At 44.7% G+C, this 875,537-nt stretch overlaps 1 protein-coding gene, 2 long non-coding RNA genes and 1 pseudogene across 5 annotated transcripts; 1 reads left to right on the top strand and 3 right to left on the bottom strand.

Annotated features, from left to right (window-relative positions):
- Nucleotides 1–106,706: 106,706 nt before the first annotated feature.
- On the bottom strand, nucleotides 106,707–107,132 carry LOC117308161 (ubiquitin-conjugating enzyme E2 W-like; annotated as a pseudogene).
- Nucleotides 107,133–188,890: 81,758 nt separating this feature from the next.
- LOC117308229 (uncharacterized) lies at nucleotides 188,891–203,202 on the bottom strand. The gene is made up of 3 exons (XR_012326092.1): nucleotides 203,065–203,202; nucleotides 190,912–191,061; nucleotides 188,891–189,685 (listed from the first exon to the last, which is right to left on the bottom strand). It is a non-coding gene; the product is annotated as an uncharacterized lncRNA (long non-coding RNA).
- On the top strand, nucleotides 202,767–520,654 carry XYLT1 (xylosyltransferase 1). 2 transcript variants are annotated; one of them, XM_033841163.2, is made up of 13 exons: nucleotides 202,767–203,350; nucleotides 289,894–289,932; nucleotides 368,081–368,591; nucleotides 424,455–424,627; nucleotides 425,571–425,773; nucleotides 458,852–458,932; nucleotides 473,520–473,736; nucleotides 476,864–477,040; nucleotides 481,616–481,878; nucleotides 488,384–488,579; nucleotides 495,409–495,742; nucleotides 501,432–501,750; nucleotides 520,448–520,654. In XM_033841163.2, exons 1-13 carry the CDS (start codon nucleotides 202,997–202,999, stop codon nucleotides 520,509–520,511), a joined length of 2,931 nt encoding a protein of 976 aa, XP_033697054.1. In that variant the 5' UTR covers nucleotides 202,767–202,996; the 3' UTR covers nucleotides 520,512–520,654. The 2 variants fall into 2 exon arrangements, with proteins under 2 accessions (XP_033697054.1, XP_073648368.1); XM_073792267.1 differs by lacking the exon at nucleotides 520,448–520,654 and adding an exon at nucleotides 506,867–507,931 and having other exon boundaries at nucleotides 202,768–203,350.
- LOC141276480 (uncharacterized) lies at nucleotides 498,648–856,854 on the bottom strand. 2 transcript variants are annotated; one of them, XR_012326090.1, is made up of 7 exons: nucleotides 855,465–856,854; nucleotides 812,838–812,918; nucleotides 697,976–698,135; nucleotides 522,517–522,780; nucleotides 521,012–521,190; nucleotides 504,382–504,476; nucleotides 498,648–501,096 (listed from the first exon to the last, which is right to left on the bottom strand). It is a non-coding gene; the product is annotated as an uncharacterized lncRNA (long non-coding RNA). The 2 variants fall into 2 exon arrangements; XR_012326091.1 differs by lacking the exon at nucleotides 812,838–812,918 and having other exon boundaries at nucleotides 855,465–856,852.
- Between the last annotated feature and the right edge of the window lie 18,683 nt (nucleotides 856,855–875,537).

Genomic DNA, 875,537 nt, shown 5'->3' with positions numbered 1-875,537 from the left:
TTTTAAGGAACATTCATTTATTGATTAATAGCCTTTCCTATATATCTTCTTCTTTTGTGAATTTCCAAAAAGGCTGGTGAGAGGGGCCCCAAGCAGGGGCGGACAGGAAATGGGGGGACTGCTTTGTCAAGTGGCCCCAGTTTGCCCCCCACCTGCCCTGATTCTGCCTGAGCAGAGCACCAAGGTCTGTGAGTCCTAGAGGCACCTTTTTAGAGACCACACTTTAATTAAAACCTTTCTTACATCACACATTATCTATAAATGCAATTCAGTTAGGTTATTGATTTTGCTGTGTGGTTACAGAGTTCCCATGGGGAGTCTTATTCCACTCTCTGCAGCTTTCTAGCCATGGTATCTGCAAGCTTCTTTGTGAGAATTGCATACTCACCCATGCTCATATGCCTGGACACACATGCACACACATGCACACACACGTTCAGATGCACACATTCATACTCATACCCCTGTACACATATAGACTCACAAATACAGACTCATACACATACAAAAACATGGACACACATGCACACACACATACACATTCATTCAGACACACCCACACTCATATGCCTGGACACACATAGACACACTCATACAGACATAAACATACAAGAACACACATGCACACTCACACATACAGCCTTTTCTCCCCTTCACACGCAATGCTACCACCATATTCAATTTCTTCCACCTCTTTGCACATGCCACAATCACTCTCTCCTTGAGTACTCTGTGCACATTATTTTTTTCTGCCTGGGACCCTCTTTCTTCATGTCCTGGACTCATGCCTTCCCTAGTTCCCTGGGTCACCTTGGAGCTTCTTGCCATCACTCCTGTTGTATGTGTACCTGCCTCTTTGGTGACACTCACTGTGCTGTATTACAATTATTCCACAAGGGCAGGGATTTCTGTCTGCTCTGCTCCATGCTTTGTCCCCAGAGCCTAGGACGTACACCTGGTAGGTGTGCAAATATATTATTCAAAGAATGAATAGTCTGGGGAAACTGATGCTCTGGTTGACTATGGACACGAAGCTAGTAAGCAACAGAGGCAGGACTCAAATGCCCAGTTTCTGACTCCAGAGCCCATGTTCCTTATCTTCTATCCTGGGACCCTTCCCCTCTCTGACACTGGTTTTTCAAAGGATTCTTTTGACTATTAATAAACATGTGCACATACACACACACACACACACACACACACACACACACACACACACACCAACCAAAGGAAAAGGTAGTTAAATGATCTTCCAGTTGGGATCTTCTTCACCCATCAGTCCACTCATCTCCTCTATGACAGTAGCTCCCCAGAGAAAGGGACTCTCCACCCTGTTTACCTGTGCGGTGATAACCTTTGCACATAACACAGTGCCTGGCTCACAGCAGACACTCAAAAGTATGTGTTAAATGAACAGATGAAAGTGTTCAATAAGCAGTCACTGAACATCAACGAAGGACTGGACTAAGTGCCAGTGGGATTGCAGAGATGAATGGACACAGCCCTTGACCTCAGTATCTTGCTGAATGGTTTTTAGATATATCTTTGCCTTTATGGATATGCAGACAGTCTGGTCCTTTCCTGATCCTCTCTCATACCTGTGCACAGACAAAACAAAAGCACACACACAATGGCATGTGTGATTGCAGCTCCAAACGCCCTGCACACATACACCTGCACACCCAGGCCTCTTGTCCACGTGAGGAATAAACAGGCTGCAGTATTTGCAGCCCAACATGGTTTGTTTCCTCTGAGTTCAAAGGAGTTTATTAATCTCAGGCCCTTCATGTGGAACTAGCAAATCCGCCTGTAGGAGATACCATAGCAACTGCAGGAAGCAGCTGAAAAGGAAGATGTTAACCTCTTGGAGCCTGCTGCCCACTTTGTATGCCCTCCTTAGCATATTTGCAGTGTTGCTCGGAATGTCTGAGATAATGAGGCTCTCCGACCCAGAGAAGCAGCTGCCCTGGGGGTGGTGAAGTCTGGGGCAAAGGGGTGCCTCCTTCCTGAGCCGAGGACCTGTGCCCCAAGCAGGCTGGTGTTGATGAGGTAAGCCTGGTGCCAGCTGGTGTCTCGAGCTGGAGGTGGAGTGAGAGGCTAGGGCGACGTGGGCGTTAGCCTCGGCTTTGCCCCCAAGCTGCAGGCTGAACTTTCTGAAATTGCCAAAAGGTCTCACTCTGGGTCCTGCTGTCTCCAATCTGACCTTTTCAGTAAGAGTGAAAAATGTTCGGTGCCTCATCTTTAGGTCCAGAATGGATTGTTTCTTCAAGCGGGTCAGCCACTTCTACTCACTTCCTGACCTTTGGCACACCACCCCAATTTTGTGATCTCATCTGTGGGCAAGGGACTCCTCTGAGAGTAGAAAGAATGCCTTTCTTTCCAGCTTGAGGGCTAGGGGGAGGCACTAGGGTACAGCACAGCTTGGGAAGAAGGCACCTAGTTTCCTGCTCTTGAGAGAAGCTTGGTGAAGAAGGGGAGAAATTTCAGGGCCATTCAGACCAGATTCAAACCCCAAGTACATTCACATACTTGCTGTGTATCTTTAAATGAGTTCCTTGTTTCTATGCCTCAGTTTCTTCATCAGCAAAATGGACACAATGAAACATACTGTACAAACCTATTAGAAGGGGGAAGGAAATCATACATGCAAGCAGTTTAGATTTGTGCTTGGTATATAGTAGGTGCTCAGTAAGTAGTAGTTTACTTTCTTCCCTATCCTGCTCTGCTACCCTCCACTCTGTGCCAACTACAGATACAGATACAAATGAAGTCAGCCCTTAAGGGGCTCCCAGCCTAGCAGACCAGACAGATGAGCAAACAGTTATGAGACAATGAAGGCAGTGGCTAATGCGACGGGAAGAAAGCTGGGCATCTCCCCAGAAGAGGTGCTGTTAACTCAGGGCGGAGTGACCAAGCACATTGGGGTGAGGGGATCTATTTCCTGTAGAACAGTAGTGCTCAACTGGGGGCAACTTTTTCCCCAGGGGACACTTGGCAATGCCTGGAGACAGTTTTGGTTGTTAAAACTGTGACGGGTGCTACTAGCATCTAATGAGCCAGAGATGCCACTAACATTTTACAAAGCACAGGGCAGGCCTCCGCAACAAAAAATTATCCAGCCCCAAATGTCAATTATGCCAAGGCTGAGAAACCCTGCTGTAGAATAGCATAATATTCTTCATCATAAAAATTATAATCACTGATGATTATTGAGTACCTACTGTGTGCCAGATACGTCACTAAGGGCTTTCTGCAGGCACCATTACATTTAACTCTCAAAACCAGTCTATGGGATAATTCTCATGACTCTCTTTTAAAGCTAAGGAATCTGAGGGTCACAGAGATTAAGAACCTTGCCTGAGACCTCCTGGAATCAGAAGTCAAGTTTGGAATTCAGGTCTGCCTGACTTCAAACCCTACTTTTTTCAAACTTCACCATGCTGTGCTCAAATGTCTATTGTGGAAAGATCTGGGGCTTGCTTTGACCACCCACTGGACGAGTGGTATGTAGGATGGGTCTGAGTAGCTTAGGGATTTAAAGAAGAGGGACCACTGCTGCCTTCAGAGGTACCACCTGGGGTCTTCTTTCAGACAAGGAGGGCAACTCTGGCCCGACCCAATAATATGTCAATTCCATGGGTAGAGAATAAGTAGAAAGGGAGTAGCTGGTCCTTACTTCCCCATCTCTCAGGCCTTTTTTTTTTTTTTAAGTTGCTAGTCTCTTTCCCGCCTAGAGGAGTTCCTTTAGCATTTGTTGCAAAGCTGATCTGGTGGTGCTGAATTCTCTTAGCTTTCGCTTGTCTATAAAGCTTTTGATTTCTCCATCAAATCTGAAAGAGAACCTTGCTGGGTAGAGTAGTCTTGGTTGTAGGTTCTTCCCTTTCATCACTTTAAATATATCGTGCCACTCCCTTCTGGCCTGCAGAGTTTCTGCTGAGAAATCAGCTGATAACCTTATGGGAGTTCCTTTGTATGTTATTTGTCATTTTTCCCTTGTTGCTTTTAATATTTTTTCTTTGTCTTTAATTTTTGTCAATTTGATTATTATGTGTCTTGGCATGTTCCTCCTTGGGTTTATCCTGCCTGAACTCTCTGCACTTCCTGGACTTGGTTGACTGTTTCCTTTCCCATGTTAGGGAAGTTTTCAGCTATTATCTCTTCAAATATTTTCTCAGGCCCTTTCTCTCTCCTCCTTCTGGGACCCCTATAATGTGAATGTTGGTGTGTTTAATGTTGTCCCAGAGGTCTCTTAGGCTGTCTTCATTTCTTTTCATTCTTTCTTCTTTATTCTATTCCACAGCAGTGATTTCTACCGTTCTGTCTTCCAGGTCACTTATCCATTCTTCTGCCTCATTTATTCTGCTATTGATTCCTTCTAGTGTATTTTTCCTTTCAGTTATTGTATTGTCCATTTCTGTTTGTTTGCTCTTTAGTTCTTCTAGGTCTTTGTTAAACATTTCTTGCATCTTCTTAATCTTTTTTTTTTTTTTTTTTTTTTTTTGCGGTACGCGGGCCTCTCACTGTTGTGGCCTCTCCCATTGCGGAGCACAGGCTCCGGACATGCAGGCTCAGTGGCCATGGCTCACGGGCCTAGCTGCTCCGCGGCATGTGGGATCCTCCCAGACCGGGGCACAAACCCGTGTCCCCTGCATCGGCAGGCGGACTCTCAACCACTGCGCCACCAGGGAAGCCCGCATCTTCTTAATCTTTGCCTCCATTCTTTTTCTGAGATCCTGGATCATCTTCACTATCATTATTCTGAATTGTTTTTCTGAAAGGTTGCCTATCTCCACTTCATTTAGTTGTTTTTCTGGGGTTTTATCTTGTTCCTTCATCTGGGACATAATCCTCTGCCTTTTCATTTTGTCTATCTTTCTGTGATTGTGGTTTTCGTTCTGCAGGCTGCAGAATTGTAGTTCTTCTTGCTTCTGCTGTCTGCCCTCTGGTGGATGAGGCTATCTAAGAGGCTTGTGCAAGCTTCCTGATCCCTCAGGTCTTGATGCAAGTTCTGCTAATGCTGTTGCTGCTACTACTATGATTACTACCACTACTTCAGCTAATAATTTAATGAACACTCATCCAGCTATGCCTTCTATTCACTTGATATTGTGTAGTCTCCTAGCAACCCAGCAAAATAAGTATGACTGCTTCTATTTCACATATGCAAAACTGCGGCCCAGAGAAAGGTCAAACATAAGAGGGAGGGCTGGTAATTGAACCCATATTGTTCTATCAGTGGTTCCCAACTGGGGGAAAATCCCCCCCGGGGGGGATATTATCTGAATATCCAAATATTATCTGGAGACAGTTTTGATGGTTACAACTGGTGTGTGTGTGTGTGTAGGGGGTGCACTGAGTCTGCTGCTAAACATCCTACAATGACAGGACAGTTGCCTACGACACAGAATTCTCTGACTCCAAATTTCAGTTGTGCCATGGTTGGGAACTTTGGACTCTACCTCACAAGCCCCTACTGTGCTCTACGTCTTCAGCAGGCAGTGAGATTGATGGCTTCTGGTTTGTGTTGAGTAAAATGTTCATTTAACGTTTCCTAAGGACAGAAAACTCCTTGCATTGTGCCTGGAAGCACAGAAGAGCAGCAAGAAAGTTACAAATTCTTTTTTGATTTATTTTTGACTATGGGATGAGTTCTGCGGCAAAAGTATGAGAAAGGCCAGGAACATGAACATTGCAAATCCACCTGTTTATGGCTATGTGAGGGTTTGTTTTTTATTTTAAAAAGATGGAAATTGGGAAGGCTAGCAGTGAGCCTTAGTTAAATATTCATGACCCCCATCTAATTTCTAATTCAATTAAAAGGTGCTAATGTAGTTAACTGTGACAACAATTATTTTTGTTAATGAATATATTTAAATGCTTATCAGCTAAGGTGATAAGGATTGCCCACAAGACCCAGCCACAAACTTGAATTTCAAATTGGTTTCAAAGTTTAAAGGTTGTTTTCAGAAAGCTGTGAACCAAATTCTGAATTTAAAAAATGGCTTATTTCAGAATTAGCTATTCAGTTCTAAAGGCAGCCTTCCGCGTTCTTGAGGATTCAAGACAGAATTCTTTTAAAGTGCAAGTTCCTCAATTGCATGTGAAATGGGATTTGATTTATAAACATTCAAATTACAATGACTTTGCAAGAACCCAAGGACAAGAAACTGGGCAAATCCCAGAGTTCGTTGCTGAGCAGAAAACAGAGTTTCTCTGCCTGGGATGTCAAAAGATTGTCCCAGGAATGGGAGGTTATGGGCTGGGAGCCCCTTTCAAGTGAAATTGAACAACATCTCCTTCTAAAAATTCAGCTCGTCTTGTGGTGGGGAGGGGTGAACCACAGGTGGATGTACTGGGGCTGGTATACCAGATGTCTAGACATAGTCTCTCATCCTTACACTGGTATTTAAACCATGTACTTGAAATTGCCTAGTTTTAAACACAGTCATCAAAATGTGAAATTGCCTATTTTAAATTTTACAGTGTTTGCGTGACTTTTAAAAGATGGGTTTCTAGCTTCTGGATGAAAAATGTCTCTTTTCATGTCCTTGATTCTTACTTTCACTGTTCTGTTAACCACAGTAGCCACAATGATGGGTATAATGCCATCTTTGTGACCAACAAATCTGGTTTTGACACTCAATTCCACTTCTCACTAACTGTGTGATTTGAGGCAAATCAGTAAACTTGTCTGAGCCAGTTTTTTTTAATCTATGAAATAAAGATTATAATATCTTGCATACCTTGCCAGGTTGTTGAAGGGGTTAGAAAAGTAACCCCTAAGTAAAGTTTGCAACAATTTAAGTGCCTAACAGCGTCTTGACGTATAAGTGCTCAATAAATGGTAGTGAGAGTGGTCATAGTACTAGCAGTAGTTGTTGTGGTTATTGTTTAATCTTTACATACTTTAATCTCAAAACATCTTATGGAGTAGATAACATTATTTCTATTTTATTGATAAGGAGACAGAGGCTTAGAGAATCTTACTTGCTTGTCCAATGTCACACAGTTGGTAAGTGGTGAGATTAAGATTTGAACCAGATTGGTTTGATTCTAAAGAATATGTTCTGTTCACATATAATGTTCCTTGCACTTACAATACATATTCCATCTCCCCTCAACCTGACTGAAATCTCTACACACCTTACAATGCCTAGTGCTTCCAATTCATTGTAGGTCCTTAATAGACATCGTTTGAGAATAACCAGTCTCACCATTGCTTTGAACAAAAAATCGCTCAGTTCCTGTATTTTATCTCTTCAAGATAATGCAGAAAATAAGACAAAACACTGTGAAGGTACATCAAGCAGTAATGTCTTTGATATTGTTTGGAGAAGGATCCAGGACACTAGTTTCTACATGTAGACCTCACTCTAACCATAGAGACCTCTTGGGTAATATCTGAGGTAACTGTTTATAAATCTAACCCTTTCCCCAAATCTATCCAGAACTGGAAATGCTAAGTTCTTGCAAAGGTAGGAGTGAGAGAAAGGGGCAAAGACTTTAGTATTTGACTTGTGCTGTTGGTTCTGTATAATGACTCAGCAGAGGACTTTTGGCTCATGCTCCTGGAAATTCCAGGAGTAGTCCAGTCCAGAGCTTTTCCTGGAGACCCCAGGGAAGGGAAAGCATATAACATTCAACTGTTTCTGGTAAGGACTCCAGACAGGAATGTTCCCGGTGTGGTTCACAATGCCAGAGGAAGGCTCAAAGACTTGATCGGAAGAAGAAATCTGCCAAAGTAACCCACTGAGGGAGAGAACATCATTTTAAAAGCCATTCAAATCTCAACAACAGTGAAAACATTATGCTAAATGAAAGAAGCAGCTCACAAGAGACCACATGTTATATGATTCTATTCATATGAAAGTTCAGAACAGAGAAATTCGTATAGACAGTAGATTAGTGGTTGCTTGGGGCTGGGGGAGGACGGGGGAGTAGGAGGGTGATAACTGGAGAGTACAGGGCTGCTTTTTGAGGTGATGAAAATGTTCTAAAATTGACTGTGCTGATGGTCGCACATGCCTGTGAAAATACTAAAAACCACTGAATTATACACTTTATATGTGAATTGTATGGTACGTGAATTATATCTCAGTAAAGCTGTTTTTAAAAATCTCAACAACCGGGCTTCCCTGGTGGCGCAGTGGTTGAGAGTCCGCCTGCCGATGCAGGGGACATGGGTTCGTGCCCCGGTCCGGGAAGATCCCACATGCCACGGAGCGGCTAGGCCCGTGAGCCGTGGCCGCTGAGCCTGTGAGTCCCAAGCCTGTGCTCCGCAACGGGAGAGGCCACAGCAGTGAGAGGCCCGCGTACCGCAAAAAAAAAAAAAAAAAAAATTCTCAACAACCAACACAGGCAATCTGTTGCCTCTGGCCATGCCCTTGCTCTCAGTGCCCACCCATTGCTTTCTCAAAGCCTTTGTGGTTCTGCCTTCCTTATCCTACCAAGCTTAACAAATTGATATTACCCATATGGTCTCAGAGTACCCATAATAATATGTATCTTGGAAGCTACAGAGTCATTTCTTTGCTTTTTAGAGCATGCTGATTTTTCTGATCACCCGAATTTGTTTTTGTGTATTTCAGATATACATTTGTAGGCTTTAAGGAAATTGATATACCACCACCCAATAACCATCTGTTCTCATACTTTTAAACCTGCTCTGGGAATCATTGGAAATTGAGAGGGGAAATCTCTTCAACATTATGTTGGACTTCCTATTTGGTGTCCTCAAGGGAGGCAAAGAATAACACACAGACCTTGGGAGCTCATTTTCTAACAAATTTGAATGTTACCACCTGTGAGATCCAGGGAACATGACAACCTCTCTGAGTCTGCTTTCTCATCTATGGAAAGGGAATCATTGTAGTACCTGTTGGGTTTTCTGTGTAAATGAAATAAGATGGTGTCTGTAAATCACTTACCCTGACATGCAGTAGGCAATCTGTGGATCAGAGCTATTTATTATAATTGCTGTGGTTACATTACAATTGACAGGAGTGTGTATACTTCTGAAGTTCAATCTTTTTGACTCCCTTAGGACCTGTACCCTAGGGAATACCCTAGGAATACTCACCTTCTCGTAGACGCCCCCTTTCTTGAAGTGACTACCATTCTAGCCTGATCCAGAATTCAAATAAATAGGAGTGTGCACGTTACAAAGAAAACCCTGGTAACCATGATGGGGTGTAATGGGAGGGCTGGATCTTCAGACTGGCTGCATGTGTTTAGATTTTGCAGACCCACGGACCGTTTGGTAGCTAGAGGTGGTCATTCCTTTAATCCTTTCATCTTTACATTTTGATAGCGATTTCTGGGAGAACCAAACCAGAGAGCACATCATCCACAGGTGTGTGTGGTTTGCACCAAGAAGTGTCCCTGTCTTTTATTTAGTTATCAGCACCAAGTAAAAGTCAGACTTCATTTATCGTGTGGATTTTTGATTCCCCTGCAATGCCTGTGCACACATTTCTGCGTGGCAGCTCCCAGTTGGAACTGAAAAGCAGCTGCCCTCCTTCAAAGGGATGGGCCTCCGCCCGTTCCCCCAGTCTCTACCCTTCTTCCTGACTTATTTATGTTACCTGTCTGGTGTCTGGATGCGCCCGAGTTTATGATCCCCAAACTAAGCCTGTGTGAGCCACAGGAATGAATTACTCATAGCAGAAGAGATATTGATAAGCTTTCTTGGTGTCCCTAGAAAAATCACAGTCTATGAGGCCAAGTACAGGGATTAAGGTATTTTGTCTGGAAGTACACAGGAAGAGGAGCCCAGCTAGGACTGGAAACTCTGGCTCAGAACCTCATTCTAAGATGTATGAGGGTAGGAGATGAAGCTTTCAGGACAGACAAGTGGACTATTTCTCTCCAAGTATAACACAACATCATCAATAAATCAAACCCTCTAAAGGACAATGTCGGGGAATGTGCACTGCTCTCTCTCTTCCTTAAATGTGTTAGAAGAGGAATAAGTCCGCAGCTGCAGCCATTGCTACGGGTCTCATGCAGGTCTCTGAGGCCCTCTCCTCCTCTCCAGTCCTGAAACAGATCAGCTCACATTTTAAATTCTCTAACAGAAGCACAAATGAGGTTTATGAACCATTAACCTTAGGTCAGTTTTCCAAAATCTCAAAAAGCATTTTCAAACAATTAATTACTTTGCTTCACTGGAAGCAGATTGTAGATCAGTGCAATTAGGCAGATGCTCGAGGTGAAACATTTCACTAAGATGGACCGTAAGCTGCCACCCCAGAACTTTTTTGGGGGAGGGAGAAGCTTATTTCTCATATATTCCCCCCTCCCACCTTGGCAATATTATGATCATTTCTAAGCAAGACCTGTTTGCATTTTCCAAGCCCCTCCTTATGGGTTTGAAGTATAACCTTGATTTTTTTTCACTGTGCTTGGGGAAAGGACAGTTCTGAGTAAATGGATTTATAGGTTAAGAGGAAGATCCTCTTAAATTCATTCAGTTCTGTTGAAAATTTCTTCTAGAAAGTCCTCCATTATTTTGTATTAAGAGGATCCTAGAAAAGAGGTGATTAATAAGGTGAATACTGTGCTGAGCCTAAGATACAGGTGGGTGGAGACACTGACTTTCTCCTATAATTTCTCAGGGTTCTTGGAGCAGAAGACAATGGCCAGTGTAGAGGGTGAGTGACTTCCTTCTTTGTCCCAGCTCTGCCACCACTGTGCTGTGGAGGCTCAGGTGAGTGAGTTCCCTTATGTTAGTCTCACTCTGTTCCTCAGTAAAATGATGGATTGGACTGGCTCTCGGATTTCCTCTCTAGCCCTGACATCCTATGATTACTTATAAAACTTATTCTGTAGACACAAAAGACATAAGAAATCAGTCTACTACTTTCAGTTCAAGATGGCTGATTGAGCCCATCTTGACAGAAGAAATATAAGAGCAAGAATAAATCAATGGCGGTGCTGGAAAATGGGGAACATTGCCATCAGCAGGCCAAGAATGCTGAGAAATGTGTGGAAGAGATAAAATATATGGCATCAGATTAATGACCATTCCTTAACAGCCTTCAGGAAACTATAACCCCAAGTAGATAAAAGAGGAGACAATTGTAAAACTGTGTTTTCCCAACAGAACTCTGGAGAAGAAATCAAGATCAGACAGAGAGCAATGTGGGAGAAACAATGGTCTATGGGTAATAAATTAGAGAACAGCAGAACAGTTCCGCAATTCTTCATTCAGAAGAGAGGCTGGCTATCACACTGTGGAGTCAGTTTTCTATGTAAAGTGACAACCGGAGCTTAGGTGGCTAGAGAGAGACATGGGTCACTGCCCTGAGTAACCGTTGCTGAGCACGAGTGAGACGGAGCACCCGCAACTAGAAGCATGCTTCCCTACCTCCCATCATGAAGAGAAGCCCACTGGATGTAACTCTTCTCCACTTAATGCAGGGGAAAGTGACAGTCACATGTTCGGAGGAAAGCCATTTTAGCTGCCAACACTGGTCAGGTTAAAGCAGCACTGTACAGCAGAAGTCTGTGCTGATAGAAATACTTTATGTGCGAGAGATGAATTGGGAGCTTGGGATGGACATATACACACTACTATATAAAATAGCTCACTAATAAGGACCTACTGTTGAGCACAGGAAACTCTACTCAGTACTCTGTAATGGCCTATAGGGGAAAAGAATCTAAAAAAGAATGGGTATAAGTATATGTATAACCGATTCACTTTGCGGTACACCTGAAACTAACACAACGTTGTAAATCAACTCTATTCCAATACAAATTTTAAAAATAAATAAAATAAAATAAGCTACAAGGATATATTGTACAACATGGGGAATATACCCAATATTTTATATTAACTATAAATGGAGTAGAGCCTTTACAAATTGTGAACCACTATGTCGTATACCTGTAACTTATATAATACTGTACAACAACTATACTTCAATAAAAAATTTTTTTAGCATTCTAAAAAAAAAAAGAAATACTTTATGAATCTCAGAAACAGAAAGAAGAATGGTGGTTGCCAGGAACTGGGTGGGAGATGGGGGATGAGAAGCTGTTTAATGGGTATAGAGTTTCAGTTTGGCAACATGAAAAAGTTCTGGAGATCCATGGCACAACAGCATGAATATACTTAACACCACTGAATTGCACATTTAAAAGTGGTTAAGATGGTCAATTTTGTGTTATGTGTTTTTTACCACAATTAACACTAAAAACTAAAATAACTGAAAAAAGAAAAAAAAGGAATACTTTATAAATCTGTGCTGCCCACTCCCACAGCCACTAGCCACATGAAGCTACTGAGCACCTGAAATGTGGTTAATGACACCAAGGAACTGCATTTGCATTTCATTTCATTTTAATTCATTTAAATTTAAATTGAAATAGCCACCTGTTGTTAGTGGCTACCACATTGACTATTGAAATCGTTGCCATATGGGACGGCACATTCTCCTCCATAACTATAAACAGCTGCATCACCCGACATTTGAGGGAACTAAATGACATCAAAGAGAGACATGAAACCGAGCATACTAAGATCCTAAATCTTGACCAAAGTTAGTATAGGAAACAGAAGATGACTTCAAAGAATGCTGATTAGTACCCTCAGATCTGAGAGGATGTACCATCCATACAACCACCTGGGGTTATTCATAAGAGTACTTTAACAATGCAAACTAAATCTTGGAAAATAGAATGTGATTGGCAACATTAAAAGCTAAATAGAAGGTCTGAATGGCAGAATTAAAAATTAAATAAAAGGATTGACTTAGGGATTTGGAATATATAACCAAAGTAGACTCCCGACACATGGAGTAATGACAAAATTACAACAGAAAAGTTGACACATGAAGGATGGATCCAAGAGCCCTAATATTCATCAAAGGATGTTTCTAGAAACACAGTAAAGGTATAATGGAACTAAGAAATGAGCTGAGGAAATAATGAGGGCAAAATCCAAATAATTGCTGAAAATACAGGTGTAAAATTTCAAAGCAACTGTGAGATAGCAGTTAGTAAAATAAGAGACATGCCACAAAGGTAAGTATGTAAAATCCATGCATATCTACATCAAACTATTCATCTTAGACCAAAATTCTACGTAATAAGACCTAAGAGTTGGCAAATGGAGGGTGGAAGAAATGAAGGGATACTTCAAGGATTGTCTTTTCAGAGAGGAGGCTCTAGACTACTGGTTACTTTTTGACATTGCTAAGAAAATAGGATTTGAAATGTATTTGTTTTTGTAAAAATATATGTAAAATACAAGTATTTTAAAAAAGAAGGCAGACCTCTATTTCACTGGAAAAATAAAAATAAGAAAGAGTATTTGCTCAATTAAGTAGAATGTGGAAAGGGAAAACTCAAGACAAGAGGAAAAGTAGATGACATAAATTAAGATGACAGAAATAAAACCAAACATACAGTGATTGCAGTAAAGATTAATAACAATTCCTCCTATTGAAAGGCAGACACTATTAGGATTTTTCAAAGGGAAATCTAACTATATGTTGCTTAAGAAAACTTAAATAAACATTAGCAATAAAGTGTTGGAGAAAGCTATAAATACTGAATTAGTTTCAACTATCTTTTCTAAGAAAAGATTTTCCTTGTTTAAAGATTATGTCCCACTATTTTTTATTCTTGCTATACTAAAATACTCTTATTTTATGATACGTCAACCTTCGGTTAGCTGCTAAATCATTTTGAAAATTTCACTCTTGTAAAAAAAAAATCTCAAAGTCTGGCCTCATCTGAGTTACAGTGATAAGAAATCAAGATCCTGTCAGTCATTAAAAAAATAATAAAACCTACTAGTTTCAGATTATGTTCCAGGGCCACAATTACTTTTAACCTTCTTCTCATAATATTATTATTATTATTATTTTGTATTACAAAAGTCAAACTTGGTAGTTGGAAGAAGAAATTCAAATGGTTGAAAGGTATGTAAAACACATTAACTCCTAATACACACATACATACACTGCTACCAATTAGCCCTTTTTTTTTAAATAGAATGTGCACGTTATTTTATTTTTTTAGTTTAATTTTTTTCAATTAATTTATTTTTTGGCTGCATTTGGTCTTCATTGCTACGCTTTCTCTAGTTGCGGTGAGCAGGGACTACTCTTTGTTGTGGTGCGTGGGCTTCTCATTGCGGCGGCTTCTGTTGTTGCAGAGCATGGGCTCTAGGTGCACGGGCTTCAGTAGTTGTGGCACGCAGGCTCAGTAGCTGTGGCACACGGGCTTAGTTGCTCAGTAGCATGTGAGATCTTCCCGGACCAGGGATCGAACACCTGGCCCCCTGCATTGGCAGGCGGATTCTTAACCACTGCCCCACCAGGGAAGTCCCCCAATTAGCTCTTTAATTATTGAAATAGTGTGGAGAACCAGTTCCTCCTGAACACTTCAGATACTCATTTTCCTTTCTAGAAAGCATTCCCGACGCATCTGCTCTAATCCATCTAATTGTCCTACGGGTCTGAATTGAGAAGGTTCTGCCAGTCTCCTACAAAAATCCATGTTTAAAACAATAATTCAGGGACTTCCCTGGCAGTACAGTGGTTAAGACTTCAAGCTTCAACTACAGGGGGCGTGGGTTCGACCCCAGTTGGGGAACTAAGATCCCACATGCCCCGTGGCACCACCAAAATGTAAAAACAAACAAACAGACAAACAAAAACAATAATTCAGTAAAATGCCCTAGAATGCCACAGCAAAAATATCTCCTTTAACTAATAACCACATTTTATAGCTGAGGAAATCTAGATTCAGAGGGATGAAGAGGCTTGGCCAAGGTCACACTACTAGTTTGTGGCAGAGTTAAGATTAGACTCTAAGTATAGAGCTCTTCTTTTTGTTTGTTTAAGGTGATAGGAAACCCAACTGAAACTAGCTTTGATTCCTATAAATGACAAGTTGAGGATCAGAATTAGGTTCGGGTGAGGCCCGAGCCCGGTGTTCAGATCACGTCATCATAATGAAGTCTCTGTCCGAATGCTTCCTTCCATATTGGCCTCATGTCAGATGCCATGGGGTAGCAAAATGGCTACCAGCACCCCCAACTCCAAATTCAAGTCTGGCTATAAAGAGCCTGGGCCTGTGATCTTTACCATCAAAAGTATCTTTATGTCTCATTGGCTCAACTTGAATCATGTGACCATCTCTGAACTAATCACTATAACCACAGTAATGTGTGCTCTGATGGGTCTGGTCTGAGCCACATGCCCATCCCTAGAACAGGAAGTAGATTCAACTCCACCCAAAGCACATGGGCTAAGAATCAGAGGGGAATGTTCCCAGAGGAAGATCTGGTTATTCTAAATAGAAAAAGGATGAATGTGTGCTGAGCGGCCAAGTCAAGTCTCCTTCCTTCTGGTCCAGTAAGTCCACACTGTACACTCATTGAAACACGTTCATTCCTCCACTAAAGGAAACAACTGTTGCTAAACCTAGTCATACTATCAGTACTTCAGGGGCAGGAACAACCAGGAAGGAGAACTTGAACTCTTTTTTTTTTTTTTCTGGAGTGATGTTCAAAGGGCAATAGTGAAGGATGACAATAGCAAAGCCATTGTTCATTGTTCTGTCATCATCTATTGCAAATTCCAAATCAGCAAAAGCAGCAGCTGTCTGGAGTGATAAGTCCTTTGATAAATTGAAGCCTTCCTGGTTGCCAAGCACTGACCCTGTTCCAATCATTGATTGTGAAAAATCAATGGAGACTCTGGAACCTGAGATAATAGTATTTTTGAGTCTATATGCTTTCAAAATTAGCCAGAGTGTCTAGCCACAGTATCAAATTGAGGCACCAGTCCTACAGATGCTGCTTACAGAATACATCCAGTCTTGGTGGTGCATTTTATGAAGATATATAGGAAGGGTGGTGCTGAGTAGCCCAGCCTCTCTTGGACTTGGGATTGTACTGGAGGACTTCTGTAATTCGTGACTGCTCAAAACCAATGATCTCCTTGTGGAAAAAACACCCTCCCTAATCACAGTCTTTAGAGAATTTCTTCCTCCCTCACTACAACCCTATATTTTGTATAATACAAGTATTTAAAGAATGAAGCATAGCATCTTGCCGATAGGACATAGGAGAATCTAAGTTTGGACAATAAATATTTCTATTCCTCCTGGTCATAGTGATTGGATCCTAGTTGGACCAATCAGAAACCTAACCTAAAATTTGTGTATGAAAAAGTGGGAGGAAAAGTCATCTTTTTTCTTTAGAGTTGAGGATGTGTATGTCTGGTCCCATAGATGCTGGTGATTATGGGGATCAAGATTTAGAAAGGATGTGTGCAGGGAGGGACAGGAGTTATAGGAAGAAAGGATGTCCTACAATATCTAGTGAGACATTTGCAAACACATTTTTGGTTTTTATCCAAAAGCCTTATTAGTGGAAGCTTCTCTCTGATTCTGACAATAGGTTTATGCTATGTCCTTGTGGAGTGGAATAGCCAGACTAGATTTTTTCCTTGTTTAGCTAAAGAAGGTGCCAGCTGCTCTTCATTCTGGTGGGATAGAAGGTCAATATAGAGCAGAAGTTTATGGACTCTCTTTAATACGCAGACGTATTCCAAAGAGACTCAGATTTGAGAACTATTATGATGAGGCCTTTGGTTTGACTTAGAGAAGCTACCTATACATTCCTTTTTGCAAAGAGAAGAAGGCTACTTTGCATATGGAAACCAGGGGTTTTCTGGGAGGAGGATGTTAACATACTTGCCCCTGATTATTTTACTTATGAAGCTCTACTGGAAAGGATGGAGTGGACCTGGACAAGATTCAGTGAAAGAGAAGAGTAATGGGGCCATTAATTAAAGTCATCATAAACATAGAGAGATGCAAGACCAATGATCTCTTTCTGGAACTAACTCAAGAAAGAATAGCAAAAGGTGGTTCTGGGGATCCAAGATGAATAAATCTTCAAAAGGATTCTGATCTAGCATTTCTGGTGTTAGCTCACATCAGGAAGCGCCTGTGCGTTAGCTGGTGCTAAGGGCCAAAGCAACTATTGATGCTTTTCCCATTGATGAGAATGTTTTAGAGATGCAGATAGGGCCATCTCCCTGCATCCTGTTCTTCACCAGTGTTACAGCTAGTAAGCAGCTGTGTACTCTGAACGAAGCAGCTCTTGGGTGCCCACTGATGTTCTCTACATTTCTAATTTCTGGTGCTGATAACCAAGAGGCTACCCAAGTGGAACTAGTCTCAATCCAAGGCAGCATATTCCTGCATGAAGTGGGACTTTTCATGATAATGATCACTCCTTTCTATCCCACTTTCTAAGACAAGCGAGGTAAGGAAAGTTGTGTTTGTGTGCTCGGGACTTAAGAGTGCTTGGACAACTTCTGAAATCCATAGACCATGGCTCCATAAGGGTTATTGGCTTTCTATTAGAAAACATGCAGTAGTGCTAGGCACTAAGGATGCTCATTGTTACTGGGTTGGCTATTGTTTTTAGGAGCTTTCAGAGAATATAATATAATATAATATAATATAATATAATATAATACTTCATGCATTCATAGTGATATTTCCAGCTTTAAGTGAAGACTTCTTTCATTTAACTTCTTCAAATTACATCAATATGTCTTCTCTTCCATCCCAAGAATACTGGTTTTCAAGAGCACAAGGGGTGATAGAATTAGAATATACCATAATTTCTCACCTGTTTTATACAATTTTAAACACACAACACTCTTGCAATAATACTACTCTTACCATTAAGAATTATGATTGTTGAAAACATTAAGAAATTTTGGTATATGTTCTTCTCATCCCCCTCCTTTTTGTCAAGTTTATTGAGATAAAACCTACATACAGCAAAGGTTACCTGTTTTAGGTGCACAGCTCTATAAATTTTGACAAACTTATAAAGACCCCCCCTCATTCTTAATAATTGTACTATATATACATGGCTAGAGCATGTAGGCATTTCATAATACACTCCTCCTATGGGTCCTCATTTATCTTGGTTTTCTCTGTCTCAACTGCTGTTCGTTTAATGCTCATTAGCAGTCATTATGTCACCGGCTCCTTAGTTGTTTTTGGTTGTCTAAAACTCATTCCATGCTAGATTACTCAGAAAAGGCTTGTGGGAACAATATTTCTTGAGTTCTTGTGCTTTGATAAGTTTGTCTATGCCCTTTGTACTTAAAAAACCAATTTTGGTGCGTATAAAATCCTTGGTGTTCTGTTTCTTGAGTATATTAAATATATTACTCAATTTTCTTATGACATAAAGCATGGCTTTCAATGCCTAATAATAATCTAATTCTCTTTCCCTTAAAAGTCACATGCTCTTTTTGCTAGATGCCAAAAGGATTTTTTAAATCCCAGATCAGAATATGTCTTGATAGTGATCATTTTGGATCAACGTTCTTATGTATGTGGTGCTCTTTCACAATGTAATTTAAAATTATTATTTTTTAATTTCAGGAATGTTTTATTCCTGAAAACATTTAGTTTTTAGTATTTCTTCTGTTCCCTTGTTTTGGTTTTCATCTTCAGAAATTCCTGTTATCCATGTGTTCAATCTTCTTTGCCTATTTTCAGTACTTCAGTTCTTTCTTCATTTGAAATTTATTTTTATTTATTTTTAATTGTGATTAAAAAATATATAACATAAATGTTAACATTTTAACCATTTTTAAGTGTATAGTTCAGTGTCATTAAGTACATTCACATTGTTATGCCACCATCACCTCCTTCCATCTCTAGAACATTTTTCGTCTTGCAAAACTGAAACTCTGTATTTATTAAAGAATAACTTCTATTTCCTACTTCCCCCATCCCCTGGCAACCGCCATTCTACTTTCTGTCCCTATGAATTTAACTACTCTAAGCACCTAGTGTGAGTAGAATCATACAGTATTTGTCCTTTTTTCCCTGGCTTATTTCACTGTCTTCAGGTTTCATTCACCTTATAGCATGTGTCACAATGCTTCCCTTTTAAGGTTGGATAGTATTCCATTGTATGGATAGACCACATTTTATTTATCCATTCATCTGTATATGGAATTTTGAATGGTTTCTACCTTTTGACCATTGTGAATTATGCTGCTATGAGCATGGTTGTACAGATATTGGTTTGTGCTCTTCATTTCTTATTGACTTTTGAATTTTTCTTCCTTTTCACCTTCTGTTTCTTTAAAGCATCATTTCTTTTGTTCTTTCCAGTTGACTACTATGGGATTCTCTTTTTCTCAAGCTCTTCAGATTCTGCGTCTATTGCTTCTCTCCTCATCCTCCTCTATAGACTTCAGTACCAGGCAAGTCTGATATCTGTTAATGATCTGTCCCCACCCTCCTGTCTTTTGGAGCTTGTGGGCGGTATCTTTTCCCCTAGAATTGTTTTGAAATTTTATAGCTTTGCTATCTAGTTGCTCTGTTTTTGTGTGGGGATTGAAAGAGATTGAAAAACTAAGCTGCCACTGCTACTGTCTTCTGAGAATCCCACAGTTGTTTCTTTCTCTTACTTTCTACTCACTATGTCTTACTTCCTACATGCTTAGACATTTATTACTATGTTCTGCTCATTTTTCTTGGAGATTTATTTCTGGCAATCCCTTGAGGACTGGGAAAAAGTTGCATTCCTCCAGAGAGCATTTTCATTTTCCTCTGCTGGACACCTGGGGCCACAGTATGCGATCGTGTTAAAACATTTCATGGCTTGGAGGCTTTTAGACCTGTGGGTGGTTCAGTTTGGGCTGTAACTGTGATTATAGCTTCTTTAGAAGGTTTTTTTTTTCCCCCCTGCTGTACTAAATCCTGAAGAATTTTTCTTGCAGACTGCAGGGATTGGGGCCATATATGTACAGTGGTTTTACTTCTGGTTCATCTTTACACTGATATTATAGCTCTTTGGGTTCCATATTTTTGTGGAGTCTTGCATTTAACTTCTCACTTTGGGAAGGTCCTAGGCTTGGTATTTAGTCCCTTGTGCCCCATGAGGATGTAAAAACTGAAGCCTAAGTTGATCAGTTTAGGGAAATGCTTTCAGCACAAAGATGGGTCAATACTGTGCTTACCATTCTGAATTTCTGCCTTCCTTAGATTTTGATTTGACAATTCTTCACTATCAGCATTTTTAGTTTTTTTCAGTGAGAATATTGGCCTTCTATTTGATCAGAAATGGAAGTTCAACATGATCTTCTTCTGTGTAGGCTTTTGTAGAAATATTGTCACTTTTTGCAGTCATAATAATTGCTCTTCATTCTTTCAGTTGGATATCAGGAACCATGCCTGGTGAGGTTAGGTTGTCCAGACCAAGTACTGGCACCCAAGAGCATCTAACAAGTTCAAGAAGGCCAGATCCAATCCTAGAATCTAGGTCAGATCTTCACATAGGCAAGTCATGTTGGAACAGCCCTGTCTTGCCTTTTTCTCTTACAATATACTCTCTGACTTCAGAAGGCTCACCTCAATTTCTGAGCTGGCATAAATGCGTTTTTCTTAGTTGATCTATCATGGACTGGAGATGGGTTCTGGAATAAGACTGCCTGAGTTTGAATCCTGGCTCCACTACTGTCGGTACTATGACCTTGAGCATGTCATCTAATCTCTCAAATCTACTTCCCTCACTTTCAAAGAGAATAGAAAGAGAACATGCTTTATTGGGATGTTCTGAGAATTGCATGTGATAAAGTATTTAACACAATGTTTGGCACATTTATGAGCCCTGAGTAAAAATTAATTGTAATCTTAATATCCCCAGAGTGAAAAGTTTTATGGCATTTTTCCCCTTCATTTTTTTTCTCCTTGTTGAGACATACTTTATCCATCCCTTCATAATTTCATCCTGACCTCTGTTTTTTACCACCCTTACTCTTTGTCATAATAGAAATGCTAAACTAAAGTTTTAGGGGATGAGATGGGAAAACAGTTTGGAAATACAAGGGCAAAGAGTTTTCTGAGTGAATGGGGAAGGTGACTGATGGGGGAAAAGATGCCATGCTACAGAGACCAGGTCCTGCTGCATCTGTGAGAATGATGGTGTTCAAGAGAGAGGAGCAAGGTATGGCTGAAGTGCGGGGTGGAGGAGCAAGGCGGGTATGGGAAAGTCCTGTGCATTCGAGAGACTGGGTCACTAACTGATTAACAGTGGCACATTTGGGTAATGAAGTCTCATATTTACTGCGCTATCGACTGCAAGAATTCGGCAAACAGTAGGATTGAGTGGACTATGGGGAACTGACCCCTGAGTTTGATCTGGGTTTTCAGAGTTCCTGAAGGTTGATTTTGGCTGCTCTGTTCTTTTTTACTTCACACCTTACCATCAAGAGACCCAGAGCTCTTTTGGTAATTGTGCTGTGACAGTCCTGGACAACCACACAAGCTTTCCTCCTTGCCCTGTATCCCCATCAAAACTCACCTCTCCTGTGATCTATTCTTTGCAAATTTTCTCTGCCTTGCTAACTTGACAAACACATCCATTCTAAAATGTGGACTAACGTATTCTCCATTCTAGGAACATTCTATTGAGGGGTTTCTGGAAAACTGGTTGCTTCAGCCCAAGGATGGCATATTGATTCTGTCATGCATGCCAACTCCAATCTAGGGCTGGTGAGAATATAAAATGGTACAGTCACTCTGGAAAACAGTGGCAGTTTCCAAAAAAACTAAACATGTAACTACATTATGAACCAGCAATTACACTCCTGGCCATTGATCCCAGAGGAATGAAAACATATTTACACATAAGTGTTTATAGCACTTTTATTCCTAATTGCCTAAACTGGAAACAACCCAGATGTCCTTCAGGGACAAATGGCTAAACAGTGATACATCCATATCATGGAATATTACTCAGCAATGAAAAGGAACAAAAAATTGATTCATGCAACAACCAGAGCAAATCTCCAGAGAAATATGCTGACAGAAAAAAATTCAGTCTCAAAAGGTTACATCCTGTATGATTCCCTTTATATAACACTCTTGAAATGGCAAAATTATAGAAATGGGAAACAGGTTAGTGATGCCCAGGAGCTAAAGAGGGGATAGGGCAGGAGGGAAGTGGGCATGACTATAAAAGGGCAATATGAAGAATCCTTTTGGTGATGGAAATGTTCTGTATATTGACTGTATGAATATCAATTTCCTGGTTGTGGTATGTTGCGATAGTTTTGCAACGCGTTGCCACTGGGGGAAGCTGGGTAAAGGGCACATGGGATTTCTCTATTATTTCTTACAACTGCATGTGAATCTACAATTATCTAAAAATAAAAAGTTTAATTTTGTAAAAATGCTAATATAAATTAAGTATTCAGAACAGCGATTGGCACAAAGCCAGAGCTATTTAAGCATTTGCATTTGCTGTTATTAGTAGTGATAGTATGTTAAATTTTCAGCTCTGTTGGGTTCCAATCCCATGGATGATAGGAAGTAAAATAATCTCTACCCATGTAGGATGAAGATGAGGAAGTGGTTAAGTGGGCCAGCCCCTGTAGAGGTACCTAGAGAAAACCTCTCTAATATCCTTGAACTTCCCTACCTTGGGGTCAAGAGAGGTCATCCCTTCTGTTCATCTCCTTCTTGGCTTCAAGAGGGCTTTGCATATCACTACAGACCAACGTTGGCCCCCCAGAAAGTCACAGATCTCTAAGACTCTCAGTCCTGTAGCTACAGGGCTCACCCAGCCTTTGGAGAAGAAATCTCTTCCCCAGTTCTCTCTAGAAGGATTGAAGCAAATCCCAAGGCTTCATTTGCTTCTACCTGCACCTAAATGACGTTGATAGCTTAGACCTGTGGGTAGACCAGAAAGAAGTCTCATTCAGGTTGCCCTGCTCCCAGAATCCAACACGACCCTCTCTTAGGAATGTCACATTCTCAGAACCTCCCTCAACTTCCTCTCTCTCTGGAATGTCATTATGACCCATGTGCCCAGCATCTCCTTGGTCTGCTCTCTGGAATGTCATTAGGATATTCCCAGATTCCCTTTGGCCCTCTCCCTGAAGGCCCTCATGCCTCAATAATGCTTGTATTTGGGAAAGTGGTCCTCAGGGAGGGGGGACACCATCTTCTGGAGAGTGGGGATTTGAAAATGGTGCCATATTTTTGGTTGTCCAAATGAAGAGCCAGCTCCTCTGCCACAGGATGCTGGGCACATAGAAAACAGTACTTTCCTTCTCCCATTAGTTGACGTTACCACACAGCCTGTTTCCCTCTAGCTTTTACCTTAATTGTAACCACACAGAAACATGATTAAAAAACCATGAACTCTGAGCACACGTGCATGGAACTTGTGTTGACATCAACTTCTAACCAAGATGATCCCACACCTATCTAAGTATAAGCATCACTGTTGCCATGCTGCAGGGCAATTAGGCACATATCACATGCTCTCCTCATAAATGAAAGTGATTCCGATTCCTCTCTTCAAAACACCAGACTACGTGCTCCTAGACTTAAGGGAACGTGGGCAGTAGGAAGGGATCCTGACTCAGCAAGACCTCCATTCTCACTGGAGGAAAGCATTTCCCTTCCCTTCCCGATCCTCACCTGGATCTGATTATCAAGCTCCTCAAACTCTAAAATGCAGACCTAACTACTAGATACTTGGCTAAGTTTGTTTTGAAGTTTGAGATCATGTATATTCAGCTCCTGGTAACTGTTAGACACTCAGTAGCCATGAACTGTAATTACTCATCATAATTCAGAGAGAAAGAGAGGGATGACAGAGAACCAAAACTCTATGATCATTGCTGACACGTGAGTTTGATGTCCACTGGCGTTACTTTGTCTTTTGAAATTCCAATGACACTGGCTTCGTCTTCACCCCACATATGGTGGGAAGGCCACTGCCCCTTCCTGTCTCTCTAGGATTCTCAGAGGCCTGATTTGGATAAGCTCTATCTTCTCTGGTCACTGTCCTGTGTTTCTCCTTTCATTGAATTAGATCTGTTTAGGGAGCACCTCACTGTCTTCCAAGCTCCGTCCACCAAGAGTAAAACCTGTTTTTTCACTTCCACCAATCCCTGAGACAAGGTTATATTCATCAGATTGTTGGTGAAGATTTAGGGCAACAGAGGAGGTTCATGTGGCAATTCCCCCAAATCCAAGCTGGAGTATTAGACATCTCTGCTCCTAAATAATGTTCTCTGACCTCACCACTGGGAACTTATCACTGATACATTTCTCAACAGGCTCCGTCTTCCCACCCTGTTACTCAGTCCCTTTTGCCTCTCCCATCTCTCCTCTCTCTTATCTGTCTCCTTTCACATGGAGGATCTTTCCACACAAAAGCAGCCCATCAAGTATTTTCCTAGTCAAACATGGTTCTCACCCAAGGATCTCTGGTTCCAGCTGTTGAAATAACATTTTTATTCCACAACATGGAGAAACTCAGAAGTACAAATGTCTTTCGGACTCTGGGTCAAGGCCACCATATAAGATTTTGCCAGTTGTGCACTGCACAAAGGTGTGTGGCCAAGAAGGTAGATAGGGGCCAAAATGTAGCCAGTTCTCTACTCTCCAAGCTGTGTGCCCCTTGATGTTGGGTACCCTCAGAGAGGTAATTTTTCCTAGGTCAACCAATGAGGTAGAAATAACTTTTCTAATTTTCTCCCAGGGTGGGGGGGGGTGGGAGGGTGGAGGTTGTTGGTGGTGTGTTCTTTTAACTCATCTGTCCAGAGGGAGCCCCATTTTCTCATTCTCACAAAGGTATGTGTTAGCAGTAGCCTTGCTTGAAGTCAGGGCGTTTGCTATCAAGTTGGGTAAATCAGAGCCCCAGATTGAAGTAACAGTGTCGGTAACTGATTGGGAACAGCAGCGGGGCTGTGTCGTTTTGAAGGCAAGACATCTGCAGTTCTCCCCAGGCTGTCACTGGGAGGTATCATTTGCATATTAAACAAATATTTAAAATTAGCCGTGCAGCAAGCAATCAGAAGCTGGCATCACAGACATCACTCCTTCGAAGCAACATCAGGTGTGCTCTAGGTGTGCTATGTACCTCTAGGTGTGCTCATCTGGATGGGGGTGGTGTGATTTGAGCCTGGATCAGTTTCTATGACAGGTGACATTTTCAGGTAAGAAAGGAAAAATAAAATGAAATAAAGTAATAAAATAAAATGACATAAAATAGAATAAAACACCAAATCCTTTATACTCCAATCTCAGAGGGCTATTTTGAGGGTTAAATGTGGTAATGCATTTAGAATAGTGCCTAGCTATAGTAAATATTCAATAATGTGAGTTACATTTGTCCGGAGGTGATGGCCAAAATATTTGTAAATGGACCAATCAGAATGGATGACACCTATGAACAATCATATATAGTCATCATCTGACCTGATTTTCCTCACTTGATCAAAATGTATTATTCAAACAATAGCCCAGTGTTTTTTGAGTAGGCTAAGAATGTTACATGTTTTATTTTATTTAATTCTTGTGAGAGCCTCATGTAGCAGGAAATAGCATTATCCCCACGTTACAGATGAGGAAACTGAGGCAGGGAAAAGTTAAGCAAGTTGGCCAAAGTCACACTGCAGGCGTTGGAACTCACGCCAGAACTCATGCCCTTGACCCCTCCGCTAGATTGTTTCTGTCCTTCCATTCTGCTCAAGGCACTGTATAGGGACACACCCATATTCTTTGATTTAGCAGGTAAACCCTTTTAGCAATGTAGTCATTGTGCCCCATAAGTAAATTTTTTTAACCACTTCATGCTTTTCTCTATTTTCCAATTTCCCACATTTGTCCTAGTATTTTTATAATTGGGCAAAGAGTGAGAAATAAAAGCAAATGCTAGTTAAATTTAAAGGAGAAGATAAATTGTTGCTTCCCACTCGACCAAAGGGACTACGGATTTGTGTCATTAATTAAAATGCTTTCTTAGGCACAGATACTTGCATCCCCATTAGCTCATTTTGTCTTTACGATATGTGGTGGGGGGGAGCTTAAACATCCCAGAGGGAAGTGGATACAGGGAGTGTAGTGACAGGCAGCCCAGATGCTGGAGCCCCAGTCCTCCAGGGCCTAAATCATTCATTCCTACTGGCCGTGTTCAGATCCCCCTCATGTGCAGGCAAAGCAGGTAGCCACCCGCTCTTGTGATCTGAAACTACTGTTTATTCTTTCTCCAGCTGGAGCGATATTTGTTTTTAATGTAGTGAACATAAGAATGATGTGGAGGTATGTGTTAAAAATGTAGATTCTCATACTAAAAAATACTGCCTTATTCGAGTGAGGGCAGTTCCAGGAGCCTCCATCCCCACAGACACCTTAGAAGGTGCAGTTGAGAGCTTTCCTTCCACTTTGCTTTGGATGGGAATTGGGTGGGGTCATGGGGTGCTTTCTCTGGGCCAGGTCTGGACTAAGCATTTCAGAAACACTTTCTCATTTAATCCTCATAACCACCATCATTAGCATCATTTTACAGCTGAGTAAACTGGGACTCAGAGAGTTTAACCCAGACCCACCAGACCCCAGGGCCTGCCCTCTTGTCCAGCATGTTAACAGCCATTTCCAGATCCAGGTCTATCAGCTGGTCCCATCATGGTCACTAAGACTTTTGTTAAAAATACATATTCCCACCCTAGAATCACCCACCCTAGAATCACTGAATCAGAACCAGAATTAGGGACCCAGATTCTGAATTTTTAATAAATGCCCCAGAAGGTTTCTGATGTGCAGACACACGTATACCCTCTATTTCTGTCCAAGCAGGGCTGGTGTTCTGCTGGTGTGCCCTGCCACACTTACCTAAGTCGGTTAAACATCAGCATACCTCCATTCTGATTGGTAGAAACAGATACATGCTGACCCCAATCTCTGGTGCTCCAGCCTCCTCCTGCACCATCCCAGCCACTCAACCAGAACGTCTCACAATCCAGCTAATAGAGGGCTGTTGCCCAGCTCACTCGGGGTTTTCAGGGGTCTGCTCCAGTGCTGAAGCCATTGTCCTTCTGATTTGTGGACGCTCCTACATACCTGTTATCAAGGACTTTGAATATCACCCTGCATATGAGTACATCTCCCTCTTGCGATCATCCACCTGGGAAGTCAGGAAAGATGACTGACAGGTCTTCCCATTGCAAACAGGGCCCTAGGCAGAGTCAAATATTCATTAAATTGAGTTTTTAAAAAATCCCGACTGTATGATTTTTGTTCTCATACGTGTTGTAAGAAGGAGCCTGCACAGATGGAGAGACAGTGCGGGGAGGACCCAGAGCCGATTCCTGGAGGCTGTACAGCAGGGTGGACCTGGGCAGCCCGGGACAAACTTCCAGGTACTCGGGAAGACGAGAAAGCAGCTCTATGGCTGAAAGAGAAAATGGGGTGCTCAGCAGACATTTGTTCAATGTTAGGTGAGTGAACATAACAAGAGAATTGCAATTGGGCTCATTTTTCACATCATCTAAAGAGAAGAAAGGACCCGTGGGTAAGAAGTATGTCAGTTTCAATTCCACTGTAGCCGCGGCATGTGGAAAAGACATTAAATTCTCAAGAAGGAACCCATTAAGCCAAATAAATGTCACAGTAGCCAAACATTATTGGCTCCCTGACTTCCACAGATAACTTTAGAGATGGTTATTTCCTTAGTTGAGAAATCATGGCCAGGTATTTTCAATGGAAATGAGTTTCGCAACCTCTCACATGTTTGAGGAAAAGGAATATTTTTGACACTCCATTCCAATAATAGATAATGCAGAATAATCTCCCAGGTAAATCAGCAATGTGGAATGATTTGCTTCATCGCAGAAAGGCTGGTTCTCCTCCCACCCTCACCTTTCCTTTCTGGAATGTCTGTATCATCTCCCATGCTGCTCTCGTGCTTCAGAAAAGTAATAAGAAATTTAGGGTTATACGCTAAATGTGTTTGTAGCAGAAAGCCGCGTTTCTGCACCACCAGCACGCCCACCAGCTTCTCTGGCACATGGTCAAGTTCACTGACTAGAGTGTTGCAGTGGAATCTAAGAACGTCTAACTAACCCCGCTTATGGCAAAATGAGGTTTTTAATAGAGGAGAGCGTGCCAAGGTTGCATTTGGGAAACGTAGAGGAAAAATAAAAACTCAAACTGTGACCAAGCCAGCTCAGAGCATGAGAAAGAAATCAGCACAGAATGCAGACACAGACGACCAGACTCTTCCCTGTGTCTCAGCTGCAAGATTTCCAAGTTGAGGTCAGCTTTGAAAATAAATTCTCCAACCTGGCCATTCAGGGCAAATTCCAAACCATTCAGGAGCTTCCTGGTTGGAAAAAGGTTGCAATCTCTATTCTTTACCATAGAGGTGGTTCCCAAGGCAGCCTCTAGACCCTAAGGAATAGCAGCCCTGGTGGAGAAGAGTCACTGATGCCCCAGGTCTCTGCTTCCTGTGTTTCCATTTCCACTCCCTGGTGGAGAAACTAAAAGACAGAAGCATTTGGGCAAGGAAATCTTTCCATTCCTTGTTGCAAAAGTGAACCCAGTAGTTTCATGTTCTTTCCACAGCAGTGGGTTATTGGTGGAAAATGAAGTCATAGGACTTGCTGATGTCTTAGAAATTACTTGAAGAGAGTTCTCAACAAGAAGTCACCATAAGTGTCCAGAGCAACTGACATCAGGGAGCTATTAACTAAAGATAATATATATATAGTTCTGTGTCTAGTTCCCCCAAATACTGTGGTTTTCTCTCTTAGAGAATTCTTTGCTGATGCAAAGAATTTGGGGTGTAGAAGATCTGAGTTCAGATCTCTGCTCATGTCTCTTGAGTGATGCTGAGCAAATTTCTTACTTTTTCTGTGCCTCCATTGTCTCAACTGTAAAATGGGAATGACCATTTCTGACTGAGGATGCTCTAGACGGCTCAGTTCAGAGGAAGGGAAAATGATCTTCCTCCAGCTTTACCTTACGCTTTGTCATCTGCTCCTAAAAGAACTCTGAAAATACTCAGAGTCCACAACGTCTAAGGACAAGGCAGTTTCAAGCACGTATAAGAAAAGAGCAGTCCCAGAAGCCAGGGGAAGGGAGATAACATGAGGCCCCTCCACGGTTGTCTTCTTTCTCCCTTTTTGACCCAACAAAATACCAGCTCTCAGTTCTTCCCTGATTGTAAAACAAAAGCCTCCATGTATATCAACAGATGCACATAAATTCCTGAGGAGAAAAGAAAGAAAAACTTACAACATTCTATGTCTGAGCACGGTTGGCCAAGACGTCCTGACACTTTATAAAACACTCTCACCAACACCATAATTCCTGATTATTATTCCTGTTATGGTTAAAAAGACATGCCTCCACCTTGTTTTTGGCTGAAGATTGGGGCAGAATTTTCAGAACAAAGAAAAATGATGTTCTGAACTTCAGAAAAAGTTAGGTTTTTCAAAACTGAACACCGAATGAATATGAGCATATTTTATATTTTCACAGGGAATTTTGTAACAGAAATTGCCAGACCAATACAGCCCTGTGCTGATTAAACTGCAGACTCTAAAATAGTGATTTTTCACACCTGACTACACATTAGAAACATCTGGAGAGCTTAAAAATGAACAAACCCCAAAACAGTGTCCAGGCACTCTCCCTACCCTGCGATGCTGACTTACTTGGTCTGGGAAGGGACCCAGGCATCTATGATATCACAGCTCCCATGGTGACGTGACTTTAACATGCAGTTAGCGTTGAAAACCACGGATCTAAAATTGTTTCTTTTGTGGCTTTTCGAGGCTGCCAGTGCAAAATAAAGAGCAGATGTTGATGTTTATGTAGGCGTAGATTCCTTACCCTTTCTGACTCTAATATCCAATAAATCTAGCTAGGTTGCCCTGACCCCCAAGGAATACTGGATGTGGTCTCAGATTCAAAGAGCCAAATAAAAGTCGTAAAGCTCATTTAGCTCAGGAAGTCACGAATGTAGATTGACTGGGCGGTGGTTTCTAATGGGGAGCCTGCCTTTGGCCATGGCTGCATTCTCTGATGGGAAGAAAAGAGGACTGAAAGAGGCTTGATCAAGAAGGAAGAGGTGAAATTGGCAAGGAAACACAATCACTCTGTATCACTGCATGCCTCCTCTAAGAAACAGACCTAATGTAGCCAGCAGGACAGGGAGAAACCTTCTGAGCACAAACTTAGCCATCTGTCGTGCTGGCTATGCTTGGTGCATGGTAAGGTGACCCAAGAATCCTCAGAAACAAAAGACACCTACCTATCTATCGCCACTAACATTGTACCTTAAACTAGTAAGTTTATAACTGGCCTGAGCACAGTTTTGATCGATAAGTCTTGAGTGGGTCTTTCCACTGGGCTGCCTTACAAATAGCCATGGCTCATCTGTCTATGTTCATCAAAGCCTGGGAAAAGCGACCCCTCCCCCCATTTATGTCCTTTAGTCTCTCATATACATGGTCACTCTATGGGACCTTCCCCATTTTCCTTTTTCAATGCCAAGGGCACTATCTTACACCTTGGGGGCAGATCTTTATATCACTATAAGGCAAAGTTTATCTTTGGGGCTTGTAGTAGATTTAATTATTGGTCTTAATTATGCCCTCCTTTGGAATAGTATTAGACACGTACCTCCTTGCCATGGTTTCACGGTGGGCAGTGTTCCCCTACCCTCTGCCTTTGGACTTGATCACGTGAGTTGCCTTGGCCAGTGGGGTGATATCAGACAAGACGCCAGCAGAGATTGAAATGTGTTTGTATGATTAGACTTGCTGTCTTGTGTTTTTGTCATTGCCATGACATACACCTGCCCTGGCTCACCTGCTGGTCCAAAGAGAATGAGAGACACGTGGAATTGACCTGAACCCAGCTTCCAGCTTGGAGTAGAGTGTAACCTAGATCATCTATCTATCACCGCTAATATTGCATCTTTACTCGTTTATAACTGGTATCGCCAGCTGGCCCACAAATCTGTGAACCAGAAATAAATACTTGTTATTGTATGCAACTGAGTTTTGGCATGGCTCGTGACATATTATTATTGTGATATTATCTACTCCAGGACCCCTCTGGCCAAGTGCCTGGCCTTCAACCTTTGAACCTTTCCTACTTTGATACAGAAAAATCATCCTTTGGTGCCCTTTTATTGTTTATGGTCTCCATTCTGAACCAGTGTCTTCATCCTACTCCCTCACCTTGCTGACATGTTCTACATCTTTCTGACCTCTGTTCCTTGACTGTTGATGGCCTTATCTGCTCCATGGAAATTGTGCTCTTGGATACCTGCTGCTCCCTTCAAGCATAAATTGCATCTGGTCTCTGTGCTGGCATTGGTTAAGCATCTTTTGTGGATGCTGGGACTCCACAACCACGCTCAAAGCCTCAAAGGCAGATCCCTACCAGGGCTCACCTATTCCTGTGAGTTGGATCTAGATACATTTCCATTTTCTCCCAAGCACACAGTGGAGAAGCAGTACAACCTAGTGGACAGAGTGCAGACTCAGGAGCCAAGGTGTATGACCTTGGGCAACCATTTTCACGTCTTTACCTATAAATTAGGGAGGGCAATGCCTACCTTCTAGGATGGCAGTGAGGATTAATTCATGGAAAGAACTTAGCAGAGAACTTGGCACATAGCAAGCACAATGTAAGTTTTTGCTCTAATTATCATTATCGTCACCATCATCATCATCCTTCATCTCCCTCAAATTACTCCATTTTACATCCAGCTCTCTCAGTATCCTACTCTGTGACTGGCATAAAACACATGAATAATCAGCCAAGGGTTGACTATCTGAGACACAAGTGGTGTCCTAATGCTTTAGTGCCAGGCTTCTCAAATTGAAGTGAGCACATCTCTTAGTATACAATTCTGCTAGCAAGTACTCAGAAGCCATGGAATAAATATGGTGCAACTTTCTAGAATGTTCGTTTTGCTTGACAATAAGTTATTATAAATACTACTTTTATGTACTTAAATTATTTTTTAAAAATCTTATTAGCTTGAATAGAATTTCTCTTAGGGAAGAAATTCCTACGTTTACTCAAAGGCTTTATTAGCCTTGGGGTAGAAAGTGAGGCACCTGAAGTAAGGAGCCAAAACAAATATAAAAGTGAAGGATATTTTTGGTTTCAAGTAACAGAAAACTCAACTCAAATTTGCATTAAAAACAGAGGGCGTGTATTACTTCTTGTACCTAAAAATCAGGAAGATCTGGCTTCAGATAAGGCTTCGTCTTCAAATGATTTTACCAAGGACCCAGATTTTGTCTTTCCTGCTTGCTTTCCTTTGTCTTTGGCTTCATCCTCAAGTTCTGGTGGATATCTCTTTATCTCCTCCTTAAGTCCTGGGTTTCCTTCTCCCTCAATGGCCTACATTGGGTCATGTGTTCAACTCTGAACCAATCACTGTAGCCAGGAAGCTGGCACATGCTGATTGGCTTAAGCCTCTCAGAGCTAATTCCTATAGGTAGGGAAGGGTTCATTCCACTCAAACAGTAAAACTGAGAGGGGAGGAGGAGTGCATTCCACATTGAAAGTGTAATAGGCTGTTGATGGGGAAAGGGACATGGATGTTTGGATGGTAACCTGCAAACATCCAATACCCCGATGAAAGAGATGATTAAATAGCTTTGCAGAAGATAAAGAACCTGAGAGGGAGGAAGAAGAAAAATTACCCGTTTTTGAGGTGAGAAAGTATATGTATATATACACACACATATATGTTTACTATTCAGTGTGTTTATATTATCATGATATAAATCCTTCTGAGGGCTGGGCTGGTAAACGTTTAACAGCTAGTTCTCCAGGGAGACATACATAAGTTTATCCAAACCTTTACTGACATGAAGGATGTGTAGCACACAATTTACAAATGAGAACAAAATATAGGCTATTCTTTACCATCTAGCCACTCGATTCTCACAGAATGCTTTCATGAATTTTGCAGAATTCTTGTATCTATAGCTGATCTGTGGTCACAATTCAACCATGATTTGACAAAACTGGGCTAAAAATAAATACTTGATTACAAGTGTAATTCTGACATGAACGTTGGTTGATATTTTCATTTATGTTGGTGAATAAGATGGAAGTGAAACAAGGGAGACAGACCTGTCAGAACTTCACTCATTTGTCAATGACATGAATGACTCCTTTGCTAAAATGGGTAATAGTTTTCAAATATTGACAAAAATTTCTTCAGCCTTTTATGCGAGTCACAGGTATGAAACACTTAAATTTAACTGATATTATTAACGTAGTCTCCATGAACTTTTAAGTCTAGGCAATCAACAAAACAGTTAATCAAGCTTTGATTTATAGCATTTGCCAATTTATGTGGTATAAAAACTCTCACCATGGCCAATTTCATTCTACCAATATGAAATCATTGAACATAGAATTGGGAAGAGATGCAATAGCAGCTCATTTTATAATATTTCTGCCACGTGAATGTAGTAGACAACCTCTATATCTATATCTATGGTATAGATAATAATAGAATGTAGTGAAATGATTAGTAAGTAATGAGTTTTGGATATTTATTACCTTTATCAATAACATAGTTTATTTAATTATAAGTTTATATAATTTAATTTTTAATAATGGCTGTGTTTAACAACCAGATTGCAAAAATCTTGAAAATTTAATAGCTGGCTCTTGTGAGCCTGTATGAGCCTGGTCCTGCACATCATTGCCCCTCATCCATGCATCTCTCCCCTGTTCTTCCCCAAAAACCCATTATTAGAGTGTACTGTACAGACCAATATTTTGTGAGAATTGATTTTACTGGAAATCAAGTATGGGTCACTTTACATGCATCAAAAAGTAGAGGTGATGTCCATGGAATGGTGAGAAGATCCAGAAACAGATTTAGTGGAAACAGGAATTTAGAGCCCAGAGATGAACCTGAGGTTATAAGCACCCACCCCTACCCCACCATGGATTTTCAGACATTTTGGGAAAGGCTGTGTATATCCATTGGGTAGAGCATGGGCTGTTCTAGGAAATGTAACAGGTATTCTGGACCCAGCTAACATCTGGGGTATGAACACACACACACACACACATACACATAGATATGCACACACATATATATGCATATGTTTATATAATGGTTATTATTAAAATGAAATCCAAAATTATATCAGTTTTAGGATAAATGAGAAAATTTCAAAGAAATTCCCTGGTGGGAACCATCTAGGCTAGAAGCTCCAGCCTCTTGGGAGTATGTTTCATTCTTCTCTGCCATTTGGGATACCTAGTGTGTTTCTCTTCCCTGAAAACTTGTGTTTTTCATCTATTCTTGACATTTTAATCAGATGACTCCCATGCCTGACTAGTCATCAGGATCTGCCTGGAGACGTTTGAAAAAATAGAGATTCCAAGATCCCATTCCTAGATGTTGTGATTCAGTAGATGGAGGCTTGGGATTGAGAATTTGAATTCTGAAGACCCTACCTAGGTGGCCCAGCCACGTGTGGTAGAGAAATCATGTGTGGGTCTAGGTCTAGGATTGAGACACAGCTCTGCCCTTCGTTGTGTGACTTGGCAGATCACAGCTCCTTCTGGGACAGTTTATCTTTCAAGCTGTGACATTCAGGACAGTGTTGTGCAGCACAGCAGGCCAAGGAGGCCTCTCCTATCCCTCCTTGTGGGAAGGTCCTTTCCACCTTCACATCAGCCCAGCCCTGTCTGCATGGCTGGCTTCTGTTTGATGGGGAAAAAGAACTGAGTTTCCCCTTTGCAGTGAGATGCCCTGATTGCAATACACTTTTAAACTTTCTCTCTAACATGGAAAACTTTCACTCCCATCTAATTTGCCTGGACCAGAGGGGCTCTGCAAGTCAGACTCCTTCCAGATGGAAAACACTTGATATGAACTTTTAAATCAGTTTTAAAAAACTATTATTAATCTGCCTCATGGGATACAGCATGCTGTGACCGAAAGCGGGAGGAGTCGGGTAGCCCCCAAGTATCTAATTTAACGCCTGAAAACTCCTGAGGATGATTATACCATGTAAGGAAGACATATTAAGGATTGTAAGAAAAGGTTTAATAAAAAAATGTAAATGGAGAGGTCATAAAATTCAAATGAGGCTCATTCCCTGGGTTATGACAAGCTCTGTGCTCAGACCTTGTTAATAGCTTTTTAAAAAAAAATAACTTTATTGTAGCTTCTCTTTTTCCTGTCAGTGTAATTAGAGCTTAATTAATTCCCCTCCAAAGGGAAAAAAGAGGACAAAATGGTATTTGATCTGAGACATGTACACCCTGCAAAGCAATTAGGATCAGCAAGTTGCTTTCTGTTACCTTTTTTCCTAGTTACGTCTTCAGGGAGGCAGAAGGCTTTGGACAGAGACTCCAGAGTCTCTTCCTGGACCAGACAATCAACAGTGCCAGGACATGCAATAGGGCCAAAGGGTTTTATTTAGACAGAGATCATGCAATTAAAAATATACATATACAACTGTAGACGCCTGCTGCATCAATTCTCAGGTAATAAGAATGGTTAGTTAAGTTCTCGATGTAAAATATAGTTCAAAGTATTAAAAGCATAGCTCATGGAGGGTACTAGAAAGAACATGACCTAAGTTATTACTTAGACATGGGATGGAATCCCAGCTCCAGCACTGAAGCTGTGTGACTTTAAAGACCTCTCTGTGCCTTAGTTTCTTAGAATCTGTAAAACAAGAAGAGCAATAAGTACTATTGTACCTAATGGATGAGCTGGTCATGAGGAAAAGGAAGTCATGTAACAAAAAGCATCAGATGTAGGAAGTTGCTAAATGACAGCATGATTTTTTTTTTTTTTTTGCCCTGATTTCACAGTAATGGAATTAGTCTTGAGCAGTTCCCAGTGTTAGAATTAATTACCCTGAGCCTTCATGGCAATGACTTATTATACCAAGCCTGTTCATGCGACCTCTGGTGGCCTCATAGGCTCAGGAGAAGCCACTGGCAGCGCAGGTGTGCTAGCTAATTAGAGAGGAAATAACACGCAGGAACCTCAGTCAGTTCACACTGCATGTTGGAAGCCAGGTGCTTGTGGGACCTGCTGAGTGGCAGAAAGTGATCTGGTGGGGGGGGGGGGGGGTCACAAGAGGATAGAGAGAGAGACATTTATCCTCCAAAAGCAAGCAAGCCAGCCCCTAGCTGGACTCCAGCATTGCTGGGGCCTCCAAGGTGATGAGGGGAAACGAGGCCAGGGAATAGCTCTTGCTCCAACATGCTCTGAGATGAAAGCTTGGAGGCAAAGCGGAAGTCTGCTTTTTGCTTCCTGGCCTTTGCATGTTAGTTTCTTCTGCCTGGAGTGTTTCCCTCGCCTGCTTCATCAAATTAGCCTCTCCTCTTTCTTTCATACCTCTTCTGGGCAACTAATTCTGATGTCAGCTGCCTCCTCCCAACATATTAAATCCAAGACAGTTGTTATAAGCTCTTATCTCCACCTGTAAGCACTTTTTAAATAGATAAGTTTATTTGATTAAGCTCCACTAGAATACAGATTGTTTTGTTTGTTTACTTTTGCTCACCTCCATATCCTCCATTTCCAGCCCAATTTAAGATTTTTTAGGCAGCTGCTAGTGGCTGCCCACAGACCTTGGCTTGTGGCCCCATTACTCCAGCAACAGCCTCTCTTGTCACATCTCATTCTCTGACTCTGACCCTCCTTCCTGCCTCTTATAAAGGACACTGGGTCCACCAGGATAATCCAGAATCACCTTCTCATCTTAAGATCCTTAACTTAATCACATCTACAATATCCCTTTTGCCATGTAAGGTAACATATTCACAGCTTAAGGAGATTAGAACATGGCTATCTTCTTGGGGGTCATTACTATATCTACCACACTCTCTAAAATGATCTACAGATTCAATTCAGTCCTTATCACTATTACAACTGGACTTTTTTCAGGAACTCACAAGCTGATCTGAAAATTCCTATGTCCTAGAATAGCCAAAACAATCTTGAAAAGAAGAATAAGGTTGGACTTACAGTCCTTGATTTCAAAACTTACTTCAACGCTACAGAATCAACACAGTGTAGTACTGGCATAAGGTTAGACATATAGATCAAGGAAATAGAACTGAGAGTCCAGAAATAAACCCTCACATTTATGGTCCATTGATTCTTGACAAAGGTACCAAGACAATTCAGTGAGGGAAAGAATAGTCTTTTCAACAATGATTTTGAATAACTGGATATTCACAAGTAAAAGAATGAAACTAGATCCCTACCTCACACCAAAAATTAACTCAAAACATTTTGTCAAACTAAGTGTAAGAGTTGTAACTATAAAACTCCCATAAAAAATAGGAGTATATCTTTGTAACCTTGTGTTAGGCAAAACCTTCTTAGATATGACATTCAACATAAATGACAAAAAATAATTAGATAAATTGAACTTCATCGAAATTAAAAACTTGTGCTTTGAAAGACAACATGAAAAAAAGTTAAAAGGCAACCCACAGATTAAGAAATAATATTTGCAAATCTTATATCAGATGAGGACCTTGTATCCAGAATATATAAAGAAGCCTTATAACTCAACAATTTTAAAAAAAACCTCAATTTAAAAATGAGGAAATGGGACTTCCATTAAGACTTTGCCTTCCAATGCAGGGGGTGTGGGCTCAATCCCTGGTCGAGGAGTTAAGATCCCACATGTCTCGTGGCCAAAAAACCAAAGCATAAAACAGAAGCAATATTGTAACAAATTCAATAAAGACTTTAAAACTGGTCCACATAAAAAACAAAAATCCTTTAAAAAAATAAATAAAAATGAGGAAAGGATTTCAACAGACATTTCTCCAAAGAAAATAAACGAATGGCCACTAGGCAGACGGGTAGATGCTAAATATAATTAGTCATTAGGGAAATGCAAATCAAAACCATAATGAGATACCACTGAATACCTACTGCAATGGCTATAAACAAAAAGACAATAACAAGTGTAGACAGGATTTAGAGAGATTAGAACCTTAACATATTGCTGGTGGGATTGTAAAATGATGCAGCCACTTTGGAAAACAGTTTGTTAATTTCACAAAAATGTTAAACATATCTACCATTTGACAGCAATTCTACTCTTAGGTATATCTCCAAGAGATTTGAAAATATACAGCCATACAAAAATGTGTACATAAATGTTGATAGCAGCACTATTCATATTAGCCAAAAAATTGAAATAACCCAAGTATCCATCAACTTACGAATGGAAAAGTAAAATGTTGTATATCTATACAATGTAATATTATTCAATTATAGAAAGGACTGAAGTACTGATACATGCTATCCCATGGATGAACCTTGAAAACATTATGCAAAGTGAAAGAACACATCACAAAAGGACACATATTTTGTGATTTCATTTATGTGAAATATCCAGAACAAACAATCCACAAAGACAGAAAGTAGAATAGTGGTTGCCACAGGCTGGGGAGAGTAAAGAGTGTGGAGTGACTACGTAACGGATATGGCTTTCTTTGGGGCATAATGACAATCATCTGGAATTAGACAGCAGTGATGGTTGAACAACTCTGAATTTACTAAAACCTACTGAGTTGTACACTTTAAAAAGCTAAATTTTATGGCATGTGAATTACATCTCAATAAAGCTGTAACTTAAAAAAATGAAACCATAAAGAATACTCAATTCAACAAAAGGAAGAAACAGAACAGAAACAAAGAAACAAATGGATCTAATAAAAATGGCAAGATGATAGACATGAACTTAACTATATTAATAATCATATTAAATTTAAATGGTCTAAGCATCCTTATTAAAAGGCAAGAAAGCCAATTTGGATTAAAAAAAAAACAAACAGACAAACAAGACCTAACTGTATGCTGGAAATACAAGAAATGCTCTTTAAATATAAATACACAAATAGGTTAAGCATGAAAAGATAGAAAAAATATACCACGCTAACACTAGTTTTATAAAAAGCCAGAGAAGTTATGTTACTATCAGAGAAAATAGATTTCTGAGCAAAGAATAAAGAAGTTTATTTCATAACAATAAAGGGGTCGATTACTCCAGAGGACATACGTGTTTATGCACCTAGTAACAGACCTTGAAAAGACACAAAGAAGAAACAGGGAAATGCAAAGAGGAATAAAGAATTCCACAATTATAGTTAGAAAAATCAAACTCTTCTCTCAATAACTGATGGAGCAAGTAAATGGAAAATCAGCAAGGAAATAGAAGACTTGAACAGCACTGAACCAGCATCACTGAATTAACATTTCCAGAACGTTCAACAGTAGCAGAATACACATTCATTTCACTGTGTTGAATGTCCACACAGGACATTTAGCTATATCCTGAACCAAATACAAGTCCCAATATAGCTAAGAGGATTCAAGTCATTGAAAGTGTATTTTCTGACTATAATGGAATTAAATTAGATGTTAATAACAGAAAGATCTCTGGAAATTCAAAATATTTGGAAATTTAATAGCATACTTCTAAATAATCCATGGGTCAAAGAAGATATCAAAAAGGGGAATTGGAAAGTATTTGGAACTAAATGAAAATGAAAACATAGCACATGGTAAGGTGTGGGGTATTGTTAGGGAGAAATTTGTAGGATTTAAATGCCTTCCTTATAAAGCTGTGAAGGTCTCAAATCAATGACCTCAGTTTCCACCTTAAAATAGAAAATGAAGAGCAAGTTAGACTCAAAGTAAGCAGAAGAAAGGATGTAATAATATGAGAGCAGAGACAAATGAAATAGAAAACAGAAAAAAAAGAAGAGAAAATCAATACAACTAAAGCTGATTCTTTGAGAACATCAGTGTATTTGATAAACATTTAGCCAGACTGATCAAAAAAAAAAGAAAAAAGAAAGAAGACACAAATACCAATACCAGGAATAAGAAAGGTGATCTCATTACAGATTCTGTAGATATTTAAAGGATAGTAAGGTGAATATTATGAACAGCCTTATGTCCATATATTCAACAAGTTGGTTGAAATGGACAAATTTCCTGAAAGACACAAACTGGGAACGCTCACTCAAGATGAAATAGATAACCTAAATAGTGCTATCTATAAAATGAAATTGTAGCTTAAGCATTTCTCACAAAGAAAGCTCTAGGCTCAGATGTCTTCACTGGTAAATTCTATACATTTTAGAAAGAAATAATATCAATTCTACACAAAGTCTTCCTGAAAAATGGAAGAGGAACACTTGCTAATTCATTGTATGAGTCCAGCATTGCCCTGACACCAAAACTGTATCAAAGACATTACAAGAAAAGAAAATCACAGAGCGAGTTTCTGGTCACTCCCAAGATAGAGTCTGGATGTGAAAATATGGAGGACCAGCCTGGATAAAAATTCTACGGGACTGTGGTTAAGAGGGATTGTTTAGTCAGCCAAATTTAGGTTCAGAATTCCTTCTCTAACACTTTACCAGCTGTGTGACCTTGGACAAGTTGCTTCACCTCTCTGATCGTCAGTTCCCTTATCTGTAAAATCAAGGTAATAACAGCACCTATGGCTGAGGATTGGAGTGAAAATTCAACTAGACTGTATTTTCCCAGCACCCTCAAACAGTGCCTGGGACATAACAAGAAGCTCAATAACTATTAACTTTAACAAGATAATATTCTTGTTAAGATAAAGGAGGCTTATGCCTTTTGTAGTGTGAATAACTGTTTGCAGCCGGTAGTTATTTTTTGATCAATGAAGCCATTTCAAAATTGTTGTTTTTCTCTGCATTTAAAGGAAGAATTAAAATCCTCTATAACTACATAGCTTGTATAACAATACAACTTATCTCTTAAACAGGAAGCAGTGGCCTATCTTTTTATTTTTTTCCTTTTTTTTTTTTTTCTTTCTGTCATCGGAAGAAGGAAGGTTTTTCTGCTCCAACGTAATGTAGAAGTTCCTCTTGGCCATCTCTATTCCTGCTAGCCGAGGACCTGACTTCCCCGTAGAGCAGTCACAGTTCAGTCCGAGACAGAGTCCAAAGAAGTCTTCCTCGCTGGAATGTGCTGGTTTCCCCAGGCCCATGTGGTTTACAGCCTTACTTGAGAAAAAGCCTGTCTGGAGGCTTTACCTGGCTCTGCTCAGAGCCTTGCCTTCCCCATGACCTGGGGAATAAAGACAAAGAAATAGACCTGAGTACTTATCCTTGTTTATGCCTCATCCCAAAGTCACCAAGATACCCAAATGCAAAGGATTCAAGTCTAAAATGCATTCCTTTCCCCCTTCCTGGTTAATGGAAATTTACATGAAGAGCTGGAACCCTGAGCTTTATAGGCAGTATAGTTTCCATGAGCTTCATTGATGGTTTGCACTCTCCCACCCCCATCACCACCAAATCCTCATCATTTGGTAAAACTGTATTATAGAAAATGGCTTAGATGGGGGCTCACAGGCCCCCCTCCCCAAATCTAACCCTGAAAAGGACACACCTTTAATGTATGAAAGCATAACAAAGCATCCAGCACAGGCTTGGAGTCCACACTAGCAGACATCCGTGAAAGGCAGGCTCCTCCCTCATCTGCTGTCCTCAGCAGGGATGCCCTGCTTATTGTTTTTACTGCAGGGGTCAGCAACAGGACAGGAGAAAGAAGATTTACTGTGTCTGGGGGCAGATGAGACCAGAGGAAGTAGACAGCCTGGCTCTTGTTTTTGAAGCTTTGGGAGCCCAAAGACCCTGACTGCTTATTAATATGCCTCAACAATTGTCCCATATTCTGACAAACAGGATTACTCACTCTCCCTCCCGCTGAGAGGACAAGTAAATCCATAGAGAGAGAGACTGAAATCACCAGGATATTTTTTTTTCCTCCTCATGGTTTCTGAACTGTAGCATTGCTGGCATTTTGGACCAGACAATTCTTTGTTGTGGGGTCTGTTCTGCACACTGTTGGATTGGCATCTACCCACTAGATGCCAGTAGCAGCCCCCTTCCCACGTTGTTACAACCAAAATGCCTCCAAACAGCGCTGAATGTCCTCTGGGCAGGGAGGGGGCACAAAATCCCCTGAGGGCCGAAAACCCCTGACCTCTGCAGAACCATGGAAGTAAGAACATTTCTCATGAGCTCTACTACAGCTTTCTCTTAGAAAAATGGGAGAAGGAAACAAATTCCCGAAGTTCACACAGCAAATCAATGGATGATGAGAGAGGAAAAAATGGGTTTGCAAACGCTGCTTGGGCAGTTAACCATCTCTTATGACTGGTCAAACTTTGTCCAAGTAGAAAATGAATCACCGATTGATTTAGTCAGAAAAATACAAAGACTGCTTTGCAGGACTCTCCAGTGAGGGCTGAGCTGGAGGCTGCAGGATGACCGGACAGTATTTCTTAACATCCTGTCCCACCTGCAATGTGGGATGTCCAGAAATGCAACACAAACCAGCAACACAGAGCAGGGAGGAGTGAAAGCAAGAGCACATCAACCTCGAACGAAGTTCTCTCCCCTCCAGTAAATATGACCCTGAGAGGTCCTCACCCCTTAGCAAAACTAGGAAGGGGTTAGCCCGAGAAACAAGCTTGGAGAAAAGAGACATTGTCCCTCCTCTGCAACAGTGGTCACCATTCATCTGTAATGCAGCAAAAACGGGCTGAGGCTAATAAATGCATGCCCCTGATGGTGAAAGGACAGAACTGTGCGGGGTCAGTTGAATAGTGGCCTCCCAGGGATGTCCGCATCCTCATCTCTGGAACCTGTGAATATCTTACCTTACAAGGGAAACAGGACTTTGCAGATGTGATCAAGTTAAGGATCTTGAGATGGGAGATCATCCTGGATTATCCTGATGAGCCTGATATAATCACAGGGCCTTTAGAAGAGGGACGCAAGGAGGGTCAGAGTTAGATGGAAGGGCACGTCATGATGGAAGCAGAGGGAGAGAGATGGTTTGAGGATGCTACACTGCAGGCTTTGAAGACAGAGGAAGGAGGTCATGAACTAAAAGATGCAAAGGGCCTTGGAAGCCAGAAAGGACAAGGCAACAGATTCTCCCTGGAGCCTCTGGAAGGAACACAGCCCTGAGGACCCATTTTAGACTTCCAGCCTCCAGATCTGTAAGATAATAAATGTGTGTTGTTTAAAGCCATTAAGTTTTTGATATTTGGCTACAGCAGCCGTAGGAAACAAACAGAGAACCCTACAGAGAATCTCAGAGAATTCAGGGTTAGATACCAAGGTTTCAGACCAGCTTAGCCACTGAGGTCCTCAGCATCTCTGAGTCGCTTTCACTCCCCTGTAAAATTACACATGGCTACACTCTGAAAACACCCAGCCAGTTCTCAAGAGGGAAGCTGGGGTGACAGAGAAAGAAGGAGTGGTGGTGTCAACCTCTGCCCTGGAGGTATGATTATAAAAAAGAAAAATCTTGTCTTTGTTCCTTGTTCCTGGCACAGAGCTTCAAAAATCTTTGGAATTTCCTGAATGGTAGGAGCATCTTATTATTCATAAGAAACTCCTCTTGAGCACACCTGAGTTTACATAAAGAGGTAACGCATGGTGGACCCTTAGATAGTTTCTAGGGAGGGTCTGGCCACACCAGAAACACTAAGCATGCAATTAGAGGGTTGGAAATTCTAGCCTCACTCTACTTTCTTATTAAAGTTTAGATAATTTAGAATGTTGTGTTAGTTTCAAGTGTACAGCAAAGTGATTCAGTTATACATATGTATGTGTGCATGTGTGTGTGTGTGTGTGTGTGTGTATATATATTCTTTTTCAGATTCTTTTCCATTATAGGTTATTACAAGATATTGAGTATAGTTCTCTGTGCTATACAGTAGGTCCTTGTTGTTTACTATTTTATATATAATAGTTTGTATCTGTTAATCCCAAATTCTCAATTTATCCTTCCCCCCCACCATTCCCCTTTGGTAACTATAAATTTGCTTCGTAGGTCTGTAAGTTTGTTTCTGTTTTGTAAATAAGTTAATTTGTATCGTTCTTTTAGATTCCACATATAAGTGATATCATATGGTATTTGTCTTTCTCTGTCTGACCTCTCTTAAGATGATAATCTCTAGGTCCATCCATGTTGCTGCAAATGGCACTATTTCATTCTTTTTTGTGGCTGAGTAATATTGCACTGTATATATATAAAACACATCTTCTATATCCATTCATCTGTCAATGGACATTTAGGTTGTTTTCATGTCTTGGCTATTGTGAATAATGCTGCTATGAACATTGGAGTGCATGTATCTTTCCAAATTAGAGTTTTCTCCAGATATATGCTCAGGAGTTTCATCTCCACTCTTGCCCAGACCTCCTTGGGAGGGGAGAGCAGCTGGAGGCTGAGTTCAGCACATGGCCAATGACTTAATCAATTGCACCTATCTAATGAAACCTCAACGAAAACTCTGGACAAGGAGGCTCATAGATCTTCCTGGTTGGTGACCTATGGCTGTACAGGTAGGATGGTACACCCCAGACTCCACAGATACAGAAGCTCCTGTACTTGGGGTCTTTCCAAACCTTGTCAACTTATGAATCTCTTCATTTGACCATTCATTTGTTTCCTTTATATTAAAATGATAATCACAAATACAGCACTTCCTGAGCTCTGTGAGTCCTTCTAGTTAATTATTGAACCTGAAGGAGGATCATAGGTACCACCAAATGTATAGCCACATTGGTCAGGGAGGAGTGTGGGTGGCCCTTGGGACTTGTGGCTAGCATCTGAAGTGATTTGGTCTTGTGGGACTGAGCCCCTCAATATGTGCAGTTTGATGCTAATTCCAGGTAGTTAGTATCAGACTTGAATTGAATTATTGGACACCCATTTGCTGTCAGAGAATTGGTGTTGGAGTGTAGCCCTTGAGTGGTTTATGGCCTTGGGCCTAGCTTTTCTCATCTAAGTGAGTAGACTAGTGGGGTTCATGACTTTTAGCAGCAAAATACTTTTTTCTCTAGATAATATCTTACCCCTAAACCCAATATATCTATATCTATATCTATGTGTATACAGTTGACCCTTGAACAAAGTAGCCATTAGGGGCACTGACTCCCACCCAGTTGAAAATCTGCATACAACTTTCTAGTCCAAATATACCCACGGTTCCACAACCACAGATTCGACCAAACACAGATCACATAGTATTTTAGTATGTATTTACTGGAAAAAAAAATCCATGTATAAGCGCACCTGCATGGCTTAAACCTATGTTGTTCATGGGTCAGCTGTATATATAATAAATTAAAGCAAATTTCAGGGCCCAAATCTCTTCCAAAGCTTCCTTCTCCTTACCCGCAAGTTGCCCTTGTGAAAACCTGGGGCCCTAGTGAATAATTGGAGAGCCACCGGCCTAGGTGATCTGAGATCCCCTTTTCTCTCAGGAAATCCTATTACACACTCTCCAAGTCTAGTAAACAGAGATGTGATTTCCCCGAGGCCCTGGATGCCGCTTCAGAGGGCCCCTTCCTCTTGCAAGCAGCTCCCAGGGGAACTGGTGACAGAGGATGCCTGCCTCTTGACTGAGTTGGAAATGAGCCCTCACTCCTGTTCAAGTTCTCCACCAGGAACCAAGGTCAAACCTGTGTGGTCGCAGAGCCCAGCTCTTTATTATCAGAAATAAAATAAATTCTTCCCTTCTCTCCTCCCCCACGCAAGGCAGCAGCATGCTCTGGCCCTATCTCTGGGCCAGATATCTGGTAATATCAGGTTTATAAGAACAGTTTCTCACTTTTATTCATTTGAAAATTGAATTAGCTTTCACATTTGCCTCCACAACTTCAAAGAACATCTCCCAGCCATCCTTTACCGCACTATTAAATCGAGAAGCATCTTGTCGGCACATCTGGTAATTTGATTCTGAGTGACGTTTGTGTACTTGCTAAGGATTTTAGCCGACAATAACGTTACGGATGTGTGGCTGGGCCTTTTAACTACCAACTCAAAAGAGATTTTGACAACTGGCTATAGCACTGGTAATGAAGAGACTAGATTACTTTAAAAGTTAATATGTTTCAATAGGAGGAACTGGATTCAATTTAAAGATACTCCCAGGTCTGGCCAAAGTAACATCTTTAGTTTCTCACATGAAACTAGGTAAAAATCTGCTGTTGGAACAGTGGGCAATCTTCAAGTCCCAGCATATTAAGTAGGTTCAGGATTGTCACTGTAAAGTTCCCTATTTAGTTCATCCTTATAGGCTGTCAAGAGTTATAGGCTGGACTGTAAGAGCACAGGGTTTAGAACCAAAAGACTGAGGTTCAAATCCCAGCCCTACTTCTTGGGCAAATTACACATTCCTCGGTTTTCTCTCTAGTCAAATCAGGAAAATAATAATAATAGGGTTGTAGACGGGATTCACTTAGATCAGAATTTCTCAACCTTGGCACTATTGACATTGGGGATGGACTACTCTTTGTTGTGGGGGCTTGTCCTGTGTATTATAGGATGTTTAGCAGAATCCCTGGCCTCTACCCACTAGCTGCTAGCAGCAAACCACTTCCAGAGTGACAATCAAGATTGTGTCCAGACATTGCCCTATGTGTCTGGGAGGCAAATCACCCCGATTGAGACCCACTGGTTTAGATAATGTTGTCAAAGCTCTTAGATGGTGCCAGACACACAGTAAGGGCTCAGTAACTGTTAATAAGATTTCTTTTTAAAAAGTATCTGAGCAGCCTCGACTTCTCTCATTAATACTGGGTTGAGTGTCCTGCCCTTGGGTCTCTGCTATACCCGTGAGACCAGGATTGTCTGTGAATCCAGGTCAGGAGAACATCTAACGAGATGTGAATTCTGTTGGCTTTTGTGTGCCCTGACAGCCTAAATTTTCTAATCAGCAGACTCACAATGCAAAAGTCAGTGTAATCACTCATCTTGCTCAGAGCAGGATAAGATACCTCTGTGGACAAGTGAGGTTAGCCAAAGTGATCTGTCTTGTGTCCATCCATCCATTTGTTTAATAAACATTTAGTGAGTGTCGATTACATGCCATGTTCTGCCCTGGGCATTTGGGATATAATGAATAAGTGCTGGTCTCTGTCTCCTAGAAGTTACAATGTGGCGGGGAACACAGAGAAGTAAAAGATGAATACAACAGAGAACAATGAAAGAGGAAGAAGGAGAGAGAGAGAGAAAGAGAGAGAGAAAGAGAGGGTGGTGGAGGGAGAGAGGGAGGAAGGAAAGAAGGAAGAAAGACAGGAGGGAGGAAGGGAGGAATGAAAGTCCAGAACAGAATTTGGCCACATAACACAACCTGGAATCTCAGGGAGAGATCCCTTCATGAGACCTGAGTTGTAAGGATTTACTTCATATTCAAGCTCTTCACCTTTCAGATGAGAAAACTCAAAAACAGAGGGGATAACTCTGGTTCAAAGAAACCCAGTGAGCTTGTACCCATCAGAGTCTACTTCTCTGCACTGGAAACAACTGACTGGCCCAGGAATGGGTACCTAAGCCAAAGAGTCCATTCATTAGGACATTTGGACTAGCATTGAGGGAATGAGTTCAGTATCTCTAGGAGGACTGACATCATAAGTAGAAAACTCAGGAGTTATCAGGGGCCATGTTCTTTGCTGTGTAGCCAAAACCCATTTGCAATGAGAGAGAAGAGTAAGGAAATGAGCAGACAAATGCTACAGGAAATGGAAGAAGAATCGTAGTGTGTCTGAATCTTGGTTTTACAGTTCCTGAGGCCCACCTGCGTTCCTGCCTTTTCCTTGGCTTAATTGATCCATTCTTCACGAGATTCCTCTGTGTCTTTATAATTCCATTTTTCCTTAAGCTATTTTGAGTTGTGTGTCTGTCACTTGCAATCTGCAGAGTCCTGGCTGAACACACAGGCCCAGCATCAAGATAAGTTCATTCCCTTTGCCTGATTTGTCACTTCTGTGGATGGTATCAGGCAGCACACACCTCCATGCTGTAAATCATAAACACAAGGTCCTTGGTCTGTAATAAAGCAACATTCTCCTTCAAATGCATTCAATACACCTTCACAAGAGTAATAGATCAGAATTTGCTTCATAACAAAGATGCCGATACTATAGAAACTCAAGATGGAGAATTTACTGGAGAGAGAAGAGCCGTCTATTGACCTACCACAAATGTTCTGGTTCTGCTATTATTAAAATACTTCTATTGCCTGGACTCCTGAATTTTTTCCTCCACTCTCTGCTCCTAAGCAAATGGGAGAGTCTTTCTACTAAGCCTTCCCTACCTGTATTATTTTGAATTAATGCTCCATTGTGGAAATAGCTGTTCATGGTGTCACAGTTTGTGGCAGCAAATAGTTTAAGCTGATGATAAATCCACATAATCTGAGTGCCTCCATTCAGAGAGGAAGGAAAATCCACCTTTATCCACTTTTCTAGGCACCATCCAAATGTTATCTATCATCTGATGCTCTCAGCCACACAAGGAATGTTGTTTTCCCTATTTTGTAGATGAGGAAACTGAGGCTCAGATTAGTTAAGGAAATTGTCCAGCTGGTAAGCTGTGGGGCAGAGGTTGGAAGCTGGATCTGTCCGGTTTGGCTGGCTCCACAGCCCATGTTCCCTCCTTGTTGAGATCCTTCAGGGACACAGAGGGACCACCTGGGAGAAATTCCTGACTGCCCGGAGCAGAAGAAAGTCCCAGTTCATTCAAACCAGACTCTCCTTACTGAAACTTGAGCGCCTGCAGGCAAGGAGGAATCCAGGTACAGTCTGCAGGACCTACAGCATTCCAAGGCTCTTCTCTCTAACCAACACACGGACTCCATGTTGGGAACCTAAAGTTTTTATAAAATAACGGAAGAAAATGTTCAAATACCTTTTCTCCCATAATTCTGGTCACTGGCTTCTTCTCCCCACTGCTGCTAATATGGCCATTTTCCTTCCCACTCAGGTGGGTCCAAAGCCTTGGAAATAGTTTGCCAGCTTCTTTCTTTACCTAATTTCTATTTTGCACCCCAGAGCAAAAATGAGATCTGAATCTGCTACTTTGCTTAAAACCCTTGTCTCTACGGCTTATCCTGACTCTTAGAATAAAGTCAAAAATCCTGAGCAGGGGTTTACAGGGCCTTCCAGCAACATCCAAGTCTTCTCTTGCCTCACCCGTCACTGTTCAGCTTCACTCTTGCCCATCCCTAATCTAATTATATTTTCCTAATTCCCTTTCTTCTTACTCTCACTCAGTCACCCCAACCCCTGTCGCCCTGGAGGTCTGAGCATAAAGGGCTTTCCCTCTGAGAAGTGTATTCTGACCCTTGAGGCCAGGTTGGGCACATGCTCTATGCTCCTGTGGCACCCTGTGCTTCCCTTTGTAACATGAAGTTAGTACCTGGTTTTCCACGTCCATCTTCCTTACTAAACTGCAGAATGATGGGCACATGGCTGTCGTATTCTCAAAGACAGTGCCAACGCTTTTCACCGATAATCACCTAATTCTTCTTCCTGTAGAGAATCCTTGGTATTCATTGTTTACTTTCCACTTATCATCATCCCAAATGTCTTCATACAATGCAGTTGGTTCCTGGGTCTCCCCACTCAAGTTCCTTTTGGTTCCCTAGTGGTTATGTGACCAAAACCACCCAATGAGCATCAGCTCCCCAGTTTTTCTAAACCTACTGGGAATGTGGGCACTTTCTCCATTGCCGTTGCTAAGCCAGAACTTCTGGGAGCTTTTGGTGAGCCCACCTGAGAATGAAGCCAACCCAGGGGAAAGCAGACATAAGAGCCGGGAAGGAGAACCCTGATGACATTGTCTGGGTACCTGCAGCCCTGGTGCCTGGACTTTGCAGCTCTGTAAGCCAATACACTCCATGGATCCTTGAGCAAGTTTGAGTTGTGTTTCTGGCACTTGCAAGCAAAGGAACCCTGACTAAAATGACAGGACATCATTCAGGACCAAGAGCAGGGATTCCAGCCATGTCTCCCAGGAGCCTGGAATTGGGACCAGGTGTCTGTGTCCATCTCAACGGTGTGGCTGGATGGGAACACAATTGTCTCCCCTCTGTGTCTTTCTGCAGGCTTGTCTGCATTATTTTTCTCTTTCTCCCTCTGCATAGCAGCTGTGTCTTTCAGAGCCAGGCTTCAGAATTGTGTGGCTCTTCATTCAAGTGCCTGACAGCAACTGTGCAGAGCTCCTGAACCACATTCTTTTTTTTTTAATTGGAATATAGTTGATTTACACTATTATATTAGTTTCAGGTGTACAGCATAGTGATTCAATATTTTTATAGATTATACTCCATTTAAAGTTATTACAAAATAATGGCTAAATTTCCCTGTGCTGTACAATAGATCCTTGTTGCTTATCGATTTTATACACAGTAGTTTGTATCTCTATCTTCCCCGCTCACCCCCCGACACTGGTACCACTAGTTTGTTTTCTGTGTCTGTGAGTCTGTTTCTGCTTTGTTATATATGTCTGTTTGTTTTATTTTTTAGATTGAACCACATTCTCAATCCCCAAGTGATGCTGGCATTATCCCAATTTAGGCTTAGATTTGTGTCTATCTTTGGCCCAACCTACAGTCAAGGGGCAGAACACAAGGCTCATTTTCCACTCATCAGCCTCTGTGGAAGAGCCTGAGATGGGCAGAGCGGGGAAGGGGTGGGGTATAGCACACTGAGTAATTAACACGCCAGCAACATGAATGACTCCAATTCACCGTTAATAAGTACAGGTGGAAAGGAAATCATACATAGTTGGACCACCTTCAACTCCAAAGCCTGCTGGTTGGAATATGAGGTGACCTTTCCTGCAAGATGGAGGCCAAAATGATGAGTCCGTGGCAAAATCCAATGACATCTTCCTTTCGCCTTATCTAAGACCCAAACTTCCTTCCCCATCTGTCCATGGAGATGTACATAACAAGCAAAGCAACCAAGCAGCATTCCCAACATCAGTGCTTTGACCAGGATCTACACCCTGGTGTATCACTCATCTGTCCCCGGTGGAGACGTGCAGGCTCTCACTAGTCAGCAAACCTTGTCATATCTCTGCTTAAGAACATTTCCCACAGTCTCCTGGTCTCATCTGTTCCCTTGAAAAGGAAAAAATAATTATGGGGCCGTGACAGATCCCCTTATAGCAGATTTTCCCAGGAGCCCTCCATAATAATCCTCTAGAGCAGCAGTCCCCAACCTTTTTGGTACCAGGGACTGGTTTCGTGGAAGACAATTTTTCCACGGATGGGGCTGGGGAGGGGTGATGGTTCAGGTGCTAACGCGAGCAATGGGGAGCGGCAGATGAGGCTTCCTTGGCTCGCCCGCCGCTCACCTCCTGCTGTGCCGCCCAGTTCCTAACAGGCTGCAGACTGGTACCAGTCCGCGGCCCGGGGGTTGGGGATCCCTGCTCTAGAGCTCAGAGTGGGCCTCTGGGGACCCCACTGGAGTCTGGGAAGGTCGAAGGCACAAAGCTCCAAGATGCTGCCTGCAATTCCAATTAGCAGCTCTACTTTCATTTTGCAGATTGGGGTTCCACTGCCTTTTAAAAAATCTACAGAGACACAAAGCAGACTAGTGGATCCAGGGGCTGGGGGTGGGGGCTGGGGGTGGGGTTTCGTTTGGGAGTGATGAAAATGTTTTAAACCAAACAGAAGCGATTGTTGCACAACACTGTGAACGCACTACATGCCGCTGAATGGACCCTTTAAGTGGTTAACCTTATGTTATGCCAATTTTACATCCATAAAAAAAGCTCAAAAACTGCTAGTTTAAATAATCTTGTTTCGAAGTCACTTGTTAGGCTGTAGGAATCACTTTACCTCCCTCGGCCTCAGTTTTCTCATCTGAAAAACGGGTTAATAAATTGTACCTATATCATGGGTATGATGTAAGGTTGAAATGAGACAATGATTTTGAAGACCCTCACTAAATGTAGGTATCTTTCCCCTGTATCCCTTTTTGTTCTAATATTTCATGATTCCACCTTGATCTGTAGATCACTGGGAATGTTGTTGGAATTTTAGCAAGGACAAGATATGACACCAGTGTTTTATTATCCCTTTGCATTGAGCTGGAGAATTTTGCTAGCCCTCTTTTTTCCCTGCCCCCAGAGTCTCTCTGGAGGTCCTGCATGTATAGGCCACATTTTTCTCTCCCAACTTGCTTCAGAGACTGTCACAGAATCTTGATGGAGGGATGCAGAACCAGGGATGAATTGCCAGGCTCTAAAGTCAATACCTGTTCAGAGGCTACACTGAAAGTGAATGATTACCGGCGGGGAGAGCTTGCCAAAATGGGCTGATGAATTGGGATCTATACAGTCACAATAAAGGTTGCAATGCTGTTAGGAGGCCAGATTAGATTTTTCTGGCCTACAATAGGCTGCAATCATCTTGTTATGTCAACTTGTTTACTGTTTTGGGTCCTGACTTATTTTCAGAGTGCAAGGTGCCTACAAAATAACTCTGCTGTAAACACTCAAATAATCTGTGTAGCAGGCATTTAATCCCACTAGTGTCCCCCATTAATCAGTAGAATGGGTCACCCTAGGGGAACGGTGACCCCGTATTGTTCAGGAATGCTTTATCATGGTAGAAATTTCACACCCAGTAAATTGCTAATGAACATGTCATTTTGCTGCCGAATACACCTGACATACTATTTCTCTTGCCATTGCCATTAGAGATAGAATTACTGTCAGATCGACTACAAAAAACAGAATTGATTTTTAATTAGGGTTTCTAGAACTAAAGGTTAAAGATGGTTTAAAGAAATGGAGCTGTGGTTTTCTCCTTAAGTATCCCCAAGATTGCTTCCTTAGTTCGGTGAGAGGCCAGGGCCGTCACCAGCAGAGAAAATGCTTCATAATTAACCCTTCATACTTTTTCTGGCAACAGGAACATGAACAAATTCCTCTCTACCCCCGCCTCCGACCCTTTTGCAAGCCAGGGGTGTCAGAGTGTCAAAGTAGAACAGATTGCTTTGGTTTGTGTAACAAGGGTTGCTAAAATTGCAATCTTACCTTCACAGACGATTCAGGGAAGGCTCCGATAACCTCATGCAGGCGTTTCACATACAAGCAATTATAGGGAGATAGATTAGAGTGTCCAGAAGAATCATAACTTCCCTTTGCCTGATTTATTAGCCATATCCTGATGTTTTATAATACCATTTATAATATCAACACCATCTAGACATCTGTCTATGGGAGTTGGTTTCTCCCAAGCTTATGCTGGTGCCCGGCTGACCCGGGAAACGAGATCCTAGAGGCAAACTCCTTGGGAGAGCTGATCTCGTGGAGAGGTTCTGAGTTCAAGTTCTGGGCTTGGGCCTGGATGTGAGTCTGAGCTTCGCCACTCATGAGCTGTGATGGTGGGCAAGTGGCTTAACCTCTCTGAGCTTTGGTTTCCTCTTCTGTAAATATGGGGCAACGATAGCTCGTACACTGTGGGGTTGTTGTCTGCAGTAAATGAGCTGAAACTTATAAATGGATTAGCACTGTATCCGATACATTGTTAGCATTCAGTAAATATTAGCTGTGAGAAGGGCAGAATATGGTGATGGAATTAGGACCTAAAACCATGTGGAGCTGTGCTCATAATTCATTCTCCCAAATATCTGATAGTTTGTATGATGTCACTGGACACCCACGCCTCATGCTACCTTCATAGTTTCAAATTATCTTTGCTGTTGTAGGAAAATCTCTTTCCAGTGCCCGGTCTCTCTTACTTTTCATGTTTTCCAGTTCTTTTCCTGTGGCCAGGCTTAGTGCCCACTTAGCCCACTATCATCAGCCTGTCCTTTTTCACCTTGATGCTACATCCACAGGAAGCCTGGGTCCCTGGTGACCGCTCCCCTTAGCCCTCAGTCTGTGAATATGAGAATGAGAAATTGAAGAAGACAAAGGATCTCCACTGCCCTCAGCATTTGAGTTGGAAAGCCTGGGGCAGCAGAAATCCTGTAAGTCTCCACTCTGCCCTTTGGCTTACTTCCCATAAGAAGCCACGACTTGCCCCGCCTGATAAGTTCTTTATGCTTTAAACAAAAGACATTATTGGAAGGAAGGACATGAGTGTCTCAAAGTGGTATTTTGGTACTAAAGGATGTCTTAAAATAGCATGCTTACGCTTTCCACTGGGGCAGGAAGGACCAGAGGAGAGAGGACATTAAGTCTGGAAAAGCCAAAATGATTGCCAGGCATTATGGTCCCCTGATGGGTAAGACGGCTCTCTGTGAGAAGTGGCTGTGCACTCGGCTGGTGGGCTGCTGGGAGAGGATAGGACCCCGTGATTAAGTGGCGGCAGGACACGTCCTCTCAATGGACAGTGCCAGTAAGACCCAGCAAGCTGGAGCCCACTTAGGCAGTAGGAAGAGGAGAAAGGTGATGAGTTTGTGTCATTCCTTCCAAGCCTGACCTGAGACCCTACAGATACTAAACAGAGAGGCCATAAGTGACCAGATGATGGCTGCCGTCTGGTACCCGAGCCTCTGCTTCCACATACCCTGTCTCTGTTTTAGATGCATACGTTCAGTGCCCCCCATCCCTCACACAAAGAACCCATAATTCACAAGTCTCAATGTCCAATACAGACATAACACAGATTCCCTAGGGGATAGAGAGGAGGAGTGTTATATAGTACACCTATTGTCGACCACTTAAACATCCATGGTAGACATGTCTATTCCGCAAATTCTGTCTCTGAGGGAGTCTCTCTCTCCTTCTACATCAGGGATCAGTAAACTTTTTCTTCAATGGCCATATATAGTGAATATCTTGGGCTTCACAAGCCAAGAGGCAAAATCGAAGCCATTACATGTGTACTTATATAACCATTTAAATGTAGCCATTAAAATATATAAAAACCATTCATAGCTCAAGGGCCATAAAAAGTAGAGCTGGATTTGGCCTGTAGACTATAGTTTGCTGACCTCTGTCCTATGTAATTCTCAAATTTCAGGCTCACCATTTTGCCTTAATAGCTCTGAAGCACTTCACATCCTCAGGTCTGCCCCTGCTCATATCCCTAAGCCAAACCCAGTTTACAGAAACAAACAAACCCTACAACAAACAGTTAATGGCCTCCAAACAGTTAACAGGAACAAACTTGTTTGAAAATGACCAGGGTTATGGGTAGATTTTTTTTTCCTGTCATATGAGGAAACATTGGGGACATTGGTGGAAAAGGACCAACATCTCAGGATTTCTGCCCATGAGTCAGTGAAATTAGGTCATGTTTCAAAGTGAGGGTAATGCCTCTCGGTCTGCTCTGAGGGGAACTGGCCCAGTGATTTGTGGAGGAGAACAAGACCCGCTATTGCTATATCCGTGTCTATGTCCAGTGCAAACACAAGGTACATACATCCATTGGGCAAGATAAGACTCCTTAATACCGGACTTATTTTTCTTCAGAAGCCATCAGAGACAAATCACCCGGCTACCAAAGGACACAGAAGTCTGGATTTCTCCAGACGCAGCAGTCAGCAAAACTCAGCTATCATATATTCATTCATTTGTTCAACAAACATTTATTAGACACCTATCCTCTTCAGAGATTTTTAAAAATGCAGCCAATGAACTTATAGAGCTCAAGTCCAGGTAGAGGAAAGAGTTTCAGGAATAGACAAATCATAGGCCATTTAGTCCAGAAAATTTGCATAAGTGCTGGGAGGAAGATTTGCCCAGACTAAAATGGGAGGGTATGGAAGTATGTGGGGGGAAACTTCCCCAGACTGGGAAGGACAGAAAAGGGTTTCCAAAAAGGAACAGTTAGTCCAGGGAGTCCAAAGGCAGAGAAAGGGAGAGGTATCCAGGGCAAGCATATAAGGGCACAAGAGAACACAGTATATAAGAGAAGTGAAAGTATAGAAGGGATAGATAGGAGTGTCTGGGGTGTGTGTGTGCGTGTGTGTGTGTGTGTGTGTGTGTGTGTGTGTGTGTGTGTGTGTGTGTATTGAGATAGGAATGATACCAGAACAGAGGGCAGAAGATTAGGAGGACCAGTTAGGCAGGAGAAAGAAAATGAAAGGCCCTTTCAGCTTTACTTAGTGTTTGTCCTTTATGCTTAAAGCAAGGAGATGCCATTGGGAAACTTAAACAGAAGAGTGTCCAGAATTGTGTTCCTAGAGATGAAAAAGCTACAAGCCTTTTTGCCTAATTATGGCCCCAGTTGCCATCAGAATGAAGGTCAATTCCTGAGCATGCATTTCAAAGTCCTTTGCAACGTGACCTTTCTCTGCCTTTCCAGTTTCTCTTCTTTGCATCCTTTCCCTCCTGCCCTAGACCACTTACTCCTTCCCTCAACATGTCATTGATTTTGTATTAGTTATCTATTGCTGTGTAACAAAGAGTCCAAAGTTTAGCAAAGCTTAAAATACAAACATTTATTACCTCAGTGAGTTTCCAAGAGTCAGGAATCCAGGGCTGACTTAGTTGGCTGGCTGTTCCTCAGGGTCTTTCATGAGATTGTCATTAAGATGTCAGCTGAGGCTTCAGTTATCTGAAGGCTTGACTGGAGCTAAAGGATCTACTTCCAAAATGGTTCACTCCATAGCAATTGACTAGACCCTCAGCTCCTCACTGGCCCCCATCCTCACCGTGGAGACTTCTTCATAGGGCTGCTTACATGTTCTCATGACATAGCAGGTAACTTCCCCTAGAACAAGCAATTTCAGAGAGAGAACAAAGAGGAGGCCAGAGTGCCTTCTATGACCTAATCTCACGTGTCCCTATTATGTCCACTGTATTTCCATTTCCGAGAAGTAAGTCACCAAGTTCTCCCCATTTTCAGGAGGGTAGGAATTAGGCTCCAACTCTTTAAGGAAGAGTGTGAAAGATTTGGGGGACATAATTTAAGACCACACCTACTTTACTATTAATGTGACTTTCTTAAAGTTCTCAATTAGGAGACATTTGCCAGGCGACATCCGTCAGTGTCTGGAGAAATTTTTGGTTGTCACAAGTGGAGGGGAATGTGCTACTGGCATCCAATGACTAGAGGCCGTGGATTTTGTTAAACGTACTGCAAGACCCAGGGCAGCACCCCCGCAACAAAACATTCTCTAGCCCCAAGTACCAGTAGTGCTGAGGCTGAGAACCCCTGGTCTCAGCTGTTAGTAGCTGTGTGACTGGGCAAATGAATTACTCACTCTAAGCCTTGGTTTCCTCAGCTGTAAAATGGGGACACAACATAATCCATCTGGTGGAAAAATGAGATAAAACATGTAAAGCAATTACACAGTGAGTCAAAGGAGTACTTTCTCTGTGCTAGGCCCCATGCTAGATCCAGGGAACTTGGCGATAAACTAGCCAGGCGTTGTCCCTGATCCTAGCATTTTGTGTTTGGAGCCATAATCATAATATGAGTCTGAGTTTAGTATAATTTATCATGCCGAGGACATTTTTCCGTTTTTATGAGAAAATCTTGGAGACAGGAGCAGTCCTCTTTCCAGGTCCAGCCCACTTTGATGCCTAGCCACATGCTTTTCACAGAAAAGATACCCAATCAATACTTGTTGAATTGAATTCCACCCACTTGCTTCTTGAAACGACTACTCTTCCTATGATTTTAAGGTGATGAAGATTTTTAAATGTACAATCTATTTAATAACAGCTTTCAATTTTGTTAGAAAGGTTTGGGGAAAAAAACATTCTGTTAACTATTCTTCAGTTGTAAGACACATCCTGATTTGAGAAATGTTAAAATTTGAAAAACAAAACAAAAAAGCATCACAAAATTGAGGAAATACGGTAACGTTTGTATCTTGCTCTACTAGTTCTGAGTAAAAGAAGGCTGTGTTAGTTCCTCTATGATTCTTTCTACGGGCATGGTTTTAGTGGCAGCAGATTAGTTTTCTATTGCTGCTGTAACAAATTACCTCCGGCTACGTGACTTAACACAAATATATTACCTTACAGTTCTGTAGGTCAGAAGTCTCTGAAAATCTTCACTAGGCTAAAATCAAGGGGTCTACAGGGCTGCATTCCATCTGGAGGCTTTCAGGGAGAGTCTATTTCCTGGCCTTTTCTGGCTTCTAGAGGCTGCCAGCATTCCATGGCTCATGGCCCTCTTCCTCCATCTTCAAAGCCAGCAATGGAAGATCAAGTTCTTCTCACATCACATCCCTCTGTCTTTCTTCCATTATCACATCTTCCTCTGGCTCTCCTCCCCTGCCTCCCTTCTACTTTTAAGGACCTTGTGATTATATTGGGCCCACCTGGAGAATCCAGGCTAATCTCTTTGTCAGAAGGTCATAGGGTCAACTGATAAACAACCTAATTCCTCGGCAACCCTGATTCCCTTTTGCCATGTCTCCTAACATAATTACAGGTCCAAGGGATTATTAAAACAAGGACGTCTTTGGGAGAAGTGTTACTCTGCCAACCAGAGTCATTGATACCGAAGGAACCACAGAATCCCTCTAGACTTGTAAAGGTAATCCAAACCAAAGGTAATCCAAATCCACATCTCATAGCATAGGGAAGGTTGAACATGAGTTACATTATCCATTTGGATGGATGAATTCCAGCCTCTGCTTTCAAGTGGCAGGATCCAGAGAAATATTGCATTTCCGTGCTCCTTGCCACTGGGTGAAGTGAGACTCAATCCTTTTCTACGTAAGCAAATGGAACCTATAAACCTCACTTTGGCTACTCCACTGTTCCAACATCACATTGCTCAGTGTCGTGAAATGTGACTCTTCAAAAATCTATTATGTGACAAGCCGGGTGGTTTATGACACAAATATTGTATTTTGCACACTTCATTTGCATTTAAATTATTGAACATCTGACAACACAGGCCATGTTCTGTTTCTTAGTGCAAATCCATTAAAAGGTACTTTTTTGGTTGTTGCTGTTAAACTAGGGCTTTAATATTTCCAGACATGAAGAGTGAATTTATTTTACAATGATTAAAAATCATTTTGTAATTAGATTTGAATGAATAGGGAGTTATTGGAAAAGCTAAGCCTAACATTCAGCTTCTAAGGGAACAATTCCAATGCTCATGTTTTGATGATATTTACTGTTGTATCACTTGGCTATTTTATAAAAGAGGAAATTAAGGCCAAAGGGGAAATGACCAATGAGAGTTGAGACCAGGGAAGTAAATCTCCAGGAAGATTTTAATTTTGATTCACATTCTGAGATAGGTCAATCTGTGAGTTTTAAAACCTTGCACTGCTCCATCCTCTCCATGATTAGGTAATTTATTGCCTACAACTGGGTCATAACATCAAAGTCTGTTACTGCTAGGCAGTTAAAGAGAATGAGAGAAATGATACTGGTGCATTAGGGAGTAGTGGGGACTGTGGAAAATTGGAAAGTATATGTCCTGATAAATGAGTAGCTGCTACCCAGCTCTTATTGATTTTTCCAGAAAGGTATGGGACACCAATCAGTCTTGCCAAATTTTCCAACTTTTCACAAGAAAATAAAATTCTGGGTTTTTATGTAAAATCTGATTTTAAAATATAGACTATTAATACAGAAACATTTAAAAAAACTATTCAGGTCAAACAAAACATGTGTACCATTCCAATATAGCCCAGAGGCCATTTTTTCTAGAATTTTGGGTTCTAATGTTCCAGACAGACTATATGCAGTAGCTCATCCAAGGCTACAAACTCTGAAGTAAGCCATGTAAGGGCAGTACAATGAGGTATTATACAGCCTATAAACAGAATTGCTTGTTTCAACCTAACCTAGCTACTAACTGTTAATGACCTTGGGCAAGTTACTTAATATCTCTGTCTCCGTTTTAGTTTCTTGTTCATATAAAATGGAAATAATATCTATCTCATAAGGTTATTATGAAGATTTAGAATCAATGTCTGTTTAATTCCAGTAGTGACTGGTTGTAGAAAGTGCTTGTGTTTTGTTGCTGTTGTTACTGGTAAGGACACTAAGCAACTCATGCTCAAGGTCACATAATAAGTGTGATTCTGTGTATTGCCTTTTATGTGTTGCTACTGGTGAAAGTGTCAACAACTGTCTCATAATTGGTTTAAAAGTGGGAAAAAATAAGTCCATAATTTGGAGGCTAAGATTCCCAAAGCCTGTTTCATTAACACTTGATAAATATACCACATGAATACAAATAAATGCCCTGAGCCTCTGACTCAATCTGACTGCCTTGTTTTCTCGTTGCTAGAGTTTGCACAAGACTGAAAACAAAATCACATCACTTGTAATCCTTCAATGACTCCCTATGACCTTGGGATAAATCTTGATTATTTAGCATGGCTTTGGGGACCCTCCATGATCTGGTCTCTCCTTACAGTGTTTGTTCCAGCCCTACCGAACTCTCTCTGTGTCCAGAATGCATCACATCCTTTTTTGCCTCTGGAAATTATACTTGTTATTCTCTCTGCCTGAAACACTTTTTGCATCCTTTTTTTAATTTTATTTTATTGACTGATTGTTTGTTTATTGGATCTCAGGAGCACAGAGCTGAATTAATCATATTCCCTAGCCCATGCTTGGTCATTGGATGGCCCTTGTCTTATTGTATTATTCATTTATTCATTTATTTTTTCCCCTATACACCTAGTCCCCAGTATCATTTGCCTCTCTCATCTGTTTGATAGAAGTTCGTAAATACTGTAAAATATGCAGTTATTTTGATTGTGAATGTGTTTTTAATTAGCATAAAGAGCATTGTGTTATAACCCACATCCTGAGGTTTTCTTCACTCAACACTGTTTTAAGATTTATCTGTATTGCTTTCTATATATTTAGCTTGTGAATTCCTCATGCTCTATGATTTTCTGTAATGTGCATTTATCACATTTTATTTACACAATCCCCTAATGATGGACACCTGGGTTCCCTTCAATTTCTTTTTTTATTATTATTTATTTATTTTTATTTATTTTTTTATTCTTGGCTGCATTGGGCCTTCATTGCTGCGCTCGTGCTTTCTCTAGTTGCGGCGAGCAGGGGCTACTCTTCGTTGCGGTGCGCGGGCTTCTCATTGCGGTGGCTTCTCTTGTTGCGGAGCATGGGCTGTAGGCACACGGGCTCAGTAGTTGTGGCTCATGGGCTCTAGAGCACAGGCTCAGTCGTTGTGGCGCACGGGCTTAGTTGTTCCACGGCATGTGGGATCTTCCCGGACCAGGGCTTGAACCCTTGTTCCCTGCATTGGCAGGCGGATCCTTAACCACTGCGCCACCAGGGAAGCCCCCTTCAATTTCTTGATATTATAAACAAACTTGATGCTACAAACCCATCCCTTTATGAATCTATGTGAGAACTCTCCCAGGACGTACGCATAGGAGAGAGATTAATAGGTGATAGGGCACACACAAGCCTAAGTTCACCAAGTCCCACCAGATAGCTTTTCTGAATGGTTTTGCCAGTTTACCCTCCCTCCAGGAAGGAAGGAGAGTTCCTGGCTCCATGCTTCTTGGCATTTGCCACCTGTCTTAATGTTCTGCCATTCTGATGGATAGGCAGCATCTCATTGTTTTACTTTGTATTTCTCTAGTGATGAAAGAGTCTGAGCACTGCTTCCTATATCAGAGCTATTCAGTTTTCTCAGTGTCTGAATCATATGTTCTTGGGCTTTTTAAAAAAAATCTTTCCATCGGGTTTCCTTTTTGATTCTGGACGTTGTCAGTATCTCTCAGGGTCCATCATGCTCACCTCCCTCTTCTTGGGCTACCTGACTCCAGCTCTCCAGGATTCTTTAGGATCAGACTAGACATCCCTTCCTCCACAAGGCATTGCCAAGCTCCCTGGATTCTGTGTTATCCATCTCATGTGCACTCCTCCAGCCCCCTCTACTTCTCCTGTCTTCACGCTTATCAATCTATTATAATCACCTGTTGGAGTCCCAATTTCCCCACCATGATGTTGAGCTCCCTAAGGCTATACATCACATCTTGTTCATTGTGGCATCTTCAGCTCCTGTTTCAAGGGCTTAGAATGAAGGACCAAGACAAATATGTATTGAATCAGTGAGAAGTAAACTCATTTGTGAAATACCTCCTATGCATTAAACCCTGATCTATGAGCATCGTAGGCATTGATCCATGAAACCATCCCAACAACCCTGAAGAGGAGGATTTGTTATCCCCATTTTACAGATCTGGAAACAGGGGTGAGACATGGTATGTATAGCAGGGAAGATGGATAGCCACAAGCATTTGTTATTTTCCACACTCATTATGTATATACAACTCCATAGCTCGAGCTGTCAAATTAGGGTTTCAAAAGTTCTTGGCCAAAGCATAATCATTTATTTTCCCTCAAATATTTCTTTTTTGCTCAATATGGCTGCAAGAATCTGATGGGGTCTGCCCCTGCGCCTCTCTCCAGCCTCATATCACCACCAATTCTTTCTCTCCAGGTTCAAGGAAGACCTGATCCTCTTGCAGTCCCTCAAATGCTCTTCTTTCCCTTCAGAGCAGCACTTCTCAGCCTTCAATGCAAATATAAATCACCTGAGGATCTTGTTAAAAAGTTTGGATTCTTATTTACTACATGGAGGAAGGGGCTTGAGATTTTGCATTTCTAACAAATTCCCAGGTGATGCCGCTGGTCTGAAGACCACATTTGGAGTAGCCAGAATTTAGAGCACTGTTTACTCAGCTCTCCCCTCATCTCCCAGATATTCATGCTTCAGAGCTCAGGGTAACTATTATTGCCTCAAGTAATCCATCACTAACCAGACTAGACCAGGAAACATCCTCATTGCTCTCTGTCCTTATTTTTTGAAGCTCTTCACACCATCGTACTAATGAGCCATGAGACAAGTCATTTACTGCCTATCTCCCTATCTCACATAAAAGCTCCGTAAAAGAGGGAGCATCAGTCTGGTTCCCCATCATAGTCCTTGCACCTGACCATGACTTGCCCATAGTAGGATCTCAATAAATATGTGTTAAATGAAAGAAGGGCTGAATGGAGATGAGTGTCCTAACATTTGATTCAGAGACCCCACGACAGTGGGTTTTTAACCTCTTTGGGGTTGCAGATCACTTTGAGAATTTGAGGAAATATACCTCCAGGAAAAATCTCTCCCAGAAAACTGGGGCATTTAAATAAAGTTTTGCCTAACATCGTACTGCACTTCAGGAGGTGAAGAATCGCTGCCCTATGTAAATGTAATCATGGTGCATCTCTTCCGAGGAGCACCAGGCACCCTCCAGATCTTCCCTCCTTTCCTCTCATTTCAGTCTCATGCTGAAGGGCATGGTGGAAACTCCTGGTGTCCTTACAGTGTCTTCACTCCAAACTCACTCCCCTGCACAGGCAGTGGCAAAGCGCAGGTAAACATGGCCAGAATAAGGCAGGGATGTGTGTGCACTGCTGGGGGGAGGACTACGCTTTGCCAAATCAACAAACGAATCAGTCAGCCCTGAATTAACTGAGACATGTCATGAGCTAGAAATCGCTTCACCCGGAAGTGGGCTAATTTTTAATCTGGGGGTTCCAGCAAATGAACCTGATCTTAAAACATCTCAGAGGCCTACCTCTCTCACCATCATTTCTGTGCCTCTCTGTCTGCTGGAACAGAAATGCCTTGTTTAGAGGACTAGTGTGGACTTCAGGGACAGATGCATCTGCTTTCACATCCTGCCCGCCAAAGTGTATTGCTTTTGAGACCTGTGGGCAAGAGAATTAACCTCGCTCTACCTCAGCTTCCACATCTGTGAAATGGGTCCCTTCAGGGTATCCTCTGAAGTCCTGACGCATATTTTCCAGGGCTGAAACAATGTCTGCAGATGATATGGCTCTTGCTTTTAGGCACTCTGTCCCACTGCTCCCACCTCCCCAGTAAAAGAGCCAGCATAGAGGGGCTTGCTTTGCCCTCTCAGGCCGATTATCTAATCTTCCTGCTCACTTCTCTCCTCCCAGGCCTCTGGGAATACAGCCCATTAAAATCTGTTATTGACACTGCTATTTATTTGGAGCCAGGGATAGTTTATCCTTTTCCAACTTGTACAAACCTGGGCTTGGCTTCCATCCACAGCCAGACCTAGAAATGATAATGTAGGTAATATTTAAGGTGTTTTTTTTTTTTTTTAAGTTCTTTAATATTCTCTCAGAGGCTCAATTATTTACCATGTTAGCTTCAGGTAGAGAGTAATTTGAATATCACAGTCAGGAGAAACTGGTGGAGGAAAAGGTAGCAGTCTGCAAATCACACAAGTCAGCCTTGGCTTTGGTGTATACCACCAAGTTGCAGAGATGGAGGCTTGCATTATTTCATGTTATAGTTTATTGATTTGTTTTTAAATTACATTAAAATATACATTTCTGTCTTTAGGGGTGATATTCAGAATACGCAACTGTGATAGACAAAGGATCAAAGCCTGAGGCTGGAGCAGGGATCTGGGCAGTCAAAGCATTAACCCTTTCCCTGCTGGATCATGGGGAAGACTACAGGAGGAGAGAGACCCTATGAAAGGGCCCTGGAGGGTCAGGATAGTGGGGACATTCTTACCTGACTGGTACAAAAATATTTCAGTATTTTCACAACTGCTATAACCCAAAGGTTGCCTAACCGCTGAATATCAGCTGTCTTAGTTGTAACATTTCAGTAGTAAGAATATAATGATGAAGTGATTAATCTCCCCTTTTAAATCCCATTTGTCCTTAGTCTGGTACATTGCCCCTCATTCAAACACTAGGAACATCTACATCTACGGGTAGGGTTTTTTTCCTTTTTGTTTAACTTCATCACAAAAAATGGAATCTATGTTATGAATAATAATAGCTAGCGATTGTTAAAGCTTCCTGATACCAGGCACAGTTCTAGCAATTTACATGATTAACTCTTCCAACCTCCCTAATAGTTTTCTCAGCTGACAGAGGAAAGGAGGCATAATGTGGTTAGTTACCTTACAAGCTCATAAGTGCTGAAGGAGAGAACAAAATCCAGGTAGCCTGGCTCCAGACCTCCACCCTCAGTATCATGAACTAAGCTAAAAAATCTATTACTCTGCACTTTTTGTTCTAGATCTGACTCATTCTTTAATGACGACTATCATATTATCTTGTAGGGTTTACCATATTTTATTAACTCTTCTTCCTTTTGATAGACATTCAGAATGGTTCTCAGCCTCTCTCTCTCACTCTCTTGCCTGCCTCTCTTTTGCATTTTTCTTTTCTTTTCCTTGAAGGAGAACCCTACAAACAACGCTACAGTGTGCCCATGTGCCCTTCTACAAACGAGCCTTTGTACAGCTTTTATTTCTGGAATATGTGCTTCCAAAAAAGAATTGTTGGCCCTAATGGTAAAAGTATTTTGAATTTTAATAAATGTTGCTAGAATTACATTGCTAAAAGGCCTCTGCAGTTTCAACCAGTTGTACATGTGATTGTGTGATTGCCATTCCTCCACATTCTTACCAGCACTGGAGGTTATCAGTCCATCAATTATGCCACAAATGGGAGAAGGATGGTGCCAAATGGTTGCCTTAATTTACCTTTTTCTGATTATCAGTGGGATTGAGCCAAAGTTTAGAGGTTTAATGGCCTCCTCCTCACAACTTGCTTGTTGCTGTTCATGTGTTTTGCCCAACTTTAAATTGGGTTGTTTATCTTCTTTCTTATTGGAGCCCTTTAGCTGTTAGGAACATTAACCTTTTGTCAGTCACATGTATTGCAAACGTTCAATCCGCATCTGTCGCTGCCTTTTGTCCTTATATGGTCTTTGAAGAGGTTTAAGAAATTTTTTTGTAATCGGTTTTTCAATCATCTATTTCACAGCTTCTGGACTTTCCCTCTCGCATAAGAAGGTCTCTCCCATCCCAAGTTTACTCATATGGTCTCTTATTTCCTTTCCTATTTCTTTTATACATTTACATATTCAATCTATTCAAAATTGATTTCTATATCTAATTTGATGTGTGAAGCTGTGTTTTCCTCCAGACGGAGAGCCAAATATACAGTTCCGTTGATTAAATTAACCATACCTTCCCCATCAGTTGAGATGCCACAGCCAGCACTGAGGACAGAATCACAGGCCTGGGTGGAATCTCAGAAAGACAGAGTCAAACCATGACTCCTAATTCCTCACTCCTCTGATTGTCCACATGTGTGCCAAGTCGTGGCCGCAGGTCTCCTTGGGAAAATGCCTCTACAACCATCTGTTTCTCTTTAAAAAGCAGGCAGTGTCTAGAGTGAGAACGAAGGAAAAGGAGGGCGTTGAGTCTAGACAAAAGGACTCTCTACCCGCCCACCCCCACCTCCCAAGTACACAGGATTTGGTCCAGGTCAGGAAGCCTGGGCCATCAAACCCATCACTATTAAGAGCATCTGTTGGGCAGCACCCAGCAGGCCTGGAAGACTTGTAGTTGCCGAAGAAAGAGCCCGGAGACAGCAACAGAGACGTCAGTGGTTTACTGGCAAGGGATCTTGCACGTCCGAAACAAAGGTCCTAGAGGGACACCCCACCATGTACGACAAACAGCAGGCAGTACACAGCAGCAATCTCCCCCTTCGGAGGAGAAGGAGGCTACTGTTTACAGGGGGAATTGACATCTGATTGGTTCAACAGTTATCAGGAGAACCAGAGGCTGGGGCAGGGGGCAAGCACGTAGGCAGTTACTTATGAAGCCCTGTAATTAAGAGGATTAGATAGTCCTGTGAGTGAAGCGGGGCCTGGTTGAGCAGGGGATGTACAGAGAGCAAGAGAACAGCCATCTTGAGTGGCCTGACCACACAGCATTGGTGAAACCAAATCATGTCTTGGATGATTTGTTGGGAAGGGCACCGGCATCCTGAAAGCTTGAATTATGCAGTCAGTTCCTGCCTGCTGTTTGAAATATGCACTGACTTCTAAAAACTTGTGCACACATGAGCTGGCAGTGTCTTCCTGCTTTACCTGGGACCAATATAAGCAAAGTCATGGGTGACTTACTTCCAGTCAGGTCTCAGCATGCAGCAACCTGGATGAAAGTTTAACCAAAGGCTAGAAGTGCTCGGCATTTGCCAACCAAACTGGAAAGCTGGTTTGGCCACTTTTTCTTTCCTTTTCCTTTTTGTTCTTTTCTCTCCTTACCCCGCCCCCCCTTTCCTTTTCCTTTTCCCCTCCTTGTCCACTTCCTTCTTTCTCTCCTTCCTTGTTCCCTCTATCCTTCCCTCTACACCTCTCCCCTTTTCTGGGAAGATGAGATCCCGATGACCCCACTGAGGGCTCATCTCCAAGACAGAACAGAGCAGCCTGCCCTGCATTTGATCAACAATTGAAGTGGCTGCAAATACTCTGACTTCTCATTTCAATGTGTATCGATCTCCCAAATGGAAAACAGGCATCTACAATAAATTATATAGAGTTAATCAGGAAGGAGCCAGTGCACGAGAGGAATCTGGGGCTGGTGCCACAGATTTTGCTGATATAGAAAAGTTGCAGGGATGAAATATGGCTGCTTTGGAGAGAAGAAAATAAACAAAATCCAGTCCCCAAGAAGTCAGAATTATTGGGAAGTGAACCAGGGTCTCCCTGAACAGACTTATTCTGTGGCTGGCAATTCTGGAGGTGAGAGTACATGGATCATTAAGGACAACCTCCTTCTTGAGAAGAAGCTGCAGAAATCCTATATGGGGAAGGAAAGATCCACTTATAATAGGTATATGGGTTTTTTTCAGATTAAGCCATTTCGAGCCAAACAACGCATGACTCTAGGAAGAAGAAACCCAGCAGGGAGCCTAGTAATATTAGTCTTTTCAGTTTGTGCCTTAAATCAAGTATCTGTAGCTTCTGTCTAATTTTTCCTGATTTTGACTTTAGGAATCATCTCAAGAGAAATAGACCTGCAGTGCAGGTTTAGCCAATCAGCTTTCATCCCAGTCCCCCAGGGACTGGTTCAGAGATGGATCCAGTATTATCAACATCAATGTTTTGTTTTGCCACAATTGTTTTGGTTTGTTGGCTTAAGTGATTTCGTTGCCTACATTTAAACAATGGGTCTATTTTATGTAATATCATGGATTGACGGCTTCTACACCCAGCCCACATCGTTCACTAGCCCAATTCCTACTTGCCTTTGAGTTTCTAAGATAGTACTTAATATCATTTCATTTCGTATCAAGTGTCAAGACTGATAGAGACCTCAGACATCACTTGTCCTCAATTCTCTCCTTACAGATGGAGAAACTGGGTCCTGAGAAGGGAAGTAAGTTGTTTAAGGTCACACCACAAGTTGAGAGCATAAATGGGAAAAAGACCTAGGACATTTTTATATTAGCTCTCAGCAGCAGACAATAGTTCTTACATTTCCTGCCAGGGAAGGGCTACTTCCCCAAGGATGCCTCCAAAGGTAATATTCTATGATGTAATCTTTTAGGTGTTAATGGTGGAATTTCAGATCCAATATGTGGTGAATATTTTTAGGCAACGGGACCAAGTGCTGTCTCTCAAATTGCTTTTCACAGGTGGGTGCCAACTCCTCTTATAACCAGGGTTGAAGGCTGGCTATATAAGACTGTTCTTTTCCTGATCATTAAAAAAAATATGACAATATCCCTCAGTCTTTCTGAAGTGGGTGTGATTTACAAGCTTACAGATGGAAAAAATATCCATCTTTTTTCATTTGTTCATTCAACTGTTTGTCTAGCCATCCTACATTTACTGAGCATTAACTATAGGCCATGTACTATGCTAACTTCCAGAGATACAAAGATTGGCCCATGAAGCTCTCCGTTGAGCTATAAGCTGTAATGCAGACACAAAGAAAAGATGGCTTCACTGAGGAGGTACCCTGTTACTAACCTTTCCAAGACAAGGAAGAGTTTTGGGTAGGAGTCAAGGATTAACATCTGTGATCTGTGCTTACAGCCCAGACCCACTCTGGTTGCCCCACCTCGACCCAATCTTAAAAATTAAATTAAACAGAAGTAGTTTCCCATATCTAAAAATTGGAAGATTTCAAATAAAATTCAGACTCCCAACTTCTCTTGAAAAATCATGGATCTGAAAACACTGGGCCCACATCCCCACATGCCACAATTACGTGTTGCTGGGTGGTAGCTGCGCCTTTTAGAAAGGGTGAGCATTCTCCAGTATGTCACATTCCCCCCCAGTCCCTATCAGATTATTCATGGTTCCCATCATAAACTTATGTAACTTGCCTATCCTCTCTAGGGATTTGAATCGGTAGTCCCTGACCTAGCATCTCAAGGAATGCATGAAGATCACAGAGCAGAGGTGGAGAGTAATGTGTAGGCAGAGGCTTAGAGGTGGGAAACATAGAATATATTCAAGGGATGGCACGTCATTTTGCGTGGCAGGCAGATGATACAGTGGGACAGAGGGTAGGCAGAAATGAAGCTGGAGAAGTAGGTGAGGGCCGAATTGCCCACGGAAGGTCCTGTGGGTCCTGCAAAGGGCTTTGTCCTGAATCCTGTACTCTATAGGGAGCCTTTGGATTCTCGGCAGGGGAGTGTTATGATGATATTTGTGTCTTTGAAAGACCATCGTGCAACCACAGAGAGAATAAAACTGGCAGAGGTCGTGAAAGAGGCTGGGACATCATTTGAGCAGCAATTGTACAGACCAGGATAGAGATGAGGGATCCAGTAATCTTTAATTCCTGCCTGGTGTAGGCAGTAGGCAAATGATATCGAGAGATGAATGATGAAGTCTCAGGGGTCACTTGCCCCTTATATCAACCAAGGGTCACCATGACCACCCTCTAGGCTTCCTGTGGTCAAAGTTAGGCACATGGTCACAGGGCACAACTGAGTACTTTCTTGTCTGGAAAATACTTTTTGGCAAAGTACATAGGAATTTAGACTTTCTTAGTAGTAATTACATTACTATGCCCCAGGTGCCCGCAGGGTGTGCTCAGAGAATTAATGGGCCTACCCGTCTCATTTACTTCTTAGGGTCCCAGGGTCTCCTTCCATAAATGAGCATTACCAGTGCACTGAATGGGACCCTGGAGGGCTAGAAGAGTGATTGCTTCTCTAAAGGTGAGCTGGAGGTAAACAACAGCCCCTTGAGGACGCCCATGGCCCACTGATGGGGAAATACTGCAGTGACCGAGGCAGAAGGCACTCCAGATGCGAAGAGCGTTATTCCAGGCAGATGAGGGAACCCAGCAATTATTTCCACTCAGAAGCCGGTAATGAATAGGAATGTAATTTATTCATTCATTAAACATAGGCAAACAAGGAACCAAAGAGGAAGCCGTCTGGGCATTCTTTTAATGAATCTGCCCCGTTTCTGAGTGAAGTGTGGGCTGTGTGGATGAAACGCTGAACTCTGGAAATATATTACCCACTCAAGAAGCCATCCTTCCAGACTTAATTAAAGAAAATCAACAGCTCCCACTTACAATCGATGATGATGGAAATCAAACTGAGGAACTGAAATACAGACTTGCCAGGCAGGCTGGGCTGGGCTTGGCTGGGCTCCCAGAAGCCTGGGAACCTCATGAGTTGGTCTGAAACATTGTGCCTTGGGCATCCAGGAAGCCTGGAGCACCAAAGGTGGCCAAGACATTGCCGGGACTTGACGTCATTACAGGACACCAGATCCTTTTGGATGAAGCTTTGGGACTCATTCATTCATTCCCTCCGTTTTTCATTCATCCACTCAGGAAGCATTTTTGGAACACCTACTATGTGCCAGGTTCTGCACCATAGATATAAAATGCTAAGCAAAAATAAACACTGTCTCAGTTCTACTACTCATATTTTAGTAGAAAAGATGTTTATTATGTAGAAATTAGGTAGATATATAATCATTTATTGACCAGAACTCAGAGGGAAAAACACAGTATTCTCTGCAAACATGTAACGAGGAGCTCTGAGCAAGCATGGGGAATCAAGGTAGATATCTGGGCGGGGGGGGACTTGGGGCAGGAATTCTAAGGGGTCAGGAGGAAACTGGGTGAGGACCAGAGGGAGAGGGAGAAGGCAGAACAATCCAGGTAGTGCCAGCATGTTCCAGTGTTCAGAAATGGAAGAGAGCACTGTAGACAGAGAAAACACCCCTTGTGTATGATTTTGCCTCACTTTTATATACAAGTAATGGGATGCTCTTTAGATGATTAAATTAGGAAATACTTGTGGGCTGAAAACTGTCATGAGAACAGAAGGCTTGGTTTAAGCGTGTTGGTTTAGATGCGTCATAAACTAGAGAGAACCGTATTTTCACCCGAATAGCCTCTTAAAAGGAGGACTGAGCTTGCTTTGATGTAGTAGGAACATGACCTCTGGGTCTCCTGTCATGTCAGCACCTCCTGCCAGGTGAGTTGTCCCACCTTGGCTGAACCCAGAGTCCTAGAGACCTCTTAGGTCTTAGGAAGAGCTCCCATGCCCTCCTCTCCATGAGGCTGCCAACAGCATGGACTCCAGAGACTGATCATACTGCCCTGCTTTTCATGAGTTCTGTAACCTTGACCAACCCACTTAACCTCACTGTGCCTCAATTTTCTTGTCTAAAAATTGGGTGTGAAAATAGTGCCTACCTTAGAGTAGATGACTCTTGTGAGGAGGGGCTATATGGAAGGCATGGTACAGTGCCTGTTCTATAGGAGGAGCAGCAAAAATACCTATATGATTATTACTTAGGGAACTCTCCCCCCTCCCATTTCAGGCCAAGGGGCAAGAAAGAAGCTTATTGTTTAACACCAAAGCAGGTGGATGGATGTGTGTATGTGTGTTTCATGTTGTTATACACACCGAGAGGTAAACACTCCTGAGACAGAGGTGTAAAAGGTGTGTAGCTCGAGCAGTTGTCTTTGGCCACGTCTAAGGCAGGGTTTTTTGAGGGACTGCAAAGTCATTGGGGCTGGAGTCCACATGACTTGAAGTCTCTTAGCAGGATTCTGCTGATGGCTTCTGTGCAGGAGCTTGGGACTGTCTGCCATAAGAACATGTACTACTGAAAGATGGTGATGTTCCCGAGCTCTCCATATCTTCAACAGCCCCACCCACTTTTCAGGCTTAACTAGTCATGGTGTGCTGAGTTCTGCATTGAATATAGACTACTTCTCACCTCTATTTTATACCCAAGCTGTTCTTTCTGCTCTGACAGCCCCTTTTCTCCGGCTCCTCCTTTATCTACAGCCATCAGGAAAACCATTTATCTTCCAAGACTTGGCTTATGTGTCACACCCCGTAAAGTACTCCTGGACTCATCTTCCATCCCCACCTCCATAAAGTCAGCTATTTCCTTCTTTATTCCTAAATGAAATGTATATGTAACTGTCTTGGCATCTGTAATACTGTATTGTTTCACTAAATGTATGTCTATCTCCCCACATAGACTCTAGAAAAATCCCTACAAGGCAGAGCCCTCTTATGTCTCTCATGTGCCCAGGGTCTAGCACAATGTTTGACATGCAGTTGGTACTTCAAAAATATTGGTTGAATTAATAAACAAATGAAAGAACATGTGAAAACCTAGCTTATCGTCCCTTGAGTATAAAAGAAATTAAGTCACTATGATTGTTTGGGAATGAGTGCTTGTTTTCTTTTCAAAAGGTCTTTCATGGAATGCTACTCAGCAATTAAAAGGAATGATTCTGATATGTGCAACACCTTGGATGGCCCTCAAAAGAATTACACGTATAAAAAAACCTCAAAATGTTACATACTATATGATTCTATATATATAACATTCTTGAAATGGCAAATTATAGAGATGGAGACCAAATTAGTGGTTTCAGGGGAGAGAGTGTGAGAAAGGGAGGGAGGTAGCAGTAGATATAAAAGGTAGCAGGAGAGATCCTTGTGGTAGACTGTTCTGTGGCTTGACTGTGGTGGTGGTCATTGAGTCTACGTACATAGTAAAATTACATAAAACTAGACAACACACACACATGTAAAACTAATGAAATGCCAGTTTCCTGGTTGTGATATTGTACTATAGTCACCCAAGATGATACCATTGGGGGAAAATGAGAGAAGAATATATGGGATGGGATCTCTTTGCATTCTTTCTTGCAACTGCATGTGAATCTTCAGTTATCTCAAAATAAAAGAAACACACACATACACAATGAGATCCCACTACACACCTGCCAAAATGACTAAAATTAAAAAGACTGACAACATCAAGTGTTGGCAAGGTTATGGAGCAATTGGAACTCACATACACTATTGCTGGAAGTACTGATTGATATAAACACTTTGAAAAAAATGTTTGGCAGTTTCTACTAAGGCTGAAATATCTACACCCAGCATTTCCATTTCCGGGGATATAATCCGACAGAAAAACATACATACTAGATGATTTGAAGTAGCTCATTTCATAATAGCTCTAAACTGAAAATTGTCCAATGCCCAATGACAGTAGAATGGATAAATCAGTTGTGGTATATTCCCATGTCTCAGTCAGTTTGGGCTGCTTTAACAAAATACCATAAACTGGGTGGCTTAGATAGCAAGCATTTATTTCTCACAATTCTAGAGGCTGAAAAGTCCAAGATCAAGGTTCAGGTAGGTTTGGTGTCTGGTGAGGGCCTTCTTCCTGGTTTGCAGATGGCCATCTTCTCCTTATATCTTCACATGGCCTTTCCTTGTTCAGGCTTGAGGTCTTTTTATAAGATATTAATCTCATCATGAAGGCCCCACCCTCATTACCTAATCCAACGCTAATTTCCAAAATCCCCACCTCCAAATACGATCACTCTGGGGATTAGGGTTTCAACATATAAAGTGGGGGTGAAAACCACATATTCATTTCATAGCACCCATATACCACACCCTATCACAATTAGAATGAGCAAGTCGTAACAGCATGCATCCATAGGAATGAATTTCAGAACCATAATGTTGAATGAAAGAAGATAGTCACAAAAGAAGACACACTATATGATCCCATTTATATAAGGTTCAAAATAAGCAAAATTAGTCTGTGCTGTGAGACATCAAGATGGTGATTATATTTGGAGGAAAACAATTGGAGAGGGACACGACGGAGACTTCTGGGGTCACAGGACTGGTCTGTTTCTTGATCTGGGTTCTGGTTATGTGGATGAATTTAAGTTTGTAGAAATTCATCTAATTGTACACTTAGGATGCATACTAAGTGTATAATACTTCAATAAAAATTTTTATGATACTTCAATAAAAATTTTTATTATACTTCAATAGAAATTTTTAAAAGAAAAAAGTTTATTCATTTTGTTCTGTAGTCAACATTTATAAAGGGCTGACTCTGTTCTAGATACCCTACTAAGCTCTTTGGAGACCATATAGTTGAAAGGAACCCTGGTCTTGGGGCTCCCAGTCTATGGAGAAGCTACTTATTTTCTTCTTTCTTTCTCCCTGTCTTGCAAAGTAAGTAACCAATAAGATCAGGAGAAACTTTTCTGTTGGTGGTATTTGTGATTTTAATTAATTATTGAACTAAAAGAACTTGCATAACAGAGAGTTTTTCTTGTCTTTACAGCAGAGCAGAGAGATCTTTTTTATAAAGTACTTACTGAGCTCTAAATCTTGAGCCCCAGCATCCCTGAGATAATTCCTTTTAAGACCTCCTCAAACTAATTTTCAATAAAAAGAAGAAAAAAAATCGCCAAATGTAATTGCTGTAAAAGAAAAGAAACCTCCTTATTAGGAAATCTATAACTACCTTCAGGAATTCAAAAATAAAAATGTTCAAGTGAAGGAATCGTTGCTTTGATTTGCCTGGAAATATCTCAGCTAAAAAGAAACTCTACATCTGTGTTTGCAATCCTCCAGCTTGGGTGAACACACCTGCTAGCCCCACCCCAGGACAGATTATCCCCACCCATTCAAATGAAGGGCAGTTCATGGCTTTCACTGTGATTTGGTGAAAACAGTGTTTCTTGTCATTCCATCTATCATAATCCTGTAATTTGCAGAACACAGGAGGCATTAAATCATGGATAGTGTCACCTCCCGATGCCAAAGAAGGAAAAGAGAATTAATGAGATCAATAAAGCTACTCTCGCAGGAAAAATAGAAACACAGATGGGAAATGGTACCAGAGTTGGCAAGTCTGAGAGAGAGCTGGGGATCTGCTTATGGCCCTGTCTTAAAGCCAAGACTGTTACAGGGAACACGTGAGCTGGCGACCTCACCACCACACCTCCAGCAGAGCCCCACCCTTGGCAACATGCAGGGTTCTGGCCAGGATGAGAAATCAATCAGTATGGTCAGCAGGTATTGATGGAACACTGCCATATGCTTGGCACCAGGCAAGCATCATGGTGATGCAAAGAATTATGAAATATTGCCCATGTATCAAGGAGCTTATGTTCTACTATGAAAGTCAAATGCCCTCACCTCTTCCATACCATCGCTTAAGTAAACATGTTGTATGGAGGTAGACATCTGATCAATATTTACAATAAAAATTGTGTCAAAGTTTATCCACGCTTCTCGAAGAATTGAACACAGAGGGTAAGGAGATGGAAGCTCCAATCAAGGAAATAAACATATAATCTAATACATCCATTAGGTCCTCAAAGCAACCCCTAGAAAGATAGATGTAATTACACCCTGTGTGCGGATGGAAAAAATGAGGCTCCAGGGATAATATGAACTTTGCCCAAGGTCCCAGAGCAAGTGGTGAAGCCAAATCAGATTGTAATTAGTTCAAAGTCCATGCTTTCTCACCCCAACCTTGTTTCCTGTAGAGAGAGGCAAGTGGCACCTGGATGGACATTTTAAGTTGTGTCATCATGCATTCACATTAATATTTATAAGAAAAAATATACATAGTTAGTATAGCAAAGCCCTGATTTTGGCCACTTTGCTTCAGATGAGCCTAAAGTATTTAAATACTTTAAATAGTGCTTCAGATGAGGCTACAGTATTTAAATACTTTAAAACAAATAATGCAATTTCTTAGAGCCATATGAATAGATCATCGTGCAGGTGATAAACGTTTGTAGCAAAAAGCATGGACGATTAAAGTTTGGACAGTTTTCACTACAGAAAGCAATTATCCCTGTGATAGGGAGACTTAAGAATGTTTTATGGGGTCCCAGACAAGGACTGAGGAATCTGGAGGTTACTAGGACTCATAATTCCTGCCTGAGGCAAAGGAGGTTAGTCTACAGGTGGTGGAATCAGAGAAAAACCTAGAGTAGAGGGGACACCATGTCCAGAGGGTCTGGGGTCAACATCAAAAATCTGAATATCAATCAGTATCAATTAGCATCAATATAGGAAAAACAGAAGCTCAAGCTTTTCACTACCAAGTCGAGGAGACAGGAAATACACATAATTTTTGAGAACTCTAAGCAAGGGACATCAGGAACCCTATTACCTGGGACAGCCTGGTGCCTACTGCTCACCTTGGTGGGCCTGGCAGCTGATTTAAAGGGCAAAGGTGGGGGATACGGGACCAGACAGCAGCAGGCTTAGGAGGGCAAATTCTAATTTTCTCCTAGTTTCTCAATGCCCTCAGGAATGAGCACACCTGAGACACACGTCCTCATCACCACCTCTGAGATTAGCTTCTTGTTGGCACTTCCGTCTTCTCTTCCTACTAATCTTCTTTTTGATATTTTAATTTATTGCAGTTCATTGGGCCCTCTTTCCCTTTAAGGCACTGAAATTAATGGACCGGTCTAATTTCCTTTAAGACAACGTTTTTAATTGCCATAATTCTCACTTATATCTTTTAGGCATCCCTGTTGGCGGTGATTCATTCGCATTCGCCTTCTCCAACTCTTCAATTATAAATACTCTGTCGATACAGGGAGACAGTTTTCCTTCCATCCAAGCATTCTTCGTGGTGTGTGCGAGCTTCAGGGCCTCTGTCTACCTTTTAACGTCTATTTTATAATTGAAAATCCTCTCAGTCTTGAAGTACATTGGAATTTTTATGAACTTCTGCGAAGAGGTTATTGGGATTTTTTTTTCTTTTTGTTTGTTTGCTTTGGAAAGTCAGTACTGTGTTGTTGTTTTGTTTTTCTTTTTAGCATCTATACTGGAGTATAATTGCTTTACAATGGTGTGTTAGTTTCTGCTTTATAACAAAGTGAATCAGTTATACATATACATATATCCCATATCTCTTCCCTCTTGCGTCTCCCTCCCTATCCCGCCCCTCTAGGTGGTCACAAAGCACCAAGCTGATCTCCCTGTGCTATGCGGCTGCTTCCCACTAGCTATCTATTTTACATTTGATAGTGTATATATGTCCATGCCACTCTCTCACTTTGTCCCAGCTTACCCTTCCCCCTCCCCGTATCCTCAAGTCCATTCTTTAGTACGTCTGCATCTTTATTCCCGTCTTGCCCCTAGGTTCTTCAGAACTTTTTTTTTTTAATTCCATATATGTGTGTTAGCATACGGTATTTGTTCTTCTCTTTCTGATTTACTTCACTCTGTATGACAGACTCTAGGTCCATCCACCTCACTACAAATAACTCAATTTTATTTCTTTTTATGGCTGAGTAATATTCCATTGTATATATGTGCCACATCTTTATCCATTCATCTGTCGATGGACACTTAGGTTGCTTCCATGTCCTGGCTGTTGTAAATAGTGCTGCAATGAACATTGTGGCACATGACTCTTATTGAATTATGGTTTTCTCAGGGTATATGCCCAGTAGTGGGATTGCTGGGTCGTATGGTAGTTCTATTTTTAGTTTTTTAAGGAACCTCCATACTGTTCTCCACAGTGGCTGTATCAATTTACATTCCCACCAACAGTGCAAGAGGGTTCCCTTTTCTCCACACCCGCTCCAGCATTTATTGTTTGTAGATTTTTGATGATGGCCATTCTGACCGGTGTGAGATGATAAAACCTACTTTTACTTTATAATGTTACATTATATTAATATATAATACATTATAATTATTGGGTTGGCCAAAAAGTAAGATGTTATGGAAAACCCCAAACGAACTTTTGGGCCAACCAGTATATTAAATTAACATATTATATTTTCCTTTATTTTACTCTCCACCGCATACCATGACACCCTCCTCCCTTTTAAGGAATGTACAAAAGAGTTGGGGGAAGCAAGACCCCAAAAAAGGCTATAATGCAAAGAGATGACCATTAAGGTTTCTCAATGGGGTTTCTAATCCTTGTGGTCCCCCTGTCCTGCCTTCTTAGCGCTCATAAGCAACGAGGAAGGAAAAGGTCTGATCATGCTGAGAGTAAACTCAACAGCGTCGACTCTAAACTGTGTGACCTTGGGCAATGTATTTTGCTTCTCTGAGCCTCAGTTACTTTACTTTTAAAATGGGGATAATAGTACCTACCTCCCAGGGTGGTCGTGAGGGTTAAATGAGTAAGAATATGTAATATGCTTAGGACCATGCCAGGTGCACCTGCAGCATTTCTGTGTCTGGTGCTCTCATCAGCCTCATCCCCCTCATCATTTCCACAATCAAGCACAGCCACGAAGGAGTGAGAGGGTTCACCCCTTTTGTGATCCCAGTGCAAAAGCAGTCCCTCAAAAATACTGTGCATAGCACAAGGAGTCGGCAAGCTCTGAGGGTGCCCAGAGGCTGGGATGGGGCTTGGGGAGAGACTCCTGTAGTTCCCAGCTCTCCCTAGCACTTGCACTTTGGCGTAGGTGCTTATGCAAAGTCTGAAACCCTCCCCTCTCTGCTTCCTGTTCCAGTTCTTCCCAAATATGCCTCAAGCATCTCCAGCAGGGACCACGTGCTCCGGCCAAGGAGGGTCCCACAGAACCACTCAGCCCTCACTTCTTGGACTGTTGCCCAGTCGTGGTAACACGGGGGTGGCGTTTGGTGACTGTGACCACTTTGGTGCCTGCCAAGTCTGTCGCTCAATAACTAAGGTAATTGGTTTCCTTTCCTTTGTGACTCACCCCATTCTGAGTCTGTGATCAGCTCTATTGGAAAAATTGAGAATTTACTTTCTATTATATCTTGTAATCACCTGTTACTGTTAAATGGATAGTTTTAATTTTTCTACTGCTATTGTAATTTTTTAAATTTTATTCTGAAACAATTTTTCATTCCTACAAACGTAGTTAAAAGAGTTGCTGTGTGCCCTTCTCCAAGCTTCCCTCAACGGTAACATCTCACATAACCAGACTATATCATCAAAATTTGGAAAGTGACTCTGGTACAATACTATTAACTAAATCACAGACATTATTTGGATTTTGTCCATCTTTACAGATTCTCATTCACGCACACGCGCACACGTGTGTGTGTGTGTGTAGATCTATGAAATTTCATCAAATGAACAAGTCCATGCAACCACCACATTCAGGGCACAGAACTGTTCCATCAGCACAAAGAAATTCCTTCATGCTACCCTTTTCTAGCCACACCCCCACCCCTAATGGCCTGCAACCATCGATTTGTTTACCATCAAAACAATTTTGACATTTTGCGAATGCTCTATAAATAGTGCCCTTGTAATTTTTTATTCTAGCTTTTGGTTATGCCTCCTTTTGCAGTTGTATCTACTGTTTCCAAAGTACCCAGAAACATACTTTTATATTTTATTTTATTCCCCATCAGTCCCCATGCGTGACATCCTTCACTCATTTGGGAAATGTATAAGATAGGTGAGGGAAACAAAACAAAAGAGGAGACTAAAAAGCAAAGTGACAACCGCTAAGTTTCTAAACAAGGAAATAATCGTGAGAATAGTAACACTAGCAGTAATAACAGCTTACATTTACTGGGCCCTGACCATGTGCCAGGCACCGCTACAGGTACTTTATGAACATCATCTCATTTCATTTTTACAACCCCCATCATGAGGTAGATGTTATTATTATCTTAACGGTGCTACTATTATATTATGGGTGAGGGAACTGAGGCACATGTAAATTTCTCAAAGTTAATGCCACAAAGTAATGGAGCCAGGCTGGGAACCCAGGAAGAATTCACCCCGTCCCCCGAGTCCCACCACAACTAAGAATTCATTTGGTTTCTTTTATTCTGTAGCCAGGACCCACCCACACGGCTTCAGGAAACTCTGTGAAAATTCATAAACTCCTGAAGAGTCATAGATTCTCAGAGCTGAAGGGGCATCAGAGACCATGTGACTCAATTCCTTAATTTTACACTGAAGAGATGGAGGTCTGATTGCATTTGGGGCTTGAACAAATGATTTAGAGACACAAGATTAGGACCTTGAGCTACTGGTGTCTTTTGTTTTTAAAACAAATATTCCTTTTTCCCAGCTTTTTGGAGGTATAGGTGACAAATTAAAATTGTATATATTTAAGGTGTACAATGTGATGATTTGATAAATGTATACAATGTGACATGGTTACTACAATTCAGCTAATTTACATTCCCATCACCTCACATGTTTACCCTTTTTTTTGGTGAGAACAATTAAGATATCAAGTATACAATACAATATTGTTAAACTGTACCATGCTGTACATTAGATCCCCAGAACTTATTCATCCTGCATAACTCAAACTTCATAGATTTGAAAACCTTCTTAGGGATTTTCAGGGTTTGGACAAAAGTCAAGGTGTGGGACCAGTTACCTTCTGCTTTGGTTTTTATATGAAAGTTTCTATCACTTGCTCTTGTCCTCCTCTCGCAAATAGAGCCTTTTTTTGTGATCAGTATAACTTTGTCATTTTATGATTAGTCACTAACCAAAGTCAATTCACTTGTTCGATTCATATTAGTCGGGGTTCTCCAGAGAAACAGAACCAACAGGATGGTGGTATATATTAATATATAAAGAAATTTGTTATAAGGAATTAGCTCGTGCAGTTTTGGAGGCTGAGAAGTCCCAAGGTCGGCAGTCAGTAAGCTGGAGATGCCATGCACACACACACAGACACACACAACCGCACACACTTCTACTGTATTACAGCCCTTGTGATTTGCAGGCTTATTTGTTATAGCAGCTAATATTACCTTAATTAATACATGGCATCAGGTCTGATTCATTTTAATCCAATTCACCCAGCAACCAGTCACTGAGCATCTATATGCCAGGCACTGGCCTGAGTCGTGGAGTCCCAGCCCCTATAGGTCAGGTATGATTCCTGCCCTCATAGTGCTTTCAGGGTAGGGGGCTGGTGCCCTGCTTCTGGCCTCTGCCAGTGTTCTGTGCTTTTGTCTATCATAACACTTCTCATGTTTCATAATCATCGTGTATTTACCTGTATCTACTGTGAAAATATCAGTTGCTTGAGGGTAGATAATATGTCTTAATTTGGTTTCTAACACTATGGTGCTGGAGACACGGTGCAGGTTGGTAAATGTTTAATGAATAAATGCCCCACCTGCTGTTGTCACATTTTGCCCCCTTAACCCTGGTCAATAGAGAAGGACCCACTCCACGTCCTTTTTGCACTTTGTGACTTACTGGATTTTTTCAGAACCACATAGAAGTCTCTCCACAAACAAGGCAAATTCATTGAATCAGAAGAGAAATTTTATGTCTCACTCCATGGCTTCCCCACCATGAGAAAATAAAATATTTGACCATTTTCTCCATTGTCCTCCTACTATGTTTTGAATTGGGCTGCATTTTGCAGTGTTTCTCCTGCTCAGAAATGATGAATACCCTTTAAACCAACACAGTGTTATTTGCAAATGAACTTAAAGAGGAACAAAACTGTACAGGGCCGAGGTGGGCTCCAGCAGTGGCTTGGAAAAACACATTTTTCAAAGTACCAACCAAAAGGAATTTATCCAATTTAATTTTCAGGTAGGTCTATAAAATTAATAAGTATTCTGACTGAAAAACATAATTAAACCAACGGTGAATGTAAATGAGGAAGGGAAGTATCGTGCTATGACTAGAATATCGTTTTGCAACCGAATGACCCATACCAAGAAAACAAATTATTAATGCAGTCTTATTTCTCGAGAATATTCAGGGAAACAAGAAAGCTCTTGCAGTTCTGTATAATCATCTTCTTTGGGATGTATGAGCAAAGTACAGCAGGCTCAGCTGGAACAAGAGGTCGTTTCCACAGCACTGAAGCCAAGGGGGAGCTGCCATTTTTCATATCCAGGTGGAGACAGTTGTTATAAAACCGGATCCCACCTCCCACCCTATGGAAGACACTGCTCAAAGCTAGGCCTCCTACTAACAGAATCTTGATTTTGTTTAAGGGAGGGCATTCTGCAAGCTACAGGGCATGGATCATGACTCGTGTAAGCCATTCAGGCACCTCTGTTTACCTTTGCTGGATACCGTATTTCTCAGCTCACCTTGCAGCTAGGAGTGACCATAGGACACTGTCCTGGCCAAGGAGACATCAGCAGATATCTGCTATGAAACTGGAAAATAGTTTCTCCCTAATAAAAGGAGAAAGAAGTAAAATGATCCTCTCTCAGCACCCTGGCTCCCCCATTTTAACCTCTCGTTCCTGTCTTTGAAGGTAGCCATGATGCCTGGAATTGTGGCAGCCATTTTGCAACCATGAATCAACAAAGAATATATTTTTATGAATATAAAAAGCCAATAAGCTAGAGATTGTAGTCCATACTGGAAGAGATCTGGATATTTAATGACATAATTGAGTTGCTAAACCAAACTAGGAGTGTCTGTCTCCAGCCTTCTTGTTAGTGAGATAAGAGATGTCTACACTGTTTAGGCTACTGTTGATTAGAATTCTATTACTTACAGCCAAACAGAATCCTAACTATGTCTAATTCAATGCCCCCTGTAATGTCCCCAGATGCCATCTCTTCCTCATCAACTGCTCTTCTGCTTTCCAGTTCAGGCCTGCTCATCTTTCATCTGAGCTATTGCTCCAGCCTTTTAACCAACCTTCCTACCTTCAGTCTCATCCAGACTATCTCCTGCACAGCAGCCTCTGTGATATAATGTTCCTTCCCAATTTGTGCATCTGACAAATGCCTGTTCATCCTTTAGGCGCCTTTAGGGTCAAAGTCAATCACCACCTCCTTTGAGAATCCATCTCCATTTTTCCAGGCAAATTCATTGATCCCTTCTCCTTTTCTACAGGTAGTACTGTTTCCATATGTATTTCAGAGTATTCCTTCCTTCCTTACTTCCTCAAACATTTGATGTACCAGAAAGCACATCTGGTCTTATCTCTTCCACTTACAGTTACATGTATCTCAGTAGAGATTTAGCTTGTGGTCAGAGACTACATCTTATTCCTTTTGTGTCCCTAGCACCTAGCACAGCCTTTGACACCTCCTAAGAACTCCATAAATATTCATGGAAGAAATTCAACCTTCAAGGCACAGGAGATGAAGTAGTGAACAAGACAGAACAGTCCCTTCTACCCTTCTGGTTTACCAACTCCAGCAGGAGACTCAGTAAACAAATAACTGCAGACATTTAAGCTTGGAGAGTGTGTGGGATGCTAAAAAAGGGGAATTAGAAGATGCTGTGAGGAGTGTAACACAGGAATCTATATTGCCGGAGGAGGGGTCAGACCAGGGCTCCCTGAGGAAGTCACTCGTATATATTAAAACCCTCAAGGCCACGAAAAGGGAAGAAATTGAGTTTTTCCAAAGAGCTAGAAGACAGTCATTGTGGCCGTAGCACAGTGAGGAAGGGGAGGAGAGGATTCAGGGAGGTAAGCAGGGGCCAGACCACGGGGGGCTTGAAAAACCGTGGGAAGGTTTTTTTTAACATAAAAAAGTGTATTTTTTCATGCTAAAAATGTCCAATTTTGTCACACATTATGTATGTTTTAAATAAATTTAGTCCAATAATCCTGATATACAGAAAACATTGATCATCAAATTATCAAACCAATAATACCTTTCCAGCATTTGTCAATAATGCACATGTAGCTTATCTTGTTACTGGAATAAGTTAGTCAGCGTCTATTTCCCAGATGAACTGAAACACACAAAACGTTGGTCATTCATCTCAAGTTTCAGTTTTAAAATAATGAGTAGTGGTGATATGTGGTTTAATTCTTTAAAAATATTATTTTATGATGGTAAGACCACTTAACATGAGATCTGCCCTCTTAACACAATTTTAAGTGTACAATAGAGCATGGTTGACGACAGGTGCCACGTTGCACTGCAGATCTCCAGAGGTGAGTCACCTGACTTCACTGAAATTTTGAGCCTGTTGATTAGCAGCTCCCCATTTCCTTCCCAGCAGGCCCTGGGAGCCATCATTCCTTCCTTGATTCTACAAATTTGCCTGTTTTCAATATCTCATATAAGTGGAATCATGCATCTTTCTGTGACGGACTTATTTCACTTAACACCGTATCCTCAAGGTTCATTCATGGTTTTGCAGAATTGCAGAATTTCCTTCTTTCTTAAGGCCAAATAGTATTGCACTGTATGTCTCTACCACATTTTCTTTGTTCATCTGTTGATGGACATTTAGGTTGTTTCCACATGCAAAGGATTTTTGATGTTTCTCCCAAGTGCAATGGGAAGCGACTGAAGGGTTTCAGGAAGGTGGGATGACAGTGATCTAATTTACATTTAAGACAGTCACTTTGTTGGCTCTGATAAGAAGTTACTGGAAGGAAACAAGAGTGGAGGTTGAGGGTGGAGTTAGGAGTCTACTTCAGGAAAAGATGGCAACTTGGGTTAGGGAGAGAGCAGTGGGCTGAGAGGAATGGGCAGATAGGAGGGAGGTTTGGGAGTTAAATTGACAGGACTTGGTGACAGGTTGGATGGGGGGCTTGGGAAGCAGGTGAGACACAGTTTCAGACACACAGGGCTGTCTCTACCTTCGCCCTCCTGCCTGGCTGCCTCCTGACTTCCCTTGGGGCATGGGGCCAGGGTCTTCCATCTCCGAGAGGCTGCCGGGCTCCTTGTCCCAAGCAAACCCACTTAGTGGGAGCAAGGTCAAAGAGAAGCCTTTCCTTGTAGAAAAATCAATGTAACATAAACCAGAAGAAAAAATATTAAATCTGCCTGCCTTTCCTTCCACACATCTGTCCCTGTAGAAAGATGCATGTGGCATTTCCCAGTAATTAAATCATACGGTTGAGAGGAAATGCAAGGGATCATTTAATTCTCCAAAGTCTGTTTCCCTGGAGGATGCTTCTTCTCTGGCCCCCACGGGAGCAAGGTTTGTGCAGAGTGCCATCAGCCTCCTGCTGCAAGCCCTGCCCCTCGTGGCTATGGTCTCCTCTGACCCGACTCGGTCAGGATTTCCTGTTGTGAACTCTCAGAGCCCCCTACACCTTCTAGCACTTATCACTCTGCATTTAAATAATTAATCGTGTAGGCAGTTGCGTAATGTCCTCTTAGGGTGGGGGATATGCCTGGTGTGTTTAGCCTGCTTTCAGAGTTCAGACTTATTTAATAGCACTAAATTAACTCACCCCAAGGGCTCACCCAGACATCTGACCATCCCCTGGATCAGATGTGCCCTCCTTGTGAAGGGCACCCCAAATCCCAGCCAGCCCCCAATCCCACTGACTCGGAGGAAATTCCCTCGTCTCAAATATCTGCTCTGATGCTTACAAGCTATGTGACTTTGTCCAGTTAGCTGACCTCTCCACTTCTCTGTTTCTTTTTTCCTACAGTGAAAACTGTACCACCCACCATAACATAGTGGTTATGACCCTGGAGTCAGTGTGGCTCAGGTTCAAATCCCAGCTCTACCACTTCTCTGCTGTGTGACCTTGGACAGGTCGCTTAACCTCTCTGAATCTGTTCCCACTTCTCTAAATTGAGACTCAAGAGTATCTATGATGTAGGATTGCTGTGAAAATTAGATAAGATAATGGGGTTTTTAGATAGCCCCAAATTTGGTGCTTATTAGATACCTAATAACTGTGAACTGTTATCATGATGATGGCTGGTTTATCATCTCATATAACTGTTGCAATGAAAGCACTTTAGTACATGGAATAGATGCTTAAATGACACCATTACCAACACCAGGGACAACAATGGCTAACTCTTGTTGAGTGCTTACTAGGTGCCAGACATTGTCTAAGTGGTTTACTTACGTTAACTCAGCAACCTTGAGAGGTGCTGATAATATCCCCATTTTAATATAAGGAAATTAGAACAACTCAACAAATATTAGATAATAGTACCATCAACAAACATTCAATCAACACTGCTATCTGCCAAGTACTACACTCAGCCCTGAGAATACAGACATTCTTTCCTTCTAGAAACTCACAGACCAGCGGAAGAGGTAAATAAACACATCACTAACTTAAAGTGCTCTGCTCACAGTATGAATAAAATTGTATGCATATACTGAGTTAATAAGCAGTTTTTTCTCAGGCAGCAGGCAAGAGGATTAAACTGAAAGTATAGGAAAGAACTATGTAAATATAAAAGCATACACACACAAAAGGAAAATAGTATCATTAGCAGTTAGAAATAGCTCCCTACCTACCTGCCCAGGCGAGAAACAACATACCTCAGGTGTGAGGGGAAGACAGTCAGCTTAGGTTCACTTGATTGACATTGTCCCCTTCTTGGCTGGTAGAGGGGAGGGTCTTGAGATGGCCCATATCCGTTCATGCCTGAATGCGGGCTGATCCGTCTAATTCCATAGTGGTGGCCTGATGTTAATAATAACAGCGGCTGAAATAGGAAAGCAGCTTTATTAGAAGCAAACCATTAATTAATTTATTCATTCAACAAATATTTACTGAGTGTAGGACTCTAGTCCGAGTGCTCGTCAGTCTACAATCTAGGCAAAGTCTGTGCCATCATAATGCATATATCCCAGTAAGGAAGATGGACCATGAGCAAATAAAATAATTTGCTTATGTTTTAAAACGTTTAGTGGACTTGATGGTGATGTGTGCTAACAGAGGAAAATAAAGCAGGAAAAGGAGGGGAAAATGAATCTTGGGAGGGAGAGTGGAGTTATCATGTGTACAGGGTGTTGTATTCATCTGCTAGGGCTGCCGTAACAAAACACCTCAGACTAGGGGTCCTAAAAAACAACATTTATTCCCCACAGTTCTGCAGGTCAGAAGTCCAAGGTCAAGGTGCTGGCAGGGTTGGTTTCTCCTGAGGCTTCTCTAATTGGCTTGCTGATGGCGTCCTTCTGTGCATGTGCACTCCTGGTGTCTCTTTTTGTGTCCTAATCTTTTCTTATAAGGATACCAGTCGGATTGGATTAGGCCTCACCCTAACAGCTTCATTTTAACTGCATTACCTCTTTAAAGACCCTATCTCCAAATACAGTCACATACTGACGTCCTGGGGGTTAGAACATCAGTACATGAATTTGGGGGGAAGTGGGGGGACAGAATGCAGTCCATAACAGGTTTTGGGAAGCCTTCACCCATTTATAGTATATATATATATATATTTTTTTTTTTTTTTTTTTTTTTGCGGTACGCGGGCCTCTCACTGTTGTGGCCTCTCCCGTTGCGGAGCACAGGCTCCGGACGCGCAGGCTCAGCGGCCATGGCTCACGGGCCCAGCCGCTCCGCAGCATGTGGGATCTTCCCAGACCAGGGCACGAACCCATGCCCCCTGCATCAGCAGGCAGACTCTCAACCACTGCACCACCAGGGAAGCCCTTTATATTATATTTGATTGTATTTGACCAGAACTTGAAGGAAGAGATGAGTCACGTGGACGTGTGGAAGAGCATTCTGGCTGAGTAACAGCAAGGGCAAAGGCCCTGGAGTAGGAATTGAGTGGGTGAATTTGAAGAACAGGAGACAAAAGCAACTCAGGCTGATTGAGTGATGCTGTCAGAGAGACCATGAGGGAGGATAAGCCTTGTAGTCCATGCTTGAAACGTGAATTTTATTCTTGGTGAAATGGAAGGGATTTTGGAGAGTTTTGAAAAAAGGAATGGTACAGATTGCATCACTCTTGTTTTTAAAAGATTCCTCTGGCTGCCGTGCTGAGAGCAGACTTTAGGAAGGCAAAGGAAGAGAAAGAGGACTGGTTACAAAGCTACTGCAGTAATCTGAGCGAGGGATGAGGGTGATCTGAGCCCAGGTGTCAGTCCTGCAGGTGTCAGGAAGCCAGGTGGAATATGAATGTTTTGAAAGTAGAGCTGAGAGGACTTACTGATTGGTTGGATGTGGGTGAAAGAAAAGCAGGAGACAGGGAGAGCCCACCTTCTTTGGCCTGGACCACCAGAAGAATGGAGCCTTGTTTACTGAGACAGGAGAGACTATAGTTGGACAGGTGGGAAGTGGGTAGATTGGAGCCCTTTGGACCATTTAGTGTGAGCTGCCAACAAGACACCTGCAGAACTACTGAAGGAGTTTCGGCAGAGACATCCAGGTTTGGAAGCAGAAATTTGAGAATCAGCAACTTACTTTGAAACCCATGGGAGTAGAAGATACGGCGGAGGGGATGAACACAGACAAAGCAGAGAAAAGCTCTGAGGAATTGCCCCAGGACCACAGCAGTGTTGAAAGCAGAGGCTTCTAGCCAGGAAGGCCATGAACTCAGAGGGGAAAAATAAAAAGCGTCTTCATTTTCACTGACTCCTAACTGAAATTTGATATGTCCCTCAATAATGAATGAGGGAATAAACCACAGCAGCATTAAGTATTAGAGTATTGTGACCATGTCACCAATACGAATCATAGCTAATTATCATGTTATAAGTGTTGCCAATATTTCAAAATATCATTTACACTTATCACTATTTAAACATTATGAAGTCTTTAGACCTGCCACTGGACCTTTTTCTTTAATGTGTTAATAAAGAAACCCATATATTACCATTTCACACATTAGTGTTATTAAATATTTTGATAACTATTTTCAGTGAAATTCGTTTCTTTGAAAAGGCAATACATTTTATGGATTTTTTTAAAAAATCATTATTCTTAGAAGATATCCACAAGCTTCATCTGCCTGTTGAAGGGGTCCAAGCCACAGAAAAAAAAAAAAAAAGCTCAGTCCTCTGGTTTAAAGGTTGAAGGATCAACAAAGGAAGTGACGAGGAGCCAGGCTCCCAGGCTGATTCTACAAATCTGGTCCCTCTCCCTGGTCCTTCCACCCTCCCTCCCTGATGACCATGTCCTATTTGTCTGGCCCTGTGCTCAGTGCAACTTGGATTCAGAAATGAGCGAGCCAGAGCCTCTTCCCCCAGTGACCCTGTTTTCCAGAAGGGGCACAAGTACCCAAACAGACATTATACTCGTCAGACATTCTTGCAACCTACAAAGGATACTCAGCTACTCTGTGCAAGTTCCCAAGACTATACTATATAGCTTTCAAATGCAGGTTTTTACAGCCGGGGAGCAAAGAATTGACACTGCCATTGTATTCTTCTGTGGCTTTCTTTCTCCCAGAAGTATTCAGCTCAGACAGAAGATCTCTTTGGAGAGAGTAGTCTATCTACATTGATTTCATCACAGAAGGAGTAAGTCCCTTAAAGAACACATCCTGCCTCACGGGGCCACTCAGGATGAGAAGTTACTTTCCACTGGTGGCCCGCTCTGTTTTCTCCTCGCTCACTTAAGTCCCTCCCTGGCCCAGGCTGGAGTCAGGGATGGGGGAGGGGACCAACAGCAAGAGCTATTTTCATTGTTCTTTTGCAGATTTTCTTTCCAGAACCTGTGGGTGCCGTTTATCCCGCTGCACTTCTGAAAATAGAAGCACCAGAATGTTCAGATCCACATTTTCGGCCCTGTAGCTTGAGGCCTTCTATCTCACTGATGCTGTTTTTGGAGCTAGCAAACGGCTGAATAGATTTTCTTGGCTCAAACCCACTGTCTCAAAGCAGCAGTCAGGGGGGTAGAGCGTTTCAGAGCATTATCTTCACCCCAAGAGGAAACCAAGAGCATCAGAAAGCATCATCCTGCCTGCATTGCTAGGGGAAGACTTCATACCCACTCCCATGGCTTGCAAAAGAAATACAGAAAAGAGTTTGCTGCAAAAAAGTGTGTCTATTACAAAGCTTTAATTAAGAGACATACTGGACCAGCTTCATTTTTCCCCATTGGTAAAATGGAGGAGATGGTCTCAACTAAATGAAAGAATGTATATATGAGGGGTGGGTATTTTACTATGAATTTGCCTTAGTTGAGAGGAGACTGTCTCATCTTGGGGAAAATATCTTGGTAAGTGGTTTAGATTAAAGGGAAAGTGTGGAAGGCATGAGACGGCAGAAGCTCAGCTGACAGAAGACTTGGTTAAACTGATTGCTTGGCTGGATTGAAGATGGCGGAAGAGTAAGACGCGGAGATCACCTTCCTCCCCACAGATACACCAGAAATACATCTACACGTGGAACAACTCCTACAGAACACCTACTGAACGCTGGCAGAAGACCTCAGACCTCCCAAAAGGCAAGAAACTCCCCATGTACCTGGGTAGGGCAAAAGAAAAAAAGAATAAACAGAGACAAAAGGATAGGGACGGCACCTGCACCAGTGGGAGGGAGCTGTGAAGGAGGAAAAGTTTCCACACACTAGGAAGCCCCTTCGCGGGCGGAGACTGCGGGAGGCGGAGGGGGGAGCTTCGAAGCCGCGGAGGAGTGCACAGCAACGGGTGCGGAGGGCAAAGCGGGGAGATTCCCGCACAGAGGATCGGTGCCGACCGGCACTCACCAGCCCGAGAGGCTTGTCTGCTCACCCGCCCGGGGCGGGCGGGGCTGCGAGCTGAGGCTCTGAGGCTCGGGTTTCGGTTTCAGACGGAGCGCAGGGAGAGGACTGGGGTTGGCGGCTTGAACATAGCCTGGGGGGGTTGGTGCGCCGCGGCTGGCCGGGAGGGAGTCCGGGGGAAAAGTCTGCACCTGCCGAAGAGGCAAGAGACTTTTTCTTCCCTCTTTGTTTCCTGGTGCGTGAGGAGAGGGGTTTAAGAACGCTACTTGAAGGAATTCCAGAGACGGGCGCAAGCCGCGGCTAAAAGCGCGAACCCCAGAGACGGGCGCGAGCCGCGGCTGAAAGCGCGGACTCCAGAGACGGGCGCGGGCCGCGGCTGGAGGCGCGGACCCCAGAGGCGGGCGGGAGACGTTAGGCCTGCTGCTGCCGCCACCAAGGGGCCTGTGTGCGAGCACGGGTCACTCTCCGCGCCCCTCTTCCGCGGAGCCTGTGCAGCCCGCCACTGCCAGGTTCCCGGGATCCAGGGACAACTTCCCCGGGAGAGCGCACGGCGGGACTCAGGCTGGTGCAAAGTCACGCCGGACTTTGCCGCTGCAGGCCCGCCCCGCATTCCGTGCCCCTCCCTCCCCGCCGGCCTCAGTACGCCAGAACCCCCGAATCAGCGGCTCCTTTAACCCCGTCCTGTCTGAGCAAAAAACAGACGCCCTCCAGCGACCTACACGCAGAGGCAGGGCCAAATCCAAAGCTGAGCCCCTGTGAGCTGTGAGAACAAAGAAGAGAAAGGGAAATCTCTCCCAGCAGCCTCAGAAGCAGCGGATTAAAGCTCCACAATCAACTTGATATACCCTGCATCTGTGGAATACATGAATAGACAGCCAATCATCCCAAATTAAGGAGGTGGACTTTGGGAGCAAGATCTATGATTTTTTTCCCTATTCCTCTTTTTGTGAATGTGTATGTGTATGCTTCTGTGTGAGATCTTGTCTGTATAGTCTTGATTCCACCATTGGTCCTAGGGTTCTATCCGTCCATGGTTTTTTCTTAAAATTTTTTTCTTAATAATCAATTTTAATTTTAATAACGTTATTATACTTTACCTTCGTTCTTTCTTTCTTTCTTTCTTTCTTTCTTTCTTTCTTTCTTTCTTTCTTTCCTTCCTTCCTTCCTTCCCTCCTTTAGACAACGAATCATCCCAAATTGAGGAGGTGGTCTCTGACAGCAAGATTTATGATTTTTCCCCCTTTACCTCTTTTAGTGAGGGTGTATGTGTATGCTTCTGTGTAAGATTTTGTCTGTATAGCTTTGCTTCCAACATTTGTCCTAAGGTTCGATCCGTCCCTTTTTTTTTTTCTTTTTTTTTCCTAAGTAAGAATTTTTTAATTCAATAACTTTATTATACTTTATTTTATTTTTACTGTATCTTCTTTCTTTCTGTTTTTCCTTCTTTCCCTCCTTCCTTCCTTCCTCCCTCCCTCCCTCCCTCCTTTCTTTCCTTCTTGCCTTCTTTCCTTCTTTGCTTCTTTCTTTCTTTCTTTCTTCCTTCCTTCCTTCCCTCCTTCCTTCCCTCCTTTCCTTCTTTCTTCCCTCATACTTCTACTAATTCCCTCTACTTTTTCTCCCTTTTATTCTGAGCCGTGTGGATGAAAGGCTCTTGGTGCTCCAGCCAGGAGTCAGGGCTCTGCCTCTGAGGTAGGAGAGCCAACTTCAGGACACTGGTCCACAAGAGACGTCCCAGCTCCACATAATATCAAATGGCGAAAATCTCCCAGAGACCTCCATCTTAACACCAGCACCCAGCTTCACTCAACGACCAGCAAGCCCAGTGCTGGACAACCTATGCCAAACAACTAGCAAAACAGGAACACAACCCCACCCATTAGCAGAGAGGCTGCCTAAAATCATAATAAGGCCACAGACACCCCCAAAACACACCACCAGACGTGAACCTGCCCACTAGAGAGACAAGATCCAGCCTCATCCACCACAACACAGGCACTAGTCCCCTCCACCAGGAAGCCTACACAACCCACTGAACCAACCTTAGCCACTGGAGACAGACATCAAAAACAGGAGGAACTACGAACCTGCAGCCTGCAAAAAGGAGACCCCAAACACAGTAAGATAAGCAAAATAAGAAGACAGAAAAACACACAGCAGATAAAGGAGCAAGATAAAAATGCACCAGACCTAACAAATGAAGAGGAAATAGACAGTCTACCTGAAAAAGAATTCAGAATAATGATAGTAAGGTTGATCCGAAATCTTGGAGATAGAATGGACAATAGAATGGACAAAATGCAAGAATCAGTTAACAAGGACCTAGAAGAACTAAAGATGAAACAAGCAACGATGAACAACACAATAAATGAAATTAAAAATACTCTAGATGGGATCAATAGCAGAATAACTGAGGCAGAAGAACGGATAAGTGACCTGGAAGATAAAATAGTGGAAATAACTACTGCAGAGCAGAATAAAGAAAAAAGAATGAAAAGAACTGAGGACAGTCTCAGAGACCTCTGGGACAACATTAAACGCACCAACATTCGAATTATAGGGGTTCCAGAAGAAGAAGAGAAAAAGAAAGGGACTGAGAAAATATTTGAAGAGATTATAGTTGAAAACTTCCCTAATATGGGAAAGGAAATAGTTAGTCAAGTCCAGGAAGCACAGAGAGTCCCATACAGGATAAATACAAGGAGAAATACGCCAAGACACATATTAATCAAACTGTCAAAAATTAAATACAAAGAAAGCATATTAAAAGCAGCAAGGGAAAAACAACAAATAACACATAAGGGAATCCCCATAAGGTTAACAGCTGATCTTTCAGCAGAAACCTCTACAAGCCAGAAGGGAGTGGCAGGACATACTGAAAGTGATGAAGGAGAAAAACCTGCAGCCAAGACTACTCTACCCAGCAAGGATCTCATTCAGATTTGATGGAGAAATTAAAACCTTTACAGACAAGCAAAAGCTGAGAGAGTTCAGCACCACCAAACCAGCTTTACAACAAATGCTAAAGGATCTTCTCTAGGCAAGAAACACAAGAGAAGGAAAAGACCTATAATAACGAACCCAAAACAATTTAGAAAATGGGAATAGGAACATACATATCGATAATTACCTTAAATGTAAATGGACTAAATGCTCCCACCAAAAGACACAGATTAGCTGAATGGATACAAAAACAAGACCCTCATATATGCTGTCTACAAGAGACCCACTTCAGACCTAGAGACACATACAGACTGAAAGTAAGGGGATGGAAAAAGATATTCCATGCAAATGGAAACCAAAAGAAAGCTGGAGTAGCAATTCTCATATCAGACAAAATAGACTTTAAAATAAGGACTATTAAAAGAGACAAAGAAGGACACTACATAATGATCAAGGGATCGATCCAAGAAGAAGATATAACAATTGTAAATATTTATGCACCCAACATAGGAGCACCTCAATACATAAGGCAAATACTAACAGCCATAAAAGGGGAAATCGACAGTAACACATTCATAGTAGGGGACTTAAACACCCCACTTTCACCCATGGACAGATCATCCAAAATGAAAATAAATAAGGAAACACAAGCTTTAAATGATACATTAAACAAGATGGACTTAATTGATATTTATAGGACACTCCATCCAAAAACAACAGAATACACATTTTTCTCAAGTGTTCATGGAACATTCTCCAGGATAGATCATATCTTGGGTCACAAATCAAGCCTTGGTAAATTTAAGAAAATTGAAATTGTATCAAGTATCTTTTCTGACCACAACGCCATGAGACTAGATATCAATTACAGGAAAAGATCTGTAAAAAATACAAACACATGGAGGCTAAACAATACACTACTTAATAATGAAGTGATCACTGAAGAAATCAAAGAGGAAATCAAAAAATACCTAGAAACAAATGACAATGGAGACACAACGACCCAAAACTTGTGGGATGCAGCAAAAGCAGTTCTAAGGGGGAAGTTTATAGCAATACAAGCCCACCTTAAGAAGCAGGAAACATCTCGAATAAACAACCTAACCTTGCACCTCAAGCAATTAGAGAAAGAAGAACAAAAAAACCCCAAAGCTAGCAGAAGGAAAGAAATCATAAAAATCAGATCAGAAATAAATGAAAAAGAAATGAAGGAAACAATAGCAAAGATCAATAAAACTAAAAGCTGGTTCTTTGAGAAGATAAACAAAATAGATAAACCACTAGCCAGACTCATCAAGAAAAAAAGGGAGAAGACTCAAATCAATAGAATTAGAAATGAAAAAGGAGAGGTAACAACGGACACTGCAGAAATAAAAGAGATCATGAGAGATTACTACAAGCAACTCTATGCCAATAAAATGGACAATCTGGAAGAAATGTACAAATTCTTAGAAATGCACATCTTGCCAAGACTGAATCAGGAAGAAATAGAAAATATGAACAGACCAATCACAAGCACTGAAATTGAAACTGTGATTAAAAATCTTCCAACAGGGCTTCCCTGGTGGCGCAGTGGTTGAGAGTCCGCCTGCCGATGCAGGGGACGCAGGTTTGTGCCCCGGTCCGGGAGGATCCCACATGCCGCGGAGCGGCTGGGCCCGTGAGCCATGGCCGCTGGGCCTGTGTGTCCGGAGCCTGTGCTCCGCAACGGGAGAGGCCACAACAGTGAGAGGCCCGCGTACCGCAAAAAAAAAAAAAAAAAAAAAAAAAAAAAAAAAAAAAAAATCTTCCAACAAAGAAAAGCCCAGGACCAGATGGCTTCACAGGCGAATTCTATCAAACATTTAGAGAAGAGCTAACACCTATCCTTCTCAAACTCTTCCAAAATATAACAGAGGGAGGAACACTCCCAAACTCCTTCTACGAGGCCACCATCACCTTGATACCAAAACCAGACAAGGATATCACAAAGAAAGAAAACTACAGACCAATATCACTGATGAACATAGATGCAAAAATCCTCAACAAAATACTAGCAAACAGAATCCAACAGCACATTAAAAGGATCATACACCATGATCAAGTGGGGTTTATTCCAGGAATGCAAGGATTCTTCAATATACGCAAATCTATCAATGTGATAAACCATATTAACAAATTGAAGGAGAAAAACCATATGATCATCTCAATAGATGCAGAGAAAGCTTTTGACAAAATTCAACACCCATTTATGATAAAAACCCTGCAGAAAGTAGGCATAGAGGGAACTTTCCTCAACATAATAAAGGCCATATATGACAAGCCCACAGCAAACATCATCCTCAATGGTGAAAAACTGAAAGCGTTTCCACCAAGATCAGGAACAAGACAAGGGTGCCCACTCTCACCACTCTTATTCAACATAGTTTTGGAAGTTTTAGCCACAGCAATCAGAGAAGAGAAGGAAATAAAAGGAATCAAAATCGGAAAAGAAGAAGTAAAGCTGTCACTGTTTGCAGATGACATGATCCTATACATAGAGAATCCTAAAGATGCTACCAGAAAGCTACTAGAGCTAATCAATGAATTTGGTAAAGTGGCAGGATACAAAATTAATGCACAGAAATCTCTGGCATTCCTATATACTAATGATGAAAAATCTGAAAGTGAAATCAAGAAAACACTCTCATTTACCATTGCAACAAAAAGAATAAAATATCTAGGAATAAACCTACCTAAGGAGACGAAAGACCTGTATGCAGAAAATTATAAGACACTGATGAAAGAAATTAAAGATGATACAAATAGATGGAGACATATACCATGTTCTTGGATTGGAAGAATCAACATTGTGAAAATGACTCTACTACCCAAAGCAATCTATAGATTCAATGCAATCCCTATCAAACTACCACTGGCATTTTTCACAGAACTAGAACAAAAAATTTCGCAATTTGTATGGAAACACAAAAGACCCCGAATAGCCAAAGCAATCTTGAGAACAAAAAAAGGAACTGGAGGAATCAAGCTCCCTGACTTCAGACTATACTACAAAGCTACAGTTATCAAGATGGTATGGTACTGGCACAAAACAGAAAGATAGATCAATGGAACAGGATAGAAAGCCCAGAGATAAACCCATGCACATATGGACATCTTATCTTTGATAAAGGTGGCAGGAATGTACAGTGGAGAAAGGACAGCCTCTTCAATAAGTGGTGCTGGGAAAACTGGACAGGTACATGTAAAAGTATGAGATTAGATCACTCTCTAACACCATACACAAAAATAAGCTCAAAATGGATTAAAGACCTAAATATAAGGCCAGAAACTATCAAACTCTTAGAGGAAAACATAGGCAGAACACTCTATGACATAAATCACAGCAAGATCCTTTCTGACCCACCTCCTAGAGTAATGGAAATAAAAACAAAAATAAACAAATGGGACCTAATGAAACTTCAAAGCTTTTGCACAGCAAAGGAAACCATAAACAAGACCAAAAGACAACCCTCAGAATGGGAGAAAATATTTGCAAATGAAGCAACCGACAAAGGATTAATCTCCAAAATTTACAAGCAGCTCATGCAGCTCAATAACAAAAAAACAAACAACCCAATCCAAAAATGGGCAGAAGACCTAAATAGACATTTCTCCAAAGAAGATATACAGACTGCCAACAAACACATGAAAGAATGCTCAACATCATTAATCATTAGAGAAATGCAAATCAAAACTACAATGAGATATCATCTCACACCAGTCAGAATGACCATCATCAAAAAATCTAGAAACAATAAATGCTGGAGAGGGTGTGGAGAAAAGGGAACCCTCTTGCACTGCTGGTGGGAATGTGAATTGGTTCAGCCACTATGGAGAACAGTATGGAGGTTCCTTAAAAAACTACAAATAGAACTACCATATGACCCAGCAATCCCACTACTGGGCATATACCCTGAGAAAACCAAAATTCAAAAAGAGTCATGTACCAAAATGTTCATTGCAGCTCTATTTACAATAGCCCGGAGATGGAAACAACCTAAGTGCCCATCATCGGATGAATGGATAAAGAAGATGTGGCACATATATACAATGGAATATTACTCAGCCATAAAAAGAAACAAAATTGAGCTATTTGTAATGAGGTGGATAGACCTAGAGTCTGTCATACACAGTGAAGTAAGTCAGAAAGAAAAAGACAAATACCGTATGCTAACACATATATAAGGAATTTAAGAAAAAAAAAATGTCATGAAGAACCTAGGGGTAAGGCAGGAATAAAGACGCAGACCTCCTAGAGAACGGACTTGAGGTTATGGGGAGGGGGAAGGGTGAGCTGTGACGGGGCGAGAGAGAGTCATGGACATATACACACTAACAAACGTAGTAAGGTAGATAGCTAGTGGGAAGCAGCCACATGGCACAGGGATATTGGCTCGGTGCTTTGTGACAGCCTGGAGGGGTGGGATAGGGAGGGTGGGAGGGAGGGAGACGCAAGAGGGAAGAGATATGGGAACATATGTATATGTATAACTGATTCACTTTGTTATAAAGCAGAAACTAACACACCATTGTAAAGCAATTATACCCCAATAAAGATGTTAAAACAAAACAAAACAAAACAAAACAAAAAAAACTGATTGCTTTAGAAACAGACAAAAAATAGATAAGAAGTAGACACCCTGGGCTTCCCTGGTGGCGCAGTGGTTGAGAGTCCGCCTGCCGATGCAGGGGACATGGGTTCGTGCCCCAGTCCGGGAAGGTCCCACATGCCATGGAGCGGCTGGGCCCATGAGCCATGGCTGCTGAGCCTGCGCGTCCGGAGCCTGTGCTCTGCAACGGGAGAGGCCACAACAGTGAGAGGCCCGCGTACTGCAAAAAAAAAAAAAAAAAAAAAAAAAGTAGACACCCTTTCATAAACAGTGGGAACTTTATTTTAATAACATATTCAATACAATGAAGTAAGTAAGGCCTTTCTAACCATTCATCTATTCAACAAACATTTTTAAGTGCCAGGTACTGTTCCATGCACAGGGATCCGCATTTGTGTCTTCTAGAAGACTCCGTGAATGTAAATGTGTGTTGGAGCATGGAGAAATGTTTGTAAAAATAAGGCGGCAAGAGCACTAATGTATTCTTATAACTGGGTGACAGAGAGCAAGGGCTTTGCCATCAGCCAGACCTGCCGGGGTTCAAGTCCCAGGCCTTCCTGCCAGTGATGTCACCTTGGTCAAGTTACTAAGTCCTCTGGGCCTCTGTCAACCACGGGGTTATAAGAACCAGGTAAGATAATGGTATGAAACATTTAGCACAGCACCTGTGTATAATATGTACTTCCCAATGATAGCTGCTATCATTAAATAAACCCTTCCTTGCTATGTTCATTCCCAAAGAACTTAACCTGCAAAAGTGTAATCTCATAATAAGCTGGGGTTATTAGTAAAATTCAACCATTAAGAAAGTGTTCTTTTCTCTGCTTAGTGTGGAATCTGCGAAGCCCTGCTCTGGAAGGAGTTGGAATTATGCACTTCTGTGTCCATTCTTGTTCATGCATCCTTTAAGCCAATATTTGTTGAAGCCACACTATGTGTCAAACACTCTGCTGAGTATTGGAAAGGCAGTGGTGACAGAGAGGTGATCCCTGTTTGCATGGAGATTGCATTTTAGCTGAGGAGATAAAGTATTAACTGCACAGATAATTACTTAGCAATTATGTACTAAACAGCAGATGGACCAGTGAGAATGAGACAGAGGAAATGATCCTGGTATGGGAAAGACTGCTCTGTGGATGTGGCATTTGGGCTGATGCTTGAAGGATCTGGCAGGATTTAACGTATGACCTTGGTGTTCCAATCACTGTGTGTTGAGCCACTGGGCTCAGCAGTCCCCTGGCATTACTATTTGTGAAATCAGAGAGAGACTGAGCAGCATGGCGGGTAAGAACATGGGTTCTGGAGCCAAACTGCCTTGGTTTGTAACCACCTTGGATGACGTCTCTGCCTCAGTTCCTCATCTGTAAAATGGGGATGAAAATAATGCCTGCCTTGTTGGTTCATGGTGAAGATCAATGAGTAAAATAATATCATCAAATAATGGGAAACACTCATACAGTAAACCCTAAGTAAGTATTGGTGATTATTGGAGTTAATATTGTTACTTGAAATGAAGGAGTAGGTCTTCTCCAATAAAATCTGTCCCACAGATCTGGGAAATGGTGAGAAAATGGGCACCAAAAATGGGCTAATCACACCGATCCCACCTGCTCATATTTTCTATGCAGTCCCATCATTTTGAAGTGAATTTGGCCATCTTTCTTTGCAAGTGACATCGTCTGAGGCTGGGAGTGGAACCTACATTCTTCTTAGAGAAGTGAACAATCAGTATAAGAACTGCCGTGGGCAGAATGTCAAACAGAGACAAAGATGCAAAATCCGATTTTTCTTCCATGGTAGTGTTTCCGACTCACTTTCATGGTCTTGATTCTTTAAATCCCTGGTAAACTCATCCAGTCCTCCCTTCTATGAAGCTTCCACTCCATAAAAAGGGAGTTAAAAATGTTATTTTTATAGCTGGCATGAAAATACTCTTTAGAGGATCCTGTCTTTTTTAGAAAGACATCTTGATAATAAGATTTAAGTGTAGAAAGATAGTAAAAAAAAAAAAGAGAAAGAGATAGATGACCAGCTTTGTATTCCAGACATTTTGGGTTGGGAAAAGTGAGAGACAGAGGAAAAGGGAAAAGTCACAATAAATCCAGCAAAGAAGCCAGAAATGGTGAATTAAAAAAAAAAAAAAAAAGAAACAGGAATAGCTGAAGGATTTTTTAGATCTCGTGTGCCTAAAAATCAGTTTTCAAGTTGTGTGCTGGGTAGAAGTCATCCATCACCTTAAACTTTCTTTTAAGACACACACCAAATAAATGTCTTTTGTGAATTTTGGACACAGAAAATTAAGGAAAAGTTTATGGTGTCCATATCTGCATAGCCCTCCTCAGAATGAGACTGTGGTGAGATTAACAGGAAGTTAGAACTAGAGGTAACCTTAAGAATATACGACCCTGGAATCTGCAGAAATCTTGGAGCAGAGATTAAATTTTCCAGCTGAGTGGGGGATAGGGGGCTTGTGTCAATTGTAAGGAAATGGGGCAGGGTGTCCTCAGATGACTTGTGAGTCACATGACCCTCTCCTTTATAAAGTTTCAGACAGCAATGCATGGATTGCTGGAGGAACTAGTTTATGGGCCATTCTTATGACTGTTCGGGGCAGATCAGACATAAAAGACAGTAAAAAGAAATCATTAGGTGCTCAAAGCAAAACAAATGAAAGCATAAAAATCTCAATATAAAAACTTATAAAAGAGCTTAACTAACCTAAAAAAAAAGTCTTGCTAACTGAAACAAAGAAATCAATAGGAAACTAACACAGTATTGTGAAGCAATTATACTCCAACAAAGATCTATTAAAAAAAAAGAAAGAAATCAATAGGCAAAAATGCAGTGGTTTTACTGATTTAAGGTTCACCCTCTCTTCTAGATTAAAAAGGTATATTTAAACTTTTACTTTGCTTCTCCCAAGGCACTAGGAATTTTGTCTTGTCTTGGGGTGTTTTGTTTTGCCTGAGCTCATCACCCTATAAACTACCTCCTTCTGCAGTGGGAAGAGATGGAAACAATAAAAAGCTACAGGCGTCCCTCATTTCATTGTGCTTCATTTTATCACACTTCCCAGATTTTTTAAAAATAAATTGAAGGTTTGTGGCATTTCTTCATCAAGCAAGTCTATCAGCACCATTTTCCCAACAGCATTTGCTCACTTCGTGTCTGTGTGTCACATTTTGGTAATTCTCGCAATAGTTCAAGCTTTTTCATTATTACTATGTTTGTTATGATGACCTGTGATCCGTGATCTTTGACGCTATCATGACTCACTGAAGGCTCAGGTGATGGTTAGCACTTTTTAGCAATAAAGTATATTTTAATTGAGGCATGAACTTTTTTTTTAGACATAATGCTTTTGCACATTTAATAGACTACAATACAGTGGGAACATAAATTTTATATGCGCCGGGAAACCGAAAAATTCATGTAGCTCAGTTTATTGCATAACTCACTTTATTGCATTTGTCTGGAACTGAATCTACAGTATCTCCGAGGTCACCTGTACCCCAATTTAAAAATGAGGTGCTGGGCTTCCCTGGTGGCGCAGTGGTTGAGAGTCCGCCTGCCGATTCAGGGGACATGGGTTCGTGCCCCTGTCCGGGAAGATCCCACATGCCGCGGAGCAGCTGGGCCCGTGAACCATGGCCGCTGAGCCTGCACGTCCGGAGGCTGTGGTCTGCGACGGGAGAGGCCGCAACAGTGAGAGGCCCGCGTAGCGCCAAAAAAATAAAATAAAATTTTAAAAAATGAGGTGCTTCTTTTTTTATTGACAACTGCTTTATTATTAAAAGTTACTGAATTCCATAAAGCACACAATGTAGTTTATCTTCAACTAACAAAAGTTTCATACATGTATTTAAAATAAATAATATATAGATTTATCTGTCAATATTTATATTTTATTTAAAAAGCAGTAGCTTTACATATTTTACAACTTGATTTTATAAAATGCATACACCTGCCCTATGCAAATCTTCAAGCATGAGCTTCCATTCCTATTAATAAAATGCACAATCTGTATTTCTCAATATTGAGAGAAAAATGGTACCAACTAAAAATAACATATCCATTATGACTCGAACATGCACCTGATTTTTGGCTACTAGATAACTGACCTAATAATCTATTCAAATAACTATGTTCCTTGAGCTTGGCAATCAATTTGCGTTATGTAAACAATCTGTGATTAACTATGAAGAGACTTGCATTTCCAGGGTATCTGACACAATCTACCAAATTCTTTATTTGTCCTGTTTCAGGTTTTTAATTAGAGAAGCGAGATTATTCAATAATTTGATGTGCCAGGAAATCTGACAAGTGAAGTCACACCTAACAAGCCACAGCCCGGTGAGTTCTGAAACCGTGCTTTTGCCTTTGAGAAAACAGCTCTGAGAATTATTGTAGGAGCAAACTTTTTTCCAAACCCTGATGGTGTATGTGCCAAGAAATAGAACAAGAACTGTTTCTCCTTTCACAGTCAGCTGCGCTCAACTTGCAAAACTCGAGTTCTTTAGGTATGTGAAGACGTACTTGCTTCTATTCAAACATTCCTTCCACATATTCAAAATGGCGTCAGATATCACACTGTTTTATTAACAAAAATTTTTTCATAAGAAAGATATTCATGTAATAATTTTGGAGATTCATCACCAACTATAAGTCCCAGTGCTAACATTTGAGAATTAAAGTCACAATAAACACCTTAATTATCAGGACCATAGTCAGAACCAGAACTTCAACTTGAAGGACAGAGGTCTAAGTTTGAAGTACATGCTTAGATTCCATGGGCCTCTAATGATAATGGTGTATATAAGTCTGTCTTTAATTTATGCTGAGAAAGTAGAAGTCTCCCATAAATTATTATTTTTAGAAAATAGTTCCAAATCACAAAATGGTTTAGAAACTTAAATGGAAAAACACTTTCATCAAAATAAGTAATTTAATTCATTTGGGCAATAATTAGGCTTTGAGAGAGGAGTCACATACAAAAAGTAAACAAATTCCCTCAATACCAGCATTTAAGAACTAAATTATAGCTAACAACAGCTTATTTATCAAGTAGTCAGTTATTCAACAAGTTTAGCCATCTACTGATGGACTAAAATTAGGTATCGGAAATTATTTTATTTGTAGGATGGAGTCTTTTTATTAAAATATTTTTCTGATATAATTTTAATAATCCTCCTTCTCTGGATTTCCTAACCTCAAGAAAGGGAAAGGGAGAGGAAAGGGAAGGAAGGAAAGAAGGGAGGAAAGAGGGAAGAAAAACTGAGAGGTCAGAAGGACACTGAAGACTGATCCATTGGTATCTGTGAGTAGACAGGAAGGAAGAAAAATAAAGGAGGAATAAAAATAAAGACTGCAGGGCTTCCCTGGTGGCGCAGTGGTTGAGAGTCTGCCTGCTGATGCAAGGGACACGGGTTCGTGCCCCGGTCTGGGAGGATCCCACATGCCACGGAACGGCTGGGCCCGTGAGCCATGGCCGCTGAACCTGCGCGTCCAGAGCCTGTGCTCCACAACGGGAGAGGCCACAACAGTGAGAGGCCCACATACCGCAAAAATACATAAATTAATTAATTAAAATAAAGACTGCAAAGAGGATTAGGGCCAGGAGGTGCAGCTTAAAAGATAACTTCTTCACAGATCTTAGTGATGCAAAGGCACTAGCATAACAGAATAGTGCAGTAGCTGATTTTGATAACAATGAATCCTCAGAAAAGAATCATATGGTCAAGCCTCAGCTCTTTATAAAAAATAAGACTTGATTACCAGAAACAAGTAATATGTGGTTACATACCATTTTCAAATCATTACTCATTTGGGAACAATTAAGCAGTCACTAGATACCTGTTCTAAGATCTGAAGAAATTGTTATCCACCACAGGAATCTAATGATATATATTTTTGCATATAGTTAAAATTTCAGAAGGGAAAAAGTAGTAAACTATTCTAGTTACTTTATACCAAATATTTATATACCTAGTCAAAACAATAAGTATTACAATCGTTCTCCAGATGAACTCTATATAAAAGCTATTTTTAGCATTTTCTCCCAAGGATTTAAAAAAAGCCTTATTTCCCTGCTAGCTAAAAAAGAGGAATTTGTACATTACAAGTAAGTCCTTTAGAGATGAATATTAAATTCCTTAAGAGAACAGCCATAAAATTCGTTTTTAAAAATTTATCTTAAAAAACTGAAAACCGTTTCTCTCTTTAAAATCTATGGTATTAATTACCTACTTGACATAATTTTTTTTTTGAAAGGACACCAAGTTCATGCAAAATAAGGAGCTGAATGTATCACTGCCTTAACAGAATTTGGCAAACCGGAAGAATGACCTTAAAATAAATAAATAAAAAAGAAGAGAGTACATATTGTCCTAAATCTGAAGGTATAATTCTGTAGACCTATGCAGCAGACAGTGCCTCACAGAGGGAATGCAGGGAAGAGGGCAGTAGCATGTTCCCATGTACACTTTCTTATTCTGGTTGTCATTCAGCAATGCAGTACAGAGAAATATTCTTTTTATTATTACAAAACTGTTAATTGCCCTCTCTTAAGCAATGACTCAGGTAAACATCTTATGTCTTTCAATTATGTAACTTAACATTTAAAATTAACTTAATTAAATCTAAGTGTACAGGAGTTTTCAATGATTCCTAAGTTCAAGGAAGTAATGCATAAGGTGTTATCAGATTGCAAATTTTGAATGGTTGGTCCTTCTATATTTTAGGATATTTCATCCTATCTTCTTCTCCTTAAACCATAAAATGTACCAAAATTATTTGGTTTTCCTTTACTTTCCTCTGTGTCATTTTAATTTATTGTACGGTATCTCTATGTAGAGAGAGAGGTATGTTAAAATACTATTATTTGTATTAAAAAACTCAATTGAGGCTATGTATGACCTATTAATCTATACAGTAGCATTGTTAATCTTTGACCTGGTATATTAATTCCTTTGGTGAATAAATGTCACAGGTCATTTCTTTATAAAAGGGTTTTAGTAAGAGGACCAGCAGTACGGAGGGAGACCCCCTACCCCACCCAGAGAATGATCAAGTGAATCAGTAGTTTAGAGCAGTTATGTAAAATATGAAAAATACATAATTTACAGCTGCAATTTTCATATTAAAAAGCAGTTAAAAACTAAGAGTAGTTCAAAGCATTCCAAAAAACATTTTTTTGTCTTGGTTGAATCAGCCAATTAATAATACTGGTAGAGACTACTACTGTGAGAACTTCTGTACATCTAGTCAAGAACAAAATGCTTCTAAGTTTAAACAGTGGTAGTTGCTAACTAACAGTATAAACAGTGTCCACAGTTTGGTGGCTGGCCATAGTTTAAAATTTTTTTCCAGTTATTGCTACAGCAGACATATTTTAGAAGTCTACCCACCCCTGAGTTCAACAATTATCCTTTTAGAGTATAAAGTTATACACTTTTAATTAACATGTACAAAGCTACAAAATGTCATCTATACAGAGATTAAAAACAATTTGTAAAATATTCTTTGCCAATTATTGATTGGAAGGTTTTGCTGGGGTACATATTTCAAACCTTTTAGCCAACTGGCTTTCATTTTTAAGGCCAAATTGATTCATATATTCACTGCAGGATATGTCAAAAAGAGTGCAACAATAGGCATTAGTAAAAGTAACGTCGTAGTAGAAACAGATTTTGCATATGTGAAAAGATAACTTATAAAATACATTAATTGCTTTTTAAAAAAGAGAACCTAGTTAAGTATCATTAACTTACATGGTACTGAGAGCTGGACCCTTCAAAACAACTTTTTTCTATAGAAAAATATTATCTAGCTGTAAGCAAAGTCTTAAAGACCAACAAAGCAAAGCAAAACAAAACAAAACAAATCCCTCCAGAACAAAACTGTATGGTTGTGTGAGACAAATAAGCAAACATGCCATATTCTATAGTATACTTTTACCTAAATTTTAAAATAAAAATGTCCACACTCCTTTGTTAAAACATTAAGCCTCTGTCAAAATGTATTCCTTATTTTAGGGTACAGGATTGAAGGACAAGATGATGCTTACAAATAAAGAAAATTTACAAGGAAAAACTTGACAAAAGTTTTTCAGTTAAAGTATCGTAACGTTCAAACTTGACTTAAAACATAAGAAAAGAAACAAAATTGCAGACAAAAATGTTTATGGATTTTCCAAACATAAATAAATGAAATAGTGTTTAGGCAGCAGGGCTTAATGCTGATGGCTAGCAGGAAGTAACAGAGTGTAATCTACTTGGGAAAAAAATCGTTAATGTACAAATAACAAGCCCAAATTATGGACTGCAGCAGTTTAATCATCGCTGTCATTTTTCTTACAAAATAAAGCCTTTATTAAACCATTCATACCCTATATTACCTTTACTTTACTATAAATACTATATTTACTTTACAATACCCTATATTACCTTTACTTCAGAGATTGAGGAACTATATACAACAGATGAATTCATTTTCACCAGAGGGATAACGTATGCTACCTCTCTGCCAATGTTACTTGAAAGCCGTCCATGTCAAAACAATTTGACAGCAGATATAAACAATTCAATAAATACGCAATGATCTTTCATTACAGTCCTTTAAAAACGCATGTTAATTCATGCTGTTAACCTTAGGTTCACAGTGCATAGAATCCGAATATAAGCAGTTGGGTGGCTTTCAAAGTAACGCTGGATCCCTCACTTTATTTATAATCCCACTCTAACGGATAAGTTCATTTCATAGGCCCTATCATGCATTAATCATTGGGTGGCAGGAGTTGATGAAAATTTTTCCTGTTACAACGTCCGTTGCCGGCAATGAACGTCCCAAAACCTCCAAGGCAGTCATCGTTATTGCACAGTACATGAGGACCTGGAACTTTTCCAAAATCTTAAAAAAATAAAAATTAAAAATGGAATTATATTTGACATTTCCTGACACCTGCATCAATACTGTATGACTAATAAAAGCATGTCAGTTGCCTGGACTGAACCAGCGATCAACATGCGCCCAGAATGCACACAAGTAAAAATGCAGTAAAAGGAAGTAGTCTTCTTTGTCTATAGGTCATTTCCAGTCAAAGGTTAAAGTTCAAAGACTGAATGATCAAAGTGCTCATTTTCTCAGTAGGACTATCTTCTGCTAGGAGGATGATAACAGTGGCATCAACAAGTATCATCATGATACCACCATTTTGTTTTCTTTGGATTCTTGTTACATGTTCGAACATAAAAAGAATTCTGGTGGTCATCTCTGAGGAGAGTCAAAAGGATATCAACTACTAAACTTAAATAGAAGTTGAAATTTTTCCCCTTCATATAAGGTACCTGGTGCTCCTTCCATGTCTACAATCCACTGTGTAAATGAATTTTGAACACTCTTTTCATTTAAAGTCATTCCGGGAGGTGGGTCATTTTGCAAAGCCAACGGTTCTTTTTGTAGTCGTTCTGCATTGATGCCATCAGTGAGGTGCTTTTGAACGTTCAACATGATTCAATTCAACCAGCAAATTCTAGAATCAGCAAAATTTTATAGAAAGAGCATGGATGATTCATTCTGGCAGAACTGGGTTTGATTTCTAGTTTTGTGTGACCACAGGCAACCTGCTAAGCCTCTCGGAGATGCAGTGTCTTCAACTGTTGAGTGGAATGGTACCTACCTTACAGACTGCTGGGAACATAAACTGAGACCAAAAAAGGTGCATTATTCACAAGAGTCATGTACCATAAAGTTTTGAGAACATCGATTTAGCGAACACTGAACCATTGTTCTCAGGGGAAATACAGGTTAGGTTCCTGTAAACCTCTGGTCACAGCATTTTCATCGAATAATCAATACAGAACTTTGTTTTAAGTGTGTTTCTGTTTAAAAGGCTTTTCATATTAATGTTGATTCATTAATGTTGATTCATTAATGTTGGTCTCAGGGCCAGCAGCACTATGACCCCTGCCTGTTATCTAGCTGTTCTCTCCATAAGGCATGTCCCAGCCTTACTGCACTTAGGAACACCAGACAGCACTTCAGCTCTTTACTTGGAGACCATTTTAAACAGCGAAATCACCAATAAAAAGGACAAAAAAGCAAATAGCAGTAGTGCTAAACAGACTTCAAAAAGAGCACTTGTTTGCAGTGTGAGAACTGCAACAACAAAGCCTGGTTGTCTCATCAAAGCCGTGCACATCAGCTGGGAATGTGCACGTTGAATGACTGGAATTTTTTGCAACTCTGTGCATGGCTGCAAATAACCACCAAAGTACTGCAAGTTTTCATTTGGGGATGATGAAAAAATTGTAGCGAGTAAGCAAATTCACAAATACAAAATCTGGAAATAAATGAGCATCTACTGAAATATATATACGCTTAAAACTGAAGAAATGCTTTGTTTCCCTCTTTTTCTCTTTTCCCAATAACATGTTACACATTGCAGGGAAACCAAGGAAGTTTGAGACAAGTAGTGTAGAAACTCAGTTTGTCAACAGGGGGAATAAAAAACAAAAACAGCAGCTGAGAATTAATTAAGATGAGAGGAATAAGCATCTCTCACAGCCCAGGGGGTGCCACAGGTAGTGGGTGATTAAAAGCCACCTGCCTGATTCAGGCAGTAAAGACTACAGCTGGAATGCAAGCAGGTCCTTGCATACGCCTAGCCTCACTCCCTCACTCCTAGCTACCCGCAGAATGTGGTCCAGGACAAACAGAACATCAGCAGTTCCTGTGACTTCTGGAGTGGAATTTGTCTCTGTGGTCACAAGCAGAGCTCTCTCACTTACCAGCTGTGTGACCTTAGGCACATGACTTAACCTCTCTGAACCCTGGGAGATGTAACTGAGATGTTAAATTCCTCTCTCCACCCCATAGGAAGGTCCCATGATCATTTGGAGAAGCACCAATGGATCAGGAGAGGATCTTGTTTCCTGAGCATTGAAATCCTCAGAGAAGCACTTTGAAAAAACCCTGTGAACAGCTATGTAAACAGCAGACGTATGAGCGCTCTGTGACCAGCCCCTCATGTACAGGTACTGTTAGAGACTGAATGTTTGTGTCCCGCCTCAAAATTCATAAGGTGAAACCTAACCCCCAAGGTGATGGCATTAGGAGGTGGGGTCTTTGGGAGGTGACTGGGTCATGAGGGTGGAGCCCCCACGAATAGGATTAGTGCCTTTATAATAGGGACTCCAGGGAGCTTCCTCCATGTTAGAGCAGCCTGAACAGATTAAGACAGGCACTCAGTTTCCTTCTCTGTGAAACTGATGTAATAATAAGACCTACTGCAGGAACTTTGTGGAGTTGTTGTCGGTCATTACATGGAAAGCACTGAAAACAGGATTCCAGAGGATCTCAACAAATACCAGTCACTAGCAATAACCATAACAACAACAGTGGTGGTAAAAAGAATAACATTTAATGATGGTAGTGTTGTTCCCTTCCTTCCCAGGCCCCAGCTCATTCCCCAGGTCTGGAAACAGCTACCCCAGCAGATGGTTAAGCTCTAGAAAAAAGTTTCTAATTCCTGAGCACCTTCCGTGAGCCAGGAGTCAGGCCAGCTCTTTTCGAGCATGATCTCACAACATTTGCTCTTTACACGAGGCTTTCTCAACTGCAGCCCTATTGACATGGGGCACCAAACAATTCCTTGTTGGGGGTCTGTTCTGTGCACTAGGAAGTTAGCAGCATCCTGGCCTCCACCCACTAGGTGCCAGGAGCAAGTCTTCCTCCCCCACCGCTGTGGCAATCACAGATGTCTCCAGACACTGCCACATGTCCCCTGGGTGGGTGGGTGGGGCGGGGGACAAAGTAGTATGGTAGTTCTATTTTTAGTTCTTTAAGGAACCTCCATACTGTTCTCCATAGTGGCTGTATCCATTTACATTCCACCAACAGTGCAAGAGGGTTCCCTTTTCTCTTCACCATCTCCAGCATTTATTGTTTGTAGATTTTTTTCATGATGGCCATTCTGACCGGTGTGAGGAGCTGCATAGCACAGGGAGATCAGCTCAGTGCTTTGTGACCACGTAGAGGGGTGGGGTAGGGAGGGTGGGAAGGAGACACAAGAGGGAGGGGATATGGGGATATACGTATGCATATAACTGATTCACTTTGTTATACAACAGAAACTAACACAACACTGTAAAGCAATTATACTCCAATAAAGATGTAAAAAAGAAATAAAAACGCCCTAAATCCTCCCACATGCCCCCCAAGAGGCAGTGTTACTCCGAGGAGCGCCACTGCTCTAAACTTCAGGCAGCATCCTCCCAGCCTTCCATCGGCCTGAGTTCACTTCTCTTATTCTGGTTCAAACCCCAGGCCAGTCCTTCTAGTCCATAAGCAGATCTCAAACCCCCAGGCACTGCCCATCTCTTTCATCTCTTTCTTCATTTCTGGCCCCTGGTGAGTTTCCTCTCTGGCTTTTAAGTTTGGGTGGGTATCCTCATGTTTTTATGATGTGTTATCCTGCCTAACTCTATGTTTATAGCAAGAGAGGACGCTGTCCGCCTCAGCTTCACCTGATAATTTGCTGGAAACCACGTGTGGTTCCCTTTTCTTCCTCTCTCACTGCATCTCCTGCCCTCATGGTGATGCTGTTCAGGTGTGGTCATTACAAGCCCACCCTGTGCTTTTGCTGGGCATTGACCCCAAGCACCCCAGGCCGGGGTTTCTCAGGTCCACCATCTATAGTCATCTCACCCCTGTTAGGACAACATCTGTTCCAAGTTTTTCATGTCAGAGGCCTTGGTTCCTAACCTACATATGCAGTGTCAGGGCATCTGGTTCTAGAAAGGTCTCAGCCATGGCCTCACACTCTCACAGAACCAACCTGCCCCCCAATGACAGCCTGGTCTCAGCCCCCAACCCCAGTCCAGCTTCTCCCTGCCTCTGTGGTGAGTCTCCCAGCTGCTCACTCCTACCCCGGCTCTCATGGTTTGTGGTGACCTCAGTCAGGACCACATGAGTCAGCAGAGATATCCTATAACCTTGAACCTCAGGTATGAAGGGGTCAGCATCTCCCCAGAAGGGGGTCTCGCCCCCTAGGCAGCTGTGCCCCCCCTCCCCATAACAGCCCTCTGTATTCGTTTCCTGTTGCTTCTGTAACAGGTGACCACACATTGAGTGGCTTCAAACAAATGTATTCTCGTACTGTTCTGAAGGTCAGAAGTCTGAAGTGAGTCTTACAGGCTAAAGTCACGGTGTCTGCAGAGTTAGTTTCTTCTGTTGGCGCTGAGAAAGAGTCTGCTCCCTTGCCTTTTTCAGCTTCTAGAGGCTGTCCTCAACTCCTTGGCCTGTGGCCCTGTATCATGTGGCCTTTTCACCCTCTGCCTCTATCACCAGCTCATCTTGTTGCTCCTTTGACCTTCCTGCCTCCCTTCTATAAGGACCCTAGTGATTACATGTAGGACCCACCCAGATAATCCAGGATCATCCCCCACCCCCTCCAAGATCCTTATCAGAGCTGCAAAGCTCCCCTTGCTGCATAAGGGAACATTCACTGGATCCAGGGATTAGGACTTGGGTATCTTTTGGGGGCGGAGGAGCATTACTCAGCCCACCATGCTGTCCACCACTTTATAAAGGAGAGTGGGAGTGCTGAGGTTATCAAACTAAAGACAAAAAATGTTCCCGTGCTGTTGCATACACACTTCAGAGCCATTGCCACCTCCTTGCATCATGAGACAGAGTCACCACAGAAGTAAGTGGTTCTTGGTAACTTAGAGGCCTCTCCCCCACTGGACAGAGAAGGAGCTAACAAGGTTTGCATGGACGTTTCTTGTCCTATATTTATAATCATTATAATAATGCATCTTAGCTTACAGTGAATCTTGCTGATAAGAAGGTACAGAATTCTAACAATAAATAAAGCACACGTCCTATGCCAAGTCTATACGTGCTTTGCCTCATTGGATTACCCTCAAAAACCTATTAGTGGACACCTTCATTATCCCAATTTTCTGGGCAAGGTCACTGAGGCACAGCTAAGTAACTTGCCCAAGTTTCCCAAGTTAGTGAGAGTCATATCCACGATTGGGAGCCACACCTTTGGACTCCAGAGTCTGTGCTTCTAACAACTGCAGATCATTCTGCTGCCCAGTTCTACCGTCAAGTTGCTGTGTGACCTCAAGTGAGCCCCTTTCCCTCTCTGGATGTTGGTTAAAGCAGGTGTAGTAAGCTAGGTCACGATTTCTCAACCCTAACACTACTGACATTTGGGACCAGATCATTCTTTGTGGTGGAGGCTGTCCTGTGCACAGTAGGATGTTAAGCAGCTTCACTGGCTTCTACCCACTAGATACCAGTAGTAACCCTCCCTGAACTCCCACCTCCACTGTGATAACCATAGATGTCCCCAGACATTGCCATATGTCCCTTGTGGAGGACAGAATCTCCCTTGGTGGAGAACCACTGAGAAGTCACCCATCAGGACTTGCCAAACTTACAATATTCTAGGATTTCTTTCATTCTTTCTTTAGCTTCAAGTTAGGAATTGCTTTGTATTCAGGAAGCTCTCTCGACAGGCAAGAGTTCAGATGCAATGTGCAAGCTAACCAGTCTCATAAATTAGCACAAACATATATCAGTGGTAATTAATTAAATACCTCTGTCGCATCACTAATAGCACCAGCCGAGGACAATATTACTGTTCAAAGTACACCGTCACCCATTTCTCAGTTTCACATTGCATGAGGTATAGGAGTAAACCGTTTAGGGGGTTAAACAAAACCTATTGCTTTTTCATGTTGAAGGAAAGAGGAACCTCCCAAGATAGAAACAGAGTCTGCTTACCCTCTATTCCTGCCACTTTCTGCAAGATCTTCTCAAGGAGCCAATTTACATACAGTGGACAAAAAACATAAAAGACTGGTGCTCATTGTTAGTTTATCTTGTTCCCTCTCCCTGTGGTCTCAGATTTGTGAGTTTGCCTCTTAGCTTCACGTTTTTCCATCACATTATTATAGGAGCTCTCCAGCCCAACTGCTACCTGGTACATAGGTACTGTTTTCATGTCATTTGACTTTATCCTTCATTTAAATCAGTTTTGGATTTTTTTTGGTACTAACTGAAGTCATGAAAACACAGATAAATACCTGATTCTATATTCCAGCTCTACCACCGGTTGTGTGATTCTGGGCAAGTGGTTTAACGTATCAGTCTCAGTTTTGTCATCCGTAAAAATGGAGATAGTAACACTTATCTCATGGATGGCCATAAAGATTAAACTAGATCATATCTAATCAGTGCCAAGACAGTGCCTGGCAGGTACTGATGGCTCACTTCTGCCACAGCAATGAGTCAGCAGGCAGAGAAGTGGCTTTGGGCTTCTCCCTTAGCTTCCTGCTGTCACAATTGAAGAGTAGAGCTCATGTAAATGAGATGGTCTAGATCTATACTAAAGGAAGAAATGAGGTGGAATAATCAGCCCCTGAATAACGAACTTCTGATTACCTATAATCGCTTTGGGAAACACAGCTCCTAAAGGCTGAGTCCATGCTGGCTTTAAGCAGGATCAAGTGTCCTTCTGACATGAGCTCAGTCTGGGAAGCTTCATCACACACACACACTTCACATGCGCACATAATCAGCCTGAAAAATCAGATCCACTGGGTCACCAAACTCCCAGAGCAGTGGAAAGAGTAGAAGCAATCAATATTCCATAGGAGTAAGTTTAAGTTTAGCATGAGAAACTAATCTCTGGTCTCTATTAAAATGTTTAACAAACAGCTCTTTAGCCAATGACCCCTCTTACCTCCTGTATCAGTTATCTTTAATAGCTTATGCTGTGTAACAAGCAACCCCAAAATCTCAGTGGCTTACAACAACTTAGGTTTTTTTCACCATCTCTTTATATGCTGGTAGTCACAGGTCTGCTACTGCTCTCTTCCACATATCTTCTCATTTCAGGACCCAGATTGAAGGAACAGTCCTTGTCAAAGCCCCAAGAGACCTGATAAAAACACACAGTCTTAAAACTTTTGCTTGAACATGGTTTACATTACATCTACTCATATGCCATTGGCCAGAGCAAGTCATGTGGATAAATCTAACATCAGTAGATCAGAAAAATATACTACTCTTACAGGAAGAACTGGTGACTATTTAGGGACACACCTCCAAAGTGTGTGGGGGGCGGGGGCAGGGTTGGATTATGCTCTAAGCATTTCCAGGCCTTCTCTGATTTCAAGCTAATTTTCAGTTTTGAGAAGACAAAGTTAAAGCCTTATACACACTATGAGGATGCCAAAGCTCAGAGTTCCTCTTGAAGGTTCTTAGGGTCTGTGGTCTCCTAGAAAACTAGGGTTTTTCTAACAGATTTCCAACAGATACCCATAAACCTCTAAATGTACTTTGTTAGAGTAGGGATCTACTTATGGTAATGATAATCCATGGTAAGCATCTTTTTCAGGCATCTTTGTGGCTTGTAGGTATTTTCAGCAGAGGAAGGTCACAATTCCTTTCTAGACTTGCTATGGCTATGACAGACTTCACACTGGTAAAAGATGAAAGGACATATATAGAAAATGGGATATGTATGCACCTTGGAAGGAGTGGGCCCCTGAGGAATATAGAAATGCTGTCACCAGATGGTGAAAAGGATGGTGAATAGCCAAAACTACAAGGATTGAGGAACATCAGTTCTTCCTTCATTTCTGAGATTTCTTCTACATCTAAGATGTTATAAGTCCAAGTTTAGATACTACTTTCTCCATATAGACATCAAACCAACTGCAATATCATTTTCTAAGCATGACACTTTCCTTCACACCACTCACCCCCTCCACTGCCCCTTGGAAAGAAGGTCCCAAGTTGTCCGTCACTAATTCTTCTATTCAAAGCTAGGACACTTTGCTTCCCATTCACTAGCACCCGCCAAATCCCATCACTCATATTCCTAGTCTTCTGATTTTCCACTTTTTCCCAATGACTTTACCTTGGGAAACTTTGCCGTTCTTGCAGGTCTAAGTCAGCATTCTGAACATTCTTGCGGCAGCAGTATGAATGTTCACACTGAGTTGTATGTCCATTAAAGGGAAAAGCTCACCCATCTTTGTCATCACTATGTATGGAGTCCCCAGTGATGTTCTAGGCACTGTGCTCCATCATGTTCATTTACTACAGCCACCCCTGAGTACAGGAGAGAATATATTATGACCCCAGTTGAAGAGGTGAACCAGATGGAGGCTCAGAAGTGTGAGGTGGCTTGCCCAAGGTCACAGAAGCCAGGAACCGGCAGAGCAGACATTCAGCTTTGCCTGATCCCAGTATCCATATCTTCCTTCTACGTCATGCCTCCTTCCACCTAAATACTGGATGAAACAAGCAGTATGAAGGGCACGCCACGCTGGGCCGAAACGATGCCCATTAAGTGGAATTCACACCTATCTTGTACTTCCTGCACACTTCGATTCACTCAACAGACTGAGGAATGGAACAGAAGACACTTATTCCTCTCCAGACAATAAATCATTGGCTTACTATCTGTCACTGGCTCGATTTTCCAAAGACTTGTTTTCATCAGTTTAATGAATTATTGGATTACCTGGAAATTGCTCAGAATTAACCTGTGGCTGACATTAATGGATCCGCAACACAAGTGTCAAGCTCTCTCTAACCAGTCCTATCCATCCTTTTGCGAGGAGGCCAGCTGCCCTGCACAAGGCGATTCATTTATTTTGATGCTGCATCTGCCTGTGTCTGCAGTGGGGGTATGGGGGTGGTGGTGAAGAGCCTGTGGGGAACAAAATGGCATCCTCGTTTCCAGGGGTACCTGGGCGCTGCCTGCTGCCTCCACCCTGCCCGTGTGGGTGGGCAGCAGGTAAGAATCATGATCAATCCCATTACAACTTGCCACACCACCCTCAGTTCTTTGGAGAGGCGTGGCAAGCTTTGGGCTTCTTTGCTTGGATCCCCTCTGTATTTTAACCATCCTAGAGTCCACTTAGCTCTAACTCCAGATCTAGCTCCAATCCAGACGGTTCTCTCCATCTCCCTTGTTACCAGCCTTCACAAGCTAACCCCAATTCATGCCTCATAACTAGCCAAAAAGCATCCTCCTTTCTCCCTGCTCCCACCCCCAGCCTGCAATAATCCATTCACTACAGAGTGGTCAGAGGGACCACTTTAGATCAGATCATGCCACCTTCCACTCTGCTTAAAAGTTCTCAGTGGCTTCCCACTCTACTTGGCATGAAATCGCCCAAGAGCCTCCAAGATGTGCCTCAGTCCCTGCGTTCCTCCCCCACCCCCAATCTAGCACCTTGCTCCAAGCTCTCCCTTGGCACCCATCCCTGGGGCCTTTGTCCCTCCCACATTCCACTCTCATTTTTCGGTCTGTTTCGCTAACAGCTCTATCCACAGCACTATGACTGAGCTTGGCACATAGCAAGTACTAACTTACTATGTTGACTTGATTCATTAATGAGTTATTTTCCAGGTCTTAAGGACATTGTGGAGAATGGGGAAATGGAGGGCTGCTGATCCTTTGTGAGTGGTTTTACAACAGAGTTCCACTCAAGGGAAGTCCCAAAGCTCACTGAGCTCTGGTGTTCAATTTCCAGTTTATCTGTCAGTCAACTCTCTAGACCAGGAAGTGGTACACTCTTCTTGCATAGGGCCAGGTAGTAATCATTTGCCCCATTCAGTAGTTGTGACAGAGACCCCATGCCGCCTTCTCCAGACAGCATTCAGTCTCTCAACTACTCTAATCAGCCATTGTAGTGCAAAAACAGTCATAAACAATATGTAAAGGAACAGGCCTCTTATGTGTTAGTAAAACTTTATTTACCTGCAGCAAGTTGGAGGTGGTCCACTGACTATAGTTTGCTAACTCTGCTTAAACTACAAGTTTCTTGAGTAACATGGCTGGCCAGCACTCACTTCGGGCCCACTGAAGAAGGTCCAATATGGTAGAGACAAGAATTCACCCCCTGCTATGGCAATCAAGAAAGCCCTCGGGCTTCCCTGGTGGCGCAGTGGTTGAGAGTCTGCCTGCCTATGCTGGGGTCACGGGTTCGTGCCCCGGTCCGGGAAGATCCCACATGCCGCGGAGCGTCTGGGCCCGTGAGCCATGGCCGCTGAGCCTGCGCGTCCGGAGCCTGTGCTCCACAACGGGAGAGGCCACAACAGTGAGAGGCCCGCGTACCGCAGAAAAAAAGAAAAAAAGAAAAGAAAAGAAAAGAAAGCCCTTTCCATGGCCTTCTATTTCTGGGACCCGCCTTTCACATCATGAATATTGGAATCAGGCCTGTCCATCACGGCTTCCCCCACAGACAAGGTATGCAGCCTCAGACAAGTTACCAAATTGTTCTGTCTTTTCTCCCATAAAAATGGGACGAGGGTTATTTTAAAGAGCAAAGGAGATAATGGAAGTGATTCCAGGTGAAGTGAGAATCACCTAGCACAAACGTACACATGCATGCAGGTACATGACCAGCAAAAATAGTTTTGATCGTCACTGTTCCGCTAACAACCTGGCTTTTATCCTCCCGAGTGATGTTTACAATCTAGAGGCGCAGCTGAATTGCTCAGGACGACAGAAGACATTTCTTTGTAATGCTTTAGGGGAAGAGGGGAGAGAAAGATGAGGCAACCAGCGAGGAGAGAAGATTTTGGTGAAAAAAAAACCAACAGGCGTCTGAAGGGGATTTTCATGCTGCATGCAGTGTCTGATGTAAAACCTCTCCCTTCACCATCCACGAGACTCCAGTAAAATATCCCTGTCTTTTTACTGTGTTGGGGAGTTGGATCCATTTGTTTTCAGGGGGCTAATCTGCTGAAGAGCTGACCCCTACTTGCTTAAGGCATGAGCTGAGAACAAGGGCTCCCTTGCCTGGCACATTAGAGATTCAGTAAATGCTAATTCGTTCCCTTCTCATTCCACCTTCGTCACTTTGTCTTTACAAAAAATTCTTGGTATTTCAGACTCCGTACCAAAAATCAGTAAGTCTCAAGTATGGATGTTTGTTGAAGGAAGAAAGTAATTCAAATGAGGCTTGCCCGATAGAGATTCCTCAAGGATACACAAGAATAGCTTGCAATTAACATACTCATTCTTAATATATGAATGGATTCTTCTAAAGTGCCGAAGTATGCTAAAAAGCAATTTTATTCTCAGTAGTTTAAGCATTCTCTTTGCAACCTTTTCCTCACACTGTTTACACTTCTCAAGAACAGGGGAAACCAGAGACCAACACTTGCCTGAATTATAACAAATTACACATGAATAATTGTCCTAGCACTCCCCGGGAGAGAGAATTCAGCTTTGAGTCCTGGGAAAGGGAACTCAACCGGGTTCCAATTGACAGTTTCCCATATGTTTTTGTATGATCTTGAATAAATCACTTATTCTCTCTAGGTTTCAGTATTTTAATAAATTCAAAAACATCCTGTGTGCATTGATTGGAAGACTAAATATTGTTAAGATGTCAATATACTGAAAATGACCTACACATCTTCTTGGCATTGTTTCACATCTGAACTGTGATTCATCTCAGTAAGGTGCTCTAAAAACCTATTGTTCTTGTTGTTTGTCCTCCCCTAATCCTGGAGATATGCATACACACACAGACATACACACAGACACACACACACACACAGACACACACACACACAAGAAAAGACACAACTTACGTCTTTTCTTGCTAGTGCTTTTGGTATCTTATCTAAGAATCTGGTTTTAAATCCAAGATCGTAAATATTTACCCCTATGTTTTCTCCCAGGGGTTTTATGGTTTTAGCTCATATTTAGTTATTGATCCATTTTGAGTTAATTTTTGTCTAAGGTATGAGATTGGGATCCAACTTCATTGTTTTGCGCGTGGAAATCCAGTTGTCCCAGTACCAGCTGTTGAAGAGACTATTCTTTCCCCACTGAATAGACTTGGCACCCTTGTCAAAAATCAATTGGCCATAGATGGTTTATTTCTGGGCTCTCAGTTCTATTCCATTGGCCTATATGTCTATCCTTATGCCAGGAACACACTATTTTAATTACTATAGATTTGTAGTAAGTTTGGGGAAGTATGAGTTCACCAATATTCATATTTTTCAAGATTATTTTGGCTAGTGAGAGCCCCTTGCAAATCCATATGAATCTGAGGAACAGCTTTTTCATCCTTGCAGAAAAGGCCTTTATAATTTTGATAGGCCATTGAATCTATACATCGCTTTCTATATATTGACATCTTAACAATACTAAGTTTTCCAATCCATGAACACAGGATATTTTTTCATTCATTTAGGTCTTCTTTAATTACTTTCAGTAATATTTTGTAGTTTTCGGTGTACAAGTCTTTACCTCCTTGGTTAAATTTATTCCCAGGTATTTTATTATTTTAGAGGCTATTGTATATGGGATTGCTTTCTTAATTTCCTTTTTGGATTGTTCATTGCAGTGTATAGATTTCAACGTGTGTTTGCTTTATCCCCTGAAACTTTGATGAATTTTATATTAGCCCCATAGCTTTCTTGTAGATTCTGGGGATTTTCTGGGTATAAGCTCATGTCATCTGTGAACAGAGATAATTTTCCTTCTTCTTTTCCAATTTGGATGCCCTTCATTTCTTTTTCTTGTCTAATTGCTCTGACAAGAATTTCTAGTACAGTGTTGAATATCAGTGGTAAAAGCATGCATCCTTGTCTTGTTCCTAGTCTTAGAGGAAAAGCTTTCAGTCTTTCACCATTGAGTATGATGTTAGCTGTAGGTTTTTCATAAATGCGTTCTATTATGTTGAGGAAGTTTCCTTTATCCCTTGTTTTATGAGCTTTTTATCATTAAAGGGTGTTGGATTTTGTCAAATACCTTTTCGTTATCATCTGAGATGATTGCATGTTTTTTCTTCGTTCTATCAGTCTGTGTCAGACTGACTGATTTTCTTACATTGAGACACCCTTGCATTCCTGGGATAAATCCCACTTGGCCATGGTGTATAATCCTTTTATTATGCTGTTGGATTCTATTTGCTAGCATTTGTTGATTTAAAGGAATATTTTTAGTGAGTCAAATCCTCAAAGATTCCATTGTCTCCATATTGTAATAAGCAGTAGCCCACTGTCTCCTGCCTACATATAACTAACTTGTCCTCTTATAATAGCACTAGATTTTTACTTTGGGGTTATGTTTGTTGTATAGATAATAGCTTAAATAACTGATCTTTTACATCCTTAAATGTGTGTGTGTTCCTGCGTGTGTGTGTGTGTGGTTGAGGCAGTAGAGCACAGTAGACTGCTCCAGGCTTTGGGGTCAGAAAGATCTGCACTCAGCTCCCAGTTCTGTCACACACCATTTGCGGGAAACTGGACAGTGTCTTAGCTTCCCTGACCTTCAGTTTCATCACAGGAATAATTTCATCTCTAGCTTTCAGAGCTGTTAAAAAAAAAAAAAAAGGCAAATGAGACACTGTATACTAAACACTTAGCACAGTGCTTAGCATAAGACAGAAAGTCTCAATAAAAAGAGCAATTTGCTTATCAGGATTATTTGGATTTAACAAATTACAAGTGTGTTATGTTTATGCATTTTTCTCCCCAGGAAGTTAGTTTTGTTGGGAAAAACTGTTCAGTTAACATGAGCTTGAAGTGGTGGCTGTGGTTACATCTATCCAGCCAGATGTACCATGAAAACAATTCCATCAGGCATCCAGATGTGGGAAGATTGAGGTATGGACATCTCACCCAGATGCTGAGTGCAGTACTCCGACCTCAGTGATTTTCGTTGCTCTCTGCTTTATCAGCGTGGGAAGGAGGGCGGTATTCAGCTCACCTAGGCTGATCTTTCCTCTGTGATCTCCATCCTGGGCCAAGGGGAGGGTGCAATCCCTCATTCCATCACTAGGCGGCGGGAGACTTCCCAGGAAGGGAGCGGGGCTAAGTGGGTGTCCTGAACCAGAGGCTGTTGGAATAAAAAAAATGATCAGGTATTTGAGCCACAGTCTGAAGTCATGGCCTTGATTACAGCCCAATAGAAGAGGAATTGCTAATGCCACTGCTTTGTTTCTCTGCTTTTTCTCAAGAAATGGTACGATGTTGAGGGTAGACTCACCTTTCTCCAACACCCCATAGGAAAGAAATAATTACATCCAATTCCAGAAATGATGCAGCAACTGTAATAACTGAAGTATGCTCAAAGAATCACTATGACAGAAGTTCACAGTATGGCAGGATTGTATGCTGGCTAAGAACAAGGTCTCAGCAGACAGAGTGCCTCCATTGAGGTCCAGAATGTTCCACCAGTGACCTGTTAGCTGTGTGACCTTGGACAGGATGCTTCATCTCTCTGTGCCTTAATTCTCTTATTCGTAAAATGGTATAATAATAGAAGCTCTCTCTGGACTTTGGGGAGGAGTGGATGAGACCGTGGGTTAAGCTCTGAGAACAGTGCCCAGCACGTGATAAGTATTCAATACATAAGAGCAATCATTCATTTAGCCAACATTTGTGAGAGCTCATGACAGTAACTCCCCAAAGAGTGGGTGTGAGAAATAACAGATTACACAGCTCGAGTGCTTGGAACAGAGTCAGCACTCAAATCAAGGTTTACTATCAGAATATTAAGGAGAAAAAGTTTACAAAATACTGGTGTAGAGCATGATCTCATTTTTCAAATATGCAAAGGGATGGGGGAGGGATACAGTTCTCCTTTCTCTCCTTGCCCTGCACCTCTGGTGCTGCTCCAGAAAACCTTGAATACCAAACAACAAATTCCACCCTGGGATGTTAGAGTATTTTGCAGGTGGTTGAGAAGCCTTCAAGGCCCAAAACAAAGAGTTTCCTAATGGGATTTGGGGCACCTCCACCAGTTGTGCCAGATTCTGACCCTCACTCAGGACCCAGGTTTCCTGGAATGGGGGTCTTAACCCTTAATGTGCTATGGACCCCTTTGCGGTCTGAGAAAGCCCATGAGTTCCTTCTTACAATGATGTTTTTACATGCATAAGATAGACTTCTTTGGATTACAAAAGAAGTCTATAATTTGACATAAACTATGCCTGATTTCTGTAAGTGAAAAGTCACAGATATTACTAATACCATTGTCATTTTGGTTTATATTCATAATTGACTGAAATGCTAAATTTTAAGTGGAAGTTAGTTAAAACTGAAATGCAAAATTTTTCCCATCCAATGCACAGACTCCTGAATTCTATCCACAGATATTGTGGGTCAGTGGTCCCCAGGTGAGGACCCTTGCTGGGACAGATATCCGTTATGCCTACACCCTTAGGCAGGCTGACTGAGTCGTCAAGATCTTGTTGTTTCGTTCAGGAACAACAGATGTTCCATTATGCGCCTTGAAATCTAAATGAATTGATTCAAAACACATAGCTTATCACCTTCTTTTAATTATGAGATTGAGAAAAACTACAAGCGCACCTTATGTTGTGGGAAAATCCATCTAATTGGAATTGAATGATATCAACAGCTAATTCTTTTTTTAACACAACAATTCTACATAGAGTAAATTGGTTTAGCTGATCCGTGGAAAAGAATACTGTTTTAGGGCTTAATGAGAATAATTCCTTCTTCTTTACAAAGTTCTCACTCACAACTAGATGCATATTCCTCTTATCAACAAGTTTGGAAGTGATGCCACATTGTTTTTCATTTAAAAAAGAAAAAAAAAAACACCTTTCCTGAACCTTTTCAGTACCACGGACGTTTGTGTATATGTACGTGTGTGTGTATGTGCATGCGTATGTGTACATTTTATCCCAGAGTTATGAAACTAAGATAAATAATTCTGTACCTAACAGAGAAAACCTTTTGAGATTGTTTCCATCAAGAAACAGCTAGAAGGGCTTCCCTGGTGGCGCAGTGGTTGAGAGTCCGCCTGCCGATGCAGGGGACACGGGTTCGTGCCCCGGTCCGGGAAGATCCCACGTGCCACGGAGCGGCTGGGCCTGTGAGCCGTGGCCGCTGAGCCTGTGCGTCCGGAGCCTGTGCTCCGCAACGGGAGGGGCCACAGCAGTGAGAGGCCCGCGTACCGCAAAAATAAATAAATAAATAAAAGACACATAGGAGGGAAAGGGCAAGAGCATTCCAGGCAGAGGGACAGAAAGTGTGGGAAGACTCGGTGCCCTCTTGGAGTTTCAGTAGCCCAGCAGTGAAGATGTGCTGTGAGATGGAGCAGCAAGAGATAAAGATGAGGAGGTCAGCAGGCAAGACAAAGAATGTCCTTTATTAGCTAACTCAGGAGTCTGAACTTCATTCAGCTAGTAATTGAACTAGCGATCCCAGCCTGGAGCCCAAGAACCCCTCAAGATCCCTTATGCTTGATCAGAGGTCTGTGAGTTCCCTTTAAGAATTTTTCTTAGGAAACTTCTGGTGGGATGACTCAGGGCAAGTTAATGTCACCTCTCTGAGCCTCATTCCTCTCATCTGTAATATGGTAATAATAATAGTGCCTGCCCTATAGAGTTGTGAGGATTAAATAAGTTACTATATGGCAAGTACTTAGAACAGTGCTTGGCACATAGTAGTTGCTCAATAAATACTAGTTATTGTTATTCTTGTTAGTTCAATGAAATGTAAAAATGAATATAGGCATTTTTAGGTCATTTGGGCAGCCCACTTATAACCTGGCACAGCAATGGGATTACAATGCCCATGTTTGCATTAATATTTATGATCCCACCGGCACCACTTAGCATATCTTTCATTGTCATGGATTAATGGGGAAAGAACAAAGGTGGATTTGATCCATGAAAGGTGTTTTTGTAGTAAGCGAGGGTCCAGTAGTGTCAGGGCACAGTATTCAAACAACGGTACCCCATCTAGTTCAAAGAGAGGAAAGGGTTGGGAGAACCGAGCCATCCCAGGACCAGAGCACAAAACAGAACCTCCATGAGAAAGAACCTACATCACAGCAGCCAGCAGGGCACCATAATCTCTCTGCCAGGGTCACTTTAGTTTTGGCAAAACAACCTCATCCATCCCATTAAATTAATGTTGTTCATTTGAATGTTATTGGTCTTATAGTCTTTTTTTAATTCATAAATTTGGCTTTATTGTTGTATAAGAGCTATTAGCATATGGACTACATGCCAAGTTTTATGTTGGTACATATTTAAACAGCGATATCGTAAACATAATTTAAGTCAGTACTAGGAGTCTGCAATTTTTATATTATCATTATTACTCACACTTGAGAATACTGTAGACAGCCGGGAGGGCGTTGAAGGGCTGAAGTCTGTTTCAGAAAGCTCGGGCTGTGTAAGGGGATGATGAGTGGAAAGTTCTGTTGTCTCAACAGCACAGTTTGCTCTGAGAAACTAACGACCTTGTGGAAATAACAGTACGTTTTCTTGTCTGTATCTCTGCGTCTGGAGTAGGTGACCAGCAGTTGTGGTTTGCCTGGGAGCAGGGCCAGCTTCATGAGCCTGCGATGTGTGCAGGACCCCACCCTCAGAAGGACACCACATTTACTTTAATGCCCTGTTGTCGCAGTCCTGAAATTCTTCGTACGTTCTGAGCAAGGACCCTGCACTTTCGTTTTGCATCAGGCCCTGCAAATTCCGTGGTTGGTTCTTCCTGGACTGAGGGGATTCCCCAGACATGGGGCTTTCAGTGCTAAAATTGGGACCATCCCAAGCAAACGGGGAGGGTTGGTCACCCCAACTGGCATGTAGGGCCCAAGCCAAAAAGAGAGTAGGTCACCTTAGAAGGGCATCTGGTGGCTTTACTCCCAAGCCCCTGGATGCTTCAAGGGGGCACCTGGCAGAGGATTTGTTGAGCCCGCAGGTCGGGATGGCATGCACAGCCAGGCTCAGGATGTCAGTTTCCCAAGGGGCTGCTCACTGCAGAGCTGGCGGATGGCTGGGGTAGCAGCTGGATCTCATTTGGCACAAGGAGTGAGTGGGTTGGGAGGGGGATGGCCTGGCTCTGTATAAATGGTTGGGACACACCAAAGGAAACGACGTCTGTACACGTCTCCCGGCAGGCTTGCTTTTTCCAAAGCATGAGCCATTCACAGAAATCCCGACTACCTTGAGAAGTAAAAGTTGCTATTTCATCTGCAACAAAAATCCCAGCAGGATAAGGGCCTGGCACCTCCATAGACAGCTCCCAAATCCAGCCCAGCTCTACAGTCTGCCGCTTCATCTCAGGTAATGGGTGATCAAGGAAGAAGAGAAAAACGTAGTTAATCCTTCAGCTGTCAGGCCCCCTTGACTGACTAAAGAAGGTTCAAAGAACCCAGAGGACAGAGAAGCGTGGTCATGGGAAGCAACAGAAGTAGAAGCCTCGGGCCAAATACTTCTCTGCCACTGCAGCCCAAACGCCTTCCCTTTCCCCAGAAGGTACTCGTAGCCGTCCGATGCGAACTAGAAAGAGTCAGCCCTCTTCGGATGTTAAGTCTCTAAAACAGGGACACGCTACATGATCCATTGGGCTACTGGACACAAAATATCTCTGTTCATCTTTGTATATCATGCTTTTCAAGAGCTCTTTTTCATATGTGCATCATAATTTGGAGAGTATGTAGTTCAACGTAGACTTTATACATATGTGACTATTCTAATATTACAGCGCCCATCCACTTTTTTTTGAAGGAGGTGTCCATGATCAAACGTATTTGAGGACTGTTGACTCAGATGTTTTAAGCTGTGGAAGCAAAAGAGGCTGTGAATTTCCATTCAGGCTCTTTTTCCCCTTCCCACAATTCAGTGGATTATGTGCACTGACTATGCAGATGACATCATACAGATGCAGCGGAGAAGCACACACAGTCGATGTCCCCCTGGGATTTGCAATATGATGCGAGAGGTAGGGAGAGACACAGAAGGGGCTTAATCCATATTTTTGAGTAAAAGATGGAGGGTGGGATTTAAGCATGGATAAGGGGTTATTGGATGGCTACAGGGCGGGAAGGTATTTTAGGCAAAAGACACAGTTTGAACAAAAATACGGAGAATAGTGTTCAGTTTAGAGTTTAGTGTAGAGAAGAATGCAAGTGGGGAGAGTGGAGATGGATGTTTGCTTGACAGATGACAGTGAGTAGAAAGGAGGACTGATGGGCTGTTGCCCAGAGCAACATGCTAGGTTTTCAAGAAATATTTTTTGTGTCAATGAAGAAAGGAATGAATGAAAGACAACCTTGAATGCCAGGCTAGGGACATGAAATTTAACTTTAGGCAATGAGAAGACATGATAATAATACTGGTTAACATGTATCATCTTCAATAGTTTTGAGAATAGGGGATGAGCTGCTCAGAGCTTCACTTTGGGAAAACAGGGCACAATATATGGCATCTCGGCATAGATGGTGAGTTGGATGGGAGATGTTAAAAGTCCAACATTGTATCTACTCCAGTGGAGCTTAAATTATGTTGGTGGAAACTGAAGTTAAAGAAACATCAATGCCAGAAAAATAAGTAAAGACAGAGGTAGGAAGGAAAATACAGGGTAGTATGAAATAAAACAATGGGGAAGTTTTCCCTGAAGAATTCCCACTTCAAGTGAGAATTGAAATGTTAGAATCAGTTAGCCAGGCAAAGGGAGAGGAAAGTGCATTTCAGGCAGAGGGACAGCTCATGCAAATGCCCTGAGCTGAGAAGGGCTTTGGTGAACTAGAGAAACAAAATGAAACAATATAACAACAACAAAACTGGTGTGACTGCAGCATTGTGAGGCAAAGGGAGAGAGCGGTCCGTACTGAGGCCAGAAACAGGCAGGGGCCAGCTCAGGCCAGGCCTGGAAGGCCTTGATAAGGATTTTGATTCCCATCCAAAGAGCAAGAAAGGGCCATGGTAGGGTCTAAGCAAAGGAGTGGCAAGCTTCTATTTATGATATTTAGCAGATCACATCCAAGTGCGTGGGTCCAGATGATTTGTACCTGGACCAAAGACCTGCTTATCTTTCTTTCCTCAGGACAGTCAGATGATCTGCTTTTGTTTGCTAGTAATAGAACTCTGAAATAAAAGTGTATTAACCATATCAATTAATTTTTTTTGTACTTAAGAAGCAATCCAGAGGTAGGTGATTCCAGAGCTCACTCAGCAGTTCAACAAGAGCTTCTCTATGATTCTTTGGCCCTTTCCTCATAGTCCCAAGTTGGTTGCCACAGCTCCAAACATCACATCCTCACCTGACAGCACACAAATGGGAAAGAGAGGAGAAGAAGGCCTTCTCCTTGCATCTCCTCCTTTTTTACTGACAGAGGGCATATTTTCCAGAAACCCCTGAGCAGATTTCCTCTTTATGGAGACTGGGTCACTGGCCATGCTATCGGTAGGCTAAGAAAGTGAATAGCTACCATCTTCTGCTTCTATCATAAAAAACAGTCTCTGCTGGCACAGCAGGGCCGTTGGGCCCGCAAACAAAAGTGCTGCCAGTCCAGCTTCTGGATGGGTTTTTTGGTGACTTCCTGATTCAGTCTATGAAAGGAAGTTCCTCTTTCTTGCACTGAAGCTACATGGAAGCCAAACCATACTCTGGGATATGGGGAGACAACTTGAAGGAAGGTGTCAAGGGTGATGGTAAGGCAGTGATCAGGGAAGGAAGGAGGGAGAGATACGGATTACTCAACGTGGCATTTCATCTCTTCCCCACGTTGCACAATGGGGTGATTGTCTGCTTTTTGGACAGCTTGCTGCAGGGGAAAGAACACTGGACTAAGAATCAGGAGGCAGATATACTGCCCAGCTGCATCCCTAGACAGCTGGTTGACCTTAGGCAAAGCATCACCTTTTTATAAATGAAGTATTTCCACTGGGGAAAAAAAAGTATAAAATAATGTAATAAACACCCACCCAGCTTAAGGAAACCATTCCAGCAACCATGAGACCCCTGGTTACTCTCCACAATATCATCTCCATCCCTTTAACCATAATTTTGAATTTGGAGCTTATGATCCCGTGAATTTGAGCATGGCTATTAACGTTTGTATCCTTAAACAATGCATGGTAATGTTTGGTATATTTTTGAACCTTGATATGAAATGGTCCTATACTAACAGACCCTTTGGCAGTTTGTTTTTTTCATCCACACTGTTTTCTCCTCCACGTTAAAGGTGATATGAATACCCCTAGTTCATTCAGTTTAACTGCCATATATTATTTCAGTGTTTAAATGTTCTAGTGTGTCTATCCTTTCTCCCACTGACAGGCATTTGGGATTGCTACCACTTGTTTTTACTATTACAACCTGATATTTTTGTATATATTTCCCTGTGTACATGGGTATGTTTCTCCAGGGTATATAATGGGAGAATTGCTGTGTAGGGAAAGCACAAAACTGAGAGTCAAACCCGCTTAGGACTGGATTATAGCTCTGCCGCGTCCTAGCTGTACGATCATAGGTGAGTCCTCTAACTGCTCTCCCCCAGGTTCTGCATCTGTGAACCACGGGACAATGATGTCGTTATGAGAATCATTATGAAAATTAAATTAAATCGTGTCCATTGAATGCCTAACAGGGCTCAGGCACAGAGTGGGTTCGAGTCCCCCTTACTTTTCCCTCGGTTCTTCTCTTGCTTCATTATTTTATAAAATGGTGATTATATTCCTCATCTTGCTAACCACCCAGAATCAAAGGGGATAAGGTTGTAGGTAAAAATCTTATGAAATCGCTGCCTTTATAAGACAAATATTCTAATAGCAGTAACATCACACATTTCAACCTAACATATCAAAATGCTTTGGAAGTGAAACCCAGCCCTCGTTCATTCATCAGATATTTTTTGAGATCTACTGCACGCCAGGCACCGGGTCATCAAAGATTGAGCAAACAGACCCAGACGTGGACTCCCAAACCTGCAGAGAAAGTTAGTGAACAATTAGCATACAAATAAATGTAAAATATGGTAAGTGCGAGGAAAGAAAATAATAGCTAGTAAAAATAATAATAATGGCAAATAATCTTTGCACTAACTACATGTCCTGCACTGGAGCTAATTTAATTCTCATAACAACCCTGTGAGATTGATACTGCTATTGCATGGGGTGGAATCCTCGCAGGAAGCAGATGGCATACACCAAGGGGCAACCGACATGAGTGCAACGAAGGGAACATTTACAGAGGTGTGGGCAGGGCTAAATGAAACCAGCCAGGGGTGGGGAGGCTGCCAGGAGCTGGCAGCGTCAGGGAGCTGTGACCTCCTTGGTGTTGAAGAAGCATGGTGGGGGGCAGTTTCTAGAACTGAGTGCACAGCTGCCCATCAGGAGCCTGGGGAGGGAACAGAGCCACCACCCAGCAGGCAGGGAGCTGGGTGAATAAATTGCCTGATCTCCTGTTCACCTGCCTTTCACTGACTGAATCCAGCTGGAGGATGGGGCAAACCATTGACCAGCCCAAGGGAGCATAGAGGAGAGTGGAAAAGGATGGCCAGATAGAGAATATGCAGTACGAATTGGTATCCTTATTGACCAATGAGAAAGGTGAGGCACAGGGAAAGGAAAAACAGCATTGAGATCAAGGATAATCAAAAACAACCTTTTGCTATTGTGTGATCCAGGAGGGCTTCTCTGAGGAGGTGACCCATTCAGTGAGAAGGGACCAGCAGAAGAAAGATTGTCCACAGAGGATTTGCACGGGTAAAGATCCTAAGTAAGGAAAGTTCCAGGTGTGTTGGAGAGATGGAAAGAAGGTCAGACCAGAGTGGCTGCAGGGTTGGAGCAAGGTGGATAGAGGCACGTTACAAAGAAAGCACTTATTATTACTACAAGCCGACCCCGGCTCCCAAGGACCCGGCTGGAAGGCCCCTCGTGGCTGGCCTCTCTAATCTGGATTCACAAAGGGCTTGCTATGGACACCGGGCTGGTTTTTCCTCATCGGGTCACCCCACTGGTGTGTGGTGACCTAAGAGTGGCTGCTTTTCGGCTGGAGGTTCTTGGCAGGATGCCCCGGCCAGACTGGCTGAGCTTGGCTCGGGGCCTGAGGACCCTGCCACGCGGCCGTGAATCCATTGAGTGATGAGCGCTGCCTAATGGAGCGGAATGTGTTTAAAATACAATCCAGGTGCCGGGCCCTATTCTACATGCAGTACCGTTAGGGAGACTCCATCCTTGGCCAAACACGACTCCCGTATCCACAAGGGCACCACTTAGAATGAGATTGCACTGAAACTGACTTTGGAGGGAGGTGGCCTCCCTGAGTGAGAACCAGACAGGAGGGAAGCAGAGGGCCTCTCTACTCTGGGCACCAGGCAATCGCTGTGGGTCTCAATTACTGCTGTTCGGTGTTCTTGCCGGTGCCCTCAAGGGACAAGGCACCCTTCAGAGGGGGAAATGAATCTTCCAGCTGTTGGCATGCTGAAATCCAGTTATGGGCCTTATATAATTAACATATTTGTTTTAATAATTTTTATTCATGTATGCATATCTATATCCACCCATCCATCCAACCATCTATGTGTATATCCATGCATCTGTCTATCACAGATAACCACAGGGCTAACATATTTGACCACTTATTCCATTCAAGGAAAGGTTATAAGCACATTAACTTCTTTCATCCTCACAAAACGCCTGATAGGTACTATAATAATTCCCATTTCAAGATGGTAACATTGAGGCACAGAGTGTTTATGTAACTTGCCCAGGGTCATCCCCTAGCTAGTAAATTAGAGAGTGGAGATTTGAACCCAAGAAGTCTGGCTCCAGAGAAAGGCTGAAGGAACTGTAAGTGACCGCCTGCATATCCTCCACCTTAGATTTAAAATTGTTGCCACTTTGCAATTTCTGCTCTCTCTCCCTCTCCCTCTCTCCCTCTGACTCTGTCTCTCTCTCCATACAATACAATGCTATATGTTAATTATATCTCAATAAAGCTAGGGAATAAACAGAATTAGAGGAGAATATATTACTTATAGGTAATCATGCTGAGATATTAGTGTTGAAGTATCATGATGTATACAGTTTACTTGCAAATAGTTCAGAAAAATGTACAGAAGACATACAGTTGGCCAACAGGCCCATGAAAAGATGCTCAACATCACTAATTATTAGAAAAATGCAAATCGAAACTACAATGAGGTTATCACCTCACTGTGGTCAGAATGACCATCATCAAAATCTACAAATAATAAGTGCTGGAGAGGGTGTGGAGAAAAGGAAACACTCCTACACTGTTGGTGGGAATGTAAATTGGTGCAACGACTATGGAAAACAGAATGGAGGTTCCTTAAAAAACTAAAAACAGAACTACCATATGATCCAGGTATTCCACTCCTGGGCATATATCCAGAAAAGACAAAAACTCTAATTTGAAAAGATACATGCACCCCAATGTTCATAGTAGCACTGTTTACAGTAGCCAAGACATGGAAGCAACCGAAATGTCCATCAACAGATGAATGGATAAAGAAGATGTGACACATATGAAATGCAGTATTACTCAGCCATAAAAAAGAATGAAGTAATGCCTTTTGCAGCAACATGGATGGACCTAGAGATTATCATACTAAGTGAAGTAAGTCAGACAAAGAAAATATCATATGATATCACTTATATGGGGAATCTAAAAAAAAATGATACAAATGAACTTATTTACAAAACAGAAATAGACTCACAGACATAGAAAACAGACTATCGGTTACCAAAGGGGAAAAGGGGAGGGATAACTCAGGAGTTTGGGATTAAAAATACACACTACTATATGTAAAATAGATAACCAACAAGGACCTACTGTATAGCACAGGGAACAATATTCAGCATCTTGTAATAACCTAAAATGGAAAAGAATCTGAGAAAGAATATACATATATGAATATATATATAAGAATCACTTTGCTGTACACCTGAAACATTATAAATCAACTATAAGTTAATGAAAGGAAGGAAGGAAGGAAGGAGAGAGAGAAAGAAAGGAAAAAAGAAAGAGAAATAAAAATGTGTGTGTGATGAGAAATTTTAAGATCTACTCTCTTAGCAGCTTTCAAATATATGCCACAGCATTGTGAACTATAGTCACCATGCTGTATATTGCATCCCCAGAACTTATTCATTAGACACCTGGAAGAGTGTACTTTTGACCACCTTCACTGATCCCCCCAACCACACCCCCACCTCTGGCAACCACCAATCTGTTCTCTGCTTCTATGAGTTCAGTTACTTTAGGTTCCACATGTAAGTGAAATCCTGCAGTGTGTCCTTCTCTGTCTGACTTATTTCACTTAACATAACGCCCTTAAGGTTCATCCGTGTCGTCACAAACAACAAGATTCCTATCTTTTTTATGGCTGAATAATATTCCATTGTGTATACATGCCACATTTTCTTAATCCATTTATCCATCAATGGACACATATGTTGTTTCCGTGTCTTGACTGTTGTGAATAATACTGCAGTGAACGTGGGACAGGGATTTCATTTCTCTTGGATAGTTACCCAGAAGTGGAATTGCTGGATCATACAGTGGTTCTATTTTTTATTTTTTTTGAGGAATCTCCATACTGTTTCCTGTAATGGCTTACCAATTTATATTTTTACCAGTAGTATACAAGGATTCTCTTTTCTCTCCATCCTCACCAGCACTTACCTCTTGTCTTTTTGATGAAGCCTGTGCTAACTTGTGTGAAATATCTCACTGTGACTTTGATTTGCATTTCCCTGATGAGGTTGAGCATCTTTTCCTGTACTTGTTGGCCATTTGAATAACCTTCTTTGGAAAAATGTCTATTCAGGTCCTTCCCCTATTTTTAATTCCATTACTTGGGTTTTTCTGTTTTTTTTACTACTGAGTTGTATGGGTTTGTGTTCTCAAACCTTGCTAGCTACAGGTGGACACACTGTCTTGTGATTTCCTCTTAGCTAGCGATCTGTTAAACCCTCGGGGAAGGGGGGCCCTTACATGGTCGGGGCCAGTGAGAGAGACTCAGGAGATCTGAGCAAAAGTCCTTTGCAAGAGACAAAAAGGAAGTAAAACCCAATTTCGCTGAAGGTGAACCACCTTCAGCTGAGTGATTCTCCATTTCTCACCCTGATTTTTGAAACTTGCAATGCATGAAGGTAAATTTCAATCCCACCTTCCCTCTCCCCGCTTTAAAAATGCAGCTCACTCTGCCAGCTCCCCATCAAGATGCCCACAAACATCAGACAATCCTCTGCCTTAGTTGATTCATCTACAAATTTCTCTGCCACTGTTGCAAGGCCACTAGGATCTGATTCTGTTTCCTTCCCTCAGCATCTTCTTTTTTTTTTTAACATCTTTATTGGAGTATAATTGCTTTACAACGTTGTATTAGTTTCTGCTGTATAACAAAGCAAATCAGCTATACGTATACATATATCCCCATATCCCCTCCCTCTTGAGTCTCCCTCCCACCCTCCCTATCCTACTCCTCTAGGTGGTCACAAAGCACCGTGTGCTATGCAGCTGCTTCCCACTAGCTATCTATTTTACATTTGGTAGTGTATATATGTCAGTGCTACTCTCACTTCGTCCCAGCTTACCCTTCCCCCTCCCTGTGTCCTCAAGTCCATTCTCTACATCTGCGTCTTATTCCTGTCCTGCCCCTAGGTTCATCAGAACCATTTTTTTTTTAGATTCCATCTATATGTGTTAGCATATGGTATTTGTTTTTCTCTTTTATATTTCCTGTAGCCATGAGTGGAATATTTTTCAAGTCCTCTCTGCTATTTGTTTGTGGTTTTCTTTTTCCCTGCCCCAAGCCCATCTTCTTGTTCCTCATTGGTGGCAGGAAAGCTGGTCTTTCTGACAGCTGGACAGACTTAAATAGATCACAGCCCATAATGGGACCCTACAATAAATAGCTATATTGCTCAGAGTGATGGCCTCTCTCAGAATGAGTTATAAAGCTGGCTGACGTAGTAGCATGGCACATTTGTACACTGTAACTCCTGCTCGGTATGTTGTATTCCGTGGGGAGCATCCTGATACAAAATATGGTATTTTGCAAAGCCCTGCAAGAATTATTTGTGCAGAGTTTTAACAAAAGCTTCTTTTCGAGGCTTGCATGGAGCAGGGGGTTTTGAAGATTATAATAATTGTAATAGCAACATTTATTGAGCTCTTACTGTGTGCCAGGCACTGTGCTGAATAGTTTACATGCATATCTCATTTAATCCTTGCAACGGGTCTCTGAGATATAGGTACTGCTGTTATTCTAATCATTTCACAAACGAGAAAATTGCGGTTCAGAAAGGGGAAATCATTTACCCCACCCCCAGAGCTTCTAATTCAGTATGTCTGGGGTGGGACCTAAAAATTTGCGTTTCTAGCAAGTCTCCAGGTAAATGCTGTTGGACTGGGCCACACTTGGAGAACCACTGAGTTTTTGAGCAGCTGTTCTCATGCCAGTGCTTTACCCGTTCACCTAGGTTAACAACCTCACCACAATTCAGACAAAAAGTTGCCTTATCCCCACTTGAGATCTGAGATCCAGAAGAGGGAAGTGGCTTACTCAGAAGCATGCAGGTGTGGCTGACTTCACTTCCACCACTCTCTACACTAAAATGCAGCTACCTTCTGAAGTAAGAAGCTGTCATGGACCCAGGCAAGTGGAGGGTTTCTGAAATAAATTTTGTTGGAAGATTCTTGACATGGATTTTGAAACTCGTAGTCAAGTAGAGAATGCTGGTTAGGGTTCGCCCGCCCCTCTTTGCTGTCCCGGGATGCTGCAGGGAGCATGAGTAAAGCAGAGGCACTCATGGTGCTTCTTAATTTGATCCGGATATTTTTCCAAGTAGAGCTGGGGAGGAATGTCTCAGACACTTACTTCTAGCTGTGTCTTTGCGGGTCCGTGACTCCAGCGCCCCTACCCAGAAATAACCCTGTTTCTTCTCAGCGCTGTAAATGGCCCTCTGCTGGCCCTCAGCAGACCCATGCTCCCATTAATTTCTTTTGGAAATTAATGCAATTTCCAAAAGATTCAAGATGGGAAGCACAGAGCTGTGGAACTTGTCTGCATTGAGAGAGCCTCAATCCTGGCTGTGTCCTGGAATCACCTGAGGCAGGTGGGAAATGCCAATAGCCAGCCCCAGTACCAGAGCTGCTCATGAAAGTGGGCTGGGGGAATCTAGTGTCCCAGGCATTCCAGCTTTAAAAAACATTCCAGGCGAATTCTAAGATCAGCCAGGGGTAAGAACTGATGAAGCATGACCGAGAATCCCCCAGAGAGCTTGTTAAAACATAGATTTCCGGTCTCCACACCCAGAGACTTCAATTCCCTGGGTCTGGGGAGGAAGAGAGTAATTTACATGCCTAACCACCTGCCAGATGATGCTGATGCCACTCTCCTCAACCATACTCAGAGGAGCAAGCACGCTCATCCCTGTCAGTTTCAGAGACCCGAGCTCAGAACAGAGGAGAGCGATTGCTTTGGGCTACATAACCAGTTACTGGCATATTCAGGATGAGAATTCAGGTCTTTTGACTTTTGCCTGAGTCATGCTTTGCTACTCAGCCCAGAATCTTCATTCAGCCATTCAGCAAACATTTATTAAGGACCAAATAAGTACTAGGTGCTATTCTAGATTCTGGGGGGTTAGGATGAGAAAGATAGACACACTTCCTGTCTTCCCAGAGCTTACAGTCTAGTGAAGTGGTTTCAACCAGGGATGATTTCACACCTGCCCCCACCTGGGACACTTGACAACATCTAGAGACATTTCTGGTTGTCACAACTGAGATGGAGAGGGAAGGATGCTACTAGCCCCTAGCGGGTAGAGGCCAGGGACGCTGCTAACCACCCCACACGGCACAAGAGAGCCCCTGCAACACAGAATGATCTCGCCCCAAATGGCAATAGTGCTGAGGTTTAGAACCCCTGGGATAGTAGGTAAGACAGACATATAAACGGGCAACTAAAATACACTGGAGGGGGAAGGTGGTGGCCAAGATGGCAGAGTAGGGAGACACTGAGCTCACTTCCTAACACAGATACACCAAATTACAACTACTTACGGAGCAACTACCCATGAGAACAACCCGAAGACTAGCAGAAAAGATTTTCCACAACTAAAGATGTAAAGAAGGAACCACAGTGAGATGGGTAGGAGGGGCTGAGAAGTGATATAGTCAAGACCCACACCCCCAGATCAGCAACCCACAAATGTAAGAAATACCTCCATCATCACCTTCCCAAGGAGAAAGGGATCCAAGCTCCACACTGTGCTTCCCAGCCTGGAGGTCCTGTACCAGGAAGGGGAGCCCCCAGAATGTCTGGCTTTGAAAACTATCAGGGCTTATGTTTGGGAGGGTTGGAGGGCTATAGGAAACAGAGTCTCCACTCGTAAAGGGCACACCCAAAATCTCACCTGCTGAGTGACAGTGCCAAGGCAGTAGTTTGAAAAGAGCCTGAGTCAGACCCACTTGCCCATCATGGAGAGCCTGCTGGAGAGGCAGGAGGCACTGAGACTCCCCCTGGGGACATAGACATGGGGGGGGGAGCCATTTGGGGAGCTCTTACTACCACGATAACACCAGCACTGGCAAGCACCATTTAAAAGCACTCCCTTTAGTGAATTAGCACTGGGGACCCAGCCCCACCCACCAGTGGGCCAGCACCAGCACCAAGCACCCCAGGCTACACACACAGCCACACAGGGACCTGGCCATGCCCACCAGTGGACCAGCAGCAGACCCATGCTCCCCTGGGCCACACAGCAAACCATGCAGGAAGCCTACCTGGCCCTCCAGTGGGTCCACAGTCACTGCACGGGGCACAGCCTCATAGCGCCCCGGGTCGGGGCCCTGCCCCACCTACCAGGGTGCCCACAGTAATCAGCCTCCACCACAACAGAAGGGCACAAGCAGCCCACGTAGGCACCACTGAAGCACATAGCTCTGGTGACCAGAGGTGAATGTGCTGCTGGGTCCCATAGGATGTCTTCTACATAAGGTCACTTCAAGATTGAGAACATTACTGACCTATCTAACACACAAAATAAACACAGAGAATTGGGCAAAATGTAGGGACAGAGGCATTGTTTGAAATGAAGGAACAAGACATACATAACCTTAGAAAAAGACTAAACAAAGTGGAGATAAGCAATCAACAATACATTAAAAGGATCATACACCATGGTCAAGTGGGCCTTATCCCAAGGATGCAAGGAGGTTCAATTTTGCAAATCAATCAATGTGATACACCACATTAACAAACAGAAAAATAAAAATCATATGATCATCTCAATAGATGTAGACAAATCTTTTGACAAAATTCAGCATCCATTTATGATAAAAACTGTCAACAAAGTGGGTATAGAGGGAACATACCCTCTAAATAAATGTAATAAAGGCTATATAGGGATTCGCTGGTGGCGCAGTGGTTGAGAGTCCGTCTGCCGATGCAGGGGACACGGGTTCATGCCCCGGTCCGGGAAGATCCCACATGCCGCAGAGCGGCTAGGCCCATGAGCCATGGCCGCTGAGCCTGCGCGTCCAGAGCCTGTGCTCTGCAATGAGAGAGGCCACAACAGTGAGAGGCCCGCGTACCGCAAAAAAAAAAAAGGCTATATATAATGAGCTCACAGCTAACATCACACTCAATGGTGAAAAGCTGAAAGCTTTTCCTCTAAGATCAGGGACAAGACAAGGATGTCCACTCTCACCACTTTTATTCAACATAGTATTAGAAGTCCTAGCCACAGTGATCAGACAAGAAAAAGAAATTTTAAAAAATCCATTGGAATTGAAAAGGAAGAAGTAAAACTGTCACCATTTGCAGAGGACATGATCCTATATATAGAAAATCCTGAAGATGCTACCAAAAAGCTATTAGAAATAATAAATGATTTCAGTGAAGCTGCAGGATACTAAAATGATACACAGGAATCTGTTGCATAGAAATACACTAATAACTCACTATCAGAAAGAGAAATTAAGGAAACAATCCCATTTACAATTGCATCAAAAAGAATAAAATACCTAGGAATAAATTTAACCAAGGAGGTGAAAGACTTGTACTCTGAAAAGTATAAGACATTGATGAAAGAAATTGAAGATGATTCAAACAAATGGAAATATATACCATGCTCATGTTTTGGAAGAATTAATATTGTTAAGATGACTATACTACCAAGGCAATCTACAGATTCAGTGCAATCCCTATCAACATACACAGGCCATTTTTCACAGAATGCAAACAAATCATTCTAAAATTTGTGCGGAAACACAAAAGATCCTGAATAGCCAAAACAATTTTGAGAAAGAAGAACAAAGCTGGAAGTATCACACTCACTAATTTCAAACTATACTACAGAGTTACAGTCATCAAAACAGTACAGTACTGTCACAAAAAAAGACACACAGATCAATGGAACAGAATAGAGAGCCAAGAAAAAACCCCACACTTATATGGTCAATTAATCTATGACAAAGAAGGCAAGAATATACAATGGGGAAAAGACTTCTTCTTCAATAGATGGTGCTGGGAATACTGGACAACTACATGCAAAAGAATCAAACTGGACTACTTTCTCACACCATATACAAAAATAAATTCAAAATGGATTAAACACTTAAATGTTAAGACCCGAAACCATAAAACTCTTAGAAGAAAAGATAGGCAGTATGCTCTTTAACATTGGTCTTAGCAATATTTTTTTGGACCTCAGGCAAAAAAACAAAAGCAAAAATAAACAAGTGGAACAATATCAAACTACAAAGCTTTTGCACAGCACAGGAAACTATCAACAAAATGAAAAGTCAGCCTCCTGAATGGGAGAAGATATTTGCAAACAATGTATCTGCTAAGGGGTTAATATCCAAAAATGTACTAAGAACTCATACAGCTCAACATTAAAAAAAAAAAACAATTTAAAAATGAGTGGAGGACCTGAATAAACATTTTTCTAAAGAAGATGTAAGGTGGCCAACAGACACATGAAAAGATGCTTAACATCAGTCATCATCAGGGAAATCCAAATCAAAAGTGCAATGAGACACTACCTCACACCCGTCAGAATGGCTGTCATCAAAAAGACAACAAACAGCAAGTCTTGGCGAGGATGTGAAGAAAAGGGAACACTTGTGCATTGTTGGTGGAAATGTAAATTGGTGCATCCACTGCTTTCCATAGAAGATTCCTCAAAAAATTAAAAATAGAACGGCCATATGATTCAGCAATTTCAATCTGGGTATTTACCAGAAGAAAACAAAAACAATGAAAAAAGAAAGACATAGGCACACCAATGTTCATTGCAGCACTATTTACAATAGCTGCACTATGGAAGCACCTTAACTGTCCATCAGCTGATGAGTGGATAAAGAAGATGCGTATACATATATACAGTGGAATATTACTCGACCATAAAAAAAATCTTGCCAATTGTGACAACATGGATGGATCTGGAGGGTATTATACTAAGTATTTTACTATGTGAAATAAGTCAGACAGAGAAAGACAAATACTGTATGTTCTCACTTATACGTGGAGTCTAAAAACAAAACAAGTAAACAAACAGAACACAAAGAAAACAGGCTCATAGATACAGAGAATAAATGGGTGGTTTCCAGAGGAGAGGAGGATGGGGGCGGGGCGGTACAGTGAAGGTGATTAAGAGTACAATCCTCCAGCTATAAAATAAATCATCCACGGGGATGTAATATACAGCATTAGAAATATGGTCAATAATATTTTAATAACTTATTATGGGGACAAATTATGGTGATCATTTCATAATGTATGCAAATGTCAAATCACAATGTAATACACCTGAAACATAACATTGTATGTCAACTACATTTTTTTTTAATGTGAAAGTTTGCCACCTGGAATTATCTCTCTCCAGAGGAATTTATTATATTTTCAGGTAATTAAATATGTATCTGTCCCATTTAACTTTGTCACATTATATTCTATGTTACGCATGGCTGTAATTTTTGAAGCGTTCCCAGATAACGGGCACACAGGATGTTTCCTCTACTGTTGCTAATACAGACTGTAATATGGTACAGTCTTTAAAAACTTTCTGTGGATATGTACTCATTTTTGCCATTAGAGATACCTAAATGTATACAATTGTTTGTGCTCATGGTAAAGTCGTTTTTGAATTTTATGTGTACTAATGGCCAAGTCATTTTTGTATTCTATGTATGTAGTTGAATTTCACTGAAAAAAGTTTTGCAAGTTTGCTTTCCAGTAAACATGGTCTGAAAGGACCTGGGATGCTGCCCCTTTTGCAAAGCCTCTAGTTCTCAGTGCCCAGTCAGGAGACTTTGGGGAGTTGGGGATAGAATTAATGACATTGAGGGTGTTAGACTCTTCTCTTCATTGAAGGTTTTCTGGCTACTGACTGCTTCTCTGACCCTGCTTAGGAGTTTCACATTAGCCACAAACAACCCAGATAAACTTCAACATAGGATTGTATCAAAACTTTGGCATCTCTCCATCTCAATAACACACAGGAAACAATGTAGATGAATCTCAAGAGTTACTGAAAAACTTCAAACCTTAAGTGTTTATTTATTATTCCACTTTATTATTCCACTCATATGACACTTCTGAAATGACACATTTATAGAAATGGAGGGCAGGTAACAGATGGATGGTTGCCAAAGTTTAAGATGGCGGTGAAAGCTGGAGGGAAGTGATCATAGCTATAAAAAGGCAACCAGATAAGAACCTACTGTAGAGCACAAGGAACTCTATTCAATACTCTCTAATGGCCTATATGGGGAAAAAAATCTAAAAAAAGAGTGGACATATGTATAACTGATTCACTTTGCTGTACACCTGAAACTATAACACAACATTGTGAATCAACTATACCCCAATAAAAAGTTTTTTAAAAAGGCAACCAGAAGGTTGCTTGTGATGATGGAAATGTGTATCTTGAACTGTACCAACATCGACATTCTAGTCTGTACGGACCACCGTTTGGCATTGGTGGAACTGGGTAAATGGCACACGGGATCTCTGTGTATTATTTCTTACAGCAACGTGTGCACCTAAAATTATTTTGAAATAAACATTTTAATTAAGTAATATACTGGGGATGACATCTGTGAGGGAGGAAGTAGAGGGTGCTGTAGGAGCCAGAGAAAAGCACCTAACCTGCAGATAAGGGATCTGGAAGGATTCCAGGAAGAGGAAACGTCTAAACAGAAAACCGACAGATGAGTCAAACAGGAGAATAAGGGATTGGGGCAGAAAGAGAGATCCAGACAAAGGAAACAAGGGTGTACAAAGAGAAACAAAGCACAGTAGAGGAGCAGTCCTGCCCGCGTATCTCTTCTGAGCACACAGCATCCACCAACCACTGTTGTAAGCGCTGTAGAATCATTAATGCATTTGACACTCACAATCACCTTAAGAGGAAAATGCTTCTATTATCCCTGTGTTATAGACGTGGCACCTGTGTCCCAGAGAGGTCAAATGACTTGCCCAAGGTCACACAGCTGATATATAGTGGAGCTAGAATTAGAACCAGGCATCCTGGCTCCCAGACTGCATAACTTTGAGCACTCTGCTGCATGCAAACGGTAATTCACTATCTGGGAGCATGAAGGTGAAGGGGGTGGGGTGTGGATAGGTATGGGGAAGGTGGATCCAGGAGGTAGGGGATGGGCCCACATGGCCATGTGAGACACCTGAGAGGTTTAGGCACCAACTAATGGCAGTGGGAAATCGTTGAAGGATTTAGTTGGAAAAGGGACATATTTAGATATTCGGGAAGTAGCATAGGTCAGGGAAGAGCCCAGATTAGGAGTGCATTGAGGCAGAGAGGGCTTTTAAATTCATGACCCTAGAGGAAATCCTGGTGCCCTTTGTATTCCAGGGAAAGATGCACATTTCTTGGCTCCTTAAGACATCTCACCTGTCCAGCATCTCTCCCCACGTGTGTCAGCGGATCACCCTTCAGCCCGAGATAAAATCAGAACAAAGTGGTAAAAAATGGGCTTCATTGCTGTATTTCAGAAGGAGTCTTCTCCATGGCCAGCCGCCGAGCATCATTTAGCCAGCTCGCTAACTAGAAGCTTTAAAATAACAGAATTGTTGAGTAGTAGAAAAATACAGTCATTAGCTCTGATTATAGGGGAATCCTATTGAGCTGTGAGCGTGCTCTGCCCGTCTTCTCCTAACTGGCAATTTCAAGCTGCCTCCTTTCCCCAGATTTCAGAGAAGGAGAAAGCCAAACCTTGCAAGCGGCTCTGCATTGTTTATTTGTTATTTTTAAACAAATCAAATGGAAATTGATCTGCCTTCTTGGGAACGCTGCCAAGTGGCCCCGGCTCTCCTTCAGGTGTTTGTGGCGAACACCATCCACAAGCCACGATCGCTTCAACTGCGAATAATCAGGGAACTAATTACAGGCCTTGTGGCTCGCCCTCACCAGCAGGTAACGTAGTTCACTACTAAGTGGGGTGAAAATGAGCCTCCTGTGCTTTGGAGGAAGCTGTCAGTCCCCATAACATTCCAACACTCCGCTACTGCAGGTTTCCCTCAAGGAAGATCTGGCGAGCCTCAGCTTCAGGGAGAACGCTGACCACCTGCCCATCCCTTCCTTCTCAACACGTATGTATTGAGGCTCTAAGTTTCAGACAAGCCAATGGAGCTTGTAGCCTACAGGCTAGCCATAAGTAAAGGAGATCATTGTTTAATGGTGATAAAGACTGGGAAGAAAAGCAAACACACGTTCCCACAGAGTGGGGTCCTTAGAATGGTTGCGTCTCTCAAGAGGCAGCATCTCCCAGAGACCTGACTGATGGGAAGGATATGGTCCTGCAAAGATCTAGGGGCAGAAGATTCCAGCAAATGCAGAGGCCTGAGGAAGGAGCAAGCTGAAGGTTCAAGGGCAGAAGGCAGTGTGGCCTGAGTGGGTTGAAAGCAGAAGAGAATGTAGGGAACCAGGCAGGTCATTTCCGCTTTGCAGCCATTGCCACGAGCTTAGATGTATTGTGAGGGCAGTGCGACACTCCTGGAGGGCTTCAGGGAACAGCAAGGCAGGATTAGTGTGAGACCACAATGGAAGGTGGGGAGCAGGGCAGGAATCGTAGGCATATTCCGGAGGTAGAGCCCGGAGGTGCTGGTGATGGTGTTTAGATGATGAGCGTCCCAGGTCTCTGGGCGCATCACTCCATTTCCTCCTCAGACCAGGGGACAGAGCTCTCTCTCCAAAGCATTGTCTTCTCCACCCTGTGTTTCTTAAGCATCTGCTGAGTTCACGGGTTGGAGTTCTCTTTTGAGGCTCTGTCTCCTGCAATATTCAAAGGCAAGAGACTTTCCTTAATAGAAAACCACGGTGGTTTCCAGAAAGCCTGCCATACAAATATGAAACAATATACATTGTTTTTGGTTTGGGTTTATTTCTGGGTCACAAAGACCTTACAAATTCTCATGAGGCGTGAAATGGACTAAAACTCCCAGAAAAATGCATATGCTTATAAGATCGTTCATACGTATATTTCACTAAAGACTATCTGTTAACACTCTGGGGACCTGTGAGCCCCAGTAAAGATTCCCTCCCATCAAGTGACAGGACACTTACCCCTTGATCCAGAAAATCTTGAAATAATATCCCCGTTTTCAGCAGGCCTCACGACCCAAAGTCCTTGCCTATCATGAATAACAGAATCAGGGGCAATGCCTCCAGGGGTATATATTATCTTGTCCAGTTTAAAATGCAGATAAACTCTCGCTGTTGAAACCAAATGAGGTCACGAGGGAAAAAAGAGTCAAGAGCCAGCAAGTCTGCACAGGGCAGACTGACTAGTGGTCACAAATGTCACCAGAGTCGGGCAGCTGGGGGTCAAGACCAGCTCTGGCACTCGCTAGCTGTGTGAGCTTGAGTGAGGCAGCATGTTTTCTAAGGTTTCGTTTGTCCATCTCTGGAAGGGGGACGGGCATTGCACTTCCCTCCCAGGTTTTGGGGGAAGGTTAAATAAGATTGTGTCTACAAGGTGAGCTTCCCACGGTGGTGTGGTCATAAGCTGAGCAGGTTTGGGCGAGTCAAGGCAGCTTGGAGCCTCACGTAACAACCCACTCCTGCCCTGTTGGGCTGGGGTATTTGGAGAATCAAATGGGAGAATGTACATGGAAACCCCCTTTCCATCCCTAACAGTCAATACTTATAGTACTGTTGCTCTGACGGTTCATCAGGACGGGCTTCTGAAGCTTCCCTGCTCAGAAAAGAGAGGGTCTGTGATTTAAAACAAGCAAACAACTTTCCCTTTTAGTCTGCTGCAATAGCCTTTGAGATCACTGGTGACATCCTAAGAAACTGGGGCTGGAAATTTTTCGCCTATGCTCGTAAAGCAGGTTGAGTAAGACGATTGTTGGATTGCGCTGAGGAGCTGGTGAATCACAGCTTACTGTTGGGTGCGGTCCAACGTGTGGTCACATCTGGATAAGCTGGATCTGCACAGGGGGAAGTTCGGATCCCTGGATGTCTGGTTATGCGAGGCTTCCCCTTTGATTCTTGCCCTGGTGTTTAAAAGGCTTTTGGAAGAACCCAAGTCCACTGCCCTTCTTTGTCAGTAGGAACTAGGGGGCAGCGGAAGCTCAGGCCGTGCCAGTATCACTGTTGTCAGGGTGACGGCCACTGTTATTGCACAGAGCTGGACAAGGACAGGACACAGGTTGCTATTCAGTGTAAAGCAGGATGGACCCTCGGACATTTGTACGCCCATAAAACAGAATATTTTCTCGGTGCAGCAACTATGGAGAACAGTATGGAGGTTTCTTAAAAAACTAAAAATAGAGTTATCAGGTGATCCAGCAATCCCACTCCTGGGCATATACCCAGAGAAAACCATAGTTTGAAAAGATACTTGTACCCCAATGTTCATTGCAGCACTATTTACAATAGCCAAGATATGGAAACAACCTAAGTGTCTATTGACAGATGAATGGATAGAGAAGGTGTGGTACATGTATACAATGGAATATGACTCAGCCATAAAAAACTTTTTGGAAATAATGCCATTTGCAGCAACATGAACGGGCCTAGAGATTATCATGCTAAGTGAAGTAAGTCAGACAGAGAAACATAAATATCATATGATATCACTTATATGTGGAATCTAAAAAAATGATACAAATGAACTTATTTACAAAAGAGAAACAGACTCACAGACATAGAAAACAAACTTATGGTTACCAAAGGGGAAAGCTAGGGAGGAGGTATAAATTAGGAATTTGGGAGTAACATATAAACACTACTATATATAAAATAGATAAACAACAAGGACCTACTATATAGCACAGGGAACTATACTCAATATTTTGTAATAATCTATATGAGAAAAGAATCTGAAAAAGAATATATATATATATATATGGCTGGATCACTATGCTGTACACCTGAAACTAACACAACATTGTAAATCAACTATACATCAATTTAAAAATCTCATATTACACAATATTGAATGGCAAGAGAAGCTGTTATGAATTATGTCCCTTCCCCCCAAAAAAGATATGCTGAAGTTGTAATTCCCAATACCTCAGAATGTGACCTTATTTGGATATAGGGTTGATGCAGATGTGATTAGTTAAGATGAGGTATGCTAGAGTCAGGCCATGTGAAGACACTGACAGACACACAAGGAGAATGTCATATGGTGACAAAGGCAGAGATTGGAGTGATGCACCTGCAACTCAAGGAACACTAAAAATTGGCAGCCACCATCAGAAGTTGGAAAAAGTCAAGGAAGAATCCCCTATAGGTTTCAGAGGGATTGTGGCCCTGCGTCACTTTGATCTCGGAAGTCTATCCTCCAGACTGTGAGACAACACATTCCTGTTGCTTTCTTTTTTTTTTTTAACATCTTTATTGGAGTATAATTGCTTTACAGTGGTGTGTTAGTTTCTGCTGTATAACAAAATGAATCAGCTGTACATATACATATATCCCCATATCTACTCCCTCTTGCATCTCCCTCCCACCCTCCCTATCCCACCCCTCTAAGTGCTCACAAAGCACCGAGCTGATCTCGCTGTGCTATGTGGCTGATTCCCACTAGCTATCAGTTTTACATTTGGTAGTGTATATATGTCCATGCCACTCTCTCACTTCATCCCGCCTTACCCTTCCCCCTCCCCGTGTCCTCTGGTCCATTCTCTACGTCTGCGTCTTTATTCCTGTCCTGTCCCTAGGTTCTTCAGAGCTTTTTTTTTTAGAATCCATATATATATGTTAGCACACAGTATTTGTTTTTCTCTTTCTGACTTACTTCACTCTGTATGACAGTGTGTACGTCCATCCACCTCACTGCAACTAACTCAGTTTCGTTCCTTTTTATGGCTGAGTAATAGCCCATTGTATATATGTGCCACATCTTCTTTTTCCATTCATCTGTCAATGGACACTTAGGTTGCTTCCATGTCCTGGCTATTGTAAATAGAGCTGCAATGAATATTGCGGTACATTACTCTTTTGAATTATGGTTTTCTCAGGGTATATGCCCAGTAGTGGGATTGCTGGGTCATATGGTAGTTCTATTTTTAGTTTTTTAAGGAACCTCCATACTGTTCTCCATAGTGGCTGTATCAATTTACATTCCCACCAACAGTGCAAGAGGGTTCCCTTTTCTCCACACCCTCTCCAGCATTTACTGTTTGTAGATTTTTTGATGCTGGCCATTCTGACCGGTGTGAGGTGATACCTCATTGTAGTTTTGATTCACATTTCTCTAATGATTAGTGGCGTTGAGCATCCTTTCATGTGTTTGCTGGCCATCTGTATATCTTATTTGGAGAAATGACTATTTAGGTCTTCTGCCCATTTTTGGATTGCATTGTTCGTTGTTTTGATATTGAGTTGCATGAGGTGTTTATATATTTTGGAGATTAATCCTTTGTCAGTTGCTTCATTTGCAAATATTTTCTCCCATTCTGAGGGTTGTCTTTTCGTCTTTTTCTTGCCTCCTTTATCAAAGATAAGGTGACCATGTGTGTGTGGGTTTATCTCTGGGCTTTCTATCCTGTTCCATTGATCTATGCTTTCCTTTGCTGTGCAAAAGCTTTTAAGTTTCATTAGGTCCCATTTGTTTAATTTTGCTTTAATTTCCCTTTCTCTAGGAGGTAGGTCAAAAAGGATCTTGCTGTGATTTATATCATAGAGTGTTCTGCCTATGTTTTCCTCTAAGGGTTTTATAGCATCTGGCCTTACATTTAGGTCTTTAATCCATTTTGAATTTATTTTTGTATATGGTGTTAGGGAGTGTTCTAATTTCATTCTTTTACATGTAGCTGTCCAGTTTTCCCAGCACCACTTATTGAAGAGGCTGTCTTTTCTCTATTGTATATTCTTGCCTCGTTTATCAAAGATAAGGTGACCATATGTGCATGGGTTTATCTCTGGGCTTTCTATCCTGTTCCATGGATCTATATTTCTCTTTTTGTGCCAGTACCATACTGTCTTGATTACTGTAGCTTTGTAGTATAGTCTGAAGTCAGGGAGCCTGATTCCTCCAGCTCTGTTTTTCTTTGTCAAGATTGCTTTGGCTATTCAGGGTCTTTTGTGTTTCCATACAAATTGTGAAATTTTTTTGTTCTAATTCTTTGAAAAATGCCAGTGGTTATTTGATAGGGATTGCATTGAATCTGTAGATTGCTTTGGGTAGTATAGTCGTTTTCACAATGTTGATTCTTCTAATCCAAGAACACAGTATATCTCTCCATCTGTTGGTATCATCTTTAATTTCTTTCATCAGTATCTTATAGTTTTCTGCATACAGGTCTTTTGTCTCCATAGGTAGGTTTATTCCTAGGCATTTTATTCTTTTTGTTGCAGTGTAAATGGGATTATTTCCTTAATTTGTCTTTCAGATTTTTCATCATTAGTGTATAAGAATGCAAGAGATTTCTGTGCATTAATTTTGTATCCTGCTACTTTACCAAATTCATTGGTTAGCTCTAGTAGTTTTCTGGTAGCATCTTTAGGATTCTCTATGTATAATATCATGTCATCTGCAAACAGTGACAGTTTTACTTCTTTTCCGATTTGGATTCCTTTTATTTCTTTTTCTTCTCTGATTGCTGTGGCTAAAACTTCCAAAACTATATTGAATAATAGTGGTGAGAATGGGCAACAATGTCTTGTTCCTGATCTTAGTGGAAATGATTTCAGTTTTTCACCATTGGGAATGATGTTAGCTGTGGGTTTGTCATATATGGCCTTTATTATGTTGACGTAGGTTCCCTCTATGTCTATTTTCTAGAGAGTTTTTTTAATCATAAATGAGTGTTGAATTTTGTTGAAGGTTTTTTGTGCATGTATTGAGATGATCATATGGGTTTTCTCCTTCAATTTGTTGATATGGTTTATCACATTGATTTGCATATATTGAAGAATCCTTGCCTTCCTGGGATAAACCCCACTTTATCATGGTATATGATCCTTTTAATGTGCTGTTGGATTCTGTTTGCTAGTATTTTGTTGAGGATTTTTGCATCTATGTTCATCAGTGATATTGGCCTGTAGTTTTCTTTCTTTGTGACATCTTTGTCTGGGTTTGGTATCAGGGTGATGGTGGCCTCACCAGAATGAGTTTGGGAGTGTTCCTCCCTCTCTTATATTTTGGAGAGTTTGAGAAGGATAGGTGTTAGCTCTTCTCTAAATGTTTGAGAGAATTCGCCTGTGAAGCCATCTGGTCCTGGGCTTTTGTTTGTTGGAAGATTTTTAATCACAGTTTCAGTTTCAGTGCTTGTGATTGGTCTGTTCATATTTTCTATTTCTTCCTGGTTCAGTCTCGGAAGGTTGTGGTTTTCTAAGAATTTTTCCATTTCTTCCCGGTTGTCCATTTTATTGGCATTTAGTTGCTTGTAGTAATTTCTCATGATCCTTTGTATTTCTTCAGTGTCAATTGTTACTTCTCCTTTTTCATTTCTAAATCTATTTACTTGAGTCTTCTCCCTTTTTTTCTTGATGAGTCTGGCTAATGGTCTATCAATTTTGTTTATCTTCTCAAAGAACCAGCTTTTAGTTTTATTGATCTTTGCTATTGTTTCCTCTAAGTAGTGTATTGTTTAGCCTCCATGTATTTGTACTTTTTACAGATTTTTTTTCTGTAATTGATATCTAGCGTCATAGCGTTATGGCTGGAAAAGATACTTGATATGATTTCAATTTTGTTAAATTTACCGAGGCTTGATTTGTGACCCAAGATATGATCTATCCTGGAGAATGTTCCATGAGCATTTGAGAAGAAAGTGTATTCTGTTGTTTCTGGATGGAATGTCCTATAAATACCAATTAAGTCCATCTTGTTTAATGTGTTATTTAAAGCTTGCATTTCCTTATTTATTTTCATTTGGATGATCTGTCCATGGGTGAAAGTGGGGTGTTAAAAGTCCCCTACTATTATTGCGTTACTGTCAATTTCCCCTTTTATGGCTGTTAGTATTTGCCTTATGTATTGAGGTCCTCCTATGTTGGGTGCATAAATATTTACAATTGTTATATCTTCTTCTTGGATTGATCCCTTGATCATTATGTAGTGTCCTTCTTTGTCTTCTTGTAACAGTCTTTGTTTTGAAGTCTATTTTGTCTGATATGAGAATTGCTATTCCAGCTTTCTTTTGATTTCCATTTTCATGGACTATCTTTTTCCATCCCCTCACTTTCAGTCTGTATGTGTCCCTAGGTCTGAACTGGGTCTCTTGTAGACAGCATATATATGGGTCTCGTTTTTGTATCCATTCAGCTAGTCTATGTCTTTGGCTGGAGCATTTAATCCATTTACATTTAAGGTAATTATTGATATGTATGTTCCTATTACCATTTTCTTAATTGTTTTTCGTTTGTTATTGTAGGTCTTTTCCTTCTCTTGTGTTTCCTGCCTACAGAAGTTCCTTTAGCATTTGTTGTAAAACTGGTTTGATGGTGCTGAATTCTCTTTGCTTTTGCTTGTCGGTAAAGTTTTTAATTTCTCCATCGAATCTGAATGAGATCCTTGCTGGGTAGAGTAATCTTGGTTGTAGGTTTTTCCCTTTCATCACTTTAAATATGTCCTGCCAATCCCTTCTGGCTTGCAGAGTTTCTGCTGAAAGATCAGCTGTTAACCTTATGGGGAGTTCCTTGTATGTTATTTGTTGCTTTTCCCTTGCTGCTTTTCATATTTTTTCTTTGTATTTAATTTTTGATAGTTTGATTAATATGTGTCTTGGCGTGTTTCTCCTTGGATTTATCCTGTATGGGATTCTCTGTGCTTCCTGGACTTGATTGACTATTTCCTTTACCATATTAGGGACGTTTTCAACTATAACCTCTTCAAATATTTTCTCACTCCCTTTTTTTCCTCTTATTCTTCTGGGAACCCCTATAATTTTTTCTTTTTTTTTCGGTGTGCAGGCCTCTCACTGTTGTGGCCTCTCCCGTTGCAGAGCACAGGCTCCGGACGCCCAGGCTCAGCAGCCATGGCTCACAGGCCTAGCCGTTCCGTGGCATGTGGGATCTTCCCGGACCGGGGCACGAACCCGTGTCCCCTGCATCAGCAGGCGGACTCTCAACCACTGCACCACCAGGGAAGCCCGACCCCTATAATTTGAATGTTGGTGCATTTAATGTTGTCCCAGAGGTCTGTGAGACTGTCCTCAATTCTTTTCATTCTTTTTTCTTTATTCTGCTCTGCGGTAGTTATTTCCCCTATTTTATCTTCCATGTCACTTATCCGTTCTTTTGCCTCAGTTCTTCTGCTATTGATTCCTTCTAGAGAATTTTAAATTTCACTTATTGTGTTGTTCATAATTGTTTCTTTGCTCTTTAGTTCTTCTAGGTCCTTGTTAAACGTTTCTTGTATTTTCTCCATTCTATTTCCAAGATTTTGGATCATGTTTACTATCATTACTCTGAATTCTTTTTCAAGTAGACTCCCTATTTCCTCTTCATTTGTTTGGTCTGGTGGGTTTTTACCTTGCTCCTTCATCTGCTGTGTATTAATCTGTCTTCCCATTTTGTTTAACTTACTGTGTTTGGTGTCGCCTTTTCTCAGGCTTCAGGTTCATAGTTCCCACTGTTTTTGGTGTCTGCTCCCAGTGGCTAAGGTTGGTTCAGTGGGTTGTGTAGGCTTCCTGGTGGAGGGGACTGGTGCCTGTGTTCTGGTGGGTGAGGCTGGATCTTGTCTTTCTGGTGGGCAGAACCATGTCCGGTGGTGTGTTCTGGGGATCTATGACCTTATTATGATTTTAGGCAGCCTCTCTGCTAATGGGTGGGGTTGTGTTCCTGTCTTGCTAGTTGTTTGGCGTAGGGTATCCAGCACTGGGGCTTTCTGGTCGTTGAGTGAAGCTGGGTGTTAGTGTTGTGATGGAGATCTCTGGGAGAGCTTTCACTGTTTGATATTACGTGAGGCCAGGAGGTGTCTGGCAGACCAGTGTCCTGAACTCGGCTTTCCCACCTCAGAGGCTCAGGCCTGACACCTGGCCAGACCCTGTCAGCCACACAGCTCAGAAGAAAAGGGAGGAAAAAAAAGAAAGAAAGAAAGAAAAAAATAATAAATAAAATAAAGTTATTAAAATAAAAATATTATTAAAAATAAAAAAGTAATTAAAACAAAGAAAGAAAGAAAGAAGAGAGCAACTAAGCCAAAAAACAAATCCACCAATGATAACAAGTGCTAAAAACTATTCTAAAACAAACAAACAAAAAAAACTGACAGACAGAACCCTAGGACATGGTAAAAACAAAGCTATAGACACAAAATCACACAAAGAAGCATACACACTCACAAAAAGAGAAAAAGGGAAAATATATCATATATATTTATATATAAAATAAGGAAGAGAGCAACCAAATCAATAAACAAACCTACCAGTGATAGTAAGCTCTAAATACTAAACTAAGGTAACCATAAAACCAGAAACAAATTAGATGAAGAAAGCAAACCCCAAGTCTGCAGTTTCTCCCAAAGTCCACCACCACAATTTTGGGATGATTTGTTGTCTATTGAGGTATTCCACAGATGCAGGGTACATCCATCAAGTTGATTGTGGGGATTTAATCCACTGCTCTTGAGGCTGCTGGGAGAAATTTCCCTTTCTCTTCTTTGTTCGCACAGCTCCCGGGGTTCAGCTTTGGATTTGGCCCCGCCTCTGTGTTTAGGTCGCCCTCTGGCATCTGTTTTTTGCTCAGACAGGACGGGGTTAAAGTAGCAGCTGATTCGGGGACTCTGGCTCACTCAGGCCGAGGGGGGGGAGGGAGGGGCACGGAGTGCGGGGTGAGCCTGTGGTGGCAGAAACCAGCGTGATGTTGCATAGCCTGAGGTGCGCCATGTGTTCTCCCGGGGAAGTTGTCCCTGGATCACGGGACCGTGGCAGTGGCGGGCTGCACAGGCTCCCGGGAGGGGAGGTGTGGATAGTGACCTGTGCTTGCACACAGGCTTCTTGGTCATGGCAGCAGCAGCCTTAGCGTCTCATGCCCGTCTCTGGTGTCCACACTGATAGCTGCACCTCGCGCTAGTCTCTGGAGCTCGTTTAGGCGGTGCTCTGAATCCCCTCTCCTTGCGCACCTCGAAACAATGGTCTCTTGCCTCTTAGGCAGGTCCAGACTTTTTCCCAGACTCCCTTCCGGCTAGCTGTGGTGCACTAGCCCCTTCAGGCTGTGTTCACGCAGCCAGCCCCAGTCCTCTCCCTGGGGTCTGACCTCCAAAGCCCAGGCCTCAGCTCCCAGCCCCCACCCATCCCGGCGCGTGAGCAGACAAGCCTCTCAGGCTGGTGAGTGCTGGTCAGTACCGACCCTCCGTGCGGGAATCTCTTCGCTTTGCCCTCTGCACCCCTGTTGCTGCGCTCTCCTCCGTGGCTCCGAAGCTTCCCCCCGCAACCCTTCCGTCTCCGCCAGTGAAGGGGCTTCCTAGAGTGTGGAAACTTTTCCTCCTTCACAGCTCCCTCCCACTGGTGCAGGTCCCGTCCCTATTCTTTTGTCTCTGTTTTTTCTTTTTCCTTTTGCCCTACCCAGGTACGTGGGGAGTTTCTTGCTTTTTGGGAAGTCTAAGGTCTTCTGCCAGCGTTCAGCAGGTGTTCTGTAGGAGTTGTTCCACATGTAGATGTATTTTTGATGTGTTTGTGGGGAGGAAAGTGATCTCCATGTTTTACTCCTTCACCATCTTGAAGGTCCCTCTATTTCTAAGTCCATTTCTGTTGCTTTAATCCACCCAGGTTGTGGTACTTCATTCTGACAGCCCTAGGAAATGAATGCAGCGGCTGTTAATGCTATATAGCTAAGTGTAAGAGCAACTAATAAATCAGTGTGCAGACTATGATCTCATTTATATAAAAATCATGGTTATGTAATTTTAAATGACACGAAAGATATACAATAAAATACTAACAGATTTATCACTAGGGGATGTAATTTCAGGTTTAAATTTTTGTTCATTTTTCTAGTCCATATTTTCCAAATTTTCAAAACAAATAGATTATTAGTATAATAGGAAAAAAGGTTATTTTTTACAACAGACATAAATTGCCCCTGGAAATTGGCTCCCCACACATACACCTTATACCAACAAACAGCATATTGAATTTGCTTCCTAAGGTCTCATCCTCTCTTGCCCACACATGCTCAGACTATGACTCTTCACCGAGAAAGGAGCAGAAGCAGGAGGGTTTGTGCCTCTCCCTTTTATAATCAGCGGCTCCCCAGTACCATCCGAGTACGAACCATGTGAGATCTACCATGCCCAGCCCCTGCCAACATCTCCATTCTCATCCTCCACCCACAGCCACCCTCCCATCCTGATCAGCTTGTAACACACACAGACACACACACACACACACACACAACATCACTTGTACCTATTTGTTTAGTAATATTCTGCCTCATTCCCTAAGGAATCTCATGTGACTTCCCACGTAAAACCACGCTGTGCCACGCCTTAGTGCCTTTGCTCATCCTGTTTTCTTTGCCAAGTATGCCCTCCCCAGCTAAGTCCAAGTCATCCTTAGATCCTCGGCCTAAATGCTAATTCCTCCAAGATGCCCTCCTTGATATCTCTGCCTCTTTAGGTTCTGTTGGGGTTCCTGCCCTGTGTCGTCACATCATCTGGGTATCCAGATATCCTATCCCAAGTCATAATTGCTGGCTTCCTTCTGTCTCTCCCACTGCAGCTTCAGTTCCAGTGCAGGCAACGCTCCCTGATCATATCTGTACCCAGAGTACCTGGGCCTGGTACACAGTAGCAACTCAATAAGTTCTTATTGAACTGCTTGGAAGCCCAGATAACTGAAGGCAATAGTGAGACAGACTGGGACTTAGGACCTGGGACCCTTTGCTGCAGTGCTTACACCTGGACAAATGTCTCCTCGAGAAACAAAATACAAAGAAAATATAAGGGACTAAAAATAACTGCGTGCATGTGCAGTTGGGGCAAATTATGGACAACAAGATATAAAAGATACAAAAAGATCAAAAAACCCAACTGCCGCTTCTGAAAAGCCAGGAGCAAAAGCAGGGTACTGTGCATGTCCCCTGCACAGAACACCAAGAAAGGGGTGGGCAAAACACCTAAGCCACCCCTCTGCCCTGACCCCTGGGCACCACCCCTACCCTCACCCCATATAAGGAACCAGCTGCCCCCCTTCTCGGGGGAGCGAGCTGGGGAACGTGTTGCTTGTTCTTGCTCCCCGCTGCTGCAGCAGGGGCCCCAATAAAGCCTTGCTTGAATTTCTTGTCTGACCTCTGATCAATTTCTATTGACTGGGGAAGGCCAAGAACCTTGATCCGTATCAATAGGCCTGTCAGACTGTGTTATTTAGAGACTGCATCTCCCTGCTCCTTCTTTTGCCCCCTCCCACCCACCATCCACAAACCAAAGTAATCATTTTAACTTGCGTTTAGGCTACCTCATGCTAAAACCCCTACCTGGGTCCCCATCACTCTTAGAATAAAATTCAAATTCCATGTCATGGTAAATAGGCCCTGCAGGATTGCCTTCTGACAACCCAACCTCAGCTTAGATGGTAAATGTGTTATGAAATTTGCTGAATGATGAAATGGATGCATGGGTAGGTGGATGGGTCATGGGTGGATAGATGGATGGATGGATGGATGGATGGTTGGATGAAGGGGAATGTAAACTTATAGGGAGTGCAGCTTGAGTATTTACTTGTTTCTCTTCAAAGAAACGCTTTGAAAACATTCCATAGCAAGAGAAAAGTGGAAAGGACATTTGATTTTTGGTTTTGCCACTTAGTATCACCCATCTTTTTGCAAGCATTTTGCTGCCCTGGGACTCAGTGGTCTTGTCTCTTCACGGGCTTTAAGCCAGATGATTCAACAGATTTCACTGGAGATGCTTCTCTGGCCAGTGGTCCCAGGCATCCACAAGGCATTGCCTAACTGATGCCTTCCTCACCCATTCTAATCTCTTTTTTCTCTCCTCCAACCCCACGCCAGGGAAAATTCTGGAGAACCATTAAACCTTGCTTTAGGGGACTTTGCTTTTACTGACTGATGACTTCAGGGTCTCACTTTTCCTCTTAGCTGCCCATCAAGGTGTCTTTCTTAAAAAAAAGTTTTATCCCCAAGAGTAGTTTTCAAGCCAGCTGGCAAGATAATGGAAATTTCCCTACAAAACGTCCTCACCAATCACTGAATAGAGAATGGCTGAAGAACTTTTTTCTTCCCAGGATTCAAATCTCCCCACTACATTTCACTTCAAAATCAGAGCAGAGCTGCCTTTGTACAATTTTTCTCTCACAGCTAGAATTCCACCTGAAGTTTTCGGTTGTAAGTCAGGGCATTCCAAAACATGCTAGAATTCATCCACTTTTCCTCACCTCTACTTCTGCTAATAAAGTCTCAGCCACTGTCACCTCCTCCCCGGACGAAGGGAACTAACTGGTCTCCATGCCTCCTCCACCTCCTGCCTACGATCTTTTTGCCACATAACGACCAAAAAATTCTTTTTGAAAAATGCCAATCAGTACATGGGAATATAAAATAGAGCTGCCATTGTGGAAAATAGTTTGGCAGTTCTTCAAAACATTAAACATAGGATTTCCATATGACCCAGCAATTCCACTCCTAGGTAGATATCCCAAAGAACTGAAAACAGGTGTTCAAACAAAAACTTCTACAAAGTGTTCATAGTAGCACTATTCACAAAATATGGAAACAACCCAAATGTCCATTCACTAATGACTGCATCAACAAAACGTGGTCTATCCATTCAATGGAATATCATTCAACCCTGAAAACGAATAAAGTTCTGATACTTGCTACAACATGAATGAACCTTGAAAACATGATGCTGAGTGAAATTAGCCAGACACAAAAGGTCCCATATTGTGTGATTCCATTTATATGAAACATCCAGAATAGGTAAGTGTATAGAGACAGAAAGTGGATCAGTGGTTAGCAGGGCTCGGGGAGGGGGTAGTGGGAGTGACTACTTAATATCTACAGCTTTCTTTGGGGTGATGCAAATGTTTTGGAACTAGAGATGGTAGTTACACAGCATTGTGAATTTAGTAAATGTCACTGAATAGTGCACTTTAAAATTAATTAGTTAATTTTACGTTAGGCAAATTTTACCTGTATTTACAAAAAATGCAAATCAGCATATGTCACCTGATTACAACTCTCCAGTGGCTTCCCCTGAGAATTAGAGTCAAATGCAAGCTTCTTCCCTTCAGGTGAGTTTCCAGGATCTGGTTCCTACCTACCTCACACTCTCAGCTCTGGCCTTCCCCCTCTTTACCCACAACATCCAGCTACACTGGCACCCATCAGGCCCATCTCCTTCCTGCCCCAGGGCCTTTGTTCTTACTCTTCCCCTGCCTGTAAAGTTCTTCCCTAATCTGCAAGGTTTTCCCCTCCAGGCAATTGCCTTAAATGTTTCCCCTTTGTGGACAGCCTCTTACATTTCATCTCTGATGACCTCATTATCCTGCTTTATGTTCCTATTAGCTCTTCTCATTATCTGAAATTATTGTATTAACATGTATTTTTAAATTAAGGTGAAATCCACACAACATAAAATTAACCATTTTAAGTGTATAACGTTGGCATTTGGTATTTTCACAGTATTGTACAACCACCACCTCTATCTAGTTCCAAAACATTTTCATCACCCCGAAAGGAAACCCCATACCCATTAAGCAGTCACTCCCATCCCCCCACTCCAGCCCGTGCCTCTAACCATCTGCTCTCCCTCTGTGTGGATTTACCTATTCAGGATGTTTCATATAAATGGAGTCATACAATAAATGGCCTTTTGTGCCTGGCTTCTTTCACTGACCATAAAGTTTTCAAAGCTCATCCATGTTGTAGCAAGTATCAAAATTTCATTCCTTTTTTAAAAAAATTTGTATTGGGGTAGAGTTGATTTACAATGTTGTGTTTATTTCAGGTGTACAGCAAAGTGAATCTGTTATACATACACCTATATCCACTCTTTTTTAGATTCTTTTCCCATATAGGCCATTACAGAGTACTGAGTAGAGTTCCCTGTGCTATACAGTCGGTCCTTATTAGTTATCTATTTTATATATAATAGTGTATATATGTCAATCCCAATCTCCCAATTTATCCCTTCCCCCCATTCCCCCCTGGCAATTGCCAATTTCTACATCTGTGACTCTATTTCTGTTTTTGTTTGTTTGATTTTTGCAGTACGTGGGCCTCTCAGTGTTGTGGCCTCTCCCGTCATGGCGCGCAGGCTCTGGACGCGCAGGCTCAGCGGCCATGGCTCACGGGCCCAGCCGCTCCGTGGCATGTGGGATCTTCCCGGACCGGGGCACGAACCCGTGTCCCCTGCATCGGCAGGCGGACTCTCAACCACTGCGCCACCAGGGAAGCCCTCTATTTCTGTTTTGCAGGTAAGTTCATTTGTACCCTTTTTTTTAGATTCCACGTATAAGCGATATCATATGATATTTGTCTTTCTCTGTCTGACTTACTTCACTCAGTGTGACAATCTCTATATCCATCCATGTTGCTGCAAATGGCGTTATCTCATTCTTTTTCGTGGCTGAGTAATAGTCCATTGTATATATGTACCACATCTTCTTTATCCATTCATCTGTCGGTGGACATTGAGGTTGCTTCCATGTCCTGGCTATTGTAAATAGTGCTGCTATGAACATTGGGGTACATGTATCTTTTTGAATTGTTGTTTTCTCCAGATATACACCTGGGAGTGAAATTGCTGGATCATATGGTAGTTCTATTTTTAGTTTTTTAAGGAACCTCCATACTGTTCTCCCTAGTGGCTGCACCAATTTACATTCCCACCAAAAGTGTAAGAGGGTTCCCCTTCATTCCTTTTTATAATTGAGTGATATTCCATTGTGTGGATAGACCACATTTGGTTCATCCGCTCATCTGCTGATGGACATTTGAGTTTTTCTAGCACGTGGGCTATTGTGAACAGTGCTGCTTTGGACATTTGTGTACCATTTGTTTGAGTGTCTGTTTTCAATTCTTCGGGCAGTGGAATTGCTGGGTCTTATGGTAATTCAACGTTCAGCTTGCTAAGGAACCCAACTGCTGTCCACAGAGGCTGAACCATTTTCCTACATTTTTTTTTTAATTTATTTATTCATTTATTTATTTTTGGCTGTGTTGGGTCTTCGTTTCTGTGCGAGGGCTTTCTCTAGTTGTGGCAAACGGGGGCCACTCTTCATCACGGTGCGCAGGCCTCTCACTGTCACGGCCTCTCTTGCTGCGGAGCACAGGCTCCAGACGCACAGAACTCAGTATTTGTGGCTCACGGGCCCAGTTGCTCCGTGGCACGTGGGATCTTCCCAGACCAGGGCTCGAACCCGTGTCCCCTGCATTGGCAGGCAGACTCTCAACCACTGCGCCACCAGGGAAGCCCTTTCCTACATTTTTAATGTCTCACTGTCTAGAGTCCAAGCGTGGTTCACAGTGGTGGTCTCAGCATCTAGAAGACTGGCTGGCACGTAGTAGGTCCTCATTTTATTCTAAAATGAATAATAATAGCAGAGTGACTCTCTGGCTTGTATAGGTAGGAGAAAATGGTCATCTTCAGTTCAAAGCAACAGCTCTTTAATGAGGAGCCCTTCCCTACATCAGCGTCCCTCCAGTCTAAATCCAGCTTAGGCAAAGTTCTCTCCCAGGACTTCTTGAAAATAGCTCACTTTACTGAAGGAAATCTCGTTTATAGGAAGATGTTTTGGGAAAACTTCAAGTCTCAGAGTATTCAGGAGAGAAGCTTGTCAAGGATATGGCTGCATCCTACGAAAGAATGGCCACCGCGACCCTCGCCTAGCTCCACGGTCCCCACCCCAATTTGCCATCACCATCCACCTACCCTGGGCAGAGGGAAAGGATAACCTTCTCCATTCCAGGCTCAAAGCCATGCAATCAAGTATGTCACCAAGATAATACTCACCCTTGGGATATTAGTCTCTGGGTGGATGAGAACAGACTTAACGACTCCAGGACTGGAATTAGAGCCCAAGTTAGTAAGTGCTTTGTGACTGTGGTGAGGGAACAGATCACTTAGCCCAGTTCTATTAAAATATGTAGTAAATTATATCAGCTGGTAATGGCTCCAGTATGGCAACTTTAGCAAAAACGAAGAGACAGAGATTTTAAAATTGGATGTTCGTTCTGCCTCTCTTTCTTTCTGCATCCCTCCCTCCTCTGCCTACACACAACGTGTACATACGTGGTGTGCACACACAAACACCCAGACACACACACCTTTACTGGAGCCCCATGATGCTTTACTCTTCAGAGAGGCCATGGAAAGAACATGGATATTTTAAAGTCAAACAAACAGAACTGTGTTAGCATCCCGTCTTTTCCACGAATCAGCTGTGTGACCCCATGCAGCTTACTTTACCTCTCTGAACCTCTATTTCTTTACTTTTAAAACGGGAATCTCAGTAATACTTATGCCAATCACTGTGATGGGTGTGACAAGTATCAGGTGCATACCTGCAGATTGTAGGGTGAGTAAACCTCCTTTTTCATCGCAAGGAGGCTAGAAGTCAGTGGGAGGAAGGGGCTGAGGGCTCAGGACGCCGGAACATTTTTCAGAGTCGTGGCAGCCATGTCCTGGGAAAGTCGTCTCGAAAAGAAGGCCGGTTGGAGGTGTTTGGTGATAATTTAAAATCACAAAGAACAACATGTAACCCAGTAATCTTGGAAATACCCATTAGCCCAAACCCTTAAGGAAAAAGCAGAGAGAGCCACAGCATCGTTCAGCACTAGATTTCAGACTGACATGCTTTAATCCAGCTTTTAAATGTTTAATTATGTTAATCTAATTTTAGACAGTAATGAGATTGTGGTGCACAGCATTTATTTCCATTTCAGGTTGTCTCCTTTCCTTCTCAATCACCCACTCTCTCCAACAGTGCTGGGCGCTAGAGCCAGCCAGCTTCCTTTTCCTCGGAACGCCGGCAATCGCTTCCCACTGTGCGTCTGCCTGGCTGCTCAAAGCACGGTGTGCCCACCGCAGTGGCAGCGTCGCCTGGGAGCATGTTAGAAATGCACGGTCTCGGGCCCTGCCCTAAATCAGAATCTGCATTTTCAAAAGATCCGTCAGGTTGTTCTTGAGTCCATCAAAGCGTGAAGTACTGCATTTGAGGACTCTCTAGATACCAGGTGATCTTTCTAAACATGGCTGGTCCATCGAGCCGTGGGCCACCGTGGGCTGCAAACCTAGCCAAAGCCAACTCCTCATGCTTCCTGGCTTCCTGTAGTTATTCTTGTCTTATTTCAATTGGGCTTGGAGATATATGTCCTTTGGCAACACAAGATTTATTCCTTCCCTGTTCTCAACCACAGCTAAAGGGGCCCTTGTGAGAATAAGCGTAGCATACCTTTATTCTGTGTGGACTGTGTCAGCTCTTGTTCTCAGTGGTTTATTGATAATAGCTCATGTAATCCTTGCAGCATCCCTGGGAAGTGGGTGCCACTATTATCCCCATTTCACGGATGAGGAAACTGAGCCTAACAAATGTCAGTGACTTTCCCAAGATCACAATTAGTCAGGCTGGCACCCAAGAGTCTGAGTCCAGACCCTGAAGCTTTATCAGTGTGTGCCCTGGGGGGACTTCAACCCAAGTGAGACTCTGATTCCTTCACTCAGCAGATATTTCCCGAGCGTAATGGGAAAATGCCAGGCATGTGCAAGGCACTGGGTGTAGGATTGCAAAGACAGAGATTTCACCTTGGGGAGCTTAGTCTAGTGGGAAAGAAGGACATTAACCAGATAACTACACACACACACACACACACACACACACACACATGCACAAGTATGCATACGTGTACTTTCAAATGGGGAGGGTGTTAGATAGAAGAGGTACGCCTGGTATGGGTATGGGTGGGCCCCCCTAGGAGAAGATCTTTGAGTTCAAGGCTCACCGAAAAATTAGCCAACAATGGGGCATGAACAGTCCAGAAAGAAAAAGCATGTGCCCTGAGGAAGGGATACCTAGGATGTGAGAGAACAGGAAGCAAAGGGGATGGAGTTGTCCAATGCAAGGAAAGAGAGAGACAGGTCCCACTGGGAGGGCCTCAGAGACCATGCCGAGAAATCCTTATTCGTGGCTCCCTTATCTCCACACTGTCCCTTTCAGTGCTCTGGGATTTCTCCCTCTCCTGCCTCACCACACCCCTGTCCCCTTGCCCCTACTCCAAGCTTTCCCCTCCCCTTTCTTCTCTTTCATGCTCTAGCCCTGTTGTGTGTCAGCACAGATTTGCGGCTGTAGTCATCAGGTCAGGGTTGGTTGCATGTGGCAGAAGCTCAACTCCAACCGGCTTAAACCTAAATGGCCTAGCTTCAGGAACAGCTGTATCCAGGTGCTCTACAATGGCATTGGGAATTCCCTCTCTTCATCTTTGGACTCTGACTTCTTGGGTTGGCTTCATCCCCAAAGGTTTTGATGGCCCCCTGCAGCTCTGGACCTCGACATCCCATTGGCTTGTTACCAGTCAAGAGGACCTAAGTCTCAGTGGCCCAGCTTGGGTGATGTGCCTGCCCCTGAACCAATCACTCTAGCCAGGAGGTGCTAATGCTTTAGTTTGCCAAGCCAGAGGACCACCCATGGAGCCCAAGGTCCCTTAAGGGTCCTAAGAAAGAATTCGAATAGTGGATATTTCAGGCATGATGAGCATGTGGGGAGGGGGCTAGAGGAGAGAGAACCATGGCTGGCTTCTGGGTGTCCTCATCCTTGACACAGTTCCTAATGGCAGGGGCAACTGAATCATTCCTTCTTACAGGAATTTACTTCAATTATAAAATGCCATTGGTTATTTTTAAAATATTGTATTAAAAGTAGACTTTTATCATAGAACACATGCTGGCTTTAGAAATGTCAGCATGGTAAGGACAACATCTTAAAATCAACGAGATGGTATCTAGTGCTTTTAGTAAGCATGAGGTTTGGGGTGAGGCACTGAGAAAACCCTAAGTAATAAATTCTCGTCTCGTTTTCCCAGAGTTGCCACGTTCTGCTTCCTCACCCCCAGCAAGGTTGCTTATGACAACTGATAAGACTTCATTCATAATCTACTGAGGATAAAATTCTGTATCTTGGTGGAGGAGAGAAGGAGACTGACAGAAACAGGGTGGACAGAGACAGATAAATGGAGAGAGCAAGAAATAAAAGCTAAACACATCAAGAGTGGGCTTACATGAGAGTTTAGGGAAATGCCCCAAGCACAAGTGTAAAGTTAATCATGATTCATTTGTAAGTGGGTATGGTTCTTGGGCCAAAGGACAGGAAGCACTTTGATCTGGAATCTTCTTAGGAACTGTGGACTGTTCCTATGCCTGGAAGGGGAGAGAAAGAGGCGGGTCAGAGACGAGAAAGGCAGGTCTTCTGGGAGCTTCTTCCTCTTTCCCAAGACAGTGCAGGCAAACAGCCTTCACCTCCAGGAGGAATTGCCATGGCCCAGGCATGAGGCATCTGCAGCCAATGCACACACACCCACCCCTGTACTGTTGTTGATAAGACGTTTACAAATTCAGGGAGGGAAAAATGTAGTCATTTATACTGCCATGTTGGAAAGCTTGCCATTAGTGGAGCTATTAGTCCATGAATCACAGAAGGAGGTAAAACTTCAAATGGGTATAAATGTCCATTAATAGTGGAAGGGTTAAATAAATCACACTTCATCCATAGCATGGAATAATATGAAGCCATCTAAAAATGAGCTAGAGCTCTACTGAGTGCCACAAAAAGGTCTCCAAGAAATCCTAAGTTAAAATAAAAAAGCAAATTGCAGAACAATGCATATAGTATTATTCCATTCATTTATGCTAGAAAAAAAATAGCTGTGTATGTAAATGCACAGCTAAAGGATTTGTACCAAGCAATACCAGTGATTATCTCCTGGGGGGAGTTGAGCATAGTAAGATTGAGATTTCCATAATTTCTTTATCCATTTATATTCTTCAAACATTTTCTACTATTGGGCTCTTTTTCAATGAAAAACTATATATATATATATAGTTTATATAAAACTAAATATTTATATTTATTATTTATATATAAATATTTATATTTATTTATATAAAACTAAATATATATACATATATTATACATATACCTACCATGTGAGAAATAACATTGTACTTACCATGTGAGAAATAACATTGTACTTACCATGTGAGAAATAACAATGAAAGTTAGTGATTTGGGGAAAGAAAAAAAGTTACTTAGCTTACTTACTTCCAGGCTCATTAATATCCCTTGCCTCCCACCCTCCACCACCAGAACTACTGATATGCTGCCTCTGGCTGCCCTGGCCACTGTGGTTCTCCTGCCCAGGCTGGAATATTCTCCATCCCATCACGCTCCGCCATTCTGTTCTATCTACAGGCTTGTGCTCATGTAAACGCATTTTGTTCAAAAACATGTAGAATCCAGAGATGGTACTATATCCGCAATTGCCACAGTGCATCCATCAGGATAGGCATGGGTATGCTGCAGTAACAAATGAGCCCTAAATTTCAGTGCCTCAGAATAGCAGAGGTTTACTTCTTGCTCATGTCTCATGTCAGCTCTCATCACAGGTCCGATCGGACTCTGCATCAAGTTGTCTTCAATTCCAGGGTCAAAGTTTAGTCTCTGGAGCAGCCTCTGGGATGTTGCTGGTCTCCTGTCGAAGGCAAAATGAGATCAGCGTGAACCCCACAATGGCTCTTAAAACTTCTTCCTTGGAAGAGAAGAGACCTGTGTCACTTCTGCTCCTATTTCGCTGACTCAAACAAGTCACATGGCCAAGACCAAGACCAAAGAGTCAGAGAAGTGTGATCCTCCTGCGGCAGGGAGGTATGATGGGGAAGAGGCAGCAGATACCTTTCAACAATAATACAGCCCCTCGTGCATGGTTTCAAAGACTTGAACCACAGCAAATATTCCTGGGGTGCCTGCTATGTGCTAAGTACTGTACCCCATGGAGGGGTCTGAAGACAATTCATAATGATAAAAACTAGAGATTTTTATGCCTTATGACACCAGATACTATGCTAAACATGTTGCATGCATTAATTCATGTAATCCTTAAGTCAGCTATTACTGGACATGGCAACCTGGGACCGAGAAAAGTCAAGTCACTTGCCCAGATTCACACAATCCCTGCCCTCCAGGAGTTTACAGTCTGCAGGTGTCCCAGACTTTGAATATGAAAGCTGAGCCACACTTTATGCTTTTCAAGAATTGATTTATTAGTGTATCAATCACCCACCATATACAAGAACTGAGCAGGGTTCTTAGGATACTTTAGAAGAAAAGTATCATCAGAACATTAGTTCTTCCTATCTCTCTATTAGCTATATGACCTAGGGAGTGACTCAACCTCTCTCGGCCTCCAGATTCTCATCCAGGACTGAAGATGATTGTGGAGCCTGCCCTTCATTCAACAGGATCTACTGAGCGCCTCCTCTGTGCCAGACACAGTTCTAGATATCAGGGCCTCAGCAATGAGTGGATCTCCCTCCACCCTTATTGGGGGCTGAAAGTCTAGTGAGGGAAGAAAGAAATTAATCAACATATAACTTAATGTGGATATAATAAGTGCTATAAAAAGTAAAAAGGCAGAGAAAGGAGACTGGGTGATAGGGGTGCTATTTTAAATAAAGTGGTCAGCAAGGACCTTACTGATGCGGTGATACTTGAGCCGAGACCCAAATAAAGTGAGGGACAAGAAGGTCATGTGAAGTTCTAAAAAAGAATGTTTCTAGTGGAGGAAATAGCAGATACAAAGCCCCTGAGGCCAGGCTGTTTCCCATACGTGTGGGGAGCAGAGGAGGCCAGCGTGGAACGGCTGAAGCCGGTGAGCAAGGAGAATGGCAGGAAAGGGAGGCAGGACCAGATCGTGAAGGACCCCATGGGCCATGGAAAGGGGTTTCAGGTCCATTCAGCCCTGAGGGTAAAATGAGATAATCCCTGGGATGTGCTGAGCGCTGTGCCAGGTGCGTAGTAAGCCTTCAACAAATGAATGGATGTCAGCAGTTCTTCATGCCATCGGTGCCCAGTGACTTATACAGGGCCTTTACGTGCTAGGCATTGTCCTGGATGCTTGGGAATCATCAGTGCACACGGCGTACAAAGATGCTCTCGTGAAGTTTGAGTGTGAGAGCCAGGAAACAAAATAAATAAATATAATAAATAAATAAGTAAACGGTGAGGCATGTTAGAAAGGGATACGTGCTATGGGTAGCAGATAGGGAAGGGGGTTCAGGCATGGGCAAAGGGGTGTCAGGCTGTGATGTTAACTCCTATTGCATGGGTGAATAGGCTTCAGTAAGAACAAACACTCAGGTGAGCAGTTTAGGGAAGCAGATCTCTGGGGGAAAAGCATTGCAGACAGAGGGAAGAGCTGGAGCAAAGACCTGGAGGCGGAGGCGTGACTGATGTTTTCCGTGGACATCAAGGACACCAGAGAGGAGCAGTAGTGATAGGAGCCAGATCACAATCACGCAGGGCCTCGTAGGCCACTGTAGAAACCTTGCTTTTGCTCTGAGTGCCGAGGGTACCACGGGAGGGTTCTGAGCAGAGGAGGGACATGATCAGAGGTAGGTTCTAACAGGGTGGCTCCAACCTCTGGTTGGGAAGATATTGGGGGGGGGGGGTGATTGGAAGCAGGGAGACCATTAGGAAGCCAGAGCAGGAATCCAGGTAGGGGGCACTGGTGGTTGTGGCCCAGCTGGTAGTGATGAGGGTGATGGAAAGGAATAGAATTCTGAATATGTTTTGAGGTTAGAGCCCCCTCCGCAGACCTCTGTCCATTTCCTCCACCCCCAACCTCTGTATTGTTCCTGCCATGAACAATTGGGGAGAAGGGAGGTCACCATCAGCGTCCCATGCCTGAGCTCTAAGCTTGGGACATCGCGCACATCTCTATTCCCTGCTTTGCTGGACAGCTGTCCGCTTATTAATGCCGGCTGCTCCCACCTCTGACAGCATGGAAGCAGTTCCGTTCAGCTCAGATTGGCAATCTGAGTGTGGGTGAGATAGGAGCACAGGATAAAGATGAGAGCAGTAGAAAGAAAGACAGCCTTTATACGAGAGGACTCTCATCTCTCAGTCCTCCCCTGGTGCTATTTCTAGAAGGGCCCGCCTGTTTAATCCTATATACACCCCCTTAAAGTCTTGGAAGAGTGATCTTACCTGATTCCCTGTTATCATGCAGACACGCATCTTGGGTCTTTCTTTTTAAAAGGAATTAACGCATTCTTGCTTTCCCATGTCCCTTCATTTATTCGTTTTGCAAATAAATTTAGTGTGAGGCATTCTGATAAGTGATAAAGATAGAGTGGGCACAATCAATATAGCCCTTGACTGTGCAGAGCATATAACTGAGTAGACAGATAATGAATAAGTAATCCAGCCTCTAAACAGTGGAACACTGTAGTCAGGAGGAAGCAGGGGTTAAGGTTTCAGACTTTGGAGCTAGTTGCTTGCCGGAGGATATTGGGCAAGTTACCTAACAACTCTGTGCCTCAGTTTCCTCACTTGTGAAAGGAGGGATAATAGGACTTCCTACTTCACAGATTTAGATGTGTTGATGGATTGAATTCACATGGACAAAGAAATATCCAACTCATAGGAAACATCGTCTGAGTGTTTGCTACTATTATCATAAGCATTTAATTCTGATTATGATTATTCTGTGAAGGGAGTTTACAGGGTATGTACAAAGGTGGAGAAGATCAAAAAGGGTGTGGAGGGTGACTTTAAGGTGAGCCCTGAAGGATAAGGAGGAGCCAGCTTTGCGGACATGTAGGGGGAGGGGCCGCAGGACAGAGTGTTGGAGGCAAGGGGGAGGGTGTGGTGTAGGGAAAGAGGCTGGCTCTTTGGGGAGTGCAGAGAGGGTTGGGCAGGGCACAGTGCACCTGCAGATCCACCTGGTCCTTTCCTGAGTCTTAGACAGCAGGAGGCAGGCGACGGGGGTACTGACTGAACTAGCCACTGGCAAGCTTATTGCCCCAGAAGATTCTGACATGGATCCTTGTCGAGTGGTCCTTCCAAAGCCCAAGTCATTGTCAATCACTGCAGGCGTTTGTCCTCTTTTCCTGCTTTGTGTATTGAAGATGCCTTTTAGGCCCCTATCCGGCTCACACCCCTGCGACCTGGTATCTACCCCACCCCTCAGGGGTCAGCTCCTGCGGCCATGTTTGTGATATGGGACTTTGACCCCAAGCATAGATGATTGGACAAGAGGGCACAAAATAGGCCAATCGGATTCTCCCCTGGGAATTTGGAGTTGTACTTCATTGTCTTTGCTGGTCATTTATGGAGACTAGAACTGAGAGAAAATGAAGAAAAAGCGGGGTGGCCACATTTGGGTTGTGGGCAGGAGAGGCGTAGAAGGCTGCTCTACCCAGCAAGGGAAAAGAAAAAACAGATTAGTTGAGAGCAGCAGAGAGGAGGGAGAATGCAGCTCCAGAATGAGGAGAGAGAACAGAGCAGCCTTATGTCCAATTCTTGGCTCTAGACCCTTGAGCCCAGATGTGTTGTAGGAGGTACCCTTGAATACTTTTGAACAAGCTTAGACTGATTTGAGTCAGTTTCTTTGGCTTGCAGCCCAGCACCCCCTGAGAACCTTCTTCACCTCCTTCACCATTCCATGAAATGCCAATTACACTGTTGCCAATTAGACTTCCAGGTCTCGGGAGTGGGCACAATAAGGTTTCATGGACAGTCCACCAAATCTTCCACTTCTATGAGCATTTTATTTGATTATATTTTTGCATTCTTGTTTTAACCCAAGATTTCTTTTTTTAAATTTTTATTTAAATATAGTTGATTTACAATGTTGTGTTTGTTTCAGGTGTACAGCAAAGTGATTCAGTTATACATATAAATATATATATATTCTTTTTTTTTTTTGGCTGTGTTGGGTCTTTGTTGCTGTGTGCGGGCTTTCCCTACTTGCGGCGAGCAGGGGCTACTCTGCATTGCGGTGCACGGGCTTCTCATTGCTGTGGCTTCTGTTGTTGCAGAGCACGGGCTCTAGGTGCATGGGCTTCAGTAGTTGCAGCATGCGAGCTCACTAGTTGCAGCACACGGGCCCTAGAGCACACAGCCTTCGGTAGTTGTGCCGTGCAGGCTCTAGGACGCGTTGGCTTCAGTAGTTGTGGCGCACAGGCTCAGTAGTTGTGGCTCGCAGGTTCTAGAGCACAGGCTCAGTAGCTGTGGTGCCTGGGCTTAGTTGCTCCGCGGCATGTGGGATCTTCTTGGACCAGGGATCGAACCCTTGTCCCCTGCTGTGCCACCAGGGAAGTCCCTATATCTATTCTTTTTAAGACTCTTTTCCCTTATAGGTTATTACAAGATATTGAGTATATTTCCCTGTACTATACAGTAAGTCCTTGTTGGTTATCTATTTTATATATAGTACTGTGTATATTTTAATCCTAATTTATCCCTCCACACCCTTTCCCCTTTGGTAGCCATAAACTGGTTTTCTACGTCTGTGAGTGTATTTCATAAGCCTTTTAAAGTAGAAAATTCTCTGCAACAAATACATGTGCATTCCAAGAACAACAACAAAAAAATCCAGCTCAGCATGTAAGGTCTTTGTACAAGGTCTTTGTACATACAAAGAGCAATCGTTTTAGGTGGTTTATCCTAGAATTTCTGCATATCTGGGCATCTAGTTGACTGAAATATTTGAAGGAGCATAGATCATTTGGACATTGTACGAACAGATCTATCCACAGAGTAGCACTTACAGATTTCTTTTTTTTAATTTTCTTTTCTTAATTAATTAGTTGTAGATTTAATACTAATAGTTAGTGTTTATCAGTTAATTATTATGTGTCAGATACTGCTTTGAGGGCTTGACATGAATTAACTTATTTAATTCCCATAGCAATCCTATGATATAGGTACTATCATCCCCATTTAAGATGGGAAAACTGAAGCACACAAGATGAAGAAACTTGCCCAAGAACATCTGTTAATAAATGACAAAACTGGAGTTAGAACTCACTTGTTGAGTTCCAGAGTCCAGGCTTTTAGCAATTACACGACATTTGTCCCTTGCTCTACATTTCATAATCCACAGAGCTCGTTCTCTAGCTGATTTTTATAGTGTTATCATGTTTCTGACAGTTACTATTTTATTCCTCTGAGATGTTAGAAAGTCTCTTTCCCCATCTTCTCTGCCACCACTTCACTCTCCCTTCATCTCCAAATATTTGGTAGATGTGACAGATCAACCAAGAGGCATTATTTGCATATGAAAGAGTAGAGCCACTAGGCAAACAATTCACCTAAGGAAATGAATATGATGGCATTTATATAGTCCTTAGTGTATACCAGGCTGTGCAATCATTATTTCACTTAATCCTTAATTTTCCTTGTGAGGAAGTATACTTATTCCTCCCACTTTGCAGATAATAAAACTCAGACTTAACAAGATTATGTGACTTAGTCAGGGTCACAGAACTCGTATATGGTGGAGCCAATATTTAAACCCCTGTTGTATGACACACATGCACACACACCCCCAAAGCCTTGACTGTTAATTACCAAGACCTTAGTCCCAGAACTGGAAGGAAGGACAAGATAGAACCCAGCACAGGTCTTGCAATTCAGACCAGTCCGTCTTGAACCCAAGGGACTCTTGCCTGAATGCTAAAAAGCACAGGCTACAGTAAAAGAGGAGGTCAAAGCCAAAAGCGTTGTTTCAGTGAAATTTCTGGGGACCCTGAGTGCACCTGTGGTCACTGGTGGGCTTAGCAGTATTTGTTTCGACAGGGACTTTTGGAGTGAGTGGCACTGTGGTTCCAGTGCCATCTCATCACCCTTGGCGCTAATGGTGTCCTCGCCCCCTCACCCATAGCGGGCAGTGCAGAGCAGAAAGAAAAAGGCTGGCTTCACAGGATGGCCAAGCAAACTAGGCTTGTGAGAATAGGCCAGATGTTCCCCCAGAGACTCCCAGAAATGGTGAGGTTGCTGGTACTGTGAGCTTCGGGTGGAGACTGGGGTTATCACCATTGGAGATAGAATGAAGGCAGAGAAATAAGGCTCTGGGATATGTGTCCAAGATGATCAATTTAGTCTTGTCACCTTATGGTCCATCAAACACAGATTACACACCCATCAAAACAACACAGCTTTATTCACTCAAAATTCACAAAACACCTCTCATGAGCCAGGCACTGTAGGATACAGCACTCACAACAGAAGAAGAGGCAGTATATCCACAGGTAACCAAATCGAGGTGAGGTTATCAGATGAGAGGGGTGACAATAGAGGCAAAACGATTGAAGATGTTTTCACATGTTCACATGTGTCAGTGCTAAACTAGGAACTTTATTGAATCTATTTAATCCTCACAAAAGCAAAAACAAAAAAACAACGACAACAAAAAACCAGGTAGATGTTAATATTCTCCAGGGATGAGAAAACCGAGGCTCAGAGAGGTGAATAATGTTATCAGGGCCACATAGCCAGTAAGAGGTGGTACCAGGTTTCAGGTTTCAACATTCCTCTGGCTTCTGAGCCCAAGTGTGTAAACATCAGGCTATATTGCTTCTCATGTTTGTCAAATTATTTTCTTCCTTAAAATGGGCTCCAGATATTCATGGAAAGTTCCCCTTGGAGAGACTCCATTCTCACCCCACGAGCTGACAAAGGCTGATGCTTGCTGAGCAGTCAGGGCGATAGAACAGGGAGAGGCAAGGAGACACTGCTGTCTCCTCAGAAGCATTCTAAGGGTTTGGGCTTGTTCCGTAAGTTTTTGTGGGTGAGTTTGATCTGGTTTTTATTTTTTAACAGAGGCCATAAATAGTTGATGTGGTGAGGCTAACCACCTAGCCCTCCTTTCTGTAGTGGGGTCTGCATCCCAACCTCATACAGCCAGGAGGTATGTTTTAGCCTAGAAGGAAAAGTCTCAGTCACAGAGCTGCTGACACAAGCATTTCATTCCTCTATGGGGTGGCAGGATTCAAAGTGAGCAGACAGGAAGGCCAGGCATCATCCATGCCTGCAGAGGCCAGAGTCTCAGGCTTGGGACCCAAGCAGGGGTGCAATGCCAGACACCTCTTCCCAGCTGGGGACACAGAATGGAAATTCAGGTAGGGTGATGTCAGAACCCAGCTTCTGGTTTTCAAGCAACAGGAACCAATTCAGGCTGGTGTGAGCTGAAAAGAATATTACTCAGCCATAAGAAGAAATGAAACTGAGTTATTTGTGGTGAGCTGGATGGACCCAGAGTCTGTCATACAGAGTGAAGTAAGTCAGAAAGAGAAAAACAAATACCGTATGCTAACACATATAGATGGAATCTAAAAAAAAGGTTCTGAAGAAGCTAGGGGCAGGACAGGAATAAAGACGCAGATGTAGAGAATGGACTTGAGGACACGGGGAGGGGGAAGGGTAAGCTGGGATGAAGTGAAAGAGTGGCACTGACATATATACACTACCAAATGTAAAATAGATAGCTAGTGGGAAGCAGCCACATAGCACAGGGAGATCAGCTCGGTGCTTTGTGACCACCTAGAGGGGTGTGATAGGGAGGGTGGGAGGGAGACACAAGAGGGAGAGGATATGGGGATATATGTATATGTATAGTTGATTCACTTTGTTATACAACAGAAACTAACACAACATTGTAAAGCAATTATACTCCAATAAAGATGTTAAAAAATTTAAAAAAATATATATATATATATAAGGTTATTTGTGAGCTCACAGGATCTCCAGGAGGTGGTACAGTGGATTGAATGGTGGCCTGCAAAAAGACACATCCATGTTCTACTCCCTGAAATCTGTGAATGTGACCTGATTTGGGAAAAGTCTTTACAGATGTAATTAAGTTAAGGATCTTGAGATAAGATCATTCTGGATTATCCAGGTGGGCCCTAAATCCAATGACAAGCGTTCTTACAAGAACAAAGCAGAGATTTGACACAACTGGAAGTGAAGACACAGAGAAAAGGGAAGCACATGACCAAAGAGGCAGATTGGAATGATGGGGCCATAAGTCAAGGATTGCCAACAGCCACCAGAAGCTGGAAGAAGCAAAGACCCAATTCTCCCCTAGAGCCTTACAGAGGGAGCTTGGCCCTGCCAGCATCTTGATTTTGAACTTCTGGCCTCCAGAACTGTGAGAGAACAAATTTCTGTTGTTTTAACCCACCAAGATTGTGGTCATTTCTTAAAACAGCAACAGGCAACTAATAATACCAGTGGAGAGAACCAGGCCTTGAGGCTCCACCAAGAGCAATCCCTAAACTCACACCGCAGAACTGGTGCGGCAGCGGCATCACCGCCCCCACAGTGGGCCCTACGGACCTTGCGACGTCAGCTCTCTGGACGTTCTACTACACCATCGACCACTGATGCCCCTGGAAGCTGGCTGAAAGCTGCTGCCATTATGGGTGGTACCAGCTTCCAAGGCAAAGTCTGGAACAAGCAATCTGATTGGTGGAAACCATGCTTTCACTCTAGCCACAAGGGAGGCTAGGAAAGGGGGCATCTGGCTTCCGTTGTAAAAGGTAGGAACTTATAGCAGGGAAATTCCCCAAACATAGGAAGGTGCTGGGCAGTCAAAAGAGGAAGGGGTGTCCTCTAAGGGTGGCTTGCTGGGCAGAACCCCATCCTGTTCCCTAACTCCTCCCATTCAGTTGAAATTACAGGGAGTCCCCCGCATCTCCAGCTATCATCAGCCCCGGAACCATCTTGCTGAGTGAACTGTGCTTCAGGTATAATAAGTCATGGTCATAAAATACTGTAGAGTTTGCTTGCCCAATTTCATTACTGTAGCAGCTGGGTTTTGTTTTCGCTTCTGTTTTTCAGAGTTAACTTTTCTTTTGTTGTTGATATTTGCTTCCTTTTGAAGGCTATGCAGTTACAGGTCACATTGCATGATCTGGCCCTGCCACTCTCCCCACTGCTCCCTTGGTTCCAGCCACAGTGACCTCTCCACTGCTTCTTGAACACGCCAGGTACCATCCTCCTCAGGGCTTTTGCTCATCCATTCCCTCCTGCCTGAAATTCACATCCCTTGAAACTGACATGATTCACCACCTCACTTGATTCAGCTTCAGCTCTTGGCCCAAATGTCATCTCTTTGGAAAAACCTTTGCTGACCACCCAGTTTGAAATAGCAGCCACTTCCCATCACTGTCTATCTCTTTACTCTGCTTTATTAGTAAAAGCACTCATTACTAACCAGTATAAATTGCACATTTATTTGCTTATCTTTTATGGTGCCTTCCCCGCAACTAGAACATAAGTTCCACCAGAAGAGGAGTTTTTATGTTTTGTTTGCTGCTGGGTCCCCAGAACCTGGGATAAGTCCTGGTATGTAGGTGGTGCTCAGTAATATTAGTTGAATGCAGAGCTCATATTGTCACTAATAGTTTAAATGTTTTCTCTCCCCCGCTAAGATTTAGCCATTTTTATGAAATGATTCAATCTTATTATTCTGTATTCCCCCCAGAGCCTAGCAGAGTGCTGAGCACACAGAGGGCCCCAGGGAGTATTTATGAGAGGAACGAATGACTAGGCAAGCACATTCACACTCTTGTTAAACCCAAACACTCGCATGTACAAGCAAGGTTCTCAAGTGGAGATTTCTCCTAATGTTACTTCCCAGCTCTAAGCTGGCATCCAGTATAATTAGATCTGCCTTTCTATAGCTAACTTCTCACATACAGACAGCCAAAGTGGTTTTGTACACATAGCATCTAATTCTTGTACGTAGCAATAAGCATCCACCTAACTTGTATGTTTTTACTCATTAACAGAAGAGTTCTCTTTTCCCCCAAACAAGAACTGACCCTGAACACCAACCTGTAAAACAGATAAACAGGGAATGGCTCTGGTCAGGGGACCTGACTCCTTGCCCATGGGACCTCTCCTTGTAGCATCACAACTGTGAGCTCTGGGTCTCTCTAGCGACATTGGGAACAATTCTATTGCTGAGAACAAGGAGTGTCTCTGTCTCCTTAAGATGGCATACAAATATCCTTTGTTGTTCTTTCCTTCATTCGTCAATGACAACTCTTCTGGCTGTGTGTCTAGAAGGTGGATAACCTCATGGGAGCTAGCAAGCCTGGGCAGGAGTGCAAGTGAAACAATCAAGACAGCCTAGCTGGGGCTGTTGTCCTCACTGCCTAATTCCAGGGGTTTCCTTTTGGCTTGATCGCGGGCCTCTATGAGAAGAGGCTTCTTAACATATATGTATACCTTATATTTATATTATATGTTACATGTATATTATAGTTATATATAATGTGTGTGTGTATATATATATATATATATATATGCACACACACACCATGTGTTACACACTATTAGAGCATTAAATGATCTACATTCCCACATTTACATTGGGCGCTAGGGACTATTCCTATCACACCCATTTTACAGAGGAAGAGGAAGAGATGAAGGCTTAGAGAGGTGATCTTATCATTTACTTACAGGCACAAAGAGAGCCCTAGAAACCAGGTGTGACTTTCAACCTCTACCTACAGAGGAAAAGAGGAGGAATGACTTCTTTCACCAATAGCATTTGAGAGCTCTGAGACCAGACTGCCACAGCCCTTAACTCTCACTGGGCTCCCAGGTGGCCAATGGCCAGTCCCTAGGAGGTGGCGCCCAGTGTCTTGACTTACTAGATTGCAGCTGGACTGATGGCTGGCCGATGTGAACTCCATGCTGACAGGAGGTGCTGCCTTCAAGGAGGCTCTTCCCTCCTATGTCAATGACGGATGGTGCCGGGGCCCAGCCAAAGAGCGTCCATCAATCCACATTTCCTGGGGGCCTGCTCTGCACCAGGCACTGTGCTAGGTGCTGGGGATGTGCAGTGATCATGACGGCCAAGGCCTACCAGGCCAGCAGAGGGTCAATAGCCTGCAGCCCCCAGCTGTGCCCTGGGCTAGATGCCTTTGCGCAGTGCATGGAGGTACAGCCCTGGCCTTCATTTTCATGGAGCTGCTCATCAGAAGGTGGGGAAAAAATGCATAAGCCTACTGAATACACCATGCGTATAAGAGTGACAAGGGAGGCACAGGAATGTATGAAAAAGGAAACTGAGCCAGGTCAGGGAGAGTCAGAAAAATCTCTCCAGATATAAATATTTGATCTGAGATGAAAAAGATGAGTGAGAGTGAATGATGTGGCGTGTGTGTGTGTATAAGAGAAGGAGGGGCAGAGCCTGGAACCCAAGCTAAGGGAAGAACTTGTAGGAAGCGGAAGCATGATGCTCAAGGCCGTGCCAGAAGTCCAGCGTGATGGGAGCCCAGTGAGCCAAGGGTGGAGCAGTGTACAACGCAGATAAAACAAGGCTACCTTTAGTCCAGTCTCAGTGACACTGTGATAAAGAAAGACAAATCTAAACCCCAAGAAATGGTTTAATACTCACATTTTTCTCACCATATCATGGGCTTATCATCTAAATCACATCTGTCCAAGATGCATGGAAGGCTCAGTTTCCATCGGTATTGACAGTTGAGCCCGCCGTTTAAGCTCCTGTGGATTTTATTCTTTCATCAATAAGACTCAAGGCTCTCACTGACCCTTCAGTCACGTCCTGAGAACCTTTGTCGAGTCCCATCCCGTTCACCTGATTGGTGTCTCCTTAGCTTGAATGGGCTCCCTTTCTCACCGTTTTGCAGACGTCGTTCAGAACGCAGTGGTCATATACAGACTTGGACAAACAGGGCACTGGGTAGCCATGAGATAATAACAAAAACATTTTCCTGTGTTGGGAACTGTGAGGCCTTTTATGATTTACTGGGGATGTCTCCAGACTCCTAAATTGTTTGAACTTTTTAAAACATGACCTTGAACATAAATGATCTTTGGGTAACAAGTGAGAGAATTCATATTTCTAAAGCAGGAAGCCATATTAAGTACTTTCCAAAAGGAGGTCTATTGTATTTGCCACGGAAAAGGAAGTTCAGGCATATACCCCTGACTGCCTATGTTCTTCTTCCATTTCAGACTCTCTAAAAAGGCACTGGGGGCTTCCCTGGTGGCGCAGTGGTTGAGAGTCCGCCTGCCAATGCAGGGGACACGGGTTTGTGCCCCGGTCAGGGAGGGTCCCACATGCCGTGGAGCGGCTGGGCCCGTGAGCCATGGCCGCTGAGCCTGCGCGTCCAGAGCCTGTGCTCCGCAACGGGAGAGGCCACAACAGTGAGAGGCCCGCGTACCGCCAAAAAAAAAAAAGGCACCGGACTTGGGATTCTGTATTTCCAAGCTCCCAGTGCTCACTAATTTCTCTATAGAAGAAGAGCAGGTGGGCCGGTTGCCACAAAGTACCTAAGAGGAAACTTGTCGGAGTTTGGTTTATTGGAACAGAAATGACAGAATGTCAATTTCCTTCCTAACTGCATGTCATCATCAGGAATCAAATAAGCAATTACACAAGGCTAAACTGAACTCACTTTACATTCAGATGTGCAGCCTGCACCTAGGATGTCCCGCCAAGGGGATACAGCCTTTCTAACTATGTGTATAGTAAGAGCAAACCCATGGGTGGTGGGTCTTTGAGCCATGCTACCTCTCTCCTGCTCAGGGTTGGCCTGAACTTGTCACTAACAGCTTCCCAGCTGGTCTGTCCATACCCACTCTCGTGGTCTGTCTTGCCCTCCTCCAAGCCTCGAGCTGGGAAAAGTGGCAGCGATATAGCTCTAATGGTGGAATTTTAGGCATCAAGTCAAAGTATGGGGATGTGTCCATAAAAGATCAGGCCCTTTGTGACTCGTCCCGGGGGCTCTATAGAGCATCTTTTCAATTGGTCCTGCCAAGTAACATGGTAGTCTTTGAAGGTGAGAAAAAGAGAATGAAAGAAAATCTCATTTTTTTTTTTAATGTCAGTCACTGGATGATACATGATTAAACGAACTAATCCATTTTAGCTTGTTTAATTCTTAAAATAACCCTCTGAAATAGGTATTAATGTAATTCTTTCCATTTTTCCAAAATCTTAGTTGCCAGAGACAGTCTCGTACATTCATGTTCTCCACTGTATTTCCTTGCCTTTATTGATTGGTTTTGGACCACATGACTTGCTATAGCCATTGGGCTATAAGCAGAAGTGATCCATGTCGCTTCCTGGCCAAGGTAGTTAAGACACCTCCTCCGACTCTCTCTTCTCCTGTTGCAGCAAACATGGAGGCCACGTGGTCCAAATGGTGCACTACCAAGATGGAGGATGGTAGTGTTAATTATGCTTACACACTCATATTTGAAAGAGTTTTTAGAAGGCTGATACTTCTCCAACATCACAGCCAAGTTCATTTCTTCTTCTTGTACACTTTCAGTAACCAAGAGCTCACCACCTCCTGAGCTCCTTATACGTAATTAAGCTGTGTCGAATAGCACTTGTTTGCAAACAGAACATCTTTCTCAGTATTTAGATAGAAGCACTCCGTCCTTTGTGAGTTTTCCTTTTCCCCAGCTTAGTTTAGTTTAGTTTTGGTTTGGTTTTTTGCAGTACGCGGGTCTCTCACTGTTGTGGCCTCTCCCGTTGCGGAGCACAGGCTCCGGACGCGCAGGCTCAGCGGCCATGGCTCACGGGCCCAGCCCCTCCGCGGCATGTGGGATCTTCCCGGACCGGAGCACGAACCCGTGTCCCCTGCATCGGCAGGCGGACTCTCAACCACTACGCCACCAGGGAAGCCCCCCAGCTTAGTTTTTTTAAGCTGTTCCTTTCTTTTGCTTGGTGTTGAGTTCACTCACCTCTCATATCTCAGGCAGGAAGACAGAAGCCCACAGAGGGCAAGTGAGGCATCAAAACATAAACCGTTCCTTACTGACAGAACCTGGCATTGAACACTCAGTTCCCTGAGGGAAAGGATTTGAGTCTGTGTGATTCACTCACTGTTGCATCCTAGAACAGTTCCTGGCACATGGTAGCTACTCAATTAATATTTATTGAAAAAATGAATGAACCCAAGAGTCCCAACTCTCAGTCACTTTTTTCTTTTTCCTTTAAACAACGTGAAGAAATCAACAGGCAATCATAACTTCCATGCTAAACTCATAGATTGGAACCCTTGGGCACAAAACACTATAACACATCCAAGTAAAACAAGTGTCAAATAGGCTTGGGCTTATAAGGCACTTAAACTTGGCAAGAAGTTTGTGTGTGTGTGTGTGTGTGTGTACGTATCTTAAAGATGATGGTGAACACACGTTTGACCACCCCACCTCCCATTCCCACAGCTCTAACTTTGTTGGATCTATAGTAAACCATTTCTCACGGAAAGTGTTCCAGATGCCCTGCATTCTGATTCTCTCCACCAATATCATGATAATCTCTAAAGCCTTATTAAGACACATATATTTTGAGGCCTATTTCAAGAGCTTGGATAATAACTTCATGGATTAGAGTTAAGCAAATAACAGAATGTTCCTAGCTTTTGACATTTAAATTATTTACGTTTTTTTTTTTTTTGCTGCGATGTGACATTATAATAAGGGTAAACTTTTCTTTTGAAAAGATGAATACGATTCTGGGATGAAAAATGAACACTGGTTAAAAAAAACACAGATAAGTATACCCTGGCATGATGCCATTATGTTTAGGCAATAATTTAAATATGTCTGCCTTAGTCCCCAGTGGATGAGGCAACATATTGCTGAGAAAAAAATAGTTGGGGGGATGGGTGCAAATCCCAGCTCTGGTGTTAGCTGTTGTGATCCAGCTTTTCATTATGTGTAAAATAAGGATAAGATAAAATTCATTTATTCATTCATTTAAAAAGTAGCTTTGGAACTCCTAAGATATGTCATGCACTGAAAGTTTAATTGCTTTCTGTAATAAAGGGAAGAGCAGTCACTAACTAGTTAGTTATCTGAGTGACCAAGTGGGTAGGTAGATGGATAGATATGGGTAGATGGATAGATATGTGGGTGGATGGATGGATGGATGGATGGATGGATGGATGAACAGCCAGATATATAGGAAGGATGGTAGAGAGCCTTTCTTTGCATTTCCAGGATTACCCCCCTTTCATCCAATAATAACAATCCAATTTTTTTAGGGAATCCCTCTTCATCATTCTCTGCCCATATGTTTTACATGGATCTGGCCATAGCCATTACCAACAGACCCGTCCTGGCCAATGAGACCACTGAGACTGATTCAAGGCTAGGCAGAGCCCAACAGCTCTAATTCCAGACCTAGGGCAGGCATGACCTAGAGAGAGGCAACACTCTTCTACTGGACTTGGATTTGGGAGGGTCTAAGCCTGGCTTTGCTTGGTAGGTTGTGGGTGCACACCAAGAGAGCTTGCCTAGGAGTGAAACCACCAGAGGGGAAAGCAGAGGTGTAGGAAGGAAAAAAGTAGAATATTGAGTAAATGATTTGAACATCTGATTTCTGCCATGCTTGATACCAATATCTAGGCTTTTGAATTCATGTGAGATTTTACATCTCCACTTTGTTTAGCATAAGTTTCTCTTTTGGTCTTTTGCAATGAAAAGCATTCTAAAAACCCAGATACCTAACTCATAGGGACTCAGCTATTGCACAATGTGCTATGGAGGATGTAAAGTGGAATCAACCACGGCATCCCATTCACTACCTCTTGGATGAGTAACCACAGCCTGTGGGCCATGTGACCTGCCTAAACTTTGGGATACAGTCTATAATCTAATTTCAAATTCAACAATTTGAAAGCCAATGGCATGGGGCTACTTCTCAAATATTTGATATTTAGTATATCAAATATACAGATATTTGCATTTTAGTGGCCAAAAAGCAAGGCAAATCTTCTACTGATGGCCTTCCATTTAATTGAGTAAGCAAGCTCAGTTTTGAGAATGCATCCCTTCCTGCCAAGGAACTCAATAAAGCTATTCCACTTTGAATTCACTTTGAATGAACCAAGAGGATGTAGATGGTAAACATGTTTATTTTCCCCAAAGCAGTCCTTGTGTATAAAATGTTGCTCACCATTGTTTTTGATAGATGATATCCTCCCAGGGTCTTTCCAGCCTTAAAACCCTGAGATTGCATGAAAAGAGCAGTGAGAAACTTCTCTTTGCATCATCATGTAAAATCCTCCGAGCTCAGCAGAGTGCCCAGCACAGAGAAGGTTCTTAGTAAGTATTTGGTGAATAATTAATGAATAACTTTCGACTCCTCCAGAATCCTCATTCCCCTACCTGCTCACTTAGGAGGACCCCAGTAGAGAAGGCTCATAAGAGGCAATTAGATTCCAAAGGAACAAACCCGGAGAGTCAAAATGTCCCTTAAAACTCCGCTTAAGCTACCCACACTCTGAAGAAGTAGATCATTCTCAGTACATCCAACTGAGTCCATTCTCCCTCCGTCTTGAACAGACTACTGTGTCTTGGGCTGAGCAACTGATGAAGAGGCTGAGTTGTGTTTAAGCAAATCACGCTGACTAAAAACAGCAGCGTGGCCCTCAGCACGGGGAAACACTCGTACTATGAGAGGCAAAGGGACTACAGGAGGGATCTGTAGAATCAGATTCTCCATCTTCTGCTTTCTCAGCCTGTGGGTGGGATGGAGGTTGAAATAATCTATGTGATTAAAAAGATTCTCTCTCTTCCTTGGCCTCCTTCTCCTTCTTCCCTCCCTCCCTCTCTCCCTTCCCTTCTCTCCCCTCTCTCGCCTTCCCCACTACCCATCCCATATAATATAATTTGGATGACTAAAATAGACTTCTGATGCAACTATGTTGTTCAACTGTTGTGCCACTATACCTTCAGAGACCAGTGAATGCCCCCAGTGAAAGGCACAAAAAGGAGATTTCCCCCCTGTCCCCTGATGCCCGTCCTAATACAGAACATTCCAGGGTTGGTAGAAAGTACTCTTTGTGTCCTTCCTTGTTCCATATTCTGGTGATCTTGAAGCAGAAAGATCAGAGGGAAATGCTTCAAGCAGGCTCCACATTAGACCCTAAAAACCACGATGATTCATTCTTTTTCCATCCAAACAAAATCCCTGCCTTTACAGTAAATGTGATAAATAGAAACGGCATCCTCAGAGATTTATGTACATCTTACAGGCTTTTCCCCCCTTTCTCTCTCTTCTTCCCCATCTTCTTTTCATTTTGCAGTGCAACAAACTTTCACAAGGAAGGGTTTTATAGGAAATCCATGTCTAGGGATTTATTCAGGCTTTTGTCATAAATTATAGCAACATAGAACCAGTCTCTTGATATACAATTCCAAATATTTCAACAAGGTGATTACAATAAAGTCCTCGGCTCTCTTCAGCTGGAGGAGGGCTTGTGAGTGTGCAGCTGCTCTCCCAGATATGAGTGAGACAAACGTGATACAAAGGCTTCCTTTGATGAAAAGGCAAGGCTTTTGGAAGGGAAGGCAGTTTTTCCCCCAAAGAATACTATGTTGAAATAGAATTGTCTTTTTAAAACCCAGATCAGCATCTAATCTATGGGGCACGGAAATGACAGCATGCAAGACTAAAGAGTTTCCCTGGATGAGAAATGACCTCGTCCCTGATTCATCTTTGCAGTTAATATAATGACCCTTAAAATCGAGTTGCTGAGAATTGGACAAACTTTAAAAAAATCAAGCATGAAAGCCCCAAAAGGATGATAAGGGATTGTTTAAATGCCAGCTAATTGGGCGCCACGCCATCTGTGACCTACAACGTAAACCAAGGGAGCAAGCGAGCCATTTTCCTCACGGTTTCTGGATAAAAATCTAACGTAAGAATTAAGAAGTACTTCAATGATCAATTTCCATTCTGAGCCAAATTTCTATGGCCCGTCCAACCCTAGATGCAGCCTTCATGGAGGCCACTAGGGATGGTCAGTGGTCCAGCTGACCATCTCAGATAAACAAGATGGTCCCCCCCATCCATTAGATGATGCTGTTGATTCATTTCGGCTTTGAGCAGGAACTTGTGAATCCCTTCAGTTTCAACAGATTGAGTTTTATCTGCAGAAGCCTGGATCTTCTTTGTCCTTCATTTCTCAACATTACTGCCACCTCCTCCAGAGGTCCTCCCTGGTCACTTCATGGAAAGACTCTTCCCGTACCCAGTCACTAGCTACCATTCCCCATTTTATTTTCTTCATGTGTTTTAATATATACACTTCCTCATTAACATATTTATTTAGTTATTTATTTATTGTCTCTCTCCCTCCATAGAACCTAACTCTGAAAATCCTTTTCACTATGGTGTTGGCACCTAGAACAGTGCCTGGAACCCTGCAGTTGAGGAAAAAAAATTCTGAATTATAAAACGGCTGTCCTTTCTAAAAATAATTTTTCCACGTGTACTTTATTTTGTGGAAGCCAAATTATTCTTAAATAATTTAGAAGATTCTTCCAGTTGATAAAGTAGATGTGGTATATATATATATATACAATGGAATACTACACAGTCATTTAAAAAAATGAAATAATGCCATTTGCAGCAACATGGATAGACCTAGAGATTATCATACTAAGTGAAGTAAGCCCATAGAGAACAGATTTGTGGTTGCCAAGGAGGAGAGGGGGGTTAGGGTTGGGGGAGGGATGGAGTGGGAGTTTGGGATTAGCAGATGCAAACTATTATATATAGAATGGATAAACAACAAGGTCCTACTGTATAGCACAGGGTTCTATATTCAATAACCTGTAATAAACCAGAATAGAAAAGAATATATATATATATATATATATATATATATATATATATATAATATCTGATTCACTTTTGCTGTACAGAAGAAATTAACACAACATTGTAAATCAACTGTACTTCAATAAAAGAAAAAAGAAGATTCTTCCACTTGATATTCCACAAAAGAATCCTACAGCCCGCTCCACGAGGACATGAAGGGACAGTTTCACCCCCTGTCTGTCAAGAGCACAATAGATACAATTGGAAACACGAATCCACTTTGGAAACTGTTGAGGCACCTATGGCATGTCCGGTCTTCTGGAAGCAGATGTTGACTTGGAGTCTGGGGTACAAGGTGTTTATTAGGAATCAACACCAGGGAAAGGAAGCAGGCTGGAGACAGAGGTAGTAAGAGGTGGAATTGCAGTGCAGGCAGGTCTTAGCTCTGGAGCAAGTACTGGGTAACATCAGAGTGACCCAAGTGAGACATTAGATCATAACGCTGCTTCACTAAATCACAGGCTGTGGGCTGACCTGGGGCCTGAATCTCTGCAGCTGGGGCCGACCCTGAAGGAGCTGAGAGCTGGAGGTCATCTTCCAGCCTCACTGCATAGAGCTGGGCATGGAATCCCTCCTCTGAGGGGCGCCTGGACAGGGCACCTCCTCCACACTTCAACGCTGCAAACTTCAAGCGTGAACCAGCGCTTTTAGAAGTCTGGCTACTGGGTGTCCACTGAGTTCCCGCTGTCTTCAAAGATGAGCCACAAATAGTCCAATTCCTAAATTAGCATTCATGTCCTGTAAGTGCTTGCTGACTTGGCAGCAACAATAATTTCACAAATAATGATGTTATCCGAGGCAAAAGTTGCATTCGATCAATTACCACTCTATTTCAGCGCCATCTTAGTAGCTCTGTGTTTATTTCAGTTCACCTATTTTTAAACTAAAGCTCTCAGGCTTCTGAACCACAACCACGAATGCACCTTCCTTTTCCAGTCCTTGACAGCATCTTGCTCACATTTTGAACTAAAGACTAATGATTTGAATATCCTCCACCCCAATCTCGCTTCTCAGCTCCCTTTCTTTGTGTTCTTTAATTTGGGGGGAGGGGGAGTGGTTGTTCAGCTACAAGGAGAGTCAAAAACTTAAGGCTCAAAAAAGAAAGGAGAGAATATTGATCTCATAGGAGAATGAAAGGAGATGAATTTAAACTGTGACAGGAGAAAGTTTGCGTTAGATTAGGAACGTTTTCCTATTGGATAAGGATGTTGAACATGGGTGAGCTGTCAAGAGCAATCATTAGACCTCGGATGCGCACCTATGTGGCTGGTGTTCGGGACTGAATTGTGTTGCCCCCAAAATTCACATGTTGAAATCCTAACCCCCTCCCCGTACCTCAGAATGTGAATTTATTTGGAAATAATGTTGTTAGAGAGGTTGAAGTGAGGCCATTAGAGGGAGCCCTAATCCAGAATGATTGGTGTCTTTCTAAAAAGGGGAAATTTGGACACAGACATAGAGGAAAGATGGTGTGAAGAGACATGGGGAAGAGAAAGCCATTGTTCTGAGCTGACTATTTGTGTCTCCCTCCCTACCCACCCCCCGCCTGTGCCTCTCCGTTACTCTCACGCGACTATGACAATCACGCTTCTGACACCAGATGTGGGCGGAGGGTTCCCCACACCAAGCAATTCTAAAACCCCAGCTGGGTGTCGTACAACTTAACTCAATTCTGACACTGTCTACCTGGAGACAGCATCAGATCCCACAGGTTAAGGGCTCATTCCCACAAGACTGCCTCCCTACTTCAGATGCCAATCACAAGTACGAGATTCCCAAATGACCCACAACTTCTGTCAGACTTGGCTACAAATCAGAGGCTCCCATGACCTCCTCCCATTTGGATTTGAAGATTTGCTAGTACAGCTCACAGAACCCAGGGAAACACATTTACCAGTTTATTAAAGGATGTGACAAAGGAGACAGATGTACAGCCAGATGAAGTGACATATAGGGTGAGGTCTGTGAGGGTCCCAAGTGCAGGGATCTTCTGTCTCTGTGGAGTTGGGGTGTATCACCCTCCCAGTATGTGGATGTGCTCGCCAACCTGAAAGCTCTCTGAACCCCATATTATTGGGATTTCATAGAGGCTTCCTCGTGTGGGCATGATCCATTATTAACTCCATTTCCAGCCCCTCTTCCCTCTCTGGAGAATGTGGGTGGGGCTGAAAATTCCAAGCTTCTAGTCATGGCTTAGTCTTTCTGGTGACCAGCCCCCAACCAGGAGCCATCCAAGAGCCCACCCAGAGTCACCTCAGTAGAACAAAAGATGCTTCTAGGGCTCTTATCACTTAGGAATTTACAAGGGTTTTAGGAGCTCTGTGCCAGGTATTGAGGGCAAGGACCAATCTTTATATTTTCTGTTATCTCACACCCTAAAATTATATGTTGAAACCCAAGTCCCCAGCGTGACGGTATTTAGAGGTGCAGCCTGTGTTTAAGCTGCCTGGGTTCTGGTACTTTGTTAAGGTGGCCCTAGCAAACCAACCCAGCTGGATGAAATCAAGTGAAGACCAGGTGATCCTTATGAACTGTCCTAGCTCCAGGCTGAAGGACTCACTGTGTCTCAGAAAGTAGGGGAATTTAGAGGAGAGAGTCCCGCTGTCATGCAGGAGACCCAAGAGAATATGAGAAAATCACCTCCTCCTCCCTTCACCCTCCTCTCCAACATTATATTTACCCTTCCATTCCCTGACCGCGGGTCTTTCTCCATATCTATTAAACAGTAGATGTGTTGGCTGTGACATGGGGCTCCCTGCATTTCAGGGCCCTTGTATATCAAATGGACATCATAAAATAATCAATGTGCAAGTGCTGTTGAGAGGAATCCATAGAATAATACAGGTACAGGTAAATAGCAGGTGCTCAGTAAACAGACACTATAACCACCATTATTGTGTGAGCAAGAGCTTTACCTTATACTTTATCCATTGGCATTTATCACTGTGAGTAATGATAAGAAATTATAATTAATGGGTGAATCATTATTATTATTGGTATATCAAAGCCCTCTTCCAATCTCTCTCTCATTCCTGGGATGTGTCATAGATCACACAAGCCTCTGTTCAAAACCTGGCTCTACAATTTACAAGTGGCGAGACCTGGGTAAGATGCTTAAGGGGTTTGCAGAGATGGATATGTAAGGGGGGGAGCCTAAAGACACTGAAAGGGGGGCCAAGGAAACAGACCCATCCCGATGAAGGAGGAGTTGAGTGGAGAAAAGAGGGTGGAGGACACAGTAACTCAGTAGTTTTAAAACATCGGGGTAACTTTGGGGAAGAGGCAAGAACAGTGATTATTTTGTTTCTGACACCCCTCCATGCCCCACCGTAGTTGGTTAGTATTGAAGGTAGAGCCCTTCGACCTCAGCACCAAACTCCTTAGGTCCTGATCACAGTCAGCCACCCATATCCACGAGTTCTGCACCCACAAAGGGCTGACTGTCCTGCCCCATTTTATATAAGGGACTTGAGCATTGTGGATTTTGATATGGGAGTGGTCCTGGAATCAATCCCCGGTGAATACTGAGGGATGATTGTGTCTTATTGGAGATAAAAATCACAAACATCTTCAAATCTACAAGGGACCAAGAAGTTTTCCAACTAGTGATAATAATAGTTTGGGATATTTTGTTTGTTGGTTGGTCGTTTTTGGTGATTTTGTCATTTTGACCCCTCCTCTGTGCCAGGAACTCTGGTCACTACCTTGGATATATTGTTCACGCTCTTAAAAATTCCGTAATGTAGTCCATATTGTTACCCCATCTTAGAGAGATAAGAGATTGTAGGGGCAGGAGTCAAGGTGGTGGTGTGGGAAGACATGGAGTTCACGTCTCCACACGACTAGGGTGCCTGCAGGACACTGGTGGGGGACCTCGAAGCCCGAGGAGACGGGAGGAACCCCCAAGTGAACCGGTAGGATGTGGGGGGATTGAGGGGGGAGAAGTGGAGCCTAGACAGGACTGGCATCCCTGAGGGGTGGCTGAGAGGGGGGATGGGTTCCCACACCTGGAGGGACCCTCGGGGGGATCGGGGGGAGCGCACCCAGCGTATCCCCTGCCCAATCAGCCAAGGAGGTATGCCTGGCTCTCAGGCTGGGTCCTATGCCCTCAGAGGCCCTTTCTGGGCTGTATTTGTCCTGGGGGCATAGGAGGGAGGCCGGGGGCGGGGGGGAGGGGAGCAGGAGAGGCAGGCAGGAGGGGCCCTCCAGGACCAGAAGAGCAGTAGAGGATTGGAGGGCGTTTGCCTCACCCACTCAAGCCCAGGAAGTCTGCTGGGCTACCAGGTGGGGTCACTCACCCTCTGAGACCAGAGGTGGGGGCATGCCTGGGCCCCTTCTGCTCCGTTAGGCTAAACCCCACCCCCCACAACCCACACCCCACAGGGCCTTTTCCAGCCCTGTAGGTCCTAAGCATAGGCCACACCCACTGCCAAACCCTGCCCCTTTTTAGGCCCCGCCCTCCACAGCCAAGACGTTTTCCACCTTTTATTTTGTTTCCTACTCCTCTTTTTTACTATTGTGGTCTGTTTTACCTTCTGGTTGTTGTTTCATTTATATTTTTATTTTTATATTCTTTTTAACATACCTGTTAATTTCTTAACCTAATTTTATTTTTTACTTTGTTATTGTTCTTTCTTTTTACTTTTTGCTGCCCCACACAGCTTGTGGGATCTTGGTTCATGAGCCAGGGGTCGGGCCAAAGTCCCTGCGGTGGGAGCTCCAAGTGTGAACCACTGGACTAACAGAGAACCTCAGACCCCAGGGAATATTCATCAGAGTGAGGTCTCCCAGAGGTCCTCATATCAGCACCAAGACCCAGCTCTACCCAACAGCCTACAAACTCAGGTGTTGGAAGCCTCAGGCCAAACAACCAGTAAGACAGAAACACAATCCCACTCATTAAGAAAATTAAAAAAATGAGATGGCAAAAAAATGTGTCATGAAGGAGCAAGGTAAAAACCTACAAGACCAAATAAATGAAGAGGAAATAGGCAATCTACCAGAAAAAGAATTCAGAGTAATAATAGTAAAGATGATCCAGAATCTCAGAAATAGAATGGAGACAAGGATTGAGAAAATACAAGAAATGTTTAACAAAGATCTAGAAGAACTAAGGGACAAACAAACAGAGATGGACAACACAGTAACTGAAATGAAAAATACACTAGAAGGAATCAATAACAGAATAACTGAGGCAGAAGAACAAATAAGTGAGCTGGAAAACAGAATGGTGGAAATAACTGCCAAGGAGCAGAATAAAGAAAAAATAATGAAAAGAATCGAAGACAGTCTCAGAGACCTCTGGGACAACACTAAACTCACCAACATTCGAATTACAGGAGTCCCAGAAGAAGAAGAGAAAAAGAAAGGGTCTGAGAAAATATTTGAAGAGATTATAGTGGAAAAATTCCCAAACATGGGATAAGAAATAGTCACCCAAGTCCAGGAAGTACAGAGAATCCCATACAGGATAAACCCTAGGATAAACACACCAAGACACATATTAATCAAACTATCAAAAATTAAATTCAAACAAAAAAATATTAAAAGCAGCAAGGGAAGAACAAAAAATAACATACAAAGGAATCCCCATAAGGTTATCAGCTGATTTTTCAGCAGAAACTCTGCAGGCCAGAAGAGCGTGGCAGGGTATACTTAAAGTGACTAAAGACAAAAACCTACAATGCAGATTACCCAGCAAGGATCTCATTCAGATTCAATGGAGAAATCAAAAGCTTTTCAGACAAGCAAAAGCTAAGAGAATTCAGCACCACCAAACCAGCTCTACAACAAATGCTAAAGGAACTTCTCTAAATGGGAAACACAAGAGAAGAAAAGGACCAACAAAAACAAACCCAAAACAATTAAGAAATGGTATTAGGAACATACATATCAATAATTACCTTAAACATGAATAGATTAAATGCTCCAACCAAAAGACACAGGCTTGCAGAATGGATACAAAAACAAGACCCATATATATGCTGTCTACAAGAGACCCACTTCAGACCTAGGGACACATACAGACTGAAAGTGAGGGGATGAAAAAGGATATTCTATGCAAATGGAAATCAAAATAAAGACTCATATCAGATAAAATAGACTTTAAAATAAAGAATGTTACAAGAGACAAGGAAGGACACTACATAGTGATCAAGGGATCTATCCAAGAAGAAGATATAACAATTATAAATATATATGTACCCAATATAGGAGCACCTCAATACATAAGGCAACAGCTATAAAAGAGGAAATCAACAGTAACACAATAATAGTGGGGGACTTTAACACCTCACTTACACCAATGGACAGATCATCCAAACACAAAATTAATAAGGAAACACAAGCTTTAAATGACACAATAGACCAGATAGATTTAATTGATATCTATAGGACATTCCATCCATAAACAGCAGATTACACTTTCTTCTCAAGTGCGCACGGATCATTCTCCAGGATAGATCACACCTTGGGTCACAAATCAAGCCTCAGTAAATTTAAGAAAATTGAAATCATATCAAGCATCTTTTCTGAACACAATGCTATGAGATTAGAAATCAATTACAGGGGAAAAAACGTAAAAAAAACAAACACATGGAGGATAAACAATACATTACTAAGTAAGCAAGAGATCACTGAAGAAATCAAAGAGGAATCAGAAAATACCTAGAGACAAATGACAATGATCCCACTTATGTAACATGTCCCCAAAGATAAATCCATAGAGACAGAAAGTAGATTAGTGGTTGCCAAGAGCTGGGAGTGGGAACAGGGATTAACTGTAAATGGGCATGTGGGTTCTTTTTGGGGTGATGAAAATGCTCTAAAAATAAATTATGGTGATGGTCATGCAACTCAGTAAATTTGCTAAAAATTATTAAATTGTACAATTAAAATGAGTAAACGTTATAGTCTATAATTTATACCTCAATAAAGTTGTTTATAAATAAAATGAGGAAGAGGGCTTCCCTGGTGGCGCAGTGGTTGAGAGTCCGCCTGCCGATGCAGGGGACACGGTTTCGCGCCCCGGTCCGGGAAGATCCCACATGCCGTGGAGCGGCTAGGCCCGTTAGCCATGGCCGCTGAGCCTGCGCATCCGGAGCCTGTGCTCCGCAACAGGAGAAGCCACAACAGTGAGAGGCCCACGTACTGCAAAAAAAAAAAAAAAAGAGGAAGAAAGTGGACACAGTGAAGTAGTCGCTGATGTCCTGCCCACATCCCCCAGGCCTGTAGGTTTCCTTACAGGCTCTCTGGCTTCCACCTCCAGTTCTAGAGCTCTTGGCCTAAGGGCTTTCTCTGGTCACCAGCACTCATTCTGCCCACATGTGTGGCAGACTGGAAATGCCAGTGAATTCATGTCCCTTGAGAGCAGCACTCAACCACTAACTGCTAAGAATTGGTGTATAAATACCTCAGCTCCCTGCCCTTTGGGCACATTTTACATGGTGCTTCCCAGATACATTGCTTCCTGAGATACATTTTACAGGCTTCCTTCCCTCCCCTGCTTCAATTTCCCACTCCTCTACTGGTGTTTCCTGCCAAATGACTTCCACTTGAATCGCTATCTCAGAGTCTGTTTCTAGGGTAACCCACTAAGGAAGATGTGTTGGAAATTGGTAAGAAAAGTTAAATTAAACCATTTAGATTGAAGTTGAGCCATAGATTCTGGAGTCTGATTCCCTGGGTTGGAACCTCAGCCCTACCTTACAACTCTTATGACTTTGACTAAGTTTCTCTACCCTAAAATCTCATGTCTCTTATGTGTCTAATCGGGATAACTATACTATCTACCTCATAGGGATACTGTGAGGATGAAATGCAATGCCATGGTGCAGCTGGAGCTCTTAGCAGAGGGATCGGCATATAGTAAACGTTTAATAAGATGTAATTATATGTGATTTTATGAGGCAATGACTGGTCCACCAAATAATCAGACATTGGATCCAGACTGAAAAAGAGTGGGTTGGATTTTCTGGGGCTCAACCATAGAGGGTGCATTTGTAGCCAAGATCATAAAGCTCTGGGCTTGTTGCTAGGGTGACATGAGCACCACCCTCACCAAATGACACCAGCCACTCTGGGGTTGGGCAGAAAATGGAACAGACAGTGCCTTATCTTGTCTTGATGAACAAACTGGATTACATATTTCTCCAAAGGGACCCATTTAACTAAAGTAATTATTAAAAATTAGCAGGATTAGCTTTATGACCTTCTGAAAAGTAGGGGACACTATCATATTTTATTTGGTTCCATGTTAAGCCCGAGTTGTTCATTGGCTCAATGTATAATTCTGCTGTGACTGTGGGACTTTGAAGAGTTGTTTCCCTTCTCTTAGCCTAGGTCCTCATCTGTCAAAAGGCAATAATAATGCTCACCTTAAAGGGATATCCTGAGATACGATGACTTATATGTAGAGGACTGTACAAGGTCTAGCATGGAGCAGATGGCCAACATTTACTGTTTCGTCCTCCTCTGTTAATGTTTCTCCAGTGATGTTAACTTGGATAGAACTTGGTTTTTTCAACCTGTAGGATATAGAGCATGTGTCAAGGCTGAAGTGACCATCATTAAATTGGCAGAAATAATCCAGCAGGTATGGCAAATGCATGGCACATAAACCACAATTTCCCTGTCCACAATAATAGCAGACATTACTAATCGATCATTACTCTTTTCATCTGAGTCTGGATACAGTCCCAGAATCTTTTCCAGCAGAGCACTCTAGGCCACCACTACCAACTGATCAAATTTGGTGTGCAAGATGAAAGTTATTTGCTAACCTCTAGTGTAAGCTTAAAAATAGTGGAGTTTAGCACAATGTCTAGTACTCGATAAATAGTTAATAAATGGATGACTAAAGGATAAATGCAGTGAGGTTAGTTAATACTGTCATCACCTATGTCTTCACTAGCAATCTTACTCAATGATCAAGCTCAAATTCCTCCAAGTTCCTCCTCCCATAATGTGGGTCTTTCCTTAGTGGTTGAAGGTTTTGGAGGAAACCTGGAATGCTCATAACTATAGGTTCAAAGGAACCTCCTCTGAAAATATGTATATTGGTATGATCTCATCTTGGGATATTAAATCTCCTTTAAGTTACAGCATTTTAATCTAGTGCTGGCTGCACAGAAACTTCCCAGAAGTGTAAGTTTCTGAAGCACTTGTTCTGGCAACAAAGGAGAAATCCTTAATTGGTAGAAGATAACCAACTATTTTCTGAGCAGGTGGTACATCTCTAAACTGTATGTCAGGAGAATACTACTGAGCTGTAACGCTGAAGCTGATGGTGGTCTCCTTAGGAAATTGGTTTTAGCCATGGGAATGACTGCCCTTTTAAAGTAAAGAGACCGGCATCTGACAACAAGTCTGCAATTCCAAACATCCCATGCTATTAGTCACTGCAAGATTGATTCCCGGTCCAATGTTTGCTTTTTTCTGTTATAAATTTAAAAGTATTGATTACATTTATACAATTGTGAAAATTAAACATATTTATTATAAATGCAGAAAATTTGAAAGAAGAAAACAACGTCATCCATAGATTCACCACTAGAGGATAGTATTAAAATCTGGAGTATTTCCCTCTTGTCATTTTTCTATGATATTTTAGCACAATTATGTTGGCGTATTATACGTAAAGATTTTACATTCTGATTTTTTTTCCAATTTAACTTTATAACATGGCATTTCTCCATATTTTTGCAAACTCTCCACACACATTTTAGTTGTATAAATATTCCAATAAGTGAATATGCCATAATTTACTTAACCTTTAGATGGTATTGTCCAATGTTAGGTTGATTCTGATGTTTTGCTATTGTAAAAAATGCTATGATGACTATATTTGTATATAAGGTTTTTTCTGTATACATGAATGTATGAGTATTTCCTTGGAATACTTGGGTAGATTCCAAATCTTTCTTTGTCTCTATCTCTGTCTCTCTCTCTCTCTCAGAGACATAAAATACATAAAGTGATAAAGTACACACATCTTAAGGGTAGAGCTAAACTACTCTTTATGCATGTATCCGGGTACCACTACCCAGGTCAAGGTGTAGTACTTTTCCAGCACACCAAAAGACACCCACGAGTCCTTTCTATGCCATGATTTTTCAATAAAAATTTGCACTTTGCACCCTACAAAGAAATACATCTCCTTCTTTGCCTTTAAAAACCAAAGCACTATCACTGCGTTAGACTATAGAGATGTCTTCCTTTCCCATCACTGTGGAACCTTGGTGTATGCAAGGTCCTCCCAAAGCAAGCTGCTGAGAGGTTGCTTCCGCCACCTACAAAGGAACTTAGAGGGGTGCTATTCAGACTCTACAAACAGCATTTAGTTCTCCTTCCATCTGTCCTTGGCATGTTGATTAGAAAGTTTGAAGATACCACATATTTTCCTCTCCAGTTTAATAAATGACTTTGGGAGAAGCCAGTGATTTTCTCTCTAGCAGCTGTGGAACTTGACAAAATTAATTTGCCAGATGATAACTCACCACGGATAATAGTGTGAATGGTAACATAAATTATCTATGTATAAAAAAATACATATAAGTAAAAATTAGAATGAATAAAAATAAACATATTTATACATATTTCTCAGATTCTTTCCTGCTCTAATCCTAATCACCACCACCCCGTTATCGTCAACACCATCACATTTATTGAGCACCTACTATGTGCCAGACATTACCTAAATTATTTATATACATCACCTCATTTAATTCTTCCCATTTTGCAGATAAGGAAACAGGCCACAGACCACACAGGGAGTACGTATCGAGACTGGCATTTGAACCCAGTGTGGTCTGCCTCCAGAACTGGCACATTTAATCACCAAGCCATACCTCTTGCTAAGGTAACGCACACTTGAAGTTTTAGGTGATGGTGATGTACTGAGCTTCCATTTAGATTTCTGACAACTGACCTATTTGAAATGGTATATGCCAATTCTGGAAAAAGGACATTTGAGCCTTATAGCCTTGGTGAAATAGGTTACCCTATGTTTTGCAAAGTTAGTAAACAAATGTGGTTTACTCTGTGGTTTAATGAGCTTTACTGAGATTTAATTTACATACTGTAAAATGCACCTGTTTGGGTGTGTTTACAGTTATGCAACCATTACCACAATCTAATTTTAGAACATATCCATCATCCCCCAAAGAAACTGTGTACACATTATCAGTCACTTCCTGTACCTGCCTTTCCCCAGCCTCTGGCAACCACTAAGCTTCTTTCTGTTTTAATAGATTTGCCTATTCTGGGCATTTCGTATAAATGAAATCACACAGTATATGGACTTTTGTGTCTGGCTTCTTCTTGAGCACGTTTCTGAGACTCCTCCACGTGGTAGCATGAATCTGTACTTCCGTCCTTTATATTACCCACGCTGAGGCACTGGTGGTTCAGTGGTAGAATTCTTGCCTCCCTTTATGTTACCCAATAGTTGTCAACTGTGCCATTAATATTTTCACCACACTAAGCATCCTTCTTATTCTTTCCCAGTTTATGTCTTTCCCTCCCTCAGGTCAAGCTCTGCCTGACCTCCCCATCCTCCTGTTGTAGTTTATTCTTAAAGAGTTGCTTTCTCCTTTCCTTCTTTCCTTCTTTCTTCCTTTCTTTTCTTCCTCCCTCCCTCCTTCCTCTCTTCCTTTCTTTCTTTCCTTTCTTTCTTTCTTTCTTTCTTTCTTTCTCTTCTGTCATTTTTATTGTTTTACTTATATTCAAGACTTTAATCCATCTGGAATCTTCTTGTACATGATATAAGTGCTCAACACTATTTTTTCCCAATGGAAAATCAGTTGGGCCAGCAACATACTTTAAAGAGACCATGTTCTCCTACTGGATTCAAACATCACCTTTGTCATATAAGGAGTTCTCTGTAAGAGATCTAAATGATCTACCTTTTTCTATTCCTAAACCAGCAATAACATATTTATTAAGTTTGACTTATATTCTGATATAACTTGAGGCAAGTCTATCCTTGACACTTGTTTATTTATTGGCTATTTTAGGGCGTCTCCTCTTCCGTTTGTTTAATCTAGTCTCCTACTCTCCCTCTCTTCAACACTAAAAGCAAGTTGTTGATATTCTAATTGATACTGAAATTTTAAGTTAATTTCATTAACTTTGGTAATATTTGCATTTTATATCTTCCCACTCAGAAATATGGTATTTGTTTCCATTTGTGTGAATCTTGTTTTATGAAATTCAATGATTGTGAAAATTATTTTTAAAATACTTTTCTTCATATAATTCCTGAGCTTCTCTTCTTAACTGTTCCCCAAGTTATTTTATGGTGGTGCTATTGTGATTGGGATATTTTTTCCATCTAAGTTCTCCCATATCCATTTCAAAGTCATTATTGTTAGTATAGAGAAAAGCTATTAATATTTATATAGTTTTATTGTTTCCAGTCATCTTACAAACACTCTTATTGATTCTAGTAAGATTATTGTTTTAATTTCTATTAAAGTCTACTAGTTTCCTTAGTATACAAGCAAACCATCAGTAAAAATAGTTTAAAATTTTCTTTCCAATGCTTACACTTATTTTATTTTCTTATTTTAATGCATTTGCAAGAACTTTTGTAACTATTTAAATAATTCACCATTTGGAATAGGGTTTTTTACTCATTAGCCTAAATTATATTTAGGTGATTTCCTTCTATTAATGATTTACTTGTTGACTTATTAGAAATGACTACCAAATTTACTCAAATGGCTTTTCAGCTTCACCTTTAATATTGATGTAATTAAGATATTATGTTGATACCTTCCCTCATCCAAACAAGCCTTGAATTCCTGGAATAAGCTCTCCTTTGCCATAACACTTCATTCGTTTGGTGCCAATAGCTTAGTGAAAAGGTTTGCCTTTATTCATAAGTAAAATTTATAGTTTTCTTTTCTGGTGCTATCCATCAGAAGTGGGTTTTAAAAGAATCGAAACACTTATAATTACTTTCTGTGGTCAAGGTTATCAACCCTGGCTGCGCATTAGAATCATTTGGAGAGCTGTTTTAAGATGCTGACGCCTGGGGCTTCCCTGGTGGCGCAGTGGTTGGGAGTCCGCCTGCCGATGCAGGGGACGCAGGTTTGTGCCCCGATCCGGGAAGATCCCACATGCCGCAGAGCGGCTGGGCCCGTGAGCCATGGCCGCTGAGCCTGCACGTCCGGAACCTGTGCTCCACAACTGGAGAGGCCACAACAGTGAGAGGCCTGCGTACCGCAAAAAAAAAAAAAAAAAAAAAAGATGCTGATGCCTGGCATAGCCCAGAGGGATTGAATAGGAAATTCTGTGGATGGGGTTTGAACATCATTAGTTTTAAAAAATGCTCCAGGTGATTCTATCATTTGATCAAGTCTCAGCATCACTGTGTATGATTTGCAATTGTTTAAACGACATTGGAGTACCAGTAGGTGGGCACCAGCCCCAGGCCCCCTAGTACCCCCAGCCAGCTGCTCTGGGAACCTGACCCCCCAAACCAGTGGGTCAGCACCAACCCTGGACCTTCCTGGCCCTGTAACCAGCTGCCACAGGACACAGACCCATCCACCAGAAGTCTGGCACCAGCCCCAGCCCACATAGGCCCCATAGGCAAAACCCTGGGACCTGGCACAAAACACCTGCAGGTCAGCAACCTCTGCATGAGGCAGGGCCTGGCAGCCAACCAGGCCAGGGGCCAGCCCCACCCACCAGTGTGCCAACAGCAGTGGTCACTTCCACAACAGAAGAGAATATACAACCTGTATAGCAGGCACCCCTAGAATATACAGCTTTTGTTTCCAGAGGAGAGTATGCTGTTTGGTCTCATAGGATGTATCCTACATAAGGCCACCTCTCCAAGACTGGAAAATGTAACAAACCTACCTAATATGTAGACATAAATACAGAGAATTAGGCAAAATTAGGAGACAGAGGAATATGTTTCTAACAAAGGAACAAGACAAAACCCCAGAAGAAGAACTAAGAGGCTTCCAATAAATGCCCTTTTCCCTTGAGCCTTTTTGAAATGGATTCCTGAGTTATACAAGTGAAAGAGACTTGAGCGACACTGAGGAATAACAACAGGTAGAAGATGGGTTGAGATGAGGGTGCAGAACAGAGGCTGCAAACAAGATAGGAGAAGAGTTTGGGGTAAAAGGCTGAACCTACCACCTTAAAGACACAGGGACTAGACAGAAACATTGGTAACACAGAGAACCTCTGAGAGGCATGAGTATAAAGTTAATAGCACAAAACGGTGTTTGGACAAAAAAGATTGAGGTGTAATATTATTGGGTTGGCCAAAAGGTTCATTTGGGTTTTTCCATAAGATGTTACAGATGTTTTTTTGGTAAGATGGTATCCTTTTAACTTTTTTCTTTTTTAAATGAACTTTTTCCTAATTCATTCCATCCCCCCATCATACCACGCAAATTGTTGAGTTTTCAACAATTTCAACAATGAGTAATCATCCAAAACGACAAAAGAACTACTATGAATTAAGTGGCATTTGTCATTTATACATTACAAGAGCACGTATACACGTTTGAAAAAATAGATCTGTTACTTATTCGGCCGACAGATCATGGTGCTTTAAAGAAGTCAGACGACAGTTCACGAAACACTCCAGCGTAACCCCCTTGCTGAGGCCCCCTGGCCAGCCTGTTTAAACTTGCCCTATTCTGGTCATTCTAGCAGGTGGCTCCTTTTAATTTTCTTCGGAACACTCATCACTCTCTGACATTACTTGTTGACATATTTATTTACTTATCTTGGTCCCATCTGCAGTCTAGAATCTAGCATGCAATCTCCAGGAGAGCATGGGCCTTCCATGTTTTATTCAGCATTGAATGCCCCGACATGAGCACCATCCTGGGTATCTCGTAGGTTCGCAATAAATATTTGGTGACTACTATTGTTAACAGTATCAATACAGGGCTTGGCACATAGTAAGCGCTCAAAAAATTTTAACTCTCACCATCACCATCGTTATCATCACCACTATCATCACTGCTGTCCTCCCACAGTTCTAAGCCTATAGCCCTAGGGACAAGATCGCACACCACTAACACACAAAATAAACATTTATTTTAAAGAAAAAAAGAAGTCTGCCAAACTAGTCTAAGACTTGGATCTGGAGTGTGTCCCCTTTTCAAACATCACATCATTGAGAGGGTAGTACAAAGGCTGTGAGATGTCTAGAAGTGGGTCAAAGGGCTGGTACAGAACAAGGTCAGATAATCCGCTAAGCAGTGTGGTGACTTTCATGCATCTTTTCCTCAGCTGGTGTCTCTTCCTCTCCCGGATCACTACCCAGCCCTGACCCCCACCCCCCAAGCTACCCTTGCAAATTGGTGGCGTTTTCTTCTGCACAGGATGGACGCCAGCTCCACTTAGGACCCCTGCTTTTCCTTGTTTCCTACAAATCTTTTCTACAGGAAAGTACTGTCTGCTGTCAGAGGACAGTTATTTGCTACCTAGAGCTCCCTCTGCTGATACAGTGGCTGGATGGTTCTCTGGAAAAGCTGCAGGTTTCAGAAGCACAGCTGGGAGTCTGGCGGGGCATGTCCTCTGCCTAAGCCTGTGGTCTGAACAGAGGCTGTTTCCTTCTCTTGGGTTGGGTTGGGGGGGGGTGTGGTACAGGTGATGCGTGTTCATGGCTTCATGTGCTTCTGGGGGCCCCGAGGGAGGGGCTTTGGGCATCCTGGCTCTTCTGACCTCCAAGCGCCCTGGAACCCTGGTGTTTGCATGCACTTGTTGGAGAGAATTGGGAATTCCTGGGGATGGGAAGATGGATGTTCCATGCATAACTCTCCTGCTGACACTCAGGAACAGGTGACCCATGTTGATGATTTCACTTCTGATGATGCAGAAGTGAAACCTAGGGGGAGGTTTTTAATTTTTTAAGAGCAAAGTCAGGGTCAATTTGTAGAGTCTGGGTAAAAAAAGCCTCTAGTAAACCAAAAAGAAACAGGCACATGCTTAAGATTTTAAAAAATAATAACCACATATTTGACTAAATTTATTCTTAGGCTGAAGTTTATTTAAATTCAGAAGAAGGCATGTCAAGCCCTAGGTCTCTGGTACCTTCTGCCAGAACTATTTGAGAGAAGGGGAGAGCATTTCCTTACAGACCAGCCTGCTAACATTCCTTCAACTCTGCCATTGGTCAGTGCCAACATCTTATAGGAAATATATGATGCCGCTTCCCTGTCCCTGCCCCCTAGTAAACTTAAGAAATAGGTATTACTCTCTTTCACTTTTTACACATGGAGATATTGAGGTCTGGTTAAACAACTTGCTTAAAATCATACAACTAAAAAGTTGCTGTGATGGGGTCTGCGAACTTGTGGGTACCAAGCTCCACTCGCCAGCTGTCTTGCCGCTCGAGGAACACACTAGGCTCATTTCCAGCTGCACGCCTGTCAATTGTGTTCATTGCTCAACCAGAGTTGACTCAGTGCCCTGCACTATGGAAAGTGCCAGAGAGAGCCGAGAAGAATGAGACCAGCTCCCCGCCCTTGGGGTACTTGGCAGTCCTCCATCAAAATCAAGGACTAGGTTTAGTGCCACTTCTTCCAGGCTGCCTTCCCTGACTATGCTTTTTTCCCTCTTATATCTTTCGACTCTGCCTTACTGTTATAAATGAAATCAATAATGCCTTACCTTTATTGAGCACTTACTGTGTGCCAGTCTCTATAGAAAAAAATCTTTACATGGGTTATCTAATTTAATCCTTACAAGAAATCTATGAGAAAAGCCCTATTATTATCCCCCCATTTTACAGATGAAAAAACTGAGGCATAAAGAAGGGAACAATTGGTGCTGAAAGTCTCAGTTAAAAAGCGGCAGAGCTGGCAATCTGACAGCTCCTTAAGGGTGAAGACCGTGCCCCACTTCTCCTCCCGATTTCCCTCTCGGCCCCGAGCCTAGTGCTGGGCAAACCAGGAGCTCAAAACTACTGATTCACTGATTTACTCTCCTCTCATTGGAAAGCAGTGATGAAACAAGATGTGGGGATGGGGAAGGGAAGGGAATCCCACAAATCAGCTGGAACTTTTTTGAGCTCTGGCTCTCAGTTAATGCAAGAGTAAGAACCGTACTTAAAAAGAAAAATTCCTTAGGGAATCTTCTTCATTTCTATATCTCGCCTGCCCAGCATGACGCCTGGCACATAATAGGGTCCAATACATCTGTGTTGAACGACTGAATGAGCTTTAAAAATTCTCAAGAAACTTGCTGCTGTTGCTAACGGCTGCTTCCGCCAGAGTCTCAGGCAGTGCTTGATCTCCACGAAGGTGCCTGAGGTGCTGCTCGTCTGTCCTGGGGCAGGAAGGTGGGCCCTAGAATTCTGCCTTCCCGCTCCTCTATCTCAGGTGATTTTTTCATCCTAAAAACCTCACATAAGCTGTTTATGGCACCCATAACCTGCCCGGAGCTTTTAAACCTCTTTTTCATGTGGCATTTTAGGAGTTGAGATAAACAAACCACTCTCTCTTTCTCCAGGGACTTGGGGGCCTGGATCCTTAACCTCACTCCTTCAGCCTGTGGCCCTCGAGGGAGCTGAACCAGAGTGTGGGCCCCAAAGGACTGTGGTTAAACGTATCACGTGGAGGAAGCCGATAACATCATTGCTGCTTAGAGGAAGAACGCAGCAGAGCCGTTGAAGCAAAGACGGGCCAGAGGGCAGGGATGACAAGAGTCTCCAGGGCAGCCTCTGCTGGATCGAAAAGCTCTCTTTAGACACTGAGGAAGAGTTTTGGGGACATGACATGATGATCTTGGGGACCATCTCATCCAATCCTTCATTTGGCATGAAAGAAACTGAAGTCCTGGGAAAGGAGTGGCTTGCCCAAGGTCATGTAAGCATCACAGTGGCTGCATAGAGTAGAAGCAGCCTCCCCGGCACCTATTCCCACCTTCCTGTCAGATCCTGATCCCTATAGAACATCCAGGTGGTTGTAGGGAAGCTGGCTTCGCCCGGGTGCCAGAGGAGGTATATGGGACCTTGGCCAAGCTGATCAGCACATTCTATCTTTCTGGCCACAGTGCTTAGTTTAGGGGTGACCTATGACCTAAAGCTGGTTCAAAAAGAGAGAATATCTGGACCTTTGAGGAGAATGCTGGGAAATACTGACCCTCCTTCTCCTCGGCTAGAAATGAACAAAGGATACAATTAATTGATGTCTGGCTGTGACATGAAGAGAGGACCTCAGGATGAAGCAGACCTCGTGAAAGGCAGAGAGGAGAGACGGAGAGTAAAAGAGTCCTAGGTCATAGTTCTGATTTGCTGGATCAAACTTCACCTGATATCTTTACTCTAGAACATTTCGTTATATGATCCAGCAAACTCTATTTTTAAAGGTATAGTAAATGCTTTATTACTTGTAACCAAAATATTCCCAGGTGATAAACAGATGACAAAAGACTTGTGGCATGGCCATAGGAGCTCGCCTCTGTTCTAGCTCACTCCTGGTTAGGTGGGCTAAGCGCAAGGGGGAGGCTTCTGTGCCTGGCTCCACGGCTGGCCAGGCTTGGGTAATCTGAAGGCTGAGTCTCATTTGAAGTTCAGACCACGCCCCCCGCCACCAGCTGGCATTTTACACTCCCAGTTCAGGGAAGCGGGCTGGCTTATTACCTGGATCCAGAAAGCATCTTTTTGGTGGTCACTCCTGCCCCACCCTCATGAACCCATAGCACTTTGTGCACATCTCCAAAGTGACACTGACCTCACTGCTTGTTAACGACCGACATGCACATCAGGCTCCTCTAGACCCCAAGCTTGCTGAAGGGGAAATGAAGCCTTACCCACCTTTGGATTCCTGCACCTCGCCCAGTGTCTGACACGGCTTGATGTCCACAGACTGTCGTTGAGTGGATGAAACCATCTCTTCCCTGCCTCCTCTGATGGAGCCTCTTTATTCCTTCACTTTCCTCCCTTAAAATTAGGATCTGGTTTACAAACACAGTGGACAAGATGCCAAACGTTCACCCCGAGTCCAAGGTTGACAAGCCGGGGATTTGATCTGCTATTGTATTCTGATAGTGCTAAGTCCTGTCTGGGCCACCCACTCCCTCTATCCGCTCACCATGTGTTCAGGGCTGCTGGGCAAGAGGACAGGGGAGGGAAAGACTGAGTCAGAGAAGGCTGACTATGAAACTTGAGGCCGCTGGGATCGTCAGCCTTAACCGTCGTTGGCAGAAGAGGAAGCTCAGGCCCAGGGAGGAGTCCTCCTGGCTCAAGGTCACCAGGACAGTCCAGCCCTGATGGGAAAGAACTCCACTTTAGAAGGCAAGACCTGTTCCCCCAGGAGGTGGGCCCTGTGCAGTCAGGAAGACGGGCTTCAGGGTGGATGAGAAGAATGGACCTGGTGGAACGCAGGGGCCAGACTTTGGGGCTTGCAGCCAGTGAAGGTTGAGAAACTCCACTGGGTCTCCCTTTCCCCATGAAAGCACTTGCTTGCCAACTGGGTTTGGAAGTCTCTTGGCTTGTTCGTCCTTAGGGATCAGAGAAGTGACTCAATAAAGCACTTAGTACAGTACATCTTTGGCACTAGGGGGTGGGGTGTGATTCAGAAGTCACTCACACTCATTTGTAGCCTCCTCCCTGCCCCTTCAAGCCAGGGATCCAGGGATCCGCAGCGTGAGCCCCTTCCCTGGACGACACATTCCTGACACGTTTCTCCCGTCTCCACCTGCCAAGCAGTCTCTGTGCTCATAGAAGACACCTGGACCGCAAACTCCGGGCGGGGAGCCCGCTCCACTCAGCTGCCTCGTGCTTGCTTCCCACATGGAAGGGGATCTTAGGACCTCCAGAGCTTCCCGACCTCCCCTAGATTCTGAGCGGGCCGACCCTCACCCAAAGCTCCCCCTGCTTTTTTGACCCCTCCTCGTCTTCTCGGCCGCGGGAACTGTCCCCCTTCCCCCACCCACTCCGGCTCGGGTCCTGGGGGTGGGGTGTGGGCCCCTTCAGCTCGCCCCCACCCCCTTCCTCTCCCTCCTCCTTTTCCCTCCCGTGCTCCGCCCCCAGGCCCCACCCCTCTCCACCCCAGCCCGCTTGCCCGCAGCTTCTTCCCCACCCCCGGCGCCCCCAGCCCAGGCAAGGGGCTGCGGGGCGGGGGGAACCCCGCGGGCTAGGCCCCCGCCCTCCCCGCGCGCCCCGCCCGAGCGCGCGCGCCCGCCGCCCCCTTCCGCGGCCTCCAGCTCCCCGCCTCCCCGCCTCCCCGCCTCCCCGCCTTTCCCTCCTCCTGGTGACGTCCGGGTCCCTGCCCGTCTGAAAACTCCGCGCCGCGGCGGTGAAGGCGGCGGCGGCGGCGGCGGAGGAGCGGCGGCGAGCCAAGGCAGCGGCGGCGGCGGCGGCGGCCAGAGCGGGAGCCTGAGCGGCGGCGGCGGCGGCCGCGGGAGCCGCGGGGAGCGCGGGGGCGGCCCGTAGCGCCCGGGGTCCCCCGCGCCCCGCTCGCTCGCCGCGCTCCGAAGATGGTGGCGGCGCCGTGCGCTCGGAGGCTGGCCCGGCGCTCGCACTCGGCGCTGCTCGCGGCGCTCACCGTGCTGCTGCTGCAGACGCTGGTCGTGTGGAATTTCAGCAGCCTCGACTCCGGGGCCGGGGAACGCCGCGGGGGTGCATCGGTCGGTGGAGCGGAGCAGCCGCCCCCGGCCCCGCGCCGCGAGCGCCGGGACCTGCCCGCCGAGCCGGCTGCAGCCCGAGGAGGAGGCGGCGGAGGCGGAGGCGGAGGAGGACGGGGGCCGCCGGCGCGGGCGCGAGGAGGCGGCCCCGGAGCACCCCGCGCGCAGCAGCCGGCCAGCCGAGGGGCACTGGCCGCGCGGGCGCTGGTAAGTAAGATGCCTTTTCGGCTCGCGTCCCGGAGGGAAGGAGGGAGGCAAGCGGGCAGGCGGCCCGACCCCACGCCCCCCAGCCCTTGAACCCCGCTCATCAGACCGGGACTCCCCAAGCTTGCTGGCTCCACATCTCTTTCCCCTGGAAGCCGGGGTTCGGTCCCTTCCCAGGCTCAGGGGCCGACGGCTGCCCCATCCCGAGTCTGAGGACTGCCCCCTTGGGGTCTGGGGAAGTTATCTCCAGAGGAGGCGCTTTGGGGGTTACCGGAGCCTGGCTGGGCCCCTGTACCCCGTCACTCTCGCTGGGCGCCCCGACTTGCTCTGTGCCTGTGGGTGTTGGCGCCTCGCTCCCGGTCTGAGTGCCTGGACCGTGCCGGGATCCTCAGCTGCTGCTCTAGGCGGTGGTGCTCACCGCATCTTTGGTTTTTGCCCAGCTGGGTGCAGGCAACTCAGTCCTCAGCTTGCTGCCTCGTTGTTTTTGCCTAGCCTGAGAGGGAGGGGGTCTGGGATCGGTGCCCCAAGTCCTCAGCCGTGCCCCGGAGTCAAGACTCAGTCTTGGGTGCCTGGTCTTACTTTGAGTCTCCTGTCTTCCATCCCTGGAAGTCTGAGACTCTTGTCTCCACCCTGCCCGTGTCTAACCTTGCCCTGTCCTGGTGCCCTCTCTCCAGTGTCAGGGCATGGCCCCTTCTCCTAGGTGGTTGTGTTTGGCTCTCTGTCTCGTGTGTGTGGCTAATTCCTGTCACCAGCTGTGTGTCAGATCACATCATCTCGACTTAGGCTTCTGTGGGTTTACTTTGCCCTCCTTGGGTGTGAACAGACCAGGCTCTGAAACTGTTCCTTCCGCAGATCTTCTGGGGCCATCAGGGTGTCTTCTGCCTGCCCCCAACTTCTCTAGGGGTGACTTTCACACCTTCTTTGGGCTGATTTGTTTAGCCCACTGAGCTAGGACCACACAGGAGAGGTCAGAGTCCCCAACTTCGGGCCAGGGTCTCAGTGCCCTGTGGGCGTGTCTGTCTTGAGGCATAACGATGTGCTGTGTGTCTGTCTGTATCTTCATTACTCCGATTGCCTAGAGAGTTTCTCCCAGCCCTTGCGGACATTAGACACCAGGGGGTAGTTTCAGGCTCTCAGGTGTTGAATGCATGTCTCTGTCGTTCGTCACTTTGGGAGGCTTCACTGAAGGCTGCCTTCGGACACAGCGTGATGCTCTTTGATCTGCTAAACTTCTTTGGAGTCAAGGCGACCCTCTTTGCCACAGCGCTGCTCTTTGTACCTGTGGGCTGAGCCAGCCCAAGACGTGATGCGATGGCATTTCACGTTGCTGGCTGGTCTGTGTGGGTAGCAGGGAGAGACATCTTTTCCCCATTTGTGGGGAGGAGAGTGGAGTGAGATTCCTGATGGAGAACCAGAACATTCCGAATGCCTCTTATTTATAGCAAAGAGTACTCTCAGACACTGCCTTTGAACTCCAGGAGTGGATAGAAGAAACGCAATTAGAAGTTCTTTCTAGATTCGGAGGCCTGCGGGGAGGTGGGGTGGGAGGGGGTCAGGACATGCACCACTAGCCTGGGGAACACGTGGGAGGCATACTGTACCCTTTGCATCCGGGGGTCTGGACAGGCATCAGGAGGTGCCTTTCCAGGCAAATACCACCTGTTGAAACAAGCGGAGGGAAGGAAGGAGGCCTGGTTGGTTGATTTCTTCCTGGATCCCTGACATTTTGGGTCCTGTGTCCACACCTGCTTTGTGCGTTCAGTTCTGTGTCTTACTCTCTCATCCCCCAGCTCGGCTGCACTGAGGTTTGCAATTGGGAAGGTTAGTGGGAGCGTGCCACTTTTCCTTTTTTATTCCTTTTGGAACACCAGTTCCAGCAGCAGAGTTGCTTTGCTTTTCTGAAACTCTGCTTTCACCTGTAAGTCCAGTGACTATCCCCCTACACACATCTCCCAGTGTCTCAATTTCTTCCGATATAGACATAGCTGTATTTTGTTTTTTCTGCCCTTCTCCCTTCTTTGTGGTTGTCTACCATGCGGTTGTTCACTGCTGTCTCTCCTGGATTTGTACTTTATCTGTTTGTGTCCTCTCTCTTCCTTTCCCCGACGTCTACCCCAGTGCCCTGCTAGATCCTGAAATCACAGCACAGACCTGCCGGATGGAGCTGGGGGTCTGTCCTTCTCTAGCTGTGCCCACCCAAGCCCTGCCCTTCCACGGAGCTCAAGGAGACCAGAAGGGGGCAGGCTGTTCCCAAAGTCCGGCGTTGTCTGAGCTTAGGCTGCAGGCTGGGAGGAGAGGACCAGGCCTTGCGGCAGGCCACTGAGGCCCTCAGAACATATGGTTTGTTTGCAAACCCTGCCGAGGCTGCCGGTGTGTGATGCTTTGGCGGGAGACTCAGGAGTGGGACATAAAAAAAATTCCCTGTGATTTTCCAGATGACTCTCATAAAGAGCTGGTGAGGCACGTGCTTGGGAGATGATGCTTTGTCTCTGTGCTCTGCAGAGGATGCAGGCGGGGAGGACAGTTGTGGTTTTGGGATGCAGAGGGACTCTGTGGCTCTGGTGGTGGTGGCAGTGGGTGTGTCCCAAGGAGTGTCAGGCAGGCGCTGTGGACAGAGCATTTTCTCAACCAGACCTTGCTGCTTCCTTGTGTTCACCCTCCCAGAGCTTGTACCTTTTATGTTTGGGGAGCTGCACCCCAATGGAAGGACCTGATTGTAATTTTGGTGCATTTTAAGAAGTCAAAAAGAAACACCCAGTTTCTCAAGCAGACAGAGCCAGAGAGAGTGCAGGTGGCGGCGAGCCGGGCATATCCCTAAAAGATCTGCAAGCTCCCCTTTTCCTCTCCACCCCTGTCAGAGCTCTTACATATTAGAATTATTGGGTGGATGGCAGCGGAGTTTTGCGGCCGTGATACTCATCCCTTCATTGGGTCTCCAGTAAGCTGTGGATTTTATTGTCATCTCAGAATGTAAGAAACAGATGGGCTCACTTACGAAGGGAGGGAAAACATTGAGGAGAGTGTCAAAAAGATCACACTACAGGTTCTGAATCAATTTGGGGGAGAATGAAAGAGAACTGTATGTTAATGTAACGAATGTTTATTTTCTTTCCCTTTGCCCCCAGTGATCCTCTGAAGTCCTCACATATATTGCTTGTGCCCTTAGATAAACTATTACCCAGTAAGTTTCATTTAAGAAACCTAATTTTTTATTGTGCGCACACACACACACACACACTCACACACTCTTAAAGTAGAATGGACTTTCTGTATTGTCTGACTCCTTTGAAATGTTGATTTTTCGGCAGAAATTCCTCATACTTCACATTACTCAGATAACTCAGGACTTTTTCAGACATTGGCAGTGACTTTGAAAAATTGGTTCACTGTATCCAGATCGCCTCTGGTTCTAACAGCCTCAGAGGCGTAGCTTTTCTTTCTATCCAAATGTTTTGAGACCAGAGAGAACAGAGGGTATTTTATTGATGGTTTGTTTTTCTCACACTCTCAATGGAGGTTTATTTTGCCTGAGCAGTGCATTACACTTTGTATACAGAAATATGCATCACTGAACAATATTTATCTTGATGCAAATGTTGCCATCTGCTTAATCATGTACTGGAAAATGTTAAATAGATAAATAAAAGTAGAAATTACTATATGCTTATATATACTTTACATATATATTCACTTTCCTTCCAGTCTTACACTTTAGACGTTCTCTCTAGTTTATCACTTCTTTTTATTTTAATCTTCCAGAAGGTTGAGTGTCAAATGCTTGCTGTTTTGCAAATAGGAAGCCAAAGCATAAGTTCCTGTTTGCTGGGGATTGTCCAACTTTGATCCATGGTCTTAATAGAAAAGGAAATTACTTTGAGCTAGAGCAGATATCTGACATTGTTGTGTGTGTGTGTGTGTGTGCGTGTGTGTTTCCCCAGAAAACAAAATATCCTTAAGGATATCTCTGCAGTAAGTGTCTGTCCTTCCACCCAGAGTTATTTATGATCAGTGGGGCCTTAAATCTACATGCAGAAAGACAAAAATGCACGCTGCCAGCATAATTGGACCTGGTCTCTATCTTGGTCATTACTGCCCTAAGACTTGTCACTTATAACTCTCCCGGTTTTTCCTTTGCATCTCCCATTTCTATTGCCCCCCAGCCCCTATCTACCAGAACCAGAGAGAAAATACTTTAGGGAAAATGAAAAAATAAATAAAATACAAACTCAACCTCAACAAAACGCAAGCTCAAAGGAAGGGGTATGGGAACAGGAGAAGAGTCACATGAAACCCGTGCCAGGCCCCAGCACAAGCGAAAGAGGCCTCCATTAACTATCCTTGGGTCCACCTTTGCCGGGTTCAGGTCCCGGCTCTGCTCTTGGCCACCCCTGGGATCTTGGGCAATCATTCTCACTTCGTTCCTCTGAAAATCAGGGCCACCTCATAGGGTTATGTGAGGCTGAAATGTAATAACACGTGGGAGCCAATTTGCGCCTGGCACATAATAATAACAACGGCCAAATGTGAGCCGTTGTTCTTAAAAAGAAACTCTTAGTATGTTTGAAAATAAGCAAATTTTCGCAATTATTCATTTTCCCAAGCCAAGTAAGGCTTGAGTGTAATCCAAGGCAATAGAGTGCGTCCAACTCCTCTATGTGTCAGCGTGGAGCAGGATGGAATGTGGGGGAGGGAGGAGCATTGTTGAGTGCCAGCTGCCGGGCATCCTTCAGGTGTTTTGCATATATGATGTTATCTTTTTTATTACTACTACTATTAGTATTAATTTGCAATCACAGAATGGTATGCAGTTAATAGAACAGCAGTTATTTTGTACAAGTTGAATCAAAGACAGTTGAAGATGGGGAGAAAGCCAAACTCTATCTGTAACTAATTTGTACCACGTACCAATAAAACCTGCTTTAAATTTCTGTGCCAATTTAAACCCCTGTACTCTACCAGGCAAGGTTGGTGGCTATTGAAAATACCATTAAGGACAGGGCTATCTAAAGACAAACTTGATAGTATGTTATTTTTACAAAAATGAAAAGATACTGTACAGTGTCCAGTTTAAAAACAAATCATAAATCATGCACAGATGATGTTAATTGCTCACACAAAAAAATAATAATTCAGGATGTAAGAAGGTGTTATATACAGAATTGAGACTAAGGACTCCTGGCTAGAGATTGCTGCCCTTCTGAGTACCAGTTACGTGGCAGGGATAATGAAAGCTCTGCAGACATTACCTCACTATCTCAGTGAATCTTCCTAACTCTGTGGGATAGAACTGTTGCTGTCCCCACTTCACAGATGAGGAAACTGAGGCTCAGAGCAGGGAAGCAGCTTGCAATGCTGGGGTTGCAGCACAACTGGGATCCAGACCCAGGACTGCCCCATTCCAATCGATGTGCAGATTTCAGAGTGCCTTGTCTGTGTAGTTCTTTGACAAACCCTAAATGCAGCCAGCTCATTCCTGAAAATCTTCATACCACTTTTCTCACTTGTTGCAGATTCCTAAACATGTGCCAACCTGAGATACGCAGTTTTCCTTGAATCAGGCCCCTGAATAACGAGACAAATAGAAGGGTAATCGTAATAACGGTAATGATGCCTGTGTAGCAGTTAGGTGTGCCAGGCACTGTTCTTGTCCTCCTTATGTATTTTATTCCTTTAAGGAATGCACTGTTATGTTTCAACAGCCAACAGTCACGATGCTTAATAGAACCAGGCCCTGTTTGGGGTGTTTTACAAATATTAGCTCATTTAAACCTCATGCTACAGTGAGGAAACTGAGGCGTAGGGAGCTTAAGTGACTTTCCCAAGGTTCACAGTATAAATGGCAGAGCCGGGATTTGAACCCAGGCAGTCTGTGTTCTCAGTCTCTCTATTCCACAGTCTCCCTCTTCTAAGCATCTTGTGAAGGGCCCCAACCTTGGAACCACAGACCCCATTTAAGGAGGTGCATAGGTAAGTGATTCGGTCACAGTGCCCTGCCCCAAGGGCAGGATTTTATGGTCCAGGAAAAGAAGGTATCACCCTTTAGTGAAATATGCCTCGTGCACCCTAGGGAGTAATTGAACTTGAACTGCTGAGCTGGTGGAGGAAGGTGTTTTGAATCCAACTCCCCCAGCCAGGGGAGGAGGGGAAGAGGGTGCTGTGCAAGCTTCCTTGACCAGAGAGACAGACTCCTGCTGGTCTGCTCAAGAACACCCAGGCACTTCCTTCTTTCCACCTGCAACAGAAACTACCTGTCTGCCCTCAGATACTCATTGGGTCGCGCCCTTCTGATCCCTGTAGGGCTGCTCCCTCCCCCATCGAAAGCCAGAGCCTTGAGAAGAAGGTGGCGGGGACAGGGCCAGTGTGTGTGTCACCTTCAACCCGTCAACACTGTAGTGAGCAGGGAGCTGGAGTGATTACTATCAGAGTCTGCGAGCCCAGACACCTGGCCGGATGGGGAAGGGGTGGGACCCTAAAGGCATTCTCCAGTCTTCTGGGGGAGGAGAAAATCTCCTTCAGGGCCCTCTGAGGGCAACAAAATGGATTTGTTCTGTGTCAGGCCTGGTTTGTTCCAGCCAGGTGACTGCTGGCTTATCTGGGCATCTAATCCACGCTGATGTGTCCGTGGTTGCTAATGACAAGCATTTCTCCTCCCAGGGGATCCTTTGCTGTAATCCTTGGCCACAAGTCACATGGTTTAAGCCCAAAGGAGTTGAGCTAATGGGGCAGAGAGATTGATGCAAACGTCCCCTACCCAAGGGGTACAGACATTGCAACTATGATCCTGATGAGAAGGAGGGGGGCTTCTCTTTATTGAATGTTTACCTTGCTCTAGACACTGTGAAGCACTGGGAAGACATGGTCTTATTGAATCCTTGTCCTGCAAGTTAAGGGCTCTTAGTCTCATCTGTTTTACTGATTACAAGTAATAAAAGCAAGACAATAAGTTGGATGAAAGTAAGAGATAAGAGGGAACCAGACTAGGAATTGAAGGTTCGTGGTGACCCCAAAGGTTGCGTTCTTGGTTTCTACCCAATTCAGAGTCAGTAAGTCCCCTGTCCTTTACCCCTGCCCTGTGTCCCCTCCCTCCTATCCGTGCATGCATCTATCCATGCTTTCATGCGTCCACCCTTGCATCCATCCACATGTCCACCCATTCACCCATCCACCCGTCTTCCACTCCAACCGTGCCCAGCACTGGGACTGCCTTTGTGAAACAGGACAGATGTGCCCCTCCCCTCAGGGATGGCTAGTCCAGCAGGAGAGGGTTAGGGCCACGGCCAATCAACAGAGAGCTTCCTTTCCGGTCCTAGCCCAGTTCACTCCAGAGTGGCTTCTTGGACACAAGAGAAAGGTGTCCTCTGTCAGGTGGGGCCTGGAAGCCCTCAAGTCTCCTCCCACCCCCAAAGCTGCCAGACTTGAGACCTGACTGCTCCATCCATGGAATTCAGGCGCATCTTCTGGCCGAATAAGGAGCCCAGAGACAAACCCAGAGATGTGGTTTGTGAGGGGAGCAGCTGGTTGGAAGCTGGGAGGGCTGGGAGGCGTGTCATGAAGTGTCAGGTTGGAGGAGCAGTGTGGGACCCAGACACGTTCCTTCGCCTCCTGGGGCTTGGTGTCCTCACCTGCGATGCAGGGACCTTCCTACCTGGGAGGGCTTTGCGATGAGGCACAGCCCCTGCTCCCACCTTCACCTGACGCAGCCTCACCACGAGAGATGTTTCCAAGACCGGCCCTCGTATTCACGGCCCGTGGGTAGGTTTCTTTTGGCCCACACTGTCTTAAAATAAAAACTGAAGTGTAAGGATTAGGATAGAAGACAGCGCGGATGTTTGGAATGCCTTTAAAAAGTCTTGAGATGTGGCAGCACTGGGCCACAGCCTTTCCTCTTGTCCACTGGCCAAGCTGGGAGGACCTTCCCGAGATCCTCCAGGTTCCCGAGAGCCCCCCCCGCCCCAAGATCTCTTCCTTTACCTGTGGTACCTGGCTGGGCCCTTTAGGCTGATAAGTTTGCAGCCTCTGCTTGGAAGATCTCCGTGTTCACTGTGACGAGCTAAAAATAAGCATCTGTGGTCACTTTTCAGTGATCCCCATATGGTTTATTCACAGCACTTCTTTACCCTGAGTGCCTTTGCCTTCCGCAGGCCTGATGGTGGTTTCCTTCCTTCTCTCCCTGCCGTTGGTGTAAACCCAGAATATGCAAATTCTTGTAAGCATTAGGCATTAGGACATTGAGAAGGCAGTGTCCTCAACAAAAATAGAATCGTGCATTCTCCAGTTTGGTGGACTGGTCTCCCCCCTGCCGGGGGCATGGGTAACACGCTGTTTTGAATCATCTGCCTTCACTTTTCTGAGCGCCTCACCACCTTGCCCTCCCCCGCCCCCCACAACATGTGTTGGGATGTTGTGAGTTGTCAGAGAGCTGGCCAGGGGTTGGAAGAGTGGGACGTTCTGGAGCATCTTGGCTCAGGTCCCGACTCTGTCAAGGGACAAACCCTGACTTTCACCTCTGAGTCTTTTTGGCATTTCTGCCAGATGATGCTAATAAGCTCACTCCACCCCCTCACTGGCTTGTGAGGATGTAATTCGATAAACAGATGAGAAAGCATTTGGAGGCTCAGAAACCCTGCGTGAATATAAGACGGGGCTCCCGTCTTTGTTCTTGGAGCAGAAGAATGTGGGAGCAGTCAGGCCAGTTGGCAGTGCTCCCCTCCCATCGCCTTGTAACCCCTGGGGGGCGAGGAGAGAATGAATGGGTGAAATCCACCAGAGGTTTCCCACCCACTCCTCCATCTGCCCATTATTTCAACAGGTAGTGTTTGAGTGTTTGTGTACCAGGCACTGCACTACAAAGTATGGGGGAAGGCCGGCTGTGCCTGCCCTCATGGGGTTTATGGTCAGGAGGCAGGATGACCCCCAAAGAAACAAATTTTTTTTTTGTGCGGTACACGGGCCTCTCACTGTTGTGGCCTCTCCCGCTGCGGAGCACAGGCTCCGGACGCGCAGGCTCAGCGGCCATGGCTCCGCGGCATGTGGGATCTTCCCGGACCGGGGCACAAACCAGTGTCCCCTGCATCGGCAGGCGGATTCTCAACCACTGCACCACCAGGGAAGCCCCAAACAAATTTTTTAAATTATCAAATTGTTCCAAATGCAGTGACCTCCAGTTGGGGTGCTGAGAGAAGACAAGAGGCTGTGGGTGAAGATTTATTTATGATGGGGTGGATTAATGTTACCTGTTTTTGCTTGAGGACTTATTCTGGACGGACATCTTTTGCCAGAGTAGCTCCAGACTGACCCTAGGAATCCGAAGTGTGATATGCACGTGGATTCTGATACACCAGTGATTGAAGGTGCTATGTGGGTAAACAGTCTCTATTATAGCAGCTTTTTTTTTTTTTTTAAAGAAGATGTTGGGGGTAGGAGTTTATTTATTTATTTATTTTTGCTATGTTGGGTCTTCGTTTCTGTGCGAGGGCTTTCTCTAGTTGCGGTGAGCGGGGGCCAGTCTTCATCACGGTACGCGGGCCTCTCACTGTCGCGGCCTCACTTGTTGCGGAGCGCAGGCTCCAGACGCGCAGGCTCAGTAGTTGTGGCTCACGGGCCCAGTTGCTCTGCGACATGTGGGATCTTCCCAGACCAGGGCTCGAACCCGTGTCCCCTGCACTGGCAGGTGGATTCTCAACCACTGCGCCACCAGGGAAGCCCCTGTAGCAGCTTTTAATAAAGAGTTCCTATTCATACCTGTGCAAAATTTATTTATTTCCTAACTTTTGCCTATATTTTTAAATGTTTTTTTAACCAAAATATATACACAAAAGTGCACGTTATTCTAAATGTATAATTCGATGAATTTTCACGAACTGAACACACCCAAGTAACCCATACCCAGACCAAGAAACAGGGCATCTGTGACCTCCCAAATGCACCCATCCCTTGCTTCTTGGGTGAACATTTTTTAACACTTGTCATAGCTGTATATATCTTTAAATGTTTATTAGGGGAAATAGGTGAATATAACCAGTCAATCAAAATGACCGCGTCAGGGCTCTTACTGCTTAGCATGCAGGTGAAGGGGCATTTATGTAAAAAGAAGTTAGTTAACAAAATGAAAATGCATAAATTGTAGTATCTAAAACTCTCATTCTAATGCTAATCCTGACCTCGGTTTAGATGTGTGACTGACAGGGGGGCAATGGAATGACCAAGGTTTGGTAAACGTTGGCTTAACCAGTTTGAAGATACCCTGCGCTCTGGTAAACAGCTGTGCTGTTTTGTTCTCAAGTCCAAGTGGAAAGGATTTAAGTTAGACATTAGGAGGAACTGTGCTCTGGGCCTGTTTGAGTGGACATCCCCGTCGTGGGCCCTCTCTGAGGGTTTGGGTCGCTCTCTGCATTGCTTCTATAGCTGTGGGCCTTCCCAAGCCCATCTTCTGGACTCGGGTCTGGACTCTTCCTGTGCATCTCTTGGCTTCACGCTGAGCTTCCACTTCACATTGACTCTTTGTGCTCGAGTCCCCCGTGTGCTGGACATGAATCAGCTGTGATGAGTGGGTCCCCAAATGGGCCCATAATGACTACATTAACTTAACCGTGAACCTAGACTCTGTCTTCAGAACCAGGATAACAGAACCACAGTACAACTGGAACAGCATTTCAAAAGGGCAGTGGAGTCGACTAATCATTTTATAAAGAGCAAGAGGAGAAGCAATAAAAAGAGAGCCCAAGGACGGCACGGTCTTAGCACTCAACCAGACTCACGTTAATAAAATAAACAAATGTTTTTCGTAATGGAGAGCTAATGTATACATTAGTTGAGGAGAGTATTAAAACCAGATTAGATGGATCGAGTAGAACAGTGGTTACGTCGTTAAGCATCCTTTCTTTGGGGATGTGGAAAAGTTGTTCTCTCTTTTTTTCTTCTTTCCTTGTGAAATGGTGCTTTATTAATTAGAGAGGTAATGGGGAATCTTTTTCTTTTCCTCCCAGACTGGTGGCTGTTTTCTATTTATTTTTTAATGTAGGACCATGCTTTGCAGATGTTCTCTTTGAAATAAAAGCCTATTCATTGTCTCTCTTCCTCTCTCTCTTTTATCCCCAGCTCAGAAGGGGCAGCTGTTATAAAAGACACAAACAGAGAACCCTGTTTGCTTGTCATCAGGCATTACAGAAGATCCCATTCCCCATGTAAAATGCCCCCATTACCTGCGCTTTCTCGTAGTCCTACTGAGGAATAGTTTTTGAATTGTTACATCTGATTCCCTCTTCTTTAGAAGAGGAGGTGATGACAGAGAACAGGGTGGAGATGACCTCAGGGAAGCTCTTAGGAGAAAAACTGACCTGTTTGCGGATGGGCGTGGACTCGGTTGTTAACTCCTCTTAGGACAGAGGCTGCCTGCTGTTTGGCTTTCTGTTAGGGTTAAAGAAAAAAAAAATCATGTGGAGCAGACGAACTCTTTTTTTGGAGTGAGCAGGTGATATTAAACCCCCAATAAAAGTGGACGCTGTGAAGTACCGATGAAGGGAGCTGGGCCCTCTGTGGGTTGGATCTGGGCAGCATGGAGCTGGCTTTCTTATTCTCCTTGGTTTGGTATTTTAGTTTTGTTTTTTTTTAGTTAAATTACTGGCCAGCATTTTAAAATCAGTGATTTAAAATAAAAATTGTTTGGCATTCCTATGAAAAATTTTGAAATTCTGGCCTTTATTCCCAAAGAGGTAATAATTTGAGGGAGCGGGGGAAGATGTGGTTGTCCCCCTACGTGGAACCCCTCTTTCCAGTTTTCTGCGGAGCCCACCTGTCTACTTGGCTTATGACCACTGTTAGGATTTGAGTTTACAACTCTCAAAATAATAATAATAACAGCTATTATCTATTAAATGCTATGTGCCAGGCACTGTGCTAAGCAGCATCTCATGGACTATCTCATTTAATCATTATAACAACCTTATGATATTATTCCCATTCACAGATGAGGAAATTGAGGCATAGAACAAGGAATTGCCCAAAGTCACAGACAGTAGACTTGGAATTTGAACTCAAGCAGTGTGGCTGGGGAGCCCGTGTGTAAGATCACTTGTGCTGCACAGAATGTTTTAACAAAGCAATTCTGGTTAGGAATTCTTCACATTGACTTTGCAAAAGGGTGGCACTGTTTGCCCATTGCATGGATGGAACCAGTGAGACCCATCAAGGTCAAACCATGATGGAAAATGCAGATCATGACTCACTATCTCTAAAGAGAGGACAGGCATGAAAATGACCGTGGGACTTGGGCACTGGTGAAGCTGGCAGTCTGGCCGTGGCAGAAGGACCCTCACCAGGATCCCCACCATCCTCACACGCACACAGAGCAGGGCAGGGGTGGTGGCCTCCACCCTCCATCCTTGCAGCAGCGAGGTAGTATCTACAGGGTAATATTTTGATAAGTTGCTGATTTGTATTAAAATAATAATTACAGTGATAATTATGAGCACAGATTTCGGTGAGGCTCAGCTGCTGACTGTGAGGAAAAATAATTAACTGCGTATTCTCTCGGAATCAGATGGAAACCAGGCCTGGCCTTTCTCCTTTGTGTGGGTCCAGCACAGGTTCTGCTGCAGGTTGAAGGCCACATGTTTTGCCAGATGCTGTTTATGTTCACAGTATCGATGGCAGATCTCTGCGCGAGGAGGAGCTGGTCATCGGGCGAACACCATTGCCTCCTACCAGCATGGACAAAAACAACCTGATTGAGATCTATGGGCTCACCATCCTTTAACTCATGAAATGCACCTCTCCCTGGAAGCAAATGCAAAAACAGCTAGAGGAAAAGTGATTTAAATCTACCTTTAATAAGTAAATGTTTGAGCACTGGCTGTTACCTGGCCATAGTGATGGATTTGTAGCTAACTTAATTGGAAGGCTGTGATTCTCTTTACATGTCTATTTTTGAAGCCGATTGAATGGTCCTGCCTTGATTTTAACCACTTGCTAAATTTCACTTGAAGCAGAACATACGTACAGAAAAGGGCAGAAATCATGAATGTACAGCTCAACCAAGTGGCCATGCTTGAATGATGAGGACTCACATCCAGAGCACGGAGCATAAGTTACGGCTCCCTTCTCCTTAGGATCCTTATTCCCACTTCTAATCCCTGTGTCTCCAAGGGTAACCTTTATCATGATTTCTGACCCCATAGATTACTTTTGCCTCTTTTTAGAAATGGAATCATGTGGGCCATACTCCCTTGTGCCCACTTTGTTTTGCCGAACATCGCTTGTGATTAGATTATATGAGATCACATCAGTGGTTGGCAGACTACAGCCCACAGGCCAAATCTAGCCCATTGTCTGTTTCTGTATGGCTCATGAGCTAAGAATGGATTTCATGTTTTGAAATACATGGTTGGGAAGAAAACCAAAAGAAGGATATTTTGTGACATGAGAAAAGCACTGAAATTTAAATGTCAGCATGTATCAATAAAGCTTTATTGGAATCTGGCCATGTCCATTTGTTTACATACCAACAATGGCTACTTTTGCCCCCTAATGGCAGAGTTGAGTAGATTCAACAAAGGCATGTGGCCCACAAAGACCAAAAGATTTATATCTGGCCCTTTACAGAGAAGTTTGCTGACTCCGTATCTGTATTGTTTCATGTATTTGTAATTGTCCATTTACGTGGCTCTATAGTATTTCATTGTGGAACACACCACAATTTACATAGCTGTTCTGTTTATTGGAAGGATCCCGGGTTTTGGCCATTACAAAGAGCACTGCTATGAACGTTCTTGTGCAGGTCTTTTGGTAAAAAAAAAAATGTTCATAAGCATTCCTATTGGGTATATATGTAGGAGAAGAATTGATTTCGCTGCTCTGTTTTGTTGTTTTGTTTTTTAAATGGGTTGATTTGACAAGTGTATTTAAATTTGGAAGTCTTACTTTCCCTACTAGGGAGTAAGGCTCGGTGATATTTTCATGTGTTGAAACTCTGGAACAAGGTTTACTTTCAAAAAAGTAATTAGTCTTGCAAAATAGAGCATCGGTAGACCCTCAGTTCATTAGTGGATTACTGTTCTTCCATCTCAGTACCTTCAAGGATGCTGGGAACATGCCTGATATTAACTGCTTTAGTTGCTTTTGGGAATGGTGCCATCACTGAATTTCTTATACCGAAGCCATATTGTCCAAAGGCCTCTTATCTTTATGCGGCAAAACAGGTCTGGCAGAATTAGGTGAGTTTTTCCGATGTCGCTTTCTGCTTTGATTGACTTCTGTTTATCTCTAGCTGTCCTGCTTTTCTTGCTGGGAAGCAGATGAATACAGCTCTACATCCCCAATAAGATCTCTAGCCTACAGTAGCATGTGTCATTTGGCATTGAAACAGTGTGCTGAAATGTCCCTTCGGGGACTGCAGACATTGTATGTGGCCACAGCAATGGAGCTCAGAGATTTCCCCCTAAGGAGCTGTCTTCCTGTGCGTTGTCAGTATTGTTTAGTAGCGTCGGTCCTGTGTCAGTTCCTGCAACCCTGGTCCTTTTCCATTTGCTGTCCCACTTTTGCAGGCAAAGACATTGACAGGGTTGGGAGAAGAAAGTCAGGATTCCCTGGGATCCACCGGTCTTTCAGGTTTGCTTGGCACTGCCTGCAAATGGCTTAATATTCTTTCTGGAGCTCTTCAAAGAGTCGTATCGGCTTCCTTTTTCTAGCCAGCACACTTTACCAGGGATAAAGTCCTGTTTGTTTTAATCTTGCCTTCTGGTTGCACCTTGCACAATTAACAACCTTAAGGAATGTCACAAGAGAAGATGTTCAGAGGATATTTTAGTATTTCTTTTGGAAGACAGTTGGATTCTGTGGTGAAGGGGATAATGGAATTGAAACCTAGTCTCAGCTAAAATGTAGTAGTGTAGCTGACTCAGTCTCAGGCAGCCTCAGTTTTATAGTCTTTAAAATGGGGCTACAGAGCAATGCCATTGTGGGTAATAATTCCTAGTATGGAACTAGATCAGAGAAATTTAATCCTTAGATTCTGGTAGTTCCTCCCCCTCCTTAATAGGTTGTTTACTTTCTTTGTTTGGATATTTACTTTTGAAAAGATAAAACTTTCTTTGGTAAGCATTATATGAAATTCTTTACAAAGGGGTGTGTGTGTGTGTGTGTGTGTGTGTGTGTGTGTGTGTGTGTGTCTTCTAGGAGATGGCCTTTTCTTTTTAAAGACTATTTTCTAGATGTTCTAAGATGCCCTAATTAAAATAGATAATTAATTTGTCTCAAAAGAAACATAATAGATTTCAAAAGTAGAAATTGTCCAAGCCTCATTTATAAAACAATAAGATATATTAAAAGTTAGCCTCTAAAAGGCTATCATTAGAAAATTTAAACAAACCAACAAAACTCTTGTAAGTAACTCTTAAATCAAAGGAGAAATCAAACTTAGAATTTCATATTATAGGGTGATGAATGAGAATGAGAATACCTCATATCAAAACCCATGGGATGAGGCTAAAACTGTGCCCAGAGGAAAATTAATAGCCTATTATAAAAGCACTTTAGCTTTGGACATTAAATACAGAAGATGAAAATGATTAAGACTCCAATTTTTATTTTAAAAAAATCATTGCGAACAACCTGAAAGAATGTAGGAAAGGGGCTAAATAGAAATAAAAGCAGAAATTCATGAAACATGACACAAACACGGTAGCAGTTGTTCTACAAGATCCTCTAACAATTAAGCACGCAATATTGATCTAGTTCCTCCTAGGGTTAGAATCTGTGAATGGGCTGCGTGTTGCTAACTCCCAACATTTGCTCAATGCTTCTGTTATGGCTGCTGAGTAAAGGAAGCAGTGGATAGCAGGAAGAGTCCCTGAACTCTCATGTTATTTGGGCTGGGTGGGTTAGAGGAAGTTATCGCTTAGCCTGTCCACATCAAGGCAGAGCCAGCCTCCTGCGCTTTTTTTCTTTTGACCAACTCCGTCTTGCCTTTAAGAACAATAAGGCTGGCAGGGCATTTTGTTATTTTGTAGAATACATTGACACTCCCGCAGGTTCCGGGAGAGATTTACCCCCAGGTCTGATGCCTTCCTGGGTCTTGTAAAGCCAGCATTCTCCTTGTCCTGGAGTCACCTGTTGGGGTTGGGTGGGGACTTGAGAGTGGACGTTGGGAGCCGGGCAAGAGGCTTCTGTCTCGCTAAGCATAGGACTACTCTCCGGGAGGAATGGGAAGCCAACCTTGTGGGCTGGGGTTCGGTTTTAATGTCCTCCAAGCAGCGTCCATTGAGGATCTATGGTGTATCATGTGCTAGACATTTTACATGCATGTATCGCTGTCTAGATTTACCCAGAACATTCACTTATTCATTCATTCATTCCCAGTATTACCAGGGACCTACTGTGTGCGAGGCATGTGCTGGGAGCTTTGGACAAAACAGGATCCCAGCCTGCTTGTAGCTCACGTCCTGGTGCAGGGACAGTGAGTAATGGAGGGGTCATCCGGGCAGACTTTTCCAGCAAGGTGACATTTAGGGTGAAACAAATAGAAGGGAGTCAGGCATGGATTGGGGGAAGATGGGGACAGAGTGTGACCTTCATGAGCAAGGGCATAAACGTCAGCTGGGGAGAGACAGGAGCCAGGGCCTGCAGGGGTTTCTGGGCCACTGTGCGGCGTTCTCTTCTGTATGGGTCCCCGCAGCCCCGTCAGTGTATTCATCAGCCCCGTTTTCCTAAAACCTAAAAACGTTGACTGGGTTAGACGTTATGTGGTTTGGAGGTGGCCCTCGAACAGATGAAAAAGTTTACTGTTTGTTGTCCAAAACCATTCTGTCTCCAGTGGTCTTTTCAGAGCTTCTCTGTCTTTATTGCCACTCTGCCTCCAACAGGAAATATTCCTGCCTTTGCAGGGGCCTCTCACATCCCCGCCTGCTCCTCCAGCATGATGTCTCCAACTCGGAGCTTTTCTCTGCATTCATCTCCATATCAAAACTCACCTGTCCTGCGTCCCATTCTCAGGGAGTTTGTTTGATATTGGCATCCTGCACCAACCCTAGCCTGGTAGCATCAGCCCAGAGAAGTGGCAGAGAGGGGCCTGCCGGCCTGGGCCCGGCAGCTGTTCTGGCTGTGGCAGGCGCTGTGCCGTGCTCCCGGGTTGCTTACGCAGTTCACGAAGTGGATCTGTTCTTCCAGGAGTCAGACACCTGGGGACCAGTCCTTGTTCTGCATCTCACTTGGCGTGGCTTTGGTGTGGTCCTCTCAGGGCCTCTGTCTCCCCGTCTTTCAGCTGCACTAAGAGATTTCCAAGTCCGTTATGCTCCCCGCTTTTAGGTCTTTTGTGGTTTCCTGTGCCCTGGTTGCATGTCTGTCTTCTTCCAGCTATGACCTGCCCCCAGCAGGGGAAGTTACGGGGAGCCTTACCCACCTACCCCATGTATAGTTGGCTGGTCTGGTGTGGCTCATGTGCAGAAAAGGGTCTTATTCCCCCCGACATCCACATCCTTCTGCTTGATGATAAACTCCAGTATCTTAAGACCGTATTGGGAGTCCCCATCGCTGTCACGGCTGGTCTCTGGCCCACTGCCTCCCTCAGGGCATCCCCAGTGCTAGAACAGTGAATGGCACACAGTAGTTGCTCAGTAAGTGTTTCTATGTTTGTTTCCTTCAGAAATTGCGTGAAAGATCAGACGATGACATGCTCTAAAAGAGCCGTAGAGCCCTGCTTTCAAATGACATTTTAACATCCAGAGGTCAAAGATTTTGCTAGAATTTGAATCATGTGTTTTTCCCTGGTTTCTCATCGGCTCCCCAACCACATTGATAGCACCTTAGGATTTACTTCGTGTGTTTAGTACCTGATGCAGAGACCTGTGGATGAAGATGTTGATGATGGTACCTAATAATAATAATTAAATAATAATAATAATAATAATAGCGGGTCACATTTATTAAGCACTTACCACATGCCAAGCATTTTAACTTTTAATGCTTCCAATGCCCTGGGATGTGAGCATTGTGGAAGTTACTGTTTTGTGGACTGAGGAAGTAGGGCACAGAGAGGTTAAGTGACTCCCCCGAGATTGCACAGCTGGTAATAGGCAGCTCTGCATTTTCACCCAGGCAGGCTGGCACCTGATAACCACCATGTTATCTAATGCTAAGTCCTCCTCATGTGATTGAGAATTGGCTGGACCAAGGTGGACCAGGGGAGGTCCCCTCTGCCAGCTCTGGCCCCACCCCTTCCCTCTAGCCTGCAGGTGTGGCAGGTCTCCGTCTGCTTCTGCGCTCTTCAGGGTCTCCCGTTCTCCAGGCCCACAGATGGGGCGAGTGAGAGGCTGGCCACTGCAGAGCCTTCACCCGGGATGGGGCTGCAGACGTGGCCCTCCCTCCATTGCCATGGTCAGCTGGCCCCATGCAGATGCAGGTGGAGAGCTCGGAGGAGAGGCACAGACTTGGCCTCATCCTAGGGAGAGGAGGTTGGGCTCTCCAGGCCCAGAGGAGCTGTTCTATTGCTTTTCATCATGTAGGAAGAGGAGGAGGAAGAACTGCAAGAGGGGAAGGGTGGCCTGGCTGACTCAGCTCTTCCTCTCCTTCCTCCCTCCAGAGAGATGTCTGTGTGCCCTTCAGTCAGTCACGTATCCTCTCTGTACCTGCTTTCTCACCTAAAATTAATATAATGATTGTAATAATAATAACTGACCTCATTTTAAGATGCATATTTTTATATTTAATAAACAGAATGTCTAACATCTGGGATGAATTTTACAATTGATGTATTTCCTTTGTTTCCTAACACAGCCTGTTGCCCTAAAACGGTTTTCAAATCAATGATGCATCTCAGAAGCCATGGGGTCTTAGAATTAAGAGGCCATGGTGTCTGTGAGGTTCCAAACAAGGTGGTACCTGAGTGTTTTCACACGTGCCATTTTATTTACTCCTAACCACAGCCCTAGGGTGTAGGCGCCATTACTGTCCCATTTTACAGATGGAGAATGAGGCTCAGAGAGAGAAAACTGAGGCTCAGAGAGAGAAAAAGTGGCTTGCATGGAAGGTCATGCTTGTTTAAGCAGCAGAACTAGTGCTCAACCACTGATGGGTCTGATGCCAGAACCTGAAAGTCTTTCCCAAGGGTGTCGGGTAACATCTCTTTCCTTCTCCCCGGGATGTGGGAAGTTGTTCCTGAAGATAGCCTCAGGTTTTTCAGGGGAAAAATGTTAATGGTGGTCTTAATGGCTCATAAGCCCCTGCCAAGTATCAAAAGTTCTTGACCATGAGCTGGGCAGGGCGACAGCACATCTGGGAGACCCTCGCAAGTCGTGCTTTCTGCAGAACACAATGTTTTCTGAGTCTGAAGGATTTTAGAAAATAAGGTGGGATTCATCCCAGAGCCTGGCAGAGGGTCTAGAATTCCTGAGCCCTGTTTTCCAGTTGGATTAAACTGAGGTCAGACGTTCTGCCCCCAAGCCTGAAGCGAGTCACGCAGGCTGGGAGCAGCCCCTGGCTATCAGGCCGCTCCCGGGCTCTGGGCACTGAGGGGCCTTCCCCCTCCGTCTCTCTGCCCAGTGTCGAGGTGGGTAGTGGTTGCTAGACTTTGGGGGGGTCTGTGGGGAAGGGAGGAAATAAACAGTGGGCTGCCTGACAGCCTGGAGGAGGGCTTTTGGGAAGAATCCAGAAATTATCTTGCTAACAGTGACAGTCTGTGAGTTAGTGGGAAGCAGGGTCGTGAATAATTGATTGCCACTAACCGAGCTGTGAAAACCGTTTTCAGAGATTCCAATCATCGGGCTCACTGAGGGGGGCGGGTAGATGCGAATGGGGGCTCCCTTCTCCCTGGAGCCCAGGGGACATTCTGAGGCTCCCTCTTGTCTGCCCGTGACCTTGACCACGGCCCCTGGACTCGGAGGTGGCGCTGGCTGCTCAGCGCCCTGTGTGGGTCAGGCGGAGAGGTGACCTCGCCGCTGCTGGGTGGGCTGTTTCTCCCTGAGGGTTGGTTGGACCCCTTCTGCGGGCAGGTCCCCAGGTTGTCTCAGATGCAGAGCAGTTCCCTGCGTCTTTAGAAGGGTGACACTGGAATGCAGACCTCAGGACACTTTGGGGCTGGTTCATCCCACTTTGTTTCTAGAAAATGCAGCGTCACTGCATCGTTAGGAACCGAGGGCCTGGGCTTGGATGCTCGATCCACTCTGACTCTCTGTCTGACCTGGGACCAGTCACGTTACCTCTCTCTGCCTCAGTGTGCCGTCTGTAAAGTGGGGCTGACAGTGGTCCCTACTTTAAAAGATTGTTGTGACAACGAGATTAATGTTTAAACGTAAGGATGAATAAATACAAGTGCACATAAAAGAAAACTGCAGCTGTTTCCTCATTCGGTCCTCTTAACAGCCTGTGAGGCAGGCAGGGTGAGAAAGGATGGGCAGACGAGATGGTACAGGCAGGAGGGATCCAGTGTCAAAGCCACACAGCTGGCTTAAGGAGGGTAGACAGCCTCTGAGTTTGTGGGAAGCGAGGTTGTAAATAATTGATTGCCGCTGAGTTGGGAAAACTGTTCTTGGAGATTCCGATCTGGGTTCAGATCCTGGTGCCACCGTGGACCAGCTGTGAAACCCTGCTCAGGGCTGCTGGACCCTTCGGAACCTCACTTCGTCACATGCAAAATAGGGTGATAATATCACCTCCCCTGTGGGGTAATGTGAACACTGATGGTCGTTCATTCATCCGTCCAGTGAATATTTACCGAGTGCCTAATACCTGCCAAGCACTGTCCTAAGAGCTTGAAATATATCTTCGAACAAAGCAGTGACCCCTGCCGCGTGGAGTTAACATTCTAGAGGGGGAAGGCAAGTAATCAGTAATAAACATTTTAATAAACACAATAAACACTCTAGAGAAGGAATAGGCTAACATTTCCTGTAAAGGGCCGGATAGTAAATATATTAGGCTTCACAGGCCATACGGTCCCTGTTACGACTCAACTCTGCCCTTGAAGAGTGAAGGCAGCCACGGACAGTGTGTGAACAAATGGGCGTGGCGGGGTTCCAATAAAACTTTATTTACAAAAGCAGACCATTGGCTGGATTCAGCCCACGGGTCATAGTTTGCCAACCCCTGTTCTAGACAAGAGTATCAGAAGGTGGTAAGTGTTCTAAGAAAGAAAATATGGGCCTACTCCAGGGTGACTCAGATGTGCAGGTTGGAAGGATAACGCGTGTTGGAGTTTGGACGCATGTCGACACTCGTGTAGCCTAGTGAGACTTCGCAGAACCGGAGGGTTCAGGGCCAGATGCAAGGTTCTCTCTGAACAGCGAGTGGAACGAGCTTGGTGGCACAGTGTAGACGGTGCTGTCTCGGGGCCCATCCTTTCCCTATGTCACCTTGGAAGACTGATGGGACCTAGACCCCCAGGGTGAGGTTAGTGACTGGTCAGTGTCTCGTCAGCATCGAGACACAGATGCTTTTCCCGTGGTCCCTGCCTGCCTTCCAGGAAGCAGGGTGGCTGTCAACGTGTCTCACCAGGAACCTTCCTAGCCACTGTGGCCTCTGTCTGGAGCAGGGAGATGCTTTTCTTGGGGCTTCAGGGACCAGAGGTGAAAGCTACTTTCTGGGGTGTGTTTGAACTTGTGGGCTTAGTGCCGACCTTGGGCAAGAGCTTCTTTACCCTTCTGCCTCCTTAAACCTTTTCTGCTTCTCTCTCCCTCTTTCTTACCCCAGCCTGCCTGTGGCCCCTCTGGGTCCCTGACCCCATGTCTCTTATCGGGATGTGAACCTCTTCCTCATGTTCCATTGCTGAGGGGAATCAGGAGCCCATAGCCCACAGTCAGATGCTCAAAGACCCCGCAGAAGGTTTCTGGAACCTTCCCTACTTTCTCTGACTCGTGAGAAGGCTTTGCTTAACTCTACATTATAGCCGAATCTTGTGGGGAACTTGAATGGAGGGAGAATTGGTGCTTTTTAGCCTTCCTGTCAGGAAGGTGATGGGGGATGAATCTTATGAAAGAATGAGAAAAGAGGGTGGGAGCCAGGAGAAGCCCTGGGTGGGGAAGGAAAGCGGGCCTCCATTCTTCCTGTGGGTTTTCGAGCTGGTCTGGTGAACGCTGGGTGCTTGTAGGCTGCTACTTTGTGCCTTTATGTGAGTTAGAGAAAAGTGCCCACTCTAGGGAACGGACATGGCTTGGCCAGAAAGCAGTGCTTGTGCAGAGAAAAGATGCCCCTTCCTCTGAGCAGTGCAGTCCTGGATGGTGGAGTGTGACTAGATTTTCCCCTCACTGGGCACTGTATGCAGTGCCCAGCCTGTACATGGTGGCCCTGTGTAGGATGGCACGTGTATTTAGTAGCAGGTAGTCACTTTCCCTGGGCACCTTGCTCTGTCGCTTCAAGCCTAAAGAGCTATTCCAGCTTTCTCTTATCCATGGGTGCTCACCTGAGTCCACTGTTTGGCTGACCCCTTGGCCCATGCCTAAGTTTTCAGCTGGGAGTTGGAATGGACTCTCAAGGATCCCTCGAGGGGCTGACATTGTGCAAGGTATTGCCCCAAGGCCTGGGGCCTCCCCGCGCGATGTCTTCCTGCTTGTGTCCAGACTTCCTAAGGGTCCCCCACTCTTTATCCTGTTAAAAATAAACACCGTTTTCTTCGCTCCCTTCAGCTGCTGAATTGTGCCCTGGAGAACAAGCGTTTGTGTTTCCTCCCAAAGGCTTCGAATAAACAAACTGTAAACAGCTGTTTCTCCTCTGGTGACAGGATTCAGACAATAGACCCTTGGAGGGTATTAATCAGCTGCCTTTTCCGTGGCAACTCTGCGTTGCGGGCTGCCGAGGAGCCTCCGTGCTGGGGTGACGGTGGCTGTGACTTCCTGAATGAGCAGGGGGCCGTTATCCCACACAGGCCTGGTGGCAGTCGCCACCTCAGCACAGCCGTGGGGGACTGGTGCACTTTCCAAACAGATGTCCAGGCAGCTGGTGGGAAGCTCCCAGCTTCCCTCACTGGCAGCCTCTTGAGAGAGATCCTCGGTTAGAAAAGTGGCCTCCAGCTGACTCACTCTACCTGGTCACCTCTTTCTTTGCAAATGGATGGCATTCACTCAAATACCCTTCATCCAACAAATATTGAGCACCTGCTGTATGCCGGGTACTATGCTAGGTTCTTGGGATAAATCAGTGACCAGTATTTAATTCAAGAGGTTATTTATTGAGGACCTACTATATGCCGGTGCTGTACTAGTTTCTTGGGACATCTGTGAACATTTGAAAACAGATACCCGCCCTTTATCTATTCATTCCTTCAACCGCATGTCAACAGATATTTACTGCGTACATACTGTGTGCCAGGTACTGTCCTAGGTACTTGAGATGAAATGGTGAGCAAGATAGGCAAGGCCCCTGCGTTCCACCTGAGGAGGATACACCGTCAACCTCAAATATATAAATAGGATCAGTTCAGGTAGCAATGAGTGCTCTCACGAAGGGAGAGAGAAGTATGTGATAGAGGGTGGTTGTGATGGGAGAGGCTGACTTAGCTGGGGTGACCAGGGAAGGCCTCCGAGCAGGCGGCATTCACACTGACACCTAGACATACAGCTTTCCAGGCAGAAGGTGCGGCAAGGGCAGATTCTGGACTGAGTTTGGGATTCAGAGAGGTGACCAGAGGCCTCTGGGCCTCGGTACCCTGAGTGAGGGGCGCGTGGGTGAGCTGGGAGGGGGTCAGCAGGGCTGAAGTGTGTGGGGCTGGGAGACTAGGGCCAGGAGCTCCGGTTTTATTGAAACGGTGGGAAATCATTGAGTTTAAAGGGGGAAAGTCTGCTTTGAGTTTAAATCATTGAGTTTAAAGGGGGAAAATCTGCTTTGAGCTTTTACAAGAAATCCCTCTGGTCTAGACATGGTGACAAAATGCATTGTGGTTTTCTGGATTGGATGCTGGAACAGAAGAAGGAAAGGTCATTAGTGGAAAAATTGGTGACATCTGTATAAAGGCTGCAATTTAGTGTCTTAATGAATAGTGTTGCACCAGTGTTAACTTCTTGGTTTTGATGAATGAACCATGGGCAGGGCAAGATGTGGACATTCGGGGAAGCTGGGAGAAGGGCACGCAGCAACCCTCTGGACGATCTTTGCAATTTTTCTACAAATCTAAAATTGCCTGAGAATAAAAGGTATGACATTAAAGCTCCCTCTGGGTGATAGGTATTAGGGGAAGCACTGAAAAAAGGTGAGCGAGGAGACAGGGAGAACAGCTAGGGGGCTTTTGAGGTCAACCAGATGAGGGATTATGGTGGGAAAAGCACAGTGGGGTTTCTGACCTGGGAGAGGGGGCCTCCTTAGTTGAGTGGTGGGTCTGCAGCCCTAGCTCTTGAAGATCTTCCTGTCGCTGATCTAAGTTGCCCAACCAACTCCAGTTCAGCTGTTTGTTGAGCGTGTTCTAGGTGCTCAGTGCCATGCTGGGGGTCAAAGTTCGTCTTCACAGCCCCTCCCGGTCAGTGTGGCCTCTTATTTCTACTTGCCTCATTCCCTTGATGGAAATTCCCACCATCCCCTTTGGTAATGACTTGGAGTTAGTGAGAGGGACAGAGACAGAGAGACAGACACCGAGAGTGAGTGAGTGTGTGTGTTTATATAATGCCTGACCCTCCACTACACAGGCTAGGACACATGAAGCGGGGGTTAATTTTATTACTGGCAGGTAGCAAGCACTCAATAAATACTGTAATTATATAAATATTTTACTATGTATACACATAAATAATATGTAAATACTATGAAACAACAACAATAATAGTGACAGTAAGCTCTTGATTAGCATTTGCTATTTGCCAAGCACATGTTAAGCCCTTTGCTTGAATTTTAATCCTTGCAGCCCTATGAGGTAATGACTATTTTTGTACTCATCTTACAAAAGGGTTCAAGATCATTGCTCAAGGTCACAGAGCAGCGCCAGGATTTGCACCCAGGGAGTCTGGCCCCGGCGCCCCCAGCCTCTAAACATTGAGCTACATGCCCGCCGTAGAGTGAATGCAGAGTGAATTGGTAACTTTTATTATCTTTGCTGATTAAAATAACATATGTTCTTGGAGAAAAATTTAGAAAACCAAGACGTGTGAAGAAGAAAATCCAAATCCCCCGTACCACCACTCTCCGTTTCCTTCTGGAGGACAGGAATGAGGTGGTCGTGTCTTCTTTCCTGCGAAAGACTAAGGATGCGGAGAGTTGGGCTCTGGAAGAGATGGGGGACAGGGGAAGAGAGCTGCAAAGGCTTATGGGAGGATGTTCTGCACTTCCTCCAGCATTCCTTGGGGTGGCATCTGTCTCTTTCCTCAAGGCAGGAGACTCCACCAAGCTCACTGGACATCCAGAGCCGAGGGACCTTAGAAGCTAAAACAGACACTCCAGTCAGCCTGTAGTAGCTGGTGAACCTCTAGGTAGTTGAGTCTCCTCAGCTTAAACAGCGGTTCACGGGAAGAGATGGGGCTTCCCGTGGTTCTTTGATTATGATTTGCCATCAGTTGTAAGCTCTGTACCATCTATTTGATAACAGCTTTTTTTTTTTTTGAGAGGGGGTTGTATTAGCTTCTTCCAGAGTAATAGAACCAACAGGATGCGTTTGTAGAGAGAAATAGATTTATTATAAGGAATTGGCTCATGCTGTTATGGAGGCAGAGAAGTCCCAAGATCTGCCGTTGGCAGGCTGGGGCCTGGGAGAGCTGGGAGTGTGGTTCCAGTCTGAGTCCGAAGGCCCAAGAGCCAGGAGAACCAATGGTGTAAGTTCCAGTTTGAAGGGCAGCATAGCCAGGAAGGCAGTGTTTCAGTTTGTATCTGAAGGCAGAGAAGAACCCACATTGTCCCAGTTTGAAAGCTGGCAGGCAGGAGGAATTCTCCTTACTTGGGAGAGGGTCAGCCTTTTTGTTCTATTCAGACTTTCAACTGATTGGACGAGGCCCACCCATGTTAGAGAGGGCAATCTGCTCTACTCAGTCTACCAATTCAAATGTGAATCCCCTCCAGAAACACCCTCACAGACACACCCAGGATGTTTGATGAGATGTCTGGGCAGCCGGTGAGGCACTCAACTGGACACATAAAATGAACCACCACAGCATGGGGGGAGGGCAAAATTTTTGATCCATAAGCTCTGGCAGCTCGTTTTTGGGTCACGTGCAGAGGGTTGTTAACAGAGGGCTGGACCTTTATCCTCCTTCTGATCTGACTCTGTCTGTATCCTCAGCCATTATCTGGCACTTCCTGTTGCTGAGGATTTCCTTAGGGAAGACTTAATCTTATTCATTATCTATTCTTGCCATTGCTACCTCAAGTACTTAATATTTTTTCAAAAAAAAAAAGTCGTAGAATTTCAAATGGAGCCAAATCCTTAAGGAATTAAAGCAAGGGTCAAAACCCCAAATGCCCTTAAGGCCAGGCAGGTAGGTAAGTGTGTTCTGTGGGACAGGTGTAGGGCGATTGGGAGTGGTGGGGACGGCGTTGAATAGAAGAGCAAGTTCTCTGTCCTAAGTGGACAGCGGCTTCTAGGCTGCAACTGCCGGTAGCTGTGAGAGAGTCAGGCCCAGGGTCATCTGCTCTTTCGAGTTTTAAGAGAAACCAGAAACTTGGATTTTTTTCACTGTGATCTCATATATATTGGCAACTAATTCAAATTTTTAAATTTATTTTAATAACACCCTGTGTGAACCAAACAAAACAGTTTTGTGGGCTGGATTTGTCCCATAGACCTCTGTGTAACCAGTGATGAATTAAATAATCATAGTGAGAATAATAGTCATCAGTAATAATTTTAACAAGATAGCTAACATGTATTTAATGTTCACTGTGGACCTGGCACTACTGCGAGTCCCTAATTACATTATTTCGTGCGGTCGTCAGAACCGAGGTGGGTGCTGATGTTATCCCCATTTTACAGATGAGGAAAAGTTAGGCGCTCACAGACACACCGTTAGTAGGTGTTGGAACTTAGCGTTTCTAAATCCATTGCCTTTGCCTTAAATTCCTATGTGTTGCTGACTCTCACACCCCCTGGAGACTTCAGCCTGGGTTATCACAGATCATAGCAGAGAGCCAGGGAGGAGCTTACACAAGGAAGCTCATGTTTCCTTGGGTAACTATGTGCCCTAGACCATGCTAAGCACTTTCAGATATAAACACGTTGAACCTTTGCATTGACACAGTGATGTGGATTTTATCCACATTCTGCAGATGAGGAAATAAGACTCTGTTTCTGTTTCCCCAAGGTCATGTAGCTAATGAGGGTGGGTCTGGAACCCAGGTCCATGTGTCCCTAAGGCCCGTGGTCTTGCTACTCTCCTGCATAATTAAGGTCAAGGAATTGAAAAAGAGCTGGTCCAAATCACTGAGCGAGAACATGGTTGTACTAATGATAGCTAGACATGGGTGTGGGTCCTCGTTCAGACGGGCACTCTGATTCATACCTTATTGCTTACTTGTGTGAGTGAGCACATCTCCACAAGTTGATGAAATGGTCAACATTTGACAGCTGTTTGTGTTTCCATGTTGAAAATTTTTCTCCATAAGGGTTTCCGTTCTCTGTCTTTTATGTTGATGGGTCCAATGATGGTGTCTGTTCGTTTCTGTCTTCACAAGATAAGTGCAGATTCATCTAATGCCTTCTGATTGGTGACCTAGCTTGGGCTCTAGAATCTCCAAAGGTCCTCTCACACACCTCAGTCTTTATAGTGTGAAGACATTTACCGTCTACACTTTTAGGCCCATGCATCCCACAGCATGGGATGTGTTCTGTCAGTGGTATTCAAATTGATCGCATGTGGCACTGTATTAATTACCTATTTTGCATAAATTACACTGAAAACTTAGTGGCTTAAAACAGCAGACATTTATCATCTCGGTTTCTGTGGGTCAGGGATCTATAAGCAGTTCAGCGGAGTGTTCTGGTTCAGGGTCTCTCTTGAACCTCATTTTCTAAATTTTTCTCAGTGCACATGTATTACTTTAATTAGAGAAGGTAACTAAAGTTATCCATTTGTTCTGCATTTGAACTGGTGAGTAGGGCTGTGGCCTCATCTGAGGGCTCAACCTGGGGGGAAGATCCACTTCCCAGCTCACTCACATGGTTGTCAACAGGCCTTGGCTTCTCAGAGGCTGTTGGACTTGAGGGCCTCGGTTTCTTGCTGGTGCTTAACCGGAGGCCTTTCTCAGTTCTTCACCATCGGGCAGCTCACAGCATGACATGTGGATTCCCCCGGAGCTAGTTATCCAAGAAGGAGAACCATAGGAAAGAGAGCACCAAAAATGGGAGCTGCAGTTCTTGTATAACTGAACCTTGGACATGAAATACCATCGCTTCTGCCATATTCTGTTCATTAGACGTGGGCGTTTACCCAGTTCACCCTCCAGGGGAGGGATTTGCAGAAGACAGTGAATGGTCCGTCCAGAAGGGCTGTCTATACCAAGCAGCATCCAGTATTCAGCCCCTTTGCTGCAAGTATTGTGAAGCATGATTTGGCCCTGGGGAAATGGTGCTGGAGTCCAGGAAAATGAATTTCACTCTGTTTTTAAAAATGGCCAGATTTATGTTTCTGCATACTTCTGAAAGATTCCCCCCGCCCCCAAGAACAATTTTCTATAACTGGTGCATGGAGAGAGGTACTTCGAAGGAGTGGTCTGATTCCTCTTTCCCTCTCCTCTCTTTATCTAGATAACTGCTCCATGAAAAGTAGGCTGTTGATCTTGTTGGACCTGGTGGCACTTTTCCAGGACGGCACTCCAAGAGAGACATAATTCCAAGTGTTGCAATGTGGTCATGAGTGCATGCCAAGCAGATGTGGGTGACATTGTTCATATTGGCTTAACATGGGACCGTTTCCTGGAGTGGTCCCAATAAACATTTGGTACAGATAAAGATCACTTGTCCCCAGATGCCTTCTTGGTTTCAGTGGAGCCAAATATGATTACAGGCAGAGGATGCTGGGCTTGAAAAGCGCTTTTCTGTGGCCATGTGTGGGAGTTTAGCCCAGGGAAAATGCCAATAAAGTGGGAAGCAGGCAGCTTGTACCCGACACAGGCCCGGACGGTCCCAGCCGTCTTGCCTTCCTGTGTGAGATGTCAGGATTTTGGCAAGCATGTTTTTTTGTTTTTTTTTTTCCCTTGACATGATCTCCAGTGTTCTTTGCAGCAAAGTGTTGGAAATGTGATCTAAGGACTGAGTCACATGCCCCTCAGTCCCACGACCTGCGTTCAGAGCCTGGCTTCAGAGCCTGGTTTGCCTCTCTGTAAACTGAGACCCGTGACATTTGCCTGTCACAGAAGGGTCTTACGAGGATTAAATGGGATAGTGCAGTTAGATCATTTAGTGTGGGTCCAGCAACCAGGAAGTACACAGGAGGGTCAGTTATTATTATTGTTATTATCAGGCTTAGCCATCTCACACGGATGGCCTTCCAGACTGTTCTCTCGGGGAAGCACGAATGTTGGAAAGTGAGTGGAATAAGTCTTCATTTCCCTGTGTGACCCAAGCAGTTATATAAAACCCTGTGCTCCTATATTAGGAGCTTAACAGAAATGCTAATTTTACAAAAGAGAAAGTACCAGCGGAGACTTAAATTGTGTTTCTGAGCTGTTGCGTAATTCTTCAGCACATCTCATTTAATCATAATATATTGAGGCCCTGTCTTAACTCTGTGGTCATTTGAATAGATTCCTTTCTGTATTCCTACCTCGAACTCCAAGAAATTCCTCAGGGTAGACTTCTGCTTTCCATTTTTATAGAATGACCTCGTTCCTGGCCCATAGCTTAAAAGCTGAGAGTGATTGCAGTAGCTTTAAATCAGATGATCAAATTCAATGTAGCAGACATTGGCCGAGCCCCTACTATGTGCCAGCCACCACGTCTGGAGGCTGGTGGTGCCAACGTCAGAGCCACGGCAAACTTCCTGGAAAGATGAGGGGGCATGGTGGCTGCAGGCAGGGACTCTGGAGCCAAGCAGCTTTCGTTCACATCCCACCACCTCCTCCTGTCTGTGTGACTTTAGGGAAGTCGCTTCACCTCTCTGAGCCTCGATTTCCTCAGCTCTAAGATGGAGACATTAATAGTACCCGCCCACCTTTAGCTGGACGTAAATGAAGTCGTCTGTTTCGTGCCTCCTGTGGTACCCAAGCATCGTGCCCAGCTTCTGTCCCCAGCCGTTCACAGGTCACGTGGGACAGGTAGAAAATAAAGCAGATGAGAGACTCTTGAGAAGATTAAACCCTGGAGATTCCCTTTGGCCGCCTGTTGGTCTTGTCTGGGGAGGCCGTGCTGTCTCGACTGGGTCATGGGCCATTGGCCACCCTGCCTCTCCCCTGGCCCAACATCTGCTGTCTGCGTGTCCCTCCCCAGACTGTCATCTCCTGCGGGCAGGCCTGCTCTGTGCAGCTCCCCACTGGATGTCAGACCCTCGCCTGGAGCCTGGCACACAGCAGGAACTTTGTAAATATTGGCTGAAGGAGTCGATGACGTCTGCCGAGAGTCTTTTTCTCATCAGGCACAGTTTACCTCCGCAAGCCTAGATGTAACCAAAGCTGCAGCTGCCGTTCTGACAGAGACAGAGCCTGAAATAGCCCCAAAGCCCCTCATCATGTATATTTCTTCATTTACTGCAGCTGCTGTCGCCTTTTAAAAAAGCTCGCTTGTGTGCTAGGACAAAGTGAATAGATGTTGGGTTGCCTGGTTCTGGGGGACCCTGGCTGGGAAAGAGAGGGTCTCGGGGGGGCCAGGTGGCACTCCTTTAGCCTCACCTGGCTTTCAGAGGCGGACCGCTGCCGGCCACCTCCCTTTCTGCTCTTGAACCAATGATGTGAAAAGTCGGTAATCGGAGAGCTCTGCGTGCACTTCCAGGACAGGTCCCAGGAGGATGGAAACTGCCCGTAACCTGCTGACGCTTCAGCCTGATGACCCCTTGCCTCCCACATGTCACGCTGGACCCCTGAGCTACTTACTCCGAAGGCATCTTAGTGGCGTCCTGCCTGGCCGCCTGTAATGTAAATGGCCCCTCTAGCCCCGCCGAGAGAGCGAGCTAGGAATGGAAAACTGAGATGTGTGCGGTGGATGCAAGGACCAGGCAGCCTGGGGACCCACGTGCTGGGCACCATCTCACGCGTCCCTCCTTTCATCTCTACGACCGCAGGCGTGTTGTTGCGATTCTGCTAAATCCATTTGCTTCAGTGGTTAACCTCAGGGTTAAAGAGAGGAGCTGGCTACTCAGAATTCCTGACCCAGATCTTTCGCTTCCCTATTTTTTCCTATAGCTCACTTTTCTTTATAATTTTTCCCCCCACAAATTACAAGTAATGTGCTTTTCTTCCTGGAAACTGAAGAAATACAGAATACACATTGCATTGTTCACAGACCTTCACTGGCTGTGGCCAGTAGAAAGAGGAATGTGGGGTGAGGTGCCCCTGGAAGGGAGCCCCTCACGTAACTCACCGGCGGGTGAGGATGCACGGTCACCGAGGCTGGGACATGGCTCGTTCTGGGCTGTACCAGAAAGACTACTCCTAAAACATCACTTGACATTGATGATGATGGACATAATCTGCAAAGATTGGTTCCAGAGGGAGAGGGGAGAGTTTCTGAGCCAGAGCGGCTCATTCCAGGGCTGTCTACTTAAATAAAGCCCTGGCTTAGAAAACCCCAAACACGCTAAAGTGGATACTGTAATGGGATTTATGCAATGCTCTGTTAAGGGCAAACCCAGCCCCATAAATACATGTCCGAAATTCAGTCTGCCAAATGAAATGTTAAAGGCGCCAAATGGATTTCTCGAAAGGATCAGAGTTAAGATGTAGTTTGCCTGCACTTGATAAGCTTATCCAGCCTTGCCACTGGGAAAGGAGAGAGAGAGAGAGAGAGAGAGAGAGAGAGAGAGAGAAAATGTAGTTAAGGATTTTACTGTGTTCTCCAGTATCTTAGATATTTTCTTTTTCAATGAAAAAGGAGACAGATTATCAGACTTCTAGCTGTGAAGCCAGTGTTTCTGATCCAGATACCTTCTGGGCTGCAGAGGGAGTTCTGTTAGATCACTAGCTGGAGCCCCAGTTCCATTCTCCTGGCCCTGAAGCCTCCTCGACAGGGTTCCGTCCATACCTGGTCAGCTCAGGTGCCTGGGTCTGGCACCCAGGTGGCCGAGGTCGTGGCTGGGCTGGCACGTGGGTCAGCCTGAGTGCCAGTTCCCATCCCCAAGTTAACTCCATCCTTGATCTGCCTTTGACTAGGCTGCCACCGTCAGGTGTGTTTGTGGGTGATGAAGTGAGTTAGGAGAGGAAAGCCGCAGTGGAGGCTGTGCAGCATTCTGGGTACTTCCTCCTGATCTCCCCCTTCTTATGTTTTATGATTTTCCATCAGCAAGGAATACATCATCTCCTGCAAGTGAATTGGATTGTCCTGTTTTTCCGAAGGAAGAGATAGCGTAACAGCTCAGAACTTCGTAAGATGTTTTTGGTACCATTTGGAGGTCAGCCAAAGCTGTATTGCCGGTGAGACTTTTGCACTTTCTTCCAGGCACAGGAGAGTTACTTCTGGCATCAGAATGTGACCCCAGAGAGGCACTTTCAGGGTGACAGCATGCTTCAAAGAACATGCTGTCTTGGTGGGTATGTGAGTCTGTGGGTGTGGGTGTACTTGGGGAGTTGGTGAATTTGGCTCTCAGCATAGCAAGTTTCCTTTTTCTCTTCTACTTACAGCTGATGCATTAGGCCTTCACCATAATTGCCCTCACTCTTGATTTTCCTCAGGCCAAGGCCTTTGGGAGCCTGGTGGGCCGGGGTTGGGTTGGAGCCCATGTCTGTGGGTGTGGAGGCATCTTCACAGGCATCGCCCTGCTGGGCCCGGATGACGATGCTCGGACCACAGACGAATTCAGCACTTGCCGGACACATCAGGGACCTGCTCCTTCACGTTGATTTCCCTCCTTTGGCGAGTCAGTTGATGTGCCACCTCCAGGGTGTTTGTCTGGGCCGAAGGCCTGGGTTCAGCCTCATCTGGAATAACCAAAGGGTCTTCTGGGTCTGTTGAAGTTTACGGGATTCCTAAGTATTTTAAGAACCAGAGAATGACACAGGAAGGGACACAACGGGAACAGTTAATTTTTAAAACAACTTTATTGATGTATGATTTCTATACCATAAAATGTACACATTTTAATACTATCCAGTGATTTTTCGTAATTTCACCAAGCTGTGGAGACATCACCATAATCTAGTTTTAAAACATTTCCATCACCCCAATATTAGATTCTTTATGCCCATTTGTAGTCACTCCCCAGATAACTGCTCTTCTACTTTCTGTCCCTATAGATTTGCTCATTCTGGACCTTTCATAGAAAGGGGCTAATACCACGTGTGGTCTTTCGTATCTGGCTTCTTTCACTTTGCATAATGTTATTGAGGTCTGTGCTTGTGGCATACTGCTGAGTAGTAACGCACTGGATCATGGCCACTTTCTTTATCCATTCATCGGTTGATGGCCACTTGGTTCGCTTCCACTTTGTTGACTGTTGTGAATGATGCTGCTGTGAGCATTTCTGTCCAAGTCTCTGTGCGGACATACGTTTTCATTTCTCTTGGGTAGACTCCCAGGAGTGGAAATCTGGGTCATATGGTAAATTTGCATTTAACTTTTTAAGGAATTGCCAAACCGTTTTCCGAAGTTTTCCCAAGCTGCATCATTCTGCATTCCCGCCGGCAGTGAATGAGCAGAACCGTTCATTTCTGATCTTACCGCGAACTGGACAGTGAGGGTGTTTATGAGAGACCACTGCAGGTGAAATCCAAAAATTGCCCCCGGCCTGTGGGCAGCAGGCCCTCAGTGGGATCTTGACAACACACCAGAAGGGTCTTGACCCCAGTTTCCACATAAGCTTCCCCAGCAGATGTCAGAGCTTCAGCCCAGAGGGGCCACTGGCCCTTACTTCCACTTCCCTTCCCAGCTCCAGCCTTGCTAGCCACACTCCCCTGCAGCCCATCTCATTCCAAAGAGGATTCGCTCTTATGAAAAAATGTTCTGCATTGCACTGGTGCTAATTTAGCAACTTTACTGGACAATGTGATTTACCATCCGTGACCTGCTTTCAAATGGATTCATTTACCTGCATTGATTGGTATATGTTAACTGCCGCCAGCAAATGCACAGCAGTCCTTAAAAACTGTGTAGCATTTTGCTTTCTGGTAATGATAGTTAACTCCATCCTTGATCGCCAATGACATGGTACTCCCCTCTTGGAGATGGACTTAAATTGCATAACTCTGTTCCTTGATGATGAGAAAATAAATTACTCTTCAATACCGTATTCTGCTAAGAACTTCTTAAATTTGCGTTCTTTGGTAGGTGTTCCTTCTTTTCTTTTCTTTTTTTTGTTTTGTTTTGTTTTGTTTTGTTTTGTTTTTTTGCGGTACGCGGGCCTCTCACTGTTGTGGCCTCTCCCCTTGCGGAGCACAGGCTCTGGACACGCAGGCTCAACGACCATGGCTCACGGGCCCAGCCGCTCCGCGGCACGTGGGATCTTCCCAGACTGGGGCACAAACCTGTGTCCCCTGCATCGGCAGGCGGACTCTCAACCACTGCGCCACCAGGGAAGCCCTCCTTCTTTTCTTTTTGGGTATACTCTCCTCGCTATTCAAAGGGCTGTCCTTGGACCACTGGCATTGACATCAACTGGGAGCGTGTTAGAAATGCAGAATCTCAGGCCCCACCCCCAACTTCCAGAATCAGAATCTCATTTTAACAAGATCCCCAGGTCATATTCATGAACTTTGAAGTTTGCAAAGCGCCGCTCTAAATCTGGAGTCATCAGAATAAGACCCTTGGAGCAAATCTGGCCAGCTGCTTGTTTTAGTGTAAAAAAAAAAAAAGTTTTGGGCTTCCCTGGTGGCGCAGTGGTTGAGAGTCCGCCTGCCGATGCAGGGGACAAGGGTTCGTGCCCCGGTCCGGGAAGATCCCACATGCTGTGGAGCGGCTTGGCCCGTGTGCCATGGCCGCTGAGCCTGAGCGTCCGGAGCCTGTGCTCTGCAACGGGAGAGGCCACAACAGTGAGAGGCCCGCACACCGTAAAAAAAAAAAAAAAAGTTTTATTAGAACACAGCCACGCCCACTCTTTCTGTATTGTCTCTGGCTCACTGGGACTCAAAAGCTGTGACCGAAAGTGTTTATGGCCCGCAGAACTGAAAGTGTTTACTTTCTGGACCTTTACAGAAAAGGTTGCCGACCTTTGCTCTGGAGATGGTTTTATTCTTATTTACTTATTTTTATTATATAATATATAATTAATTGTGATTTACTTATATTTTTGTTTACTTAATTTCTAAAAATATGTTTTTCTTATTTTACTTTTTTCATCTTCCATTTACTATAACCTTTGGGTCATTCCACTTTTTTTTTTTAACTAAGTTATGAGTGCTGTCCATCCCCAGGTTCTCTTAGGATCCTGCCTCTTAGAATAAAGTGACAGAACTTAAATGAAGCTTAGGCTTTGGGTTTCTCATCCACAAACTGGGAAACTCTGAGGTGCCCTGATTTCTCAGATGCCATCCCACTCTGCTTGAAGAGTGCTCTGGGTAAGCTCTGTTTTATGTCATTTTATTCTTTGCAAAAGAGGAGATTATTTGTGAAACTGGAAGGCCATATTTGTTATTTTTTGTAAAGGCTTTAAAATGGAGATATTCACAAAGTAGAAGAAAGAAATGAATTCCTTTGTCAAATCACAGGGTCTGGTTAGGGTGGGAAAATCTCACCAGAATGGTCATGGGAGGCACCCAGAAAGGGAAGTGGGCAGGACAGTCTTCGTGGGGTGCACCCTATGCACGGGGTCCCGCGCTCAGGAGGGCCCTGTGCTTGTTTCATGCTCTGTTGTCACCATCTTGAAATTCTTAATAACTTTAAAACCAGGAGCCCCCACTTTTGTTTTGCATCAGGCCCTGAAACTTAGGTAGTTGCTGGAAGCTAGTGATGGGGTTGGAAGACCCGCCCAGTGCCTGGTTCCTGGAAGCTGAGAGCTACGTGTGTGCCGTCCCGTTAGCCAGCACTGAATTATCCTGAACCAGTGATTCTATCACTGCCGAGCTGTCATCACCAGCCCGACGTGTGTCTGGCTCTTTCTCTTACGTTACTTTGTGCCAAGGGAAGAAAGACCGCTTTGGATGATTTCTTAAATTAAGCGCTTAGGTAAATCTGCTCGAGCAGAGGCAACTCAAAGTGAAGTTCGGATTATCTCCAGTTAAGGTCGGTATTTGAGCCTCACAACTCGAATGTGATTGCTTTCAGGGGTTGTATGTTGCACTTTTCCCTGCAGAGCCAGTGAGAGATGCCGCTTTTCTGACAGGGGTGCTCCTTAAAGAAATTGGGCTCCCACCCGGTTTAGGTTAAGGTCTCTGGGGACATCTAAGCAGTCGGGGTTTTCAGGCCACAGGTCACTGGTGGAAGCCTCCCAAGGGTGCCACTTTCACCTGGTCCCTGTGGGGAGGAATTACATCCAGTGACCCTGCAGGTGGCTGACTGAATCTGAAATAGCAGCCTCCCAACCCAGCAGGGACCAGAACAAGGAACATTGCTGTAATTTCTTTCTTCCTCCCCTCTGAACGATTGTTCATAAGGAGCCTTTTGGAAACAAAAAATCAAAGGAAAGCAAGAAAAAGGAGACTTAGTTTGGTGAACCCAATGGAAAACTATACTGTCCAGCCAAGAGGTCCCCAAAGGGTGATAAGTGAGCCGGGCACTGGGGACGTCTCAGAAGTTTAGACATGTTGGTGACAAGGTGCTTTTAGCACTTTTTGAGAGACCAAAGGACATTTGATGATCATAATTATAACCCTAAATAATTATGTACTTGTCATCACAGGTGTGGTCATTTATTGAGCATCTACTATGTGTCAGGGCCTGGGCTGAATCATGCATATCTCTTAATTCTTACCCTGTGTACGGCCCAGCTCTTTGTTACAGATGAGAAATCTGAGGCTCTCAAGGTTTGACTTGGCCCAGAGCTCACAGCTGGTTAGTGACAGGGTCAGATTTAAGCTCTGTCTGACTCCAGAGCTTGGGCCAGTTTCCCTAAGCTGCCCTCTGACCTCACCGCCCCCTCTGAAACCACTACAGCACTCCCTCCCCAAAGTCATGTCAGGAGCTGGTCCTGGGTTGCATTAAATGAGGTTTCGGCAGATTTGAACGTCAGCACTTGTTTCCCAAAGAGTAGCTGAGATGAATTTAGGTGGTAGACAGGTGAACATTTAAAAGAATGTCTTTATTGTATTTTAAGGAAAAAGTGTATTTTTTACTGGTATATTAAACCTGTGATTTTAGAGAGAACTAACAGTTTCTTTTAAAACACGAATGTAAGAAAAGAAACAGTCTTTTAAATAAAAATAGTGTGGGCGAGATGTGTACGGCCCGCTGGTTCAGCTGTTCTAGAGACCCAGAGAGATTTAGCAATGCACCCAAACTCGCAGAGCTAGGAAGTGAATGGATTTGAACACAGATCTTTCTGGCTCTAAAGTCCAAGTGATATGCACCAGCTTCTCCAAGGAAGAAAAGGAGGAAGGGTGTCCAAACATTCTCTGGGGTGGGTGGACAGATTTAAAGCTTCTCAGGACAGGCACAGATGGTAAGGCCGCTCAGACTTCCCGCCCCTTCTTGGGAGGCAAAGACAGCTTCAGCCTCCGACATCTAGATTCCTCTGGGTTTTGGCTACGGGACCTGCTTTGACTAAGAATTGTTCTTGGGCCACTGTCCCCATGGCACGGTGAGCCTTTAATCATCCCCTCAAATAACGGTGATCAATATTGACTCCCGCTGAGAAGCCCAGAAGGGTGAGGTGGGGGAGGGACGGCACACAGGACAGTCCCCACAGAGACACTGCCCAGCGCCCAGGGTGGCGGGAGTCCCCTCCTTTCTACCAGAGGCTCATTAGTAGTCAGTCCTCATGCAAGGACCTCGGAGGAAAAAAATCATCTTAACGGGTTCTGAACAAGCCGAACCGGCGGTCGTTGTTGGACGGTGACAGGAAGCAGACGCGGCTGCCCTTGCCCTTGGGGCTGGGCAGTGACGGCCGAGCGCTGAGCTCTGCCCCGGGTTGGGCTGTTTCACATGGCATCGATCAACAAGCACCACCACTGAGTGAGCAGACCCGCTGGGCAGGGAGGGCTTCAGCCCGCATGTGGGGTTTGCAGCTTACGGAGAGAAGGAGGAAGGACTAGATTCAGTGGGCAAAGCCCAGCGAGGCGGCCAGGAGAGCAGCGGGAAGGATAACGGCAGTTGGCCGCGGTCATCACATTCTTCCTTAAAACTCATAAGTTTCCAGGGGTCAAGGTCTCAAATCTGGACAGCTGGGCTTGGGGTCAGTGCTGGTATATAGGGGGCCTTTCTCCTTGCTGGGATGATAAAGGCACCCTTTTCGTGGAGGACTAGAGAGAGTGTCCAGCTGGGCGAGGGCTGTCCTCCCCGGGCACAGCTTGGTGAGGGGCACTGGCTGGATTTCAGCCACCGCTTTGCAGTCCGCACACTAGATGGCCATTCACAGTGGCCTCGAATGAACTTGTTTACAAAACAGAAATAGACTCACAGACATAAAAAAAAAAAAAATCTTATGGTTACCAAAGGGGATAGCAGGGTTAGGGGGGAGATAAATTAGGAGTTTGGGATTAAGATATACACACTACTATATATAAAATAGTAAACAACAAGGACCTTGAGTATAGTACAGGGAACTGTACTCAGTATCTTATAATAACCTATAATGGAAAAGAGTCCAAGAAAGAATATATAGATATTTTTGTATAACTGAATAATCACTTTGCTGTATACTTGAAACTAACATTGTAAATTAACTATACTTCAGTAAAAAGAAACACAAAATATAAATATAAAAAAAATCTACAGGTACTAGTTCTCTAGTATAGTTTAACAAGCTCGCTGAAAACCTGGTGGCTTGAAACAACCGTTCTGTCTTGTTCATGATTTCGTGGGTGAGGAATGTAGGAAGGGCTCTGTCGGGTGGTTTGTTTCTGCAGCTGGGGCTGGAGGACCCACTTCTAGGATGACTTTTCCATTCATGTGGCAGGTGTCTTGTTCCTCCTTACCTTGTTCCTCCTCTCTGTCCGTGTGGCGTCGTCTGCCAGAGCCTCTTGTGTGGCTTGATTTTCTCACAGCCTGATGGTCTCAGAGGAGTGACACTTCTTCTGTGGCCACTGGCCTCCATGAGGCAGGAAGTGGAGGCTGCCAGAAAGCACAGCGTCGCCCTTGCCAATTGTCCTGCTCAGAGCAGTCCAAGGGCCCGTGCAGATTCTAGGGGCTGGAAAAATAGATCCCACCTCTTGTCAGGATGGGGAGAGGGGGTGTGGGGGGCAAGGTCGCCTTGCAGAAAAGCATATGGGACGGGCGATACTGCATTCATCTTTGGAAAATACAGTCTGCCACTCCTTAATTGGCAGGGATTTTTCAGCGACCTCACAATGATTCTTGGACTCCCCTCAGCCTCCCATCAGAAGAACAATGAGCAAGACACAGGCGTATTCTTTTAAGATCAGAATATATGTCTAATTCTTAATTGTGTTAATGGAGTCCAGTTTGATCTGAAAGGTGATGCTAATAAGGTAAACCAACTTGCAAAGAGAAGAGAACCCCAGCTGTGAGCACTGCTGTGGGGGAAAGGAGGCCAGGTGCATGTCTCTGGTGGTTCAGGAGCGCAGTGGCAAAAGCAGCTGGCTTGGGTTTGGTGAGGTCTCAAAGATGGGGCCGTTTGACTTGGAGCAACTCAGCGCCTGTCCCGGTGTTTAAATTCGAAGTGCATTTTACTGAGTTAATCAAGAAAGATTCAGTCATTGAAATGGAGGCAAATTCAGACAGTAAATTGATGTTTTCAGTGGAAACTTGCTTCCAAGCCAAGCCCTTGGGTCATTACTGGACATTCGCCTCCCTTTAAAGATATGGTGTGACAAATAACATGCACGCCCATTCAATTGAACATTTGAACCCTTAGCTAAAAAAAAAAATCTGAATAATTAGCCAAGCACATTTTTTTTGGATGTTGCTAAACTTTGCAAAGAACGATGGAAAGAGATGTTGCATGTCAGTTATAACTGGAGAGGAGTTATCCCGTTCTCCTGAGGTGTTCCACGTGTAAGGGGGCTGGGGCTAGAAGCCGTGGTTTGCAGCCTCTTCTCTGCCACTTACGAGCTGTGACCTTGGGCAGGTCACTGGTACTTACTGTGAACGTCACTTTCTTTACCTTTCAAATGAAAACAGTTATACCTATGCCATCCACTTCTGAGTCTGATCTAAGAATAAAATGACACCATAGTGTTTTTTAAAATTGCTTTGTGAGTTCAGAAATCCTTTACATATTGAGTCATCATTGCTAATAATAATTAGCGTAGCAAATTTCCGTTGCCTGAGAATAAACACAAACATGCCTTTGTGGCTCATTTAAAAATTAAATGTATAGAGTCTATAATTATTTTAAAATACAGAGGTTGAGAAATTAACTGTATAACTCTGACATCTAGAATTTGGGTACAACTCAGAATTTGTGCACTGTGCCTAATATGTTCATAAGTCCGATTATTTTGCCAGTTTGGGCTAACACATGTAGTACTTTCTGAAATTAAAGGCTTGAGTCTACAAAGACAAAAGAGTAAGGAAGCCATTAGACAATGTTTTGCTGCTTTGCATAAACTTCACACAGCAGTTGAGCCCTATTGTTGAATGGACTAATGGTAATGAGTGGATTACTCCTATTCTAATAGACATAGATTCAGTTATTTATTAACAAATAATTTACTGAGGGCCTATGAGGGGAAGTTCTCTTTGCCATTAGCTGCCTCAGTACTTTCCAGATGTCGTTCTCATGGGACGTTGCTCTCATGAGCTGGCCAAGGGCATCCCATACTCAACTCAAAGAAAGCAAGCTCACCCTCCCCCAATTTACAGACAAAAGAAGAGGTCAATGGATGAGATTTTTCTCTACATTAATTTTTTTTACTGTATCTTTTTCTTACATCTTTAGCACCTGAACCTACTTGACCATGCTAAAATATAGTGAAAGATGCCATCTACAATGCAGTATTGAGCACTGAAAGTCATTTTCCATCACAGGTGTTGCCTGTTTCATTGGTCACTCCCAAATTTAAGGACCACTGGATTACACTCTATCCAGGGATGGGCAAATCTGGCCCGCTGTCTGTTTTGTAAATAAAGTTTTATTGGAACACAGCTGTGATCATTCATTTACATATCATCTATGGCAGCTTTCACCCTATGGCAGAGGTGAGTAGTTCCAACAAGAGGCCTTTTGGTCTGCAAAGCTGAAAATATTTATGTGGCCCTTGACAGAAAAAGTGTGTTGGCCTCTGTGCAAAATACCATGGTGAGGGCGTGACAACACAAGAGCAAGCTCTCTTCAACTCTGAACTTTCCCCTGGCTTAGACAGCTGCTGAGGCTACCATTTTGTTGTGACAGGACTCGATTTGAGCATTCCATTTTTCCTCCCAAACCTGTAGCAAAAAAGAAAGGCAGGGGGAAAAAATGACGTTTTCCTTTCAAGGGAACATGAGGTCATGGTTAAAAAAGAAAAAAGAATGGGGATTTGGAGTTCTGCAACCTGGTTCAAATCCAGACTTCACCATTAGTTAATTCACATATTCAAGTTCGTATTTAATCCACAGATAATATGTTTATTAAGCACCTACTCATAGTTGCTGCCCCAAGAATGTACACCTAAGGTGTACATCATCCTGGATCCTATGGGATCCTGGTTATCTATTGCTGTGTAACAAACTTAGTGGCTTAAACAGTTACTTATTATTATCTTTTCAAGTTTTTGTGGGTTCACTGGGCTTAGCAGGATGGTACTCCCTTGGGTTTTCTCATGCGTTACTGTCAGCTGTGGGCTGGGGCTGCCATCACAGGTTTGGCTGGGATGGAGCCCAACGTGTCTCATTCCCAGGGCTGGCAGTGGGTGCTGGCTGTTGGCTGGGAACTCAGCTGGAGCTGTAGACTGGAGCACACGTGGCTTGGGCTCCTCCAAGCATAGTGGCTGGGTTCCATGAGGATGCTTCCCAAGAGTGAACGTTCCAGGAGTCCCAGCAGGAGCTTCTTATAACCTAAGCTCAGAGCTCCCAGAACATTACTTCCACCACATTCTATTGGTCAAACAAGTCACTAAGGCTAACTCAGTTTCAAGCGGAACGTGACCGCACCTTTCATTGAGGGGAACATCAAAGAATTTGTGGCCTCTTGAATCTGCCACATATGCATGCAGTGGGGAGCCAGCACACAGTGGCTCTTTTGTTAAATTGCAACATAAAGAAGCCCTGATGATAAGAGAGCTTTTAATAGGGTGGTGTGGTCTGGAAGAAAGCCAGAGAAGGCTTCTTGGTGGATGAATAAACTGAGATGTGAAGGTCCAGTGGAGTTAACCAGATGAAGAAAAGAGGACAGGAAGCAACCTGTGCAAATGTCCTGGGGCAGGACTGTAAGAAGGTTGGTGTAGCTAGAGCTTAGAGTGTGAGGGAATTGCAGTAGGCGTTAAGTTTACTAGCTTGGTGATGAATGTCACAATTCCTCATCTCTCCAGACTTCTGTTTTCTCACTTAGAAAACAGGATAATATTTGCCACATGAGGCTATTGTGAGGATAAATTAAGAATGAGTCAGTAAAGCCTTGCACAGTGAAATATTTTTTCCTCTTGGAAATGGCCATTAGCAAATGAGAAAAGCATCCCCCTGGCCCCTCTTCTCCATCTCCTTCTCACTCATCATCTCTCTCCAGGGTCAGAAGTGAGCCTGCGACTCATGCCTTTAGACTTGCTGTGTATCCATGAAGTCTCACCTAAACTGTGAAGTCCTGGGGCTTGTGAAGAGTCCCAGTGAACTGAAGCCATTGCCTGGCCGTTATTTGTTTTAAAGTGACACCAACCACCGCCTCAGCAGCACATGTGGGTACTGCACAAAGGGTGCATTTCTTTGCCTGCCCTCAGTGCTGATTTGCATAACTTTTCCCCCAGCCTTCACCACCCCTCCCCGACCTGAACAGCTGTAGTTAACACGTGAATTCACTTACAGTGCACGGGACAGCCCCCAATAAAAAAGTATGTTCTGGTCCAAGATGTGAGGAGTGCTGAGTCTGAGAGACCCCACTCTACTCCCATTCTCTATGGCTCTCCTCTTGTTACTAATTCGCCATCACTCTGGCTCCCTGGTAGTTCCGCAAACACGCTGACCCCGTCTTATTTCAGGGCCCTCGTACCTGCCTTCCTTCTGCCTGGATGTGCTTCCCCAGAGACGCCTTCCCTGGTCTCTAGATTTCAGTCAGCCTCCACAGCAGCTCTTGCTTCCCCTTCATGGCTCTTTTCTCTCTCCGCAATGCTCCACTTGTGTCTGTCGCCAGCCACCATCCCCTATGACCCTCCCTCCCACTACCCTGTAAGAGTCGTAAAGACTTGGTGTCCTCAGCTCCCCGCCCAGAGCCTGGCACAGAGCTCAGTATATATTCATTGAAGTTGGGGGACAAGGAATGGGAGAGGTTGAAAGTGGGGAGAGGAGAGGACTGCTTTTAGAATCAGAAATCCTGGCTGCATGCACCAATTTCTAGCTTTGTGATTGGGGAATACTTACCCAACCGCTCTGAGCCTCGGTTTTCTCATCTGTATAATGGGGATGATAATCACTTCTACCTGGTTGGCTTGCTGTGTGAGGGTGGTTTTCAGTGTTTGTACCAGGTGTGTAGTAAGTGCTGAATCAAGGGTATACACATTGGGATGATCTTTCCTCCACAGGGGGCTGGCACCGATGCCCTGAGTGCCTGATTTGAAACGGTAGCAGTTAACACCCAGACAGCACTCTCTATGCGCTGGGCACCTTCGCTTATTAACGCGCTTTCGTTCTCACCCCGCTTCCGGTGTCACGAGTCCCACTGAGGAAGGGCAGTTCAGGATGGGAACAGCTGAGCCGGGCCCACGGTGAGTAGGTGGCAGAGGTGGGGTTCAAACACATCCAGGCCATCTGGCCCCAGAGTGTTAACCAGGACTCTGAGCTGCCCGCCTAGGATTTGTTTCTCACCTCACTTTGTAGAAATGTTTTTTTTCTCATTTCTCATTGCGTGTGTCAAGACTTCCTGTGGTTGCAGTCCAGACAGGCTGATTAGTCAGATGGAGTCGAGGCTGGGGGTGCGGGGAGGGCAGAACACTCATAAGGAGACCCACAAACACGCCCGCCCCATCTGTGGCCTGGTCTTAGTTCATGAAGGTGACTGAGTGATGACCTGGAGAGGCCATGGAGAGAAGAGTTTCATGTTACTCACTGTTTCCCTAGAAATGAGATGCAGGAAGTGGAAGACGGGAAGGAGGGGACCGTCTAGGCCAAAGCCTTTATTGGGGTTTCTGAGGGAAAGGCGAGGTAGGGCAGAGTAAACAGCTGAGGATTGGCTAGTTCGATCATTCTGAAGGGCTCTGGGCTATAGGGCCTCTAGTGGCCTAAAACCCAGCCCTGGGGCGATTTAGGGCAGGGGAAATATTGTCTTATTAAGGTCGTTGTTGAGGGTTGCAGACTAGAGGTCGGTTGGTGTGTATGTGGACCCAGGGCTGTCTCTCAGAGCTGGCTCGCCCTGGGGCGGTGGGGGGGGGGGGCAGGGGACAGTCTCTCCCCGGGTCTGTAAGGCCATCACATGCTAGAGCATTAAGAATACAGAAAGTAAGAAAATACAGTTAATATAACTGGCCCTGTGATGGAAATGCCAAGTAGACAAAACACAGAGCATCACTCTCCCTTGCTAACGTGTGGGCACCTGGAGTGACACTGGGGAGTCCAGCCTGGGCCCCCTGAAGTGCAGAGCTGTGCGATGTTGATTCATCTTGTCATCAGAAATGCCACCTCTTTTCTGAGTAGACTGTCAGGTCCCAGAGGCACAGATAGGCCAGCTGTCGCCATGCCTCTCTGCGGGCTGCATGCATTGAGTGCCTGCTGTGTGTCAGGCTCCGGGTGAGGCGCTGCGGAACAGTGGTGAGCAGTTAGGCTCATTCCCTGACCTCCAGACGCTCGCAGTCTAGTGGGGGAGGGTGAGGTTAGTGAGATTTGGCAACAGGGAGATCAGTCTGGGAGATCATGGAAGTCTTCTTGGAGAAAGTGACATCGTAGCTGAGTTTGGAAGGGTGTTTTGAGAATGTCCGGTGGAAGCCGGAAGAAGGGGAAAATGGATGTAGCAAGCCCCAAGTACACTTTTCTTCTAGCTCTGAAGGACCTGTGAACATCTCTGTGCCAAGAACCAGGACCAGCGCCTCCTTTGGGGGTTCAGATCTGGCCTTTTGTGAAGGTTGGATTGCTTTGTGGGGTGTGCTTTGCCTCATGGTCTATCTCAGCTTGAGCGATATTTCGGGGAAAAGAGGAGTGTCACTGTATGTATTCACCGTCCAGCCACATTCAGCCCATATTAGCCACTGGAGTAAGTGACTAAACAGATACGAATATTAAACATGGGCTGGACTGCAAATCAGGTGTAGGATTTGACAAGTTTTATACCCCTCCTTGCTTCACCCCAACAGTAGGACCATCAGGAAAACAGCATTGCAGCTGTAGACACACCCCTGTCCAGGTGTTTCTTGTCTGGGAAATCAAATGTGTTTAGACCTCCTCGGAGCTCCATCCGTTGGGCCACCTTCCAAGACGGCGGATGGTACTTGACTGGGAAACCAAAGTTTGAGACCACCCTATTTCCATCAGGGTTGGAAAAGAACTTTGATTACTAGATTCATGGGAGCCTCTCTGCCCTTCCCTACTCCCCTGAGAATTGATAATCTCAAAGTGAATCTTTTTTCCCCCAATCCTTGGTATTTGTAAGGTTGGAATTTGGTTGTCATGGCATTTAATCTGTTTACATGGGTTTTATTCTGGCCTCTAAGTACACTGTGGGCAGTGGGGTCGAGTCCAGGCAGGGTTAAGCCTGGGGTTCTGGAATCCTTGGGTTGTGCGTGTGTGTGTGTGTGTGTGTGCGCGCGCGTGCCCGCATGCTGGGTGCTTTTCACATGGATGTGAGTGTTATGGTCTCCACACCTCCAGAGGTGCTATTCATGTAGTTTCTCATGTGAGTGATTCCCTTCGACTCGGAGTGAACTGTAGCCATGAGGACGCAAACTCCACCTCATCAGGATATGGACCTTCACCTCCAGGATCTGTGTACAGCATTTGTGGGGGGCGTTTGGGGACCCAGAGAAACAATCTTGCACGTACTTCTCACACATGCCCTTCACGGCAAGTTGGTGTGAGATAAGAGGCTCTGGACACCTGCGCATTAAAAACATGATTATATTACGATGGGGGCAAATCTAGTTCCCCCTTCTGTATCCTCCCCCCCGCCCACCCCGAAGAAGTTTGAAGGGCTTTCTAAAAGTCATGTGCCAGTGGAAAGAAAACATCCTTTCACCTTAGGCCTCCTTGCCACCTACTGTTGAGAGCCGGGCTGAGCGCCAGAGTAGATTTCATGATTTAAACAGCTAGATCGACTGTGTCCGTCTAAGTCCGACAGAGGCCTCCAGGCACTAGGGTTTTCTTCTTGGATGGTTTCAGGAGCCCTGACTCTGTTTTACAGCCAGGTAAGCAGTTGGTTACCCTCACAGATGTACCCTAGTTACACTCTCTGACCCAGAGCCGCTAGAGATTGGAGGTCTCGGAAAAGTCACCCTCTTGAGCAGTTACCCTCCAATCCAGAGCCAACCAAGGAGTGTCTTTATCCGCTCTTCAGATGTGATTTTTCTCAATTCAGTGTCACGAGGCCTCATGGCCAAAAGACTTCTTCAAAAAGTAATAAACTTTCATCAAGTGAGTTGACAGGGATGCCTTCTAAGCAATTTCTTGTTGGCAGGGCACTTTTAAGAGCCCGCGGTGACACTGCCAGTATTCCTCTGAGAGTGAGATGGTATAATTCAATTCGGATATATTATAATTAATAAATTGGGGAGCAGATTGCATTGGGTAGATGGCTCTTGGCTTTAAGGGTACTCTGTCAAGAAACGAGCACCGCGAAGGGGGTTGTAATGTTATTATTTTAATTTTTATTATCAGCATCAATAATAGCAACTCCAGCTAATATTTTTGCACATATTTATGTTACAGGCACCACTTTGAGGGCTTGGCTTTAATTCACTTGTATTCTATAAACCTCACAACTAGCCTGTGACAGGCGTGCTCTTGTGATGCGCGTTCTGCAGTGGGGGTTGGATTCATTGCCCAAAGTCCTCCAGGTCACAAGGGCTAGACTGCAGGGTTCAGACCCAGGCAGGTTGGTTCCAGTGCTCAGGTTCTTTACTGCTGAGTGGGCAACCCAACGTCTTTATTAGAATATTTACATCAGTGTCTGGAATATGCAAGAAGCCTTATGCAAGGCGTGATGGTCGGCAAAAGAGAGCCAGAGTGTGGTGCACCCGGTGGCCCGGCGATGTTCAGGTTTTCTCTCTACACGCTTAAGGCTCTAATGCACCTTTTGTATCAGCGTTTCTGGATTTCACGCGGAAGCAAATGAAATGAGGAAGTGGGCCCAGCACTCTGGTGTGAAGGGCAGCGATGGAGGTGTTGGCTGCAGGGCAGCCAGCCCAAACTCATGGTTTGGGTTCTGTGCCCGGCACAGGCGGTGTAAACTCTAGAGCAGCAATGGCAGGGTCTGTACGGGCCGGTCCCAGTGTGGTTGGGTCATCGTCTCCCCCAGCAGAGCCTCCAGACTTGACTCCCGTTGTCCCAAAGGCCCTGCAGATCACCTGGTATCATTTAGTGCATTCCTTTTGAATCTGTGTTTACAACTGCAACCTTATTGTACACACACCCTTCAGATATCAAAACTGCAAACACAACTGAGTAACTCAGGCGGGCATTCTTTCTCAGTCTGTGGCCACCCATCTGGTCTCCTAACTAGAGGAGCTAGGATGGTAACTGTGGTTCAGTGAAGGGCGTGCACATCACACATCGTTGCTCATTGGCTTGTGCACAAGGGGGCTTTGAGGGGCTGTGAAGATATGGGGAACCCAAGCTGTTGGACTTATGAATTCTTTGGTCCTAATATGTGTGTTTCAATTTCCTCCTTGTCTTCAAACTGCCGGCCTCTCTCAAATCCCTTTCTTATTTTCTGCTTTCCAGTAAATTTCAAAATAGAATTAAATTGCAAGTTGGAATTTGACCCGTTACTCTTTCTAGCTCTGAAGGAGGAGGTCTGGGCTCACTTTGGCAGCTCCTCCTCTTTCTGTTCACTTTTAGAAGGTGGTTCGGAAGAAGGTCTTTGTAATTTTCATCTCTTTTTCCCCTTGACTAAGGCTTTCTCTGGTTTTAATGTGTGTCATTATGGGCAGATCCTTTGGCCCAGTTCCTAGAGCCCAGTTTGGGTCCTGAGTACTGTCTAAATCTGGCATCTGAACTCAGAAGAGCCCTGGGGATGTCGACCAAGTGCCTCCCGATGTCCCTCCCCACCAAACATCTGACGCTTCTTACTCTTCTAGCTAAAAACATATCAACCAAGGTTATTGTGGTCCCATCTAGTGGGTTTTGAATAAGCTGGAGGAATGTTTCCAGTTTGAGGCTGGAAACTGGGTACGTGGTCAGGAAATTTCTGGGTGAGCTATTGTGATCACTCAGATGTGGAGCTTAGGAGTGAATGTCAACCACTCAGGAAGCCGAGATTGGTTCTAGAAGATCAGTGTGGTGGCCTTCCCAACAGCTTGGCTCTGAAGACTTCACGAGAATTTGTGATATATTCGTATAGACCATTTAGTAAGTGCTTACCAAGCGCGTGTCACTGGGCCCAGTAGGGACTTTAAAAAGCAAGATCCCGTTTATTCCTTAAAAAGAAATCTGTGTGATTTCCGTTTTGCAGGAGAGGTAACTGAGGCCCTGAGAGGCTAAGAAACTTGCTTAGGGTCACACAGCCTGTACTGGCAGGCTTAGAATGCATACCTGCCTGATTCCCAGGGCCGGGCTCCACATTGACCTTCACAGTGCTTGTTTCAGCAGGAGTCCCACAGATGGGTGGTGAGCAGGCAAAGAAATGAATGAATGAACGCGGCAAAGGGTTTCAAATAAAGAGGATGACTTTGAAAGACTGCGTGACTCCTGCAAGAAGAGACACTCTCTGTTCTTTTGTTTTGTTTTCCTTTCGCATCCCCACACCCAGCCCAGTGTCTAGCATATTCTAAGCACACCACATAATTTGTTGAATGAACCCTGAATTCATGAGGAGAAGAAAAGGCCACTTCTTTTCTTTTCTTTTGAATTAATGATTTAGCTGTTTAACATCTTCCTCCTTGTCCTAAAGGGCCCTGTGGTCCCTTTTGACCCCCAGCTTCTAAGCGCTGTTGAAGAAGGTTGGCGTGAACACAGCTTCTTTTCCCCAGGACCTCCTTCTCCCCATCTGCTTTCCAGATGAGCAGATGACTCACCAACTCCCTGCAGCCTTCCCAGACCAGCTTTTTTGTCTTCTCCGCTCTCTTTCCTAGTCTCCTGGGCAGAACTCTTTTGGCCGCAAGTGATGGAAAACAACTCAGTGTTGTTCAGACCCTAAGGGGGAACTTGGGAACTTGGTCCCAGATGGTGGTTCACAGAACCCTAGGAGAGAATTCACTGAAGCACAGAGAGGGGCAGTGGTGTGCTCCAGATCACCCAGCTATTAACTGGGGGGAAGGCTGGGGAGAGCTTAAGGATTTTGAGAATAAACTGCATTAGTGTGGAGACTCTTTCATTCACCATGGTGTGTGCTTAAAACAATAACCCCCCGCCACATAGTAGGTGCTCAATAAATATCGTTGACTGGATGAATGAGTGAATGAATATGTGAATAGATGAAGTCGTAGTCTTAGAACCTCCCTCCTCCCCCATGGTCGCGGGGGAGGGTAACTGAGACCATGGAGGAGGTTCGGGAGGGCCGTTGCCAGCCCCGCTCAGCTGCCTCCTCCCCATCACGCCAGGCCCCGCCGCCTGGCTTCTGCTGGCTCCCGGCCCCAGGTTCTCTCTCTGCCTTGAGTCCATCTCAGCCCCTGCCGGTGATGCAGAGCCTGCTCGCCTTAGTCCTGGCTTGAGTGTCTCCGGGCTCCCAAAGGCCCCACGGTGAATGAATGGGCTTTCAGTTCTTTTATCAGCCTGTCTCGGCTGTGACCACAGCAAGCTGTGGCCCCTGAGGAAGATGCCAGAAGCGAGGTCTACTGCCAAGGGCTCTCCGATGCCATCCCCGGGAATTCCAACTCCCTGGGGCTCCCAGCCGGCGAGAACAAGGGCCCGCTGTACCCAAGCCCCCCAGTCTTTGGGTGGGGTGAGTGCTGAATGGAAAGTCAGCCGCCCGGGCCGCGTGGCTTGGCCTCCGTGAGCAGGGATGTTTCATAAAGTGACTTTTCAAGGCCTTCTCCCTCCACCGGGCCTTGGCAGCCACGCCGACTCTGCAGAACTGAGCGGGCCTTGTGTCTGTTGGGAAGAAAGACGTGAAAATGAGGGCTGGAACGGACGCGGGGCTCCGATTCCAGGAGAAACAGGGCTCCGTGTCGTGCTGCCCCTGAGGCAGGGCCGACAAGCGGCACATTCATTCCCGGGCAGGAGGCCCTCCCTGGGTGGCATCCCATCCCCCTGCGCAGCGCCGTGGGACAGCGGGGTCGCCGTGTGAGAGGTGGAGCTGGGGGAGCCCTCAATCCTGGCTTCTCGCCTGAGTTACTCCTCCAGGAAGCTCTGTGCTCATGCTTTGTATTCTGTGTGAATGGTGCCACCTGGAAGTGTGCAGAGCGGTGGCCCTGGTATGGAGACGGGTGTGCTTCTTACAGACTGAAGGTTTGTGGCAGCCCTGCGTCAAGCAGGTCTGTCCGTGTCAGTTTTCTAACAGCATTTACTTACTTCGTGTCTCTGTGTCACGTTTCAGTAATTCTTACTGTATTTCACACTTTTTCATTATTATTACATTTGTCAATGTGATCTGTGGTCAGTTATTTTTAATGTTACCACTCCGACTTGCTAGAGGCTCAGATAATGGTTACCATTTTTAGCAATAAAGTCGTTTTAAATTAAGGCACGTACTTTTTTTTAGACTTTATGCTATTGTACACTAGACAATAGTAAAGTATAAACATAACTTTTACTGGGAAACCAAAAAATTCGTATGACTCGCTTTATTGCGATTTTTGCTGTATTGCGATGGTCTGGAACTGAACCAGCTGTATCTCCGAGGAAGCCTGTATTTATGCCTGTCTTTTGTGTGTGGACACAACTCTTAATCTTGTTTGTGTGCGCATTACTGTGTGCACGAGTGTGGCTACCTAGATTCAAATCACGGCCACGTGACCTTGACAGAGCAACTTAACCCGGTAAGCCTGGCTTTTCTCACCTTTGCAAAGGGGACGATGATTGTTCTCACCTCACAGGATAGTCACGGACGGTAAATGAGGCAGTGCCGGGCCCCAAGTAAGTGGTGGATAAATGTCAGTTCCTGCCACTGTTACTGTCTTGACTGTGTATGTGTGTGTGTGTGTGTGTGTGTGTGTGTGAGTTTCTCTGTGGCTCACTTCACATCGTCAGCTTTGACAGGAATTGTGTCAGCTTTTTCTCTTTCTTTCTGAGCTAAAGGTCCAGCACTTTGAGTTCTGAAGGGGAAGTGACAGCATCAGAGGCTCTTTGGGTCTCACTGAGGCTGCCCAGCCTGTTGTGTCTCACTGGGCAGGGGACAGGTGTCCGTCCCGCTGGTGCCCTGTGTCCTCCTCAGCTCACTCATGCTTGTCACCCTCTCTCCGAGCGCTTCTACACACACACACACACACACATGCGCGTGCACGAGACTACAAACACACACTCACGTGTGCGCGGGACTACACACACACGTGCAGGACTACACAGACACACGCACGCACGGGACTACACACACACACACGCACGGGACTACACACACACGCGCGCGCGTGGGATCTTTCTGATGTCACTGCAGTTTCCAGGGGGCCTTAAATAAAATTTTCCATGGCTGTGGTCTCAGCTGCAGAGAGAATGTCTTTGTCCTGATCCGTAGAGTGGACCCTCCTTACCCAGCCTCTGGCTCCTAAGAGCGACTCTGGTGTTTCAGGCGGGCTGTCTACCCCCAGGGCTTGAGGTCTGGGAGGCCAGCTCTCAATGAGACCTTGTGTCTAAAGTAGGGACCGGGGTGAGCTATTCTGGGATGGGCCTCTGGGCAAGGGACCTCTCGCTTCCTCCTGCTGTGAGCAGCCTTCCTGGCTGTTCATCAGAGATGGATTGGTGGGTTGGTTGAGCGTCTCCCCGCCTAGACTGTAAACTTGACGAGGGCAGTAGGCACCAGAACTGTGTTATTCTCCAAGGTACCTAGCACCTAGCACAGTGCTGGTACATGGTGAGCTGTACCCACTGTTGGTTGACTGAATGCTTGATGTACCTCCTGACACCTGTCCTTGCCATCAACATGGCCATAGACTAAGAAGGCTGTGAGCGCCAGGGGAGAGTTTGAGGTTGTGATTTCCTTGTTGCATAATGAATGTGAACCCCAGAGAGGACCAGTTAATTTGATGGCAGCCCCTGGGGGAAGTCTGTTGACTGGTCCTTGGTGCCTGGATTTAGAATACAGTGGTTAGGTTTTTTTTCCTTCCCAAAGAAATATTTGCTTTATCTCTGACAGTGTGTATTTTATTGGCATAGACCAGGAGGATGTTGACCTGCAATGTGAAAACATAGTTTCCAAAGAGACTCTGTCAATGGCTTAAAATTAATAAAGGCTCAGCGGTGGTGGGTGGGGACGGGGAGGGCAGGGACCTGGTGATTGAAGTGCTGCCACTTTGCTGTGGGTACACAGTGCTTTTCTTTTAAAGGTAGGTTAAGGGGATGAAAATCTGAATTGGCCTATCTATAAACAAGTTATTACTTCAGCCGTGAGATAATTTGTTGAGAAAATGCCCTTATTTTCCCAGTCGAGGTCCTTGGGAGTCTCTGGGTTAGCACGCTGCCGGCGTTGCTCCTGCACGTAGAGGCTGAGAAGTCGCCGAGTGGGAGAATGAACCTCGGGTTAAAGCCTGTTTGTTCTCAGATAAACCGAGTTTTCTGTTTTCCACGGTGTGATGAATGGGGAGAAGGGCTTTCGCTGCTGCTTGCAGTGTGGGGACCTGAGTTGTCCACCCCCTCCCTCAACTCTCAGGATCCTTCTGGCCGTATCGAAACTTCAGGCGGCCCTGGTTCTGCTCAGAAAGATCCAAGGGCACCCAGGTCCTTATTCTTCTCAGGGAGGAGGCTCAGAAAGGGTTCTGAGACTCTCAGCTCCTTGACCCCATGCTTTCCCGCCACCTTGAGGAAATCATCTCTTATGGATTGAACTGTGTCCCCCCCAAATGCGTTATGTTGAAATCCTGACCCTCGGTACCTTGGAATGTGACCTTATTTGGAAAGAAGGTCATTGCAGATGTAATTAGTAAAGATGAGGTCATTCTGGAGTAAGGTGGGCCCCTAATCCAATGTGATTGGTGCCCTTATAAAAAGAGGAAATTAGGACACGGACATGCACACCGGGTGATTCATGTGAACGTGAAAGCAGATGTTGGGGTGATGCTTTTATAAGCCAAGGAACCCTGAAGATCACCAGCAAGCCCCCAGAAGCTCAGAGAGAGGCATGGAACAGATTTTTCTCACAGCCCTCAGAAGGAACTAATCCTGCTGACACCTTGATCCCAGACTTCCAGCCTCCAGAACCGTGAGACAGTAAGTCTCCATTGTTTAAGCCGCCCCATCTGTGGTGCTTTGTTACAGCAGCCATAAGAAATGAATGTGTCATCCAGGCTTGGCTGACCTAACATCCACCGCTAACTCCCCACCCCTAAAAAAACCACTCCTATCCACTCAAATCTCTATATCCACCCTGTGCCCGGGGTGGGCCCTTAACTACCGCTTGGTCTACCTAGATTTCAGCCCAGGCTGCCCTTCGCACTTTCCAGAAACACAATCCGCCTTGTATTGTTCCTGTGCAGGTACCGGCCTCCCTGTGAGATTCTGAGCCCCAGAAGCCCAACCAGGCCTCTCTCTCTGTGACCTGCTTCCAGTAGGTACCTAGTCAGTGCTGGTCAGATTCATTAGATTGTTGACCCTGACCCAGATCTGATACCTGTCCACTTGTCCTTCTTTTTCTGGAGTTTTAACCTCTTTCCTCATTAATCCCTTGGTGAGCATATGCTCCTTAATCTTTATGCAGCCTACGTGGATCCAAGATCTTCTGCCTTCTCTAAGGTCTCACGTATGTGAAAGACCCTGCAAACTGTAAAGTGCCCTGGAAAAATCGCAGTGATGATGGATTCTTTTGTTCGAATGTCTGAAGAGGGGCAGTGAGCTGGAGTCAGAGACCCTGGCTCCTGTCCAACTTTAGCATTTCCCAGCTGGGTGTCCTTAAGGAAGGCACTTAACCCCTCCGAACCTCAGTTTTCCCATCTGCAAAGTGGTAATGATTACCTTGTTTATCTCCTGGATTAGTAGGGGACCAAAGAATATGTATGGGAGGCCTTTGACAGCAATGGAGAGGAGGCCAGATCTGTATAAACTGGGGGCGGGAAGTGGGTCCTCCAGTGAGCTGGAGAGGCTCTGTAGGAGGGCAGGCCCACAGTGTGCTAGATACTCAGAATTTTACAATAGAAGCCAGAAAGGCAGATTAGCATGATATAGCCCAGTCTTCCAGTGCCATCTCAAGTACTTTTAAAGCCATACAGCAGGTTTGCAGACTGTCTCTGGTCCTTTGAGCCACCGTTTGGTGGCTTCTGCTGTAGAATTTAATATAAGTAGGGGTTGGTGGCAGTCCTTGCTTCCTTTCTTTTACCCAAACCTTCAAGAACTCTGTGAAAAGCAAGAATTAATACTGACTGAGGAAAAGTTAGGATGTCACCTCCTTCAGGAAGACTTCCCTGATCTCATTCCCACCAATTTGAATTGGATGAGGGGTTGGTACACCTTTTCTTAAAGGACCAGGTAATAAATATTTTAGACATTGAGAGCCGTTCAGTCTCCTTGGTGACTAATCAACTCTGACTCTGCAATGTGAAAGCAGCTATATGTAAATAAATGGGCATGGCTGTGTTCCAGTAAAACTTTATTTACAAAAACAGACCACCAGCCGGATTTGGCCCATGGACTGTAGTAGCTTGCTGACCCCTGAATTAGATGCCTCTTTTATACATTATCCTAACACTGTGAGCTTAGCCCCTTACAAGCAGTCTACTACTACAACTAAGAATAAAAACATTAATTGAGCGCTGTGTGCCAGGAGCTGTTCTCAGTCTGTCATTTGCAGTTACTCAGTTCTCGCAAGTTTATGTGGAAGGTTCAGCTGCTATCCCCGTTTCACAGATGAAGAGACTGAGTCTCCGGGAGGTTAAGTGGCTTGCCCAGAGTCACCCAGCTCACAAAAAGCTCAGCTTTCACAGTGTATTAAAGTGAACTCTCTGCTTCTCTGGCTCACCCAGCAGAATGGTCCTCTTCACCTTTGTCTCCTCGGTGCCCAACACGGACCAGCTCGAAGGATATGCTCAGGAATCACTGAGCAAGTGACAGGCATTGTTTCAGGTCTTGCAGACCTGTCCAGGAGGGGGATAAAAATGCCACGTTTCGGGCTTCCCTGGTGGCGCAGTGGTTGAGAGTCCACCTGCCGATGCAGGGGACACGGGTTCGTGCCCCGGTCCGGGAAGATCCCACGTGCCGCGGAGCGGCTGGGCCCGTGAGCCATGGCCGCCGAGCCTGCACGTCCGGAGCCTGTGCTCCGCAACGGGAGAGGCCACAGCAGTGAGAGGCCCGCGTACCGCAAAAAAAAAGCCACGTTTCCAAATAGACTGCAACAGTCCGCCTGTGGCAGGAACCTGCCCCCAGACTTTTCCAAGCAGGTCCCTTTGCCTCCCTGGCACCAGGAATCTGGCAGCGACTGCTGGGGGTAGAAACCCTAACTTGGGCTTGCATGGGCCTGATTTTGAACATCTGGTTCTCTTAACGGCCCTAAAATCCGACAGACCTGTGACAGGGTTGATCTCTCTGCCTCGTTGCCTTGAGAACCATCACAGCCTCCTGCCCCTGATTGGAGGGACTTGTGAGCGGAATCTCCCACTAACCAACAAACAGATGAGCGTAACAGAGAAGACGCAGGAGGTCTGGGTGTGTCCCTGAAGACTTCCGTGTCAATGTGGTAAATTGATTCTATTTGAAAAGCCCTTCAGGTATTTCACCATGTTTAAAGAAGTTTCCGACGGGAATCCTCTGGACTATAAATGATCTCCTGGTAATTTCCCTGCTTTAGGAGTCTGGCTTCGGTTTAACTGGGGCACCTGTATTGTCTTGCATTTCTGCCAGCAGAGCTCCAAGTGTCCTAAAGAGTAGTAATAGTGAGTACGATGATTTTTATTGAGACCTTCTGTTTACCAGGCACCCCGCCAGCTGCTTTCTGTACACTGTCTCATTTGACCCTTTCGACTTTTCTATTAGCTTAGGTGCTGACCTGTGGGTAGATTGAGGCATGGGAGTTAAATAATGTGCCCAAGGGCACACAGCTAGTGAACGCTGAGACTTGAGCCCAGACGGGCCAGCTCTGGGGCCCAAGCTCTTCACTGCCTGTTGTGCTGTTCCCTCTGTGCGCAGTCTTATTAGCTTCCATAAATGATGTCCTTCTCCACGGGCAGACGCAGAGGCTCGGGAGCATGGCACACACCGGCCAAGGTCATGGCAGAAATCAGTGAGGATGGAGTGACCACCTTCTGTTCTCCCGAACACCTGCCTCCTTGGTGGAATGATGATTACCCCTGGGAGTATCACTACCTGTGTCACCCAGCATTGTGGCCACCAGCTATGGGCGGCTGTTGAGCCTTGAAATATAGCTAGTATGATGAGAAATTTAATTTTATTTGATTTTAATTAATTTAAGTTATAAATCGGATACAGTTATTGGAAAGCTTCTAAACACGTTTGGAACAACTTGGGCCTGAGAATTTGTTTTTCCATCTGACATTTTTACGAACCAAATACGGAGCATGTATTTTCCATGAAAATTTATCGTCTAGATTGAGATGTGCTGTAATGTAAAACACACACCGTGCCCTCCACATTCAGCTATTTTCTCCCTTAATGTAGCTCAGCCATGTGTTCTTCCAATGAACATTTATTCATTGGACAGAGATTTCTTGAGCACCAGCTATGGGCATGCTCAGTGTGCAGCAGTGAACAAAATGAGAAATCAAAAACGAAGAAAAAATTCAAATGATAAGCATTGTACGTAGAATTAAAGCCAGATGCTATGATGGAGAGGCCGGTCACCAGAGGGCCCTCTGGGGAGGTGACATTTGACCTGACCTCTGAATGACCAGAGAAGCCATGTAAAAACCTGGAGAAAAAGCATTAAGGGCAGAGGGAATAGACCTTGGGCTGTCAGGGAGGGTGGAATGTTCTAGAAACAGAAGGTCGTCAGGACCGAAGCACAGAGGAAGAGGGCAGAGTGGTGTGAGATGAGCCTGAGAAATAGGCAGGACTCAGGGCGGACTAATAGCAGTCCAGAGTGAGGGGTTTAGATTTTATTCCCAGTGAGATGGGAATGTTGGATGGATGAGTCGCTATTTTGTATGTTATTTGGTTTATAATTTTACAGAGGTCCCTCCGGCGGCTGGGTGGAGACGGGACCCCAGGCAGGGAAGAGGTGTTGATCTGATATGACCTTGACTTGGACTAGCATGATGGTGGCCGAGACCAGCAGTGGATGGTTCTGGACACTGTTCGGTGGTGGATTCTGCCGGACTTGCCAGCGAACTGGAGCTCGGTTGCCTGTGGGGGGCACGTGAAGGACAGAGGAGTCAAGGGGACTCCTGCATTTTTGGCCTGAGTGCCAGGGTGGGTGGTTCTCCCATCGACTTAGGGTCCTTCATGTTGCTTCCAACCTGCAGTATTGTTTTGATTTCCTTCCTCCCTCTGTCTGTCGAGCTCTTTCTGGTAGCTGGTAAATGTATATATAGCCTCAGCCTTTTTGGATACATCTGCTGTGAGTGGGGAAAGTGAGACTTGCTTGGTTCAGGGCTCTGCTTCCCCCCTGCCCTCTGCAAAGTCTGTTCCTGCTGTTGGAAATGACGTTGGCACTAAGAACAGACCTCTTAAACCTGGCGTTGACTTTCCTGGTGTTTTTCTCTCTGTGGGGAGATGCTAAAGATGCCAAAGAAGTGGGGGGTGAAGTGATTATTTAATTGTGTGCAAATGAGAAGCCACAGACAGAGGGCACGACGGGAATTCTGTAAGAGCAACCTGACACGATTCCATTTCCTGACTTTAGGGTCTAAATGAATTTCTAGTTGACTAAAAATACCTCAAGAGCTAGGTGGCAGCTTAAAATGCTGTCGGTAAATTTAAAACAGGTTTACATGCCGCTGATAATAGCAGAACATAAAAAGTTGGGAGAGAATTGTCGGCTGCACGTTTTAACTCCTGCTTCTCCAGCCTGTCTTATGTCCTGACCACTCTGATTATCTGGGGAGTTGGGATGGCAGGTTGTATATTTAACTTTCTTTTTTTTTTTCTTTTAACTTCTTGAGGGCCAGGGACTCCATTGAATGTATTATAGGCTTTAGTCCTGTCCTGCTTAAGAGAGGATGAGATGCAAATGTCCTGGGGCTGAGTCCAGGGCAAGTTTAGTGTCAATCAGGCACGTCTCGTGCCTTGCTGCATAAACACTCCCAGGCTACATATTTATCTGCAAGACAGCTCCAGAATGTCTCCATCCCATTCTCTACCTTCCAGCTCTAAGAGCCATCCTTCTAGATTATCCTGGAAATAAACCATCATGAACCAAAAACTAAAAGCAGCTAGTGCTGATGGAGTTTGTTTTAAACACTTTACGTGCGTTGTCTCATTGAATCCACACAACAGCCCTCTTGAGTGTTGACAGGGTTGAATTTTACCTGAGCCCTGTGCTCCTGGAAAAGAGCAGAGGGCTCTCCCCACCACTTTGTGTTTTTGAAAATTGCTTGCTGCAAAGAGCCACCCTTCTCCGTTTGAAGTGTACGATGCACAGGTGCCCCCTTGTTTACCGACGAGAAAGCCAGGCGTACCCTCCGCATTCCCATTCTTTGTCTCATAAATGATTAGCTGAACTGCTCGTCACCTCTGATCACGCAGAACAAAATGCTCGTTAACCAAACTTTGCTTAAGCTTCTTTCCTTCCGCCAGCCTCAGCCTGAGCCAGCGGACAGCCCCTCCTGAGAACAGGCTGGCTTCAGGATAAAACATCCTCTGCTCTATCAATCCCTCCACCCTTTCATCTGGTTTCCCCACACCCAGTTCTTTCTGGTCTGTTTTACTCCTGTCTAGAAAAGAAAACCCCCAGCTTTTGAGATGCTTGCAGATCTTACGGTTCAAAGCAGCCTTCTTATTGCAAGAGTCCCCATCCCCTTTTTGCAGTAGCCCCTTTCTCACCCTTGCGGTAAAGCCTTCAAGTAAAGCCTGTCCTTACTAAGTCCAGATTTGTTTTCTCTTGGACAGTACCTGTTACAAAGATCTCAGCTTTGCAGAGGAAGAAGTTGAGGTTCAGGGAGGTGGTGAAAGGCAGGAGAGGGAGCTCTGGTCTCTCTGAACCCAGATTCTTTGCCTGTGCCGCTGACGATTTACCGAGGCTCTGTTCGTGAATTTTGGACTTCATCTGAACTCCACCTGGCCCTCAACGTGCTTAGTATCTAGCTGGAAACTTAACACAGCGAGTTTGTGCAGCGTCTTTGTTTTATAGCTCTTGGAGGAGAGAAGAGCATGCAAGATGCTGACTGTGTCCCTGCCCTACCCCCATCCCCCATGCTGAGCTCCCAGCTGGGATGTAGGAGGAGGTACTTGGCCCTGGAGGATCGGTCCGTTGGGACGATGTGGGGTGGCAGGGCTCTCCCGTAGGGGATCATCTGGGATGAACGTGTGGGTGTGAGAAGTAGGATGAGGAGAAGGGCAGCGGCAGTGGCACCCGTGGCCTTGCCTGCCAGGCTGCCAACTGCACCATCTCTGGGCAGTGGGGAGCCACGGCAGGCCTTTAGGCAGGCGCGTGTCATGATGAAAATGACAGTAATAATGATCGTGCTGATAATAGCCTGCTCCTCCGTGTTTTTATAGCTGCTCTCCCAAGGTGCCCTTCTCCACGAAGCTGGGAGCGCTTCGCAGATGTTATCTAATTAATCACCAGCACTTCCCTGCCGAGGGAGGTGAGGGGGAGCTAATATCCCCATTTTTCAAGGGAGGAAAATGAGGCATGAGAAGCCCTCAGGTAGCCTCGTAAGGCGGTGTCAGCAATGGTGGAGCCTCTGCCGAGAGTTCCTCGTTCTCCCTTTATCCCCAAGGCCCACAGCCCACCTCTGGGGAGTAGAGGCTCCCAGGAGAGACTGGTTTGTGCTCAGAGAGGTTCTGATGTCAGGATCCCTAACGTTAAGGACGGAGGAGAGGGTCTGGGCATTGAGTGTTTAGAGGTGCTGGAGCATGGACAACAGGGGGTCACATCTGGCTTTGGGCACAGCCTGGACCCTGCTTCTGCTCCCCGTCTTCTGCTCCCACAAAAGTCTCTCTTAGGGCCTTTATCATCTTTCTCTGTATCTGTTGGCCTCCTCGGCGATCTTCTGTGTCCTCCTTGAGGCAGGGATCCTGCCTTCTATAATATAACCTCAGTGCTTGGTTCCTGGATGTAGGCTTGAGTATTCACTCAGCCATCCACTGGCTGTAGGAGAATCACGTTCCCTCTCTTAGCTTCAGTTTCCTCATCTACAAAATGATGGTAACAATGACACCCTCTCCACTGGGTCGCTTTGGTAGCTAGATGAAATAATGCATGTCGTGTGCTCAACAGCACCTGGTACATTACAGGGACTTACAATGACATGTAGTAAATTGTCAGTGTTTTTATAGTAGGGGCTTAAGAATCAACATGCTGGATCACTGCTTTAAACTGGCTCATGGATACAAGTGCATCTTCTTTCATGCAGTTGACGCACAACCAAAATACTGGGTAGGAATAGGGTTCTTTGAAATGGAATAGTTTTCTGTTGTTGAAGCCCATTATAATTTTAAAGAAAGCATGCACACTTTTACATTTCTGGTTGGGCGTAATCAGGCCTTTGCTTCGAGTTCCTGGGCCCCTCTACCTCTCCATCAAGTATTTAGTAATCCATAAACAAGGCTTAAGCCGCTATTTAAAGCAACTCTGCTGTTAATCCTTTTGTAAGAGCAAATCCTTTTGGAATGTGAATAACCGTCTCTCCCCTGCCCCCCAGCTCCTCCCTTTGACTCTCATTGTGTAGAATCTGGTTTTCCAATTTTATTTCTTTTTAGGTAGGATCATTCATGGATTGAGAGTTTGAGATTCCGAGCTGGAAGGTGGATGGAATTTTAAGAGTGTCTAGCCCAGAATTCTCATTTAAAAGATGGGAGGATGGGGGCCTGGGCCCAGGGGGCTTTACCCATCTGGGTAGTAGCAAAGCAGAGGCTCAGCCCTGTGTCTCCATAAGCGTTTTTTAGCTGCTACATCAGTGACTTTTTTTTTCTTTCAATTGTCATATCATTATTTTAATATGTTAAATGATACTGTTTGGTTTTTTTTTTCTATAAAGATCCTAATACAAATAGTACTCATCGTGCTTACTGTGGACCAGGCACTTTTCTAAGCACTTGCTGTGAATTAACGTTACATGTTTTAGTTCATTTACCCCTAACATATGGAGGTAGCGCTCATTAGTCTGTCTTACAGATGGGAAAGTTGAGGAAAGAGGTTTGCTCCCTTTTCCAAGGTCACACAGCTAACAAGGGATGGTTAGCTCCCAAGCTCATTGATTACAGGGGTCTCTCGATTGCCTAACTATAGTATCAGAAAGTTTTATTTTTAAAAATAGACATAATTCAATTTAAAAAAATGAGAGTTGGTCAAAGAAAATACTCAGTTGTACAGGTGGCCAGAGAAATATGGCAAGAATCATGAAACTGTCGTGTAAGCTTTGGAAGCGTGGACGTGTTACAGGCACCATACATGATGTCAGAGAGGTACTGAGCAGGTTTTCAGTAAGGACTTGTGTGGTGCCAAGTACTGCTGAGGCTCCAGAAACACACAGCTGGTTGGAAACAGACCATGTCTGTTTCCTGCCTTCCCTGGAGTGTATAATCTAGTGGAAGAGAGACAATGCACAAGAGAACAAATAAGATATTGCACCTTGAGGGGAGAGTATTACAGTGCTGGGGAAAAGCAGACGCATGTGCGCGTGCGCGCGCGCGTGTGTGTGTGTGTGTGTGTGTGTGTGTGTGTTACGGGGACAGGGACAGAAAGCAGGGGCCTACTTTTACCAGGTGACACTTCAGAAGAGACAGGAAAGTGACATGAGCGTGCTTGTGTCTTCACCTGCTTTATCTCCTTGTTCCATCATTTCCTCTTTGAACTGTGAGTAAATGCAGAGACCTTGCAGGCCCAGGTCTCTCGGCAGCTCCCGCAGGCTTCAAGGACTCTGCAGTCACCTAAAATCAAGAGTTCTTCCAGGCCTGAAGCTGGGAAAAGGACGCTCGCCTGACACCCGACTGTCAGGTGTAGATTGATATGCTGAGCCACGAGTGATTTATTTTTAGCTTTCTCCGTGAGAGAGGCGGCGAAGACATGCTTAGTTTATTATTAAACAGAACCATTTATTCATCTGTGTCTTTACATATTGGTGATGTCAAAGAGAAGTCAGGGGGGTTTGGAATACTGAGTTTTACTCAGACTCAGATCTGCTCCTTGCCTCCAGCTAAACCAACAGCGGGAGGACTGTTTCTGGCCAGATCCCTTCTCATAGGGCAGGGCTAAGTCAGATGCCTTCTGAGCGGGCAGGTGATGAGAACGAGGGTGGCGGTCACAAGGGAGCTGAGAGCTCCCACACCCCATTGCAGGTGGACACTTGCTTCTTAGCTCTGGCTGATTGGGAATGCAGACCCAGCATGGCCAGATTTTCTGATTTTTCAAGCGAGGTGGGATACCCAGAATTTGAATGCATGGTGTCTTCCTGAATTTTAGATATTGGCAACCAATTGAAAATTTTTAAAATGCTTCATAGGCCAAAACCAAAATCCATCTGAGAGTCAAAATATATCTGGCCGCTCAGTGTCTTTTGTCTGAGGGACCCTCAAAACCCAGGCCTGGCCAGCTGAGAAAGCCAAATGGGTGCAGTCTTCCAGAACTTAGTGAGAAATGAGGAGGAAGACGTTGGCAAATCACCTGTTCTCCTGGGACTGGCTGTCCAGTGCCACTTCCTTCGCTCTGATATGCTGTCATTCTGAGACGTTGGGCCCAGAGCTGGCTGGTCTTTGGGGTCCGCCTGGATGAGCTCTGATGCATAAGCTGTCCTTTTAGGTGACTTTCCAGTGATCGAGGACATTTACCTTGTGTCTTATCTGAGCTGAGGTTCCATGCCAAGTGCTTTCCATATGTTGTCAGCTCAGGTGACCCTCACAATATCCCCTGCAGGTAGATCCTAATGGCATCCCACCTTATAGATGGGAACTGTGGGCTCCAGGAAGCTGAGATCCTTTGCTTAGGGTCACCCAGCTAGAATGTAGCCGAGTTGGAAAACTCACCCTGGTCCGTCTCCAGGGCCGGAGACGTTGAAACATTCTCACAACTCTCTCCCTTTGACATAAGCCAGTTCTTAATTGACCTCCTAAAATTTAAATCTTCCTTTTGTTTAAACCATTTGTCTTATCATTGCCGTTCAGAGTCTGAAGTGCATGGGCTCATCCCCCATGGAATTAGAAGTTCAGTTCCTTAGTTGCACCAGCCACATTTCAAGTGATCAGCAGACACAGGTGGCTAGTGGGCGCCGTATTAGATAGCCCAGATATGGAACATTGCTACCACTGTAGAAAGTTCTATGGGGCACTGCTGCCTTAGACAACTTCTGGACCCTTGCTGAATCTTTCCCTCAGAGGAGCTCTGTGTGTGCCTGTGATGGGGGTGATAGTGCTTGCCTACCCTAGAGGTGAAAAGAAAAGGTACCAGGACTGGCATCTTTACCTGTCCCTTTTTGCAAACTTATGGCTGAAAGTGGCTTCTGTCACTGTGAATCCAGCCTTAGAGAGGGCCTGACATGCAGTAGGCTCTCAATAATAATTGACAGAGGGGTCTGGCACAGTGGGTAAGAGCATATGTAAGAGCATGGATTCTGGAATAATCCAGCCCTGGTTCAAATTCTGGCTTCTCTGTGCCTCAGTTTCCTCATCCATTCAATGGGAAGAACACCAGTGATGTCCTCATAGACTTGCTGTGAGGATTTATGAGATAAGGTTTACAGAGAACTAAACACAGTGCCTGATGCATAGTTAGAGCTCATTAGATGATAGCTCTCACTGTGATTAGTTGAGTAAATTCCTAGAAGTCTTTTATTTTCTTTTGGTATTTTACCTGGACTTAGAACTATAATTCATAGACTGTCAGAGTTAGAAGGTTAGAAATTTTCTAATCTAACCCCCTCATTTTGTTTTATTTTATTTTATTATTTTATGTTGTTACCTTTTTTTTTGAAGAAGAAGATGTTGGGGGTAGGAGTTTATTAATTTATTTTATTTTTGCTGTGTTGGGTCTTCGTTTCTGTTCGAGGGCTTTCTCTAGTTGCGGCAAGCGGGGGCCACTCTTCATCGCGGTGCACGGGCCTCTCACTATCGCGGCCTCTCTTGCTGCGGAGCACAGGCTCCAGACGCGCAGGCTCAGTAGTTGTGGCTCACGGGCCTAGTTGCTCCGTGGCATGTGGGATCCTCCCAGACCAGGGCTCGAACCCGTGTCCCCTGCATCAGCAGGCAGATTCTCAACCACTGCGCCACCAGGGAAGCCCCCATGTTGTTATCTTTTATAAGTTCTCTTTTGTTTAGTTGTATAGCATTAAATTTTTTTTTTTTTTTGGCCACGCCCTGCGGCATGCAGGATCTTAGTTCCTGACCAGGGATCGAACCCGGGCCCCCTGCATTGGGAGTGTGGAGTCTTAACCACAGGACCACCAGGGAAGTCTTGGCATTAAATAGGTTTTTAAAACTTTTTTTTGGTCCAGCTTTATTGAGGAATAATTGACCTGTGATAATTGACTTGCACATGTTTAAAGGTACAGTTTGATGAGTTTTGATGCATATGTCCACCTGTGACACTGTCACTGCAGTAACTGGAAAATGAACATCATCCCCAGGATTTCCTTGTGACCCTTTGTAATGCCCGCCCCGCCCCCAACCCATTCCATGGCAACCGCTGATCTGCTTTGCGTCACTATAGATTAGTTTCCATTTGCTAGAGTTTCGCATAAATGGATTATAGGGTACGGACTCTTTTTCGTCTGCCTTCTTTTACTCAACATACTTATTTTGGGATTCACTCGTATCAACAGTTCATTCCTTTTTATTGTCCAGTAGGCTTCCGTTCTATAGATGTACCACAATTTGTTCATTTTTTCATATTTGGAAATTTGGGTGGCTACCTACATGGAAAGTTTACAGAAGAAATAACAAGTTATTTATAATTCCCTGGCTCCAGTAATCCCTAATGCATTTGCTTTTAAAAAATTTTTGTTTTGTTTCTCGGTAAACCCTCTATCTGATTCCAAAGTCAAATCTACAAAACAAGAGGCATTTGGAACAGTCTCTCTTTTTACCACCAAGTACCAATTTTTATTGGTTTTTGTCTTATCCTTCTATTTTTTTTGTCTTTCACATATTTTATTATGGAATGATATATGCAACATAAAACTTACCATCTTAACTATTTTAAGTGTACAGTTCAGTGGCTTGAGTACGTTTACATTGTTGCACACCATCACCGTCATCCATCTCTAGAACTTTTTCATCTTCTGCAAACCCAACTGAAACTCCGTAACCATTAAACAACAGCTCACCGTTCTTACCTCCCCAGCCCTGGCATCCACCATTCCACTTTCTGTCTCCGTGAATTTGACTGCTCTGGGAACGTCATATCAGTGGAATCATACAGTATTTGTCCTTTTGTATCCGACATATTTCACTTAGAGTAATGTCCTCAAGGTTCGTCCACATTGCAGCATGTGTCAGAATTTCCTTCCTCTTTAAGGCTGAATAATAGTCCACTTTATGTGTATACCACATTTTGTTTATCCGTTCATCCCTCTGTGGACACTTAAGTTGTTACCTACCATATTTTGGCTGTTGTAAATAATGCCATTAGGACAAGGGTGTGCAAATATGTGTTTGAGTCTCTGCTTTCAGTTCTTTTGGGTATAGACCCAGAAGTGGAATTACTAGGCTCTATGATAATTCTATGCTTATTTTTTTTATGATAATTCTATGCTTATTTTTTTTGAGGAACCATATACTATTCTTTCATTTTTAAGTGACATTTGCTTTTTAAATAAAAGGAGTTACAAGCATATGACAAGAAAATTCACCCATGAGAGAAGGATACAAATAAAGTAGAATTCTATCTCCCCCATTTCTTCCAGTCTCTCTTAAAAGAAATCATTGCTAACAAATTCTTGTGTATCTTTCCAAGGGAAATATCAACATTTTCAAGTGTGTCTTGAGAGTGTGTGTGTGTGTAACTGGGTCATATCCCTCACTTCAAGGATGGGGAAACTGACAGGCTACACTTGGCTTCTTGCCAGTCCCGAGAATGACATGAGCCTCAGAGAAGGTTTAGAGGTCACCGCAGCCCCTGGCGCACAGATTACTTACCCTCTTCCCCCTCACCACCCCAAGACCCGCAGCCCTGGCGTGGCTCCCTCCAGCCTCCACCCACTGCACCCTGTCTAATTTCACTCCAGCACCCTCCCTGGGATAAGCTCTCATTTTCTTGCGGTAATAGTTTGCTCAGAAACGCTGGGGCATCACTGCTGGAACAGGCTGTGCTAACGCCCAGGGGTTTCCATCTCTCAGCTGGCCTTTCTGACTTCAAACGGCCTGTGAGGTGCTGCAGATTACATTAGAAATTAGCCGTTTGGGCTGAATTTTGGAGAAGCTGCAGCCAGGTGGGAACTCTGGAGTGTTTTTTTCTATGTATGGTCTTTATGATGAGCTAACTGAAGTGAGCATGGTTTATTTTAGGAGGTAACTCCTTGGAGCAGGGCATGGTAGATGGGGCTGCTCGCCCAGGAGAGCATTTGAGAGGTTGGTAAGACCGACCTCCTGCAGGGAGATCTGGCCTCTGGAAGTTCTGTGGCATTAGTACGTTTACACTAATGTGTAAGAAGAAGATGCACTTTGGCTGCACTCTCCTCTGTAGCTGGCAACAGTCCTGAGAGGTGGTTGAGAATTACACTGATTTAACAGATGAAACAGTTGAGACTCAGTGATTTTGCAACGTGCTAATGATCGCGAAGCGGTTGTAATAGAGCTGAGTCAGGACGGAGGTTTTCCAATTCCTTGTTTCATATCCTTCTGGTAAAAATTAAGTTCCTTGGAGTGTCCTGTGCATGGAAAAATACTAAGAAAAAGTAGAGGGTGGAAGTGGGCTTTAATCTGAGATGAATAGGACATTGTGTAAAGAGCTTGGACTTCAGAGTAAGACCCAGGTTCAGTCAGCCTCTTACTAGCTCTGTGACACTGGAGCAGTTATTTTACTGTCTCTTAGCCTCAGTTTTCTCATCTGTGAACTGGAGATATCTCCTTATGGTGTCATTATGAAGGTGAAAATGAGAATCCAAAAGCGTTAAGGCCAGGACTTCCCTGGTGGCACAGTGGTTAAGAACCCGCCTGCCAGTGCAGGGGACATGGATTCGAGCCCTGGTCCAGGAAGATCCCACATGCCGCAGAGCAACTAAGCCTGTGCACCACAACTACTGAGCCTGCGCTCTAGAGCCCACGAGCCAAAACTACTGAACCCACGTGCCACAACTACTGACGCCCATGTGCCTAGAGCCCGTGCTCCGCAACAAGAGAAGCCACTGCAGTGAGAAACCCGCGCACCACAACCAAGACCCAATGCAGCCAAAAATAAATAAATTTAAAAACAAACGAAACAAAACAAAGAACAAAAGAGTTAAGGCCAATAGAGTACCTGGCACATAATATATGCTTAATAAAAATAGCAGCTCATTACTTTATTTGAAAGAAAGGAAGCCTTTAGCAATATCTGCCTAGAAATTACTTTAATTAGAAGGAGGCATCTTTGCTAGAATACTAAGATTTTAGGTTAAATTATGCAGATGTGTACATAAAGGGTCACCTTTTGGAAAGTGGCCACTTACTGGTGGTCTGGCGGAAGGAGACTTCCATCAGGTTTCCCTGCGAGGGCCCGGCCTCTTTGAGCAAATCTAATAGACATAATTGAGATTATAGAATGTATTGTTTAAGAGGTGGTTATAATAAAATGATTTTTTTGGTAAAAACAAAAAACAAGAGAACACCCATTTGGTATGGGGACCGCAGTGTCTCTGTCTCTCTGTCTCTCTCTGTCTCTGTCTCTCTCACACACACATACACACACACACACACACACACACACACACACACACACACATATTGTCCCTCCAACAGTATACCTACTAAATGCTTGCTGAACATTCACTGAACATTTATTGTCAGCTGTATGCCACGCCCATTGGTGTGAAAACTCCTAACAGTTGAGTAGTTATGTTTGACCTGCCCTAATTCAGCTGTGGAGAAGGAAGCAAAGGAGGAAAAGAACAATGCGAATCATCTGAATGTCTCCTTTGTTCTTCTAAGCCTCAGTTTTTCTATCTGTACAATGAACACAGCTGGATGTAACCGTCTCTAGATTCTTTGTAGCTCTTTGCTTCTAGAACTTTGCCAAGGTCAGGAGTTTCTTTTCCTTGATCGGCACCCCAGCAGGCCGATTCAGAGCTGCTGGTGAGGCCATTCCACCATGTGATGGAATGCTCAAATGCTCTCAACTTGCAGTCATCCTGTGGTCAAGCCAGAGACAGGAAGAAAGTCATGTCTGGGCTCGGAGGGCTCCCTGATCAGTCTAGTTGTCTTTAGAAAGGGAGTTAAGGATAGAGTGGACTGATGGCATGGGATTGTATCTTCCATTGCACAGAAGTTACAGTCATTCAGCCTTCTTGAGTGGGATGTGTGTGTGTCAGGTGGGGGTGAGAGTCTTTAAGGGTCTTGGGAGGGGCAGTGATCCAACTGAATGGTTTTCTAAGTCCTTCCCCAGGAGGTGGAGCAGGCTGGCTGTCCTGCACACCAGATTTGAGCCTTGGTCCCCACTACTTACCTGCTGTGTGAAGTTAATGAGTGTCTTTAGCTCTCTGAGCCTGTGGTTTCCTTATATTAATACCTATGGTTATGGTGGGTTGAGTGACCAATTCATCCTAGTTTGGGACTTTCCTGATTTGAGTACTGAACACCCAGACAAATTGGGACGGTGGCCACATTAGTTACGAGGTTAAAGTAAACCAGAGCACAGGGCACGCAGTAGGTGTCAGGAAATGGGAGCTTGCAGGCATTAGTATACACAGCTTTGTTGTGTGTGTGTGTGTGTGTGTGTGTGTGTGTGTGTGTGTGTGTGTGCAGGGGTAGGGGGGACATTTTTGCTATTCATCTCTTTTAACTGAAAATGCCTCTGGCATTTTCCTAAGCCATAGAGCTCAGAGTTGCAAATTGACATTTGTATAACCTAGATCAATTTCTTTTTTGTAGACGTACGGAAGATATCAGACTTCCGTATGCTGTGACATAGCAGCACTTTTTTCACTGTCTATAACAATAATGAGGATTGAATAACTCACGAGGTTGGCAGGTCGTTGCCACCTATGGCTTAAACTTTGTGGGCTTTGTGACCCCTAAAAGTGGGAAATAGAAATGACTTGAAACTCATCTTGACTCTTCAGCGTGTTGGTTCACTGAGTTGGTTTTCGGAAATACCTGTGGATCCGATACGGAAAGCCAAGTATATGTGATTTAGATGGTGGTACTGAAAGCTGGCTTCTAACGAAGATACATGTCCCTCCACACTAAACCTTGTCAACGACTCACCATGCTCTTTGGATAAGATCCAGACTCCTTCCTCGGACCCCGCGGGACTCCATCACCCAGCCCCTACACCAGTCTTCCCACCTTGTTGTTGGCCACTCGCCCGTTCGCATTCTTAAGTTCAGACCTCCTCTCTTTGTTTCTTAAAAGTTATGTGTTCTTTCCCACCTCAGATCCTTCACTAATGCTGTTCCCTCTGCCTAAGATGCTTATCCTTTCTCCCATCTCAGACAAGTTGCCCTTTCTTTGAAGCCCAGTTTAAGTCTCACTCCCTGAAAGAATCTTTCTGATCCGCCACAGTGGTCGAAGTCCCCTGTTTTGTGTCCTCCCTCGCTCCCCTTTGGCAGTGCTTATCACAAAATTAACTAAATCACCAATTTGGTCATCAATTGTTTGATATATGATGATTGAATCAGTCGATCCCTCCTCTGTCTCTTTATGCCTTTTGTGTTCATTGAAAAGGTGACGGTCATCGAATTTTACAGCTATTATGAGAAACTACAGAGCAGAGGGTTCAAGATCAGGGGGTCTGGAGCCAGATCTCCTGGATCTGGTCAAATTCTGACTCTAACACTTTGCAGCTGTGTGCTTTGGGCGTGTTGCATAACCTCTCTGAGCTCAGTTCCCTCATCTGTAAAATGGGGGCTAATAACAGCCCCACCCTTACAGGGTAGTTGTGAGGATTAAGTGAGTTAATACCTGACAGTGGCTTAGAATAATGCCGGGCACGTTATGTGTGTTGGCTGGTGGTGGTTGTTACCATTCGTTCTCCTACGAGCAGCAGTAATCGTCTTCAGACATGTAGCTTAAGAAGATGTTAAAGGAGAGATTGTTCATCGTTTGTGCCACATTATGACTGTTTTATTAGCAAGCTGTGGTCATAGAAGAGTTGTTTAAAGCCTCAGCCTCCTTATCTATAAATGGGTTCGGTGCCACCTGCTCCATGTTACCTATTCACAGGGCTTGTGTGAGTTCAGAAAGATGGGGCTGTGGATGGCTGAGCCCAGGCACACAGCAGGGGCTTGGTGACATTTAGCGGTCCAGGCACTGGGAGAAACTCCTGAGGGGCTCCTCAGGTGCCACAGCCTGAGCTGTGCCTGGGCTCTGAGGAACCAGACTGTAAATCTGGGCTCCCGCAATAGCCCTTCAGGGAGAGGTCTGCTTCTCTGTGATTTAAAACAAAACAAAATGAAAAATAATGATGGATGATCTAAGGTGCTGGTTTTATATGCAGCTAACGAGATAGAAGGACAAGTAATTGGAGAAGTTATTGCTAACAGACAACAGTAAATACAGCTGCGATTATATATTAGCCATTCTCAAATGTCTCGTAATGCAGTGAGTATGCATGAGGTCAAGAAAGAGTTAGAAAACAGATGTTGTTCACGTGCGTTACAGCCTTATAATAGAGCCCGTGCTTTTTAAAAGAAATACTTATTGGATGATTCTTATGAACCAGACATTATTTTAAGTGCTTTACAAATGTTAATTCAATCACTCCTGATAACAGGCATGGGAGGTAGGCATTATTATTATCCCTATTTCACGTAGGAGGAAACAGAGGCACCAGGATAGTAAGTAACTTGCTCAAGGTTGAACAGAGCAATTGACTGACCCAGCATCTGAGCAGAGGTCATCCGATGCAAGAGTCCGTGTTCTCAACCACTACTCCATGCTGAAGCCACGTGGAAGAATATGACGAATGGAAGTAGAATAATTGCATGCAAAATACCCCCTTTCTTCTTGCGTGGGCAGGACCAGCTGTCCTTGGTCCTGATATCTACAGGTCTCTCCATTGATGAAACTTGTCTAGTGGATTCTGGAATACTAGCGTCGGCAGAATGTTAGCCCTCAAATCAGTGGAAGCTATACAATCTCTTCTCTTTACCTTTGACACTGTGCCCACCCCCGCTTCACGCCTTCTCCCCAAACTGATCTTCTTTTAAATGGTTAAAATGCGTGAGCCGTTTACCCTACCTGCTGAAAGCAGGGTCTTCATTAGCCTTAATTTTTGAAGTTGGCAGCTGTAAACGGTGTTGAAAGATTGAAAAGATTACTGCACTAGTAATAAGATAATTGTCCCTGAGAAATGCTGTTAGCATGTAAACACAGTTAGCATATGAAATCAGAACAACTGTAATATTTCCCCCTTTTGGTGTTTAAAGATGCTCCTGTATGAATAATTATAGCTAAGTGCAAAGTGCAGCAATGAAATTCTGCACGCTTTTATTCGTTCTCGCTTGTGTCACAGCTCAGAAATAGACGCCTGCTTAGTGGAATCTCTCCTGATGCTGCTTCCCCACCCCCAGTGGCCATTTGAAATTAGTACAAGAGTGGGGTGACTCAGGGGAGTTCCCCAAAAGGAGGGATGCAGGGCAGACGAAATCCACAGATCCCTCTGCAGCTTTTTAGCAGGGCTTTGGATGGAAGAGACCCCATGTACGTGCATGTGAATGTTCACAAATGTTTGCATGTGTGCACACACATCCAGGCACACAAACATACACACACACTCATATACAGAGCTGGAAAATGGTCTTGGCTACATACAGCAGAAGCAGATACAGTAAAACTTCAGTCTACCTTTTTAGACCTAGAAAAGCTGCAAGAGAATATGCTGCATCTGCCCCGACTCTGAGGGCTACCTTGTTTCTGGTGAGGTTTTGGATCCTTGGATACATTGGGAACTTACTTTCATTTTACGATGTCAGCACATGTCATATCTTCCCAACAGACCTTATGCTGTATAACGTGTATATCAAGTATACTGTGTGTCATATAAAGATGACCTCTCTGCTTCATCATCTCAGACATCCGCCAACCAGTAAGTAGGTTGAGCTCGTCTACTTCTGCTCAGTCTTTCATTCCCAAGGGACTTGTCTTGACTTGCAGTTAGGAAAACATCCTACACCTCTTAAGTGGGCTGGGTTCAGAGCATATGCGTCTCTTAGGTTCCAACCCAACACGACTTGAGCTTCGGTTGATTTTGGTTCAACAAGACTTTGCCCAGTGCTGTCCGTGTGGCAGGCCCAGGACTTCGTTAAACATGAACACAGAGAAGATTGCCTTGGAAAACAGGACAAGTTGTTAAATAGTGTATAGCGAAGAGTGAGGAGAGCAGAAGAGCCTCACCCCTATTCGTGGGCGTGGACGCTTTTCCTCACCCAGGGTTCCTGGTTGTGTGTTCGTGTACATCTCTTGAGTCGAATTTTGAATTTTGTAGCCAAGTTTGCTTTACAACCAGTCCATATCCCATCCTTCTCTCCAACCCCAGGGCCTCTGCTGAGAGCTTTGGGACTTGATATACTAGAGATTGCAAACGTCGGTGCTCACAGCAGCCACGTGGCAGCCTCAGTGAGGGAAGCGTGTCAGGAGGTCAGTGGCAAGCTGGAGGGCGCGTGCCCCATTAAGAGAGACAACCTCTTTCCAGATCTGAGCTCACAGTCAGTGCCTTACGGAAATGATGAATTCCTGTTGCAAGATCTTCTGATTTTCAAAGAAATGCCAGAGCTTTGTAGTTTTACATGAAACCTCCTGAACTTTAAGTGTTGGCATCACACGTAGCATTCTTCTTTTGAAAACATCATGCGGGCTGAACAAAACACGTCTGAGCTGAATACTGCCCATAGGCCCCCAGTTTGCTGTTTGCTCCCTGTGCAATAAACCCTCAAAGATGGTGTTCTCAGGGAGCCTACAAAGCAGAGGCTCGGGGCTTCCCTGGTGGCGCAGTGGTTAAGAATCTGCCTGCCAATGCAGGGAACACGGGTTCAAGCCCTGGCCCGGGAAGATCCCACATGCCGCGGAGCAACTAAGCCCATGCGCCGCAACAACTGAGCCTGAGCTCTAGAGCCCGCGAGCCACAACTGCTGAGCCCGCGTGCCAGAACTGCTGAAGCCTGAGCGCCTAGAGCCCGTGCTCCACAACGAGAGAGGCCACCACAATGAGAAGCCTGCAACGAAGAGTAGCCCCCGCTCGCCGCAACTAAAGAAAGCCCGCGCACAGCAACAAAGACCCAGCACACCCATAAATAAATAAATTTATAAAAAAAAAAAAAGAAAAAGCAGAGGCTGCCGCTGGGTGGTCAGCGATGAGCTCCCACTGCATCATGAATTTGGTCAACTTGAGACGGCAGACTTGAACTTGCATCGTGCTTCTCCAGTCTCATCCTTTCTCATCCTGCCCTACCCCCTCCCTCCATACAGATGTCTCAGTGAAGTTCGTGAGAAAAGAGCACTTACTACCCTGAGGAGATCCTACAGTTATGCCCAACAGGTCACGCGTGTGAGTGAGGGGCCCCCGCCCCCGTGCAGAAAAGCGTAGAAATCAAAGGGGATCGTTGTAGATGCTGGGTCAGCCGAGCAGCACTGAGCACAGTGGTCCTCTCCTGGGGGCTGATTATCAACGTGCTGGGGGATCTCAGGCTCTTTCCTGACCTTGGCACAGGGTCTGGCAAATTTGGCTTTCTGGGTGTAGAATGGGTCGTTTCAGAAACAAAGCCATTGAGGCCGAGTCGAGGAGAGTCCTCTATTCACCGCTGAAAGGAGCTCATTGTACAGGATCGGTGGGCCCCACTGGATCCCCTTCCTCTGGCCTCCCCCTCCTCCCTTTCCCCCAGCTGGGGCTTTGTCTGCAGGCCCCGCAGGATGCTCTAGGCCAGGCTGCGCTTTCTTCCCATTTTCCTGTCTCGGCAGCTCTGGGGCTGTCCTGTACAGAAGAAGAGCTGGGCTCGGAGCCCCCGCGCACGTTCTTGGCTCTTTGGGCCAACTCTGTTGTCGTGGGTGATGAGAGTGCTTCCTTCCAGGAGAGCTGGGAACAAACGGTCAGTTCACAGGCAGCTGCACGCCGCGGCCGTGCAGGAAGCAAGAAAACAGTGGGCGCTAATAACTTCTTCCTGTTCCACACTCTGCACTGAAGCCTCCCCGCCCGCCACCCGCTGTGCCTGATGCCCACCGCCCCCTGGAGAAGTCAAGACCATTGAGCTCCAGGTAGAGGCTCGTAGATGAATGAACTGTAGTGCTCAGCTCACTTGTACATTATTAGAGCTTGCCTCTTTCTCCTCTCAGGTCTCGGCATCCTGAACTTTTCTTTCTTGGGATCCGGGGTGAGCCTGGAGTCACGTAGAATAAGTTGCCCAGTGGGTAAAATGGTACTGTCCTTTGGTGGGAGAAATAAAGTATGGTAGTTAAGAGGTGGGGGGTCACAAACTCAGATGCTTCTGGGGCCAGCCCAGGTGGGCGGGGTAGGGGCTGTAGCCAAGAGGAGGGTGTGTACCCATCGTCAGGGGGTAGCGGCAGTGGTTAAGAACCCGCCTGCCAATGCAGGGGACACGGGTTCAAGCCCTGGCCCGGGAAGATCCCACATGCCGCGGAGCAGCTAAGCCCGTGTGCCACAACTACTGAGCCCGCACTCTAGAGCCTGCGAGCCACAACTACTGAAGCCCACGTGCCACAACTACTGAAGCCCGCGTGCCTAGAGCCCGTGCTCCGCAACAAGAGAAGCCACCGCAATGAGAAGCCTGCGCACCGCAACACAGAGTAGCCCCCGCTTACCGCAACTAAAGAAAGCCCACATGCAGCAACGAAGACCCAACGCAGCCAAAAATTAAAAATTAATTAATTAAAAAAAAAATGGTAGCAGCTACTCAGCTCCAGCTGCAGCCATGCCAGCCTGCACACCTACTTGGATGGATCTTCTGACATTTAAGAAAAACCAGAAATCTGGGTATTGTGAAATCACCCAATTTTTAAGTGTTGGCAGCTAGGTTTTTTTTAAACGATATTGTGCACTGTGTAGGTCAGACCATACCACATCCACGTATTTTGGTTACTTTATTTTTCTAACTTAGAAGATATGGAGGTTAAATGGGCCTGGCTCTGACTTTTGGGCAAGTCTTCCTGAGCCTCTCTAAATTAGGAATACTACAGGAAATCCATAGTCTGGAGACAGAAGCAAACATATAACGTCATCAGGAGCATCTCCCAATGGTAAGAGCATAAAATAAAATCATCTGTGTTTCCAGACTCTATGGCCATCCTGTAGCCACCCCATGAGGGTGAAATAAGGATTAATGAAATAATGCATAGAAATTGCTAAACAGGGTGCTTCATAAAGACTTAAATGAAAGCTATCCTAATGGCCATTGTCACCCATCCCATCATCTTCATCCTCATTACCATCATGAGCATTAAGAAATACAAGAAAAGGCTGGGGAGGCAGGAAGGGGGCAATCAATCCCCCCAGGTCCCACCTCTTTGAAACCTCCTGACATTGAACCTGACTCTCACTGTAGGAAGCCTCTGCCCATCTGTCTCCTGTGGGCCCGCCTGTCAGCCATCTCTCTTCCAGCCCAGGAAGGAGGCTCCCCTGTTCCGAGGCACAGCCTGGAGCGGGGGATGCGCCCCCTGTACCCGCTGTAGAGCTCTCCACTCCATCACCATGTGTCCACATCCTGGGATCCATTTTCCCCCAGTTTGAACCAGCAGTTCTGTGTGCACCTCTTGGAAACATTCCAGACATAAAGCACTGCTGGATCACAGTTTTCCCAGAGCTGGGATCCGCTATCTTTTGAACAAAAGATGTCCTAGTTAGAGGCTCTGGTGAGGAGCTGAAGAAGAAGAAATGAAGAAAAGGTTGGGGGGGGGGGGGCGGGCAAGGACACACGTAGACATTTATTTTGGCAAAAAAGGATGAACCCAGGATTTTCTATCAAGAAACTTGGATTCTAGACTGGGTTTTGTTATAAATGGTGTGTGGCCGTTAGGAAATCCACTTCCCATTTTGGATCTCATATGCCTCACCAGAAAATGATGGGTCTGATTCAGGTCAGGGCAAGAAATGTGTTTCATCTCACTGGAAAGCAGGAATCTACTGGTAGTGTCTGCTCATAGAGCCGTGTCGAAAATTTGAGGCCTATCAAATTTTCTATCATTGCTTAGTAATATCCACCTTGGGCATCCTATAGAGAAGCTGCTGCTTACCTACACTACATAAGTATCTTTCCAGCATTCACAGTCTTAGATTCTGGGGCTCAGATCTTTAAGCTAGATCCCCGTGGAACAGAAAACCCACTGAGCAGTGCCAGGAGCTGTAGAGCAGAGGATAGTGTCTTTGGAACTCTGGACAGTGTCTACAGGACACCTGGCAGCGTTGGTTGCAGTTGGGCCACACGCCATCTTGGCAACCACAGCCAACGGGTGCCAAGTTGGCAGGTGCCGTGCGGCCTGTGCCTGGGAAAAGGTAATTATTGGGCTGAGCTGGAGATGCGCCTTGTGTTCTGAGCTTCAGGAAGGCTTGTGTACAGGCCGAGCCCAGGTGGCCAGCCTCAGAAGGACCCAGAGCCCTGGACGGGCTACCAGAACCTCTTGTCCTGCGTTCCTCAGCTTTTTCTCGGTGTGTGGCAGGCATGCCTTCTTTCTGGTCTGAAATGCCTTCGAGCTGTGAAAAACAGAACACTGTAAAGTGACAATAATTGTCCTCCGAGAGGAACTACCATTTGTGGCTTGCCTACTCAACACCAGGACTGGGCAAGGCTCTGATACACCATCTCACTCAGTCTTTACAGTGACTGTCGAGATGGTTATTATATTGTTATTCTTATCATTATTATAAGTTAAATATATTAGCTGAAGATCCACAGTGAGGAAATGGGAAGATCCGGTATTTCCTAATACCATGTAATCCAATTCCCTGCTCTATAAGGCTTCCTAGTGCTAGCAACTCACAAAACTATGAGCTGTGGTTGAGTGATTACGATTTACCATGTGGTTGTCCCGCTGGAAAACAGTGTAATTTAGTGGTCCAAAAGCGCAGCCTCAGGAATTAGGCTGTCCTGGTCCAAATCCTGTCTCTGCCACTTAGTAATGAATGCCTTTGAGCAAATTACTTTCCCTCTGAGCCTCAGTTACACCATCTGTAAATTGGGGCTATTAATATCTACTAATGATACCTATTAATACTCTAAGAGTTGTTGTGAGGTTTTAATGAGATGGTTCTTACAACCCACTAAAAATAATGTCTTGTGATCAGTATGAGCCCCGTGTTAGCTACTATTCTGATTATTGTCATCATTGATCAGCCATGTGACCCTAGGATAACTGCATGATTAAGGGGGAGGTGACGATACCGTCGTTCGCCAGGCAGCAGCCGTACGGCCGAGAGCTTTGCTTTCTGGCAGAAATACATGTCCAGTGTCTCAGGCAGGTGTATTCAAAACGTTGTCGTTCTGAGAACTGTCATTCCGTGTACTTTGTAAAGAATTACAAAACCTCCGTAGGCACACACAGAACAAAGTGTTATATATGATGGTTTAGATTTTTGGTAACCGTCTGTGCTCGAAGATACACACACCGAGCTGAGAGACACAAAACTCACTGCCGAACTTCCATGAGTCTGTGGTTTCTCCTATCTTCCCAGGCTGGGGATGGTCAACTACCAATTCCAAGGGCTGGAGCTTCATTTTGAGGCTCTGTTGCTCATTTCTGGGGTCTGGACTAAAAAATGTGGAGGGAGTGCAGAAGAGCAAAGAGGGCTCTAAACTTTTAAAACCTTTAAGACAAAAGAGAGACAGACGGAGCGAGGAAATTCCACCCCATTTTAAGGTGCTAACCACATCTATCACCATCTCTCTGAAGCAGTGAGAGTCCCCCTGCCCTCATTGCGGGGTTTCTGCTTTCTCCCCTGAGTCCTATTTGACGGTGAGTTTGCATTTTCTAACAAGGTGAGTCTGTGTGGTGCTGGCCAGCTTCACATTCCAAGTGCAGCCTTTCTCAGAGAACAAGGGCGGTCTGTGTCCTTGGCATTTCTCCCTGGTCTCCCAGTGCCGCCTGCCATGCACGTGCCCCGCCTTCATCTCAGGAGCCACGGCCGTGCGAGATAAGCTCGCTGTGACATCCCACAGGGACGTCTAGATAGAAAGCCCCATTGTGTGAGCACCCTCGTGGCCGTGACCAGATCTCGAGAAGGAGTTGAGAAGGGGTCACACACCCCTGGGGAGGGAATGGTGGAGGGAGGAGGGTTGATGACAGGGTTTCTGGGGCAGGAGGGATACCGTCACCATTTAAGTGGGGAGAAAGGAAGGGGTGGAAGCCACCCTGCTAGAGGCTGAATGTGTGTGTCCCCCCAAAATTCATATGTTGAAATTCTAACTCCCAATGGGATGGTATTAGGAGGTGAGGCCTTTGGGAGGCGATTAGGTCATGAGGGAAGAGCCCCCATGAAAGGGATTAGTGCCCTTATAAAAGAGACCCCAAAAAGCTTCCTCGAATCTTCTGCCATGTGAGGCCACAGCAAAAAGACAGCTATCTGTGAATCAGGAAGCTCTCACCAGATCTGCTAGCACCTTAACCTTGGACTCTCAGATTCCAGAACTGTGCGAAATAAACTTCTGTTGTTTATAATCCACTCAGTCTGTGGTATTCTGTTAGAGAAGCCCGAATGGGCTAAGACACACCCATCAGGAAATTTCTTGGGGGCACAGAGCACGAGCACCGAAGTCCTAAGCATGCGTTAGACACTTGGTGGCTGGCAGGCTATCAGAGGTTGGGGTCGTAATAGAAATTTTTGGTTTTTCGCTGACTGTCCTTCTCACCTTGGATGCTTTCAGTCTTGTATTATTCGGGATATAATCAGGGGTTCTCAGGTTTTGGCCTGCGTAAGACTTGCCCAAGAGTATCTAATAAAAATGCAGGTTCTTTGGATCCTTACCCAGAGATCCTGATTCAGTAAGTTCACGCTATTAGAAACACCAGGATATTGGGTAAGGGACCAGTTTCTGGCAGTTTACAAACCTGAGCACCGGTCCAGGCTCCATCCCTTATCAAATCTGTGTTTTAGAGCAAATTGTCCTGCCAGAGCGTCAGTTATCTGATCTGTAAAATGGGGATATGAGACTTCCCTTGGCAGAGCTGCAAGTGGTTCACATGCTTGGCACAAAGTAAGCATTCAGAACAGAGTAGGTAAACTTACCCATTTCACGGCTGTCCAGTTACCTGCAATAACTCTCAGTTCAGAAGAGCTGTGGTTGAGTAGGGTTGGGTGTGGAGGGTTATGTCTTAGCCTTCATAAGCCTGGAAGAAGAAAACAAAGGGAAGGTTATCTTTGAGCTTAATTTTAACCCAGGGACCAGACAGTTAAAATAGCGGGTTTTATTTAATGTTCACGGCAACCTGTGATGTCAGTGGTATCCTGTTTTCAAGGCAGGAGGTGACTGTGTATCTGGGTTCCTGTGAGACAGTCCAGGTTTACACCTGTTAAGCTGGTGTAATAGTTATCAGTACTCCTTCTCACTTACAGAAGTGGCCAGACAATACACTCTGTGCTTTACTTTCTTGCAGTAGCTCTGTAGGAGAATACAGACCCACCTGTTTACATTGTGTAAATGAGAAAGGGAAAGCTCACAGAAGCTGTGGAGGTCACTAGTCTAAGTGGTTGTTACCTGCTGACTCGCCAACCCCAGTACTTGGGAACATGATTGTATTTGGAGACAGGGCCTTTAAAAAAGTGATTCAGTTAAAATGAGGCCTTTAGGGGGGCCCTAATCCAGTCTGACTGGTGTGCTTGTAAGACGAAGAAATTTGGGCACACAGAGACACATAGAGACTCCTGCACAGAGGAAAGAGACCACGTGAGGACACAGTGAGAAGGTGGCCGTCTGCAAGACGAGAAAAGAGGCCTCAGAAGAAAACAACCCTGCTGGCATCTTGATCTTGGACTTCTAGCTCCCAGAATTGTGAGAAGATAAGTTTCTCTTGTGTAAGCCACGTAGCCTGTGGTATTTTGTTACGGCAGCCTGAGCAGACTAAAACAGTGGTTATGCATGATTTGAATCCAGAGCTGACCCCAAACCTGCACTTTTTTCCCGTGAATGAACCTTCTTTGCCCCATGCCAGGCTGCAGTACAAGTGACCTTATCCGTTTAGGTCTCTAGCCTGACATCCAAACTCAGCTTCCACTGGGTGGTCTCCAGTGAGCCAGTTTCTCCAGCAGGCAAGGGTGCTGAGTTTTTGATCCCATGAAGAGCTCATTGCATTTCCCAAGGCACCTGGTGTTTGACAGTGACCAGAATAAGGTCCAGTCTCTGGATGGTGGAAGCTTCCTCCTTCTATCGCCAAGCAGAGGGCTCCCGGGGAGAGCACCACCCAGCCTTCTGCAGTGTTGTCCTGGGTGTGTCTGTGCTGAGGCTGTACTATTGGGGCCCATTGTCTATATGCTGACTTGATGGGCCTCGGGGAAACTGGCTCAGAAGGCTTGAATCACAGGATTGTCTCACGTGTACACCGAAGTCATCACTCAACACGCAAGAGCAAACGCTATCTTATGATATCATCAAAGCCAAGGAGGAGAACGCCCCTTCCATTGACTAAGGCTTACGCAGGTCTCAGCGTAACCAGGAAAGCCAGAAATGTTTGATGCATGCCTGGAATGAAAATGAACAAATTCTTCCTCCTCTCTGCTTTCTTTATGAAAGTTTAATTGCTTGTTAAAATTAGGGCTTTGGCCCTGATGGGCTCGAAAGTTTTTGAGCCTGGCTTCCTTGTCTTACAGGCAAGACTCGAGGTGCAGACAAGTTTCAGTTCTGCAGGAGCTGTAATCAGGCTCTTGCCTCTCTTTTAAACAGCTTTGGGATGGAAGGGCACACAGGGTCCCTTTAAACTCATTTTTGTCTCCCTCAGGGTACCTGCCAGGCATAGCGCTAGCTGCTGAGTTGGAACACGGTAAACATTTGTGGACGGGTTTGGCGAACTCTGCATGGTTCCTGCCGTGGCACAGTGACTGCATTTTGTTTTTAGTCACCTCACATGTACTGATTTCGATCAACCATGTCCACTACCTTTTTAAAAAAATACAGATACTAAAAAAGGATTCCAGTAGTTGTTAAGGTGGTACCTTTCATTTGCTGTATTCTTCCTTTAGATAGACATTCTCTAGGTTGCAGGATTACATTGTCTAAGGTGGGACGATATTCTCAGGTAAGAGCTAGTGTAAAATAGTGGAGCACAGGTTTCTTGAGTGTGGGGCGCTGGGATTGAATCCAGGCTTCAACACTATCTGTGTAGCCTTGGACAGGTTATTCAGTCTCTATGGTCATCAGTTTCCCCATCTCTATCATGGGAGTAATGGTGGTTCCTACCATAAAGTTGTTACAGTGGTAAACGGAATGGTGCATGTATAGAGGTTAAGCCAGTGTCTGGAACATGGTAAGAACCTAACAAATTATTAGCCATTACTTAACAAGTAACTTGGTAAGTTAATAGTTACTACTAGTATTCATGACTGTTCTGAACTGTGGTCAAGTAATATGCCCATGGGATAAGGTTTAGAATAAGCCAAAAGAATGAAAAATGTCTTCATCTCAGGGCAAGGGCACTCTGAGTGATGATTTCCATTAATGTGGCTGTAATGGCATCTAAATAAATTCAGAAGGACTGGTATGTTTAGCAAAGAGGGCTGAAGGCTAACTCATAAGTAGTGCAAGATCCTGATGGTCGAGTAATTTCTTTGCTTGGTGTAATGTACATCTCGCATGGAGCCTGGCACGTAGTAGGTCCTCAATAAATGATAGCTATCAGTTTGGTTATTTCCGGTTCCTGGGATATATTTGCAGACTCAGGGAGAGTATGCATCATTTCGTTTCCAAGGCTGGACTGTCTGTACAGTACGTTTTGGTTCTATCAAGGTCCATGTTTGGAGAGTGTATCTGCCACAATGGTGCAGCATGACAAATCAACCTGAAACTCAATGACTGGAAAGAACAAGCATATATTTTCTCCATGTGTGAAGGTTGGCTAGGGGTTGGCTGATCTAGGCTGGGCTTAGCTTCAAGCTGCAGATTGGATGGGGTCTGCCCCGACTGTCTCTCATCCTCCTTGGACCAGTAGGCTACCTGGGCACATTCTTCTTGTGCTGATGGGAAAAGCACAAGAGGTCCTGCTCAATCACGCAGCCACATTTCAAGCTTCTCTTATGTCATAACTGCTAATGGGCAAGCCCAAGTTCAAGGGATGAGGAAGCACGCTTGGCAAAGAAATGCAAAATCGCAGGACCAGAGGGTGTGGACCTAGGGAGTGGTGAAAACGAGGGCCACTTATTCAACCTACCCAGTTCCCCAATTGACTTCCTCCATGTCGTCATCGCAGTAGATGATATGAAAGGGCTTTCCTTGCTTTAGGTGGTTCCCTGGTTCCCAGTCCCCACATTAAGATTCTAAAAGCACTCCACTGTAGCATCCAAGCACGTTGCAGGTTCCCCTTTGGTCTCTGGGAGCCTTTCCTCTGACAGACAGGAGTTTACTGTAAACCAAAGAGTCCCAATTTAGACAGACAGGATGGATTAGGCAGACAGCATCAATGACCTGGTTCCACTTCGTTAGCCTTTCCAATTAAGGAGGATGTTACTGAAAGTGAGACCTCACAGAGGTGCTGCCGTACCTTGAATCCTCTGGACTGAGCCTCCGGAGGGAGAGTCTTATATTTCAAATGTGCACAGAGGAGGGGAACACAGCTTTCTTGGCAAGTGAATCCCAAGTGTCAATGACATGGCCATTTGTGAGTTACTTTGTCTTCTTCTTGGCTAGGTGATTAACATGCTAAATAGATAGCATTTTTGCTTTTGTTTTTCAGAAGCTTTTTAATGAATATTAGTCCCCTGACCCTGAGCCCAGAGGGTCTTCCTCTCCGTTGGAACACCAAATAAAGAGTTGGTGCGACACTGTATCCAAGGATCAGGCTCTGGGTTTTGTCAACACAGTTGTCAGAGGTTCCCTGTGGTTTCCCAGGAAGGTTTTTTCCAGTGGAGTTGTTCATAGGGGTTCAGGATGGCATTCTCCCCTCTCCACCCCACCCCACCCAGTGGGATTCTGAGCAGTGAAGAGTAATCCCCAAACAATAGCCGAATGGGCTGTGAAGTACAGCTTAATTAATCTGGGCACGCACCCAACACCCTGTGCAATGCTTTGCAAAGACCTGGCTTTAAAAATGAGGCTAATGTCTGAGTCTGAGAAGCAGCTTCTTCTCTTCTAGTCAAAATCTGGATGGTAGGATCTGAATAAGGAGAGGGACAGGGCTTCCCTGGTGGCGCAGTGGTTGAGAGTCCGCCTGCCGATGCAGGGGACACGGGTTTGTGCCCCGGTCCGGGAGGATCCCACATGCCACGGAGCGGCTGGGCCCGTGAGCCGTGGCCACTGAGCCTGCACGTCCGGAGCCTGTGCTCCGCAACGGGAGAGGCCACAACAGTGAGAGGCCCGCGTACCGCAAAAAAAAAAAAAAAAGAGGGACAGACAGACACACGGAGACTGAGCTGAAGCAAAGACTTGCCTGCTGTCACTCACTGAACAGCACGGTGGGATCTGACCCACACTGCCCGGCACAGACCAGGATGATGGCCTTGCCTCCTGGCAACTAGCATGGGCCCTGCCCAGCATGCTTGCCTGACACAGGGAAACTGGGAGTACAGGGTCCACTCTCCCTGCATACGAGTGATACAGGAGCTGGCTGGGGGGCTTCGTGAGAGATGCTAAAATAATGAACCTCACTTGAAAAAAAGTGGTTCAGTGAAGGTTCTCCCCCGTCATAGTTGCCACTGCTTTCCCCTTGAGAAGGAGCTAGTAAGGGTTTGAAGACAGAGGCCTGCAGTATTTCTCTTAAGACTTCTCCAAGTTCCTTTATGGGCCAAGGCTGCAACGTGGGAGAGAAAATGCCCCTCAGTCTCTTCCTGAGTACGAGGAATATTCAGTGCCAGGGTGGAATGTGAAAATTAGAGTGAGACGTTCTCTTGGCAACAGTCTTTGAGCTGCACCGTTGGAGAAGTGCTGGGAATTAGAAGAGGAATCAGGAGAGAGCATTCCCTCGTCTTGAAGGAAAAGTCAGTACAGACCAGAACGCAAAATGATCCTGGGGTCAGGACTCCACGCTCATCACAATTAGGTACCAAAGAGAAATGAACAAGAAATGAGTGACAGTTCACCTGGGGTAGGGGTTTAAGATGTTCCGCTTTCTCTACACTTCCTTCTTTTAAAGTTGTGGAAAGAACACTTCACATGAAATCTACCCTCTGGGCAAAATTTTCAGTGTACAATATAGTTTGTTAACTCTAGGCTCTGTGTCGAACAGCAGCTCTCTGGAGCTTATTCATCTAGTGTGAACAAAATTTTGTACCCGATAAATAGCACCTCCCCATTTCCCTCTCCCTCCGGCCCCTGCCAACCACCCTTCTACTCTCTGCGTCTATAAGAGTCTATTTTAGGTTCTTCATGTAAGTGGAATCATGAAATCTGTACTCTCATGTTTATGGCAGCCAAATTTGTAATAGCCAAAACATGGAAAGAACCTACATGTCCGTTGACAAGTGAACGGATAAAGAAAATACATAGTACGTACATGCACAGAGGAATTTTTTTGTGTGTGTGTGTGGTACTTGGGCCTCTCACTGTTGTGGCCTCTCCCGCTGCGGAGCACAGGCTCCAGACGCGCAGGCTCAGCGGCCATGGCTCACGGGCCCAGCCGCTCTGCGGCATGTGGGATCTTCCCGGACCGGGGCACGAACCCGTGTCCCCTGCATTGGTAGGCGGACTCTCAACCACTGCGCCACCAGGGAAGCCCTGCACAGAGGAATATTATTCAGCCTTCAAACAAGAAGGAAGTCCTGCCGTTTGTGACAACATGGATGAACCTTGAGGACACCATGCTAAGTAAAATAAGCCGTTCACAGACAAACAGATAGGGTGTGATTCCTACATCTCCTTCTTGTTGACAGCAGAGGCCAGTGAGCTGGGGCTAATTTGCACGGCTTCCTTGAAGCCTGTGTTGGAAAATCTGCTCGGATAAAGCAAAGCTTCCAATTGAGTTCGCACTGAGGGGTTGTAAAAATCACGCCCATTCTCTGTAAGAGGCAGCTTGAGGTTACTTTCCCAGAGTCAGGAATCCAAGATGATGAAGCTCAGAGCTGACATAGTCCAGACAAAAATAGCCTTTATGTGCCGAGCTTCCTGTTTTCTTTGGAATCCACTTGCTGAAAACCATTACCTCCTCCCCAGCTGCCCCTTCCTCCTCCGTACCCACCCTGCCCCCCACCCAAGAGTTCACGTTTAATGACCCGAGACATTACCACCAAGCATTTCCAGTCAATTGGCTTTTGTAGCCAGTGAATGAATGGGACTTTCTCTGGCCTTCTCTCGCCTGAAAGGAGTCTTCCCCAGCCCATTGGAATGTGCCACACAGACCAGGAATTAAGCTCTTCTTTTCCTCTCAGTCCTTCCCTCATTCTTTCCAAGATCAGACACAAAGTGGTGGCCTTGCCCCTAATGGGGATTTTATATTCTTTCAGGTTTATTTCTAATCCTCTTACGGACCCATCTTCTCCTTCACATCAATGATTTGAACACGCTTTGAGATACTCGGCGAGGGGCCTTTGTTTCTTATTTCTTTACGCTGACACTTCATGGTTGTGCACGATCTCCACGCGGGTGTCCCTGTATCCCCCTAATGAAAGATTACAGCCTCCTTCGTCCTGTGGGTGTGGGAGGAGGTGTGGTGGGGGGAGATTGGGCCGGGCTGTCCTCCTGTCACATGGAATGGGGGCGACAGAGGGGGGCCAGCTTCCCCGCGGGGTTGCTTGATGCCGGGGCAGTAGGTTACACTTCTCCCACCGCTCACGTGTGTTTTCTCCTCTTTTCCCACAGGCCGCACAGCCAAGCCCTGTGATCACCCTGGAGGCCCAGGTGAGTACCTTCCCGTGGTGTTTGTCACTTTCTCTGCACTGATGTCCCCGGACCAGCTCTCCAGGGAGCGTTCGTGCATCCTCTTGGCTCCAGGACTCAGGAAGGCTGGACGGACACATAAGGCCATCCTCCTGCCTGGTTGGGATATGTGCGTGCACCCACATGTGTACACACACCAGCTGATTGTTCATGAGTGTGTGTGCACACATGCATGTACCCAGGTTCTGAAAGCACCGTGGGAAGAACCAGACGTGTTTCTTTTGAGTTTTCTTCTGCCCTTTGCTTCCGCCCAGAAGTGGCGAGGAGGTGAATGCAGGGGGAGAGGGAAGGCAGAGAGGAGGCATGCAGTGGGGGATGGCTGCCCTTTCATGCCTTGGGTTTGGAGAACTTTCTCCCCGGGCAGTTAGTCGTGTGCTTGTGTCTGCTTGCGCGATGGGCCATTCTGAGGAATGTGAATCACGGTGGCATTTCTGTGCGGGGGCGGGGGGGGGGGCAGGTGACCAGTGGGCCTTGTAAGGAGGGAATGGCCCTTACTGTCTACTTTCTGCTTTCCGGGGAGCTAGGACAGCGGGGCAGCTGTGAGTCCAGCAGACCCAGGTAGAGCCCCAGAGCTGTGTCTTCTGGACCTGAGGGTCACTGAACCGCTCAGCCTCTGTCTCCCCATCTGGAATATTATTACCACAGGGATCGTGCCTGCCCTGCAGGGCTGTGGTGAGGAGGAAAGGACAGGGTGTCTGTGAAGTCATCAGTATGGCTAAGTGCTTGTGAGTGTTAGCTTTTTTTTTTTTTTTAACATCTTTATGGTGGGAGTATAATTGCTTTATAGTGGTGTGTTAGTTTCTGCTATTTAACAAGAATGTTAGCTTTTTAAACCAGTACAACGGTGCTTTTCTGACGGGACTTGAAGGGGCTGTATCTTTGGATGGATGGTTTCCTTAGCTCTGGGGGTTGGTCAGACAATAAACAGAGAAGCCAGGGTGGCTGCCACCAGCGCCCCACAGCTAACGGCGTGTCAGGCGAACGTAGCTGAGCTTCTCAAGGCTTCTCGGTGACTCCTGCACATCCTGGGACCAGCTGCGCCCTGCTCTTCACCCTCATCGCGGGCATCTCTGCCCTGCCCCTCTTTCCTTCATCAGAAAGGCCGGACGTTGGGAGGACAGTGGATTCTCAGGGTTTCTTTGGGCTCTTGTGGCCTCTCACTACCCACCCCCGCTCTCCCCGCACACACTTATGTCGGCTTCAGGGATGACCAGACAACAAAGCTGGCAGGAAGGAGCAGTGCGGGGGGACGTGGAGGGGATAAACGCCCAGTTTTTAGCCTCTGTTTGGCCATCCTCTGGTCTGGTTTTTGGCAGACTTCGGCCAGTCACCTGTCACCTCGGCCACGTTTGGCAAATGTGAATTGTACCTGTGCCAAGTCACCTAGAAACACATCCTCCCCGAAATGAACATATTTTACTTTCAGAAGTAGACTTATCCTAAGGTAATGATTCCCGATCAGGGGTATCTTTGAGCCCCAGAGGACTTGTGGCAATGTCTGAAGACATTTTTGGTTATCTCACCTTGGCGGGCTGGGAGGGAGGGGGGTTTACTACTGGCATCTAATAGGTAGAGACCAGAGAGGCTGCTGAATGTCCTACAAGGCACAGGAGGCCCCCCCAGGAAGAATTACCGTGCCTGAGATGGCAGTAGGGCCGGGCTTGAGAAATGCCATCTCAAAGAATAATATGGTGAAATCACAAGTTCGACGTGCCAGTTACATTGCGTTGCAAAACATTAAATGTTAAATTAATACAGTTGAAAATCTCCTTTGGGTGCCCGCTAAAATCACTGCAACGTCCTCTCAGAAGTTTGTGAGCCATACTTTGGGAAACGTGTCTCTCCCCACGTATTTTGACAGAACGTTCAGGGCGGGTTTTTGAAATGCTGGCCCTTCTCTTCTTTATCAGTCTTTCCCCAGAAGGAAAAGTTACTAGACTCAGGGAGACCCCTGGGCAGATAGTCCGCACCCAGAATTCTGGAAGCCAAATCTGAGGTGGAGTGGCTGCAGCCTGGATGGTTCTGTCCTTTGCCCTGCTGTATCTTTCGCCCCACCAGCCCTTCAGAAGCTCCATGGGAAAGAACAGTCACATGCCCTGGCTCTGGGCTGTGACAGCTCACCCCTACCTACACAGTGACCTCTCCCCAAGTCACATCCATCGGCCTGAGAGACCTGAGCCCTGGGCCACACACAGCCAGCTGTGGCACGTGGCCGGCTTTCTGGAGCTCGGTCTTCGGGGAGCCGTAGGATGCTGTTGTCTTTCCCCGAGTTCTGGTTTCCCATGTTAAAGGGACGTTGGAACCCACCAAAGTGCAGATGTTTTGTTTTGTTTTTTTTTTGTAACTGTTGGCACAAGCCCGTGGCCAGATCTGACTTTGTGCTGGGCCTCAGCCCATCATGGGACTCAGGATGGGATCTTCTTCAGCTGCCTGCAGGCAGGTCAGATGAGAGGGGCAGGGAAAGGTTCTCTGGCAGGACATGGCACCCCCAATATTACCCATATAGCACAAGCGAGGTGGCAGATGTGGCCGCGCTTGGAAGAGCCAGCCATGCAGAGGTGAGTGGTAGATGTGCTCTGAGCCCTGGGTCAGTTCCCACTTCCTCCCCCTGTGCCCTTTGCTCCCAAGAAAGCCATCACCTGCTCCATCCTGGAGCACAGGTGCCACAGGTGGGCCTGAATTTGAGATTTCACTGTGAGCCATGTCCGTACGTCATGCTTCAGTGACGTGCCTGTCCAGGGCCCAGTCTGCATAGGGACATTGGGCCAGCCAGGGACCCTTCCCTCCACGCGTTCCCTCTCTCCCTAGTCCTCACTGCATCGGCCCCCGCCCAGTGCTCAGTGCATCTGTCCCCGGGCAGCTGTTCTGAGTTGGAGGGGGCGTGGGATTGCTTGGCTGCTGAGGCCTCCTCTATTGCTCCGCCACTGGCACAGCAAAGCTTCGCATCTGTTGGCATCAGCAGGACTGTCTCTGCTTAACGGCCAGATTAATAGGATGAGGGAGTCGAGTAAGGTTTAAATCCCTGGTGTCAGCTTTCCCTCAGCAGGTTGCCCCTGGGCGGTACCGAGGACTCCCTCACTTGCAGGGGTGAATACTTTTCTAGTCTCCAGATGGTGGTTACCCGGGAACCAAGTGACCTAGAGATGAAAAAAAAAAGCATCTGAAAGGAATTTGAATTTGGTTAGCGGCATCGTCAATGATCCCCACTCTTACTGATATTTACCACTTGCCAAGAACTGGCTTCTCCCACTGAATCCTCAAGTGCCGTTATTACATAGGTCTTTTCATGATACCCGACTTCCAGATGAGGACCCTAAGGGTCAGAGAGGTTAAGTAACTTGCTCAAGGTCACACAGGACCTAACATTGGTGAGTGTCAGACTTGGGGCCATATGACATCAGAATCTACCTTCTCAACCTCTCTCCTATTTTTCCAGGAAAAAAAAAGTTGCCTAGAAAGATTTGCTGATGCTCAGAAAAGCTGGAGGGACGAGCCTGACGTATGCACCCCAAGCTCAATATAGATAAATAGATAGACGGATGGATAGTGCTTTGTACAAGTATCCGCAGATGTACTTAGGTAAGTAGGTAGAGGGATGATAGATAGATGATAGGTGGGTGGATATATAAATAAATAGATAATAATGCTTTACATGGTGAGTGATTCTTTGACCGATAGTTTTGCCACAAGGCTGGTAGGTAAAAGGGTTTAAGCAATGGACCCAATAGAAAATTTATTTTTAAAACAACACAAATGAAACATCTCCCCGTGCATCAGTAGTGTTTTGGTAAATATGAATGCTCATTATTTGATTCTTTCTTTCTCATTGATCGCCACGATGGTTTATCATTTCTGAATTCACTCCAATTGGCAAGGCCTCTCGTTATTCAATTGTAGCTTCTGTCTCCCTTCCTGCCACCCCTTCCCCCAACATCTTCACTGTCAATTACTTCATGGCCTCTGCGCCAACAGTGAGATCCCCTGGGAGGTGTCATAAAGGAACTCTCAGGACCTGAAGATCAGGGGCATCAGGAGGAAAACTCCTGACTACTCAGCTTTCAACAACCAACCAGGAACTTGAATTTCTTTGATCAACCAGCTGTGGGTATAAGGGGAGGGAGTTACATTCACATTATTTAATGATGATACTGGGGACATTGAAGATTGTGAACAAAACTCACAAAGAAAACGAGTAGTGGGTGGAAGGAAATCAGTCGGTGAGAAATTCATCCATTCATGCAGTTGGTTATTTAATAAATAGTCTGGGGTCCAGGAAGAGGCCAGGCCTTGATGCTAAATGTACAGCAGTGAACAAGACAGAAGGTACCTTGCCCATGGAGCCCCCATTCTGTTTGGGGGAGTCAGACAGTGAATTTAAGAGCAAATAAATATGCCCATGGTTTCAGGGAGTAATGAGTGAACGAAAACAAGACCAGCGTGTCTGTAAGTGGGAGTGACCGGGCGCCACAAGGGGGAGAGTGTTCAGGGAAGTCTGTCTCTGGAGGTGAGTTTTAAGCTCAGGAGGTGACATCTGAGCTGAGAGCTTACAGTAGAAAGAGTTAACCAGGCAAAGAGCTGGCAGTAATTGTGTTCTGAGAGTTTTGCATATTATATCTGGGTTCCTGTATCAATAATGCCAGTTCTCCGTAGAATCAATTAAAAGTTTTAGCTCCTTGGAGCTCCTTCAATGCCTCGGTGTCATTAGAACGTCAGGATGAATAAGGAATTACCTTATCAGACAAGGGTGAAGGGCAAGGACTGAGGGGGTGGGACAGAGGAAAAGGGGCTTAAATTTGGGACCATCCAGTCAAACTAACACCCGCGGTGAGCATTTTGACAGGGAACTTCTGACCTGAACAATGTTGTGCTGTGATAATGGGGCTTATGTGAGAAATCGGCTAATACTCATCATTAGCTAATTAGCTGGCTCCCTTTCAGCTGAACTGAAGCCTGAGTCTAAACCAGTGGTTCTCAACTTGGGGCAAGTTTACTACCTTCACACCTGAGGACATTTGGTGATGTCTGGAGACTTTTTTTTTTTTTTTTTGGGAGACATTTTTGATTGTTACAGCTTGGGGGCTGGGGAGTGCTACTGGCATCTAGTGGGTAGAGGCTAGGGACATTGCTAAACACCCTACCATGCATGCAGGAAAGAATTATCTGGCCCCAGATGTCAGTAGTGCCAAGGTTAAGAAGTGGTGGTGTAACCTCATGTGCTACGCGGACAGCTTATTTTACAAAGACAGTCCCAGCCACATAATTGTGACCGTGTAGAAGGGCGAAACTTGTTCCTTCCCACCTCCGCCTCCAGGCTCTTGGCCGTGACACTTCCATCCCCCAAAGCCTCTAGGTCTGAGTTGCCAGGGAGTGACTGCACACAGGGTCATGATTCATGATGTGTATGAGCATGTGCACAGTGTGTGGAAAGGGGAAAAAACCTCTTAGAGCTAGTTTTCTGAGAGATGCTAGGGCCCAATGGCATTTGGAGAAAAATGCAGCATTTAAATAAAAAAAATGAAAAAGCCCATCTACGTGGCTGAGTTCAGAGAGGGTTGGGCTAAGGTTTCTGGACCAACAGAGTAGGACTTGTGAAAGCCTCAGCTTCAAGGCCCAGTTCCTTTTTCAGAGGCAGACCACAGCCTCTTCTGTGCAAACTTCTTTCTCCTGAAGCTCTTCCCCCACTCCCGGGATTAAAGCAATTGCTGTCTCCTCGCCTCGCTTCCAGCTCTGGGCTTCGATTAACCTTTTCCTCCGTGGAGAGCGGTTTGGGGAGTGATCAGGGAGCTTCTGAATGGCTCTTACCTGAGTCTCCAGCCCATTAATTCTTATGGTGCCCGGCATCTGTTGAGAGGACGTTGAGACCAAATTGCTTCTCAGCCCATCTGCCTTCCTCTCCAGAGCAGACAAGGCTGCTTTGGGGACAAGGCAAATCCCTCCGCCACAGTCTTTTCCTCTGGCTCTGATTTGCTGGGTCTGTAATTAGACCTGGTGGGAGAGGTGGGGCAGGGAGGTGACCAGCTGGACCACTGCCCGGGCCAGGACTTGGCTTGCCAGGCAAGGAGGCCGGACCTGGCGGTAGAAACGTTCTCAGGGAGGATTTGCGTTCCTATGGCCATGGTGCCTCTCTAGTCTGTATGACTCAGGGCAAACGAAGTGATGCAACATTCCATAAATAGCCGGCAAGTTCCCCAAAGTGTAGCCACATGCGCCGTTTCAAAAAATAGATCGTGTTGAGGTCATTATTCCTCTATTCTCCATGCGAGATGGCTTCTCCCGAGACATTGGAGGTTTGAGTTTAGCTGTTGACTGAGAACACTTCAAATTATTGCTCTTGTCAGTAATGACCAACATACATTGACTATAAGTTTACTATGAGCCGAGAACTGCACACTGTATGTGTATTTGTAAATTTAGTACATTTAGCCAGTATCCACTAAGCACTGGTAACATGGGCTGGCTGCTCTTCTAAGTAAGCGCTCAGATTTCACAGCTGCCCTCGATGGGAGGTATTAAATCCTTCCTGTTTTACAGATGAGAAACTGAGGCATCACAAGACTAAGCTCCTTGTCCAATAGCTACCAAGTGGAGCAGCCGGGATTTGGACCTGGCAGTCTAGCAGGTACAGATCTTAGCCCCATTTTACAGACAAGCCGACTGAGGCCCAGAGAGACCGAGTTTCCTGTAAAAGTTATACAGTCAGGGCTTCCCTGGTGGCGCAGTGGTTGAGAGTCCGCCTGCCAATGCAGGGGACACGGGTTCATGCCCCGGTCCGGGAGGATCCCCCGTGCCGCGGAGCGGCTGGGCCTGTGAGCCATGGCCGCTGAGCCTGCGCGTCCGGAGCCTGTGCTCCGCAACGGGAGCGGCCACAGCAGTGAGAGGCCCGCGTACTGAAAAAAAAAAAAAAGTTATACAGTCAGTAAGTGGTTGAGGCTGGATTAGAGCCAGGCTACAAATGAAGCACCGTCTCCTTCGCTGCTATGTTGCTAAGACATAGATGACATATAGACAGAGAATAGATACAGATGATAGATAGGTATAGGAGGTAGAGATGTAGGCGTAGTTATAGGTCTGTAACTTAATTACATAATGTGTATGTGATGTACAGTGTATACAGTCAGCCCTCTGAATTCCCCATCCACAGATTCAACCAACCATGGATCAAAAATATCTGGAAAAAAATTCCAGAAAGTTCTAAAAAGCAAAACTCGAACTCGCCATTTGCTGGCAGCTCTTCATGTAGCATTTACATCGTATGAGGTGTTGTAAGTGATCTAAAGATGATTTAAGGTGCACAGGAGGTTGTGTGTAGGTTATATGCAAATACTGTGCCGTTTTATATAAGGGACTTGAGCACCTATGGATTTTGGTCTCTATGGGGGTCCTGGTACCAATCCGCCTGGAAATACTGAGAGACGACTGTATACACATAATACATGTATACATTATGATATCCATTATACATTAGATGTCATATATTATACACTGTACATTAGAAAATATAATTCTGTATCTATCAATATATCTAATTTATATCTCTATATCTGAACCTATGTCTGTCTAATCTATATCTAATGTATATATGTATTATAGTGCATATATTATTATAATGCATGTATGTGTAATGTATACAAATAGCATATATATGCTACATATAGATTAGAAAGATACAGAGATTAGGAATAGAGAGATAAATTAGATAGAGAACATATACAGATATGATGTAGCAATAAATGTAGATATAGACATAGATAAGATTTAGATATAGATATAGCTACAGATATATGTATAGTTACAGATATAAGTAGAGATAGAGACAGAGGTAGAGATCACTCCCTTGGCCATCCCCAGCAGACGGGTTTGGAATTATCTGTCCGTACGGAGTGAATTCCAGGTGCGGAGCCGAGGTTCCATGCAGCGGGAGGGTCCCCCTGCAGAGAGCAAGCAGAGTGGTCTCACAGTGAGAAGGAGACACTCACGTTTCCCTTCCAGCAGATGCACCTTCTTGAAGAGCACCCGCCCACACAACTTCCAGCACTGAGGGGAAGCCCACAGTGCCACCAGCTGAGCAACATGGCAGTGTCGCCAGATTTGCATCGAATTACAAGCTGGAGTCTGGGTGAGCAGGCGTTGCTCCTGTCTGGCACCCGTAGCACATGGACCAGGATCTTTGAGGCTTAGTGTGTCTGCTCCGTGAGGTTTCTGGGCAGGGCGGTGTGAACCCAGGAGCTTAAAAAGAGAAGAATGTTCAGGCTGGGTTTGAAGGTTCTAACTGTTGAGATAATTCAGTCAAGAAAATCGCTTTCACATAAAATAGCACGACAGAGGTCCAGGTGGAGGAGGGACATCAAAGTCAATACCCAGAGCCCAGACCTGGAGGATTTAGGAACCAGAGGGGATCTGGGTGCTGCTTCTGCAACATCGCCTGCATGTTTGCTCCACACCAGGGACTTTGCTAAGTGCTTTTTTTTTTTTTTTTTTTGCGGTGCGCGGGCCTCTCACTGTTGTGGCCTCTCCCGTTGCGGAGCACAGGCTCCGGACGCGCAGGCTCAGCGGCCATGGCTCACGGGCCCAGCCGCTCCGCGGCATGTGGGATCTTCCTGGACCGGGGCACGAACCCGTGTCCCCTGCATCGGCAGGCGGACGCTCAACCACTGCGCCACCAGGGAAGCCCTGCTAAGTGCTTTTTATGTATCATCTCATCTAATCGTGATGGCAGCACCTGGGGAAGGGGCTCGCGTTCCCCTCCTTTGCAGGTGAAGACACTGAGACATTGACAGGTTAAGTACTTGGTTCAAGGCCACAGCCCTCCTGAATGGCAGAGGGAGGACCGAAGCCAGACCTCCGTCTCCTGCAGCGTTTGCTGTGCCCCCTGCCCCTCAGGGCTCACCTTTGTGCTTTATATGTGGAACAACCCAGAGTGGCTCCACAGCTTTCATGGTCACCCAGCACGTTAGTGGCAGACCCGGATTCAGGTGACACTTCACCATTGCCAGTCAGATAAGCCACACGTGGTTCCTGGCCACAGGAAGTTCAGGCTCCGTGTGGAGGGTCAACAGCCCCACGTCTCCCTCACGCACCCTCTTGCTGATGCCACCTCGGATGTTAGGTCTCAGCTGAGATGAAGCGTGTTGGCTGTATTCTGTCCCCACCCTCCTGAGATCCACTTTCCACCCATCCTCCCTTCCCTCGGCCCCCAGAGGCTGACCTCGATGGATTTCATCAGCATGCACTTCTCATTGCTTCGGTCCAGGGGAGGCCATGGCAGGAGATGGGAGGAGGTGGGGACAGTGGGATGGGGTCATTTTCTGTGGGTTGGCTGAGTCGCCTGGGAGGGCCACAGCTCCTGTAGGGCTGCCCTGTCCCACAGCTACAACTGTTCTCTCCAGGACCTGATCACTCGGATCAGGTGGTGACAGCTCCCCGCTGTGGCCAGAGCTGCTTTGTCGGTCCCCCTTAGAAAGTGTCTCTTGGTAAAGTGTCCTCAGCTTTCTCTAGGAGAGTGGCCTCTGTTTCCTCGGGGCCTGGACACGGAGCCTCCAGCCCCTTCTTCCCATAGCACTGCCAGTGGGTTTTCCCAGGGTGAGTCACTGTCGTTTCCTGTCCTGTTGTGATAAAGTGGGGGGTCTTCAAACCAAGGGGTGGTCCCAGAAGGGATGGGAGGGAGCAGTGATTCTTTTGAGACTGAATGCCCAGTTGTGGGTATCTGAGCATTTTTCTGGGCAGAGGATCAGAGCTGTCATTCTATTTGTGACAACCTCCCCCCAAAACCAAATCGAGAAGCAAACATTCTCAACACCGCTGCGCTAAGTAAAGCACGAGAGGACCCACATGCGTGAGAAAGATGCCCCAGGCAGGGGCCAGTTTGCTCTGAGTCTTGTCACTCACACCCCTCTGTCTGTCTTGGCTCTGAGACAGTGAAGGACTCCTTCACCCGGGAGGGACCAAGGTCTAGGCTGACAAGGCGGGGAGGGCAGGACTTCAGCTCCTCCCTGTAACCCCAGAGCAGACAGGCAGACAGAGACAACAGGGTATTCCTGCCGGCAGGGAAGGCCTTTGCAAACTCTCCTTTTCTCATTCTCCATCACACCTCCAGGAAATTAACTGTCTTAGCATTTGAAACTGATTTCTCAAAAGTGCCACCACCTCGCCTCTGCCTCTGAAAGGCCCTGGGAGGTCCAGCACGTGGCCATTTCTCCAGTCCAAGTGGTTCTGGCTGGGGAACTGGGCTGTCCTCTCCCAGGAGGTTGGAGAGGTGGGGTCCCAGCTCCAACCTCAATGCAACCCTCCCTGCTGGGTTCAAGTGCCTTTCTGAAAAGGAACATCTTATTAATAATAACCCCTTCTGATTTTCTTCTGGGAACTATAGCACTTATTTTTCCACTGAAAGGAAGGAGACTGGATGGAAAACTCAAGTTAGCTGTGGTACCAGATGGGTGGGGCTGAGGACAGTGGGACAGTTTTATCGTCTTGAGAAGGAAGAGCCCAGCCAGCTCAATGCTAGAAGAAAGAAACTCCAGCTATACAAGGGGCCTAAAGCAACTTCTTTGCCACACGCTCCCTGCCCCAATTATAACCGGCACCAGTTATGCGGTGGCAGGAGGTAACTTTCTCATGACATCATCCTAGACCCAGAGTCATACACAGGCCTCCTGGTGGCATCTCCAACTGGCCCACGGGGTTTTGGGGGGCAGGGAGGGGGTTTGAAAGGTTTTTGAAAAATTGGAAGGTAAAACTACATTGAGCCTTTAGATGTCAGCTAGTGGCAAGGACTAGCTGCCCCCTTTGGATGGAGCCCAGTGTCCTGGATTCGAATCCTGACCTCTTCACTTACTGAATGCATCACCTTTGAGAAGGTATTCAGCTTCCTGAGACTCAGTTTCCCCACTGGTTAAAGCAACCACGTCACCTACCTCCTTGGACTTTTAGAGGCTGGGGTGATGATGCCCACTTGTCACTTATAAACACTGACCCCACCCCGCTTTCTCTCTTGTGTCAGGAGCAGACCCCAGAAGCAAGGGCTCTTCAGTCTCCTTCCATTGTCTCCCCGTGCAGGAATTTGCTTTGTCCTTTTTCTGGAACATTCTTCCTTCTCTGTTCGGATGGCTGCTTCCCTCTTTGCAGAGAGGGAAGTAGCATTAGTTAAATTACCGGAATGTTTCTGGCAGCTGAGCCAGGTGCTTGCGTCCTGTGAGTGGGCTGGGACGTTTGCCTTCACGCGGGACAGGGCAGGCTGTGTTGTCACCACATAAGCAAAGCCCAGGTCTGCCTGGACTCCGAGTGGTCAGCAGAGTGGCAGAGGCAGGCACAGTTCTTCTAATGAAAAAGCATCTTCTGGAGGGGAGGGGAGGGGAGGGGAGCTGAGGCTCTCCCACTAGCCCGGCCAGTGGAACTGCCCCTGGTTAAGAGCCCCACACAGCTTCCTTAGACGGCTAGACGGCCAGACGTCGAGCATCTCAGTAGCCCTCAGGCCGAGTGTGGGCCGGGTCTCATCAATTCTTCTGCCTCCCGTCTGCCCATTACTTCAGGGTCTCCCTTCCCCAGGGCAGCCTCGTCGTTCACCCTGCGCACCCACCAAGCTTGCTCAGCCGAGGCACTCCTGCCGTTTTGGACTTCACTGTGGGCACTGTTCTGTGCAGCGTACCTGGGCTCTACCCACGACGTGCCAGTGATGCCCCCTCCCCAGTTGCAACAACCCAAAATACCTCCCGACACAGCCAGATGTCCCCTAGGGGCAAAGTTGACCCCAACTGAGAACCACTGGCCTGAGTGTGGTTTGCAGGGACCATGTCATGAAACGGTGCTGGGGAGGGTTAGGTAAAGTCCACGGGTTGGACACCTCCTATAAATGTCATTGGATTTGACGTCTTGGCTCTCAAGTGACTTTATATGGGTGGGGCGAGAGGGAGAGTTTAAACAAACCGGCACATGCCAAGCCTTTCATTGCTGGCTAGATGAGATACGAAGGAAAACTCAAATGTCCCAGCAAACTCTGAGCACAGAAAGGTGAAGGGCCCGGCGTGCTCCTGGGGCCTGGAGACCCTAACCCCAGCTCTGAACACTGGCTGAGTTGCTTTTAGGCTGGGTGCCTGGTGAGTGAGGGCCAAGTTCCAGGCAGGGCTCCCGAAGCCTGCAAGCGTGGGGTTGGCAGATTTGCTGTGGTTTGGCGCTCTCAGGAGGGCGTGGGCTTGCCTGACACCCGGAAATAGTCTGTGGCTTTGGGACTGACTCTGTAACGTGTCCAAACCGGCTGGTTTTACTCCCCAGTTACTAACTCTAACTGTACCGCATTCATACAAGCTGCTCTTCACTCCCTGGACTCCGTGAAAGGGTCCTATGTGCGGAGCATCAGCTCAGAACAACCAGGCTGCTGTGTGCCGCGCCGGAGGTTACTTGTTTACGTGTTAGTTTGCCCTTGAGCGTTTCTCCACCCTGTTCTCTATGGCTAGAAACATGTTTGTTTTTAATTTTTATTCATTTATTTATTTTTAGGTTTTCCTTTTGGGACTTAAGATCTTTTTCTGGATTTGTTTTTCATTGTTGCTATGATCAGTAGTATATTGTATTCTCGTTTAGTATTATATTATTGATTAGTTCATTCATTGAATATTTATTGAGTGCCTCCTCTGTGCCAGACACTGTTTTAGGGGCTGGAGATACAGCAGCAAACAAGGCAGGAGTCCCTGCTCTCATGCGCCCTCATTCTAGACAGATGGTAAACGAGAGATGTGTGTTTCAGTGTTATGTCAAATGGTGACAAGTGCTAAGGAGGAAAGTGAGGCAGGGGAGGGGTGGGCCAGGCCAGGTCAGTCGAGGAGGGATTGCCCTTTGACTGTGGTGGGGCTGGGGAGGGCCGCCTGGAAATGAGGCAGCGTTTGAGCAGAGTCCTAAAGCGTATGGGTGGGCGAGGAACAGAGAGCAGCCAGTGCAAAGGCCCTGAGGTAGGTCTTGCTTGGCGTGGTTTTTGCACCGTAGAAGCCAGTGTGGCTAAAGCAAGAGTGAGCAAGGGAAAGAGGGGTGGAGGTGGGGCCAGAGCGTTAGGATCTTATTGAACCTAGAAAGGACTTTGCTTACACTCCATGCTGGGAAGCCTCTGGAGGAATTTGAGCAGAGGAGCGACATGGCCTGACTTTTGAAAATGGGATTGGTTGCTGCCCTGGTGAAAATGCACGGTTGTTAGTCAAGGGCGGCAGGCACAGGAAGACGGGCGAGGGAGGAGGCTTTGCAATAACCAGGGCAATGCAGTGGCGGTTGGGACCAGCATGTTCACAGTGGAGGCCGAGAGAAGTGGTTTGATTCTGGACACTTCTGAGAATAGAGCCAACTGGACTGACTGGGGGTTGAACACATATAAAGCAGTACAGGCACACAATAACAAATAAATAAAATCAAATAATACAGAAGAGTATCAAGTGAAAGGTAAATCTTATACCCCTTTTTCCAGTGTTCAGAGGTAACCACTATTAACAGTTTTCTTATTTCTCCTTCCAGGTTTTTCCTTTGCATATTAATGTGGGGGGGTGTGGGGAAGGGTACATAGGCAGGGATTTTGTTTCCTTGAAACTGAATCTGAAGAAACATATTTTATAATAACTTGCTGTTCCTCTCTCTGTATCTTAGACGTCATTTATATCAGCACCCATCACTCTTCTTCATTGTTTTTAACTGCCTTCCATTTTCTCCAAGTATTCCCAGCACCCAGCATGGTGTCTGGTATGTAGTAACTGTTCAATAAATATGATTCAAATGAATTAAATATCCCATCATCTATTTAACTGATTTCTTGTTGGTGGACATTTAGATTGTTTCTCTCTCCCTTTTTTTTTTTCCTGTCTTAATGCTGACATTCTTGTACACGTACCTTTTCACAATTGAGCGTGTACATCTGTAGGGTGAATGCCGAGATCTGGGACGGCTGGCTCAAAGGGTATGTGCGTTTTAGGTTTTGGCAGGCATAGTGGATCTGTCCTATACAGAGGTTTCTTCAAATCACCTATCGAAGTGATTTCTGTTTCCTCTCTCAAAAGCACTGGGGATTATCAACCTGTATAATCTGTGTCAAACTGATGGGTAAAAACAGTACTTACTGTCTTGATTTGCATTTTAGATATGAGTGGGTTGGAGCATTTTTAAAAAGTCGTATCTGTTGATGAATCCCTTCGCTCTGTTTTCCTGGGTGCCGGAGGCAGCACTCTCATCCTTGGCCTCCTTGAGATGTGCCGGGTGATACCCGAGACTTGCCGGGCGCTTGCTGTGCCAGCACGGTGCTGAGTGCTACACGTGGGCTAACTCCTGTGATCATGCGCCATAAACGCTGTGAAGGAGCTGTGGTTATGTCCTCCCTCTCAGATAATGAAAATGAGGCTCAGGGAGGAGTTAAATAAGTCCTCGGAGGTCGTGTGTCATGTGGAGTGTACGTGGGGAGCTTGCAGACCTCGTTTTATTGCACTTTGCTTTATTGCACTTTGAAGATACTGTGGGGTTTTTTTCTGCTTTTGTTTTTTTTTTTTTTTTTTTTTACAAATTGAAGGCTTGTGGTAAGCCTGCCTTGAGCAAATCTGTTGGGGTCGTTTTTCCAACAGCGTTTGTTCACTTCACGTCTGTGTCATATTTTGGTAATTCTCACCATATTTCAAAATTTTCATTTTTTATGGTGAGCTGCAATCCATGATCTTTGATGTTACTATTATAATTGTTTGGGCACATTTTAGCGATAAAAAATTTCAAATTATGATAGGTACATTGTTTTTTTAGACATAACGTTATTGTACACTTAATAGACCACAGTATGGTGCAAACAACTTTTATATGCACTGGGAAACCAAAAATTCGTGTGACACGTTTTACTGTAATACTTGCTTTACTGTGTGGTCTCGAATCAAACCCATGACATCTCCGAGGTGTGCCTGCATTGGACCTGGGCAGAACTCTTACCCGCCGTGCCAGACAGATCAGTGGATTTGGTAATGGCCACGATCCCCCACTTTAAGACTTGGCCTGATATTTGGAAAACAAGCCAAAGCATTCCCTGGCTTTAGGGAATAAATGGACTGGACCTGGCACGTGGCCGCACGTGGGCCTGGGGCCCCAGCCCGTGGGGTGAGAGCTGGAGACACAGCTCTGAGCCAGGCACGCCCTGCCCAAGGCCACACAAGAGACCGGGGTCACCTTTTTCCCCCCAGGAACACATCTCCTCCTGGAACTGGATCTGGGGGCTGACTGCAGAGATGTCAGTAGTTAGAACTGTGGCTTGGATCAGGTAGCTGGAGAGACGAATGGAAGATGACGGAGGGACAGATGGAAAGAAGGAAGGATGGAAGGAGGGGAAGGAAGAGAAAGGAAAGTGGGAAGGATAGATTAATAGATATAAGATCTCAGTTCATATTAAAAAATCCCTACTATACACTGACCACTGCTTCAGGTACCCGGGATTGGAAGATGACGGACCCAGTGCCCTGCACCCAGGGAGCTCACATCCAGAGCAGGGTGTTTAAACCTTTTGTGTCGTGGACTCCTCTGGCATCCGGCAAAAACCTGTGGCCCCCTCTCCTTAATAATCTTTTTAAATGCAAAAAAATAAATGCATAAGATTACAAAGGAAAGCAGTTATATTGAAGTACAGCTATCAAAATATATATAAAAATAACATACATTGAGAAATAATGCATTTGCATCTTTATTAATACATTAAGTAACTAGATTTGGTGGCAGGTCTAATAACTATGGTAATTTTGAAGTAGTGACAAGTGTGAATAATATTTTGAGACATCTGGTACCAAAGCAATGTGATATGAAAATATCTGTAATTTCTATTGGTGTCGGAGTCTCAGGTCTTGCTAATACCTCTGCAGCCTGGTGCCTACATTCATAACTGAAGGACATGCTAAATTTCAGTTAGATTTAGTGAAAATAATTATGAAAATAAATACGTACACATTCAAGACCCCCGGAATTCTCTCCACAGACCCCCAAGTCCATGGACAAGGACCCCTGGGTTAGATGGAGAGAGAAATCATTGCAAGGTGGTGTATACTCATTTCACTGAGCGCAGTGGTGGACAGGATCACCTGTATTATTTAAATGAGTTGTCTTGCTGTCTCTCTGTCTCTCTGCCCTTTTGTGTTTTTCCTGACCATTTATAATTGAAATTGTTGTAAGATAAACGGACTTTTGATATTTCTTCCTGTGGAGTGCTGTCAGGTCTATAATAATGTAGGAGCACCCAGTACAACCCAGAACGCTCCTGGAAGGCTCCCTGGAGGAGCCGTTGCCCACACCATTGTCCTGAAGGGTGAGTGAGAGTAGGCCAGGAGAGGCAGGGATGAGGGGATGTACAGGCCATTGCCAACAGAGAGAACAGAGTTGAAATGATGGGTTCTATCAGGAAATTACAAGAAATATGATATTAGTGGTGAACAAGGAGAGGAGCAGAGAATGGCAAGAGATGGGCCTGATGAGATGAGAACAGGCCCGGATGATGTAGACCATTCAGGGAGCTTGAGATTTATCAGGTAGGCAATGGGGAGCCATTGAAGGTGTTTGAGCAGGAGAATGACATGGTCCAAGACCAGTGTGAGAAGATCACTCTGGCTGCTGCTTGGGGAATAGATTGGAAAGGTGAGCCTGGAGGCAGGGGGACCAGAAAAGGGGCATTCAGTCCAGAAGAGCTATGATGAAGGCCCGAACGGGGCAGGGACAGTGGGAAAGGAGAGGAGGGGACAGATCTAAGGGCCATTAATATGTAGAGTGGACAGGGCAGGATTTTGGCAAGCAGTTGAGGGGAGCACGGGATAGGGAGGGCACAGAAAAAATTGAGGTAAGGATGTGTAAATAAAGGACCAATTTGGAGGGAAGATGAAATCTTCTTTGGACACGGGAGTTTGTGCAAAATCTTGTGGGGCTGTCGAGGAGCAAGTGGAGTGGAAAAGCCCTTCAGGAGCCTCCTATGCCTGTTTGCCCAGAAGCCCAAGCCTTGGAAGGGGGTCCTCTCTGGACTTAGCAATATGGAATCTTGCACCTAGGACCTATTTGGGGTGGCATTGCAGTGCTGCAAGTTTAATACAGGCCACTATCTCCCAGGAATGAACCCAGGCAAAGGGTAGTAAGAACTAAACCACTTTTTAAAAGAAAAACCTGCACTTCGCAGGGATTTATATGCCTTTCTGCGGCTGAATAATAAATTTTTTACAGCTACAGCTGGCGTTATATATGACCTTATAAAACGCCATGATAGCGTCTAACGAATATCGTATCGTGGAATATATGAATTTCTTTTCCAAGGGCTTTTTAAAGCATCGTCTGTGGCTTGGGCAGGCAGGAAAGCCTCACTGCACTTCATCCGAGTGGGCAGGCGAGCATCTTCTCTGGGACTGCTTGTCACTGTCAAGGTCTCCAGGCCCTGAGGAGGCAGCCACTGGCAGGGAGCGGGGTGCTGATCTGACACACATGCAAAAGCCCTCAAGTTTGGGGGATGTCAGCTCAGCTGGATCAAAGGTCAGGCTGGCTCTTCCCCATGGCATTCAGCCTGGCTGGACTTTCTGTGACCAATTTAGAAGTTGACCTTTTACAAGATATGAGTGTCTTTGATGGCCTGGAGGAGCCCTGGGAGAATTCACACACACACAGACACACACACACACACACAGACACACACACACACACAGACACACACAGACACACACACACACACACACACACACACACACGTGAGGAATGGGATTCCAGTGTCAACATCGTCTCATTGGCCTTTGACTACCCCCGCCTTTTTCTCCATTCCTATCCCTCCCACCCTGACCTTGGACATCTGCATTCAGAATTCACCATCCTCCAGAAAACAGGATTTTTTCCCTGCCAGAAAAGTGCAGTCTAATGACAGTTTTGGGAAACACGGGGGAGTGGCAGCGGGGGCTTGGGTTAATTGTTTTCTGGTTAACTGGGAGTTATGAGAACACTATTGTTTCAACCCTTGCTTTTAAAGTATTTCCAAAGTATGTCAGTCCATATTCCCGGTGTGGTAAATGCATTGTGGGTAACTGAACCTGTTTGTAGTGATTTAATTACACAGGTGTCAATTTCCTCTCCACATTACATGCCTCCACACTCCATCCGTGTCCACCTCTGCACCTTTCTCCATGCTGTGCTCCCCGCCTGGGGTGCCTTTCCTCCCCCTCCTCCTACACAAAGTCTTCCCAGCCAGCCAGGCAAAGCTAGGTCTCGACTTCTGATGGCAGCCTTTTCCAAAGTGCCGCATGAACTGGCAGAGCACGAGATCGTTCCCAGCAGTGCATGAACAAACTTCAAAGAAATTAATTGCTATCTGTTTAAATTTCTAGTTACATTCTATTTATGGCAAAAATTATGCTAGTGTTTCCTCCAGTTTATGGGTAATATTTGCTTTTTAAATTAGTTCATTAAAGATAAAGATAGATGAGCTGATGTAAAGAGCATTGGTAAATAAAGAAAACAGCAGACGCTACATGGATAGGTCAAAATCGGAAAAGTTAGCAGATGAATGATTAAAATTTGGAAGGGGTGACTGTTTCTTGCTGTCTTCTTCCTCCTGAAATTCCCAGTGCAGCGGCGGGTAATTCATTCATTTTTCTGATCTCAGTTTTCTCATCATGGTACCTGTCTTATATGTCGTCCAACCCTCGTTCCAGGTAGCCAGCAGCCAGTTTTTATTGGACCCATAATTAATTGATCTTTTTTCACGTGTGATTTGTTACTGCCTCTGCTAGACTGCAGGCTCCTTTGGGGAAAGTCTTTGTAAGCATCATCAAACTCTATACATTCCTGGGTGGTCAGTAGGAAAAAGGTCTTTTTAGAGAAGGATTTACTTTTTTTGGCTATAACGTGTGAGTTCATTTAAAGTGAAAGATGGGGCAAATACTGTCATAGTCTGAGTCTGAGAAAGAGGCAGGTGGTTTGGTGGAGGCCATGGTCGGCAGCGCCTACTGCAGCCACCTTTCTGCTGCGAAAGGCCCTGGCAGCCCCTTCTCCAGGTACTAATAGACCCACTAGAGCCCAAATTCAACTTGTCCATTATGACGCACCAGTTGGGAAGAGACACGTAAGCAGTTGTTGATTGACGATCAATTAGTTGTAAACACCCAGAACCAGCGTTCTCAACAGTCAGTTCAGACGTCTGCTCCAGAGCTGCCCTGTCCCGGATGGTGGCCACCAGCATGGGGGTTGCTGAGCACTTGAAATGAGGCTGGTTCAAGTTGAGTTGTGCTCTAGCAGAACGAGTACCAAAGTATCACATCGATACTTTTTCATCTTGATTACATGATGAAATTATAATATTTTGGATATATTAGGTTAAATAAAATAGATGATTCAAATCAATCTCTCTCATTTCTTTTTCTTTTCTTTTTTAAACTGGCTACTAGAAATTTTTTTTTTAAACTGGCTACTAGAAATGTAACCATGAAGTTACATTCATGGTTCACACAATGATGAAGGAAATCGGGCTGGATCAGAGCCAAACCTTAAAAAACAATTTTTCTTTTTACTTTTTTAGAGTTAAAAAAAAATTTTTTTTTGGCCACGTGGCTTGTGGGATCTTAGTTCCCCGACCAGGGATCGAACCTAGGGCCCCAGCAGTGAGCGCGCTGGGTCCTAACCACTGGACCGCCAGGGAATTCTCCAATTTTTCTTTTTAAATTGTAATGTTCTCAGTTCCTAAGCTCGGGGTCTCCTGAGAGGAAGCAAAAAGATTTCAGTTAATTGATGGTTCTGGTTAGTTGAGTTCACTTAATCAGGGCTTTGCCTCTAATTGCATCTACTGTCACCTCTCACCAGGTACAGGGCACACCGCTTGTTATCAATTGCTCACGCTTTCTCTGTGGCTCCTGCCCAGGCTCCATTAAGAAAGGTACGGGTTGCAGAATTCAGGGCTCCTGCCTGTGGACACGTGGTAGGGTGACAATGGAATGTTGAAAGAAGTAGGACTGCTGGATGCTGTCAGTGCCCAGTCTGGGGATGAATCGAGACCCGGTTATCTGAATGCCAGAGCCCTCGGCACCTGCGAGGAGGCACTTTGCCAGATGACCTCTTGAGGGGGACTTGGCAACAATATATTCTCTCAGGAAAGCAAGGCAGCGTGCGAGGCTGGGGTTCCCACCCAGGGTCCTGGGGATGGCTGAATGCACGACACCCAGTGCCAACAGGTGAGACGGGCAGCAGTTTTTTAGTCCCAGATACAGCCCCAGGGAGGAGGATGTCACATGCCATGAAGAGCCATGCAGGGACTTGCACTCAGGGACAGAGTGACCATCCAGGGCCTCCGGGAGGCTGACTTTGTAGTATCAAGAGGATGAGGGGACCACTGGTTCCCACAGGAGGACGTGGTTACCTTCTTTGAATAATTCCGAGGACTGGCAGGGAACTGAAGAGGGATGAGCAGGAATTGCACCTGGTGCCTGTAATAGGGAGGGTCCTTTGGCTAGGGGACCTTATCCCGGGGAGCAGAGTAGAGGGGGAATTACATTCAGGCCCTTTGAGTCCCTCCAGGTTTTCCCCAGATATCACGTCAGTGCATATTATTAATTTTAGCCCTTACGTCACAACGTGGTGGGGGGAAAACTGGATGGTGGAATCATCGTATCTGGGTTTGAATCTTGGCTGTGTTACTGATTAGCATTTCAGCTCATGGATCCTCAATAAGCCCATCGGGGATGTTAACATCTACCGTGTGTGTGAGTGTGTGTGTGTATGTATGTCTGCCCGTATAGCTATCTACCTATCTACCCACATACATAGATACACACACAAACACACACACACACACACACACACACACACACACACACACACATTTCTCCTTTCCAAAAGGGTGGTTTAATCCCCACCACCAGCTTTAAACAACAACATAACCACAACCAACTCAAGAACAGCATTTAATGAAGAGCAGATGCGTCAGTTAAGCAAGCTGAGTTCTTCCAGCCAAAGGCTACATCTGGCCCTCCATGTACTATTTCCACTGACTTACTGAGGATTTGGTTTTGCATGGACAGAGGCAGACATTGGCTCATTCTGATTCAGGGCCAAGGAGCCAGGCTGTTAGTTTATGTAATGCTAAGAGGACACAGCCTCCGCCCTAGTTCAGATAAGGAAGGCCAAGCTCCAAGGGCTTTCCTTGGCATAGTGAAGGCAGCTGCCTGGGAACCAGGCAGCCCGTAGCATGATGGCCCTGTACGCTGCAGCTCCTCCAGAGGCGAGCCATTGCCTTCTTAGCTTAGAGGTGGCCTCACCTGCACAGACACCCAGGGGACCAGCAGGGACCTGGTTGAGCAGAAGTACCCCCTGCATGCAGAACAGTGGGGCATCCGTTGGCTTTTTCCTTCCAGATACACACACTGTCTTTCTTCAAAGACAGAACCTCATCCCAGCAGTTCAAGGGACCACCCTCAAGCCTCCTTTGCTGCTTCAGTTCCATCTGTGTGTTGAGGATTTTGCTTCTCCTTGTTCACCCTCCTCCTTGGCAGGGACATTCTCCGTGGAAACCCCAGCCTTGGTGTGTCCTGGGATCCTGGATTCGCAGCTGTGCTGAGCACCTCAGGGGACTCCACTGGTGTGGTTCTTTGAGCAATGTGGGTGGTGGTGTTCTGGAATCCGGCAAGCAGCCAGCAGAATTTCATAATCCCACGCCTGGGTCACTCCTCAGCGCCTTCCAGGGGACGAATGACTGTGGGTGGACAGTTGTGAGGACCTTGGGTAGCCCAGCCCAGCCCACCTATCAGCTGTTTGCTGTTATCTGTTTACATGCATGTGTTTGTTCATAAACAAGCAAACAGCTCTTCAGTGAGCCCATGCTTTGTGTCAGATATAGTTCTTGCCTGCATGGAACTCACATCCCTGTGTGCATGTGTGTGCATGTGTTTGCATGTGTGTGTTAAGTGTGTGTAGGCCTGTCACTAACAAAGCAATGATCATCGATGGAACATTCCCTGAATGTCAGGCCCTGGGCCTGAGAATACTGTTCTCATTTAATCCTCACGACCACACGCAACAGAGGTTGGTGGAACACTTACTACAATATGTGCGAGACATTATATTGAATACTAAGCTTAGCATTTCAAGGTAGAGCCTTCTAGAACCTATCCTGTTATTAACCCCATTTCACAAATGAAGAGACCCAAGCTGAGTTGGTCAAGTGCCTTGCGTGGGGTTATACATCCAGTAAGTGGCCGAGCCGGAACTCCTATGTCATGCCCCTAACCGTGGTGCCTCGTCTGTATACGTGGATAGATTTCTCAGTGGGCATGTCTGCAAATTCGTGTGCATCCGTGTTTGTATGAGTAGCCCCAAAGCCAGAGGTTACTGGGTTTGAGAGTATACTTTATCCCTCCGGCTACAGTATCTACTGCCATGAGTCTTTGCTTCCTTATCAGTGAATCAGTTGATGATGTCTGTCTATTAGCCTCATGGAATATGGGCAGGGGGGTTGGGGGCAATGAGATAATGTTCAAGAAAGGCCATTGTCTGAAAAGCATCATATGGATAAAGAACCAAGAAAAGTAGCCTATAGATGGAAAGAAAAACTATTGGGTGAAGAAAGTTAATTTTTATCAATTCTCTACTAAGTTTTCCATTTGAAGCTCATAGTCACCCAGCCGAGTGGGTATTATTGTCCCCCATGTTACAATTTGAAAGAGGGAGAATGAGCCTCTGAGTAACAAGATGGTGGAGACAGGGTTCTAATCCAGGTCTGGCCCTGCTGGAGCCCATGTTCTTTGCTCTAGACCAACGGTTGGTAAACGATGGCTCACCGGCCCAGTTCGGCCAGCTGTCTGTTTTTGTAAGTGGAGTTCATTAGGAACACAGTCATGCCCATTCCTTACAGACTGTCCATGGCTACTTTGAGCTACAACAGCATAGCCGAGCCATTATGACCGAGACGGAAGACTTTACTATCTGAGCCTTTACCGAAAAAGTTTGCAAACTCCTATTCTAGACTCTGATATAAGGCCTGTGGTAAGAATGATTTTTCAAAGTAGGTAAAAGAGAAATGCTAAAAAATGCGAACATGCACCTATACTGTGTATGTTGCATGGGTACAGAAAAAAACTCCAGCCCTCTGGAGCCTTTGGGAGATAAGACAAACCTCATTTCCTCAAGTTACATTTTACCCATAAGGAATATTTCTAAATTATATCACCCCCTTTCCTACCTTCTGAGGCAGAGTATGCTGGGCATGTGTTAAACTTTCCTTGAAGAAATGTCACCATCATTTTAAGCACTAGATTCTGGGTTCTGCTAAAAGCACTAATGACTCCTGATGGAATCGAGAACGCTGCAGCTCTTCACTCAATGGCCCCAGAGTCCTTTTTTTAAAAATAATCTTTCTGTCTGCTTTTCAATCATTTTTCCTGCTCTTACATTTCTCGCCCACTGTTATTTCTCCCCGCTCTCAATGTGGCTGATTGTAACCCTCAGCTGGCTCTGCTTCTCAACTCCAGAAATCATCACACTCATTAGAAATGTACAGAGAGTAAATAGGTTGTGGTTCAGAAGCTGACACCTGTGTATCCTTCTTGTCCTTGGCTGTTCTGTGTAGCTGAGCTCCATGGAAGCGAGTTGACACCTTATGTGTTGGTTTCCTGCTGTTGTCTGAAGGCAGGAAGTGGTCCGTGTTTCCCTCTCCATGATGGCCCTGGTGTCCCAGGGTTCAGATTGACGGTAGCCGAGGAAACAGCAAGCACCGGAAGCGGATGGTGAGTGTGGCTGGCGCCTCTCACTTTGCAAAATACCGAATCTTATCCTCAGGTTTGAGCTTCAGTAGCCAGAGCTGACTGACTGACTTTCATCTTCATCACAGATGGTAGCAGAAATAAGCCTCAACATGGTGGAATGTAAGACTTGGGAAACTCAGAGTTGCCTTTGAAGTCCAAGCACAGTTTCATATTTAGAGACGTGTCTTTAAAATAGAAACTGATTGTAATCAAGTATGAAAACGCAATTGTTACTCGTTTTTTAATCACCCGACCTGAGTGTGGTTAACTATTTTTGTTGACATGTGTGAGTGTTTCTTATTGAAAGTAAGAATTGTGAGTAATTCTTATTGAAGTGTACACACTTGGTCTGCCAAACATTTTTAAATCCGCTTTTGTTTCGGTGGGTGGTTGCTGGTAGATGGCAACAGCTAGAGATGAGGGCAGGGCTAGATGGGCGTGTGTCCCGTGCTCAGTGGGACCCTGCACTTGGTTGAATGCTCTCTTGTCACTGCCTTGAAATTCTTAATAAGTTTTTAATAAGAGGCCATGCATTTTCATTTCGCACTGGGCCCCGCACATTACGTAGCCGATTTTGGCCGTTATGGAATAGGAGCGTGGAATATCAAAGTTGGAAGGAGCTTCAAGATCAGCCTTCCAAACCCCCTATTTTATTAATTTTTTAATGTATTTTTTATTGAAGTATATTTGATTTACAATGTGTTCATTTCTGCTGTACAGCAAAGTGATTCAGCTATACATATATATATTTATATTTTTTTCCGTTATAGCTTATCACAGGATATTGAATATAGTTCCCCGTGCTCTACAGTAGGACCTTGTTGTTTATCCATCCAATATATAATAGTTTGCATCTGCTAATCCCCAGCTCCCAATCCATCCCTCCCCCACCCACCTCCCCCCTGGCAACCACGAGTCTGTCCTCTGTATCTGTGAGTCTGTTTCTGTTTCGTAGATAAGTTCATATGTGTCGTATTTTAGATTCTACATACAAGTGATATCATATAAAACCCCTCATTTTAAATACGGAGGAACTGAGGCCAAAACAAAAATGGAAGTGACTTGCCCAAGGAAACAGGGCAATGGATGGCAGATTCAGAGACGTGGGACCCCCGATCTTCAGGTCCCTGTGATTACAGCCCCTTTCTCCTACACAGAGGCAGTGCTTCCTGCCCAGTTCATGATTAGGGATGATGAGCGAATTTAATAATAATCTAAGCTGTTAATACTGATGAATTTAAATTTGCCATTTATCCCCCTTTCCCCAACATACATGCACACAGAGTAAGTAACCAGTTTTGTCTGTAACATTCGAAAGTGGTATAATGGAATTCTTATTGATAGTATAAAAATTAGGATAAAACTCAAAAATGCTAGCAATTTCCCTGAATTAAAAATGTGAATGGCATTTTCTTTCTTGCTTACAAAAGTAATACATTCTCATGGTTGGAAATTTGGAAGATGACCAAGAAGAAAAAAAAAGTCACCATGCCACAGTTTATGTGTGTTTTTTCCAATCTTCTTTTCCATGCATGCACATTTTTTAAATAGTTGATCTCTAAGTCTATTCGTTGAACCTTTATATTCCGTTTAACATTATATTCGCTTAAACCATATGAAATTGCTGTTTTTGTAGAGCAAAAAGGGTTGAATACTGTATTGGCAATTTGACGTTCAACCAAATTGCAAAAGCATTTCCTTAAATCATGGAGTATTCGTTGTAAACGTCATACTTATTGGCTGTATAAAACTCCATCGTGTGTCTGCATGCAGTTATGTAACTTTTACTGAACAGTATTATCCTATTTTATGTAGTAATTATATACTTATTATAACATCATACATACATAATTATACACAAATAACTATGTCTTATGATAAAGCATCTTATCCCCTTGCCTTCATAGATGGAATATTCTTTGATAAAAATCACTTTGATTCTTTTTTATGTTAAAAAAAATGGTATTTTATTTAAAAAGCTTAAAAAAGGTGGAAAGAAAGCAAGAAGTAAAATCATCATCCTGAAATATAGTCTTTGGGGCATTTCTTTCTGGTCTTGGTTTCCTATGTTTGTATGCATTTGAAAGCCTGCATTTTTTTGTCGCTGAACAACATGTGGTGAACATTACATAGAATATTATGAATCTGATTAAGTGCATTCCCAGTGACTGTGGGAAAAGAACTCCTCAAAGTGAGGTCCATGGGTCAGGGCCAGTCACGAAGCGTTTGTTTGTCACCGTCTGTGCTGAGACAGCTTCAGAAACTGCGGGCAAGCTTTTAGAAACTTTTATAGTAACTGGGCATTGCCTGGCGCCCAAGCATCTCTTTTTTTTTCCTCTTTTTCCGATACTTCATTTTTTGTTTTATTTTACAAAGCCATCAGTCTGAGACAGAGAGGAGGAAAAAGCCCTTCACCCCAGCGGGATGGAGAAGCATTGCCACATAACCCAGCCAACGCCCGGGCTCCAGCACAGGGAGGGCAGATGCTTCTTCTCTGATCCTAACCACACGTGTGGTACAGGCTTTTAAAATTCCTGGGTTTGCTCTCTTGCTGTCTTTTTTGTCTTTTTCTGTCCCTTTTTGCTGCTCACATTGAGGATGTCTTTCATTTTCTTTGTTCCTGCCTTTTCCTCTTCTCCCTTTTTCTTCTCATTTCTCCCCCTCTTATCTCCTGGTAACAAGGGAGGAGGATAGCAAACCCCAGTTATACGCTTGTTAGAATGAGTTGGGAAGTGTTGTCTAACTGGGGTCTCAGAGTGGCTCCGTGTAAAGCGAACATGCTTTTTCATCCAGCTGTTGTGACACATCCTCCCACAGCTGGAGAACGAGGCTTTTTCTTGTTTAGTAGATACGGGTTGCATTTTAGATCTGAAGTTGGCCGTCTCTGAATAACTTCAATGTGTTTTACAGCTGAACATTTTTTTTCACGTTAGCTACACTTTGTCACCTTCTCTATCCCTGCCATCCTTCCTTGATGGAGAGTCAAGAGCTAACTGGGCATTTTGGGGGGCATATGCAGTACCTGATCTTTTTCTCAGCGGGCTTCAAACCCAGAGAAGACAGCTGCACGTTGGTGACGTCTTGTTGCCGGTGAGCAGGAGTGAGTGACATCACGCTTTGGAATGTGCGTCTCAGGCTCCACCAGCCTGATGTCCCCTGGATGACACGCACAAGGCCAGTGCTGAGAATAAAGCAAACCGCGATGCCAAAATAACTGGCTTTAGTTAAATAATTTGCTGTTTACGGCTTCTCTGTTTATGAATCAGTTAAAAGCCCTTTTAAGTGAAATTGGATAGACTACAGAGTGTTGGTTTCATGTGTTTTATTTGCAGTTTAATCAGAGTGGTCCAGCTGCTGGAGTGGGAAGAGTCGAGCAGGGGTTTTAATTATCCCTGCTTTGACCAAGTTAGGAATTCCCAATGGTGCAGTCTGTGCGAAGATGCCAAAAACTGCATTGTTCTTTAATTAGCGGTTGTAATTGTTTTAGTCTAATCTCCGTGATTAGCAGCAGCATTAAATACAGCAGGAAGAAAAGGCCTGTCCTCTACGCTCTGCCCCAGTAAACAGAGCCTTTCTCCCTTCTGGAGAGGGATATCAGAGAGAATCAATTAGAACTCAACCAGCGTTGATTGGAAGGTGATAAAGACCAGACACCATGAAGAAGAAATGGCTCTGGCGAGTTGGTTTATGGCCCCCACTGCCGGCTGGCCTGGTGTGCTCTTCAGCCCTGCCCTGTCCTGGAGGCGCTTGGACAGGCTCCGCTAGATGGCTCTGTCCCTCTCTGGGGATGGGGAAATGGACAGGTCAGGCACCAGCTGTTGTTTTGGCTTCTGGTCCTCTGCTTCATGCATTCAACCACAAGCTTTTCTTAAGCACCTCTTTTGTGCCAGGCATCATGCCAGGCGCCCGGGCTGCAGCTCTGATCAAGGCAGGCACAGTCCCTGTCTGCACAGAGTCTGTAGTCTAGAGGAGGAGACCGATGTTAATCAAACACTTGCATGAGTCTTTAGTTCATTGTAAACTGTGAAATGCTGTGAAGGAGACCTAGGAGGGGGTTTAACGGAGGTAACTCACCTGGTCTGAGGGTCAGGGAGGGTATCCCAGAGAAGTGAAGTATATAAGCTGAGTGCTAATGGGGAAGGAGGGTTAGCTGAACCCAGAGGCCAGAGGAAGGGTGTTTAAGGCAGAAGGAACAGCTTATGCAAAGGTCCTGAGGCAGGGAGGAGTTTGATCCTTCCTTTGCATCATTTTCTTGGAGGCAGTAGTATGGTGGCAATGAGCCAGATTCTGGATACAAGCTCTCTGGGTGCAAATCCCACCTCTGCTACTTACGAGCCGTGTGAAATTCTTCAAGTCACTTCCCCCCACTCTGCCTCAGTATTTTCAGGCTGTAAAACGGGGATGATGATGATAACCATGGTAGTACCTGGTTCACAATGTTGTTGTGGAGATTAAGATCATACATGTTAAGCATTCAGAACATTGCCTGGCATGTGGTGAGGCTCAGGGAGTGTAAGCCAGGGCAGCCTCGACTTTGGAATCAAACAGAATGGGCTAAAATCTAGATCTGCTGTGTGCAAACTTTGTGACCTTAGCCTGGTTACCTGCCCTTGCTGTCCCTGCTTGCTTTTGGATGAAGTGGGGACGTTGCCTTGTGGTTTAGTCCTCTTGTAGTCTGTTGTAGATACTCAGAGACTAGTAGCTATTGTCATTTTTCATGAGACATCTGCTTGGCACAGGGCTCGAGGTTGATACTCAGTAATGACAAATTCCCTTGGAGTTTTCTTCTTTCTTATCATTGTCTGTGGTCCTCCCCACACCTACAGAAAGGGTATCTCTATCGCAAGTTTCCCAACCTCGACATTATTGCCTTTTGGGGCTGGATAAGTCTTTTCTCTAGTGGTGTCCTGTGCACTGTAGGGTGTTTAGCAGTATCCCTGGTCTCCGCCCACTAGGTGCTGATACCATCCTTCTCCCCTGAGGGGTGATATCCAGAGTGTCCCAGACATTGCTAAATACCCCTGTGGGGCAGAATTGCCCCCAGCTGAGAACCACTGCTCTAGAGAAAAATAGAACAAGTAGACTAGCTGTTACTTTGGGAATGATCGTTGGATAGTAGGATAAAAATGGTAAAAATCTATTGGAGAAGGGAGTATACAACTGATGGTTTTGAGGCCCTTTGAGCTTAAGGAGTTTACAGTGGTTCTCGAATTCAGCTCTGCACTGGAATCACCTAGGGAGGATAAAAAACTGATGCCTGCGCCCCCCGCTAGAGGCGCCAATGTACTGGTGACCCTGGAACAACTCGGGGGTTAGAGGCGCCTGCCCTGCACGCAGTTGAAAATCTGCTTATGACTTATAGTCGGTCCTGTGTATCCGTGCTGCCAGGCATCCACAGTTCCTGGTACCCAAGGTTCTTCATCCTCGGATTCAACCATCTATGGATTGTGTATTATGGTAGTGTTTACTATGGAAAAAAAATCCATGTTTAAGTGGACCCGCGAAGTTCAAACTCGTGTTATTGGAGGGTCAGCTCTAATTGAGCTGGATGCCGCCCAGGCATGAGGATAACGTGAAGCTCCCCAGGTGATTCTGATGGGCTGCCCGGGTTGAGAACCACTGCCTGGTTTCGGAGTGGACATACCTGTGTGAAAGGTAAGGTACTCGGGTGGACCTCGTGTTTCTGTGCCACAAAATGGTAGTGACAGGAGTATTATCACTGCTGCTGCTGCTATTACTACTAGACGTCGTTTATTCACGTACAGGACCTAATTCTAAGTGCTTTACATATGTTAACTCGTTTAATGCTGAAAACAAGTCTGTGAGGTAGGTACTGGTACCATTACCCCTGTTTTAATGGTAAGGACATTAAGGCACAGCACAGAGTGGTTAAAAACTTTTCCAAGGTCACATAGCTAAAAGCGGTGGAACCAGGAGACGTGTCCGTTGCCCTAGAGCCCATGCCCCCATTGCCTTAGGATGTGAGGCGGGAAAAGGACAGGACGGGGCACTGGGGGTGGTTTGGTTGGAGTTTGGGGGACTGGGCTGGATGACGGCTTTGATGTGTACAGAAATGCCAAGCACTCATCCATTCACTCATCAAACCTTTATTATTATTTTTATTTATTTATTTGCGGTAGGCGGGCCTCTCACTGTTGTGGCCTCTCCCGTTGTGGAGCACAGGCTCCGGACGCGCAGGCTCAGCGGCCATGGCTCACGGGCCCAGCCGCTCCATGGCATGTGGGATCTTCCCGAACCGGGGCACGAACCTGTGTTCCCTGCATCGGCAGGCGGACTCTCAACCCCTGCGCCACCAGGGAAGCCCCATCAAACCTTTATTGATCACTTGCTGTGTTTCAGGCACTGTGCTAGGTTCTGGAAATACACTGCTGACTAAAAAAGGCATGGCCCCTGTCCTCAAGAGGCTTACAGTCTCACAGTCTGTGGAAGAAACAGAATGGAAACCAGTGAACGGCACTCAGTATATAACCACACATGTTGAGGGGTGGTAATAAGAAAATTAATACAGAGCTGTGGTCAGATCTCATAGAGGGACCAGTTTAGCCAAGACACCATAGAGCCAGAGGAAGGCTGTTCCAGGCAGAAGGAATGGCAAATGTAAATTCTCGAGGCCCAGATTGAAGACCTGAAGAAGTCCAGCGGGGAGGGGTGTTATGCATGGGGTGCACAGGGGATTAGGATGTGAGGTTAGAGAGGTGGACAGGGACCAGATGACACCGACCGTTATCCTACTTGACGGCTGAGGAAACTAACGGCCAGAAACAGGGTGAAAGTGCATTGTTTCCCCAAGGTCACACAGCTGGTGTCAGAGCCGATTTCAAATCCAGGCTGTGCGGCCTGGACGTGACATGGTCCAGAATGGTCCCTGTTTCCTACTCTGCCCCGAGGTCAGCCTGTATGTTCTGATGTGGAGTTTGAGAAATGCAGTGAAGACAGGGCTCTTCCTGTCATGCTTCTAGGATCTAAGAGGCAGAGAAAACTCCGGCAAGGTACCGACTGCACTTGAACTTCTTAGGCATGTAATACATCTTTCGTGACCACTGCCTGTGAGGTGCCAGGCTCTGTAATTGACACTTGCCATGTATTTCTGGACATGGCATTGGAGGTAAGCCCTTTAAAATAAATGGACTCTCATTGTCCCCATTTTACGTATGTGAAAACCAAGGCCTAGAAAGTGGGGGCAGCTCTTTCAAGCTCACCCAGTAAGGGAGTAAGCAGAGCCCTGGGAGGAAGCTCGGGCTACCTGACAACACACCATGCTTTCTTCCACTCTGCTTTTCTGAATTGTCCCTGCGTTGTCCGTGACGCCTAGAAGTTCGTTATATACATTTGTAGCATCAGTTGTTGAATTCATGGGCCAGTAGCGCTTGCTACTGAACTGTAGTAGCGCTTGAGAGCTACATCATTGATTTCTGTGTTGCCTAACATTGCATTTGCTAGGTCACCAACTTGGTCCTAGCATACAGGAAAGGGACCTCTAGCTAGAACCAAGCCAGGAGTCCCTGATCCCGTATGTTAGGGAAGTATTGACACAGGAGCCAAGGTGATTCTTAGGCAGTGGTTTACAAAACAAAATAAGATCTCAGCCTTCTGGTGAAAGGTACCCCTCCCCCCCGCCCAAAGCCACATGCACCAGCATGTCTTTGGAACATGGTGGTGTCTTTGGAAGTCCAGCAGACTTAGCAGGATGTCCTGTGCTGAGGCAGTGTGGCCCAATGGTTAAGAACTCAAGCTTTGGAGTGATATCAACCAAATCCAGGTTCCACTTTCTCTATCATTCTTTCCCGGAGTATTTATTCAGTATCTACTGTGTGTCGGTATCGTTCCAGGCATTGGGCGTACTGGGAGTCTAAGGTCCCTGACTTCATGGAGCTCAATAAGTAGAAACAGACTAGGAACACCTAGGCAAAGTCATAAATAAGAAACGTCAGGGATGTGGTAAGATGCTATTAAAAAAAAAAGGGTGATGAGATGGACTAACGGCTTGTGTGGGGTAGGTGGTATTTAGCCTAGCTTTGAGAGAATGATGAGAATCAATCAGACTGACATTCAGGGATTTAGGGAAGAGTAGTCTAGGCAGAGGAGTGAAATGTGCAAATGTCCTGAGGAAGGAATGAGCTTGGCCTGGTGGTTGAAACATAGTGATGCGTGAGGGGAGGAGGGAGGGGCTGACGGGGCGAGGTGGGGGGGCCGTCGTCGGATCCCATAGGGCCTTGCAGGCTGTGATAGGGAGCTGGGATTTTATTTTAATTACGAAAGAACACATGAGGGTAATGCAATACTGCATATAGATATCCATACAGTACCTGGCACGTGTGCTAGGTCCTCTGAATATTAACTATTTGTTTCATTATTTATTTATGGTTACTTTTTATTTGGACATTCATTCCCCAGACCTCTGGAGTATATGCCATGAATCTCAAAGGTTGCCTTTTCTCTCCAGTCCTAAATGACCTAAGAAGTTACAGCTCAAAGAGCCATGAAGAGATGGCACGAGGCAAACACCTAGAAATGGAATCCCATCACAGTTCATCCACAGTTCGTGCCAATGATGAGATGCCCATTAAATCTGTCTGGAGCTTAAAAGTCAGTTCTTTCAGATACCAGGTTCTGTGGAGAATTAGCTTTATCCCAAATCCTTCCAGTCTCCAAGCCAGCCAAGTAGAGGTAAAACAGGGCCTCAGGAGAAGGGACCCCGACTCAGAAATCCGCACGGAGTGCGGAAGCAGGGTCACTGTGCCCCACGCCCACCCCGCCCCCAGCTGTCATTCAAAACTCAGTACATACCCGCTGCCAATAACCTACAGCACCCCAGGCCCAGATGACATGTGTAAGTGTCTCTTCTCCACGTGGTATCCAAAGACTGAGTCAATAAGCTTAATTTCCTGTGGATTCCACTGTTTGGTTGCCGCAGCCTAGAAAACTGATCAGATAAAGGCTGTGTGCTTCAGGGAAGACAGCTTGTGTTATGAGTGGGGATCCTGCCTCATCCCTCTTCGCTCTCGCACTCTGCTGGGGCCTGACCCAGGTATGGCTGCAACTTACTGACCCTCTTCTGGGAGCTTTGCAGGTCGTCATCACATTCTCGTTGGCCCCGGGTCAAAGCACAAAGATCTTGATTTAATTCAGTGGCAAGAATCTTGCAGAGTAACATCAGGGCCGGATCTTCTGATTTGAGTCCAGAGCAGTTGGAGGGAAGGATCAAGGGCCCTGGCCTTGGAGGCAGACCTGGGAACCACCAGCAGGTTGGTGACCTTGTGAGCTTCTGTTTCCTAATCTAGGAATCATTCTCTGTCTACCTCCTAAGGCTCACTTATTCACCAGAATTTATTAAGCACCTGTTATGTATCAGGTCTGGGGCTGTGATGCTGGAGGAAATGCAGTGGAAGGCATGTCTTGATCTTCATGAGATACCAGATGTCCTGGTGGAGATCATAATGACCCGCTGTGACTGGGTGCTAGGAAAGAAGAGAACAGGTCTGGAATTGAGGGAGGTCCTACATAAGATAAGAGTTTGGGAAAGGTCTCTCCAGGGGCTAACTTTGAGCTGAGACGCAAAGGATGAGGGTGCACAAATGCCCAAAGTGATAAACACCCAGGACAAGAAATGGATGGAGATCAAGGTAGCGGAAGGGAGGGGACGGAAGGAAAGAGGCATGAGTTGGGGTTGAATGGAGAGGTGCGTTCAGAGCGTGCCAAGCCTGGTAGGTCCCAGGAAGTAGCATGGTTTTATTCTAAGCGTTTGCACCATCTCTTGCTTTAGCCTCCATATCTGCTTCCCTCTTTCTCCCTTCCCTCCCCCACCCCCTCCCCTCAACAGATATGCTCAGCATGGCTTCCAGAGCTGCTCTTTTAAATCATGAGTCAGATGAGGTCATGCCTCCGCACAAAGCCTTCCAGTGGCTCTCATGCCACTTGGAGTAGAAGCCAAAGGTGCATCCTCGGCCAGGCTGCCACTCACCTCTGGACTTCATCACCTACTGTCTCCTCCCTCCCTGCAGGCACATCACACCAGGTCTGAGCTTTTCTCTTTTCTTTGCCTAAGCTTCCAGGTTATCGGATCGTGAGTTATATAAAACAAGACATCCCTTTTTGCTTTGGCCGCCGGGAAGCTCAGAGCCTCATCTAATGTCAGTCGTAATCATTCTGTTAGGTTTGGTTTGTACAGTTTCCCCTTCATCACTTCTGCCTCTAGTGCAGTCCTTGTCTGGCTTCTGTGTCTTTCATCGCAGGCCTGCCTTTTTTTGGAATGGGAAGGTGTAACTTGTAAGTTGGTTTCACGTGTTGCGGTAACCTAACGGTGTGTCCGTTTCCCCCCTAGTATGGGTTCTTTTGGAGAGCAGGCGCATCGATGCCATTCATGGAGAAACAATTGTTGGCGTTGCGGGGGGAGAGGGAACCCTCTAGCACTCTGAGGGGACCCACGATGCATATTCTGGGATATCGAAGCTAGTAGTTTCTAGAAGGCTCTAAAAATGACTTTGACACAGCTGGTGCAGCTGGGGTGGGCTGACTTTTCCTCTTCTGCAGCACCCAAGGTGCTGGTGTGTGGGTGATGAACCGGAGGCTTCTGAAGTCAGAGCCCCATCGGGTTCCTTGCCAGAGAGTGGGAAGCTGGGTGACACTCCAGGGCCGCCATTCATTACCCCCGGTCCTGTCACTGCAGAACTTTCTCTGAATCTCCCAGTCCGAGGGTTATGGAGAGCTCCTGAAATGGTTCCTGGAAAAGGGTTATTTAGAAATCAAAACCAGTAACTAGTGAATCAACAAGTTTGCTTTGACCCGTAGAATTTTTTTAAACAAGTGGGTTTCCATGTTCTCTTGGCTGGACAAGCCCTGTCCGGTGCTTCCGGCCCTCCTACAGCGGATCAATGACCATGACTCAGTGATGCGCCCTGTCTGGGGCTGCACTTCGAATCTCTGGACAGAAGAGAAGTAAAAGACCGCCCCTCCCCCTTAACCCTGTCCGCTCAATCCTCCCATACAGAGCTCTCTCCCATACAGAGCTCTGTGGGTTAACGGTCTAGGGTGGATCCTTCCAGCCTGATGCACACTTTCCAGTTGGGGAAACTGAGGATCAGAGAGGTTAAGAGAGGAGCTTCTTGATCGGGCCCTGACAGTAGTTGCTCCACGTCGACGCAAACTCGCTCCCAGTGCCGTAGTGGAGTTTTTCAAACTTTTTTTCCCATATGGTTTGAATTTTTTTTTTCTTAATGAAAAGAAACCTTTTCTACCTAACTACACCAATAGCATTATAGCAACAGGAACAGAGCACCAAGTTGAAGAAGGAAAGAACTCACCCACAGCCCCACCTATCTGGCCAGAAACCAAGTGCAGCGTACATGGGTCTGGGCAGTCCCTGTCCACACACATAGATCATGCTTACAGATTTCTAAGCACAACGAACGCTCCCTTCCAAGGAGCCCCACATGCCATAAAAGTCAGCAGCAGAGGGGAGCCTTGTCTGGTAGGTCGCTGGCCACGAGGCAGTCTCTGGAGGCCTGGCTGGTGAGGGAGGCCTTGTTCCGTGCTGTAAGGCCTCGCTGTGTATCCCCTCTCCCCGCTCCTGCACCCCACCCTAACCCCAGCAGCCAGGGGCTGAGAGGTTGGCCAAGCAGCCCGGCCTCCTGCTTCTTGCCCTCACAAGCAGGCCTCTGTGGGGTTGCCAGGCGCCAGGGCAGGGGCTGGGACATGGAACAGCACATTTTTGTCTGGTCCTGATGTTGGCAAGACAGCCCAGGCCAGCCTTGCGAACATCACCAGACCAGGTACCTGGGGGCAGACCTGGCAGACAGGAGCACCTTTGAGCCGGAGCGAGACTGCCTGGGAGCCAATGGGACGAGGCATCTGTGGCCACAGCCCTCTCCCCCGGCTTCTCCACCCAGCCTCTGCCAGTGGGCTCTTTCCCAGAGGACCTGGTCCTTCAGGACAAGCCTGGAGCCTCCATTTGCCACCCAGCAGTTGTTCTCAGATGTGGATGGTCCCAGAAACATCCCTGATCCATGAGAGCTTGCATGCATGTCAGAACTTGCCAGAGAAGCAATAATGAGTGTCAGCTTTGAGCCAAACTTCTGGGATTTATTAATATTTCTGCCCCCTGCCCCTCCTGTGCCAGTTGCTTTAGTCTCTCTGCGCCTCAGTTTCCTCATCTGCACAATGAGGTTCTGATAGGGTTGTTGTGAGGAATCAATAGTAAATACACGCGTACACACACACACACACACACAAGTGAGTGCAAGGAAGATCTGAAAACTAAGGCCTGTGGTCTGGTTCACAGTACTGGACTGATGTTCATTGTCTCGCTCTGATATTGCACCGCAGTTACATAGGATGTCACCTTTGCGGGAAGCTGGGCCAAGGAACATGGACCTCCCTGGACTATCTTGGCAACTTCTGTGAGTCTATAATTATTCTGTCATACAGAGTGAAGTAAGTCAGAAAGAGAAAGACAAATACCGTATGCTAACACATATATAGGGAATCTAAGGGAAAAAAAATGTCATGAAGAACCTAGGGGTAAAACAGGAATAAAGACACAGACCTAGTAGAGAATGGACTTGAGGATATGGGGAGGGGGAAGGGTGAGCTGTGACAAAGCGAGAGAGTGGCATGGACATATATACACTACCAAACGTAAGGTAGATAGCTAGTGGGAAGCAGCCGCATAGCACAGGGAGATCAGCTCGGTGCTTTGTGACCGCCTGGAGGGGTGGGATGGGGAGGGTGGGAGGGAGACAAAAGAGGGAGGAGATATGGGGATATATGTATAGATGATTCACTTTGTTATAAAGGAGAAACTAACACACCACTGTAAAGCAATTATACTCCAATAAAGATGTAAAAAAAAAAAAAAAGTTGAAAAAGAAAGAAAGGAAAGGGCTTCCCTGGTGGCACAGTGGTTGAGAGTCCACCTGCCGATGCAGGGGATGCGGGTTTGTGCCCCGGTCCGGGAAGATCCCACTTGCCACTGAGCGGTTGGGCCCGTGAGCCACGGCCGCTGAGCCTGTGCGTCCGTAGCCTGTGCTCCACAACGGGAGAGGCCACACCAGTGAGAGGCCCGCGTACCGCCAAAAAAAAAAAAGAAAGAAAGAAAGGAAAATATGTTAAAGTATGTAAATAGCCTTAGGACAAGGCTTGGTGTGAGGACGTCTCAGTCCATCCTTTATGGCGCTGGGCCACAGAGATCTTACGGGCCAAGAGGAAGCAGAGCTTCTGTGGCCTCCAGGCTCCCTCCCCTTCTCCCCTCCCCCCTCCCCCTCCCCCTGGCTGGTGCAGGACATTCCCTGTGCACACCTTGCTTCACGCTGCTGAGCGGCCCTCCTGCAGTACCCTCTGTCTGGAATGCCCCTCAAACCCTTCTTGTCCAGTGCGCTCCAGCTCACACTTGCCTCTTTCAGAAGACCTTCCTGGGCCCCCGTGACCTCTACCTGGACCCTCACAAGTTTATAAAGCAGTTGTTCTCAAAACATGGTCCTGGCTGGACAGGCGGCGTCAGCATCATGCGGGAACCTGAGACAAATGCAGATTTTCCTGCCACGCCCCAGAGACCTCCTGCATCAGAAAGTGGGGGGCGATGGGGGGGTAGGGAGATCCACAGTTTAACAAACCCCCCAGGTGAGCTTCTCACACTTTAACACAGATCACACCCGGGCTCTTGGTCAAGCGCAGATTCTGATTCAGCTGGTCTGGGGTGGGGCCTGGGAGTCTGCATTTCCAAACCAGCCCGCTGGTGATGCAGTTGCTGCTGGGCTCCTGGAGGCCACAGTCCACATCTCCTTTCCACTGCCCAGGCAGTAGGAACTTGGCAATGTGTTGTTGTTGTTGAAACAGCGGGTGGATTTGCAGGGACTGGTGATCCTGGACTGAGGGGCGGTTCTTCTCGTGGAGGGCGGGGGGCAGGCAGCCAGGACCCGTCCTCATGTGGTTGCAGCTGGAAGAGGGAAGCTTGTAAAGTGGCGAGAGAAGGGTTGGCCACAGACCATCCAGGCAGGCAGACACCACGCTCTGCCCGGCCCCCTTTCTATCCTAATGGTGTCTGGGAGTGGAGCCATGGGACGTGACCCCTGAAAGGGACACTCTTTGTCGACACTTGGAGCAAGCCTCTCTCTTCCTCCTCCTATTTATGCACTTATTTATTCTGCAAACGTTTATTGAAACTGAGTAGAGCAAAGTCACGTTAGTGGGCAAAATAGATTCCCACTCTGCCCTCAGACAGTGCCATCGTCTGTTTGGGGAAAGATGTCGGTCATTGAGCAGGACAGTGATAAGTGCAGTGAGATGAAGGTTGAGTGTTCTGAGGGGTTCTGCTGCAGGACCTGGCCAGGGAGGGTCAACAGAGTTTCCCTGGGGAAGTGACATTTAAGCTGAAACAACGAAGTGTAGACTGGGTAAGGATTAACTGAGGAAGAGGAAGCAGCATGGGCAAAGGTCCTAGGCTCAGTGGGAACTCATTCCAACTCATAATGACTGGAGAGAAAGCTAAGAAGCAGGAGAGAGTGGAGAAGGGAAGGGGAGGGTGGGCAGGGGCTGTATCTAGCAGGGCTGTGCAGGCTGCAGTCAGAATTCCATCTTTGTCCCAAGAAAAATAGGGAGAATGGAAGGTTTTTAAGTGAAGGAGTAGCATCTGACCTGTCTTTTCAAAGGATCGCTCTGGCTGCCGGGGGGGAAAAGGGATGGATGGGTGGGTGAGGTACATGCAGGAATCTGCACTTCTCATCAGGTGCAGGTGATGGGGGAGCTGGAGGGAAGTGGATGGGGCCAAGGGAGACCTAGGCCTTGACAAAGGATTGGAGTTGGGATGAGAGAGAGAGGTAGTGTCCAGTAATTCATTTCGGTTGCAGCTCATTCCTAAAGGCAGATCCCGGAAGTTTCAGTCTAATTCTATCTTTACGCCCTGCCGCCAGCCTCCAAGCCCAGCTGCCTTTGAGCTCACATGACTTTTCTCCCCTGCTACCCTTTTCCCCTGGGGTCCCTCCACCCGTGTACCTGTGACCTTTGCACTTTGCTTTCTCTCTCCGTAGCCTCACTGAGCGTCCTCTGAAAGGTTACGTTCAGATGCTAAAGAGAAGCGCGGGTTTTGCCACCTCTAAGCCCAAACCACAAACCTGCGGCTTAACTCCGTACCTCTTGATCTTCCCGACTGCAGAGGCTCCTCCACGAAATAGGAACATTAAACCATTGGGGACGAGAAGTGCTTCGAAAGAATCGCTTTGGAGGGAGAGGAACGAGAGGCACGTTGAGTGGCGGGGATGTTTACTACGATATCCACGTGAAATCTTCAGGGCTGGAAAAGTAGGTTCTCAGAAAAGCGTCTCTCTTCACAAGGCAGAGCACGAATGATGCACTCTCGTAGCAGCCGACTGTTTCAGAGAAACTGAGCTGGTGTCTGCCCTGGACAGCCTCTCTCCCGGCTGAAGCAGGCAGGGGCGGCTCAGTGCCCTCGATCCTCTGCCCCTGCCTTCTTCCAACAAGTAGTTGCTGAGTGAGGGCCCACTGTGCGTCGGGTGCTTCAGACTAGTAGTTCTCAACCAGGGGGCCCTCGTGCCCCCCAGGGGATGTTTGGCAAAGGCCAGAGACAGTTTTGGTTGTCTCCATTCCAGGATGCAGAGGGAGGGATGCTGCTGGCATCTAGTGGGTAGAGGCCAGGGATGCTGGTAAACATCCTACTGTGCACAGACAGCCCCCCAACCACAGAGAATCATCTGTCCGCAAATGCCAGTAACGCTGAGGTTGAGAAGCCCTGTTGTAGACCCTTGCGCTTCCCTGAGCCTCCCTGGCCCCTCCTCCGCACTGGGCAGATGTCTTTTGAGCTCTCCTTCATGCTAGGCTCCGCGTTGCAGATTTGCTTTTCCACGAACCTTCATTTTTTTTGGTCATTCAGGTTTTCATTCCCCTGTCTCCATCCACCCAGATTTGCATCAGTCATGGCATTAGGCACCATGCTAACTGCTCTTCCTACCTTACCTCTAATTCTCATGGCAATTAGAGGAAATAGGCATTTTTCCCCACAGAAAATAATGAATCCCATGTACTGAACATCCGTGTGCCAGGCAGTGGAAGGATGCTGATTTCTACACCTCATGGCAACTCTGACATGAATTAGGTTTTTTTTTTTTTTTTAGCAGTACGCGGGCCTCTCACTGTTGTGGCCTCTCCCGTTGCGGAGCACAGGCTCCGGATGTGCAGGCTCAGCGGCCATGGCTCATGGGTCCAGCTGCTCTGCAGCATGTGGGATCTTCCCGGACTGGGGCACGAACCCATGTCCCCTGCATCGGCAGGCGGACTCTAAACCACTGCGCCACCAGGGAAGCCCTGAATTAGGTTTTATAATCCCACTTATCCCAACATTGGCGCTTGGATGAGAGAAGCACCTCAGTCAAGTTCACGGGCCTAGGAAGTGGGAAAGAAGCTTGGGATCGGGGCGATCTTTAGGCTGGTTTGCAGAGCATGGGCAGGTGTCTTAGGACTAAACCAGCCTGTGAGAGGCAGACAGAGCTTCCGTCTTCTCTGCATCCTCGGCCATCTTAGAGAAACCAAGCGAGAAGTGGCGGTGCTAGTGGAGTCCGACCCTCACCAGCTCTGAAGAGGAGAAGGGCAGGAGCTCCCTTCATGCTGGGTCTGTGCTGTGCCTGGCCCTGGTCTGTGCGCATCTTTCATAGTCTTGGGGACGACACAGGGCAACTTTGAAGGCATGTTTTGTCAACTCTGACACACTGCTGGTATTCCGAGCTGGATCTCTCTTTGTTGTGGGGGGCAAGGGGGTTGTGTACTGTAGGATGTAGCAGCACCCCTGGCCTCTACCCACTAGAAGCCAGTAGCATCCCACCCTACCTCCGCCGGTTGTGAAAACCAAAAATGTCTCCAGGCAGTTCCAGGTGTCCCCTGGAAGGTAAAAGTGCCCCAGCCCACAAATCGAAAACCACTGCCGTAAGATAAGCAGCCTCACACCAGTTCTGTAGGAAAGGCAAGCACTGCCCAGAGGGAGAAGTCTGTTGCTCAAGGGGCGATAGTTAGCCAGTAGCCTCATCTAAGACTGAACTCAGGCCTCCTGGTCTCCCAGCCAATGGAGCGCTCAGGACATCGGCCGCCATTTTGGGCAGTTGGGGTCGTGGAAACGTCTGGAGGAATGGGCCATCCTTCTCAACCCCCTACACCCCTTTGCCCTGTTCTGGAGCCTTCGGGCTCTCCCACTCTGCCCAGCCCATTGTGGATTCTTAAGCGATGCCAACAGACTGGCTGATGGACGCACCCAGGCTCTATTACACCCACCGTGCGTTGGTGATCACCAAGAGGGGAGACAGGTCTGCTGTTTCTGAACTCCCAATGGCAAGCCTTTCCCGTGATCCCTTTCAAGCTTCTTTATTGTAGAGACTTCCAGGCATCAGCCCCTCTGCAGACCCAGCAGACGGAGGCTGAGCACGATCGACCCGTCACTGCCCACTCTTCAGAGGCCATGCTTGCCCCTACTGGGCACTCCCTCCAGGAGCAATTGCCCAGTTGAGTTCCATTTGTAGACTCTGCCTCCGAGAGCGCAGGAAGGCCCCTGGGCATGGAAGCAGTCCAAGCCTCGATCAATCCCTTCTTTTATTCAGGGCAAAGTTATAAATGGGCCGGAGTCATTGGAAAGATTTTCTACCTCACTGTTCAGAGAAGCCCTTATGAAAGATGTATTGATGGATCCCCTTGCACCAGGATGTTACTGGCCTCAGGAAATAAGTATCTGCTGGCTGTCATCCTGCCACAGAAACCCTCTTTCAGGTCAAATTTCCTCTGTGCCCAAGCTCATTTGATTTAAATCATTTCACTGCAAAATATAAATAAAATAGAGATGACTGCTGTAATGAAAAGGAGAAACACCCTGGTGATGTAGTTTTGACTTCCAGAAAATAGGATGTTAAAACTACAGGCTCATATAACTAACGGATTCCCAAGCCCCAGGCACTGGCCCACTTATTTCAGGCAGCACAAGTGAGTAACCACCCGAACGTGTACCGCCAAAGAGACCATACTCTCAGGTTCGAGACTCAGCTATGACTCACTTCATCTGTGTGACCTTGGTCGAGTAACTTTGCCTCTCTGGGCCTTAGACTCTTCCTGTGTATAATGAGGAGGCTGGAATACATGCCTCTGATATGCTTTGGTTTCATGAATGTAGGGACATTCAAGACTTGGAAACTCAAAACTTACCAAAAGGATACTCTTTAGAGGCTGGGAACTGGTGTTCATTTTCCCAGAGGACCCTTGTCTTTGTGAGTGGGTTTGGAGATGGTGTTAGAGGCTAAACATTCGTAACCCCAGCCCCCTCCAAATTCGTATGTCAAAGGCCTAACACCCAATGTGATGGTATTTCGAGGTGGGGCATTTGGGAAGTAATTATGGTTCAGTGAGGTCATGAGGGTGGAGCCCCCAAGATGGGATTTGTGCCTTTGTAAATAAAAGAAGAGCTACCAGCACTCTCTCTCCACTATGTGAGGACACGGTGAGAAGGCTGCCATCTGCAAGCCAGGAAGAGGGCTCTCACCAGCACCTGGCTATGCTGGTGCCCTGATCTCACACTCACAGCCTCCAGAACTGTGAGAAATAAATGTCTGATGTTTAAGACACCCAGTCTACGGTATTTTGTTATTGCAGCCCACATGGGCTAAGACAGATGGATACCTTCAAGTTGTGAGCTTTCAAAGATGTATACAAAGAGGACTTTTTAACAATTCTGTTCATATCCAATTTTTCAGAAGAGCATCTACCGCATAAAGTGAAACACACGTGTACAGTGGAATTGTATCTTACTTGGGGTTTAGGTTTAAAAGTCAGCAAGAATCCTGTGTGGTCTGAGTTTTTGTTCTATCCTGTATATTCTCTCTCCTCTCTCATTCCTTCTCTCTTTACTTCTCTCACTTTTTTCCCATTCTTTCACTCTTTTTCCCCCCTCAGTGACCTACATTTGAATGCTCTTAATTCGAATACACATATGTTGTATCCCCGCCCCGTCTTAGCCCAGGCTACTCCAACAGAATACCATAGACTCAGCGGCTTGTAAACGACAGACGTTTATTTCTCACAGTTGTGAAGTCTGGAAGTCTGAGATCAGGGTGCCAACATGGTCAGCTTCCCTTTTCTTGGCTTCAGACAAACAACTTCTCATTGTGTCCTCACGTGGCAGGAACAAGGCAAGAACTGTCTAGGGTCCCTTTTATAATGTCACGAATCCCATTCATGAGGGCTCTACCCTCATGACCTAATCACCTCCCCAAGGCCTCACTTCCTAAGACCATTCCATTGCGAGGTTAGGATTTTAACATGAATTTTGGGGGAAACCGGCATACGTAATAACCTCCTAATAGAAGAATGCTCTTGGTAAGTTACTCAGGAAATGACGCCCGCATGGAAAGGAGAGTGAAGAGCTTTCAGCTGCCCTTTGCTTCTCAGAGGCCCTTGGGGTTGACTTTATAGCTGTTTCCTGGGTCAGGTGTACTTCCCTCTGCGTGTGTCGGGGAAGGGGCTTAACACGGCAGTTTTCCCCAGCTGGAGAGGGCACCCCATCCCCCATAGTTAGCCTTACCCAAGGCCGAAGGAGTGATGGGTGAGTCACAGTCAGGTTATAAGCAGTGAGTTAACACCCCCGCCCAGGCTCCCCATGGCTGCCCAAGCGTCTGGTCTGCGGGAAGGGGGTCAGCACACAGGACTGACTGTTTCTCACACGGGTGGGCTCCAGACCTGGCTCTTTTCACCTGGAAATAAAAACTGTCTGGAAGCCACAGCCTAGGGTGTTGCTTTAGTAGAGCAACACCTCATCTGTTCAGCAGAAAGGTATTCTGTATTGTAAATAAATGTTTCAGAGACCAAAAGCTGTAAGTCACACACACACACACACACACGGTTTAGTTGACTTGTCCTCTAACGTGATGTGTCACGTCTGTGCTTTATCAAACATGGTCTGGAACAAAATGCAGCGTTCTTAATGGCATCCTCATTATCATCGTTGATGGTTGTGCTGTGCTGTGGTTTGTGATACCTGAAGGAGGTATGAGGGTGCGACAGAGCTCTCTGCCTGTCCACTGAAGGCCCCTCTCCCCGCACCTACTCTTACTGACTCCGCCCTCTCCTCCCTTCTGCAGCGTCCTTCTCAGTGCGCTTGCTTCTAGGAGGCCGTATTGATCTCCCCTCCCCAGCCTTCCTCTCCTGTCCTCTCGTTCACACTCACGTACACATTCTCATCTGCATCCAGAAGGACATTTTTTTAGAAACCAGAGAAAGTGGTTCGATGAGTAGCCGTAGATTTATACTCACATTGGACACGTGAGCTTGAATCCCAATCTGAGAGTGAGCTGAGCTCCTGTCCCGGTTGGTCAAGGCCAGGGCATCCTGACGTAGGGAACTGAACGAGCTTCGGAGTCAGCACCTCCCTGTTCAACGGGGGTAATGTGCAGGGTCGCCGGGTGTGACCGCGGGAGACACTAGGAAGTGTGACTGCACACATGCACGTGGGCTTTGGGGTCAAGACTTCGTGGCCACCCGGATGCCATGACCCTGCCTTTTCTGGGTCTGTGGCTTTGTTCTCAGTGAGTTTGCCGACCGAGAATCCCTGCAGAAGAATGTCGGAGCCATGACCTCATTACCCCATCCTTTCCTCTGTCTCTGCAAAGTTGGGGGATATGTACACACTTTGATTTACTTGTCTTGAGTGCTCTGCAAACATTCTGTGGAAACAGACACCTTCTTGCTCAGTTTTACTGGCCAGGTGCAAAGAAGGAACTTGCTCAACTGGCCCTACAATTCCGATGACAACCCATCCAGTTCCCACGACTTTCTGGGGGAAAAAAAAGTCTTACCTGTGGATTGAGTAGGTTTTTGGCAGGTGATTCATTTGGACATAGGCTTACAGCAGGTTTAGGACCAAGAACACATGTCAGCTGTTTCAGAGGAGCTGAGAGGAGTCAGCTGAAATAAAGTGCGTTGCAGTCACTGACCGCTCTCCCCTTCCCAGCCCAAATCCCAGTCCCTTGTTTCACGCCTCGACTGTCCCGTCCACGTATGGTCCTTCTGTAATCCAAGGAGAGTGAGCCATTGGTCACTGCTTTGGTGAGGGGAGGGGGAACAAAAGACACACTGCCAGATATGCATCTCTGCACCTGAACTTGCACCTGCCCTTTCCTCTGCCTGGAGCCCTGTGCTCCCAAATTCCAGCAGGCCCGCTCCCTCCCCTGTCTTGGGTCGTCTTCTGGGGAGGCCATCCCCACATCGCCACTTTTAAATTGCAAAACTGCCACTGTTCTCTGTCCCTCTGCTCTGCTTTGTTTTTCTTCGTAGCTTTTATTAGCAACTGCCCTACTATGTGCTGTCACTGTTTGCTCCCCCATTCCCATGTAAACTCCATGCGAACATGACTTTATGTCTTATGAACTATATATATACACGTATATACACACCCCCGTGTATGTACACATACATATATGTATTGCTCACATAGATGTTTTGTTCATATATCCTGAGAGTCTGCCACATCATTGGTTTGCAACAAATAAGAATTAACAAATCATGTGTACACATTGGTTATAAGACAAGCCTTAATTTCAGAAATGTTAAAATAGGGAAAAAATGTTTGCCTTAAAATCAAGAGAACAGAGTAAAGTATCCTGAAAAATGCCTGGATCGCTTAGATCAACTAGTCATACCTATTCCTGGAATCAGGATGAAAACGTGGAATGTATTTTAAAGACGTGTTGGAGTGAAATCATTTCTCTTCTTCCAACCACTGTAATATCAGAAATAAGGAGGATAAAAAAGTATTGCGGGCGCCTGTGTTCTAGGCTTGTTTCTGAGTACTTCCCATGCATTCTCCCATTTAATCCCCACGATGGCGTGCTTATCGTACCAGTTTAATAGAAGGGAAAACTGGGGAGAGAGGGTATCAGAATTTCATTTTTGTTGATTTAAACATTTTTAAATACTCACAAATAAAATGTGAGGTGGGCAGACTTTCTGTGAAGAGGCAGATAGTAAATATTGGGAGCTTTGTGGGCCAGATGGCCTCTGTCACAACTGCTCGGCCTGCCGGTGTAGCTCTCAAGCAGTTGTAGACAGCATGCAAAGGAGCAGGCGGGGCAGTGTTCCAATCAGACTTTACAAAAAGCAGCTGGCAGGCCAGACTGGGCCCAGCAGGTAGAACGTGCCGACTTCCGAACTAAGTATAATCTTCATGAGGGCAAAGGACCCTGCCATTTTTTAGTTCATCATTGTATCCCGTTTAGGGAACACAGTACTTTGCACATGGTAGGTCTTGAATGAATGAATGAACCAGGGACCTGTGGTTTCTGCCTGTTGAGACCCCGTGACTAAAGCTCGCTTTTCCTCTTCATACACGTACTTCCCTTTCCTTCCCCGGACCTTCTCTCCGGCCTGCCTCTCCTTCTCACCACTCTAGGCCCAGGAGACCGCTCCCACTTTCCCAGCCTCCCTCAAAAGGCCCCAGGGAGTTGGGTGATGTAGCCCAACGAGTTATTCTGCCAGTAGTGGCTTTTTCTGGAACCTCTCAGAGTTCTGTGTGTGTACTGATTGATCTCTTTACACCCCTTCCTGTCCTAGGGAGGGTGTGTGGCAGTCAGCAAAGCAAAATACGATTGCATAAATTAAAATGAGGCCAAAGGAAGGAAACACGATGCTGGGGCCTCAAGTGGGAGTCAGAATTGACTTAGAACACAGGCCACGAAGACCCGGCTTGTGCGGGAACTGGAGATTCGGCTCAGAGCTTTCTGGGCAGCCAGCAGGAAAAGCAAATATACTCCCTTCCACCACTCTGTGTCCAAATAACTGACCCAGATCGTTGCTCGTGGCAGGCGAAGCTGTTCTCAGCACTCAGGTCGGTTGAAAATGTCTCCAAAGGGACTCACGAGAGGAAACTGTGAGGGCAAAGGAATAGCAGCTCTGAGCCTTCCGCACAGCGGACATGCTGGGAGTTCCTGGCCGTCTGGTACCGTGGTCCCTGGGCTGCTGCTCAGATGGGTGAAGACACATCTGGGTATCTGGGCCTGGGCTGACCTGGCAAGCGCCAGAGTGGATTTCAGGGCAGCTTCATAAACACCTGGACCCTGTGGCCTCCGAGCAGTACTGGAGCATTTCAGTGGAAGCTCTGAGTCAGGGAGACCAGGTGAACATTCTGCCTCTGCTCTTGACCTTTGGCCTAGTCCCATCACTTCTTTGGACCTCAGGCTCATCATCTGAGAAATGGGGCTTGATATTAGCATTCAGCACCCGGATGGAAAGACAGCCCTGCGGCCTCTGCAGCTCTCATTCTGTTTAAGCCTCACAGCCATGTTGTAAGGTAAATGTCATCCCCATTTGCCTTGTGCTGCTGAGAACTTTAGATCAGGGTTCCTCAACCTTTTTTTCATTAGTATCCTCCCAAGAAGAAAAATTTAATTTAATTTAAATTCTCCCTAGTGAGAGAAATTAAATAATAAGAGATAAGATTGTAATGTTGAGCTTTGGAGGACCACAAACCATTGTAATAGCTAAGATTTTTTTCACCACTGCTTTCTCTGAGCCAGTCTTTGCTCCCTTGTGGGGATGATATCACCCCATGAGAATGTGTGTTGTAGAGATATTGCTGCTTCTTAAGAGTCCATTTGGTGGATGAAGAAACTGAGGCCCAGAGAGGTAAAATAACCTACCCAAAGTCCCATAGCTAGAGAGAGGGAATTGGAATTCAATCTTAGAGAGTCAGCCAGACTCTAGACTGTGCTTTGAGCCACATGCCAACTAACTGTGCCTCTGTTCTGTGTCCTGCTTTTTTCCCTTCTCTGTATACCTTGTCCACTGCTCTGTTTCAGTTCATATAGAGTCACCTTGTTCTTTTTATTGCCGCATAATTTTCCATTTGCATCAGCATAGCCTGTTATTTATCCAGGCCACAGCTGATGAAGATTGGGGTTATCTCCAGTCTCTGGCAATTACAAACTCAGCTGTAACAATCCTCCCTGCGTATATGTCATTTTACCTAAGTGCAAGCAGCCCTGAAGGTTAAATTCCTCGAAATGGAATCGCTGCACATGCTAAAAGATAGCATTTTGGATGGGAGTGTGGAAACTGCTGAAATTCTTACCGAGCCATCCAAAGTAGACTTGGACGACTTTCTCAACTTCTGAGGTACTGTTTTGACCCCCTCATTCCGCCTGACCTGGTTATTGATTTAGATATGCGCTCCCCACCCCTGCCACCTTTTATGCATTTGGGCACTGGATTGTCCTTGTGTCATCTGGTATTTCCCTACGAGGCTTTGCACAGTTATTTTTGAACTTCAATTCTCATTTCATTAAAAGAAAGCCTGGGCAGCCAGCTTTTATTCCTGCCACCTGGGTACATGCTTTGAAGAGGGCTTAGAAGGAGGCAGCACATGGCTTCTCCCAGGTCTTGACGCCTCTCGGGTTGGGGGCAAAGCAAAATCCTTCCCGTGTTGCTAGTCCTTTTGAAACTTTCTCTAAGAGCGAAGTCTCAGTCTGCAGACTTTCCTTGACCTTCACTTATATGGGATAGGGCTGTCCTTTGGCAGTCAGGGAAATCCAGCATGAGTTGTCCTGCTTCAGTATCTGCAAGGGGCAAATTAAAATCGCTTCTCCTAGACCTTAGTGGTAGAGTTTCTATGGCTGAGTCAAGACTAAATCGACCCCCATATACTGTGATCTCCGTGAGAAAACCTTGAGGTGGAAAGGGGACTGGAAAGGGGACTGGAAACTCATGGAAGGTGCCTTCAGCCGCTCTCTGCTGCAGCGTGGGCTGTGATTAAAGCCTGTGCACTATTAAAATCATCTGAGTAATTAAGCCTAAGGGTGTCTGGCAGTGGTTTGTTCTGTTAAGTTCCATGAGGAAGACTGGTTAACGGGATGGGAAGGCATGAATAGTATTTGGTACAAATAGAACCTCGCAGCCTACTTTGGTTGTGAAGTCTGGCTGTCGCTTACTGCCACCCCACTCCCATTCTGTAAACTTTCTCCAACTCAGCTTGGCTGATTAAACATGGCGGCCACGTTGAAAATTGGATGTAGCTGGGTTCCACGGTGGGTGGTGGTGGGGTTAACCAGGGGGAGGTTCTTGGAGGAGGTGTCTTCTGAGCAGTTGCATGAGGAGTGAACCATGAGAATATTTAGGGGGAGATTTTTACCAGGTATAGAAAACAGCAAGTGCAAAGGCCCTGAGGTTGGTTACAGCATTTGCCTTGGGAAGCACCAGTGTAAGGTCTGCAAAGAGCACCACAGGAGGTCAGAGCTGAAGGCTATTCAGTGAAGCCCCTGCCCTGTCAGATGAAGACTGAGGCCAGAGCACGGGTAGCTGACTGTCCCCAAATCATACAGCTGCTGGTGGAACAGTTTTTCAGGACTACTGACTCCCATCCTCACACTTTGAGGGGCCTCAAGTGTCATGTCAACCAACATGGCTCAACTCCCAACATCTCCATTCACCAGCTATGTGGCTTAAATTACTTCACTTCCCCTGAAGTGACCTCAGCTGCCTCATCTGTGAAATGGGAATAATGAGAGCAGTTACCTTCAGGCTCACTGTGAGGATTAAGTAACACATGGGCTCCATGTGTGATGTGCAGTAGCTTAGTCTGTAGTGAATCTTAGGGCCCCAAACTTCTTGGTACTGAATATACCACCCCCCCAGCCTACTCCCTCACCCCCAGGGATGATACCCATCCTTCCTTACGTGGCTATCACCTGACCCAAACCACATTTGCGTTTGTTTGGACTTTTCTTTGGGGGCTCTGTTTTCCCGATGAAGACTTCTGGCAAGTGGAGCAGTGAGGGATGTGCTTCGGTTTCCTCCTCTGTGGAAGGGAGCTGTGATTCTCGTAGCTGGCTCTCAGGTGTGTCACAAGGACCTGGCCTGGCAGCACACGTGGGAAGTTCTCTGTGCTCTGCGTATGGTAGTGTCACTAACAGAACATGGAGAAAAGGGGATTCCACTCCCTGGTCAAGATGCGGTTTAATCCCTCGAAATCACAGCACTCTCGTATTAAAATGGGACACCCAATACCACATTGGGTTGTTATGAGAATTTAACAAGCTAATAAGTCTAAACATTTAGCCCAGCATCCAGCGCCCTAGAATCAGTAAATATGACTTCTCTCTTCTCCATTCCTTCCCTTCCTGGCCAAAGTGATTTCCAAGGGTAATTCCTGGTTGTTGCTGTTTGGTTCCATTTTACAGACGAGGAAACTGAGACTCAAAGAGGTTAGACTATTTAACACAGCCAGGAAGTGAAGGAGCCAGGATTTGAACCCTGATGGTTTGACTCCAGCCTGGAGAGCCTTCCCCTGCCCTCTCCCATCTCGAAGCTCCCTCTGGATTCTTGCTGCTTTGATTTGATTTACCCGTGAGCTGACAGAAGAAGGCTGGACCTTAGCAACTCATCTGTCCTTGTGTCTTTGGTCTGAGCTAAAGGGTCAGCCTGGCCCTGGAGAAGCCACCCCCATTTGGCCCTGGGCTCTGGGCTTCTGGCCCCAGCTGACCTCATCCCCAGCGATCCCCGCTGACATTTGTCTCAGATCCACCTCACAGTTTTATTTTCAGAGTTTCTTAGATGTCTTGCACAGCTAGTTCCTCGTCCCATGGGACCATGGCTAATTAGCCTTTGATTATTCACCAACAGAGGCAGGAACGGAGACTCGAGTCGTCCGTGCTTTAATCACCCACGTGACACTCAGGCAAGACTCTAGGTATCTGGAAGTGGCTTGGCCAGGATTTGAAGATCAGAGGTGAAAACACAAGAAATCACCAGGGAAGCCCCTGCCTTCAGTCTTCACATGGGGAGAACAAACATTGATCTGCTCTCCTCTAGGGCCCCCTCACAGCCCCGGGTCCCAGCAATCATGTTTGTTATTGTTGATTTTTGCTTTTTTCACTTGGGAAGCTCCTGGCCACCTCCATGTCCCCGCAGCCGGCTTTCCAAGAAGTTCCTTCTGTTGTCACCAGACCAGAGGACAGCTGGCCTCCTTTTAGGCTGCACATAAAGTAGGACACTTCCAAACCAGGAGTTCCACTGTGTGCTTTGGCAAGAAGAAAGGTCCCTTTTCTTTCATTTTGACTCTATTAATAGGAGAAAGGGTTCTGAAGAAGATGGAACATACCTCCCTACTTACGATTTGTGTTATCGTTGGTGCCGGTGTAGGGTTGTTCATTCATTCAACAAATAATCTCAACTCACTCAAGCCAAAGTCCTTACAGTGATCTGGATTTGCACTTGGTGACTTACTGGGCTGGATAATTATTTGCTGGGCTGTCCTGTGCAGTGTAGGAGCTTAGCATATTCCGTGGCCTCTACCCACTAGAATGCCAGGACCCTCCACCCCCAGCTGTGTCAACCAAAGATGTCTCCAGACATGCAAGATGTCCCATGAGGGGTGAAACCGCCCCCATGAGAACCAGGGTTCTAGAAGGCTTTGTGTGATCCCCCTCTCTGACTTAATCTACTTTTCATTCTTTTACTTCCTCCATTCCAGCCACACTGGCCTCCTTGCTGGACCTTACCGGCAAGGTGAACTCTGCGGGGCGCACTGTCCCCTCAGGGCCTTTGCACTGCAGTTCTGTCTTCCTGAAACATTTTTCCCCTAGTTATCCGCACAGCCTGCTCACTTACCCACTTTGAGCCTCTGCACAAATCCTACCCTCTCAGTTCAAAGCCTACCTTGAATATTCTTTTAAAAGTTGCACCCCTCCCAGCCTCCTAACCCCCTTTCTCCTGCTCTCTTCTCCCCTCCTCCCCCCCTTATTTGTACATATTATTATTGTTGTTATTATTATTTATTGTCTGTCTCCCTACGCTGGAATAAAGTTCCACGAAGGCAAGAGTTTTGTCTGCATTGTTCACCGATGCCCCCCAAGCCCTTGGATACGCCCTTCTTTTGTGATAGATTTCTGCTGTGCCTGCTGTGTACGTGCACCAGGCGTTATCCCGACACTGGGAAGATAATGGTGAGCACGGCAGGTCGGGGTCCTGCCCGGACAGAGGTCAGAACGGTCATCACACAGATCCCACTTGCCCAGAGCTGGAAGATTAAGTTTTGTCCCCGGTGCTACAGGAAAAAGGAGCGTGACGATTCCTGGGCTGGGCAGTTAGAAGTCAGGGCCCTCCCCTGGGGCAGCAGGGAGCAGGGCTGAGTTTGGGGAGAAGGGCCTTTCTCCCTGCCAGGTCTCCTCACTTGGCAGGGCAGGGCCCTGGCCCCTGGGATTCCCCGCAGCCAGCCTCCTGCGGGCCCCATTGATATTCAGGCCGCCCCTTGCTCTGAATAAACATTTCCCTGTCATCCAGCCTTAGGCAGCAGCTCTTGCCTGTGGCCTGAGAGTGTGGGAAAGGCGATAAAAATAGTGTTTAGTTACCCGCACTCTACTTATTTTGTACTTTCCAGCAGTAACACGTCTTCTGACAGGTCGGGCCCGCAAGCTCATCATTTCTCCCTGGCGTTGAGCAGCCTTGAGACAGCCTCCCAGGTGCCCCGTTGTCTGGCATGCGTCTTCAGCTGCCAGGGACACCGGCCAGATGGACCCAGCCCTGGCAGCCAGGTTTTCCAAAACCTCCCCTTCCGTCCCCCGTCTTGGTCAGCAACCCCTAAAGAATACGACAGAAGCAAATTTGGAGGCTGTGCTGAGCAGAACCCATGCAGGGAAACTGTCCTGACCCTTGTAGTTGCTCCTGCCTCCAGCCATAAGGCTGTTTTGGGGACGCCTAATGACACTGGCCGAAACATTTTCTCTCCTTTAATTTTCTCCACCAGTTGGTAGCTGTCTTTGCCCCCATTTTACAGATGAGAGGACAGCGTGGTGCAGAGACGTGAAGTGAGCAGCTCAGGATCACACTGGGTGCGGGCAGTAGAAGGTGGAGCCAGGATCCCACCCTCTCCTTTCCAGCCCACGCTGGGAGCAGGGCCCCGTCCTGGCCCCGCCCTGCCCTCTGCCCTTCCCCCAGAGCTCTCCAGGGTTTCTGGCCTGCAGCTGCTTTTTGATGCCCTTTCTGAATAGCAAACAGTAGTCACTAATGTCGACTCTTCAGAGAGAGATTCTTTTTCCACTTAAAATCTTTAAGGTAGAGCCCTCAGGCCTCTGGTTTGGGAGTAAATACACGGCTTTACACCTCTAAAGTGTCACATTATTTAATTGGTACGACTATCCTAAGGGAACCACAGTGGCTTTGCTAAGTGGAGGTTACATTAGGGAGATGCTGGCAGGTCAACAGAATGAGAGATTAAAGAGCAGTTGTTGGGTATTAAACAGAGGTTTCTGGAGCTGTCTGACGGCATTAAAGTCCGGGATGGCAGGATACCTGTCCCGCCCGTCACCCATCCTCCCTCCTGGTTTCCTAGGATCTCTGGACGTCAGCTAGAGTAGCAGACAGGGAATCATCTTCCCTGTGTCCTAGCGCAGCGTTCTCCTAAAAGGGCTGCTCTGGTGCACAGGGCTTGGAGGGTGGAAAGGCATTCTCGGCTCTCCTTCGCTTGCAGCTGCAGACCTGAATTTTGGCCCTGGAATGCTCCCACGTGGTCAGCGAGCCCAGCTCAGTTTACGGTTCGAGCGCGTGGAGCCAGTAGAGCAGTGTCCGCCAGAGGCTGGTCCCTGCCTCTCACATGCGGTGCCCCGCGTGGCCCTCTCAGTGCTCGGGGCTGAGATCAGTTGCATGGGCCTCACATCCTTTCACCAGAGGGACTGGGTAGGGCGGAGAGAAGTGGGGAGCAGGCCCCTTATCCCCAGGTGCCTCACTTTGTACAGAAAAGGGTTTCAGAAAATCTGTGTGGCGCATAGATATGACATCTGCCCAAACGTTCATTTTTTCATTCACCTCCGCTTTAAAGTAAGAGATTTCTCTACTTCACTTCTGATTGCTATTCTGGTGGCGCAGCCTCCTACCAAAGAGGTTTTAGACTTCTCCTTTATCACCAGTTTGTTCATGTGACGCTCAGTAAATAAACACTTGACTGTACCAGGGGTGCAGGGATGTGAGCCGGCCAGCTCATCTGAGCTTTTCTGTAGAGCCGTGCAGCAGATCATTCCAAATCAGCTCAGCAGTTACGGAGACAAAACTAACGCATAGGAAACGCAATACAATCAGAGCTGATGACACTGAAAAATGAGGGGTGACAGAGTCTTCTTTTTTTGAAAAAATGAGGACTCCCATTTGTGACACAGAAGCAAATAACCAGCTTTATTTCTCTCTTTGCGTTGCCTACTAGGAAGCTCAGAGACAGAATTCATACCTCTCACAAGTGCCCAGGACGTGTGGTAATTTTCTGGATGCTTACCAAGTTCCTGGTGGCAAATTAAGTTTCCTGTTTCTTGATTCCCTTGCTTACTTCCCCCTACGTCCTGTGTTTTGTCTGTAATCTTTGGTCAGTGGAATAGTGTGTTTTGCTTAAGCCTTTTATTAACATGGAAGAGCAGGGGTAAGTAGATATCGAGATAAAAATACAATTTGCGGCTATATCTTTTGCGTGCGTATGCCTTTTATTTAAGCATGTTTTGCCCCCCTGCACCCCTTTTCAGTATATTCTGAATGTGAGGCACTCAGAAGCGTATTTTGGTCTTCAGAGGTCTAGGAAAGCACAGTTCAGAGGGCTCACAGGATTCCTGGCCTTGGAGTGTGTAGAGGCTGTGCAAGGTGGGCACTCCCCCCCACCCCGCCCCCAGCCCCCAGCCAAATCCACACCCCTTTATCGACTCTGGGCTGGAAGTCCAGCATGTGTGGTCCATTCTTGACTGTGCCACTAACAGGCTGGTGACTGTGGGCAGGCTTTTTTCCCTTCCCTGGGCCTCAGTTTCCACATCTCTGTAGTGGGAAATAATTACCCCTACCTGCTGACCTCATAGGTCCCATATCTTACATGCTGCTCATCAAATGAAAGTCCTTTTAAAACAAGACAGTTGGCAGGTGGCCCGAGGATGGTCGGGATTTAGTGGGAGATCCAGAGGTATTGACAAACACCTGGACACTGTCATCACCCACACAAATACGACCCTTTGCTAAGTCAGTTATTTCGTCTTGATTAAGAGAAGTCTCTGAAGTCAGACAAGCTAGCTGTGAATCTCAGCTCTGTTGTTCGCTAGCTGTGGACCTTGGTCTCGGTTCCTCTATCTGTATAACTGAGATAATTATGTACACAGTGGTTAACACAGCTTCTAGCACAGAGCAAGCCTACGTCATTGGGAGCCATTGACAAGTACATGCTTGTGGCTGGCTTTGGGCTCTTCGTTGAGTGGATGAGACTAATTAGGGTGCCCCAACTGCAGTAGAGGATTCTGGACATGGAATGCACACGTAGCTCCACGTACTTGAGGACCCTGTTCTGTGAGGCATCTCTTTTCTCTTCGCCCTTGGCCATCGTGGTAATGATGGCTCCAGAAACAACAGCTCACTCATTGCCAGGTCCTGGGACCAAGGGCGGCTGTTCTTGGAAATTGAATTTAACCATAATGAAAAATGAGATGGGTCTTCCTCTGCCTTCCTAGTTTTAGGACTTTAAAACTTAAGTCAGTCCAGATAGACATCTTTATTTTTACTTAGAAGGTTAAAAATTCTGGCAAGTTGGACACTAACCCTGACTAACCTTGGATGAAATTTTCAAGACGTGGCTCTCAGCTTCTAAGTTGGATGAGCTCCTTTGCTAAACTCTTAAGTCTACTATTTTTTTTCCAATTGAAGGAAAAAAATAGCCAAGCTCAGAGTTCACTTTAATTGCCAACAAGGTTCTGTATTTTAAGTAGGGCAGCAAAGAAGTGAAAAGGGCTCAAGAAAGATGTGGAAAAACTGAAATCTGTTATAACATTTTATTTTCTGGATGAGATGTCCATCCATAAAACTGAAAATCGCTGAGATTTCATTTGTTCCAACCCCAGTTTTTATTCTCTGCAAGAAGTCATCATCACATGCCTCGTCTGCTTCTTAGAGAGAGGTTGCCCCAGAGACCGGGTGTGTGGAGTGATGAAAAAGCTCTCAGAATTACTTCTGTATCACTCTGGATTTTTGAGGGGGGGGGAGGGGGGACTTTTTTGGAGTGAGTCAAATTTCTACAGCTACAGATCTGAAACTTCTTCTTGAAATGTTCTGAACAGGAGTAATTTGCATTCCCAACTGTCACGGTGATGATGTTGGGTCTTGGATTTAGAATATAATCATAACTTTTTAAAGTTCCCATACCTGGGGAATCCGGAGAGCTATCAACCTAACATTAGGAAAACATATCAGTCAAATTGATTTTTGGAAATGACAGAGATTTGCAAAATTAGGGAGTGGAGTTACACACATGCTGGGAAAACAAAGCCACTGAGTTTAGAGTTAGTTGTCACATGTCGTGGAGTAGAATATAAAAATGGCACAATGTAATGAGGGGTTTTGCATGGAAATCCTAGAGAAAAGGAAGAAGTGAAATTACAGGGAAAAGAAAGGGAAGAAAGGGTGGTGTGAACAGTGGTGGTGTAGGGAAGTGATCTACAGCTCATGGGCCAAATCTGGCCCTCCATTTGTTTTTGTAACTAAAGTTTTATTGGAACACAGCCATGCCCACTTGTTTGCATATGGATTATGACTGCTTTGGCTCTGTAATGGCAGAGTTGAATAGTTGCCACAGAGACTGGCCTACAAAACCTAAAATAGTTATTAGCTGGCCTTTTACAGAAATAGTTTGTTGACCCCTATGGTCTAGATGGTCTAGATCATCATGGATAAAAACTCTGAGAATGGTGCAGAATCCCTGCTCCATCACTTATTAGCTGCATGACCTTAGAAAGTATCTTCACGTCTCAAAGTCTGTTTCTTTGTCTGTATAATGCTCATTATATCATTGGGGTGATTTAACAAAGCACTCCAAACTCGGTGTTATAAAACTGTAAGTGTTTTTGTTATTAGTTACTGCTTACAGGTCTTTGGGTCAGCTAGATGGTTCTTCGGGTCTCTGCAGCGGCTCCTCTGATCTTGGCGGGCTCTCACGTCTGGGGATCGACTCGCTATGGGCGGCTCTAGGATTGTCTCATCCGGGAAATGCGGACTGTCCTCCGTGTGGTCTCTCATCCTCCAGCAAAGGAGCCTGGGCCTGTCCTTATGGCAGTGGCAGGGTTCCAAGAGAGAGTGCAGGAAGTGTGCAAGGCTTCCTGAAGCCAGACTTAGAACTGGAACGGGCTCACTTCCGCCACATGCTTTTGGCCAAAGCAAGCTCCAGGCAGCCCCACATTTAAGATGTGGGGAAACAGATTCCAGTCCGTGATGGTAGGACATGCAAAGTGACCTCGCCCAGGGCGGGGATACAGCAGACTGTGGCTTGGGGCCATCAGTGCAGTGGGTCTACTCTACTCCTAATAAGACAGGCCCCAGTAGGAACAAAAGAGTCATGACCATGACTGACAAGTAGGAGGCGGGTAAGAAATCCCAGCTGCTGCAGGAGTGAGGCTGCACACCTAGGGTTGTACTCCAGGGGTGTGGCTGCGATGGGTGTATCTCGTGGCCTCCCTGCTTGGGCAGGGCATCACGCTTATATTGGGGAAGGGCAGGTAGCTGCTGCAGGTCCGCGATTGAACAGGTGCACTGAATATTGCACCTGGCACCTGTTAAGCCCCCATTTAGTGTTAGTCTTTGTTAATAAGTGATTGATAAACTTGATATCTTGTTATTATTTCTACTGCTCGTCAGAAGTACCAGGCTCTCCCTTCCACACAGACTTGGGGTTGGTGTCTCTGTTTTTCTTCTTCAGATGCCCGGTCTCTCTCTCTCTCCCTACCTCTCACCTCGCTCCCTTTATCCCCCTCTGTCTCTCATTCCCTCTTTCTCTCTCTCTTACCCTCTCCCTCTTCCTCATTTAGCTTCTCTCTTGGCGACATTTAGCAGAGAGCCGTTGGGCTCTATCTCTGGGAGCCCAGGCCAGTGAGCCTTTAATGCAAAGTGACATCTGCTCCGAGTCCAGGGCCCTGGGAGTGCTCCCTGGTCACAAGCGCTTTGGGCTGCAGAAGCCTCAAGCAGAGCAGAGTCCCAGGAATGGCCAAATTGTAGCTGGACAGTGTAGATCGGGAAGGGTCACTGTGCAAAGTGGCTGCCTGATTGAGGTGGGGAGATAGCGCCACCGAGGTACCCACTGCAAGAATTCGACAATTGTCTTGCAGTGGAGAGTCACTGTCTGTGAGCCCAGAGTCTCTCTGAGACTGCGATGAAGTTGTCACAGCTCCTTCCACAGGATGGAAGGGGTCTGTTCTGGAAGGATCTCTCTCGACCAGTACACCTTGACTGAGCTTTTGCCCACTTAAGGATACTGGAATGGGCATTTTCTGAGCATCCTTGGATAGGATTGAATCTAGAATTGCGTTAGAAAAGAGGGGTGTGGTGTCTGAGGTGGGTGATGGAACACCTATAGTGGTTAAAAGCCAGATGCCAGTCGGACCTGGGTTGGAATCTCAGGTCTGCCATTTATCTGCTGGGTCACTACTTCCGTGTACAGTTGTCCAGGATGTACACTGCACAAGGGAACAAGTTGGAGCTAAAATTCAACTTACAGTTTAGTCAGCAAGGCATGCACCTAAACTCAGCACTAAAGTTGCCCAGAGTAAGGGACAATTCCTGTTAATAATTCTTACAGAACTGCAGTTTGAGAGAGCAACAGTCTGGGCTGGGTCGCGTTGGGAGAGTTCAACCTCTCTAAACCTCAGTTTCCTCATCTATAAAACAGAGATGAAAATAGTACCAGATCATGAGTTTGTTGATCACATCAAGTATTTGTAAAATGCTTGGAATAGTAAAAAGGCCCAATCAATAATGGTTACCCCTAGGGCTTCCCTGGTGGCGCAGTGGTTGAGAGTCCACCTGCCGATGCAGGGGACATGGGTTCGTGCCCTGGTCCGGGAAGATCCCACATGCCGCGGAGCGGCTGGGCCCGTGAGCCATGGCCACTGAGCCTGCGCGTCCAGAGCCTGTGCTCCGCAACAGGAGAGGCCACAACAGTGAGAGGCCCATGTACCAAAAAAAAAAATAAATAAATAAATAATAATAATGGTTACCCCTAGTGGTTAAGAGGGCAGATGACCCGAGTTCAAATTCTGTTCTGCCACTTGCTAGCTGTGAAACCTTGGGCAAGTTACTTAAATGCTCTCGTTTATTCATCTTTTAAAATGGGGTGATAATAATATTACCTTCCCATGGAGTCATGGTGAGAATTAAACGAGTTAGTATCTATAAAGTGCTGATTTAGTTAGCGCGTAAGTATCTGCCACGCAAGCCAGTTTTAGTGCTGTTGTGACCAAGGATCCATGTGGGTAACAGGTCAGTCCAGGCTAGAGCATTCGCCATGAATAAGCAGCCGTGGATAATTGAAGGTGAGTGGTTTGGGATGCAAGAAACAGCAGCTTGTATGTCGGCAAGCCGATGGGCATTTCCACTGTTCCACCAGGAGAGGGAAGAGAGTCTCTGACGTAGTGGTTCTAATTTTCCATCTGCCATCCTCTTTCCTGATGCTCTAGCCAGTACCACACGCTACTACCCACCCATAACCCGCTCTCGGTCCACCCTTTGAGGTTCAGAGTAGCGATGAAGGGGCTTGACTTATGGGCTTCAGTGAGCCTGGTTCATATCCCCAGTCCTACTGATGACCAGCTGTGTGACCTTAGGCAAGTTTCTTAGCCATCTTAACCTTCAGTTTCTTTGCTATAAAATGGGAATAATGAGAGGTCGCAGGTTTACTGTGAGGGCAAGTCAGGTGTCTAGCACATGTGGGGAGGGACATGGGCTCAGCCTCGTATGTTAGCTGCTGCTGGTGTTATTGTTGGCATAACTTACACACACGTGCACACACATACATGCAGCAGGTTTGGGGCTAGACCTTTGGGGGTTATACACGTAAGTAAGATCTGCTTCTCGGAAGTACATATTTGGATGGAGGTTACCCCTATGCTAACCAGTGACCCGCATGCAGTGTGGAGGTGAGAACAGAGTTTTGTAGGTGCAGAGGAGGAGAAGCATGTCTGGTGAGCACAGGGCTGTAAAGCAGAGGGGAGACGGAAAGCGGGAGTCCTCTGAATGCTGGCTTGTGGGTGAACTACATTCTCAGCCAAGGCAGCGGCAGAGAGCAGCCCCTCCAGGTGGTGGCGGAACGTGCAGCTGGGTTGAATGCTGATTCTGGGTTCTGGGCATGAACACACAGTAGCCGCTGCATGCCAGCAGGTAGGCATCTCCCACTCCGAGACCGTGACAGGTTAGGGGCTGCCCCAGGTCACCAGGGATCAGAGCCCCAGGTCTGGTGGGAAATGACAGAGTCATTCATTCTGCCACCGACTCGCCACTAGGGACCTCCTGAGGATAGGTCAGATGCAGCCCCTCCAGGACAGGCAGCCAGGGCTTCTGGGGGGCTTCAAATTAGTCAGCGCTGCCCTGGTACTTGAGACACATTAGAATTGTGATTTAGGACCATTGACCGGCGTGAGATCACAGCGGGGTGCTGGGTGGTTATGGCCACCCAAGCTTGCAGCCGAAGACTATTAAATAAATTCCCATCACTTCCGGTTTTACTCGTGCCTGTCCCCAGCCGTCCCTGACAACACCCCAGAGTCGGGGAAAGGCCAGAGCAGCGCCCAGGAAATGTGTTCTCATCATCATGGACTTGGTGGGGGCTGCCTGCACCTTTGTCCCCCCTCCTCTGTTCTCTGCCTGCGTCTGTGAGTGGTGAGTGACAGGGCCCCTCTGCACACCAGCTAGAGGGACCTTTGTGAAACATAAGTCTGATCATGGCACGTTCTCCTGCTTGAAAAGCCTGGTGTCTTCCCAAGGCCTTATCATGCGATCTGGAGTCCTTCTAGGTGGACAGCAAGGCCCAGCCCCATCAGACCCCTCCCTTCCTCAGCTGTTGCACCTCGGACCCTGTGACCCCATCACAGCCCCACCGGCCTCTTTCTGCTGCCTACATAGGCTCATTTCTGCCTCGGGAACTTTGCTGTTCTGTTCCCGCTGCCTGGTGCCTCTCGCCCAGAATCTTCTCATGTCGGCTTCTTCCTGACATCAGGCCCAAATGCCACCTCCTTGGAAACGTCTTCCCTGACACTCATCTGTCATTCCCCACCTCTCTCCTGCTGTCTTCCTTTAAAGGACTCAGCGTGATATCACATCATATTTTACAACCATTTGTTGCTCTGTTATCTCTCTGACTATAGAATGTAAGTTCCATGGATCTATTTTGTTCACTCTCCAGCACCCAGAGCACTAGGTATTGCTTAGAAGGTGCTCACATATTGGAGGGATGAATGAATGAATAAGAGGTAGTAGTAACAATAGATAGAATAGTAGTAGTAATAATAATAATAACGATCGCTAGCTACTACTCTTCAAGTGCATCCCATGTGTCTGTCGCCAGGCTAAGCACTTTACCTACATTTTCTCATCTGATCTTCACGACAAGCCTATTGAGGTTGGTGCTATTTCCTCCCGTTTTACAAATGAGAAAACTGAGGCTTGGAGATGTTAGCAGTAGCTCGCCTAAGATCACCCAGCTTGTAAGGGGTGATGCTGAGATTCAGTTCCGTTCTTAACCCCTGCTCTGTGTTGATCTGGAATAGTGAAGACAGGGGGCCATGCCCTCTGTTCCCCTTCCCTAGCTGAAGGGCTCAGGGGGGCTTATTGCTGTCGACAGAATCACAGCTGGCTCCATGAAAGACAGTGAAGTTGGTGAGACTGTCTGAAAGTTCAAGTGGTTTTCAAGTGGAAAAATACTGCCTGCGGCCACCATCATCAAACCCCACCCCCTTGGAATGGTGGTGGTGGGGTTGTGTGTCTGATCCAGGACACACGAAGGACCCTGAGACAGGCCAGAAGACAGGGTTCCAGAGTTTTCTTGCTTTACTTCATTAAGAAGATGAGCTGTGTTTGCTTTGAAAGTCCCAAGCAGCTAAGCGGCCTGAGCCATTTACATCTTTTCAAATTGGAGCTTTTTTTTCCAAAGGGAAAATCTGAAACTCCACTTGAATCTCATTGCAGAATACAAAGGACGCTGATATGGGCTTTCAGAGACTCTAGAATGTCAAGTGAGAACCTGGCTGTCAGGGAAAGGCAGCATTGTGTGCTTGTGTGTGTGTGTCTGTGTGTGTGAGCACACACACGCGGGTACACAGGCCTGGACCATGCTGTCTGTGGCCTCTTTCTTGATGCTCCGCACCCTTCTTCTGTGATGTGGGGGGACGGCCCAACCAGATTCCTTTGTGTCTTTCTGAGTGACTGTGACTGCCACTGGCCTTCGGAGTTTAAGCTCCTGACAGATATTAAAGAACAATTCACTTATTTCGGCTAAACAGAAAAGCATATGGAAAAAGCAAACTGCATTAACATCTGCCGCCTGGGCCCCATCTGCTCCCGTTGGCGTGGCTTCCCCTGCAGCCGTGCCAGCCTGTCAGCTCTCCACGGCCGCTCCTTTTTCCTTCCAAGCCAGGGCAGGATGTGCCCGTTCATTTCGATCCACTCACGCAGGACTGGGCACGTCCTAGGTGTTTTGGAAATGTGGGGAAATGCATGAAATGCAACAAGTGGGGAGGCGGTGGGCTCTGGAGTTCATACTCTGGATCAGCTGCTTACTAGCAGGCCTTAGGCAGGTGTCATGCCGTTTTTGTGCCTCAGTCTCCTTGCCTGTCAAATGGGCTTAGCAATAGCGGCAGCTACATATAAGGATCATTGTGAGCATGAAATGATATAATGTATCTGAATCCCTTGCAATGGACGGGGGGCATAGAGTAAGTATGCAGTAAATACTAATTCTTGCTTTCAGTAAGAATGTTCATTCCCCGCTCCCCGCCTGTGTTACTCATCCTCTTTCTACAGCTTTACAACTTGTCTTAAAGATGGTCACCTATAGCAAAGTTCACACTGACACCTTTAAGGACACAACCCCTTCTCCCCAACCATCGTCCAAAACATACTGGTGTCTGGGCAGGGCTGACCGTGATTCACAACAGGACCTGAGGCTGGAGGGGGCTGAGTCGGGGGTTTGCACCTCTGGCTACACATTGGGATCACCTAGGGAGCTTTGAGAAGTTTCCGTCCCCAGGCTCCAGCCCAGACTAACTCAGTCGTATCTCCCAGGTTGCAGCGTGGGCATCAGTATTTTTAAAAGCTTCCAGGTGATTCCAGTGGGCAGCAAAGATGAGAACCAGTGGGCTAAACTCTGCCCATTCTCAGTGCCTCATGTTATCTGAGGGAAGAAGAATTGAGAACAAAAATTAAGGGGAGCCGGCGGGTAGGGAACGCTAAAAAAATACTGAATGAAACAAACAGATTGCAAAGGGGATATTTACAGCCAGCCTGGTGCCGTTTTGTCAAACTTATAAACACAAAAAACAATATTATATACTGTATGTGGAAACATACAAATTTACTAAAGATATAGACACACAGATGTGAAGGGTAGAAGTGACCTCTGGGTTTTTGATAAAGGGGATTAAGTGATGAGAGGTGTTTCAACTGTATCTAAAGTTGTCTTCCTTTAAAGAGTTGAAAAAAGCATGGCAGGACTGGTACATGGGGGCGTTATGTTATTTTTCTGTACTTTCAGTATGCTTTGAAATCTTTCATAATTAAATGATGATTCTATTAGAAATTGGATAAACATTTGTATTAAGAAACTATTTAGATCCATTTGAGAAAATGATGTAAAAAACATAATTTGACCACCTCACTTCCGAAGTTTAACAACTTTTTAAATGTCCCAGGCCACGGGCAGCCTTTTGATTGGGGAATGACGCAGGACAGTGGGGTGAGAGAGAAGGAAGAGATGGACAGACAGAGGGACAGAGAAAGGGCAGAGACCCACAGGTGGAGACAGCTTGACCCCCTGGGGGTGTGAATGAAGTCAAGGTCCTTATCATGCGAGGCTGTCCCAGCGAAGGTGAGCGCTCTCCACCTGACTTCTTCCGGGACTTGGAATTGTCCTGTTACTGCTGCCGTGGACACCTCAAGCCTTGGCTACAAGCGGTAATTAATACAGGAAGGGGAAAGTCGGGAGGCCCAGCCTGACCCTCATGAACTGCTTTGGCCATCCTGATGGAGCCGTCAGTGGCCTGGAGGTGGATGGAACGGACAGTGCTGGGCAGCTGACCTCCACGGTCATCCTCCGCATGGAGAGTGAGCCCAGGGTGGATCTGAAGTTGCAGGCATGGCCGTCCCCAGAGAAACTGCCAGCCTTTTTCTAGGTGTTTCACTCCCAACAAGAAGAGCTCATTCCCAGACTGTGGCTCGAATGGGGCTGTTTTGGGAAGTGTCTCTGAGCTGAGGCTCCAGAGTCAGGCACTGTGGTTTAAATCCCCGATCTGTGTGGCCTTGAGCAAGTGTCTTTACCTCTCTGAGCCTCTGTTTACTCATTTGTCCAAAAGGATATCCTACGACTAATAGGAGTATTATTTACAGCTGTGATTTGTGTTTTAGGCACTGTCCTACGCGCTTTCCCAGCAGTGACTTGTTGCATCCTCCTAGTAATTTTTTGAGCTGGTTACAGCTGGGAAACCTGCCCCAAATCGCAGGGCTTTGAAATGGCACAGGGACCCAGGTCGTCCACTGCAGTGCTCATGGCCATGGCCGCTGGCAACACTGCCTCTTTGTAAAGCTGTTGGGAGCATTCAGCGGGAGACCACATGGAAAATGCTGCCCTAGCAGTGGTGCTGCGTCATGAAATCATGAACACCTGGTGTCAGCTAGGATTCTCCTAGTCTCAACTACAGGCGTGTGGATACAACAGGTAATATTCTGTTGTCTTCCTGAGGTCCAGCCGGGAGGGGAAAGTTCACAGGTGGCCTTGGTCCAAGTTCGGACACTTCTGAGGCTATTGAGAGATGAGGCTGGGAAGTTAAGAGCACAAGGTTTGGAATCAGACCGGCCTGGGTTTGATCCCAGCCTTGCCCCTTCCTACCTGTGTGACGCTGGGTGAGTCACATGACCTCCTCTCTGGGCCTCAGTTTACTCTTAGGTCAAGTGAGGATGATAACATCCCGTATGTCAGAGATCAACGTGAAGGTCAACGGAGGGAATTTTGCAAAGTGTTAGGTAAGGTGCAGGCGCTCTCCCGTGTAGCGAGTGCCAGGTGGGATGGGATGAAGCAGACATACAGAACGGCAGGAGGTGGGATGAAGCAGGAAGCTGGGAAAGTGGGCAGGGCCTGCTTTACTGAGGCAGCTGCAATGACTCGGGCATTTGGCCTGTATGTAGTAGTCAGCATGGGAGTCCCTGTCTTGCTGTCTTAAACTTTTCTTAAGTGAAAAATCCTGACGGGAGGAAAAGGAAAGTGACCCGCCCTGGGGCAGTCAGGCAGCCAGGAGACCCGAGGAGACCCCAGAGGGCTCCCCAGAAGCTGAGGACTCAGAAGGACTACTTAGAGATGTGTCCCGTCCAGAGAGAAGGCAGCCTGTCTTCAGAACCTCCGTACAGCTAGTCGCACTCTGTAAAGTTCACGGGAAGAGCCATCTAGTGGCCTGAACCACTGTGGTCCATTGGGTCTCCCAGAACCACCTTCTGCTGGGTCTGTTTCGTGGGTCGTTTGAGGATAAAGGGGAGCTCCTTTGTCTGACTGCAGCCCGACTTGAGAAGTCAAGGCACGTCTGCCAGGAAAGATCCGCTGAACAGCTCCTTGAATAAGGAACTTGTCCAACAGCAAACCGTCTCCCCAACCCAGATGGCACGTGTTCTGGGGGAGGAGTGTCACTCTCCAGGACAGGAGGGGCAAGAGGAAGCAGAAACAGCCCTTTTACCTGTTGCCCGGGCACCCAGCCTCTCTCCAGTTCCTCTTCTCGCTTTCCCAACTCTCTGGGGCCAGACAGACCTGGCTCTTCAACCTGCTTAGAGAACCTCTTCCAGCCTCAGTTCCCTCATCTTTAAAATGGGTGGATAAAAACGTGTAAGAGATGCTCAGCATTGCATCCGCAGCACGTCCCGTCTATTTTTGTCTTTTTATTGAGTTGTTGGTAGGTTGGTTGTCTGTCTTGTTCTACTAGAATGTAAGTTTCACAGGAGCAGGCGTCGCTGTATCTTAGTGATAGACATAGCCCTGCTGCCAAGGACGGCGGCTGGCGTGTACTTGGCATTCAGTAAATACGCATGAATTGGTGCATCACAGAAAGTTACTCTAGCAGTTTGGGTGAAATGATGTTGATAACAGCTTCCATTGTCTGTGCTCCGAGCTGTGCTTTTGCACAAAGTCGGTATATCTTCTCATCAGCCTGTGAGGTTTAGATATCATTATACCCGTTTTACACAGGAAGGAACCAAGGCTCAGAGAGGTTAGCTAACTTTCCCAAGGTCACACAGCTAGGAAGGGGCAGGGCCAGGTTTCAAACCCAGAAGAGTGACCCCAGAGCATGCCCTTGTAACCCGCCAGCATGTCACAGTGGCCGTGATTGTCCATTGCCCCCTCTGACTCAGCACAGTTTGAGAGATGAACATCAGACACATCCCATCTGAAGGGAGTGACCAGAACTCTCCTTTGCAGGGAGAGAACAGGGCACACAAAAGTTAGTTGTGAGGAGGTTTTCCATCCTGAAGCTTGACAGAGAATGTCAGGGGCTCGTGGGCCGTGTGGCGGTGAATGGCATGTCCCATCACACAGCCCCCTCAGGCCAGGAGGCAGAAGCCGTTTTCCACAGCTGTTGAAGTGGGTACCACTGTCACCTCCATCCCCATGGCCCTGGATGGAGATGGCTGTTCTTCTCCATGTCACGCCAAACGCACACGTAAACAGGAAGTACCGGTGGGGCTCCTACGGTTGGCAGGGGGTAGGCCCGCAAAAAGGCAGCCTTCTTTGGGAACCTAGCCAGTGAAACCTTGCATGGAGGCCCCATCCCTGGTAGGTAGGGCCAAGGCAAACGCACGCTCATAAAGGAGATTTAGGGGGTGACAGCAGCACACTCATTTGTACCCCTGCATTATAAAGATGATTTATTGGGAGCTGCTGGGAAGCTCAGCTCTGAAATCACGTGGATGGTAATGTCAGGTGCCTTTCCCTTGTTTCCTCTCCCCACCCCAGATGGCTCTGGCTTTCAGATGGTATAAATTAATTGGGTTTGTATGCATGTATTTGTGCATATATATTTATTTATTTACAGGCATCTTTCCTTATTTATATTGCTGCCTCCGTGAGCATTTACATTTCTTTAGAGACTTTGCAGTAATGAGCTTACAAGTGGGTCATTCATTACCCACTTGTGGCAGGGTGTGTGGGGAGGAGGGGACCCGGCAGATGTAAAGGATGAGTTTGATTCATCCACAGGAGGCCTGTTTGTCTCCTCAAGTGCCCCTTCCCCGGAGGACCTGGATGGGAGAACATCAAGCAGGAGATGCCGGTACCACGAGGGCTTCCAGGGACTTGGGGCAAGAGAACCATAGACAGTGTACAGGGAAATAAAACCACAACAGATAGCACACTGAGGCCAGCGGATACAAGGCTGGGGTTAGTCTCAAGTAACGGAGACAAGGCAGCGGCGCAAGACGACTTTACACCAAGGACTCAAGTTGTTCAAGTAACCCTCTGCCTGCTGACCCTCTCTCCCCGCTTAAAGATTTCAGCCCACTTAGTGATTGCTCTCTTCCAGGGTCTTTGGTGGAGGTGGTGTCACCCCCTAGGGGTCATTTTGGGTACACGTCGGACGCTCCTCCAAGCCTGGATGTTAACAGCCTGAGGGAGTGGAGTGTAGCTTTTATAGCCATGCTGTGTGATTTGGAGCATGTTACTTAACCTCTCTGTGCCTCCATACATTCATTCACCTATAAAATGTGGATACTAATAGTACCTACCCAAAAGAGTTGTTCTGGGATTCTTTTTCAGCTGTGTTGAGGTATGATTGACAAATAAAATTGTAAGATATTTAAAGTGTGCAATGTAAGGAACTCAGTGGGAACCCCACTGAGTTCATTAACAAATGGTTCTGGGATTTTTAAAGATAATCTGTGTCAAGTGTTAGCGCAGTTCTTGGAATAAACGTTCTATAAGTGTTAGCTGTGCTCGTTGTTGTTACCAAGTTTGGTTGTGCTGGGCTCGCCTGCCCGTGATGCCCTTGTCTGCCTCATGAACATGCTCTTTCTTCTCAAAACTGGGCAGGAAAACTGCTTTCTCTGTGAAAGCCTCCTCTACTCTCCTTGGACCCCGGACCACGTTAGGTTCCAACTCTTGATGAAACCCTTGGCACTCATTCATCGCCCCCCCCCCCCGCCCGCCTTCACTCCCGTCCTGTATTGAAATAATGTATGTCCACACCCACTCCCCTGTCCTGTGTCTGAACTCCAGCAACAGCAGGAAGCATGTCTTAATTCACTTTCCTATCCTTTGCCTCCGCCGTGCCTGGCAGGGAGTAGCCACCCAATTAAAGTACATAGAGTGAATAAATCAGTGCTTCTCAACCCTATTGGACCCAACCCCTCTTCCTGCAAAAAATCTTTGAAAATGTTCCTTTTGTCTCTCATGAAATGAAATCCATACTTGTTATAACCTACTTACACTCACAACTCTGAAACGTATCACTATACTGCCCTGATAATAATATAACGAATATATAAAAGTAATTTAAAATAAAAACAACGTGTATTTCATTCTGTAAGTGATCAGGCACAACACCGCCAGACTAGCACTTCCCAGACTGTAATGTGCAGATGAACCCCCTGGGGGTCTTGTTAAAATGCAGATGCAGTGGGTCCAGGTGGGGGCCTGAGGTCCTGCATTTCTAACAAACTCCCAGGGATGCTGATGCTGCCGGCTGACGAGCCTCACTTTGAGTGTCGCGGGCCTGGAAGACACATGGAAAGGTCCCGTGCTGGATGTTGAATCGCCAAGAATTATAGTTACACACTGCTTGCATGGCTGTTGATGATAGGATTTTTTTGAAATCGTACTAAAATTCTGTATCACGTAGGATCTCCCCTTGAGTTAAAGGTAGTTACTTTCCTAGAAAATTCAGTTACATTAAAAGCATTCAAAAGTGCTCTGTCATACATAAATTTGTATTAGGTTCCTGACCTGCAAAATGAAAAATGAGTTGTTCACCCACATGACATGTAGAGACATTCAGAAGTCCTGCAGGATGTGGGACACTTCCCTACTGCTTTGGGAACATGCATGGCCAGGGATCTGGTGTCCTGCCACCAGTCTCTTCCAGGAGCGACCCCCGGTCATTGTGGCAACCAAAATGGCATCACATGTTTTCAGAACACCCCGTGGGGGGCAGTCCCACTTCCATGGAAGACCCTGGAATTAAAGGATTCATTAAGGGCTCTGAGGTCTTTGAGGCAAGGCTCTGAAGTTGAGTTCCTTGAAGATCCTGGGTCCTTGGTTTCGAGCAGGCTCACGGCATGCGGGGTGGGTAAGGGGACCTGGGCCAGGCTGGACGAGAGCTGTGATGATCTGTCCCCAAATGTCCATAATATCATAGTTAAGAAAGTCCGTCTTAGAGGAATCCAGAAGGCTTTGTTATTGAAGCAAGACTGGGTTGTTCATTGTCACTGTCACTGTCACATCCTCCTGGTGGGCTGGAAGGACAGCATGGGTCAAGTCTGGACTCCTGTGCTGAGGCCCCAAAGACGCGGCATTATGGAGTTGAGGTCCAGACCATGTGGCCTTGGGCAGTGTCAGAGATAAACAAGACCGTAAGGACAGATTTTGAGCTGCAAAGTACTATTGCACTAGGGGGAAGGGTCCAGTGTGAACTGAACTCCACTGTGATTTGTACAGCGTGACTGGGTCTTTTAAAGGGAGCATGAGGGAATAGTGTGGGGGTGAGCAGGGGCTCAGTAGAGTCAGGGAAGTGAAAAATGACAGAAAGCAGAAAGGGGGGGCTCTGTCCCCAGGAAACTCATCTGGGTTTGCTGACTGGCGCTTCTCCAGGTTAGTCCTCTTCCCTCCCACAAAGGCTGGGACGGATGCTGGGGCCCTGTCCTCGGGGGTTGACTGGAGCAAACTAGATTCTATTAGCAGCCTTGAGTTTTCTCAGGCAGGCGCTATACGGGGGGCTCATGTCATGCAAGAGCTGTGTCCTTGAAATGTCAGAAACTATGTTAGTGTTTGCTCAAGTCTACAGGCCAAGGTTGAGACCTGGTTGAGGAGGGGCTCGGAGGGGCTGGGCTAGAGTTTGGTCGAAGGGGAAATCTTTGCCAGCAGGTCACTCTCCCCCCAGGAGGGTGGGCCAGGGCTTCAGGGTTCTGCCTCTTTCTAGATAAAAGTAGTTATCAGCACCCCATTTCCAGTTGCCCTAGATTTCTATCTGTGTGTGTGTATTTATTGTGTGTGAGAGTGAAATGTAACTGCACAGGCTTGGCGTATAGGGAAAGACCCAACATAAAAAGGCCCTCAACTTTTTATTTCCTCAATGAGTAGATATTTCGGATGACAAGTATTTCAGCAATTCTCAAACTTGGTGGTCTCCATGGACCCCCTTATATTTTCAAACATTATTTCAGACCCCCAAAGAGCTTTTGTTTATGTAGGTTATATCTATCAGTTATTTGCTATATATTGAAATTGAAACTAGGGCATTCTTAAAATGGTTATTTATTGATTTACTTAAATTAACCAGGCTTCCCTGGTGGCGCAGTGGTTGAGAGTACACCTGCCGATGCAGGGGACACAGGTTCGTGCCCCGGTCCGGGAAGATCCCACATGCCGCGGAGCAGCTGGGCCCGTGAGCTATGGCCGCCGAGCCTGCACGTCCGGAGCCTGTGCTCCGCAACGGGAGAGGCCGCAACAGTGAGAGGCCCGCACACGGCAAAAAAAAAAAAAAAAAAAATTAACCATAACCCGTTACCTATCTATATAAGTAAAAAATTTTATGAAAAATGCATATGTTTTGTACAACAAAAGCAAATTTCGTGAAAAGAGGCATTGTTTTACATTTTTGCAAGTCTGTAATATCTGGCTTGATAGAAGACAGCTGGATTCTCACATTTGCTTCTGCTTTCAATCTGTTGCGATTTCACACATCATGGAGCATCTACAAACTCCACTGTGTGCTTGTGTGAGAGGATGAGTGAGAAAAAGGAAAATAACGTCTTCAAATTATGATGGAAATGGTGACCTTGAAGATCCCCTGAAAGGGTCCCCCAGGAGTCCCCAGAGCACACTTTGAGATCTACCTCATTAGATCATCACAGGAAGCATTAATTCCAGTTAAATCAATTGTAGCTAACATTTATTAAGTTCTAGGCTTTATGTTAAGTGCTTTACACGTATTAACTCTTTGAGCTGTTGTAATAGCCCGGTTAGGTAGGTACTAGTTATTATGCCCATTTTACAGAGAGGGAGACTGAGGCTCTCAAAGGTAGGTACTGTGCCCCGGGTCACTCAGTGAGCAAGTGGCAGAGGCCGGGTGGATCTGAACGCACTTCACCTCCCGACCCTGCCTTTCCAAATGATTTAGGTCTGCTCCTCAAATGATGGGGTGCCAGGTAAAAATGTTGATTGAGGGCTGAGTACATATCAAGCCTCATGCTAATTGTTCTGTTGTTAACTAGAATTAAATATGAGTGTGCCCTATTATTTAATCTCTCCTGCACCTTTGCAAAGTAGGTCTTCCTACCCCTTTTTTTTTGTAGATGAGAAAACTGAGGCTGTGAGAGGCTAAGCTTCTTCCTCTGTATCTCAGGGTTAAGGGGCAGAGGCTGGATTCCAAGCCAGCTCTATCCATCCAGCTCCCTCCCTCCTCACCCCATGCTGGGCGTCCCGTTAACATGACTAAATTTGCTAAATTATACAAGGCTTATTATTGAGGGTTCTGTTAAAGCCTGGCCTGCCCGTGCCCAGCAAAGACCACGGGTTTCTAAGCTCTGGCCAGCCCTGCCACTTTTTGTGCATGCAAATGAGCCAGGCGGGTGGGCGCCGGGCCTCTGTGAGGTCTATTTGCATTGGCAGCCCGGTAATTGCATGTCCTAATTGGGTGCAGCCATGCACACTGCGCCTCCTCCATTCCACTGCCCTGGCACAGAAGTCCTTCTGGAAGCAGGTGTGGGCTTCTCCCCCATGTGCCCCTCTCAATGGCCTTGATCACCTTGGTGATTGGAATGAAGCCTCGGACACTGAGTTCAACAGCAAACAGCTACTCAGCTGGCAGTGTGTCCACATGGCACAAAAGAAAGCCCTAAACGGGTCATGATGAGTGAGCAGGTGGGACAGGCGCCCTCACGCCTGCACAGCGCACCTGGCCGGGGCTCCCCTCTGACACCACCTCTATTCCTCATAGCTGCAGAGAGGCGGTGCAGTGTTGGCGGGTGTGGCCTCTGGACCCCAACTGCCTGGGTTTGAATCCTGGTTCTTCCACTTCCTAGATCTGGATTTAGTCACTTAACTTCTCTGAACCTTCGTGATCCCATCCAAAAAATGGGGAGAATAACATAGCATCTCCTTCATAGGGTCCTCATGGGGATCAAATGAACTAGTCTCTGCAGAGGGCTTGGGAACAGAGCCTGGGGCAGAGCCAGCACTGTATGCATATTTTCTAATAGATGCATGTTTCGTAAGCACCTTGCACGTGTCAATCACTGTGTCCTGTGCTTCATCTGTTCTCTCAGTTCCAGGGAGTTAGATGCCAGCCTCAGCCCCTGGGATGGATGAGGACGTCAGGGTGCAGGGAGATGAAATGGTCGGTCCCAGATCAAAGAGCTGCTGGAGAAAATGATCACAGGATGAGGCAGGGGGAGAAGACGATGCACTTAGGAGCGTCCATCTATCCCTCAGTCCCTGGTCTCTTAAAATCCATCAGTTATTTCTCAATGATCTGAAATGGCAGAGCTTTGTTCATCGATTGTATCGATTAACGGTTAATTCAGAGAATGTTCAGCAGCACACACACAGGACCTGTCATTTTACAGATGAGAAAATCTGATGGTCGCTAAAGCAAGACAAGTACCCAGGTCTCCTCCTTTCTTGTTCGGTGTTCTTTCTACACAAAAATAAGAGCAAAGGTTTATCAATGAGTGGAGAGTTTGAAAACACAGCAGCCCACCTCCACCCCTCGGAAACAGGACCTGGGTACAGGGGAGGAGGTTGGGCCGATTCAATTGATCAAGTGAGGAGAGATCCATCCTGAAGTCTGAACGTTAGAGAACCAGGAAGGACAGAGCAGACCCAGGCGTCTCTGAAACAGCAGCCTGGGTCCTGTAACCTGCCTCTCGAAGCCATCTTGTGCTTGGCATATTTCTACCTGATTGAAATTGACTCTAAACATGCCCAAGGTTGCATGGGAATAGAGGACATTATTGCATTTAATTATTTCTCCAGAATAAAAATGGATTCTAGCAACAGCTTAGGGGTAAGGCAACAGCAGAGCAATTAGAGTTTTGGAGCTCGCATGCAAACATTTGAATGTGCAATCATTGCAATAAGTACATTAAAATAAAATAAGTCGAAGGGTTGCATTTGCATAAATAACCCAAGGTGAGAGTGTTGGGTTGCTTAAGAATAAAGGGGACACAGCTAGCGATCGTAATGAAGAAATACTAACTGATCTGTCCTCCACGTGGAGACCATCAGGGGTGAGGTGGTGGAGGCCCAGTGTTGATTAGTAGGGAAACTTCTTTGCTCATTGTTTCTCCTGCTTTGGGTGTGGTGGTCACATTCTGGACGTTTTGACATACATTCATCCTCACCAAATACCCATGACATAAGTATTATTTTCACACCCCCATTTTCCAGATGAGGAAACTGAGGCATGCAGAATTTGAATCATGTCATTTCTAGCATCACATTCATTCCTTGGTCAGGTTATTTAACCTCCCTGTGCCTTACTTTCCTCCCCTTCATTAGGACTCATGCTGTTGCTTCACTGGGCGTTCGAGAGGATTAGAGACACAAGGTGTGTGAAGGGCCAGAGTATGAGGGGACATGGGTGCTGAGGATATGATAGTCATCTCGCGTGTATTTGCCTGGAAACCTCCCAAGATTGGTTTTTACAGGGAAGGGAGCCTGGGTTTGGATGTCTGGATCTTGATTCTCCAGGGGAAGAAGAGAAAAGCTGAGACCCGTTTGCCTCTTGGCGAGCAGGTGAAGAGTTAGAGGGAAGGTAAGGTGATATCTCATGCCCATCGAGGGATGGATGGATAAAGAAAATGTGACATACACGTACAATGGAATGTTATTCAGTCTTGAAAAAGAAGGAAATCCTGCCGTACGTGATGCCATGGATGAACCCGGAGGGTGTGATGCTGAGTGAAATAAACCAGACAGACAAAGACAAACGCTGCTTGATCCACTTACATGAGAATCTAAAATAGCCAAACTCAGAAATTCGGAGAGTAGAATGGTGGTTGCCAGGGGTTGGGGGAGGGGAAATGAGGAATTGCTAATCAACAGGCATAAAGTCTCACTTATGCAGGATGAATACATTTTAGAGATATGCTGTACTACCTTGTGTCTGTAGGTAGCAATACTGTATTGTGCACTTAAAACGTTTGTTAAGAGGGTAGAGCTCATGTTACGTGTTCTTGCCACGATAAAATAAAATGTACAAGAAAAGAAAGAAAACTGTGGAGGGAAGGTGTAGGAGAACTCATCAGCTATTGTAGGAAGCAACCCTGACTCAGCGTGACAGATCATCCCAGGCCTCTGAGTGATTCCTGGTTCTCACCAACTATGGCTCAGTGGCTTTTCTGGAAGCTATCGAATATCTGTGAGCTCTTCATTCCAGAAGACAAAATATTGCCCTTTTCTCTTACACTGGAATCTTTTGATTGGCAGCTGAGTAGCACCTGGGGCCAGGCGGAAGGCCAAGGGGCCACCGTGAGCTCACCATCCCCATCGCGGGGGTGTCTCTAAGTAGACGACGCTTATTAATCAGGAGTCCTGTTAGAATTGATGGTGGCGCCTGGTCCTGATATCACAAATTAACCAGAGGAGCCAGCCGTTCTCTGATGGCCACATTAGCTTCGTTGATTGCAGTGCTTCCTGCGACTGGTGTTGCTTGGAGAACTTCTGCCAGAAGGTGGTAGAGAACGTGAGCTTTTGAAATTAGTGGTTTTATGGAGGTTTTCTGCTTGGGGGACAAACTGGTGATCATCAGTTCATGATGAGGAAAGAGAACAACCCAGGAACAGTACTGAGGATGTGTTTGCTGAGAGAGGATGCAGATGGCTATGAGGGCAGAGGCCTTTCTGCTCAACTCTCTGCCTTCTTGTTAACTTCTAGAAAACGGGCGTAGGGACAGAATTTAAATTCTTATTCTCAGGCAGCAGGAGTAATCGAACTGATTTTCCTACCATTAGAGGCAAAAAATGATAATAAACTGGCTCCTGTATCTGAGGGCAGCTAAGAGGAAGAAAGCAGATCAGGTTGGCTCCTGTATTAATCAGGATGAGCTAGACTCTGCTGCGGTAACAAAGATCCCCACACCTCCGTGACAGCAGCAGAGGTTTATTCTGCCCATGGAGGGTTGGTGGAGTCTATCCTCCACCCTGGCCTCACTCAGGAATGCAGGGCCTTCACCATCAGGAGTGTGGCTGGATGCTATGGGGGAAGGAGGGACATGGCAAACTGTGCCCTGGCCCGAGTCACTGGTCTTGGCCACGGCAGGTTGATTGGCTGTGCCTCATTTGCAGGGGATGGGAAGTACAATTGTATCATGTGCCTAGAAGGAAGAGAACTGGAATATTTGTCAAGGGCTTTATTGAATACCATCCCCCCCCCAATCCAGCTCCATCCCAACCTAGGCTAATATGAGCAAAGAGAGAGATACCCCATCCATTCCCCCACAGAGAGGGGGGAGCTAAATGCTCCTCCCTTGACCTCTCAGCCAAACAGAAGAGGCACGAAACTATAGCAAGTTCTAGAATTAAACGGGTACGCGTTCACAGCCTCCCCTAAATGATGTCGGGCAAATCACTGAACATCCCCAAGTCCGCCTTGTCCCTCTTTTGTAAGATGGGGGAATGGTACTACCTGTCTTGAAAGTTACTTCTGAAGGTTAAACATGGAAGGGCTTGGCACAGTGCCTGGCACTTGATACGTGCCCGTGCCTGAGAGTGTTAAAGCAACAAGCCTGACGCCTCTTTCTGTAAAATAGTGAGGAGGGTACCCCTTATGGGACGACTGTTGGTATCCAGTAAGTAATACCTGTGTGTCGTTTGCATATGGTGCCTGCTGACAGCGAGTGCTCAGAAAGTGCATCTGAGAGGCTGCTTGGGATTCTTCAAGGGCCTCTGGACAGAAAGAAGGGAAAAGAGGAATATCAGTGTGGTTTGTTTACAAGAACAGAGGAATGGCCCCTCACTGAGGGGGATTTCTTGCAAGATACGTGGAGAGGTAAGAAAGACTGGAAACGGGTGTCAGAACCAGAAGTTCCCCTTCACAGACCAGCATGTAATAGCAGCTCCTGTGTATGACCAGTAGCCACTCCAGGACCCGTCACAGACTCCACTCTCCCTCGGCCTCTCCTTGTTTCCTTCTTCCTACCCATTGCCTCTCAGCTCCTGCCACCTCAAGCTCCTGGTGCTTCGTAGCCCCTCCTTACTGTCCTCTCCCTCTCTGTGACTCCCTGCCACCTAATGGCCACTGACCAGCCTTGACACGGCTATTTGGAGATGACATGCCTATCCCAGATCCATTTAGCTGGGTGGGAGTGGATGGGAAGGGAGCCAGGCTACAGTGCTTAAGGGGACAGAGTGATGGGGATCAGAAGGGCTCTGCGGCTTCCTGGAAGTGGCTGGTGGAGCTGGTAGCCTAGGGCATGGGGTCTGCAGTCTATCTGGCTTGAATCCCAGCTTCACCACCAACCAGCTGAGTTACCTTGGATAAGTCACTGATGCCCGGTACCTGCAAAATGAGAATAAAAGTAACATCAACTTACAGAATGGCCACGAGGTATCTTAGTGTAGTCTTCATTCTTACGGCCTCTTGAAATTGGTGCTTGATGCTAGGGGAGATGGGACAAAGGCAAGAAGAGGGCAGACACGTTGCTGGGCCAAATGGGGACATTGGAGACAAGGGCAGTCAAACCAAGCCCGGGGGAACCTTCTAAACTCACAGTTCTTGGAGAGCTGGGGTCTGCACACTTTTTCTTAAAGGGCCAGCTAGAAATACTTTAAGCTTTGCAGACCAGTCTCCATGGCAACCGCTCACCTCTGCTGTTGTAGCAGGAAAGCAGCCATAGACAGTCCATAAATGAACAGGCGTGGCTGTGTTTCAATAAAACTTTATTTACAGAAACAAATGGCGGGCAGGATTTGGTTCGGGGAGGGCAGTAGTTTGCAGACCTGCCGAAGGAGGAGCCACGCTCAGTGTCAGCTGCACGTCAGCCGATCCTGGGCACCAGCGCTACCTCCACTGCTCTCCACCACCCTCTTCCTTGAGAACCTTTAATTGGCACATTTAGGAAAACGAACGAGGATGTCTGCCCTCAGAATTGCTACTCATTGCCAGCGTGTTTCTAGAGCAATGGGTGTAGATTTATGGAGTCAATTAGCGTTCTCTGTGGCCTCTGTGTCCCCTCTGACTAGCTTTGGGACAGTGGATTCTCTTTCAGGTTAAGGCCTTGATAATGGGCTCTAAGCAGAAGCAATGTGTTTTGGAAGTGATGCAGGATGGTAGTTGACCAGTGCATTTGATCCAAGGTCAAAATGGCCAGGGCCCACCTACCCATGGAGAAGCTGAGTTTGGGGTGCCCGCCTTCCCAGAAAGACTCATTTTCTCCAGAATGATTCTTGGCCTTTCTCTTGACACCCTGCCCCCCCACCCCGTGACTTAATCAGTTCTGCTGTAGGTACAGACATCAAGAGTCAAAGCTCAAACATAAGACTGTCACAAGTTTTCATCCCCCTGGGGCTCACTGTAGGATCCTTGCATAGGATTGTCCTATAAAGGGCATATTCCCCTCAAGATAGCCGGTGATGCCTCCCCCTCAGAATTCACTGTGGCACGGTCTGATTTCTCTTACGGGCATAGATCTACGAGCATGTCCTAAAGGCAATGTAAATTATGTACTATCCTACCAATATTTTCTCCCCTTAGAGCTTTATTATGGCATTTCTAGCCATTAAATAAACCATCACAGTGCTTGCTGCTAGAATTTAAACAGGAAGCTTGGAACAAACTGTCCAGATTCCAGTAGCAGAGACAACCAAGGAGACTTATATGAAAAGGGGGTGTGGTTAATAACAAGCATTGAGGATCATAGTCATAGCACGTTAGAGCTTGCAAAAGCTTTATTTTCTAGTTGGAACATCTTCTATTTCCAGGTTGGGAAACTGAGGTTCAAAGAGAAAAACCTAACATGAAGTCTAACATTAAGCTCGTAGCAAAGGCAGGGCGTGGAACCAGGGCCCAGACTTCCAAACCTACGTGCCCCACCCTCCAGGGCCTGCTTAGAGTGATGGCAAAGTCAAGTTTCTCTTCTGTGTTTCCTTCCTGTCTTCTCCAGGATGGCTACTTCTCTCACCGGCCAAAAGAGAAAGTGCGAACAGACAGCAACAATGAGAACTCTGTACCCAAGGATTTTGAGAACGTGGACAACAGCAACTTCGCACCCAGGACTCAAAAGCAAAAGCACCAGCCCGAGTTGACGAAGAAGCCCCCGAGAGGACAGAAGGAGCTTCTGAAGAGGAAGCTGGGGCAGGAGGAGAAGGGGCAGGGGCATCTGTCCCCAGGAAAAGGCGCCAACGAGGTGCTGCCTCCTGGTGCGAGAGCCCCGGTCAACGGCAGCCGAGGGAAGGATGCCCCCAGACAGCCCCACGCCCGGAAGAGTGGGGGCAGCTCCCCCGAGATCAAGTCTGACCGGCCCCTCAAGTGTGACATCTCGGGTAAAGAGGCCATCTCCGCCCTGTCCCGCTCCAAGTCCAAGCACTGCCGCCAGGAGATCGGGGAGACCTACTGCCGCCACAAGCTTGGGCTGCTGATGCCCGAGAAGGTCACTCGGTTCTGCCCCCTCGAAGGTAAGTCCCGGCCCCGTTCTGCTCACATTCTCAGACCTTCTCAGAATAACCGCCCTAGTTTTCAAACCCCAGATGAAGACAGGAGATCTTTTGTTTTGGGCCTCCCTGAATTCAGAAGTCTCGTGTGAGAAAAGTTTTGCAAAATCAAATTACCTTTTGTTACAGCTTTAACCTGTTGCTTTGGTGGCCAAGGATAAAGTACAGTGCAATCGGGGCTAATGTGGAAGTCGTAGGAGGCAATGGTATTGATATGGTTTGTTTTCTGTCTCAGCAGAATATTGGGATTAAAATTGACACCAATGTTACTGTAATTGAATAGGATTTGAAAGGTTTCTAGTTGGTTGCATTGACATTGGAGGCTCTGGAAAACATCCTTCCCATTTTCCTCCACCTAAAATTCCTTCCTTCCTTATTTTCTCCCTCCTTCCCGTCTTCTGTCTCCCTCCCTCCCTCCTGCCCTGTGCCGGGCCCTATTCTCTGTGCTGATGACCAGTGATAAATCAGACCTCTTGCTGCGATGCAGTGCGAGTCAGAGCTGTAACAGCGGCGTTCACAAGCACAGGGGAGGGTCCTCAGAAACTGGGGGGGGGGGACAGTTTTGCACAGGTGAGGCATCACCGTGCATCTCTGCATCTCACCTCACGCCTCTGACACGTAGTCCTTGCTGGCAGGTTTCACCTTTTCCAGCGTGTGGGAAAGGGGGGTAATAACAATTACCAAGTGCTCACTGTGTCCCGGGCACAGCACGGGCACTTTGCATTCAATCAGCTCATCTCACCCACAGCCCAGTGAGGCTAGCACCGTCATCGTCAGCATAACTTTTTTACACGTGAGAGACGTAAAACAACTTCCCTAAGGTCACGTGGCTTGTAAGTGGCCTTACAAGCCGGCAGGTAGAGACATCCTGAGACAGAGATATTGCCATCCTGGGTTAGGTCATATTTTGTCAAGATCCCTTCTTAAAAAAAAGAAATATGTTATGGCAGAAAATTTCAAACCCACCTCAGAGTAGGGAGAACCTTCATGTTCCCATCATCTGGCTACAGTTAACTCGTGGTGGTCACTACGGTTTCACCCATGTACCCTCATCCCCACATAAGCTCATTGTAAGCCAGTAGATTTTATTTTTCCTTGCAGAAGACGTTACATCCCAAATAGTTTGTGAATTAGTTCGTCCAGTGGTTTTCTCCATGCAGAGGGCGAACTGCATCCAAAAGACACTTTCTACAAAGAAAGAGCCAGTGTCATTGGGAACAGGCAGGGAGGGATGCATTTGAAATGGAGAGATTGTGTTCTAGTTGAGTTCAGCCATGAACTGATAGGAAAAGCCCTTTCCGCTCGCTGGTTCCGTCTTCCTTATCTGTCCAGGGAGTGCCCTGCGTTAAATGCTCGAAGGGTCTTCCCACTTGGTCTTCCCTTGCGGCCCATTTCCCAATTTGCTCTTGGTCACCCCTCATTCTCATTGGCCATAATCAGTGCAAGGGGTACCCCGCTATCCCTCACTAAATGGTCAAGCGTTCAAAATACCTCCTTGTTGCTTCTAAATTCAGAGACCACCAAATGCTTTAGTTCACTCTCAAGTGGAGAGAGAAGGTCCCCGACCATGGGACAACCCAGAGGTCCTGAGGGCAGGGGTTGGGGGAGGACACGTGGAAAGACCTGCATGGGGCAGGGACAGGGTCCACGTGTGGAAGAGGAATGGGTCCATGGTCCCAGCGGCTGGGTCCGCCTCTTTGTCGAGACAGAAGGTCAGAGCATCAGGAAAGGTGGCAACAGAGCTGGACCAAGAGGCAGGGTGGGGGCAGGGGGCTCTCAGTTCCCCCAACATTGGAGGATTTGGAAGCCAGGCAGGAAGATGCCTAGTGCTTCCTCAATCCCCCATCTCTCTCGAGAGAAGGATGTGCATGGTAAGAATGGCTCCCAAGGAAAAGGGGACTAGATCACCCCTAGAGAAATCCTAATTCCGTCTCTCCACTGGACAGGTAAGAAGCGAGGTCCACAGAGGAGAGGAGACTTACCAACAAGGTCACCTAATCAGTTAGAGGCTGAACTTGGGCTAAAATTCAGGCCTCCTCATCTCTCACACATGCTTCTCTGTTGACCGCTGGTCACAGAACGGAGGGTGTGGCTCAGGTGAGGGATGGCCACGTGGGTAAGTGTGTAAAGAGGCTTGGAAGTGTCCGCGGCAAGCCCTCCACGTGGCCCTCTGGCTGGGGTGCAGTGGGGACAGCTTCAACTCATTACTCAAGTTCATCTGTATTTTTTAAGTCTTCTGTTGGAAACATGTATCTGTACTATACTCTCTTTTCAATAGAAAGGTCTAAAAAGAAAAGGTTTGCTTCTCTCTTGCATTCTAAACCTTGTCTAAGCAGTCCCGGGGTCCCCGTCATACTCTTGACACGACTTGGCAGATTGTGGCAGAATAAATAAGTGGAGATGTTTCCAAAATCTTTTTCTTAGCTAGTGCATGGCCCGGCAGAGGCCTGAGCTGAATGTCTTTCCATGAGAATGACAGTGGGTCCTCGCTGTGTACCAAGGGTCAACACGCTTTTTCTGTAAAGGGCCAGAGTAAATATTTAAGGCTTTGTAGGCTGTGCAGTCTCTGTCGCAACTCCTCAACTCTGCCATTATATCTCAAAAACAGCCAGGACGATAGATACGCAAATGCACTTCGTTATTCCAATAAAACTCAATTTACAAAAACAGGCTGTGGGTGGGATGTGGCCCATGGGCCATAGTGTGCTGACCCCTGCAAGGTACCAGTTCTGTGTAGTAATACCTCCAGCACTGTGCCTCCCATCCCACTGTATCCTCACACCAGCCCTATGAGGTCGGTCTCTTATCAATCCGTTTAATGGATGATGAAATGGGGGCTCAACGAGGTTTAGTCCTTGGTCACAGGTGCATGGCTAGTAGATGGCAGGGCTGGTATCATATCTCAGGAATACAGAGGCTGAGTCCTCCCGAGAGCCTTTCCCTCTTCAGGAGGCAGAAGGTTTCACTTTAGCCTAAACGGTCCGAGCTCGGGGATGTCCTGAGCCCGCAGGCTGTCTCTCTCCGCCATCAGTACAGTTGCAAGGAGAAGGGTGGGTGTTGATGGGGGAGCGAGCGGGCTGATGTGGCCTGTCTTGGTCCCGCTGAGACACCTCCAGCATGGCTGTGCAGCCTGGGGGATTCCCTGTGGCCTCTGCTGCGTCCGCCAAAGTGGCACACCCTCCAGGGAGCTGGGAGCTGGGTAATAAGATGGGCGTCTGAGCCTTGGCACACCAGCCCGGGCAGTGCCTTCATTTACTGCACCACAGCCTTCCCCTTTTGCAATAAATTCTCTGTGAATAGACTAATTGCAAAATAACCCTAATTGGGTAGTTATCAACGAACAACTTCCCGTGGAACAAAACAGCTTACAATTAATAGCATTTAAACCGTAAACTATTCTTCTGCAGAAAGCTAAGATGTAATTACACCCCATACGGAGATCGCGTTCCCTTTCTGGAAACCATGACAGCCGGATTTCCCTCCGCTCAGGAGGGATTTGAGCTCCAGCTCTGAGGGCAGTGAGGAAGCCAAGTGGGGAGGGGAGGGGAGGGGAAGTAGGTATGTATGTAAACAGACAGACACATACACTTACACGTCCGCACGCAGATGTACGCACTGTTTGTCATTTTGCCGAACTCAGCGTCACCCAGACTTCAGCTGACAGGATGCCGGAAGTTGAATATCCCTAAGGACACAATTCCTCATGGCTTGAAGTCTGAAAAGTTACGAGGGGATCGATGTGAAATGTTGGCTTGTTGAAGGGCTCCTCCTCCGATCCCCATGCCTCCAGTCCCCGCAGCCCAGCACCTTCAGGGAAAAGGAAGAGTCTAGAACCCCCGGATTGGTGTGCTCTGCACGGATACCTTGCCCCTGTGACTCATCTGCTTCACTGCCAGCCTCTGGGAGGAAGCAGTTGGAATGGTGACATGTTTTCAGGAGGAAAACGCAGATCTGCGGACCATCCACTCACAGCCCCCAGGAGTGAGATGCGGTGAGGTCAGGCGGGGTCCTCTACCCCATCGGCCCCCAAGCCTGGCCTCCGAGCAGGTTGTTTCTAATCCCGCAGCGCCCCTCTTTCCTCCCAGAGCCCCCCGTGCTCACTGCAGCCGCCAAGCCACCGGACCCCACCCCCGCCCACGTTCCCCACCCAGGTGGCCCAGCCCCCAGTGGCCCCCCTTACCTCCCACAGTTGCCTAGGCCTCCTGTCCCTTCCTTAGGCTCCAGAATCACCCAAGAGCCTCCAGGCACTCCAACCGGACCTCCCAGAGTTTCATGGAAATGAAACCATGTTGGATGGAAGGCCCAGGGTGGCCTGGGCTGGAAGAAGCTTTTCCATCAGAAGATCTGCTGACACTGGGTTTTGAATCCTGGTTCTGTCTTTGCTAGTGGTGTGACCCTGACTTCCTAGTGCCTCAGCTTCCTCATCTGTAAAATGGACACAGATACTCGTACCCTATCCTCATAGGGTTGTTGGCTGACATGGGGCCATGAATATGAAACCCCTGGTGCAGAGGGGGGTAGGGTACGGCGAATGTGTTTGGCTGTCGGCTGTAGCAAGGCAGTGGTGGTGGCGTTGAGAAGAGTGGAAGGCCCGCCTGTAGGGTGACCACCCCTTGCCCAGCCCTAGATGTCTCGCTCTGGTCTTCAGACAAGGCCCCGCGTGCCTCAGCCACTCCCTCCTGCTCGTCCCAGCCCCCTGCATTGTTGCTCCCACTGCAAACTCCACCCCAGCTCTTCCCTCTCCAGATCTCAGCCTAAATGCCTCTTCCTCAGAGAAGCCTTCCTGGACCACACCTTCCGCGGGGAGCCCCGGCCACAGAGGACACACCAACCCTGGTGAGGGGCAGAGGTAGCTTTCCCAATAAAGACCATTTGACCTGTAGGAGGCATTCTAAGCAGGCAATGCCTCATTATATTGGGAACAATTAAAAGTCAAGATGCTCTCTCCAACAGCCCTCATAGGCCACCAGCCTCCTTTCATCTTGAGTTAAAATGCCTCAAGAGAAAAAAAAAACAACATCTCAAGAGAGGCCCCACCGGTTACCAGGGTGCCTCTGACACCTCCTCACTCTTTGCTGTGCCAGGTAAAGCCAGTGGAGTGACTGCAGCCCAGGTGTCCAGGTGAAGAATGAGAGAGGAAAACGGAGAGGTTCCACGGAAAGCAGTCACTGAGAGCGGGGTTGGGGGCCACCGTAGCGGGGGCTCCGGGCCCGAGCCGCTGAGTGGGCTGGCGGTCCTCCGATGAGTGATGAGCAGGGGCTCTCCCTTTTCAGTCAGCTGACCGGCTGCAGGTTTGCAAGCACGTGCACGTGGCAGGGGCAGTGGCTCCAGTATTAGGAGTGAGGACGGACCGGAGGAGGTTTCTGATGAAAAGGCAACCGTCCTTGGGCGCAGCAACCCGTCTTTACCCATCAGTCTTTGCAGGAAGCCAGAGACTCTGGACAGATGGCTTCCGGATGGAGGTGGCTGAAGGGAGACTGTCGCCTCAGATTCCCCATCTGTCGGGGCAGGAACACTGCTTTCTCCCGGGTCTTTGCTGTATCGCTCAGGATGAGACAATGAGGGAACAGCCGTGGACAACTCAGAGACACCGCGCCACCGGGGTGGCCGTGATGAAGCCAGATGATCTTCCTGCGGCTCAGCGAAGCCAATGGGGCCGACGTGCCCGAAGGCCAGGTTTGCAGAGGACTCCTTCTCGGCTTTCTCTCGTCAAACCCCAGTGAAAAGGAGGTTTCCAGTAACAGTTCATTGGGGTCGGAGTAACCTCATGCCAAAGGCCCTCCTTGGGCTTCTGAGGGATGGGTAGGACCCTGACCGCGGTCAGTCCAGAAAAAATCAGCAGACCCCATTCATTGGTCGCCCACTAGGTGCCATTGGACGTCCCAGGCCAGCACTCCCCAAACGTGTTCTGCGAAGGGGCAGATAGTAAATACAGTATGAGGCCTTGCAGGCTGCAGGGTCTCTGTCACAACTACTCAACTCTGCATGAAAGCACCCACAGGCGATACATAAACGACCAGCATGGCTGTGTTCCAATAAAACTTGATTCTGGGCATCAGAATGTGAATTTCACATGATGTTCATGTGTCACGAAAGGTCATCCATTTGATTTTTTTTCAGTTATTTAAAAATGTAAAAAGTGCTCTTAGCTCGCAGGCCATACCAAAACAGGCAGTGGTGAGCTGCCCTTTGCCAGCTCTTATTCTAGTATCTGGGGACGTAACAGTGAACAAAAGCACAGGACGCCTCGTCCCCGCAGGGCCTCTGCCCTACACAGCTCAGAGCACCATGTCTGTTGCCACAAGCTGGATGGTGACTCTGGGAGGCGTGCAGCCTGAGGCCCCACCTTGGTAGCACTTCTGCCCTAATGGGAGAGGCCAGAGGGGACCGGTGACCCAGTAGACCTACAGTCCACCGTCTGGTGTGACGAGAGCTCGTAGACAAGCACAGCAGGCGACAGGACAGGGGAGGTGGACGTTTTAGGTAGGTGGCCAGAAGGCCCCTCTGAGGAGCCGCGGCGGCAGTGTCACCGGGAAGAGGAAACAGTCCTAGCAAACAGCCTGGCTTGTTCCAGAGGCAGCCAGGAGGTCAGTATGGCTGAAGCAGAGGGAGCAGTGAGGGGAGCAGAAGGGTGAAGGGTCAGAGGCCAGAGGTAATGGCCAGGCCACCGCAGGGGGTTCGGGTACTGATGTCAAAGAGATGGGAGCCATTGGAGGAACTGAAGAGTTTTAACATTATCTGATTTTGAATTTTTTTTTTAATTTTATGCTACTTTAACTTTTTTTTATCTTATTTTGTTTTTGTTTTGGTTTTTTTGTGGTACGTGGGCCTTCCACTGTTGTGGCCTCTCCCCTTGCAGAGCACAGGCTCCGGACGCGCAGGCTCAGTAGCCATGGCTCACAGGCCCAGCCGCTCCGCGGCATGTGGGATCTTCCCGGACTGGGGCATGAACCCGTGTCCCCTGCATCGGCAGGCGGACTCCCAACCACTGCGCCACCAGGGAAGCCCTTATCTTATTTTGATAAGAACACTTAACGTAAGATCCACTCTCTGAACAGATTTTCAAGCGCACAATGCTGGTTACAGGCACAGGGTCGTACAGCAGATCGCTAGAACTTATTCATCTTGCTCAGCTGAAACCTTATACCCATGGAGCCCCATTCCCCATCCCCCCAGCCTCTGGCAACCACCATTCCGCTCTTTGCTTCTATGAGTTTGACTGTTTTATATTCCTCGTCTAAGTAGAATCGTTCAGTATTTGTCCTTCTGTGTCTGGCTTATTTCACTCAGCATGATGTCCTGCAGGCTCGTCCATGTTACACATTGCAGGAGTCCTTCGTTTTTTAAAGCTGAATAATACTGCATTGTAAGTCCGAATTTTTTAGTCCCTTCATTCCTCAGTGGACCTTGAGGTTGTTTCCACGTCTTGGCTATGCTGCAGTGAATGTGGGTGTGCTAATATAGTATCTCTTTGAGATGCTGATTTCCCTTCTTTTCGATAAATACCCAGTGAGGTATCACCCCACACAAAAGACAACAAGTGTTGGTGAGGAGGCAGAGAAATTGGAATCCTTGTACATTGTTGGTGGGAATGCAAAATGGTGCAGGCACTGTGGAGAACAGTTTGGAGGGTCCTGAGAAAATGAAAAACAGAACTACTGTACGATCCACCAGTCCTGCTTCTCACGTGATTTAGCTTTAAGGAAGGAGTAGAAACAGGGAAATTGTGGAGAGGTTCTTGCCGCGGCCCCAGTGAGAGGATAGGGTAGTAGGAAAAAGCTGCTAGGATTGGCCGATGGACTGGATGGGGGTGACCAACTGTTGGTGTTCTGGGCTGAGGGGTTCCTTTGGGGCACAAAGACGACTCAAGCCTGACCCTTGAGCAAACATTTATTGAGCTCTGCTGTGTGCCAGGTCGTGTGGCCAACAGTCCCCCAAGGCCCCCCATCGGAAGGTGGGTCTCCACAGGCCAATCCCACGTGGCCTTCTCCTGCTAAAGCACCGTGGTATTTGACCCCCTCCCCATTTGGGAATCGTAAAAAAAAGCCAGCTGTTGCCCACATGGCTTTTTAGAAAGAGAAATATGCAGTTATGGGAAATATCATAAATGCCCCCCCCACCTCCCTCCCACCTTCCTCCTCCCCGAATGGCCTGCCAGCTGCAGGCTCTGCCCTTCACTCTGAAAGTTGTCATCAGGGTGTGTTTGTTCCCTAACTGCCATGCCTAGAAGGCAGAGCTGAAAGGTTTAGGCGCGGAAAGAAGATGAAAACACCAGCCCTGAAAGAGCGGGATTAGCGCCCTCCCCGGCCTCACCCGGGCAACCGGTTCGGAAACTTCAGGCAGACATTTCCCAAGGCTTCCGCAGTGTATTTGAGACAAGGGGATCATGGTTAGATGGATTTTTTTTTTCCTTCTCATGTGCTCACAATGACACCTAGAGACTAGGGGACCGGGAGCATGTTGACAACCCTGCATTTGTGGACCACTGCTTGGAGCAGCTCTGCAGAGAGCCTGACTAATCGGGGGCTTTGCAGACCAGTAGGGATTTTGTTCTTACCTGGGTGACCAGGGGGAGCTGCTGAAGGGATTTGAGCAGGGCTGGGGGTGGGGGCTGACCTGACGTGTGTAACAGGATCCCCGGGCTGCGGTATTGACAGTAGATGCTAGGGGTGAGGACGGAAGCCAGGAGAGCTCTTGGGAGTCGCTGGTCAGCATTTGCTCTGAGATTGCACATGGGGCATGAAGAAAGCGCCCCCTACTGTTTATCTGTCTCTGCCCCAGAGCCACCCTCCACGTGGCAGGGGCTCTATCTTACTCATCTGAGAATAGCACTGCTTGGCATGTCATAGGCCTCAATCTTATCCTCCCTGGGTAAGAAGATAACACGGTTGTTTTGAGCTTCAGTGGCTCAAGCTACCTGTCCCGGGAGCTATGCAGAGGCCCTCATGCACTGGGATGGGAATGGAACAGTTAGAAGTCTGTGAGTGGCATAGCCACCAGCTGAGGACTGAAAGTGTCTGTCCCCCACTCCCTTCAACATTCACTCATTCAGCAGTTACCCACCGAGCGTCCTCTGTCTATGCGGGGCACTAGGTTTGCGGGATCTGTTTGGGAGGAAAACAGACAGAATCCCTGTCCTTATGGAGCTTCCAGCCTGTTAAACGTGGGAGGGGAGACACACGAATCCAGTGAGCACAAAAATAAGTGCAGAATTGCAACCGCACCACCGATTCTGCAGAGACATGTGGTTGAATTTTAGTGGGACTGAGAGATGAAGAGTGGGAGGAATTACCTAGGGAAAGAGCAGGAGGGGGAGTCTTCCAGGACAAGGGTCCATCGTGTGCAAAGGCTCTGAGGCAGTAGGAGGCGTAAGGAGGTTGAAGAACTAACAAGACCACCTGGGGAACTCTGACTATGAGCAGGAGGGTTGGTCTGTCGTCTTCCCAGCCGGATTTTAATTCCCCAAATCACTGGGTCTAGATGATCTATGTCTTTGTCTTGAGTGAGGAGAATGGAGCAGAGGCATCTGTAGGGACCAAACCGAAATCACCGGAGAGCCAAGGGAAGACCAGCCCGAAAGACAGGCAAGGCTCTGGCAGTCCGGGACCGGGGACGGGTCCCACATCCCCTCCAGAGAACCGTGCTCCTTCCACCTTTGGGCCCTGACCCCCACCTCCACCCCAGCCTGAACGCGGGCTGCCAACTCCTGGGGGCCTCACCTCCTGTGGCACCTTTGTTTTCCAGGACATCCAGGGCACAGAGGGGAATCCTCAGTGCCTCCAGCGGTGAGACAGACTCAAGCAGGCAGTGTGCCCGGGGGTGTTCCACTGGCACTGAGCTAGTGCAGGCTTAGGGGAAGGCTCTGAACCAGTCTCCCCAGGAAAGCCTGGCGGCCCCTCTACCACTGAGTGAGCTGCCAGACCCTCAGACAAGGCACTTGTTTTCTCTGAGCCTCACTTCTTACCTGTAAAATGGGTTGTTGGATGCCTCTCCTGCCTCCTCGGGTTGCTGTATGAAATACCGTGTTTGAGAATATTTAAAATTTGCCCTCTGTTCAGTCAGCGAATATTTACAAGCACCTGTTACAAGTCAGCATTAGATTATTGCGGTTCGGAAGCCAGCCTCCAGGGTGGGCACAGTGGACCCGCTTACGCAGCCGGGCAGTTTAGGATGCTTTCCTCAGCTTCCGTGAGTGTCTCGCCCAGAACCTGCCCTGGGACTAGGTAGTCACTAGGACAGTTTCTTGTGCTCTGAGCCGTTCCTTCCTTTGGGTGCAGCTGCTTCTGTGTCAGCCGCCCAGGGCTTGGAAATCAGAGCCCTGGTGCGGAAGGAGAGCCCGGGCGTGGCCCTTGAGGCGGCTGGTGGATGACAGTCAGTCTGAGCTAGTCCCTCCTTTTTGCACAAATCAATAAAACCAGCTTGCTTTTTCTCCTCTCTCAAATTATTTGTCAATTAAGCGTTAAGAATTTCTTTCAACATCACTTCCTTCTGGAAGTCTTCTGGGACTCTCTCCCTACCTCTCCATGAGGTTCTCAGACTGTGTACCCCCAAATCACCTTACCCGCTCACCAGTGGAGCACACATCACATTATCCTGGAGTTGCCAGGGTCATCTGCAGCCCCCATTTAGCCACGAGGCCAATCTCATCTGTGTTCCAGGTCATATCTCCAGCCCCTGCTGGAGCAAAGTCTGTTTGCTAACCCCATGTTACAGGTGGGGAAACTGAGGCTTGGGGAGGTCGAGTAGCTTGCCCGGGGTCACACTTGCAAGTGGGAGACCTTTCAGACTCAGTTCTGTCTGCCTGACTTCAAAACCCACATCTCAGCCTCTCTGCTCTGTGGAGCCTTTAGTAAACCTGCCATCGGAATGTGTCGAATGAGTAATCCAGTTTCTCCAAAGATAAAGGGAAATGCAGAGGCAATGGTAACACCTATCTCTAGCTGTTCATTACTCTCCTTCCCTGCAACCAGAAAGAGCAGGGCGCCGAGGTCTCCGTACAAGAACCTGTGCTTAGATAATAATGCTTAACCTTGACCTAGGGATTGCTAAGTGCCAGGGACTATCTTAAGCGTTTTAGCCATATTAGGTCATTCATTCTTCTGACAACTCTGTAGTCCAGGAAACTGACGCACAGAGAGGGAGGACACTTGCCTAAAATCACACATTTGCTCAGTGACAGAGCCAGGCTCTGAGCTCAGAGGCTTTGGTGCCAGCGGCGAAATGCTGAACCACCGTGCTTCTATCCCTCTAGCAGCGGCTGCCTTTTAGCTGCAGTTTTCCTCCTCAAGCTCTGTCTGTCTGTCGCAAAGAGAACCACGCAGTCAAGTGATCTACCTGGTGCTGGAGGGGGGCTGATCCTGTGAAAGACCTCAGGTCTCACCTGCAAAGCTGCGTTGGGTGAGAAATAGCCAGTGGCAGTGGCCTCCCATTTTTCTGCCAGTTTCTAGTTTCCATGGTATATTTGTGTTAGTGTAAAAATGACAAAGCAATCATTTTTCATTGTATCCCTCAGTCACCCATGAGAGATTGGATTTAGGTCACAATTTATTACCCCATGGAATTGAATCCAATTTTTAACACCATGTCAGCCATTCTGGTACTAGAGCCTTTTAATGGCTGTGAAATTTATACAATGATAAAGTAATTTAAAACATATGTAGGAAGAGCATTAGGCAAATTGATGTATGGAGAACCCTGTGGTAAAAATTGAATAGGAGATAAACATGGGAAATGGTGATTGATTAGAGGACAGTTGAAATAGGGCTCGCTTTGAGAAACTCTTAATGGCGAAATTAGTAAATTAATTTACTTCTCGGAATTTTGAGGGGGGTTTATGTTGCCCTAAATCAGAATCGAGGATGAGGCACAAAGTGCAAATTAATAGCTCACCTCAAAGCGTGGCACCGTTTGAGCGAGACGCCTCGTCTGAGTAACTGGGATGCTGCCAGGAGCCTGGCCCTGGTGGTGTTTCCAGCGGCCAAAGTGAAAGGATGGGGAGAAGACAGGGCAGCGGGAAGGGAAGCAGAATTTTTTTTTTTTTAATTTTTAAAACTTGCTCAAATAATACAGAAAGCATGCTTGTTATAATACCTTTATTCAAGTGGGACCATATGCATTCTCATTATTTCAAAAAACTGGAAAACGCAGCAGATAACTGGAAAATCTTTAAAAACTTGGCCAGTCCCCTCGGAGAGGTACCGACTGCGAGCACATTTTTGGTTTTGTTTAGATCTTTAAAACCAGCACTTGCAAAAATAGAGTTTGTTTTGGAACAGAGGGTTTATAAATAATAAGAAACTGATGTATAAATCTGGAACTTACAAAAATATCAAATCTGGTTTGGGGCATGGGAAAATTCAAAAATCATGTGAAATTGATATCTGGTTCTGGAACTTGCTTCTTTTCATCTGGGCGTGTATCTACGTCTGAGACCTGTATCCCTGTCAGGAGGTGGAGAACTGTATAATCCTTTTTTTCTGTTTCCCAGTATAATGTTTATTTACCCAGTCTCTTTTATTGCCTATATAACTCTTTGTCATGGCTGACTGTTACTCTGGAGTATGGCCTCACCACAGCTTAACTAGCCATTCCCCTATTGGTGGACATTTAAGGTTGTTGCCAGGTTTTCGTATATTGGGTGGCTCTTTTCTCAACTCTCCCAAAGATGGTGCATAACCTCTACCATTCTAGGTGCATCAGAGAAAAGCTAATTGCTGCTTATGGTGGGTGCCTCAGGACATTAGAGCTTAATTCTCTTGGGGACCCTGAGTTGAGACCGGCTGCTCGGAGCATCTGAGAAATGGAATTGGTGGGTCCAAAGGCTTGTCTGTTTTAAATTTCAGTAAATACCATCACACTATCCTGCAAACATGCTGTACCAATTATGGCAGCCTGTTCTATCCTGTGTTAGTCATACACAGGATGTTGGAAGCTTCCAGAACATCCTCCTCCTCCTAAAGGGATCTGCTTTCTTCCCAGGAGCCCTGGTCAGGTTTCAAATTAGTAACGGCTCTGCATCCCAACCTTCTGAGATCCTAGCAAGTCTCCTCCGTGACCCAGGACAGTAGTTTGAACATTGAACTCCTGAATATGTGGGCACCTGGGCCTGCCCCCAGAGATGCTGGTCCAGGTCTAGCGCGGGACCCAAGAAATTACATTTCTAACAGATGCTGCAGTTGCTGCTCCAGAACCACACTTTGAGAACTACTGACCTGGAAGAATGATTCATCCCCTCTAGTTCTGCCCGTTCTCCAGGTCATTGGTTCTGAATGGGGCAGTTGTGCCCCCCAAGGGACATCGGGCCACACCTGGAAATGTATTTGGCTGTCACAACCTGATGGAGGGGCAGGGTGCTCTTTGCAACTAGTGGGTAGAGACCAGGGATGCCGACAAATGTCCTACAATACACGGAACAGCCACACAATACTTTTCCGTCCCAAAATGTCAATAGTGCCTTGGTGGAGAAACCCGCCTGTGGTCCTACCGGGATGGTGTGTCTGAGGCCATCTGCCTCCCTCCGGGGGCCTTCATCTCCTCCACGTGCCTAGCTGACGTTCAGCATGGCTGTGTCGCATCCCCAGCCTGGTTCCTGGCCATGGAATACCTCCAACCTCACCCCCCCACCACCACCTTTCTGAGCCCTTAGCTGGCTCCTTTCCCCCTGAAGGCTCATCTCCCCAGTCTGAAGAGCCAATAACAATTAGATACCATGTATTGATTACCAGCTGTTGCCAGGCTGCGTGCTGTGTACGTGGAATTGTGCTTCACAATGAAAGCTTTAGTCAGTTGGCCTGGGTTTGAATTCTGGCTATGCCACTCACCAGCTGTGTGACCTTGAAAAAGTAACTTCACCTCTCTGTCCCTCATTTTTCATCTGTAAAATGGGGATGATGACTGGCATTCCAGTTTATCCCAGACAGTCTCGATTTGTGCCTGTTGTCCCAGTACAATTATTCATAGTGCCCCCTTTCCCTCTCTAGAGTTACCCAGTGTGGGCAATAAAGTTCTGTGGTCTCTCTCATGATAATAATAGTCTAACCTTGTAGGGTTGTTTGAGCACTGAGTGAGGTGATCTATGTGGAGTGTTCACGCAGAGGCTGGCCCTAGGAAGCGCATGATAAAAGTTAGCTCTCCTCTTCTGGGTCTAAAGAATTGAAAGCAGGGTCTCAGAGAGATTTCTAAACACCCATGTTCATAGACGCATTAATCACAAGAGCCGAAAGGTGGAAGCAGCCCAAGTGTCCATCGGCAGATGAACGGATAAACAAAAGTTGGTCTGTCCATACAATGGAATATTATTCGGTCTTAAAAGAGAAGGAAATTCTAGCACATGCTGCAACACGGATCAACCTGGCAGACATTACGCTAAATGAAATACGACAGGTGTAAAAAAGGCAAATACTATGTGATTCCACTTACAGGAGGCCTCTAGAGAAGTCAAGTTCATAGACACAGAAAGTAGAACGGTGGTTGGTTGCCAGGCGCTGGGGGAGGAGAAATGGAGAACTGCCGTTTCATGGGTAGAGTTTCCCTTTGGCAAGATAACAGAGTTCTAGAGACTGGTTGTACAGCAATGTGAACGTACTTAACGCTACCGAACGACACTTAAACTTAAAAGCTTACAAATGGTTGAGACGGTAAACTTTATGCTCTGTGTGCTTTACCACAATTAAAAGTAAAGTTAGTTCTTCTACAGACATGTATCGCCTCATGTGAGCCTCCCTCGGCCTCAGTGAGGTCAGCTTCGTTGTCTTCATTTTATAGACCAGGATCCTAAGACCAAGCGAGGCTGGGTGATTGGTCTACACATACAGACAAATGACGGAGAAAGTGTGGGACATTAGACTGGGGCCCAGTTAGAAGGTTCTTGAAGTCTGGGTAAGGCATTTCCCTAGGAGAGTAGGGCGCCCTTGGTGGGTTTTGAGTAGGAACAGTGGCATGCTCTATGACAGGAGCAAACTTTCCATAAAAGGCCAGTTAGTCTTTTACAGCGTATTATATAAGTCTTTGTCTTAACTACTCAGCTCAATGTGCAAACAGGATGGAGGTGAATAGGCATGGCTGTGACCAATAAAACGTTATTTACACAACAGACAGGCTGGATTTGGCCCGAGGGCCATAGTTTGCTGACCCCAACTTCATAATGAGCTGACTGCTGTAACCTCTCAGCTGTGGTGGGTTCGGAAAAGAGTTGCAGAAGACAGGATACTTCCTTGCCTCTTCCCCAACCATACGCCCAAGGGAGTCCCCCACGTCATCACCTGGAACTTGTAACGAGCCTCCCAGGGAAGCAGCAAGCCCCCACTGGTGGCCCATAGGTCCCAACCTAGGTGCAGCCTCCGCTCCCCCTAATTATACTGAAAGCCCCAGGGGGCAGGACCCTGACAAGGTGACCTGGAGGCCCAGCGAAGCCACAGCAGCCAGGCCAGCCATCTGGGCCCTGGATGCTGGCTTGACAGTGTTGTTTGTTTCAAGACTTTATTAACATTGCAGCTGGGGACCCAGAGAATTTAGAGGTGCTGTTGCCATCGCTTTCTCAGCCTAGACCTCAAGGGGCAATCACCCTGGTTATCCAGCCCTCCCGCCTCCCCCTGTTTATTGCTGTGAACACAGGAAATGCACTGTGAAGGGGCATGGAACGCTATCAAGGAATTTAACTGTAATTTAAAAGGCTCTATGGGGAGGACCCCAGTGGCTGATTAATAATGCATTTGCAGAACAGTGAAGACTCCAGCAGATCAGTGGAGCTCAGCCTCCAAACTTTATTTATGCAGCTGGAATCCTATAAGCCTCCTCTCCAGGGGGTTGTCGGCACTGGGGTTTCCTGATTTGAATTACCCTGGGCAGGATCCTTGCGAAATTGAGAATTGCAGAAATGGGACTACTGAGCTGCTGGACAAGGACACGGGGGTTCTGATCCTTGGGCTTCTGGAGGTGAAGCCTGGTTCTCCAGGGCTAGCTATGGAACCTTGGGTGTGCTGTTCAAACCTCTCTGTGCCTCATTTTTCCCATCTGTAAAGTGGGACTAAAGATAGTATCTGACGCATAGGTTCCGTTAAATGAGGGGATGCGTATAAAGCGCGTAACACAGGACCTGGCACGTACAGAGCAGGTGCTCGTTCAGTAGTAACTGTCCTATTTCTGCCGTCCTCACTTGGATTAGTATTCCCTTCTGAGGAGCTCAGGTACTGAGGCTGGCTCAGGCTTGCTTCTGAAGAGATGTAAAAAGTCAGTTTTTATTTTCACATCTCACCCAGCACTGAAAACTTTCCTTTCTGCCTCCCGAATATCACTCCCTGGTCCCTGTCTCTCTGTCTCCTGGACGAGTTGCCAACATCTCTTGTGTGGGTGGGGCCAATATGTCCCTAACTCATCTTCTCACATCTGCTCCGCCGCAACCCCCCTTACCCTGCTGCCAAGTGATTCTCCAGTCTGCATCCAGAGCGTTCCTCTTAAGGTATACTGTGGACATTGCTCCTTGTCTGCCGAAAACCTGCCAAAGGCTGCCCGTGGCACTAGGGCAAATCTGCCTCCTTACGGCACCCTTCGGAGCCCCACCTCTCTCTCCAGCTTCATCTCCCATCATTCTCACCCGTCCTTCCCCCATGGCTCACGGTGCCAGGGCCCGCCAGCATCCTGCAGCCCCTAGAGAAAGCAGACTTCAGCCTAAGCCTAGCCCACGTGCTGATCTCCCTGTCCAGACCCCTGTTCTCGTGTCTCTCCTGACAAGCTCCCATCATTCCTTGGACCTGAGTTTAAATCAAGTTATGCTTTCTCAAGGGAACCTTTACTTTTCTTTTATAACATTTATTCTGGCTTGTCACATACATATATTTTTGTGGTGTTTCTTTAGCATCTTTTTCCTAATTAGACTCAAATATCCAGGAAGGTCGGTCCTACCCTTTTATTCACTACTTACCCCATCTGGCACAAAATAGGTACCCAGGAAGGATGGATGAGTGGATGGATGGATGGATGTGTTGATAGATCAAAAGATGGGTGGATGTATGAATGGATAGATGAAAAGATGAGTGGATTAGATGAATGGATGGACAGACAGATGGATGAATAAGTGGATGGATGGATTAGAGAAATCGAAATCTGCAGGCAGAGAGTCCCATAAACATGTTTCGGAGCTAGTCCAGGTGAGAAATGACGATGGGTTCAATTAAGAAAGAGGAGAGGTTGGATCTGAGAACAATTCAGGAGGCAGATTTGATAGAACTTGTCAGTTGGCTGTAGAGACGAAGGATGGAGAGGAATCAAAGGAGACGCCTGGATTGTTCGTTAGAGTGACGGGCTGGTGTTGGTAAAAACCAGCTGAAATGGAGAATTTACCGTTTACCATGTCTGGAAAATGAAGCTGATGACTGCACCCACATCACTGTTGTGAAGGTAAACAAGAGAATGTAAACTCCTTGGCTATTTTGCAAAAGCCGATGGAAGTGGGAAAAATTTCCTAGATTCTGAACTAAACTGGAGTCCAGTTCGGGTGGAGCTTTTGAAACAGGAAGAACAGCTGTGCAAAATCCTGAAGTAGCCAAGCACTTGGCAGGACCAAGAAGAGACGGGGGGGGAATGGGTGACTGAGGATCAGTAAGGAAAGGGGGGGTCCACTGAAGACAAAGAGTAGGGTAGAGTCTGATTGGGCGGGGCCTTGTAGGCCGTGAAAAGGAATTTAGAATTTTTCTTTGGTGGGATCCAACAGCATCACAAAAACCACGCCTGATTTCTCAAAGACAGGAGTCCTTGGTCCAGATGGGCTGGCAGCCTGCATCTGTAAAACCACGGCTGCACCCATTCACATACGTACTGCCTGTGGCTGGTTCCCAGACTCAAGCACAGAATGGAGTAGTTACAGCAGAGGCTGAATGGCTCCCAAAGCCTAACTGTTTACAGTCTGTCCCTTTACGGAAAAAGTTTGCTGACCCTTGTTCTAAGATAAAAGCTCCCGCTTGCTATGTCCTGTGTATATTCCAGCATTTTACAGATTTGCCATAGCCTTCAAAACAGATTGACGGGAATAAGTTAAAAATGTAACAAGGTATGACTAAAACCTTTTGGCAGGGTTTCAATTGATTTTCAGGGATGGGGTGGATGGATGGAAAAGTCAGAGGAAAAATGCTCTGATTCTAGCTCATTATAAAGAAAACCTCCACCCTGTGTCCCAGATACACCTACACTCACTGGAGAGATGCTGCAGAAGGCAGGATGCCTGACACATAACAGATGCTCAGCAGATGTTTGTGGAATGACTAATGGATGAATAATGACTTTCAGAGGAGTCTGGAGCTGGCCTCTCACCTGGAGTGTTTTAATACTGACTTGGAAATAGGATAAAGACTTACCAGCCTGCTGCTGCCTTTTACCTGGGCTCTCTATCAGCTAACTTGTCCTGAATGGCCTAAACCCCCAGTGTTCACCTAAGTGGCACCAGAGGAGGCCCTGAATTTTGCCAGCAGACGACACACATCATCGACACCACTGTGGTCTCACAGGGAGCAGAACTGGGCCCAGATGAATATGGTATCATCATTTTAAAATGCTGGTAAGAAATGCTGATGATTACGGTCTCCGGATTCTAATTACACCACTGCGTCTCTCAGGAAGGAAGAGACCTTTTGCCACAGGCATACTTCGCAGCTCATCTGAAACCCAACGGGCTCTGGTTAATTACATGTGCACTTCCTGAAACCATGAGAAAGGTTCTGACAAACGAACTCACCGCCTGTCAGGAAAAAGGGCATTGATCTTAAACCTTGAACACCACTGGTATCTTCAACCAAGACACAGTGCTATGCCCGGCAGGCGAGGGGAGGGCACACCAGCTTGTGGGGTGAGAAAATTCCATCTGGAAAAAAGATGAATAATTTCTCCTCCATTTCTTTGAGCTTCTTTCCAAAGCGAGACTGGGAAAGAAAATACTGGAAAATACAGATCTGACTCTGGAACCCTTTCAAATAATAGTAATTATAATAATGAAAATAATAATAGTAATGCTCATTGATTGCCATTATTTCCACTTCTGGACATTAAAGTTTGAGAAGCACCAAAGCTTTATTACCAAGCAGTGTTATTACACATAACTGGATCTTTAATTTTTTAAATCCCTGAATGAGATTCACCTGAAGGTTGTTCTCCATCTTCATGAACAGTGAACAGTCAATCCTGGTGAGTCCCAAATCAGGCCTCTTCCCAGAGTTACAGAATCCTACACTCGATTGCTAGGTAGATATTATGGGTTGCATCATTTCCCCCAAAAGATGTTGAGGTCCTAACCACCAGTACCTGTGAATGTGACCTTATTTGGAAGTAGGATCTTTGCAGATGATCAAGTTAAGATAAGGTCATTAGCGTGGGCCCTTAATCTGACTGGTGTCCTTATAAGAGGGGGAAACTTGGACATAGAGATAAACAGGGAGAATGCCATGAAATATAAAAGTGGAGATGCTGGTTATATATCTACAATCCAAGGAATGCCAAGGGTTGCCAATAAACCACCAGAAGCTAGGAGAGAGGCATGGGACAGAATCTCCCTCACAGCCCTCAGGATCTCCACTTCCAGCCTCCAGAGCTCTGAGACAGTTTGTTGTTTAAGGCCCCTGGTTTGTGGTACTTTGGTAGGGCAGCCCAGGAAACTGAAAGAGTAGACATCGCCTCCCAGAGGTCCCTCTGGCACCCCAAACCCTCCACCAAATCCAGCCGTCTGGTATTCTCTTTTTCAGGCATTCACTCTAACTAACAACCCAGATGTCTTCTTTGCTTCCTGATAGCCATTTAGGCTAGTAAACAAAAGAGAGGATTTAAACCCTAACACCCTCTGACTGTCACTCTTAGCCTTGGGGCTAGGGCTCGTCGACTGGCAGGTCTGGATGAGATGTTAAATTTTCTGAATCAGTTGCTAATAATTAAAAATTGGAGATCTTCATTTAAATTTCCAAATTTCCAGATTCCCTTGAAATTAATGGGAAGAGCTGGCAGCCCCAAGCCTGCAATGCCCCATATTGCAACATTTATCTGTTTCTGAGAAGTAACCTCTTCTGCTGGGACACAGATTCTCTCTCCTGCAGTCCCCACCACTCAGTCTGGTTCCCCCCCACCCCACCCCGGGCCCTCCTCATTCATCAGGTTACCCACCTGACCCCTGACAACAGCAGTTGGCAGGATGCCAGGGGACCAATTCCAGCACAGTGGATAAGTGGGGACAAGGCTCCAGAATTTCCATGGTGAGGAGAAATGAAACCATCCCATCAGCCAGTGAGCCCCCCAGTTTCCACTGAATCTCCCCCACCTCTTAATGACTTTGGTCCTTCCTTCTCCCCATCAATACAGTCTTGGATAAAATAATCAAGTATAAAGTACATGGTTAAAAATATAAGGATGATAGCACCTAGGAACTGGCTGTTTCTTGAAGGATGCTCGAGGTGCCACTTTATCAACACATCAGATTTTCTGTAAATAGATGCAGGCACTACGCAAACGTGTTTCCAGCCTGAAAGCCCCATGATCAAGAGAGACACAATCCTTAAAGGAACTACGCATTTGTTATAATTCCCCACTCAATATCTCAAATGCATAATTCCTGCCCTGAGTCAGCGCATCTTTGGGGACTGAGAAATAAACAATCCCTCTCATGTGTATAAGAGTTCAGATCCTGCTGCCACCGCTTTCTAGCTGTATGACCTTCAATAGGCCACTCACCTCTCTGATCCCTTCGTAAATGAGGATACTGGTACCTCCCTTTGCAGATTCGGTGGGAGGCCTAGGAAGAGCGCTGTGCACTATGCGTAGCACATAGTAGGTCCTCAAAAAAACCAGCATCATGATGGTGTTGGAGGCTTGATTCTACCAACTCTAGGCCACTTTCAACACACTTCATCTTATGTGTGATTCGAATGGCTTTGATGCGTCTGGGATCAGGGAGTTTTTCTTTCTGAAATCCAGAACTTCATTTAATTTGGCATCAGGAGCCTTCGTTCCCAAACTGAATTGGAGTGAGCTGTTCTTCCACACTAAAACAAAACAATGACTAAAATGGAGCATTGTGACTCTATTTATTTTTTTTAGGGAGTTTCCCCATTTTCTCATAATGAGAGATCATTAAAACAACCAGAAGACAAATGGCATCAAATTAATTAAAATGTGAATCAAATGATACTCTATTACCTATTTTTGCTCAATTGCAGTTGAGGAATGCGTTGATTAAGCTGCCAGCAAACCGTTATGGTCATATTAGTTACTAGAGCATAATCTATTTTATTATGATAGGATAATCACTAACACAGTCTTGCAGACAGACATTTCTCTGTGGGCTAAGTAATCATTTACTGTGGATCCTCACCAAAGAGCACTGGGTTCATTTTGTTCATGGTGGAATGGAGCCTTTGAGCTGGGGAGGGGAGAAGATAGTTTACTTTCTTCGTATTTATCACATAGCTCAGCTTGCTGGGTTCTCAGGTGGAGGACGCTTGGAGTACTGCTGTGTAATCTACAATGATCCAATAGAGGTTGCAGAAATATTTTTAAAAAAAGGTAATCAGTGAGCTTATTTAATTTTTTGTTGTTTTTATCTACTCCATACCCCATAGTGGATTTGATTGATTTCTCATGTGCTTATTTATTCATTAGGTTCATTTATTCATTATTCATTAGGCAAACAGGTGATAGGGTATGGCGGAGGGCCCAACCCTGGCCTTGCAGACATCAGTATCACAAGATCTCGAATTGCTCACGGACTAAGGGGAGAGGCAAGGGCGCAGCTGAGCGTTAGGCTATACAGGGATAGAGATATGCACAGAGATTGCTCATAGCAAAACTGGAGAGGTGATTTTGCCACTGCATGCAGGCAGCCTCAGAAGTGTAGCCCCCAGAGTAGCAGTGATGATGAACTTGAATGCAAGAGGCAGGCCGTCTGCATTTGAACCCAGACCCTGTCACTCAGGGCTCCCGCACTGTGGTTCCATTATGTAGATGAATGCTTTGCATTTCCTGTGTATTGTCTTGTTGAAGTCTTCAGTATGGAGGAACCAGTGTCATGGCATTCTTGCTTTTTACCCAGGAAGAAATTTAGCATTTAGAGAGAGTAAGCACCTTGCCCGAGGTCACCAAGCCAGCCTGAGGCAGAACCAGGAGAGGAAGGCAAGTCTCCTGTCCTCCCAAGTGCATGCTCTGAACCAGTATGAAGTGAGCATTTTCATACATCTGTGTTGTTTAATGCAAGGGTCACAAAATACCCTGAGGGGCCAGGCAGGACGTGAATGCCTGGAGCAGGCAGGCGGGGATGTGACAGACTGAATAATAGCACAGGTCCATCTAAAGCCCCACATGATCTTGCCTTGTGGATTACAGGCTCAGGCTTGCTCACTCTTCTAATTTTTTTGAAAATAAGAAATCTGACTTTTTGTCCAAAATCTCTTGATTTAACTGACAATTATTTTAATTTAAAACAGAGAGTGAGCCCAACAAAACCTGTCTGCCAATGGGGCAGGCCCAGGGGCTGCCAGCCTGCAAGCTCTGCTGTGAAGGAAGACCTCTCTGCAGGCCACTAGGTGCCCTAAAAGCCTCCTGCACACTTCGTCCTACTTCAGTTTCTGCTTGGAGGACCCTTGCTTGTCTCCGGGCAGTGAGAAATCTCTGACACAGGCTGGCAGCAGGGAGCCGGGCTGCTTCTTTTCCAGCCCCTCTTTCTGCGGGGCTCAGCCCCAGCACCCATCACTCACTGTTCACAAGAAGGATGGTCAGGCTCCACCCTGTAAGGAAGCTTGTCTTCTGGGGCTGCCCCGACTCTCAGAGTGATTTGAAGCTGGGGATGGGCTTGCCTTGCGGGGGGGGGGGGGGGGCGTGGGGGGCGTCTCCTTCAAGCAGGCAGGGATGCAAGTTTCCCCTGAGTTGTTTCTTTGGGTTGAGAGAAACAAATTGGACCATTTAGGTGCCGTAGTAATCCACCCCATTCATTGTTAGCATGTGTTTACTAAATGACCATTCTTTGCATGGGCCAGGTGAGGGGAGGGGTGCCCTGTAGGGCAGGGGAGACAAGTAGGTACAGGAATCCTGAGATCATACGGCAAGTATGGTGGAGGCATTAACAAAATGCTACAGAACACAAGTGGGGAAGAATTATGCCCAAAGGAGGCAATCAGTGCAAGTGTCATAGTCGTTGAGCTAAATCGCTAGGTGTGGATATAATTTCACCAGTTCAGGAGAGAAGAGGAAGGACAGTCCAGGCAGAGAGAGAACACTACCACCATCACCATCATTGCCACCACTGTTGCCAACACCATCACCATCCAACACCATCATCAGCCACTAACCATCACCATCATATGATCTCCATCGCCACCAGCACCATCACCAACACCATCGCCAACACCATCATCATCACCTCCATCATATCACTACCACCGTCACCACCACCATCTTCACTATCCTCAGTGAATCAATAGCCAACATTACTGAGAGCTTAAAATAAAGTCCTTGGGGCTTCCCTGGTGGCGCAGTGGTTGAGAGTCCGCCTGCCGATGCAGGGGACACGGGTTCGTGCCCCGGTCTGGGAAGATCCCACATGCCGCGGGGCGGCTGGGCCCGTGAGCCATGGCCGCTGAGCCTGCGCGTCCGGAGCCTGTGCTCCGCAACGTGAGAGGCCCACGTACCACCAAAAAAAAAAAAAAAAGATGACGAAATTGAGGCTTAGAGAAATGAGGGGACTTACCTTCTCACAGCTCATTAGTGTGACTCCAGATTCCAAGCCAACTGCCTGACTTCAGAGCCTGCACTCAACCCCTGCATCTCACTGCCGGCCGTACACCAACACCTGAAGGGGACAAAGGCCTCAGAGTACATGTGAAGGGATTAGGGTGCTGCTGGCACATAGTAAGTGCCCAATAAGTGTTAGAGACTGTAGATTCTTTCAGAAGAATGTTAATGGCTATTGCCCAGTCAAAGGGCTTCTGTAGTCGAATACCTGTAGGAAATGGTAGCTCAAAGAAAGTGAAGCAAGTTTGGCTGCAGAACTTGTCAGAGCCTTCCAAGTGTAAACACACATTGGGAATCTCCAAGAAGCAATGCAGGAACCTTTACGCCCTGAGCATATGGTCAAGATTAGGGTTCCTTGAGAAACACAGATCATGAGATAAATAGTCAAGAGCATCAAAGTGGGGTTAAGTGGGCTCAGGGTTTCTCAGCTGTGGCGCTATTGATATTTGGGGCTGAATCCTTCTTTTTGGGCAGGGCTACAATATACACGTTGGATGCACTTTGGCCTTGACCCACTAGATGCCAGTCGGACCCCCTCCCCCAGTTGTGATCATCAAAAATGTCTCCACACGTTGACATAATGGGAGACAAAATCACTTCCAGCTGAGGGCACAGTATGCTCTAGTCCACGGAAGGACTAGCTCAGCCAATAGCAGAAAATGCCATTAAGATGGGAGAATCTGACCTGGTCCAGAGAAGGACGGAGGAGGGCATGGTGGAGAGGGAGTCAAGGAGGAAGTGGGTTGATGAAGATCCAGAAGAGGGGATAGGCAGAGAAAGGTTCAAGGACGTGATCCTTTCACCAAAAGAGGGGCGGTGGGCACTTGCTTCTCACAGACTCACAGACATCTTGGGTTTAGCCCGCTGTATTCGTTTCCTAATTCGGTGGCTTAAAACAACATGAATTTATTGGTTCATTCTAAAGAATGGCAGTCCTGGAGGTCAGAAGTCCCAAATCAGGTTGTCAGCAGGGTTGCTTCCGGGTCAGTTCCTTCTGGGAGGGGTCAGAGGGAGAATCCACGCCTCTCTCCTGGCCGCTGGTGGTTGCTGGCCACCCTCGCATCCCTTGGCTTGTGGACGCACCACTCCATCTCTGCCTCCTAACGGGGCTGTCTTTCCTGTGTGCCTTCACCTGGCATTCTTATGAGGACACCAGCCATTGGATTTAGGTCAGCTAATCCAGCTGACCTCATCATTTTTTTTCTTTGCAACAGGTTTTTATTTTTGCTTTATATGTATTACAGGGTTTGAAACCTGATGAAATACGTTTTCTCTTCAAATTTGGATGTGTATATAAATATCATTAGTCTGGACTCAGCACACTCAATGCCATGGTTTCTTGGCCTGTATCTGCTCTGAAATCATCAAGCTTTGTCTGTCTACCCAGGGGCCCTGAGAACAGAGAAACCACAGCCAGAGTTTATAGTTCTTAAAAGCAAATAAATTTGAAAAGAAAAACCAGTGAGGAAAAAGGTTTGATTCACCTTCCTAGGGTCTGTAGCTGGGAGCCCCAGTTGATTTTGAGGGACATCTGGTCTGTCTTGGGTAGTTGGGGCCTCATACTGCCTTTGCTCCTTTAATGGTTCAATCAAAGGCAGTTCCCACAAAAGCTGGCTAAAAGAGCCAATACCCAGCTCCAGGGCCTGAGGGTTCTTGGCATGGCAGAGTTTTCTCTTCCCAAGCCCAGAGGCTGACCATCTGACCTACATAGGAGAACAGGGCTAGAGTTTAGCAGAGGGGTTCACAGCTGACCTCATCTTAATTTAGCTAATGACATCTCCAAAGACCCTAAATAAAGTCCGAGTGGATGTGAAGTTTGAGGAGACAGCTACTCAACCCAGTATATTCACATACAGATTTTTTACAGATTTGACTCAATAACCATTTTAAACATTGGGATATGGAACATAAGAATCAGTATTTCTGGGGCTTCCCTGGTGGCGCAGTGGTTGAGAGTCCGCCTGCCGATGCTGGGGACATGGGTTCGTGCCCCGGTCCGGGAAGATCCCACATGCCGCGGAGCTGCTGGGCCTGTGAGCCGTGGCCGCTGAGTCTGCGCGTCCGGAGCCTGTGCTCCGCAACGGGAGAGGCCACAGCAGTGAGAGGCACGTGTACCGCAAAAAGAAAAAAAAAAAAAAGAATCAGTATTTCTGGAGTCTTCTGGAAAACCAGAAGCTTTAGCAATACTGGACTGTATCCCCCATGGCAAAAGCAGTTGGCGCAGACAAGTGATTGCCCGTGTTAGGGTGAGCGGGCTCGTTCTAACCTGCCACAGCTCCTGCCCAGCCTGCTTCCCTCATTGACCTTACCTGGGTGGCCCCTGTATGGGCTGGAGTTTCAGGTGCCTGGCCAAAGCCCTGGGGGCAGAGCCCCATTTTCTAAATTCCTGACGGTCTGATGGAGATCAGCTGTCATCCTCCCCTGATGTTCTTTCTGATCCTAGGTTTAACCACAGTCATGTTCAACCATCCAGCTTAGAGCACACAGCTGGGATTACACAAGCGGGTAACCCCACTGGGCCCTCCTGTGGGTGTTGGACCAGGACTGGCTGGGTCTGCTAGTGTTTCTCCGGTTAAAGTTCAGGAGGCCCTTGGCCATGGTGGTGGTTCTGGAATCGCACTTCAGAAGGGCATGGTGCCAGCTTTAGAAATCAAACAGATCTGACTTTGAGTTCTAAGGCCAGCCCCAGGTACCTGTATGGCCTTCGAATGAGGATTTCGTGAGAATAGGAAATAATGTATGTAAAGTGCCTCAGACTGTCCCAGGTTTGAAATGAGCACTTGATAAATGCAACCGTGAAAAATTATTACCAGTTCTATTGTTAGATGAGTTCCAAGTCACCAGACAGATGGCATATCGCATTCACAGGTCAGGGAGAGCAAAGTGGATGGAGAAGAGGGAAGACGAGGCCTCCCCCAACCACAAGCCTCAGTAAGGAGGACAGCAGGATTCTAAGTCACCCATTGGCCGTTTCAAACAGGAAGTCTTTTAAGCAGCTACCACCCATCCCCTTCTTCCCCACCCCCACCCATGTTCTGTGCTCATTTCATATGCACCATCCAGTGTTTAGGTGACACTTTGTTAAACAAGGTCTGCCTGTGACCCAGCAAGTCACAATGAAGACAGGAATTAAGATATAGCTTCCTGCAATGCCTAATTGGATTACAAGGATCTTGTGAATGTGGCATTGACTATGAAATGTGCAGGGGATTATTCAGTAATGACTTTTCTTCTACCGTCCTTCACTAATCCTGTCAATTGGGAATAGCTTTAGATTAGGAGAGAATCCCAGTGGAAGGAGCTGTCTTCCTCATTTACAGTTGGGCCTTCCCGGGCGTTGCGGGAGCAGGGTGGTTATAGGTGATTGATTGCCCGGTGATGACAGCTGCCGTGTGTAAGCCAATGACCCTGGTCCGTATCACTCATCTGGATTCCTGCTCCAACCATCCTACAGTCAATGGACGTTTCTACCCTGGGATCTACCCAGAAGCCCAGGAGTCTCTGTTACTTCCACTCCCTTAAATCCATGAGGTCACTCTCAGTTTAAACTCCTAAACATCTCTTGTGTCCATCTCCTCCTCCCCCACCGTGTTCCCCCCATTAGGCCTTTATGAGCTCTCTCTTATGGTATTACTGTCACTCCCCCACTCTGTCTCTTGCCTCTATGCCTCTCCAATTAAAACAACAATAACAACAACAAAAAGATAACAAAAAGCATGGCTTTCAGAATGAGTTTTTTTTTGTTTTTGCGGTACGCGGGCCTCTCACTGCTGTGGCCTCTCCCGTTGCGGAGCACAGGCTCCGGACGTGCAGGCTCAGCAGCCATGGCTCACGGGCCCAGCCGCTCCGCAGCATGTGAGATCTTCCCAAACCAGGGCACGAACCCGTGACCCCTGCATTGGCAGGCGGACTCTCAACCACTGCACCACCAGGGGAGGCCTCAGAATGAGTTTTTAAAAACGTCCTTCTGCTCATATCACTCGCCTGATGAAGATCCTTCCATCACAAAACCAGTAAATAAACACTGCGTGTTTGGGTCTCCTCTTCCCTCCGGGGCCCAAGCAGACATTACTGATCAATCACTGCATTGTTTCCTGCTGAGCAGGATTTGAACAGAGCTTTGCTATGAGCTCATTGGCACTGATATGTCAGAGTCCTTCGTCACCTGCCTTCTGCCTGCCGGTCTTGTTTGTCTCTTGCTGCTCCAGCCCTTCCCCCACCTCTACTGTGGAATTCACCTCCCAACAATCCTGAGCTCTGGGTAGTTATGAACGACTCATACCGCCAGGCCTTTGCATGTGCAGTTTCTTCTGCCTGGAATGCCCTCTCTCACACGTGTCTGCGTGGAAAACTCTTCCTTCACTCAGGTGTCATCTCTATGAGTCCCCAAGATGTGGGCATTTTTCTCTAAGCCCCCCTTGCCTGTGCCTCCTTTTCAGCAAGTGTCCCATTGCCCTGACATGGTTGGTTTGCATGTCTGGCTGCCCACTAGTTTTTCTAGCTCCCGCAGTGGGGACAGGGACAGTGGCTTGGCCCATGCATCACTACGTCCTCAGCACCTATCATGGCTTTATGGTGGTCACTAGCTGTTTATCACGGAAGTGATTGGATAAGTAGCATCTCTTTATTGACCACTTACTTTGTGCCGGACACTGGGCTAAGCACCTCCATGCATCACCATCCTCCATTCTTCTATGAGGTAGTCAGGCTTCTTTTCCATTTTGCATGAGAGGAAACCAAGGCTCAGAGAGATAAAGGCACTTATGGGCTCAAGGCCACACCCAGGAAGGACCCATTTCTGTCTAAACTACTGTTCCCCCAGGGGACATTTTGGCAATGTCTGGGGACATATTTGATTGTCCCAACCGAATGGAGGGTGCTCCTGGCATCTAGTGGGTAGAGTCCAGAGATGCTGCTAAACATCCTACAATGCACAGGACAGGCCCCCCATAACAGAGAATTACCCAGCAGCCATTGTCAATAGTGCCAATGGTGAGAAACCCTGCCCGTAACCCTTCGCAGATAATCATGGCCTTGAGCACCTCTCTGTAGTATGTGTACCTTTGAACTGTTGGTGTTTTCACTGGCTTACAAACTGCAAAAATACAGTTAGAAGGAGCCGCCCTCTCTTTGGTGACATCAAGACTGGATGGGGACACACATCCAGGTGTACATTCTAACTCATAGGACTTCTGAAAAGACATTAAACCATGACAACACCCAAAGACGATAGATAGGTCTCAGTGTAGCTATCTCCTCCCCAGTCTGTCCACCCCTGAGGGGTCACCTCTAAACCCACTGCTTTATGCAGATTTCCAGCAGCTGAAATAAATACATGCAAATTTTGGGGGGGTGGGGGGAGGGAGCAGATGCTCTTAGGAGCAAGGTAAATAAGTAATTTAGATAAATGCAGAGAACCTATGATCCGATGTGCTTACACCCTATGAAGTCGGCAGAGGGTTAACAGTACTCAATCCATTTTCATGAAGAAATCTGAACGTTGGTCCCAGTGTGCAACTTAGCCGGAATTTTACATTATTTATTATTCATGGGGCACTGTAACTTACCACAGTCTCTGAGTAATCTTTTTAAGCCTGCCAAAAGAACTGGTGTTAATTGCTTACACTGGAACATATTTGCTGTTGGAAATGTCACACCGTAATTATATCCCATTTCGCTGTCTGACAAGTAATATACTAAAAGAAAATTGGGTTTCTTTTTTTTCCCTTCTTCTTCTCCTTCTTCCTGTGATGTGTGAAACCATTGCCGAAACCCTTCAGGCAGCAAGAAGGTAGAAAGTTTCTTTACTTGTCAAGAAGTTAGAAAACTTTTGGGGCTGGATGATGGTGATACAAATGAGCAGGGCTGGCTCATGGACAGACGTGCTAGCTGGACAGTCGCTCAGAGCCCACGCCCAGAAGGGCCTGCACTTAACTTATTGCTCTGATTTCGCTCTCTCGAAATTCTTCATCATTTTTGAACAAGAGGCCCCGCGTTGTCATTTATACTGGGCCGTGCAAATTATGGAGTCCAACCTGCAAAAGTGGAAGGAACGGGGCAGTGACGTGGCCCGTGGAGGTGTGGTCAAAGGTGAGGCAAGAGTTGATGTGAAAGGAAATGGTGAGAATTTCTGGGACACAGACCGGTTATAACTGGAAAAATACGTGTATCTGTTTGTGTGCGTGTGTGTGTCGTAAGAATCAGTGGCTTGTGAGGTCAGGCAGGGCAGAATGTCTAATCAGATGGCTCTTTCTGGAAGGCGAGTGACTATATTTGGGTGGCTGAGTTTCTCTTAAACCCGGGGCTGCTCAACTATAGCCCCCACTCCTGTCGTGTAAGTCAAGTTTTGCTGGAATGTAGCCACGTGCGTTTGGTTAGGTGTTGTCTGGGGCTGCTTTCTCATACGAGGGCAGAGTTGAGTAGTTGCAGCAGAGACTATATAACCCACAAAGTCCAAAATGCTTACTCTCTGGCCCCTTACAAAAGAAGTTTGCTGAGCCCTGTCTTAAACCAAGAGGGGGGGAGCTTCATCCACCTGGCTGCACGAGAGGCTCAGAAGTGTTGTCTCAGCTGGGCAGCCACTTTCCCATCTACAGAAGAGAGGGGAGAATGGATTTTCATGGGTGGTTAGCTGTTTCTGCCACACCCATTGACTTCAAGAGACTGAACCATTTGCTCACAGAGAGAGGTCCACCTGACTTGAAAGTATTAAAGTGCATGTTCTTTTTTTGATCTGATATAAAAACATGTACCTGTCACTTCCCCATTTCTCCAACATCCTCTCCTTTTCCTCTCTTCAATAAATAAACATGCATAGTTTCTCTTTTGTCATTCTTATTCCAGGAGCTGACACCATGGTTTTTGAGGGATGTAAAATAAGAAATGAAGTCCACTTGTGTCGAAAAAGATACTACAAATTTATTCTATAAATACTGAATCAGGGTATACTCTGCTAGGCCCTGGGCTAAGCACTTGGGATAGGATGTTGACTAAATTGTCCAGGTATAAGTAATTAATTAAAGTCCATGTTTTCTAAATTGTAGTAGTTTACCTGCATCAGGTCACAAACAGACATGCACTGAGTAATCTTCTGCACAGAGCACTCTATAGACTGAGAAAGAAAACTAGCTGAGTCACAGTGGATCTTGCCCTGGAGGGCAGATGAGGCCTGCACATGCTTGATCCTCATAAAAGGTGATGCTGCTAAAGGTGTTTGCTCATTCAAGCCCATTTGGAAAGTTCAGGTACCTGGCTCGGTGCCTTGCCTTCCGTTCATGTCCCCGACTGGTTGCTGACAGGCCAAGGCTGAGCGCATATGTAATAGCTACCAGTTACTAGATGGTTACTGTGTGTCACACCCTCTAATTAAAATATGTAGGTTAATCCTCCCAAGTATATTATTTCCATTACATCTGAGGAAATTAGACTCAGAGAGGTTCCTGTAACTTCTCCAGATCACACTGTTAGCAGGCACTGGTCCTAGACTTTTATGCTCTCAGAGCCCAAATGTGCAGTCAGTATATTACTTAGGGCAACGTTTGCTGCTGTAAGAAACAGGCCCAGTAACGTATGATGCCTCAAACATGAAGGAGGCTTGTCTCTCAATGCTATGCCATCCAAAATGGATGTTCCGGAAATTGGTTCCCCTCCAACTGGTGATTCAGGGACCCGGGCCCCTTCAGTCCTCTGGCTCCACCAGCTTCAACACACACATTGCCGTGCTCTTCTGCATCCAGAAGTGGAGGGGGGAAAGCATGGAGGAGAGTGAGAGGGGGGTACCCGCGGGTCAAGCCTAAAATGCATGCTTGTTACTTACACTTGCACTGTATTAGCTAAAGTGCAGTCATTGAGCCAGATGTAACTGCAGAGGATGCTGGGAAGTCAGTTCTAACGAGTGGTAAGGAAAAAGCAGAAATGGGTTTACCAAGGAGCCTGCTTTGCTCTACTGCTCTGGTCTTGCTTCCTCTACTGCTCTGGTCTTGCTTCCCCCTCCTTTGGGTTATTTCTATCCAAGCCCAAGTCCCCTGACCCCTTTGAAGTATGCGACCACGTGGCTCTTTTCCGGCAAAAGGGTCACCTTCCCCGATGCTGGGGATGCATCTCCAGGAAACATTCCTCTGTTAATGTGGCTGCATGTCTGACAGGGATACGGGGCACGGGAGAAGGCGAGGTTAGTAATTTAGTTGTCATTGGCTGACAGGTTAGTCTTAGAATATGCTCCCTGCAATTCAAGGCTTGCGAGAGAGAGACAGAGAGAGGCACTGAACAAATGTCAGCTTTTTTTTCCCTGGCACAGCTGTCTCACACTGACCCTGACACGTTCGGGCAGTGTCTCGGCACCGTTCCATCAGCACTTCTTCCCCTCACCCTTGGTGTTCTTGTCTCATTTTCCTAGCAAGGTTCCCCTGCGTGGGGTCCACAAATAGTGATCATCACGATCACCAGAGGGCCTTGTGAAAGCTGCCAGGAGAGTGAGCTCCTGGGAGGAGCCCAGGAATCTGCATTTTTGATAAGCTGCCCAGTGAATCTGTTGCAAATCACTGGTTTCAAGCAGAGTTTTTCAACCTCAGCACTTGATGTTTTGAATCTGATGCATCCCTTTTGGGGCCTGTCCTGTGCACGGTAGGCTGTTTAGCAGCATCCCTGGCCTCTACCCACTAGATCCAAGTAGCACCCTCTCCCCCAGTCATGATAACTTAAAACGTCTTCAGACAAATTGCTAAATGTTCCCGAGAGGGGGCAGAATTGCCCCTGGTTGGCTTAGAACATGACTCACTGTGTTTCTGTGCCATAAACTGTAAATGCTCCCCAGGGACCCATATTCTCCTGTCTGTTGCCCACTCCCATGCTTCTGGGTGGGGTCCTGGGGCTGGGTCTCCCTAATAGGGACATGAGTGGAAGTGATGGTTCACTTCCTGACCCTGGCAGTTAAGGGTGGGTGTGAACCCCACCCTGATCCCTAACCCCTCTGTGCAGCAAGAGGACTCTGAGTGAGATGGTGGAGTTGCAATGGAAACAAGGTGGGTCCTCAAGTCACCTCTTGGAGGATAGGCACTGGAAGGAGCTGCCAGCATGGCACACGAGTGAGAAATAAGCGTTGGCTGTGTCAAGCCACTGAGATTTGAGGGCGTACACATTACTGCAGCAGAGCCTTGTGTGGCCCTGACTAATACAAGATCTAGTGCTCAGAGGCTTCCACGTGAGAAGCAGTCACCTTCTTTCCCTCACCTGTCCCCCGAAACAGGTTCACAATACATTTAAAGCAGAAGCGGGTAGTGTCTCTGAAATCAGATTAGCCGATGGTACCTGCCTCATGGTGTTTCATGAGGATTCAATGGGGAAAAAGTGCAACAGAACAAACAGAAAACCAAAAAGCACACTTGACGCTGTGCCTGGCATATTGTAAGGGCTCAACAAAATGTGAGCTTTTCTCAGTATTCTATTTCTGGCAGGTTCAATGTAGACATGGTTTCTTGGTTGTGGTTTTTTTTTTTTTTTTTTTTTTTTTTTTGCTATATAGCAGGTTCCTATTAGTTATCTATTTTATACATATTAGTGTATATATGTCAATCCCAATCTCCCAGTGCATCCCACCCACCCTCCCGTTTTCCCCCCTTGGTGTCCATACGTTTGTTCTCTACATCTGTGTCTCTGTTTCTGCCTTGCAAACCGGTTCATCTGTACCATTTTTCTAGATTCCACATATATGTGTTAATATACAATATTTGTTTTTCTCTTTCTGACTTACTTCATCTGTATGAAAGTCTGTAGGTCCATCCACGTCTCTACAAATGACCCAATTTCATTCCTTTTTATGGCTGAGTAATATTCCATTGTATATATGTACCACATCTTCTTGATCCATTCGTCTGTCGATGGGCATTTAGGTTGCTTCCATAACCTGGCTATTGTAAATAGTGCTGCAGTGAACATTAGGGTGCATGTGTCTTTTTGAACTATGGTTTTCTCTGAGTATATGCCCAGTAATGGGATTACTGGATCATATGGTAACTCTATTTTTAGTTTTTTAAGAAACCTCCATACTGTTCTCCACAGTGACTGTATCAATTTACATTCCCACCAACAGTGCAAGAGGGTTCCTTTTTCTCCATACCCTCTCCAGCATTTATCGTTTGTACATTTTCTAATGATGGCCATTCTGACCAGTGTGAAGTGATACCTAATTGTAGTCTTGATTTGCATTTCTGTAATAATTAGAGATGTTGAGCATCTTTTCATGTGCGTCTTGGCCATCTGTGTCTTCTTTAGAGAAATGTCTATTTAGTTCTTCCACCCATTTTTTTGATTGGGCTGTTTGTTTTCTTGATATTGAGTTGCATGAGCTGTTTATATATTTTGGAGATTAATCCTTTGTCCATTGATTCATTTGCAAATATTTTTTCCCATTCTAAGGGTTGTCTTTTTGTCTTTATGGTTTCCTTTGCTGTGCAAAAGCTTTTAAGTTTCACTAGGTCCCATTTGTTTATTTTTGTTTTTATTGCCATTACTCTAGGATGTGGGTCAGAAAAGATCTTCCTGTGATTTATGTCCAAGATTATTATTCCTATGTTTTCTTCTAAGAGTTTTATAGCATCTGGTCTTACATTTAGGTCTTTAATCCATTTTGAGTTTATTTTTGTATATGGTGTTAGGGAGTGTTCTAATTTCATTTTTTTACATGTAGCTGTCCAGTTTTCCCAGCACCACTTATTGAAAGGACTGTCTTTTCTCCATTGTATATCCTTGCCTCCTTTGTCATAGATTAGTTGACCATAGGGGCTTTGGCTTATCTCTGGGAGTTCTGTCCTGTACCATTGATCTATATTTCTGGTTTTGTGCCAGTACCATATTGTCTTGATTACTGTAGCTTTGTAGTATAGTCTGAACTCAGGGAGTCTGATTCCTCCAGCTCTGTTTTTTTTTTTCTCAGGACTGCTTTGGCTATTCGGGGTCTTTTGTGTTTCCATACAAATTGTAAAATTTTTGTTCTAATTCTGTGAAGAATACCATTGCTAATTCTATAGGGATTGCTTTGAATCTGTAGATTGCTTTGGATAGTGTAATCATTTTCACAATATTGATTCTTCCAATCTAAGAACATGGTATATCTCCCCATCTGTTGTCATCTTTGGTTTCTTTCATCAGTGTCTTATAGTTTTCTGACTACAAGTCTTTTGCCTCCTTAGGTAGGTTTATTCCTAGGTATTTTATTCTTTTTGTTGCAATGGTGAATGGGATTGTTTCCTTAATTTCTCTTTCTGATCTTTTGTTGTTAGCGTATAGGAATGCAAGAGATTTCTGTACGTTAATTTTGTATCCTGCAACTTTACCAAATTCATTTATTAGCTGTAGTAGTCTTCTCACGGCATCTTTAGGATTTTCTATGTATAGTATCATGTCATCTGCAAAGAGTGACAGTTTTACTTCTTCTTTTCCAATTTATATTGCTTTTTTTTTCTTCTCTGATTTCCATGGCTAGGGCTTCCAAAACTATGTTGAGTAAGAGTGGCGAGAGTGGGCATCCTTGTCTTGTTCCTGATCTTAGAGGAAATACTTTCTCAAAACATCACTGAGAATGATGTTTGCTGTGGACTTGTCATATATGGCCTTTATTATGTTGAGGTAGGTTCCCTCTATGCCCATTTTCTAGAGAGTTTTTTTTATCATAAATGGGTGTTGAATTTTGTCAGAAGCTTTTTCTGCATCTGTTGAGATGATCATATGGTTTTTATTCCTTAATTTGTTAATATGGTTGTGTCACATTGATTGATTGGGGTATACTTAAGAATTCTTGCATTCCTGGAACAAATCCCACTTGTTCATGGTGTATGAGCCTTTTAATATGTTATGGGACTCTGTTTGCTAGTATTTTGTTGAGGATTTTTGCATCTATGTTCAACAGTGACATTGGTCTGTAATTTTCATTTTTTGTCTGATATCTTTGTCTGGTTTTGGTATCAGGGTGGTGGTGGCCTCGTAGAACAAATTTGGGAGTGTTCCTCCCTCTGCAATTTTTTGGAAGAGTTTGAGGATGATAGGTGTTAGCTCTTCTCTAAATGTTTGATAGAATTCACCTGTGCAGCCATCTGGTCCTGGACTTTTGTTTGTTGGGAGATTTTTAATCACAGTTTCAATTGCATTACTTGTCATATGTCTGTTTATATTTTCTAATTCTTCCTGGTTCAGTCTTGGAAAATTTTACCTTTCCAAGAATTTGTACATTTCTTCGAGGTTGTCCATTTTATTGTCATCTAGTTGCTTGTAGTAGTTTCTTATGATGCTTTGTATTTCTGCAGTGTCAGTTGTAATTTCTCCTTTTTCATTTCTAATTTTACTGAGTTGCATCCTCTCCCTTTTTTTCGTGATGAGTCTAGCTAAACGTTTATCAATTTTGTTTATCTTCTCAAATAACCAACTTTTAGTCTTACTGATCTGTGCTATTGTTTTCTTCGTTTCTAGTTCATTTATTTCTGCTCTGATCTTTATGATTTCTTTCCTTCTACTGACTTTTGGTTTTCTTTGTTCTTCTTTCTCCAGTTGCTTTAGGTGTAAAGTTAGATTGTTTATTTGAGATTTTTCTTGTTTCTTGAGGTGAGTGTACAGCAGATATTAACACAACATTGTAAATCAACTATACTTCAATAAAAAAATAAATCTAAAAAAATAATAAAATAAAATAGATAAACAAGAAGGACCTACTGAATAGCATAGGGAGCTATACTCAATATTTTGTAATAAGCTATATGGGAAAATAGTCTGAAAATATATATATATATGTATGTATATGTGTGTGTATATAAATATATAGCAGAATCACTTTGCTGTACACCTGAAAGTAACACAACATTGTAAATCAACTATATGTCAATTGAAAAATATGAGAAAAGTCAACAGGGACGTTGGCCAGAGTCCCCTCAATTCATCCAGACCACCTCCAGCCCAAGCTGCCACTGCTTCTCTCAAGCACATTGTACTGAGAACGCTTAGGGGCCCTGGCCCGGGTGACAGCTTGCTGAACTTTCAGTTGTGCTTGTATATTTTTTATGACAGTCTTAACAAATTCTACCCACTGATGCATTATTTAACCAAATGTCATTTCTCTGCCTTTCTCATTTAAGCATCATCTGTTCGATTTACACATTGGTACCCCCATGAAATTAACATTACACATGTTTCCTTTTGGAGCTGACTGAATTTAATTTAATTTAAATTGTTGTCACTGTCAGTGGCCTTCCAGAGCTGCAGTAGTGCGGGTCTTGTCTCCTCAAAGGCTTATCTTAACCCCATCCTGTCTCAAAAGCTACAACTCTGCTTTCTCTGGTCTAATGTCTAGTCCACATGTAAGATGAGCTTCGTCTGCCAGTTCATTTATAGGGGTTCTTATTTACGAAAGGGTATTCTCAGAAGTCCCCTGGCTTAAATGAAGCTTCCAAGCCACGGTTGAGAAACCAGGGTCTCTTTGGCCTTCTAGGCTGATCAAGAAGTCTCAACCCAACATGTTAGGGGACTTGATTAATACAGACACCATGGCAAATAATGGTTATCCCACCATGAAGCTCTAGTGGTGAAAGACAAGACATAGCATTTGTTCATTCCACATTTATTTAGAGACTCGCTAGGAGAGAGACTGCGCCTGTCTGGTCCGTGCCGGACCCCTCAGTGTGTCCCCAGTAGCAGGCATCTGATAATTATTTCTCAAATACGTGATACTCAGTCATACCTTGGAGACATTGCGGGTTTGGTTCCAGACCACCACAATAAAGCAAATATTGTAATAAAGCGAGTCACACGAATTTTTTGGTTTCCCAGGGCATATAAAAGTTATGTTTACACTATACTGTAGCCCATTAAGTATGCAATAGCATTATGTCTAAAAAAACAATGTACATGCCTTAATTAAGAAATATTTTATTGCTAAAAAATGCTAACCAGTCTCTCAGCCTTCACTGAGCCGTAGCAGTAACATCAAAGATCACCGATCACAAATCACCATAACAAATAAAACAATAATGGAAGAGTTTGGAATATCGCGAGAATCACCAAATGTGACACAGACACGAAGTGAGCAAGTGCTGTTGGGAAAATGGTGCCGATAGACTTGCTCAACACAGGCTTGCCACCCACCTTCAATTTGTAAAAAACGCAGTATCCGCAAAGTGCAATAAAGCAAAGAGCAATAAAACGAGGTGGGCCTGTGTCCATCCTGTTGTGCGCTGCCCCGCCCCAGGGCATAGCACTCACGGGCATTTATAATTATGTATCAAATGAATGGTGTCACGTGCTCAGGAGACTTCTAAAAAAATTTTTACAGTGATCTTAAGCTGTACTTGTGCCACAGATGTCAGCCAAAGTCTGATGGCGTCTACTCAGTCTCAGGAAAGATTGTGACGAAGACACCCTAAATGCAGCAGGAGCGAACTGAAGTGAGCTGGGGGCGCACACTTGGCCTGGACTTGGAGTTTGGTCGGGGGCGGGGTAATTGCATAATAACAATTTCCAAGTACCGGAGAGGCTGCAGTGCTGTCTTTGAAGGCAGAATTAGGACCAGCGGATGAAACCTTCTGGCAGGCGTATTTTGGAAAAAAAACAACTCAACACTGTCCACACGCGTGACTAGCTGCTGCATAAGGCACTGAGGTGCGCATCTTTGGAGGCATTCAAGAAAGAACTGACAGACCCTTCACTATGTTTTCACTATGTTTTTTGTCATTACACTAGAGAAATTTCAAAGACACAGGAAAGATAGCTGATTCACTTTCTTATAAAGCAGAAACTAACACACCATTGTAAAGCAATTATACTCCAATAAAAATGTTAAAAATAAATAATTTAAAAACCCCAAACAAACACAGGAAAGGATTGTGAAAAACCAAACGGAGACCCCCACCCCTTTAAAAAATTCTGCAAAGTACTGTTTTTACCTCTTCGAGACCTGGACTCACGGCCTTTCTTTTGCCTGAAGAGACACCCTCTTTACCTGGCTCCCACCACCTCATGTTTCAGATCTGGGCTTCCATTGTTGCTTCTTCAGAAAAGTCTGAAGACCTGGTCTGCATTGATCCCCCCACCCCGTCTTCCTCCTGCTGGTACTCTGCACCTTTTCTTCATTGCATTAAACATCTTTTGTAAAATATGTTTGTCTCTTCCCTTCACCCACCCCACTACTGGACTGTAAGCTCCTTGAAGACAAATTCAATATCTGTTTCATTCTTGTGAGCATATCCCAGCTCCTGGCGGGGACATTGCTCATGGTAGATGCTCAGTGAATATTTGTGAAGGAAGGAAAGAAAGCACATCTGTGCTCACTGACGTGGAGAAGGTGTCAACAGCATATTGTTGAAAAGAGAACGCGTATGACAAAGCAGAATGTACACAATGGTATGTAATGTGTGTGCATAAAAATATTTGGCAAACGTTCACCAAAATGTTAACAACAGTGATATCTGGATGCTCTACTATTTGAGTTTTTTCTTTTTTTTTCCTTTCTTCATATTTTTCTGTATGCTTGAATTTCCTATAGTAAGTATTTGTTAATCTACATAGAGACACCAAAGAAACCACCCAGAGCTGGCAAAGCTAGATGGGCTTCTTCTTGGTTTAATCCTGTAACTGCAGCTCCCAAGTGCCGTGATCTCCGGTCTGGGCGTCTGTCCCCGTGCCCTAGTCTCACCAGTGCAGGGAAACGGGTCTATCGTGATCCCAGGTGCACCTGCGATGCTGTGTTACTCATTGCCATGAGCCCTCTTGCACGTGTATTTTGACATCTGTTTCTTCCTTCAACGGGAATGTATTCAGTGTGTCCCAGGTGCTTCTGGCATTGTCACTGGACATTGGGCTGAGCCCCAGGGAGGCAGAAGTAAAGAAAAACGTAATCCCTGCCCAGTAGGAACAAAACCTAATGTTGTATTGGAGTAACTGTGTCTGTCACTGCTGTTGAAATCAACTGGACAGCCTGTTAGCACTGGGGATAGCCAAGAGACTCCCACGGGTACTTGTTTCTCAGAGGCAGGATGGCTGAGGTTTCTGCAATCAGCTCGCCTAGATTCAAAGCCCAGCTCCATTATTTCCTAGCTGTTTGGCCCTGGGCAGTTCCCCTCTGTGGCTCAGTTTCCTCATCTGGAAAATGGGGATGACAGTGGCACTCATCTCCTAAGTTTGCTGCAAGGACTAAATGGCCGAGTGACCAGCACAGAGTAACGCTGCGCAAACGTGAGCCGAGGTCATTACTCCCGTCTGCGTGCCGTGATGTGACAGCATTAACGTGACAAATGGGTAACAATTGGAGGAAACATCCCTGTTTAAATAGAAGGCACCTGCAGGGCATATTTATGGTGTAGGATCAGGAGGCAGTGTTAATGGCCCTTAATGTAATTACTATAAGGATTTTTATTAGGAAAATTCCAACCAATTTGGCATTAATTAATGTACTGTTACTTTAGCGTGTTACCCTTCTAGTCCTTGGAGAGTTGGAGAAAATAAACCTGTTATTTTCTCAAACCCTTTCCTGAGAAGTAAGTGTTGCTCTCTCCTCCAGTGGCTCCATTTGTAATAAAAATAGATGAGTCCCTGTGTTTTTCTAGGGCAGGATTTATGGAGCCTTCAAGGACCTTCAGGAGAGGTGAAAGGAGGACAGAGATGAAAGTGTCAGGCGACGGGAAGGCTCTTAGGAGAACCTGTGAACAGCAGCTCAGGCTCAGAAGGCAGGGAGGGAGCAGGTGATCTTAACACCTCAAGCTGCAGCCCAGGCTCCACTCTGCACCCTGAAGCCAGGCTTCTCACACCAGCGCACCTGTGGTTCCACCTACAGTCCACTCCTCAGCCACCCTTAGCAAGCCTGTTGTGATGGTTTGTCACTCTCTTCCACTGCAGCCCTTAAAATGGTGCCCAAGACCCTGCATGGGGCCCCTGCTGTCTTTCCATCCCCATCTCACCCTGTGCTCTGTCGTGGCCTCTGTGCTCCAGCCACACTGACCCTCCTGCATGTCCCCTCACTTACCATGCTCTGTCTCACCCCAGGGCCTTTGCATATGCTGTTCCCTCTGCCTGGGGACACTCTCTGCTCCCCCCTTTTACCTAGTCAACTTCTTACTCAACCTGTAGATCTTACTTCAAGGAATGCATCCCTTGAGCTCCGACTAATATATTAGTCTGCTCAGGCTGTCATAACAAAATACCACATAACAACAGACACTTACTTACCACAGTTTTGGACCCTGGGAGTCTGAGATCAGGGTGCCAGCTGGTTGGGTTCTGGTGAGAGCGCTCTTCCTGGCTGGCAGGCTGCCTTGTCCCTGTGCCCTCATGTAGCAGAGAGAGAGAGAGCAAGGTCTCTGACATCTGTTCTTATAAGGGCACTCATCCCATCGGATCAGGGCTCTTCCCTTATGACGTCATCTAACCTTCATCACCTCCTAAAAGGCCCATCTCCAACACAGTCACATGGGAGCTAGCCCTTCAACATAGGAATTTGGGTGAGTGACACAGTTCCTTTCATAGCAAGTCATATCTTTGAAAAAGGAACAGAACAGTTAGGAACAGAAACAGGGGTTTGATGACATTATGTTACAGCTTCCCAGAAAGGGAAACTGGGTGAGTACAGTGGGAAGTGAGCTGGAAAGGGGAGAAGAGAAATAGAATGCAGTTCCTTGCATGTCGTTATGTAAGGTAATTGTAGTGACAGCCGCCATTTAATTTTCTTCATATCATGGAATTGTATGTGTTTATTGTCTGTCTTCCCTTTGGGAAGGTCTGCTCTTCAGAAGCCCAGGCTCTCGGTGGCACGTGCTTTGCTCTGTTACACCTAGAACACTGCCTGCCTGGAATGTCATAGGTGCCTGTTCCAGTTACTACTGCTGAGTAAAAAAAAACCACCCCAAACGCAGTGGCACAGAACACTTCATTTTTTATGCACTTTGATTCTGTGGGATCGGGAATTCAGAAAGAATACCTAGGAGACGGGTGGTGGCATGGACAAAATAGCCCAGGTTAAGAACCACCACTCTTACTAGGCCCTTTTCTGAGCACATGATTCCATGGGTCCCTCCCTATGAAACAGGAGTCAATATTTTACCCTTTTTGTACTGATAATGGACTAGAATCTTAGAGGTAATATAATTTGCTCAGCCTCACAGAGTTAGAGAGTGAAGAGCTGTGGTTGGAAGTCCGATCTCTCTGATTGCAAAGCCAAACTTCTTTCCACTTGCCACGCTGCCTTTCCAGAGTGACCGCCCATGTTGCCAAAAGTGAAGTAGGCCATCTTGGCAGGGAACCTTCTGCCTCCCAGTAAGAAGAGTGGTTCTCAAGCAACAACTGTATTGATTCGCTATAGGGGACTCTGGGAAATGTAAAGGGGAAGAGGCTGTTTGGGGGATTAGGGATATTAAATGTCCTGTAAGGCATGAGACAGCCCAACCCAACAAAGAATTATTATCTCTCCCCAAATGCCAGTGGCCCCTGTTGAGAAACACTGCTTGAGAAGGGGCAGAAATGTGTGAAATATTAATCTGTACCAAAACCATCTGTAAGGTTACTCAGATGACAATAGAAGCTGTTCTTTCCTTGCATGGTTTAGCTTAGGGCTTGCCTTAGTGCATTTGGGCTACTATAACAAAATACCACAGACTTGAGTAGCTTATAAACAACAGAAATTTATTTCTCATGGTTCTGGGGGCTAGAAAGTCCTGCAGATCTGGTGTCTGGTGAGGACTTGCTTCTGGTTCATAGAGCACTGTCTTCTCCCTGTGTCCTCACTTGGCAGAAGGATAAGGGAGGTCTCTGGGGTCTGTATTATAAGGGCACTAACCTCATTCATGAGGGCTGCACCCTCATGACTGAACCACCTCCCAAAGGCCCCATCTCCCAATACCATCACTTTGGGGATTAGGTTTTCAACATATGATTCTGGGGGGCACACAAACATTCACACCATAGCAGGGGTTAAAAGCCCTCATTTTAGTGGCTGACAAATGGAGATCTGAATCCCAATTCCACAGTGTATTAGCGGGCCCCAGGTCACATAACCACTCTGAGTCTTGACTTCCTTATCTGTAAAATGGGAATAATTAGAATACCTCCCTCAGAGGTCTGCTGTAAGAAGTAAATGAGATAATATCTGCTTAAAAACACTCTGCCCGGGCCTGGCACACAGTAGTAGCTGTTCATCATAATAGCACTTTCATCCTTGATGTGTGGGAAAAGTAACATCAGCAGGATGGACAAGAGCTTGCAGGCCTCAGCACAGTGCTTTTGCTGGGTAACCGGCAGAGTGACTGGGACCCAGTGAATTGCGGCGAAATGCACCATACGCCATCAATATTTATCCCACTGGTTTCCATTTATTGAGCAGTACATCATTAGAATATCCCAGGGCTCTTGATAATAAAATCAATAAGACGGTTCAGCCATGGGCTGTGGTTTAATAACTCCAGACGTGAATGAGGGGGAAAAAAAAATCAGTGAGCAGGAAAGTTTCCTGAGTGCTTGATCAGGAATGGAGGGAGACATTTCTCAGAGCGGGAGAAAAATAATGAGTGAGACAGCCTTGGGCCTCCAGCGGAACAGGAGGCTGTGAGCGTGTGAGGTGGCACCCAGAGACGTATCTGGGTGAAACTCTTTCCACCTTGAGAGATGCAGGTTTTAAGAGGAGGTTGAAAGGAAAAGAAGGTACAAAATGTGGTCCTCAACCCTGACTGCATGTTGGATCCCTTGGGAGCTTTAAAAACTTGCCAATACTGGCACCCACCAAAGTAATTAAATTATTATTTCTTGGGGTGGGACCCAGGCATGGGTTTTGCTTTTTGTTTTGTTCTTTTACCACGTTCAGGTCATTCTGATGGGCAGAGGTGAGCCTCACTAGCCTGGGCCAGTGGATTCGAACTTCAGCTTGCATGAGAATCACCTGGAGGGCTTGTTAAAACACAGATTGCTGGTCCCCACCCCAGAGTTTCTGATTCACAAGGAGTGGGGTAGGGCCTGAGATTCTGCCTTTCTAGCAAGATCCCAGATGATGCTGTTGCTGTGGACCAGAGACCACCTTTTGAAAACTTCTGTTCTAGAGCAATGCTTTCCACCGAGAGTGAGTTTGCCCCTCCTCCCAGGGGACACTTGTCAATGAATGGAGACATTTTTGCTTTTTCACAAGCGGGAGGATACTGTTGGTATCTAGTGACTAAAGACCAGGGATGTGACTTAAACGTCTCACAGTGCATAGGACGGCGCTCATCTCCCACAGCAAAGAATTATCTGGTACCAAATATCAATCATGCCCAGACTGCAGAACCCCATTCTAAAGTAGACAGTGGTTTAGAAGCCATTCAGGGAATATGATGCTTTGGGTCCAGATGAGCTTGGCAGTGGGAGCCTGAGTGGAGACAGAGATGCCCAGATTCTTGCTAGGAGCATGCATGGAGCCTAGTATCTGAAGTCAGGTCAGTTTGTTTCTGTTTCTTCATCTCTTCTTCACCTCCTAGCTCTGTGACCTTGGGTGAGTTCCTCACCCTCTCTGAGCCTGGGCCAATTATCTGTAAATGGGGATAATTTCTATATGCAGCATTGCTATGAGAGGTAAGAAGTCTGTGCAAAAAACTTTATAAATATTAAATGCTCAACATATTGGAGTGCAAGTCAAAAGGACAGTGTTTCTCAGCAGACCCCTGTGTCTGTCTGTCTGTCTCTCTCTCTCTGTGTGGCAGGAAGGTGGTCTCCCAGTGGCTACTCCAGAAAACTCCCAACGAAACCCTCCTGGGCCCCTGAAGCCTGGAAAGCAAATGTCATCTGGACCTACAGGTCCTTCCATGAAATACGAGGCTGCTTGGGCATCAGTCTGTACCTGGCCTTCACCTGCCCTCATTTGTTTAGCAAACTCAGCACATCCTAGTTGGAAAGCAAGTTTGTGGAGTCTAATTAATATTCTCCAAGCTTCCTTCACACTCTCTCACCTTCACGATTCTGCCAAATCCCTATTTGCCATTATGCCCTATTATTTGCATAATGTTTTCATTGCAGTAGACTCACTTTCATCTTTACTTAAGTCAATTGTATTTTGAAAGTCATTTTGCATCACTGCCAGAAGTGGAAATCTCTCTCTCCCTTGCCATAGAGACAGCAACCATGCAAATGAATCGGTGAAATCACAACAGTGGTCTTCAGTGCCCGTAGTTACTTCTCTTTTCTGCCAGAGACACCAATACTGTGGGCAGATCTCCCCTTGTTGGGAGAGGAAGTTCAGTCCCCTTGCTGTTGAGGAGATGTTTGCGTTGATCTGAGACTCCCTTGGTGGGCTGGCTAATCAGAAAGGCTGGATGAGAATTGAAAAGGGAATCCCTTTCCCATTCTCACTTAGTGCCATTTGATGTCCTGTGTGTGGGCTATGTAAATCTTCCCTTGGGAAGAACACCAGCTCTGAAGTCCTCATGGTCAGGTCCTGCCCCCCACCCCCCCCCACCCCGCCCAGCTGTGTGAACAATTACAAGTTTCACTGCATTGGGCAAGGGTTCCAGAGTCACCCCACATGGGCTCAACAGCTGGCTTCTCCATTGTCGAGCTGCATGACCATATTTTGCCTGTGTTATAGCTTTGCGTCCTTACAGCATCCCTTGGAGGTGAGCACACTTCGACAGATGAGGAAACAAAGGCACACAGCAGCCAAATGACCTGTGAGTAAGTGGTGGGTTCAGGATACAGACCCAGGCTGAGCCCCTACATGGGATGGCTGAGTTCAGTAGTGCAGGATGGGTTCCTCAAAAAATAACTGAATAAAAATTAAGTTACCATATGATCCAGCAATTCCACTTCTGGGTATATACCCAAAAGAATTGAAAGCAGGGTCTCAAAGGGATATCTGAACACCTATGTTCATAGCAGCTTTATTCACAAGAGCCAAATGTTGGAAGCAACCCGGCTGTTCACTGACAGATGAATGGATAAACGAAATGTGGTACATACACACAGTGGAATATCATTCAGCCTTAAAAAGGAAGGAAATTCTGCCACATGCTACAACATTTTGCTACATGAAAGAAGCCAGTTGCAAAAAGAACAAATATTATACGATTCCACTTATGTGAGCACCTAGAGGAGTCATAGAGACAGGAGTAGAATACTGGGTGCCAGGGGCTGGGGGAGGGGAATGGGAGTTAGTGTTTAATGGGTATAGAGTTTCAGTTTTGCAAGACGAAAAGGTTGGTGGTGACGGTTGCACGACCATGTGAAGGTACTTAACACTACTGAACTGTATGCTCAAAAATGATTAAAAAGGTAAATTTTATGTCATGTGTATTTTACCACAGTTTTTTTTTAAAAAAGAAGAAATTCAGGATTCTTGGAGGGCCTGTGGGAGGGTGGTGCAAGGAAGGGATGGGGGAGGGGGTCAGGGATGGCTTGGCAGAGAAAGGGTCATTTCTCCTGAGCCCCGAAGCGTGTGGCCTGGCCAGCTTTATCCTTGGACTTGCTCCCTCAGTTCCTCTCTCCCGACTCCACAATCCCTGCTTAGTATCTCCTCCCCTCACTTCCCATCAGGTCAGGTTGGAGGTGACATGACCACAGGAGTCAGAGCAGCAGCCCTGATGTTAGAGACATGACCAGGCACTTGCCCGGCTCCTCCCAGGGAGGCCTGGGGCTCCTGAACAGGGAAGAGCGGGGTCCAGCCCTCAGCCAGTTCACATGAGCGGAGACCGTCCCACGCAACAGCTCAGCCCTGAGGCTTCCACTTCGGCCCCCTGGGCGCTGAACGTGGACGGAGCTGTCCGGCTTAATCCATCAGTCCGAATCGTTCATTCTCTGAGGGCCTCTCCCCTGAGCCGGCAGGGGCGGGGGCGTAGGTGATGGGGATGGCATGCTAGGAGAGATGAAACCTTGGCCTCGGCTCATGAGGAACTGCCAGCTATCAAGAAAGCCCACCTGATGTGGTATATACCAGGGAGTATCACTCAGCCTCGAGAGAGAAGGAAACCCTGCCATTGCGACAACATGGATGGAACTTGAGGACATGATGCTAAGTGACATAAGCCAGAGAAAGACGAACACTGTGATATCACTTATATGTGGACTTAAAAAAAGTTAGACTTTTGGAAACAGGGAGTAGAGAAATGGTCACCAGGGGCTGGGGCGTGGAGGAAAGAGGAGAGGTTGGCAAAGGATACAAACTCTCAGCAATAAGGTCTGAGGATCTAATGTGACTGTATCCTGGTGACCATAGCTGATAGCACTGTGTTGTACAATTGAAATTTGCTGAGAGGGTAGAACTTAAATGTTCTCACCCCCAAAATACATAATAAACAAACGAATAAGTGAGGTGGTGGATGTGCTAACTCACTAGATGGGGAGAATCATTTCACAACGTGTAGTATATCAGATCACCCCAATGTGCAACTTGAATTATCTTACAACTTTATATGTCAATTGTACCTCAATAATAAAAAATTATACCTCAATAAACCTGAAAAAGGGAGGGAGGGAGGAAGAAACTAAGTGAATTACCAAAAACCAACCCTGTCTCAAGGGAGGACAGTTTTCTATTCAGTGATGCTAACTCCATGATTGGGCTAGAATCCCAGACTATGGGAATGTTATCTACTCATCTGCTAGAATAAAGCATGGGTTTGTCTCTGAGCCGACACTCTACAGAGAGGGTAACTCATCAGTTGCTCAGGGCCTCTCAGCCTCAGAGTCCTCCATGGTGAGATGGGGGTAATAATCACGGTGCCTGCCTCGTAGGCCTGAGGAAAATTAAGTAATGAAATCATGTATGCGTAGTGCTTAGGGCTCAGGATGCCTCAGGCATCATTATTTTTCTAGAAGAGTCTTCAGGACCAAGGAAGGGAAATGACTCGCCTAGGACCCCACGGCTGATTCACAGCAGAAGCAGGGTTTGGACCCAGACTTGTGGCCCTTGGTGTGCTGCCCAGTGAGAGAAAGGCCCTTCGGCCCAAGTCTGACAAAGAACCTGGAGCCTGTCAGACTTTCCCCTCCGATGACATGAACCCCACTCCGTGCGGTGTGCCTGGTGGGCAAAGGTGCCCCATCCACAAGCACGTATCACCCCACTGTCAGCAGGGCCAGGGATGGATCTCTCATCCCTCTTTATTTTTAAAAAAATTTTATTGTATTTTGGAAGAACACTTAGCATGAGCTCTACCCTCTTAGCACAGTTTTAAGTGCACAATACAGTGCTGTTGGCTGCAGACACAGTGCTGTACTCAGGTTCTCTAGAGCTCATTCATCTGCCTTTTGCCTGAAACTTTTTGCCCATTGATGATAACTCCTCATCTCCCCAACCCTTCAGCCCCTAGCCACCATCTTTCTGCTCTTTGAGTCTATGAATTAGACCATGTAAGATAGCTTATATGAGTGGGATCACACAGGATTTGTCTTTCTGGGACTGGTTTATTTCGCTCTGCGCATGTCCTCAGCGTTCATCCTGGTGGGAACGCAAAACGGAGTAGCCTCAATGGAAAACAGTATGGAGGTTCCTCGACATATTAAAAGTAGAACTACCTGTGACTAACCCAGTTTATAGAAGAAGAAGTGACAACCGGAGAGGTGTCTTTCCAAAGCCCCCGCGGTGAAGAGGCAGAGCTGGACCCAGTTCTGAGCCGCAGAGCCCGTGCCTCGCTGGCGGCAGGGAGCTGGGCCCACCCCGATCCAAGCCCCGTTTGCACACAGCCTCGTCTCCACTGGTCTCCAAGACCCAGCCTCCCCTCTTGTTTGGAACCAAGTCAGAAAGCTCCCCCTCGCAGTCGCCGGAAGAGCCCCTTTCAGAGTATCAGTAGAATCGAGGGCTTTGTTGGTTGGAATAACTATTCCAGTCAAGAGGCTCCTTCGTTTTGCGTTTGTTATTTAGTCATTGTTTTCAGAGGCAGACGCTGCAGAGGGAGATCCAGGGTGTGGCTGTTTATTTGCAGACCGTGGGCTCTGGGGTCTACACAGCCCTGGGAGACTGTGCCGCCTTGGGTAGGACGCTGGAGCCGGGCCCACTGGGTCCACCAGACTTGATCCACATCCTTGGGGACGAACAGCCAAATAGAGTAACACTGATGGTGATGATAGCTATTCTAATGGACATGAGCGTCCACGAGAGACAGGCTCTGATGATAACATACCCATTTTTACAGATGAGAGAACCGAAACTTAGAAAGGTGGCTTACCTGGTCCAAGGTCACGCAGACCTGCCTGACCAGAGGCCACACTCCTAACCCCTGCAGCTTAACTTTCTCCTCCCAGATCATATTCCTACAAGGTACCACAGGCGCGATCCTTGCTAGCATCACGACATCTGCACAACCCATTGACCCTTGCCAAGTACCTTCATCTTCGCCATCTCTTTAGGGCCCAAGGTTTACGTCGTCCTTATTTGACCAAATGATGATAAAGAGACACACAGAGCTTGGGTGGGTAACAGGCCACAGCCCTCCGTGAGTCCTTGGCCTCCACACCTGCATCACAAAAATATACTTGATATGCTTCCCTACAACCCTGGGTTTTTAACATGTGTCTGAAGTCAGCTTTCCCCGCTGCCTCTAATCACTCTGATTCTTCCACCTATTTTCTGTTTTGTGCCACGGGAATCTGATTATGCTGTTAAATTCATAGCTTTTCTTTAGGAGCCGGGCAGTGTTTGGGTTTCCGTCTGTAAAGACACACATAGCTCTGACCACATGCCATTGTTTTCTGTCCTGCAGCTGGAAAAAAGTCAACTGACAGGCTTCTAGGAACAGATTTTTGTCTTTTGGAAATGGGGACAATTGGATCGAGCATAGTGGCCATGCTAGGGCTGTGGCATCACAGACCAGCTCCGTTCCCAGCTCAGCCAACTCCTAACTGGGATGTCTCTGAGCTCCAGCTTCCTCAGTTGTATAAGAGGAAGGTAATAACTCTTTTCTCATAGTGGTTTGGATAGAAGTAGAAAAGTCATGCACAGAAATTGGTTTACACATAGTAGGCACTCAGTAAACAGTATCAGAACTAGCAGTAAGCATCACCTTTATCGTTAGGTTCCATTATAAAAGTAATCCATTTTACAAAATGCAGTTAACACGGCAAAGTGTAAAGAAGAAATGAAAACCGTCATGCCACCATCTGACCCTCTGTTAATATTTGGGTCCATGTCTTTTAAATTGTTATGGATTGCAATGTAAGACTTCTCTTTGGCTTAATATATTATAGGCAATGTTCTGTATCAACAAGTATTACTAAGACCTTTGGGTCGACTCCTATTTTGGACCATTATACACACTATTGAGGTGGAGGCCCCAGGACCTTTGCACTTGCTATGCCGGCTGCCCAGAATCCTCCTCCATCCATGATAATTGCATGACTCACTCCCTCAGTTCACTCGTTCAGGCTTGTTCAAGTGTATCCACTTCACATCAGCCTACATTTGGCCACCATAGCCAAATAAACCCCGCCCTGAACATGCTTAAATTTTTTTCTTCATAACCTATGTCACTGTTTGCAATCGTATTCTCTATTTGCTTACTTTTTTAGTGGCTTTCTATCCCACTAGCCTAAGCAGCATTTGGGAAAGGACTCTGTTGTGTCCACTGACAGGACTGGAACTGTGCCTGGCACAGAGGAGATGCCGCATGAGTAACTAATTGAACAAAGAACATCCTATACATAGAGATGGGCATATTTGCCTTCTCCTCCCCCCAGGATAGATTTTTAGGCATGGAGTTACGGGGTCAAGGGGACTGCATGTTTAACACTGTATGCTGTTGCCACATCACAGCCAGCTGTGCCAGCTGCCACTCCCTCCAGCAGGGTGGGAGAGAGCCCATCCCCAGTTCCCGCCCCACTGGGAATCTCACCACAACCCACTGACGATCCCACTCCTGGTGCAGGAGCCTGGGTGCTTTTCAGGAGCACAGTCCCAGAAACGGTGGCCCGGGTGGGGGAGGCCCACCCCCAGGGGGGGCCTCTCTGCCTGGTCTACGGGGTGTTTTCTTGTCCTCTCCAGCAACCCTGTGTCTGAGCAGCTTGCCAGAAAGGGCGATGCAGGAGCCGGGGGTGTGGAGCAACTATAGGAAGCTGGTTACTGGCACCTGGCAAAGGGCACCATGAACCTCGGCCCCTTTGAACAGTACCCCACCCTGCTGCAACTCGGGGCAGAGAACTCGCACATTCAGTCTCCTGATTATTCGATAAAACCCATCAGGGTCCAACCATGTGCCAGATGGGGAACACTGCCATTGTGGTCGTGGAGCCAGCCCGAGACTGTCCCACCAATTTGATGGGTCCTCGGCAAGGCGCTTCGCCCCCCTGAGCCTCACCTTCTTCCTCTGTCTCTGGGCTCATACGCGGACAGGGCTGGTCAGGGCACAGGCGAGGGGCAGGTGTGTAAAGGATGGAGGTAGACTGGGGGGCAGGGGGAGAGGAGCAGGCAGCGTCTCAGGCCTGGAGGCATTGTTTGACTCTGAGATTCTGGAACTTTCGTTGGCCTTTGCTTTTAAGGATAGCTACAGTGCTCTGAGGTCGAGTGCATCCAGCTTTTACAGCGTGGCTCCCCTCCTTCCCTCTGCCTAAGCTGTCTCAGTGTGTGTGTCTGGTTATGTGTGTTTGTCTCCATTTATGTCCGTGTGTCTGTCTTTCCCCGCGTTTCTGTGTGGGTCTCTTTACATGCGTGGTCCCCCGTATGTGTGGGAGGGGAAGGTCCTCCTGTCTGTTTGCAGGTCTCTCTCTGCGTTTCTCTCGATGTGTGTGGCCTCTCTGTATCCCTCCCCTGATCCCCACCTCTCATCCCCATCTCCATCTCTCTGTCTCCTTTCTGTAGATATTTTTTGTCTTTCTCACCCACCCTTATCCCCAAAATAGCTGTGCTCCAGAAGAACTCTAGGTTTCTGTTCCCCCTTGTCTTTACTGCTCCCCAGACCGACCGTCTGACCCAAGGATGGCTTTATGCTATTCAGGCCCGGGAGCCTCTGCTGCTGGTGTGGCAGTGTATCCATGTCTGCGTCTGTCTGTCTGTGAATCTGCTCTGCTTTCTAAAAACCCTAGAGAGAAGTTACAAAAGGCGTTTCTCATCGTCAACACCCAAGTCCCCTTAGACACCAGCGGCCTTCACTCCCCGTACTGCTCTCCAGTGCAGCAGAGCGGGGGTGGCAGGAGCGGGGCTGGATTGGGGCCCCTACTCCCGCCTCTGTGCGCACTCGCTGTGTGACCCGGGGAAACGTGCTGACCTCTCTGAGTCTCAGGTATGACATAGAATTCCTCCTGGAGCTAAGTAATGACCCACACAGAGCCCCCAGGACTGGCACTCAGATGACGTCAGCTCCTCTGGACCAGAGCAGCCCGTCTTCTCCAGAATGCATTCATTCACTCACTCATTCAACAACATGGCAAGAGACATCCAGGGCTGGAGAGCGTGGCTGTTCCCAAAGGCCTCATAAAGCTCACTTGCTGGGAACTCCAGATCATTGTTACCCAGAGGCCTTGGGGCAGGGGTGAGCAGTATTATCTGAGTGCCACCGGGAACTCCTACAGAGTGGACTTCCTATGAAGCATCGTATCCACGTTTAAACCTTTGAAAAATCACCCAATGAAATCCAGGTAGAAAAAAGTGACACAAGTAGCCATTGTGTTTTTGTTTTGTTTTGTTTTATTTTTTGTGGTACGCGGGCCTCTCACTGTTGTGGCCTCTCCCGCTGCGGAGCACAGGCTCCGGACGCGCAGGCTCAGCGGCCATGGCTCACGGGCCCAGCTGCTCCGCGGCATGTGGGATCTTCCCGGACCGGGGCACAAACCCGTGTCCCCTGCATCGGCAGGCGGACTCTCAACCACTGCGCCACCAGGGAAGCCCAGTAGCCATTGTTTTTAAGCATCCCTCCCTTTGTTTGATAAAGAGTCTCCAAGGGAGGCGGAGAGAGGTTACAGCCAGCCCTGTGATAATTACGCTGCCTTTGGGCTGTGGTTGTGGGAAAGAGAATGTAAGCTTTTCTCGTATGTCATTATCTTTTTACTTTGGATTCTCACATTCCTTAATCCATTCATAATCCATTTGTGAAAACAGCCTCACATCCCATGTGCCTTTGTGCTCAAGACTGTGTCCAGGACTGGCAAGTAGGAGGGTTTAAGGATTCTGGGTGGTTGGTTGGATGGATGGATGGATGGATGAATAGGTTGTTGTGTGAGTGTTTAAAGGGACATGATCCTTCCAGGCACACCTCTCGTACGACCACCAGGAAGGCCCAGTGTATTTGCAAGTGGTTTGGAGAGATTAGAGGGTGGTTAGGATAACCCTCTGCTTGCTCCCCAGTTTGTCTTCAACCAGAGCCAAGCTGTTAATTATCCCCAGGATCGCAGCTACTGATTCAAGAGTCAAGGAGACAAAGATGGTGGGGTATCAGGAGAGCGCGGGGAAGTGGGCTCCGGAGCTTTGGGCTAAACTCTCTGCGGTCTCCTCTGTCCCTGCGGGCAGATTGTTCACTCCTCCCCCACCCTCCAAGAGCACACTTCTATCATAAAACAATTGAGCATTGTCTTCTGTTTTTCCCACTTGGCTGAGAGCTCCTCAAAGGCAAGGATTTTTTCCCCCAATTTTAATTTTCTAGTACCTAGCACAGCATGTGGCATGTAGTATAGGCTAAGTTAATATTGCGAGGATCAGTGAGTTGATCGTTAGATGTTTGGAAGAGTGGATGAATGGATGGTTGGGTTTTTTTGGGGGGAGGTGATAGGCCATTGAATGCTTTGCTAGGTGGGTAGTTAAATGGTTTGTTGGATGGGTGGTTGAATTTGAACGGATGGATGGGTGGGTGGGTGGATGGAGGGTGGATGAAAAGATGTAACCTTATTGGCCACCTAGAGTCAGCCTCCCACGTGATACAGGAATCCACCTTGCAATGCCTCTGACTTCCTCAAGTACATGCCGATCTACCTGCAATAACTAATTTACAAGATATTTCATTAACTAAGCAGAATTGTTGTAAACATTTCCAAATTCTGGGTATGGTAATGTAGTGTATATTAGTGGTTAAGCACATAGGCTTTGGAAACAGACCTGGGTTTGAATCTCAGCTCAACTTAATTAAAGCAGTGTGACCTTGAACAAATAAGTCGCTTGGCGTCTCTAAGCTGTGGTTTCCTCATTTGCAAAACGGAGATAAAGGCCCTACCTTTCAGGGTTGCTATAAGGATTAAATCACATAATTAACGGTAAGGACTGCTGAATGCTCAAGAAGAGGTACTGTAATCGTTATGGTACCAAAATGTACCCACCTGTAACTTTTATTTTCACCAAAAACCAGATGTGTGCCAGATATTCTTACAGTGTTACGTATCCAATGGCAAACATTCTGATACAGTCCCTCATCTTTTGGCGTTTATATTCTAGTAGGGGGGTTCAGACAATAAACAAGGAAACAATTTCAGATGGTGTTAAATGCTATGCAGAAAATCGAAATAGGTCGAGGTGAAAGAGCGTGATGTGGTTGGTGGGGGCCGGGTGGCCTTATTGTGACCTGTGAACTAGTGACACGAAGATGTAGCCACACGAAGATCTAGGGAGAGTGTGTCCCAGGTGTCAGGAATGGCCAGTGGAAAGGTCCCAAGGCAGAGACGAGCTTGCTCAAGGAAAAGATAAAAGGCCAGGGGGCGAGGTAGATGGTAGGGGCGATCAAGGCACAGGGGTGTGCAGTCATATCTGAGGGAAGCAGGTCCCACAGGCCATGGACACGATACACGCTAATCTCATTCCGTCCTCTGGGGCAACATAGAAGGAGCCTCGCTCATTTGGTGGCCATTCAGCTTCCCAGTGGCAGCTGACAGGCTCCCAATCTCCTGACCTCCAGGCTAAACAGTCCTAATTCTCAGCTTTCCCAGTTGACGGTCGGAGACACCTGCAGCTGCTACCCTGACAAGGTTCTGAGTCCCACAAACCTAGAACCCACAAGAAATCAGGTTAGACCCAAAGGAAATTCGGCTCAGGAAAACCAGGATATTTCTAGTTGGGCCTGTAATGAACTGAACCAGTAAGCTGTGTTCCTCCCTGAAACCTTGCCCCTGGAGCATTTGCAAGGGAAGAAAAGGAGAAAAGGTGTCTTTGAGGCTGCTTCCAGGAGAAAAGATGTCTGGAATCATTTATCCAGGAGCCTCTGGTATAGGTTCTGGGCTTTCAAAGAAAAAGAAGCTCTGACCGCGGCTGATCTCCACCCGGGCTGATCCAGGGGACCAGGTGGGTTCATGAGGACCTAGACCCCCTCCATCGCTCAGCAGTGCTTCCCTCCGTGTTGGCTTTCCTCTCCACGTGGGGACCAGAGGGCTCTGAGCATCTGCCAGTTTCATGGATTGCAAACGTCTCTCATCTAGTAGTTCCAACGAAAGTCCAGAATTCTGTCTTCTTAGCTGAACAGCTTGGTTAGGGCTGAACCATACCTGCTGTGGCCAGAGAGAGGCGGTGTCCTGATTAACCAAGCTTCATCCCTGTGACCACCCCTGAAATCGACAATGGAGAGAGGCCCTCTCCTTCCACACAGACTGAGAATTGAGGAGGGGGATGATGCCCCCCCAAATATCAGATGATGAATTTCCCATTATGCAAGATGGATAACTTCTAGGGATCTGCTGTACAACATTGTGCTTATAGTCCACAGTACTATCCTGTCCACTTAAAAATGTGTTAAGAGGGTAGATCTCATGTTATCTGTTCTTCTACAATTTTTTTAAAATGGATGCTCTTAGGAGGAGAAGGGAGAGCGTATTCTGGACAGGCAAAAACAGCATGTGTATCTTGCGTTTCCCAACTTGAAATTAACTGCTCCTTCCTCTGTGATTCAGAAATACACCTCTTACATCTCTCATCTCCTCCTGCCTTGTTCAGTAGTTTAATATGTGTACACATGTCTCCGTCCGTTCTTTTCAGCTTCCTGGGGATGGAAACCATATCTTCAGGTCCTCAGGGTTCCTACTCCTGTTGTAGCAGGACAGCGTAAGGGTCCAGGACTTGCTTGATTAAGTTGAATCAGGTTTCAGGGCCCAATATGACTACTTTGCCCCTCAAATAGTTTCCGGGGAGAAGCATCAGAGAAACGCCCCCCGAGGAGGACCGAGCTCACCCCACCTCTGTGGTTTCTCGGGTTTTCCCAGGCAAAGCCAACAAGAACATTCAGTGGGATGAGGATTCAGTGGAGTATATGCTGGCCAACCGGGTCAGAATCGCCTTTGTCCTGGTGGTCCACGGCCGCGCCTCTCGGCAGCTGCAGCGCATGTTCAAGGCCATCTACCACAGAGACCACTTCTACTACATCCACGTGGACAAGGTGAGGACCGCCCTTTCTCTGCAGGTCTGTCTGCCTCTCTCCAAGCTGACCTCCCTGCTTCCCCCCAGAGCATTTGGTCTTGAAGTGCCGTGTGTGTGTGTGTGTGTGTGTGTGTGTGTGTGTGTGTGTGTGTGTGTTGGTTTCAAAGTTCCCAGCTGTGACTTTAGACTTTCTCCATAAACACTGTCATTCGTGCCTCTTTTCCTCACTGTCCCACTGCCCGATGCAGTGCCTGTCGCTCTGTGAAGATAGCTAACCCAGGGGGTGGGCACACTGTTTCTGTCAGTGGTCAGAGAGCAAGTACTTCAGGCTTTGTGGGCCACACGCTGTGTCGCAGCTACTCAGCTCTGTCATTGTAGCATGAAAGCAGCCATAAAAAACATACGTAAATGGACGTGTGTGACTGTGTTTCAATAAAACTTTACAAAAAACCTGCAGCCAGCTTGCTGACCCCTGAGCATCTTGTTCCAGAGGTTTCTGTCGGTCTGCTGACGTGACATGACTATGTCTTTGGTCAAGAAAGGCAAAGGGGATGCCTATGCAAAAAGCTTGCTTCTTGCAGGCCTGCGAGAGGGTAATGGAGAAATTCTACCTCTTGAAATACTCATCAGGTCTAGATGCAGCTATATTTCTTAGCTTGTTAACCTCAGACCATATGTATCCATCTTGTAGAAAAATGCAGACTCCCAGGCACCCGCCTACACCTAGTGAACCGGTGGCTTAGAGGCAGGGCCAGGGAATCTGCATTTCAGATAGCTAAAGTAATATTTTAAAAATAATGAAGTTCAAATAGCAATGCAGAAAGACACCCTAGGCCTGAATCAGTTACTTGGCAAAGTTCAAAAGCCCTGTCAACTAGAAGGGAAGGGACAGAGAGGGGCCAAGGGACAGGTCTTGGTGTTTTCTGCGCTGCTGAATGTCACCCTTTCTCTCCTGGGAAAAGCGCTCTAATTACCTGCATCGCCAAGTGCTCCAGTTCGCCAGGCAGTACGGCAACGTCCGCGTCACCCCCTGGAGGATGGCCACCATCTGGGGGGGAGCCAGCCTGCTGTCCACGTACCTGCAGAGCATGCGGGACCTCCTGGAGATGACCGACTGGCCCTGGGACTTCTTCATCAACCTCAGCGCGGCTGACTACCCCATCAGGTAAGGCGGCCCGGCCCCAGGCCAGCCTGCTCTGGAGTCCTGCTTCCCCTGTCACAGCTGGGAAGCCAGAGGCAGAAGCAGCCTGCCTCCTGTCTGGAGAAGCCTTTGTGCCTCTGTGAGACGCTTATGCACTGTCTCCATGAGATCTCTCTGCACAGGGTCCACCCTGAGCCTGAGAATCATGTGAGCATTCGCTCATTCATCCACTCGTTCAACAGAGATTTCTTAAGTACATGGTTTTTCCAGCTCTGTTTGAGAACACACTGCAAAGGCCAAAACCTTTGCAGTGGGGGAGACAGACAGCACATAAAATAAGTAAAATGGTACATCAGAAAAATAAGGCAGAGAGCAGCAAGATGAGAGTGGCCAGGAACGTCCTTCCCAAGAAGAATGGAAGACGCCGACTGAGCCACCCAGACAGGGAGAGTGGTCCAGGAGGAGGGTGGAGCTGGTGCCGAGCCCTGTGGATGCCTGGTGTGTTCCAGGAACAACAGGGCTCAGGGTGGCTGGAACAGAGTAAGTGAGGGGAAAGTGGTAAGAGACAGAAGCCAGAGAGAAAATTGAGGTGAGATCATGGAGGTTCTCGAATTTGGCCATTACTCAAAGAAAGATGGGAATCGCTGGCATGTTTGGGGCAGAAGAGGGTCAAGGTCTGACTTACGTGTTAATCTGAAAGGGACAAAATGGAAGGAGGAGGAGTGCTGTGACGGCTCGGGCAGAATCACAGACAGGCGTCTCCGGGCTGTTGGAGGCCCGTGGTGTGTTCACCTGGCTCCTCTCAGATTTTAACACATGAGTTGATTGCCCACATTTTAAAACCGGGAGATTGCAACTGAAACTCCAGATTTCTAGCTTCTCTTGAAGCCCTCCCACTGAACCGGCAGGCTGCTTGGCCACAATTGTGGGCAGCTGGCAGAACAGCCAGCAGCCCCTAGGCAGAGAGAAACTCAGATGCCACCAGGAAGGCCTGTCCCTTTGCACGAACGTTGGTCTACTCTTTAAAAGAGACGTAAGCAAAGAAAACCCCTGGAGATCTGTAGAGGGGTAAAAAGGCAAGAAAATGAACTATATTTCCGATCAAGAAGGCAGCTCTTTGCTTGACTTGTGTCTTCCATCTTGATTTTTTTTTTTTTTTTTTTTTTGCGGTACGCGGGCCTCTCACTGTTGTGGCCTCTCCTGTTGCGGAGCACAGGGTCCGGACGCACAGGCTCAGCGGCCATGGCTCACGGGCCTAACCGCTCCACAGCATGTGGGATCTTCCTGGACCGGGGCACGAACCCGTGTCCCCTGCATTGGCAGGTGGACTCTTAACCACTGTGCCACCAGGGAAGCCCCCATCTTGATTTTTGACAAGGCTGAAAAGGAGAGGTGAACAGGGTGAAGGCGAGAGGGCCTTCCTTCCTCTCCTGGCACTGGGTATAGCATTCCCAGAAGAGCTAGATAAAAGTTTTTGTCCTTGTTGTTTAATATTCCTTTATCCGGGCAACTTTCAAACATGCACAAGAATATGAGACTAGTATAGTGACCCCCACGGCACCCAGTTTCAACTGTAATCCATTCACCTTGTATCTATACAAGTACAGACTTTCACCCTCTTCCACCAACCCTTGGTGAAGCATTTCCAAGACGTCATATAATTGTATCTGCAAATACTTCAGTAAACATATCTAAAAGGTAAAGTCTCTCTTGGAATTTAACATCAATTTGATTATCACACCCAAAATATTAACAGTCATTCTTAATGCCGTCAAATGTGGAGATCACATATTCCCAGGAGTTTGGGTTTTGAATCAAGATGCATATAAGATACAGGTATGGAGGGAAGACCTCTCTTTAAAACTAGCAATGGCTTCTGTCTCCTTTCCTGTGCCCCTTTCAGTCCTGGGCTTGGTGGCATCCCATCATCTGCTGGGAGAATCTGGACCTTGGAGGAAATCAGGGGAAAGCACAATCCTTGGTTAGTTTACGTAGGATACTCCTGGCACTCTTTGAACCTGAGGAAAATGATGGGGATTAGAAAGATACCAGTTTTCTTTTATTCATAGGGTGGCAGGAATCCAAGGGGGTGATTATGAAGTATCTCTGGCAGACTTTTACTTACTTATTCATTCATTCAAACATTCATTCCACAAACATTTATTAAGCAACTACTATGTTGAGTACTACAAGCACTCCTTGGGCATTCAGTGGAGCATGGATCCTAGCTGGGAGGATAGAATTAGATAATCATGCAAGTGGCACATCATAGTAGGTGTGAACAGACTGTAAAGAAAGGAAGATGGTGTGAGTGGAGGAGGGGCATAACCAGGGGGTCAGAATGGCAGCAGTTCTGAGCTGAGACCTGAAGGATAAGAAGGGATCGGCAGACAAATGGAAAACAGGAAGATCCTTCTAGACGAGGATTTCCCAACCTAGACACGAGTGACATCAGGCTGGATCATTCTGTGTCCTGGGGGCTGCCCTGCTCACTGCTGGCGTTTGGCAGTACCCCTGGCCTCTACCCACTAGATGCCAGCAGTGGGCCCCGCCCCCAATCACTTGTGACAAGCACAGACATCTCCAGATGTTGTTCCCAGAGGAGCAAAATCGCCTCCAACTGAGAACCGTCTGAACAGCCTGGACTCGGGTCAGAGATGAACTAGTTGCTGTTGAGAAATTTAAACATGGCTGGAGTATAATAAACAAAACGGTGAGGAGAGGTGAGTGTAGAGAAGCACAAGGCATGGATGAGTTAGAACATTCTCCCTCCACCTTCCAAATAAGGACCGCATTCAGAAATATCCCAGCATGCTGAGTGCAGCTGCTAGCGTGGCAGGCACTCCCATCAGGGGTCTAGGGTCTCACTCTCCCACCTCCGGACCTCCTGTGGAGGCCTCAGAGTTCATCTCAGCCTCGGTCAGGTGGTGACACTTGGCCAGAGATCTCAAGGGCAGGTGGGCCAGCCCATGGCCCTTCCCGAAAGAATCTCATCAGGTCTCAGTGCTGCCCCCCAGAGGCCCTCTGTTGATTTGCAAGTTGAAGCTGTAACAGCGGCCACTTAGCCAGGTCACCTCGGCCAGGATGTCAGGATTTCTAGCCTTTCGTAGGCAGGAGGATGAGTGCTCAGGCTTCCATCTGATGGCTTAAGGTTTGACTCTGAGTTCTGCCACCTTACGAGCGGGTGACCCTTGGCAAGTAAATTCAATCTTTGTGAAATCAGGTTATAACAATAGAACCGAGCAGAGTTTGGGCACTTAGAAAGCTCAGTAAATGTCAACTGTTAATTCCCATGCTGTCTCCAAGGCTGCACCTCATAACCTCCAAGAAAGATCCAGAAATCCTTTCTCAGACCGTGCGCCCCACCCATTTGGGGGTTCAGAGAAGGGAGTCGTCATTTTTTTAGCTTTAATGCTTCAGTTGTCTCGACATCTCTGTCAGTCTGTGTCTCCTCTGCCCCCCACGGCCCTCATTCCCATGCACCCCACCCCAAGCTCTTCTGGCCACTCACGTTGCCAGCCTCGTGGCCAGAGGCACTTCACGCATCAGGCACTGCTGCTTCCTCTTGCTGTTGTTTTTGTAAAATCGCCCCACACAGAAACATATGAATTTTGCAGATGAATGGTTTTATCCTGGGCAACTCTGATAAGCTTTCACTTCCCATCTGCCGCTCCATCTGTAGCTTCCAAAACCATGACTTCTCCCCTTCCAGGAAGGATGAGCAAACTTAGGAGCCTTCTCGAAGGGGCGTGAGTGCCCAAGTCAGTAGCTTCTACGAGGCTCTGAAAACCTGGGGGGATGGATATCCAAGGGCAGAGGCCACCTGTCGTGGCTGTTCTGAGCTGTTTGTGACTTGACATCGCCTGCCCGATCTGCTGCCTAGTTCTGACTGCTGGCCAGACTCATTGGTCTTCACTGGCCAGTAGCCTCGATGAGACCCTGGACACAGACAGCCTGGCTGCAGAATCTTCCACCACCGACCGGCCGTGTGAATTGGTACAATCAGCTTCAGCCTTCTGCATCTCAGCGTCAGCACCTGAAAGGGGACACAGTATCAGTACCTACTTCATAGGACAGTTAGGAGGATTAGAGGACGTGTTGCATGTCAAGGGCTGAACACAGTGCCTGACACAGAAAGTGCTCGTTAAATGCAGGCTGTTATTATTAGTGGTGGAGTAGCGTGGACCCCATGGTCTGGACTTCACCGTCAACTGAGTTGCTTTCCTTTTTCCCTTCACTCGTGAGAAGACCAGGAAAATATTTCTTGAACCCACATCTCTTTCAAAAGTGGGAAAATCAGAGTTAGACTTGAAGGCTAAAATGTTTCAAGAGAAGCAGGATAGAACCAACTCATCTATGAATGGGAAGACTGTTCTCATGTTTGGAATATGCAAGCGAAGTGTGTTTAAAGAATCCAGGTCTTCCTCCTTCGCCGTTGATGTGACCGCCTGGCCCACGTAGGCTCTGGTTGGAGATGTTTACGTATCCAGCGTGTGAATGAAAATGGATGCTTTCAAGCACTGAGACCCTACTAGGTCTGGAATCCTCAAAGGACATGATGGTTTTATTTAATATGTTCTATGTACTGAGTAAGGCTGGACACTGCGCTAGCATTCTTCGGTTAGATGGGCCACAGGAAGGGATGAAACCCTAAAGCATTGCGCCGTTGGTCTGCGTGGTTTGGGCCAGTAGCAACAGACCCCACACAGTCTGTCACTGGGCTCTGTGTCCCAGAGCAAATCAGATGTAAAGGCCGAGTGTGTCCACGGCCCCTCTGGGGCTCATATTCTGTCTGTGGTGTATGTGTGCGTGCGTGGGTGCATGCATGCGTGTGTGTAGGTGTGTGCGAGCATGTGGTAGGGGAAAACAGTATTTCAGTTTTTCAAGCTAAACCCAGGATCTACTAATTCTGCCTCTTGGGGATCCACAGCAACAAGGTCTAACCTAGCGGGACCTACCATGTGGATATTTAAGCTACACTTGACCTAGACCCAGACCTCTCTCTTGACATACCACCAGGGACCCAGAGCAGGAACCTAGGAGGTTTTCTGCAGCTCCTCAGCAGGAAAGGCCAGCTCGTACAGACAGGAAGCAGGTGTCCTGGCTTCTTTGCAGCGTCCCCAAGACCAGGGTCTCCATGGCACTGATCAAGCAAGACTAGAGCCCAGATCCAGCAGCTGTTTCCTGTGTACCTACTGTGTGCCAGGCCCTCTGCTGGGACCTTTAACACGTGTGTGTCTTAATCCTCATCCCTTAAAACATGACTTCCAGTGTGTAAAAACGTTTAAAGAGGTTAGTATTCAAACAGAACTTCTAGTGAACCTTGCAGGAAAGTTAAGCCCTTGATAATATTCGGCACAGAGCCTGGTCGCCCTGGGATCTGGGCAGAGGACTCAGGCATCTGTGCACAGTCGATCCCCTGCTTTTCATTCCTCTAGTCAGTTCAGTGATTCTCGAGTGGGTCACGGAAATCCTGTTGTTAACAGCAAATGCAACCACAGCAAATGCACTTACAGCACTTAGTAGTACATCCCCGGCGTGATTCTAAGTGCTATCCATGGTCCTGACAGCAGTTCCATGAAGTACATACATACTTTGGGGATCCCATTTTTCAGATGAAGAAACTGAGGCACAAAGATGTTAAGGAACTTGACCACAAGGTTCCAGCCAGTGATCTTTTTTTTAAATTGAGGCAAAATTCACTTAACATTAAATTAAGCATTTTAAAGTGCTCAATCCAGTGGCTTTTAGTACATGCACCATGCTGTGCACCCTAGAACCTCCATCTAGTTCCAAAACAATTTCATCACCCCAAGAGGAAGCTCCATCCCGCCCCATTCACCTCCCCCCATGAGCCCCTGTCAATCTCCAATCTGCCTCTCTGGGTTTGCCTACTCTGTATATTTCATATCAATGAAATCGTACAGCGTGTGATGTTTGTGCCTGGCTTCTTTCACTTAGGATAATATTTTCATGGTTTACCCACCTTGTAGTATATGCCAGTGTTTCATCCTTTTTATGGCTGAATACTATTCCATCGTGTGGCTATACCACGATTTGTTTGCCCACTCATCAGGCGGTAGAGCCGGGATTCTTAAGAGCTCCCCGAAAGCCGTGTCTTTTGGCCAGCCTGGATTGTGCCGTATGTCCTGAGGTGAAGACCTCATCAGGTTGAAGAAGATGCAGGTCCATCACGTGGGACTCTGCACAGCACTGGTACTTAGGGACTTTCGTTGACTGATCCCTGATGATGCTGGGGTCGGGGTAGGGGTGCTGATCTGATGCACCGCCGTCCACAGAAGCCTGGTGACCTTTCCCATTCAGCCTGGCCCACCTCTGCCTAGTTCTAGCAGAAAAGCTCCCAGTGATTCCGGTTGACTGAGGCAGATTTGAGGTTGAAGATGGAAAGATGGAGGCTTAGGGTCAGAGCTCTAAGCTTCCCTTTTTCCCTTCCTTCTTCTTTCACCATCCAAGCCCCTTCTGAAGGCAGCCTGGGGGTGTCCTGGGGAGGAAAGAGCTCAGGCCTGCCTGTGAGGCCAGCTGAAAATGGTCTCGCAGATGAGATCAGGAGACAGGGCTCCTCTGACTTCACTCAGTCATGCAACAGATAATTATTGAGCACCTACTATGTGCCAGACACTGTGCTGGGTACCAGGTGTTCAACGGGAAAGAAGAACATGGTCAGTCCCTGCCCTCATCCTAGTGGTCAAGGGTGCAGACTTAAGCCAGACCAACTGAGCTTGAATCCCAGCTCTTCTGTTTACTAGCTGTGTGAAATTGAACTTGAGAAAAATCGCTTAATATCTCTGGGCCTCAGTTACGTCATCTGTAAAATGGGTACAATAACAGTACCACCCCCATACGGTTGTCAGAGGATGAAACGAGTTAACGTGTGTAATGTGCTTAGTAAGTACTTGGTAAGTACTGTCTGTGTGGCAGCCATTGTTATTGATGGGAGAAGACAGACATTAACCAGAATGATCACACGAGTGAACACGTGGTCACAAAGTGAGGCAAGTATTCTGAAAGGAAGGAGCGATATAAGAGCACTTAGCAAGCAAAGCTCACCTGGACCAGGGAGCCTGGGGTGGCCTCCCTGAGGACGCAGCACGTGAACTGAGGTGTGCGAGATGGGTTGGGCTTAGCTAGCGGAAGTGTGCAGGATGATCCTGGGGTAGTGTCCAGGAAAGGGGATGGCATGGGCAAAGGCCTGGTGGGAGGGGGGATGCTGGCATGCCTGAGGAGCTAAAAGAAGGCTGACGCGGCTGAAACACAGCGAGCCAGGGGTTGCCTTACTACCAGGGAGGATGGTCCAGCCAGTTCCTGCAGGGACTTTTGATCACCTGTCCGGTGGTTGAATCCTTAGCCCATGAGCTGTGTGGTTTCAGCGTGAAGTAACCTTATTTACAATGTGGAGGGATCACTTTGGCTACTGTGAGACAAGAGTGGGGAGGGGACGGAGCGGGAAAGGGGAGACCAGTGAGGAAGGATGGGGGCTGCAGCTGCTGACCTAGAACCACATTCAGGGAGCCCCCTCCTCCCTGCACCTCCGGCAGAGGCCTGAGTCCTGTAAGCCATCGTGAGCTTCCTGAATCCAAGCAGCAGCTCAGCCTTTGAGGCACAGAGCCAGGCCGCCTCCTGTGTGGCGCTCAGGCCCCCCCATCTGCACGGCACAGCCCCATTCTCAGGAGACCCGTAGAGCAGGGCTGGTGCAGAGGACCCAGGACGCCCGGGGGCCTGAGGCCAGAGTTTCAGAAGAGGACTGAGTGTGAGGCAGGAGGGGACAGCTAAGGACTGAGAAAGAAAGTGGCTCGAGACCCCTCTTTGTTCTTTTGGTTTTAATTGTGATAAAACATGCGTAACATAAAATTTACCATTTTCAAGTGTACAGTTCAATGGTTAAGTACATTTACATGGTTATGCAACCAAGCTCCAGAACTCTTCATCTTGCAAAACTGAAACTCCACACCCATTAAGCAAAACCCCCATCGCCCCTCCCCCAGGCCCTGGCAACCAGCATTCTCTTTTCTGTTTCTGTGGATTTGACTGCTTTAGGTACCTCATGGAAATGGAATCAGACAGTATTCGTCTTTTTGTGACTGGTTTATTTCTTATTCTTTTTAAGGAACATAAACTCCCAAAACAAGGGCCCTGGAACCCTTGGAAGCTTTGAGTAGCTGGTACAACTCTCAGTAGACCCATGAGGTTAGCTACAGGCAGTTGTCTCCCCACAGGATCATAGCCCTCAAATGATTATTCTAGAACTTCTTCCCAGCCCACATCAGTCCCCCTTCTCATTCCCCATCCTTCTGAATAAGACCACCGGTTCACCAGCAGCTGGAAACCTGTGTGCCTTCCATCTCACCACTCCATGGGGGCCTGCATATTCTCATTCTAACCCTGATATCTTTCTCATGTGTGTTTCCACCTATGATTCTTCTATCTCGGCCCAATTCAGACCCTCATTGCTTCACACCTGGGCCTTCAGAGTTCCCCAAGAGGACATAGTCTGAGCCAGACTCTGAAAACAGGCTAGAGCTTCTCCAGGGCCGTTCGGAAAAGCAGCGGCCACTACCGTCTCTGGGAGCAGCTTGCAGGATATAATCATTTATTTACTCAAGCAAGTGTGCAGTTCACTTACCGACTGGGTGTTGAGCCAGGCTGAGTGCCAGACACTGTGCTAGGGACTGGGAGGTGCAGCAGAGGAACGGACTCACTCATTCACTGAGGTGGTTTACAATCTATGGGAGAAATGGTGATGACTTCAGTAAAGTCATGTTGGGGTGCCGTGATGGGGAATAAGAAGGGGGTCCTACTTTAAGGAGCATGGTCAGGGAAGATGAGATGCTTTTAAAGAGTGCTGTTTAAGCCAACTCCTGAAATGGGGCCCACTGTGCAAAAGAGGGAGTGGAGGTACCAGGTGAAGGGGAACAGCACATGCAAGGGCCCTGAGGCAGGGAAGAGCCCAGCGCGTCCAGGAACTAAAGAGAAGAGAAGTAGGTGGAGCAGAGTGATGGAGGCGGGGGGTGGAGCAAGGTGAGTTTGGAGAAACACAGGAGCCCTCTGACTCCTCCTTCTGCCCACCTGCCTCTGCTCTCCGTGCCCTTAGCCTGTGTCGTGGGTTCCTCAGGCTGCTGTACGAAATGACCACTAACTGGGTATCTTAAAACAACAGAAATTTATTCTCTCACAGTTCTGGAGGCTCAAAGTCTGAAATCAAGGTTTCTGCAGGCCCGCGTTTCCTCTACTGGCTGTAAGGGGAAACATTTCTTGCCTCTTCCTAGTTGCTGGTGGTCACCGTCAGCCCTTGGTGTTCCTTGCCTGGTAGATGCGTCACTTCAATCTCTACCCCCATCTTCATTTGGCCTTCTTTCCTGTATGTCTCTCTTCTCATGACCTTTTTATAAGGACACCAGTCATTGGAGTTAGGGCCCACCCTAGTCATCTTAACTAATTACATCTACAAAAATCCTATTTCCAAATAAGGTCACCTTCTGAAGTTCCAAGTGGATATGAATTTGGGGAGGGGAAACACCCTTAAACCCGGTACAGCCTCCCTCCGCCCCTTGCTGGGCCTGCCCGCAGCTGCTCTGCGGGAGGGGACGGTGTTGTCCTGGGTCTCCAGCAGCATCTGGAGTGGACATTGCTGGGAGCCCCCTCTGAAGGCAGCTCTTTCAAGGAACCCATCCTCTCAGCTCTGTGTGGGAATGGAGCTGACGTTCTCCAGTTCCTTCATTCAATAATCATTTCCCGAGCACCTACCAACCTCCGGACCCTGGGGGACAGCAGACAGCAGGACAGACAGGGTCCCTGCCACAGGGAGCATGGCATCCCGTGACATGGTTCTCAATGAGGGAAAATCAGAGTTCTGTGTGATTCCCAGAAATTTCCTCTAAAACATCTTTCAAGTATCAGGTTCTTTAAAATATTAGGACTCCAACCCAGACCAGTTGAATATAAATTCCTTATGGGAAGCAAGAATCTATCTCTTTTTTAAAGCTCCCCAGGTGATTGGAATACACAGAGAGAGTTGCAGATCATTGGTCTGGGGGAGACATAGACATTCATCCCTTAATTACAGTAATAAATAGCAAGGTGAGTGCTAGGGTGGAAAATATGTTAACCTCACTACTTCGTGGGAGGTCATATTTGGGAGCCCGACACCAGATCTCTGGATGCGACCAGCTCTCTTGTTGGCTGCTTTCTCAGCATCCAGCCACTTTTATTCTTTGGGTGATCAGAGATGCGCATCCTCTTTCCTGAGACCCCAAAACCCACGTGGACACCGTCCAAGGAAAGCTCCGCCCAGATAATGTGTGAGTCGGAAAGGGTGTGTCCACTCAGGCTGTTGGTCGCGAGGGAACTGGAAAAACATGCCAGTAATTATGCCGTTAACAGTTCTGTTTGCATCGAGTAGCAAAATAATCATTTCCTCAGCCCTGTTATTTTCCAGCCTGACGGGTCGCACTCCTGCCTTTGCAGAAACTCAGTTTGCTTTCCCCTTGCTGGCTCTTCTGGGTCTCCTGGGCTGTACTTTCGGTTGGACAGCTCTTCAGCCTTTCTGGAGGTGAGGACCGACCCAGAGCATCCCCTGGACAGAGGGAGGCTGGAGTTCTCATGGGACACAGATGAAAAGCACCGAGACTCCTCAGAAAGTCAAGGTAGAACACTGTGTTGGCTAAAATAGGTAAGGAAGGACATTCCTGGGAGGATGTAGGGAGTTCACATAATCGGTACAGAAGGTGGCAGGACACAAGGCAAGAATGACATGACGTTTTTTACCCAAGGGATACCGCCATTTGGCTTAAATACTTCCCAGCCATATTGTATGTTTCCTATTTTTGTTTTCTCTTCTTTCATTACTGAGAAAAGTTCAGTCCTGGGGAAAGGAGGTGGATGGTTTTATCTTGAGTCATGTGTCCTGGCTTTGGCCAGCAGGGCAGAGCACTTCAGACATTCCTTCCTTCCTTCATCCATCGCACGCTTATTGAGACCCTACTGGTTGCCAGGCAGTGCTCTAGACCTGCGCTGTCCAGTAGAACTTACTGTGCTGATGTCCAAGTGCAGTAGCCACCAGCCACATGTGGCTACTGAGAGCTTGAAATGTGCTTTGTGGGACCAAGGAACCAAATCTTCAGTGTGATTTGATTTTAATTTAAATGTAAACAAATAACATACTAAGCGGCACAGTCCTTGATGCTCGAGATGGAGTAGTAAAGAAGATGATTTTAAAAACTCCTGCCCTTGTGGACCTTGTCGTGGGGCAGGAATACTTCCACTAGAGAGAACTGCACTGCTGTTAGCAAACGAGAGAGTGGATGCTACCAGCTCAGAAACAAATGTGATCTCTATGCTCTGCCAGTTTGATGGTCTCACCACATCCCAGACTGACCATGCCATGAATTTTGTAAGGTATTTTCTTCCTAACTCCTCCCTCCTCAGATCTCATAGTTCTTCCTCTTGGCAGAAGCTCTCTACGTGTCCATTGATGGGACATTTCCAGCCCTAGGCATCTTCCTGTCCAGTGCATTGAGCATGTTTGCGTCTCGGGAAAGTTTCAATGATGTGGCTTGTCCACCAGTGGCAAAGAGCAGGGATGCTGTGCACTCTGGGATGCTCTAAGCACATCCAAGTGCACCCTGGGAATTTGAGTGTGAGCCCAGGTGGCCCACAATGTGGGCGATCAGCACTGCAGAGCCTGTTATTCTTCCCCTGCCTCCCCCTCACATGTAACTGCAGATGGAGATTATCCTCAAGGGCATTGTAGAGGAACGGCATGTCTTAAAAGGTCAAGTGGGATAAAGGAGGGGAGTTTCTACCCCTTTTTATTGATGATAGCAGAGATTTAGATGCACATGGGCCCAATGGACAGGGTTAAGGTCCAGTTGTTGGGTGGATAGATGGAAACTCTGTGCGTTTCATCATCATCATCATTCATTTCCTTCCTCCCACTTGCTGCCACTTTGAATCATTGCCCAGCACGGAGAATGGTCACTAGTGGCCTCTCAGAATAGTTGCCCGGGGAAGCCCTTCACGATCTGCCAGGCTGCAGTGGTTGATAATATTCGCTAGCATTTCATGAGTCTAGTCGGCCCCTGTATCCACAGGTCCACAGCCAGGTGGTTTGGTTGTGGAACCCGCAGTTATGGAGGGCCGACTGTAAGAGACTGAGCATCCTCGGATTTTGGTAGGTGCGCAGTGGGTCCTGGAACCAGTCCCCTGCCTATACTGAAGGATGGCTGTATTCACCGTATGTGGCATCCTGAGCCAGAAGATTTCCATGTGTTACCTAAAGTCACAGAAACCCCAGAAGGTAGAGGCTACGTCTGCATCCCATTTTACAGATGAAGAAACCGAGGCCGAGAGAAGTTAAGGAATTTGCCCTGTGCCTCACAACTGGTGGGGGTCAGAACCAAGATTCACTCATGCTTCCGGGGGAAAAAGGAAAAATAACCTGAGTTCTTCACCAGTAGGTCGTATTGCACCCACTGAGCTGTTGTGGACCAAAGCTCTCCTGCTCATTCCTTCCCCATCTAAACCCTCGTTCTCTTCATCTGGAAGAGAATCCGGGTGGCAAAGATGTCCAATAACCAAGAGAGGAGCAGTGCACATCAGAACCTGAATCCAGAGCCACCAGCATTCCGCCGTCATTTTCTGTTTTGGTCCCCACAGCATCCCCAGGGGGCTGGCACGGAGAAGGGCACTGAGGCTCAGTGGGTTTGAGTGACTTGCCTAAGGTCACACAGCTTGGCAGTGGCCCAGCCTGGGTTTGAAGGCGGGTGCAGGTGACTCGCAAATGCAACCTCTTTCGGCTTTGCGCAGCTGCCCCACTGTGAGGCTGGCCGGCGGTGGACCCCAGGGGAAAAAGCCAGTCACAACAGCGCAAACCGCACCACGTGACCACCATGGCTCGTGTGGTCCCATTTCCACACTTGTGGGCTGTCTCCCTCTGGCTGATGGAAGATCGGGCTTTACCAGTTGTGTTTGCTGTAAGCGTGGACAGAGGAACCAGCTGTTCTGCATTAGCTGGGAACGCCTAGCTTTCAAATTCCTTGATAATCCTGTCCCTTTTGATCTCAGACCGTCCAGACCCCTCCCCAAACTGCCAAACTGCAGAGCTGAAGGAATTCTCACTCGTTTAAACCTTAGCCTCAAGCAGCGTAATTAAGAACGAATGGCTGCCATCCCTCCAAACGTGCACAGTTGTTCCATTGCAGAATCGAAACGATGCTGGCGTGTTCTGCGCCATCACTCGCTCCACGAGGGCACGTGAGTGGGCACGCAGTGTCATCCTGACCTGGATTTGAATCCTCTCTCCAGCCCCTTCCACCTGCGTGATCTCAAGACAGGTGAATCCAACCTTCCTGAGTCTCGATTTTCTCACCTGTAAGAGGGAGATGATAGTGTTACCAACGGCCAGGTGGGAATCCAAGGTCTGCCTGAGGTCCAGCTCTGCAAGCTGTCTGATATGCAACCAGGCGTGGGCACAAAGGCTCAGGCCTGGCACCCACGTGCGTCCTCGTGTTCATCTCTCGCACCGTCTAAACGTTGGGCCCAGGATGCTCAGCCATGGTGACGGCACTGAGGAGACAGAGATGTCCGGGTCCGCCAGGGAGACCACCTGGTTCCATGAACGGAGGAGGCAGAAGAAGAAAGCATGACTGATTCAGGCCCCAAGCGTTCAGATGCAGCCTAGGTTTGAGGCAAGAAACATGAGAAAAAGTAGTGAAATCCAGGTAGGGGCTTTCACCAAACAGTAACCCAGCCCACTAGTAACCATGCCCAAGCAATCTCTCCGGCCCTGAGTAATCATACCGTCAGTTCCTCTCCCTTCGGGTAAACCTAAGGAGATGGGCAGAGGAGGGCCTGATATGCGAAGCAAGCCCGGAGCCCCCTCCCCACCACACTTTCCTCCTAGGGTCATTATAAAAATGAGAGATAGTAAAATACAGGGCCCAGTGCAGAGCTGGGCATTTATTACAAGTTCCGAGAAAATGGGTCTCTTATTGTTCTTCTTATGATAGCTAGAAATCCTGGACAGTTATTCATTCTGCACCAAAATCATGGTCTGGCCTTTTTTTTTTTTTTTTTTTTTTTTTGTTAAAAGCTTGTTTTTTATTTTTGTTTTTTTTTTAATGTATTTATTTATTTATTTATGGCTGTGTTGGGTCTTCGTTTCTGTGCGAGGGCTTTCTCTAGTTGTGGCAAGCGGGGGCCACTCTTCATCGTGGTGCGCAGGCCTCTCATTATCGTGGCCTCTCTTGTTGCAGAGCACAGGCTTCAGACGCGCAGGCTCAGTAGTTGTGGCTCACGGGCCCAGTTGCTCCGTGGCATGTGGGATCTTCCCAGACCAGGGCTTGAACCCATGTCCCCTGCATTGGCAGGCAGATTCTGAACCACTGCGCCACCAGGGAAGCCCTGGTCTGGCCTTCTTTTGTGGTCAGTCTGTAGTTGAGCAGCCCGGCCCCCATTGCCCCTCCCTGCTGCAAGGCTGTTTGAAAAGAGCCTTGGTGTTGATCAGCCTGCTCGACTGCAATGGGCTGAAGCAACACTCTTGAGTCATCGCAGCTGCAATCTCCCTGAAGGTTCAAGTTGGAACCTTCCTCCAAAGTTCTACCTTAGACCTCCTCTTCACCCTCACTTCCCCCACCCCATCACCAGGCTCAAACGGTCTGTCCCTGACCAGCCTGGTGGCCACTATAAGGCTCCCAGGCAGTTTCTGAACGTGTCAGATGTCAGCTCTGACATCTGGGTGGGTCCCAGCCTGGGAAACAGTCACAGAGCAGATGCCAAGGCAGAGAGCAGAGTCGCAAGCCTCCTCCCTCACACTCTTGTCCATCTGAAGAGAAACAGCCCCACTGAGGCCAGATTGGACACCTAACCCGGATTCCGGCCCTGGCCCAGTGCCCATAACACTGCTTAGTCGGAAAGTGGAGAGTGGGAAAGAGGAGGCCGTTTGGTGGTGCTGGCCAGCCTTCCCAGGGTAGGGCCCGAGTGGAATCCCACATCAGTGTTTTGTTCCCTCATGGAGGAGGGATGGAACTGTGTCCCCGAGAGCCGCCGGCTGTCTCCTGTGTCCTTTCCTCCCCCAAGAGAAGGAGTGTCCTGGGTGCAATTTGATTGTGTTCATCAGTCAACATTACTTGGCAAACCCAGCCAGGGGCACAAACGTTGCCACTCCTTTCTGCGCATAAATGTGCTCTTTGAGGTGCTGGAATGTGGTTTAAGGCCAAGCAGTTTTTTATTACAGAGTCAATCTTTGTTTAAAACTTTGCCGCCCTGGGGAAGTTTCTAACAAGTTACTTTAAACAATGCATTCTCTGAACACCTACAGCTAAATGGTCCCATTAATCCAAACTGCTCTGCGGGGATGCGGTGCAGCAGAGGGCAGTGTCCGAGATGGGCTTCACTGAGAGCGACGGCTGCAGAGCCGAGGTGCGGCTTGTCGTGAATTGATCTGCCAGGAGATGCCCGCTCCCCCAGTGTCCCCGCCTCTGTTCATCCAGCCCCAAGCGTGCGCAGGGTGCTGTGCCAGTGCCTGTGGTCTCACTTCATCCCTCAGCTACCGGTGAGGCAGGACCTCATCACCCCCATTTGAGAGACAAGGGACGTGAGGACTCACCCAAGGTCACTCATCTACTGAGAGGTGGAGCTCAGGCTTCAACCCACTTGTCCTTAACCACAAGCCGGGGCTTCCCAAGTCTTAGCCGCAGTAAGCCAGATGATGTAAAGGAGTACGCAGTTGAGTTTTTGAAAATGGCAATATTTATCTATATTAACACGTGTAAGGAAAAACTAGCATGCCCCAGCTTTCTGAAGTTGAAGTTTTCTTTTTAAAAAATAGTTGATCTAAATAAGAAAATATTAATAAAGCAAAATACAAGGGGTGAGTGGTTCTTCGAGTATTCAACAAGTATTTATTGAGTGTCTACTATGTATGCCAGGCACTTTTCTGGGGGCTGGGATACAACAATAAATAAAGCATATTCATGGTGTGCCCACCACCCCACCCGGTGCCGATGAGAGAAAGAGACAATAGATAAGAGAATGGGTAATGTGCAGAGTGGAAATATGTCTGAGGAAAATTACAGCATTGGAAAGAGAAGGGAGGGTGGGCCAGGAAGGCGCTTTGATAAGGTGGATATGCCAAAAAGTTGTGAGAAAAATGTATGAATGACCAAAAGAAGAGGAACAGCATAATGGCAGGGGTCAGCAAACGTTTTTATTAAGGGCCGGATAGTAAATAAAATATTTATTATTTTTAGGTTAGGTTTTGCAAGCTGTATGGTCTCTGTCACAATGACACAGTTCTACCACTACAGCAATAAGGTAGCCATAGACAGGATGTAAACAAATGGGCATGGCAGTGTTCCAGGAAAACTTCATATATGAAAACATGTGTTGGGCCATAGTTCACAGACCCCTGCACTAGACCATTCTGCCAGATCTCCCACATTCAGATAATGGCCTTGCCCAGAACACACCTGTCTCGGCCTTTACAGATTTAGTTCCCTATCCACCCACCCATCTTCCCAGGCAGGCCTTTCCTGCGTTATCTCAGATGAGTCTGTCACCCAAGGTGCCAAGGTTGATGGACTCCTTGCTTCAACTTTCAGGACCCTGGATAGAGAAAGGGTGGCGGAGATTCCCAGGGTCTTCTGGTCAACGTCCTCTGGAGCCTGGCCTGGACCCCCACCCAGCCGTGGGTGGCTGAACTTGACATAAAACAACAGTCTTCTTTTACTTTATTTTTCCCCAACCTGCATGGCTTACCCATACTGAACTTGAGCTAGAAAGAAGCACATGAAATCCAGCTCACCCGTCAGTGTTGCCTGGCCCTGGTCATGTGTTCACAGAGGGGCCTACAGGACTGTAGGCCTATCCAGCCCTTCATAGTATGTGTCAACCAGAGCAAATTGGATGTTCTTACCACTCAGCTTTCTCTGCATAAGCCTGTCAGAAATAGCTGGTGCCCCTTTGCACTTAAATCTCCCTGCGCTACCTACCTCAATCTGAATCAAAAAGGTTAATGACATTGAATCCTGAGACTCATTGATTTCAGGACGTACCCCAGCTTCCCGCTTCCCCTCAAAGCACAAGACTCGTTTGTCTTTCCTTGGCTCATCAGGCAGGTTGCTGACTAATGCCCTGAAGCCAGCTAATTCTCAAAGATTTCCCAGAGTGACTGGACGCGTGTTCCTGTAGTGCTTTCTGTAAATCTGGTTGATTTTGTGTGTCTGGTTCCCCACCATCTTTCTGCCTGGATGTGTCTGGGCTCCCTGTCTGTAATTTGTCCCATGAGTCTGCCACAGGTTGCAATGTTGATTTGACAAGAGAGAGATGAATTTTTAACCAAGGTGATGACCGCAAAGTACACTCTAATGAAATATCAGCTTTAGTTCCTCACTATTTATTTTTATTGAAGTATAGTTGATTTACAGTGTTGTGTTAGTTTCAGGTGTACAGTAAAGTGATTCAGGTATACACATACATATAAGTTCCTCACTGTTGATTGATTGATCCATTCATATAGTCAGTCTGTTGACTGACTAGTCAGCACATGCTTAGCGGGAACATACAATGTGCCAGACATTTGCTAGGATCTGCAGTTACAGCCACCAATAGGGTAGTTAACATTCCTGTCTTCATAGATTAGCATTAAATAATTATATCCTTATGACATTGTTAGGACAGAAGTTCACATACATATAGTATAAGAAACCAACATGTATATAACCTTTTCTCTTCTAGGTAATCAGAGAAAGCTTCCCTGGAAAAGTGTCCTTAAACTGAGAAAAGTAGAGAAAGAACTAATCGGGTGAAAAAAAAAAAAATAGGGGCCGAGTATTCCAGGCCGAGAGGGCTGTGTGTGCAAAGGCCCTGAGGCATGAGGGAACATGGCCCATGCAGCAAGTTGAGAGTGTTAGGTGGACAGGGTATGGTAAGGGGATAAGCCAATAGAATGAGGCTGAAGAGGTAGGCTGACCCAGATGCTGTGGGACCCTGAGGGCCATGTTAAGAAGCCCCAGTTTATCCTAAAAGCATCAGGTTACCTGTGAAAAGTTTTTTATTGGAAAGCACCATGATGAGATTGCTTTAGTTCTTAATCAATTGCTTGGCAGTGGGAAAAGAAAAGGAAGGAAAAAAAGTAGAGAGCTATACCAGGCTGCTGGAAGAGGGGAAATACAATAGCTAATATTTTCTGCTAGTGGATATATACATTATAGCTCAGGTAATTATTTTCCATCAGGCCAGTCCCCCCTGTTGTTTCGGTACAGTTATTTTTCTCTCTTTGTTGGGCCTTTCTGCCCCACTCCGGTTTCTTAGTCCCCAGGCCCCTGGGTTTCCTGTAGGGACACTGTAACCTGGAGCCGGACCCAGAAACCTTCTTTCTCATCTCTGTTTGGCAGAAGTTTTCCAGGACTTAGGCCATGGGAAGTGTAGCAAAGGGATCCGAGTGTACACTTGCAGAGTCAGCAGAGTCTGAAGCCAGCCTATCCCATTTACTGGTCATGAAACCTTGGACAAGTTGCTCATCCTTTACCATACCCTGGTCTTCTCATCTGTCAAATGGGAACCATCAGTCACCTACCTCAGCCTTCGCCGTGGGGATGAAGCTGTGAAATGTGAAGTGCTTGCCTGGCACAGAGAAAGTGCTCAATCAATAAATGATGACAAGAGGGTGACAAGAGGGTAAACCCACTAGGTTGACAGTTTTTCAAGTGCAGAAACAACATCTGTTTCACTTAGGTTGTGTCTCCGGTGCCGGGGGCAGTGCCTGGCACATAGTAGGAGCTCAGTAAGTCCTTACTGAAGTAAGAAATCAGGGAGCAAATGGATCCATGGCCATCCCATGTAACACCACTGGGGCTGCAGTGCCGGTTGCCATTTATTCCCAAGTGGTGGAAGACTCGCTGATCCTTTATTGCATGGTTTTTACTTCCATGATTATTAAAAGCATCTCCGTTTTTTCCTAGATTGAAGACCAGTGGAAAGGTTTTTGTCTTTACTTATTTCTTTCCACCAGAGGCATTTTCAGATCTCTCCGCCATTAAAATGGAAAACATTCCAAAGAGCCAGAGAGTCAATTTCAGAAGAGCGATGAGCCATGGTGGGTTCTCGTAAATCCTAAAGTTGGCTCAGCCACTTCTCCCCTTAACTGGAGGCGCCGGCACAGATAGAGAGGAGCCCCATCTGGGGGCCCAGCAGGCCAAAGGATGGTGACACGTCACACCTGTCCGGCCACATGCTGGCTCCCTTGCAGCCGGGAGAGGGTCCGATATCACATGTAATTCCCTGATGTCATAAGGCAGGTATCTCAGCTGTCCCTGTCTCCACAAGAGGGGGCTGGGAGGCAGACATAGCAGCACTTTCCCTCCAGTTTCCATGACCACACCATGTATCCTCCAGGCCTCTTTGGTGAAGCCCTTGGACTCTGAGGTCAGGTGGCCAGGTACAAACCCCTGTTACTGTTATATGTGGACTGTCTAACCTGGCACGAGTAACTTAACCTCTCTGTACTCCTTCATTGCAAAATGGGTGATGATAACAGCACCCATCACAGCGGTCGTTGAGAAGGCAAAATGAGTCAATATATGGCAGGTGCCTGGAACACATGATTTATATCTTCAGTAGTCATCATCATCAATATCATTATCATCATCAATATCATTATCATCACCATCATCACCATTTTTAGATGCGTTATCCAAGCTTTGAGAAGCCCAGTTTGCTCCATTGTAAAATACAGCTACTGCTGCCTACCTTCTGGAGTGGTTCAAGGATCAAGTGAATAGTGCATACAAAATACGAAATACCAAGCATGATTCTTTCTCTTTTTCTTTTTTTTTTTTTTTTTTTTCGCGGTACGCGGGCCTCTCACTGCTGTGGCCTCTCCCATTGCGGAGCACAGGCTCCGGACGCGCAGGCTCAGCGGCCATGGCTCACGGACCCAGCCGCTCCGCGGCATGCGGGACCCTCCCGGACAGGGGCACGAACCTGCGTCCCCTGCACCGGCAGGCAGACTTCCAACCACTGCGCCACCAGGGAAGCCCCCAAGCATGATTCTTATTGTAGCTATGTTATAATGACATTTTTTCAGTTTGAAATTTGGGGCTTCCACGGGTATTTTTTTATTGTGGTGAAATACGTATATCGTAAAATTTACCGTTAGTGGCGTTTAGCACGTTCACAACGCTGTGCATCCACCATCACTGTCTAGTTCCCAACACTTTAATCAGCCCAAAGGAAACCCTGTACCCACTAAGCAGTCACTCTCCGTTTCCCCCGCTTCCCAGCCCCTGGCAATCACCGATCTGCTTTCTGTCTCCATAGATTTACCTCTTCTGGACATTGCACATAAGTGGAATCGTACAATATATGGTCGTTTTTGTTTGGCTTCTTTCACTGAGCATCGTGTTCACGAGCCCCACCCATGTTGAAGCGTGTGTCAGTATCGTCACATTTTATGGCTGAGTAATATTCCATTGCATGGATAGACCACATTTACTTTATCTAGTCGTCTGTCAGTAGATGTTTGGGTAGTTTCCTCTTTTTGCCTACTGTGACTAGTGCTGCTATGAATATTCATATACAAGGGTTTTTCTGAACACCCGTTTTCAATTCGTCTGAGTATTATTGGCTTTTTAACATATGTGTTTCAGCTATGTAAGAAAAGGAAGAAACAGTAAAAAGATAAAGTAGGAAGAGAGGGATTTCGGCTTCTGTATCTGGATTTCCTTTTTCTGCCAACCTCAGCTGTTTGGGAGCCAGCAAGGGAACCAACCACAGAGAGTTTGGTCTTGGCTTTGTTCTTTTTTTTTTAATTATTATTATTATTTTTTTTACATCTTTATTGGAGTATAATTGCTTTACAATGGTGTGTTAGTTTCTGCTTTATAACAAAATGAATCAGTTATATATATACGTATGTTCCCATATCTCTTCCCTCTTGCGGCGTCTCCCTCCCTCCCACCCTCCCTATCCCACCCCTCCAGGCGGTCACAAAGCACCGAGCTGATCTCCCTGTGCTATGCGGCTGCTTCCCACTAGCTATCTACCTTACGTTTGGTAGTGTATATATGTCCATGCCTCTCTCTCGCTTTGTCACAGCTTACCCTTCCCCCTCCCCATATCCTCAAGTCCATTCTCTAGTAGGTCTGTGTCTTTATTCCTGTCTTACCCCTAGGTTCTTCATGACATTTTTTTTCTTAAATTCCATATATATGTGTTAGCATACGGTATTTGTCTTTCTCTTTCTGACTTACTTCACTCTGTATGACAGACTCTAGGTCCATCCACCTCATTACAAATAGCTCAATTTCTTTTCTTTTTATGGCTGAGTAATATTCCATTGTATATATGTGCCACATCTTCTTTATCCATTCATCCGATGATGGACACTTAGGTTGCTTCCATCTCCGGGCTGTTCTTGAGCTCCTGGGCGCTGTCCATGCCCCAAGGGCCACAGATCCCCCTGGGGAAAGCCCTGATGACTGTAACTGGTGTGCCTGGGGAAGCCAGCTAGCCAGTCATCCTTCCTCTCCCTCAGAGGGAACAGGCAACAAGAGCTCTGGGATAATCAAGCACTTACTGTGTGCCAGGCACTGGGCTGAGCCTTTCACATACGTGATCTCATGAAGTCTTTGCCCAACTCAGACAAGGAAATGGAGGCTCGGAGGGGTAAAGTAACTTACAAGATCACACAGCAAGGAAGCAGATAGGCAAGCTTCAAACCCGGTCACCCAACGCAGAGTGATGTCCCTGCAGGACAGTGGCACATCTGGCTATCACTCAGTTGGACTCATCTCAGTTGGACCTGCCCAGGTATCTGCCTTGGTGTAAAAGGGATTCTATGTACGTTTGGCAATTCCATTTCAGGGACCTCGCACAGCCTCAGGGATTTCATTCAACCTTTGTCCCTGTGTATATTAAGCGACTATTATGTGCCAGACATTGTGCCAGCCAAGCCTTTCTCAGCTGGAGTTCCTCATCTGAACCTCAGAACACAGCAGATCATCAGGGTGACTATGTTCTTGACTCTTGCAAGTATAGAACATAACTAGTACCGTTCCCGATACACGGGGGGAAGCTAATCCAGGACATACAGGGGATGCCCCGGGAGCAGGGCTAAGTTCTCACAGAGACATGGTCTCAGTCAATCATCGCTGTGTCTCCAGCATCTAGAACAGTGCCTGACACACAGTAGGTCTAACATAAATATCTGCTGAATGGATGAGCGGGGACAGAGTGACGGGAACAAAATAGACATGACTCCCCCCCTCATGCAGCATACCTACATCCTGTTTTACAATTTACAATACAGTCCTCTTTAATAATCCAAACCGTTCAAATATTCGAGGACCTCGCACTGCAGATAATTTATCAATGATCAGTGAATTTGTACCAGTACCTTTCCAGCATAGCCATGTGTGAACAGGTCTTTGGAATAGTCCCAGGTGACATTTCTTAAGCTTTTTGTCTTAAGAAACACTGTCACTATAAGAACAAAAGGGAGTGGGACTAAGGCATTACCCCTAGTAAACACATCAGGAGTGCCTGTAAATGGATAGGCGTTACCCAATGAGCAGGATGCATGAATTCACGGACAGTCAAATAAAAGCGGGGCTTAAGTTACCCCCATTGAAATGGGTCCATACAACTCAGTGATACCAGTTGAAAAAGCTGAATCCGGTCTTCCCCGGTGGTGCAGTGGTTGAGAGTCCGCCTGCCAATGCAGGGGACACGGGTTCGTGCCCCGGTCCGGGAAGATCCCACATGCCGCGGAGCGGCTGGGTCCGTGAGCCATGGCCGCTGAGCCTGCGCATCCGGAGCCTGTGCTCCGCAACGGGAGAGGCCACAGCAGTGAGAGGCCCGCGTACCGCAAAAAAAAAAAAAGAATACCCTGGGTGCAGCATGTCCTGATCCTCCAGAATCTCTCTTGAGCCAAGAATCTGTGTCTGCTTGAGGTTTGCAAGGGTGGCTACAGCATTTCTTTTTCCGTGGAGGAGTGTGTGGCTTCTCTTCTGTGTTGCATCTTGACCTGGTTCCAATACGAACAGGCTAGTGAACCTGGCAGGCTGCCAAGGTGCTCAGGGACAGTCAGCTGTCCTCTGAGCTAAGTCTCACCCCAGGGCTGAAATCTGAACTGACCTAACCCTGATGTTCTGGGAGATGGAGATCCTTGTTGTATTCCACCCCCAGCAGAACGCAGACTTCAGTCCTAGAGAAGTAATAATAATAACAACGATAATGATAGCTAGCATTTCAGCCTTCTGTGGGCTAAGCTACTCAACCTAGAGTGATCCCTGTTGCTCTCCCCTGCCCACCAGTCATTATCCCACTTCTGATACCGGTTTCTGTATCAGCCAGGATTGTTCAGTTGCAAGCAACAGTTAATGCCCTCTTATTTCATTTAATCCTCATAGCCGCCCCATAAAGTGTAAGTATTGTTATCATCCTCAGGTTTTTTGTTGTTGTTTTTTGGGGTTTTTTTGCGGTATGCGGGCCTCTCACTGTTGTGGCCTCTCCCGTTGCGGGCACAGGCTCCGGACGCGCAGGCTCAGTGGCCATGGCTCATGGGCCTAGCCGCTCCGTGGCATGTGGGATCTTCCCAGACCGGGGCACGAACCCGTGTCCCCTGCATCGGCAGGCGGACTCTCAACCACTGCACCACCAGGGAAGCCCCCATCCTCAGTTTTAAAGAAGAGGAAATTGAGCTTCAAATAGATGAAATGACCTGCCCAAGGCCACACAGCTCATAAGTGGTGGAACCAGAACTTGAACCTACATCTCTCTGTATTATTTTAACCACTTCAAATACTGATGTGTTAGTGTTGGTGCATTGGGACACTTGTCTGGTGACTTGGAATTGATCATAGGTCATTGCCGTCCTTTGAACCCAGGGGAATGTGAAATGGTGTAAGATATCTGTTTTTAGCCATACACACAGAAGGAAAGTTGAACTTATCAATACAGATCAGTTTAGTTTAACACTCATTTATACTCTATCACTTGCCAGTTGAACTGACACTGAGCTGATTCTTGCAAAAACAGACAGGAATTGACCAGGCAAATGTGTAGGAAAGGTGTCGCCAGCATAAGGGACGGTACAGAAAAGCCCTCATTCTGGAATGCAGCACACGTGTTTAGAGCAGTTTCTGTGGACCACTCTAAAACAGGCATGAGGCCCCAAAGAGGAAGAGGCATGTGGCGCTAGAACCTGCCCTGTTTCAGGCCTGTGCTGGACACTGGGGAAAGAGAGACGAATCAGACAAGGTTCATGTCCTCAGGTAGCTTACAGTCAAGGGAACTGAACATATATAACTTACAAATGGGAACACAAGGCATATAAGAGTTAAAATGTCACAGCTTGATAGAAGATTGGTAAGGAGGGGGAATGCCTTCCCTCCAGCATTTCTAAGCAAAGGATCTAGGGACTTCCTTCTGAAGGCTCCCTTTTACTGAACACATACTATGGGCCAGGTACTGTGCGGGCCATACCCCCAACACACAGGCAACTCGGAGGCCATTGTCATTCCTGTTTTGCAGATTAGAAAACTAAGACTCAGCGAGCTTGCTTAAAATCAAACAGCAAGAAAGTGGCAAAGATCAGAGAGAAACTTCTACAAACACCTTTCTAAAAACAGCTTTCATTGCAGCGAAGTTTTGGCTTTCCCACATAAATCGCATTTACTTTTAAGATTCAGTCTTTTGATGTCCTCCAAAGGAGGTGTTGTCTTGTCCCCCTCAAAACCAAATCAAATAACTGGCTGTAATCCGTCGTTGTAAAGGGATGCAGGATTTAGTTAACCAAATGTTCTGCTCATTTGAGATGTCTCGTGGCATATGAGGACAACCAGATTTCAGAGAATTAAAATACAATCAAACAGACTTCACACACACACACACACACACGCGCGCGTGCACGCGCAGCTGAATGGCAATTCAGTTCTTCATTCATGATTCCAGCAATGTTATTTTATCAGGCTCCGCCTCTGGGTTCTGATTCTTGTCAGTTACCTTTCCGTTACAGCCATCTGGAGGAAGGGCTGACGTGTTTAGAGTTCCCACCGATGGAAAGTCAGATAAACTGCCTCTTAGAATGGCTGATGTATGCTTAAAATGAAAAATGTGTGTTTTACAAATGTTCTGTGAAAGTGTTGAGGCTTTGAGAAATGGTTTGCCAGTTCCTAGAAACGCAGTGAGCATGTTTTAATTCTGCGTCATTGTCACCAGTAACGAAAAGATGCATCCAATTAAAAGCAATTGGGTTTTATTATCCAGGTGGTTATCTAGTCCGCTGTCTGCCTGTTTGGAGGGGAAGAGCTGTCCCCTGGTGCCTCCAGAATGCTTTGTGCTTTAGTTCACCTGCTGTTTCACCCCCTATCCCAAGAATCTCCCTGTTTGTCTGCCTGCCCCACTGTCCCTGCCACTGGAGGACAGGTACCATGACTGCCTTACCCACTGAGGTTCCAGGGGTCTGGCCTCTGACCTATCAAACTGGGAAATCATGTTTCCCAGGAGAGCAGATGGAACTTGCAAAATCTTAAAAGTCATGAAAGGGCACAGAACGTTTAGAGAACTTCAAGTAATCTCGAGACTGAACAGGCAGAGCCAGCTGACAACCCACTTTCTAGCCTTGCTAAGGAGTTAGGACACTGTCCTGCAGGGGCTGGAGAACCACCAAGGGTATTAAGTAGAAGAAGGGGCACGATCAGACTTACGTTTTAGAAGATCTTACAACTGCTTCCCCGAGGATGGATTAGAGTGGAGTCTAGAAGCTGGGGCTGCATTTTATCCAGTTCACTTTTCCTCAGGTACCCAACCATGGCTGTAATCATGCCCCCAGGGTCCAGGAAGAATTACAGCATCTAGCTTTCCCAGTATGCTAGCACTCAGGTCTCGCTGTGAGCTTCCACTACATTTGAATCAGGGGTTGCCTTCTCTTGTCTCCAGTTGCCTTTGCTCTTGCCTCTTCTTCAGGGAACCCTGAACTTGGCCTTTCCTCTGGTTGTTCTGGAGTTCTGGCCTTCCTGAGAGATTTCCTAGCAGATAAGACTTCAGTAAGGCTCACGCATGAGCCATCTGGAAAGTCGAGGACAGTGATGGGAGTGCCTCTCCCCAACCCAAAAAGAAATAAGCCGGATGGAAAAATGGGTCTGAATCCACTTGTGAGATGGAGTGCAGTGAGAGGAATCAGGTGGCTGGGGTCAGATTGTAGACGGCGCCACAGAAAGGCCCACACCCCGGACAGACGACGCCTGATGTGCAACCTATGCTCCACAACGATCCCCTTGGAAGGAAGTAGGAGGCGTCAGAAGGTGGCTGCAGTTTCCTCTGCTTGTTTCCTGACTCTTTCTAAAGAAATGAAGCACATTCCTGTAGCCTGTTCACCATGGGGAAAGCAGGATTGAAAAGAGCCTGCACTCTCGACCTGGGGTGCTGAGGTCCAGATCTGAGCTCCACCTCTTCTAAGACTTTGGCCAAACTGTTAAATCTCTGTGTCCCACTTTATTCACATATAAACTAGTACCCACGTGATGGGGTTACTGTGAAATTAAAAGAAGGAGGAGCACTTAGCACTTTGCAGGCAACAAAAGGCATGTTTTCTACCCTCATTGTTTTCTGCCCCACATCTCTCCCAGGTCAGAGACACAGGGAGCAGCATTCCTGGCAGAGGGAATGGGATGGGCAAAGGCACAGATGTAGAAGTGAATGCCTGTGCTCTCCGCCCTCGGGAGCTGAGTCCGTCCCGTGGGGCGGGCGCTGTGCTGAATCACTGTTGAGCACCTACTGTGTACCGGGTCCTGGAGGAACAGAATGGAATTAGACCCAATGCCTGCTCGCCTCATGACTCTAGCCAGGTTCCTGAAAAGTATCGTCCAAGGTGCCCGACTGAAAATCCCGGGGCTGCTAGCGGACAGATGGGCACCAGCTGGAACAGCTGCCCCGAGTACTGAGGAGGATGGTTTTCTGCCGTGCCCCACACACCCATGCTGCTCGACAGAAGGTTCATTTGGGTCCCACTGGCTGTTGGTACCCTGGGGAAACAAGAAGGCCCCTGCTCAGGCCTGGCCACCCTGCTGGAGAAGCCCACCAGCCTCCCCACCTCCATCCCCTTTACAGTTTCCTTCTCCCTGCCCACACCACTGGTAGCCAGCTGGTCAGTTCCTGTGTAATGATGTGAGCCCCAGCCATGCCCTCAACCCTTGGGGCAGCCTCAGTCCATGTAATGAGTCTTTCTGAAAGCAAAGAGAGACTCAAAGGCATCCTTTGCATGAACAGTTCCACATTTGGGAATTTAATCCTACAAACATCTATCATACCCACATGTGGAAAGATAAATGTGCAAGAATGTTCGTAGGAGCGATACCTGCAAGCAGGGAGGCGAATGAGGAAACAACCTAAATGTCCATCACTAGGGGATCGGCTGTGCCCATTCCATAGGAGGCTGTGCGGCCATTAAAAGGATGAAGTCTGGGGCTTCCCTGGTGGCGCAGTGGTTGAGAGTCCGCCTGCCGATGCAGGAGACACGGGTTCGTGCCCCGGTCCGGGAGGATCCCACATGCCGCGGAGCGGCTGGGCCCGTGAGCCATGGCCGCTGAGCCTGTGCATCCGGAGCCTGTGCTCCGCAACGGGAGAGGCCACAACAGTGAGAGGCCCGCGTACCGCAAAAAAAAAAAAAAAAAGGCCACGAAGATGCATATTCCCGTTTCTATAATGAAAAATGGATATAAATACAGCAGCATCTACTTCATAGGGTCGCCATGAGGAATAAGTGGGTTAATAGGTACAGAGTGCTTAAAATAGTGTCTCCCACATAGTAGGTACTCAAGTGTTAGGTGCTGTTGTTGCCTCTGCTGTAATTTCATGATCTTGCTGTAGCCTGAGTGTCATAGTTATAATTTTAAAAGCACAGGAGAGGGTTACAGCTGGCCTTCCCATCATTGTGGTTTTCTGCACTCAGGTTTATCATAGAAAGATGGAGGATGACGCTTCTCCCGGGGTCACACATCCTGTGGCAGGTCCATGTGCCCAGAACCATCTGAGTTTAAAATGAAAACTTCTGTGTCCTGGGCCCCCCGGGGCAGAGGGCCACTCTCCATATGCCTTTGGTGGCCCAGTGGCTTTAGGAGGAGTACGGACAAGGCATCATTGTTGCTTTCCACATGTCATAGGAGAAAACATCAAAACGGTACGTCAGGATGGAATATTATGTAGCCTTATAAAGGAGAGAAATTCTGACCCATGCCACCACAGGGAGGAACCTTGAGGACATTGTGCCATGTGAAAGAAGCCAGTCACATAAAGATAAATACTGTATGGTCCCACTTACGTGAGGTCCCTAGAGTTTGACTGCTCTGAATATGCAGAGACGGAAAGTAGAAGGATGGTTGCCGGGGGCAGGGGGAAGCGGGGAGTTGTTGTGTAACGGATTCAGAGTTTCAGTTCTGCAAGATGCAAAGAGTTCTGGAGGTGGATGGTGGTGATGGTTGCACGACAAGATGAATGTTCTTAATACAACTAAACTGTACACTTAAGCTGGTTAAGGTGGCAAATTTTATGTGTATTTTGCCATTTGAAATTTGAAAAATAGAAGGGTACATCAGCTACCGCAAATATTGTCGCATAGGGTAATGCAAAGGTGGTACTTAAAGTGAACATATATAGGAAATAATTGTACAGATGATACACTAGTGGAAGAAGTTGGGGAAATACTGTAGTATATTCTGAGCTCAGACTGAAGGTGCCTCAATGCTCAGCTTGCCCGACTCCACAGGCCTCCATCCACTGCCTCTCACACACACTTCGCTCCACAAATGGCCCGCCCACTGCCTCCAGGAGGGCTACATCCGGTGCCCTCTGGGGTCTGGGCATACCTGGCAGCATCAGGGGTTTGAAGTCCTGACATTCACAAAACTCTGTGCTAAACTTTGCTTTAGCGCCGTCAGCCTCGCCATCAGCCATGAACACCTCTGGCAGCGTATTAGCATCCTGTATCAGGGAAGGGCTATCGGGGTAGGCAGGAGGGACCCAGAGGAGGGCAGTTGGCTCTGTGATGGGCTCCTTCCAAGTGAAACCGAGCAGGTCCCAAACGCTCCTTGCCCTGCCACCCGCTGCCTGCAGACAGGCTGGGCTGTGACTGGACTTCTGGGCACCCGAGGACCTAAGAGCTATCCCCCTTCTTCCTGGGTGTCTTCATGCCCAGAGCTACATGCGTATCTGACACACGCAGCAGTGTGGTGGTCCTCTGGGAGCCAGTTCATAACTGTGATGCCAGCTGGGAGACTGTAGACAGGTTCCCTTCTGTGGAGCGTCTCCCAAACCATGCTCCGCAGAAAATTCGTGGGTATGAGGCACAGAGAGATTTCCGAGTTCAAATCAGCTTGGATCTTTATACTGCTGTCCTCAGTTCAACATGTCTTAAGCTTCTGATGCTCGCGATGGCAATAGTAATACTATTAAACAGCAGTTAACCTTTATCAAGGGCTCACTGGGGGCTGGGTGCTACCACACGGGTCTTACATGCATTATTTTATTTAATACTCCCAACACCTGAGGCTTATTGAGATGAAATAACCTGCCTGAAGTCTGGGCTCTCAGGAAGAGACCGTGGCGAGAAGATGAGAGGAGGAGAATTAACTACCGATATTCATGCTTGGCGTGAAGCAGCACTTCCTAAACGTTAAAGGGCGCACGCATGCCCTGGGAGTCTTGTTAAAAGGCACATTTTAACTCAGTGTATCTTGGGTGGAGCCTGAGGTAGGGCATGTCTAATAGCAGTGGGCTAACGCTGCTGGTCCCAAGACCAGGCTCTGAACAAGGAGGCAGTGGAACACATGCGTGTTTTCTCTTGTACCTGGGATGGAATTCATTCACTCATTCATCCATTCATTCATTTGTAGAAGCCGTCTAGTAGCAAAGAACACGAGCTTTGCATTTGGAACCAGGTTCCAATCCTAGTTCTGCACTGTTCACTAAATGGGTGTTTTCTCTGAGTCTCAGTTGCCCATCTGTAAAATGGGAATGAAACTCGCATTTTAGAGAGTCTTTGTGTTTATTCAATGCAATAAATTGTAGCAAAAGTCCGCCCAGGGGCCTAGGGCGTGGTGGACATTTCATAATGGTGGTGCTTCGGGAGCTCATTTTACTATGCATGTATTTCCTTCTAACCGAGGTTCCCACATGGTTCCAGTAAGTTTATTTACATTAAAATAAATGTATTTATTAAAACAAATTATTTACTATAATATTTATTTACTTACATATTCCCATAAAGATGTCCCAGTGGCTCCAAAGGCCGCAGTGATGGGTCCCGGAGGCCCCACCACGAATCGGAGGAACTGGCATAGACGTGTCTTCTGATCATTTCCACAAAAGGTGGAAGGAAATTGTGGAGGAGACAGACACAAGCGATGAGCTGTGGAATTCATTTGGCAAATGACTCCACCAGAAAGGAGTGAGAAATGCGTGTGAGGGGGAGAGAGTGGGAGAGAGCACGGAACTGGGTAAAATGACAACAGATCGCAAGCTGTTAATTATTCAGAGGGAACTAAATATTATGTAGGCAATTACCAACAGGCATCGGAAAGCCCCACAGGGAAACCTGGTCCTCAGCCGATCTGTCTCCCCCTGCAGAAGGGCTGGGGGACAGGTTTTAGCTCGAGGGGCAGGCTCTTCACCCAGGGAGGGGGAGCCAGGGTCCCCTCCGTGTCCAGCCCAGCCAGGACCCAGCGCTGTGCTTTGAAAATCGCTTTACCCACAGGCTCTGGGCCTGGAATCCGCAGCCCCCTCCCTGTCTACGCTCCCTCCCCTAAGATGTCATCTTTTGAGCCGATTTCATGTGGAAGCATCGCTAAGTAAATTCGCTAAATGCCTATTCATCCCCGTCAGATGGGGACGCAGTGAAGCGGTAAATGTGACAATGGCCCCAGCTCGGGGCCCTGAAAAGCGCTTTCTGGGGCTGCTAAATGGAGCCTCAGCCGCTGACCCTGGGAGGCCTGAGGCTTCGTGAGAGGGGGCCCAGGAGCCCCGGCCCGGCCCCTTCAATCCTGCCACTGAGGCCGCTGAGAGGCCCCTCTTTATTATTCCTGCTGCCAGGGACCCATTCAGAGGTTAACTTGTCCCGGTATTCATCAGGAGGACAATAATGAACTGTCGCAGAGAGTAGAGAGGGGGTTGGTAAACAGGAACTGCTAAGACGCGGAGATGGAACGGGCCTCTATGGTTTGGAAAGAGAGATTGCTTTCATTTCCTTTGCAGGCTGGTTTAGTTTCCACCTCTCCAGCAACTTCAAGAGGCCCTCTGCCCACAGCAACCCGTAACTGGGAGGGAAGCACGCGTGGGCTTTACGTCGCCTGTTTGCAGAGATGCTCCACGTGCGCATGGACACGTGGACTTGGCCTTTTGCCTGTGTCCCTGGGATTCGCCTCTGCGCATCCGCAGGACTAAGCTTTCTGCATTTGTGTCTGGGCGGGTTTACCTTGCTGTAGGACACAGGGTTTTTCTGGCATCTGCAGCCACTAGAACGGCAGGTTTTGAAGTGGTGTTGATTTCTGTAAACGAGTACGGGATGTCGGCAGTGCTCGTTTCCACTGCAGCCTCTGTTAACTTCTCCGTCCCCCTCCGCTGAAATTATGAGTTGGTCAACAATAGTTGTCCAACCAGAGAGCAGGGGCTTGGAGTGGCACGACTGCAGGTGATGCAGGGAACTGAAGGAGGGGGTGAGGGGTGAGGGCGGCCCTGACCGGGTGCTGGGAGGCCAAGAGCAGAGCAGCTCGCATTTATTGTGCACCTACTGTATGCCCTTTAAGTCCACCCAGTTATCCATCAGTATGTATACCTACTGTGTGAAGGGCAGCCAGGTGAAGGCCGCCACTCAGGTTGAATGACTTACCGTAGGACACACAGCTGGGTCAGAAGTGGAGCTGGGATCTCTCCCCAGCCCTTTCTGCTTCTAGAGCACAGGCATCGCTTTCTTAGGCACCCACCTGCCCCCCAGAGTCTAGCCTCCTTTCTCTTCCCAGAGATGCGCCTTCACCGTTTCTCCCAATTTGAAACAATGGTTAACCCTTTCCTCCTAAGTAAAAATCCCTGAGCGGAGAAGCCAGATGATAAAGGAGCTGTCACTTCAGCACCGTTTACCTGTTGGGGTTTATTCAGCGTAAGAGGCAACCGCGTTTCTGGCAGATGGAGACCCCGTGTGACTGCCTGTTAAAGTACTGTCACAGCTGTATGCACAAGCTGATTAGCTGTGACTACACCGCTAGTGCTGAGATTGATGGCGATAAATCTGGGATAACAATGCCGGGAACAATGTCACCCGTTTGCATCACACTTCATATTTCTTAAAGCTCTCTCAATCAGCCTGGGGGTTATGGATTCATCCATTCATTGACTCATTCATTCCTCAAAACACATTTGAAGGAGTCAGTTTAAACTCATCTCACCTTGAGTCATCCATTCATCCAACAAACATTAATGTACCTCTTACCATGTGCCAGTGATGAGTGAGTTGCATTAGGTTCTGTCCTCACAGAGCTTACGTCCTAATGTAAGCAAATACAGCTCTTTCAGATGGTGAGGAGCTCATGTTGTGAATATAGTGATGTGATGGGGGTGGGGGGAGGCAGGTGCTACTTTAGGTTGGGCAGCAAAAAAAAAAAAAAGCCTCTCCGAAGAGGTGACATTTGAAAGGAGACCTGGATGACAAGAGCAGACATGGAAAGATATGGGGTAGAATTTCCCAGGCACGGCAAGTGCAAAGGCCCTGAGGTTACTCTGTATCTGGCATTGAAGTATTCACTGATGCCTTACGGTTTGCCAAGCCCAGTGTTGGGCACTGGAGATTCCAAAACAAATAAGGTACTAGGCTTATTCTCAAGGAATTCACAGCATATGGAGTATGTAAGAGACAGACAGTCCATTTTAGCATGCTGTGGTAAGCTCAATGATGGCGACATATGAAAGAAGATGCCTTCCCTACCTGCATGGTGTGAAAGAAGGAGGGGACCTGGTTTCTGTGACAAAGAAAGGAGCCAGGACACAAAGTCTGCATGATTTCCGGAGGACCCTGACTTTCCTCTCGGTTTGCTTCCACAGGACAAATGACCAGCTGGTGGCATTTCTCTCCCGATACCGAGAGATGAATTTCTTGAAGTCACACGGCCGGGACAACGCCAGGTAGTGTACCCTCCCCCTACCCTTGTGCAAAAGGGAAGTGGAGATCTGAGTGATCATTTGGGGGCTTCCTTCTAGGCTGGTTTGATGCAGCCAGAGAAAAGTTGAGGATGGGAGAGAGGCATGGCATGGGCCTTGGCCCTTTCTTTGTAGCATCTGAAATGGTGTCTCCTGCCAGCCAGGGACAGAGATCACAGTGAATGTGTCTCATCATGTCCTAGTCCTTTACACCTTTTCCCCCAAGCCCTTTCATGAGTCCATTATCACATTATGGCTGTCCTTCAAGGAAAATAGGGTAGTCATTTTAATACCCAATTTATTGGTAGGAAGACTGAGGCCCATAGTTTAAGTAAATGATGTCCCCAGATCATTCATTCAGTCAGCCAGTCATTCAACAAATACTCACTCAGTGCCAAGCATGTGCCAGGCACCCTTCTAGAGGAGAACAAGACAAAATCCTCACTCTCATGGAATTTACCTTCTAGCAGGAAAGAGTCTCATGCCAGCATGGAGTTGAACTCAAGTATCCCAACTCCCAGCGCTGCGCCCTCACCATTGCCTCACTCTTGCTGCCTAAGATGTTGGCAGGGATTGGAGGCACCAGGAGCCCAACCTGGATCTGTTGTGCCTCTCTCACTTAGACTGAGCAGAGCCAAACAGCATCACTGCAGTCCCGCTTTGAGCTGAGCCTAAATCCCCGTGGCCAGAGATCAGCCGGAAGGGACGCAGTCTTGAGCACCCTCTGTAGGAGAGACCACAGGGTCCGCTCCACCATTGGACATAAAACACTGCCCAGGATCGCTCTGCCATCTTAGAGCCTTTTCCTAGCGTTGCCTTCAGAACTTAATCTGGCAGCTCACAGGATACCTTTAGCGTGTTAATGTGTTTTCTTTGGCCTTCGTGCTGGTTTTGTCTTGTTTAATTCAGGTGCTTCATTTGAAAGTTAATAGCCCCATTTAAAAACAGCAATATTTCCCAGGGAAATCCAGATTTCCAGCTCATCTTAAAAGAGCCAAAGGTCCACTACATCTGTGCTTGAATTTTGTCGCGGAAGTTATGATCTGGTTCTTAGACAAAGCCCACGTTCTACAGGTTGCTGCAGCCCTTGCTGCCCTCTCCCCTACCTCACCCTGTTGGCATTTCAGTTTGCCGGCTCTGCTGTAGGTGTTCTCTGCCACTGCCGATGGAAGTGTCATTTTAGCTGTTTCTGTGATCCCCTTTACCCAGATATCCACAGAAGGGAGGGACAGAAGCAGGCAGTGAGCTCCATTTCCTGAGCTCTCAAGAAGTAACCCCAGAATCCTTGGGTTGTATCATTTTCCTTAATTTTAACGTTGATGGCATCCAGCTGTCTATTTCTAGATTGGGCCTGTCCTCCTGGCAGCCTGCATTCTTTACACTTAACCCCAGACTTGAAGATGCTCTGTAAATTAGCACAGATTACTATAGCATGTTCTGGCCACTACACTGGAGAGGCCTGGTGGATAAAGAAGAATGGTAGACATATAGTGGGCTGTGTTCCTGCTAAGTGCACATCGCTCTGCTGGGCCCTTTTCGCACGGGATCCAACTTTATTCTTACAGTCACTCGATGTAAAAATACGTATTATTATCTCCATTTGTCAGGAGAAGAAAGGGGAGCTTTGGGAGCCCAAATGATTTTCCCAAAGTCACACAGCTGGTAAGTGCTGGAGTTTGAACCCAATTCTCTGGCCCCAAAGCCCATGGAAGCAGGGTAGAGCTGAACAAGATTCCATGCAGGTGGTAAGTTGTCAGAACTAGACCAGATATTGGTATCCCCACCCTTAGGTAGAGAATGAAGATGCTTCTTCACTTCCAAGTAACTTATAATACATGTTTTGTGCAAAGTCATATCGTTAGAAAGGAATCCACTGTAAGTTGATAGACTTGGGTCTGAATTACATCCACCCTAGTATTGTGGTTTCAGCCTGCTCAGTATTTATTCTCTATCTACTATTTCCAGGCCCTGTGCTAGGAACTGGCTACAACACAGAGGTTAAAATCATGAGGTTTTGAGGTCATACCTGCTAGGTTGAAGTTCTGATCCACCACGTCCTGTCTGTGTTTCACTGGACTGGTGACTTAACCTCTCTGAGCCGGTTCCCTTATCTGTACAAAGGAAACATTAATGGACTTATGCGCACGAGATTGTTGGAAGGATTAAATGAGATGTTGTATGTAAAGCATTTGGCATATCATAAATGCCCTGTGAAGACGATGATGGTGGTGGTGGTGCTAGTGATGATGTCATTGCCATGATAAACATTGGACTCAAATATTGCAGGTGGGAGAAATAAATAGATGGTGTGTAGGCCAGAGTTGTGCCTCTGGGTGTATGAGTACATCTTGTCCAGTTGATGTGCATCAGCAGTTGACAGGTGGTACCCAAACGGCACAGCAGGATAAAGAGCAGGATAAAGACGCAGGCTGAGGAGTTGTTGCTTGCATCTCCCTCTAAAACCCTAAAACCCAAGGCTCTCTGGACAAAACAGCTCACAAGTTCCAACACTCACGCATGAGTCCTCAGCTGGGATTCTCTCACTTAGATGAATTCAGGAGATTAATTTAGAATTAATTCAGTAGTAAAATGAGCCGTCGACGGTGACTTTCTCCTCTTTGTCAGTTGAGGCCTCACCTGCTGAGTGAACAAACCTAGCCACGCCCATCTGCCCTCACGTCTCCCACGGGCGCAGCCTGGGTGGGGCTTCGCTCTGGCTCTGCACTGATGGCATGTTAGGAAGGACCCTTTTTTGGTGGGAAGTGACAGAAACTCAGCTCAAACTCGCTTAAAGGGTAAGGGAAGTTATTGGGTGATGCAACTAAAACACTAGTATCTGACTTCAGGCATAGCTGAATCAGGCAGTTCAAATGATATCATCAAGCCCAGACTCTGTTAATTTTTTTTTTTTTTCTGGCTGCTTAATTATTTCTTATTATTTCTGGAGAGGGTTAAAGTAAAATAAACACATCACATCAAATAGCCAAGTAGTTCACTGGCAAGAATCTTTTTTTTTAATTAATATATAACCGACATATTATGTTAGTTTCAAGTAAGTGATATAACAATTCAATATATGTATATATTGTAAAATGACCACCACAAGAAGTCTAGTTAATATCCATCACCACCCATAGTTACAATCTTTTTTCTCGTGATAAGAACTTTTAAGATGATAGCAAATTTCAAACATGTACAACACAGTATTTTTAACTGTAGTCACCGTGCCGTACATTACATCCCCAGAACTTACTTATTTTATAACTGAAAGTTTGTACCTTTTGACCACCCCCACCCATTAACTTCTGTTCTCTTTCCCTTTGTGTTGGTTTAATTTTCTGGCTCCAGACGGCGACCCTTCTCAACGTATTAGCCTCATTTTACTGATAAGGTAACTGAGACTCAGAGAGGTGAAGTAACTTGCTTAAGCTCACGCAACTGGGGCAGGGTTAGGGCTCAAACCTAAGTGAGTGTGTCCCCAGAGGCCAAGCGCAAATCCCTGCGTGATGCAGCCTGTGTTCTGGTCCTGCTTTCCTCCAATATGCTGGGTGGCTTTGAGGCGGCCACTCTGCTTCTCTGGGCTTCATTTTCTCCCTTTGAAAAACAAAGTGGTTGAATGACATGATCTCCAAATGCCTTCCCGTTCTGATGCTTCATGCTTCGGGACCAGACAGTGTGACAGAGGAAGAGAGTTTAAAAGACAGAGAGATGGAGAGGGACAAAAGCAAGCAGTGAGATACCAAATAGGCCACAGGGCGCCTTAGTTTTTAATTCCACGTGGTTCCTAATAGCAGTTTTGACCTTCCCGTCCCCAACTTCAGCCTTTAGCAGCCAATTTGGACTTCCAGCTCCCGCTGCTAAGAGATGGCATAAAGGCAAACTGGTACTTTAATAACTGCCAAATTGGTCCTGACTGTTCCTATAATTAAATCAAGGGGAGTGTTGTGTTCACTGTATTTCCTTGCTTTCCTCCAAAAATGAAGTAGCTAGATATATTGAAAGACATATAGCACAATTATCAGTTTCCCAGATAACCTCTGCAGGGCTAAAAGAAGTAAGTGCCCTTAGTAAGCAGGTCTTGGCAAACATCCCTAGGAACTCCTGGGTTCTGCTCGGGGAGTATCGGAGAAGTTTCCCAAATCTCGGCAGCCTGATCAAAGCTCGGTGTGTAGGAACAGGCCCCTTACGGGGAGATGGAAAGGGAAAATCATTCCCCTCACTCCCAGCCGGAATAGAGTTTCCTCTGGGAATTTTCCGGCCTTGATTGGTCTAAGTTCTCCAAATAATTCAAGGTCACCAGGGCCCCAGTGCTTAGCCCTGGGGCAGAGTGTGGTGTGGTGGTAAGAGCGTGGGCAATGGAGTCCAGACACCTGTGCCAAGATGCCAGCTCTGCCGTATGGCAGCCAGGGGACTTTGACAAATGGCTTTGGCTCTCCATGTCTTCATGTCCTCTTCTTTATAAGATCCGGACAGTGATGCGGGGATTGTGGAGGACTGAGTATCCTCGCTGACCACAGGAAGTGCCGAGCCAGGCGCTTTCGAGTGGTGTTATCCTCTTTTAAAGAGTACAACTGAGGCTTGCAGAGTTGGTTTAACTTGCTCAGGGTTCCACACGGCTGGCATTGGAGTCTGGTTAGGTCTGACTTTTATCCCCCCATGATTAGTGACTGCATCTGAGAGGACCTGTTGTTTTCAGTTCTTGGAGTGTGTGGATGAAAGAGCAAAGCTCTGCTGATTTTAAGCAGAATCATTTGTAAAGGAGCAAGAGAGGAAAATCAGTCCTCCCCCTGCTTTCTAGAGTCACCCTGTCCCAAAGTGTGTTCACAGTCCACCAGTGATATGTGAGATTATTTTGGGGTGTTCACGAATGGGCATCATGGGAGAGTTAGTACTGATTTTATGTATATCAACGAAAATTTATATAATTAGCCATCTAATCGATGATTTCATGGACATGATGCTTAGAATAAGACTAAGTTTAAAAGAAGACAGTTGAAGCTATCTAAAGTTGGTTTAGAAAAGAAATATTAAGGAAAGTCTCATACAGACGTCATAAAACCTATAGCATGGCAGTTAAGAATCTGGGTCCTGGACCCCGACTGCCAGCGTTCGTATGCTGAGCACTCACTAGGTGTGTGGCCTTGGGTAAGTTACATCCATCACTTGTGCTTCAGTTTCCTCATCTGTAAAACGGGAATCATGATAATAAAACCAATCTCATAGAATTGCTGCAAGAATTAAGTGAGTGAATATGTGAGTAAGCTCTTGGAATAGTTAGTTACGCATATGAAGTTGATGATGGTGGTGATGTTGATAGTGGTGATGGTGACAACAGTGGAAAAGCCTTGAAGATGGTATATATACACGTGATTAATGTTTTCAAAACACTTTCTACAACTCTTAGAGAAACAGCTAGCATTTCAAATGTAGGAAGACTAGACCAGAAGGAAGCTAGGAGGGGTCCCAGCCCTCAGGTCAGAAGTGGCATAAACAAGTTTCTTCCTGTTCCCTGGTCCGGGCCCCCCCTGCTAGAGGCGGCAGTCCCTCGCTGGGCACCAGAATGGCAGCTAAAGCAGCTTCAGCAGCTTCTTCTCTCTGACATTGAACTAATCTTCAGGCCCAAACCTCTCTTGATGTATAAATAGGCAATTGTTTAACCGAAAGCTGTCAAATCCATCGAGAGCCTGGCCAGGAACCTCCTCCAAGCAAATCTGCTTTCAGGAGGCCCTTTGGTGCCAACTTGCTTATCAGGAGAAGAGCTCTCTCCCCATCTGTCTCCTAGTACCATGATTGATGGGAGGAGGTAACTAATATCTCATCTCCAATGGGGAAAGCAGATTGCATTTCCCTCTTGCTTTTCTTAAACCCAACCGGTGAGTTTATCCCTGTTTGCATGTTCACTTTATTTAATCCAGTTATGGTAGCCATGTCAAAATAAAGCTTAGCATCACACGGGCACCCATACAAGGCTGTGTACACAGACGCTCTGTGGGCCTCCGTATGAGTTTTGAGGTCGACTTTCAATCTTTTCTTTTTTCAAAACAATACATGTCAAAGGTGGACCAAAGGCTAGAAGGACGATGTGTGCAGTGTCATCTCTGGGACGTAGAGCATGATTTTTTATTTCCTTCTTTTCTTTCTTCTTGTGTTCCATGCCTTTTATGGAGGAACTGCGTTTTTGTTTTTTTTTTTTGCGGTACGCGGGCCTCTCACTGTTGTGGCCTCTCCTGCTGTGGAGCACAGGCTCCAGACGCGCAGGCTCAGCGACCATGGCTCACGGGCCCAGCCGCTCCGTGGCACGTGGGATCTTCCCAGAACCCGCGTCCCCTGCATCGGCAGGCGGACTCTCAACCACTGCGCCACCAGGGAAGCCCCCTTTACTTTTACAACAAGAACAGAAGGCAGTAGACTTTGTTTATAAATATGTGTGAAATAGGGAAGATCAGTCAGCCTTCAATGGACCTTTAGACTCTTGGAGGTGCAAGCTGATTTGGGCCCATGTGAAGAGCATGGGCCACCAAGCCTGGGATTCTCAGTTCCAGGATTTGGGCCCCTAACTCTGCATTTCTGCTCAGGCTGGGTTTTTTTCCATTCCTGAATGTCAAAACCAAGTCAGCTTTCTTTGCCCAGGGCATGTGTAATGATAGAGTTTACTGTGTTCCAGAGACTGTCCCAAATGCCTTAGAGATATTAATTCTTTCAATTTTCACAACAATCCCATGGTGTAAGTGCAGTCATTATCATGCCCATTTTCCAGATAGGGACACTGAGGCTAGAGAGATTAAACAACACACAGCTTGGGAACGGGGAAAGAGACTCGAACCCTGGCAGTCTGGCTCCAGAGTCTACATTCCTAGCCACCGTGCTATACCATTTCCCTAAGTATGTTCATTGTGGAGTTTCCTGCCATGTCCAGGCCACATGTACTTACGGCTAATACATTCCTTCCACCAATCAGGTCAGAGTCTGCCTCTCCTGTGACTGGTCTGCTCTGGTGTGAGGTAGTGAAGCTGAGCTTCTCCCTGTAGCTTCCACTCCTACCACGTTAGCTTCTTTTCATTCATTTGGGCTCTTGCACACACTATTTCTGTCTCCTATGAAGCTCTTCCCCAGAATTCTTCAGATGACTGGTTCCTTCTCATGCTTCTTGTCAGTGCCACCTCTTCAGCAGAGTCTTCCCCAATAGTCTCCACTAATTAAGTCCCTGTCTCTTTATTTTGTCATTGCACTCTAAGTTTTCCTGTATAACACTTATCACAAACATCTAGTTACATATGCATGTGTTTCATAGCTGTTTATGACTACTTACCTATTTACTAGAGTAGTGTTATAGTCTTGTGGCTAAGAGTGTGGAATCCAGAGCCTGACTGCTAAGGTGTGAATCCCTTCCTTGCCACCAACCAACTGTGTAGCCTTGGGAAAATTAGTTAACCTTTCTGTGTCTTTGTTCCTTCATTTGGAAAATGAACCCTCGTAGGATTGTGATGAAGATTAAATGAGAGAATATATGTTAAGCACTAGGAACAGGACCTAGAAAGTAGCAAGTGCTCAATAAATGGTAAATATTATGGTTTTATTTTTCATCTTAGAAGAGAGAGGGTAGGGATGATGTCTGTCTTCTTCACAACCATATTCTCAGCACAGAGACTTGGAGAGTTGCTGAATGAGCAAATACCCCGAGCCCCTTTTCTCTTCCAACTACTGCAGAGTTGAGGCCTGACAGCTGACTCCAGCCCGTCTCGGGAAGGGGCATAACCCACACTGGACATGTGAGAAATGGCCAGCAGAGCCCGTGGAGCTGCCAAACTAGGAACCCAGTGACCTGAATCCTCACTGACTTGTGCCTTGGAAAGATGGGAGGGTTTTGTAGTTTGTGGTTCTCAGACAGAATCAGGGTGCCCGTGTTGCTTGTCACCCTCTACCACCACAGCCATGGGCATTGCTGAACTAAAATAATTGCAGGACATGGGTGCGCTGTGAGGGCTTTGGGGCTTCTGTCCTTGGTGCTGAAAAGGCATTCTTCTCAGAGCATAAAGGGTTTCTCCTTAGCTGTGGAGGTGCCCTACACATGCCTGTCTACCAAATCCCAGAACAGAGAAGAGGACAGATAGAAGTTTTAATTTCCTGGCTTGATGAGGGAAAAAGTTAAGTATCTTGGTGAACACTTACTGAGCACTTACTAAGTGCCGAGCACTACGCTAAGCCCTCTCCATATATAATATAATCTCACTTAAACTCTCTGAGGCAGATATTATGACGATCGCCAGTTTCCATGTAAGAAGCTGAGGCATCCATGTTCAGGTCGCCCAAGGTTAGTGGCAAATCCAGGACTTGTACCAAATATTCTGGCTCCAGAGCCCAAAGTTTGGCGCCTGTGTGACATGGCTGTTTTGTGTGAGTCCATTCACATAGCTGGCTGATTCCATACATTGTGTTTTCATGCTTTGTTCCGTGACTTTATTTTTAAACTAAAATGCTTAGGTTGTACTTAGGCTAAAGGAGTAATCTGGGTTCAGTGGGAGATCGCTGGAGAGAGAAATAGAAGAAGAGAAAATATTTTTCTAGGCTGTGTGACTTTGGATCACACGTCCTTTCTGAGTCTCGGTGTGTTGGGGTTTTTTATCTGTAAAATTAGTTATGTTCGCTGATTGCTGAGATTCCTTCTTGCTCAAACGTGCTGTAAAATCTGAGGGGCAGTGTTCTTCCTTTCAGAATTCATTACAGGACAAGACAGTTCTGGAATAATTCCACACTTGATGAATATACCGAGATTGTAGCCAGGGGATTAACTGAATTGAGAGACTTCTTCATTGTCTGCCCTTTCTGAGGCCATTTCCAAAGGCTACAGATACTTTCTTAACTGACCTCTTATCCCACGGGGGAGATTCAGGACCCCTTGCCATCCTCCATCTGATTTCCTTTGATGCCCAACTGAGTAGATTTGGTCCTTGTGACATCCTAGTCGAAGCATATTTAGCTCTGACTTTGTCCCATATCGTGACAGTAGAGAAAAATCTCAGGGAGGCAAACCATCCCTGAGAGCCCAGGAGGTAAAACCAAATGCAAACGATACCACGTTTGCCCTCAAGTAACCTGTTCTGAAGACAGAAGCCCTTGTGAGGACTGGCTGAAAGCCTCTTCCAACCAGCAATGAGCCGTTTTCTCTTGGTTCACTCATTTCCGGGCATTGTCTTTTTGAGGAATTAGAAGTTCTCAGATCCTTCATTTGGGTCCTTTTGGAGGGACCCTGGCGAATTGAGATGAAAAATGACAGAGTAGTTAAGCATTTGCATTGGATTCATCCAGACCTGGATTCAAGTCTAGGCCTGTTAGCTGCGTGACTTTGGAGAAATTACTTAACCTTCCTGTGATTCAGTTCCTTTGTCTGTCGAACGTGTGTTAGAAAAATCTGATACCTGGCTAAGTTATGGCAGCTACCTCCTGATTGCCTGACAGACGTGGCTGTTACTGTTCCCTTCATTCATTCCCTCAACAAATATTTATTGGGCACTGGCCGTATGTTAGGCACTGTAGTAGAATACAGAGGTGATCAAAATCTCTGCCCTCTTGGGGCTTACATCCAGTAGTAGAAATAGGCAATAAACTAAATAAATACCTTGTATATTATATTAGAAAGTGAAAAGTGCTATGGAGAAAAATAAAACACCAAAGGAGGATTGGGGAGGCATGGTGTCTCTATGAAAAAAAGAACTGATGGTTGGCTCAGCCCATTGCTTGGGTGAAGAGTGCTTACTTTGCAAGGACCTTTGTAAACAGTCACCCATCACAATTTTGCAGCTGATTTGGGAACTTGTTAGGACAGGTGTCGTGGAGCTCATCCTACAGGTGAGGAAACTGGCATTCAGAGAAGTTAAGCCAGCCCCACTGCTCAGTGAAAGCAGAGACAGCATCGCTACCAGATCCTCTTCATGTCTGCTTTTCTATGGTATCACCTGTTGAGCCCAGTTCTACCAGGTAACCAGGTTAACTGGAAACAAAACTGAAGGGAGGGCAGCATCATTGGTCACCTTCTGTGAATTGGGCCCATTGCTGCAAATCTTCCCTCCATCCCTCAGGTGAGAGAGCCGTGCACCTTTTCCTGGTGAGCCAGCATTGATGACAAGACTCACCCGGGTGTTCACAAACTTACTATGGTTTCCGACCTTTACCTTTTCAAGTTACAGTAAATCCACAGGGAAGAATAAAAAGCAAATCACTGTTGAAACAGCTGATTCTTTTCGCCTGCTAGCTACCCAGACTCTGGGCGTCTGCCACCTTATCTGAGTCCAGACCTAAGTTCCTGGTAGCCCCTTTCTGATACCTAGGCAATCTGTGGTCCCTGTTTACTCATAATTAACCAAAGCATGTGTTTGCAGCCTATCAGTTTTTGAAGGCAGTCAATACAGCGGCCAATCTCCCAACCCCGTGAATATTTCATTTTGGAGATTACTGCATAAATATTGTATTTGGATATTGCGGTCCGGGTCATCACATTAAAATTGCAAGATTATGCTGTTATCCCATCTAATGGAACATGAAATTAAAAGGCTGCTCCACGGAAAGAAAAATTCTGCAAGTCGTCCCACCTGTATTTCTTCTCTCTCTCTCTCTTATTCTTAGTTGGTCTTGATTACCATGTAAGTTTTGATATAGAGTATGTCAAATTTAAAGTTTTAAACACAGTTAAGTGTGCCCACTGGACATTATCATATAATTGGCACCAGCCAGAGTCGAGGTAGGATTTTATTTCCTCAGACTCGGCGGCTTCCTTCAGTGGGTCCGTGAGTGTCAGTGAGTGCTGTGGTGAGCGTATTGAAAACCCTTCACCAGGTCGCTCCCCAGAGAGAACATGGCTTCGCTAACGAACTTGGATTTTGCACTAGGAAAGGTGTGTTAGGGAAAGAACAGGGCCAGGGATGCTGGGCACGTGGGTCTTCTGGTCGGCTTCTGCCCTTGTTTGTATCCTCAGAAAAGCTGTCAGCCTTCTCTGGGCTCCCATGCGTCCGTCTAATGCTTGCCCCACACCTCTTGCTGAGTATAACAGAGGGACTTAGAGAATGTCACAGCTGGGAAATACCCTAGAGATTACCTAACCCAGCGTTATTAGGACTGGTGGTCTGTGGGCTGGAGTCAGCCTAGAGATATGTCTTATTTAGCCAGAGATGCTTTTTTTAAGGGATTTGAGTGCTTTTCAGAAAATGCAGTCTCTACGTCTTTGCTGACTCCACCTACCCTGTTATCTTATACTAAGCCCCCCTCACAAACTTATATTATTTGTCTGACCCCTGTAGACATTTAATTTTATAACCTAGACCTAGCCCAACTTTGTCAGTTTCCCATGGGGGAAACTGAGTCAAGGTCATCATTTTCCAAATTCACCCAGCTGGTTACTGGTAGAGCCACATTGCAATGTAGATGAAAAGCACATTTTAGCAGAATTAAGTCCGTTCACCACCAGCATCATTGTTGTCACCACTTTTATTACACTAGCATCAGTTTGGTTAAGAATTAAATATATTACACCATCGTGCTCAGTGAGTGACCAACGTCAAGAAGCAGGTCCTCTATTTATGCAGAAGAAAATGCTAGGGATGTGGGTTCATTAGTGAGGTTTCAGGCAGTTCCCTTTGGTAGATTTGTGGGAGGCCCAATGGGAGAGATCCTTTGTAGAATTCAGCATGACCAACAGGGTGGGACTGTCTTCAGCTTCTGTGCTCTGACGTCTGGTCATCACCATAGACCTTTCCTGAGCAGATGCCTTGCACTCTTCCAGGACCTGTAAGGTAGGCAGAAAGGAGGAAGCCAAGATGAGTTCTAGTGAGCACAGCATCTACCTCAGAGGAGACAGGTAACTCTAACGTGAAGACAGAGATGAGGTCTGCCGTGGAGGCACAAAGACCTCGAGACACACAGTGGGGGATGCAGCCTGCTCTAGTGGAAGAGGTGGCATTAATGTGCCACAGCCATGGCTACCTGCCCCATCTGGAGCCTAAGAACATTTGCATTCATCACGGTAATGATAAAGGTGACATCATTCGGGAATGTATTAGTCAGGACCCTTTCAATTGCAAGTCACGGAATCCCATCTTAAAATGCCTTACGCACTTTACTGACAAGTCTGGGGGTGAATCGGGTATAGCAGGATCCAGGGTCTCAAGCAAAGTCATCAAGGCCTTGTCTGTCTGCCTCTCCCCCTCCCTTACTTCCTCCCTCCCTCCCTCCCATTCTCCATCTCTCTTTTTTTGTCTTCTCTTCTATGTTACCTTCATGATCAGACAACCTCTGTACTCATGGTGACAAGATGGCTGTCAGCAGCCCTCAGCTTGCATTCTTCCAGAAAAAAATCCCCTAGAAAAGCGCTCCTTCCTAGTATTTCCAGCAAAACTCCGGAACCTAGTCTCAGACTCAGCTTGAGGTGCGTGCGCATCCAGGAAGCAATTATGGCAGCCAAGCGGGTGGAATACTCTGATTGACCAGGCTGAGTCGTGTTCCCACCCCTGGTGCTGGGGGTGAGGCAAGCCAAGTGAACTGAGAGTTGAGGGTGAGCAAGTGTCCAAAATAAAGTCAAGGTGTGGTTCCCAGACAATGGATGCTGGGCAGACAGAAACAAGGGAATGAAGCCCCGTTATTTGCTACAATGTGGAGGACCCCTGAAAACACGAAGCTAAGTGGAAGAGACTACAACTTGTGTGATTCTCTCTATAAGAAATATGCAGAGTAGGAAAATCCATAGATGGATTGCCAGGGACTGGAGGGAAGGGGGAATGGGAAGCAACTGCTGATGAGGATGGGGGTCTCCTTTGGGGGTGACAAAATATTTTGAAACTAGAGATGACGATTGCACAACCTCGTGAATGAACGAATGCCATTGAATTGTATGCTTTAAAATGGTTGATTTTATGTTGTATGAGCTGGAGGGGCAGCAGGATCCCTGGGTGGGGAGACCTGTAGACTATAAACTCCCAACGAGATAACCAGCTCCTGAGGAGGAGGGACCATCCTCACTTCTCCTTGCCTCAAGGCCAGCACATGCCTGGCACATAGTAGGTGCGAAGTTAGTGCTAACTGCAAATGAACTGAGAGTTTTGGCCAGAGAGTTTGGCCCTAGTTCTGTCTACCCTCCCAACACACCCCCCTTACCAGCTCTTTGACCTTTGATTTCTGCATCTACAAATTAGGAAATGCCAGTTCCACCTTGCCTGGCTTGCAGAATCCCAAGAGTGTGTGTGTGTGTGTGTGTGTGTGTGTGTGTGTGTCCTAGAGCAGGAGTTATTAATCTGAGGTTCATGGATAGAATTCAGGGGTCTGTGACTTTGAATAGGAAGAAAATGATCTTAATTTTCACTAAACTCTAACTGAAATCTAGCTAAATGTAGGGTAACAAACCACCACAGTATTAGCAGTTACTGTTAGGAATCACTTTTTTTTTTTTTTTGGCCATGCCACGTGACATATTGGATCTTAGTTCCCTAACCAGGGATCGAACACATGCCCCCTGCATTGGAAGCGTGGAGTCTTAACCACTGAACCGCCAGGAAAGGCCCAGGAATCACATATTTTCAAATCGCGTTATAATTGAGGCATCCACTTCTAAATGTCATATATGCTCACCTCTTCTTCAAAATTACAGTAGTTTTTAGACCTACTACAAGACCTTGTGATTAAATGTGTTAAAATGGAAACACATGTAATTATCATAAATGTGGTGTTTTAAAATATATTTTATAATACTCATTTTAATGTGTGAATCAAGAATCATGTAAATTACTATATCATCACTTTGGTGTTTGTGAACATATTTTGTAACCCTGTGTATTTTTGTTGTGTGCATTTAAAAGCATTATTCTGCAATGGGATAAATTGGGAGTATGGGATTAACAGATACACGCTGCTATATATAAAACAGATGAACAACAAGGATTTGCTGTATAGCACAGGGAACTATATTCAATATCCTGTAATAAGCTATAAAGGAAAAGAATCTGAAATATATATATGTGTATATATATATATGTGTGTGTGTGTGTGTGTGTGTGTGTGTGTGTATATATATATATATATATATATATATATATATGAATCACTTTGCTGTGCACCTGAAACTAACACTATATTGTAAATCAACTATACTTAATTTACTAATTAATTAATTTTAAAAAATAAATTAAAAAAATAAAAGCATTATTCTGAGATGAGGGTCCCTAGGCTGTATTCACCAAACTGCCAAGGCGTCCATGGCATGAAAAGGTGATTTCAGAAGTTCTCTAAAGAGGAAGCAGATGTAGCAGATGATCATTGCCATCTAATCGTGCTGGGTGGGCAAGTCCCCTAAGCTCTCTAAGCTTCTGTGTCCTCATCTGTAAAATGGGCATAATAGTACCTACCTCATAGGGTTATAGACACCAGCCTCACTTGTGAAGATCAAGTGAAAAACTACACACAGAGCCCCTAGCTCAGTATCTAGCACACACAGTAAGTACTCAATAAATGCCTTTATTGCCGAGACTGTGCCATTTCATTTGGACTCTAGGTGGCGCTCTTTCAGGGCTAAGCACTACTTTGTCTTGCCCAGGTTCATCCGGAAACAGGGCCTGGACCGGCTCTTTCTGGAGTGTGACGCCCACATGTGGCGCCTGGGGGACCGGCGGATCCCAGAGGGCATTGCCGTGGATGGCGGCTCAGATTGGTTCCTGCTAAACCGGAAGTTTGTTGAGTATGTGACGTTCTCCACAGACGATCTGGTGACCAAAATGAAGCAATTCTACTCCTACACCCTGCTTCCTGCAGAGGTGAGTATCCAGGAAAAAATCCCTGAGAAAGGTAGGGGTTGGCTCTAGCCTTTGGAGCAAAGTGGATGCTGAATTTTTTGCTGAATTTTTGGCAAAGCCATGCAGGGTTCAATACCTTGTCCTCCAAACATCCAGAGGAAGATGGGGAACTGTTTTGGCTACCAGGGACCTTGCTGTCACAGCAGGGCCCCTGGTCCCCTCCAGTCTACATAGAGGTTGTATGGAGTAGATGCATAATGCTGCCACCAGCAATCTAGACAACATCTTTAAAGATGTAAAGTAAAAAAGGCAGTTCTTCCTCAAGACACTTGGCTCCCATTGGTCATAAAACCATCACCATATACTGATTTTGTTAGAACAAGACACTTTATTGCCATTTTTCAGGAAACTGTTATTTATATAAATACAAAGCTCTCATACCTACAGTAGCAATGGTGCCCCCTAGAATTGTGCAGTGTGTAACCTGCACAACTGTATATGCTGGCTTTTTCAGGAAACACCCACATCAACTTTTGACAGATCCTCCACATTTACCAATCCTGTAATAACTTTTCAACACCAAGAATTCCTTTTCTAATTTTGAATAGTATTCTATCATTCCCTGACAGACAGTAGTTTTGGCCTCATCAGTCACACCAGAAATTCCAATGATCCCAAAGCCAGGGCTTCTGTTAGGTTTGCACTAGCCCCCTGCATTGACAGTCACTGTGTCCAAATGCTTGGGACTCGGCATTTCCTGTCGGCTTTTGGAAGTATTTGAAAAGCTCTGGGAAGTCTGTCACCACTTTTCAGACCTCAGGATGGGAAACTGTCTTAGTTCAGGGTGCTAAAACAAAATACAATAAAATGGTTGTACTTATTAGAGTTTTGGAGGCTAGAAGTCCTTGATCAGGGTGCCAGCATGGTCAGGTGAGATCCCTCTTCTGGGTTGCAGGCTGACTACTGACAGTCCTTGCTGTGTCCTCACATGACAGAAGGGGTGAGGGTCCCCTTTATAAGGGCACTAATCCCATTCATGAGGACCCCACCCTCATGATTTAATCACCTCCCAAAGGCACCACCTCCTCACACTGTCACATTGGGGGTTAGGATTTCAAACTATGAATTTTGGGGGGACACAAACATTCAGTCCATTTCAGAAGTCCTGTTGTGTAAGATTGCAGGGTATTCTGAAACAGCCCCAGCCCCATCTGGAAATGGGTAGGGACTCAGTGCTGAAGTGTTGCCTCTGACACGCCAGTGGCCTTCTTATCAGACCTGGACTGAGAGATTCTAGATTACCTCCCTGACCTCCAGTTCACTTCCACCCTAATTTCCAACTTCAGAAAATTCCAGAGCTGGTTCTGTCTCTATTGAGCCTGCAACACCTCCCATGAATGGCCCACCATTCCTGGCTGTGCCCCATCTCTGGACCACTCAGATTGTGTGTTTCTAGGCCAGACAAGACAGTGCAACTCATTTGATGGTTTCCACATCCCTCACCGACATCTGGGGCAAGGCCAAGCTCTGAGTAAGGCTGACTGCCCACTTCAATCCTGAGGGATGATGGGCTTGTCATCACTGGGCCAGGTTTTGCTATTCTGCACACATGTTAAGTAATCAGCTTTTAATCCTATTTCAGCAAAAATCACCTTTTCTATCAAGTCTGATAAGCTCCTCATCCATTATCTTGCAGGGAATTTCTGTACCATTACAAAAGGACACAGGGCAATCGATAATTGGGTACTTTCCCCCACTGCTTGATGGAGAATATGTGCCTCTCTGGGCTTGTAGACAATTCAAGCTTAAAATGCAGGTTCACAGGCATGTCATTTAACATCATAAGAAGGGCAGCTGGGGTGTGGATAGAGCCTCATTTTGTCCACTCACCCATTGAGAAGAGACTGTTTGGGGCTTTGGCTGTTTAATCAAGGTGCCCATCCCAATGCTGGTTCTCTCTGTCCCAGCCATCACCCACTTCCCAGCACACACAGGCACTTTACACTCCAGCATCCCTGTTAGATCCCACCTCCTCCATCCCAGCCTTTCTGTCCTGCCCTTCTCCCAGACCACCTCCAGGGGACCAGTTTAGAAGAAATCTGAAGGCTGTGCCATGAGTTTGTAACAGGAAGACACGTGCTCCCCAACAGCTTCCCTAGGAAGCAGAGAGCAGGGGGGAACGTGTCTGCCTGGTATCTGAGGTTGTTATAAAACAGTTGTCCAAATAGAAGTCAGTCTGTCTCTCTCTCTCTCTCTCTCTCTCTCTCTCTCTCTCTCACACACACACTCACACACACACACACACACACACACACACACACACACACACACACACACACACACACACACACACACACACACACACACACACACCCCGTCTCTCTCTCTTTCAGCAGCTCCAACTATGTGTCTCTTCTCTGGTCTCTCTTTTCACTCTGAACATTGCCTCTTTCTCAGATTCCTAGGAGAAGTTGACCAAGCCTCAGGAATGGGGGGAGATTACGGCACTTGGCTCAGCACCATGGACAGTAGGAAGCCCCATGGACCCCCACCTCCTCCCCTCCCAGTGTTGTAGTCGCTACTCCAGTGACTAGGGCAGGAGGGCATCCGTGATTCTGGCCTCCCTCTCCCAGGAGTGAAATTCCAGAGCTTCAATCTTTGTTTTCAAGATATCTCAGACCTGAGTCTCTTTGGTTTCAGGTCTAACTATTTGCAAAATCAAGAGCCCTTTTGGCCCAGGGTTTTCTACAAACTTGTCCCAGTGTTTTTCTCTGGTCCCCATGTGTTGACATACCCTAAGGGACTTTCTCTCTCTGCTGAGCGGACAGAGGATGTCCTGGGTGATAAGAGATGTCTTGAAATCAGTTTCTAGGCTGCTGGGGAGAGACATCTTAGAGAAACAGTAACTTCTAAGCAGCATTAAGCCACCCTGGACCGTAACTTCTAAGCAGCATTAAGCCACCCTGGACAAAACCTCCAGGGTACCCTTGGTTGGCCTGGACTGGCACTGACCCCATTTGCAGAGAGAACAGCTGAGTCTCCAGGAGAGTCCCTTCACTGTCAGGTGGCCCTCGGGAAGGACCCCTCACTCCAGCCCACTCGAGGGAGGCTGGACGAGGTCTCAGGTTGGTCCCTCTCTGCCCCGCAGTCCTTCTTCCACACGGTCCTGGAGAACAGTCCCCACTGCGACACCATGGTGGACAACAACCTGCGCATCACCAACTGGAACCGCAAGCTGGGCTGCAAGTGCCAGTACAAGCACATCGTGGACTGGTGCGGCTGCTCCCCCAACGACTTCAAGCCGCAGGACTTCCACCGCTTCCAGGTGAGCCGCGCCTTCCAGCCAGCGTCTGCAGGCATCCAAGGCAGCCCTGCAGGTCATTGGATCCTGCAATTCCCAACCCTGGTTCTTTTTTTTTTTTTTTTTTTTTTTGCGGTACGCGGGCCTCTCAGTGCCGTGGCCTCTTCCGCTGCGGAGCACAGGCTCCGGACGCGCAGGCTCAGCGGCCATGGCTCACGGGCCCAGTCGCTCCGTGACATGTGGGATCTTCCCGGATCGGGGCACGAACCCATGTCCCCTGCATCGGCAGGCGGACTCCCAACCACTGCGCCACCAGGGAAGACCCCCAACCCTGGTTCTTGATGATAATCATAATAACGTCAACAGTAGCCAATGTTTATTGATCACTAACACCATGCAAGGGATGTTCTAACCACTTTCCCTGTATTGACCCATTAACCCTACAACAGCCTTGGAAGATACATACATACATAGATTATTATTCCATTTTAGAGATAGGGAAACTGAGGCAGAGAAAGTTCCATAACTTTATGCAACGTCACATAGCCCAACATATCTGTTTCCAAAGCCCATACTTGTATCCATTTCTCTATACTGCCTTTCAATCAGAATCTCCTGAAATTTTTGTTAAAAATATATTTCTGGGTACAAACTTGATTAGAGGGCAGAGTTTCTCAACCTCAGCACTCTTGACATTGTGGCTGGGTAATTCTATGTTGGGGTGAGGGGGCTGTAGGATGTTTAGCAGCTTCCCTGGCCTCTACCCACTAGGTGCCAGGAGCGCCTCCTGTTGTGATAACCAGGGACGTCCCCAGATGCTGCCTAATGTCCCCTGTGGGGATCCAGTAGCACCCTGCAGTTATGACAACCAGGAATGTCTTCAGACATCGCCAGCTGTCCACTGGTGGCAAACTCATCCCCATTTGAGAGCTTTTGATCTCCAGTGTGGTCCAGGAATTTTTATTTTTAATATATTACACTTTGAGAAATTCTGATGAGCAGACAAGTTTGTAAAACACCGCGCTCTGTGAACTTTAAAGGAGGAACAAGAAGAAACGTTATTGCCTTCACAGGTATCTCTGCAAGGCCTATCGATTCATAGTTCTGGGGAGAGCAGAGACAGGAGGGTGGCCAGTGCCCCATCTGCTTCCCGTGAGCACCAAGGGTGCCTTGGACCCCAGAGCTATTCAGGATGGCGACCTCTTCCCACCCCGTGTGAGCACACCTCCCACTCCCTTTAGGCCAGTACCCTGAGTTCTTCCTCCTCTCCCCCTCACCATGCCCAGCCTCAACTGCCCAGAGCACAAACAGAAGGCTACAAAGTGGTTAAGCAAGTCACTTTGAGGTCACTAGAGCCACCACGTGGAGATGATGTGCTGCTTCGCAAACCACTAACGTGGGGGAGGATGGGGGGGGACAACAGTGCCAGACTGGTAACCCAGTCCAAGGTGCCCCTGCTGCCTTGCTCTGGTACGTAACGGAAACGTCCAGGGAGGACACGGACTGCCACGTGAAGCTTCCACCCTCGTAGCCTGGTTCCTCGGAGTGTGGTCCACAGACCAGCAGCAGCAGCATCACTAGGGAACTTGTTAGAAATGCAGAATCTCTGCTGCTCCTGACCTGCTGAGTCAGAATCTGCATCGTAACGAGACCCCCAAGCCACTAGAAGGCTCTTCTGTTTGAGAAGCACGGGGTACGGGTCTGTTCTATCCCAGGCTGTGTGCCTGGTCCCCTGTGGGCGTTGCCTTCACCGGGTAGAAATCATCTCCATTGTGCAGGTGGGGAAACCAAGGCACAGAGGCAGGGACTTGCTTGTCCGTGGACATGCAGCTTGTGGAGTGGTAGGGTGGGAGGTCCCACACAGGTGTTTCCAGTTCCAGACCTGGGCTTTTTCCATCAGACCCCGCTGCCAGCCTGGTCTCATGCCTGGTCGGGTGCAGAATACACAGCAGGTTTCATCCCATCCTTCTTATTCCCTCAAGGTTCCCACCTAACGTCTTCCGCCTGCGTAAGCAGTCGCTGCAGTAAGTATTCTTTAGTCTGTTTTGGGTGGCAGATTGAGAGCTACCCGGGGGCCTCCTCAAACCCATGTTAATTGAGGCATGAAGTTGGGTGACATTTTAGTTCCATTGTCCGTGCAGAAAGGATCTGCTGAGCAGAAGGAGGGTGGCGAGGGGAATATTTGACCTATTCAAAAGAGAAAATAGAGAAGAATTCCCACTTTCGTAGAGGACCAGTCATCACCCTCATTGCAAAGGACCTTCATCATTTAGAGCAAGAAGCCGGGTGATTCTTGGGTGCACTGCCCCTCTGGGGCCACTCCTGGGCGCCGGCACTTGTATTCCAGTCCCAGCATCCTGGGGACATCGTGGTCTCTGATAAAGATGAGCTGACATAGAGACTGAGTTACATGCTCACAGCTCTTTAATTCGCAGTAAACAAAGATCAAGAATATCCCCCAACATCTAGACTCAAGAAGCTGCTGCCTGCACGGAACTCTTGAGTTCTTGTTGAAAGAACTCCGAGGAAGAGAACTGTAAATATAGAAACATGCCCTTTAGGAGCTCCAGCTATGATCAGAGAATCTCGGGAGGAGAAAGGAGGCTGCCCTGCCACTGAGTCTGGTTCTCTGCCTCCAGAAAACGAAGACTTGGAAGCCCCTGGTAGCAGGCTTAAGGGTGTAGTGATAATAGTCACATACTCATAGCTGCTAACACCGTGAGCCAGACTCTATGCTAAGTACCCATATTATTATACCCATTTTAAGGATGGGGAAACCGAGGCCCTGGATGACTTGCCCAAAGACATACACAGCTTGAAAGATGCAGAATGAGGATTTGAACCTACGTGGTCTGGCTCTTTTCAGTGCTGCTATAAGGGAACTGACCTGACCCCTTCACCACAGAGAAGGGGGTGTGGTTCCCAAGGGTCATGAAGCAGAGAGCAGGTGGGATGTTCCAAATACTAACAAGGGTTTTTGTTATTGAGGCTTCGAGTTCCCCCAACTAGCAGTGTGATCCTAGGATGATGCAGAAGAAAGAGCTTGGGTTTTAGAGTCATCGGATCTGGGTTCAAATTTTACAGCTGTGTGAGTTTGTACATATCACTTGCCCTCTCCAAGCTCAGTTTCCGCATCTGTAAAATGGGAATCGTAACACCTGCTTTGCAGAGTTACGAGGATTAGAGTTGGGAGGATTAGAGGTAATGACAAAATGCAGTGCGCTATATATAGCACGTGCTCAGGAGTTTTTATTGACATTATTGTTGCTATTAATCCACTGCAGTGAGAACAATGCTAGACCCAAATTAAGGTCAATAATTACACTAGATCATAGGCTCCTCAAGGGAGCGGTCTGTGTTTTAATTGTTTCCGTAGCCCTAGACCAGAGGTCAGCAAACTACAGCCCCTGGGCTAACTCCAGCCCACTGCCTGTATGTGTAACTAACGTGCTTCTGGAGCACAGCCGCTGCCCATTCATTTACCTGTCTGCGGCTGCTTTCACACTATGACAGCAGAGTTGTGTAGTTGCAAAGCTGGAAATACTTATTGTCTGGGCTTTTGCTGAGAAGGTTTATTGATCTCTGCCCCAGACCGTAGTTTTAGACCTGGTAGATAATAAGGGCTCAATATTTTATTTCTCTAACCCTTGATGCTGTATCTGAATCCTGGCTCTGCCATTACCTTGCTGTGTGACCTTAGATAAGTAAGTCCCTTTCTTCTCTGGGACTCAGCCTCCTTGAAAATTTGGTTTACATAAATGGTTCTCAAACACTGCAGCACAGTCACCTGGGAGGCTTTTTTTGGATACGGATTCCTAAACCTCATCTTCAGAGATGTTGGTTCAGTAGGTCGGCGGGAAGGACTCCGCAGTCTCCACAGGTGGCTCTGATGTGCAGCCAGGTCAGGTGTCCTTCGCATTAGCCTCAAACCCTAGTGAGCAAATGAACCACCTTCAAAGCCTGTGAAGAATACGGATTTCTAAGCCCCACTCCTGAAGGTTCCGATCGGTAAATCCAGGGTGTTCCTTGTGAGTCTGTAAGTCAGTTACAATGCCCAGGAGGCAATAGGGAATGGTAGGGACTGTGGTGAGCCAAAAACCCCATGGCCATCTAAAGGGACAGGTGCTATTCAGCTTTAACTACTTGTCACCGTGTAGGAACATGGGGCCAGATCGTTTCTGTTCAGAGGGAAACCAAAAGTTGCTTCTGTAAAGTCTTCTACCTTTTAAATGTTGTCAGCTAATTCAATTTTAAAACATTCTTCTGGACAACTAAAATATATCCGTAAGAGGTATTAGACCTCCAGCTAAATGATTTCTGAGATCCATCCCAGCTATAAACATCTAGGATATAATTTATTTCACAGATATTTAAGTGATGCTTACTACATGTCCATCATTGCTCTAAATGCTTTACAAATGTTAACTCATTCAATCCTAACACCCTTTTTACAGATGAGGAAACTGAGAACAGAGAGGGCAGTAAGTGTCAGAGCTGGGATGTGGATCCAGGCAGGCCGGCTGCAGAGCCCGGCTCCTAAATGCCCACCTACCCTCATCCCCACTTGCTGACAGTGTTCTTTTTATTTCATGAGCGCAGCAGACAGCCCGGCCCACCTTCTTTGCCCGCAAGTTCGAAGCCGTGGTGAATCAGGAAATCATTGGGCAGCTGGACTATTACCTGTATGGGAACTACCCCGCGGGCACCCCGGGCCTCCGCGCGTACTGGGAGAATGTCTACGATGAGCCTGATGGCATCCACAGCCTGAGCGACGTGACACTGACCTTGTATCATTCCTTCTCCCGCCTGGGCCTCCGCCGGGCGGAGCTGTTGCTGCACGACGCCGGGGAGAACAGCTGCAGGTGAGCCAGGGAGCAGGGGGACCAGGGATGAGGGAACGTCCTCCTCTGTAGGGGCTGCGGCTCCACCCAAGCTTCTCCCTAAAACCATCCACGCAGACATCCCAGCGTTCAGAGCATTTCCTGTCTAAGCCTTCGTCACCCTTTTACCTTCGCAGGATAGCAGATCTAATATTTACCTAATTATTTCCTTTCTGTGGACTCATTCTTTGTGCTAGATATATGTATTTTAGAAGGAAGCTTTATGTCACCGTATTAGATAGTTATTTTTGTTCCACATGGAAAGTAATCATGAAAATACAGAACTTTTTTTTTTACTTTTTATTATGGAAAATGTCAAATATACACCAAATAGAGAGAAAAGTGTAACCCCATCTCTCATCACCAGCTCTAGCAATTACCAGCTCCCGGCCAATGCGGTTTCATCTGCGCCTTCACTCACCTTCCCCTCGTCCCAGATCAGTTTGATTGAAGCAAATCCCATAAATATTTTATCTCTGAAAATTGACTCCTTTTTAAAATGTAACCATACTATCATTGTTACACCTAAAAACATAACCAAAAACATCACGAAAAGGCATAACTATTATTTAAAATGTTCATGTACCCTTTAGAATCATCTCACCTACCACTAGTGGGTACCAGTTGACACTTCAGGAAAGAATGGTCTAGAATATATGAATAGAAGACGGAAGGTGGGAAAATGATTCAACATAACCCCATCTCTCCCCTGCCTTTCCCTAAGCCAGCCAACCCTTCTCGTTTTGTGTACCTTCTCTTCTGTTCTCTAGCAATGTACATTGCAGATATTTCCACAATGACAACGAGGATTTGGTGTCCTGCTTCTTTCGCTCGGCATTATAATACTAGCCCGTCTTCTCCTTGCTGCTCTGCAGCTTCCTTAAGGATAATGACCCTTTTTTTTTTTTTTTTTTGCGGTACGCGGGCCTCTCACCATCGTGGCCTCTCCCGCCGCGGAGCACAGGCTCCGGACGCGCAGGCTCAGCGGCCACGGCTCACGGGCCCAGCCGCTCCGTGGCATGTGGGATCTTCCCGGACCGGGGCAGGAACCCACGTCCCCTGCATCGGCAGGCAGACTGTCAAGCACTGCGCCACCAGGGAAGCCCTAATGACCCTTTTTAATGCCACTAGTATTCCACTGAGTAGGAATTCCGGAGTTTGCTTAATTCAGCCCTTTCCTGTTGCTATTGTCAGTAATGGACCATTGTACATAATGTTCTGATGAATATCTTTTTGCAGAAAGCCTCTTTTATCCCCCTTCTCTTTTCTGATTATTTCCTGAAGATGGGTTCCCAGAAGTGCCTCTAGCCACTCTCCTTCTCCTTCTTGTTCTGCCTCCCACCTTCCTCTTTAAACAACAAAGAAAAAAAAGTATTAATATCAGTCTCTCCCCACTGAGCCTTCTGTGTCCCTCCCTGCCCCGCTCTTCCCTCTTCTCAAGAACAGAAGAAAGAGAGGAAAGGAACCATTTTGTTCCCTAAAACTCTGAAAACATGGGGCCCCATGCATGCACACCAGCTGGATTTCCACAGGGCTGCACCAGTTTTTCCCTCAGCCTTCCCTCTCCTCTCCCTGCGGGTTCTGGTTTAGTTAAAAGGGAGACCAGAATGGGTTAGGAACCCAGGACCTGCCATTTGAACTCCACTCGACTTACTAGCTATTGACCTTGGACAAGTCATGAACCTCTCAGAGCCTCAGTTTTCTCATCTATAAAATGGGAGTGATCATAAGCCTTACAGCATATGGTGGTGTGAGGTTTAAAGGGGATAATCCTCCAAAACTACCTTATGAGTTATGTATTATTATTATTAGCCCCATTTTAACAGTATTTTACGTATGAAGTGCTTGGTACATGTTTATGCTGTTGTTGGTATCTTAGTTGCCAATATTCTTAAACTGCCAAGAGCAGCCAATAGGGAGCCGGCTGTGCGAGCTACACGCTCCATCACTGGTTACATGAACTGTTCATCGCTTCCTCTGCGCTGTTCTTTGCTGACCGTCGCCACTGTCCCCACTCATTCTACCTTTTCCCAGTCTTCCAGGGTCATCTCAGGTGCCACATCCTCTGTGAAACTTGCTAAGAGCTCCCCTGATAGCCCACCCCGTGCCTCTCCTGAGCCCAAAGCGGCCTCCAACACTCCCACTGCACTTAGCAGCAGTGTCTTGGATCAAGGCTGTTGGTGGATGTCTTTTCCCCCTGCTGGTCCGGGGTTAGAATCCCTGGCCGAGGAACCACATGTGTGTCCCCAGTAGATGGCACAGTGCCCGATGCTTGGGAGGCAAATGCCGTTTAAGAGTAGTTTTAATCCCAGGCTGCATAGCATTTATAAGGTAAATAATCTTACAGAAAATTTCAGAAGATTCCTCCAATTGATTTATAGTTGTTGAAATTTTCACCTGGTATTTGTTTTGGGATTAAGCAAGCCATCAAGTTGCCTCAGGCCCCGAATCCTTTGGCTTCTACCACATTTTTTATTATAATGGAACCATTGTGCCTGGCTGTGGGAAAAGCCAATATATATTTATGAATATGAGCCTGCAAATAAATCAGGACAAAGGACCCTTGTCCCAAAGGCAAAAAAGAGTAAATTTCTACCCCTGGGCTCTCTGGGGAAACAGCAAGTGAAAACTTTATTTCAGGAGTCTCATTTCCTCTGGGCATTTCATGCAAATTGTGTCTTTCTAGTCTATAGTATAACCTTTCATAAAAATAATGTTTATTGATTTTTTTCTCATTAGGTAGTAACATTTGTTCATTGCAGAAAATCTCAAAATGGCAGTTTGAAAGTTTTCTTGTGAGCCCCGTCCAGAGATAAGGAAGTCAGTATTTTATTACATGTCCTCAAATTCAGATGCCATCAGGACCAGGCAGGAAGCATGTATCCTCCGCACGGGGTGGGCCGACCTGTAAACCAGGGACCCCCGCCGGGGCCCCCGGTGCTGAACGCCAGCATATCCTTGCCCTCCGGCACATTCCTTGTAGGAATGTACCTTTGGAGTTGCCAGTCACATCTCCTGAATTTTCAAGACAAATCAGAAATCCGCAGTTTTGTGTGAGCCTCCTAATTTTTTTAATACCCACCTCGTTTAAATAAGAAGCAAAAGCACCTTTGGGCCAAGTGAACGCACCTGAGGCATCCTTTAGGTCCTATTGTATAGCACCTGGCATCTTGTTACAACTCCCTTCTTAGTCTTAATTACTTAATTACCATATAGAGTCTAGAGGAGGTACCAGTGGGCTTTGTGTTCAGTCCTGGGTTACAGGTTCCCTAGATGTACCTTAGAAGCAAAGGGTTCAAGAGAAAATCCTTCTAGAATCTTCCCTCAAACAGTAAGTATGGATTGAGCACCTACCATGTGGCAGGCTGTGTTAGGCACTGGGTGCTCTCAGCCAATGACCCAGACAGACCAGGTCCCGAGCTCAAGGCCCTCCCATGCTAGTGTGAAAGCAGGCTGTACCCCAGCTCACAGAAACAAGAACAAAAGATCTATAGAGAATGAAGAATGAAAATAAACTCAAGTAACAGCAGTGAGCTGGTGACTTAAGTTCAGGGGTCAAGGAAGGTCTCTCTGAGACGGTAACATTTAAGCAAAATAAGACAGAGACAACTATGCAACCATAAGAGGAAAAGAGCATCTCCAGCAGAGAGAATGTCCTATGCAAAGGCCCTGAGGTGAAAATGAGCTTAGCATGTTCAAGAATCCAAAATAAGGTCCACGTGGGGCTTCCCTGGTGGCGCAGTGGTTGGGAGTCCGCCTGCCGATGCAGGGGACACGGGTTCGTGCCCTGGTCCAGGAAGATCCCACATGCCGCGGAGCTGCTGGGCCCGTGAGCCATGGCCACTGAGCCTGCGCGTCCGGAGCCTGTGCTCTGCAACGGGAGAGGCCACAACAGTGAGAGGCCTGCGTACCGCAAAAAAAAAAATAATAATAATAAGGTCCACGTGGCTAGAAGGTGGTAGGTTGGGACGGAGGGAAACGATGAGGCTAGAGAAAGAGGTAGGAGGTTTAGACCAGGTAAGGAGTCTGGGTTTTACCCAAGCATAAGCAAAACCCCTTGCAGTATTTAAGGAAGGGACAATGCATATTGCTACTATGAGGATCAGTTATAGCAGACAAAAGTAGGAGGAAGACGAGTAAGGACGCTTCTGCAAAGGTCCAGCAAGACGTGATGTTGGCTTGACCAAGATGCTGGCGGTGCATAGGACAGTAGAGGATGGATTCAGGTGGAGAAAACAGGATTTCTTGGAAGAAGATAAGGGAAAGCGAGCAACCCAAGATTAACTCCTAGATTTCTGGGGCACTTGACCATTGCTCGTTTGCCTGACCCCTTAGCAGCGCCCCATACAACTGACCACCGCCTTCTGGAAACACTTTCTTCTTTTAACTCCCATGACAACAATCTGTGCTGCTTTTCTTCCACCTTTACTAGTCAAACACTGACGACCTTACAGAACAAACACTGACGACCTACCATTTACCTATTGCAATAATGTCGTGTAACAAGCCCCAAATCAGTGCTTTGAAACGTTAAGCATTTACAGAGCCTTCAAGTTTGCGGGCGAGCTGGGCAGTTTTCCTGGGCTCAGCTGGCATCTCTCCTGCATCTGCAGCCAGCTGTAGGTCTTGGCTGGGAGTGGTTGGCAGGTCTAGGATGGCTTCGGCTGGGATACCTGGGGTGGCTCTGCTCTGCTCTGAGTGTCTCATCCCTCCACAGGCTACTCTAGGCGTGCTCTCGTGATCACAGAAGAGCAAGAGAGAGAGTGGAAACGTGCAAGGCTACTTGGGGCCCTGGCTCAGAACTGGCATGATACATCCCGCTCTTCTGGCCAAAGCAGATTTGAGATGGGGGAATAGACTCACCTCATCGGTGCAAGGAAACCTACAGAGTCACATGGGAAAGAGACAGGAGAGGTGACAAATTGCAGACGTTAATGCAGGCAACCCCAGGACACTCTCACAGTGCCATCTGTGCTGTCCACAATCACCACTAGCCACAAGGAGACATTTAAGTCTAAATTAACTACAATTTCAAATGCAGTTCCTCGGTTACACCAGCCACATTTCAAGTGCTCAGTTGTCAGAAGTGGCCGAGGCTACTGAACTGAACTGCACAGATGCAGAACATTCCATCATGGCAGTGAGTTCTGCAGCACAGTCCAGAGGGAGGGTTTTCTGCTTCCAAAGTCCAGACCAAAGTGGACTTGCGTGGGCCGGGAATGCCCAGCAAGCAGTCTGAAGACAGTGCAGGTTTTTTTTCTCAAAGCCCCGAAGGCATCCGATAACAAGGCAGTGATTTCGGGAGATGCGTAACACAGGAAGGCAGCTTCCCTAACTGTTATAATCAGACATAAAGACTTAAACTCCAGAGCAGGACCAGAGGAAAGGAAGGCTGAGAGGGACAGTGATTTGTGGAATGCTGTCATTAAGGAACCACAAGCACCCTCTAAGTACCATGCGCCTTACACGCTGCAGAAGCCGACAGCTTTTCATTTCACAAGTAGGAAGGACAAAGAACTGGGCTCGTCCAGGCTCCTCCCTCCTCTGGGCATCTCTGCTTAGCTTCCCTGCCCCTTTCAGCGAGAAGCCTTTGCGGATCAAAGGCATGCATCTTAAAACGAGCTACCTACTTGTGTATGTACGAATTTATCTCAGTTTGGCAATAATTTTTAAGGACCATACCCAGTGCCACTGGTAGGGACAGTGAAGTGTAAATCAGTACAACCTTTCTGATAAACTTGGGCAGCAGACATCAAGAGCCCCTTGGAGATTAGAGAGGAAGAGAGATGTTCCCCAAAACATTTTTGCTCAAGGACGGTTAATGCAGCATTGTTTAGAATGGCAAAAAATTAGAAACCAGTTGAACACCCAATGATGGGGAACTTTCTCTATAATATAATAATACCATATTTGGCATTATATTTCCATATCATGGTATTACATACAATGGAAGAATGTATACACACACACACACAAATCATGTTTTCAGAGACTATTCAAAGACATGGTAATGCTCAGGAAATACTATGAAGCAAGAGCAGGATATAGCCAGTGTGTATATTATGGTCCCAGCTCTGTAGGATTTATGTAAATATGTGTGTAGAAAATAAGGCTGAAAAGAAATATGTCATGATGACATTGTTTGCACACCGTTGTCGCTTCTCAGTACCTAGCGCTGGAGGGTCAGTGAATGTGTGTGAAATGACATCATCTATGGAAGGAAGCATCAGAAGTCGTCGTTTTTATTTTCTTGATTGTGCTTTCACAGTCAGCATGTTTTATGTTTATGATCAGCAAAAAGTTACTGTTAACAGTTATTGAGATCATAGAATCACAGGAAGCAGCTTTCAGGAACACAGCGAGCTTTGTATAAAATGGGGATTACTTTAAGGACAGGACCAGCGTGATGGGTGGGGAACCCCACTGGGATCCAACACACGTCCAGCCCTGACCCATGAGCTTGCATGAGCCTGTGCATGTTTTTCAGGTACTATCCAATGGGCCACCCAGCCTCTGTCCACCTCTACTTCCTTGCTGACCGTTTCCAGGGCTTTCTGATCAAGCATCATGCTACCAATCTGGCCGTGAGCAAACTCGAGACCCTGGAGACATGGGTGATGCCAAAGAAAGTCTTCAAGATCGCCAGCCCACCCAGCGACTTCGGGAGGCTTCAGTTCTCTGAGGTAAGAGGCCAGAAACTACCACACGACATCCCCTCTGGCAGTCCACTTGCTGGGTTCTGTTTCTGCTCTGACACTTGTAGTTGGAGCTGGAGGAGAAGAGGACTTGAAGAGGCCCAAAGATAAGCTGGCCCTGTGCCTGGAGAAGGTTCAGGGTGGTCAATATCAGTGCACCAACCAACCCGGAGCTTTGGTATATTTTTATAGTAGAACTTCTATTCCTTTTCATTTTTCACCCTAACCAGTGATTCCTCCTAAACCTATGTTAGTAATAAACCAGTAACAAACCAGTTTCCTAATGAAGTTGCGGCATGAGTCCCATCTTACAGATTGGAGAACTGGGGCCTATAGAGAGTCAGTGATTTTCTGGATCGTAGCGAGGAAGCAGAAGGGCTCAACATTGAATCCAGGTCTCTTAGGCCACAAATCCCATGCTTAATTGTGCTTTTGTTTCCCCAGTTCCTAACACAGGGTTTAACTCAAAGTAAGCACCAGATCAGTCATTGAACGGATGAGTGAACGGATGCATGCGTGCGTAGAGGGATGAACAGAGGTGTCAGTGGATGGACAGATAGATGGTCTGATGCATGGGTCCATGGGATGCAGTTCCCACCTCCCCAGGACCGCACTGGCTTTTAGTTACTTTTCTGCCTGGGGAGATGGATTCATCTAACACCACCCTCGTAACATCAGCCCCACCTCGAGACCTGAAAGGCCCTACATGGTCTGGCCTCTGTCTGCTTCTCCAGCCTCATCCAGGACCACTCTCCTTCCCGCTCACTCTTCTTGCATCTTTGTCAAACATGCCAAGTTTGTTCCTGCCTCGGGCTTGACACGTGGTGATCCTCCTTCCTAGAATACTGTCCCCCAGGTTTTCACCTTTTTTGTTGTTATTCATTCTGATCTAAGTCCAAATAGTGCACCTTCAGAGAAGCCTTCCGTGCCCACCCACTTAGGCCACCTTTCTACACCCAACACATCTCTATTTTATTTCTTTCTTAGCATTTACCATCTCAAGTGATCTTGTTGATTTCTCTGATAACTTGGTGATTGTCTGCAAGAGAGCAGAGATCACAGCACTGGCTCACTGCTGCACCCTCAGCACATACAAGAGTACACAGCCTTCGTAGATGCTGAGTAAGATTTCTGAATGAGTGAGTGTAGTGCTTGGGTAGCGATGCTGGTGGGAAGGGGAGACATGAGCAAGCCTGGTGAGCGTTGCCCACACAGAATTCCAGCACCTGATTTCTAACTTCCCCATGTCAGCAAGAAGCTAAACGGGTGATTTCATTCCCGGAGTTCAACATCCCCAATGTGTTTGGCTGCTGGGTGAGGGATGAAGAATCCTGTTTTAGAATATGGAGAATCTTGAAGGTCAGGAGTGGGGTGGGAGGAAGTGTCTGAGTTGCTTCCATTTTCCTTGCTGGTCCTTTTCCAGTCCCTCTGGCCCCGCCTGGCCGACCTGTGCCCTACTGGATGGGCACTGAACAGGCATGGGTGGAAGTTTCTTGTTCAGCCACCATTTTCAGTTAAGGCTCCACATGGATTGGCCGGATCCGAGCTGCCATGGGAGCCCACTCCATAAATTACTGGCGTCAGGGGGCAATTAGACGCTGTCCCAGTTGGATTCTGTGCTGGGGGCCCAAGAGGCCAGTTGAAGACATTAATGTCCCATTAGGGAGATGGATGCCTGGTGGCTGGGCTCTCCCTGTTTATCAGCCTGCCAGTGGGTAACTGGGCATTTCGGCAGTGACGGATGTTGGCCCCTCTGTGACTAGTGATTTGTGAGACTTTCTGCTACAGCTCTGGTGCCCTTGGTGTGGGAACCACCCAGCTCTCTGGCAGAGTAACAGCATGTGATGCAGGGAACCCTGAAACTTGTGTCTTGATTTTTTTTTCCCCTTAGTTTTAAGGCAAACAGTGTAAAATTGGATGTGAAGGGGGGAACGAACTGCAGGGCCACTTTGTGGGCTATTGAGAACCTCCGTCGGGTCAGCACTGTCCCAGGGCTTTGCATAGGGCCTGGCTCGTGGCAGGCGGCCAGTGTCATTGAATAGCTCCGATTTCTCCATCCCTGGGAGTCCCATGTTAGTGGCTTAGAGGAAACATGCTCATTCCTTCAGCAGGCAGCCCCCAAGTGCCTACAATACATGAGGTGTGGGAGGGGCAGTAGTGTACCAGACAGACCAGACCCTTGTTATTGTGGAACTGCAGTCTAGTGGGGCACTCGGCCAATGAGTGAGCAAATAAATGAACAAAAACGCTCCAGTTAAAGGCAAGTATTATAAAGAAAATAAAACTTCATTCATGTGATTCCTGAGGACTTGAGAGGCTGGTAGGGACAGCTTTCTGTTACCAAACCAAACTTGGGTCTGCTCGCCCAAGCACAGCAAAGCCAATCTACTGACACCGGGTTGTGGTGAAGGAAAGCACAGCGTTTATTCTAGGGCGCCAAGCAAGGAGTCCAGGCAGCTAACCCTCAAAAGACACAAATTCCCTGATGGTTTTTCGGGAAAGGTTTTTAAAGACAGGATGAGGGAGGCCGGTTGTTGGGTGAATCAGCTGATTGTTTGGTGGTGAGGTAATCAGGAGTCAACATCATAAACCTTCTGGTTGCAACCCATCTGGGGGCTAGTGCTTGTGGGCAGCATACAGTTAACTTCTTCCACCTGGTGGGGATTTCAGTATCTGCAAAACAGCTCAAGGATATGGCTCAGGATATTATCTATAGCTCTTGAGGAGGAACTAAAAGGTCCTTGAGTTTGTTTAATGACTAAACTATTATTATTTTGTCTCACTTGACTGTTTTCCTTTCTTTCTGAATTTTCTCACTTCTCTAATTAAATTTATTCTGTGGAACTCAAGGAAGGCCTAGGAGGCTATAAAGTTTTTATTCCAGACAAGAGGCAGGTGGAGGACCTAGGAGGATCTGTCTGGAGAAGGCCCCATAGAGTCCTGCTGGGTTACATTTGATGGAACGATTCATTTGGGAAGGCTTTTCTAATGAGATAACTTTAGGGTTGAAACCTGTGAAAGAGTCAATGGTGGGAAGACCTAGAACATTCTTGGATCTTCCAAGAGAAGAGCATGCACAAAGGTCCTGAGGCTCCAGGAAGGAGGTTGGCATATTCAAGGAGCAGCAAGGCCAGTGTGGCCAGTGAGAAGGAGGAAGGTCTCAGGGGGGCCAGAGGACAGATCATGAGGGGTCTCGCAGGCCCTGGAAAGAAGTTGGAATTGCATTTCAGGTGCAGTGGGGAGGAAGCCTTGGTGACTTTGAAGCTGGGGACCAGTATATTGAGCTTGAACTTCAACACGTACTTAAATTTGAGTAATTGACCACTTGGCAGTGAATGGCAGTGGACTTCCACAGTGAGGCCTGGTGAGAAGACCTTGAGGGCCACAGATGATGTGACAGCAATGGGGCTCCCTCTCGGGCAGCCCCACCTCCCCTCATGTTTGGAGGCTGCAGCTGATGTCCTCCTCCTCTCCTAGATATAGGACAAATTCAAGTTTCCCACCGTCAGCTGCTCCACAGCTCTTCCACCTGGGTTATCTTGGTTTTAGAACTCAGACTTAGGAGACCTGTTCACCCCCATTTCTTTGGGGGATCCAAAGATGATGTTCTGGACTGTCCCCCCGTTCCCCTAACGGGTCATACATCCCTTCCTTAAGTAGGACCCCAGAGTGGTTTTGTGATCATTGATCCATTTGTCCATGTGCTCGGCCCCTAATCTTTCATGACAGATGTAGATAACAGATGGATTGATAGGTAGAGATATTGAGCACCGACCACATGCTCAACGCTCTTTTCGGCACTAGTGATATAGCAGTGAACAAGCCAGATGTAGTCCCTGCCCTCATGCAGTTGACAATTTGGGTTTTTTTTTAATTTTATTGAAGTATATTTGATTTACAATGTTGCATTAACTTCTTCTCTACAGCAAAGTGACTCAGTTACACACACACACACATATATGTGTATATTCTTCTTCACATGACAGTTTTGAGCTATGGAGAGAGACGTGTAAATTAGAAGTTGTGATACTGTGCAAAACAGATAGATAGATAGATAGATGATAGATAGATAGATAGATGATAGATAGATAGAAGATAGATAGATAGATGATAGATAGATAGATAGATGATAGATAGATAGATGATAGATAGATAGAAGATAGATAGATGATAGATAGATAGATAGATAGATGATAGATAGATAGATAGATGATAGATAGATAGAAGATAGATAGATAGAAGATAGATAGATAGATGATAGATAGATAGATGATAGATAGATAGATGATAGATAGATAGATAGATGATAGATAGATAGATGATAGATAGAAGATAGATGATAGATAGGTAGATAGATAGATAGATAGATGATAGATAGATGATAGATAGATAGAAGATAGATAGATAGAAGATAGATGATAGATAGATGATAGATAGATAGATAGATGATGGATAGAAGATAGATAGAAGATAGATAGATAGATGATAGATAGATGATAGATAGATAGAAGATAGATAGATAGATGATAGATAGATAGATGATAGATAGATAGATGATAGATAGATAGATAGATGATAGATAGATAGAAGATAGATAGATAGAAGATAGATAGATAGGTTAAAAGGCTATGCTGGGCAACTGCTTAGACAAGCACATCAGGGGTGCTTGTAAGCAAAGAAGCCTTCCAGGTAGAGGTGACACCTGGGCTGAGAGCTAGATGATGAACTGGCCAGGAGGGGGGCGGGGAAGGAAGGAAGACGGAGCCCGAAAGAGGGCCGGGCGTGGACGGAAGATCAGGGGAGAGAGAGCCCTTCTGGCAGAGGCGCCGAGAGTGTTCCAGGGTGGCCTGGAGCATGGGGGAGGAGAGGGGAGGGAGAGGGATGGAGATGAAGCTGGAGTTCGTAAAGGACCAGACCTCGCAGGATAGGACAGGAGGAAAGACTGGACTCATGAACAGTGGGAAGGAGCTAGAAAGGATTGTATGGATGGAGGTCACAGGATCAGGTTTCTCTAGAACCATCTCTGACTTTGAGGCCTAGCTTGCATCCTGCCCACTCATTCATTTATTTCTTCAATAGACAGTGTTGTTTTCATTCCTCCTGTGCTTCAGCTGCTGCGCTAGGCCCCAGGGGTCCTCAGTAGGAGCCAGTACCTGGAGAGGGTGGCAGGGTGGCAGAACAGGCCAAGATCTCCCAAGGCTGGGAGGGACGGCCGCCTCTGTCCCAGCGTAACTCCCTCTGCTGCCCCTTAGGACAGCTCCTCAAGGCCAATCTTGGCCTAAAGATGGAAACCTGAAGCACGTTGTGGGCCAGGAACATGCACGTTTTACAACCACCCCAGTAGGTGGTAGGCACCGGCACATGTGTTTTGGATGGATGAATGAATGAATGGATTAGTGGGTGAGTGAGTGAGTGAATGGGAGGCAATATATAGAAGAGTGAATAAGAACCCAGACTCTGGGGTCAGACTTCCTGAGTCCCCCTCACTGATCAGAGCTAGTCATCCAACTGCTCTGAACCTCAGTTTCCTCATGTGTGAAGTGAGGATAACGTCAAGGGTCCCCCCTCCGTGGAGTTGGGAATGTTAGCCAGATCGATGCACCCACCCACTTAGCAGTAGGGCTGGCACACCAGAAGCTCTCAGTAAATATGAGCCGTGGAGCCCTGTGTCCTGGGTATAGTAACTTGTGGCCCGAACAACGAGAAAGTAAACCAGCTCATGTTTGCACTGCACATGTGAAGTCTGCTGAGGGTGTAGACATGTTTAGCCACACCTGCACCCCAGCCTGCACACACACACATCAGAGACGCTGCTCACAGAAGGACCACGGCAGCAGTGTCCTTGTAGTGTGCTCATCTCCTGCTACCATGTACCCACAGGCTGTGTCTTCAGAACATTATATTAAACCTCCTGGGGGAGAGAAGAGCCCCTAATTTAATCTGACTTGAAATAGTATCAAAGCTCAGTATCAGGGATCTATGTGGTTAATTCATTTTTTGCCAAGTCATTCATGCATTCATTTGACGGGTGATTGATGGAGCATTGATTGTGTACCAAGCACAGTGCTGGGCACCAGGAATCAGCAGGGGACCAGCCACAGGGATTTGAGCAGTGAGAGGACATTTCACAAGGTCTTTCTGGTTACTGGGTGGAGAATAAATTGCAGGCAGCAAAAGGGGAAGGATGGAAGCCAAGAGCAGATTTCTGGGGGGTCAAAGCCATACACACCCCCCGCTGGCTGGCAGGAAGGATGGATATGGTACAACCATCTCCCACCCCTAGAGTCCAGCTCAGAATGCTTTAGGGAAGCTGAAGCTGTGTCTTCCCTGGAAAGCTATCTGAACTCCTGCAAATGATGGGCGATACTAAGGGGCCCTCACGTTTCCTAGCTTATAATAGGGCAGCTCCAAATCCTGAGCTCCACTCTTGTTCAGAATGATTGTACTAAAAAGAGGCACATTATCTGGAAAGCCAGTGACTAAAGTGGAAATCACCTGCACCTGTTGAGTGGCAGGGTGTATGTTTCCATGGAATGGCCTGCAAGCAGGTATTCATTCATTCCATGTACACACCACACAGTAGGCACAGGAGGCCCAAAGGTTTAGTGAAATGGACCACAGGCCTCGTAATCCTTCAGACTAGGTCCAAATCCCAGGTCTCCTGCTTACTGCCTGTCCAACATTAAGTTACTGTGCAAGTAACTTAATTGGAGCCTCAGTTTCCTCGTCTGTTATATGGGTATATGAAGCCCAATAAGCAGTAGCCTAGGCCTTCCTAAGAGGCCCAGTGATTTCAGAACTCGCTCTCCTGTTTCAGGTCGGCACCGACTGGGATGCCAAGGAGCGGCTCTTTCGCAACTTTGGGGGTCTCCTGGGGCCCATGGATGAGCCAGTAGGCATGCAGAAATGGGGGAAGGGCCCCAACGTGACTGTGACTGTCGTCTGGGTGGATCCCGTCAACATCATCGCAGCCACCTACGACATCCTGATTGAGTCCACTGCCGAATTCACCCACTACAAGCCCCCTTTGAACTTGCCCCTGAGGCCTGGGGTCTGGACAGTGAAAATTCTCCACCACTGGGTGCCAGTCGCAGAAACCAAATTCCTCGTCGCGCCTCTGACCTTCTCAAACAGGCAGCCCATCAAACCGGGTGAGTACTTCCACTATTTCTGGGGGGTAATATTCCATTGCCCGAGGCCTCCTGGGTCCTTCACCCGGGCGGGCGGTGTTGCTCAGGCATGGGGCATGTGGGCCACCTTCGAGAACAGTGCTCTCTGTTCTCAGGATTTTTTCCTGCTCATCTGTCATACAGAACCTTCTAATTTTCTGCCTGTCTCTGCACACTGAGGTGATGTCATCTGTCTCTGTATTAGACACCTATTTATTAGATGCTCTCTCACTGGACTTCTAGAAGGTCCTGATCATATTTAAGACAGGTGGGAAATAAACCCGAGCTGAGATTGAGTTTCAGCAAACCTTGTTCAGTGTTTTTAAAAAAAAAAACTAAAATAGGAATCTCTGTTCATCAAAAGCATGATACTAGGTGAGGAGACGTATCACATACTAAAGGAAAATATTTGCACACACAAAAAAGTACTCAAATTCGGAAATCCCCGAAGTCAGAGCAAGCTACAAGCCACAGGCCAAATCCAGCCCACTTCCTGTTTTTGTAAATAAAACTTTATTGAAATGCAGTCATACTCATTTACATATCGACTGTGGTTGCTTTGGGGCCACAACGCCAGCATTGAGTAGCTGCCCACAGAGCCAAAAGTATTTGCTATCTGGCCCTTTAGAGAAAGGGCCGATCCCTGATATAAAAGAAAGAAAAAAGAGAGAGCATATACACACACATATAAAAAGATGCTCAGCCTCATGAATAATGAGAGAAATGCAAATTAAAAGCAAAAAGAGATTCCACTTCACATCTGCCATGTTTAGGACATGTTTGAAGATGAGACAACATCATTTGATGGTCAAGATGGAGAATAATAACTGTCCATGTAAGTGCTAGTGAGAGAGCCATGTAATAAAATGAGTTCGCATTTGCTGGTGAAGTTGAACATATACACACGCCCTACCGCACAGAAATTCCACCCGAGGTAGAGGCCATAGAGACTTGTGCAGAAATACAGCAAGTTGTTCATAATAGCACCAAACCAGAACCAGTCCAAATATCTGACATCCAATGGACCGACAGTGTGGTCTGTTCCGACAGTGGAGGTCTACGCAGCAGGGAACACGGCGTAGGACGTGTTCTAGAACGTAATGTTAGGGTGGGGATATCAGAATTACCATGCATGTATCTAAAGTTCAAAAATAGGCCAAGCCAACCATACAGTATTTCAGGGTTCATGTATCAGTAGAAAGCTGTCAAGAAATGAAGGAAATTATTAACAGGAAATTCAGGATGGTGGTTCCCACTGGGCATGGGGTCAGGGAGAGGGGTGTCAGACTCCTAGCATGCCTGCCTTTTTTCTTTTTTTTCCAAAAGGGTTTCTTTTATTTTTCTATTCCCCACCCCCCTTTCTTTTATCACAAGTAACGTCTTCCTCCCTGCTCAATCCCATCCCCAGGAGTGGCCACTGCCAACAGTTTGGTCTACAGTCCTTCTAGAGGTTTCTCAGTGCTTTTAAAGCATTGACATAAATCACAAAGACATTGTCACTCTTTTAAGAACAGAATGACACACTTCGTAGTGAAACTTGCTTTTTTCACTTTCCGAGTCAATATACGTAAAGCTGCCAGCTGCCTAGTGTTCCTTTGGGTTAAGGACCCACAATCTGTCTGTCCCTACCCCACCCCCGCCTGGGTAGACACATAGCTTCTTTTGTTGTTGTTGTTACAGATGCCACTGCAAAGAAGATTCTTGAACCTAAGATAGTATGTGCCCATGAAGATGCATCCATAACATAGATTCCTAGAAAAAGGATTTCCAGGTCTCTTAGTGTTTGAAATTGTTCACCTCCATTTAACAGATCGCAAACCCAGAAGCCAGAAACGCATTACAGCCTCTGTTGGCTAAAAAGAGCTCTGGGCTGGGTGTCATTTAGCCAGTGACACAAGGAGAGGGGGACATAGATATGGGGAGGGGCACCTGGAGTCCTAAGAAGGGAGTGTTGATGTGAATTCTGTCCATTTCTGCTAAGTTTTTCTGCTAAGTTTCTGTGCTGAACAAGCAGAAAGATTTGGACCTCATGTTTTCAGGTAATGGAAGTCTGCTTCTCCTCTCCCCCATGAAACAGGCAAAAGACAGCTCCTCCAGAACTAGAGGGGCCAGAGCCCCCCCACTTAGGGTCCTCAAGTGTCCCACGGATGAGGCTCACATCCTTAGCCTCTCTAAGGGTTCCCAAAGCCAGACGTGGAGGAGAGGGATGGAAGTGGCCGTCTCCTCTTTGCTTCCCATACAGCTAATCGGACAGAAAACGAGTGACCCTGAATCCATCCCTACCTCAGTAAAATAGCCCGGGGCCATTCATGGGGTCCTGATTTTCCCGATCTTTTCTCCTGGGATTTCTGAGGACAGCGAGGCTCTCCCCACGCATGCCCAGGATGAGCCAAGGGTCATTTTACCCCACCGGGAGCAGCCCCCCAGTCATCAGTAATTGGATCTGTTAATGATGTTCTGGTGACAGGGAACACGAAGGTGCGAGCAATGCAATTTGTAGAATGATTCATCAAGAGTAATTTGCTATTGATGCATCCCTGGTAATCTCAAGAAATCTGATGAGGTGGAATTGAGGGAAATTTAATTATAGAGGCGAGCATTGTGGGCTGATGCTATAAGAGCATTTCCCACATGAACCTCATTTTTCATAAGGGTTTTCTGCACAACCACAATATTTGGTTACCAGCGTTCAAGTGTTTGTCAACTCCTCTTTTCACTTTGAATGTCCTGCCTTTTCTCAGTTTGGGTGTCTCCCCAGTCCCCAGCTTCTCATCGCTGCAGTCCCTGCAGAGATGAAGGCGTTGAGAGGCTCTAGTAGGGAAGTCAGGACCTGCTCCAAAGAGAACAGGCTCTGTCCTCCTGAAAAAACAGAGGAAAAGAAAACAGGGTTTTTTTTCCTGAAAACCCTTTGGTGGGCATCAGGGAGAGGTGGGCCAGACTCCTTAAGGAACTCGAGAAAGAGAAGCTCTGCTAAGTATAGCAAGATAGGACATGTGCTCCAGGCGTGCTTCTCAGCTTTCTCCCACCGGTTCCCCTCCAGACCAGAGTCCAGCCCCCCAGCTTCCTGGGGCATTGGGAACTAAAGGAATGACGTTCTCGTACATGCAAGTCAAAGCATATTTTTAGTTCAACTAGCTTTCTCATTGCTTTTTGTTTTTTTAATTATCTTATTTATTTATTTTTGGCTGCATTAGGTCTTCGTTGCTGCGCACGGGCTTTCTCTTTGTTGTGGTCGGCGGGCTTCTCATTGCAGTGGCTTCTCTTGTTGTGGAGCACGGGCTTCAGTAGTTGTGGCTCACGGGCTCATTAGTTGTGGCTCATGGGCTCTAGAGCGCAGGTTCAGTAGTTGTGGCTCACAGGCTTTAGTTCCTCAGTGGCATGAGGGATCTTCCCGGGCCAGGGCTTGAACCCGTGTGCCCTGCATTGGCAGGTGGATTCTTAACCACTGCGCCACCAGGGAAGCCTTCCCATTGCTTTTTGAAGGGCAGGCATATATACACGGTCTTTCTTCCTCACTCAGGACCACACATATTAGAAAGTAACGTGCTGATTATCCAGGCTCTCCTGGTTGTCTCCGAGGGTGACAGCCACCATCAAGCAAAGAGGAAGCATTGTCATCTGAATGCTACATTGTCTTATAAGGAGGTTTCTTCTAATCCTAGTGATCTTGGCTATAGCAAAACCTGATTTGGTAAAACACGACCTACCAGAATCATTAGCCAGTCTTTTCAAAAAAATATATTCTTGTGTTTGGCAATGAAATAAGCCATGAGTGGGTACTTCCTCAAGATAGAAACATCTAGCTTCTTTCCTTCAGTCCAAATGTCTAGACTTTCTGCTTCCCCATCTTTAAGCCCTGGGAAACAGTCACTGTCTCTCTTGTTCATACATTACTTTACTGTTTACAAAGCACGTGAACTTCTACCTGAGCCTCGTGCCAGGTAGAAGTGAGTCTAATTGCTGGAAGGGTGAGTATCCCCATTTTGCAGATGGGGAAACCAAGTCTGCAAAAGACTAGCTCCCAGATGGAAAAATAAAATAAAAAACAAAAGCATTCTTTTAGCTTCCTGCTGCTGTATGAGCCTCTTGGTAGAGTATCACAATGACAAGAACGGGCTTTGGAGTCAGCCAGCCCTGGATTTAACTCCAGGTCTGTCTCTAAACTACAGCTGCTTCCGTTTCCTCATCTGTAACATAGGGATGATAAAATCCGCCCTATAGTTGTGTGTGTGTGTGTATTGTGTACTAATAATGCCAATAATAATAATCCTAGCTAAACTTTCCCAAGTACTTAGAATATGCCAGGCACCATTTTAAGCACCTCACATGAGTCAGCACGTTTAATCATCACAAACAAAGCTACGAGGAAGGTACTGGTTCTCCACGCATTTTATTGATGAGGAAGAAGTAACACACCTGGTATGCGGGACATGGGGATTCAAACCCAGACAGCCTGACTGCTGTCCCCGAGCTCTGGCGTGAGACCCCAGTGCTCAGCAAGGCAGAGCCGTTTTGGGAGCCAGCTGGACCTCCCACCCCACCCCACTCTGGTCCCAGCTTCGCGGTTTCCAGGACTCCTTGCTGTGGGCCGTTCATGCCCCACATCTTGGACCGAAGCAGAGATCCAGGTCTTATACAGAGTTCATGGTGGGCATTCAGCAGCCAAGGGTGGGGCTGCTCGCCAGGCTCTGAGGTCCACAGACCCGGGTTCCAGCCCTGGCTCTGACTCATCACCTGTATGATTCGGGGAAAGATGCTTTGCATCTTTAATGAGCTTTAATGAGGCTTTGCATCCTCTGTTCCCAATGCCTGGAATTCTCTTCTCCAGGATCTGCACATGGCTTCTTCCTTCCCGTGAATCAGTGCTCAGCTCAGATGTCATCTCCGCAGAGAGGTCTCCCCGGCCATCCCAGCTAAAATGAACACCCTTGTCACTCTCTAACCCAGGAATCAGCAAGCTTTTATTGTAAAGGGCTAGATAGCAAATTTTTCAGCTTTGTGGGCCATATACAATCTCTGTCTCAGCTACTCAGCTGTGCTGTGGTAACGGCCATAAACAATATGTATCCAAATGGGCATAGCCATGTTCCAATGAAACTTTATTTACAACAACAGGTGGTGGGCCGCATTTGGTCCAAGGGCCGTAGTTTATCAAGCCCCTGCTCTGACTCGACACAGCCCATTTATTCCCTTCATGACACTTATCACTTTCTGGAATGACCTGATTTATTTACTTCTTTCTTTCTTTCTTGTCATCATTCTTCCTCCCCTGGATTGCAGTCTCCTTCATTGTCTGGTCTGCTCCACCGCAGAGTAGAGCCTGGCACTTAATAAATCTGTATCAAATAAATAAATGAATGAATGCCTTGCAGATGTAGATGTTTCGTAAATATGTGTTGAATGAATTATCGTCTGGCCTATAGAAGGGGCTCCATAGATACATGCTGAATGAATAGGTGAGCGGACCATGCCCTGCACAAAGTGGGCTCGTACCTGTTGAAGGAATGTCCTCGTAGGCTCAGTTTCTTTGTCTGTACACTGGGAGTGCTAAAGGAACTTCCTCGTGAGATTGTCCCGCGAACTGAATGGTGCTACCCAGTGCCCAGCACACAGTAGTAGGTGACCGGTCCATGGCTCTTCTAATGATGTAATTGTTCCCTTTGGCTTTCAGAGGAGGCATTGAGGCTGCACAACGGGCCCCTCCGCAGCGCCTACATGGAGCAGAGCTTCCAGAGCCTGAACCCCGTCCTCAGCCTGCCCATCAACCCCGCCCAGGTGGAGCTGGCTCGGAGGAACGCCGCGTCCACCGGCGCCGCACTGGAGCGCTGGCTGGACTCGCTGGTGGGCGGGATGTGGACCGCCATGGACATCTGTGCCACAGGCCCCACCGTCTGCCCAGTCATGCAGACCTGCAGCCAGACGGCCTGGAGCTCCTTCAGCCCTGACCCCAAGTCGGAGCTGGGCGCAGTCAAACCCGACGGCCGGCTCAGGTAGCACCGGGCACGTGGGGGCCCGAGCGGATCTCAAAGGGGAAGCAGCCAGAGGGCCAGTGGGAGCCGGACCCTGGGCTCCCACCCCCGGGGGTGGGGGGTGCCTTTTGTGAGCGGGGCTCTCCTGGCCGTCAAGTGACGGGAGGGAAGGTTTGGAGGCCGAAGCAGGTTCTGCCAGCCACCTGACCCAGCAGGCCGGCTCCCGGGGGTGGGGATGGCTCAGTCCCAGCACCGTGGTGGTCTTACCTCTTCTGATTGATCCTCGAGTGCTACAGGTTCCTTGTCTTCCCCCTCAATGACCTGACCGCCCCCCCCTCACCCCGCCCAGACAAGTGATTCCAAAACTTTTATTTTGAGCAGCAGAGCTTTGTTGACTAAGTCGTAGGCGGAGGGAGGTCCCGGGTGAGGAGGAAATCCAGGCTGCTCTGCTTGAAGCTGCGAGTGTGAGATTCTTTCTCAAAGCTCAGCCCACCGGGCAGTCCCCTGCCAAGGGCGTCTCCTAAGGTACCTCGTCAGAACCCAAGGGCTCTACAAAACCTAGTTTGAAAAGCACTGCCCAGAGGGTGGGTTTGCTCTCCAGCCCCGCCCTTCAGCTCCTCTGGGCCAGGAAACCCTTGTGCCAGCCCTGAAGTGACAGGACACTAAAGTCACGCTCTCGTGGGCCCGTCCCCAGGGAGGTGGCGGGCTTCGCAGGGCCTCCCACCAGCCCTTCTCAGGTTCAGCCATCCTCCTTCGTAACTAGATGAGCCGGAGAGCCTTCTGATGTGCCACGGCCAAGGTCCACCCAAACTGTGACCGCCAGACATCCTGGGCTCCAGGCCACCCTCCTTCGAGGCAGAAATTGGGCGATGCTCGTGAGCGTGAGGGTCAAACCCCCAGCCGTTCGTGGGCGAGGAGATCAAGACCATGACCCCTCTGGGCCTTGACAGTGGGAACTTTGGGGACCATGGCCATGAAACTCATAGAGATCCTTGGGAGCAAAACTCCTGAGCTGGTCAGTACAGCAATACCTGTCACGTGCCTGAGCCCTTTGTTCTGAGGTCAGGTGTTTGTTTGGAACATTTGTGAATCGCACACTCGGTGCTGCTGGGAGCGACCAAACCGCATGGAACAGACTTTTCACGGCCAGGAAAGAGCATTTTAGATTTAGTTTTTAAATTCATGCCCTTTCTTATCCAGGGTGCCAACAGGCCCATCTGACACGCAGTGGAAAAGTGGGAAGCTTGAGTATCTGGTGGTTTGAAACCTAAAGAACAGTGTTGTTCAAATTGCTTGAGTTACTAGAAACGCAAAGGGTTTCCTTGCCATGTGTACATCGGAGGGCTGCCCTACTCATCCGGAGACCCCTCCCCGGAGGCCCCCTCCTCCGCTGATCCCACCCTCCCCCCAAGGACAGGGTTCTCTTGGAAAAGTCCTCCCACGGAGAGCTGGTCCTTGGCGATTCCCCTCCAGTGTGGGTTTGAAGGTACCGCCGTTTGCTCCCAGTGACCTGTCAGCTGTCGCCCCCTACTCACACCCCCAGCCCAGCAAGGCAGAATGTCCTATGGGCCATGGAGGATATAGAGAAGGGACACTTTAGATATTTATTATTTATATGTTTTAGTCAATGACTAATTAGTAGGTGCTGTTTTTGCAGCTTGTCAATTACGTTATCTTACTAACTGAAGCTGCCTTTATTCACTAAAGGCCCCTCCCCCCACCCTTCCACTCCCTCCCCCTCTCATCCCCCAGCCCCTCATGTCTGTCTCTGTCTCTCTGCTGCTTTATCTATCTATCTATCTGTCTATCATCTCTGTCTCTGCCCTGCGTTCTCCGTGTCCTCAGTGGGAAGCAGGGGACTTGGACACCATGAGGAGAACGCCTCAACCAGCATCACCCACTGGCCAGAAGTGGGGTATCCTTGGGAACAGTGGCGCCTCGCTCTTCCTCATGCAGGGTGTTAGCGTGACTCAGCCCTCCGGCTCTGGGGGTGTTGGAATTCCTGAGCCATCCCCGCCACCCGCCCCCAGCCCAGGGACGCAACAGGCCAGCAACTTGCGGAGGGAGGCTGTGCCGGCTGCAGAACCTGGGGCGTCCCCGCTTCCTCCATCACTGCCCTCCCGCAGCCAGTCTAACCGTGGGCCTCCATGTGAGGGAAAGCAGGCTCCCTCCACGCCCTGGAGGAAAAGATATCTATTTTAGGAAGATGGTAGGGGGTCAGACCCGGCCAGGAGAGCCCAGGAGCTGGCCCAGTGTTTCCAGGGACCTCGGCGTGGCTTTCTCAGAAAGCCCACGAGCTCCACATGGGTTCGCAAGTTCTGTGGGAGCCAAGAGGCCCGTGTCACATCCACTTCCTGCCCCCGGCCTCTGCCTCTGGCCAGGGCCTCCCTGAGCCTGTGGAAGCCGCCCGGGGAGCCGCCCTTTCACCCTTCTCGCCACTAGGGCCCTGTGTGTCATTTGTGATGGTTTTGGGGGCTCTGCCCTGGCACGTCCCTGTGCACCCATGAGCCTGCAGGCTCCTCGACGGGGCCCCACCTGCACCCTGACGTTGCTGACTCCTGTTCCATCCGGGAACAAGTGGAGAAATGGGAGAGCTGGCTTACTCTGGGGACGGCCCCCACCCCCACGGCCCAGGCCCCATTCCCTACTCACCGCCAGGAGACTGGGACGCTCAGGGGCCTCATGGGATGTTCCTCAACATCCTCCGTTTTTGAACCAGAGAATCACTTTGACGATGTTACATTTGGCTTTAAGGAAAAAAGGGAGAATTTCAAACAAAGCCCAGGATGATTTGAGCAAAGGTGATGTTTTCCCAGGAGAAATAGTTTAACTCATTTTTGTAATCTACCTGAGGATGATTTATTAGTTAGAGGCCATTGGTCAGGCAACCTTGAACTGTGGCTGCCTGAGGGTTTCAAAACCTGAGAACATGGTCTCTGGAAATCCTATTAAAGAAGCAAAGTGACTGTGGGCTGAGTCACTGACCAGGTCCTCGGACTTCAGGAGGGCTTAGAGGTGGGACGTGGGCTCGGGGGAGAAGGACACATTGAATAAGCTGCGACACTGTCCAATTTCCCATTCACCCCTGTGACGTTCAGGTGGAAACCACGCTCAGGAGGCAGGCAGCCTTCCTGAGTCCCGCTTCCCCGGCCATGTGCAAGGCGGTCTGTCTCCAAGGAGGGCACGAGCAGTTCCTAGGACCCCCATGTTCTCAGAAGTGCAGATGCTCCTCCCTTTGGAGAAAGGCCGTTCTGATCTCATCAGGAATCATTCCGACTTCATTTGCCATTGTTAGTTTAACTTTCAAAATGCCAGTGGAGTTGAGAAGGAATGAGCACGCCGCCCCAAAAGGGCAGATTACAGCTGCTCTGGGCACATGCCGGGACTGGGGGGGACCATGCTTCCTTCCGGTTCTCCAGTTTGCAGGTGCCAGGAGGATGCTGGCTGGAACCTTGATCTCTTTGCCAAGAGGGTGCAGGGGAAAGGAGGGCGGTAGCTGCTGGGTGTTGAGCCTGAGCAAAGATCCCTTTCGTAGCCAAGTTCACTGGGGACTCAGGACACGCTCCTCCAGCAGCACCCAAGGGGGCTGTGCTAGAAACAGCTGTTAGCAAACACCTGCCAGATAGAAGCCACACCCGCTGGCAGGGGCTACAAGTGGCTATAGGGCCCAGAACACTAGCATAGATGAGTGACGCCGTCGGTGTAAGACGTTAGGGAGTGGTGGGGACTGTAGTCTGCAGTGTGCGCATGACACAGACAAAAAACTACAGCTGCATCTCAGCTCCAGCCTGAGTTGCATGTGAGAATACGGGCACAGTGCAGCAGAATCATCTAACTTGGTAAGGGAAGCCAGAAATCCATATTTTTATAGGAAATGTGATTTTGAAATGTTGGCATTTTTTTCTTTCGAGAGTGTAGGCAAAGAGAAACCTCACAGTTCAGCCTGTGCGCTGCCAGCGACCTCTGCTCTCTGGAGACGTGGTTTGAAAGGAAGCTAGGCTTGTCCCGGTGGGGGAGGGAAATGACACCACTAGGAAGGGGCAAAAAACTAACAGCTCATGTCCAGCTCCGAAGGGAATGGGGACCTCTTACTAGTCATTCCCGTCCCAAAGAAACGGTCCCTCAGAGGAGAAGTGTCTCATAACTGGCGTGTTCAGCTCTCCTGGTCTCAAGACAGTTTGTACTGAAGGGAAGATGGCACAGAATTTGCAGACCCCAAGAGCTGCCCCTTAGACGTACGGAGGTCCACATTGGCCTGGTCCCCGCCTTCCAGAATTCCATCCTACCAGGCAGAGAGGTCCAGGATGTGTTTCAGGAGGAGGGCTTGGCGTGTCAAACAGCCCGGCTCTCTCCAGATCCCAGGTTTTAGCAGCCATCTTGCCACATGCCCGGAAACATCTTCGGAAGCCGTGCTCACGGGAGGTCCTCTGCTTCTGCCTCACTTACCTTACTATGCCCATGGGTCAACCACAGGCGCTACCTCATGTGTCTGCTGAGAAGTTTACCGGGGTGGGGGGTGGGGGGATAAAGGTGTCCAAAATCTGCTGGAGCTAAATGCATAATCTATGCAAATTCTTTCTTTCTCTTTCTTTCTCTCTCGCTCTCTCAGAAGTATTACTTTTTTTACCTGGCAAACAAGATACTGTACAGACCCCTCTTAAGACTGAGGAGGGCTTTCACGTGCCACCTGTGTCTGCCCCTCACGTTGTCATTGGTTCTGTCCTTGCCAAGCCCCAGGCAGCCAGAAAGCAGCCCTCTGTCGCCCTCCCCTTGGCTGGGAACGCTCCAGCCGCCTCTGCCTACACACCTGGCGGGAAAGCAGGTTCTGCACCTTGCCACCTCCGTTCACAGCTTCATCCTCTCCACCCTTCGTTTGCCTCCCTATCCTTCCCTTCCCCCACCCCCAAAAGCCGTAGGTTTCTCCTTTTTGAAATGAAGCCTTAAAATTATTTTGGGAAAGCTAACCCCCCTCCCCCTCCCATTTCCACCAACATCCGAGAAGAAAGAGCATCTTGAAGCTCTCAGGGCAACCCCCTAAGCCAGGGGCTGCCAAGCTGTAGCTTGCAGATGTGATAGAAATGGCGTCTCTTGTCGTCCTGAAGAAAAATGTTCTGTTTTTCCTATGGGTAAAATGAAGGCTTGGGTGCTCATCTAAACCTCAACCAACTCCCGAAGCACTCTCCTAGAGCATATCGCCACTGCGATGGGCTGCCGACGTGGGCTTTCCAGCCCTCCCCCGACCCCCGAAACTTGGTGACTTTAGGTACTTCATTCATGGGTGAATCAGGAGAGTTTCTCAATATATCTCTTCATCCTTCCTGCCTGGAAAGTGATAGCATTAAATAGTCCCAGCGGATGGGTCATGTTCTCAAAGGGATCACACTCTACCTACTTGCAGAATCCCCCCATTTCCCTGCCATCGCTCCAGGGCTGATGGAGGCCAAAGACAACCCCAGGGTTTTCATAGGAAATTCACTGGAATTGAGCGCAATCGTCTTTGTCGTCCTTTGTCTTTATATATATACATATATACATATATATATATATATATATATATATATATAAAATTACGTTGTCAAAGACGTTTGGGTATTTTTTTTAGAGGCGTCACAATAAGTTATTACCGTCCCCCTCATTGTTTTTCAAAGACATGTGGTGATATAGTTTTTAAAAAATAACTATTTTGTTATAGATCATAATACGCATACAACTGTATAGAAATATTTTGTAATGTATTGATTTTAAAAAAAAGAGAGACTGTAAATAAAGTTTTTAAAAAAAGAGAGAATTCGAAAGGCACACACTGAAAGATGTAGATATTTTGCTATTTATTTAAAGGAGTATTTTAAGAGATACTGAACTATCTGAAATTGACCAGTAATCAAAGTTCCAATCATCCGAATGCTTTTCCTCGCAGTAGAATGTGATTCTCAGAAACAATTGCACTACCGGCCCATTTTTGCACCTTTTCTGTCTTTTCATTTAGCGGAAAAACAACAACGAAATTGTGCCTTAGCTGTATTTTTTTGTCTAGGGGAGTTTGTTTCTGTCTGACAAAGCAAAATTTTTTGCAGAAAACAGTGGATGTACTGAATACTGTATCATACCAAAAACACTGCAGGTTGTATATAGATGCTTTCTGTCATACTGTGTTTTCAGATGCAGAATTTTAAAATTAAAAAAAAATACTGTCTTTATGGAACAGTGGGTGTATGACTTTTTAGTGATAACTGCATCTTCATGCAATCCTGTATTCGCCCCCCTCCCTGCACGGTCCTCCTGCTGAGACCGTCTCTCCTGGGAAAACCCGATGTGTGCACACACTCCGTAATCAAGCCTGCTGTCATCTCCCAACCAGATTATTGCAACACCCTCCTGTAAATGATACCCCTGGTTAAGGTAGAAGTGTGGTTTTAAATCCCTTTGTTAAGTAGAGGGTAGTGAGGAGGACTGCCATCTAAAGTGGCAAGCGTTTTCTATACCCAGCTGGCCGGTTGTGTAGCAACCTGTTTTCCTTTCCTCTTCACTACACAGCTAGACTGCACTTCCCAGACTTCCTTGCTCTCAGGTGTGGTCATGTGACCAACTCCTGGCCAATGGCATGTGGGTGGAATGGATGTAAGACACTTCTTAGGCCTGGCCCATAAAACTTCCCAGAGAGCTCTTGCGCGCTCTCTCTCTCTCTCTCTCTCTCTCTCTCTTTCTCTCTCTCTCTCTCTCTTTCCCCATTTACCAGCTCAAGTGTTTTAAATCATCTTGATTTGGGGCATTCATAAATTTGCCTATTCTACTGCTCTTCTTGGAAGCTTCACACAGCCCCCAACTTAAGAGGGCAGAGACACAATATGGGAGGAGCTGGGCCCCAGATGGTGACATGGAAGACCACCCCATCTGACTATGATGTGAAAAGAAAGAAGCATGCATTATGTCATGCCACCAGGAATTTATCTACTACAGTAGCTAGCCTTACCTTAACTAATTCATCCAGATATGGAAACTCAGATAGTCCTCTGGGAAAGTCCAAGTTTCAGCCCCTTCATCCCATAGGTAAAGATACAGAGACTCAGATGGGTGAAGCTACCAAGATATGAGTATCACGGTCAGAAGTAGAACCAAGGTTTCCTATCCCACAGAGACTTTCACAAGTCATTAGGAGGACTGGTTCTCCATCCTTTGGTTGGCCTCATTACGACATTTATAGTGACTCCTGACGGCCACAACCAAGGATTGAGAGTGCCCAGGTGCTGGGTCACGGACATGCCTTTAAATCATCCTTCAGAATCCTAAAGGCAAAAGTTGGCCCTGAGACCCAGATGGGACTTTATAGCTGGAGCAAAGTTGGTTAGAGAAGGTAAGTGACTCTATGTTTGGAAGGACGGTTGGACCCCAGGTATAGTGCCAAAACCTTTTTTCCAGTTGGATCTTATAGCCAATCTCCCCCTCCTTTGCTCAAAGATAAGTCCTCCAAAAAAAAAAAGGGGTTTTCTTGCAAGGGAAGGATAAACTTCCAAAATCTCCATGGGCGGAAAGATCAAAGATCTTGTTCACCCAGTGTTCCCAGCACTTAGCACAGTAAGCCCAAGGTATGGGCACTCAGTGAGTATTTAGTGAATGAACAAGCGAATAAAGCCATATTTCTTAATTAACATATGGGCATGGGGTCATTTGTCCAAGATGCTGTCTTTACATCTAATATTTGATGATAATATTTGGCAAAACATGCGTTATTGTAAAGTAAATAGTGATTTTTTTCCCTTCAGTAAGGATGTTTCTGGGCCTTTTCTTATGCAAGAGTTGGTTGGAATTTCTTTCTACTGATTTATTTGACATGTCACATGTCACCTTTTGTTCAGAGAACAGTAGTGGTTGGCTTAAGTTCGTCAGATTAATGGTTTTAAAGGTTTTATTTTAAGGGAACCCATTTTCAAACAAAATTGTGCATTAAACCCCCATATTATATAAAAAAGACCTGGGGTCCAGTGGTTAGGATTCCGTGCTTCCACTGCAGGAGTCACGGGTTCCATCCCCGGTCAGGGAACAAGGATCCTGCATGCCGTGTGGCACAGCCAGAAAAAAAAGGCGGTGGGGGCGGGGGGAACTGGGGCCGGCGGGGGGCGGGGGGAATTGGGGCTGGCAGGGGACAACAGCGGTTGCCAGAAGGAAGAAGGAAGCGGGGGGCGGGGGAAATGGGTGAAGGAGATTGAGATACAAACCTCCAGTTATATAATAAATAAGTCACGGGAATGTAATATACAGCACAAAGCATATGGTCAATAATACTGTGCTCAATTTTTATGGGGACAGATGGTTACTAGAATTAGCTTGGTGGTCATTTCATAATGTATGCAAATGTCAAATTATTATGTAGTACACCTGAAATTTACATGATATTGTACATCAACTAAATATTTCAATTTAAAATAATAGAATAAAACAAAATGAAAGAAATCGGGGGCTGGGAGGGCTGGTGCATTTGAAGTGGGAGTGGAAATTGTCTTAGCAGTGTCTCCCTCTCTCCTCCTCAGCCAGTCCCTTTGGTATCTCCAGGGGGTAGGTATGTAGACGACCATGCTTTAAAACTCTTACCTCTAGACCTTTGGTGGGGTTGGTTGGAAACCTGGCTGCCAGGGTGCTGTGAGATGAGTTCTAGGCTGGATCTCTGAGAATGAGACCAAACTAAGAATAATTCACCCCTTACCTGGTCTTGGAAAGTCAAAAGGGTGGGATTTTAGAATTGGTGCCCAAAGGAGGTATGGCTGGCCTGAGGTCAGGTGTTGGACACTCTTGATGCTGTGCCTCCGTATTTAGTTGGTCTGATCTCCTTCTCTGCTGGGAAGCTGCATGCTGCCCCAACCTACATGGTCCAAGTTTCAACCAAGCACTCGATACAGAACACGTAAGGTGCCAGCTCCTTACAAGAAAATGTTCTCAAAATATGATTTTTTGATGTTCCTATCTACGTTAGTCAGGGTTCTTTCACTTGCAAGTAACAGTAGCCCAAATCAAACAAGTTTAATCAGGCAGAGAATCTATTGACTCATGAAATTGCAGAAAAGAACAAAATTAAAATGCAAAGGACAAGAATGAGAGCCTCTCTAGGAGACTCAAGAATGGGAACTGGATCCTCAATACTCCTGGTCACCTTTTCCTCCATTTCTGCTGCTCCCACTTTGACTCTATTTTCCCCTACAGACAGCTGATGCCACGTGATAGAGAAAAAAGGCCCTAGAACTCCCTCCTTCTTATCCTTTAAGCTGCACGACAGAAAAAGATCTATGTCCTTTGTTCTCATTGCCAAAAGAAATGGCTCCAACAAGCAAGCTTGGGTCACATGCCCAGCACTGGACCTATCACTGGGGCCAAGCAAACAAGGTACTATAATTGGCTGAGTGTGGATCATGTACCAAACCCTGTGGCCAGGTGATTGGGTAAGAAACTGTGATTGGCAGCACCATCCCAATCACATGGTCAGAGTGGAAGAAGAACATTTCCCCAAGGATGTGCTGAACAGACAAAAACAGCAGATGTGGCTAGTACCTTGGATTTAGCCCAGGAAAAGTCCAAGCTACAGCAAGTTTTTCTAGGTTTGACCAATGGGAAGCAGCAGATGCCTATAGGAGGGAACAAGAATGCCGTGTGGATGAAAGGCTCTTGGTGCTCCAGCCAGGAGTCAGGGCTCTGCCTCTGAGATAGGAGAGCCAACTTCAGGACACTGGTCCACAAGAGACCTCCCAGCTCCATATAATATCAAACGGCGAAAATCTCCCAGACACCTCCATCTTAACACCAGCACCCAGCTTCACTCAACGACCAGAAAGCCACAGTGCTGGACAACCTATGCCAAACAACTAGCAAAACAGGAACACAACCCCACCCATTAGCAGAGAGGCTGCCTAAAATCATAATAAGGCCACAGACACCCCAAAACACACCACCAGACGTGAACCTGCCCACTAGAGAGACAAGATCCAGCCTCATCCACCACAACACAGGCACTAGTCCCCTCCACCAGGAAGCCTACACAACCCACTGAACCAAGCTTAGCCACTGGAGACAGACATCAAAAACAGCGGGAACTACGAACCTGCAGTCTGCAAAAAGGAGACCCCAAACACAGTAAGATAAGCAAAATGAGAAGACAGAAAAACACACAGCAGATAAAGGAGCAAGATAAAAATGCACCAGACCTAACAAATGAAGAGGAAATAGCCAGTCTACCTGAAAAAGAATTCAGAATAATGATGGTAAGGATGATCCGAAATCTTGGAAATAGAATGGACAAAATGCAAGAAACAGCTAACAAGGACCTAGAAGAAATAAAGATGAAACAAGCAACGATGAACAACACAATAAATGAAATTAAAAGTACTCTAGATGGGATCAATAGCAGAATAACTGAGGCAGAAGAACGGATAAGTGACCTGGAAGATAAAATAGTGGAAATAACTACTGCAGAGCAGAATAAAGAAAAAAGAATGAAAAGAACTGAGGACAGTCTCAGAGACCTCTGGGACAACATTAAACACACCAACATTCGAATTATAGGGGTTCCAGAAGAAGAAGAGAAAAAGAAAGGGACTGAGAAAATATTTGAGGAGATTATAGTTGAAAACTTCCCTAATATGGGAAAGGAAATAGTTAATCAAGTCCAGGAAGCACAGAGAGTCCCATACAGGATAAATACAAGGAGAAATACGCCAAGACACATATTAATCAAACTGTCAAAAATTAAATACAAAGAAAGCATATTAAAAGCAGCAAGGGAGGGCTTCCCTGGTGGCGCAGTGGTTGAGAGTCCGCCTGCTGATGCAGGGGACACAGGTTCGTGCGCCGGTTTGGGAAGATCCCACATGCCGCGGAGCGGCTGGACTCGTGAGCCATGGCCGGTGAGCCTGCGCATCCGGAGCCTGTGCTCCGCAACGGGAGAGGCCCACGTACCGCAAAAAAAAAAAAAAGCAGCAAGGGGAAAACAACAAATAACACATAAGGGAATCCCCATAAGGTTAACAGCTGATCTCTCAGCAGAAACCCTACAAGCCAGAAGGGAGTGGCAGGACATACTGAAAGTGATGAAGGAGAAAAACCTGCAGCCAAGACTACTCTACCCAGCAAGGATCTCATTCAGATTTGATGGAGAAATTAAAACCTTTACAGACAAGTAAAAGCTGAGAGAGTTCAGCACCACCAAACCAGCTTTACAACAAATGCTAAAGGATCTTCTCTAGACAAGAAACACAAGAGAAGGAAAAGACCTATAATAACGAACCCAAAACAATTTAGAAAATGGGAATAGGAACATACATATCGATAATTACCTTAAATGTAAATGGACTAAGTGCTCCCACCAAAAGACACAGATTAGCAGAATGGATACAAAAACAAGACCCTTATATATGCTGTCTACAAGAGACCCACTTCAGACCTAGAGACACATACAGACTGAAAGTAAGGGGATGGAAAAAGATATTCCATGCAAATGGAAACCAAAAGAAAGCTGGAGTAGCAATTCTCATATCAGACAAAATAGACTTTAAAATAAGGACTATTAAAAGAGACAAAGAAAAAAATAAAATAAAATAAAATAAAAGAGACAAAGAAGGACACTACATAATGATCAAGGGATCGATCCAAGAAGAAGATATAACAATTGTAAATATTTATGCACCCAACATAGGAGCACCTCAATACATAAGGCAAATACTAACAGCCATAAAAGGGGAAATCGACAGTAACACATTCATAGTAGGGGACTTAAACACCCCACTTTCACCCATGGACAGATCATCCAAAATGAAAATAAATAAGGAAACACAAGCTTTAAATGATACATTAAACAAGATGGACTTAATTGATATTTATAGGACACTCCATCCAAAAACAACAGAATACACATTTTTCTCAAGTGCTCATGCAACATTCTCCAGGATAGATCATATCTTGGGTCACAAATCAAGCCTTGGTAAATTTAAGAAAATTGAAATTGTATCAAGTATCTTTTCTGACCACAACGCCATGAGACTAGATATCAATTACAGGAAAAGATCTGTAAAAAATACAAACACATGGAGGCTAAACAGTATACTACTTAATAATGAAGTGATCACTGAAGAAATCAAAGAGGAAATCAAAAAATACCTAGAAACAAATGACAATGGAGACACAACGACCCAAAACCTATGGGATGCAGCAAAAGCAGTTCTAAGGGGGAAGTTTATAGCAATACAAGCCCACCTTAAGAAGCAGGAAACATCTCGAATAAACAACCTAACCTTGCACCTCAAGCAATTAGAGAAAGAAGAACAAAAAAACCCCAAAGCTAGCAGAAGGAAAGAAATCATAAAAATCAGATCAGAAATAAATGAAAAAGAAATGAAGGAAACAATAGCAAAGATCAATAAAACTAAAAGCTGGTTCTTTGAGAAGATAAACAAAATAGATAAACCACTAGCCAGACTCATCAAGAAAAAAAGGGAGAAGACTCAAATCAATAGAATTAGAAATGAAAAAGGAGAGGTAACAACTGACACTGCAGAAATAAAAGAGATCATGAGAGATTACTACAAGCAACTCTATGCCAATAAAATGGACAATCTGGAAGAAATGGACAAATTCTTAGAAAGGCACAACCTGCCAAGACTGAATCAGGAAGAAATAGAAAATATGAACAGACCAATCACAAGCACTGAAATTGAAACTGTGATTAAAATCTTCCAACAAACAAAAGCCCAGGACCAGATGGCTTCACAGGCCAATTCTATCAAACATTTAGAGAAGAGCTAACACCTATCCTTCTCAAACTCTTCCAAAATATAGCAGAGGGAGGAACACTCCCAAACTCATTCTACGAGGCCACCATCACCTTGATACCAAAACCAGACAAGGATGTCACAAAGAAAGAAAACTACAGGCCAATATCACTGATGAACATAGATGCAAAAATCCTCAACAAAATACTAGCAAACAGAATCCAACAGCACATTAAAAGGATCATACACCATGATCAAGCGGGGTTTATTCCAGGAATGCAAGGATTCTTCAATATATGCAAATCTATCAATGTGATAAACCATATTAACAAATTGAAGGAGAAAAACCATATGATCATCTCAATAGATGCAGAGAAAGCTTTTGACAAAATTCAACACCCATTTATGATAAAAACCCTGCAGAAAGTAGGCATAGAGGGAACTTTCCTCAACATAATAAAGGCCATATATGACAAGCCCACAGCAAACATCCTCCTCAATGGTGAAAAACTGAAAGCATTTCCACTAAGATCAGGAACAAGACAAGGGTGCCCACTCTCACCACTCTTATTCAACACAGTTTTGGAAGTTTTAGCCACAGCAATCAGAGAAGAAAGGAAATAAAAGGAATCCAAATCGGAAAAGAAGAAGTAAAGCTGTCACTGTTTGCAGATGACATGATCCTATACATAGAGAATCCTAAAGATGCTACCAGAAAACTACTAGAGCTAATCAATGAATTTGGTAGAGTGGCAGGATACAAAATTAATGCACAGAAATCTCTGGCATTCCTATATACTAATGATGAAAAATCTGAAAGTGAAATCAAGAAAACACTCCCATTTACCATTGCAACAAAAAGAATAAAATATCTAGGAATAAACCTACCTAAGGAGACAAAAGACCTGTATGCAGAAAATTATAAGACACTGATGAAAGAAATTAAAAATGATACAAATAGATGGAGAGATATACCATGTTCTTGGATTGGAAGAATCAACATTGTGAAAATGACTCTACTACCCAAAGCAATCTATAGATTCAATGCAATCCCTACCAAACTACCACTGGCATTTTTCACAGAATTAGAACAAAAAATTTCGCAATTTGTATGGAAACACAAAAGACCCCGAATAGCCAAAGCAATCTTGAGAACGAAAAAAGGAACTGGAGGAATCAGGCTCCCTGACTTCAGACTACACTACAAAGCTACAGTTATCAAGACGGTATGGTACTGGCACAAAAACAGAAAGATAGATCAATGTAACAGGATAGAAAGCCCAGAGATAAACCCACGCACATATGGACACCTTATCTTTGATAAAGGTGGCAGGAATGTACAGTGGAGAAAGGACAGCCTCTTCAATAAGTGGTGCTGGGAAAACTGGACAGCTACATGTAAAAGTATGAGATTAGCTCACTCCCTAACACCATACACAAAAATAAGCTCAAAATGGATTAAAGTCCTAAATGTAAGGCCAGAAACTATCAAACTCTTAGAGGAAAACATAGGCAGAACACTCTATGACATAAATCACAGCAAGATCCTTTCTGACCCACCTCCTAGAGTAATGGAAATAAAAACAAAAATAAACAAATGGGACCTAATGAAACTTCAAAGCTTTTGCACAGCAAAGGAAACCATAAACAAGACCAAAAGACAACCCTCAGAATGGGAGAAAATATTTGCAAATGAAGCAACCGACAAAGGATTAATCTCCAAAATTTACAAGCAGCTCATGCAGCTCAATAACAAAAAAACAAACAACCCAATCCAAAAATGGGCAGAAGATCTAAATAGACATTTCTCCAAAGAAGATATACAGACTGCCAACAAACACATGAAAGAATGCTCAACATCATTAATTATTAGAGAAATGCAAATCAAAACTACAATGAGATATCATCTCACACCAGTCAGAATGGCCATCATCAAAAAATCTAGAAACAATAAATGCTGGAGAGGGTGTGGAGAAAAGGGAACACTCTTGCACTGCTGGTGGGAATGTGAATTGGTTCAGCCATTATGGAGAAGAGTATGGAGGTTCCTTAAAAAACTACAAATAGAACTACCATATGACCCAGCAATCCCACTACTGGGCATATACCCTGAGAAAACCGAAATTCAAAAAGAGTCATGTACCAAAATGTTCATTGCAGCTCTATTTACAATAGCCCGGAGATGGAAACAACCTAAGTGCCCATCATCGGATGAATGGATAAAGAAGATGTGGCACATATATACAATGGAATATTACTCAGCCATAAAAAGAAACGAAATTGAGCTATTTGTAATGAGGTGGATAGACCTAGAGTCTGTCATACAGAGTGAAGTAAGTCAGAAAGAAAAAGACAAATACCGTATGCTAACACATATATATGGAATTTAAGAAAAAAAAAATGTCATGAAGAACCTAGGGGTAAGGCAGGAATAAAGACGCAGACCTCCTGGAGAACGGACTTGAGGTTATGGGGAGGGGGAAGGGTGAGCTGTGACGGGGCGAGAGAGAGTCATGGACATATACACACTAACAAACGTAGTAAGGTAGATAGCTAGTGGGAAGCAGCCGCATGGCACAGGGATACTGGCTCGGTGCTTTGTGACAGCCTGGAGGGGTGGGATAGGAAGGGTAGGAGGGAGGGAGACGCAAGAGGGAAGACATACGGGAACATATGTTTATGTATGACTGATTCACTTTGTTATAAAGCAGAAACTAACACACCATTGTAAAGCAATTATACCCCAATAAAGATGTTAAAAAAAAAAAAAAAAAAAACAGCAGATGTCCATCCACTGGTCACAGCCAACTCCTGGCTCAGGTGGTTTCTCAGCTTTGCAGTCCAATTTGTTCCTGTTCCTCAAATGCCCAAATTGTCTCCACCCAGCTCCTAGCTATCTTCCTAAAGAGAAGGATTCTGGGCATGTCTTGAGCAAATCATTTTAAATAAACATCATATAGATGGTAGAGATTTCGCCTTCACTTAATTAGTTGTATTTATGCTTATGAAACAACATGATGAATCCCTCCTTTCCTCCTTGTAGCCCGGGCACAGGACTCATTTAAAAGGCTCATGTTACTGCCCTTTGCTAATTATGGTAGATGGTTCTAACTTGCATCAAAAAAGAGAGAGTCTGTGTACCAAAGACTCTGGCACAAAGTCTTTGTACCAGACAAAGAACAACAATATATTTTTCCATGTTTCTGTAGCATCAACCTCCTGGGCTCCCAGTCTCTCCTCTGCCCCCGCAGCAGGCACCCAAAACCCTCATGCTAGTAGATTCATCCATGATGAGGTGACAGAGCCTTGCTGAGTTGGTGTTAAGGTACTAAAAGAGGAGATGAGGAGGAAAGTAATGGTTAACCCAGTTGAAAAGCACTGATAGCAGATAAGCTGATTGGGCATCACAGCAGATTGGGTAGGACTCAGGACAGATATGGGGAGTACTTTTCAAATCACATTATCAAGTCTGAACTCCTTACTACCAATTTTCCAGTGCCACTGACCAAAATAAGGACTCCTCCTCCAAATCTGGAGTCAGATAATCCTGTGTTCAAACAGATTTCATTACAGATTAGCTGAATCAAATTCCCTAACATCTCTGAGCCTCAGCTTACCTATTTGGTGATAATAGTTACTTACTCATAAAGCTGTTGGGAGAATTTTAGAAAGACAGGGCACAGAAAATACAAAGCCTACTGTCTACACTTAGAAGGAGCTCAAAAAAGGTCAGCTCCCCTTGCCTTCACACCCCAAGGTAAAGCTCCTTGAGGGCAGAGACAGTGTCTATATTTTCAGCACATATTAAGGGGCTTGACACAAAATGGTGTGCCAGTGTTTGATGAATGAATAAATGAACAGGACTGCCACTACTTCCATAATTTCTTCAGGGGCGTTTCATTTTGTCTGGTCAGAACAATTATTCTCTATTTGAGAATTGATGTCTTCTATTCATGACAAGGTGGTATCTATCACCTTGACTTCTAAGGTGCAAGTGACATTTTCTCAAATGCCCTGAATGAAGGGAAGCACAGCACTGCCCCCAGTCTCTTTGGAGCTTCTTGGGGTGCCTCAAGTTCAGCTACAACCTGGGTTCCACTTCCACTAAATTGGTTCATTGTACCAATCATTCCTCTATTCTGCAGGTTCTTTTTTTCAGTTCTAGGTACTTCTGCTGTAAGCATCTTTGCCATAAACATCTTTACTGCAAACATTTTTGCCTCACAACTACTTGGCCATAAGGCAATCTTGCCATAAAAGATAACTGGTTGACAGTTTGGTTTTAAGTTGTTGACAGTTTGGTTTCATTTCTTAGTGGACATAGGACTCCAGTTTTTACATTCCATCAATCTTAGCCCTCGTGATAGTCTATACAGTGATGAATAGCATGGCAGTCTTAAAATAGTAGATGATAACTACTTACATGGACTTGGTAGAAAAGACGGTGATAAAACTTACTGGAAGTGTGATTAAGAGAGCGTAAAGGGCTTCCCTGGTGGCGCAGTGGTTGAGAATCTGCCTGCTAATGCAGGGGACACGGGTTCGAGCCCTGGTGTGGGAGGCTCCCACATGCCGCGGAGCAACTAGGCCCGTGAGCCACAAGTACTGAGCCTGCGCGTCTGGAGCCTGTGCTCCGCAACAAGAGAGACCGCGATAGTGAGAGGCGCGCGCACCGCGATGAAGAGTGGCCCCCACTTGCCACAACTAGAGAAAGCCCTCGCACAGAAACGAAGACCCAACACAGCAAAAATTAATTAATTAATTAATCAACTCCTACCCCCAACATCTTCTTTAAAAAGAGAGAGAGCGTAAAGCCAGAGTGAGTGCTGTACTAGAAAATGATAATGTATCAGTTGCAAATCCTTCAGTGATTTGAAGGTGTAGAGTTGAACCCACACCTTCCATAAAACTTTGGAACGTCTATCAGTGGACATGTGACAACCTGCTAAGAACAAACAGCTTTCCCAACGCGATACAAAGCTCAGGTACAAATATACATCCTAGTATTTGGAAGCTGATGCCTCTCTATGAAGAATTTTATCAAAATAGAAGACGTGTGATGCCAAATGAGGCGACAAGTCAACAAGCAAACAAAGTAAATAAATAAATAGTATAAAATACTGTGAATGAAAGACTTGGAAGACAAGTGCTTAGATACAACATGCAAAATAAAATCAGTTATTTGCGCAGTATTGTCATGAATTTACACACATTTCAAATATTTTGTATTTTGCGATAAAGTCTTTTTGTTACCCATTTTTCATGTTTCATTATGTCCTTTTTAATGCCCCTCTTTTATTTTTCCTTATTTTATCTTTTACAACAAACCTGCCTTATGGTCAATTAGTTACGCAGCAAAAGTACTTACGGCAAAAATACCAGACATACTTTTTCTTCTTTCTGCACCATATCACCCCTCCTAATAAACACCCCAATCCATCAATCCCCCAAAATACTACGGCTAGACTATGTAAACCGAAGATTTTACCAAAGCTTTCAGGTAAGAAAGTGCATGAGAGCATTTCAAATGATTTAGGATTTAATATTAGATGTTCCCATTCTCAAAATCCCCAAATCCCTGATCAGCCACCTGCCTGCACATTCTCCAGCATCCAGGCATGTGTCTGCCACCCTCTCCTCATTCTCTTCTGTCTGCTGTCAGGCACCTCCCTGCTCAATGCCCTATTATCTCATCATCCCACTGTCTCTTTGCAGACCAGTCCCTCAGGGACTCACACTCCACACCTACAGAAACCTCTAAATGTAAGACTCTCCTTGGTTCTAAACATAGACAGTTCTCTCCTAAGAGGAAGGAGCTCTGGAACCAGCTTCGAAAAAAATTACTACAAAGTACTCTTCCCTCCTGATTGTTCCAATTTAACACACTCCCTGGCTGCCAAGTGGTGTCTGAGCACTTTGGCTCCTTTCCTTAAATAATACTTTTTATTTTTATTTTTTTGTAAAACATTTAGGATCTTCCTCACCACCATGGGAATCCTTTCAGCATCTCCAAATTCCATCATTAACATCTGCTGATTTCACTGGGGATGGATGATGGGCAGGTAGGATGCAAGAGTCCAAAGGAGAACTTGGATGAACTCCAGGATCAAGAATTGCTCAAAACTAAGATCACTGACGTCCTTGGTTTGGTCCCAATAAAGTACAGTCCTTCCTGCCAACTTTTATTTTCCAACCTTGACTATTCATGGCCTGCATCTGCAGACACTGACACTGACTTTGTCATCAAGGAGTCTAGAATTTGTTTATCTGATATGGGTATTGGCCCAAACTTAGCTTCAAAGACTAGAAACAAGAGACGAAGGAACATCCAGGGACGTAAGGGACTTGGAACCCTAACTAACTGTCCCCTAGCTCAAAGTCTGACCTTTATCTAGAAACCTAATTGTTCCATCCCTTAGCGTTCTCCAATAGGAGATATATTATTAGAATATAAGATTTATTATTATAAATAATAATAACATTTATTATTTACTATTATTATAAAGAAAATTTATTATTGTAAGGAATTGGCTCACCTGATTATGGAAGCTAAGTCCCCAGACCTGCTGTCAGCCAGCTGAAGACCCAGGAGAACTGATGATGTAAATTGCAGTACAATTCCAAAGGCCCGAGAAGCAGGAAAGTCAATGGTGTAGCTGCAGGCCCAAAGGCTGGTGACTCGAGACCCAAGAAGAGCTGATGTCTCAGTTCCAGTCTGAAGAAAGGAAAGGACCAATGTCCCTGCTCAAAGCAGTCAGGCAGGAGGTGTTCCCCCTTACTTGCTGGAAGGTCTGTCTTTTTATTCTATTCAGGCCTTCAACTGATTGGATGAGGTCCACCCACATTAGGGAGAGTGACCTGCTTTATTCACTCTGTTGATTCAAATATTAATCTTATCCAAGACACACCCAGAACAACGTTTAACCAAATATCTGAAGACCCCTTGGCCCAGTCAAGTGGACACGTAAAATCAACCATCACACTCAGTTTCTCTTTCTTTGTAACGGGCATAATACTGGCCACCTGGAGGCAATACTGATACAAATTGAAAGAGCACAACCAGTTAACATAGGTTTGAGATCTGAACCTCCCACTTATTGGTTGCGTGACTTTGAGCCAATCAGTCAATTTCGTGATACAGCTTTTTATTTGTAGAACGAAAAGAAAGGAAGGAAGGAGGGAAGGAAGGGAGAGAGAAAGTAAGAAAAGAAGGGAGGAAGGGAAGGAGGGAGGGAGAGAGAGAGAGAAAGAAAGATAGAAAGAAAGAAAAGAAAGAGAGAGAGGGAGGGAGGGAGGGAGGAAAAGAAAAGATAATCTTATCTGCCTATTAGTGAAGGGTTCTTATAAGGTTAAATCAGTGCCTCTCAACAATGGCCGCAAAGTGGACTTGCCTGGGGAGGATTTCTAAATGCTGTCCAAGCCACACCCCAGATGAATTAAGTCAAAATCTCTGGAGATGGGACGCAGGCATCAGTAACCAGTAAAGCTCCCCAGTGATTCTAATGTGCAGTCAAGGTTGAGAACCCCAAGATTAAATGGATGTGAAACTGTTCCCCAAATGTTGGGAAGTATCATTATTACCCTACGCTTAGATCAGCCCTTCATGTCGTAAGAAGAAATCTCCTGTCTTAAGACCACAGACTTTACACATATACACCAGTGGCCCACGTTGTTAAAATCAGAACCACAAGGATAAAAGTGAGATCCCAGGGATTAACGGAAAACATCTCAATGGTCTGGCTCTACTCAATTTTCCTTAAAACGTGACTCGTAGAATCGTACATCCCAAGAACTGTGAAGAGCGGTACAAATATATCGTCTTCTTAATCTCCCTGCCTCCAGCCAAAGTGGTGCTTGGATCACACAGACAGACTGGGTTCCGTAAGTTCTCTGGGGTGGGTGTAAGGACCCCATCACCTGCCGCTGCCCACTGGCACTTCAGCCAGTTTCCCTCTGGCCCTTGCTCAGGCCTCACAATCCCTTCGCCCACACGTGAGTGACCCCTGCCCAGCATTGCAGAGCCAACTGAGAACACACAAACCTTGGACGCCTTTCTGTATTCCGCAGACGCTTTCTCGACTGTCTTTTACTGACACGTCCTCTTTCATCCTAGGCACTTGAAGGAACAGGAGCCCAGCATGCAGTAGGTGTGCCCACGACTGGGCTGACGCTGCTTTGTGGGCGGCCCCGGGCTGTCCTGCCGGATGAAGTGTCTCCCCAGCTAGGTTATTAAGCTTGTCTGGGAGTAGGATCACGTGATCTAGATTCTTGCTCCATGAAGCACAGCATCAGTATCACCTGGGAGCTTGTTAGGAAAACAGCATCTCAGGCTCCACCCCAGACCTACTGAAGCAGAATCCTCATTTTAACAAACCACCCAGGTGCTGTATATGCATGGAAATTTGAAAAGCACTGATCTATACGTTTTATGTGTCCAGACAGGTCGTTGAGTCATTCAAACAAACAGACGGTTACCAAGCACTGTGCAAGGGACTGTGGTAGGATCTAGGAATATAACTGTAAATGGAAACCGGTCCTGATGCTCAGGGAACCCCCAGTGCAGTAGTGAGGGAGACAGACTGTGACAAATGGTCTGCTAAGTGCTAATGTAAGGATAACTGGAGGACGCTGTGGGACCATGGACAAGGGGCTCTATGACGGTTTTAAAATGTGTCCACAAACTCTCCTCCTTTCAAGAGGTAGAGCTTAATTCTCTTCCCCTTGAGTGTAAGCCAGACTTAATGAGTCACTTCTAGCCAACAGAATATGATAGAAGCCACAGTATGTGACATCGGCCTCTGGGACATTGCCTTACCTTGCACAAGCTGCTATAACAGAATGCCAGTGGGTGTTTTATAAACAACAAACATTTATTTCTCACAGTTCTGGAGACTGAACTGAAATCAGGGTGCAGACATGGTCAGGTTCTGGTGAGGACCCTCTTTCACGTTACAGACTGTGATCCTCTTGTCATGTCCTCATATGGCGGAAAGGAGAGGGAGTCCTTGGGTCCTATTTATGAGGGCACTAATCCTGCTCCCGAGGGTTCCACCTTCATGACCTAATCACCTCCCAGAGTCCCTACCTCTTAGAATTGGGGGTGAGAACTTCAGTATATGAATTTTGGGGGGTACAGAAACATTTAGTTCACTGCAGACATAAAAAGCATTGTAGCTTCCTCCCAGCTGTCTCTTGGACCACTCTGGGGAAGCCAGCTACCAAGTTATAAGGACACTCAACAGTCCTACGAAGCAGCCCATGGGGCTAGGGACTGAGGCCTCCTACCAATAGCTATGAGGGAGCTATTTTGAAAGCAGATCCTCTAGCCCTCATCATGTTTCAGATGACTGCAGCCCCAGCCAATGTCAAGACTAAACTCACGAGAGACCCTGATCCAGAACAAGCCAGCTAAGCTACTCCTGAATTCCTGACCCACAGAAAACATGAGATAATAAACATCTGTTGTTTTAAAGTGCTAAATTTGGGGGTAATTTTTTAAGCAGCAATAGAAAACTAATACAAGTACCTAACCACATCCTGAAGAAATATTCCTTCCCCAAAGGAAGTAATCTCTAAGACCTAAAGGATGAGCTGGAGTTAGGCAATATAGACAGGAGAGAGTGTTCCAGAGAGGCCCACAGCATGTGCAAAGGTCTGTTAGGGAGTGCATGGTACTTTGCAGGGACCACAAGTGATTCAGATAGTGAAGGGGGAATAGTGATGGATAACACTGGAGAGGTTTGGCAGGGACCAGGTTATACAGGGCCATGAAGAGGAACCTCGACTATAATGAGGCCCATGTAGAATTTTCATCAGCACAGTGCGACGTGGTCAGATTCATGCTTTAGAACATGTATCCTGGTATCTTAGGAAGACCAGGTTGGAAGCGATGATGGGAAATGGGGAGACCAGAGAGCAGGCTACTGCAGAGTCCAGGTGGGGAACTATGGCAACTGGACTGAGGCAGGGCTTCTATGAACAGGACATGATTATTACTGCTTTCAGATGTGACGGCACAGGGGACAGGAGTCTTGTGTGTCTGCGCATGCATACTCTGGCTGGGAGCATGTAACCTCAGGCAGGGTGCAGAGGTGGAAGGTAAGATAATAAAAGAGTAATTGTGGACAGGCACACCTTATTCTATTCTGCTCCACTTTATTGCACTTCACAGATACTGCATTTTTTTTTTAATTGAAGGTTTGCAGCAACCCTGCATCAAACAAGTCTACTGCATCATTTTTCCAACGGCATGTGCTCACTTCATGTCTCCATGTCACATTTTGGTAATTCTCATATTTCAAACTATTTCATTATTATTATATTTGTGCTGGTGATCAGTGATCTTTGATGTTACTAGTACAACTCACTGAAGGCCCAGATACTGGTTAGGCTTTTTAGCAATAAAGTATGCTTTAATTAAGGTATGCAAATAATTTTTCTAGACATAATGCTATTGCACACTTAATAGACTACAGTATAATATAAACATAACTTTTATATGCACTGGGAAACCCCAAAATCTGTGTGACTTGCTTTATTGCAATATTCACTTTATTGCAGTGGTCTGGAACTGAACCTGCAATATCTCTGTCATGCCTCTGTCAGGACACTGGCCAGCACCCCCTACCACCTCCAAACACCAAAGCTATGGAAATTTGCATCTTTCCTTGGAGAAAGCTCCAAGGGAAACTGAGTCCAAGAGGCCTCATTTTAAGAGGTGGAGATAATAAAAGCTCCTTCCCTTGCCCCCTCACTCTCAAAAGACCTTTTTGCTGTCCAGAATAGTCAACTCTATAGAGACAGGAAGTAGATGAGCGGTTGCCTGGGGCTGGAGGTGAGGGTTGGGATATAAGATGGTGATAGCTAAAGGTTACAGTTTCTTTCAGAGGTGATGAAAACATTCTCAAATTGACTGTGGGGATGATTTTTACATATGTGTGAATATACTAAAAACCATTGAATGGTCGAGTTCTATAGTATGTGAATTATATCTCAATAAAGCTGTTTTTTAAAAAAAGACAAACTTTTTTTCATACTTAGTGGAGAATATAGAAGCATCGGATGGAAATGCTGCTTGACATTAAATCATATATTCATTTGATTATTGTTTACCTACCTCAGATAGAACATAAGCTTCATGAGGACAGAAAATTTGTTTTATTCACCACTGGTTCTCCAGAGCCCAGAACAGAGCCTGACACATATCAGGTGCTTGGAAAAGATTTGATGAATGAATGAACATCTTGACCAAGACTACCAGTCCCTTAAGCAAATCCTCTCCTTGTTCTAGTGGAATAAGCGTCCTTCCTCCTTTCAAAGGTCTCTGGGGCGATACTGCCTTCTGTAAGAGTAACTTGGAGGAGGCTGCCACAATAACTCGTGATATTGGCATTCATGCAGAACCCTGATTCTTAGCAGCCTAGGGATCCAACCATCACACCAGGACGCTCTTCCTCCATTTGACACTATCCCTTTTATTTTTTTTGCTGTACGCGGGCCGCTCACTGTTGTGGCCTCTCCCACTGCGGAGCACAGGCTCCGGACGTGCAGGCTCAGCGGCCATGGCTCACAGGCCCAGCCGCTCCGCGGCATGTGGGATCCTCCCAGACAGGGGCACGAACCCGTGTCCCCTGCATCGGCAGGCAGACTCTCAACCACTGCGCCACCAGGGAAGCCCGACACTATCCCTTTTAAACTAGCTAAGCAGCACCAGTTAACACTCATTAATCCAGTTTTCATGAAATTGGACAAGCAGACACAGAAGTTCACAGAGCAGAACAAATTACTGGAAACCAGAGTGAAATACCTCTTCCAGCTTCTTAGCCTGCTAAGGGCCCTTCCAGGGGGAATTGGAAAGCAGGTAGCAGTTCAAATTCACCCTGCATGCAGACTGCTGTCTTACCATCATCAGAGGCTTGAGAAATGAAAGGTCATGTAATAACAAGCCCTTTCAGGCGTGTTGGAGCCGGAGCTCAGTGAATCAATCATGGCACCCCTTCTGGTTGCTAATTCCTGATGCCTGTCCACACACATACGTCCTCTCATTCAACCTTGAGATTTGAGCAGAAATGGAATCTTACATGTGATGACTGAGAACATGAAGGTAAAAGGGGTCAGCTGACTGGCTTACGGACCCAGAGTTGGTGGAGTCCTTGCAGTAAACCGGCTAAGCCCATGAATTTTGTTTTGTTTTGGTTTGGTTTGGTTTGTTTGTTTTTAAAATTTTATCCAAGTAGAGTTGACTTACAATGTTATGTTAATTTCTGCTGTACTGTATAGCAAAGTGATTCAGTTATACATATATATATATATTCTTTTTCATATTCTTTTCCATTATAGCTTATCACAAGATATTGAATATAGTTCCCTGTGCTATACACTAGGACCTTGTTGTTTACCCATCCTGTATATACTAGTTTGTATCCACTAATCCCAAACTCCCGATCCTTCCCTCCGACCCCCACACCTCCCCCTTTGCAACGCAAGTCTGTTCTCTATGTCTGTGAGTCTGTTTCTCTTTCGTAGATATGGTCATTTGTGTCATATTTTAGATTCCACATATAAGTGATATCATATGGTATTTGTCTTTCTCTTTCTGACTTACTTCACTTAGTATGATAAAATCTAGGTCCATCCCTGTCGCTGCAAATGGCGTTATTTCATTCCTTTTTTGGCTGAATAGTATTCCATTGTGTGTGTGTGTGTGTGTGTGTGTGTGTGTGTGTGTGTGTGTACACCACGTCTTCTTTGTCCATTGATCTGTCGATGGACATTTAGGTTGTTTCCATGTCTTGGCTATTGTAAATAGTTCTGCTATGAACATAGGGGTGCATGTATCTTTTTGAACTAGAGTTTTACCTGGGTATATGCCCAGGCATGTAAGCCCATGAATTTTGAAGTCAAACCCAAGTTTGAATACTAACTTTGCCAATCACTCTCTGACCTTAGGCTGATTAGCTATCTCCAAGACTCAGTTCTCTCGTCTACAAATTAAGTAGCAACTACAAATTAACTTCTCAGTGCTAAATAAGATAATGCATATAAAGCATTTATCACAGGTCATGGCAAAAAGTATATTCTCAATAAACGTTAGCTTGAAAAGAAACCACTTAGGCTCTTTCTATCCTATGTTTTGTGAAAAATTCTAATACACCATGTTCTGATCAATAACCATCCCAAGCCTTCAATTCCTTTCCCTAATTCCTCCTGAATGAACCTCGGGTCAGATGATAAGATGGGCATTCAATCCACAATGCATATATCCCTTCACTTGACATTTTCTGAAGGATGAATGGATAGATGAAGAGATAGATGGGTGATTGAGAATTAGTCATTGAATTACTGAACGAATGCGGAGGTGAATGGATGAGTGGCTAACAAAATTAATGAGTTAATGAATAAAAAATAGCTAACATGTATATTACAACCTCTGTGCACCATATAAAGGTCTTTAGTTGGATTGTGTTTCAGGTCTTGCCCAATGGTCTCATTCCCAGTGATACTTTCCACCATGCTCTCACAAATACCATCAGCTTCTCTATCTCCCTCCATAGTATTTATATATTTTTATTGTCTGTCTATTCCTACTAGAATATAATCCCCATGAGGGCAGGGATTTTTTGTCTATCTTATTTACTTTGGTGCCTTCAGCACCAAGTGTAGTACCTGACAAATAGGGAGCTATAACCCTGGATAAATATTTGTTAAATGTATGATGTACCTTAATGCTCTCAGACAACCAATGAGGAAGGTACAATTTTTGTTCTTGTGTGACAAATGAAGAAACTGAAACCCAGAAGTATCATTTGTCCAAGGACACACAGCTAATAAGTGACAGAGCCCAGATTCCTACTGACCCTAAAGGATACTCTTGACTATTGTCAAAAAGAGACAACAGGCCCAAAATGGAGTCACTTGCGCTAAGCCCACATCACCACCGAACCAGAGCTTGATACCTAACCTAATTACTGTTTCAACCTCCCCCAGGAATGTAGCCTTAACCAGTCAGTTTGGAATTTCCTGGACAGTGCCAATGCAGTAATCTGCCACATAGACCCGCTCCATTCCCCCAGAGAAAGATGAGGGAATCAGCCCTTTCCTTATCCCTTCCCCCTTCTGCCCTTAAAAGCCTTTCATGTTATACAGCTCCTCAGAGCTCCTTTCCACTTGCTGGATGGGATGCTACCTGATTTATGAATTGTTCAATAAAGCCAATTAGATCTTTAAAATTTACTCAGTTGAATTTTCCTTTAACACTATTCAGCAGCATTACCTCATTTTAGAATGAATGAATGCAGGTCAACTCTTTTGAAGACTTTCCCTGGCTTCAGTTGAAGTTCTAACCACAGAACACAGCTGGTCCCTACCTCGCTTTTTCTTCCCAGGAGGAACCATGATTGAACAAGGATTGCTGAACTTTGCTGAGAAGAGAAGGGGAGGTGCTAGCTTTCCTAGAGGCAGGCCAGACTCAGAGGTGTGGTCAGGGAGTGATGGACTCCAGTCTCTTAGTTTCAACTTACAAACTTCAATTGGCTGCTAAGAAATTGTACAAAGGGAGGCCCATTAGAAGCCCTCAGAACCCACACACAGTTACATAATACCAGGCCCTTCCTTTATAGAAATGCAAATAGTGCAAGTCCAAGACCGGCCTGTAATCTGTGCTGCCTGGGATAAGGGGATTTCTGTTTGGAGCCCCCAAGAAATCCCATCTCGTGGGGGATGGGCTGGGGAGGAACCAAAGGATTGGGGGAGGGGTCTTCCTTCGGTGCCACTTCCAAAGGACTTAAATATTAATATGCAATCCAATCCCCACTCCACAATAACCAAACCTTACACAATCGGTAGCCACACTAATTAATTCAGTGATTAGTGTTTTTTACTTTTAAATAATCTTTAGATAATATTTCAGTGGTTGGATGGAACTAACCCTAGGGAAATGTTACAAGGCAATACTTTAGAGGAGGGTGAGGAGGAGGAATTTCCAGGGTCGGGGCTGTACCTTCCTTTCAGATTCTAAAGAATAGGAAGCTTAGTCCAAAGTCTTGGCCGAGCAACTGAAGGAACCTCCAAAGATAACGTTAAAGAACAAAATCCAGGGCTTCCCTGGTGGCGCAGTGGTTGAGAGTCCGCCTGCCGATGCAGGGGACACGGGTTCGTGCCCCGCTCCGGGAAGATCCCACATGCCGCGGAGCGGCTGGGCCCGTGAGCCATGGCCGCTGAGCCTGCGCATCCGGAGCCTGTGCTCCGCAACGGGAGAGGCCACTACGGTGAGAGGCCCGTGTGCCGCAAAAACAAACAAACAAAGAAATCCAACAGAGTAATTTTTTAACATTTTTCTTGCTTTTATTCCATGATTCATGAATCGTGCATTACCTAGCACATAGAAAGGAGCTCTGAGCCTCTGTACAAAATGAAAGACGTTTATGGGCAGAAGGGAGCAGAACAAGGAAGTTATACTAGACAAACTAGGATTGGTCGTGGCAAGGTCACTTCCCTTTAGGGGCTGGTGAGGGTCTATCAGCAGATGACCTCACGAGCGCTGAGCACGTGATTCCTGATTATGTTAAGATTGCACTTCTGGGAGGGCTGAAACTGTGGTTAAATTGAATCTCAGTTTGGTGATGTAGGGCTTAGCATAAGCGACTCCATTTGGGGACTGTGTTGTCTTGTTTTTAACAATAATACGTTCCAGGAAAAAAGGCTTAGGACAAAGGATTCAGCCTCCAGGATGGTGCTAGAATCGCAGGGTGAATAGAGAGCTTTTTTCAAGAACCTTGAATTCTCCACTTGAGCCAAACCATTTCCTTTTGAAATCCCAAGCCGTACTAAGATCCCCCCAACTCTGAAGCAGACAGAACACTGACGTCAGAAGAGATTTCCACAGGCCCATCGCATGGACCAAAGCTTGTTCGCCACTGGAGAGTCCCAGCATCCTGGAACGTCTGCTTTGTCCAGATGGGACTGTCTGTTGCAAACCTCACTGTTAGTCTCACCTTGAGAGTATCTGGCTTTAATCCAAACTGGTCCTGACCAGTCCAGCCTTTGGTGACAGCACCATCATTTCTCCCAGGGGCCATGCTTTCTCCCTGCCATCTGGCAGGGAATTATTTGATTAGCTGAAATACAATGAAGGTTGGGCTCAGGGAGGAGAGGAGAGAATCCACCATGGTCTCAGGAAACAAGAGGAGGCTGGACACTTAGTTTAAGACAAATCCTATTAGCAATAACACGGATCTGTGGAAAGATTCTGTTCAACAGTTCTGAGGACAGACAGGAATGTGACAGGAGAGCTGTGCTGAACCTGTCAGGTTAGATGATAAAAAATCAGTTCACTTTCAATTCTCTAGATGTGGGATCAGTGCCGCTATTCTTGCTGCTTTTAGCCTCAGAGAGAGAGTGACGCCACCCCAGAGGTTGTCAAAGCCCTCACAGAGCGGGAGTATTCGCTTTTTTTTAATGAAAACATAGCTGCGGCCTCAGCGTGGGAGATTCCACCTCCCAGAAGGCATCTTGGAAACGTGTGGAAGCTTTGGGTTGTCTGCTTGTTGGAGGTATGGTACCATGCATACTGAGAGCGTGCCACAGAGAGGATCCGTGCCACAGAGAGGACCACTTCAGCCCATGCAGAACTGCCCAAGTCCCAGCTGACTTTCTAATGTCCCTCTGTACACTCAATCAATGAAAAATTTATTTATAAAGTCTACTTTCCCTAGAAACACAAACTTCATTTTTCACAGTCTTAATTTATACTGAAATGTCTGTGGACTAAATTGTAAACCTCACTTTGTTTTATTAAGAACACTACGAGGGGCTTCCCTGGTGGCACAGTGGTTGAGGGTCCGCCTGCCGATGCAGGGGACACGGGATCGTGCCCCGGTCTGGGAGGATCCCACGTGCCGCGGAGCGCCTGCGCCTGTGAGCCCTGGCCGCTGAGCCTGCGCATCCGGAGCCTATGCTCCGCGGCGGGAGAGGCCACAACAGTGAGAGGCCCTCGTACCGCAAAAAAAACCAAAAACAAACAAACAAACAAAAAGAACACTACGAGCAGTTCCTTTACTATTTCAGGAACCCCCATCACTGGTGGCAAAGCCACTCAAGGTACGAGAGTGCCCAGCAAAACACATCTGTGTCAGTTGGTTTCTGCAAGCATCCCATTCGCGGTGAGTCTAGATAGAGATGCAAGAATCTGCCTTCATCATCTCTTCTATATTCACAGCCAAGCAGTTATCTATTGAAGTACAAATTATTTTATACAAATTACTTTTCTGTTATTCTCCTGTATAATATAGTTAAGGCATTCTATTAATTTTTTATGAAATTATGTGTGAGTTATATAACCTATGAATTTCATTTCATGTAAAGGGGACGTCACAAAATATTAGTTATAAAAAAAGGGCATTGAGCCTGACAAGGTGGAGAACCATAGAAATACAATGAAACAACATTATTAAAGAAAATTTTGAAGAAGAAAAATATTCACCCGAGTCAGCCATTTTCAGTCTTTCAATCTTCCTTCCCATTCCTCTCTCCCACGCATACCCACTTTTGAAGAGTTGCAATTATAGTTCACATAACTATATAGTCCTAGCTGCAATCATAGGTGCAATTAAAGGTTGGCTATTTGCAGCGGCCCTTTAAGGAAATCCATTTGATGGATGTGGAATCTGAGGCTCAGAGAATTTCTGTATCTTCGCAGCATTTATGAGCACCTGAGCCAAGTTTTCGCTCTAACTTTGATTTCACAATGAGCTGCTCCCAAACCAAAGTCTGTTTTCAGAATAAATGTCAGCTTTTGCTGGAGCAAATGATTCTTGGATACAAAGAGTAGAGGCCAAGGATTTGGGAAAAGGAGAAGACTGGGACGAGGTGGAAAAGAAAGAAACAATGAAGGGGTAGAAAGTGGAGGAGGAAAATGTGGAGGGAGCCTGACGGATAAGGGAGGTGGAGAGGGTATGGATGGAAGGGGAGGAGAGAGAGAGAGAGCAGGAAGGGGATAGATGAGTAAGTTCGATGTTTTCCCGCGAGAAAGAAAACGTGACTTAATTCTAGAAATGTACAAGCCAAGATAAAACAAAAACGCAACGTGGAAGACCAAACAAGACCAGCCATCCAAGACTACATGGTCACGACCCAGGGCAACCCAAACCAGCAGCAGGTGTGTCCAGTCCGGGCAGGATCTGGGTCTGTTTCCAGCGCCTGCCCCTAGTCTTGGCCGAACCTCGTCAGCTGGCCCTCCCCAGGGCTGGCCTGGGGTCCACTCTGAACCTCAGAACTTGAGGCTGAAGGCGAGGCCTGCAGCTGAGGCCCCCTGGTCTGTGGAGGCCGATGCCCAGCCAGCTGTAACCCAGGCTTTCCTCACTCTTCACTTCACTCTTTGCTGCTCGCTCTTGATGGGCCACATCGGGGACACTGGGGGGCCGATAGGGCTGGGGGATCTCATGGAAATATTCGTGTACGAGGCTGTCTTCCGAGTCGACCCTCCACCCTGGGAAGTAGGTCACAGGTGGAAGCCCAGGTCTGAGAAAGGTGGTTGTTACAGGGGTGCTGGTGAAGGTCATCTTCTTGACTGTGGGGAGGTCTTTGTAGCCAGGCTAGATTTTGTCACTGGGGGTCCACAGGTCCTCAAACACTATGTTGAGCTAACTGATTTCCACCTTCCCGGGGAATAGTGGCTTCTGAGTCAGCAGCCCCCGCAAAGATGCAGCCTATCGACCACATGTCCACTGGTGTCCTATTCCTCGCATGACTTCGATGCCTACATTTCTCTTTTCCTCTTTCCTGTGATAAGCCTTTTCTTCCTGAAACACTTTCTAGGGTGGTTTGATAGCCAAAGAATCGTCGTCCTCTCCTCTATCTTCCACGGAATCCTCTCGTGTAGGGCGAGATCCTCTTCGCTCTGCCCCCGAGGTGGTGCCTCAACTTCCCTTCCTCAAAGGAATCACACTTCGCATCTGGGTCATCAGAATTTTTTTAAGTGTTTTATCTCTGCTTTCTCCTCTTGTTCCTTCCATAGTTCCTTTGCCTGAAGACTTTCATCTAAAGTTTTCACTTTCCAAGAGTTCTTTGCGTCACCCGTCTGAGTTAAAACACCCTATGCTGCCATCACTGGTCTCAGAACCTGAGACCAGAACCTGGTCACTTCCTGTGTTAGCACAGACTGATTTTTTTAAACCAACCTAAGTTATTTATTTAAGCCATCTCCCGCCATAAACAAAAGGAGGGAAAATCAGTATGCTGGTAGGAAGGGAAGGAGACTCAGAGGGGAGAAGCTGGAGGAGGAAGAAGTAGAGGAGATGGAAGGTGGGGAGATGGGAGGGGGACATGCGGGAGCCAGGGGAAGACCCAGAAGTAGCATCGGGCCCCAGCTCTGCCACCTCTGTGACTATAGGTGAGACACTTCTCTCTGTGTCTACTTTTCCATCTGCATGCCTGCCTCATAATTGCCCAAGGTTGTAATAAGGCCAACCAGCATGATAGATGGGAGAGAATACTGGAAAAGTTCAAAGGCCTGACACAGAGGTGGAAAGGGCCATGCTCTAGCTGCCTTGTGGAGACCTCTCCACTGGATCCTCCACACACCGCAAGCCCAAGTGGGTATGTTTGTGGTTATCCTGTGTGTGCCTTCTCTCACATCTCCACCTACAAAGAGGTAATTTCAGAGGAAGCAACTGAAATCCACCCATCACCAAGCAACTCATATGCTATGATTTCCCCCCAGCCTACTGCCATTCCTGTGCTACGAGAATAGCCTTGGCCAGACCAGAGGGATGTACAAAACATTTGTCACTGAGGTCCACTGAATTCTATTAGCAATCTTCTCCTTTGCTAGCAATTTCACATTGCATATTAGCATTCATTTTCATATCATATTAGTATTCATCACAAAAGGCTAATCCCATTAGCACTTTTTACATTGTGTTAGAGAAAACAAATAATCGCTTTGTACCAATGCGTCACTGCAACAAGAATGGCCTTGTTCATCTGCTGCTTTTCTATTTACTCCAGATCTGCCCCACCTCTCTCAGCAGAATTACCTACTAATAGAGAACACTCATGGATTTAGAATCTATGAGCCATGTGAGCTATTCCAGAGCTGGGATTGGCCCTTCCAAAAATTCCCACTCATTTATTCATGCATTCATTTAACATTTATTGAGCTTATACCTATACCAGGTATTGTGTTAAATGCCGGAGATGGAGTGGCTAGTAAGAACTCTATGAAAAAAAGACAAATAAATATTTTCCTCAGGTTACAGTAATATAGAAACAAGTTGCAAGGGAATGTTTAAGCAAACATTTTTAAAGCACTTTGTACCTGGTTGAACCTATAAGAAATAATCCTGCATTTTCATTATATTTCATAGTTCAAGATTGTCCTTACTCCTGATTTGTTTCTGAACAAGTAAGGTGTTTTGAGCATTTTGAGGTTTGCAAATGTGGAAATTTAGAGAATGAACACAAAATTTAAATAGCTTTTATTTCTTTAAAACAATGAGTCTACTTTCTTATATTTTCAGATTTTCTCTAAGTAAAATTGACCACTCCTCACTTATTAGGCTCAGATACTGAAATTATTGCAATTTCTGGTTAAATGCCTCATTTACCAAAGGAATGGCTCTTAGAAACCTTATGTGGGTATGTCACCTGCGGGTCCCCATAGCTATGCAGATGAAATGTAAAGATGGGGGAAAGAGACTTTGTCAACTGTAAAGCTTGCTACAAACGTGTAGAGCTGTGATTACAAATCAAGTTGATGCCTTGTGCCAGGGAAAAACACGATGAAGACCAAGAGTTCTTAAATACTCTTGTGCAGAAGAAATCTTCAGCTGTCTGGTGAAGCCCATGAACCCCATCTCAGAAAAATTAGGTTTTTAGATATATAAAGTGAAGTACATAGTGATTCAAAAGAAACATTATATTGAACTACAATCACCACAATATTTGTTTAAATTATGATAAACCAATATATGAGGTTCTTTAAAAAAAAAATTAATGGAAAACTTAATCCAGTTGAATGACTAGCTGCTCCAGTAATGACTGGTACTATTGAAGAGCTTAGTAAAGAAATCACTCATTACTTAAACACAGATCAAGGTAAAGAGAGGCCTGGTCCATAGATGTGATGAGGATGAGGATGAGGATGATGATGATGACAACAATAACTCTATGATCTTTTGGACCCCAGTTCTTCACCTCTTTCTGTATCCACACACTTGCCATAAAACTTTGCAATTCATCCTATGAAAGGGAGGGTGTATTTCCTACTCTGACTTTGGGCTCAACTATGCAACTTGCTTTGGTCAATGGGATATTAGCAGACATGACACAGGAGGGATTTGAAATGTGCTTGTGTGGTTGGGCAGACCCTCTATAACTTTGCCATCACCATGAGAAGAGCTTTCCCTGTTTATTTGCCTCCCCTTCAGCCTGGGCACCAGAATAAACACATGAGGATCAGAGCCACCCTATCCTGAAGTGAAATAGATGCTTATTATTGTATACCATTGAGATTTTGTAGATGTTTGTTATGCAGCAATAGCTGACTAATACATGGCGGTGAGGGCAATGATGATAATAATAAACATATTTACTTCTATTTATGGAGCGTATGAGGGCCCTGGGTAGCGACATCTGAGTTCCTTCAAATCCAGGCTCTGCAACTTACTATGTGATTAGGGCATTCCACCTCTCTTAATCTCAGTGTCTGTAACATAAGAATCACATTTATCTTACAGTGTAGTTATGAAGAATAAATGGGGTGATGCCTATTAGGTGCCTGGTACAGAGTAAGCACTCAACAAAATAAGAAGAAAGGGAGGAAAGGAAGAAGGAAGGAAGGAGAGGGAGGGAGGAAGGAAAGAAAGGAAGGAATGGATGAAGCGAGGGAAGGAGGGGAGAGAGGAAGGAAGGAAAGTTCATGAAAACAGAAAGTTCACCTGGAAATGTGGGCAAAGATTCACAGGTCACGCTTCACCTGCCTCGGAATTCTTTCCACCCAGGCTGGACTCTGAGAAGCAGGCTGTGCCATCCTTCCTGGGCCTCCCAAGGCAGAGGGCATTTCCAGGAGTACCATGCCTGGTGTTTAATGCTCTCATAAGGCTTCCTTTTAAACGGGTTGCCACAGGAGTAGAGCTCCTGTACTGGCAAAAGGCTGGCAGAAGGAATGGGTGGGGGGGCGGAATCCACCCTCATGTATTCTCACTAGGAAATTATCCCTAGCCTTTGATATATTAAAATTGAAGAGTCGGTAAATGCCAGTTGTCATGGCAACATCTTGCATGCTGCCCTGCGCTTGGTGGTGTAAGTTCACTTTCCTTTGGGTGTTGCAGCCTAATTAACTGTTATTTTTCTCAGTGTGGAAGAAGAGCCCACACTTGGGGGGTTTGGCGGTGATTGCAGTCCCTGTGGACTAAATTAATTTTCATAGGCTACAAAGACAGAAATGGCTGAGCCCCAATCACATTTATAGTCTCAGGAAAGTTGCCAGTGTTTAAGTAAGAGTCAGAGAAAATATTCGCATACACCCCAACTTCTCTCTTTGGCAATTTCAATTTCTCTAGCAATCGCAAAACTTATTTGGGATGGAGAGGGGAGAATCGGCAGCAGTTAAGCCACACCAAGGATCAGTCCTTTGTTCCTGGCTCCAGCTGACTTTGCACCCCTGCCCCCCTACCGCCCCACCAGGCGCACATACACTCACGTGCCTGGCCTCATTGGAGTGTCTAGCTTTGCACCTTCATCCTGTGCAGCTGGTACCACGCACTAACAGCGTGCATGCAAAGCTAGCAGGGACATGTGAGAGTCACTTAATGTATATCTCTATCTCCACACCCAACTATGTCTCAGCTATGCCGGCCAACTTGGTGGATCCAGCCAATTCCCTAGAGATCTCCAGGAAAGAATTCCATGTTGCCACAAGCCTGAACGTCAGAAAGCTGTCTTGTCGCAATTTAAACCAATTTGTTTTCAGTTTGGATTCTTACATGAGCTGGAGATGACCTGTTATAATATGAATTGCTCAACTCATCTCTTTCTTGATTTTTTTTCTGCTTCCTGCCACGTGTTTTTATAAATTTATTTATTTATTTATTTATTTTTGGCTGTGTTGGGTCCTTGTTGCTGCACGCGGGCTTTCTTTTAGTTGTGGCGAGCGGGGGCTACTCTTCATTGCGGTGCGTGGGCTTCTCATTGCGGTGGCTTCTCTTGTTGCAGAGCACGGGCTCTAGGCATACAGGCTTCAGTAGTTATGGCACACAAGCTCAGTAGTTGTGGCTTGCGGGCTCTAGAGTGAAGGCTTCAGTAGTTGTGGCGCATGGGCTTAGTTGCTCTGCGGCATGTGGGATCTTCCAAGACAAGGGCTCGAACCCGTGACCCCTGAATTGGCAGGCGGATTCTAAACCATTGCACCACCAGGGAAGCCCTGTCATGTGTTTTTAAAAACTGGAGACTCCCTCCTCTTCAGGAAAGAGGAAAACAAATTTTGCACTGCTAAGAATGCACATTCCAGTCTTAGGAGAAATAAGCTCTTCCTGAGGGGCCGGGGGTGGGGAGTGATTGGTAATATAGCATATGCTTTAAGGGCTAAAGAACATAGAAGACATGGGTGGAAATTGAAGTTAATCTGGGAAGAGGGGAAAAGTAGAAGAAACCTGGATTGGGGCCCTAGATGCATTGAATCTAATCCCCAAAATCTGTCTTAGGAGGTGTAGTGGGCATTCTTTCTGACAACTCTGCTCCTTTGCATATCCTTTTCGGTTGGGAGATTTCTCCACTTTATGGTATAAGCGTAAAACTTTCTTTCCCGGCAACTTTTGCAGCAACGATACAGGCATGTGGCATAGACTCCTCCAATCAGCCATACCTGTGCAAGACTTTGAAGAGGAAGCTGGTTATCCCCAAGGATCCACTCTGGGGAGAGGAGCAGCAGGAATGCTCAGCTTCCAGAGGCCAGAAAGACAGAGATCCTTGCAATTGCATCCCTTGCCTGGTGCCAACCATTGGACCAGGATGTCTGGGTCAGGGTAAGCCCCTTGGTCATTGCCCTTGCACAAGGCTGTGGTGCCGTTTCAGCGATGCTTCTGAATCTATGGCCTCTAAGCCAGGTTGTTCGGAGATTCCTTGAGTGTGCGTGACAAATATTCTTTAATGAAATCTCTGTGTGCGCGTGTGCATGCGTGTGCGCGCGTGAGTACGTATTTGTTCAACATAGCTGATTGGGGCTTAGAAGTAGAATGAGGCTGGTTCAAGGAAATCTTCGAAACAGGTCCCAGTTCTTGTCCAGGAGACTGCACTTGGGATTATCTGATATCATAACCAACAGAGTCACTGTGATCTCAAACTAATAGGTAAGTTGGATTTGGTAAAGACTCAGTTTTTGGAGATAAGTATTTTCTGGCATTCAAGGAACTGGAGTTTGGTCCTGAGCTGGGTTCAATCATATACTCAGCTCTAGACCTGAAGACTTGTCTGACTGGGCCTGAGCCTTTCCCAGGCTCTTGGCACAAGAGTCTGGATCTGTCAGCTCTAGGGCAGATCTTGTCGAGGACGTGGGAGGACGGAGCTCACTCAGATGTGGATGCTTTGCCAGCACTCTGTCGCTCATGAGTTACACCTGTGTAGACATCTTCCAGCTTCAGAGGGCTGCTCATGTGCACAGACGTCACATGGGCAGAGATGGAGCACATCCCTTTTTGCTTTCCTCCAACTGAGATCAAAGATGCAGAGATGACTTGGTACAATGGAAAGGAGATGTTGGGTGTTCTTAAAGGATCAGTAACATTGGGCAAGGTGATGGCCCATGGTGGCGATAGGCTCAATGGTGACCTGCCAAGGAAAGAGGTAAGGAAGTCCTTGTCTCATTAAACTACCCAGTGATTTTCGTTGCTGTCAGCTAAGAAGCCTAACTGACCAGAAGGGTTTGGCTGCCTGTGTTTGTAAATAAAGTTTTATTGGAACACGTGCTCATTTCTTTACATTTTGTCTGTAACTACTTTTACACTGCAGTGGCAGAGTTGAGTAGTTGCAACACAGACTGGCCCACAGAGCCTCAAATATGTACTCTCTGGCTCTTTACAGAAAAAGTTGACTGACCCTTGGTCTAGCGCATTGCTACTCAAAGTGTGATCTGGGAAATAGCAGCATCTGGGAGCATATTAGAAATGCAAATGGCCAGGACCCACCCCAGACCTACTGGATCAGAACCTCCAGGTATGGGACCTATGAATTTGTGTTCTAACAAGCTCTCATGCACACTTATATTTAAGAAGTGCTGTTCTAGAAAGCTCACCCTCCATATTGCACAGAAATCTGTCAATTCATATGTACACTACCAAATGTAAAATAGGTAGCTAGTGGGAAGCAGCCGCATAGCACAGGGAGATCAGCGCGGTGCTTTGTGACCACCTAGAGGGGTGGGATAGGGAGGGTGGGAGGGAGGCGCAAGAGGGAGGGGATATGGGGATAGATGTATGCATACAGCTGATTCACTCTGCTATATAGCAGAACCTAACACAAACTGTAAAGAAGTTATACTCCAATAAAGATGTTAAAAAAAAAAAAAAGAAATAGGGTAGAGGGAACAAGTTGAAAACAAGAGCAAGAGGCACTTTCATCCAAATATATTGCTAATCATATTAAAAGCAAGCAATCTAAACAATCCAATCAAATAAGGAGATTTTCAATCTGGATACTGAAAGCTAAAGAACATTGGATTGATTTGGTAGCAGAATGAGGAGAAAGATGACCCTGTGTTGTAGGACTAGAAACCTGGATGAAAAGGCCCATGGGAAGAACGAGAAGAGAACTCACAGGTTGACCAGCAAAGCTGCAACACCCAAATGTTCTCTATGTCCGGGACTCCGGGTGCTCAGTGTCCACGGAGCCTGAAGGAAAGACACAGAAAGTGCAGAAAAATCTCAGGAAAGAGCCTGGATTTACAGCCACAGGAGAAAATTCTGAGACTGGAATCCAACAACTTCACAACCGGAACTTACCTGCTCCCCAGAGAAAAAGGGCCACCCAGCACAGGAGGCTGAGGCACATTGTTTGCTCATGGGAAAAGCAGGACAGGTGGCTTCTTCTCTAAGCCTGCCCACCCCCCATCAGTAACCTCCTTGTGACGTGGTCGCTTCCCACTGCTATCATAGTCCCCATGTACCTGAGACGCTAACATTTCATAGGCTGGGAGGGCAGGGAAAGCTGGTGAAACTACTAGGGTGAATTTCAAACTGCTTTTATTTTTTTCCTGATTCTGCTCTTTCATTATTTAAATAAAATCACACATCATTAATTAAAAAAAAAAAATCTGTCAGCTTGAAGATGTGATGTGTCTACCCCTGAAACTACCCCAAACACATCTAATTCCTCCTTCTCCCAATGGCTCTCAAGAGATCTGAAGGGTCTCTTCATTCCCCCAAGAGTCTTTTTATTCTCCTTGATAAAGAGACTCACTTCCTACAAAGGTTCTCCATCCATCCTTCCATCACTTTCATCCTGGCCATCTAAGATGCTTCAGTTCATCAATGCTCCTCTCACTGTGTTGCCTGAACTCTAAACCATGAGGTATTGGATTGTCCAAAAAGTTCATTTGGGTTTTTCCATAAGCTGTTATGGTAAAAACCCAAACGAACTTTTTGGCCAACACAATATTTTTTTTTTTTCTTTTTTTGCGATACGCGGGCCTCTCACTGCTGTGGTCTCTCCTGCTGCGGAGCACAGGCTCCGGATGCGCAGGCTCAGCGGCCATGGCTCACGGGCCCAGCCGCTCCGCAGCATGTGGGATCCTCCTGGACTGGGGCACGAACCCACATCCCCTGCATCGGCAGGCGGACTGTCAACCACTGCGCCACTAGGGAAGCCCCAACACAATATTTTTGCAGAACCAACATAAATGCCCTCTGATGTGGTGAGAAAACAGCAGAGTGCTTAAGTACTGGGACCTTTGGATCAGGGAGATGGATTTAGATCTGGCCTTGCCTTACCAGAGGCATGACCTTGGCCAAGTTGCTTAATCTCTCTTAAACTCTTGTGACGTGAGCAAAATAATTAATTGTGGCATCCACTTCATGGGCCCATTATGAGACTTAAATGAGATTACTGGCAAATATCTGGCTCTTGATAAATGTTGAAAGAGTGAAGTCATTATTAAGCAGCGGCTCATCACAAACATTCACCTGTTTTGTTAGAGCTGTGTCTAAGTCAAAAAGGGGGCAGTCAACGGTCAGCTGTCTTTGCAGGCAAGGCTTCGCCTGTGGTTATACCACTTTGTGTTCTCAGACCACATCACTCAGGTGATGCCATCCTCAACTCCAACAGGAAGCATGTGACTCAGCCTGGCCAATCAGAGCACCACATCCCTGGGCCTTGGTGATTGGTTTACTAGGGGCAGGTGACTTAATCAGAGTTGAGACAGAAAAACAAAAGCTTTTCTGCTGAGCTTGAGCCGGGAGATTGCAAGCCTGGTTCTCCAGAGCATGATGTAGCAAGAATATGGGTCTAAGATAACCACATCTCCTTGGCCCCCATCATCACCTCGTCCCATGGATGGAAAGCAGCTGAAAGAGGCCAGGGGACCTGATTGTCCAGGTCTCAAGGAGATCCTTCACCAGGGTTCCACTTGGTCAAGATTTGTGTACTCATCATTAAAAAGACACCCCTCCCCAACATTAGATCTACATAGTTTTGTGGTAAAGAGTGTGGTCTCCAAAGTCACGCAGACCTGCTCTCTATTCCAGCCTCCACCAATCATGGGCTGCATGAACTTGGGCAAGTCACTTGGCTTCTCCAGAGCCTCAGTTTCCTCATCAGTAAGTTGGGGATATTAGCACTTTTGTCATTGATTGTTGTGAGAATTTAATGAGGACATAGAGGTATATGCTTTATCACAGTACCTGGAACCTATAAATATTCTAAAATGTCATTATTAGCTCAAAAAAAAAAAAAAAACACCCCACAAAACCCAAGAGTAGCTATCTAGGCTCTAGAAGGCTATGAGTTTGCCACGGGCTTTGGATGAATGCTACAGTAGATGGGGGAATGGGAAGTCGGTTTATTCTATCACTTAGAAAGAAAAGGGATTGGGGGTGGGGTGGCCGTGAAGAAAGGAATACAGAACTTTAAGGAATGGCTTAAGACAGTCTTCAAAGAGCTGCCACTCCTTGGCAGTAGCCGTTTTATACTTGACTGTCAGCTGTGACAAGTGGAAGTGGCCAATCTTTGCAGACGGGCAGATAGTGTAGCGATCACATTATCATGCCGTAAATGAAAACTTCAACATGAAACTGGTGTTGAAATGCAGCTCAAATCAATTCCACCACTCCCTCTTCAGTCTTGCCTTGCATTTATTGCCCTCTGATTCGTATTGGGCATCCAATGAACCCAACTGGCCTCCACTCCATTTTTGTTACCAGCCTGGGGAAAGAAAAGGAGGATTCTGCTCATCCCCAAGTAATAACTCGAAACAGTGGTATAGCTCGTGCCAGTGGCTGGCTCTTTGTTGTTGTCATTGTTGTCTCATTCTCAGTCATTATTGTTGGCTTCTAGACTCAAGCGGTGTTTGAAATCTCAGTCCCTTTCATTTCTCCTTTGCTCTGAAGGGAACAGCTATGAACAGCCCACCACTGGGGAGATTTCTTCCTCTATCATTTTACGCTACATTGCAACAGAAGTTGCATGACTCCAAAGGACGCTTTTGACTTTAAATTTCTTGTGATCTATTTGTCCAATACACGTGTTGAATTAGAAATTGATTTGTCACTCCCAGATAATAATGTTCAGAACGGCGCTTCCTGCATGAATCATTATCTTCGGCCTGGAGTTGTTCTACTAATGAATATGCATGAGCCCAGAGAGGGGGAAGAGGGATTTGCACAACCTGTTTCCTGGAGGAGCCTCAGATGGCTCAGCTCAATGTTCTGAGCTGAAGCTTCCAGAGCCAAGCCCAGAGTCTGCCTCACCACCCACAGCTCGTTCAGGCTTCTCGGAACACCTGCTCTCTGGTGATGGTGAGTGCCCATTGCCGGTGACAGTGGGGAGCCCACGGGCCAGGGAACTGCTGCTGCTCATTCATTCATGAGCCATGAACTTAGCGGGAGGGTTAAAGGCAGCGGAAGTGAAGTGGGCTCACAGTGTCCTTCAGAAATGCCAGCTGGAGAGTCGAGAGACCATGAGGGCTGCCTGCTGGCTCTGCCTCCAAGGAAGCAGGAATTAGAAACAAGAGTGTAAAGAGTGATTATCGAAGACAAATGCTGTCTGCTGGCTGCAGCCACGGCGAGAAAAGGAGGCTCTTCCGAAATGATCAGCTGAATGTCAAATAAAGGTGGGATGGGGATGCATCGCTGAGAAACCAGCTGCCTTGGAGTCCCAGAGCAGCTTGGCCACATCTGCGTGCTGTCGTGGTTTGAGGCCCTTTTTCAAGATCCAGGCTTCAGTCTCTGAGACAGAACTTGTTTCCTGCCACAGAAGAGGTGGTTCTTCAGAATATCTCACGCAATTTGGATGGGTTTCATATCCAATCAAAGTTTCTAGACGCCGAAGCTCTCTCTCTCGTATCTTCTGCAGTGATCGGGAGGAATCATGTTTATGGATCAGCTAGTCTGCTCTAGGCACTGCCCCAGATAGAACTACAATCGTTTCTGAAATACACGAATGTGTCTTTTCCTCAGCCAGAGCGCCCACTGCCCTGGAAAGGAAGGATTGGGATAATTACGGCAGAAACACAAAGAGAAGGGAGCGATGTCCAGCAATGCCCATCATGAGACAACAGTTTCTCTTTCTCTTTCTCCCTGTCTCTCTCTCACTCTCTCCATATATATATATTTCTCCAGAGAAACAAAACCAACAGGACATATATCTATAGGATATATATAGGTTCTACTGTGTGTATATATATATGAAGAGAGAGAGAGAGAGACTGATTGATTAGAGGAATTGCCCATATGATGACAGAGGCTAAGAAGTCCCATAATCTGCCATCCGCAAGCTGAAGAACCTAGAAAGCTGGTGGCGTAACTCAATCTGAGTCCAAAGGCCTGAGAACCAGGGAAGTCGATGGCGTAAGTCTCGGTCCAAGTCTGAAGGCCCAAGAACCAGGAACACCAATGTCCAAGAGTAGAAAAATATGGATGTCCCAGCTTAAGCAGAGAGCAAGTCTCCCCTTCCTCTGCCTTTTCCTTCTATTCAGGCTCTCAGTAGATTGGGTGAGGCTCATTTGTATAGGTGAGGGTGGATCTCTTTACTCAGTGTACCAATTCAAATGCTAACTTCTCGCAGCAACATGGATAGACCTAGAAATGATCATACTAAGCGAAATAAGTGAGAAAGAGAAAGACAAATACCATATGATATCACTTATATGTGGACTCTAAAATATGATACAAATCAACATATCTATGAAACAGAAACAGACTCACAGACATAGAGAACAGACTTGTGTTTGCCAAGAGGGAGAGGGGATAAGGGAGGGAAGGATTGGCAGTTTGGAACTAGCAGAGGCAAACTATTATATATAGGATGGATAAACAACAAGGTCCTACTGTATAGCACAGGGAACTATATTCAATATCCTGTAACAAACCATAATGGAAAAGAATATGAAAAAGAATATATATATATGTATTAATATAACTGGGTCACTTTGCTGTACAGAAGAAACTAACACAACATTGTAAATCAACTATACATCAATAAAATAAAATAACAAATGCTAACATCTTCCAGAAACACCCTAACAGACACACCCAGACATAATTTTTGACCAGCTATCTGGGCATCCCTTAGACCAGTCAAGTTGACACATAACATTAACCATCACAGTGGTCACTCTGCAGTGGACACCAGCACGGGACACGCAGGGCCAAGACAAGACCCAGAATCCCACAGTGCCAGCCAGAGAGGACAGGGAACAACACATGAACAGAGACCACTTCTCCTTGGCTTTGAAACACCTGACCTTCATGAGGGCAGACACCACCTTCGAGAGATGGAGGAGAAAGAGCCCTGGAGAGAGCAGACAACCACCCTAGAGGGCTTTGACTGTTGACTGATGCTTTGCCAGGACTGAGTCAGCTTGAAAAAGTGACGTAAAACCAGTACCTCTTGAACTCCTATCCCAGGCATCCCAGAGGTGGGGACGTTGAACACAATGAGATCAATTACAAAAAATGGAAGAAGTTACACAGATCCCTAGCTCATCTGAAGTCTAGTGAGGAAACATCAAATCTCCTGCATGTGGGGCCAGTCCAGGGTTTCAAAGGATCGCAGGGCAGCATGTTTCTGCTGGGCAAGGCCAGCATTGTGACGCATCGATGCAAAGCCACTGCTTTTTACAGCAGCGATCAGTGCCCAACCGGGGAAGGGAGCATTAGCGTGCGTGGCCTGCAATGGTCCTACTATACTTACTGGCCTGGAATGTTCTTTTTGTTTACTCATTCTTCCATGGCAAGTCCAGAGTGGCATTCGGTCTACTGAAGAGTGACAAGGACAGAGATTGTTAGACTCTAAAATGGGAAGAGGCCCTTTGGAAATACGACAGAAGACTCTGTGGGTTCTGTGGGAGCACAGAGGAGGGGCAACTCTGTCTGCCAAGTGGAAATTAGAGTGCTTTGTGGCAGAAGAAACATTCTAAATGACACACGCACTACATCCTGGTTACTCAAAATGTGGTCCATAGACCCGCAGTATCAGTATCACCTGGGAGCTTGTGAGAAATGCAGAATCCCAGGCCCTGCCCCAGTCCCACTAAATCAGAATCTGCATTTTAACAAGATCCCAGGTGATTTATATGCATGTTACAATTGGGGGAAAACACAAGGCAGGCACTGTATCGTGAGGGGCCCAGAGGCTCTTGGGCCCCTAAGAGCCCTCCAGGATCCAGCAGGAAGCAGCTGACAGCACACCGGCCCACCCCTCTCCGGGCTCCCAGAGCCTGAGCTGTGTCACTAACTTTCCAGGACATGATCAAACTAAGAGTCCCCTGAGGCACCGATGCACAAACTGTGAAAATCAGATTTTCCTTTAAATCAAGCCTTACAAAGTGTTTAAAATAGACTTAGAAATGCCAGAGAATCTCACCTGCTAAGGAAAATGATACAGCACGGAGCCAAAGAAGAACTTGTCAGAGGGAGAAAGAGACCCAAAATGCACATCCCGAGACAAAGAGACAGAGAGAGACAGAGACAGAGTGAGGCATGGGGAGAGGGAGGGAGAGGCAGCCAGAGGAACGGAGGGAGAGAGAGGGAGAGAAATGGGCGGGGAGGAAGTCATGGAGAAAGAGAGAGAGATGGGGAGGGGGATGGAAAAGAGAGAGATGGGGAAGAAATGGCTGGGAGAGAGCTGAGAAAGGGAGATGGGGGAGAGAGGAGGGAGATGGAGAAGAACTGGACACACTTGGGAGAGAGACATAGGGGGAGAGATGAGGGAGGGAGAGAGAGAGGAGGAAAGAAAGAGACGGAGGTGTGAGGCTGGAGAAAGAGGAGGGGAAAATGAGAGGAGAGAGAGAGAGCGTGTGAGTCAAACTGGAAATCAGAGGAGGTGAAGAAGGAGAAGAACTTGTTGGACTCGCGCCACTCTCTGGAGCCACCTGGAGCCAATCAAATAAGGACACAGGGAGAATCTGCCCTGGTCCCGAACCTAGGCCTCTCTGTAAGTGGCCCTAACTCCCTTTCTAAGAGGCCTTTCCCCCATTTCCAGATGCAGCCGTCACCCCAACCAGCAGGCGTCCTTCCCAAACACACACGTACACTCCCATGCCCTTCTCACCTTATCCCAGGGCAACCCCATGCACTCTTCAAGCCCCAATTCCAACCCCTGTTCCTGGCCCAGTTGGCTTCACACAGGGTGAATGGCTCCATCCTCCACGCATCACAGCGATCCCTCTCACCAGATCCCCTCTGGGACCACTTCTCTCCCCAGCAAAGGTTCCTGTCTACTTGTATGTCTCCTCTATCAGAACTTGAGCTCCTTGAGGGGTGATGTCTTATTCAATTCTGTAACTCCAGCACCTAGCAGATGCTTTGTCAGAGTTGGCATTCAATAAGTGTTGGTAGAATAACTTTATTCTTTCTGAGAGATATTGAAAGAAAATCATATCGCGCTTCAAAGATAATAGAGCTTTCCTTAGTGCAAATGAGTAGAAGGCCACAATCTAGATTCCATAAGACCAATATGTGATTTAAAAAAACATTGCCACTCTCCATCTCCATGCCAGTGGCAGACATCAGTAGTCAATCAGGGCACTCTCCTAATGAGCCCAGATATGACCTCAGAATCTTTCCCAGCACCATTGTAACCCAGACACTGACAACTGATTGGAGCTAGCTTATTGGTTTCCATCACCCAGACATTCAAAAGAACTAGTAAAATTGATTCTGTTGGGTAAAAAAGAAACGAAAAAATTTTACATGCTATAAGCATTTATGAACACGTGCACGTATACATGTTTATAATAATTACTGATAAAGGTTACTGGTTGTTGTGCAAAGTGCTTTCCATATATTATCTCAGTTAATCCTCAGAAAAAACCTCATGAATTTGGTACTATGATTACCCCTGTTTACAGGTAAGAAAACCAAGTTTCAGAGTGATTAAGTAGCTGCCCAAGGTTAGTAAATAAAGTGAAAATTAAAGCCTTGTTTGTCTGAAGTCAAGATCAATGATATGGACAATTATGCTACAGTCTTCAGTAGGAAAAACAATTAGTAAATTCAATGGCCTCCTGTTCAGATTATTTTTGAGGTGGTTCTAATCATTGCTGTTAATCGTTTCTTCATCTTGTCATCAACTTTTAAAAGTCGCATCAGAGAACCAGATCCAGTCATCCCTTCTGTGTGTCTACATCTTCGAAACCAGGTATAAGATTTCACCCGTTTTATAAATTTGTCATAATAATAGTTATCATTTACCGAGAGTTTACCATGTGCCTGGTACTGTGCTGATTAGATGATTACCTCATCTACTCCTCAGTATAATCCTATGCAAAATGCTAATTATAAGATGCAAAAACTGAGGTTTAGAGAGGATTCCAAACCTGCTTAAGACTGCACAGCTGGTAAGAGTCAGGATTTGAACTCAGGCCATTTGACTTCACATCCTGCATCTCTAATCCCCATGCAGTGCCTCCAGCTGGTCTTGGTACAGCTCTTGCCCTAACACAGCCATAAACACACGGGAGAAAAGACGTAACATATTCCATGATGCATATAAACTAGAGTTTATTCTTACTTCCTGGTAAAATTGTTCCCAGCACTGACTTACTTAGCAAAACATTAGGTTTTTTTAATCCCACTTTTTGCTTTTGTTAAACTAACTGTCATCTTTGTCTATAATTTTGAATTCCCGTTTTCCACTTCGAATCTATCATGTAAGTCGACGTTGACAGGAAGAGAGCTCAAGAGCTCCTGGAAGTGGGCTTCTTCCATCTGGCGCTCTCTCTCCACCTGCCTGATAGTGGGAGCCATCACAGCCTGATCATTTAAGCTCCATGGTTCCTGCCATTCAGCTTCTATAAAACTACAGTCTTCTCTTCAACAGGAATATCGTAGTCTTGTTATTTGCAGGGAGATTCAGCTGGCCAGGGGAAGAAGTTGGAGGCCGAAGTGTCTGAGCAGAGGTAAAAACCTTGGGTGAAAATTTGCAGAGAGGAGAGAAGCTTGGAGTTTCTGGACCACTGCTTTATGCTAAATGCATCCTTTATTAGGTCACCAAATAAGGAAATGATGTCTCTTTCCCCCTAGTCTGCTGGGATGGCAGCCAACTGCTTCTTAGGCTCTGCTGAACTTGTGCCAATATAGCAGACCAGCTGGGTCCAAATTCAGCTTTGCTCTTTCCTAGCTGTGTGACCTTGCAAAGGTTGGCCAGCCTCTCTGGACTTCACACACCTCATCTGTGCAATAGGGATAAAGAACTTATTACAATGTCGAGAACATGCACTAGTTTCTGCCACGTTGAAAACTCCATGTGAGTGTTAATTATAAATATGAGACACATTAACACACTGGGTTGATGGAATATGTCAGAAGCGTATTTACTGAAGGATTGATGAGACCTTAAGTCTCCAGGGAAAGGGAAAGGGCACCCTCTACGGTGGCAGCTTTGGAACATGAGGATGCTAGGGTCCCTCATCCTCCTCCCCCAGGACATCCCTCCTCCTGCCCTTTCCTCTTCCTCATCTCTTGCCTTGAACGACAAAGATGGGTAATAAAAAATATCAGTCACGTCATAATATCAGCTTCCATTTTTTGATAGCCGATGCTGTGCCAGGCACTAGGACAGGCAATTACATGCATGCCTTCCTCCTCCTGACAAGCAGGCAGGGTGCACATTACTATCTCCACTCGCTGCGGAGGTGCAAGGAAGTTAAGGATGATGCCCAGGGGCAAGTGGCAGAACAGGAATTTGAAGCCAGTTCTGTCTGATTTCACCCTCTTAGATTGGGTTCCCATGAAAGCAGAGCCTGAGACATGGGCGTGGTTGCAGGAAATATGCTTGGGAGGTGACTTAGGAGCCAGGAGAAGTGAGAGGAGAGAGTGAGGTGGAGAAGGAGGGACGGGCAGCAGAGTAGGGCTGTTACCACGGTGGGTGCAATCGTGCAAAGACCCTCCGCAGACCCATGTAGACTGTGCCTCAGATTCACCCCAGGAAGGGTGGACCTGGGACATTTCTCCCCCGACGTCCATTGGTTGAGGGCTAGTGCCCAGGGACACTACCTCCTGCGTGCAGCCAGGTAAGTTCTGTGCAGGCGCTGAGCCCCTTGATCAGAGAAAGTGGGGGGTTGGAAGAGGGGGGAGACACCTGTAGTTTGTACCTGAGGTGAGACATCTGGAGCATGCACACAGCTGCCCACATCTGAAATCAGGTCAGCCAAAGGTGTGCTGGTCCGGGCACCAAAGGTGTCTGTGAACAGTACCCCCTCACACAGCCTCATTGGATCCCTGGATACGTCTGGACAGGAGTTTCACTTTCTGAGGGGAAGGTGCTGCTGTAGGCTGAATGTTTGTCTGCCCTCAACATTCAAATGTTGAAGCCTAACTTCCAGTGTGATATTAAGAGGTGGGGCTTTTGGGTGGTGATGAGCTCATGAGGGTGGAGCCCTCACTAATGGGGTTAGTGCCCTTATAAAAGGGAGCTCTTTGCCCACGTGAGGACACAGGGAGAAGATGGCCATCTTTGAACCAGGAGGTGAGCTCTCACCAGACACTGAATCTGCCAGGTGCCTTAATCTTGAGTCCAATTTTCACTTCCCAGCCTCCAGAATAGTCAGAAATAAATTTCTGTTGTTTGTAAGCAGCCCGAATGGACTAAGATGGGTGCATACATTTCTTTTGCTTCTCACTCGACTTGGGAGGAAAACAGTCAAGACATGAGGAAATGAAGGAATCTAGGTGATAACACAGTCTTCTCTCATGTTAAACTGCCGGGCTTCTAATTCTGCCCTGCCACATGCTAGATCTGCAGTTTGGGGTAAATTATTTTAATATTATGTCTTTCCATTTCCTCATCTGTCCATTCTTCTCAGAGGAAGTATCTATTGGGCAATAACTATCTAAATAAATATCTATCTCTATGTGCCAGGCCTTATTCTGGGCACGACGAATACCCTACTAAATAAATATCTGTCTCTATGTGCCAGGCCTTATTCTGGGCACGACGAATACCCTACTAAATAAATATCTATCTCTATGTGCCAGTCCTTATTCTGGGCATGAAAAATACCCTACTGAACAAAACAGGACAACCCCCCACCCAAATCTCCACACTCACTCACCTTATTTTCCACTGGGTGAAGACAGACAATACACAGAAGAAAATGTAAGATACTGTGAATTAAAGCATGGAAGAGAGATGCAGAAAATGTGGGCCGGGGGCAGTGGGGAGGGGCATTCTGTGTTAAGGTGATTATTAGGCAGAGCCTTCCTGAGAAGGAGGCATTTGAACAAAGATATGACAGGGATGAAGGGGGAAGCATGTGGCCATCTGACAGAAGGGCTTTCCAGCCAGAGGAGGCAGCAAGTGCAAAGGCCCCAGGGTGGGATTCTGCCTGGTGTGTTCCAGGAATATCAGGAAGGCTGTGTGGCTGAAGCAGATTGAGCGGAAGGTGAGAATAGGTGATGAAATCAGACAGGAAAGTGGGGAGTGGCACCCTAAGGACTCTGAATTTCACCATGAGTGGGATGTGAAGTTGTAGGAGGGTTTTGAGCAGAGAAGTGACATGGTGTGACATATTTTTGTAACATCACTCTGGCTGTGTTAAGAATAGACTGTGAGGGGGCAGGGGCAGAAACAGAGAGAGAGAGTCAGGAGGCCACTGCAGCAACGGGGGTGATCCACGATGGGGATGTGGGCTAGGGTGGTATCCATGGAGGTGGTGAGAAGTGATGGATTTTGTAAAATGTGCATAACACCCTCCAGACCTTAGACACACCACCTCGTCCAATTTTCACAAAGACTCGAATGAGGTAGGGATTACCATCTTCCATTTTTACAAAGGAAGGACAGAAAGCTGAGCACCTGCCCAAGGTCTGACACGTGGTCAGACCAAGCCGAGGACACGGGTCTCCTGAGTCAATTCTTTAGGGTATTTCCCCTAATGCAGTGATCCTCCTGCTGCATTTCAGTCAATAGATTGTATTGTCTGTGAAGACTCCACTTCTCGAGAACAGTGCTTTCTAAATGCACTCCACCGCAAGGCCCCCATTTCCAGAGCCAATTAGGAATCGAGTATAAAAATGTTCTTGGCAGATCCAAGACCGAGAGCGAGAGCGAGAGAGAGAGAGAGGGAGAAGCAGAGAGCGCAGCACGGTGCTTTGTAGAAACTTAATTAAAAAGTGTGACTTGGGCTTCCCTGGTGGCGCAGTGGTTGAGAGTCTGCCTGCTAATGCAGGGGACACGGGTTCGAGCCCTGGTCTGGGAGGATCCCACATGCCGCGGAGCAACTAGGTCCGTGAGCCACAACTACTGAGCCTGCACGTCTGGAGGCTGTGCTCCACAACAAGAGAGGCCGCGATAGTGAGAGGCCCGCGCACCGCGATGAAGAGTGGCCCCCGCTCGCCGCAACTAGAGAAAGCCCTCGCACAGAAACGAAGACCCAACACAGCCCAAAAAAATAAAAATAAAACTAAAAAAAAAGTGTGACTTGATTCAGAGGGGCACAGAGGATGTGACACTTTAAAAATATGACAGTGTTGGGCTTGGCAGTGATTCTGAGGAAATGCCTCTGCGAGACTTCAGACATCTGCATGCAGGATGATACAGAGGGAGATTTCAGAAAGACAGAACTGTACCATCAAATATGTTATAATGTATAACATATGATGGTAGTGGAAGGTACTTAGCCAGCCCTGACCTCCCCCTATAGCTCCAAACTCGTGTACTGAGTTGTGTACCTACATCTTCACTTGGATAGAGAATCAGCATTTCAGACCTGAAAGTCCCAAATGACCCCCCAGCTCCCACCACCCGAACCCCATCCTGATCTTTCCAACTCCGTTAACACACCGCCACCCACTCAGCGCCTCCAGCAAACAGTTGGCTGTAGTCCTTGATTTCTCTCCCTCCCCCTCGCCTCTAAGATCCAATGTCTCTTAAGTGCCGTCTGTTCCGCTTCCAGAATGTGTCTCTGCTCTGTTCCTTTTTCTCCACCCCCACTGATAAAACCCTCGGTGTCACCATCTCGTGAGGAGTCACTGCAGCCTCCTTTCCCTGCCCCCCTGCAATCCACATGGAGCCAGCATGAGGCTTTTGCAGCATGAAATGTAAACCTGAACCGGTATGTATCCTTAGAATAAAAGACAAACTCTTCAAGATCTTGTATGATCTAGCGGCTAACTTTTTCTCTAGTCTCGGCTAATGCAGAGATTGTCTCCCATTTATCACAGTTTACCAGCCACCTGGCCTTTCTTCTGATCCTTCCATGCACAGTGCCCTTTCCCACCTCTGGGCTTTGCAGATGCTGTTGTTTCCTCTGCCTAAAATGCTCTAGGGTCAGCCATTCTCAAGACTGGTTCCTCCCCCTCCCCCTTGAACTCCCAGATCAAATACACTCTCCTCGGAAAGACTTTCTCTCATGATCCTTTCTCAGAGTTTCTCAACCTCAGGACTATTGGCATCTGGGGCCAGATCACTGTCTCTTGTGGGGACCGTCTTGTGCATTGTGGGAAGCTTAGCAGCTTCCCTGGCCTCAACCCACTAGATGCCCTTAGCACTTCCCTGCAAGTTGTGACTACCCAAAATATCTCAAGATATAGCCAAATGTCCCCTGGGGAGGGGATGGAACAAGTCATCTACAGTTAAGAACTATTTCCCACCTAGAGTTTCCCTGACAACTGTGTTTTATCTTTTAGCCCTTTTGGATCTTTTTTTTTTTTCATGTATTTCACATTCTCTGCAGTTAGCTTTTGTATTATTGTGTTCTCATGTTGCCCTCAAGAATGTAATCTCCATGAATGAAAGAACTTTGACGATTTTATTTATAGTCTGAATCCCCAGAACCTAGGAAAGTGGAAATTGCTCGACAGATATCCACTGAATGAACAAATAGTAGTTGATATTCATTAAATGCTTACCATGAGCCGAGCTCTGTGCTAAGCACTGCTCGTGTGTTAGCTTATTTAATGCAGCTAATGAGTTCGGGAATACTGTTATTCCCATTTTCAGGTGTGGAAAAGGGAGATTCAGAGAGATCAAGTCATGAAGTAAGTAAGGGACAGAACCAGGACACAAACCCCTGAGTTTGCTTAACTGCTGAGCTCTGTTGCCTTCATGTCTCCACTGATGAAAATATCAAACATGTAATCTTCCAAACTGGAAGCTTTTGTTTTGTTTTGTTTGAATTTTTATTGGAGTATAGTTGATTTACAATGTTATGTTAGTTTCTGCTGTATGGCAAAGTGAATCAGTTAAATATATACCTATATCCACTCTTTTTTAGATTCTTTTCCCATATAGGCCATTACAGAGTATTGAGAAGAGTTCCCTGTGCTATACAGTAGGTCCTTACTAGTTATCTATTTTATATATAGTGGTGTGTATATGTCAATCCCAATCTCCCAATTTATGCCTCCCCCCTCCCTTTCCCCCCAGTAACCATAAGTTTGTTTTCTACATCTGTGACTCTATTTCACAAACTGGAAGGTTTGAATCATTCTTGACTCTTCCTTCCTTTCTGTGTCCTATCAGTCCTTCAATCCCATTAATTAGGCCTCATAAATGCTACTTAAATTCAGCCCCTCTTCTCCATCCTGTTGCCATCAAATTCATCAAGGTCCTCATCAATTCATAGATGGTACTAGGAAGAGCCTCCTAAGTCTGGTTTCTACACTGCCAGCCTCTACCCACTCTTTATCACTTCTGTACGGCACCAGCATTCATGTCTCCATCAACTCAGGTCATGCTCTGCTTTTGAAAATATCTGTTGGCTCCCTGGTACCTAGAGGACAAAGTCCAAACTATTTAATGTAACCTTGGGTATTTTACTGATCTCTCTGAACTTCAGTTCCCCATCTATAAGAACGGGGAAAAGAAAATAACCTTGTCAGAGATATTTTAGTATTCAGTGACAAGGCAGGCGATCACTTATAAAGGCTACTCGATAATATTGATTTCCTTTGCTTCACAATCTGAACCCAATCTGCTTCTTCAACTTCATCTCCAGTCACTCTCCCCACTTATTCTCCTTTACCTAGTGAATTCCTATTTATCCTTCAAGTCACAGTTCAAATGTCTCTGACACTGTCACGTCTCCCCCCACTGTCTCTGGCAGAGTTGATGACCCCAGGTCTGGAGTCTCAGACCTCTACTCTAGCATTTAACATGTTGTCCTTTAAACATTTTTTTGTCATTATTTGTTTACAAATCCTCCTTCTCCATTAGACCAAGGGCAGAAATCTATGCACTTCTGGATGTCCAGCACTAAGCAAAGGGCCAAGCACATAGTGACTACTCAGTAAGTGACTACTTTACATGTCGGAAAATTGCAACACAATTCTAGAATCACACAGACCTGCAAATCAGTGCTAACACTGACCCAAATTTGCGGGATAATCTTAAGCAATTTATGTTTCCTTTCTGGATCCTGTTTTTTTTTTTCTCTTAAAAAATAGAGATTTTTATATATTCCTTAGAGGATATAGTAGATAATTAACGTAAAGTATCTAGTGTAGGCCTAGCACATGGTTGTCATTCAATAAATGGCATGATATTATTCCTACCCAAATTTATTTGTTAATTACTGTATTAAAGTAAATTAGGGTCTACTAATATTCTAGGGAATCAAGGAAGCTAAAATATCGATACTTGGAATGATTTGGAAATAATATAAAGCACTGTATAACATAAGCCCAACTAAGGCCCAAAACAATAGTTGTTATATATTGGTAGGAAGGTGGCCTGGAAAAGTCAGGCAATACTTCCTGGAAGAGGTGGCATGATAGATAGTCTTCAAAGATGGCCACCACCAATTCCTTCCCTGCTTGTACGTACATGCTGCTCCACCCACCAAGAGATGAAAACCATTTCTCCTCCCAATGAAATCTAGGCTGCCTGGTGACTTATCAATAGAATGAAAATGGAACTAGCTCTTATGAGGCCTGGCAGCTTCCACTTCTGCTCTTAGACGCAGCCATCATGATATGAGACTCTTGGCCTGGACTACTGAATGATGAGATATCACACAGAGAGAGTCATGGGAAGGAGAACTGAAGTGCTCAGAAATGTGAGGGAAACTTCTTGGACATTTGATCCCAGCCTAGGCAGCCAAGAGGGCAGCTGAGCGAAAGACACCAGCCAACACCACGTGGAACAGAAGAACCACCCTGATGAACCCTGTCCCAATTCAAAATCCACAGAGGCATGAAAAATAATAAACCATTGTTGTTTTAAGCCACTAAATTTTGGGATTATTTGTTGAAAAGCAATAGATAAAAGAAAGAGGTGGGAATTTGAATGTAGGTGAGCCTGACATGAAAGGGCAGGCATGGTGAGAAAGGTCTTCCAAATAGGGAAATCCAGTGTAATGTCTGAATTAATCTTAATGACTGCTCCAGGCTTACCCTCCACCCTCTCAACCCACATCCCCTCACCTGCTACACTCCAACCAGGCTGAAGGCCTCTCAGGCCCTCTTTTAACTCCCAGCCTCTGGACCTGCTCTTCCCACTGCCTCACTCTTTCTAGTCCTCTTTCAGCCCCCTTTTAGGCTCAAATGTTTTTTCTTTTTTTTTTTGCGGTACGCGGGCCTCTCACTCTTGTGGGCTCTCGTGTTGCGGAGCACAGGTTCCGACGCGCAGGCTCAGCGGCCATGGCTCACGGGCCCAGCCGCTCTGCGGCATGTGGGATCCTCCCGGACCGGGGCACGAACCCGTGTCCCCTGCATCGGCAGGCGGACTCTCAACCACTGCGCCACCAGGGAAGCCTCAAATGTTGCTTCTTTAGGTGAGCTTTCCTTTGCCGTGTCCACAACTCAGCATGTATCACAGTGCTGCTCTTGTTAGTCTAATGACATTATTTCTTCAGGAGGTGATTAATTAATTGAGGGAAAGGAAAGCATTTACTGTAGAATGCAAACTAATTAATGAGGAAGGAATAAGGGAATTAGAAAATTACCATTTGCAACCATCATAGTAATAACTGATTTGGGCATAAATCACCAATAGATGCTAAAAGGAGTGGGTGTAAGTTTGATGAGGTACAGGATACTTGCATAGCCTCAGAGTATATGCCGTAAAATTCCTGATTAATTACAAAGGCATAAAAGTAATTTTATAATGGAGAAACCTTTAATCAAGTGATCAAAGTTAATACCTATAGTGGTGGAACAAACCAATGTCACACACCAACTGCACGATCACTGAGAAGGACAGAACATCACTCGTTTAATAATCTGGTAAAAATGTATAACCTGAATCTAATCAGGAGACATCTGATAAACCAAAATTTATGGACATTCTTAACACTTTTCAAAACATGTCAATATCCCAAAGACAAAGAAAGACTGAGGCAACATTCCAGAGTAAAGACAGAGACATGAAAACTAAAGGCAACGCATGATCCTGGATTGAATACTGAACCTGAAAAAAATATACTATAAAGGGTGTTAAAGGAACATCTGGCGAGATTACAATAAAGTCTATAGATAATTATATTGTGTGAATACTGAATTTTTTCTGATTTTGATTATTGTGCTGTGACTTAAGAGATGGTTCTTGGCACACACACTCTGAAGAATTTCATGGTAAATGGGGCACGATATATGAAACAAAATGTTTAAAAAACACTATGCATATATATATATATATATATATATACACACACACACATGTAGAGAGAAAATAAAAGCAAACGTGGAAAATTAACAGTTGATAAATATAGGTGAAGAGCATACATAATTTGTACTAGTCTTGAAACTTGTCTATAAGTTGAAATTATTTCAAAATGAAACATTGGAAAAATAAAATATTGTATCAGATATTTGGTGGATAAAATACAATGTCATACAACGACACAGCCACCAAATTGGCTAAAAGGAAAAAGATGGACAATACCAAATGCTGGTGAGGGTGTGGAGCAACTGGACACTGGTTGGCAGTGTCTGCTGAAGTTGAACAAATTCATACCCTATGACTCAGCAATTTCATACTGAAATATGGATCTATAAAAATGCACATATATGCAAATTCTGCCCAAAAGTGTGCATTAGAATGTACTGTAGCATGGCTATACTTCATAGACAAAATATAGAAACAACTCAAACATGCACCACATGGATAAACATACTGTTGCCCATTATTCCCCAAATGGAACACTACACAGCAATGAAAAATGAATTATTTCTACCAACTAAAACAGAGAATGAAACTCACAAAAATATTAAGCAAAATAAATCAAATAAAAATAGTGCATCCTGTATGACTCCATTTATATCAAGTTCAAAAACTGGCAAAAACAAACCTGCAGTTTTTAGAAGCCAGGATAGTGGTTACCCCTTGTGGGTAAGGGGTTAGTGGCAAGAAATGGACATGAAAGTACTTCTGGAATTCTCCTCATGCTTTGTTTGCTGATCTGGGTGCTGCTTACTTAGATGTGTCCCTTTTGGAAGCTTACTGAGCTTTACCTTAATGACTCAGGCACTTTTCTGTATGTATGTCACTCTTCAACAAAATGTTTACATTAATAAAATGAAAAGGATGATGGTAATAATGCCTAGGAGTACATACCAGGCTCTGTTTAAGTGCTTTCCATGGATTAATTCAGATTGGCAAATCATGAACTATGTGCTACCAGGGAGCTGCTGTTGCCACATGCCTGTCATTTTTGCAAATGGAGAAACTGAGGCCCAGAGTGGTTAAGCAACTTGCCAAGGGTCACACAGGCAGGAAGTGGCTGATCAGAACTCAATCCAGGCGGTCCAGCAACCTGCACAGTTTGCTTTCCTAGGTGCTATGTTCCACTGCATTTTAATGAAGAGCCCTTTGGTGTAGAGAGGATCTTCTTCATTCCTTCATCAAAGGGCCTCCTGAATAAACCCATGACGTTAGGAATTATGCAAATGAGCGTAAAGAATCAGACTCTGCTAATAAAGATGGAGAGAGAAACACAGTGCCAAACTGAAACGTGATAATGAGGCTGATCTTAACGCCACTTCTCAGTCCTTATTTGCAAAATTAAGATCTAAGAGGCAGCCGGGGTGGGGGGGACCACCCCAGCCATAAAAGGCAGGGTGGATACCCATGAGATAAGATGGTTGAAGAAGTACTAATGATCCAATTAAAAAATGGAATGCAGCTCTGTGATTCTTGTTCCAATTACCATGGAATCTGAGCCCTGTATGTTCACTACTGCAAGAGAAAGTATAGGAGGAAATTAATGTTTTGAGTTTGTTTTCTTCTACCTGTGGTAGATACATTTTTTTGAATTATTAATCTGTAGCTTTTTCACTGTATGTTTGTTTGGTTTTCCATCCCAAAGAGAGCTCAGGGATCTTTACTGAGCAGACTGCAGAGTTTTTACAGTCAGTAAAGTTTACCATATTCTGCTAAAGTTTCATGTGAAGAAAGGGATGAAGTAGCTTTACCAGATTCAGGGGAGTGAGAAACAGCCAGAGGGAGTCAGGGATTCCCTCAAGAGACAGGAAGAGGGTGAAAATGGAGAATGAGGGTCCCTTGAAGAGTAGAAAATTCGGCCTGTGTAGGAGCAATGCCTGGAAAATCAGGACAGGCTATAAGGAGCCCTCTGGAAGCTGGACCCAAAGCTCAGGGACCCTCAGCCCTACCAAAGGGTCTTGGGCTCCAAGCTTAACATAGAAGCAGAAGGTCCACAGATCAGTGCTTCTCAGCAGTGGGTCTCCTACAAATAAGTATTCAACTCAACAAATACTAAATGAACTCTAGGGATGAGGAAGCTCAGTATTGACTGAAATTATTTTTTTTTACCAACCTCGAAGTTTGAGAGTTCAGGGTAAAGTTGAGTTAAAATAAGGAAGATAAAAAGGGGTATTTCTTTCATACTTGAGTCTGAGGGCTTAGATGCCTACCTCCTCCATATGAAATGAGTGGAAACTACCCCGTACAGACTCCAAAGAGCATTTTGCATTGAGAAAAAGCACTTGCATGGAAAGAACGTTATCTCCTCTGCTTTTCCTGGTGGCTGCATAATAATTCCCCAAGCCCCACTCCACTGTGACAAGCAAGGCTAGGTTTGACTACACATTCCCTTTTTTTGACCTTGGGGTCCAATTGCTCATGAATTCCTGACGTTACTATTTCTGTCAGGCAGGGCTGTTTTAAAGATGACTGCGTTTTAACAAAACTGAATTAACTATTCAACCAAGAGGAGTAAAGATATGATTGAAACGTGTGATGATGCTATTATCGTCACATGTTATAACCCAGGTGTATCAAGCCAGGATGTTTAAATTTACCTGGAAGACAACTGTTCCCACTACCAGGGGCAGCACAGAACTATTCAAGTACAGAACTGGGAAAAAATATGAGAATCATCATGGAAGCTGGAGCCATTAGCCCAGATGTGTAGAAGGCTTGCAGTGATGATAATTACACATCATTAGTGTATTTGCAGAATGAGATCCCTTCTTTCAGCAGGAAAGGAAAATCTACCCAGTGTAGGTGAATACACAGCATTATGGTGGCAATTCATCACCATCCGGGCTCTGGGAAAAGTGCCTCCTTCCCCAGAAACGTTTTCTGCAGGCATGAGAGTACTGGAACATTCAGTGAAGGGTAATTGGCTAACAGAGAAAATTGCTGTTGTCTGGATACCAGAGAGGGCTGCGTAAGCAGAGTGTCAAAGCTGGGTAGCAGGAGGCGATGTCTCGATTAAAAATGACGAGTGTCAGCAGGTGTATGTGTACATCATTTGCAAATCCTCTCTCACGTGAAGCCTTTGTGCTGAGTGGGAGAAATGAAGGGACTTGGAAGCACAAGGCAGCGTTTCTCTGGCATTTTGGGCTGGATGTATTTGTGCAGATGATCTAAGCAGCCCCAATCTTTGGAGAGAAAGCATGTGGAGTATTGACGTTGCAGAATCACCCATGTAGGGGTTCAACTCATCAAACAGAGCTAGTTGGTGAAAAGTTGAGGGCTTTGAAGGCCGTGGAACTGTGTGGACAAAGTGCAGGTTAAGTTTGGGTGCTCCGGGCAGGCAAGATTCAAATCCCAGATCCCTCATTTATTGGCTACGTGACCTTGAGGAAATGATTTCACTTCCCTAAACCTCCATTTCTTCATCTATAAAGTGATGACCTGTCTCAAAATATTATCATGAGGATTCAGTGAGATATTCATGTCAAAGTACATGGCACTGTGCCTGACATACGGTACATGTTCACAAATGTTAGCTGTTATGAGGAGAATGTTGGGGTGTGTGACACCGTGAGAAACATATATTTGGTCTCTGCGCCCGGTTCCTGACACAGAGCTCCTAAATCCCTTGGAATTTCCTGGGTGACGGAAACGTCTTTTGCTCTAACAAGGAAACTCTTGATGGGATCCTGGATACCTTCAGGATGGGGACGGGTCACCAGAAAGACCAAGCTTTCGGCCCCATCCCCCATCCTCCAAAGATGATGAGTTAATGATGGGTCATGCTCAGGTGAGGAAGCCTCCGTGAGAATCCCTAAACAATGGGGTTTGAAGAGCTTCCAGGTTAATGAACACAGCCACATGTCAGGAGCGTGGCACACCCCAACTCCACAGGGACAAGCTCCTATGCTCGGGACCTTTCTAGATGCCACCCTGTGTACATTTTCATCTGGTTATTCATTTGTATCCTTTATAATATTCTTTATAATAAACAAGTGAACATAAGTAAAGTGGATCTCTGAGTTCTCTGAGCCATTCTATAGAGGAGTGAGGTGTGAGAACCTCCAATTAGTAGCCAGTTGGTCAGAAGGACAGATGACAACCTGGGACTTGCAACTGGCATCTAAATTGGGGGACGAGGTGGGCAGTCTTGTGGGATCTACCCTAGCTCTGGATAACTAGTATCAGAAATGAACTGTAGGACACCTAGTTGGTGTCTGGAGAATTGGAGAATTGGTTGTGTGGGGAAAATCCTGACACACTGATGTCAGAAGTGTTCTGTGAGTAGAGAAATCATTTTTCTTAAGGGTGCCCTCCAGGCAGTTTGCGGCTCAATCAATATGAAAAGCACCAAGACAAAAGGAAAGGTATGCAGCTCTCTTTACAATAGCCAGGAGATGGAAACAACCTAAGTGTCCATCATCGGATGAATGGATAAAGAAGATGTGGCACATATATACAATGGAATATTACTCAGCCATAAAAAGAAACGAAATTGAGCTATTTGTAACGAGGTGGATGGACCTAGAGACTATCATACAGAGTGAAGTAAGTCAGAAAGAGAAAGACAAATACCGTATGCTAACACATATATATGGAATTTAAGAAAAAAAATGTCATGAAGAACCTAGGGGTAAGACAGGAATAAAGACACAGACCTACTAGAGAATGCATTTGAGGATATGGGGCGGCGGAAGGGTAAGCTGTGACAAAGCGAGAGAGTGGCATGGACATATATACACTACCAAACGTAAGGTAGATAGCTAGTGGGAAGCAGCCGCATAGCACAGGGAGATCAGCTCGGTGCTTTGTGACCACCTAGAGGGGTGGGATAGGGAGGGTGGCAGGGAGGGAGACGCAAGAGGGAAGAGATATGGAGACATATGTATATGTATAACTGATTCACTTTGTTATAAAGCAGAAACTAGCACACCGTTGTAAAGCAATTATACTCCAATAAAGATGTAAAAAAAAAAAAAGGAAAGGTATGTGTACAGGAAAGCAAATATAAATGTATTCAGAGTTCCCGTGAGCCTCATCAGCTTCAGGGACAAATGAGGTCATGAATAGTAATAACTCATATTTCCCTGGCTCTTGACTTCAAAAATAAAATCCAGGATCTCTGGACCCACCTTAGTATTTCACATGGTCCCTTGTGAAAACAGCTCTTTTGTGAAAACCTTCTGATGGAAGGCTCAGAAACAAGTTAAAGGGACCAGATAAGGGGCAGACATTAAAATAGAAGCTAAGGTTTATTGAACACTTAACTCTGTGCAGGGCAGCAAGCTAAGCCCCAAGTATGCACTGCTACTCCGAACCCTCAGAATGACCACAGGAGGTTGGTAGGAATTGTCCTCACTTTGTGGATATGCAAACAAAGCCCAGAAGTTTAAGCAACTGGCCCAATATCACAGAAGTAGGAAGAGGGACCAAGAATGTCTGTCCCCAAAGCCAGCAGTCTTTATGACTATGTTGCTCTCCCGAGGTACCCTGTGTATAAACCACCTTCTCTATTGCCCCTTACAACTCTGTTGCCATCATAAAAATTAGCTCATTCAAATAGATACTTGCCAGGCCCATAAGACATCCTCAGGTGCTTTGAATCCAGGTGAAAGCCAAAATTAGGCTCAAAATGAACCACCACATCCTCTTGACATAAACCAGGGCATTCATAAACAATGGAGAAATTGCAAATGAGCTGAGAGCCCAATGGCTTGCCCCAAATCCAAAGATGCCATTAAAAAAAAAAAGTTAATTGACTTAGAGCAGTCTACTGGGTAGAAAGGCCATTAATATAAGATAAATAATGGTAGTGAGGTGGGTGAAAGCAAGCTTATAAATTCTCACTTGCTTATTAAGGGAGGTATCTTTTGGACTCACAGTTATAATGTATATGACTGCATATAGATGAGTTATAAATGTATGTTTTCCTTAAATACCAAACGTGGGCTGCTTTTCCTCCCTTATGCAAAATAAAGAACTAAAGTCAACAAGGAATGAATTAAGATTCTGTTTACCTTCCTATTACCAAAGAGAATCCTTCACAACTGGAAGAGAACTTTGAGATCAGCTGTCTGTTCCAACTCCCTCCTTTTGCATATGAGAAAACTTGCCCTTTACGCCACACCAGGATTTCAGATGATTTGAAATTCAAACACACTAGTGCAGCCAAACACATTTTAATTGACTCCTTACCACCGACAGCTCTAATCAAGGTCTGAGTCTTCTGTTCAAAGCCAACAACTGATTAGCCTTAATGATAAATGGACAGAGAATCCTAATTCATATTGATTCCAGCTTCAGGCCTTTGCTGTTATTTCAGTCCTGAACTTACATTGTTATTATCCAGATTACAAAGCAGTATTGATTGTTTTCCATCTTCAGCTGGAGCACTGATTGGCCTATCTTTTGAGGAGATGTTTTTTGAAGGTCATTTGAAACGACTAGGATTGTACTTGCTGACTCTAGATAAACAAAATGAATTTAATCTAGGATGAGGAACAAAGCCATAGACGAGTTTGGGGGAATCCTAGAGCAGGGAAGCCACTGCCTCATTCCCCAGGAGTCTGTAAGAATTATACAGAAGATCCTTGTCCAACATGGCACCCAAGCCATAGAGTAGGAGAGGCTGAGGGGACTGTCTGGGTGGACAGAGGTGAGGGCAGACCTGTAAATCCTTATCGTACGAGTGTGGTGTGGGGAAAGCAGTTGAGAGCTCTCAGTCTCCTGAGAAAGGCTCAGAAGTGGCTGTGAGAACCAGGAGACCAAAACATGTCCTCACGGTTGGGGGTTGGGGATGTGGATACTTTGACTTGAAAACCAAAGGTTACTGTAGAAACATGGTCAGCAGCAATACAAGCAACAGGCATACACAACTATACAAGGTGGCGACAGCAGAGGATGACACTCCTCCCCATGGTCTGGCATGGCCCAAAGCTAAGTCTCCACTTCACACCAGCACCTTCAAGCATCCCTGGTGAGAAGGACAGAAAGCAATTGGAGAGAGAAACTTGGATCAACTGAGTAGTATCCAAAAGAGACTGACTTATAAGCCACAAGTGATTTCATTTCCTCTAATTCAATTTTCCAGTGTATAGTGGAAGTGAGTGCTTGAGAGTGAAATTAAATTCAGTTAGAGAAAAATAAAGTTCCATTTTCACCCATCTGAGTTTTGTGACTGGGAAAATACCTGCTGCATAAAATAAGCTCCTAATACAGTGTCAGGCTTAATAACTCTTGGCTTCTGTAACTACTGTTACTATTAATGTTACTGTTGTTGTTGTTATCATTATTATTATTATTTTTTTTTTTTTTTGCGGTACACGGGCCTCTCACTGCTGTGGCCTCTCCCATTGCAGAGCACAAGCTCCGGACGCGCAGGCTCAGCGGCCATGGCTCACAGGCCTAGCCGCTCCGCGGCATGTGGGATCTTCCCGGACCGGGGCACGAACCCGTGTCCCCTGCATCGGCAGGCGGACTCTCAACCACTGCGCCACCAGGGAAGCCCAAAATGCACACATCTTAAGTGTACAGCTCAGTGGATTTATGCATGGGTATATGCCTTATGTAACCACCATCCAGATGTGGTTATAGAACATTTTCATCATCTCAGTAAAATCCCTCATGACCTTTTTCCAGCCAGTGCCCCTACCTTGGATGTAACCACTGTCTGACCCTAATCACTATAGATTAGCTTTGCCTGTTTTTGCTATTTATAAAGTGGGTGATACAGTAGACACTCTTTTGTATCTAGCTTCTTTTGCTCAACATAATGTTTTTGAAAATCATCCATGTTATTATGTTTTTCCATATTCATACTTTTTAATTGATATTACATTATATGAACATACCCCAATTATCTATTTTCCAATCAAAGACCTTGCATTTTTCCAGTTTGGGACCATTATAAATTAAGCCTCTATGAACATTCTTATACAAATTATTTTGTGGACATATGTAACTATTTATCTTGGGTATAATTTTAGAATTTAAACTGCAGGGTCATAGGGTAGGGGTGTATTTAATTTTATTAGAAATAGTTGCAAATTGTTTTCCAGAGTAACTCCCCCCAGCAATGTGTGGGAGTTCTGGTTGGTCCCCAGCCTTGCCAATATTTCTGTCATTCTTTTATATTCTATCCCAGCCTACAGGTAAACAGGGCATTGCTCATTTCTCCATCAGAGTTTTCTACTACATTACAGTGACTGCTCCTACTGGTGACATATACCCCAAATTTTACAGTAATGATTCGTCATTTCTACTTGGGATTTCTCCCAACTGTCACCTCTCGTTCCTTATACACCATCTCAAGCCCTACCTACTTTAGAACTGCTTGGAGAAGTGGAAAGGAATACAAATCAAGTAGCTATCTCCATTGAAATTCAAAGTAAAATGCATAGTTGAGAAGTAGGTTCAAGAAGGGATTCATTTGGGGACAGTCTGGTGTAATGGAAGATTCTAGGATTCTGGACTCAGATGGTCCTGTCCTTTCCTGACTGTGTGGCCTTAGACGGATCATTTAATATAACTGACTTTCATATTCATTGACTCTGTATAATGCAGAGGTGCCCCTCGGAGATTCGTCTCCAATGGACCACAGACTCAGCCACAGCTTTCCACTCTATACTCTTGACTCATTCATTACATTCACGAGCAGTCGTCACTGAGGCTTCCATCCCTTCCTTGCACAACCTCCATTCCCAGTCTCGCGGTCAAGCCATCCCAGCAGCAGATCACTTCCTCTCTGTTCTAACTCCACAACCGTTCCCCTCTGTGCTGAGTGAGGGCGCCCAAGCCTCCAGGACCCAAAAGCTCTGCTTGCCCTCTTAAGAGGCAGATACAATTATTATCGTCCTCTCTTAAATTTTTATTATTTTGTATATTTTGAGGCATAGCTTACGCACGATAAAATGCACACATCTTCTCCTGAAGAGACAGGAGAGGGGGAAAGTTAAAAGAGTGTCTACTATGCCTATTCACCACCATGTACCTTCTGAATGATAATAACATTTTTTCCACTTTTTTTTCTGTTCCAAACAGAGCTGCAATAAATGTTGTGTTATCTCTTGGAGCGTATATAAGAGAATTTCCCTAAAGCATGTACCTATAGGTGGAATTTCGAAGTGATAACATAGGTACATTTCCAATTTGTAATGTTATTTCCAAATTGATTTCTCACGTGGTTGCACCAATAATACACCTTCTCTCGCAGTATGTCCACTAGTTTACTGCCAACGCTTTATTTTAACGGACTTTAAACATTTTTTTCCCAAAATTATAGGTGAAATAATAAAATGTACTCATCTTAAGTGTACAGTTAAATAAAACTTGACAAGTGTATACCCCCATGTAAACATTTGACATGTCATAATCAAAACACAGAACATTTCTATTACACAAGACAATCCCTTCAACGTATTGTAAAAGAGGCTTAAGCCAACAGATTTGAAAATTTAGATGAAATGGGAACTTTCCTTGAAAAACAATTTAGCAAAACTGGCACAAGGAACATCAGAAAATCTGAATACTCCTATAGCTAATAAATAAATTGTACCTGCAATTATAATCCATCCCTCCTGCCCACGTACACAACACACACACACACACACACACACACACACACACACACACCAACTTCTGGCCCAAATAACTTTACCAGTGAATTCTTCTGAGTATTAAGGATAGAAAAAACACCAATCTAATAAAATTCTCAATTAACGCTTCGATTTAATACAATCTCATTCAAAATTCCAGCAGGGTTTTTTGTTGTGGACAAAATGTGTATGGAAATGCAAAGGGGTGATAAAGATCGTCTTGAAAAAGAACTAAGTTGGAGGTAGGCTGGTGGGGTGCGTTCGTAATGTCCTATACCTTGATCAGGTCTCGGGGGAGTAATCACTTTGTAAAAATTCAATGAGCTCTTCACTTGAGATTTACCCACATTGTTTGTATGTTACGGTTATATGTTAATAAAAATGTTTACAAAACAAAGCAGCCACCATAATAAAAACTCTCTACTTGCCAGGAGCAAAGTTTTCCTGGAAAGTCCCTGTTATTTACACCTGGCACTTTGATGGGATCTATTGTTGTATCTAAAAATTTTAGAGCAGGCATCAGCCAGACTCACTTTCACATTTGGCTCTGCTGCTTGGATTGATATAATGACTTTGGAAAATGGTCTAGCAGTGAACATATGTACAGCCTATGACATGGCAATTAAACTACTAGGCATATATTCAACTTCAGCGAGATACAGGCCAACAATCAAAAACACGAAGCAACTCAAGTGCTAAGGACTGACCGTCACTGGGCAAGCTGCTTTACCTCTTTGAGTTTTAATTTCCACATCTGTAAAATGGACATAACAACACCTACAGCTACTTCACAGAATTGTGTCCAGGCAAGGAAAGTACTTAAGACTACTAGCATCTGGCATATAGCAGATGTTCAATAAACAGTGGCTGACATTTTTATTAGACTTTTAAATAAAGATGCCATTATTCATACCCTAATAAGGTATAAAACGCCTCTCCTGCCACTCCTATAGCACTAGACTTCCTCCTGACATCAATATTCGTATTATGTTTTGCAAGTGAGACAACTAGGCTGGGAAATATTACTTCATTTGAGAAATCTTGACCCGCTCTGCACAAAGGGTGGCTGGTAGACTAACAGGGAAGGAGGACTTTTGCAAAACATCACAGCCCTCCCTGGGGTGAGCACCCTCTCCCATCCCTGTGTCTGAGGTCAAGGTACCCCTGTCAGTTCACTGAGGATTTCAAGTCCCATCCTGTCCTCTTATCCTCCCCCAGAATCTCCAGCCCTCAATGAACTGCCTCTGCTGAGTTCACTCCATCTGGAATCCTCTGGGAAAACAGACACGGATTGTGTACACTGCAGAATTAGCCTTTATATTTCATTGTGTGTCTGTTGAGGCGGCGGTGAACCAGATGTGGTTTTCGGCAGACATGACTTCAAAAGCCGTAAACACAGTTATCAGTAAACTGCAGAACAGGAGGCAGCCGGCAACAGTCGAGGTCACTGACAGGTGACATGGCAAATAAAGGGAGATTAAAAGCCATTCTTTGTCTGACATGAGCCCATATGATACTTACCAATGGCCGGCTACGGAACATTGCCTGCTCTTGATGGAAAGGCATTGAACATAGTGTAATTTCTTGGAAAGTGAGTCCCTGTCATTTTTCTCCAGAAAAAAAAAAAGGAAAAGAAATAGAACAAAATACAGGTAGCTCTCTGCTGATGGTATAGATTTTTCACTTATTTAACACTAACCTTATTAAGAGTTTGCCATCGGCCAGACTTTCTGCTAAGCATTCTCTTTTTCAATCCTCAGCCATATTTATCCTCATTTTAATAATTATTTTCCCTTTCCATTCAGGGAAACTGAGGCTCAGAAGGTTTACGGTCACCTTCCCAAGCTAAGCAGTGACCAGCCAAGCCTGGGACCCAGAGATTATGTTATAACGCTTACACATGATGACAGGGCTTTACCCTGGGTGAAGGAGGGAGTATGTTAGGATGACATCCAGATGGCATGGCCTTCTGGCAGTATAGCAATTGGCATGCAGAGTGGATCCTACCTATTTTTTGGACACAATCCTCTCTGCAGCTGAGAAACGTGCACTCTAAACGATTGCTAGACATGGTCATTGGCAGCCCTTAATTCTGCCTCTCTGTGGCATAAGTAGGATTTTCATAAATCAAGCTTTCTTCCACCCCAGATAACGTTTTACATGTGCCAAGGAAACACACTCTTTGAAAAAAGCCCAATCATGAGAAATCCTTTTGCATTTCACCCGCCAATCTATCTAATATTAAATGTAGACGTTACAAACCAGTTTGAACATCAGGTTTAAACCACTGGGTGCATCCCTAAGAACAAACCAAATTAAGATGGTGTGATTCTCCAAATATTTGGGGTCAACTTTACGAACCAGGGACGCTACTAGAGGTGGAGCAGCAGGACTATTTCAAGCCTTTGACTAATCTCTCTGAGGTTCGGAAGCACGTAGTCCTAGGACACAGGGAACAGTGTAATGGATGGCGGGACACACAGGCTCTGGAGGCAGATAAACCAGGTCGCAATCCTGGTTCTCTGTCATTTCTAACTGTGTGCCTTCCAGTCAATTTTACAACCTCTCTGAGCCTCAGTCTCTATACGTAAGCCATGGAAGCACTAACTTCACCTCCCTAATAAGATGGCTCTCAGAACGGAATGAAATGCCATATGTAATTGTTCAGCACAGTACGTGGCTCTTGGTAAATGCTTAGGAAATGCAATTATTTTGAAATCTTGTTTGGACATGCCCATCAACACACATACACACACACATATAGATTTCTGCATTTTTATCCTACTCTCCCCACTCGCAACTACTTTTTTTCAAATAGAGGTCTATTTGCTAAAATAAATTGAAATGGGTAAAGAATACGAGGCACAATTTATACTAGATATATCTGCAATTACTAACTCTGAATTAAACATATCCCTTCATGAATAATGAAGCAGAAAGAGGCCAAAGGAAAAAATGAGATAAGATCTTAAATCCATGTATTTTTAATTGCTTCATTATCTAAAATTTGCTATGAATAGCGGTGGATACAGTTTGCTGTTTAAAGCACAAAAAGAAATAGGAATTTTCAGCCAAATCACAAAAGGCTATCAAAAATTAATTTTATGTGCTGTGATCACTGGAAATGTAAGTGATTTTGAGGCAGAGTGACATTAAAAAATGCCATTTATATGCTAATAATAAATGAGTCATATTTTTTCATTTTTATGCAAAATAAATTTTATTTTCATTTTAATGAACTGTAGTGAATTATAAGCTTTTTCTTTTTATCTTTAGGTGAAAGTTTGGGACAGATAGCAGAAGGTTGGCTAATGATAGGCAAGAGGTCTCAGAGGAAGTGAAAATGGGGCAGGTTCTGTTGTCTGCCACTGGCCTCCTAAACTGGATGGAAACTTTGGAGTTGAGGTGGTTTCTTCTAGGTTTCTAGAAACTTCCAAAAGTTAGATTTACCTCAGAGGCGGTGGCTAACTACCCATTAGTGCCACATCAGAAAGAGATATCTATGAACTTTACTGAATTAGTGATCCTTTCTTTTCTTACATGGAACAACATTCATATTCTAGAATTTAAAAGAAGAATGCAGTCAGTTAAGTGACTCTTGGCATGCCCATTGCCCTCTGAAGGATATTTTCCAATAATGTTTATTCTTTATCAAAATGTCTATGTCAGACATTTTGCTAAGTATTATTATATTCATTCTTTTATCTAATCTTCCTGACAGCCCTAAGAAGGTGGTATTATTATAATCCTCATTTTACAGATGAGAAACTTGTAACACAGAGAGGGTAAGCAATTCCCCCAAGATTTGACAGATTGTAAGTTGTGGAGTTTAGATATGAACTCATATCTGTCTGTGAGTTAAGTGCCACACATTTATTTATGAACAATGTCGACTGCTTTTTAAAAAGAGAAAACAGAGGGCTTCCCTGATGGTGTGGTGGTTAAGAACCTGCCTGCCAATTCAGGGGACTCGGGTTCAAGCCCTGGTCTGGGAAGATCCCACATGCCACAGAGCAACTAAGCCCGTGCGCCACAACTACCGAGCCTGCGCTGTAGAGTCCGCGCGCCACAACCACTGAAGCCTGCGCACCTAGAGCCCCTGCTCCACAACAAGAGAAGCCACCACAATGAGAAGCCCGTGCACTGCAACGAAGAGTAGCCCCCGCTCACCGCAACTAGAGAAAGCCCACGCACAACAACAAAGACCCAATGCAGCCAAAAATAAATAATAAATTAATTAATTAATTTAAATAAATTTTTAAAAAAAGAGAGAAAATAGATTTGAATGTTTAACCCAAACAAATGAATTGTGAATGGTGACATTTCAGGCAACAGTGAGAGAAATGCTTGTGGGGAAACCAGGAAGAAAAACATCAGGGTACCCTAAGATGTCTCTGTCCGTTCTGCCTTCAGGATGCAGGTGTCTGCTGAACACCTGGCCTGTGTCCTGGCTAGGTTTAAAGCCCAGTTAGTTACTTTATCAGTTCTGAAAAGGTGGGGTGCTCAAGACTTCCACACATGTGTTCCAGGGCTTTGGTGAAAAATACCCAGAGTTCTGCTGGGCTGAGAGGCCATTTGTTTTTACTGAAGGTCTGATGTCTGACTTTTTGAAGTGAGGAGTCACGTCTCCAAATTCATTCCTGTGCTCCTCTCATTCCTCACTCTTAGATCTTGGGTTGCATTTGCCAGGCTTGGCGCTTGACGTTAATTCTCTTTAACCAGGGTCTCTTTAAATGGGACCCTGTGAGTTACGGAGCAGTAATTCACCCCTTCAGATCTAGTGGACACAAGGCCACAGGCCAGCTCCTATTAAACAGAGAGGGCTGAATTATTATTCTATAATTCACCTCTTGGAAGTGTCTTAATTCAATTACACTGTGTCCCTGAATGACCATTAAAAGAAATAGAAAAAGAGTTCTGCATCTCTCTTGTTACAATCCAAAGTAATTTTCAGTGCCGAAGAGTTCTTCCTTTAAAGTCATTAGAAAGAAAATTAAGCAGAAAGATGAAAGAGAAAGGCCCCTTATCACTGGCAATGCTGCGCAGTAGACAATCAATCATATTTAAACCAATGGAAACACGGCAGAGATCACAGCAATCGAGTACCTTCTTTGTGGCCAAATCCTTTTGATTTATATCTTCTGTCCCCTCCCATCTTTTGATTGTTCTACTAATAAGTTTGAGTCAAAACTACTGCTAAATTCTGTTATCATCTGCCCTGTGATGACATAAGACAGTACAATAAATACAGATGGCTAAAGTTTGGTCACATGCCTAGTTCCAACAGAAGGAAATATAATCTGAGTTTCACAAAAACAAAAGAATTTGAGGTGCCCCTGTGTCTTAGTTTGGGTGCTCCCGGAAGCAGATCCTGAGACAAGGAGCCATACATGCAGAGCTGATTTGAGAGATGAAAGTAGTGATATTGGGAAGGGAAAGAAGCCGATACAGGGTACCAAGCAAGTTACTCCTGTGGGCAACCAGGGCCCAGTCCTACTGGGGAACCCTAGGTGACAATGTAGAACAGGCACCTAAGAGTGGTGAAGGAACTGGGGTATTTATACACCAACTCCCTCCAGTCAAGGGTTGAGAACTGCTCAGGAAAATGATGAATTGGTCAACTTTGTCTCTGCTGTCATCCTGCATTTCAGGAATCTAGGATTCTCATTTGATCATCCAATCGACTTTGTTCCATTCTACCTGCATAGATATGGTCAAAAACTATCAAGAATACCATTCTGAAGCTCTGAAACACTCATCCTCAATTCCAAACCACGTCTATGGTCAATAGTGGGCAATGGATAAAAAGCTCACATAGACCCAGGCTCAAATACTGTCAGGTGGGAAGTTACTATTATCGTGTGATCATGAGCAGTTACTTCTCTGAGACTTGGGCTTCTCATCTGCAAAACTGAGGGGATATTTCCCAGGGTGCTGTAAAAAACAAACGAGGTCACCCTGATAAGATGCCCAGCACGCACGTGACCATTGTGATGGTGATGAGGTTGGTGAGGCTTTGTTTCAGGGGTAGGAAAACCATTTCTTCTTCCAAGTCTGGAATCTACCACCCCTTCCTTCTTAACCTGGCCCATGTTTAACTTTCTGGATGGATTTACTCTTATATGCAGAAAGCAAACAGCTCCTAAGTATCTAAATAGCGATCACCATCTGATAATTCACAAGCCACATCTAGGCAACATGAATGGTTGCAGAGAAATCCTACAGGGTCTATTAAAACAAAAAAGTTTAGTTAAAAATTCAGATTTCTAGTTCTATTGAAATGTCAAAAGATCTTGCCACATTGGACCCAGCTGCCACTCTGCAGCACTGGTCAGACACGAGGGACAGATGTCCCTTCTAGCTGGGCGAGCCCATCCAGTTCTACCAGTCTGTCTTTTTAGGACCTGCTTCCTGCCTTCCCATACCTGCCTGGGCATCTTTCAGTTTGCAACTCCTAGTTCATCTACCCAAAAACGGTTGCTTTAGACATACTCTGGCATAACAACAAAGGTCTATCCAAAATTACTTATCTTTCCTCTCATTTTAGTGAGGCAAAGGCTATTGAAACATGATTCATATAATCAGCTATGAATACAGTTTGCAAAAGAGTGGATTTTGCTGCTGCTGCCGCTGCTGCTTAAAAAGTATCAGTGGAACTATTTAGGCTTAGGACCGGAAACTGTGCTCTACCATCAAGAATTAGAGAACCAGGCTGGTCAGTCATTGGGCTAAAGGGCTGAGTAGGCACAAACCTACCAAGCTGAAGTGTGCGGCCCAAGGAGGTGAGATAAGGAAGGCACCCGAGTTTAGTCTAATAGCCTTGTAATTGGCTGATCTCCATCTGCCTCTTGTGAACAGGCATCTTTTGTACCTGGGTGGTTACAGACGTGGAAATGAGGGGCTGTGGGTGGTGATTACTTAATGAGGGGTGTTAGGCATGTGGTGGAAAATCACTTCTGCTGAAGCATAAAGGAAATGGGTGGGCATTTGGGGAGGCCTGGAGGGAAGAGGGCCGTCCTTGAGCTTCTGGTCCAACCGCTCCTTTGAGAAATTTGCTGACCACATCAACAGACTCCATGTGTGGGCTCGTTCTCTCCAGTGCAGGGCTTCCCACCCTGGGCATCATTGACATTTGGGGCTTGACGATGCTCTGTTGTTGGGGACTATTCCATGCACTGCAGGATTTTAGCAGCATCCTTGGCTTCTACCTACTAGACGCCCATAGTACCCCTCTCCCCAGATGTGAAACCACAAACGTCTCGAGACATTGCCAACATCCGCTGGGAGGCAACATCACTTCCAGTAGTGAACCACTGGTTTTAGCTGTGCCGTACTTAATTATTTTTTCAAATTACTGAACTAACCTTAAAATCAAGGAATATTACTTTAAATCCTGATTTCTGGTCTCTCTGTGAAAAGTTCAGATGAGTTGGCGACACGGGGTTCTACCCGTCCTCTTTCTGTCCTGGCCTCTGGTATCCCTCTAGCCCCGTCTCCTGTACTCCTGACCCCCACCAACTCCTCCTCTGTACAGCTGGTCCCCAAGTTATGAAGCTTCAACTTAGAATTTTTCAGTTCTATGATGGTGTGAAAGTGATGGTACACCTTCAGTAGAAACTACTTCGAATTTTGAATTCTGATCTTTTCCCAGGCCAGCGACATACGGTACGATCAATCCTCTCTTATGAAGCTGAGCTACGGATGCAGCTCCCAGTCAGTCCCAAGATCCCGAGGGTGAACAATCCATGCTTAAAACCATTCTGGGGCCCTGGTGGCGCAGTGGTTGAGAGTCCGCCTGCCGATGCAGGGGACACAGGTTCGTGCCCCGGTCCGGGAAGATCCCACATGCCACGGAGCGGCTGGGCCCGTGAGCCATGGCCGCTGAGCCTGCGTGACCGGAGCCTGTGCTCCGCAACGGGAGAGGCCACAACAGTGAGAGGCCCGCGTACCACAAAAAAAAGAAACAAACAAACAAAAAACACAATTCTGCACCCAGACAACCATTCTGCTTTTTGCTTTCAGTACAGTATTCAATAAATTACGTGAGACATTCAACACTTTATTATAAAGTAAGCTTTGTGTTAGATTTTGCCCAACTGTAGGTTAATGTAGTAAGTGTTCTTATGTTTCAGGTAGTCTAGGCTCAGCTGTGATGTTCAGTAGGTTAGGCGTATTAAATGCATTTTTGACTTCCAAAATGTAGGGAATGTCAAAGGAGTTGGAAATGAGGGGAGGGGGAACACAACTTGGACTGGGAATCGGCAGAGCTTTCCTGAAGAGGTGACATTTGAGCCCTACAAGGAGCTGACTAAACATAGAAGGGAGAGGGGCATTCCAGGCAGAGAATACAGTATGTGCAAAGGCCCTGGGGTGGGGAAGAACAAGGAACTAATAGCAAGCCAATGGAGCTGAACTGCAGAGTACAAGCTAAGTGTGAGACGTGATGGAGACTGAAAAGGTAAGCAAAGGGTAGGTCACACGGGACCTGAGACCACGTTAAGCATCCTGAACTTTAACCATGAGAAGTGAGAAGCGACATCGTCTACCCCCAGACTGGACTCTGAGAACCAAAACTATGTCGTATCTATTGATATATGAACATGATTTTGTTACTCCTCTGACTTCATTAGCGTGACTCTCTTTTTGGGGGGAGTCTCCTGCTCAGGCAAAGGATCTGACGTTTATTACAAGAACTTGAGAAAAAGACTCATCACCTCTTCAGTGAGAAACATGGACAGTTTATACTCAAGATTTTTCATCCCTTGCCTCAAAATCCACACCTTTGTGTGTCCACCAACCCTGAACTGCTGCATCGTGAGCCTTACCTATCCTAAGTAAGCGTCCACTTTGAAAGACCCCGTCTTAAATCAAACCTCCAGTTCCCATTCAATTCTGACCCTCCCTTCTCTGCAGAGGCACTGCCATCGCTTTGTAAGGTGGATTCTTCCTTGCAGCCATAAGCAATAGACTCACTTTGTCTTCTCAACAGGTTGTGTTGGTGATACCAGAAGCAGCTTTGGGCAGGAAAGAGTTCTCTGCAGGTGGCCCCTTTGTCTTGTCACTAACCTTAAATCAGGAGACCCCATGCTCTACTCATCTCTGGCCCTAGCACACCTTTCAAATCTTTTGACCTCACAATACCTTGCCTAATCTGTTGGTTCTTTCCATAGATCAAAGAAGTAGAAATGGAGAATAAGTAATGAACAGAGGACTGGATCTCTTCCCTAGCCTCCCTTTTCAGTAATCTTGCAAACAAACTGTGTGAACAAGATAACACCTAAAGAAAAATCACAAGACGTCTACAAGCCTTTACACGAGCCTGCACACAGTGGGGGACGGCAATGAAGGCGAGGCCTCTGAACCCCCATCCCAATGACTAACTGAGATCACTTTCCTTTTTCCCTTTAAAAACTTTTGTGGCTGAGCAGACTCTTCAGAGATGGCTTCTGGGGAACACTGAGTTCGCCATGTCCCCAGATTGTCGTCATTCTGATTAATAGCAACTTTCTGTTCTACCTTTGTCTCTCTCAAGTATTGATTTTTTTTTAAAGGTTTTTTTTAAAATTAATTTATTTTATTTATTTTTGCTGTGTTGGGTCTTCGTTTCTGTGTGAGGGCTTTCTCTAGTTGTGGCAAGTGGGGGCCACTCTTCATCGCAGTGCGCAGGCCTCTCTTGTTGCGGAACACAGGCTCCAGACGCGCAGGCTCAGTAGTTGTGGCTCACGGGCCTATGTGCTCCGCGGCATGTGGGATCCTCCCAGACCAGGGCTCGAACCCGCGTCCCCTGCATTAGCAGGCAGATTCTCAACCACTGCGCCACCAGGGAAGCCCTCAAGTATTGATTTTTGAGCAGCGAGCAGTTGGACTTGATTCAGTAACAATATGAGGAGGAAGTTTCAGACTGGAGCCATGGAGGGAATTTCAACAGAAAAGCGACAAACACACGTGACAAGTCTGGCACTGAGTGAAGTCCAGACAACAGCTAGAAATAGAACACTACTTGCAAATAACATCTGTTTTTTCTTGGTCACCTTCAAGCAATCTAGACAACTGCGAACATGCAAAGCCAGAAGGACAAAGGAAACAAAAACCACGCAGGAGGCCTTGGTAAAGAGAAGCAAATCCACACACAATGCCACCACACCCCCTGTCATGCTTCTCTCCAGCAGAATCCAGGTTCTAAATTCTTTAAATATGTTTTTCCATTGTTGTCTTAACATTATACTGGAAATTGCGCAGGCTTGGGTTTCGTCTTTAATCAAGTGAAATTGCACCATAATTTTGTTTAGTCATTAAAATGTTCTTTAGCAAATCTTGTCAACAAGAGCCATTTAAAGGGCTTTAATCAGTCTTAGTCAATCTCGAACAAGGTAGAGGCACAATATTTGCCACAAGACAAGTGGGATGCAAGATGCCCAAGACAGGCAGCCTGAACATCCTGCCTCTGTTGCTCAGAGAGCTGTTTCCACTCCACTTGCTTTTCCTGCTGTTCAGACTTGCCAGTTTTCACAGCCATCACCACGTCCAACTTAGCTTACACACAACAAAGTCATTTCAGAGGGTCTTAAGGCTTACGTATCTGTACAGGTGGGGACAGGAACGCAGAATCTGTGAGTGGATATTGCTCTCCACGTGGCAGGCAGACACTCTCTTTGGATTTAATTTTAAAAAGAAGAATCATCCCTTATGTGTCTTTGTCTCCCAGAAGACACTATAGTCCATGCAAATCCTATCAGGATTAGAGACCCCTGAGGGGAGGGCATAGCCCAAAATGCACTGCCAGAAGTAGACCTTGAAGGTGTCACCAGATGGAATGTCCAGCTCAACACTTCTCTCCTGAATCTTACAATTTCAGACAGCCATTCAGGTCTGTATGTGTTAGGAACAGAAATGCCCCAGCTCAGACTCGTTTAAATGATAAAGAAATTGTTTATCAAATTGTCACTCAGCTATCCTACCAGAATCTTCAACTGAAGGTGTCTAAATAAAGTTTGATGAGAGTCTGCATTACATGAAATGGTAAAGTGTATGGATTCTGGGGCCAGCCAGTCTGGGTTTGAAATCCTGGCTCTGCCATTCCCTAGTTGTGTGACCTTGGGAAACTCACTTAACCCTCTTTGCCTTGGGTCTGCATCTGTAAAATGGGGATAATGATGATCCTTCCTTCAGAGGCTGCTGGGATGATTATGTGAGGGAATAATTGTAACCTGCTTAGAATGGCGCTCTGTACATAGTAAGCTTCATACGCCTTTGAGTTTTATTTGCCCCCAAAAGTCACACCCACACTTGATCCTCCTCCTGCGTTTCCCATCTCAGAAAATGGCATTGCTCTCCATCCAGGCACTGAGACCAGACTGGAAGATGTACTTCTTTCTTATAATATTTATGAAAAATCCAAATTTAAATGGTTATTTGGTTATTATTAGTTTAATGTGTGTCTCCCTCTCCCTAAGATCTAAGTTGAGATTTTGTGTGTCTTGTTCATCAGTGACTGGCACACAGTATTGAATGAATGAATGGATGAGTGAATGAATGAATGAATGAAAGAGTTGGAGGTCTCATGAACAGTTAACAACCAGAAACTTTTAAGAAGTTATGAAAATTGAAATCAATGATGAGTCAAGGAGTATTATATTGTGATTTCTAATAAGAAATATATATATTTGGCCTTCATCCCTGTTTCTGGCACAGAGCGATCAAGGTGTCTTTTGTTATGTTAATTAGGTGACTTTTGGAAACTACCAAAGGATAGGGGCTGGTTCCTGTGGAGCCAGGCGAGTGATGGGAGGGTTTGAACTTTCAATCCCAACCATTGGGAGTGGAGAGGGGCTGGAGATTGAGTTCAGTCACCAATGATTATTGTGTTGCAGGAAGGGGGACCCCTTCCAGGGCCTGCGAGTGGGCTCTCGTCTAACACTCGGAAAGGAATTGTCTGAGGAGACACACGGGCTGACAAAGCAAGAGACTTTATTGGGAAGGGGCGCCTGGGAGGAGAGCAGCAGGTAAGGGAACCCGGGAGAACTGCTCTGCCACGTGGCTCGCAGTCTCGGGTTATATGGTGATGGGGTTAGTTTCTGGGTTGTCTCTGGACGGTCACCTTGCTTGGCCCAGGGTTGGTGACTCAGGGCCCTTCCTGGTGCGTGGGCATCACTCAGCCAAAACAGATTCCAGTGAGAAGGATTCTGAGAGATTGGCGGGACATATGGACTGGATTCTCCTCTCTTCTTTACTGAATTCTTCCTGTTGGTGGTAGCATCTTAGGTCCACATTCCTTACCAGGACCTCCTGTTGTAAGATAACTCAGGCAAGTGCTTCCCATTGGTCTGGCCAGGGCAGGCGGTTTTGGTCAGTGGTTTCCCTAACAATTGAGTTAATCAGTAGTGCCTAAGTAATGAAGCCTCCATAAAAAGCCAGAAGGACAGGGTTCAAAGAACTTCCAGGTTGGTTAACACAGAAGGTGGCACACCTGGGGAGGGCAGGGGAATTCTGTGCCCCTTCCCCACGCCTTGCCCTGTGTATCTCTTCCATCGGCTGTTCCTGAGTTATAACCTTTCATAATTAATTGGTGATCTAGTAAGTAAAATGTTTCTCTGAGTTCTGTGAGTCACTCCAGGAAATTAAACAAACCTGATGAGGGAGTTGTTGGAAGCCACAATTTAGAGCCAGTTGGTCAGAAGCACTGGTGACAACCCAGGCTTGGGACTGGCATCTGAAGTAGGGATTGGGCGGGGGGCAGCCTTGTAGGATCTGCTGTAGGTAGAGTCAGAATTGAGTTGAATTGACACCCAGCTGACGTCTGAGAATTGCTTGTCTATGTGGGGACACACACACACACACACACACACACACACATATTGGAATTAAAGACCAGAACCCTTTTGGGGGTGAGGGTGGATAATTCACTGCTTTGCCTGATGACATAGTTGGGGAAGAGGGGAAAGCGTGTGTGGATGCAGTTTTGTTTAGATTGCTTGACTTTCTTTTTAGGATCACAGGAGAACAATGCCTACAAGTGTCACTCATAGCTGTCTGAGAGGTGGAACTGGGAGAGTCTGGAGGAGAGGGAAAAGAGCACAGTTTGCAAAAGGCTTTGAAGGAGGCATTGCTCTAACATTTCTGAGTCTTCTGCTTTCTTAAGCTCAGAGCCATTATTTCCCACTACCTTCTGGTGTCCAACAAAATGTCCTTCAGACTCTGAAACCAAATAAGTCAAAGATTGAATTCATCCATTTTCCCTCCAAATCTCCTTTTCCTTCGTCTGTGACATTAACGTCCACCTAACACTAATCAGGAAAGTCATCCTGGATTCTACCCTTTCTCCCAGCCTCCTCTTGCTCCACTGATATTAGATCAGAAGTGAGGTCAAGAGTTCTTCATAAAATATCTGAGCAGCAGTTATGGAGACTTTAGCCCCAGAGAGGGTCCCACACGTGAGTTCCCTTCTCTGCCAGACACAACACTCTGTGCTCACGGGCGGGGATCTAGTCTGCCGAGACAGTTTGCATTACCATAAAAATGGGCACTGCACTGAAGAGGTCCTGGCCCAATTAAGTTCCTTTGCGTTTGCTTATGAAAATGAAGACATTCCAGTTCTAGACTGTATTTCCTTTACCTCCCTCAAGGCAGGCTACAGACAGAAGACATCACCATTGAATTTTCTCTGTTTATCATATCACCCCCAGCATCGCAGAGGGATTCCTGAGTTGTGAAAAAATAATCCACATCCACTTCAGCAGTGCACACACTGTACGGGTGACGAGGGCCAGTTTTTCTGTGTGGAGGACCAGACTCTCCACCCTGCAGAAATCTGTATATTCAGAGACCTCCTAATGTTGTGTCCAGCACGTGACCACGGGCTATAGACCAACCTCTTGATCGTGGCCCACAGATTCAAGCCCCTACCTACTTCAGCCTCCCCTTTCTCTCTTTGGCCCTAACACACTCTGTTCTGGCCACACTGACCTTTATTTTTTTCATTTCCCCCAATATCTGTACTAACCACCCCACTGGTCTGAAACTTTGTACAATCTCTCCTCTACCGACAGTGGTCACCTGGCCAGGGCCACTCTCCCTGCAGACCTCAGCTCTAACATCACTTCATCCTCAGCGCTCACCAACCTTCCCAGTGTTGCGAGAATTCAGCCTCTGTATACCGGTGCCAGATCAAATCTCAAAGACAACGTTTTGGGTGAAGTAGAAAGAAATAGCTTTACTGCTTTGCCAGGCAAAGGTGGCCACAGCAGGCTAAGGCCCTCAGACTGTATGTCTCGCCCTGGAGCGGGTAGTGAGGAGTCTTATAGTGCTCAAGGAGCAGGGGGTGATCAGCTTGTGGACACTCTTCTGATTGGTTGGTGGTGAGGTAATCGGGAGTCAGCATCATTAACCTTCTGGTTCCAACTGATCTGGGGTCTACGTGCTTGTGGGCAGGGTACAGTTAACTTCTTCCACCTGGCAGGGGTTCCAGTATCTGCAAAAGAGCTCAAGGATACGGCTCAGAATATTATCTAGAGCCCTTGAGAAGGAACTAAAATGTTCTTTGTTTAATGACTAAACTATTATTAGTTTGTCTTGCTTGACTGTTTTCCTTTCTTTCCACATTTTCTCACTTCTCTCATTAAATTTATTCTTTGACTGAAGTTTTTCTACAGACAGAAGGAAGGCAGAGGACATGGGCTCGGTTACACCAACAAGATCAGCCCCCTCCCCAGCTACACGCGCTCAAAGCTTTGTGTACCTCCAGTGCTAGTTCCAGTTTATTTGTGTGATTCTTTCACTTATGCCTGTCTCTCTCACTAGACCGTATGCTTCTTAGGGCAGGGATCATGGCAACGCAGTCCCAGAACACAGCATCTAGCACACAGGAGGCACCCCAGAAATTTTTGTTTGTTTCATTAATTACTACCTGGCAGCTCACTCAGCACTGGGTACAAATAGATGAATCAAATGCACACAATCTATTCTCATGAAACCCACAGACCAGTCAAGGAGCTGACAGGAACACAGGAAGCTACACAAGAGTGCCATTAAAATGTACAGGCAAGGGCTTCCCTGGTGGCGCAGTGGTGGGAGTCCGCCTGCCGATGCAGGGGACACGGGTTCGTGCCCCGATCTGGGAGGATCCCACGTGCCGCGGAGCGGCTGGGCCCGTGAGCCATGGCTGCCGGGCCCGCGCGCCATGGCCGCTGGGCCTGCGCGTCTGGAGCCTGTGCTCCGCAACGGAAGAGGCCACAACAGTGAGAGGCCCGCGTACCAATAAAAAAAGAAAAAAAAAAAACCCAACTCTGTCTACAGCAGCATTCATGCAATCAGTCAGCTAACCCTCCAGACTTGCCTGTTTCTGCCCCCAGATCAGATTCAACCCAGCGGTCTCTCAACACTGTGACCCGCTGTTGGGTCCTAGACCCACATGTTGGGGCCTAGAAGCTAGTAGTTTCATATTCAGCCCAGACTCAGCAGCCCGGTTTCTAACTCCTACCCCACCTCCTGGCCCACCCTTGTCCTCTGGTCAAGCTTTTGTTTACCTGGGTCCCCATCTTTTGCCATAATCAGGTGTTAAGAAATTTTGAAGTGAGGAGTTGAGTCTCATTTATCTGTATGTTCTCTCCAATACATACACAAAACTATTCCCATCAAGTTATAATTATTATTTTGCATAACATGGTGAAGTCATAATTCTACTGCTTAGAGCTGAGTGACCTTAGACAAGGTCATCCAAGCTTTCACTGTCTGTCCTTTGTAGACTGGTGATAATGGACCATCTTCTAAGACTGTGGTGAGGATAAGGTTAGGTGTGTAAAGGGTTCATGGTTAAGAGTACAGTAGATATTAGCTATTATTACTAGGTGCTCAATCAGCGTGTTTGTCAAATGGAGTCATTAACAGACCTCCCTTTTATGGGCTCTGCTTGGCAGTAAATGTATTGTGTGTAAATGTTGAGAGTAGGATGGGGAAGGAGGAAGGGGATGGCAGATGCGAGTCCCCAGGTTTCCTTTCCCCAAGCCTATTAAGAAGAAAAATTGTCAACTTAGTTTGGGGTTTAGCGTGAGAGCAGTGAGTAGAAAGATAAACGGAGACTTGTCAGTCTTCTCCGAAATCTAGGGCATTAGCTCATTTTCTTTTTAAAATAAAATAGGTCAGCTAAGCGAAATTGTGCGCTCAATCAAAGATGCTCTGTGTGTGTTTCTGAGTGTGAATGTGTGTGAGAGGAAGAAGGGGAAAGAGAGAGACCCAGCTGGGGAGCTCGGAAGGGATGGGTTTCCCTGTGCTGTGTCCTTACACCAAGAACTTCCTTGTGGGATTTCATCCTGTTCCTGTCTTCTCTCGTGGGAATTACAATCATCAGGCAGGTGAGTCTTCTGTTACCACTTGTGTGTGTGTGTGTGTGTGTGTGTATGTTGTGTGTGTGTGTGTGTGTTTTCATTTGGCCATCGTGGCTAATAAATAGAATCAAAGAGATCTGGCTTCAAACCCTAGCTCTGCCACTCACTCTGGGTGATCTTGAACAATTTACCTTAATCTCTTTGAGCCTCAAGATCTTCCTATATAAGATGGAGTCAACATTCCTTACATTGGTAGGTTTTTGTGAGTATTAAGTTACATCAGATATATACAGTGGCGTGCACATAGAAGGTGCTGAAAATAAAAAGGCAGCTGCTAGTAGTAGTGGTAGCAGTAGCTGTAGGAGGAGGAGGAGGAGGAGTTAACAGTAGCAGGGGTAACAGCAGTGGTAGTATCAGTAGCAGTGGCAGTAACAGTAGTAATAGCAGTAAAACAGTAATAGCAGTGGTAACAGTAGTCATGATGGTGGTGGTTGTAGTACTCATAGCAGTAAAGTAGTAACAGTAGTAGTAGTAACAATAGCAGCGGTAGCAGTAGTAATAGTAATAGTGGTATCAATAGTAGTGGTAGTAATAGTAATAGCAGCAGTCGTAAGAGTGTAAAATAGTAAAACTATAGTAATGGTAGTAATGGTGGTGGTGGTCATAATAGTAAAGTAGTAGTAATAATAGTAGCAGTAGTAGTAACAGTACTGGTAGTAGTATTGTAATAGCAGCAGCAACAGTAGTAAGAACAGTAAAATAGTAATAGCAGCAGTAATAAGTCAGTCATGGTGGTAGTGGTCATAGTATTCACAGTAGTAAAGTAGTAGTCGTAGTAATGATGGTGGTGTTCGTAGTAGTACTAATGGTAATATTTTCTACACTCTTCTAGCTATATTCTCTCGCTCATAAGTTTCTAGCATCTAAGACCATCTTAGGAATCCTTGATAACCTTCTCAACAATTTAGCACATAACAAGGACTCAACAGAATTAAAATGTGTTCCTAAAGTCTCTCATTATAACTTAGCAGCACGTTAAGGAAACAAAGAAATGCTGCTTCATTGTACCTTGGTACCTGGGTTTATCCTAAAAAGAAGCTGGGGCTGGTCACCGAAAAATTTCTTCTGTGGGCCAGTAACTCATTTGCCAGGCTACATCAAACACTATATCATCACATCGTCTTATAAATGGTGGCAATGACCTTGGCAAAAATATATGTTAGAGCAGATGCAACCCTAGAAAGACAGAAGTGCTGAGTTCCTGAGCTCGAAATCCTCCCTGGCAGGCAGCCGCCAACTCCAGACAAGCGTATCCACTCTTGCAAGACAATAAAACACTTTGAAAAACTGCCCACCATTCAACTGTGATCCCAAATCATTTTCTTTTCCCATTGATTCCTTGTTCAAACTTTTGGGGAAACTAATTTGAAAGAAGGTCAGTGCTTTAAAAGGGGCGCTTGTATTTCCTGCATGTCTGGTTTAGGCTGTTTGAAGACAATAAAGAACATTAGAAGGTTTTAAGCTGTAACCTTTCCACCAAAATCACTTTCAGCATGAAAACCACATGTGACCTCAGACCCAAACCTATTTATGTCTGTCTCTCCCATATGGCACTGTGAGAATAAGGCCAGACAGACTGGTTCCAGGGGCACCACTGTTTAAATGGAGATCACAATAGTGATTTCTGGGTGTGCATAACCCTTGCCATCAGCAACCCTGTAGAGCTGACTATTCCCTACAGACTCTGGTGGCAGAGTGTGAGCTGATCTGGAAGCTGCAGGAAGACTTGTGTTTAAAGCCAGTGTTTTTCTTCTCCAACTGGAACTCAAGGAGAAGTTGCTGGAAAGAGTGAGGGATGTAGAATACTTTTGTAATATCAAGATCAAGTTCTGAAGATGTGGCACATATATACAATGGAATATTACTCAGCCATAAAAAGAAACGAAATTGAGCTATTTGTAATGAGGTGGATGGACCTACAGACTGTCATACCGAGTGAAGTAAGTCAGAAAGAGAAAGACAAATACCGTATGCTAACACATATATATGGAATTTAAGGGGAAAAAAATGTCATGAAGAACCTAGGGGTAAGACAGGAATGAAGACACAGACCTACTAGAGAATGGACTTGAGGATATGGGGAGGCGGAAGGGTAAGCTGTGACAAAGTGAGAGAGAGGCATGGACATATATACACTACCAAACGTAAGGTAGATAGCTAGTGGGAAGCAGCTGCATAGCACAGGGAGATCAGCTTGGTGCTTTGTGACCGCCTGGAGGGGTGGGAGGGAGGGAAATGCAAGAGGGAAGAAATATGGGGACATATGTATATGTATAACTGATTCACTTTGTTATAAAGCAGAAACTAACACACAATTGTAAAGCAATTATACTCCAATAAAGATGTAAAAAAAAAAAAGATCAAGTTCTGAGCCTCTGCTTGGCTCCCAGGAGCTCTGCCTCTCTGTCTCAATCAGAAGTAGTTTCAATGAAGGCTTCTGAATTCCCTCTGGGAGCGATCAGCACAGGATAGACCCATGTCCAGCAACGAGCACACACCTGAGTCCAGAGCCGCTCTTCAGATCAGAGCTCACTTCAGCTGGCCGGCTATCAGGAAGTTTCTGCTTCTCTGACAGCCTGAACTCTGAACCGAGGCTCAGGAACTGTGGGGCATCCCTGAGCTGCCTTCTCTGAGCTACATTTCTTGTCTGCTTCACAGCAGTCCCTGCCTGGTTCTTTCATCCTTAGCGATCCATTGGAATCTGACCTCTGTGATTCACTGACTTTTTATGTTTCTTCTGTAACTATTCATCTCCTTCCTTCCAGCCAGACTCTTGGTCCAGGCTCCTTCTGTTCCTCTCCGTCCCATTCAGCCTGTATCCTGATGGCTCAGGACCCATAAGCTCATCACTTCTGAACAGCAACAGTGAGTGCTAGGAGATGGAAAGTTCTTGAAATGTCTGACGGAAAATTCTATGCCAGGCTCAACCATCGATCAAATGGGAGTCTACAAGAAAGACATTTTTAGATGTGGAAGGACCCAAAATATTTATCTCCCATGCACTCTTTCTTGGGAAGCTACTGAATGGGTGTACTCCACCAAAAGGAGAGGGCAAATTAAGGAAGGGGAAGAAACAGGATCTGAGGAATTCAACATGGCAAACCAGGGATAGTAAGTCCCAGAACCATATTGAACTACGGGCTTAAAGAGTGAGTCATCCAATGAGAGTGGTCAAGGAGATGTCATCAGGAAAAAGGACAGAACCGATCGAATATGTGCAACTGTGTCTGTATATTAGGAAAATCATTGACTGGTATTAACAGAGTAATGGGGGAATTCAGAACAACAAAAAAAAGAAATACATATAGAGGAAACTAAACATTTCAGCCATAAACAAAATTTATATAGTTGTAATAACATAAACATTATTATTGATTTAACCTAGTATTTTGATATCATTAAACTGAAACATAGTAAATTGAGACAATTAAGGGTAGGAAGAGAAAGTGGTAAAGTTGACTAAAAAGAGCTAAACCTTCAACCATCATACCCAGAAGCCAATAGGGAATTTCTAAAACTCATGATTCCAGTAATAGAGGGATAAGCGTATTAAATACACATATGTAAGGAAATACCCAAAGAAATAGTTAAAAAAGAATGAACAGTAATTTCTGGGGCGCTAGACTTGATCTATTTCACACTAGTCTTTTTAAGATTTTTTGCTTTTTAACCATGTACATGTATTACTTTAATACAAATGAAAAAAATTAAGATGTAATATTTGTTGTCAAAACCAGAAAGCATGGAAAAATATAAAGAAGGGAATGCAAAGCACTAACAATCTCACAATCTTGAGATAACCACTATTCACATTTTTCTGAATTTTCTTATAATCTTATTATGTGCGTTTTTAAAGAACTGATGGTTATACAATATTATGGTTTACTTATTTTACATATTTCATCTAATATTATATCATGAGAATGTTCTCAAGTCATTAAAATTGTTTAAAACATCACTTTAACATCTGCATTATAGTCCATTAAGTAGATTTACAATAATTTTCCCAGTCCCTTATTATTAGACATTTAGCTTCTGCCCAATTTTTCACTTTAATTTTTTTAAAGTGTCACAATGAACATTTTGGTACATAAACCTCTTTCCTCATCTCTGATTATTTCAGAGTCAGAAGTCAAATTACTGGATCAACAATGAGAAAAACAGAAATATTTAATGAGCAAAAAGCAGTGAAATTGTTATATGAACTTTAAAAAAAACCTGCATAATTGTTATAGATTTTTAAACACTACATTTAAAAAATCTTCCTTAAGATATTCACACCCTGAGGCAAGTAACATCTGCCAACTTTTAGGCAAAGTGGTTACACTGCAGTTGGAAAGGAATGCTTATTTAGACAATGACTTCTGCCCTGAGAGATTACTGAGAAGAGTCAGCATCATTAAATGATTTGCTCTGGAGCTCCCCCACTTCCTTTCTCATAGATTATCCTGAGAGAATATCGCAGACATGTCCAAAATTAGTGGCAGAGCTGGGACCCCACCTTGGATTTCGTCCTAACTCCTGGTCTCACGCACACTGTAGTATCGCTTGATTTGAATAGATGTGTAAACACGTAACTCTTTTACTGTCTTGACTGGTCATTGACATTTAAAGGTGAACTGATAAACCACACATTTCACAATTAGCCAAAGAGTTTTCAGAGAACTTGAATAATAAGTACACGACTTTCTGAAAGGAAAAATGAGTCATTGATGGAACCAGAATCCATAATTTCATCAAATTCAAGGAAAAGAAAGCACCCAATGCTTATGTGGATTGTAGAATGGAAGGTCAATTCAAATTATTTGAGGCTTCAATGTAAAAGAGAGAAAACAATACGTTTCTTAGGTGCCTTTTGTTTATATTAATGACCTCAGATTCTTACTTCTTTGTACTTATACAAATATTGTATGGTAGGTGATGTTATATTTCCCCAAGTTTCCCTTCTCTCTTGAAAGGGATCACTGTCAATGGAGTGTACTTCCCAGCTTCGTTGATGGTGGATTGGTAATATGACTGGCCTTGGCCAACGGAATGTGGGCAAATGTGTACGAGTTTAGAGGCTAGGACTTAGAGGCATCCTGTGTTTCTGATCACCCTTCTTGCACTGCTGTCACCATCCATGAAAGGGCACGCCCCAGGTAGTACGCCTAGAGTAGACCTAAACTCAGTCTGCATCCTGAAGTACAGCTATCTCAGCCAAGCCACAGACCGAGGAGCCAAAAAATAAACAAAAATACATAAATGTATGTAATAAAATAATATATACTTTAAAAATACTGTTGTAAACCAATGAGATTCTGAGGTTGTTTGTCACACAGCATTGATGCAACACTAACTGAGTAATACATACAGCTTATATGTTTGGATCTTCCCTCATTCTATGTGCCATCCTCAGAAAGAGCGTGTTAATCCTACACAAAGAATAGTAATTTCCTAGATTATAAATCACATTATAATTAACAGGGTATTTTAGAACATGTTGTTTTTGTTTAATTCTCACAACAGAAAGTGAAGTTGAGAGGTAATATGACTCCTGTAAGGTCACACATTGACTAAGAGATAGGGACGGAGCTTGTACTCAAGTCAAATGCACCCCCGACACACAGAGAACTACAGCAAACAGTGATACAAATGGTCCAATGAAATCAGGTTGCTAAGACGTTGACAACAAATACCCTCCAAGAGATTACTGCCAGTTGGAACAGAAAACAAGAATGGCATGATGTGGTTAGAGAACTGGATTTTCATTAGCAGCCATTTCTTACATTCCTCTGTATTCAGGGAGCAATCTGACATGGCAATGTTATTTGAAAAGCAAACCTTGCATTTCCTAGGGAAAATCTTCCCTCGTGATGTCCTGGGTACAGCTCGGTGGCCACATAAAATGTCGCAGTAAACAACTCAATATATATTTCAAACGTTAATTGCCTTCCCAGACCTTGGAATTTCTCACTGAGCTCACTCACAAGTTTTATTGAGGGCATAAAATTTACTGTGTTGACATACCCTTTAAAGTGCTGAATTCATCAAGGCCAAACCAAGCCAACATCACATTACAGAGAGTGAGTCAAAATGTTTTATTGAAAGTTTTGTTCCACCCTTCTCCTTTACATCACAACCCACATTAAGCCAGTGGGGGGCCAGTTGGGGGAGAGTGGAAATGCCAATACTTTTTAAAAGAAATGTAATCATCCTTTTCCAGGCACATTCCTATGGAACACGCATGAAGCCACATTATCTATTCTGAAGTCTGGGCCTCAGCAACCAGAGGAAATCATGAGTGTGTTTGAAATGTCTCAGCGCGGAAGCCCAGAGTCAGAGAGGCCCCTTGAGAGTCTCCAATAAAATGACGAGCTTAAAGATTTTTCCTGTGGGACCTTCTGATTTGTTTAAAGAGAAGTTTGTTGTCACCTGATTCCCTAAAGTGATAATTGTTCAAAATTTTGCCTCTAAGAGGCTTTGCTTGCAAATAGCATATTGACATGCCTGGTGAAGAGAGTATCGTAAAACATAAATAACTCTGAAAGATAGAGGAAAGCCTAGCCTTCTGTGAAGGGCTTAGTAGAGTAAACAGAAAGATGAAAAAGGGCATAGGATGCTTCTAGAATATGTACAAATAGTCCAACAAACTTAGATTGCAAGATGTCGACAACAAATCGCATTCAAGCTCCCAGAGACAGTACTGAGAAGTCACAGGTCAACTTCACTCCCTTACTTAGTTAAACACCAATGCTTGTTAAGAACTCTGAAGCCAGACTGCCTGGGTTCAAATCCTGGCTCCTCCAGTTATATGTGACATCACTCTAGACAACGGTTTCCTGTCTTTGTTTTGCATCTACAAAATGATAACATAATATTTTTTCTCATAGGGTTGTTATAAAGGTAAAAGAAGTCAGCATTCCCAATTCTCAGCATGTTAATTATGATCATGAAGTTCTGGGAGTACAGAAAAAAAATAAAACATTCGAGTTTATTGTGAAGCTTACATTCTAGTAATGTAAACAATACCCTAAATAGACAATTACAATCCAGTGTGAAAACGCTTGAATGACCATCATAGGGGTTCCTTGGGATGGCTGTTTAGTCTAATAAAGATTTGCCTGGATACAGTGGTATCTGCCCCATTCATCAGTGGAGAGAAGCAAACTCACACTGACCCATAGATGATCACACCTATTTGACTCTATTTATTACCTGTCGCTGCGTAACAAATTACCTAAAACTTAGTGGCTTAAAACAACCAATATTTATCACCTCATGGTTTCTGTTACTCAGAAACCTGGATGCAGCTTGGGTGAGTACCTCTGACTCAAGATGTCTGCCGGGGCTGCAGTTTCACCTGAAGACTCAACTTGTGGGGGGTCAATGTCCAAGGTCACTCAGGTGGATTTTAGCAGATCACAGCCCACAGTCCTTGCCGTGTGGATCTCTACATAGAGCTGCCTCCTGAGATGGAAGCTGGCTTCCTCTGGAGTGAGTGATGAAAGAGAGAGAGGAGACACCAAGATAGAAGCCACAGTCGTTTTATAAACCAAACTTGGAAATGACACCCCATCACTTCTGCCATACCCGATTTGTCAGAAGAAAGTCAGTATGTCCAGCCAACACTCAAGGGGTGGGGACTACACCGGGGCATGAAGACCAAGATGCAGGGATCATTGGGGGCCCTCTTCCAGGCTGTCTACCATACTCTGTCGGATCATTTCAGGCTAGTTAGAAGGAATTTAGCAAAAGCACAAGAAGAAAGGAAGTTAGAAATTCTTCTGGCCACTGTCTTTGCCACAAACCACCAAGCTAAAACCAAAAACAGGGAAGGAAGTCAGTCAATCTGTTGGTTAAGTGTCCATTCGAATGCCACGTTCTCAAAGAAGCCTCTTCACCACCATGTTACTGTGGTCCCTCCCCCCATGCCTTGTTATATCATTACCTTGTTTGATTTTCATCATTACATGACATATTCTCATTTATTTGCCTATTGATTATGTTTTTCCTAGCCACTATATCGCAACCTCCATGAAGACAGGGACCTCGCCTATCTGGAAACTTCAGTACACAGTAAATATTTGTGAAAGAACTGCCAGGATCTCTATACAAACAAGAGGTACATCTGACCTCTAAGTTCCTGAAATGTGGTTAGAAAGGTTGGGAATAGTCAGAAATAAGCGTTTGCCACAGTTTTGTCTTTAGCCGCAGTTTGGCTGGAAGACTGACGAAGCCACTGGAGGTGGAAGCGTCAGAGGACTCTCAGTGGAGAAGGAGAAGCTGAGCAGGGCTTGGACAGTGGTCTGAATTTGGCAGGAAGACCTCTATTTAAGAGAGTAAAAGGGATGGAAGGAGTAGTTGGGTAGGTAAAGCAGGGCCAGGATCAGACAGCCTGGAAACCTAAACAGAACTGAAAGCCAGTCCCAATCCATCACCAGTGGCCCAGCCAAGTGATGCACTGAGGCTGATGTGTCTTTGTGCACTGATCAAATACATGAACGAAGCCACTGACATTGCCAGGCTCTTCCTAGATGTCTTCAAAAATGTCCCCAGGTGAGAAACACATCATCAGTGTCTCTTGAGAATGATTCCCTGCCATCTTATTCTCCCAGTATGAGTTAACATTCTTGAGGATAACCTAATTCCCTTTACTCTGATTTTGTGTTCACCAGAAACCCATAGATGAGTGATTTAACAGCTCAAGCATTTCCACAATGACCCAGCTTAGGCCAAGTGCCCATTTCTGAACCAGCCCCACTGTCCAGGTGATGGAGTTCTCTGATTAGCCAAGCCCGGGTCATGTGGCTGTCCTGTTACCATAGAGTGAGGTTAATCAAGCCACAACAAAGCCACATGATCTAAAAAGAGAGGGAGGATGGTGCCCCAAATGAAAACTGGGGTGTCTTTACTCAAAAAGTTGAAGGAGCCTGGGAAGGGAAAACAACATCCTACACATCCTATCCTGGATTACCCTGAGCACCCTGAAAAACCACACCGGGGTTCTGAGTAAAATTCGCAGGATCACAGCACCTTATGAGATGAAAACTGTGTGGAAAAACAGAGCAAAAGATAATGCACCCCAACGTCCAAAGCAGCATTGTTTACAAGAGCCAAGGTCTGGAAGCAACCCAGGTACTCATCAACAGGTGAATGGATAAAGAAGGTGTGGTGTGTGTGTGTATATATATATATATATATATATATATATATATATATATATATATATATATACATATATATCTATATATACTGCTATTTTTAGTAACATGGATGGACCTTGACAATATTATGCTTAGTGAAATAAGTCAGAGAAAGACAAATACTGTATGATATCACTTATATGTGGAAGCTGAAAAATCAAACAAACAAATATATATAGCAAAATAGAAACAGAGTCACAGATGTAGAAAACAAACTAGTGGTTACCAGTGGGAAGAAGGAGGCTGGGGAAAGTAGGGGTATGGGATTAAGAGGTACAAATGACTATGTATAAAATAGATAAGCAACAAGGATATACTGTACTATTGTACAGCACAGGGAATTATAGTCATTATTTTGTAACAACTTTTAATGGAGTATAATCTATAAAAATACTGAACCACTATGCTGTACACCTGAAACTAATATAATAGAGTAAATCAACTATACTTCAATTTTTAAAAAGAGGGAGGGAAAAAAAGAGAGAGAGAAAAAAAAAAAGAACAGAACTTGTTTAAACCAGAAGACAGAGAGAGAACTCCAGGGCCTGGAAGCACCTATCAGGTACCCCATAAAGAAAGATAAATAAGTGTTATTTTCTTCCTATTTCTAAGGAGTAGGATCAGAGAAGTGGTAGGCCCTCGATGTTTGTTATAAATGGCAGAAGCCAAAGAGGGAGAGGGAACTCTCACAGATTCAAAAAGACTTAGAACATGTGTATACAAGTGTACATATGTTTTCTTTGCTCTTGGGTAAATAACCTGAAATGGAATGGCTGGATTATACGTAGGCATATGAATTAGTCTGTCATGGCTGCTGTTACAAATTACCATACACTTAGTGGCTTAAAACAACCCAAAGTTATCATCTCACAGTTCTGCAGGTCAGAAGTCTGGAATGCATTTTACTGGGCTAAAATCAAAGTGTCGGCAGGCCTGAGTTACTTCTGTAGGCCCTCGGAAAAAATCCATTCTCTTGCTTTTTCCAGCTTCTAGAAGCTACCTGTATTCCTTCCTCCTCTTCAAAGCCAGCATTGTAGCATCTTTAAATCTCTCTCTCTGACCCTCCTGCCTCTCTCTTATAAGGACCCTTGGGCTTCCCAGATAATCCCGGATAATTTCCCCCATGTCAAGATTCTTAAACATATCTGCAAAATTCCTTTCCCTATGTAAGGTAACATATTGACGGGTTGCAGGGATTAGCATGAGGTCATCTGGTGGGGGTGGGGAGGGAACTATGCTGCCTACGACGGTGCATATTTAACTTTAAGAAACTGCCCGACTGTTTTCCAAAGTGGCTGTACCATTTGACATCCCCACAGGTAGTATATGAGAGTTCTAATTCTTCCCCATCCTTGCCGATAATTGATAGGTCAGCCCTTTTGATTTTAGCCATTATAATAGGTATGCAGTGATACCTCATTTCTGGGTTTAATTTGCATTTTCTCTAAGCAAAGATGCTGAATATCGTTTCATGTGCTTATTTGTCATTTGTATATCTTCTTTGATGAAGCAGCTGTTTAAAATTCTTTTCCTTTTTTCCTTGGGTTGTTTGTTTTCTTATTATTAAAACGTGAGGGTCCTTTCTTTTGGTACAAGCCTTTTGTTGAATAGATGCTTTGCAAATATTTTCTCCCCCCATTTGTGGCTTATCTTTCATTCTTTTCACAACTTTACTTAGAAGAGCCAAAAACTGGAAACAATTCAGATGTTCATCAATAGGTGAGTAGGTAAATAAATCATGGTGCACCCACATCCAATAGAATGCTAGTCAACAGCAACAAAGGAGTAAACTATCGATACACCCAACAACATGGATTAATCTCAAACTAGTCATGAGTGCAAAAGAAGCTACACAAAAAAGTGTACATGCTGCATGATTCCATTTATACAGAACTCTAGAAAATACAAACTAATCTATAAAGACAGACAGCAAATTAGCGGTTGAACTGCAATGGAGGTTGATGGCGTGGGGCTGGGAGAAGCCAAGGGGAGATTACAAAGAGGAACAAAGAAATTTAGAGGGTGAGAGAAATGTTCACTGTATTGACTGGTGATGATTTCATGGTTATATACATAGGTCAAAGCTTATCAAGCTGTACACTTTAAATATGTGTAGTTTACTGTGTGCCAATTGTACTTCAATAAGTCTCCTATTTAAAAAGGAGACAAGAGATTTACTAACTAAATGTAACACATAGATCTTATTTTGATCTGGATTTAAACAAATCAGCTATAAACAAAAACAAGTAGAAGTAACTTGGACACTGACTGGATATAAATGATATCAAAAAATAAAGGTTAATTTTTTAGTTATTATCATGGCAACTTGGTAAAATTTTTCAGTCCTTTTCCCTCAGAGGTGTGTACTGAATGATTAGCTGATGGAGTGATACGATTTCCGGGATTTTCTTTAGAAGGATCGTGCATGACGATGGAGTGAGTGAGGCTGGAAGATGAAACAAGATTGGCCACATGTTGGTAATTGCACAGGTGGGTGATGGGCCTGATGAGATTCATCCTACTATTCTCTCTACCTTCACGTATATTCTAAAACATTTTTGTTCTTTTTTTTAAAATGTTTGTTGAATGAATGATACAAGAAGGCATATTTCTACTCAATACAAGATCGATATTTTCTAAAAACAACACCTTTCTGAAAATGGACTCATCTCCCTTAAGCTGTAGTCAGTTGACTAGAGTAGAACAGGAGGTGTTCAGAGGCCAGAAGATCCTTTATGGGGGATGCTATAGAGCAGGGGTTAACGGTCTATGGCCCATGGGCCAAATCCAGACCTCCACCCACAAGCTAGGAATGGTTTTTACATTTTTAAATGATTGGGAAAAAAATTTTTAACAATGTTTTCTGACACATGAAAATTATGTGAAATTTAATTTTAAGGCCTATAAATAAAATTTCATTGGAACACAGCCATGTCCACGCATTTGTGTATTGTCTCTGGCTGCTTTCATGTTATAACGGCAGTGGGTACCTGCAGAAACTAATCTACTTACTATCTGGCCCTTTACAGAAAAAGTCTGCCAATTCTTGATTTAGAAGATAACCTTGAAACCTGAAAGTGTTTTCCTAAACAAACAGCACTCCAGAAAAGTGAGTGGAAAAAGCAGGACATGAACAAGTCCAGCTTTAGGCTCTATTCCTCCCACCAAAGGGAGCCCAAGGATCAGGGAAGATGTTATTTTCAATTCCTTGCAGTAAATGCATTGTCATTTCTGGGAATACGGTGAGTTTGAAAGTTGAGGGGGTTAGGTTTGCCCTCCAGCCTTAGGGCTCAGAACCCTCTTCTGTGGATAGACTTCTATCTATCATTAAATTCTATGGATAAGTTTAAAGAGCAAGGTGTACATATGACCAGCAATTCCACTCCTGGGTATACATCTGAAAATAACAAAAACACTAATTCAAAAAGACACATGCACCCCAATGTTCACAGCATAATTTACAATTGTCAAGATATGAAAGCAACCTAAGTGTCCATCAACAGATGAATGGATAAAGAAGATGTAATATATATATATATACCATGGAATACTATTCAGACATTAAAAAAATAAAATTTTGCCATTTGCAGCAACATGGATGGACTTGGAGGGCATTATGCTAAGTGAAATAAGTCAGACAGAGAAAGACAAATACTGAATGATATCATTTATATGAGGAATCTAAAAAATACAACAAACTAGTGAATATAACAAAAAAGAAGCAGACTCACAGACGTAGAGAACAAACTAATGGTTACCAGTGGGGAGAAGGAAGGGGGGGAGGGGTGATACAGGGGTAAGGGAGTAAGAGGTACAAAAGATTAGGTATAAAATAAGCTACAAGGATCTATTGTACAACACAGGGAATATAGCCAACATTTTATGACAACTATAAATGGAGTATAACCTTTAAAAATTGTGAATCACTCTATTGTACATCTGTAACTTGTATAATATTGTACAGCAATTATACTTTCATTAAAAATAAAGTAAATAAAATCTAAATAAATAAATAAAGAGCAAGGTGTAACTTTCTGCTCTTATCAGTGTCTGAAATCCTCCTGCGTTCGCTCATTTGTTCATTATGTGGACTCTCCCACTAGTTCATGGGGGCAGGGACTCCAACTGTCCTATTCACTGCCGTATCCCATGACTGGAGCAGTCCCTGGCACATAGTAGGCCCTCAGCAACACTGAAGGAATGAATAAACTGAGAATGAGTGGAAATTACGACACTGAAGCTTAGGGATAAAAAATAGTTTTCTTCTTGCACAGTGAAAAGACTCTTTATTCCCATATTCTTCACATATGTCTAAATATAGCACCTGGAAACAGTACGATATGAGTAGTGAGGGAATTTTGCCCACCACCATTTCTGTGCAAATCGGAATGAAGTTCAACCCCCGTTCCAGCAGGCAGCCACTGCTCAGAGTTCTGCTGCATCATGTAAACACAACTTTCTCCTTTGTGACAGGGAATGATGCCCCTTGATTGGCTGTATGACCCTGTGCAGGTGACTCACTCTCTCTGTTCTTCATATGTGTAAAAATGGGTGAACCTCAGTGGGTTGTGGGGAAGATCAAACAAGATAATAATCCGTGAGATGACAGGGCTCAGTATCTGAAACCAAAACAGTCTTCGTTTTCTGTTCTCAGCGACATAAGCCTTCTCCACCATCTGTATGAAAGAATTTGGGACCCATAGTCACAATGTTCACAAAAGCCAAAATGTGGAAACAACCCAAGTGTCCATCCACAGAAATGGATAAACAAAATGTGGTATATTCGTACAATGAAATATTAACCAGCCATAAAATGAATGAAATACTGGTACATGCTACAACGCAGATGAACTTAAAGATATACTAAGTGAAAGGAGCCAGACACCAAAGACCATATATTATATAATTCCATTTATATGAAATATCTACAGTAGGCAAATTCATAGAGACAGGAAAGAGATTATAGGTTCACAGGAGGTTGAGGAGAGGAGGAAACGTGGAGTGACTACTTAATGGGTACAGGGTTTCCACCTGGGGTGGTCAAAAATTGTAGAAAGTGGGCTTCCCTGGTGGCGCAGTGGTTGAGAGTCCGCCTGCCGATGCAGGGGACGCGGGTTCGTGCCCCGGTCCGGGAAGATCCCACATGCCGCGGAGCGGCTGGGCCCGTGAGCCATGGCCGCTGAGCCTGCGCATCTGGAGCCTGTGCTCCGCAACGGGAGAGGCCACAGCAGTGAGAGGCCCGCGTACCACCAAAAAAAAAAAAAAAAAAAAGCGGTTGAAATGGCAAATTTTATGTTGTGTATATTTTACCACCAAAAAAAGGCTTTGGAAACTGTGATGTGCTGATTCAAGGAATCTGGAACCAGAACTCCTGGATTTGAATCCCAATTTTGCAAACTGTGTAACCTCAGGAAGCCCTTTACACCATTCTGTTCAGTCTCCTTATCTGAAAATGGGGATGAGAACGTAATTGTATCTCCCACATGCTGTAGGAATTAAAAGAGCTCATTAACGTAAGCACTTAGAAGTGTACCTGCATATATTAAATGCTCAGTAAGTGCTAGGGAGTATAACGAGACTGCTATAGATACGTCACTCTATCCACACATGCTTTTAGAACAGCGTTCCTCAACCTCCTCACTACTGGCATTGGGGAAGGATAATCCTCTATTGTTGGGAGGCTGTGCTGCGCCCTGTAGGGTGCTTAGCAGCCTCCCTCACCTCTCCTCACTGGATGTCAACAGCATATATCCTCCCCTCCAAAGCCGTGACAACAAAAACATCCTGATGTTGCTAAATCTCCGTCGGAGAGCAAAACTGCCCCTGGTTAAAAACCACTGTCTAGCATCCAAACTGCAAAGTTGGAAGGGGTTCTACATATCCGCTTTTCTGACGACTTCCAAATTCTTTGGACTGTGTCCGATGACCCACGACCCATGTAAATGTGCATACATTTATATCTATCATACATACACATATGCATCAAAAGTGTCACAATACAGTGTTTACCCTGTGTACACGGTAATGCACTGTTTTCAACTGTTTTGTATTCTGTTTCTTTTCTAAAAATTATAAATATATATAAATAAATGAATATAGATATGCTGGTCATGACCCTTTAAATTGATTTCATGAGCCACTTATAGGTTACAACCTACAGGTTGGAAGATACTGATCTAGTCAACTTTATTTTACCAAGGGCCAGTGAAATCTCCAGACATTTTAGTCCCACGCTGGGCCCCCTGCATCACTCATTCTACTGATGAGCGTTTCAGGCTGACCCTCACCAGCTGTCCAGCCTCCAGGATGGACCAGGGTTCCACTGCCCACGCAGTACAGGGGCAATAAGCATCCCAAGCTTTTCCTAGCTTTTGATTCATATGTATACACATAATATAAATATACACACATTTTCATGGAAGCCATGAGAGTGGGTAACAGCTGAGACCCCACCCCATTTTGCTTTTTGATGATGCTAAAACAGTTGCTTTTAACCAGATAGACATACATTTGGAATAATTGAGGGGGAAAGTTTAATTCCAAAGTATTGAGTCACACTCAGATTGATTCTACACTGAAACGTCTTCATATTTCTTCTCTCTCTCTCTCTAAATAGCAAGCAGCAGGTTGCGAGGGGCTGTGTCTGTCTCCCAGAGGCAGGAATTAGCCCTGGCCCTGAAGACCTACCTCTGCCAGCTCCTGAGACATTTAACACTTGGGCACAACAGAGAGGACAGCCAAATCCTGCCCTGAGCCAGAGTAGGAGTTGCTGGAAGGAGAGCTTTCAGATGTAATCAGCCAATCCATTTTTTATAATCTCCTATTACAGAAATGGGAGGGGGCAGCTAAAAGGACCTTTTCTAAGAGAAATATTTTTTAGTTTAAAATTTAAAAGGCTGAATCATAGAATCCTTTCACAGACCACTCTCTGCATAATGTTTTGTCCCCAAAACATTACTCAGCTGAGGTTAATGGTGAATGATAACAGCTGACATTTACAGAGCACTTGCCACAGGCATGGCTCTGCGGTAAGTCCTTACATGATCATTTCATCATCTCAAGCGTTTTAGGAGGTAGGGGGCATCCTTACCGTCCCCATTTTGTAGATGGAGGTATTGAAGCACAAATTGCGTAAATGACTTGCCTTAAATAACAAGGCTCCAGAGCCACTATGCTGGGAATTATACCAAATAGGGTTGCAGATGCAGCCCATAAAAATACAGAATGTCTCTTTGCATGGGACATATGTATATTAAAAAAGCATTTGTTGTTTATATGAAATTCAAATTTAACTGAGCATCTTGATTTTTATCCAGCAGTCCTAAACTTGAGCGGTTTGAATCCAGAGCTCTTATTCTAAAGCACTCTGCCCATGATTCTCAAAGTGTGGTCCCAGGACCAGCATCATCACCATCACATGGGAAATGGCTAGAAATGCAAGTTCTTGGGCTTGACCTAGGAAAGAGAATTCCTAGTGCTGTGGGACTAGTTGGTCAAGAAATGCCTCCCAAACCTTGGTCATACTTATGACCAAGAGGAAGCGCTGCGGACAAAAAATGCCTGCCACTCCAGTAAACAAAAACTGTCACCCGTCATTCCAGTAAACAAGGAATATTGCCTGCCATCAAGCCATCAGCCACGGCAGCTGCCTCCCCAGGCCCCCAATACCCCGAGCCCTGAGGGTGCGCCCTGGGGGGAATCCAGAATGTAGAAAATCAGGAAGCATGTGCTTTGGATACTGGCTGTAGATAAGATGCATATCTAAGGAATAATTTCAATGAGCCCAGATTCTTGCATCTTCCCAAATACAGAAAAGTGCTAAAATCGTTAACTTGAGGTGTCTATTTTTTGTGATTAGCGGTAACCTTTTGATGTTTGACTACATGGGGTTTTTGTTGTTTGTTTGTTTTTCAGCAGAAACTCCTATATATCCTGGCTCCTCTCTTACCTCTTTGGAACAGTCCCTCAGAGCTATCTGAGAGGCTGCCTCCCAGGCTATAGTCCTCAGGAAGTTCCCCGAATAAAACATGACTTTTAGATGGTATGGGTATTTTTATTTCAGTCAACAGGTTTCACCCCAGACCTACTATGTCAGAAACTGTGGGTGGGGTCGCCAAATCTGGGTTTCAGCAAGTTTTCCAGCAAATCCTATCCACACTCAAGTTTAAGCAGCACTGCAGAATACAATACGACCGCCACAATATTCTAAGGCAGGTAGAGATGCAGTCATGCTTAAAAGTGGGCCCCCGAATCTGAACTTCAAGGTTTTCCCATGACTCCACATCTCTCCTTTTCCCCTTCTTCTTCATCCAGTCAAGTCCTATATACATCAACCCGCAAGCTCAGTGCACACTTTAACAACATACTTCGCTTTCGCACACTGGAGTCTGTCTGGTGCTTTTTCAGAGACATTCATTCATTCATTCATTCATTCATGGAGGCAGACAATCATTCAACAAAACCTTTTTAGGTGCCATTGTGGGGCAGGCACTGTGATGGGCACCGAGCACAGTTTACTTCATGTTAAAGTTGCTTGTTTAAACACATCTGCTTCCTGCATTAGATCAAGAGTTCCTGGAGGGTCGGGAGGATGGAGAGGAGAAACTCTTTTTTTTTTTTTTTTTTTTTTCGGTACGCGGGCCTCTCACTGTTGTGGCCTCTCCCATTGCGGAGCACAGGCTCCGGACGCGCAGGCTCAGCAGCCGTGGCTCATGGACCCAGCCGCTCTGCGGCATGTGGGATGTTCCCGGACCGGGGCACGAACCCGTGTCCCCTGCATCGGCAGGTGGACTCCCAACCACTGCGCCACCAGGGAAGCCCCACCCTCCTCATTTTTAATCAAAGTCCTCTGGATCTGAGTTTGCTGCCTGTCCTCTTCCTCCCCCTCAAAGAGAAATCACGAAGATGGCCCTGTCACTCTCCCAGGCATGTTTGACAGCTCGGTGTTCCTTGGCCCTGAGGCCAAGTGGGTTCCTCTGTCTGTGGTTAAGAAGGTAGGGGTTTTTTCAGGTTTCACTGCCAAGAGCTAGTCAGCTTCTCTGTCACTCAAAACAACCATCTTCACTACCTGCTCACTGAAAAAGGACTGAGAATTGGGATGGTTAAGAGATATAATTGGAGATGGCATTTTACAGCTACAAGACACACACACACACACACACACACACACACACACACACACAATGCCTTTAGTTTTGCAATTTGCCAAAGACCAATCACAAGCCTTCACTCGGGAAAAAGATTCATTCTATAAGATGATGTCGACCCCACTTACAGAGAAAACGTGTCTGCCAGGGCTCAGGGCTGTCAGCTGAGCTGGGAGAACAAGAAACGGGATTCTCCCACAACTGGAGTTGGAGCCAACGCTATTTTTTTTTAATTTTTATTGAAATATAGTTGATTTACAATGTCATGTTAGTTTCAGGTGTACAGCAAAGTGATTCATATATATATATATATATATACACATATATATATATATTCTTCTTTTACATTCTCTTCCATTATAGGTTATTACAAGATATTGAGTATAATTCTCCACGCTCTACAGTAGGTAGAGCGTGGAGAATTATAGTAGGTAGTTGGTTATCCATTTTATACATAGTACTGTTTTTTTAATAGACTGAGGATGAGCACGGGTAGCAACTATACTGTGAAAATGGCCTCCAGCCTGGAATGTTCTTTACATTTCACCCTTTTGCTCAGATCCTGCTCGCCCTTCAAATCTCAGCTTAAATGTCACCTCCTCAAACCAGGTCAGATCCCACCCTTAGCCTTCACATATCTCCTTCCTAAAAGTTGTCACAGAACTAAATTGTCGTTGAGCAGTTAGCTGCTGCCTGACTCCCAGCTAGAACATAAGCCCCATTAGGACTTGTCCTGTTTGTTCATCATTGCATTCCCTGCCTCTAGCACAATAGTAGGTGCTCAATAAATATTTATTGAAAGGATCCATTGAATGAAGCCCAATTCAGCCACCCACTAGATGTGTGACCCTGGGCAAGTTACTTGATTCCTCTCTTTAAACCTCAGTTTCCTTATCTACAAAATGGAGATAAAAATAGTACCTGCCTAAAAAAAATTAAAAAATAAAGAAAGAAGGAAAGAAAGAATTTTTAAAAATTAAAAATAATTAAAAAAAATAGTACCTGCCTCTCAGGGTTGCTGTTTGATAGAATGAGACGTGCATGTAAGAGATAAGCACAGGAACTTGGCCCCCAGTAGACGTTTGAGAAAGGTCAGCCTCTGCCTCTGTTAGCTATGTTTGTCACCCAAGGGCAAAAAGCAAGGCTATGGTAGCACCTAAAACAATATCTGGGACATGGAAGGTGCTCAATGAATCTACGTTAAATAAATGGAGTGTGTTTTGCATGCATTCTCCCAGTAAAGCCTAATAGTAAATGCTATGTCATCAATATTCTTGTCTTCATCCCTACTTTACAGAAAAACAAGCAGTGGCTTAGGGAGATGGAAACTGGCCCAAATCACCCAGCGATTTGCCAAGTGGCAGATCCAGATTTTGAGCCCATTTGCTTGAGCATAACAGTAGAATGCCACCCAAATTCTTTGTCCTCTCTAAGCCTCAGTTTGCTTATCTGAAAAAGAAAAGAAAAAACAAACACAGTGAAAACCCCAGCCTAGTTGGTCCCAGAGGTACCCCACAGAGCAGACACTCCATGAGGACAATGGGTGAAATTCTTCCAAACCCATTTGCCTGGAGCACATGCAGTTGGGAGAACTGTTTACATTTTAAGTGCTCATTTTCACCGCATGACATGTAGCTGGGCTCCATGAGGGCTCCTTCCATGCTTTAAGACCAAATCAACACCAATGGGCTCAGAGAAGAGGGAGAAAAGGAAGGCTGGTGGGCTCCATCTGTAATTTGAGATGCAGCCAGCTCCTGACTGAGACAAATTCAATCAGTTTCCTGGCCTATTTCCCTGAGCATCTTAACCATCTCTTTGTGCTTTAATTTCCTACCACCTTGTTTCTAAATACTCAGCTTTCCTTCCACAGATGCTGGGTCTGTTCTCTGCACCTGTCAGCAGGGCATGATGCTCTCCCTATCCCCTGAGGCCCCTCTGCTTCTCTTCCTCCTCTTTTCTCTTTTGCATGCCCCAAACAGCAAACTCAAATCATAAATGTTTCCCATCCAGAAAGCAATTAAATCTCTTTAGCCTATATTTTGAATCAACACACATTTGGGAATGCGATCATGGCAACCGTCTTAATGGGTCCTAGAGTTTGTGTGTCTATTTCCACTTGTGATTGACATTCACGTATCACTATCAGAATTAGTAGCCATCAGTCAAGCAGAAAGTTATTATCAGGCAACACTAAACAAAACCTCAAATCCAAGTGGAATTGAGGTTTCTCAATAATGGATTTTTCAGTAATTTAAATAATCTCTAGATTCAGTCTAGCTGAGCTTGGCTTTTTTTTTTTTTTTTTTCTCTCATACATAAGTAAACAAACCTGGAAAGTTATGAGTGCGGTGCAGGCAAATTAATCTTGGGATAGAAATTCAACTTGTAAGTGTCAACTAAATCCTCTCCATTTCTCTTGAACTATCTGTTTGTTTCTATTTCTTTCAATCTGTGTCATGTAGAGTTTATGCCAGGAATTTAGACTTAAGCTGATGATGAAAGGAAAACTGTTAAAGAAAAGAAGGAAACCACCCACTTATCCTATTTGGCAATTTCTAAAATTATCACCCTTATTTTCCTGTCCTAGAAAATGCTTTTCTCACATTATAATACACCTCTTGGCCTCTGTTCACTCTTACCATGTATATTTGCAGCAGACAAAAAGGTAAGGTTTCCCCTTAGATCAGAGAAAGCTATCATTTAGGGAATGCAATGATTGAAGTTTGAATATGATAAAATGCTCAACCCAGCAGGCACTGGGGCAGGTATTCTCCATAGCTAATGATGGGTTTGCTCATAATTTTACAAATCCATCAGCCCTTTTCCCAAGAGGTTATGAACAGAAAGAAGCTAAAATGGCTTGTCCAAAGAGGCTGAGAAAACCAACAGAGAAATGTTCTCAGGATTACATATAAAAAGGAGCACAATATAACAGTAGTAGAACTGGCCCATGATCAGAATTCAAGACTTAGTGTCTTAAAATACAAGAGGAGAAATACATGGATTGGCATACAGGACATTGCAATGATTCTGAGTGTGAGTTTTGGCACCAGGCAAAATGAGCCCAAGCTCTGCCTTTAACTGGTTTTATTGGAGTGAATTGCTTAACCTCTCTCAGCCTTAGTTTTCCCATCTGGGAAATAGGGTTAACATTTGTACCCCACCCCCATAAGGTTATTAGAAAGAATCAATGAGATGATGAATGAAGTACTTTACCCAGGACCCAGCCCATAGAGAGCTTCAATACGTTACTATTAATACTAACACTAATGTACAGGCTGGTTCCAAAAGTCGTCACTGTTGTTATTATTGTTTTCATTACCATTAATGATATATGTTAGTCCCTGGATAGAGGATTTTTTTCCCCCAGTTTTACTGATATATATTTAACATACAACACTGTATAAGTTTAAGATGTACAAAATGATTTGATACATGTGTATACTACAAAATATTTACTGCAATAAGTTTAGTTAACATCCTTCACCTCACGTAATTATCATTCCGTTGTGGTGGTGGAGAGATCATTTAAGATCTGCTCTCATAGCAACTTTCAAGTGAACAATACAGTATTGTTACCTATGGTCACCATGCTACCCATTACATTCTCAAAACTTATTCATCTTATAACTGGAAGTTTGTATCTTTCGACCAACATCTTCCCATTTCCCCCAACCACCAGTCCCTGGCAATCACTACGCTAATCTTTCTATGATTCAGCGTTCTTTAGATTCTCATATAAGTGAGATCATTCAGCACTTGTCTTTGGCCTATATCACTTGGTAGAACGTCCTCAAGGTCCATCCCTGTTGTCCCAAATAGCAGGATTTCCTTCTTTTTTACAGGTGAAATATATATATACCACATCTTCTTTATCCATCATTTGTCGATGGATACATGGGTTGTTTCCATGTCTTGGCTGTTGTGAATAATGCGTCAATGAACGTGGGAAGGCAGATTATCTCTTTGAGATAGTGATTTCATTTCCTTTGGACATTGACCCAGAAGTGGGTTTGGTGGTTCTATGTTTAGTTTTTTGAGGAACCTCCATACTGTTCTCCATAGTGGCTGCACCAATTTACATTCCCACCAACAGTGCACAAGGGCTCCCTTTTCTCCACACCCTCTCCAACACTTGTTATTTCTTGTCTTTTTGAGGATGGCCATTCTGACAGATGTGAGGTGATATCTCATTGTAGTTTTGATTTGCATTTCCCTGATGATTAGTGATGTTGAGCACCTTTTCGTGTATCTGTCGCCATTTGTATGTCTTTTTTGGTGGGGGAAAGGTCTATTCAGGTCCTTTTTCCATTTTAAAATCAGATGATTGGGGGTTTTTGCTATTGAGTTATATGAGTTCCTTATATATTTTAAATATTAACCCTTTATGGTTTGCAAGTATTATCTCCCTGGAATGAAGATTCTAAAGCCTTAAAGCTTTATTAAAGTATTGCCAGAACAGCCAGGGCAACATGGCTGCTAGAAAGAGCCTCTTGTCGCTGAATACAAAGCCTAATTCTATGAAACAGAAGTGAGATTACAAAGAAATTTGAAAGCTATTTGTTTCTACATATATTTTTAAAAATAACTTGTTATTACAAAAATAATGCCTTTTCTTTGCCTACAAAAGTTTAGATAATGTTAAATGGGGTGCTCCACTCAGACACCCCAGAACCCCGTTTTTGCAGACTTCTTCCTCAACTTCGGTAACCTGTGACTCTGCATCAGGGGACTGTCCCACCAAGCGGCTTTATCCAGATTGCCTGGGAGTTTACCTCCCCCTACAGTGGCCTTTGGCCAATGATTGCTGGGTGAGGGAGTTTGAAAGCCCCGCTTTCTTGCCTTAGGTTAGAACAAGCCTGAGGTATAATTTACACCACAGAGTTTCTCTGGGGGATCAGGCTGGAGTTACCCTCGGTGGCATTTGGCCTGAAATTGCATCCTCGCTTTGCTTCCTCCTCTCTTCTGTCCCGCTTCGCCCATTCCCTTACCAGTTTCTCCTTGAGGCATTTCCTTAATAAATCTATTGCACACAAATTCTCATCTCAGGATCTGCGTCTGGAGAGCCAGACCTAACGTAATGACAATGAATAATGGTGTCTATCCTGCCATTGTGTGTGTGTGTGTGTGTGTGTGTGTGTTTGAATATGTTATGATCTCCAAATATGATGATTGTGAAATTGCATAGTACATATAATTTGTTCTTAATTTAAATAGTTATCATTATTATCTTTCCATGTCTACAAACATGCTTCAGCAAGATGTTTCTAGCAGCCACCTGGTATCCCATTGTATGGTTGTGCCGTAATTTAACCAGCTCCACTCCATTTTTTATTATTGGTTACCACTATGGTAACAATGCTGGGTTGAACAGTTTTGCAGGCAAATTTTTCTGTAAGTCTATTTGTTATTAATCTACTGAAAACACTGTTCCTTGGTCATGGTAGCCCATTTCCAAGGGTTATGATTCTTATTTCCAAATGTTCCCCAAAACAACTGGACCAATTCACAGCCCTGCCAGCACTATCCTTGGTCTTCATCCCCAACCCCTTCCTCCATCTAAAAGACTAAAAATTGGTAGGCACAGCCTCTGAGAAAGTCTACAACTTGCATAATGCCAACAGAAACTTGTGTGTTCAAACTAGTTTGATTGCCATCTCCTCTGCATTAACTGATCTAAGACTAATCTACACTTTAATTTTTATCTCATGTGAATTAAAATGACTTTTCCTGGAGGACTCAAAGTTCCTGATTTCAAAACTTACTACAAAGCTACAGTAATCAAAATAGTGTGTTACTGGCATAAGAATAGACATAGCCCAATGGGATAGAAAAAAGAGCCCAGAAATAAGCCCTCACATATATAGTCAAATGATTTATAGCAAGGGTGCCAAGTCCATTTAATGGGGAAACATGGTCTTTTCAACAAACAGTACTGGAAAAACTGGATATCCACATGCAAAAAAATAAACTGGGGCTTTTTACTTTACACCATATACAAAACTTAACTCAAAATGAATCAAAGATCTAAATTTAAGAGCTAAAACTTTAAAATGCTTAGAAGAAAACATAGGGGAAAGTCTGCTGACATTGTATTTGGTAATAATTTTTAACATATGACACCAAATATACAGGCAACAAAAGGAAAAAAAATACATGAATTGGACTTCATCAAATTAAAAACTTTTGGACTTCCCTCGTGGTGCAGTGGTTAAGAATCTGCCTGCCAATGTGGCGGACATGGGTTCGAGCCCTGGTCCTGGAAGATCCCACATGCAGTGGAGCAACTAAGCCCCGTGCGCCACAACTACTGAGCTTGCACTCTACAGCCCGCAAGCCACAACTACTGAGCCCGCGTGCCACAACTACTGAAGCCTGCACGCCTAGAGCCCGTGCTCTGCAGCAAGAGAAGCCACCACAATGAGAAGCCGGTGCACTGCAACAAAGTGTGGCCCCCGCTCGCCACAACTAGAGAAAGCCTGTGCGCAGCAACGAAGGCCCAACGCAGCCAAAAGTAAATAAATTTATTTATTTAAAAAAAAATTTTAACTTTTGTGTATCAGAGGACACTATCAAGAGAGTGAAAACACAACCCATAGAATGAGAGAAAATATTTGCAAATCATATATCTGATTAGGGATTAATATCAAGAATATGCAAAAAACAAACGAACGACAGCAACAAAAACTCCTACAACTTGGTAACATCAGAAAAGCAACCCAATTCAAAAATGGAGAAAGGTCTTGAGTAGACATTTTTCCAAAGAAGATATTCAGATGACCACTTAGCACATAAAGAGATGCTTAACATTGTTAGTCACTAGGGAAATGCAAATCAAAATACAAGATACTACTTCACACCTGTCTATTATCAAAAAACTGAAAATAACAAATGTTGGAGAGGATGTGGAGAAATTGGAACCCTGGGGCGTTGCTGGTAGGAATGTAAAATGGTGCAGCCACTATGGAAAACAATTTAGTGGTTCGTCAAAAACTTAAACATAGAATTACCATATGATCTAGTAATTCTACTTCCAGATAAATATCCAAAAGAATTGAAAGCAAGAGACTCAAACAAATACTTGTACATCAATGTTCATAGCACCATTATTCACAATAGTCAAAAGGTGGAAACAATCCAAATACTCATCAACAGACGAATGGATAAACAAAATGTGATCTATACATACAATGGAATATTATTCAGCATAAAAAAGAATGGAATTCTGATACATGCTATAACATGGACAAACCTTGAAAACAGTTGCTTAAGTGAAAGAAACCAGGCACAAAAGGACAAAGATTGTATGACTCCACTGACAGGAAGTACTCAGAACTGGCAAATTCATAGAGACAGAAAGTAGAATAGAGATTACTAGGGCCTGGTTCCCTCCAGGGGATGGAGAGTTAGCGTTTAAAGAGTAAAAAGTTTCTGTTTGGGATGATGACAAAGATCTGGAAACGGATGACGGTGACGGTTGCACAACACTGCGAATGTGCTTCATGCACACTTAAGAATGGGTAAAATGGTAAATTTTATGTCATGTATATTTCATCACATTTTTAAATTTGCAAAATAAGTGACTTTTCCTGCTGACTGGGAAAGAAAAGATAAACCTCCTCTCCTGCACTCCAGATGACATTCAGAGTTGACAATAGTAAGGAAGGCTTTCTTTAAGAGACAATATAGCGGGGCTTCCCTGGTGGCGCAGTGGTTAAGAGTCTGCCTGCCGATGCAGGGGACACGGGCTCATGCCCCGGTCCGGGAAGATCCCACATGCCGCGGAGCGGCTGGGCCCGTGAGCCATGGCCGCTGAGCCTGCGCGTCCGGAGCCTGTGCTCCGCAACGGGAGAGGCCGCAGCAGTGACAGGCCCGCGCGTACCGCAAAAAAAAAAAAAAAAAAATTCCAACTCTGCCCTTACGTGCTGTGTGACTCTGGACATCTAGCTAAGCTCCAAGCAACTCACCTGAAATTGCCTGTAAAACGGCGAGAATAATGGTCCCCACCCCATGATGCTTTGCGCATATGAAATAAGATAAGGCTTTGACATACTTAACTCAGTGTCTGCCACATAGCTTAAAAATGCAAAAGTAAAATATAATTCTGGTTATTGCTGTTATTGGGTGTTACTGTCATTATTACCTTAAAGTTACTCTGGACACTTTGACTGTCTTGATTACTTCTTTTGATTACTTTTCATATCATTAAGGAATAAGCTGGAGGAAATTAATCAGGGGGCATTTTCAACTCTGAAATGGAAAGCCCTGATCCTTGTTCCCTTAAAACAGTATTTTCTAATTATGCAAGTTACAGTTTTCCTGGCACTTTCTGATCTCTCTCCAGTGGACTTGGGGGCCATCAATCTGGCCCTCTTTGCTCTCGTTATCAATTGGATAAATGTAGAGAGGACCGTCCTTTAAAGGAGAGAGGATTCAGCAGAGGCTAGTCCCTGGTCTGACAAATCCCTCTTAAACAGCAGAGAAAGCTGAAGTGCCAAATGTCCAGCCCTCCAGGTTCATGTGGCTGTAAAACCCATGCTGGCTGAGAAGGCTCCTTCTTCGTGGGATCCATGCTGTGCCTGTGTGACACTTACATAACGTCAGCCCCTGACTGAGGAATGATGTACTTCCGGCGCGTAACTCCTAGCGCTGCCTTTTCCTTCAGCTGGTGGTGCAGCAGGCTTACTTGGAAAGACTCAGAAGGCGGGCTCAGCGTTTTCCTTCTGATGAATTAGCACCTACTTGGTCATGGCTGAGAGCATTGACTTACTCATGGCTTCTGCATCCAAGTTCAGTTTGGGAGACAAACGACCCTCTTTCTAATTTGACCCTGCCATTAATTCCTGTGTGACCTTGGACAAGTCACTTAAACACAAATCCATAGTTGCCTCAGAGGTCAAAGTTCTATTCCTGGGTGAGGTAGGGGTCAGATATACGTGGCCATTTAGGAAAGCATAAAGTGTATACACACAAATGTAAGTATTATGATTTTTCTCCCTTGGGGAAAGAATATTGATGCAGTTAAAGATCCATGAGAATATTAGTTGTGAGGCTCCTCAGAGATTCAAACATCTCCTTTCACAGATGGTGAAATGAAGGCTCAGAAAAGCTAGCGAGTTTTCTAAGTAAGGGACAAAACTAGGCTTAGACACCAGCTTTCATGACTTCCAGCCAGGGCTCCACGAGCCCCTACATGATGTGTCCCCTCCTCTCTGTTACTGAACTCAGGCTCAGCTGCCCACCCTTCAAAAGCCAATAATTCAAGGGGCAAGCATCAGTAGGAAGGAAAGTCGCTGTAATCAGAAAAGCCGGCAGTCTGGGGAAAAGGTGGACTTGTGTCCGGAGACCAACTCCAAAGTTTCTGCTCAGCCATGACAGATTTTAAAGGGAAAAGGCAGTGTGTGTGTGTTGGGGGGGGGAATCTCAGTGAATCATGGGGCAGGAGATTGGGTTCTGCATCCTTCTCTGTTGCGTGCAGGCTGGCTGACTCTCTCTTCAAATGTTATGTTGCCTGCAGGATCTGCCTGCAGGATTTCTAAGGGGGCTGTTGCGGGTAGAGAGCTAGTCTTTCTTTACTTAATTCTTCATTCTTACTTCTTTTAATCTAGCGTAGAATCAACAGGTTAGGCAAGGCACGGTGTGCATTCAGAAGAGCGTAAGTCAGGAGGTAGTTTAAACTGCCTAGTAATCTCATTCCTACGGTTAGGTTCTTTCAAGGTTAGAGGGGAATAGACATGGGCAAACGGGAAAGGGGCAAAAGAGCTGCTTTCATCTCCATGACTTTTCTGAACTTTTTGGCTTTGACACTCACCAGGCATGTCATCCTCTTTGCTGTTACCCTAACGTGTTTAGGGCACTGCACTGACTGTTCTACCTGCTATTAAAACATGAGCATTCGGAGAGCAAGAAAGAGCCCTCAGAAGTGAAAGATGTGATAGCACAAAGAAATACTTTGAAAAGTATGAAAGGGTTGGAAGATTAGATTGACAAAAATGTCCAGAACAGAGTAAAAAGACAAAGGCATGCAAAATAGGAGAGAAGAAAGATTTTTTGAATAGAGAATCTACATCTGGATAACAAGAGTTTTAGAAAGAAAGAAAAGAACAGAAAAAAATGGAGGGGAAAAATCACTCACTTAAATAATTCAAGAAAATTCTCCAGAACCAAGCAGCATGTGTTTCCAGCCCCAGTGGGCCAGAGTAATGACCAAGGCACATGGTCATGGCATTTGAAAAGGCTGGTTCAAAGAAGTTTCCCAAGGTTGCCAAGAGAAAATGTGGGTCCTATGCAAAGAGTCAGAACAGAGTGGCTTTTCAGTAGCAACTCTAAAATCTAGAAGACAGTAATGTCTTTAAAATTCTGAGGAAAATGATTTCCAATCTGGGATTCTATATCCAGCATTTATATATAACATCTCCAAAAGTAGTAATGATAATTCCTTTCTCAGAAACCTAGTGAAAAAAGTGCTTAAGTAAACTGAAAGGCTAAATCAGGAGTGTTGAATACATGCGCTATGAGAAATCGAGTATCTACTACCAAGGACAAAGGGGATGGCCATGGGGTGTGAGGAGATCCAGAATGAGAGCTGGTTTCCCTGCGATCAGGAGCAGAGGGGCGGGTTTGAAGGCCCCAGGAGCTTCGAACTCCTGGAAGGTAAAATTGCTAGCTTACCTGATGAGAATGGATGTCATTACTAGCCAAAAACTGAAGGTCAAATTATTGACAAGAACGTGGAAAACTGAGCAAATTTTTAGAAGGCAAGTATTAACTTCATGGAAAACAAAAAGTTGTGCAGTAAAGGAAAAAAAAATTATAGAATATATATTACATGGTTCAACTGTGGAAGCTATTTGGCATGATCATTCATGACACTGGAAAAAACCAAATATTGAACTATCAAAAATCATTGAGAAATTCAGAGACAGGAAGTGTGCATAGTTTGTGTAGTGGTGGCGAAAGCAGGGAAGGGTGACCAAAGAGGTAAATTCTCATTTTGCTTGAGATAAATAGCTAACATGCCTAAATATGACAAATCAGTATGTAACATGATAAGCGTATTATTTAGGTATCTGGAGGTTCCAAAAGAATCAGCAATGAGTCAACAGTGGTGGCCTATGGAGGGAGGGAAATGGGAAGAAATGAAGGGAAGCAAGTTCCTGCTCTGTTTTTTTTCTAGCAGCAGAATGCATTTGTTTTTTGCTTTTCATTTTTTTATTTTGTTTATTGAAGTATAGCTAATTTACAATGTTGTGTTAGCTTTAGGTGTACAGCAAAGTGATTCAGATATAGATATATATAGATATATAGATATATATATACTTTATCAGATTCTTTTCCCTTTAGGTTATTACAAGACATTGAATACAGTTCCTTGTGCTATACAGTAGGTACTTGTTGTTTATCTATTTTATACATAGCAGTGTGTATATATTAATCCCAAACTCCTAGTTTATCTCCCCTCACCCCTGCTGTCCCCTCTGATAACCATAAGTTTGTCTTCTAAGTCTGTGACTCTATTTCTGTTTTGTAAATAAGTTCATTTGTATCATTTTTTAAGATTGCTCAAATTAGTGATATCATACTATATTTGTCTTTCTCTGTCTGACTTACTTCAGTTAGCATGATAATCTCTAGGTCCATCCATGTTGCTGCAAATGGCATTATTTCATTCTATTTTTATGGCTGAGTAATATTCCATTGTGTATATATACCATATTCTCTTTATCCATTCATCTGTCAATGGAAACTTAGGTTGCTTCCATGTCTTGGCTATTGTAAGTGGTGCCGCTATGAACATTGGGGTACACGTATCTTTTCGAATTAGAGATTTCTCCGGATGTATGCCCAGGAGTGGGATTACTAGATCATATGACAACTCTGTTTTTAGTTTTTTGAGGAACTCCATACTGTTCTTCATAGTGGCTGCACCAACTTACATTCCCACCAACAATGTAAGAGGGTTGCCTTTTCTCCACACCCTCTCCCGCATTCATTATTGGTAGACTTAATAATGGCCATTCTGACTGGTGTGATCTGCTCTCTTTTTGTAACAAATTTTGCAGAACTCTCGATTCTTTAAAGTATATGCACATATAACTTTGATCATATATGTATGTATGTTTATATATATGATAATATATACATATATAAATTAATGTGTGTATGTGCATATACGTGTGTATATGTGTGTGTGTGTGTGTGTGTGTGTGTGTGTATATATATATATAAATCTATCAACAGTCATGCATAGTACAGGGAGTTTTAAATTTCCCTGAGCCACACATGACCATGGGAGATACGGAGTTTGTTGGATAATTAGAAGTTGTTGTCAGCAAAGCTTGACACTTGAAGGCATAGCCTTGGAAATAATAGACTAAGTGGGGTTCTCTCAGTTCTGGCTTTCTTGCCAACAAAGCCTTGGTATACAAAAACCTGCAAGGCACGTGTAAGAGTTTTATGGCATGATATCAGTACCCCAGATGCTCTGGAGAAGGCTTTGGGGTGAAGGTAGTTAGGACACCCTCTTCTAAGCATCCCTGGTTGTTGAACACAAATTCCAGACTCTGGAGCACGAGGGCACAAGGTAGAATTGAGTGCAGATAGCTACATTTTCCATCTTATATTTTTGCTTTTCTTACTAAGGTGGTAACTGTGGGGAATTGTGAAGCTTCTTAACCAAGGCACAGAGGAAAAAACTCTGGGAAAAAAGACCATTACAAAATAGTAACGGCAGCCTTGTAAGGTAACATTACGACACGTAATTTATTTTCCTCCTTATTTCCTACATACGTCTTTAAATTTAGGAATACTTAAAAAAAAATCCTAATACGCTCGCTTTCTGTTTTTCTTACTGAAACTAACATTTACTTACATTATTTCCAATAACTCCAAGTTCTATTTTCTGCTTGCATAATCCACTCGAGTAAAACATGGTTGCCAGGGAGACCTGTCTTTAAATTAATCAGCAAACATCTTATGGAAGGTTGCCTTAAAAACAAAAACTTAAAGTGACTCTTAAGTCTCAATTTAAGAGAAAATTTTCCAAGGAGTCGCACTTAGAGAAACACTTGTTCTGCAACACCAGGAGGAAAGTTAGGGGAGACTCTTCTGAAGAATCCTTGGATTTTGCTGGCGCTTCCCTCTCTGCTCGCCTCCATCTTGCATGAGCCACTGGAGTCTTGTAACAGCCTCTGAACTTCATTCTCACTCCATATTCGGCACCACAGCAATAAAATTAATGGGTTGAGCATTTTCTACTTAATAAGCGCTGCAGATATAAATGTCTCAGCCATTTGTCTTTTCTAGTGGGGGTTAAAAAAAAAAACCAAAAAAACTACCCTTTACTGTAGCCTTGCCTTTCTCCCATTTTGGTTAACATTATCATTTAAACTGCATCTCACAAGTTACTAGATTAAGGAAGAGGGGCTGTTTGAATAGGTTACACTTTGCTTTTTTCATTCAGGAGACTGTTTAGAGTCTCAAATCAATTCCAACTGACTTTCTAAAATGTGTTAGGGGAAAAAAATACATTGTGATAAAGAGCAATTGCAGTGCAAATACCAGGAAGGAAAACAGACATTCAGTTTGTTTCAGCAGGAAACCATTCTATAGGTGGAATATGCCCGTCCTTTGTTTTCTTTTATTTTCCTTCCACTGGAAAGAATTTTAACCATTTGACCGTTCATTAACATTTCCAAAATAAGCAAAAGGGAAAAAGCTTATCTCAAAGGCTGTCATCTTAGAATAAAATACCTGTTAGACTAGCCTGTGCATTTTGCTCTTCCCCTCAGACTCTGCCCTCCACCACCAGGAACTGATGTATTTTCGTGTCATTTGAATCCCAGCCCCTCTGCCTGTGTGACTTAGAGCAAGTCACTTAATGTCTTTTCATGTCTCTGTTTCCTCAGCTGTAAAATGCATGTTATAGAGAGACTTACATCAGGGGGGTGTTAAGAACAGTATTTTTCAAATTTTATGACCATTATCCATAAGATTATACATTTTACATCAAAGCCCAGAACACACGTGCAAATAAGTACACACACACATATACACACATATGCATACATGGGTGCGTATATATGCCTGTATCTGAGATGTAAATTTCTAAAATAGGGGTTTATCCATATTAGATGTGATGCATTTGTATAGTTTTTATTCTATTTTTGTTCGTTTCATATTTTTTTAAAATTATTTTTACGGCACACTAAATTGATTCTATCACTAATGGATCACAACTCAAATCGGTCCCAATGCCCGTTTTTGTAAAGAAAGCTTTATTGGAACACAGCCGTGCTCATTTATTTACATACGTTCTATGACTGCTTTCTTGATACAATGGCAAAGTTGAGAAGTTGCCGCAGAGATCTTTGTCTGCAAAGCTAAAATATTTACTCTGTCCCTTTAAGAAAAGGTTTGCCAATCCCTGGTTTAGAGGGTGAAATGTATTCCATCCAAGGTGGTAGGTTGAATACAATGCCTGGCATATCTGAAGGATTCAATAAATATCTTTGTTATTATTATTGTAGGTAATGTTTTAGCTACTACTACTACTACTAACTACAACCAAAGCTAACTAGCCATGGAAGGAGTTTTCCCATCAAATAAATAGGATAAACAAGTTTAGCTTTAAAAAAACGTGAGAAGGGATTTAAACAAACAAGGAACAAAGACTTTGTAATCTAAGCACCAATTTTCATGCTGAGAGTTATTCAATCTTTTTTATCGCAAGCTCGAGGCACATATATCAGCACAGTCTCTTTTCTAGGTTGGCAGTAGAAGCCTCCTTACTGCCAGACAGACCCCAGAGAGAGGTTAGACCACATTTAAGCTTTTAAACCCCTCAGATCCCTCCACTGAAGGTGCCCTGCTCTGCTTCCTGTAGTCCTTAGAGAATAAATCTCTGATAAGCAAAGTAAATTAGATGCAGTGACATTCTACTAAATGAGTCATTTCCTCTGCTTGGCTGGGCTGGGCTGTTAATTACCAGCTAATCTGATCAATATGGGGGCTGACTGGCAGACAGTGGCTCATGGAGAGAAGGGTAAGGACCCCAGTTTGTCCCCAGTGTCTCTCATTGGGCGAAGTGGATATCAAACCTGCCAGTCCCATCTGAAACCATCTGAATGCTGAGGCAATATGGTTTAGAACAGGGACAAGACTGCCGTTCAAGAATTAAGCAGGGAAAGCACAGGGAAATGGCGAGCCTCCAACAAAATGTTCAGGTGAAGAAAGGGCGGGCCAAGATTGCGGATCATGCATTATTAAAGCTGCGTTCTCTCCTCTCTCCATCTCGATCAAATTTTATTTCAGTGAGGCACAGGGGCTTAAAGAGAGATAAAAGACTTTAAAGTATAAATTAAGCCCTATTTATTTTACCACCTGAGCCAAACATGCTGGGTTCTGTCTGAATATGTTGCCCAGAAAGGCTGAACGGGTTGGCTTTCAGCTGGATGAATGTCTATGATTTGCTGACATCTGGCAGAAAGGGTCCTGCAGCCAATCAAATCAAAGGCCCCCTGGAAATAATAAGGTTCTCTCTGAGGATCTCTGCCCCCACTTTTTTTCCGAATTACCCTGATAACCATTTGTGAGTCCTCCAAAGAGCCTAGATGAGCTCGTGGCAAATTAGAGGGATGCTTCCTCTTGCTTGCATTCACCGACAGCCTTCTCAAAGGCCCATATACACCCATTTGATGACAGGATCCAGTTGTCAGAGTTTCAGTGAAGGAGAATGAGCCCATCAGGGTGGCAAAAATTAAACTGCTCGGCTGTATCCAGTACTGGCAAGGGTGTAGGGAAACAGGCAGCCTCCATGTGTTGGTGGGAATGGAAGTTGGTAGAGCCTTTCTTCTGGAGGGTTTTGGAGGGTCGGATGAGGGCTTTGTGACTTGGCAGTAGGTAGTAACATATTCAATGCACATATGTTCTGACCCAGCAATTCTACCTCTAGGGTACTAGTAATGAAATGCCCAAGGTCGCGAGGCCCCTCCACAAGACCACCAGAGTCGAGAGTCAAAGCCAAACGGCAAGGGTCATTTATTGCAGGTTCGAACCTGGACCTCCGCGCACTCCTTGCCCGTGACGCTAAGAGGCCCTGGCGGAGATTAGTACAGCTCTTTTATAGACCGGTACAAATATAGTCGCCGATTGGTTGACTTTTAAACAAAGACACTAGTCGCCGATTGGTTGACTTTTAAACAGAGACACTAGTCGCCGATTGGTTGACTTTTAAACAAAGACGCTAGTCACCGATTGGTTGACTTTTAAACAGAGACGCTAGTCACCGATTGGTTGACTTTTAAACAGAGACGCTAGTCACCGATTGGTTGACTTTTAAACAGAGACGCTAGTCGCCGATTGGTTGACTTTTAAACAGAGACACTAGTCGCCGTCTGATTGGTTGGACGGTTGCGGGGGGGGGGGTCAGCAGGCGTAATTATAGAAGCGAGAGCGGCTGGTTAAGTTTCGGTCTCCTGAGGTTTTGTTTCTTAATTAGAAATACTTAAGGCGGGGCCATGGTCGCAAAAAGAAATAGTGCAAACAGGAGGACTGATACAACCCTAGCAGTGCTGCGGCCTCCACCAGCCCAACGGCAGGGCGTCGGGAGGCTGTGCGCCCAACTTCAGGCGGCGCTCCCAAATGTGGCAAGCCCAGCGCCGCGCCCTGGAATGGTCCTTTTTTCGGCCCTCCCCCTCCGGAAAGAACAGAAAAGAAATTCCAGGAAAAGCACAAATTGAATGCAGGGCGTCAACTCAGTCCTATTCTCACCAAACTAGAACATAGCCCCCTCATTCCCCCCTTTCTCATGAACCAGAGGAGCCAATCTTGGGTCCTCAAGGCTCCGTTTCTTCAATTTCTGAGGCCTCGCAGGGCTGATATTGTGTTCTTAATATCATTAGCTGGACTGTATTTATTCTTTCGCGAACAAAATTCATGACTTTACTGAGTATACAGGGGCCTATAGTGAGGAGGAGAAGAAGGCATAGTAGAGGGCCCAGGATGGGGAGGAGGAAGGGGAGCATCCCATGAAATCCTGACCAAAGGGGATTATCCGCTAATTCTTGCCGGCGGCGAGCTAGGTCTTCCTGGAGCTGGTGGATCTTATTTCTTACAATGCCTGATTTATTTGCATAGAAACAACATTTTTCTTTTAGGGCGAGGCATATCCCACCCTGTTCAGCTGTCAGTAAGTCTAAGCCCCTCCTATTCTGTAGGACCACCTCGGCCAGCGAATCTAATTGGTCCTGTAAGTCCTGAATGGTCCCAGAGAGAGTTTCTACATCTTCTATTAATTGCCTAGACAGCTGACTATAGGAGTGAAGGGAGACCCCAAGACCTGTACTCCCTGTGGCCACAGCTCCTGTAATTCCTAATCCTACCAGGAGGGGTAGGACTGTAATGGCTCGTTTGGTTCTGCCTGCCCAGAGGTCAAAGCTGGGAATGGGCAACGGGGTGTCTCCCGAGATCAGGTCTACATTGGGGAGAAGGGTGGCCAGGGTGCAGACCCCTGTCCAATTCGGGGGTAAATAGGTGTATGCTAGGTTACTTCCACAGACAAAGACAGTGGTATTAGGACTACAGAGGGAGGAGTTCACGGGGATATATTGACTACATCCAGTGGATGAAAGGATTCCCAAGTCAATACTGGCGTTAGAGAGGGAATCGTTCTTGACAAAGCATGAGGTATTAAAGGTGGTTGAAAATTTTGAAAATTGTATGGGGAACGGCTCGGGGAGTGAAGTAGGGTTACATCGTTCGCTGATATTTAAATTGGCGAAGGTGGGGATGGCTATAGGGCGGGGCGGTCCTTGAGGAAGGCAGAGCCAGCAATCCTGTGCTAAGTTGGGGTTGGTGGTATTCAAAAGCGCAAAAGTAGCTTCTAGTATGGACATGGTCTGGGAGTCCAATTCAGAGGGATCGACCTTAGGGAGAATTAGGGGGTGGTAGCTGAGCTGTGGGTACAGATGCCGATAGGCCTCTTCTATTTGTCTTCGGGTTTCTATCTGGCGCACTGCGTCCTGGGGCCCCCCACCGTCTGACAATATGTGTGGGGGCCCTGGTATTCCAGCATACCGGGGTCCCGGGGGTGCCAGTGCATCCAGCCTGAAGGTATTTATTATCATCACTAATGGTGGGGCTTTTATTATTCTGTAGTATGGCTGTGAAATAAGTCTTGTTATTGGCCCCTATACATTGCTGGTAAGAGGAATAGCACATGCTATGCATTGATTCCTGGAAGGTAGAACAGGGGCAAGTAGCTCGAGGGGGAAGTGGCTTAGGCTTATGGTAGCATTGCCAGTTTTGAGAGGCCCCGGTAACCCTATATTCCTGAACAAGATACGCAGTTATGCCCCCGCAGTCCTGCATATGAGTATACCCTCGGGGAACAACAGGAGTCTCCATAGTACCTCCCCTGCACTCGCACGGTGCACCATATAGTAGTTGTATTAAAGTATTCTTATTGGGGGGAGGGCCGAATCCTCCTCTCGTGGCCCGAGGGTTGAGGGTTAGGACTATCATTAGGGCTATCAGCAGTACCTTGGTCATCATGGGGGAGGGTACGGCGCAAAGTCAGTTTGAGGGGATTGTTCTTACTCCGGTCAACAGTCCAGGTGACGTCAGCTTTAGTGGACTTGATGAGGTCAGAAAATGGGTCCACCGGCTTGACGTGCGTGTGATGGATCCAGGCAGCTATGCTGTCCACCTTAATGGCTGTCGGCGTTGTCAGGATGATCTGGTAAGGTCCTTTCCACCTGGGTTCTAGGGTCTCTTGTCGATGGCGTTTGACAAGGACCCAGTCACCTGGCCGGAGCTGGTGTGGAGTAGGTGGGGGTCCTGTTGCATATAGCTCTTTTAGTTTGGGCCAGATTGTCTCGTGTATCCGCTGTAAGGCTTGGAGGGAAGACAGGAGATTATTTTCTGGGTCCAATTGGATAAGGTTAGTCTTTAGATTAGGGATGATAGGAGGAGGCCTACCATGCATTATTTCATAGGGAGTAAATCCTAGCTTATAGGGGGAATTTCGCACCCTAAACAGAGCGTAGGGGAGTAGGACTACCCAGTTAGCGCCAGTCTCCATGGTCAATTTAGTCAAGGTCTCTTTTAGAGTTCTATTCATCCTTTCTACCTGTCCTGAACTCTGGGGGCGGTATGCACAATGTAATTTCCAATTAGCCCCAAGTATGGAAGCCAGATCCTGACTTACCTTAGAAACGAAGGCTGGCCCGTTGTCGGACCCTATCATAACTGGAAAGCCATACCTGGGCAGGATCTCTTCTAGTAGCTTCTTAGCTACTATTCGTGCAGTCTCATTCTTGGTTGGGAATGCCTCAGTCCAACCTGAAAAGGTATCTATAAACACCAGTAAATATTTATACCCATATTTGCCAGGCTTTACCTCCGTGAAGTCCACTTCCCAGTAGACTCCAGGCTGGTTTCCTCTCTCCCGGATGCCAGTGGTTGGCGGGTGGGTGCTGGCATTATGGAGTTGGCAGACTGCACAGTCAGCAACCAGTCGTTCAGTCTTCTCGGAGACATTTTTAATTTTAAGTCCAGTCTGCCTGATGAGATCCTGTAGCCGTCGGGCGCCCAAGTGGGTGCTACGGTGGATCCGTTCAAGGACCAGGGTTCCTAGTCTCTCAGGAAGGAGGATATTGTTTTTAGCGTCCCGCCACCATCCGTCTCTAACCTGGGTTAGAGGAAGCTTGCTCATCCATCTGATGTCATCCTCCGAGTAGTCGGGTTGGGGCGGTAGTTCCCGGGGGCCTGGATCCGGCAGTTGCAGGGGAAGTAATGGTATTGGAGTGTGTGCCGCCTTTCGAGCCGTCTGGTCTGCCAAATTGTTGCCTCGGGTGACTGGATTCGTGGGTTTTTGATGCCCCGGGCAGTGTACAATGGCTAGCTTTTTGGGTTCCCATATGGCCGCTAGCAAGGCCAGGATTTCCTCTTTGTTCTTGATGTCTTTGCCCTCTGCTGTGAGTAGTCCCCGCTCTCGGTATATTGCCCCATGTATATGTGCGGTAGCGAAAGCATACCGGCTGTCTGTGTATATGGTAGCTTTTTGGCCTTTGCTCATCTTGAGAGCTTGGGTCAGGGCAATTAATTCAGCTTTTTGGGCTGAGGTCCCTGGGGGGAGAGTCTCTGCCCATATCACCTCAGTTTCTGATGTTACTGCTGCCCCCGCATACCTCTGACCTTGCTGGACAAAGCTGCTGCCGTCAGTGAACCATGTGACTTGTGCATCCGGTAGGGGCTGGTCACGTAGGTCTTCCCGAACCCCATGGATCTGGGCCAGTACCTCTGCACAGTCATGGAGTGGGGAGTCCAAATCTGGGTCAGGTAATAGGGAGGCAGGGTTTAATGCCCGCGGCGGAGTGTAGCTGATTCTGAGGGGATTTAACAGTAGACCCTGGTAGTGGACCAATCGAGCATTGCTCATCCATCGGTCGGGAGGCTGTTTGAGAACCCCGTCGATGGCGTGGGGGGTGGTGACATGTAACTCCTGCCCCATAGTTAGTTTGTCAGCATCCTTTACCATTAGGGCCGTGGCGGCGATCATCCGGAGGCAAGGAGGCCAGCCGGCAGCCACTGGGTCCAATTTTTTTTGATAGGTAAGCAACAGGCCGGGGCCAAGGACCGAGGGGCTGGGTCAACACGGCCTTAGCTATGCCTTTGCTTTCATCTACAAAGAGGTGGAAGGGCTTGGAGACATCAGGGAGACCCAGGGCGGGTGCGGACAGCAAGGCAGTTTTGATCTGCTGAAATGACTGCTCAGCCTCTTCTGTCCATTCAAAGGGCGTCTGCTCTTTGGTGGCTAGGTATAGCGGTTTGGCCATTTCAGCAAATTTGGGTATCCATAAACGGCAGAACCCAGCCGACCCCAAAAATTCCCTCACCTGTCGAGGCGTGGTGGGTCTGGGGATGCGGAGGACGGTTTCCTTCCGTGCATCTGTGAGCCATCGTTGCCCCCCTTTCAATAGGTATCCCAGGTAAGTTACCTCAGGCCTGCAGATCTGTGCTTTCTTGGCAGAGGCTCGGTATCCCAGGGTGCCGAGAGTCCGTAGGAGGTTTCTGGTTCCCTGCAGGCAGGCTTCAGCGGTCTCAGCAGCTATTAAGAGATCATCAACATACTGCAGAAGGGTTACATTGGGGTTTTGTCTCCGGTACTCACTGAGATCCTCGTGTAGGGCCTCATCAAACAAGGTAGGCGAGTTTTTGAATCCTTGGGGAAGTCTGGTCCAGGTGAGTTGTCCGTTTATACCTCTCTCGGGATCTGACCATTCGAAGGCAAAGAGTTCTTGACTTTTGGGCGCCAAGGGTAAACTAAAAAAGGCATCTTTGAGGTCCAGCACAGTATACCATTGTTTTTCTGGACAAAGGGCGCTCAAAAGAGTATATGGATTGGGCACAGTAGGATGGATGTCTATGACCCGTCTGTTAACTTCCCTCAGGTCCTGCACTGGGCGGTAGTCTTTACTGTTAGGTTTGCGGACTGGCAGCAGGGGTGTATTCCAGGCCGACTGGCAGGGACGCAGTATCCCCAGGTCAAGAAGCCGGCGAATATGAGGAGTGATACCAGTCTTGGCCTCTAGGGGCATGGGATACTGTCGGACACGTGCAGGATCTGCCCCCGGTTTGATCTCTATGAATAGGGCTGGGCGGTGTTTGGCTAGTCCCATCCCCCCTGTTTCTGCCCATGCTTCGGGGAACTGCTGAAGCCATAACTCTATATCTTGATTTTGGGAGGGTGGTTCCTGGTGAAGTCGGTACTCATCTTCCAAGTTCAGGGTGAGCACAGATATGGGTTGGTCGTGAGGGTCTGTTACGATTGGCCCCTCTGGCCGAAAATGAATTTGTGCTCCCATTTTAGTGAGTAAGTCTCTCCCCAGTAAGGGGCAAGGGCTATCGGGAATGACCAGAAAGGTATGGGTTACCCTTCCCGTGCCCAAGTCCACAGTTCTCTGAGTGGTCCAAAGGTAACGTTTAACTCCCGTAGCTCTCTGGACCCAGGAGGATTTGTTAGAAATTTTCCCGTGGGGCTTAACCAAGACCGAATGCTGTGCCCCTGTATCCACCAGGAATTGGACTGGTTTCCCCTCCACTCGTAGGGTTACCCTGGGTTCGGGGAGGGGGTCCGAACCCCGTCCCCCCTACTTTGTATCATGTGTAAACAGGACTGGGGTGGCGTTCGGTTGCCATTGCCCCTGGTTGGGGCGAGGCTGCCTTTTCTTGGGGCATTCCCGAGCCCAGTGGCCCTTTTCCTTGCAATAGGCACATTGATCTCTATCCAATGGTCGCCTGGAAGGTCGAGTGGCTGGGGGGCCCTCTTGGTCTTTCTGAACAATGGCGGCCAAGACTTTAGTCATTTTCTCAGTGGCTTTAAGTTGTTTATCCTCTGGGGCGTCCCGGTTATTAAAGACGCGCTGGGCGATACGGAGTAAGTCCTGTATCTGTTTGCCCTCCAGATCTTCTAACTTCTGGAGTTTCTTTTTAATATCAGGGGCTGCCTGGTTAACGAAGGACATTACAATGGCGGCCTGATTTTCGGGGGCCTCTGGATCCATAGGGGTATACTGCCTAAAGGCTTCCATTAATCTTTCTAAATAAGAGGAGGGAGTTTCTGTTTTACCTTGCATGATTGAATATACCTTGGCCAAATTAGTGGGCTTGCGCGCGGCAGCCCGGAGACCCGCCATTAGAGTCTGGCGATAAATGAGCAGTCGTCCCCTACCTTCTCCGGTGTTATAGTCCCAATCATCCTGCGGGGGGCGAGTTAAGGGAAAGGCTGCATTGATGAGGTCAGGGTTAGCGGTGGGTTGACCATCATCTCCAGGAACCAGTTTTCTCGCCTCCAGCTGGATTCGCTCCCGTTCTTCGGTAGTGAATAGGATCCGGAGGAGCTGTTGGCAGTCATCCCAGGTGGGCTGATGAGTGAACATAACGCTATCTAGAAGAGCTATCAAGTCTTTAGGATTATCAGAAAAACGGGCATTCTGGGTTTTCCAATTATATAGGTCACTGGTAGAAAATGGCCAATACTGGAGTCGGGGGTTCCCTGTCTCATCGGGAGGGCCTATTTCTCGCAGGGGTAGGGCTCTGGTAGAATCAGGATGGCGGAACCCTGGGTCGCGCTGAGTGCGTCCGCGAGTGCGCCCAGCCGGCCCCTGGGAATTATTTTCATTGGGCAGGGGGACCGGTAGTGCCTCTGCCTCTCGGTCCTCCGGTTCTGGCCTGGGTGGCCCTCCGGGAGGGGCTGCAGGAGGTTCTACCAAGGGGAGAGGAGCAGAGCCAGGAGCAGGAAGGGGGACTGGTTGTGGGGCCACAGGGGGAGATTGATATGGGGGGGGGTCTAGGAGAAGGAGGTCTTGGCTGTCAGAGAGTATGGGTGCAGTTCGGGTCTGAGGCTTGGGAGGTTTAGTTGGTCGGGCCGCAAGGATCTTATATGACCCTGATGACAAAAAGGGGGTCATCCAGGGAGGAGGGTTTTCTACCAGGTCCTGCCATACCAGGATGTAGGGGATCTGGTCCGGATGGCCTTCTTTTCCTGGCAAGAAAACTCTAGATTTAACTTTTAGGATTATAGGAAGACAAAAGGTACCCTCGGTGGGCCAGCCAACCCCGAAAGTTGGCCATTCAGAGCGGCAGAAGGTAATTAGTTTTCTTCTCCAGATATCCAGACTGAAGTTGTGTCCTCGGGACTTTACATCCCCGAAATTAGCGAGAAGGAGGGAGAGGGGGGTACTCTGTGCTTGGCCCATGTCTAGGTCCTGTAAGAGATTGATTAGAAAAGGTTACTCTGAAAACAAAAGTGATTAAGAGCAGTCCCAATAGCGGAGTCTGTAAAAGGAGGAAGGGGAGGTTATCGCGTGCGCGCTTCAGATGGGCTGCCAGCCCCAGATGGGTCGTGGTGGACGTCTCCAACCACACCCGACTAGGTGTCCTATAGCGCGTCCGCCAGGACTGTCCTAGTCCCCAAAACAGAAGGTACCCTGAGCCGGCTTACTTACCGATCGGTTGTCAGCGATGACCCGTTGACCTGATGTCTGGTGGGCTTGGGGGCATCCCGGACGAGCCCCCAAATGAAATGCCCAAGGTCGCGAGGCCCCTCCACAAGACCACCAGAGTCGAGAGTCAAAGCCAAACGGCAAGGGTCATTTATTGCAGGTTCGAACCTGGACCTCCGCGCACTCCTTGCCCGTGACGCTAAGAGGCCCTGGCGGAGATTAGTACAGCTCTTTTATAGACCGGTACAAATATAGTCGCCGATTGGTTGACTTTTAAACAAAGACACTAGTCGCCGATTGGTTGACTTTTAAACAGAGACACTAGTCGCCGATTGGTTGACTTTTAAACAAAGACGCTAGTCACCGATTGGTTGACTTTTAAACAGAGACGCTAGTCACCGATTGGTTGACTTTTAAACAGAGACGCTAGTCACCGATTGGTTGACTTTTAAACAGAGACGCTAGTCGCCGATTGGTTGACTTTTAAACAGAGACACTAGTCGCCGTCTGATTGGTTGGACGGTTGCGGGGGGGGGGGGGGTCAGCAGGCGTAATTATAGAAGCGAGAGCGGCTGGTTAAGTTTCGGTCTCCTGAGGTTTTGTTTCTTAATTAGAAATACTTAAGGCGGGGCCATGGTCGCAAAAAGAAATAGTGCAAACAGGAGGACTGATACAACCCTAGCAGTGCTGCGGCCTCCACCAGCCCAACGGCAGGGCGTCGGGAGGCTGTGCGCCCAACTTCAGGCGGCGCTCCCAAATGTGGCAAGCCCAGCGCCGCGCCCTGGAATGGTCCTTTTTTCGGCCCTCCCCCTCCGGAAAGAACAGAAAAGAAATTCCAGGAAAAGCACAAATTGAATGCAGGGCGTCAACTCAGTCCTATTCTCACCAAACTAGAACATAGCCCCCTCATTAATAATAGAAAATTCTTATGCAGTGATTAGGGTGTGGCAAGCCACTGTTCTAAGCACTTTATAGAGTCTATACTGTCATCATTATGCTATCCTGTCCCTTGGACCCTACCCCCCAAAAATATACATATTATCCAACACTGAATACCTACTATGCATAAGCACAGTGCTAAGGGGTGGATTTTCTCACAAACGCTTGCAACTCTGTCAGGACTATTAATATCTCCATTTTGCAGATGAGAAAGAGGAGGTGTAGAGAGGGTAACTAATTGACACAAGATAACCCAGCAAGTAGGTGAACTAGAACTCCAGCTCAGACTGTGGGATGGTAGAGGGTCAGCTTTCAACCCCTGCCCAGTTCTACCTCTCACAAATGTGCCACAAATGTGTGCACACAAAGTTGTCCACTGTTAAATGGTTTAGCAATAGGGTCCCCTATTACACAGGGACCACCTAAAAATCCATCAACAGGAGATCACATATGCCCATGCTGTGAAATGCTTTGCAGCTATAATAAAGCACAGTATAGGTCTTTATGTTCTGAAGTGGAGTGAACGTCAAGAAATGTTAAGGGAAAAAGGCAAGTTTTATGTATACTGTGATCCCATTTGCTTTTGCAAAAGAGACTTTATTTCAGAGTAGAGTTAGGTTCATAGCAAAATTGAGCAGAAGATATAGAGATTTCTCATACATCCCTACCCCGACACATGCACAGCCTCCCCACTATCAATATCCCCCATCAGAGTGGTACACGTGTTACAAACGATGAACCTATACTGACACATCATTGTCACCTGAGTCCACAGTTTATGTAAGGTTTACTCTTGGTGTACATTCTCTGGGCTTGGACAAATGTATAATGACATGTATCCACAATTACGGTGTCATATAGAGTGGTGTCACTGCCCTAAAAACCCTCTGTACTCTGCCAGTTCATGCTTCCCTCCCCTCTAATCCCTGGCAGCCACTGATCTTTTTACTGGCTCCATAGTTTTGCCTTTTCCAGGATGTCATATAGTTGGAATCATACGGCATGTAGCATTTTTAGACTGGCTTCTTTCACTTAATAATATGCATTTAAGTTTTCTCCATGGTCTTTTCATGGCTTGATACTTTGTTTCTTTTTAGTGCTGAATAATATTCCACTGTCTGGATATACAACAGTTTGTTTATCCATTCACCCACTGAAAGACATCTTGGTTGCTTCCAAGTTTTGGCTATTGTGAATAAAGCTGCTATAAACATCCCGTTTCTTACATGGCTCATTTACTTTTGAAGATAGTGTGCTTTTGTGATGTACACATGTGTGTACATTTAAACACGTGTGTGCTTAAATCTCAAAAGTATCACACCAACTATTAATAATGGTCACCTCTGGAGAAAGAAATTGAATCTAATGCAAATATAAAGTGAAGAATACATTTTATTCTTTTTTAATTCTTTGGAGCTGTGTGTCATTTTAATGTTGTTGCACTGAACACGTATTCATGAAATTACTTGACTAATTACATTAAAAATTTAAAACTGGGAAAACTAAGATAAAATAAAGAGTAATATTTCATGCAAGAGGTGAGCCTTATATTTTCATGGTCCACTGCAAATGCTCCATGAATGTTTGACTTACTCGTCTGAGTTAAGGATGTGCTGTCACTCCTCATTATTCATGGATTCTGTATTTGTGAATTTGCCTACTCACTAAAATATATTTGGAACCCCCAAATAAATGCGGCTTTTGCACGGTCATTTATAAACATGCATATGAGGAAACTGAGGCCCAGAAAGGTAATGATAACCTGACCGCATTCACACAGGCCACTCGCTGGCCACTATGCAGTGCTGCCTCCACAGCAGAAACGCAGAAAAGGCAGGTGTATGTGACCAAACAACATGTTTTAAATGAAAGGCTATGGCCTTAGGTGTTGAAACAGAGTCTGAATGAAAGCAGGAAGAGAAAAAAAGACATGGGCTTAACATGCACAGTGATAAACGGTCACCCCATAGAAGCTGGGCATGAACAAGGAAGCAAGAGACGGAGCTCTGTACTCATGTAAATAGTGTCCATTTGGTAAAGAAGATGTGGTACATATACACAATGGAATGCTACTCAGCTATAAAAAGAGTGGCATATGGCATCTGCAGCAACATGGATGGACCTAGAGATTATCATACTAAGTGAAGCAAGTTAGAAAGAGAAAGACAAATACTATATGATATCACTTATATGTAGAATCTAAAATATGACACAAATGAATCTATCTGTGAAATAGAAACAGACTCACAGACATAGAAACCAGACTTGTGGTTGCGGGGGGGGGGGGGCGGGGGGGTGGCTGGAGTGGGAGTTTAGGGTTAGCAGATGCAAACTATCATATATAGAATGGATCAATAACAAGGTCCTACCGTATAGCACAATGAACTATATTCAATATCCTGTAATAAACCATAATGGAAAAGAATTTTTAGAAGAATGTGTGTATGCCGCGGAGCAGCTGGGCCCGTGAGCCATGGCCGCTGAGCCTGCGCGTCCGGAGCCTGTGCTCCGCAACGGGAGAGGCCACAACAGTGAGAGGCCCGCGTACCGCAAAAAAAAAAAAAGAAAAGAAAAGAAACACAAAGAAAGAACAAGGAACTGTTCCAGATTATTGGAGATTAAAGAGATAAGACATATAAATAGAATTTGTGATTGTAGGTTAAATACTGGACTAGAAGCAAAGTGGAGAAGAGCTTGACATGTGATGAAATTTGAACATAAACTGTGCAATAGACAATAGTAGTATATCAATGTTCCTGACCTTGATAACTGAACAAAGGTTATGTAAAGAATGACCTCGTTCTTAGGTATTTAGGGGTAAAAAGACACTCTCAAACACTTCAGAAACACACACACATGCACATATACATACACATGAAGAGCGAGAATGGTAAAGCAAATGAAGCGAAATATAAACAATAGATGAATCTGGATACAGATGAATCTATAATCAAAGATCTTCATGTTATTCTTGCAATTGTTCTTTAACTTTGAAATTATAGCAAAATAAAGAATTATACAAAAAACAAGGCATAATAAGCACTTACACTGTCAGGTGAAACCTCTGCTTACCTCTGCTCTTTTCCCCTCTTTAGAACTAACAGTAATGGAGGAAGAGAACAGAAAAACAGAAAAACTGGATTGAGGATATAGACAGAATATGGATTGAGGAATAATTGTTAAGGTGAAGAACTGCAAATCCCCCTAAAATGGTGTGATTTTAAAGGAGTCACCCCATGTAGGTGAAGAATGATCATGTTTCAAAAATAATAACTCAAGGTAGCGTTTTTGCTTCGTTTCCACTCTGCTGGAATTTGGTTTTATTATTTATCCTTCGGTTCTACTCTTGCACAGAAGGTATTTTGTCTTGTTTTTTAAAAAATCTAATCCTATGTCATACTTCCTCCCACCTCTACCATTCTCTCCTCTCTCCCCTTCCTCCCCTACTCCACTGTCAATCTAAAAAAAAAGAACTGAACCTCAAAAAGATTTCCATCCTATAAAACTTTCCACCCTTTCTGATGTCAAAGCGAAAACGAACTGGTAATGATAAGAGCTAACAGTCAGAAATGAACATAAATACCCAAGAGGGAAAAGGGATTTTTTCCATTTGTGTGAGTTTCCAGCTTCCCTGACGTCCTTTGTGGGTCTGGCTTATGCAACCTTGGCCTAGATTCTTATAGCAGCTGCCTGAGAAGTAGGGCCTAGACTTAGGGTGAGACAAGGGGGGTACCTAGGACACAAAATTTAAGGGGACACTGACTCTTGGGGCGGGCAAGTACCCTGGGCACCCTACTTGCTCACCCCAGTCCCAGCCCTGCCAGATGGTCCCCTACCTCCATCCTCAGCATCTTTCTAACCTCTCTCCTCATTAGGGTCCTCAGTAGCCAGAGTCATCATTTTAGAGGATAAACCCCATCCTGCCACTTCTCTGATGAAAACCCTCTGATGGCTCACCGGCACCCTCATGATAAAAGCTAGACTCCCTAACTGGGCTTTACAAAGCCTTCACCTCTGACTCCTGCCCATCTTGCCCCCTCCCGTCCCACCTTTCTCCCCTCCCTTCCTGTGCAGTCTGGGTGTCACAGCTGCCACTCCCTCTTGCTTGAACAGTCCTCTCCCCCTATTTTTCCAAGCTAACTCCAGCTCATTTTGCAGCTCTCACTGGAAAAAAAGAGCAGAGCAGTAGATCAGGAGAGGGGCTGAATTATAGTCACAGGCTGGCTTTGAATCCAGCTCTGCCACTTCCTAACGTTTCTGGCTTTGTATTTTCTCAGCTATACACTGGTGGTGAGCGGTGCACCTCATGAATTGACAGTGGATGGGAGAATTAAAATAAGAGACCGTGCCTGGTGCCTGGCTAGCATTACACGTGTCAGATATCATCGTGCCACCAGAGTCTTCTCCATGAGGCCCCAGGTCTAGGTTGAACAGCCCCTCTGAGGCAATTCTGTACTACCCACTCTTAATTCTTTCCCGTGTTACCATTATCACTTGCTTAAGTCTGTCTCTCCCTCCGGCAGGCAAGCCTGAAGGCTGAGACTCGATCTGTCTCGTTCACTGCTGTCCTGCTATCATACTGCCTAGCACACAGTAGGTGCTGAACAACTATGTGTTGGATGCCTGCATCCAATAGTACAAGTGACACGGCCACTGGAACAAAACCCACCCCAGCTCTGGGACAAGCGGCAGAAGATTTAGAAGAACCCACGGTTGTTCTGCAGAGCTCACTGCTGAACTGGAAAACCTCAAACTGGAGCAAATTTTAATTCAACCAAACGTGAATGGGATTATGTGCCAGGTATCATGCTATGCAATAGGAAATACAAAGATGAATAAGTCCTTGCCCTCCGTGATGTGGTAGGAGAGATGCTTAGAACTTGAAATGGTCATCTTTCCATGCTGAGAGAAAAGACTCTGCTGATCTGAAATGCACAGTTTCAAGAGTACAGTTTCTTGAACCAGACATGTACGGGTTCAAATCCCACAGCCTCACGACTTGCAAACTGCTTGACCTTAAACAAGGTACTTAACTTCTCTGAGCTTCCAGGCTTTTCATCTGTAAAAGGCAGATAATAATAGTACCCGCCTCAAAGGGAGGAAATGAGAAAACCCATGCAGTTCACCTTAGCACAAGGCAGGGCAAATAGAAAATACTGTGTTGTTATTGGTGTCACTGGTGTTACTATTCCATCTTCAGGCCCTCACTGACCTAGGTCCATGTACCTTATTTGTTCTTATTCTCTTCTATGAGCTGGCGTTCTTTTTTTATTATTGCTTCAACTTAAAAGTTGGAAAAATACATATGTGAGCCTCAGAGTTACTTGGCAGCATGAGGCAAAGCTAATTTTTTGTAACCAGAAGAGGGTTGGAACACTTTTATTTCAAACTAATCGCCAACACAGAGCAAGCCAGGACAGACCTAAAGTTTTGCAGTTTTCCTTTCGCTGTTTTTGGATGGATTCTCAGAGTCCATGTCTTAGAATGACCTGCGGCCCTGTGATAATCTCATGGGAAAGACTTTGTCTTTTGTGGTGGATTTTGAGGAACTTAAAACCAGTTGCTTTTTCTCTATCTCAGAAAGTTCTTTCTTCTTTCTCAGTATGTAGTATTGCTTACCTGAGGCACAAGAAGAGGGTATAAAAGGAATGATAAATAGGTCTCTTCTCTTATGTCACCTCTTATCGATTGTTGGTGGGTGCCTGGAGCATCATCTTAAGACGGATTCTGATGTAGCTTTTGGTTCAGTGGGAAAGAGCATGTTGATTGATTAGTAATGTCTGTCCCGGGTGTGCACGTGGGGAGTGCCAGAACTGAACGTCCCTAGATGAAAAGCATTTTTTCCAGAGGCCTGGAAAAGTCTACCTCCTCTCCATATTCCGCATGCTATTTGTTTCTCTCCATCTTACCTTCCTGTTCAATCCACTGCCACATGGTAGTTCAAAAATAAATTTACTGTTACTTCAGTTGGTTTCTTTCCATTTGAAAAGAAGAATGATTCAAGGATGATGCACAGAAGAAAACTCAGTAACATTTAAGTAGAGGGGATAATTGGATCCTGGGTGTCAGGGGCCAAGTGGCAGCACTTAATCACCAAAGGCAAGGTCGGCGTGGTTACAGTAATGGACAGCAAGCAGGGTCAAAACAGTAATCAGAATAGTCTACCTCACAGAGATGGTGTTGGTATAGTGTCGGCTAGTGATCACAGTGTAACTAGAAAATAAACAGATGGGCAATCTACTAAATTCTTACTTGATCTGCACAAGCAGAAGAGTTTTAGGTCGAGTGAACAGAAGTCTAACTTGAATCACCAAAACAGAGAGTCACAGCCCCCTAAGCAATTTCCAGACTGGAGTCAGTTAATAGACCCAGAATCCTTTGAATGAAAGGGAGGCTGTGTCCCCTTGAGGAAGGACCTTGCTACACTGCCCAAAATTTATACAGTTAGTCTTTCTCCCAGCCTTCCAAAAAGGGACCTACAGCCTTTTCTCAGGGTGACTTGTATCAGAAAAAAGGAAACAATCAGACCTTTTGGGGATACTGGACACTGGCTCTGAACAAGGCATCACTGTGGTGCGCCAGTCAGTCAGAGTAGTGGCTTATGGAGGTCAGGCTCTCAATCAAAAGTTTTAGTTTAGGTTCATTTCGCAGTGGGTCCAGTTGGCCCCTGAACCCATCCTGTGGTTACTTCCCCAGTTCTGGAATGCATGATTGGAATAGACATACTCAGCAACTGGCAGAATCCCTAAAAACACTAGCTGTTTATCCGAAACTCAAATTGAACTGGGTGTCTGTATTTTTATTTGCTAAATCTGGCAACCCCACCTGAAGGAAATTCCAGGTGAGGAAAATTACCTTGTGAGCAAAGGCTTAGAGGGTAGGAGAGTGAAAGTTTGTTAGGAAGATTGCAACCCTGAGCTGGACCTCTGGTTGGTGTAAAACAAGGGCCAGAGGGTGTGAAATTCACTAGGGCTTGGGAAAACTCTGGAAATTTCACTTTTTAAAAGGAGCCCATTTGTCCCTAGCCAAAACAACGACCCAAAACCAAACCAAACCCTTGCAGTTTTTCCTCAGTTGATTAACTTCTAGGAAATTCCCTTTATTAGGTCTGGTGATTATAAAACAAATTGTCCGGAAGTGATGATTTAAACAGTGCATTGGCAGGGAGGAACATTCACATGAAAGGAGTCTAATTTTCTTTGAGCTGATGCAATAGCTGCTTTTGTGAATTTGCTGCCTGGATTATGTGCCCGAGGGCGGGAAGAGGTTAAGATGCTTAAAGTAGTTTGAATTGGTTGGTTAAAGGAAGGGCTAATCACAGGTGGTTTGGTGCTATATATCAAAAGACCTAAAAATGTACATATCTTTTGTCACAGCAACTCGGCTTGGAGCAATTTATCCTAAAGCAAAAATCAGCGTAAAGATGGACATTCCAGGATCTAACTGCAATGATGATTGTAAGTGAAAAACTGGAAATCACCTATATGCTTATTAAGAGAGAACTGAGTAGTGTTGAAACATGCATACAACGAAATATTACCCGTTAAAAAGGACCGTGTGCTGGGCTTCCCTGGTGGCGCAGTGGTTGAGAGTCCGCCTGCCGATATAGGGGACACGGGTTCGTGCCCCGGTCCAGGAGGATCCCACATGCCGCGGAGCGACTGGGCCCGTGAGCCATGGCCGCTAAGCCTGCGCGACCGGAGCCTGTGCTCCGCAGCGGGCGAGGCCACAACGGTGAGGGGCCCGCGTACCGCAAAAAAAAAAAAAGAATCCATCCTGATTTTCCAGAAGGCTCACCAAGTTCTGTCAGGTTAATTCAAGCTTCCTTCCTCTGTTCTCATCATCTCCTGTCTGGACCATACAAGAGCCTCCTAACCAGTCTCCCTCCCATCCCAGTCCCACCCAATTCCATTTCCTCCTATGCCAGTGCCTTAGGGATCCTTCTAGGTTCTCTTTTCCCTGACCACATCAATCCCCTGCATAAAATCCTTCAACAGCTCCTAAGTGCCTGATTTATCACACTGTCATCAAGAATAATAATTATGAAATTAATTTTAACGGTTATACATTTTTGAGTTCTTGCTATGTGCCAAGCACGGTGCTAAGCATGTTTACATGCGCGATCTCATTTTTCAAAATATTTTATTATGAAAATTTTCAAACATACAAAAATGGAGAAAGAAGAGCACAGTCCCCTCCCTCTCTTCTTCATGATTTTAAAATTCAAAAAGCTCTGAAATCCAGAAGTTTATCATACATTTGGTGCTAAAACTCATTTGGTAGCAAAGCCTGGCCCAGATAAGTATGAATTATCTATGTCTTTATTTAATCCACTTTGTGTGACTATTCAAAAGTATCATTGCAAACATATTAATATATTTGATGATATAGGCTGTGATGTACTAATATACAATGCATGCACCTAAATGCCTTTCTAAACTCTAGAAATATCTGAATTCAAGCGCACAAGATTTTTGGATAAGGAACTTTATGTGTGTACAAGGAGCACCTATCTACCTGCAACTTAGATTCAGAAACTGTTAGCATTTCGACGTCTTTGGTTTTCCATTGATCTATAGATGTAGATGATATGGATGATACAGATACAGATACAGATGATATCAATTATAGATGTAGATACGGATACTGTTGTAGCCCCCCACCAAAAAATATAACCACATCAAATCCTTGGAACCTGTGAATGTTACCTTATTTGGAAGAGTTCTTTGCAGACTGAATTAAGGATCTTGAGGTGAGATCATCCTGAATTATCCAGAGGGACCCTAAATCCAATGACAACTGTCCTTATAAGAGACACACAGACAGAAGAGAGGAGGCAGTGTGAAAGAGATTAGGGTGATGTGGCCACAAGCCGGGGAAAGCCAGGAACGTCAGAATTGGAAGAAGCAAGGAAGGAGCCTCCTCTAGAGCCTCCGGACGGATCAAGGTCCTGCCAACATCCTGATGTCAGAATTCTGGTCTCCAGCACCATGAGAGAATACATTTCTGCTGTTTTAAGCCACCCTGTTTGTGGTAATTTGTTGCAGCAGCCCCAGGAAACTAATACAGATTTAAATATAGATACAGATATTGACGGAGCTGTCGGCATAGGCTGAACCGTTTGAAAGCGCTTACAGCCTTCGTGACACTTCGCTCCTAAACCCTTCCATGCCTGCATCTCATGTACCCTCCCAGCGCCCCGTGAGACACAGGTACACACAGGCACATCTCGTTTTCTTGTGCTTTGCTTCATCGCATGTCACAGATATTGCGTTTTTTATAAATTGAAGGTTTGTGACAACTCTGTGTCGATCAAGTCTATTGGAGCCATTTTTCCAGAGCATTTGCTCACTTCATGTCTCTGTATCACATTTTGGTAATTCTCGTAATATTTCAAACTTTCTCATTATTATTATATGATGGTGATCTGTGATCAGCGATCTGTGATGTTACTGCTAAGACTCGCTGAAGGCTCTGATAACGGTTAGCATTTTTTAGCAATGAAGTATTTTTTTTAAATAAAGGTATGGGAGGCAGTAAGGCCCTACAATGTTTCTACACAGCAATGGCAACATGAAGTATGTATGTGAGAGAAATTTTGACCCAATAGCCTGAAATACTTACACTCTTTCTCTGCTCCTGCAACTCCTTGTAGGTTGTGGGACTTCTAACCTCACCACCCACCCCATCTGAAAGTCCGTGATGCCCCCAACACCTGGGACAATCACACACTCCCCACTGGATATCAAAACCAATAAAGTACTTTTTAAATTAAAGTATGCAATGTACATCGCTTTTTTAGACCTAATGTTATGGCATACCTAATAGTCTACAATATAGTGTAAATATAAATTTTATATGCACTGAGAAACCAAAAAAAAATCGTGTGACTCACTTTATTGTGATATTCACTTCATTGTGGTGGTCTGGGATGTCTCCAAGATATTTTGGTGGCATAATTTTTTACCAAGTTACGCCACCATCACCATAAATCAGTTTTATAACATTTCATCACTCCAATACTATCCCTCATGCACATTTACTGTTAGTTCCTGTCTCCACCCCACTCAAGCACTAATCTACTTTCTATCTGTATAGTTTTTCCTTTTCTGGCTATTTCATATAACTAGACCATACTATATATGGTCTCTTGCATATGGCTTGTTTTCCTGAGCATAACATTTATGAGGTTCATCTATGTCGTAGCATTATAAGGTAGATGGTTCCTTTTTATTGCTGAATAGTATTCCCTCATATACCACATCTGCCTATCCATTTGCCAGTTGATGGACGTTTAGGTTGTTTCCAATTTTTGTCCAGCCCATCATATTTTAACCTAGGGCTAGTGGGTGGACTTCACAGCTTCTGTCAGCTCCTTGACATGACATGCAAAATGTGTGTATGTGTTTTCTTTTTCTGCCCTAGGTAACAAGACAGAATGTGGTGTGAGATATATGACTGTGCCCATTACAGAGGCCAGGAAATGGAGGCATATAGAAAGTACACCCAGTTCCATTTCTTGCCACTCTTGGAGTAAAATTCAAAGCAAGGGGATTGCACCTGACCCGCCACGTAATGTACAAGCAAGCATTCCAGACAGAGAGTTGAGGGGCGTGGAAACCCTATAAGGGCTTGAGGGCAGGCAGCAGCCTCACCCCCTCGAAAGGTAGAAGTTATCCTGAGATTTCTCAGCAGGGAAGCAGTCGTGCTCAAGCCAACAAGGAGAGTTTCACTCCCGTGGGAGCCACGCCTGTTCTACCTTCTGATGCTTTGTCCTTCCTGCCGCGATGATGTCCATAAAGTTAGCCAGGGTTAGTCAATGAGATGTTAGGGCTGGGATGGCTGCCTCCTCAGCGGGGATGCCCGTGTTTGAACAAAATGACACAGGTAAATATTGCTATTGGGTCAGCTATGCCAAGGTGGGAGCTGGCCGCGGAAGTGACAAGTCCGTAAATTGGAGAGGAATTAGACTATCAGATGGCAGAAGCAGGACACAACACAGCCACCCACTGGAGTCTTTGCCATAACTCAGGGAAGGCATAGCAACTTACCCAGGAAGAGGTCATCTGAAGAGCAAATCAAATAAGGATGCTTATTTAGAGGGGGGATTTATGGCTCTATTAGCAAAGTGCTCCACGGGGCTGACGTAGGGAGCCGGGAGAAGAGACTGCATCGTTAGCCTTTCAACCTACAAAGAGGGCCCCCCTTGGTGAAGAGACCATTCTGGCATTTTTGAAGGGAGGGCTCAGAAAAGCTTGCCAAAGGGCAGTCTGGGAGGTGCCTGTTGGAGCAGCAAGGAGAAGGCAAGGCAAGCAGATTCCCCCGTCACCCCCCAATTTAAACACACAAATGAGTTGGTTTATATAAAGAAGTCTAAGCAATTTCATTTAATGAAAGGAGTTCTGCTGTTAAAAAAAAAGTTTTTTTTGGAAACCCCTGTAACATATCTTTCAGCTAAGCCACAAGACTCATGATGACAAATGAGCTCTTACTATGTAGCAGGCTCCATGCCAGGTCCTAGAGACAAGGTGTGAACAAAACAAGGATGATCCTCAACCTCCTGGACTTTACAGTCTCCTGGGGCAGAGAGACATCGGAAAGACTGAATTCACAAATAAATATATAATTATAAGTTGTGATAAGTTCAGTATAGAAAATGGTGATAATGAGGCAGAACAGCAGCAGGGAGGGGTGGGGTGGCCAGAGAAGGCTTCTCAGAAGTGACACTAAAATTGAACCCAGAAGTGGAGTGGGAATCAGTTGGCAAAAGAAATGGATTTGTGAGAAGGGCCAGATGTTTATCTAAAACATTACAACTTTTGCTCAATAACCCATCCACGTGCAGAGGGAGTAAGGTAACCCTTCGGAAAGAAACATCCCACATTCACTGAATTTTTTTTCAACTTTTCTACTAATTGTTCTGATTTCCCATATACCCAGTGCCAGCACCCTGGATGACATCAAATACAGTGGAGGACTCAAAGGCAAGGACCCTGAGCAAAACATTGTTAAAGAGTGGCTTCCAGAAACCTTAGTTCATCCATCCATTTATTCAACAACATTTGTTGTTTATTTATGATGGGCCAGGAGCTGGGGTGGAACAATGAGGGAGATGAGAACCCAGCTCCTAAGCAGCTTAAAACAAAGTACAGAAGGACAGGTAGATAGGTAGTGTGAGAAGGGCACACCTAGGGGACACTTCTGAGAGACTACAAGCCTCAGATAACATGTGACAGGTACTTGAGAGCATGAATGGCAGTGCCAGGCCACCATTTACTCCTCTCCTAATCTCAGTCCAAGCAGTTCTGCTTTAGGCTGTCCTCATGCTGAGAAATATTTGGAGGTAAAAAAAGAGGAAAGGTCTACTGCTTAAAGAGAGGAGGAGGCCTCTGGAGAAAACTCCAATTCAAAAAGATACATGCACCCCAATGTTCATAGCAGCTCTATTTACAATAGCCAAGACATGAAAGCAACCTCAATGTCCATTGACAAATGAATGGATAAAGAAGATGTGGTACATATATACAATGGAATATTACTCAGCCATAAAAAAGAATGAAATAATGCCCTTTGCAGTAATATGGATGAACCTAGAGATTATCATACTAAGTGAAGTAAGTTAGACAGAGAAAGAGAAATACCATATGATGTCACTTATACGTGGAATGTAAAAAAAATGATACAAATGAACTTATTTACAAAACAGAAATGGACTCACTTATGGTTACCAAAGAGGATAGCAGGGGGCAGGGGAGAGATAAATTAGGAGTTTGGGATTAACATATACACACTACCATATATAAAATATTGGTATAGATAAACAACAAGGACCTACTGTATAACACAGGGAACTATATTCAATATCTTATAATAACCTATAATGGAAAAAAAGGGGGGAGGCCTATTTAAAGAAATTGTTAAAGAAATCAATAATTAATAACCTTCCAAAACAGAAAGCACCAGGCCCAGAATTCACTGATAAATCCTACCAAAAGTTTAAGGAAGAAATTATACCAATTATACAAGCTCTTTCAGAAGATAGAAGCAGAGAGAACACATCTTAACTCATTCTATGAGGCCAGCATTATCCTAATACTAAAACCAGACAAGGATATTATCAGAAAACTATCTACCAATATTTCTTATGAACATAGACCAATATCTCTTATGCAAAACTCCTCAACAATTTATTAGCAAATCAAATCCAACAATGCATGAAAAGAATTACACACCACAACCAAGGAGAGATTTATCCCAAGTATGCAATAATGGTTCAACATTTGAAAATCAATTATGTAATGTAATGAAATTAATGTAATCTATCACAACAACAGGTCAAAAAAGAAAAATCACATGATCACATCAATAGATGCAGGAAACATAATTTGACAAAATCCACTATGAATTCATAATTTTAAAAAACATCCTCAGTAAACTAGGAATAGAGGAGAATTTCCTCAACTTGATAAAGAATATCTACAAAATCCCTACACCTAACATCATACTTCATGGTGAGAAACTTGAAGCTTTCCCACTAAGATCAGGAATAAGACAAAGATGTCCCCTCATACCCCACTTTTCAACATTGTACTGGAAGTCCTATCTATTGCAATAAGACAAGAAAAGGAGATAAAAGGTATACAGATTGAGAAGCAAAAAATAAAGCTGTCTTGTTTGCAGATGACATGATTGTCTATGCAGAAAATCTGAAAGTATTTACAAGAAAAAAAACCTCTTGAAACTAATAAGTTATTACAGCAAGGTTGCAAAAGACAAGGTTAATATACAAAAGTCAGCTGCTTCCCTATATCAGCAATGAATAAATGGAATTTGAAATTAAAAACAGTATCAGTTACAATTAGCACCCCCAAAAATGAAATACTTAAGAATAAATCTAACAGAATATGTACAAGATCTATATGAGGAAAACTATAAAACTCTGATGAAAGAAATCAAAGACGAACTAAATAAGTGGAGAGATATTCCACGTTCATGGATAAATAGACTCAACATTGTCAAGATGTCAGTTCTTCTGAACTTGATTTTTTTTTAAACATCTTTATTGGAGTATAATTGCTTTGCAATGGTGTGTTAGTTTCTGCTTTATAACAAAGTGAATCAGTTATACATATACATATGTTCCCATATCTCTTCCCTCTTGCGTCTCCCTCCCCCTCCCCCTCCCTATCCCACCCCTCTAGGTGGTCACAAACCACCGAGCTGATCATGCAGCTCAATAACCAAAAAACAAACCACCCAATCCAAAAATGGGCAGATGATCTAAATAGACATTTCTCCAAAGAAGATATACAGATTGCCAACAAACACATGAAAGAATGCTCAACATCATTAATCATTAGAGAAATGCAAATCAAAACTACAATGAGATATCATCTCACACCAGTCAGAATGGCCATTATCAAAAAATCTAGAAACAATAAATGCTGGAGAGGGTGTGGAGAAAAGGGAACCCTCTTGCACTGTTGGTGGGAATGTAAATTGATACAACCACTATGGAGAACAGTATGGAGGTTCCTTAAAAAACTAAAAATAGAATTATCATGAACTTGATTTATAGATTTAATGAAATCCCAATCAAAATCTGAGCAACTTATTTTGTGGATATTGACAAACAGATTCTAAAGTTTATGTGGAGAGAAAAAAAGATACAGAATAGCCAACATAATATTGAAGGAGAAAAACAAAGCTGGAGGACTGGCAGTATTCAACTTCAAAACTTACTATAAAGCTACAGTAATCAAGACATCCCGTCCCACCTAAGGGGTTGGTATTTCCCTTCTCCCACATGAAAGGCTAGAGCTGACTGGAGTTGGGTATTTTCCTTTCCCCAGGTCAGTTAGGCTTTGATGAAACCTCAGAAGGTTAGGCTCTGATTGATCAATTTCTTCCAAGGGCAAGCTTTTTTAAGAAGAATAGAATACTCTGGCATATTCCAGAATGGTTCCTCTTCCCCTCCCCGCTGCTAGAAGCACAGGGGATTTTTCCCCCAATATTTACTGTAGGAACCTGGTCAAACTACTGGAGGTAAACCTCACAAAACTGTGGGTGGCCCACTCTTGACTGTGTCCTTCTAGAGTTTTTACTCTCAGAGTTGTCTACACTGAGCCTCCAGTAATCCATCAATTGCACTTCTGGTTTTCTGACCTCAGCTCTGGTTCCTGTGGTGATTTCCACTCCAGTCTCTGCTCCAGCAAAGCCATGACTCCCTATGTTTGCCTATCTGTCCCTACAGTCTGAGGGCAGCAGTTTGCCCTGTGTCTTCCCCTCTCTTACAGATCCAAGTAGAGTTTTTGATTTTTCAGTCTGTTCATCTTTTTATTTATTGTTAGTACAGAGTGGCAACTCCCAACTGGAAACTGAAAGTCCTGTTTCCCCTATTATCAATATTTCGTTTTAATGTAGAACATATCTTACAACTGATGAGTCAGTATTGATACATTATTATTAACTAAAGTTAATAATTTACATTAGGGTTCACTCTTTGTGTTGTACATTCTATGCGTTTTGACAAATGTACAGTGACAGGTATCCACCATTACAGTATCATACAGAATAGTTTCCACTGCCCTAACTATTTGTCCCTCCCCCCAGCCCCCTGGCAACCATTGATCTTTTTACTGTCTCCATAGTTTTGCCTTTCCCAAAGTGTCACATATTGGAATCATATAGAATATAGCTTTTTAAAATTGGTTCATTTCATTTAGCCATATGCATTTAAGTTTCCCCCATGTCATTTCATGGTGTGATAGACCATTTCTCTTTTAGCTGAATCATATTCCATTGTCTGGGTGCACCATGGACTGAAGGATATCTTGCTTGCTTCCAAGTTTTGGCAATTATGAATAAAGCTGCCATAAACAGTTGTGTGCAGGCTTTTCTGTGGACATAACTTTGCAGATCATTTGGGTATATACCAAGGAGCATGATTGCTGAATTGTATGTTAAGATTGTGTTTAGTTTTGTAAGAAAATGCTAAACTGTCTTCCAAAGAACTGGACCATTTTGCATTCTCACCCACAATGAAGGACAGTTCTTGTCCTTCACACTCCTATCAACGTTTGGTGTTGTGCTGTCAGTGTTCTGGATTTTAGCCATTCTAATAAGTGGTCTTAGTCCAATCAGGTTGCCATAACAGAACACCATAGACTAGGTGATTTATAAACAACAGAAGTTTCTTGCAGTTCTGGAAACTGGGACATCCAAGATCAAGGCACAAGCAGAGTTGGTGTCTGGTGAGGGCCCACTTCCTGATTCATAGACGGCCATCTTCTCGCTGTGTTCTCACATGGCAGAGGGGGTGAGGGAGCTCTCTGGGGTCTCTTTTATAAGGGCAATAATCCCATTCAAGAGAGTTCTGCCCTCATGACCTAATCAATCACCTACCAAAGTCCCCGTCTCCAAATACCATCACACTGGGGATTAAGATTTCAATATATGAATTGGGGAGTAGGTGGGGACATGAACATTCACTCTACACTAATGTGTGTAGTGGTGTCCCCTGGTTATTTTAATTTTCATTTCCCTAACGACAGATGACATTGAGCATCTTTTCACATGCTTAGTTTTCATCTGTATATCTTCTTTTCTTAGGTGTCTGTTCAGGCCTTTCGCCCAGTTTTTAATTGAGTTGTTTGTTCTCTTATTTTTGTTTTAAAACTTCTTTGTATACTTTGGATACCAGACCTTTATCAGGTATGTATTTTGCAATTATTTTATCCCAGTACGGCTTCTTGGATATTCATTTTAGTTTGAATCTAAGTTTACAAAAAGTAGATCAATTTAAAGAAAAAAAATTATGAAAATATAGGAAATCCCTATAGGAAACTACAGATGGTTGTTGCATAAAAATTTTGAAGAGAGTACACAAATGAAAAAAATTCAGGAAACACTTTTTTAGGTTAAAGTGTTTCTGTCTGTCTTTCACACACACACACACACACACACACACACACACACACACGCACGCACGAGTCAAATTCCACCTCTCAGAACGTTTTTGTCTCAGCAGGTAACATTTCAGACTCCAGTTTACATAGCACAGGTGGGTTATTATTCCAGCAGCTTGCACATCTGGGGAGTTCATGATTCCAAGTCTGTTAGAAACAATTTTTACCAAGGAGTACATGCACTACACACACACACACACACACATGCACACATTATAACTTAAGTTTTAAGTCCAGTTGAAGGTGAAAGAAAGGAAACTGGTGGCTTCATTCAAAAATGCAATGCTTTAGTTTAACTGAATTCTCACTCATACACAAAGTGTCTTCCTTGGGTCTCCAAATTCTTGGATTTTCACACCATCTTTCCCCTTGCAGATTCACAGAGGCAAGAAAGACACATTCCTCCAACATCTTCAGAAATCCTTGGCGCCACAGTGGAGCAAATGGCATGAGCTAAGGCTGGATGCAGAAAGGAGATGGGTGTATTCAGTGACTTAAGAAAAGGTAGGTGCCGTAGTGTCACAGGGGTTAATGGGAGGTGATGTGAGGCTAGGGAGGTAAGCAGGGGTTAGTTTATGGGGAGGTCTTGACTGCCACTTTAAGGATTTTGAAAGTGAAAAGACGGTCATCAAAGAGGTAGTGCCAGGGGGTAACATGATGACATTTGACTTGTAGATTAAAAACAGAAGTTGTTCCTCTTCATCATATATTCCTGGGGATGCTGGTTTCAGTGCTAGAAAATTGGGTCACTTGAGTTGATTATTGCTTTTTGGAGGACTGGGAGTGAGGCAGATGCTTAATGGGCTGACAAGGAAAAAGCACAACCCTAGGGACAGACTGCGGGCTAGTTGAAGGTGTTTTTTCTTGTCTTTACTTTTTTTTACAAACACAATTCCCACCCCTCTTTCCAGTATGTGGAGTGTATGTGTAGATTACTGTACCATCTTGGTCACTTTCTAGCACCTTCAATGGAAGCATGGAGCTACTGACACCTTGGTCTCAGGCTTCCAGCCTCCAAAACTGAGAGATAGTACATTTCTGTTGTTCAGGTCACCCAGTTTGTGGTACTTTGTTACAACAGCCCTAGCAAATCAAGACAGTGGGCGAAAAATCACCGTAACATTTGTAGTATCTGGGACTTTGTCACCAATGGGAATCACGATCTCTTCATATTATGGTCCAGGTAATATAGATATTCCAAAATATCATTTATGCTCATCAGTATTTTGAAACACAATTGTTATTAAACCCACTGCTAAATCATGTTATTAACATGTGAATAAAGGAGCACATTTGTTACTACATCACAATTTTTTAAATACTTTGAGAACTGCATTTCAAAATAATTGGATTTCTTCATAACTCTATGTTATGTTACATATCTTAAAACATTATTCTAGGAAGGGGTTCATAGAATTGCCAAAGGGGTTCCTAGCACAAAACAGGTTAAGAACCCTGCTTTAAGCAGAAGAGAAATGGTATAAAGATATATCCCCACACTTCATAACCCCTTCCCCATCAAGGACAGAGTTCTGGGATTGGGGTGAGGGGTGGGTAGGGAGGTGTGTGTTCAGGGAATTGCTTTTCTGGTTAGAAAGTATTGTGTACAAATTTGTCATAATACATGACAAACCAAGTGTAAGGCCTCCCCCAACCCCACTCCCACAAAACACAATGTAAGCACCCAAAGGAAGAAGCTTTGCTTATTTCAATTCTGTGGTCTCAGATGTATTAGTCTGGATTCTCCAGAAAAACAGAACCTATATATATATATATATATATATAGAGAGAGAGAGAGAGAGAGGGGGGGGGGGGGGGGGGGGGGGGAGAGAGAGACAGTGTGTGTGTGTGTGTGAAGGAGAGAGACTGATTTATTATAAGAATTTGGCCCATAAGGTTATGAACACTGAGAAGTCCCAAGATCTGCAGTTGGCAAGCTAGACACCCAGGAGAGTCTGTGGAGTAAGTTCCAGTCTGAGTCTAAGGCCAAAGGCAGGAGAAGACTAATGTCCCAGCTTGAAGGCAGTCAGGAGGAGTCCCCTCTTACTCACAGGATAGTCAGTCCTCTTGTACTCTCAGGGCTTCAACTGATTAGATGAAGCCCACCCTCTTCAGGGAGGGCAATCTGCTTAACTCACTTTATGGATTCAAATGTTAATCTCATGAAAACTATTACATGTAGAATGGATAAACAACAAGGTGCTACTGTATAGCACAGGGAACTATATTCAATATCTTGAGATAAACCATAATAGAAAATAATATGGTATATATATATATATATATATATATATATATGTATATGTATAACTGAATCACGTTGCTGTACAGCAGAAATTAATACAACATTATAAGTTAAGTATACTTCAACAAAAAGAATGTTACTCTCATCTGGAAACACCCTCACAGGCACCCCAGAATAATGTTTCGCCAAGTGTCTGGGCCGCTGATGACCCAGTCAAGTTGACACATAAAATGAACTACAGTAAGTCTAAACTGTACTTAGCACACCATTGGTGCTCAATAAATATTTGTGGAGTGAATGACTGAAAAATGAATGCTAGAAACATCCAAATGGGGCCAGGAGGGAGGGGGAGAAACAGCCCGGGGATCTCAAGTGCCCACCATGGGTGCCACATCTGGTGTCCCGAGCACAAGAGGGAGAAGGCACGGGACCTCTGTTGGCCTCTATGCACACAGTTTGCTTTTGACAGATGCCCAGGAAGCCACAGGGACTGCTTAAGGCTATTTCTGTCAACTAACAGGTTTCCTAAACTGTGGCAGAGGAGCTGAGCTGGGCAGGCAAACTTTGCACAAGGCTGACAGCCGACATCACCAGGCAAATGGAAGACCCTCAGAGGAGATCCTGGCACTCAGGGCAGATTCCAGAGGCTTCAGGACTCCTGGGACCACATGACAGGGATGTGGGTTATGCTGGGAGGCTTGAACAAACTCCCCCTGCTCTGCATGCCCCCCTACCACACACACACAGGCCTGCCTCACAAAGTCTCCAGGGGGCCTGGGGACACTGAGGATGGTTCTCAGGCAGATGAGTTATTGAGTCACATGCCTCTTTCAATGTCAGATCCTTTTGAATTACGGCCTCATCCACCCACAGCTTAACCGCTGCTCCTGACACATCAGAGGGGTTGCTGTGAATGACCTGGATTCCAAACCCCAAGGGGCGCCACGGATGAAACCCACCTTCAAAGGACTAGAGGAGAGTAAGGAGAATTGGAAGTCTGAAGATCATTATTTTCAGCTGCAGGAGAGGCAGGAGGAGCCCTGTTGAAATCTCCCAGGAAGTATTACCAAAGCAACGGCTGCAACATAGCCAGAGGGCAGGTCGGCATGAGGCAGAAAACCCAATGTGCTCATCAGTCAATGAATGAGTGGCTTCCCCTTTTGGGGGACCCTACTATCTGCGAGACTGCTTTCTTGAAGGTCTCACTTTTCCAAAACACACACACACACACACACACACACACACACACACACTCAGAACTATTAGCAATAAACACCTCTCTGGAGATTTATGCAGCAGCTAGAGTACTGCAGGGGCTGTCCGCCATCCAAGATTGAGAAGGGTAGAAGAGCACGGGCTGACTGGCCATCCCTGGGTTATCTCCTCCCAGTTAGCAGTTGCCATAGCGAAACTTGTTTGGCAAAATGATAAAGAGAGAGAGACGCGGGTATAGATCGGCTCTTTTCTATAGCAGCGCATCGCAGCCGAGACGAACAGCAAAATGTGGATGGTGCCACAACCAAGGCAGCAGCAAGTCTATTTCAGTCGGGGACTCTTAGTCTGGTGAAAAACTTCGGTGGGAATTTTCACAGCCTTTGGGCTTCCTGGCGGTTTGTTTATACTCACTATATAAATAAGCCATTTGGGCACTGCTATGGCCTGAATTCCATCCCCGCCCCAGTTCTTATGCTGAAGTTCTAATCTCCGGCACATCAGAATGTCTTTGGAAACAGGGTCTTTGAACAGGTGATTAAGGTGAAATGAAATCATTAGGGTGAGCCCTAATCCAATATGACTGGTATCCTCATAAGAAGAGGAGATAAGGATACAGAGGGAACACCACGTGAGGACACAGGGAGAAGGCACCATCTACAAGCCGAGGACAGAGGTCTCAGGAGAAACCAACCCTGCTGACACCTTGATTTTGGCCTTCCATCCTCCAGAATGTAAAATAATATCTTTCCATTGTTTGAGCCACTCAGTCCGTGCCACCTTGTTACGGAAGTCTTAGAAAAGTCACAGGCTCCCCACGACAAAAAGCACGAATACATCGTCCAATCAGTGGAACTGTCCATTCAAAGGTATCCCAGGCCAGATGGATGCCTACTCTTACCTGGGAGTCTCCAGCCAATTTTGTAATTTCTAAATTTTAGTGTTGGGGGTAAAGCCCCAATTCCCCACCCTAGTTTCAACTTTGAAACCAAATGGAATCTAAATAATGCTTGTCTTTCTTGACATCTGCATGCCCTTCCTGAGTGCCTTGTCCACATGCAACCCTCAGGGATGCTTCACGCGCTGGGGATTGAAGGTCTGGAAGAAATGAAACGAGATGGGGCAGAAGCAGCCCTTTGTGCTGATCCACGCTGAGCTGGAAAGGCTCTGACCACGTGACCTTTACATTCTCTCAGAAATCCTGGGAGACATTGAGAGACAGCTGCGGTGGTTCCCATTCCACAGATGAGAAAACTAAGGCAGTGAACAGTGGAATAGCTTAAGACATTCTTTTCCAGCCCTTGATGGTGGGCATTCCCTGGTGTTTGCAAGTAAAGGTGTGTGTATATGTGTGCATGTTCATATGCTAAAATAGCTACCGAATCAGTGTCCTTGTTTGCAGCCTTGGTCGCTCCAATCTCTCATCTGAGCTGTATTCAGAAGAGGTTCTACACTTTATGTCTGATCTTATCATCCCATATTAAAACCTTCCATGACCCCCCATTGCTCTTAGGGTAAGTCTGAAATGCCCAAAATGACTGAGAAGACCCTGAAATACTTGACCCCATCCCAGCCCTCTGGTCTCATCTCCCTCCACTCACCACCCCACTCCCCTCCAGCAGTGCTGAGCTGCCTTCTCTCCTCACCTTTCCTCTGGAAACATTCTTCTTTCTCCACATCACCTGGCCAGCTCCTTCCCATATGTCAGACTCAGCCTAGGCAAAACTCCTTCCAGGAAGCCCTCTGCAATCCCACAGCTGGCTTCAATGTCCCTCTGTGGATCCCCTGCAACCTCTGCTTCCCTGCTTCTCACCCTGTATTATATCATTGGCTTGTCAGTCTCCCCACTAGAGTGTTAGCTTGGTGAGAACAGCGTCTGTGTCGTGCTCTTCATTCTTCCCGCAGGCTGAGTACAGCGCATGGCACATAGTAGATGCTCACTGAATATTAGTTTAAATGAATTTTGAATAGAAGTCAGATATATGGACATGGGGGCAGGAGAACAAGGTACCATCCTTCTCTCACGTTCGGACATTTCCATGGGTAGGACCCAGAAAGAGAAATGTTTAAAAAAATACACCTTGACTTTAAGTCAAGTAGAGGTTGACCTTAAATCAACCATCAGTGAAATTTAGCAAAGGACAGTTGTTTGGGTGAAAAAAAAAAAGCTCAAGTTTAACTGAATCCCTTCTAGGAAATTGTTTTTGCAAACCATAATGCTCTGCTCAGAAGTAAAAACTGAGTGTTGCCACTCATATCCCCTTGTCCAAAACTCAGACATGTGGCCACATATTGCTTCAAGGAAGAGTGGGAAATGTAGTCTTTATTCTAGGCAACCATGTGCTCTATGAAAAATCATTTTACTCTGGAAGAAAGGGAGATTGGATATAGAGGGACAACTGGTAGGCCTTTGCTCAGCGTCCTCAGGTATCCATAGCAACCCCTCCTACCTACACAGCCTGCATTCTTTGTCAGAGTTCACAGAATCCCCTGGCATGAGTGACAGCAGCAAGAAGTAACCACGCTTCATCCTAAGACTTCTAGGACCCACTGGGGCATGACATGAGGCATCAGATGGGAAATTGGGAAACTGTAAACCTTTCTTCAAAGCCCCAGTGCCCCTTTGCATCATCTCCCTCTCCATTATCTTGTACCACATTATTTGCAAATTGAGAGGCATCAGGTCTAATGAAGAGATCCCTAACTCTGGTGCAGAAGACCTGGGTTTGAATCTTGTATAAGCCCCTTATCAGCTGTATGGCCTTAAAGCATTTAACTCATCTGTGCCTCATTTTCTCATCTGTAAAATGGGGATTATAAGATCTCACGGGATTGCATTAAGGCGTAAGCAGCTCCAGTAAGGGCTCAGTAAATGGCAGCGACTGTCATCACAGTGCTTCTTTTGGTCACCGGGGTCATTACAGCTGCCTTCTGCATAATCACCCAATAAGTGGAGTTTATTAAAAGAGCCTCCATTCTGGGGCTAAGTCACAGGATTTTCAGAGAATCAATATGTTAGGCCACCCAGTACAAGGAGACAGGCTATAAATAAAATCGAATTCAAGGACTGTCCCAGATGGAACAGACCTGTGTACACCCTGGTTTATCATTTTCCTATTTGTTACTGTTATCACTATTGCTAATCACAACAGCATTTGTCTGATGCCTCCTCTGTGCCAGGCACCATGCTTTTCAATCCTCACAATATTCCCACACGGCAAGTTTTCTCATTCTTCTTTCACAGGCCAGGAGTCTGTGTTCGGAGGGGAAAAGTGATTTGCCCCAAGTCACCCAGAGCCAGCCTAGTATTCAGATCCAATTTTAAAACAGTACTTTTTATTTATTCATTTGCTCCTTTTATATTTTATATTTCTTTATGTGAAAAATCTCCTCAAAACCGTAAGAGTAAAAATCACCCATTATCACACCATTTTCTTCTTTTGAAGTCTGTAATGAAAGAATAAGTAAAAGCCATCCCTCCCCCAGAAATAACCACTTCATGCTTATGCAGTTTAATATTCTATAAATTGTCATTCTCACTCTCTTTCAAACAAATCATTTCAAACAGAAGAAGCTAAAACTGCTGTACTAAAACCTGCTGGGAGAAATGGCTTCCACGCTGTATACGCCGGCTTCTGCAGGTATCTTTCTTTGGTTCACTTGTTCATTCATTCATTCATCCAGTAAATATGAACCAAGCACCTCACACTTGCCAAGAACTAGTTTGATACTTAGAATACAAAAATAAATAAGACTCAGGCTCTGTCTTGGAAGAGTCATCAGCACAGATGAGAATACCCATCACCCATTATAACGTGAAATGGAAAGAGGTATACCAAGATGAAGGTCAAAAGTGAGGAGAAGGCCCATGGTAAGAGATGCGTGCATTCAGGATTAGATGATGCATTGACTACAGAGACCAGGGCCATGTCATCCCAAGCAGAGGCCAATAGGAGGGAACCTGGAGGACTTTTGTGTGTGGTTAGAACATCAAGGAAAGGGATGGAAAAGTCACCTGGGCCTTAAACAACATTGTTCAATTTGTAGAAATGTTAACGAAAAAGAGAGGCGCCAACATTTTAAAATTCATCATTAAGAATATAACTTGGAAATAAAGGGAAATAAACTACTGATACAGGCTCCGACATGGATGAACCTTGAAAACGTGATGCCAGGTGAACGCAGCTCGTCAGAAAAGACCATATAGTGCTTGATTGCGTTTATATGAAATGCCCAGAATAGGAAAATCTATAGAGACAGAAAGTAGATCAGTGGTTGCCTGTGGGTAGTAGGGTATGGAAGGAAATGGGGAGTGACTACAATGGGCATGGGCTTTTGGGTGTGGAGGTGAAGAAAATGTTTCAAAATTGATTGTGGTAATGGTTGCACAACTCTGTGAAAATACTAAAAAACACTGAATTGTACACTTTAAATGGATGAACTGTATGGTATGTGAATTATGGCTCAATAAAACTCTTTTTGAAAAAAAAGTGCTTAACAGAAAGGAAGAAGAACAAATAACTTATCATTAGAAAATAATATACTTCTGGGAAACGTCCAGAAATAAGTATGTGTTCAGGACCAGCTTTTGTTGTCATCATTGTTTTCCCATGATCTTACTTGGGACAAAGGGAAAATCTACTTTTGAACTGGGTTACCCTTTATTTTTTTTTTTTTTACATCTTTATTGGAGTATAATTGCTTTACAATGGTGTGTTAGTTTCTGCTGTATAACAAAGTGAATCAGTTATACATATACATGTGTTCCCATATCTCTTCCTTCTTGCGTCTCCCTCCCTCCTACCCTCCCTACCCCACCCCTCTGAGAGCCGACTGGTCAGTCAACAACCCAGGTCTAACTTTTTGTCTCCCTTGTTTAGAGTTACCTAGAGAACAGTGAGTCTCAAAGCCTGGTCTTCGAACCACCTCCATCAGAATCACCTGGAGTCTGAGTTATAAGTGCAGATTCCTGGCATGACCCAGGCCCGGTGGGTCAAAATCTTGGGACAAGAATCCCAGGAATTCGGACTTTAATTTGGATACGCACCAAAATTTGAAGACCTCTGCTCTAGACTATGATTCCTCCATTGCACGATGGTGGCCCCCAACTGTTTTCTGTGTCTGAGCTGATTCTAAATAGTTACCCAGACCACTGAGGCCATGGAACCACATCAAGACATACTTGGTGTGGAAGAATCTTTGCAAAGAGATACGAAAAGACATGTAAACTGTGTGCATGACTAACAGATGAGGTGTGAGAGGGTGACTGAGTCTGAATGGACCAGTGGAAGGCTTCACAGAACACGCTCAGGACAGGAAGACACGCATGGCCAGGAAATGGAGCATTTCAGATTTGGGACTGGCCAGAGCTAGGATTCTAGTCCCAAATCTGATTAGCTAGATGACCTCAGATTTCACTCCTGTAATCTCAGTGGTGGGCTGCATCACCCAAGAACATGCCAGCCTGCCCTTTTCCCACCATCTGGATTTCTCCAATCTGCAGTGTATCCTTCTGACCTCCATGACTTGGCCTCATCACTTCTCCCTAAGATGCAATCTCTTCATAAGTGAAATGATGGCTTTGGTTCTCTCCTGGCTCTGATATTACGTCATAACAAGATCAGAGGACTTCAGGGGAAGATTAGGAAGGCCTCTACCATGTGCCCAGAATTAAAACAAGAAAGGATATGACCAGCATTTTTCGAGATCCAATTTTATGAAGTCTAATTTACATATGATCAAATGCCCCCCATTTTAAGTGTACATTTTGGTGAGTTTTAACAAACACAACCTCTGTCCTCACCACAATAATCAAAATATGGAGTATTTCTGTCTCTCCAAAAAGTTCCCTGTGTTCGTTACCCGACAGCCCCTCCTCAGTGTTTTCTATCACTAGAGATTACTTTGGTCTTTTCTAGAATTTCAAGTACTGGAATCATCCAACATGAACTCCTTTGTGTGTAAAACCTGGAGATCCATCCATGTTGTGTCATGCATGGGTAATGCCTTTCTTCTCTTGCCAGCTTTGCTGTCATGGTTCTGATAGAGGGCAAACATCACTTCCTAAGAAGTACCTCCCCTGACCCAGCCAAGCCTATGATTTGCTCCCACACACCATGTACCCCACCACTGTAGCCCTCGCCACTAACAATGGTTTTCTCAAAGGCTTCCCAAAGGTGCCCCTAGGAAACCCCAAGTTTGTGGGTATTCCCACTACTCAGGATGTCATTGCATTATTTCTAATGTCCTGGCCCCTGATTTTAATCTGATGGTTAGTTTATCATTATGTCCTAGTGGCTCCTTGCAGAGGGACTCTTGTGGTTGCTACGTCCCAAGCCCCTGTTTAGTCTGCTAAATGGAGGGCCCCTTTCTCATGCCCATTCTCCAGCCAGAAGGTTCCATGCAGATGGTCGCTCCTAAGTAAATGAACTTCTAGTTCCTCTTGTCCTATACCTTATCAATAAGGAGATGTTGAAGCTTATGGGGCAGAAATACATGGGCAGTTCACAGCTAGAGATTGGTCTTTATGATCTTAGAAGTCCTATGACCCTAGGAATTCAGTTCAAGACGTTAGCTTGAGTATTCAGAAGGGCTCCCATTCCAATCATCTCCATTGTCATCTTACATGTATTTGTGTGGCTGGTTGGTTACTGTCTCTTTCCGCCACAGCACAGCAGGCTTCAGAGGGTGGGAACTGTTCTGTTCTGGCTCCCCACCCCATCCTCCATGCTTCCCATACTGCACAGAAGGTACGTCACAGGGAAGTGTTGACTGAGCCACTGAAGGGGAAGAAAGAAGTAAAAGAGTAATGGAAGGGAGGGAAGGAGGGAGGGAGGAAGACCAGACCACATCATTGGGGCTCCTCCCGTAACACTTGTAAGAAAGGGAAATCTGATGAAAGAGAACATCAAACACTCCTTTACTTACAACGTGGTATCTTGTACTGTGGCCCCCTCCCTGCGAAAGACATGCTCAAGCCCTAAACCCTGGTACCTGTGACTATGACCTTACTGGGAAATGGGGTCTTTGCCAGTAAATATGAGGTTATCCTGCAGTAGGTTGTACTCTAAATCCTGTATGACTGGTGTGCCGAGAAGAAAAGAGACACAGACACACTCAGGGAGAGGCCATGTGGTGACAGAGGCAGAGATTGGAGTGACGCATCTACAAAGCAAGCAATGCCAGGGCTTGCCAGCAACACCAGAAGCTGGGGATAGGCCAGGAAGGACCCTCTAGAGCCTTCAAAGAGAGCACGAAGGCTGACACCTTGGTTTGGGCTTCTCGCTTCCAGAACTGTGCAAGAATAAAGTTCTGTTGTTTTGAGGCACCCAAGTTTGTGATCGTGTGTTACAGCAGCCCCAGGAAGCTGACACATACACCCATCATATGGGATCGTAACTGCCCGTTCGCTGGTCTGTCTTCCCTGCAGAATGCAGAGCCGTGACTCGTGCATCTCTGCAGCCCCAGGACAGAGACAGTGCGGTGCCCGGCAGAGCTGTTGCTTGGTCTCCACTCCCTGAGTGGACAGAAGGGACGGGCTGGTGGCGGCTCTGAGGGACCCCCTCAGCCTCTCTAGCGGCAGTGTTTGCATCTTCTCCCTGGGAAACCAGCTCAATTGCACCACTCCTGCCCACGACCAGGTGGGAATCCTCCTTCGCAGAAAATGAACCGGAGGAGTGACCCTAAGTAATTGCATCCCAGCCAGGATTGAGTTTGAAAAACAAACACACTTCCTTTCAGCTACTTCCCCTCTCCCCCCACCCGCCCCAGAGACCTCTTAGCTACAGAAAGCCTCACCACCAACCCACTCCTCTGTCCAATAAAATTCTTCACATTGACACAGAGCAGAATAGCTCATCAAGGACAAGGTTTGCAGGTGACTGAGCTGTACTGAGAATCACAGTTCATTGACAGAAAATAAACTCCAATTAACAATCTCAGTTGCTTGTTTCACTTCCTGGCTGCTCATTTTTCACTTGTGCTGCTGCTGCTGACACCACCGCCAGCATCTTTGTGGAGACTTCAAACTTGGAGGCCCTGGGGAAATGTGTGGGTCTTTGTTCTTAACCTATGCAGGGGACTTGCGTTCTGGGAGGTGAGGTCTGAACATTGAGGACGTGTGGTTGACACGTTGATTCCCTCTCGTGTGTGTACCAGGCACCAGACCACCCCCTTTACATATCTGTCACATGTGGGCCATTGGTCCCATTTAACAGATGAGGAAACTGAGGCTCGAAGGGGTTAAGGATTTTCTGTCCCAGAGAATGCTACCCTTTTCCCTCCAGTTGCCCAAGCCTGGGCATCATTCTTAATTCCCAAATCATCTATTACTCTTTTCCTTTGGTCTACAAATTAGGTCTCAAATCCACAAGCTTCTCTCCATCCCCACTGCCCCTACCCTGGTCTAGGCCATTATCACTCAACAAGCAATTATTGGTTGCCTGTTCCAAGCACTGGGGATACATGAGAAAACAAAAGTGGACAAGATCCTGAGCTTCGAGGAGCCTTCATTCTCGTGTTCCCTTGCCTAGATCACTGCCAGAGCCTCCAACCTGTTCTCCCTTGTCTCTCCTCCCACACAAACCATTACCCACAGTGCAGTTCACTTTCCCAAAATAAAACTGTGATCAGGTCATTCCCTCTTACAATTGTCTGAAGCGTTCCAATTACTTTGAGGATTAAGGTCTATCCCCGTTGATGTGATTTACAAATCCCTTTCGTGACCTGGCCCTCGCCATCTCTCTGGAGAGTCACACCACACACTCCGTATTCTACTTTCCTTCATATGAACATTTCTGAGTTTATTTCAGAGTCTAGATTCCTCTGGCTTCTACACATTGGGCTTCCTTTCCTGGCATATGGTTCCCCTACTCTATGTCCCACTCATTCTTCAATTTCAGACTAGACATCACTTCCACCGATGCTTTCCCTGACCTTCTACCCTGCCCAGACTACACTGGGGCTTCTGCTATGTGATCTCATAGCATTGGTCTTCCCACATCCTAGCACGGGTCACACTTTACGATCTTTGTCACTAGATTGTACCTTTGAAGACAGGGATAGCGTCTGCCCTGCTCATCACTGAATCCACAAACCAGAGCATCCCTCGATATTTGTTTGTGGAATGAATGAATGAATGTTAAAGAAGTGTCAGGTCTCAGGTTCATAGCCAGTAAGTGGCAGGAATGGGATTTGAACTCCAAACCCACGCTCTTAACCACTGTAACCCACTGTGAGGGATGTGGTCAGAACATACCATCATTATCATAAATCTTCCTGATCAAAAGCGGAGACTTGGGCTTCTCTGGTGGCGCAGTGGTTGAGAGTCCGCCTGCCGATGCAGGGGACACGGGTTCGTGCCCCGGTCCGGGAAGATCCCACATGCCGCGGAGCGGCTGGGCCCGTGAGCCATGGCCACTGGGCCTGCGCGTCCGGAGCCTGTGCTCCACAACGGGAGAGGCCACAACAGTGAGAGGCCCGTGTACCGCAAAAAAAAAAAAAAAAAAAAGGCGGAGACTTAAGCTAAGGAGACAGGGAAGTGGATGACACACAAGATATGGTGTGAGTGTTTCATCATCTTACGTCTTGGGAATGATCAAGTTTCTCCCTGGTTATCAAGGGAATGGCAGAAACACAGAATATCCAGGATGGATCTGAGATATTACCTTGTCTTTTAGGCCTAAAGGAATTGAGGTCCAGGGTGGAGAGGATGACCTTCTCCAACTTGTGCATAGTAAGAGGCAAGTTCTGGCCTGGAACTCCAGGTTTCTTGACACCAGATGCCATGCTTATGTCATGAGCATAACCAAAGCTGGAGGAGGTCTAAGTGCTTAGTCATCAGGAAGGGGTCAAAATCCAGAAAATCCTCAATTTGCTCCTCTGCATCAGACCTGTGACTGTGGAGGAGCGGTTTTACTTCTTGATGGAAAATTCCTTTCTAAAAAGGAAAGGTGAATATTGACATCACTGGGGTTAGCACAGGAACCATTGCGTGTCATTTCAGGAAAACCAAGTGACTTTTATCTTAGTCATCCCCCGGCAGGGAAGAGAAGGAGAAACAGAAAGGAAACCTGACCTACTGGTGGGGCTACTTATGTCCACCTCCACTGGGAGGAAATGGGGGTAGGGGTATGTGGGCAGACTGAGTCAGCCCGTCCGTCAGCTGTGTGCCAGGCATGCTAAGCACATTACAAGCCTTGTTCCATTAAATTCTAACAACCCAATGGGACATATGCCCATAGCTGTACAACTAGTAGGTACTGAGTTGGGACTGGAGTCTGATGTCAAGCCTGGGATTCACAAACAATGTGCTATGTTGACTCTCAGACATCAGAGTTGTTGGCCAAGGGTGGCTGGATGACCACTGATCAAATACTGCCTTGTTTAGAACTGTGTCATCTTCCCTACCCCAGGGGAGCCCCAGAAAAAATAAGAATAGCTTCCCACATCGCTCAGAGAAGCCCACAGCTTGGAAATGCCTGAGGATCACGAGAAATGGAGAAAGTACTCACTTTACACATTCTAGAAAGTTCTCATTCATTGAGAACAATGAAAACAACTGCTAAGCATCTACTATGTGCCAAGCACTGTGCTTTCCACAGATAACCTCAACTTGTATGAGGCTGACCCTGGGAGATCATTATTATCTCCATTTCTTAAATTTTATCCAAAGCACCTTGAAAGAGGTCAGGTAATGTGAACAAAGCCAGGGTAGTGGCTAGGGGTAGGATTCAAGCTTAGATCTGCCCTTCACCATGATGGGATGCCAAGTTGCCACAGCATGACCACCAACCCAGTGGTAGCACCTGGGGAAAATATAGTGCTTTGAGGTCCAGGGTCCTGATTTCTGTGTCTTGACTTCATCTGTCAGAAAGCACCTGCCTCCCATGGGGATTTGAAGATAAAATCAGGCAACATCAAAACACAGTGGAGGTTTGCACCATATAAATGTAGGCTCTTTTGCTCTGCTTTGAATTATTATTATTCATTGTCCTTGGAGAGAGATGAAGGAGGGAGAAGCAATTTGTTGCTAAATCCCCAGCTGGAGAAAGATATAACTTAGAATGAAATTGGTTGGGGAGGGGGTGTTCACTCTCCTTCCTCAGGCTGAGACCTCTTGCTTTCATTTGCATAAATGCAGATTCCTGGGACGCAAACATGCAGTCACTAATAGCATTTGCTGCCTCTTGCCCTGGAGTGAGCTCACCACCACTCACCACCACTCAAGTCTTCCTGCATCCTTCACTCACTCCCAGAATCCTTGGTAAGATTAAAATTGTAGAGACGGTAAAATTCAATAACTGTTTCTATGACATCTAAAGACCAAGTATCAGCTCTTTTTTCCCAGCAGCAGTATCCTGCCCAGAGACTCCAAAGCGAGAGAATGGGCTGCTTAGCGTTCCCTCAACAGCTACAAACCAGGCTCAGGAGCCAGAGAGTTAAACTGTGGCCCTTCAAGTTAACTGATGTAAGCCTCCCTCAGTTTCCTCATCTGTAAAATGGGGACAATAATGGTGGCCTCCTCCTGAGATTTTTATTGGGATTCAAAGAGCTGACTCATTTTAAAACCTTTACAAGAGGCTGGCATGATGCAAACATTCTATAAGTGGCAGTGAGGGGTTGGCACGACCTGCATTCAGATGGCTTAGAGGTTAAGGTCCTGGCTCTGGGGGTAGACAGGCCTGGATTCAAATCCCAGTGGTCCATTTCCTAGTTGCGTGACACTGGGCAAGTTGGTAACCTCTCTGGCGTTGTTTTCTCTTCTGTAAAATGTGGGAGGCCTGGGGGAAGGGGAGACGACAGTGCCTACCTCAAAGGGCTGTTGTGAGGATGAAGTGAGTGACTATGCCAGGCACGTGGTAAGTGTGTGCATGAGTCCACTAGGGCAGCCATAACAAAATACCACAGACTGGGCAGCTTAACAGCAGACTCTTTTCTCAGAGTTCTGGAGGCTAGAAGCCCAGGATCAAGTTGCTGGAGAGTTCAGTTCCTGGTGAGACCTCTCTCCCTGGCTTGCGGACGGCCGCCTTCTCTCCTTGTGTTCACATGGCCTTTCCGCTGTGCACTCGGAAGGGAGAGAGAGAGACAGAGAGACAGAGAGAGACAGAGACAGAGAGACAGAGAGAGCAGGTGCCTCTTCCTCTTCTTATAGGGCACAAGCCCTAGTGGATTAGGGCCCCATCCTTATGAAGATTTACCTCCCTGAAGATCTTCTCTCCAAGTACAGTCACATGGGGGCTAGAGCTTCCACATATGAATTTTACTGGGACACAATTCAGCCCATAACTGTGTTCAAACAACACTAACCATTTTGAGCAGTGCATAAACTGAGCAGTCCATATTTTAGTTCCATAACTGGAACTAAAATATAAAAGTAGAAAGCTGATTATATGTTTCTCCTGCCCTCTGCATTTCCCCTCCAGCTGCTGAGGAACAGCTGTGGTCACCCCTTCTGGACATGCCATGTCCTCCCCCAGGCATGGATGCTTCTAATAACTCAGACCTTCAGTGTTACTGTCACTACTGATGTGGAATCTGTTTTCTCCTTTCTTGACTCCGTCATTCACTGAACTACCTGAAAATCAATTTCTCTGCCCCTAGCAGCTGGTGGCTTTGCCAGGAAGCAAAATATTTTACCAGCAGCAGGTGGGGCAACTGGGGATTCCTGTCTAATACCAGGGAATTTGGGGGCCCCAGAGATCCACAAATTCCATAAGAATCCTCAAGAGGGGCTTCCCTGGTGGCGCGGTGGTTGAGAATCTGCCTGCCAATGCAGGGGACACAGGTTCGAGCCCTGGTCTGGGAAGATCCCACATGCCACGGAGCAACTGGGCCCGTGAGCCACAACTACTGAGCCTGCGCGTCTGGAGCCTGTGCTCCGCAACAAGAGAGGCCGCGATAGTGAGAGGCCCGCGCACCGCGATGAAGAGTGGCCCCCCCGTCGCTGCAACTAGAGAAAGCCCTTGCACAGAAACAAAGACCCAACAGAGCCAAAAATAAAATAATAAAAAAATTTAATTATTAAAAAAAAAAAGAATCCTCAAGAGAAAAAAAATATTGTGTTAGAGTTCTGCTTTACAATTTTACTAGTACAGGAACAACTAATATTTGTTGAGTACCTACTATGTAGTATCTGCTAAGCAGTGTCTGAGAGCTTTACATGGGTCACTTCATTCAACTTTCTTAATAGTTCCATGGCAGCGAATCTCAGTGGGGGCAGAGGAGAGGGGCTGTGCCTCCCAGGAGACTTTTGGCCATGTCTGGAGGCATTTTTGGTCGTCAACCCTGGGGTTGGGTGTGGGGAGACTACACGCTGCCATCTAGTGGGTGGAGGCCAGGGATGCTGCTCAGCAGCCTGCAACGCACAGGGCAGCCCAAACGTCTGACCCGAAGTGTCAATAGTGCCAAGGTGAGAACTCTGCTCTGTAAGGTACTCTTAGTATCTCTGCTTTACAGGCAAGGACACTGACTGTCAGAGGAATGAAGCAACCAGCTCCAAATCACAGAGGAGGCAGGGTCTGAGCCCAAGTCTGATGGATTTCAGAGCCTCTCTCTCGACCACAGACCTATGAACAATCACGCTTATGCATCAAACATAATGTTCTGTCTTCGTTAGAGCCATTGGTGTCTCTCAGACTCTGGGACCATGGGCGGACGCCACACTTTGTTACAGACAGGCTGCTTGAAACAACTCTGCAGTGTGCTAACACTAGGGACCAGCTCACACTTGATTCCAAAGCATCCTTGAGCTCTCAGAACAGATACCCTTCACAAAAGAAACTCTGATTCATGGATTTGCCAACTGTTTTTCCCCCCAGCTGCAGCTGATATAGGTATTTCCAGCTATAGATTATATTGAGTCTTTGGAACTGAAAAACGGGAAATCAGCTTCAGGTGCTGAGCTAAAGAAAGAAGGAGTTTTAGAAGAAGGAGAATGATTTGCTCTAACTCTCCGTATTCACCCTCACGCTTCAGATCAAAAAGTAATTGCCAATTGTTGTCATGTTAAAAGAAATGTAACTGTGTAGGTCAAACTTTCTGATTTCTTATTCAGGGAAATTTTCCATTCCCCAGCTCTCAGCAAAAAGCCCAAATCTAAGAAGGCTGTACTGCCAAAAGGGGCTCAGAAAACACAAATGATTTTCTTTAAAAACTCTTTTGTCCATCAGAAAGCAAGCAACTGGATCAGACTAATTATTTCCCAACAAAGACATAAGATTTCCTTTTCGCATCTGCTTGCTTTGTGCTATCAAAGGAGCATTTTTAAAAAATGTATTCTGGACAAGAAAGATCAAAAGAGAGGCATGAGTCCAGAGCAAATAATATTTTTTCAGATTATTTCCAGTTGAATTTGCTAAAATCTGTCGTATTTTACTCCTTGTCATTATTTGAAATCTTCACCTTGAGTTACAGCTGGTGGGGGATAGGAAGGCACTCCCGTTAATGATGCCGGGTAGCAGAGGATGAAAAAAGAGAAAGACCGGCCCCGGGGTGGCTGATGAATAAAGGGAAGAAGAAAGAGGTGACTGTTTTATCTCAATAATGTTATCGATGCCCTCGTCTGTATTAGAGGTGTAGAGAGATTACACATGTGAACGGGATGGGGATTATTCCAAAGGAAAATCAATGTTTGGATTAAAATGTGTTTATGAAGTTATGTCAAGAGAGCTTCTTTTATCTCTTGCCTCAGGATTACCCTAAGAGGCCCGTGCACATGAATGCTACCTCACCTTTCCCCTAGCATACTTGAACACTGCAGGTTAGCCTTGGGAAAGGGAGAAGTGCCCTTTTAAAGACGGTGATGCAAAAATGAAAATAACCACAGTGAAAGCCAATGTTGATTGAGCTGTGTGTGCCAGATACTCTTCCAAGCTCTTTGTATGTATTAGTTCATTCTAATAGCCTCAGAAAGTGGGTATTACCACTATCTTCATTTTACAGATGGAGAAACTGAGGCTCAGTTGTAGGTAGAGGTGTCATGGTTAAAAGCTGGGGTCTGTCTACAAGTGCAGGCTGCCTCAGTTCAGATTCCGATTCTGCATTCACTAGCTTTGTGATCTTGACCAAACAGAGGTCAAGTTACCTTCCTGAGTCTCAGTTTCCTCATCAGTAAAATAAAGATGGTCATGATGATACCTATCTAATTGTCATGGGATTGTTTTAAGGATGAAATGAGATAATCCAAGAAAAGTACTTAGCATCCTGCCTCCCAAAGAGTACCTGTCAGTACATATGAGCTGTCTTTATGATTCATATTTCAGAACTGATGCTTAGTTCGTTATTTTAATTCTCAAGGAGATGTAGACTCAGTCTGGCTCCATGGAAAGATCTTTACATTTAAGCATATCTAACTTCTAATGCCTGCTCAGCTCCTGTGTGACCCAGGGCAACTCAGTTGACCTCTCTGAACCTCAGGTGTGTGAGGAAGAGTCTAGTCCAGTGGTGGCCATGTGTTAGGTAATGTGTACTCTTTGTTTATAATGAATAAAAGGCATCTTTCTTTTTTAATTGAAGTATAGTTAATTTACAATGTTGTGTCAGTTTCTGGTATACAGCAAAGTGACTCAGTTTTATATACATATTCTTTTTCATATAGTTTATCACAACATCTTTCTTTTTAATCTCAAGACTCTGCAAGACTCTCCTTCCCTTTCTCTGTCAGTCTCCGTCATTCCTCGGCCTCTCCCAGCCCTGAGCTGACCCTGAACAAGCTCTGGCAGGGGGCCTGGAATTCAACTTGGAGTCCTGTGTCTGTCCTTTGCCACAAGGCCCAGGATGCATGTTGACTCCCAGGGCAGTCCTTCCAACAAACCCATGCCTGTTTTCCTGTCACTCCATCCCTCCAGGAGGATGAGCGTCTCCCTGTATTGTTGAGTCTATGACCAAGAGCTTGGTCTTAGCAGCCCTCTGACCATGGCCCCTCTTCCATGTCCCCGAGCTGTTAGCCAAAGTCCTACATGAAGTCCAGAACCCAAAGTCACCACCCACCAGGTGCTTTTGAGTCAAACAGACATGAGTTTAAATCCTGACTATGGCCGATCAAGTCATTTCACCTCCCTAAGCCTCAGTTTCCTTACTTGTGAAATGGAAATAATAAGCCCTATAACTTACGGGGCTGTTGAGAGGATTAAACACAATACTGTATGTAAAGCATTTAGGACAGTATCTGGTTCATGGTAAATTGTCAATAAAAGTTAGTCACTTCCTGTGGACACTTTTCATAACTCAACCCTCACATCCCCACTCAGATCGAGCCCCTTGAACATCATCTGCAGCAGATACAGCTCAAGTTCACCGCATCTCTTTCATGCCAGGTTAGTTCCCCAGCTTGAGTCCTTTATACTCCTGACACATACTCCCTTTCTGTCAACTCCCCTCAGAGGTTCTTGCATAACCCAGTAAAGCTTCCACATTTTACATCTCACTGTCGCCCAGCCTCTTGGTTCCTCTAGACTGTGCAATTTAAAGATTGCTTAGAACTTTCCAGGTACCAAACGACTGTCCAATGTTATTAGGAAGACAAGCAGATCTGGGGCAAGAGACACCCTCAGACTGAGTCAACACCACATCATTCCCCTCTCATTAGCAGAGTATCCTGGCTTCTCACAGTTCTCTGGTGAGACTCTGTACTCCTCAGAACTTTTTGGGTTGCAAGTGACAGAAACCCAACTCAATTTAGCTTAAGCAAAAAGGCTTTCATTAAAGGTCCAGAGGGTAGTTTGGCTTTGAGCAAGACTTGATCCAGAGTCCAGGAGACACAGCATCAAGAATCTACCTCCATCTCTCTACTCTTTCTTTCTTGTTGGCTTCATTCTCAGACAAGCCCTTCCCTTTTCATAGTAAAGATGGCAGCTCCAGGTAACACTCCTACCAGCTTAATATCCCAGTGGAAAGAGAACCCCTTTTCCCAATGGCTCCAACTCAAGTCCCCAAATGGAGTCTCTTTGGCTCTGATTTGGTCGTATTTTTACCCAACCAAACTTGGGTCCATTTGCCTACATGCAGTAAAGCCAATCTACTGACACTGGGTTACGGTGAAGGAAAGTGTAGCATTTATTACAAGGCCAAGCAAGGAGTACCAGCAGCTAACGCTCAAAAGACCCAAACCCCCCAATAGATTTCAGGGAAAGATTTTTAAAGACAGGGTGCGTGATCAGCTCATAGACATTCTTCTGATTGGTTGGTGGTTAGGTAATCGAGAGTCAACACCATCAACCTTCTCGTTCCAACCGGGCTGGGGTCTACAGGCTTGTGGGCAGCATGCAGTTAACTTCTTCCACCTGATGGGGATTTCAGTATCTGCGAAACAGCTCAAGGGTATGGCTCAGAATATTATCTATAGCCCTTTGATATCTATATCATATTATCTATAGCACTTTGATATCTATATCAAAGTCCTTGACTTTGTTTAATAGCTAAACACTTATTACTTTGTCTTGCTTGACTGTTTTCCTTTGTTGCTGCATTTTCTCACTTCTCTGATTAAATGTGCCATTTGAGGAGGACCTAGGAGGCTGAAGTTCCTAGGAGACACCAGTCTGTCCCGGGAAGGCCCCATAGGGTCCCGCTCATTTACAACACAGTCATCCCTTACCCAATCACTGTGGCCAGGGAGACAGTATGTACTGATTGATCAGATCTGCATTGCATGTCCATCCCTGGAGCTGAGGGAGAGTCAGTTTCCCTCAGAATACCTGGGCTGAGTGTGGAAAGGCTGATTCCCTGAGGGTCAAGTGGGCATCCGATTAGAAGGAAGAAGACTGAATGCTGAGGATGCTGAACAGAAACAAAGATGCCCAAACTGGTTGGGAGTTATAACAACCTCATAGGACACTCCGAGCCCAGAGTCAGGATTGGCTCAGCTCTACTCAAGACATGGTCCCGTGGATCAATCAGAGACAAAGCCTGGCTTCAGTCTTCGCTTGGCATTACTCTCCCCACCAGCACAGTCCCCTTCTTCTTTCAGCTGTCAAGCCTCCACCTCCCAGCACACATCTGGCTCGTGCTTATCCTGCAACCTGCTGTTGACACCTTGTGACTTAATTTCCACAGATGGATGTCTGCGTTTAAGAGTATGCCTTATTGTCACTGAAATCATAGGATGCTAAAACCTTTATAAATTGATATGCCAGACAAGAGGGAGGCAAAAATGAATGCTAAGTTTCCTTGCATAATACTCTGTGGGATGTGTTTTTCCCCCTAAGAATATTTTAGCATTAATTAAGATAAAAAATGATATATGCTGAAAGACAATTGAATCTGTTCTTGGTTAAAAATGGCCTCGTTGGGTAAAAATAGTACCCAAATTATAGCATATAAAGATGCAGGGGGAAAAATACTGTAAACCTATAACATGATTAAAATAGAAATGCAAACCGGTAATGATGAGGCCTCAGACAGATCTGGGGGAAGAAGGGAAATACGAGGAAGAAGCAAGGCGTGTCATCAGGCTTAATTTATTCACCTCCCTCCGGGATCCTCTTCACTGTGCTTCTCATTAGTAATAACCAGCATTTAGCATGGCATGGTTAACATATGTTTTCAATGAAAGTGGTGTTGTTATTACCGTTTTCTAAGTGAGGAATCTGAGCTTTAGAGAGTTTAAGTCAAGGTCACCCAGGTATAAAATGGCAGAACCAGGCTTTGAACCAGGTTAACTTAACTTCCCAGCTCTCTGTGCTACCTGACTCTCCCCATGGTCCCCTCTCTGAGGGTCCCCCATGTCATCTAACCAGCTCATCTCTTCAGGGTAGAGTAAGAATAAAGCTCATAGCTCACACGTCACATTTATGATGTGCCAGGTGCTGTTATAAGCTTTTCACACGTATTGGCTTACTCCACCCTCACAACAATGTTGGGAGATCATTACTTTCATGACCCTCATTTTACAGATGGGGAAAGTTGAAGTTTGCCCACGTCAGACAGTGGTGGGAGCTGGAATTCAAGACAAGTGACTGGCCTCAGACTCTGCACTTTTTACTGCCGTTTGTACTGTTCTTCCTTTCCTCTGGGGAGCCATTTGTGACCTCCGATGTCATTTTCCCCAGAGTTTCTGCAGGGATGACTATCTACAGCATCTATCTGGGTATATTTTAGGAGGGGATTTTTTTTTTTCTTGTGGTACGCGGGCCTCTCATTGTCGTGGCCTCTCCCGTTGTGGAGCACAGGCTCCAGATGCGCAGGTTCAGTGGTCATGGCTCACGGGCCCAGCCTCTCCGCGGCATGTGGGATCTTCCCGGACCGGGGCACGAACCCGTGTCCCCTGCATCGGCAGGTGGACTCCCAACCACTGCACCACCAGGGAAGCCCAGGAGGGGATATTTTTATGTATTTGTCTAATAGCTACCCTGTAAGTGTGAAAATTCCTTGAGAGTCAGGAGTTTCTAGAATTTCTCCCATCTCTCCCTTAATATTTCTGGTTAACGCCTTGCCCATGATAAGGTTTCAGGAGTGTTTGACAAGGAAGGTGATGGAGGCTAGTTAATTTTGCTCCCTTCCATGGCTGCCATCTGCATGCTGAGAGCCAAGAGGTCATTATCCTCAAGTGGATCTTTGTGTAGGGGGAGACTGGGCAAGGATGATGGACGGCTTTTCACAAAGCCACCTGAGCCTGGAGGAAGAATTCAAAGCTGTGTCAGGGTTTCTTCTCAGGTACAAATTCATGAATTCATACATTGTCTCACCTATTCACTTATTTATTCAATCCTCTCTTCACCGATTCCCTCAGTTATTTGTGCATTCACTCAACAGTTACTGAGCAGCTGCATTGGGCCAGATGCTCTGTTTGGGCCTTGGGAATAAAATGGCGCACACAACCTCATCTCTCCTCACCCAGATGGACAGAGGAATGATGAAAGAGTGGCTCCCAGCTTAGCCAGGGCGGCAGGAAAGTAGCACTATTAGCTATTAAGTTCTGCAGGCTCCAAGTCCTGCAAACTCGAAGCTGTAGCAGGAAATTGAAGGCCCATCTCGTGTCTTTGACTTTGCTCATGGTGGGAAGGTCAATTCTCAGCACAGCCGATGCATGAGGTCCACAGCCCTTGCTGCCAAGTTCCGGTTGTAAGGTGGCAGGCTCAAGATCCCTCTTCTCCCTGCATCATTTTTGGACCTCGTGAACCTCTGCGTCTGATTTGCTTCCTGACAAGAGGGTGGTGTGTGAGCTTCCTCTCAGCTACCTTTGGCTTCTCCAAGCGAATGTTCTTTTTGTCTCCACAATGACAACAGCTTGATTGGATTCTGAGAATTATATTACTTTCCTTTCAACGAGTTATCATGCGCCTACTGTGTGTCGGAAAGTCTACATGTGTTATATTTCAGATGGGTGCTGCTAGTGCCTGCTTAGAAGTGGAGAAACCCATGAGCCTTGTACAAAATGATTTAAACAATTTAGGTAAGTAGAAGGAAACTCGATACCAAAAATGTTACTTTTATTTATCTTGGGTTTCCTTACATGTCTCTGTTCTGAGTTGGTGGTAATGTTTTCACAGCTCTCTCTCTCTCATATAATATATATATATATATACACACACATTATATATAATTTAACATAAATGGAATTATCACAAATGCTTTTTATTGTGCACACTTTCTTAACGTGTAGATCTGTGTATATACATGCCTCTCTCTGTGTATTATATGTATTGCTTTTTATAATTAGAGGCACAATGTATGCCTTAATGTTGGTAGAGCATTAAGCAATATAGAAATGTATAAGTAGGACATGAAAGTTCTCCCGAAATCCTTTCCGCCCCTCCGGTTTGGTAAGAGCTCCTGGATTTAGGCAGGCTTTTCTATCGCTATTAGGACAAATTAGCCAACCAGAGAGGAATATTTTCAGCAGTTAGAATGAACACTTCTTTTTTTTTTTTCCTTTCCTCCCCTTCCATCTTTTTCCTCTCCCCAGGTAAACAATGCCAGGAAGCAAGGTGTATCTTTTCCTACCTTTGTCCATGTTCTAAATATATCTAAATATTGATATATGCAAACATTTGTTCTAGCAAAAGAGGTTTTGTCACATACATTTTCTACGTCTTGCATGTGTCATGAACTAGAAAACACAATTCAGTGCTTGCATTCTAATAAATTTATAGATTTACTGCAGCATTCCTTTTTTTTTTTTTTTCCCCCTGGCCAGGGATTGAACCCGTACTCCCTGCAGTGGAAGCACGGAGTCTTAACCACTGGACCACCAGGGAAGCCCCCAGCATTCATTTTAATGGCTGCATAATGGTCCACAGTTCGGGACATCATCGGGTATTGTCTTTTCCCCAGCCCAGCTTTTTACCACTGGAAAGCATCAGGCACAGAACTTGTGGGTGTCCCCCTTCCCCAGGCTAGCCTGGAGATGGGCAAGACCGGGCAACTCTATTTCTTTTCTATCCCCCTCAAGTCTCCGCTTCTGACACTGAAAAGATTCTCTTCTTCTTTTTGCTGTCCTACCCTTTCCCCTGACAGAGGGCTTGGCTGAGGGAGGTGAAAAACAAAGGCAATGAGAGTGGGGAAGCGAATGAGGGAAAAACATGTTTCTGTTTCAAAAATATTCTTCCCTCCACACAGGTACAATAATTTTATGGCATTTTGCAGTTTGCAAAGCCCTTTCTACTTTGTATTTGAAATGCACACTCACCTTCATGTTCCCTCTTCCCTCATCCTTAAAGACCCAGTCTAGCTGTCACTTGGCCAGAAAGCCTTTGCAGGTCTACACAGCAGGCCCAAGCGCCTTGGGTTCCCCCACCCCCATCCAAGGAAGTGTCTTGAGAAATACGCGAGTGAAATTGACATGATTTGGGGGATATACCTTTTTTGTTATGAAAAGTTTCAAATTTTTACAAAAAGAGAAACAACAGTATAATAAATGTCCATATATCCATCACTGAGAAACACTGTAAGTGAACACACTCTAACTTATTTAAAAAAATACAAACCTCTTACGAATTCTAGCTAATTTTGGAAACTCACAACATACCACTTACCGGAACTGACATTTGGGTCTCCTAAAATCCCTGCCTTTGGAGAAACTTGTGAAAGAAAAAGAGTTGGATAGTAGTTAAAGCCGTAAAAATAGATTTCATTCAGGACTATTGCAGTAGGAGAAAAGAGATCTCAGTGTAGAACTGGGCTCAATTCTGAATTCAGAATGGACAGGTGGGGATTTGTGGCCAAGGAGCAGGGTGGGGGTCAGTGGATGGAAGGTTACTAAGAAGAAACATCAGGGGTAAGGGGGGATTTCTGGCTAAACCGATTTGACAGGATTCTTGCTAAAGGCAGATCGGGGTGACCAGACATCACCTGGAGGACCATGGGGGATGAGGAATTTGATCAGATATCAAGGGTGATCAGATGTTGGAGCTCGGGGTTCAGTCTAAACCAACCTAATCAGGTTTCTTGCTAAAACAGGGCAATGAAGAGGTGAACACAAAAGGCCAAGGTCGGGGATTAGTTGAGAAGAGGGCTCAGAGGAGCCTGAATGAAGTTTGGTCAAGGAGAGAGTCTGCGTCAACCTTCAGGCCACGTTTTGGGAGGTGATGTAGCGTGGGTACCACTGCATCCATTCATTGCATCCATCCATCCATCATCCATCCCTCTTCTTGCAACAGCCCTCACTTTTCATTTCGGATCAACACGCCCCCCACTTTTAGCCCAAGTGATCCAAGTGGGGCTTCTTCTCCTGCAGTGAGGAAACATTTGACTTAGACCCAAATGAGGAGCGTCATGTGACTTTTCCAAAGCCAGTGAAGTTCAGGGAGACTTTTGCTGAGAATGCTGGGGCAGAGGCTCTACTACACTGAAGCCGAAGCTTTGAGGATATAAGCTGAGCTTTTTTGCAGCTGTTTTGCCATCTGGAGGAGCAAGCCTGCTGAAAATGGAGTGAACACAGAGGAAAGCAGAAATGAGAGATGGCAAGAAACTGAGTCCTGATGAAGCCATTGGAGTCCCCAGATCCAGCAGTGCCTAAAACTAGCTCAGTTACATAAGCCAACAAATACCTTTTTTGCTTGAACAAGTTTGAGCTGAGTTTTCTATTTCTTGCTCCTGATGAGTTCTGATACCCATGAAGCAGGAAGGCAAAGAAACTGTTAACCAGGAACCAGAAGGGGCAGTCTGAACACCCACTGACAACATAGATCCCAAGCCAATGACTGGCGTTTTACCACCAGGACACAGTTGTTTCAGGGGTTGGGTCTGGGGTCCATGAATAGGATGTGACAGAGCAGAGACCTCCTGACTCCGAGTCCCCTGCTTGTTCTCCCACTCCCCACAGGCTCCGGACGTGCAGGCTCAGCGGCCATGGCGCACGGGCCCAGCTGCTCCGCGGCATGTGGGATCTTCCCGGACTGGGGCACGAACCCGTGTCCCTTGCATCGGCAGGCGGACTCTCAACCACTGCGCCACCAGGGAAGCCCTCCCACACCCCACTTTAAAGCCATCTTCGCAGGTCCAAGGTGGGAAAGCATTCCTCATGGGAAATGTTCCAAAGCAGTATCATTATGAAACCCTCTCCATCGTCACAATTACTAAGGTACCCCTTCCAGTCAATAATCCTTTCTCATCTTCTTCAATCTCTATTTATCTGGATTTCCTAGCAAGTCCTGAATCAGGCTCCACCCATACGCCTGCTGAGCCAGGAAAGAATGGATTCTGAGATGCACCCTGCTACTTGCCCTCCTTGCTGTCAGCACATGTAGAAATTAAGGCAGAGTTTCCCATGATCGCTGAATTCCAATCACCCTCCACAGTGGCATCTGGCCTGTTCATTACCTGACAAGAGGGAAGTGACTCTTTGGTGTCCGATTACGGCTGCACGCTGCAGGTCATTCTGGCTGGTATGTTACAGCAAAGCATGCAGGATGAAGGGCAAACCTTTCATCCCACTCAGAAATGACAGCCAAAGCCAAGCTCTAATTTCTCTCCACAAAACAAGGCAGTCGGGTATGTCCACAGGACACAGGACTGTGTGCCTCTAATGGGACACAGGACCGAAGAACTAAAGTCAGTTTGGGACCTGACTTGGCATTTCTTTTTTTCTTTTCTTTTTTAAAGTGGTGGAAGAATAAACTTTATTGGCCCATAGAAGGGATGAGGGAAAAGAAGGAAGGGCTGGGGAAAAAGAACGAAAACAGGTGGGAAAACTAAAACAGAATGATTTATAGTGCGCAAATATACTTCGTAACCTCCGCCATTCAACTCAGAGACAGCTATTGCAGTGAAATACGGGTAGATTAAAGTCAGTTTCACTTTGTAGTTGATGCTATTTGTACCAGTTCTATCATTAGTGAGCCACCGTTTCTAGCTTGGCGTTTCTGACGTCCAGGAAAAGCCACGCTGGCTCCAGGCTGCCAACTCCTGTGACTCCTCATCCCCTTTCCGCTAAATAGGAGTGCGACCACACAGGTAAAGGAGTAACTACTTCTCAGACGAGCAAGGGCAAGTCAGTGCAGTGACTAGAACTAAATACAGAACTAGACCTTGACCTGGCCTAGTCCTTGACCTAGACCTAGATCTTGACCTAGACCTACAACTACACCTAGAACCAGAAATGTGCTGTCTGACCATTGGTAAGACTGGACAGGGACTTCCCTGGTGGGCCAGTGGTGAAGAATCCACCTTACAATGCAGGGGATGCAGGTTCGATCCCTGGTCAGGGAACTAAGATCCCACACGCCACAGGGCAACGAAGCCCGCAAGCCACAACTACTGAGCTTTGCGCACCTCAACTAGAGAAGAGAAAACCCTCACGTCACAACTAGAAAGAAGCCCGCGCGACACAACGAAGAGCCCGCGTGCCTCAATGAAAGATCCCGCATGCCTCAACGAAGATCCCACGTGCCGCGACTAAGACCCCCATGCAGCCAAAAATTAATTAATTAATTAATCTTAAAAAAAAAGACTGGACAGAGGGCCATAGGAAAACTGGAACCAAGGTCATCTTAAGCATCATCTTGTTGACTTCACTGTACTTCATGCAATCACTCTGGCTTCACCCTCATGGCATTGCTAAATCTTTACAAGGAAACCCCCTAGAAAGCTTATCCTGTATAGTAGTTAGAAAGCGGTATTAGTCAGGGCTGACCATGGCTTACCATTACTAAGAGTACTCTGCTCTAATATGTCTTTTCTATATAACATAAAACAGAACATTTTATTTAAAAGTTAAATATAATCCACAATGAGTTTTCTTAACTACAGAACATATGCAGTTGAAGGCATGATGCAGAGAAATAAACTCTATTACTGTTTGGTAACTTTCCGACTGGTCCTTAAATCTTATCAACCCCTCTTATTCCTCCAACCCAGCTCATACTAGTTGCTTGTCAAAAATACATCTTAATGTTTAATATGTACTAATGCTTATAAACGCCAATGCATCATACCAATATAAAACTGAAATATCTACCTGACACCCTCTCAGTCCTGCTGCAAGTGGAGTTTTACACTTCCAGGAGTGGCCTCCTCAAATCTTTGCATCTCTAATCACATGGAAGCTGGGCTCCTTGCTCGATGCCTTTAAATCCCCACTCAACTAGATACACAAAAGTGAAATCACACTTAAAAGTGCAGAACCAGAATGTAACTACTGAAAACCACACTGAAACCAGCATCATAAGGTTTTATAATAGACACAAAGCAGTTTCTCCATTGAGCTCTTATCAAAGGAGGACCCAGATGGGGATCATGAAAGATGGGAATGGATCACTTGAGCTAGCTGAGTTCTATAGGGTCAGAGGAAGAGAGACCCAGGTTATGTACATGATGGAAAGTTATTACAATGGCCATGGATGTGGGATAAGAAGCTGCATGTGAGTGGTGTTCTCAACGTGGGTCCCTGTCCTCCCAACAAAGTGATGTGTGCAGAGTTTCCTATATAAAGGGTAAGATTGTCCAGCAAGGCTCAGTGGAGTGGCCTGCCCCTCTGTCTTACAAGTATGTGTGGTGAGACATTACCATTAAAATCACCACCTGTGCTATCCCTTCCACATGGTCCTGTTACTCATCTTTTTCCCCCACTCTCGTGGCAACTAGATTTTATGACATTTATTTATTTAAGGAATGGGTTGCAGAAAAGAGAGAGAAGACTTTAATTTCAAAAGGCTCATATTGTGAATCTCAAAACTTGGGCTTTTGAGCTTTAGAAGCGTACCTCTAAAGAAAATCGGGGTAGAAAAACTGTGATGGGGCAGAAGAAAGTCCTAACTCCCTGACTGGAAGCATTTCTTGAGTCTGGGGAGAGGAAAAGCTTAAAGCCAAGGGCAGTGAAAGGGAGGAAAGTCGGTTGGGTCTGAGATGAAGGGACCACACACACCTGCAGAGAATCCCCCACCAAGAGGTGTGGAGACCCCTCAGCCCTCCTCAAATGTCTCCTGGAACAGGGACTCTCGTTACCAATCCCAGGAACTGCCTGGGAGCCCAGCTGGACCCCTGATCATTGAGTCTCTGCTGTCCTTTTTAATACGTTAAGTTAGCACCTAGGATGCTCGGGAACAAGAAAACAAGTTGGGGATGCTTTCCTACAAAGAGATGGTACTCAGACTTTACCATGCATCAGAAGCCCTGTTCAAACACAGACTGTCGGGTGCCACCCCCAGAATTTTTGACTCAGTATGTCTGGAGTGTGGCCCAAGAATTGCATTTCTAGCAAGTTCCCAAGGGATGCTAACGCTGTTCCTTCCAGGGACTCCACCTGGAGAACCACTCCTTCAAATAGATTGTTAAAAACACATCTGTGAAGCCACCCTGCTGAGTGGGTTTCTGCAGACATTTCTATCTCCAGCTTCCACGAGAGAAAAATTGGAGATCAGAGACATGAAGTAACTTGATCAAGGTCATACAGCACAAAAGGGGTGGAGGCAGAACTGAAATCCAGGTCTTCTGGGGGTCCATCCAGTTCTCCCTCCCTTCCTTAGCAGGGCTGGGGTTGGACCTCGGATCTCTGCTGCCAGACAGGTTGGCCTGCAGGCACCCGGTCCCAGCAGAAGCCCTGCTCCAGCCAGCTGGAACGTCAGTTCTGGGAGTAGCGGCCAGCCCCGAGCACACGAGCAATTACGGATGCCGGGCAGAGGCTCTCCTCCACAGGAATGCGACCTGCTCCTCCAGCGGACTGAAGACCCCTGCTGCTCCCGTTATTTGAGTTATGCGTTATAGCTCCCAGGGGACAGATTTATCTTGGTTTTACTCATTTCTGGAGCACCAGTTTTGCCCACTTAGTGCTTTTAGCTTTATATATCATTATCACACGCTCCGTCCTCCTGTTGCAGACGGTTCAGTCCTTTTTTGTTTCAATTCCTCTCTTGGTATTCCTAGAGATTACCAGGAGACAAATACCGGGGACAAAAGGAGAAGAAAATGGTCCCTGGAAGAGAGAGAAAGGAGACTGGATCTCAGCCTTGGTGGAGAGAGCACGGAGAGCCAACTCCCAGCGTGGGTGGGAGGCTTCCCCCCTTTATCATCTTTCTGGCAGGAGGCGGTGAGGTGAGAGGAAAAGAGCAAAGGCTTTGTGGCCAATCCCGCTATCCATCAACTTGCAAGCTGACACGGTAATATAGACAGCGCTAAGCACTCATCCTTATTTAACACTCTGCCAGGCCCCTCATTATTATGTTCAAATCTACCTCCTACTCTAGGAACTGAGGGGAGTAGAACCTGGGACTGTTCCTCTTTAACTTCTCAGACTCTTAAGTTCTCCCTGGAGCCTATGCTGATCTCTGGTGAAAACGCTGAATTGCCTTTGGTTCACTGTCTCAGGAACTTGGTCCAGCACCTGCCATCTCCACGGCCCCTTTGTCACATTTATCTCCTACGCTCAACACCGAGGAAGGCCAGCCCCAAATCTGCTCTCAGAGACTTGGACTCAAAGCTTGGTTAGCGGCCCCACAATCTTCTCAGAGTGGTCCCCAGACCCCGGATGGGGCCATAGAGATGTCTTTGGAGCCACAGCGGCGCCGAGGGGAAGCCAAGTGTGTGTCCAAGGCTGCCCCCTCCCCCTTCTCCTGTCCCCAACACACGCAACTGCCCCCATGAGGAGGGCTCCACATTTACCTGTTGGATTCAAGAAGATTAAAAGAAAAGTTGGAAACCACTGCCCTCCTAATTTACAGATGGGAAATAGGGAACTCATCCGTCTCTACTGCTGGGACAGCTTGAAGATCTTGGGCCGACTTATGGACAGCAGAACTTGATGTCTGGTCAAGAGAATCTTGGGAGGTTCTGCTAATATGTGGTATCTGCTGTGGCATAAGTGGCGGAGAATGCCCTGGTCCAAATCTGACTCAAAGAGTGAGGTCTTCACAGAGTGAGACCAGCCCCCTTCTCACTCCCTATCGACTTCCAACACATCACCCTGAATTCTGACATCCATACGACAAGGCGAGAGTGACCGGGGAAGGTTACAACAGTACTGCTAAGTTTGATTTTTAACTTTCTGACTAAGCTTTTTCATTTTCCAGCTAGGCTGTGATGAGATGTCCTGAATGGCCAGACATTATGCCAAAAATCCTATGCATACTCTCTTCCCCTCTCCCAGTTTGTACCATTGTGGATGGAGGGGCAGGGGAAGCGGAGGACTAAGGTGGAAGGCATCTTTTGCTCCTGTCTGATGCCCCTTTCCCTCTCGGTGTGGGGTTGGCTGGGCTGCCAATCAAATGATCTCACCTCTATCAACAGGGCAGGGGCACAAGAAAGTCCATCAGAGTCTCTCGTCCTGGTCCTCAGTCTGGATGGAGGCGGTCAGGACACTGTGGTCACCCTTGACACATTCCAGAAGGGGAATCACAGATCCCTGCTGCCAAGATCCCCTGAGGGGCCCTGACTCCTCACGCCCCTGAGGATTGTTCATTCATCAGCTTTCCTGAGTCCTTCTCATAAATAACCTTCGCCTATTGTTTATGTCGGAGTTGATTTCACGATACAAGTGGATAAAACTGACCTTAAGCAAACCTATCTCCAGATAGAGCTTGCTCAGCTCCATTAACTGGGTGTCAAAGACGCAGCTGTGTGCACCTTGGACCATGGAAAGCTATCCAACTTAAGAAAATATCAGATATTGGGAAAGAAAGCAAATCTTGAGAAGTTCCCCCACGGCCCTCAGAGTTCCCCATTAACTACATCTGACATTCAAGCCCATGTGTGTCAGCTATCCCTGGCTGCATAACAAACCACCCTGCAGCTCACTGGGTTAAAAGGGTAAGAATCTCTTACTGCCTGTGAGACAGCAGGTCAGCTGGCTGGTTCTTCTTGTCTCAGCCGGGCTCCATGGTCTGGTCAGCTGTGGGTCAGGTAGGTGGTTTTGCTGTAGGCTGGGTTCCCTCTCACATTGGGGGATTAGCTGGCCCTAAGATAGGGCACCTTGGTTGTTCCCCACGAGGCCCCTCATCCTCCAGCAAACTAGCCCAGGCTTGCCCACACGGCAGACCCGGGCTCCCAAGGAACTAGAAGAACTGTTCAAGGCCTCTGAAGCCGAGGCTTCAAGCCATCACAAGGCGATTCCCAAGGCCAGCCCCGATCCAAGGGCTACAGACACAGACTCCAGGTCTTGACAGCAGGAGCTGGGATGCCATACTGCAATGGGCAGGGCAGGGAGGCTGGAGAATTGGGGCATTTTTGCCAGCCATCTTTCACACCGTCTAAAACTAGGAACATAGCTTACCAAAATAGTAACCCAGAGAGGTTCAGTTACCTGTCCAAAGTCACAAACTGTTTTAAAACAGGGTTTCTCATCCTCAGCACTACTGACGTTTGAGACAGGACCATTCTCTGTTGAGGAGGCTGCCCTGTGCATGTCTGATGTCTGCCAGCACCCCACCTCTACTCACCAGATGCGAGTGTCACACCCACCCCACACACGACACCTCCAGACATTGTCCAGTGTCCCCCGGGGGGCACATCCCCATCTCCCAGTAGAGAAGCATGGCTCTAAAGCCAACACTAGGAATTCCTCACTCCCCTCTGCCCGGTAGGTACTAGACTCTGATGCCAAAAATTCTCAGCAGACTTCAAGCCGAGCAGGGGCTATGATGGTCACTGCAGTTTGGGAGTGACCAAAGGAGCCCCCTTCTCTCTCCCCTTGTTCCACCTATATTTGTTCTGTCTTGGTTCTCTAAGGATCTGGGCCCCAGCAGGCAGAGAGGCTTCAGACGTGGAACCACTAGGCCACCCCACCCCCCCATCCCCACCGCCAATTGGACCCGGTTCCCTGTAACAGGAAACATTGGCCCTACAAGATGCGAGCAGGCCCGTTTTCAATCTCAGTTAACTTTTACAGCAGTTTCTCCCATTTGCCAGCCACTCTGGCTGAATGAGAAAGCATTTGCTGTTTCCTTTGCTGGGTATATTTCATCCTGTGTCAATTAGCACGATGAAGGGAATCTAATAATGATGTATGGGGTGGCTGGCGCTGACAGCTCTGCAAGGAGGGCGGTTGGAGAGTGGAGCTCAGGCCAGGGCAGGCTCTGGACGCTGCTGGACCTGATTCTCAGGGCTCCTGGCATCACCCAGAGGGATTCACTTCTAGGTGCAGTTTGACCCAAGGGGAAAAAAAAATAGAGAGATCTTTGTATCCAAACATGTCAGGGCTGAAGAGGACCTAGGGATCGTTCTGTCCAACCCCTCCTCATACACATAAGCCAACTTGACCCCCACAGAGGTCAACTGGCTTGTCCAAGGTCAGCCATCCCGTCAATACCAAATCCAAGCCGAAAAGTCAAATTTTCTGACGCCAGTCTGATATTCTTTTTATGCTTCTTTCTTTTTACTCTGAAACACATACTTTTTTTTTCTTTCTAACCTCTATTTTCCAAACCACCTTATTCTTCACAGAAACTTAAACTCAACAGGTATTGAATGTCTTCTATGCACAAAGCTCTGGGTTAGGGGACTCAGTCTCTTCCTGCAGGGATCACACAATCTGATTAGGGACAGGAGGTTGGGAGAGGAAGAGAAGACAGGCACCAACAAATTAACACTCAGAAATGGTTCAGTCCAAGCGAGTTGCCGAGGCGTGGTGAGGGGCACAGGCGAGAGATTTGCTCCACGTCAGAATGCGGGTATGGCTTTTGCCCTCCACAGGTGTCGCTAAAGACAAAAATCAATCCATCTTCAACACTGGCCCAGAGTGATGTGAAGGACCATTGTCGGGGACCTGGGACTTTGACCATTTATTTTCCGAAGCCAGCGCCTGGGATGGGAATTTCTGATAAATTCGGAACCAGCGCCATCTGGTGGTCATATTAGAGAGAGCCAGGGAGCATCTCTCCATGAAATTTTGCAAGAGCTTCTGAGGATGGCCTCTATCTCAAAAGTGGGTTGCCAGTATAAAATGACGCCATTTAAGTAAAATTTTAAAGTTCGATAGAGGTGCAGATAAATATATAACTCACCAAAGAGTGATAAGCTAAAAGTAGTGTCTCTGAGTGATTTGTATTTTGTTCTATGTACTTCTTTTTATCACATGATTTTTTAAAACAATGAACATAGGCCTTTTTAACCAATGAAAATGATAAAATTATATTCCTTTTGGAGGGAAAAAAATAAGTGCAGAGATTGAAGGTGTCTCGACCCAGAATAAATCATTGGGTTAGTCCTGTGTGCTGGCTAACTTTTTAACAGGAATAAAACTGGGTCAAATGGAAACTAAAGAGTAGCCTTGAAGTGGGAAAGCAGAGAAGAGATGTCACACAGGGCAAGAATAACAGCCGGACCAGTAAATAAACCCTTTATACTTATGGAACTCCAAGTAATCTACAAAGTACTTTAATGATCCTTCAACATGCAAAATGCTCACCTGGCTTCATGGCTTGAAGTGGCTCCACAAAGCTCTGCTTTTATCTCTGTTCGAGCCTTGCCTAAGCTACATTATAATTTATCTACTGTGATCATAGTAAATAACACTAAAACTGATAGGACATTATGTTGTCAGGCATGGGGCCAAGCATCCTACATGCATTACTACATTTAATCCTCACCAGAACCCCATGAGGTGAACAACGGGATGCTCCTCAGTGAATAGATGACGTAACTGAAGCTCAGGGAACTGACCTGTCACCTGCTAACTCATGAGACCCATGACACCAAACGCTATATTTACTTGGCTTTACATGCCCAGTGCCTATGTGGTGGTGCCTGGGTGGGTGGATGGCTGAATCTATGCACGGCGTGTCGTGAAAAGTACAGAACTAGGAAGAAAAAAAACTTCCATTGAAATGAACCTTTATTGAGCACCTACAATGTACTAGGCAGGCTGGTAAGTGCTGAGAGTAAAAAGATGCATAAGACCAAATCCCCTGGTATTCCATCCAGTGAAATAGAGTCCCTAGAAGAGGGTCACTTTTGTGAAGAAGGATCAGAATTCTGTTTTTATCATTATCATCATCATTATTATTCAGTTAGAATCTCAATAGAAAACAGAGGTAACACTCAACTTGGCATACTTTGAAGAGTTTGTTACTAATCACAAAAGTGCGGAAAGGTGACTCTCAAACTTCAGCACGCATCAGAATCGTGCTCTTTCAGAGGACTAGTTAAAGTGCAGCTTGTAGAAAATGTAGAAATACATCTTATTTCTAGCTCATAAGGATGGGGATGTGGCCTCCAAATTTGCATTTTGAGTAAACTCCCAGGTGATGCTGACACGGCTGGTGCAGGGGACCCACCGTGAGGGGGAGAGCGCTCACCTGAGGCAGGCAGCAGTGGAGGGGCCCCAACCTGCAGGGGCAAGGAGAAGGAAGGCTGCCAGAGCCTGGAAAGAGGGAGTCTTGTAGAGCAGGCTACCTTGAAAGGGGCTGAGGCTCCTCTCAGGAAGGGGGCTGGGAAGAAACACCGCAGCCTCCCTCCTCCCTCGTCATAGATCTAACCCAGCCAGAGCTGATGGGGTTCACATGACTCCATCTCCCAGAGACAGCGGATCTGGGGGGCAGATGGAAGATATTTGGACACACATGTTGAGTTTAAAGTGTCAGAGACATCCAAGAGGAGATGTTGAGCAGGAAACCAAGTGAAGGCTGCGGGGCTCAGAGAGGAAATCCCAAAGACCAGGAAGGCAGCCTGTCACATCTGCACTGCTGGAGGTCCAACTGAGCCGCCCAGAGATTCAGAGGTGGATCCAAGGAGAGGAGAGACCCTAAGTCAGGCTCACAGAACTCAAGGAGACTGGCCAAAGAAGCCCTCGGAGGTCAGGGCAAGCAGAGAGGGGACTCGGGACGAGGATGAGGCCAGGAGAGAAAACTCAAGTGCAAAAACAGGGCAGGGTGGGGATGGGGGTGCGGAAGAAGATAACGTGCTACAGCCCCTGAAGCGCTGATGTCAAGAGGAAGCAAGAAACTGCTACATCAAAAAACAAATGTGGTTCAACACAGCACCAGCTCCCAGGGAGGCTCCATCCACACGGCCAGGCAGCCTGACTCACTCGACAGACAGCTCCCTCTGGACCGGAGGCCCCCTCTTTTCATGCCTTTGATTTCACAAGTCCCCTTCCCACTCCAGTTCTGCAGAGCTTCATCACGAATCTCTGTTTGTCAACCACTAACTATGAATTGTTCTTTGACGTGATGTTTTTAAATCTGGGAAACTTTGGAGAACATTATAAGAACCCCTGAGAAAACTGGGATCATCAGAGGGGAGACCCTTCCCCTGCAGTATTAGTTTCTCATAAGCTTTCTGATGCCTCAGATTTTACCATTAAAGATTCATTCCTTTGGCTTAAGGCTTTAATCCTCTATTAAATGTAAATCTTACTTTCAAGCCAGTGGTGTTTGGGGAATGAGGTCATACATTAAGTCTTATCTATCACTGACACCTCAGTGAGAGTGAGTTGACAGTCATTTCAAGAGTCAGGTTTAATAGGGAAGAAGGGAGATAAATGTAAAGGTACTGGGGGATTTAGCAGCAGAGGGAGAGACATTCAAGGAGATAGCATCGGAAACTAACAGTTATTGAGGCATTATGCTAATAAGAAAAAGAAAAATAGCTACCTTTTACTGGCTGCTTAAATGTGTCAGGTTCCATGCTGTGCTTTTTACATATGGGGGATAATTTACTGTGATATCTGTTTGTGTTTTGTTCTTGTCTTGGAAGGATGCCAGCTTGGTGCTTTGTGACCATCTAGAGGGGTGGGGTAGGGAGGGTGGGAGGGAGACGCAAGAGGGAGGGGATATGGGGTATATGTATACATATAGCTGATGCACTTTGTTATCCAGTAGAAACTAACACAACATTGTAAAGCAACTATACTCCAATAAAGATGTTAAAAAAAAAAAAAAAGATCAAGGGGGAGTTTCCTTGCTTCATCTTAAGAACAAGTTACCAAGCCTTGGTGTTCTGGGACTGTGCTCCTTCATGTCCCATCAGTTAGGGTGACTTTATATAATAAAATATCCAAATAAAAGTGGCTTAAACAATGGGCAAAAGACCTCATTTCACATAGCAAAAAGTCTGGAGGTAGGAGGGTCCAGGGAGGTGATGTCATCAGAGACCCAGCTTTCTTCTTCCTTCAATTTTGTCATGCTCAGTGGTTGCCTTAATCCTTGAGCTTGCCCCTTGACGGTCACAAGATGGAAGCTGTCATTTCAATCATCTTGACATGAAGCCAAAGAGGAGGGGGGTTCCTCCTCTGCACATCTTTTATAATTGAAGTCTAAGTCCCCTCCCAACTCACTGCTCTAACATCTTTTAAGATATGACCATCATGCTCTTGGTTCAAGATGGCACCACCTACATTCCAGGCAGCAGGATGGGAAAAGGGAAAAAGAAGGAACAAATGGCAAGTAGGAACTGTCTCTTAAAGAAGGCTCTCAGAAGTTTCTACCCACCCTTTCTTCCTAGATCCTTCTGGCCAGAACTTAGTTGTACAGCTGCCTCCAGTTGCAAGGCAGGCTGGTAAAGGTCGGCCTTACTGTGACATCTACTTGTACACAGTTAAAAATTCCTTCGGCATGAAAGAAGGAGCAAGTCTATAGTGGAGACAACTATCATCTCAGCCAAAGGGCCAAAAACATAAATTATGAGACATGCAGAAGGCAACCCCCACCCTAGTTTTGTTCTGGAGGTGGAAGCTCATTGACAGCATAGAAAAACAGGCTGATAGGGTGGGGATTGGTGGTGAGGAGGTAGATTAAGCATTGCCTTCTCCATAACAGGAGAGTTATGGAGGTTTGAGGTGTTCACAAGTGATAGAACTAGTATCCTGTTTGAATACAGATCCCTGTGGGATACCAGGGAGCTTGGACAAGGTGCTGAGACTGAAAGCACAGGCAAAAAACTCTGGTCAAACCTCTGGCTAGACGAAAATATAGCAGTGACGTGGTCCTTGGAGAAGACAAAGGCTGGGGGACAAAGTGGTATAAGAGTATAGAGCAGAAGGAGCATCAGGAACTCCAGGGGCACCTAAAGACTGAGGTAAAAGCCCCTCCCTCATTTTAAGTCACAACGTATTCCCTATACCTTGTATATCCGTGGGGATTGGCAGGGAACACCCCCTAAACACGCCTATGATTAAATGTCTCAACACTCTAGCTTGGATCCTGCCTAGAGACAATCAAGCATTGTCTTGAGAGAGATTGTCTTAGGCAAGACTTGTAGTTGGAAGTGATGGAAATAAAAAATAACAATGATAACGATGAATTTGTTGGTTTACAACTCTACGGGGTCCACATGTCATTGGGCTTCATTTATGGCTTGGTGCAGGCTGTCTTTTCCCAAATCTCAGGTCTCATCTCCTCTGTGTTGGTTCCATCCTTAGCTGGGCCATCTCCACGTGACGACAAGATGGCGGCCAGCAACTCCAGGCTTATACTGTACTAGATCAGTAGCCCCAGAAGCAATGAGCACATCTTTTCTCCAGTAGTTCCATCAAAAGTGCCAGTATTGCTCTCTGTGGCCTGAATGAAGTCACGTGTCCATCCCTGAACCAGTCACAGAAGGCGGGAAGGTGGAAGATGATGATCTGAGTCATGCCACCACCTCTGGACTGAAAGTAGGAGAAGGTGACTCTCCAAGAGGAAATCAGGGTGATTTCACTGGAGAAGGGGGAATGGATGTGGGCAGACAGCAGCAACAGATATTCACGGCAGGGAACAGAGCAAGTCAACCCCAAATGTACACACACACATGCATATGTGCACACATGTGCACGAACACACACACACTCACTCATGAGCTGCAAAGATCAGCAAATCGGGCTCCAACCAGTTCTGGACCCAGTGAGGTAGAGTATATGAGTGCCAAGAGCCAGTCTATACGACTCACTCTCAAAAGTCCCTCTCCTGTCCCTTCTCCAGTAGAGAAAGGGACCAACAGGCAGCAGGAATGTAAACCTGTTGAACACCCTGCTCACTTTTACCTTAACAGTTGGCAGAAGACAGATTCTCTAGAAAACAGAACACAGAGACAGCCATTCCCTTTCCCAGCCCAAGAGCTTTCAAACTGGTGGTTGGGGCGTATTCTAAACATACGATCATCAAGGGATAACAGAAATGTGCCTGGATGGTGATGCACTCACGCTCGACTGTGAGGCAGGAGAGGTCCCCTTAGCTCTGAATCGTCTGCCACCTTGGAAATGACAGTAACAAGACTTAAGCTGCCAGATTGCTTATATAACGTGCATATTCACGTAGCAGGAACAGTGATGCCTCGCAAATCAGTCAAGTGGCATCATGGAAGGCATGTGACATATCCATGTCATATTTCCCAAATAAACAGATTTTACACGGTTACATCAAACTACAGACACGCTGTCTTCACAGTCTCTGAACTCAGGGCCCAGATGCCACTCTGCCATAGGACGAGTCTGGGGCTACCTTGTAGTTTTTGACCCTCTCTCTATGGACTCTCCAAAGATTCAGTCTATGCTTCTCCCCATACTCCTGGTGCCTCTGATGCCCAGAACCCAAAAGCCAGACTTTCACACCAAGGCAGAATTTTCAGACTCTAGGTTCTTGGAAGAGGTGGACATTGATCAAACCTACAAGTTTGAATAATATCATTCATTAGGGCTAAAGCAAAACAAACAGTCCATCTCTGGCAAGAGTTTAGAACCTTCGGGTGAAGATCTGTATACTAACCTTGCTCTTTTCATCTTCTTTCCTACTTTCACCTGGTCCTTGATTCACTCTCCTTATCTGCTTGTCTTCATGATGGCATGGTCAGTATTTGTGCAAGCGAACTTTAGTTCTTTCTGGAATGAGGCAGCATGCAAATAAACAAGTACATTCTCCTAGAGTCCTTTTCCATTGATGGTGTCACCATATACTTGATACCCAAGCTAGAAATATAGCAGTCATCCATCTCTCCTCCCTCTTTTCACTCCCCATCCTATTAGCCAATACTACTATTCTCATGCCTAAATATTTGTCAACCCCCTGCAGAACTCTCCACCCCTGCTGCTACTGCACAGGAAAGCTTGTTAATCGCTCTCCATTTCCCACCCTGCCCTCTTTCAATCTATCTTCAATATTGATGCTGGTGTGATCAACCCCAAATTCAGACCCATCCTCTTCTTCTCTGCTTTGAATTCTCCCATGGCCCCTATCACACACAACAATGTTTTCACACTCCTCTGATGAGCTGTGAGGGGCATCAAAGTAAGTTCTGACCAAAAGCAACTAATGTGCCAATGTTTGTGAGTGGTTTCCCTTTTTGTATAAAGATTTGAACAGTTTGGAGAGGGATGGGACAGACATAGTTAATGTAACAGGCCCCTTCTACAATGCATTAGTTTCTTAGGGCTGCCATAAAACAGTCCCACAGACTGGGTGGCTTAAACAACAGAAATTTATTTTCTCATGGTTTTAGAGGCTAGAAGTCTGAGATCAAGGTGTTGGTAGGGTTGGTTTCTTCTGCGGCCTCTCGCTCTTTGGCTTGTAGACGGCTGTCTTCTTTCTGCGTCTTTCATATAGGCTTCCCTCAGTGTGTGTCTGTTTCCAAATGTCCTCTTCTTATAAAAAAACACCAGTTTTATTAGACTCGGGCCATAATGACCCCATTTTAACTTAATTACCTCTTTAAAGTCACATATATGCTGGGTTTTGTATGTGGCCAACCCTGCCAGCCTTCCTTCCAGCGATGGCTGTGTCATTCACTGGTTCTTTGGTGAGCTGTTTATCTTGCGTTTAGTGTCCTGATTTATGAGAGTTTGATCATGGGACATGAATGTCAGTCCTCTCCTCTCATGCCCTTTTATGCCAGGGAATGGAGGACGGAGCTGCTGCACCGTCTGCGTTGTGCTCACAAACTCCCTTGCATGTCTCCATCTCTCACTTGCCTGTGTTCCTTGCTGAGCATGAAGAGTTGAATTAGACTAAGTCAAAATGCACAGATGATTCAACTCCACAGCAAAGGGTTTGAGCTATTCAGACGTTATATCTGTTGCTGGACTGTATTTCTTTGGCCTCACTCCTCTTCAAGCTCCAAGCCTGATGGGTCCAGGCTTTATAAGGACTGTAGAAACGTCATCTTTTCACACACTTGTTGGATAGAGAAAGGGGTGCAGATATAACCATTGAGCTGGTAACTCTGGATAAACCTAGGCACACCCAAGAGAATCCATCCAGTGGAACACCATCTGCGTGTCTGGCCATGGGGAAAACACAACCTGTGGAATAAATCATAAGTCTTCCAGAGAGCAAACAGGCCTCTATCTACCTCTTCAACCACTGCCCATGGCATACTTGCTGCTCCAGAAACACCAAACCACTTTCTACATATTCACACATCTTTTTATTTCTCTTCATTTATTTTATCACACAGTCTTATCTCTCTAAAAGCAATGCACACTAATATTATGACCAAGGTGCACCTCCTCCAGGATCCTTTGGGTTAAATGGGGAAAAGCTTTCTTTAATCATGGAACTTACCACGCTATATTACAAATATCTGCTTATGGATTGACCTGCCCTGACGTTCGAGCTATCTGAGCCCAAAGGCTGCATCTTGGTAATTCACTTCTGCACCCCTAACACAGAACGTGGTGCGTGAAAAATGCTGGAACTTGGCTGACTGTCCAAACTTTCCTCCTTCTAGGACTTTAGCTAGCTGGTACTATTACCCCTAAACTGCATTTGCCTCTTGGTGGGTGCGGAGCCAAAATACACAACCCAAGCCGAAGAGCAGGAGAAGGAAGGCTTATTACTTGCAGCAAGTAAGGAGAACACCAGAAATATTTCCCAAAGCAGCATCTCCCCGAACAACAAAATTGGGGAAGTTTTAATCCAAGAGCGCATGCATAGTTATGAAGGGGCTTGAGCAGATGACAATTCAGCATAGAACTGGGGCAAAGGTTGACAGAGTCCGAGCTCTAGTTGATTAAAGTACAAGGGTCAGCAAAGGTCAGCATCATCTTTCCTTAGGTTCTGGTGAATCTGGTGGTCGAGTGCTCGAGGGGGATGGGGTCCTGCAAAACAGCTCAAGAATGTGCTTCAGGCTAATCCTTACCTTTGAAACAGGACTGGGAGGCTTTACAACGGATATATTGTCCCCATATGGTTATGTTATCTCCCTGGCCAGGTAACAGCTGTCTGTTCTTACATTCTTTTGTTCTCTTAAGATTCCTATTGAGGCCTATCCTTTTGCAAGGGCAAGCACTAGGCCCAGGCTCAGACAAAATGGCTTAGACCTAACATGGCTTCTCTTATGGCAAGAAAGCCAGGCCTGGTTCTCTTTCTCCAGGTACCCCCTACTCTATCTGTATCAGACACTAAGGCCAGTACCAGACACTAAGTACCAAACACTAAGGTCACATGACAATCTAAGTAGAGTATCTTCTTTATCCCTGGCTGAGCAGGGGGCTATTGACCTCAAATTCTGATTAACTGTGTTGGTGAGCGTGGCCCTAGGCTTACAGTCAAACCTGGCTTTCCTTCAATCTCTATATGTAAACCGTGAAAAGCAAGGATGAAGGAGCTGCTGAGAAAAAAGAGATATATCACCATCATCACCAGTAGAAAAATTGATGCCAATAAATGATGAAACTGGTCAATGTTTGACTTTTTCTAGAAACCTGTAAGTTGGTTTTCTTGTTTTTAATGACAAAACCCTTAGAACCCTCCTACACTGTTAATGGGAATGTAAGTTGGTGTAGCCGCTGTGGAAAACAGTGTGGAGGGTCCTCAGAAACCAAAAACAGAACTACCTTATGATCTAGTAATTCTGCTTCTGGGCATATATCTGAACAAAACTATAATTCAAAAAGATACATGCTGCTATGTTCATAGCAGCTCTGTTCACAACAGCCAAGATATGGAAACAACCTAAATGTCCATCAACAGGTGAATGGATAACGAAGATGTGGTACATATATACAGTGGAATACTACTCAGCCATAAAAAAAGAACGAAATAATGCTATTTGCAGCAACATGGATGCAACTAGAGATTACCATAGTAAGTGAAGTAAGTCAGAAAGAGAAAGACAAATACCATATGGTATCACTTACATGTGGAATCTAAAATATGACACAAATGAACCTATTTATGAAACAGAAATAGAATCACAGACATAGAGAACGGACTGGTGGTAGCCAGGGGGGAGGGGGTTGGGGGAGGGATGGAGTGGGAGGTTGGGGTCAGCAGACGTAAGCTTTTATGTATAGAATGGATAAAGAACAAGTTTATCCTGCTGTATAGCACAGAATATTCAATATTCTATGATAAACCATAATGGAAAAGAACACACACACAAAAAGAATGTATATATATGTATAACTGAAAAAAAAAAAGTCAAAACCCATAATGATAACAAAATGTACTATGAAGAAACAGGCTTCATCAAAAAGGGAGCGCAGTCGTTTCCTGAGTCTGGTGGACAAGACTGCATGGGAGGGTCAGAGAGAGGCTTCGGTGCTTTACATCATCTCCCCAGTGTTGTCCTCGCAGATACAAACCAGTGCATGGCTGGGGGAGGTCCCTCTGGCAGCTGTCCTGCTCCAGTCCACCCAAAGGCAAAGCTTCATATAAAGGGGTGGATTGCTAGGCTGAGGATGTCTCCATCGGCCTTAGGGTTTACAGGCGACATCAGAAACTGGTATAAAGAGGAGGACAGAGCAATGCCATTTAGTGGATCCATCAGACAAGTTCAACAATATCTGTTAAAAATGATCTAAGTGCATCTCCTTCCAAAAGTCTACAAGGAGACATTTCTGAGAAAAAGAAATACAAAGGACTCTTACATATAAGAAAAGTGCTGACTTTCTCACCAAGGAGAAATGTCACTTAAAACTACAATGAGATGCCATTTTCACTTTATCAGGGTGGCAAGAATTATAAAGTTTGATCGTACATTGTGTGAGGGGAAAAAGCTCTTTCATATATTATTGATGGAAGAATAAATTGGTATAATGTCTATGATGAGAAATTTGTCAATATCTATCAAAATTACAAAAGCCCATAGCCTTTACCCAGTAAATCTGCTTCTAGAAATTTACTCTATAGATATAGCTGCATAGGAGAAAAGTGTTGTATGTACTTGGTTATTCATTGCAGCATTGTTAATAAAGACAAAAGAATGGAAGGGACATGCATTTATATCAAAAGGGGTCTATTTAAATAATTTATGGTGTATCTATACGGTGCACTATTATATAGCAGGGGAAAAAATTAAGTTTAATTTTATGTACTGACATGGAAGCTTTTCAGTATATATTACAGTGGTGGGGAAAAAAGGAAATTGCAGAAGAAAATCTACATTATAATACCACGATGTAAAAATCTATGTGTGTATTTATGCAAATACAGAGGAAAAGGTCTGGTTACCAGGAGTGTGACGGTATTTCTTGAAGGCAAGTTATTCAAATGAATATGATTATGACACGGGTGTTCCCTCTGGGTATTGATGTTAGAAAATTGCCCTTGGTAAATATTCCTATAGTCATAGACATTTTTAAAGTTGGAAGAGTTAGAAATTATGAAGCCCGACCCTCTTACTCTACAGATGAGTGAACTGAGGCCCAGGTTGTTGACTGCAAAGGCTGGATAGGAACCCAGGTCTTTCCCAACACGAAAAAGGCACCCACCAAAAAGGCTCCAGTCTTCATTTAAAACTTACCTTTATTACAATTGCTACCTTTTCTTGGAAGCCTTCCCACCTGCTCCAACCCCACCTCAGCCCCAGGGAAACACTTCCCTGTGCTAAACAGAGGTGAGAGAAGGAAGCTCATCTCACAAAGGGAAAGGCTGCTTGGTAAATCAAGTGTGGTCTTTCTAATAGCAGAGGGTGATGCACCATCAGTTTAATTCCTATTCATTTGTGGTGCTTATTAGAGTGTCTGAAAATATAAGCTGAGTAATTGGAGCGTTAGAATTGATTAATTGAAGTAGGCTTTTGGTGTAAATACACCTGGAGAGATTTTTCCAGGTGGGATTCTCTACTAAAGATTTGGAGAAATTCAGACCTCTGAACATGGAAATAAGAATGGTGTGGTGGTTTTAAAACATGGCTGCAAAGTTTTTTATGTTCCTGCCACAAGAGTTGGGGTCCGCGTCCCCTCCCCTTGAATCCGCATGAGCTCATGACTGCCTCAACTTATAAAGTATGGCAGAAGGGCTGCCATGTGACTTCCAACACCAGGTCATCCAAAGCCACGCGTCTTCCACCTGGCAGCTTCTACTTGCTCTTGGAGCCATGAGCCACTGTGAAAGAAGTCTGCCCGCCCTGAGGCCGCCATGTTGAAAGGAAACCCAAGCCACTGGGAAAGACCACTTACAGGTACCCCAGTCGACAGTCCCAGCCAAGCCCAAATGGTAGACCTGTGAGTGAAGAAGCCTCCAGATGATTTCAGGTCCCACCCATTCGAGTCATCACCAGCTCTTCAAACCTTCCCAACTGAGGCCCCAGGCAAGGTAGCCCCAATATTTCCTGCCCAAAGTCCTGACCCTCAGAATCTGTCAATGTAATAAAATAGTTGTTTTAAGCCACTAAATTTGAGGTGGTTTGTTATCGATATAGATATAGCAATAGGTAGCCAGAGCAGATAGATGCCGTGACAGTAAGACTGCCCAGTTCCCACGGCCCTAAGAAACAAGCTGCTCCGGACACTAGCTTTGATCCACGCGGAGAGGATTTCTAACTGAGCCACACCTTACTCTGCTTGTACCTTTACTTTAGGAACAATAACCCACTGTTGTTCCCATTAGCCTGTCTGTTTCCACCTTGAGACTAGGAGACCCTCAGTCACAGAGCTCTCTCTTCTTCATCTTTAGTAACCCAGTACAGCACCTGGGCCCCAAGAGGAGCTCATGACCTGTTCGTTGGATGGATTTCTGCCTTCACACAGCAAGGACTCTCTTCTGTGGGGCCCGGAAGACAGGGCAAACTAATCATCAGAGCTGAAAATAATGGTAGAGATTATCTAACTCACCCCTTTCACTTTGCCAGGCCCAGAGAGGAGGAGTGACTGTCCCAGGGAAACACAGCTGGTTAGTGAACTATGCCCAGTGGCCCCTGCGTCCTTCTCCAAACCACCACTGAGGTGAGTCCTCGGAGGACGCAGGGAGCAGGGTGGTTACAAGCATGGGCTCCAGACACACAGCCCTTGTCCAAGATCCTGGCTGGCCACCCTCACTGCTGTGTAGTGGTAGCTGCTCCAGAAGGAAAGAAAGGGACTTGACTTTTCACATCCAGCCAGCCCCACCCTCCACTGAATAAACAGGCTCTTCTCGGTTTCCAAGGACTGAACCCTTCCTTTTCGATCTAAATCCCTGTTGGAGGAGGAAAGCAGTAGAATAAGCTTTTTTGCATTGAATGACTTTAAACGACTGGCCTTAGAGAGGCCAACAGACTAGGGCTGTTGTTCTCAGCAGGGGGCCTGTGCCCCCAGGGGACGTTTGACCAAGTCTCGAGACACTTTTGGTTATCACAACCAGGGGCTGCAACTGGCACCTCGTAGGCAGAGGCCAGGGATGCTGCCAAACCTCCTACAATGCACAGGACAGCGCCCCACAATAAAGAAATACCCCGTCCGAAATGTCAATAACGCCAAGGTTGGGAAGCCCTGGGCTAGGGAAAGGACAGCTGTGAGGGGCCCCCTTTGAGTTCCCAGGAGCAGAGGCCAGGGCCCGGGATGGCTCACAGGGACGCCTACTCAAGCTTGTGGTGGGCCTTCACTCTGCCGGTGCTCCAAGACCTTCTCCACCAGTTGGCTGGTCCCCAAGTGAGGGTGTTCCCCAGCAATGCCCCCAGGGCACCAACAAGCTCCAGGAGACAGGAGTCGGGACAGGAATGGGGCAGACCAGGACATATCAGTGCACTCTGAACTGGGAACACGGACCTCTCTGTTACAACGTTTGAGCAGAGTTCTCTGAGCAAGGTCTCGCCACAGGCGAGAGAGGTGGTAGAGGATAGTGTAACCGGCTGGGACTAAGCCCATGTTTCCAAAAGCATTAAAGCAGAAGTGACTCAGACCACCCGCTACTGACGGTGATTATTTGGCTGCCTATGAGACAGTTTAAGAAATGATTTGTGAGTTTAATTTTTAACTAAGGCAGAAGCCCTTGGGGGCCTCTGGAGTTCAAGCATGAAAAAGGAAAATCTACTGCTGGAAGGAGAGGGCTCGGAGGGCCCCCCTCCAGCCTGGAGGAGGTACCTTCCTACCCATCTGGTGGCCCAGCAGCCGGCAAGGGAGCCCAAGTATGAGGTCACTAATCCACACTGGGATCAGAGGTCAGGGCTGGACAACTCAACAAAACTGTGCACTTTGGTGTTCTAGAAATTTCTTTAGATAAAATAGTAAAAATAAGGAAAGCATCCAAGTTTTCCACCTCTTTCTTAAGTTCTAATCTTAAAAATGAGCGGCATTGCCCACTTCACTAACACCGGACCCAGCACTCGAATTCCTGGGGTCTAGCCTCCTCTCCGCCACTGATGTCCAAGTGATCTTGAATTCTCAGTGAATCTTGCTGAGTTTGGATTCTCTATGTGGGACTAATAGTGCCACCCTTGGTTATCTCGCAGCGCCATTTGCAGCCTCCATCCCAGGGGAGGTGAAAGCATTTTGCAATGTACTCTCTGGCAGGTCCACCCCGTTCATCTGGTTCTCCCTGAGGGCTGGCAAAAGCACCCTTTTACTTCTCAAGGGCGCTAGGGCAAAAAAAAAAACATGCCCAACCTGAGACAAAGTCACAACCTTGGCCAAAAAAAGAAATGCGGACAACATTCTCCCTCAGAGTGAACTCCACTGAGATTCCATAGACATGGGTTCAAGTCCTAAGTCCACCACAGACAGTTTTTGAATTTTTTTTTAATTATTCTGGCAAAAAAATAACATTAAATTTACCATTTTAACCATTTTTAAGTGTCCAGTTGAATAGTGTTAAGTATAGTCATATTGTTCAGCAATAGATTGCTAGAACTTTTACATCTTTTAAAATTTAATTTAATTTAATTTATTTATTTACTTGGCTGCGTTGGGTCTTAGTTGTAGCATGCGGGATCCTCATTGTGGCACGCAGGATCTTATGTTGCAGCGTGCGGGCTCTTCACTGCAGCACACAGGCTCTCTAGTTGTGGTGTGCAGGCTCAGTAGTTGCACCGTGCCAGCTTAGTTGCCCCGCAGCACGTGGGATCATAGTTCCCCAACCAGGGATCAAACCCATGTCCGCTGCATTGGAAGGTGGATTCTTAACCCCTGGACCACCAGGGAAGTCCCTAGAACTTTTACAACTTACAAAGTTGAAAGTCTGTACCCACTGAACACTAATTCCTCCTTCCCCTGCTCTTGGCACCTACCTCTCCATTTCCTGTTCCTATGAGTCTGACTACTTTAGATACTTCCTGTGAGTGGAATCATATAGTCTTTCTCCTTTTGTGGTTGTCTTATTTCACTGAGCATAATGTCCTCCAGCTTAGTCCATTTAGTCAGACTTAGTCAGCATTTCCTTCATTTTTTAAGGCTGAATACTCTTTTGCATGTATGTACCACGTTTTCTTTATCTATTCGTTCATTGATGGAACATCTGAGTTGGTTCCACTTCTTTGCTATTGCCACTCTTGCTGCAATGAATATGGGTATGCAAATATCTCTTCAAGATCCTGTGCTTTTTTTCATTTTGGTGTTTTATTTATGTTAAGTTTGTTTTTCATGCCATGTTATTCTTTTTATTTTTTCCAGCTTTATTGAGGTGTAATTAACAAATAAAATTGTATATATTTAGGGTGTACACGATGATTTAATATACATATACATTGTGAAATGATAACCCCAGTCAAGTTAATTAACACATCCATCACCTCACATAGTTGCCGTTTTTTGTGAACACTTAAGATCTACTCTCTTAGCAAATTTAAAGTACACAATACAGTATGATTAACTACAGTCACCATGCTGTACATCATTCATCTTCCAGCTGGAAGTTTGTATCCTTTGACCAACATTTCTTCATTTCCCCCACATCCAGTCCCTAGAAACCACCATCCCCTCTCCGGTTCTATGAGTCTGACTTTTTTAGATTCCAAGAAAATGTGCTAAATATATACAATGGAATAAAAAAGAAGGAAATCTTGCCATTTGTAACAACACGGATGAACTTGGAGGACATTATGTTACGTGAAATAACCCAGACACCGAGAAGCAAATACAGTATGAACTTGCTTATCCATGGAAGCTAAAAAAGTCAAGATCCTGCTTTGAATTTTGGGTAGTATGTATCCAGAAGTGGGATTGCTGGATCATGTGGTAATCCTTTTTCTAAATTTTTTGAGGCAACTCCACACTGTTTTCTATAGTGGCTACACTATTTTACATTCCCACCAACAGTGCACAAAGTTTCCAATTTCTCTGTGTCCTTGACCATACTTGTTATTTTCTCTTCTTTTGAAAGAGGCCATCCTATTGTGTGTGAGGTCGCTACAGACAGTTTTGAGAAATTCAGTGTCCCTCTCTGGGTCAGGACAAGGCAAACCAGCTGAATTGGTTTAGAAGATCTTTCATATTGCTCTCAAATAACATCATGGACATGAAAAAATAATCTTTGTCAGTTGAGAAGAGCTATACAGCTCTCAGAGAGCAGATCATGTAAAAGCTAAGAGAGCAGACTTGACAGTCAGACTATCCTAGGTTCCATACTGAGATGTGCTGACCACAAGCCTCGTGACATTGTCAGTTTCTCTACCAGTAAGACGCAGGTGATAATCCCCCCATACTGCCCATCAGAGGGTTGACGAGAAGACCAGATCACAGGAGATAACAGACTTGAGTAATCAGAAGGATGCTGTTCCTGGCTAAGAATGAGAACTGAAACTATTTGTTCCATTAACAAATGAGGCACATAGACTTGTACACTTTAAATGGGTTGATTATATAGCCTGGGACTTATATCTCAATAAACTATTTTTTTAATGAGGAACATAGAGGGCCTCAAATAAGGTGCCGATACTTACCATTAAGGTAGACACAGAATCACAGAAATGACACAAGCTTTGGGGTCAGACAAACCTGGACACATTTTCTCCCACCGCGGAGCACAGGCTCTGGACGCGCAGGCCCAGTGGCCATGGCTCACGGGCCCAGCCGCTCCGCGGCACGCGGGATCCTCCCGGACCGGGGCACGAACCCGCGTCCCCTGCAGCGGCAGGCGGACTCTCAACCACTGCACCACCAGGGAAGCCCAAACCTGGACACATTTGAATCTCAACTCAGCCTCCTGGTTACTATGAGATTTTAACTCTCTGAGCTTTTTTTGGTTTATTCAGCTGGAACACAAAGATTTTTTTAAAATTACTTTTCAAGATTGTTCTGTCACATATAATGTTTCTACCTGCTCATGTAACAGGTGCTCAATAAATGATAACTATTATTTCTGTGTTGCTATCCCTTCCTAAGAAACCTGGCCCTCCTGAAGGTACTAGTGTAGCCCAAGGGCTTCCAAACACAGGAGGAAAAGGTGTGAAAAGAAGGGGAGAAGACAGGGTTTTGTATTCACAAATACTCCTTTCCCAGAAACAAGCCATTTATCAAAGTACCAGCTTCTCATTTACTGTCAAAACACAAAGGCTAATTACATTTGAAGAACAATGGGCTACAAGAGCAAAAGAGACAGGGCCTGTTCAATTAACGGGGAGAGGAAGGGGGGTCTCTAGCACACAATATTTTGGACATCGGATTGCAATGGTTTAATTAGCTATTGCTATGGACTTTGGATCATCTGTTGTTCTAGAAGCCATTAGTCATCTGTAGCTTTTAAGCATATCATTTAGATTCCCTCATTCAACAAATGCTTTTTGAGCACCCGATACACGCCAAGCACCGGGCTCAACACTGAGGATACAGCACAGTCTAGTGGAAGATAGACAGCTTAGCCCACTAATGGGCGTGTCACACTAATTCTAACAGAACTCCAGTTTTATCCAACCCCATGCCCCTCCCTCATCATCCACCTTTCCATGAAAGGCCTCTGCATCTTTCCAGTTGTTCATGTCAACAACCATGGAGTCAACTGTGAGTCTCTCTTTCTATGAGACCTTACATCCATGATATCAACAAGTTCTGATGGTTCTCCTGCCAAAAGCACTCTTGATTCCATCCACTCCTCTGCTGACACACGGCCATTACCGCCAGTCCAAGGCTCGGCAAAGGTCTCTCTTAAAAAATTGGGATTTTTCTTCTGTGTCTCTACCTGCTTCCCATTGCAGTGCACACAACATCCAGGGTGATCTTTTCAAATGGTGAATCATGTTATGCCATTGCTCTGCTGACAACACTTCACGGTCTGCCCACTGCTCTTAGATTGGAATCCAGAATTCCTGAGATGACCTATAGGTTTCCACGTGCTCTGTCCCCACCCACCCCTGTAACCTCAATCCAGACTTCACTCTAGATTGCTGACTAAGCTCTAGACCCATCAAGCCCTTTCTTGCCTCTGAGTCTTTGCCCTGAGGTTCCCTTTGCTCTGCTCTTTCCGTCTATGCACAAGCCTAGTCCCTTCCCAGCTTTCAGTTGAAATAGTACTTCCTCAAAGAGGTTTTTCCTGACTTTGCTGTCTAAGTGACTTCTTCCAGTTATTCTAGCTCATCACCTTATTTGTTTCTTGCACAGCATTCGCTCCGTGATAACCATCTTGTGCATTTGTTGGTTCACTGGACATCATTTTCCCACTAGTCAATGGGTACTCTGATGGAAGGGGCTTTTGTCTATCTTGTTCACAGATAGACCTGTTTTGCCCAGTGGAAGGTAAGCAGATGTGACACACACCATACCCAGGCCGGAGCTACAAGGACACTCCTGTGGTTCAGTTCTGCCCCTCTTGAGCCTCCATCACTCAGCATGAGAGCAGCACGCCCCTGATGATGGCTGTTCCTCGAGAAGACATGTGGAACAGGGCCAGCCCAGCCCAGCCCAGGAGAGCCATGGGCCACCTGCAGCTCTGAGGGAATATAAGCTAGAAATTTACACCTCTGGGATTGGGGGTTGTTTGTTGCTGCAGGAAAAGCTATCACATTTCCAAAGACTCAGTGACCTCCAGCAAGAGACTTACTCTCTCTGGTTCCTAACTGGTGAAGTTGCACTAGATAATTCCATACTCCTTCCTACTTAAAAACTGTGAATGGACTTGAGGACACGGGGAGGGGGAAGGGTAAGCTGGGACGAAATGAGAGAATGGCATGGACATAGATACACTACCAAATGTAAGACAGATAGCTAGTGGGAAGCAGCCGCATAGCACAGGGAGATCAGCTCGGTGCTTTGTGACCACCTAGAGGGGTGGGATAGGGAGGGTGGGAGGGAGACGCAAGAGGGAGGGGATATGGGGATATACGTATATGTATAGCTGATTCACTTTGTTATACAGCAGAAACTAACACACCATTGTAAAGCAATTATACTCCAATAAAGATGTTAAAAATAAAAGAATAAAGCTACTAGAAACATTAAAAAAAAAACCTGTGGGGTTTTTGGTTAAGATTTTGTCACTTCTCTAAATTATAGTATTGTTTGGGGGTTCAGTCATTTTTTTCCTTTCCAACTGTACAAGTTAATTAGGCAACTTCAACTTACAAAACTCCAGACAGGCAGTTAATGATGCCAAACTAGCTAGCACAAAACCAGAGTGCAAAGGCCTGTGATGGTTTAAGCTGCTATAGCAGAACTTCTATTCTAAAGACCCTGAGATTAAAAAAAAAAAAAATCTATAGAGCACAAACCTGCCACATTCAGCTGCCCCGGTTATTTATACGAGCATTTCCCAATTCAAATTGCATGCTCCAATCAAATTTCCCACGTCCCATTGAGCATGAACATTCATGTATTTCACTGCAGTCATCAGCTGATCATGAAGTGCTACCACAGGCCCCAGAGGGGGCGGGACATTGTGGAATGCATGGTATATGCACCACATTATCTTCCTACTTTCCAGAGCATTCTGAATTCCAAAACACATAGGGCCTCAAGGGTTCCAGGTCAGCGTTTGTGGGCTCGTATTGGGAGACAGAGACTGGATATGAGAAACTTGTTTCTAATAATGAAGCTAACGAAAACTATCATTTCTTGAGTGTTTACAACACCCCTGAACACCGTCTATTCGTTATCTCATGTAATCCCACAATTTATCAGGTCCCGTCTTACCCTGTATCTGTAGGCATGGCGCAGGAGGCTTGCAGAAGTGAAGTAGTTTGCCACCAGTTTATGCAGAGCTGGCAAGAGGCAGAATTTAGGATTGGAACCCGGCTGCGTCACTTCCGAGCTTGCTCACCTAACCACTGGGCTGTGCTGCTTCTCTCATTAACTGTAGGGAAAGAATGGAATTAAGTGTTTCTTGGGCCTTCACCATAAGAACCATTCCCAGACATGATCTTGTGTAAGTTTTATAATAATTCAATAAAGTCATATCATCATTCCCCATCTAAGGAGCTAAGCAACTTGTTCAAAGTCTCACAGTTAACTAACTGATCAGATACCGAATCCATTATTCTCTCCACTGATTGCAACAATATGGAAAACAAGCTTGTGAGAGTCTTGTTCAACAGAACAGACAGAAGAAAGGTGGGGAACCACTGCTTCAGCATAAATATTCTACAGGATGATAGTAGTCATGGTGACAGGGGACGGTCTGGGAGAAGGCTTTGTTCCCCCATATCGTGTATCAGCATCCCTCGATATACACAACTGAAATTTTCTCATTCTTAAGTACTACAGAAATGTACCTCTAGCCCAGACCTCCCTTCCAACTCAACTCCTGAATCCGTCCTCTATAGGAATTCTGAAACTAAATAAGAGAAATACAAACACTAAAAAGTAGATTATAAAACTGGGAGAAAAATATCCCAGGAGGGTAAAATAGATAATCAAAATGAATGAGGGGATAAGACAAATGATGGTAAAATAATGAAAATTCAGCAAGGAACTGATATGCAAACTCTGTGAAAATTCTATCAACTGTGATGATAGGAGAGAATCTTTCACACTCTTCATGGTTTAACAAAACTTTGTAAGGCTCAAAATAACAATATGCAATAGAAAGTCCAAAGATCTGGCCCTTTGTGTGGCCTCCATCATGTCATAGTTGGATCTTGAACGATTAATCCAACATCTCTGAATTTGATCAAATGCTCTCTGTTCCTTACAACCAAACAACGGGTGCACGTGGGCACAGGGCATGCAACATACACAGGGAAACACTGTCAACTTGTATACTTTGTAATGTTTCCAATCAGGTGATAGGTGGAGCATTTTGAACATGATTTTGAGCATGTCTGTCTGAACATTCCAAAACAGTACCTTTGCTTCATGCTCTAAATAGAGCATCATCTACTTCCTTCTGGACACTTTTGCCAAGCCAAAATATTTTGTCTGTAAAGATACGCCAGTTCCAGTGTTTTGATTTTTTTTTTTTTTTTTTTTGGTTTTAACAGTTTGGCAACAGTGCCTTCAGATAGCTGGATGTGGGTATCAGTCAGGATAAGCTAGCTGAGGCTGTGGTAACAAATATGCCCAAATCTCACTCACTTAAAACAACAAAAGTTTGTTTCTTGCTCAAAGTTCATCCCACAGTTTGCTAGGGGAGGCTCTGCTTATCTTCATTAATTAAGGGCAAGCTGACAGAGCAGCTACCATCTCAAAAATTGCCAGCTGCCATGCCAGTGAGGAGGAAAGGTTGCCAGAGGCTCCTTGGCCTAAAGGTTGGCCTAAAGGCTCCTTGCCAGAATCAGCAAACATATGTCCACTCACTGGTCATTGGTCAGAATGCCTTAGCAGGTCTCACCCAACCGCCAGAGGCCAGAAAAGGTGTTCCAGCCGTGTATGCAATAGAGAGGAGAATCAGAAATCTCCACTGATCAGAGGTAATGACTACCTCTCTCTGAACCAATGTGCCTGATGCCACAGTAACTAAGCTTTGTCCCAGGCAGATGAGCAATTCAAAAGTGTGATTCAAAAAAATGAACAACAACAAAACAAAAAACAGAAACAAAAACCAAGCTACAGTGTTTCCAAAACATTTTTCTAACTTCACTGTACTTTGAGGTATAATTTTTAATTTACACCATAGCTCGAATGACGGTAGTATTCCAAAATAAATTGCATAGCATTTTTCTTCACTTTTTCCCAGCAGGAAAAAACACATGTAACTTGTTTTTGCAAAATAATTTTAGGTAAACATAGAAAATATTGAATTTTTAAAAAATTTGCATCTTGATCTTGATACTGGAAAAGCTTTATCCAAAGTCCAGGCTCTTGTTCAACTAGTCCAAAAAGAATTTGGGTGACAAACACAAAGGAAAAAAAAAAAAAAAAACCCGAAGCTGAAGAGCAAAGAGAACAAAGAAGCAGTTTATTTAGGGCAGAAACAAAAGTTACACTCACAAAGAAGAGTGTGGGGGGCCTCACAAAAGGGGGACTTTTTTGATCCCCCTTTTATCTTATTTTTAGCCCTTTGAATGGGTGGGTCTTTTTGATTAGGGGTGGAATGCTCATTGAGGGGAAGGCTGAGGTGTGGCCTGGACTGCACCAGGTTGCATCAGCCCCTGGTCTTGTGCATTCGTCTACTGAAGTGCATGGTCTTGTACATGCACTCTAAGAGCTGTTTTCCCTTAAATTTTCCTTTACTAGTCAAGCACCACAAATGGAAGGTCGTACAGTGTCATCAGTAACCTGTGCATTTTCGTTGTGCATGCTCCAAGTTTTCATGGTCAGTTTCTTGTTCAGATGCTACAAAGTTTCCTTTTTAGAGGCCATTCTTCCATGCATCATGGCCTCACTAAGTGCAAAACAAGCAGGTGGTTTGCCTTCTGCTTAATGTCTATACATGGGAAGACTGTCTTTGGGCCCAGCCCTGTCTTTCCTGACTCAATACCAATTTTTTTTTTTAGAGTTTGCATTTAGAAAAAAAAGAAAAGTGTGGTCTGAGAAGGGAACTTACTTCCAATACCTGCAGGATTAGAGGAGGGGGGCTAGGAAAGGGGGAGAGACACAGGGAAGAGCAGAGTTAAAAGGTGTCTAAAAGGCAACTTTACCAGTAACCAGATTCTCTCAAGTTACAGTGGGCAAGGATGAACTTGAGAATAGATTTATTTTGTATATTATTCTTAAGTCCAAACTCAGAGATGAAAGAAACATGACTTTCTATATCTTAAAATTATAAATTGATATTATATGGTTAATATCCCTCAGGCTCTGAACCCCCATCCCCGTGAACTGGCAGGAAGTTTAGCCTCTTACTCGAGGCTGATACAGAAGAACTAGTTTCATGTTGCCGTAGGCATTGGTGAGTGTCTACCACCAGGGTACCATCTGCTTCAGTCTCCATGGTGCCTTCAGTTCTAAAGGTTCTGTGGTTTACAGTCCACACCTGGGGTCTGAGGATCCCTGGCAGGCTAAGGACACCCCGTCCCCCTGGGAGCACCACCAGTCTTCCCTGGAGGTATTGCTACTTCCCAGGAGGACTCCCACTCTGAACCAGAGACCCCCCTCCCTTCCAGCCTCAAGGACTCTCCTCGGCAGCTCACTGCTCCTTCAATACACCCCTCCTTCTGGGACACCGGGCATCAACGGTCTCAGCTTCATAAACAATAAGAAACCCCATTGCGTTTAGACCGCTTCTGCTTATGACTGACAAAACTCCTGAATCATGAGATGAAAGAGTAAACCCTGAGTATATTGAGAGGAAATCACCTCAGAAGGAGGAAACAGAAAGAAAGACACCAAGGTGGGTGTAGAGGCCAGTGTGACTTGAATGGAGTGAGTGAAGGAGGGAGCAAATAAGTGAATGATGAGACCAAATTAGTGATAGGTCCAAATTATGCAAAAAAAGAAAAATTTCAATAATAATGACTACCATTTATACAGTGCTTACTAACTACAAGCCAGGACAGTCCTAACTCCTAACAACCCTACAAGTTGGCACTATTATTATCTCCATTTCACAGATGAGGAAACTGAGAGTCAGAAAGGAATGATCGATTCCCTGAGCAAGTGGAAAATCAGGACTCAAACTCGGGCAGATGCCTCCAGAATCCGAATGCTGAAACACTACACCGTACTGCCCATCAAAGCAAAGAGTCATAAAAAAGAAGAAGAGGCAAGAGGATGAGAAGCCAAGCCACAGGCTGGGAGAAAATATTTGCAAAATACACATCTGATAAAGGACTGTTATTCAAAACATACAAAAACCCTTAAAACCCAATAGTATAAAAAAAATAATAATTTTTTAAATGGGCTAAAGACCTGAACAGACACCTCACCAGAGGAAACATACAGATGGCAAATAAGCACATGAGAAATGTTCAACATCATATGTCATCAGGGAATTGCAAGTTAAAACAACAATGAGATATCACTTTGCACCTATTAGAAAGGCCAAAATCCAGAACAGTGATGACATCAAATGCTGGCAAGGATGTGGACCACAGAAACTCTCTTCATCATTGGTGGGAATGCAAAATGGTTTGGTCAGTCATTTTGGAAGACAGCTTGGCATTTTCTTTGTTTGTTTTCTACACCTGTGACTCTACTTCTGTTTCGTAAATAAGTACATTTGCATCATTTTTTTAGATTCCACTTATAAGCGATATCATATGTCCTTCTCTGTCTGACTTACTTAGTATGATAATCTCTAGGTCCATCCATGTTGCTGCAAATGGCATTATTTCGTTCTTTTTTATGGCTGAGTAATATTCCATTGTATATAAGTATCATATCTTCTTTATCCATTCGTCTGTCGATGGACATTTAGGTTGCTTCCATGTTTTGGGACAGCTTAGAATTTTCTTACAGAACTAAACATACTCTTACCATACAATCCGGTAATTGCATGCTTGGTGTTTACTCAAAGGACTTAAAAAAATTATGTCCAGGGCTTCCCTGGTGATGCAGTGGTTGAGAATCCGCCTGCCGATGCAGGGGACACGGGTTCGTGCCCCGGTCCGGGAGGATCCCGCATGCCACGGAGCGGCTGGGCCCGTGAGCCATGGCCGCTGAGCCTGCACGTCCGGAGCCTGTGCTCCGCAACGGGAGAGGCCACAACAGTGAGAGGCCCGCGTACCGCAAAAAAAAACAAAAACAAAAACAACAAAAAAATTATGTCCATACAAAACCCTGCACACAGATGTTTACAGCAGCTTTATTCATAATTGCCATAACTTGGAAGCAACCAAGATGTCCATGAGTAGGTGAACGGATAAAGAGACTGTGGTCCATCCACATAATGGAATATTATTCAGCACTAAAAAGAAATGAGCTATTAAGCAATGAAAACCCATGGAGGAATCTTCAATGTATATTACTAAGCAAAAGAAGCCAATATGAAAAGGCTACATTCTGTGTGATTCTAACTACATGATGTTCTGGAAAAGGCAAAACTATAGAGGCACTAAAAGGTAAGTAAGAGACAGTAAAAGTGATTTCCAGAAGTTAGGAGGGAGGAAACGATGCGTTGGTGGAGCACAGAGGACTTTTAAGGCAGTGAAACTATCCTGTGTGATACTATAATGGCAATATATGTCACTATACATTCGTCAAAACCTAGGGAATGTACAGCGCCAAGAGTGAACTCTGATGCAGACTATGGACTTTGGGTGATAATGATGTGTCAATGTACGTTTATCAGTTGTAATAAATGTTCCATTCCAGTGCAGAATGTTGAGAATAGGAGAGGCTGGGGGTTGGCGGAGGCAGGGTGTATATGGAATATTTCTGTATCTTCTGCTCAATTTTGCTGTAAACCTAAGTTGCTCTTAAAAAAATAAAGTCTATTTAAAATAATAATTAGAAGTGTGTGTGGTAGGGACGGGGTGGGGGGACCTAGCTCACTGGAGGCAGAAGAACAAGGTAAAATATAGGGAAATGGATGCAGATTCATGTTTCAAAAAAAAATACTTCTGTGTAAGGGCCCATGCATTTGATTTATTTATCAAGTATTCACTGGGTAGCCATACCATATACTATGAGAGAGAACAGTGATAAATCAGTAAAGAGACAAGGTTCCCACTCACATGGACTTACACCCCATCCCCTCTGAGAATGTCACATATTCAAATCTTTCAGAAAGAGAATCTAATTGGGCTATTTAATCAAAATCCTATATATAGAGGCAGGATTCTCACAAAGGGCCGCCTCCATAGGCTGCTTTTGGCTCAAGTGCCTGCCCAGTTACCTGCGGTCAGGTGGAGGGTTCACATGACACTAAATATGACACGTCAACAAAAGGCTCCAAAGACAGCTGGGGATGTAGAGGCCCTTGGAGTATTAGTGACACCGTTCCAGGAAAACCACAGCCTTAAAACTCAGTCTTAGTTACTCTCCTCAGATTTCCATTTGACAGGAGCTCAAGGAGGAGCATTAAATTTGAGGGGAAGAAACACAGACAGAGAAACACATAGTTATACAGAATCGGAAAAACCAACCCCACAATTAGATTCCAGCTCTTTTATATCCAAGACAAGGCTCTGTTAGCGCCGGTTACAGGAGATGCTTTCTGGCGCAATCTCCAGCGTTCGGTACCACCTGCTCCCTTTGCGTGAAGGATTGTGATTTTGTACAAGTAAAAAGTATAAACAGACTTCTAAAGGGTTCCATTAATAAAGGAAACTAAAAGGCAAAAGAAAAATTCATCTGATTCCCTGGTTCTGGTTTATCAGGTGTCAGTGAATAAACAGGGCTCTTTGATGCCAAGTGCGATGCTTTGAAATTGCTGCCCTGCCCCCCACGCAACCAGAAGGACTACTTTGCTGGATGGTGGGATTGATTGGCTAGTGTTTCTGGCTAGAGGATAGTCTCTTTTTACTCTTTGGCTAGTGGGATTGAGTTTGGTTTGATCAGCTAGGACCCGAAACAATTTGTGTAGTTCCACAGCATAACTGGAATTCTTCCTTTCCATCTGTTGCTGCTTGATTATTTTATTATTGTCCATGATGTCATTATTTTTGCTGTGGTTCATTTGGCATGAACTGAGTCCATTCCCTCCACCACGTGTGGCTTATACAACATCACTAGAAAAAACAACACGGAGAGATTGATGATGGATGTTACTGAGTGTGAATCACTAAATGTGATTTTTAGCAGCTGTTTCGTGGCACATCTTCCCCCTCGTGTCCCCTCCGCCCTTTCTAATAGTAATGTGGCATCTTCTCATCCTTGAACACAAGGGAGAAAAATCCCGAGGTCCAATTATCCTTTTAGTAAAGTTCTCATGAGCTTTGAGACCTGAGAAGCAATACTGTTCTATGTCCCAATGGCTTGAGCCCTGATGGGAGAAGAGAAACTGACACTTGTCTGAGCTGAGAGGCTCTGGGCACCAGCAGAACTGCTTTGGGGGCCTGTTGGCCAGGTTCGATGCAAGGCTGAGCACAGGGAAACCCTCCCCCGCATTGCAGCAGAGGGACACGACAGCAGTACACTGCAGGGACTGTGGCACATTCGTGAAAGAACCCAAGGTGCCCGTTGCACCCAGCAGAATGGCGGGGAATCAAACTTGTCCAAGAAGACCCCAGCAGCAGTACAGCAGAGAGTTGCTGCCCTCAAATGGTCTGCAGGATACATTTCAAAGAACGACTTGGGTGAAAGAACCTGAGTGGGACTTTTTCTCAAACACATGACACATCCCTGGAGGGCTCCAGGAAGCCAGTGGGGATCCAGCAGGAGGAAGAAGAAACTATGAGCCTCTCTTACATGGATGTTTATCTTAAAGTGGCTTTATCTGTACCAACAAGATGGTGAGGCCTGGGATATTCGTCTTACCTGAAGTAATTTGGGTTACTCATAGTAAATAATCAATGTCGGTTAAAAAGAGTAGAGTTGTAGAAATAAGATACAGAAAAGAAACATGTCACATATAATTGATAATGTCACTCACTATTTTGCCAACAGCCTGTCCTTCTAAGGTGCCTTGGGTTATTATAACCCTAGATTTAAATTTTAATTATAACAAAAATTGTCTCCTGCCAGAAGGATGTGTGAAAAACCAATCATAAACGCTTGCCAACTCAGTGTTGAAAAGTTATCTGCTCCAAGAATAGATTCTTTGGCTCAGTCTTGGAAGGAGAAGGTGGGAAAGTTTAATCCCGAGACCTCACACCAGGCTGACTGGGCAAAGCTAAGCAGACTTCGAATCACCCAAACTGCTCTGAGCATCTATCAGCTATTCCCAGCCAGGGTCCTCTGATTCTTGAGTTCAGTGGAGCAAATCTTTGGCGCTAATCTTGGTACGGGCCACTACTGGGGCCCTCCAAATGCCAACACTGGCCTGAAGTAGGGGAAAGTTCTCTCTTCAGAAGGACTGGCAACAGGATGAGGACGCATCGTTTTTGACAACCCCCATGCAACGTACAAAGGCTCGACATTAATCAAACTAAATTCCTCAGGATGAGAAAATCAGCCGGATGCCAACTAGTAGGTGGGAAACATAAGTTCTCGCCGCCCGAGAAGCATTATATTAAGGTTGACAGGATGAAGCTGGAAAGCCAGCCAAGGCACCATCCCAGGAGGCTGCATTTGGAAATCAATTAGGGGGAAGGAGAGGATGGGAGCCCTGGCACATCTCAGCTGCAGCGGGGGGGAGTGCAGCTTGAATGGCAGGGCTATATTGATGTCATGTAGCATATGTGTCTCCACCTCTGTTTTAACTTCATGGGGAGAAATCGATAGGGAGGAAAAAGAGACATAGACTAAGCAGAAAAAAATAATTGTCCATAAGCAAACTTCAGAGGAACTGGGAATTATAAAGGGCAGTTTGGCTGATGGCAAAAGTACGGCTCCTGTTCAGGTGAGGCTGTGGCTCTGTAGGGACTGACCTGCCCTCTCAGGACACCTCCTCCGTGTCCAATTGCCAGGGCTTTGGGCTTGGATGACATCAAGGGGAATTGCTTCTGGGGCAGAAAGGAAATCATGCTACTTGAAGATCAGTCTCTTTCACTCTCTGCTCCTAGTAGCTGAGTCAACCTGTCTTAAATAGTACAAATAACTTGGAATTCAGGAGTTCTCCTGGACTCTGGGAAGCTGGAAAGGCACTGCAGCTGTGCTGAACAGTCCAGGATGCTCGATGACCCCACTGTGCCCCCGGCCCCTACAGAGCAAAGCCTCAGGCTGGTCCTGAACTTGGTTGCTGTGCTCCATATCACCTGACTTGAGGCCTTAGTCACACCTGATTGGACCAGGAATAGCACCTGAGGCAAATATAGCCCTCTGTAGGATGGAGAAGGGGAGACAAGGCAGGTGAGGGGGCCTGCTGGAGCTGCTGTATTCTGGAAAGCGGTTAATCAGGAGAAGCTGCTGTGGGGCACCACCCAGATCCCCTTCTCAGCCTCTCACCTTCCCTCATGGGGCACTGGTAACTAACAGATCTCAGCTGCTTCATTCCCTGGGAATCGCCCTCAGTGGAAGAGAGCCACCTCTCCCAACGTCATGTTCCCCCGCCCAACCCAGAGGGCAACCCACATCCAATGACGGGTCAAGGTCAAGGTATAGAGGCTTAACCTGCTTGCCTGAACAACTCTGAATGCCCAGCCCAGCCCCAAGCACCCATGGGATCCGCTGAGGTCTTTGTTAATGTCACCGAACCAAACTTGGGTCCATTCACCCACACGCATTAAAGCCAATCAATTTACATTGGGTTGTGGTGAAAGAAAGTGCAGCATTTATTGTAAGGCACGAAACAAGGAGTCAGGGACATAGTGCTGAAAAAACCCAAACTCCCAGATGGGTTGCAAGAAAGCTTTGTTTTTAATTGGAGTATAGCTGATTTACAATGTTGTGTTAGTCTCTGCTGTGAAGCAGAGTGAATCAGTTATACATATACATATATCAGCGCTTTTTTAGATTCTTTCCCCACGTAGGTCATTACAGGGCATCGAGGAGAGCTCCCTGTGCTATACAGTGGGTCTTTATTAGTTATCTATTAAGAAAGCATTTTTCAAGGCCAAGTGAGGGGGACGGTCACAGGGTTTGTGATTAGCTTGTGTACAATTCTCTGATTGGCTGATGGTGAGGTAACAGGGAGGTGTCACAGGGGTTAACATTTTCAATCCTTAGGCTCCAGGAGGCCTGAGGGCTACATACTTGTGTTCATCAAGTAGTTAACATCTTCCATTTGGTAAGGATTTTTACATCTGTAAAACAAATCAGGAAATGTGTAGCAGATACTATCATCTAGGGACTTCAGAGAGGAGCTAAAGCAGAGGATATAGGGGAAGGGTCTGTCCCAGGAAGGTCCCATATGGTCCTGCTCTGTTACTTTATGACTGCATCACAGTTCAACTTCTCCTCTGCCCCGTCCTATTTTCTTAACTCCTCCATGGTGCTAATCCTTAAAGCTCTCCCCCAAAATTCCTGCAGGCAAATCTCCATCTGAGAGCTTGCTTCCAGGGAACCAGACCTAAGATGCCATCCAATCTGATCTTCTTCTTAGGAAGGTTGACTTGAAAGATAGATAAATGATGATAGATAGATAGATAGATGATAGATAGATAGACAGGCAGATAGATAGATAGATAGATGGATAGACAGATGGATGGATAGATAGATAGATAGGTAGATAGATAGAAGACAGAAGATAGGATAGAAGGCCAGAGGCACACAGAGAACGTAGGAAGCACAGGCAGTGAGGCAGAAGACACAAGGCAATAGAAGCTATGAATATGCAGAAGCCATGAGTTGGAGGAAAAGGAAGGTTAGTGGAGGGTGTAACAGAAGCTCCATCATAAAAATAGCAGGACTCAAGGGTGCGTTATCCATCCCCAGATGGTGACTATTGGAGCTTTTTATTTCCCTTTTTTTTAAAGTTTTAATTATAGTAAGAAACACATAACATGAAGTTTACCATCTTGCCCATTTTTTAAGTGTACACAGTTCTATTGGAGCTTTTAATTTTCTTACTTTCTTCATGAAGCACAACATCTGGAAGGAGGGAGTCTCTGTTTCTGAAAGAACTCAACCCAAAGCACAGGGGGTGAGAGCAGAGGCCCGAAGATAAGCAGACCTAAGTGCAATCCTCACTCTGCAGCTTTCTATTAATGGGACTTTGGGCAAGTTGTTAGACCCGATAAGCCTTGATGTCTTCATCTGTATCATGGGCTTGGGGTGGGCAGGAGGGCACAATGATGGGGAAATGCAGGCAGACAGATCGGCTCTGGTGCAGACAGAAATGGGATCCTGGGCAAGTTTCTTCTCCTCCCTGAGCCTCAGTGATCTCACCTGTCAAGTGGGAAATTATAGTGCCTTCCTCATAACATTATACAAGGATCGAATGACATAACCCTCGTTGCAAGTTCTTTTTTTAACAGATTGATCAATTTTTATTTCTTCTTGTATTTTTTTAGTTGAGGCATAGCTGGTTTACACTAACTCTGTAAGTTCTTGATAATTGGGAGCTACTTTGTTATTGAGCTCTTTAACTCTGGTTAAAATAGCCAGAGCTGAATTAGGAAGTTTGTGTGGGTTTTAAAAAGTGTTTCTCTAGTGGGAAAGAATAAGGCCAAGAGGTAAATCTCTAGGTAGCAGAGATTGTGGTGGTGCCACAAAAAACACCACCCTCCATGTGTTAAAAAGCCGCCCTGGTACAAATCAAGGTCTCTTCTCCCACTGTTCCTCCTGTTCAGCTGCAGTGACTGGAGGCCAAGTCTGGGATTTAGATGGAAGCTTCTGCCTGAGCTTCCCGGCAGGGACTCCTCCTGGCCCCAGATTTTGGAGCAATAAATAAGGCTCAGAGGCAATGGCCTGGTAGGGAGGCCGTCTGGCAGAGCGGCAGGCTGGTGGGAACGAGTGGGCTGAAACGGGGGGTCCTAGTCTGCATATCTGCTCCCGTTGTAACAAACAGACACACAAATGCCAGGAAAAGACTCTGCTGTGTCCTAGTCCTTCTGCCCGCCCCACCCCCTCACTCCATCCCAACCGCCTTTCTCCTAATTGTCCCGTCTACTCCACTGGCCCTCTGCAGCTCAAACCACAAACATGGAAAAACATGTCACTGGCCCGATCAACCCATCCCCCCACATCGTGTGTGTGACGGCACCTTATAGAGTCTGTCTGCATCCACCACTCTCCCCGTCTCTCTTGGCCTCTCTTCCACTCCTTCTGCTTCTCCATCTCTGTGTCATACTTGCTCTCTCTTCCACCTCTACTGTTCCCCTCTCCTTCCCTCTTGAACTCTGTTTCTCTCTAGCTCTGTACCTCTTTGTGTCTCACCTCTAGCTCTGTCATTCAGTTCCCTCTGTAGCCCTGTGTGTCTCTCTTTATTTCTTGGTCTTTCTCTCTATTTGCCTCTCACCAATCTGCTGTGTGACCCGATGAAACTCCTTTGCCCTCTCTGGCTCTTAATCTCTTATCTGTAAAATAAGGCTCCTGGGCTTCCCTGGTGGCACAGTGGTTGAGAGTCCGCCTGCCGATGCAGGGGACACAGGTTTGTGCCCCGGTCCGGGAAGATCCCACATGCCGCGGAGCGGCTAGGCCCGTGAGCCATGGCCGCTGAGCCTGCGCGTCCAGAGCCTGGGCTCTGCAACGGAAGAGGCCACAACAGTGAGAGGCACGCATACCGCAAAAAAGAAAAGAAAAGAAAAGAAAAGAAAATAGGAGGCCAGATAGAAAGAGAAAGAAAGGAAGGAAGGAAGGAAGGAAGAAAAGAAGAAAGAAAGAAATGCCTACTTCCAGTTGCTACTACTTTTGCAGATGGGGGCTCAGAGCGGTTCAACAATCCACCTGCAGAGCCAGAATTCAACTCCAGGTCCACCGAGCTGTAAATACAGGGCATTTCCCACTATTCCACACTGACATTCACACAATGTGCAGTCAGTAGCTCTTGACCTCTATATCTCTTTCTCCAAAAATTAAGTATAAATAAAGGACAGCTGTTTATCAACTAAGTACCTATGCAAAGATGGTACGAGGAGGATATGAGTCTGGATAATCCATGCCCCCTCTTAACCTAACCATTTTGGTCAAGGAAGTCCACGCACAAGTCATCCCATACTAAACTAATCATTCTGGCCTCCTCCTTCTCCCACTAGTCCATGTCATGAATCCCAGCATATGCTCTCCATTGTGCAGCATGACCATTTATATACCCAGACTACAGAAGTATCTCACATGGGTAAGAGGAAGCAGACCTCTCTTACTACAAAGTGGGGGGTATGAATTTGTCCTGCGTTTCAGAAGGGCAATTGGCAAACCTGCATCAAGAGTGTTAAGCCACAGCAATCAGAGAAGAAGAGGAAACAAAAGGAATCCAAATTGGAAAGGAAGAAGTAACACTGTCACTGTTTGCAGATGACATGATACTATACATAGAAAATCCTAAATGCACCACCAGAAAACTACTAGTCAACTACTACTGGTCAATATATTTGGTAAATTTGTGGGATACAAAATTAATATACAGAAATCTGTTGCATTTCTATACACTGACAACGAAATATCAGAAAGAGAAACTGAAGAAACAATGCCATTTCCCATCACATCAAAAAGAATAAAATACCTAGGAATAAACTGACCTAAGGAGGAAAGACCTGTACTCCAAAAACTATAAAACACTGATGAAAGAAACTGAAGATGACACAAACAGATGGAAAGATATACCATGTTCTTGGATTGAAAGAATCAATATTGTTAAAATGACCATACTACCCAAGGCACTCTACAGATTAAATGCAATCCTTATCAAATTACCAATGGCACTTTTCACAGAACTGGAATAAAAGATTGTTTAATTTGTACTAAAACAAAAAAACCCCAAATAGCAAAAACAATCTTGAAAAAGAAAAATGGAGCTGGAGGAATCAACTCTCTGGCTTCAGACTATACTACAAAGCTACAGTAATCAAATCAGTATGGTACTGGCAACAAAAACAGACACATAGATCAATGGAACAGGATAGAAAGACCATAAATAAACCTATACACTTATGGTCAATTAATCTACATCAAAGGAGGCAAGAATATACAATGGAGAAAAGACAGTCCCTTTAACAAGTGGTGCTAGGAAAACTGGACGGCTACATGTAAAACAATAAAGTTAGAAGATTCTCTAACACCATACACAAAAATAAACTCAAAATGGATTAAAGACCTAAATGTAAGACCAGATACTATAAAACTCCCGGAGGAAAACATAGGCAGGACACTTTTTGACATAAATCCTGCAATATCTCTTGGGATCCATCTCCTAGACTACTGAAAACAAAAGCAAAAATAAACACATGGGACCTAATTAAACTTAAAAACTTTTGCACAGCAAAGGAAACCATAAATAAAATGAAAAGACAGAAAACCTATAGAATGGGAGAAAATATTTGCAAACAATGCAACCAACAAGCAATTAATTTCTGAAATAAACAAACAGCTCATACAGCTCAATATCAAAAAAACAAACAACCCAATCAAAAAAATGGGCAAAAGACCTAATTAGATATTTCTCCAAAGAAGACATACAGATAGCCAATAGGTACATAAAAAGGTGCTCAACAATGCTAATTATTAGAGAAAATGCAAATAAAAACTACAATGAGGTATCACCTCACACCAGTCAGAATGGGTATCATCAAAAAGTCTACAAATAGGGGCTTCCCTGGTGGCGCAGTGGTTGAGAGTCCGCCTGCCGATGCAGGGGACACGGGTTCGTGCCCCAGTCCGGGAAGATTCCACATGCTGCGGAGCGGCTGGGCCCGTGAGCCATGGCCGCTGAGCCTGCGCTCCGCAACGGGACAGGCCACAACAGTGAGAGGCCCGCGTACCGCAAAAAAAAAAAAAAAAAAAAAAAAAAAGTCTACAAATAAATGCTGGAGAAGGTCTGGAGAAAAAGGAACCCTCCTACCCTATTGGTGGGAATGTAAATTAGTGCAGCCACTATGGAGAATAGTATGCAGGTTCCTTAAAAAACTAAAAATAGAGCTACCATATGATCCTGCATTCCCACTCCTGGGTGTGTATCTGGAGAAGACCATAATTCAAAAAGATACGTGCACCCAAATGTTTATAGCAGCACTATTTACAGAGGCCAAGACATAGAAACAACCTAAATGTCCATTGACAGATGAATGGGTAAAGAAGATGTGGTATATATATACAATGGAATATTGTTCAGCCATAAAAAAAAATGAAATAGTGTCATTTGCAGCAACATGGATGGACCTAGAGATTGTCATACTGAGTGAAGTAAGTCAGACAGAGAAAGAGGAATATTGTATGATATTGCTTATATGCAGAATCTAAAAAGAAATGATATAAATGTATGTATTTACAAAACAGAAACAGACTCACAGACTTAGAGAATGAACTTATGATTACCAAGGGGGAAGGATGAGGGGAAGGGATAGTTAGGGAGTTTGGGACTGACATGTACACACTGCTATAGTTTAAAAGGGTAACCAACAAGGACCTACTGTATAGCCCAGGGAACTCTGCTCGATGCTATGTGGCAGCTGGGATGGGAGGGGAGTCTGGGGGAGAATGAATACATGTATATGGCTGAATTGCTTTGCTGTGCACCTGAAACTATCACAACATTGTTAATCAGCTATACTCCAATATAAAATAAAAAGTTTTAAAAAAAAGTCTACAAATAATAAATGCTGGAGAGGGTGTGGAAAAAAAGGAACCCTCCTACACTGTTGGTGGGAATGTAAATTGGTTCAGCCACTAGGGAGAAGAGCATGGAGGTTCTTTAAAAATCTAAAAATAGAGTTATCATATGACCCAGCAATCCCACCTCTGGGCATATATCCAGAGAAAACTCTAATTTGAAAATATACATGCACCCCAATATTCATAGCAGCATAGCAGCACTATTTACAATAGCCAAGACATGGAAGCATCCTAAATGTCCATCAACAGATGTGGTATATATATGCAATGGAAGACTACTCAGCCATAAAAAAGAATGAAATAATGCCATTTGCAGCAACATGGATGGACCTAGAGATAATCATACTAAATGAAGCTGGAGAAAGACAAATATCATATATCACATATGTGGAATCTCAAAAAAATGATGCAAATGAACTTATTTACAAAAGAGAAATAGATTTACAGACATAGAAAATAAACTTATGGTTACCAAAGGGGAAAGGGCAGAAGGGATAAATCTGGAATTTGGGATTAACAGATACATACTACTATATATAAAATAGATAACCAACAAGGACCTACCATTTAGCACAAGGAACTATATTCAATATCTTGTAATAACCTATAATGGAAAATAATCTAAAATATATACATACACACACACACACACACACACATATATACTACTGAGTCATTTTGCTGTACACCTGAAACACTATAAATCAACTCTACTTCAATAAAAAATTTAAAATTTTTCAAAAAGGAGTTAAATGTTCATACTTTTTCATCCCACCATTCCAATTCCAGGAGTCTATTCTAAGGCAACAATGAGTTACATCAAATGTTCAAAGCAGCATTGCTTATGAAAGTAAAAATCAAAAACTCTAAGTGTTAGGGATGTAAGGAAATGGTTAGTAACTACAGCTAACTCTTATGGACACTTTATTCCAGACACTGTGCTTATCCCATTTTTGGTGACCTGGAGAACGCACCTCACAGATCTGCAGCTAAAGGGCCCAAGCTAAATGCCCAAGAACCCAAGTGCTGCCACCGGAAAGCTATCATTGTATCTGCACGAAAGCCATGCACCCACAGGATGCTTCCAACCAATGTCCAACGTCTGAGAGCAGCAGGATACCAAGACGGGCCATCCTGGGAGACATGAGACTCCTCTGACAGCCAACGTTGGCTCAAGATCTCCCTGACAGCCTTGTGAACCTTCCTTAGACTGCATGACAGTCTAGGATGCTTTCACCCAACCTTCTGTCCCTCTCTCCTTCGCTCAAGGTCAGACCTGCACTGTGGCCTGGTGGCTCCTCTAGCCTTCTCTGGCTCCCTCACTTTTTCCTTTCACAAGCATGTCCCCTAATACCATCCTTGATCCTGTCTTGGTGTCTGCTTCTCAGAAAGCTGGAACTAACACAAGTGAGGCCAGATGTGGACTGAGAAAACAGGCAGTAAGACGGGAATCTGAGACTAGCTCACCCAATGCCAGGCGGGTGAAGAAGATGGCTTCCTGGTTGAAAAGTGAATATGGATAGCCTCTGTCACAAGCTGGTGGCTGAATTATTAAAAATTTCACTGATGGTGACCTGGGAAAATGTCCCCGTGGAAGGAAATGCTGTAGCAAGTGTAGTGATAGAAGCAATTTAAAAATAGGGGGCTACATCATCGGATGAATGGATAAAGAAGATGTGGCACATATATACAATGGAATATTACTCAGCCATAAAAAGAAACGAAATCGAGCTATTCGTAATGAGGTGGATAGACCTAGAGTCTGTCATACAGAGTGAAGTAAGTCAGAAAGAAAAAGACAAATACCATATGCTAACACATATATATGGAATTTAAGGGGAAAAAAATGTCATGAAGAACCTAGGGGTAAGGCAGGAATAAAGACGCAGACCTCCTAGAGAACGGACTTGAGGTTATGGGGAGGGGGAAGCGTGAGCTGTGACAGGGCGAGAGAGAGTCATGGGCATATACACACTAACAAACGTAGTAAGGTAGATAGCTAGTGGGAAGCAGCCGCATGGCACAGGGATATTGGCTCGGTGCTTTGTGACAGCCTGGAGGGGTGGGATAGGGAGGGTGGGAGGGAGGGAGACGCAAGAGGGAAGACATATGGGAACATATGTTTATGTATGACTGATTCACTTTGTTATAAAGCAGAAACTAACACACCATTGTAAAGCAATTATACCCCAATAAAGATGTTAAAAAAATAAAAAAAAATAAAAAAAAAATAAAAATAGGGGGCTAGCAATGCAGAGTTGGCTGGTTACCTCCAAGTTGTACTGATGCCCTACAGAAGAATACGGAAAGATTAGAGGCTGTCAACAAATAGTTAATGGCAAAGTGTGAGACCCAGAGACACTTTATCTTCTATAAGGGAAGAGCAGACACAGCTGAGTAGCAGGCTGATGACCTAATTGCTAGAACTTACAGAGCCCCAGAGACAGTTGAGTGCTCAGCCACGGTAAGTCTGTTATGCAAAGGATAGGGGCCTGGTGGAGAAAGGCTGGCATCCAGAAACATGGAATGAGGACATCTGGCTGGAGGCCAACCAGGATATGGAGGGTATGGATTCTGCAAACCCCCCTGGAGTCTCTGGGTTTGCAGATGTGGCCCACTCTTCCCCAGTTAGAGCTCCACTGTGCTGGAAGATGCTGCAGAAGCTTCTCCCTGACAAGGCAACAGGTGTTCCCCTCAGGAGCTGTCCTCATCTCCGTTACTGGATACCAGGCCACTAACTAGGGCTAAATCCTAGGATAAGCTGGCTGGATAAGGGAGGAGAGAGGCTACACACCTGACGAATTGAAAGAATTATCCAGCATGTACAGCCATGTTGCTTCCCCCAGGCTGCCCCAGCCAATGCCTGTGCCTGCCAGGGTTGATGAGACAGGCCTGTTTCCTGGGAGGCACCGGACTCCTATGGTCGATAAGAATACAGAGATAGATGTGGAAATGGAGAAACAGATGTGAGTGCAACTTCCTATAAAATATAATCTACACTTACATGCACACACAAAAAGGACAGGAATCCAAGAGAAATGAGTGCCTGTCCACCAAAAGACATTTTCAAGAATGTGTGTCCTTTATTCATGACACCTAAAAACTGGAAACAACTCAAATGTTCATCAATGGAAAAACAGACTGTGGGATAGGATACAATGGAATCACAATATAGTAATAGAATAGCAGTAACAAAGAATATAGCTACATACAATAACAAGAAAGATGAATCTCACAAATATAATGTTGAATAAAAGAAGCTACACCCACAAGGGATATTCCATATGAGTCCATTTACCTTAAGTTCAAAATCATGGAAACTACTGCGAGAAGGACCAAAATAAGGGAGACAGAGAGGTGAGTACTGATTGAAAAGGGAATTGTGGGGTGTTGTTGGAAACATTATTTATCTTGACCTAGGTGGTGGATACATCGATGTATAAGTAAAAATTCATTACAAGTTGGACACTTAAAATTTGTATGCTTTATCATATGATTGCTATGATTCAATAAAATGTTTCAAATACAATAAAAAGATGAGGGAGTACAACAAAAATGTTCACACTGGTTATCTCTGCTTGATGGAATTAAGAAGAATTTTTAATCCCTTCATTACAACTTTCTGCATTTCCTCAATTTTCTCCAAAGAGTATGCTTGTCAGAAAGCACAAACAACAAGAGTTTTTCTTAAGAAAGGAAATATATCAGGCAGTGATGTGCAAACTTCACACTGATGTCAGACGTGGGGCACTTTACATGCAAAGCTGGTATCATGAACTGTCTGGGCCACAGAAACATTACTCTTTGTCCTGATTTTGCCCAGTTCATCAAAATCCTAAAGCAGTTACAGCATTGACAGTATAATTAAGCAACTCTCTCTATGGTAATGTTTTCCAGAAATTAAAACCTGAGTCTGTTATTTAGAACCCAAAAGCCGTGTTACTTTTAAGTATTTAGGCCCACTGCACATTGTTCCTTAAAAAGTACCAACAATACCTCAAATCAAGCCACAATTACAGACCTGTAAAATGTACAGCCATTATTATGTCTGGGCAAATACTTCAATTCCACTTGCACTTTAATTGTTGTTTTCTAGTATTGAAGTTGCTAACGCTTTCGTCGCCTCTTAATGACTACTCTTAGCAAACAAATTTTGTGCCATACAATTAGTGATTTTCTTCCTAATTATGGCTTTTTAAAATTTTCACATGAGATGACAAAAAATTTATCTTTTGCCCAAGAACTAGCTTATTACTTAATGAAAATTTGTCTAATAGCAGCCTTTTAGATACCCTGTCAAAATCAAAAGCGGCATTCAGAGAAGAGAGAGGTTGCTTTCATATTAACATTCAAAATTAATTTCTGGGTAGGGGCTGGGAGTGAGATGTAGGAGGCATAATTTCTTCCAAAAAGATTAAAATAGATATTCTTTCTTGGAGTCCGTGGAATTTAAAAGTGTTAAATATTTCCTTCCCTCCCTCCCTCTGTGTGTGTGTCTCTCTCCCTCCCCCTCCCTCTTTTGTACCTTTTTCTTTGCCTGTGATATGTAGATATATATCCAGCCTTTTGGATTCAAACTGCAGAATGGGAAAGGAGTAATCTCTGGTGTTAGGATCTGGTAATTTCAATATTGCTATATGATCAACTATCAAGGTACCTAATTTTCCACCTAGGATTAGATTATTTAATTTCACTTCCAGCTCCCACCCTCCACCCAGATGTATTTGGTATATGTCAAATGCTTTTGCCAGCCAGGACACGCTGACCTAGGACAAATATCCTACCCGTTCTTTGGGTTTTGAACCATAAATACGGCATGCTGGGAATGAAACAGAATCTAATATTGTCCCCCAAACAAGCAGCCCTATTCTCTCTGGCAGATGCAGTCTGGTTCACTTGGCTGGGTTTGTTGATAATATGGAGGGAAAGCAAACTTTATCAAAAAGTAGTGACATTTTTCTCATCGAATAAAATCCGTAAAAGATTTAGGCACGACCCAAACAATTTACATCTTAAATATTCATGTGCTAGTCCCAGCCCTGAAATGACATTTAAATGGTGTCTGGGGAATTTGTTGGGAGCTAACTGCCACGGCCCACTTTGGAGGTCTTCAAAGACTGGGAGAGAGAGGGAAATATTGAGACCCTTTTTCCATTTCAGAGATTTAAGAGGGAGCAAATGAAATTTGCTCCCGCTCTCAGACTTGGCCCCCTGGGAAAGGAAACACCGTCGGAAACAAGTAAATAAGGTCCTTTGTGTCAGCAAAGGCTGTGGTGGATGAAATTAATGTCCAAGTGATCCTGGAGTTTCTCAGATGGGCTCTTGTTTTTTAAATGTTTTTTCATTGTGGTAAAGTCACATAATATAAAACACACTATTTTAACCATATTTAACTGTACAGTTCAGTAGCATTAAGTACATTCACATTGTTATGCAACTCTCATCATCCTCCATCTCCTGAATTTTTCACCGTCCTAAACTGAGGCTCTGTCCCCATTGAACACTAACTCCCCATTTCCCCTCCCCACCTCCCACTCCCACCTTCACCCCTACCCCCTGGCATCTACCGAGGTACTTTCTTTTTTTCTTTTTTTTTTTTAACATCTTTATTGGAGTATAATTGCTTTACAATGGTGTGTTAGTTTCTGCTTTATAACAAAGTGAATCAGTTATACATATACCTATGTTCCCATATCTCTTCCCTCTTGCATCTCCCTCCCTCTCACCCTCCCTATCCCACCCCTCTAGGTGGTCACAAAGCACCGAGCTTATTGGAGTATAATTGCTTTACATTGTTGTCTTAGTTTCTGCTGTATAACAAAGTGAATCAGCTATACGTGTACATATATCCCCATATCCCCTCCCTCTTGCGTCTCCCTCCCACCCTCCCTATCCCACCCCTCTACGTGGTCACAAAGCACAGAGCTGACCTCCCTGTGCTATGCGGCTGCTTCCCACTAGCTATCTACTTTACATTTGGTAGTGTACATATGTCAATGCTACTCTCTCACTTTGTCCCAGCTTACCCTTCCACCTCCTCGTGTCCTCAAATCCATTCTCTATGTCTGGGTCTTTATTCCTGTCCTGTCCCTAGGTTCTTCGGAACCCTTTTTTGTTTTTAGATCCCATATATATGTGTTAGCATACAGTATTTGTTTTCCTCAGATAGGCTCTAAAGCGAGGTTTCTCATCCTCAGAACTGCTGACATTTGGGGTTGGATAATTTTATTGTGGGGAGCTATTTGTGCATTGTAGGATGTTTAGCAGCATCCCTAGATGCCAGTAGTATCCCCCAAGATGTGACAACCAGTAATGTCTCCAGACATTGCCAAATGTTCCAGGGGTGGGATGGGAGAGGGAGGGAGGAAGGAAGGAAGACCAGATCTCCCTTGGTTGAGAACCACTGTTTTAAAGACAAAGAAGTCATTTGTCCCTGCTTTATCCTAAACTTGAGGAGATAACTTTTTTTTGGACTTTTTTCTCCTTCCATCATTTTTTTATTGAACTATAATTGACATATGACATTATGTACATTTAAGCTGTATGGCATGTCAATTTGATACACTTATATATTGCAATATCATGTCACATAGTTATTATTTCCTTTTGTAGTGAGAACACTTAAGAACTACTCTCTTAACAACTTTGAAGTCTATAATACAGTATTGTTGACTATAACTGCTATGCTCTGCATTAGATCTCCAGGAATTATTTATCCACTAGTGGTAAGTTTGTACCCTTAAACAATATATCCCCAATTCCCACACACCCCAACCCCTGGTAACCACAGTTCTACTGTCTGTTTCTATGAGTTTGATATTTTTAGATTCCACATATAAGCGAGATCATACAGTATTTATCTTCCTCTGTCTGACTTATCTCCCTGAGAATAATGCCCTCAAGATTCATCCATGTTGTGACAAATGGCAGGATTCACTGACTCTTTACTTGCTAACCACTTACTGATCACCTACTATGTGCCAAACACTGCCCTAGGCACTTGGGGTGCATCAGTGAAGAAAACAGAAAAACAACTCTTCTTCCATAGAGTTCACATTTTTGCAGTGGATACAACCAACACAGAAAATAAGTAAATTTATGACCTGTTAGATGACAAAAGAAAGGAAGAAAGAAAGAAAGAGAAGGTAGAACAGAGGAGGAGGACCAAGAGTGCTAAGAATGTGCAGTGGAGGCAGGTCATGATGTGGAAAGAGCAACATTTTTTAAAACTTTTTATTTTGGAGTATATATTTTATATTGGAGTATAGCTGATTAACAATGTTGTGATAGTTTCAGGTGCACAGTAAAGGGACTCAGCCATATATATACATGTATCCATTCTCCCCCAGACTCCCCTCCCATCCAGGAGGGGAGTCACATAACATAGAGCAGAGTTCCCTGTGCTATATACAGTAGGTCTTTGTTGGTTATCCATTTTAAATAGAGCAGTGTGTACATGTCAATCCCAAACTCCCTAACTATCCCTTCCCCTCATCTTTCCCCACTTGTAACCATAAGTTCATTCTCTAAGTCTGTGAGTCTCTTCCTTTTTTGTAAATAAGTTCATTTGTGTCTTTTTTTTTAAGATTCCGCATATAAGGGATATCATACGATATTTCTCTTTCTCTGTCTGACTTACTTCACTCAGTATGACAATCTCTAGGTCCATCCATGTTGCTGCTGCATGGCAAAGGAAACCATAAACAAAATGAAAAGACAGCCCAGAGAATGGGAGAAAATATTTGCAAATGATGTGACCGACAAGGGATTAGTCTCCAAAATTTACAAACAGCTCATGAGGCTTAATATCATCCAAACAAGCAACCCAATCAAAAAATGGGCAGAAGACCTACATGGACATTTCTCCAAAGAAGATATACAGATGGCCAAGAGGCATGAAAGGATGTTCAACTTCGCTAATCATTAGAGAAACGCAAATTGAAACTACACTGGAAAGAGCAACGTTTGAGAAAAAGTGAAGAGACATGTTACAGTCAGAGGGAACCATCCATGCAAACACCCTGAGATGGAAGGGGAGTGGACGAGTGTCTAGAACTGAGTGAGTGAGGGGAGAGTAATAGAAGATGAGGTCAGGGAGGTGGTAGGGACAGATCCTGGGGGGCCTTATGGGCCATTATAAGACTTTGGCTCTCACTGTGGTCAAAATGAGGAGGTTGTAGAGCAAATGAATGACATGATCTTACATTTGAACAGTCACTGCCTGCTGTGTTGGGAATAGACTGAATAGGGACAGGGTAGAAGCAAGAAAATCAGTTAGGACGTTACTGCAGTATTCCAAGTGAAAGACGATAGTGGTCAGCGGCAATGGAGATGGAGAAGTGGTTGAATTTTAGATATATGTTGAAGGAAGAGCAGAAGAGGGTTTCCTGCAGGGTGGGCATGGGATGCAAAGGAACGAGACATTTGATCTTATCATTTGGAAGGATGGAGTTGACATCAACTAACATGGGAAGGCTAGAGTAGGTTTGAGCGGGAAGAAAGAACAGAAGTTTGGTTTTGAACATGTTGAGTTTGAGATGTCTATTGGATATGCAAGCGAAGTTTGGAGGTATAACTCTGCAGTTCAGGAGAGAAGTCCAAACCAGAGAAATAAGTTAGAGTTGTCACCACGAAGATGATATCCAAAGTCGAGGCTAGATGAGATCATCACAGCAGACAATACAAAGAACAGAAGAGGGCTAAGAACTGAGTTCACTGCCCTCCAACATTAAGAGTTTGGAAACCAGCCAAGGATACTGAGAAAGAGCAGTGAATAGAGTAAGAGGAAATCAGGGGGACACAGTAACCTGGAAGTCAGGAGAGAAGGGTTTCATCAAGTATGTCAAGTATGGCTGATGGGTCAAGCGGCCATTGGCTTTAACAACATGAAGGTCAACATGGAGGTCATTGGTGACCTTCACAAAAGCATTTTCAGTGTAGTGCAGGAGGCTAGTACCTGATGGAGTAAGATTATTTTTAATGGAAGGGAAAGAACTGAAATTAGGCAATATATAAAGATCTTTTGAGTTTCGATGCAAAGGGAAGAAAAGAAATGAAGTGGTATCTGGTAGAGAAAGTTGGGTCAAGAAACAAAAGGATGTTTGTGGGGTTTTTTCATTTTAGAAGTTTTAGATTTACAGAATTATTGTGAAGATAGTACAGAGTTCATAGATACCCCATACCCAGTTTCCCTATTATTAATATCTTACTCGTATCTTAGTATGAGACATTGTCACAATTCATGAACAAATATTGATACATTGTTATTAACTAAAATCCATTTATTCCAATTTCCTCATTTTTCCCTAATGCCCTTTTTCTGTCCCAGTATCCCATCCAGGACACCACATTACATTCAGTAGTCATGTCCCTTAGTCTCCTCTCAGTTGGATGGTTTTCGCAGACTTCCCTTGTTTTTTATGAACTTGACAGTTTTGAGGATTATTATTATTATTATTAGTCCGGTATTTTGTAGACTGTCCCTCAATTTGAATTTTTTAAATAGATCTTTATTGGAGTATAATTGCTTCACAATACCATGTTAGTTTCTGTTGTACAACAAAGTGAATCAGCTATAAGTATACATATATCCCCATATCCCCTCCCTCTTGAGCCTCCCTCCCACCCTCCCTATCCCACCCCTCTAGGTCATTGCAAAGCACCAAGCTGATCTCCCCGTGCTATGCAGCAGCTTCCCACTAGCTAACTACTTTACATTCGGTAGTGTATATATGTCAATGCTACTCTCACTTCGCCCCAGCCTCCCACCCCGTGTCCTCAAGTCCATTCTCTACGTCTACATCTTTATTCCTGCCCTGCAACTAGGTTCATCAGTACCTTTTTTTTTTTTTTAGATTCCATATATATGCGTTAGCATATGGTATTTGTTTTTCTCTCTGACTTATTTCACTCTGTATGACAGACTCTAGGTCCATCCACCTCCAAATAACTCAGTTTTGTTTCTTTTTATGGCTGAGTAGTATTCCATTGTATACATGTGCCACATCTTCTGTATCCATTCATCTGTCAATGGACATTTAGGTTGGTTCCATGTCCTGGCTATTGTAAACAGCCTCAATTTGAATTTATCTCATGTCTTTCTCACGAGAATGTATGGAGGTAATGTATTTGGGGGGAGGAAGAACACAGAGGTAAAGTGCCATTCTCATAATATCGTATTAAGGCACATACTATCAGCGTGTTTGTCAGATTTCTCCCCTATAAAGTTACCTTTTTTATCCCTTTCCACACTGTACTCTTTTGAAGAAAATCACTATGTGCAACCTGCATCTAGGAAATGGGGAGTTATTCTCCATCTCTTTAAGGGCAGAGCATTTACATAAATTATTTGGCATTCTTCATGGGAGGTTTGCCTCTTCTCCTTCATGTATCTATAACACTTATCCACTTATTAATTTATATCAATATAGACTCATGGATATTTAATTTTTTATACGTCGGGTTATAATCCAATACAGCTTTATTTTCTTGCACAAATTGTTCCAGGTTTGACCACTGGAAGCCCTTTCAGTTGGCTTCTGTATCCCTCTGACATACTCCCATCATTATGAGATTCTGTCTTCCTTTCTTTCTTTCTTTTCTTTCTTTCTTCGATATTTTTAACTTTCTGCCGCTACAAGATACTCCAGGCTTATCTTGTATATTTCCTATCCAAGCCCTAGAATCAGTATCTCTAAGGAGCCTGGTTCAAAAGGGTTTTTATTTTTAAATGGAAGAAATAATAGTGTGTTTACATAATGATGAGAATTATCCCGAAAAGAGAAAAATAATGATGTAGGAGGAAAGGGAAGAATAGATGGAGTGATGTTCTTAAACAGTCAAAGGGAGATGGGATCTAGTGCATTAGTAGAAGGAATGTCTCTAGATGGGAGCACAAATAGTTCACCTATGGGCACATGTGGGAAGTCATTGTTGGGTGAGTGCCAATGCCAAGATGTGGGGAGATGAGCTTGTGGGAGTCAGTGTGAGCTCACTTGTTGATTCATTTTTCCCAATGAGAAAAGAAACATGATCATCAGCTGAGAGTGAGGATGGGGAAGAAATGGAGTTTGAGAAGAGAGAAGAGGTATAAAACAGTTGTTTAAGAAAGTGAGAGATACTATAGAAAACAGCATGGATATTCCTCAAAAAAAGGTTAAAAATAGAGCTACCATATGACAAAGAAATCCCACTGCTGGATATTTGTCCAAAAGAACTGAAATCAGTATCTTGAAGGATATTAGCATTCCAATATTCCCTGCAGCACTATTCACAATAACCGAGATATGGAAACAACCTGAACATCCATCAGTGGATGAGTGGATAAAGAAAGTGTGGTCTATACATGTAATGAAATATGATGCAGCCTTCAAAAAAGAAGGGCATCCTGCGATGGGCTCCAACACGGAGGCACCTTGAGGACATCACGCTGACTGAGATAAGTCAACCATAACAGGACAGGTTCTGCATGATTCCACTCATATGAGGTATCTAAACTAGTCAAACTCATGGAGTCAGAAAATAAAATGGTGGTTGCCAGGGATTGGAGGAAGGAGGGGAATGGGGAATTGCTCGGCAACAGGCATAAAGTCTCGATTATGCAAGTCGAATAAGTTCTAGAAATCTGTACAACATTGTGCCTATAGTTAACGATACTGCCTTGCACACTTAAAAATTTTTTAAGAGGGTGTATCTCATGCTAAGTGCTCTTACCACAATAAAATTAAGTTAAAAAAGAAAAGAAAGTGGGAGAGTGAATGGACAAGGAAAGTGCAATGTGGCTGCCTGGCATTGTTAAGGGCCCATATACACAACAAGAAAATATTCTGAGTCTGCTTAACTCCAAACCCTCAAGTGGGAAAACACCCTCAGAGACTGGAGTGAGGGAACATGGCCGGGCAGAGTCTGGGTCTGCAGGTGTAATCTCTCCTGCCAGGCAGAGGGGAGCGGGAGGGGTGGGGAGGAGGGGCAGAGTTTTCTCCTTTGAGGAAATCAGTCACAGTCACAGGAATTTGTGATAAGGATCAAATGAGCTGGTAAGATGCTTGGAATAATGGTTTTCTAAGTGTGGTCCCTGGACCACTGGCCTCAACATCACCCAGGAATGTTAGAAAGGCAAATCCTCAAGCCCTTCCCCAGACACCCACTCTGGGGATGGGGCCCAGCAATCTCTGTTTTAACAAGCCCTCCAACTAATTTTGATGCATGCTCAAATTTGAGTATCATTAGAACAATACCACTGATTTATAGTAAACAGAATGACTTATCATTTTAATTATCATCATCATCATTTTGTTGTGAAATAGCTTTCCAATGCAGTGGAATTTTTTATTATTTTTTTCTAGTGAGATAATAATAAATAATATGTATTAATTATGAATACATTTCCAGGCAATAATCTAAGTACTTTATATGCATTATTTCAGCTAATTCTGTCAGCAACCTCTGAGGTATATTTTATTATTATTCCCAATTTACAGATGATAAAACTGAGGATCAGATTAAGTAGTTTGCTGAAGGTCACACAAGCAGTCAAGTGGCAAGATTTGGACTCAAACTTAGGATTCCCAGCAGCCCTGAAAATCAAAATTACTCTTTGGAAATTCACTTTTACTCTTTCCAACCAAGGATAAAGAGAAAGTTGTTACCAACAGCATAAACGATGTAATAACAATTGTGTGAATTTTGAAAAATATTTAAAAGGCATCATGGGTTTGATAACCAACAGTGTACTAAACAACCAGCAATACATAAAAGCATTTTCAGTCAACGATGTCAACAGAGACATCGTGTAATAATAAATGAAGCCACTAATTTTTTCAGTAAAGGAATAATTTATCCCCAAAAAGATATTTTCATCTATAAATACATGTATAAAGTGAACACACTCATTCTCTAGAGCATAAAAAAAGTAGTTGGCATTAAAATTTTGAAAGGAAAATGACTACAGTTGATGACATTGGTGAATTTCAATTCAGACTCTCGATCAAATAGTCATCTTGGTATGGGAATCACAAAAAGCTTCAGCTTTGTTTTATGTCGAGATTGCTTTAGTTTCCATGTATTTCAGCAGTTTTGTATGAGTTATATTTTTATTTCTTTTTGATAAGTTAGAGTTATTTTTGAACAGGCTTTTCACCTCCATGTAGCTTCCTTCTTTTTTAACAGTGAAATCTATTTCACTGGAACGTAATAATAATAAGGCCTCCAATAAATCAGCCAAGAACCTGATGGCAAGGTAACTTTACAGTGTCTTATCTGAATCACAAAATCATAGAAGTTTTTAAAGAAAAGAGCAACAATTCAAATTTAATATATACGAAAATCTGCCCAACCTCTCCAATTAATTAAAGAAATAAAATACAAACAACACACATCATTTTTTACTTAACAAAGATGAAATACCAAAATAGTATTGGTGTGTTCATAGAAAACATTTCCTTGGTTGGCAATTAGGCAACATCTATTAAAATTCCTTGTCAGAGTAATTTCAGATCTAGACCAAAGTCATAGACTCTTAGAGCTGAAAGGGACTTTATTATAAACATCCAGACCAACTCTGTCATTTGTAAATGAAGAAACAGGCACAGAGAGCTAGCCAAGGTCACACAGACAGACATTGGTAAATTCCTTTCATCTTTCTCAAGATTTCCCCTAGAATTTGGTCCAGGAGCTTCTAGTCCTGAATTTAAAATCTCCTATCTTCAGAAGAAGTCCAAGATTTCTAATGCATAAAGTTTTATGTAACATGTTCACCAACTTTCTTCATTATCCCAGAAGCACTGAAGGAAATGTTGATCCAGTGATAGAGCAAAATGTTTTGAATGACAGTATAATGACAAATTTGAACCTGTCTTATTTTAAACCCATGACTTATCTTTATCACTAAAAAAAAGTCATTGAAATATATAACAAGTACTCAAAACGCACCTGCTACCATGACATTCTCTGAAATATAAAGCTTCTGGAATACAGCAACTTTATCTTGGTTTCCATCTTCAGTACGAAGGACAGCGCTTACCACCCCGTAAATGCTCAATGAATTCAATCATTGAAGAGGTAGGAATTCAAAATATCATGAAAAATAAATTCTTGGAAGATATTCTATATATGAAAAGTATTAGTGAAAAACAGAATGTAAGACACTATAATCCATCTTAAAGTTAATGTCAGGTTGCTCTAACCCCTGGGCTCTGGAAATTCACAGCCCGGCTCAGGACACCTGCTCAGGCCACATACTCACTCCAAGAACCAAGCAGCTTTACCTCCCCGTGGGGTGTTCTTGGGCTCAGCCCAGCTGCCTACCAAATCCCACATCACAATTGAGGTGCCTCCGAATTTTCTTGTCCCTAAGTCAAAAAACTGACTTGTATCAAGGAAAATCCATTCTCCTCATGAGAGAAGTGACTTGTTGTCACCTAGGTGTGAGGAGAGGAAAATGGAAATAGATGTGTTGTTTAGATATTTTAGGGAATGCTCACATTCCAGTGGTCAAATCTTTTTTCTAAAGCCAGAAAAGAACCCAGTCTCTGCTTCTAAGAGATCATAAGAGCATAAATGATCACAGCTCAATATGCTATTCATAAAGGCACAAACATCACCCCTTTATTTCTTACACACTGAACCTCTCTCCTTTATGATAGCCCTAGGGACAAAAAGCTATCTCAATCTCATCCAAGCCCTACAAATACCATCTAAGAGAAGTTAATTAGGCAATAGGCAGTATGGTGGCAATTCCCTCAGGTTGAGTCCCAGATCTGCTTCTTACTAGCTGTGTGACCTTTAGCAAATCACTCCACTTCTCTGAGCTTTCACTTACTCAACAGCAAAATGAGGATAATATCAGTACCTACCTCATAGGACTGTAATGTGTACTAAGTGAGATATTATGTGCAAAGCCTCAGTAAGTCGTCATTTTTATTGCTAACTAATTTAGGCAGTTAACTATGACTGTCGTCACTGCCACTGGCCATCTCCCTACTGACACATGTGATCACAATTTGCCTCTTACATTGAGGGCCTTCCTCCCTCTAGCCCCTCACTAACTCCACAGTTACAAGCCTTGAAAAAATCTTTCTCTAAGCACTCCAAATAATAATAACATCAGCCAATATTTACGGAGGGCCTAGTCTGTACGTGGCATTTACTAAGCATGTTATATGTGCTATGTTAAGGCCTCACACAATCCTGCAATGTAGGTTTCATCGTGGACTCCATTTTCTAAAAGTGAAAACTGAACCTCAGAGAATGAAGCGGCTTTCCCAAGATCACTCAACAAATAAGTGATGGAGCTGTGTTCTATCTAGGTAGTCTATCTCCAGAGCCTTTTCTTTCATTCAATACTCTAAAATTTTCTCTCTCCTTTCAGAAATCCATAGATTAGCACACCTGGGTTTCACTGCTCTCTAAGTTTCCATGTGATTTAATATTAAATCTTTAACTAGACTACTTGGTCCTTGAGAGCAGAGCCACCCTCCTATCATTGGGTCCAGCAGAACATCTAATCTGATGCCATATACCTAGTAAGTCCTTGCTAGTTGAATACCTCTAGCCGCTTCCTCCCTCTTTCTGGCAGTCATCATATAAAGAAACCACAACCATTTAAGATGACCTCGCTTCCTACCACTCTCCCTCTCACTCACTCTTGTTCAGACTCACTGGCCTGCTTGCTCTCCTCAATCACACTAGGCACACATTCGCCTCAAGAACTTCGCGCTTGCTGGTTTTGCTTCCTGGAATGTTCTTCCCACAAATGTCCACGTGGCTGACTCTCTTGCCTCTTCAAGACTTTGCTCAAAAGTCCCCTTCTCCAGGAGACCTTCTCTGACCACCCTGTTTAAAACCAAAACTTCCTCAAGAATCCATAAAAAAGAATGAAAGAATGCCATTTTCAGCAACAAGCATGGACCTAGAGATTGCCATACTAAGTGAAATACGTCAGACAGAGAAAGACAAATGTCAGATGATACTGCTTATATGTGGAATCTAAAAAAAAAGGGTACAAATGAACTTATCTACAAAACAGGAATAGAGTTACAGATGTAGAAAACAAACTTATGGTTACCAGGGGGCAAGGCAGAGAGGGATAAATTGGAAGATTGGGATTGACATATGCACACTACTATATATAAAATAGATAACTAATAAGGACTTACTACTCAATACTCTGTAATGGCCTATATGGGAAAAGAATCTAAAAAAGAGTGGATATGATATACATATATGTATAACTGATTCACTTTGCTGTACCCCTGCAACTAACACAACATTGTAAACCAACTATACACCAATAAAAACAATTTTTTTTTTAAAGACAAAAAAAAGAAGTTAAAAACAGAACTACCGTATGATCCAGAAATCCCACTTCTGGGTATATATCCAAAGGAAGTGAAGCCATTATCTTGAAGAGATATCTGTATTCCCATGTTCATTGCAGTATTATTCATAATAGCCAAGGTACAGCAAAAACCTAAGTTTTCGTTGATGGATGAATGGATAAAGAAAAAGTGGTGTCTACTTACAATGGAGTATTATTCAGCCTTTAAAAAGAAGGAAATCTGGTCATTTGCGACAACGTGGATGAACTTGGAGGGCATTATGATAAGTGGAATAAGTCAGATAGAGAAATAAAATACTGCCTGGTATCACTTATATGTGGGATCTACATAAACAAGTAAGTCAAACTCATGGAAACAGAGAGCAGAAAAGTGGTTGCCAGGGGCTGGAGGTGGGGAAATAGGGAGAGGTTGGTAAAAGGGTACTAAGTTTTGCTTATAAGATGAATAAGGTCTGAAAATCTAGTGAAACAGGGTGACTGCAGTTGATAACACTGTATTTTATAATTGAAATTTGGTAAGAGTAGAACTTAAATGTTTTCACCAAAAAAAAGGGAGAAGGTAGATATGTGAGGTGACAGATGGTGTTAATTAACTCGATGGAGGAATCCTTTCACAAAGTGTACATACATCAAATCATCATGTTTTACATTTTAAATATTTTATAATTTTATCTGTCGATTATGCTTCAATTAAAAATTTTTTAAGTTGTATCCACTCCATCTTTGCTTTCCTTATCTCCCTCCCTTGTTTACTTTTTCTCCACAGAACTCATCACCTTCCAATATACTATATACTTTTCTTTTTTGTTTTGCTTAACATCAATGTCTCCCCACTAAAATATAAATTAGTAAAAAAAAAAAAAAGAAGACTGAGGCCCTGACACCAGTGCTCTTTCTACCACACCATATTAAATGCCTATTTCTGATGCCCCCAGAACAGAGATTTTTGCCCATTTTGTTGGCTGCTCTCTCCCCAGCACGCAGAATATGACTTGGAATATAGTAGATGTTCAATAAATATATATTAAGTATCCCTGCCCACTGCTTGGCCTTGCCTCCTCCCACAGCAGAAATTCTCCAAAGAAAAAGAGTTTCTCTTACACCTTGTGTCTTACAAGCAGCCTAAGGAACAGCCGTTTTCTTCCACCAGTCCAGAAGTTACTGAGAAGTCCACTTCCCACTGGACAAAGTCAGGCTTTCAACTGTGCATATAGGCCAGGAATAATGTCTAGTAAGGTGGTTGAGGCCAAGTGGCCTTCACTGAGGAAGATAAAAATCAGTGGGAAAGCCAGCCAATCTCAACCTGAATTACACAGTTTGTTACTGCAGAGTATGAGTCTGTTTCTCCAAAAGAAAAATAGTCTGGAAAATGAGCAGACCTGTGGTCCACGAGTATTATCCCAACAGGAACAAGCCCCATTCAGCAATGAGCTCTCCCAGCCTTACCACCTTTTGAACAGGACAAAAGACCAAAGCCTGCAGACCACACTGGACTGTACCTTGCACTCGGGCTTTCTAAGTTGAAAGCAGCATGCTATATACCTTTTTCAGTCAACCATTAAAGTGCCTTTCATTTGCAGCATGGTGCCTACTTCACCTTGGAGTTGTCTAAGGCTTTAGAAACCTCTCCCCGCCATCAATGTCTCCAAGGTTCATGGAGGGTGAATACAGTCTAACTCAAAAGGACATCTTTATCCTCATGAGTAACGAGACTCTGCCATCCAGTGACCTGCTCTAATTGGAGTCTCCAGGGGCCCTCCTTCACTCTCCGTCCTGGTGGAATCAGGGTGCAGTGTCCCATACGATGGGGATGAAGGAGTGGGAGTCCCAGCACTGGCTTTTTCACTTCATCATTAGACCTTTGGCAAGTCAATTGACCTCTCTGGACCTCAGTTTCACGGAGCACTTATTATTATGCTAAGAAGAGAGAAGTAATGTCAGCTGAAGGTAGAGCCAGCATTCAAACCCAGCTCTCAAAGCCTGTGATCTTAACTCCTACATTACATTGCTTCCCTCATTCATCTTGACAGCCCAGTTCTCCCCATCTAAAATTTTAGTTTCTCTTCTCTCAAACAAGGAATCTTTTTTTCAAGTTATGTGGATGGTTTTGACAAAACAACACATTTTCTTCTTTGATATCATCTGAAATAACCACAGTCGCTACTGTGCATCGTGCTCCTGATAAAAAAGGCAAGTGTAAACATTACATCTTTCCAAGACTCAATTTACACAAATTACATATTACATGAAGCAGACTCAAGAAGGCATTGTGTCTGGAGAGAAGTAAGACGAAGAAAGCGTCAGAAAACAGCCCAAGCACAGCCCGGAATGCTTTAAAGATGTGATACAGCGGCAAGGGGGTGGAGAGTATAGACTGTGAAACATTCTCCTCTTTTACAATATCGCTATTTTCTGGTTTAATTAGAATCAGATAGTGTGCAATACAATCATCACCTGATAACATAATTCCGTCAAACATGGAAGAGTAATATTCAGGTGACTGAAGCATGAACATAATTCACCTCAAGCAAGGGAGAGAAATTGTATTAGCAAAATGCCACAAGATTCACTAATTAGTTTGCTATATTATGCATGACAGGAAACAGCATAGAACAGAAAAAAAAGCCTGATGAGGTAGCAATGGATGTGCTTCCCCATAATTTATTTCTTCAATGCATTCATTATTTGATCAAGAATTGGCTAAAAGGGGATTCCACAGGGTAGAACGAGGACACGGCAATGAGTCGGTGAAGTCGGTGTGCTTATCCAGTTAGCAGATGTCAGAATCACTCTGCTTCACCACTAACTATCTTCATTTATAGATTTCCTTCTTCACTGAAGCACTCATCTGTATCCTGCTTCAATACAAACCCCAAAAATGGGCAAATTAGCAGGTGTGTCCCTTGGCCAATTCATCAGTACAAGTTGATGGTATTCAACCCTATTGTGTTTCCTTGTCTCCCGTAAATTACTGGATTTCTAATGAAGGCAAACAAAATAATATCAAATTTTTATTGTCTTGCCTTGAAGGGATAGACACTCACAAGGAGGAAAATTTTATTACATCTTTCAACATATATATTGATAACAATTTGGATTGAGATCAATAGTGTATGCCTTGAAATTATTTATGTATAACCTTTTCACATAGTGATTAAGATTTTAAACTCTGGATTCTGATAAACCTGTGCTCAAATCTTGGCTCTGCCACTGCATAATTTTGGTCAGGTCACTTACAAGTCTTTCTAAGCTTCAATCTTCTCATCTGTACTCTGGAGGTGTAACAATTATATCTACCACTTTGAGATAATACTCTCCAAGGGTTTTGCTGAATAACCTGCCACCTCGTCATTCTGCCATATTGCTGCTTCTGTTGCTTTCGAGGCCCAGATAACAGTGTAATGAGCTGGGCACAGCTGGCCTCTGATGGAGACCCCACTGTCCAGAATGGAATAGGCCCTTCCCCTTTGTTCACTACAGCTCAGCAGAGACCATTCTGAGAATTTGCAGAAGATCTGAATGTAATGGAAAAAAAGCACAACACCAAGAATAACTCCCAGCCAGTAAGATGTTCTATTTTAATCCAAGCACATCAATAATGACATTAAATGTAAATGGTCTAAACATACACCTTAAGAGAAAGAAACTGACAGGTTGGATTTTAAAAAGCAAGACCTTACTATATGCTGTTTACAAGGAACTCACTTTAAATATAAAGACATAGGTAGGTTAAAATGAAAAAATATATACCATGCAAACACTATTCTAAACTATATATTAATTATGTGTATGTGCTTAACAGACGAGCTTCAAAACACAGGAGGCAAAAACTGATGGAACTGAAAGGAGAAATAGACAAACCCACAAGTTCATTTGGAGACTTTACAGTTTCTCTCTCAGTAATTGATAGAAAAGGTAGACTGATAATCAGTAAAAATATATAAGACTATCAACCAAGTTGGTCTAACTGACACAGAATATTCCACTCAACAACAAGAGAATACTATTCAAGTTCACATGGATCATTCAACAAGACATTCTGGGCCATAAAACAAACTTTATCAAGTTGAAATCATACGAAGTACATTCTTTGAGCATGACGGAATTTACTCAGAAATCAATAGCATAAAGATATGTGAAAATTTTCCAAATACTTGGAAATTAAACAGCACCATTCTAAATAACCCAGTGAACAAAAAAGAATGTATAATGGAAATTAGGAAATATATTGAATTTAATAAAAAATAAAGTTGACATATCAAAATGTGTGGGACACAGATAAAAGTGTTTAGAGGGAAATCTGTACCATTAAATACTTATGTCAGAAAACAAGAAAGGTCTCAAATCATGGCCTAAGCTTGCACCTTAAGAAACTAGAAAAAAAGGAAAATAAATTAGACCCAAGATAAGCAGAGGAAGGAAATAATAAAGATAGGTGCAGATCAACAAAATTGAAAACAGAAAAGCAGTAGGGAAAAATCAATGAAACCAAAAGTTTGGTCTTTAAAAAAAATCAGTAAACTTAATAAACCCTAGCCAGACTGATCAAGAAGAAAAAAACAGGGGTTTTCCCTGGTGGCACAGTGGTTGAGAGTCCGCCTGCCAATGCAGGGGACACGGGTTCATGCCCTGGTCTGGGAAGATCCCACATGCCACGGAGCGGCTAGGCCCATGAGCCATGGCTGCTGAGCCTGCGCGTCCGGAGCCTGTGCTCCGCAACGGGAGAGGCCACAGCAGTGAGAAGCCCGCGTACTGCAAAAAAAAAAAAAAATACTTTCAAGGCAGAAAAATAAGACTTCTGTGCAGGGGCTTTTAGAGAAAAACATATAGAGGTGTCCTATGTTGATCTTTATAGTGTCGTTTATTTGGGCCCCAAAGGGGGGTAATCAGAAAAGTATAACCCTGAACTTTTTTAAGCCCCCAGTGATGCATGGCTTTTGCCAATACAGTCAACTATCAAAACAGGAGAGGTGCAGGAAGAATATTATCTGAGCCTCAGTGACACCGTAATTACTCCATGTTTGGTTTTTAACACCTGAATCCTGGCTCTTACATAATAGCAATAATAATAATAATATATGTCACCCAGACAGTGGGACTTTCTGCCATATTTTCATCCCATTTTCAGGGAATGTCTAAAAGGACAAAGCCTTTTTCTTTGGGGGATACTTGCAGAAAGATAAATTTTGGCATTTGTCACTGCATTTATCCATCAGTCTCTCAGTGGATTGTAAGGAACTGATTCATCACTCCATTATTCTTCACTTTTCCTGCAAGGAGAGCTGCTACTGATGTTCTCAATTCGGCCTTTTAGACAGAAATAAAGCTGCCCGTTTCCCAGCAATGAGTTTTATTGTATTCTCTTGATGAGACTGAGCTATATGGGATTCTAGGCCCTGGGTCAGAAAATATTAATCTGTACCTGCTGTAAGGGTTTGGATTCTTCCTGCCAAGTAGATGTGACCTTACACTCTCCTTCCAACTTTATGACTCCAGAACTCATTCTAGCCCTGGTGGGGAGACAGCTCCACCCTCAGGCCACTTTCTGTAAAGGTTCTTTTTTTCATGTGTTAAATTTGTGTGCAATGGTGGGTGAGGCATCTAGTGGTAGAAGCCAGCTGGCATGGGGGTTAAAAAGATGAGATCCAGAAGCAAGCAGGCTTGGGTTCGGTACTAGTCCCCTCTGGCTGCCATAATAAAATACCACAACCTGCGTGGCTTAAACAAGATAAATTCATTTTTTTCTCGTAGCTCTGGGAGGCGAGAAGTCCAAGATCAAGGTGCCAAAAAATTCTGTTTCTGGTGAGACTTCTCTTCCTGCCTTACAGAGAGCTGCCTTCTCGCTGTGTCCTCACATGGCAGAGAGAGATCTCCAGTGTTTCTTTTCTTATAAGGACACCAGTCCTATGAGACTAGGGCTCCACCCTTATGACCTCATTTAACCTTAATTACCTCCCTATCTCCAAATACAGTCAAGTCACATTAGGGCTTTAACATATGAATTGGGGTAGGGTGTGTGTGTGTGGGTACACAATTCTGTTCATAGCAGGTTCCATCCCAGCTCCAGCTGACTATTTGCGTGACTCCGGGAAAGTGTATCAAGTGCTCTGAGCCTCATTTTCTTCATCTTGTCAAATGGAGATAACAGTACTAATTTGTAACATGGCTTTGATGACTGAATGAGGTAATGCGTGTAAAGGCAGAGCACAGCACCTCTCACATAGTATGCTTTTCTTTTTTCTTTGCGGTATGCGGGCCTCTCACTGCTGTGGCCTCTCCCGTTGCGGAGCACAGGCTCCGGACTCGCAGGCTCAGCGGCCATGGCTCACGGGCCCAGCCGCTCCGCGGCGTGTGGGATCCTCCCGGACCGGGGCACGAACCCGCGTCCCCCGCATCGGCAGGCGGACTGTCAACCACTGCGCCACCAGGGAAGCCCCAGCACGCATTTTTTTTAATCACCATTTTTATTTAGTTTGGCAACTGAAGTTCAAGCAACAATGGACTCAGTGAAGCAATGAAGTGAATTTGGATATATATTTTTTAATTAATTTATTTATTTTTGGCTGCGTTGGGTCTTCGTTGCTGCGTGCAGGCTTTCTCTAGTTGCGGCGAGCAGGGGCTACTCTTTGTTGCAGTAGGCGGGCTTCTCATTGCAGTGGCTTCTCTTATTGCAGAGCATGGGCTCTAGGCGCGAGGGCTTCAGTAGTTGCAGCAAATGGGCTCAGTAGTTGCTGCGTGTGGGCTCTAGGGCACGTAGTCTCAGTAGTTGTGGCACACAGGCTTAGTTGCTCCACGGCATGTGGATCTTCCCAGACCACAGATTGAACCCATGTCCTGTGCAATGGCAGGTGGATTCTTAACCACTATGCCACTAGGGAAGTCCCAATTTGGATATATTTTGAGGGCCCCATGTTTCCTCCCTGTCCCTGGTCCCACTACAGAACCTACAAGGACCCAACCTCTCTTCTCCAGGCCGAAACTGAAGTCAGGGTCTGCTCTATCTGTTCTCCTTGTCAGAGCTCATATTTCCACTGAGACATCATGGACTTTGGAGTCAGTGAAACCTGAGTTCAAATCTGGACTCTGTCACTCACCAGCTGTATGACATGACACAAGACTCAGGTTGCCATAACAAAATACCACAGACTAGGAGGCTTAAATAACAGACATTTATTTCTCATGGTTCTGGAGGCTGGGAAGTCCAAGATCAAGGTAACGAACGGCCCATTCGGTTCCTGGGGAGACTCTCTCCTGGCTTGCAGATGGCCACTTTCTCTGTGTCCTCAGATGGTAAAGAGAGAACAAGCTCCAGCCTCTTCCTCTTCTTATAAAGACACTAATCCCATCATGGGGACCCCATCCTCATGATCTCATCTAAACCTAATCACCTCCTAAAGGCCCACTTCCAAATACCACCACAGGGGAGGACTGGGGCTTCAACATATGAACTTTGGCAGGGAGCATAAACATTCAGTCCATACACTCTCTGAGCCTGTATTCATCATATTCTTTCCACTGCAAGTAACCAAAAACCCAGAGCAAAACTGGATTAGGCACAAAAAGTGATTTTGTTGATTCACAAACAGAAAAGTCCAGAGATATTCTGGCTTGAGGCATGTCTGGACTCAGAGGCTCAAATGATAACAGCTAGAACCATTCTCCCATTTTCCACCTTTCCTTCCCTGTGTTGGCTTTATCCTCTGGTAGATCAGGATGTTGCCATTTCCTCTAGGCTCATATTCTACAGCCTGAGCCACCTAAGACAAGAAACATGACAGCATGTTCCCGAAGCCTCCAACAAAAGTCTCACATCGGCTCTCATTGGCCTCACGCATCCATCCCTGAACCAATCACAGAGGCCAGAGGGGTAGGATATTCAGATGGACCAGTTCTCAGGCACAAGGAGCCAAGAGAGGGTCAATTCTACTTGAGCTTCGGGCTAAGAACAAAAGAAGTGGTTGGGGGGGCGGGTGGGGACTTCCCTGGTGATCCAGTGGTTGAGAATCCACCTTCCAATGCAGGGGATGTGGGTTCGATCCCTGCTCAGGGAACTAAGATCCCACATGTCACGGGGCAACTAAGCCTGTGCGTGCGCCACAAGAGAGGAGCCAGCTCACCGCAACGAAAGACCCCACGCGCTGCAACTAAGACCCGATGCAGCCTAAATAAATATTTTTTTTTAAAAAAAAGAAGGGGGAAATGTTGGATAAGAAAAGACAGCAGATGACCACTATCAGCCCCAATTTCCTAGTCTACAAAATGGGAAAATGGTACCAAGCTCTCAGGATTTCTGTGAGAACAGGATTAAATACGTGTTAACGTAGTACTGCAGGGCACGAACAGCACAAATGGGACTAAATAAATTATCTATGGTGCGTGTGCACTTGCGCGCACGCACACACACACCTGTATTCCAATATTCTAATCTCATAAGGCCCTGCCCTTGACCTTCATGCTTTCCCCTTCTGTGGCAATCATACATCTCCTGTAAACCACAGTAAAAATGATCAGTAGAAAGCACTGTTCAGGCATCCTGAGCCTCCTGAGGCTAGATGTTAATTAACGAGACCCCAGCCGGGATGAGTAACTCTTCCGAACAGAGGTCTCCAGAGTGGCCCCAGAGGGAGAGACCAATGCCCCCTAAGTGCTTTGCATGTGGAAGCCACCAGGGTCTCGGGAATTCCCCTCTGAAATGCAAATAGACCAGGAAGGGCTTTATCTTAAACACCAGCTAATAGCTACTGAGCTATCACTTAGCACAGCAGCAAGGATGATCTGAAACGGGGCTTGATAGGGATTCTGGAGGGAGAGGGGAAAGGAAAGCGTATCAGGTGACAGCAGAGAGAGGAGAGGGTGCCTAATTTCTGCTTTCAGTTATCCTGGGGCATGATTTTCACACACTTCTCTTTCACATCTGGGCTGATGAACCATTTAAAAGAATAAGAGCAGCTAGAGTTTAGAGAGCATTCCCTCTATGCCAGGCTCCATGCTAGGCACTCAGGAGCATGACTTTATTTAAGCCCAGCTCCCACTGTGCCTTAGTGTGTGGCCTTGGGCAAGTTACAGCAGCTCAACAGACCCCTTTTTTTTCCCAGCCAAAACATCTAACAGTAAGGGGATAACATGAATTGAGTATTTACCATACACCAAGCATATTTTTACATATATTTACTCATTTAAGCTTCATAATATCCCTATGAAGTACTATTATTATTTCTATTATGAGTGAGATTACTAAGATTCAGAGAGGTTAAGTAACTTGCCCAAGGTCACACAGCCTGGAACTGACAGAGCCTAGATTAGAACCCAGGCAAAGTCCATGCTTTTGGCCCCTCTATATTGCCTACTAACACTGAGCTCAGCAAGCAGGAAGCTTTCGAACACTTTAGCTTTTATTGCTATTCCTCTATGTTAACATGAAGATATAATAATGGAGGTAATATTCTTATCACCATCATCATCATTATTAGAAGATTCAACAAAGATATTTTCATTTTGGAAAATAAAAATTATAAAATGAACTATCTTGTGTTATTTACATCTGTATCACTTAAAGGTGTTTAAAAGCAAGCAAGAAAAACCTACCCAAACACATTCAAGCAGAATTAATATTTATTGAAAAGATATTTGGAAGGTCACAGAAATGAAGGGAAGATATAAAGATACAGATACAGATATAGATATAGATGTAGATGAATGTGTTAACCAGATAAAGGACTCCTTTCACCATGTATATGTGAATCAAACCATCACGTTGTACACTTTAAATATCTTACAATTTTATTTGTTAATTATATCTCAATAAAGCAGAAAAAAATTTAAAGGAATGAAGAGGAGCAGAAACTCATCAACAGCCTCAAAAGTAAATGACTTTGCTTCAATCACCTCCCACCCCTGTGTGTCCTGGCTCAAGACTCAGATTCCCAGAAGACAGAGCTTAGATTGACCAGTAAGGCTCACGGACCCAGCCCTCTGGCCGGGAGGGGAAGGGGGGTGAGTTTCATGATTGACAGCCCCATCACAGCCCTGCAACACACAAGGGGTAGTTCGCAAAGGAACGTGACACTGAGCAAACAGAAACAACCAATGACACATAGAGCCGCTCCCATAGCACTAGGGCTCCTTACAAAAGTGACAGAACCTCGTGGGAGGGAAGGTCCTCATCTAAGCTTTAAGATCTATCATTTGAAGAGCTTCCAGACAGGCATAAAGGGCTATAACAAAGATAACAAAGATAACGTAATACCCAGTTAAGAGTCTGAAGTGTCTCAGACCCTCCTTGAGATTCAAGGCCAGAGCTGGGTAAGGACCTTCAAGGTACTTAAGCAGCTTCTCAAGGTGCAACACCCAGAAGAAAATGCTAACTGGATTTATGGGGCACGTTATTGAAAAACCCAATGACCATGTGTCATAATTTAACATGCTGAAGGAGAAGCAAATGGCGCTAAAGTCTTTGTACTCACTAGATAGACCCTGAGCCTGATTTATGTGTTGAGTGCAAATTCCTTCCAGGGGTACGCAGAATGACAGGTCTACACTATCTCTTGTGTCATTGCTTCTTGACTCCTTCCTTTGTGCCTGAAAGGATTCTCTAGGCAGTACAACCTTTGCAATATCATCACTGCTTGGTACATCTGTGCTGAGAGCTGGACGTCAAGGTATACCAGGGGTGGAACCACACCCATGAAATGGGACACAGCCACTGCTGGACATTGTTAAAATACTTTGGAAGGAGATATCATTTCCCCTGTCTTTCTGTAAGGGTTGCTTTCAAGATATAACAAGCCATTTATTTATTCTTCTAACACTTATTGACAACCATTAAGAAACAGACTCTGCTAGGCATTATGATTACAAAAACGTAAGATGTAGCTCCCACCTGCAATGTTTCTCACAGACTAGTGGAGACTGAGCATATTAGAAAATGTACTAAAACAGGAGTGAGAAGACCTCGGTTCTAACCTAGCTGGACCACCTATCTATTCAAACTCAAGCTTATCACTTACCCTCTTTGATCCCCAGTTTTCTCATCTGAAAGATGCAGATAATAGTAAATCTACATCTATACCAAAGGCCATTAGAAAGCTCCAACCATCTAGAGTAAGCAGAATTGTGTGCTTCACAGCACTGTATAAATTCAGTATGATTCGCACATTCACAATCATTATCATACATTTCTTGAGCATCAGTTATTTGCAGGCTCATGCCAAAGACTTAAGATTTGAATCTACTGTAGTGTTTTAGACTTCAAATAGATTCCCATTTGTTTTACTCTGCTAGGGCTGTATAACAAAATACCACAGAGTAGGTGGCTTGAACAACAGAAATTTATTTTCTCACAGTTCTGGAGGCTGGAAGTTCAAGATCAAGGTATGGTAAGGTTGATTTCCAATGAGACCTCTCTGCTTGGCCTGTAGACGACACCTTCTTACTGTGTCCTCGCACGGCCTTTTCTCTGTGTGCATGCACGCTTGGTGTCTCTTCCTCATTAAAAGGACACCAGTCTATTGGACTACACCCCCACCACCTTATGATCTCTTTCAACCTTAATTACCTCTTTAAAGGCCCTATCTCCAAAGACAATTACATTTGTGGGTGAGGGCTTTAACCTATGATCTAGGGGGAAACACAATTCAGTTCATAACACTCTTCAAACTGACTAAATCAATAAGAGGGTTACTTATCATGACACAACAGGAAGTCGACAAGGGAAGGGAACTTAAGGGTTGACTGATGCAGCAGCTTAACACTGACATCAGGAACCCAGAACTTCTGTCCACACTGTGCTCCTGCCCCACTTCACAGTGTGGATCTCACCCCCAGCCTGGCTCCCCTCACTGACATGGTTGCCTGTGGAAACTGGGCAGTGGGCTTCTTTAATTCAAGTACAGCGAAGGAGGAAAACGTGGTTTCCTTTCCCAGAAGCCCTCAGTAAGCCCCTCCTGGCATCTCATCGGCTCAGATTTGCATGGGCCCGCCCATCCCTGAACCAATCACTGACGAGGGGAATAGACTTACTGGGCTTACCCTGGATAAACCACCTGGAGGGAAACGGATGTGTGGGGTCCACCCCAGGGGCCACCGTGCCTCCTGTCCTCAAGGACTTTATATTCTAAAGATGAAAAGGCAAAGTATGTTTGAAAAGGGGATGCTGGGAGGGTAGATTTTTCTCTTTAATTTTTCACTTTTCTTTGTGTGTATATACTCTCTGTAACCATCTGGTTAGAAAAGACGAAGTTTGGAAGTTGACTTCAGATGAAGAAAAGAAGATTGTTTGATGGGGAAATCGTGCAGCTGTGACAAAGTTTTTACCTCTTCACTAGAGAGGGAAAGGAACCGCCTTCTGGGCTTTCATGTGCCAGTTGCTGTGTTGCTGGTTTGTAATCTCATTTTATCCTCACACCCTACCTAGAATACTGGTAGGTTGAACATTATTCACAGTGCAGAAGAAACAGAGGCCCAGAGCTTCAAAAAATGTGTTCAAGGTCTCACAGCCCCAGTGTGTCTGACTCCACACCCATGTTATTTCCGGGATATTATGATGATTCCTTAAGACAGTTGGAGACCTTCCCTCCACAATTTCCCTCCTGTTATAATAGCTACAACAGTAACAATAAGTACAATTTATTGAGCACTCACCATGTGTCAGGTATTGTACAGAATATTTAAAACATGATAGCAACCAAAAATATAATTTGTGAAAATTAGTAAACAGAAACCTCATTTTAAAATGGAGTCAGGAGACCAGAAGGGGGAGCTCTCACACCCTACCACTCAACCTCAACTGCAGACCCAACAGGAAGGGACAAACCTGGCATCTCCAACAGAAAGAAGGTTACCAATTTACAACCCAGCAGAAGGAAGGAAGAATTTCTCCTTGCCCAGCAACAGCCCAGCCAATGAGAGACTGGCACAACGCAGCAAATGAAAAGTCACTATACCTCAAACTCCCAGTTTTCTCCAATGGACTCTTCGTTTCTGACAGCCCCTCCCAACTCCCCCTTCTACTCTATAATAGAATGGTCCCTTTGTTCCCTGGACTTCCCTGTGGTTCGCCATACATTGCATGTATTGAATTGCAGTTCTTTGCTATTCCTGAATAAGCCAATTTAGCTGATAAAATAACTGGCTGTTTTACTGTTTTAGGTCAACACATGTATTTAAACACTCCAACCCCCAAAAATGAATGCACTAGGGCTTCATGGAGAAAAGTAAAATTCTTATGAAGACCATTTAAAAAGCCTGAATGATGTAAGACAAATATCATGTTTGTGAATATAATAATTTAATATTGTAAAGATATTAATTTTCTCCCAACATTAATCTATGGATTTAATGCAGTTCTAATGAAAATTCCAGCAAAATTTTTTGAGGAATTGGAAAAACTGATTCTAAAATGTATATGGAAATTTAAAAGGCATGAATATCTAAGGTAATTTTGGAAAATGGGAGTAAAGATTTATTTTACTAAATATTAAGACATATTACTAAATCATAGTAATTCTTTTAAGTGTGGTATAAATAAATCGATGAAGCAGCATAGAGATTCCAGAAACACTCCTACATATATAGGAGATTTGTTGTCAGAGCCCAATAAGAAAAAATGAATTATTTGGTAGATTTTCATGGGGAAATTGGTTCACTGTGTGGGAAAAATAAAATTGGATTCCTTCCTTCACATCTGAATGTGAAAGACAAATTATAAAAGTAATCAAAGAAAATGGAGGAAACATCTTCGCAACTTTAGAAGTGGGCAGGTTCCTAAGCAATTTCTAAAAAGAGTCAGCCATAAGGGGAAAACATGAAGTGTCTGACTACATTAAAATTGAGATTTCTGCTCAGAAAAGAACATCATCTACACATTTCACAACTTGTAGACTGTGAGAGGATATCTAAAACTGGGCTGACATTGATATCTAAAGAAACTCCTACTATCAAAAAAAAAAAAAGGCCATAAAATTTTAGGAAACCCAATAGAAAAATGGGCAAAGTTTATGAAAAGAAAATTAATAGAAGAGGAAACACTAATGGCTAATAAGTATATGAAGAGATACTCAACCTCATTAGTAATCACAGAGAAGCAAATTGAACCAACAATGATATATCACTTTACACCCATCAGATCAGCAAAAATTACAAAGCTGGATAACATCAAGTGCCAGGGAGAAGTGTCAACTAAGCAACTATTCCAAGTAGCAATCTCTCAGTACTCAGTGCAATTAACTCTTCATCTGCCCAACAGTTCCCCTTGCCTGGGTATTTGCCCCAGAGAAACTCTCCCACAAAACCATAAGGACGCATGCATAAGGACGTTCACAGTAGTTTTCTCTGTGACAGCAAAGACATCCATGTCCCTATTCTTCTTCACTAGGTCTATGCACTGTGATCTATGCATACGATGACTCATAGGCCACAGTCAGAATTTAATTAATTAGATTTACACAGAACAAATGAAGAGATGTCAAAAATTATAGTGTTGAGTGGAGGAAAGTAAGGTTTAGGGCTCCAAACCATTTATGTAAACTAATCAAAAACATATGAAAACAACTCTATATATTTTATCAATTATGTACATATAAGTACATTAACATATGAAAGGAGAACTGGGAAACGGGAAAGCGGATATTCTGGATACTAGAAGGAGTGCCTATAGAGAGTTTAAGGAGACATGGGGATGGAGGAGAACACGTAATAAAAGGAAATAAAAATGTGAGGGGCTTGCTCCGACCCGTGAGTATGAATAAATCTACTCCGTGCCCCTGCAGTACCAAGCTTGCTCGCCAAAACGGTGGGGAAATTGCTTTGTGTGCATTATCTCATTTAACCCTCACCAAAAACGCTATGAGGTTAAGTGTCACTGTTTGTCCCATTTTGTTTTGAAAACTAAGTCTCAGGGAGGGTAAAAAGTTTGCCCAAGGTCTTACCTGGTGGCGCAGTGGTTGAGAGTCCGCCTGCCGATGCAGGGGACACGGGTTCGTGCCCCGGTCCGGGAAGATCCCACATGCCGCGGGGCGGCTAGGCCCGTGAGCCATGGCCGCTGAGCCTGCGCGTCCGGAGCCTGTGCTCCGCAACGGGAGAGGCCACAACAGTGAGAGGCCCGCGTATCGAAAAAAAAAAAAAAAAAAAAAAAAAAGTTTGCCCAAGACCACGAAGCAAGTAAGTGGTAGAAGGTGAATGTGTAACAGGGCTCTGTGCCTCCAGATCCTGTGCTTTCAGCATCACGTTCCACCGCCTGTGTTCAAAGAAGCCCTTACTAGAGTTCAAAGTGGTAGAACATAACAAAATGCAAGTGTATTAAATTACTTCACTCACACCTGACTCTCCTTAGAATCTAAGATGTTCCCTGATACAGGCTTATTTTTAGTGGACTAGCAACACCTGATGAAGCAAAACAACCTGTGCTCAACAATTTCACGGCTTCGAATGAAAAACAAAGCCTAAACAAAAACTGTTTCTTGTGGCCCATCTTTCTGCATGATGCAGCAACTTGTACCATAGACCATTATTTCCCAAATAAGCTGCATAAGATTTTCAATGCCCAGTGTACAGCTGTATGAGTCAAAACCTATATAAACTCAATACAACATTTTGCTTCAGTTTAATGAAAATCCCAAGAGTAAATTTACCTTCCAAAATTATAGTATAGCAGAAAATGCAGTCTGGGAACTCCCTGAGAACCAAGTATTGATAGCCTTAGATAATACATGGCACATTGTCTGTGCTTGATAAATGTTGAGTGGGTGGGTAAAATGAGTGGCTAGATGGGTGGAGGATGGGTGGATGAGAGAGCGAATGGGTGGATGGATGGATGGATGGATAGATGGATGGATGGATGGATGGATGGATGAATGGATGGGTGGATGATGGATGGATGGATGGGAGGGTGGGTGAGGGAGTGAGTAAATTATATGTATCTTGACTCCATGGCTGGAAATTTTAACTAATGACAGAACCTACATGCATTCATGAGTACATCACAGTGATTACAGTATTTCACCCTCTTCCAAAAAAAAAAAAATGTCCTTGAAAATCTTAGGGCTATTTTAAGCTAGTATTTTCTCTTAACTTTCAGAAAACTCATTAATCTGCCGATGTCTAATCCAAAAGTACAAGCAGTCTGGAGGATGACAGCAGTGTGACTTAGTTCAAAAACCATCCTAGGGACCCTGAAGACTTTGGAAATTGCTTCTTGTCTTTTCTTCCCTTGCATTTTTGCCTAGTGTTAGTGTAGGGAGGAAAGATGAAGTGAAAACTCATCGTTAGCTTAACAGAATGTCAGAGCTTTCAAACAGAGAGAGCTACATCGAACCCTGGGCTCAGCTCCCATGTTCTTACACGCCCTGGGAAATGTCCTTCCTTGAGCTGTCCTTCAGAGCTGTAGGTTTCATCTAAAAAGAGTCCCAGCTTCTGCTGCTACACACCTAACTCATGTCTCCCTCCGCACTCTGAGCTTGCGTGCCTTTCTTTACACGCTCCTTACACAGCCAGAGTCACCGGAATTCCAGATCAAATGTGTCCATGATATAGACCAGGCTCAAGAGACCAGAGACTTAGAAGTAAAAAATTACAATTCAGATTCCTAAAACAATCGTTTCCATTTCTATAAAAGATTTCCCCACTGGAGATTTTCACTTGAGCTTTGTCCAGCACCGTTAAGCAATGTTCTGCCTGCTCACAAGTTATAAGGGTTTCAAGTACAGATTCAGTACCACAGATGCAGCTTTCTTTCACAAAAATGTCTATGCTGTTTTCTTCGTGGCAACCCAGCCGAATATAGCCTTCATTAACCTACCTATATTGAGACGTATGAAAAGACTGAAGACTCCTCTCTTTAGCACATATAATACCTTCCTCAATTCTCAACTGAAGGAGGAAATTTCAGGATTATAGGATTATATTTTATGAATGCTAGTTCCTGGCCATCCTCAGCTTAAATTTTCTCCTGTGTAAATGGAAAGAAAATGCTCATCTTACTAAGCTGTTGTAAAGATTTCTTTATTCAGGAAACAGTTTTTGAGAACCTACTCCATGCAAGGCTCTGGAGTGGAGATCAGGAATCAAAGAAAACACAGAGTACATCAGGTCAGGAATTTCACAGGCGAGAGAGATGCACAGACCAACACTAACAATACAAGTGCTCGTGTAGGAAGGCAGGAAACTAGATTCAGAGTCATTCAGGCTGGGTTGAAATCTTGCTTCCACCACTTCCTCATTGTAGGACAATGGGGAAATTACCTAACCTTTCTGAGCCTCAGCTTATCCATGGAGATAACAGTGCCTTTCTCCTAATTTTAAAAGGATTAAATTAGATACTACTTGATGACACTTAGCACAGTGTCCAGCCCGTAAAAATTATTAAGTAGACATGACATTAAGTGCTATGGGGAACACAAGTTGACATGAGTACACGTAAGTGAAGCACAGTGCTTGACATGCAGAAGGCCACTGTAAATCCACACTGATTATTAGTCTGTACCCCTGTCTACCTCGTCTCTTCTCCCACAAATAAGGTCATTACCTAATTTGAGCAAGGCAAGGAAAGAGCTAGCAATGGACCCAAGATCTTAGAGGTACAAGGCTTGGAGAAGATCCCAGTAGCCTGGAATTCTCAGGTTGAACTCTCCCTGGGGCAGAAAGAAGCACAACTGCATTCAGAAGGAACCACTGAACTACTGGGCCAAGGTAGGGGAGGACAGGGCATAGCACAGGTAAATACCATATCTCAGAGCATGGACAAAGGACAACCATCACTCATTCTAGCCATGAGAATTCTTGGAAAGACAGGAGATAGGCTAAGCCAAGACCCTCTGATGAGCTCTGGACTGGTGCAGTTGCTCCAGCCTGAAGACAGTCCATTATCCAATGGTGACCACTGACAACAGAAGGAAAGAGAGCTCACATCATATTATTATTATTATTATGGACACGAGTAATGCTGGTGCCGAACACACTCTCCTATGCATGAAACTTTACTGAAAGTTGGAAAACACAAGTGTTTAGGATTCTGTTGGAGGCAAGTGACAGAAACCCGACTCAAACTGATTTAAGCAAGAAAATAAAATTTATTAGCTTGCCTAATTGATGGATAAGACCTCAGGCGTAGCTAGATTCAAGCATTAGAGTGATAGCATCAACTATTTTCTGCGTCAATAATCTGTCCTGGGAACTTCCCTTGTGGCGCAGTGGTTAAGAATCCGCCTGCCAATGCAGGGGACACGGGTTCGATCCCTGGTCCAGGAAGATCCCACATGCTGAGGAGCAACTAAGCCCGTGCACCACAACTACTGAGTCTGTGTGCTGCAACTACTGAAGCCCGTGCACCTAGAGCCCATGCTCCACACAAGAGAAGCCAGTGCAATGAGAAGCCCGCACACTGCAATGAAGAGTAGCCCTGATCGCCGCAACGAGAGAAAGCCGGCACAGCAACGAAGACCCAACACAGCCAATAAATAAATAAATAAATTTAAAAGATCTGTCTTCCTCCATTTCTTGACGGTTTTTCTGTGTTTTGTCTTCCTCCAAGAGTGTTCTCCCCGTGGAGAGGAAAGGTAACCAAAAACAGGTTTATATCTTGTTCTTTAAAGAATTCCAATCAAAAAAGTTCTCTTTCCCAATGGTTGTGGTAAAAGTCTCAGGATTCTCACTGGCTCTGATTGGTCCAACTTGAGTGACGATGCTTTGATTGGCCAGGTCTGGGTCATATGCCCACCTATAGCACTAGAAATAGATCAGGTCCATCTGAGCCACCTGCCCTCAAAGGAAAATGGGATGTTATTACTCAAAGAGGGGGCATGAATCTGTGGACAGGTTAAAAACTCCAGATATCCACTGCACCTTCCCACTGCTCTTTTTCTAGGCATCCATAGAACATCTGAAACCGTTATCAAAAGTTAACCCATCTCAGATGATGGCAGCAGGGGTAAAAAGACAAACAGACTCAGAAATGCCATTACGGAGTTAATTGTATGAAGTGTATCACCCTAATTGATCATGCAGCATTTAACCTCGAGAACACCAAGCCTCCAAGTCTTTTTTGACAAATGGGAGGCAAGGTTTACAAAGACTAGCAGATATGACTGTGACTTACAAAATAAAAAAAGTAAACAAAACACAATTTGACATGATTTAATAAAAGATTTGTTCCTACCACTCTTCGTGGGAACCTCAGCACATTTTCTTTCCACTGACAGTTACTATCTCTATCTTTATTGAACAAAGGCACTGAAACACAGCTGCCGAGGATCAGTAAAGAAAATAATTCTTTTATTAATAAGACTGTTATTAGCAGGGAAAAAAAAATCCATGTTTGGGGGTTTGCTCTGAAGTTACAGGCCATTTCAAAGAAATACAGCTGACTAGTGCCAACATTATTTCAGTCAATTTCATGATCAAATGTCCTATTAGGTCGTTTAAAATTTTTATAGAGATTGTAAATCAGAACTATTTTCTATTTGCCCTAAATATTTAGCTGCTACAGGGAAGGCAGATCAAATTAAAGGGTATTGTGCACATTTTCTACTGGGATGTCCCAGGGATATTAATCATTCCACTTGCACCACAGAGTTCTTCAGTAAACTTGTTTGTGAAAACATCATCTGACGCTCCTCCAGCACCCTCATTAAAGGGATGATTTGGATTGCAACAGTACTGCCAAGTTCTTTTCATCTTCAAATTAGGGACCACGTGCCAAAATTCAAAGAACACTCCTCAAAGTTTCCCCAGAGAGCCTATAGGAATAAGTTTTGAGCTACTTTATTCCATTGCTTCAGCCCCGAATAATACCATGGGACAAGAATCAGAAGAAGACGGGAGGAACAAAGATCTCTAGGATTCTGGAAGGAATCCTTCTTCCTTTTTAGAAGCAGAGGGTCCATATCCATCAAACTTTAACATGCGTATCCCTTGATCTAGCAATTTCTGTTTAGAGATTTAACCTACTGATACACTCACACATGTGCATAAAGATAGATGTTCGAGGATATTTAATGCAGCCTTGGTTACAGTAGCAAAAGATTGGAAACCACCCAAATGTCTTTCAATACGGCTCTGATTAAATAAGTTATGGCACAGCCTCACAATGGAAAACAATGCAGCCATTTAACAGAATGAAATGGGTCTGGCTAAACCGAGATGGAACTACCTCTAAGACATGCTGTTAAATTGAACAAAAAAAAAAAAAAAAAAAGGAAAGCACAGAGGACCAAGTATAGTAGAATGTCATCTTGTATTTTTTTAAATGTATGTAAATATTTGGTTGTACACACAGAGAATACCTCCAGATTAAAAAAAAAAGAAAAAGAAAAAGCAGTATTTGCCTCTGTAGAAGGAAATAGGGACCAGCTTTATTTTCACTGTTATATCTTCTAGTACTACTTTTTTTTAGCACTACTTTTTAAAGCTTTTACCACTTGAGCACATGTAATTTTTTAAGTAAAATTTTAAACAAAAAGAAGTATGGTGCCTTGCAAGAAATCTAACAAGAAATATAAGATTTCTTGGAAAAAAATAGTAAAACTATCAGACATTTATGAAGAAGTGTACCATTTCCTTGGGTGGTGTGAGAGATTGAATTATTGTTCCCCACTCTTCGCTCCTTCTGTTAGCAGAATGAAACATCCTTGTACCTTTGCAATCTTCCCACTGTGGGTGGAGTGTTCTTCCTGATGCACTGTTGTTAGTCTTGGCCATGTGACTTTCTCTGACCAGTAGTATTAGTGGATGTGATGTAAGCAGAGGCTTTAAATGTGCCTCTGGGATTTAGCTTGATCTCTTGCACTTCTGCCATCCACCATGAAAGGATCAAATCCTGGGTAGCCATTGGCCCTAGAATGGGGAGATATATAGAGCAGACCTGGACCAACCCATAGCCTGGAATCAAGCCAAGCTAATCCAACAGAGCCCAGCAGAACCATATCCTACATGCAGACCTGTGAGTGAGAAAAATCATTCTTGTCTAAACAAAGATTTGGAGGGATGTATGTTATGCAGCTTTATTGCAGCTGAATCTGCCTGATACATATGAGAAGACTAAATTACTTCCTTTGGCTCTCTCCCACCTCTTCTAGGAGATTGTTCCTGATTAACCTCACCCCACTCTAGACTGTGATCTCTTCAATGACAGCAACTGTGTGTTATTCATCCTTGTGTCCCTAGACTTCTGCACAATGCCTGGAACAGAATTTAGGAACTCAAAAAATCCTCCTCTGACCACCCTATCTAAAGTAGTCCCCTCTACCCAAAAGTTAGCCTCTACCACATCTCACAGTTTATGTACTTCAGCCCATTAATCACAACCTGTAATTACCCTACTACCTTGTTATCTTGTCTCCCTCACCAGAATATAAACTCCCCAGAGGAAATGACTCAAGGAATGGAAAAAAGAAAGAATATATGATATGACTTTCTCACTCTGATTTGCATAACATTCAGACATCTGTTTTACCACACTCTCCAAATTTATTAGCCTGACCTTCAAGGCCTTTCAAAAGCTGGCCCCAATCCAGTCCTATCAGCCATTGTTCCCCTTAGGCAGTACCATGAAATTTTTCACTGTTTCCCACCCACTACCCACTCTTTTCCTTTTTCTGTGACTATCCATGATGTTCACTCTGACATAAGTGCTCTTCTCTACCATCCCTGCTTAGCTAAATCCTGACCATCTGTATGATTTTGAATTAGATCCAGCTATGAATAACTGTAAAACTCGAAACGACAGTGGCCTAAACAAGATAAAAGTTTATTTAACTCTTTCGTTTAATACATTGTAGTCAGAATAAGATTGGAAAGGTAATGTACGGCTTCACAGAAATAAGATCCTCCTAGTTTATTGCTCTGCCATGGATTTCTTCCATTCCTAATTTTACTTCATTGTCCAGGATGGCTGCTGGAGCTCCAGCTATTACATTCTCATTCCAGTCATTAGGAAGGAAGGAAGCTGGAAGAAGAGCATGCCTCCTTCCTGTAAGGAAACTCCCCAAGAATCACACACACAATTTCACTTAGGTGTCATTCGACAAAACTTAGTTACATGAATACATCTAGCTGCATGGGAAATTGTATCAGTTACTTCTGCTATGTCACAAACCACCACCTCATAACGGTGGCTTAAAATAATAAGCATTGATTTAACACATGATTCTGTGGGTTGGCAATTTGGGCTGGTTTCAGATGGACAGTATTTTGGTCTTCGCTGAGCCTATTCATATACCTGCAGTTAGCTGTCTGGTTGGCTGGGTGCTGGCTGGTGTAGGACAGCCTCAGTTAGGACAGTTTCTCTCTGCTCCAAGTGGGCTCCTATCCTCCAGAAAGCTAGCTCTGGCTTGTTCACGTGGTGGCTAGGCAGGAGTCCAAGAGGTTACATGGAAGCATGAAAGGTCACTGGGAGCCTAGGCTTGGAATTGGGACAATGTCACTTCCATCACATTGCACTGGCCAAAGCAAGTCACAAGTGTGGCCTGGATTCAAGAGTGGGGACAGAGACTCTACCGCTAAATAGGAGGGGATACCATGTCACATTGCAAAAGGATATGCCTACAGGAAGGGGAATTATTGTGGCCATTGCTGCACACAATTTTCCAAAGAGCTGTAGTCTTTATACTGTGTGTGTGGCGGGGGGTGAGGACCCAGCTAAAAATTAGATTCTATTACTATGGAAGTAGAGGGGAGTAAATATTGGGAGACAGCCTGCATTCTTTATGACACCAACTTTCAAAGCCCAGTTCCAAATGTACGTCCTCCTCCTAGAAGCCTTCCTTGAATCATCAAGCTAGAATTCTAACCACTAAAGATTTTTACCTGTATGTTTTATGGCCTTTGCATAACTAACTACCTGGAGGGATGCTGGCCCTTTACTGAGATACTAACATTTCTGTTGAAACAAGCGCCTCTACTATTTGAAAGTAATAAATCTCTTGTTTAAATAGCGGGAGTATGGAACTTTTACCCTTGTTTTCAGTAAACCCACAAGAAGTACAAAGAATCCACGTGATCCAAGGATAAGAGGTCAAATACTGAAATCTGGAAGGAATCCCTTAGCACCCAGAGCATAGGGAAATATACACTCCTCATCAGAGAGGGTGTTGTAATTAGTCCATGGATTCGTTGGCATTTTCTTTCTCCCTTTGTAATTTTTTTCCTCTCGGTATGACTGGAATATAAATCAGTAGCCTAGAGTCCTTCTGGTTAACAAGGTTCTCATTTGGGAGGTTGCAGCCTAGGAGGCTATTAAAAAGAGAAAGAAACGCTTCTTCTATAAACATTTCCTGCCAGCTGCTGAGGGCTGAAGGGGAGGGAGGGTGCCGGGGTGACAGCACAGAACAGGACCATTAAGGGAAGAAAATCTGTAAAGAGTAAGAATTCTTGGTCCATGTCTCTGGCAGATGATCCATGAATAGAAGTCCAACGAATGAAAAGAAAACCCCTGGGGGAGGAAGAACAAGCCTTCTTGTTCAGGGAAGAAGACCCATTTGGATCAGGGAAGAGAGCCTTCCTCTGATCCAAATGGGTCACTGCTGTCCAAAGTGCAGCAGGAAATTGAAATCCCGGCAGGTGCTTCCAGAATGTTTAAGAATGAATATCTAAACTTTAAAAGCTGTAGGAGGGGTGACCTCATGCCTCAGCATCCTCCGTCAACTCCTAGAAGAAGAAGAAGAAGAGCTTGTGTTTGCTGGGTTATCACTGTGTGCCAGCACCACGTTAAGCATCTTACATGCAGTAATTATCTCAACTAACCTTCACCACAGTGCCATCAGGCTGGAGCTATTATTATGCCCATTTTACCAATGGGCCTGGTGATGTTCCTAACTTGCCCAAGGTCATTAGGTGAACAAGCAGAAGAACTAAAGTTCAGAACCAGTTCTCTGACTGCATAGGCCATACTCTTGGACCTCTGTACCGTCCCAAAGAGGAGGTGTGCCAGATCTCATCACAGAATCATCTATCTCCAAGATTACCCAGGGGAGGAGACTGTTGGTGGAGACCATCTTTTTCATTAAAGAGCTCCTGAAATTTGGGAAAAGACATCTGAGGATCTACAAACAAGAATTAAGCAATAACAACAGCAATAATAAATGGAGTAATTATGTTGTGCCAGGCACTGGGCTGTTACATATATTATCTCACTTAATCCTCTGACATAAGAATTATCATCTCCATTTTAGAGATGAGAGAACAGAGGCACAGAGGAGTTAAGTCACATGGCCAGGATCTCACAGCCAAGAAGCAGCAGAGCTAGAATTCCAGCGCAATTTTGAATCTGAAGAGCAAGCTCATTTCCAGTCCCAGGTGCCTCTCTACACAAGTGGGTGATTCAGTCAGTCACTGCTTTATTTATCCTTCAAATATAAATTCATATTCACTGTGTTTGGGAATTTCTGAGATTGGGAGGGGCTAGAAAGGAAAACTTTAAGTTTCTGTTTGACTAAAGGAGAACAGTTGCTGGGATGAAAAGGAAGTCAGGAAGGGAGAGGATCTGAGGGACAAGGTGAGAAGTATAAAAGGTTTCAACCTAGGCAGTCAGGTCTAACATCTTTGACTGGAAATCAATTTGGGCATGGCTGAACTGTGCATGGGCTGGGTGGGGGGTGAGACAGGGTTGGAAAAGGGAGAATACAGGAAAGAAGAGGCAAGAATGGAACCGAGGAGAAGGGTGGAGTCATGACCATGTCGGGGGCGCAGGTCTCCGAGGCGTCAGGATGGTGCAATGGTCATGACCTGGGACACTGGGGTCAGACTGCCTGGATGCAAACCCCAGCTCCTTCCCATACTACTCTACTTCTCTTAAGGCCCTTTTCCTCTCTGATGTTTACTTTCCTGGTCAGTAAAAGAGGGACAAGTGTTGTTCCCTCTCATAGAGTTGCTGTGAGGATTCAGTGAGAAAATGAAAGTAAGTGCTTGGCAAGGTGCCTGACTCCACACTCAGTACATGGTGATTATTCCTATAATGCATCCCCAGGGCTCTGCTAAACCTGGAATTGAAACAGTGAAGAGTAAAGTCCATGGTAGTGATAGGAATAATAACAACAACAATAACATTCTTGTATGTATTAGTTACCTATTGCTGCATAACAAATGACCCCAAAATTTAGCAACTTAAAACAATAAACAGTTATTATCTCACAGTTTATATGGATCAGGATTCTGAGTTTAGCTTATCTGGGTGCTTTCTGGCTCAAGATCTCTCACGAAATTGCAATTAAGGCACCAGATACTATGACCAGATTCGAAGGTTCAACTAGGGGATCTCCTTCCAAGTGCATTTAAGTGGTAGTTGGTGGGCCTTGATCCCTTGCCACAGGACTGATTCATGGTATAGTAGCTGGCTTCCCATGGGACAAGCAATCCAAGAAAGAGCATCCAAGACAGAACAGTGATAGCTCATCACTTCTGCCATATTCAATTCATTAGCAGTAAGTTAGTAAGTCCAGCCAACCCTAAAGGGGAGGATATTACACAAGGGCATGAATACCAGGAGGTGAAGATAACTAGGGGTCACCATATGTGGGATGCCTGCCACATGGTATGTTCAATAAGGTCACAAGACCCTTCAGCCATCCTATCACCTAATCTCTTAACATATGACCTGCTTTCTCACTGAAAATGATGTTTTAAATTGAGTTCTCGATCATTCTCAAGGATATGGAATCAAGGTAAAAACGTAGTTTTCAAGCTTTTCGGTGACATAAACACATCCCCAGATAAAATCTTCTTCAATGGGAGCACGGATAAACATATTGCTTTGTATTTACAAAATCAAATACTACTCAGCCAAAATCTAAAACCCGAAAAGAAGTACTGATACACACAAAACACAGATGCACAGCCAGAGCGTTATTCTGAACGAAAGTCTCCTAACACAGGCGTACACACCGTATGACTGCATTTACAGGAGACTCTAGGAAAGAAAAATGTAATGTATTATGATAAAAACGGATTAGTGGTTGCCTGAGACAAGGCATGAGGGTTAAGGAATAGCTGGGAAGAAGTGCATGGGAATCTCTGGGGTGATAGAAATGTTCTATATCCTCACTGTTGAATCTTATTAAACTATACACTTAAAATGGGTACATTTTAATTATTGTAAATTGCATCTCAATAGAATTGAAAAATACTGAACTGTTCTGATCACAGTAAGGATGTGTGTCCATCCTATTATAAGTAAACAAATAAGAAGGCTATGGATAGTTCAATGCTGATGATACACATCGAACCACAGAGCATAATACAAGTCTGGGCACCTGCTCTCCAAATAAAGTGTAGGGAAAGACTTGGAGTAGCTCTTCCACGTGTTTCTGTGTAAAACCACTGTGCACACACCCCTTTTATACCTGCAATAAAAGTCTACTCTAGTTCTCATGGTTTCTGAAGTAAACTGTGCCTCTGCAAAGGAAAGAAATACTTTTCTTCTTTCCCTTTCTTTTTCCTTTTCTTTCTCTCTCTCTCCCCCTCCCTCCCTCCTTCTCTCTCGCTCTCTTCTTTCTCACTCCCTTTTCTCCTTTATTCATCTCTCTGTCCCCTTCCTTCCTTCCTTTCTCTTTCCATACATCAAATCAGATCTTAGTTTCTGTTCTGCAGGTTTTCTCCCACTTTGTATCTCTTGGACAACAGTCTATATAGACCCACCTTATGCTTTTTAATGGCTATATTGTATTCTGTTGTGTGGATATCCTAATGACCATTTAGCAAGTACTCTAGTGGTAAAAATTTACATTGCTTCCAGTTTGGGGATTTTTTTTTCTTCTAAACTGTTTAATTGTTGGGATTATTTTGGACAAGAAGAAATGTCACCCACTGGTAAAGAGATGCCACCTCCCATTAGGAAAGGTCAGCATCTGTCCCAATCGACGTAATACCAGTATTACTCATTCTGGGCGTAATCATGCTGCAGCCACCATTAAAGCTTCTTTCCCCGGGATCCATGGACGCATCCCATCTGGCCCTCCTCGGATGAACTTCTGACACCCACATAAAACCCCAAGAAGTGAGAACCCAGTGAACATCTTGAACATCCTCTGAAGGCTGTGAAAAGATATTGCACTTGAGCTGTTATTAACACCTGATAACTCATTAAAACCAGACTAATTATCAACAAGCAGCAGGTTCCTTTCACACTCAAAACGAACCAGCTCCAGTCCGAAATAATGGCTAAATTAAAGCCAGAGAGTCAGCAAACGGCCTCCTCCTATAACCCTACTAATTCCTTGAGCTAATTAGTTCTCCTTTCTTCATCAACTGCTTGGGAAAATAAATGAACAGGTGATACACTTTCCTCTACTTGATGGGTAAGCCTTTCTGTAGAATATGATGATAACGTTGATAATAACAATGGCCATTGCATAATGAACCACTTACTATAGGCTATGTATTTTACACAGATGATCCCATTGAACTTTATTAATATAATATGAAAATAGGCACAAAGAGTGTAAACAAAGAGTGTGCAGTTGCCCAATATCATGCAGCTAGCAGGGATGTCCAAATCTCCCTACTCCAAAGCCCCAGGTTTGAAGTGAGATGAACTAGATTTGATCACCGGGAGATTTTAAAAAAGAACTTCACCACTGACATGCCCCAAGGTTGTTTATATACGTTTCCTCTGTCTAGCACACTGCTAAGCATACAGTATGTGCTCAATAAAACTTTTTCACATGAATGAAGAAAAATGGGACCCCTTATGGATTGTTTTGAGGGTCACAGAAAATGGCCTACGGACAAAGCACTGTGATTTGGTTGGAGCAAGCTGACTTGTTTTCCACTCCGCCGGTAGGTGGTGGGATAGCTCCGCAGGCCAAGCCTTTCAGAGAAGGCTGAATGGGGGATCAAATGCATGGAGAAGGCTGAATGGGGGATCAAATGCACAGAGAAGGCTGAATGGGGGATCAAATGCACAGAGAAGGCTGAATGGGGGATCAAATGCACGGAGAAGGCTGAATGGGGGATCAAATGCATAGAGAAGACCTAAGGAAAGAGCAAATTCCAGTGAAAAGAATCTGAAGAAAAATAGATATATGTGTGTATGACTGAATCACTTTGCTGTACATCTGAAACTAACACAACATTGTCAATAAACTATACTTCAATTTAAAAAAAAAGAAACTGATCCCCCCCCAAAAAAGAGCATATTCCTTCCCCAGCACCACAGATAGATGTCATAACAAATCCTTCATACAGAACGTACCAAAAAAAAAAAAAATCCAAAATGAAATAAACGGAAAACATGACAATTCATGAAACTATGAAACCTAAGTCATGGTTTGATTTATTCTGCAGCCATGTCAACATCACAAACTTTTCAACAAGACAGAAACAAAAATGTTCCTCCATAATGGATAAGTTAAATCAATCGTGGCCTAACTATGAAATGGAATACTTTGAAACTACTAAATAGTGTAATCGGGACTTCCCTGGTGGTGCAGTGGTAAGAAACCACCTGCCAATGCAGGGGACACAGGTTCGAGCTCTGGTCTGGGAAGATCCTACATGCCACGGAGCAACTAAGCCTGCGTGCCACAACTACTGAGCCTGTGCTCTAGAGCCCGTGAGCCACAACTACTGAACCCGCGTGCCACAACTACTGAGCCCGTGTGCTGCAACTACTGAAGCCCACATGCTCGAGGGCCCACGTACCACAACAAGAGAAGCCACTGCAATGAGAAGCCCGCGCACCGAAATGAAGAGTAGCCCCCACTTGCTGCAACTAGAGAAAGCCCGCGTACAACAACGAAGACCCAATGCAGCCAAAAATAAATGAATTAACTTAAAAAAATAGTGTAATCCACATATATTTAAAGCCATTGAGAGATGTTTTGATAATTAAATGAATAAAGCCGGTAAGAAAAGAGATGTAGTATAATCCCAGGTTTTCATGAAGTATAAAATTTAAGAAAAAGAGTCTGGAAAGACATAGAGTAAAATGTGAACCGGTTTTCATGTATATTGAGCTTGTGAGTGATTTTTAATACTTTACTTGGCATATCTGTATATTTAAATTTTTACATAATAAATACGTATTGATTGTTGGACTAAAACTACATCAAACCTGTTGAGATGATTGTGTTTATCTAAATAGACACCTAAAGAGAAGAATTTAGTCACAGCCCAAAGCAGACCCAGGAAAGGGGACCTGAAACAGAATATTCAAGTAGGCTGTGCCAACTGCCCAAGAATCCAGAAGAACTTGGGTAGGAATCAGAAACTGTTGAAAATGGAGGAGGAGTTTTTAAAATTCCACCCTACTGTGAGCCACGATAATTCCCCCCCAAACTCTGTTTTAACTAACTTCAAAAACGTCAAGGAAACACATGTCATTTCTAGATCTCTAAAAACATCTAGATGCCTGATGCCCAGTAGAAAAGAAAAGCCAGTGTTTTTCCACATTTTCCAGTGTAGATGTCATTTTTGCAGCCTTGCAAAGAACTTTCCTTACTGTAGGAGTTCTTGTCTAGCTCTTTTTGGACAATTCAATCTCCCCAAAGAGTCTAGCACTAAGTTACAGAAAATGAACAGGTCCGGGAGTCAGGAGGAGTGGCCTAGCTCTGCTATTAGTGCTGTGTGACCTTGGGCAAGTCCATCCCCAGGTCTCAGCTGGCTGATCTACTGGACCCAAGTGCTAAGCTTTTCTCCCCCAGGAATTTGATACTTTGAAACCGAGACACATTAATGGCAGAACTCTAGAAGTTGACCATGAATTCCATCTGCTACCGAGCTCTGCAGAGCTTGGGTGGTATTTCCCTTCCTAACAAACTCTTCCTTCATTCTGAGATTGCCCCTACCATCTTAACAATCAATGATTGATTTTCCTTGTAGTAACGAGAGTCCATTTCTGTCGCTTAGAACCAGCTAAGACTTCACTACTGTGGCTCAGATGGAATGAAGTCTTTCCCGCCCAGTGTGAAGGGAATTGGTCAGGCAGGCAAAGGAATCTAACCCGCAGGGAAAGGCTGCCACAGAGAGCAGCTGTCATCCTTGTGCTAAGAGGCAGGGACCCAGCAGGGCAAGCTGTCACATTCAATAAATATTCTCAGTCAGCCCGGCAGTGCTCCCTGATTACTATGCGTGAATCTCCAGAGGAAGGGAGCAGAAAGGAGTGACAATGAACATGACGTGTAGTCTATATCTCCCAGCTCCACACACCTGGCTGGCTGTGTGCCAGCCACACCCAGGGCACTGATTTCTTTCCTCTGTGACTTTGTGCAGCTACTGTTGGAATCTCCCTAACACGGTGGTTCTCAATCAGGGGCAATTTTGCTCCCCAGGGGACATTTGGCAATAATGTCTGTGGACATTTTGGGTTATCACAACTTGGGGTGGAGTATTACTGGCATCTAGTGGATAGATACCAGAAGTATTCGTTTCCCATTGCTGCTTTAACAAGTTCCTACAAACTTAGTGGTTTAAAACAACACAAATTTATTATCTTACAGTCCCAGAGGTCAGAACATGAGTCCATGGGGCTGCTTTCCTTCTGAACTCTAGGGAAAAATCTGTTTCCTTGCCTTTTCCAGCTTCTAGAGGATGCCTGCATTCCTTGGCTTATGGCCCCTTCCTCCATCTTCAAGGACAACAGCCATATTATCTCCTCTTCCTTCTCTGCTTCCATCATCATATCACCTCCTCTCTTATAAGGACCCTTATGATAATATCAGGCCCACCTGGGTCAACCAGGATAATCTCCCCCATCTCAAGATTCTTAATTTAAATCATATCTGCAAGGGTTTGCTTTGGTTTGGTTTAGTTTGGTTTGGTTTGGTTGTTTCACCGTGTAAAGGTAACATATACACAGAATCTGGGAATTAGGATACGAATATCTTTGGGGGGGCTATTATTCTATCTCCCACACCAGGTATCCTGCTAGACACCCTACAGCCCCCGTCACAAAGAATCATCTGGTTTAAGACGTCAGTAGCATGTGAGAAACCTGCATGCTCTGACACTTTTACAGGTAGGTCTCCCACATGCCCTAACTTAATATCACCTTTTCATGTGAATTACAGCTGCAGACCTCCTATTCCTTGATCCCATCAATCCAAAGCACTCCCTAAATTTTACAATAGTTGTGAAGTTTGCCCAGTCCAAGTAAGTAAGAGAAATTCTGTTTTCCTAAAAAGTTTAAAAGCAGAAGAAGAAGACAGTCATTTCTCAGCCTTGACATAATTCTTATAACTTAGAGATCTGGGGCTTTAAATGTTTGGAAGTTACTCAGGGCAAAAGGATTGAACTCCCCAAACTTTGGGACACAAAATGGGAAGCAACAGCAGAAAACAGCTATTACCAACTCAGTGCCTCTTCCCTGCCAGTGTCTTGTTTCTGCTTTCTAGAAGCAGAAGTCTTGGGGAAGGAGAAAGTGACCTCATGTAAGTTTTATAAGCACCAGAAGCCAAGCACTGGGCTGTGTGCCTTACATGTGTAACCCTGCTAGGTTGGTGTCGTCATTCTCATTTTAACATAAGCAGACTGAGTGTCTGCGAAATTAAAATTTGACCAGGTTACGAAGTCATTAAATGATGGGTTGAAATTCGGATCTGTATCACTTCAAAGCCTGTAGGTTTTGGAATAAGATGTTTGATGTTCCTTCCACATTCCACATCAAAAGCATCTTTTACAGCCTTAGTGAAGTGAATGAAGACACCCAAAAAAAGTAAAATAACTTCTCTAATGAAATAAAGTAGGGGTCAGCAAACTTTTTCCGAAAAGAGTCAGTTAGTAAATATTTCAGGCTTTGCAGGCCATATGGTCCCTGTTGCAACTGCTCATCGCTGCCTTTACAGGGGGAAAGCAGCTGCAGCTGATACATAGTGGATGGGTGTGGCTGTGTTCCAAAAAAACTGTATTTACAAAAACAAGCAGTGACCAGAATTGCCCCAGGAGCCATAGTTTGCTGCCCCCTGAAATAAAGCTTTAAAATCCCGAAATAGCCTTCATCATATTTCCCCTTAGTGCTCCCCCATTCTCACCCTCCGTGTGTGTGTGTGTGTGTGTGTGTGTGTGTGTGTGTGTGTGTGTGTCTTGTATTCTTAAACTGCTCGTGAAAGTACAAATCAGTATAATCTTCCTGGAAAGCAGTTCAGCAATATAACCCAGCAATTCTATGTTCAGGACAAGAGGGCATAGATAAAGATATCAGGATGTTCTTTGCAGAATTGTTTACAATGGTGCAACAGGGAAAATGGTCAATCAATAAGTTGTTCAACAAAACCCGCTACATGTAAATCACTCCCACAGACTTTAAATTTTACAATGTAGATTTATAGTTAGAAAGAAAGAAATAGAAGGTGACATAGAAATAGAAAGAAATCCAGGATATATTTGAAAATCAGACCATAAAATATTATGTATATAATAAACTTATTGTTGTTTTTAAAATATATCTACATAAATGTGATGGTTAATTTTATGTGTCAACTTGACTGGACTAAGGGATGCCCAGATTGCTGGTAAAATATTATTTCTGGGTGTGTCTGCGAGGGGGTTTCCAGAAAATATTAGCATTTGAATCAGGAGACTGAATAAAGAAGATTGCTCTCACCAGTGCAGGTGGGCATCATCCAGTATCTGCGAGCCTGGATAGAACAAAAAGGTGGAGGAAGAGAGAATTCATTCTCTCTGCCTGAGTTAGGACAAACATCTCCTGCCTTTGGACATTGGCACTCCTGGTTCTTGGGCTTTCAAACTCAGACCAGAACCTAAACTAACAGCGCTCTGATGCTCAAGTCTTTGGACTCATTACACTATCATAATTCCTGGTTCTCCAGCTTGCTGACGGCAGATCATGGGACTCCTCAGCCTCCATAACCACATGACCCAATTCCTGTAAGTCTTCTCTTGTATAATCCTAATGGTTCTGGTTCTCTGGCAAGCCTTGACTAACACTATAGACTTTTTAAAAAAAGTCTTTAGGGACTTCCCTGGTGGCGCAGTGGTTGGGAATCCGTCTACCAATGCAGGGGACACGGGCTCGATCCCTGGTCTGAGAAGATCCCACATGCCACGGAGCAACTAAGCCCACGTGCCACAACTACTGAAGCCCACATGCTCTAGGGCCCACGTGCTGCAGCTACTGAGCCCGCGGGCAGCAACTACTGAGCCTGCGGGCTGCAAGTACTGAAGCCCACGCACCTAGAGCCCGTGCTCCGCAACAAGAGAAGCCACTGCAATGAGAAGCCCGCACACCGCAACGAAGAGTAGCCCCTGCTCGCCACAACTAGGGAAAGCTCACGCACAGCACTGAACACCCAACGCAGCCAAAAAAAAAAGTCTTTAATGATAAACACCAGATGTTTATGGTGGTCATCTCTGGGTTGTAGACTATTAACTGTTTTTAATTGGCTTCTTTACAAATCTCTGTAGCTCCAGTGCCACTCAGTTCCATGCTAGCACATACAAAGTACTCAGAAAATATTTGTTGATGAGGTGAAAAACTATTCTAGTATGTGCTTAAGCTACAGCATCAGGGGTTTCATTTGGATATAAGGGAGGTATTTCTACCAAATGGGCAGTAAACACAGGAAAGTATAATTAAAACAGCATCTGGAATCACCTTTCCTGAAGATATTTTTTAAAGAGTGGAGTCATCTTATGATCTGCCCTTTCGTTGTTAGTGTATAGGAATGCAAGAGATTTCTGTGTATTAATTTTGTATCCTGCAACTTTACCCAATTCATCAATTAGCTCTAGTAGTTTTCTGGTGGCATCTTTAGGATTTTCTATGTGGGCATTTTTTATGTTTAAAAAAAAAGAGGAAGAAAACATATGTATGTGTGTGTATACATACATGTATGTATGTATACCACGCACACACAATTTGGTAACATATACATATTTCTAGGATGGTTTGCCTGTTGCCCCGAGGGCAGGGGGGATGGTAAATGGAAAAGTGAGAGACCTTTCACTGTTTATCCTTTTGTATGTTTTGAAGTTTGAACCATGCAGAAGTATTACCTACTCAGAAAACTATTGGAGGGGCTTCCCTGGTGGCACAGTGGTTAAGAATCCACCTGCCAATGCAGGGGACACGGGTTCGAGCCCTGGGCCAGAAAGATCCTACATGCCGCAGAGCAACTAAGCCTGTGCGCCACAACTATTAAGCCTGAGCTCTAGAGACGGCAAGCCATAACTACTGAAGCCCGTGCGCCTAGATCCCGTGCTCCACAACAAAAGAAGCCACCGCAATGAGAAGCCCATGCACTGCAACGAAGAGTAGTCCCTGCTCACCGCAACTAGAGAAAGCCTGCATGCAGCAACAAAGACCCAATGCAGCCAAAAAAAAAACCTATTGGAGCCTCCTTCGTACTTCAGAACTTTCTATAGTGTTCTGCTGTACAGAAAGAGATGCTCTGCTTTTAACTTACACACACGAAATCTTCCTCCTGGAAATATCTTGTTTTTATTTAAGAATTCTGTTCAGATGTCACTTCCTCCAGGAAGTCTTCCCTGACCAGCCCCACCTCCTGAGCTACCTCTGTTATACTCATTCCCAGTACCCTGTGGCATTTATCACAGCTGATGTCCATTAGTAATTGTTTAATACCTGTCTCCCTCACTAGAGGTGCCACAACGGACTAGTTCATCAGTGGGTCCCCAGCACCAAGCTGGGCATCTGCCACATGAGATGTGCATGAACCTTTGGGAGGGAGGTGTTATGTACCAAATGTTTCTGTTCCCTCAAAATTCATATGTTGAAATCCTAACCCCCCCCCACCCCGTGATAGTATAAAGAGGTGGGGCTTTTGGGAGATGATTAGGTCATGAGGGTGAAGCCCTCATGGGATTAGTGCCCTTATATAAAAGAGGCCCCAGAGAGCTAGCTAGCGCTCTCTCTACCATGTGAGGCCACAGGATAGAATGGCCATCTGCAAACTGGAAGAGGCCCTCCCCAGAACCTGACCATGCTGGCACCCTGATCTCAGACTTCCAGGCTCCAGAACTGTGAGAAATAAATGTGTGTTGTTTAGTCCACTCAGTCTGTGGTATTTTTTTTTATAGCAGTCTGACTGAGACAGGAGGGAAGAAAAAGAAGGGAATACTAACAACAAAAACAGTTATGGTACACCTACTGTCAGCCAGACAGTGGTCTAAGTGCTTCACACGTATTAACACATTTAATCCTCACAACAAATGGGTACCATTATTACCAGCATTTTACAGATGAGGAAACAGAGGCTCAGGGAGAGAGAAAGCACCTCCCCGTGGTCACCAGGCAGAGCCAGAATTCAAACATAGGCAGTCTGTTTCCAGAGCCCATGAGCTCAGCCCCTGGAGGAAAAGATGGATAGGGAGAGAGATGAGGGAAGGAAGAGGGGAGAAGGTTCCCACAGACCAGTGAGATGGAGCAGCTGACCACCCCTCCAGTGTGGGTCTGGTCTTTGGGAAGTTACAAGAACACCATTAATGAAGATTCTATACTATATATAAAACACTTGCAAACTGACAATTTGGGACCTCAACAAAAAGACGGCAGGCCTGAAGTATGACAGCTGTCTTGTCTAGAGGAGTAGGTAACACACATTGTAGGTACATCCACTATCTGATGTGGGTTAATAGGCTTCATTGAATTAATGATGACAGAATAACTACAGCAACAAGCAAAGCAGCAGGGAGACTGCGGGTTCTAATTGAGGATAATTCCAGGGCCAGGCAAGGTTGGAAGTTTTGACTTTAGGACTATGGAGACTTCCCTGAGATTGGAACTTTATTATTTTTATTATTTTAAATTGATAGCATCTACCATGATTTGTCTGAGTTCTCTGCAAGTCAGCGGAAAGTCATCTGCAGGATAAGAAATATTAACAAGAGAAACAGAAATAAACAGGAAATAAGAAAAGCAGAGGAGTTCCAATTTCTCAAATAGGATTTATCCCTAATCCTTAAGGTTCAGACTGGATCCTGGAAAGCATAAATAAATGGGGATTACATTTGGGTAATCACAACAGCAATAAAAATAGCTATCATGTATTTAATCCCTACCTCCAGCCAGGCTCTGTAATAAGCCCTCTTTTATGCCTTAGCCCACTGATTTCCCCAGATAATTTTGTGGAGTGGGAATAAACATTTTCCCTTGTTTTATGAGTAAGACAACTGAGTCTCAAAGAGGCAGAGTGACTTGTGCAAGACCACTCAGCCAAGAAATTTACAAAAAGGTTTTAAGTTAGAGTTAAGAAAGCAAAGCTTTAGAATAATGCCCAGAAAAGAGTCACTTCTGAGGGAGGAGGTAGATTAGAGAACATATCAGAGGGACAGACCTGGGTATAATTTATTGATGTGCATGAATTCCATTCAATTCAACAAGGATCTACTGGATACCCATCATGGACCCAACACAGTGGAAGTCTCCTGTTGTAGATTGTTTTTTCCAAAGATGGTCAAGACAATAGCTCCCATGCCACATGTTCTTATAAGGTGACCTCGACAGTCTTCATGTGGAATGATGAAGTCCATGATTCCTCTCCCTTGGACCTCAACTGCCTCAGTCAATAGGATATAGCAGAAAAGATGCTATTTGACTTCCAGAGATAGAGCATAAAAATTGCATGCACTTCCTCCTTTCTATCTTGGGATACTCTTGGACCCCAGCCACCATGTTGTGAGGAAGCCCAAATAGCCCACATGGGGACACCATGTGGAAAGGTCACATGTAGATGTTTTAGATAACTGGATAACCGAGGTCCCAGCTAATAGTCAGCATGAAACACACATGTGACAAAAGATGCCTCCAGATGGCTCCAACTCCTGGCCATCAAGTCACCGTCATCTTTTGAATTTCCCAACCAAGTCCCTAGACATCATGAAGCAGAAATAAGCCATCCCCTCTGCACCCAATCTGAATTCTTGACCCAGGGGATCCATGAGAATAATAAAATTGTTGTTATTGGCCCTAAATATTTGTGTGATCTGTAGCATAGAAATAGTAACTGGAAGACCCCCACAGAGTGATGTTTTTAAAGTGTATAAAACAGGATCTGCCCCTCTGTCTACTTTGAAAAACAAGACTATTATGACAGAATTTTAATCAAAAGACAGTGTCCCTTATGTTAAGTGAAATAAGTCAGAGAAAGAAAAATACTGTATATCACTTATATGTGGAATCTGAAAAATACAACAAACTAGTGAATATAGCAAAAAAATAAGCTGACTCACAGATATAAAGAACAAACTAAAAAAAACAAAAAAAAAGAACAAACTAGTGGTTACCAGTTGGGGGGGTGTACAACACAGGGAATATAGCCAATATTTTGTAATAACTGTAAATATTTTGTAACCTTTAAAAATTGTATTAAAAATGACATATTTTTTAAAAGACAAGGTGCCTCATAACAGCCAGAAGGTGAACATAATCCAAATGTCCATCAGCTGATGAATACTGGATAACCAAAATGTGGCATAGCAATACAATGTTCAGCCACAAAAAGGAACAACGTACTGACACCTGCTACGACATGGATGACCCTGGAAAACATTATGTTAAAGAGCGAAGCCAGACACAAAGGTCACACATTGTATTATTCCATTTATATGAAACATTCAGAGTGGCAAATCCATAGAGATAGAAAGTAGATTAGTGGTTGCCAGAGGATGGGGGCAGGGGTAAATGAGGAGGGACTGCTCTATGGGTAAAGGGTTTCTTTGTGGGGTGATTAAATATATTAGAATTAGATAGTGGTGAGAGTTGAAAAATCTTGTAAATATACTAAAGCCACTGAATTGTACATGCTTTAGTAGTGAATTTTATGGGATATGAAATATATTTCAATTTTTTTAAAAAGCAATATGCCATACCAGGGACTTCTGCAAAAGTCGCAGCAATGAGGTCAAATAAATCTGGGTTGCCATCCAGGGATAACCAATTTCTAATTGTGTGGACTCGGGCAAGTTTCTTGATCCCTCAGGGGCTTGGATTACACATCTATAAAATGGGAATAAGAAGACTCACTTTGCAGGGCTGCTGTCAGGATTAATAATTGCTGAGTCAAAGACTGTAACAGAAACCCAGTCAAGCAGCATCAAACAAACTAAGGATTTTATTGAAGGAATCAAGGACATCTCACAGAAGCCCAGGTCACTAAGAAGAACCTGGCCTCATAAGATCCTTGAACCAGAAATTTTGAAGCTATCAAAAATCAAGGCTGAGATTCTTTCTGGCATATCTGTAATGAGTAGGGGAATTTCTTTAAAATTGTTGAGTCATAGAAAATTGAGATTTTGCATCATATTTTAAAGGTTGGAGTCACTTAGTTATTTGCAAAATAACATTTTTGTAAAGGTGACTTAATTTAAATATCAAATAAGAAAAGACTCAGTAGCTTAACTAGAAGAATTGAAAAGTAATCAAGGATCACAAGCTTGGAGCACAAAATCAACCTCCTGTGACAAATTTAGTTTATGACCTCAGGAGGACAAATGGACTTTTCTACGACAAACACACAGTTTCTTATAACACATTTTCTAAAATCTCAAGGTTATCAGTTAACAGTGCTAGGAACTCTTAAAATAAACTTTTTAATCATATGCAAAAGTGCTTTACTAGTTTATAAATAAAATTAAAAAGAAACTGAATGTACATATGTGTATAACTGAGTCACTTTGCTGTAGAGCAGAAATTAACACAACATTGTAAATCAACTACACTTCAATTTTAAAAATTAGAAAGGAACTGAACTTCATGTTGACAAGAGACAAAATTATATATAGACTTTACTAAATTCTTTATGGTAGCTGGCCTAATATTCGACAGTCTTATTAACCTGAAGGGGTGGTTCTCAGCCCTGGCTATACCTTAGAATCCCTGAGTACCTTTTTTTTTGGCTATCTATTCACTTATACTGGATCTTTATTTTCATTCTTTTTTTTCTTTTTTGTAACATCTTTATTGGAGTACAATTGCTTCACATTGTTGTGTTAGTTGCTGCTGTATAACAAAGTGAATCAGCTACACGTATACAAATATCTCCATCAGGACCCAACCAAGAAGTCTGATTTAATCGGTATGAAATAGGGACTGGCATGTTTGAGGGAAAGCAAGGAGACCAGCGTGGCGGAAGCAGAGTGAGTGATGGCGGGAGGGATAGGAGATGAGGTCATTGAAGTAAAGGGGCCAGGATGTGTAGGTTCTTGTACGCCAATGTGAGGATGCTAGACTTTAGAAAAAATGGGGAGCCACTGTGGGGGTTGTGGGTACTTGGCTGCAAGTGACATAAATCCAACTCAAGTCAGCCCAAGCAAAACTGGGAAATTACTGGTTCTTCTAAATCTGTGGATGGGGCCCATCCAAGTTTCAACATTATTCTCTCTGTCTCTCCACCACCACTACACACCCTCCACTCACGTGCTTACTTTGATGAAACAGGCTGCCATACTGTCTGCTGCCCTCAGGAGACAGGCAGCTAGCAAGGAGCTGAGGGCTGCCTCTGGCCAACAGCCAGCTAGGAGCTGAAGTCCTCAGCCCAACAATTCTCCAGGAACTGAAGCCTGCCAACAATCATGTGATCTTGGAAGTGGACCCACCCCAAGTCCTGGAGATGGCTGTAGCCCTCACAGATACCTTGACTGCAGCCTGTGGGAGACCCTGAGCCCAAGCGTCTCTCACGGGCTAAGTTGCACCCAGAATCTTGACCCACAGAAACTCTATGTTGTTTGAAGCTGCTAAATTTGGGGGTAATTTGCTATGCAGTAATAGAAAACTAATACAGTGACTTAGACCAGGATAGGGATGGTAAAGTTGAAGAGGAGTGAGTAAGTCTGAAGTGTATTTTGGAGGTTGAAATGATGGGTCTTAAGAGATGAATTGAATGGGGAGGAATCAGTATGAACACTAGCATTCTCTCTCCAGAAACTGTGGATGGTGGTGCCATTTGCTGAGATGGAGAGGAATGGAAGGTGAACAGGTTTGAAGGAGAGAAAGAAGAATTCTCTTCTCAATACCTTAGTTTGCCTGAAAGACATCCAAGCAGAGGTGCCCATGAGACAGTCAGCTATCCAACCTGCCGTTCAGAGAAGAAGGGGTGCCTCTCGGCTCACTAAACCTGTTTCCTTTTCTGTCAGTTGGAAAGGGCTTCCCATCTCCCATGCCCTCTGTTCTCAAGAAAGCTTTCCAGAACTAATGTGAGCCCAACCCCTAGCCAGGTAGACCAGGTACGGCGGACACCTGATCTAAGCTGAGCCAATTCCCAGGCACCCCTGTGGGCCCTTAAATCGGAGCAATCTGGAACCACCACTCAGCTGAGCATCTTTAACCACATGGATCCAAAAAGGTGCCAAGAGAGAGTGGAGTAGGTGTGCCAAAGAGGAGCAGAGACAGTAAACAGCTCACCCAGAGAAGGAAATGAGGAGTGGCTGCCTGCCAAGCTGAGCTCCAGTGCCTTAAGTCCCGTGAGATATCCACCTTTTCTTATACATCTCCCTTGGTTCTTAAGCTGCTTTGATGGTATTAGAGCCCTGAGAAGACAGCGATAAAAATAGTTATAGATTTGCACCCACAGATCAGGGTTGCCATGATGACTATCAAATAAGATCAGGTATTTGGAAGTCCCCTGTAAGCTATAAAGTACTATGCAAAAGAACAGCTATTGTCATTACTTCTGTTATGCTGACTCCTACTCTTTTAAAAATATCTTTAGATTCGCTGAGTAGCTGTAGTGTCCAAACTTCAAACATCAGAAAAGCTACAGGAGAGTAGACCAGAGGCTCAGAACTGTGCTGTCCAGTACAACAGCCACTGGCCATAGGCAGCTATTGAAATTGAAATAAAATAAAATTTTGAATTGCCAGTTGCACTAGCCGCATTCAGAGTGCTAGTAGTCACACGTGGCTGTATGGTCTAACCCAATTAGACAGTGATCATATAGAACACTCCCATCATCACAGAATGGATGGTTTCATTGGGGCAAGAGGAACTAAGGACACATTGTTAAAAAGCAATTCCGGAAGATGATGTCAAAAGAACGGGATCATGTCTCCACTCAAATCTCAAATTTGTACCTAATTCTTTCTAAAAATATATCATTTTTAGCTTACCTAGTTTTATTTATATGTACATATTCAGCCTATACCACTGGTTTGAGTAAAAATCCCACATATGTCCTGCCCACCGTGTGAAATTATTCCTTTCAGTTTGACCTCATTCTATTTTGCTTTCCCAACTTAAATCAACATCGTCTCATTCCAGGTTTCTAGCTACACAAGACTTACCGGCTTCTGCCAGGTGGCATCTGAGATTGGGAATAGAGTCAAACTGCACCTCTTTCAGAAATCTGATTCACGTTTTTACCAAAAGTCAGGCTTCTTCCTTACTCTTTCAAAGGGGGGAAATAAAGGCTCACAATGAGAAATTCCATCACTATAACAGAGACCAGGCAACAGCAATGACAATTTAAGAAACAGATAACCACCCACACAGAGGTGCTGGGGGCTCACCGTACAGCCCCATATCAGGGAAGAATACTCCGTTTTGACAATCATCAAATCCTTTTCTGGAGAAGATGGTATGAATGTTAGAAGCTGCCTTTTATTGAGCACTTACTCCATTGGAGCTGTTGTGCTGTGTTTTATGTGCATTATCTCAACCTTCACAGAAACTGTGGGCGGTAGTGATTGTTATTCCATTTTAGAAATGAGGAAACTGATCTCAAAAATGTTTGTAACTTGTCCAAATTCACTCAGTAAATGGTACAGCCAAGAATCCCACCAAGTGTCTTTGATTCCAGAACCAGCATGAAAAACTGCTAAACCAAACTAACACACTCCTCTCCTGTAACAACGGTAAATAAACCATAGATCATAAAATCAGAGACTCTGGTGTATATACATTTATATAATTCCTTACACTGAAGTTTCAAAGTTTAATCACCAAGCAAATTATCAACTATGGGCAGTATTTTCCCTTCACTAAAGCCTGAGCACTAGTTTCTACGATAAAAAATTTACCGTTAAGACTCCTTTTATAATAGTAGGTGGTGGTGATTTTTTTTCTTTCCTGTTTCCTTTTTTCCATCCTGAGGGGAATTGTCTGTGTTTGGTTTAAAGGTTCAAAAACAACAACCATGACTTTGAACAATGGGTTAAAAGAGTTGTCCACAGATGAAATGAACAAAGGAACAAATTATAGAAAAACATTCAAACAAAAATTCCTTCCAGCAATTTTCTTGGGAAAAGTCAGTGCTGTGACTTAATCTGTCCACCTAAAGCCTTCTCTTTTAACATTTTACTTCTGTATATATGTGTTACACCATTTTCAAATTGCTCTCATATTCAATATTTCTTGGTATTTTAATTCCTCCATTTCCTTCTTTATAAAAAGGAAGCAATAAAGTGTGTATCCCAGTATCTGGTACATAATAAAGGCTAGATGTGTGGCACTTTAATGATAGGGCTGTTGTTGGATTGACCTAGAGATTGTCATACTGAGTGAAGGAAGTCAGACAGAGAAAGTGACGTATTCAAGCCTTCTGCACACATCCTGTGTTACCCTCAACTTAGCTCTAGAGATTACTGGCTTCCAGATTGATTTCTGGCCAGGGAAGAGTAGAACTGAGTAAAGAACCACATGGAAACCTCGTAAGGGCCTTACAGACCTTGCTGACATCATCACCACCTCTTCTGGGAATTCCTTCTGTGAACTCCCTAAATCATCAAATTTCCCATCCTCACTCCCTCCTGACATCACCTCAAAGCATATCTTTAAAATCATACAAAATAGTTGGTGGACACAACGACGATAGCCAGCCTGTGTTCAGCACTGTACCGCGCCAAGCCCGGCGCTGAGCGCGTTACACACGTTAATCCTCTTGCTCCCTTGCGACAGCTCTACAAGGCCAGCTGGGCAGAAGCCGTTGTTCTTGGGGGGAGAGAGTCTTGCCCAACGTCGCACAGCTGGGGATTGCGGGAGCCCAATTTTATACCTGCTTAGGCTGCCTCGAAAGTCCATGCGTTACTGGCCAGAGCCCGAACCAAACTCAGGTTCGGCTGCTCGTTGCTCAAAAGTCAATGTTCGAGGCAAGGGTTGGTGGAAAAAGAAAGATGCTTTATTCAGGAAACCAGCCACCTGGGGAGATGGTGGACTAGCAACCCCAAAACCATCTCCGAGTTGCCAGTTAGAGGAAAGAGGTTTTATAGGGGAAACCTGGGAAGTTTCAAGGATGTGCTGACGGGGGCTTTGTGCAGAACAGCACAGTTGGCTCCGACAATCATCTTGAAGCTGGTCATGCCGTGGTCTGGTTAGCATCATCGTATCGTGCAAAGAAAGCAGTTAACCTTTAGCTGTAGGGTGGAACGTCCTGAAGTCCTTCAGGCCAGTTTCTGGAATTTCTTAAGCAAGAGGATATTCTTAAGCAATTAATCACATCATACCTTACTCAGGCCTAGGTCATAGGTTTCCTATAATGGAACTGGGCTTCCAATATGGAGTCACTCTTCCTAGGGTGAGATTCAGGTTCCTTGCCTAATTCTTATTTCAGAGCCTGGTTTCAAATGGACTCTCCATCACATCACGTGACTCTGATGGGACCAGTCCAGGACTGGAACAGAGCCCTTAATCCTTTCAGTCAAAGGAGTGAGACACGGGTTCGAGCCCTGGTCTGGGAAGATCCCACATGCCACGGAGCAACTAAGCCCGTGTACCACAGCTACTGAGCCTGCGCTCTAGAGCCCGCAAGCCACAACTACTGAGCCCGCGTGCCACAACTACTGAAGCCCACATGCCTAGAGCCCGTGCTCCATAACAAGAGAAGCCACCGCAATGAGAAGCCCGTGCACCAAAACGAAGAGCAGCCCCCGCTCTCTGCAACTAGAGAAAAGCCTGCGTGCAACGCTGAAGACCCAACACAGCTAAAAATTAATAAATAAATATTTTTTAAAAGGGGGGAGCAATACATTTTCAGCAACATGGATGCAACTAGAGATTACCATACTAAGTGAAGTAAGCCAGAAAGAGAAAGACAAATACCATATGGTATCACTTATATGTGGAATCTAAAATATGATACAAATGAACCTATCTATGAAACAGAAACAGAACCATGGACATAGAGAACAGACTGGTGGTTGTCAAGGGTTGGGGGAGAGATGGGCGGGAGGGTTGGACTGGGAGTTTGGGGTCAGCAGATACAAACTGGTATATATAGAATGGATAAACAACAAGGTCTTACTGTATAGCACAGGGAACTCGATTCAATAACCTGTGATAATCCATAATGGAAAAGGATATGAAAAAGAATGTATATATACGTAAAACTGAGTCACTTTCTTGTAAAGCAGTAATTAACATTGTAATTAAACTATACTTCAATAAAAAATAAATTTTAAAAAGGGGGAGCAATACAAACTCTAATGGAACTCCCATGTTTTGGTTTAAAATCACCAAATACACACAAACCCATGTAAAGAAATGGAGCTCCGTCTGTAACCAACACTCGTTGGTTGTTTTCACTGCCCAGCATGCATACCAGCATATTCTTTCAGTAGCAGTGCCCATTTACTTTTTCGAGCCCTTTTTAAAATGTTTTAGTTTGCATCCAGAAAATTCCCTCTTGGGGGTGGACAGTTCTCTGGGCATTCACCAGCATAGTCAAGGGTGGGAGAATAGGTCTCCCACCCTAAAATATTCTCTTGTGCTGCCCCTTTGGATTCCCCATTTCCCTTTCTCCCTATTGGAGCCTGTTTGTTGCGTCTGTCATCAATGAAAGGAAAGCAAAGGGAGGGACGTGTGCTCCCCCCCGGATCTGAAGCTCACGAGAGGTGAAGAGACTGGAAACCGTCAGCTTCGCTCCTTCCAGCATTGAGATGAGGCAGGTGCTGAGCCCTCCGACCTAGAACCCCTGACTGGCCCATCTGTGTCCTGTTCACCCTTCACGCTGTGGTAGATAGCTTCAGGATGAGGGTTGGTCCCCAGAAAGACCAAGCACCTGATTACAGAGTCGGAACTTCAGCCCCATCCCTGACCCTAGGAGGGAAGAGGAACCGGAGACTGAGTTCAGTCACCAGTGGATGATGCCTAGGCGACAGAATCTTGATTAAAACCCCCAAATCAAGGAGCTCAGGGGCTTCCAAGGTGGTTAACACATCCACATGCCGGGAGGGTGATGCACTCCAATTCCACAGCGACAGAGGCCCTGACACTGGGCCTCACCCAGACCTCACCCTATGTACTTCTTCATCTGGCTGTTTATCTGTACCCTTTATAATAAACTATGAGAGTAAGGATAGTGCTTTCCTGAGTTCTGGTGGGTCTCTCTAGCAAACTATTGAACCAGAAGGGGAAGGGGTGTGTCCTGGGAACCCTCGAATTTGTGACCAGCCGAGCAGAAGGGTGAGTAGCCTGGGCTGGTGTCTGAGGAGTGGACATTAACCTGTGGTGTGCTAACCCCGGGTAGATAGTGTCCAGTGCACACCAGTCCAGGCATGTTCCTGGGCTCTGAAGGAAATGCTGAGCTGCAGCAGAAGCTGGGGCTTCCAGCCCTGCTGCCCACGGGAATCACCTGGGCAGCTGCAAAGTGTCCTGGTGCCTGAATCCAGCCCCAGACAGCCTGACTTCACTGGTCTGGGAGGACGCTCAGGGTAGAGGGGTTTTTAAAAGCTCCCCAGGCGATTCGAAGGTGCTGCCAAGGTTGAGCACCTCCATCTAGGAGGAGACAGCCAGAGGGTCACCCCTCCAGTGTCCACCGCATCTTTAGAGCAAAGGTGCTGAACTTTAATGTGCCTGTGAAGCACCGTGTCAAATGCAAATTCTGATTCAGTAGGTCCTGGGTGGGGCCTGAGACTGCATTTCTCACAAGCTTCCAGGGGACACAGATGCTGCTGGCCCGAGGACCAGGATTTGAAGAGCAAGGTGACGGCAGTGGGAGCTCCAGGGCACCCCCCGCACAAACACCTCGTATGGGGTCCCCCGCCCATCACCCTCACAGGGGATGGGCCCAAATGCAGGACGTCTGCTGCTTTGGGTTAGTTGGCTCAGCATCTGGGTCTCCCCACAACTGCAAGTCACCACTTTGCCCACCTGGACAGCGGAAGGTATTATGAGGGGCATCGAAGAAAGCAGACTGTCACTCAGGGCCACCCACGATGCTCCCCCAGCCCCAAATCGAGTCAGTCTGAGGCCCCAAGCCCAGTGGTTCCCGTTCACCCCTTTCCGTCCAGAGCCCAACCCCCTGTGCGTGGAGCATCCTCTCAAGATAAACTCGCTGAGCCTGCCCCGCTTTCCTCTGCACCTGAGTCAATTATTACTTATAAACGAGAACAGCCAGCTGTGAGTAGCACTCAGCTCGCTGTTCTTAAAATGTCTTATAATCGTTTCTCTCAGAGAAGAATTCTCCAGGCCCATGACAGTTCTGCCCAGCCAATCACACTGCAGTCCTGGGCCCGTGTTTTGATAAGATAATCTGTCACTGTCAGTCAGAGAGATGCAAGGCTCTTGCTACAGGCAGGGGGGTGGGAGAGGGAAGTGCAGCTGATGCTCAGCCTCCCAAAAGCTGGGCCCCAGGGAGGCCTGGACAGATGCGAACAGACAGAATGAAACCTGCTCCTTCTCAAACACCTGTAGGCCCCTCCCTGGCCCAGCTTCACACACACACCCATTTCTTGTTTGTCTCTCGAAGTCCATTCAGAGAGAATGGAGACGTCTTCTTGAACTGAACTAAAGTTGAAGCCAAGAGGGAATAGTTGGAGGACATTTGGAGGAACAATGAGGCCATCGGTCATAGCCAACTTTGAAGATGGTCCCCATGGGTCCCCATCCCCTGGTATTCACTGTCTCCCCTGTCCCCACGGTACCAGTGTTGGTCCGTGTAATGAACAGAATATGGGCACATTCCCACACTGCCTCTTGAATCACTCACTCTGGAAGAAGCCAGTTGCTACACTGTGAGGACATCAGGCTGCCAGTGGCAAGACCCACGTGGGGAGGAACTGAGGCCTCCAGCAGCCACGTGAATGAACTTGGAAGCAGATTCTACCCCAGCGGAGCCTTGATAGGGCTGCAGCCCTGGCCAACAGCTTGACTGGTACCTAGTGAGAAGCTCTGAGCCAGAGTCACCCAGCTAAGTTGCTCCCCAGTTCCCGACACAGAGAAGCTGTGAGATAATCAATGCTCGTTAGTTTAAGCTGCTAAATTTGTGGTGATTTGTTATGCAGCAATAGGTGACTAATACATCATCCACTCCCAACCAAACTGCAAATATAGTGTGGGCTCCTTCTATGGCAAGATGTGGTACCAATCACTACAAGAGACACAGAGATGATGATGCTACTGGTAATAAGAATAATAATAATCAATAATGGCAGCTAACATTTATATAAGCTGTACTTGGAGCCAAGCATGGTTCTAAGCACTTTGCATGTATTAACTCGCTTGATCCTATAGCCACCTATCATCATTATTATTATTATTATTATTATTATCTCTGCCCATGTCCACCAGCCAAAACCCACCAGGAACATGCCTGTAGTTGAACAAAGTTGGGATTAGTGATGTGTCACAACCAGGGAGACCACACAACACGGGAACTCTGGTGTGTCTCAGTTAGACAGTGTTAGCAGGGGCTTGTAATAGAATTTGAGTTTGCTCTGGAGTGGGTGACTTAACCATTTTTATCTAGGAAGCAGGAGGAACAGAGTGGGGCTAAAGCTGTTGCAGGTAAGGAAGCAGCAGCCACTCATGTTAGTTGGAAGGACACAATGTTGGTCATTTCTGTGGTTTGCACAGCATTCTCACTTTTGTGCTCAGATACGATGGCAGAGTGCTCTCATTTCTGCCTTGTTTCATCATGGCCATTGGGAAGCCTTCCCGCGTGGCTGTCCTGTGAAATCACTTCAGTAGAGAATACCACAGCAGAGCTACTAGCACCAGGCCTGCTACAACTGACGCAGTCAGCACCGCATTCTCCCTGTCTCATCCCCATTTTACAGATGGGAAATCTGAGCCAAAATAAGTCAAAGAGTTAAAATGTCAAGGCTGAAAGGGACTTTACAGCAGAGCTTCTCGAACTATCTGTGGTTTAGGGCCCATCTGGGCCATTTTCTACTTTTTCCAATCCATTATGGGCTAATACTTTCATTATCATACAATATAGATGAATTAATAGAATAATGATCATGCACTTGCATATTGCATCAACACTAAATTGCTAGAAAAGTTTCTAAACACTTACTCTCAATGTCTGTATTATCTGGTCACTAACAAGTAGCAAATGGTTCTCAGGTCAACACTGTCTGCATCGTACACTTTGAGCAGCTTTAGAGATCGTCTGATTGAGAATTTCTCAAACTTCATGCATTGGTGCACCTGCATTTTTGCCATATCTGTGTAGTACCTCTCCTATTAGTCACTTAATGTTATCTTTAAATATCCTCACCCTGACTCACCTCACACCTATTAGGATGGTCACTGTCAAAAGAGCAGAAAATAACAAGTGTTGGCGAGGATGCAGGAAGAAAATGGAAATCTTGTGCACTGTTCATGGGAATGTAAAATGCTGCAACCATTATGGAAAACAGTATGAAGATTCCTCAAAAAGTTAAAAATGGAATTACCATATGATCCAGCAATCCCACTTCTGGGTATATACTCCAAAGAAAGAAAAATGGGATCTCAGAGAGGAATTTGAACACCCATGTTCATGGTAACATTATGTGAATAATAATAGCTAAGAAGTGGAACAACTCAAATGTCCAGAATGTGGTCTATACATACCATGGAATATTATGCAGCCCTAAAAAAGAAATAAATCTTGTCACATACTACAATGTAGATGAACCGCAAGGACATTGTGCCAAATGAAATAAGCTAGTCACGAAAGGACCTATACTGTATGACTATTCACATGAAGTAATCAAAATCATAGTAACAGAAAAGAGAAAAGTGGTTTCCGAGGGCTGAGGGGAGGGAAAAGGGGAACTTAGTGTTTAGTGGGTGTAGAGTTTCAGTTTTGCAAGATGAAAAAGTTCTAGAGATCTATTGCACAACAATGTGAATATACTTAATAATTGAACAGTACACTTAAAAATGGTGAAGATGGTAAATTCAATGTTATGCGTTTTTTACCACAATTTTTTAAAAAAGAAAAAACAATTCCTCATCCCAAGCAAAAAGAACCCATATCATGTGTTGAGGTGGATAGCTGTATATACTTTTTCTTATACACATTAATATATATTCATAATTGATCAAATAAAATGTTTTTTCCATGTACCACAGGAAATTATTTTGTGTCCCACTAGTGAAGCTCACACCACACTTTGAGAGACACTTGAAACTCCTGCTTCTTCTGTGCATAGCATCTGAGGCCTTACCAAAAGGATGGCTTGCTAGGTCAGAGTGAACAGTTAAAACACACAAGCACTGGGAGGTAAAAAAAAAAAAGCTTAAAAGAAATCTATCTGTTCCTTCAAGACCATGTTGCCTGAAGCCGTCCACAGATGCAGTGCAAGGCCAGATCAGTTTTGTTCAGTGCCCCACACCAAGTCGCTAGCACATGCTTGCCCGTCATGGAGTCTCAACTAATATTTGTTGGATTCCAGCAAATTAAGGTAAATAGCAACGAAGCGGCGCAAACCAATGAGGTACTAGGCCAAGGTTTCTAACCTGGGGTTTGTGGACAGACTTCAGATGGTCCATGAACTTGAATGGGAAAAGAGTACATCCCCATTTTTCCCTAGCTTCTAACTGAACTTGAGCATTTGCTTCCATTATAAATGGAAGGAACCAACCACAATAGGATTCACGGTTATCAATGACTTTGTCACCAATATAAATCACAGATATTTTCATATCTCATTACAATTGCTATAAACATCTCAGTATATTTTCTCTATATGCATCACTAATTGCAATTACATAGTTATCAGACCCACCACTAAATCTTGTTTAGTAAAGAAGCACATTTTACTACGACACAAATATGGTGGGGTTTTTTCATCTTGATTAGTATATTTTAGTGTAATTGGTTTCCTTTGTAATTCTATGTTCCTTACTTTCTGTGTTGTTCCAGGAAGGAATCCATAGACTTCTCCAGAAGCCACAGGTGTCTGTGGCACACACACACACAAAAAGATTGGGAATTACTGTTGGACTGACTCAGTTTCCCCAGTGAAGCTGACAACTGACTGGGCTTAAAGAGAAACAGACTGAACAAAGAGCAAGCCCATTTTTGCCACCACGGGGAGACAAGCACCAACTCACCATCCAAGAGGGCAGTAAATTCACCAGTTAACAGCTGTGTACAGGAATCCCCTGATAACCACTGGGTTCAACATTCTTAAAATATAGGCTGGCTGGTAAGATCTAGGTCTCAGAAAATGCGGTGTTGCACAAGAACAATTAAAGTGATCTTACATCTGTAGGGTTCAAAACATGGACTCGAGAGCTAGACTCCCTGTGTTTGTAACCAAGCTCCAACACTTAGGATCTGTGCAACCTTGGTTAAGTTGTTTCACCTAGATGTATCTCAGTTTCCTCATCTGTAAAACAGGAATCACAGAGCCTGATTGTGGTTGGCAGAAAAATGGCACTTCAAAGATGCCCACGTCCTAATTCCTGGACCTGTGAATATTTTAGGTTCTATGGCAACGGGGAATTAAGGTGACAGACGGAGTTAAGGTTGCTGCTCAGCGGACCTTAAAACAGGGAGATTATTCTGAATTATCCAGGTGGACTCAATATAACCACAAGGGTCCTTAAGCATGGAAGAGGGAGGAAGAAGAGCATCAGAGAGAGAGCTGAGGTTGCGATGATGCTGGCTTTGAAGACGGAAGAAGGGGCCACAAGCCAAGGAATACACATGGTCTCTAAAATTTGGAAAAGGCAAGGTTCTCCCCTAGAAGCTCCAGAAAGAAAGAAAAGGCTCCCTGCCAACACCGCAATGTTAGCCAAGTGAGACCCATTTTGGACTTCTGGCCTCCAGAACTATACGGTAATAAATTTGTGTTGTTTTAAACCATGATGTCTGTAGCAAATTGTTACAGCAGCAATAGGAAATTTTTTTACTGGAGTATAATTGCTTTACAATGTTGTGTTAGTTTCTGCTGTACAATGAAGGGAATCAGCTATATGTATACATACACCCCCTCCCTCTTGGACCTCCCTCCCCCCCACCCCCATCCTACCCATCTAAGTCATCACGGGGCACCAAGCTGAGCTCCCTGTGCTATACTGCAGGTTCCCATTAGTTATCTATTTTACACATGGTAGTGTCAATCCGAATCTCCCATTTCATCCCACCCTCCGCTTCCCCGCCGTGTCCACATGTCCATTCTCTATGTCTGTGTTTCTATTCCTGCCCTGGGAAAAGGTTCATCTGTAAATTAATAGACTGCTTCAGAGGGTTTTGTGAAAATGAACAAATGTGCTAATTTGTGTAAAGCCCTTAGAACAGTTCCTAACACATGATTGGTGTTAAATATTATTAGTGGTATAGAAATGGCAAAAAAAAAGAGAGAGAGAAATTAACCACTTCCAAAACAAACCAGGCCTGTTCAAGTTGAAGTCCTTCTCTGTTTTGTAATTCTCTAATGAATTCACAGAGGCAGGCATTATTCATACAGCAGCTAACATCACAAAACAAGAGATAACCAGACATTACATGTCTCCTGGTGGACAAAAACAAGACCATTTACAAAGTAGTCTTGGGACTTCCTTGGTGGCACACTAGTTAAGAATCTGCCTGCCAATGCAGGGGACATGGGTTCAAGCCCTGGTCCGGGAAGATCCCACATGCTGCGGAGCAACAAAGCCTGTGTGCCACAACTACTGAGCCCACGTGTCTAGAGTCCATGTTCTGCAACAAGAGAAGCCACCACAATGAGAAGCCTGTGCACCACAATGAAGAGTAGCCCCCACTCGCCGCAACTAGAGAGAGCCCGCGCGCAGCAACGAAGACCCAACACAGCCAAAAATAAATAAATTAAATAAATAAATTAAACACAAACCCCCCGCCTTAAAAAAAAAATCTTCCAACCAAAAAAAGTCCAGGACCACATGGCTTCACAGGTGAATTCTATCAAACATTTAGAGAAGAGTTAACACCCATCCTTCTCAAACTCTTCCAAAAAATTGCAGAGGAAGGAACACTCCCAAACTCATTCTACAAGGCCACTATCACCCTGATACCAAAACCAGACAGAGATACTACAGAAAAAGAAAATTACAGACCAATATCACTGATGAATATAGACACAAAAATCTCCAACAAAATACTAGCAAACAGAATCCAACAACACATTTAAAGGACCATACACCATGATCAAGTGGGATTTATCCCAGGGATGCAAGGATTCTTCAATATATGCAAATCAATCAATGTGATACACCATATTAACAAATTGAAGAATAAAAACCATATGGTCATATCAATAGATGCAGGAAAAGCTTTTGACAAAAATTCAACACCCATTTATGATAAAAAGGCTCCAGAAAGTGGGCATAGAGGGAACCTACCTCAACATAATAAAGGCCATATACGACAAACCCACAGCAAACATCATTCTCAATGGTGAAAAACTGAAAGCGTTTCCTCTAAGATCAGGAACAAGACAAGGGTGTCAACTGCCGCCACTATTATTCAACATAGTTTTGGAAGTCCTAGCCACGGCAATCAGAGAAGAAAAAGGAATCCAAATTGGAAAAGAAGACGTAAAACTGTTACTGTTTGCAGATGACATGACACTATACATAGAGAATCCTAAAGATGCCACCAGAAACTATTAGAGTTAATTGATGAATTTGGTAAAGTTGCAGGATACAAAATTAATGCACAGAAATCTCTTGCATTCCTATACACTAAAATGAAAGATCAGAAAGAGAAATTAAGGAAACAATCTCATGTAACAAAAAAAATAAAATGCCTAGGAATAAACCTACCTGAGGAGGTAAAAGATCTGTACTCAGAAAACTATAAGACACTGATGAAAGAAATCAAAGATGACACAAACAGATGGAGAGATATACCATGTTCTTGGATTGGAAGAATCAATATTGTGAAAATGACTATACTACCCAAAGCAATCTACAGATTCAATGCAATCCCCATCAAATTACCAGTGGCATTTTTTTACAGAACTAGAACAAAAAATCTTAAAATTTGTATGGAGACACAAAAGACCCTGAATAGCCAAAGCAGTCTTGAGAAAGAAAAACGGACCTGGAGGAATAAGACTCCCTGACTTCAGACTATATTACAAAGCTACAGTAATAAAGACAATATGGTACTGGCACAAAAACAGAAATATAGATCAATGGAACAGGATAGAAATCCCAGAGATAAACTCACACACCTATTGTCAACTAATCTATGACAAATGAGGCAAGGATATACAATGGAGAAAAGACAGTGTCTTCAATAAGTGGTGCTGGGAAAACTGGACAGCTACATGTAGAAGAATGAAATTAGAACACTCCCTAACACCATACACAAAAAAAAAACCTCGAAATGGATTAAAGACCTAAATGTAAGACCAGACACTATAAAACTCTTAGAGGAAAACATAGGAAGAACACCCTTTGACATAGATCACAGCAAGATCTTTTTTGATCCATCTCCTAGAGTAATGGAAATAAAAACAAAAATAAACAAATGGGACCTAATGAAACTTAAAAGCTTTTGCACAGCAAAGGAATCTACAAACAAGACGAAAAGACAACCCTGAGAATGGAAGAACATATTTGCAAACGTATCAACAAAGGATTAATCTGCAAAATATATAAACAGTTTGTGCAGCTCAATATTAAAAAAAGCAAACAACCCAATCAAAACATAGGCAGAAGACCTAAATAGACATCTCTCCAAAGAAGACATACAGATGGCCAAGAGGCACATGAAAAGATGTTCAACATCACTAATTATTAGAGAAATGCAATTCAAAACTACAATGAGGTATCACCTCACCCTGGTTAGAATGGACATCATCAGAAAATCTACAGACAATAAATGCTGAAGAGGGTGTGGAGAAAAGGGAACCCTCTTGCACTGTTGGTGGGAATGTAAATTGATACAGCCACTATGGAGAACAGTATGAAGGTTCCTTAAAAAACTAAAAATAGAATTACCATATGATCCAGCAATCCCACTACTGGGCATATACCCAGAGAAAAGTATAATTCAAAAAGACACATGCACCCCAATGTTCATTGCAGCACTATTTACAATCACCAGGTCATGGAAGCAACCTAAATGCTCACAGACAGACGAATGGATAAAGAAGATGTGGTACATATATACAATGAAATATTACTCAGCCATAAAAAGGAACGAAATTGGGTCATTTGTAGAGACGTGGATGGACCTAGAGACTGTCATACAGAGTGAAGTAAGTCAGAAAGAGAAAAACAAATATCGTATATTAACACATATATGTGGAATCAAGAAAATGTTACAGATGAACCGGTTTGCAAGGCAGAAAAAGAGACACAGATATAGAGAACTAACGTATAGACACCAAGGAGGGAAAGCGGGGGTGGGGGGTGGCCATGGGATGAATTGGGAGACTGGGATTGACAACTATACACTAATATGTATAAAATTGATAACTAATAAGAACCTGCTGTATAAAAAATAAAGTAAAATTCAAAAATTAAAAAACTAATGTTACATGGGTTCATATTTGGACACATTGGTAGAGGGATGGAGTCATTATCAGAGATAGGAAATGCAACAGAGGAACAAGTTTGAAGGAAGTTAATTATTTTAGCTTTGAACAGGTTGCAAATAAAGTGTCTGTAGTACGGGGGAAGAAACAAAATTCTAGAGCTACCTAAAGCTTCCTTTATTTGAAAAATGAAATCAAATTTATGGCTTTACAAATCTGTACTCTTTGTAAGTAAGGGAACATTGTGCTGTGATATAGTTCCATTAAATGTACTCTACCTTTAAAAAAGAAAAGATACACCAAGCAGTCTCCACATGTAGAACTTTAGTTGGATTTGGATTCCAAGAAACTAAAACAATTTTTTTAGATGGTAGGAAATTTGAACAGTGACTGGATATCTGATGCACTAAGGAATTATTGTTAATGTTCTAGCTGTACTGATGGTATTGTGATTATGTTTTTAAGATTCATTATCTTTTAGAGATGCATATTGTAATATTTATAGATGAAATTTCAGTGGCTGGAATTGGTTTCAAGATAATGTGGATGGGGGGAGGGTATAAGTGGAATAAAACTGGCCATGAGTTAATCATTGATGAAACTAGGTGATGGGTACCTGGGAACTCATTACACTGTTCTTTGTTCATATATATTTGGAATTTCCTTTAATAAAATTATGTTTAAGTTACTTAAAATTTTTTTAATTTTTAAGTATTTTTTAAATGTTTCAAATCTTTAAAATTTTTAAAAATCCTCTCTGTTAACTAAACTTTCTTTTGGACCACACTTTTCAAATGCTCTAGAAAAGACTGATGGGGTAGGCTCTAGGACAGTGTCTGGCACATAGTAAACCCTTAACAGAAGTAGGTCGTTATTGTTATTATCATTGTTATTATGTTATTATTATTATTATTTGTGTGTGTGTGTGTGTGTGTGTGTGTGTGGTACGCAGGCCTCTCATTGTTGTGGCCTCTCCCGTTGCGGAGCACAGGCTCCGGACGCGCAGGCCTAGCGGCCATGGCTCACGGGCCCAGCCACTCCGCAGCATGTGGGATCTTCCCGGACCAGGGCACGAACCCATGTCCCCTGCATCGGCAGGCGGACTCTCAACCACTGCGCCACCAGGGAAGCCCTGCTATTATTATTATTGATATTAACTTCTAAGTTATAAAGAGCCTACCACTTTTAAGTGCTAACAGACTTGAAATTTCATGGGTTTTTTTTTTTTCATGCTTGCATTCTCACTTGTTTCATTTTTGCAAGTCTCAACAAAATACTTGTGTAACCACCTAATTATCACCATTCGTAAGGCCATGCACGTACCTCCAGGTCCAGTCTTTGTTCTGTTACTGAGATATTCCCTCCCACTGAAACACTTTTCTACAGAACGGCCCACATATCCTCACCAGCATTCTGTTCACCTGGCCCCTGCTCCGTGGGGCTTCAACTCACCACCCAGTATAAGGAGACATCCCAGCCTCTCTATCACATTTCCCTGCTGCAATCCTCATGGCACTCTCACTGTCTGAGACTGTCTTGTTCCTCCACTCATTCGCTTCATTTTGTCCTTCTTCACCTCACCCCATCCTCCCCTCTGGAATGAATTCTCCATGAAGACCACTGCCAGGCACTGTGATGAATGAATGAATGAACGAACTAATGCTATAAGTACACTGTCTGAATAGCTCTGTAGAGCCTATAATTTAGAAGATCAACTGCATTCTTGCTAAGAGGGTTATACACTCATATACCTGTATCATATGTTTGTAGTTTTTCTCACCAAATCAGAGGGTCAGCTGTGAAGCCGTGATTAAATGTTTTTTTCAAGCCAATGGAGGTGCACAGCCCATTCCTTTCAAAGAGAGATTTAGGTCCCCATCAACTTTTATTGGACACCCAAGCTCTTGGCACACAATGCTCAGTCGCAGGGAGGCCTCTGTGCAAATCAGAGATGATGGGACATGTGATGCCTGTGGTCACAACCCCGCCAGAGTCTAGGAAGCCCTCAATATCCATCTAACCAGCTCCATGCCAGGGGTTAATTAAAGGGCCAAGCTCTCCTCTGAAAGGAGTGGCACCAGCCTCTTGGAAATGAGGGGTTTTCAGATGGAGACTTCACTCCAAATTCCAGCTTCACCAGCTATGGGCTAGGAAGGGTTATAGGGTCCTGAAGACCAGGGGCATCGAATCTCAGCTTCTCATTTATTAGCTATGTGCCCTTGGCTGAGTTACATGACCTCTCTAATCCTCAGTAACATCTATAAAATGGGGATACTAATAATGATATCTACCTTGTAGGTTTTTTGCGAGGATTAAATGAGATGACATAAATAAAATGTTTAATCCAGTGTCTGACATGGAGTAAGCACTTACTGGATTTCATCTCTTACTGCAGCTGCTACAGGTGCCCCTGTCCTCTGACCTCGGGAGAGCCACTTAATTCCTTCAACCCTCAGCAGCCTCTTCTCTAAGAAGTAATAACAATGTTCTATATCCACAGAAAGTTTGGTGCCTCTCTAGCTCATTTCCTTCACTTTCCTTCTCAAATACCCCCTTTTCAAAGAAAAGTTCCCTGACCAGCCCCCTTTCAGATATAAAGTAGCCCACACTCGCTCTCCATCCTGTTAATCAACTTTATTTTTCATCCTAGGACCTCTCCACCCAACTTGTATTTATTTGTTTAATGTCTATCTTCCTTGCCAGAAGGTCAGTTCCATGGGAATTAAGGACTTTGTCTATTGTGTTCACTGCCTATCTCCAGGGCCCAGATCACATAAAAGTACTCAATGAATATTTCTTGGAAAATGAATGAATTACTGAAATTCAGTTAACTCCTGACAATAACTAGCCAGCCTTAAGTTGCTACTCAACAGATGTTAGTTTCTTTCTTTCCTTCCAAGGCCAGAAAAATGAATGGCTCTAGATATCCTTTTGGGGGAAGGGGAGGGAGTGAGAGAGGAACGCTCACAGATCAGCCTCCCGCCCCCTTCTCCTCCAAATATCATTCAAACAATCAGAACAAGAATGGGCTGTAGGTGCTCAGAAGTCCAGTGCATCTCTCATCCCCAGTAAGGCCTTGATAGTTCTGAAATGTTCAAAGAAGCAAGAAGTCCCTGGGGCTCACTGCTTGTAGAAAAGAATTTGGGCAGAATTTAGACAGCTGCTCCATCACCCATAACCCCAGTAAACGGTATCTTGCCAACCTAACATGGGGCCTCTGAGGGTTAGAGTTGTACTGCTTTTGGGGTCTCAGAAGTAGAAAGTCAATGTATTTGATATATGGCCCCATTTATGGCACGTGAAACAGAACATCTGTTACCAGGTTGGCTGCTGTCAAATTCACCTTCATATAACAATGCAAGCCATCGCTGAGTCTTGAAAACCACTTTACAAAACCAGTGGTCAGCTAGCAGACCCGTCCTTTCCAACAGCAACCAGCTGAGATGACCATGTCCCTCCTCCGCTGAAAACCCTCCACTGGCTTCCCATCACTCCAGGAATAAAGTCCAAACTCCTCCCCCAGGACAGCACCAGATCCAGCACGGTCTGGCTGCAACTGTCTCTCTGACATCATCTGGGGCCATCCTTCTCCTCACTCACTCCACTCCAGCCATGCTCACCTTCTCTGTGTTCCTACAAGAGGACAAACACGTTGTCCACAGGATCTTCACACTTTGCATCCTTGTTGCTTATCTACTTTATGTATAATAGTTTGTTTGGGCAGCATCCCTTATATTAGTGGACACTATGATTCTGGGATAATGGAAACTAAGAAAGATGGTTGGCCTGGAGAGTCTTAGGCACTGTTATGAAATTCCCCCTATTCCATGGGGTTTAGGTAATGTCCTATCTCAAAAGCTTTTCCCAAATATTTTAGACCTCTAAAATTACAATAACCTGCAGAGGCTCCTTCTCCTTTCCCCTTTCATGACCCAGAACTGTAACTACATGTGCCATGAGAGAATGTAAAGTATTTTATCCTAAAGCATGAGATAAGCTAGATTGTTGATCCATTGCATCATTTTTTCTAGGAGTTTTCTGAGACTCATGTCATAAGATCTAACAGGACCGTTAGGATCTGCCAGGACCGTTTTAAGCCAAGAGTATTTTCTTCTTTTAATCCTCACTACATCCTACAAGAAGAGGAACGTTATAATCTCTACTTAATAGATGAGAAAACAGAAGCCCAGAGAGGTTAAGTGACTTGTCCCATGGAAGTCTGACTCCAGAGTCTGCTGTTACCCAGTATATTTTAAGTCTTTTTAAATATCTTTCTTTCCAGCTTTATTGAGATATAATTGACATATAACACTGTGTATGTTTAAGGTGTATAACATAACGATTTGGTATACTTACGTATTGAAAATGATCACCACCACAGCTTCAGCTAATGCCTCCTTCATATTACATAATTATCATTTCTTTTTTGTGGTGAGAACATTTAAGATCTACTCTCTTAGCAACTTTCAAGTATACAATATTGTTAACTATAGTCACCATGCTGTATGTTAGATCTCCAGAACCCATTCATCTTGCAACTGGAAATTTGTATCCTTTGACCATCTTCACCTATTTCCCCCACCACCCAGCCCCTGGCAACCACCATTATTCTCTCTCTTTCTGTGAGTTTGGTTTTTTTAGATTCTACATGCAATATTACACAGTGTTCGTCTTTCTCTGACTTATTTCACTTGGCATAATGCCCTCAAGTTTTATCCAGGTTGCTGAAAATGACAGGATTTCCCTCTTTTTATGGCTGAATAATATACTACTGCATATACATACCACTTTTTACCATACCACCCATTCATCCATAGATTAGGTTGTTTACATATCTTGGCTATTGTGAATAATGCTGCAATGAACATGGAAGTGCAGATATCTCTTTAAGATCCTGATTTCATTTACTTTAGATATATACCCAGAGGTGGGATTGCTAGATCATATGGTAGTTCTATTTTTTATTTTTTGAGGAACCTCCATACTGTTCTCCATAGTGGCTGCACCATTTTACATTCCCACCAACAAAGCACAAGTGTTCCACACCTTTTCTCCACATCATCACCAACACTTGATTTCTCTTGTCATTTTGATAACGTTCTAAGAGTTGTGAGGTGATATCCCATTGTGGTTTTGATTTGCTTTTACTTGATAGTTAGTCATGTTTAGCAACTTTTCCTGTACCTTTTGGCCATTTGTATATCTTGTAGGTCTATTCACAGCCTCTGCCCATTTTTTAATCAGATTGTTTTCGTTTTTGTTTTGCTTGAGTTGTATGAGTTCTATATACATTTTTTAAACCTTTATCAGATAGATGGTTCGCAAAAATTTTCCCCCATTTTATAGACTGCCTTTTCATTTTGTATTCAGAGTATTCTGAATTTGACTATATACTTACCTTTACCACTGCGTTGTATATTTTTATGTTTTCACATTACTGTGTCCTCTCATTTCAGCTTGAACTCCTTTCAGCATTTCTTTTTTTAAAATCTTTCTAAAATATTTAATTATATTTAATTTAATCTTAACAATTACATCAAATTCAACTTCATATAAATAATTTTATTTAAATTTTTATTTTCTCAATTATAATTACCATATTGCCTATTAAATTTAATAGAAATTTTTGAATATTTTAGAAGAAAATATTTTAAACATTAAGAATAATTTTAATTTTTAATTAACTATACTATTCTTTTTTGATTAAGATATATTCAAATTTTTACAAGTGCAATCTTGCACTTGTAGCTCAATGAGCTACAAGAAAACACAGAAAGATAATTTTTAAAAATCAGGAATACAATATACAAACAAAATGAGAAGTTTAACAAAGAGATAGAAATCATTAAAAGGAACCAAACAGAAACTCTGGAGCTGAAGAATACAATAAGTGAATTGAAAAATGCAACATACAGCATCACCAGCAGAACAAATGAAGCAGAAGAAAGAATCTGTGGATTAGAAGACAGGAACTTTGAAATTATTCAGTCAAGGAAAACAAAGAAAAAAGAATGAAAAAGAGTGAAGAAAGCCTACTGACCTATGGATACCATCAAAAGAAGCAATATGTGAATTACTGGAGTCCCAGAAGAAGGGAGGGAGAAGGGGGCAGAAAGTTTATCTAAACAAATAAAGGCTGAGAATTTACCAAATCTGGGGAGACATTTTGAATCTATTTATTTATTTTTGGCTGCATTGGGTTTTTGTTGACATGCATGGGCTTCTCACTGCGGTGGCTTCTCTTGTTGCGGAGCACAGGCTCTAGACGCGTGGGCTTCAGTAGCTGTGGCACACGGGCTTAGTCGCTCCACAGCATGTGGGATCTTCCCGGACCAGGGCTTGAACCCATGTCCCTTGCATTGGCAGGCAGATTCTTAACCACTGCGCCACCAGGGAAGCCCTTGGGAGACATTTTGATATCCAAGTTCGTAGAGCTCAGAGGTCACCAAACAGACTAAACTGAATTCTTTACTGGGTAAATCACAGATCTTCATGTCTTTGAGGTCAGTTGCTGGAAGATTACTGTGACCTTTCAATGTTGCCATGCTTCCTCTGATTTGTCATGTTCCTTGGAGTCTTACGTTGCTGTCTTCACATTTGCAGCAGCAGTCACCTCCTCCAGTCTTTACTAACTGACGTCAAGAGAGAAATACCTTCCATCGGCCCTGCTAGGGATTCTGAGGCTCGCTCAGATTTTCTATGGATACACCTGCTCCATGCTTCTTGCTCCCTCCTGTGGCAGAATTCTTAAGCTTGAATGCCTTCTCTCAGTCCTATAAAGCACCAGGCTGGGTGCTGCCAGCCTCTCTTTTGCTTTCCCAAGTGTGGAGTGGAAGCTCAAGTTTTTGGACTTCCAGGTCTGCAGATTCTGCCTGCCTTTCTGTGCGTGTTCACTAGCCATCTGCTGAAGCTTGCTCTTGCTATCATCAGGAGCACACACAGAGAGCCTGCCACAGGAAGTCGGGTGGGGGTGTGTGGGTGAGGCATGCAGAGCCCTGGTGGTACCCATATGCCCGTTGGGGAGATCTATGAGCAAGACATTCCCAGCAGCTCATGGGTAGGCTTCTTGATGGAGTCCACAACAGTTAACAGAATCTGCATCCTTTTAATGTCCTCCAAGAGGCCTATCTGCTGCTCTCCCACCCTCTTCCCACCCCAAGTCATACAGTGCACAACTCAGTACTTTGGATGCAGCAAGAGAGAAGTGGGGTCTCTTTGGCAATGTCCCACACAGCTGATGTTCACTCACACACTCCCCTTTTACCCCACAGGAGAAATCACAGGCCAAGAAGGTCTTGCTTGACACTGAGCTGTGCTGCCTTGGGAGAAGGGTGATGCAGCTAAAGTCACGCTCTTCCTCTTACCCTTTCCAATATGCCTAAACTCGTATTTTTTTGCTCCAACAATACGCTGGAACTTCTTCACTGAAAACCTGGACTTCCACAAAGGCTCTCTCATCCATGAGTGATTGTCTATGTCATTATTCTCCAGGAGCTCCTGGACCCTGGCTGAGAGAGGCTGGAGCCAGTTCACAGGCCACTTTAGAGTCCACAGTCAGCTGAGGTCTGTATGCCTATTGCCCAACATGCAGGTGGGTGAGATTCCTTCTGGTTCCCCTGACATTCCCCCTCAGCTCTCACAAAAGAACCATTGTCCTTGAAGGATGCCAAATTATTGTTGCTGAAGGGGATACAATGAGGGACATCTTATTCAGCCATGTTGCTGATGTCACTCCTGTTACCCAATTTTCTGGACCACTTTTTATACAAGACGTATTTTATACAATACACTCTTTGGTATTCAAAATAGACCCCTCAGAACTACAAGTCAAACTCAAACATCCTAAATTGCCAGGAGTCTATATGCCAGTTTAAGAAAAATAATTTGTTTTGCTATATTCATCCCATTCTTGTTTAAAGAAAGGCTATAACTGGCCTCAGGGCCTGCTGGCTACGTTTCTCAACACAGAGGTTCTAAGTCAGGGTTCATCAAACTTCTGCAAAGTTCTGGGTAGTTATTATTTGAGGCTTGATGAGCCACACAGTCTCTGTTGCAACTACTTAACTCTGTCATTGTGGCACAGCAGCAGCCACGCACAATATGCAAATGAATGGCTATGGCTGTGATCCAATAAAACATTATTTACAAAAACAGATGGTGAGTTTGGCAGTTCCTCAAAAAGTTAAACACCTTATCACCCAGCAACTCTACCCCTAGATAATTATCCAGAAGGATAAAAACAGGTATTCAAATAAAAACTTGCACACAAATGTTCATAGCAGCCCTACTCACCACGGCTAAAAGATGGAAATAATCCCAGTATCAATCAGCTGAGGAATGGATAAACAAAATGTAGTATATCTCTACAATGGAATAGTATTCAGCCATAAAAAGGAATAAAGTATTGGATCATGCTACAATGTGAATGAACCTCAAAAGCACTATGCTAAGTGGAAAAAGCAACAAAAGGTTGCATATTGTATGATTCCACTAATATGAAATGTCCAGGATAGAAAAATTCACAGAGAAAGAATTTGATTGGTGGCTGACAGGGGCTGAGGATAATGGAATGGGGAGTGTCTGCTTCACTCTTGTGGGGTTTCATTTTGGGTTGATAAAATGTTTTGGAACTAGATAGAAGTGGTAGTTGTACAACACTGTGAATGTACTAAATGGCACTGAATTTTACACTTTAAAATGGTTAACTTTATGTGAATTTCCCCTCAATTAAAAAATATAAATATATAAATACAGGTATATAAATATAGTTTGTGGTGGGTTTTTGTTTGTTTTTTATTTGAAGTATAGTTGATTTACAGTGTTGTGTTATTTTCAGGTGTACAGTAAAGTGATTCAGTTATACATACATATATATCTATTTTTTCAGATTATTTTCCCTTATAGGTTATTACAAAATATTGAGTATAGTTCCCTGTGCTATATAGGTCCTTGTTGGTTATCTGTTTTATATACAATAATGTGTTTATATTAATCCCAAACTCCTCATTTATCCCTCCCTCTCCTTTCCCCTTTGGTAACCCTAAGTTTGTTTTCTATGTCTGTAGGTCTGTTTCTGTTTTGTAACTAAGTTCATTTGTATCGTCTATTTTAGATCCACATGTAAGTGATATCATATGATATTTGTCTTTCTCTGTCTGGCTTATTTCACTTAGTATGCTAATCTCTAGGTCCAACCATGTTGCTGCAAATGGCACTATTTCATTCTTTTTATGGCTGAACAATATTCCATTGTGTGTGTGTATATATATATATATACCACATCTTCTTTACCCATTCATCTGCCAATGGACATTTAGGTTGTTTCTATGTCTTGGCCTCTGTAAATAGTGCTGCTATGAACATTTGGGTGCATGTATCTTTTTGAATTATGATCTTCTCCAGATATATGTCCAGGAGTGGGATTGCAGGATCATATGGTAGCTCTATTTTAGTTTTTTAAGGAACCTCCATACTATTCTCCATAGTGGCTGCACCAATTTACATTCCCACCAACAGTGTATGAGGGTTCCCTTTTCTCCACACCCTCTCCAGCATTTATTGTTTGTAGACTTCTTGATGATGGCCATTCTACTTCTCTGTAGTTTTGATTTGCATTTCTCTAATAATTAGCGATGTTGAGCATCTTTTCATGTGCTTATTGGCCATCTGGATGTCTGCTTTGGAGAAATGTCTATTTAGATCTTCTGCCCATTTTTTGATTGGGTTGTTTGTTTTTTTGATATTGAGCTATATGAGTTGTTAGTATGTTTTGGAGACTAATCCCTTGTCGGTCACATCATTTGCAAACATTTTCTCCCATTCTGTGGGTTGTCTTTTCACTTTGTTATGCTTTCCTTTGCCATGCAAAAGCTTCTAAGTTTAATTAGGTCCTACTTTTGTTTTTCATTTTCATTTCTATTACTCTAGAAGACAGATCCAAAAAGATATTGCTGCAATGTATGCCAAAGAGTGTTCTGCCTACGTTTTCCTCTAGGAGTTTTATAGTATCTGGTTTTACATTTACGTCTTTAATCCATTTTGAGTTTATTTTTGTGTATGGTGTTAGGAAGTGTTCTAATTTCATTCTTTTACATGTAGCTGTCCAGTTTTCCCAGCACCACTTATTGAAGAGACTGTCTTTTCTCCATTGTATATTCTTGCCTCCTCTGTCATAGATTAATTGACCACAGACAGGTGCATGGGTTTATTTCTGGGCTTTCTATCCTGTTCCATTGATTTGTATTTTTGTTTTTGTGCCAGTACCATACTGTTTTGATGACTGTAGCTTTGTAGTGTAATCTGAAGTCAGGGAGCCTCATTCCTCCAGCTCCGTTTTTCTTTCTCAAGATGGCTTTGGCTATTCGGGGTCTTCTGTGTTTCCATACAAATTTAAAAATTTTTTTGTTCCAGTTCTGAGAAAGTGCCATATGTAATTTGATAGGGATTGCATTGAATCTGTATATTGCCTTGGGTAGCATAATCAGTTCGACGTAGTTTGTTGACCCTTGTTCTAAACCAACAAGCCAAGAGTTGAGGTACTGAAGCACACCACTGCCCATGTGTACAGCATTCAAAGCCATCCAGCAGTGCTGGAGAAGGGAAGGAGTGTGCAGTCTTACACCTCCCTAAAATTGACATCAGGCACCACACATGACCTGTGAAGGCAGGAAAGCTTCTAATAAGACTTGGTGTCTAAGTTGAATCTTAAATTAGGGAGGAAAGGGTATTCCACTCACAGCACATGGTAAGGCCAGAGGTGAGATGGCTTAGTCTCTCCACAAAACCAAAAGATATTTAATATTGGACTAAAGAAGAAGATGGAATGAGGAGGTACATGGCTCGGCAGGGAAATAAGAGTCACAACATTAGGGCATGGTAAAAAATTTGGATTTTATCCTGAGGGCAGAGGAAAGCTTATCTAGGTATTTCAGCAAAGGAGGTGGAAAACCAGATTTGTTTTTTTGGAAGCATGACTCTCAGTGTGTCCAGATGATGGGCTGGGAGAGAGAGATTCTAGAAACCAGGAGAAACTTGGCAAAACAAAATTTTTTTTGAATGACTTACAGCACACAAATAGAGCTTCAAGGCAAATTCTCATAGAAAAGAAAAGTTGGCCTATTGGAGGTTTTCCACATCAGGCAGACTCCTCTTTCAAATAGGAACAAGAAATTTTTTATTTTTCCAAAAAGTTCAATAAAGACCATCATAAGGATTTAGTGGCCAGGCCCAGAATGAGTTGAGCAAAGCAAAACTGATAGGGAAGTAAAATATAAAATGAGAATCTATTTTCCACTTTTACTGAGGCCAATATAGATGGAAAGGAGCTTGCAGTTTTCCATGAATAACAACTGAAGCAGAAAACAATGTTAATTATTATTATTATTGTCATTATTATTATTACTATTATAATTTATGTTAATAACAACATTCTATGGGACTATTTAAATAGAGGATGCCTTGGGAAGCAAAGACGGTCTAAGGAATTTCTTACAAAATTTCATTTGCAGCTCACAGTCTCCTTAGCATCGCTAATTAATATTCCCTCCCTAAACAAATAAGAATTGAGGGGGTTGGCAAGCTACTGAAATAGTGCTTATCACAGGAAACAATGGAGAAAAAACTGAAAGTACTGGGGTCACACTTGTGATTATTATCACAACAAAATGCTTCTGAGGAACAGCCTGGCAAAATGCATCTGCACCATCATGCCTGTAAGATAAATGGCTTCAGGACAATTGAAAATTAAAACAAATCTCAGGTTCAGTCACTGAATTTAAACATTGGGAAAATGCACATTTTGCTCCAGCCATCAATTCTTGGCAGGATTTTTGGATTTGATTTTGTTTTGTTTTTTCACGCCAGCATTGCATTCTTTTTTTTTTTTTTTTTTTTTCGGTACTCGGGCCTCTCACTGTTGTGGCCTCTCCCGTTGCGGAGTACAGGCTTGGGACGCGCAGGCTCAGCGGCCATGGCTCACGGGCCCAGCCGCTCCATAGCATGTGGGATCTTCCCAGACCGGGGCACGAACCCACGTCCCCTGCATCGGCAGGCGGACTCCCAACCACTGCGCGACCAGGGAAGCCCCAGCATTGCATTCTATAATGGGTTTCCTCACAATCTATTTCAAATACACACCTAAGAGCACTCGATTCCTGGTGCTGCTGAGGCAGTGACTCAGAACATGGGCTTTCGAGTCTGAGAGATGTGAGTTCAAATCCTCATTCTGCCATTAGCTACATGTGATTAACAGCCACTCTGTGTCTCAGTTTCCTTATCTGTAAAATGGGGATGATAATGCTGTCTAACTTTACAGAATTTTAAAGGGTGATGGTTCTAAGGGGATGTCCAGCACCTGACATACGTTTCAATAAGTGGCAGTTGTTGTGGAATTATGATTATGCTGCAGCCCTTCCCCTGCTCACAGGAGATAAAAGAAACAGCCCACGCTGAGTCCGATCCTGCACTGAGCCCACTGACTTTCAAGAAATATGTGTTGTTTGAATGAGAATGAATGCATGATCCTGGTAACTGTCTGGTCACTCTGAATTCCCGTCCAGTTTCTAGAACCATCTTGCTTTCGCTTGCTTAAGTGGCAAGTGGATCTTCTTGTGTATCAATTATAACAAGCCCTGACCAGCAGAGAGATGAAATCCCCAAAAGGGCATAGAGATGGCACAGAGCCCCAGCCCATTAACCTTGAGAGCAGGGGTCAGAGAGAGGGGACGTTCCATCTGTTGGCTAGGTGTGGTCCGAGGAGCAATTTTTAAACTCTACGTAGCAAAGGTCTCTTTTGGAGTCAATAAATATTGCCAATTATTACCAATAATAATACCACTCATCAAGTGCTTACTATGTGCCAGGTATTTGCTTAGCACTTTAAAATACATTATCTCATTTAATCCTCGTGACAGTACTGTAAGGTCTAAATCTCTATTATTCCCCATTTTATTCGGAGGAAACTGGAAACCTAGAGATAATAAGTAATTTTCCCAGATTATGCAGCTGGAATTCAGACTCAAGGTATCCGGTTCTAAAAATCCAAATACTTAACCACTATACTATTATACATCACCTCCCAAGCAAATACAGGCCCTTAGATAAATATAAACGTATCACCTGCTTTGGTTTCCAGTGGCTGCCATAACAAAAGACCATGAATTGGGTGGCTTAAACAACAGAAATTTATTGTCTCACAGTTCTGGAGCCTGGAAATCTGAGATCAAAGTACTGGCAGGGTTGATTACTTCTGAGGGCTGAGAGGAAAATCCGTCCCTTGCCTCCCTTCTAGCATCTGATGGCTTGCTGGCAATCTCTGCCATTCCTTGACTTATATCTTTGCTTTCATCTTCACATGGTGTTCTCCCTGTGCATGTGTTTATCTCCAAAGGTCCCCTCTTTATAGGGACACCAGTTATATTGGATTAGGAGCCCACCCTACTCCAGGATGACCTCATCTGAACTAATTACATTTGCAATAGCACTGTCTCCAAATAAAATCACATTCTGAAGCCCTGGAGGTTAGGACCTCAACAATGAATGGTGGGGGCAGTGTAGGGGGGGAGGGTTACACAATTCAACCCATCACATCACCCAAATCCGTTTGTCTTTACTGGTTATCCCCTCATCTTCTGACCCAGGGATATGGGGGAGGGGAGCAGGATTTCTACACACTCATACTGCAATATGCAACTCTTATTCCAAATCCCACAAAGCCATTTATCCTATGTTAGAAAGGAGGATTGAAAAGGGATACAGTGCAAAAGATGTCAAACCAAAGATAAATGTTTCCTCAGGGGCAATGACTTTGAGTAGTAAGTTTTTGAAAAATGGACACATGAGGGACAAAGGTTGAGTTTTGTGAAATCACTAATAACCCCCAAGACAACACCCAGCTTTCCCCCATGATTATAAATGGGGGGATTTGAGGTGAAACTTCTATCGTGTGGCTTTCAAAGCCCTCGGTGGCCCAGGAGTAGTGAATCATTTCTAAGGTAAAGCGCTTCCTTCAAACCCAGGGGAAACAGAAGTAGGCAGATAAAAAATGATAACACAGGAAGCAGATTTATGAGGAACCTGAAATCTGAACATGGCTTCTTTATATTCCTTAAGAGGGATCTGTCCTGTGGCCTATGTAGGAATAAGAACCTAAAATTGAACACCAACAATAAGATCTCTCAGCATTTCCCAAACTCATACAGGAAATCTCACACAAGTCCCTCCCCAACAAATAACAGACATGACATAAAAAGTAGATTCCTTTGTCTAGCAATGGCCATAGGTAGATGAACATTCTCTCATTCTTTCAAAAGGTACTTCCCGAGTGAGTGCCGTTTGCTGAGCCCTGTCCCAGGTTCTGAAAATAAATACATCAAGGAGAGTTTACAGATTAGGTGGATCCCAAACTCTGAGTAATTAAAGCATAGATCTACAAGGGATTTCAGGAGTCAGTTATGCAGACAGAAGGAGGGCAAACGAGACAGAGGAAGGCATGTGTCCTGTATTTCTGTTGTGTGTCTGCTAATGAATTTATCACAGCAAACTTTCAAGATGGTGTCTTTCCTGCAAGCCAGGATTTTAGTCTCATTCCTACCATTTTGTAGGAACCACAATGACTGAATTCCTCTCCTTTGGTCCAGCATAATTTGTAGATACACCAATAGGAACCATCATTTTGCTTCTGAGCTCTTCCTATCTAGTGGAGGCCAAAGTTATTCAAGGAAGAAGATATTTTCCCTATTTGGGGAACACTAACAGTCCTGAGGAATCTGCATATATATAAAAAGGTTGTTTCCATAACAAAGGTAACGAGACCAAAATAATATTTTATCAGGGAAGAGGTTAGAAACTGTCAACCCCTCTAGGTCACCTCCTCCTGCAGATATTTTTCTTGGGCCTATGCTTTCCCACTCCACAGCCCACATAACTTCTTATTTTGAAAATTCTCAAATTTAAAGAAAAGTTCAAATAATAGTATAATTATATTCAGAGATCCCTAACACACACACACACACACACACACACACACACACTTTTTTCTGAACTATTTGAAAATAAGTTGCAGACAACAGAGTATTTCACTCTGGAATATTTCCATGGAAGTTTCTTAATAATAAGGCTATTCTCCATTTCCAGTATATCCACAATACCATTACCACACCTCAGAAAATGAACAATAATGCCGTAATATCGTGTAACATATAGTTCATATTCCAATTTCCCCAGTTGACAAAAATAATGTCTTATATGTGTTGGCTAGTTTATTTTTTTAATTTGGAGACTTCACATAAGAATCCAGACTTTCCGTTTTCCTTGAAAAATCTGAAGATCTAACAACACTAAGCCTGGCTCCTCATATGGGAAAATTAGCCTATCTGAGTCTCCTTTAGCCAGGAGCTATGTTCTTCATTTTGCCACCATCTTCATCCCTTATTATTTTCACCAGGCATAACTGCCTCCTGAAGAAATCACTGTGACCCCTGATAAAAGACTTCCCCTGAAATCACAGTGGAGCAAGCTACTACCTCTATCTGTACTATATGCTTCTATGTTGCTTCCATGCTAAATTCCAGCCATTCCAACCCCTCTCTCTCAGATCTGTCCTCCAATACAAGCTCCAAAGACTAAAGTTTAATAGACGTCTAGTGTTGATGAAGCATCTCAAACACAACATGTCCAAAACTGATTGATCTTCTCCCCGCAAACCCTATTCTGTCCACTGCTTGTCCCATACTGGATGATGGCAGTTCCTTCCTTCCAGTCGCTGATGTCAGACACTTCGGAGTTATCCTGGACTCACACACAATCGTCATCCAATTCATAAAGAAATTCCATTGGCGCTACCTTCAAACTATATCCAGAATCTGACCATTTCTCTTCACCTCCACCACTCCAACTCTGGTATGATCCACCATCATGTCTCACCTGGATTATTGCAATGCCTCCTTTTTAAACATTAGTTCTACGCTCAAAACCCTCCCATGGCTTTCCATGTCACTCAGTTCAAAAGCAAAGTCCTTTCAATAGCTCTTAAGGCTCCACATGATCTTACCTTTCTGATCTCTTCCCTCACCCTGCTCCCCAGCCCCTGCTCACCCTGCTCCAGCCACATTGGCCTCCTTGTTGATCCTCAAACAAGCCAGGTACCCCAGGGCCTTTGCACTTACTGTTCCCTCTGCCTGTGACACCCCTGCTTTACTTTTTCTTTTTGCCTAGGACAGATCACTCTCTACACTGTACATATTTATTTATTATGTTTATATTTTATTGTCTACCTCCCTCTGCTAGAATGTAAGGGTCAATTTTGTTCATGATGTGTCCACCATGAACAAAATTGAGCATCATGAAATGCTCTTCTGTAGAAGAGCATTTGATATGGGAATGTAAAATGGTGCAGCCCCGGAGAAAGCACTTTGGCAGTTCCTCAACAAGCTAAACATAGAATTACCCTACGACCCAACAATTCTACTCCCCAAAGAATCAAAACAGATATTCAAACAAATGGTACATGAATGTACAGCACCCCTTTCACAACAGCCCAAAACATGGAAACAATTCAAATGTCCATCAACAGATGAGTGGGTAAACAAATTATGGTATATCCATAAAATGAAATATTATTCAGCCATAAAAAGAATGATGTATTGATGCACATTACAATGCAGATGAACCTTGAAAACAGTATACAAAGTATAAGGAACCAGACACAAAAGGTCTCACATTACGTGATTTCATTTATATAAAATATCAAGAATAGGCATATCAAAAGAGACAGAAAAGCATACTGGTAAATACCAGAGGCTGGGGGAAGTAACTGTTTAATGGGTATGTGTTTTTATCTTGGGTGATAAAGAATCTTGGAAACTTCGCAAACCACTTCTGACACGTTTGATCAGTCACAGCACCTTCTCCATACACTGCACAAATCTTTTTTTTGCGTTTCAGGTGTGTTTTTACCTTTCTTGAAATCATAAGCATAATATGCCAAAAATGTTGCTTTTTTTCTTCCATCTTCAGTATTAAAATGGCTACACAAAAATTCACCAATTTTGATAAGTTTTTTTTTAAATGCACACTGATATGACACAATACAATCTAATAAAATTGTTTAAATGAAGTTAAAGACAACTAAGTGCTACTATATTTATAGAGTCATCGTACAGAAAAAAACTGTATGAATTTTTTGGCCAAAACAATACTAAATGCCACAGATTTGCTCACTTTAAATTGATTCATTTTGTGTTAAATTCATTCAATTTAACCTTGATAAAAAAGAACACCTCAAAAAAATAGGTCTTCAACAAATATTTGTTGAATGAATGAATGAACAACAAATAAATGAATATGTATGGCCCTGAAAACAGCTTGCACTGAAAGGTAATCTATGGAAGAGCATTTTGGGAAAATCTGTGGTCCTTTACCAACCACATTTAAATTACGCTGTTTGGGGGGAAAGTAAGCATTGGAGCGGAAGTTGTCCTGGGGGTCTGTGACCATGCTTGGTGGCCCTGGCTGAGTTTTATTACTCTGCTCACGAAGAACAGGAGACAACGCCTGCGGTCCTATCAGGGAAAAAAATCTTCCTGTCTTGGAATTTTCAGAACCTACTGTCTTCCTACATAGCAAGACACATCTCTGACTGCCAGGAGGGAGTAAAGCCAGTGAGAGTTAGTCCCATCTGCTTGCAGAGAGGCAGGAACATTATCTGTCTAATATTGCTTCATCAGAAAATCTTATGGCTGGGGCCCTTTCCCGGCGCTCACTGTGACCTCAGCCTTAGGACCACATTAAAAAGCATTATTATGCCGTGGAGAGAGGGCAGGAGGGAGGAGACGGGCTGCCAGACTGGAACTAAATTAAAAATAAAGTTCCCCTTATTAAATTCATAATTATTGTGAAGCTGTGAAATCTTATTTTAAACCTCCGGCTCCTTTCTTTTATCCAGGGTACAGGCTGCTTGCTTCCAAATCCCTATTTTGCTTTATGGACAATTTCTTTTAAGCATTCTGAGCATTTAACCTTGAAAAATAGTGTTTTTTTGCTGTTGTATGTTCTGACTGTTAGTCTCCAGGCATCTCTGTGGCATCTTTATAAATCTGCAGGAGCTGGTAAATATTTCTTGCCGACCAGCAGCTAAAATCTGAAAATAGCAGCTCACTTTTTAGCTGTCAGGCAATTAATGTAATTCAAAGGAAATGAAAGGTATGGGCAACTGGGACTGCTTTTAATAACAGGAGGGTTCCTGGCTCAGGCTTAGAAAGGGAGGAGAGAAGAATCAATAAAAGGCAAACAGAAAAGGTAGAAGAGGGCATGGAGTTATCCAGAAACATTTTGTCAGCATCCTGGCAACACCACTAATCTGTGCCAAGAGAAGCTGATAAATGCAGCCATTGGTGGTGAACTTAGAGATGGGTCAACCTTCAAGGCCTAGACCAGGGCATCCTCCAGCCTATAAAATACCTTTGTGTAAAATGGGAAAAGGTGCCCCACCTGGGCAGGTGAATCAGGAGAAAGTGCCCCCTGTGCATGGATGCAGCCACACACCAGGTCCATTCCCAGTTCTACAGGTGGAGAGGTGACTCATGTTCTTAACAGTGTCCCCATTTAGTGTCACATGACCTAAATTGATCCTAACAGATGCAGTCTAACTCAGGATTTAGGATTTTTGTGGAGAATACTGGGCCAAAGATGCTTGTCTTTCACTACACATAAAGCTGAATAACGGGGTTCCAGGAGCACCTGTCAGCCATCCTGAGACCATGAAAAAAAGCTTACATGAAAATGCAGCCATCTCTGAGGACACATAGCCTTGTTCAAAGGGACAAGATAGAGAGCCCAGAAAGAAACCAATACTGGGTCAATCGTGTTTTACAAGTGTGTGAAGGCAATTTGAGAAAGGATAGTCTCTTTTAAAAAATTGTGCTGAAATAATTGGGTAGCCATTTGCAAATAAATGAATAAATTTTGACACATACTTTATACAAAAACTAACTCAAAATGGATCATAGACTTAAATGTAAGACCTAAGACTACAAAACTTCTAGAAGAAAACGCAGAAGAAAATTTTTTGATCGTGAGTTAAGCAAAGATTTCTTAGACATGACACCAAAAGCATGATCCATAGAAGAAAGAGCTGATAAACTGGGCCTCACTGACTTTTTAAAACTTCAAGAGACTGTTAAGATAATGAAAATGAAAGCCACAGGCTGGGATAAAGTATTTGCAAAATACATTTCTGGTAAAGGATTTGCATTCAGAATATATAAAGAACTCTGAAAACTCAATAATAAAACAGCAATATAATTTTATATGCTATTTTGTTATTTTATCGCCCCTTGAGTTCTATGTTCTTTTGCATATTTTATATTTTTACAATAGGCCCCTTTCTATAGTTATTGTAGTTGCTTCTATTCACTCAAACTTGACCTATGAGAATTCTAAGAATTGTGTTTATCCTCAAAATAGGTAAGAATAAAATTTTGTAATGGGCAAAAGATATGCATAGTCACTTCACCAAAGAGGTTATATAGATAGCAAATAAACACATAAAAAGATAATCAGCATCATTAGTTATTAGGAAAATGCAAATTAAAACCACCTTGAGGGCTTCCCTGGTGGCGCAGTGGTTGAGAGTCCGCCTGCCGATGCAGGGAACACGGGTTCGTGCCCCAGTCCGGGAAGATCCCACATGCCGCGGAGCGGCTGGTCCCGTGAGCCATGGCCGCTGAGCCTGCGCATCCGGAGCCTGTGCTCCACAACGGGAGAGGCCACAACAGTGAGAGGCCCGCGTACCGCAACAAACAAACAAAAAACACCTTGAGATACCACTGCACACCTATTAGAATGGCTAAAATTGGTGATACCAAGTATTGGTGAGGATAGGGGGCAATCGGGACTCTCATTCACCGCTGATGAGAATGCAGAATGGTGCAGCCATTTTGGAAAATAATTTGGCAGCTTCTTATAAAGTTAAACATAGATTTACTATATGAACCACCGATTCCACTAGTAGGTGTTAAATTCATTTTTACCAGAAAAATGAAAACCTGTATCACAACAAAAGCCTATGCACAAATGTTTACAGTAGTTTGATGTGAAGTTGCAAAAAATGGTAACAAGACAAATTTCCTTCAGTTAGTTAATGGATAAAAAATAACCGTATGGGAACATATGTATAACTGATTCACTTTGTTGTGGAGCAGAAGCTGACACACCATTGTAAAGCAATTATACTCCAGTAAAGATGTTAAAAAAATTGTACTTCTATAGAATCAGCTACTACTCAGTAATAAAAAAAGAATCAACTACTGATACATGCAATGACATGGTGCATCTCAAAGGCATTATGCTGAATGAAAGAAACCAGGCTCAAAAGGCAACACACGGACTTCCCTGGTGGTGCAGTGGTTAAGAGTCCACCTGCCAATGAAGGGGACACAGGTTCAAGCCCTGGTCCAGGAAGACCCCACATGCCGCGGAGCAACTAAGCCTGCAAGCCACAACTACTGAGCCTGCGTGCCACAACTACTGAAGCCCACATGCCTAGAGCCCGTGCTCCGCACCAAGAGAAGCCACAACAATGAGATGCCCTCGCACCACAACGAAGAGTAGCCCCCACTCGCCACAACTAGAGAAAGCCTGTGCATAGAAACGAAGACCCAGTGCAGCCGGGGGAAAAAAGGCAATGTGCTGTATGATTCCATTAAAAGATATTCTGATTAGCGGTTGCTGGGGGCTGAGAGTAGCAGGAAAAGTTGACTACAAAGGGATAGAAGGGATTTTTGGGGGGGGGATGGAAATAGAAACGTTCTATATCCTGACTGTGGTGGTGATCACATGACTGGATGTGTTTGTCAAAACCCACTGAATTGTACACTGAAAAGTGTGGACTTTGCCATACATAATATGACCTCAATAAGACTAATCCAAAAAATAAAAATTATAAACAAACAAATAAAATATAGCACTTCAAACCCTGAACTGAGATTTACTCTTGGATGTTCCAGTTATGTAAGCCAGTAATTCTCTCTTTTCTTATACCAGTTGGGTTAGATTTTCTCTTGCTTGCCATAAAGAGTCCCTAACTGTTACATGGGCCCTGTCTTATCCAGCACTTAGATTTATGGGGTTGAATGGTCTAGCCTCAGTTCAGATTTCCCAGAAGCAAAACAGAGCTTTGAGTTAGAGATGGAAAATGTGCAGCACGAGCACATAACCCCCTTTTCTGCCCATGACAGTCATCAACAATCACCCATCCTTCAGAGTAAATATGGCTTCAGAGACCTTCCCAACATGTCACTCGTTATAGGCTGAGATCACTGCTACTCCTTCCCTGTAGCAAGTAGACTCTGAGATGTCTCCCAATCATCCCCACCTCCTGGTACGCATGTCCTGTGTAAACCTCTCCATTTCGGACAGGCAACACCTGTGACTTACTTCTAATCAACAGAAGATTGTAAAGGTCACTTCCATAATTAGTTTACAGGAGATTGTGAGTTCCATCTTGCTAGGAGACTCTATTGCGTTCTTGGTTTACATGCTCTGATGAAGCCAGTTGCCATACTGGAGATGTCTCACAGCAAGACACTGAGGGTGCCAACAGCCAGCTAAGAACTGAAGCCCTCAGTTCAATGACCTTTAAAGAACTGAATTCTGCCAACAACCACAGGACCTTAGAAGTGGGTCTTTCCTCTGCTGAGTCTTCAGATGAAACCCCAGCCTGGCTGACACCTTGGCTGCGGCTTGTGAGAGACCCTGAAGCAGCGAAGGCAGATAAGCTGTACCTGGATTCCTGATCACAGAAACTGTGAGATGATAGTATGTCTTGTTTTAAGCTATTAAATTTGAGTGTGATTATCATGCAGCAATAGATAATTAATAAATAATTATCATAAACCATTTCAAAAGATGCAGATAACTATGCAACTCACAGAATGTTTCTTGGCATTTTCTTAACTGCACGCTTACTTGATAAAGATTAAACTTCACTCTGCCAACCCGCCTGTGGCCTCTTCTGTGGACTGATTTCCTCAGACTAAAGCAAAGCATCTCTAAACACATATTCTCTTCTTTCCACTTATTTTTTTATTTCCTAATAAAGCAAGGTAATCTCTGGGAACTGAGTGGATAATTCTCATGCAACAGATTAAAATTACTTCGTGGGGCCTGCAGCCAGATCCTAGGGCCCAGCTTTGCCTGCCAGTGGGCCACAATACCCCCAGGACTTGGGCCGGCACCAGCTCTGGGATCTCCTAGACCCCACCTCCACACACCAGTGAGCCAGCAGTAGCCCTGGGGCCCCCAGGGTTCCACAGTCAGCTGCCTCATGACCCAGCCCTGCCAAGCAGCAGGCAGAAGCCTCTGCACAGGGCAGGGCCTGGCAACCAACTGGACTGGGAGCCAGCTATGCCCATCAGACTACCCACAGTAGTCACCCACCACAGCAGAAGGACCCATGCAGCCCACAAAGGGGGCACCCCTACAGCATATAGCTCTGGTGACCAGAGGGGAGTGTGCTGCTGGGACACATAGAATGTCTCCTACAAAAGGCCACTTCTCCAAAGTCAGGAAACATAACCAACCTACCACATATGCAGAAATAAAAACAGGAAGCCAGACAAAATGATAAGACAGAGGAACATGTTCCAAAAGAAAGAACAAGATAAAACCCCAGAACAAGAACTAAGTGAAGTGGAGACACCCAATCAACCCAATAAAGAGTTCAAGGTAATGACTGTAAAGATGATCAAAGAGCTCAGGAGAGTGTAGACAAACAGAGTGAGAAGTGAGAAGTTTTAAACAGAGTTAGAAAATATAAAGAACAACCAAACAGAGATGAAAAATACAATAACTGAAATGAAAAATACAATAACTGAAATGAAAAATACACTGGAAGGAATCAACAGACTAAATGATACAGAGGGATGGATCAGTGAGCTGGAAGACAGAGTAGTGGAAAACTCTGACACTTCACAGAAAAAAGAAAAAAGAATGAAAAGAAATGAGTACAGCTTAAGAGACTTCTAGGACAAAAAGAAGCACACTAATATTTGCACTATAGGGGTCCCAGAAGGAGAAGGGAGAGAAAAGAGGGCTGAGAACATATCTGAAGATATAATAGCTGAACGCTTTCCTAACTTGGAAGGAAAAAAGACATCCAAGTCCAGGAAGCACAGAGAGTTGCAAACAGGATCAACTCAAAGAGGATCAAACCAAGACATATTACAATTAAAACGGCAATAATTAAAGATAAAATATTAAAAGCAGCAACGGAAAAGCAACAAGTTACATACATGGGACTCCCATAAGGCTATCAGCTGACTTTGCAGCAGAAGCTCTGCGAGCCAGAAGGGAGTGGCATAATATATTTAGAGTGAAGAAAGGGGAAAACCTACCACCAAGAATACTCTACCTGACAAGGCTCTCGTTCAGATTTGATGGAGGGATCAAAACTTTTACAGACAAGCAAAAGCTAAAAGAGTTCAACACCAGCAAACCAGCTTTACAAGCAATGTTAAAGGGACTTCTCTAAGTGAAAAAGAAAAGGCCACAACTAGAAACATGAAAATTACAAAAGGAAAAATCTCTTTAGTAAAGGCATATATATAGTAAAAGTAGTAAATCAACCACAAACAAAGCTAATAGGAAGGTTAAAGGACAAAAGTAGTAAAATCATATATATCCACAATAAGCCATTAAGGGATACACAAAACAAGTAAATGTAAAATACGTTGTCAAAAACAGTAATCATAGGGCTTCCCTGGTGGCGCAGTGGTTAAGAATCCACCTGCCAATGCAGGGGACACAGGTTTGAGCCCTGGTCCGGGAAGATCCCACATGCCATGGAGCAACTAAGCCCATGCGCCACAACTACTGAAGCCCGTGCACCTAGAGCCCATGCTCCGCAACAAGAGAAGCTACCACAATGAGAAACTGGTTTTGTGGTGCTGAATTCTCTTAGCTTTTGCTTGTCTGTAAAGCTTTTGATTTCTCCATCAATTCTGAATGAGATCTTTGACAGGTAGAGTAATCTTGGTTGTAGGTTCTTCCCTTTCATCACTTTAAGTATATCATGCCACTCCCTTCTGGCTTGTAGAGTTTCTGCTGAGAAATCAGCTGAAACTGATTCAGAATAATGATAGTGAGCTCCCTTGTATGTTATTTGTTGTTTTTCCCTTGCTGCTTTCAATAATTTTTCTTTGTCTCTGATTTTTTCCAATTTGATACTATGTGTCTCGGTGTGTTTCTCCTTGGGTTTATCCTGTATGGGACTCTGCACTTCCTGGACTTGGGTGGCTATTTCCTTTCCCATGTTAGGGAAGTTTTCGACTATAATCTCTTCAAATGTTTTCTCGGGTCCTTTCTCTCTGTCTTCTCCTTCTGGGACCCCTATAATGTGAATGTTGTTGCGTTTAATGTTGTCCCAGATGTCTCTTAGGCTGTCTTCATTTCTTTTCATTCTTTTTTCTTTATTCTGTTCCACAGCAGTGAATTCCACCATTCCGTCTTGCAGGTCACTTATCCGTTCTTCTGCCTCAGTTATTCTGCTATTGATTCCTTCTAGTGTAGTTTTCATTTCAGTTATTGTATTGTTCATCTCTGTTTGTTCTTTAATTCTTCTAAGTCTTTGTTAAACATTTCTTGCATCTTCTCGATCTTTGCCTCCATTCTTTTTCCAAGGTCCTGGATCATCTTCACTATCATTATTCTGAATTCTTTTTCTGGAAGGTTGCCTATCTCCACTTCATTTAGTTGTTTTTCTGGGGTTTTATCTTGTTCCTTCATCTGGTACATATCCCTCTGCCTTTTCATCTCGTCTCTCTTTCTGTGAATGTGGTTTTTGTTCCACAGGCTGCAGGATTGTAGTTCTTCTTGCTTCTGCTGTCTGCCCTCTGGTGGATGAGGCTATCTAAGAGGCTTGTGCAAGTTTCCTGACGGGAGGGCCCATCATCTTTTTTTATAAATGAAGTTTTACTGGACTTCCCTGGTGGCGCAGTGGTTAAGAATCAGCCTGCCAATGCAGGGGACATGGGTTGGAGCCCTGGTCCAGGAAGATCCCACCTGCCACAGAGCAACTAAGCCCGTGCACCACAACTACTGAAGCCCGCGCCCTAGAGCCCGCGAGCCACAACTACTGAGCTCATGTGCCACAACTACTGAAGCCCGCGCGCCTAGAGCCTGTGCTCCATAACAAAGACAAGCCACCACAATGAGAAGCACGGGCACTGCAATGAAGAGTAGCCCCCGGTCGCTGCAACTAGAGAAAGCCCACGTGCACCAATGAAGACCCAACGCAGCCAAAAATAAATAAATTAAATAAACACATTTTTAAAATAATAAATAAATAAAGTTTTACTGAAACACAGCCACATCCACTCATTTGCATAGTGTCTATAGCTGCTTTCACTCTGCAATGGCAGAGTTGAGTAGCTGTGACAGAGACATATGGCCCACAAAGCAGAAAACATTTTACTATCAGGCTCTTCACACACAAAAAGTATTCATTCACCACTGTCATAGAAGAAATTAGAGAACCTTCCAAAAAATGGCTGTATTTCTTCCCTGTATTTCTTCCCTTGGTTGTGGGGCAATGCAGGGAACATGAAAAGAGATCAGGAGACATGGGTTCAAGTTCCAGCCCCGTGTCTGTGGTCCATGCATTAGTCAGTTCCTTTCTCTGAGTCTCAGTTTACCCATCATAATTTTAGTACATGGACTAGATTAGGTTTCTTCCAGTTCTGAGTAACATATCAACTCAAACAACTTTGGGTATAACATTTATGTAAGCAGTCGTACTATTTTAATGTGAAATGTAATAGTTTCCTTTTTCTTCCCTTTGTTTATTGCTCTAGACAATAAGAAAGTCTAAGCTCGCCTTGTCTTAGAGGAAAAGAAGAACTATTTCCATTTAGTTAGGGCCATGGGCCATTAACTTTTAGTATACGAAAGAACCAGAAGAGAAGTGGTTTGTGTAATTTTAATCATTATCACTGTCGTCGTCATCATCGTCACCATCATCATCACATACATTGTACCAACAATGTGCCAGATACTGCCCTATCCTAATGCTTTAATTCCTTTAAATTTTCTTGTAAAATCCTATGAAATGGGTATTGTTACTAACCCCATTTTACCAGTGGGAAAATTGAGGTATGCAAACCCACATCTTCCCCCAAATCACAAAGCTGGTAAGAAGCAGAGCCAGGTTGAGAACCCCTAGCAGTCTGGCTCCAGAGTCCTTGGTATTAACTTCCATGCTATAAAAGAAAGAAGATTCCTGTCCTTGACAAAGCAGCTTGAGCAAAAGCAAGAGGAAGAGGAGAGTCTCCATCTGCCTCACCCCCGTTTAGACTAGAACGATATTCCCCAAGGCTATGGAGAGGAGAGATGGGAAGGAGATGATGAGAAGGAAGAGTTAGGAGGTATGGCCAGACCATAAGCAGACTCCCTAAGATTCATGTTTCCTGAGTGTGGTCCCCATCATTAAGGGGCAGTTTTCGAGTACCCCAGAGCTGTGTGGCCTATAGATGGCCTCAGTCAAGGGACCCTACCAGCTGTCCACCCAGCAATTGCCCATCTATGCTCAAAGCTTTGCTCAATCTCACTAACCTGCGGGTTGGGGCGTGCTCTCTGGACATCGAAAGGGTGGAGGTAGAGGAAGACGCCTCTGTACTGTATCTTTGTGGGGTGGAATGAAAACAATTTGGGGACATGCTCTACCAAGATGGGACAGTGGTCCTTGCATCCCCAGGACCTCAGCAAAAATGAAACCTTATTGGAAGAACCCTGCGGAATGTCATGATCTTGAACCCAGAGTTGAACTATCAGTCCTGGGGACTTCAGCAACAGAAATGCATTCTTACAACAAATATTTAATAAGCACCTACTATGCGGCACACTCTGTGCAAATATTGGGCATGAGGCGATGAGTAAGGTTCTTGCACAACCTGCGCCCTCCACCTGGAATTCCTTTCTGGCTCTCCTTCACCTGGCCAAATCCTTCTCAGGGTCACAATTTTGCTGGGCATTGCTTCCTCCAGGGGGTCTCCTGACCCTCCCCCAACACCAATCTGCAACCACTTGCAGCCAACTATGTTCTTTGGCAACTTCTATTTCCTATCTGACTTGAGCTTTTCAACAGTAAAATGAGAATAATAACAGGTGCCTCTAGGGTCATTTAGAGGATGGAATGAGGGAATTGTGTCATGTGAAGCTCAGTGCCTGGGTCTTTAATTGCTCCCACACTGTGTTGCAATCTTCCCTCCAGACCTGTCACGGGGCCTGACAATACATGTTTGACAAACTTGGAAGGAAGAAAGGGAAGGAGGGACACAATCTTTGACAAAGACTTCCCAGTGCAAAGGGAGAGATAGATGTGCACACAAAAAACTAAAGCCTAAAATAAAAGATGCTATAAAGGAAACATTGACAGTGTCCCATGGAATCAAAGAAGAAAGAGCCATTGATGGCTGGTGGTATTGAACATTTTCACAAAGAAGGTGATGGCTGATTGAAGAGTAGGAGCCTGCAAAGCAGAGCAGACAGATTAGGGCCTTCCAGGCAAGGAGAGTGCACAGTTGATGAATCCCAAGCACAAGGATTTAATTCTTACAAAGAGTAGTGGGTTGAGAAAACTAAGTAGAAGCAGTAGACGTGTTTAAGGAACATACGTCCTTAACGTGAAAATGAGACAAAGAGATAAAGATAATGTATGAAAAAGTATGACTATTTTACCTTTAATAAATAACATAAAAAAGCAGAGAATGCTGAGAGATTATCAGTGATTTTCCTATGTCTTAAATTAGCAGCAATCAGTACCATACAACTCATTTTCCATCTGCTGTCTCAAGACTGCAGGAAATTTTTTCAGGATCTCCCTCCCCTGCATCTGCAATACGATGCTTACAGATTCGTTTTGCTTTGTAACAAATAACATGCCTGCTAAGAGGCATTTTTTCCTCTAACTGTACATCCATCCGAATGGGCCTTTTCTGATTTCATGACTTGGATTTGTTAATGTGCACCCCCTTGGCGTCTCTCTTCCGCCACAGAGACACAGAACTTGTAAAGCCCTATTCGTTTGATGCCCTTAATAGTTGCTGATATTTATGTGTGCCAGGCACGATGATCTGTGCCTTAGAACTATTACGTCATGTAATCCTCACAGCCTCCCTGTGAACGTACAAGCAGCCTGGAAATGCTTCTACTGTGGCATTTGTCCTCAGCTGACAGACGAACAGCATGAGGATCAGAAATGTGAATGTGCCCAAGGTCGCCCTACTAGCAAGTGACAGAGCCGGGATTTGAACCCACGGCTGTCTGACTCCAGAGAAAGAGCTTCCAACCATAAAGCTATGTTGCCAACTCCACTTGGAGATGAGGTTTGGTGTCAAAGCACGCTGAAGCGCAGATCTGCTTTCCCTCTGCAGGGCTCACTGCAGAGTCTCTGCTCCTGCTGCGCTGCCTCATCACCTCCCTCTTCCGCTCGCAGCCTCCAGTTTCCTCCAACCACACCCAACAGAGGGGCTCACATCTGCTTACCTAGAACCAAGATTCCTCTTCCTCCAAGAAGATGTTCAGTGCCTTTGTAGCTTCATGACATAGATGTTAACACACCATCTCCTAACAGAGGCAGAGATGGAACAATCTCTAAGTGGCATTATTTATTTGACCCACGTAATAACTGACAGCATTTTTTAAGCGTTTACTATGTCTGAACTGAGCTCAGTGCTTTTTGTGTGCATTAGTTCATGGGACTTTCCCAGCTACCAGAGGCTGTAGGTACTCTTAAAGCCCCGTTTCACAGATGAGGAAACGAAGGTGCAAGCGCTATTCTCTCCTAAAAGTTGGTGCCCAGTGGGATAGTCTCCACGCAAACTGTTCTTCCTGGGGAAGCAGACATTCGCATTCATTGCTACCCAGGGCACAAATGGCTACTGTCCCCATGGAGGGAAATTTGGCAATATCTATCAGAATCATAAATGCATATTACAATTTAACCCAGCAATTCCACATCTGGAAATTTATCCTAAATATATGTAACATCAAGCATGTACAAGGTTATTCACTGCAGTGTGTATAGCTTAAGAAATAATTGGAAACAACCCACTGTCCATCTAGAGTAGACTGGTTAAACAGTATACTGCAAAGCATAATAGGGTACTCCGTGGCTAGAAATAAAGAATGAGGAAGCTCACTGTGTGCTGTATAGATACATAAAAATGATGGCAGTGATTTATTGTCGAGGGGAATGGGGGGCAGGTAGATAGAGACAGAAATGGGAGGAAGAGTTTGCACTGTTTTTTGTTTTTTTTTTTTACTTTTTAGTTTTTTAACCATGCAAATGTATTGTCTATATTCCAAAAACTAAGTAAAAGAAAATGTGTTCACAAAAAGAAGTTGTCCTAAGTTGGGCCAATAAAGAAAATTATCTGCATCCTGTATTAAAGGTAAACTTTGGTTCTGCAAGAGCCCTAAGCCTTCAGAATATTGCTTGTGCTGACATCTTGATCAGATATTGCTACATCAGACTGGATTTTACACCTCTCTTTCCCAGTCACAACCCACTCCTAAACGGAAAATTTAGAGCTAAATCCTCCAAAAAAATTTTTTGCAAAGGGACCATGGTTATATTCTTATTTTGCACATCAGATGATTCTAACCAGCTTTACATCCCCCCTCCAAATGCTGGTGTTACTGAAATGTAAAGGATTACATTAATAGCAGCTGCATTTTAATAATTGATGACCTGTTTGCTTAACATTCAGTTATTACTTGATATAAGCCTCTAGTGCAAAATATTCTCTGCTAATAGTCAAATAAAATTGCTCAAGTAACGTTGGGTGGTTTGTTGTTGACTTTTTTATCCAGCACCATAGCATCTACCTAGTTCTTTATCTGTGGATAAGAATATTTGAGAATAGGTGTTTGTAGCAATGCTTTTGGTCCACAAAACCAAAACCAACCATTATTAGGAAAATAATACTTGCATCCTTAAATAAAATGGAAAAGCCTACCACTCTGACCCATAAAAGTCTTAGCTCTTAGTACTATTCACAGAACAGTAAAATCAGAAGTGAGAAAATACTGCCCAGATGAGAAATATGGAGAAAAGTTCCCACAAGCATCAAAAGAAGATGGGTTATGCACTTCAAGATGCCATCCAGGTGTTAAAGCCCAGAAGCTCTTCCTCAAATCCCTCTTCCCCCACACACACCTGTAGGACAACCCTCAGACCTGAACAACAGGGGGCACCTCTATCACTTGGGATCTGCACCATCAAAGCATGACCCATTACCCAAAACATCCACTCTGATGAGCGATACCATTCAAGCCCCAGAGAAACACCTCTCCAAGATCTTGACCTCTGTCCTCAAAACGGAAGGCAACGGTGTCAAACGGCTTGAAGATTGGGGTGTGGTGCCAATGCCAAAGCAGAGATGAGCACTGCCTGGGGGGTGCCGGCGGGGGTCTGAGTGGCAGGAGCGCTTAGGTGAGAGAGAGGACAAATGAACTAACTTGTCAGATACTGTCTCTCGGATAGAGTCACTGCGATAGATTCTTGCACAACATAGCACCATTTCCCCATGGTGAGGCAAGCTTATTTCTAGCTTCCCTTTGTGTTCCAATTTGTGGCTCTGGACCTTTGCAGGAATCAGTATGGCATTTGCAATCGCTGCACGTGGTGGCCGAGAAAAATGCTGGAGTACTAAATAATTCATATTACTCTTAATTTTGTATATGTAGAAGTCTGGGCATAACATAGGACCATAATACTGATTCTTGGCATTGATGACTGAATGGACATGGAAAATTAGAATTATGAATAGTTTTTAAATAAAAACATGCAATAAAATCTAATTAAAATGTTAAAAATTAAATTTTGAATATTTCAATATTTGACTATTAAATATTAAAGTATTCAAATATTGACTTTCAATATTTGAATATTTAAATTATTAACATTTATTTATAATTTGTATTTTACCTTTTAATTTTAATAAATTATTTTGACTACCTCAGGAAGAAATAACTTTTTTTAAAACACATCAGTTATAATTTTAATTTTTAAATTTTTACCTGTAATATATTTTCTTGGTGAAACTATATCCAAATATTGAATATTTTTAATCCAATTATATTTCATTTATAATCACAAAATCATTATTGTCAATAAACACAAATTAGTGAAAATCTTGATTATAAAAACACTATTAGTGATTTTGCTAAAATTAAGGCAAGAAATTTTAAGGAAAATATAATTTATGAATTATAGGTGTCTTTTCTTACTCATCCAAACACTGCCAGCCAGCCCACTTACAGACTATCCGAAAAGCATCCAGTAATTTAATTGAATAGTCTTAAATATTGTGCCAACCTTTGGTCATATAAAAATCTTAGCTTTGGGGGAGTTCCCTGGTGGCCTAGTGGTTAGGATTCAGTGCTTTCACTGTGGAGGCCTGGGTTCAATCTCTGGTCAGGAAACAATCCCACATGCTGCACAGCATGGCCAAAATACCAAAAAAAACAAAACAAAACAAAAACCTTAGCTTTATTTGAATTTTTTAATTTTGTCACTATGAAGGTTTATTTACCAAGGCAGGAGGATAAAACAGATATTGATTTACATTTAAATATGTAAACATACAGTATGTGAGCCTCTGTTTGTACTCTTAACTCAAACCCTACAAACAGCAGGTGGTGACCTGCACATCTGGACCTGTGGTCTAGCTGTGAGAGATAGAGTAACAATTGCACCCCTGAGCACATTTTCCAAAAAGTGCTCCTTCTAGGTAATATAGGGTTGGTCAAAAAGTTAGTTCAGGTTTTTCCATAAGATGTAATGGAAAAACAGAAACGAGCTTTTTGGCCAACCCAACACATTGATGGAATGGTCATTAAGACTATGATTAAACAATAGGATGGGAAGCACGAGGATGACTATAGTCAAAAAAAGAGATAATAACAAATATTGGTGAAGATACAGAGAACACAGTGCTGTTGGGAATGTAATGTGGTACAGCCACTTTGAAAAACAGTCTGGTAGTTCCTCAAAAGGTTAAACAGAGAGATACCACAAGACCCTGCAATTCCATTCCTAGGTATATATCCAAGAGAAATGAAAACATATGTCCACACAAAACCTTGTAACAAATGATTATAATAGCCAAAAATTGGAAACAATCCAAATGTCTATCAACAGATGAATGGATGAATAAAATGTGGTATGTCCATACAATGGAATATTATTCAGCCATAAAAAGGAATGAAGCACTGATGCATGCTCCAGCATGGATGAACCTTGAAAACATGATGCTAAGTGAAATAAACCAGTTGCAAAGACCATATGTTGTATGATTCCAATTACATGTAATGTCCGGAATAGGTGAATCTATGGAAACAGAAAGTAGATTAGTGGTTGCCCAGGGCTGGGAGGTTGGTGAGAAATGGGGAGTGACTGCTAATGGGTATGGGGATTCTTCTTTGGCATGAAACTGTTCTAAAATTGATTGTGGTATGGTTGCACAGCACTGTGAATATACTAAAACCCACTGGACTGTACACCTTAAATGGGTAATGAATTATATCACAAAACTGAGAAAAACAAAACCAAAAAATCAGTAGGAGAAACGGGGCAATCAAAAAGCTTTGTCTTTGCTCTAGCCTGGTGCCCTGCACCTTTGTTCTTGGCCTACCCCATGGGCTGGCTCCCTGCCCCCATGTCAGCATCCCACCACCTTTTGAAGGGTGGTGAAATTCCCCTCTAATCCCCACCACAATTTAACACAGAATTAACCTGAAACATGTGCGTAGCATTAAACTTAGCCCGGCACATCATCTCCCACAGTTTAGAAAGAGCCAGTGAAAATGAAATATTGTTCTCTAAGCTAATATGTAATCTTCACAGACACCATCTTATTAAAGTCTGAGAAGCCATGCCTTAGGACAAGCCCACCTGTCGATTTAGAGGCCTGACTGTAGTTCCTTATATTATCAGTTATTTTGCCTCAGGTCTCAATGCCAACGCCGCCACCCTCTGCCTTCCCTTCCCCCTTCCCCCCCTCCACCCAGCCCCAGAGCTGGTCCCCTCTAATTCGCTAGACTCTCCCTGCGGGGATGGGGGTGGGGACTGCTTTTCTCGCCAGCCCTAGGCCTGTGTGTATTAAGGGGACCACGTGCTTGGATTTGATGGAAGTGGCAGCTTAGACACGTAAGCTCCTCACATACGGATGAATAATCACAGATAAAAACTACTTTCAAATATGATTAGGCTCTAACGGAGACAGACAGAGGCCATAGGGAGCACAGCTCGCAAAGAGTGAGGAACTAAGCTTCTGCCGCCTAGAATAGGCGATTAAGGCCTCCGCAAGGACCCCTGGGACTTTCCTAGGGAAAATATTACAATGATTCAGTAATATTCTGCTGTGCCTCTCTTTCCAGCTCTCCCACCCTAAGCCTTGTGCTGCTTCTTTCTGCAGATTGCCATTTTCCTCTGGGAACAAGGCGGCTCTTCCCACTGTGACTTCTCAGGTCTTTAATCAAGGCCGCCTGTCACTGACACCCATGTGGAAATCCAGTAGGGTTTCTATTTGCCATGCTTTCTTCTAGCTGATAGTAACATGTGTTTCGTTACTGATGAATGCGCTTCTTGCCTTTGTCCCCACCATATGAAAGTCCCAAAATAACAGCCAAAACCCAGCTAAAAGCGAGATTATGTACCAGCCACTTTAAACACCACATATATTAGCTTATGGAACCTTCATAATAATCATATGAGCTAGGAACTATTACTATTTTCCTTTTTACAGATGGGGAAACCCAGTCAACCCAGTCAATCATCTGGCCCAGCAAGCGGAAAATATTTACTACCTAGTCCTTTCCAGAAAAAGGTTGTCAACCCTTAGTCTAGAAACTTCCCAGTACCGGGACTTCCCTGGTGGTCCAGTGGTTAAGACTCTGTGCTCCCCATGCAGGGAGCCCAGATTCTATCCCCGGTCAGGGAACTAGATCCTGCATGCCGCAACTAAGACCAGGTGCGGCCAAATAAATAAATATTTTAAAAGAAGAAAGAAAGAAAGAAAAGAAACTTCCCAGTACCAAATAGGACCAGGATCCTTCAGGAAGTCCTTATCACAGGGTCTCCCTGAAGCCATTCAACTAGTGACCATTCATTCAACAAATGTTTCTTGAGTACCTACTATGTGCAAAGCACTGTGCTAGGTGTTTGGGGTTTACAAGGATGAACAAAACTAGGCAGGTGCCCTGGCCCTGTGAAGCTTAGCTTCTGAGGGGAAGACAGAAATGAGTATGATAATCACCTAAATAAAACGGAAAATTCCAAGTGTGATGAGCACCACACAGGAAACTTATGTGGCACCTTGGGAACATTCAAAAGTGGGATTTTACCCAGACTGGGCTGCACAGTCCAGGAAGACATCCCTCAGGAAAGGACCCTAGTTTAACCCTAAAGGATGAGAAGGGGATAACTGGGTAAGAAGGCGAGCCATGTGTTCCAGGCACGTCTTTGACAGAAGGGAGCACGTCACACTCCAGGCACTGAAAGGTGGACAGTGTGGCCGGGCTGCAACAGGGAAGGGAGGTTTGTTCAAGATGAGTCCAGGAGCCAGCCAAGGGCAGAGCACACAGGGCCTTGCAGGCCACCTGAGAGCAGGTGCCTAACGCCCAACGAGAGAAGGTGACACTTGAGTAGAGGCCAGAATGATGAGAACATCAAGCGCAGGGAGGCCATGGGAGAAGTACTGCAGATAAAGGGAACAGCCCATATACTGTGTACCGATTCCAGAGGGGGAAATGTACCTCTGCAATGCAGAGGTCTGGTGTTACCTCTTCAACGCAGGGCTCAAGATTGGCATCACCAAGAGGGGAACAAAAAGACATTTATGTACCTCCTGGCATGAGGCACGTGAAATACATGGTATCACCTTGAAGCATGCTTGCCAAAATGTTTCACTTCAATCTAATCAAGGCTCTGAAGGAAACTTCCAGTTTACAGGAAATGTAGGGGATAGAGGAACTTAACGTTAAACACCAAAAGGAAACCTTAGACAAATCCCGATGTGGGACGTTCTCCAAGACATCCAGCCAAGATTTTTCAGAGTCAATGCCTTACACTTCAGTTTAAGAAGAAGAATTTTAAGCCAATATCATTTACAAAGGGGATCTCTGTGAGACTTTCTATATAAAGACATCACAGATCAGAAAAGAAACAGTTTGTCAGACCACATTCCTCCATTTTTCTTTCAAAAAATATGATCTCTGCGTGTATAGATGATCAACACTTGCCCTTTGCTCCTCAGGCAGCCAAGATTCCAGTGGGAAAGACAAGTACGATGCTGACTTCCAGATCAGGCTCTGCCCAGAAAAACATGGAGATGGCTGGGAACGGGGCCACGGCTGATGAATTCCACTTCCTTCTGGCCCTCGGCTTAGGGCTGGGAGACCAAGATTGCTACCAACTCAGTCCTTTTAAATTTAGTTCCTTCTTCTATATATTTTTTAAGATATTTATTTATTTATTTGCCTGCACCGGGTCTTAGTTGCGGCACGTGGGATCTTCGTTGCCACGTGCGGGATCTTTGTTGCCGCATGCGGGATCTAGTTCCTGACCAGGGACACAATCCGGGCCCCCTGCATTGGGAGCGTGGAGTGTTGGACACTGGACCACCAGGGAAGTCCCACTTCCTCTATATTTTTAACTAACGCAAACTTTTGAAAAAGATATTGCTTTGGGGACATTTATAACAGCTGTAAAGATCTCTATTAACCACCCTTTATCAGTGAGATAAAGACCAGCTGTTTCACTAATTGCCCTCAACTGCTTGGGCTTGATTATTAATGAATGCCCTTGCCTTGAGTTCAAACGGCTTAATTAGCTAAAGTTAAGTGTTCCCAATAAATTTACTAACCTATGATAAGCTTTCCTTTAATAGGAAGGGAGCAGTCCTTAATTAAATAGAATAATTTACAACTCCACATCTACTATAAGTAATGGTTGCCCTGCTACCATGTTACCTAATTAGATGATACTGAAACTCTTCCAGAGAGGAACTGAGCGTACAGTTGAACATGCCCTTGGACAAACCCATTTGTTAGCCGCCCACCAGCATGTGCATGTGGAGTCGTGGACAGATCATGGCATTGGCTTCTGGGTCAGAATCTCCTTTCTGCCACTCACAAGGCGCCTGCTGCCTCACCTATAAAATGGGAACCTAACTATCTGCAGAGCCTATGGGGGGTAGATTGGATAGCATTTGCAATCACTCAAAGAATGAAAAAAAGACAAGTTAATGCCCTCTTTACACCCCTAAGGGGGTCATATTTTTATAGGCAAAATTATTCCCAGTGGAGATGTGTCTGGATAACATGCACAAAAAACACATCCCTCCAGTGTAATCATGAAAAAAGCATCCAGCAAACCCAGACTGGGGAACTTTCTACAGGATACCTGGCCGGTAGACTCAAGACTGTCAGGTCATAAAAATAAAGAACGAGTGAAAAAGTGTCACAGACCATAGGTGACTGGGGAGTCATGACAACTAAATGCAATGTGGTATCCTGGATTGGATCCTGGACAAAAAGAGGGCATTAATGGAAAACCTGGCAAAACCCAAATAAAGTCTGCAGTTTAGTTAATAGCAAAGTGCCAGTGTCTGTTTCTGAGTTTTAACAAATGTGCTCTGGGGATGTCAGATGTTAACAGTGGAGGAAACTGGAGGTGGGGGTGTGTGTATAATATGGGAACTCTCTGTACTGTCTATAAATTTCTGTAAATCTAAAATTATTCCAAAATAAAAAGTTGTTAAACATTGCTTACCTATTGGATAAAAGAAGCTTAAAAATAGGCTTATCCAACTGATGAAGGGATAAATAAAATGTATTATATCTATACGATGGAATATTGTTCAGTCACAGAAAGGAATGAAGCACTTGCTCCAACATGAATGAACCTTGAAAACATGATGCTCAGTGAAAGAAGCCAGACACAAAGGTAGCATATTCCATTTACATGAAATATCCAGAATAAACAAACCCATAGAGACAGAGAGCAGATTAGTAGTTGCCAGGAGCTGGAAAGAGAGGGAGATAGGGAGTGACTGCTTAATGGACACTGGATTTTCTTTTGGGGTGATGAAAATAGTCTGGAACTAGGTAGAGGTGATGGCTGCATGATATTGTGAATGCACTGAATGGGACCGAATTATACGCTTTAAAATGGCTTAAATGGTAAATTTTATGTCATGTGTATTCGACCACAATAGAAAAATTAATAAATAAAAAGATTTGTCCTGATTACTGACACACCTGGCACAATTTTTAAAACCTTTCCTTGAGGTTTTCATTGTGCAACCTCACTTTTTGTTGCAGGAGAGTCCTGAGTGCACCTCAGCAGGTCTCCATGTGTAAGTCTCCTTTTTGTCTGGTGGGAAGGAAACAAGACTAACAGACACTGGCTCCAGGCAGGACCACCGTGGTATTCAAGCTCCTTCCATTGAACTAGCAGCTGCTCTGTAGCAGGGATTGGACACTGCCTGGAGGTCCTTGGCTGAAAATTTGAATTTGTTTAATGACTATGCTGTGCCGAAAGGTTCTTTGTCCCCTAAGTGTCTCTTAGTTTTAGAATTCATGTTTGTTTTTCACGTTTCTATAAAAATTAAGGAAAAACCTGGTCATCAGAGTACCAAAGAAGGTCAAGAAAGATGGTGACTGGGTGTTGCCAGAGGTCCATTATTCCCACCCAAAGGCAACAGTAAAAGTGCCCCAAGCATTCCACCACACCCCACGCCCCTCCTCACCATGGTGGCTTGGTCATGCTTGAAGGGGCTCAGCTACAGATCTCTAGTAAAACCCACTGAAATTCATCTCAGATTGGGTAATGTCAATTCTGGGGCTCCATGAGAAGCCCACCTTCAGGCAGAAGACAGAAAGCAGGGAATAGGGTGTGACACCCTCTCTTGTGTCTGTCCTGGGTTGAATAGTGTCCCCCCAAATTCATGTCTACCCAGAACCTCAGCATGTGACCCTATTTGGAATTAGCATCTTTGCAGATGTAATTAGTTAAGATGAGATCATACCGGAGGAGGGCTGGCATCCTTTTACGAGAGAAATTTGGACGCAGAGATGCAGGGGAAAAGCCCACGTGAAGACGGAGCCAGAAATCCAAGTGATGGGAACGAGGCAAGGAACTCCAGGGACTGCCAGCCACCAAGAGAAGCTAAGAGGGAGGATCCTCCCCTAAAACCTTCAGAGGGAACGTGGCCCTGTTGGCACCTCAACTTTGGGCTTCCGGCCTCCAGAACTGGGAGAGAAAAAATGTCTGTTGTTCTAGGCCACCAGTTTGTGGTAGTTTGTTACAGCAGCCCTAACAAATGAATCCACTGTGTATATCCCACATGGCCTGGCGACCTTCATTTCATCGTGATCCAAAGAACCCAAGGTGGTGTGGCCCTGAGAAAGTAAACAACTCCAGTTTTGGCGAACTCAGCAAAATTGTTTTGAAGGTGGTCTGGGTGAAACACCCAAAGCGGGGAATGATTCAGCAATCGGGCCAAATGGGTCATACTTTGAACCTTGCCGTGGTTGAGGACAGGAATATACAGACCGATGGGCATCCAGGCAGTGTGATTTTACTAGTTCACCTGGAAGGACACCAGCCATCATTTGGGTTAGTTCTCATTATCCCTGTCTAATACATAAAACCATGTTAGGCCTAGAACAATAAAATTATTGTCTCAATACCACATCACTATTATAATTACCAACTGCTCGTAGGATAATAAATCCTACGATCACACATTTGGGCAGAGCCTTGAACATTTTCAAAAAAGCTTTTGCATCATTTGTGAAATCTTCACATAAGGCCCTAGGACAAAAAAAGACGGGAATTTCTATCCCTGCTTCTCTGATGAAGCAACCGAGACCCACGTAAGCTTTTCTCCTTCCCTTTTTGCTCGCCTGTCCAATCCTCCCTCCCTTCCCATCTCACCCTCTTCCCCCGCTCTAGTAATCCCTTCTGACAACCTAGAGTATAGTCTTCTAAATTTGTCTCCATATTCATGTAGTCACACGCAATTATACGTTTTTACACACTCTATGCAATACATGGGCATTTGTCATTTTCCTCACACTCCTTGTTCCTGTTTTCTCATTCTACAACATGCCATGGAAAGCCCTCCAAGGCATCTGGTATTACTCTAATTCATCGCTTTTAATGGCTGCACAAAATTCCATGGTGTGGATGTCCTGTAATTTATTCAGTCATTAACAAGCATGCAGTTGTGTCCCCTTTTTTCCAAATAACGACAATGCTGCAGTAAACCCACTCCTCAAATGTCCTTATGTGCTATGGCTATTTATTTCTATGAGATGGAGTCCCAGGGGAGAGACTGCAGGATCAAAGAGTATATGTATTTCTTTTTAACTATTTTTAATAGAACAAAGCAAGAAAATAGGATTGTGGTTATCTGGAGAGGAGCTTGCCAGGGGATTTAACAGCATTGGTGATGATCCAATTCTCAGGCTGGAAGTGGGCTCATGAATGCTCATTTTATCATTATTCTTTAAAATTTGCATGTATTTTATTGCCTTTATTATTTAATAATTTCAAGTAATCTGCATGTTTTAATTTGAATAAATGTGGCCAAAACAGCTGAATGAATTCTTTTCTTCATCGATATAAAAGAATAATCCTTTCGCTGCTACCCCACCAGTAGGAGATGTAATTAGTCTTTTCCATTTCTTTCCCAGCCTAAGAGCTATATCTCATTGTTACCTTAAGTTACAATTCTCTGACACTGGTGAGTCTGAGCATCCTTTCAGATGTGTGTCATCCATTTGAATGGGCACCCATTTGTATGGATAAAACGACATTTTAACTGCTCTATAAACCCTTTCTAATTAAGTAAAAAGGGGAAGGCTGATACTCAGCCCTTTTAATCACACCCCTCTAAAAGATAAAGCTCAGAGTTTTCAAACACCACAAACAAAAAAATTAATCAACATGAATTGCTTCTCTCTCATCTGAATTCCAGATGCCATGATGACATGAGCAACCTACAGCAAAATCCCCAAACAACACCCAAGACCTCTGAAGCACTAGACACAAATGTTATCTTCATATGGGAGTCAATAAGACTAACAGATCATGGCCACTGCCAAGGTGCAATGGACTGAATGATTATGTCCCCCACAAATTCATATATTGAAATCATAACCCTCGAGGTCATGGTATTTTAAGTGGGGCCTTTAGGAGGTGATTAAGTCATGAAGGTGGAGCCCTCATGAATGGGATTAGTGCCCTTATAAAAGAGACCCCAGAGAGCTTCCCTTTCTCTTCCACCATATGAGGACACAGCGAGAGGACAACCACCTGTGAACCAGAAAGTTATTACCAGACACTGAATCCGCTGGTGCCTTGATCATGGGCTTCCCAGCCTCCAGAACTGCAAGCAATAAATTTCTGCTGTTTATAAACCACCCAGTGCATAGTATTCTCTTACAGCAGCCTGAATGGACTAAGAAAGTGAGCACGTCCTTTTCTGAGTGAGAGGCTACCTGGTCACCCTATGGGAGAGTTATAACCTCTGCCCCCACCCATCTGGCTGGTCTCTTCCCACGCCTTTCTCCTTGTTAGCACTGACTTCCAGGGGGTTGGTGTTTTTGCAAGAGCTCTCTACTCATCACTCCATCCCTTCCTTTCCTCACTTTACAGCACACCATGGACCTCACTCCCGGAAAACAGCTAGAGATCTCATTTGCTTTTAATAGCTACACAACATCCCATAGTTTAGATGTACCAAATTGTACCTGATCATTTGCTAGTGATGGACATTCAGGTGTTTCCAATTTGTTTTACTTTACTATTTTTTTTGTTTTTATATTTTTGTTTTACTTTACTATATTTTTTCACCATATATACATTTCTATTGTTACAAACAACACTAATAAATTTTCTTGTATGTATATCTTTTGTAATTCTAGGTCAGATTCCTCTCCAATAGATATATATACACATGCACATATTTAACTTTTTCACCATACCCTCTTCAGTGCCAGATGTTACTATGTATTGCTGTTTTTGTTGTTTGACAAAATCTGAGAGGTTAAGAATGAGAAGGGAACTTCACTGTAGTCTCAGATTCCTTAGCTCTCTTCTACATAGAAATCACCTGTAATTCTAACACTAGAATTTAATTTTTATAGTTTCCCATTCCTTTTGATCGGCTGGTTTATTTGCTTTTTTTTTCCTCCTGGAATTTAGCTATCATTATTAGCTATCATTTAGCTATCATTATTAGCTATCATTAGCTATCATTACATACTAATGATAGCTGATCAGATTAAAAGTTACATTAATTTTTAAAATTTCCCATTACTTTTGAACAGTTGATTCCTCGTTATTATTTGGAGGCAAGAAGTTGAATCTGATATAGATCCTGCCTGTGATTAACTTACAGTCTTATAGGAGCATTATGACATATACAAATAAGTACAATTAATAAAATGTAAATACCACTGTGTAGGTACAAACACTGAACTCACAGGATTCAGAGATGAGACAGGAAGATAGAAAGGCAACGTGAAGGAAATGACACTGGAGTCAGGCCTTGAGGCACTGATCCAATTTTGATATTTGGAAATGGGTGGAAGGAAACAAACTGGAGGAGAACGAGGAACAACGCATCTTTCCTTTTCAAGCCCCTGGCCAGGAATACAAACAAGTAACAGTGAATTGCGAATACACATTGATTACGGATGACTGCTGGTGAAATGCATGCATGGCAGTACATACGTGACGAATGCATTATACCTGACTTCATTATATGAGATCTCGGTCAGTTCATAATGACAGGAAGCCAAGACAGTGCACACTTGCTTGATCTAGCTATATGACAGCATTACATGAAAGTAAATTTAGTGGCAATGTTGAAAGAAAAAAGGAAAAAGCTAAAATGTGTTCCAATAAACTTCATTCAACAAATAACTAATATTTTAGTTATAGGAGATAAAATGGTAAGAAAGACAGCAAGCCCAAAGTGAGGCTTATGCCTAATGGGGAATAGGGTAAAGTTTAAAGAGCAATAAAAATAGAGTTTGTCACCCACTTGCCAGGCTTGGTTTCTCAATACCATTCTCCTATGAAAGGAACCAGGGCTCCCAGGAGAAATGGCTGATAGAATCAGGCTGGAAAACACAAAACGAACTTGGAGCATCTCATAGAGACAAAAAACAAGGAAATGCTCAAAAAAAAAAAAGGAGGGGGCACACAGGAAAATAAAAATAAATAGCCCAGCATTGGATAAATAGCCCAGCATTTGATTCTAACCCAAAGTATATAGCCCAGCATTGGATTCTAACCCAAAGTATAAAATAAATATATACGAGTTCATACTTATTTAAGTAAATGGTTGAATAGATAAATACATTGGGGAAAGGAACAACTCTTCTGTATAGAAAAACTCCAGATAATATCTATACATCCCCGTTACCACCAATTCCACTCCCTTTGGGTGTGGGCAGGACTTAGTAGCTGGCTTCTAACAAATATAGAAAACAGCTTGAGTGTGGAAAGGAAAATAATAACCTTACAGTAGAGAGGCCTGGCAGACACGACCTTAACTTCATGATCAAGTTCAGCATCACTATAGATGTCAGGTTGGTAGCATGTACCTCTGGCCTATTCCTCCCCCAAAATTCCCCAGTCTGCATTGTGAGAAAAAAAGCTTCAGACAAACCCAAATTGAGGGACATTTGACAAAACTCCTGACCAGTCCTCCTCAAAACTAACGAGTTCATAAAAACCAAGGAAAGAATGAGAAATTGTCACAGGTCAGAGAAAACTAAGGACACGCAAAGACTACATACCACGTGGTGGAAACAGCCCAAGTGTCCATAAACGGATGAATGGATAAAGAAAATGATCCCTGGTCAGGGTACTAGATCCCACATGCCGCAACTAAGACCCGGCACAGCCAAATAAATAAATATATATTTTTTTAATTAAGAAAAAAGAGCACTATGTTATAAAATTATAGTACAACTATCACACTCTGGAGAATTACTATCAGTAAAATACAATTAACTAACAGTCAGTCCATATCCAAATTTTCCCATTGTCTCTATAATGTTCTTTGAAGCTGGATTATTTTCTTTTTGGTCCAGGACCCTATCAAAGATCATATATCACATTTAATTGTCCTTTCCTTTTATTCTTCTTTCATCTAGAACAGTTCTCAAACATGTTTGTTTGTTCTTATGGCATTGATTTTTTTAATATCTTTATTGGAGTATAATTGCTTTACAACGTTGTGTTAGTTTCTGCTGTACAACAAAGTGAATCAGCTATATGTATACATATATCCCCATATCCCCTCCCTCTTGAGCCTCCCTCCCACCCTCCCTATCCCACTCCTCTAGGTCATCACAAAACATCGAGCTGATCTCCCTGTGCTATGCAGCAGCTTCCCACTAGTCATTTGGTAGTGTCAATGCTACTCTCTCACTTCGTCCCCACTTCCCCTTCCCCCTACTGTGTCCTCAATTTTTTAAAAGTCCAGGCCAGTTGTTCTGCACAATGCCTCTCAATTTGGATGTATCGCATTTTCTCCTCCTGGTTATATTTTTGGCAAGAATATTGCATAAGTATTGCTCTGACACGCTCAGTGATCTTACCTCAGGAGGCGAATGATGATAAGTTCGATTACTCAGCTAAGGCGGTGCCTGCACATTTCTCCATTCTAAAGGTACCTTTATCGTAAATTAATAAATGATCTGTAGGTAGATATTTTGAGGCTCATGCCACACTTTTCCCAGCAATATTTCATCTAATGGTTTCTGCCTAGGCTGTTGATTCTTTCATGAACTGGATATTTCACTGATGGTTACAAAAATGTGAGTTTCTAAGTCTAACATTCCTTCTACGTTTATTAGTTGACATTCTTCAGCACTTTCTCTTCTCCCTCTCTTGTCTTTTTTTCTATTTTAACGTCAGTTTGGACTCATGGATTCTCCTTTAATTCTGTCTATTGTTAAAATCCACTACTATCATTTTAAATTCAGATGTTCAGATTATCCCAGATTTAGCCAGTGAGAGCCCCTTCAAGCTAACTTCTGTTTCATTGTGATATGCCTCCATTTTTTTTTAGCACTTCATATTTTGCAATTAAAAAAAAAAAAAAAAGGATGTTTCAGGTATACCTTGTACTTTTCCTATCCCAGCCCTGGGATCACCCTTTTCTCCAAGGAGCCCTGGTAACTTTTAATAGACAATACTATTTAGAAACCAAGATCTGAGTATTAAGAGTGCTCATTGCAGGACTTCCCTGGTGGTCCAGTGGTTAAGACTCTGCGCTCCCAATGCAGGGGACCCAGGTTTGATCCCTGGTCAGGGAACTAGATCCTGCATGCCGAAACAAAGATCCCATGTGCCACAACTAAGACCCAGTGCAGCCAATAAATAAATATTAAAAAAAAGAAAAGAAAAGAGTGCTCATTGCTCCTGGGATGTCATGCTTCAGTAGAGCAAATGCACTTTTAACAAACATGGCATGGAATGTCAGACCAAAATTCATCAGACAGCTGTGACATCAACAGAAGGTGAATTCAATGTTGGAATCAAGTATCATCCTCCAAGAACAGGAGGTATTTTTTTCAGGTGACCAGCATCCACTCCTCATTCTTCTGATAACAGCACCCTTTTTCCCTTTGGGGAATTACCTCTCCCCTCTGTGAACAGTCAAGTGGGACTGTAAATCAAGGTATCCTGAACCCCTCCTCATATCCAAGAAGTAGGCACTCAATACCTGAATCAGACAGGCGCCCCTGGACCCAGGAAGGATGCTGAGGAATACTGAGACATGTTTGAACATAAGAGCGTTTGACCACACATCCCGAGTTGACAAAGTCACATGCCCTACAAGGTGAAATTGAACGCCCCTTCTTCCCAAGGTCTGTTGGTTTCTCACTTAGTGAGAGACTTTATCCCACACAGCTGAAAGCTTCTCTGTCTTGTAGAAAAATTCTGACACAGTAGAGCCCATTTTGAACCTCTTTCCCTGGTATTGGTTCTTTCGTTCACCTGTTCCACTTCATAGAATTCAGTTGTTTTGACAAATGTCTAGATGGCTAGTGATACATTTTCATCTCCTTCCAAATCCACACAACAGATAACCCTGCTTGTAAATCAGCACTTTTTTTTTTTTCCTGACGAAAAGCTTCTAAAACTTTGCTCATTTTGTGTCAGTCCCTGCAGGGTTTATTTATTTGCCAGCTTGCTTTGTGGGGAGTAAAATAAAAGCCTGAAATCTTGACACTTACAACTTCAAAAATTATAAAATTTATTTACCTTCCATTTTCCTTTTTTTCAATCCTTTTCCCCCTCCTCTAATTAGAAAATAAGATATTTTCTAATCTCCACCATATGGGTGTTACACAAAATGGTAAATATGGGTGAAAAGAAGGAAGGAAGGAAGGAAGGGAGGGAGGGAGGAAGAGAGGAAGGGAAGGAGGGAGGGAGGGAGGGAGGGAGGAAGGAAACTGAGGAGAGGATCAAAGGAAGGACGATTCTTATACTCCCCAGTGCTTCATAATATAAAAACACAAAATGTTTTCTATCTTTTGATGCATGAGTTTTTGAGTCACCCAACACTTTGACACTGAACTTGTTCATGTCAAAAGGAGCTAGTCATCATGAAGCACCATTGCTCTGGGGTGGATGGGGAGAAACAGAGAAGCACGGGTGCCAGTCTGATGAGGACCACTTATTCCCTCTAAATGAACAATAGATTTGGATTTCAATATGAACCTTGAGACTAAAAGTTATCATCATGGTTATTTCAGGAGCTACCAACCACCCGAGCCTGAGGCTCCTCTCCCTGCTCTGTCCTTATAAATCTGAACTTACAGGACAAGATGGGTGGAGATTCAGTGTTGGGTGACAAGTTCAGCTGTATGTGGAAAGAAATAAAACAGTGTAATGGAGGAGAGCTTCTGTAGAAGATATAATCTGTTTTTCCGAAATTTGGAGTAATAAACAGCCAACAGGGGGAGTGAGTTGCTTAATTTCCTACTCACTGAAGACACAGCTCATCAAACGTTTACGGGGGGTCAGTGCCACCTGGGAAGGCAAAAATGAGCAAGCTCTAGCGGTTTTGCTCATAAAGGGAAAATGGCCACCTCTGGCCTGAGCAGTGTGACGGCTTCCACTCCTGCTGTACCACGTTGACACCAGTGATGTGCTACGAGCCCTTCACAGTGCACTGCCAGGTTCTGGGCCTTGTGCAAACTTCAGTTGTTTTTTTCTTACAGTTAGGCTACTTACTGATACAGTGATTTGTCTGATTTCTGTTGAGCTGAATGAGCCACACAAAATTTTAGAAGGTGGAGTTAAACTTGAAACAAGTAAATACAAGTGGAGCATAACACCAAGAGCATGCCAAGAAAAGATACCATATTTTCCAGATTCTCGCTACTCAAAGTGTGATCGTCACACCAGCAGCATGGATATGACCTGGGGGTTTGTGGAAAATGAAGAATCCCCAGCCCCACCTCAGACCTACTGAATCAGAATCTGCATATTATCAATATCCTCAGGGATTCATGTGCACATAAAAGTTTGAGAAGCCATAGCTTAGAACGTAGAATGAAGACCTTTCTCGTATAAATGTACAAAAGACATTGGTCAGCACATTAAGCAGTCCAGGTGTCATCCAAGGGTCGACCAGTTGATTAGTAGGTAAAATTGAATAGTGGTCGATAAAATATAACCTGTTCTGTGTGCCGCCACAGTTTCTGATGTGTGAGAGAACAGGCACAAACTCAGACAGCTGAGAATTACTGTTTGCCCAACACTTACATTATATCATTCTCTTTGATGGTCTCCACAACCCTGCCAGGTGCGTAGCACAGGCTCTAATGTCACCCCCATTTTACAGGTGAAGAGACTGAGGTTCTCAGAGGTGCAGTGACTTGCCCAAAGGCACATGACTACAGTGAGTCTAACTGGGCTTGCACACTGACTGCCTGGTTCTAGGAAAGGGGTCCTTCTACAGCTTCTTCAAACCTGTGTGATAAGGACCAGGCGGGTTGTGTGACTGAAATGAAATCAGTGTGACAGGTGTGTAAAGAAATAAGATTTCTCTAATGGGGAGCTGGAGGAAGTGGATAAGCGGACGCGACGCTAGAAGCTGCAGGAATCAGATCCTGGGAGTCTGGCTCCATGAAGGACCCACCTTCTCATTCATATCCTTCCTAGGTACACAGGGGTGAGGTCAACAGGCCATCCCACTGAGACCCAGAAACCATCCAGGACAACGTGTGCCCCTCAAATCTAGGACAGGTACCTTCTTTGAGCAATAATGGCTTATTTTTCTCCTCAGCAGGGTGATCAAACTTTTCCTTCTCTCCAAGTGAAGCTGAAAAAATCAGATTTAGGGCTTCTTGCTGATCTGAACTAACTTGAACAGAAAAGCCATTGTTCAGCCTTGTTTCCCTGACCACCTGCCTAACCTGATTGTAGTCACTTGGAGAGAAGTGCCCCGCAGAGAAACTGAAGAGCTTTGCTTAAAGTAATCAACAAAGACCTGGGGGCTGATGCAGACCTCAGGAGACGTTTTCACAGCTGTGCCAGAGTGCCTTTTCCTCACTCCGCCTGACGTCGTCTATAAAGCTCTGGATCCTGATGGGCTTCAATAAAAGGGACCTCGTGGATTCTGAAAAACAGGTAAGCTGGGGCAAGCCTGGAAGGCCAGGGCACTGGGGAGGAAGGCCGCCATTCTGTGGGTGGCGTAGCTTAGCACTTGGCTTGCCTAGAGGCCAGGGTGGGAGAGAAAGAAGCAGAATCCCTGGAATAATGCTCAGTTTAACTAACTCGGTATATCACTGGTTCGTTTCAGGTTATCTTCAGGGTAAACGAGAAATCAGAAGGCCCAAGAAAAGTCTTAGCATCAATTACCTGGCATCCAATCATTGACTAGCTATATTCAACGCAGCATGATACCAAAAAAAGAACTAATAATATGATTTGGAAACCCTCCTGGGCCTTTAGGATCAGGGTTAGCCAATGCTTTCCTCGTACACAGAAGTAGACAATTTCTCATCATTCCCTGCCTCCCACCCACCCCAAGATCAATGGTTTCCTATGCTCATGCTTCAGAAAGCAATAGTGTCAGCAAAGCAGATACCATTCTAGGTATTTCAAACAAACAAACTGATTATAAGGCTTTGGATATAAGTGTAAGATCAATTGGAAAAGAGGGTCTGATAAGCAAAAAGAAGGGGTGATGACAGATATCAGAAGCCGCCCCTAGGTTGGATCTGTGAGCCTGCACCTAATGCTGTACTACCAGAGACGCCACTGCAGTCACTTCCGTAGTTACCGAAGAGGGGCCACCTCCACCAGGGCTAGCACCGCGCAAAAGGTGCCGCCTCCACCCGGGGTACTGGAGTCTGGAATCACTCCACTCCTGTTGCTGCTACAGCTACAGAAATCTCCCTGCTTTCCCACCTTCTGATCTCCATCCAATGCACCCTAAGAGGAAGCCATATGGCAGAGGAGCGTAGGAAATGCAGTTTGCAAATTCCTGGCCCCAGAATTGCAGAGCTGATTATAGAAGGGCAGGTGTTTACACCAGCAACCAAGCTGTCCCAGGTTGACAGTGCCACCCACTGGCCAGCAGTGGAAACAACATGACCCACCATCTTTTTTCTTTCTCTTCAGTAACAGGAGAGACAGGGAAACTGCACATAGCTTTAAGCTGTGAGTTGGATTCAGATCCACTCCACTCCATGCTTGTTCTAAGCCTCAGGCTGAAGGAGCAGCAGCTAACCAGGATATGCTTTTCTATAATGGATCATAATAGTGCAAAGAGGTGAGCCAAAGCACACAAGCACATTTGAGGCATCAGTTTGCATCATACCTGTTAATGTCCCATTGGCCACAGCATGTTTCACTATTCTCTGGGTGTCAGGCTGTGCGGCAGGATAAACTGTATAACATGAGGGCAGCCAAAGTTAAAAGGTGGACAAGGGTCACCCAAGAAAGAGACCATGCATGATTCGATGCCACTGAAAACAGACCACAACCACACCAGGCTCAAATGGTCCAGCGTTTTTTACTTGCAGCAAGAGAGGAGACGGAGTGTGCACAAGAGGCAGCCCTGTGCAATGCGCCAGTCCCCCATGGCCAGAGGATCCACATCTGATGCAACACATACCCCACGTCATGCTGCAGCACGAGGACCCCAATCCTTCCTCCCAGGGTCTGACATACAGGAAGCTGGGGCATGCGTGAGGGCCACTGATGCATGCGCTTAGCAGAACACAGGAGTACACATCAAGCCTGGAATAGAGGAAGATGGTCCTTCCCAAGGCCATAAGCTCAGCACAGGCTGTGAGAGCTCTTTGTCTCCCGGTAAGGAAATATTCCAGGCTCAAGCCTATTCTTATATGGCCAAGCAGGGGTCAAAAGACTGTACACAGAGACGGCCTTTCCCAACACCCAACGTTCTGGGTGGGGAATTCACTCTACTCATCTACTACACTGCAAGGTCATGTGGCAGAAGAATTGTGATGAATTATCCAACTGAACACAGAAAGCAGAAAACAAACTCTATCTCTTTCATCTCTCTATTCCTACCATCTAGGACCAGGACCAGCACAGACAGACATCAAGCAACGATTGTTGAAACTAGTAATGGCATGGAGCAATGTGAGACATAATACATAATCCAGTGGGCAAGAACATGCGCTTTACACTCACAAGGACCTGAGCTCAATGCAAAATGAAAGAGCCACTGTAAAAACGGTTTGGTAGTTTTTTATAAAGATAGACATAAACTTACCATTAAACCCAGCAATTCCGTTCCTAGGAATCTACCCAAAAGAAATAAAAACATACCTCCACACAAAGACACATGAATGTTCATAGCAGAATTATTCATAACATCCAGGAAATGGAAAAAATCCAAATGCCTATCAATTGGTAAATGGAAAAACAAAATGCAGTACACACATACAACGGAATACTCTTCCGTAATAAAAATGAATGAACTACCAACACACACAACATGGATGTTGTTGGCTAAGTAAAAGAAGCCAGATGAAAAGACCATATATTGTATGATTTCATTTACATGAGATGTCCAGAAAAAAGTAAATTTACAGACATACAGTAGGTTAGTGGGTTGCCTGGAGCTAAAGATGGGAATGGAGATTGAATTCAAAAGAGCACAAGGGATTTGGTGGTGGTGGTGTGGGTGATGGATTATAGTGATGGTTGCACAACTTTTTAAATTTACTAAAAATCATTGAAATATACATTCAAATGAGTGAATTATTATAAAATTAAAGAGGATCTGGATTCAAATCCTGGCCTTCCTTACTATCCACTGGACTGAATTATAGGCTCCGTGAGCCTCAACTTCACCATCTGTAAAATGGGGATGAAAGAGAGGACTGTTGAGGGATCGATGAGATAATGCATGTTGTGCCCCCAGCACAGGGCCTGACAGGTGTCTGAGGAGCTTTTCTGAATTCTCCAGCACCCCAGGCTTTTAGAGAAATCACTTCCACCGAAGTCCATCCCAAGACCAGGGTCCAATCCCCATTTGTATTTAAGTTGCTGGTTCCCAGATACCCTTGGGAATATGTCAGTCTCTGCCTTATCCCCAAATCCCTGGTTCAGGAATTACTCAGAATATTTCTGGGCCAGAAATTAAAATATGTCAACTTCATCTACTTCACCGCAGAAACTAAGGCTTTTCCAGAATGCTGTACTAAGATGAAAGAGCCTCTGACCAAATACAAGCATTTCCTCTCCACTTTTTCTTTTACATTTTTTTAATGAAAAAAAAATCTTGACTTAGCGGGTCTGGGCTGCCTAGAGCTGACAGATTCTATAAGCAAGTTGCAGGAAACATCCCAGCCTTTACAATGAACCTTGGGGGAGAGTGCAGCAGCTGAGAAGGTGATTCACTTCCATGACAGTTTCCTGATGAGGGCTCGAACCAGCTGGAGAGTTGGTCAATTTATGACTTCACAAAAGACTCAGTAAAAGTCATAAATTAAAGGGCATGTGGGTGTGAGTGTACCACACGGAGTCGGAAGGTCCCAGATGACAGAAACAAGGCTGGTAACTCCGATTTGGCTCAAGGTTTATCACTGACTCGGTGAAAGGTACAGACCCTGTATGCCAGGGATGCTTGTCGTCCAGTGCAAACAGATTGCACTGAAGGATTAGGGGAGCCATTTCTCAAATTCTTTGGCCGTGGATCTGCAGGCAGTGGAGGTGAGGAAAGGCTGCCTTCCCTAATAAATAAATCTTGGTGCCTCCAAGGTCAACCCTGGATAAGGACTCTTCTGGGAGTAACTAGATGTCTCCCCTTCCAAACTGCCTGATTTTTCACCATTCAATGCGCTCTTGGAGCTGAATGCTTTGTCTTCTGATACAATGCAAAACAGCTTCAGAACAGGCCACATGTACTTTCATTCAATCATTTAATAACTCTTACTACTGTTATTACCAATATTAATAAAATTGATTCTGAGCTCACATCCCCTCCTGAAATAATACAAATTTCAAGGTATTTCTGTGATAGTAAAGGGTTAAATGAGATGGAGTTAAAAATAAATAAATGAACCTCAGCACATGTGTGGTACATAGTAATCCTCCTTAAACTGTAGCTATATAATTTCTCACTGTCTAAAACCTTTAAAAGCTCACACAGTGGGAATTCCCTGGCAGTCCAGTGGTTAGGACTCTGCCCTCTGCCAAGGGCCTGGGTCTAATACCTGGTCGGGGAACTAAGATCCCACAAGCAAGCCTTGCAACACAGCCAAAGAGAAAAAGAAAAAAGAAAAAGGAGAGGTGATATATGTATACAGTGGAATACTAGTCAGCCATAAAAAAAAAGCTCACACAGCAGTGTTATAATAAGAAAATTAGGGACTTCCCTGGTGGCACAGTGGTTAAGAATCCACCTGCCAATGCAGGGAACATGGATTCGAGCCCTGGTCCAGGAAGATCCCACATGCCGTGGAGCAACTAAGCCTGTGTGCCACAATTACTGAGCCTGCACTCCAGAGCCTGCGAGCCACAACTACTGAGCCCACATGCCACAACTACTGAAGCTCGTGCACCTAGAGCCTGTGCTCTGCAACAAGAGAAGCCCCCACTCGCCGCAACTAGAGAAAGCCCATGCACAGCAATGAAGACCCAATGCAGCCAAAAATTAATAAATAAATTTAAAAGAAATTAATAGTAATAATTATGACCATTATTAATCACAGCTATTAACCACACACTGTTCTAGAAGCTCTGGGTCCTTTCTCTCATTTGGAGAAGGTAGGATGTAGGTTATATACAGTAGATAATATATGTAGATACACAGATTTTATATATAGTATGAGATATATAGTCAGATAGCACATGGTAGGAGGGCAGATGTAATATGCTATAGGGTGGTCAGGAAAGTCCTCCCTGATAAAGTAACATGTGAGCAGAGTCCTGAATGAAGGGAGGGAGAGGGCCATGTAGGTACGTGGGGGGAGGGCATTCCGGGTAATGGGAACAGCAAGTGCAAAGGCCCTGAGGTGGGATCAAGCACAGTATATCTGACAGTTGAATGGTCCTCAGTGTGCAGGAGTAGAGTGAGCAAAGCAGGTCAAGGGAGTAACACCAGACCAAGTCAAATGTCAGGAGTCAGCTCCTACAGGGTCTCCTAGGCCAAAGCAAAGAGTTTGGATTTTATCCTGAATATGATAGAAAAGTCAGTGAAGGTTTTCAGCTGAGGAGTAATGTGAACTGATTTACTCCCTGAAGGATCACTCAGGCTACTGTGTGAAGGGTGGGTTATGAAGAGGCGAGGGAGGGAGCAGGGAGAACAGCTAGGAAGATACCGTAGCCATCCAGGCAGGCAGTGGTGGGGGCCTGGACTAGGGCGGTGATGGGAGAGGCAGAGAACTGGATGTACCTGGGCTGTGCTTTGGAGGCAGAACCAACAGAACCAAAGGATGGGACGGCGAGGGTGTAGGAGTGGGAGGAAGGGAAAGAGGAACAGCAGTGACTCCTGGCTCTTTGTCAAGCGCCCTGGGGAAGGATGGTGCCATTCACTGAGCAGTAAAGACACAGAGAAATATTTCGAAGGAGAATGGTAAAAGGTAAAATATTATGAGTCTGGGTCACATTTTAAACCTTATCAGTCATTTACATCTCTGTGTGAATAATGGCATCTCCTAATAATCATGACTTTTCCGTTTACAGAAACTTTCATCTCTACTATATTATTATATACTGATATATGGCATATTGCATAATATATAGTATTTATATATAGTGGATATAATATATAACATACTACATATTGTATAATATAGAGAAAGATGGTTATATACATATATTACATAGTATATAATACTGGCATATTAGCATAGTATCTATATTATATAGATATATAATAGCAGCATGTTATCTGTTACACTAGCATAATATATTACACTCTACAGTATATAGCATCTATATTACAGTGTGTATTGTATGGTGTATATATATATCATATACATTATATAATATATATAGTATGTATTATATACTATAGAATATAAACACTATATAGTATATTTGATATATGTCTATTCATATGCTATATAGTATATGTGATAAATAGAGCATGTTGTATGTATTACATAGTGTTTTTATGCTATATAATTATATACTATACAATTTATAATACCTAGTATACTATAGTATATTACATGTTATATAATAAATTCTATTCTATATATTTTAGTATATATATTATAGTATATATAAATATATAGCATGTATAATATATACTATATATTATATATAAGTATACTATGTATATATAGTATGAATATACTATATAATGTGCTACATGTAGTATAGTATAGTTGAGTTTCTTGTATATTAGTCTGTTACATAGTGCATATAAAATATATAAAATAGTATATATTACATAGTGTGTATATATAGCATATTATATGTGTTATTATTTACTACCTCTTTGGGCTTTAAAAATTCTTCAACCTTCCCCCTAGTTTTCTCTCTCCTGCCAAATTTGGAGGAAACAGAGTCTCAGAGAGGGAAACAACTTTCCCGAAGTCTCAGAGATGCAGGGCAAGGAGCTGGAGCCAGGGCTAGAGAATTCCCTTCCCCTACACTGTTGTATGAGCTTCAGACGCTTTCACAAGAAAGTTTTGATAGTAAGAATTTTTTGCTCTTATTTATAGAATGTAAATATGCTCCAGACACCACGCTAAGAGTTTCTAAATTGTACCACAGGGGGTATCTGGATGGAAATGCCAAATGCCAGTTACATCTGTTTGGCTACTGGAATACGGGTGTTGCTTCTGCTAAGTCTATGGAAAGAAATGTACAATTTTCCTGTGACATTTCCCTTCTGAACTGTCTTGTCTGTCATGAGAAATCTCCAATTTGGCTTAAGTGCATGGATTATGTTGCAGAGTTAAACCCTCTTCCTAGGAAAAAATAAATAAATAAAGGAAATCATTAAAACTGAGCCTGAAAAAGAAAAGACTAGCACAGAGGCAGCAAAGGTGGAGTCAAAGCCGTTGGAGATGGGAATTACATAAATAGCAGCCTGGATTCCTAAAATGTAGATTTCTCCTACCCAAGTTCTTCAAATGCTCCAGATGCTTGAAGGAAAATACCCCTACATAGACATTTGTTGCTTACTTTTGCTGTGCAAACCCATCCTCCTAAGCTACGTGTTACTCTCATCTTCTTTCTCTATTCTCCATCACATCAGTTGCCTAGAGCCCATATTTCTCCATTTTTCAGCTCTCAGAATTGCACAGAGAGTTTCCAAAGCATTGCTCACCACCTTTGGTCTATGGAGACTCAGGTATAATCTGAGATACTGGCTAGAATGGGGAGGGAGATGGGAGAGTGAAGAGGCAGAAGGGAGCGAGAACTTGAGTCTTGCCCAGAGAGGCAGGAAAATGAGCATCTGCTCAGGTGGGTCAATAGGGCATGGGCTGCATGAATTTTAAGGACAGTGCAATGCCTCATTCTAGGAGAACATAGTCTCCATCAGTTCTCCCCTACATATGTGACTAGAAAACTACCAGGTCTTGGGGGAAAAGGAGATCAGGAGCCAACATTTATTGAGCACCTACTAGGTAGCAGGCATACATTCCCTTAATCCCCACAGCAGCTCTGAGAGAGGGACAGCATCATCTCATTTTATAGATTAGAATAACAGGATACTGTAAACACCATAATATCAGGGAGTTTGTCTTGTGTGTCCACATCGTCAGCACAGTGCCTAGCGCCTAGCAGATGCTCAGTAAATATTTGGTGAATGAATGAACGAGGAAACTGAGAAACACAAAAATATAGTGTGTAGGAGTAGAAAAAACAAGACATTGGAGGTGGAGAGAGCTGAGTGTGAGCCTAGCTCTGCCACTTCCTGGCTGTGTAATCTCTAAGCTCCACCTACAAAATGGATCTAATAGTGGACCCCATTTCCTGGATTAGGGGGAGGATTAGATGAGCAGGTGCTGGCAGAAGTACTTGCAATCGAGCCCTCAATAAACGGTAGCTATGTTTATTATGGTATCCTGACCATCAAGCCTACACTTGAATTAATGTCTGATGATGATGATGAAAGACGAGGAACAGGAAGAAGAGGAGGAGGGGAAAGAGAAGATCAGGATGGTCTCAGGAGTGTCAGTGGAAAAAAAGATCCTGGCTTGAAATCTTGTGCAAGATTCTTGGGTAGATGAAAACTTCCCAGTATATTCTTACTGAATTCTATCAGTCTCTGCATGGGCCATCATCTGTCTTGAACATTCTAGGGACCCAGAATTCAAGTTTGTCCTTTCCCTACTCCAGCCAAGTGGAGTTGGATGTGACATTTTTTTCCTTCCACTGTCCACTTTGGAAATGACTTCAAGTTTTGCATTTAGTCCCTTTAAGTACATTCCACACAGAACATATCCAAAATGTCTGGATTGAATGTTTCTCAACTACAGTGGTTCTCAAAGTGTGCTTCCCAGACCAGCAGCATCAGTAATGCCTAGGAACTTGTTAGAAATGTGAATTCTTGGACCCACCCTAGATCTCTTGAATGAGAAATTCTGGGGGTGGAGCCCAGTGATCAGAGTTTTAAGTCCTTCAGGTGATTCTGATGCATGGCTAAGTTTTGAGAACTGCTGCTGTAATGAAACCAAATAGGGCGGCCAAAAAGTGTTCTCTCCATTCAGTCCCTGAGAGGTTTCTGATTTTCAAGTGAGAAGCATGAGACAGAAGTAAGACTCCCTGGAGAATGGGCATCTTCTCCAGAAAACTGCAAAGGGATTTCACATGCAGAAAACTGTGTTGCTCAGTGAACCAAAAAATACTGAGTATCCACTATGTTCCAGGAGCTGGGCTAAGTGCCAGGGAAACCATGGCAAACGCAACACATGATCCCAGCTCTCTAGGACTTAACAATGGGTGTGAAAGACCTGTATTTCACATACATCAAATTGGTAAAGATGGAGAGTCTGACAAAGCCAAATATTGGAGAAACAGGAACTCTCACGTACCTTTGGGAAGAGTGGAAATTGGTACAACAACTCTGCAGAGCAATTGGGTGAAATCTAGTAAAGTTGAAGATGTATAGCCCCTAACAACTCCATTCCTAGGTTTATACCCTAAGCCTGGAGAAGCTCCATCGGTTTTTCACAGAGGAATGTACAGGAATGTTTACTGCAGCAAGGTTTGTAATAGCAGAAAAATAGAAACAACCTAAATGTCCATTTATAGGAGAATGGATAAATAAAGCATGGTACAGTTGTACGGTGAAATGCTATCCGTAACAAATTAACACTAAAGAAAATGAGTGAGACACAACTTTGATAAATTGCAAAATCATAATAATTAACAAAAAAAGCAAGTCATGGAATGATATGTACAGTGGGATTCTATTTAAAGTTTTAAAATATGCAACATAATACTATATATTGATAACAGATAATACATATGCAATGAAAGTATAAAAACATGCATGGAATAAAAATACAACTGGAGGATTGAGGTCACCACTGGGAAAGGAGGGAGAGAGGAAGGACACAAGATTGAGATGGGTCCACGGTGGGATTAGAATGTATTTGTTATGCTACGTTTCTCAAGCTGAGTGATGGGTAAATGGTTGTTCACTATATTAGACTTTATAGGTTTTCTGTACCTGAAACATTTCATAATAAAATAAATTTACGTAAGAAATTGCAAATAATTAAATAATAATTATAAATATGTAAAGCTGTGCAAAGAAGGACTATAGGCTGTCATAAAAGGAGATCTAACAAATGCCTTTATTTCAACCCTGTCTTTAACTTGCCTTCTTAAGAGTCTTACTGTCAGCTCCATCCAGTCATAAGTTATATTTCATTTTTGCTTATCTGTATTCTTTAATTTTCCTACCAAGGAAATCGACCACTTGGGTTTTGAGATATCTAATTGATATTTTTGAATGAAGCAGTCAAAATCAGCTTACAAAAGTCTGCACAGGATATTCCAATGTTCTATATGTCTAATATATGCTTATAAGTATAGACACATAAGGGAAAGGGTAGGGAATTCTAGGACATTCTACATAAAGAAGTCAGAAGTCATTATTTCTGGGTGGTGGGAGTATTGGAAATTGGTGGGAATATTTGCTTCTTATAGTGACACCCATCGTTTTGATCAATTCATCCCCTTCTCCTCTTTCTTCTGGAACAGAATCCCTCCTTCCTCTGGGAAACCTGTTTCTTGTATTTCAAGTAAGACTTGCCTTGATTCCACCCCCCGGGGCCATTGGCTCACTAACCTGACCAATCAGAGCACTTCATTTGTAGCCACAGGGATTGGCTCAAGAATGTACATGTGATACACACCCAACCAATCAAGACCCTCCCTGAGACTTTTCTACCTGAGCTCTTAGAAGACATTTCCTTTCTAGTAGGTTGTTCAATTGATATGGATTAATGTGGGACTAATAATGTCCACCTTTACCCCATCTGGGGAAGGCCTTTCAGAGAAATGAAAGAAATAGAGGAAGATGGTATCCCATCAGCATTTTCAGCCTTGGACAGAGCCATACCTGATTCATGCCTGGAACATCCTTGTTATATGAGCTTATGTATTCTCTTGAATATCCTAAACCAGTCTGAGATTGATTTCTGACACAGCTGAACAAATCCTGACTTTTATACTCTATTTTGTTCCCCTCTATATTCTACACTTTCCACAATGAGCATGTATCACATGTACAGCATGTTTCAGATTCAAAAAAAAAGAAAAAAAGAAAGAAAGAAGGAAAGGAAACAGCAGATTAGCGTCTGTCTGCAGAGGGCTGGCTCTTGGACACTCCTGCTCTAAGGCATAGGCGGAGCCTGCCTGATCTGGGGGAGGCCACGGTTTGCCTCTGGCTCCATGATTCCGCTGGTTCCTCTGAGGTCTCCAGGCCTGACTCACTGCTTCCAGACTAAAGACTCTACTCCCCCAAATCAAGAGCACTGCCAAATCCACTTTTCCCAGCACCCCCCACTGGTCCCTGCTTTAAAGTGAAAACTAGTAAAAAGTTGGGTATCTTTTTCCTTCTGGGAGAGAGAGGAATGCTTCATGCTTTAACGGCGTGAAGTGGAGCAGAGTGTGGGTGGATTTAACAAGGAGGTAAGGAAACTTACGTAAGTGGCATTATTATATATGATTATATCACCAGAATAAAAGAAACTCGTTCCTACTTGGGTGTTACACTGATCATTAAATTTTAGGCTTACATGAAACAAAGAGATGAAGAAAAGCCACGTTCTCTCTCCCTCACCCAACCCCAGAATAACATCAATATTTATTCAGCCTTACCATGTTCCCGGCACTGTTCTAAGCTCTTTCCATGTATTAAATCCTCGTAGCAACCCCATGAGGGACATATCATTATTATCCCCATTTTACAGAACAGGAGACTGAGTTACACAGAGATCACATAACTTGCCCAAGATCCTAGAGCTGGAAAGTGGGAGGACCTCATTCCCAACCCATGCTGTTCAGCTCCCCACATCCACATTCTAAACCTCTCAGACAAGCCAACATCAAAGCTGCGTACCAAACCAAAAACCAACACATCAGATCCCTCTGTTTGGTTAAACACACCATAAATTTAGTCAATGAGGGGGAAAAAAAAATCAACCGAACTATTTTTGTTCTCTTTTATTTTAATTAAATTGACCTCCTGGCTGGTGCAAAGCCACAATATCAGGAATACTCTAGACAATGTGCATAGCAGGCAGAGGTTTCAAACTGGAGGACCACAGACCAGATTCAGCTCACACATGTGTTTGCTTTGGCTGGATCAGGTTCTTTTTCAAAATGTTTTAAATGGGGCATGTGCTCTCTAGTTTACCATAGACCCTGTCACTCCCTAATGCCTAACACCTGGCCCACTCACTTACAGGGAATCTGAACTAGCAGCCTGTGATGTAAGGAATGCTTGGTAACAAAAGGAAAAGGAAACTCTTTTTGTTGACTTCGAAACAGTATTTGGGTAATAATAAGATATGTTGAGGGCTTACTCTATGCCAGATCTCATGTGCTTTACACACTTTGTATCATCTGATCATAGAAACAGTCCTGTGAGAGGTTAAGTGGTGTGGTGACCATGAGAATGCACCTGCTGGATTTGAAATCCATCACACCCCATCAGTGTCGGGTACAACAGGGAAATTAAGGCAGGCTCATTCCTAGAAAAGACGGGCTCCTCTGACAGCCACTTGGATGCCCCAAACTTCCTCGGGCTACACAATGTGGACACTTCCAGGCACTTCTCTCTCTCCTTCTCTCCTTCACTCACGGGCAGATTCACACCACAGTCTGACTTCATTCACACAAGCACTTCCCCTAATGAAGTTCTTGCACACTGCTTCTCAGAGCAATGTTGGCTTCCTGGAGGACCCATACTGACACAGGGTCACAGAACTAGCAAGTGACAGAGCCAGGATTTGAACCTGCCCTGATTCAACCAGCATCCACCCAACTCCACAAGCCAGAGCTCTGAACTACTACCTCAGACCCTTTTTTTGCCTTGGCCTCTTATTTTCTCAACCCCCTTGGTTCAGAGCAACCAGAAATCACCATCTGAACCCAAGAATGAACCAGGGGCAGCAGGGAGAGTTTCAGACCCCAAAGCCAGGCATGATGCCCACACCTGGATGCCTAACAGTCGCCATGGTGACCAGGAAAGTACGTGGAGCCCAAGGAAGGGAAACACAGGTGACTGGAGAGGGGACATATGTCTATGGTGCTCTTTTCTCAAAGCACTGAGGGACAGCCAGCCTCTCCCCCAGGGCTACAGGGAAGCAAAAGCCACGCAATATTAGAGTGAGCACTGGACTGAGAACCTGGGGGTGCACCCAGCCTACCCCACAGAGATGCATCAGCAAACAGGATGAGTAACCCAGGGCTCTGTGGCCCATGAAGTATTTTCATGTCTACCATCATCACATTTGATCCTTAGATATAATCATTATAAGTGTAAGGACTTTTAACTGTGTTAAAACATGTTTCATTTCCCACTTGTGAATTTCACCTTGTTAATCATCACTAAATAAATCCCTGCAGCAACGCCCCACAGCACAGGCTGTGTAGAGTTGCCCTTGTGAGAAGTAGCCCGATTTTACATCAATTTGGTAGGAGTGTCCTTATAACTTTTGTTGTGGAGTCGCATTTAACACCCTTCCTTGACTTCCCTGGCCAGAGTAGATCTCCCTTTACCAGCACTCACACGTCTTCTCCTTGCTGCTCAAGTGTCAGCACCTTGGAAGAGCGACTGCCTCTCTCCTCAAGTGCCCCCAAGGTACTCCAGATCACTACCGTGTCTGCCCCGGCATCTGCGTCCTAGGTCAGACCATTCTCAGAGACGCGCTCCACATGTGGTAAAAATCCACCCACCTATGTTCCTGTGATTTGGTGTCACTTTATCTTAGGAATTCTTATATGTTACAAGAGAAAATATTATCTATCTTCTTGAACCAATAGAGATATTTAGGCCCAATAAGCTTATGCAACTTGAGCAAAGAGATGTCCTAAATGTTCTAACACCCAAACCCAATCTTAAAATCTTCTGTTTAAAATTCTCCAATCATGTCCCATAACTTACACTAGCTCCTGACCTTTGTTTTCCCCAACTGGACACATGACAGGTCACATTACATAAGCAATACCCTCTTTGGAGATATGGTGGGGGAGGGAGGGGTGTCATTCCCAGCATTCCAATCCCATCTCTTTCTTTCTCTCCCACTCAAAGAAGCACGTTCATACACAAGTACAAGAGAGGGACACTATTGTAGACCTATGTCTGCATTTATTCTGTTTTTACTAAATAAATTGTTGAGAAGCTTCTTTCCAGGAAACATTATCACTTGTAAAATGCTTCCCAATGAGATGCTGTGAACTAAGGTTGAGACTTCGGCCCAGAAGCTAGTAGGTGCTCAGTAAATGGAGGTTGAATAAATACAGGCATGAACAGCAGGAAAAGGGAGAGGATGAAGTATAGTGGGCTACTAAAGATGGTGGAAACTTCCTGGGTTTATGAAGGGCCTAATGATGTCAGGTGCTGGGCTTGCAGAACCAAAGGGAATCCAAACTTAGGACAGCATTTCCCAAACTGCAGTCACTCAGAACCACCAACTCTAGTTGTGTGTGTATATATATAGTTTCACCTATACTATTATTTACTTCATAGATTTATATTAAAGCAACTTTCACTTCTAAAAAATTAAATACATCTATTGAAAAGAGAAGCTTTGTAACACTCCCATAAATAGAAAACCAATATCATTTGTCAGAAGTTGCAGGCAATCATAAAAAATAAATACAATGAAGACCTACCCAAAAATCAAATTTTAACTAGAATTCTCTGCTGAAAGCTCTATGCTGTGAGGCCAGTTCTCTCTTTATTAAAAGAAAAGGGAGGGGGCAGAAAAGTATTAGAGCCATGCTGGTATCAAATTGAGATATTCTCCTTGGTGTAATCAGGTTAAAAGAGAAGAAAACAGGATTGATAGTTTTACTTCAAAACACATCCCAGACAAGACTCCTTAACTTCAGCATTGATACACCTTTGTGCAAGTCACCATCATCTCTCTCCTAGCTCTTTGCTTCTCCAAGTGTCACCTAACTGGTCGACTGTACCCTCTCTGGGGTCTTAGCCTGGGTTGAGACCCCTTGTCTCAGCCAGGGAGGGTTGTCTCGGCCAGGGAGGGAGGCTCTTTTTCCGCTCTAATTTGCAGAGCCAAAAAGGAAACCGATGCTGAGACTGGAAGAGCACAGCTTTATTCAATGGCCAAAGACTGGAGAAGCAGGAATTTAGTTTGCAAATCAACTCCTCAACCCAACTGGGTAGAGATACTATATATATAAGAAGGTCGAGGTAAAAGGGAGGGGATTGGAAAGAGGGAGGCATATTCATGAGTTATCTAAGAACAGGGGTGTGGTTTGGACCCAGAACTGATGTGGCATTCCTTTTCAGTCCTTGTATGGGCTTTTCCAGTTGTTCTCATGGCAATTGTCAACTAACTGTCATGATGTTGGTGGGTGTGTCATTTAGCTAATGTATTACAATGAGCATATAATGAGGCTCAAGGTCTACTGGACGTCAAGTCTTCCACCACCTTGGGTCTAGTTGGGTTTCAACCAGTTCTTGTTTTTCTCTTTGCAGCTTCCTCCTGAAACTTGGATGGGAACAATTTGTTTCCATTCCAGGAAGGGGCAGGGGTATGATTCTGGGGCAACAGCCTTGGTAACAAAAGTTTGTCCTGGACCTGCAGCCTCCCATCCCCTGGGAGCTTGGGTTTAACAAGCCCTGCTGGTGATTCTGATGCAGGCTTGAGTTTGAGAACACAGCCTCCTATCAGGTCTAGCCAGATTCCGTTCTGCCTCCCAGCCACACCCACCAACGTTCCCTTCTCCTCACAGCAGCCGAAGTGATCTTTCTAAAGTCATAAATCATGTCACTTCATGTCCCTGTTCTAAACTTCCAAAGACTTCCCCTGGGCTTAGAATAAAATCCAAACATTTTCCTTTTCCTGCAAGGGTCGGAGGCTAGACCCCTCTGAAACCTAATTCCTACTACTCTCCTCCCTGCTATGCTTCAGACACCGTTACCTTTTTTAAGTCCTTCAAAGTCCCCTGCCTCAGGGCCTTTACACATTCTGTTCTCTCTGCCTGGAAAGCTACTCTGCCAACATGCCCGTAGTTCAGTCTCTTGCTTCATTCAGTCCCTACTCAAACGTTACCTCCCTAGAGAGGCCCTGACCACCTCACCAAAAGGCCGCCCTTCTTAGGGTGACCAGCTCATCCCAGTTTGCCCAGTTTTAAAACTGAAAATCCCCTGTGCTGGGAACCCCCTTCAGTCCCCAGCAAAATGGAACAGTTGTTCAGCCTACAGTTCCCATCACTCCCTCCCACAGAACCCTGCTCTGTTCTTCTTATCTTATCACATGTTCATACCTTTGCTTTTCTGTTTTCTTTCTCTTTCACTAGACTGTGAGTCCCGTGAGGACATGGAGTTTAGGGTATTTTGTTCACAGCTGTATTCCTGGCACCTAGAACAGTGCTTGGCACACAACTGGTGTTTAACTAAGATTATTTGACAAAAATATCAAAGGAATGACCCTCATGGTTTATTTAATCTATTGTTTACAGTTTAGCTGCCTCTCCTATTTGGCTGCAATAAACAAAGCTTTCTCCAGATCCTTGGGCTAGGTAGCCGGGAGCGGATTTATTGAGCCAAGGAGAATGCCATGCTTAAGTTTTTGATACCCAGTGTCAAACTGTTTTCCAAAAGAGTCAGACACACACTGCCCCCCACTTCCCACTGCACCCAGGATCCCCCATCTACCTCCACCCTGGCCAAAGCCAGCATTATCATTGTTAAAATCCTTCCTTGGTGCAAACGTAGCTGTTTGTTGTTTTAATTTGCATTTCTTTGATTACTATGTAGGCTGATCATTTCCCCATGTACTTCGCTCATTGCATTTCATCTTTTTTGAGTTGTCTGTTCACACCCTTTTGCTTGTTTTTCTACCCAGTTTCAGGACATGGATTACTGATTTGCTTGAGTTCTTTGAAAAAGAAAAATATTAGCCCTTTCCCCTCATACATTAAAGGCTTGATTCTTTGCATTTTCCGAACCCTGCATTCAATCGTGTCCCCTTCATATTTCCTTATTCCTCTTTTACATGTTCACACCCCATTTTGCATTTCTCTTTCCACTGGGTTTTAGGGGTTTTTTCAGTTAATTATTGAATATACACTTAGAGAAAGCCTCTAAAGGCTTCGCATGTCATTCAGAGTAGAAGGTACATTTTTCAGAATCATCTGCAAGGCCCTCCGTGATCTGTCTCCACACACCGCCCCCACCCCCCCATATTACCTTTCTGACCTTAGTTCCTACTCTTCTGCCCTTGGAGCTCTCTGCTCCAGACTTTCTGGCTTCTCTGCTGAACTGCAAACACCCAGCCACGCCCCCACCTCAGGTCCTTTACACAAGCTTTTCCTCTGCCTGGAAGGCTCTTTCCCCAGGTATCTACATGACTCCCTCCCTCCCCTCCTGCAGGCCTTTACTCAAATGTCATCTGGATAAGTCCTTCCCTGGCCACCTTACCTAAAATTTCAGTCCCTGTGGTAGACCCCCTGCAAAGATGTCCACATCCCAATCCCTGGGACCTGCAAATATGTTACCTTATCTGGCAAGAGGGAGGTTGCAGATGTTTTTCAGTTATGGATTTTGAGATGAGGAGGTGGGCCCAATCGAATGCCAAGGGCCCTTATAAGAGGAAGGCAGAAGGGTCAGAGTCAGAGAAGGAGATATGACAACACAGCAGACGCTGAAGTGATGCAGGGCCAGGAACCGAGGAACTCGGGCAGCTTTTACAAGCTGGACGAGGCAAGGAAATGAATTGTCCCCTACAGCCTCCAGAAGGAATGCAGCCCTACAGACCTGCTTAGACTTCTGACATCCAAAACTGTAAGATAATAAACATGGATTGTTTTAAGCCACTACAGTTATAGTACCTGTTACAACAGCCATAAGAAACCAATACGCCCCCGATACCTTCCACCCACCTCCTGCTTTCTGTTTCTTTTTGTCATTCATCACTGTCCAAGTTCCTATAATTTTATAGATTCCTCTTTTTTATTTTTGCCTCCCCTAAGAGAATATAAACACCATGGGGACAGGCATTGTCTGTTTTGCTCACTGTTGCATCCCCAGCACCTGGAACAGTGCCTGGCATGCGTCAATAAACCTTTGCTGAATGGACGCAGGAATGGGAAGGAAGGAAGCTTTCTTCGCAGGTCAAACAGAAACTCTTGTTCAGCTGAAGTTGCTGGAAGGTCACTACATCCAAAGGGCCATTCTGGGTAGAACGAGGTCTTGAAGAAGCTACTGGAAGAACATGAGTCTGATATTCTAGAGAACTCCCGAGGTCACTCCATCCTCCACCCCACAAACAGGGGCACTTGGCACACCTGCGCACTCAAGCGGAGGAGAAAAGCCGGCACTCCAGACTCAGACTGGGTTCATAGTCTAGGCTCAGTGCTGCCCAGTAGAATTATATTTGAAACCTGTTATGTCATTTTGAATTTTCTAGTAGACACCGTTTAAAAGTTTTGTTAAGGGAATTCCCTGGCAGTCCAGTGGTTAGGACTCTGCACTTTCACTGCTGAGGGTATGGGAACTAAGATCTTGTAAGCCGCTGGCACGGCCCCCACAAAAAAAAAGAAGTTAAAAGGTGAAATTGGAGTGGAGGGGAGGGATAAATTAGGAGTTTGGGATTAACAGACACACACTACTATATATATAAAATATATCAACAACAAGGACCTACTATATATAGCACAGGGAACTATATATTCAGTATCTTATAATAACGTATAAAAGAATCTGAAAAAGAAAATATATATATATATATATATATATATATATATATATATAAACTGAGTCACTTTGCTGTACACCTGAAACTAACACAACATTGTAAATCAACTATACTTCAATTTTTTTAAAGGTGAAATTTTAATAATATGTTTTATTTGGCTTAATATATCCACGACATTATAATTTTCAGCATGTAATCAATTTTAAACGTTAATGACACATCACACTTTTTCCTATACACTAAGTCTTTGAACCCCTGTGCGTATTTTATGGCAGTTTCAGTTTGGACATGAAATTTTTAACAGTTAAAGTGAAACAATCCCACTGAAACAATCAAATTGTTTTCACAGAAAAATACACTGCTTCAGTTTTTTAATTAAATGTCAATTAGTAAAAGTTAAATAAAATTTAGAATTCACTCCCTTCTGGGCTCCGGGCACATGTGCAGAGCTCAGCAGCCACATGTGGCCAGTGGCCCCCGTTTTGGACAGCGTGACCCCACAGCACAAACCGTTGTAGGCGATGTGATCTCGCCCACATTGTTGAAGCTCTCTGAACCTCCTTCCACCACGTACAGAACAGGCGATGATAACAGTAGCTATTTTGTGGGCTAAATGAAATCATGAGTGAAAAGTAACTGGTCCACAGTAAACGCTTTATAAATTGTAGCTATTGTTACTCCAGGGCAATTTCTTGTCTTTCCGGTTAGAAAGAAGTAGACTGAACTGACATTTAGGGAACACCTACTGTGTGCCAGCCCTAAGCTGCAGATGATGCATCTCAAACTTCCCAGCAAACTTTCACAATTAGAGTTGTCGCCTCCACCCCGCCCATCCCCAACCTGCTCTCCCAGTCGGCTGGATGAAGCCGGCCTCCCTGCTGTCTGGTGGGGCGGCTGCCTAACAGAAACGGGGTGGGGGGGGCGGGGGGGGGAACAGAGCCGAGCATTTCAGTTCCCTTCAAAGACAGCTGCCTGGGAGGCTGTCTGCTGGCCTTCCTGCTCTTTTTCCCTGTGCCCCTCCCTCGCCCCTTCCCTCTCTCTCTCCCTCTCTCCCTCCCCCTTTGCCCAGAGATCCTGGAGTTGCTTCCCCAATCTGTTTAGACCGCCCCTTGTCTCAGCGATTTTTCAACACGGTGTTTTTCTCCCCACAGGGAACGGGGGATGGCAGATCATGACTCAAACCCACTCTTAAAGGGGGAGGGCCCCCCCAGCCCCTCCCCATCTAGACTTAAGCTTCCTGAGACATGAATAATTAGAGATACCAAGGAGAGCCATGGAACTCCCAGAAACATCCAGCTGGTTTCTTCAGCACCCAAGGTGTTCTTGCAGAAAGTGGCGGCAGAGCTCCTGCCTCACCCAAAATCGTGGCGGAAAGAGCTTGGATGTTGGAGTCTGAAAGACTGGGTTCCCCCCTCTTAACCTCGTGGCCTTGGCCAAGTTGTTTGATTGTCCAGTTTCTTCCTCTGTAGAATACAGCGATCCCCTCCTGAGAGGTCACTGTAAGAATTAATGGACGCATCCTCAGACCCTTGAGGGCAAGAACCGTGGCTAGGAATATCTCATTCACAGCCCCATCCCCAATACCAAAGCAGTATAGTATGTGGTGTACAAGTATTGCATATATAAAACTATGTATTTTAATGTAATGACATTGAACCCCCTCCAGACCAGTGAAAACGTGCATGTTACTTCCTGAGTACCAGGGCCGGGATGAAGGTGTGGCAAGTGAGGTGCAAAATTTAAGGGGGCACCAGAAAACCCAGTCATCAAGATAAATAATATTTTGCTGCAACATTCTAAAAAATCAAAAGGGATGCAAAAATATCCGTGAAGAACAAACACTCTAAGTTTTAAAAAAAGACAAGTCCAGTATTACCAGTTTTTCCCTCTGTCTCCAGCTTCTGGCACTGCCAGGCATGGTTTAAGAGTTTTTCAAATATTAACCCATTCTATCCTTATAGTAACCCTGTGAAGTATACACTTCAAATACTAATCATTCGGGCTTCCCTGGTGGCACAGTGGTTGAGAGTCTGCCTGCCGATGCATGGGACACGGGTTCATGCCCCGGTCCGGGAGGATCCCACATGCCGCGGAATGGCTGGGCCCGTGGGCCATGGCTGCTGAGCCTGCGCGTCCAGAGCCTGTGCTCCGCGGCGGGAGGGGCTGCAGCGGTGAGAGGCCCGCGTACAAAAAAAAAAAAAAAAAAAAAAAAAAACAGTACTAATCATTCAATCCTTATGATAACCCCATGAGGTAACTACTATAGTTCAGATGAGGAAAAGGGGGCCCAGGAGAAGTGATGAATTTGCCCCAGGTGGTTCAGCTCCTAAGTGGCAGAGCTGGGACTTGAACCCAGGCACTCTGAACTGAGAGACCCACTTCCCACCCCATCCCGTTCCTGTCTATGACACAGCTCTTGCCCACTGGGGCTTGTATCATGAGATCAGGTACTCTGGCCACAGTTTTGGTGGTTGAGCAGGGCCCTTGTCCTGTCATTCGAGTCACAGACATGTACCATGTCTGCAGGCTGGGTTCTGCAGACACAGAAATAACTGTACAAAACAGTGCAGTCCTTACAAGGGTGGGTCCCTTGCACCACGAGTGCAGGGCTCATGCCAACTGCTCTTCAGGGCCTGAACAAGGGCTCCATGAGGCTGGAAGAGGGCATGACTAACTCGACTTTAGGCAGGAGGTCACTTGAAATGCAGAGGCATTTCCTGCCTCCCATCCCGTGACAACTGATGCACCTTTGAGAGACGAGTAAGCGCTTGTCAGCTGGACAATACAAAGCAGCCATTTCCCCCTTTGACACACACACAGAAACTCGGCTCAAAGTGATTTTTACCAAAGGTACGTAACTCAAGGAATAAAGATCGCTCGGTGTTCACTTTTGGTTCTTCGTGGGTTAGCAGACGGCCCTAAACTCTCCCCTCAAGATCCTTCATGAGCAGCATGAGATGATGGTGATGAGCATGTCAGATACTCAGCACTTTCTAAGCCAGGTGACCTTGGGCAAGGCACATAGTCCCCAGCCTCAGTTTCTTCATCAATAAATGGGGATAGTGATGCCGATACCAGAGTGTGGGGATTAAACATAATAAATGGATATAAAGTACCCAGTATAGCGCCAGGCATGTAGAAAGCACTCAGTAAGTGGTAACTACTGTCATTATTTTCAAAAACAGGTCGCAATGTCTACTGACAAATGCAACCTACGTTTACAAAACAATGCAGCACCTCAGTCCTTGATGAGAAACAATCCGTTAAATGGCCTGTTTGAGGCAATGAAGCGTAAGTTCTTTTAAAAACTAAAGCGCGAAGACATCGTGGGACTTCCCTGGCCGTCCAGTAGTTAGGACTCCACACTTCCACTGCAGGGGGAATGGGTTTGATCCCTGGTGGAGGAACTAAGATCCCACATGCCACGACGAGGCCAAAAAAATATATATATATTAAATCGCAAAGACATCGTTACCTGAAAAGTCAGAAAAGCTCATTAATTCCACCCCCAGGGATTCTGTTTACATTGGTCTGGAGGGTCTAGGCATCATTACTTTGTAGTCTTCCCAGGTGACTCCATGGGCAGCCAGGGGTGAGAACCACCAAGAAAGCAGGAGGGAAGGGGTTCTGGTGGGAGGGGGCAGGGCTGGCAGTGATCTGGTAGTAGATCCAAGGATGTTAACTGGAGTCATTATTCATTCACAATAGCTTCACTTTTCATGTGCTTTCTATATAAATGCTATATTTCATACTCTTGACTTTTTATTATGGAGAATTACAAACATACACTAAGCAAACAAATGCATATAATGCATCTTCCTGTGCCACCACTCAGGTCCCCAAATCAGTGACCATGGCCAGTCCTGCCCCATCCCACTCCCAGGCTCTGCCTCTGCCAGTTATTTTGAAACAAATACCAGACATGAAACCATTTTATCTGTAAGTATTTCCCTGTGTAACTCTAAAAGAGCTCTTTTTTAATACAGTCACATGACCATTATCACATCTAACAAATTCATAATTCCTTACTGTCCTCAAATAAGCATACAAATTGTCTCATGAATGTCATACTTTTTTTTAAACTTTTTTTCAGGATTTAAAGAAGGTCTGCACCTAGGTAATGGGCTGGTTCATCTTCCAGGTCTCATATCTCAGTGCTTCTCACACTTTAACATGCACATGAATTTCCTGGGGATCTTGTTAAAATGCAGATTCTAACCAAGTAGGTTTGGGGCAGGGCCTGAGATTCTCCATTTCTGACATAGTCCCAGCAGGTGATACTGATGCTGCTGGTCTGTGGACCCTCCTTAAGTAGCAAAGTTCTATTTCATAATATAAGGAAATATTTTTTAAAGTCATGTTGACATCTTTGGGCTGACTCAGTGATTTGGCAGGCAAATCACCGCTGGCTGGGAAGGGCCGTCACCTTCCCCTGAAGTGTAACTGATAATCACACCTGCTGTGGGTGTTTAAATGCCAAAGGCAACACCTGAGCTCCTAGAATTGGTACCTGACACACTGACCATCCAGAGGTTCATCCTGGCAGGGTCTGGCCCTCCTGAAACCAGAGGTCACCTTGTTACAATCCTTGGAAGCTCTGAAAGTACACTGATTTTTTTCAGTTTCTGGCAGGCAGGCAGAAACGCAAGCTGCAGAAATAAGGCAGTTACCTTTTCTTGCAGTTATAGGTTTAATTAAAAAGCCCTGTCCTGTCAGATTCCAAGCACCCTCCACTGATCTGCGAGACCTATTGATTGCTTAGCTCTCCCCGCAAGACACAGTGGCGAGAAGACTTTATCTTCCTTTAATCAGACCTGCTTCCCTCAGATCCAGTTCTGACAGGGCTGCTGGCTTCTCCTCACCTGCTTGCATCGCCCAGTGCTCAGCCAGCCCCGAGTACAGTGGGCGGCACCAGCATCAGCCACAACAACAAGCTGGGAGGTCTGTGCCCCAGGGAACTGCCGGCATCATCAGCATCACCATGGCCAACGTGTATCGAGCCTGCACCACGTGCAGACACTATGTCAAGTACTACTTCAAATGCATTCTCCCCTCTGATACATTAACGTAATTAATCGTTCTCTGTGTTATGATTCCCTGATTACATAATCATGTCGCCTGCACCGGGCATTTGTTCTCTGTCATATCGCCTGTTCGGTTTTCGTCACAGCACTTATCACTACCTGAAACCATATATATTTCTTTGCCTACCTGATCGTTGTCTCTGCCCCGATGGTAAATTCCGTAAGGGCAGGGATTTTGCCTCTCTCGTTCAGTATAGAGTCCCCGGCACCTAAAACAGTTCCTGAGCACATAAAAAGTTCTCAATAAATGTTGAGAAGGTTCATCCATGTTGTCACATATTGCAAATTTTCCTTTTTTATAAGGCTGAATAGTAGCCCCACTGTATGTACTGTATGTACTGTATACATTTTCTTTATCCACCCATGTTGATGGACACTTAGGTTGTTTATCTTGGCTATTGAGGATAATGCTACAATGATCATGAGAGTACAAATCTCTCTTCAAAATCTTGATTTTTGATTCTTCTGGATAGATACCCAAAGGTAGGACTGCTGGATCATATAGTGGTTCTATTTTTAATTTTGTGAAGAAACTCCACACTGCTGTTTTCCACATCAGCTGTACTGTTTTGCATTCTTACCAATAATGTGCAAGGTTCCAATTTCTGCACGTCCTTTTCAAGATTTCTTATCTTCTTGTCAAGAGGGCAGATCTCCTGTTAAATGTTCTTACCACAATAAAGTAAAATTTTAAATAAATAAATGTGTGTTGAATTTGGTTTATCATGTTTATTCCTCCTGGCAGCCCTATGAGCTCACTAGTCTTATACCCATTTTACAGGTGAGGAAACCGAGGTGCAGGTAGGAAAAGCAATTCACACAAATGTCCTGCACAGGAAGGTATAGAGCAGGGGTTGAAACCCGAGTCTATCTAACTCCAGCAAGGGCTCTTAACCTGGGGTCCATAAGCATGTAACCTGAAGTCAGTGAACTTGGATGGGAAAAAGACATTACCTCTTATTAATTTTCTGTACATCTAACTGAAATGTTACATCTCCTTCCATTATGAATGTCGGCAACAAAACTGCTGTAGTGTCTGCAGCCCCCATGACTTTGTCACCAATTGGAATCAAAGATATTTTCATGTCTCATTAAGTTTGTTGCAGATATCTTAGAACATCATTTACACTCATTACCTGCTTAAAATTACAATCATAATAATGCAGCCGACCCACCACCAGATCTTATGTGGTGTGTTAAAGAAGCAGAGTTTGGCTTTGTAATAGTTTGTTAACTGTATTTCAATATAATTGTTTGCCTGAAATAAGCCAGATAAATACTGCATGTCCACCTATACACTTATAGCTTATATGAGGAATCTTAAAAAAAAAAAAAGGTCAAACCCATAGAAACAGAGAGTAGAAAAGTGGCTTCCAGGGGCTGGGTGTGGGGGAAGCAGGGAGAGGTTGGGGAGAGGGTATAACTTTCAGTTATAGGATGAGTAAGTTCTGAGGATCTAATGTATAACATGGTAACTATTGTTGACAACATGATATTATAAAATTGAAATGTGCTAAGAAGTAGAACTTAAATGTTCTCACCAAAAAAAAAAAAAGGTAAATATGTAAGGTGATGGTTAATTAACTTCATGGTAGGAATCCTTTCACAATGTGTATGTATATTGTGTATCAAATCATCACACTGTACGTGTAAAATTTTACATTTTGTCAATTAAGCCTCAATAAAGTTGAATATACTATATATGTATGTATACTATATGTATATAGTATATATACTATATATATAGTATATATACATATATATGTATATATACTATACATAGTATATATATATACTATATATGTATATATACTATAATATAGTATATATATATATGGTTGCCTTTGTAATCCTATGGATTCTATATTAAAAGCATTACTCTGAGCTGGAGCCCAGGCACAAAAAAGATAAGAACCTGGCTCTGGAGCCTGTGCTCTGACCACCTGGGTGAGCGTTAGAAGGAACCCTGCCCAGTACTGCAGTTCTTCTCCCTTCAAGGATGGGGACACCAAGGCCCAGAGTGGGAAAGTGACCAGGTAGACACCAGGGAGGTAGAGTCTGGGTCTCAACTAGAATCCAGGTTTTCCCATTCCCAGTCCAGCACCTCTGCAGCGATCCCACACTGCCACCTAAGGACGCAAAGCATTTCAAACCTGTGGCAGCCCAGCAGGCTGTGGGCTGCAGCCAAGGGATGAGCCACCCAGAGGCCGTTGAACAGTGGATGAGGACTCCGGTTCACAGTGCTGCAGTGACTTGTATTCACTCATTCATGCAAAACAGTCATCATTCACTTGCACACTGCCCTGCCAGTGAGGATGCAAATGAGGTCAGCCACCTTGAAAAGCAATTGGGCAGTGCCTAGTAAAAACGGGGCTGTGCATCCCATCTAACAGTGATTCCACCACCTCCACCCACAGTGTACACCCCAGAACAGTGGGTCTCAACCCTGGATGCACACTCAAACCACCTGGAAGCTTCTAAAACCACTGTTGCTTACCTCCAGATCAATTGAAATCCTTTTAAGATTTCAGAAAATCTTAAAATCTTGAGAAATGAATTAAGAATCTTTGGGGGTGGGGCATTGGTGTGATTGTAAAAACTTCCAGGTGATTTTATCTGCAGCCAAGTTGAGAACCGGTGTCCTCAGGAATCTCTGAATGTAGGCATGACAAGGCCCACATGGTTAAGTTCACTGGAGTGCCCTTTGCAGTAGCAAGGAAGCAGACACAACACAAATGTCCATCAACACAGGAATAGCTTGACAAACGAAATGATGAAACATTATACAGAAGCTAAGAGAAATTAACTCCATCCACATGTATTAGCAAGGGTTGATCAAAAACACATTGTTAGGTGAAAAAATATCAAGCTGCAAAATATACAATATAGCATGGTATATCTTTGGGTCTTTTGGTGTTTTTTTTGCAGTACGCAGGCCTCTCACTGTTGTGGCCTCTCCCCTTGTGGAGCACAGGCTCCGGACGCGCAGGCTCAGCGGCCATGGCTCACGGGCCCAGCCGCTCCGCAGCATGTGCGATCTTCCCGGACCGGGTCACGAACCCGTGTCCCCTGCATCGGCAGGCGGACTCTCAACCACTGCGCCACCAGGGAAGCCCTATCTTTGGGTTTTTTAAACAATACTAAAGATGCATACAGATGTATGTGAAAGTATTTTAAGGTCCTTAAGGATACATACTATGTTCCTATCAGTGAGAGATGGGAATTAAGGATGGGTGCTAAAGGGACTTTAGTTTTATATTCTTTTTTAAGGAGGAGAATGTACTTATATTTTACCCAGGCAATTTTAATTGATTCTAAAAATTAGTATATTTTAAAATATTCCAGTGTCTTCTATGCATTGTACTAGATGTGGGAGAAATGAACCTGAATAGGAGACTCCACAGCAGATAGTCCAGAGAAGAAAGATCAAACAGCTAGAAGACAGGGGTTTCATCCTGCTATAGGCGAAGGGCTGTGGAGGATGGGAGGAGGTGCTCCTAAATGTCCTGGTTAGCACCTGCTGCATAACAAATCATCCCAACAGTCGGTAGCATAAAATAGCCATTTTATTATGCTCATGGTCTCTCTGGGTCAGGAATTCAGACAGGGTAACAGTGAGGATGTTCCATGATGTCTGGAGTTCCAGCTGAGAAATCTAAAGGGTTGGGGGGGTGACCAGGTGGCCATCTAGAATCATCTGGAGGCAGCCTCACTCACATGTGGTGATTAATGCTGGATGGCTGCCACAACCTCCATGGGCTATTGTCCAGAACACCTACGGGGGGGGCCTCTCCATGAAGTCTCTCCATATGGGCTAATTTGGGCTTCCTCACAGGGTGGGATTGGGATCCAAGAAAAGATAGAAGTGTGTGGTGATTTTATCCTCTAGCCTCAGGAGTCACATAGCATCACTTCTGCTGCACTCTTTGGGTGGAAGCAGTCACAAAGGTAGGCCCAAATTCAAGGGGACAGGACATAAGTCCCAGCCCTCAATAGGAGGAGTGTCAAGGTCACATTGTAAGAAGAGCACGTGGGATGAGAGACATTGTTGCCACCATCTTTGGAAGATGCAATCTGATACACTAACCTATCCCTTGGAGCGAAGGGATGGTGGTGTCAGACAGGGCTTCCTGGACAAAATGATACCCAAGATGATGTTTAAAGGACAACTAGGAGTTGGCCTTCAAAAGGGCAAGATCGGGCTTCCCTTGTGGTGCAGTGGTTGAGAGTCCGCCTGCCGATGCAGGGGACACATGTTCATGCCCCGGTCCGGGAAGATCCCACATGCCACGGAGCAGCTGGGCCCATGAGCCATGGCCACTGGGCCTGCATGTCCGGAGCCTGTGCTCCACAATGGGAGAGGCCACAACGGTGAGAGGCCCGCGTACCGCAAAAAAAAAAAAAAATTAGGGCATGGGCACATAGCATACTTAGGAAGCTAGTCATGAGTTGGGCTGGAGGAAGTGAAAGATGAAGGAAGTGAAAAGATGAGGAAGTGAAAGATGAAGTGAAGGTGAAAGATGAGTCTGGGAAGTGGGCAGGGGCCAGACAGTGTGAGATCTCTTAGGCTACATCAAGGATTTTGGTCTTGATGCTTAAGGCAATGGGGGCCACCTCTTGGGTGGGTGATGAAGGAGGGGAATGAGAGGAAGCAGTGAGGCCAGCAAGGCAGACATTGTGGTCACCAGGGAAGAGGTGACAGTGGCGGTGGAGGTGGAGAGAAGTGGACAGAGCCAACAGATGCTTTGGAGGCAAAACTGATGGATTTGATGATGGATTCTATGTGAGGAGTAAAGAGTTCAAGAATATGTCCCTTCCATGAGGCAGCTTCTAGCTCTGTGGGGCCCATGCCTGGTGGACTAATTCCAGGTCTGCATCTCTCCACATTTTCCCTGGTCCAGCACCTTTTGGATCAAGAAAACTCTGGCTAAAGAAGGAGCCTTCCATTAAGAAGATCCTGAGGTTCAGCATATCTCAGATCAAAGACCAAAATTATCCTCTTGGGGGAACTCCCTGGTGGTCCTGTGGTTAGGACTCAGCACTTTCAAGGACTCAGCACTTTCACTGCCATGGCCCCACAGTGCAATCCCTGGTCAGGAACTACGGTGTCATGTGGTGCGGCCAAAAAAAAAAAAAAAAAAAAGACTAAAATGATCCTCTTGGCTCACCACATCCGAGTCCCTTGTGTCCCAAAACTCATTATCCTACCATGGCACCCAGTGACAATTAGTGGGAAATCGTAGAGACAGCTCCTGATTGGATGTAATTTCCTTGAGCATCATGAATCAATTACTCTGAGTAATCAACTTTAATGCCCTGACACTCCACCCTCTATGAAGGCACCTCCTCTTTTGCACACACTCTCTTTCTTCCCAATGAATGAATTGCGAGCTCCTTGTTTATAGGGACCAGGATGTTTTCACTAGTGATTAAAGAAGCAGGTCTGCTTGTCCTCTTAGCAGTGAGTCACAGGTGACTGTGGACAGGGATGGGATAGGGTTGAGACTAAGGGTCCCAGCCCCCACCCCAGGTATGGGTCCCAGACTCTGCCCAAGGAGTGGAGTGTCCTGCCCTGGGTCCTGTGGACCTGCAAAGCCAGATGCCCTCAGAACATCAGCCATACTAGAAACACTGCTTCAGCCCACAGCTCCAAGGCACGAACCCTCAGCCACGATTCCCTCATTCAAGAACAAACGCTGAGGGCCTGCTCCATACCGGGCACCGTTCCAGAATCCCTCACCCTCAGGGAGCTTAATTCATGTGGAAAGAGATATGCAAGAAACAAAAATACATAGTATGGGGGAATTCCCTGGCGGTCCGGTGGTTAGGACTTGGTGCTTTCACTGCCGGGGCCTGGGTTCAATCTCTGGTCGGGCAACTAAGATCCTGCAAGCCATGCAGCGCAGCAAGAAAAAAAAAAGAAAAAACAACATAGTATGAAGATGGCGAGATGACGTCCTGTGGGGAAAATTTTCGATGAAGAAGTGGACAGGGATTCCCAGGAGGCAGGGAGGAGAAGGAGCGCTGCAAATTTAAACAGTGTCTTCGGGGACTGTCTTGTTGAGAAGGTGACTTCCGGGAAAACCTGAGGAAGCAAGGGAGGAAGCCACGAAGATGTGGGGTGGGGAGCGATCCAGGCAGAGGAGAGGGCACAGCATGTGTAAGTGTCCTCCGGCAGGAGGGGCATGGCGTGTTGGAGCAGCACCGGGGGCCAGAGCAGCTGGGGAAGGAGCAGGGAAGGGACAGTAATAGTTGGTGAGGGCAGAGAGGAGCTGGGGAGCCAGCGGACAGGGGGCCTTTCAGGCCACTGGGAAGATACGGCTTTGACTCTGAAGAAGATGGAAAGTCATTGGTGGTTTGAAAGATCACTCTAGTTGCTGCTCCTGCAGCTGATGGCAATGATGATGGTGACGATGACAATAATGATGACGGTTGTGATGGATCTTCTTGTTGTCGTGTTGGCGTTTTGGTTTTCTTTTCTTTTTTATGTTTCGTCCAGCATCTAATCTCTTCCTCTTATACACTAGTGGCTCCCATGGGAGGGCCCCATTTTGAATACCTTTGGGCTCTGACCTGCTTCAACTGAATTTCAAAACCTTTTTCTGGAGAATATCACACTTACATGGTGACTTCCAGCCCCACTCTGCAGATCGCTGCTTCCTTTGCAAATTCTGCATTCGTCTCTATTTTTACTTTTATTTTTTAAGTTGAAAGATTGTATCTTGTTGATGTTTTGATCTCCATGTTTTTATTTTATTTTTTTTAAATAAATTTATTTTATTTATTTACTTATTTTCGGCTGCATTGGGTCTTCGTTGCTGTGCATGGGCTTTTAGTTGCAGCAAGCGGGGGCTACTATTAGTTGCGGTGCGCAGGCTTCTCATTGCGGTGGCTTCTCTTGTTACAGAGCACGGGCTCTAGGCACACAGGCTTCAGTAGTTGTGGCGCACAGGCTCAGTTGCTCCGCGGCATGTGGGATCTTCCCGGACCAGGGATTGAACCCCTGTCCCCTGCATTGGCAGGCGGATTCTTAACCACTGCACCGCCAGGGAAGTCCCTCATCTCTATTTTTAAAAGAAAAACCTTATCACCTTCTGGTTTCCCACTGAAATAGGAATTTGCTGGTACTTTCCAACTTCTAACCAAAATGTGGAACTTCCTGTGGTCCCAGCTGGGTGCCACTTCCCTTCTGCCACCTAGCCCTTCGTCCCTTAGCCAGTGGGTGCCCTGACCTGGGCCCTCTCATTGTCAGCTCCTCCCTCCTCCAGTCTTAGGCCTGCACCCCAAATTAGGGGTGTCCCCTGTCACTTCCCGACCCTGAAGTCCAAGGCCTGCATCTCAAATTAGGGGTGTCCCCTGTCACTTCCTGACCCCAAAACCCCGTGGGATCCAGCACCAGATGCAGCCCCACCGAACAAGCTCCTCTCCCTAGGCCCATCCCCCCACACACACCTTCTTCTAGAATAGGTGTGTGGGCCTGGATGACTCACACACTGAAAAGACCCCAAAACCAGGTCAGACACACCCAGGTTCAAATCTCAGCTCTGATCCGGTTAGCTGTGTGGCCTCAGCCTAGTCGCCTCACCTCTCTGACCCTGCCTTTTCAAACCCCTACTCTGCATTCACAGCTGGGTCTCGTATTAGATATTCCATTAGGACATGAAAGACCTCCTCAGTGCCCCAAGTCAGACCACAAAATTCCTGGATCTCCTAGATTTCTGGTGGGGAGAAACAGAAAGATACCTGTTTCACTCTGCCTTGTTGAAAGAGGGTTCCTAACAGGCTCCCGTGCCTACAGGCAGGGTCCCTTAACACAAGATCTCGGTCACTTAACTGAGAAGGAGTGAAGAAAAGCGATATTGTCACTGGGATGCTTTGTCCACAAGCCAGCCTGCCCCAGAGGCCTCTAAAGAAGAAGGTACCTTTGCCTGAGGCCTCAGACCTCCACAGAGGCACCTAACCCAGCCCAGGGGGAGACAGGAAGCCATCCACAGGAGGCCAGGAGCTGGCCAAGCAGAGGGAGAAGGGGCACGCAGGCAAGGGCCTGGAGGTCAGAGGGCACTCGCCTCCTAAGAGATGGACCCATTCCCAAGGCTGCAGATAACTGCTAATCAGGATGACGGACTCCTGAATCTGTACCCCACCCTGGCCTCTCTCCTGGATGCCAGACCCCGGCCCGTGGATGTTTAACTTGGCATCACAAACTTTAAGCAGTAAAGCCAACTCTTGTTTTTCTCCCCCATGCTATTCTTTCTCCCCCATTTTCCCACTTTCTCAGGCCAAACATCTGACTGCAGAGCCCGTGCATTTAAGCACCCCATGTGAGTTCCCAGGGGGCTTGCTGCCAGCTAGCACCCCAGCTTCAGAGAATCCCCAGTCCTCCAGGGAGGAGGCTGGGATAGTGGATGGAGAAGGGGGTGGTACACCTGGGGCCAACCACCCAAGGGAGGAAGAGAGAGGGTGTGGGCAAAGCATGAGCAACAGGAGGACTGAGGGCGCCGGGCGGGCGTCTGAAATGTGATCCCTCCTAGGACGCCTCCCAGAAGTCTCCTTAGACTCAGCTAAACTCACAGAGGCCTAGTGTGAATCATCTCAATGAATTTTTGTGATTGTTAGTGTTGTTAAAAAAAATTATTTTTTTAAACAGAGGATGTGACGTGCTACAGGTCAGAGGCATCCCAGAAACAGAGCCTTTGGGGAAGGAAAGCCAGGGGTCAGCAGAAATCCTAGAGAGCTCTTGGGATCCCACAGAAATGGGATAGAGGTGGAAGCAGAAGAAGAGACACTTGGGGAAATTTCATCATAATCACAAACAGATAAACATCTCAGATAACACCTAGTTTACATTAAGAAGTGAAGGGGCAGGACATTATAACAATAGAAACAGGGTAGTTAATATTAGAAATGCTAGTAATAGGGGTACTACAGACAGGCCCAAGTGCTTTTCAATCAACAAAAAGATAAAAGCAACCTTGACACTAAATAAAAGGTAGTACCAGTTATTCTCATGTGTGTGTGTGTGTGTGTGTGTGTGTGTGTGTGTGTGTAATATATATTAGTGTGTATATACATGTATATGTATATATGTATGTGAATATCAGCATATTATGTACCTCTGCATGTATGATATGTATCAGTGTGTGTATATATATCGGCACATATATATCGGCATATATACATATATATCAGTATATGTGATATATATTAGTAGAGAAACATCTCCAACTTTTTTCCTTCGAAACTTTTTTTTTTTTTTGGCCGCACCATGAGGCTTGCGGGATCTTAATTCCCCGACCAGGGATCAAACTTGGGCCCCAGCAGTGAAAGCGCCGAGTCCTAACCATTGGACTGCCAGGGAATTCCCAGAAACATTTTTTTTTAATTGAAATATAGTTAATTTACAATGTTGTGTTAACTTCTGCTGTACAGCAAAGTGATTCAGTTTTACATATATGTTTTTTTATATTCTTTTCCATTATGGTTCCCTGTGCTGTACAGTAGGACCTTGCTGTTTATCCACTCTCTATATAATAGTTTACATCTGTTAACCCCAAACTCCCACTCCATCCCTCCGCCACTTCCCCTCCCCCTTGGCAACCACAAGGCTGTTCTCTATGTCTGTGAGTCTGTCCTTAGAAACATTTTTTCACTGAAACCTGGAATAGATACAAATCATCAAATTCAAATTTCTGAGATTCATGAGGTTTCCTCACCAGTCTAGGGGATTCCTTCAAGTTCAAGGCTTTTTTTTTTTTACTTGCTTTATTGCAATATTTGCTTTAGTCCTGTGGTCTGGAACAGAACCCACAATATTTCCAAGTATGCCCATACTTCTTTTTCTAATATTTGAATTTTATTTTATTTATTTTTTTATACAGCAGGTTCTTATTAGTTATCGATTTTATACATATTAGTGTATATATGTCAATCCCAATCCCCCAATTCATCACAGCACCCAAGCTCAAGGCTTAACCAGACTTTGCAGAAGGGGTGGACTAGCCAGTGCTTCCCCCTGATACAGAGAGGACACTGAGTCCACACTTGGATGACCACAGGGCTCAGCAATGTCTTCAGTTCCTGTGAAGGGGGGTGGAGCAGAGGGAAAGGGAAGAAGCACAAACTGGGTGCCAGCACTTAAACCTTACCAGTTTATGATCCCATTTTGCAGATGAGGAAACAAGGCCAGAAGGGTGTGCTACATAATGGCTGTTGGTAAAAAAAAAAAAAAAAAAAAAAAAGATGGCTCTAAGATAGGTGCAAGCTCGATGAGGACAGGGACTGCCTGTGTCTGTCTTGTTCACTGCAGCATCTCCAGAGCCTAGCACAGGTGGTCAAAAACATTTGTTGGATGGATGGACGGATTGGGTGCACCCGTCTTCCAAACCTCAAACCAACTCTCTGTTGCCTCAAAGCCAGTGGGTGCCACTTTCCTTCCTCCCCTCTCCTGCAACCTCCTCTCCCCCATGGCTAGTACATGCTCTACCTACCCCAGCCTCTCACTCACCCCCTCTCCAGGCTGGTCTTGGGATGTTTCAGGACATTTGTGGTCATGTGCTTCCACCTACAGGGAGTCTTTGGTACTGCAGAGAGGAGCCCTGTTTGACTCAGGTCTCACATTATGCAGAAAGAGAAACAAGCATGAAAACGCATTTGGCAAGGACTTGGTAAAGGCCACGGTAAACTGGGGGATGGTTTAGGTTTAGAATCTTCTTTCAAAAGAGGAAAACACTGTGCTCATTCAGGTACACTGAGCCCAGGGATGTTAGGTTAGGTAGAGCAGGAGAGGGCAGGGGGAGGGAACAATGAGGTGCAGGAAGGAGCTTCTGTCTAGGAGTAGCTTATTCCACTCCAAAACAGCCCTGCGACGTGTGTGTCCAGTTAGCGTTATTACTTTAAATAAGAAAAGGGGATCTGTAAAGGCAATTTGGAAAGTCCCAGAACAAAAGAGCTTAATAAACAGGCCTTAGAAAACAGGAACCAGGACTGCTCAGAAGATCCCAGCCAGAGGGACCCAGGAGCTCTCTCAAGGGTTCCAACCCCTGACACGGAGGTGTCTCTACATAAGAGGCAAATCCCTGCAATGGAGTCTGTCCGGGAAGCCTGATTATGTGGCCACCTCGGAGCTGGCGTCCAGGATTGGCAGGCCCAGAACTGCAAAGTGTCAGATAAGAGTCATCACCCCAAGGAAGGGATGCTGAACTTGAAAGCAACAGCTGTCCCCATTTCACAGGTGAGGAAACTGACTCAGCTTTGATATCTGGTGCTGTCGGTTGGGTCTTTGTATGTTGCAAGGAAGAGCAACATTCTCAGGTTTCATTACAAGATTGAGAAAACGAAAGTCTTAGCCACCCAATAAGCCTCCCAGAGGCTGGAACAGCTTTGGATTAGAGCAGTAGCTCTAGTCAGCTGTCAGCAGCTCTGTAACTCAGGGGCACCCCAGCTCGGGCACTCTGCGCTCCACCGTCATGGTGACTCAGCACATCTGGGTCTTGGCCTGTCCCTCTGCTCTCCCCACTCTCCTCTCTGTCTCATTTCTGCTGACTCACAGTTCCTGTTCATTCATGGCTCCTACTCACCCATCACTTAGGTTGACTCAAGGCCTTCTACTTAGAACTTTCCTTCTGCGTGTCTCTCTGCTTCTGCCCCTGATGCTGACACTAATCCTTTCTCCATGTCTCAGATTCAGATTCTGCAGAAGAAAGAATCTGAATTGTTCAGTTGGTCCCCATTATTCCTATGAGCTGGATTTCTCACACTGGGCCACATCACAATCCTCTGACCAGCCTAGATGTTGCCTGTCCGTAGCGGGGTTCCACCCCTGTCCAAACAGCTGTATCCCGGGTCCTAAGGCCAAAGTGGGTAACTCAGAGCAAAGAACCCCTCTGAAGTGGCTGTGGATGTGGAGGGTACGCAGATGTAACAGGCTCCTCTACAAGCCAGCTTGTACATGACAGAACCAGGGTTTGAGCCCAGGTTTTCTGGTTCCAAGTCCTTCCCAACTAAGTACACAGGCTGTCCTGCCCCTGGGATCAAGAAATAATAATAAGGGGGCTTCCCTGGTGGCGCAGTGGTTGAGAGTCCGCCTGCCAATACAGGGGACACGGGTTCGTGCCCCGATCCGGGAAGATCCCACATGCCGTGGAGCGGCTGGGCCCGTGAGCCATGGCCGCTGAGCCTGTGCGTCCGGAGCCTGTGCTCCGCAAAGGAAGAGGCCACACAGTGAGAGGCCCGCGTACCGCAAAAAAAAAAAGAAATAATAATAAGGGAATTCCCTGGTGGCCTAATGGTTAGGACTCTGTGCTTTCACTGTCGTGGTCTGGGTTCGATCCTGCAAGCCATGAAGTATGGTAAAAAAAAAAAAAAAAAAAAAAAAAGGAAGAATAATAACTAACACTGACTAAGCACCATATGCCAAGCACCATTCTAGCTTTCCACTGAATATCTCAATCCTGACTGCAATTCCTCTTTAATTGTGTCCATTTCACAGAAAGGAAAACTCATCTATAAAGACTAAATAACAGGCTCAAAGTTATACTCCCAGTAAGTGGCAAAAAGTGATCGGAACCCAGGCCTGTTTGAGTTTATAAAGTTTGAGAAGGAAAAGGAATACAAAGAGAGACCTTTGCTGGTAGAAACTTATAATTGCCTAGATTTGCACCTTCTGATATGGAACCACTAACCAAATGTGCTACTGAGCACTTAATATGTGCATAATCCAAAGTGATGTGCTGTGACTGTAAAACAAACACCAGATTTCAAGGATTTGTTAACAAAAAAAGAATTAAAATATCTCACTAATAATGTCTTACATTGAATGAGAATAATGTTTATCTTTTGGGAGAGTTAATAACTGCTAGTCGACATCAACTCCATTAGCAATAATACCAGCTTCAGGGGTGGTAGTAATGCCTACATAATAACATTGTGTAATATATACTTACCAAGCTCTATACTTAATTCCTGTCTGTTTTATTTCAATAAATACTCTCATAAAAAAATAATGTTTTACATTGACTACAGTTTTAAATGATACTATTTTGGATATTTTGAGTTAAATAAAATATATTAGTAAAATTAACTTTACCTATTTCTTTTTACTTTTTTTTTTTTCTTTTTGGCGGTACGCGGGCCTCTCACTGTTGTGGCCTCTCCTGTCGCAGAGCACAGGCTCCGGACGCGCAGGCTCAGCGGCCATGGCTCACGGGCCCAGCTGTTCCGCGGCAAGTGGGATCTTCCCGGACCGGGGCACGAACCTGTGTCCCCTGCATCAGCAGGCGGACTCTCAACCACTGCGCCACCAGAGAAGCCCTCTTTTTACTTTTTAAAAGCAGCTTTGTTGACAAGTAATTCACATGCCACACAACTCATTCATTTAAAGCCTGCAACTCACTCGTTTTTAGTATATTCACAAAGCTCTGCAACCATCAGCACAATCAACTGTAGAACATTTTCACCACTCCGAAAAGAAACCTTGGACCCATTAGCAGTCACCCCCCAACACCCCGTTTCCTTTTTCCCTCAGCCCTTAGCAACCACTAGTCTACTTTCTCTCTATGGATTTGCCTATTCTGGACATTTCAGAGAAATGGAATCATACAGTGTAAGGTCTTTTGTGTCTGGCTCCCTTCACTCAGCATGTTTTCCAGCTTTATCCATTTTATAGCATGTGTCAGTACTTCATTTGATTTTATTGCCAAATAATATTCCATTGTATGGATATGCCACATTTTGTTTATCCATTCATCAGTTAGTGAACACTTGAATTGTTGCCACATTTTGGCAATTATGAGTAAAGCTGCTATGAACATTCATGTGCAAGATTTTATGGAGACAAATGTTTCCATTTCTCTTGATCCTTTTTCTTTTCTAAATGGGTTCATCAGATAATTTTAAACTACACGTGGCTGACATTATATGTCTGTTGGAAAGCACAGGCCTAGATCTTTCACCCTGGTTCAGATAAATTGTTAAAATACACAGCCACCACAGGAGACCCCGTTGGCTAACTCTTGACATCAGTCCCCTCCCCATCAAAGCTAGGTGGTTCCCAGCTTGACAATGGGCCAGCAAACTGTGGAGGCAGTTTCCATCACTCTGGAGCCAGCCACGCAATCCCAATGATTCCAGAGACCCAACAATAACTCGGTCAATTCTGCAAGCTCAACATGACCAACAAGGCCCTGAGGTGGCAGAAAATGGGCATCCTTCCACTACAGAATGCTGGTTGTCTAACAAATAGGATACATCCCGAGGGACTTCACCTATGAAAACTAATCAGGCTCTCTGTTTCATCTGCACCGATTTCCCCATGAAACACCAACAGTGGCTGGCCTGGGGCTTCCCTTGTGGCACAGTGGTTGAGAGTCCGCCTGCCGATGCAGGGGACACGGGTTCGTGCCCCAGTCTGGGAAGATCCCACATGCCGCGGAGCGGCTTGGCCTGTGAGCCATGGCCGCTGGGCCTGCGCGTCCGGAGCCTGTGCTCCGCAACGAGAGAGGCCACAACGGTGAGAGGCCCGCGTACTGCAAAAAAAAAAAAAAAAAAAGAGTGGCTGGCCTGAATTTCTGGGTGGCCTGGATTCCTTGGTGCCCAGTTAAAAATAACTACAGCTACAACAATTTGTTAATGGACACACAATACAAAAAGAGGTAAACTGTGACATCAAAAACATAAAAGGGAAAGAGTAAAAGGGTAGAGTTTTTGTTTTCCATCAAAGTTATTATCAGCTTTAGGGACTTCCCTGGCAGTCCAGTGGTTAAGACTCCGTGCCCCCACTGCAGCGGGAGCAGGTTCGATCCCTGGTCAGGAAACTAAAATCCCGCATGCCTTGCGACACGGCCAAAAAAAAAAGTTATTATCAGCTTTAAAAGTTATTATCAGCTTTAAATAGACAGCTGTAAGTATAAGATCGTTATGTAAGCCTTATGGTAATCACAAAAAAAAACCTACAGTAGATACACAAAAGAAAAAGAGAAAGGAATCAGAGCATATCACTATGCTAAAATCATCAATTCACAAAGGAAGACAGCAGGAGGGGAAGAAAGAAACAACAGGACTACAAAACAACTAGAAAACAATTAACAAGATGGCAAAAGTAAGTCCTTACCTATCAATAATTACTTTAAATGTAAATGGATTAGGTTATCCAATCAAAAGGAATAGAGTGGCTAAATGGATAATTAAAAAAAAAAAGATCAATGTATGCGGCCTACAAGAGATCTACTTCAGCCTTAAGGACACACAAAGCTGAAAGTAAAGAGATGGAGAAACATATTCTATATGCATAGAAACTAAAAGAGAGCAGGGGTAGCTATAGTTATATCAGACAAAATAGATTTTAAGTAAAAACTGTAACAAGAGACAAAGAAGGTCATTGTATAATGATAAAGGGGTCAATTCATCAAGAGGATGTAACATTGTAAATATATATGCACCAACACTGAAGCACCTAAATATAAATTTTTTTTCTTTTTTTTTTTCCTTTCTGGCTGTGTTGGGTCTTCGTGCTGTGTGCAGGCTTCTCATTGCAGTGGCTTCTCTTTGTTTTGGAGCACAGACTCTAGGCGTGCAGGCTTCAGTAGCTGCAGCACGCGGGCTCAATAGTTGTGGCGTGCAGGCCCTAGCACACAGGCTCAGTAGTCGTGGCATACAGGCTTAGTTGCTCCACGGCATGTGGGATCTTCCTGGACCAGGGTCGAACCCATGTCCCCTGCATTGGCAGGCAGATTCTTAACCACTGCACCACTAGGGAAGTCCCAAAGCACCTAAATATATTAAGCAAATATTAACATATCTGAAGGTAGAAATAGACAGTAATGCAATAATAGTAGGGGACTTCAATACTCCCCTTTCAACAATGGAGAGATCATCCAGACAGAAATGAAAAGGAAATACTGGACTTGAACTACACTTTACACACCAAATGGACCTAGCAGACAACTATAAAACATTCCATCCAACAGCAGCAGAATACACATTATTCTCTAGCGCACATAAAACATTCTCCAGGATAGATCAAATGTTAGGTCATAAAACAAGTCTTAACAAATTTAAGTTGCTGAAATCAAATCAAGTATATTTTCCAACCACACATGGAATGAAACTGGCAATCAGTAAAGTGGGAAAGCTGGAAAATTCACAAATATTGGAATTGGAAATTGGAAATTAAACAACACTCGTAAACAATCAATGGGCCAAATAAACCAAAAGGAAAATGACAAAAACCTCCAAACAAATGAAAATGAAAACACAACATATCAAAATTTATGGGATGCAGCAAAAGCAATTCTAATTAAATGCCTACATTAAGAAAAAAGAATAATCTTAAATAAACAATCTAACTTTACACCTCAGGAAAGGAAGAACAAACTAAGCCCACAGTTAGCAGAAAGAAGCAGAGCAGAGGTAAATGATATAGAGATTATAAAAACAATAGAAAAGACCAATGAAACTAAGAGTTGGTTTTTTGAAAAGCTAAACAAATTTAACAAACCTTTACCTAAAAGAGGAGTGGGGGAGAAAAGACTCAAATAATAAAATCAGAAATGAAAGAAAAGACATTACAACTGATACCACAGAAATATAAAGGATCAAAGTAGTCTTATGAACATTTATGTGCCACAAAACTACATAACCTAGAAGAAATGGATAAATTCCAAAAAACATACAACCTACCAAGACTGAATCATAAAGAAATAGAAAATCTGATCATATCTGTAGCTATTAAGGAGACTGATCAGTAATCAAAAATATCCCAAGAAAGAAAAGACCAGGAACTGGCCTCAATAGTGAATTCTTATCAAATGATCCAACAGTCCCACTCCTGGGCACACATCCAGACAAAACTATAATTCAAAAAGATACATGCACCTCTATGCTCATAGCAGCACTATTCACAATAGGCAAGACATGCAAAAACCTAAATGTCCATCAACAGATGAATGGATAAAGAAGATGTGGTACATATACACAATGGCATACCACTCAGCCATAAAAAAGAACGAAATAATGCCATTTTCAGCAACATGGATGCAACTAGAGATTATCATAGTAAGTAACGTACTTAGCAAGAGAAAGACAAATACCACATGATATCATTTATATGTGGAATCTAAAATATTACACAAACGAATCTATCTATGAAAAAGAAACAGACTCACGGACATAGAGCAGACTAGTGGTTGCCAAGGGGGAGGGAGCTGGCGGAGGGATGGAGTGGGAGGTTGGGGTTAGCAGATGTAAGCTTTTATATATAGAATGGATAAACAACAAGGTCCTACTGTACAGCACAGGGAACTATATTCAAAAATCCTATGATAAACCATAATAGAAAAGAATATTTTAAAAAAGGAATGTGTGTGTGTGTGTGTGTGTGTGTGTGTGTGTGTATAACTGATCACTTGGCTGTACAGCAGTAATTAACACATTATAAATCAACTATACTTCAATTTAAAAAAAAACAGTGAATTCTACCAAACATTTAAAGAATAATTAACACCAATCCTCCTCAAACTCTTCCAAAAAATTGAAAAGGAGAGAACACTTCCAAACTCATTTCACAAGGCCAGCATTATCCTGATAAGAAAGCCAGACAAGGACACAAGAAAAGAAAATTACACAGCAATATCCCTGATGAGCATAGATTCAAAAATCCTCAGTGAAATACAAGCAAACCAAATTCAACAACACATTATAAGGATCACATGCCATGATCAAGTGGGATTTAGCCTTGGCTTATAAGGATGGTTCAACATAAGCAAGCCAATCAATGAGTCACACCACATTAACAGAATGAAGGATAAATATTATATGATCATCTCAATAGATGCAGAAAAAGCATCTGACAACATTCAACATTCTTTCATGGTGAAAAACTCTCAGCAGATTGGGTTTATAAGGAATATATGTCAACATAATAAAGGCCATATATGACAAGCCCACAACTAACATTATACTCAATGGTGGAAACCTAACAGCTTTTCCTTTAAGATGAGGAACAAGACAGGGATGCCTACTCTCACCACTCCTATTCAACACAGTATTGGAAATTGCAGTCAGAGCAATTAGACAAGAAAGAGAAATAGTCATCCAAATCAGAAGAAAGAAGTTAAATTGTCTCTGTTTGCAGATAACATAATATTATGTATAGAAAACCCTAAAGATGTCACAAAAAACTTGTTAGAACTAATAAACAAATGCAGTTAAGTTGCAGGATACAAAATCAACATACAAAAATTAGTTACATTCTATACATTAACAACAAACTATCTGAAAGAGAAATTAAGAAAGTAATCCCATTGACAACAACATTAAAAACAATAAAATGCTCAGGAATAAATTTAACCAAGGAGGTAAGAGACAGGGCTTTTTGTTTGTTTTGTTTTTTGGGGGGGGGGGGCGTTTTTTGTGTGTGTTGTTTGTTTGTTGTTTTTTGGGGTTTTTTTGGCCACACCGAGTAGCTTGTGTGATCTTAGTTCCCTGACCAGGGATTGAACCTGAGTGAAAGAACCAAGTGTTAACCACTGAACCACCAGGGAATTCTCATGAAAGACTGGTTTGCCAAAAACTAGAAGACATTGATGAAAGAAATTGAAGAAGATACAAATAAATGAAAAGGTAGTCCATATTCATGGACTGGAAGAATTAACATTGTTACAATGTCCAAACTACCCAAAGTAATCTACAGATTCAACATAATCTGTATCAAAATTCCAAAGACATTTTTCACAGAAACAGTAAATAAAATTTGTGTGGAAACACTAATAGCCAAAGCAAAAACCAAAGCAAAGACCACCTATATGATATATTCCTAAAATATATAGGAATTCATACAACTCAAGAGGAATAAAAAATAGCCAAAGCCATCTTGAGACAGAAGATCAAAGCTGGAGGTATCACACGTCTTAATTTCAAACTCTATTACAACGCTATAGTAATCAAAACAGTACAGTACTGGCATAAAAACAAACATATAGACCAATGGAACAGAACAGAGAGTCCACATATATGGTCAACTAATCTTTGACAACAGCACCAAGAACACAAAATGGGAAAAAACAGTCTCCTCAATAAATGGTTTTGGGAAAACTGGATAGCCACATACAGAAGAATACAATTAGGTCCCTATTTTACACCACTCACAAAAATTAACTTGAAATGGATTAAAGACTTAAATGTAATGTATGACCTGAAATGGTAAAACTCCTAGAAGAAAATATACGTGAAAAACTCCTTGACGTTGGTCTTGGCAATGATTTTTTTTGGATATGACATCAAAGCTCAGGCAAAAAAAGCAAAAAGAAACAAGTGGAACTACATCAAACTAAAACGCTTCTGCACAGCAAAAGAAACAATCAACAAAATGAAAAGGCAATCTACAGAATGGGAGAAAATCTTCGAAAACCACCCATATGATATACTCCTAAAATATATAAGGAATTCATACAACTCAAGAGGAATAAAAAAAAAATCTGGTAAAAGAAGAATACTCCCTAACACCATACACAAAAACTCAAAATGGATTAAAGACCTAAATGTAAGGTCAGACACTATAAAACTCTTAGAGGAAAACATAGGAAGAACACTCTTTGATATAAATCACAGCAAGATCCTTTTTGACCCACCTCCTAGAGAAAGGGAAATAAAAACAAAAATAAACCAATGGGACCTAATGAAACTTCAAAGCTTTTGTACAGCAAAGGAAACCATAAACAAGACCAAAAGACAACCCTCAGAATGGGAGAAAATATTTGCAAATGAAGCAACTGACAAAGGATTAATCTCCAAAATACACAAGCAGCTCATGCAGCTCAATATCAAAAAAACAAACAACCCAATCCAAAAATGGGCAGAAGACCTAAATAGACATTTCTCCAAAGAAGATATATAGATTGTCAACAAACACATGAAAGGATGCTCAACATCACTAATCATTAGAGAAATGCAAATCAAAACTACCATGAGGTATCACCTCACACCTGTCAGAATGGCCATCATCAAAAAATCTACAAACAATAAATGCTGGAAAGGGTGTAGAGAAAAGGGAACCCTCTTGCACTATTGGTGGGAATGTAAATTGATACAGCCACTATGGAGAACAGTATGGAGGTTCCTTAAAAAACTAAAAATAGAACTACCATACGACCCAGCAATCCCACTCTTGGGCACATACCCTGTGAAAACCATAATTCAAAAAGAGTCA

This window comes from Tursiops truncatus, chromosome 15 (assembly GCF_011762595.2).
Source record: "Tursiops truncatus isolate mTurTru1 chromosome 15, mTurTru1.mat.Y, whole genome shotgun sequence".
In the NCBI taxonomy this organism is placed as follows: Eukaryota; Metazoa; Chordata; class Mammalia; order Artiodactyla; family Delphinidae; genus Tursiops; species Tursiops truncatus.
This window is presented reverse-complemented; position numbering and strand designations above follow the sequence as displayed.

What these genes read in the sequence shown, in the direction of transcription:
- XYLT1 (XM_033841163.2), top strand. Translation starts at nt 202,997, where the DNA reads ATGGTGGCGGCGCCGTGCGCTCGGAGGCTGGCCCGGCGCTCGCACTCG. An exon ending in GCGGCTGACTACCCCATCAG is followed by an intron (nt 425,774 to 458,851) that starts GTAAGGCGGCCC and finishes TTGCTTCCACAG; the next exon opens with GACAAATGACCAGCTGGTGG. An exon ending in CACGGCCGGGACAACGCCAG is followed by an intron (nt 458,933 to 473,519) that starts GTAGTGTACCCT and finishes TGTCTTGCCCAG; the next exon opens with GTTCATCCGGAAACAGGGCC.